Raw genomic sequence first — 895,305 nt, 5'->3', positions numbered from 1 at the left:
AGAAAAGCAGCTCATAATCTAGAAAGAAAAGCTGACAAGTAAATGATCAGTTAAAGGAAAATGCACAGAAGAGCAGTAGTAACCAAGTGCTGGGGGAGTAAGGCAGTTTTCCTAGAAGAAGTGACATCTAAGCCGAAGCTAGAAGTTGAATATCAGCCAGGAAAAGGGGAATTGTACATGCTGAAGAGATTTGGCAATATTCTATACCATGATCCTGGTGGGCTTACCTGTATCAGATATGTAAACATTCTTTGAGCTGTACACTTAAGATTTGTGCATTTCACTTACATATACCTCAACAAAAATATAAATTAAATATTAAAAATAGAGGAATCAGGTCTGCTGCTAGAATTAGAGCATCTTCTTTCTCTGGTTAGTGCAAGAGATTTTTTTTTTTTTTGTAAAACATGTGACCTATTTTCTGCATATAGAAGAGTTTAGAAAATAATGCAATAAAACCTGGTAGCTAACACCTAGGTTTGTCATATCAAATCTTAAATTTTGTCCTATCTCCTTGAGATCTTTCTCCTTCCAGGAAATGGACCTCCTTTGAACCTCTCTGCAATCCCATTTCCCTCTTTTCCTCCTGGATAGAGGTAACCACTATCCAGAATTCAGTGTTTATCATTTCCTTCCATGTTTTATAATTCCATGTAATTATACACACACACACACAATTTTATATATATGTATAATATATACACATCTGTGTACATATACATATATGTTATATAATATGCACATATCTATAGTTTCTTGTATTGTTCTGTATAGTTTTAAAATTTAAATTAATGGTATCTTACTCTATAAATTATTCTGCAACTCAAATTTAGTTTTTCACATATATCCATGTAGCTGCAACTCATTCTTTATAGTATTCTGTCATATGAATATACCACAATTCATTCATTCTCATTCTGATAGTTATTTGGGCTGCTTTCAATGTTTTTCTGTTAAAAACAGCAGTAGATTTACCATGAAGCTAATGAAAGGTAAACTCAGAGCCCCTTATTTGAATTTATGCAAATAAGTCTCATACCCCTCAGCATCCCCCTCTCCCCAGCCCCTCCCCCCCAGTGCTGGGTGCTGCTGGGAGTTGTAAAGAAGAGGAGAAGCAATTAGGAAGCATTTCTAAAGGAACTCAGAAGAGAGGGCCATGAATTTCCGAAGTTCTAGAAATTTCTTGTAACTTCTCTCATTCTAAATAAATATTTATCTCAATATTTGTAGTTCTGTATTATTTTCCTTCAAAAGAACCTCCTAAATTATGTAAGCTTTAAGACCCACAGAACTGGATCTGCCCTACATTATAAGACTGCTGAAAAAACTAGATGGGACACGTCAAATAGTGTCTCTGCATCATACACCTTAAGTGCAGAAGCTATGCATCTTCAGCTTTACTAGGTACTGCCAAATTGCTCTCCCAACTGAGGATTCCAACTGATACATCCTCCAGCAAGCTTACAAGGATTCTCAGAGTTCCATACCTTTAGTGACAATGGATAGAGTCAGACTTTTGATTTTTTACCAATGTTGGGTAAGACAGAGTATCTCAGTGTTTTTAGAGATTTTATGTTCTTTATTCCTTTTTTTTCCCCCTCAAAATTCCATGTCAACCATATCACCCATCATTGTCAGTAGCATAGTGGAAAAGAGCGCTAACCTGGCAATCAGAAGTCCTGGTTCAAATCTCATCTGGGGCCCCCTAGCATCGGAATTTTCCGGAAGTCACTTAAACTCTAGACTTCCTTCACAGGGCTGTTGACAGTATTAACTGCAGCATTTTGTGAATTCTGTGATAGAGAAATGCATGTGGTGTCTGACTGAATACTCCCCATGATTTATGAGTCTTAGAGTTAAGGAATCTCCTGAATTTTATCAGCCAATTCTCTTTCATTCCCAAAGCAAAAGGCTCAAAATGATTTCTATCTACTTTGTATACATTTTAGGTACAGTTCTTCCGTGTATATCAGAATCACCAGCAGTGCTTGTTAAAATGCAAATTCCTGGGTCTCCTGCCTGATGACTTTGACTCACTTTGAAAAACCCTTCTGGCTCTGTAGTTGGGTTTCATCCTTTCCCTGGTTTTTCCTTTTGCTTTCAGGAGGCCCTCTGAGACTTCAACTACTTTTCTTATGCTGTACCACTTCTGCTACTACTATTATTAAACTTCTAATGTGTTTTCAAAGAGACTATAACAAAACCACCTGCTGTCCAAGCCACCTTCCAGATTTAGGGTGGGGGACACACCAGCGCACAGTGGCTGGAGCATGACCCCAGGGGTGCTGAAGGAGCTTCGTCCTCTGCTGGCCCTGCTGGGGCATCAGGGCAATCTACACTGAGTATTTTGTTCACCCATTACGTATGCAGAACTTGTCTATCTGCAGGATAAATTCCTAGAAATAAGACCAAAAATTTGTTTCAAAAATATCTTTCATGTTGTTTTATGTATCCAGTTGCTCTCCTCATCCCCATTTCAGATACTAATCTGGTCGACTGTGGGTTTAATGTCTATACATTTGGCAAAGACCTAGAAATTTTAGAAAATAGGTTTCCATAATCCTCTGTGATTATACTGCAGATGAAAGAAAACATACTTACTCCCAGGGGTGGCTAAGGTTTTTATCACCTGTTAAAATTTAGATTTAGGAGAGACTGGACACAGTCCTCTCTTAGATAGGTTACTTCAAATTTCGATTTTGTACAATTACTTCTGGAGTTTGATACTTGTTAATTGGTTGGCTCATTGATAGACATTTGCATTTCTGAAATTGGGGTTGAAAGGAAATTATAACATCCTCTGCAAATAGGTTAATGAGTAAAGCGTACAAATTTTTATGCCTTATTATTTGGGATAATTTGGCATGTAGTAATAGCCTGGGATTTCACAGCTGAGAATAAAAGAAGGTTTAAAAAAATGTTTTTTGTTATGATGCAAATAACAGAAGAATATATAAAATATAAGTGTGTAGTTAATGAATGCTTATAAAACAAATAGCCATCTAACTACCATCCAGATCAAGAAAAAGAACATTGCCAGGACTCTTCTAGCCCATTCCCTTCCCCTTGGCAAGCACAATTTCCCTACTCTTCTGACTGTCTTGGTAATCTTTGCTTTGCTTTTCTTTATAGTTTTGCCACCATCTCAGTATGTAGTCTAGACATTATAGTTTCCTTTGTTTTTGAACTTCATGTAAATAGAATCATACAATATGGGTTATTTTGTGTATGATCTCTTTTGCTCAATACTATTTTGGTGAGAATCCACTGTGTCACTGCCTATAACTAAAGTTTGTTCATTTTCATTGCCGTCTGGTATCCCATTTTATGACTATAACCCAATTTATTTATCCATTCTGTTGATGGATTTTTGGGTTGTTTCCAGTTTGGGGTTATTATGAGTAACACTGCTATGATTATTTTTGTACATAACTTACTATAAGTGTGTATGTATTTAAGCTGGGAATAATATCTAGGAGTAAAATTGCTGTATCATACGGTACACAGATTTCAGCTTTAGTAAATAAAGCCAGACTTTTCTCAGCGTCACCCGCCACTTAGGGGAGTTGCTGTTTCTTTACATTCTCATCAATACTTGGTCTTGTCAGATTTTTAAATTTAGCCATATTGGTTGAGGTGTAGTAATCTCTCATTGCAGTTTACTTTGTATCTCCCCGATTACTATTCCTTGTTGAGCATCTTTCAATGTTTATTTTCACTGGGTTTTCTTCTTTAGTGAATTCGCTAAATCTTTTGCCCATTTTTCCACTGAGTAGTCTTTTTTGTAATTGATTTTCCAATTAATCTACATAAGTTCTCACATATATAATTTAGATATACGCTCTTCTCAGTTATAAGCATTGCAAATATCTTCACCCACTCTGTGGGTTGCCTTTACCATGGTGTATTGTGAGGAAATGGCTGAATGATAGCAAAGCTTGACATTATTTGATCCTTTGCTTTAGAAATAGTGTCTAGTTCTTGAAGAAAATAATTGACACTCAAAATTGCCCTTTTGATTTATTTGGGCAATGTAAGACCAACATCTTTTGTCATTTCTGTTACTGTTCTTCTTTAAAAATGGATTTTTTTCTATTCAAATGTTAATTTTTTTATATCCTTCCCCCCACCTTTTTGGTTGCATGGTTAATGGCCTTTTCTACACATCTCTATGTGGTAATCTTCAAGGAACAATCTTAAGGCTTGCATCTTCACTTTGAATTGTTTGAAGCTTATTCTGTCTGCTTGCAAATATTTCTGTGTATAATCAACCTCTAAGATTTCACACCAGAAAACCAGATAACTTGGAAAAGAAAAATTACATGTAGGAGACAATACAATCTGAGCTGATCCTCCTATACTCATATTTTCCTTTTGATCACACAGAACTTCAAAGAATGAAGTTAGCTTTTCAACATTTCTTTGATGCCCCCACAGCTTCATAATGATCACTCCATCTTGTCTGGGAACATTTTTCACGGCCTATACCTACATTTATGCCTACGTTTTTGCAGCATTTTCCACTGAAGAAGTGAGAGTGAAAAGAATGGGCAATTCCCCCCTCCCAAAAGTTTCCAAAAATTTTGCACGTGAAGAAGAAATGTCTCCAAATAGTAAAACTCCACAAAGGTGTAGGTATTTTTTTTCACAGGGAAGTGCCTTTTCACAAACAGCTTTGGTTTATAACCAAAAATAAAAAGCAGATGGGCTTTTGGTCCATTTTACTATCGTTTTTAAATTTTCTACAGTGGTACACCTCCTAAGTGCCTGCACCTCGGGCAGACCACTCCCACTGCCCTGCCCTTGGTATGCCACTGATATTAAGCATGATATTTTCTATAGACTTCTGGGAAATACCTTTCATTTAAGGAAATTCTCTGTTGCTTCTGAAGGATTACTGCCCTCCCACCCCAGTATATATAATGTCATGAAGAATGAGTGCTATCTTTGGAAAAGAATAACCTCTGTTCAGAGATATGCAACTTCTTTTTTTTTTTTAAGATTTTATTTATTTATTTGAGAGAGAGAATGTGACACAGAGAGCATGAGAGGGAAGAGAGTCAGAGGGAGAAGCAGACCCCCTGCTGAGCAGGGAGCCCAATACGGGAATCGATCCCGGGACTCCAGGATCATAACCCGAGCTGAAGGCAGTCGCTTAACCAACTGAGCCACCCAGGCGCCCAGATATGCAACTTCTAACTGAAGAGAATTTTTTCCTCAAAGAGTCTGGAAGAGACGTGTTCCTGGAATGTGTAGGAGCATCAGCACTCACCATTGGTCTAAAACGAACAGACAATTATGTAAGCACTTAAAGACACAAAAAGGAGATGTGCTTATGCCCTGGTTTTTCAAACAGGAAACAAAAAATGTTGATGACCCAGTAAACTGTTTTGAACTCCTTACAAAAGGGGCTTGTGAAAGGTGTGTTAAAAGAAGGACAGCAAGGAGATTGTCCAAGAACAGTAATGCCTGAACATTCAGGGACCTGGATATTCCCTTTCATAGATTTCCAGCAGAATTTCCTCAAGCTCCACCACCCTGTATGAACAGCAGTAAGAAGATTGGCTGATAATGTAACTTTCCCTGAAAACTGATTTCTCCTCCTCTTTTCAGGGTTTATTTTTAGAATCATGTACATTGACAGATATAAAAATGTAAAATTTTAATTTCCAATATATTAGATTAAGCAACTTAACATTCCTTACTAGAGTATAATATATATCATAGAGGAGTATGAGATATATATGTGTATATATTCTTAAATAGTGTGTATGTACACACACATTAATGACAAGTTACATTAAAAAGCTGTTGGTTCAGGGCACCTGGGTGGCTCGGTCAGTTAAACATCCAACTCTTGATTTCAGCTCAGGTCATGATCTCGGGCTCTGTGTTCAATGTGGAGTCTGCTTGCCCCTCTCCCTCTGTTCCTCCCCCTGCTCACGTTTTTTCTCTCTCTCTCTCAAATAAATAAATAAAATCTTAAAACAAAAAGCTATTGATACAATCCCCATTTAAAAAGTGTTTAATATTTGGGATGCCTGGCTGGCTCATTTGGTAGAACATGCAACCCTTGATCTCAGGGCTCTGAGTTCAAGCCCCACATCGGGTGTGGAGTCTACTTAAAAAAAAAAAAAAAGTAGTTAATATTTATCAGTTTGGCTGGAGCCCTGTATAATTACATAGTTTAGATTACATTTCCTACTGACTGGTTGCGGTTGCCAGTCTCTAAATGGCTCCAATGATCCTTGCCTCTTTTGTAGAGTCCTCTCCATATTAATCACACAAGATTAGCTCATATAACCAAAATAATGTAGCAGATGTCTTAGTGTGTGATTTCTGAGGATAAGTCATAAAAAACACTGCCCCTTCTCCTTTTTCTCTTGGATCAATTGCTCTGGGTGCTGCCAGGTACCATGTCATAAAGATACTCAACTAGCCCTATAAAGATGCCCAAGAACTGAGGCATCTTGCCAGTAGTTAGCACTACTATATTACTGTATAGGACAGATATATTCTATTTGTTGTTTCTCTAGAGAACCCCGAGTTAGTGAATTAATTAGTGAGTGAATGAGTTAGCGAGTTATTATGTATTATAAATATGTACATTTGCTCATGTGATTATGGAGCCTGAGAAGTCCCATGATTTGTCCTCTTCAAGCTGAAGACCAAGGAAGGCCAGTGGTGTAATGTGAAAGCCTAAGAGCCAGAGAATCTACAGTGTAGATGTAGATACCAGTCCCAGTATGAAGGCCTGAGAACCAGGAGCGCAGAGGGCAAGAGAAGACTGATGTTCCAGCTCATTCAGCTAGGCAGAGAAGCAATTCAGCCTTCCTCTGCCTTTTTGTCCTATTCAAGCCCTGAATGGATTGGATAATGCCCACCCACACTGGAGACAGCACTTGGCTTTTCATAGTCCACCAGTTTAAATGTTAAACCCTTCTGTTATAAAATAAATAAATCCTGATGACTATAGTTAACAATACTATATTGTGTATTTGAAAGTAGCTAAGAGAGTAAACCTTAAAAGTTCTCATCACAAGAAAAAAAATTGTAACTATGAGTGGTGATAGATGTTTACTAAGCTTATTGTAATCATTTTGCAATATGTATATTCATCAAACCATTATGCTGTATACCTAAAACTGATATAAAGTTATATGTCACTTATATCTTAATTTTAAAAGGTTGATAAAAAAAAGCCAATTTAACCCATAAGGTAGCCAAAATGTAATACATTGGCAATAAAAAATATTCTTAAAAACAAAACAAAAAAGAAATCCAGGTTAACATTCATTGTCTTTTCCTCATTAGGAAACCAGCAGAACCTAAAAGGACAGTTTATTATGCACTCCCCCTTTCTGTAGCAGAAAACAAATTGCAATAAATGAATTTTCATCCCACCTAGAGGCTAGAAGTTAACAGAAATATAATATGGGCCTGAGAAAAGTCTTGTTCTCACTTTTTTTTTAATCTATTGAAAACTTGGGAGATAGGAGCTTTTGTTGGTGTTTGCATCTTTTTACAAGTTTATTTATTTATTTAAGTAATCTCTAACCCCAATGTGGGGCTCAAACTCACAACCCTGAGATCAAGAGTTGCATATTCTTCCAACTGAGCCAGCAAGGCACCCTGGGAAAGGAGACTTTGTAATAATACTTAGATTTTAAAAAGATTATTCTCTGAATGGTCTTCCTTTTAAAATTAAATTAGGGGTGCCTGGGTGGCTCATTCGTTAAGCATCTGCCTTTGGCTCAGGTCATGGTCCCAGGGTCCTGGGATTGAGCCCCACATTGGGCTCCCTGCTCAGTGGGGAGCCTGCTTCTCCCTCTCCCACTCTCCCTGCTTGTGCTCTCCCTCTCGCTGTGTGTCTCTCTGTCAAATAAATAAATAAATAAATAAATTTTAAAAAATTAAATTAAATTAAAAATTTTTTAAAAATTTAAACTCAAGTTCATTAACATATAGTGTAGTATTGGTTTTAGGCGTAGAATTTAGTGATTCATCACTTACATATAACACCCAGTGCTCATCCCAACAAGTGCCCTCCTGAATGCCCATCACCCATTTAGTGCATCCCCACCCTCCTCCCCTCCAGCAACCCTCAGTTTGTTCTCTGTAGTTAAGAGTCTCTTATGGTTTGCCTCCCTCTCTGTTTTTATCTTATTTATTTTTCCTTCCCTTCCCCTATGTTCCTCTGTTTTGTTTTTAAAATTCCACATGAGTGAAATCATATGATGTTTGTCTTTCTCTGACTAATTTCGCTTAGCATAATATCCTCTAGTTCCATCCATGTTGTTGCAAATGGCAAGACTTCATTCTTTTTGATGGCTGAGTGTGTGTAAATATATACATCTCACATCTTCTTTATCCACTCATCTGTCGATGGACATTTGGGCTCTTGTCATGATTTGGCTATTGGTAGTGCTGCTATAGACATTGGGGGGCACGTGTTCCTTCAAGTCAGCATTTTTGTATCCTTTGGATAAATACCTAGGAATGCAATTGTTGGGTCATAGGGTAGTTCTGTTTTTAACTTTTTGGGAAACCTCCATACTGTTTTCCAGAGTGGCTGCACCAGCTTGCATTTCCACCAACAGTGTAGGAAGGTTCCCCTTTCTCCGCATCCTTGCCAACATCTATTGTTTCCTGAGTTGTTAATTTTAGCCATTCTGACTGGTGTGAGGTGGTATCTCATTGAGGTTTTGATTTGGATTTCCCTGATGATGAGTGATGCTGAGCATTTTTTTTTAAAGATTTTATTTATTTATTTGAGAGAGAGAATGAGAGAGAGAGAGAGAGAGCATGAGAGGGGGAGGGTCAGAGGGAGAAGCAGACTCCCCACCGAGCAGGGAGCCCGATGCGGGACTTGATCCCAGGACTCCAGGATCATGACCTGAGCCGAAGGCAGTTGCTTAACCAACTGAGCCACCCAGGCGCCCCATGCTGAGCATTTTTTCATGTGTCGGTTAGCCATCCGTTTGCCTTCTTTGGAGAAATGTCTGTTCTATGCCTTCTGCCCATTTCTTAACTGGATTATTTTTGGGGTGTTGATTTTGATGAGTTCTTTATAGATTCTGGATACTAGCCCTTTAACCCATATGTCATTTGCAAATATCTTCTCCCATTCCATCAGTTGTCTTTTAGTTTTGTTGATTGTTTCCTTTGTTGTACGAAGCTTTTATCTTGATGACGTCCCAATAGTTCATTTTTGCTTTTGTTTCCTTTGCTTCCGGAGATGTGTCTAGTAAGAAGTTGCTGTGGCCGAGGTCAAAGAGGTTGCTGCCTGTTTTCTCCTCTATGATTTTAATGGATTCCTGTCTCACATTTAGGTCTTTCATCATCCGTTTTGAATTTATTTTTGTGATGGTATAACAAAGTGGTCCAGTTTCATTTTTCTGCATATTGCTGTCCAGTTTTCCCAACACCATTTGTTGAAGAAACAATCTTTTTCCATTGGATATTCTTTCCTGCTTTGTGGAAGATCATTTGACCATAGAGTTGTGGGTCCATTTCTGGGCTCTCTATTCTGTTCCATTGATCTATGTGTCTGTTTTTGTGCCAGTACCATACTGTCCTGATGATGACAGCTTTGTAATACAGCTTGAAGTCTGGGATTGTGATGACTTACGCTTTTCTTTTCTTTTTCAACATTACTTTGGCTATTCAGGGTCTTTTCTGTTCCATACAAATTTTAGGATTGTTTGTTCTAGCTCTGTGAGAAATGCTGGTATTATTTTGATTGGGATTGCATTGAATGTGTAGATTGCTTTGGGTAGTATAGACATTTTAACAATATTTGTTCTTCCAACCCATGAGCATGGAATGCTTTTCCATTTCTTTGTGTCTTCTTCAATTTCTTTTGTAAGTGTTCTATAGGTTTTTATTTTTATTTATTTATATTTTTTAAAAGATTTTATTTATTTGACAGCAAGAGATAAAGTGAGAGAAGGAACACAAGCAGGGAGAGTGGGAGAGGGAGAAGCAGGCCTCCTGCAGGGAGCCCAATGCAGAGCTTGATCCCAGGACCCTGGGACCATGACCTGAGCTGAAGGCAGACGCTTAATGACTGAGCCACCCAGGCACCCCATGTTCTATAGTTTTTAGAGCACAGATCTCTTACCTCTTTGGTTAGGTTTATTCCTAGGTATCTTATGGTTTGGGGTACAATTGTAAATGGGATTCATTCCTTGATTTCAGTTTCTCTTGCTTCGTTATTGGTGTATAGAAATGCAACAGATTTCTGTATTTTGATTTTACATCCTATGACTTTTCTGAATTCATGTATTGGTTCTAGCAATTTTTTTTGGTGGAGCCTTTCAGGTTTTCTACATAGAGTATCATGTCATCTGTGAAGAGTGAAAGTTTGTCTTCTTCTTTGCCGGTTTGGATGCCTTTATTTCTTTTTGCTGTCTGATTTATTATTATTATTGTTATTGTATCATTTATTATTATATATTTAAATAAAGATTTTATTTTATTATTATTTATTATTATTATTGTGTTATTTATTATTACTTATTTATTTATTTGACAGAGAGAGACACAGCGAGAGAGGGAACACAAGCAGGGGGAGAGGGAGATGAGAAGCAGGCTTCCCGCTGAGCAGGGAGCCCGATGCAGGGCTCGATCCCAGGACCGCGGGATCATGACCTGAGCTGAAGGCAGACGCTTAATGACTGAGCCACCCAGGCGCCCCTAAATAAATACAATCTTAAAAAAAAAAAAAAGGATGCTGTATTTTTTCAAATGTTTTTCTGGATCTATTGAGAGGATGATATGGTTCTTATCCTTTATTAATGTGGTGTATCATGTTGATTGATTTGTGGATATTGAACCACCCCTGTGGCCCAGGAATAAATCCCACTTGATCATGGTGAATAATCTTTTTAATGTACTATTGTATTCGATTAGCTAGTATCTTGTTGAGATTTTTGCATCCATGTTTATCAGGGATATTGGTCTGTAATTCTCCTATTTAGTGGGGTGTTTGTTTGGTTTGGGGATCAAGGTAATACTGGCCTGGAAGTTTTCCTTCCATTTCTATTTTTGGGAACAGCTTCAGAAGAATAGGTATTAATTCTTCTTTAAATGTTTGGTAGAATTCTCCTGGGAAGCCATCTGGTCCTGGACTCTTGTTTGTTGGGAGATTTTTCATTAGAATTCAATTTCTTTGCTGGTTATGGGTCTGTTCAAATTTTCTCTCTTCCTGTTTCTAGGAATTTATCCATTTCTTCCAGATTACCCAATCTATTGGCATATAATTTCCCATAATATTCTCTTATAATTGTTTGTATTTCTATGGTGTTGGTTGTGATTTCTTCTCTTTCATTCATGATTTTATTTATTTGGGTCCTTTCTCTTTTCTTTTTGATAAGTCTGGCCAGGGGTTTATCAATTTTGTTAATTCTTTCAAAGAAGCAGCTCCTAGTTTGTTGATCTGGACTACTGTTATTGTTTTTTTTTTTTTTTAATTTCTGTATCATTTACTTCTGCTTTAATCTTAATTATTTCCCTTCTTCTGCTGGTTTTAGGCTTTATTTGCTGTTCTTTTTTCAGCTCCTTTAGGCGTAAGGTTAGGTTATAGATTTGAGGGTTTTCTTGCTTCTTGAGGTAGGCCTGTATTGCTCTATACTTCCCTCTTAGGACTGCCTTTGCTGCATCCCAAAGGTTTTGGACTGTTGTGTCTTCATTTTCATTTGCTTCCATGCATTTTTAAATTTTTCCATGTGCATTTGAAAAGAATGTATATTCTGCTGCTTTAGGATGACATGCTCTGAATATATTAGTAAAGTCCATCTGGTCCAGTGTGTCATTCAAAGCTATTGTTTCCTTGTTGATCTTCTGCTTAGATGATCTGTCCATTGCTGTGAGTGGGGTGTTGAAGTGCCCAACTATTATTGTGTTATTACCAATGAGTTTAAGTTTCTTATTAATTACTTTATATTTGGCTGCTTCCAAGCTGGGGGCATAAATATTTACAATTGTTAGATCTTCTTACTGGATAGACCCCTTTTTTATGATATTTCCTTTCTTCATCTCTTTTACAGTCTTTGGTTTAAAATCTAGTTTGTCTGATAGAAGTATGGCTACTCCAGCTTTCCTTTAATGTCCATTAGCAGGATTGACGGTTCTCCACCTCTTCACTTTCAATCTGGAGGTGTCTTTGGGTCTAAAATGAGCAGCATATTGATGGAGTTTGTTTGTTTGTTTGTTTTATCCATTCTGATATCCTATGTCTTTTATGCATTTGGTCCATTTAAATTCAGAGTAATTACTGATAGATATGACTTTAGTGCCATTGTATTACCTGTAAAGTCACTGTTCTTATAGATTGTCTTTGTTCCTTTCTAATCTTTGTAGCTTTTGGTCTCTCTTTCCTGCTCAAAGGGTCCCCTTTAATATTTCTTGCAGAGCTGGTTTAGAGGTCATGAACTCCTTTAGTTTTTGCTTGTCTTGGAAACTCTTTATCTCTCCTTCTATTCTGAATGACAGCCTTCCTGGATATAGTATTCTTGGGTGCATATTTTTCCCATTCAGCATATTGAATATATCATGCTACTTCTTTCTGCCTGTCAAGTTTCTGTGGACAGGTCTGCTACTAACCTTATGTGTCTACCCTTGCAGGTTAAGGACCTCTTGTCCCTAGCTGCTTTCAGAATTCTTTCTTTATCTTTGTATTTTGCAAGTTTCACTCTGACATATCATGGTGTTAACCTGTTTTTGTTGGTTTTGAGGGGAGTTCTCTGTGCCTTTTGGACTTGAATTCCTGTTTCCTTCCCCAGATCAGGGAAGTTCTCAGCTATAATTTGTTCAAATAAACCTTCTGCTCTTTTTCTCACTCTTCTTCTTCTGGAACTCTTATGATATGGGTATCATCGTGCTTTGTGGAATTGCTGAGTTCCCTAAGTCTATATTCATGAACAAGAGTTTTCTTTCTCTCTTCTTTTTGGCTTATTTTCCATAATTTTATCTTCTATATCACCTATTTGATCCTCTGCTTCTTCTGTCCTCCTTGTGATTACATCTAGTCAGTCTTGCATCTCAGTTATAGCATTTTTAATTTTGGCCTGACCAGTTTTTAGGTCTTTTATCTCACCAACCAGGGTTTCTCTGGTGTCTCCTACACTTTTTTAAAGCCCAGTTAGTATTCTTAAGACTGTTGTTTTAAATTATTGTTCAGATATATTGCTTATATCTGTTTTTAGCAAATCCCTGGTTGTGATTTCTTCTTGATCTTACTTTTGGGGGAAATTCCTTTGTCTTGTCATTATGTCTAGGTTTCTGTCTTTTGCATGTTATGAAAGCTTCTTATGTTTCCTGCTCCTGAGAGTAATACTATATATTAAGAAGGGGCCAGGGGTGCCTGGGTGGCTCAGTCAGTTAAGCGTCTGACTCTTGATTTTGGTTCAGGTCATGATCTCAGGGTGGGAGATTGAGCCCCATATTGGGCTCCATGCTGTGTGGAGCCTGCTTAAGATGCTCTCTCTTCCTCTCCCTTTGCCCCTCCCCCTCACATGTTCTCTCTCTCTCTCTCCAAATAAATAAATTAAATTAAATTAAAGATGGTGCCATTAAAAAACAAAAGAAGACAGTCATACACCTTCCAGGGCCTGGCGCTTGGGGCAGTGTTTCTGGTGTATGCTGTGTGCACTCTGCCATTGTGTTTTTGCTGCTCTTTCCCATAGGTCAGTCCTCTGCAGAGTTCTTCCTTGCTTGCGGTGGGGAGTGTTTGGGCCTTTAACTAGGTATGCTTTGATTTATTTGTTAAGATAAGCCTGATTAAAAAAAAAAAGCCTGATTCATGAAAAGAGAAAAGAAAAGGAAAAGGAAAAGCAAACAAACAAAAAACCATAAGCCTAATTCCAAAGAAAAAGAAAGAAGAAAAAAAAAAAGCCTGATCCACAAAATGAGAAAAGGAAACTAACAATTGAACAAAAAACTATAAGCCTGATTCCCAAGGAAAAAAAAAAAAAAAAAAGAATAAAAAATGAAAAAAAAAAAAGAAAAAAGCTGGTTCTATTTCCACCAGAACTGAAGCTGGTGCTTTGGAGCCCTCTATGATCAGTAGACTTGGTACATGTTGGGGAGCCTGTGTTCGTCTTTTGAGGAAGAGGCCCGCTGTGCTGACTCACAATCAGACCTACCCTAGTAAAGATGCCCCTGCGAGGTGCAGGTGGGTGGGGTTTGGTGTAAGCAACTCCAGCCTCCGCTGGAGGCACTGTGTTTCTCACTGTAGTTCGCGCTGGTGGCGGGGAAGGGAGGGGGTCTGGAAGATGGCGTCACCCTGCCCTCTCTCCCCAGGGAGGAGAACTCCTAGTCACTACTGTTTAGGAGGTCCTCATAGAAAAGCAAGTAATGTCCCCTCCTGTGTCCCAGGCTTTCATCAGATCCCTGCCCTCAACCTGTCTGTGCCCAGACCATCCGCATATCTGGCATCACAGTTCTCCTGTGTTTTATTTCTGGCCAGTGGTTGAGATTCAAAACTCCAGATCTTAAAGGACTGGCAAGGCACAGACCTGCTCCCCCCGCCAGAGGAGAGCCTTGAAGTGCTGTGCGGGCACCCTTCTGTCCTAGAAGAACAGTGGCACTCCGCATAGGTGCCCAGAGTCTATGATGAGGCACAGCAAAAAGCTGCAACCAGGTTATCTGCCCTCCGTGTGTGCCTCTGTCCCCTGCTGTTGAACAGCCAATCAGTGGCACCCGGTGGGCTTTTTTTCCTTGGAGAGGCAATATACCCTGTTCCAAATGTTCCAAATGTTCCAAATGTTCCAGAAGGGGAACATTCATTCTCTCCCAACGTGACCCAGGGGATCCTCACACCATGGTGTCTTGCACAAACCCTGCACAGTTGCTCCCTCTCCCACCTCTTCTCCATGACTTTGCTCTGTGAAGAGGGTTCCCTCCTCTTCATGGCATCCTGGCTTTTCTCTGCCCCAAATCATGTCTCTAAACCTTGCATCTGCCATGTTCTCTCCCTCCAATTATGCAGATTGTTTTCTTAATCCTCAGATTGATTTCCTACTTGCTCAAAATGATTTGATGTTGATCAAGCTGTGTTTAAGGGACAAGGCAAGCTCATGGTCCCCCTACTACTCTGCCATCTTAACTCCCCTCTGGAAGGCCTTCTATAGAAAAATTAAAGCTCTCTGAAAGAGTCCATTAAGTATCCTCATATTAACATGTGCCAGAGAGGGTGCCTGGGTGGCTCAGTTGGTTAAGCGACTGCCTTCAGCTCAGGTCATGATCCTGGAGTCGCAGGATCGAGTCCCCCATCGGGCTCCCTGTGCTCAGCAGGGAGTCTGCTTCTCCCTCTGACCCTCCCCCCTCTCATGCTCTCTCTCTCAAATAAATAAATAAAATCTTTAAAAAAACCCAAAAAAAACAAACCAAAACAAACAACAACAACAAAAAAATGTGCCAGAGGTATAGATGTTGAGCTACTGATGTGTAACCCAGAAAGAAATAGTCTTATAGTCCCTACTACAGTATTGTCCTATACTGACCCTTTCCCCTTCTCTGGAAAGCTGCTATTGACTTAGATGAGTAAGTGGATTCATACAGAGGAAACAGAATGGTTCATTATAACAGTGTTAAAGCCAATAGATACATTTTACTGCACTAACGGTTTTAGATGTATTAGCTCATTTAATCCTCTCAACAATTCTATCCACTCACTTATTTACAAAATATTATGAGCCAGGCACTCTTATGGCTGCTAGGGATACAGCAGTGAAGACACTAGACAAAAATCCCTGCCCTCAAAGAGCATACCTTCTAGTAGTAGAAACAGACAGTAAACATATAACTAAGTAAGTCATGTGGTATGTTAGATTGTTTTAGCACCATATAGAAGAAAGAAATCAGGGAAAGGAGATAAGGATGTTGGGGGAGAATTACATTTTAAATAGAGTGGCCAGGGAAGAAGATCTTGTTGGGAAGGTAACATCTAAAGGAGATGAGGAGTAAGCTCTGAGGATATTTGAAGGAAGAGGATTCTAGGCAGAGGGAAAGGCAAATGCAAAAGCCCTGACCAGGGAGCATGCTTGGTGGGCTCAAAGAACAAGAAAGAGGTGTGTAGCTGGAGTGAGGTGGGCCAGAAGAGAGATAGAGGCCAGAAAAGTAATCAGGAGCCATAAGACATGGGGACTTACAAGTTGAAAGATGGACTTTGGTTTTTAGCTTGGGTAAGATGGGGAACCACTTAAAGGTTTTCAACGGGGAGAGTAACATTATTTGACTTTAACTGTAAGTCAAATGGTGGCTGGCTACTGTATTGAGACTAGGTCAGAGGGGGGGAAGGGGGCAAAGGCAGAGAGAGAGTGCAGTTAGGAGGTTGCTGCAATAATCCAGAAGAGAAATAATGGTGGTTTGTAGCAGAAGTCTTAAGAAGTGTTCTGATTCTGGATATGTTTTGAAGCCGGCAGGATTTCCTGAGGTATCTGGATGTGGTGTGTTGAGGAAGGTGTCAAGGACGACATTCAGAATCTGAGCTGAGTGAAGGAATGATGAAGTTGCCAGACAGCAAGAGGAAGAAGACTGTGGGAGAAGTAGGTTCTCGGGGTGGGAGTTGGCAAGATTAGGAGTTTGCTTTTAGACATGTTAAGTCTGAGAGATCTTTAGTTTAGTAGGCAGTTGGACATACAAGTCTGGAATTTGGGGAATTCATTTAGGTTGGAGATAACGTTAGGGTAATTAGCATACTGTCATAAAACTGATGACAACTCAAAGAAAGTCAGTGTAGGTAAAAACAAAAAAAGGTTCAAGAACTGGGGTGCCTGGGTGGCTCAGTTGTTTAAGCGACTGCCTTCGGCTCAGGTCATGATCCTGGAGTCCCGGGATCGAGTCCCGCATCGGGCTCCCTGCTCGGCGGGGAGTCTGCTTCTCCCTCTGACCCTCCCCCCTCTCATGTGTTCTCTCTTTCTCAAATAAATAAATAAAATCTTTAAAAAAAAAAAGGTTCAAGGACTGAGCACTGGGGCAGCCAATATTGAGAGGTTGGGGAAACAAAAAAGAACCAACAAAGGGGACTGAGTAGAGGCCCATACAGGAGAGAAAGGAGGGAGTGACTAACCATGTCAAAAGCTACAGATAGATCAAGTCAGATGGGAACTGATAAATGACCAATGGATTTAGAAATATGGAGTCTTTGGTGACATTGACAGGCTCTGCAAGTGGAGTGGAGGTGGTGAAACCTGACTGGAGCCACCACTGGAACTAGGGTTCCTTGGAGAAATGATCAGTTCCAGGGCTGAGGCAGGAAACATACAGAATGGGATGGCTTGTTGTGCCAGAAAGTGAGGAAGCTATCAAAAAGTGATGAGGTCTTGTTAAAGAATACAGAAAACAGGGGCGCCTGGGTGGCTCAGTCGGTTGAGCGACTGCCTTCGGCTCAGGTCATGATCCCGGAGTCCTGGGATCGAGCCCCACATCGGGCTCCCGGCTTGGCGGGGAGCCTGCTTCTCCCTCTGACCCTCCCCGCTCTCATGCTGTTTCTCTCGCTTGCTCTCTAGTAAATAAATAAATAAAATCTTAAAAAAAAAAAAGAATACAGAAAACAACTTTAAGGGGTTCCCAAAGTTGGGGCACTTTGTGCATGAAAAATAACATCTGCAATTTTTGGAAACACATCAAATGCATAAACCTCTAAGAAATCATAAATATCATATAAAAAAAATTAAAGAAAAACCCAAAGCCCTTTTGACCACCTCTGGAGATTGTTAGGACACCAATTCATTATTCTGAAAATTGGTAAATAAGAAGAAAGAAAGAAAAAGCAATTGTCCTGACTCTCCTGAACTATGTTTCAGGGTAATCAAATTATTAATAAGGGAAAAGTTATTCTGTATTGAAGAATTTCAACTAAAAAATGCCAAGGGAATTATAATAACCATTTTATAATCTCTAATGAAATATCTAGACAACAATCATCAATGGGTGCTAAAACAATTCGGAGAAATATTGACAGGAAACTTTGTAAGGAATGGATCAGGCTGACACCTCTGAAATCACTGGTTAACCCTAACATCACTAAAAATGTGACAATGAGACATTATAAGCCTCCTGATGTCATGCAGTAGAAAATATCTGCATACACAGAATACTATGCAAAGCATTATTTACAAATCTAAACAAATAAATAAAACTTAAATTTGATTCAAACTTTTTCTTAAGATTTATTTATCAGAGAAAGAGAGATCTTGGGTGAGCAGGGGGAGGGGCAGAGGGAAAGAATTTCAAGCAGACTCCCTGCTGACCTGGGAGCCTGATGCAGGGCTCAATCTCATGACCCTGAGATCACAACCCTGAGATCACAACCTGAGCCGAAATCAAGAGTCCAACGCTTAACTAACTGAGCCACCCATGTGCCCCTGATGAGTCTTTAGGTCAGGGGTAGGCAAACTTGATCTGCAAAAAGCCACATAGTAAATATTTTAGGCTTTGCAGGCCATAGTCTTTATCATGTGTTGTTTTCCTTGTTTATTTGTTCTTAAAACACTTTAGAAATACAAATGACCATTTTTAGCTTTTGGGAATTACAGAAAGAGGCTGTGGGCTAGATTTGGCCTTCTGACCATGGTTTGCCAATAAATCTTTGCTCTAAAGAACATGTTGGTTTACAGGAAATATGGGAATTAGAGGAACAAATGAAATAAAACCATGAGGAAGAAATGAGCCTAATCCAGAATTTAGTAAATTTTGTAGGGCAAATGCACCAGTTTCTTTGACAGTTAAAAGCATTAAAAAAAGGAGAGAAGACATTATAGATTAAAGGAAAATTAAGAGACATTTCACATGTGGGCACTTGTTTGGATCCTGATTTAAACAAGTCAATTGGAAAAAGATATATATGGGTGGGGGGAGAGAGGGAAGTTTCAACAGTCAAAGGGTATTATTTTTTGAAAGACTTTGTGTAAGATGAGTATTATTTCTTTCTTAAATGTTTTATGGAATTCACTAGTTTAGCCATGTGGGCCTAGAACTCTCTTCATGAGAAGGGTTTAAATGACAACTTTAGTACGCTTAATAAGTAGGATGCTGTACAGATTTTCTATTTCTTTCTATGTCAATTTTCTTGGGTTATATATATATATATATATTTGGGGGGTTATATTTTTAAAGAAAGTGGTTTGTCTCTCCAGTTTTGGGGGCAGCAGTTTGCCTTGTGACTTCAAATCTCTGATAGATCTAAGAAGAGTTATTGATTTCCAGATTATTCAGCTTTTTTCTTGTTGTGAGGACAGGAGTGAGGATATCTAAATTCCTTACTTGCTGGATTGGAAACCAAAAGGGAAAGATCTGAAAGAGAGGAGAAACCACTGTGGGAAAGAGAGAAGAGAGTCCTGAGCGTGATGTGGTAGAGTAGTGAGAGGGGGTGAGGTGAGTCAATGCAGGGCTAGGCTTCCCTGAGAGCATGGTGAGCAGTTCACCTGTAGTAACAGGAGAAGGTAGAGTACCTGGGCACACACACAGGTTGGTGGGTATATAGGCAGCTTGCAGAGGTCCTCTTCACTTTGCTTCTATTTCAAATAGATGCAAATGGAGAAATAGGAGGCAAGGTCTTCTGTCAAGAGAAACAGGAGAATGGGGAGGAGGGCAAGAGAGAGGGAGGGAGGGAGGAGGAGGTGGAGCAGGTATAAGAGTTTTGAAAAGACAGAAAAGACAGTGAAATAATCACTTGGGAGACTGGAAAAGTGGGCAGACTGCAGAAAGATAGGTTGGTTGCCAGGCAGAATTGGCGCCCATGTGAGAATCTCAGTCATACTTTTGAAGTGATGCCCCTAGTCTCAGGAAACATGATAAATCCATGATGGTAAATCTGCTAGTATCTCTCAATGTCTGTTTTCCTCCCTTGAATAGCATAAGTGCAACTGTTTCAGGGTAACACAGACCCCCATAATAAAGACATTTGCTAGCTATCCTTGAAGGTAGGCATGGTCATATAACCAGGTAACTAACTTCTGGAAAACAGAATATAACAGAAGTGGTTTCTACAACTCCTGGGAAGACTCACTGAAGGGAGGGTCCATCAGCTAAACTTGAGGAGGGGGTGATGTAGATAATAGAAAGAGGAGAAGGCACGAAATAATGATCTAGGAGAGTAGAAGAATGAATGCAGTAGGGACATACATTATGACTGCTTGGCAGCATTAGGGAGTTCTAGGGGGGGTTAGCAGCTGTAAAGTAAGCACCATAGGACATCCTATTTTATATGTGAGGATACCAAGACTTAGAGAGATTGAGACTCATTCCCCCAAACTCAAAAGGATTAAATCATGGTGACTAAAATCAGGCTACTATATTTTCTTGGCCCCTCTCCCTGTATTTTGGCATAGACACTTCATGCTGTTGCCTGCCCGGGAAGCAGGCCATGTGTCCACTCATCAGTAAGGAAAAACCATGATCCCTGAATGAGCCCACACACAGCATGGCCGCAGTTACTACCGCAGACCCTGCCAATGCTTTGATGCAGTTAGCAAGTGTTGTGAAGCACCTGCTGCATGCTAGGTATGGTGCTCAGAACTGGAGGTACGAAAGGGAAAGGAAGACAACTAACAATCCCATGTAGGTTTCTTGTATTCCTGTCATGTGCTAGGGGATAAATATGCATTAAAAATTATTTTTTAGAGATTTATTTATTTGAGAGAGAGAGAGAGAAAGAACAAGCATGGGGGGGGGGGACAGAGAGAGAGGGAGGGAGAATTCCCAGCAGACTCCATGCTGAGTGCAGAGTCTGACTTGGGGCTGGATCCCACAACCCTGAGATCATGACCTGAGCTGAAACCAAGAGTAGGATGCTCGAACGACTGAGCCACCCAGGCACCCTTAAAAATTATTTTTTGAGCACCTACCATGTGCTGAGCCAGGTACTGTCCTGGGTTTTGAGCGATACAATGGTAAACCCTTCTGGAAACTCATTCTGCCAGATCCTATCCCCTGCCCTTGTATTGATTCATCAACAGTTCTATCTCTTAGGACTGTGAGTCTGTGCACAGTGATGAAAGGAAGGAAGTCATTCTTTTCCAGTGTTATACTCTAATAGTCCTTGTACTGGTTCCTGTCTAGTTTCTAAGCCTGGTTCTTCAGCCTTTCTATTGATTTTGAGAGTTCCATGATTATTTCAACAAATCTCCTTTTTCTTTAAATTTTTTTTGAATTTTGAAATTATTTCAAAAGACATTTCAAAGAGACATTTCAAAGTTGCAGAATTTGTGTTCCTTTACCCCAACTCCTACAGTGTTCATTTCCTAAGAACAAGGATCTTCTCTTATATAACCATAATATAATGATCAAATTCAGGAAATATAAGATTAACTAATACTATTTTACAATATACAATACATTTTTCAGATTATACTAATTGTCTCCAAAATGTCATTTATATCCATTTCTCTCTCTGACCCAGGATCCAATCCCAGATTACACATTGCCTTTAGTTGTCATGTTCTTTTTCTTAAATTAGCCAGAGTTTATCTCTGTTGCTTACAACCAATCTTACTGATATAGTTTCTTCCTGTTGTTTATTATAAAGAATCTTTATAATATAGTCAGTTGTTTAATTTATCCTAATACACTCTTCTAGGTAGGTATTAAAATCCCTATTTTACAGACCAGCATTATTAGGCTTGGAGAAGTTAAGAAACTTGCCCATGATGACACAGTAAGTTCTAGAGCCAGGATTTAAATCCAGATGCTTTAAATTCCCAAACCCCTGCTTATTTCATTGCAGGCTTGGCAGGTATTAGTAAACCACAATCTCTTACTCAAAAATCCTGCAGGCCAGTGTGGGAGAGAGCTAGATAAACAAATAATTAGAATAGATGGCAGTAAATCCAAACCACAGAAGTAGGTACAAAGTGTAGAGAGAACACAGTCAGTGAACTTACTTCAAGTATAGCAAGAAATATGGCCAGGGCTTCAACAGCAATAGGAGAAAATAAAATTAGTTTTCTTCCTTGATGCCAACTGGGAATTTATAGATTGTCTGTCTACTGTCCAAAGCATGACTAATATCAATGCTGATCTGCTAATGTCCAACATATGCTCAACACATTTAGTTGGCTAACATTGTTAACTTGGACATCTGCTAATGCAACGCTACCTCCTGAATGTTAGGGACCCAAGCAGTTCCTACATCATTTCAATTCTTAGGTGGCCGTTTTGATTAATGTCGACATTATCCAGTCTGACATTTGGCTGTAACATATTGCAAAGATCCTAATCTGTAAGCTTGCTAAAAATCTGTCCTGTTTAGTTTGATAGCTTTTAAATATTGACATTATAAAGGGAGTTCTGAAGGTAAAGGTCTGATCCCTTCAAGAAATCTAGAGCTCTTTCCTTTCTCTTTTTGTAAAAAGTCAGGCAGAAGGAAAAGTAGAACTACAAAATCAGAGCAAATAGCATCTTCTATTTTGTGGCTTCAGCTCAGAACATGGTGACAAAAAGAAAATATGCAAAGGTCAGCAGCTCAGCCGGTATCCAGGGACTGAAGCTGGGAGCAATTATGAGGATTGTCAAAGAGGAAGGTGTTAGCAAATCAATGGACCCTTGAGCTCAGTCAAGGAGCTGAGCATTTGCTGAGGACCCCCAGAGGGACCTGGACAGCAGGTGAAGGGCATGAACTCGGTAAGCATGCAGTGATAATATCTGTTATTGATGAGAGTATTTAATTTGTATTTAGTAGATAGATTTTCTTTTAACACTTAACTTTCCTGTTAGGTTGTTCATAAGTTACTTGTATACATAGGTGTTCAAGTAATGTTGAGTTGGATTAAGCTAGAAGTGGATGTAAGACTATCTGACACAGATTTATGTTTTTGGTGGCTCATGGGATACATTCTTACTTCTCTCAGCTGAAGCTATCCTAAACAGGGACAACTGGTGACTTGCCGCCAGCAACCTAAAGGCCACGTATAGAGGTTGATTTAGTAAATGTTTACTAAATAGTTATTGTCACCAGACCTTGTCTTAGGTAGCAGGGACACAAAGACATCTCTGTCTCTACTTTCAAGGAGCTTATTGACAAGGAAGCCCACAGTTATGACTACCAGCCGTCTATTGTGACACTCCCTCTCTCAGTTCATCCACGGGTTGCAAAATCTGAGACTGCAGAATATCAGCATCATCCTAAACCACTGACATCATTTTCTTGATCGCTCTGCTTTTGGCAGGAACATACCTCAGTTGACCTCAATTATGGGGCGTAGCCTCCTTTTTAAAGCTCTCCTGAGGTGACGGTGACTTCACTGTGTGATCTGGTCACAACTCACTGTGTGACATTCCTTCCACAGAAGAATGATGTCAATGCAATGGTAATAGTAACCATTACTTACTGTGCATGTGGTATGTGCCGGTTCCTGTGCAAGATACTCCTATTTCATCTCAATGAAAACTCATAATTCTCTAAGTCCATTGTTGCCAATTTATATTTGGGAAAACAGAGGGTCAAGAAGTTAAGTGGCTTGCCCAAGGTCACATATCTAGTAGGTGGCAGATACTCAGTCCCAGGGTTGTCTGACCCCAGAAGGCATGTTTCCACCTCACCGAACTGCAGTATTCTTCCTCCTAATTTGTGGTAGGTGTAGTCAATTCATCTCCCCAACGTACTCCCTGATGAGTACCTTATGAAGAGTATGTGAATGGGGGCTCTGAAAGTGGATGCCAGCTGCTGGGCAGTGGGCATGGTCGTGGCCCAGGAAGGAGGAAGGCTGCGAGGGAAGAGTCCAGTGTCAGGTCCCAGAGAATCAGGGGTGATACACACATATCATCTCCATCACTTCCCCATTGAACTTGCAGAGCTATAGGTTGATTTCTGTTTTTGTTTTTGTTTTTTTTAAGATTATTTATATATTTGAGAGAGGGAGAGAGATAGTGACAGAGATCGTGCGAGAGAGAGAGAGAGAGAGAGAGAGAGCACAGGTGGGGAGGAGAGGGAGAAGTAGGCTTCCTGCTGAGCAGGGAGCCCAGTCCCAGGCCCAATTCCAGGACCCTGGGATCATGACCCAAGCTGAAGGCAGATGCTTAACCGACTGAGCCACCCAGGGGCCCCTATATGTTGATTTCTTGACACTGGAATAACTCAGGCCTTTTCTAGATTTCTTTTCCTTAATTTTTGGATGTCCCTGTCCTCAAGGGTTACTTCAACAATAGCAAACAGCCCTGGGCCAGCTCTCCAAAACTGGCAACAGAAACATGGGCCCCAGTTAATTCACTGAGGCGAGGTGGTTAAGAGCATGGACTGGAGAGTCAGATTAACTTCAAATCCTGACACTGCTACTTACCAGCTGTGTGATCTTAGGCAAGTAACTTAACTTCTCTGTGCTTTGAATTCCTCAACTGGCTTTCAGTCAAGGATGATGATGGCATAGATTTTTTTTAAAAATTTGAAGGTCTTTATTGAGTTATAATTGACACACAGGAAACTACATATATTTAAAATGTACGACTGACAATTTCACATATCTATACACCCATGAAACCTTTGCCACAGTCAAGATAATGAATCATCACCCCTAAAATTTTCTTTATGATCTTTTATAATTCCTTTCACATCCTTTTCTGTCACCACCCCCATCATGCTGCTCACAACCAAATAGCCACTGATTTGAGAATCTAAGATTTACTGAAAAATGGATCCATTTATCATTATGTAATGCCCCCTTTTATCCCTGATAATTTTCCTTGCTCTGAAGTCAGCTTTGTCTGAAATTAATATAACTACTTCAGCTTCCTTTTGATTAGTATCAGCCTGGTATGTCCTTCTCTATCCCTTTATTTTTAATCTGTGCCCCTTACATTTAAAGTGAATTTCTGTAGACAATATATACTTGGGTCTTTTTTTAAAAATAAATTCTTATAGTTTGTCTCTTATTTGATGCATTTGGAACATTCAAATTTAAAGTGATTATCGTTGTGGGGCACCTGGGTGGCTCAGTCAGTTAAGTGTCTGCTTTCAGCTCGGGTCATGATCCCGGGGTCCTGGGATTGGGCCTGGCGTTGGGTTCCCCCTTTTCTTTAAAAAAAATGATTATAGTTGGTTTAATATCTACCATATCTATGACTACTATTTGTTTTTCTCCTTGTCTTTTACTCTTATAACATTGGTGTCAATCATTCCACTTATCCATAAGCTACAATCACTAAATGCATTGTTGGTATTATTATTTTGAACAAATTGTTATCTGTTAGATCAATTAAGAAGAGAAAAATAAAAAATGTTGTTTTACCTTCAATTATTCCTTGACTAATGCTCTGCTTTTCTTTATGAAGATCTGAGTTTCTAACCTATATAATTTCCTTCTCTCTGAAGAATTTTTTAAAAAGATTTTATTTATTTATTTATTTGAGATAGAGAGTGAGAGAGAGAGCAAGAGTGGGGGGCAGAGGGAGAGGGAGAAGCAGGCTCCCTGCTGAGCAGGGAGTCCAACATGGGACTCGATCCCAGGACGCTGAGATCATGACCTGAGCTAAAGGCAGACTTTAAACTGACTGAGCCACCCAGGTGCCCCTCTCTGAAGAACTTTTTTTTTTTTAAATTTATTTATTTGACAGAGAGATAGCACAAGTAGGCAGAGTGGCAGGCAGAGTGAAACGGAGAAGCAGGCTCTCTGCTGAGCAGGGACCCCGATGCGGGGCTCGATCCCAGGAGCCTGGGATCATGACCTGAGCCGAAGGCAGCCGCTTAACCGAATGAGCCACCCAGGCACCCCTCTCTGAAGAACTTTTAACAAATTTCATATAAGGCAGATCTACTGGTGACAAATTCCTTCAATTTTCATTTGTCTGAGGAAGTCTTTATTTCTTCTCTCCTTTTGAAAAATAAGGGTCAAATGGATACAGAATTCCCAATTGTTGTTTTTTTTCTTTTAACACTTTAAATACTTCACTCCCCTCTGTACTTGCTTGCATGGTGTCTGAAGAGAAATTTGATGTAATTCTTATCCTTATTCCTCCATAGGTAAGTGTTCTCCCCACCCCCACCCACACTCAGTGTCTTATATCAAGATTTTCTCTTTGTCTTTGATTTTTCTGCATTTTCAACATAATATGTTTGTGTGCAAATTTTTTGGAATTTATCATGCTTGATGTTGTCTGGAATTTCTGGATCTGAGGCATGGTGTCTGCCATTACTTTTGGAAAATTCTCAGGCATTAGTGACTTCAAATAGTTGTTCTGTTCCTTCTTCTCTTTCTTCTCCTTCTGGTATTCCATTACACATATGTTATGCTTTTGCAATTGTCCCACAATTCTTGGATATTCCATTCCTTTTTTTTTTCATTCTTTTTTCTTTATGCTTCTCAGTTTGGGAAGTTTCTGTTGACACATCTTTCCATTTGTTGATTCTTCTGTCAGCCATGTCCAGTCTGCTGATGAGCCCACGAACGGATCTTTATTTCTGTTATAGTGTTTGGGATTGCTACACTTTCCTTTTGATTCTTTCTTAGAGTTTCCATTTCTCAGCTTACATTACCCATTTGTTTTACATGGTTTCACATTTTCATTAGATCTCTTAGCATATCAATCATAGTTATTATAAATTCCTAGTCTGATAGCTCCAAAACTTCTGTCATACCCGAGGAGTCTGGTTTGAAGCTTGCTTCATCTCCTCAGACTCTGTTGGTGCCTTTTAGCATGACTTGGCATTTTTTTGTGGAAAGCTGGACATGATAGAGCAGGTAGAAAGAATTGAGTTAAATAGGCCTTTATTGTGAAGTTTTGTGTTTATCTGAGTTAGACTATGTTTACTATTTGCTATAGCTGCAGATGGTAGAGGCTAAAACCTCCTGACTGTCATTGTTTTTGTCTTCCCTGGCATCTTTGGAATTCCCTAGAGACTCTTTCTTGACCAGGCTGTGAGCTCTGCAGTTCTTTCAGTAGTAATGCCCTGTTACTGTACAGGAGCTTGTTAATGTGGTGGTAAGGTATGTGGGGGGGGGGGGGTGGGGGGGCGGGGAGGGGAGGAGATTCCAGAATTCTATAATTAGGTCTCAGTCTTTTAATGAGCCTGCGCCCCTGGGTTATGACCTTCACAAGCAATTCTCAGCTTTTTTTTGTCCCCCTTAGGTGAGACAAAAAGTGTAGAAGGGGCTGGAGTTGGGTATTTCTCTTCTTCCAGGTAGATTAGGCTCTAGTAAAATAATTTCCATTGAGGGCAGGCTTTTGTTAAGGAGAACATAATGCTTTGGATGTATTTCATAATGGTTACCTCTGCTGGAAGCATAAAGGGATTTTTTTTCCTCTGACTTTCATCCTGAGAATCTGGTGAGAGTCCTAGAGGTAAAACTCATAAAAGTGTGGGAGTCTCCCCAAAGTTTTTAACTCAAATTAGTCCACACTGAGCCGCCAGCAATTTTTTAATTATAGTTTAAATGTTCCTACTACTTCAATAACCTGGGTGAAGGAAAATTTTCTTATGTCTCAATATCTAGAAGCAATAAAAGAAAATTTGATAAGTTTGGCTGTAATTTTTTTTTCCAGAACAAAACATCGTAAGCAAAGCTATAAGACAAGTGACAACTAGGAAAAGATTTGCTACTCAGATCACATACAAAGGCCTAACCATCTTAAAAATTGAGGGAAAAAAAGACAACAATTCTTTAGAAGAAAATGGAGAAAAGATAGGAATATATGTTTCACAGAAAGAGAAACAAACAAAAAAGCTCTTACACATGTGAAAAGATGCTCAACCTCAATTATAATAAGATACAAAAATTAAAAGTATGCCTATCTATCAGGGTTCATCTATCAGATTGGCAAACATTCAAAATTTTGAGAAAATATTCTGTTGAGAAGACTGACTGTGAGGGAAACAGGATCTCTGGCACCCTGATATCTTTCTGGCAGAAATCCAAATGATACAACAACTTCAGAAGGGAATTTGATGACATATTAGCAAAATTATATATTCATTTACCTTTTGACTCAGCAATCCCACTTGTAGGAACAGGATTCTTTTTTTTTTTTTTTAAGTAGGCTCCATGCCCAGCGTGGAGCCCAACACGGGGCTTGAACTCATGACCTTGAGATCAAGACCTGAGCTGAGATCAAGAATTGGATGCTTAAACAACCGAAACACCCAGTCACCTCTAGGAATAAGATTCCAAAGATACACCAACAAAAATAAAATATGACCTAAGCACCACACTGTAATTTAATTTATAGTAACAAATGATTGGAGATAGCCCAAAATGTCCATCAATCGGGAACTAGCTGAAGAGATGATGGTACATCCATGCAATGAAGTATAATGAAGCTCCAAAAAGTAATGAAAAGATCACGAAATACTGAGACACAGTGATTTCTTGGATACATTGTTAAGTGAAAAAAAAAAAAAAGCAAGGTAGAGAATAAGGCCAAGTGTGCTAATTTTTGCTAAATAAATAAATATATTAAAAAAAGAGAAATGTTGGGGCACCTGGGTGGCTCAGATGGTTAGGCGTCTGCCTTCGGCTCCGGTCATGATCCTGGGGTCCTGATATCGAGCCACGGGTCAGGCTCCTGGCTCAGTGGGGAGCCTGTTTCTCCCTCTGCCTCTCTCCCTGCTCATGCTCTCTCTCTCTCTCTGTATCTCTGTGTCTCAAATGAATAAATAAAATCTTTTTAAAAAAAGAGAAATGTTAAACTAATGTCTAATTGTTATGTATGAGGAGAGAGAAAAAACAGGGGGGAGAAGATAGACATGTAAGTGAGATTCTGTAAATTCAGGTTGTTATATGGTTTTGACTTTGGCACGATGTTAATGTTTTAGACAGTTAAAAAAATAAAGTTAAAATGAAGAAATAACAATAAAAAACAAATTGAAACAAATGAGCCCAACTATTCCAAGATAGTAGCATAAACACAGTGAGAAAAAAAAACCCCTTCAAATGATGTAAAACTACAACAAAAATAAAACCAAAACATTCTGCAAAGAAATCTTAAGCCATGATCAGTAGTCTTATTGCCATGTTGGAACTATTATAGGTTTACTGTGGTATTAATCAAGTAAGTAGTTAGGTTCATGTGTGTGGTTTTTTTTAAAGATTTTATTTATTTGATAGAGAGAGACACAGCGAGAGAGGGAACACAAGCAGAGGGAGTGGGAGAGGGAGAAGCAGGCTTCCCGCGGAGCAGGGAGCCTGATGCGGGGCTCGATCCCAGGACCCTGGGATCATGACCTGAGCCGAAGGCAGACACTTAAGGACTGAGCCACCCAGGCGCCCCTGTTCATGTGTTTTAAAATCAAGATTTTCAACTTAAGAGGAAAGATAATGAAATATAAAATGAAAGAAATAAAAACCATGTAATTATAGATTACAATCACAAATACAGTAAGAATTTATGATTTTCCTCTACGTTTAAAAAATATTCTTTTTCTAGGCTCTGAAAAGGCCTAAATGCCATGAAAACCTTGTAGCAGTAAGCACTCATATCTTCTAGACTGTGGTATCTAGATGCATTTTCTCAACAAAAGGAACCAGGGATCTTTTGAGAAATAAATGATTGATTTGAATTCTGGGGTATGAACCATACAAAGTGAGTCTGAGATATCTTACTCTGTTACAAAGCAACTGGGGTCATGTCAAAAGGACAATAGAAGCCAACTGGCCTAAGATAGGACAATTTGTACATCAAAGGTAATCGACAGAAGCACATCACATCATAAAAATTCATTAGTTCATGATGACATTTGAAAAAATACTATTTTAAGCTATACACACGCATATGCATATATGTGTGTGTGTGTGTGTGTGTACACACACATACAAACAAGGGTCCCAGGGAATAGATTTGAAGACTGATCAACAAAGGGCAGAATTGGGGTGCCTGGGTGGCTCAGTCGGTTAAGCGACTGCCTTCGGCTCAGGTCATGATCCTGGAGTCCCTGGATCGAGTCCCGCATCGGGCTCCCTGCTCGGCAGGGAGTCTGCTTCTCCCTCTGACCCTCACCCCTCTCATGTGCTCTCTCTCTCTCTGTCTCAAATAAATAAATAAAATCTTTAAAAAAAAAAAACAAAGGGCAGAATCAAGAATGTGTCCTGCCTTTTTTATATGAAGTGTATTTCAGAGTTAAATAGTTGAAAAAAAACCCATTCTTCTTCTCCTTCTCTCCTCTTCTCTTCTTCCCCTACCTGCTCCTCCTTTTTTATTGTATGTTTTTTTTTTTAAAGATTTTATTTATTTATTTGACAGAGAGACAGTGAGAGAGGGAACACAAGCAGGGGGAGTAGGAGAGGGACAAGCAGGCTTCCCGCGGAGCAGGGAGCCCGATGCGGGGCTCAATCCCAGGACCCCGGGATCATGACCTGAGCCGAAGGCAGACGCTTAGACATTTAACTGACTGAGCCACCCAGACGTCCCCTACCTGCTCCTCCTTCTCCTTTTTTTTCCTGCCCTTCTAAAAATTACCATAATAATTTTTTTTTCTAACTATACCTCAGGTGTACCAAATTGGGTGAATCATAATTCTTGGTTTATAATATGTGAATATAAGTTGTGCTTCCCAGGCCCCTCCCCCTCTTGCTTATTATTTATTTTTAACAATAAAATGAACTCTCATTTTACCCAAATTGTTCACTGATAGAATGAAGTCCTGAACAGTAAAAATATTACACAGATATTTTGAGAAATGTGCAAACAATTGCTTAACTAGTAGAGCATTCTCTTCTGAAGAAAGATAAATGTCCCATTTGGATACTTTTAATCAATCTACCTTCATCGACCCTTGTCCTGTCATCTCCATTCTGCCAGACTGAGCCATCCAGTGAGTTTTAAAATGTTGGGTTAATGTGTTTTTGTAATTATAAAATTTCCATTTGGTTCTTTATATCTTTTATTTATTTTCGGAGGCTTTCTCTTTCCATTTGCTTCAAGAGCATTCCCTCTTACTTTCGGAGCCCTTTTATAATAGTGCTTTAAAGTCTTTGTTAGATAATCTCAACAACTGTGTCATCTCAACACTGGCCCGGTTGTGATTTTCCTGGTTCTTCATATGCTAAGTATCCTGGATGTTTTGAATATTATGTTACGGGTCTCTGGATCTTACTTAAATTCTATGGATAATCAAAAGAGAGTAAAAAGCAAGTACTTGACAGGGCAAGTTCTGAGCAATGTTCTGTGGATGGTTTCAACGTTCAGTGTTCAAAGACTTTGTCAGGCTAACTCAGATCTGTTCTGTATATGTGTTCCACCCAGTGGCCAGTCTGGGACCTGGGCCATCGTCTGCTTCTCGGTTTAGTTCTCAAAGGTCATGTTATACTGTTTAGGGCCCCATCTAGGTCTGTGTAACTAGGAGTGGGTCCAGGAGTTCACAAACTACGTATGGGTCCACTATCCTGAGCTCTTCCCATGCCACAGCTACCCCGGTGTTTTCTGTTTCCCTGAGGCTCCCTTTTTGGTTTTCCAGCCAGAAACCTGGGGCTTTATTTATCTCCCTTCTGTCATGCACTTTCTGCAATGACTACAGCTGCATCTGGGGCAATCTAATAGGATGATAGAGAAAGTCGCGGGGGTCCCTTCACCCAACACTCCTCTGACCAGAGGACAGTCCTCCGTCCTGTGTCTGTGGGCCCCTGCTGTGACTCTCAGGAGACCCCGCTCTCAATCTTCAAGTCTGAAACAGGATTTCTCCTAGAGTTCTGTCTGTGTTGATGTCCACTTCTGGGTTTTTGGCTGCTTTGAGTCAAGGTTGGGGGACTCCAGAGGGGAAAAAAAGAGATAAACCAAATCAGTGAACACTCAAAATTCTGGTCTTCCTCCCCAACCTGCTTGCTGCTGTTTATTTTCGGAGTCCTCATAGCTGCTCTGTGCATTCTTTTCAGATTCTTTCTTTTTCAAGATTTTATTTATTTGAGAGAGACAGAGAGGGAGCATGAGTGGAGAGAGAGGCGGAGGCAGAGGGAGAAGCAGGTTTCCCGTGGAGCAGGGAGCATGACGCTGGGCTCGATCCCCAGGACCCTGGGATCATGACCTGAGCTGAAGGCAGACGCTTAACTGATGGAGCCACCCAGGCTCCCCTCTGCTCAGGTTCTATAGCTGATCCATCTCACCTGCCACAAGAACCTGAAAGTTCTTTAAATAAGGCTCCCACTTAAGTAAGCACTGCTTTAACATCACTAAACCTAAGTGGGACAACCACACATTATGTGCCTCCTGATGGGATGCAATAGAAAGTACATACGAATTAGTCCAGCTTGAAACAACTGACTTGAATTTATTTAAGCTTTTAGAGCTACATGCCAGCTTATAGAAGCTGGGGAGGCTTAAGAGTGAGGTGACACTGAAGACCCATCACCCCAATCCAGGTTGTGAGACCTCCCATAGTACAAATGACCTGTGTGTCCACAAATAAGTGGCTTTAGGAAGAATGTGGAACTGTTACAGAATAAAGGGACTTCAGGGACATAACAAGTAAAGGGTTCTTTACTATACATAACAAATCTCAGGATTCTTGAGAAGATTCAAGGAAATAATGAATGTGAAGTGCTTAGCACAGTGCCTGGCAAATGGTAAATGAAATCTATTACTACCTCTTGTCACCCCTCAGAGTCTCAGTGTCCTCTTTATTTGTAAAACACAGGAGGTGGAAACCTCCTTCTCAAGGCTATTTAAGGGTCAAAGATTCAGCTGCCTTTGGCCCCTTTCCCTCCGCATCTGAGCAGGAAGGGGGGACCCTGGCCATCCCCAGCGCAGTACATGCAGTCGGTCAGTAGATGGCAGTTGAGGCCCGTCTATCTGGAACCTGAACCCCAGAAGGAACTCGTCCTACTTCGCTTTAAGAAGGGGAATCTTGCCTCATCTCTGGTGTTCCCCTTCTCTTCCTGGGTAGATGGCCTAAAGCTCAAGGGAGAGAATCAGTGGAGCTTCTTAGATATAATCAGGATTCTAGCAGCTGTCTGCTGAAGATTCATGATTTGCTTGGCTGATATTCCTTAGACCCAGTTAGACCAGGGTTCCAGCACTGCCTGGCTAGCTGTGCCTTGGCCCTGCTTCTCATCCCAGTGCCTCCTGGTCCATCCCGAATCACCTGTGTACAGGTCCAACCTGGTTCGGCTTCTCTTCCCCATCAGAGTGGGGGTCACTCACACCTACGTACCCACCCAAACCTCCTGAAGGACCCAGATGTCCTTCAGGAAAAGCGTGTCAGGTCAATAAATAAGTAAATGCATTATGGGTATTCACTCACATATCTTTCTTCCCCAGCAGTCTCCAGGACAGGGTATAAGCATTTTCTTTTTGTCTCTCAGCCTAGGAGGTAGCCCGAGTAGTGATTTAATAGTGTATGCCCTGGAACTGGATGGCTTAGCTTCAAATCTCCGTTCCTCTACTTACTAGCTGCACGTCCTTAGACAGGTGCCTCAGTGTCCCTACCTGCAAAATGGGGATTACAATAGTACCTCTCTTGTTATACTATGGTGAGGACTAAATGAGCAAATGCATTTAAAGTGCTCAGAAAAGCGCCTGGCACTTAGTAGGCACCCAGTGTATATTAATTGCCATCTGAACCTTGCCTTATTCTGAGACAGATTTAATGTGCTTGCAAAAATGCATCCAAGGGGCGCCTGGGTGGCTCAGTCGGTTAAGCGACTGCCTTCGGCTCAGGTCATGATCCTGGAGTCACTGGATCGAGTCCCGCATTGGGCTCCCTGCTCAGCAAGGAGCCTGCTTCTCCCTCTGACCCTCCCCCCTCTCATGTGCTCTCTGTCTCTCTCATTCTCTCTGTCTCAAATAAATAAATAAAATCTTAAAAAAAAAAAAAGTGCATCCAAGGAAGATATCTAAAGGGGGATGACTCTCAAGAAACAGCATCCTCCCCTCTAGCGCCTCTTATCCTCCTGCTTCTTTTTATTGATATTATCATTACTGAATGTTTGAAGAGGCCTAAGGTAAGTTTCCAAGCCCCATGGGAGTCACGAGTGCTGTTTTTTTTTCCTTGAGATTGAGAGAGGCTGGGGGGGGGGGGGGAGGTGGTGGAGGGGAAAGGGGGAGAGTGAGAGAGAGAATCTTAAGCAAGCTCGATGCCCAGTATGGAGCCTGACGTGGGGCTTGAACTCACAACCCTGAGATCATGACCTGAGCTGAAATCAAGAGTCAGATGCTTAACTGACTGAGCCACCCAGGGGCCCCAGAAGTGCTGTTTTGACCACCTTCGTCCAACCGCAGGCTCAGCCTCTGCAGTCGTCCACATGGTGTTATGACAGCATATCAGAGGTTCAAGGGCCCTGTCATAGTAGCACAAGGATCAGAAGGCACTGAGGAAGGGACCTCCAGAGCTGATCCTCTTCTGTGCCTGCTCCGGGTGCGTGCGTGCGTGCGTTGCTTTAGGGAGCATCTTCCAAGAGTCATCGCTCAACTTTGGGGCTTTTGTGCGGGTCAGAAGGATTCCTGTATGAAGGTCGTCTGAGCTACACAAAGTACAGGGGGAGGACGGGGGATTATTATGGTCCTATATAACCTCTCCAATTTTTTCTGCCTATCAGTCTGATGAAATGGCGAAGTGTGTGTGACAGGCGACCACTAGGTGGTGTTATCCATGCAAAGAAATCATTAATTAGCTATAAACTCATTACCTGCCCTGCACAATAGAGTGGAAGAGCAGATAAACGTCTATCCCTGGAGAAGATCAAACCTCCCCCCCCCCAATCTCAATAAATTTCAGCCATCCTGGCAAGATTCAGGGTGGGAAAGGAGACTGGCCCAGGACAATGTACACAAGAAAACTGGGGGCAAGGAGACAAAGTCAAGCCCTCCTGGTTATCTGGCCCCTGCCCACAAGTCCAGTCTTGATTGCTGAGGTCCCTCTGCCTGGCCCAGGAGACATGCCCAGCTACCCCCAGGACGCCTCGGTGCCTTTCCCTCACCATGCCCTCCCCCGCCATGCCCTTCTTCATTCCGTTCTCAGGGTGTTGTCTGCCCCGTGGAAGCCTCCAGGCTAGTGGCTTCTTTGTGCCCCACTGTCCCTACACCTCCTTCTTTCCCAGGTCTTTGCCACTTTAGGGGACAGAGACATTTAACATTGAATAGGGATTTCCTGGCTTGGGGTGGATAAGGGTGGGAAGCCATTGAGCTGGTTCTAGTCAGTCTCCCCGGCCTCCTTGGAATGTGTACGGGTTTTCTTGCCCACAGCATCCCTTTGGAGTTCCAGGGCCCCGAGAACATCCTAGCATGCTGAGTTTCTCCACACCGGGGAAGCAGTGTGGAGGGATCAGGTATGTAAATCGCACATTCCAGTGCCAAATGAAAATACAGGACCCCTTACTCAAAAACTGACAAATTTCAAAGATGCAGACAGCAGAACGGTAAACTAAGAGTGGGGCCCTCTGACCACAGGAGTCCGTGAGCTGCGCAGGCTGCGCACCCATGAAAGGCAGCCTCGAGTCTGGAGCTGAGCCAAGGCTTGGGGAGGCCTCGCATCTGTTGCATGGTCGTCAGGTGACTCTCTGGCTTCTTGCAAGGTGAATGGCCATCAACAGACCTTGTTGTGTATAAAACCCTTCACATCAGACATTTCCTTACTTGCCAGCTTTAAGACATGAGAGAAATAGCCTCGAATTTGGAGTTAAGCAAATCTGGATTCAAATTCTGATTCTATTGCTTAATAGCACAAATCCTGAACATCTCCAGGCCTCATATGCAAAGTGGGAGGTAATAATATCTACCATGAATATTGCTGTAGGTTCAAATGAGATTTTATGCAGATAGTACTGGGTCTAGAGCCCACACCTACCCCATGTCAAGGAGCTCTCCCCACTGAGCCTCACTGTATGTCCTCAGAACATCTGAGCAGGAGAGAACAGAGGCAGACATCGGGCCTTACAGTTGTCGGGTGCTTGCCCACTGGGGAGGGTCACCATGGGGTGAGATCCCAGGGAGCTCCCCCCGAGTGCCCCATAGTCAGGCAGGCAATGAATGAGAGAACTATGGAGACCCTAGAGAAACTTAGATCAAGAATTACCATGGGAGGGGGGCAGAGATTCATTCATCACTTATCTGACAAATGCATATGAATGAGTCCTGTGCCAGGTGCTAAGGATACACTGGTAAGCACAACAGGTGGGGTCCTGTCCTCTGTTTGCTTAATGCAGGTGATTACTGTGTCCTGTTCTCTTGGATGCATCTGTCACTAGCCAACAGCCACGCTGCATTTACTAGGTGCCCACTATGAGGCAGGAAATGAGACCACAGCAGGTGCTTTGAGACTCCACTAACCTCCTCAGATTGAAATGAATGAAAGCTGTGTGCTTTCATTCCCAAAAGCCAACACCTGCGACCCTTTGTAGGCAGGCTGTCCTCAGGCGGCTGGAGCCCCATTTGCCGAGTGCACGAGTGCACAGAGCCAGAAGTGATAGGAAATGACATCCCCAGGGGCAGCCCTTAACGCATGACTGACAGGTGCAGAGGAGTCAAAATTCCTGCCCTTGGCCCCGCTGGGGATAGCTTGCAGGCGTGACCTAGCTTGTTTCCACAAGTCCCCCACTGGACTGAGCCAAAGTTACTCTCCTGGGACTTTGCTTGCTCTCACACCCTTGATAGCCTTTTCTTGCCTCTCATCTTCATTTGTCTACCTGTTTCTCCTGGGACTACTTCCTAATAACTTACTTTTAGACAAATCTTTATTCAGGATCTGTTTATGGGGAACGCCCCCACCCAAGATAGGAAAAAAAGAAAAGGAAGTATGTTCCTACGAAGAGTGATGCCATGTGTCGGAAGTAAGTTATTATGAATAATGAAGCACAGCTTTGAAAAATAATGCCTTTTGCTATAAATTAGAGTGCATCCAAAATTATCCCTGTAATATGATCACTTTCCCTCATTTGCATTCTGATAGCTTTTTGAGTGGGGAACAAATTCTTACTTGCTGGGTTTGGCACATAACCTACGCCTTTGTTTTACCAAATCTGGGTACACACATGGGAGTGGATCCTGAATGTACCCATCCACCATTGTGTGTTTTGCTGTGTGAAAAAAGTTGAGACATGCTGGGTCAGATCCCTGGGAATTTTTGGCTTTATGTTCGTGTGGACTAGGTTCAGAGGAGTAGGGCTTGGAGGCCCAGGCTCCCCTCAGCCCACATGAACAGCTCCCCTTCCTACCACCAGGAATGTCTTCCACTCCCTCCTAATCCTTTCTCACCAAACGTACCTCTTCCAGGAAATTTACTCAGATTCCTTCCCTTCCCCACCCAACCTACCCTGAGCTCCCCTTCTTCAGCACTGTGGAAAGTGCTTTTTGTTGGAACCACTTTCTTAGCACTGGGCTCAGTCCCCTCCATCCTCTCAAGATAGCTGGAGTCTCTGAGTTTCTAGTGGAAATCACAGGCTGATCGGGCAAGGAGCACATTAGGAGCCTTAGACATGGCAGGAGGTGGGAGGTGGGGCCGGCCCTGCTATCACAGAATCATGGCTATGGGCAGAGGATGAGCTTAAGTCCTCAGAGCTTAGTTCCTCCTAAAACCAAATGTATGTTAGTGAAGTGTGGACACTAGGGTGTCTGCCCAGCCCACCTGCTTAGATCCAGATTCCTGCCCTCAGCGTCTGGACCTGACCCTTGGATATTGATAGGGTTCTGCTCCCAGTAGCCCTATACGCGGTAGCGCCTGGACCTCTTGGCTGCCTTGCCATGCTTCTGCTATAAAACTGGGAACTCCCGATTCCTTAGATGAAACTCAAACTTTTGGCGAACCTCTTTGTTCCAGAGACTGGGCCTCTGGCCACCTCCCCCAGGGCAAAACCTGGAAGGTTTCTGCTCCTTCACCAGACTTCTGAGTTTTAGCAAGTCTGGATGCTGAGGCTTCTGGAGTAGTGACAGAGAGCACATGCTCTGTTTTCTGAATCTTTCTAGACCTCTTCATTGGGTGGTAATGTTTTTAAGCAAAGGGTCCTGTTTTACATCTAAGATCCCTTTAAGGCTGCTTGGGGTAATGTCTAACATACATGAAGTGCTCATTGAACATTTGCTGATTAATTGCAATTGCTCTTCTCAGCCTCCTCAAAGGCCTGGCTCTAGGATTCACTCATTTAGTCATCCATTATCTTCCCACCCATCCATCCATCCACCCACCTACCCAGTGATATAATATCCATATCTGAAAGAATGACTCCATGTCCTCTGTTTCCATCTCACAGACTGGGGAACAGATTTTTACCCTAAGCATTTAGTCCTGGCAGAGTGGAGTGGGCACGTTTTGAAGGTGAGGCAGGGGATGACAAAGTGAAGGCCCATCTGCTCTGCATACGTTGTCATGTACTGACGTCCACCAGGCAGGACTAGGCTTGCAGGTAGGAAAATGCTTCTATTCTTCCCAAAGGGCTTAAAATTCTACAGCTGTAAGAACTGATATCTATCTTTGCAAGGTGTGTCTCCACAAATATGCTTTGGATAAACCTTTTTTTTTTTTCCCAAAGATCTCATTTATTTATTCATGAGAGACAGAGAGAGAGAGAGAGAGAGAGAGAGAGAGAGAGAGGCAGAGGGAGAAGCAGGCTCCGAAGGAGCAGGGAGCCCGATGTGGGACTCGATCCCAGGACCCTGGGATCATGACCTGAGCCGAAGGCAGACGCCCAACCATCTGAGCCACCCAGGCGCCCGCTTTGGATAGATCTTAAAGGGTAAAGAACGGATGTGCAATCTCCTACTGCCCCTGATATGTGGAAAGGGGACCGGCCTGGGGATGGTGGTTGGAGCCCACTCTGGGGTTACTGCAGACTTGAGAAATAAATGCTGGACTGCCTGATGGGGGCAGAGGTGGGCTCTCCGGTAGGGATGGAGTTTCCCAAGGGGTGGAGAGAGAGCTCCAGTGTGGATTTGGAGGGAGAGACACCCAGAACGATGCCAGCGTGAGGACTGGGAACAAGGTCCATCCCGGTGGGATGACACCAAGTGGAAAGCCTTTGTACGAGGTTCAGCTCTTAGACACTTCGCCTCTGGATATGGTAGTATTATTTTTTTTTTTTTAAGAGAGGAGGAGGGGCAGAGGGAGAAGGAAAGAGAATCTTAAGCAGGCCCGAGGGGGGTTCAATCTCACGACCCTGAGATCATGACCTGAGCCGAAATCAAGAGTCAGATGCTGAGCCACCGAGATGTCCCTAGTACTACTCACTTTTAAAGTCTTCTTCCTCATAGGCTGTGGCTTTCTCCATGGCTTCCGGTGGATCATGAAAAGGGCGAATCTTGGGCAGGACCGTGGGGGCGGGGTTACAGAGGGCGGGGGCGGGGCTCTGCTCTCCGCAAACAAGGCCGCCGCGGCAAGCTTGCCAGGGGGGCGGTGGAGGCAGGAGCAGCACCCAGTTTGGAGCAGAGGTAGCCTCCTTTCGGAAGTGGACAGGAGGCGACCCCTACTCTTTCTCGAATATACCAGAGAGAGTGAGCCCCTAAGGCAAAGGGAAAGCTGAACCGAGGGTGACCCGTGGCCGAGCACCTGCTTTGGACACTGGGGACATGCAGAGCATTAGATAGACATGGCCTCTGTGGGCCTTGCGGGGCTCACACACAAGGATAATCCAGTCTTGAGAAGTGCCTGGCAAGTGGCAGGTGCTCAGTGCGTGCCTCCTGAGAGGGGAATGAGCTGCAAGAGGGCATTTCAGCTGGGCTTGAACAAGCCGTGAAAGGCCGTCAGGTGTGAAAGTCCGTGGGTACATTTGGCGGGGGGTGGGGGGGCGGGACCTGATACACCTGCTCTACTGTGTGGCCCTCCTGCGGTAGGTTGCATGGACTCAGCGCATCTGAAGTGCCACGCTAAGTAGCTTACTGCATCCGCAATATGCAGATAGTCTAGTCAGCAGGGGTTCTCAAAGCAGGAAGGGGCATCAGTGTCCCCTGGGAACACATTAGAGCTACAAATTAATGGGCCTCATCCCAGACCCACTGATTCAGAAATTCTTGGGCGGGGAGGACCCAGCAGTTTTTTCCAATAAGCCCTACAGGTGAATGTGATGCGGGCCAAAGGCTGAGAAGCACTTGTGTGGAGGGAAGAGTGCCGGCCTTTGAAAGGAAGGTGGGCGTGCGTGGGGGGCTGGGGAGGGGGCGTGCGGTAGAAAACTTACCTGGGAAAAGCCCGTTGGGCTTGGAGTATTGCGCGGCATTGCGTAGCCTGTCCTCTGAGTTGTATGCATCATGATAGCCTCATTAGAGATGGAAGACCAAGGCTTAGAGGGGTTAAAAGACTTGCTGAGATCTCATAGTAAGTGCTGCACCCAATTCGGCCCAACTCCAAAAGTGAAGTAGGGTTTTTTCCTACCACCGTAGATGGCTGCTGGGGGGCTCCACAGCAGGGTGATGGTCTGGGCCGCAGTGCCTGAGGGGAGGGGAGGGGAGGAGCCTGAATCTTCCCAGAGGGCCTGGTGGAGGGTCCGTGCTGAGGCCAACGGGAGGGCAGGGAGGCCTTCTGCTCTTATGCCTCTGCCCAATTACTCGAATTTTCATAAGGTTTGCCATTCACACCGGGGAGCTGGGCTTGGCTAACGTACTTTCTGAAGTGACCAGCTGTCATCCCTGACTTCTAGAGCTGAGAGGTTAAGTGCGAGGTTAAGTGAGAAAAGCAAGGTGAAAAATTACCCGTATGCTGTGATTATAACTACCTTAGTTATTTTTAAAGCTACATTAAGAACACACAAAGGAAAGAAAAAAAAATGCTAAAGAAATTTTTTGTCCTTTTTTCCAAGTTGTATTAACGTGGTTATAATAATTTGCGTGACGACTATGCGTTTATTTTCGAAAGTGCAACCAGTGGCCTAGGAGACAACTCTGTGCCCAGTGGCTCTATTTTCAGGGCAGTGTTGGGCTGTCCTGCCTCTTGGAGCCTGTCCCCAAAGCCAGTGAGGACATCAGCTGGAGGAGGGCGTGGCCTGGGGGGCGGTGGGGACACAGCTGATGTCAGAGGTGCCTTGACATTTGCGAGGCTAAGCACCGGGGTCTTTGTGGCCTGTGGCAAGCCTCTCCAGACAGCTGTCACCTAGATGGCTTATGAGGGCCTCTGGGGCCACGGACCTGAGTCTTGCAGGTCATCCTGAGAACAGAAGCATCCAGCAGTGCAAACTCAGAGGACTGGCTCAGGCAGTCCTTACTCTCCAAACAAAGGCCACCCAACACCTTAAACACAAAATATTCTTTTATTTGTCAACGAAGGTTACACGGGATCACTTCTGGTTTTGTTTTTATGCATTTTTTTTTTCTAGAAGGTATCTACATCTGCCTTTATTTACAGCCTTGTCGGTATTTACACAGTCAAGAATACAGTGTTAGAAACACAAGTGTTGAGAAAAAAACTTCTCAAAATTAGTTCCAGACTTCAGGAAAACTATTTCCACATGGTAAGGCCAGAGTCTCCAGTGTTGGTCGTCCAAAGGCAGCTTGGGAGAGTCCTTTTGCCAAAGCTGCAGGTTCAGAAGTGTTCAAGAACAGGCAGGTTTAGAAAAGTGGGACTCTGGTGTTGGGTGAGTTGGGGGCTGCCGGGCACCACCACACATCTGTGACTCAGCTTCTGCTGGGACAGCTGAGCCTGCCTGAGGCTTGCTTCTCCGTTGGCAATTTGCCCTCAGAATCAATCACATGTTCTTGGGGACCAAGAAGTCACCCAGTGTCATGCCTTTGGCATTCCAGAGGGGGTAAGAAACCCAACATGAGCCCTACCCAGGCCTCCTCCCCACTCTGATCTTCCACATTCATGATGAAACCAAAGAGTTCGCCGCTGTCTGGGGCGGTTAAGAACACAGGGCTGGTTTTGGAGAATGTAAAGGTTAGAAAGGATAAAGTTTCTATCACCTGAGCAATGAGTCTTTAAAATGAGTTTGCTGTTTTTTTGAAGGTTAAATGAAAGGGCCTTGAACGACAGAGTTCTTTCTTTTAATCCCCTCCCTTCCAATAAAATGTAGACAAATGTATAAACCTAGCTGGGAATTATGAGCCTTAAACGGAAGGCTTTGAGTCCTAACAAGGTTCCCAATAGAAAGAAGAGACTGGGTTCTTCCTGGGACCTCTCTGGAGGGAGGCCCCAGCTCAGGACCAGAAGCCAGAGCCTGGGCTTAGTGGTTGCTATGAGGAATGGAGAAGAGATCTGACTTTGAGCACCAGGAGATCAAACCCCAAAGCCCGGGATCCTGCAGAGTCCTGGCAAGCTCCTTGCTCCTGGGCACCAAGCTCAGCATCCCTGCCCTCACCACGTGGCCACCACAACCACGAGGCTGCAGATGTGAAACTGCGTTCTAAGATTTCACCTTGAGAGCCCTGTCTTTGCATAATGGAAACTGCCACCTATAAAGGTGGTACTTAAAGGTCACAGCTGAAAAGGTCCTTTATACTGTTTTTTTTTTTTTTTTTTTTAAGCGAATGTGCTTCCTTGTTATGTGTCTATAAAAACACTGCCCAGGGTTAATCCCCTTCCTTGCCTTGCAGTCCCCTTCTGCTTCTGCCCCACCCCATCCTGATTATTTAAACCATTCTCAACTTCTGGTCACTTTCCTAGGGATTGTTTCAAATTCTCCACCACTAGGTAGACCTCAGGCACTGGGCTGTTCCTTGCGTTAATTCTCAGCCAACAGTTCTGAGAGACAAGCATCAGGGGCTGACAAAGCTGTAATTTACCAGGGAGTTTCTTCCCCTTGTCACAGCTCTGCCCTCCAATGCTGTCTGTCTGGAGGGTGGGTAAAAAAAAAAAGGAAACCTCATCCTATAAAAAAACCAAGTTGGGGCATCATTAAAGTCCTGTTTAAAATGATGGCAGAGGGGCTGAGGGTCAGGGCCCGATGGGAGCTGTGGAAGACAGGGAAGAAGGCAGGAATTCTTCCAAAATAAACCCTTTTCTAGGGCACAGAAGCTGACCTCCTGCAGGATCACGACCCTGGGCCAGGGAGGGAAGGCTGGTTGCTCCAAGAAATGAACATGTTTGGGTTGCTTATTGCCAAAAGGGCAGGTGCCACCAAGGTTGGGGTTTGATGCTTGGAGGCCACTCAGTGGGCACAGGGATCTCTCTGGCTTATGCCTTCAGACTCACTCTTGCTGTGAGATTGTGCCTGCTGGTCTCAGCAGCAGGACAGACTGAGAAGGGAGGCACTTCGTCACCTGCTGGCCTGATCGGAAGCCGACTCAGGAAGCCCAAGGCCAGAAGCGCCGTCTCCAGGAGCAGTAGTATGCATGTGAAATAATGCTGCCTAGCCCACACCTGACATCTTTTCTCTAAAGCTTGGGAATGCCTCAATTTCTCCCCGCACAGACGCTGGGTCTCCTCGGTGGTGTGTAGCCCAGGACGGGTAAAACGTTATTCGCTGCAACGGAAGGAACACACAGGAATTCTCTTTGTTTTTGATCTTTAGAAGTCCATACTATCACTTTGGTGGGGGGTCGGTGGTGGAGGCTCAGAGGCCTGGGAAGGTGTAGGGAGATGATTCATTCCCTTGGCTCTCGTGTTACCTCTCACCTCCAAGTAGATGTCCCCAGCAGGTCTTGACTAGTGTCAGGCAGCCAAGAGAGAACTGATCAGCTAGGCTACTGGGCAGGAGAGCTTCACCCAAGGGCTCCTTATATCAAGAGTATGCTTTGAGAGGCAGAAGTCTATTTTGGATTAAAAAAAAACATGTGTTCTTCAGGCCAAACTGCTGTCCCTCCCATCCAAGAACGATTATGCCTGATGGGAGCCCACCACCAGCTCCCAGGAACCACACACAGTGGGCCCCGGGAGCACCGCATCTGACTCAGCGGCACTCTGGACCCAGCGGACCAACAGGCCAAGGTGCACTGTCGCAGCAGTGTGACTGTTTTTGGAAACAGGAAGAGCACTTAGCGAAACATATCCTCTAATCCCGGTGGGATGACGTAAGGCGAAACCTCCTCTCCCGAGAAGCTGTGGATGCCCCCCTCTGCCAGGCAGAAACCAGGCTACACACTGCTCCAATTCTCGCGCGGTAAAGACCTTCTTGGTTTCATGAACTCGTGTAATATTCTGAAGACTCTGTGAGTAAGGCTATAAAGGCGCCATGAGCTTATCAGTCCAACAAGGTCTCCACGGGGGGATAGCTCAGACTCAGAATTCATTTTCCACACTTAATGTAAATGTAACCCATAGAAGTCCCATTTTCTAGGAAGCCCAGCTCAAAAGGAAGCATTTGGCTTCCCCTCCTGGTCTCCCAGAACCTCCTGTGAGTGGTAATGATGATCGTAATTAGGCAGATGAACCAGGAGCGAGGAGCTCCTAACTCTGGCTGTGCTTTCCCCTCCCCTCAAGGCTTACCTGGCCCGTTGGCTGCAGCCTTTCCCTGGTCAGGCCCTCCAGGGGTGGGTTGTGCCCATTCCCCAGGGGGTGAATGCCTCTTCCCAGTGACCTCAGGCCTAGGTCTCCACAGGGACAACTGTAGCCTGGCCCCCCTGCTCTGCGGGCATCGGCCTCAGGAACTGGTCCCAGCCCGGGGGCAGCAGGGGGGCGGGGGCTGGATGACACGGCCAGGTCACGCCCGATTAGCTCTGTCCTCTTCTCCTCAGTCTCTCCAGAGGGGAAGCTGTTTTAGAAGAACTTCACAGAAGGAATTCCTGAACACCTAAGCTGCTGCACCCCCGCTGTATTACTGGCCCACGAGTGGGAGGCAGAGAAGCCTTCAGGAGCTGGTTAGGAGACGCTTGGCTTATGCCTCCTCTCTTTGGCTGACTGTTTCTTAAGTCTCTTTGCAGAACCAAAGGCCACCAAGCACCTCTCTCCACACTCCTGTTTCTCAGTGGTGGAGCTGAGCAGTGGAGGGAAGATACCCCAAGTCATGGGGAGAAAGTTTCACCCAGGAAGGCAGGCTGGTACCTTTGCCATCCTTTTGCCGCGGGTGGCCTGCCCCTCCCTGGACCTTGTGCCCACGTGGAGGGCTTGCCGGGCAGTGCTGGTTCTCACATCTGACTTTGGGAGAGAGGAAGAGATGAATAATAAGGAACATCATGGGAAGACCGACCAACCACAGACATCCTGGGTGCCTCTACCTCTTGGGGAGGATGAGGCTCTTAGCCCCAGGATGTTATGTCACCAGACTGGGGGAAGGGACCTGGGGAATGCTCTCTCCATCCCAGCATGGGGCTGGCACCAACAACTACACAGGATTTGCAAAAGGGGTTGGGGGTTCCATTTAGCATCAAAATATAAAGCTTGGACAGGAGTTGGGGACAGCTTGAAAAAGGTGCTGAGTGATATCACAAAATTCCCCAGAGCAAGATGAAGACGTCTGCAGTCCTCCAGAGGCACAGAACATGGTGAGTAAAAAAGCCACCACTTGTCTGTGGGAGCTGAGCCAAAAATCCTCAGGTCCTGCAGACCCTCCTTCCAGGCCCGCCTCGGATGTTTGGTACTAGCCCGTGACTCTGCACCCCTCACTCCTGCCCTCCCCCCACGGAAGAAAGGGTTGCACATGAGACAAATTAGCACAGACACTGTGTCTCACATCACACTGGGTACCTAGAGACAGACAAGGACACACCTCAGAAGATGTGTCTCAGAGAGGAGAAATGTACCCCAACAACAGGGAAAAATCCTCAAGGAAAAAGGGAACAAAAGACAATAAAGTTTTCATTGTGATCACACTACAGAAAAAAAAATACCTTCTGTTCTGTGCAAAAAATGTGTGAAGGCCAAATTTGTGTTTTTCTTTTCTTAAAAAAAAATGTTGCATGAGTTACAATGCAACCAGTATTTTTGTTTGTTTGTTTGTTTTCTGCACTTGTTAAAAAAAGGATTTTTCTTTTTTTTTTTTTTTTTAAGTACAACACAGTCAGGTGTGTGGCCACAAAAGCGTAGCTGTCTTTGGCAAGAAGTGCAGGCCGGAGTCCTCTCTGTCACCTCCGGCCCATCTCGCTCTGTCTCATGAAGTGGATATTGTTGGCGCTGTCCGACAGTTCTGGGTACTGCTCCACGGAGATGACGAAGAAGCCGTCATAGCCTTGAACCCGCCCTGTGTTCAGTGCCTGCTGCTTTTCCCCCTCCGTCCAGGCCCTCAGGCCTTCCTCCCCTTCCCGAAGTCGCTGTTGCTCACGGGCCCACGCCTGGCTCACGGCTCTCTGCCGGGCCAGCTCCAGCACCCGCGCCTTCTCCTCGTCCAACGTCGTCCCGTAGCGAGTGCTCAAGCACAGCGCCCCGTACTGGAGCTGGATGTCTGTGTAGCGTCTAGTCCTGCCACTGAGCATCGTGTTGATCTGGGACACGGTGACATTGACCCCATTCTCCAGGGTTCGCCGCCCCCCACTGAGGCCCAGGATGGCCAGGTCGCCTTCTGAAGGCCCTGGCTTCACAAAGTAGTGGGTGTCCACCCCATCAATGGTGAAGTGCAGGTTCTCTAGGTACTGGGCGTTGTTCAAGATGGCAGCGACCCTCCGCCCATCCTCGTTGGCCACACTGATGATGTCTGTGGTCACTCGGCCATCCTTCAAGGCAAACTTGACCCCTTTGCCAAAGACCGAGCCACTGGATGCAAACTTCTTTGTCTCGGGCGCCTGTTGGCAGCTGGTGATCGTGGAGCCGTAGAGCTGGTCAAAACGTTCCAGGGTGACGAAGGCCTTGAGCTGCTTCTGCACTTCACACTGTACCCCGAGGATAGACTGATGGGGGAGGAGAGAGAGAGAGGGATGGAGAGAGAGAGGATGAGACAAAGGGGAAAACCTCTCCCTAATAGCCTGAAGACTCAGCTTACATTACTAAGTCAAATCTACACATATTTATTAACCAGTAGCATCTAGCCCTACCGCTGACCACTACACCATTCCACCATCCTTCACCCATCCATTCCCCCATCATTCCATTAAGAAACTGTTCAGGGAACATCTCTGTGCCAGGTCCTTTTCTGGGCACTGGAGAGACAACAATGAATCAGACAACATCCCTGCCCTTGAGGAACCCATCATTTAGTGGGGGAGAGACAGATGTGACACACAAAGCTATAATCAAACGTGATAACTAGTGGTCTAGGAGAAGTACTAGTCATACCTATAGCTAACATGTCTTGGTCTTTGAGCTAAAGAAGTCACATTCAGTACCTCATTTGATCTCCACAATAACTTTATATAGTAGGTACTGTTATATTACTGATTTTACATCTAAGAAAACTAAGCCTCTAAGAAGTTGTAATGGGCCCACAGTCGTACTGCTAGTAAGTATTCAAGCCAACATTTGAACTCAGGTCTGTCCGACCCTAGAGGTTCACTTTCAAGGGCTCTAGATTAGGGAGGAGCAAACAAGGCTCAGAACATCTCAGCCTGAAGGTGGAGGAATGAGGTTCAAGGACAGACTCATGCTTGAGTTGGAACTTGGAGGATAAGGGGCTGATGTAAGATGGAGCACTGGCAAGAAATGTGTTCTTGGCAAGGAGGCTTAGGAAGATGAAAAGTGGTGATTTATATAAACTCTCTTGCCCTGCTTTATTGTTCTCTGTCGTGTTATGAATGATTTTCAAGGAGGGCTCTGCCCCCACAGTGCTTCCTGGGGGCTCCTCAGATGCCCCTGCTCTTGGCTGCTTTGGGGGACAGATTGGGCCCTGTCTCCATGTCATACCACCTACCAGTCCCTCCCATGGCTCAGGGAGCCTGGCAAAGCCAGGTGCGGGTGGGCTCCGAGGCCTTATCGGGAACTCAGGGAAATGGCTTTAGAAACAGGCCCATTGGATTCTCACTGAAATTAAGTCCTCTTTATAATTAATAGAACCCTGTCTGTGAACAATTATTTCCTAGAGTTTCACGAAAGCTGGAGTGCTCAACAACAAAGATCTCTGATGCTTGCCAAGGGCGGAAATCAATAATTCATTGACAGGCGAGGTTGGCAAACAGGCCGTCTGAGACCGGGGCTCTGTGCAGGGGGGAAGGGAAGCCGGGGTTGGGGGGAGGGGTGAGTGGAGGAGCTGAGCTGCTGGAAGCAGCCCTGGGCACAGCCAGGCTGGCCTGGGAGGATGGTGGGGATTGGAGCCGGGCAGAGGGGCAGGGCTATGGCAGCAGAGAATAGCAGAAAGGGGACGGGCTCTGTGGTCAGACACCCTAGGGGTTCTCATCGTCTTTCCTGCTGAGTGACCTTGAGCAAGTCTCTCTCTGAGCTCTGGTCTCCTCATAAATGCTCACAGGGTTGTTTACTTCTTTCAACCATTTGTTCATTCAACAAAAGTTTTGGTGCTGGGCAGTGTACTGGGTACCAGATAAGACCCAGTGTTTGCCTTCTTGGGACTCAGAGTCTAGTGGAGATACAGGAAGAAAACAGGAACTCAAGCCAAGTGCGGTGAGTGCTTTGAAAGAGGAGAATATAGGATGCCTCCAGAGCCAAGAGGCAGAGTCCCGTTCTCCAGAGTCTAGAGGAAGGAGGCAGCTGAGGACTAATGGAATCAGGTTGGATGCGTTAAGTTTCTGGCTGCCAGTGGAATGCCATCTAACAACTTGGCTTTCTCCCTCCACTGGGATCCCCCGGGAGGCCTGCTCTCTGCCTGATACACTGCTGCATTCACTGGGTGCAGCATGGGGCCTGGAAGAGCCAGCTCCTACTACATATATTATGCAGAGGGGGAGGTGGGGGAGAGGGGAGGAAGAAATGAGCAAAAGGATGCCTCAAGTGAGGGGTGGGCTAAAACGGTTTTCAAGGACCTTTACAGCTACAGAATTCCGTGAGTCTTTCAAACTGGGTCATAAAAGGAACAGAAGAGAAAGTAACATTTGTTTGAATGCCTACGGACAGATCCAGGTTTGAATCCCAGCTCTAACCCTTCCCTTGCTGTGTGGCACTGGAAAGCCTTGGGCATTAAATCTGTACAATGTGAACAGTAACACCAGGGGATATTTATGAGTTAACTGGTGTAGAATCCCTCAGGCAAGTTCAGGTGCATTGAGGTGCTCGGAAAATACCACATTTGTATTTAGAACACACGTTCCCTCCTTGCACTTTTGCTGTGGGTAGTGACAAAGGCTCATTGTTTTTGTAGATTTCCAAACTCAGCATAACATGGAAAACTTAATAGGGCTTGTGAGGGTCTGTGCGCTGTTACAGTTGGGTCCACGGTGGCTTGCAGTGGTAGGGTTCCTATGTATTTGCTGAACAGTTTCGGGCAGGCTCTTGGGATATACCACATCGGTTTCTGTTACGGGTGCATGCTTTCCTGGCAAGCTTTGCAGGACCCACTCCTGTCATGTCTGAATGGCCTAAGGGTGGCAGCTATGTGTGCCAATTACCTTGCTGTTGTCCCACTCCTGAGTTTTCATCTGTGTGTGGATGAGCTCGTAGGATGGTTCCATGGCATCCATGTCTGGCTTGGGGTAGCCGGGAATCACGTTGTGTAGCTGGAATCCAAAGGTGAGGAGCCAACTGTTCACATCTGGGTGGGAGAGAAGCAGACATGTCCTCATGGAGTAAGTGGCCCTCAGAGGTGACATATCCCAATAAATTAGCCTAGAGTTAGGCTGCGGGGGGGGGGGGGGGGGGGGAGGGGGCGGGGTGTTGCAGCTGGGACAATCAGCTGCTACAGGCACTTTGGAAAACTGTTTCATGGTTATAAAAGCCGCGTGCACTCTCGGGAGCTGGTGTCCCCTTCCTGGGTATGTATCCAAGAGTGTATCCAGTAGAGTGTATGTTTCCAGATCCCCTGTTCTGTCACTCCATCTCCTGGGGCCTTGGCCTCACACCCGGGGGGGGGGGGCAGCTGTGGACCCTCTGTGTCCTCTCCTGGCATCCATAGGACATGTGGAGGACAGCCACACCCAAAGGGAAGATGTAAATGAATGCTTTCAAAGAGAAAATTCACTTAAGAAATAAGCCCTCCCTCCTCTCCCAAGTGACAAGATGGCCTGTACCAAAGCTCAAAGAGTTTCCCCCACGCTGATCATACCTTTCATTTCTTCTGGGAAGTGACTCGAAGGAAGTCACTTACCTCCCCGTGCCTTCATTTTCCAATCTTTAATATTGGGCTTGAGGATCTAGTCCCACAAGCACTGGTTTCATTGATGATGTTATAACATTCCTGGGGGGTTACTAATTACAAAATATTACGTAAAGGGACAGGGAGGATTTTGCCATGAGCCTTTGGCTCATTGAGGAACAGAATCAGGGAAGCCAAGATGTAAGGAAGAGAAAGAGGCTGGGCGCTGTGCCATCCGCTACCTGGCCCGCTGCTGCTGAATGTGCCCAGGAGCGTGTTACACTGACCCTCACCTTGCACACTCAGGACCCCGAAGGGGAGATGAGATGTGGGCATGCAAAACTTTGACACAAGAAGAAAAGATGAGAGGAGGGCAGAAGTCTTTTAGTTGGACAGGCTGACAAGTCTTCTCGGAGAAGGAGGCCTTTCAGGCAGACATTGAAAGTTGTGTACCTTTTGTCAGGCCTCAGCAGAGATGAAGAGGGTGCTTCAGGCAAAGACCGTCATACAAGGCAAGGTCGGGAGAGGGGAGGTGAGTGCAGGGAGTGTTCAGGTAACTGGAGAGCAGCTCAGCAAGGCAGAGAGAGAACCAGAAAGAAAAACTGGCTGGAGCAGGACAGAAACCCATGCTGTCTTCCCATTCGAGAACCTCACGTTTGCCTTTGTCTTTTGTTTGTTTGTGTTTTTTGGATGTCCCAGAGCCCCTCTGTGGGGTGTGAAATCTAGAGCTACTGGAGTGGAGGGAAGGTAGGAAGGGCAGCTTAGAAACCCAGGTTCTACTTCTAGAAAGATCGTGGAAGGGAAAGAGCATGGTGAGGCAAGACAAAACCCAGGTCCAAATTCAGGCTCCCCAGCTTGCAGACTGTGTGAACCGGGACGGTTGCCTCAACCTCTCCGAGGTTCTGATTCCGGATCTACAAACTGGTGGTAGAAATGGTTTTCACCAAGCCATGGAGAAGAATAATAGTGTTACCACTATTAGTGGTATTAACACTATTAACACTATTAGCTAATAGTGTTACCACTTTGGGCAGCCATCATACAGAGGGAACTGTTCTAAGTCTGTTACAGGAAGGACTGGGTTTCCTATACTATATTCTGAAGTGTCCAGCTCGGTTCCTGGCTGGTTTCTGTGTCCCTTCAAACCCGGGCCTCTGCATTCCCTAAACCCCCATTTCCTCATTTATGACATGAGGCCCTTGGACTAGTTTTCCTCCAAAGTCCCTTTCCTCACTGAGTTTTTGAGAATCTCTGATTCTATGAATCATGGCAGATGTTTTTTTAGGAAATTAAAACAAACAGAACACGGGGGAAAAAGTCCCCTACGAAGCCATTTTTGCCTGAGGCCGATGACTTGCATCTGAATTTGCAGTTGGAAAGGAAAACTTCTAGCAGGAATATTACAAATTCCCAGGAAACCAGGGGGCTGAAAAGAGGGCTGGGCCTTAATTATAAGTGATGGGAGGTAGGGACATTTCTCATGATGCCTTTAGGAAAAATGCTGAAAATGTATTTATTCACTGGTTTTTCTACAGTGCTTTTCTGAAGAGTTGGGAATTTTACTCTTCCTTTTTATGACACCAGAGTTAGACATTTCCCTCAAGTTAAAAAGCTCCTCTTTACCCGTCCGCCCCAGACTTCGGGCGTGGCCACCCGGGGCAGCGATGAATAACAATCCCTTTTACGTGTGCACACTACAAAGTGAATTCCATTCCCAGAATGAGGATTTTAGAGTTGGCGCTGATTTCCAGCACCAGCCTTGCCACTTCTCAGCGGGCCAGTTACGTTACAGCTCTGACCTTCACTTTCCTCCTCTGAGAATGGGGATCCCCATCTTACAGGCTTCACGGGAGGGTTACTGCAGTAGTGTGTGTGATGTATCTGAAGTGGCCGTCTTGTGGCTGCCTTCCCAGCATCCCATTCTGCCTTCCCGCTCTTTGCTTTTGGGGTATCTGTGTAGCTGTAGGGACGCTGACTCCATCTTCGGCAAATGAGCATGTGACCTAGGCTAAGCCAGTCAGCGCGTTTTCTCTCTCCAGCCACAGTGCGTGGTTCAGGGGCTGTCATGTGACCTAAGCCTATCCCATTGGAGGATATCTCAGGACCTTTGAAGAAAGTTTTGGAAAAAAGATGCTCTTTTTATTGGTGTTACTGCTGGGTGTGACTGAGGCTGCACATAGCTCACGTGGAAGCTAACAGGTTTGGGGGTGTCTTGGTTTTTAGTAGCAAAATGTTTTTCTGCACCATTTTTTTTTCCCAGCTAAACTAACCTGCCAAGATACCTCACAAGACACTCACTGGAGGATGAGGCAGGGGGCATGCTTGATGCAAATAGATGTAATGGAATTGAGCTCTAAATCTGTTAAGTTTTCTCGGGCTGCCAGCAAGTTGAGCACAGTGAGACTGTGGTTGGGATATTCCTGTTTCCCACAGGTCCCAAGCGTGTTTTCACCACCACACCTGCCCACCACTGTGTTCCCTCTTCTGTCCCACTCTGGGACTCCTGCTCTCAACATGACCACCAGGAATCCTCCAATCAGTGTCAGCAGAAACAGGTTCCAAACTGGGCCGCCAAGTTCGGGGGGCCAGGAAGACACTTCCCTAAGGGACACTTATGTGAGCGGTCCCTGTTGCCCTCTCTAGACTTCTGTATGTGCGGTCCTCTCCTTGGACTGCCTTTCTCCCCACTGGCTGATGAATGTCCACCGTGAAGGGGGCCCCACGCATCCGCTGCTCCCTGGGCAGAGACAGCTGTGCCTCCTGTGTTTCAATGGCCATCAGGGCAAACCTTCATCCCGGGCCCCTCACACTGGACAGCAACTGTCTCCCTCCCCACCGCTGTGTGCACTCCTGGAGGGCAGCAACCATCTTTCTATGCCCAGTGCCTAAAACAGTGGCTGCACAGAGAAGGTATTTGTTGAATGAAAATGAAACTGCCTTGAAATAGGGTGCAGGCATAGCTGGCATCACAGGAAAAACAGAAGGAGATGACCAGGTTTGCATGTCGGGAGGTGCCCAGTTGGTGCCAACAACAAAGTCTCTCTTATAAAAAGTGCTGGCTTTATCCAGACCTGAATCCCCGTAGCTGCTTTGACTCCTGGGGGTCTTTCGTGGCTGGCCTGCAAGTGGCTGCTTGCTGGCTGGACTGTGGCTGCTGGAGACATTTCTGGCATGTGTGACCAATGGGGACACTGATATTTCAGGTGGTTTCACAGTCATGGAAAACAAAGCCCACTTTTTAAATCCGGGAAGAAGAAAGTTAATCAGCAAGAGCCAGGCACTGTGCTAGGCAGGTTATTAAATGTATCTCAGTTCGCCCTTGCAACCATCTTTCTCTTTTTATCCCCTCTTCCTCCCCTCTTTGATTGAATATTTTTTTAGCCTTCACTTTTATTTCCACTATTGACTAATTAGCTATGTCTCTGTTTTATTCTTTACTGGTTGCTTGAGGATTTACAGTGTGCATATTTAATTTACCAGTGTCAGGTTCTAACTTTAATTTACAGATCAGGAAACTGGAATTCAGGGAAGGTAAGTAAATTGCGTGACTGTCCATTACATCATCCCAAATAAGAAAACTGAATTTGTTTTTCTTTAGCTATACCTTCATCCACCTTATTGGGGACTCATAGCCAGCCTGATCTCTGGGCCAGAAATTCCCAAACTGTATTCTCAGGGGTGTATCCAGTGAAATATTAGGGTTTCATGGTGAAAAAAGGAGTTTTATGCTCAAATGTTTGAGAAACAGTGGGTAAATGAATCAAACAGTTTTCTTTACTATAGGACTTCTCAGAGCCTTTCATAAGCTGCAATGTATTATTAAATTTTAAGAATGGTGGTTGCCCTGTTAAATTAATTTGATGTCAGTACCAGTTTTTCCAGGATATTTCTCTAAACCAATGTTTCTTAAAAAATGCTTTGGAAAACGCTGTTGTAAGAGAAAGTCAATGTTTCTTGTTACCCCATACCAGCTTTCTCAAGGAAGACAATCATGTCAGATGACTAGAGTTGTAGTGGGTCCTGTCCTCTGACCGAGCCCCAATCCTCACCTGTCATGAAGCACTTGATGTCCTGAGAGTTGCTGATGGGGTTGTTGTTTTTAAACATGTAGAGATTAAAAGGCATGATGTTGCTGCTACTAAGGTGCTTCCACAACTCGTGGTCTGGGCTGGTCCAGCGACCAGCCAGCACATCATAATCCCGCCGGCCCATGTGGATGAGCTTGGTGAGTGGATCGTAGAGGCCACCATGGTAGCCGATGATGATCTGGAAGTTGGGGTTGGTGTCCATGTAGATCTCCCCATAGGCCGTGTACAGAATCTGCTTGATCATCAAGCCTGTTCCACTGAAGACAGCAAGAGGGGTCCCGATATTGTCACAAGCTATGTAAAACTCGTCACCGCTGCTCAGCTCCATAGCAAAGAGGTGCCCCTGCAGATCGTAGTAGAGGGATGTGATCTCGGAGCTGGAGTGGTTGTAAAGGTGGGTGACCTTGGTGGGGTTGGTCAGGTCTGCATAGAAAAACTGCAGGTGGTGGCTGGGGCTGCTCTTGCTGGACACCCGCCGCCCCAGGCCATCGTAGCGGTACCTGACGCTCCAGCCACCGGCCCGGTTGTACGCCTTGATGAGCAGGCCAGCAGAGTTGTACTCGAAGACATCCCCGCCCCGCTGCCTCAGGAAGCCATCCTCGTCTATCTTGTACTGCACGTCACCCAGCCTAGTGATGCGGTCTCGGAGGTCGTACCTTAGTGGGGTAAGCCGCGCACTGTTCCCGGGGCTCAGTAAGTGCAGGTTCCCATTGAGGTCATAGCTGTATCGCCAGAGTGGCTTGTCATTGATGGAGACCGTCTGGAGCTGGCCGTCAGCGTCATACTCATAGGAGTAGCGGGTGGTATTGGCATAGGGTCCCACCTTCAACTCTTTCTTCACTACTCGCCCCATGTTGTCATACTGGACAGTCATCCAGTACATGAGGGAGCGGAAAATCTCATATTGCACTTCCTTCATCCGGCCATAGGCGTCAAAGTGTTTGGTGTGGGTCATGACCGCCGTAGTGATGATCTGGTTAATGTCATAGTAGATGACCCCAAACTTCCCGAACTGCTCTGTCTTGCCTGACACGTCATCATAGCGATAGAGATCGATGGGCAGCGGGGTCTCATTGATCACAGCCTGCATGCTGGTCACCCGGAAGCTGTTGTCATAGTTATAGTCAAAACGAGCATTGACCATGCCTTCCTCGGTGAAGCGGAAGATCTGGCGGTCGATCAGGGGCCCAATCTGGCGGTAGCGGATGGTGCAGGTGAAGCCCTCATTCTGTAGGTTGATGGTCTTCAGCATGCCTGCTGTCTCGTCATAGGTGAAGCTCACCTTGGTGGTGTCATACAGCATCTCAGCCAGCTTGGACAGTTTGCCATACTTGTAGACGACCCTGCGGCCAGTGCCCAGGTAAAAGGTGTGGAGGAGGTGCCCGTCCTCGCTGAAGTCCTGGATGACTGAGGCATTGCCCTCGGGTGGCTGGTAGATGTTCCTGTAGTAGCCCACAGACCGGATGGTCTCTAGGGTCTGCCGGGCCACGTTGGGCATCGTCACAGAGGAGAGGCGGTCGTTCTTGTCGAACTCAAAGATATACTGCCTCTGGCTGTGGAGGAGCAGCACCATGGACTGGAGGGAGAGGACAACAAAGACGTGAGAGGAGGGTGGTGGGGAGGAAGGGTAAGTCTGTGTGCCTAAGACTTAGAGGAGAGGAATAAACGGCCAAGGAAACCGGTGGTTCTCCTAAGTTATGCCCAAACCACAGCTTTCTAACCAGTGTGCCCCAGGATACTGCAGTGGGGATACAAATGTGCTAAGCTAAGGACTTCTTGGGGCGCCTGCGTGGCTCAGTCACCTGGGCGTCCGACTCTCGGTTTCGGCTCAGGTCATGATCTCGGGGCCATGGGACCCAGCCCCACGTTGGGCTCGGCGCTCAGTGCGGAGTCTGCTTCAGATTCCTTCTCCCTCCTCCTCTGGCCCTCCCCGCTCGTGTGTTCTCTCTCTCTCTTTCTCATAAATAAACAAAATCTTAAAAAAAAAAAAAAAGGATTTCTCTCAGCCCTTGGCCCTGGCTCTTGGGCCATCTGTCTTCCTACGGCGGGCAGCCTTGTCTGTTTGCCCCTTTGTGTGGTACAAAAGTGATGACTTCAGTGGGTGCTGGTGTGTGAGAAAGGTCGGGAACACTGATGAGGAGTGTGGCAGCAGCCTCTCTCCTGGCTTCCTTGCTTCAGCTTCCTTCTCAAATCGGTCTCCCTACTCAAGCAAGAACAATTTTGCTGAAACACAGCCTGACAGTTATCTCCTGCCTGCTAAATAACTTCTGTGGACTCCACGTGGCCCATGGGATAAGGACCACATCTGAGAAAGGCATTTAAAGCTTTGCATGATTGTTTATGTAGGAAACAGGTCATAGGCCCACGCTGGGGTGGGGTGGGCGGTGATTGGGAATGGGGGAACCTGATTCCTAACAGTGGGCTTATTGTGTGGCCCCGGGGAGGTTCCTTCCCCCTCTGGGTTGGGCTTTTAGGTATGTCGGATGACCTCCAAGGTCTCTCTTAGCACCACCACAGAACACGGCTCTTGGAGATGCTCACCCAGCACGGCGGGGAAGACTGAGTACAGACCAAGCACAGCACAGGCTCTGGGCAGGTGACCGTGAGCAGGAAACAAAGTAAAGATGTGGGTACCAGAATGGGGGCCTGAGGTGCAGTTCTTTTTTGGGAATAAGTCAGGAGGTAACAGACCTAGAGGCTTCTCAGCAGCAAAGCTCCCATTTTCTCCTGTTTGGGACCAACTTTTGCTTTCAGGGCTTTTCTGATTCCTAGCCCCTGGGATGCAATAAATCCTGACCTGAAGCAGAAGGGATTTACTAAAGTTACGCTCACCATTCAAAGCTCAGGATTAATTACCTCCTGCTTAAGGACTGATTGCTAGGCTTCTGCCCTGTTCTCTGTGACCAGATCACAAGGTGTGCCCCAGATCTGGGGGAAGACCCCTGCCTGGGTCTGCACCCTGAGTCCTGCTCTGTGAGACCAGTTAGCATTGGGCCTCTTCCCAGCTCTAGTTTATCATGTGGGGCTTGCCCATTCTCCTGCCCCCAAACTCCCACCTGCCAGATCATCACTACAATGCACCCAGATGCCTGTCGGGCTCCCCGGTCCCCTGTTGCAGATTTCTCTGAACAATTCCTTTCAGAGACCACATGGGTCTAATCCATCCCACTGAAGTCAGCAGGCTGGGCCTGGCCATGGGTCGAGCCACAACGACTGGCCTTCTGGATGGTAAGGCCAGTGATGGGGAGACGGACACCTGCCTTCTCTAAGTATGTGTAGCTCCACGTCTTCCCGTCAGCAAAGATCCTGGATGTGATACGACCCGCTTGGTCGTATTCCATCCTCTCCGACATGATGCCTCTCTGGACGCCAGCAATATGACCCCTGGGGGAGTACGTCACATTGACGCCATTCAACCTGCTGCTGGGTGACCAGAGGCTGGGCCGCCCTGCCTGGTCGTACAGGATCCGGAGGGTGAACTTGCGGTGGTCGTCATAGATCTTCTCGGTGCGGGTCACACGGTCAAAGTCCAGGGACAGGAGGTTCCGGTTGTGAACCTGGAGAAGGGGCAGGAGGAAAGAGCGAATTAATCTGGGCATGGGAAACTTCGGTGTGAGAAGGTCCTGAGTAGAAGAGGCAGCACAGGTCATGGGTGTGAACAGACAGGGTTTGGGTCCTGGCTCTGTCACCTGTCAGTTCTGTGACGCTTCCTCATCTGTCAAATGGGAATAACAATGCCAGTTACATAGGACTATCGTGAGAACAAAGACAATGCGGGTGCTGAGCCAACAGTGGCTTGTCCTGAAGACAATCCATATCGTCTCCTAATGGGATTCTTCTAATGAGAACAAAAAGGCAGATCCCTCTCGACTCTCTCCTAAAAGGGGAGAGGCCAGGTGGGTGCAGCAAATTCATGCGTGACCCCATTTCTCATGTGCCAGGCAATGTGCTAGTGTTTGGCACTGAGGAGACCAAAGCTCAGGGGCATGAAGGGGCCTCCTCCAGATCTCCTGGCTGGTGAGTGACTGCGTCCGGATGTGACTCTCACTACAGCCACATGCTGACAAATGCTCAGGGGTCCTCTGAGTGTGTCTGTCCCTTTTAGGGGCCTTGGACCTCTCAACCCCTCTTGCATCCCGCTTGCCCTCTGCCACCATAGTTAAGGCTTCCTGGTTACCTTGGTCAGCTGCCAAGGTGTTGTCTTCTTCCTGGAGGCCCTGGGAGGCCATGTGCGTTTGAGTCTAGGACAGCTTCTATGTGCCCGGGGACAGACGCAGTCCTAGCTTTGGGACATTTTGCTCCTGCCTCTAGGATCAGGATCCCCTTTGCAGGATCAGGGCTCCCACAAAGGTAGTAGTAAGTCAGGGTTTTTCATAGTTTAATAAAGAAATAGACTTCAGGGGCTTACTTCCGTATTGGGATCCACCCCGTAGGCACCGGTTGGCCCTGAAATACTGCCAGGCACTCCGAAGCTAAAATGCTGGCCCCCTCTGGCTGGGTACACTTTGTGACTCTTCCATCTGTCACTGGTTAAGTCTGACAAGTTGTAAGGAAAGCAATGTAGGTCTTGTGACTCAAAAGCGCACATGTGGGCCGTGGTAATGGGAGGCCCTGGAGGGCTCTGTGTGGTGAAAGCGCTCAGGTCTAGAAAGTAAGGCCAGGATCCCAGCCTCAGCGCTGTGACCCACCGCTTTTCTGTGTGACCTTGGGCAAGCGCCGTTGCCTCTCTGAATCTCAGTTTCTTCCTCTGAACCGAGATATTGTGAGGACTGAAGAAGCCTAAGTCAACTGCCTAGTGGAGTTCTGGGTAACTAGAAGGTCCTGAATTAATGATTGCAATTATTTCCATTAAGGCAGCAAATGATCATGGTCATTCTCAGGGAAAGTAGAGACATGTTTCCCCCTTCTCTCCAAACAAATTCTTAAACCTTGAAAATAAGGATTTATAATGATGCTGAAACAACTTCAGCTGTGAATGGCCTGGTTGTAATAAGGTTGCCTTCCCAGGGGTAATCAAACACAATTGCAGAGCAAAAACAGTGTGGCAGACAATTCCCATGAAAAATTGGAGGCGCTGGAGACTGAAGCTGTGTTGTTTGCCAGGAGGGCAAAGGAAGATGCAGGGTCCGCACCCCTACCAACGATGGGGGACATTTCAAAGCCTCTTTTGCAAGGTCCCCTGCGACTCCCCCCAAAGGGGTGCCACCCAGCCAGCTGCCCCCCTCGTCCCCTGAAGGGCCCCTAGTGAAGGGGAACTAAACCTCTGTGGCAAAATTAATAAAATTGAATTAAGCAGCTCACTGGGGAACCGCCTAATGCTTCCTGTGCTCGGCAGTGGCGGCAATGAGATTATTTTACATCTTTCTTTATTAAAAAAAGTTCCCAGTTGTATAAAAAATGAGCTCCATTATGGGGAGGCGCACCAGGCTAACATTCTAACTCCACATGCCGCCACTGTGGGTGGCCATTTATTTTGGGAGGACGTGGAGATGTGGCCACCCGACTGGAGCACCATTAATCTCAGGCTGGGAGAAGGACCAATTAAAGCCTGGGAAACTTTTGGTCCGGCTCACGCCGCAGACGGGAAGTCCTAACAGCACTAATCGCCGCCGTTTATTGAGCACCTGGGGGTCTACCAGCACCAGGCTAGGTACTTGGAATATATTGTCTTGTTTCCACAGAGGAGGGGGAGACTCAGAGCAGTTGCTCGGGGCTACACAACCAGGCCCAGGCAGGAATCAGACCAAGGTCAAACTTCCCCTTTAGCACATTGCCTCAGACGTGCCTGAGGGGCTCCCGGAGAATTCAGACAGGGGGCTCCGTGAGGCTGCAGAGGGTGGCGGGCCACCGAGAGCGCAGACAGCGAGGTCTGCCTCAGGGAACTAGTGGAAGGCTCTTTCCCACGTTCGATTTTTGCCAGAGTTCTTGGCCGTGCAGGAAACACAGGAAGCCCGGCTTTCTGAGTTCCCGTTGTGTGATGCTGGCTATGTCGAGACACGAGCCGTGCTGAATGAGGGTGCTTCTGTGGTGTTTAGGAGTCAGGAACATCTCACTTCTGTGGTTCCCTTCAGCCCAGCAAGTGTCTGCAGAGCACCAGGCATCTGCAAGGGGCTGTGCTGAAAGCCAGGGCCAGTTCCTTCGCTGTCACGCTGCCCCTCACCTTCCATTCCAAAGCCGGAGGGAAAAGAAGCTAGGCAATGGGGCCTGGCCTGGGTCAGAGGTAACACTCCCCAGAAGCATGGGGCGTGAGGCAGAGAACGGGCTGGTTCAGGGCATCCACATACTGAAAAGCACTCTGAACTGCCAGGCCCCACATGCCAACCCCCTGGCGGTGACGGCTGATGGGGAGGGCGGGGGGGGTTGTTGTGCTCATTTAGTAGGGGATAACTGCCTGGAAAGAGCGCAGGATGGGGCTTAGGTTCCAAACAGCTCCATGTGAAAAACAGTAACGACCAAAACAGTGGTGAGAATGGCAGGAGCAACGACGGCAGTAGGTATGACTGACCACTTACTGCGTGCTAGACTCCACACAAGGCACTTTATATACTATTTCTAATTCTTGTAGCAACTTGTAAAACTGATTTTATCCTTCCCATTCCTTTGGACAATGAGACTGAGGCTTTGGATGAATGAAAGGACATTATGGATCTGCTCAGATTCAGTCAGGGTATAATAGAAGCTGGAAACCCAACTCAGGCCCAACACTAAAGCCAATACTCTTTCCACAGGTAACAACTGAAAAGATACTCGAGACTTATTGTGGGTGTGTGGGGGGGGTGCCTACTTGACTTTCCCCCTTTTGCAAAAAGCCCAGGAAAACTTTTACCCCCAGGGCCAGTTTCAAGAATGGAACCTGGTTCTGCGGATTGGTCCTCATTCTCTCATTCTCCCCACCCCCCGCTCCCGCCCCCCACCCCAGCGACCTCCAGAGCTCCAGAGGCTGAGGCCCGACCCGACCACCTGACCTGCCCGGGGCTTGCTCACCCGCAGCCGGCGCCCGAACACGGTGACCTGGCCCCGAGCCTGCTCCTTGCGCTGCCGCCACTCCACCAGGTTCAGGCCGTTGTCGATGGGCAGTGTGACGTTCCTCTTGCCCACGGTGGGGTTGACGGTGCCCACCAGCAGGTGGGGCTCCGTCTGCAGCGCCACCTCCATGCCGTTGGCCAGCAGCAGCCGCAGGGAGCCGTCGGCCCCGATGTAGTAGCTGTTCCGGACCTGGTCTGAAGGAGAGGAGAGGGACCGGCTCTGCTCAGAAGGGCTGGGCATGGGCTTCGGGGGGGGGGGGGGGGGGGGGAGGCGGTGTACATCAGGGGCAACTGTGTTTTTAAATGGGTTTATTTTTCTGACTATGGAAACGGAACATTATCATTGAAGAAAGAGTAGGTATGACTGACCACTTACTGCGTGCTAGACTCCACACAAGGCACTTTATATACTATTTCTAATTCTCGTAGGAAAATAGAGGGAGATCGTCCATGATCTCATACCCAAAAAAAGCCATTGTAAATATTTTGTATATTCCTAGACTTTAGGATATTTCTGAATACACTGATAGCTCAAAGTAATTGCTTATGGTTTTTCACTGATCGTGGTATTGTACTGTTGAATATTTTTCATGTTTCTCTTAAAGATTGCATAGTATTCCATTATATGGAAATCCATAATTTACCTAACCAACTTTCAAGTAGATACTGTTTCCAGTTTTTCATAATTACAAAGTTAACACTGCAAATAAACATATTGTAAACATTATGCTAAGTGGAAGAAGTCAGACACAAAAGACCATGTGATGTATCAATGAGTCCATTTATATGAAATGTCCAGAATAGGCCAATTCATAGATAGAGACAGAAAGTAGGTTAGTGAGGAAAAGGTAGAATGGGGAGTGACCGCTAAATGGGTATGAGCTTTCTTTTTGGGAGTGATAAAAATCTTCCAGAATTAGATGGCATTAATAATTGCACAACTTTGTAAATATACTAAAACCCCCTGAATTGTATACTTTAAAAGTGTGAATGGTATATTTTTAATTTTTTTAAAAGGGTGTATTTTATAGTATGTGAATTACATCTCTTAAAAAATATACTTTTTGGATAAATCATTGTCTTCATTTTGGGTTAAGTTACTAGAACAAAGGGTTGAACATTTTTAAGGTTCTTAATATACACCAGGGTAACAATATTCTTTATAACAAGGTGAGAAATAACTCCAATACTTAAGTCATTGACAAAATGTCAAACATATGTATGTTTGAAGTCACTGTCATATATTTATACATATATGTGCATAGATATACCAGTGATTTAAAAATAGATCTGATTTTGAAATTTTAAACCTGATTGAAACATTTAAATTAGGATCTTTAGCTAAAAGAAACTTCTGGAGAAGAGTACATTTCAGCTATAAAATGCACATGGTTCTTTTCTAAAAGTGGAGACATCTCTGAGTTTGTGCTTCAGTCTTCTGCCTCTTGCCCTTCCTCAGCTGGTGCTTCCTCTCTTCAATAAATGCCAGCTCAAGTCCTCCCTTCAAGGCTCTGCTTAATTGTCATCTCTCCCCAGAAGCTTCCCCAGTTCCTTGGTCAAAACGAATGCCTCCTCTTCCCTTAGCCTCTTTATGGGCCTCACTGGTGGTCCTGCAGCTGAGGGGTTCAGGGCTTGCCACTCTGGTAATGAGGGCGCTCTCAAATACCTAAGTGCCCGTTGCGAGAGGGACAACTGCCCAGAGAAGGAGAGCATGACCTTCAGAGCTGGGCTATCAGGGTTCAAGTCCCAGCTCTGCCACTCTCTTGGGCAAATTCCTTAACCTCGCACGCCTGTGGTTCTTCATCTGTACCTTGGGGATAATAACTGGACTCTTACCTCGTAGGATTCAATGGGATAGTGACTATGAAGAGCTGAGAGTAGTCCTTGGTATGTAATGAGTATTACGTAAATGTTATAGCTAGTACGAGTTTCATGTGCTTGGCACTGTACTATTTGCAGTCACGGACATCTCTTGTCCTCTCTCCTCTACCTCCACTGCCCTGCGGCATAGACCTGTCCTAGTGAACTTTTCTAGTACTGATCATGGGTCTTCAATGGCTTCCCATGGCCTTTAGACCAGTGGTTAAGAGAATGGGTTCTGGAGCCTCTTTGTCTGGGTCTAAATACCCTACCAGGCGTGTGTCTTTGGACAAGCCACCTAACCTCTCAGTGACTTACTGTCTTCATTTGGAAAATGGAGATGTTAATAATACCTCATAGCGTTGTGGCAAGCTGAAACAGGACTATGAATGTAAAACACTAAAAATCTACTTTATACTTAATAAGTGTTCCAAAATGTTAGCTATCACTCGTATTATTGTATGTGTTCAGTAAACATTTGCTGGATTGGACTAGATCTATTACAGGCTATGTTAAGCAAAAAAAAAAAAGGTACAGTTTTGTAGGAAAACCCTTTCTGAGCCTTACAGGCGAGAACTTCCTCTGCCACTCCCTTCCCCCCTCCATCCTTCTCCCACTCATTCTCTCACACACACACAGAATCCTAAGATCTGCCTTAAACTTGCTATGCATTATTCACTGGCAATCTGTATTTTACTTCCTTTGAATGGTGAAAAAGTCTGTGTCATTTTATCTTTTAAAGCTGCTTCTTGCTGAATGCACATATGTCCATTAATGGTGACTTTGGATGGAATGGTATCTTGTAGAGGCCCGTCTCAAACAGTCCCCATTTAATGTGAGCTGTGACTCCCCAAGCCTGCCCCTCATTAGCAGCTGCTTCTTATTTCTTCCCATAGTTCAGACGTAAGATGAAGCTGAAAGAGCTTTTTATGAAGACTCTACTGAGGTGGCTGCCAAACGGAGCATCTAAGCCCGGTATGAAAGGAAAGGGAGCTTGGCAGGGGGACCAGAGAGGAAACATAGGTACTGCACTTCCTGGATTCCGAGAGGCATTTTTCCTTTTCCCACTTTAGTGTTTCTGAAATTGGAATGTGTCTTAAGTCCTTGTATGAATTTTGAGCAGTGTGTCTCCCCTCCTCTCCAAGCTGAAAAGTTGCTATTAAATCGATGGTACATTTTAAAAGTGAGGAAATGTGGTACTTTTGAATTTAAAAAAAGTTGCCTAAATATATGAAAGGCTGCGCTAACTTTTGAGAAAAATGCCGCAAGCCAGCTCAGAGGTGTGGGGTGGATAAGACAGTTCTTAACCCCAGGGAAGGACAGGGTGTCTGAGCCAGCAGGGGCCCTGCTGTCCTTGGCCAGGCAGAACCTGGCTGGCTCGGAATTGGTACCTTCTTTTGGCAATAACGCAGTCAGAGCATAAATACCTGGCGTATGTCCCAACCTATGCTACTGGTGCTGGTGGGGAAGGAGCTGCGGGATATCATTTCTCTTTCTCTGAGAATGGCTATTGTTCTTTGAGCTTCTTTATAGGCACACGATTAGGTTTGGGAGTAAAATCGGTTGTGAAAATATATAGTTATTTTCTTATGGTAAACCAAAGTACCAGTTATGAAATACTTAGTTCAGTAATCCAACAAGTACTGAGTAATTCTACGAGTCTGGCCCGTGGTGGTCACCCTATGTACAGTGTGTCAAGAGATCGTCTGAGCAACGGGTACGAGGCAGGTATCTTAATTCAGCCCCGTTTCCCAGACCCAGAGACTGAGGCTCAGAGAAGAATGATTCCACCCAATTCACACAGGTAGGAACCAACACAGTAGGCATAGGGACCCCGGTCTGTCCAGTCCAGAGCTTCTGCTCCTTGCTTTGCCCCATACAATTCAACATGCCCTCAACTTGCTTTCGCTTCCTCGAGGAGAAAATTGAGGGCCCCCACACCCATGACGTGGTGGCAGAGTCAGGAATAGAATTTGGGCCCCTGACTCCTAGCCCAAGGCTCTTTTTACTACTCGTGTCAAAGCTTTTGGGAGTACCAAAAGCCATCAGGAGGGTGGGGCAGGGGAAGGAAATCAAACAAGGCTTTCCCTAGGGATACCTTTTTTCTTTTTCATGCTTACTAGTGCCAACAAAGCTACAAACTCCACTCTGGGTCACCATGTCCCCTGAGGACAATTGAGGCAGATGGTTAGTTCACAGCAAGGTTTTGTCACTGTGATTTACCAAAAGCTAAAAGGCCAGCTCATACCAGGGATTATTTGATGGGTGCAGAGAAGAAGAGTCTCTTCTCTATGGAATCCTAGAGAAGGCACTTCTAGAGAACAAACTGTTCTCACCTGAGCTTCAGCAGAGACTTCTCCATGCCTAGATCCCTTTCATGATTAGGTGTAATTATTATTGTCCTTTGTCCTCACCCACAGCAGGGTGAGAGTAGGAACCGTTAGGATGGCGGAACAGTGAGGTCACCTGGATTAGCAGCTAGTGCACCCTCTACCCTTTGTTCTGATGATAATGGGATGAGACAATGGACTATTACTCTGAAGCTTCTGGGAGAGAATATACAGGACTCGGGCTGGTGTGTTCTGCACATTAGACGGCAATGCAGAGAGAAACCAGCTGTGACGCTTTCCTGTTCTTGGGCGGCTCTAGTAGCAGCTTATTTCTCACATCATCCTCTTCCAAAGGGGCCCCTTCACCCCTCTGCCTCGAAGTCCCCAAGCCCCCCACCTGGCTTACCTTGCAACAGTGTATAGAAGGCACCTGAAGCAGACAGGTTGGTGGTTATGGTGACATCATCCTTGCTGGAGGTCTCTACCTGGACATGCACTGAGCTGTCTGTGTCACTTCGGAAACTGCTCACCTGGCCAGTAGGGAAGGTCACATTTGTCAGGCGGCCAAAGCTGTCGTACCTGAAAACCAAGGGGTGGCTCTGAGTAACAGAAATAGAATGGTGCTATTGCTGGAACTTGGTATGTTCTACCCTGTGCCACAGTTGGGTATGTTCTGCTTTTCTTTCTGATGAGATACGTTGTCACTTCTCCTCCATCTCCTTGCACACGGTTTTTCAGGAAGTGACTCCACCTGCTGGTATCTGACTAGAGGTAAGGCAAATGACTTACCTCTCCGAGTCTTCCTTTGCTAATTCCATAAAGTGGGGATGACCCCTGCCCTGCCTACCTCTCAGGATTACTGTGGGGAACATGTAGGAGTGGCCTGTAGCTACAAACTAGTAGCCACCCATGCAGGGGTAAGATGATGGGGGCCATTGGAGACCGCTGACCCGGGGTCTCAGAGCTGGGGAACTCCCAGAGGTGAGGGGGCCAAACTTGATGCTTGAATACCCTCTCAAAACCTGACGACCCGTTATACAAGTTGTTCCTGAACAACACAAGAGATGGAGCTTCCTACAAAGCTATAGACCCTGGGGAAAGGGGGCTCTGAATCCAAACCAGGATCCTGCTGCCACATAAGGAGGCTAAACGGATGGGATCTTGCAACCCCTTCCCACCTCGATTTCACAGCCAGCACCAAGCAGTTACGCATCTGCAGTCGTCACAACTCACAGCTCTGCTCTGGTGTGGGCTTTCGGAAGCATGAAACTGAATCTTAATTCTCTTTTCCATTCCTGGGAATATAAAAGAAATGCCTGCCATTACTGGTACAGCGCTTCTCGTACCTTCTTTCACTTACTCCTTGCAACTTGTCTAAAAGGTATAAACGATCTCCTTTTTGGAGGAGGCTCAGAGAAGTGAAGTCACCTGCTCAAGGTCCCACAATTAGTGAGTGTGGTGGAGTCAAAATTCAAACCCAGATCTATCGGCTTCCAGGCTCCCACTTGTTTCCCTGCCCTCGCCCAGCGTTTCCGTGCCGTCCGTTTGCAAGCGTCCGCTGCGTGGGCTCTCTGCACGGCAGAGTGGTCAAGAGGTGGCAGGCAATAGGCTGTTAACACTTCAGTTATAATTTGTAATTGCGGGAGACTGGAGTATAAAAAGGTAGGTTTAATAGCCTTTTCGCCCTTGTGTGTGAATGGGAAAAGAGGTCTTCATCCAGATGTCAGTATTTCTGACTTCTGCTCATGCTCAAGCTGGCACACGGCTTCTGTTGTAGGTCTCCCCCATGGCCTCCGGGGCTCCCTACTGGACATTTCCCCCTGCTTTGCCCTTACTACAGCTGCTTCTGGGCCCCGAGGGATTTCGGGATGGTGAAGTGAAAGGCCCGAGTGTTTAGCGCTGTCCTGGCTCTTCCTGTGGTCCTTCAGCTGCGCCTGGCTTCCCGCTGGGACCCCTGGTGCTGTGGCTTCTACGGCTTCAGGTGAGACTTGGGAGGTGAGACCAGGCAGGCCTTGGCTGAGCAGTTTTCTGCCCAAGGTCAGATGTGGGTGCTGCAGGGATTCTGCCTTCTGCCAACTCTTTCTGTCCCTGTGCCTGGGACTGACCAAGGCACTCTTTACCCTGGCACAGTCGGCCACAGATGGAGTGCTGGTTAAAGGTCTTTTGAATGACTCACCCCAGTCCTTGACCGAAGACCAACTCTGGGATCAGTTGAATCTGTTGCTGAGGTCTGAGGAAGGGGGACGGAAGCCTTTCCAACATGGCAAGCAGCACAGGGATCTCTACCATATACCTTGGGCTTGGGCTTGGCGGGGCAAGGGTGTGGGCTGTATCAATCCTTCTGACTCTCCTACAGGCACCTTAGGGGCTTTGGAAACCTGCTTCTTGTCATGATTTCTCATTTCTTCCTTAGCACTGAGTCAGATTCTTGTAAGAAATCATCAGTCTGGCATCAGGGAGGGTGACGATGTGGCTTAAAACCTGGACCGGAGGGTCACAGGTGCAGGGTGCCCCTCAGAGCTGGGTGAGGAAGTGATTCTGTGAGACTGCTGCTAGGAAGGAGGGTGAGTCTTAGGATAAAGATCTGGAAGGTTTGTCCTAAAGCCTCTCTGTTCTGGAGATGCTCTCAGAGCTCTACTTCCTTTAACTCTAGGGGAGATGGTATTCTTTTCAACTCCTTATGGCGGCTGGAAATTTGAATAGGAAGGGATTTCACAAAAATGTTTAGAGTGGTTATCTCTGGGAGGTAGAATTACAGGTGATATTTTATATTCCCAAGATTTTAAAATAATGAACATGAATTATTTTCATAATCAGAAAAGTGACCACCCAAATAATGCCACATACAGAGAGCTCATGAACAAGGCCATCTTGGGGAAGTGGCCCTTCTAAATTACTGGCATTTATGGAGTGCCTGGGTGGCTCAGTTGGTTAAATGTCCAACTCTTGATTTCGGCTCAGGTCATGATCTCAGGGACGTGAGATGGAGCCCCGCATCAGGCTCTGTGCCAGGTGTAGAGTCTGCTTAAGATTCTCTCTCTCCCCTCTCTCCCTCTCCCTCTTCTTCCCCCTTGGCTCACATGTGCTCGCTCTCTCTCTCTCCCAAAGAAAAAAAATAAATTATTGGCATTTATGGAAGAGTCTCACTTATAGGACATCTGCCAATATCAATCTCCAGGCCTTTTCAGTAAATATTACTAGGGTACCCCAAATTTCTGAGCCCCAAATCAAGACCCCCAGACTGGCTCTGCTCTGGTCATCTTAGCTACATCTGTGGTCTGTGAGTAGGCTGAGTCCTGTCAGATCCCGAGCCATCTTAATGAGTGAATGAAAATGGAAGATCCATTTCAGTTCAACAGTTTCACGGGATGGGTATATGTTGTTCTAGTCTGGCTCTCTGAACACTTGTTATCCACATACATACTCTTTACTGAGACCACTTACTTAGACTATGTAATTTCCTGATCTAACCAGATACAAAAGATTTTATTATGCCATGCGAGATACTTAAAAAGGAGTTTTAGAGTCTTACTGATAAGAATTGATAAGGAGATCCCAGATTAGAGGGCAGATGTCACTTCAATCCTACTTTACTATGGCCTCACTCAAATGCCACCTCGTAAAGCCTTCCCTGGTCTCTCTCTTGTCCCTTCTCCCAGTGATACTCTGGTGCAGCTGCCTCACAGAATGGGTCCCCTGCGTTGTAACAGCTCATGTACAAGCTGTCGCCTGCTTCGGCCTGGGCGTGCTTGAGTCAGGACAGGACTGTGGAGTCAGGCAGGCTGGGAATCTGGAATCTACCACCTGCCAGCAACGGGACCCTGGAGGACTGGCTCTCGGTTCATCTCTTCTTCCCCAGCCCTGGGACTGGCAGGGAGAAGACGGGCAGGGAATGCTATTTGAACAAATAAAGGAATGCATGATTGGCTATGCGAGGCCCCTCTGCTGCTCTGTTGGGAAGGGGAGACCGTGATTCATTCAAACACTATCTCCTGCAGGACTTGACAGAGGCTTGACACACAGTAGGTACATGATATTTATCTGCTGAATGCGCAAATACAGAAACAACTGCTTTCACTAAATGATCCTTCACCAATCTCCGTAGGCATCTCCCCAGAGCTTTGGTCTCCAAGACAGAAAGAGCCTTTGCATACAGGCAGACAATTGTAATTATTATTGAAGGTGGCCTGCAATACATAATTAAATTGAGCTTGAAGAAGATACAATGAAAAGCCTCATGCCTTCAAGATCTGGTTTTCATTTTATACGAGATGGCCGAAAAACAGTAATTTCCACTCCTCACATTTTCCACTAGAGGGACTGAACGTCTTAATTAAATGAACATCAAATAGAACAGCCAATTTATAGAATTTTCTTGTCTCTTATTCATTCATTTCAGTGCCTTCTAGAGCTTGGGAAACGCCACCGGATCTCTCTGCAGCCTGATCCACACCTGTGATTACTCCATTGGAACACTGCTGCTTCTTCCTCTGCGGGGAGGAACTGGGGCTGCCCAGCCAGTGGGCCCTGGACACCTGTGCCCCCTGCCTCTTCTGTGGAGTCCTTTCTCTTCCTGCTGAGAGAAAGATGCCTGGTGCCCCCCAGTGAGGTGGGACAGTTCGCAGCACTCTCTGGATTCCAGGTAGCAGCCTCAAGCCCTGGCCCCCTGATCCGGTGCCTTCCGGACAATGGCTTACTTGTGTCTGTTTTGGCTTCACTTGAAGTACTGGCAAATTTCTTTCTTTCTAACCAAGAGGAAGGAACATGTTGACATGGCAAAGTCTTCAGAGCCAGACGTTCTGGGCTTTGACTACAGGCTCTACCCTTGCCAACACAGCAACCCTAGGAGGATGGGTACTCAGTTCTGCTTTCCCACGACCACCAACCCCATCACATCACAAATGATATGATTTTAGGCAGGTCATATACCATCACCTCTGGGAGCCTCTGTTTTCTTCTCTATAAAATGAAGATTGTGACACCTATCTTAGATACTGTGAAGTTCAAACAAGGTAACCTATTTAAAGTGAAATGCAATTTTTTTTTTTAACCAGGGCCTGCAGGACCCCATGAGACTGCCTTCCCTAGAATGTCAACTCCCTGATAGAAGGGCCTTTGGTCACTGGTGTATCCCAGAACTTAGAAGAGTGCCTGGCATATAGTAGATGCTCAGTAATGTGAATGAATGTTGGCCGAAGGACCTGCTCCTTCCTGCCTCTCTTTCCGATTTCACTTTGAACCCAACCCCTCTATCCTTCCTGTGTTCCACTACATCTGCTTCTGTTCTCCAAAGCTCAAGCCAGGCTCAGGGTGCTCACACTTAACTGTTCTTTTTGCTGAGAATGCTCTTCCCTCCAATCCTGGTGTGGCTAGCTCCTTTCATTACTCATATTTCAGCTCAAATGTTATCACTTCGGTGAGGCCTTCCCTGAAATAGATAGGTCCTCCCATCTTGGTCACATTATCTTTTTGTCTTCATTATACGTATTATCTTATTTACATGTTTATTGGTCTGTTATCTGTCTCTTCCTACTATAATATAAGCTCCATGAGAATAGAGACCTTGTCTGTGTTCTCATGCCTAGAAGAGTACCCAGAATATAAAAGATACATCTCAATACATATTTCTTAGATGAATGAATAAGTAAATAAACAGTAGATTTTATTACTGTTTTTTCATGTACAAGCTGTCGCCTTGTACATGGATTGAGAAAAACTAAGAATTTCACCCCTTTCACCTCCCCCCTTCTGTGTGGGGAAGGGAAAGCTCATGAATATTCATATCCTTTTAGGTACCAAGCACCATGCTCATCACTGTCTTTTGAGGTGGGCATTATTACTGTCATTTCACAATTGGTGAAGCTGAGGCTCAGAAAGGATACATAACTTGCCAAAGATCACATGGCTCATTGAGGAATATAGATTCAAAGTCTGTCTGACCTTAAAAGTCTGTGTGCTTTCATCAAGCTTCCCCTAAGAGTGATGGAGTTTCAGGGAAAAACCTTTGTGTTCATCACTATGTTAAAGAAAAAAATTGTCTGGAATCCTCAAATGGGTTTTCTCTTCGAGGTGCTTTGCTTTGATACCATGGCAACTGACTTTGTAGTGATGCCAACCCTCCATCTGGGGGGCATGATCAAGATGGCCAGATGATTGGCTTTTCATTATTTCTTTCCATGGATTTTTCTTCACTCCATTTTCCTGGAGCATCTTTGGAGAATGGGGAAAGAAAACACATAAAACATTCATATAGTTGCTGTGAACTTGGCTCTCAGAAGAGGATCACTAAAAGGTATCTTCACACACATTGCAAGGCTTTCTTCTTCACACTCAATATTTCACATCTCAAGCCACTTACTATGTTGCAGCTGGTGAGGAAAATGTCAAATTGCCTCTCCGCTACTAACTTTTGCTGATTGGGATTTTTTTAGTTGGAAAATAAAGAAGTGACTTTTGTGTTTCATCTATGACTGTTTCAAATGCCACCATTGTCAACGAGAGGAATTGGATATCATACCCTCGTGAATAAATAGGGTTGGTTCACAGCCCATGCACACGAAAGTTCCCTTGGCCTCAGGTCCCTAAAACAGATGGCATTACTACACTGTCATCTCCAAAACTGTACCAGAGCCGGGTATGTTTTGGATTCTGCAACGGACACTTATACCTGCTGCCTATTTCCTACAGAATTATGTCCTGCCAATGAATTCTAGCCTTTGGGATTTCTAAGATCTGGCCCACCCTACCACTGTAGGTCTTATCTCTTGCTGATGTTGTACTTGAAGTAGGGCATCTGGCGGAAAGGATTCAGGGAGGTCGGCGATTCAATCTGGTCTCTGCCACTCATGTGTACAACATCACAGAGCTAGACAGTGTGCTGGTTATTCTTTCTCCCCTCAGGTCCATTCTCTGCTTTTCTCTGGGCCCACAGGAGCTGACCCCCACAGACCACAGCACTGGGGCCCCCCTTCTGGCTTGCTTTTGGTTGGATTCAGTCAATGGTAGGCACTGGCAAGAGACTGGAGGTCAGGAGAAGTTTTCCTTATTCCCTATCTCCTTCGGTGCCATATTTCTAATAGTGGCTGCATGTGTCCAAGATTATAGTTTCTATGAGATAGCTTCTTCTTTCTGGTTATGGCTCCCACCGGGCGCTTCAGTAACAATATCTATTCCTGCCCCACCTTGCCCTTAAGCCTCAGGGATGGTCATGGTTGTTCACTGTTTTTAGTGCCTGGGTGCCTCACCATTCTTTATTGGTTCCCTTATCCCTGCCTCTACCTCTAAAACATTTCTTTATGGGAAAGGTATTATTCCTGGGTATAGAATTCTGGGTTGACAGGGTTTTTTTGTTTTTTGTGTTTTGTTTTTCCGTTTTTTCCCTTTCAAAATTTCTGTCTTCCAGCTTGCATGGTTTCTGATGAGAAGTCTACTGTAATTCTTACCTTTGTTCCTCTAAAATGCCCCCCCTTCATCTGCTTTCAAGATTTTCTCTTTTTCTTTTGTATTTTGAATATATGCATAAGATATATGTGTGTGCGTGTGTGTGTGCATGCGTGCATGTGTGTACTCCTTGGTGTTTTCTGAAATTGGGTCTGTGATTTGTTGTCCATCATTACTTATGGATAATTCTTGACCATTGTTTCTCCAAATATTTCTTCTGCCATGTTCTTTTTCTCTTCTCTTAGAATTTGAATTATAGGTGGTGCCTGACTTACGATGGTTTGAGTTATGATTTTTTGACTTTATGATGCTGCAAAAGTGATATGAACTCAGGAGAAACCATACTTCGAACTTTTTTTTTTAAAGAGTAAACTATTTTGGCCTTTTATTTTATTTTTATTTTTTCATACTTTGAATTTTGATCTTCTCCCAGGCTAGCGATATGTGGTAAGACTCTCATGATGCTGGGCAGTAGCAGCGAGCTGTAGCTCCCAGTCAGCCACCTGAATCTTGAGGGTAAACAACCAATACATTGACAAGCATTCTGTACCCATATGCCCATTCTCTTTTTCACTTTCAGTACAGTATTTGATAAATTACATGAGATATTCAACACTTTATTATAAAATAGGCTTTGTATTAGATACTTTTGTCCAACTGTAGGCTAATGTAAGTGTTCTAAGCACATTTAAGGTAGGCTGGGCCAAGGATGTTTGGTAGGTTAGGTGTATAAAATGCATTTTTGACTTGGAATGTTTTCAACTCACAATAGGTTTGTCAGGATGTAATCCCATTTTAAATCAAGGAAGATCTGTGCATTCACATTAGACCAGATGATATTGCCTCCTAACTCTGGGATGCCCAAGTTTTGTATTTTTTTTCACTACTTTTTTCTCTTTGTATTTCAGTTTGGGTAGTTTGTATTGACCCATCTTCTTTCTTCAGCTGTGTCAGTCTACTGATAAGCCCATCAAAGGCATTCTTCATTTCTGTAACTGGTTTTCGTTTCTTTCTTTTTTTTTTTTTTAAGATTTTATTTCTTTATTTGACAGAGAGAGAGATAGCGAGAGCAGGGACACAAGCAGGGGGAGTGGGAGAGGGAGAGGGAGAAGCAGGCTTCTCGTGGAACAGGGAGCCCAATGTGGGGCTTGATCCCAGGACGCTGGGATCATGACCTGAGCTGAAGGCAGACACTTAATGACTGAGCCACCCAGGCGCCCCTGGTTTTCTTTTCTTTAAAAAAAAAATTTTTTTTTAAAATATTTTATTTATTTGACAGAGAGATACAGTGAGAGAGGAAACACAAGCAGGGGAATGGGAGAGGGAGAAGCAGGCTTCCTGCAGAGCAGGGAGCCCAATGCGGGGCTCGATCCCAGGATCCTGGGATCATGACCTGAGCTGAAGGCAGATGCTTAATGACTGAGCCAACCCAGGCGCCCCCCCCCCAATTTTTTTTATTAACATGTAATGTATTATTTGTTTCAGGGATACAGGGTTTTCATTCCTAGATTTCCATTTGATTTTTTCTTTTTTCTTTTTTTTTTTTAAAGATTTTATTTATTTATCTGAGAGAGAGAATGGGAGACAGAGAGCATGAGAGGGGGAGGATCAGAGGGAGAAGCAGACTCTCCGCCGAGCAGGGAGCCTGATGTGGAACTTGATCCCGGGACTCCAGGATCATGACCTGAGCCGAAGGCAGTTGCTTAACCAACTGAGCCACCCAGGCGCCCTGATTTTTTCTTATAGTTTCCATTTCTCTACTGAAATTATCCATCTGATCTTTCATATTGTTCACCTTTTCCATTAGAGCTTTTAGCATTACAGTTATTTTAAGTCCCCTGAAAGATAGTTTCAATATCTGTGTCATATCTAAGTATGGTTCTGATGATTCCTTTGTCTCTTGGGAGTGTGTTGCTTTTTTAAGCCTTTTTGTATGTTCAGTTGACTATCTTGTGTAGCACACCAGAGAATGAAGTAACAGGTTTTATGTGTGGAAATGGGTATGAGTTTCCTTCTGCTAGGACTTTAGTGAAGGGGTATGAGTTAATTTAGGATCTGGGCTAGCCTTGAAGTTTGATGTTTCTTTGGCTAACATTACTGCATTATAGGCTTTAAGTTCCTCCAGCAAACCTTGTGTTTAGGGAAATCAACTGGTTTGTCAGAGGAGTTTTTTTTTCTCAGTGTCGACTCCATCCTAAGCTTTAGGTCCCCTGTTTGTACTGTGCCTCAGGGTGGGTCCCTTTCCAGGCTGTTGTCCCTCTTTTATCTCTTTCACAGTAGTATTCTGCTTTCCCTTATTGTGTTTGGCTCTTTAGCTAACTGATGGCAGCGGGTGGTGAGCTAGAGAGTTCGTGGTTCCGAGTAAGCTGCAGTCTTATGTATCCGTGTGTCCCTGAGTCTCATGAGTGCGGCCTTGGGGCGCCTGGGTGGCTCAGTCGTTAAGCGCCTGCCTTCGGTTCAGGTCATGATCCCAGGGTGCTGGGATCGAGCGCCGCATCCGGCTCCCTGCTTGGTGGGAAGCCTGCTTCTCCCACTCCCCCTCCCCCTACTTGTGTTCCCTCTCTCTGACAAATAAATGAATAAAATCTAAAAAAACCCCCAAACAAACAGAGTGTGGCCTCTTCAGTCCTCCTGCCCCTCTTCCTGCTGTAATTCTGGGCCCATTACATATCCCTCTCCCTTCCTAACAGAGGCTAGAATTTTTTTCTCTTCCCTCATTCAGTGGCAGTGGGTCTCCACCAGTACCTGAGGAGGGCAGCGTTAGTTGCCCTACTCTCCACAGATTAAGGCTTTTGTTCCATATGGGAAATAAGGTGAGTCGGGTCTGGGTCCAGCAGGCAGATATTTGTGCCCCTCCCCCAAGTCTACCACAGTAGTCGCTTTCTTACATCTTTCCCTATTCTTTTCTGAGAGTCCCCGGTCGGGCTGTGGAGAGAAGTTACGAAGAGGATGTGGGCTCTCCCACTCAGTTTCTGCAGCGTCTAATGGCTTCATACTCTCTCGCCAGTACACACTTGGCCTTCATAAATTTGCCAGCCACCCTAGCCGAACCCTTCCGACCAGATGCGTTGACCCCCAGGAAGCTAATGCTCACATCTTGTCTTTCTCTTCAGGAGTTTCTCCCCTTGGATTTGGTTAGGTGGCTGCCCTGTGACCTTAGAGAAGGAGTTTAAGGAAAACTCAAGAATCTGCCATTTGTCTAGCTTATTCCTACTGTAAGTTTGAGAATGATGCACTTTCTAGCTCTTACATCCTCCAGCAAAACCCCAAAGCCAAATGTCTTTATTTGAACCATCTGAGTTGAATTCTGTGTCCTGCTGGGTGCACTGATAAAGCTGGAGCTGGGATTTGATACTCTTCTCACTACAGCGTGTTTTTCCTCCCTTCTTTATTTCCCTTCCCTGTATTTACATTTCACTCATAAGATATTTACTAAGCACCTATGAGGTGGCAAGCCCTGAGCTTGAGACAGAGGTCAGTTAGTTAGGGTCTCACAGTATTTAGTGTGAGCAGAACTATGATAGAACCCACAGGGCACCATGGGATGCCAGAGCCACTTACCCCTATGAAACTCAGGGAAGCTGGCTGCTGCCCACCCAGCAAGCGAATTTTGGAACCTGCGTCATGCTCACCAGGCCATTTTCTTAGCCACTGAATGCCATCTGGCCAGGAGCCCACATCTGAAATTAATGATGCCACACACTGGAAATGAGGATTGCATTACAGAGTCCTTTGAGGTTTTCTGCCAGCAGACCTGTGGGCTGAGGGGAGGAAGGTAAGCTTCATTCCCCAGAACTGTGAACTCTCTAAGTCAAGTTGCTCTGCAGTGTGTGATGTTTATGTTAGATGAATTATTTAATCTGTTGAAAGGATCAATAAAGCCAACTTAAAACTTGTTTCGGTAACAGCCCATGTTACCCACAAGCCTGGGCTGATTTTTTTTTTTTTTTTTAATATTAGAGCATTTGGATTGGAATCCACTAAACTGCCTCATGGAGCTAACAGTAGAAAATTCACTAAAGCAATGGCGCTTTGGCAGAATCTGTCAAAATCTATGCTAAGAAACACCACAGTAATGGGGCGCCTGGGTGGCTCAGTCAGTTAAGCGTCCAACTCTGGATCTCAGCTCAGGTCTTGATCTCAGGGTAATGAGTTCAGGCCCTGTGTTGGGCTCTGTGCTGGGTGTGGAACCTACTTAAAAAAAAAGAAAAAGAAAAAAGAAACACCACAATAATGATAATACTGCATCCTTACTTCCGGGGAACTTCACAGTTTGCAAGTTTTTTTACCTTGTGTATTTATTTAGTTTGTTGATCCTCATAATGGCCATGAAATAGAGTAGGGGAAGTTTGATTTCTGTCTGGTTGAAACCTAGGTCTGGAAACCAGGCAGCCAGCCCGAGTCACATGGCTAACATTCAGTGAAAATAGCTATCTTGTACCCTGGCTTTGTTCACAGTCTGAGCTGAACCATTTTTCCTTGACCCACTCTGCATGCCTTTTGCCAGCCCAGTCTGGATATTCTCAGGGACCTGACCCCTTTCCTAGTTCTTACCTTGATCCCTCAGACTTGACATTTGATTCCGCTCCTCTGGCATGAGTTCTAATTCCTACCTACTTTAATTATAACTCTTGTTTTCTCCTTTGACTAGTTTACTTGCTGTTGCTCCTGGGTACTACCTCTCATGCCCAAACAATATTCTGCAATTACTGGTACATCCACTCATATTGCTTGCAGTGACGAGGAGGAGGAGGAGGAGGATGATGACGGCAGCAGTTACCACTTTCAAACTGTTGATGAGTAAGACATTGCGTTTTCCACATTGACATTGGTTTAGCTCATTGACATTTTTAACCTCAGACTATCCCTATGAAATAGATACTATTTTTCTCCCTACCATACAGAGAAGTCACAGAGAACTTAGGAGAACATCCTCAGTGTCCGTGAAAGAACACGGATTTGTGTTCTGGCCCTGCGATGTATCACTGTGTAATTTTAGACTGGTTCCTAATCTCTCTGTGCCTCAGTTTGTTCATCTGTAAAAACTGTGGATGGTAATTTCTCTGGTCTGAGGTTACCGTGAAGATGAAATTGGAAAGATCTTGGCACACAGTAGGATGTCAAGATAAATAAGTTTCTCTTTAGGGCTTTTATCTTCCATTCTCAGGGCATTCTTTGGAATTCCAAATGCCATTTTCTAAAAAGTGATTATACACTACCATTCTCTTCTTCATAAAACTACTATGACTATATATTTCATTGAGGAAGACAGGGAGCAGGGAATGGGATCCTTTCTGGTGTAGGTATAGGAAATGGTTTTAGATTTCAGGGTTGGTTGGGAACAACGGTTGCAGTGATATGTAAGCATTCAGTTTGGGATTTGAAGGAGTGACCTTGGGAACTAACTGAGTGTACGGACTTGCTCTGACAAAGAAACCCCTGTATTGCCTAAGTAACGTATAAGAGATTTCCATTGGGCAACGGAGGAAAATTGAATTACTGAGTGTATTTCCATTTCAATAAGTTAATCAAGATAATTGCTGTTTTCCTGGATCTTTGTCTTTCTTTGTAATTAACAAGGCCCTTGTTTGGTGACAGGAATTTAGCCAGTGAACTTTGTATAAATTGCTGTGACTTTTTTTTTTTTTTTTTGGTGCAAATTGTATTTAAAAATCTATTACAGATCTTTTGCCTTTGGATTCTAGGACTATGAGAAACTGAAGCTTGATCAAGTTTGAGAAAAATTTACAGTTCAAGGATTTAAGTTCATTTGGGATTAACAAACTCAGCAGGAGGCAGCAGGGTGGAGCTGACAGAGTGGGAGCTCTGGCATCAGACAGACTTAGGTTGTGATCCCGGTTCTGCTGCATTCTCACTATGTAACAGAGAGCATCTCTGAGCCTCAGTTTCTATTTCTGTAGAATGGATACTATCACTCGTCTTCCAGAGCTCTTATGAGGATTAAAGGCAATAATGTGATTCCTAGCCCATCTCTGGTGCTCAAAAGGCTACTTCCTTCCCCACCTCCTGCATACCTACCTACTGGTCACATATTCAGTAGTCTCAGTTGTTTGGAACATGGCTAAGACCTTGAAAAAACATCTTAAAAAATGCAAAAAGAGAAGGTACAAAGTCCATTCATTACAATAGCTCCTAGATAAAGAGCTCAGATACACATGCCTTTGATTCTGGCTAGGACTGGAATGAGCCAAACTTCTGCTTTTCTGATCACACCCCTCAAGAAGCCCTACCTTGGATGAGGGGAAGGGAAGTGAGCTCCTCGTGGTGGGTGCCACGACTGAAACACATAGCGCCACGCGGAGGGAGGAAGCAGTAAAATGATACCCTGCCACGCTGGAGCTGATCAAAGGACAGTTTACAACCCTTTCTGGGCAGGTTCTGTAGTCCCATGTCCTCCCTTCTGGGGTAATATGCAATTGCGGTTGTTCCTTATTAATGATCTTGACTCATAAAGAGAAAGGTTTCATTATGTCTCTATAAGGGGTTTGAGAAGGGAGGCACGGAAAGCATTTAAGTTCCACCCAAAATGGTTAAAATGAAAAAAAATAAAAGTTTTGAAACTTGAAGATGTAAGCTTCGATTAGGTGGGCAATTCATCTACATGGAACATGCCATTGTTTCTGGAAGTGGTCATCCGAAGATGCTAGCACTCTGTCAAGTACGTTTCATCTCCATTCCCTCCCTGTGGGATGTTGGGGAGGTATTTCCATTGTACAGATGAGGCAATGGAGGCCTAGAAACATGCAAGCCCAAGGCTCCTAATGCCAAGCTCATGCCCTTTCCACTACATCATATTCCTTCCTAGGAGCAATTGCTGTGATATGAACATGCAGAACACATTGTGGGTTATGGTGCATCCCAAATTCTGAGCCAAAATGAAATCTATCCAAAAATTAACACTCCACCAACTCACCTCTAATCGTACATCTCATGAAACAAAACTGTCAGATGCCCTTGTGGTGATACTTACTCATAAAATGTTGTCCATCCATTTTCATTGCTTTTGGTTGCCAGAAGGCCAGAGTTGCCATGGTATGTCATCATGGCCAACTCATGTCCTTGTGTGGTCACGCTCTTGAGTGCGCTGTTGGTGCCCATGGTCACCCAGTACACTTGGCCATCTGGGACCACCAGCCAGAGGGGCATCCCGGTAGAGTCCCGGCGGACGTTCACCATGTTGCCATTGTTGTCAGTGATGAGTGTGACATCGCCATCCCCCGTGTAGGTGAAGTTGTACAGGTAATCACCTGTGGGCAGACTTTGGGTGTACAGATGCTTTCCACTGGTATCAAACAGGTAGAGCTCCTGGTCAATGGGCGAGGACAGCTCATACATGTTCTGGGTGTTGAGGAAGGGCTTGTTCTTCCTGATAAACCGAACTCGGATATTCCCCAGGTCAGCCACGTAGAGCTCCCCGTTGGCACACACAGCCAAGGAAGATGGCGTATTCAGCTTTGCGTCCTTGGCATAGCCGGCGTCTCCCGAGAAACAGTCACAGTTGGCATCGTTTTTACAGTCACAGCCACTGGGGGCCCCTGCAACCAGGGAGATCTCTCCGCTGGTGGTGACCTGCCTGATGCGGTTGGTCTTCTTCTCGTCGGTCTCAGCAATGTACAGGACCCCATTGTGTGAGACAGCCAAGGCAGCAGCTGACTCCAGGGTTGCGTGGATGGCCACCTTGCTCAGTAGGAAGTGGTCGATGCCGGGGACCTGGCAATGCATGGGTCTCCCAGCGACGATGCGCACCTGGTGGTTTTCAGAGATCTGCAGGACCACATTGTTGTCAAGGACGTAGAGGGAGTTGTCCATTGGGTTGATGGCTAAGTCTGTGGGCCACTCCAGGCGAACCTGCCAATGGAGACAACCGATAACTCAGATGCCTGGCAGGGTGCCCACCACGAATCCTCCCCCAGCCTGTATAGCTTGTAAGAATGTCTCGAGTGCCTTCACACGCTGTCTTGCCTGATCTCACGGCGGCCTGTCATCGGCAATGGGTGTCAGCCCCCTGATCAGAGTGAAACATGCAATAGCTGTCACTGAGACACCTCATGATCTCCATTAGACTCACAAAACATGAAGAAGGGAATAAAAAGGAAAAAAAAAATAGTCAAAGAAACAAAAAAAGTAAAGAGGAGATAGATTGGGTGCCAGATGGGCCCAGGTTCAGATCCTAGCCCCACCATTATGACCTTTGGCAAGTTACTTTGCCTCTCTGAGCCTCGGTATTCACTTCTGTACAACAGGACTGACAATAGTGCAAAGTGCCTGACCCACAATGAGCGCTCAACTAATGACAGCTAGTGTGTTGGAGGTGGGAGGGGAGGCAGGGGGAGTCTGGAGGCTGAGGCAGGAATTGTTCAGATGTCTACATGAGCTGATGATATGATACCTGCATGAAAGACGGCATCTCAGCCCACTGGGTTCATGGATGAACACATGCCTAGCGGCTGGGGATGTAAAGACAAAATAGCCATGGTCCCTGACGGTTCCAGACCAGTGGTTCTCAAACCTGGCCACACATTCCAATTACCTGTGGTGGTTTTAGAAAGCTTGGTGCACAAATCCCACCTCTGGTCAATGAAATCAGACCCCTGAGTGTGGGGCTTAGGCAGTGGCATGATTTTGAAAGCTTTCTGGGTGATTCTAACGTGGGAACTGGGAATCACAATGGAATCCTTCCTCTGTCAGGTGTGATTGTTGGACCAGCGGCACTGACATCGCATAGGAGCTGGTCAGAAATGCAGGACGGCAGGTCTCACCGAACCCACTGAATCTGAATCTGAATTTAAACCAAACCCCTGGATGGCTCCTGTGCACACGGAGGTTTGTGAATCCCTGCTCTAGATAATGGCTCCTAGCACCTCAGAAAACATGTCCTCCTGGAAGAGATTAAAGAAGGTGGCTCCGGGAAGGAGGGGTTCTGAGGTCCTGGGGCCCATGCCTGAGTCTCCTCTGTGCCAGGCTGGGAAGCTGGCAGGGACGATGGTGAGCTTTCAGGTAGGCACACGGAGAGGGGGTGGTGGGGGAGGAAGCTGGCGGGGTCTGAGGTGAGGAATGCTTTGTTGGTGGACACTGGGAGGTACTGGCACTGAGGGAAGCCACTTGCCAGCTGTGTCCCCAAGGGGTCATCCAGCCACACTGTACACGGCCTGAAGTGCCGCCTCCATCTGATTTGTGTCCCCCGTCCCTAGGGATTCATCGCCTTAGGTTCCCGAGCCCCCTACAAACCCTCGACATTCTGTCCAATTTCGGACTTACTTAAACATGCATATTACTTTAGATAAGACATTTCTCTCCCAGGAATTCACTCTTGCACACCCTTGTCGACAACGGTGTACATCACAGCCATTTTTAATAACGGCGAATTACTGCAACCAATTCAAATGCCCAACAACAGAGCTCTGGCTAAATAAGTGATAGCATTTAGTTCGCTCATAAGGTAGAGTACTCTGTGTAGCCATTAAAGGTGATGTTATAGCTGGATATTTAATGACATGGGAAAATGCTTGCTACGTATTAGTGGAAAAGACCAGGTTACAGAATTGGAAGCACAGTGTGACCCCAACTGGGGGGAAATATGGCAACCACAAATTAGATAAATTACAGATAGAGGGGAGACTAAAAGCTTGGGGTCATACATCAAAATGTTAATCATACTCGGGTTTGGGGTAATTTTAACATTCTTCTTTGTAATCTTTAACTTCTTGCATTTTCTACAATGTCCATGTGGTAGTTTACTAATATAAAAAGAAACCCAGCAAATTACATACATCTGGGATGTGGCCACCTCCATCTGACCCTTCAGCTCAGGGCCCTGCTCAGGCCCTGCTTCCTGGTCTTCCCGTCTCCTCCCTCCCAGCCTGGGCCCCTGGGCCCCCTGCGGAGCCTGGCCTGCCAGAGACCAGTGCCCCCGGCCAGAGGCGCTCCTTCCCACTTCCCAGTGCTCTCTGAGCCCTTGGCCGCATCAAGAACAGTTTCCTCTAAAGTGACAGGGGAATTTTCAATTTCCTAAAACCCATTTCTTGTCAACACTGGCTGCTAAATATTTTATGCCTTCTGGTCCTGTGGCACCTTGGGGACCTGCTAGCCCAGACCTTTCTGCCAGTCATTATGAGGAAAAGATGCCTCCCTGATGGGTGGCTGGGGAGGGGCGGGGAGGGGGGAGAGGGGAAGAGCAAGCGCCTTCCTGCTCTCCCCCTCCTTCCTGCTGCGTGCACACAGGCACCTGGGAAAGAAGAACAGTGCTCTTGGAGTCCGTCCTGGCTCTGTCACGGAGCCTGTGTGATGGTTCTGGAGCAGACCAAGCACACAAGCTTTTCTGATTTCACCTCCTCAGAGCCACAGGGCGCCGTCACCACAATGGAAGAGCGGCTGAGCGGCTCTTTAGAATTCCTGTGGTCCCTCCGGCCTGCTCCCGTGTTCTGCGGTCCTGAGGGGGGATGGAGCTCCCTCTCCCCTGTCCTCCTGAATATTCTGCGCCTTTATCAAAGCGCTCTGAGATGACTGCCTTGTGGCAGAGTTATTTGTTCTCAAAAAAATGGGTTGCCAAATGGATGAACAAACGAATGACTGGTGAATGGCATAGAGAGCGCGAGGGATTTGAGGCCAGGACAGCTCACTTCTTGTCTCAGTCCCACAATTACTACAGGTGTGTGTTACTTAAAGACTTTGAACTTCTTTCCTCATCTGTAAATGGAGGTAATAAATATTACATAGAGAAGTTGTGAGGATCAAACAAGACAATGTACAAGGCGTTTCTTTGCAAATTATAAAGGGAATGAATATTTACAGCTTATTACTAGCTGCCAGGCGCTGTGCTAGGCAATTTATGTACATGATTTCACTTCAAAATTCATTTCCACATCCCTGATGGAACCTAGCGTAGGGCTCTGTATGTATAACTGCATTCCCCCCCCCCCACTAAGCCTCAGTTTCCTTATCCGTAAAATGGGGTAGATAGTATCACCCCTTGGGGTTATTGTGACAGCTAAATAAGAAAAGTAGTCATACTCATCTCTGTATTCCCATTTCTAACAGTGCCTGGCACATGCTAAGTTCTCAAGAAATCTTTTTGGGCCCTCCATACAGAGTTATACTCTGTAGCCTGCTGAGCTAGGAACGAATCCCCTCTTTCTACTGGGTTGCAACATCTTCTGTTCCTTCTCTACTCTATGCCTCCTTCGAGTTTCTCCTCGGGCCTGGTCTTCGTCTCCTCCCAGGGGAGCTGGTCCAAGTTCCTTGGTTCTCTGCTTTGTACTCTTGCCTCTGAGCTGTGTTCTTAGCTCTCTGGCTTACCACCCTGCTCCCCTGGGGGCAGTGAAATAGCTCTGAGTGTTTGTACAGAGGAAGCTCTCAGAATGAATGCCAGTACCCTGCCCACACGTGTGTATAAAAATATCAGCCCGTGTCCAGAGAGCTTGGTAAAAAGAATTCCATGCTTCGATTCAGATGAGGGTAGTGACAACCAGGGGCAAAGGGACTGCGGTCCAGGATTTCTGAAGCTAAGTGTGGGTTTTTTCCCCACTCCACTATCTGCCAGTTGTCCTCCAAGACTTGGATCTGGCTGCTTGGCAGCACCTCTACCTAAAGTTACACAGCTTTCCAATGTGTGGATTGAAAATTTTCAGCGCCCGTGCTGGCTGGTACAGGGCCCATTTTGAGAATTGAAAGTACTCGCGTGTACATCCTCAGGCTGTGGCAGCTTCCTGACGGGTAATTCCAGCTTGCGTACAGGCTGGAGAGGGAAACTCTCTAGCCAGCAAGGGGAAGCCTGCCAAACTGGGAAGACGAGTGGCAGAGAACAGATTTCATTCGGGGGCGTAACAATCACATTAGTTGGCGCAGAAGAAAACCATGCCAGCAACTGAAAGGGGTGTGAGGCGGGTGCTGGGATGGCCAGCGACAGCCAGGGGGCTCTGGGGATGGCGCTCCAGGACACATGCCGCTAACAGGCAGGCATGGCCAGTGAGGCCTCCCACCTCTGCGGCCTGCAAAGAACAGGGAGCAGATCAGCAGTCAGTGGAAAAGGGCCTCTGTGCAGGGGGTTTAAAAAGCTAAGTGAGGTTATTGCTGACACCACTGTGCAATTTAATGTAACTCCTGCCTTCCTTTTTCCCTTGGTTTTGCTAATGTTGGCAAAAAGGATGTTCACTGATTCAGCTCCGGCCAGGCCCTGCCAAAGGCCCGAGCAATAAAGGACACTTTCCTTGCCAAGACATTGCGGGACAAACTAAGGACATGCTGAATGGCCAGTCACTGGGTCTAAACTGGGGTCCCGGTGCTCCCTGCTAAGGTCCAAACTCTCTGGCATGGTACGGGAAAGTCTTTCCCTAACTGGCCCCAAATCATGCTTCCAGTTTCAACTCCTGCTTCTTTATTCCAATGCCTTCCATCTTCCAATGATCCTTGACTGTTGCAGGCCCATTAATATCTTTGTACCTTTGCACGTGCTGCTCCCTTTGTGTGAGATGCCTCCGTTCTTCCTTGCCAACCAGCAACCCCTATTTCACCTTCAAAACCTGGCACAGATTGCACTTCCATTGTGAAAGTGGGCACCAGAACTTCTGTTTGTTGACTGCCTTTGAAGAGCCAAGCAATGCTAGCAGCCCAGTATTCACTGTTCATGTTTTCTCCAAGCAATCCTGCCAGGCTGAAGTCAATGATTTTCATTTTAAAGATATAAAAAGAGAGGCTCAAAGGACTTCAGGAACTTGTCTAAAATTAATCAGCTCGTGAGTGGCAAAGCTAGGATTCAATCTGTCAGTCACCAAATACTGGTTATACTCCTACCGTATACTGTATACCTCTGGTTACAGCAGAGGAAAAGATGGACAGAATTCCTGTCCTCATGGAGTTTATAGTACAGGAAGAGAAAAGACAATGCCCAGGTACTGTAAGTATTTCCAAAGAGGGAACTCACAGGCAGCTATGGATCTAAATTCATACCACGTGAATTTCTGCTGCCTTTGAAACTTCCATGGGCAGATTTCTTCACTCTCCCCTGAGATCCCTCTGTCACCCACCTGTCTCCCCTGATGGTGAACTCCCAGAGCACCAAGCTATGCCCTATTCATCTCTTTATCCTTAGTGTTTTTCCCAGGCCCAGCACCAAGAGTGTACTCTTCAAGGGTTAGTGCGGTATAAAGATGGGGGGCCGGCAGGAGGGCTGGGTATTAGGTGAGAGGATGAGCGTGCAGCCCCAGGGTTCTAGCAAGCAAAGCTTTCTCCTTGCCTGAGAAATATCCATGACAGAGTCACAGCTGAGGGGCCGGGCCGAGGTAAGATCATTGGAGCCCAGCAGGGTGGAGATGACCCCGTTCTGATCAATGCGTCTGATCATGGTACCATCCACGAAGTAAATCAGCCCAGACTTGTCCACTGTGATGCCTGAGAAAGAGAAGCCGAAACAGGGAATGCAGCATTAGAGGTGGTAACAACTGACATGCTCATGGACCCTTCCAGGCTGATGGAGAACCTCCCCTCTGTGATTTGAGGACATCCTCCCCACAGGATTCATTCCCCTTTTAAAGTCCTGAAGACAGATGCCCAGGGGCTTAGGGTGACTTGTTCAGACCAGGGATTAGAACTCAAGTCTTCTGATTCTCCAGGGCTCTGGTCCTTCCATCTTACTGCCTCTGGAGATTTTTGCCTGTCAGCTTAGCTAGCCGCCAAAACCAGACTCCTGCTTCTGGGGGTTTGTCAAGCATTAGAGGTAGCGGTAAGGAGAACCTTTCAATGTCAAAACTGTGAATTATTTAAGTTAATCTACTTATGAAGCCTTTTAATTATAATAATCAAATTCCCTTTTTGGTAACAATTTTTATTTTCTCCCAAGATAGTCATCCTTCCTGTTTTCTATTCTGATTTTATTTTTATTGGTTATTATAGATGTATAGAGCCTAAACATGAACGCTTTGGATGTGTGTAGAGAATATGGGTGAAATAAATGTCTAAAGAAAGGCACATGGATGAGAGCAGTCTGAATTCACCGTTCACTTTCTCCATGACCAGCTGTGTGACCTTGGGCAAGTCACTGGATGTCTCTGTATTCTCAGCTCTTAAATGAAGGGATTGTTCTCAATTTGTACTTCTCACTCCTGGATGTGTGTGCATTTTCTATTAGGTACTCCACAGGGAGCTGGTTCAGAAAACCTCAAGCAGAGCCTGAATATCTATCTGTATTTTTGACAAGCACCTCAGGTGGTAATGATCTAAAACAAAGTTCGAGAATCACTCTAATACAATAAATCAGTGCTTCTTAACCAGTGATGTATATCAGAATCACCAGAAGAGTCTTTATTTTTCCCAACGTATACCTGCTTGGCCTCACTCCTGGAAATATTAATTCTGGGGGTGGCTGGGACTGGGACTAAGATATGTTTTATCATGGGTGATACTGATTTCCACCCCAAATTACCACCCCAAGGGTTAGACATAGCCTGACCAAACCGAGAACTGCTCAGGGGTGCTGGGGCTGAGAGACAGACAAGACGGGCCCCCAGGGAGCACACAGGCTAGCGGGGAGGGCGGGAATGAGTCAGGGCCCTGCCGAGTGCCCCAGGGAGTGACATGATGAAGAAAAGGAGAGTCCAGTCAGTTGCGTTCTGTTCAGGCTTCTCTGGGCACTGAAATGAAAGAAGGGTAGAGGCACTTGCAAGAGAAAGCTTTCCAGTTGTAGACCCTTGGCCGTGTCACTTGACTGAATCCAGCTTTCTTGTCAACAAAACGGGGAGGATAATAGCTGACACTTGTAATAGCCCTCAATAATTACTAGTGGCTGAGAATTCTGAGAACTTGACCAGCGCTTTGTGGAGGCCCTTGCTCTTGGGGTCCATGTGTCCAGGACTGGGGTGGTTTCAGACACCCCAGGGCCTCTGAGTGCTGAAGACTCCCTGGAGCAGTAGGTCTGTCCACCCCCTTGTTAGGCTGCTCAGGGCCGGAGGGTGATTTCACACAGAGGACAAGGCAGCCTTCAGGCAGGGATGCCTTTCTTCTGTCCCTGCCTAGAGTCTAAATTAATTGCATTCTGTAAGTACCAGGACAGGAGTTTTCTTGTCTGCCTGGCTATGCTCTGTCTTTCTCTTCCATCTGCTGGGACTGATGAGTGCTGCGTGAACAATCGTGCTTCTTGTTTACAAAGCTGCTTGCACAGGCTAATAGAAGTGATCTGCCCCCTGATTAATTACTTCAGATTTTTCTCCTTTTGTCGTGCTAAATAGATGGACATCTTTTCTCCTCCCTTCTGTGAAGTGTCTGCGTGCCGTGGCACCCTTGTCATTTCTCTCGGGGTTAATTACAGACTTTCGGGCAATTTCCCTGCCGCTGCATCTGGGTGCCCGCGTGTGTGCATCCGTGTGCGTGCATCTGTGTGGGGGGGCAACTGAGAAAGCCCTGGAGAGAATAACATTTTCAGAAAAAACGTTTACTTCTGAGAGAACAGAATGCTGTAACTGAACGGGGTCTTGGGGATCCATGGAGCCCCATCTGCTCATTTACCAATGGGAAAACTGAGGCCCAGAGAGGAGGTCAGAGGCCAGGGAGCTGCAGGACCAAATCATAAGGCATGATCCCTAAGTGCAAGCCTGGTGTTCTTTCCATTGCAGGCTACTACTCGCTCAGGGTTAGGAAATCATAATTGGGACCGCGGAAGTCACAATACTTACCCCACAGTTACCACCTGACCAGTCGAGGTATGTGAGAGAGATGAGATGAGATGAGATATGATGCTATATAGTGTGATAACATAATGTAATGTAATATAACAATTATAATAGACGTCACTATTTATGAGATGTTGATCAGGTGCGTGGAACCACGGAACTAAGCGTTTTCACTCCTGATCAGATTTAATCTGTACTCCGACTGTGCAGTACATTTCTATTTCATAGGCGAGGCAAGTGTGGTTCAGACAGGTTAAGCAACTCAGCCCAACTCACACGGCTATGAGGTGACAATGACTGAATCTGAATACAGAACAGCCTGATTTCACTAGACTCTAATGCTTTGACTGGAAAGTGCACATACCACTGTCACAGACATTAATTCTATTCATGAGGGGCAGAGCTGGGTCCAGGAGATGCCCTGAAATCTGGCACCATTTACTAATATAATTACATATGACATTTTTGTGGGGTATCTTATGAAGTATAGAAATCTGAGTCCCGTGCACATGTCTCCTTGCTTCTCAGGGAGAAGCTCCTCTTCCTCTCTCCCACATTAGTGGTTCACGTTCAAGTCTTATTTCTTCTGCTACACTGAACTTACCTACGCAACCATAGTGCACTGCGCACTCAGTGAATACATGCTGAATAAGTGAATGGAAAATTGTAATTGTGGGTATGAAGAGGTCTCACTTTTTGAAGGACTCAGAACTGAAGCCAGCAGTTAACCCGTCCTATGGCATGTGAGCATCTACAAAGCTGATACGCTGCAATGTTCTGATAAAACAATAACATGAGAGAGAGCATACATGTCCAACAGGAGGGGACTGATGAGTGAATGATGGGACATCCATTTGATGGAATGCTATATGGCCATAAAAAATGAGGGCAGAGAAGACTAATAACATGGGGAAATGTTCATGATATATCAGTTAGGGGAAAAAAAAAAGGTTACCAAAACAGTTTGACCACAATTTTGTCTGTTTTTGGTGAGCACACAAACACATGCACAGCAACACACGGAAAAAGGACTAGAAGGAAAGACAGGAAATGTTACCTGGGAATATTTCTGGCAGGTGGAATTGTGACAATTTTAACTTTTCCCTGTAGACTCCTTGCTATTTTCCAAAATGCTTTCACAAGGATAAGCATGTATTTCTTTTGAAACTGGAGTGGGTATGAAGTCTGCATTTTGCTATCACATGGGGCTTATTTATAATTTTTTCCAGTTCTAAGCCTGAGTGTGGAGTTGGACTCCTTACTCCTGGGAAGTTAATTATCAGGACCCCCGTCAATGTTACCGATTGAGTTTAAAAAGCAAGCCTTACCTCTGGGGTTGGTAAGTGTGGCCTCGGTGGCCTTGCCCCCATCCCCGCATCGAGTGTCATCGAAGGGGAGGCACTGGTCACCTGTCCCCGCGACCACCTCGGAGTTCTTGACGAGGTCCTTCACCACCACGGTGGACTTGATCTTAAAGACCCGCCGGCTGTTGGTGTCCGAGAGGAAGACAGCCCCGCTCATGGGGTCCGTGGTCAGGTAGTATTTATGCGCTGGGCTATGGCTGTGAAATAAGGACACACCCTTTGGTGAGCACTTTCTTCCTTCCCATCAGGAGACCGCAGAGGTACAGCATGAATCCAAGCAAAAAGTCACTTGGGGATGATGTCCCTCTTTTGGGTCATAGTTCTGTAATTTTTCTGACCCCAGTGGTTGGCTTCATTATCCCTCTTACCTAACTGTTAATACAAGAAGCTCTTGCCAATGACTGTGATGCCCGGCCCAGCACCATGTCCATATGAGGAGCACAACACGTGTTTTCTTAAAAGGATTATCAGGGAGGCTTACCATGGGTGGCCTGTAAATCCAAGCCAGAAACACGACAGGGCTTGCCTCTAAAAAAACACTTCAAGAGTTCAAAACACAAGCCTTTCTCCCTCGGGTTTGTATGGCAGCCCCACCCCCAGCCACGTCAGGACTGGCTGATAAGACCCTGGCCAGCTGACTCCCAGTCAGTGACAATACAGTCTTCTGTCGACTCAGACCTACGTTATACTGATCAGGAGCCCAGGAGTCTCCCTTCTGCAGTCAGATATAAGGAATTGCAGGATGAGTTTGTAATTTGCAGCAACATCCAAGGAAAAAGAAATAAAACAAGGGGGCAGTTCTGTTTCTGGAAACCAGTCCTAAAGACAAGGCTCTGCCAACAGAGGGAGGCAGAGGTAGACCATGACCTTAGGGAGGGTGGCAGAGACAAGGCACTGGCCCTGGGCACATGGCAGGAAAAATGCACGAGTACTGGAATCAGATCAGTCTGGGTTCCAAGTCTGGCTCTGTCATTTCCAGGTTCTGAAACTTGGGCAAGTTAGCTGGCCTTCTGAGCCTCAAGCCTCTGCAAAATGGGGTATGAACAGCTACTTTGTCGGTGTACTGAGAAAATTATATAAAATCATATCTGAAGATTATTTGGCATAGTGCTTGGCACATTGTAGATACTCAATAATCGTAACTGTTATTTTAATTCCTAGTCATTATGTCTTTTTTTACAGTTGGAGAGGACTCCCTAATTAAACCTGAATTGTCCTATCACATGGCTGAATTGGAGCTGGACTCCTAACTCCTGGAAAGCTAACTTTCAGTCCCTGTGCATGGCCTGGTCATTCTCAGGCCCTCAAACTGCATCTGAATACTGGTAGCCACTTCCAAGCCTCTGGAAAGTCTTCTGATTCAAGGGACTCTCCCTCTGTTCAGGTTGGATGGCCCGGCACTGGCCACTTTCACTGGATGGTGGGATGCAAACCGTACTGGGGAGTCAGAGGGCAGACTGCGCAGTGCCCTCAAAGGAAGGGCACTGTACAAACCTTCAAGATGCAAGTGAGAGAATCAGAAAAGTCTAGAAGGAAGCGATTTTACGTTTTATCAGGCATGTAGGTTTTGGGTCCTTTTGAAAAACAAAATTTTATTTTACAGACTGGTGTTTTTTGAATTACACATGAAGACGGGGCATCGTCATCTTTTCAGTGTCAAGGTCTCTGAAGGTCTTAATCTGGCCTGTCATCATAACCATCCCTTGCTTTGGGCGTTGTCTTGGGGACTGGCTGATTCTTAACAGGGCCAGGTTCCCAGACCCAAGATAGCCTCTCTTTATTTTCTCTCCTTGAATTAGACGAAGGTGACATGATTTTCTCCAACTGTCCTTCCTCTGTAGACCCAACACAACTGTCCCATCACCTCATCCTTCTCAAATAATAGGCAGGTCTCTCTGCCTGCAGTCTGGGTCCTCCCCAGGCCATTCTTCCTTGTTCTAACCCAGACATCGTCACGTCACTCCAGTGCCAATGCCCTCCCTTCCAGGACTCCCCACGGCTTCTGGGCTGAGTTCAGACTCCCCAGCCGAGCAACACACAGGGCCCTTCACACGCTGCCACTGTCTCTTTTCCCCAGCCTCCTCCCAGCAGACGGCCTGCGCTCCAGCACCTTGTCCCCTCCCCCCCCACCTCCACACCTCTCTGTACCTTCCATCCCCGCTCTGTGGAATATTCTGTCCCCCTGCTGAACTTCTACTCATTCTTCAGGTGTCAGCTCAATGGTATCTTTTCTGGCAAAACCTTCCCTGACCCCTGTGTGTGGAGATTCCTATCTGCTCATAACTGGGTAACAGGATACTTCACAAAATGCTGTGACTTTTTATTTATGAGGCTGTCTTCCAAATCTGACAGTCAACACTTGAAGGGAAGAGACGGGATTGTATTCATTTTTGTATTTCCAGTGTTCAACTTGGTGCCTTCTAGGGCATAGTAGCCATTTGCTTTAAATGGATGGCATCTTCATTTTGAGCTTATTTAAATATCATTTTCATTCAAATTATTGGTGTTTCTTTCACTTCTCTTTTGGAGGAAACTGATAACAGGAGAGATGTCCTGTTTATCTTGAAATGCCCCCTGAGACTTATCCTTTAATCTTCCCAGATGACACGGACTCTGGCTAAACAGATGGCCTTAGATCCCACTCTGCACTGCAGGGCAACCTTGACCTCTCTGCTTTCCCGCTGACAGCTGTGAGGGGGGGAGATCATTTCATCTCTTTGTGCATCGCTCATGATAAACTGGTGCTATCCACCTTGGCAGAAAATGTGTCCCAGAGGGAGTATGGTGGGGGCCCTGTCCACTTAGATTTGCCCCCTGAGTTTCTGGCTCCTGTCTTCCTGCACCGACCCAGAGACATGTCACTCATGTACAGTTTCTCAGCTCAGTGACTTCCAGAAGGGGGTGGCCCTGGCAGGACTGTCCCAGAGAGTATGAAAGAGCTGTGGCCCATCTTTTGTGCTCAAGGACATATTTGCCATCTGGTGGTCAGGGAAATGTAGGGAAAAAATGCTAGTTTTGAGCTTAGGAGACGTGGGTTCTAATTTGAGCAAGTCACCTACATCGCTCAAATTGTAGGTCCCTCGGTTGTCAGCTGATGAAGTTCCTGCTCTGCTTGGCCCACAGGCTTGTCATCAGGATCAAATGAAATTAGACATCTCAACAGCCCTTTCCGGTAGGTAGAGCTCTTCGACAGCCTTCAGGGCACTGTTTCCTCATGACACCTGCCTAGGGAGCAGCCACCGGACCTCTGCCGGGGGCAGGACCACCGTTTGGCGGGGCAGAGCTTGCCGAGATGACTGTCGCTGGTACGAGAGCATCTGCTACCACTTCTGGGAGCTTGTTCTGTCCCAGACACCATCCTAGAACTTTATACACAAAGCCTGACCCTCCTCACAACTACTGTGTAAGGCAGGTGATTGTTGTTTTTAAATATATATTTCAGAAAACGGAGACTACCAGAGGTGAAGTGACTTGACCAGGGCCAGAGACTGCTGAGTGGCAGGATGGGTTTCCAACTCCAATCTTCTTGACCTAAAGGCCGTGTTCTTCCTATTTGCCCACACTGCCTCTCAGGGCCTTGAAAACGGCCCTACCCTGACCCACCGCGGAGCACCAGACCCTGTCCTGAGACCCAGCTCCAGCGTCATCTCATCTGTACTGCCATCCCTGGATTCCCAGGCCCTGCTTTCCTCCACTGGCTAACTGGCCACTTCCTCTGTGGCATCACTAGGCCCTCCACAGAATATAATTTTAGTACCTGTAGCACCTTAACACTTTTCTGTTTAGTTGTCTTCTCCTCAATGACATCTTGAACTCTTCAAGAGCAAGGACCAGCTTCGAGGCCCTGCTGCTTAGCTCCGGGCTGGTGCAGAGTAAGTATTCCAGAAAGGTCTACTGACTTTCTGAATCAGCGAGTGAATGACTGTTTGCCTCCCTGGGAGTGTACAGAGGAAATACTAATGCTAAGGAGCTTACAGTGATGGTGCTTACCGGTGATGGTTACACATCAGATTCACCAGAGAAGCTTAAAGAAAAAAAGAAAAAGGAAAAGAAAAGCCTCACTGACAACATCTGAAGGGCCTGGGCATCTGTACCTTTAAGATCTCTCCAGGTGACTCCGAGGCACAGCCAGATCTGGAAACTGAGGCCTTACAGCAGTGCTCTTCAAACTTTAATGGGCAGATGCATCACCTGGAGATCGTGTTAAAATGCAGATTCCAGTTCAGCAGTTCTGGGGTGTGGCCTGAGAGCCTGTATTTCTAACAAGTTTTTGGAGGATGCCAGGGTTGCTTGTCTGTACTGCGAGGAGCAAGGCCTTGGAATACTCTAAAAACCATCCCTGCGTGAGATGGAGCCCCAGGCCCAGCTCTGCAGCAGGGACCGTGCCAGATTCAGCTCTGATTTCTAGCATCTTTTTTTTTTTTATTAAAGATTTTATTTATTTATTTGAGAGAGAGAATGAGATAGAGCATGAGAGGGGGGAGGGTCAGGGGGAGAAGCAGACTCCCTGCTGAGCAGGGAGCCCGATGCGGGACTCGATCCCGGGACTCTAGGATCATGACCTGAGCCGAAGGCAGTCGCTTAACCAACTGAGCCACCCAGGCGCCCTGATTTCTAGCATCTTGGGCCAGGCTGGGCACAGGGGAGGGTCACAGCTCTGTTTCCAAGAGTCCACCGAGGGACCCACATTCTTTTCTACCTCCGTCGACATGAACTTGGCACCTCTGGAAGCTACGGACACTCTTGGAGACTCTGAGGGTGTCATTCCCGAAGTTCATGAGCTGAAATCAAGCCTCACTCTGCCCTCTTTCTGGATGCTGTGGGGAATTTCCTGGTAGGAGCTGGGAGTCCAGGGACCAGAGGCACTCTAGTCCCTGCTTCTGAGTGAGAATTCTCCCTTTGTCTCAGAGGAATGTCTACAAACGAGCATCCTTTGGCTGCATCTGGTGGCAGCCCTGGCAGAACTTGATTTACTGGTTCTTAGAACCAGTGGGAAGAGCCACAAAGACAGGGGTTGAAATACTGGTTCTACCATCCACTTGGTAGGTGACCTTGGGCAAATCACTTCATTACTCTGAGCCTTAATTTCTTCATCTGAGAAATGGGGATTACCACAACTACTTCAAAGGGCTATTTTGAGGACAACATTGTATAAAGAATATAAATCGCTGAGCATAGTGCCTGTTCCATTAAGAAATAAAAGTGCCCAATAAATGGCAGCTGGTTACCTGGAGAAACCTTCAGAGTATTTATGTTACTGCATAATGGGAAAGCCAAGTATGTCAGACCTAATATTGTCCTGCCAGGCCTATTTCCTGGGGCAGTAAAGGGCTCTCTGTTGGAGTTAACTTAATGTATGCAGCTGGGATCGATGGGGACCTGAGTTCAAATGTGCTTCAGAACAACAGGCTCAAGCATTCCTCCACGCCCCTGGGGAAGAGATCTAGGAGGAGATGAGGATCCTCGTTCCCTGAAGGGGTCCACCAGGGAAGATGCCCAAGGGGTCCCTGGATTGGGTATGCCCTGCGTGGTGGGCTGGCATGGAGGCTGGACAGAGAGGCACAAGACTGCCCTGGGGAGCACACACGGGGACCGCCTCTCCTGGGAACAGCTGAGACAGAAAATGCTCATGGGCAGAGAGGACATTTTAGAATTTTTAACCCACTTCTGACATTTACGAATGGGGACACAAAGGCCTGTAGAGAGGGAGGGGTTTACCAGTATCCAAGTGCCAGTTAAAATCAGAGCTGGGACCTGGGTCTTTCACTCCAGATTTTCTTTAGGAAACTGGAGAAGGCAGAAAGAAATTCCTGTTTTCCTTCCACTTTGGTTTACTTCAGAAGTAGTTTTTGGCGCCTGAGAAAGCGATGAATTGAGGGAGGGCAGGAAGCTGGCTTTGAAATTGTGCCATGGATGTATCAAAAGATCACAAAACATCAGAAACAAAAGGCATCAAAACCACAACTCTCACGGTTTACAGATGATGAGACTGGAAACTGGAAATGCTGGGTGACCAAGCCAGAGGCACCTGAAGAGTGTGCCACAAAGTTGGACAGGAGCCCTGGCCTCCTGATTCTTCCCAGTTCTGTCCCCTGTAGCTCAGCTGCGTCCCAGCCAGTGACCACCACTGACTGAAGCTTTTCATGTGAAATGCTGGGTTTTCACCCCAAATCTTCATATGAAACGTACTTCTGTCTTCTCTCTAAAACCCAACTTGGGGGTATGTATCGATTCACAGTTCAGTATCAGCCATATGAAGCTCACTGAAAATTCTTTACAGATTTCAGTGTCAGGAAAAAAATACTCCCCCCTCTGAGAAGTGAGCATATTTTCCCATTTCTGATAATGCAAACCATGAGAATAATTATGTTTCCCTGTTTACTCTGGCTGCCAGGAAGTTCAGGGGCTAGTTTAACATACAATCACATATGTGTTTCCTCCTTTTTTCCTTTGTTCTCAACTTCTATTTAATTTACTTTAAGACATGTGTCTTTGGTTATAAGAGGACTGAATTCCTTTTTGGGGAAGATGGAGATGCCATCATCATCATATAATGGTTATGATGATAGTAATAATACATATAATAATAATCATAATAATAATAATAACAACAACAACAACCATGTCTGCAGCTCCCCTCTGTGCCTGGCACAATGCTATATACTTTACAAGCAACCTCTGTAACCCGTAAAACAGCCTCGAAGAGTGACTTTGTTAACTTCCAGGCAGAAACAAAAGCTTAGAAAGATGAAGTGATTTTTTCAAGGTCACACAACAGGAGAGCTTCAGCTTTCTCATCTGTAAACTGGGTGTGGCAAGAGTGCCTACCTCACAGGGTGGTTTGGGGATGAACTGCTACAGTCCATGTAAATCACCAAACACTCTCTCTGCCACACACGAGATGCTCTATCCATGTTAATTATTATAACCTTAAAACAATATATATGATTGGGGCGCCTGGGTGGCTCAGTCGGTTAAGTGTCTGACTTCAGCTCAGGTCATGATCCCAGGGTCCTGGGATCGAGCCCCATGTTGGGCTCCGGGCTCTGCATTTAGCGGGGAGTCTGCTTCTCTCTCTGCCCCTCCCCCCCCGCTCGTGCTCTCTCTTTCTAATAAATAAAATCTTAAAAAAAGTAATATATAGGATTGTTACATTAATACTATATCTAATTACATAGGTGTGGATATAAACATTACTGGATTTGGGTCTGTCTAACTCCTTCCACTGTCCTAAGATTTTCTTTGATCCCAACTTAGCACTTACCCCATGTCCCAGTTTGATGGGAGCCACATGTGGATAACTGAGAGCCACCTCTGTGGCAGCCCCAGCTCCATCTGCCCATAGCTACTTTCAAGTCATCCAGATGTGTGTGAGGCGACTGTTCCCCGGGAGTCAGACTAGCGCCACAAAGACAGCAGTGCTGATGGGCAGACAATCCTCTTGGTGCATCTGATGAGGCCCTCTCTGCCTGCTGCAGTGTCATAGTGAGCCTCCATGACAAATCTACCCTGTGACAAAGCTCCTATTTGGGGACCACTCTTTTGGGTGGTCCATATGGTCTGGAAAATCCTCCCCCACTCTGTCCTTGCTGGCAAACTTTCTAGTGGGGTCACCTGGTGTCCCAACCACCAAAGCCAAGGCATCCAGAATGCCCACAGAAGTGCAAATCTGAAACCTGTCTTCTTCCAGGTTCTTCGCCTGATCGAGATGTTCTCAAGACAGTGGGGACACTGTGACCATCGAAGCCACTCAACACAGTTAGGATGATGTCCTCATTTATCCCAAGGAGAAGCAGCCTGGTGTTCAAATTACTATGCCAAGGTTAAAATTCTTTCCCCTATTATTTCAGTCTGTCATGTCCACAGATGACCAGAGTAGCTGCCGCACTTCGCTAGAGATGAAAGGAGTGCAGGCTGTTGCCACCCGCCCCCAGCATTATTAATGACTTCCTCTCACGGTAACTGATTACCCCCAATCAGTTCCAAACGCACAGGACTCATTTGCTATTGAGCCAGCTGAAATTGACACGTGCAGCTTACCATACAACATGCAACAAGGCAGAGGAGAGACGGGAAATTCTCCACTGGTTGGCTTACCTATGTCTGAAATCTTTATTTCTGACAGAAGACAGGAGAGCAGGGAATAGAAGAAAGAATGAGGTGTTAGCAGCGGGGTTAGAAGCATTATTAGCAGCCTGAACACTTGACAGCAATGGTACTGTACAATACTATAATAAATAAAGACTCAGCAGCTATGATAACTGATTTATTTTATATTGGATATTACTTGTCAGTGAGCTCACTTACAAGCAGCTACATATCACGGAAGAGGCACGGTTTCTCCAGCACCACTACCTCTGAGTTCACGGGAAGAGGAGGAGGCTGACAAGCCGCTCCCCTCACCAGGGCTAAGACAGAGGCTGGAACATCTGATTCCCTCCCCCATGCACAGACACGTGCCCAGAGATACGCCCGCTCACTGCTGTGTCTCTGTCCCCGTGCACGCGGCCCTACAGAGAGCACTCAAAACTCGCGAAGCCCCTGCGATCCTCCTCATAACGGAATACAGAATTGGAGACACACTATACTTAGAAGGGAGGGGGTCAACAGGGAAACAGGCCGGGAAGAAAATATATTAAGATGATAACATATTGATAAACTTATTTTTCTTTCCAGATTTCATTAACTCCTCCCTTCCTTGCCTATTGTCTTCCATGATCTCCCCTCAAATGTGGGAGGGAGGCAGGGAAAATGGGATGTCTTATTTGAAGATGTGAAAATGGGGGCCCAGAGAGGGTAAATGTCTTGCCCAAAGTTGTTCAGCTTCTCTGCTAAGGTGGCCTGACTCCTTAGTCGATGGCTCTTACCATTGTACTCTAGGAGACAGGAAGACAATGTGAGCAGTTGACTGGAGCAAACAGATGTCTGTGGCAGTGAAATTCATAAAAGAGAAAAAGGCAGAGAATAACCAGTGGTTCTCATTGGCCTGATATCTCATCTAGCAGTCCAGAGAATTTGAACTTCTGATTCTTCTCGTGGCAAAGACCCTCTGCTTCACTTGTCCGTGTGTGTGTGTGTGTGTGTGTGTGTGTGTGAGAGAGAGATAGATATAGAGCTAGAGCTAGAGCTAGAGCTAGAGCTAGAGCTAGAGCTAGAGCTAGAGCTAGAGCTAGAGTATGCACCCTTTCCTCCTGAGGGCTGCCACAACTGTGGTCAGCCAGCAAGCTTTCCCTTCCTTACACATGCATCCTGCAGAGTGAAATTGTCAGCAGGCAATTACCTCCAGACCTCCAGGAAATAATTTAACGTGGCATTAGAGCCAAAGTGGCCCTCCTTGGGTCAGGTGACAATTCTTTAGTGAGGCAGAAGCTGTGTGACGGATGGCCTTCTGGGTTTGGGTCTGCCATTCTAGAAGCTGGACTTTGGGCAGATTCTTTAAATTCCCCAAGTCTCCTTTTTCTTGCTTGTCAAGGGCAATCATGATAAGTATCTTGCAGGACTATTATACTGGGCAAATAGTTGGGACCTCACAAAAGTGAGTTTCCACATCCCTGGCCATTTTGGAGGAAGGCTTTCCAGCTCACAGGCCTGTGCTGTTCACATGGATCCCAGTCCAGGAGACGGGCAGATCCCCTTCCCTAAAGCAGTTCTGAGGAACTTGGTGCCATTTCTCCTGAAAGGGAGCGTGGGGCTCCCCTGTCTTTAATCGCAGCTTCTCTGTAACCCTAGAACCCACCCTATGACAATGCTTTGGCTCTAAAAAGACCTGCTTTAGGGAGGCCTAGAGAAAATGCAACCCATCAGGCCCTTCCCTGAGCTCTAGGTGTGGCTGTGATGAGTGTTTAGTAACAGGGCCACACCTGGCAACACTTGCCTGGGGGCTGTGTCCACCCTGATGTCCTTGTCCTTCTAAGAAGACTCATGGGACTAATTCCAATCTGTTTGGTGCCAGGAAACAGGAAGAAATTCAAGGGCTTCCAGAGTCTAATTCATGGTTGGTAGCAGACCTTTACATCTTCTGGGCGCCAAGGATATCCCCCTGTCCCACAAGTGGTCTGTCTTCATTGCAGTGCTCTATGGAAAACAGCACCTGCTTCCCCAGTTTATAGTTCAGCCCCTGAGCCGGGAAGTGAAAAGTCCCAGATGGACTCTGACAGGTGAGGCTCTGTCTATCCCCTCTTCTGGGTGCAGTAGGTAATGCCAGGTGGGCCCACGGGATGGCCAAGGGACGCTGTTAGAAGTGTGAGGAGGGCATCACCTTACATACCTCAACTCCAGGATGTTGGTGACGTTCCCAGAGGGGAAGATCCTTCGGATGTAGTTGAAGTCTCCCACATAGAGGCTGCCGTCGGAGCCACACGTGAGGGCCACAGGGGCCAGGAGCTTATTGCCATCAGCAAGGCCATTGCAGCTGGGGCAGGAGATGCTTCTCCGGCGCCCATTGCCCATGATGCTCCCGATGACAGGTGGCTGCTGAGACACAAACTGGTTCTCCCCATTCCCTTTGTGCAAGATGCCTGGGACAAGGACAAAAAGGCAGAATCACCAATGGAGCAGGAAATGGCCCTCTTCTGTGGCCAACCACAGAGTCCCCTTGATTTTGCAAGGAATGCAAGATCTCTGCCTACCATTTCTAGACTCACACCCCAGGGCTGCCGCACCCCCATCATAACACCCAGAATATCCCGAACAGGCCATCCTGCCTTTCTGATTAAACGCTCACGACTCTAAGATACGTCCTATTATCCCCTCTGTATTAACGGGGGGGGGGGGGGGGGGGGGGGGCTGCAGAGAGGGCGGGGTGGGGGGGAAGGACAGGCTAGTGGCTCACCTGAGGTCACACAGGTGGTAGCAGAAGCGCTCCTGAGCCCAGGCCCTGAATCATTTATTGCTTCTCAGATAGTACACGTCTAGTCCCTGTCTCTATCACAGCGTGCATTTTTTATTACACTTACCCATTTTTGTCTCTTTAGATTGATACCATTTCAAGTGTGGAAACATGTCTTCGCCCTTTCTGTACCCCCAGTGCCTAGCGCAGAACTGGACACAGAATAGATCCCAATGAATGTTTATAGAAACCTATGAGTGAAGTTCAGTCTCCTCTCACCAGGGTACAGTCAAAAGAGACCTGGGTTTTTACCTGGTTTTGCTCCTAATGGACTGATCCCAGATGTTGCATAGGACTCCCCACTGCTTTACCTGCTCTTGGGCCTCAGTTTCCTTACCAGCAAAATGAAGGGACTGAGCTCAGTGACTTGCAGGCTTCATCCCATACCCCCACTGTTTCTTTTTAGGCCCAGCTCACCTTTGTCTCCCATATTACTGCCACAGCCTCCAAACTGGACTCCCTGCCTCCGACCTCACCTCTTCCATACTGAAGCCTGAGTTTTGGGTTTATGGTCACCAGAATCTTCTCCCAGGCTGTCACCTATTAGCTGTGTCCTTTATTAAACAGGTATCTTTCATTCTTACATAGTCTAATTAATCATTTTGCTACTGTAACATTTGTGCTCTTTTTGGTTTTAGGGAATCCTTCTCTGAGATCATAAAGATATTCTCCGATGTTTTCTTCAATTAGTTTTAAAGTGTTATCTTTCAAATTTAGATCTTTAATTAACCTTATTTATTTTGTATTTAGTATGAACTTAATTTTACTTTTCTCCACCCGTTGAGCCAGTTTTCCCAATGCCAATTTCTACCATAACTATCCAGCCTCCACTGATACCTGAGGCTACCCCTGTCATGGACCAGTTCCTATGTATGCATGGCGTGGTCATCCACAGAGATCCATCCTGTCCCCATCCTTATTCTGCAGCTACAGAAGCCCTGCTGTCTGGCCGGGCACAGGACGATCTAGGGCTGCCTACACTTGGCGGGTGACCAGTGGTGTGGAAGAAGAAGTGGGGTGGGCAGCTGCTGGGAGGTGGAAAGGGCTTGCCCTCAGCCCTTCTACTCCTTGCTGGCTGGGACATGAATAGGAAGGCCAGAATTAAGCAGTCACCCTGAACCATCACCTTGGGTTTGGAGGCGCGAGCAGAGCAATGGGAGGGGAGGAGCCCGGACCTCTGACCCCGCAGAGTGCCAAGCCAGCCCTGGGCTCTCTCCTTCCAGACTTGGAGCTGAATGAGAAACAAACTTTTAACTCATTTGGAATTCTGTTATTTTGGCTTTTCTGACGTGCTTAGCTGAAACTTGTCCTCCTGACTACTTACAGGTCAGTTTCTGAATGCCTTGCTCTGTCCCCTAGAGTCCATTTATCTGCTCCGGTACCAGCACCAGCACAGTATTGGAGACTGTGGTTTTTCTAGGATAGCTGAATATTGGGCAGTGCCTCTTTCTTCTTCTTATTTTAAAGGCTACCTTAGCTATTGACAAATCTTCATGCTATCATAAATTCTAGAATCAGTTTGTCGGTTTTTCCTTAAACCATGTGGCCGTTTTGATAGGCATTCACTGCACCTTCAGATGAGGTGGGAGACATCATTACCGTATTTAGTTGTCCCATCCCAGACCACAGTCAAGGTGAGCTATCTAAAATATAGAGCTGATTGTGGCACTTGCATGCTTGGAACCTTTCACAGGCTTGACATCTGCCTCTGAATGAAGTTCAAAGTCCTAATCTTCTCAGCCTGGGCTCCAGCTGCTCCAGCCCCAGCTTTGGCTTTTGCTCTTGCCTTCATTTCATCCTTTGCTCAAACCACAGCGAACCTTCTCTCCAATTACTCTTCTTTCAGGCTTTTGTGCTTTGTTTGGCACATACTGTGCCTTCTGCCTAGAATGTTCTCCCTACTTGATATATAGGGCTAATCCTACAGACCTTTTGAGACTTAGTTCAGAGGTTCTCTTTGGAGAGAACCCTGCTTAACCAAGAGGCTGAGGTGCCCCCGTTCCATGCCCCAGGGTCCTGTGCTTTTGTGTGGGATGGCACAGCATGGAGACTGCCTGGGAAGCATCTGGTATCTCACCAGAGTGTCAACTCTTGAGGCCTTTCATTTCTGTATCCCCAGTGCACAGTGGTGACAAGCACAGAGCAGGCTCCCAAGGAACATCTCTGTTGACTAATCCTTCGGACGACTGATCACACATGAGCCCCTGTAATTTGAAGTGTGCATTTTTTTTTTATCTGGCAGGGCACGAAGGATATGAGACCAGGGTCACACCCGTGGCCTGGCTGCTGGAATTCTATTCACGCACTCACCACTTTGGATGTTGAGGGCGTGATGTTTGTCCAGGTTCCATCCTCCCAGCTTGGAAGCATCGATTTCATAGCCCTGCAGCACAGCTGTTCTTTTTTCCCAGAGGATCAGATCTGGGCAGGATTCATACTCATAGCCCACAGAAACTATAGAAAACAAAAGGTACAAAATGCACAGGTGAGCAAAGCCTCTGCTTTGGCTTCGATCTGCATGCAAGGCTCTGGCTTGTCTTTTGTAGGAAAGGAGAAAGGATCCTATTTCTCAGTGGGAACCAGATGTATGTGCAGTACTAACACAGAGATGCCGAGCCTGAATATCCTCTTTTCAAAGAGCAATTGTGCATTATTAGGAAAAGTTAAAGGAAATCCACTAACCACCTTAAAAAGGACCCAGGTGAATTGATTCCCGGGACATGATCCTCTAGTATGAAAAATACTTTAGGCACAAAAATCTTCACTGCAGCGTTATTTATAATAGTGCAAATTGGAAGTAATCTAAAAGTTCAAAAGGGCCTAGAGGTTGAGCCCATCAGAATGTACCCACTTGAGGAATATTATGCCACCACTGCATATTTTGGTTATGAAGATAATGGGGTGACACAGAAAATGTTTATGGAATAATGCTAAGTTGGAAAGACTGGTTATATACAGTATTATATCTGTGATTAAAAAAATCTACACACACACACAATTTTAGTATATGTGCTGCCGAAGCGAGCACTACACACACACACAAAATAACTATACACAAAGGAAGAAAATAAATTTAAATGTTAACAAGTAGTGGTATTATTTATAGAAACATATATGAATTTATTTATATTTTTTGTCCACTTATCAAATTTTTATGAATGATAATGATACTACTTTACTAGAGAAAAAAAATTCAATATTGTTTATAATGAATACATGGAAAAGGAGCCCAGTGAGGTACTTTGAAAGCTGGAGGTTGCTTTGAGGTCTTAAAGCTTGAAAATCCCCTGGTTTCACTTCTGTTTCATAAATCCAGGCCTCCTTGGAAGGGCACCAGGATGCAGGCTAACCAGGGCAGGCATCCCAAGGTTGGGTTTGTAAAAAAGCCTGTAACTGTCCTATGGAAAGGATCTAGCAGAGACAGGAATGCCATTTCTTTCAAGTATCCTCCTGTGCAGACACTATTCGCCAAGTGGGCAATATCTTATCACATGTTCAAGGCAGGACTTAACCACTGGGCAGCTTCTGAAAAAGTTGCCCTAGGTGCCATCAAGGGTTGCTGGCCAAATACGGCAGGAGGGGAATGCCCACAGGAGCATCTTCCCTGTAACCAGGAGTCATGCTGAGTCCTGCTAGCAGCCTCTCCCCCTCCTCCTGGTCACCTGTCAGCTCAGGAAAGTGAGCCTCTGCCCTTGGAAGTCCCACTGTGCAGACGCTTCCCTTTTTCCCCGGCTGGTGGACACGAAGGATACTCATTTCACCCGAAGAGGTTGTGAGGTTTCATTGTTTTTGAAGAGACCCCAGAAGTAGTTTGAGTTGCAGAAGGGAGAGTGAACGGAGAGAAGGCATCTTTCCTCCCAACATGCCCTTGCGAGGTAGGGTGGGATGCCCAACTAGGGGAGGTCTGCAGTGAGTCCAGCTCTGTTCCTTCCTCATCCATCCTTGGGGAGCCCCCTCACCTCTCTGCTTCCTCTTGCAGACATTCTCTTCATGACTACCTGCCTGCCTTCCCTCCCTTCTTCTCTTTCTTTTTACAACATGATTTCTCCTCTGCTTCCTCATTCTGCCTTTGCTGAATCTAGCAAGGGTATGAAATTGGAGCAGGGTTCAAGATGAGAAGGAATTCCCTGGGCTAATCCTCTCCATGCTTGGCGGGGGGGACTAGCCCTGCAGGGGGTAGGTCTGCCAGCAGTCCAGCTCTGAACCCTTCCTGGGACACTGCTCTATACGGAAGCTGGAATGAGCACAGCCCGCCCCTGAAGGCCCACGTCTCAGTGGGGCTGGGACCCACGTGAGGCCACAGTCACCTTCTGCTTCATAAAAATAGACAGCAACAAGGAGAGAACCTCTCTGACTGCAAATGACCTAATGAGACAAATAAGCCCTTCTGATGAAGAAAGAATCTTAGCTCCTGCATCTCAAACAACTGAGGAAACCCAGGAGCTCCAGACTCGCACATTTTTAATGGGTGCTTTGGGGCCAGATGGTTGTGAGGGGCCAGGTCAATGCCCACACAGCTCTATCTTTGTGGCACAAAGCCTCTTTTCATCCATCACATACCACTACAGTGCTTTGCAAGGGCCCTTTTGGTTTTGTGAGCCCCTTTTTTTAAATGATCAACTTTTTTACATTCAGGCTTTGAGTGCATTCTTTGAGGTCATGGATGGTCCCTGAACAGACTTGGAGGCCAACTAAGCTGTTGGTACTTCTGAGAAGAGGAAGGGAGGAAGAAGAAACAAGGGAGATGGAGAAAGAGCCCCGTCCCCCCAAGTGCTACTGTCTCTCTGAGGATGGCCTTGAGTCCTGCAGCTGAGATGCTTACCAAAGGCTTCTGAGAGCCCAAACACCTTCTGGTTGTAGACGTCTGTCTTGTCCCATATGAAATAATAGGACAAGTCCGGGGCTGCAGCAAACCACTTCCTGAAGAGGCGGCCCTCAACGGCCACCATGAGGTGCACCTTCATGAGGTTGAAGGGGATGGTAGGGTGGGTGAGGCTGATCCTCAGGACAGACTTGTAGCCAGGGGTACGGCTGCTCAGGTAGCTCAGCCTCATCTTGCTGCCAGAGATAGCGATTTCCTCCTGCAAAGCCTAGAGAAACAGATTACACAGCAAGTGATGGTCAGGGACTCACGGGAGGAGGGGAGATGTCAGGCGCCTGCACTCTGGGTGACCAAGAGGCAGAGGAGGAAGCAGAGAGGGGGGCCTGAGGGGAGAGGAGGAGCAGGAACTAGAAAAGAGAGGAGAAGGAAGAGGGGGAGGCAGAGTATGAAGAGGTGCAGGAGGAGGAGGGAACCAAGAGGTGGAAGGCCTGGTTTCCAAGGCCAACTCCCTGTGGTACAACCCTGCCTCAGTGAGCCTCGGGTTCTCCCCCATTCAGCGGGGATGAGGACGCTCACCCTGTTGCATTACTGAGAGGAACACGTAGGATAACGTGTGTAAAATATTTATCGTCATGGTGCCTCTCATTCACTGGGGATGTCATCCGAGAAGCTCATGTAAGCTGTTGAATCTCAGTTTCCTCTCCTTTTCACTGGTGTGAGGACGGAGTAGGGTCACATACAGAAAGTGCCCAGCTCATAACAGGGGCTCAGTAAGCGGGACGATGGTGCTGTTACTGGTGCTGGTCCTGGGACTGGAGAGAATAGGAAGAAAGACCTTTCCCTCAGACTAATGCGGACAGCTGCCTCAGCAGGAAGGATAGTGTCTCCCTCAAAACTTCCCTAAAGTGAGAGCCTCCAATGGCTGTCCTCTTCAGGAAAGTAAACAGACCGTGAGCGGTTGGCCAAACAATTATGCAGGGTTGAGAGCACAGCCTGCCGAGGACCTGTGGCCGAAGCCCCCCCCAGCTCACCACGGAAAGAGGTCGAATTGGCGGCATGGAGTTTCCGTGCCCCGGTTCACTGAAGTGCTAGATGAACAGAATGGTGGGGAAGGCGGCACTTGATCTACTGGGTGCAGTGGGCTCAGTTCCAAGATGGAAACTTGAAAATCAACGCCAGGATGCTCAGGCACATGGCAAGAGCAGAGAACTTTTATCAGCTTGATGCTCTGGGCTCTGTTTCAAGAAGGGGACGTTAAATCAATTGAGGCTAATGCATCCATTAAAAGGACAAAAGAATCATTCTATTCTTGTGTTCATGGAGAAACTGGGCCTTCCCAAAGAAAGCTTTTTCCTTTCTGTCCATTTTGTATCATAGATGGATGTGAACTCTCTCCCCACCCCATTCTGAACACATGAAATTTTAGGGCTTGGGCCTAAAGCAAAGCAATCTTTCTAAAAAGCAGCTTGCAAGTTCTAGGCAAAGCAGGCTCTGCACCCCAGTGAACCACAGGTAGGGTTCGGGTGCCATCCTGATGCTCTCATAAATATGTATTTATCCTCAACATACCCTTTAAAATGTACATCTCGTAGTGCTTGCGAAGGCCAGCCAATGATAGGACTGGGAAAACCCAGGAGCTTATTTTCTTGTGTTTCATGAATCTGATAATAAGCAAGGTTTGTGACCCAGCTGGGCTTGCAGACACCCAGCCCAGGGAGCACTGTGAAGAGGGTCAGACCTTTAACCTCATCTGTTCCAAAGTCCCTGCTCCTGGGAAAATGTCTAGCTGGAGCTGAACCAGGGTTGAGTAACAAATTACTTCTCTCCAGCAAGCTCTGTCTTCACTGACAACCATTTCAAAGGAAAGGTCAGCCTGGTAGTTGAGACAGGAGACAAGCACTGCATCTCTGAAAAGGAGTGAGGGTTTCAACTTGTGGGTGCAACGAGAATTTCAAAATGGTCGTATGTCCTTCTTGTGGGCTGGTGCCTGAAGCCACTCACAGAGATGTGTCTGCTGGGCCAGGCATGGAACACACACACAAAAGTGTCTATGCTCCCTGCTCCGTGGGCATCAGCAACCCATTAACACGCACACGGCCTGAGCCCTGGTTGGGCAAGCGAGCCAGGCTGGGGCCTCTCCCTGCTGTCTCTCCTCTTCCCCTGGCATTTGTTCCCGCCATGAGAAATTGGGCTGGGATGGCGGGAGACATTTAACTCTGCACAGCTCTGTTAGGCAAAGAATCTAGCTTGATTTCCATTCAATTAAAATGCATCTTTTCCCAAATTACTTCCTTTTAATGATAATTAAGTAAAGCGATGCATGTAGACTTTAGCCAAAGCAATCCTTGACTGGCATGAAGGCGGTGTGTGTAAAATAATGTTAATAATAATAATACTGGCTAAAATTTATTGAGCACTTACTAAGCACTACACATTGTGTTAAGCACCTCATATACATTTTCTCATTTACTGTTTCTTATGATGCTCCTCTGTCCTACTCCTTTAGGGAGACCCTATCATCATAGTATCATAAAAAATAATCATAAATATTTTTTACAATAGAGGGGGACATTGGAGGCGGGGGCGGGGTGGAGGAAAGTGGAAGGGAACTGGATGGAGGACGAAAGGGAGTAGGAATTCACTCTGTGCTGGAGTGTGCCAGGCACCTTCAGGTGCTGGTGTGTTTTAAGTGTGTAAGAGGGTGCTGTGAGGCCTGGCAGCTGGATTCTGCAGGGTGCGCTGATGGGATCTCTGCAAACCACCCCCCCGGCTCTGAGACTCTCCTCCCCACCAATGGAACAAAAGCATGGAGAAATACAGTTAAGAAGGCTGGGTACCTGAATTTCTGGAACGATGGGGCCTTTCTCTGCACAGGACCTGGCGAAGGACGTCAGTGGGGATGGGGACACGACAGGGTTGGGGCGGGCGAAGTTGCTCAGGTCACAGCTGGGAATCTCATTCTCTTCGTGGCGCATGATGATGGTCTCCATGACAAAGAAGCGATCCCAAGGCAGCCAGAGGGTGTGCTCCTGTGTGATGAAAGGTGCCCGCTCGAACCGGAGGATGATGGCGATGCCGCCGTTTGTGACCAGGTCAAAGCTGTTTGGGAGGGGAGAGATGGAAAGAAGAGGGGAGCAGGAAAAGCAGGAGACAGGCGATGGGGGGGTGGGGGGGCGGAGAGACAGAGACAGGAGCAAAAAATTACACCAAAGGTCTGTGTACTTGTTGAGGAGACCCTAAAACTTAAAGACTTCACTAAAGCCACAAACAGTAACAGATTCCAGAAAGCATTGTTTGTTTTTTCGCAAAAATGATTCATTATAGAGATTTTACCAAAACCAACATGAATAATCACTGCTATGGAGAGTCATTTGCCAGGACAGAGGACAGATGATAGGCCTCTGCCCTGCTGCTTCTGGTACTTAGGGCCTCTTAGGGCTGAAGCCCAGGGAAACGTCAGCAGGACAAGTTGGAACAGATCCTACCCTGTTATTAGGAGTCCTAAGCCTAGTCCTGCCTCCGCTGTGAGATACTGTGTGATCTTGAGTACATCGCTTAGCCTCTCTGATCCTTAATTTTCTCATCTCTAAAATGGAAAGGTTCAAATGGATTTTTTATTCAAGTATAGTTTACATACAGTGTTATCTTAGGTTTAGGTGTACAATATAATGCTTCAACAATTCCATACATTTCTCGGGCTCACCTAGATAAATGTATTCTTGATCCACTTTATTTTACCCTCCCCCCCGCCCCCCCACCTGACAACCATATTTGTTCTCTGAATTTAAGAGTCTGGGCTTTTCTTTCTTTCTTTCTTTCTTTTTTTTTTTTTTTACTTTGATTGCCCCTTTTTCTCTTTCTTTGTTCATCTGTTTTGTTTCTTAAATTTCAAATGGATTATTCTTAAGTCACTAAGATTCTATGACCCCATGGCAATTTTAGCTCTGATTGTGATAGATGAGTCAATACAGGCCTCTGGAATTACAAAATGGCTAAGCAATTCAGGGACGGGCACAATTAGAATGACAGTACATGAGAAGTGGGAGAAGGAAGAGGTAGATTGCCCTGAACTCCCTGCTGAGGCGAGATCTCTGGCCGTGTCCCTGAGAGCCGGCCACCCAGCCTTCGTTCATGGACCTCTCCCAGTCTGATGCTTTTCTTCTACAGAATCACCACCAAGGGGCCATTTGGTTCCTACTTGCATGCTTCCGGTGTTGAGGAACTTGCTATATCCATGGCATGACTGTCCCGTCTTTGGTTAGTTCTGACTGTTAGGCCTTTTTTTTTTTGGGAATTGAGCCTGGGTGCCTCTCCGTCTAGCTACTTAGCCATGGGGCCTTGTTCTACCTGCTGGGGTGACTTCAAACTGGAGTGTCCCTTCTGCCTTTGACAGTAGTCCTTCAGGACTTAGAAACAGTGGTTCTGTCCACCTGCCACCTCCTGGCTCTGATGTCTGGAGAAAGTCCTTTTAGCTACTACTTTAGGATACATTTTCTTTTTTCTTTTTATTATTATTTTTTCTTCCAAATTTGTATTTAAATTCTAGTTAGTTAACATATAGTGTAGGGGTGCCTGGGTGGCTCAGTCGTTAACGTCTGCCTTCGGCCCAGGTCATGATCCCAGGGTCCTGGGATCGAGCCCCGCATTGGGCTTCCTGCTCAGCAGGAAGCCTGCTTCTCCCTGTCTACCCCCCTCTGCTTGTGTTCCCTCTCTCACTGTCTCTCTCTGTCAAATAAATAAATAAAATCTTAAAAAACAAAACAAAACAGATAGTGTAATATTGGTTTCAGGTGTAGAATTTGGTGATTCATCACTTACATGTAACACCCAGGGCTCATCCTAACAAATATCCTCCTTAATATGCATAGGATGCCATTTTCTTTCTTTCTTTTTTTTTTTTTAATTTTATTTATTTATTTGAGAGAGAGAATGAGATAGAGAGAGAGAGCATGAGAGGGGTGAGGGTCAGAGGGAGAAGCAGACTCCCTGCTGAGCAGGGAGCCTGATGCGGGACTCGATCCCGGGACTCCAGGATCATGACCTGAGCCAAAGGCAGTCGCTTAACCAACTGAGCCACCCAGGCGCCCAATAGGATGCCATTTTCAAGGCCTGTCCTCATCTTGCTTTTTTGATTGGAGAACTCCCGCTAACTCCTTGGCCCGACAGAATTCTAGCTCCCTCCCTTGGGCTCCCAGGGCACCTTGTACACTTCTCCTCATGGCCCACTTATACTGTGTTTAAGGCTCCAGCCCGGGGACAATGATTCCTCCATCTTTCTAGAACATAGCGCCATGCTTGATGGTTATAGTTTACCAAATGAATGCATGAGTGATGCTGCCAAGAAGGAACACCCTGGGTTCCTTCTTACTTTGGCTATTATTATGTTACCCCAACATTCACCCATGCAGTTGGTTTTAGAAACTCTAACATAGGACCTCACCTTTGTCCCTAGGGATGGGCTCACTGCTCCAGCCTGCTCTTCCCTCTTCTAGGGATTTTGCACAACTGCCCTGATCTGGTGCCAAATCCTGCTCTTGGTAGACAATGCCCCCAGATTCAGGTTTCTAGGCTCCAGAGCCTGACTTTTCTGTCCTTTGCTGAAGCTTTTTACCCACTTGGCCTGCTTTTCAAATCACTCAGCCCTTTTTAGACCCACACTCGGGTAGAGGAAGTGGGACAGCACCAACCTTCAATAAGCAGTGAGAGAGTTTATTTTGAATCAAGAGTTTAGGTTTCAGCTCTCTAGAAGAATATCCATGGTTTGGGGAAATACCCAGAGAACAACTTTCCTGTCACAGAACTGAATAGCATCTGTACTTTGACAGAGAATCTTTAACCATCGCACAGAATTTTGGCCCAACTTACAAGCTCCTTTCATGAGAGGACAAGTGTGGGGAGGAAGTGAAGACAAACATGAAAAGATGGATTCTCGAGGTGGTGAGCAAGCTGGGGGCAGCTGGCCTTGCCAAGAGCTGGGTGTAACTGGATCTTGCCAAGAGCCAAGCTGTGGACATGGGTGTGAATCCAACCCCAAAGGGAAGGCCTCGTTCTCAGATGAAGCCCAGAGAGCTGAAGGCCGGTTCAAGCACTGCCGCTTACGTAACATAGGTGAGTTATGTCACCTGGCTGAACCTCAATCTCCTCATGTAAAATGAAGCTGCTGATCATAATCACTTGGCAGAGTTATTAATTAATTTTTTTTTAAGATTTTATTTATTTGCGAGAGAGACAATGAGAGAGAGACAGAGAGCATGAGAGGGAGGAGGGTCAGAGGGAGAAGCAGACTCCCTGCTGAGCAGGGAGCCTGATGTGGGACTCGATCCCGGGACTCCAGGATCACGACCTGAGCTGAAGGCAGTCGCTTAACCAACTGAGCCACCCAGGTGCCCAGAGTTATTAATTAGATAAGGGATAATGGATGGGAAAAGCCCAGGGTCCCAATCCCAGGACATCATGCTCCGTATAACCCCATTTTTCAATTCAACAAGCCTGAACTGCCTCTCTTGTCTGCTATTCTTTTAAAATTTGTCTTCGTGACTTCTATTTTTCATCTTTTTAATGATCTCTGTGGCTCTGGGTGTCTAGTATTTCAGTATGGTTGTGTGTGGAAGGGGACCTGGGTGAGGAAGGGTAGGATGGGGCCTGCCTGGAAAGTGAGGGAGACAAAGCTGTGGTAGAATTGCTCCCCGGACTTGCATATCCTGTTACCTCCAGACAACGTCTCTAGCCTTATGGGTTCCCCTGCGGTGTGAGAGGTACGAAAGAAGGCGAGTCAGGGAAGTGGGAGGGAAATGGGCAAGACGCTGCCCATTCACACATAACAAACTGGAATTATCAGGCACCTGGAGAATACGTAATGTCTCTCTTATATGTGATACAGTGTCTACACTGGGAAGAAAAGTCAAGCCCCATAAAGCACTGGTGAGAACTGCTTTGAAACTCAAGCTCTAAGTGTCAGCAACTCTGGTTCTTAGGACATGATTTAGTAGGCTGATGACCAAAATGTGGCTGACACTTCCTCCCAGGCCCCCCCATGCTGTCAAGAGGCCATAGAGATCACGGGGGCAGCACACACGGGAGGAATCCAAGCCTGGAGGGGGTAGAGTGGGCTTTTCCCAAGGGCCAGCTAACTTACGTGACTCTGGGGTGTTTTACGGATCCACCCTGACCCAGCAGAGCAGGGCAAAGGACTGACGGTTTGCCATCTCACGTGAGTGAGAGGCACGTTTCATGGCAAAAAAAGAGCAGTCCCCGCGGCATTTTGATGACTGTTTCACAGCAGGTAATGATGTGGCCAGAATACCTGTTGCCTAGGATACTCACATCTGCCATTTCCATAGAGCAGGTAGCCCCAGGCTGGCAGGTGGTAAAGACAGCATGAGAAAGGATACTCTCCCACGATGTAGCGAACGTCTGTACTGACGTGCTTCCTGGGATGGGATGTGTACGGGGCAGGGGGCTGTGGTCTGGGCTGTGCCTATTATTCCCAGGACTGGCTGCCAGCCCCTTCTAGCTGGGCCCCTTCTCATTCCCGGGGCGGGGGGGGGGTCCCCATGCCAAGCTTGCCACGCTGTCTAAGAGGCACACATGTCTACAAACAGATGAGCCTCTACTTCATTATCACCTCGGCCGGGACATGTTCACATCTGATATTGGATTAAAGAGGTGCTAAAATCAATCAGGCTGGGGCATAATTTCCAACACAGAGTGAAAATCAACCTTATGGGCCCACACTTAGCCAGATGGCCTGCCACCACCTGATTTTATTAAAAATCGGGGACCTGTCACCACTGACAGCCTAAATATTCCACTTTCCTCCTTCCCTTCCCCTTTTCTCCAAAATACTCCTTTGGCTTGTACCGTAATCACCACCTTCTCATCGTTTAATAATTAGTAATTTTAATAAATGGCTAATATTTATTGCATCCTTACCTTGTGCCAGACCCTGGCAATAAAGCAATGAACCAGGGTGGGGCAGGGAAAGTAAGATTTATTAAACACCTACTATGTGCAAGGTGCTTCCATATCCATCACGGAATGTAATCTTTACAACCAGTTTGTGAGATGCTAGTATTAGGACCACTCACCAGTGAAGAAGTTGAGGCCTGGAGAGGTGAGGAGAACTGTCCAGCAAACGGAGGAGCTAGCATGACTGAAGAACCTTTACTTCCCTCTACAGACGGTTCTCACAGGGACCCAAAGGGCAGAGTTCTGGCATCACCCAGTGGCTTCCACAGACCTAGGTGGTTGCACTTGGAAACCACACAGCAGGAATGATAACATTTCTGGAGTTGTCTGGTCTGTAGAAAGTGTGGTCCATGTGATAGTATTTGATATTATAAGCCATGGAGCAGGATAATATGTATAAGGTGCCCTATGCTTACTCTGAGAACCAGATGAGAAGAAACCGCTTAATTTTTAGCCAAGGGGACTTAGGCCAGAGTCACTCACAGCTAGTGAGTTCCAGAGCTGGGCCTCTGAACTCAGGTCCCATCCTCTTTCCACGTTGGTCATTCCAGCAGCAACCGTGTGGCAAGGCCACGAGAACAGGACCGTCACTCCCTGCTCCTCTAAAGGTCTCCTACCTGCCATCTTGCCTGCTGATTGTGTATCCAAAGAGAGGGTTATTGACGAAGCTGATATTCACACCAACCAGCGGGGTCCCATCTGACGTCATCACTTGACCACGAATGACACAAGCATGCCTGTGGGTAGAGAAGAGAGAATAACGTGATCTGCTTTGCATGCTCAGAACCCTGGCTGGCAGGGAAACCCTGGAGGTCAGATGACAGAAGGCAGGCTGCTCAGACATATCTTGGTACCCAGGGGCTCATCATCTTCACTCAAGAGGAGTAACAACCTCCTTTTTTTCATAGTGCCCCAATTTAAGACATCAAAGTGTCCTCGAAAGGCTTATTCCTGGGAGATGTTTTCAGATACCTTACTCAAAGGTCATTCTCTAAGGATACTATGTTATATCATAAGGAGATAAGCTGATACAGGAGGGCTGCACGGTGGAGTCACGCCTGAGAATCCGGAGTCAGCTCTGCCACTTTCGAGCTCTCTAAAGTTGCAAAAGTATGTGACGGCTCTCTGAGCGTCTTTTTTTGTATCCTGGTACAGAGTAAGCTCCATAAATGGCAGTGGTTATTACTGTCACTAAGAGTCTCACTGGAGGTGGGCATACAAGAAAGAGAACAGGAGAGACAGCAATTCCTCTCATTGGGCTTTAGAAACAGGACAGATGCTAGCATTCCCCTGGAGTGGGTTCTGGAACCTTTGGCATCTCCCAATATCCCCACTCCCACTTTCCCACTATATTCCAGACAACACACCCTCTGTTTTCCCCAAACCTGCCAGGCACATGTAGCCCAGGCCTCCATGTTTGTGCAGTGTTCTCCCACGTGCCACAGCTGTCACTCCTGCACCCCTCCCCCAATACTCCCATCCTTCATGACTCAGCTTCGAATGACCTCTTCCCTGAAGCCTGCCTTGATGGCCCCAATTGGCACTAGTTACTTTCTTCCAAAGCCCGACACAAACACCTTGCTACCCTACCACTTATACACGGTTCTCCCCTCCACTAGATCGGGAGCTCCTTGAGGGCGGGGTCGAGGGCTCTTTCTTTCCTTCTCTCTGCAGTGCCTGGAAATGCCTAATGAGTACTAGGTCATTGTTTCAAAAAAATGGTGGATTGAGTGAATAAGTGGGACAATTAGAGATCATCTAGAATGATGGTTTTTCAGATATATCAGAAAGGGAACCTTTTTACCAGATGATATTTTATAAGGACCCAACAAATAAAAACATGAAAAAGAGATTTGGGGTGATTCTGAAGGCAGCTCTGGAGTCTTAGTCTCAGGAGAAGCCAGAGAAAAGCCAGCTGGAAAACCACTGAGTTAGTGGAAGAGGAGGAAACTGAGGTCCACAGAAGTTATGTTATTTGCCCCCAAGCCACACAGCAGGGTAGTGGTGGAGCCAGGCCTCGAATCCAGGGCTCACAACTCTGGGTCCAATTCTAGACGAGTCTGCTTACCACTGGCAATGTGCTCAACAGGGTCAACATCCTAAGGTATCAGGGCCCTAGGGAGACAGCCCCCACAGACAAGACAAATCTGAGGCAAATACGCAGGCGCGAGTATCCAGACAATTTTTCCACCCGCCTCGGTTCAGAAGGCTCTTTTTTTCTGGCCTAGGGAAGAGCTACTGACGAGACCTGTGGGCATTCATAAAAAAAAAGATCTCAGACTCAGCCTCTGCTTTATTAGGTACTTACATCTCTACCTTCCTAGAGTGATAAACTTTTCTCTGTTTGATGAGAAAAGCAATTAACACCAGGCTTGTAAGCAGCTGGTCTCGCTAGTGTCAGCTTGTCCTTTCTGAAGGCAAGAACAACTACCCACAATGCAGCAAGCTCCCCTCCCCCGCCCCGCCCCGCCCCACCTCACCTCACTACACACAATCTGGTTAATGCTAATTCAGTCAGTGGTTTCCTTCCGAGGCCCTTGGTCTAAATGCAATTACATGACAAACAAGTTAAGCGGTGAGGCTCAGCAAAGACTCTCAGTCCTGCTCTGAAGGTCTCCCAATACATTTATGTGAAATTATCTCTCCACTAATGGGAAAGATTTATTCCATCAATTGTATTCAGCTGGTACTGAGAGATGCTTTCTTTAATGGAAGAAAATTGAATTTCTTATTGCTGGAACTTTGTCCTTCCAGAGAATTACTAACAGATCTCATCTCCCGGTGCTGGCTACTATCCAGCCTTCTCCTGACATATGTGCCTTCAGATTGTGCCTGGACAATTACCAGCCCTCTGGGGATGGTTTCCTTTTGGGGGCTGCCCTTGGCTGCTCCCCCTCATACACATGCGGGCCAGCCTCCTCTGATTTATCTCTCCTTGGGGATTTCCTGATAATTGGGAAACATTAAATCAGCACCATTTGGCTATCATGTAGCCTTCGCTTGGGCAAGCCAGAGCAGATGTAATTTTAGGCCAGGCTCCTGTGGATTGCTTTGGGTTCTGGAGAAGATTAAGTTGACTCCCCGTACCCCCGTACACCACAGAGGCCTCTTGCCAAAACAGGCATTTGGCTCAGGAATTAAGCCCTGGAGAAAAGCACTTTCATCCTCCTTCTGTTTGACCATGATTTTCAGTTGTCAAGAAGACCCAATTTAACATGAAGACTTCTCTGGGACAAAGGAGATGGGAGAAGTCTGCTCTGTGGAGACCTCTGAAATGTGTCTCCTGCCATGTGTTTTTGTCCAGGGAGGTTTGAAAATGTGTGGGTGCTGGGCCAAATGCTTTCCCATTTATTTAATGGACACCACCCATGATGTACTGGTAAACATTTAACAATCGGCTTTCAAAAGAAAAATAGCTTTAATTTGTAGCCTTTGCTTATTTCTGTGGTGTAAATACTTCTGCCGTGGCTGATTTCATGCTCTTAATGAAATGCCACTGAACCCAGAGTTGGGAAGAGATGCACGGGAGGACTCCATTATACAGTAGTTCCACCACAGAGACACAAGAGTCCTAAGAAACTCAGGAGCAAAGATAATAGTAAAATACAGTAAAATAATTAGGAAGTGATGGGCTTGGATTATTTGCTATCTTTGTTTTTAATATAACTTATTTACTTTTAATTTCATATAATTTAATTTTTTAATAACAGTAGTGTTCAAACACTAGCTTGCAGAATTCCTGAACATTTCATTCTCAGCTCCTGCGAGCTGGCACGAGCCAGCTTCTGTGCACCCCTGGAATACTGACCCCACACTAAGGGTCAATGTGGCTAAGAAATAGCTGCTGCTTTGACTCTGAAATTCTATGGTGGAAGACCACCTCGGTGAGAAATCATTAACGTGGGGTGCAGCTCATGGTCACACATTCGGCTCCCCGGCTGGCTCATATGACCCCCTCATGACCAGTCCTATGTCTGACACGTTTTGCTTTTCCTTGGTCACTGTCTGGGCATCATGGAGTTCTGGGTATTATTTTCTCCTTGTCCTCAGATTCCCATCTAAGCTGTCATCACCTCAGCGAGGCTGTTACGACTCTTCCTGGCACAATTAATCACCTCTCCTCTAGGCTCCTCTAGATACTTCCAAGTACCTCTTCATGGCCGTGACAGTCATAGAATTCTATCATTCACATATACAGAGCTGAATTTACACATTTGTGCGTACGAGTGAGCTGGAGGAGGGCTGGGACCACATCTTCAGCGGCTAGGGTAAGCATGGGATCTTGCTCCCTGAGTGTCATTTAGGTGAAAAAATGATCAAGGGCTTGAAACGCAGAGAGGAGAAACTTGCTCAAGGTCATACAGCCAAGACCTCAACTGGCTGAACTGATGCACCAAGCTAGGACTTCTCACTTCCAGGTCCTTACTCTCACCACGATGTTGTGTACCTGCAGTCACTGAAATTCACTTGAATTAAAAACCTGGGCACCTACTTCATAAGCTATGTGCTGGGGTTGTAAATGCATGAATTACAGTCCCCACTTGCTTGCCGGAGCTCCCCAGAGCCAATTTGAAATGCTGTCTTTGACACAAGTGAGTCAACACATGGGTTTGGCATATGTCAGGCAGCTGGGGTACAAAACAAGCAATTAGGTTGAGTGAACTCTGCCAGGAAGGAGCGCTCATGCCAGGCCAAGGGGGGAGGGGCGCATCATACATGCTGCCATTAGTCCAATCCCACAGGGCCTGACCGAGGTACCCTTACTGACACCAGTGAGGAGGAAGAGCTGCCTGACTGCTTCCTGAGCACAGTGACCAGGTTTGGGGTCAAGAGAGGAAACTGTTGGAGAGACAAGAACACCTCAAAACACAATCAAGCAAATAAGAAACGACCCTCAAGTGTCGGTCAGGGAGAGGTGGGAGGCGGCGTAGTGGAAAGCGCCCCGGGCAGGGAGTCAGTCCCTAGTTCTAACTCTGGTAACTAACGGTATGACTTTGGAGAGTCATCTGACCTCTCTGGACCGCCATTCTCAACTGCCCATCCAGGCTGAAATTTTTCCCATCCTGATGTCAAATAGAATCCAATGCATGTTTAAGAATGTATAATAGTGTTAATACAGTGCTACCCGATTTAGCTCAAGGAGCTCTATTCCACCTTGTTTCAGAATCTCCATGGAGCTGTTCCCTCTCTATGGAAGCTTCCGCCTATCCCGTTCACCTGAAAACCGCCTGCTTACCCTCGGGACCCCCGTGGAGCATTCACCAGGTGGCACCCCTGCTCCCGCCCCTCTGGCCTGCCTCTGTAAAACCTCAGCGCTGTCATGCCGTGGGAGCCGTCTTCTTCCCCGGCAGACCATGAGCTCCTTGAAGACAGGCGCCACATCACCTTCACTGCTATAGTCCTAACATTGAGCACAACTGATGCTCATTTCTAAGTGGGCAGAAGAACGCCTCCACCAAAACGGGTGTTTGCCCTGGAATCTGAACGCAGGGCACAGTGTAAGCTCTTGGTACATTATTTACTGGATGAATAAAGAACTGATGTGTTTCTGTAGCTGAAGGCGGGGGTGATGCCTGAGAACTTGCAGCCACATGACCTTGACAGGGATTTGGCCAAGGAAAAGAGGTCTGGAGGGGCTGGCCCTCTTTAGCTGGTCAGCCAACACGGCATCTTACCCCCGGGGGACCGGTCCCACTTCAGCTTGCAGCCCTACCGCTTGGAGTTGATGGCCTCCTTGCCTGCACCTCTTTTTTTTTTTTTTTTTTGAAGACTTTAAACAGTGAACACCAGGAATTAAGTTAGATTTGTGGGGCACCTGGGTGGCGTAGGCGTTAAGCGTCTGCCTTCGGCCCAGATCATGATCCCAGGGTCCTGGGATCGAGCCCCCTATCGGGCTCCCTGCTGAGCGGGAAGCCTGCTTCTCCCTCTCCCACTCCCCCTGCTTGTGTTCTCTCTCTCGCTGTCAAATAAATAAATAAAATCTTTTAAAAAAAAGTTAGATTTTTTATTCGATTCAGATAAAGGAAGGTGAAGGGAGGAAAGCTGTAGCTTTAACTTTTTAGTTATTTTTTTTTTTAAAGATTTTATTTATTTATTTGACAGAGAGAGAGAGAGAGAGAACAAGTAGGCAGAGAGGCAGGCAGAGGGAGAGGGAGAAGCAGACTCCCCGCTGAGCAGGGAGCCCGATGCGGGGCTCGATCCCAGGACCCTGGGATCATGACCTGAGCCGAAGGCAGCGGCTTAACTGACTGAGCCACCCAGGTGCCCCTTAACTTTTTAGTTATTAACTGAAAACAGCTACTGAAACTGGTATTCAGGAGAATGGAATAATCATTGGGATCTAGGTGGCAAAAAGGAACCTTCGCTTTTCTCCGATTTAAAGTATTGGTTACTCTGTGCCACTCTTGTTTATGCAAATCACTCCTTTGCATTACATACGTTAAATAGATTTTGTATGCCTGACTTACACGGATCCTTAAACTATTTTCAGCTAACTCATGCTGATTGACTGGGGATCTTTCCAGCATCTACTAGACTTTATTCAACATCTTGTAAGAACCTCACTTGGGCCCACATGAGAAGTCCCACTCCATGGCCCGTCAAACTACGCCCAGCAAGGGGGTTCCTATCAAAGCCTGATCCTGTCCCCGCCGTGGCCTCCAGGACCTTCCTTCCAGCCTGGCCACACCAGCTGGTCCCCTGTCCTTTCTTTCCAGCTCTCCATCTCAGTGAGCTGCCTCAGTTTCCTTAGTCAGCTTTTCTAGCCTGACGTCTTTCATCTATACACGTATTCTTGGGAACCCACTGGGTCACGACATGCTAGAGGGGCCCTTCCTTTCTAAACTTTCCTACTTCTCATTGTGAAGGTGAGGAAATAAAGTCTCGACAGGGAATGGACTTGCCCATTCTCTCCAGCTGCTGGAAAGCCAGGATTCAAATTAAGGACCTGTCATTTATCATCCATGAGAGCTCAGCAAAGTCATTTCACCTCTCAAACTACTTACCCTCTGGCACAGATACACACCTAAGTAGTGGAGAATCTCAATTTGTTTGCGCTGCCTTCACAATCAGAGTTCACGTGTCTGAGCAGGCTCTTTGGATCTATTTCTATTTATGAACGACTTGTACACATGTGCTGCCATCATTAGCTAACACCGGAAAGAATAACATGCATTTGGTGCAAGGTTTAATGGATAAAAATGCACACAGGCATACTTGGTTTTCTCGTGCTCCACAGATACTGCATGTCTGCAAATTGAAGGGTGGTGGTGACCTGGTGTCAAGCAGGTCTAACTGGCGCCATTTTTCCAACAGCATTTGTTTACTTCATGTCTCTCTGTGTCACATTTTGGTAATTCTTGCAACATTTCAAACTTTTCCATCATTATTATATTTGTTCTGATGATCTGTGATCAGTGAACTTTGATATTACTACTGTCATTGTTTTGGGGTGCCACGAACTGTGCCCACATAAGATGGTGACCTTAATTGGTAAATGCGCGTGCTCTGACCGCTCCGCCAGCTGTTCCCTGGTCTCCTTCCTTTTTCTCAGACTTCCCTGCTTGCTGAGACACGACAGTATTGAAATTAGGCCCATTAATAACCCTATGATGGCTCCTAAGCTTTCCAGCAGTTTAAATCAAAAGCTAGAAATGATTAAACTCAGTGAGAAAGGCTGTCGCGAAAGCTGAGGCAGGCTGGAAGCTAGGCCTCTTGCAAGAGTTAGCCAAGTTAGCAAAGGAGAAGTTCTTGAAGGAAATTAAAAGTGCTACCCCAGTGAATGCACGAATGAGAAGCACAGCAGCCTTACTGCGGGTATGGAGAAAGTCTGAGTGGTCAGAGCAAGGCCCTGACTCTCATCAATTCTATGCAGTCTGGGAGGCATGAGGAAGCTGCAGAAGAAAAGTATGAAGCTTGCAGAGGGAAAGAAGCTGTCGCCATAACATAAAAGTACAAGGTGACGCAGCAAGTGCTGATGTAGAAGCTGCAGCAAGTTATCCAGGAGATCTAGCTGAGATAAACCATGATGGTGGCTACACTAAACAATAGCTTTTCTATGTAGGTGAAACAGCTTTCTACTGGAAGAAGATGCCATCTAGGACTTCCATAGCTAGAGAGGAGAAGTCAGTGCCTGGCTTCAAAGCTTCAAAGGACAGGTGACTCTCTTGTTAGGGGCTAATGTAACCGGTGACTAAGTTGAAGCCAGTGCTCATTTACCATTCCAAAAATCCTAGGGCCCTTAAGAATTATGCTAAATCGACTCTGCCTATGCTCCATGAATGGAATATCAAAGCCTGGAAGACAGCACATCTGTTTACAACATGGTTTATTGAATATTTTAAACCCTCTATTGAGACCTACTGCTCAGAAAACCAGATTCCTTTCAAAATATCACTGCTCATTGACAGTGCACCCGGTCACCTGAGAGCTCTCATGGAGATGTACAAGATGAATGTTGTTTTCATGCCTGCTAATACAACATCCATCCTGCAGCCCATGGATCGAGGAGTCATTTCCACTTTCAAGTCTCATTATTTAAGAAATATGTTTCATAAGGCTATAGTTGCCATAGATAGCAATTCTCTTGGGGTCTGGACAATGTAAATTGAAAACCTTCTGGAAAGGATTCATTGTTCTAAATGTCATGAAGAATACTTGTGATTTATGGCAAGAGGTCAAAATATCAACATGAACAGGAGTTTGGAAGAGTGGATTCCAACCCTCATGGGTGACTGTGAGGGGTCCAAGACTTGAGTGGAGGCAGTAACTGTGGATGTGGTGGAAACAGCAAGAGAACTAGAATTACAAGTGGAGCCTGAAGATGGGACTGAACTGCCACAACCTCATGATAAAACTTGAAAGGATGAGCAGTTACTTCTCATGGATGAGCAACAAAAGTGGTTTCTTGAGATGGAATCTACTCCATCTGGTGAAGATGCTGTGAAGATGGTTGAAATGACTGACACGAAGGATTTAGAATATTACATAAACCAAGTTAATAAAGCAGTGGCAAGTTTGAGAGGACTGACTCCAATTTTGAAAGAAGTTCTATTGAGGGTATAATGCTTATCAAACAGCGTCACATGTTACAGAGAAACTGTTCATGAAAGGAAGAGTCAATCAGTGCAGCAAACTTCATTCTTGCCTTATTTTAATAAACTGCCAGAGCCGCCCCAGCCTTCAGCGACCACCACCTGATCAGTCAGCAGCCATCAACATCGAAGTAAGACCCTTGATCAGCAAAAAAATTATGATTCACTGAAAGCGCCGATGATGGTTAGCATTCTTTAGCAATAGAGTATTTTTAAATTAAGGTATATACATCGTTTTTCAGACATAATTACATTGCACACTTAATAGTCTACAATATAATGTAAACATAACTTTTATATGTGCTGGGAAACCCAAACATTCACTTGACTTCCTTTAGCGTAATATTCGCTCTATTGCAGTGGTCTGGAAACGAACCAGCAGTATCTCTGAGGTGAGCCTCTATTTCAAATAGTCTTCTGGCTAATGTTGAATCTTTGCATTAGCTATTTTTAGATTCTTGAAAATTTTGAATCTTGGTTACCTTTTGTGTTAGATCGGATGAAAATGATCATTATTGGTTTTAACTTCATAGAGGAGTTGACGAAGACTCTGTACTAGAGGTACCAGCTCTGCCATTGTTTTGTTTGCTTGGACTCACACTGTATTGTCTTTGATCTGTAGCTACTTTACAAGAATCTTTTGATGGCACTGGACCACTTTATACCCAAGTTTAGTTAAAACTAGATTTTACACACACACACACACACACTGTAGTCATGTTGTAATACACTAGAATTAAACCAGCAAAAAGGTCCACTGTCTCTCTAAGAGCACCTTGTTACCAACTAACTTTGGGACCAAGGGAGCAAATCAGTGAAAACCCAGTGTTCCACATGAATAAAACATTCGTTCTTTCTTATTTTTTTAAGATAAAAGTGAATATAGATGCTCTAATATTTTCTCCTTGTACCTCATGGACCACCCTGAGCACCCACTTTGGGACCACTGCCCTGCACTACAGTTACAATGGTGTGTGTTTGTGATTTCTTTTTATGAAATAATCTTGAATATGCTCTATATTATTATATTCAAAAGTCAACTTCTAGTTGTGCTTCATTCTTTTTAACTTATTTCAAAGCTCTTCCTGTTTTCTTCAATGACATTAGGTCCAAACCAACAGAATTGGATCTAGTCACTTAACTTTTAACGTTCCTGACTTACTGGAGGGCAGGGAATCGGACCAGATCTTCTCTTGAGGTGCCTTGCAAATCTAAGAGCTCTCCAACTGTCCAAACTTTACCACTGTCCTTTTACCATATCACCAGGGACTGTGCTACATAAGTCATTTCTGCAGTACCCCACTGTCTCCAGATAATGTCCAAACTCTTCAGCTTGGCACAGAAGACCCTTCAGGATCTGGCCCCTGCTGGCCTCTGCAGGCTACATCCCATTTTTCCATTCTCATATCTTGTGTTGCTGCCATGTTAAATTACTTCTCATATCCTTGTCTGGGCATGTATTTCCATGCCTCTCTGCCTTTGTCTCAGCTAGTTCACCTGCCTTGAATGTCTTTCTCATTCCTATTAACCTCTCCTTTAGGGCCTGCCTCTCAGTGAGGCTCTTCTTGATTTCCCTTGTACAAAGAAGTCACTCCCTCCTTTGGTGGCCACAGCACAATATACTTATCCCACTAAAGTGTATTCATTAGTTCAAATGTCTCCTCTCCTCTTCTAGAGTGCGAGTTCGTTGAGGGTAAGAACCATGTTCTTTACACCTTTGTAACTCCGGTGCTCAGCACAGGACTAGGTCCATAGGATGCATTCAGTAAATGTTGAGGAAAGAAATCAATGAATATCACATAAATGAATGGAAGAAAATGATGAAAGCAGATTTAAAATGAATATAGTTATTTCAATGAGCCCAAAGCGAAAAACAGATATATATGGGTTGAGGGAAGAGAAACGCGAACAGAGGTCTGGTAAATGAGAATAGGTTTCAGTTACTGGAACTTTAATCAAGCACCGACTGTGTATTACACACAGTGCTGGGCACTAGGGAAGATATTTATTCATCCATTTTCTTATTTGCTTATGGAAACTACAGGAGGGCAGTGCCTGCTGTTTCTGTTTTATTTCCTATTATATTCTAAGCAGTTAAATAACTAACAATAAATGAGACACAATCCCCTTGTCTGAGCAGCTCACATTCTGGAATGAATATAATTTGACTTTTAAAAAAATCCTTGTATCGCAGAAGACATGAACAGACATTTTTCCAAAGAAGACATCCAAATGGCCACCAGACACATGAAAAAGTGCTCAATATTGCTCAGCATCAGGGAAATCCAAATCAAAACCTCAATGAGATACCACCTCACACCAGTCAGAATGGCTAAAATTAACAAGTCAGGAAACGACAGATGTTGGCGGGGATGCGGAGAAAGGGGAACCCTCCTACACTGTTGGTGGGAATGCAAGCTGGTGCATCCACTCTGGAAAACAGTATGGAGGTTCCTCAAAAAGTTGGAAATAGAGCTACCATACGATCCAGCAATTGCACTACTGGGTATTTACCCCAAAGATACAAAAGTAGGGATCCGAAGGGGTACGTGCACCCCGATGTTTATAGCAGCAATGTCCACAATAGCCAAACTGTGGAAAGAGCCAAGATGTCCATCGACAGATGACTGGATAAAGAAGATGTGGTATATATATACAATGGAATATTATGCAGCCATCAAAAGGAATGAGATCTTGCCATTTGCAACGACGTGGATGGAACTGGAGGGTATTATGTTGAGTGAAATAAGTCAAACAGAGAAAGACATGTATCATATGATCTCACTGATATGAGGAATTCTTAATCGCAGGAAACAAACTGAGTGTTGTTGGAGTGGGGGGTGGGGTGGGAGGGATTGGGTGACTGGGTGATAGACACTGGGGAGGGTATGTGCTCTGGCAAGCGCTGTGAATTGTGCAAGACTGTTGAATCTCAGATCTGTACCTCTGAAACAAATAATGCAATATATGTTAAGAAAAAAAAAAGAAGAAGAAGAAGGTAGCGGGAGGGGAAGAATGAAGCGGGGGGGGCAATCGGAGGGGTGGACGAACCATGAGAGACGATGGACTCTGAAAAACAAACTGAGGGTTCTAGAGGGGAGGGGGGTGGGAGGATGGGTTAGCCTGGTGGTGGGTATTGAGGAGGGCACATTCTGCATGGAGCACTGGGTATTATGCACAAACAATGAATCATGGAACACTTCATCTAGAACTAATGATGTAATGTATGGGGATTAACATAAGAATAAAAAAAAATCCTTGTATCTAGAAGTAGAACTAGTATGGGATAAAAAGGGGGGCTGCCTGCCACGTCACGCCAGTATGACATACAAACATTCCTACTCTTACAGCCGAGCTCCAGGCTCTGCCCACGCACCCTCACTTTTGTTCTTCCGACTGGAATGGGGTTCAGTTTAGACTCTACCAGAGGCTTCCAGATCACTTGCTGGGATATGGAATAAACTCACAGGGAAGTACTCCCGTTCATTCAGAAAAAGCTTCTCTCAGACTGTTTTGTAGATATCTGGGGAGATGGAAAGAAAAATCCACGCTCTTTTTCAGACTAATGGGAGAAGTTTAATTTTTAAGCTAGAAGGGGCCTGGGGGTGACTGAATCCAACCCCCTCATTTATAAGTGAGTGTATGTGATCTCTGGAGCTGGGTGGGGATCCCCCCAACACACATCAAAGCTGGGGTGCTGACAGGGCTGTTAAATTACTTTTGACACCACCTGGGGGCATCTAGTGATAAGATGGCCCAGCAGCTACTAGCGTCTCCTGGGCCCTCAGGGTGGACTGGCTGCAGCGCTAGAAGCCACCATTCTGTGACCTCCTAGCTTCACGTGGCTGTTGAGTCCTTCAGATACTCAGGGAGCATGAGCTCCCAGGCCACAGGTCAGATCACCCAAGCCTGTGGGCAACCTGGCTGCTGAATGCTGATGCTTTAGGCTGAGTCATCTCCCACTGAACCCTCTGGAATATTTTCTGCTGGCCGACAAAGGTGCACACAAGAACAGAGCCCTTGGCTATTCATTATATGTCAGAGAAATGAATCCATTGGTTGTGGCAAAGGAGAAGCAGGACTGAGAGTGGTTGGTCAGTAGAGATTATTTTGGAGGGGCAAGGCTCCTGCCTGGGACGTGGCTTGGGAACACTGGGGACATGGACATGGAAGGTGTGTGACATGTCCAGATAGGCTGTTCTCTGTGCTATGTAGCCAGAGGCCTGCTTCTGAGAAGAATTCTCAGGAGATGGTTTGTGCTGTTAGAAAAACTCGAGACAGCTCTGCTAAAACGTGACTCCAGATACAGTCTCTCAGGATACAAGTCCATTCCGTGACTGCGTGTCCTATTTTCCTGTCAGAGCACAGGATGGGTCCTGCTTTTACCTGGAAAAGGGAGACTTCTCTTGCTTTGCCCAGAAAGGGGAGACAAGGATGGACCACAATGAGACCCACTTCCTGAGATGGGGACAATGCTGAGCAGAGATGCAGAAAGGAGCCGGCAGAAAGTCCAGCTCATACAAGGGACAGGGCAGGAGGACTGGACAGGGGCAGGCAGCCTGGATGTGGATGTCCCATGTGTTACCAGGTAATAATGCCCAGGCTCCTGAGCAGAGCAGGGATAGAGCTCCAGAATCAGATGTGGCAGGGGTGAGAGCCTGGCAAGAGAAGGCAAGGCTTGAGTCCCTGGGTGGCAGGGGTACTGACTTGCTTACCTCAAGAACTGGGGCACAAAAAGTGTGGTTGGGATTCTGGGACAAGGCAGAAACCCATTTGGCAGAGCTGGTGAGCCACTGGTCAGACAACAGAGCAGTTGAAGGACCTGAGACTGAGCAGCTGGGGCTGCTCGAAGCCTTCTCTTCGGATTGGAGTTGGTTCTAGAGGCCTGCAGGTTGGACCCACAGGGCCCTGCAGGGGTGGGAGGAGAAGTCGGAGGCAGGGAAGGCACACGGGCACATCTCTTTCTTTTGCCAACACTGTCCAGAGGTAGCATCTCTCCACATCACAGCCCAGTCACCGCAGGGTTCACTTAGAGCCAATTCTTGACGCTTCCAGGATCAGACTGGAGAGCTGGTTAGACTCACTGCAGAGCTGTTTGGTGAGTCCTGACCCGAAGCACTTCATTGAGGCCAGGATTAGTAATGCGATGCTTGGCTTTCCAGTATTTTTACTTCTCACTGCTTGAAATTTATCAGGGTCGGATAAGTCCCTGACTCACAAACATGGGAATTACTGCTTGAGAGAGCCCTCACTCAGGAGCCCGGGTTCTCCAGGACGCAGGAGGGTCCTGCTACTCCTTTGCTGAGCCAAGAGCTTTCTCTGACGTCAAAGTTCCCTCTTCTGCCACAAAGAGCTGATGACCTCAAGGTCCATTCACCTCTGCCTGCCATGGTGTTGGGACATCTGCATCAATTCCGTAACAGCACTAAAGCTTCTGGCTAATCAGATTCTTGTTCTTCTCCTGGCTCTCGTAGTGACACGAAAACCTATACAAATACTAAGGTCCTTGCTAATGCTCATGCTAACTCTTGCTATTAGTGACAGGGGCTACTAACACTTACTGAAAGCGTACTGCCCTGACACGTAAGTGTTTTACATCTCATTTCATCCTCAGGCATCCCCATGAGGTGTGGATTATTATCCTCATACGGCAGATGGCAAAAACGAGGCACAGAGGGAGACTTGTCCAAGGTCACAAGAGCCAGCAAAGCGTGGGGCTAGGATGCCAGCCCAGGCTACCTGCCTCTGAGGCTGCGCTCGGAAGTGCTAAGACCTACTGCACATTAGCTTTACATCATGTCAGACAGAATTAGACAGAAAGTCAGGACCAGCTGGGGTTGTGGAGTTGTAGCAGCATCATGCTGTACAGACTTCCAAACTGAAGATGCGGACAGATGGGAATATGGAGGACCAAGTGGAGAACAGAGACTCGGCACAGGGGCTCTGGGCGCAATTGGTTCAGCTTCAAATGCTGGCTCTGCTGGGGCAGCTGGGTGGTTCTGTCAGTCTGACCCTTGATTTCAGCTCAGGTCCTGATCTCAGCGCAGTGGGATCAAGCCCTGTGTTGGGGCTCCGTGCTCAGCCGGGACTCTGCTTCTCTTTTTCCCTCTCCCTCTGCCCCTCCCCCTGCTCCTGCATGCTTGCTCTCTAAAATAAACAAATAAATCTTTTAAAAATATTTTTAAAAAATGCTGACTCTGCCACTTTACAAGCCCTGTGTCTTTGGCCAGGTTACTTAACTTCTCTGTGCCTCAGTTTCCCGTCTGTACAAGAAGGGTGATGAAGTCCCTATGTCATATGGTTTGGGGGGAGAGGTAAAGGTGTTACTACTACTTAGTAGTAACCTACAAAGCATTTCAAACAATGCTGATGCATGGATCATCCTCGGTTAATGGTAGGTGTTATTACTGAATGTGTACTACGTGCCAGCCAGCAGGCTTTTGGGTATTTTATCTCATTTAATCTTCCAAACAACCCGCAGGGAGGGAATTGGTAGCCCCACATTACAGATGAGGACATGGAGCCTTGTTCACCCAAGGTCATCTGCTCTCATTTGCCCAAGGACTTGAACGCAGGCCCTCTCCCCGTAAACCCCAAGTGGTTTCCGCTTCAGCACAGCATCCTCTGCTAAAGCTGCCCGTGATGGACAGCTAGGAACAGGCTCAAGCTACCAAGCAAACAGAGATCATAATTCGGCTTTGAAATCAATAAAGGGATGATCAAGTGGCAGAAGAGGAGTTGTTAGCTGCTCATCAGGATGATGTGAGAAGTTGCTGCCTGCATCCTGAATTAAATTCACCTAGTTGCTTTATCATCATAAACATTCATTTCAATGTGGGGAGGGATTTTTTAAAAACCAACATGAATAATATATAATGGCTGACATTTTGGAGGAAGCAGGATCTTTACCTTCTTCCATCTTCTGCCAGGGTAATTTATCATTGTCTTTCTCCTTACCCCCCTTTTCTTAAGCTGATGGGGTAGCCTGTCAGCTCAGCTTGTTCTGAAACGCAGGAGTGTAATTCAATAATAAATTCACTCAGAGGCCAGCTGTCAGGAAGCTGGTGTTTATTTGAGCTCCATTAGATGGTCTCTACCGCTCAGCCTCTCTGAGGACTCTCCGAGGTCTGGGGCTGGGGGTGCAGGTGGGGTGGCATGCAAATGCCCTTCTGTAAGCACTGTGCCACCGATACGCACATATGGCTCTACATCGGCAGGGCGCTGATGAAAGACTGAAGCGCATATGTGACCTTCCCCCACCCCTTCAATTATTTTTTTCCTCTTGGAAACCCTTGCTTTCAAAATTCCTGGAAACTTCGTGTCTTTATAAAAGGATCTGAAGGAAATTCTGAATGACTGGCATGGCATCAAGGTGACTTCATTTCTCTTTACAGCCAGTTTTAAGTCCTAACTGAGACAACCAACTCTGATCTGGTTAGTGAACAGGCGAGGGACGGATCTTTCTCGGTTCCTGCCCCAAACCCACCTGTCTGGCCGCATGGTCCCCCGTGTTCTCCCCCGTCCTGCAGGCCCCCTCTGCACACCAGGATCATGTACCCCAGACTTCCTGAGACCATCTTGATTTCAAATGTTAGAGCATGGCTCTTGACTTTTGACTTGGAAAACAGTAGCACCATAATTATGCTCCATCTACATTAAAATTCTCTCAATTCTCCGATTATCCCGGAAAGTCTTGCCAGTTCCTCAGTCTAGAAGGCATGCATGTATGTATGTATGTATGTATGTATGTATGTATGTCTCTATCATCTATCTATCATCTATCTATCTACCATCTATCTATTATCTATCATCTATCTATCATCTATCTATCTACCATCTATCTATTATCTATCTATCATCTATCATCTATCTATCAATCTATCATCTATCTACCTATCATCTATCTATCTATCTATCTATCTATCATCTATCTATCTATCTATCTATCTATCTATCTATCTATCTATCATCTATCTATCTTATGTATCTATCTATTTATTTGATGTAGTGTTCCATGATTCATTGTTTGCGTATAACACCCAGTGCTCCGTTCATTTTTAAGTCTTGTTCAACTGAAGCCAACACTAAGCAATGGAGCTTATCAGTAGTACGTGTACACGAGCATGCACACAACCGACCACGTTTCGTGCAGTACCTATCCTTTTCACGGAGCTGCACTGATACGTTCCATTCCATTGTATCCCATTCCATTTAAATTTACTTCTTTTTAAAAAAAATAGTTGCGACTCACGACATTGATTCCATGATGCACTAATGGGTTGTTGGGACCAGAAGCATAAGGTTAAATATATACATATATATATACATATAAGGATAAATAATGTTTTAATGGCCCACCATCCTCACTGAAATCTTTGTCTCAGGCCAAAGGCCGTGCCCCGCCGGAAGTCTTCATTCAGTGAAAGTTCCCTTGTTGGCTCACTCGCTCATTTTCAAAAACAAACATATACTGTTGGCTCCTCTGGGCCAGGCCTGTGGTGGGTGCTAGAGACACAAACAGGTGCCAGATGCAGCCCCTAAGGGGTGATGGCCATACTTTTGAATTCTTGGGATGCTTTGTCTCTACCTCTCTTCAGGCACTCAGCTCTGGCTGATTGGCTGACTCGCTGATTCATTCTGCCATCCGTGTGGCTTAGTCTGTGTCAACCTCTCTGCTTGGCACTAGGGATTCAATGACTAACAAAGGATGGGACACATGAAGAGCCCTCAAGGTAAGGGGCTATGGATGCATATCTTCTTGCATGGAGCAGTATGTACCAAAGAGAGTTGTGTGGCAGCTCTGTACCCCCTCAGAGCCTGGCCAGTCTCTGCTCTACAGAGGATCTGACCCTCTCCACAGCATATGATCCTCTGCCTCCTTTGGGATGAGTGCTCTGGTCACCCATCCCCCATCCTTTTTCTAAAGTCCCGACTCCTCAGGTCTTTTCTCTTTGGGCTCAGTGTGTCCCATCAGCTGACTTTTTTTTTTTTTTTTTAAGATTTTACTTATTTATTTGAGAGAGAGAGAGAGAGATAATGAGAGAGGGCACAAGCAGGGTGGAGGGGCAGAGGGAGAAGCAGACTCCCCACTGAGCAAGGACCTTGATGCGGGGCTGGATCCCAGGATCCTGGGACCATGCCCGAGCTGAAGGCAGATGCCCAACCGACTGAAGGCAGATGCCCAACCGACTGAGCCACCCAGGCGCCCCCATCAGCTGACTCTCATAGCAATCTGTCCACACCCAACTTTCTCATCTGAGTGAGTTGATAAGCTGTTTGGCTTACAGGGGCCCAGAAAGACTTGACAACATCACATTTCTCTCACCCATAGTGTCCTCAAACCTACACTGAACTAATATTCAAATAACTCAGGGATGGTTCTTTTGTCAGAACCTCTTCCTACGATCTGGCATTGGCGATCCACAACTATTTGCTGAAGGGATCTGTCTGCCCTATGTCCAGCCCGTCCTTCCCAAGAGAAGAGATGCAACCAAAATTGTATCATAGGGACATAGTGGCCTTGAGTGGTCTCTGAGGAGGAAATGTCTCATGCTTCCCTCTCTTTCCCAACTGTCTGATCCCAAGCTTTATAGTCTGGGTCCTGTTATCCATCCTCCTTTTATGGATGGTCAGTTGGGGATCCATCTGCCACCTACAGACCCGAGTGGCCCCTTCCTTCCCACTCAGAGGGCACCATACATTATATTTTTCCCATGACTCCAGGTGAGGGACAGGTATTCCACTGAGCAGATGGGGTCTGGGCCTCCAGGCTGGGAAGGAAAGACGGTATTCAAGCCACTTAATCTGGTGATGGTGGTTCTCCTGTCTGCTCTGTCCCCTCTTACTTTAGACCTGTGTTAGATCAGCAGAAGCCACTCACATCCTACCACTTACATGGAGTTGAGGACGGCAGGGGCAGAATGTCAGACAGAGATGCTACTGTATGAAACACCTGCTCTGGACCAGGCATTGTGCTGGGCTCTAGGGACACAGATGAGCCAGGCAGGGTTCCCGAGGGAGGCCTTCCTTACTCCAAGTCCTTCGGGCAGTCCTTCTGCTTCAGTTTGGAGTCAAGCTCTGTGCTCTCCTCCAAGGAGTCCAGCCCAGCCTAGAGCCTACCATGCTTGGCAGGGGCCCTCACATCCTGAAGCCCTGCTGCCCCTCCTTCTCTGAGAGCCACCCCCGCTCCAGGACCTTGGGCGCCAGCTGGGGTGCTGCACAGAAGCATAAGAAGCTCTCCATAGAATTCCTGGTGTCATTGGTGGACCTGAGAGCCTCCTGCTTCTTCATCCCAGCCCTGGGGTCAGGCCTCCCTGAGTCAGACACACAGCTGGGAGCCTGCGGCATGCAGGAAGGCACCTCTGGGGCTGCCCATCCTTGCTGGGCTCAGAAATGCTGCCGTGTCCCTGGGTGACAGCCGGCATCGTGAGGCCTGTTAAATGGACTCCTGTGCAGACCATACGAGTTGTGCTACAGCATATGGGGTGCAGGAGAATGTGGGTTTTTCTGTCAGGCACAGGCACCAAGTCAGGTCTGCCTGCTCATCAGAAACCCCACTCTCTGGAGGAGTGCCATTCCTCCCTAACAAGGACCCCAGCTGACAGCTGGCTGGCACAATGCTGCTTTTTCCTTTCCTCAAATAAGAATTCAACAGTCTAAAGCTCTCTCCTCTCTCGGTGGCTGCTGGACTTCCCTGGAGGACACGTTACTATCAAGTTGCACTTCCAATTAAAAGAGTTAGAAGTTCTTTTTAACAACGTCACCATCACCATCGTCATCATCATCTTCTTCTCCATCATCATAATCGTCATCATAGAATTAGCAAACATTTTTGGTGTGGCCAGTACTAGGTGATGACTTTAGGTACTTTGTTTTTTTCATTTAATTCTCATGGCAACTCTGCAAAGTAGACATTGTTACCCCACTCTTACAGATGAAGAAATTGGAGCTCAGAGAGGTTAAGGAAATTTCCCAAGGTCACACAGGCAGAAAGTGGATGCAAAAGACTTTAAATCCAGTTGTCTGAGATAAATGGATAAAGAAGATGTGGCATTTATATACAATGGAATATTACTCAGCCATCAAAAATGACATCTTGCCATTTGCAACAACGTGGATGGAACAAGAGGGTATTATGCTAAATGAAAGAAGTCAATCAGAGAAAGACAAATACCATATGATCTTGCTCATATGTGGGACTTAAGAAACAAAACAGAGGATCATAGGGGAAGGGAGGGAAAAATAAAACAAGATGAAACCAGAGAGGGAGGCAAAACATAAGAGACTCTTTATCTTAGGAAACAAACTGAGAGTTGCTGAAGGGGAGGGGGTGGGGGATGGGGTAACTGTGTGTCACGCATTAAGAAGGGCATGTGATGTAATGAGCACTGGGTGTCACATGCAGCTGATGAATCACTGACCTCTACCCTTGAAACTAATAATACACTATATGTTAACTAACTGAATTTAAATAAAATAAAATTAAATTAAAAAAAAATAAGTCCAGTTATCTGATTCCAAAGCTTGTGTTATTTTCACTAGGCCATGCCGCTGCCGTAAATGCTACCATTTACTGACCACCTAAGTACCAAGCCCTGTGCTAGGTGCTTTATTTCAGTTAACCCTTTCAATGGCATTCATGAAATAGTCATTATTACTGCCCATTTGTAATTGGAGGCCCATGCACAAAGGTTTAATCCTTTCCTCTGAGGTCACACAGTGCTGGTGGGAGGTAAATCCAAAATTCAAACTCTGGGCACTTTCTGTGAAGCCACATTCCTTCGTACGATAGGAAGGCAGGCCACAACCCAAACCTGGTAAGGTGTTCCACTTCATCCCAGCTACGTAAATAAGCACTGGTCTGCAGACCCAGATCAAGACAGAGGATACCCCTTGGGCAGTCTAATGAGAAAAGCATTTGATGCCTCATGTTTCCAGGTTTCTGGTCACTTGGGCTTTTTTTTTTTTTTTAACATAAAAATCTGTTTGGGGATACTGAGTAGTGATAGACCGCTGTTTCTTCCAAATCTAGATGAGCAAGGAGCAGGGATATAATGGTTTGGGCACATTTTAGGTGAAAGGAATTTTTACAGTAACATTTAGAAGCTTCTGTTATCCATTTATTTGTAGAGTGAATACCATATTCCAGGCCTTGCCCTAAGTGTGATAGGTTCGGAGAGATGAACAGTCTCTGCTTTCAAAGCATCTGTAGTTTAACTGAAGGTGACAGATACATAAACAATGATCTGGGAGCTGACTTCTCCTCCTGCCTCTGCTACTCATCTGTAATATGATTTTTAGCAGATGATTTAACCTCCCTTGACTCTGAATCCTCAGTATAAAATTAAGTAAAATAGATAATGTATCCATCCATCCTCCCTCCCTCCCTCCCTCCCTTCCTTCCATTTCTTCATTGTTTAAGGCAATATGTACGCATGTTTGTTTTGAGCATCTACTAAGTGCTAAAATGAGTAAGATGCAGTCCTTTCCTGGAGGACTCAGTTTAGAGGGTTGATGGACATTTACATATGTGTTATATTAAGCCACTTGTCCAGAGCCATGTACCTGGTAGTGACAGAGCCAGAATTGGAAACACAAGTTGGCCTGACTCCGAGGCCTATGCTCTCCCCTTCTGTCGAAAGGTTCCTTTCTCCTGGTACAGCTTTCTCAAGTTCCCTGCAAGTCAGACCCGCTGGAGCCACAGTGGCGAAAGCCTGTGTGGGTCCCCAGGGGTCTGCGGCATGTAAGCAGCAGGCTTTGGTGGGTCACCAGAAGACATGCAGGGGGCGTGGTCCCTGCTGGCACCGATCAGGATGGCACGGTAAGGGTCCTGCCCACTGGCAGGCAACCAGCCAGAACCCTGATCAGATCCCATAATGGGCCCAGTAAAGAAAGGCTGAGCCAGGAATATTACCCTTGGTGGGAATAATATGCCTATCTCCAGTTGATTAAAAGAACATAGGCCATGAGAAGGCCCACAAGCATATACAAAGTCACACAATTGAATAAAAGAGCAGGAAGCTTCCTACCCAGAGACAAAAGCAGCATTTCTGACCAAGATAAACGAATAGGTTTTTCTTCTCTCTAGTTCTGCTCCTGGCTCAGCCACTTGACTAGCCTGTGAATTTGGGAAGGTCATTTAACCTCTGCGGTTCTCAAGGTTCTTGAGGTGAGTTGAAAGATTTGGACTACAAAGCACTTTCATCTCTGAAAAGGTTAAAGTTTGAATGATTTTACGCACTCCTGTTACGCCCCGCCCACTGGGCTCAGAGTACTCCCCCATTTCACTCTCTCTGTCCTGTCCTTGCTCCTTGTGAGGAGGGATGGGGGCAGTGGGAGGCAGGTGCTCTGGACCCCACAGTCCTGTGGTGTGAAGCCCGAACCCGGGCTCCATCCCGCCCCAACAGGGGGGCCTTCTCCTTGGATCCCCAGTTATGCCTCGCCTCCCAGGGCGGCTCCTTCTGCGGCCCCTGCCCTTCCCCCCCTCACACATTCGCCTCAAGCGAACTGTTGTGTGCTCCTGGTTTTGACTCCTGCTTGCTTGTTGAAGGCTCCCAAATCAACACCTCTGACCTCCATGTGAGCTCCAGAATAGCTTATGAACTACAAAATCTCCCTTCCTTGCCCTTACTGTGCAGGGGGGAGGTCATCACCTGGCTCCCAACCATCCTGCTGCTCTCGGATCCCCAACCTGGTGAAGGCAACACCATCTCCCAAGGCATCTGAGCGAGAGACTCCTGCGTTTCTCAGGCCCAAGTGATGCCTGAGCCCTGCTGATCTCCCCCTTCAAACAGAACTTGAGGATGGCCTTCCCCCTTCCCACCCCTCACCACAAGCCCGTTGTCCCCGTGGGCCAGGAACTCTCTGGCACAGAAGTCATGGACACAGAAGGGACAAAATCTGTAACTGCTGAACTGAACTGTGCTGGCTTTAGAGAAAGCTCTGCATGTAAGAGGCATCCCTACACTGGAAGACATTCAAAAGAAATTATTACAGGTCACTCTCAGATGCTATGCCTGGGTCGAGAGCCCAGTCGGGGGAGCGGAGAATAGAGAGCGGCCTTTTGCTGGCCCCGTGCGCTTTCCAGCCCCTGGTCTTTGTACAAGCTATTCTTTCTCCTGGGAACACTCTCCCCTCCCTGGCCAAGCCAATCATTTCTCATCTTTAAGACTCTGTCCTTAAGTCATGGTTTTCCCCTCCGCAGGAGCACCTCCTCAACGGTCCCAGAGTACCCTGAGGGCACAGTTCTGGTGGATCACCCTGGAGGTCTTTTTTTTTGTCCCGTTAGTGGACTGGGAGTGACCCATGAGCAGGGACGTGTCCTATTCACCTCTGTGATTCCAGCACAGGACCTCGCACAGAGTGGACCTCAGTGAACAACTGTCCAGTGGGTGACAGACACAACTGAACACTTGAGAAAGAATGCACAGGCAGGGGCGCCTGGGTGGCTCAGTTGGTTAAGCGACTGCCTTCGGCTCAGGTCATGATCCTGGAGTCCCTGGATCGAGTCCTGCATCGGGCTCCCTGCTCGGCGGGGAGCCTGCTTCTGCCTCTGACCCTCCCCCCTCTCATGTGCTCTCTCTCTCTCATTCTCTCTGTCTCAAATAAATAAATAAAATCTTTAAAAAAAAAAAAAAAGAATGCACAGGCAGACGGCCTGGGGGGCCAGCCGCTACACCCCACCCCCCACCGTCTTCTGGACATCGGCTCTGAGGGTGAACAGTGTTAAAGCGTTTCCGCTAGTCTGGAGACGGCAGAATCAGTAAGAGCTGACTGCAAAGAGGGTATTGATCCAAGATTCCCCTTGGACCTTTGATTTCTCACTCTCTCCATCTATCACCCAGCGGGAACAACACAACTTGGCTCATTAAAATTCCAAATGCCTGGGATAGCAGTTTTCTAAGTGTGGGCACCTGAGGCTGCTTCTCTGTCTCCCGTGACATTCCATCGAGAGCCTTCAATGCCCACCCTTCTGGCTTCCTTCCCACCCCCACCACCCCAACGGTGGCCCAAGAGGTGATTCAGTTCTCACGCAGACAGCCACGGCAGGGGCTGGGGCCCAGGGGACTCACCCTCCATCAAAGGGGTTCTCCCCGGGAATGATGTGCGTGCTGTCCCTGCCCACAAGGAACTTGATGCGGTCGTAGAAGGAGTGCAGGTTCTGCTGGGACGTGGGGGCCTGTGTCTCCTGGATGATGTCCAGAGGGTCAGGAGAGCCCAGGCACAGCGGGTTGACATGGCAGAGGGGCTGGAGGCAACAGTCAGGGTCCATGCAGTCCAGCAAGCCATCTGCAGGGGTGACAGAGCATTAAGTTCATACCGCTACAGTCTACCAGCCGCATCTGTCCACAATGCCTTCGTTCACGTCTCTATTTTCCACTCACTGAGACACTTGATTAAGGACCTGACATAAGCCAAGGGCTTTGCAGGGAGATCCAGGGGCTTCAGATCTGCTCCTAGCCCACTCACCTAGTCGGGGAGACGGACAAGCCCGTGTACAGGGGGACAGGTGGGGATAAGGTGTTTCTGTTTCTTTTCGAAGAGACAGAAGGAATTCTATGAGGGCCCAGGGGTGGGAGAACATACTGAACATCTGAGCTGCTCAGCTCAACTCAGAAGATGAGGGACGAGCCCAAGAAGAGACTGTCGGTGCTGGTGGAAGCAGAAGTATCGGGGACGTGGGCCAGCTTAGGGAGTTTGCCTACCACCCCCAGGATGGGGACGGTGGGAGCTCCTGGAAGGTTGAAAGCCAGGGGGACATCGTCTGATCTACATCACTGAAAGAAGCTCTCCTGTAACCAGGAGGGGGTACTGAAGCTGGCCCAGAGTGGAAGCTGGGGGCCCTGCGGCGGGCAGCGAGGGCGTCTCTGAGGTTGCACGGGGCACAAGAGATCAGAGCAGGAACAGTGGAGGTGGGGAGAAGTGGGTGGTTTGGAGGGAAATTTAAGGGTTACGAGCAATAAGAGCCAGGAGTGGGGGACAGGAACAGCCCAGGGTGACAGTCTGTTTGCTTTGTTGCAGAGAGCAGTCTAAGGGCATGTGTTCCTCTGGGTTCAAATTCTGCCTCTCTTGCTTATTAGCTGGGCACCCCACCATCCTGGAGACCTAGATCCTGTTCCGGTTACCTCTGTTGTGTCCCCAGCTCTTAGTTCAGGAGTTTAAAACATGGCTGTGAAGTAACTACACGAATGAGAATTGAATGAATTGACAAATGCATCAGGGGATGAAACCAAGTGACAGTCCACAAAAGCCAGAAAACCACTATCTTCGTTCACTTCAGCTCAACAGTGTGGTATGGTGGGAGCATCATGAGGCTCAGGCTGCAGCTCAGGTCCCAGAACTGCCCCTAAGCATGCCCGTGGACGGATGTCTGCTCTCACTCTCTGAGCCCCAGTCTCCTCATCACTGACATGCCTCCCTCGCTTCTATCTCCCAGGGTTTACGATACAGATTCCGCCCACCAGAGCACAGCACAGCCCGAGCCAGATACGGCGCCCCATCCACACAGGCGGCCCCCCAAGCCTCCTTACTAGCCTCAGATGTATTGGCCTCCGGTAAGCTACCTGACCTCCCTGAAATCCGTTCTTTTTCCCTTAGTAAACTGGGGACAAAAATCCCTTGTCTTTCTTGCCTACTTCTGCATGGCATTCCAGACTTCATGACTGCCTTGAGGGTAGCGCAGCCTCAACAGCCTGGACTCCAGAACCCAGACTGTCTGGGGTCAAACCCTGGCTCTGAAACTTACTACTTGGGGGCAAGTTACTTAAACTCTCTGGCCCCCGTTCCCCATGTGTCTTACAAGGGGATTATAAAAGTGTCACATAAGTATTTGTGACATAAGTACAAAACATAGTATATGTCCCCAAATCTAGCAGAGTACTGGGTACACAGTAAGTACTTCCTAAGAGGTGGCCCCCCTTCCTGTCCCTGAGTCTACACCATGGCTCACCAAAGTGTAGGGCCATTTGTCCTTGGTCTGCTCACCTCCCAGATTCATCTTGAGATGTGGAGGAAAGGCCTCTTCTGACCCCAGCATGGTCCCGGGTCCTAACTCATGGCTCCTGTACCAGAGCCCAGATACGCCTACTAACTGCCTAGCGAAGCACCTGTCTCCTCCGGCGGATGGCGGCTCCATCACACGTTCTCGTGCTGCCCCTGTCAGATGTGGCTTAAACACATAATTACAGCCCAAGCTATGGGTTATTTGCATTCTGCTATTGATGTTAGCCTGACAGATTCAGCTGCCGCATCCATAACTCCGCAGAAATGCTCCATTATTCAATCCCAGTGAGCAGGGACGTTGACCATTAAATCAGCAAGCACAATTGAAGGGCTGTGAAAAGTCATGGCTAATTTGAAATTTTATTAGCTATTGCCTGCTCTTGTTTACCACTGAAGCAGACCCTGGAAGCCAGTCTTCTACCTCTTTATAAACACTTTGCTCTGTGGCATCTTGGAAGCACTGCTCCCTGTTCTCTAGTCCTGGCGGAAGGTTAGCCAGGAATTACTGTTATTATTGTTAATATTATATTAAATGATGATGATGACGACCACAGGCATTGTGCTAAATGCTTGGCAAAGAATGCTTTCAAGGAAGGCATCATTGAATCTTCCCAGCTCAGTGAAGTAGCCGCTGTTGTCACCATCACCCACATGTTATTTATTTTATTTTAAAAAAAGATTTATTTATTTACTTGAGAGAGAGAGAGAGAATCCCAAGCAGACTCCATGCTGAGCGTGGAGCCCGATGCGGAGCTTGATCTCATGACCCTGAGATCATGACTGGAGCCGAATTCGAGAGTTGGATGCTCAATTAACTGAGCGGCCCAGGCTCCCCGTCACCCTCATTTTAGAGAGAAGGAACTGTAGGCTCAAAGTGGTAGAGTAACTTGGTCAAGTTTGTGTAGTCAGAGAAGGAGGTGACTTGGAATCTGAGCCCAGTTCTTTCTGAAGTATGAAAGGTTCTTTGAGTCCTGAAGAGACTTTTGGGAACTATTTCTTTTTTGGTTTTTTTTTTTTTTTTAAGATTTTATTTATTTATTTGACAGAAAGAGACACAGCGAGAGAGGGAACACAAGCAGGGGGAGTGGGAGAGGGAGCAGTCCTCCCGTGGAGCAGGGAGTCCGATGCAGGGCTCGATCCCAGGACCCTGGGATCATGACCTGAGCCAAAGGCAGACGCTTAATGACTGAGCCACCCAGGTGCCCCACTGGGAACTATTTCTTAAGTGGAAAACATGAATTTATGAGTCTTGCTGAAATACCTCTCTTCCGTGCCCTTCCAGCTCCCTGGGTGAACTCCATCACAGCACTCACTCCCCCTCCCCCCACTCTAATGTTGGTTTTCTCTCTCCTTCCCCAGACATGGAGCTCATCTCAGTATCCCTGTGCCTCCTCTAGCTTCTGGCTTCATCCTTGCTTCTGAAATCAGGCTTCCCCACACTCCTATTTTCTTTCCTTTTTTAAAAACAAATTAAGCTGGGGTGCCTGGGTGGCTCAGTCATTAAGCGTCTGCCTTTGGCTCAGGTCATGATCCTGGGGTCCTGGGATCGAGCCCCTCATTGGGCTCCCTGCTCCACGGGAAGCCTGCTTCTCCCTCTCCCACTCCCCCTGCTTGTGTTCCCTCTCTTGCTGTGTCTCTCTCTGTCAAAAAATAAATTAAAAAAAAAATCTTAAAAAAAACAAAAACAAATTAAGCCATCAATTTTAAAAACAAATCGTTGTTTCCTGGGATCAGAGGCCCTTTGTGATCTAGTTGGCCATTCTGCTGGAAATGAAAGTCTCAGCAAGGGCTCTAAGCTCCAATTTGGCCCATCTACAAAGGGCACAATCAGACGTGCCTCACAGCTGGGCTGGGGGGATTAGGTGAGATCACGGATGTGAGCACTTGGCATGATGACCAGCACCTAAGTCTGTGCTTGGTAAACAAGAGTCCCTGTTAGCTCCTTGGCCGGGTGCTTCCCTTGGACAGGCATCCTCACAATGGACCTGTCCTGGCTCCCTCCCACACACATTTCAGGGCAGCTCTTTCTGGATACAGCCTGGCTTTGAAGAACTGAACCAGACAAAGATGGCCTGAGAGACACACCGGTAAGTCAGAAGTGGAGACCCAGGAGACCTGAAGATTGGCGTTCTCTGAAATGGAGCCACTTCACACAAGCGGGGCTCTCATGAAAGTGCTGGGATCGTGGAATGGCTCATGGGTACGCTTCACAGGACAGAGTGACAACGCCAGGCCAACAATTCTGTCCACCTAGGCCTTCCTGGGTGGACGCTCCCTCATCATTGACTCAGCAAATATTTGCGAAGTAGTAAATGTGGGCTAAACCTCTGCTAATAGAGATGATCATTATTAAAGGAAGCCCCTGTTTCAAAAATGAGTGGGGCCCACAAAATTCTTATCAAAGGTGCAGTTTACGAGACAGGCTTTCGTGCAAATCCTCTGTTTTCAAAGGCAGCACCCGGTAGCCTGATACGGGGCATGTGGCTGCCTGCAGTAAGGGAGACTTCCATGCTTCCGTTTTCGTAGGCAGAGGTGACAGACTTGAGAAGAGGTATGTTAAGAGGAAAAAGTAGCTTTGGGGAGAGAAAAGTAGAGATGGGAACAGGTCTGGGAAATTCATGGACGAGCAAATTCTTTGTGTTGCAGTTGTTTGCATGGTCCTCACACTCACGGGCCCGTGGACAGTGTGTAACCCGTCCATCTCTCTCCCTGTGGGCTTAGCTGCTGCCTGGGCCCCACAGCCCAGCAACCAAGCCTGTCTTACTGCGGCTGCAGAACAGCCTTACAGCAGCCCGTGAGCAGCACCCAGGGCGGCCCTGGGGATGGGGGGTGTGCCTCCCCCCTGCCCCCGTACACATCTGGGAGAAGTTTTTGTCATTTGCGATAATAAACTCTGTGCCTTCTTTGAAAAGGCTTCCAAAATCTCTATCTGCCCCTTGCAACACAGGATTTTTAAAGGTCAATTTCTCTCTTATCTCTTATCACAAGAAACGTGGTTTAGAGATAGTCTGAAGGGTGACCGAATTCTATGGCTTTACGGGAGCTCTCCATTCCAGCAATGGGAGATGGGGAGGAGGAGGGAGGGCAGAGAGCTTTGTTCTCCGCTCTCCTGCAATTTCTCCTTCCAGGTGGCATCTATCAGTGATCTGTATTGCAATCCACGATCATTTTTCATGGGACCGACAGCGCCTGAAGAGATGATCACACCTTGAAGCTGCTTACAAATCCTTCATCCAAAGGGGACTGGTTGTTTTAAGATTCCAGGCAATTTTATACTCTGGCTTCTTTTTTTCAAACACCCATTCCATTCTAACCCTAGCTCTCCTGCTGATCCCACTGCTGACACTGGGCAAATGTCTTCAGCTCACCCAGCCTCAGTTTCCCCCCATGGAAATGTCTGCCCTGCATGTCTGTTGTGAAGGGCTGGACATCACGTCCACAGAGCGCCCAGCACAGTGCCTGGCACCAGGGGATGATCTCTAAACTATGGCTCTTACTTTCCTTGTACACTTGAATTATTTCCCTTCTAGCAAGGAGCATGGAACAGTTTGGGACACAAATTTTAATCAAGAGATGAAAAAGGTCAAAATACATTATTATATGGAGAAACACATTATAATCTGAAGTGAAATAGAGTGTAAAATTTCATAGAGAGCATAATTCCAATTTTTAAAAATAATGATTTATATATGGGTATATATTTATTTTTATCATAAATATCAAGCTTCTGTGCTTACAGGTAGTAAGGCGCAGGACAACGGGAACTGACATTTGCAGGTGAGGGACTGAGGCTTAGAGAAGTTGAAGAGCCCACTCAGGGGCCTGCAGTCAGCACATGGGAGAGCCGGGGTTTAAATCCCAGCCGTCTGGGTAGAGATCCCGCACTTTTCATCGCTGTGCTGAGCTGCCTTTCAGGCACGTTGAGTGCACCTGCCATCCTCACGGCGACCCTGCAGGGCAAGCATTCTTATTCTCACTTTACAGCCACTTTGCATGCTTGGGCCACAGTTTCCCCATCTCTGAAATGGGCATGAGACAGACACACCCCATCAGAGGGTCACTATGTCACAGCTGAGAAGACGTGTGACAGCATTTCAGGAGCGGTTTCATGGACCGAACTACACGAAGAAGGAACATCTTCTTGTCAGGTGGGTCAGGGTCTTTCTCTGCCTGCCGGCTTTGCTGGTCCCTCGCCAGCCAGCGCTCTGGTGACATCTGGAGGCGTGTAAGGGTGAAGGGACTCTGTCATCGCTGTGCCTGGCCTAGGGCCTGGCCCCATAGGAGGAACTCTGGATATTTATGGAGCACAAGAATTTTTTTCATTTCTCTATCTTTTTAATCTCTCCTACTAACCCTCTGAGATTAGGAGAGTTAAGAAGGATCAACCCATCTTCTAAGAGGGATAGTAGAGCACATCGTGATTATATTTATCCAAGTGACACAACAGAAGAAAGAAGGTTAATGCTAGGACCAATATAAGGATTGGAATGGTCCTCATGATCCAACTGCCGCATTTCATAAATAGGAAGTGTGAGGCCCAGAGACATCAAGTAACTTGCTTAGGGATACACAGGGGATTGATAGGGATTAGAACCCTGGTCTCTTCTCTCTCAGCTGAGAAATGTTCCACAAGACTAGGCCTCTCTTCCTTAGGGTCTGGACTGTGCAGCACTTGAAAAAAACCTATTAACTAAGACCAATTCTATTACAAACCCACAGGGACAGAGGGTGTGGGGGCAAAGGTGGCTTGTTGGGGGTTACTACCAGAATCAGGGGAGAAGGCATCTCAACCAAAGGTAACTCAACCTCCCTCCGCTGGAGAAGCATCCTTTCTGCCACTTTCTGTAATACAAAACTGGACGGGCCTCTTCTTGTCCATTTCCAGTGAGGGGGATTGTGTAACTTTGCCAGGTAACCCATCCCACTATTGAATTGCTAGAAAATTCTTTCTTCCATATGGCTTCTCCCCTCCGCTGGCTGTCAGATGGCCATTAATTTCATTTCCATTAGTTCATTTAAATTAATTGAGATGGAACAACTAGAGACATGTACTCATTCCTTTGACCACACGTGCAGTTTTATGCCCGCCCGCCGCCCTGGGCCCCTGCCCGACCCCCGCCCGAGCTGCATGGCGTCCCCAGGTGCCGGAGCCCTACCTCCATCGTTGTCTTTGCTGTCACCACAGGCGGTTTCCATGGATGTGTCACAACCTGCTCCTCTCCAGCCCAGCTGGCAGACGCAGTGCCAGCCATTCAGGTCCAGGGTACATCTGCCGTTGCCATTGCACAAGCCAGGGCAACCCTCTGCAAGGCAAAGCATACGGCATCGAGGTCTGCTCGCCCACAGCCACCTGCGGTCACACACACTCACGCTCTTCCTGCCTGCTCGGGAAACGCGCTCACGTCCACCAGCATGCCGATGCCCTCAGCACCCAGGGAGGCTGGGATCGCTGGGAAGCGCCACGTTGCCGAGGGTGCTACCGAGACTCCCAGGTGGAAGGACTTGCTAAGGCCGCCCGGTGAGGAGGTGGCACAGTTGGGAAGGTGGGGACAGGTCTGAAACTCACACCTTCTGCAGTGAATGTCCCCCCTTTCAAAAGTGATCAGGATGCCCAAGGGGGAGCCCGTGGATGGGAGCCTGCCAGAAGGTGACCGATGGAAACTTTTGCCTGATCCCTGCTCCATGTTCACTCTCGTGTGTTTTTCCCGTTTCTGGGGGCTGTTTGGAACAAAGGACTCACCTCTCCGTTTACTCCTTATGTTCCCTCAGCACTTCTGGGTCTCATTTTAGAAGGGCTATCCTCTTTTTAGTACTTGTTACTGGGTCAACTACCATTGTACTGTTACTTGTACTTGACCCTAGGCTTTTATTTTGCCCCATTTTCTCCTAAACAACCATTTGCTTTGAGGAAGAGCCCTTGGGTCTTCTCCTTCCCATCTTATGTATCACCACTAGGAAGAGGGTTCTACACGCAGAAGACCCCGACGACTGCCATGAGAGAGACTAGCTAGGGCTGTCTGGGATTGCAAACGCAGGTACAGGCAGGCTGCCCTTCCCTGATTTTGTTCATCTGTACATTCACGTGCCTGCCTTTTATCAAGCACCTTCTCTGGGCTAGCACTGGAGGTACAGAGATGAATAAGACCTACTTCTTATTCTTGAAGAGCATGCAGCCTATCAGACGAGACAGATTTGTATAAGCAAAATATTTCACTGCTAAATGCCCTCGGGGAGATGTACAAAATCTGGTGGGAACCTGATACGGGAGTGGCCATCTGTCTGAGAGAAGCTTGGGTGATTGCATCAGGAAGGGTCAGGCGATGTTTAGATTCTGCCGTGGTTCCGTTTTGCCCATATCATAAGGTAGGGAGTTATCCTTACTAGTCAAGCAGATTTACAGGTTTTTTATTACTACCCTTTTAAACCCTTCTCTCTGAGGTCATGGCTCAGAAATCTATGTCTGAGAATCTGTTAAGTTACATGGTTCCCTTCAGCTTCTATTTGGCCCTTGGTTTTCATTCAAGTCTTCATTTTAACACCTGTCAACTCCTTCCTCAGAGCGGCTTTCAAAAAACACCTTTCACTGGCCTGCCTTCTGTGTCTTCTCTCTGGCCCTGCTCAGTCTTAGGGAAGGGTACGGACGTCAAAGTCATCTATAAGACTTAATTTATTGTTATAAGCAGCAAACTGCTACAAATATGGCTACAAAGTAAATCTTCTGCCACAAAATAACTGAAAATTGACCCCTTATTCTTAAATGGGACCAGTGTGAATGGAGCTGTCCCATACAAGACGTAGGCTGAGGCGGGGACACCCCGACTGACCCATCAATTAGAATATAAAACTTTAGTGTTTCAAGGCCTGTTGATAGTTGACTTTTATTACAAAGTAAAAGAAAGGAACATGTTCATTTGTATTTGAGATGTTCAGACAGCAGCCAATCAATCACTCTGGCCACCGTGTTTGTCACTCAAAGGAAGAAACAGTTATTGACTGTGCACTCCAAGCCTAGGAGGGATCCTTGCAGAAGTTTAGAAGCAAATGTGGACTCTGGTCCTTGCACAGCAGAAGCCTGTTGGGAAGGGTGGGAAGCCACCAGCATGGCTCCCCCACAGGTGACCGGGACAGCAGGCGTACAAGCTCAGGAACTGTACTGTGGCATGCAGGTGATCAGCCAGGCATCGGACCCGGCTCCCAACACCAGCCACCCTTCCCGGTCCAAGCAATTAGGGACCCCTTCTTTCCCTGACTAGTTCCATTTGAATGTTTATCCACCCAGCAGGAACTGCCTTTCAATGGAGCCCCATTTGTATTTGAAATCAGTCTTGGAGGAAGGAAGTTGAGTCCAATGGTTAAGAATGGTAGTAGATTGCTTTCTCTTGCTCCAAGATGTAGCCTCCCGTCAGCTGCAAAGAATATAAGCCTGGATGCCCTACCAGTCTGGTTCAGCACTCAGTGGCTTTTACGACCTTATTTAATTTCTTTGAGCCCCAGCCTACTTATACAATGGGGTTTCGCAGGGGATTAAATAATATAATGTGTGCATGATGCACAAAGCCTGACCTACAGCTTCAAGACAGTATATGAATCTTCTACTGACCTTTACCTTCTATTTTGAGCAGAAGGCATACAGTATCATGAGTTGTGCCCAAACCTCACATAGGGCTCATAGAACGGCAACATAGAAACCTGAGGCACTTGTCTAGATCAAAGCAGCCAATTTTGTCTGTGAAGGTCCAGATAATAAATATTCTAAAATATTTGTGGCTAAATGGCTAAAATGGCTTGTGAGCCATAGGGTCTCTATTGCAATTATTCAAATCTGGTATTGTAGTGGGAAAGCAGCCAGACATAACTTACAAATGAATGATGGCTGTGTTTTGATAAAACTTTATTTACAAAAACAGGTGATGGGCCAGATTTGGTCTGTGTCCTGTAGTTTGCCACCTGCTGGTTTAGAGGCTTCAGGACAGTGATACCATGACAGTTGCCATCTGCTGAGGGCCTACCATGGCTTGCCACTCTGCTAGACACTTCACGCGTATTACTTTTAAATTAAATAACTTTTTGTTATTCTTTCAGATCCTGGTTTTCTAAGGCAGTTCCAATTTCACACCATTTAATCCTAAATTGTAAATTAAAACCATGTGTTGTAACACAATGTGGACTTTGGAACTGGGCAGACCTCAATTCAAATCCCCATACTACCTTTTTAGTTACTACCCATGGGATGACTGGCAAATTATTTAACTCTCTCTGCCTCAGTACTGTCATCTGTAAAATGGAGGTAATACCTAATTCAAAGAGTTGCTGAGAAGATTAAGGAAATAATGTATGTTAATTATTTAGCAGGGTAGGTAACGTAAGTAGGCATTCAATAAATGATAGGTGCTATTATTATTATTATTGAATTGATTTGTCTTAATATTGTATAACTTCACTAAGAAATTCACAAATCAGAAAATAACCTTTGCCAGTTCCAGCTGTATCAATGTTTGGGTCAAGAGCTATGGTTCTCATAATACAAACACTGCCAAAGACAGCTAAGACGAGCCCAGCAACGTGGTCATGGGGGTCAACATGCAGCTCAGTGGGAGGCAGCAAGATGGGTTCAAGGCCACGAGTCCCAGCCCAGGCCCACCGCTTCATGCTTTCCTAGTGCTCTGTCCTCCTTGGAAGCAAGTGTCCCAAGTATACATAAATTACTAGTTTTGCAATTAGTTTAATGTCTTATTCCCTCCATTAGAATATAAACTCCATAAAGGCAATGTTGGCTTTAACCCAGTGCCTCGCACATAGCAGGTACTCAAAGGGTATTTGTTGAATCAATGAATGAGACAAGAGACCTAGGTTCTGGTACCTGCTGCCTAACTTGTGAGATCTCTGCAAAGTTACTTTTCCTCTTTTGGCCTCAATTTTCTTATCTATAAAATGAAGGTTCAGATGAGATGATGCGTTAGGTCCTTCCAGTACAACCGACCCATTTGAGAGGGTCAAAACAACTGTAATTTTGATGATACTGTTCTTAACTTCAGCAAACTTTACTCAGCACCTACTGGATGCCAGGCAGGTGTGTGTTAATTCTCTCTGCCCTCGATAATTTCATATTCTATTTACCTACACCTTGCTTTGTTCCAGGAAGGACTTACAATGGGTCTCATACTCTCAAACAATATTTCTCAAAGTGAATTTTGCAGAATGCCAGTTCTATGAGGTCCTCAAAAACAAGCTTCTGCAGTCAAGTAAGTTTGGAAAACGTTTTATGCTATAATCTCATTGTAGAAAGTCACACTGAACATTAATACGTTAAAGGCTCTGAGGGTCTGACAATAAAGAAACTTGCTTATTTGATTATCAGGACATTTTCCAATTTGACCTCAGAATCTTCTTTCCCCTATAACCACTTATAATAATGTGGAATATTCCATTCCACAAAGCCCTCTTTGGGAATCCCTGCTCCAGTGAGCTCGGCTTAGCCCACGATGCCGAGTGAACACGTTCTGTGCTGTTTGGCGTGCGTTCTCGGGGAGGGGAAGCTCTATCTGTGAAATCATAGGAACACTTTAAATACCGTTAGTTTCTTCAAATGGACCAAGTTATACCCTGGGGGTCTGCACTGTCCTACCGGTTTCGGGGTTTCAGAGGGACTCTGAGTACCTGTGGGTTAAATGAGGTTTGCTTTCAGCCAGGAGTTTGCTTCTGGAGTAATCACACCCCCATTAGCCAGGAAGAGGAAGCCTCCTCTGGGGTGACTTGCTGACTTTCTTAAAGCAAAATGCCCATCCTTACCCACCACTAAAGCTCATTAATTCTACAAACTCTGTAACTCATCAATAATTCAGAGAACCAAACTGACATTAACAATCCCCTCTGGAAGGACTCACATCAGGCATTTGCTAGAGCCAAAATAATGTAATTTCAAGGTTTAGAGAAGGCCTAAGCTTTTCAAAAGAAAAGATGCCCTTTAAATGACAAGGGACCACTTTATCTTCAGCCTTCTGTGTAAGCCTATGAAGAAGTCCCCTTGAAGCTAGCGTAAGGATGATAAGAAGACTTTCTGAATCCTTGAAGATAGTTTTTAGTTAAGTGGCAAAGGGGCTGTGTGTTAACCCTACCATATATTGGAATGTCCCTTTCTTTATGGTTCTCTTTCCAGTTCTCTTGTACTTTTTCATCCCTACAGTCACTTCCCTAAACAAGGTCATCATCATCTCCCACGTCGATGATGGCAAGAGTCTCCTAATTGGTCTGTTTGCCCCCAAATGTTCCACCTCAACTCTTTTTTTCCCCAATATGGCCAGATTGATCCTTCCAAATCACAAATGTCATCAAGCCATCATCGTTCTTTTAAAAACCTTTAGTGGCTTTCTCATATGCTTCTGCTAAAGTTCACAATCTTGGTCTACAAGACACTGCCTCAATTGCGGGGAGGGGGGGGTCTTCTTGCTAAGTGGCCCCTGGACAACTCCTAGCATAACCCTCATCACACTTGTTGGATTATTTGTTTTATTAGTATCTACTCTGCCAGACTGCCGGCAATACAAGAATAGGAAGCATTTCTGTGGTGTGGTATCCACATTTTCTGGCACTTAGGAAGAGTTCAACATATCTGTTAAGTGCATGTTGTTTCTTTAGTCTCTACCGATGCAAATGGAAAACAAAGAACAAAAGTCGACTTGTCTTTGCCGGCATGATAGTTTAATCTGACAAGTCCTGAGTTTGCACGGTACAGGTCTCTGAAATCTTTTTTTTTAGGATTAGTATCTATTATACCAGAAAGTCAGCAGGATGGGGGCCTGGTTAAAACCGAAATTTTGGTAAAAAAAAGTTTGTCTTTTAAAGCAAGTTATGATTTATTGGCCTAATCCAAATAAAGGTCTGGTGATATTTTCTGAACTAAAGATCAGAACAGGTGGTTTGAGAGAGAATATGTGTCACTTCCTGGTGAGAGTGCCAGTTTGGAAGGCATGGTTTGGAGGAAGAATATTGGAAATTATGGGACATTCTTGGTGAATGGTGATAGAAGATAGCAAGCTAGAAATATGGAAATTCAAAATCCTGGCTCCGCCACTCACTACAGCGGTGACCCAAGGTGGGCCCCTCAACTTCAATTTCCTTTTCCAATAAAATGAGTATAGTTATATCTTCTCCCTTAAAAAAATTCAAAGGACTTGCTTAAGACTCATGGATATGAAAAAAATTCAGATAGTAGGAAAAAATTCTACCAAATAGATGGTAACATTATTAAATTTAATCCATACTGAAGATTCCTCTGATTATGATTATGTGTGAAATGCACAGGGACTACACTCTCTTGCCGGAATGACTATATTCTCAGTTGAAGACCAGCATGTAAAATGCAAGGAACCCTGCTTCTCAACACCAGGCATCCATCTGATGGGCCCCACTAACACCTTTCCTGTACTTGGCAAAGATATTCTGGTTGGAAAGCATTCAGTCATTTCTGTTTGCCCCAAACCCTTTCCATAAGGTTTTAAACAGCAGTTTCTATCTCTTATTAAAAGCCAATTTAGCCATTTTCTTTACAATTTCAACAATGACTCTGGTTAATGAAGTTCTCCAAATTAAGGGTGAGAATAAGAATACAATGATAAAATAGCATCGCTAACGTTTATTGAGCATCATCCCTGCCTGTGTGCTAAGCACGTTGCAGTGATTATTTTGCTTGATTCTAACGCCAACCCTATGAGGCAGGTCCTGTTACCAAGTTCATTGTACAAGGACTCCCAAGTGAAGGGAGGTTAAGTAACTTGCCCAAGTTCACCTAATTCGTTTACTGGTGGACTTGGGATTCATTCTCAGGCGGTCTGACTTGGAAGTATTTGTCCTTAACCACTGAGCACATAATCTATGCCAGGTGATATGTTAGGACTTCAGGATAAAACGATGAATATGGCAGGATATTTCTCCTCAGGGGGCTTGAGGTCTTTTACGTGCACACATATCTGATCTTTCCCAGACTTACTCTTACAGGAATCAGGCCTATTTGGAAAATGGGACACTAGCTAATTAATGAAGATGTTGAAAATGGAATTACTTTGCCTATAGGGAACACTCCTCAAACGTAAACCTTACCAAACTCGGGCCTTCTCTGAAAAGGAAAAAAAAGAAAAACCCAAGCAAACAGACCACCCACTCCCTGAGGTCCCCAGTTGCCCAGAGCCTGTCACAGCATCTGACACACAGCACTAGTAGTACAGGTGCTTCATATGTGCTTGTTGGGTGAATGAACCTGACAACAGTAACGCAATGGAGTTTGTTCAGACGTCTTAGCTTGCTCTGGGGCCTCTTCTTTTCTCAGGCCACCCACCCTGGTCCTCAGTATCTTAATTCTGATGGACTAGGGGCTATAAGGGATGGGCAGGGTGACAGAAGATGGGGCAGAAAGAGTGAGGGGTGTATGTGTGGGCGCAGAGGGAAGGACAACGGCACAATGGTAATGTCACAAACACACTTTAGGGGGAAGAATGACGCTCCAGGTATATCAACCACCTTGTGACCAAAAACCCACCCTCTGGGCGGCGAATGCTGTGACAAAGCTGGGGATGTGGCAGCATCTAGACACCATGCTTCTGGGGTGTATATACATTGTCTATATACATAGTTCTTCTTTTATGCTCATACACAAACACACACACACACAAAGACAATAGGAAAATAGAGGAAGGAAGACCATACCTTTAACTACCCTATCCAGATAGTGCGCTTGGGGAATAAAAGACAGGACATTTAAGGTAGGATCAAGTAAGTGCAACACTGCCTACCACGTAACCATACCAGGTGCTCAGGGGACACGGGGGCATGCGCCCCACATTTGGGACAGACCTGCCATGGTGGGGAAAATAAAACCAAAGACAAGATGACAAGAGAGAGAAGGAGAGCAAGCACATTCTCCAGGAAGGGTCAAAAGGAACTTCAACTCATTCTATGGTCCAGGGGTTTGGAAATGTGATCGTATACAAGAAGACACAGGGATAGGGAAAACAGGAGAAAAAGGAGGATGGGAAGCTGCAAACGTGGCCATGCTCCTGCTCTGTCAGGTGTGTTCAATTTTTTGGAAAACTAGAACTTGCCCTTTGTCTACCCAGAGCAGCGTCCAACTTCCGTTTGGGGGAAGCAGCCATATAAGAACAAGTGTTCCCTGTCTGGGCAGAGGGGTTTCCTGGGAGCTGGAACTTAGAAATATGCAAACTTGGGATCATCTCTGATATGCACTAGGGAAGTGGGCCGAGTCTTTAGTCAAATACACCGCCAGAGTATCTGTTTGCCATTCTTGAATTTTCCATGGACACATGTGCCCACACAGACTTGAATGCGGAATGCTTGGTGTTCTAAATAAGATGCATTTCTCCTTGGTGCATCTTACAGGGAATATAAGGTGCAGGTCAATGGATGTCACTGTGAAAAACAAGAAAAAAGAAAACAAAACCTGACCACTTCTCAATGCTCGTTAACTCAAAAGATAGAATGATGTATGCTTTGTTTTCCAATGGAGGGGCTGCATTCAATCATTGGCTTACTTGGCAATCTAAGGTTTTGCTTCTCTGTGAGGATGGGTGTTGAACACTGCTCTAAAATAAACCCCACGGTGCATATATGGGGCTGTGTGTTGAAAGCAGGGCAGCCCTCTTAGTTCCCAGCATTAATCAGTACTACCATCTCATCTTCCCCACCTGGGCTCCTCATAGCTATTTGAGGAGCTTCCCTCCCACACCCTTTCTACAGCTCCCCACATGCCAGATCAATGGCCACCTCCTGAAGGGCCTGAAGCTTTCTGCCAGGCGGGCCTCCATCCTCAGCTTGATTTCACACATGAATCCAAAGCCCGTAACTAGGACTGGACTGCAATGCTGGGGCCTTATGTGGAAGCCCTAGGGTTCTAGCAATGGCAAGAACATTCTTCCCTTCTTCATAAAAAAATAAAAATTTATTTTTTCAGTCCTCTGGGTAGAGAAGACACTGTTGCTGGTCATCAATATATATTTGCCTCAAAAGATGGGTGGATGAGAGGCTATGTTTCTAGTTGAGGTTTCCATGTGGTCTTTGTTTCTAGATGAAATATGCTCCTGGAGGCTGCACAGCCAAGTGGAAAATTGGGAAGAGGAGATTTTAACTGGGCCTGTGTGCCCCGCCTTCATTCTTATAGACGTTATGGAGTCCACAAGAGCACAAGATAGAAGAAAGTGGAGGAGAATGGCATATTAAAGCAAGAGTGCATAAACAAAGCTGTGAAATGCTGAACAATGAAAGACAGGGCCAGCCCACAGATAGCATGGCCCAGAAGGCATCTCTGGCTAAGGTGAAGACTCTTCATTCTTGGTTTACCTGTCACACTTGTCTTAGTCAAGCTCATTCATCTCATTTTTCAGAGTGACCTAAAATTTCTTAGACATCACCTCCTGTGATATGTCACCTGAGAACAATAATACACAGGATCTCTGGACTTCCTGGCTCAATTGGTGTTCTTAGCTTTCAGATCTGTTGAGTTTTACAGAGAGTCACGATCACAGATTGTTGTAATAACTGAACTCGGCTGCAGAAGAGGTGGCGTTTCTCTCACAGGGTTGGAAAGGATGATAAGGCTGGGTGAGACACCATCAGTGGGATCCAAGTGGCCATACTGCCATGCAGCATCCACTCTGAGGGAGTTCTTGCACAAGCAAAACCTTGCTTTTCTCCAAACTTAACGGTGATATCCTGGCTCTGGTGATGAGGACAGATTATACCTACTCTGTAGGCTAGTCTCCCCAAGCCTAGGGGCTGACTTCACAGAGCTCTCTCTTCTAGTGCCATTTTTTTTTGTCATTTCATTTTTAAGAACAATTTAGTAATAAAGATCTCTATTAAATGTAAATATGTTTCTAATACCTTTAAAAAATGCTTACTAATTTCTCCAGATCATGGGCAGGAAGAGCAGCCGGGGAAGTGACTGAGGCAGACTCAGGTTGCAATCATCACTGTGGATTTCAGGAGGCAAAAGCGGGCATTCGAAACTTCAGATTCCGACTCCACAAACCACTGCCCTTTCCAACACAGTGACCCTGAGCCACACTGTACGTCCAGAAGCTGATAACAGCCAAATCCAAGAGTTTTCTGGGAACAGAATAGAGCTTCCTTCTGTTGAAGATGGAAGGGGTAACTGGATCTTTGAAGTCCAATGCCATTTATTTATAAAAGCCATATACAGAAGTCCATACTGTTGTCCATGCTTCTATTGTTTGAAAATCTTGGTACATATGCCCTTGAGTATAGTCACTTAAAAATCCACCATGATTTTAAAATAGTAACTTTCAGGAAAGATGATACAAAGTCCATGAGTTTGCACTTGTGGATGGTGGATTCAAGACTTCACAAAATTCCCTCATCTTTCTCCTCAGGACTTTGGGTTGAAGATGATGACAGCAGAGTCATCTTTCCGCTTAGACCATGCTTATTTTTTCAAGATTGCACAGATGTTTCTTATGCTCCTTCTCTATTCCTGTCACTATGCAAGAAGCTAGAGATGGTGGTGGCGCACAGCTGTTTATGATACAGACTCTGGGTCTTTGGCATGAGTCTGTGAGGTCTTAGATCTCTTCAGCATTTCTATGGCCTTCAACATGCAAACTTCTTTCCTTGACTTGCCTGCACCCAAACAAGGTTCCAGAAGTTTCTCTGAGGGTAACCCCAAGAAGCTTTAGGGGTCCCCTATCAAACGCTGTGGAGAGCGTGGCTAAGGTTCTTCACTGTCATTCTCCATGAGCCTCAGTTGACTCTAATAGCTGTATCACTGGTACACATTAGGCCAGATTAAACAAGGATCATTATAGCAGGTGATGGTTAGGGTGCTTATAATCATGTAAGTTCTTTAGATGTTTGACAAACCATCGAAGAGATGTTCTTGTTAAGATCTTGGATACATTAATCCCCTTTGCTTTGGATGAAGGATCAATGAGTAAATGGCCAATGGCACCCACCTGAGAGGGACTCACAAAGCCTTACTAACCTCCTTCCAGTTTCCCACCCCTACCATGTGTGGGCTAACATCTCCCAGAACCAATGACTCATCAAGCTCTTGCTCTGATAACTTAGGGTAGACCCCTGTCCATTTTCTCTTGTCCTTGTCAGCAACTGTCCTGCCAGGTCACAGGTCCGGTTGTGAGAGAATGCTTTGAAGGACGAGGGTCGGGCTATCACACAGGCTCTGACACCTTGTGAGGGTCTTGTAAACTCTCAGTTAAGGACTGTCTGGTTACAAACGAGAAACCTGAGAGCTACCATTCAAAAGTGGACAAAGAACTCTAGAAGATTGTGTGGCCTTTCTTTATAATCTCTTTTTATCGTGAAGTCTGGCTGGGCTCACTTGAACAACTGCATCATCAGAGTATTATTTTGATCTTAACTCCCAGAGGAGGATTTGTGTAAGAATCAAGATTTATATGATTGGACAGCTCTCCTGAAGCCCAGTAATAAAATTCTGTGTATCTGGCATCTTGAACAATCACAGCTTTGGGGTCAAGGTTGGAATTTTACAAATGTAATCAGAAGCTGGCATTTCCCACATGTGTTTTGAGACTTTATAGACAAGGGGCACTGAAGTGAATAAAATAATGATTGTAGAAGTGATCAAAAATGATAGTACTGTTTTCGAAGGAATAGGAAAAAAATTAGACACCTTCTCAAATTTAACTATGATTCTTAGCTTTTTCTAAAGAATTGGGAGGTCAAGGCCCAGACTTGAGACCCATGAAATTCCTGGAAAAGACATCCCTGAATATACTTTTGATGACTCTGTGTTGACCATATACTTGAGAGATAGAGCGTCAATTCATCTTACCTTAAATTTTGGATTCGGAAAACTGAGTTTCATGTATGCAAGTGGGAGCATTACTGACAAGCAAGAACAAAAAAGAAAAATCCCTTCTTATTTGTGGGATATTTTTAGGAGCAGGATAACTCAGTTTTGGGATGATGGATGTGCAGTTCTGTGGCCAGTGGAGGAGGAGGCCAGAACTTCATCACCCCTGGAGGCCTCCTCCAGCCTCCCCCATTCTGTGATTCACGGAGGGAGAAAACGAAGCCCCTAGCCACCAGGTGGTCTGCCCATGGCCCTTTCACCAAAGACCTTTCTTGAAGATGCAGAGACAGATACTTCCCAACATGAGGAATTAGGATTCAATGTGAATATTCTTGCTTTTTGACAAAAATACTGCCATTAAAGAGGATGCTACCATCCATTTCCCTTTTGTTCTGAAAACCAACCTCTTCTGGAGAAAAATCAAGTAGCCTCTATAAAAGAAAAGAGGGACCAAAGCCTCCTAAAGGAGATATTCAATTCCTACTATAATAATCTGCTCTGGGAAATGTCACTGGGGTGAAAAGATTCTTAGGCTGGGGACTTGACCATAAGGAGCCCAGACTTGTCTTGGTGTTTAATGCCAGTTGGCAGGTCATCAAATCATTCTTTCCTGTTTATGGAGGCAGCGGTATATAAATAAACAGGCCCTCCTCTCTTACTTCTACTTGCATGGAGGTCTCTGCATTAGTGTCATGGATTCCAGCTTTTTCTCTGGCACAGGACATAACTATACTCCAGCACATGAACTAGCTGTGCTCTAATGACCTCTTGTATAGTAATGAAATCTGATAACAAGAGAAAATGTAATACTTGGAATTTCTAACTTTTCACACCAATAGTTTTTGTCTTTTCCTAAATGATCCTCAAAGGGAGTGAGGTTCCCTGGAAACATAAGCTGCTTCTTATTCCCAGCAAAGGTTAAAAAGGGGTTTCTCCTTCTCATTTCTATTCTGAAAGGAAAAAAGAAGGCACCACCATTGTTTCTCTCCTTTGCCTCTCCTACCCCTTCCCTTGTACTGAACAAGGTGATGGAGTGTTCCTTCAGCACTAAGGTGTTGGGTTTCTCATTGGGGATGCAGCTGGCCACAGGCAGAGACCCACGGGGAGCAAGTTGCCATGCGGGGAGATAAGACAGGGACAAAGGAAATGCTCACCACAAAATGAAAGGTAATAGAATTCTGAGCCAACGTCCTTTCATCTGAGCCACTATGACTAGTCCATTACTTCTTCAATGTCCTGTGACATTTTTCTGATATTTGTGACTGTCAACCTCCCTCTTGAATCGTGCACATTTACCTTGATGCATTTCTTATCTGCAGCGCAAAAAGCATCTGCAATCCCAAGGAGGAATTTGCTCTTAAAGAGTGACAATGGGTGTGCGGGTGTGCAGGGCTGGGGGAGGGGGTGGGGAGTGGGGGTGGAAGGGGGTGCTTTGACTTCTTGGCATCCAAACACACTGGATATTCTTCAGGCCAGGCTGATGAATATCCATCCACAAGACCACGAGATGCAGCACAACCTGCCCACCAGCCCTGGCATGAATCATCTGTGATTGGGCTCATGGAGAATTTCCTGAAATCCCTCATCATCATTTGACTAAGATGAGATGCTTTTATCTTATAAAAGTCTGCCATCCATAAACTTTTTGGAACTTGGTAAGGTGAGCTGAGGACTCTGTAATTAAGTGATAGAAAACAGAATGTACTCTCTCTGGGCTCTGCTTTTGGTTTTACTAAGGATGGGCCCCCTCTTCTGGGCTGGGAGGCGAAAAGGTCAGCCTGTCCTCAGTCACGGGGAAAAGGAAGGGTGAGGGGAAAGTGGGGTTTAAAGAAGAGGACCCCGCGAGTGACTAGGGCCACTTCCCATGAAGGGGTGTTCAGGTAGGATGACACGGACATGAAGAAGCCACCCAGAAGCGGGCATTAAGACACTGCGGCACCTTCTGCTGAGGACAAAGTGGGGAGGGCTGCCCTGGGCTCTGGAGCAGCTCTGTTAAGGGTCTGGGATGGGCAACTAAGTTCGCAGCTCCGAGTGCAACAGGAATGAGGAGGCATAGCCTCTGAAGGCTGTGAGCCAGATGCCTCGTAGAAAACCTGGCATCTGTCCTGTGGGCCGCAAAGCAAGCAGCTGGTACTGGCACCCTGCACCGAGGCTCTGGAAACCAGGCCTCAAATTCCTGTTCTTCTCCTTACAAGCTAAGTGACCTCAAGCCTCAGGTCCCTGAGAAGGAGGGAATAACATGCGTGCCTCCACAGGGGGACTCTCTGGAGTATGAAATCATGCAGTTAAAAGCCCTTAGCACATGCTTGGCACATTGTAAACGCTAAAAAATTAGAAGCCATTATTATTGTTAATAAGCACAAGGTCTTCCACTGCCATTTATCACCAGGGTGATGTTGTGGACGTGGGGATGATGAATATAGACTAATTTCAGATTACAAAACAAAAGGAATGAAGCCTTAAAAAAAAAAAAAAAAAAGGAAAAAAGCAGTGGCTCCATTTGCTCAAAATGTCTGTCCCTCAAAAGGTCTGGGGCTCGTCTCCCAGTTTCCGGAAGGCCCAAGAGGTGATGTTTAGAGCTGGAGAGGCACCCAGAATCCAGCCTTCCAAAGCCATGTGCTTGCCATCTGATCACAGACCCTCCCTTTGAAAAAAATGCAAGAGGAAGAAGTTAAACACACACAGACCAGTTGATTCAATAGAGAGCTTTTGGTGAGTGCTCCTTCCAGGATAATAAACCAAGCAAAACGTCTGGCTGTGTTTAAAATCAACAAAAGCAGCAGGCAAGGCAGGAAGAAGGGAACGGAGTGATCAGCTTGGTCCGAGAGCTGCCAAGAGCGCTGCTTCAGCAGAGGCGGCCTGAGGAGGCCCCAGAGAGCAGAGAGGAGACAAATGCAGACAGGATGGAGGCTGAGGACAGGGGAGGGAGGGATCCAGGCCTGATGGGAGGCAGATGTGGCCCAGGGCCCATGGGAAGCTTTCCCGAGGATCCCAGGCTGGTGGGGGTGGGGGCCTGAGAGCAGATCAGGAATTTGATCATCATGGCCACACTTATCGAGCACTCTACTCTGTGCCAGCCATTATATATAGGTGAGCAAACCAAGGCTCAGAGAGGCGTTAGGACAGCTCACAGCTGCTAAGTGGTAGTCGTGTGCCTTACTCCTGATCCCCAGCTCCTCAGCGCAGAGCCCTACTGCAAATGGCCCGGGGGGGGGGGGGGGGCACACAGCAAGGCACACGAACCAGCTAGCGGACATCTGGGAAATGCAGACCGGGAGGGAAAAGGTGAAAAAGGCCCAGTGGTGAGTTTAAGTCCAGTCGCTGCTTGTTAATGCCAACCATAATGTCGCCAGATGAAAGGACTTTGTGCCCAGCTCCCACATGCGGACAGAGGCAGCACGCGCCCCGCAGCAGACGCCCCCCCGCCGCCCCCCCCGCTCCCCGCCCCCCCTCCCCGGCCCCGGGCGTGGGCCCGCCATACCGATGGTGCAGTGCTCGCCATTCCAGCCGGGGCTGCACTCGCACTTGCCGTCGCGGCAGGTCCCATGCTCGGCACAGCGTGGGTGGCAGGCCCGCTGGTCGCAGGCCGCCCCCATCCAGCCTTCCTCGCAGCGGCAGGTGCCTCCCACGCAGACGCCATGGCCCCCACAGTCGGCAGCACAGATCTCTGTGGGGAGGGCGTGGGGGAGGGAGGGGAAAGAGAAAACACATTTTGAGCCGGTCATCGTCGGGAACAAGGGTCACACTTGGCTACCTACCTTGGCTCCTGGGAGGGACCCATCCGGATTCCGGAGGCTTGGGAGGCTAATCTCCCCGAACAATGACCCTCGGGTGAGAACAATTCTCCAGGCAAAAGCCTGTCCTGAGCCCGCTGCCCTTATCAAAATAGGCCGATGGAAGGGCTCTGCTCTGTTTGCTTTCCCCTACCACCAGCCCATCCCCGCTTTTGTGCTCGCCACTTCCAAGGGGGACCGGCCTTCTGAACAGATGTGAGGAAAAGTCACATTTAATTAAAAACTGGTAATGTGTGAAAACAAAGTGAGGACGAGTCCCTGATGGCCGAGGGAAGTGCTTGTGGGTCTGGCTGCAACACGTGCAGGGGGTCTGGGGCCCGCATTTCCTTCCAGCCTGACTGTCCTCCAGGCGGGGTGAAAGGGAGGCCAGCCCCCTGCACCCGTGGGGGTGGGGACTCTGGGGGCCGGTTCTGTGCTTTTGCTGCCCGTGCCCGTCGTCCTACACACTGCCCTGCCACTCTAATTCCAAGCACCGCCTCCATGGCCTTTCGGATCCAAAGCAAATTGCTGGGGGACTGCGTCACAGCCAGAGTCGAGTCGCCCAGCCCTTCACAAAGGCCAATCTATGACTTGGTGCAGTATGCACACGGCCCAATTCACAAGGCCTTGGGCACAGGGCCAGTGACAGCTTCCCTGTTACGCAGGCAGAGGTGGTGAAGGCTCCGACCCGGGTTTTTAGGAAACAGGTCGTGCAGCCGTGGCCACGGATGCTCTCTGCCAGGGCTGTGACAGGGACCCTGCCTGCAGTCTGTGCCTTATGGCCCAACAGTCTTCGAATGAAAACCCCAACGCTTTTGTTCTCTTTCAAACTAAATTAACTGGCACTGTGTCAGGTTGCATTTGCCCATGACAGCTTGGAAGATTCCAAGCTATATTCCTGGTTTAGAAGCTACTAATAGTCTAGTGATTTTTGGAAAAAGGGGATAAATCAAAATTAGATCTCAGAGGCTGAGACCTTCCATATCAACCTACAAGGCAACGGCTATTGATGTTTGAGAATTAAAAAAACAAAAACAAAAACAAAACCCCACAACACAACAGTTGAGTCACCATTTATGGGGTGTCCCTGTGCCCGACACCTTGTCTGGCACCCTACCTGGAAGGGACGTACTACACGCAGAGACACACCGCATTTCTCAGCTGCCCAGAGAAGAGTCCACTACAAAATGGGTGCAAAGAGCCCTGACCTGGAGCTGGGGGGCCCCGGGTTCTGTGCCAGGCTCAGCAGCTTCTGAGCTCTGCGACCACAGGCAGGTTCCTTGACGTCAGGGATGTAGCGAGTGTGGGCCGTGACGAGGACGCCTCACAGCACCTCTGCTGACCGTCGGGGCTGTGGCGAGCACCCAGTGAAGTGAAACGCAGAGAAGGGCATGGCAGACATGCATAACTCAGGACAGGTCTCTGAGGACAGTGAACTTTAGACTAGAGTCCAAGGACCAGGCGTGCAAGGCCCATGCCTGCTCAGCCACTCATCTGCGGTGTGACCTTGGGGACGTCATTCCCCCTCACTGGGTGTTGGGTTTCCTCATCTGCTTCAGGGGGAATGTGATGGCATCTAAGGTCTGTCTGGCTCTAAGACGGTGGGAGTCTGTGATATAAACACCCTCCATGTTATACAGCATAATCTACCCCCAAGGCTCAGCTCAAGGGTCTCTCCTCTGAGAAGTCTGTGACTCATCCTGTGGTTATTCTCTCGTTCCTTGCCCTTCCATGTTACATGGTAAACCGATTTTCTGTTTCTGTGCCTGTCCCGCTGTCAGACCAGGGATATCTGAGGCCGGACCGGGTTTTCCTGATCGCTTCTATGCTTGGTACCCAGCACAGAGCATGGCACAGAACAGACCCTTAGCTGAAGTCTGTGGGATAAGGGATGAATCCTTGGGTGCCTGGGGCTATAGGCGGCCTGAGAGTGTAAACCGATTCATTTACACCCTGCTCAGCCTGGCTGAGGGTCGGTCCGGGCCTGTCTCTGGTGAGCTGGCCTTACGAAAACCTCCCAGGTTGGGGTGGGGCTGTGGGCTAGTGTCACTACAGCCAGCAGCCCTCCAGGAATGTGGCTTTCTCAGGACTTTCTTCGAGCTTCCTTCCCTCCTTCTCACACAGACAACGCCTTGACACAGAATGACGACCTCCAGGCTCCGGGCCTTCCGAAGTCCTGTCTCTGAAATTTCTAACCCTTCTGCACAGCATTGACCCCTCCGTGACTCTGAAGGCAGGGCTTGCCTCAGGGCAGGAACTTTCCCCTGAGAGACTGGGGAGGGACAATTAGTTTAGCATTTGTTTGGCTTTACTCAGCACTTTTTCCAGGTGGCAGTTTATGGTGTAAAAGTAAACAGCAAATAGCGCTTCGATTCAGTGAGGTGTGAGCCAGCAGAGGGACAGGCTGCTGGGGCCAAAGCCTTGGTGTTTTCAGGCAGCAGGGCATACAGAGTTCAAGGGGGTCTAGAGCACAAGAGGCAGCCTTTCCCCAGCATTTGCCTGACTTCAGGCCGTAGCTAACAGGTAGGCCGTTCCTATATTAACCTGAAGGCAGTTGTGGCCGGAAGAGCGTCAGATTTAGATGTGATTCCAAATACGTTCTGCCAGTTATGTGACCTTAGGCAACCTATCTGATTGCTGAATTTCGTTTTCTTCTTCTGTAAAATGGGGATGGTGACGGCATCCCTTCAGAGGATGCCTGATATACAGTAGGTATCAACGCAGTCACACTGATTCTCTCATTATTCCTATAGGATTCCAAGCATGCCTACTATGTGCTGAAGACCGTGGCTGGTGCTAGGAGTACAGAGAAAAACCAGACCTAATCTGTGTCCTCTGGGAGATCACAAGCCAGACAAAGCTCAAACCGGTACTGGAATCCCACGATCATCCAAATAAATTATAGTGGTTACTGCTGCACCTTCTTGCTTATATGCAGTAAATAAAACACCATGAATTTTAGGATCAGACAGATCTGGGGTTTACCCTTGGCTTTGCCACTTATTGGCTGGGTGATCTGCCAGTGGCAACTTAGGAAATTCATTGAACCTCACTTTCTATCTCTGTGAAATAGGTAGAATAATTCCCATTTCACCCATGTCATAGGATTGGTGTCAGGTCAAATGACGTAGCGTGTGGGGAAAGACATTTTTGGCTTAATAACTAACACTTATATCAGGTTTTAGAGTTTATGAAGCACCTTCATATACAGTTTCTCTTTGAACTATCACAACAATGCTGTCAGAACCCCTGCTTACTATCTTTCCTAGAGCTGCCTCTTGTGCTCTAGACCCCCTTGAACTCTGTATGCCCTGCCACTACTGAGACCCAGAGAGCATCAGCGGATTCTACAAGGTCATATGGTCACGGGTATTTCTCCCTTGTTTTGACAATTCTCAGAGCCATGTGCCAGACTGACATTGTAAGATTAAGGAAACTGATCAGCAAAGAGGTGGGCTCTCCTTGTGGGGACTTCCTGGTTCTTCTAGCAGATCTGTCTCCTTTTCTGGTCCTGTTGCTTATCCTTTGTTATATCCAAGTCAGCCCCTGGATCGATGTCAAATGAAATGAGATCCCCTACATAGGAATTCCCAGACACTCAGTCTCACTTTTGTCATCTGGAGACTGCTGGGCTGTCCATCTAAACCCTCCATTTCCTCGCCAGTTTACACTAGACAAGCTCTCCTGGCATGAAGCTAAGGTTGCCTGGTGGCTGGGCACCTCTCCGTCAGCCTTTTACAAGCTGGGCTGTGGGCTCTTACACATTTTAATGGAAGGGGCCTAAACAGGGTGACCTTGATGTTTATGGGGTGCTAACGGATGGCAACACAACCTGTCGGTGTTCAGGTTCTCCTCTGCAGATGGCCTCTCTGCCTGCATGGGAGACGCACTGACTCCTGATGGGAGCAGAAATTGGAGCTGCTACTTTATCACTTGGCCCTGAGTTGTAGGCCCTGTTGCTATTTTTCTTATCTGTCTCACCGTTTTTTTTCCCCTTGAAATAGAAGGAACTGCTTTAGTTTTCCTTCTTGATTTTGCTTTGACATTAAAGCAGATAGAACTTCCCAGAGTGGTTGCTGGAAACTAAACAGGATGATGCCGGAAGAATGTACTTCAACAGGCCATCTGCCCCTTACCTAACGTAACTGGCACTCTGTGAAATTCGGGTCACGGCTCCTCTCCAGTCCCAGCTGCCTCACGTGTAATGTGGGGATCATACCAACAAATGGAGAGGGTTGTTGTAGGAATTACCCTCACTTGTTTAATTTCTTAGCAAACCCAACAGTAGGCACTGGGATCCGATGGTGATTGTGACAGGCATGGTTCTCTCCTGACCTCAGGGAGTTTACATTCTAGCACAGGACATAACCGCAATCAGTTACGCAAGTTAACGTGGGCAGAAGTGAGACTTCTCCAGACGGCCCGGCACACGGTTCGGGGTATAGTAAGTTCCGTACACACAGATTCTTATGCAAGAGCAAGGGAGGTGTAGCGGCAAGTGCACTGGACTGACAGCAGAACATCAGAGGTGAATTCTGACTTATGGAACATACCCGATACAAGGAGCACTTGATCAATGCCCGTTGACCTCCACATGATAAACACCAGAGCTTACGGGTTGAACGCTGGAGGTCTCGGGCCCCGAGAGGCATCTTTTCAAGTACTATGGAGAATATCATCTGTAGGGTAGACTTGGGCTCCGATTCTGACTCCCCAGTTTCCTTGGGTCCTTGTGGAGTCCTTGGAGAATTAATGACTCAATCTCTCTGAACCATACTTCTTCACGCCCAAAGTGAGATGAGTAATCACGGTCCCCCACTAGGTGAGTGGGGATAATGGAAGAAAAGGGTATACGTGAAAGGCCCCGTGTAACTTATGCTATGTACACGACCCGTCGATGAGGACTTAAGACATCTTGTATCAGCAGGACTGAGGGCATCTTCCTGAAGAGCAAAATACCAGCTTTTATAGTAAGCACCGTCGAAATTTAGGTATGCTTTCTCTAGCAGGGCACCATCAGTCAAGACCATGAAAACCCAGTTAGAAGCTGTATGTATTTGTAGCCTTGGCTTCCTCTTGAAAGCAGGTGAAAATCTCCAGCTGCCCTGATATTCTAATTCTGAGCCTATGAAGTGCTTGACAGAACCATACAGGACCCTGGAGATGAACCAGGTCAGGCCCAAGAACAAGTTAGCTCTTCTCGGAGGGAAAGCCATGCCCACACATCTTCCTTCCTGCCCTGCCTCACTGGTGTACATATGTCTGTCTTCTCTGCAGACCAGGAGCCCCCCTAATGGCAGGCTCTAGCTTCTTCTCAACTTGGTTCCCCGGCAGCAGGTACCAGACGTAGCACAGCGTGAGTTCTCAACAAATATTTGTTGAAAGAACAGATGAATTAAAAAAAAAAAAAAAAAAAAGCTTCGGGCGCCTGGGTGGCTCAGTTGGTTAAGCGACTGCCTTCGGCTCAGGTCATGATCCCGGAGTCCCGGGATCGAGTCCCGCATCGGGCTCCCTGCTCGGCGGGGAGTCTGCTTCTCCCTCTAACCCTACCCCCTCTTGCGCTCTCTCTCTCACTCTCTCTCTCTCTCAAATAAATAAATAAAATCTTTAAAAAAAGAAAAAGCTTCAGGGAAGAAGTGTTACGTCAGTTGGGCTCAACTGTGTCTCAGGGCCATATTGTACAAAATTTATTTGGTTAGATATATTCACACAGGGGCTTGGTCTCCTTTGCACCTAACCTTCTTAGAAACTCATCTGCAACCCCTGACTGGGAACTCTGTAATTTTAAAGGGTCTCAGCCGTACACCCTCACGCACACCTTCCTTCTTGCTGCTGCTCATATCACGCCCATTCTCCTTCCATGATGTGGAAGGGAGTAGGCACATGAGGAAGAAGTGGAAAAGGGCAGGGAAAGATAGGAGGCTTGGCTATTGGCTAATCGTGCCCCCAAAGCATATACATAAGGGAAAACACTGCCCCAGGCTCCTCTCATTAAATTTAATCCCCATATGAGCCTGGATGAAGCCTGGGACCTAGAGCAGCTACGTTTTAATTTGTCTGGACTTACTTGACAATCCTGTTCATTAAAATAGCTGGTAGGGAAAGCTGTGGCATTCCCCTAAAGGGACAGACTTACATCTATTCTTCTCATAAAATTTCTTCGACTTGGAAAGATGCTCAAAACTGCTACAAGTGGGGACTGGAAGGGGTCTCCACCCAAGGATCTGTGTGCTTTCCTGCTGAGCAAGGAGCAAATTCAGGGGAAACAGAGTCTGGGCCCCACGGGACCTCCTGGGAAGTCTTTTAATAAGTTTGTATTTAGCACTAAAAGGGATAATAGGGAAAACTGTTCTATTTTGCTCAGGGCCTGAGGTTCTTAGAATGCCCTTAAGAAATTTTCAGGGAGGGTTAAATAATTTTAGACGATTCCTGCTAGGATTTTCTGTTTTATTACTAGCTCATTGGAGTTAGGGCACAGCTTGGGGAATTTCTCTTAAATCCTGGTACACATTAAGTCCAAGGCACACTAGATACCATTTGAAGCGGAAACAAGGAGAAAATGTAGAACCCTTGTTGGTGGCACACAAATATTAACCCATGAAATCCTCACAACAGCCCTGCAGTGGTATTTTCATTCCTGCGTCGGAGTTGAGGGAAAAGCTTAAAGAGATTAAGTGACTTGCTCAAAGGTACTTAACCAGAGTGAAGGTGACTATGATTGATACAGCTCTTTGGTCTGTGACTTGTGTGACCAGGTTGAGGAGCTCAGCTGTAATCTGACATACTCCCATGATTGTTAGTTATGTATTAGATCATCCCCCCAGCTACAGTACAGGAGCTCTGAAATCAGTCTGAGTCTTCTTCCTCACCCTGACCCAACATTTACCGTATTAAGTACTTTCCCTTTTGTTTGTGTGTCTGTTTATCTGTCTGTTCATCCTCCATCTGTCTGTCTACCCATCCATCTGTCCAATCCACCCAACTATCTAATCATTTAACCAGCTATCCAGTTACCAGGCCATCTAACAGCCCATCTGTCTATCCACCCATCCATCTGTCTGTCCATCCGTCCGTCTGTCCATCCATCCATCCATCCATCCATCCATCCATCCATCCATCCATCCATCCACCATCCATCCATCCAGCTCTGTGGCTTGGACAAGTTACTTCATCCTTCTGTGCCTCAGCTTTCTCATCTGCAAAACAGGATTTGTACACTAACATCTCAGGTTCATCTGTGAGGCTTAAATGAACATCGTGTAATGTGCCTGGTATCATGCACATCTCTTACAGAGTAAACACTGTATGGCAACTACATCATGTTTATGTGCTGGAAAGAGCCAGGAGAAGGGAGGGTTTAACAATACTGGGGAAAGCAAGGGGATGATGTGAATAACTGAGGTGCCCTTTAGCAGCTGGGGAGAACCAGATCTGGAGCATAATCTGGGGACAGCACTTTGCAGGCACCTAATCTTCTGGAGAGAGGTATGTAGGCTGAGACACGTTTAAGGGACAGGCCAGGAAAATGGGAAAGCACTTCACCAATGGCTTCAATGTTCTCAGTGAGGTAGCAATCTCTGCTGGTGGATAGATGTGGACATTTAAAGAGCCCCTTGGGGAATGAGAGCAAGAACGCACAAAGTACAAGAAGACTTGCAGCTGGAAGGGCCCAGGAGAGGCTAAAGACCATGAACATGAGGTGATTTGGCTTCCAATGCTCGAAGTGGGCTGTAAGCTGAGAGATGGTGAGTGGCTGGGACGGTCATGGGTTTTGCAAGGTGGACGTGGAGAGAGGCACAGAGACAAGGGAAGCTATGGGTGATGAAGGAGAAGAACTGGAGGTGAAGGACCATGGAACCAGGGGAGAGCGATGGAGAAAGAGGGAGCTGGCTCTGGGCAGGAAGTGGCCTGCCTCTGGGCATGGGATCCCCCTCAGATGGATTTAGGGGTAAGAGAGAAAACAAGGAGAAAAACTTAGAGGAGTGGTTTTTGTGATGAGATCGTGAGAGGACACTTTAGAGATGCTCTAGTCATTCTGCAGACAGGAAAATAAGGGTCGAGAGAGAAGAAGTGCCTGTCCTTTGCCCCATAGGACATGTATGTCAGTATTTGAGCAAGAACTTGATGACTGCCTTAGGAATGGTCATGGAAGGGGCCAGCTAGACAGATGGCTGAAGCAGGGGCCATCCCACACTCTGTGGCCCCTCCTCTGTGCCTCTCTACAAGCTGTTTCCATGGTCTGGGTTCCCCTTTTACCTCAATCTTCCCACGTTCAACTGTACATTGGCTTTGAGTTCTGGCTCCTCCTTTCTGAAGCCTCCTTCTAGTGCCCCAGTCGGAAAGTTTCACCTCCTGCCTTCTCAAAGCACTTGATGCGAACCTTTATCAGGGTAAATAGTCTCCCCGTGTTGCCTCCCCAGCCCTGCCATCGCCAGCCTGAACTCTACATTCCCTGGTGAGTCTTACACAGGAAATGTATCTTCTGACTACATCCATGTAACTATTCAAGGTTCTACCATTTTGCACAGAACAGAGGCTTGAATTCACAGACGCTGCTGTAAGAGCTTGGTCTGCTACTTCCCAGCTACACAGCACACCTCTGAGCCTTAGCTTTGTCCTTTATACAATGGCGATAAGGATTCCTATCTGCCAGAACCCTAAACTTGATTTGAAAATATACTGCGCACCTACTATGTGCCAGCTACTCCTAGAGGCTAGGGTTTCAGAAATGACATTAAATTATTCCCATCCTCAAGGAACTCAAGTCTACCCACATGTGTAAAGGAGCACCAAGCTGTAACCAGGCCCAGCACACAGTAGGATACTTATAAGTTACCTTCCTCTCCCATGGATAGATATTCCTATATCTCTATATCAGTATAGGTTTCAACATAGCACCCTCCTCCCTCCTTCTCTCACTAAATTGGGTGGATGGTTTTTAGTCTCAGTGCAGGTTTCAGGAAGAAGCCAGAAGGAGAGGAAGGTACAGGAAGGGAGCCTTCAACTTCCTTATGGTAATTGGTTTCCTTTTCACACTGAGGCCAAACCCAAGCCACTCTTGGGTGCTTTCCAACTTCCATCCCTCTACCAGAGGGTCAGCGCTGCTCCCAGCCCCACTCTGTCCCACAGATCCAGTTGGCAGAAAGCTAATGAGCCTTGGAAACCACACGGCCTTTCACCTCACTCGAGGAGCTTGGAGTGCTTTCAAACCAAGCAGAAAAGTGGATTCCAGGATGTTGGTGCATAGCAGTCTCCACACTTACTCCCCTAGGACCAGAATTTCGAGCTTTAGGAAGCACCTATCACAGGAAGCAGTAAGCCACTGCTATTCATCTTAATTGGAGGCTATCTGGCTTCCTGATTAGAGGAGTTCAAACTTAGCTTGGAGGAGGCCTCCCAATAGGGTCTGACTTTGCAGAAGGATAACAACAGAGGAAAGGGCTGGTGAGCACAGAAGCCACACAACATGCCCAGCATGTGGATTTCTGGCCAGGGCTGGAACACTACCCAAACCTCACTGAAAGGGCCCAAATGGGTGAGCTGAAGAGATAGCGATGTTCAGCCCTCTTCCCAAAGACTCTGATATCCTTCTGTGAAAGGCCCATCTCTCCACCCAGTCATGTGCTCACCTATCTAAACTGGCTCCTGGACACTTCCACCTAGATGTCTCCCCAGCACCTCCAACTACATGCCAATATTAGAGTAAGCTTTCCAAAACTGAACCTCACCATATCACACCTCTGCCTAAAATTTTTCAGTGGTTCCCACTGACAGATCAAACCTAAATTCTTTCAAGGCCATATGTGACTAAATGCCTACTAACTTCCCTCACCTCTTCTCCTTCTCTCTAGTGCCACAAATATCCTAAGCAAAGCCACTCCAAACTACTGGTCTTTCCTGGAAAATGCCATGTTCTGTTGCATCTTTGTAACAGATTGTAAATCTTTGACTTCTACAATTGGCTGCTGCAAGGTGCTTGTCTCTTCTCTCTCTGCCAACTCAAACCCAACCTATATCACCCACCTTAAATCCTGCTTCCTCCGGGAAGCCCCCCTGATCACCCTGGCTGAAAGCAATCACTCTTTTCCTTGAGCCCCTGTAGTACCACCAGGTACCTCATGGTCAAGATCCAGTTTACGTGGCTCTTTGCAGTGGTATCCAATGAAGCAAAACCTTATGAACCTCATATTTCATTCATCAACAGTATCAGCATAAACCTTGGAAATGGCCAATGGCAGAGTTATGCCGGGGATAAACATGGGCTCTGAGCCCAGAGAAAGATGGATTTGAATCCTTGTTTTCCCAGAGTGTCTCTGGGCAAATCCCTCAAGCTCTCTGAACTCTGGATCCCTGGGAGCAACACCATCTCTGGTGTCAGAGGCTTATGGACTTGTTGCCTGAATGAATCATGAAGCACGTACATGAGGAGTTCTGTAAAATGTAAATAAAATTTCCATTCAAAGAACAGTTATTATTTTAAAATTACAAGTTATATACCAGCAGTTTGATTCAGGAAGACAACCGGAGATTGTGTATAAGTCATCAGCTTGGGCATCCAAACAGAAACCCGATTCTGAAGCCCAATTTCGGGAGGGCTTCTATTTACATACTGAAGAGCTCCAATCTGATCAAAAATGTTCTAGGGCTGTCAGAGGAAATTCTCCCAAATTACAAAGCTGCCAGCTCCCGGTTTATCAACCTTTAACTCTGGCACTATTTAGTACTACGCCTGTTTGGGCCCAGTTTCCCAGTCTTCGATTAAATGTTAGGAGCGGATCATCTCATTGTGTCTCAACCTGCACGCTACATCCCAGACAACTGGTAGGCTCTTCTCTGTCTCCCTCCAACACCTCCTCTTCTTTCTCTGCCTCAGTGTCAATCTCTTTGGTATTTATTATTCTGAACTTTGATTTCGGGCTATCACTTGCCATTGGGAAGGGGTAGAGGAAATGTCAAGTCTCAATGGATATTATTCCTCGGCTGAAATTCTAACCTTGGGTTTCTTCTCCCGTAACATACCTGTACAGAAATAGCCTGGCTTGATCATTTCCTTTTGATGTTTAATTGGATGTCAGTGCTGTGCTTTCTGGGCTGAGAAGCTAATGCTTCTCAGAGAGGGAACAATTCTGGCTACACACATGAGACTTGTAGCAGGGAGAATGCTCCACGCTGAATTTAATTTTCTCTCCCATCCATGAACGTAAGACAATTTCTCTGGCATTAAAGTATCTCACTCAGTCTTTCTGTCATTAATAAGAATTAAATTCTGTTCCCTCAAATTTAAATGTAATTATATTTGCCTCGTAAATAAAATTGAATTACCATTTTTTAAATTTAGCACTAATGCAAATGCTATGTTTAGAGCTTTAATTTTTTTTAACCTTGTTACTACTTTCAGCTTATTCTTATTTTTTTTAAACATCGGGCTTATTTTGTTGTCAATTGTGACTTAATTTGATAACAGACATTTTCCGCTCCCTATTTATCCAGTCATATTTGTTATTAACTATGCTTTAGGATTTGCATTTCTTTTTGGAAGGGGAGGAGAGGAATAGAGAGGAAATCAGCAGCTCAGAGAATCTGGGTTTGAATTTTGAAGGTCCCCCCTCAGCGAAGGTGGAACCTAGTCCAGGTTAGGCTGAGAGAGCTAAAGAAGGTGCCCTGACATGCAGTCTCACAGGGAAATCTTCAGTGCGCATTGAACAATTTTTTAATCCAAGATTTTCAGCCAGGCATTCAGTGGACACCATGGCTTGGACCCTGCCTACCTTTCTGGTCTTCCTTCTTCTACCCACCCCCACGGCTGCTACTCTCCAATCAGAGGCAGGATTTTCCAGATGATGCTCCTGCACACCTGGGTACTTTGCACATGCTGTTCCCTCTGCCTGGACTCCCCCCACCGCCAGGCGCCCTCTAACGGTCCGGCTTACAAGTCTCCTCCCTGGGGAAGACTGTCTCAGCTTCCGCTCTCACCTTTCTTCCAGCTGAGCTCACTGCTCCTGCCCTTGTGCTCCCAAACCCCACATACACACATCAGTCAGAGCTCTTATCACGCCACCTAACTAGGTGTCGCCTCCTGAGTGGGCTGAAGCTCTCTGATCCTTGGTGCCTAGAATAGCACCCAGTGCGCAGGGAGTTCCAGGAAGGGTGTACACATTAAGTCCAAGGCACACTAGATACCATTTGAAGCAGAAACAAGGAGAATGAGGTGGATGTCTGTTACTGTCAGGGGCAGGGGCAGGTCTGGAGCTGTTCTGGGATGCTCTCTCTGTGAGGCTGTGCCCCTCTCTGGAATCGAGCTCAGAAAGCTCGTTATCTGGCAGGAAGCTGATGCTAATGCTGTTTGGCCCTTGTGCTGTTGTTTGGGGATAAATATGTCAGCACATTAATAACTTCATCTAGACTCGATGACCAGGGATGGGCTGGGGGGAGTGGGTGGCAGAGGGTCAGAAACCACAAGGAAGCTGAGTCGCTGAGAGAGAAAGCAAGTTGTTCAAGGTTACACAGACTTAAGTCCAGGTCTGGATCCAAACCTTCACTGTATAAATTGTTCTCAGACTTAAATTTGCAAGAGTCTAAGGACTGTTTGGCTAATTTAAATTTAATCACGCATTCTAAAAATATATACTTTATTTATTGAGTGCTTATTGAATGCCAGCACCATGCTAGGCATTTTATACATATGTATTAAAGCTAATTTGAAAAACAACCCTGCAAAGCAGGTATCATTAGCCATATTCTTTGGATAAGATCAGTCTTAAAAATCTAGCTTGGTCCCAGTCCAAATCCCATGCGGTTCTTTCCGACTGCACATGCTACCTCCGAACCCATCCTCTAAATCTCCACCTGTTATTCCATGAAACTCAACTGCAATGAAATGATAAGAATCATAAACCACCAGCATGGGCATTTTCCAGGCAGAATCTCTGTCACGTACTGCTTCTGCGAGCCAGCAAACCCAAAGGAACGAAATGTTGCAAGAGGACCCTTACACACAGAAGTCATTTATGGAAGACAAGACTGGAGTGAGCTCATGGAGCAGTGGAAATGAGGAGTGAATTTATGAGGCTGAGGACCGAGGCTACTGGGCGGGGGTGGACGGGGAGGAAGACCTGAAGGAGAGCCAGCAGAGGGGCAAACGTTGGGTCTAAGGGACCACATGTGAAATGGTGTCCTGGAAAACATCAATGAGACTGAAATCTTCTTAAGGAGTCATTAGGCTCTGAAAGAAAGGTAAACTTTTCTACCTGTAAGGACCATCGTGTAGAGGTTAAATTCCTTCCCTTTTCTAAGGCAGCCAAGAGAATGAAAATCCAACTTGGGGTTGGTAGGGACAGTCACTTGGCTCAGCAGCGCTGCTGGGCTCACCCACTTTATGCATAAGCAGATGAGGCATCCAGCCCACCACGGCTGCTCCCCAGGGAAGACTTGAAGGAGGTGAAATGATGCCAGCTCTCATCCCGGAGGGGTTCTGGCTGGCTGGCAAGGCACACGAAACTAACATGAGCTAGGTCTGGAAACTGACAGAGAAGGAGCCCAGGGATTTTGGTTTTAGCTCTGCAGGGCGTGCGCCCCTGCGTGCGTGTGAGCATGTCCATGCGTGCGTGCATGCGTGTGTGTGTGTGTGTGTGCAAGGATGTGGGGGTACACAGGGGTGGGGAGGAGGGGCCTTAGAGAACAGATTAGACTGGTAGTGTGCTGGGCAGAGCCTTCCTGGGCAGAGCCTCTAGCTTCTTCTTTGATGTGTCACTGGGTAAGTCATTGTATTGAGTAATCACTGAGAACCTAACCCGTATTAGGCCCTGCCCTAGGGATACTGGTAGACCCTGACCACACAGAGTTCACAGCTTGGCAAGAGAGAGGCAAGATTACAACATATTGCTCATATACCACAGAGCTTGGGAGAGGCCTTGGAGCCATATCTGGTTTGAATTGTACTCTGCCACTTACCGATGGGGGGATGCCGGCAAGGAATTTCCCTTTTCTGAGCTTCAGCTTCCTTATCCAGAAAATGGAACTAGTAATACTTTCTTTACAGTTTTCATATGAACCTTAACTAAGATAATGGTTGTAATGCACTTAGTTCAGTAGTTGGCACATGGTAAGCACTAAGAAATGGGTGGCTCTTTAAGTAACACTCTATCCTTGTAAGGAAACCTCTTTGGATGGAAAGGGGGCTTGAGGCAAGAGCTGAGGACTTGGAAACGGAGCTCCTAGATTTAATTCACACTCTGCCACCGCTTAGCTGAGTTACTTTGGACAAGTCATTTCCTTTCTCCAGCTCTTTACTATCGGTAACACTAGCAATCACCACCACCATCACCACTACTATCATCCCCCCAAGACTGGAAAAGCCAAGTCCCACTGGGTCCAGAGTTGAGGACACCGGTGTGGGGGGGGTGGGACATATAACCCACGCTCTTCCAGGCCATAGGCATTTGTCCCAACAGTTATCTTACACTGTTTGTCACGAAGGAATATTCCATGAAGGAGGCTAGATTTCAGGAGGAATCTCTGAGCTGAGATTGGAAGCCAAGCTGCTGAGAAGGTGGGGGTCTGAGTAAGTCCTTACATAAAATCTGACTTCACTGTTTCCACAAGCGTAACCACAGTGCTGAGGAACTCGTCAGCTCACATTTCATGACAGGTTGGTCGCTGAGTGCAGGGCACGTTGGTTTCAGCTGCTTTCACTAAATCCTGCTCCCCGGGCCAAACAGCGACACATCTCTTCATCTCGGAAGAGGTGGTCCTCCTTCCTAGAAGGGCCCAATGGTGATTTCTGCCAACCCCACAAGCCACAGTCGGTGCCGACGGGGTGAGCTGCTCGCCTGTAGCTCCTGACGGGAAGGCTCTGGGCAGTGTCTGTGCCAGGCCTGCCAGGCCAGGAGCCAATAACACGCACACTACGCCGGGAGCTGCCTCTCACCGGGGGTCCCAGTCATGCCAGACGTGGTGTCAACCACTTTACCTCCATCTTCTCACTGAATCCTTACCACAATCCCATAGGTGATTTTACCATGAAGGAAACTGAGGTGGCAGGGGTCGGGGGGAGGTTAAGCAACTTGCCGAAGCCATTCTACTAGCAGGGAGTAGATTTTCTGAGGCAAAGTCCAGTGCCTGTCCCACCACCTTGTAGTTAGCCCCCGGACATAGAGACAGCCCCCCAGCTTCAGGGGCATCCAGTCAGTAAGGCAGTTCTTGCTCACCTTTGTGGCAAAAACTCGATAGCTTTCAAACAGCTCCCACTGGCTGAAGTGCCCTCGGAAGGGCGGTAGGAGCGAGACGCGAAGCGCTCACTCTAGCCAGGCACTATTCGATGCACGTACATACGTTCTAGAATTTGACGGTCACATGAGCTTTGAGGGAGACATCATTATCTCCAGTTTTCAGATCAGGAAACTGAAGTTGAGAGAAGTCAGTACCTTGCCAAGGTCACACAGTTAGCACGTGGCAGTGGCGGGACCGAGGCCAGCAGGTACCGTTGATACAGGGTGGGTGGCGAGAGAGAACCACCTTCCAAGTGCCTTCACTCACCTTCAGCCTGGCTTCTGGGGGGAAGCGACAGCTGAGGAGAAACAGTGGCCCGTGGAGAGGCGACACGGAGTGCTGGGCTGCAGGTGAGGCCCGGGGCCCCAGGCTGAACGTTGGCCGCCAGCCTCCTCAGGCCCTGGTGTGCCTTAGGCAAGGCTGGCAACCCCCTGAGCCTCGAGGTGATGTCCTACCTGGTCCCCCTGCCCACGGGGCTGTCACTGTGGGGGTGCGCGTGCGTGTGTGAAGTATCTCTGTAGGCTGGGAAGCACTCGACAAACACAAATTGCTTTTACTATTGCCAGGGGAGACAGTAATTTCGAAGCCATCTTTGAAATTCCTGGCCGGGTTGGCAGTCATGACACTGTTTTTGTCAGCTGTAGGTTGGAGCTTTAAGAACTATAATCCACATTTCTGAAAAGGCATATTTCATCTTGCCTCTATCAAATGTCTTCATTAATATCAAGGGCTCTCATCAGTGGCTGTTTTAATCATAATCATAACAGCAGCTAACATTTACTGAGCCCCTATCACAAGCTGAGTAGCATGCTAAGTGCTTCTTTAATATCATCTTAAATAATTCACCACATGATAATTTTCCAAATAATAACCCCAGAGGGTAGGGACTGTCACCACCTCCATTTTACAGCTCAGAGAGGGGAAGGAACTTGCCCAGAGTTATAACTAGGACCAGCGTTTGAACCAAGGTTTGTTGGGCTCAGGGACGCTTCTCATCACTTGGAACGCCTCTGCCTTCACACACGAGGCCACACACACGTTTGACACCAGTTATGGGGAGTGGTGTACGAGGAAGGGAGGATGATGAGCTCTCACAGTTCTATTCAAAGTCCCTTCCAATGGGTCTGCCATGTCCTTTTACAGGACCAATGAAAGAATGCTTAGTGATCTCACCCAAAGTTATACCTGCCTCCGTGAAAGGCTGTACAGTTTCATCGGGGATTAACAAGGCACAAACAGTTATATACCTATCATAAATTAGCTTTGTGGCCACATAACAAACAATACAACCCAGTGTGGCTTCACGAGGACCATTTATTATATTGCTATAAACGGAGCTATATAAAAAGAATTATTCTTAAGATCCTGCGCGTCTGTGTTTGCAATCATGTCTTAATGCGAGCTTTGCAAACAAGGATACAAGTCCAATTTAGACTGCCTGTTGCACACCAATTCTCCATTTAATGGGGCAAGGTAGTTCAGAGTATTCCAAAGGCACAGATGCTGCATGGATCTCATTTTTGCCAAAGGCCTCAGCCATCTTTCCTGATCACAAAAAGGACTGTTAATATGCAACATAATGAGTTCATTTGAGCTGCACTTCGTTTACAGTGTGGCGTGGTAAAGAAAGTGATTTAAGTAAAAAAAACCCAAAAAACCATAGTGGGGGATGCTGCCACGTTTTAGCTGTGTGTCCTTGGGTGGGATTACTTAAAAATTTCCTGTGCCTTAGCTTCTTTATCATTATTTCTCTTCATTTGTTTGTTTGCTGTCTCCCTCAGTGGAAGCTCAACAAAGATTGGGACTTTCTTATCTCTTTGTTATCTCTGATTAGAAGAGTGTCTAGTACATAGTAGGTATTCAAAAGTATTCATTGATTAAAGTATTATGTAAATCAGTGAAACAGGGGTGATGATACCTTTCCCACAGAGCTTTCATGTGGATTTAAACGGTGGACTCTGTTGAAATGAGATCTGAGAAGTGAACACACCTACCATATCCCAGTACTGTGCTAGGTGATTTACACATGTTCTCATTCAAGCCCTCGTCTGGAGAGGGTCTACAAATCATAAAGCACTTAAGAACAGAAGGGTGCTAATGTAATGATCCTTTGAATGTTATCTATATAAACCCTCTATATATGAACTGAACACTACAGTGAAGAACACATTCAATCATGTGTTCTTTCATGTGTTTATTATCCATTCGTCAGTATTTATCAAGCAGCTGCTGTGGGCCAGGCCTGTGTTGAGTCCTGGGCATGGAGGGTGAACAGACACGTTTGCTATCTTCATGGAACTTACTGGCTAGCAGAGAATCTGGCCAGAATGTCTGGTGGGGATCAGGTCACAGAGAACCCTAAATAATACACTGAGTTCAGACTTTATTCTGATGAACGAGTGAAACCAAAGAGTTTGACAGCTGGGACCTGATTCCCCCACGTTTTTTTAGAGAGGTAGGGGGAGGAAGGGTGGGGCAGAGGGAGCAAGAGAATCCCAAGCAGCCCAAGCAGGCTCCCTGCTGAGTGTGGAACCCGACCTGGGGCTCGATCTCACAACACGGGGATCACGACCTGAGCTGAAATCAACAGTCAGACGCTTAACCGACTGAGCCACCCAGGTACCCCTGGACCCGAGTCCTTTAAAGCCTCATCCCTGCAGGTCTTACCTAGGCGCACTGTTCCCTATGGACTTGCCTCTAGGGATGACCACCGTAACATGGGAGATGAGATTTCAATCTACTATTCTAATTCACATGGTTATAGGACAATGTTTTCACTCTCAAGGCACCACTATGGAAGAAATGATGTGAAGATTAATTTCTGAATCTTCTGCTGATCTGAAAGTACAGGTGCTGAAGGATGGTGTTCAGGGGAAGAGGAAAAGTAACACCTCCCCCCCCCCCCCCCCCCCCCCCCCCCCGCTAAATGACCAGGAACAGGGTCAGATCACTGACGGGGAATGAATGGCGCGCATGTAATGGTGGGAAGCTCCTCCCTCCTGCCACGCGGTGCCCTTCTCCCCACACTTACCGATAGAACAGTCATGTCCTGTCCAGCCTGGGTCACAGCTGCAAAGGCCGGTGTCTGGGAGGAAGGTTCCGTGGCCCGAACACTGGTCCAAGCACGTGGCCCTGGGCATCTCGCAGTTGGCGCCTCCCCATCCCACGGAGCAGTGGCACTCGCCTCTCACACACACCCCCCGGCCTGAACACGTGGGGTCCATGCAGTCCACTGTGACACGGAGCAGAGAAAACAGAGAGAACACAGGTGAGCATCTGACCAGTGAAGTGGTGAAGTACTACACTTCGTCGTGGAGGGGCTTCACCCTGGTAAGAGGACACAGACATCCTGTGGAGAGGCCACTGAATAGAGTAAAGAGGAAGAACTTGGATGAACAGTAGACCTGGGTTCCTGGCTTGATAGGAGGCTGACTGCTTACCTAGGGGAGGTTCCCTTGCCTATAAAATGTGGATACAAATTCCTACTTCTTGGTTTGTAAGGCAGAGTAGGAAATGCATATCAAGGGGCACCTGGCTGGCTCAGTTGGTAAAGCATGTGACTCTTGATCTCATGGTTATGAGTTCAAGCCCCATGTTGGGTGTGGAGCCTACTTAAAAAAATAAAGAAATATATATCAAGTGTTAGCATGGTACCCAGTGCCTGCGGCACCTGTAATAACTACACCAGTTAGCAGACAAGACTTCATTTTGTCCCCTTCTGTGTATCCAGCTCCTAGAAAGGTGCTCAGCACAGAGGAGGTGCTCAAGAAATCTTTGTCGAATAAACTATTATTGTTTACCACTTCACAATACAGTCTTACCATGAAGGTGGGACTAAAAGAGATTCCTTAATTGAAAAGAGAATTTATTTTGCATTTAAATTCCATCAGATGTTATCATCTTCCCAAAGTTCTTGTGACTGACACAAACTTTCAAACCTCACTTTCCAGAGGGCAAACATTTCAATGACTATTCAAAATTACATGCACTGCCATGAGAGACTCTGGACTCCAGGAAACAAACTGAGGGTTGCAGAAGAGAGGGGGTAGGGGGGATGGGGTGGCCGAGCGATGGCCATTGAGGAGGGCACGTGACGTGATTAGTACTACTATATGTTGGTGAATTGAACTTAATAAAAAACAACAACAACAGGGGCGCCTGGGTGGCTCAGTTGGTTAAGCGACTGCCTTCGGCTCAGGTCATGATCCTGGAGTCCCGGGATCGAGTCCCGCATCGGGCTCCCTGCTCAGTGGGGAGTCTGCTTCTCCCTCTGACCCTCCTCCCTCTCATGCTCTCTGTCTCTCATTCTCTCTCTCTCAAATAAATAAATAAAATCTTAAACAAAACAAAACAAAAAAAACAACAACAAAAACCCCCACAAAATTATATCCACAGGCTTTGCACAGCTTCTCCTCACATAGGGGGTGAACTGTATAGCTGTGGCTCATGGCCAAGCAACCCCTGTAGGGCTCCTAGAGCCCAAGGTCAAGGTGGTCTCAAGAGACCAACCCAGAAAGAGAGAAAGGAGAATAACATGTGGGTTACCTGCTCTGTGCCTGCACCATAGGATGCGCTTTACATATATCCTCAGAATCAGGTTCTTCCATAACCCCGTGAAGTACAGATGAGGAAATTAAGGCTCAGAGAGGCAAATAATTTATGCTGGATCATACAGTTAACCCTGCCAGAGAGGAATCTGAAGGCCTATCGGATTCTGAAGCCAATATGTGTTACTGGGGTTGATTTCCCTAAATCAAAGCTTTAGGTACGGGGCTGCACAAAATTAACAGAGACCTCTAATCTTCCATAAAGCCCTGCACAGAAAAAGCAGAAGGAGAGTATTGAGGGCCACCTTATCACATGGCTCCAGTTCACATGGAAAGTGCAAAAGGCAGCAGAGAGAAGACAGAGTTGGCAAAGGCCGGTCCAACTCTACCAAAAAGTTGTGAGATCTTTCATTTTAGGAAGGCAGAGGATTCCCATTCCTCTTGCAATTGTAAGGGAGGATGGTGTCCTGGTAGGGCCGCCATGTGCAGCAGCTGGAAAAAGGGTTGACGGTGCCGTAGCGAGTGTGGTCAGCTTCCTCCAGGAAGCCCTCCAGAGGAAGCCCTGTCCTCCACAGGAAGGAACTTGGCAACCGATCTCGGAGGTCCTAGGTTCAAGGGTCACGGGACAAAGGCACTGGTTCTAGGACTACTGTCAAGTCACATACCTCCTCTGAACTTCCCGTGTCAAAATTATCTAACAGTTGCTAATGAGGACACTGAGGATTTGGAAGGACCCTGTGAGCGATACACTGTTGCCAAGAAGTTACTTTTCCATCCTATCAGGACCTTCAGTGGCATGACTTGGGTAACCTGGAGAGAGGCGCTTTTACTTTATAATTCAGGCATGATTTTACTTCATTGATTAATTAAATTTTATAACCCCACATATTTGACTTTTGCAGAAAAGATGGGGAAACCTGGCCTTGGTACGTTAAAGTCACAGACACAAATGGACAGAAACTGTACGAACGGCCACATACTGGGAACACAGTGTCTGTCTGAGGGCCAGCTTATCAAGATAGCTCTTTTACTTTTTTTTTTTTTTAAGATTTTATTTATTTGACAGAGAGAGACAAAGCGAGAGAGGGAACACAAGCAGCGGGAGTGGGAGAGGGAGAAGCAGGCTTCCTGCAGAGCAGGGAGCCCGATGCGGGGCTCGATCCCAGGACCCTGGGATCATGACCCGAGCCGAAGGCAGGCGCTTAACGACTGAGCCACCCAGGCGCCCCAGCTCTTTTACTTTTTAGGTCTTGAAAAGGAGTTCAATTTAATAACCTAAATGAGACATCAGAAGGTCAGAAGTCAGGAGCAATCATTTGCTAAAAACAGAATCTTGGGAACAACAATAGCAACAACAATAATAATAACAACTAGTACTGATGTAGTCCCTCTTCTGGGCCATATTTTGCTATTCAACCATTTACCTCCACAGTCTCATTTAACTCTAGTGACAATTCTTTGAGGTAGATACCATTACTATCCCCATTTCACAGATGAGGAAATGAAAGCATAGAGAGGTTAAATAACTTGCCCAAGATCACATAGTGGTAAGTGGAGGAATTTAAATTTGAATCACTCTTTCCTGGTACACATCTCTTGCTATTTCTTCTGTAATCTTACTGGTTCAAAAATACACACATACATATATACAGACCTAAATGGTTAAAAAATAGAAATAAAAGCAAAACAAACCAAGAAAAGAAATAGAACAAAGTGGAGAATTAATAAAGCCAAATGAAGGCAAAGAATCTTCTCTCGCAGTCTCTGGACACCACTTCATGATGGTTAAAGCATGACCCATTGGAGTTCCTGGTAATTAAAAATAATAAAAATAATAAGTGATATATTTTCATGACAAGCCTCACATCTCAGAAACTCAGAAGGATTATTCTGGCCCATTAGGCTACTATGATAATTCCCTAGATCCAGAGAGCTTTCCAATTTGACAGGAAACGACTCAGCAATTCTTGTCCTGAGGCCCATAAAGGTATTTCCCATTCTGGGAGCGCCTGGGCCCAGGCTTCGGGGTTGATGCTATCTCTGAGGCGCCCTTGAGGTGGAATCTATAAATCTGCAAGTGAGCAAGCCGAGAGGGTGCCAAGTTTAGCAAGAGGCCCTTGGCGTCACAGTCCTGCTCCTCAGACACAATAAGTCTGAGAGGGACCCAGGAACCAGCAAAGCGAATCCCACACTCTCAGAAGATGGTCCAGGCAGGGAACGAAGACCAGAAGGCACTGACGACAGGACTGCACCTCAAGAGAAGGCCACTCGGCTAAAGTGGCCGAGCAGCGTCCCTGCAGGGAGGACGCTGTCCCTGCTGACCCGATACCTACGGCCATTATCTACGCCACCGTGACACTCTGCTGGAGACATCCTCTGTAGACTCAGGATCTGCTCTCGCTTTCTGGGGCCTCTGGGGTGATGGGAACCCTAGGATGGGATGAAAGTTGTCTTCCTTCTATCACACCAAGATGGTTTCACAAATGACATGTTTCCCTGGGAGCTGTGGGTCACACGGGGAGACCCAGCCAGCCCGTGGTGGGGGAGCTCTATGCTGAAGGAGTAGGGGAGAGGTTGGCAGGGAAGTGGGCCGAACTCTGGGTAGAAGACAGTCTAACTTAGTTTCTGCTTAGACGAGGGGCCAAACAGTTACCTGTTTTTTCCTCTGCAGAGCCTGACATTCAAGTCAAAATTTCTGGCAGAAGCTTAGCCCATTAACAAAATGAGGAGGCCTGCACGGCCAAGCTGCAAACACAACTCTTTCCCCAAAATGTGCCCTGCTTCAGTGACCACACAAGCTATTAGATGCTCTTCAGGACCAAAACACAGTGTCACTTTGCACTGCAAAAGGCCTAAGGTGTTCTCTTCTGACCCCCCCCCCCCCCAAGCGTCCTGTTGGCACGGTTTGGGCTTTAAAAAATACGGGGCCATAAACTTCAGAAGAAGAAGAGAGAGACAGGGAAAAAATAAGCTTGTTAGTTGATGTTTTATAAATACGGTGAAACCCGTCAGAAGAGAGCTGAGGGAGGAGGAGGAGAGAGAGGAGTGGGGCGGGGTGGTGAGAAAGGCCCCAAGAAACCCGCATTATAAACACAAGGACTGTGCAGTGACGCTTCACCAGGGAAACAGAAATAATAAAAGGAATCAGTACCACATGGCCCTCCTCAGAAAAGAAAGGAGTCAAAACACTTCTTTCAAATAGATAACGTAAATCAAAGAGCTAAACAACTTTATTTTTCTCCCCTTTGTAAGTAAGCCTGCCCGCTGGGGCACTGTCCAGAACCAGCTGAGCTGGGGAAGGGACAGCGGGCCCTCCCTGGCCCACAGGACATGCTGGACTTCAGGGTGGGAGGACCCCAGTGTTTCAAGAGGAATCTCCTCTTTGCTTTTCTTTTCTTCTCTGGGTCTTCACCTCAAGTGACTAAAATGCAAAGGGAAAGCAGATGAAGGTCACCATTGTCGGGATGAGAAAGCGAAGTTCCTTTGTTCCAGAGGCTGGCACTCCTCCTTTCTCAGACAGCCCAAAGTAATCCCCATCAAAGTTAATAGGTCTGAATCAGGACCTCCAGGCACACTTGGGGTTTACAGGCAGGCTGTCTCAGAGAGGCGCTGCTTTTCAGACACTAATCCTTTCCTGTTCCCCACTCTTCGAAAGTGGGCCCATTATATTGGCTCTTTTTTTTTTTTTAAAGATTTTATTTATTTATTTGACCGAGAGAGACACAGCGAGAGAGGGAACACAAGCAGGGGGAGTGGGAGAGGGAGAAGCAGGCTTCCCGCGGAGCAGGGAGCCCGATGTGGGGCTCGATCCCAGGACCCTGAGACCCTACCCAAGCCGAAGGCAGATGCTTAACGACTGAGCCACCCAGGCGCCCCTTGGCTCTCTTTTTTTTCCCCTTTTTCTTTCTTTCTTTCTTTCTTTCTTTCTTTCTTTCTTTCTTTCTTTCTTTCTTTCTTTCTTTCTTTCTTTCTCTCTCTCTCTCTCTCTCTCTCTCTCTCTCTCTCTCTTTCTTTCTTTCTTTCTTTCTTTCTTTTTTTTTTTAAAGAGAAATGATACCCTGAGAGGGGCCTATGTGTTAAATCCCAAATGGTTAGGAGGTTAGCTCTCCTCTGGAGCCTCTTGCATCCGCCACGAAGATGCCAGTGCCCTATATGGTGGGCAGTGGGAGGGAAGCCCATTAGCAGCGTCCTCCCATTTCTAAAGGCCTTGGATAAAGTGACTGGGGTGAAACAGGAAATGTGCTCCAACCGTCCCCAGATTAATACTAATAATATAAGACCTAACATTTATGGGGCATTTATTATGTGTCAGACACTGCTTTACATGGGTCATTTAATTCAATCCTTATGATGGCCCTCTGAGGAAGGAAATCCCATTTTATTTTTATTTTTTTTTAGATTTTATTTATTTATTTGAGAGAGAGAGAATGAGAGAGAGAAAGCACATGAGAGGGTGGAGGGTCAGAGGGAGAAGCAGACTCCCCGCCGAGCAGGGAGCCCGATGAGGGACTCGATCCAGGGACTCCAGGATCATGACCTGAGCCGAAGGCAGTCGCCCAACCAACTGAGCCACCCCGGCGTCCCGGAAATCCCATTTTATTGATGAGGGAAGCGAGGCTAGTTAGTGGCACAACCGGGACTCAAACCTACATCTGATCCCAGAGCAGGCGCTCTTAAAAGCCACTTGTATATATATTGCTTGTGAAGAAGACCCTTCTCGTCTACAAATCCCATGCAGGCAAGAAGAAAGAGGGCCCTGAAGTCAGAAGACCTGGGGTGGGTCCCAGCCCTGCTGCTGGCTAGCCCCATGGCCGCGGGCCCGCAGCTGCCCTTCCTCAGGCCACAGAAATGCCCACATAGCTCACCAGATGAGACTGCCTAGGGAAGAGAGGCGCACTGTTAAAGTGGAAGCTCACTTGCTAGCCTCCACTACGCACAGTTTACTTTAGGAAGGAAAGAGACACACTCACAAGCACCGATGAGCTACACACACATACCTCTGCTAACAGAGGGCAGAGTCTGGAGGTCTGTAACAGACTCTCACTTAAGACATGGACAGAATATGAGCTTAAAGGGGAGGAGAAAGAACCTGGGCTCGGGGGCCAGAAACACGGGGCTCAACCCCAGTGCCGCCACCTGCAGCCGTGTGACCCTGGGCAGGTCATGTGACTCTCTGAGTCCCGGTTCCCCTAACTATGAAACAGAGGTAATTACCTCACCCTATCAGTTTTGAGGTTAAATGATCGAAGGCTTCCAGGACACAGCCTGCATACAGTGACACTTCTCTGCCCTTCACCAACTAGGGCTCCCGTTTGCCTGTCCTCTTGTGCTAAGTTAGTTATCGCTGCTGGCGGGTGCCCGGCTCGGGGCAGAGCTGCGCCCTGCACCCTGAAGCGTTCCGAGAGGAGGCGGGCCGCCCACCCCACTCCGAGGTCCTACCTTCCTCACAGCTCTCGCCCTTGTAGCCGGGGTTGCAGATGCAGGTGCCCATGATGCAGGTGCCGTGGCTGCTGCAGGCCACGTCGATGCACTGGCTGGTGGGCACGTCGCACTCGGCGCCCTTCCATCCGCTGTGGCACAGACACCGGCCCTTCACGTACTGGCCGTTTCCGCTACAGAGCACGGGGCAGGAGGCTGCAGAGACAGCATGGCAAGGCTGGCGTGAACCGATGCCTGGCGCGGCCCACCTGCCTTTGTCCCTTTCTCCCTTCGGCCTGCAGGCCGGACCAAGAGCCTCAAGTGCTTTGCCACAGTCCCCGAGTGTATCCATCTGTCTGCGTCTCTGGCTTTATTTCATTCTGGTTTAAACACATGTGTAACTGTAGGCTACGCTGTGCCGTGCAGGGCCTGGTGGAGTTAAGCGCCCACTGAACGCTGCTCTCCTCCATCCCCCTCGTACTGTGGGTGCAGCATGGTGGTGGGGCCAGGACCCTGACGCACAAAGCTTCCATCTGTTCCTTGGTCTTACTGGAAAAGACAGCGGCTGGGCCTCCTGCCTGCCCCAATCTCCCCTCCAGCACTCTCCTGACAGCATTCCATTTTGTTCCCTGTGCCCCATCTGCAGCACCACCTGCTGTCTCTCTAACCCAGCAAAGCTCAGCCTTTCTTGCCTTTTAGGCTCCACTCAAGCCCCACACACTAGTGACCCCATAAGAGAATAGCTCAGCCCAACTTGGCTCTTTAAAGTATTACCTTCCCATTCTGCCTCTTAGCATAAAGCGTTGCGTGATCATCCGTATGAAGGACATGATATAAAAATAAATTATATTGCACTGTGCAGTAAGTACCTACCAGCCTTACTGAGATACAATAAGGCTGTTTTATACGTGACTCTCAAGTTTAAGTGTGGTTGGGATGAGACAGTAATTCTTGTTAGAGGGAATGACTCATCTCTTCTCACTGCACCCCATTCCCCTGGCCCCCACCTGGTTTCTTTGCTTTTAGAGGCACTCAGCAGGTAATCACTGTGGTTCCTCGGGGCTGCAGCTCTGCAATCTCAAACGGAGTCTCTCCCACATTAGGAACAACAAGCTGAAGCCCCCAAACAGCATCATGTCACAGTATTTGCTGGGCACTCTGAAAAACCACCTCTGCCTCACACTGATGAACGACTATTCAAGCATCAGGTCTGGATTCCAATTCCAATTCCATCCAGGGAGCTTTCCTGGTCCTCATCGTGTCCAAGCTAAGACAGACGCTCCCTGAATTTAACCTTGGTGTAGCGTGTTTCACTTGCCCATGACTGCTTTGTCATCGTCTACTTACTTGTCTGTCCCCCTGACCAGACTGAGAGCTCCTGGGCTGGGCCTCGCTCAGTGCTCTAACCCCAGCACCTAGCACGGGAACAAGCCCCAAAGGGCACTAAGCAAACACTTGCTGAAGGATTGAAGAGGTGGGAAGACCAAAGGAAGGAGCCATTTCAGTTTCCCAAGAGGAGTGCCAGAGCCTCAGACTACAGAGCTCCTTTGGCCTTTGCCCTGTTGTCTCTTCCAAGGACAGAAAGGAAGGCCAAATGCACGGGGCACATCACGGGTAGCCTTTAAGCCATCTCAGTACTGGTCATCATTAGCACTGTTCATGCCCAGATATGAGGCAACATTAGGGTCCCGTGTGGCATAAAGCAGCCCCCCACCCAACCCCTCCCCTCAGTGGTCTCAACAGAGATCCCGGCACCATGGAGCAGTAATGCAGGCCTGGCCACAAGGCCAGAGAGACCACACTTGCGAAGTGACTGGCAAAGCCCCTTGGCACATGTCAATTATCCTTCAATAATCAAAAAACAAAATGGAACAACCTCCCCCCCGCAAAAAAAAAAAACCCCACCAAAGGCACTTGGCAAAGGCTGAGCAGTCCTCAAAATGGAAATCAACTTTTTAAGAGAACCACCACTGCCACTTCCCCTGCGCCTAGCACAGACATGAGGTTCACGCAGACCCTGCTCTCGGGGCTTCCGGACAACGGCCCTGGGGGGCCCTTCTCACGGGAGACAGCAGGTGGCCCGGGGCCCTGCGCTTGCTCTGAGAAGTGCAACGTGCACCACCCACGGGGCCGGGAGGAGTGGGGGTCGCCCGCAGACACACAGGTCTCACCTCTGCCACAGTCGGGGCCCAGGAAGCCCAGGAAGCAGTGGCAGGTCCCAGAGATGCAGTCCCCGTTGCCATAGCAGTTGCTGGGACAATTATCCACCGACTCTGGTGGGGAAGAGAGAAGGAGAGTTGAAAAGAGGCCTTCGTTACCCAACAGAAGGCCCAGGGATCCAACCTCAGGTTAGCCAGGGCCCACACATTCGAGGTCTTCCGGCCCAGTCACTGAAAGGAACCGACAAGAGTTAAAAATTATGCGTTATTTTTACTCTTAGTGCATCTCAATTGACACTAAAAGATGTGTTCTGGAAAATGTCCGCCTGAACCAAGATTTTATGTATCAAATTTGTATCTACAAATGCATTAGAAATTCTGCAGCTAAAACACTGGGGAAAACAGCATAAGCTGTCAGCGGTGCTGCTTTGTGGAGGCCAGCTTATTGGGCGAGTCTCACGGTCTTCTTCGCACTTTCCGTGCTTCACATTTTTCTCATAATGGGCCGATATTCCATTTTCTTGGTTTTTTCTTAGAGCTACTGGGCATTTGCAGACCTGTCTTTTCCCATGTCAGGGTTTTCACCTATTGACCGGGTGCCCACCGTGGGCCCACCAGGGCTAACACAACAGCCTGGAAGCTGGCCTCCTGCTTCCCCTCTCACCCCCCACTCTGATTCCGTCACCGCCCAGTGGACTGAGCCATCTCTCGGGAACAAATATGATCCTGTCATTCTCCTGCTTAAAATCCTTCGATGGCTCCCCATTTATTGAGACAAAAAAATTCCAAGATCTCTCAAAGGCACTGGAGTTTTCTTTCACATTCCCTTTGCTGTACCCGCCTCCCCGGCATATGTGGTCATGCCCACCTTTTGCTGGGATGGGATTTTCTCAGACTCTTCCTACTACTTTTCCTATATTCTGTGTGACCTGACAAGGAAATATGGAGTTCATTTAAGAAAGATTTTAGCAAACAAACAAACAAACAAAAAAAATCGTCAATGTTTTGTAGCTTCAGGTAGTAAGCCTATTATCTAGAAAATCTGTTTATTTGGAACAGCCTGTTTCTCAATAATGCTGGGTGTGGAATAAGGGAAAGAAGCCACTCTATACTGGAGCCTTCTTTGTGCCACATGTTTCCACAAAGTTTCTCCCATTTCACTGTCACCAAATCTGCAAGCATGTATTGTTATTCCTATTTTTAAAAAAGAAAAAAAAAAAGAGGAGGCTCAGAGAAAGATGAAGTGGCCTGCTGAGAATCACAAAGATGCTGAGTTCTGGAGGCAGGATTTGAACCCAGGACTCAGGGCCTGGTCTTCTTCAGTGATGCTGTGCTCTCTGTTCCTCAGAAGGAACAAGGTGACAGATCAATGGCACAGTGAGGCTGGTCTTGAAGACAGCAAAGGATCCCGCTGTAAGGTAGTAAATTCTAGGGCTTTCAGGGCTTAAAGGATCCAAAAGACCATAGCCTAATGCTCTCATTTAATAGTGAAGAAAACTGAGACCCGGAGAAAGGTCAGGGACTCACCCAAGGTCTCAGAGTGCGTCAGCAGAGTCCGAATTGAAAGCAGAGGAAGGGTTAGTCAGGTGGGACAGAGTTAAGGATTCAACGTGTTGTCTTAGCTCACAACTACAAGCCATGAAGCTAAGACTAAGGCCTCTGCTAAATGAGATGTTAGCGTCTAAGATGTGAGTCTTGCCCACAGGGAATCTGCAGCCTAACTGGGAGAAAGAGACGACAGCTGTCACCCAGGCAGTAGCACGGGGCATGGAAGAAGTTGTGCCTGGAGGTAAAGAGACCTTGTACGGGGGCCCATTCTTCTAGTATCATGCTGGGGGGGCCTAAAACAACTTCCTGCCCCTCTCTGGGCCTCACCTCCTTCATATATAAATGAAGGTGATGGCAGAGATGATGACCCCTGGGACTGCTACCTGTTCTAAAATTTTATGAGTCTATAATTAATTAAGAGAGCAACTGTGCAGAAAAGGTGTCCAGACAAGGAAGGGCATTGAGCCTTAAGAGCAACAAAGCACTTAGGGCCAAGGCAATGGTAGCTGATACGGGACAAAACCAGCAGAGGGAAGGCTTCTCAGAGGAGGTGGGCTTGAGGAATGGCTTGGGTATGGATCGATAAGGGAAAAGATGGAGGGATGATGACGAATTCATAGTGTGGTGTATTTCCTGGAATGCACCTATTATTGACTTGGAAACTACTTAAAAAGAGTTCAAGAGTTCAAATGCGTGGTTCTTTTTGTGAATGGGTGGGAAATTCCACTCACTCGATGTTGTCCCTCTGCGTAACAAGGGCTGCGCTCTACATGAACACAGAGTTAAGAACAAGAGGGTCCAATCTAGCATGTGCTCTCCTTGCAGCTCAAAGCGGTCTGGGTCCTGGTGGAGCGAGGCTCACAAGCCAGGGCCCTGAGCACCTCTGCTCTCCATTGGCTTTTCCTGGAAGAATCCATGTTCCTACGGTCTTAAAGTTGTAAGTGTCCTTCTAGAGAATGACTTAGGAAGTTTCTTTCTGAATATGCTTTTAAAAATAAGAATTTTGAGGGGCCCCTGGGTGGCTGAGTCGGTTAAGTATCCAACTCTTGATCTCAGCTCAGGTCTTGGTCTCGGGGTCGTGAGTTCAAGCCCTGCATTGGGCTCTCTGCTGGGAGAGGAGCCTACTTTAAAAAAAAAAGAATTTGGAGTAAAATTTAAGGCAAGATTATTTTCACTTTAAGCTACTGGCTGGTGGTCCAACTGGGAAGGGTGGGTTCCACCTTCAGCACCACAGAAGGGGTACAGGGCAGAAGCAGGAGGCCTGGTTGCCAGGTCCTGTTCTGCTACTGCCTAGCTGTCAGACGTTGGCCGTGTCACTTGATCTTCCTGCACCTGTTTCCTCATCCTTACACTTGTTCCTCCCTTGCTTCCCTGCATGGCAATACCTAGTCCTTTCAAATCTAGCTCAGATGTCACCTCCTCTGACAAGCCTTCTTGACTTCTTAAACAGGCTAAGTTACTCCCAGGACTCTGTCCCCCTCAGCCCTGTTAAAGCATCATGTACTCCACGTTGTTGCTCTCACTGAGAGAATTCAACCAGATGATCTCAGAGATCCCCCTGCCCCAATCTAAAACTCTCTGGTTCAGTCCTTCTCAAACCCAGGGGTATAAAATATGTCTCTTAATAAATTACCATAGTTACCATTTGCATTTTTAACAGGATCAATTGCAGATAAGTGTTACACGCTGTCTAGATTTTGATCTATGAAGCCTGTAAGATACAAGCCTGTTAATCATCTGCCAAAAAGCCTTCACAGTGAAACAGTGAGGAAAATACATTTTCTGTGACTGAGTATAGTGTTTGCTAAATCTGACAGAAGAGAAGTCTGTTTGCTTCAAAATTTGCCCCAGGCTGTTGGGTGTCAGAGAAGGCAAAAGTTTTAGGAGACATGGAATAATTTTACGATAGCAACAAGGAAGTAGAAGGGAGACATTTAGAGAATATTTATTTTGGATGAAATGTTAATGTCTATAGTTTTTCTTCCATTTGGAAGGCTTTCAAGTACTTGGGGCCCACTTGGGATTGCACAAATAATGAGTCTCCACTAACCAGGTATCGCTATACTAAATGCTAGTGCAGAAGAGACACTCATTGGCTTGGAAGAAGTGTGAACTTTATTGCATAAATGTTATGTTTCCAATTAGTGTTTGGTGAATTCCTTCCCCTATCGTTCCGTCCTGCTTTGCTCACATTCAGACTGCAGCTGCCTTCATTTAGCAGAAGGTGTACCTTTAGACTGCTCAGACCTGAGTTAAAATTTCAGCTGCCTATGAATTACTGATTTTCATAATTGGTTGGATGGTATGCTGGAGGATTGGCAGGGGGGCGCTTTGCCCCTAGCTTTTGTTTTTCTCTCACAACAGTGGGTCCTGCTAGGAGATTTAATTTTCAGGAACTTGTTTTTCCTTCCATCAATATTGGAATGTGGAGTTTAAATGTTTCCTTAGCTCATTCTCTGGATATGTGTTGTGAGTGGGCGTGTTCTCTGGATGTGGCTCAAAATATTGTTCAACATACAAAGGGGTGTCTGCAGAAGGAAGAGAAGACAATGCTCCTTCCTAGAGATGTGGAAACCACAGACGCCTCAGTGAACCCATTATAGTGCCTTACTTGGTCTGCTCGCTACCCTTTCCCAAACACAAATCACTAGCACTGCTGTGAAATGAGATGGTGAAAGATGATCAAGTCAAGGTCAAGGTGAAAGAGGATCACAGTTGATAAATACATCCTCCCGATCTGCGGTTGAGGTCCAGAAAAGCCTGCCTTCATTTTCTACCTTTTGCTTTCCATTTTTGAGATCCCGAAGACTAACTTTGTAGGAAACAAGGAGAGACCACAGAAGAAATCCTGCCTGGAGGAGGACTACGAGGCAGGCTGACTGCCCACTGGACTACTACTTCAAGGGGCAGTCACACCAGAAGAGGAGAGGTGGCTTTTCTCCTCCACCAGCTCACCATGGCCATGGGAGTCTGCTGACGGATTCCAGCACCAAAGACAGAAGGAATCGGCTGTGAGTGATGCCGGAGCTCACCAGCCATCCTCCGTCTCTCTTCTCCACTCATCCGGTACCTATCCCTCCCTCCCAGCACCTCCTCTATCTCCTGTTCTCCTGTGATGTGCCCCAGCCAAGAGAAGCAACTCTTTCCACTGCTTCTCTTGTCGCTCCTTAAGTCGTAAATGTGGATGTCAGCAACTCTTTCAGAGCAGTCGGTTAAAGAACCAACGTCTACCTATTACACAGCAGAGATCCACTCTCTGGTCCTTCCTTTTGGCTTCACTGTAGGATAGATGCTAATGCTTCAGGCAAGAGGAAGGAACTTGGACTCTGGGACAGCCAACTGCATGACTGGACATATGACCTTGACGGCAGCTAGTGAAATACTTTAGGTTACATCTATTACATCTTCTTTGATCCTGAAAGGGGACTGGCCTTATTATTGGCAACAAGGAAAAGAGAGGAAGACAAACTAGATGGCACAGCTGGGAGTTAATTCTACAGCAACTCACGGTAGAGAGGAGACTCTAATAGAGACCCTCTCATTCCCTCAAATGGAACCATGAAAGGTGTACCATATATTTTAATTTATTCCTCATAATAATTATGAGAAATGAATACCTTTGCCATCATTTTACGCATTTACAGCTCTCAGATGGAGACTGTGAGCTGAAGTCACTTTCTCAAGGTCACACAGCTATAAGAGCAAATCTAGTAGGTGAACCAAGTTCTTTCTGACGCCAAAGAAGCTGAAGGTTGTGGTATATGGCCTGAACCAGAGCATGGGCTCCAGGAACCAGGATGCCTCCCGCTAACTATATGCCTTTTGGACAAGTCATCTCTACATATCGGTTTCCCCATCTGTGAAATGGGGTTAATAATGGCACCCACCTAAGAGAGTTATTTTGAAGAGCTAATAGTGTAGCAGTGTGCATGTGAAGAGGTTTGCTCAGGCCTTGGCAGAGTTGGTATTTTGGTTTTAAGGAAAGGTCACACATGCCTTCCATTTGTGAACCAAAGCAACATACTAACTTGGTCTAATGAATCCCAACAAGGCAACGTGGGCTTTTGGAGGTGAGTGCACACACATATACATATAAAGCACACAGCAACTCTCTATGGTAAAACAGGAAAGCAAACAAGCACTGTGCTGAATGCGAAGAAGGCAGGGTGTTTGGGTACATTCCCTCCTGGGGAAAAGCACTATCAAAACAAATTAAACCTGTTGTCCCCCAGAAGCCCAAACACAGGCAGATTCATGCCAACATCTGAAAGAACTTTTCTCCCTGTGCACTTGAGATTGGCACTGGGAAGGTGCCAGGTGCTGGAAAGCTGTTACATGGCCTGTGAGGTGTCAGTCCCTGTAGGTGCCCCAGCTCTCTGCAGATGAGTCTGCAATAGTCTAGGTCAATGCAATGACAAAAATTTGACAAAGCCCCTGACAGCCTGGGCTTCAAGCCAGTTCTGCCCTGGTATTTGAACTGGGAGATCTGTTTTCGATCATACCCAGAAGTTTACCAACCACTATGAAGAGCAACCCTAAAGAGGGGGTCTAGGAAAGATGATGATTCCCTTGATTGTATTAAGTTTTGGTTATTTGCTAATTCTTTCTTTGGTGGCACATGAATTTCACCAGTAAGACTATGAGCTGCTTGAAGACGAGCATCAAGTCTGGTCCTCCAAAAAGTCTGGTGTGTACTACACACAAAGCAAGTACTCAGTAATATTCACTGTGTGGAGAAACTGAGCAGGAATACAAGGGGAGAAGTGGAGGAAAGAGGGCGGGAGGCACACAGCACGACAGCCAGACTCCAGAGGATGCCTGCTGGCCAAAAAAGCTATCATTTCCTTGCCCTACAGTTTCAGGCGTGCAATGCCTAGAATAAAGGGACTGAGAGGAAGTGCACTCCGCATTGTCCTCTCAGACCATATTTGGAGTTCAGTAGTTCACCATCTGGGAGCCACATTTAAGAGACGGATAAGATGAACTTGAGCATGTTCGTTGAAGAGCAATGAAGAGAAAGATAAGAGGACTTGAACAAACATTTCAAATAAAGAATTCCTGGGTGGTTCTGTCAGTTAAGCGTCTGACTCAATTTTGGTTCAGGTCATGATCTCAGGGTCATGAGATCGAGCCCTGTCAGGCTCTGTACTGGGTTGGATGCTGGGCGTGGAGCCTGCTTAAGATTCTCTCCCTCTTCCTCTGCCCCTCCCCTGCACTGTGCCCCGACCCCCACCCCCTGGCTCTCTCTCTCTCTCTCAAAAAAAAAAAAAAAAAAATTCCTGAAGGAATTGGGAATTTAACTTACTCAGGGGGTACTGACCACTGTTTAAAAGTATCTGAAGGGCTGTTATGTAAGATAAGGACTGGACTTTTGTGGTCCTAAATTAGATTGATTAGGTCCAATGAGTAAGGACTATAGTCCTTGGGAAATGGACTTAATTCAAAAGAAGAAAGAATTTTGTAAGCGTCGGAGCAGGATACTATTTACTTTGTTGGATCATATTCTGTTGATGTGTATGGATCTGCCCATATAATATAAACTTCTTGAGGGTAGGCAATGTGTCATTTGCTTCTGACTCTTTAGTAAACAGTGCCATCCTTGGCTCACAGCAGGTCTTAAATGAAAGTCTGTTGGCTGAATGACAAAATGAATGGACTAGGTAACCCATCAGATCATACATTTTCTGTCGCTGGCTGCATTCAAATTAATCACTGGCAGAGATATTGCAGGGGCCTTAAAGATAAGCTTCTAAACCTGAAATCTTAGGATTCCATGAGTCATGTGTGAAGGGACAGGCTTGGACTGTATTGAGAAACTTGGGTTTTAGTCCCACTCCTGCCACCAGCTTGTTAGGTGACACTGGCCAGGCCCCTTCCTCTCTTACGGTCTTTCTTTTTATCTACAAAATTAAATTCATTGAGCAAATATTTACTGAGCATCCACTCTGGCTCAGGAAGTGTTCCAGTGAAGTGGGATGGCTTAGATGGTCTTTCAGATCTAGCATCCTATGATCTAATGAATCAACCCAAATTGTTAGTCGTTAGAATACCATACAAACAGATGAAAAAGTGGAGAAAATCCTCGTGTTTAGGGTTGGAGAGGGGGAAAAGGAAGTTTGCTCATTTATGGGCTCAGGGCCAGAGACCCACTTCTAGTATCTGAACTGAAATGCACCCCGGGAATGTGGCGTCTGAAGTCTCAGTTAACTCAACTATGAAATGAGAAAACCGCTTGCCATACGCAATTGTCGCAAAGATGAAATAGCACCACTATGTATGTATGAGTCTGTGTATATGTATATACATGCATGTGTGTGTGTGTGTGTGTATATATATAGACAGGCCCCTGGTACACAGAAGGTGCTCAGGAAATGTTGCTTTACTCCTGTCCCTCGTATAGTTTCAGTGAAAACCCTTTAGCCTCTGTCAGTCACCTGAAGGGTCTGTTAAAACATGGACTGCGAGGCTCCACCTCTAGAGTTGCTCATGTCATTGGTCAGGGGCAGGGTCCCAGGGGATGCTGATGCCCTTGGGTACCCTGGGTACCCCTCTGAGAACCAGTGGTCTGGAAGAAAGGCTGAGACTTTACACACAGGTCTATCAAAACAAGCCAGAGGGGACAGAGAGATCTAAACTAAGCAAGAATGCCATCTGTAACTTGGGGACCACTTCCAAAGAGGAGGGCCGGGTCTTCCAGGAGGTAGTATTTGAATAGCTCTTAAAGAATAGGCAGGATTTTGAAATGCAAAGCAGTTCTGGGCAAGATGGGGGTGGAGCCAGAGCCAGATTCGGAATAATCATCTTTGCTGCTCCCACACAGCGACCTGCTGATCATCATGCCAACTTCATGTCAACTCTGTCTTTAGAACAAATTACTTAAGAAATCAGGTTTTTAAGAGCTCTACTCAGCTGCTGGCTAGAGTTGCATCTAATGAACATCGCTTTGTGCTGAATTATTCTGTGATGACAGACAATGGGGGAACAGAAATATGCTCTGAGGAGGTGGGGTGGGGGTGCTGCTAATTATTCTCCGATCATTTATCCAGGCTGGTCACCAAGCTTGATACTGCTTACAAGCTACACAGAAAACCAGGTCAGCATGGTCTGGTCTGAGAACACACACAACTATGTAAAGATGACCTAGAGACCTGCAGCTTAAGAACACCCAAGGTGCTAGGACTTCACCTGGAAAATGGAAATGTCCAGGCCGGATTCCCTTTGGCCCGGACCGCTGTGTCGGCATTCTGAGGGGACTTCCGCCTCCAGCCTCGTCCCTTTCTGTCTGCTCTGTCCCTGTAGGCCTGGCTGCCATTCTGGAGTTGAGCCTCTTCAGGCCACGGATAAGGGCCACTGCTCCTCAGGACCCAGAGTAGGTTCCGCAAACTGGAGGCCTATGGACGCTTTTGTTTGTATGGTGTCTAAAAATCTGCGTTAGTTGCCAGAATTTCTCAAAAAAAGGAGAGCTCATTAAAAAGTCTCAATGGTGGCTTTTCCTGAAAAATTGGAAGACCCAGCATGGCAATAATCTCTTCTTATTCAGGAGAGGCCCAGACACTGTGGCCACCTGCTCGGCCCCCCAGACATTTGAATATATGACCCCAGCCTGGAGCAGTGGTTCTAAATGTCATTTATTTGGGTACCGCCGTATGCAGCTGCCATAGGCATGTACTATCTGTCTTATTATTCACTTAGTATTTGTGGCTCATTTATTGTTGTGAATTTATTTAGAACAGAAATTTGAAATAATAGTTTGATATACCTAATTATATTTTTTCCAGCATACTCAAATAAATACATCATTTTTGAAAAAGAGTCTGTGTATAATGTAAAATCATCTCAAGAAGTATATTGTAGGAAATGTTAGAGATGAGAAAGCCTGCATTTCTGAACCAGGAGTTCAACGCTCCAACTTCTTTCTGAAATAACTTCTTTGCCACAAGGGTCCTCCTCATGGCCTCTTTGTGTTGCTGCCAAATTGCTTCCCATCCCTTCCAGAACCCACACCCCCTTTCCAGCCAATGCTGATGACTGCACCTGCGAAGCACGCCTCCTGCTCCCATACACAAGTCCAGGACCTTCCATCCTTCAAGCCTCCCGGGATTCCTTCCAGCAAAACAGGTCTCTCTCTCTCTCTCTCATCTGAATCCTAATGGCAATTGCCCTCTCTCCTTCATTTATCACCTACTGCTTTCTACCTTACAGTCTAGTTATTTATGAGCATAGCTCTTTTCCCCTAGTGAACTGCAAATTCTTTGAGAGGAAGGAATCCATTTCCAATTCCTCATCTTGTCCATGTCTCCCAAGTGACTGGCCCACTGCCTTGTCTGCAGGAGCTACTCCTTCAACACTTGTTAAATATCAAATGACAAAGGGCAACCTGTGGTTGAATGAGTGTCCTTTGGCGTGTAAAGCCTCAAATCCCAAGGCTGGGTTCCTTCTGTCGGGGTCTGGGCTGTTGGTTTCCTTGCCGATTTCCTTTTTTTTGCTTTTCATTTTTTTTTTTTTCCCCGAATTTCATTGCTATACATTTTTTCCGGACCTGCAGCTTCATTTTCATTTCTCTTCCTCTGGGCCTGCTATATTCAGCTAGACACTGTAACGGGCTCTCTTGTCCCTGAAGAGCCCTAATCATGTGTGTGGGGGTACCCAAGGTAATACAACTTTGCAGACCCCCAGCTCTTCTCTGTAGCAAGAACTGTCAGAATGGCTTCTGTGAATTATGGACCTGAACTACCTGTTTCAGGATATAACACAATAAAATGATTAACAAGATGGATAAATTCTCCATCTCCGGTGGATTTTTCTTTACAATAACTATAATGTGTGTCGGTCAGTCGCACAATGATTTGAACTGTATTTCTTCCTTATTTATCTAGTAGGTAACACTCAACATAATAACGTGGGTCTCTGTCTTTGGGCCAGAGGCCAAGTTGGACTTCTGCTGGACACCAAATCCTATTAGAGATCATGGTAATGCAATTATATGCTCAAGTTAAATATTTTATAGCTGCTCTGGCCATCTAGACAGATCATTCCCTTAGCCTCTAGGCAGAAGCTGCCCAAATGGCAAAAGCAAAAGACTATATATCTTGTAAGGAATTGAGAAATAGTTGCTGTTGTGAAAAGTTTATGGAAACTTCTGGCCACCTCTGACTCTCTGGCAGCAGCAGGAATCTAAGCCACCATTATACTAGGTTGTAATCAAATGTCAGCCCCTGTGCGGGCCAGACCTAGAGGGGAAGTCTCCCTAGTTCCCTGACCCATGACATGCTGGCCCGTCCATGTGCCGGAACCACCTGCTCTCTGCCCAGTGAGAGGTTTCGAGGCAGACTATACTCTCAGCTGTCCGCATGCTCAAATGATAAGAGCCCATGGGGTCCCTGGAGCACTAGGGAGCAGCCCCTGTGGCTGGCCAGCCTTCTTCCCAGGACCCTGGTTCTTTCCTCCGGTCCCCCGGGCTGGAGTGTGAGCACCAACCCAGGCGTGGTCAGCTGGGCTCTACCTCCCCATGCTTCGTCTCTAACCCCTCTGGGCCCTGGCATAATTCCTGCGTAATCTGACTTCATTGGCTGGAACTCCCTGACCTGGGACTGCACGTGGGCCATGCAATCAAACAGACCAGAGTCTGACTTCCTGCTCTGACTCTCACTATCTGTGCAACCCGGGGCGAATCATTTAAGGTCTCTGAATCCGGGTCCTTACTGACCTATCTCATGGCACAGAAGGGGGTTAACTGAGATAATGCACGTGAAGCACTTTGTGGAGCTTGCAGTAAATTTCTCATCGGTGGGAAGTAGAATGAAACCAAGTCAAAGCAAACCAAACCAAGCAAACCCATTTTAGACAGGCCAAGTCAGAGGCTGTGTGATAGAAGAGAAAGGGCACACACTTTAGAGCGAGACCCTGGGCATTCGCATCCCACTCTGCCACCTCCTGGGTGACCTCAAGCAAGTCCCTTCACCTCTCTATGTCCCGGTTTCCTTATCTGTAAAATGGGGTGATTATACAGTGCCCGGCACACAGTGGTCGTTATAGTATTAGCAACTGAGTGACTATGGATAGGGGGCCGTGGACCCTGCTCGGCACGCCAGTATTTCCTGGCTGTCCCCTGGCTGACCTCAGCTCACTTCTCCCTCATCAAGGGCTCCCACTGTGCCGTGCATACAGGCATGTGCACTTGAGCACAGGACAAGAGGAAGCCAGGCTGTCAGCTTAGGAAAGCAGCAACTCACGCTCCAGCAGCATCTCCATCCACACTGGCTTCCATTATTATGACACAACTGAGTCCGTGTAAGATGTTAGGTGTCTTCCTCATGGAAGAGCTCGGGCTGCCAAATTCCCTTTGCCTTTTGGCTCAGACCCCCAGTGCGTGGATAAACATCCTATAAACATTACTCCCTTTCTGTGAAAGATAAGTTATAAGAGTCCGGCCTCTCCTAGATGCCCTGGGGACATTTCCCAGGAGCCCCTTCATACTGGCCAAGTCTGGGCTTCTTCCCTCTGCTACTGCTCACCCTGAGAACCCCGGCTGTGCCCACAGCAGGGGCACAACCCTGTGCTACAGCCACGTTGGGGGCCCAGGGGCCAAGGCACACACAGTGTCTCCAGCAAGCCGCTGGAGTGGCCCCCACTTCAGGTGAGGGGGGCTGATGCTGGGCTTGCTGGTTCTTGAGGCTTCCAAAGGACGTAGCAGAAAGCAGGAGAAGCATGACCGCCGTCCCAGGGAACAGACTCCCCCTGTTGGGTCTTCTGCCTGCTCTGGGGGCTAGAGTAAAAGACCCCGGGTCCTGAGCGCTGAGCCTGCAGAAGCAGTGTTGCCGCCTGCCCCGGCCTCGGCGGCTACCCAGCCTGCATCCCTTCACCTGCCGTTCCTGGCGGCTGGCCAGCATTCTGGAGGGTGCAGGTACTCGTTCTCTCTAAAGCACTTGGGTCTGAGGGAGAGCGGCTTTACTTCACGATGGCTGAGTTTAATCCCTCGTCCCTCCCAGAACCCGGGGAAATCCCAGCCTTCACACTCAACCGCCCGGCCAGTCCGCTACGAGAAAGACACCGGGCCAGAGAGCACTTTCACACATCCTCCGCACGTCCGAGATGCGCTAGAATACCGGACCTCTCACTCTTCCCATCTAAGCTTCTTAGATTTGAAGCATAGACAGATACAAGTGTTTAACAACAAAGGAATAAATGCAGACATTCAATAAGGTAACAACAGCAATGGCGATGGCTCTCAGCACCGTCCTTTCCTGAGGACTGCCGTGTGCTGGGCCCTGGGATAAGCTCACAAACCTCCTACATCTCACTGGATGCTCACTCAGCATGAAGCGTTAGGTACCACCATCCCTATTTTTCAGAGGAGGGAATGAAGGCTCAGAGAAGGGAAAAGGCATGCTCAAGGTTAGTGAGGCAAGAACTGGTAGGTCTCCCGAACAACTAGTAACTGGAAACTAGGGCAATTAGCACTCGGGGGGCCAAAGGGTCTGAGCCCGTCTGTAGCCCCAACTCTCGGCGCCTGGTCAGGTTGGCAAATGGTCGGCTGAGATAGGATGAAGGTGCAGCAGTCTGACATGGGTGACAAAGAAGTGGGTCACGATGCTGTTAGGGCTCGCAGTGAATCCACGTGGAAAGTCCTGAGTGGGGAGCAACAATCAGGGTCCCCCAGGAACACACTGCCGCTCAGCACTGGGGGCCGGGCAGGCAGGGACCAGGCAGAAAAGTGCCCTTGGAGGATTTTGAAAGAGGAACAAGTTCAAAGGCAGGTTTTCCCAGAATCAGGTGCAGCAGCAGGGTGGGAACCTAGGAGGAGCAGTGGAATTGAGGCCGGGAGGGGCAGTCTGCGGGCAAATGTCAGTAATGCGGGGCAAGAGAGACTTCCCCCAGTTTGAACTGGAGGCCCCAAGTGCCCACCACTGCAAACAGCCCTCCTCTCTGAACAACCTTTTGAGACCGGTTAGTAACTAAGCTGGCAAGAACCACAGTTTAGGCCTAGTGCTCTGAGTCTACCCCCACCCCCACCAAGAAAATGTCTTCTTTCAGAGCCTCAGCCAGTCAACATGCTTCTGCTTTGAGATTCAGAGTCCATGTACAAATTAAACAAGATCATGGGAGAGCCTACCGCACATCTGGTGGAATGTGGGTGCATTGCATGGTCTCATTTAACCCTTCTGCAGCTCAGGGAAGGTCATTACCTTCCTCAAGATCTCACAGCTGGGTGGCTGCAGATCTGAATGGGCTCTTCTCATTCTCAGTCACATCGACATGCTCTTGCACTTCCAGCAGCTTCTCATCCTGGATTTTTGTTCCGTGGCTCCTCCCTTCCTTTCTTCCTAACCAAATCCTCTATGCCTTCTTGGCCCACCCTAGGCTACAGTGACCGTACTACCCTCACTGTTGGCCTTCTCAAAATCCCCTTGACAATTCACCATGTACTACATGGTAACCCCTGCCCTCATGCTGTCAGTGCTAATTCTCGGGCTGTGAGAAGCTCTTAAGGGACAAGGACCCCAGACGGCACTGCCTCTGCCTCTCCCAGGGAGCAGCGTAGTGCTCTGTCCCCCTGCCCCCAAAAAGTACAACCAATGTATATATTTTTAATTGATTTGCTTTTTTAGCAGGGTAAACAGAGTTGGGCTTAAAAAGGTAAAACCTAAATCTGGACAACTTTGTAACTTGCGAAAGCAATAAATACAAAAGCAGAATCTGGACTAACAATAATGTTGACATCCATCGTGCACTTGGTGGGGAGCCTGCTCTGCACACATTAACTCATTTCTCCCTCGTAACCAAGTCTGGGCCAATGATCGTTTTCTCGGCTACGTCTGCCCAAGATGTACAGCTGACAAGAGGAGGTGCAGGAACTTGAACCCAGGTCCTCAGGCTCCAAAACTTCTCCTTCCAATCATTACACTGTATGGAAAGCTTGAGGGGCTGTCTACAGCTTTCAATCACCATGGTAGCCTCACCTTGGGTCACTCTGGACAATGAAGGTGCGGAAAGAACAGACTGAGTGAACGAAGTGCACACTTGCTTGGGTAGAATGCTGGAGGTGGGGCTCACTCGCAAATGAGCCTTCCCAGTGGCCTGGGCTAAGTGAGGGGGTGTGGAAGGAACCAGGGGATTGTGCTGAGGTTTGTCGTGCTACTGCCAATGCATACTTTTCAACTCCTTCCTCCTTGACCTCTCTAACATTTTTTTTTTCTAATTCAAAGTAATATATGCACATAGTTTAAGAAGTCAAACAACGCTATAAAGCTTATGATGAAAATAGCAGTTGTCTGCCCTATCCGCACACACACATCGGCCTGCCATACCCCAGAAAACCAGTCTCAGCTCTTTGGGCTATTTCTTGTAGAATTTACCTCACTATTTCTAAACAGTGTGCTTATGCAACTGTTGTTTTTCTTACATTTGGTGTTTTCTACTACTACGGTTAGCTACTCCTGCCCGGTGTGATCTAATGGAAAAGCCTCATTTTTTGCTTCTATTTCCTATGTTTTGTTTTTATTAATAACTACCCCTACGATCCAACAAAACTAAAATCCCTCTGAAATAGAATTTCCCACGTGGTTAAATGGTACCAGGTAATCTGTCTGGCTCATAGTTTTTCTTCTTGCCTGGGGGATCTCCCTCCTGAGCCCTCTGCCCTGCTGTGGTCTGGTCTGTTTGTTTTCTGGGCCTGCTACACATCCATCATTCTGGGCCTTCTCTTCACCTCTCTCATTTATTGAACCACTTGTTTCCTGGACCCCTCTTGCTGGTCTACTTCATGGTTTTGATGGTGTGCCTTTTCCAGGAGCTTCCTGAGAAAAGGTGAATGGGAGGTATGGTTTTAGGAGCTTGCATGGCTGTAATCATCTTTATTCTACTCTTAACACTTGATGGATAATCTGATTGTGTGAGATGGGGCCGGAAGACGTAAGAGTCTAATTGTCGCTGCTTACCTCTCACAGAGACTTGAACCCACCCACATTTCAGTTCTATGGCCTCCCCTCGCCCTCTGCTGCACCTAGTCCCCTGTTTCTGAGGTTTTCTGGGGGCTCTGCTCTCATTGACATTTAATCAGGAGAGGCTCAGTATTTAGCTTTCCCTATGCTGCTAACTCAGCCCACTTTCTGTTTTCTAAGTCTGCTGACATCTCTTGATGGCTATTGTCTCTTATTCTTTCTGTCCTTGTGGGTTTGTTCCTTGTTTTAGATCACTGCTCTCATTAGGGTGGGACCCCAGGAGGGAGATATAGATAACCTTCAGCCACGAGTTCCTGTCAATAGCATTCGAGATGATTTTCCAGTCCTTCCTTCTTGAAGTTCTCTCTTCTCTCAGATTAAAAAAAAGAAAAAGCACTTTCTGACATTTCTGCCACTGTAGCCACTCCTCCTCATGCTCCTTTTCTGGCTCCTCCTCAACACACGAAATGCCAGTGGTCCCTGGGCATCAGTCTTAAATCCTCCTACCTTCTCCCCACTTGCCACTCGCCTCGCTCTCCCTGTTCAGTGTCTCAGGTCTCAGCTTAGATGTCACGCATTCCCTGCCCCCTGCCCCAATTAGGTTAGCTCCCTTGTTAAGTGCTCCCCCAAACTCCACCCCTTTCCTTCATAACTCAGCCTAGTCACAGTGATGATCAGCGTCCCTCTCCCTGCAGTCTGAGAGATCCACCAGGGCATGTCCCTGAGACATGTGTCCTCAGCTGTCACCACTGCCCCAGCAGAGAAGCTGCAGAAGAGACGCAGACTGGATGAATGTTGGCTTGTAAGGACAAATGAGTAACGGCGTCAATTAGATGGGAGAACTGGATTGCAACCCAGGCTTGCCCGTACGCTTGCTGGGTGATCTTGGACCACTAAAAGAGCCTTGCAGAAAAGACCCTTAACTTCGGAACCTCAGCTGTCGCTTCCATGAAATAGGGACAATAATCCAAATACCATCATACTTCACTGGGTTGTAAAGACCTAAATAAAAAGGCAAAAAACTCTATGTCAGTGTGCTCAGTAGGCTAAAAGTCCTATACGACATAAGGGATTATTACTGTCATGGTAAACTCCGCTATGCAGAAAATTCTTGTCCGTTTTGGGTATGGCGGATGCAGGAAACAGAATGGCAGGCTCAGGTTTCAAAGCTCACAATTCTTTAAAATAGGCTTTCTTTCTGAAAGAAAAAATCCCACTAAGCCTTCTCTGCTTTCCGCTAACACTAGGCTTTCACGATGGAGGGACCACCTGGGGTCCTGCTTTTCCCCTCAAGCAAAGCTGACTTAGAAAGCACCGTGTGCCTTCATGGTTAATGGTTTTAACTTAATGCATTCTTTACAAAGCAAAAACAAAAAACAATGGGAAAATATTTATATGCATCTAGGTGTGTCACAGAGAGCTGAAGAAACACACGTGTCCCACAGTACCTGCCACACTCGCCAGCAGACTCTGGTTCCACTCAGATCCTTTCTTGGTCTCTAGATTTGCTCCCTTTATCACTCGTGCCAACTGGGGACAGGAGGAAAGTGTAGAAAACGCCAGCTCTCAGAGGTTATAAGGTTGACAGGTCCCTTTCGCAGCCCTTATCGTTAGTGCTCTAAGGACTGCATTAGAGTCCACTGGGAAGAGCACGGACTCCAACGGCTGGCCTGAGAGACAACCCTGACTGACGCCGTGTGACTCTCCCTTCGGTTTGCAGGACGGGCTTGTGCAAACGGCATGGTTTCGGAGTTGAGAGCCTTGGGTTCCAGTTCCAGCTCTGCCTCAGACTATCAGATCAGACAAATTACACTGTTATTAATAGATGCGTCTGTGCTGGAAACATAGCTTCTGTGTCCTTCGGGGGCTGAAAATTACAAGCATTTCCCGATGTTTCATACACTTCATGGTGATAATTTTTAATGGCTGAGTAATATTCATCAAGTGAATATTCCATAATTCGCTTACATGTTTTCTTATTATTAGACATTGGATTGTTTCCAATTTTTCACAATTGTAAGCAATGCTGAGATAAGCAAGTAGCTTTTGCTAAGTATCAGCTTATTTCTTTAAGACAGACTCTTGGACGCTGAAAATATGAACATTTTTATGATTCAATATAAAATGCCAACTTGCTTACCCAAAGGGCTGCACTGATTTACAATGCAACTAGTAATATATATGGGTACAGTTTTACTGCAGTCCATTCAGGATTGGGTTTTAACTTGGAGGAGGGGGTTAATTTATAGGTAAAAAAAAAATACCCAATTATTTTAATTTGCACTTCTTAGATTACTAATGAGGTTAAATGTATTTCATGGATGTTTACACCACACTATATATTTTTGGAAACTTTTCTACATGGGAACTTGAACCATTTATCTATCAGATCATAATTTTTTTCACAGCATATGTACTTGAACATAATATAGATATTAGCCCTTTCTTGGTCTCTCATATTTACTTCAAATATTTTCTCAGTCTACTATTTTCCTTCTTATTTTGACAAGACTTATAAGACATATGGAAGTTTTACAATTTAATGTAAACATTTGCTAGTCTTTTTTTCTTTGTGATTCCTTCAGTGAATCTTTTAAGCTTAAAAGTCCTTCTCTAGGGCAGGGATACGCAAACACTGGGTTTTACCCTCTTCTAGTTTAGCTTTCAAATGTTTACCTCTTTAGTCCATCTGGAATTTATTTGGGCATGTGGTGTGAAGTGAAGTCTGAATCAAAGGGTGAAAACTCAAATTCCTCCAGGGGCCAACGCAGGTAAGTTAAAGAAGTAAAGCAGGTCAGGTGTGAGAAAACAGGATGAGGTGTAGACTGTGGTGAATTACAGAGTTTTTGAGAGGGCAGGGACTTGTTCCTGCAGGAATTTCGGTCTCCAAATTTTTAAAGGTAAACCATAAACCTACGGCTTTATGGGAAACAGTCCAATTTTTTACATTTAGGCCAACACTGAAGGCTCAAAATGCCTTCTCTGTGTCTCTCGGCCACATCTGTCCCTCTGAATGCCACTTTGCAGCCTCTGGTTTAAGCTCTGCTTTTCCAAGTTATTCTAACAACATTTATCGACTAAGCCTTTCCTTCTCCATTAACTTGTAATTCTTCTTTTTTTTCCCCAAGTATTAAAGTTTTACATATAGCTTGTAATATTTCTAGGCAGTTTTACTTTGTTAATCTGTTTGACTCCTAGTCTCTTTTATTTTAGATTTATGATATGTTAGTGTCTTTAAAGATGAGTGTCCTTTCATTATTCTTTTGGAATTTCTTCCATGCTTTCATCTGTTTATTATTCCAGATGAAGCCTTAAACCATTCAATCACATCTCCTAAATTCCCTTTAGGATTCAGTTTGGCATACCATTAAACCTATAAATTGACATATTTAGAGTGTTTCACCTTCTCATCTAGGAACATGCTATATTTCCTAATTATTCATGTCCTGTTTTATGGCTCTCAATAAAATTTCACAGTTTTTCTCACACAGGTCACATACAGTTCTCATTAAGTGATATTTTAATTTTTATTGATTTTTTTTTGACTGGGGCATTTTTTATTATATTTCATACCTGGTGATTGCAAGTATATGGGAAATCTATTACTTTTGAAAGGCTATCTTGTATCTCAGTTGCAAGTTCTGAATACTTATTAAGGTAAATAGTTTTTCAATTAATGTTTCTGGGTTCTCTAGGAATATAAACATACCCTTCACAAATAATGATAGCTCTGTCTCAACCTCTTATCCCTGTTTTCTGCCTAATGTTGGCCAGAGCTTCTAAAACACTGCTAATGGCTATTCCCTTCTTTATTAGTGATTTTAAAGGAAACTTGTCTTACATTTAACCAGGAAGCACTGGATTTTGACTAGAAGTCAGTGTTCTTTGTTATGCTATGTATCTTTTTGTCTTTTGTTTTCAGGATTGTTAGGACCTAGTGTCCTCACTAAAGGTGTTTTTATTACTTATTGAACACAAAAGACAGAGCTCAGCACCATGCAGAGTGCCTTCAAAAAGTGTTGGAAACTTGCAAAATAATTGTGAATCAGATGGACCTGGGTTTGAATCTTAGCTCTGCTTCTGTGTGACCTTGAATGCAATGCCCTGCCTCACCCAGAAAATGGGGATAACAACTCTGAAGGCACAAGCTGGTTACGAGAATTAAAATGAGTTCATGTCAATAGATTGTGCTCAGTGTAGTCCATGGCACCCAGAAGCGGCTCAACAGATTTCACCTTCCTCTCCTCTCATTTAAAAAGAGATAATGCTAGTAGGAACCATTTCCCAAATGAAAGGTTTCCACAGAAGAGCTTGCATTTATAAGCTTGAGAAAAATGCAAACCACATTTGTGAAAAATACCACCCTAGTCTTCCTGCCTTAGTGCACTGGGCTTTTTCTTGCTTGTCCAAAATATACAGTCCATCCCTTGCACTCTTGCATGGGCTTTTTGGCTTATGACACAAATGAAAATAAAATAAAAAAATCAGGCTGGCGTGTAATATGAACCAGGAATGAAACAAACTGTGCGTCTATTAGCCCTGAACATGAGAGCTGCTCAGATAAAGGCATGAACTAGCAGCTACTCAAACGAAAACCAGATGTTCAGAGGTTTCTGGCTCGCGATTTTTTATAACCCTTCATATAACACTCATACTCCTGTCATTTCAACAGAAGGTCCTCTGCTCTGTTTAAGTGGCAAGAAACCCGCCCAAACCTCTGCTAGATTTGTAATCTTTAAACCTGTGCTCGACCGTAAAGGAGCTCTCTCCCCAAGTTCAGACCCTTGGGTACGAACTCTTTGTCCCCAAGAAGCCAGGGACTGAGAAAGCACACGTCCTGGGAAGCTGCTGCCACAGGACACGGGGAAGGAGGGGTACCAGAGGCAGGGGGTCCTAACTTGGGAGGAGCCCAGGGGAAATGTAGGAGAGCCAGTGTAGAAACAGCACGGATTCAGGAGTCAGACTGTCATAGACTCAAATCCTGGCTCTGCCCTTATTCCTTGTATAACTGTGGCAAGTGGGTAACCTCTCTGAACCTCTTTTCTTCATCTAGATAAAGGAAATAATAATAACCCCTGCTTCCCTGGGACTAGTACAGAATTTAAGTTAGGTAATGTTATGTATTACACTTAGCACGCTCCTGGGAGCCTGCAAGCACTGAAAACAATCAGGGACTATTATTGCCAATAACAATAACAAACACTGTGTAGCACCTATCGCCTGCCCAGCATTGTTCGTAGCCTTTAACAGACATTAACTCATTTTATCCTCAAAATTACCCTCATGAAATGCATACTGGTATTATCATCATTTTTCAGATAAGGAAACTGAAGCACTGACAGGTTATCTATCTTGCCCAAGGTCACACTGTTAATAAGTGGCAGAGACTGGATTCCAGCCAGGCCGCCTGGCTTCAGATCTGGCCACGGAGCCACGTGTCTGTCTTTACTGCCACAGCACATGATGTAACTGATCTGATTCAGTCTGCCTCACATGGAAGGGAACGCGTACAGTTCAGGCCATGAAGGGCTTACCTGGTAAGGCAACTCATCTCTAGAGGGCCAGCATGGACCCTCCGCTGTATTCCCCTCTCCCCCACCTTCAAACTTAACTTGGTCTCTTCTCATCTTCACTGCCCTCTCCCGACCCACAGGAAGTGGGGTCTTTCTTCCTTTCCCAGGGTTGGTCCTCCTGCATCTGCCCTCTACTCCGTGTCTCCCACCTCCTTTCATTAATCATCCTCCCGCTCTCCTGGGCTCCCAATCTTCCCCCTGGCTCCTTTCCCACAGCTGACAACACTCAAGGCTCCCCCCACCTTGTATAAACCTTTCCATGAACCTACCTCCTCCTCAGGTTACTCCCATCTGTCTCCTTCCCTGCTCTGTCTAGAAGGAATTGCTTCTACTCCACGCCTCTCACTCACTTCTGAACTCGTAGTGACCCTGCTTCAACAGGGGGCGGAAACTGCGCCTGCTGAGGTTGCCAATGACCTGCTGATGGCCAACTCCAACAGCTTCTTTGTCATCAGCTCCCTACCTTTCCTCTAAGGCTAATCTCTTTGTATCTCCCTGAATGTTGGGGTTCCATCCGTGACTCCCTGCTTCTCGATACTCTACCCTCCCACCTGCCCCCTCTCACATCCACACCGATGATGCCCATTAAGTTTCCATCTCTGGGTCAGAGCTATCCCCAAGTCAACACCTATTTATCCATCGGCCCATTGGTAACTGTCAACAGCGAACATCCACTTAGAAATTCTATTAGCAGCTCAAATCTAATGTGAACTTATCCTCTGTATTTCCTTCCCCTCCTCACTTCCTAATTTTATTAATGTTATCACTATGTATCCATTCTCCAAGGTCGAAACTTCTTGCCTCTCCCTTACAGCTAAAATACAAGTGGTCAAGAAAACCAGTCTATAATGTCCTGCAATGCATCCTCTCCTTTATACAAAGCAGCAAAATCTGCCCCAGATCAGGCCTTCTTCCCTTATCTAACCCTACTGGTTACTGAAACAGTCTTCCAGTTGGCCTTCCTATTGTTGTCTGAGAAACCAACCCATTTGCATATACCACTGCCAGAGAGATCTATCCAAGACCGGAATCACGCTATTCCTTTGCTCGAGGACTGTCCTGTGCTCCCCACTGCCTTCAAAACCAGACTTCTAGGCGGGTCTACAAAGCCCTTCCATGTTGTCCCTAGGCTCATTTTCTGGGCTCTTCTCTGGGAACCGTCCCCTTCATGTCCTCTACCTACTCCCAGTAGACACACCGGGCACTCTCACACAGAGGCATGGTGGGAAAGAACACGAGGAGCAGCATGTGGGCACTGGGGCCAGAGAGACCTGGATTCGAGTTCCGGCTCCTCCCTGACTAGGTATGGGACTTCAGCCCTAGTCATTTAGATACTCGGAGCTCCAAATCCCTCCTACTTCGTATGCCTACTGTCAGCATCTGAGATACTTTATGTAAACATCTAAGATACACTGAGATACAGTATGCATTGAATAAATAATAGCTATTAATACTATTAATTTAGCCAAATAGTTCAGAGAGGCAGGGGTGAGTTTACAAAGACAAGACCTAAAACTAGAAGAATGGGACATTTGAGAAGCTTCCCATGGAACTGGAAGATCAATTTGTAAGAACAAGTAACAGTTAGTGCCTTGGAATGTTCTGGAACCCACATTTCCATCTTTGAGCTGCAGCAGTTCTGGCACAGAAAGACTGTACGACTTGAACCAGTTTGAGAGTTGCTTTGTCCCCTGAATCCAGCAGCCCTGGAATGCACAGATCTCCTGGAACAGAAAGAACATTCCTCAATCAAGTGCCTGGCAGTGCCCTGAATTGGCAGTTGGGCCTTCTTTCCTTCAGAGCTGCTCACAAGAAGTTCATGTCCACAGAGGAAGGATCTAGGCTGCGAGGAGCATCTGTGATCTTTGACCTTTTCACTTGGTGCTCACTGACCATCTGGTGCAGGTCTGCCATGGTCAGAGTCCTGTGCCAGGCAGCCCGGCTCCAGGAGAAATCCCTGGGATTGGATTCGGAAGACCTGGCTTCCTGTCCTCAGGTGAGCCACTGTGCACAGACTGTTTGCTCATCTCTAAGCGCAAATAATGATTCCTTCCTGCCCAGTCATCAGGGGTTACATCCGAGGTTGAGCAGAGATGGTTACCATCTGATCTCCATGTCTCCTTTTTGTCGAGTAGCTCCTTCTCTATATTCCCGTTACTTGCTTCCCAGCTCACTCGGCACATTTATCACAGCAAGTGCTTTATGCTTCACAACCTCCTCCTGCATCCCTGGCGGAGGGAGCTCGCCTCCTCTCTGCTCCCATGGGAGCTTGTGCAGCCCTCTCCACTGGCGCGGACCACATTGCATTGGAGTTATTTATGAAAGGGTCAGTTCCCCAAGCTGACTATAGGCTCTCGGAGGGCAAGGCACCTGTTTTATTCACTGATGAATCTCCATCACTTAGCAAAGCAGATGTTCAGCAAATGTTGAATAATTAAGAGACACTTAAAAATATGCTAAGAACGTACCATGAATTACATGCTTTCATGTCATTGTCAGACTCCCTGAAGTAGGTTTAATTCCTAACTACAGGTGAGTCAGGTGAGGCTCAGACTCAGCCGAAGTCCCATAGCTTATAAACAGTACTGTCAGAATTCAAACCCAGGACCGTTTGACTCCAAAGCCTTTGCCCTTTCTCCAGGCCACACCACCTCTCTGGCCACAGTGACAAATTTCAACTATCTCCCACCAAGGCCAGACTCGGTTAGGGTTACAACTGAACTGGAGGCCATCTATGCAGTCAGGTCCCGCATACCAGTGCGATTGCTAAGGGAAGGAGAAAAGACACCTCCATTGTGAGAGCCCTGTTAAAGGCACCGCTCTGTCACAGAGAGGCTAGCTGGCAAGATGGGGGTGAGGAAATGCCTTTATCAACTGTGAGAGAAAAGAGCTATCGGAAAATAAAAAAATTCATCCTCAGTTACAAAGACAAAGTTATCACTATCTCACAAACTAAACCATCAAAAGAGAACTATCTTCTATCAGAAACTCCACCTGAACGGAGGTGGGAGTAGGGGTCCCTTGGGCAGGAACAGTCCCGCTCGGGATGTTCTTTAGGACAAGGCAGAGGGGTGCCCTGCAGCTGCTGACGGCAGGCACACTGTGAGTCTGGGAGGTGTGAATGCCAGCACCTCTAAGCCCCTGTCTGTCTTGATGACTGTCTGACTGGGAGAGTGTGGAGGCACACAGGTGGATGTCATCACACACCAGAGACCTGGTCACTAAGATGTCAGAGGAAGCACAGGATCTGGGCTGCCAACCTAGCTCTGCTATTTCCTACGTGTGAGATCGTGGCAAACAGAATTTGATCTCTGAGCCTCGTTTCCATATCTATAACGTGGGAACACACAGAACCTAACTTCCCAGGTTGTGAGGGAAATGAGGGATAACACCCCCAGTACAAGTACCCGGCACAGAACCATCGGCACTCGATTGACGGAGTGCTGGGACTATGATCCTGGCTCTGTTGCTTGGAGGCTGTGTGCCCCTGGACAAGGCATGTGACTTCTCTGAGCCTCAGTTTGCTTATCTTTAGAAGTGTGATTTAAGTGATTAAAAGGTTTGGGGCGCCTGGGTGGCTCAGTTGGTTGAGCGTCCGACTCTTGGTTTCAGCTCAGGTCATGATCTCAGGGTCTGAGATCAAACCCCCTGTTGGGCTCTGAGCTGAGCATCGAGCCTGCTTAGGATTCTCTTTCTCCCTCTCCCTCTGTCCCTTCCCCCTCTGCTTGCACGTGTACTATTTCTTTAAAAATAAAAAATAAAATAAAATAAAATAAAAGGTTTGCAAAGGCTCTTGGCATTCTGTATCCCAAAGTGGCAGAACATCAACCAGAAGAGACTCTTAATCTCAGGAAGCAAACTGAGGTTTGCTGGAGTGGTGGGAGGTGGGAGGGATAGGGTGGCTGGATGATAGACACTGGGGAGGGTATGTGCTATGGTGAGTGCTGTGAATTGTGTAAGACTGTTGAATCACAGACCTGTACCTCTGAAACAAATAATACATTATGTTAAAAAAAAAAAAGAAGAAGAAGAAGATAGTAGGAAGGGAAAAATGAAGAGGGGAAAATCAGAGGAGGAGATGAACCATAAGAGACTATGGAGTCTGAGAAACAAACTGAGGGCTCTAGAGGGAAGGGGGTGGGGGGATGAGTTAGCCTGGTGATGGGTATTAAAGAGGGCACGTACTGAATGGAGCACTGGGTGTTATATGCAAACAATGAATCATGGAACACTACATCAAAAACTAATGATGTAATGTATGGGGATTAACATAACATAATAATAATAAAAAAGAAGATGTGGTATATATACATACAATGGAATATTATGCAGCCATCAAAAAACCCACAAACTCTTGCCATTTGCAATGACGTGGATGGAACTAGAGGGTATTATGCTAAGTGAAATAAGTCAATCAGAGAAAGACATGTATCATATGATCTCACTGATATGAGGAATTCTTAATCTCAGGAAACAAACTGAGGGTTGATGGAGTGGTGGGGGATAGGAGGGATGGGGTGGCCGGGTGATAGACATTGGGGAGGGTATGTGCTATGGTGAGCGCTGTGAATTGTGCAAGACTGTTGAATCACAGATCTGTACCTCTGAAACAAATAATACATTATATGTTAAAAAAAAAAAAAAAGAAGATAGTAGGAAGGAAAAAAGGCGGGGGGAAATCAGAGGGGGAGACGATGGACTCTGAGAAACAAACTGAGGGTTCTAGAGGGGAGGGGGGCCGGGGGATGGGGTTAGCCTGGTGATGCGGTATTAAAGAGGGCACGTATTGCATGGAGCACTGGGTGTTATATGCAAACAATGAATCATGGGACACTACATCAAAAACTAATGCTGTAATGTATGGTGATTAACATAACATAATAAAATAAAATTAATAAAAAAAAAAAAAAGAAAGAAACATCAACCAAGAGTGAATGGAAGCTCTGGCTATGGATTGAGGAAGATGGCTGAAATGCTGAAATGGGGGGCGGGGGAGTCCTAAAATACCTGGACTCTGTCTATTGAACTTCTCCCTGGCACGTTCTTTTGCTCCCCTCCCTGCAGCTCTCTGACCTTCACAGGCTCCTTACCAGTGGTGTGGCTTTACTCGCTCTTGAAACGGACCGTTCCTCAACCCTTTTCTCCCCTGCTTTAATCTCTTCCTTCAGTGAACATCATCTTAATACCTGGGGTTTGCCGATAATCTCCAAGCATCAGTACATGGCTCAAATGTGCTCGTTTTTACCCACAGGCCAGCCTGAGCCCCTGCCCAGACTCCTGTCCCAGCCTCCTCACTGGAGTCGCAGCTCCAAAGCTTCAGAAACTTTTGGTCACACTAGCTGAAAGTCCCACAGTGGCTTCCTGTTACGCGTAGGATTAATTTAAACAACAGAACTCTTCACATGCCTCCTTAAATCCCCATACCAGGGGCCAGCCTTTTCTGAAACCATTTAGCCCTCTGATCCATCCCCACACCCCACAATGTGACCATCGTAAAGTTCTTTGAACACTTCCAGCGATTGCCTATCCCAGGGCCTTTGCACATGCTCTTGCCTCTGCTGGTATTTTCTTTCTCCTAACCTTCATCTAAACAACTCCTATTCCTACCCCTGCCCCAGCGATCTAAATTAAGTCTCCTGTTTGTTTCTGTAGAGCACCTTCTTCTCTTTGCCACAATGAGTGTTTACCATTTACCATTATATATTTACATATATATTTGGTGACTGTGTTTAAACTCAAGACTATCACAAACTGCCTCAAGCATGTCTATAAATGACACAAAGACAGGAAGCATGACTATTTCTTATATACCATGGACACTGATGCCTGCTCAAGTCATGGCGTGGAAAAGGTAATTGGTAAATACTGGTTGAACGAGAAAATGAACATAGTGTCTAAGGTCTGCCTATAAGCCCTCTGGACCTGACCATCCTGTCCATCCTCTTTGAAGCATCATGCAAGGGGCTGCAAGGAGTGATAAAAAAGTCCTTGGTTCCTTGGTGCTGTAAAGAGACTGAACGAAGCCTTTTCCCTCCTCATCAGCTACCTGGGTGGCCTCTCCTTATTCTCAGCCTCACATACTAGCTCCTGAGAACCTCAAGGTCAGGTACCGTGTCTGCCTCCTGGCTGCAGCTAAAATGCCCAGGCTAGGGGCTGGCACACAGTAAGGGGCTCTCAGTCGGCACTTGCTAAGCCAAACAGATCAGTGAAGACGGTGACAGACACTGAAGACCCCATATTGACCTCCCCTCTTTCTCAGAGAGCCCTAATTTTGATTGGCGTGTCGATGTGGTGAGCTACACATATTCCCTTCCTCAGCCTCCTTCACAGCTCTGAGTGTTGAAGTGACACAGCTGTGCCAAAGAAACGCAAGCTGGAGGTTTTAGGGAGAATGGAGCTTCCCTGCTTCCTTTCTTTCTTCTTTCCCGGGCCTGATACGCAGATGAGCCATGGCGCCGCAGCAGCCAGGCTGGGACCACAAGGGGGCAAGCATGAAAAGAGCAGCCAGAGCTGAGGACGGCAGGGCTCGAGCGGTGGAAAGAGCCGGGTCCCTGATTCCACCACGGGGTGCTGTCCTGGCCCCGGATGGACACCCTAGCCTGGGAGCGCGCCTGAGAACGCCAAAGCCCCACTGACAGGCCATCCTAGCAGGGATGTTTTTATGTGCACACGGAACACATTTCTAACCATTTTCACAGAGACCGAGCTTTACTGCTTGGTACCTACTATGTCCTTGAGCTATCTTTTCTTCTTTCCTGCCCTTGAGGTCCCAGGTCCCAGAGAATTCAGAAGGTTCAGCAGTCCAAGGCAGATCCTGGGGGGAGCGGAGGGGGCAGAGAGGGGCGGTGGGGAACCCTGCCCTCCCTCCCGTCTTTGGTGAGCAGGGTCAGCTGCCTGCGGGGCTAGTCCCCGGTCTGCAGATGTAGCCCTCTGATACTCCAAGCTGTCTGCCATGAAAACGGATTTTTGCCACAGTCTGTCCCCAACGTGCTGGCTCGAGCTCTCCCTCAGCCTCCGGTTTCATTCCACTTATACCAGACTGCTCTGAATAAATCACTGCTATCAGGGAGAGGTGAATTCACAGGGCACTTTTCCAAAGATGGGTTTCCAGTGAAAATTTCACAAAGTGCTGCCAATGTCATTTACAAGAAGGTTAGTTGATTACTGAGAGACCTCGATACTTCACCGCTGTATTGTATCTTATAATTCAGAGGAAGGGAATATGGGGAATGGTGGGGGCAGAGCTTATTAAAAACTGAAAATCATTCTGCAATCACTTTTCTTAGTCTTTTCTTTGAACTAGTGCAGGTTTTTACACAAGGTAGAATTCTAGGATGCTGGGGCTTTTTCTCTCTAGCTGCTGGCAAATGCACTCAGAGGCTAATGAACAGCAGTCTTATGTGATCAGAGCAAAGGAAGTATGGAAATTGTACTGTCCGGGGGGTCTTTGGAAGATTATCAAGGACCCAGTTTTGACTACCCTTGGAAGAGAGATAGAAGCTCGTGTGAAAGTCTCTATTCACATCTAGAGAGAAAGAGGAATGGGGTGCAGGCACAGCAAATAAGAACCCCACCAGGGGCCTTGACCCAGACCTTCTGTGCTTCACGGCTCCCCCTTTCCTTCCCTTCTTTTTCTCATGAAATTACAAAGCTCAATCCTAGCAACTTCCTCTCGTTAACATAAATTAATGAGCTCTTGTTCTGGGCCCCATAAGATAAACCCTTCGGCTCTAATAATTTAATTCCCTTGCTCAAAAACCTGCAGTGGTGGGGTGCCTGGGTGGCTCAGTCATTGGGCGTCTGCCTTCGGCACAGGCCATGATCCCAGGGTCCTGGGATCGAGCCCCACATCAGGCTCCATGCTCGACGGGAGGCCTGCTTCTCCCTCTCCGTCTCCCCCTGCTTGTGTTCCCTCTCTTGCTGTCTCTCTCTCTGTCAAATAAGTAAAAAAATCTTAAAACAAAACAAAACCTGCAGTGGCACCTAATACCTGCCGAATGAACTCTGCCTTAGGGAGGCATGCAAGCTTGTCCCTGACAACTCCCTCCACCCTCCCAGGGCATCCTGCGTTCTGGTCAAACAGAACTTCTGGCTCCTTATAGCCAGCTTTCAGTTTTTGCATACCTCTTTTTTGCTCATGCTGTTCCTACTACCTGGAATGAACTCATCAATTGCCTCCCCACCCCCCCCCCAATGTGGAAATTCCATCCATCCTTTAGGATCCCATCAAATGTTGCTTCATCCAGAGTGCCTCCCTGACCCATCGAGCTGGACAGGCCCTTGCCTTCCTCCAACCCCCGTGGCACTTTGACCAGTGACTCCAGAAGTGACCTTTCTTTCTCCTTCCCCTGGATTAGCAACACTTCCTGTGCCCATGCTTCATCAGACCACAAGCTACTTTTGCCAGAAACCATGTCCTACTGTCTCTGTATCTCCAACTGGGGAAAAGGCAGGAATGCACTATTTGTTGGAGAAAGGAAGGAAGAAGGGAAGGGGGGAGAGAGGGACGAAATCTGCTTCCAGTCCCTGGACATGGGTCCATTTACAGCAGCCAGCTGCCTGGGCATGAACAAAAGGATTCTTTTCTTTAATTAGTACTGATGTCCTAGACGAGGAAGACCAGGGCATGTTTCTCATAAAAACGGCTGGGTCTATGTTTTCTAACAATGATTCTCATTTCTTTTCTCTGTGTTTCTAAATCCACTGTGGGGCATCTCTGTTATTTTCCAGCTTGGCTCACCATGGCCACAACGTCAGCTTGATCTGTCCCTTTATGCTTCGGCATCAACCAAAACTAAAAGATAAAATGCTCTCTGGAGACCCAAAACATTGCAACACGGACTTGTCAGGTCTTGGGGTTGCAAGCAATGCATATGAAGATATTTTTATTTTTAAAGTTTTGGATGCTGTGAGGTTTTTTTTTTTCCTCCTATGGTCTTTTTAATGACTTTGCAAGGAAACTTCCTGGGTTAACGTAAGATGCTTAGTTATATTGGAAGCAAGTTAATAAAAGGGAAATTAAATTCCATATAATACAGATGGAAATAAAATATTTAATAGTGTCATAGCAAATAGTAAGCTACTGTGGGGCAGAGTGGGGAGAGCGTAGGATTTGGAGAGCAAGTTGCCATCCTAGCCCCGCCCATACTAATAACTACGTGACTTTCGGCAAGCCAATTAAACTCTCCGAGCCTCAATTTCTTCATCTGTAAAGTTGAGATCAACATACGTAGTGTCTAAGGTTCTTGTGAGGATTAAATCACACGCAGCAAAGGGCCAAGCGTGGTCCCTAACACACAGTAGGCGCGCTCTATGTGTTGAATGAAAGAATAGGTGGGAAAGAAAAGTGTCATACTCCAAGCAGAAACCTGATCCTGGGAAGAAGGCAAATTGCTAAAGAAGGAAGAGCCCAAGCTTTGGAGTCAGTCAGATATAAATTCCAGCCTCAGCTTTTCTCTTGCTATCCCTGAACCTTAATTTCCTCCTCTGCAATAGGGGGTGATCGTAAAAATAAGAATAATCACCTCACTGAGTTATCTAGAGGCTTAAAGAATATATTTAATGCCCTTTGTAAACTGCACCACTGAATTATATTTTAGATACTGGTATATACCCACCTATGTCATTCAATACTTGGGGTCAGCAAGGCCCCTAGGGGAGCCAGGACCAGAAACAACACTACCTTCAAATTCTGGATCTCCACATGGGAGGGAAAAACTGTTCTTTCTGAAAACAGCTGCCCTGTTTTATTCTAAAACTTGCTCGGTTTCAGTGGTGTGTGTGTGTGTCTGTAAATGTAAATGTATCCAGTTCAGAGGGAGCTCAGTCAACATCAGGTTTCTGTGTGTATATATTTATGTATACAGTTATTAAAGTGCTTTTAGATTTTTTCAAGGCAGAAGATAAACTCATTTAATTTAAAATCATCAGCTGGATTGCATTAAATGGAGGGAAAAGCACAAATGTACACAATACAGCCATTTGTTAAATTAAATGCAATTATTTCTCCTGCTACTTAATTACAAACAGACATAAATACTCTGGATTCTGACATTTCAGATCTTCTTAAATTCTAGATCTGCATTTCAACATGTAACAAAGGGAAGGTCATATTCCAATCCATATGTTAAGCAAACCTGAGAGTTACAGTTGTATATAAGGACCATAATGAGTTCACTAAAACAAGACCCAAACTTTTAATTAACCTGCCAAGACACATTACAACTCACAGCTCACAGGTAACAATCACAGACAGCTGAGACTCAGTGCCACGGACTCTTGGGGAGAGAGGGATTAATAGCAACATTAAAATCCGTCTGTTTTTGTATTAAAGAAAAAAAAAGGTATTCATTAAACAATCACTGTAGCTTGAAGGAAGACAGACAAGTCCAAAAGGCAGCAAGAGAAGATGGAAAGAGAAGGAAGGTGGAAGAGAATAGTAGCAACTTCCATTGACTGGGTGCTTACAGGGCCAAAGCCTGTGCGAGGCATTTTGGATCTGCTCTAATCTTCACAACGGGGATTGCAGAGTACTATTATCTCATTTTCCATATAAGAAAAAGGAGGCTCAGAGAGGTGACCTGACTGTGGTCACAGAGCTAACGTGGGGCGGTTAGGGGAGGAAGGAAGAGAAAGCAGTGCTCATGAGGCATTTCTTCTCACAGCTCAGCTGACAGACCACCGGAATCAGGATTATCTGGGCTCTACCTAAGGCTTAGTGGGTCATAATTCCTGGGGACAGGGTCCAGGAATCTGAATTTTAAGCCAGCTTCCTGGGTGACGCTTTGCACAACAATGTTTGAGACCATTCCTAAGATACCATAGCCCCCTGCTACTCAAGATATGGTTCCCCAGATGAGCAGCACTGGTTAGAAGTGTAGGACCTAAGACTCCACCTACTGAAGCAGGATCTATATTTTAACAAGACACCAAGTGGTTCATAAAACTCTGAGAAGCACAGGATAGCCTATCTGCTCTAAAAGATATTATAGGGTTAAGGGAGGTGAAGGCAGACTTCATCATCAAGCTAAGAACAGGAGAACCACAGGGAAAAGCAAGACCATCGCCTTAATTATGGCAAAATAGGTTAGCAAGCTCTGACAAGCCAAGAGTTGGCAGAGGTACCTAAAGGTACCTACATTTTACTTCTCTGAGAGGCACATCCTAATTAAAAGTAGCTTTCTTTGGGGGTTTATATTAATATCCTTTCATATTTATGCTCAGTTATTAAAAATAAAGAATTCTGATTGTAAGAGAACTGGGTTCTGACCAAGCACGACTGTGAGCTGTGCCTAAGTGAAGTCAGGCTGTGGGACCGTGAAGCTCTAACTCAGGTACCACTAATGACTAGATAATCCTTGTCGCTAAAACGAAGCCACCGTGCCCAGAAAGAGAAAAGGAACAGGGTCTGGAGCCTGGCAAACCCCACAGAGTGACAGCCTCACTGACGGTGAGGACCCCAACTGGCTCTCCAGTGATGGGATGGGGCTGTGTGCATAGCCTCCTGCTCACCAGCCCACTGCAGCAGGGCCTGAGCAGACAGAGCGCCATGCTCCAGCTCACGGCCTTATCCGCTGAATCACCTGTCGGGGCCCGGGCTGGGTGTCGGCGGGCAGAGAAGATTATGTTGAAGTCCTCGCCCTCTAGGCCCTCAGAGACCAGCAGCTAGGGCAGACACTTCCAAATCACAGATGCACAAAGTGCCATCTCCTCCCTGGGAGCTGATGTAGCCGGATGGCCTCCACTGCCCTCATTTTGCCAGGAGGGGAGACCACGGAGCCTGCAGGGACAGCAGAAGGGTACAAACCATGCCCACATTTAATGGGATAGGTAGTCTCTGCCTCGACACTAATGGCAAAATTGCCAATGAGAGGAGAAGGGTCTGAACACGATGACTGCTGTTTAGAAGGAGAAGCCAGGGTTTTGTGGGAGTTTTAGGGACCAAGGACCAGATTCACAGTTTTTATTCAATTCCCGTTCTCCATGTCACAGAGACTCCCAGCCAAGGACTGAGACAGGGTTTTGAGGTGAACCCTATACCACATAAAGCTTTTCATTAAGCAGAAACCCTGTTTCCAAGCATTCTGGCTGGTGGAGTTTTATTTTCTGTAAGTTTTATTTTCCTGCAGGGGATTTTGTCTTCAGGCTATGTCATAATGCTTCCAGTATAAACTCAGAATAAATGTTCTCTGACCTGAACCACTGAGACCACTGTGTCCTATGGCTATCTAAGGAGGAGACGAATTCTATGGGGTGTGCAGGTAAAGAAGAGAAATTCCAGGCTCCCCAGACACCAGTAGGCTTGTGGGGTAGCCCAGGGGCTCACTCTGAACAGAGAGCTGTGGCCCTCTTCCATGACGAGGGACAGAGAAGGTGTTAAGCCTGATTTCAAACATCAGAGCTCGCTCTCTGTCAGAGACCAAGATGTCTCTGTTCTCAACAGAATCCCAGTTTGACTGATCACATTGTTCATCTGGGCCTTCGCTCTGCCATTCTCATTCTCTCTCTGAGCCTTCATCTTCTTTTCTCAACTGCCAGGGACTGTTAGCTCCAAAGGCAAAACAAACAAACAAAAAGCCACACACACTCAAAAACAAAAATCCAAATCACAAATCAATGAGTTGAGCCAAGGAAGCTATAAAGACAAATACAGGTGTGGGAGAGAAGTGACAAGAAGAGATGTTGCCTCCATGTGGCTGGTCAGACAGGGTTCCCGTCTTGTTGTCAATTCTACCCCTTGGTTTCAGTGTAGCAGCTGGTCCACAGTTAACACCAGAAAGGCAGTGGGCAACAGCCCAGAATGGCCTGCCGGCCCCTCCTGTCATTCCTCCCTTCCCTCATTTCCCTGATTCCCACTCCCATCCCTGTCCAGCAAGCCAGTCAGGATGGACTCATGCCAGACTCCAGGTGGCATTGACAGCTGTGGGCAAGACATATTCCCTTGTTAGCTCCAATCCTCAGAATCCCCCACGTCCTTCCACCCAAAGAGACAAGATCCCACAGGCCCCAGGGGGCTGGAGGCTCCTTACCAATGGCAGTGGTGAGAAAAGAAACCACTTCAGACTCCTTCCCGTCATTGTAAAAAGCCAGGTGCCAGATTCCTGAATCCAAATACTGGATGAAGCCGGTCTCATGACTAGATGGGGGGACGACTCCCCGAGATTGGCGTTGGGGTCCTTCCAGGCTCCTTGCCTCCTGGGTCAGGAGCCTTCTTCCATCCAGCAGCTCTACAAAGTCAAACTAAAGTACAAAGAGGGCGTAATTAGCAGTGCGTCTGCTTCACCACAATGCCAGATTCCTTCTTCATACTTCTCCTGGGGAACACACGAGAAACCCAACCTGAGAACAGGCACAAAGGCTAAAGCCACATGAAGGTTGATCAACCAACTTTGACTCCTCCCCAGACCCCTGTTTTACATGGTAATAGTCTCCAGATTCCCTTGTGAGTGCAGCATGAATGGCGAATTATTCTTTAGTCTCATTTTTCTTTAATTTGGTGTCTATGTGGGCAGTCTTCATCTGGCTGAGTCTGTACCAAGACGAACATGCTTTTCCAATGGTGGGCATGTCGTGATCAGAAACCCGGCCATTTAATGACTTCACCCCAACTCTGTGCAAGGGATGGTGGGAATTCCAGGGCTCAAGGACTGGGACTGCAGCACTGGATGTGCCTTAAATGTCAGTCAAGTACAAATGAAAATTTGATTCCTATCTATCTTCCTGTTATCAACGATCCTTTCTAAATGCTCCAGTTTCAGGGAGCAGTTTTAGGGGAACTAAACTGGATTAGTTCAAAATTCTATCAATAATTACATGCTGGGTCAGATACACTGCTGACTGACCTGAGCCTGGTAGTGTGAGACTCAAGAGAAGCCAGTCATGTGGTGTTAACAACAGGTAGGTGGTTAAGTCCTACTGGTCTACCAGCAAGCAAACTGAGCAATTATCTGTCTCCTAGCTATCTATCCATCTATCCACCTACCTTTCTTCTAAAAAACCAAGGTATCTATTCTATTTCACATATAAATGAAGTCCAGGACTAGGATTGCTGTTCTACAAAGGAATAAGGGGCCAGGGCTCTGTTTTCCTGTGATTCTACCATCAGCAAATACATCTATGTAGCTTTCACCTAGAAATCTTCCATAACGATTGGGGCTACGAAGGCTGCACATGGCCTGGGAATGTCTGATGGGTGCCTCTGACCTATGTTACTCCAATCCCAGAACTGGGAGGACCTTACCTTACCAAGTCTGTTCTTTAGCCATCACAACTGGTAACAGGTCAGTCATCCTGGATGAGTTGTCAGGTGTTTCTGGTGCGCGTGTGTCAGAGTAACCATGAACCCCCAAAGGACAGAGGGATGTAAGAGACTAGGGAAGTAGCATGTACTCTGAGACAGATCCTACACTATCTGCCTTATAAATGTTCTTCTAGATCCTTCACAACAGCCCTGTAAAGTGGATATTGGTGTCGCCACTGGAGGGATTAGAAACTTGCTGAGTGGATGAGTACCAGGCTGGAGGCTTCATAGCTGATAATGAGAGGATTCAAACTCAAGTCTTTCTGACTCTAAAGTGCCTGCTTTTCTCCTTAGGTTACATTTCTTGGATCATTTAACATAGGTGATTGGGTAACAGTAGAAAGACTATTGGAATATTTCCTAAAATTCCCTCTTCTTAAAAAACTCCAGGGATAGAACCCTACTCATTGGAAAGGTAGGGTCTTAAGAGAGGGCAAATGGAGGAATGGGCTATCAAATACATGAAATGCCCCTCAAGCACAAGCTCCGGGTATAACATTAGGCTTCCTGACTTGAGGTTAAGGTGTGAGGTAGGAGCCCCCGGAGGTCAGCAGGGGATGTGGCGTTCTGATTACCTGTGTATGTGAAGGAGGAAGGCCTTTTCTGCCATAAATGCCAACCAGAGCTGCCCTTCCCAGAGACACATTGAATTTCAGATGCACAGGATGGTCTATGAACACCTGAGATCTCCAGAAAGTGCCAGGAGGAATCTTCTGGGAAGCCCGTCTCCCCACGTCGATTTCTCCAGAGTCTATAAAACTGTCCTCTGGAAAGAAACTACTGGGCTTTCCTACCAAGACACAGGGAAGGGAAGACAAAGACAGCACAGTTAGCCACAAGTGACACGTGGGGTCAGAGCCCCTGAACTGCAGCACGATCCTGTGTCTCCTGTGCTTCTCTCTACGATGTTCCACTGCCAGCCCCCACCCCCACTCCCCAAGGAGTAAGAACATCCAGAACTTTTTTTTCCCCAGTAATGCTCAAATTGTTCTGCTAAAAATATGCATTCTTCCAAAGCAGTATGGGTCCTCCCCAAGGGCCATCTGTATACTGCACAATTCCACAGCTTGTTAAGATATATTTTGATCCCCAAAATGATCATTTGCGGTCACAGGAGAATAACTTGTGTGTGTGTGTGTGTGTGTGTGTAAAAGCATTTACTAAAATAGGAAGGGTAGTGGAACAAGGTGTTGTTATTAAATTTCCAACTCAGAACGGTTCCCCTAGCTTTGGGAAGCATGATCTACATCACCTACATTTGGGAAGCATATTCTACAAATTTACATGTTTATGTATAATTGGAAACCAAATTCTGAGGCTAAGACATATAGATGGGGATTTATGTTGGGAGCAGGAGTAGGGTTGGGGAAGGTGAAAGAGGGGGTACTTCTGAAGGGAGGGAATACTTCTTTTTTTTTTTTTTTAAAGATTTTATTTATTTATTTGAGAGAGAGAGAATGAGAGAGAGAGCATGAGATGGGGGAGGGTCAGAGGGAGAAGCAGACTCCCCGCCGAGCAGGGAGCCCGATGCAGGACTCGATCCCGGGACTCCAGGATCATGACCTGAGCCGAAGGCAGTCGCTTAACCAACTGAGCCACCCAGGTGCCCCGGAGGGAATACTTCTAAAAAATGCTTCTGAGTCTTGGATGGAGGTCTTTGAATATCGTTTTTGTGCTGAAATGGGGGGGCCGGTTGTAAAGTTTTGGGAATTTCTCAAGTTCAGGCACAAAGCCTATGACATACTTGGAAATTCAACCCGGGTTCCTGACCCTGCAGGTTGCGGGGAACAGAGTCAGAAATATGGCCCCTTGCCCATTTCTGTCACCAGTCAGGAGAGTGACAGCTTTTTGGGGGCACCCGAAGTACCAGGAAGGAAGGCGGCTTATCAAACTTCCTCTATTTAGTAATTAAGCACACTCACATGTGAAAACTATAAACCCCACTTCCTGCCAGACATCAGCCTTCTGAGGAGTTGGGAGGGGACAGAAGGAGGTGACAGGGATGTTAGAAGACCTACACCCTTAGGACATCGACAAGCCAAACTCAAGCCAGCAGACGACATCCTATTTGTCATAAGGAATCACCCCCTGGGTATCCTAGTTCCAAGATTTGGTGTTTTGTTAGAGATGTTCGAAGAGACACTTTAGAGAACAAGAATCCATTTGTAAAGAAAACACGTTTGTGGGAACTTTTTTATAAAAAGCATTTGGGGAATAAGAAATTAAAATGTCTTTTTCCCCCTAGCTTTGTAAGATTCCTTACAAAGCACATTTGATGCTGAAATGGAGCTTGGCAGGGCATTGTTGTAGTCATAAAATATTTTACTGTTTTAAATAATAAAATTCAATTTAAATGTTAAACTTCTCCATATGTTATCATTCCTTTATGAACTCCTAGGTAGAAACATCAGGTTTTTAGCTTCAAACTATTAAATGTTATTTTAATTAAAAATATGCCAACAAAAAAAGTTAAAATGCATGCTCTCAATAAAAGCACCACTAGTATTGTCATTAGCATAGGAAAGAGCTTGCATTTGATTCCTTTATGGAAGGAATGTACCCCAGACTTTTACCTTGAAAATGTAGACACACACAAACCACCACACTGTGGTTCAAAGTTCAAAGACAGAAGCCAAATTCACAAAGCATTAGGATGGAAGAGAATTATTTTCACATTCTTATCTGATTTTGGGGCTCCCGATACCACAATTCTTTTGTATTCTAGGTAGAAAAGAGCATGCCCTTTAGCTTCTAATTCTGCTAAGGATGCAGAACTATGAGTTTCCTCCTAGAAACTGCATAGAAATAAGCCCGAGACTGCTAATTCCAAGGACTCATTTCCTTTGTGAGTAGGTGGGAGTCAGAGCTGATGGGATTTCAGAATTGTCTGCATTCAAATAATTCCTATGTCTGAGAATAAATAATGAATGCTTCCCCCACAGTTTGGCATGCTGTCGGGAGCACGCTGCCTGATTCATTTTCCCCTCTAGTGAGCATGTTTTTAAGAGACAGCTATTCCCTCAGCTAAGTTCTGAGCCTCACAGGTCAGAGGCCAGCCCAGAGACTCTCTCCATAGGTCTGCCGGCCCCAGAGGCACAAATAAGTTGGCTTTTACCCCAGGGAGTGGTAGAAAGGGAATATTCTTTTCTAGCATTCTAGTATTTCACCAACGTGGGCCCAAATGGTAGAAAATAATTATTGTTGGTATGTACACACAATCAAATAAAAATAGTAAATTCTGTTCTAGGGCACAGCCCTCACCAGGACCTTGACTCTCTTGGCTGAGTCTGTGAGGGCCACTTGGGCTTCAGTTCAAAAGTGACCTTCGTGCCAGGTCACCCGAAGGGACCACAGCCCAGCCTAAAGGCGATGTTTTGGAGGGAAAAGAGGATCCCCATCTAGGGATTTAACCTTTATCATTCCTCTACTCTGGTCCCCAGTGGTCCCCACACTGGACTACACACAGGGATGAGATGGGGGCTTTGGAGGGGAAAGAACTACAGCCCACAGAGCACCTCTGCCTGGTGGGAAAGAGACATGAGATTGACTGGTCTAGCAGTTAATCAGAGTGAAGCCACACCCACCCCTTCCTGCCTTCCTCTTTCCAGATCCTACAACCTAAGACTCTTTGTTCTTAATTCTGAGCACCAAGCGGTGAGCACTAGAATAGAAACTATCCCACTACACCGCAAGGCCCACCAGTGGTAGAGGAATGAGAGATGGTAGAGGGAGGAGGGAGTTAGGGGAGAAAAGTCCTGTGTATAAAATTCTTTTTATCCCTACCCACATTCTGGAAAATAATAATGATGACAAGAACAACAGCAATAAGAGCAGTAGTAGTAATAGTAATAAAGGTAGAAGTAGTAGTAGCTGTCATTTACTGCTCTGACCATATGCTGGGCCCCTTTATGTACACTGGTTAATTCTCACACTAATAAGATGTATGTACTGAGGCTCAGAATACTTAAGAAACCATTCAGAGATAAAGCCATTTGGGGTTTCTCTTCATTTATTATGGCTTCTTAAGGCATTAAATTGATAAATGGTTAATTAAAACTCTTCAAAGATACTCTCAATGGTGGTAGAGTGCACTGACCCTCTTTAAGACCAAGAATCCAACTTAACTCACAGTCCCAGCAGGCTAACCATCAAGGATAGGCCAGGTAGATCCAAGGCCCACTGAGCACCATGGGGCACAAAAAGTTGACAATTTTTATGAAGTAGGAACCCATAAACAGGACCCAGAGTTAAAGGGCAAGAGTTGGTGTCTCAAGTCATTTTTAAAAAGGATACTACACAATTAGTGGGGGCCCCCCAGAGACATAACAAAGAATACCACGAGCTTAACTAAGAATGAGGAACCCCCAAGAGCATGATCAGGTTTCATAAGGCAAGTTTTACTGGTAACAGTCCTGTTCTTTGTAAAGATATACAGATTCAGCTTTCCTGTAGCAATGGCCATTCAAATATGCAATCCCGTCTATAAAAGACATTTCTCAACAAACTACTTGAAATGATTGGATGGCTCGGTCAAACCAGGAAGACTTGGAAGAACTGAAATTCCATGCACTTCCCAGTCATAGTCCTCACTTTCCTGAACTGAGATCCATCTACACAGGTTTTAAATTCCTAATCAACTAACGTTCTCCCCCTCCCTCCACCTTTCTGGTTCTTTTCAATGCAATAACTTGCACAAAGAATCCTTCAGTTTCCTTAGCAACTGTTGGAAATTTATTTGGTTATCAAAATAAGCTGTTCCATTTTGGAGAGCCCAGCTGAGCCGGCGTGCAGCAATTTACATGGTTTAAACTGATGGGCAATTTTGATTTCACTGCAGAAAGAAGAAAATGCTATCCCTAAGCCCACCAATTCAACCATCAGAAATGCTTGTTTATTCAATGCTTTTCCCCCTCTTTTCCATTAATTCATAACATAAGTTCTTTACTTCAAAAAGCTGCCGTATTTGGTTTCCGTCCTATGACACCCTGAAATGGTAACAGCCACTTTGAAAATATAGTGTAAATTGCAGTTTGATGTGACTCTCGACAGGATGAACATTTAAAATACTGGGCTCATCATAAATTTCATTTGTATAATTAAAGAATATATATCCTTTTAAAATATTCAAAAATGCCCCAATTATTTGCAGGGTCTTTGAGGGGAAAATATTACTTAGTCTGGATTTCTGAAATTCTAATAACTGACATGGAATGGCTCGGGATTTGAGTGGATGAGAAGAAAGAAGTCCACTTGTTGAGGTGTTACCATTCTGGTTCTTACAGATGAAGAAACAAAGGCCAAAGAAGATGGAGTGATCGGCATGAGTTAACAGGGTATTCAAACCCTCGACGATCTGGCTCCAAGGCCCATTTATCTTCTTTCCATCATGTCACATTGCTTCTCCCATCTCTGTAAACCAGGGCTCTAATCTTAATTCTGGAATCAGCTCTCCTCTCTGATACCCGCAGAAGGGACAGGAAATATGTACTCACATCAGTGTTAAAGACTTTTGCCCTCGAGATATGTCTAAGGAAGTAGATTTTTAACATTACAATTAAAAACATAAACTGTGTAGACATTGGTTTGACCAGGGCAAAAGAAATTAAGAACCATGTGGTCTCACATAAACTGTAGGAAGCTTTGTCCTCTGTTTTTTCAGACTGATGTATTTTTTGTCATAGTAATTGCTTTTGATGCTGACCACTTTCCAGCACTGCACTGCATTTTAGGGGTTTGTACGCAGGATTTCCATTTGCATTAGTAATGACAGATAATCCCTTTAAGCAAAAATACTCCAATTAAAGTAAACCAATAAGCTGGTGCAATTTTATTTTGTCTCTTATCTGCACCTCCTGCTCCTTGGGTAAAACAAAACAAAACCTAAAAAAGCCACAAACTAATTTCATTAGAATGGGAGATTTCAGATAGATCCAACTCCTGTTTAGAGAATGTTTGATAGAGATCACGGAGGAAAGAAAATACATTTTGCTAAATGAGACCTTTTTCCAATGCCTTCAGGGTTAAACATATCTTAAATCTGCCTTTGTACATGCTGATCTAAAGACTGTCCACATTTATAATATTCATGTATGGCATCTGACACTATAAACTGACAAGGGAATCACAAGCCCACAGGCAGGACCATGGACAGGGCTGACCTGGAAAAAGATTCTGGAGACCATCTGGTTAGTCTGATGATTCTATTACCAATTTCATATGTAGGACTTGTGAATTAGAACAGACCCTGGAGATAATTTAGCTCAATAGCCTCCTTTTAGTGAGAAGGAAAATGAAGCTCAGAAAGTCTTTCAAGGGATTTGCTGAAGGCCAACTCAAGTGGCAGCAGCTGGCTTGAACTCAGGGCTCTTGACTCCTAACCCAGAGCTCTTCCCGTGGCCCCATCCATGCTCCTTCCATGTTCTATTAAAGGGCAAAGAAAGTGTAAGTTATTCATTGTTTCAAGTCTTAAAATATTTGTAAAGGAGAAGACTGGAATTGCCCCTAGGAAAAGTAGGCAGAAGTTCTGGTTTGGCTCCATGGAAATGCTCCCATTCTTACTTTCCTTAAGGACCATAAGTCAAGAATTGGTTTTGTTGGAATAATACAGAGAATATTAGCATAGCCCCTGTGCAAGGATGACATGCAAATTCATGAAGCGTTCCATATTAGAAAACAAAAAAAGAAAGAGTTGATTTCGGCCTTCAGGATCATTTGGAGATTCTGAGTAGCTACTTCAACCAAGCATATGGTACCCTGTTAACCAAACTGATTCCTGGAAGGCAAATCCTTAAAAGGACAGGGAAGCTCAGAAGCTAAGACCCCAAAGTTAACTGAGATGAGAGGAAAGAAGATATAAGCAGTCAAGGTTGGAAGCAGATATGACCACTTTGCTGACAGATTAACACCAGAGAGATAAAGCAGGGCACAGCAGGTACAGGACAGGGAGGTCCACACCTGCCCAGAATGACCATGAGACTGGCTCATTAGCTCAGGCATCTTTCCTATTACCATTTTTGTAAGTCTCTGCCACTCTTGGCTGATAGTGAAAGAATTTGTGTAAATGGCATGTTAGACCTTTAAGAAATTCAAAACATGGGTCTACCAATGTCCCACTTAAGAATGCCAAACTCCAAATGTCACCACCACTTCCATCATTGATGGAGAAATATTTGTGTCTTGTTGTACAATGGGATTTTTCATCTGTATCTCCTTCAGTCTTGTAACCATTGGGTGAGTCAGGTAGGACCACTTTTGGAGATAGCAAGAGCTCTGGAGTCATCCACAGCTGGGCTCCATTATTTCCTGGCTATGCAGCTCTGGTCAAGTCAAGTAATGTAACTCTGAGTTTTTGCATCTAAAATGGGTATAAATTCTCATACTTACCTCACAGGATCTCTGTGAGGATTAAATGTGAAATGCTCTTGACAAAAAGCTTTGAACCAAACAAACTGTACAAACACTAATGATTATTGTTATTGCAGATAAGGAAACTGGTGGTCAGGAAAATTAAGTGACTTGCTTAAGGTCACATGGTTGGTAAATGCTAGAATACCTCAACTGGTGTTTCCGTTACACCACAAGGGTCCGAGGGTATTTCAATTACAGTACACCATCTACCCACTTCACCACACCCCCTCCTGGAGATGCCCGTTCACGCCCATGAGGTTGCTCCAGAAGGGCTCGTCTGGATTCCACACAGTCAAAGCCAGCCACCCCAGCAGTGTGAAAGCCCATAATGCTTCCCTCAAGGCATGAGATGGGATGCCGCTGAGCACCAGGAGTGCTGCCCAAGCCCTGCTACGAGCTCACAGTGACAAGAAACTGAGATGAAGACACAGGTGGATGGGCAGCTGGCGTGGAGTGCAGAGAGATGGAGAAGTGCTGGAGCATGGAGCTGTGAGTCAGGCACATGACGCGCATAATGAAGATCTCTTCGGTTCAGAGGCAGACACAGAGACTCACGACACGGACAACACAGCAACCCTACCTTCTGTGGCTCCTTTGCCTTTCCTGTCAGGGATCTCTAACCCAGTGCCCCCTGATGGATACAGGGAGACGTCCGTTGGCACAGGCCAACTGCTGGCTGTGTCCTCCGTGATCTCATACATCTGCCCCTCCATCGGCTGCAGGTGCCAGTTTAGGCCAAACAGGTGCATGGCTGTGGTGAGCAATGAGAAAAGTCATCTTTTTCTGCTGGCGGTGGAAATGGAACTCCCAAGCCACAGGGGAGGGCAGGTGGGGCGGGGGGCGGACACAGGAATTCAGTTCATCTCTGTTCAACAAATAGCCCCTGAAGAGGGCTCTTGCAGCGCCAAGCCCTACACAGGGGACTGGGGCGTGGAGATGCTCAGGGCACAGACTGTGCCCTTGAGGGCTCACAGTCTGGAGGGACTGGGAGAGGGGCAGGGATTGGGGGGGCGTGGTTCAGGAAGTCTTGGACTTTTGCTTCAAAAGATAAACAATCTAGGGGGACAGTTTGCAACTTGTATCACAATGGGTTAATTTCATTAATATAAAAATAACTCCTACAAATAATAAGCAAAATCCAACAGCTTAGTAGGTATATTATATGAACTCTGAACAGAGACTTAACAGAATAAGAAATACAATCGGCTCTCAATCATATGAAGACTCTTGATATCACGCATAATAGGAGAAATGTAAGTTAAACTTTGAAATACTATTTTTCACATATGCTTTGGCAAAGATAAAAAAAGGTTAAAATTATACAGCATTGACAGAGAATAGGAAAAAAGCACTCTCATTCTTTGTTGACGTGAGCATAAGTTGGTACAAACCCACTGAAGGATAATTTGAAAAAAAGCTATGGAATTTATAATAAACATACCCTCTACCCTGGGACTTAAAGGTTCCCAGGATTTCTAGGAAATTCTAGAAATTTCTCCTCCAGATATACTCACGTACATACTAAATGATGTACATAAAAGGTTATTCACTGCAGCACTGTTTGTAGTAGCAAAATATTGGAGTCCATCAATAAGGGGCTAGAGAAGTTAACCTTCACACAATATACTATGCAACCATAAAAAAGTACGTGCAAGCTCTTTGTATTTTTCTGAATAGTGTATCTGAATGCAGAACAGTGTATCTGAAATACTATATTTGGGTTAAAAAAAATCCTGTATATGTATAGAATGTTTCTGAAGGATATGAAAGACATTGGTTACAGCAGGTGCGGCTTATGATAGAAAGAGATGCTAAGGATCAGGGATAGGAGAGAGATCTGCTTTTCACTGTATATCTGTTGTACTTTTTTATTTTGTAGCATGTACATGCATTTGTTTTAAAAACATTTTTCCAAGGTAGCAACTGAGGTTGCTAAGGTAGCAAAGAGACCATAAGACGCCAAAGAATGGACTTGTCCCTTAACATACACAATGCTTGAAAAGGCTAGGAAGCTTGTTTCTAAAAAGCTTTGTGATCTAGTACAAAATGTCTGCTTAAATCCTATCTTAGGATTCAAGACTTGTCAATGGTCCCTATTTACCTCTTTGGGGAGGCCTGCCCTGATTCCTCACATACAGAGTTAAGCACTTCAGTCTCTGATTCCCCCAGTATCCTGTACGCAACATCACTCCTTTGTTGTACTGATGAACATTTTCTAGAAGCCCACTCTATACCAGGACCTATGGCTGACTCTGGAGAGCCAGGACATAATCAGACAGTCCTTGCTTTCACAAGCTCACAGTCAAGTAGGGAAGACGGACAAGGAACCGAATCTACTCAGAAGGACTAGAAGGCCCAGAGGAGGCTGTGACCAACCAGCCTCTGGCTAAGACGCCAGAGGAACCCAGGGAAGGATGTACAGAGATATGAAACTCATAGTCATTAGGTTTACTGAGGACCAACTGCATGCCAGGAAGTGCACTGGGAAATTTGTATTTTTTGACATCTAATCCTTAAGGCAGCCCTGCCAGACCCAATGTGCAGATGTGCATGTTAAGACTCAGAAGGTTAATTAAGATACTTATAAAACTATGCTTCACTGAGTGCCTATCGCATGCCAGGCATTGTGCTAAGAGCAGTAAACACAGTATTTCCTTTGATTCTCACAAAAATCCTGAAAGGTGAGTATTAATAACCCTATTCTACAGATGAAGAAACCAAGACACGATGCCATCGATGAACATACGGAAGGTTAAATGGCTGATACGTGGCACAGTCTGGACTAGAACCCACAACTATTCAAACCCTGAAATCAGACACCAGCAGTCTTTCTGGCCTGAAGCCCAGGCTCCCCCAAGGAGCTTTACCGAGCAAGGCAGGTGGGCATGATAAAGACACCCCCTTTCACACACAGAGCAGCCTCCAAGGCTTGTTGCCGAGGATCCTGTGAGGAGGACCGAGAGTTGTGTTGCTTGGTCCGTTTGTGGAAGGGGTCACTGATGGGGGAATGAGGGGCTGTGTGGCTGCCTTCAAGACACAAATCACTGTGTCAAGGAGACCAGAACAGCACATCCCTCGGACTTGTAGTCCACACAGGAGCCACCACCCAGGGAACGTATACAAGTTTGACTCCATCAGGTGGGGGTGCTCTGTGGCAGAAATGGAATCTGACCCCTTGCTTTCTCTTCGGTTGCTGCTGGACAGGGTAAAGTGTGCTGGACCAGAGGGAAGGAAACTGGTTTGGGATCCTAGCTGCATCCACAAAGTGGGGAGAAAATTCTTTCAAAGAATTACTGTGTCATAGGAGATCACATATGGCAAAGCGCTTTGTAAACTGTACATATGTGCGACTACTGTCTTTTCTCACCATTCAGACTGTTGATAATAATGATAAGAAAGCAGCCAACATTTTTTGAGCACACGTTAGGTCCTGAGCACTAAATGAGGTGTTTTACCCTGCTCTTGGCTATCTCTGTGTAGTTGTCAATAATAATACAAGTTCACTTGTCTGAAAGAAGTGAAAACTCTGCTCTTTCCAAAGCTGAATTAGCTCACATTTCTGCTTACCTTCTTACTGCTTTAATCTACAGATTGGCAATTCCAAAGGTAATGGAGAAATTGTTTGAACTGAGGACAACTCGGAAACATGCAGTTAAATGAGCAGTGCTTCTTTCCCCATTAGAATCAATTATCTCATCTAACTGTGCAAAAGTGCTGTCTTGTTAAAGGTCATGAGAATTAAGTAATCCCAGAATGAATAGAACTCTCACAGCTTTGTGAAGAGAAACATTTTTATTGTCAAAGCTTTCTCTTATTTTTAACAAGATGCAAAACCAACTCCTTGCTTAAAAAAAAAAATACATGGGGCGCCTGGGTGGCTCAGGTCATGATCTCAGGGTCCTGGGATCGAGCCCCACATCGGGCTCCCTGCTCGGCAGGAAGCCTGTTTCTCCCTCTCCCACTCCCCCTGCTTGTGTTCCCTTTCTCACTGTGTCTCTCTCTGTCAAATAAATTAATTAATTAATTAAAAAAAATATGCTGAGGGGGAAGAAGAGCCAGTGGAAAAAGTATTACAGGTGAAAACGATGACCAGATTGCATGTCCCGGAGAAGTTAATTAGGGCAGGACAGCCCACAGCTGGTGGGGGGAAGGTGTTGACTTAAGGCTTCCTCTCGGTCCCATCCCGACTACCCACAATCACAGAATCTTCATACAGCTGTGAGGCTGGCTCCTTCCCACCTCCTGGGAAAGCAAAGTTTGGCATCCAATGCTAACCTGGGCTCTCTTGGAGGACTCAGTCATCCAAAAACAGTTTTGGAGGCTCAAGGTAGGGAACTGAGCACGGGGCCACCAGGATTGGGCCGTCAAAAGCCAGGCGGAAGGTAGTATTTAGAGAGAGAAGAGTATGTGGAGACAGAGATGTGAAGTTCAGCCAGTAACTGTCATTTTACAGCCCAAATAGAAGAGACCCTTACTCTCTGATGCAAGGTCTTAACTACAGTCGTGCTAGAGGGCTCTCAATTCCTTTCCTGCACTGTGTGGTGGGTGGCTGATGTTACGGTTCCAGGTTACGGAAGAGGGGAAGAGAGAAGGAGCAAGCTGCTTTGCTCTCCTCTTCCCAAAGGACAAAACAGACGCTCAGCCACCGACTGTCCAAGGAACACGTAAGCTCAAGCGACCACTCTTCTAAAATAATAATAGCAGCTCAAAACTTGGAATCATTTGAGTGTGGACTGCGGACCCCGTTTTCGGGCAAACAGCCTTGAGCAATGGAATGTAGAAAAGGCCCATGGGAGACCCACCTCAAAATATGCATAGCCCTAACTGGCCAATGGGCTACTTAGAACCAGGCACAGCTACCAAAGAATGGGCAACGCCTTACATCGCCATACCTCCTCACCTTCCCCCTTTAAAAACAGCCTCCTCCCACTGCCTCCCTGCAGCCTCTCCTCTGCTATCCTGCCCCCACCCCCCCCACCCCCTGCTCCCTTGTGGTGGATTCAATCAACTTCTACCTCCTTTGTTCTGTTCCCGGTGAATCCATCCTTTTACCGCCTGCACCGCCACCGGCTTCCACCCGATCGTCGCCCTACCTTTGGGGGTCCCCATCTGATTGAGACATCCCCCATTTAGACACCACTTGTACTAGATGCTGAATGATTTATATCATCCAGTTTAATCCTCATGCAAAGATAGGTTGAAAAATCATTACTGGAGAATGTACACAATGAAAGTGCAGTAACATTTAAGCTTTCATGACATACTCGGTTTCCTCAGAGAGGTAAAGTAAGTTACCCAACACCACCTTTTCCTGCCCAGCAAGACATAAGCAATGGCCGAGAAAGTGCAAGCTCCATCCTGACAGCCCCCTTCCCTACCCGGCCAGCAGGAGGGAATTATCAAAGTCACTATGCAGGAGTCACCAATGTAAGTACAGGAGCTATTATAAGTTTGAGACAAGTTTCTTTCTTTTTTTTTTTTTTTTAAAGATTTTATTTATTTGACAGAGAGACACAGCGAGAGAGGGAACACAAGCAGAGGGAGTGGGAGAGGGAAAAGCAGGCTTCCCGCTGAGGAGGGAACCCGATGTGGGGCTCGATCCCAGGACCCTGGGATCATGACCTGAGCCGAAGGCAGACGCTTAACGACTGAGCCACCCAGGCGCCCCTAGTTTGAGACAAGTTTCAAAGTCAGGAGCCTGTGTTCCTAATCCAAGCTTCCTCTTTTCCACTGTCTTACTTTAAATATAAGATAAAATATGGGCAACATAAAACCACCAGCAAAAAACCAAACCAAACCAAAAAACAAAACTAAAAAACCACCACCACCACAACAAAAAAGCACCACAAAACATGGCTAAAATTAATGTTTGGGGGGACCACTGGTGATAATAACTATTTCTTGGCCCACAGCTACCTGAATCTAAAGTTGCATATGGCAGTAAATGCATGCTATCCCAAATGATTTGAAATTAACAGCCATGGATCCAAAAAAGCTAAGAAGTATAAATGGCTTTTTCCAGCCCGTTCTAATGATGAACCAGACCGCTGAAAAATATAAGTTGTAATCATCATATTCCCTGTTTCCCGAGGAATTGATGGTAACCACTCACCACCAATGTGTATCACGGGATTATCTAAATTACACTTTGTGGTTTGTATTTATAACTGTTTGTGCAAAACTCTCAAGTATGCTGAAAGTGACCTAAATAAGAAACTTGATACTGGTTTTCCCTTTAAACTACTTTGTAATTCCATGAAAAGGTGAAAAGATGCTAAAGAGTTCAGAAAAAGGCTGTGGAAAGGTAGCAGGTTCACAGGATCACCCACACTGAAATGTTAATGATTTCTGAAAGCCAAGAGCTAGGGTGGGGGAAGTTTCTTATTCCCTCAGCTCTGGTCAATCTGATCCCAGGGTTGACATTTTCCAGTTGCCTTTTCCTGCCCGGCAAGACATAAGCGATGGCCGAGAAAGTGCAAGCTCCATCCTGACATTTTTAAGAAAAATGCTCAATAGATGTTCAGACATAGAAACTGCCTGCCCCCTAACACCCAGCCAGCAGGAGGCAATTAACAGTCATTATGCAGGAGTCGCTGATGTAAGTACAGCAGAGTTTTCTCTGTCATGGTGAACGCTTCCCTTCCTTCCAAAAATCTAATGCACGAACCCACTTGCATCTGTAAATTAGCAGCTCCAGGTAGTGACTAGAGAGGATTATAACCACAAGGAACTGTTGATTCAACCGGCATTTCTGGTTTCAAAAGGCAGTGGGAGCCAACCCAGCCATGCGGCTCCCCACTTTTCTGTTTTAGATTAGTGCTCAGTTTCTTTGTTTTTGTTTTCTAAAATAAATAACGTCATTTCTGTAAAGTCTAAGTCATTGGAGTTCTTTGACGATGGTCCTCTAATGGGGAAAACAAAAAACAGAAAGACAGAACTGCAGCAACAAGGGGACAGAGTTTCAGTCTCCAGGTCCTAGTTCTGGTTTTGCTACAAAGCCAACAACATTCACAAGTTCCAAACCCAGAAGTTCAACACACAGGGCTGTAGACTGCAGGGAAAGAGCAGAAAAACTGGAAGCAACCTAGATGTGTAAAAATAGAACGATTTAGCTGAATTATACTACAGGTACTGGATGGAATGCAACACAATCATTATACAAAAATAACTATGACCACCAGCAGTGAGGGCAAATGCTGGTGATATAACGTGAAGGAAAAAGAGGCAGGACATAAAATTGCACTTTTTGCTGACTGCATCTCTGCAAAACCAGATATGCATATGAACAAAAATCTGGAGAGACATACATAAAAATGACATCGGACTTTGAATTATAATGGTAGGATTATGGATAAATTTTCTTCCCTCTTTTCCAAACTCACTTTAATGCTGTTTCACATTAAAGGGGAAGTTCTACAATGTAGTCTCAGGAGGAATAGGTAGAAAGGAAGGGGGATAGTGCCCGGGGAGGAGATCCTCCTTTTGAGCACATGCCATGTGTCAGCCCTTAAGCAAGGGGAATTACATAAACCTTGAGAAAATCACTATTATTCTCATCTTCTGATGAAAAAACTGGAGGCTCAGAGAAGCTGCATGACTTGCCCAAAGGCACTTTACAGATGGGAAGTGATAAAATATCTGAACCCAGATCTGACTGGTTCCAAAGTCCAGGCTCTCCTCCTGATACATTGCACTGCTAGTGAGTTTCAATGCCTGAAACTAAATTAAAACTAATTGAAGGCAAAGCCTCTGTTGCCAGCGTAGCCAGGTAAAGGGGCGTTCTTCTCAGGGACAAAGCATGGGGCCCCCGTCCTCCCACATCCTGATTACCAGAGGCATGGCTGACGCCCACAGTCAAAGCTATGTATGTGCAGGTTCAAGTTTGGGTCTCTCCAGAGCACTCAGAGCTGGGTCACTTACTGGTTTCATGACTTTGGGCAAATAATTTCACCTCTCTGAGTCTCCATTTCCTCATCTGCAAAATGAAGTTATAGGATCTACCTTAAAGGATTAAATGAAATAATGCATGTAATTTGCTTAGAACTGGCATGTAATTTGCCAGGCACACAGTAGGAGCTCAGTAAATGGCAGCTCTCATCATCTTTGTCATTTTGCTACATTGATTTTCCTAACTGCTGTATCTGCGGGAAGATTTGTTTAAGCCAGCTGTTATAACACCTTTTTCTTCTTTCTGTATATTCCCTCTAATTCCCTTTCAATGCCAACTGTGAATTTCTTTACACCGAGGGCCCTTTGCTATCATGCTTCCATTAGCTGACAGACTTTGGGCACAGGAACTAGACATATTTGCCCAATAGATAAAACAGTTTTTAAAAGCAGAATCGCTATAAAGAAACCTGACAGGATCCCACTGGTGACTACGTGGGGCTAATTTTAAATCAAGTAAATATATTGCTTTTCTTCCTGTCTCTGGATAAACCTGACTGCAACAATCAGGGTTACTGTCTCTCACCCCCAAATTAAGTGTTTTCTGGAGAATGGACTCTGGTGCAGTTAATCATTTTTCTGCACTATGCAATGCTGTGGGGAAGGGTTTGCTGGCAGCCGCTCAATATTTCTGTAAATCAAGGGGGGGCGGTGGTATTGGGCACAGGTAAGAGGCTCAAGCGCAGCCAGCCTCAGAAGTGGGAGACAGGCACTCCCACTGTCAACGCAGAAGAGAAACAGCAACATAACCGGAGGGCCCCAGAAACTGGTGACATGGCAAGTTGTGGGGGAACCAGAGCTGGAATCTAATTTGTACAGAATAAACTGGTATGATTGCAATAATAGAATAAGAAAGCTGTCTTTTCTGGGCACCTTTCACCCCACAGGCTCTACTAAGACCTCTTCTATACATAACTAGTTTAGGGGTTGGTCACCTCCACAACCCTTGGACCGACCTCAGCATGGTCACCTGACCTCTCCCTGCCCTACTCCCAGTGCTGCTCCCCGAGACCTGAAGATGGGCGCACACACGTGAAGCAGTGATGAGCTCAGGCTTCACCCACGGACAGCCCTGCGTTCCTTCTCTGGTTCTCGCCTTCACAGTGATGTGACTTGGCTGATGTGATTTAACTCTTCTGGGCCTCCATTTCCTCATCTATCGAATGGTGACAATAATACTGAGCTCCAAGAGTTGTGAAGATATTGTATGAGATTATGGTGCTTGGTATTTGCTCAAATGGATGACCCTCTTTGTTCCTATCATTTTCTTCATCATCATCACCATCATCATCGTCGTTGTCGTTGCCATAACTATATAGTGAGGTTTTCCCTGCAGAAGTGAGGTAAGGATATTTCTCGAGGGAGCTGAGAAGCCTGAGTTTTTGCTCCAGTGTTGGGGGGTGTTGCTAAGATGGAAGTTACAGTCACAGGGAACTACCCCCCACTCACTGCACAGAGGAGACCCAGACTTGACTAGAGCATCTAGGCAGAGCCTGGGACCGCCCTGAGCCCGAGTCTCCAGCTTCCGGGTTCAGAGCTCTTCCCGCTAAATGTAAGAAAGCCATCCTCAAGGCTTGCTCTTCCACCAGGCACTGCAGTCCCAGATTAAAGGAGTTGTCTCCTCGAGCCTGAAGTAAAGCGCACGGGACAGGCTATGTCAGGCCACCATGAGGCCTTCCGTTTAGGGCAGGGATCATTCCTTTCATTTCTGCCCCTCGGCGCCAGGCCCATGGGAGTGAAGAAGAGAGGGAGAAAAGGAAGGGGGCAGACATAATTAGGCTTATCACTGAAAAAGTAACAGTTCCCAGTTATTAAAATTGCACCATGTGCATGACATAATGCTGGAGAATTCACATTTGCTGTATCATTTAATCTCACAACTTTTTAAGAAAGATACTCCTTGTAACTCCATTTTATACATTAGGCACCTCAAAACACAGTGACAAAATAGACATCCACCTCATCTTGTATCTCCAGACAACCAAGGCTCCAGAATGATCTATGATTGCACCAGTCATCATGGCAACGCCAAGAACCCAAACCAAATCTTGAGTTCTTCTCAGACTATTGTCAGGAGAGCACGGGACAGGTTTCCCGTTAGCCCTGATCAGAATAAACATGCAGTTTTGGATCAAATCCCTGCCAACAGAGCCAACAGCCGAAGAGGTGCTGGAGCCTAGGAAAAGGCCCACCAGCTGCCCTTCCTTTTCCAGGCCTCACTAATGATCCAGCGATCCAAGACACCTTGGGCCTTGCCAGCCTCTTCAAACTGCTCTGCTGGGGTGAGCAGCCCGCTCTGCCCGATCGAAAGAGTACCAGGCTTGGGGAAGTGCCTGCCATTCCCAAGAGGAGGGAAAAGGCTGACGGAAAGCTCCGCAGTTTCCTGTCTTGGTGGTACCTGCAACCCAGCGAGCGTCAACACTATTCACAAGGCCACCTAAAGCTTCTCTATATGAAGATGACTCCACTTAGCAAAGGACCCGCCTCTCAGGCGTGAGGCATCACTCTCTCCTTCTCGTAGTCAACTGTCCCAGGGGCCAGGAGGAAAACATGGGTTTGGCTGATGCTTGGGAGCTACGGGAGGCAGAAAGTCCTGTCTCCAGGCTCCATTTCCATCGCTAGTAGAGCTTACTATTACAGGGCTCTGCAGGGCAACCCTCCCATTTCCTGATTTCCTCTGGCATACCAACCCTGTTAACTGATTTTTTTTTTCCTGTGATCAAAGTCAATTAGGAGGTGGTCCCCACTGTACCTCTAAATGGAGTTTTAATTTGTGTATGTATTATTAGGATAGGTCTTTTCCCCCTGGAACATTCACTTCAGCAAGAGGAATGAGGGCGGACAGCTTAACGTGGAGCCTGCCACCCGGATTTGTAACTTGGGATAATATTTCTTTATAATGAGGAGCATTTTGAAAGGGGATTTTAAAATCTCACAGAACAGAGTGTGTGATGGCCCTCTTTTACTCCCCAGAGCATCCCAGTCTCCTGCCCCACGGGTGGGTGTTTTCTAGCTCTTTGGAATCACACCACATTCTCCTGCTCCCCTGCCCTCATCTGTGCACACAGCAAGGCACTCAGTACGTGTGAGTTCCCTTTTTCCTTCTCTAATAGACACAGACCTCTGGTTTGGTTCGGCCCTTCCATCAGGAAGCTTAAGGCAGCACAGAGTTCTGGGCACCAGGGTGATGAAGATGGTCAAGTGAACAGGAGCCACTGTTTTAACTGAAGCCTATCCTGTGCCAAGCACTGCATTAAGTGCTTTATAAACACACTATCGTTTAATCCTTACAAAGCTCCACAAGGAAGGTAGAGTTATTATCCTCGTCTGCAAGATGACGAAACAGGATCAAAGAGGTTGAACTACTTGCCCAAGATCACACGTTTAATAAGAGGTGGAGAATAACCTCAGATCTGAGTCAAATCCAGATTGCCCTGAATCTGTCCCTAACAGCTCTGCATGCATGCTGCCTTTCCGATTAGCTGTAGAACTGTGGAAATGAAGGGCAAATATCTTTATATGGACCAGTCTTACTGCTCCAATTTTGTTGGCACTATTTTCCTGGGGACAGAAACTTGAGGTAATATTTCTTTGAAACAGACACAATTTTCCAAGAGCATGTTACGTGCTTGTTGAGTGCAGTATCTGACATTGCTTGCTTCTCTGTGCTCAGGAGTCTGGGTCGGCGTGATTTCTCCTATCCCTGGAACATACCTGTCCATCCAGCCTCCAGGCTTTTGCTGACGCAACCTCTGTGTGTGTAAATGGCCACTGCCCTCCCTATTTAAAAAAACTTTCTCCCATCCTTTAAGGCCTACCTCAAATGTCACCTTCTTCTGTGTGGATTTTCACCATTATCCTGAGCCAAAGATGATATCTGCTCTCCCCTCCCCAGCCAGGGGCCCTTGATTTCAGGACCTCTCCCATGCACACTGCCCTGACAGTGTGTGCCCATGTGCTTCCTGTCCCTTGCTGGCTCTGCTGTCCACCTATGTACTCAATGGAGCAGATCTGTAGAGACAGCCAGCCTCCCAGCTCTGGCCCTTATTCGCTGTGCAGCAGCAGGTAAATCACCTAACCACTCTGACCTGCAGTGTTTTCCTCTGGAGAAATGGAAATAATACAAAGCCATCTCCTGGGTTCTTGTAAGAATTTAATGAAAGTTCTTTATAGATTAGAAAGTGTACTAAAAACATAAGTCATTCTGATCACAATGCTTAAAAGTTAATGAAAGAAAGAACACCCAAAGTTTAAAACACGGACTAATGCAAAGATTTGTATGTGAAACACCCAGCACCGCCCCAGAGCTACATAGTCAGGAGTATGAACAGTGCTATATAATGGACTTGATGCGCTAACACAGAGTCAGAGGTCAGCAAGCTGCAAAAGAAGTTTCTAGTTTCTGAAAACTGTCAAGACAAATGCTACTTCTCCTAAAATTCTCATTTAATCTCTGCCAGCTTCCACTCCATCTCCCCTCAAATACCAGTTCTGCATGCACTCTCAAGTGGGGCAATGTGTGTGCTCACGGAAACGGAGACGCACACAGACTGGGACATGCACAGCAGCCCCACGACTAGGTCTTGCCATAGAGCTCCACAGGTGGCCTGGCTGATAAACTTAGGACAATGGGAAGAAATGGAGGCCATGGCAGAATTAATAATACTGGCCTTTTTTTCTCCTTCCCCACTGGAGACTGTGAACAAAATCTAACTCCAGGCTGGAAAGGACGAGAAGTCTAGCTGCCTGCCATACACCAGCAGGAAGGGCTTCCTGCACAATGAAATATGACATCAGACAACCGCCTCACGCCAGACGAAGCCTGGAGCACCGCGGGATTGGAAAGCGTGAGGGGCTGGGGCTCCGGGAGCGATGCGTACTGAGGTCCCCTGATTTCACCTGGGTCCCCTGCTCTCTCCGGTCCTGAAGCATGTTGGTACAAGTCACAGGGCCACTCAATGCCATGGGTACATGGCAGTCCTGGCACAGGACATGGCACAGGACAGATGGACCTTAGTTTTTCTTCCATGAGAAAGTAAGTTAGCTTCTCTGCTCAGTAAGGCACCCTCCGCATCCTCTCAGCAGTTCTGATCGGGTGCACCATCCCAGTCCCACCCCAGCTGCGGGAATCCAAGAGCATAGTGGAAAGAGGGCAGGCTCTGGGGGCAAATCCTGGCTCCCTCCCTCACCAGTGATGCAGCTTTGGACAAATGACTTAACCTGCTTGTGTATCCATTTCTTGACTATAAAATGGAAATAAAAACAGGATGGTACCTCGCAAATGGTTGGCACCTGACAGATACGGGCTGGGTAAGTAAGGCAGTTGAGAAGATTCAATGGGAAAATGCATGTAACACTCAGAACGTGCCTGGCTCATGGGAAAGGTACATGGGGTGAGGTCGCGGGAGGACGAGCTGGGAGCGGGCGTGGAGGAAAGCCACCGCCAGGATGGCAGAGGCCCCGTGTTCTGCTCTGAGCCGCAGGTGTGCAGCACAGAGGTAGAGAAGGACATCGGGGTGGGGCTCTGAGAGGCAGCATGGTCTACAGAAGGAACGTAGGGCTTGGAATTGGAAAATCTGGCTTCTAGGCCCAGCTCTCTTACCCGTCTTTGTAGCTGGACAAGCTATTTACTGGCAGCCAGCCTCATTTTCCACATCTGGGCTTGTAGGACAAAGAAATGCAGTTAGGAATTCCACATAGCACGCCAACTGCTGGAGGGGTCCATGGGCTGGACAGCCTCACAGGAAAGCGAGGTATCTACCACGCAGTGACCTCGTGCAGCGTCTCTTCTAAGAGGGAAGGCAGCCGGTGTCCTGCGATCACTGCGGTTTCTGGGCTTCTACACTCAGGAGCCTTCGGTGAGACAGAGACCAAGGCTGGCAGGTGGGTCAAATGCACCAAAGGACATCTTAACACACAGTCTTCTGATGTGGGGGCCTCAGATAGCCCACACTTCCATGTCCCGTCCTCTGCCTTCGTGGGGGCCGTTCCATCTTCCAGAAAGCTATTCGTAGCTTCTCTTTCAATATCTTACTTGATTTACAAGGCTCAATGCCTTGGGGAAATTTTATCTGATCTTCTTGTTTAGAATGAATTGCTCTTTCCTTCAGGCTCCCACAGGGACAAGGCTCAAACTCCAGTAACATGCTTTTATCATCTGTCTAGGACTGCCATCAGCTCCTTACACATCTGGCTCTCCACGAAACTGAGGCTGACTCAAGGCAGTGATGCTAGCTTATCTGGCTTTGTCTGTCCCTTGCAGCCCGGGACACAACCCGGCAGCCAGGCTCCGTGAACACTCTCTGCTGTTTCAAACCTGAGCTCGGGGAAGCGCCTTCTTCTTCATCTCAGGTTACCTGAAATCCCTGCAGCCGGGGATGGCCCTTGGTGGCTGAATCTGGGAGGGTTTGAAACCTCTGGATGCTCCTGCTGCCCAGAAGGGTGAGAACGGCATTAACTAAACACCCAATATGGGCCACCCATGGTCTGGACCCTTCGCAGATGTCTTCTCACTTAATGCTCAAAACACTGCTTAGATATTAATGGACTTTTTACCAAGGAGAAAAATCAAGACTCAGAGGGGTGAAAAACTTGTGTGGGCCATGGCTGGAACACAGGCCTCACTCCGTCCGGAGTCTGGGCTCTTGCTACTAATGGTATTGCTGTCTTTAAAGGATGAAGCTGTTTAGCTGTGATTTTGTTGTTTTACTGATAGGAGGAAGAAAAAATACTGTGCTTCTTACAGCCATCTCTCCTCTCCTCCTGCCTCCCTCCCTTTTCCCTGCAATGAAGAGCTGCTTCTCTGCTCCCCCACCGAGGTCCTGGGCCTGCAGCCCTAAGCACAGCCTGACTGTGCCCCCCTCCTCTCCACAAGCTCTGTATTTACAGCAGCGCAAGAACAGCCAACAGAAGCAAGAAAACTTCACGCTTTCTCTCCACGCCTAAGTGTAATCAAATTGTGCTATTTCACAGTAATTAGTCTAGAATAAAGACAAGATGTGGGGGACAAACCCTTTCCAAGGATGTTACAAATCTGTAAATCTTGTAAAATGGACTCCTTCTCCATGCTCCCGGGGTGAAGGTATGGACGGAGCACCCGGGATGCAGGGTTGGGAGTTACTTCCTGACCAAGCATAGCCAACTGCCTCTCCAGGGGCCCCGAAACCACCCACCAGGCCAGGGCCGAGAGCCCTGGAGAGGGTGCTGTCTCTGCAGGAGCTGTTGTTGTTATGAAATAGGATTATACTGGTCAACTCAGCTCTTTTCTGAAACAACATTTCCGAACTTGGGACTGCCTGGCCCTAAAATCCAACACATCTTGTTTGCCAGGGGGAGGGCAAGAAGATTTCACTGACCAGGAAGGACCAAGTGCCTGATTGGTAAACAGCATCCCTCCAACAGCCTCTGTTGACATTCTCAGGGAGGAAGCGGAGGCTGAGAGGGAGCCAGGAACAGACGAGGGCCAGGGCCAGGAGTGTGCCCCAGACGGATTCCTGTGCTCCCCGCTCAGCTTCCGGTAGCCATGTTTCACTTCACAAGATCGCCCTGCCTCCAGGCCTTCCCTCACTGTCCCCTGTATGAACATATGCCTCTACATTTATCTTTTTCTTTCCCTCCACTCCATGCCTTGCAACACCAGTTAGGTTCTGGCCCGGACACCTTCCCCCGCTCTTTCTCTCCTTCAACAGACCTTTGATGAATACATGCTACGTCACGCTGACCCTGTACAGGAAACTGCAGCTGTAGTAGTGAGCACGATGGAAATAGTTTCTGCCCTCATGAAGCTTACAGTCTAACCATGGGGGCAGGCATGAGCCGATCCACGACCCAACGGTCAGCTGCGGTTGTGGTGAGCACAAGCACTCTGAGAACATATAACTGGGGTCCTGGCTTAGTGGGAGGGGGTCAGGAGCTTCGCCGAGGAAGGGGCGTTGAGCCCAGCCCTTCAAAAGGAACTGGACGGAAAGAAGGGGTGGAAATCCCTCAAGGAATGAAGACCCTTGTAGCTTCTCTGTGTCTCAGAACCACTTGTAACCTCCCTTGCCCCCCGACCCGCTGAACCAGCTTACCCAAGGTCAAGCACAAAGCCCCACACTGGTGGGACTGCACAGAAACTACCCTTCTGAGGAGCCCCGAGGAGCGAGTAACAAGAGCATTAACCTGTGCATCCCTCATGCCCCAGAAATCCTGCTCTTGGAACAAAATAATTGAAAGCAGAACAAACAGAACCGGAGGCACAAAGACGTGCACGGAAGCGCTATTTAAAATAGCCAACAGTTGGAAACCGCGGGAATATGAGGATATAGTAATGGCACAAATATGACAGAGCTCTTCAACTTGACAAGAATGAGGACTGTGTCAATACTTAGAAATTTGTGCAGAAAAAAATGGTCCATAAAAACGGCAGAAGAACATCAACCTGTGCATTCCTTCTGCCTGCACAGAGGCCTTTCACTGCTATCCTTCAAGGAGATCAAGTACAGCACATAGGAAGCCCTAGAATGTTTCCGTGGTTTGCCCTACTCTCTTGAATTCTGAATTCGATCTTACAGTTTTCTCAACCCCTTAATATTTTAGAGTTTGATTCTGAATCCAGTAAGTAAATTACCTCTTTACTACATCTCTGAAAAACGGTACCAAAAACTACCCAACACGGAACAGGTGCGTGTTTGCCAGAGGCTGAGAACCAGGACAGCATTGAGCAAAGGGACATAAGGGAACTTTTTGGGGTGCCGGAAGTGGTCTGTGTTTTGACTATGGTGGTGGTCATGCAACTCCAAGCATCTGTCAGAATTCATCAAATGGGGGGGGGCGGAGCAAGATGGCAGAGGAGTAGGAGATCTGGATTTCGTCTCCTCTCAGGAATTCAGCTGGATAGGGATCAAACCATTCTGAACACCTACAAACTCAACAGGAGATCGAAGAAAAGAAGAGCAACAACTCTCTCATCAGAAAAGCGACCACTTTCTGGAAGGTAGGACATGTGGAGAAGTGAATCCGAGGCGATATTCGGGAGGATAGACGGCGGGGGAGGGGCCTCCGTCTGCCGCTTCTGGCAAGTGATAGAGCCGCGCAGCACAAAATCAGAACTTTTAGAAGTCTGCCCCGCTGAGGAACGTCACTCCGGTGGCTAAGCGGGGGGTGGAACCCTCTGGGACAGTGTGGTCTCAGGACCCTCGGGGTCACAGAAAGACTGGGGGTGCCTGAGTGTGGCAGAGCTCCCAGGTATCGGAGCAGGGAAGCCGGCGGCAGAGGCGGAGCCCAGGCGCGGGCTCTCAGCTCGGGGTGGCCATAAACCGTGATCCGCGGAACAGTCGGGCCCCTGCTCCTCCAGCAGGGACCCAACAAGCGGCAGATCCAGGGAGACTCACCTTCCTCCCCCGGGAGGAGCCGCGCGGGAGTGCACCGCAGGGATCTGCTGGGTTTGGAGACTCCACCCGGGGTCGGGTGCCAGAGATAGAGGCGCGCGATCACAGGCCGGGTGAGCACGGAGTGCGGCCGGAGAGCGGGGAGACGGGAGTGACTGACGGCTTTTCTCTGGGGGCTCACTGAGGAGCGGCGCCCCGAGTTCTCGGCTCCTCCGGGGCGGAGATTGGGAGGCCGCCATTTTCACTCTCCGCCTCCAAAGCTGTACGGAAAGCTCGCAGGGAACAAACGCCCCGGAGAGCAAACCCGAGCAGATTACTTAGCCGGGAGGGGGCAAGGGCGGGGCAATTCCGCCTCCGGCAGAGACATTTGGAAACCACAGCAACAGGCCCCTCCCCAGAGGATCAGCGAGAACAGCCAGCCAAGACCAAGTTTACCGATCAATGAGAACGGCAGAACTCCAGCGCTAGGGGACTACTGCACATAGAATTCACGGCTTTTTTACCATGATTCTTTAGTCTTGTAAAGTTAATTTTTTTTAACTGTCTTTTTGTCTTATTACTTCTTTTTGAATTTTTCTTTTTCCCTTTTTCAACCAACATCTTATCAATCCTTTTTTTTTAAAAAAAAAAATTTTATTTTTCATTTTTAGAGTCATATTCTATCCCTTCATAGTAGTTACCCATATTTTTGGCTTATATATATAAGTTGTTCTCTCTTTAAAATTTTGAGATAGTTTCTTCTAACAGATTAAAATATACCCTAAATCTCTAGTATATGGTGCTTTCTATTCCCCTGCCTGATCACATCCTCTCCCTTTTTTTTTTCTCTTTTTCTTTTTTTAAATCCTCTTCTTTCTTTTTTCAAACAACTTCTTATCAATTCCTTTTATAACATTTTTTATAATTTCCATTTTTACAGTCATATTCCATCCCTTCATCATATCAACCCTTATTTTTGTACATATATAAGTTTTTCTTTCTTTAAAATTTTGGGAGGTACTTTCTTCTAAAAGACCAAAATATACCCCAAATCTAGTGTGTGGCACTGATCTATATACCATATAGATCATATTTGATCACATTCTGGTTTTTCTTTTGTTGTTGTTGTTTTGTTTTGTTTGTTTTTGTTTTTATCTTCTTTTTTTTTTTTTCTTTTTCTTTTTTCTCTCGTTCTGTTTCTTTTTCCACTGCTTCAGGTCTTTTCTGATTTGTTTAGACTATATTTTCTGGGGACATGGTTACTCTGCTAGCATTCTGTTCTCTCATTAATCTATTCTCCTCTGCACAAAATGACAAGACGGAAAAAATCACCTCAACAAAAAGAACAAGAGGTAGTACCGACTGCCAGGGACCTACTCAATACGGACATTAGTACGATGTCAGATCTAGAGTTCAGAATCATCACTTTAAAGATACTAGCTGGGCTTGAAAAAAATATGGAAGTTATTAGAGAAACCCTTTCTGGAGAAGTAAAAGAGCTAAAATCCAACCAAGTAGAAATCAAAAAGGCTATTAATGAGGTGCAATCAAAAATGGGGGCGCTAACTGCTAGAATAAATGAGGCAGAAGAGAGAATCAGTAATATAGAAGATGAAATGATGGAAAATAAAGAAGCTGAGAAAGAGATAAACAACTACTGGATCACGAGGGCAGAATTCGAGAGATAAGCGATACCATAAGATGAAACAACATTAGAATAATTGGGATCCCAGAAGAAGAAGAAAGAGAGAGAGGGCCAGAAGGTATAATGGAGCAAATTATAGCAGAGAACTTCCCTAATTTGGGGAAAGAAACAGGCATGAAAATCCAGGAAGCACAGAGAACCCCTCTCAAAATCAATAAAAATAGGTCAACTCCCCGACATCTAATAGTAAAACTTACGAGTCTCATAGACAAAGAGAAAATCCTGAAAGCAGCTCGGGAGAAGAGATATGTAACCTACAATGGTAGAAACATTAGATTGGCAACAGACCTATCCACAGAGACCTGGCAGGCCAGAAAGGACTGGCAGGATATATTCAGAGCACTAAATGAGAAAAATATGCAGCCAAGAATACTCTATCCAGCTAGGCTGTCATTGAAAATTGAAGGAGAGATAAAAAGCTTCCAGGACAAACAAAAACTAAAGGAATTTGCAAACACAAAACCAGCCCTACAGGAAATCTTGAAAGGGGTCCTCTAAGCAAAGAGAGACCCTAAAAGCAACATAGACCAGAAAGGAACACAGACAATATATGGTAACAGTCACCTTACAGGCAATACAATGGCACTAAATTCCTATCTTTCAATAGTTACCCTGAATGTAAATGGGCTAAACGCCCCAATCAAAAGACACAGGCTAACAGACTGGATTAAAAAACAAGATCCATCGATATGCTGTCTGCAAGAGACTCATTTTAGAACCAAAGACACCCCCAGATTGAAAGTGAGGGGGTGGAAAACCATTTACCATGCTAATGGACACCAAAAGAAAGCTGGGGTGGCAATCCTTATATCAGACACAGTAGATTTTAAACCAAAGACTGTAATAAGAGATGAGGAAGGACACTATATCGTACTTAAAGGATCTATCCAACAAGAAGATCTAACAATTGTAAATATCTATGCCCCTAACATGGGAGCAGCCAATTATATAAGGCAATTAATAACAAAAGCAAAGAAACACATCGACAACAATACAATAATAGTGGGGGACTTTAACATCCCCCTCACTGAAATGGACAGATCATCTAAGCAAAAGATCAACAAGGAAATAAAGACTTTAAATGACACACTGGACCAAATGGACTTCACAGACATATTCAGAACATTCCACCCCAAAGCAACGGAATACACATTCTTCTCTAGTGCCCATGGAACATTCTCCAGAATAGATCACATCCTAGGTCGTAAATCAGGTTTCAACCGGTACCAAAAGATTGGGATCATTCCCTGCCTATTTTCAGACCACAATGCTTTGAAACTAGAACTCAATCACAAGAGGAAAGTCGGAAAGAACTCAAATACATGGAGGCTAAGGAGCATCCTACTGAAGAATGAATGGGTCAACCAGGAAATTAAAGAAGAATTAAAAAAATACATGGAAACCAATGAAAATGAAAACACAACTGTTCAAAATCTTTGGGATGCAGCAAAGGCAGTCCTAAGAGGAAAGTATATAGCAATACAAGCCTTTCTCAAGAAACAAGAAAGGTCTCAAGTACACAACCTAACCCTACACCTAAAGGAGCTGGAGAAAGAACAGCAAATAAAGCCTAAACCCAGCAGGAGAAGAGAAATCATAAAGATCAGAGCAGAAATCAATGAAATAGAAACTAAAAGAACAGTAGAACAGATCAACGAAACTAGGAGCTGGTTCTTTGAAAGAATTAACCAGATTGATAAACCCCTGGCCAGACTTATCAAAAAGAGAAGAGAAATGACCCAAATCAACAAAATCATGAATGAAAGAGGAGAGATCACAACCAACACCAAAGAAATACAATTATAAGAACATATTATGAGCAACTCTATGCCAGCAAATTAGATAACCTGGAAGAGATGGACGCATTCCTAGAGATGTATCAACTACCAAAACTGAACCAGGATGAAATAGAAAACCTGAACAGACCTATAACCACTAAGGAAATTGAAGCAGTCATCAAAAATCTCCCAAAAAACAAAAGCCCAGGGCCAGATGGCTTCCCAGGGGAATTCTACCAAACCTTTCAAGAAGAATTAATACCTATTCTTCTGAAACTGTTCCAAAAAATAGAAACGGAAGGAAAACTTCCAAACTTATTTTATGAGGCCAGCATTACCTTGATCCCAAAACCAGACAAAGACCCCATCAAAAAGGAGAATTACAGACCAATATCCCTGATGACCATGGATGCAAAAATTCTCACCAAAATACTAGCCAATAGGATCCAACAGTATATTAAAAGGATTATTCACCATGACCAAGTGGGATTTATCCCTGGGCTGCAAGGTTGGTTCAACATCCGCAAATCAATCAATGTGATACAATACATTAACAAAAGAAAGAACAAGAATCATATGATCCTCTCAATAGATGCAGAAAAAGCTTTTGACAAAGTACAGCATCCTTTCTTGATCAAAACTCTTCAGAGTATAGGGATAGAGGGTACATACCTCAATATCATAAAAGCCATCTATGAAAAACCTACAGCAAATATTATTCTCAGTGGGGAAAAACTGAGAGCTTTCCTCCTAAGGTCAGGAACGCGGCAGGGATGTCCACTATCACCACTGCTATTCAACATAGTATTGGAAGTCCTAGCCACAGCAATCAGACAACAAAAAGAAATCAAAGGCATCCAAATTGGCAAAGAAGAAGTCAAACTCTCACTCTTTGCAGATGATATGATACTTTATGTGGAAAACCCAAAAGACTCCACCCCAAAACTGCTAGAACTCATACAGGAATTCAGTAAAGTGGCAGGATATAAAATCAATGCACAGAAGTCAGTGGCTTTCCTATACACCAACAACAAGACAGAAGAAAGAGAAATTAAGGAGTCCATCCCATTTACAATTGCATCCAAAACCATAAGATACCTAGGAATAAATCTAACCAAAGAGACAAAGGATCTATACTCAGAAAACTATAAAATACTCATGAAAGAAATTGAGGAAGACACAAAGAAATGGAAAAACGTTCCATGCTCATGGATTGGAAGAACAAATATTGTGAAGATGTCAATGCTACTTAGAGCAATCTACACATTCAATGCAATCCCCATCAAAATACCATCCACTTTTTTCAAAGAAATGCAACAAATAATCCTAAAATTTGTATGGAACCAGAAAAGACCCCGCATAGCCAGAGGAATATTGAAAAAGAAAAGCAAAGCCGGTGGCATCACAATTCCGGACTTCAAGCTCTATTACAAAGCTGTCATCATCAAGACGGCATGGTACTGGCACAAAAACAGACACATAGATCAGTGGAACAGAATAGAGAGCCCAGAAATGGACCCTCAACTCTATGGTCAACTCATCTTTGACAAAGCAGGAAAGAATGTCCAATGGAAAAAAGAGTCTCTTCAACAAATGGTGTTGGGAAAATTGGGTAGCCACATGCAGAAGAATGAAACTGGACCATTTCCTTACACCACACACAAAAATAGACTCCAAATGGTTGAAAGACCTCAATGTGAGACAGGAGTCCATCAAAATCCTAAAGGAGAACACAGGCAGCAACCTCTTCGACCTCAGCCGAAGCAACTTTTTCCTAGAAACATCGCCAAAGGCAAGGGAAGCAAGGGCAAAAATGAACTATTGGGACTTCATCAAGATAAAAAGCTTTTGCAAAGCAAAGGAAACAGTCAACAAAACCAAAAGACAACCGACGAATGGGAGAAGATATTTGCAAATGACATATCAGATAAAGGGCTAGTATCCAAAATCTATAAAGAACTCATCAAACTCAACACCCAAAGAACAAAGAATCCAATCAAGAAATGGGCAGAAGACATGAACAGACATTTTTCCAAAGAAGACATCCAAATGGCCAACAGACACATGAAAAAGTGCTCAATATCGCTCGGCATCAGGGAAATCCAAATCAAAACCTCAATGAGATACCACCTCACACCCGTCAGAATGGCTAAAATTAACAAGTCAGGAAATGACAGATGTTGGCGGGGATGCGGAGAAAGGGGAACCCTCCTCCTACACTGTTGGTGGGAATGCAAGCTGGTGCAGCCACTCTGGAAAACTGTATGGAGGTTCCTCAAAAAGTTGAAAATAGAGCTACCATATGATCCAGCAATTGCACTACTGGGTATTTACCCCAAAGATACAAAAGTAGGGATCCGAAGGGGTACGTGCACCCCGATGTTTATAGCAGCAATGTCCACAATAGCCAAACTGTGGAAAGAGCCAAGATGTCCATCGACAGATGAATGGATAAAGAAGAGGTGGTATATATATACAATGGAATATTATGCAGCCATCAAAAGGAATGAGATCTTGCCATTTGCAACGACGTGGATGGAACTGGAGGGTATTATGTTGAGTGAAATAAGTCAAAAAGAGAAAGACATGTATCATATGATCTCACTGATATGAGGAATTCTTAATCGCAGGAATCAAACTGAGGGTTGTTGGAGTGGGGGTTGGGGTGGGAGGGATGGGGTGACTGGGTGATAGACACTGGGGAGGGTATGTGCTCTGGTAAGCGCTGTGAATTGTGCAAGACTATTGAATCTCAGATCTGTACCTCCGAAACAAATAATGCAATATATGTTAAGAAAAAAAAAAAAAAGAAGAAGAAGAAGAAGGTAGCGGGAGGGGAAGAATGAAGGGGGGGGGAATCGGAGGGTAGACGAACCATGAGAGACGATGGACTCTGAAAAACAAACAGGGTTCTAGAGGGGAGGGGGGGTGGGAGGATGGGTTAGCCTGGTGGTGGGTATTGAGGAGGGCACATTCTGCATGGAACACTGGGTGTTGTGCACAAACAATGAATCATGGAACACTTCATCTAAAACTAATGATGTAATGTATGGGGATTAACATAAGAATAAAAAATTAAAAAAAAAAAGAATTCATCAAATGGTACACCTCAAAAGTGTTAATTTTCTGTGTGTAAGTTCTATCTCAGTAAATCTGATTTTGAACACAAGCAGGCAGGGCCTGGTAGCTGAGCGGGTATATAGGTAAGGGAGATATGCCTGAGTGAGGTTTGGATCTTGATCCTGGTCTTGGGCTCCTGGGAGTACGGTAGGAGCCCTGAACATTGCTCGGGAGCGGAAACAGGAAATGTGGGGAGCCTGACGTTATCTACTTGCCTTCAGACCTGCTCTCTTTCTCCACTCTGCTCTGTGCCCAGGAGGCTGAGCTACACAGTCTGGATCAATGGGCTTCGTCGGGCTCTGGCTGCTGGCTGGTCTCACTAGTGGGAGGAGATGGGGGGCGGGTGGTGGGGTGGGAAGAGAGTGAGGTCTGCAGAGTTGGAAAGTTTTTTTTCATGCCAAGCGGGAACATGTTGAATGCCTTCATCATTTTGGCTAGTCTTTTGTTCACTTGTTTATTCCTATTTTACAGACGAGGAAAGTCATCTTGAGGAGGTCGAGTCCTCAAGACTCACATGGTACAGCAAAGTAATGGCAGAAGGTCCATATGGACAAGGTCCGCTGGGCTGTAGAGTCTGGGCACCTACCCTGGCTCCTCCCACTCCAGACACAAGCAGCCCCCACTCCACACAGGCAGCTGTCTTGTTAGAAAAGCCTTTTCCCACAGAGCCCAAGTCGGCCCTCCTGTCCTCTTCACCCTGAGGGCCTGGTTCTGGCCTCAGCAGCGCCACGGAGCAAGTCAGCCCCTCCTCTCTGCACGGTGGTACTTCAGACAACGGCAGACAACCATTTTGGGGGGTTGGAGGATATTTGGGGTCTGTTATAAAGAGAACAATCTATATATATCTTGCTATTAGCAATTCCCACTGAGCTGCGTGAAGAAATCAATCTTGGAGAGAAAAGCTTTACTACAGGATCCTGTATCTTTATCACTTTTTCCTCTCCCTAAAAGATCAAGTTCAATCATCTCCATTTCCCATTCTGTGAGCGAACAGCCCGCTGCCTTGGAGAAGTCGCGGTGAGCGGCGCCCCTCCCCTACAGGGTGCGTAGGGACCTAGGAAGGAGGAGGTACCGTCCCAGGGTCATCTCAGGCCTCCATGTCAGTGGAAGACGAGGCCCGCTCTTTGTGTGGTTAGCAAGCCCTTTTCGTCTCCAAGTCCAAAGGCCTACCCGGCAAGACAGGTGCGTGCAGAGTCCTCGAGGTACGAATCCGCAGCTCTTCCGTGGCGCTCGGTGTCTGCTTTTCACGCAGAGATCCAGAACACCAGGGAGCCTGTCAGTTCTAGCTGCATAGAAAACATCAACTTTTATCCTAGTTAAAGAAATGACGTGAGGCACTTTTTGGTAAGGATTCTTCATGTGGCCGCTTCCCTGGAACAGCGAGACATCCCTACAAATGTTTTCTGACAGGTCCCCCTGGTTGTTCTGTCAGCTGCCTGTGTGACGAACACAGGCCGGGAAGCCTGCAGGCACTGCACCGGGACTAGGCCGGTCCAAGTTCTCAGTCAAGACCTACAAATCCTCTTCTACATGTGATGCTAATAGTACGAATAATACTATCAATTATAATAACAATAGTATCTAATATGTATTGAGTGCTAATAGTGCTGGGCAGTAGCCTAAGTACTTAATGCAAATTATTATTTTTTTTTTTGAGGATTTATTTATTTGAGAGAGAGAGAGTGGGGGAAGGGGAAGAGGGAGAGGGACAGAAACTCAAGCAGACTCCATGCTCAGTGTGGAGTCCAATGTGGGGCTTGATCTCATGACCCTGAGATCAAACCTGGGCCAAAACCAAGAGTTGGACGCTTAACCCACTGGGCCACCCAGGCGCCCCTCTGCAAATTATCTTACTGGAATTTTGCAACAACCCTCTGAAGTAGCCACTATTATTACCCTCATTTTACAGATGGGTAAACTGAGGCTGACAGAGGTTAAACAAACTTGCCTAAAGTCACAAGGCACGTCAGCAGCAGGCAGCCTAATTTCAGAGCCCATGATTTCTGAAGCACGCTGCTACAAATTCCTCCTGGTGTAAAATGGGGGAATCATTCCAGCCACAGCCACTATAGGAACCTGAGTGGAAACAGCTTCAGAGAAGTTACGCAACTTGCCCAAGTTCACACTGTCAAGAAGTGATGGAGCTGAGCCTGAGTGGGATCTTCTGATTCTATATCATCTGTTCAAGCCCTGAAGCTACATCATAGTGGCTGAGAGCACGGTCTTTAAAATCCTGGGGCCTTTACTCGTTTTGTGACCCTGGCTAGGTGTTAACTTCTGTGAGCTTTAGTTTCCTCTTCTAGAAAATAGAGAAAATAAAACCTACCTGACAGAACTGTTGTGAGTGTTCAGAGAGATGACATAATGGGCTTGGACCCATACCAGGCACCCAGCAAAAACTCAAAATACCAACTACTGCAATGGGAAAGTTTAAGAATGTGAACTCGAAAGAGAAAAAAATTGAAAAGCATCAGCCCCAAGCCTGAGTGCCTGGGGCTGGGGAGACCACAGTCCTGCCATTTACCAGGTGAGGGTGGTGACTTACTCCAGCTCACTGGGTCTCAGTGTCCTCATCTGTAAACTGGGGAGACTAATTCATAGGATCCTTGGGAGATTTCAATGAGAAAACACAGGCAAAGTGCTGGGAACAGGAGGCGCTTACGGGCAGCGCACAATCATAGCTAAGGGCTCTCATTATTAATGACAAAAGTGGCCCCTATTATCTTTATTACACCACACTACGCTGCCTTTTGTGGTGAAAATGTTTTAAAAACAATTAACTGCTATAAAATAAAGCATTATTGCCGGGGCTATGCAAGTTTCCTGGTTTGAACTTTTAACTAATCTTCCCCCCATATCACGCTCTCCCTATTTTGTTCTGCAAACAGATTTCTTATCTTCAGAAAATAAATGGCAGAGTATTCGAATACTTGAAGGCCTTCACAGGGAGAACTGGCCAGTAAAGCCAGGCACTCAGGGTCAATAGCTACCTCTCTGAACAGGTGTCCTTTGGAGACAAAAATACACATCTCGTCTCTGGCGGGATGCCCCAGGATTCTTAAAGGTCGTCCCTACATTACTCCCCCCTCCAAACCTGAGCAGCCAAGTAACACCCGCAGTGGGGAGGACAGCCCGAAGGCCTTGCCCCAGGCCCTGCAGCCCTTGTGGGTGGTTAAGTGCTGGCTGCGATTTCTCTATCTTCCTATGAAAGTAACTGCAGATGTCTCTGCAAATGAATGGAAACTTTCGAACTAAAAACCAAATGTCAAATGAACCTGTCAGGGTTCCCTCCAGATATGGCAGCCCTGAGCAGATAGCAGAAAAAGAACAATTCTTTCCCGCCCTGTTTTCACCTCCCCTGGTACTGGTGAAGTGATACGATTCTTATCTGCAGCATGATAGGATGTAGAAAATAATTACAAATGAAAAGGTTATTCATAATTTTTAAATGAGTTAATTAGTAAACCCAGTCAGACTCACTCATTACAGTAATTAATAATTGATTATACTTGAAATTAAACACAATTTTTCATCAAAAATCTAATTAAATATCTGTGCTTGTGCCTGTTGATTAGATCAGTTGGCCTGCTGCAAAAGTCTATGTTAAGGATATTTGTGCTCGGCTGAGACAATTAATTTGATTTTTAATAATTGATAGTTCCTTACGAGTTAGTCACCGCAGCCTGTGATTACGGCCAAGCAACAAGACACTCATCCCTTGGCCCCAGCAGCTGGAGGAGACCACGTACCAAGGCTGCCACCCCAGCCCCTGAGGGAAGGTAGGGCTGGGCCTTGCATCTGCGACGCATTCACCGGCATCGGCTTACTCCAGCCTCACACGCAGCCTCCTGAAGTAATGGGTCACTCTTGTTTTCCAGATCAGGAAATCAAAGCTCAGAAAGAGAAGCGAGCTGCCCAAGGTGGGAGAGCAGCCAGGTGGCAGAGCTGGGAATGGAATCCAAGGCTGTCAGAGGTTTGGTGTAAGCTCCGAGTCTCCAGGGAACAAAGGGAACACCCAGGTCTTGCCAGTCTGACCTGGTCCTTGGATATGCAATCTATGGTCCAGTCCTAATGTTTCTGCAGAGGGAGGGTTTTATCAGAAAGCTGTGTTTATTCTGGGCAAGGACACACTATCAGTAGACTGACTGCTTGTAACAGGAGACACAAATGCTCCTAAATCGACCTCCCTGCTCTCCACCTACATTGCCACTCTCTCAGCTGAGGCCCTCGGCTTCTCCTGACCTGTTTATTGTGATAGGGCCTATCCTTCTTCCCTCTACACTTATCTTTCCAAAAAAAAAGTCTGACTACATCCTGCCACTGCTTAAAACCCTTCAATGACTCCCTATTGCCCATCCAGGAAGGTCTGTAACTTGGCCCCAAGGTGATCTTCCCGATCTGACCAAGCTCTCCTGCATTAGCTCCAATATCCTTCAAATGCTTCCAACACAGACAAAGGCCTTACGACCACACTGTCCTCGCTCAAGTCTGCAGCTTCCCTGGGTTTGAGAGCTGCTCTCTGCAGGTCTACTGCTGGTTAACTCTGACTGCATCATCGCCCTTCCCAGGGAGCCTCCCCTAGTGCTCTTGGTGTTGGGTATTCCCCAAATAGCCCCTGAGCTGCCTCAATTCACTGCTGACATAGCTGTCTCCTCTTGTAAGCTACGGACAACTCAAGGGCAGGGACCATATCTTTAGCCCTGACATTTAGCACAGTGCCTAGCCCAAAGCAGTTTATGGTTTGCTGAAGGAAAAACAAAATTCACAAAATCATCGATTCAAACACTGCCAGTGTTGGAAGGAAAATTAAAGGCCATCCAGTGAAAAATCCCAGTCAGTGCTTAAATCTCATCCTTGCTATGTGGTCACTGAGCTCTATTTGTACCCTTCCTACGACAGGGAGCTCACTACCTCCCAGTATAGCCTATCTAAATTTAGATTGCTGAAGACTGACCCCATATTCTTATTACATGGGAGAAGAAGAAGCCCATGGGATGTAAAACAGAAGAGAGCTTATGTAATCATACAAAGATGTATTCTTTCTTCCTGAACCAGGCTACGTAGTAGAAACCTAAGTCTGCACCGCAAGCTGATGTCTTTATGCAGCCAACGGCTTGACTTGTGATGCACAGAGACACTGCTTGTTCCGAAGTCTGCTCATTTAGGAAACACAGTGTCAGCCAAAGACAAGAGCTGTGCTAGTGGTTTACAGGGACACGGCACAGGTGCCAGGAAGAAACCTTCATGCTGGGTGATGGTACTAGGATGTTCAGGGCCCTCACCTGTAACCCAGTTACCTCTCACTGGGCCTGGGTGGCCTCTGGCCTCTCCCAGTTTGGCTATTCCTTTTACTCACTGACCCACAGTAAGGATGGCAAATGCCTGGTATGTCATCAATATTCCCCACGCTGGTGACCACGACCGACATTACTAATCAAACACAGAGACCCTTTCCCACTGAGCTTGAATATAGCCTCAGGATCCTTCTTAACACAGCTTTCTAGGCAGCAACAGCTAACCAATCACAGAGAAGAGAAGAGACGTATGCCAACTTGGCCCTGGAGCCATGAAATTCTCTACATCAGTCTTCACAAGGGGAAGAGAGACCTGGCATATCAAAGAAGGCTTATTATAGCTTGAGACATATAAGGAGACCTCCCTGTTTGAGGGACTATCGTCTCCCTGATTACTTATTTCTATAAAATTCAAGAATCTTGAATGCTCCTTCCATGCTCAGATCTCTCCCCCTGAACAAGTGGGGCCCACGTTTCCTTCATCATTCCCAGGACAGCGTACACTACATCACCACACTGCCTGTTTTTATTCGCGATGACTCTGCCTATGACAGAGTCCCTTGCCACGGTGGACGGCACTCTGTCTTCCTCTGGCCCGTGCCAGTTACTTCTGTTTCTGGTTACTGGGTTTTTACTGGAGAAGTCCTCCTTGCTTATGGAATGATCTCAGAATTCCTCAGCATGGGTTGAAGGCCACCTCAAGCTGGCGTGACCTGCCTTAAACCTCAGAATGAGAGAATTTGAAGGCTGGAACGGACGGAGGGTTAAGCCAACCCCTTTGGACGTCTTTACTAACAGGCTGATTTACACAGAGGCAGCGGACTCTACACAACGCCTGCAGATCTCTTCAGAGACCGTCTTCCCTGGGAGCAGGCTGAAGACAAGGGCTGGAATGAAGCAGGAGACCAGGCTGTGTGGGGACTACATCAAAAGAGCACCCAGCTGACTGGCCTCCCGTGCCAGGAGGCATTTCCTCCATCACGGAGGTGGCCTGGGGGCAGGCAGGCAGGCCAGTCAGAGCTGCTGGGGGTCTCCATGCATCCTGTAGCCAGCGTTCACTGCTCACTGGGACCTGCTGCTCCTCAGCTGGGATTTCTCTGGGCTCCTAACCACGGCTCCACTCTGCACCTTGGCGCCCACGTCCCCTCAGACGGCCTCGCCAGACCCTCACCTTCAGACATGCCTTCCGGGCTGAGGTCAGCAGAGTCCAGTCCAACCCCAGGGGACCCCGAATCTTTCCTGCTCCTCACTGCAGCTACGTGGCACCAGCCCGAGGGGCCTGTCACTTGTGGAGACGCCCATCTCCGACACTCACGTCCTGGCTCACCAGCTCGAAGGCCAGTCAGTGGATGCTATGCCTCATGCTAAGCTTCCTTCTGGGCATCGTGCAGAGAGGAGAAGAGGATCCCAGAGAGCTGGCCGTGACCGGCTCGGGGGTGGAGGCCAGCACCCCAGGGCTGCATGGCTCACCCTGCGTGACGGTCGCGCCAGCTAGATGCCTGCAGCGTGTGCAGGTGTGTTGGTCGCTGCCCCCTGGGCGAAGGGGAACGAAGGGAAGCTGGGCCGAGGGAGGTGCTTACCCACGAAGTACGCCAGCAGGATGACCAGCGTGGCGGAGAGCACAAGGGTGCTCAGGGCCGCACACTTCCAGTTACAGTACTTGGAGGGCTTCTTGAGGCTGAAGGCCGGCCGGGCGAAGGTGCTGCGGGGCAGGGGCCGGGGCGGCGGGGAGTACACCGTGCTGGACGTCAGAGGGTACCCTGGCGACGTGGTGCAGAAGAGCGGCGAGGTGCCTCCGGGCTTGAAGAGGAAGTGCCTGTGGACGGAGAGAAGCCCGAGGGCGTCAGGGTCTGCGGACTCCCTGGGACCCAGAGCCACCTGGAGGACAGAGGCGGCAGTAGGAGCATGCAGAGGAGCCTGGAGACAGTCGCCACGGAGAAGACGGGGCAGACGGAGAGGAGGAGAATCACGTACCGGACCACACAACAGGGCACACGAACACACGCTTCCACGGAACACGGATGGGACAGCCCTACCCATGGGGAACCCCCCCACCCCGCCCAGGCCAGGGCAGGAGGTGTTTCCAACCCCACAGAAGGCTGGCTGTGGAGACCCCTTTCCTGGGAAGGGATGGGGCTGAGATGCTGTTTCTTGGGTATTACACGAGCTGTTCTCTAATTATCGGTACTAACTTGGAAAGTATCTAAAATCATGTTCTGTGCCTTGGAGATAATGGAACCTAAATTTTTCTTCTCCCTCCCATACCTACTTTGCCAGTGTGCCTCGGTGGAGGCATGAAATACCATTCTTTTTGAAGGGTGTTTAGGGGGTGGGAACCAAGAAACCACCATTAAGTTCTGCCATGGTTGAGTCTCCCAGTGGCTCTTATACAACCAATGGCAGCAAATGCTTTCAGAAGCCAGACGCTACCTTCCAAACCCCTGGGGAAAGCTGTGTGGGACGAGAGAGAGGCAAATGCATCCTACAGCCTAGCTACAGTCTTTAGGGCAGCGTGGCATGGTCAAAGCGCATGGTTGTGGCCAAACTAGGTGTCAGGAAATCCTCCACAGCTTGCCTTTAACCATGGCCATGGGAGAATTTGTACACAGCCTGGGAAATGGGGTGCACTGGTTGGTTGCATTGCATCCCCTGAAATCTTAGAGCAATCTTGCACCCAGAACAGATACTCAGGGCTACAAGACATACGACATAGGGCCTATGCTGCATAAAAACTGCTACGAGATGGCTTTCAGAATGGCAGAGGCAGCCGATGAGATGCTGGGAGCTGCATATTAACAAAGCTGCTGTTAATATGCTGAAGCGAGGGGATTCCAAGGATAAACTCTTGCAAGCTGAACATGGACTTCGGGATGGGCATGCACCATGGCATCATCACCTCCCGCAGGAGATCCCAGGGAAGGGTCTCAGGGTCTGCATGCAGGTGCAGGGGCCAGAGGGAGAGCAAACACAGAGAGGAGGACCATGGGGATGTCACCTACCCGTCACTGTAAGCCCCATCATGGCGGGAGGCGCTGAGAATATCCATCTCAATGAGGTTGTCCTGCAATGTCCCTAGGAATGGCTGCTTGCCTAGGTTTCTACGCACAATGGAGACATGAATGAAGCAATGAGTCATGCATCGATGAAGGGGGACAGTAGAGAAACACATAAAGTGGCTGTCTGGCGCAGCTGTGCGTGAGACCAGCGGGACACGGCTGCCAGGCGATGGGTCTTGGTGCAAGCCACATGTGCAAGGGGTCTGCCTGGCGCAGAGCATCCAGAGGGAGCATTCTCCATACGAACCTGAATGTCTGATGGTTATGGCCACCCAGTCACAGCTTCCCCTGATCAAGACTGATGATGTCTCAGGCACTGAGCTAGGCATGTTACATCCATTCATCTCAAATCTTCAAAATAGGCTAGAAGGCATGCCCCCATTTTACAGACGAGGACACCGACATGTGGAGAGGTGACAGGATTTGCCAAGGTTACCAGCTAGTGAGGCTAAATTCAGGAGTCTGAACTCAGGTTTATCTGTTTCCAAAGCCTGTGCTTTCTCTACTTGAGACGGTGTACGTCTGTTTAAACAACAGCTGAAGATACTTTGTGAGTCCAAAGGAAAAAAAAAAAGACAAGCGTTTGGGGCCATTTTCTTCTCAAGCAGTGGTTCTCAAGTTCGAGTAGGCATCAGAATCATCTGGAGAGCTGCGCTTTGCGGAGGCCCACCCCCAAAGATTCGGAGTCAGGAGGTGGTGGTGGGGCCTGAAGATCTGCGTTTCTCACAAGCCCCCAGGTTGATGCTGATGACATTTAGAGGGCCAAGGTGCTTCCGCAGAGCAGGGACCTCAGTGATGACTGAGTGGTGAGGCTGGCACCCCTCAGAAGACAGAGGAGGGGGCTTTGGCCCCCTCAAGAACAAGGGCAGCACAGCATTTTGTGACATTACTATTTCTAACGCAGAATGAGGAGAGACGCACTTGCCCTTTCTGGCCTCAGCCATGCCTGTTAAGTGGTATGGTTCACACTTGGGTGTGCTGGATCCTGTTTTCTGGTATTTTCTAGGACTGCTGCCCCCTCACTTGAAAACCGTGTACGGCATCATGTTAAACAAGCCAGTGTGGCTTCAGCCTGCTGTGTCCACCTCCAGGAATGGCTACCTGCAGAGAGCTAGCTTTTGAGTCCAGCCCTGCGAGGGACCTTCCTGCCCACTTTGACCAGGTCTTGGGAACCAGAGAACCCAAATTCAAGTCCCATTCCTGCCTCTTTCTTGCTGTGTGACTTTGTGTAAGAGCTGCAACCTCTTCCGATTTTACACTTCCTTCATCTGTAAAATGGGGATGATGATACTAAGTTCACAAAGTGGATGTAGGGCCCACAGAGTAATGCTGGAAGAATTTAGAAGGGCTGAACAAAAATTACTAATGCTAATTGATGTATATTAGTAGTAATTTATGTAGCATGAGTACTAATACTAAGAAATATTATGAAAGTACTAATGCTAACCTACTCTACATCCACCATATCTTATTCATTGTTCTAGAACACCATATTATCTAATTACTCCCCACAACAATCTTACAAAGTCAGTGCTATCATCTTTGCTTTGTAGGCTGGCAAAGCAAAGGCTCAGAGAAGTAACTTTTCGAAGGTCCTTTCACAGAGTAAGCAAGTGGCTCCACCACTTCGAAAAGTTGAAGGGTCTGTCTGACCCCAGAGCTCAGGGCCTCATAACCCTGTGTCACTGCTCAGCCTGGGGGTTTGTCCCCCAGCCAGCCTTACAGATGGGAATGAGGAGGGGCTGTAAATACTTTCCCAATGTGTCATTTCATGAGCGTCCTCGGGGACAGTGAGAGCACAAGGCAACACTGTTTAGCAGCCGGAACCACTGAGTCCTGCTGTGGTGGTGGGGACCTCCCCTTCCAGAGAGGTCTGAGCTGCCTGGTGCCCAGGCTGTTCTGGTGGTGTTCATGGTCCCAGGGCCTCGCACAGTGTCTGAGGGGAACTGCAGGGGTGTGGAAGCCCTTCAGAGTGGCCTCATTTCTGCCCCTGCCATTGGGCAGGTGAGTCTGTCTGAGCATTCATAAACTGGGATGATCTCTTCTTATGGAAGCTACAATATAATTTGGATCGTGCTACTTCTCTGCTCACAACCTTCCCATGGTTCCATAAGAATAAAACCATGGTCTTTACCTGGGCATACGAGATCTGGCCCCCTGCTACCTCTCCAACCTCACTTTCTGTGCTATATATACACTGGCCTCCATGCTGTTACTCCAAACAGCTAAAGCCTTTGTTGTCATTTGCTTGAACGGCCTTCCCCCAAATATCTGCATGGGCCATTCCTTCCCTTCTCATAGCTAACTGTAATAGCTCCCACCCTGCTCTTCCTCAATTACCCCTGGCCCCTTGCACTGCTTTAGTTTTCCACATAGGCCTAGATGCACGCACACACACACACACACACACACGTGTTTTTTCCCTATTGTAATTTCAGTCCTGTAAGGGTAGAACTCTTTTTTTTTTTAAAGATTTTATTTCTTTATTTGACAGAGAGCACACACGCACACAAACAGGGGGAGTAGGAGAGGGAGAAGCAGGCCTCCCGCTGAGCAGGGAGCCCGATGTGGGGCTCGATCCCAGGACCCTGGGATTGTGACCTGAGCCAGAGGCAGAGGCTAAGCCAACTGAGCCACCCAGGCGCCCCAAGGGTAGAACTCTTATCTGCCTTGTTCTCTGCCCATGTGTCCAGAGTCTAGAAGAGTACCTGGTACACAGTGGGAGACACTCAATAAATATTTGCTGAATACTGTGAATGACGGGTATACAAAGGGAAGCATATCACAGGCATACAGTTGGTGTTTAATTGAGGCTTGCACAGGGGTTTTATTATTATTTCCCCAATTGCCTCTAGTTCAGGAGGGAATTTCCAGTCTTTCCACAGTCCATATGGCCCAGCCTGAGCAGGTCCTTACCACCCCTGCCCAGAGGGCCCAGAGGCAGTGGGAGCTTGTCCCCGGGCCCCAAAGCTGGTTGCATGGCACTCTCCCAAGTACGCCTGGGAATCTGGCCTGCATCGCTAGGCTAGGACTGTGCGCTCAGACAGTCACATATGAACCTTAAAACCCAGCAGAAACAAATAAACATATTCAGAGAGAAAAACACATGAAGGGTTAAAATCGAAACGTTAATAGTGGAATTTTCCAATGTCTGGATCAAGAGTGGTTTTTATTTTTACTTCGATGATTTAAAGAGAGACAGCAGGCCATTCTCTCCTAAAAGGACACACCTATTAGGACAAGGGAAGAGGCGGTGTGCTACGACAGAGGGTTTCTGGAGCGACGGACTGCATGAGACCCCCCGAAAGAGCTCCCACCCTCACGCCAACTCAGGCGTCCAGGGGGACACTAGCACTCGCTGAAAATGCTGCCAGTTCAGAACGCTACCACTACCTTCAAATACCCCGTTCTGTACTTCTGAAACTCAGTTCTGAGTCAGTTGGGCCCCAGGTGATTGCTGAGGAAACTGAGGCCCAGAGAGACAGGTATTTTGCTCCCATGCACACAGCAAGTCAGTGGCAGAGCTGAAACTAAAACCCAGGCATCTGGACTCCCAGTTCAATGCTATCCCCTCAATTTCCTGTCCATCGCCTGCTCCCAACTCTGAGGTTCCAGTTCTTCTGAAAAACAAAAGCTACGAGTGTTTCCTAATGGAGACCCTAGCTGCTGAGGCCTCCTTAGGTCACAGTCGTGCACAGTCTCCGGCTCACTGCGGCTGGGAACTCCGGGATGGACGCTGGAGTCTCGTGACCCTCACACCGGTGGATACTGTTATCTCATTTTCAGATACAGAAACTGAGGCCCAGACAGGCTGAGTGACTGCCCAAGATCATACAGCAACCAAAGGGTAGGGGTGGGACTCAAAAGCACATCTCTCCGACCTCACTGCCCCCCACTGCCTCTCGGGAAAGAGGGGCGCAGTCCCTGGAGGGGGGCACAGCTAAGCACAATACTGCTCCTACGGCTCTTCTTAGCGTGGGGAGGGGACCAGCTCCCCTCTAATCCTCAGAGGAGGCCATGGGCAAGGCCCCCGAGCTGCCTGAAGCAGGGGCTTCTAGTTCCAGCCCGGGGCAGGCAGAGCTCGCCTTCCAAGGACAGAACAAGTAGCTTTTGGGAAGGAAGTGGCTGGAAAGTTGCAGTGCCCAGTCCTTCAGACTGCCCCGCTCAGCAGCCCATCTTCTCAGCATGAGCCTGCTGTCCTGGCCCGTGCTTCACCCTCAGAGCCCTGGGACAGCCACGCGGTAGAGCAGGCCAGGCATTGCGCCCACATTCCGTAGCCGACAGCCCCAAGGTGTGCAAGGCGTCAGAGATTTGGCCAAGACCACAAAAGACTTAGTTCTAGGGCTAGCATTTTAACAAATGAATGAACAAAGAAACAAAAAAATGAACTGGGTCTTCCAGGTGATAGTGATCCTTGTAAAAGGCCAATCCTATAATGTTAACTACTGGCCCCTCCTTCTGCCTTCCTCGGGCCCCATGCTCACAGGGAGAAGTACAACCTTGTCTTCCTGTAACTCCAGGCCCTCCATTGCTGACCCTCACTTACATGCATCTCCATGAGGCCCCCCGCCCCCCCACGTCTGAGCCATCTCTCCAAGACACTAAGCTCTCTCTGTGCCTTGCACAGCTGCCCCTCATCCCAGGATTCCTTTGTCCCCTGCAAACTCCTACCAATGCCTGTCTGAATAATCAGGAAGGTGGCACTGGAGAATGGCTAGGTGCATGGGCTCTGGAACCAGCTGGCCTGGGTGGGACACGTACTGGCTGTGGTTCCTGAGGCAAGTTACTTCACTTTCCTGTCTTCAGATTCTTCATCTCCAAAGTGGGGATGATGATAATCTTCCTACCCATGCAGAACAGTTACCACAGCCATCCTGACTGTTATCCTTCGAAGGGCCTGCTTATAAAGTTGGCCCTGGGCTGGTATCTGGGAACAGAGGTTTTTAGGAGCGTTCTAACCATTAACTGATGAGTAGCTGATTCAGGGTCTAAACTGTGTGTACAAACAATATGGCTTATGCTGAACACCGGCTTCTCTTCTGGGAGTTTGGAATTTGGGCCTTTGCCAGGTAGGAGGTGCCGGTGTGACCAGCCCCCAGTAGAAACCCTGGGTGCTCAGTCTGACGAGCTTCCCTCTACGGAGCCCCAGTAAAGGCCCCATGAGTGCTTGGTATGATTGTTCCTTGATGCCCCCATGCAGAGGGAGCCACACCCTCCTCTCTGCTCAGAGCATCCCCCCTCACCCCACGAGTCACAGTATTATCCAGAGTGCCATCTTTACTCATTCACTTATGGGTCTGTCTTCCTTACAAGGCCATGAGCTTCTTCTTGGACTGTGGTTGTGTTTTCTGCAGGCCTATGACTGAATCACCAGACGACAGGGACGACTGTCCGTCCCAATTTCCTGCAATGCTTAGGAGTTGGCCTGGCCCACTAGAAGGTGCTGTGTGCTATTCTGGGAACTATACCAAGCCTGGGTTGGTGACCACCAGGACGGCCTCCCATCCCTGAGGGGTGGGCAGGGCTATTCCCCAAATTGAGCAGGACCACAAAATGGGCCTCAGGCTCCCAAACCAGGCCTGGGATCAGATGACCTAAAGCAGGGGTCTGGCAGACTTGCGCCCTGGCTTCCCCTTCATCTGACAGGAGCCCGACAGGTTATTAATCAGACAATCCCTATGAAATCAATTAAGCATTTGATGTTGCAGAGCGTGAAGAAGTGGACCAGGGTTTAGTGGACCCTGAACACATGGATCCCACCAAGATTGGCCACAGATGCACCTGCAGGCCTCAAGGCAACATGTGACCCCTGCTCTAGGAAGCACAGGGAGGCCCGGTCTTCCCCCTGCGGACTCCATTACCCCTGGAGAGGGCCAGAGGCAGTGGGTTAAGCAGGTCCTCCCTCTCGCTTGTCCTCCCTGCCCTTCTTTCCTTCCAACATGAAATCTCAACCCCTCCTGGTTATTCTGCCAGCTCTTATGCTATTTGCTCAGCTATTTACTTTTGACTCTCCACACGACTCAGTTTGACAATTAGAGAAGGGCCTGTGACAGTTTCTCTGGCATCAGGGGGCTCCCCATTCTCGTGGGGCTTGGTAATAGCTGTTGACAACAAACCACCTCAACTAGGCCCTGCTCTCTTGGGCTTCTAGGCCTTCGATGAGGCTGTGCAGCCCTCATGCCCTTCCTTCTTCCCAGCTCCCCCTGGGGACTCCTACTTGCTGTCAGTCCCATGGCACCAGGCCCACTGGGAAGTCTTCCCTTTGGCCCACTCAAGTTATGCATAGCTTTTTATTCATTTGCTCCGTCATTCATTCATTTAGCCTGCGTTAGTAGTTTTCCAGCACCCATCATGTGGCAAGCCGTGTTGCCTGCCGAAAATCCAGAGGCATTAAAACTGATTCACTGTGTGTATCTCTATCATAGCATTTGTCCCACCACAAGAGTCTGTGCTCTTACACATACTGCCTGCTGGGCACACAGTAGGCACTCAGTGAGTATTTACTGAAGGACAAGCACTACATGGTAAGCAGTTGAGCACGTACTGTGTGCCAAGACATTTGCAGACAGTATCGTATATAATCGCTACAGGAGCCTCAGGAGGCACTACGGTGGGTTGGAAGTGGCTGAAAATCCTTGGGCACCTCTCCCTTTGAGAAGTGGGGTCTGTTGTTCCTCTCCTGGAAGCTGGCTGGCCTAGGACTGCTTTGGCCAACAGAACAATGGCAGAAGGGACGCTATATCATTCCAGGCCAAGCCTTAAAGAGGATCAGTGGCTTCTGTCACAGTGCCATGGAGCTCCAAGCCACGGAGTATGAAGTCCACTCCCCGCTGGGAAGACTTGGTGGAGAGGCCCTGAGACCACAGTAGAGGGTGAGGGGCCACTGAGCCCAGCTACCCAACCGTCTTCTGCAAGGCTCCGGCATGTGAGTAAGGCCACCCTGGCTCTTTCAGACTGCCCAGCTAACAGCTAACGCCGCTGACTGACCCCCACTGACACCACGGGGAGACTGGCCCAGCTAGCTCTTCCTGAGCTCCTGCCTCACACGGCGAAGTATAATCAACTGGTGGTTTTTTTAAGCCACCAAGTTTGACAGGCATTTGTTATGCAGCAAGAGATAATCACAACAGGAAGTTACTAATATTTTCTCCCTTTTAGAGATGAAGAAATGTAAGGTCTAGGTCCACAGCTAGTGAGCAATGGGGTGGGGATTGGAGCACAGGATGTCTGACCCTAAATCCTGTGATATGAACAAGTAGCTTCAGCGAAAGGACCATCACTTATGTTCTCAGAACATCAGGACCAAACTTCCTTCTCCAAAGTGGAGAAAAGGTACAACCTGCTATTTCCTCTCAACTCCTCTGGTGAGTAGGAGCCCAATGAGTATTTTTTTGTGACTTTTTTTCTTCACAGGGTTGATATGGGAAGTAGATACGTATGAAAAAAATGGGAAATCATTTTTATAGTATGTCTTTTCATGCCAGGCACTGTGCTTTATGTTTCTTACATGATATTTCATTCACTTCCCCCCAGTCTGAGAGGCATGAATTCTTATCCCACATTACACAGGGAAATCAAGGTTCAGGGCTATAAATGAACTTGCCGGGCCAGGATGTGCTAAAGCCAAGACAAGAATCCAGGTCTCCTGACTCTAAAGTCTGCTCTCTTCCTTACGTCACCACGCTGGTCAAAATTACCTGTGATTCCATCTGCCAGATGTGACACTGATCTCTCTTAAACGTTGTTGGTTTTGTGCCACCAACCAGTAAAGGTCAGTATTAAGGTCCAGTACTCTGTGTTATCCATTGTATCAAGCACCTCTCCCAGTTTTAAGCCATCTTCAGATGCACAGAACTCTGGGGTCCCAGAGAAGGCCCATCTCCAACATTTCTTCTGGGTTTTTAAGAATAGGTAGGACTTTGCAAGACCCAGAAGTGAGGACGAGGGCAACTCTGGCAGAGCGCTGTACGAGAGCATGTGCAAAGGCATGGGGGATGAAAGGGATGGGCATCTGGGGGAAGACTGATCCACAGAGATGTATACGCCTATACATGTACACATACTGAACATTCAGTATGTATATAATTATATCTGTACGGACTTATATAAAAGAGTACAGATGAGCAGATACATGCCAGCATGTTAACAATGGTTACCATTTGGTGGTAGATATACGTGATTTTTTCTTTGTTCCTAAGTGTTCTGCAGAACATTTATTACTTGAGTGATAAAGCATAAAAGAAAACAAAGTTCCCTGTGGTCTATGCATGGGTGTGGGAGGACAGAAGGTCAGAAAGGCAGGTGTCAGCTGGCTGATGAAGCAAGAGAGGTCAGCTGGGACCACCTCGGCATCTCACGCTAGCCATCAGGAAAACACCTGCTGCTTGGCCTCTATCTTCCTCTCCCTTGAAAAACCCGGAGAACCACCTACTTTGCTCCTAAGTGAGAAAAATGAACATCCAAGAGGAGGGAGTGGCTACTGGGTTCCATGCAAAGAATCAGAACCATCGATTATTTGCTGGCTTCTCTTAGCCACGTGCAGTCATTCAATAAGCACCCTGGAAATAATGGAGATCTGATTAAGCTACCCTGGGTGGGATGATGCAACTCTCTCACTGAGGAGAGCGAAGGAGGCACAGGACAACTCACACCTGATTGTAAAGGATGTCAACAGAATAATATTAAGAGACTGGGGGTGAGGCAAGCTGGACTGTATCTCTGAGAAATTTGCTTCTGGAAAAACTGATTCCACAGGAGTAAAACATAAGATGGCACAAAAGGATGTTGATTTTCTTTCACTGGATCCCACCCACTCGATGTGCAACTATCACAGCCATGTGCCAGATAGAGTCAGGTGGGTGCACTTTCCATGGATAGATTAATTTCACATCTTTAAATGTGGGATGGCTTCTGTCCTCTCCACAGATCACGAAGAGGAGTTTGAGAAAATAAAATCTAGGTTTCCCCGCTACTTTGAGAGATAGGGTAGAAGGTGAGGAGGTTCAAATCGTGTTGCCTGGGGCATTTCAGCGTTAGAGAAGGTAGGGAAAGGCTCTGTCCCCCGAAGTCAACAGTGCTTCTCTCAGAGTGGTGGGATTATGGGTGAATCTAGTTTTCGTTTTTATATCTTTCTGCATTTTCTGCAGTGAGCTTGTATGCCTTTATAATTATTTAAAAAAGAAAACAACTCATTTCCATTTTGGGAAAACAGTGGCTCACCAGAGGGAAGAAGGACAGCTATGGAACTGACCCTGACGGAAACCCCTAAAGGAAGCACTGTGAGGCTGGAAGAAGGCAGAGGAGGAGGGGGCCAGGCCAGGGGAGACCTGGAGAAGGTGGAGGTGGTGTAGGAAATAGCACTGCCCACGAGTCTCGCAACCTGAGTTCACATCGTAGCCACACATCCAGTGTCCATGTGACCTGAGCTAGTCACTGACCCTCTCTGTGAAACTCCCAAATGGGGTCACAAATCACAATACCGCCTTCTTCGTGAAGCTGTGAGAATGACATCATATCTCAAGTATGAAAGCTCTTGTAACTAAAAGTTAGCTGATGATGTATCAGTGTTAGGGATTATAGGGTTTGGGGCATAAAGGAGATAAGTCCCTGGGAGGCGAGGGGAAGGGAGAGGAGTGGAGAGGAGGGGGAGCAGATCCCAGTAGGGAAAGGCAGAGGTGTGGGCCGCCATCAAACGCTGACCAAGGGTCTGCTCTCTGCCACCTTTACACACTCAGCTCTCATCCACGATTATAGCGGCCCCTCCGGCCAGCAGCATCCCCACTGCACAGACCAGGAAAAGGCACAGAGGGCTCATACCTTCGTCTGCGGCAGGCCAGCCCGAACCTGGGGGCTGCTGGATTCGCAAGCGCCGGCTCTTCCTGCCCCGCGCCCCTCCCGCCACCGCCCTTCTCCCCTTCCCCAGGCCAGCCCAGAGCCACCTCTCCGAGCATTGCCCCGACCCCAGCCTCCCAGACCAGGGAGGCAGGGGACCCCCGGAAGGGCCCCGCCGCCCCTGCGGCTCAGCCCCGCCCGCGCCCCAGCCCCGCACCTGGTCTCCAGGGGGATGTTGCTGTTGAGCAGCCAGTTGTCCTGGGCGTGGGCCGGCTCCTGGGCGCTGCCAGCGGGGGGCTCTCCCGAGAGCGAGGGGTCCGTGGGGGCCGGGCTGGGGTTGCTCCTCGGAGTGAAGTTGCCCCGGTTCAGGGAGTTGATGGAGGCCGCGTGGTGCTGGTTGGGGGTGTGGGCGTGCGAGAGCGGCGGCGGCGGCGTCCGGAGGCGCGGGTGGTTCTGCAGGCCGCCCGGGTGATCTAGGGCACAAACACGCACGGTCAGCGGGGCCCCGAGCCACCGCCACGGCCACGGCCGGGCCCCAGGGCCACGCGGGAGCAGCCGGGCGGCAACGGGCGCGGCGGGTCGTGCGTGTCCATGAGGTCGGGAGACGGCGGGCTACTGGACAGATACTTAATTGAGCTCCTACTATTTTCGGTGCTAGGGACACATCAACGAACAAAGCGGACAAAATCCCTGTCTCGTGAAACTTAAACTCGAAAAGAGAGACACAATAAACAAGATAAAAAAAAAACTAGCCTCTGACATCACCCACTTTGCCCCGTTTCTTTGATATTTTGGGGACGGCGTTTTTCAAAGTGTAGTCCCAGACCAGCAGCTTCAACACCACTTGGGAATTTGTAAGAAGTGAAAATTCCTGGGCCCTGCCCCAGGCTTACTGAATCATGAACACTTGGGTGGGCCCCAGCAATCTCATTTCACAAACTCCCGGTGATTCCAATGGATGCTAAAAGTTGAGAAACCCTAACTATCTATAATGGTACATAGTAAATGAAACAAACAAGATAAGTAAAATACATAGTTTACAGAGGTGCTGATAAATCAGAGAACACATAAAACCAGGAAGGGGCCAATGGCCTGGGTGTGTGGGGTCAATGGTGAAATTTTAGGCTAAGTGGTCAGTGATGGCCTGGGTAGGGGGTAGGAGGTGAACTTTGAGTAAAGGGAGTGAGCCCAATTAAAAACCACCTGGGGGTTATTAAAAACTACCATTAACATTTACTGAGCACTTCCTATGTGCCTGGCACCATTCTGAGCCCTTTACATGTTTAAATTCAGCTGATCCTCATGACCCACTGCAGAGCAGGTGCTATTATTCTCCCCACTTTACAGACAAGGGAATTGCAATAAATCTTTTATTTACTCCCTTCAGCTACTTGGAACAATAGGTATTATTATCTCAGATTTATAGATGAAAACCCGATTTTAGGATAAAGCCCACACAGCGTCCAGCAAGCCCTTCAGAATGTGACCTACGCCTGTCTTTCCAGTCCTCCCTCTCCTCTCCGCTCCCGCCACAACTTTCCCCCAAAGGCCAAGAGGTCTGCTGCAGCGATGTAGGGGCTGAAACCTCATTTCCAATGAGGACGGTCCCCAGGAGTGTGCGTGGTGCCTTCTGAAGATGTGCCATGCTGTGCCAGCAGGGGTGTCCCTTAATGGGAGGGGAGAGAAGAGAGCATGGGAGCCAAAACAGGCAGACAGCAGACAGCCTTGGACCAGGGAGAAGGTGAGAATAGCAGGGCCATTTGTTTATGTCCTCAGGCAGCACTTTAATGGAGACATTTGGAGCCTGGGACAGAAGCCAGCAGCAGAAGCAGCCTCCTGGGCTGGCTGAGTGTCCCTCCTACCCTTGGACTTTCAGGCTGCTGGCTGCAGGCCAGGGCACCGAAGCAGTGAGAGGGACCGGACCACTACTGTCCAGTGCTTACCAGAAGGCCAGCAGAGAGGATGATCTAGCCCTTGCTCCATGCCCCTCCCCCGACCCCCCCGGAGTCAACCTCCTCATGGCATGTTTACCTAACTGACACTGATAGGTGCTGCGGTGAGCATCTTCTATGGGTCCTTTTACAGCCTGAACTGTGCGAATGCTCACAACAACCCCCAGAGGGCAGTAGTATCATCAGTCCCACTTCATAGACTAGGAAGCTGAGGTTTGCAGAACTACGAAGCAGTCCTTATTAATCCAAAGCCTGAATTCTGTCTACCAAATCATGATGCCTTTGCATCAAACACAGACACCAGCTCAACTGTCTCAGTCCATGGCCGAAGGCAGGAAACCCCCCCTCTGTACAGACGGCAAGCATCTGAGGTCTGGGTCAGGACAGGCTGGCCTGCAAGCCTACAGACCTCTGCTTTGTGACTAAGTGGGGATGCCAGGCTCTGGTAAGTCTTTAGAACCACTGCCGAGAATCCTGAAATAATGAGATTTTAAAATATAAGACCACTGGTCATAGATCTAAAAAACTAACTTCTAAAAGGAAATTCTCCTATGAGGATAAGGAATGTCCTGGTCTGAATCCTCTCTATTTTTTAAAGCTCAGCTCAACTGATAACTCCTCCAGAAAGCCTTCCTTGATCTACCCTCCCCAAAGTTCTTTTTTCCTTCATTGAATGCTAACAGCCAGTAACCTGGACCACTCATCTTTTCCTTCTCCTTACAGTTGGCATACTTATATCCCCATCTTGCCTCTTCTGGTAGGTATAAAAATCCCTATTCCCTCCGTGCTGGTGATCACAGGTCCTACAACTGACCAGGTGCTCAATACAGGTTTATTGAGCAAACGGCTCTTGTGAATGGCTTGGGCAGTCTATCCAAGAGAACAAACCTAATGTGGAGGACATTTGTGCGCAAAAAGTCATAGCAGATCTCCCTGGGCTCTCTAGAGCACGGGCCTATACAGCCCTTTACTGACTCACCCGGATGCTTCAGGTGGGTCCTTTGTCCCCCTTCCCTACCCCTTGCATGCTGAGAACGCTAGGAAAGGGGACTTTGAGGTTTCCCAGGTTCCCATGGAAAAGCTCTGTCCAGTGCTTTTTGGGGACTCACGACCCCAAAAAAGAGACATGACCTTCCTAAGGAGCAATTGTCTCCTCTGGTCTGACTGGAGTCTCCCCTCTGCCCCTAATGCCAAGAGGGAGGATAGAGGGGACAGACATAGAGGGTCCTTCTTTTCTCCCCTTCCCCCTCTCCAATTTGGACTCCTATCTTGAGAGGGAAACTCTAGTTCACTCATTCAGCATTTCCTGAGTGCCAGGTCCAGTAAACCGGGTGTCGGGAATACAGTGGTGAACGAAACAGAGATGGGCCAAGAGAGGCGCAACTCTCTGCTGGTTTCTACAGAGTGGCTGGGTGGCCTCCGGTAACTCACTTCACCTCCCTATTCCTTGGTCTGTGAAAGGGGGTACACAATCCTCCATCACCGCTCTCTGGTGGATGAAAGGGCACAGCTCTTGTTCAGGTGCCAAGTACTTGGGCTTCCAGTGCTCCCTGAGGGACGGGACCGCGTGCCATGCATCTCCATATCCCTCGTCAATCTTTATAGAACGTGGGGGGAGACCACAGCAGATTAGCTGGGTGCACTCCTTGCTTGCACAAGCAATAGCCTCTCTCCTGCTCCCTGCGAGTGGACGCATTGGTACATTTGCAAAGCTGTGCTGTAAATTCCAATTTACACCCTCTTTTCACAGATAGAGCCTCCAAGTATATCTCTGAATCGAGCCCAGATATGAGTCATTTTTACTGTTCTGCTGCACACCTCTGTTCGTAAAGGCCAGTTGCTTATCTGAGTTTTGCAAGCCTGGTTTTCCATCGACTATTTTTGCTTCCTACAAGTTCTCAGATATATTTGCAGTTGCTGCTTCCCTCCGACACCTCAGACATTTTTTTCCATTTTATATGCACAAAAATCGTGAATGTTGAAGCCTCCAGAAGCAACTCCCTAAACCGACATCATCATGGAGCTTCTTCAGGATGCCCTTCCAAGCAGGAGGTAATAGAAAGAGACTAGGCTTTGATGTCAGGCAGCCCTGGGTTCAAGTTTTGGCTTTGTCACTTATAAGCGGTGTTAAGAGGTTAAGTTCCTTAACCTCTCTGGAGCTTCAGTTTTCTTACCACAAACTGGAGATACTACCTACCTTCTGGGGTTGTTATGAGAAGTAAATGAGATAATGTACATAAGGTGCTTATTAGCACAGTGCCTGGAATACAGTAATGCTAAACACTGGTAACTATTAATTCCACGGTTACGATAAAGGCATGCTGAATGAATAAATTGTAAAGTGCTGAATCATCCCCATGATAATCACTCGACAGCATTTACAACAGGGGTTCCAAGGCAAAAAACCTTGAGAGAAAAAGAGCAAGAAAATATCTAACAGAAATGTACTGTTCTTCTGTTGCAGCTGAATCTTATTCTGGACTGCTCTCTGGCTTCCAGGAGCCCTGGTCTCAGGAGGGTGCCTGTAGTTCAACATGCAGATCAGAAGTGATGAGAATGACTGCAGCCTGACCCTCGGGACAAAATCAGACACATGGGGGCTCCATGTCTTCGAAGGGCCCCTTTCGGCATCAAATAAGCATATCAGAGCAAACCAAGATGCTGCTCTGTCCTGGGTTCAGGTGCACTCTAAGGAGAAGGCCCTGGAGGTTGTTCAATCCATCAGCAACACTAAAGAGCCCTCTGCTGTGTGCAGAGACTGGATGAGTTTTAAGATGAGGATGAGCCCCAGCCTTGGCCAACAGCCAGTGTCTGGAGGCGTGCTGACGAAAGGTTTAAGAGCAGGGCTCGGGAGTCTTCCAGACCCAGGCTCCACCCAGGCTCTGGCTCTGATGAGCTACATGATTTAAGGCAAGTCCTTTAACTTCTCTGAGCCCCTAATTCCTCATCTGTAAACTGAATATATAATAGTAACAGTAATAAAAGGAAGAGGAAGAGGAGGGAGAAGGACTACTGTAGACTGGAAACATGGCGGTCCAGAGCTGAGACAAATAGATCCCTGACTTTGAGCTGCTCGCAGTCTAGTAAAAAAGCAGACACTCGGATACTACACACAATGGCAATGACGATGGGATTGCAATAGTTAACATTTACTGAGTACTTACTATGTGACTGGGTCTCAGTGTTCGAATTATTTAATCCTTACGATGCCCCTGCAATGAAGGTACTAGGATCATTCCCCATTTTGTAGAGGAGGAAACTAAGCACCCAGATGGTAAGGCGTTTGCCTACGATTACACCACCACTGAGTGGTGGAGCCGGAATTTGAACCGGGGCTGTGGGGCTCCAGGGCCCACGCTGTTAAACACCCTGCTGTGTATATATTAAGTGAGTTGAGTCCGGTAAAGCGCTAATGTCAATGCCTGTCACACAGTTAGCCCCCCACAAGTGGTGGCTCCCAGGATTCTTGCTAGCTTTCACTACAGCCCTCTGGAGCTCCACGGAGCCCCGAGGCAGCTGCCAGACCGACTGTTGGGGCTGGGGGAGGCTTCGGGAGAAATGACATGCGGCCTGTGTCCAGCGGGCACGTGTGAGGGGTTCGGAAGCCTGAGAGAAAGCCAGCACGACCCGCTGGGGCCCGTGGATGAGCAGTGTGATGGCTGGGAGGGGCAGCAGCAGCCTGCGAAGAGGAGGCACGGGGGGCGGGGGGCGGAGGTTGCCTGCAGGTGCCCCTGAAAGAACTTGGCCTTTCCCGGCAGGGTGAGAGGATCCCTGGTGGGCTTTAAGCAGGAGAGTGCCGTGATCACTAGTGTCTGAGGATGATTTCTGGTGGCCGGGTGGAGGGTGAGCCAGGCGGGGACAGACCACAAGCCGGGCCCAGGCTGACTGCAGGATGCCTGCCCGCTAGAGAGGCTCCCGCCGCCTGGGTCATTACTCTTTTATGAGAGCACACTCAGGAGAAAAAGGCATGAACTTCCAGGGCTTTGGCTCAGGCACAGAATTTTAATGTGTCAACAGCCCTGCGATTGAAGGCCAGCCGTGGCTCTGCGCAAGGGTGCCAGGCTGGGTGCCCACAGTCAGCCCTGCGAAACTGCCGGCAGGCGCCCCGAGGTCCCCTTGCTCTGGAGTTCACGGCGACCCAGCGTGCACTGCAGTCGTTCATCGGGCCCTAAAGATTGTCAGATATGAAAGATGATGGTATTTAATTACCATAAAACACAAAAACTCCAGCTGCCTGCGAATGCCAACAGGAAGACTTATTTGGCTTCCATTAAAATGCCATCGAGCACCGCTAACTCGGGACGGTGATGTAGCAGTGCTGAGAGCTCAGCTAATGAACCTTGGCCTCCACGACCAATTTAGAGAGGCCAGAAAGCTCTTTGTCATCGCAGTCGGCAGCCGGGATCTGATGGCCTGACTTGCAGCCTCAGCGCTGCCTCCTTCAAGCTGTATAATCTCAGACAATTGATGTAGCCTGCATTCTAGCTTCTTCGTCTGTCAAATGTATATGAAGGCAGCTTGCAAACTGTGTGGTCCTATGTAAGAGTTGGAGACAACTCTCATCATCATCATCATCATCATTATTATTTAAAGATTTTATTGAGAGAGAGAGCATGAGCAGGGGGAGCGACAGGCAGAGGGAGAAGCAGACTCCCCACTGAGGAGGGAGTCCAACACAGGGACGCAGGGACTCGATCCCAGGACCCTGGGATCATGACGTGAGCCGAAGGCAGATGCTTAACCAACTGAGCCACCCAAGTGCCCCTCACCATTATTATGATTAGCTTAGCCCAGAATGAATACAGACCGTGAAGTCCAAAATGGAACCACCGGTCTGAGCATGAGGCTAAGGCTGACTTTTTGTTCTCTCCGTGAACAAATGCTTTCTGTTCACTTTCACTGCTGTGAGGCTCTTTCTATGTCATGGCCAATGTGCAGCGTTTAGAAATGGTACTTGGCCTGAAAGCCCAGGTGGACTCATGGCAGGGAGGGTCCAGGGAAGCTGAGACAGTAAGCAGGAGTTTTTGGGTTTTTTTTTAAAGATTTTATTTATTCATTTGAGAGAGAGCGCGAGCAGGGGGAGGGGCAGAGGGAGAAGCAGACTCCCCGCTGAGCCGGGAGCCCTACATGGGGCCGAATCCCAGGACCCCGGGATCATGACCTGAGCCAAAGGCAGACGCTTAAACATCTGAGCCACACAGGCGCCCCCAGCAGGAGATTTTCCAGGGCTCCCCTTCCAGTTTTCTTGGCGAGGGGTAGAAAAGGGCACCCTGAGGTCACAATGAGGCTGTTTCTGCTCCTCATTCAGTCAGGGCAGAATGCTGGGTGAGCACAGACTACGAAAGCACTTTGCATTGAGATGCAGTGATGAGAGGACCATGTAGAACCGATGCACAAGCCTCACTGTGGGGGGCAGTGGTTCTCCAATGAGTGTCTGGAAGGAAGTGTTTTCTGATCGTTACAAGGATGGGGAATCACGATGGGCATTTGGCAGGAGGGGCCAGGAAAGCCAGCACACGCGGGGCAGGCGACCCAGTGATCCTGAGGGGCGTGCGGTCCAGTCAGCACTTAGTGTAGTCCTCGTTAGTGAGAATGGGTTAACAGCCCAGTGTAGTCCTCGTTAGTGAGAATGGGTTAATAGCCCCCGTAAGACTGTTTTCTTCGCTTGCCTGCTCCACTCCCACCCCATCTGAGCTCACTCTGTGCCCTTCTCCAGCACAGGGAGCTCACTGCTAAGGCTTGCATCCCCTGAGCTCCCTTGCCCCCTGGCTTCCATGTAGGCGTGGCTAAGTGTTAGCACAACAGGGCACTGAAAGATGGGAAGAGAGCCATGTGGAGGTGACCCCTGCAGGGCAGCATGTGAGGCAGTAACTGGTCCTTCACGGCTACAGCAGTTTGGAGGTAGCGTGGTCTGGGGAAGCTTCTAGGAAGAACAAGAACTTGAACTGAGCACAGAAGTAGAGATAGGGAAAGGGCATTCTAGCCAGGGAGCAAAGGCCCATAGGCTGAGAGCTTCAGGCTCCTTAAGGCAGCAAGGATGGTATGGGGGTGAAGGAGAGCAGAGGGAGAGGCTAGAGCCCACCTGTGAGAGCTGGGGGTACCTCTGGGAGCCTGGAGCCAGAGGGGCAACTTTAAGGATGCTTACGGGGCTCACTCAAACTTTTGGCCTTTTAATAAAAGCCAAATGTTAGTACTCTAACCAATATTCTAACCAGAACCTCCAGGCTTCATTAAAATGTACATGCGATTCCTCATCCAGCACTGAAAGCTCTCCTAGGGTGCGACTGAGGGTGAGGGACGTCCTGATGCCTTTGCCTACACAGCTGAACAGAGGGTCAGAGTACCTGTCAGACAGAGCTATTTATACATTGCTCTCGGTTCCCAGGGTCATGGCAATTTACAAACTAAGTCCACAACATCAGGACCTACCTTTCTAAGTGTGTGTACGAACACCTTGGCTGGGCCACCACTGAGCCTGGAAGAACTGGCTCCCAACCTACATTGGCCCAAACTTCATTCTTGGGCATGTCCCTATCAGCCACTAACTGCTGTGTGACCTCGGGCAAGGCACTTAACCTGGCTGAGTTCCAGCTTCCCCAACTGACAAGTGGTTGGGAATCCGCTCCATTTTGAAAATCAAGACTGTATGATTCTTGGCAGATGAATCTGGGGCATTTGTTAATGAGCAGCTACTTACAAAGGATGTGCACGGCAAGTTGTATATTGGATTGTGCTGTGTGATTAGGCACCAAAGAAGGCAGGAAAATGGAAGAAAGAGGAACATAGTGCTTCCTTCCTCCCGCCCTCTCTTCTTGCTTCCATTCCTTTTGCGAAGGTCACTCTGCACAGGCCTTGTGCTTGATACCAGAGACACAGGGGGACCAGACAAAGTCCCTGCCTATAAAATTGGAGAAGGCCACCTGCAGCCACAGGGGAGATTTTTTTCTGGGTCGTGGCTTTCCCCCAACTTAAAGCTGTGTCCTGGGAAAGCTTTCTGGTTGTCAAATAAGTTTTCCTTCCTTCCACTGTCACTTTCATAGCCTTTTCCAAAATAGTCTGACCCTTAAACTGTTAGGTCAAGTCCCAAATCAACAAGAAACCATATTCAACAGGTAAGATAGGAGTGTGTGCGTGCACGTGGGGGTGGAATTGAGTTCAGTGGGAGTCTGCAGTGTGTTTTCAGTGATGAGAAGCTCATGGAAACATAGTAGGTTGCATTCATAGAAGCAAAACACTAGGAATGAGGGAGGTGGTGGGCATGCTGTGCTGATTAGCTGGAGTGGGTCCAGAGGAGGGATGCCTGGATTGTGGGTCATCCCAGTATTACAGAGGCTGATCCTGCCCTGAGGTCTCGGGAGGTAATGTTTTCCCTGGCTTCCTTGGATGGTGAAGGGTTTAGAAACTGTGTTCCTCCAGGTGTAGACAAAGGACTGATGCTGTTAGTCTGAAAAGGAGACGAGTTAGGGGGAAGGGCTTAAAGAAAGAACGTATGTCTCAGAGTCCTGGTGAAACACAGAAATGCCTGATGGTCAGCTGTCCAAGTTCTGTCATTCATGCCACACAATCCATAGCTGAGAAATCACACACGGGATTACACGGTGCTGTACAGAGTCCTAGATTAAAGAACTGTCCCCAGCTTTGCCATGAACTCACTCTGTGACTTTGGGAAAGCCCCTTCCTCTCTCTGGGCCTCAATTTGTCTGCCTGAAAAATGAGGTTCCTTCCTCTTACAGATGATCTCCTGAGGCTCCTTGCAGCTTGTGACAGCCTGATTCCTCATGGCTTCCCTTGCCCCTTTCGGGAATTTCCTGGAAAGAAGATGACATGTAGAACACTACTGTTGCCCCCAAACAGCTAAAGGGTGGAAGAAGGGGCAAACCTATTCCTTGGGGCTTTAGGACGAAGAATAAGGACAAAGGCCAGAAGTTACCTGGAGCCACCAGCAGTCAATTAAGGAAACCCTTCTTCCTGCCAAGCTCTGCAATTGGTTGCCTCCCAAAACAGTGAGCTCCCTGTCGCTAAAGCGGCAGCTTATATAGCTGGACTCAACCTCTTCCCTGCACTCCAAGCCTCTCCCACTCTGGCAAAATACACACAGAGCTAAATCTCATGCCTCCCTGCTCCCCGGCCCCCCGTTCTACCCGCTCTCCTAAGCTCCTAATCTCACCACCACCAGCTGCTGCCAGAACCACCCACCCAGTCCACCAAACCAGACCTTGGGGAGTCACCACCGCCTCCTCCCTCTTTTACCAGATTCTCACCGTTCCCACTGTCACTACACTGAGGCCGGGCCATAGCCAAAACCGGCATCCCAGCCCACAGGCTCTCCCATCTCCAATTCATTTGCCATCCGTCAGCAGGAGTGAGCTTCTTACAAGAAAACAATCTCACCACTCCCTCACGATAAAGCTTCAGTGGCTCCCCAGTGCTCACAGGACAAGACCCCTCATCATCTGGCCTGAGCCCGCCTCTCCAGCGCAGCACCCACCGCTCTCCACTCCCCTCTTTAAAAAGGTGCCACGGTTGACAGGTTAATTATAAACCACTCATGAAATTGCTCACTGCCTGTCTCATATCCACGGCTTTGCACATGCTGTTTTCTTAGGCATGAATGCATTTCTTTGTCCCTTCACCTGGTTAACTCAGATTAAGAGTCACCTTCTCTAGGAAGCCTTCTCTGACCACCACTTTCACCCCCAGTGGGGCTCAAGGCACCTCTTCCGGGCTCCTCCAGCCTCCAGAGCTCATCCTGAGTTATCATACTTTGTTTGCACATCTGTCTCTCCTACCATACTCTGAGCTCTAAGGGCAGAGGTCTTATCTTAACGTGTCATGGGCTGTGAGGCTAGAAGCAGATGACTCTTCTCTCTGGGGTGCATGGCAGGATCTCTCACCCACGTGCTGCCACTGATTCTCAAGGGGCATGGTGTAATTGGGGCACTCTGATCTTTCTCTTTAAACTTGACCTGATGTTCTCCAAACTGCATGGGAAAGACAGCTGATCACTGAGGTGGATATAAACTCTTTATATTTTAATCAACAGTCGAAGATGCCATGAAGAGATGAAGAGGAAATCATGACAAGGACTCTTGAGGCTCCCACGGGGAAGAGCCCACTTTGTTGAAACTGATGTCAGCACGGAAGGTCAGGGCAGTTTATGAGGCCATTTTCCTAACCCGAGCCTTGTCCCCCACCACTGCGTGGCTTCGCAGGAGGCTGAATGCCAGCACACGGACAGGTGAGTTCTCATGAATCGTGTTCACGTGCCTCCCTGCATTGTACATCGACCAGGAATTTTGAAGAAACTGCTTTCTCTTGGAAGACACGCAGACATGCTAGATGGAAGCAACAGGCTGCTAGAACCCACTAGAGTTGTGGCACGGTGGTTAAGTGCCCTGGCTCAGGCTGCTTCGGGTTCAAATCCCACTCCCCCACTTACATACTGGTCGCACTACAAATCTCTTCTCGATCCCAGTTTTCATGCAATGAATCCCATTCAAACAACACAGTGGCCAAGAAGCCGAGAAGTCAGATGGAACTGAGTTTGAAACCAGGCTCCGCCACTTCCTAGCTCTGTGGCTTCCTGAAAGCCTTGATTTCTTCATCTGTAAAATGGGGAGACCAGCACCATGTACTGCTTAGTGTTGTTTCAGGGATTTAAGGAGATGGTGCAGAGAGTCCTTAGCACAGTGATTGGCAAACAGGGACTCAACTGAGGTTAACTATTAATTCACTCTCTCAGCTCCTTAGAATTACATCTAATTACAGTCCCCTTAGGGGGGATCTTCAAGAACTGAGATCTTATCTGTGCTTGGTCTTTCCTATACCTTCAGGGGGCTTCCGTGTAAAGGCTATTAAGCTCATCTGTAAGTGTTGAATTAAACTAAATTAAGCCCTTGTCTATGTAGGTCTGGGAACCAAGAGGTTGTTGGGGGGAAGAGAATATTTAATGACAAATGATGATGAGCAGGACTCATTTCATCTTCAGAGTAACACCATAAGGTCGGTCTTAATTTCCCCATTTTACAGACAAAAAACCTGAGTCTCATAAACCTGCTCACGTCTTTGTCTACGAACTTTTTCAAATTTTTTGCAACAATGGGATATCTCGGGCCCTAGCGTCTGGAACAACTTTATTAAATGCGACATCTTGGTTCAAAAACAAAACAACAAACAAAACAAGAAATATGCCCTTGGTCACACCACTCAGGAAAGGATAAAAGCCATGATCCCAACGCAGATCTCCGCTCTTTCTACCCTTGATGCCCCCTAGAGGCAGAACAAGAAAAAATAAATTCTGGAGTACTTAAGCTGTATGTATCGGGCAATTTATTAAATGCAAAAACATCCAATATATTTTTGTTATGATTAAGCAACAATCATATCAATAGCTACATGGATGAGGTGTTTTGGGGAGCACAAGAAGTTTTACTGTTTGATAACACACCATAACCACAACCCCAAGAGGTAGGTGTTGCTATCCTCCTTTTACGCATGACTAAACTAAGGCTCTTCAAGGTTATGTGGCTTGCCCATAAACAGACTCCAAGCCCAGTGCCCTTCGCAGCCTCTAGATGCCATATGCAAATGCCTCCTACCTCAAACAAAGAACACCTGCCCAACCCCAGCGAGTCTCAAGAAGCATGGTGGCCGCCACTCAAGTGGTCTTTACATTCTCCCTCAGGCCATAAAAGGCCGCAAAAGGCCGCACTTAGGGGAAAAGGCAGAAAGTCATCCAACTAATTATACAGATCCCAGAGATGCTTTTCATCATTTATGACATGATCGCATGTGGATGTTCCTTTTGATACAAGCTCAGGAGATCTTAGGCAGGTGTTTCATCCATCAGTGTCCATAAACCAAGACATAATAGAAACGGGTAAAAGGAATTTGTCCTCCTGAAGTCCTCTGCAAAGTGTCCGGCTCAATCCCCAGGCCACTGAAATGTAATAACAGTACTAATAATGGCCTCAGAGTATTGAAGGCCTACAGGGCAACCACCTACTAAACTAAGCATCTTTATTTATTTTTTTATTTTTTAAGATTTTATTTATTTATTTGACAGAGAGAGACACAGAGAGAGAGGGAACACAAGTAGGGGGAATGGGGGAGGAAGAAGCAAGCTTCCTGTGGAGCAGGGAGCCCGATGCGGGGCTTGATCCCAGGAGCCTGGGATCATGACCTGAGCCGAAGACAGACGCTTAATGCCTGAGCCACCCAGGCGCCCCAAGCTAAGCATCTTTTTTTTTTTAAAGATTTTATTTATTTATTTGACAGAGAAAGACACAGCGAGAGAGGGAACACAAACGGGGAGTGGGAGAGGGAGAAGCAGACTCCCTGCCGAGCAGGGAGCCCGATGCGGGACTCGATCCAGGGACTCCAGGATCATGACCTGAGCCGAAGGCAGTCGCTTAACCAACTGAGCCACCCAGGCGCCCCCAAGCTAAGCATCTTTAACCCACTTGCCCCATCTTCTCTTCACCAGAGTCCTCTGAGGTGTAAGAGGACAAACACTGCATCGCGTTTGGCCTGTAGCCTTGAGAGCCAGGCAGCCCGGGTTCGAATCCTGGCCCAGCCGCTTTCTAGCTGTGTGGTCTCATACAAGACACTCGACTCTTCTTGTGCCCCACTTTCCTGACTTGGAATACGGAGATGCCACCCATGCGGTGGCTGGGCCGACTGGTGTAAAGTGCGAAGAGCATGCCCGACACGTGGCCAGTAGTCACTAGATGCTAGCTATTACTATCTCTATTTTACAGAGGAGGACACTGAAGCTCCGAGAATTTGCTCGTGCTCCACGGCTACTCAACAGCAAGACTGGAGTTCAAGTCTACCTTCAAGCCCCGTGCTCCTGATGGTGATGGCATACCTTCCACACCCCACCTTGCCACGCACCCAGCAGAGCAGGTGCTCCCGGAATGGCTTTATTACTATTATTCATACTTGAGAATGCCTTCTTAAGTGCCACCCTCCTTGTCAGTGCCCTCCCAAGAGCACTGACCCCCAGCTCCGGCCCCTCCTCTTGCCATGGCCTCAGATACAGCTCACCGAGGAAGTCCCCGCGGCAAGGGCATAGACGGGCTAACGTTATTTCCATGCAGAAAGTGTAAAGAGGTGGGCGCCACCTGGGCTCATTCCCCAAGCCAATTCTTCTCTCTCAGCTGTGGAATATTTTATTTTTCCAATTTCAGAATCTACTTAGGTTAAAAAAGAAAGGCAGAGAAATCCAATCAGCCCAGCTCAGGTTTGCAAAACAAATAACGCAGCCACCACAGAACCTTAATCCAAGAGTTATATTCATAACCACAGTGATCACTGCTCTGCCTAATTTATACAGCCCAGGGCCTGCTAAAGCAAATGTCTCTTGACGACATAGGATGCAGTGCAGAGACTCACCGACACTGCTGAAGGGGTGTAGATCACCAGGCCTGGCATCTCGAGGAATTGGAAGCAGATCTGGATTTGGAAGCATATCCCCCAGGAATTCCGCCCATGCCCTAATGTCATATTCCATTTTCTTTTTCTTTTTTTAAATAAGAAAATGGAAGAAGTAAACTTTTGCCTGGCTGCTTCTTTTGTTTTCTGGGGGAAAAAAAATTAAAATAGAAAGGCCAAACTGCCTCAGTGTCCTGGAGAGGCAACGTGCTTCAGAGCCTGGCTGATATGGGTTTGAGTCCTGCCTCTGCCACTCACTCGCTGTGTGACCTAAGCAAGTGACTTAACCTCTCTGAGAGCATCTATAAAACAGAGACAATTATACCCGCTCGCAGATTGAAAACAGAATGAGAGAGCAGTGGGTTTCCGACTAGACCGTGGCCCTTATATTCCCAATGCCTAGTCCATGTCCTACTTTATTGGAAGTCTAATATAAATGTTTATTGACGATGCCTACAATCCTAGTGTCCGTGTTTACTGAGCGATAACTATGTGCCAGGGTCTGTGCTAAGTTCTTTGCATAGCATGATCTTATTTTATCCTAAGAGCAGCCCTGTAAAGTATATGTTAGTATCCCCTTTCCAGCTCTGAGGTAACTGAGGCTCTGAGAAGTTAGGACACTTGTTCAGAATAGCACAACTCATAGGAGGGGGAGCCATCGGGAGTCCAAGGTCACAGTGGCAAAGCCAGGATTCAAACCCAGGCCTGATAACGCTACTTCTCTGTCCCACCTCCTCTTTCCACAGCACACACCAAACTTCACACATGAAAGATAGCAGATTCCCAAGGCCAGTGAGTTCCCCTTTCTTTCTCCTTTGGACTGCTTATATTTTGGGATTCCTTGGGGCAATTCAGAATTCAGGGTAATACTTCAAGATACTTAGAGGGAGTAAATCACCATTTCCAGCCGACACCTGTTGGACATTTGCAGTGACATTGCTCTGTGTTAGTTCCTGTGGCTCCCCAGATTTCTGGACTGTCATGATGAAATCAAAGTGAGAAATCAGACACTCCCGAATGACTCGGGGGAGGGACAGTGCCCACCCAGGCACCCAGGTGAGTCTGATTTGTGCCCTGCCCATTATCTTAAGGTGGCAGGTGGTCGGTAGGCCTGGGTCCTAGTTCCAGCCCTGCCATGATCTTGCTGGCATGTGGTCCAAACACCCCACCTCTCCGGACGTCAGTTCCTTCCTGTCAAACTGCAGCAAATGCAGTGTTGGGCCTGATTCATTTGCTCAGTGAAGATTTCTGTTAGTTGTTGCCAAACTCTTCACTTCCAGAATCCTATTAATAATCCCCACTCAATTACTCTGCATTTTGGAATATTTCATTTCTCACACACGCTATATTCACTAACGAATCATTAATGGGTTTCCCATTTTTAAAAATCAAACCCATGTAAAGCTGATACTCAGAATTTCTGATAGGACCAAGATAATTCAGTCAATGGATCCCTAGTACCTGGCCCATTGCTGACATGAAGTAGGGCCTGTGTTTACTGAATGAATGAATAAGTGAATGAATGGATGGATGGATGAATGCTTGATACTAAGCAGAAGAGCACCAAATGTTGGGAAAATATGAAGTCAAAAGGACCTGGACCTAAGTTCTAGCTCCACCACTGACACGCTGTTGATCTTAGGAGAAGTCACTTAACTAACTAAGGCTCAACTTTCCCATCTCTGAAAGGAAGACAGTTAGACCTAGCTTAAAGACCACTGTAGAGCTGAATAATAATAATAATGGTAAGGAACGCACTGTAGCTAACACATATATAGTGCATACTCTGTGCCAGGCACTGGTTTAAATGCTGTATATGTATTAACTCAGTCTTCATAATAACCCTATGGGGTACTTACTATTATTATTCCTGTTTCACCGACGATGGGAAACTGAGGTATGAAAAAGATATTGTGGGGACGCCTGGGTGGCTCAGTCGGTTAAGTGTCTGCCTTCGGCTCAGGTCTTGATCCCGGGGTCCTGGGATCAAGTCCCGCATCGGGCTCCTTGTTCAGCAGGGAGCCTACTTCTCCCTCTGCCTGCTTCTCCCCCTGCTTGTGCTCTCTCTGACAAAAAAAATAAATAAAATCTTAAAAAATATATATATATCATAGTAAAAAAAAAAAAGATATTGTGGAACTTGCCCAAGGACGGACTTGTATCATAGAGACAGTATGCTAACCTACGTGGTCTGGTTCCAGAATCAGTGACCTTAATCCCTCCACTCTACTGCTTGGGCAGGTCCCGCCAAGTGCCCAGCACATGGCATGGTAACTCCCATGCTAACTGAGCAGAAGCCCTAAATGTTGGCCCATGCAGCCTCACTGCAAGATGCTAAGCACATTTTTCAACTGGGCTTTTTATAAGAATGGCAGTTACCCACAGCACCCCTACATTTTCATGCTCTGTCATGCCCAGGAACCAGTTGGGATTGAGTATGAGGTGCTGTCAGAGACTAGCTCTGCTGGTGACTGTACCACAGAGACCTTAGTTAGTGGATGGGAGGAAAAATGAGGCAAGTGCTGTCCACTTAGCCTCCATTTCTAGAAGACATGCAGGATTCCTCTTGCTCAAGGCTTGTTTCCTTCCACCATGCCTTCACCTCTTTAATGTACCTATGTGGCTTTTGCTTGTCTGGCATCCCTTCTTCTTCTTCTTCTTCTTTTTTTTTTTTGAGAGAGAAAGAGGGAGAGAGAGTGCATGCACATGCATGAGTGGGGGGAGGGGCAGAGGGAGAGGGAGAGAGAGAATCTTAAGCAGGCTCCATGCTCAGTGCACGGTCCAATGTGGGCCTCAATCCCACGACCCTGAGATCATGACCTGAGGTGAAATCAAGAGTCAGATGCTTAACTGACTGAGCCACCCAGGGGCCCCTTCTTTCTCTGTTTTGGGGAGCCCTACCCTCAGACTCTGAATTTGGATGGAATTGGCTTCAGGGTGGCCAATGAGAGCACCCCCATTCCTCCAGGCAGGGTGTCTAATTCAGGCAGGGCCATGTGACCCTGGTCAGGCCAGTCCATCTCCGGATTTTGCTGGAGCTACGGGGGGGAGGTGGGGATGGGGGGGGAGAGGCACTCTTTTACCTGGTTTACAAAGCTGGTAGCATATAAGCCTGGAGGGGTTCCTTTTATCAGATGGGGATGCCTGCGTAAGAATGAGGCCAAAGCAAAGAGAAACAAAGTCAAGAGACAGAAAAAGATTCAGAAAGACATTATTTGAATGCCTGGATCTAGTTGCATTGATGCAAAAATGATCCCCTGGACTCTTTAGTTATATCACCCACTACATTTTTACTTTCCTTGAAAAACCCAGGTGGAATTGTTTTCTCTCCCTACAGCTGGGAGTCCTGTCTAACCCCCTCCAGTGATTTCTCAGCTGGGAGTGCCTTTCCTAGCTCCCTCCTCAATCATGAGGTTGAAAGTCAACCCAGAGACCGCAACACCACATCAAAGCCCTTCCATACTCTTCAGACAGACCTGGCCACACCCTTCTGCAAACCTGAAATCACAAAGTACCTGCACTTGCACACCCAGTACACCAGTGTGTGTGCACGCGCATGTCCCCCAGCGATTGTGAGCCCTGTGGGGTGACTTCTTCGCCCCATGTCCCTTGAGCCCAGTGCAGGGCTTGCCACATGGTAGGAGCATATGCCCTGACATCACCAACATTTAAGCCAATGATCACAAACATCCCCTCTAATGAAGAAAGAATGCTCTGTTACTATCAGGAATGACCATTTCCACCTCAGAGGAAAATGTCCTGTAGTGATGGCTGGATATTAAATAATGGGAGAACATCCACTTCCAGGTGGCAGAGCATGATCTGCATGGAAATGGGAGCAGCTGCAGTGCTGAGCCCCGAGGCAGGGAAGGGCTGTCTGCTGGATCACAGTTCCACAGTTCGCCGCCTCGGTCAAGTTCTCGTCCTCCCGCTGCATTACTCATGGACGCTGTTACTAATCACGCTTACTCACATTGATTTCTTTTTTCTCCCCGAGGATGAACTACCTCATCCCTCCCTAATCTAATGGCTGAAATTAGGCAAAAGCAGCCATCTGATACATGTTAGGCATCACCCCAGAAAGGAAGTCATCAAACAAGACATTACAAAAAACCTTTTAATGTTTCCATCCTCTTAACTGCCCGTGCAAATCAGGCAGAAGGATTCCAAGTGGAGAAAAAGACGCTTGAAGCTGCAGCTGTCACGACCCTTCCTTCGGCGTCGGGTCATCCAGTGAAGGTATCTTTGTGCCGGGCTCTTCTCCCCTGGCAGCGAATGCTGAGCCTCCTGTGAGTCGGGCACCATCCATGTTCTGTCATCTGTGTTACAGCACGGGGAAGTTTGGTCGCCACCATCCTCAATTCACAAATGAGGAAACTGAGGCTCGGAGAAGGGAAGGGAGTAGCCGGAAACAGTTAGCCTGTAAGTGGTGGATTCAAACCTAGGACTAGCTTGACTCTACCAGCTCTTTCTACCTCTTTCTTTACAGGCGGTCTCCTTCTGCCTCTGCCCAGTGCCACCCATCGACACCGGAAGTTAATGGGATTCAGGAAAGCTGGAAACAGCCAGTCCTGTGAATGCTGGCATTTTTTAAAATATATTTTTAAAATTTTTTTGTTTATTTTTGAGAGAGAGAGAATGACAGAGAGAGAGAATGAGAGGGGTGGGGGTCAGAGGGAGAAGCAGACTCCCTGCTAAGCAGGGAGCCCGATGCGGGACTCGATCCTGGGACTTCAGGATCATGACCTGAGCCGAAGGCAGTCGCTTAACCGGTTGAGCCACCCAGGCGCCCCAACGCTGGCATTTTTATAACGCATTGGGTCCCATCTATGCTCTGGCATTACTTAAGCCAGTGGAAGAATGCGGGTGATGCGTGGGTCTGTCATCTCTGGATCCCCCTAGATACCAGCAGATGTCTCAGCTCCCTGGAGCTGGGCAGGGAACGTCGTGTCACGGTGACCACATCCAATCACCAGTGGACCGCGCCCAAGGGAACTTCAGACATACATCTCTGTTTCTCCCTTTCTGCAACTCAAATGTGGCATTTAGGAATACTTCTACATGTCAAAAGCTCCCATGAAGATAGAGTCCGACTGCCCCCTTCGCACACACTTGAGGTGTGCGCTCTAACTACAGACACTCCCTCTTTGACTCTCCACGTTTGCCTCGCCGGAGTCCATGTGCGCAGCAGAGCTAGGCCGTAACCACTCAGGCGCTGCAAGCAGCCTCCCTGGACAATCCTGCTCTCGCAGTGGACTGACGGGGAAGGCCTGGGAACAGGAGGCACGGGGCCCCGGCAAGGAGGGCGGTGTCAGTCCTCAGGAGCCTGGCGTCTGGCTGACGGCTCAAGGCAGCTCTCGTCCCGGACACATCATTAGACTAAGATCACATACTGCCAATTTCACTTGTCATCTCGGACTTTTTCTGAAGATCCTGAGCATTCCCTCGGGGACCTCAAAGCCCCAGACCCTCTCCTTGTCTGACCTCAGGGTACAGAGTCAAGTCAACCCGCTCTTACTGGTACCTCCCGTGTACATACAACACGTGGGCTAGGCATGGAGTGAGGGACGGAGGACATGAACAGCATCCCTGGCAACAAAGCCCTGAGTCTCCTGAATCCTCACCGGATGCAGTCCGGGGACTGCTGCTGTCAGGCTGTATCTGGAGTGGGATGGCGATGGAAGTGACTCATGTTCTCTCGCAAAACTGGGAGGGCGCCCAGGCGAAAGCGATGCCAACACGCAGTAGGCACTCTGAAGAACGTTTCCATGCCTGGCCTCGGAGGCCATCTCCAGAGGCCCTGAAGGATGGATCGAGTTAAATGCTCGAGGACATGTATGAAATATGCAGGGACAACGTGAGCAAATAAAGGGAGTGTGGTCTGTGCCCCTCAAAAGGCAATTAATTAAGCCCTGCCCTTCTGACGTCTTTATGACAGTTCTTACTACTTAACTCTTCCTGGGTTTGTGCCCAGCGTCTCCAGCTCAGCCGGGTGTCTCTACACTTCTTTAAATCTCTGTTTGTCCCCGGAGTCCACACGGTGCTCTGCATGCAGCAAAAGCAGACCTGACTGTCCCTGACAAACGGAAGACTATGTTCCTGTATGATAAAGAACACCGACCGACAGGCACAAGAACCAATCTCCTTTCTGAATGGCCTATCCAAAGGCAGGTTTTAACGCCAAAAAGAAAATCCTTTGCATGGTGACACAAGGGCTAGGAGTGAAAGAATGCCACAGTGTGGGAATCCTGGTCACGTGGGTCCACTGTGTGATTACAGCTCAGCAGGTATCATAACCCCAAAGGCCTAGGACCTCAGGTATCAGGAAGGAAGCAAACCAGAAGTATTCCTCAAGTACAGATGAGGGGGGAGAAGCACCAGGGAGGGAGAAGCAGGTCAGGGTCGATGTCAGATGGAAGGGAGGGAGGAGGAGGTATGGAGAGTGTGCAGCATGCTGTCTGGCACAGAGCTGGGGCTCAAGGCCCCCTTGCCATCACCAGCATCCTTACTGCTAGTTCCTCAATCCCGTCCCAGCTCAGCCAAGAATTCCTTTCTTAAACATTGTTACTCCTCGAACCCCTATTAGAAGCCAGGCATTAGCAGCACAGAGGATGCAATGACAAACAGGAATGGTTGGTCCCTGCTCTTGGTGGGAGTGAGAGCAGTAAACGATGAAAAGCCACGGGCAGCTGACAGCAGGGCCAGCTCTGGGGGTGAGTGACCGCTGCAGTCACGTGGGGCCGCACGCTCAGAGGGCCCTGCCCTGGGTTTGACGTGCTATCGCCATCCTGAAATGCTTAAACATTTTTGAAAAATGGGCCATATATTTTCATTTTGCAATGGGTCCCACAAATGAGGTAGCGTGCCCTGGATACAGGAAAGAGCTTTTCCCATCTGACTTCCGTTCTGTCCTTTTCCGGCCGAGTGGTAACAGTGCCATCTGGGGAAGTGATCTCCACTCAGGGTGTCTCAGTGATCCAGGGGTGATCCCATCCCCTGGGCCAGTTAGTTGGTCAGGAATGAACGTGTGACAAAATTCCGGCCAGTGAACTTTGAGGGGGATGTTGCTGCATGTTCCAGGAGAGATTCTCCTTTTGTTTTTAATCCTGAACAATGGTAAGCTAGTCTCTCTTGCTCATTAAGTGAACAAAAAGTGGCATGAGTCTGCATTGCTGCTAGCAGGCATCCTACAACAACAAGGAGGAACCAGCCTCCTTGAGGATAGAGCAGAACCATGGAGAGAACCTGTGTCCAGGGGATCCCAATGCAGGATGATGCTGTTGGTCCTGGAACGACCAACCCTGCCGCCACCCTATCTCTGAGCTGCCTTTTCTATAACACAATATATGTCCTGATACTTGGGTGTTTTCTGTTCATTGCAGCCTAAAGCATCTTAACTGACACTGAGTTAACCAACTTGGCTTTAAGTCCTGATTCTGCCACTCACTAATAGTACACCTTTGGGCAAGTCCCACTTTCTCTCCTTCACTGGAAAACGAGGGCAAGTAATCATATTTTATAAGACTGTAATGAAAAATCAAAGGAGGCATTGCTAGTGAAGATGCTTGGATGGTGTTTGGCACATAGCAGGGGCTCAATCAATGAGAGGTATTATGATGATGATAACATTTGGACCTAACAGACAGCTGTCTACCGCTGCATTGCCTGGTGATGAGTCGGTTATGAGCTAGATTTCCCAACTGTAAGTAAAAGCAGGTATCTTTTAAAAATATCTTCTTTTTACATAAATAGCAATTTGTAACTATACTAAGAAAATTGGAATAAGTTGACAAGTAAATTCAAGTACTCTGTACATGATAGAGGAAGTTGCTAAGTTGGTAAGTTGGTAAGTTGCTTTCTCAGAAATCTGGACACCCCCTGGCCCCCCATTACACCAGGGGTTTCCTCTCAATGAATGCTAATACCGAGGCTCATCTATACGTATTAAGATGGCAAAGCTGTGACTCTGCATAATTGAAAATAATTTCACACCCATTGCCACTGATACGAACCCTCGTTTCTATTCTTATTAAGCAACCTTCCAAATCTGAATTCTTCCTCTGCACTGTTCTTTTGAAAACTGCCATCCTTCCCCTCTTTCTCCCTAAACAAAACAAAACAGAGCAAAAAGCACCAATTAAGATACGTGTGATTTCAGCTTGGGAGCTACATTTTGGGTGTAGCATAAATTCTAATTCACTGGTGATGGGTGATTCACAAATTCTATCCATCAGTGTTTTAGCTATTTTTACTTCAAAACAAGTGTGTTGGGGGGCTGGGGGAAGTCGAGAGGAATAGTTTTGTTGCCCACAATCTGGACCATTTTGTGACTGGATAATTCCAGGTGCATCTTGGGAAATTCCAAGTGGAGGCAGTGAGAGAGAAAGATGATTCTCAACCTTCCGAATTGATACTGGTGGGGAAGAAAAATGCAGGAGAGTTGGAGTCTGTCAGCAACTTGCCAAACACCTATCCAAATTTGGGAGCTTTCTAAAGATGGCACCAGTTATGTTGGAAAGATGGTGAGAATGTGGATACTTTCAAACACACTTCCATGTCAGTTTGAAAACTGTTTCTGTGTGGTTCTCTCATACAGTCATCAGAGAATGTTCCAGAAGTTTGCTTCCCTGCATAAAGCCCTTCCATGGGTCCTCATTTCTCTCAAGATAAAGTGCAAGTTCCTTAACTGAGCATTCAAGTCTGCCTAAGATCCAGGCCCTTTACAGCCTCGTATGTCACCATATCCCTTATATTAAGGATCTTATCCTAGCCACACTGAACCATTTGCAATTTCTCAAACAAGGCAATAAAAGAAAGAACAATCAACAACTCCAAGAAAAATGAAGGCATGTATAAGCACTACTGGCTCAGGAGCAAAAAACCGCCCCAAAACAGAACCAAAAAACCCATATTCTTACATAATCATAATTATGTAATCAAATGACTACATATTTAACCAAAAAACGATTACAACAATTATGTTAGGGTTGTAGGGAGAGGAAAAGCAAGAGAGTGGGTAGTGTGGGAGTTCTTCCATTGGAGGAAGTCAACAGATAATGGCTAAAATTGATAAATTAAGAAATACCAGTATATGAACATTATTTAAAAACAGGAAGTTAAACAGCAGGGGAAATAGCTAGCAGAGATCAGAGTTGTCTGATGGAGAGTGGGACCTGGGAGAGGTGAGGATTGGGGCAAGGGACTGCTATTTTCCTTATCACAAACATTTCACCAAAATTTAACTTTTAACTTTTGGTATACTTATTGTTTTTATTTAAGAATAATAACAAATATGGGGCACCTGGGTGGCTCAGTAGGTTAAGGGCCTGCCTCAATTCAGGTCAGGATCCCAGGGTCCTGGGATCGAGCCCTGCATTGGCTGCCTGCTCAGTGGGGAGCCTGCTTCTCCCTCTCCCTCTGCCACCCCCTCTGCTTGTGCCCTTGCATTCTCTCTCTCTGTTAAATAAATAAATAAAATCTTTGAAAAAAAAATAATAACAAATAAAAGTATTTTCTTCTTAAAAAAAAAAAAAAGCCATAGAGGCATAGCTTTAACACTGGGTTTGATGTTGATGTTACAGTTTGAGAAAGTCCACAGTAAACAGAGCTGCAGGGTGGTATTTTACAGATCAAGATAACTCACTTTCTAATGTGGTGAGCACCAGTGATTAGGAGAATCATCTGGAATCCATCACTGATATAGGCTTTGGAAGGCTTTGGAAATGCTGATTTACCTGGCTTTGCAGATGATGATTTTCTAGGTTTTGGGGATAAAGATTAAAATCTTCAGGATACTGTATATTTTTGCTGCTTGTTATAAAGCATCGTTATTCACCAAAATATGTTTTTCCTATAAACCATTCAAATTTTTGTTGTTTGTTTGCAGCTCACTGATATTCAGCGAAGCATTTGCTTTTAGTCCATGTGTAAGCATGATGTTGCAATTCTCTCACATGGATTATTTTGCTGTATGCTTGAGCTTCTTTCTGATGAATTATTTGCTTGTGTGCATTGTGGCTGCCAGCATAGGAAATGATTTAATGTTGAAGCACTTTGCTAGCTTTTGTGTGCCATTTTTTAACTGATCTACTCATTTCGTCTACAGGGATGGCGTGGGAATTTATTCGTTTATTCTCAAAGAACCAATGATATATTACTTTTGTATCAGGAAAAAAATAAGCAAAATTTGTAAGGGAAGTAGCTGGCTCTACACCACTCCGTCTCCTCTCTTTTCTCTTAAAGATAATTAAACAGGTATCAAGAAACATTAGACCATTGAAAGTAAATGATGTCAATGGAGAAAAAGTTTATACAGATCAAAAACAAGAGAGACAGCTTGAGGGAAGGAATGGGATTTGAACAGTGGATAATAGGGCACCCAGAGGTTTCTCTAGAAGCTTTTACCCACAATATAGGACGTAGCCGTGTCTCCCAAGGGCTCATTAGACCAGACGCACATGACTGACATACACTCCTGTGTTAAGTCAAAGGGCTCTGCCTTTTTAAGGCTTAGAAGATGCATGTGAAGCTTTCTACTGATTTCTGCTACCAATGTCCTTCAAGTCAGGAACCATGTCAAAGCAAAGAATCTATCAGAGTTGGCACTCAGGCTCAGCTCTCTCTTCCATCCCAGAAAGAAGAAAAAAGTCTTGCTCTTTCTCTCTTTTAATCACACATCATTCAAAGCAACCCTCAGTAACAGAGTTTTCATTTCCAACTTCCTGACACCGGGAAGGTATGTTGTTTTTCTCTAGGTCTGTCTTGTTGGGATCCCTGAAGCCACTCCCAGGACAGTACCAGACCTCCACGTCCCTGCCCACTGGCTGCTGCCATTTAAAAACAAGGTCCTATCGTGAGGCCATTGCCTTCTCCGAAGCCATCCCCATCATCCCCACCCACCCGCATTCTGCCTCAGAGGGCTGGGGCCCCGGGGTCATCTCCTTACTCTGCAGCCCTCCAAAGAGAGCAGCCCCTGGGTGTCCTGGCTCTTTGTCTACAGCCAGCTTTCCCTTGTGCTGAAGCTGTGTGCCTTCCAACAGTTTCCTGGGAGAAGACTGGGGGGCCCAGGAAGAAAGAGGAGGTCTGCTCCAGAGGCTGTCCCCCCCAACCTCACTGGAAAGTTTCAAGAGGGCAACATTATGCTTTAAGAGGCAAAAAGGGTTTTCCCCCTAGCCTGCGAAGAAAAAACACCACTCTGCCACTGATTCCTAATGTAACAGCTCTCAACTACTAGGATATGTAAATGTATGTATGAAGAAGGTAAAACAATTAGAATGGTGTGCAAATAATTCAAAAATTTGTAAGGAGCTTGACAGATTCCATAGCCTTGAAAGATATCTCAGAAGACATGAGAACTTACTATATAATAAAGGGAGGAGGAAAACGTGGGGGTTAGTGTGGGCTTTCCAATCAGACCCACATAGGTTCAAATTCCAATTCTCCCATTTATTTGCTTGCTGTGTGACTTCCTACACACTGCCTAATGTGTTGAATCCCATTTTCCTGATAATTAATGGAAATAATGAAATCTAATCCACAATGACATAATATTGTCGTAAGGATGAAATAAGAATACATGAGAGATGTACTCAGCACGGCGACAGGCACCCGGGGATGGGCATGAACTGGCTGGACGGGGTTTTGGTGTGATGCCAACTGGATTCAAACCCAGGTCTACCACCTATGAGTTGGAAAGTCTCGGTCTCACTTTCCTCCTCTGCAAAATGGGGCTAAGGGCTACCTTTACGGATGCAAAGATCCTGGTGCAATGGTGTTATGTGCTTCCCACGTTTTTGTATCTGCGACTTGCATGAAGAAAAATGCACCCGGCAGGTGACTGGCGACAGAGCCTGCAGCTCAAGACCCATCTGGGTCACGCACCTGCAGCCCCACGCCGCCACGCAGAGAAGCTCACCCTCAAAGTGCTGCTCATTGCCCACACCTCTGGCCCCACTTGCCCATACATCTGGCCCCCCTCAAAGGCTGCCTGTAAATCCAGATCACTCCCCTTGCTGCAGGGATGGTGCAGACACTCGTGGAGGGTACACTCGGCTGTCAGCTGAGGCTGAATTCGGCAGGACAGGGAAACAGCAATCAAACTGCTTCCGTGTGCGGCAGGTAATTACAGAATCTGCTAAATTACAGTGATTAGGCATCGCCAAGGCGAAGTCAAAAGAAGTCTCCAGCAACTTGAGAGGTGGGAGGGGGAGAGTTTAATTAAACAGCTCCTTGCAACTGATTTAATCTCTCCCTTGGAAGAAGTGGCAGGTTCAGAAGAGACCAGAGGGAGAGAAGGCCAGGGAAGGGGACCTAGGAAAATCCTCCCACAAAGGGACTGCCTAGGTCTTTAAATGGTTCTTGGGGAGGTAAGTGATGAAATGGGAGATGGTGGCCTTTATCATGGAAATGTTAAGGCTTAGGTTGAGGATCAGGGCCCCTTGGGGGAGCCGGGGCAGGGGGGGCGGGAAGGGGCTCCTGTATAATAGTTGAGAATATCCTGCTGGGGCTGGGGATGATCTGCATAAATCCAGCCAAGCCAAGCTTCAGGTGGTTGTAGGTTTTCTCTTGAAGGAGTTATTTTGCTGTGTCAAAAGTTCACCACGCCCACATTCTGTCATTTTAGTGCAAAATGTGCCTTTTTTAGCCACCGAACATTGAAAACAAGGGGTGCTCAGCTGGGAGCCCATTTTACCAGCACAGGTTTCTTTAAAGATTAATTAAATTTAGATTCTGGACAGAACAGAAGCCATGGCAGTGGTGAGGTGGGGTGGGGTGGGTGGCAGAAGGACTGAACAACTTAGACGGGGGCAGCTCTGTGCCTCTGTCCAGGACCCATTTTAATTTTCCCAGGAGAGCTTTACAGAGAGGGATGGGCTTTTACAGACCAGAGAAGTGTCTGCTGAGCTGGTGCTCCCCAGGGAGAAATAGTTCTAGAAGTAAGAAGCAAGCTTGTGACCGTGGACGGCTTATATGATATTTCTAGGCCTCATTTCTATATTGGTGCAATTGGTGCATCACTTGTTCTGGGTACCGTACACGGTTACAACATGATAGAATAATATTGGGATTATGGAATGTGATTGATGTAGCGAGAGAAGCAAAGAGATCAATCTTCCTAAAGCTCTGATTCTGCCATTGTCTGTCTCAGAAACTTGCTGTGGTTCCCCATTGCCCACTGAATGCAGCCCCATTTTCCCCTAATGATGGAGTTAGTTGTAGTATTTAGTAAGAACAACAGATTTGGAGCTAGTCTTTGCACACACAGGGCTTTCTGCCTGAAACACCTTTTCTTCCTTCTTCACGGGGCTAGGTGTTACTCATGCATTAGCTGTGTGTGATCTTGACAATAACCTAAGCTTTCTGAGCCTCAGTTTGCTCATCTATAGAATAAGAAAAATGCAAAACCTCAGTGCCAGGATACTTGGGAAGGTGAGATTCACCCACCTGGGTGAAGTTATGGACCACAGTAGGTTCTCAGTGAATGCTTGTTGAAGGTGACAAAGGTCATACTCTACAGATTACCAGAAAAGGGACAGGAACCTGATTCAAAAAATCTTATTTGTAAACCTGAAGAACATCTCAGATACTTAAAAAAGTGAACAGTGCGGATAAGAGCCCTTTCTTCTGACTGTGGCAATGATTAAAACCAGGCCTTTAGCAAAGAAAAATTCGACACACTCTAACCCTTCAGAGGCAGGAAGCTATCGTTAAAAGGTCATCTTTTCGACTCAGACTTCATACGGTCCGGGGGAAGGGTTCCAAATGGTTATGCTTTCATTTTGCAGTGTTGCCAAGAGGATTTGAGAATCCACAGGGCCTCATCTGTTGTTCCTTAAGCAAACATCTAATGTAATTTGAAATTTCACTTCATCATTTTGATGGCCGCCAGCAACTCTACCCCCCGCCTGTTAACCCTCCCTTTCAGGGATGTTAGGGCACTTTTTGAGCAGCCAAAAAGTGTCAGGGCTACGTGGATTCTCTCTACCCACCAGTCATGAAGAAAATTACAAAACAGATTGTGGAGAAGTGCCCTGCTCACGATTTCCCCATGTGGCTTGTGAGGTTTTTCCTTCCCTTCCCTCTCTATCTCTCTCTCTGTCCCTTTCCAGAAGCCAGGGCTTTTTCAAGGCAGGCTGGGAGTTCTCGAGTCCTCACAGAAGCCCCAGTACATATTAAAAAGAAAGAAGCTCCCCAGTCCTGAAATGGGGCATGGTGAGAACGGAGTCAGCTGGGGCCAGGGGCTTGTCTGACTCCAAGACTCACAGCCTAAAGCACTGGTTTTCCCAGTTGTGAAATATAAAAGATGGGCAGTAGGAAACAGTGAATATTACCTTTGCATCAAAGCATCTAAAAAATACATCAGTAAATATTTATAGGTCACTGATCTCCTGAGGAAGGAAGAAAGAAACAAACAAACAAAAGCCATGTATCAGCACCCACTGATTTTTGGCAAACTCATCTTATTTAATCCTGTACATCCAGTGAAACAGGTGTTACTGTTCCCATTCTAGAGTATCCGGGTAAGTGACTGGCCCAGGGGCACTAGGCTGCTAAGCGGTAAAGCCACTGTGTGGAATGTTAACAGGCATATGGGTTCTGTAATCAGATCAGGATTCTAGCCTCGGCTGCATGTGAACTTCACTCCTTAGCTGTGTGACCTTTGGCAGCTTCACAGAACCTCTGTGCTTTAGTTACTTTGTGTACAAAGGCCAATGATAATAGTAAGACCTCCCTCTTAGGGTTATGGGAAATTTAGTGGAAGAATTCTTGTAAAGCATTTAATAGGCTGCCTGACACATAGAAAGTACTCAACCAAAGTTTGCCATTTGTTGTCACAGGCAGCACCACCTATAAATTGGAAGCCAGTGTCGAACATGGAATAGGGTTCCTGCCTGCATCTGGGGCGAAAGACTGCCCAAGTACCTCCCCTCTGGACCAGGGAGATGTGCTTTCTCCATTTGCAAGAAACCGATAAACACTTCCCTGGCAGGACAGAGGAGAGAAACCAAAGAGCACATATAAAGAACTTCCTGCAGTCCCTGGCACCCAGCTGGGGCTCAGTAAATGGCAGTGATTATTATTATAATACATGTGAAGGAGTTTGGGAAGTTAAAATGCTGCATAAACTCAACACATAATTATTAGTCTTACTATATCTACACCATGGGTCCTCAATTAAGGGATAATTAAAGATTAGCTAAGGTTACAAGGTTGGCTGCCCCCATTTTCTTTCTTGGTTTGGTCTTTGGTGCTGCTTGTAACTTGTATTCAAGCCCCAGGCAAGACATAAAAATACACTCAAACACCCAACCACGTGAAATGCCAATGAGATTTTGCAACATCTAAACCCAGATAACATTGCTGCTGATTTGTTAGGTTTCAATCTCGGAAGCATTGGGAGGCCAAGGTAGTCTCTCTGGGGCAGCAGTGGGTGGGGGTAGTGTGAAGGGCAGGCAGACCCCGGAGTCCCCAGTGCCGCGTGTGAGTGGAAGGGTCTCACTCAGCCCACCCAGACCTCAGTTTCTGTAGAATGAGGCTAAGAATACTTGCCTCTGGAAAAGAGATGACACGTTGCTCCTGGCAGGAGCTCAATAAATATGAACTCCCCCTTTCCCTTCTCTGCTTCGCCAAGAGCTCCCGGCTCTGGACCTTACATTTGGCTATTCCTGTTGACCAAGTGCAGACACAAATTCAAAACACCTTCTTGGGGGAAAGGAAGAGGGGACAAGACTGGCTCACTGGTTTCCTAGTGTAAAGATGCCACTGAGAATTAGACTTTACTTTTGTCTGTGTGAATTACTCTGGGGAATTTAAAGAATACCCGTCACTTAGGCAAGCACTCAGGGCAGTATGGTTTCCAGAAAGGGCAGCCCTAAGTATGGTAAAAAGGGTGGCTCCTCAGACAAGTTCATCAGGTACAAATAAAGGCCAAGAAAGGGGGCAAAGGAGATGCTGCCAAGGAGAGTCTGCAAAAAGGCAAATCAGGGCTATAGTCATGACACAGGGACTTTGATCCGGGCTTCGTTCATTCACATATTCATTTATTCATCTCTCACAAACCTAAAGGATCTTAGAAACTTGGAGTCTGGCATGCTTATTTAGAAAAGGGGAAACAGCTCTAACACAAAGACACCAACAAAATCCACAGAAAGACCTTGATTATTGTCCCTCCTTGTTTTGCTGTGTGATGAGTGGAGGGTTCTCAGAAGAATGAGACACCTGGGATCTGTCCCAGACTCTGCTTTGGGGAAATCTTGGCCCTTCTCCAGGCCTCAGTTTCTATATCTTTTAGGGGTTAGACTAGAGGATTTAGAAGGTCCCTTTCAATGCTGAAGTCAATGGAATCCATGCTGAAGTGCTGTTAAGAGTGCTTATGCATATCACACAGAGGCTTTCCCTCTTCCCAGAGTGAATTTGAAACAATCGCTTCACATCAGGTCAAATTTCACATGCTTGGGGGAGTCGGCCATTACCTAGAGCAAGCTCACCTGATCTGCTTTTATATGAGTTCATAAAGTAGGCGGTGGAAGATGTGTTAATAGTTTTCATGAGGTGCTATGGCCCTAGATCTGGAGATGATATGAATTATGCTTTGTGTTAAAGCCTTCTTTATCGTCCTGGGAGGAAGAAACTAGACATATTATATGTGGTTTTTTTTGGAGCAGAGGAACTTTTGATTTACTACTCAGGAGGGGATTGTGTTTTGTGGCCAACACTTATTTTAGTTCTGTTTCATTATTGCTGTGCACTTTGCGAGTTAAGAAGTGTGCAACTTTTAAGAGTTTCTTGAATACTTGAAAAAAAGCAAGGGAGCTAAGCACTATTAATTTCCAGGCACCTTTTGCTCCTTGTACGACAATTCTATGAGATAGGTTATTGTACTGTGCCCATTTTACAGGGAAAGTAAAGGACAAATACGTCTGTTTAACCATAGGGTTCTCATAATTTGTTCAATTTCCTGCGTGCATGTGTACAAAGAAACCAGAAAAATACCTCTAAGGGTATTTTTGAAAACAACATGATGGAATTGGGTAAAAGCAACGATCTGGGACCACGGTAATAAGGAACTATCCTAAACACACATCTGAAGGTTCAAAGGCATTGCTGCTTTCAAGTATCGTGTTATAACGCTGATTGTAAAGATGATCCCAAGGCATGCAGAAAGTCTAGGATGGGAGCCCCCCATCTAACACAGATTCCCAAGAAATACATACTCTGTTTTAAGAACACCGTTAATATATTTTTAAAGTCCTAGCCTGGAAGTCAGAAGAGCTGGGTTCTAGTCTTGGGTCTTACAATAATTCAACAAAGCCAGCTACAGGAGGTCACCCAAGATCATTGAGCATTTCTTCTTGAGCATTATTTCTTAAAATAATGGGGTTTCACCATAGGATCTCTAAGGCCCCTTTGAGTTAAAGCTCTGTGATTCCATCTGTAAAATTCACTTAAGGTAACAGCTCATTCCCTAGTGAGGGATAAATGAGGTGTTACCGGGTTGCCTTGTAAGTTTCAGGCACATGTTTCATCTCCTTCAACTAGAAGGTGGGTTCTGAGAGGGCTGGACTGTGTCTTGTGTCTGGCACCCAGCACATGTCAATAACTGTTGACTTGACTGTAAGAGCAGAAGAAGGAATGGATCCCATCATTCCTGGTACAATGTTAAAGGACATGGACTTAGGAATTAGAAAGATCTGGGGGCACCTGTGTGGCTCAGTCTGACTCTTGATTTCGGCTCAGGTTACAATCTCAGGGTAGTGGGATTGAGCCCCTCGTGGAGCCCCGTGATGGGGCTCTGTGCTCAGCAGGGAGTCTGCTTCTCTCCCTCTCCCTCTGGCCCTGCTCTCTCTCTCTCAAATAAATAAGTCAATCCTTTAAAAAAAAATCTGAACTTTAATATAGCTTCACTCTGAGCCCCATTTTCCAAGTTTATAAAATGGGAGCAATAATACCAACTGAGCAGGGTCATTTTGTAATTATTATTACAAATTATTATTACAAAGTTAAGTGCTTTTATTGAAAGGAAGGCAAAAGAGAGAATATATAAAGCTTTAAAGGGGGCAATTAGCTCCTTAATTAATCTTTATTAGGCCAGTGGCAGCTGTGTGCATGCACCTGCCTTCACTCAACAAGCGTTTTTGAGGAGTTGTAAGTGCAGAGTATGACGATGCTAATCACTGGAAAGAGAACATCAGAAAGAATACTTGCCAAGTACCTAAATATACTAATGTGCCCAGCACTTTCCTGCACTAGCTATGGGAGGTAGGAATTGCTCTTCCCATAGTGAAGATAGTAAAGCAATGTTCAGAGAGGTTAAATAACCCACTGAAGGTCAAACAACTGGCAGAAGCTGGTAGATGTCATAAGATCAGAGGGTTTTATGAACTACAGTGAAAATGCTCAAAAACTTGAGCATTGCAATGATCAATGTGCTATTGACAACCACAAAATAGAATGAGAAGGTGGGTGGGGAAGGAGAGAGGCCACCTTAACTCATTATAGCACACAGGTCAAAGTCAAGGTGGGGTTCATTTAGAAGAAGGATAGTGATGAAAAACTATATATTTTCACTCAAATGCAAAAAAGAGGTTAAGGAACTTAATTAGAAAATGACATGTAGGCGGGCGCCTGGGTGGCTCAGTCGTTAAGCGTCTGCCCTCAGCTCAGGTCCTGATTCCAGGGTCCTGGGATCGAGCCCCGCATCGGGCTCCCTGCTCCGCGGGAAGCCTGCTTCTCCCTCTCCCACTCGCCCTGCTTGTGTTCCCTCTCTCACTGTCTCTCTCTGTCAAATAAATAAATAAAATCTTAAAAAAAAAAAAAAATGACATGTAGGGGCGCCTGGGTGGCTCAGTCGTTAAGTGTCTGCCTTTGGCTCAGGTCATGATCCCAGGGTCCTGGGATCGAGCCCCGCATCGGGCTCCCTGCTCCGCGGGAAGCCTGCTTCTCCCTCTCCCACTCCCCCTGCTTCTCCCTCTCCCACTCGCCCTGCTTGTGTTCCCTCTCTCGCTGTGTCGCTCTCTGTCAAATAAATAAATCAAATCTTTAAAAAAAAAAAGAAAATGACATGTAAAGAATCCTTCAAAAATACTTCCCTTCTTAATGAAAACATTGAATTATTTCTCATTATTGAAATTTTAAAATATTGGGTTGGGATGTTACTGTTCTTCCGCTATTAATGGACCCACAGAAGAGCCTCTGGTGCATTGGGAAGGGTGGTGACCCCAGGCTCAGACAGCTGGGGAAGGAAGAGTGGTTTAAGGGGGCACCGGCTCCCCTAGCACAGAGGGATCTGCGTATGTTCAGGCCATGGTTTCTAGTTTGCAGGGGCTAGAGGTTAGGAGGGATTGAACCATAAATACCTGCTCCTCTCCATCTCCAATGCTAGCCAGTATTGACTGAAGTGTTTTTGTTTTTTCCTGAATACAAGCCCTGCGAGAAGTTCCTAAGAGGGTCCTATGGTCAAAAAGGTTTGGTAAATCCTCCATATTATCTCCTCTCTTTAGAGAAACACAGTGCATATAATCAAATTAATGCCTCTGAGGACTCTCACAGAAAGACATCTCTGTAACCTTGACATTTCCCATTTTTTTTAGTCTGTGGAACCCCTCTTTCAAGTAGCACCTATTATCATCCTACAGAGCAAGTCCTCTTTGGGATACTTTTAAAGATCATCCTCTCTAGGTTATTTCAACCATGCCCAGGCTCACTTCTTAACAATCCATCATCCCCTGATTATCAAGTGATCTTTCTAGTAGGAAATCTGGCCATGTTTTACCCTTCATTGAAAACCTTCCATGGCTCCACACTAGCTGTAGAGTCAAGTGTGAACTCTTTAGCCTGACATTCAAGATCCACCCTCATGCAGCTTTAAATGACAATCCTGGGCTACTATTTTTTTACCAACCATCTTCTGGCCCCCTTACCATTCACCCTAGGCACAGTCTTCTTCTTTTTTTAAAATTTTTTATTTTATTTGGAAATAATTTTAGACTCATCGACAAGTTGTAAAAATAGTATAAAAGTTCTTATGTATCTTCCTCCCAGCATCTCCTCATGATCACTCCCAGACTTTTCCCAATGAAACTCATCATTTCCTATACCTTGGATTACTACACATGATTATCTGTCTTTAAGGGTCAAGTGCATGTCTTACTCATCTGTGCATCTCTCCCACAGCATGACACGAAGTATAGATCAGTAAGGCATAAGCTTAGTGGTTCCCAGACTTTTGCATTTCATGGTAAAGTTAAACAGAAAGTCAAAACCAAAAATAGCACAATTTACTCATCATCACTTCATTGAAAAAGGGGTATTTCAGTAGGAAGGACAATGTCTGAATACGAGATGATCCTGCTGCAAACTCCCTACATCATTCTGATTGTCTTTTTTGGTGCAAGCAGAACCCTTGTGGACAAGTACAACGGACCATAATCTGGGAACCTCCATGTTAGCTACAGAAAGGCATCGCAGAGGGATCCACAGAGGGTCACCTTCGCTTCCTATGACTGTCAGCTCTATGGGGAGGGGCTGGGGGACTTCCGTAATACATGCAGCTCCAACCACGCCTGGAATACAAGTCCTGATAGCATTGTTACACAAGACTTTCTCTAGTTTTTATGGCAGGAACAGCAGTGTTTTGGGCTAATTAAGCACAGAAATCGAATTGAAACCCGAAAGTTTGGAATTCCCAAGTCTCTCTTCCGGCAGTAACACCTTTCCCCAGGCTAGGTGGTAAACACATTTCTGAGCACATTCGTCTCTCATCCTGGGGCTGGATTCCACATGGCTTGCAGTGACTTTCTACAAGCTGGTAAGGGTAAAGGAAATCATATATTTCCATGGCCTCCTGCCATTTCCTTTCTCCTTCTCTGCCTCGTCAGCTGGAACGGAGATGAATTTTCCTGCAACACTCAGTCTCCAGAGGAACACTTCTCTCTCCACGTACAGCTGAGCTTTTCACGGGGTTTAAGAAGACAGAACGATCTTCCTCCCATGCAGAGCTGGCCATGTCAAGACACCTCCATGGCTCGCCACTGCTTAATGGAATTATGCTCAAACTTCCAGCATGGTCTCCTATGCCCTTCACAAAGTGGTCCCGCGGACCTTTCTGGCTTCTCGCTGGGGAGGAAGGAGTGTGGTGTTAGCCATTTCATAATGATGTCTTGCTCTTTTGTCCCTTGGTGTCTTTGTTCACGGTGTTCTCTGCACCTGGGAAACCTTCCCCTGCTCGGTCTGCTTGGAGAACTCACATTTCTCCTGCAGGGATCAGCATACGTGCAGGTTCCTGACTGCGGCCTCCTTCACTGCGCCCCTACCCCAACACAGAGTTAATCTCTCTTCCCTCTGTTCCCATGGTGTCCTGTGCTATCAGTAAAATGGGTTAGTAACTGCCTACCCATTGAGTTGTAAGGTTTAAATGTAAACATACATAAAGCATTCAGAACACTCCATCGCACTTAACAAACGTGTCGGTATTATAGTTGCTGCTTCTGCTGTTGTTGTTGTTGAAAACAACGATTAAAAGACTCTGCTGGTGTATTTTTATGCCCTGCTGGGTTATGAGCTCATGGAGAGCAGAGGCTAGGTTCTTCTAAATCTCTTATCCCCAGCACCCAGCACAGTGTCAGGCAGAGTAGGGATGAAATAAATTAACTTTTAAGAAATTAATTTTCTTTTTGACTCTCAAGTAAGAATGTTTTGCTAGAAAATGTATACAGAAGAAAAGCTCAAAGGGAAAAACCAAAACTCTATTATAGCCACAGCACCCAATAATAATCACCGTTAAGGTGCCCTTGTCTATTTCCTTCTAGTCTTTTCTTATACATATGTAAACGTGTACTTATCAAATTCGGTTCTTACTGTATATACAGTTTTCTATCTCACTCTCTTTCCACTTAACATATACAATAAGAGGTTTTTTTCATATCTTTAAACATTATTTGAATACATGATTTTAACAGCGATTTAAAAGATCATCAAATGGACAGGAGATAATGTCACATTACCAACTTTCTATTATTGGACATCCAAGCCATTTTTAGTTTTTCTGCTTTTAAATATTTTTTGGGTTGAGCTGTAAACTCTGCCAAGGGGTAGACTAAATCCCACATTAAGCAGAGGACCCCTTCCCCCAACCTCCAGCCTTAGGAGTGGTGGTCTGAGCTAGGAAAAGCAGAGGACGAATCCCTCTTTCCTGGAACTGGCTGCAGAGTCTCTTGGAGGGACTAGCAGACATGCACGGGTGAGCTCACTCAAGAGGCTGACCCGAGCGTGGGCTCTAACTGGTCAGTCTGCCCCCCCCCCCCATTCTTGGTCCATTAACATTCCTCCTGGGGGATGGCAGCTCCCAAGGACAAACAGCCATTGTTGGTACTCAAGGGCCCTGAGAATGGGCCCTGTAACCTGAGCCCCACCAGCTTTGATACGGTTGGGCAGGTCACCCTGGGGACACCGTGGTGACAGGCGAAAGTGCATCTCAGAGCCCTGGATTGTGTTTCCAGGGCACAGGTGTGGGGGGATTATGTTTCTGACAAGCCAAGCACTTACCCCATCTCTACAGCTGCTTTCTCTTCTCCCTCTGGCCCTAGGCCTACCAGAAGGAGCATCCTCAAGCCATTCTCTGCTAAAGCAGAGAGCTGTCTCTGCCTGAGCCCCTGTGCCTAAGAGTTACCAAAAGAACCCGACAAATTGCCTCACTTTGTTAAGTGAACGAGTGAACAAACATCCTGCACTCTGAATGCTTGGGCAGGCGTGTCCCCTCAAACCAACGGCACCATGAAGCTCCTCCTGGGAGCCCTGCCCACGGTGCGTGCGGAGACCACGAACTCTCACGCCGGCCACTACGGGCTGGTCACCCACTAGCTGCCCGACCCTGGGTGAACTGCTTGATCTCTCTGAGCCTCAGCTGCCTCACCCACGTAAGGCAACAATGCTGGCATGGAGGGACATGCCAAGGGACATGAAGGCACTTACAGGTGCCTTGAAAACGTACTCCTGCAGAAAAGGGCGGAGCTGGGAAAGGGGCCAGGTGTGTTGGAGGAACAGAGAAGTGACCCACCGGGGACTGGCGGATGGGCCTACGTGGGAAGGCCGAGGGACCTGCGCCAAGCACACACAGGACCAGGACTGTCCAACAGGAAGAGGCTGTTCTGGTCAGGTCTTGACTTGAAAGTCTTCTGGCCTCGGGCTGGGAGGCAGGAAGACAGAGCCCTGGTAGGACGCTAGCCAGGTGCGGGGGCAGGGCCGACAGGGGAGCTCTCGGTGCCCACCCCAGTGTGCTGTACAATATAGAGCAGGCTCTCCCTGCAGCTGTCCCCTCACGAAGCTGCCCCTGGTGCAGGCAGGGGACTGTCTCCAAAGGATCACAGACAGCACTCCCGGCCTGTCTTTAACAAGATTTCTTTTTTTTTTTAAAGATTTTATTTATTTATTTGACAGAGATAGCGAGAGCAGGAACACAAGCAGGGGGAGTGGGAGAGGGAGAAGCAGGCTTCCCACCGAGCAGGGAACCCAACTTGGGGTTCGATCCCAGGATCCTGGGATCGTGACCTGAGCCGAAGGCAGACATTTAACGACTCACCCACCCAGGTGCCCCAAGATTTCTTTTTTGTAAAATCCAACATTTCCTGAGCATCTACCATGTGCCCGATGCTCTCACACATGTGATCTCATTGGATCCTGTGACAATCCTGAGAAGTAGTTATTCCCACCCCCGAGCGGTGGTGAGACTCGGGGTGATGAGGTCTTTTTAAACATGGAGAAGCACGATGTGAGCCACACTGAGGACAGCCCTGAGTACCAGCTGGCTGGCCTTCCTCTAGGGCAAAGGCTGATCTGCCTCCCCATCTTGGATCCCTTATCTTTTCACAAGCGCAAGCCCTGTGGGCAGTACATACGCCTGGCGAGAGGACTGACTTATTCTCGTGTTTACCATGTGCCAGGACCCCGCTCATCTTTTCACCAGTACTACCTAACTCAGTCCTGCCAACTGCCCCCCACCCCCGGGGTAAGAATTCTTACCCTATTTTGTGAAGGACAAAACTCAGACTCAGAGTGGGAGATGGAGGGTTCCATGCTATGTGTCTACAAACTGGAGAAGTGGTGATCCAAGGCTGGTTCTGGCTGACTCCAAAGCCTGTGCCCTTCCTCCAGATGGGGCGTCTTTCTGAGAGAGCCCCCACAAGGCTGAAGGTGCAGTGGGAACGCTGACCAGACTTTGAAACCTGATGAAACTCCCCTGGCACGAGATCCTGTGAGGATCTTTGGGATAGATTCTTTCTCCCCACCCCAGAAATGTGCATCTGACTACAGCCCCAGAGCAGGGGCCCTAGCTAAAGACCCTTACGAGTGTGTACCTGTCAGACAACAAACACACACCCGTTCCCAGTTCATAGGTGGCAGCCCCTGAGCTGGGACAGGAGTCCCCAAAGGAAGGGGGTGATTTCACTCCCCAACTTTTAGGCACTTTTTCAGTCCTGGAAGAGGCACATTTTGAAGGACGTTGACTCTTGAAAGAAGGGACACAGAAAAAGAAGGGAACCTGGTGTGGGGGAGGGGTTGGGAGTGGCTGTGAGCAACAGAGAGCTCACCCATGGAATGCACAGATTGGAAATGTTTAACCCAACCTGCCAATGGGCAGGAAGCAAGTCCAGCCCCTTTCAAACCTCATCTTCCACCTTTTATATATTACTTCCTCTGCTTTAGCAGGAGAAATACACATTCAGCAAATACACATCCTTTAATTGCCTATCATAAATTCTCACCTGTCCAGAGGGACGGCGATTTTCAAGGCATATTTGAAAATCCTTTTTTTTCTAGTAGGAAAACATGCCTAGATCTTTAGTGTTATCGTATATGACCTGTTTGAAAGTCCTGACAATCCAGGTATGTTACTTTAATGTGCAAAAATACACAGTCAAGAATCTAGATGCCAAAACCAGAATAAATTAAGGGTAGCCGCTGGTAAGTAAATATTAGTATTCTCTCTCTCTCCTATCCTATACTCACAATGTTTCCATTTACTAAACATTCTATTTACCAAGTATTTTAGTAATAACATCCTCTGTTTGCATGTAGCTTTGCAGGAAAACACGTAGCACGCTCGGTGCATACGATGCGCCTGCCTGGCTAGAGAGCGTGCTCCTGGGGGCTGCCTCCTGTCCTCTTATGCAGGGGACACTCTCCCATGTCTTAGCTCATAGAAGCCACATGACCGGCTGGAGAGGCCAGCAGAGCAGGTGGTCTTAGTCTCCCTTTAGAGACCTGAAGAGTGAGGGCCAAGCAGGTGGAGAGACTTTCCAGCACCAGTGAGGGCAGAGCTGGGATCGGAGGGGTGGTCCTGTGCTGGGTAAATTGGATGACACTGAGCTGACTCAAATGAAAATGCTGAACCTCCTATGAAGCAGTTTGGGGTTCTTAATCTAGAGTCAGGCAGAAAAAACAAGCCACCTGATTCTGGTCCACACTTTCCCACCCATCGCTAGCCATGTTTGCCAGGAGAAACAGGTGCGTGAAGGTTATCCCCTTTGCCGGACCACACGTCCAGGTACGGGGCTCTGAACAAACCAGTCTGCCATGTTGGAGGAGCTATCTTACTTTGAAATAACAACTAAAGCTTCTCCCCATCCTCAGTGTCCTCCAAGCCCACCAAACCCCTCGTAGCTTGAAGGGCTAGGCCAAGAGCTTCAAAAGGGCAGAAATCACAGTGCATTTCCTCATCTGTTGGAAGGTCTGCAAGGCAGGGCTTTTGATGTCAGCTGGCCGCCCTTGGTCTGTCATTGGTCTGGTGCCCAAGAAAAACACTTGAGAGACAGGTCTCAATACTAAGACCCTTTCTCTTCTCAGATTCAATAATGGCCGCAGCTCTGTTCATTAAATGCTGACTATTTGGAAGGCGCTGGGCAAAGAGCTTTTCATAAGGTGTGTGTTGGTTCCTCACTCACCCTGCTCTGTTGGCATTATTATGCCCTACTATACAGATGAAGTGACCCAGGCTCCAAAGGGATTATTAACCTGCCTGGGGGCACACTGCCAGTAAGTGGTAGAGGCTGGTTTTTAACCTGGGCCTATCTGACTTCAAAGCCTACCCCCCCTTTTACCAGAAATTCTTAATAAGAGGACAAAATCAAATTCTTTCCTTATGTCTTTCCATGTGATTTGTCTTCTAATGAGAGCTGCACTTCAGCTACCTTTTAGGTAAAAGTAGTAATTTTGGGTAAGCTTCCTTCATGATCAAAAAGGACAGGTCTCTTGCTGCAGCAACGCGAGTGGGAGCCCCCGGCGCCGGGCTCGGAGTGGACCTCCACGGATTGCTTTAAGAACATGGCGGACAGCCGGACGTGGGGGAAATCGCCAGCTTCGATAAGGCCAAGCCGAAGGAACGGAGACGCAGGAGAAGAACACCCTGCCGACCAAAGAGACCATTGAGCAGGAGAAGCAGAATGGAATTTCCTAAGAACCTAGAGGATTCCCCACCCCCGTCATCTTTGAGACACCCCAGTTGTGATGTGGAGGAAGAAGAGCCACCTGCAAGATGGACACGAGCGACAAGCTGCACTGTGAACCTGGGCACTCCAGCCTGCGGGTCTCTGAGGGGACCCCCCCCCCAAATCAGACTGCCAAATTCTCTGGTTTGCCCTGGGATACTATAGCAAATTATTTGTATGTTGAATGAAAATAAAACACCTCGTGGCATGGCAAAAAAAAAAAAAAAAGAGAGAGAGACAACTAGTCTCCACAGATCTCTCTGTATTTGACACACTCAGATGTGATCAATAAGACAGTATTTACACAGTGCCACTGTGTGTCCAGTCTCCTTGCGCTCAATGACCACACACCCGTATGGACTGAGCAACCCTGTAATTAATATTGTCTATAAATTAGCAAGAGGCTGAAGCTCAGAGAGTGAAACCAACTTGCCCAAGGCCACACAGCTTTAGGGCTCAGACTCAGAAGGCAGGACTCCCCGGCCACAGTACAACCCTTCTAACCACAGAATGCAGCAGCTTCTGTGTTTGATTGGATTGTGGTCTTGGTTGGAGATGGGGAGTGGGGTGGGGATGGGGTGGGGGCTTTTGGGATTCTGGCCAAGGCTGGAAAAGCAGGAGACGGAAAAGGTTTTATTCTAAAATGCTGCCTTGCTAGAAAGCTTTAAACAGGAAAGTTTGCCTTTACAATCTGGAGGAGTTTTTCATGTTTCAGCTCATGCTGAATTGCTTTATGCTTTAGCTATAAACCTCTGACAGAGAGGGTGCGGGGCAAGGCTGGCCCAACTTTAACTATAGCTGTACCGCTGTAAAGCTCAGGTTACAGGGATCACTTCTGGTGCCAAGGCAGTTTAACGAGTATGAATGCACATAATTCGTTCCAGTTGTCCTGCCTCAGCACAGAAAGGCTATTTCTGGGGTGGGGCTCTGCACACTTCTGCCAATGTGGTTCCCATTACCAGCTCCAGAGCCTCGACCAAATCCCCTCCACGCCCAGGAAGGGCCTGTTTTATCACAACTGCTAAACTATCAATTCTCTGTAAAGGTTCACAGGGTTTCTATATTTGGAGCTCCCAAAGGGGGTGGAGGTGGGATTGCACTATACAATTGTGCCCACACCATGCCCATCCCACGAAACCTTTCCAAAAACTCAGCTGCTTTGTCCAATCTCCCTTCAACCCAAGCAACATCTCTCCTGCTTTTATTTGGAACACTTGCAAGCCTAAAGAAAAGTCCAAAGAATAGTTCAAAAACATCTATATACCCTTCACCTAAATCTGTCAATTGTTAATATGATGCCACACTGCTTTATTGCATTATCTTTTTATACAAATTTTTTTTTTCTGGCTGTTTGAAAGACACTTGCAGACATCAGGACACCTTACATCAGCATGCATCTCCTGAGAATAAGGACATTCCCCTGCCCAACCACAATATCTATCATGATCACAACTAAGAAAATGAACAATCATTCCACAATGTCACCTAACATATATATATATACCATATTTAAAAATTTCTTCAATTCTTCCCTAAATGTCTTCTTTATAGCCTTAAAAGAAACTTAGGATCCAATCAAGATTCAAATGTTGCTTGAATGTGGCTGCTATATTTAGAAGACATGGACATTTTTCCAAAGAAGACATACAAATGGCCAACAGACACATGAAAAAGTGCTCAACATCGCTCGGCATCAGGGAAATCCAAATCAAAACCTCAAGGAGATACCACCTCACACCAGTCAGAATGGCTAAAATTAACAAGTCAGGAAATGACAGATGTTGGCGAGGATGCAGAGAAAGGGGAACCCTCCTACACTGTTGGTGGGAATGCAAGCTGGTGCAGCCACTTTGGAAAACAGTATGGAGGTTCCTCAAAAAGTTGAAAATAGAGCTATCCTATGACCCAGCAATTGTACTACTGGGTATTTACCCCAAAGATACAAATGTAGGGCTCTGAAGGGGTACGTGCAACCCAATGTTTATAGCAGCAATGTCCACAGTAGCCAAACTGTGGAAAGAGCCCGGATGTCCTTCAAGAGATGAATGGATAAAGAAGATGTGATGTATATATACAATCGAATACTACTCAGCCATCAAAAAAATGAAATCTTGCCATTTGCAATGACATGGATGGAACTAGAGGGTATTATGCTAAGCGAAATAAGTCAATTAGAGAAAGACAATTATCATATGATCTCACTCATGTGGAATTTAAGAAACAAAACAACGAGCATGGGGGAAGGGAAGAAAAAATAAAACAAGACAAAATCAGAGAGGGAGACAAACCATAAGAGACTCTTTATCTTAGGAAACAAACTGAGGGTTGCTGGAGGGGAGGGGGGTGGGGGGAGGGGTAACTGGGTGACAGGCATTAAGGAGGGCACGTGATGTAATGAGCACTAGGTATTATATAAGACTGATGAATCACTGCCCTCTACCTCTGAAACCAATAATACATTATATGTTAGTTAATTGAATTTAAATAAATTAAAAGAAAAAAAATGTGGTTACTATATTTATTTAGTCTCTTTTAATCTAGAGGAAATTTCTACCCACCCTATCACTCCTGATTCCCTTTTTTCATGACATTGACCTTTTGGAAAAATCCAGGCCAGCTGCCGCACAGACTGTCCCTACACACTGGATGGCTCTTGAAGTTTTCTCATGATAAGATTCAGGTTCACATCTCACATGTGATGGAATGTACTTGTTCTTGCTTCATATTACTGACCACTAAGTGGTCACACAGGGGATGATTCCTGATCTCCCCACCGTAAAGAATCTTTTTCCTGTTGTAATTAGTAATCTGTGATGCAAAGCCCAATTTCTTAGACTCAGTTATCCAAACTATTTCTGCCCTCTCACCTCCTATCTGTCATTTGGTTTTAGCCCCCACACCCTGAAAATGGTCTTACCATAGTCACCAATGGCCATCTAGATGCCAAAGCCACTAGGCACTTTCCACATTTGCATCATTGAACTCCCAGTGACAGGATGTAAACGTTCAGCCCCTTCTCAGGGGCAGGATTCACACCAGTACCCATGGCCCTACCTCAGTGGTTGGCACACAGTAGGCGGTCAGGAGATCTTGTAGAAAGAGTAAGTGACTACATCCATCGAGAGAAAGTCAGGATTTGGAGTCAGAAGGCCTCGCTTCAAATCTAGCTCAGCCACTCTTCATACAAGGAATGGGTTGACTTTAATCAGTGGTTTTCGCAACTTCGAGGAAAATGTTAACACTTGAAGTGTTCTTTCAATAGGATCGTACACAGAGGCAAATGTAGTAAGCTGAGAAGAGGGGGCTGCCTTGGTTGAAGCAGGTCATGAAGGCCAGTGGTGTGCCTCACTGGAGTGGGGGTCCGGGGAGGTATTGGAGAGGTTCAAGCAGGAGGGGAAGGGGCATACGCTAGTGGGTCCCGACTGCCAGCCTGAGAAGTCTAAACTGTAATGTGTAGTGTTAGGTTTCAGTAGTGGAAGGTGCGTTGGGAAATCACTATCACAGGTCACTGTGGGTGCCATATCTCGGGGGAGGGGAAAGAGCAGGGCAGGAGAGCGCAGGCTGGAGGCAGGAGGTCAGGAATTATCCCTGGTCCTCTGTCTGTCTTGGTTCCCTCCTCTGAAGTCCTTTGTCTATTGAATGCTCTTTGAGTCTTTCTTTCCCTTTATATCTAAGTGTCCCTCCTGGCCAGGAAGGGGAGCAGTGCGTCACTAGATGAAGAGTGAGGTTAGCAGGGAGTGGAGGGGCAGAGGCCCCCCGTGCTTGGAGGGGCTCAGGCCATTTGCTGAGTGATTCGGTGACCTGAGAAGCCTGTCCATTGTCCAGGCTTTAAAGGGCCACTGCCCCTTACCATTAACCCAACTCAGGACAAAGGCCATCACCAGCTCAGACAAATAAGCTGCTTAGCCAGACCTCATGCATCATCTTGTCACCCATACAGGGGCCCAATGGGGGCATCTTAAAAAAGCTAAGCACTGGAGTGCGACTCAGCGGTTTCCATTCAGGGGGATTCTGGCCTGGGGCTGGGGACTGCCACCACGGTGTGCCTACAGCCTCCTCTTCAATGCGGGGCAGGGGGGTGGGCGGGGGGCAGGCAGGGAGAGATCTCTGATCTGCCGGGGAGGCTTTCTGAGATCCTTGGCTTCCTGGACACTGTCAAGAAAGGGGGACCATGGCTGTTGGCGGAGGGAAGGTGGCCTGTGGGGGAAAGATGAGGTTGCGTTAAGGAGCCAGGCACACCGGGGATACAAAATGCCACTTATTATCTGCGTGACCTTGGCCAAGTTATCAGACCTTTCTGAGGCTTGGTTGGGTAACGCAATAACCAGAATACGGATAACAATAACAATAGTGTCAATTTAAGACTTTATAAGAGTCACACACTTTGCTGTGTACTTCACATACATGATTTCACATTGAATTCTAACAACACGTATGAAGTAGGCATTATTATCATTCCTATTCTATACATGAGGTAAAATGGAAACTTAGAAGTCAAGTTATTTGCTAAAGGACTCAGCTAGTAGTGGCAGGGCCAAAAATCAAACCCATACTCTTAAGTCTTCTGCTCTCAAGCCCCCCGTCACGCAGATTCATGGTGCGAACAAGCCCCGCAGTCACACAGATTTATGGTGGGAACAAGCCCCACAGTCACACAGATTCATGGGTGGGAACAAGCCACACAGTCACGCAGATTCATGGGTGGGAACAAGCCCCTGTCACGCAGATTCACGGGTGGGAACAAGCCCCACAGTCACGCAGATTCATGGGTGGGAACAAGCCCCGCAGTCACGCAGATTCATGGGTGGGAACAAGCCCCCGTCATGCAGATTCATGGGTGGGAAATGTGGAACACTTGGCACAGGACCCGGCTCCCTGTTAAGTGTGCAGGAATGGGATTTACCCTTCTGTCACACAATCCAAAGGTGTGTCAGGCTCTCCTCAGTTCCCGAGGCTGTACCTGCCACCTTCCCCCCTCTGCATGAGCTTTGAGCAGCATACCTGCCCTAAGTCCATACCGCTCAGTCCATTTCCACCTCAAACTTTGGGGAAACTGAGGCTTCTAAAGAGACTGCTCCATGAGAGGGGGGCGGGGGTGGAGTGGAGATGGGCCCCTGTCATACCAGCTCTTTCCTGAAAGAGAGGAAGAGAGCCTTGTCTTCCACTCCTGCACCCTGCAGCAGACCCGGATGTTCCCTCTACCTGTCCCCCATGCACCTGGCCACACATGGAGGGCACAGATGATGTATGATCAGAACTCTCTAGCACAGGACCCCACACAGAGCACACCCCTGGAAAAGTCTGCTCAATGAATGAATGAATGAATGAGGAAATAAATGCTTCCAAACCCCAATTAGGCTGGGAATACTTGGCTGCATACAAATAACTGACATGCAAAGCATGACCATCCAGGCTCCTCCTCACACCTTCTCCTCATCTGCTCGGGCTGCCATGACCAAATACCATAGCCTGGGTGGCTAAACAAAACACACTGATTTCTCATCATTCGGGAGTCTGGAAAGCCCAAGATCAAGGTTCCGACAGGGTTTAGTGTCTGGTGAGGCCTCCTTTCCTGACTTGCACATGGCCACCTTCTTGTTGTGTCTCACGGCAGGGAGCAAGTGAGTGCTGGTGTCCCCTCCCCTTTTTTAAGGATACCAGTTTCTGTTCAGATCAGGGCTCCACCCTCATGACCTCAGAAGGCCTTACTCACTTCCTTAAAGGATCTGTCTCCAATACAGTCACAAGGGGGGGCTAGGGATTCAACAGGTGGCTTTTGTGGGGACACAATTCAGGCTGCAGCAGACCCGCAAATCATAAAACTAAAGCTCACTTCTGGGCAGACCCTGAACGTGGAAACTTCCTGGGCTCCTTTGGAGTTAAGCTCTTCTTCCAGTTTGCATTCCACCTGAATCTCCCAGCTTGCATTAAAAATTCTGCAGCCCCACAGACCCCGGCACACTTGCTTCCTTGCTCCCCTAACGGATGCCTGCTTCAGGGCAGGATTGTTCAGCTGTGTGTCTGTCTCCCCAACAACCAAACAGGTGAGCAGACTGCTTTCTTTTCTCCATGAACCCTGGCACAAAGTAAGTCTTTAATAATCATTTAGGGAAATTGAATTGGTTCTGAAGGGTAATTAAGCTTTATTTCTTCCCAGGTCGCTCCAAATCAGAAAGCCCTTCCACTGTTCTCACTCTAAACTAATGAAGCCTTTGCTCCCCATAACACCAGATATTCACCGCGGGCCCTGTATTTGGCATCAGGCATGTTCCCTGTGCCCTCCAGAGCCTTGTTAGTTTACTGCGGCCACGGCCCCCTGGCGGGAGCACAACCATAAACACAGAGAGCGCAGGGCCCCTGGGAAGAAGGGCTTTGGCTGTGGTTGTCCTGCTGAGTCAGGCCCTGAGCCTGCCAGCAGTGGGAATGAGTCAGTGGGAACGAGTCGAGGGTCGCGGCGGGGGCGGTGTGGGGGGGCATGACAGGGATCTGGGCTTTGGAGGGATCACCCCGGGACAGTGCGAGGATGGAGGAAAGGGAGAGACAGCAGGCAGGGAGGCCAGTGAGGACACGACTGCCATGGTCCAGGGGAGAAAAGACACAGCAGGAAGTGTTCTGGCTAAGGAGAGCTGGAAGTGTTCTGGCTAAGGAGAGCAGGATGCACAAAATAGGTAATAATAGATAACAGAAAATAGGTAAGTATCATCGCAACTTCCGTTTTTGCTCCTTCAAGATGATAGCAGACAAGTCATCACAACCTAAATTTTGACCAGCTAACCTCCTCACCATCTGAAAACACACCCCATTCTTTGCCAAAGATGACAAGGGGAGCCCAGTAAATACTGAACACCCGCTATAATCTCAGTGTCTAAGACGTTTCCCATCTTGCCTTTGAAACAACTCCCACCCAGATTGCTGTTCTTACCCCCATTTTACGGATGGGCAGCTGGGTGAGAGAAGTGAGTCTGGATGGGGTTGCACAGCTAGGAAGCTTGTTTCCTATCAGTTGTCTATTCCCTCAGAGCCTGCATTCGGCAGCTAAAGAGAGGTCTGGAAGAGCAAATACATGTATTACTGTTGGTATTCTGTGCAGCAGCTTCCCAGAGTTATTTATAGAAATATGATCCGTTCAGGAGAGAAGGAGTGAAGCCTAAATGAATTACCAGTCATTTTCCTCTCCTTTCAACTCTGGGGGAAAGGCCAGCTGACCAGAAGGAAAAGACATCACAGCGTTTCATCTGGCCCCAGATATCAACACTCAGTTCCTGGCACTATGGGGAATGCAAGCATGCGCGGAGCTCCAGCAAGCAAGGCTGGGGCTCTTTCCAAGACCCCTGCTATGTTTGCTTTGCTCCCTCCCCTCTCCTAAATCTCTGCAAATCATGCAGGAGGGAGAGAGGAGGATTAAAGCTCAGGACATCCAAACAGAGCTGTTAATTGTACCTCCTCCAAGTCTGGGTGGGAATGGGGGAATCTGCCTGCCTTCCAGAGATACCTGGCCAAAACCTTTCGGGTTCCAGAAGGGGAACAGGAAATTAACATTCATTGGGTACCCGTTATGTAGCAATCATCATGCTAGAAGCCTTGACCATATTTCCTCATATACACAGCAATTTTGTGAAGTACTATTCAAACCAACATCCATTTTACAGAGGAGGAAACAGACCCAGAGAAGTGAAGCAACTTGCCCGTGGCCACACAGCACAGTAAGGATCTATAGGCCCCATAACCTGTCTTTCCCTCCCATAGTTCCACATTGTGCTGTTTCTGTTTTTCTTCTGGCTTTGGTCCTTTTAGGCCTTTTATCGCAAAGTGAAATTTTTTTTTCATGTTTAATCTCAAACACCTATATAAATAATGGCAGTTCAGAGGGAGAGAGAGAAGGGGAGAAAGAAGAGGAAGGTGGGGGGAGGAAGGAAGCCACGTGGTTTCCTGGTCCGGACTGGGAGCCATTAACCAGTGATGGGGGATCCAGCTGAGCTCAAAGCACCCAGCTCAGAACTGATGACAGGAGCAGGGGGCAGGGGGCTCGGAGGGGAGGGTGGGAACAGATCGCTCAGAGAAGACCACACTTAGGAAAGGCAAGAAGGGTAGATTCTGAGAGCAGCCAGAGAGGTTTATTCTCAGAGTGAGCAGGCTGCAGGGGGTCGCACTGAAAGCCTAGACAGAATACTGCGAAAAGCCATGGGGCCGAGCATCCTACGGTCATGATTTTGGTGGCATCCAGCACCAACAGACATTAAAGCACTCTGAGTCACATGCAGGATAGCTGCTTTCAACCTTTTAGATGATGTCGAGGAGGAAGCCTCACTTTAGTACTGGTGTGTTTTTAACACTAACACTTACTAAGGTCCCTACTTAACAAAGAGAAGTGAACCTCTGCTCCATGTCCTCAAGCAGGCATTCTTTCACCAGACTGGGACAATTGCTTCCCCTGTATTTATTTCTATGGCTTCCTTCTAGGTATGGCAAGTGAATTGCAACAGAAATACACAATTTTCTTTTAAAATAAATAAATTTGGGGCACCTGGGTAGCTTAGTCAGTTGAACGTCTGCCTTTGGCTCAGGTCATGATCCCGGGGTCCTGGGATCAGCCCTGCGTTGTCAGGCTCCCTGCTTCCTGCTAAGCGGGGAGTCTGCTTCTCTCTCTCCCTCTGCCCGTTCTCACCCACCCCCCGCTTGTGCTCCCTCCTTCTCTCTCTCAAATAAATAAATAAAATCTTAAAAGATAAATAAATAAACTCACTTACATAAAAAAAGTTGGTAAAAGGAGGCAGGGCAGGAAAGGAAGAGTGGCGCAGGCAGGCACCCCACTATAACACAGACTATGACAGGCTTGGGCAATGCTGATGTCATCTGGTCTTCCCACCGCCTGGGAAGCCGAGGGACACAAGACAAGGCTCTTGCAGGGTCACGCTGCAGGTCAGACGCAGAGCTGGTCTTGGGAGCCAGGTCTGCTGCTCCCAGGAACGTTAGCCTGGTTTTTGTGGTGATAGGCCATGGTGAGGCCTCTCCAGGTGAGGTTTACAACTGGAAAACGGAGCTTATATGGATGGTGGCGGGCCTCGCAGGTTGGATTGACCCACTGTGAGCAAATCCAAACCTGGTTCAAAGCCATGCAGCAAAAGGGCAGCTCTGGGCCAAGCTGCTTGTCTCCCTGAGCATGTTTCCTCCAGGTATGATGGTGCCCCCAGTACTCCACGTAGGGCCAATCTCCCTATGCTGTGGATCTGACCAGGTGACAGATGTGAACGCCCCCCCAGGAATGTGAGGACTTCGCAAGTGTTACTTGTATTAATCTCGCAGACCCTCCATGGCCTCCTTCCTGGCGCTTCTTCAACAGTCTGGGCCCTGAAGTGTCAGGAGATGCTCTAAGACACCGTCTGGTGTCCACAGGGCCTCATGGAGCAGGCCACTAACATTTCAGTGGGGACACAAACCAGGCTGAGTTTCCAGATGGAAAAAGCCCAGATACATGGCTAACGTGACTTCCTCGGGGGGTGGTCTAGGAATTCCTAGATCTAATCAAGCCGTACCCCAAAAATGTTATTTTTGTACCTTTTAATGCAATGGCATTTGGGGAAATTAGTGGAAAAGGAGCTGTAGAGAGTCTACAATTGTGTCACGTGAGTGACTAATTAAAGGGCTCTGGTTCTCCCAGGACATTTGGTTACATTAATTCAAAATGTGACCTGTTTATTTTGCAAGGTCAGGAAGAAGCCTTACCTCCTAGAAAGCCAATGTGGCAATTAAATTAGAGTCACCAGAGTTTGCCTGAGGTAATGTATGAAAAAGGGCTTTGTAAACTGTATGAAAACAGAAGTCACCTCTGTGTGGCTGTCCTCGCTGCCCCCAATTAGGGGGGCACAATGGCCTACCCCTGGTGGAAAGCCACAGGTGAGGGCTTGTTTAGTTGAGGGAGGTACCTGGTAAGGTGGGAAGGGCGTGAAGTCTGGGGCCATGCTTCGAATTGTCACTTTGCAGCACTTGGGCAAATCACTTCATCTCTGCTTGTCCCCACAGTTATGCGTGTGGCTCACTGTACTGTTCCATGGGGGGTGTTTTGTGGGCGGGGTGGGAGGGGGAAGAGGGCTGGCAGGAAGGAGGAAGAGAGAACATCAACTTTTTCCACTTTTGACTGTAGCACCTGCAATCGGGTGCCCAGCAGAGAAGATCCAGCCTTGGACAAGGCCCACCTCAAGTAACCTGCAGTTGACTGTGGAAACCAGACGAGGATAAGCAGGTCCTCAGACTATTAGGGAGGAGTATGTACAGAAGTCGGCAGGGCATTAAGAAAGAACGTCCACACGCCCAAGGGGCTGTCAGTAAAGTTCCTTAAGAACTCAGAGTTGCTGAGTTCTAGATTGTGGAAAATTGATCACCTGGCCTCTTTCCTCCTAAATTCCCCTGCAGGGAGGCAGCCAGCCTGCTGGCCTGACCTGGACTCCTGAGTTCCCACATCTGCAGCAGAGGGGGCTTGGCCTTTCTAAGGAGCTGTCACAGATGAACAGCAAGCTCTTATAAAGCTTCCCTGCCAGCGACTTGGACCTGTAGCATACCTTCTATGTGTCAAGCTATCTAGTTATCTCTATAACCACAGGCAAGTTACTAAACTTTGAATCCTGATAGCCCCGTTTAAAAAAAAAGGTGCAATTCAGGCCCACCATCCATTAACCACCATTCCGAAATCCCCAAAACTCTAAGACCAAAAGTTCTATCAAAATTCTTTTCATGGCAAAACTTGAACTGACATGAGGCTCAGAGTCTTATTTTTTTAAATCCCATGAGTATAACTATTCATGTTTCACCGCAGAAATATGGATGTGTTTGATTACCGTGGACCATCTGAGTACTCTGGGAATGTTAAGAAAAATACATCATAGGAACTGTATTTTCTTTCTTAAATCTGAAAATTTCTGAATTCTGAAACACATGCTGAATCCAAGGGGTTCACTTAAGAGATTCTGGTCTCATTGGCTTAATACCTATTTTATGGGGTCTCTCTGCTTAGAATGCCCTTCCCCCTCATCTGTCTGGATAACATCCACAGGCATTTCAAATGTCATCATGAATGAATGAATAAAGGAACCTATGAATTTGTCTTGCTACTAGGAGATAGGTAACTTAACTTCTCTACATAGCTGGTGTAAGAATCTATTTACCAACAAGAGTATTTTAATGCAAGAGAGAGGACAGGTGAACAGAATTGCCTGACAACTTCACACACCCCAGTGTCCTTTACCTCTGGGACTGGGGAAACATCCAGACCCAAGTACCCACAGTTGATACAGAACAACTAAAATAGGTTCCATGAAATTCTCCGTGAAAGAAGACAAAACCTCACTGGACACTTCTCAGCAGTAGGAAACAGGCACAATTTTGCCTTCTGATTTCACAAAATGACTAAATAGGACCCAGGCAGACTCCCTCAGGGGAATCTGGATAGGTCCTAAATTAAGTTGAATTTTTTGTTTTGTTTCATTTTGTTTTAAGAAAACACATTTGGAAGGAGCTGGCATACATAGCAGTGTTTCCCATTTAGAAAGAAAAATAAACACTCCTCCACTGGATTGGAAGTCAAAACAAAATAATCCCAGCTGCTTAAGACCCGAGAAAGTCAATGAAACTGCCAAACAACAGTGATGTTGACCAGTGTGACCAGCTTGAGAAATGTGTAAGGCGAGGTGGGAAGGGCCCAGTGCAGGGTGCAGGGTATGGGGGGAAGAAAAGAAAAACAGCCATGGATGGCCCAGCATCCAGGGCTTGCCTCTCATGAAGCAGCACCAAAATTTAGTGTCTAAGTCATCTGTACTTATTTGACTACAGGGCATTGAAACTTCCCCAGTCCTCACAAAAACACAGCTGAAAGATTCTACTCTATGGTATCAGACAGACCTGAAGTTCCAATCTGATTCTATCAGTTAGAAGCTGTGTGATGTAGGAGAAGTTACTTAACCTCTCTGGCCCTTTCTTGCCTCAGTGAGACTTAAAAATGGCTATGTCACAGGATAGATATGAAGATTCAATGAGATTCAATGAGATTCCAAAATTCAGTGGGTACTTCATAAAGGTTTGTGAAGTAATAGGAATCTAACAACTTGTAATTCTTTTTTTAAGAAATTCTTTTAAAAATCTTTAAAATTTTTTTCTTTGGTGGACTTCCTCTTCTCTTCTCCACTCCTACTAAGGGGGAGACATAGAAATAACAGGACCTGGTATTGGTAAGAAAACATAACAAATGGGTGGGAGGGTGGGAAGAAGAAGATAGGAGGAGACTTTAGAGTCAAGCAGGCTTGGGTTTGAATCTTTAATATGCCGTGGAGCTATGGGCAAGTCACTGGCCCTTGCTGGGCCTCATTTTCCTGGCAGACAAATAGAAATAAATAAATGGAAGCTCAAAGAAGTTAATACATGTAAAGAAAGACTTACAGGCAGAAGGTGCTCATTACATGTATATTCTCCCACCCACCTCCACCTCACCTAGGCTTTGAGAAACTGACAGCTTTCTCTGAGCTATTTATTCCCTGACCCTCTTAAATATTACCCTCCAAGTTTTTCCAAGTCTCTTTACTGCAGAATTTAGGTTATGACAACTGACGGAACACCTATTTATTTAGAATAAATAAACTATTTATTCTAAAAAGTTTCTCTGGGGTAGGGACAGATACCTACTTAATCCTCACCACTTCCTTAGCTTTTCAGCTGACTAGTTGATATTTTAGTGAAATCTTTCGTTACATATATCAGTGTTTTCTTTTTTTATTTTATTTTTATTTTTTTAAAAAGATTTTATTTATTTATTTTGAGAGAGAGAGAATGAGAGAGAACACATGAGAGGGGATAGGGTCAGAGGGCAAAGCAGACTCCCTGCCAAGCAGGGAGCCCGATGCGGGACTTGATGCGGGACTCGATGTGGGACTCGATGCGGGACTCGATGTGGGACTCGATGCGGGACTCCAGGATCATGACCTGAGCCGAAGGCAGTCGCTTAACCAACTGAGCCACCCAGGCGCCCACATATTATATGTTTTCTAGATGGTTATCCTTGGGGGCAGATTAGGACTTTGATGAACAGAAAGAGCTCCTTTCCCTGTTTTCTTTCCCGCAGGGACAGCGAGCCAGTCTGTAATGCCCCATGCGTTCTCCTTGCACTTTACATGGGGATTTTGGCCAGGTGGCTCTGAGGCGTCGCGGCCCCGGGACCGCAGCTCTGGTGCTGGGGTTGACACAGCTGTAGGCAGTGAGCCTCTGGGGAGCCCCTGGAGAGAGCAGCCCGAGCTCCGGGGGAGGCCGGCGTCCTGTGCAGGGCGCTGAGTCAGCTCCCACCAAAGGAAACCACTTCAGTTTCACCCGCCAGGAGCCCGAGGGGCTGCCTTTGTCATTTAAAGTACATTCTGAATTAAGTCTCTGGGGGAAGCCGGCCTCAGAAGGAGCTAGAGCAATTCATCCATTTAGGTGGTCTCTAAAGCCTTCCATTGCTGGAAGGGAATGGGGCTGTGGCGATAGGGAAGGAAAATAGGGACGTCTGTCCCGTTGAACCATTCTTAAACTCCATAGCAACCTTGGAAGGTTTTCCCCATTTCACAGATGGAGCAACTGATGGTCTGAGAGGTTAGGTACTTTGCCCAAGGGTCACATGTCCAGGACCCCATGGTCCTTGCTCTCTTGGCTGCACTTTGGCCCTTACGCAGTTTGTACTGCTTGCTCATTCATTTATTCTTTTATTAAGTTGACACTCCACAGAAAGCACCTCTAAGGCTGTGCACCAAACTGTTAGAAGTAGTTATCTCTGGGAGGAGGGATTACAAGAGAACTCTGCTTTTTACCTTTCTGTATTATCTGAATGTTAAAGAGCATTGTTACTTTTATAATTGACAAAAACAATGAAGATAATCCCATTAAAATAACCTTACATTTCTTTCATGAAAATCAATCCAAACCTTAAAAACATATATTGGTCCACTATGCAGCAGAGTCCACTCATGTCCACTCAGTAGTGCTGGGTTCATGCCCATATCAGCAGGTCCTTTTGCTCCTAGAAGACCACTCAGTGTGGGGTCTCAGGGCCCAGGAAGGTAGCAGGCAGGGTCCAGCTGTGGAGTGAGACTCCCTGGCTCTCTCATGACCCGCCAACCCCAGAGCAGCAGACCACTAAAAACCCAGACTCTCCCTTTGGGCACAGGACACATTTATAACCAACCTTTAGAGTGACACACTCGAGCAAGTCCCAGGGAAGGAATCAGAAGTGTCTCTAGGTCCCCTGGGGAGTGGGATGAGCACAGAGGAGCACAACTGAGCAGACAGCTTTTAGGCCAAAGTACCCCCATCTTCCCTGCACATCAATAATGCACGAAGGCTATCAATTTGCTGCAGAACTTACAACAAAGTGATTGCTCTCGTTCAGTTATGTAGCAAAGGGAGAGATTAAGGACTTTAATCTCCTGCCTTCTCTTTTACCTGCAAGGCTTATTTACCCAGAAATGAACAAAGAATGCCATCATGTGTGTGTGTGTGTGTGTGTGTGTGTGTACCACACACATTTTTTTTTTTTTTTCCAAGTAAACTTAAGAAGGCCACTGGCTGGCAAATCCCTGTCAGCACCACATGACATTCATTCAGAGTACCTTAGACATTGCTCCGTCACTGGTAACATGGGGAACTGATACCTAGAGAGGGACAGTCATTTGCAAAAACAAATAGCCCGTGAGCCACTGAGTTGGGCCTTGCACACAAATATCCTCCCTCCTGGTCCAGGGTTTCTATTTCTGTGCATTGTTTAAAACATGAGCAGCTAAAACGTATAGAGAAGCAATGACACCAAACCACCAAAAGGACAACGCCACTCTTCGGGGAGCACAAAGTTATAGGCCCTGGAGGATGGTTCGGCTTTTGGTCACAGAGAATGTAGGGCCTAAGATCCTGGTAGAAGAGAACCATCAAGCCCAAAGACGTCCTGTCTGATTTTCAAAGACAGTAGAGGCTGTCTATCATCCCCTCTCTTGGAGGCTTCTGGGCATCCCTGCACAGAAGTGGATTGGCCTCTGTTGAACACAGAGAGGGCAAGGACCTTGAGCCAGGTCACACAGCACCTGACCAAGTACTAAAACCCGGGTCTGCTAGCTCTAGGTCAGCCTAGGGCTCTTCCCCCATACCCTCCCATATCTCCTTTTCTTAAGAGAGTCAGGACACAGCTTAGAAGAACAGTGTTTATTATGGGCAGATCCAGGCCTAAGCCCCCTGGCTCTCTGCAGCCAGCATTCGGCCCTGCAGCTGCTTGGGACTTCAGGGCCCTCTGTCTCCCGGCAGTGTGAAAGTCAAGAACTTCTGAGGCCAGCACTGGCCTCCAGGTAGTACACTTTCTCCCAGCTTTCTCCCGGTTAATGGGGGGCACCATAGCCCCGGTTTCTTCGGCTGTGTCGTGAGGGGGCCCCAAGCAAGCGGCAAGGGGTAGTGGCGACCACAGCCCTGACACAGACGAGGTAGCCAAGCGGTGCTCTTTGTGTTTTAACCTTTCTTTTCTATTTCGGTTTGGAGCTCTGTTTCTGTGTCTTTGCCTAACCCTGGTCTCCACCTGACGCTTCTGCCTCGCGTCTGTCTGTGCTTCTCTGTCCCGGCAGCTCTGTCTACCCGACCTCTGTCACCGGAGTGCGGACAGCAACCCCCTGACCCCGCGGACAGCAACCCCCTGACCCCCCCGCACACTCCAGCGGCGCAGCAGGGCAGGAGCGGGGCTGCCTGAGCAGCTGAGCCGCGCCAGGCCCCCGACAACCCCGAGCCCCCCATGCACCAGGCCCCTCCTACCCTGCAAGCGGCTCAAGCAGGCAGATTAATCAGCATCGCCAATGAAAGGAAACACACACACACACACACACACGCACACACGCACACACACACGCACACACGCACACACACAATCAGCATCACCAACGAAAGGAAAACACACACACACACGCACACACACACACAATCAGCATCGCCAGCGAAAGGAAAACACACACAACACCCACAGAAGTTAGGAAGAGAGAGGGACTTACCGTTCGCTGCGACCCCCAGGCTGGCGGAGCCACTTTTAACTAAGAATGAATTAGGGACAAACTCTTCCTCAGAGTCTGAGTCCGGGGTTGGCTGGGCCACACCGCTGCCTAGCAACCGCCTCTGGCTCTCATTGGCCGGAGGGGAGGGGGGGCGGGGAGGGGGACTGCTCAATAGGGGTTGATGAAGCGGATGAACAATGCAAGGGAGCACCTGCGAACCACAAAGACAAACACAGAAAAAAATAATGAAAATTGGTTTTGAGGCACACGGGGAGGGGGAAGGAGCAAAATAAAACACGCATCAACGGGGGAGGGGGCTCCCAACACTGGGCGATCTACTGCACACGTGGTCGGGGGGCGGGGCTGATTGCCTCCGCAAAGGTAGTTGGTGCAAACTCTGAAGAGCAGGGCCTCGGAGCAAAAGTCTGCATGGCTTGCAAAGAGGGCACCCCTCGGAAACACACGGGAAGCCCCTCCTGCTTTGCCTGTTCTCTGAGAGAGGCCTGAAAACCTGGGGTCTGTTCTGGGGGGCCATGCTATCTATCAAACAGCTGCCCCGCTCTGAGCCTCAGTGGCCTCCCTGGTAAAATGAACTGCCCGCACTGGGTGATTGCTGAGCGCCTGCAAGCTGGCCATTCTGTGATGTCGCTGAAGTGAAATGATGTTCTTATTAGTGAGATTTTTAATCGGACATGCCTGGAAAAGGCTCCGGGACTCATAAAAGATAGAGAGAGCTGGAAAGAACGATCCAGAACGATCCCCTTCCCTGGATTTTAATACACTAATGTTTTACTTTTCTCAGAGTCTAACATTTTAAGATTTTTAAATGCTGCCATTCTCTGCCAGCTCCCTGAGAGCATGAGCACTAGCCTCTTTTCCACGTCTGTACCCCCAGAGGCTAGCACAGTGCCCGGCATGCAGTAGGCACTAATGAACTATTTGCTAAATAAGTGAGTTGCAGGTGTCTAAAACATTAGGATTCTCCAGTTCTAATAATCTCAGATAAAATAATTCTGTAACTTTAGGACATTAATATTCTGTGAGTTCCAAGATACATTAAGTCAGTAGGTTTTGATGCCAAGTTTCTACCACGTCAGGGTTCTGATTCTAAAAAAACTCCAGGTTGTGAGCACACTCCCAACTCTTCAGAAGGAGAAGGTGATGGCCTGGGACAAGACCTTTCAGATCAGACAATTTGCAGTTCGATCTGTGGCTGGCCTTTAGACATGTGCAGTACATCGTCCACAAGAGAGGGAACATAAGCACAGACATATAAAACTATACAGTACAGACAAAGCATCCACTTGACAGCAAGGGCTGCTTCTTTTCTTCCACCTTGACTGATAGAAGGCTGAAAACATAATCAGATCTATCCAGCTTTTCAAAGAGACTGAACCTTAGGAAACATAATGCAGCCCGGACATGTCATCATAAAATTCGGCAGAGCTTGAAGGGAGAGATGGAACAGAGAGCTGCTGATTTGGGGGGGCGGGGGGGAGGAGAAAGCTTTTTGTGGTCTATCTACCGAGAGATGCTGTCTCAGTTCACAGCCACCAAATCCTGCAGGATCCTGTAGGTTTCATGATTCTGATGTCAACCCCTGAGCCTCACCACGTGTGATGACATTTTATAGAGATGCTGTATATGCCATCTGGTTCATAGGAGAAATTTACTAAGACCAGTTGAGATAGCAGGGATCAATGACCATGGTACCACCTCTGCATGACTCTGTGTTCTGGTTTCTTTACCAAAGAATCCGGGCTAGGATTCTCTTCAAAATCATCTAAACCGAGCCTTCCCGATTCACCTTGTGAGAACCGTCCCTGACACTACTTACACAGCACTCTAAGGTGATCAATCCTTTCTCTAGCCTTGATCTAGTGCTGCTATCACATTTGCTGTACTGTCTTTGCAGTTATCTGTACTTATGTCTCCCACATAAAAGTATATGGCATATTCTTGGGGCACAGTACATTCTTGCAGTGGGTTTTAGAGTTCAACAGAATTGGGGTTTGCATCATGACCTAGTCCCCTTTTAGCTGTATGATCTTGGGAAAATGACTTCCAGTTTGTTGTTAGTGTGTCGGGCACTCCTCTTTGACAGAGTTGTTGCGAGGACCAAAGATACCATATCTGAGCACACAATATGCATGAGCAAGTAGGGTCAGTGCTCACCAAGTGTTCAAACCACCTCTTCCCCCCTCCCCGGAAGAACCTCATTCATGATTCTGCTTCCCTTGCAGTCCCAGTTTTGGAAAGATTTTGTTGACCAGGCTGCATTTATTAAGCAAATATACATTCATTTCCTCCTCTTTTATTAGTCAAAGACATCTTATAATCTCCAATCAGAGCTTCTGATGAGCTGGAGATAACCAGTACCATACCATGCTGAGTTGTTAGAATTTCAGACAAAAGTTAAGAAACACGATATGTGGTCCTAGGGTGCTAGTTACAGCCTCTTCCTGAGTAAATCTGTCAAGCTTTATGAAATAAATAGTTCCAGAACTAAGTAAATTGTTCTATCACAAACTTCAGAGACCTGAGGCTGGGAATAGCACAGTGGCCTGGCCTTCTGCCTGTTTCTTCTGCTTTCATCCACTCTCCAGGCCTCACTCACCTCAGGTCCTGGGGTTGTTCTGAATATTCACAGCCTGACATTCCAAGCACCTAACAAAGCACCAGGCCCTTAGTAGGTACACAAGAAGTCATGATGTTTCTGTGAGGTACAGATATTGTTGGAAACATATTAATTCCCTTCCTCTTATTCATCGGCTGCTTTTAATTTACGTGGCCCCAAAGTAGGGTGCACAGAACCATCCCCTGGGCACAAGAAAACATGAGAAATATTTATTTTTAAATCTCACTTGCTAATATCTGTTTTGTATATATTTTATAATGCATATAATCTATTAGTGCTTGGAACACATGTAATAAAATGCATTGCTGTACAAATTTGGCACCTACGGAAGCAAGGCAAGGTGATATTAAGAGTATGGGCTCGGGAGCCAGATCCTACATTTGAATTCCAGTTACGCTACTAGCTAGCTCAATAGTCGTGATCATGGGCAAGTTACTTCACCCTTTATGCCTCAATTTCTTCATCTATATAGTGGAAACTAAAGGATAAAATAAAAAAGAACATCTATTTCACAGGGTTGCTTTGAGGATTAAAGGAGTTAAAACAAGTAATATGTTGAGAACAGCGTGGCAGCCAATAAACACCTAATAAACATTAGATGTGCTATGCACAAATATGTATATAGAGAGTGAGGGGCACTAACCTAATTTTATCTTTTCTCTTTTATAAGAGCCGTGCATGCTTCAAACACTGCTTCATTCCACAAACATGTGCTAGATACCCACTGACTGGGCTGGTGAGGGGCATACAGACTGTGAGAGACACGGTCAAGGAGGAGTCGGTGGGAGGAGTCACGTGGAGTCCTAAGCGTGGCAGGTGGGACCTGTCAGAGTAGAAGACAGCCCAGTGCATGACTGTGAGATAACATCTCATCTGGAGGAAAGGAGAAAGGCTTACTGGAGCCACAGAGCCTCCCAGTGGGAAGAGATGGAGGGATGAGGGCGTGAGCACTCTCAGCAGAGAGAAGACTACTCCAGCCTCGGGCCCTCATCCTTTGCCCGGCTTCCAGCAAGTTGCCCATCCCCCTTGGCCTCTTAAGTCTCGTGCGCTACCATTAACTTCTCACTGAGTCTGCTGAGACTTGCGGGGACGAACGCACGGCTCTACCCTTTGCCCAAGTTTGTCAAGTTGCACCACTTTAGGGGACCATTGACAGTGCATCTATTTGAATGGCACCCCCCAGGAACACAACTATAAAGTTTTGCCCGAGTTTTAGCCCATGCTGTTTTTCTCCCTGAGCACACCTTTTCCTCTTCTCTCTTCCCCATCACTACCACCCCACATGTCTCCCTAGCTCCCACTCATCCTCAGGGCCCAACCTCACGTCACCTCCACGGGAAGCCTGTCCTGATGCCTCAAGCCTCGGTTTGGCACCCCCGCTGCGTGCCCGCACAGCTCTGTGTACCTTCCCTGTGACAATACTTCCTGTCCAATACTTTCTGTGATTGCCCACTAGCCTGCCCGACTGGCCCCTTACCGTGTCCCCCAGGGCCTGGCACAGGGTCTGACGCATAGAAAGCACCCGTAACAACTTGTTACATGAAGGGGCGAAGGAAGGAAGGAGTGTATCTTCAAGGCACTAAGGGTCTCTGTAAAGACAACAGTGAGAAAGAAGTCTCTGAACAGTAGGTTTAGGCCTTGAATACAAAGAAAAGGAGGTCATGCCTTAACTGGGAGTCATGGAAGTTTTTAAAGCAGGAAGGTGACAAGACCATGGCTGTGCTTTAGAAGGATCTGTTCTTTGAACTTAAGGCATCTGCTCAGCCACTTAGATCTCCTTTCTAAATGGCTCAGCTCAGCCAGGATGTTGGAAGTCCATGTGATCGCCTTCCCTGGAGGGGTTGGGGAGGCAGATGCATGTTTATGGAGGCAAATAAGGAAGCCTGATGCCAACGGACTATGGGATTAGGGTTTAGAGTTGCCCTCCCATGTATCCTGGTCATCAGCTGAAGGGGACCTGGTATTGTAGAATTTTCCACAGTGTCCACGGTGAAATGAGAATGATTGGCCTGAACCTTCCTAGACTTCATTCCAACAATGAAGGGGCCAGTGAAGGGTGGAGGAGAGCCACCCATGTTTCCTGAGAGAAGGTCTCTTTGAGCCTAGTTCTAGCTTAGAGTGGCTACTTCTCTTAGTCTCTGTTTTTTCCTTTGAAAACTGGAGTGCTAATACCCACTGCAAAGGGTTGCTGAGAGGATTGATGCTATGATGCTTGTAAGGAGCCCAGCAGTCTCATGGAAAGGGCTCAGCCAACACAGATTTTCTCTGCCATCCCGCCAGCTGTGGTCTTTTATAGTAAGAACAGGGTGGTTTTGGAGAATAAATGATGGCAGGTCTACAAGCCTGCCAATGACACCTTTATCAATGTGGATTACTTGTCAATGTCATAAAAAGAGGAAAGTGTTACGGAGGTAGCCATGATTTATGAAAAGAACACACAACAAGGGAATTCTGAGATCTGCAGAGAGAACAATTTCCAGTTACTCACATCTCTGTGTGAATTGATGGTAGCCCGCTTTAGCATTTGAAATGTAACCTGTAACTAGGATAAGACAGTTCTCAAGGAAGAGCCTTCTAGTGTTCTGGATTCTAAGTATCTTTGGAGTATGCCATGAGACTGAGGTGTGAAGGGCCAGCTGATGGACACATCTGTTACTCACATGAAATGTGAGACCATGAACACAAGGCACTTTTTTTACACTTTTATCAGCAGTCTTGAGAAATCCATCTAAACACCCAAACAGAATCTTATTAATCTATGCTAAACTGCATGTAGGGTATGATGGGGAAAATCACAGCCTACTGACACAGCGGGGAAGTATGAGCCCCATCTGAAAAGCCAGAGCACTACCTGGCAGCCCTGCATTTTAGAAGCCTGTATGTAAAACATTTAGTATAGTGCCCAGCATACAGCAATTAATAAACGACACCTAGAGAAAACCAAAACAAACCCTTAGACCTACACAGGTACCTCCTCCTGTGGAACCCTGAGCTGATGGATTCGTCCCTCCCATGAAGGCTCCTCTCTAGAAATACTCTAGTCCCTCCACTTAAAAACTAAATGCATTCCTTCTCTTCTCGTGTGCTAACCTCACACCTATGTCTTCTTAACAGGGCAGCCAGTTGCTTCACTGAGTAAGTTAAGTCCTTCTCAGCTCTGAGCAGAGGATGGAAAACCGGGATCTCCTTTGGATAGAAGGTTTGGGGCTGCTAGAGGACCAGGAACTTAACTGCGGGCTGGCAAGCTGCTCACCTCTGTGTGCTGGCCTAGATCAGAGTCTCTCTGATCAGAAAAGCTTTGCATAACTGGTTCCCATAGTTATCTGAAATGGATTGAAGCCCACTGCTGCAAAGGATTTCAAAGTGCTAGAAATCTGAATGAAGCTAGAGAGCTCGAGTGACCATCCATTCTGTTTGTTCACGACAGCCCCAATTTGCATCTGCTATCCTGAATGAATTAACAATAGTGCCCCACCTTTACTCTAAAAACATACTGACTTGGACAGTTAATTAGGTGGCTACCCTGTTTCAGGGCAGTATAGATTTAGTTCCACATCAGAGGCTGTCATCTGCTGCATAGACTAACGGCCGAGAGATCTGGGTACAGGTCAACAATGTGCCGCAGGACCATGGCCAAATTCTCTGACGGCTCTGGCTTCACCTTCCCTATCGGGGACTTAGACTAGAACACTCTAAGGTTCTTCTGTAGGAGTAACAGGAGTGCACACCTTGGGGGTTATTCTGAGGAGTTGAGGAGACTATAAACAGAGTGCAGGATCAACATGATTTCAGTTACAACAGCAAGTCAGTTTCTTCAGCACTGTAAATGCTCATAAAACATTTAGAGAATGAATAAATTTGTATGAATGCATTGGAAAAAGGACTGGCTGAAAAAAAACCTTTAACAAGGGTTATCAATGATATCAGCAGCTTTTCATTTTTAAATATGATTTTATATCTTCAAATTTTTGTACAATGAGCACATATCATTCGTTCTTCTTATACTTTAAAAATTATTTTTAAGACTTTAGGAGAAAATGAAACAAATGTGAAAATACCAGGCATCTAGCAGGTGCTAAGATAGATGTTGGTTTTAAGTACAAACAATATTTTGCACCCTGATATTGGTAGCAAATTTGATATAGACAGATTTTTAAAATGTGAAAACCTTTTGGGCGCCTGGGTGGCTCAGTTGGTTAAGCGACTGCCTTCGGCTCGGGTCATGCTTCTGGAGTCCCGGGATCGAGTCCCGCATCGGGCTCCCTGCTCGGCAGGGAGTCGGCTTCTCCCTCTGACCCTCCCCCCTCTCGTGCTCTCTCTCCCATTCTCTCTCTCAAATGAATAAATAAAATCTTTAAAAAAAAAAAAGTGAAAACCTTTTAACTGAGCAATTATACTTCTAGCAATTTACCCAAGAAGATAATCATGACTTTTTAAAAGAATTACTTATAAGAATATTCATCACAACATCATTTGTAATAGTAGAAAGTAAAATAAAAAAAAAAGTTAAAAAGGAAAAATGTCTTTAATGTTAAAAGTGCCTAATTGTGTAAATTAAGGCACAGCAGTACAATGTCAATATGCAGACATTATCAGCCATGTTTGTAAAGAATGTTTAGGGACACGTGAAATAGGATATAAAAAACCATGAGGCAAAACTGTATAAAAGTAGTTCTGCCATGTGTTTATGTGTGTGTATGTGTGCAATTTGCACAAAAATGTTGACGCCTGTCACCTTAAGGCAGTAGAATTATGAATGCATTTTATTTTTTTCTTGATATTTTTCTATACTTTCCAAGTTTTTCAAGGAGCAAATGTGATAATGAGATTTAAAAAAAAGTTGTTTTAAAGAGGAGAAAACACACACACAGGAAGGTAGCAAAGACAACGGCTTCTGCTTTGGGTCCTTTGGGATGAGCGCGGCAGAGCTGCAGTCTGCTGGGCTCAGACTTGCTTTCTTTTCCAGCCTGTTAAATCTAGTGGGTCTTACTCCCCCGGCTAGGCAGCTCCCACTAAGTCAACTCTCCACTCTTCTCCTCAACAGTGGTTATTTTCAGAAGCAGGTCTGGGGCCATCTGTCTCTGTGACTTATGCTGGGAAAATGGCCTCTGGAAAACAGGACGCAGTAAATTTCTCAGGCTCAGCTCATTTGATCTTCATCCCTCCTCTTCATAGGTTTCTCAGGGCCATTTTTTGTTTTTAAAGCATTCACCAGGAAAGGAGCTTTGCTTTAACCTGTTTGCCTGGGGAGACCCAGTATCCTGGGGCCATTCCACCTCAACACTCAGAAGGGAGTGCCTTGGTCTCTCTGGTCTGCACTCAGGGGTGGTCAGCCAGTTTGGCTCCTTGTTTGATAAAGGTGTATTAAATGAGGACATTCGTTGGGTTTTGGGGTAATAACAGCTTTATTGAGATATAATTCACATACCCATACAAGTCACCCATTTAAAGTGTACCATTCAATGATTTTTAGGATATTCACAAGGTAGTACAACCATCACCACAGTTCAATTTTATTTATTTATTTTTATTTTTTATTTTTTTACCACAGTCAATTTTAGAATAATTTTCATCACCCCCCTAAAAAAACCCCGTACTTATTAGCAGTCACACCTCATTTCCGTCCAATACCCTGGAGCCCTGGGCAATCACACAAATCTACTTTCGGTCTCTATGGATTTACCTCTTCTGGACATTTCATATAAATGGAATCCCATGACATGGCTTCCTTCTTTCATTTAATATAATGTTTTTGAGGTTCATCCATGTTGTAATATGGATCAGAACTTCATTTCATTTTACTGCCGAATGACCCTGCATTGTATGGACAGGCCACATTTTGTTTATCCACTCATCAGTTGATGGAATCTTGGGTCGTTTCTACTTTCTGACTAATTCTGAAGGAGCTGCTACAAACATCTGTGTACAAGTTTTTGTGTGCACGTGCGTTTTCATTTCTCTTGGGCAGATACCTAGGAGTGGAAATGCTGGATCAAAGTAACTCTGTTCAACCTTTTGAAGAGCTGCTGGACTGTTTTTCAGTGGCTACACCATTTTACATTCCCACCCGCAGTGATTGAGAGTTCCAATTCCTACCCATCTTTCCAACACTTTTTATTATCTGACTTTTGGATTATAGCCATTCTAGTGGGTATGAAGGGGCATCTCGTTTGATTTGCGTTTCCCGATGGCTATGATATTGATCATCTTCTCATGTACTTACTGACCATTTGTATATCTTCTTTGAGAAATGTCTATTCAGATCCTCATTTTAAAACTGAGCCATTTGTCTTCTTCTTATTTAGTGGTAGGCCTTGATTCTTTCATCAAATGTTTATTTCATGCCTGCCTTGTGCCAGGCACTAGTCTAAGCATGGAGGCATGGAAGACAAAGTCTTGCCCTCAGAAGTCTTTCAGTAGAGGAGGAAAATAAACAAGTAAGCAAATAATTATACAGAACAAGATTGAGTGGTGGTAGATGTTGTGAAGGAAAGTCAAGTGCAATGAGAGGTTTGGAGTGATGGGATGGGTGTGCTATTTTAAGTAGGATATTCAGGGAAGGCCTCTCTGAGGAGGTGATATTTAAGCAGAGACATGAGACAAGTGAAGGAGTGAGCCACACAAACGTCTGGGGGAAGAGCTTTCCAGACAGAGGACCTAGCAACTGAGGGGCAGCAAGGAAGCCAGGGCAGGTCACCATGTCTCATCCCCCACCCCCATGTGAAAGAGCTTAAGCCGAAAGGGCATAAAGAAGCAGTTACCATTCATTTCTATGGAAAAGTTTTTGAGCATTCCCAGACCCCGAAATAACCTCTCTTAGGCTTTTCTGATACCTTAGGACACGTCTTGCTAATGGCGGCCCAGAATAAACCGAGAGGAAGCCCAGATGCCCACAGACACGGTTCAAAGCTCTGGCGGCCTGATGCTGAGCTGCTGAGGCCCTGGGGAGGAGTCTGGCGGCCACCCTTGCTGCTCAGGGTGCACGCTGCCTGGGTAAGGGCTCTCACTGAAAAGCAAACTGAACCCTATTTGGCTTTTAGCCTTTTTCAGTAAAAGTGAAAGTCCTCTTTGGATTTCTTTCAGTGAACGAAAACAGGTAGTAATGTAGATCTTTCCCTAAAAGTGAAGTGGTGTAATGAGAAGTTTGGAAAAGTGAAGGCTGCCCGTATACGTGGAGGGATGTAAGGAGGAGAGTGCTAGGAAATGAACCCTGAGAGGCTGCGAGGGTCCAGAAGACAGACGTGCAAATACCACAAACTGAAGGCCACCATGCCTATGTGTTTTTCTTAGCGAGTTCCCTGAGGGCAGGGGCTGGTCTTATCTGTATCCATATGTCCACAGCCCACGACGTGACTTCATATAGGTATTCGTATAGGTTCTATAGGTTCATACAGGTTCTAGGTACCTAGAACCTACTGGAATCTATTTTAACTGACTCAGCTACTAATAAAAACAATACCTACATGCGAATAGTATTTACTTTATACTTTACACAGAATTTTCACATCCATGATTGTATTTTATCCTCTCTACATTCAAGTGAGGTTCTGAGCATCATCCCCATTTTACAGGCAGAAAAACTGAGGCTAGGAGGGGTGATATGACTTGTGCAGGGACATACAACTAGTAAGGGGCTAAGTGGGACCCCGACTTTGGGGAGGGGCATCATATAAGATCTGGATTTAGAACTGGTTATTGTGATTTGGGGCAGGTTGCTTCACCTTTTAGAGTGCTGGGATCTTCAGGATCTGAGCCTAATTTCCAGGGGTCCTGTGAAGAGTAAATAAGAGCAACCATGCATCTCTGGGACCTACGATGGGCAGATGATCAACAGTGGTAGCCAACCTCCACCTCCCTTTGATTACTAACCGCAGACGTACACCAGGCAGCCTCGCCATGTGAGGCCCTCACTGGGTACTGGGGATACAGAGCCAAGAGCAGCCCTTCCCCTGGAAGGGAGCCTGGTTGCATGGGTGAAAGAAACAGAAACACATTATTTCATGGGAGAGAGGTAGGGGTGCCAGAGGAGGCGGATGAGCGTTGAGGGAGTTGTTGGGGGATGAGGGTGGGGGGGAATGGGACACCCACAGAACTCCAATTGTCAACCACAGCCCCAGGGTTCTCACAGCTTCTTTGAACCTTTCCCAGTAGTTGGTCCAAAGGGGTTTAAGATGGTCCATCCAGGTCAACTTTCTGTGGGATGTGGGGGAGGGGAAGGCATAAGGCAAGGTGGATTATCTAAGCCTGTCAAATCTGCTGGTGAACCTGAGCAAGGAACCCCTAAAATTTATGGCAGGCCTTGAACAATCTGTGGTCACAGAGTGCTCTGTTCAACAGAAAGGCTCAAGCTTTGCACTTTTACACTGAGATTTGATTAAGAAAGTGCTTCCAAACAGCTGTTTTCAAAGTCATTTATTACTTCCTGAGTTTTAATATATGTATTTGTAATTTATACATACATACGTGTATATATGTAATTTCCCTATATATATTTCCTTCCCCGATTCAATTTACACAGCTGTAAAATTCCAGGCTCCAAGACAAAGGCAAGAGCACAACCTGCCTGTCAAGCTTCACTTCTACTCAAATACTGGGGGATGGTGGAGGAATTAAGTACAGAGGAAAGAGATAAAAGGTAGGAAGCTGTGGAGGAAGAAGGGCCTAGTTGCTGGAGATAGGGGAGGGAACTGATATTAATTGGGTACTTACTGTGTATCCCTATATACATCACCTCAATCCTCACAACCCCTGCAGAGGTGTTAGATCTCTCCAAGCTGACAGATGCAGAATCTGAGGCTCAAGAGAGCCTGCTCAAGATTGCCTAGCTGGTGTGTGTGTGTGTGGGAGGGGGGGGGGGGGCGCGCTGAACAAGCCTGGGTTCTGGGCTTGTTTGGATGGACCTTAAGCCCACACTATCCCACTAAAATCATCCAAATAAATATAATGAACAACACAAGAATGTGCATTTGTAAATCCAAGGGTTTACTTCCTTGATCTCTCATCAGCCATGCGGGAGGCCGGGGGGTGGGTGCTGGGCAATAACATTTAAAGAAGTTACACAGTGTGCTCAAAGCCACAGGGCCAGCAAATATGGAACTGGGCTTCCAACCCAGGCAGGCCACCTGAGCCCACCACTAGAATTCAATCTTCCATAGAGACTTCATGGGGGAGTCGAGATAAGTATCATCAATGAACTGGACAAAAATTACCCAGGAAAAAAAGATACCCATATAAAATAAAGCCAGGGCCATTTATCATTTGTGCAGTTCTCTGGCTATTGATTATATTTCAACAGAAAGTTTTTAAAAAATAACAGAAAATCCTATGGTAGAAGCATATAGTGACCGTATACTGAGAGGCATGTTCCTCATCTGGTTTTCCTTTCAAAATGCCCTGGTTCTAGACAGCTTTCCCTGACCTTGCTCACTGTACCAAAGCCTCTGCTCCCATTGGATTTCTACAAAGCTTTATGAATTTTTTTTTGAAAGCACAAACATAGTAAGGGCCAAGCTTTCTGGAAATTCCTCTACCGTCACTCCAGGAAATTTTTGAAAAATCAAGGAAAGAAATCTCAAAAAAACCATGAAAAAAATCAATGAGGTGCAGGGGGAGAATGGATAGGTGGAGAAACGTCTGCCCAAATCTTGACCCCCAGTGACCAGGTCTTCCTCAGACTGAGAATTTCCCCAGATGTAGATTCTCAAAGCTAGGGGCCCTTTAGGAGGTTTTAGGCAAACATTAGAAGAAAACTGTGCTTGTTTTTATCCTAAAATACACTCTGTGCAGAAAGGAGCCTTTGAGATGAGGGAAGGGGAAGGAATAAACATTTACCAAACACCCCCTGTGTGCCATGCACTGTGCTAATTACCTTGCACGCATTCTCCAGCGTAACGCTCACAGCAAGCATCATTCACTCACTCAACAGATCACTGAGGGGCCCCCGCACGGCAGGCTCCCTGCTAGGTGCTGGGGACACACTGGAAGCAGAGGCAGGGAGAGCTCCTGTCTGTATTGGTTTCCTAGGGCTGCCATAACTGAGCACCACAGACTCTCTTAAAACTGCAGGAATTTACTGTCTCGCAGTTGTAGAGGCCAGAAGTCCAAAAACAAGGTGTCAGGAGGATCGTCCTCCCTCTGAAACCTGTAGGGGAATCATTCCCTGCCTCTTCCTGGCTTCTGGCGGTTTGCTGGCAATCCTGGCTGTTCCTTGGCTTGTACTTGCCCACTCTAATCTCTGCCTTTGCTGTCACATGGCCTTCTCCCCATGTGCGTCTCTGCCTTCACAGGGCTATCTTCCTGTAAGGACACCAGTCAGATTGGATTAGCGGCCCTCGCTACTACAGGATGACCTCGCCTGGCAAATTACATCTGTAACAACCCTATTTCCACGTATGATCACATTCTGAGGTACCAGGGGTTAGGACCTGAACATATCCCTTTGGAGGGACACAAGTCAACCCATAACACTGTCCTTGTGGAGCTCACAATATAGAAGCCCTCTTTTGCATATGAATAAGTGGAGGCACAGAGAAGCCAAGGGACGTACTCAGGATCTACAAATGACAACTCCAGGTCTGACTCCAGAGCCCATACTGTATCTAGCCACCACCCTGTCTTGCCAGCATGGGGTTTCTTCAGCTGGTGGTCATTTAGATAAAAGGAGCCTTTGTGCACATCATCTCTTCTAGTCCTGTGACACCTCTATGATGTAGATACTACTGTTTCCATTTTACTGACCAAGAAAATGAGCTCCAGAAAAGACTGAGCTCACTCAGCTCTCAAGAGGAGGAGCAGGATTGAACCCAAGTGGGTAGACTGTACTCATGTTTTTGCAGCCATGCTGAGATCAGTGGTATTGTGGTGGGAAACTGGACCTCAGAAATGGCACCAGAGGGACGCCTGGGTGGCTCAGTCGGTTAAGCGTCTGCCTTCGGCTCAGGTCATGATCCCAGGGTCCTGGGATCGAGTCCCGCATCGGGCTCCCTGCTCCGCGGGGAGCCTGCTTCTCTCTCTGCCTCTGCCTCTCTCTCTCTCTATCTCTCATGAATAAATAAATAAAATCTTTAAAAAAAAAAAAGAAATGGCACCAGAAATCAACACTAGTTAATGAAAAGGCGCTATCTCCAAGGCTGCCCGGAAGGCTGGTCACCCTCACGGAGGGCATTGGGTTGGAAAAGAAAGGAAAGTGTTGGCTATTTTGGTTTCTCTTTTGGTCCGGGGAGAAAAGAGTCTGTATTTTGGAGGTAAAACCACTGAGGGTCTCAAGCCCAGGAATTCAGATCCAGCCAAACGCCTTGGATGGCAGAGTCTGAACTCTGCTGACACATGGGATTTCTTGCTTTACGGAAGGGTGGGCACTGGGCGAAGCTTGGGTATAAAGCTTCTTAGGCAATTCTCTGGAAAAACCTGGGAAGCAGCATCCCTTGACTTTAGTGCGGGCACACACAGACTGCATTGGCCTCGGATTTCATGTTGGTGGGGAAATGAGGGAAGAGACAGGTGCCTGCAGGGTAGGAAAGCATTGGGGATGTTCTGACCTCCAGAGTCCAGTGGTCTGTGGGGCTGGGAGGGCGAGCTGGTCACAGGACCCTGGCATCTTCAGAGGAGGGGAGTGCCACCCTCCTGGGGAAGAAGGCGAAGCCCCCCCACCCCCCGGAGTGTGCTGCCAACTCGATCCTGCCACTCAGTTCTCAGTGACCCCACAGGGGACTGCAGCCAGCACCCCAGTAGAGTCATGGATGGGAATCTGACTGGGTCCTGCTTGCCTTTGAGAATCCCCAGAAGAGGCAATTACCCCACGGTGCTATGGGAGTAGGGAACACAAAGAACAGTTCCTTAATTGAGACCCTGAAGTACAAAGGCACCTTTTTATAGGAAGTGATGCTTAAGTAGAAGCCTAAAGGTAAACCAGGAGTTGGCCGGATGGAAGGGGCATTGTGTGTGGTGTGTGCATGTGTGTGCACGGGGCTGGGCTGGTTTCAGAGTCCTGGGCAGAGAGAACTGCAGGTGCAGAGTATGACCAGTCGGGTATGTCTGGGGGAGAGGGTGGGGAACTGGTAAACAGCTGAGCTGGACAGAGGAGGGTTTCAGACCATGTACAGGCCTCTGGGAGAATCCGAGAATCCAGGGCCTGCTCTTCCTCCCAGGGCTCCGCGACCCAGCATCTGGTAGCAACTAGGTTGTGTCACCCGAATTAAGCCGCTGAACTTCTCTGGGTCTCTTCAGCTGAAAATTACTACAGTCACACAGGTTGCCCCCTGAGCTCTCTTAGAGCTCCAATAATGAAAACTAGCAAGACCAATTTACGCTCTTCCGCTTAATCCTCATATCAACCCTCAGAATTTCTCCTTATTACCCCCATTTAGTAGACGAGAGGAGAGAAGTTCACAGAAGGTTAAGTGACTACATTTTCTCAGTCTTTGGTTTTCTGAAAGGAACTGCCCTCAGGCTTTCTGCCCTAATAGCTGCATCTTTTGCTTTCCGAGGACTTTCGCGCAGGAGAAAAGGATGACTGGTTCATAGCAAGTGATAATAACAGTTACCACTGTTGGGGACTCTCTCTTTGCCAGATGTTGTACCGAGCTGCGTAGAGACACGCGTCCACTGCATCCATTTGAATCCTCACAGCGATCTTATGAGGTAGGGACCTTGGTCACTCCCATCAGCGATGAGGACACTCGGCCTTGCAGGGGTCAGTCAGCTTGGCTAACATCACACAGCCTGAGCTCCAGATCACTTCTCTGCGAAGCTTACAAGGAGCAAAGCTCTCCCAGTCCTACCTGCAGGTTTACACAAGAGGAACCAGGGCCTGGAGAGGTGACAGAATGAGCCCAAGGTCCAACAATCAGGCAGCCGAGGAGGTGGTTTTGTGGCATTAATATCAACGACAGTACCAGGGAGGCCTAGCACAGGGATTGGGACACAGAACCTTTTTGATCCTTGCTTATTCGGTAGATGTAAAATATCTTATTAAAGTTATTTTAATATTCATTCCTTTATTAGAGCTGGAGCATTTTGTAATGTTTATCAGATATTTATATTTAGGTATCCGTGAATTGCCACATGGGTCTTTGCACATTTTTTTTTTCATTTGGTTGTTCATGTTTCCTCTTTATTGATTATCAGACATCCTGTATGTTAAAAATTAATACATTTTATATAACGCAAATATTTCTCCAGTTTCCTTTGACATCGTTTATGTTGTGTTGTTTTCTCTTGTCATGCAGAAATGCTTACCTTGCATTTCTCAGTCTTTTTCTTTATGGCTTCGGGGTTCGGTGAAGATCCGCAAACTTCCTGAATTGTTTTCCTGTCATCAGATCCCCCCAGGCTCCCTCCGGGTCCAGGGGCCAGCACAGAGGCGCACACAGACAAAACAGGGGCACCACCCTGTGCTCCTCCCACGTGCTCTCAGGAGACCCTCTATTTCTGATGGGGCCTTTTCTTTCCTTCCAGGTCCCTAGCCTCCCTCCAGAGTGTAACTGGAGAAAGATACAATCCCTTCGGAAAATTTGATTTTCATTTTGAATATACTAAGAGCAATCCCCTCTTCTGTGCTCTTTGTCCTCTCGGAATAGAGATGCAGAGATGTTGGGGCAGAAAAAAGGGGATAAAATTTGGGGTTTCCCAGGAAATTTTAATTTGGCTGTTTGTTGAAGGAATGAATTGAGATTTCTGAAGGTTCTTTCAAACTCCAAAGATATTTCTAACAGTCAAATGTTATAATTTTCAGAAGGAAGAACACTGACATTAATCAAACACTTACATTCCAGACACTGAGCAAAGTGCTTTTATATCTTATTCTCCTAAAAGTTGTATCCCTCTGTGGTCATAGGGAGGACCATCCTGCTTTCAAGTGAGGGGGCTGTCATTTGGGGAGCTTACATGGGAACCTGTCACATTGTAAGTGGATCAGGGAACCTGAATGCAGGTCCCCTGGCTCCTGGCATAGTGGCTTAGGGCTCCGGAGTCAGTGGGCAGAATTTGTCTCCACTCTTTGGGTTACTGTCAATTTGATCCTAAGCAAACCACTTAGCCTCTCTGAACTCAGTATCCTCAATTGTCAAATGGAGATAAAATTATGTTTCCTCATATGGGTTCTGAGAGGGTTAAATAGGAAAAAGAATATAAAACACAGTCTAATGCTTGGCCCACAGAAAAGGCTTAATAAATTTCAGGAATAATAATAACAAGAGCAACAGCAAGAGCTAATTATTGTTTCCTCTCTATCACATCTCTATCATCAGAGTATTCCAGCTGGATACTTTTGTATTCTTAGCCTACTCTGTGATGAGGATAATATAATAACAGTGCTGCTCATAGCAGCTTTATTCATAAGAGTCCAAAACAATGCAAAATGCCCATCAACAGGTGAACTGATAAATAAACTGTAGTATATTAATATAATGGGAAGCTCCACTGCAACTAAAAAGACCTACTGGTAAATGCAACGACATGATGAACCTCACAGATTTTCAGAGATTCATTTACGTTATGTAAAAGAAGCCAGATACGAGTATACACGGTGTGATTATTTCTATAAAATTCAAAAGCAGGCAAAACTAAGCAATATCTATAGAAGCCACTGTAGTCATAGTCTCAGGGTGGGTAGATGTGCAAGGGAAACGTTGATGAAAATGTTCTATATCTTGATTAGGGTTACGGCTACAGAGATGGCGACGTCATAAAATATCACCGAGCTGTATATTGAAGTGCATACTTAAACACTTTAAGGATGCATGTTAGTCCTCAAAAAATTATTAAGGGCTGCAAATAAAAATGCAAATCTGGAAATATGATCAAGTGAAAGTACTCAAAATAATAAAGCTGGTAGTTACTGTCACAGGCCAATTTCTGTACCGCAGGCACTACGTGAGGCACTTCGTGTAGCCAGTCTCATACAATCTCACAGCAGCTCTGTGAACAGGTACTATAGTTGATAGACGAGGAAGCTGATGGTGAGACAGGTTATATTCTTTGCCCCAGGACACTCACCCACATGAGGCCAGGACTTGGCCAGGTCTGGGGGTCTCCGTCAGCTGTACTATTACCCTGACAACACAAGAAACGCCCATGTAAGTTGTGGGAGCCAGCCTCCAAGATGGCCCCTGTTGATCTTCACTTTCTGATGTTCTCTCCCATGCAGTAAAGCTGAGGTGGGATACCAACAGCATATGTGGAAATACAGAATGTGACTTCCAAGGCTAGGCGCTAAAAGACATTGCGGCTTTCTCCTTGTGTTTGCTTAGAGCCCTTGTTCTCAGGGAAAGTCAGCGGCCATTTTGTGAGGACACGCAAGCTGCGATAGAGACGTCCTTGTGGTTGGAAACCGAGGTCTCTTGCCGACACCTGGCATCGGTTTGTCAGCTTGGAAGCAGATCCTCCAGTCAAGTCTTCAGATGATTGTCACCCTGGCTGAGACATCAAGCCAGACGGCCCAGCAAAGATGTTCAGGATTTCCTAACACAAAAACTGTGTGAAATAATACATGTTGTTTGTGTTTGAAGTGGCTAAATTTGGGGGTATTTTGTTACAGTTGAAAACTAACACATAAGGGAAGGGTCATTTGGATTAAGTGATGAGCAGCCCTTACATACGAGTTAAAATCTTGAAGGAACCACAAAGTTAATAATCTCTGTCCTGCCTGAGGGCCGAGATTCAAGTGGCTGTTTCTCAACAGATAGCCTGGTTTTTAGTTGTTTTCTGGTCTTTATGATTCCCTTTGGCTTTTTATTTTTGTGCTGTAGCCACACAGCTAAGGCCCAGCTCTCAGTCACTGCATACTTCAGCTGTATCCTCTTTACCTTAGTGCTATAGGCCCGAATAATGTCAAATCTCACAAGGAAGGATAAAAATTTCCAACTTGTTTACTAATAAATTAGCCCTATTGGACCCCAGAGCATATCAATAATTCAGTTGTGTTTGACACCAACTCTTTTCATTAGAATGTTAATCATTAGTGTCAAGATTTGTCTGATTCTGTTGACATTAACCAGGAAACTAGCATTTAAAGACTGGAAGAATCACAGGATGGGGCAGAGCGAGCAAATGGAAATATTTTGGCCCGGTCTTTCTGTCTCTAGGCAGATGTTTTAACTACGTTCAAATGTGTTCAGAGTTAGAGACCCACACAATATTCTTTGGTAGCAACTTCTGCTTTCTACTTTTTGTTTACTCCTAATCATCAAGTAAGTGTCTTTCCATTCTACACAAATTTCTACCGCTTTCATTTCAGCTCCTTCTCTTTTGCTTCATCTTCCAAGAACATGAAGAACAAGGGTTAAGAATTCTCTTTAGGGGTGCCTGCGTGACTCAGTCGTTAAGCCTCTGCCTTCCGCTCAGGTCATGATCCCAGAGTCCTGGAATCAAGCCCCACGTCGGGCTCGATGCTCAGCGGGGAGCCTGCTTCTCCGTCTCCCCTCTGCTCATGCTCTCTCTCCCTATCTCTGTCTATCTCAAATAAATAAATAAAATCTTAAAAAAAAAAAAGAACTCTCTTTAAAGAAGTCCTTCTATATATTCACAGAGAGTAATTAATTAAATCACAGCTCGGTCTTTCTATCTGCAGATTAAAAAGCCCCAGCTCCTCTGCGCTAACCTCATAGGGATTTTCCAGTCCTTTTGTCCCAGGTTGGACCCTCCCCAAAGGCTCCCTCTCTTCTAAGCTTCACTGTTTAAAGATTATTTATTTATTTATTTATTTATTTATTTATTTATTTATTTATTTATTTAACAGAGATACAGAGAGAGCACAAGTAGGCAGAGCAGCAGACAGAGGGAGAGGGAGAAGCAGGCCTCCCGCTGAGCAGGGAGCCTGATGCGGGGCTCGATCCCAGGACCCTGGGATCATGACCTGAGCCGAAGGCAGCCGCTTAACCGACTGAGCCACTCAGGCGCCCCTAAGCTTCACTGTTTAATGAACATAGCCAGGGCCTAGTGGAAAGTATAAAAATGAGGATTTCGCACTCCCGCCTCCATTACTGGGTCACAGCATCATTTTAGAACTTATTTTCACAGGTTTAGACTCACAGATAGGTTAGAGGTATAAAAGTAATTTTGTTTCACTCTCCCTAATTTTATAACTCAGGAAACTATGGCCCAAAGAGGCCTGCTTAAGGCCACTGAGTGACAGAGTGGCCGAGCTGAGTGTGGCCATCCCATCATGGGCTTATCAGTCTCTCCTGCTCAGCCAGGCGTCACCTGGGTGCGTCCTCCCACCTGCGCTGAGTCTCTATCCTCTTATTACCACTGACAACTATAACAGCACTTTGCAGCTGGTACTGACAACAGTCTCCACTGCAGCGCTGTTTGTAATCGTGGAAGAGGTGGGAACAACCAGGGCCCTATATTCCATGGAATATTCTGAAGCTGTTAAAAAGAATGAGCAAGATTTAAATGTGTTGCTAGGGAGTGATCTACAAGATATATCATTTGTTGAAAAAACAAAGCAACACCACCTTGTAGAACAGCAAATAGAGTGTATTATTCCACTTGTGTCTGAAAAAAGTATACACACACATAATTCTGTACAGAAATTTCTAGATACATATAAAACTGTTATTGAGAGGGTTGGGTTGATGGTAAAGACTCCTACTTTTCATTTTATTCCCTTTAGCATTGTTTGAATTTTTAACCACGTGGTTTTATTACTTTTATAATAAAATAGTATAAATGTTTAAAATGTTAATGCTGAGGATTTCTATTTTTTTTTATTGTCACACATCTCTATTGACTTTTTCAACTACCATGTATTACTTATGTAATTAGAAAAAAGGTATTAAAGGTAGATACACATTAAAAACAATGCTCTACATCTGAATACTGGTTCTATAGAAATGTTTTTTAGAAACAAATACACTCTGAGCAGGGGAGATCAGGTCATCACATGGTAGTGGTTTCTCGGATGGGGCATGGGATGTGTGTGTGTGTGGGGGGGGGTGTCACGTGCCACTGGAGTTGTTGGAAGTGGTTCTTGGTTGTCATGATGACCAAGGAGGCTGGTAGTGGTACCTAATACCCTGGAACATTAACAATGTCTTACCCAAAATGCCTGTAGAGCCCTGCTAAGAAACACTGGTGGAATATTTAATGTAGAGTTTTTATTTATTTATTTTTTTAAAGATTTTATTTATTTATTTGACAGAGAGAGACACAGTGAGAGAGGGAACACAAGCAGGGGGAGTGGGAGAGGGAGAAGCAGGCTTCCCACCAAGCAGGGAGCCCGATGAGGGGCTCGATCCCAGGACTCTGGGATCAGGACCTGAGCCGAAGGCAGAGCTTAACAACTGAGCCACCCAGGCGTGGCCTAATGTAGAGCTTTTAAATGTCTCTGTGTTTTCTCTCATTTAAACTTCACATCTCCTTTGAGGTTAAAAGAAAAAGTATTCATTATTACTTCCTATTAAGAGAGACGAAATATCTAGAAGGCAGGTTACCCAGGAGGAATTCCCAGAGGAAGAAAGATGCAGATGGTGACAGAATTGAACCTAGCAACCAAGAGGCAAGGTTATTTGCTGAAGGTCTGTTCATATAACAACAAGGTCTGTCCCAGGCCTGTTATATCTCTTACCACGGTTCATAGGGTGGTATATCCCTATTTTACAGATGAGTAAACTGAAAGCTTGAGATCAGACCACCAGCCCTAGGGCACCTAGCTGGTGAATGGCTCAGCTCAAACCCTGGTACGTACACTTCCAAAGCCCTTGCTCCTTGCAATTCCCCACATGGCCTCCCTCACAGCCATTGGAGGCGACCAAGTGGCACCTGGAAGCAATTTCTCGTCTGGTTTCCCCCCAGGACCCATGCTACTTTGGTAGGGAATTCACGGTGGGAAATTAACCTCTGTCTGCAAGGGCCATTATGCAGTCTAGAATAAAAAGAGCAATGTGAGCCTGGACCCAGGCAAAACACTGGCTACCCCTCCCTCTACCACTGCCTATGTAGGCAGCTAGGAAGGGCAAAGGAGGGGGGCAGGGGAAACCCTGTTCTATTTTGAGAAAATAGTTGTGTTTGATTATCCAATAATACCAAGCTATAAAGTGGGGACAACTATGGATTTTCCCTAAATTTGGAAAATTGTGAGTCATTAACTTCTCACTTTTAAAGAAATCTGTTCAAAAGCAATTTAGCTTCCTGTGCCTTGAGGTAAGCAGGACTCAGAGTTAATGCAAACTTCTCTTAGGAAAAACAAACAGGAATTCAGACCTGCAAGAGTCTGCTGGAGAGAGAGATTACAAAGAATGAGTAGCTTCCAAGACCATTTCTTCCCACTACCCCAATGACACTGGCTTCTTTGCCATTGTGTCCTCAAATGCAGACATAATGAATTTTTTCTTGCTACAGTATTTTATACGTTGGCCAGTCCTCATATCCTTGAGACTCATCTCAGGTATCACCTCTTCCAAGAAGCCTCTCTCACCACTCCAGGCTGGCTTAGGGTCCTTAACATCCCCAGAGTTCCCTTCTCTCCTGTACTGATCTCCCTTGTCATAGGACTCTTTCTCTGATTGTACTGTGTGGGGTTTTTTTTAGGACAGAAAACACATCTCATTCACGCCAGGATTCCCATGGCTTAAAACAGCATGGACACTCAGTACAGACTCTGCCTTTTGGACTCGTGGTGTGTGAACTCATTTTCCTGCCAAAGTCAGTGTTTGCTGAGAGCCAGGGACTTGGGCAAGAAACTGGACTTTATCAGGTGGATTAGAGAAAGAACATTATGGACAGGAGAAATAATACGAGCAAAAGCATGGAGGTATGAAAATACATGATTAAGAAATGGGTTGTGGGTAGGGGGTAGAGCAAAGTGGTGAAAGGCATGGTTTTTGAAATTAATCTTGAGAGGAAATCCTAGCAACACCATCACTATTTATGTGACTTGAGGCGATTTACTTAACTACTTGTCCTTGGTTTTCCTATTATAAGACTGTAATTAGGTCTAAAAAGGACTTACTACAGCAGCATGCATTCAGTGAGTATTTAATAAATTGCAGTTTTAAATATTGTTATTCTGAAAGGGGCGGTATACTTCTCTTGTGGGATGACCTGGATCCTACTGCCATTTAGCCATTGTTGGCTTAGAGCTGCAGGATTTGGTAACCAACCTATGCTATTCTTACCTTTATTTATTCATGCACTTCATTCATTCATTCTACAATCATTCCTTGAGCAACTACTATTGGCGAGGTATTGCAATACGCTGTGATAGCCTCAGAGCAAGATGGATTCCCAACCATCAGAAAACTCAAGATCTCGGGCGCCTGGGTGGCTCAGTTGGTTAAGCAACTGCCTTCAGCTCAGGTCATGATCCTGGAGTCCCGGGATCGAGTCCCGCATCGGGCTCCCTGCTCAGCAGGGAGTCTGCTTCTCCCTCTGACCCTCCCCCCTCTCAGGTGCTCTCTCTCATTCTCTCTCTCAAATAAATAAATAAAATCTTTAAAAAAAAAAAAGAAAAAGAAAACTCAAGATCTCACAGGAGAAATAAGGCACAGACACAAAGATATGGTGAAAGCAGAGCCAAAGGGGAGATGAAGATAAGGTGCTAGGAGAGGCTGGAGGAAGAAGGAGCATCATGGAGAACTCAGTTCCTAGAAAAGGGGAACTTGTATTTTTTCCAGTTGCTTTAACCATTTTCTCTTTGATTATCAACAAATTTATCATAGTTTTATTTATGTTGATTCTTCTTTGGGTTTGTTGAACTTTTTTTTTTTTTTTAAGATTTATTTATTTGTCAGAGAGAGAGAGAGAGAGATCATGAGCAGGAGGAGGGGAAGAGAGAGAAGCAGGCTCCCTGCTGAGCAAGGAGTCTGATGTGGGACTCGATCCCAGGACCCTAGGATCATGACCTGAGCTGAAGGCAGAGGCTTAACCCACTGAGCCACCCAGGTGTCCCAGATCTTTGGGTTTATAGTTTATATCCAATTTGAAAAAATTCTGTCATCATTCCATTAAATATATTTACTGTCCTCATCTCTCTCTTACCGTTCCTTCTTTGATGCTAAAAACTTACAATTACCTGTTAAATGGACTCTAATTACATGTTAAATCACTTGTATTGTTCCACAGGTCACTGAGGTTCTATTTAGTTTTTCAGCTTCCCCCCCACCCCAATCTCCCTCTGCTTCAGTTTGGCTAATTTTTATTGCCCTCTCTGCAGGTTCATGGATCTTTTCTTCTGTAGTGTCTAATCTGCTGTTAAACCCATGAGTTTTCCGTGACATTTTCGGTGCAGAGATTACAATTTCAATTCAAGGATTTCCACCTGGTTCCATTTCTCTGAAATTCTCTATTTGCTCACTTCTTACGTTCATTTTTTCTTTAACTCCTTGAGCACATAGTAGCCATTTTAAAGTCCTTGTCAGTTAATTCCATCATCTCAGTAATTTCTGCTTCTATTGACTTATTTTTCTCTCAGTTATGGGTCCCATATCCACCTTCTTTGTACATGTGGGAATTTTTTATTATACACTGCACATCACGGATGCTAGGATGTTTGGAGTCTGGATTTTTGTTGCCTTCCTTTAAATACTGTTGAGTTTTTGTTTAGATAGGCAATTAATTTACTTGCAGAGTAGCTTGATCCTTTCAAGGCTTGTTTTGTCTTCACTGAAGTAGGCCTAAAGTAGCCTTTATTCTATGGCCCGATTAACCCAAATCCTAGAGCGTGGCCTTTTAGGGGACTCTACCAAAAGCCCAAAAGCCCGGGATGTTCAACAAGGTCTCTGTACTCTGCATGGTTGGACATCTTAGCCTTGTGTGAGTTGTAGTGTGCAGCTACTTGTTTTATTTCCTGGTAGCTGTTTTTTCTCCAGTAGATGTTCTTTGTCCCACCTCATGGGGTCTTTCCCTGCACATGTGAAGCTCAGCATTTGGCTGGAGCCGCAACAGGATCTCTATGAAGATCTCTGGACCCTTTCTCATTAGGATCCTGTCTCACAAATTTCCGATGTGTCAGCTGCCCTCAACTCAGTAAGAACGCTGTGCTCTGTCTGAGTTTTCCTCCTCTGCAGTTTGATATGGTTCCTCTGAGCTAAGAGCTCGGGCAACTGCCAGCTCGTACTGCTTGTTTTGTTTCTCTCAGAGACCATTTTTGTGCTGCCTCTGTCCAATATCTGAAAACAGTAATTTCATATATTTTGTCCATTTTTACAATTGTTTATGGTAGGTGGCTGGTCTGGTTCCAGTTACTCCATCATGGTCAAAAGTGAAAGTGTGGAAAATGGGGAATTGGAATTGTTTCTTGAAGAATAGGTAGGATTTGGACATAAGGCAATGAATGAGGAGGCTCATTTCAGGCAGAAGAAACAGCACGAGTAGCAAATATTTATTGAGCCCCTGCTGTGTGTTATGCACTGGGGATTTTGTGATGAATAAGACAAATGGAGACTTGCCCTAATGGAGCTTACAGCTTGTTCTGATCTGTGTTCATTACAACCACTCTCTGGATGCCTGCTCTGTGCAAGACAGTGTGCTGGTACAGGAAGTTGATGTTACAAAGAAGAAAAAAACACAATTTCTGTCTTCAGGGAGTTCACAGTATTTGGGGGGAGAGAGATAAATAAAGAGTTACTTCCAACATAAAGTAGCGAGTGAGATGACAATGTTATGCCTAGGGCGCTATGGGAGAGGAGAGGCAGACTTTTAGGCCTAGCTTCCTTTATGATGTATGCACTGTGTCTCCAAGAATGAGTAAGAATTAACTTGGAGTAGAAGGGGTGGAGGGGGCCCTCTAGACAACGAAAGCACAGAGACGCAGGCATCTACTGGAAACTGAAAATATCCTGGTGTGGCTGTATGAGATGAGACTCGAGAGGCAGCTCGGCCCTTGAGGGGCTGTGTGTGCCATGTTAAGAGTTTAGATTTTATCTTGATGGCAGTCAGGGAGTCATGGAAAGCTTTTAAGTAAGGGAGTGATACCCTGAACATTTCTATCCTTGACATCTCCCAGCTGGCTGGAAACACTGAATATTCAAGGGGGATTTATGGGACTGGGAAGGGCTGTTAGAAGTTAACTCTCTTTCACCAGGAATCTGAAGGACCTTTTCATAAAAACCATTTGGATTAAAAAAAAATAGTACAAGACACTTACAAACAAATCCCATGGCATAAAAATTTCATCAACGGAGACACAGAAAAGCAACAAATACAGTAGGTAAAGATGAGTTTCTTCAGGGAGGTGGTGGGTGGGGAAGAAATAGAAAATTTTAGAGCTATAATGGTTCTTGAAAATCGTCCTGTTCTTTGCCTAATTTTAGAACTACATTGGCGGCAACTGAGACCTAGAGAGAGGGAAGCAGAATGGGGGTCGCAAAAAGAACGTTTGGCTGACCTGAGTTTGAATCCTGGCTTGGCCATTACTAGCTGTGACCTTGGGCAAGTCACTTAAGCTGCCTGAGTTTTAGTTTCTTTATTGTCAAACTGGAGGATAACAAAACCCTACCTTGATGGACTTTGAAGTAAGGCATACGTGAAATCAGGGAAGCGGTTTCTACGGAACCTAAACTGAGCTTGCTTCTGTAGTATCATTAACTCAGACATTCCACTGCTCCCCTGATTTACATGGAAGGAGAGGGCCCATGGGGGGAAAGTTCCCTTGGGAACAGCCCCAAGAAGTGGGGGGATGACAGTACATTAAAGATAGCTGCAAATTCTTTGTCACTAACCCCATTAGAAGGTGGGCCTTATTTTATTTTTTCTCCCCTTGAATCTTTGCCAGGCCTGTGATTACTTTAACCAGTTGAATTAACCATCATAGTGGATACAATGCTGTGGTAGTTCTGGGCCCAGAGCTTATGAGAACCAGTGATTTCTGTCTGTCCTACTGAATACTGACTCCTGAGATCCAAGTTGTCATGAAAAGTAGTCCAAGCTAGTCAAGTGGCAAGATCATTTGGAGAGACGGAGCTGCCAGCCTTCCATCTGACCCCATCAAGGCACCAGGCAGATGAGTAAAGGCATCTTGGATATTCTAGTCCTAGCTCCCAAATGAGTGCAGTCTCATGAGAGACCCTAAGCAGGATTCACAGAACTGCCTGGTCAACCCACACAATTGTGGAAAATAATACAGGGTTGTGATTTTAAACCACTGAGTTTGAGGCAGTTTGTTACACAGCAGAGGACATCCAGGAGAAATAGGGAGGTTAGCTCTCCTGCTGGGGCCCAGAATCAGGTCTGGGCCTTCCTGGAAGCTAAAGGAGCCAGCATATTCTGGACCTCAAGCAGTGCTGCTTTGGGATCCAGGGACCAAGATTTATCGCAGAGTGGGGGCAAGAGCCCTTCTCCCCCTTCCTCTACGGAACAGAATATTGACAGTACAGGGTAGACAGTGTGACAGTTTGAGGGTTTGCAGCTTTGGAGGCACTTGGGGCTAGATCCTCGGACAGAAGAATGGTGATCCTGTGGAATCCAGCTGCAGGGCTGAGGCATAGTGCCACCTTCCCAGTGGCTTGTAGGCCCAGAGAATATTAACAAGCAGTGTGATGTAAAGGGACTAGAGCAGACTTCCTGATCACAGGTGACGCCCCTGGCATCTTCCAGAAAACCCCGAGCAAGACTGTGAGTGAGTTGGAGGTGTCATACACATTGTTGAGGGAGAAATCCCAGAAATCTGGATAACTGCCATCAATGAGACCATAGGTTAATGAGGGCTGGGGACATCCAGGTTTTATCTGTAAAGCTCCTCACATTATGTTTGCTACATGATAAGTGGTCAATATGTGACAATATGTATCATTAGGGAATTGGCCCTAATATCCAGGGTCATACAGCACATTAACAACAGAGCAGCCTAGCACTTTCTTGCCATGAGGCACTGTCCCCTGCTGATTGGCTCTGGGTTAGTTCAGAGTCAGCAGCAGTCTCCCCAAGAATGAAGAGCTCAGACTACTCTCCAGAGACTCAGGCAAATCCTGTCAGGTTCCAGAGTTTGCATATGTAAGTCCTGGCTTCAGCACAAAAGATACTACTTTGATTTGGGGGGTTATGAATCGCTGGATCTTAAAGCAAATGTTATCTTTCTCTCCTGGACAGTTTAACAGAGGAAGCTAGAAAAAGCAAATGACTGTTGTGAATCTAACACAAGATCCGTGCAATAGTTTTAACTCAGGGGCTGCCCGTGGACAAGTGCAGATCCCTCCATAGGGCAGCTGTAGGGCTGTAGGAGGAAGGAAGCTCCACTCCCAGCTTTCATCTTAATGGTGAGAAGAGGAAAGGCCCTGAGCTTTGGCATCTGTAACTGGAGTTTATCCTTTGTTTCTTCCCCCCTGAAGCTTGGCTTTTGATGAACATGAGGACCCAATGAAAGTCTCCAGATCTCAAGGCAGTAAGACAAAGCTCCGGGCTAGCTTCTTCTATGGGCTGAATGTTCATGTTTCCACCCCCCCACCCTCAAATTCCTATATTGAAGCTCTAACCTTCGATGTGATGTGGGGACTTTGGGTGGTAATTAGGTTGAGATTAGGTCATGAAGTTCGGGCCCTTAAGTGCCCTTCTAAGAAGACAAAGACAGCTCGTTCTCTCTCTCTCTCTCTCTCTCCACGCAAACGCACTGAAGAAAGGCCATGTGAACACACAGTGAGAAGGTGGCTGTTTACATCCCAGGAAGAAGGCCTTCACCAAGAACCAAATCTGCTGGAACCTTGCCCTTGGACTTCAAGCCTCCAGAACTGCGAGAAATAAATGCCTAATGTTTAAAGCCACCCAGTCTATGATATCTTGTTATAACATCCAGAGCCAAATAAGACAGCTTACCAGGCTCCATGGTATAGTAGAAAAGGCACTGGAATCTAGAACACCAAACTGGATCTAGTTCAGCCAGTTTTAAGCTGGATGACACTGAGCAAGTCATTTGACCTCTCTGAGCTTCATTTTCTTTATCTTTGATATGGGACTAAGAACACTTGCTTTGCTTACCTCACTTAGAAGTTGTTAGGATCGAGAGAGACCATGGATGTAAAAGAAACTATAGGAGATATTTCTGTTTATGGCTGAATGAGGAGGCTGGCAAATTCCTTTCTCTCAAAAGAAACTATAAAATTGAACAGAACTGACAAAAACAACCATTTCAACTCTCTAAAAATTGACCAAAGGCAATAAGTGACAATCTCAGAACAACCTCAGAAGTGTTTATGCTTGAAACACTGCTTAACTCTAGGTAAGAACACTGGGACTCCATGGTATTTATACTGCCTTGGGCTCCTCTGGTCCTCTATAGCACAGAGGCTCTACCATGAGGATTGGCTGCTTGGCTGCGGAGTGGAAGGGGTCAGCTGATTGCGGGCAGCAGGTGGTAGCCATGGCCAGTGACACTGTCACTGGAAGTGATGATCCTTGGCAGCAGGCGAGTAGAGGGCCATTCGCTCTACTAGCATGAGGTCATCATTGGGGTAAAAGCATATTCTTGACTGAGACATGAATGCCTAGTGGAGATCAGAGAGGGGCCAAGCTATCCACCCACTCCTGGCCATCTCTGAAGGTGTGTGCAGGCACAGAGGACTTGTAGAAGGACCCAGTGGAAAGCAAAGCCAGAACAGACTTAAAAGTGATCTGGATTTCGAATGTGCTCCCCCCCCCCCCCCGAGCTTCATTTGTAGAACACCTGGCTTGATGTGTCTGAGTGGAATCTATGTCCAATTACTTCACTGATTGGCCAGTAAGGTATGCAGACAGAAGCTTAAAAAGCAATAATGAAAAATAACTAAACAGAGACACCAGTGGTTGCACTGTGGGGAAGAAAGATTTCACAGATTTAACCCAGGCAAGTTCTAAACACAGGAAAAAAAAACAAAAACAAAGGATAAGAGTGGTAACAACAATCATCATGAGGGAAGGTCAGAGCCCAAAGTTGTTACAATATAGTAACTAAAATGTCCAGTTTTCAACAATAACAACAGCAACAGACTTATGGGACATACAAAGAAACAGAAAAGCATGACCCATAATCAGCAACAAAAGCAGTAGACAGAAACTGAGAGTGCCCCTAAATGTTTTCATTAGCAGATAAACATTGCAAAGCAGTCACTAAAAAAATGTTCAAAGAACTAAAGGGAATCATGTCTAGGGAATTAAAGGAAAGCACGGCAACAATTAAGCAACCAATATCAAATCTCAACAAGGAGACAGAAACTCTAAAAAGGAGCCAAAAGGAAATTCTAGAGTTGAAATACAATAACTGGAACAAAAATTCACTAAGGAATTTAAGAACAGACTCACGACAGCTAAAGAAAAACTCAGTAAACTTGAAGATAGAGCAGTAGAAATTATGCAGTCTGCAGAACAGGGAGATTAAAATTTGAAGAGAAAGAAATGGAATCTCAGAGATCTGTGGATAACAGTAAGCATACCAACAAACATATAATGAGGGCCCCAGAAGAAGCAGAGAGACAAGGGGCAGAAAACATGTTGGAGAAATGATAAAACTACCCCAAAGTGGATAAAAAACACTAATCTATGCATCTAAGAAACTCAACTCCTGATAAGATAAATGCAAAGAGATTCATACACAGACACATCATACTCAAACTGTTAAAGCCAAAGACAAAATCTTAAAAACAAAAGAATAAATGGCTCATTATGTACAGGAAAGCATCAATATAATTAATGTCTGACTTCTTGTCTTTTTTTTTAAGTTTATTTATTTATTTTTTAGTGATCTCTACACCCAACACTGGACTCAAACTCACGACCCTGAGATCAAGCATTGCATGCTCTTCTGACCGAGCCAGCCAGGTACCCCATGACTTCTCATCTTAAACAACAGGGGCCAGAAGAACTGAAAGGAAAATAAGTGTCAACCAAAAATTTCACATCCAGCAAAACTATCCTTAAAAATAAAGGCAAAATAAAGACATTCCCAGATAAACAAAAATGAAGAGAATTCATTGCTAGGAGATCTACCTTATGATAGTCTTTCAAGCTGGAAGAAAATGATGCCAGGAGTGAGAAGTGAAGAGCATCAGAAATGGAAAACATGTGGGTTAATATATTAAAAAAATGAGTAAATACATATTTTCTCATATCTTCTCTTAACATCTTTTGAAAACATAAGATTATGTAAAGCAGTAATTATAATACTGAATTTAGGTTTATTATATATTCTATCTATCTATCTATCTACCTATCTATCTATCTATCTATCTATCTATTTACCTACTTATGTGTATATATATATATCTCAATAATAGCATAAAGAAGGGAGGAAGAGATAGTCATCTTGGAATAAAGTTCCTAAGTTCTACTGGAGTTAAGTTGGTATTAATCTAAAGTGGATTATGATAATTGAAGATTCATATCACAATCCCTAGAGCAACCACTAAAACAGCCTTTAAAATATGGTTAAAACAACAAAAAAATTAAAATTTAAAAGTATTGAACACACACACTCATACAAAAGTAGTAGAGTAGGAACAGAGGAATAAAAAAGACAAGGGACATAAAAAAACCAAATAGCAAAGTGGCAAATATAAATAGAATAATATTAATAATGTTAATAAATGTGAATGCTCTAAATAACCCACACAAAAGGTGGATATTGTCAAACTAGATAAAAAAGCAAGATCCAGTGATATGCCATCTACAGGAGGCATACCTTAGATTGTAAGACACGAACAGGTTGAAAGTAAAAAACCCCAAAAAACCTGCCAAAAACCCCGAGAAAGATATACCATAAAAACAGAAACCAAAAGAAAGCTGGAGTGGCTACTATATTAAATAAAATAGAACCAGGACAAGAATTATCTCTAGAAACAAAGAGGGATATTTTATAATAGTAAAAGAGCCAATATGTCAGAAAAATATGAAAATTATACATGAATATATGCCTCACAACAAAGCCTCAAAATTCATGAATCAAAAACTGACAGAACTGAAAAAAATAGATAATTCAACAATAATAATTAGAGATTTCAATAGCACACTCTCAATAACTATAGGAAAACTAGACAGGAAATCAGCAAGCATATGGAGGACTTGAACAACACTATAAACTCCCTAGACCTACCAGACATTTACAGAACAAACTACCCAAGGACTGCAGAACACACGTTCTTTTCAAGCAAATGTGGAACATTCTCAAGATTGGCCACATGCTAAGCCCTAAGGCAAACATTAATACATGTAAAATAATTGAAATCATACAAGATGGCTTTTTACCACATTGGAAATCAAGAACAAAAGGAAACACAAGGGAGTGCCTGGGTGGCTCAGTCAGTTAAGCCACCAGCTTAACCGCCTTCGGCTCAGGTCATGATCCCGGGGTCTGGGATCGCGTCCCGTATCGGGCTCCCTGCTCAGCGGGGAGCCTGCTTCTCCCTCTGCCTGCTACTCTCCCTGCTTGTACTCTCTCGCCCTCTCTCTCTCTCTGATAAATACATAAAATCTTTAAAAAAAAAAAAAAAAAGAAATATGAGGCCTCTTCGTCCCTCTTTTGGTTTAGCAAAGCATGGCCTGAAGTAACCAGATGATGGGGCAGCTGTCTGTCTCCTGGGAAAGGAATACTTTGGGAGGAAGTCAGAACTCTGTTCCTGCTGACCCTCTTTTCCCCTCCTTTATAAGTACCTCTCTCTCTCCATTCAGTTAGAAGCTGCAACCCCAGGAAAATGAGTGGTACGCTACCTATTAGGAGACCTTTAGGTGGGCTGATGTTCAGGGTCAGAAACCATAGAAACGAAGTATTCGTCTACATTACCCTAAACACAGGATAGCTACAACATGCACAGATCCAAGAGTGGTGCTCTGAGCAATATTCAGTAGTTTAATTCATGCTCAGAGAAGTGCAGGGCAGGGTTGTTTACTGAACCTAACCTGGGTCATGTATTATACCAGGTGTTTTAATATCTTATCCCCCGGACTCTTTACCAAAAGTCTGTGAGGTAGGTAGTCATGATTTTCATTTTACAGATGAGAGAACTGAGGCTCAGAGAGGTTAAGTAAGTTCCCCAAAGCCACACAGAATGTGTACGGCCTGGGATCGGACTTCACCGAATTCGATATATGCCGCAGGCATGGAGAAACTTCATTATCTTTTGTTAACAGACAACAGGATTACAGAGAACTTAATACAAAGAGGCATATGGAACAATGAATTCTTCTCTTAGAAATTTAATGATGAGTTCTTAAGTGATATTTGAATGATTTTACCCGATTAGGGCATTGAAATAATTTCTGATAACATTTTTAATACAATGGGCAGAAAGGATGGTGTGTGTGTGGAGTGGCGGGGCGGGGGGGAGGACAGGAATATATCACTCTCATGCTACTAAGGAGAAAACCAGAGCCAAGAGAGAGACCATGGAAGTGACCTGCCCAGTGTGACAAAGCTTCACGGGGGCAAAGCAGGATCCAGAACCCAGGCCTGGGTCCCAGCGAGTGTGGAAAGCAGCAGCTGTACTGGGTATCAGGGCTCCGTAACTGAAGAAATGCAAGCTGTGTGCCTACAGCGGGCCCCCACCCACACGTCGGTCATCTGGCCGCTGCTGGCGGGGTGCTGAAATCCTAACCCCGAGGGTGGAGGGCTGTTGAGTAGCCGGCGCATCCCTCCTCACTACCACCTAGGCACAGACAGGAAAGGGCTGTCCCCATGCCTGGTGCGCGGAAGTGGGTGTGAGGGCAGGATGCCCCAGAGCTCACTCCTCCACCCACATGCCTCCCAACCCCCTTAAGGGATCACCTAAACCCCCTCCCGTGCTTGGCTAAGTCCACTTACCCTGCCTGAAAGAGCAGCAAGAAGGGGGCTTTTTGCCGTGCCTGTACACTGCCCGGTCTGCACAGGGCCCATTTTTTCCTGTTTTTTACTAGTTCTGCCCGAGATCCAGTCCTGACTTGTTGTGTGGAGCTCTACCAGGCTTCACTTAGCTATGCGCCACGCCACTGGGTTTAAAACAGCAGGGGACTCGAGAGTTCCAGACCTGCAGCTCTTGCTCGGTGAATGGGATTTTTATGAGGCTGCCACAATCAGTCTTGCATACAGGGTGCTAAAAATTTTTATGGCTGGCTGGGATTTGTTGGAAGCGCCAAGCTGGAACGTGATGGAGTTCCCCATTAGAGAATGTCCCCAGGAAAGCGGGCTTGCATGGTTCCCTGGTACTCGGAGGTGTCAGAGAGCTGGTTTTATGGAAAGCAATTTCCTCAGTAAAGAAAAAATATGCTCCAGAGATGGAGCAATTTCAGCACAGGGGCTCTGCCACCCTTGGTTTAACGGGCTTCCTTAGCAGGCGGTCCCTGGTGATTGCAAAGACAAATGGGTCCTACCCATTCTGGCTGCTAGCAAACTTTTCTTCCCTTCCCTTCTTTAAAAACATAAATTTAAAAAATAAATAATAAAAAGTTCAAAATAAAGAAAATGAGCTGTAATGATATCATCTAGTCAATGCTCTTGTTAACATTTTGTTATATATACACATATATTTTTGACAGACTTTGGACAAAGCTAGGATACAGTTTTAAAACTTTTAACATTTTTATGATAAATCTTTGAAGTCATGAAAATTGCTTTGTAGACCTCATTTTAAGTAACTTTATAATATTCCATTAGGTAGATATACCATAAAGTAGTACTATTTTCCATATTGTTGGGTATGGAGATGGTTTCTGATTTTTTTTTTTATTATAAATAATGGCACCATGAACATCTGGGAACATAAAGTTTTGCTCATGTTTCCAATGATTTCCTTGGAATATATTTCTGGAAGTAGAATTAATGGATCAAGGATGTCACGTTTTAATGTGTCCTGATACATACGGCCAACTTGCTTTCCCTGAAGGTGCTATCACTTTACACTTCCATCGACCTTAAATGAGAATGTGTATATTACCACACTCTTGCCAACACTGAGATGTTTAGTGTTTAACATATCTACTAATTTGCAAAATACAAAATGTAATCTCATTAGGTCCTAATTTGCATTTTTGGATTAATAGTAAGGTTGAATGCTTTGCTCTTTGTGTATCAATTATTTGCATTTCTCTTGTTCTATTAGTATCTTAATGTTTTTCCTATTTCCTAGAGAAAGGATTGTCTGCCATATTTGCTTTTTTTTTTTTTTTTTTACCAATTTGATATTTCTGGCCAACTTTTCAAACAAAACCCAAAGCTGGACACACATGGGTTTCTAGTACTCATGTTCAGCTATATAATGATCAACCCGAGGGCATCCCAGGCCCCAGCTTTGGTGGTGGGGAATTTGGTGTTTAAGCTTTGGTTAGGTATGTAGGTACCCAGACTGAGCCCAAATCCAGTTGTAGGCCCTCCAGCTAAGTACTAGAGTTTTCCCATAAGCCTGACTTGTGTGTCCAAATCTTGGAGAGGTGGAAATGAGTAATACAGAGGTCCTCAAGGAGTTTGCAGTCTACTTGGAAATAAAAGCAGCGCACCTGTGACTAGTGCCCAAGGCGGATGATAGTAAATGCCCTTTGTTAGGGGCATGGCTTCAACACCTGAGTTTCAGGTTCTTCAGTTCCACAGAGCATTAGGATCAGTCCCTTGAACCCAAGAATCCTGATCTTAAGATCTCACAGTGTTGTTGTTGAGGGGAGCATAGCAGTCATTTAGTTGAACATTCTTATTTTACAAAGGAGAAAACTGTGGCCCAGAGAGTTGACCAAGATCTTGGGGCAAGTTACATAGGGCTGGTCTGGAATCTGAGTCTACTTCTCAATGTAGGGTTCTTCCTGAGCACTTCGATTTCTTTACATACCATTCTTTCTTGCCCTCATCACCCACCTGCCTGCCTTTACATGATATGTGCCAAGGACTAGGACACGGAGTTAAAAAGGAACTCACTATCAGGGACAGGGTGTATACATGTAATCAGCGAAATTTAGAAGAAGCACGTTGGGCCACTGGGGCTCAGAGGTGGCTTGGGGAGATCGAGGTAGAAGTCTTCACCTGGCTTACATTGTCATGGGCAAGTTTCCTCCAGTCTACCAGGTGACAGCAAAGCACAGGAAAGCCAATCAAAGATCTCAACACGAAGCTCCACTTCAGCACCTTGCCCACCGTGGTTTGGAAGAAAGAATACAAGCTTTGGAGTCAGGCTCTGCCCCTGATTAGCTGTGGGACCTTGGGCAATTTACTTCACCTCTCTGGGCCTTCGTTTTCTGATCTCTACAATGGACCACACAGCTGTCTGTGAGAAATAAAGCACATAGAATGTTTGATACACAATAGTATGTTCCCTTCTTTATTAAACTCATCCTTATTAAGGATGTACCCCACCCTCATTAAGCTCAATCAGAATATTCTCTTTTTAGGGGTGCCTAGGTGACTCAGTTGGTTGAGTGTCTGACTCTTGATTTCAGCTCAGGTCATGATCTCAGGGTCATGGGATTGAATTCTTGGCAGGCTCCTCACTCAGTGGGAGTCTGCTTGAGATCCTCTCTCTCCCTCTCCCTCTGCCCCCTCCCCCACCTCCCTCACTCTCTCTCACTCTCAAATAAATAAATAAATAAATCTTTTTGAAAAAAAGAATATTCTCTTTTTAAAAACTTCTGAGTGTGGAACAGACAGATGTCAGCAAGTATCTCATCTTCTGGCCTCTGACTGAGAGAGTTCACCACAGATAGGCCGAACTCAGTCTCTGACCTGCCCTGCTCCTTAGAGGATGCTGCCCTTGCCCCCACCTGCTCCCTTCTGGCTGACCACTGATCTGATTCTAGCTCCTATTAGATCGGCCCCTGGGGTATTTCTTGAATCAGAGTTACAGGGCCAACTATGTCCTTCCTGGTGCCTTCTTTCTGCTAATAAAGCTCTTACATGGGGCTCCCAAACAGCCTTCAAATCTGTTCTGGCCTTGGTATGGTGATGGTTAATTTTGTGTCAGCTTGATTGGTTTACGGAATGCCCAGATATTTAAACATCATTTCTGGGTGTGTCTGTGAGGGTCTTTCTGGATGAGATTAGCATTTGAATTCATAGACTGAGTAAAGCAAATTGACTTCCCCATAATAGATGGGTGGGCATTAGGCAATCCATTGAGGGCATGAATAGAACAAAAGGGTAGAGGAAGGGAGAATTTGCTCCCTTTGCCTAACTGCCTGAGCTAGGACATTAGTCTTCTGCCCTTGAACTGAGAATGATACCACTGCTGCCCCTGGTTCTCAGGCTTTTGGACTAAGACTAGAACTACCCCACTGGCTTTTCTGGGTCTCTTGCAGACAGTGGTCTGTGCACTTCTTAGCTTCCATAATGACACGAGCCAAATCCTTATACTAAATGTATGTATGTATGTATGTATCTTATCTATCTTATCTATCTTCCCTCCCTCCCTCCTTCCCTTCTTTCCTCCTTCCCTCCCTCCATCCTCTTTCCTTCTCTCCTTCCTTCCTTTCCCTTTCCCATTTCCTTTTCCTTCCTTCCTTCCTTCCTTTCTTCCTTCTTCTCACTCTTTTCTTTCCTTTCTCTCTCTCTCTCTCGTCAGCCTGTCTGCCGTGGGGGCTACATGCATGCCATGCACCTGCCGTCTCAGCACAGCCTGGTCAATTACAGGTGACGGAGTACTCCAAAGGCTCCTCATCTCAAGCCCAGCCACAGCTCAACCCTGACAGTGGCCCTAGGGCCCTGCGTGATCCGGCTGCTGTGACAATTGTCCTTCCGGCCTCCTGGCTGTCCACCTTCTCATGCTCACTGAGGCCACTGAGGCTGTCACTCAGGCTCCCCAAGCAAGCTCCTGCCACAGGGGCCCTGCATTGGTGTGCCCCCCAATGGGGAAATTCTTCTCCCAGATGACTCAGCCCCTCGCCGCCTTCAATTCTTTGTTCAAATATCACCCCCACTGTTACTTTTCTAACCACTCTGTTTTTTTTTTTTAGAGAGAGAGCACTCATGAGCAGGGGGTGGATGGAGGGGAGGCGCAGAGGGCTAAGGTGAGAGAGAATCTTTTTTTTTTTTTTAAAGATTTTATTTATTTGAGAGAGAGAGTGAGAGAGAGAAAGAGCACAAGAGGGGGGAGCGGGAGAGGGAGAAGCAGACTCCCTGCCGAGCAGGGAGCCTGATGCGGGACTCGATCCTGGGACTCCAGGATCATGACCTGAGCCGAAGGCAGTCGCTTAACCAACTGAGCCACCCAGGCGCCCGAGAGAGAATCTTAAACAGGCTCCATGCCCAGTGCGGAGCCCCACATGGGGCTCAATCTCATGACCCTGAGATCATGACCTGAGCCAAAATCAAGAGTTGGATACTTAACTGACTGAGCCACCCAGGTGCTCCTAACCACTCTGTTTAAAAGTGAGACCTCCCTCCCCACTGACCTTCCTACCTAAGGTTCCAGACTCCCTCCTTCCTATCTTATGTTGCCGTACAGTCTTTTTTACTGCCTAACATACTCTGACAATCTTATCTATCTGTCCACGAAGGCAGGGCTTCACTGTTTGTATACCAGGGCCTACCACAGTCCCCAGCACATAGCTGATGGTCCATACACACTTGCTGAAATAACTGATAGCAAAGAGGGGGCAAGTCTAGGACCCACGCTCAGGCCATTTCCACTGTACTGAAAAGCTGCCCCTTTGCTCAGCATCTAACTTCAGTGTTACCTATAGGATGCCTGAGCTAAGAGAGCTTTAGGAGCCACGGCCCAGCAACATGTTCTCTCCTCCCCATAGCTCATCAGCAGTGTAAGAGAAGGCCTCTATCAGGGAGGCGGCCTGTCCCCTGAACTTTGGAATCCATTTATCTATTAATTTGTTATTAATTAAGGCCCACTATGACAGCGCTGTTCCAAAATGCCCTCAAACTAAACCAATACAGCATATGCACATTCTAATCAATTAGAATGGTTCTCCTTGACGTCGGCCTTTAGCAGCCAGTAACTGTTGCACTCCCAGGTCCAGGGCAGCGAAGTGCCTTTTCACTTCATTAGGCCCCAAATGGTCTAACCACACGGGGCTCTTCTTAGACAATGACAGGCAGCTGTTTCAGGGTCCTGGGTGATGCGTGAGCAAGACTCTGTGTGGGGAGGACTGCCTTGTGCCTGTCATTTGCAAACTGAGTTATAACCACAGAGAAAGTAGGCTCTGGGAGACCAGAAGATGGGCAAAGGTGAGCAAGAGAGCCTGAATGCAGCCTTGGCCAAGTGCCAAAACTTTTCCAACCAGGAGGCTAAGGGTAGTGGATCTGTAGACACTGTCCCTGGGGTTAATGGCCGCTCACTGGGCTTGACTCATACTGTGACATATCAACATACTGACATATTCACACATACTCTGACATACGGACATAATGACATACTTGCACATGCCCTGACATCTGTATATATGGACATACTCACACCTACTCTGAAATACTCAGCTATACTCTGTAATGCAGACAAACTGACATACTCACACATATTCTGACATATGGACATACTGACATACTCGCACTTACTGATACATGGAGCTACTCATATATACACTGATGTTCGGACAAACTGACATACACATACTCTGACATATGGACATACTTGCAGATACTTTGTCATTGGACATACAGACATAATCGCAGGTACTCTGTCACAGGGACATACGGACATACTCACACACACTCTGTCATATGGACCTCCAGAGACACTAGCACATCAACTGGCACACTCAGGCGTATTCTGCCCCTGACTTATGTCACTGATTCACTCTACAGTAGTTCTGTATGCCCCAAGAAGTTGGGAGTCCCTTCAGGACAGATTCATCCTTGCATCCCCAGGCCCTGGCAGAGGGACACAGGAAACATTTACTGAACTAAACCAACATGAAAATACCTCATTAGGCTGTTGGGAGAAAATATATGTGAAAGCTCAGCATGTGGTAATGATGCTAATGATCACTAATACTAAGTATTTAGCACCTGCCAGACACTACATATTCTACATATATTGCCACACGGAATTCTCGCAACTAACTACCATAGAAAGTAGGTAGGATCTTTGTCACCTAGTTGCAGAGAGGAAACATTGAGGCAGAGCTGGGATTTGAATCCAGTCTGGTTCCTGAGTTCACGGGCTAAGCTGCGACAACTGCAAACAGTTTGTTGCACTGAGCGGTGCCAGGAACCACCGTAACCAAACAATGCTCTGCTGGGCTTGACTCCTACTCTGACATGTAGTGGCCACCTCGTCCCATTTCATTTGTGGATCGTCAACGTTTCGGGGAAAGCTACTACTGATTCCATAAGAAAAAAGCCATTGGTGTGTATGTGTGTATTCTAAGAGACATCTTTATGGTTCAACTCTCCCACAGTGCAAAACCTATTCAATTAAAACAACAGACAATAAAAAGTATACCGCAGCTTTCTAGTAAGGTCTATTATGGGAAAGAACCAAACAAAAGAGGGGGAAAAAAATCCCACAGCATTTGAGAATCGGCTGTGTGTCTAGCAGCCTGCTTCCTGGTGGAGATTCCACACTGAATGAAAGAATGAAAGAGATACAGTTCCTGCCCTCATGGGGCTTATCGTGTGGTGCAGAGATGTACAATACATGGAAACACAATAGACAGCCCAAAATGAAGGGCCGTAAGTGCTGTGGTGCACATAAGTAAACAAGACAACTTAAGAGAGGATACCAAGACTTTAATTCAGATCAGGCTGCCAGAAAAGTTGTCTCTGAGATGACAATTAGGTTGAGACCTCATGAATGAGAGGGGCAAAGAACACCAAAAGTAGATGGAAGAATATTCCAAAGAGGGGAACAGTATCCAAGGAACTGCAAGTGTAGCTAGGGTGGGATAGGTAGACTGGTAGGAAACAAGCCAGATCAAATTGCAGACACTGGAGAGTCTCCTAAGCTAGAGTAAATGCTCTAGATTTTATTTTAGGAATGAAGGGCAGCCATAAAAGGGTTTTAAGCAGGGACATAACAATGCTCCAGTTTCTATCTTTCAAAGATCTTTTGTGTAGGAGACAGGGTAGGAATTGGGAGAAGAATCAACAGGATATGTCAGTAGTTCAGGTGAAAGACCATGGGCACTTGAATGAAGGTGATGAGTAGAGCTACAGCGCAAGATGGATTTGGGAGATGTTTTTTTGGAGGTAGAACCAAGAGGACTTGTTAGCGACTGGACATGGAAGCTGAAAGAATGGGAGAAATTAAAGGTGACATAGGTCTCTAACTTGGGCAAACAGGCAGATGGTTTCATTTGCTGAGATGGGGAAGACTCTGGGGAGATATAAGGCTTGGTGTCGTAATCATGAGTCATGTTAAGTTTGAGAGGCTCACTACACATCCCATTAGAGATGTTAACAGATAACTGGAGATAGAAGTTTGGAGTTTAGGGGAGAGGTCTGAGCTGAAGATATAAATTTGGTTGGTAGTTAAAGCATAGACATGGATGAGATTACTCTGAGAGTCAAGGTAAGAACTGTTAAATGACTGGAGAGATAATAAAATAGACAATACTCACCATGCCCAGGAAAAGCTAGCTGAATGAAATCCCATAGTTAATATTACATAGGTGAGTAAGTCTCTGGGGGAAGCATTCAGCTGACAGCCCCTTACTGGAGTCACCAAGAGACTCCTAAGGTGACTGAAAGGGGAGATGGGATTTTGGACTAGTTAAGAACAGGGTCTGCAGTTGGACCGACCTGAGCTTGGCACCTTCCTTTCACATTTACTTGCTGAGTTACCTCCCTGAGCTTTGGATGCTTCATCTGTAAAGGGGTAATTTTAAGACCTACCTCATAGAGTTGTCATGAGGATAAAAGCAATATTTATATGTGTGTACATGGCTCCTGGCACACGGCAAATACCATGGGAGCTATTGTTACCATTAAGCTGCATCCACAGATCAGGATGATGGGGGAGATCAATTTCTCTCTACTTTGAGCTTGGCAGCCTGCCCCTGGTAGATCAGTTGGCCTACTCTGGGTCCCATATACTCAGAAAGTCGGACAAGCAAGAGTGGCCCAGACCCCATACTCTGTGAGGACAGGCTGAAGGCACAGTCTGGTTAAAAGAAGCTGAAGCTGAAGGACATGGAGTAGGTGGGAAATTGGTCTGTTTTCATATCTCTGAAGGGCTTTACCAGAGATGAAGAATGGGCCTTCCTTTGTGGGGCTCCAGAGGGAGGATCAGCGGGGGCAGCTATAGTAAGGCAAACCACTACTGGACACCAGGAAGAATGTTCTAATATGAGGCATGGAAGGTCTGTTTAATATGCAAACTGCGGATTTTAAAAATGGGAGGAAGGTAAGACTATATATTTGCATCTCATAAAGAAATCCTGGAAGGATACACAGAAACTACAAAGCAGTTGCCTATGGGAAGGGGATAAGGGGTGCTGGGAGTTGGGCAAGAAGGAGGCAAAGGGGTGGAAGTAAAACTTTGTATTATGTACCATTTTATCTTGTTTGACTTTTGAACTGTGTGAACATATTTCATATTCATGAAATTAAATTAGAAATATGACTGAAGCAAGCAAGCAAGTAAGCAGGCAGGCAGGAGGAAAAGTATATCCTGAGCCAGATCTCTTCAGACACAACACAGGCTGTCGGGGGAGCAGGGCCAGCTTCAGGAACTTGGGGTGTCATATAGGGCCCCAGGCTCAGAAGGTCCTACACGGGAGTCAGTGCTCTGTGCTGCTGTCTTAAAATTCTTAATAATCTTTAAACATGGAGCCCTGCGTTTTCATTTTGCACCGGGTTCCACAAATTATGAGCAGGCTCCCTATGGGGGAACAGTAGTCCTCCTCATCCTCAGGGGACCATGAGCCGGGGCTAGGAAACCGCTTGGCTGAACACCATGGGAGAGCTTCAAGCAGAGGCAAAGGATGGACTAGGTGACCTTGAAATAAAGGAACCCCCTAATGCCAGGTGTTTCTTACACCGGAGCCCTACAGCTAGGATGATCCCATGTCCCCGCTGGCCTGGGATGTTTCTGGTTCGTGCCTGTGGTCCCAGTGAAATTATTAACAGGGATCCCATTCACTCAGAGAAGTGTCCCAGTCTGGACAACAAATTTTATGGCCACCTAACCTCAGGCTTTCCTGCTAGCAGCTGCCTACTTCATGTGATGGGCCAGGGCACACCTCATTCACCTGGGGTGTTTAAGGATCAGGGCAGCTGCCTAGACCCCAACTGCTACTCCCAGACACACCATGCACATGCATGCCTGGCCTAGCTCACCAGTAAGCTGATTATATTTATAATGCGGCAGAAGAGAGTTTTAAGATAAGGAAACAGAACGCAGGCCTGATTGAAACAATGTGCTTATCTCTGCCGGGAGAGGAAAGAGTGGCCAGAGAGTGATTGCTCGGAATGTGTTTACTTGCTTCCCGGAGACCTCCCCCTCCCCTGATTTTCAGAATGAGTTTAATATGTGAAATGTGATTTGAACAGGGCTGGGAGGGAGGCATGGTCGTGATTCACTCCAACCAAGCTGATTCACATGTTCTTCGTTTCTTCGCTGGCTTTTTTTAGCCAGGCTTTCAAATTGATGTCTTAGAATGACAGGGCTGGCAGGATTTTGGAAGTGAGCTAGTCAACCTCATTTCACAGAAAGGAGAGCTAGGGCCCAGACGGGGGACGGTGCTTGCCCAGGATCTTACAGCCTGGAATGCAGACTCCTACCCCCACCTCTCATCACTTGGATTTCTCCTGGAGTTTGGAGGTACCTCATGGGAAAGCAAAGACCCTGCAAAAAATATCCAGAGGCATTTTCTGGAGTGCCTACTTTCTCTGCACACTTCCATGCCTCCATGAAAGCTGCTGCCTCCGAGGACAGTGTGTGTGTGTGCTGAAGACAGCAAACGCCTCCAAGGGCTCGATGCTTTGCTAAGACCCAGGGCTGAGACCAGAGCCTGGACAAAAAGGCAGGAAGCACAGATGGAGGTCAGCACAAGAGTGAGTCCACACTGACCTGAGCATCATCCCGAAACTCCATTCTCTCACTTTTTTGGGGAAGGGGGACGAAAAGGACTACCAGTGGAGATCACAGATAGAACAGCCCATCCCCTCCAAAGCCCCTGCACCTCTAAAACCGCTGAGGGTGCCATTTCTCCTTGGCTAGCCTTTAAAGATTTTATTTATTTATTTGACAGAGAGAGACACATAGAGAGAGGAAACCAAGCAGGGGGAGCAGGAGAGGGAGAAGCAGGCTTCTGAGCCACCCAGGCACCCTCTCCTTGGCTAGCATTAATAGCTGACTCTGCTGGAAAAGGTAGAATTTGCCTTCTCCGTATTTTCAAGTTCCTGCTCGAATGTCACCTCTTCCTGAAAGCCCTAGAAGAGGAAGTTCTCCTTCTACTTTGTTCATAAAGCACATTCCCACCCACTCTCATTTCTTTGTGACAGGTTCTGTGCTAGGAGCCCAGAAGTCGGAAGACAAATAACATACTGTTACTGTGCTCAAGTCCCCAGGCCTAGGAGAGTGGGATTGAGGGAGGTGAAAACATAGATAGCACACCATTAAAATGTGGGATGAGGCAAAAGTGCTGGAAGGTGAGGAACACCAAGAGAATGCCCCCCTCCAATCAGCCTGGAGGCTCAAGAGATTTGAGTGGCCTCTTGAAAGGCGAGCCTGCAGAGGCTAGGGGGTGGGGAACAAAGGCAAAAGGTAAAGACCGTGCGGTGGCCTCCTGCCACCTGAGCACCTGGTATGCTCCTGCCTTTCCTTACCTCTGTATCCTGCTACTCTGCCAGCCTTTCAGCTTTGTGGGGACTGCTGGACCCACTCATTTTTTCACACCCTTATATCCCCTCACCCTTCCTCAGAACTCATCCCTTCTTTGTTAAACAGATTCACAATGGCCCTCACTTAGGGTAAAACACGGCTTCTTGTCTTCTGGGCACAGACAACCCCAGGCTATGGATCCAGGAGGTTCACAAAGCCCCTTGCTAGTGAGTTGGGCAGCTGGGCCCGGCCTCTCATGGAACCTCAGTCATCAATTAACGCTAGAGCAAGACGGACACTGAGCACTAGTTTTGCAGGCATAAAAAGTGCTATTAGAAATTTCCTTCCAAATGTTGAGTTCATGTTGCTAATTCTGTTTTAATATTTAACTATCCCATTTGGCAATTATATTTCAATAATGAAAAGGTTATCTCTACTGTAAGATAAATAATGAGGAAGAATCACTGGCATCAGCGTGATCGTTGGAATTCATGTGTCATTGGAGCTGTATTCTCAATTACGACCCAACAAACTGATTAAATATCAGCCAAGCATGAACAATAACTTGTAGCTCTGATTCCTCCTTACCCCACCTCTCACTGCTTTAGAGCCTTGGAATATAAATGTGAATTTTTCCTGGCATTAACGAATACAAAAAACTTCTATTTTTGACCTGATGTCTACTGTGACCGACGATGTTCGAACCACTTGGGCCTCCGGATCAATGATGTAAGGAGAAAGGTGTTTCTCGGTTGGGCAAAGGAGTCATGTGGTCAGAGGCCTCTTCCTCCCGCACTGATGCACTCAGTTCACTTCGACCAGCATCAACTGAGCACCTACTCTATGTCAAGAACCGAGCTAGACCTAAGCCCATAGAGATCATTCCATCCGGAAAACAAACACTGCTGCTGAGTGCATGTCTTAGCCTCTGAGCTCCCAGGGTCCTCTACTCTCTGCATCTGCACACCTCCACCAATTCTAGATCACACAGTGTTGAAATGACCTTTCCTGCTTCCGTCCCCTCCAATATAAGGCATATGTCTCGAGGACAGATGATGTGTCATATTTACCTTTGCATTTCTCACTGGGCCAGCCCAGAGCCTAGTACACAAGAGACACTCAACAAATATTTGCTGAATTTTAGCGAATCACTTGAAATTTTATATACATGATTGACTCCTCACAGTGACCCAGAAAGTAGCCCTTTCTTCTACACAGTCCGCATCACACTAAACTTGAGTGTTTCCCAGTCTTTTCCCAAGAATATAAGTATCTGAAGGCGGGGCCGCTTGGTTATTCACTCAGGGACCATCCATGGCTGAGTGAATGGGCTAGGTCTCCAGTGTTTCCTCTCATATCTAGGACTAGTGTCCTAGTGGTTAAGTTTCCCCCGGGAGCAAACCCTGAAGAGAAAGATCCAAGTGCAAAGAGTATCTGAGAATAAAAGAAAGACAGGTGAAGGAGAGGGGATTTGAGACAGGAAAGGGAAGGCAGCCCAAACAGGTGACTTCTCTGAAGTATCCCACCTGTGAAGTGATGCAACTGGGGTATTCATCCAGCAATGCCCACTGATCATTGGTAGAGGGCTGCTCCTAGACTGCTTCTCACTTCTGACCTGCTCCATGCACGGGCAAAGCTGGTTTCAGAGGCCAGAGACACCCTGGGGAGGGGTGGGGGGATATAGTTGGAAGTTGGGCTAGCTCCACTGCAGTGATCAGAGGGTACGAATGGGGTACCCCCCAAGTAGCCACAGTTAAGGAATGATGATCACGTGATGACATGGGATGCCCCCCCCCCAACATCCCAAGGGGAAGTGTGGGATTTGGACAGTCATCATGTATCTGGAGGGTGGGACAAGAGGACATCTGAGGCTCTCTATAGTGGTATTAACATTCTAGAGTGTCATGACTTCCATGTGTCACTTTGGCTTTCAAAGTACAAACCATCTTCGGGACAAAATCCTTTTGTCTTTGGATTGAGCAAGTAAAAGATGTACGTGTGTGACAGGAGGGTGGGGGGGGCCACCTTGCTGGTTTGGCTCAATTGTTCTCACATGAGAGCAGACCTAGAGAGAACCTGAGATAACCCACGGGGATGGAGAGAGGGTGGGGGGTGGGTTAGAGTCCTAATATGACATGTTAGGGAGGTCCCATAACCTTGTTGGCCTCCCCCAAATCATCTGACATCTCCCAACCACCTGTTCGGTGGCAGGCACTGTGTTGCCCTCTTTACACACATTAATTTACATCAGGTGACTTTCATGGCCACCCAGAAACATGTTCTAAAAATACCATTTTGCAGACAAAGAAACCGAGGCTCAGAGAGGCTCAACAGTGAATGTGAACCCAAGGTGAGGATGCGAATCTGTTCCTCATTTTATGACCCCAGGGTGCCCTTCTCTACAGCTGTTCATCCACAACCTTCAAAGGAGGTGCCCCTGGGCTCAGTGAGGCAGAGAAGAACCCCAGCAAAGGACCTCTGTGCCGATTTGTGATTAAAGGCAAACATGATCATCAGTGCCAGGACCGGGGGGAGGACTGTCCTCACTCTGAAGCATTCCTCCATCCACATGGCCCTGGAGACCTTCCAAGGTGGCAGCAGATGCAGCGATTGCTCTGCAGACTGCAGAAGAAAGGGTCCTGTCTGGAAATGCAATTATTTCTAAATAAAAGGTTCCTAAAAGACACACAAAAATGATAGCATGTTGTTTTTCTGAAACTGATATTCCCAATAAGGACACAGATTAATGTTGATCAAAGTCTAGAGGGCTTTGCAAGGAAAGCTGAACAGGATAAGGACAATGAAGAAGATGGCAATGGGACTGAGGGAAGGAGAGGACAGTGATAATGAGGCTGGATCTATCGGGATGGTGACGATAATGACAGCAGTGATGAGGCGGGTGGCAACTATCAGGGCTTGAATTATAAGTCCAGACCTGCGCCTGTAGCCACAAGCCATTTGCTTCATTCAATTACTTTTCCATTTGTTGAACTATTCAAAAAAATTCATTCATCTATTCAAAATATTTACTTAGTCCCAGGTATACCTAAGGTAGCTGCTAGACCCTTCTAATTCCCAATTTGTCAAGAAAATGCCTCTTCCTTGCATTAGGGGTAAATGAAAATGAGGGTGAATTGCATTCAGATAAAGATTTATCACAATGAATGTTCCCAAAACTGGTGTGAAAAGAACTATTAATGATTTTTCAGCTCCTATAAGCTACTGTCAATGATCTGCTTCATTGTTAATTAATGTGGCAGTAAAAAGCCGCTCAGTAATTACATAAGGAGAGGGGTCCTCTGGCTTTTCACTGAAGCCTGTGCTCTAGGCCCCACCAGACCAGGGCGGGTGGTTACCAGGAAGAGCTCTGGAAAGCACACCATGCAAGGCCGACATCGGGGGTGGGGGCGGGGGGCACCCCTGGCTAGAGATTTGGGCAGCGCTTACAGTATTGTTATTCACTGGGGTGGCTCCCTGGGCAACAGCGGGCCTCGTTTTCTGGCATTTACTGAACACCACCGCCGAAGACTTGATTTGCCCAATGGCAACATGAAAGAAGCCCTGGACGTTATTATAACAATTCTCCAGTTCAGAGAAGTTACGTGACGTCTCCAGGTTGTTCAGCCAGGAAGCGGGGGGGAATGAAGATTTGATTGTATCTGCCTATGAGGTTTGTTAGTTGACCCAGGAGCTGCCACAAAGAGAGATACCCTCCCTACCTTCTATGGTGGGAATGACAACGGGAATGAAGAACATAGATAGGCCTGTATGAGGTCCGGTGGCCGGGGCATCCGGGTTCTAGGTCCTGGGTCCCATTCAGTTGGTCACTGACTCGGACCGTGAACCTACCTGCAACATCTCTGTCCTCATGCTGTAGGATCTCCGTCTACACAAAGAAGTGGTTGGTCTTTGGGCTTTCTTGGGTGCCTTCTAGCCTCCCCAGACCCTCTCAGACTCTGCTTGACAGACAGCTCGCCTATTCCTTACCTCACCTGCTCACAAGAACAACTGCAGGACAGAGGGGTCCAGGGTGGTCTACGTAGCTTACACGGAAAGACTTAGGATACTATAAAGTTATTTACATCCAAGAAAACACATCTCTGGAGTAAATATAACTCAGTGGAAAAGTCACATCTGATATGCAGAAAACTAGTTTACATCCGAAACCAGATCTATTTCCTTGTATTCTCTCATTCCCTGCCTCGGCCATCTGTGTCAATTTTGTCCTCAATAAGAAAGTGAGCATGGGGCACCTGGGTGGCTCTGTCAGTTAAGCAGCTGACTCTTGGTTTCAGCTCAGGTCATGATCTCAGGGTGGTGAGATTGAGCTCCTTGTTGGGCTCCGCACTCAGCCGGGAGTCTGCTTGAGATTCTCTCTCCCTCTCCCTCTGCCCCTCCCCACTGCACTGTTTCTCTCTCAAATAAATAAATAAATCTTAAAAAAAAAAAAAAGAAAAAAGAAAAAAGAAAGCGAGCAGCTTGAGGGCAGGGACTGCACCCAAGCGATTCTCTTCTGCATCCCTCACCAACTCTAGCACAGCTTTGGGCATGGAAAGGGACTGATAACTATTTCTACCTAAATGAAGTTTTGGTGATGGGTGTACGTTGCCTTTGTGTATTACCACAGAGGTCACCTTGACCAGTACTTTGCCTCCCATTTTCTACAGATGGAACCCAGGGCTGAGAGAAGCCAAACAGCTTGGTCAAGGGCCGCTCAACCAGGAAGCAGGCCTCTTGATTCCCAGGCTAAGGCTCTTGTCACTGGCCTTTGAAAGAGGAAACAATTCCTCCCTGAGGAGAGGGATGAGGATGTTAAGAACTCTTGAAGACTGAGGAACCTGCTGGAAATGCCTGGGAGAGGCAGCATTTAGAGAACTGTCACGGATTCTCTGGGAACCCCAGGAAGGTACCGGAATGAGGGAAGTCAGGGGTAGAATCCTATACTTTCACCAGTAAAATGAATTCTCACTCCCTGCCCTATGGCTTGGTTATTTAAGTGCCTCTCTGTCCCTCACATTAGCCTGAGAGCTCCTGGGCTAGGCTCTGGGTCATATCCATGTGTATTTCCCGCTCCCCACCCTCAAATTCAGGAATGGTCGGCACAACATTGGAATGAATGAATGAGTGGTTCAGTCAATACAGTGGGGAGGATCTAGATGCTTTCAAAAAGCATGTATGGCCCCACAGTCCCTAAAAACAGTCTCTGCTTTTTCATGAATAATAATAATAAAGAACATCTCTTTAGCTCTATGAAGTTTTGTAAACACTTCGGCAGGGCAAGAATTATCATCTCAATTTGGGAGATTTGTCCAAGGTCACAGAGATATTATAAGTAGCTACCATTTATTGAGTTTGTGTCAAGCCCTTTGTTGGTAATAGTTCCTTTAATGTTTGGCAAAAACCCTTTGTGATAGATACTATTATTATAATACCCATTCTTCAGATGAGAAGACTAAAGCTCCAGAAGGTAAGCTGCCTAAGGTCACCTGGGCAGTAACTTTCTTTAAAGCCAAACTGACCTGACTTCAAAGCCTGAGCATTTTCTATTTAGGACAAGCTGCATGGATCAACGTTCCTGAAGTGTGGATCTGGATGCCCTAACGAGTCACTGTCAGACTGACAGCCCTGCCTGCTGAATGGGGGCTAAGACAGAATCTTACAGGGACAACAAAAACAAACCCTATCTCTTAATGACAAGGAACAAGAGTCCACAGGTGGGCTTCCTGGCTGACTCTGGGTCAGGTGCATGCTGCTTATGAGTGTATATTTGTGGGAGTACATGTGTGTCTACTTGTCTTCCCCAAGGCAGTAATACACTGGACCCATTCAGATCTCTTCTCTTAAATCTTCCTAGGTGCTGCATGTCTTCCATTCCCTGTGCCTCATTCCCTATGTGTCAGCAATAAGGTAATGCGTGTCAGTGATCACAGTGTCTGGGAATAGGATTCAAGGGCAGTACCCGCCCAGGAGGAACTGAAGGGCAAATGTCCTAGTGCTGAGAGGAACTATAGATAGTTTATTTTATTTATTTTTTAAAATGAAAACTGTGTATGTTTAAGGTCTATAATCTGATGACTTTGATATACATATACATATAGTGGAATTATTACTATAGTCAAGCTAGTTAACATATTTCTTCACCTGGTTACCTTTCGTGTGTGTGCCTGTGTGTGATGAGAGCATCTGAAATCCACTCTCTTGATTTTTATTTTGTTTAACATTCATTAAGCGTACTCTCCCAGTCTTGCATTACTCCGGGTATGAGGCCAGACACAGGTAAAATGTAAAGTGACTACAGTAAAACCAACCTAACGAGGCTGCTGCCCCCCCACCAGACCCCGTTAGCTCAGGGAAGAACAAGAGCAAAGGTCTGCAGGTAGGATTCCAGGCAGAGACCTTTCTGACAGGAGTCAGGCCTCAGGGAACTAATGATCGCCCCGAGGAAGCGAGTGGAAGGAAGGTTTATAAAGAGCACACGGACATGGGCATAGGGCTGTGCTCCACCAGCGAAATCTGGCAGAGAAAGGAGCTAAGCAGTTAGGATGTCTCCCAACTCTCCAAGATGGAATACAGTTGAAGCTTCCTTGTACCTGAACGATGGTATTCCAGAAATGGTACTTTACTGCTTATTTTGGGTCAGGCATTGTTGGGTACTTTCTATGAATCATCTCATATTATCCTCAGTACAAACCCAGAAGGTGAGGGTTATTATTCTAGCTTTACAGAGAAGAGAATTCCACAATTTGTTGTTAGGTTGACTAAAAGCTGGGCAGTCTGATCCCCAAACTGTACAGAGTAGCTGTGGACTTGCTGGACAAAATGGGTCACTCTAGACGATCATGCAGGAGAAGGGACAGAACCTCCTGGACTTGGAAAAAGAGCAATGCTGATGGAATTTCTTGGGAGCCTTCCATTCAAACAGCCCTGTGCAGAGCTGGCCACTCTGTGTAGGAGTAGGGGTGGGATGGGGCTGGGGGTGGCAGTGAGATCTGTAAATCGGAATTCGGGCTGTTCTGGTTGGCTGTGTCATCTTGAGGTTTCTTCCCTCTACTATTTTTTGTTTTAAATTTGACACAGGGATAGGACGAAGAATTAAGACAGGAATGAAGCCCTTGTTCCAAAAGATGCTCAAAGACGAACACTTTTGTGTGTAATACAAGAGGGTAAGTGGTAAGTGAGGAGGCAGAGAAGGCATGAATGTGGGCTAAATCAGAGGATTGGACTTGGAATTATCCAGACATAAAAGCTCTAAAAGGGAACCTGGGGCAATCCAGGGGAACTTAGGGCAGAGAATGCTTCTAATAGTAGGCTTGTGGTTTCCTTCTGCAAACCACAGAGGGCTAAAATTCTCCCCACATTAGGGTAAGGCCCAGAGATTCATGCAGTCACCGAGGTATGGAGCTAGTAGGGTCTTGGAGATCATGAGTCCTGATGTCCATTTCCACTTCCATTTGAGGCCAAGATCAGGGAATGTTGGCTTTCCCTGGGTCACATAGCTCTTTTGTGACAGAGCCAGGGTAAGACACTCTTCAGGTCAAAGTCTACTAGTTTTTGGTTGAGGATTTCATGGGTCAGGTGGCCACAGAGGCTGGATCCCACCAGAACACCCTGAATCTTCCATGTTGCTGCTCCTATAAGGACTAGAGACCGGAATTCTCAACTGCATCTTTAGCTTCTTGGGTTGATGTTCCTGCCCTCTCCAAACTTAACGGATCTGTGCAATGGGGCAGCTCAACTCTCCCTTTCCTCAGTCTTATTCCACATACTCATTTCCTCTTAAACCCGTTGCTCTCATTTCCTCAGCCATTTCCTTTCAGACCTTCTTTAAACCTCAACTATCTCAAGGCTTCCTGCAGGAGAGCCCACTTCCCTCACTCACCCACTGACAAGAATTTCCTGAGTGCCTGTCAAGGCTCCGCTAGACCTGTCTGTCCACCTGGTACCTGCTGGGTCCCAGGTATGTGTTGGGTATTTGACACAGACTGAGCCTCAATTCAGCCCCATTAGAGTTCTGCAGTGTAGGCACTACAAACCCCATTTCATAGATGGGGAAACTGATGCCCCACTGGGATCACTTGCATGAAGATCATATAGTCAGCACATGGAAGAGACTGATTTGAGCACTGAAGTGGTCAGAGGGGCTAAAGTCTATTAGAGCCAGAACATCTGGGTTTGAACCCAGCTCTGCCACTGAGTGTCTCCTCAACCCTGAGCAAGCTGCCTGACGGTTCCATGTCTCGGGTTCCTCACCTGTGAGAGGGGGATCACAACAGGGTTGTGGTAAAGACTGAGAGAGGAAATAAATATAAAGCACTCAGAACATAGTGAGAACCCAATAAATGATAGCTACTACTGTTGCCATATTATTATTATTACTATTATATATGAGGTTATCTAATTCTCGAGACTATGTGCTTTCCACTATCCACGGTTTCTCAAACTTGTCTCAGATGGCCTGTCTCAGGCCGGGGTCCGTGGGAGACAGAGCCTGTGATGGTAATCTGCTGGCAGGAGGTTGCTTGGTCTGAGGAACACCCCCTATCAGGGAGTGAGGAACGCAGGCCTGGGCAGAAGACTGCACTGTGGTCTCTACCAGTCTCATGAAGCACTCCGGAGCTGAGCTGGCCTTTCCGAGTTGTCTCAAATGAGACCACGGAGTCTGAGCCTTTCTGTAATTCTCACTCCCAACCCCTTCCCCAGAAGGAGGAGTCACTGGATACAGGTGGCCTCCAGGGTTTACCCGAGGAGCCCTAACCTGGGGAAGGCAGCTCCCTCAGAGGAGGATAATCCTCCAAGAAAGAAGAGCTGCTGGCACTCCCTGGCATCTGGGGAAATGAGTGCCTTGTCTTGGGGGGCATCTGGGTGACCCTCCATAGCATCCACAAGAAGCTGGAATAGCAGAAGGGTGAGTCTCCCCCTCCCCAAAGCAGGATTTGGGTTAGTGTAGCTGCATTCATAGTGCCTGGAGAGCTAACGGACTGCTGAGTCCCACCTTAGAACCACTCTCAATCACAATCTCTCGGTAGGGGCCCCAGGATTCTTCAAGGTTAACAAGCACCCCAGGTGATATGTGTGCACCCTGAAATTGGAGAACCAATGCTCTAAAGAGGCTTGAGGAATTGGCCTGGTCAAGTGCTTGTTTGATATGTCATTAAATTCTCCTATTTTATCTTTTTTTTTTTTTTAAGATTTTATTTATTTATTTGCTAGAGAGAGAGAGAGAGAGAGTGCGCACACAAGCTGGGGGAGCAGCAGACAGAGGGAGCAGCAGACTCCCCACTGAGCAGGGAACTCTACGTGCGACTCGATCCCAGGCCCTGGGATCATGACCTGAGCCGAAGGCAGACACTTAACCGACTGAGCCACCCAGGTGCGCTCTCCCATTTTATCTTAAGAATTCACTCTAATTTTGCATCTTCTTTCATGATATATTTGTTGTTTATTTTAATGCAAGCATATCTATCCCTCATATCTTCAGAAAATACAGGTCATCATTACCTTCCCTGATAAGCTCCACCCACACCCCAATTTGAGAAGCCCAAGTGCCTCTTGGATTTTCACTACCTGCTAGGGATGCAAATCTCCTCCCTCAAAGGAGTTGGAAGTCTAGTAGAGAGGTTAGACACAAGGTAATGTCCGGAGCTTTGCTCTTTCCCCTGGCCCTCTCTGCCTACTAGATTCCTCTGCTTTCTTGGAGCTGACGGCAGATGCTCTTACAGAGTTAGCAAACTTATTCTGCCTGGCACTGCTACCTGCCCCACCTACCTGCCCTCAATCAATTCCTTGCTCTCTGAGGGCAGTGAATGTCAGGTGTCGTTTCTCCTCTGCCTGTGTTCTCTACTTTCTGGATCATTAAATTGTTCTCATTCAAATTCAGCAACCTATTTCATCTTCGATATTTGGCTGTCTTGGAAACCCAAGAGCCCCTGTGGGAGGGGAAGGCCCAAGAGAACAGAATGATTTAGAACACCTCAAAACCAGGCCTCAACGTTTCTCACTCCCATTCCCAGAGGGGTCTTTGCAGTTGGAATCTCAAGTCAGAAAGTACTTTCAAAGTCGGAGGGCAAAGGGAAGGCGGGAGGGCGTGAAATGGGACGGGCACGATTTGGAATCTTCGAGGAGTAGCTTTCTCTATCCAGGTGGGCTCGTTTCCAGGCAGCCCTATTAATAACACCATTCACGGTGGTAACAGCTTTCATTTTGAGAAATCCTCAGGTCCTTTATGGGGAGAAATCATATCACCCGACAATGGACTGGATCTCCTGAACACAGTAAAGTTAACAGCTGCTAAACGGCTGCGTCACTCCAGCGAGGGAAAAAGAGCTTTGGCGCCTTGGAAGAAGTTAGGGAAAGGAAACAGACAGAGCCTCAACTCCTTCCATGGGAGGCAATCAGAACGCACCCCGGGTTCAAAGCGAGACCCCTGCCTCTTCTGCCTTCAGCAATCAGACATGTAACCAGAGGAAGAAACCGGGAGAGTCACATGGGGGCCAGCGCTGGTGTTGGCTGAGCATTTATGTGCCAGGCACCGTGCTAAGCCATTTGCAGGCATGATTTCATAGACTCCTCACACCTACTAAGTGATGTGGCTTCTAGCTTTACTCCCACTTTCCAAAAGCCTCAAAGAAGCAAAGGGACCAGCATAGGTTTGCGTGGCAAATGTGTGGAACCCGGGGGGACTTCCCGAGTCACTCTAAATCAGGAAGCCTCAGAAACCCTCCCTCACCTTGGCTGACATGTAGGGCTTGGAGCCAGGTTGACTTGAAAATGGGGAGGGTGTGCCTGTTACAAAAGCTAAAGGAACTTCTCTGCTGGACATGCCGTCAAGCAAGACTCGCAGCACTTCTCCTTTCAGCCGGGGGCGGGGGTGGGGTGGGGTGGGGTGGGAGGATCCCACACCGGGCCCGCAGCCTGGCCTTCTCGAGGTACTGGCCCTCGATCCCTCTCCATACTGAGCACAGTGGAGTCATGTGCTGCTTGGGTCTGGCTCTCCGTGGATGATTTATGGGCCTCATATCCTTCTACCATCCCTAGGAAGGAGTGATTCTTCTTACTTATAGCCTGGCTTGGCTGGATCCTGTCAAAGAGCCTCCCAGACCCCTTTCAACGACAGTAATTCTCCCACCAGAAGGAAGCTGGGGTAGCAGGTATCTGAATGAGATCCAGCACCCCCGGGAAGCTTCTTGGCTGGTCCCAGTTAAGGACACTGCTGGATGTGAATGGGGCTGAAAGATGGAGAGAGGCAGGGAGAGGGTAGGAGACAAAGACATCGAAGGAGACACAGAGGCGGATAAAGGACATTTAGGGGGGTGATTGCTTATGTGATAAAAGCCTGCTCCTCCTGGGGACCAGAGGCTCTTGGGTTTCCATGACAGCCAAAAGCTGGGGACCATGTCTGATTTTGCTCAGTCCTGTAGCCTCAGCACCCATCACAGTGCTTGACACATAGGAGATGTTCCTAAGGACGTAGTGAATGAAATTAAAAATAAAGAGACATAAGAGTACAGAGAACACAAGTCCTGGCACAGAAGAGTTGCTAAGTAAATCCCTGTTGACTGACTATATACACACATATGGATAGACAGTGTTTTAGAGGGGACGGGAGGGGACCCAGATTCCAGGACAGGTGCCCAGCAGATCTACCAAGGGAAGAAAGTATTGAGGGCTAAGGGCCTAGGGCTGCACCCAGCTAGAGGGGCCCAGGGTAAGGCCTGCACCTGTTCCTGGGGCTTCAAGGTCAGGGTGGAAAATCAGAAGGGAAAGGAGCCCTCTGACAGGTAGCAGGAAGCCTGCAGCAGGTATTTGGTCTCTGGAGTAGAGGAGGAGTGGGGAATCAGTGGTTGAGGCAGGAACTCATCACAGCTTTCCCAGAATCTAGCATAAACTCGGGCATGCAACGGGCACTCGGCAGACATCTGCTGAGTGAGTGAACCAGAACAAGATTTAGGGATGAGAAAGTCAGGGTGAGGGATTTAGGACTGCATCTGGGAAAGGACAGAGTGATGTATGAGGTGGGCCCAGAGGCTGAAAGGGTCATGCTGGGCGGCCCGCGCCCTATCCGAAGACTTGGTGTCTCTGGGCAAATGTGAGTGAATGTGGCTTCTACATTCACTCTAAAGCAGTGGTTCTCAACCGGGGCAGTTTTAACCCCCAGAAGACATGTGGCAATTCTGGAAACATTTTTGGCTGTCATGACTGAGGAGGGCAGCCCCTGGCAGGTCTAGTGGGTAGAACCAGGGATTCTGGTAGACATCCTACAATGCAGAGGGTAGACCCCACAATGAAGAATTATCTGGCCCAAATGTGATGGCTAAAAACCCATCCTACAGCCTATGGGAACACCACTGGCCCCACACTGATCCTGAATCCAAACCCTCATTGTGAGGTTCTTTAGTCACCATAATTAGGATCACTACCATCACTCAAGATTTGTTGAGACTTGCTGTGCAAAAACAGACACCTGTCATCTTAACTTTTCCCCCCTAAAACATATGACAGTGGTTTGGGACTCAGAGGAGACCAATGGGAACATGAGGCATTGTAGGGCACAGCTAGAGACCCAAGGATCAAGCCAGCCACCATTGCTGCAGCCCCGGGGGAGCTCCATGCTGGGACTGCTCTCATCCTTCTGGAATAGATAAACTTGGTCCTTAGAACAGGAAGGGGTCATAGGAGCAAACAGTCTCACTGCTTCCTTTTACAAAGAAGCCCCAAGTGGGAAACGCTATATGACTTGCCCAGGGTCACATGGCAAATGAGTGGCAGAACCAGGCCTTGAACGCAGATCTCCTGATGCCGGCCCGCCTCGTGCCCTTTCTCTGAGAAAGCCTCTAATGACTTAAGTTTCCGAAAAGTGCCTCCTGTAACACTGAGCCGTATGTGACACATGTGTCTTGAAAGCCTTTCAAATGTTCAGGTAATCGGGTGCAGCTCACCTGAGGCTGACTGTTGCTTAGGGAGCAGGAGTCTAAGAGAAGGTTCTTGTGGGAGCCTGCGGCTTTGATGAGTAATTTACTTTGATAGAAAGGTAATTGCTTAAAGGTGTCTTTAAGCATTCATGGGGGACCCCAAAGACCCAAAGCAAGATGACTTTATAAATAATTAGGATATTTCCCCCCTATTGTCCCAAGGAAAGGTGGTATTAGGAAATAAAAAGATTAACACCAAAATTAATATTTCTTCCCCCAACCCCAGGCCCTTGAGACTTATTTTGATGACAAAAAGCTGTTATTCATTTGCCCAAGAAGAACATGCCAGTGACTAGCTCATTCCATTTAGCCAATGGAAATGAAAGTGCACAGGCTTAGCCAGAGAAGTGGTACAATTTAACAAGTCACAGAACAGTAAAATTCCCTCTGCCCCCTACCCTCCATCCCCCTATTCCTCCTCGAAGACTCTGTTCCTGACTCCCCCACCCTCTAAAGCATTTCTAACCCCCCCTCCACAAGGAGGAACGCAATCTGCACCATTTGCTGACCCACTGACCCTTAGCATCCCAGAACCCTGATATGTTAATGTGTACTCTCTGTTGTCTGTCTCCTCCACTCACCTGGGGGACCTGTGCCTGGCTCAGATGTAGGCAAACGACAGGTACTCAACAAATACTTGTTGATTTGCTGAAGTAAAATAAGGAGAAGTGGTACCCCAGGGGAGGAGGTGCACACCGGGGGTGGAATGGGGTGTATATATGTGGGGGATGGAGAACTAAGTGCTGTTTTGATGTTCAGATTCTACCAAAGAGAAGATGCTAAAATGTCCTGATCTCTTGCTATGCGAAAGGACTATGGTCACAAAGAAAAGATGCTACAATGTCCTGATCTCTTGCTACGCACAAAGCACTGTGGTCACTTGTCCTCCTGACAAGCCTGTGAGCAAAGTATCATCATCCCCAGTTCCTCGATAAGGAAATGAGTACTCAGAGAGCGGGGATGATACGAACCAAAGCACAGGCTTTCTTAGTCCACCGTGCTGTCCCATGCTACATAAGCAGCATATTTCCTATGCTTCAATAAGACCCTGATGAGGGGCGCCTGGCTGGCTCAGTTGGTTTGCCTTCAGCTCAGGTTGTGATCTCAAGGTCCCGGGATAGAACCATTGGGCTCCCTGCTCAGCAAGGAGCCTGCTTCTCCCTCTCCCTTTGCCCCCCCCCCGCTCATGCTCTCTCTCAAATACATAAATAAATAAAACCTTAAAAAATAAAATAAAACCCCGATGATGTCTACCTGGACCGGCAGGATTTGTCACATGAGAGCTTCTGCTCATGTTTTCCTAGCTAACACACACATTTAATGAAAGTAGCTGTTGCATTATCAGAGCCCTAGAAGCTTCTTTCCTAGGTCTACATAAATAAATAAACAACTAAATCAGTAAACAAACTGATTTGACTTGTGGACTTAAGATTCATGAAGTTATTTATTTGAAAAGTCCCACAAAGATACAAATAAACTACAGTCTGCTAAGCACTTAATCAATTGACTTTAGGTTCTATTCCCTGAAATCAGGTCTACCCCAGGAAACCTAGGGTTTTGCCATAATCATTGACAATAGGAGGTGGCTTTGTGTAATGCAAACAACAGAGAAAAGAGAGTGAGAGGAACAGGGTAGGGTGATGTGCTGCCACTTACTGGCAGATTCTTAGCTCTCTCATCTGTAAAATGGGAATCATAACACCCAGCTCTATCAGGCCTGTTTTGAGGACACGACTTAAAAACAGTTTTGTAAACTGCAAAGCAACCCAGAGGCATCAGCTGATACAGTTGTGGAAATTTGGGCACGTTATGCCTACTTGTGAGCACTTGATTTCAAAGAAGCTTTAATTACGTACATCGAAAAAGTTAAAAACAAAAACCACCTCCCCGAACAGAGTACAATGGTGGAGCTACTTACTAATGTCCGATTTTGAGTTGGGCGTCTTTCCTTCCCCACTGCCCGTCAGGGCTGAGAGCCCGTGTGATTTGCAGTGTCGTTAGCGTAACCCCAGCGTTGTTCTTGTGCCTCATGAAGGCATAAGCCTTGTTAACCTCCAGCCCTCAGAGGCACATCCTGGAGATCCCGCGCTCCTTGTGGGTATGATTAGAGCATTTTTAGCTGTCTAGAAGTTTCTTCAAAGAACAAGATGTTCTCAAGAAATCCTAGACCACTATATAGAAAATATTGTGGAAATTTAATTTAAAAAAATTTTTTTTTAAAGTTAGGTCTTTATGGGGCCTAAGAAACCATCTCAAAAACTGTTTTTCAGAATACTATGTCTTTGAGATGTTAGTGGGGCATCCCACAAGAAAGTCGTCTGTGGTCATCTAGGCCTGGAAAAGGCCTAGATGACAAGGTTAACCCATGATCATGGGACTTGTCCCAGCATGTGTTGCGCTGTCATGTGTAATACATTTCTGAGAGCAGACCTAGCAGACAGAGGTGCTCATATAGGTTTGAGACCCTTTAGTGTTTCAGGGAATCTGGGAGACTAGTTCTTCACAGAATAAACTTTCAGAACTCTGCTCTAAAACGTGGTCATACCGTGCTCAGCGGAATCCCAAAGGCTCCTGGAGGAGGTCTCAGGAGCTGCCGAGGGCTAGAGCTAACGCCCTGCTACGGTCTGAATGTTTGTATCCCTCCCAAATTCATGTTGAAACCCTAATGCCCAACAGGATGATATTAGAAGGTAGGGCTTTTGTGAGGTACTTGGGTCATGAGGGTGGAACTCTCATGAATGGGTTCAGTATTCTTATCAAAGAGACCCTACAGATCTCCCTCACCCTTGCCCCCATGTGAGGACACAAGGAGAAAGCACACGCTGTTAATCGGGAAGAGGGCTCTCACCAGAACTTGACCATGCTGGTGCCTTGATCTGAGACTTCCAGCCTCCAGAACTGTGAGCAGGAAGTGTCTGTGATTTACAGGCCACCCAGTCTGTGGTGTTTCGTTATAGCAGCCCGATAGGATGAAGACAGCCCCTTTGTTTTTGCAGAACATCTCCCCTCCAACCTGGAAAACTGCCGCTCTAGAACAGATAAGGACCCGAGACCCTTTAGTTGGCCTACACCTATGTTTCAATCTTCCCACGACAGCCCTGCCTTCACTGTCTGAACCAAAGGGTCCAAAGTACAGAATGACAAGATGAGGTCTGAATGCCACTTCACTCCTTCCTTGACCTTAGACCATGTGCTTGCCCTCACTGAGCTCTTCTCCTTAGCTGTGCAAGGTGCTCATCTTGCAGACTATGCACTCGCGTATGACTGGCACACAGCAGAGGCTCTAGAGACAACACCAGGACATCCAGAACATTCTTTTGTTGCTTTTAGATTTTACATTAAAAAAAATGAAATTCTTGGGCACCTGGGTGGCTCAGTTGGTTAAGTGTCCGCCTTTGGCTCAGGTAAGGGTCCCAGAGTCCTGGGATCGAGCCCCGCATCAGGCTCCCTGCTCAGCGGAAAGTCTGTTTCTCTCTCTCCCTCTGCCCCTCCCCCTGCTCATGCTCTCTCTCTCAAATAAATAAATAAAATCTTAAAAAAAAAAATCTCAGTTCTCCATCAGGTACAGCCCTTTGCCTCCCACAATCTGTGTCACTCTACTGTGCCCATGTTAGCATGTCTTCGATCCTGTTTTGGGATTTCTTCCTTAAAACATTTTTGGTCAATTTTTCTTATTACATAGTGATACACATTCAACACAGAAGATTTTAAACATTCAGACAAGAAAAAAAAGAAAAACAAAAAAATCACCCATAATTTCACCATCAGAATTATGCTGTTAATGTGTTCCTTTTCAATTTAAACTCCTCTGAGAAATGCCTCTGCAGCTTCCTGGGGTTATTCTTTGCTGTGTTGTCAAACTTACACTTACCAAATCACACATCCTTCTTCTTCTTCTTCTTTTGTATTAGTTAATTTGCATACTTTTTAATCTCCAAAATAACACTAACATGTATTTACAGACTTGAATTCAAGCAATACAGAAGCAAGGTGAACACAAATGCAAGTCTCCCTTCCCTCCTTCCCTCCCATTCCACTTATCTCCTGAGGAAACCACTGTTAAATGTTGTGTTTACAGACATTTTCCTATTTATTTCTATATTATAGTAGTTGATGTTTAAAAACATAAAAGATGGTCTTATACCTACTGCTTTATTTTTCAACCTTCTTAAATCATCTTTTCAAGGTGGTCTTAAAAACTAAACCTAGTATTTTCTCTGAAGTTTCTGAAATCAACTTTCTCAAAAGTCTAGGGCAGTGCTTCTCAGCTATGGTGTGTATGAACCACTTGGATAACTTGTTTAAAAAGCAGGTTCTGATTCTGTATGTCTGAGGTGGGGCTGAGGTTCTGTATTTCTAACCAGCTCATGTTCTCAGTCCACTTTGAGGAGCAAGGCTCCAGGGCACATATCTGCCCACGTTCTGCATTCTTTGCCTTGGCTTGCATGAACTCCAAGATGGCCTCCTTCTCCCACGTATCCCACACCCCTGCATCACCAGCTTTACTTGACTGGCCAGAATTACGCCCAATGCATGAGTCTCCCTCAAGATGTGGGGTAACTGGTGGTGTGGAGTTCCTGGGGATCTAGTTCCCACAATAAAAGACACTTCAGTGTTCAGCTCTTTTCTGCAGGGAAGAAACATCCAGAGGAGCAGAAGACATAACAGCCATAGTGCCAAACTCCCGAAAGTCATGACATGAATGCTTGACCAAAAAACATCCAAGGGGAGCAGAAGGGAGGAGGTTTTAACCTCAGTGGTGGAGCGAACCCCAAAGAGGCACAGCGACATTTAGATACCCAAATTAGCTGAAGTGGTCAAGTACATTCTGGCAACTGAGTTGAGGTGGTGAACAGAGCCTGGGGAATGGGGATGGGGGAGTTAGTGAAAGCATGCTGTCCCTGTCCCTGCTGTCCCTGTCATCAGGGATGGCCCTTTAGGAGACTCTCCTGCCATCAGCTGCTGCACACACAAGGGAGCTTTCCACAACACGTCCCATTCTAGCCAGCGTGGTGGTTCTTAAATGACAGCCCCCCTGGCACTCATAGTGACCCCAGCACTGGGTTGAGTGGGGGAAAAGCACCTTAAAAGTCAATCAGATGGTCAGGCTTCTCATCAGTCTGGGAGGTCTAATGAGAATTTCCCTCTAGCCACTGTACTCTTGGAATTAAAGAGCTAGGATGTCTGCTTGGTTAACGACAGTACAACAGAACCCAGAAAACATATTCCTTACAGTTTCTACAGTTACGCACACCATAGTCCATTTTGCTTCATTTTTTAAAGCGGTTGGCTACCAGAAAAACCCTCTAGGAAAAGCCCTTCCCTAATTGACCACCACGTCTCCAATTTTCGTTGCTGATGTGAGAGATTTTTCTCCGTGATGTGTACATAATGTATACAAATATATATGCAAATATCATTCCTCCCAAACCTGCCCAAGAAAGCCAGGGGACACTTATTTGCACAGTTTTCATCCAAATCCATTAGAATACCCAAAGCAAAGAATACAAGGGGCAAGGGAATGAAATATCTATTTCTAATAAACTTTTCATGAATTTGACCTGCAGGAGAGTCATCAGAAAGACTTAGTGCTTTCCTAGTCCAATCAGAAGAACGATACTAGAACATGACCCCCAAGGGGGAGCAAAGCAGAAGGGCTTGTGCTTGAGAACCAGTGTGTGACAGTCAGTCTCAATCCTAAGATGCCTTCCTTTTGTGGGGTATTGCCAAGGAAAACATGACGGGGACATATGGCCAGACCATCCCAATCAGAGATCATGCAAGTTCCAAAGCTGGGCAAAGGAAGTCAGGGACCACCACCATCTGGGACCTCTGTTTTGCTGATCACTGTGTGCCCGGCATCTAGCACCGAGCCTCCTTAGAGTAGGTACTGCACACGTTTCCCTCAAATGAGTGAGCGAATGGCTACATGGATGAGGGAGTGAACGATCACTTCTAAATCCGTATCTCCAGGACCCTTTACTCAGTTCCAGGTGTTTAGTAATTATCTCTACTTAGCTGTCTCCCAGGTGCTTCAAATTCATCATATCTCAAATTCCGACTCATCACGCACCACTCCATCCCTGTAAACTGCTCCTTGGGGGCTCTGGAATTCCGACAGCATCTCTGACTGTCTGAGCTGTTCTTTCTCACCTCCTTCATCTACAAAACTCCCAGTGCAAATGTTACCTCCTCTCTGATGCTTTCCCTGGACACTCCTCTCCCGCCCTTCCTCGAAGGCCTTTCTTGTTTAAATATCGATTGGAGTCTGAGATGATGTCTGTCAAAGGCTTTTTGCAAATGGAGGAGAGGAGGCTGAGCCAAACACCAGGCAGCTGAGCTGTCTCCCAGCTGAAACAAAGAAAACTCTTTTTGCTCTTTCATCTCATTTCCCTCTTCTGCTTTTCTAGCTGTGTTGAAACAGAATCCTATTCTGGGGAAGCAGAGATGGCCAAGAGCTCCGGCCACTAACTACAGACGTCCTACGTTCAAATCCTGACGTGTGCAGGAGTTTTGCCTTACCACTTAGTTAGACTGCAGGCAGCCCAGCCTCACAGGAAGACAAAGAGCCAGGAAAGGGAAGAAGTTTTGGGGGGACTACTCGGTTTCAATGATCTGCCATGGAAAAGCAGGACTTAAAACTTCTGATGAAGTTCACTGGCTGCCCAAAGACTACCAGGATGACATGTGTAGTCATCCAACTGGTGTATTCAGCTTGCTGCAAAAAGGGAGGATGCACCCCAGGGTTATCTCAGGCTTGGGAGGGGCCTTGGTCAGGGTGTGCACATGTGTTAGATGATTCTAAAGAGGAATCAGGGAAGCAGGGGCAGGTTCTGGAGTGGAAACTCTCAAGAAGCAGGGACAATTAAATGAACAACCATCTTTATTTTGGGGTGGGAGGGTCAAAACAGGGCTAGACTTGGCAATAGGTTAAAAAGTAGCACTTACTCCGAGGAGGGCGACGTTGGTCAGAGGAGGTGGATGGTCAGTCACTATTGAGGTCATATACTGGCCACGCTTATGCCCTGATCTTGGTCACAGAGACGCTTGGCCTATGTCTTTTCACAGCATTCTATGTTTGTTGGGAATATCTCAGTCTGGTTGTCAGCAGGGCTGTTTTTCATTTTCTCTGTCATTTCTACGAAGCTACCGCTTATTTAATGCCAGGCGCTATCCTAATCACTCGGTATATGTAACTCATTTAGTCTTCATAACACAACTTTATAGGAGAGGTGGGTACTGCAATCATTTCACAGATGAGAATGGCTCAAAGATGTTAGTAACATTCCCACGCTCACAGAGATGAGTAAATGTGAGACGCAGAATTTGAATTCAGGGCAGACTGACCCTAAAGCCTGAGCTCTTACCTTCTACATTGTCCTGTCTCCACTGCATCACTACCAGCATCTCATGCATTCATTCAGTTAATATTATTGAGCCCATGGTAGCCACTAGCCTAGGCATTGGGGGCATGGGTACAAGATATATTGCCTGCCCTCCTAGAGCTGAAAAAAGACTCCTGATTCTAGAGCTGTGCTATCCAATATGGCAGCCACTAACTACATACGGTTATTTAAATTTAGATTTTAAATTAACTAAATAAAATAAATCATTTCCTCAGTTGTACTACCTACGTTTCAAGTGCTGCATGACCACACGTGGCTAATGGCTACAGAACATTTCCATCACTGCTGAAAGTAATCATGGACAGTGCAGTTCTAGAAGAAATGGGTGCCCCATCCCTCCTTGAGTCTAGCTTAAAAGGTTATATCTGCTTTTTAAGTGCTCTCCCTTTTGCTCTATTTTTAAGCTAGACAAAGAAACAACTACTAAACCCTACAAAGAGCCGAAATGTTTTTCTGATTCCCGGTGTCTGTTCTTCTCTGCTGAGTCATGCCCACTTGCCTTACAGTCACCCAAGGGTTTGGAGCTGTGATGACAGCAGAGTGAATGCTACCGAAGAGAGGACAAACCCCAGCCCTACATTTCCCGTACATCAACAGAACTGTCAGCCTGGCTCAGATTTCAGAATCGTTATTGCTCAGGAAGCTGTGAGAAGCAAAAAGAAGCCAGCTTGATTTTAGGCTCTGGAGGCAAGAAGAGAAAACATCTTTTGACTTGTAAACTGAACAAATGTGGATGTGGATGTGATCCGTGGCAGAGCGCCTTCACTGCAGAGAACTCGGCTCACAAGCGGCTGGGCAGGACTCCTCCGGACAGAGAGGCAGGCACCTGTGCCCTCAGCCCATTTCTGCAAAAAGTCCACAGCCAGGTAGAGCACACGGAACCTTTTTCCTCCTTCTGTTCTTCCTCCTAACCCCGAAAGCCTTTCCTGAGGACTGAGTGCAGGCCCAGAGTGAGGGGACAGAAAGATGGAGAAGACAAAATCTCTATTCTTCTGGAGAAGTCTAGATGGTGCCACTTACGGCAAACAAACCACCTTGGGTTTGCCTGCCCGTGGGCCCCGGCTTCTGCTGACGGGCAGGCCTGGGCAACCGAGTTGTATACCACTGACGGGCCCTGCCCGCCTCCACCCACTTATTTTTGACCAATGGCTTGACGGGAAAAGATGGGCTCAGCCAATCAGATTCCATCTCTGAGATTGACTCCTGAAGCAGGAAATGCCCCAAGAAGCAAGAAGCCAAAGCTTGCAGAGTGCCCTAGAGGCAAGAGTCAGGTGAAGACCTATTCCCTCCAGCCTCGAATCCAGAATTTCCAAGGTATTTCCAGTCCAGTCCAAACCACGCTGGTTTGGCACCTGTTCTTGATTTCCATGCCAGCTTTATCATTAGGCATACACCCTATTACCCGAGCGAGCTTGAATGTGTCCCTGTTCCTTGTGTAACTCAGGGATGTTTTAGCTCCGAAACAGTGTCACTCATTCTGTGACAGGAAATGTGTCAGGTGAGTAACATGGAGGTAAAAGGGGAATAACGTTCCAAGTGCCTACTATGTGCTAGGCAGTCTCTGAGGTGCTCCCACATAAGAGCGCAGATTCAGGACTCCCGAGAGCCCTGCCACCTAGGTACGGTCACCGTCCTATTTCCCAGATGAGAAGCCAGGGTCCTCCAGATCAGCCCCAGCCATCCTTGGGGTGACAGTTTGTAAGAAGCTCTGTGACTTTCTGAACCTCAGTGTCTTTTCCTGTAAAACGGCAACACAAATATTGGCCAAAAGGAATGGTGTGGAATCGGTGAGGAAAAGAATGTACAACACTGGACATTATGATGACCACGTACAAAAGGAGCTCAATCTCAACTGGAAGTCTCCTCTCCTCCTTCTTCATCTATTGCTTTCGTGTGGCCTCCAGGAACTGCCAGCCTGTGGCCTCCTGCCTCCTTCCTGCACAAGCCCGGCAACCTTAGTCACACTCTGGATCCAGTCCCAGGCTACTTGGCTGAGGCCTGGTGTTCACTGCACTTATTATTCCAGGCACCCTGTGATTTACTTTTCTAGTGAGTTAATTGCAAACTCCACATGGAGCAGAGAGAAAAACATCAACCCAAGCTTGCCATGAAAAGCAGGGGAACAGAGGAAGCTTTCTATCTCAGCCCGTGCAGCCTGGAGAAGCAGGGAGGGAAGAAGATGCTGCCACACTTAGTGTACAAAGGGCCAGGTCTGCCAAGCTCAGTGGAAGGCGCGTGGTGTTCAGAGCCTACTTATTCCCCCTTTGTTTTTTTTTAGCTCATCCCGTTAGAAAAAAATCTAAGTTTGAGAAACCTACAATGGGTATAAAGTGTAGGTTATCAAATCTCAGTGTGCATAAGAACAAGAGGCACCAGGGAAGTTTATTTAAAGTGCAGATTCCCAAGCATCTCTCTCCAGAGTTTATTCCACTAAGGCTGGGATGGGGCCCTAGGATTTATACCTGCATGTGCCTGATGCAGGTAATATGCAAGCTAAAATGGAGAAACAGTGATGCAAAGGAAATTTAGATTCTGGAGTTAGAAGGATTTAAGATTGGTTCTTGGTTCTCCCTCTTACCAGCTATGTGTCCTTGGGCAAATCATTTTCTCTCTTTGGCCTCAGTATTCTTATCTCTACAGTAAAAAAGTAAAAATGAGAGTATTTCCCTCACAGGACCATTGAGAAAAAAAGATAATAGATACTGAAAACCCTTAACACAAGTCTTGGCACACTGACTGAAGGCACTCAAAAAAAATTAAAGAAACAATTTACCTTTTTTTTTTAATAACCTGGAGAAGGTTCTCTGAGCATCTTCACTTCTGAATATTAATACTTTTCAGTATCTGTTTACAATCTACTAATTCTAAAGAGGGGCCTTTGGGGGAAGCCAGTTCTTGTTTTAAAAGCACTTTGAAGATGAAAAGGTGTCAAATCCTCCAGAGCCCTGGTTGGTGGAAGGTAAAACAAATGTTTATTTTGATTTGGTGAGTTATAATTTATTAAAGGCTTGTGGAAAATGGAAGTACTATTTATATTTTCACAAGGGACCTAACAGTTTTGAATAGTTTAGAGTTAATTTATTCATTTGTTCAAGACACATTTACCGAGCACCTGGGTGCCTGGCCAGATGAACAAGGGCCAACCCTCCGGGGACTCAGGGTCCAGACAGTGACAGCAACTTGGTGGGGACCACAATCTGGGCTGCAGAAGGCCAGAGAACAGGGACTCCCCTCAGCCCAAGGAACTGGGTCTTGGGAAGCTAATCAGCAGGAAATGATTCTATTTTGAAAGCACAGAGATTGAAACAATTTAAAAAGCAATTCTGGCACCAGTAGATGGGTAATTTGAGATCCGTCGAGGAAAGAACTATTCTCCACATAGATTACTCCCACCTCTAATTTATTAGATACTCCAGAGGGGTAGGATGAGTACCTAAGTACTAAATTCTAGGAGTACTTAGACCCTCTCCTAAGCTTCAGGCCCTAATATCCAAGTGTTCCATGGGCACTCCAAATTCAGCAATATCTAACGCTCAGCTTCTTATTGTTCCCCACAAATGTGCTCCAGCATCTCCTCACTGCATCCACAGTTACCCCAAGCAAAAATGGGGTCACCAGCCTCTACCCATTTCTTCTCCCACAGCTGACATTTATCTGGTCACCAAATCTTAGCATCCCTTCCACCTACGTACCTCCCACGTCTGTCCCCATGACCACTACTCTGACTTTGTGTGCACCATCTGTCACTCTCTCTCCTTTGTGTGGAACCCAGGGTGATCTTTCCAAAACACAAAAAGGGTAGAGTTTTGATGCTCCTTTGATGGCTTTCCCTCCTTTGCAGAATAAGGTTCAAACACCTATAGGTGCAGCCCAAGGCCCTGCTTATCTGGACTTGCCTCTTACCACCCAAGCCACCCCCCAGACGCTTCAGCAAACACATAGTATGTGCACGTGTGAACATGCTATGGCAAGTCGTGGCTAGACTGCCAGCACCTTCTACGTCCACCCTGCAAGAGTCCAGTGAATGGCTCCCGCTTCTCAGATCTCACATCACAACTCCCTTCCCTGTCTCCAGCACACTCTTGACTACCTCCAGCTGTTAGGTCCATCCACTCGTCTCTTCTACTGGATAGAAACATCTCGAGAGCAGGTATTCAACTGTGTTCATATCCCAGCCCTTTTTATGCTCTGATGCTTACCGATCTGGTTGTCTTCTGTTTCTGGGCACATGGGAGGAGCACACACCCCTGTTCCCTTGCAGTTAGGTGAGGACCTATGCCTAAGTCAGGCCAATGGGTTGTGAGAAGCAGCCACGAAGGCCATTGGCTCCAGAGGGTGCAGCTACAAGATGGTGGAGGCTCGATCAGCCTGGGTTTTGAGAGACGGTGTGAAGAAGCCCTTCCTCCCACACCTCCGAAGCATGCTGAATACACAACATGAGAAAGAAACTCTGTTAAGCTACTGAGATACGGGGGTTGTTTGTTACTGCAACATAAAACAACCTATACTGAGGGCGCCTGGGTGGCTCAGTTGGTTAAGCGACTGCCTTCGGCTCAGGTCATGATCCTGGAGTCCCTGGATCGAGTCCCGCATCGGGCTCCCTGCTCGGCAGGGAGCCTGCTTCTGCCTCTGACCCTCCCCCCCTCATGTGCTCTCTCTCTCTCTCATTCTCTCTCTCTCAAATAAATAAATGAAATCTTTAAAAAAAAAAAAAACCTATACTGATTACTACAGAAATCTCATTTCTGTCTATAATCACTAAAACAGGACCTGGAAATATCAGGTTCTCCATAAACGTTTGATGGACAAACGAATGCAGGAATGGATGAGCTAACAAAGCAGCATAGGAAAAGGAACATGAGATCCAGAGTCAATAGAAAATAGCCTACAATAACTGCCCCCATATCCCCCTTGCTCCCACAGCGGTGGACTGCTCTTCTTTATCTCTATTTGACTCCAGAGGCAGGATTTAACCTGTGATTCCTCTCTCCGAAGTATCTCTGTACGGATGCCAACAAAAATTATAAGAGATCCTGGCTTATGTCTCAGTGTCTGGAGGAAAGACACCGGTGACATATTTTTGCCAGTTTTCCATCAATTCATAATCCTACTGTCTTTGAACTTCATGCTTCCAAGGTGACATCTGGATTTGGCCCCAAAGATGGGGATCCCTAAGCTCCCTAAACTAAAGGCTTCTAATTCTGATGCCCAGCTCCCCCTGCACCCCACACTTCAACCAGATTAAAGAATGACTTCATTTGACCAAATATCTTTTTATAGGTGGCAAAAATATTCAATAATTATCCCTTAAGTCTTTCCACACATTTCCGTGAAGCACAAAAGCGGAGGCTGTGAGATTTGGATTGTGTCTACGTATTTTAAAAAGTAAACAAAAACCTAAAGAATGTCATTCGAAAGTCACAGTTTCCTGAAATTACTGCTTAGCAAGGAGGTCAGGACACTGACACAAACATCTCCAAGGAGCATGTAGCTAATCAGATTAGAAAGATCAGCATGCCCGCAGTGCTGAGGATGGAGGGTGGGTGGGGGGGCGGGGGGGGCAGAAGACAGGGAGTGAGGGAGGAGAGATGGTAAGGCCCTCATCCAGAGGAGCTGGTGGAGGAATTGTCCTTGGCAATGTCTGGTTTGCCATCTACGTGGGCTATTCAGTCGCTAGCTGTACTATTCCCAAGGTAACTTGTGAGCACCGGCCCTGAAATTCAGAGGAAACACAGGGCATTGGATGCAGGATGGGCTTTGCTGCAGACAGACTCCAGTTTATACCCTCTTCCGTCACTTAGGAGCTCTGTGACTCTGGGCAAGCCCCTCGCCTTTGATTCTTTGTTTGCTCACATATAAAGTAAGGGCCAATATGGCAACCTCCCAGTGTTTTATATTGCTGTATTAAAACAGGAAGCATCGTTGGCGGCATGTCCATCTGCATCCCCTAATCCCAAACACTTCTGTATCCCCCAGGCCTCATCCTACATATGTACTCAATCAGTGTGTGTTGAAGGAATAAGGTGCTCTGGGTTGGTGGGGTTTTTTAAAATACTTTTTTCTTTTATTATAGAAAAATATACATAACACAAAATTTACCACTGTAACCATTTTAAAGTGTACAATTCAGTGGCATTTTGTACATTCCCAATGTTGTGCAACAATTACTACTATCCATTCTGGAACATTTTATCACCTCCCCAAAAAACTCTGAACCCATTAGGCAGTTACTTCCTTTCCCACCTCCTATGGGAAAGTCTACAGCAGTTTTAGCTAAATTCAATACTTTAAAATATTGCTGGAGGGGGCGCCTGGGTGGCTCAGTTGGTTAAGCGACTGCCTTCGGCTCAGGTCATGATCCTGGAGTCCCTGGATCGAGTCCCGCATCGGGCTCCCTGCTCGGCAGGGAGTCTGCTTCTCCCTCTGACCCTAACCCCTCTCATGTGCTCTCTCTCTTTCTCTGTCTTAAATAAATAAATAAAATCTTAAAAAAAAAAAAAAACTTTAATAAAAAAAATATTGCTGGAGGATATTACGTTGGTGACAAAGTTGGCAGGGGTGGGTCAAGCAAGACTTTATTTCCTGAGTACCCACCCCACGCTCACCCCTATGTAGGGCCAGAGAGACACACAGCAACAGCTCTAACACGCATGTGCAAGGCTGCAAAAGAGGCTGTGACCAGGGAACACTTGAATTGGAGCCTGAATCAACGCAGAGTGGTGAGAGATGAAGGGTCCCAGGGGATGGGGGGGGGGCTTCTGGATGCACAGAAACTTGGACGTGAGTCCATGAACCAATGAATGGGGCTCTACCCTCTCTCCTGCCTAGTGCCTCCTGGGGACACGGATAGGCCGCGGTCTGGGAGATAGGCAGCCCCTTCTCATCTGGCTCCTCTACAGCGGGAAGGCCCTAGCCTGGCTGCAATCAAGCTCCAGCTACAGAGAAGCCCGACTGAGGCAGGCAGCCGTGGACAGTTGATGAGTGATTTATTGGTGTTGCTGCATATAGGCAGCTTCCCTGGGACCTGGTCCTAATTAACAACCACTAACTGGATGATGCCTCTCTCTCTCTCTCTCTCTTTTTTTTTAAAAGACTTTATTTATTTATTTATTTATAAGAGACAGAGCGAGAGAGAGGCAGAGGGAGAAGCAGGCTCCCCGCTGAGCGGAAAGCCCGATGTGGGACTCGATCCCAGGACCCTGGGATCATGACCTGAGCCGAAGGCAGATGCTTAACCATCTGAGCCACCCAGGCACCCTCTCTCTCTCTCCTTTTCAAAATAAAAAAAGGCCCCCAAAGCCTTTCTTCCCCATCTTTATAGGAGGAAAGACTTCACCTTTGGCTGTTGCCTGATTCTAAGCTACAACAGGGATCTGGCAGAAATCCCCCCCCCCCCCGCCTCGCTCATGCGCAGACACACACAGACATACCCCACGTGCAGGCAAACCTGTGCACGCTCATTCACGTGTCCCCCCCAACCCGGTGGCACGTTTATTCCTCTGCTAACGTCATGACATCCGTGTCCCCGCACGTTTGCACTCGCCCACCATCGAGTAGATCTTCACTTGCAACTCCACATATACACGCGTTCCTACCCCACCCCCACCAAAGCAGCTGCTTAGCTGAGTCCTTGAACAGCCACACACACGTTTGCACATGCACTCCCTGCTGTTCATGGCAAAGCCCCATAGTCACCCACGTGCTCTCAGGCGGGCATCTTCTCTGTAGCTCCCACATCTCCAATGAAGGGGCTCACCCAACTTATGAGGCCTAAAATTGGGGGCTCTGACCCAGCTGGCTCCAGCTGTGAGGTGCTGTGTGCCAGGCAGAGGGAGGGGAGGCTGGAACCAGGCCTCAGGAGCCCTCGAGTCCTGTGTGGAGAGTCGCAACTGCCATATCATTCAGACTAAAATGGTTTCTCCTGTTGATTATTCTTCGGGCACTAAGAAGCTCCAAATTCACTTAGGAGCCAGGCTGCCAAGTGGCGGTGGGGTCAAAGTGCCTAAAATGCCTAGCACCTAATAAACATCTGTTATGGATTGAATTAGCCACCCCACCCAAACAAGATAAGTTGAAGCCTACTATAAACTGAATGTTTGTGTCCCCTTAAAATTCATATGTTGGAGTTCTAAGCTCCGATGTGATGGTTTCAGGGGGTGAGGCCTTTGGGAGGCAATTAGGTCAGCAGCCCTCATGAATGGAATGAATGCCCTTATAAAATGGACCCCTGAGAGCTCCCTCACCCCCTGCCATGGGAGGACACAGCAAGAAGGCGCCATCTACAAACTGGGAAACCAGCTCTAACAAGACACTGAACCTGCCGGCGCCTTGGTCTTGGACTTCCCAGCCTCCAGAAATGTGTGAAGTAAGTGTTTGTTGTGTGAGCCATCCAGTCTGGGGTATTTTGTGATGGCAGCCTGAGCCGACTAAGACGAAATTCTAACTCCTAGCACCTCAGGATGTGACCTTATTTGGAAATAGGGTTGTTACAGATGGAATGAGTTTAGATGAGGCCTTAGGATGGCTTAGGCTGGGCCTCTAATTCACCATGACTGGTATTCTTAGCTGAAGACAGCTACATGAAGACAGAGACATACAGAGAGAACACCATGTATCAAAGAAGACAGAGACTGCCATCCCGCAGCCACAAGCCAAGGAATGCCAGTGATCGCCAGCAACCCCTCAGAAACTAGGAAGACACCGGGAAAGATTCCCTCACACTTTCAGAGGGAAGGTGGCTCTGTCAATACCTTGCATTCGGACCTCTAGCCTCCAGGACTGCGGGGCAATACGTTTCTGTTGTTTTAAGGTACCCGCTTTGTTACAGCAGCCCTAGGAAACTAACAGAGCATCCGATAACTGTGAGAACCTTCTCCTGTTTGCTTTCTGGGCCTCAGTCTAGTTCTCCGAAACGCGGGCGTGATCATTCACTGGATGCTGTATAAACTCGTTCTAAGCTGTCCCTATTTACACAAGCTCATGGACCAGGCCCTGATTATACTGAAACAGATGAATGAACCATGGTCTTGCCTAGAGCTACACAGATCTGTGGAAACATTGCTAGATAAATACAAAATGGACCCCTGAAAGAAAAATAATGCCTCCGGCCAAGGCACCGACTTCAACAGGTCTTCAAATTTGTCTCCCTCCCCCCAGTTAAACGGTGCTGCACCTCTGAAGGGGATGGCAAGGTGAACCATCACTCCTACTTAAAACTTCCACCCCAGCTTCTGAGCTATAGATACTGAGTTTCATTAAGACATCGTAGTGGCGGAATACGAAGTTAGTCGATAACGGGCAGCTCTTTTTCATATTAATTAGCCAACTGTGCAAGAATAAAAAACATAGATCCAGCCCACCGTCCCTCTCGGGGGATGCCAGGATGAGCTCACGTTGCTGGGGCCACCACAGCGGCTCCCAGGAACCACCGCGCTCCACCAGGGCCTGGGCGTGGGCGGCCTGTGCCATCTGTGGCCTTGAGCGCCCCCCAACCACCCTGCCCGTCTGTGAACACGCTTTGGATTAGTCCCAGAGCTGTCATGCTCTTCGGACTAAGACTAAGACCAGTCTCGGCCACGGCTTGCAAAGTCATCTCTGTCACTGCCGTAGGTAGCCACGTTGTTAAAGAGGCCCGGCTCAGAGGAAGAGCACAGGCTTGGGAGTCGGCAGATCCGGGTTTAAATTCAGCTCCCACCACTTCCTACCTAGGTGTCCTCAGGAAAGCCACTTAACCTGTGCGGGCCTCTATTTCCTTATCTGCCCCAAACAAAATACCAACCTTGCAGAGATATTAAGAGGATGAAATGAGATTATGTAAAGAGGCCCCTGTGGTACATGACCAATAATAAATATTCCGTAAACAACTTGTATTATTTCTTTATTTTTTTTTAAAGATTTTATTTATTTATCTGACAGAGAGACACAGTGAGAGAGGGAATACAAGCAGGGGGAATGGGAGAGGGAGAAGCAGGCTTCCTGCGGAGCAGGGAGCCTGATGCGGGGCTCAACCCCAGGACCCTGAGATCACGACCTGAGCCGAAGGCAGACGCTTAACGACTGAGCCACCCAGGCGCCCCAACTTGTATTATTTCTTGAGCACATATCTTTAAACAAGTATTTAACAGTACTTACTTAATATAATAGTGCTTATTATTATTATTATTATTTTTAAAGATTTTATTTATTTATTTGACAGAGAGAGACACAGCGAGAGAGGGAACACAAGCAGGGGGAGTGGGAGAGGGAGAAGCAGGCTCCCCACAGAGCAGGGAGCCTGATGCGGGACTCGATCCCAGGACCCTGGGATCATGACCTGAGCTGAAGGCAGTCGCTTAACCAACTGAAGCCACCCAGGCGCCCAATAGTGCTTATTATTGAATAATTTTCATTATTCTCTTCCTGGGACCCTGAGATTTATCATGGGCACAGGTCACTGAAGGCTCTGGAAGCAAGCTGCCATCCTGGTATGGTGGGTCTGTTCCCTTGTCTTTTCATGTGGGACGAGAAAGAGGAAAGAGCGAAACAGTCCCTGATGGTCAGGAAGCGGCCTGGCACTCCCAGCTGGGGGGTGGCTCTGTCCTGTTGAACAGTCTCACACACCCACTTCACATGGGGGCTCTGACTGAACGGACTAAGACAAAGGCAAGGCCTCTCTGCGATCATAACTGAGTCTCCAAAAAACAGAACACTGTCCAAACCACAAAATGACTGAGCGTCCCCCTATCCCGGATAACGTGGGCGACGACTGCAGCTTTGGCAGTTACGACTTGACTTCATTCTTCCTGGCTTCTACGTAAGATTTAAGACACAGAGGCACAGAATTAGCCCTGCCACCTGACAGTATCCAATCCGGAGCAAAGCGCCACTTCCTTGAACCCACGCCCAAATCACCTAACACGGGGCCACATCCCGTATATCCCTTCTAACACCTTCCACCGTGCCGCCCAATGGCTCCCCATGCAAAGGCCCCACTGCAGAGTCCAGAAACCCCACTCAGCTACTGGGGAGTGTCTGGTGGTCTTTGGCTGGAGGGCATTAAAGATATTGGGATGTTTCTCTGCCCTAGTAGACAGGCTGACTTAGAGTCGAGGGGGTCTGGGACTTTTCTACACCTGACCACCAGGTAAAGCTTTCTCCCCTGGCCTCTTTCTGAGTCAAGCAGGCATTCTGCCCCCACAACCGCAAGCTTTTTTTTTTGGCCATTGCAACTCCTGAAAACGGCGTTCTAGGATTGGTAGGGGTGCGAGGCCACTGTGGTAGTTGTTCTCCTTCCTGGGCTCCTCTCCCAGTGCTCGCTGGGCGGGCGCTCAGCACTCTACAGGGTCTTGGGAATCATTTGATTCTGGCGCAGGTTTCTTCTGCTGACCCCTCGGGGTCATTCCTGGCCCTCAGGTAACGCTCTGCGGGATAGTGTCTGGGTACGTGTCGCTCTTCCTGACACCGTGAGCCCCTGGGTCAGGGCCCACACCAGCTTCCCCACGGCATCTGTGGTGCACGGGCATGCCATCCAGCATGTGCTGCTGGATGCTTACAGGCCTGCACGCAGCTTCACCACGTCCCTCCCCCGCCCCCAGTTCATCACTGCCCCCTGCCCCACTGTGACGGCATTTAGACACGCTTCTCTTTTCCCTGACGAAGATCCATCAATTCATTCTCTCTTCTCCTTCGTTGCCCTAGTAGCGAGCTTTCTTTATCAAGCAAGGTCTCATAAAGTGTATAATCACACTATGAGAGTTATGACATGAAAAATAAAGAGTGAAGGGCTACAAAGCTGTCCTGAGAAGTCCACACCGGGTGGTCTGCTAGGTTGACTCACAAGGTCTGCTTGTAAGGCTGGCCCTTGGCTGGTATCTGGGAACGTGGCTGGTAAACAGGTCCTTACCTGACATTAAAGCTTCCCTAAATGGTAAGAGAGGCTTTACCGTGCCTAGACCACGTGGACAAATGATGGCTGTTTTCCTTCTGAGAGGCTGGAATTTGGGCAGGAGCCAGGCAGAAGGCACCGTGGCCAGCCCTCTGATAAAATCTTTGGGCACAGGGTGTCTCTTGAGCTTCTTGGTAGACTGTGCTTTGCACATCATCACCACTCATTGCTGGGGGAGTTAGGCCCATCCTGGGAGAGGACACTTGGAAGCTTATGCCTGGTTTCCTCCGGACTTCGCCCTTGGCACCTTTCCCCTTTGTTGGTTTGCTTTGTATCCTTCTGCTGTAATAAATCTTAGCCCTGCGTCCCACTATAAGCTGAGCCCTGTGAGTCCTTCTAGTGACTCACTGAGCTGGGGGCACTGCCTCCCCATCCCCCACACTTGGGCTCCAAGTTCGAAGGTCCACTGTCAGGGTTCAAAGTCAGGGTGTGGGCTCAGGTGCCGGGACCAGGGAGATAATGTGATAATTTATGAAATTTCGGGTATTAAAGGACATTGTGAGCTATTACACACTCCCTAAATGTGAGTAATAATGGCCCAGTGCCACAGCAGATTTTTGAAAAGCTTTTTAAATCTAGCTGGGGGGACAAAATGACACATTATTTTCTCCAAATAAAATGCATCTTTTAGCACTGCTAACTCTAGGGCTGAGGTAATAAATGATCGAAAGTTGTGGATGCATGTAGAAAGAAGGGTAAATCCTCTGGACTTGAGCAGTTTCTCTTTTTTTGCCACCAAGTGAGGCTTCAAGAGCAGAGAGATGCCCAGGGCGCCTCACTTCTAATGTGTTGTCTACCTTCTGACTTAGCCCATTTGGTTCCTATCGAAGAGCTTCCTCTGCTTTTTCACAGCCCACTTCACACCCAGGACGGCCGCTCTCTCCTCCCTCTTGCATCCTTACAAGCAGCGAGAAGGGTAAACAATCTCCCTTTGTTTATACCACACTTCAAACCTGGTTTGTTCCATACGATTATTTCCTTTTTGGAGGCACATTCAGAAAAGCAATTTGTTTTGTAGCTAAGATCCTACAAAGCTGAGCACAGAAAACTCATTTAGGAGCCAGGCTGCTGAGTGGTAGTGGAGAGAAAAGTTCTCTTCAGTGTCTGGAACAGAAAGGATTCGCCTCCTTATTTGAAGGGAAGTTGCTTCCTGAACAGATAGCCCGGCCTGAGATCCTTCTCGTAGCGCAGCCTGGGAGCAAGTGGCCTGAGGAAAATCAGGCCCTGGTAGCTGGGAAGCTATGGTTGGCAGAGAGAGCTGGGCTGACCAGCTGCCTGTCCCTGTTAGGGATGGCGGTGCGTGGGTGTGGGGTCAGAGGGGCCTGGGACTGGATTCCATCCCACCACTTCCCAGCCCTGTGATCTCAGAATGCTTCCAAAACAATGACGAGACAGTTATCTACCAGCAAGGTTGTTGCAAATGTTCAACAAAATGCGAAAACACTCTGTAAATCCCAGAGTGCTGCACAATTAAGAACACCAACAGCGTAAGCTCATGCAGCCCTTTCTGAGCGCCAGGCACCATTCCACACGCTTTAACTCTCTGAGCTCCTTTAGTTCTCATAACCACTCTATGAGGCAGACAGGAGAATGATTCCCATTGTGCAGGTGAGGATACTGCGGCACAGAGAGCTTCGGAAGCTTGCTTGTGTAACACAGGGTGACACAGCTAGGAAGTCGAAAGGCTGGTGCCCAAACCCAGGCCGTCTGGCTCCAGAGCCTGTGTTCCCAAGTGTGAATCATTAAGGGTTTTGTTTCTGTTTGGTTTTTTTTGGAGGGGATGGTCTTGCATATTGGCACCTTTTTAACCCACAAGATCGTTGGCAGTCATTCACCCAGATAGTTTTGCCGTCCTGTCTCCACGAGGCAATGGGCAGGGTTAAGAGCTCTGGATTTCGACAGCCCCATGTTAGGTATCAGCTTTGTGACTTCCCGGCTGGCAAGTTCCTGAAGCTTTTGGAGGCTGTCTTCGTCAGCTTGGGCTGCCATAACAAAATACCACAGACCGGGTGGCTTAAACAACAGCAGTGCTTCTGACAGTTCCGGAGAGTGCCGGCCGGCATGGTGAGGCAGTGGTGAGGGCTCTGCTCCTGGCTTGCCCACGGCTGCCTTGCCGCTCGTGCTCACATGGATCTTCCTCAGTGCGCACGCATGGAGAGAACAGTGCCTCCCTCTTCCTACGAAGGCATGAGGCCCATCACCAGGGTCTCATCCTCAGGACCTCATCTAAACCTCGTTACCTCCCCAAAGCCCCACTTCCAAATACCTTCATAGTAGGGCCTGGAGTTTCATCATACGAATTTTGGGAGGGATACCATTCCATTCACAGTGTCAGAGGCAATTTGCCCCCTTTGACCTCTCTCTGTTTAAACCTTTTCTGTGGTTCCTTCTGACCTTCAGGAGAAAGGCTAAGCTCTTGAGCTAGTAGTTTTGAACTGTCTTCCGCCACGATGGAGGCCAGCTTTTCTCTCTGGCCTCATCTCCTCTGGATCCCCACCGGCTTAGCCATAACAAACCTTTTGCTGTTTCTTAACAGTCCACACAGCCAGGTATCAGACCTGAGGCTTCTGGCTGCTAGTTTAATGCTCCTGTTTTTTCACCGTTGCTGCTCTCCCACCATCAGAAGTTGGGCCTGCCACTTTGGGGGAGGATCTGGCCTTCTCTGAGACCTCTTCCCTAAAGAGGTGCGTGGTGAGGTTTGCACAGAGACTGGTTCCGCATCCCGTGAGTGACGGCTGTTAAGCTCTCTGCTTCATGTATCAGGCCCACGTGAACTCCGGGAGCCCTTCCCCTGCTTTGTTCCACATGTTTCTCTCCAGCCTGAAGTCAAAGGAAAGAAAGCCATTTCTATACTGTGGTCAATCTGCCTGGCTTGACTGGTGTGTGACTGAATTTGTAATCAGGATCCAGGAGTTGGGGGAAGCCAAATTTCACTCGACATGCTAGTTGCCTGTGGTGCTCACATACATCTTCCTGGGGTTCCTCTTCGGTTGCCTCTGTACCGAGTGGAGATTCAGCGGGTTCTGTGAACCCAGGGATGATTCTTTCAGCCCCCTGGAACTTCCTGAGCCGCTCTTCCCATCTTGCGGGGTGGGGGGGTCACAACCATATTAGCCACTCCAGTGGCCATTTTCACAGGGAAGATGGCTGGGACCTACAGACCAGGGATGCCAGCTCTATCATTATACAAGCTATGTGACGTTGGGCAAGTCGATCTGATCCCAGAGCCCAACGGAATCACGAGGCTCTGCCAAATCTATACTCATTCTCAGTAAGGGAGCCCCCAAAATACAATGTCAACAGTTTTTGGACAAGACTCTGACATCATGAATCATGGAATCTTCAGCTGAGGGGTTCTTGAAGGAGAGGAAGTGACACACACAAGGTCCTGCTACATGCCTGGTACCATCTTTTAAACTTATTTTTTTCTAACTCAACTCCTGAATAAGAAAAACATTGTATGGGATGACCTCATACCAAAGCTGTGTGTAAAGCAGAATTAAATTAAAAATTCACAAAACAACTTACTATGTGTCATGAACTCTATCCTCTGCCTCTCTGTTATCTTTGTAGTTATTATTTTAAATGATGGTGCGGAGCCCCAGCCTTTACTTAAGGATCAGTCATGATCCACAATTTAGAACACACTGTGCTGATTCCTCCATATGCAGAGTCACCTGGCAGGCTTGTTACAACTTTGGGGGTTCGGCACCTATTCATTCCCATGTTGCAGATGGAGAAACCAAGGCTCAGTGAGATTGAGTAGGTTGCTCAAAACCATCCACTGCTGAGTGGTTAAGCTGGGATTCCGAGTTCGACTCCAAAGCCCGTTCTCCTTCCAAGTTAATCTTGCTGCCTGAGATTCCAAAAACCCCATCTGGCTGATGGGGAAACTAATGCCCAGAGGGAAGAAGTGACTGGTTCAAGGTCATACCAGGACTGGGGAGAGAGCCTAAAACTGACACCAGATTTGTCCCCTGACTCCACACACCCTGGTACTGGAAGTAGGCTCCTGTGGGCAGGGAGCTCTTTTCCCACCACCAATTACTCCTTAAGCCATTCTCCCTGGGCAAAGCTGAACTTACTGATGGGGAAAAAGATGCCTGGGAAACGTGGTAGGATGTTTATTATTGTGCACATCATTGTTTCCATTGAACTGAAAATCATGTTGGTTCAAATTGAAAGCATAACTGTGGTTTGCTGAGCCTCTCTGCACACAGCAGGTCCTAACCTAGTTTCAAGAATGCAATCCATCTTAATTTAGCATAGCTTTGAATCTTCCGGTCTCTCTTTTCCTCTTCCCAAGTCAGAAGCCAGGTGCTCCTGTATTAGCATGTTCTGCCCACCAGGGAGAGCAACAGAGCACAGCCAGGGGGAGTGGACTGGGCACATTTTAACTGGGCCAGGACTTCTTACAAGGAACTCCCGAAAACAATAGTGTTAGTGGCTATCAGATACTGGCTTCTAGATCACAGGCAATTCTAGCAGATGTAATGCTAGGGAGAGGAGACCCCGCGTCAGACTTCACCAAGGCAGTCTGAGCAGAAGGAAGGGCTGGAGTTATGGCTGAAGGAAAGCCAAGATTATAACAAAAAAAGATGGTGTCAAGAGCCTCATGTGGGAGGTAAGGCAAGGCTGGGAGTGGGAGTCAGGCAGCAAGGTTAGAAACTGGGATGGTCAGCAGCAGGTTGGGAGTGTGGTATGAGGAATGAGCAAGGGGTGTGGTTCATGATCAAGGCCATAAGAGAGCATGGGATGTGGCATGGGACAGGCCAGTGCTCAAGGACCCTGTAACTGGGCCGAAGGAGCTGTGAGGCTCGAAGAAGGATCCAATGTGCCCCTCCCCCTGAGAGGAAGGAGCCCATCTTGGTCACAGAACCTGAGTATGGAGGTCTTCCTCACTGCTCCAAGGGTAGACCAGGGAAGAGGTGGCTTGTTCCCTTCTCCAGGCCAGATCCCCTCTTCACTGCCTTCACGCTTCCTCTTTGTCTGAGCTTCCATCCTCTTTCTCCTGGATTATAGCAATAGCCTCCTACTTGGACATAGCCCACCAGGGTCTACTCTCAACACAGCTTCCAGAATGCTCCTGGGCTAGCATTAGTCAGAGCCTGTCACTCCTCAGCTCAGGACCCTCCCGTGGCCACCCATGCAATGGCCTGCCCCACATCACCTCTTTGACCTACCCCTACTCCAACCATACTGGTCTCATTGTTACTTGTCAAACAAGCCAGACACACTTCTGCCTCAAGGCTCTTGAACCTGTTCTTCCACCTGCCAGGACCATGTTTTTTTCCAGACATCCTCACCATTCGCTCCCATGCCTCAAATGTCACCTTCTCAGTGAAGCTTTGTTTGGCCGCCATATTTAGAACCGCAGCCTTGCTCTCACCCTGGAATTCCCTGTTCCCTTTTTCGTAACACTTAATCATCTGGAAACATCCTGCAACATGTAGTTTTCATACTTGTTGATCATCAGTCTCCTCATTGAGGAGTGGATAGTTTTGTCTGTTTTGATCATGCTGGAACCCCAATATCTAAAACTGCCTGGCATGTAGTAGGTGCTCAATAAATAGCTGGTAAATGACAGGCGATCCTGCTAACTCTCCAGCCTTCCCTCCGAACACACTGTCCCTGTATTTCCAGTTGCACCCCTATCTTACAGCCTCATGGGACACACTTTCTATTTGTCCACCTTCATGCCTTGTCTACGCAGAACACCCTTTCTTCTTCCTTTTTACCTGTTAGTCTTTTCCATCCCTCAAAGCCTTCCATTAAATCTTCTCAGATACCTTCTGGTTGGAATTTTTCTCTTAACCCTCTATGATCCCTACTTCAAATGTCTTTTCTCCCAGCATGTCACAGTCTGGAATGGCCTGGTATGATCTCTAGCTCTAAATCAGCTCTAACAGGTTATGGATTCAGTGTCTTTCCTGTAAGCTTCCAATACTGACAAAGAACTTTATGTTCTGGAAATAGCTAGAATCACCTCCCAGATTTTATGTGTACACACACACACATACACACACACACAAACACAGTACATGCTGAACTAATAAAAACACGTTTCTATAAAACAGAACAAACTGTGGAGTGCAGTGCTCAAGAAAGATAATGGGCACTGGGGAGAGGCAGATCTGGACTCAAACCCTGGCTCTACCATTCACTAGCTGTGCAACCTTCAGCAAGTCACCCGACCTCTCTGAATCTGTTTCCTTGGCTGGAAATTGAGGAAAGGTTAAGAGTCAATGGGCTTGATGTCTCTAAGGTGCTTCTAGGTCCCTGATTCTCAGATTCCCAGATTCTCTAATAGGCCCTTTCTAATCCTTTTTGGAACTCGGGGCCTTACAGCCCTCATTTTACTGCCCAGTCAGAGAGTCAAATCCCTAATTCCTCTGCTTTCCCAGGAGGGAGTGTGGGCCAGCTCATGAGACAGAAGGGTTGTCAAATGTGGACGTCCAATCCCTACTCAGGCCAAGGGGGCCCGGCTCCCTATCCTACAAGATGGAGCTTTGTGCACACAATGGCTGGGTAGCTGTAGTACTTGGGCCACTTAGGGAATTAATGATAGATATTCTTATAGATTTTTTAAACCACGTCTCATGAGCATGGGGCCAGGGAGGGTAGAGGATAAATTGAGTTAAATTGGTAATGAGCTTCTTTCTCACTGTGCTTTGGAGGTGCTCACCTAATCTTCTGACTCTGAATAAGCAATTTGGCTGCCTAATTAGGTTAACCAATAACTTCCCTTTTGACACCTAGGCTGCATGATAATTTGGGGGTAACCGTGATTCTCTTTCATCATTTCTTTTCTAGATGCATTTCGCGATTTGCCTCTGGGATTAAAGCACGGAGTAGATTCTCACTATTTGCTGGACCTACCATGCCTCTTCACACACGTCTCTAAGCCTTGGCTTGTGCAATTTTCTCTGCTGGGAATGCCCCTCTTGGAGGCCTGATGCTTAGCGAAATCCTCTGTGGCCTTCAAGCCCAGGTGCATAACGGGAGTGGAAAGAAGGAATAAGCCTTTGAACCCTCAGGGTAAAACTAATGGCTACTTTTACTGTCATTCCACAGCTCCTTGAGAAATTAATACTAATAGCTCGCATTAATTAAGGACCAACACAGACCACATGCGTCACAAATGTTGTAGCTCATAGTAACATGTCAAGGAAAGAAGATGATATGCTCTTTCTGTGTGTGTGTGTGTTTATTGTGGTAAAACATATATAACCCTTTAAACCAGGGCTAAGTGTACAACTCAGCAGCATTAAGGACATTCACACTGCTGTACGGCCATCAGACTATTCATCTAACTCCCCATCCCCCTCCTCTCCGTCCCTAGCAACCACGGCTATGTTGTTTCAGAAGTGAGGGAACCATGGCTCAGGGAGGACGGGGGACTTGCCCAAGGTTTCAGAGCTGGACGTGGCACCGCGAGGATATGAGGCCAGGCCTCCTCATTGGACTCCAGAGCTGCTGCTCTTTCGACCCCGCAGTGGTGCCTGCTACCCCTCCCCTGTAGAGAGAGACACAAGGATGTCTGTCATGTCTCCACCCCCCTGCTATTCATCTAGACTCCTGATTCTGGAATGATGCCCAGCACACTGAGGGAGCTTGGGATAGATGGAGAACAAATTACAATAGGAATCTATAACAGAGACATCGTGTCAACCAGACCCAGTGGTTGGGAATGGAGCTCAGATCATGACCTTTGCTTTCTAAAAAACACTTACTGAGCACCGACTGTGTGCCTGGCCTGTCGCCTAGCCTGCGGGCCCCACCTGAGCATGAGAGGCCCGAGGGCTGGCTGTGCCTGACGGCCCTGGGGTGGAAGATTTGTGTTTCTGTTACCCAGTCAATCCTGTATTTATTTTGGATATTAAGCAGTGACATAAAAGCTGCTGACATTAACCTTCAGGGGCAGAAATTGGCTTTAATGGACCCCATAAAAGTTCTTATTGATGGCAGCTGCGTGCCGCATCACTGTGACCTCAGCAAAAGCCTCCACCACTATCAATACTGTTGACAATTACTATTGACTAATGCAAGGCCGGGCGGGGAGGCAGGGTGGATGTTCCTTCCCGTGGCTGGAAGTCGCTGGGGGTTACTTTGCTTTCACCTTTGGTCAGGATCTCTGAGAACTTGGTCACACATTTTGGTGGCCTCAACGGAGAGTCCAACACTTACGGATTCAAGTGGAGCTGGGCAAAGGGCTCAGACTATAAGATTGGAGAGATCTGACCTCCAACCCAAGCTCTGCTGACCTGCTGACTTAACCAGCTACGTAGTCTCTGCTAGGTCAGTTGACCTTTTCGGAGCCTCAGTTTTCCCATCTGGGAAATGGGAATGCCATGGCATCTTCATGAGGATTAAAGGCAATTACACACGAGCAGTGGCTTGACACATAGTGGGCCCTCAGGATGGCTCCCCCATACTCCCGAAAAGCAGCCACACGGTGAGGGGCTGGCTAATGCACCCAGGGCGACAGAGCCCCGTTCTGGTGCTGAGACCTGAGTTCTCATCAGAGAAGGAGAACTGGGGCTGGGGATGAATGCAAGACAAAGAGAGGAGGGCAGGGGAGGGCATGCGAGGGGCAGCAGCCAGGACAGAACCAGACTCTTGTGTAGGGCCTGGCTCCCACTCTTGCCATCTTCACCTCCTGGGCCCCTCAGCTGTAAGCTGGGGAGACTGTGGTGTGAACAAGAGCGCTGTCGACCTCATCAGCAGATAAAAGGGAGCCATTCCTACGGCGCATGAGCTGTCAGTATGATTGATTGTCACCGTTTAGACCCTATGAGTGTAGCTTCCTAGCTAGCGGCAAGTGGACAGGCACGCGGGCACCTGCGGGTGTCTGGGCTTGGGGAGTCCTGGCCTGGAAGGGCTGTGGAGGCCAGCGGGCCTTCATCAGGTTCACCTGCCCACCTCCTTCACCTGCCTGTTTTCCCTGAGTATAGCGAGGCTTAAGTGCTGCAGCCAGCGCTGAAAGGGACGATCAGAAGGAAACGGTGGCCAGGCCAGGGGAAGCAGGCGGCCATTTCCTGTCCCCCTCATCAAAGGCAGAAGCTCTTCAGGCTCCTCGACTCTGTCACTATCACCCAACAGAGGCTTAATTCAGCTGTAATTCAGCTCTCAGGGAATATACAATAATGTGGGTGGTGTGCACCTCACTCTTTCATGACTTTATGGAAAAATGATCATTTGTCACCATGGCAAGAAGCCTTCAAAAGAACAAACAGCCCAAGTCTTTTGCTGCAGAGGAAATTCACTGTCACCAGGGCTACAAGGATAAAGAATTTTAGAGCCATAGAGGCCTGAGTTCAAATCCTGTCTTGCTGTGTGACTTCAGCAGGTATCTTAACCCCTCAGTGCACAGTTTCCTTATTCTGTGCAAAAGGGATAATAAAACCTGCTTCAGATGGATGTTGGGTGGGGGAGATGAGATGCTAGAATCAAAGCACTGGTACTGTGCTTGGGGTCTGCAGCTCAGCAGCAGCTACTCAATGTTGCTACTGTCCTTTTCTTCTCGTGCACCTTCACCTGAATGTAAGCACTTTGAGTCACAGAACCCCAGATCCAGAAGGGCCTGCAGGTCATCCAGCTCAATTATTCCCCAACGATGTTCATCAGAACACTGAACCCATCAGACACTCTGAGAATAAAGGGTTCCATGCTCAGATCAACTGGGGGAATGCTGCAGATCCTTGGGGATTTACCTATTAGCATGCACATTTTAATAAAGGCTCTGAGAAGTCCTTCAGTAAAGAAATTGGTTTAAATTCATTCAACATAGTGCTTCCTACATTATTTGACCACAGAGCACTTTCCTGCTGTCATCCCCACCCCAACCTACGAACATTAACATTCTCAGATATAGGAAATGCAGATTTGGTTTAAACTGCTTATTTTATAGATGAGGAAACAGAGGCCCAGAGAAAGGATCCAACTTATCCAGTGGCACATCCCAGGTCAGTGATGGAACTGAGGCTTCCTGCCTCTTAATCAGAGACCATTATCTCTGTATAGGCCTCACACATCAAATCCCTGCTCTGGTTCAGCGCCTGGTGGGAGTGGAGAGAGAAGGGGCTGCTGGCTTGGCTTAGGCCTCGGTGAAAAGGTGGACGAAGGAGTGTGGATGTCTTGTCACTGCAGAGAGGGGGATCTCCTTCAGGTGCTAAGGTCACTGGCCCTCTCACAGGGCTGGTTGGGGGTCAAGGGAAGGAGACAATGCCAAGCCAGCATATGGCGCTGCTTCTCCCCTTCCCCCCAGACAGGTGCACAGGCTCCCTAGGAAAACCTCCGAGCTCTCCAGGAGGGGTGGTGGAATGGAAATTTGGAACTCTGCTGCATCTGACACTTTAAGGAAATACATTTCCCACCTGACCCTGACCTTACCTGGTCTCCTGCCTGACTCCAGATCTGGGATTGTGTTGTGTATAACCTAGCTAGAGCATCCTTTTCAAAGACTAAAACTGCCTAAGCCTTCATCTCTGATGTGGTCCCCACCCTGACTCTGGGGAATCCTGGACAGGAATCACTAGGATCCTGCATTTGGAGCTGGAAACAGTAGGGGGCACTGGTGCCTGGCTTGGCCGAGTTTTCACTCACATTGCCCTTCTCACTCTGGTATGGAAGCACCAGCAGACCTCCTCATTAAACTTCTGAGAAACAAAAGCCCTCTCTTCCCCTGGGCAGAGGGGCTGTCCCTGGTCTCTGCCACCCTCCCCAAGACTTCGCTGCCAGACCCAGTGGGTGCCTTCTCAGTTCTCACCTGGGTCCACAAAGCTGCCCAGAGCATGGCAGGGCACAAAGGGCAGGGAGATTGCCTGAGCAGCACCCTGCAGGGCTGCATCTAACCCAGAGCCCCTCAGACATCTGCCAACAAGGTCCCAAAAGGAAGGAGGAAAGTTCTGAAACCAGGTTCCCTTTCTTCCACCTTAAAAAGGAGGCATGTGAACTAGCCCTCTTCTTTTTCTCCCACAACATCACTTGGGCCTTGGAAGAAGGGCTGCAGAGGTGAGAGGGGGATAGAAAGCCCAAAGCCTGCATGTCCCCAGATCTGCAGCTGAGATCAAGGGAAAGCGGGAGCAAATCCTCAAGTTTTAAGTTACCCCAACATGACAGTTTTTCTTTAAGACCATTCTCTGACCAGCATAAGACCCTGGGGCAGGGTGCACCTGTGGCGACTGCCCAGGACTACTGAGCCCCTGGAGACTGGAGGCTGAGCAGGATTCAGGCAGCACCAGACACGGCTGACGCGATGGACAACAAGCTGCTGGGGACCCGTGACCACCGCTCCCCCACACAGAGGCACCCTGCAAGGAATCACCCCGTGCTTTAGGCACCCCCCGATCTGGAAACAAAGAGCAGCGACCCAATCTCTGGTGTGTCACCTGTGGGTGGGTATTTCGGGTGACTGTGCAAGAGGCTCTGACTTCTGACCACTGAGAGCAAAGCAATTTTTCCACCAAGGTCACCAGAGCCCCAGCGATGGAGCAGAAAATCAATATTGTAATGAAAAGCCTGGCCTCGAAAGCCAGGCGCCTGGCACAGGCCGCGCGGGCCACTCACCAGTCTCGGTGTTCTCGTGCTCCGTGTCGGTGAGCGTGAGGTTGGAGTTGGCCCGGCTGGACAGGCAGGAGCTGCGCCCCGACCGTGTGCTCCGGCCCCACAGCTGCACGGGGTGCTCAGGGGACAGCACGGTGTCGGCCTCCACGTCGGCGTCGGAGCTGGCCCCCATGGAGTAGCCGCAGTGCGGGAGGCCTATGTCTGTCCGGTACAGGGTCCCATGCGGGGGCGTCACCTGTCCCAGCCCCAGCTCCCGCAGGCTGAAGTTGGCTCCTGGGAGGAAAGGCAGGTGAGCGTGGTTAGGGTCTCCCCGCCAGACACCTGACCCCTCAGCCCGGGATTCACTGTTGTGTTTGCAGCTTGCGTGGTGTTCCGCGCACAGGCCTCTCTGCCTAAACGGCTCCTCGCCCCTCCTCCACCAGCCCAACTCCTCCACATCCTTTAAGGCCCAACTCATACAGCACCTCCTTTGTGAAATTCCCCCTCATACCTACACCCTGTGCGGCAGTCGTTGCTTCTTGCAGCCAAGCTCCCTCTGAGAGTCCTTGGCCCCGGTCATCCCACACAGTAGGACCAAGGGCCTGACCCTTCCACTGCTGCTGACCTCAACAGAGGCAGGGACCATGTCAGACTCATTCCTAAATGGGGCTCAATAGATGTCTGTTAAATTGATGTCTGGTCCAGGGAGGAGTTGGCAGAAAGCAGAGCTCCTGAGCAGGGCAGACGCCTAGTTGAGGAGATGCAGATGGCTGCCCCAGGACTGGAAGGTCCTTTCTGGCCAGGTCAGGAAAGCCTGGAGCATGACATGGAAGATGGGGACTGGCAGAGAGAAGTGGGCCTCACGCAGGCCATGGGCTCTGCCTTCCGCTTTCTCATGCCACGTGGGGCTCGGGACTGTGGTGAGAATCTGCAGGCTTTGGAGTAATCCAGGGAGCCAGAGCTGGGTTGCTGAGAGGTCTGGAGGGCTCAGGAAGGCCTGGCAATGTCCAGGACTGAGGCCAGAGAAGACATGGGTGAGGGGAGTTCACTTGGGGATTTGTATTTGAGTAATATTTCTCCTTCCATAGTAAACACAGCTTCCATGTTACCTGAATGTTCATTCAATGTCTATTCAAGGACAGCTTCTCCCATATTTCTAATATTCCCATGAGTGTTTTGGGGATGAGAAAGAGGGGGTGGACAAAGGCACCAAGGGCCATATCCCAATTAAACCACTGATCTGGCAGAGGGCGGGAGCTCAGAAAAGAGGTCTGCTGACGACAGTGAACTTGGAGAACAGAGGAAGAAGAGATATCCGAGCTTGGAAGGATTCCTGCAACCAGGGCCAGGGCTGAATAGGAAAGCCTGCAAAGGCAAGTGAGCAGGTCTCCTCCCCTGGTCCAGGAGGGGACCTGCCAGAGAGGGAGGAGGGGAGACAGCAGGAGAGCTCCGACCACAGTCGTGGGCATCACTCGGCAAATCAGCCCTGTGCTCCTCAGTGTCCCAGGCAGCTCTGGGTGCAGCACCTCTGTCCTGGCACAGAGCGGGTACTCCGTACAAGTTGTAAGAAAACAGACACGCTCTGGCAGGACTTTGGTGGATGGATAGAGAGAGAGGGAAGGAGGGGAGAAGAGACCACCTGGGCCGCTGCTGAAATCAGAGCTGCGGCCGGGGGGGGGTGCCCCAAGCCACCCATGCTCAGGTGGGGTTCATGCTGCCCCAGCCTTAATTTGAGGCTACAATCATGAAACAGTTCTATACTGGCTGGCAACTGATGCCCGAGTCTCGTCCCACCCAGTGCCCCCCACCTCTGCTCTGTCTACTTCAGCCCCTTCCCTAGAAACAACCCCTGGCCTCCCCGTGATGCAGCACAGCAGGGGCCTCTGAGCTCTGCTCAGTGGCCAGGCAGACGTCCGCGGTTGGTCAGGGTATAGGTCAGACGGATGTTAAATATTTTGAATATCACGCTATGTGCCATACTCCAGTCTGCCCTCCCTTTGTGCTCTCCTAAGTAGAAGAAACTCCAAATTGGAGCCTAAATCCCAATCCCCTCAGTCTGCGTCCCACCCTCTCTGCACACCATCCTCCCTGCTTGCCCCATTTACCTCTCTCTGACCTCCCTTCTCCACCCCTGTCTCGTTCCCCGCCCCAGCCCCCACTCATATTCCTGCCCTGATGGGCTGGCCCTCTCAAGGGAGGCCAGTCACACACTAGAAGAATGTGAAATAAACAGTGCAGGCTGCATCCATTTCCACGTGGCTTGTGTGCCCTACATGCCCGTTTAGGCAGCCAGACTCAGCATGAGTATGAGTGAGCTGAGACATCTCAGGACTGAGAAATGCAAGGTGAGGGATGATTCTAAGGGTTCCCTGATCCCTGTGAGCCAGCCCAGCCCCCCTGAGGTGGGAGTTTAGGAGATTTATTTCACCAAATGTGAGAAATCCTTATGATCTGTTTGCTTTATGTCCTTTTGGCCTCTTTCCTCAGGATCCCAGGACATGGGAGGACATACCACCTCACTCAACATCTAGTTGTGCAATCTTGGGCTGGTGCAATCACTGGAGCCTCAAAGTTCCTCTCTTTAAAATGGGGATGATAATCTACGACCTGCTACCCTCACAGAATTTTTAGGGATCAAGGGAGGTAATGGATAGGCAAGTACTTTGTAGACTACCATGGCCAGGCCTGCCTATGACATGGGAATGCTTTTGACTTATTATTGATAAAGACAAGGGGGGGGGCTCTTCTCTGCAGACTCATGTGCTAGGGTGACACACATGCTAAATGGGGCCAGTCAGGGCTGGCTGAGCTCTATCAAGCATGGGCAGAAGACAGCTGGAAGAAAGCTTTGATACCAGTTTGTCCCTTCCTTTCCTTGAGACCCAGAGAAGGCAATTCATGGTAGGCAGCGTTTATGAAGCACCTGCCCCATGCCAGGCATTGTGTCAAGTGCTTTATTTACAATCCTCATTAATCCTCAGGAGCACCCTACTATTAGGAGTCATCACTGGTATCCCATTGCCCAGGTGAGGAAGCTGAGGGTAGTAAAAATGGCAGATCCAGAATTCGAATCCAGATCTGTCGGTTGCCAGTCTGAACTCTAAACCACAAGCTGGATAAGAGCTAAAGACCCTTCCTCTTCCAAGCCTGAGAGGCAGCCTTACTAACAGGTCAGCCCTCATGTGGATTCAGTCCTGTGAGAGGCCTGGTGGGTGTCAGGCTATATGAGGGTGTGTGTGTGGCCAGTTCCTCTTACCTCTGGGATCTGGGGCAAATGATGCAGCTTGGCGTTGTTGTAAGGATTAGATAACAATGCCAAAACATAGCTAAACTACACAGCACACTGCCTGGCTAGCCCTGGTTGGAAGGGGAGCCAGTGGGGCAGAATCAGCCACCAGCAGTAGCCCATTGGGCATCACAGAAGGCTCACAGCTCTTTAGGCAAAAACAGGAATCACTGATGCACCAGGGTAGGGAAGGAATACCATGGCATGCGTGGGAATGATGAGTAGGTCTGCAGGGCTGGAGCGCTGGTGGTAGGGTGTGGAGAGGGAGGGGATGAAACAGTCCAGGGAGAGAAGCGGATTTGGGGAAAGGCCCTTATGCCAGGTAAAGGAGCTCAGATTGAGGGCAATGGGGAGTCATTCCCAACTTCACTCTAGCTGCAGTGCACAGAATGGCCCAAAGGGGCAGCACTGGGTAAAAGGGGCTGTGGTCAACCCTCCTGGAGAGATGACAGTGGCCTGAACTGGGACAGTGGCAGAGTGGGTGAAGAAGAGGGATGGATTTGAAAGGTATTTCGGAGTAGGATGGACAGGCTTTGGTGACGACTATATTCAGGAAGTGAAGGAGAGGAGTCAGGTGCCAGGATGTTAGGTCTATCTCAGGATCGTCTTCCTCCCAAGGTTAGGACGATGCTTGAGGCAAAGAAGGTGATTTATTTGTTGAATGGATACATATATGACAAGTAAAACCAACAGCTGCTTGATGTTAGTATGCTTACCACTTACAACACGCCGCTCTTCAGCAGCGGGAGACTACTCAGGCCCACCTGCCAGATGAGGACTGAGGCCTAGAGCAGAGCCGTGGGGGTTCTGAACTCAACTCCGGGCAGCCCAGCTCTCAACCACCTCCTTATGCCAACGGACCGGGTGAGCGTGAAGATGAACAAACTAAGAATGAGTTACAGGCAGGCTCCGTCCAGATCCAGGCGCCAAAAGAGCCGAGGCCCGGCGCTGACCCGCGTCCAGCCCGCCTGCCTGCTCACGGGCCCACGCACCCAGGTGCTCACCTGCCCCAGCCCCGCCCCTGGCCGCGCTCACCTGCGCGGCAGAACTCCTCGGCCTCCTGCGGCACCGTGTCCTTGACGCGGCCGCCATAGGCCAGGCGCGCGTCCTGGTCGAAGGCCTTCAGGGTCTCGCTGGAGCTGTAGGACTTCTGCGGAGCCTTGCCCTCCTCGCTGTCCGCCGACGAGCTGGTGTAGCGGCGCTCGGCGTCGCGGCGCCGGGTCAGCGAGCGGTACGGCTTTCTCTCCTTCGCGTCCATGGCCTCCGGCCCGCGCTCCTCCACATCCACGAACGGGGTCCTCGCGGCACGCAGCGCCGAGCGGTCTGGAGCCGGGGAACCAAAGACAGGGCGTGAGCTCGGGCCCCAGGATGCAAAGGCAATACCGCAGCCTATCCTGGACCTGACTGGCCCCGCGAGGCTGGGGAGGAGGGACTTCAGACTTGGAGGGGGGCGGGCGCCGTTCCGCTGGCCACACACAAGCAGAGGGGGCCCTGCCTCAGGGCCCCTGATGATGAATCCTGGCCCCTCCTGCTACTCCGCCTGCCCACCAGGAAGATGCCTCAGCCTCTCTTCCAGTGATGGGTAGCAAGGAAGTCGGCATCAAAGACCAGGGGACACTGATTTCCGTAATCCCTCTACATGGGAATCATGAGATTGTTCCCATCATGTCCCCAGCTGGGACAGGGCCTGACACAGAGCAGGGGCTCCCTAAGAATTTGTGAAATAAATGACCATGCTCAGGCACTGGCGTAAATATAAATTGACGTAAATCTCTTCCTCCCCAAGACCCCCTCCAGGGCAGGTCTCAGCCTGCACTCCACAGCAAACTCTGTTCATCTCCTTAAAGAGCTCTCTTTGAGCTATGAGCAAATGGGCCCATATGTTCTAACCTGGAAAGCTCCATCTCTTTACTCAGCCGAAGAATGGTCTGAGGTTACCACTTGGCGTCTTTGGGATTCATCATGGATCCCAAGTGTCTACTGTAGACTTCCTTGTATGTGTTTTCCATGATTCAGAGTGCAAACATTTCTGATTTTACTGGTGCCCCATAATAACCATAAAGCATATAAGACAACTATTTTAACTCCCATTTTATACATGGAGCAACAGTGACCCTGAGTCAAGGCCACAGGGTGCATCAGTAACCAAGCCAACATTAGTAGACTGACAATGCCTTGGGGTTGCAACTAGAGACAATCAAGATGTGTAGGTGATACTTTTTGGGACCTAGTTCTCAAAATGCCCCTGGAAATTAGTTCGAAACTGACCTAGGATACACAGAAATCAAATCATCTTACTGGGGCCCAAACCCACAGTTCTGACCTCTGGCTTCTTAACCTTCAGCCTCCTGGCACTGGCTGAGCACCTGAGGGGCAGGGCTGGAGGGAAGACCGGTGATAATACTTTCTACCCCAGGGTCTGTAAAACCTTCTTGCCTGCAATCCATAATTTGAAAAGCATCATACATTGTGGCTGGATACGTATATATATGTATGTGAATGCGTGTGTTTATGTGTATAAAATGGAAAAAAGATTCACAAAACCGAAGTGACTGCAATGATGAGCAACGTACTCTGATATTTCCTATTTCATTCTCGTTCACTTTTTAAAAAAGGCTGATTATAACTCCCTAAATTGACCCAGTAGTAGCTTTTGACCCAAAGCACTTTTCTGGTCTAATTTGAATGAGGATGTATGGCGACTGTCACCTAGCCTCTGTGACCTCTGGCCCTTTACCTCCAGCCCATCCCCCCGAGTGACAATAATGGTGATGATAATCTAGAGTAAGCACTATAGTAATGTTGGCCACTGTGACTAATAATTCATAATATCAATAATGGTTTCACAATAAGAGCCAACATACTGTAGTAACTAATACTTATTGAGTATTTACTTTCACTAATATTATATGTGATACTATTTTAATCCTTACTTCTATTCCGTAATATAGGTATGATGATTATCTGCAAATTACAGATGGGAAATTGTGAGGTTAAGTATACTGCTCAAGGTTACATGGCTCTTGATTGGTGGAGCCATCATCCTGACCCAGGGGTTGAACTCGGCACATGGGTACAACCACTCGATTTTGGCTCTGTAGGCTATGCCACATAAATCTCCTAAGCCCAGATCACGCCGCTGCCCTGCTTACGCCTCCGTAGCAGCTCTGTGGAGGCTTCGGGATAAATTCCAGTGTCTTGGTCAAAATGGAAGGCTATTCTTTGATCTGGCCCAACTCACTTCCTTCTCACTGAGCCACTTGCAACTTTCCTGGACATTAATTCTGCGGCCTCTCTATCTCTGTGCCTGTTGATTTATCATTGTACATCCAGGTAACTGGATGGTGTGTATCCACGTCGGCCTCTGCCCTTGACTGCAGTTCCTTGAGGACAGGCCTGGCATCCAGAGCTCATGAAATGTGTGCTAAATGAATGAAAGAATAAAATTACAACAGCTACTTTTTTACTTCTTACCAATCGTCAGGTGGTATAAAATATTGGTAGTTTGACTTAGGTACATCTAAAATTGAACTGAAGGCATTGCTTAGATGCATTCTTCTTAAAATTTCAAAAGAAGTCTATATTTGAAGTATGTGTCCACCGTTTATTTAGCAGCGGTGTGACCCAGGACAAGTTATTTAACCTCTCTGTGCTTCAGCTTCCTCATCTGTAAGACAGTACCAGCCTCTTAGGGTTGTTCTGAGAATGAAATGAGTTAATACACGCCCCTGGGAGATACTGTCACTAATACATAATGGGTGCTCAATAAATGCTAGCCATTATTATCATCAGAAAAAACCCACATTTTATTTGTAAAAGGCCCACTTCAGAAGGCTCCAGCTAAGTGTCAGTTATAATTGGAGAAGGAACATCCCCTCGGAAACATATGTTAATGAGGCCGAGACACATTTGAGGCTGTTAAATTGGTGGATGACTATGTCTTCTTATCAGTGTGAGCCTGCTGACCGAAGGCACTGTCTCCAAGGCAAAGGCTCAGTAACTACGAATTATTAAGAACACAGCCCTGAAACCCACGGCTTCCCTGTCACAAAGCAGAGGCAGGGAGAGCATTTGCCTTGCTCCCATTCCCTTTTTATTTTATTTTATTTTTTCTGTTTTAGGTTTAATATAGTAATCCAGTAAACAGTATATTTTTTTTTAAGAGAAGGAGGTCGGTCACGGTTCACACTTGGCTTGGCATTTAATAGAGGAGGAAGAGGCTGGGACGCAAGAAGTGATAGTGGAGAAGAGCTCCCCCAGGAGCGAGGGTCCGCAGTCCAGTGACTCGGAGACCTGGCGGGAGGACGGAGGAATGCTGGGGAAGGGACTGGCTTGGACCCACCCACCTCGACCCTCCTCTGTGGGCTGGGCAGCAAGGCACCCCATACACGTTCATGTGTAAACATGTCAGTCCCTCCCTACCCTGCTTACCAGGGGTTCCCCACACCCCAAAGTCCATTAGCCTGACCTTCCTGACCCTCCCTCTGCCCCTTCCCACAGCTCGCAGAGCACCTAGCTTCTCCCAGATGCACACCCTCTGTTTCTGTCCCTCAGAGCTGCTGATCATCTCTCTTGACTGTCACTGAGCTTCCACATCCCTGTTTCACTGGGTTCACCTGAGGGAGGCACCTGAGGGAGATGGGGCAGGAGGGTGTAGGCAAGAGGGGGCAGTGCTGCTTCTCTGCTCTCTCCCTGCCTTGTAGTCCTTTGCCTGCTCATCGGATGCCAGGTGGCCCCTCTTCCAGGCCTCTTTCAACATCCTTCCCTGCGCTCACCTGTCCACGCCCAGGGGGTGGGGCTTGGTCCCCGTTTCCTGCCACCACTAGACCCTGGGTGTCTCACCATCCTGACTGGCTCTCCTCACCTGCCCACACTTCTGTCCCTTCATTAAAGTGGGTTCATTTAAAGCATCTGGAGCGGATCCTGTTTCCTGGGGGATCCTGACCCCTTACTATCTGGTTGACTTTCAGTAATCATCGGGACCCATCATCATCAGAGTAATAAACCCACAGCTCCTGCTTACTCGGGGCTTACTGCAGGCCCGACGCTGGGCGAAGTGCTTGTGTTAGGTGATCTCATTTAGTACTCACCATCCCACACTGTAGCGGTCCCTCTTAACGATAAAGAGAACCCGAGGCTTACAGAAGTTAAGTAACTGGCTTAAAGCCACACAGTCAAGAAGTGGATCAAGAGCCGGATCCATCGACCATCCTTCCCACAGCCCTCCACCACGCACTGTGATGGAACGAGCTCCACGGTCCTTCTCCAGCCACCCCATGGCTATGGGGCTCTGGCAAGTCAGGTGTTGCCTTTGTTAGATGCTTCGTGAACTACAATGTACCTTATATCTGTAGGCATAAGGGATTGGAGAAGGACTACTCTCAGCGTCATCATGGTCATCATTATCGACGTGTTGCTATTTCTGAACCACAAATCCTGTAACTGCACACACAGAGCATGTGTGAGACTCCAGCCTGCTCCCGAGCTGTGGCTGGCTGAAACTCTTCTCTGGGTGAAGCCCGGGCACCATGAAGGTGCCTTCAGGGAGGAGTTCATTCCCAAAGCCCACTCCAGACAGACCTGTGCTGGGCACTGGGCCCGGAGATGAGCAGGATGGGAGCTCTCTCTCCAGGGTGTCAGGCCCAGGGGCAACCATGGGTGCTTTGATGAGCATGACCTGCGGTTCTACACGTGTCTCCTGATGTGGACATGGGTATCATTCTTGGCTTCTCTCTGGGGAAGGAGAATGGGCCCCGGACAGGAGAAGGGAAGAAACACAGATGCATCAAGCCCTGTATGCAGGGCTTTCCACACTGACCTGTAAGAGCTCTGGTCATTTATCATTTCAGAGAGCGGGCGACACGACCCGGGTGGTTGGTCAAATTCACACAGTCGGTAGCTGACTCTAAAATCTACATTTTAGGCTTTTTTCTTTTATACGGAGCTGGGCTCCGAGAGACCTGGAAAGTTTGAACAGGTCCGTGAATGTGGGGAGGCCCGGGTTGGGGATGGTGATCAGGGGATGATCTCAGATAGGAAAAGAGGTAATCACAATAAAACAGCCACCATTTATCAAACCCCTACTCGTGTGCTGGGTATTTTGTACATACTATTCTTAATCTCTACAACAATTGTGCAGGTTAGATAGATCCTCTTTTATATTTTCTCTTATTTACTCTTATTGTACAAATGAGATGATGAGCTTAAAGAGATTAAGGGACTTGCTCTAGATCCCGTAGCTTCCAAATGTCAGGGCCTAGATTTGAATCAGAAGGAAATGTTTAAACCTCATGAAAGGTATTATACACCTCATACCATAGGTTAATTCATTTAGTAAGTAATGGCTAAGTACCTTTTCTGTCCTAAGTGCTGCAGAAGATGCACAGACGTAACACACCAGGCCCTCTTGTTCCCTCCCTCCCCCAGGACCCTCTTCCCACCCCGCCTCTTCTCTCCAACACTGAGTTCCTACCCTGCTGTGCCAAGCCTTGTGTGAGGCATCAGTGGACAAGACAAATGAGCTTCCTACTTCTTGGAGCTTCTAGAACATGGGCAAATCAGACAGGGAGAGAGGCAGGGGAAGGACCACAGGGACCCCTAACCCAGGCCAGATGGGCCAAAGGTGGAGAGAAGATCAGGGACCATTGGCCAGAGAAAGTGACATCTAAACTATGACCCAAAAATGTCAAGTAGAAGTGAGCTAGGCCAGGGGTGCCTGTGTGGCTCAGTCGATTAAGCGTCTGCCTTCAGCTCAGGTCATGATCCCAGGGTCCTAGGATCGAGCCCCACATCGGGCTCCCTGCTCAGCAGAGAGCCTGCTTCTCCCTCTCCCTCTGCCTGCCGCTCCACCAGCTTATGCTCTCTCTCTCTCTGTCAAATAAATAATAAAATCTTAAAAAAAAAAAAAAAGTGAGCTAGGCCAGACCATTTGGAGGTAAGGAGAGAAAAGAAATCTAGATCTGACTTTCCATTTTCTCTGACCTACAGTAAAAATACGTTTCACCATCCAGAAAATACATACATCTACAAATTTCTAACTAAAACAAGCATTTCAGAAACTATGCCTAATCTTTCCTCAAGGGTAGCACCTGACACTTTCTATCTTATTCTACTCCACTAAAATAGGATTATGGATGGGTTGCCAACCTACAGTTTGAAAAGCACCGTTCTGATCACAGCATGGATGGAAGTTGGAGGTACAAGAGAACTGGGACAAGGGAGAGACCCAGTTATTCCCTGAGTCCAGCCTCGAGGGAGAGGGAAGGGTTGCCGAGAAAGGCTGGGAGAGGAGGAGTGAGCAGCCTGGTGGAAAAAAAGCCATTTCCACGAACAGTCGTCATCCCAGTGACAGGAGGATGCAAACTAGCCTGTGGCAGAGCCTGGATGGGAGGTCCCGGGGGAGCGTGTCCTCCAGCTGGGTTTCAGAGGCCCGGATGGGGCTGGGGCCAGGAGCTGGCCTGGAAGACGGCACAGGCGTTGGGCCTGCGGGACAAGGGGAGATGGGGGAAAACAAAGCTTTTGGTGTGTGGGGAGAAACTCAAGAAGCAAAGTTGGGTCCTTCACGTGGGCTCCAGCAACATTTATGAGGGGCAGGGGCCCAGAGCACTGGCGGGGAGACTCGAACAGACGTACAGCACTGCCGAGTGACCTCTGCCGCTGCCCAAGCCCTCGGGGAAACGGGGGCGGTTACCACCCTGGGTTTCCTCCCAACCTAGAAACAGCCAGAGATGAACCAGGAAATTGACTGAATTCCTACTGGACTGAAGTTTTATAAGTTTTCCTGAACATAAGCACATGGTGATATTTTTAGTTCTTTGTGTGTCAAGAAGGGCCCATAAATATTTCAGAGCTAAAATGTGTTCTACAAAATATAAGTCCCGGGCATTATCTGTTTGTGTATATGTGCATAAAATCATCATAAATTTTTACTTTCCTTAGTCCTTCAGGGTTTGGTCTTGCAAGGCCTTTGCTTTAAACTCCAGGGATGTGTGTGATATGAAGGGGGATGCCAGAGGCGGAGGGGACATCTATGCTGTGTTGGGCTATGTGCCACCAGAGGACTAGGCACGATCATCCCCACTTCACAGATTTGGAAACGGAAGCTCAGAGTAGCAAAGTGATGCCTAAGTTCATACAATATGCCAAGACTGGAATCTGGGAGCCCTGGTTCCAAGTCTGTGTTCTCTGTTTTGGTACCCAGAGCACATTTCTCTGGCCCTATCATTTTAGGGACTCTCTTGCTCTTCAAAACAGTGACAGTGATTACAATAATGGTGGCTAAGGGCAAGGTCTTCGTAGCATGACCTCATTTTATCCTCACCATACCCCCAAACCGCCCTTATTTGACACAGGAGAACCCTGGGATTCCAACCAGTCAGGTCCCTTGCCCAGAGGGCCACAGCAGGGAGGTAGCAGAGCCAGGATTCAAACCTGGGTCTATACGACCCCAAGGCTCAAGCTTTTAGTCATAATCTATACTGCTTCCCACCCAGGTCATCTCTTATTTTAATTTCTTTAGATGTTCTATTTGCTTTTTCATTGTGTTTTTTTAGCAGTATTAATTTCTTCGATGAAGCTGGTTAGCACCTAACCGGGCCTTTTTGGGAGGACTGCTTTTATACCTCCTTTTCGAAGCGGCCCCAGACCGTGCTGGGGGCCAAAAAAAAGGGCTTTCTTAGGAACCTGGTGGAGTGTGGCCGTGTGCCCCACTCAGCTACTGGGACATCCCTAATCAGCGGCTGGCAAGCAGGTGACAGATAGTACCACTGCCTACATGTGCCATCTCGCCCTTTTGGAGGGCCCGTCATAGGCCAGGTATCAAAGGGCAGGAGGCTGCTGTATGGGCACCATCCTCTGACCCTGAGCTCAGAGAGCTCCCGCCATAGCTGCCTAGACCCCCCAAGAGGGCTGAGTGTGCACAGGACCCGGGACACAATAGGTCCTCAACCCACAGGAGGGAGTATAAGGGCTGTGTTTTCCTGATTCCTCCAACCCAGATTCTTCCCCTCCTGAAGCTACTTACCAGCCAATGATTCCCCTTTATAAATGGGGACCTCTTAGAGTCAGAAAATATGGCATTTACTATCTTCAGATAGAAAGTACCATTAAAGGTCAGCTGGTTCATGCCCCATCGGATGTCCGAATCCCCTCTGTGGCATCCCCAAGTGGTTGACCACCTCCAAAGCTGGGGACCTCACTGCCATCAGGGAAAGCTTTGACTGTGCTTCCGGACATGGAGCCGAAACTTCTTTTAGCTTCCTTCCAAAGGCCTCAGCTCTACTCCTTGGGGTCCCAGGAAAGAAGTCCAGGGCCTTTGTCCCAGCAATAGCCCTTCTAGAAGATGGGCTTGTCTGTGTGTCCTTGGGTCTTCTCATCAGGCTGAAGATCTCTTCTAAGATTTTCTTTTCTTTTTTTTTTTTTAAGATTTTATTTCTTTATCTGATACAGAGAGAGAGACAGCTAGAGAGGGAACACAAGCAGCAGGAGCGGGAGCCGGAGAGGGAGAAAGCAGGCTCCTGGCTGAGCAGGAAGCCCGATGCGGGGCTTGATCCCAGGACTCTGGGATTATGACCTGAGCCGAAGGCAGATGCTTAATGACTGAGCCACCCAGGCGCCCCTCTTCTAAGATTTTCAAGTCCTCACCTTCCCAGCGAGCTTTCACGGGCTTTATCCAGCCTCATTCCCTCTTTCCCATCCCACAAGGCTTTCTAAGGGTGAGGTCTAGGGGCAAGGAGTTGGAACAGACACAGTGAGAGGGACAGACACATTTACAGGTGGTTCCAGCACAGTGAACACAAAAGAGCTCCTGACAGAGACCCTCAGGGGCAGAGTCGGGGACGGGAGCAGGGAGGCCTGAAGGAGGTGATACCTGAGCCGAGGCCCAACAGCTGCTCAGGAGGTGACCGGGGGACAGGGAAAGGAGTGTGCTCATGTTCATCCACATGCCTCTCACATGGGGTTGGCTAGAACCCCTGGGAACCCCTTGGTCCCCCATGCACCCCTCTTTTGCACCCCCTGGGCAGCTCCACTCCATGTGGCTTTCTGGGAAGCGCACCCTACCTAGCCTCAGGGGCTCTGGCTGTGTGCTGTGACTCAGCTCCCTCATGGACCTTGAGAAACGGTCTGTTCCGCCCCTCAGCTCCCCTAGGAAAGGGCCTGCTCCTTCTCCCTGGAAACCCCACTCAAGGGTCAAGCCCCTAACCCAGGTTTTATTAGAGTGCTAATTCTCTGCAAAAAGTGTGCAAGGGCCCTGCACAGACTTCGGATTTTCTATGGGCTTATTCTGGGCCCCCATTATGAGATAATCAGAGGGAGGGGAGATATGGTTGCGCTGATTAATCGCACATCCCCTGCTGTGCACAAGGCTTAAAACCTATAATTACCTGGGGCTCCGGAGTTAGGCCCCCACTCTGAAAGGGAGAGCTGGAGAACACCAGCGAGTCTCTTAGTTTTAACACTAACTCCCTCCAACCCACAGGAGCCCCCCAGATTTGGGAAGACAGTGACTGCTTGTGCCCTCCTTGAGCCGCCCATGACTCTATGTCCAGAGAAAGGAGGAGCTCGAGGGCGGCTGTGACTTGGTGACAGCCACCCCAGCAAGTCAAAAGCCATGTTTCCCTTTCTGACCTCAGTTTTCTCTTCTGCAAATGGCAGTGGTATGGGGGTCACAAGTAAGCCATGCCTGAGGACTGCTTTTATGTACACACACACACACACACACAATGGAACTCAAAGTACTCTGTCAAGGGCTCAGATTTCCGTAAGGTGTAATGATTGCAAAGCCCCTTGGGGAGGAGTCAAGGAGGATCCTTGCAGCAGACAAAGCTTGTTAGCAAAGGTATCCCGGAAAGGGATGTCCAGTTGCAAAGCATTGGAGAAAGAGGTGGCTGTGGCAGAATTTCACTTACATCTCAGTGTACTCAAGCCTCAAAGAGGTCGAGAGAAAGGCCCATAATGACGGGAAAACCCTCACTGCCTAAAGCTGCCACCATTTCCAATAATTAAAGGCAGACTTAATAGATATTAGGGCCCTCTTTCCAGCAGCTGGGTGGTCAGGCAATTTTTATTTCAATAATTAGCTGCTGTAAGTCACACAGAACTGGAGACAGATAAAGGCTGGGCCAGTCTCTCATGGAGCTAATTGTGCCCAGAGTTCTACATGCCTAATCAAGCCTTCCACTGCTCCCATCCCTTTCATCCAAGGCCTCAAAGGACCTTGCCATCGGTAATTAAGTCTCATAAGTGCTGCAAGGAAAGGGATTCTCCTTGATGGTCTGAATGAAGATGAGGCTGCTGGGGTGGAGGTGGGGCAGGCAGCCAGGTGGCTGGCCCCCAAGATGAGGACAGAGATCGAGGAATAGGCCCCATCCCGTGAGCCTGGGCCCTTTAAGCCTTTGGCCACTGTGTACTCTACTCGTAGGCAGGACAACCACAGACCTGCTGGCTTCACTGGCTACCTCCTGTTGAGTCTGGCTCAACCTGCCCCAAACTAGAGACAGGCCAGAGGGCCATTGAAAGCCTTTCTAAATGTATCAACCCGGATGGTCTCTGGGGTCTCTGCAAATGTTAGACATGCCAGGTCAGGCAGAGATAATTCAAATGCTACTCTTCTAGATTCTTAGAATTAGAGGGGAGCATAAAGGATATAGTCACCCACGCCCCATCTGCAGCTTGGATTCCTTCTAGGACTCCACACGGATACCAGCAAGACTTTGCTTGATCTCAGATGACAGGGCACTCACACCTAACACACTTTATCCTCTAAGCAGTGGCCTTCAAAGTTTTGTTCTGGTAGCGAGCTAGAATTTACTTGTTTCCAGAGGCTTCCTGTTGGTCCTAACCCTGCTTTAGAACCTCACAAACAAGCCTACTCCCTTCCCATCCCCAGAATAAGATCTCTCTTCTTCAGGCTCCAGGAAACAGTGGGCACAGTGGTAAAAAACACAAGCTTTACATCAAAAGCACAGCCTAAAAAGGAAAAACTGATAAACTGGACTTCACCGAAATTCAAACCTGGGCACTGTGAAAGACTCTGTTGCTAGGATGAAAAGAGCAGCTAAGAAGTGGGAGAAAATATTTGCAAACTGCATTTCCAACAAAGGTCTAGCATCTAGAGTATATAAATAATGCTCCAAACTCAACAGTAAAAAACAAAACAAAACCAAAAAAACCCTCAAACAACCCAATTAGAAAAATGGCCAACAGATATGAGCAGATATTTCACTGGGGAGGATATAGAGATGGCAAATTAGCACGTGGGAAGATGGTCAACATCACTGGCCGTCAGGGACGCACACACCCATCAGAGGAACTAAAAATAAAAAATAGTCATAACTCTAAATGCTGGCAAGGATGCAGAGAAACTGGAGTGCCCACACATTTCTGGTAGGAATGTAAGTTAGTACAGCCCCGCAGGAAAACAGTTGGACGCTTTCTCATGAAAATAAACATGTAATTACTGTACAACCTAGGACTGCACCACGGGTGTTTATCCCTCAGAAATGAGAACTATGTTCACACAAAAACCTGTACAATAATGGTCACAGAAGCTTTAGTCATCATAGCGAAAAACAGGGAACAATCTGGATGTTCTCCAACAGGCAAATGGTTAAATAAAGGGAACACCATAGAATACTACTCAGTAAGAAAAAGGAATGACTAATGGTACAGTGCATCTCTGGAGAACTATGCCGAATGGAAAAAAGCCAATCACAAACCTTGGGCGCTGTATGATTCCATTTATGTAACAGTTTTGACAGGACAACATGTTAGAAGTAGAGAACAGATCAGCAGCTGCACGGGGTGAGGGATGGGGTAAGGGTGGGAAGGAGGGGAGGATGGCTATAGAAGGGCAGTGGGAGGGGTACCTGTGGGGATGGAAATGTCCGCTGTCTTGCCTGGACACACTAGTTACAAGTGATAAAATAGTACAGAAATAAATACACACATACACACAAATACGTACAAGTAAAACTGGGGAAATCTACATCAAATGAACGGATTGTGTCAATGTCCATATCTTGGTTGTGATATCTGCTCTCTTATTAAAGTTTTGCAAAACGTTCCTACTGGGGGAACTTGGGTAAAGGGTACCCAGAATACCTCTGTATTATTTTTTACAACTGCATGTAAACTACAATTATCTTTCTAGAAATCTCGATTAAAACAATAGGTTTTGTGAGTCCGGCACACCTGGGTTTGAACCTTGAACCTGTTATGTACTTCTGGTGCAACTCTGAACAAAGATACTGAGACTCAGTATCCTCATCTGTGAAATGGGGATAGTATTCAACATCTTACTTGGTTGTCTTGAGGCTTACATGAGGCAAACCATGGGAACACTGAGCTCTGTGTCTGGCGCATAAATAAGTACTCAATGAACAACAGTGGTAAATGTTACATTATTATACAGGGAAAATGTTTCTCTGCCTTCTCCTAATTCAGTTTCCACTCACCTTGCTTCCACCCTGGTCATCCTTCTCTGAAAAAGTTCCTTTTGGTGAATGTCACTCTTTAAAATACCAGGGTTAAAAACGGAAGACTGATGCAGTCTCAGAATCAGCAATGCTCTGGCATCTTATTATCTCTAGCCAGGCTGCCATATTTTACGTGCCGTTTTGGCTAATCATTTGCCACTTACTTCCTGTGTAATGTATTTTTCCCCCAATAAGGTAGCAAGCTGCTCTCAGGCTCACAGTCACTTACCGTTTCTTAAGCATTGACTATGTGTGGGGACAGACACCACGAGCGTGGCGTCACACATCTCTTACGAAGTCCTCGGGATAACTGTGGACGTTAGGTGTGGTGGAAGACTGCTATGGAAATGACACCTCACTGGATCACACCCTTGTGCAGTCTCTCATGCTGACTCTGGGTTTGGCCATTTTGCATGCATTAGCCAAGGGGCCAAGGGGACATTAGCAAACAGGACTCAGAGGCATGAAAAAACCCTTGAGTTTTGGGCTTGCTTTCTCTGGCTACTTCTGGAAAACATCCATCATGTAAGGGGACCCAGGCTGGCCAGCTTGCTGCTAGAGACATGGGACTGAGCCTCCGAGACCCCCAGAGATTGTAGCTGCATGAGTGAGCTCAGAGTCAAACTGGCTGAGCCACCTAGCTCCGCCCAGCCCAGGTTACTGACTCTTAGAAACAGAAACCAGTATGTGGTCACTTTAAGCCACTATGTTTTGGGGTGCTATGTTACATGGAATGGCTAGCTGATGCAGGTATTATTATAATTCCCATGTTACAGATGAGGAAACTGAGGCTGAGATCCATTGAAGTACCTTAAAAAATAGGAGGAAGTGTCATGAGGACAACAAGGATAATGTCTAATGTTTAAACAGTACTTTAGAGCTTATACATTTCTCCTACATTTTTGCGTGATTTAATCCATCATCCTGTACTTCTCTTTTTTGGGAATGTATCAAAATGACATTTACATTGTATTTATATTTAAGTAGTTGCTTAATTACACGCTCCAGGCTGTGCAGAGATAGGGATCACATCTGCCTTGTTCAGCACTTAATCTCAAACTTTGAGCCTTGCAAACAGTGGGCACTTAATGTGTAATGACTAACTAAGTGAACAAAGACGCCTGAGTAGCTATGCCCTGATCCTATATCAGACTGAGGACTGATGTTCACAGAGGTGAAGTGCTTTGTTGAAAGTCTCACAGCTATAGCAAGAGGCAGGGCTCACAGGCAGCCTAGCTCTTTTGACTTAGTGCAAAGGTCTGCCTCAAATTCTCGGTGTATCCCAAGGGTGAGACAGACAAGGAAATGAATAACTACCCCACAGTTAGGATGGAATGTTGTTGGATGAATTCCATATGTTTAAGGAATGCCAATCCCCATGCTAAGAGGATTCTGATCAAACCAAGCTTCCAGCTGGAGCAAAAATGTGTTGCAGTGTGAGCCCCAGTGCCTGGGATCAGAGATGCCTGTTGGCCCAAGTCCCACATCAACTTGTACCATCCAGCTCCCAATCCCCACGGGGCACCCCAATCAAACACAAAACCATCCAGCAAACACAGGAACGCTGAACAGCTCTGCCCCTGGCCCTGGGCCAGGCTGTGTGTTCCTTAGTGAGCGGCCAGCAGATATTAAGGACAAGCCCTGCATTCTCCTGTTCCAGGTGCCCCCTTCCCTCTACGGGGTCTTTCCCCACTGCCCACGACACAGAGATGACATTTTCAGAATGCCCTTTTCCACTCTGCCCTGGGAACCCCAGACTAGCTGGGGGGGGTTCTGTTTACCCTCCCAGCCACCACCGGGACCAGAGGAAGGACACAATGCTCCTCTACAAGTCCCAGGCTATCCGAGCACGGCGGTGGGCTCGCAGTGGGCTGAGCAGAGCCTCTCCACCTTCCCGGAAGGCTCCGTGCCCGTCCTCTCCAAGGGGAAGCTCTGACCCTTGGTCCCTCTGCTGGCTAATATTATAGCCGGGTCACTGCAGTCTGGCTTCCTGGGCCGAGACCCTCACTTTGTTCTAGCCCTAATTTTGGTTTCATTAAGAAACTCTGCTTGTCACTCCATTAATTCTGCGTTTTGGGGTTGTTAACCTCAGTTAACTGTACCGGTCTTTCAGGCTACTCTGGCCAGGAGAGGAAGAGCAGTGGGGCTGCTCACTCCTCTGCAGGGCTGGAGCGAGAGGGGTTCTAGCATCTAGGACCCAGCCTGGCCTCTACGAGCCAGCACCAACCCAGATTTGTCTAGTATGGTGTTTCTACTGTAAAGTCCCTTCTCATCTCAAAAGCCACAGAGACACCAAATGCCATGAGAGAGGTGGACTGCACATCCTCACCATCTCCAGCTTACAGAGGAGGGCATTCCTGGGCAAACAGAGAGCAGTACACAGTGGCTAAGAGCCAGACTGCTAGGGTTCACATCCCAGCTCTACCACTCTCCAGCTGTGTGCCTTGGGCATGCTACTTAACCTCTCTGTGCCTCATATGGGAAGTGGCTATAATTGTCCCTACCAGACAGGGTTATTGGGAGGACTGAATAAGTTAATATGTGCAAAATACTTAGAACAGGCTTAGCCCTTGGCTCCTCTTATTATTATTATTATTATTATTATTATTATTACTGTTATTATATTTCATTCTGGCCCAAGTTGCAGTTCTGGATTTTTCCACCCTACTCATACTATTGCCTTTAGATAAAATGCCCCTGTTTAGCATTATATTCATTAATTTAGTCACTGAACAAATACACACTAGGAATACTATGTGCCCAGACCTATGCTGCGAAGCAAGGTGACAAGGGTTTTGTAGTCCCAGAAAGGCAGAGGGGGCATCATTTTTGAACAGGTGTCTTCTGATTTGAATCTCAGCCCTGCATTTACTAGGTATGAGCCAAGTCATCTGGGGCCTCACTTTGCTCATCTGTTAGATGGGGTGTTACTTATCTCCCTGCCACCCTGCCTCTCCTGAGGACCTCCATGGTCATCTGCGGGCCTGGAGAGGGAGCGAGTGGTGGGGTGTTTTCTGAGCCCCAGCCCCCTCCAGCTCTGGCCAACAGGAGGACAAGAGAGCAGTCCCTGAAGCAATGGTTGGGGCAGTCCCGTGCTTGCCCAGAAACCTGAGCCCTCTTCAGAGAGAGGGTTTTAATTGGCTTAGGCTCTGTGCCCACTTCAAGGGAGCATCACAAAGCACGGATTAGCCCCCTAAGAAGGCCAGGACCCACAGCCAGGCCAAGTGGCTGGAAACCAGCCTGTCTGCCTCGACCTTCCTGAGTTGCTCCAGCAATGGCCTGCCTTTCCTTCTCTTCCCGTTTCATGAGTGCAAGAGAAGTGTGCTTATTTTTTTTTCTTTACATTTTTATAAAGATTTTATTTATTTGAGAGAGAAAGTGGGGGCAGGGGCAGAAGGAGAGGGAGCGAGAGAATCTCAAGCAGACTCTATACTGAGCATGGAGCCTGATGCAGAGGCTCCATCTCAACCCTGAGATCATGATCTGAGCCAAAATCAAGAGCCAGCTGCTTAACCGACTGAGCCACCCAGGCGCCCCCAGCAGAAGGGTGTTTAAATCAGAGCCTTGAGCTAAGAAAGAAATGGGAAGGGCCTGCAGATGATGGTTAGCACAATCTAGAAAAAATCCAGGCTTAAAATACTCAGTATGTGACAAACAATCAGATTTGCCTCCCCAAGGGGAGGCCTGGGGGCTACACGGAGAAAACAATGCTGGGCCCTTTCCTGGACTGGGTACTTTAGAGTTTATACAACACTGCCAGTCACGTGACTTCTGCTAACACTCTCCAGCCCCGAGAAGTAGGTTCTATACCCTTACTTCAACAGAGAAGTGTGGCAGGCAGGCAGGAATGTGGGCTTTGGCTCAGGAGTACTGACTGGGACAAGTGGTTTTGTGATCCCCGGCAAACGACACTAACACACCAGTGATGAATACAAACAGTGGGCATGTACTGGGCACCGGGTGTGGGCCTGAGGACACTTGCTGGCCAAACTGTTGCCATTTTTATATACACTGAGGCTCTGAGGGGCAAGGCTTTGCCCTAAGTCACACAGCTTACGTGTAGGAGGCTAGGCTGCAGAGCCCCCCAGGAGAGGCTCATTTTGCCGGGCTGTATCCCAGAGGTGAGAAAGATCAGTTATGCTCAGAGGTTAGGAGCAGCCCTGGAGCACGTGGGTGAAGCCCTGAAGTCCTGTACAAATACTTGTTATTCTCCTTGAGGAAATTAAGGCTCCCTGAGGGGAAACGATGTGTCTAAGATCACCCAGCTGTCAAAGAGCAGACCGGGGCTTGATTCCAATATGCCCAGGCCCACTGCCCCTTGCGCCAGCCTGCAGCCACTGTCTGGAACACCTGGCCGCACGGGACAAGGGCCACAAAGCTGCAGGAGCAGTCACGCTGATGATACTTAAATACCCGGCTATTTGAGAAATGTAGCAACAAGTGGTTGAGGATAAATGCCAAAACTCTCCCTGCTTAGGAACACCTCCTGGGGGCACGGAGATGTGTCAGCGCGACCGATGCTTCCTGCTTTAATGGAAACATGCAGACGCTCAGGCCCAATTACTCTAAAAATCTTGACTCCACCCCCTGCCCATCTCTGTTGCCCACAACGCCTTTGCTGCTCAGGAGGGATGTGGTCATGTGTCTGGGGCTCTGGGAACTTAGTCCCTTGGCCCTCTCGCTTGGGACCTGCTGGCTCACGTGGCCACCTCTGCCCATCGTCATTCCCCCAACGCCACCGTGACCAGGTCCCGTCCTGCACATGAGGATCCTGACATGGTCTTTTTTCATGGTCCTACCCTGAAGGACTGCATTGTCTAGCGGGGGAAGCTGAGCCAGAAGCAGATAATCTCCATTCAAGATTCTGGGGGCGGCAGAGGAGTCAGGCTGGGTTCCTGGGCCACCTGACGCTTTCAAGAGTCTGAGGCTACAGTGAGAATCTGCCAGTCACTGGGAGAGGGGTGGAAGGGGGAGGACTGGGCTGTGGGGTTCCAAGTCCTGACCCCTGTGCCAACCAGGGCACTTAATTTTTTTTTTTTAATATAATTCACATATTGGGCCTCCACTTAGGATTTCATTTAAGCAATCAGATCCTTGACCAAAAATAAGTTAGAAAATCACCGCCTTAAGACATAGTCTCAATTTAGACTGGCCCAAATGAGTGTTTTATATAGTATTGGCTTATCAGCCTGGCAGAACTTGAGTCATCCCTTCTTCCTGCTTTCTCATTTAAAAAGTCTATCATAAATGGCTAATTTTTTCCTTTACATGTATCTATTGATTATCTGTTATGAGCCAGACACCATCTTAAGTGCTGGAGATAGAGAAAAATACATCTCTCACCCTGTCCACATTCTCCTACCCTGCTGAGGCTTCTTCACAGCTTGCAAGGTGATTGTTCTAAGAAGGAAATTGGACTATAATCATGTCCCTGCACACAACATTGAACAGCTCCCTATTGCCGGAAGCTTGGCTACTCCCAAGTGCAGCCTTGAACTACAGACCAACAGCATCAGCATTATCTGGAGCTGATTAGAAACCAGAATCTCAGGTACCACCTCAGACCTACCCTATCAGAATCAGAAATCAGATCCCCAGGTGATTCCCATGACTTCGGGATCTGAGGCTCACAGGACTGTAGGATGATAACATGGCCCTTCACACCCTGATACCTGTGTTACCTGTCCTGTCTCATCTCCACCCTCTTTTCTCAAACACATTATGCTCACTGCCAGTCTGCTCAGCCCACCTGTCCTCTCCTGCCTCCAAGCCTTTGTACACATGGGGCCCTCTGCCTAGAACATTCTCCCCACCCCCACCTCCGGCCACCAGCTACAATTCCTTCCTTTGTTGAAAGTCAGACTCAAATCCTACTGGAGCTTCCTCAGCCCCTTCTCCCCTCCCACCTGGAGGCTGACTCCATTACCCCATCATCCCATCACTTTCCCAGCCAGCCCAGTGTCTGAGAATCTGCTAGAGAGCTCAGTGCTCTGGAATTTGTGTCTGTCATTTAGGTGGGTGCCTGCCTCCTTCAAAATATGATGAGCTCTGGGGCAAGGGATGGGCCTTTCCTTCTTTATATCCACCCAATCTCTGTGCTGCCAATCAGTGGTGATGCAGACAGGATTCAGAGTCGGCCTCAAGGAGCACCCGGTCTGGTGGGGCAAACTGGCTTTCAAAGCAATGAGGGCCAACATGTGTTCTTGATACAGCTTTGTGGAGACAAATGGATGGTTATTGAGCTGAACGCTTTTTTTTTTTTTTAAGATTTTATTTATTTATTTGAGAGAGAGAGACAGAGATAGCGAGAGAGAGCACCAGTGGGGAGGAGAGGGAGAAGCAGGCTCCCTACTGAGCAGGGAGCCTGATGCGGGACTCGATCCCAGGACCCCAGGGTCAGAATCTGAGCCGAATGGCAGATGCTTAACCGACTAAGCCACCCAGGCGCCCCTTGTTTTGTTTTTTTTTTTTTTTAAAGATTTATTTATTCATTTGAGAGAGACAGAGAGGGAATGAGCAGGAGGGGCAGAGGGAGAGAGAATCTGAAGCAGACTCAGTGCTGAACACAGAGCCCGATGTGGGGCTTGATCTCTTGATCCTGAGATCAGACCTGAGCTGAAACCAAGAGTCCAATGCTTAACCGACTGTGCCACCCAGGCACCCCCTGAACTGAACTATTTTTTCGACGCCAAAGGATCCAGATGGCTTTGCTCTTTGGGCAAATGGTTACTGGCTCCTCCTCCCCACCTGTCTTCCTGACAGACCTTCTCACTGTCCCCTGAGGGAGCACCCCTGGCTTCTGGACTGAGTTCTCAGGAGGCTGAGTCGGGTGTGCGAACCCAGCTCCGCTCGCCATTTCCTGGCCAGAGGAGACCTTCTCTGCTTGGCTCCTGGCTCGCATGAGCATAGAAATGACATGCATATAGCCAGCCAGGCCTGGAAAGGGATGGGGCTTCCTCATTTTGAAGGAATGCAAGTAGTAGGTAGCCAAGGGCTATTATTCCCATCCTGGACACCAGGGGGCAAGTGAATAAATTAATTAAAGTTCTCAGTGACAGCATGAGGACTAATTAATTGAAAAAATTCATTACTTAATATATCCATGGAACATCTACTGAACGCCCACGTTGTGCCAGGCTGTTGAACAGATATTTGGGATACAAAGTTGCGTGACTTCTGGCCCCTGAGGTCATCTCAGCTCAGAGGGGGCAGCTTGAGAGTCTGGAGGACTGGGGTCTATCGCTTCCTGGCCCGCTAGTTTGCTCTGCTTCTCCGAGCTTCATTCTCCTCATCTGTAATATGGGGATCACAATCCCTGTGCTGTCTTACAAACTCAAGAGGCTCAAACAGAGTCACAAATCTAAGTGCTTAGTAAACTGTAAAGTGCTACACCACTGAGGTAGGCTACTGCAAGCGGCCAAGCCCAGAGCCATTCTCCTCCCCCTTTCCCTCACTATCATGACCCAATTTTGTTTGGGAAATCAACATGCTCAGCTCCAGGCAATAAATCATGATTTGGCTAAGGCAATCAAGCCTGTTTTTCTCTTTGGCAGATGCTCCATTTCCCAGCTTCTCTTGAACTAATGGTAATTGTGTGACCCAATGCTGGCCAATAGATGAAAAAGGAAGTTCACTGGCAGAGGAAGATTTTGGGTGGGTTGTAAGTGACAACACTCATCTCCTTCTCCTTGTCTTAAATGTGGTGGCCATCCTGGAACCACGAAGTGACAGGTATAAGGACCAATAATCACTTTGTAAGGATGGTGGAGTGGATCCAGTTTCCTTTCCCCTTTCCCAATTCTTGAGGCACCCATCCCACCCAAGGCCCCATCCTCTCTCTCCTGTGTGGTGGCTACGACCTCTAACCAGATGCTATCTGATGGTGAACTCTGAGGGTCAAGCTGCTAAGATGGAAAAGTTGGGGGAGACGCTCATCCTGCAAACAGGTAGTTATGGTCCTATGTGGAAAGTCTTTGGAGCAAACAAGAGGGAGGCCCCAGCCAGGTGGGAATAGCATAGAGGTCAGAAAAGGCTGGGGAAGGGGTTGGAACTACACCCCCTTGTCTCCGTTTCACAGGTGCAAATCTCATCTGCAGAACTGTCTCAAAGACGGGGTCATGCTGTCTCCTCTCAGGGCCTCCATTGCTCTCAACTCAGCAAACACTAAATCATTAAAACAAACAGGTGAGTATCTACGAAATGAGGAAAGAGATATGCTGAATGTCCACCGAATGAGGCACATGTCTGGCCTCATTTCATTCTACCAAGAGCCCTTATTTTACAGATAGGGAAACTGGAAGTGCAGAAGGTGACATGACTTGCCCAAGGTCACGTATTTGAGAACATGCCAGGGCAAGTCAGGTCTTCCTCAGGGTCTAGGCCTATGCTGTCCAACAGGGTGGCCGCTAGCCACATGTAGCCAGTTAGATTTCAATTTCAAGTTAAAAGTACACACCAGACACCAGTACAAATTAAAAGTCACACCAGACACGTTTCAAAAATACAAGAGCTGCCTGTGGCTCCAGTGCAGACCCAGGACATTTCCATCATGGCAGGAAGCACGATAGGACAGCATTGGTTCAGAAGCTTGGGATAATCAGAGAGTAAGTCAGAGATCCCTGCCTGGAGAGCACAGGCCTGCACAGTGACCCAAGCATGGGGTCTGGAAGTAGACAGCCTGGATGTTTGGGTTGAAGAAGGAGAAAGGAGGGGAGAGAACGTTCTCTGAGTGCCTATGATGCATTAGTCGTACAGGGTGCTTATGTCTGCTAGATCATTTACCCCATGCCACCGCTTACACCATGGCATTTCGTAATCCTGTGCGACACATGGAGAAACTGAGCCTCAGGACTGCAGAAATACTTGCCTAAGATCACAGACCAGGAGACAGTGGAGCTCGGATACAGACTCAGATCGGACTCCAAACCTAGGCCCATCTGCCATGCCTCTCTCCTCCAGGTGCCAGGTTTGAAGACACTTCCTCCCCTCATTCTTTTCTGAAGGCAAGAGATGAATCTTTTCAGGAAGGAGAGCCAAATTCCAGTAGGGGTGCGGGGCGTTGCCCACATCGGCCCAGAGGGAGGCCCCCTCAGGGTAGCTCCGACTGTCTCCCCAGCCTGGGAGGCCAGGTCAAAGGGCAAACTCATTTTTTTCCTGGGCCTCCCTTCCTAGGCTGGGCTGTTGTTATCAGAGACCTCTGTAAATCAGGCCCCAGTCACCTCTGGAGACTCCAGACCATGGGGGACGAGCTCCTGCCGTAAGAAGATCAAGCTGTTCAGGCTCTCCCAGGGAGCTTTTGGAAGCTTCAAAGGCGGAGGCCTGATTTACGAGGCCGCCAGTGGCTCCATGCGTCCCGGATCAGTGGCTGCACCAGCTCCAAGCTGAGCATTAGTCTGGGGATGGGTCAAGAGATCTGAGGCCAGCCCCAGCTCAGGGCCGGGCCTGTTTCTTCTCCCGTGCATGATGGCTTGCAGTTAGCCACACCTGGTGGGAGCTGTGTCCATCTCCAAGCTCTGGATCAGCCTGGGCATTTTCCAGTCCTGCCTGATAGGAGATGAGGAGACAGGGTGAAGAAGCAGGGCCTGGCCACTCCTGAGAATGGGGTCCAGCTACAGTCAGGAAGCTCTGCCTACAGAAGCAGCCCTACAGATGGCCTTCAGTCCCAATGGCGATCCTTCCAGGGAGCTACGACTCTTCCCTCCTCATAGGAGGAAGTGCAAGTTCAGAGAGGTCAAGTGATGTGCCCGGGCGGTATGCAGCAGGCCAGGACTTGAACTCAGCTCTGCCACCCAAACCCCCGCTTCTAGTACTCTCTGCTTCTGCGTGCAGTCCCCCACACCTGGCAAGTCTTTCTTGACCATCACAGAACAAAACTCACAACTTATTTCTTTAATAGGAAGGATACATTCCTTTACATTCTCCCCAACTCTTTCATAAGCTTGAGTGAGTGAGGAGAGGAGACTGTCTTGTCCATCCCTGGGAAGTCGGTGAAATGAAATGAGCTCCCTTGCCAGGGTGGACATCTGGGCCTGTGGCCTGCCAGGACTGCCGTGGCCATGGTGATTTCTGGAGATGTCTTCCAGCTTCAGGGCCCTATAGTGACTAGCCCGGTCCTCCTCACAGGAGGGGAGCAAACTCCCCACTGCTTATGAAGCCTTACGTCTCCAGTTACAAGCAACCGTAGTCCGGCTTGCCATTTACACACACCCACCAAGGAGGTGCCAGGACAGCCAGTTATCACAATTTCTTTCACTAATTTGGCAGAGTAAGTATTTTTATCTGACTTGCAGAAGCTCAGAGGGGTTAATGCCCACAGCTCATAAGTAGCAGAGCTAGGGTTCAGCTGTATTTGCCTCTAGCGCCCTCTGCCCCCCTTTGCAGCATTTAGCCTCTAACAACAGGCCAGCCTCGGTTTACCCAGCGAGGGTCTAAGATGTGCCCTACGACTGCTGCCTCTGCTTCTTTGCCACATGGTGACTCACTCCAGGGTGACCACACACGATAGATGTTACAAGTGTGGGTTTTAGAGCCTGGGTCTGGATCCCACCACTGCTTCTTACCAGCTGTGTGACTTTCTACAAGTACCTTGACCTCTCTGAGTCTGTTTCCTCTTCTGCAAAATGGGGATCCTGCCTATCCACCTCGGGGACCTCCTGCGATGAGGATCATCCCCAGGAAGCACCCGGCACCACACCGGCTTGTGTTAAGCCATGGACAAACGTTCACTGTCACGACCACTCTGCTTCCTCTGATGGGCGGCAGGGGCCTGACACTGAGTCCACAGTCTGCGAAGGCCTGTTGCTTCACAGGGAGATGCATCCGGATGATGCAGTGCCAAAGTGTGGGGTAAAACTGCTGTTGTTACAGCGGGGAAATTTCCAGATGGAGCTCATCAACACAATCAGTCCAAGAGCCCAGGCCCCTGGGGAGTCCCCTCCACTCCCCCCACAGCTTGGGGCTCCCTTGCCTACAAGGCCCACCCGAACCAGGAAAGCGCCAACTCTCCCCTTCCCCTAGTGTGTTCAGACCTCCCCTGTGATCTGTTGTTTCAGGAGAGCAAAGCAGCTGTCTGGAAGGCACCCAGGGCAGCCATTCCCTGGGATATGCAACCTCCCTCCCCCAAGGCTGGGCTGCCAGAAGGCCAAACCCAGCCAAACATATGGATCCTCAGCCCAGTAAAGTCAACAGCTGGCCCACTGGCTGACGTCTCCTCTGTTCCTCAGAATATTCTGGCAATAAGAAGACATAGTCTCAGCAACTTATAGAAAATTTCCCAAGATATCCCAGTCTCTGAGGGAACACTTTGTTCTTTTCTCACACATTTAAATCCCTCTTCTTGGAAGAACAATTATTCCAAGAGGCACACGCACACACTTTTAATTTGTTCGTGTGTATGATGAAATAAAATTTCAGTGATAAATTTAATAATAGCAATAACTAATATTTGTTTAGTATGTGCTAAGTGAAAAGTAACTATTTAATTTGTCATCTCATATAGTCCTCCCCACAACACTTGAGATGGGGCTCTATTATCCCCATTTTACAGATGAAGAAACAACAATGTGGGCTGCTCATCAGTGGAGCTGATCTGAAGACGCCGGGGCCCAGGACCCCACTCCCTTCCCGGTGCCGCCTCCCCCAACCGTGCTGACGGGGTTAACCAGCTGGAGAGGTTTTCCTTCCTCGGGTATGTTGTCTTTTCTTTGGGTATGTAAGGTTGACAAAGAGAGGGTCCTTTTCACTGCTGGCGTCCATGACCCCGGAGGTTCAGGGAGGAACCCACAGTTGTTCCCGCGCTTTCTACATGAACCACCCACTGATTTTCCAGCGTAGCTCAGCCCCCTGCCAGGCACCCCCTCCCTGGGCCCAGAGCCCAGGAAACAAGCCTCGGAGTTCAGCTTGTTCCCTCCTAGCGCAGACGTTTGGAAACTGAAATTTCCCACATTTTCACCACACAAAAGCCAGGTTGTATTTTTGTCCTCTTCAAAATATGCCAAAGGAATTTTTTTCCTCCTGAACTTTCTCCAAAAATAAATAGAAAAAGTGAACACCATTTTGCCCTGTAAGCTGAGACGAGGAAAATCAACACTTGGGGTGGCATTTCTAAGACGTTACAGAAGAGGGAACGTGCGGATCTGTCTCAACACCATTTGGAAATCTTGGGGAGGCATTACACAGTATTTCTCACCCAACACTCCCCCACCCCCAGCAGGCTCCCATGCACATGTGCCTTTTTCTTTAAAACCGGATCTGAAACAGGTAAGAGGCCTTCGTAAATGAACATTGCCTGGCCCGCAAATCTGAGTTAACCACAACCAAATAAAACAATAAAAATACACAGAGAATTTAGTGAAACCAAGAAGACAGTGGCTCAAGATACAGTAAACTGGTAGCACAAAGGTGGGGCCCAAGGAGAGGAAAGGAAGCGCTGATCCTACAGCCCCTGCCAAGAACTGAGCATAATTGTCAAGGTGCAGGGATTATTCTCAACTCACGGAATCGCCTGTCCTCCGGCCTGTCTGCTGTGCTGGTCTGGGCTGTCCAGACCCCTGGGTCTGCACCTTCAAAAGCCTCCACGCACGTCTCCTGTGTCTCCCCCGCCCCACAGCCCGGCTCAGTGAGAATCATCTTTCACAAACACTGTTTGATCGCCTCTCTCCCCGCTTCCCTCGTACTCCAAGCCAAACCCCTAGCTCTGCCCCCAGGACCCTTCTCCCGGCCCCTGGCTCCTGGCAGCCTCCTCCCCCACCTCACTCCTCATTCCCCAGGAATTTGCTTCAAGCAAGGCACCTGGCTGTGTGCTGTCCTCCACTCAACACAGCCAGAGAATCTCCAGGTAGGAAGCCCAGCCTGGGCTCCCATCCATTTCCACCCACTCTTCTGGGGGTGGTGGTGGTGGGGGCTTGCCCTACAGGCACGCCGGCAGAGAAGCATCTCAAACTTGTTCCTACCCTTCTAGGAACGAGGCGCTCACTCACTCCCATAAGGAAGAGGGGCAGAAAGAGGACTAGGCTAGCAGAGGAAAGTCTGCATTCACCTCCGTCTCTCCCAGTTCCAGCTGGGCAAGTGATAGGCCCTCTCTGGGGCTCAGACCCTCCATCTGCAAAATGCAGCTAGCAAGTCCTACCTCATAGGCATTGAAAACATCATGAACATCATCCTCATTATCTCAAGACAATTTCAGTGTGAAAAGGACATGGTGTTGTAGCTAGAAAGATCCAGACTCTAATCCTAGCTTCAGAATTTGGGGAGATGAGTAAACTTCTCTGAACCTCACTTTCCCCAGAGGTAATGTGGGGATAAAAACTCCCTCAAAGGGTGACTGTCCACACTGAATGAGATGATACCTATAAAAAGGCTTTATAAACTGTTTACTTGGTACAAATGTATGTATTTACTCGGCTGAGCTAAAACCTGCCTTCTGGTAATTCATCCCAGGCCTGCATGTGCCTCAGACATCACACAGCACCATTCCAACCTTGCCATCCAAGTCTCTAGGCCTCCCCTGGTCGTGTCTGAGCAACCTCATCCCCAGCCATTCCCAGGGTGGGTCAGGGGGTGTCTCTGGTTTGCTTCAGGCAGCACCTGGCTTCCCTTCCTGGTGGGGCTGCATTTGGGAGAGTGCTGCTGGGGTTTTCTGCATTGGGGATCTAGCCCCAGTGCCTTTGCATGAGCCCTTCTCTCCTTTACAAAGGCTCCCTGAAGTCTTTTTGCACAGCATCCTATCCCACAGGACATGCCCTTTGCCCTGTCATGCCTCATGCAATGAATTTAAGGTCTGTGGACACTTAGGTCATAGACTTGGTGGCCTCTCTACCTGTGTGACCCTGAACTGGTCATTCCCCGCCCCCCCCCCCCACTGGACCTTGCTCTCCTAGAAGGAAAATGAAGAGGTGGACGATATCATCATTGGACCTATTCAATGGAACTATTACATACAGATTTTTACCAGTTGAATTTGACTTTAAATTCTCCTCTACTTTCCCCTTGAACTTTTCAGCAGAGCTCTTCAGGGATTTAGAAAGAACCTGGACTAGAGCCTGTCAGAGCTGACAGCCTGTGCATCTACGTGCTCTTTAAGATTGGGGCTGGGCCCTCAGAGACCTTTTTTAATCCTGATGTTAAGCCCCAACTGGCAATGACCACCGTTGTTTCCAACATACCTGACAGAAAACACGGACAGGCCTGCTGTCATGACTTAGTTCTTGTCACTCTGCATCCTTTATCTGCCTAATGAACACCTATATATAACCCTCACAGGCATCCATACAGGTTTTAATGATTGCAGAGCACTCTGGTTTTCATGCATCTGTGCAGCCATTTGTTGCCCCCAATCTGGGGAGAGCATTTCAGAGCATTTTAGTCGCGGTAAAGGGCCACCTGGTTGAATGCTTTCATCCCAGGGCTGACATTTGTCTCTCCAGCAATCTGTACTTGGTACTCAGGTGGAGCTGGTGGAGCAGGGACACTGTCCCTTATATCCCTTCTGAGCACCTGTTTCCTTGTCTGTGGGGGATGGGGGCTTCTGTGAGCGCCGGATGACATAACAAATATAACGGAACAGCATCTTGCACACAGTCAGCAGTCATTTTGCACTTTTCACAACTTTGTCCAAAAAACGGCATCACCCTTCAGCTCCCTGCCCCCTCCTACCCATCAGTGACATCTGGTGGCAGACCAGGGTAACTACAGGTGTGAGTACCCAAAGCTCCAGACGCTTTCCGAGCCCAGCCCACCTCATTTCAGGGATCACGGTGATTACAAGCATCGTCAGCCAGGATCTGCCTCAGCTTTTCCGCACACCTCCATGTTTACCATCTAACTTTATCCCAGCCCTAACTTTTAAAGGAGAGTAGGTTAGTAACAGTAAGGAAGGGAGGATCAAGAGCCAGTGGTGGAGCATGGACAAGACCTGCCCTAGACAGTAAATTCCTTGAGATCAGGGAATTTCCCACCATATCCCCCGTACCTGTGACACTGCTGGGAACCCGGTAAGTGCTCAGGAAATATGTGTAAAACAAATGACAATTTTAGGAAACCTGAGACTATGCAAGTCCCTTTCCAGTTCAGAAGTCCATGTAGTAAAAGGGCTTGCCCTAGGGGACACAGTGACAATGCTGTTCCAGGAAGGAGTTTAACAGGACACACTTCCCATTTCCTCCCAAGGTGCGCGGATGAGTTCCCAACTTCCCATTCTCCTTAACTGGAAAAGGAGTCCACGTGGGCCCTCTGTCTCTTCTCCAGGCCCTTCCTCACTCCTCAGAAAAGGTCACACCACCTAGGTGTAGGGCCAGGAGCAAGGGCGGAAGCACAAGAGGCATGCAGGCTGTGGCCGGGGAGAATATTTTGCTGAGAAAGGGTGGAAAAGTGGTCCAGGACTACGTTGTGAACTGAATGTTCATGCCCCTCAAAATTCATATGTTGCAACCTAATTCCCAAGGTGGTGTTACTAGGAGGTGGGGCCTTTGGGAGGTGATTAGGTCATGAGGGTGGGGCCTTCATGAAGGGGAATTGCGCCCTTTTAAAAAAGACCCCACAGAGCTCCCACACTCCTTCCGCCATGTGAGGTCACAGCGAAAAAAACAGTGGGCTCTCACCAAGTACTGGATCTGCCAGAAGGCCTTGATCATGGACCTCCAGCTTCTAGAACTGGGAGAAATAAATGTCTGTTGTTTATTAGCCATGCAGTTCATGGTATTTTGTTATAGTTGGCCATGCTGACCAAGACAAAGAAAAGCAAGAGACTAACTACAGGAGAACAGTGACCTGACATTAAGGGGTGGGGGTGGGGCCCCGCAGGGCTTTGAAGGTAGTATCATGTTTGGTTTCTTAAGCTAGCCAATAGGGACATGGGAGTTGATCATTATTTAAACTGTACACATTTGTTATAAATACTTTTCACTATGAAAGAATATAATTATGAAAAAATTTCATAATAAATATTTATAAAAAGACATAGAAACTGATGTCTGTAAATGCAGGGAAGGGGACACAGAAAAGGCAGATTTCAAGAAGTTTTGCTATGCATTTGGTGTCTCTTCCAACATCTGAGAACTGGAAATGGAAGTCTCGAGTTATTCTGAAATTATTTCTGTTGATTAGACTGTGTCTTGACCTCGGCACACCCCAGGGCTGGCACACAGGGTCATGGCTTTATTGGCCCTACAATGTAGACTTGACTTTGAAACCCACTGACAAGGCTGAGCGGCTCTTGATCAATGGAAGCAGAATTCAAGAAACAGCTGCATCCCATAGGGCTGAGTAATCCCGAGCAGGTGCCTTCACTTCTCTGGGCTCCTTGTGTTACGTAGATAAACTATACTCTTCGCCTCACCTCCCTTCCAGGGCTGGTGTGAGGATTAAATGAGAACATGCAAATGAAGCTACTTTGTAAAGCAGAAAACACAGTGTAACTATAGGATGACTATTACCATAACTACTCCTGGCAGAAATGTACTCTAAAAATGACATAAAGTGCCCCCCAAATGTAAGGCATTTGTATTATGACTGGGCATAACTTTCCGCCAAGGTTTTCTGGAACAGAATCAAGCTCTCATACTACTCCAGCCAAAACAGGTGGAAAGTACAATTAGCATCTGACTTCTGGATCCACAAGATTTCTGATAAGAGGCCGCAGAGCGCCACGCCTACTAACCGACTCCAGCCCAGACGGCGTGTGTTCATATCCCAACACCACCGCTGACTTGTGGGACCAAGTATGACCTTGGGCAAGTTACTTCTCTAAGACCCAGTCAGTACTCCCATGTGTCAAATGGGGACAGTAACAGCCACCACGAGGATTAAATGAGTTCATATGTAAAGTGCTTGAAACAGTGCTGAGTATGGAGTAAGCTCAACATCAGCACAGTATAGCTTCCACGTCCTTTGGGGAAAACTGAACAGAAAGAAGTAGGCAACAACTGCAGTCATCAATCCGAAAGCTGGGTTAGACACTTGGAAGGACTTTCTGGCAAAGTTGCATAGTGCTCATCACGGAATTTGGAGGATCTCCAGTTAGCGCCTTCTTGGCCAACTGCAAGCTGGTGAGATGGAGACATTTTCAGCAAGCTGAGGCTCCAACACTCTGCAGAAATACAAGCAATATGGCGCCTGGGTGGCTCAGTTGTTAAGCGTCTGCCTTCGGCTCAGGTCATGATCCCAGGATCCTGGGATCGAGCCCTACATCGGGCTCCCTGCTCGGCGGGAAGCCTGCTTCTCCCTCTCCCACTCCCCCTGCTTGTGTTCCCTCTCTCACTGTGTCACTCTCTGTCAAATAAATAAATAAAATCTTAAAAAAAAAAAAACAAAACAAGCAATAGAACCCTGAATCCAGTAGAAGCCAGAGCTGAGCTAGGCAAAGGCTTGGAAAATGCTGACAATTGACCTACAGCCTTGTCCCCTCCGTGGACCTGTATATGACTCCGTAGGGTGTCACGAGGGTTCAAGGAACAACACATGTGAAGCATTTAGATGGTGCCAGGCAGACAGAAAGCACTGTGGTTATTGCTACTTCTTTTGTCTGTCCATCTGTCCATCTACCCATCCTCAAGTGATCATTCTACAGCAGTACTGTCCATAAGAAATTTCTGTCTTCATACACATGTCCTGTATCTGCACTGTCCCTATGTCCAACTAGCCGAGCACTGGAAATGTGACCAGTGTGACTGAGGAACTGAGGCTTTAACTTTTCTTTTCAGGTGTTCTCATGGCTTTTAAAAGAGCTATGCAATTTTAATGAGCTTAAATAGCCACCTGTGACTGGTGGCTACCGTACTGGAAAGTACAGGATGGAGCCGTGTCACTTCTTGGCTTAAAATCTTTCCAGGTCTTCAATCCCTGTGACATACTTCCAAGGCCCAGCTCCATGTCCAAATGAGGGGTGCTCTCTGTGCACACCCTGACCTATAACCACTGTTCCACACCATTCCCTGCACACACTGGCTTGTGCCTTTATCCTTCTGCTCTGAGTGCTCTTTCTGCCTTGTCTGCATGAGAATATCTTCCAGAAGCTCTTTCCCACCCAAGCACAGGTCAAGGGTACCACCTCTGGCTTCCCCAGCCTCCAGGGCTTCTCCTCACCCTGACATTGACCCAGCAGGGTTGTACTTGGCTGGTTATAGGTCCATCTCCCTTTCTGGTTCCTCCCTGAGGACTAACCAGGGCCCCTGTTGTAAGCATTTCTGTACCCTGGTCCCCTGCATAAGGCTTGGCTATGGCTGATGCTCTGGGTGCACAGAGATCTAGCAGAACACAGTCCATCCTCACGGTCCCACAATGCCCCACCTCCCCGTCAGGAGGATGTACTGAATTCCACCAAGGGCCTGCCACTTCCCAAGGCTGGTCCTTTTTGTATTTTTCCCATGTGTCACTGTGATTCATCAGCCCCAAGACGCCGGCACTTGCAAGAATCATCATCAATTCCGTAACAGCCTCTTTGAGAAAAGAAAACAAAGCACAATGTGTAAATGACACATTGATTGTAATGACACTTTCTGCTTTCAGAAATGTCAAAACGTAAAGAAAAAAAAATTGCCTCCAGGGAGGCGAGGCAAACCATGAGCTGGCCTTTCGGGCGACACCCCTCTGGAGAATCAGTCACAGGTGGCAGCTGGAGGGCACTTTCGACAGCTTCTCACTCCCTTATCCCACCTGCTCTCTGACTGGGTCCCCAGGACAGGAGAATTCACCTGTGTCCTATGAGTTTCTGAGTGGATCAAACAGATATTTGAATACAGTTTTTTATCTGATTATAGAAATAAGACATGGTTATTGTACAAAATTCTCTTTTGTTACAAGGCCTTTGAGTTGGCTGTTCCTTCTTCCTAGAGCACCCATACCCCAGATTTCATTTGCTGTCTCTCTCTTATTTATCGGGTCTCATTTAAATGCCCCCCCCGAGGGCCTCCCCCCCGCCAGAACATCAGAAGTTGGTCTTCCCTCCCTGCATCAGTGTCTCTCAAATTCACAGTCTCGTTTTTCTCCCCAGCACCTGTCAGCATTTGGAATTAATTGTGTATTTTGCATTCTTTGTCTCTTCCCAGCAAGACGGGAAGCTTCTCAAAAGCAAGGATTTTGCACAGTAGGTGCTCAAGAAATTTTTGCGAGTAACAGAAAATACAGAAAAGCATAAAGCACATATAAAGCCCACTCCGCCCCCAGGCTTCCCCATGACTCAGTATCACAACCAGCATCCATGCACAACGACACTCCCAGGCCCTTTCTGCACCTGTTTCTGCTCACACACGGTCATTTCTTCTTTTTTCTGAAGATGCAACCTCTTTTTATATTACTTTGTAATCTGCTTTTTTCCCCTCCACTTACTGTATCACAAACATCTTCCACAACCATCTACGTAGCTGGCTATTACGGTTTTTAAAGAGGGCCTACCATTTCCTGGCATGGAGTAGCCCTATTTGCTTCACCAGCCCTTACAAGTGGCGCTGAGGGCGTTCTAGTCCTCCCGTTACGACACACAGTGCTGCAAAGGAGCATCACTGTGCAAATACCTCTGCAAGAGAGTCTACTTAGGTCCATTAAAGTGTCATTACTGGGTCAGAGGGTATGTACATTGTACGGGACTTTGGGTAAACAGTCAGAATGGGACACTTTTCAGGTGAAGAATCCTGCCGTGAACGAGAAGGTTGCAAGGTTCATAGGGAATTGAGAAGAAGAAAGGAAACCGGCTCATGTCCATCACTTGAGCAACTACTACTATCTAATTTGGAGAGATTTCTAGAGTCCCCTAGGGGCCCAGCACTCAGGGCCCAGCAGCCCTGAGAAGGCGTAAGTCCTTCCTGAAGAGCCTCGTGGAGCTCTTGACTCAGCCAGTGTAGGCTTGATTGTCCCAGGCTTATGCCAGACATTCTTTTTGAAAAAATGAACTGTCTCAAAAGGTTGAACTGTCTTGAAATGTTATATCTTGAAACCTATATACATGTGCACATGCTAATAAAGTGCAGTTTATAATTATATCCTATGATCATCCTTGACTGAACCCACAGGTGTGAGCTACCAACTAACCCCAATTTCAGTTCAAAAGGGTGAAATCACTATTTTCTACCCCTTAACCTATTTAACAGCTGCTGTAAAAGCGATGACTATTGTTTGGCTCCATCTGGAACTCCATTTGTGTCACTGCTTCCTTGTAATTTGTATCACCTGTGTCTCCAAAAGAATCCAGTCTGACGGTGGGTACAACCCTCCCATCTGGAAACCCGGGAACAAAGGATGTGTGAAAACACAGACTTCACCGGCCTCTAGGATTCACGCTGTTAGAATCCAATTCTCCCTGCCCCTCCCGGCTCTGGATTCAACTGCCTTCACTGCTGTCAGATACCAGTGGTGCTGATCCTTCACATGTAAAGAGCACAGTGCTGGCTATGATCCACACACCATCCTTTCTTGCACCCGATCCTCACAAGAGCCTTGGGAGGTTGGCCTAGAGGGGTTATTGCAATAATCCTTATTTTGCAAATGGGTCAAGGAGGCTCAGGGCAGGGAAGGACATGTTTATACAGCAAACAGGAGGAAGTTACTATGTGGAAGTTACTCCCACATAGAGATGGATGACTCCCATCCCCATGTTATAGATGAGGAAGCTGAGGCAGTGAGTGGTTCATGAATTTTCTCAAGGCCCTAGAAACACTAAGTTGGCAGCACTGGGATTTGAACTCAAGCACTCTGGCCCCAGAATGTCTCTCATAACCACCATGCCATGCTACCTCAGAACAATGAATTGCTTTTTACTATGTACACGAGAGTATAGCTATACGTTACTTGAGATAGTAATGCTAATCGTAATCATAATAGTAATAATGTGAAAAATACAAGTCGACAACTCCCTCTGTGATGCTTCTGGAAAACTTAAGAGTGCCCACCCATGTTTCAAAGCTAGCCCTTCTCCTTATCCATTTCCCCATCCCCTCTCCACCCCCCATGCTCCCTCCACCTGGAACACTTTTCCTCTCTTGTCTGACTGCAAGCTTTGTCCTTCAGCATGCAGCTTCAATGTCGTTAGTTCTGGGATCCCTTCTCAGATGATGTCTCCTGTCACAGTTGGTCAACGTTCCCTGGGTCAATGTTAATGGCAGGCTTTGACATTGTATCCCTTGGGGAGAACGAAAAAGAAGATGACAATTTTGCTGGAGGAATCCTCTTTTAACCAATGAGGCCCAGGACTAAGATCAGCCATTAATTACTTCACTGAGGCAATGGATGTGTCTATTTAATGTCTCCAGTGCCACAGACATTTATGGAATGCTTTCTTGGTGCCTGTTACTACACTTGGTAAGTGTCACCCCTATCTGAGCAGGGAGGACCCCGGCTTGGGGAAGTCAGGTAATTTGTCCAAGGTCACACAACCAACTGAATGGTAAAGCTGGGGCCTGCAACCAGGTTCTCAAATCCCTTCTCCCAGGGAAAGTGCTTCTTGTAACTGTCATAGTAAAAATGATTTCAGCAGGAATTAGTAGTAGGTCCGGGGTGGGGAAGGGAGAAGGTTTGATGAAGAACAGGATATTTACATAGCCTTGAAGTATAGGGAGCTATAAAATTCTTATTTATTACAAAGGAAAACCTGGCAACAGAGGAACTGGAAACCATCTGTGATGGTTAGTTTTCTGTGTTCCTGGCGAGGCTGTGGCACCCAGTGATTCAATCAAACATTCTGGCTGATGCTGTGCCAGTGTTTTGTAGACACAGTTAACATCTAGAACCATTTGACCTTCAGTAAATAAGGAGATTATCCTCAGCCATGTGGGTGGGCCGCATCCAATCAGTTGAAAGACTCCAGAACAACAACCGAGGTTTCTCAGAGAAAGAAATTCTCCCTTGGACCTCAAGATGGAAGCATCACTTCCTGCCTGAACTTCCAGGCTGCTGACCTGCCCTACAGTTGTGTGAGCCAAATCCTTAAATTAAATCTCTCATTCTCTCTCTCTCCATCTATATCTATCTATCTATCTATCTATCTACCTATCTATCTACCTACCTACCTATATATATATATACACACACACACACACGTATATATAAAGCATGTATATGTAAATGTCTTCACATACAGATCTGTGATTCATTACGTAGTGCGTATATGTGTGTAAATGTATATACATAGAGAACTGATATGCCATCTTAACCAAGTGGACAAAACAACATCACCAGTAAGGGGCAAAAGGGCATCATGTGCCTCCAAATGTTATACCCTTAGAGGGACACATCATTTAGGTGGCATCACTTTTGTCATTGGAAACAGTGAAAATCAAACAATAACAAAGGTCTCTCTCTTCTCAGGTGCTCCCCAGCTGAGAGTGACACTGGCCATCAGCCCGGGGGACCATCATGCACCTGGCCCAGAAATGGGCTCACACTTGGTGAATGTGTTCAGATGAGGGTCTGCTCTCTGTCTGTCCTCCCTTCTCTCCGCCCCCTTCCCCCCAGACTGGAAAACACTCATAGTTGGTAAGTTCCTCTCTACCACCCAGCAGGCCCAGCATAATTCTGTCACCTCCATTTTAGGATGCCAGGAGAGCAGTGACTCACTTTGCACACATCTGTGGATTCCTGTCAGAGCTGGTTATCTGTCTAAGGAGGGATGTTAACATTTATGGTAGTGAGCAGGGACGTGTGACAGTTCAAGAAAGCAAGGTGCCAGCTACCTTTCGGAGCTGCAGGCGGTTTTTATGAAAGCGGAATATTGCCCACTTAGTATTTATTTCACTTTTTATTTTTAAAATGTGATTAATATAGCTCACCAATAAATTTGGCCAGGCACACGTATTTATGAAGCATTCTTGGCAGGGCCCTAATTGCTCTGAGGACAGAGGCAGCCGGCAAAGTGAGCTTCTTCCAGCCTGAATGTGAACCAGCCTCATTTTATGGGCTCCTGAGGTAGCGGTTCTCGTCACGAGTGCCTGGGGGATCATCACAGGAGGCTTCTAGCAAGGAAGCGAGGGTAGAGAATACGGACAGAGCCTGAGAGGTTGGCTGTGCTGGGCCGTGGAGAGAGCCCAAGCAGGGAGGCTGGGGTTCCGTGCCCAGCCTGGCCACGCGAGCCCGGTGAGCTGGGCAACCCCTCGACCCCTCTATTTCCCCTCTATTTCTGCTGTGGCAGACGGATCTACAGCTGCACCCCTCCGTGACTCATTTCCAGCATACTGGACACCCTGGGTGGGTGAGTTCTGGCCTGCTGCCTAGAGGTGTGGCCCAGCCCTCAGAGGGTGCTGGGGGACTGTGTGCTGCTAAAAGAAGGGTCATGGGGATTGTCTTAGCGGCTGCTACCTCTCCCTGTGAACAGTTTGAGCAGGACCAGGTGACAGTGCTGGATTAGGAGAGGAAAGAACTATCTGTTGGGGGCTCCTGGATCCACAAGGTGAAGCAGAGGCCAGAGACCCTGTCAGGCCTATGGGGATGTGCATTTCAGGTGAGTTCCAAAGCTCAGGCCAAAGAAGAGGCTGTCCTGCTCCATAGGCTCCTCATGCCGCAGGATGGGTGGGGTGTGTTGACTTCAGAGGGGTGACAGTGAGATCTGGGACAGAGTATCTGAGACAGGCCCTCGGTCAGCAAAGCACCAGACCCTGCTTTCCCAGGCTATTAAGCCATGGCCATGTTCCTGGGATCTCCCTTCTTCTTTCAGGGCTAACTCATTCACCAAAAGGATGCCTCCTCAGTGTGCCAGGACCTGTGTTCTGCTGATGGGACACAGAGATGGATTAGACTGCAGGCCCACCCTCAGGAGCCCACTCTCTTGTGGGGAAACTGCCAGGAAAACCCAAATACAATATGCTGCAACGCATGTCACAGATGCCATGTCCACAGAGGACACGGGTCCTATAGAGAAAGGAGGGGTGGGGGTAGTAGGGTGTCAAGGAAGGCCTCAGAGAGGACACAGAAAGCACTGCCAAAGTGGGGCTTTGAAGGAATTTGCTAGATGGAATCAGTGAGAGAAAAGCACTCCAGGCAGAGGGATCACACAATGATACGGAGTTACGGAAACCACTGTCTGTGTGGGGGACTCGAAGTACATGGTGGAGGGGGCGAGGCGTGAGCAGAGAGGGGCAGGGCGGGTGATGAGCCACAGAAGGAAGCCACAACCTGCCCCAGCCCCTGCGTGGGCTGCAGAGGAGGTGCCCTCCTGCCCAACCATGAACCCGTGCTGCTGTGAGCAGTAACGTCTTTGAATACGTACAGAGGATACATTTACTCATGTGAGTATACCAGTGTCTGCCAATTTGTATATGCTCGTGTATACATAATAGGAACAATTAAATTCTAGAATATGGGTGGTTGAGCTCAGATACAAGGAAATTCTTAGAGACTCAGGTAGAGTTCAGTATGGTGGGGATTTTGGTATGGTGGAGAGTATGGTGAGGGGGGTGGCGCACAGGGAGTGCTGTGAATTGAGAAAAAGAAGCCTGCTTTCAGTCTCTGTTCTAGGGATACTGCATATCGTCAGGCAGGTTGTTCACTGCCCAAAGACATACAGCTGAGGGGGGTGATTCAGGGCTGGACTCCTGTGTTCCCTTGCGGACAGGAAGTGCCCCATTTCCTAACTCACACAAAGGGACTGCCTGGGCACTGCTCGGTCAGACCAGCTGCAGTGAAGCAGAGATTCTTTTAAATGGAAGAACTAGCTCAGATGACTTCCCAAGTTCCTTCCAGCACTAATATTACGCGCGCACGCACACACACACACACACACACACTCAGGTAAGCTGACTTGGTTTCCTTGTTGGTCAAGGAGGGTCATTCCTACAGCATCATCTTTTGGTTTCGTCAGGCTGGACTCCCCTCCTCTCTGCTTTCCTCTTCCTTCCAGGCAGGGCCCCTGATTCCCCCGCAAACTTGCTGGCCACTCCTCCCCCTCTCTCCACTCCGCACTCCCAGGTCACTTACTCTTTCTCTGTCCTCTGAGCACCACATGGCCCTCCCTGATTCAGAGGAAGGTAGAGGTCAGATCTCACTTCCATCAAGCACCAACTTGCCCTAAGGAAGAAGAGACACTCAAGAGGGAATTCTTAAACCCTCGCTGGTCTTAGCAATTTTCAAGCCTCTATTCAGAGTGAATGACCCTTTCGGAGGGGAGTGTCCGCTGACTGCGAAAGCAAATGAAACGCATTTAATGGCTGTGCAAAAGGGAAGATGAACATTTACTTTGTTTTATTGTTGCTGTGAGTGAGAAAGCAGCCAGCCTGGGGAGGGGGGCAGAGTTGGCTGGGGGTCAGGGAGATAACTGGATGTCTTTCAGGACAGGGAGGAGGAGGGAGGAGGAAGAGAAGAGAGAGGGCTGTCTTGGAGCTGATCCAAGACCCAGGCAGGCAAAGCTTGGAGAAGAAAATTCATGCCCGTCATACCCTGATTATCTGAACTTCGTGGGATTCTGTCTGAGTTACTCCCCCACCTATGGGACTGGCGGTGTGAGTGTGGGTGGGGGAGGGGGGAATTCAGATTTCATGAAATCCACTTTAATCACCTTCTGCAATCCGCAACACTCTGTAATTACAAGGCTCTTATGCTCAAGTACAAAAAAACTCACCGAGAAAGCAACATTAAGCTTGGGAGCGGAAACATGAAAATTCATGAAATGCACAATTAAGGATCCAACGACAATGTTAACTCTCCCCTTTGCAGGCGCAGGCACTGCAGATTATCAACAAATGGGCAAATCTGAACCCCAAGGCATCTGCCACCGATATTAGGAAACCTCACCCCGCTGTAACTGCTCTCTCCATGGATTTCCATTTGCTATTGCCCAAGGTTGTCCTGGGGCCCAGCTTAGGGAGTAGGAGCCCTGGGGGAGGGAGGAAGGGCAGGTCTGCCTTAGAGGGGAGAAGCCAAAGAGTTGTGTTTGAGAAATGACCCAATGCTGGCTGTCACCTGCAGAATCTATAAAAGGCATGGCCAGACCTTCACGTCTCGCCCTAATCAAGGGAATTCAAGAGGAGTAGAGATTGTGGTCACCTTCCATCAGGGTGGCTTCAGCTCTCAAACTGTCCCTTTTCTACTCTTACCCTTAAACCCTTATTCCAGGGCCTTCCTGGTTTTCTCTTCCAGGACCCCAACTCTACCTCTATCTCAATCCTTGCTGCCAACCCCGTGCCCCTAGTCCACTCTGTAAACTGGCTTCAGGCCAATCTCCCTAAGCATCCATTTAAGAAGTACCCCCTGTTCCTGCCTCTTACAATGTCATGTGAATAAAGCAGGACAAAATTACAGCTGAAGTATGATCTTCACTATGTTACATCAGAAAAAAAATAGATAAGGAAATTAACCAAATGTTCACTGGTTCTTTTTGGATTTGGTGCCTGTAGGGTGGGAGATAGGAGAACAAAAAGAGATTAATAGGGCTCTATACCTTTTTTGCTTGTGCAAATTTTCACAGTGAGTGTAAGTTTACAATCAGGAAAAAAATGAGGTAAACTTTAAGTGTCACCTCTGTTCAAAATCCTTCTGTAGTTCCTTTTTCTACATGACAAAATAGAAACTCTGAGCCTGGTATTTGCAACCTGCTAAGATCTGCTCCTCACTGTATGGAGGTGTGATCTGTGTCATCACACAGGGTCCTGCCCTCAGAAGGGCTCAAGCTTGGTTAAATGTTATGCTCTGGCTATCTTCAAATTCTTAATAACTTTTGAACAGGGATCCACATTTTTTATTTCACACTGTACTCCACAAATTATACAACTGAAACTGTGCTTCAGAATGTCTTCATCAGGAGACATCATGGTCCAATGATTCAGAACAGAACAATGCAGACAGCCTTTGGACTGCTGTGTGGGGTGAGGGTCTCCAGGCCGTGGCCGAGATGGTTAGGAAACCACACCATGGGAATGGGGGATGTTCAGCCTGGGGATGGTAAGAGTCAGGGAGGGGAGACTTAACAGATATTTGCTGAGCACCTTGAGTATTCTTCTAGGCGCTAGGAGCACAGTCATGAACAAAGCAGGCCAAGTCCCTACTCCCTCCAATTGCAATGCTAGCCAGCGGAGACCTGCAATAAACAAATCACCACCTACCTATTGTTGGGTAGTGCTATGCAGAGAAATGAATCAGAATGAGGGAGACAGAGAAGGGAGGGGGGGCACTGTTTGATTTAGGACCTGGAAGGAAGTCAATAAGCCCTTGGATGATGGAAATGTGGGAGATGTAGAACATACACACAGACAATTACAATACACTGTGGGGTTTGCCATAGAGAAACTCAGAGGGAGAATAAATGAGGAGCAACCTGCTTAGCCAGGGATGGGCCAGGGAAGGGGCTGTTATCTTGATCTTTTTTCTCCAACCCTCAAACTAGCAGAAAGCACACTGTACTGACTACACCTTCACAACTTCCCTTCTGTTCCCACTACCATGGACTGGCTTGGGTCTTCACTTTCCCTGAATCACTGTAATAAACTCAACCTGGTCTTTTCTTCTCATGCCATACTCTCTCCTGGATGATTACTTCTACTCTTGGGCCTGCAGCCTGAGTCTGATTCTTTAGCCCAACCTCTTTCTTAAACTCCAGATCTCAATATCCAACTGCCCTTGTCCTTGAGGATTCCCAGTGTCTGCAAGAGGGTGCAGCATTCCAACTTTCCAGCTGACCTCACATGGCTCACATGTTCCTATCTGGGCATTCTAAGGTGCTTGCCCAGACCACCAGGACCTTGTGAGCCAGGTGATGAAACTGAGGCACAGAAGCAGAATATGGGGATTTTTCTCCACCTTGGGGTTAAGATAATAGCTTGGCTTTTCCAGAAACTCAAATTCATCAGTGTTCTAGTGCAAACAGTGCCTGAAGATACTTGGAAAGTTCACATGAGACTGAAATACAAAGCAGAAAGTCAATATATTAATTGATAATTGAAAAAAAACCCAAAAAAACAAAAAACACCTGTCCACATTAATCTGACCAGGATTTTCTATACAGAAAGCCAAATTAGCCTTAGAAGGTAGTTGGGTGAACATAGTAAATTACAAATGACATTCCTCACTTGTGTGACATTCAGGGACAAGAGCTTAACAATTCATTATATATAAATCCTTAATTATTATGCCTATTGCACAAATGAAGAAATGGAGACTCAGAGAGGCTAAGGAGCCTGTCCTAGCTCACACAGCTAGTAAGCAGTAAACTGGGATTCAAACTTAGTACCAAAGCCTGTTTGTTTAACCACCAATAAATACCAAATAGATGGTATTGCTATAGAGAAAAGAGTGATAAGCTTTTGTCTAAGTCAAGTTGATATTTAACATAATACCTGTGACAGTGTTCTGATATGGTTTTATAGCCACACAGATGGGAAAGATTATTCTAGACAATTCTCTCCCCAGATGAATCTTTATAATCAGGGTTTTATGTTAAATGCACTATTTGAGGGTTGCTTTTCAAAGGACTTCTGTAAAGCAAGTAAACGACTTTGTTTCTGAAAATGAATAATCATCCCTGATTTACCTCCTACATAGTAAATCTGCTGGAGCCAAAAATACATCATCTGGGGCCAGATAGACCTCAGGTTCCAATTCTAGATCAACATCAGCCATGTTGCCTTGGACACATGAGTCACCTGGACTCAGTTTCCCTTATTTGTAAAACAGTGATGATAATAATATACACTTCACAGGGCTTTTTAGGGGAAAATAGAGAAAATTTGTGTAAAATGCTTAGCTTGGATCTGCATATAAGTGCAATTTTTGTTAATTTTTTTCAGTTTTATCAAGAAATAATTGATATATGTCACTGTAAAAGTTTAAGGAGTATAGCATGATGGTTTGATTTATTCATATTGTGACATGATTACCACAGTAGGTTCAGCTAACATCCATCTTCTCATATAGATATGATAAAATGAAAAAAGAAAAGAAAAATGGGAAAAAAATTCTACTTGTGATGAGAACTCTCAGGACCTACTCTCCTTTTTTTATTACTTTATTTTTTTAAAGATTTTATTTATTCATCTGAGAGACAGCATGAACAGGGGGGAGGGGCAGAGGAGAAGCAGACTCCCCGCTGAGCAGTGAGCCCGACACCAGGCTGGATCCTAGGATCCTAAGATCATGACCCTAGCTGAAAACGTACACTTAATCAACTGAGCCACCCAGGTGACCCAGGACCTATCCTCTTAACAACTTCCCTAGGTATCACAGAACAGTGTTAGCTCTAGTCATCACATTATTCATTTCATCCTTAGGGCTTATTTTTTTTTAAAAAAGATTTATTTATTTGAGAAAGAGAGAGACAGAAAGAGGGAACATGCATGAGAGGGGGCAGGGGCAGAGGGAGAGAATCTTCAAGCAGACTCCCTGCCAGATGTGAAGCCCATCATGGGGCTTGATCTCACAACCCATGAGATCATGACTTGAACCAAAACCAAGAGTCAGATGCTCAACCTACTGAGCCACCCAGGCGTCCCCTTAGTGCTTATTTTTATAACTGGAAGTCCACACCTTTTGACCACTTTACTCCAATTCTCATTGCCCTCACCCTCCACCTCTGGTAACCAAAATCTGGCTGGTCTCTTTTTCTGAGTTTGGTTGTTTTTCTGGTTTGGGATTTTTTGGTCTGTTTGTTTGTTTTTTAGATTCCACCTATAAGTAAGATCATACAGTATTTGTCTTTGTCTTTGACTTATTTATCACAATGGCTTCAAAGTCCATCCATATTGTCACAAATGACAGGATTTCCTTGTGTTTTTTTTTTGGCTGAATAATACTCCATTGTGTGTGCATATGTGTGTTTGTGTGTGTGTGTGTACACATACATATATATATATATATACATATGTATACACTAACATAATGTATGTATACATCCCACACAAACATATGCCAGCATTTGTTAAATGCTAGTCTTTTTGATGGTGGCCATTCTAGGTGTGAGGTGATATTGCATTGTGATTTTAATCTGCATCCCCCCGATGACTAGTGATGTTGAGCATCTTTTCATGTACCTGTTGGCCTTTCATATATCTTCTTTGGAGAAATGTCTGTTAAGGTCCTTTGCCCATTTTGCAAATGGGTTATTTGCGGTTTTTCTGCTACTGAATTATATAATTTCTTTATATATTTTGGATACTAGCCCCTTATCAGAATATACAGCTTGCGACTATCTTTTCCCATTCTGTAGATTGTCTTTGTTGATGGTTTCTCTAGCTATGCAGAAGCCTTTTAATTTGTTGTAGTGCTACTTGTTTATTTTTTATTTCATCGTGTGTGTTTTAGGGGTCATATCCAAAAAGGCATTACCAAGACCCATGTCAAAGAGCTTTTCCCCTATGTTTTCTTCGAGGAGTTTCATAGTTTCAGGTCATACATTTAGGTCTTTAATCCATTTCAAGTTACTCTTTGTGAGTGGTGTAAGGGATGGGTCCAGGTTCATTCTATTACATGTGAATATCCTATTATCCCAGCACCAGTGAAGAGACCAGTCTTTTCTCTATTGAGTGTTCATGGCTCCCTTGTAAAATATTAGTTGTTCATATATGTTTGGATTTATTTCTGGGCTCTCAACTCTGTTCCATTGGTCTTTTTGTCTGTTTTTATGCCAATAACATACCATTTTGATACTATAACTTTGTAGTATATCTTGAAGTCAGGAACTGTGATGCCAGCTGCTTTGTTCTTTCTCAGGATTTATTTGGCTATTCAGGATCTTTTGTGGTTCCATATAAATTTTTAGGGGTGCTTTTTCTACTTCTGTAAAAAATACCATTGGAATTATGATACGGGGATTGCACTGAATCTGTAGATGGCTTTGGGTAGTTTGAACATTTTAACAATATCAATCTTCCTATCCATGAGCACAGGATACCTTTCCATTTGTTTGTGTCTTTGATTTCTTTCATCAGTGTCTTGTAGTTTTCAGAGTACAGATCTTTTACCTCTTTAAGTTAAATGTATTCCTAAGTATTTTATTGTTTTTGATGCTATTGTCAATGGGATTGATTGCTTTAAGTTTCTTACAGAAAATTTGTCGTTAGTATATAGAAACACTACTGATTTTTGTATGTTAATTTTGTATCCTGAAACTTCACTGAATTCATTGATTAGATCTCACAGGCTGTTTTGTTTGGTGGTTGGTAGAGTCTTCATAAAGGAGTTTCTCTATATAAAATCAAATCATCTGCAAATAGAAACAATTGTATTTCTTCCTTTGCAGTTCTGATATTTTTATTTCTTTTTCTTGCCTGATTGCTTTAGCTAGGCCTTTAAGTACCATATTGAATAAGAGTGGTAAAATTGGGCACCCTTGTCTTGTTCCTTACCGTAGAGGAAAATCTTCCAATCTTTCACCATTAAGTATAATGTTATCTGTGGGCTTGCCATATATGGTCTTTATTATGTTGAGATATGTTCCTTCTATGCCTAGTTTGTTAAGAGTTTAAATCATGAATGAATATCGTATTTCGTCAAATGCTTTCTCTGCATCTGTTGAGATGATCATGATTCTTTCATTCTATTATGTGATGTATCACATTAATTGATTTATGTATGTTGAACCGTCCTTGCATCCCTGGGATAAATCCCCCTTCATCATGGTATATAATCCTTTTAATGTGCTTCTGGATTTGTTTGTTTTTTTTTATTGAGGATGTTATATATTTATTGGGGATATTGGCCTGTAGTTTTCTTTTCCAAGAATGTCCTTTTCTGGTTTTGGTATCAGGATAATGCTGGTCTTGATAAGTTTCGGAGTGTTCCCTCCTCTGACTTTTTGGAAGAGTTTGAGAAGGACTGGTGTTAACTCTTCTTTAAAACTTCTGGTAAAATTCACCAGTGAAGCCATCTGGTTCTGGGCTTTTTGTTGTTGTTGTTGTTGTTGGGAGATTTCTGATTACTGATCAATCTCCTTACTTATGATTGGTCTTTTCAAATTTTCTATTTCTACCTGATTCAGTCTTGGTAAGTTGTATGTTTCTAAGAATTTTTCCATTTCTTCTAGATTGTCCAGTTTGTTGGCATATAGTTGCTCACAGCAGCCTCTTAAGATCCTCTGAATTTCTGTGGTAGTAGTTATAATGTCTCCTTTTTCATTGATAATTTTTATGATTTGGGTCCTTTTTCTTTTTTCCTTGGTTAGTCTAGCTAAGGGTTTGCCAATTTTGTTTATCTTTTCAATTAACCAACTTGTAGTTCAGCTAATCTTTTTTCTTGCTTTTGTGTTATCTATTTCATTGATTTCTACTCTGATCTTTATTATTTCCTTTCTTCACTAACTTTAGGCTCAGTTTGTTTTTCTTTTTCTAGCTCCTTAAGTGTGAAGGTAGGCTCCTTATTTGGGATCTTTCTTGCTTCTTAACATAGGCATTTATTGCTATGAACTTCCCTCTTAGAATTGTTTTTGCTCTATCCCATTCTACTTTCCATCTCTATGATTAGATTATTCTAGGTACCTTATAAGTGTATCATACAGTATGTGTTCTTTTGTGACTGGCTTATTTAACTTAGCATAATGTCCCCAAGGTTCATCCACATTGTGGCATGTGTCAGAATTTCCTTCCTTTTTTAAGGCTAATACTCCATCATATGTAAACACCACCTTGTTTATTTATTCATCCATTGATGGACACTTGGGTTGCTTTTACCTCTTGGCTATTGTGAGTAATGCTGCTATGAACATGTGCATACAAATAACTCTTCAAGTCCCTGCTTTCAATTTTGGGGGGTATATACCCAGAAGTGGAATTGCATTATCATATGGTAATTCGATTTTAAATTTTTTGAGGAATCATCACATTGCTTTCCATAGTGACTGCGCCATTTTACATAGTCCCTTTTGGAGAATTATGAGTGACTAAGCAACAGGCACAAGGCCACACAGATTAGGAAGTGACAGTCAGATACTGATGTGGGTCCAACGTGCCCTCATCCTACAGAGTAGCATTTCCCAAAGTCAGGGTTCAGCCAGGAATATCAGAATCCTCCAGCGTACTTATTAAGCATATAGATTCCTGGGCCCCAGGTCTGGGGAAATAAAATCACCAGGGAGAGGGCCCAGAGTCTATATTTTCAAAACAACAAACAAACAAACTCTTGGGTGTTTCTGGTGGGCAGCCAGGTTTGATAACCACTATTTATTATTGTGATAATCATCGTAATTGTTGTCTTGTCATTATCAAAATGTCCTCATTAACCCTTCTTTACCCACATCAGCTTACTGATTTATAAACATCTGGAAACAGTGGGAATGTAAGGGGTCCCAGGAAATCTCAACCCTGGGTTTGCTCTCTGAGCAACTGAGGGCTTTCAAAGGGTGACACATTTAGCATTCTCATCAACAAGGAATTGGCCAGGTGCCTGCCTGCCCAGGCCTTTCTTAGATTCCTGACTAACACTCATTAAGCAGTTCAAGCCAACGTGTCCCTAAGTAAGTGTGTGTAGAGGCAGGCTATTGGCATTTTAATCTTATTAGTGAACCGAAGCCCTAAGATGCAGGAGCCACAGCAACTGCTTACACCTACTGGGTAAAAGTCTTCACACCCTTAGACCGGCTACCTGTCCTTCTGCCATCTCTCACCATTGGCTCCAGCTTTGCACCCTCTCCTGGGCCTTGAGCAAAAGACTCTGGGAAACTAGAGCTTGATGACTTGCAGGGTGCTGGCTGCAGATAGCTGAATAACCGGGTCAGATGGCCAGGCTGCCTACATCCCAGAAGAGACACTGAGTTATCTACCCCAGCCTGATTTGTTGAGCTGGCACCAGGCCATGGGCACTGCTCCCTGAATTCAACTGTCTGTGTCCCCCTCCCCCGTCAATATTCTTGATAGGAGCCAGACAAGGCTATGGGGCCTTGGGAAAGGAGTATCCATAGGCAAGCTTCCCAGCATAGAGCCCTCATTGTTGGAGGAAAAAGGCATGGAAGAGGCAGAGGGAGAGCTTATCTTTTGTCAGTGCTGGACAGCTGAAAGGACTCCAGTGAAAAATGATCTTGCAAACTAAAAAATAGGGGAATATGCAAACTAGGTAACTCTGACTATCATCTTCCCTGGGACAGAAATAGCCGGGACTTTCTCTGCAAATGTTTATAGACACACACATAAACATTAACACACATATACACTTACAATGTTCAAAGTAAATCAAGAGGCCAATGTGAAACAGCCTCATCTACCCATTCATTCAACCATTTATCCATCCATCCATCCATCCAACTATCCACCCATCCATCCGTCCATTGGTCCATCCATCCAGTTACTTGTTTATTCAAATATTAACTTAGTGCCTACCACGAGCATGAGCTACGCTGGAGGAAACAGCAATAATCCAGATCAGAGTTTTCTAATTGGGGGATATTTTTTACTGGAACATCCAGGCTCACCACACATTGTCTATAACTGATTCAATGTCTTGTACAACATATGTAGGGGCTGTTATGACAAATACACATTGAGTTCAGACATTATTGAATCCACGGCAGCTTTCTGTCTTATATGTGTCAGCCAGTGAAAGCTAAGTGTATATAAATCCTAACCACTGAGAGATCTGGACATGCTCCAGCCAAATGGAAGTGCAGAACGCTAATACACGGTTTCATGAATGGAGATGATCACAACCATAACCACAATAACTAATTAAATATGTTACCATGTGTTGGGCATTATTCTAAGTGCTTTACTTGTTAATCCCACAACAAATCTGAGGTAGACACGACCATTACCCCATTTTGCAGATGATCAAACTGACCATGGAGAGCTTCCAGAACTTGTCCATGGTCCCAGAGCATTAAGGATGGATGTGGGATTTAAACTTAGGAAGTACAGCTACAGAGTCAGTCCTAGAGAAGAACTACTTTTTACTTTCCCTATAGAAAAATCAAAAATAAAATTCTAATGTGTATGGGAGTTTATCTACCCTTTATGGGTAGCTTCTGGGTTGGTGATAGGTGGAGAGTTCAGGGTCCTGCCTATCTTGTCTCCTTTCTTCCCACAGTGGCCTTGAGATTCCTCTGGGAAATTTGATGAGGTGATCATTAACCCCTTTTCAACTGTAGTTAAGAAAAAGAAAGGAGGGGGACCTGGTGGCTCAGTCGTTAAGCGTCTGCCTTCAGCTCAGGTCATGATCCCAGGGTCCTGGGATTGAGCCCCACATCGGGCTCCCTGCTCAGCGGGAAGCCTGCTTCTCCCTCTCCCATTCCCCCTGCTTGTGTTCCCTCTCTCACTGTCTCTCTCTCTCTCTCTCTCAAATAAATAAATAAATAAATAAATAAAATCTTTAAAAAAAAAAAAGGGAAGGAAAAGGGAGGGAGGAAGGGAGGGAGGAGAAAGGAAAGCATAGTCTTGTCTGTCACTAACTGGGAGGAGGTTTCTAGTTGTCGAGCATCATTACCAAGATGAACCTGGTCCCTATCCTCATGGACTTATAGTGCTGCAGAAAAGCTGGACAGAGATCCGTAATAAAAAGACTGAAAGGTGATTTAAAAAGCAGCAGACTTCATGGTAATGCAAAGCAGGGGTCCTGATTTAGTTTCACGATCAGAGAAGCTGGGGGGAGGGGTGGCGGCAGGGATTTGGGGGATGGGAGGAGGCGGCTGCTGGGCCTAGCTGATGTACAGTGATACAAGAGAGAAAGGGTTGGATTTGTGAAGTCTGGGAGATGGTGTCACTAGAAGCCGGTGACAATTGGACATGGGGCCATGGCAGAGAGGGCGCTCTCAAGGATGACAACCTGGTTTCTGGCCACTAAACCAGGTGTGAAACTGAAAGTAGGGGGCTATAAAGAAAAGATTCCCCTAGGTCCATTACCAGAATTACACAGGTTCCAACATACACCCCGTGCCCACAGTCCACATGACTGTCCACCCTTCCCCAGGGAGACCAAGGCAGGAGAGACCTACTGTCACCACACCCCCTGAAAGGCATTAAGGCCAAGAGAACTGTACACAGCCTACAAAAACATCTGTGGGCAGAAGTGATTCTGGAATGTACAGCAACCGCTTGCAGTAAATTAATAATAGATGTGCTGGACTTCTTCAGAAATATTTACCCAGCCAGAGCGGTTAAGCACTAATAACTGGGAATGGAACCTGAGGCTTACCTCAAACAGCCCTGACTATGGAAAATGAAGAAACGTCATCCTGGCCCTTCCCAATGCCCATGGGGTGGCGGGAGGGGAGAAATGTGCAGAATATCTCGTTCAGGAATGCGAGGATCTGCAGTGTGCTGGAAAGTGGAGAGGGAACTCAGCCAGAGGCCGTGGGAGGCACCAGCGGGAAGCAGTCGGCAGCCCAGAGCTGCTAGCACTTAGGTGATGCTTACCACCTGTCAGGCTGTCCCAGGACCATGACTCTATTAACACTTACTCCTGGGCACTATTTTTGGGTCCATCTTACAGGGGAAGGGCTGAAACTCAGAAGAATTAAGGAACTGGCTGGGACGTGATGAAGCTGGGATTCAAACCCAGGCAGGCTGGCTCTAGAGTATGGGACCTGAAACTCCTTTGCCTTTGCTGCCTCCTGATATCTTTTCCAAAACAGTCAAGAGAGAGGGACAGGGAAGAGGAAAGAGACCCTCCATCTAACTGCCAAGGCACACTTGTGTCCCCCGTCTCCAGCCCCTGCTGAGAACTCTGGATTCTTCCCATTAGCAAACACAGTAGCCATTTCTTCATTTATTAGTTATTTACCGAGTACTTGCTGGGGGTCTGAACCCCTGTGCTGGCTCAGATGGGGCCTTATATAATGCACACAAAATCTCCCCCTCTGAAAAACTCTCCCTGTCCCCTCTCATGCAGAGAGCCCTTTTGTCCTTCTTCAGAGCTCCCAACCAGCCTTCAAGTCATTCTCTTGGATAGAATTTCCAAAAATAAGTTCTGAAAAACAGAAGGGTTGGAAGACACATGCAAAAGGGGTTCTGGACAAAAAAAATTTTTTTTTAATTTTTTTTTATTTTTTAAAGATTTTATTTATTTATTTGAGAGAGAGAGAGAATGAGAGACAGAGAGCATGAGGGGGGGAGGGTCAGAGGGAGAAGCAGACTCCCTGCCGAGCAGGGAGCCCGATGCGGGACTCGATCCCGGGACTCCAGGATCATGACCTGAGCCGAAGGCAGTCGCTTAACCAACTGAGCCACCCAGGCGCCCCTGGACAAAAAATTTTGAGCAACATTACTCACTGCAGGACTTCTCAGAACCTTGAGTAGGCTAGTGGCAGTGAGATCTACCAGGAGCAACTCAGTTTACAGCCCTTCTCAGATCACTCAAAAGGAAACCCTCCTCCTTTTCTTTCTAAACAACATTTTGTAGGACTGATATATCCTGGAACACAGTTTGGGACACTTTGCCATGGAATAGCAACTACTATGTCAAATTTATGTTTGGTTTTGACCCATCAGTCCACTGGCAGAATCTGCGAGGCTGGGAACTCTTTCTTACTCATCTCTCCACTTCCCACCTTCAGCCAGCCCTAGATCAGAATAGGTCTCTGAAGGTTTTCTCTGAGGACGGCACAAGTGAGTGCTGCAGAACGCAGTTGTGGGATGCACGGGCATTCAGAGCTGCATCTGCCCGCACCTCTTCCTCTGTCTGCAAGGCTGCAGGCCTTTCTTGCCAGCACGAGTCTCATGAATGGCTTCCTTTTCACTCCGGACACATCTTGTCATGGCACAGAGGCTCTTCACCACCTGGTCCCTATCCACCTCTTCTGGATCCTCTCCCACATTCCGCACACATATCCTCAATTTCAACTCCACAGAAGTGCAGGCAGTTTCGAGAGCACAACACCGCTCCTTTCAAGTGAGGTTCTCAGCTGCTGGCCTCTCCTCAGCAATCTGGCCTGTGCAGTTGCCCTTTCTCTCATCCGCAGCTCAGAGATCTGGGCTACTCTGAAAGCTCTTGAGGCCCCCCTGGCTCCCCATCCCTGAGGCTGGGCCAGATGCCCCTCCTGGAGAGGATCTGGGCCATCCTATCCTAAGCCACACCCATCTCCCTGTGTGAGGTTCATACTGGGCCTCTTAAAATCCACAAAACATCTCCCTCCTCTATGAAGCTCTGCCTGGCCAGGACCGGGCTGCACCCTGCCAATCAGACACCCTCGGAGGCTGGGAACCCCCGGCCCTTCGGGAGAGGTCTGGTGAATGGACTCACCGCTTCGTAACCAAAGAAAAGCACAAAGCCAGGGCCGAAGCACGCTTTGTTGGACCCCCTTCTCCCAGTGTGTTTTCTTCACAGTTTTCCAACTTGTACAACCATAAAAGAGCTTTGCCACCACAGTCACATCACACAAACGAAACCACGATGGACGCAGTGATGTTTCCGGAGCTCTGAGGGAAGCAGATCAGGCAGAAGAGGCAGGAAGGAGGCGGGAGGGAGTTCGGGGAGCTGGAGCCAGGCCCCTGTAGAGGTGGCTGGGCCTCAGACTCTGCCCGTCTGCGGGCGGAAAAACAATCGCTCCCCTTGGACAGAAAGCACAGGACTGCCTCCCAGAGATGAAGGTGCCAGACGGAGCCTACTCAACGGAATGCGCCATTCCACCAACTGGCAGGGAAATGAGAGGCACAGAATCAGCAGGAGACCTAGCATCTTCTCAGCTCTGCTCTCCTCCTAGCTCTGCTCTTAATTCCCCTCTTGCCTGGGCCTCAGATTCCTCTTAAACCAGTGGCTCTCAAGATTTTGGGCTGTGACTCACAGTAAGAAATACAATGGACATCACAACCCAATGTAGACACACATACAGTACACACATGGAACTTAAGTTTTACTTATGCTTACCTTTACTACCTGGTATTTTCTATTCTTTTATGTTCATTTATAAATTGTGACTTGTAAATTCATTTTATAAATTTTTATTGAAGCATGATGTAAGAGAGCAGTGTGTACCCGTCATAAATGACGAGCCAGATAAATACTCACAATCAAAAACACCCACGTAGCCAGCCCTCAGATCAAGAGACGGAGCATTAGCAGGACCTTGAAAACCCCCTCTTGCCTTTTCCCCTTTACCAACTCCTCCCCCAAGGGTAACCACTGTCCTGAGTTCCAATAGCCCAGACTGGTTTTGTCTGTTTTTGTACTTTATAGAGATGCAGAAAAGGTTCGTAATGCCTGCCTTTTTCTTTCCACATTATGTGTGGGAGGGTCATGGATGCTGCTCTGTACAATATTCCATTGTGTGGATACTCCACAGTTTATCCATTCCACTGGCCACGTTTTGTGGTGGACATGAGTGTGCATGCCCCGTGGCTGTGTACCCAGGAATGGAAGCACTGGTATGGAGACGTTCAGCTTTGATACTGCCTCTTTTCCAAAGTCACTACACTAAATTACACGTCAACCAGCCATGTAGAGTTCTAGTTGCTTCACATCTTTGCAACACTTGGTATTATGTATCTTCCTCATTTTAGTCATTCTTGTGCATTTACTGTAGTTGGTCACTGTGGGCCTCATTTGCAATTCTCTGAGAACCGATCATGAGTTCACATGCTTATTGGCTATTTGGATATCTCTGTTTGAGTCTTCTACCTTTGTTCTATTGCCTCTTCCTTACTGATTTGTGGGAGTTTCTTCTTTTTTCCCGCTATAACTATTTTGGATACAAGAGCTTTGTTGAATATATATAAAGTACATATCTTCACTCACTCTATGGGTTACTGGGTTACTCTGTTTCACTTTAATACATGACAGTCTTGAACCACCAAATTAATTGCATGACCCACTAATGGGCCAGACAACATACAATTTGAAAAACCCCACAAAATAGGACTATGCGGTCTTCCCTGTGTCTGAATACCCCCGAAAGGGGCACCTCTGACCAGTGGCACCCACGACAGCATCAGGCTGAAGCAGCACCCATGTGTGCAAGGTCGGTAGCTGTCTGGAGAACAAAAGCCATGTTGGCTATATGTAATTTCCAAGTTAAAGGAAAAATCCTTGTTCCAAGCCTTATAGGAGAACACAGTTCTCAGTTCTGAATTTAAGATTTGCCAGCCCCAAAACCAGGTGGAGGAAGGGGGCTCAGAAGGATGGCCGAGGTGTGGGACACCTCTGGAATTAGCCTTTCTGGCAGGGCTAGAGGGTGTGTTCCCCCATGTGGGCTCTCCATCCACCGACGGGCCTGGGACCTTGGGGGAGTGGCCTGGGACCTTGGGGGAGTGGCCTGAGACCTTGGGGGTGTGGCCTGAGACCTTGGGGGTGTGGCCCTGTGGAATCCAAGATACCTCAGGAAGTTCCTTTAATCCAACAGGTCAAAATAACTTTCCCTAAACTGATAAACTCCATGAACCCCGGCAGAAGGGCACTCATACATCCTGGGCACTCGCCCAGTGTGAAGGGTAAATTCTACACTGACTCTCATCCCCTCAGAGACCTGTCCACAGACTTCCAGCTCCATGAAGGCAGAGATGGGCACTTTTGTTAAAAGTGGCCAAGGTCACCCAGCTGGGCAGTTACAGAGTGATGCCACAGCCCGAGTTTTCATTCCTATGTTATTCTCCTTCCAGGCAGCTGGTCACTGTGTAGCACGGTGACCACACCTACAGCGTTCAGAGATTCTCTCTCTCTCTCTCTCACACACAGCCGCACGCACGAGCAGACACACAGGCACATGTGTGGGGACACACAGACATTTACACGCAGTTATGTTCACATGCTGTTCTACTCAAGAAATCTGTGGGCTGGACTCTACTGGTTCATTCCACACTCTGCTTGTCAGAGTTTTACCCTCTTGATTTCCAGAAGTATTGAAAATCCCAGAATGTACAAGTAATACAAAATATGTGTAGAGCACTTAACAGTTTGTAAAGCCTTTTGAAACTCTGAACACACATCACTGTTTGAGGATTCTCAAGGTTCCCCAGGTCTAGTGGGGGGTCTAAGGACCCTCCTGGGGACAGCAGTCTTTGTTGTCCAAGACTGAGGTGGTGGCAACAGCCAGAGGTTGGCAGAATTGGTATAGTTCCTCAGACCCACCTTAAAAGTTTCCCTTTTGATGATATATTCCAGAGCAACCAATCCTTCCAATTCCGAGTTTGAATTTCATAAACTTCCCAGAGTTAAGCTTGTGTCCACATGAATATTTACAGGATGTGGACACTTCCCCCCTATCCCTAATCATGCTCACATATTCTGTCCTATTAGAGTTCTTACCACCTCTTGTCCTCCTTCCAGCTAAAAGTAAGTGGCTCCTTCACTACTTATAATATGAATAGGGACTAGCATTTATTGAACACTTCCTACATGCCAGGTAACAACTGCTTTATGTACCTTATCCCAGCACACCTCACACAGATTCTGTGCCACATGCATTAATATCCTTATTTCACAAATGAGGAAATGGATGCTCAGAGAGGACAAGCTTATGGGTTACAAAGTCAGTAAGTGATAGGACTGGGATTGGACCCAGGTCCCACTGATCCCCCAGTCCTGGCCCACTCCAGTGCCTGGGACAGTGAGAAGCAGCCACCTCCTGACTCCAAGTCAACAGAAATATCCATATGGAGGTGGACAACATCTTAGAACCTCTTATCCTACCTTCCTTGTGTTCTCTGAGCTCAGAGAGATGAAGGGACTTTGCTAAGAGCACAGCAAGAACAGAACTAGGCCTGCAACCCAAATCTGGTCTTGGGTTTCTTTCTCTTCAGTTCTCATGGATCTCCCAGGACAAAGGACACTAATTGAGCTCTGTCTGTGTTCTAGGCATGCCTTTTTTTTTTTTTTTTAAGGAGACATTTACAGGATTGGAAAGAAGGAGACCAGGGCAGGAACTGCTCTTGAAACTGGATTATTATTGAAGGAACAAAGAATAAGAAAAGATCTCAAGGCGAAACATGATCTTTGTCTTCAACCATTTTTAGGACTGTCTAGTCAAGAAGGAGAAGAAGGCTTGGCATTGTGAGGAAAAGTGGATTTCAAATCCAGATTATGGAAGAATTCTATAAAAATCTTAAATGTGGGGAAATACCAAGTTCCTCTTCAGTCCCTGGAGGTTTCCAAGCATGGGCCAAATATCTATAATCTACATCTATCTATCTATCTATCTATCTATCTATCTATCTATCTATCTATCTATCTATCTATCTACCTACCTACCTATCTATCATATATCAAATGGCCCATGGCTCTAAGGCCCTTTCATCTCTAAGATGCCATAAGCTTTTGAAAGGTACTAAAATCTTACAGAGAAGGCAAGCAATAATCTTGTACTCCGTGCTCATTGTTCTTAGGGGAAAAAAGGTATTATAAAATAAGTAGAGATCAAGTCTTCCTATTAATGCATATTTAAGAGGTAGAGAAAAAAACCACCCATAACATTAATTTAGATCATGAATACTCTCTGAAGTGAAAAAAAAAAAAACACAACTCACTTTTCTTTAAATCTTCTTAAAAGGGTCTAAGAATAGTCCTTCAAATAATCCTTCAAGTATGCAATTTTAATTTGGACACATGGTAATTTCAGTCTACCTGTTGAAAGAGACAAGAGAGAAATCAGTCATTTTTTATGAGGATGCTGTTCTGACAAGCAGCAGAGAAGATTCAGGCAGCTTGGGGAGCCGGGGTGCGGGGTGGGGGGTGGGCAGTGGCCACAGCAGCAGTGGAGGCTTTGGCCCCAGGCCCAAGACTGGTTTTTGAACCCTCAGAGGAAAGGCAACTAAGGTAGTGATCACGGTGCCTGGCACATAGCAAATGCTCAATAAATACTTAATGACTCAATGAGTAAAAGGATACATGAATAAATGAGTGGACTTGATCATTAACCTTTGATGCAGGGGATTTACCCTACAGGCTCATCTCTTCGACTCTTAGGGAGAAACAGAATTTCCAGGCACAGGGCATATTATGGAAAATAGCACACAGAAAGGTTCATGGTGTAGTGGAGAGAGAGAGGGCTTTGGAGCCAGCCAGGTCTATGTTCAAATCCTGTCTTTACCACCTGTAACTGTGCAACCCTGGGCTATCTCATTTATTTATGTTTACTATTGTTATTAGATTGGAAACTTAGCCCGCTCATTAATTTTCAGCCCTTCTTCTTCCCTAATACAAGCATTTTGAGGTCATAAATTTCCCTTAAGTACTGCCTTGGCTATCTTCCACAGCTCTGATATTTAATATTTCTTTTACCATTCACTTACAAGTATTTTAAAATCTCTACTATCATTTCTTCTTTGCCCTATGAGGGAGTTAGAAGTGCTTTTGTAAATCTTCCTCTCTCTATCTATATATTTTGAACTCACCTTTCTGTTATCGACTTCCAGCTTAATTGTACAGTGCTGGGAGGATGTGAGCTGTAGGATACTGATTCCTTAAAATTTATTGAGATGCATTTTATAGAACCTAGGATGTAGCCAATTGTTGTGAATGTTCCATGTGTGTTTGGGAAGAACGTGTATTCCCCAGTTGTTGGGTGCTATCCCGGGCTAGTTTATTTTTTAACCTTCACACACACTCATTTCCTTATCTGTAAATGGGTATGCATGCAATCCACGTTGAGTTCACTCCTGTCGTTTAGAATGACATTGACCTAGAGGCTGTGCAGACGAAAATGGAGAGAGCACATGAGAAAGAGAGCTGGATGTACTATTTCTTGCTTATAACACTATTAATAATGATACCCTAGAGTTACAGAGCATTTGAAGTTTCCAAACGATGACCACATCTGCCATTTGGCTTCTTACTCTCATCAGACCTGTGAGGTGTCCCCTGGGCAGGTGGAGGTGAGGACCAACATAGAGAAGGGACACACACCAGTTGGTGTGGTTACTTGCTTGGTCCTCCACGCCAGCCCCGCGGGATCCCTCCTTGTTTCCTGCCCCCACCCCCCCTCACACTTGCTCAGTGCAATCTCAGATCCACCCTTGTTACCACCCTTCCTGCCCACATAGTTTCTCACCTGCCTGCTCCATTCCAAGGGAGTTATTAAGTCCCTACTGTTTTAAAAAGACAACTACAAGAAGTAAGTCCAGACAAGATCTTCTTGGCAGATATGATGCCCAAATGGAGCTGAAGATAAGTGTTGGGTCGTGGGTGCCAGAATATCAGAATCTTGAAGGGGGACACTAGTGTTTAAATCTATCAGATGGAGGCTTGGGTTTAGAAAGGTAGAGAAACACTGTGCTGAGTTCAAATAACCTTCATCCAACAAAGCCTCTCCCATGACCTTGTCCCATCCCACTGCAAGTTCTCTTTCTCCTTCCAGAGAGAATTCCCAAGAGTCATCTAAACTACTACTTCCTCTACCCCACAAATCACCATCTCCAGAATGTACTTAGAATCATAATGATGTTATCACTGCAAATTCCAGACACTTCTCCACCTGTGGGGGCCTCTTCACATCCTCCACCAGTGGGATCACCATCTCCTCTGGAAACCTTCCTGCTTCCCCTTTTTCCTCTAAGGACTTTCTCTGTCTCTTTTGCTGCTGCTTCTTTCTCTGCCTCATCCTTAAATGTAAGAGCAAAGAGCCCCCTCTTCTCTCCCTCCTTAAATTCTATGGTTTGAACCACAATTTTCATAATTTAATGAGAGTTGTTTCAATAAAATAAGAACCATAAACTACCATGTATTAAGTGCATATTAAGTGTATGCCAATCACTGTATTAGACATTACTTTATTGCATTTAATCTTCACAACAACCAACTGAGGAAGGTATTATTCATATTCCTATTTTACAGATGTGAAAGGAGAAGCTAAGAAAAGAAGTGGAATTTGCCCAAGATTCCTCAGCATCACTAGATGCAGGGGCACTGGGATTCAAACCACCACCTGTCTAATTCAAAGCCTGTGCTCTCCACCTCTACATTTACTCGCCCTACCCTCCTCTACCCTGGCCTCTGCCATTTGCCATTCTCCCACCATGTCATGCATTCCACACTTCCATTTTTGCTGCTCTTGAAATGGAAGACCTTTGGGGCGCCTGGGGTGGCTCAGTCGTTAAGCGTCTGCCTTCGGCTCAGGTCGTGATCCCAGGGTCCTGGGATCGAGCCCCACATCGGGCTCCCTGCTCAGCGGGAAGCCTGTTTCTCCCTCTCCCACTCCCCCTGCTTGTGTTCCCTTCTCTTGCTGTGTCTCTCTCTTCAAATAAATAAATAAAATCTAAAAAAAAAAAAAAAAAAAAAAAAAGAAAAGAAATGGAAGACCTTTATCCACACTGTGTGCTGAAGAAATTCTGTTTATTGTTCCAGGCCCAGCTGCAGTGTCCCGCTTTTCCCATAAAACTACCCACAAGCCTAGCCAGTTTAATTGCTGTGGCGCTCTGCAATGGTACCATCCATCTGACCACACACCCAACCATCAGCCCAAGAACATAAATACCATCCATCTGACCACACATCCAACCATCCGCCCAAGAACATAAATAAAGATCGTTTATCCAGAAGTCTAGATACTAGAAGCATCCAAACAAAGAAATTGTTCCAAAGGATTTTTTATGCTCACCCTCTGAAAAAATATACTTATGTCACAACTGGAGAAAAATTGCTGGAAGTCATGGTGTATGGGAAGGAATGTGCTCTGCTAGGCATCTGTGAATGCTAACGAGTCAGGGACAGCCATCCCTGTGATGTGGCCAGGGTAGTTTCCAAGGTTACAAACCAGGTCTGCTGATTTCCCTTAACCAACCCCCACATTTCTAAATTCAATTTCTACGTCAAGCCCAGCTCACATACCTCTTCATCCTCGAAGCCTCCCCTGATTCTCCTCCCCCAACAAGCAAAAATATGTCTGGGATATCTCTGACGGCACTCAGCAACTTTATCATCTGTGGCTAATACTGCAGTTCGAAAGGCAATTTGACATATTTATGTCATGCTTTACCTTCCCTTCTGGTCTTTTTTGGAGCTAGGAGTCCCATCCACTTCACCTTTGTGATGTCTTCTGAATCAAGCCCAGTGCCTGGCACACAGAGGTTCATGAGTGACTGATTGACCAAAACAGGATGACATTGGCCTTGAATGGGGGAGGCTCTCCAAAAATCAGTCATGTGCAAGCACCCAGCAGTGTTTTATATACAAAGCAGGGGCTAAATAAACATAAAATCCTTCCTCTCTTCGCCCTCCAAGAACAGCAGGACCATGCATCCCCTGAGCCCAAGGCTTCTGAAGGCCTGTGTTCTGTGGTTCACAGACATGTTGGGGTGGTGGCTTTTGGCATTCTCCAGGATGAATTAGGTAGGGAAGAACTATGTTTGGACACATTCTAGTTTCCATAGTCACAAAATGAGTTAGAGCTTGAAGACAGATAGGCTGGGCTCAAGGTCAGCTACTACACCCACGGGGTTTTCCGGAGGTGGGCCAGAGAGGTTAAATGACTCCATCCAAGTCACAGTGCAAGAAGGACTATGCGGATACATTTTCCCTAACCCCTCCTAGACTTGCAAATGAAGCCTCTAGGAAACTGAGTGCTTTCTGAATGGCTAAAAATAAACTCCCAGAAACTTCATCTAGATATATCAGGGCTGCAATTTACAGCGTCTAGAACTTCAGCATGGTATAATTAGCAAATGGATTACAATAATTTATTTTTGGTTTAAATGCTCGAATGAACACGACCTTCCAGTAGAATGGGAAAATAAGCAGCTGGGAGCCAGCCACATTCCTCTGCCCTCTTCGAATGCCACAATTTTAACACTGGCCAGCATCCACCTACCCACGTCTGTTGGATATGCCAAAGAAAGGATTTCAACTCTGAGCTCTGGGCTCCCTAGGAAGTATGACTTCTGGAATACGGCCCCCAAGAGGGTCCTTGCTCATTCTTCCCGTGACCAGGAAGGCATTCAAAATCAGCCCTCCAATGAGCAGGAAAACCCAAAGGCAAGGAAAAGTTTGTTGTGATGTCTCTGCACAGAGAGTAGTATCAACAGATGGGACCGAGAGAGACATTGTGATGAAGCTGAGAGAAGATTAAACGGGGATCACAGAAGACCTGTATTTGGGTTTTGTTTACTGTGTGCCGCGAATAATAACCACTTCAAGTCCCTTTCATAAAATGTTGATAAATAGGTAGTTACCTCACCAGATTATTATGAGAATTAAACGAAAAAAATGTATGAGAAGGATTTTGTAAGTAAGTGCTAGTGATTCTTCTTGGGTGGATAAATTTCCAAAGAAGCTCTTTCTGATGAGGAATTTTTTGGACCCAAGCACCACAGGACATTGTAGTAGCGAGCAGGTTGTTGGGCAGCAGAAAACCTGGAAAATTGTCTTCTTGAGTTTCCCTCTACAGAGTCCAGGCAGAGGCAAGTCCATTCGCTTTTTGCAAGATCTCCCGGCAGAGCATTCTAGAACTAGAAAACAGGATCCTCATCCTTGCTCTTCTAATTCCTCATGATCGTTCTGGAGGCACTTCAGTGATCTGACCTGGTAGGCTGGGACAAGAACCCCAAACTTGCCTGCTTTACCAGACTGGTCTCAGACCACAAAGAGCGGGTAGGAAAAGCTTTGGAAACTGTGCCAAACCCTAAAGGATATGTTACTCTATTCCAGCCCCTCAAGAGCTTCCTATTGCACTTCCCTAAACATTAAATTTCTACATTGTTTTCAACCCACACTGCTGACCCCACCTTCCGGCCCACCACCCCCTTGTTTCCTGAGTTCCATGCAAACCAGTCATCTTTGGGGCCATCACACTCCTGAAGCAAATGCCGCTTCCTCTTCCGGGAGTCAGCTGTTTCCGCCTCTCAGGCCGTGACAGCTTCCTCTACTCCACATTCTTCAGGGCACTTGTAATTATAACCTTACTTGTACCACTGTTTGATTAAGGTCTACTCCCCAAATGGGGCGGGACCCATTTTTGCCTCCCTCACCAGGACGTCCTCCGGGGATGTCTTCGGGGGCCAGGCACCCAGAGGCCAATCAAATAATCTGTGTCTGTTTTTTCATTGACGTATCCCCAGCATCCAGAGCAATGTGTGGCATGTAGCATGTGCTCAATATACTTCTTGGATGTAAAGGTTTGTTAGAGGGGGTATAGAGCATGGGGTTTTAAAATCATGGACTCTGGAGCCAGAATACTCAGTCCATTCCTGGCCACTCTACTCAGAGCTGTATCACTCTGTGTTCACTTCTCTGTGCCCCAGTTTCTTCTTTTACCTCAAAAGGAATAATTATTGTGCCTACCTCCTAAGAGTTGTTGTGAGGATTAAATAATACATTTAAAGTTCTTGGAACAAAGCCAGGCAGGTGGTTGGTATAATGCAAGTAGTTATTCTTCTTGAGATCACTCCTCACCCACCTCTGCTGACTGAAGTCTCATTCCTTTTTGTCGAAGCTGGTCAGCTTGGTCCTCTTCCTCGGCTCTCCTGCCTTTTCTCTGCACAGGCGACCCTTGCATATATTTATTTGCCACTGTGCTTAACTGTTATCTAAGAAAGTGGTGTTTCTCTGCAGAGAGATCACAACAGCGCAGAGGAAGGGCTAGAGAGGCAAGCCAGAGGGGTACCTGCAACAGACAGCCAGGCAGAGGATCTGTGTAAATGCAGGGGGCACACAGCGGGGACTTCTTGAGGAACCCACTTAAAGCCTACTTGGAGCTTCTGCCTTGAAACCTGTTTCTGGGGGCAAAGCTTCCTGCCTTGAGTAGCTGGTTCATGGGCAAAAAAAAAAAAAAAAAGCCCTTTTTTTTTTTTTTTTGGCATGAAATAAATGGTTAGCCATTGAGATGTAAAATGCAGCTGTCACAGTCCATAGAACAACAGACAGGTTAATATGGGTGCTTAAGAATGCTATTTCCTCATATTAACCCCAGAGCAAGAGCAACCTATCCAGATAGATTCTGGAGTGCTTGCTCCGGAAACCTGCCAGTTTTTCTTCTAATAATATTTGATGTTTAAATAATAGTTGATGTTTGTTTCTAAGCAGAGTTCGCTAGCTTGCTTGCCTCCCTCCTTCCCTCCCTCCCTCCTTCCTACTCTAAGAATATCTTGGCCTTAGCTTTCTTCCTGAAATCTGGGCTACAAGCATGCAGATGTGCATCTGAGTCACATTTAGTTTCTGAACTTGCCTCTTGACTGGGTTCCTTGACTTCCATTACTTCCCTCCACCTGCCACCTCCCAGCCAACCCAGCCTACCCACAGGTTGCCTGCCAGGGGACTACTTGAACTTAAAAAAATATATGATTAAATGGTAAAAATGGTTGTAAGTTGGTCCCCGCAAGAGGTGAGCTTCAGGTGCGTGAAAAGTGTGAACAGCTGTGACTTGCCCTCCCAGCAGACACCAAGGCTGGCTCATGGCACTGCCCAGAAAGGCCGGCTGGTGGTCAATACACCGGCTCCAGAGTGACGGGGCCGGGGCTAAAGCGGGACTGCGCGGGACTGGCAGCTCGGGGAAGTGACTTCAGCGTGTGCCCTGCACGCTGACCGCTGTGGCCAAAGCTAGCACCCCAGCCCCGTTCACAGAGTCCTGTGTGTGGGGCGGTGAGGGTTATGTGCCAGGGGCTTGCCAGCACGGGAAACCGTAGTACTGAGCCCCCCCGCCCCCGCTTTGTTGTGGGTAATACACGCCAGATCGGGAAGTTGCGGAGTGGGGAGAGGTGAAGGGTGTGCCTTTGGCATCCTCAGAAGTCCCGAGCAGACCCTCAAGTGGGCCAGGCTCTCTCAGGCCTCGGGCACCTCGTACACACTGTGCCCTTTCTCTCTGTCCACAAATGTCTGAGTAATTCTGCCTGTCCTGGAAGATGCAGAAGGTTACCTCCTTCCAGAAGCCTCCCTCACCCTCTGACTAGGTTCGAAGCCCTGTCTTTTGAGCTTCATGGCCCCTGTGATTCCCACCCTTGTGAGATTATCTGCTTGTTTCGCTGTCTCCAATGAATATCTCCAGTGAATGCCTACCAGGGCAAGAGGCTTTGGGTACAAAGGACAAAAAAAATAATCAATACATTAATTAATATATGCATCAACTCTCCACCTTGCTCCAGAAAGAATTGAAGGCAGCATAAACATGAAAAATGCCCCCAAGAAGCTTAGAGTCGGGCGAGGGGGAACGGCAGATAGATAAGCAGTTTAAAAAATATTACCTGACAGGAGTTGAGATAATGTGATCTGGTGGAGGGCCCCGGGTGGGGCGTGGGGGGTACCTTCTCCCTAGTCTCCCTTAGAACCTGGCGCAAAACCCGACATGGGGGATGCTCACTGAGTATTTGTGCAGTGAATGAGTTGGGGTAGGAAGGGAGGACATGAAAGGACCTTAGAGATCACTCATTTCAATGAGGAAAACAGTTAGCGGAGGTGCAAGAAACAGAATTTGGGCTCCTCGGACTTCAACTGAAGATGCAAATCCCACCGAATGAAATGCAGAAGGACAAACCACTTCTCCTCTCTGGGCCTCAGTTTTCTCACCCCTAAATAGAAGAAGAGGGTAGGGGTGGATCATTATAGAAGGCTGTTCCAGCATATAATCAGTTACCAAAAAAGGGCTGAGGAGTGATCAGGCCACCATTTATGTGATGTAGCCTTATCTGTCTTATTCTGTTACAAATTCAAGAACCTACTAACAGATAGCAACCTTCATCCATTTACCTAAAATACCTATACAGCTAACTGTGGGCCAGGTGCTGGCCTGGGCAAGCCTGCAGGTCACCCACAAACCCGACGTGCCTTGCACCTGCTCCCCTCTACAGATCTCTAAAGCCCTGGGCTTTGCTCAACAATCTGCTTTACAACTTGGAGCAAGCCCTGACCTCTGTACCTTCCACCTTCCTTCCCCCGCCCGCCCCGGCTCCTTTGCTTTCTCTTTCTTTCACACCTCCATGCCTGCATGCATGCATTCAACAAACGCTTACTACTTCCTTCTAGGCATCCAGAGCCGTGCTCTCAGTGGTGTGCTGCAGGGGTGAATAAGACCTAGGACCTGCCTTCTGGAACTCAGCAGGACCCTTTCCTGCTAGCTAGCCATGCAGTTTTCAGAGCTATGGATTTCAAGGACATTCACTGTCCTTTCATCCCTCCATGAGTCTGCCCATGCTGTGTGTTTGCCTGGACTGTCTCAAACTTCGGACCCTCTTCCAAGGTCTAATCCCCAGGCCACCTACCCTGTGACACCTTCTCTGACCTTCCCCTCTCTGAGGTCCTGCAGCCCCCGGCTTGCCACCATAATTACACTATAGCGTATGGTGGGTTTGTCTGTTGGCCCTGCTCCTTTGAACTCCAAGAGGCCCAGGGCTGTGTATTCTTGTCATTATATCCACAGCAGTGCACAGCCAGCAAGTGCCTGAGAAAGCATGGCTGAAATGAACTGAGAGATCAAAACTTTCTGAGCAGAACATTCTGACTAGAGCAGGCCCAGGGGAAAAGGTCAAAGGTGCTCATCTCAAGGCTTGTCCCATCAGCAAACCCAACAATAGCCTGCTCCACAGCTTCCCTCTGATCTCAGAGGCTGTTCTTAGCTCACACTGGACCCAGGGACCCTGCCTCTTGCACCCTGGGCAGTTTGCACCTATATCCTTGGATGCCTCGTCTGGTCCCTCCTCAGGACTTCTCTGCAAATTTGCTGGGCAATGTGCATGACCCAAAGTAAGAAAATCTACCTTGGAATCATATCCACAAATACAAAATACCTATAGAACCTTAAGCTTTTCTGGTGGCACCGATTTTGGTAAGGTTCTTCTGGAAGGTAAGATTCATTTTTCCCCTACAAAGTATATTCACATCAGCCAAAGCACAGGAGGACATAGACACCCCCTGGGTACAGAACAGCCAGGGTTTGAGCCTTGGTTCTGCTGTGCTAGCTATGAGCTAGCATGGATGACCTTGACCTTGGGCCTCCAGCTGGATCAGGCTCCAGTCCTGCCTCATAATTCCAGTCTTGCTGCCAATCCTGTCTGCCCAGAAGAGTAATTCAACTGCTGGCTCACTCGCACATCCACTCAATCACTTATTCCATTACTTTTCAGCTCTTCACTCATTCATTCATTCATTCATTCATTCATTCATTCATTCATTCCTATTCACTTCCTTAAATTTTCACTTATTTACTCAAAACCACGTCGTCATTCATTCACTCAGTAACTTACTCATTCACTTATTCATTCATTCATTCATTTCTTCATTTACTCATCAACTCACTCACTCCTCCCTTCCTTCACTCACTCCCTCCACCCTGTACTCACTCACTTGGTCCCTTACCTCCTACCCTTGCCCCTCCCCATTCCCCAGCACAGCCTCCTGCCAGGAAGCACAGCCTCCATCCTGGCTGGGTCCATTAGTCCTTGCTCCCAGGACATTCTCTTCCATTTCAGCCTCCAGCTTGCTGAACGGTGCAGGCATGTGTCCTAGTGTGCAGAGGATACGTTTTCCACTCAGGAACAGATGTTCTTGTAATTACTGTTTTGACTTTCACCCTCTAATGCCAGAAAATTCTTTCCACAAACTCCTCCAGCATGCGGGAAGGCAACCACGCAGCATGGGCAGAACGTGCAGTGCCTGGGGGTTCAGATTCCAAGACACAGGAGATTCCTGGCAGCCAGAGCTATAGGGAATGTGGAGAGCCTCCCTACTCCAGGGTTTTGTAACCTGAAGGCCAGGGGTGAGCTGGGAGTGAGGGAGGCAGGCCTGGAGAGCAGCAGAATCTGCGAGCCAAGTTAAGGAGTACAAAAAGGAGTGGACCATCTCAAGAATATGAAGTCACGATTGGTGTGGGTTTGGGTTACTGTGATGACAGGTGACAGGGTCAATGGAAAATGTAGAGGTTTATTGGCATGAGACCAATGAGAAGACATTATTAGCAATGTCACGGCAGAAGATCAAAATCACAATTTGCTGACCACCTACCATGTGCCAGGGGCTTCCCATACTTCAGGCTAGCTGTCCTTCAATGATCAATCTCCCTGTCTTTCTTTTAGAAAATAGAATTCCCTGAGATTTAGCTGGTCATATGACCTCTTAGCCAAGACTAGATTTCCCAGATTCCCTTGCAGCAAGTTGTGACCAGCTGAGTTCTGGCCAAGGGGGGTGAGCGGAGGCGTTATACACAACTTCTTGGCTGCACTCTCAGAAGGAAGCTGGGTACCCTCCACTTCCTGTTTTACCACCTGCCGGTGAAAGCATAGCCCCCTCTAGTGAGCCATCTCTGTCTTTGGGATGTAGGGCATATCCTAGGGCATGGTGGGGCAGTAAGACAGAAGAAGCCTCAGTCCCTGCAGAACCTTGTGAAGCAGAACATCTCGATCCCCCCACTGAGATTTTATGTGCAAGAGAAACAGGCATCTGTTAGGCTTTGGCCACTGTTGTTTTACTTCCCATTACAAAGCAGCCACGTCAGTACCTACTAAAATGGGAGGATCTTCTGCATCATATTTCCTTACGGAGCATCTGTGGAGCATCTGCCTTTAGAGGAGAACTTGTGGCTTCTCTTGCCCCCTCGCTTGATCCTCCCTGTCGCAGTTGAATAGTGTCCCCCAAAGTCCATGTGTGCTGGGAACCTCAGAATGTGACCTCATTTGGAATCAGGGTCTTTGCAGATGTAGTTAAGGTAAAGATCTAGATAAGACCATATGGGATTAGGGTGGACCCTAAATCCAATGACAGTACCCTTGCAGAGGATGGAAAAGGACACCGTGAGGTGCAGGGGAGAATGCCATATGCCATACGAGGATGCAGCAGACTCTGGAGGGATACATGCCAGCGCAGAAGCCCTGTGGACGCGAGGAGAGAGGCATGGGATGATTCTCCCTCAGGGCCACCAGAAAGAACCAACCTTACTGACCTCACCTGCATTTGGGATTTTTAGTCTCTAGAACTGTGAGAGAATGCACTTCTGTTGTGTTAAGTCACTGAGGTTATGGCAATTTGTTGCAGCAGACCTAGGAAACCAACAGGTGCTATGGGACAGGCAGATTTGGAAGACGGAACTGGACCTGCCTCGCGTCCCCCACCCCCTGCCCACATGCCACCCAAATGGCCTATAGAAACAAACCTCTCTTTTCCACCAAGGAACAGATAGGCTGTCTAATTCTAGGGTGAACTAGGGGTTAGCAAGTGCCTCTGGCTACAGATCTAAAGTTGCACTGTGTGCTTTCCATTGTAATGGGTGCCGTGTACTGTTCAAGGTCATGGCCTCTGAAGCCAGGCCACCCAGCATTCCGTCCTGGTCGGCCATTCACTAGTTGTGTGATTTGGGGCAAATTAATGAAACTTTCAGTGCCTTGGTGCTTTCCTGTGTAAAATGGAGATAATAATAGTACCTACTTTATAGAATTATTGTGAGAATTAAATTATATTATGAAGTGCTCAGAAGAGAGCTTGACAAAGAGTAAGTGCACTCTAACTAATGTTTGTACCTAACTTGTGCCGAGAAGGCCATGTATTTACTATTGTCATTATGTGTCGATTCTTCTATGTTTCAATTCACTTGGAAGGTGGGCCAGAAGGTGGGGATTATCTTCTGCTCCCCAGAATCCCAACACTTACTACATTTATTTAGTCCTCATTAGCCTCTTTGCAGACGAGGAAATAAGTGTCCGAGAGTTGAAATGGCAAGCCCACAGGGAAAGATCTAGATGAGATGAGATCTGGAGCCCCTGCAGAGTCCTCCCCCATCCCCACCGGCTGCTCAGGCACCATCTGGTTAGGTCGTTGGGCTCCAGGCTCTGCCTGGTGGGCCCTGGAAGGTCTCCCTCCTTGCTTCGAGGTAGTTGGCCAGCGCCCCAGGGGGCCTCCCGGTGCTAGCAGTCCCAGTTGGCTGCTCAGCGGGCCAAGCCATGCAGCGTGGTCAAGTCACCGTGGGCCTGTGTGAGGATCCCGTGGTCCATGTTCGCACAAGACTGGATGACTCTTCAGCTCTGATGGGACTGTCTCTGTAGCGTGAGTTATGTGTCAGGAAAAGTGAGTTGAATTTGCAGGCACCAATGTGGCCCCTCTGCCTGGGGGCTCCTAGATCACATCCCCGGTGAACACAGCATGTTCAATCTTGTGAACCAACCTGCTTATCACACAGCCAAGCCCCTGTTTGTTGGGATGACGGAATTCCTCCTGGAATACCTCCAGCACAGATAGGTTGGGAGGAAAAGGGTGGGAGGGAAAAGGTAAGGGGCCATTTGTTGAGCACTTACTGTATGTAAAGCCTCTGTACCAGGTGCTTTACCTAAGCTGTCACATTCAATCCTCATCACAATCCTATGCTATAAACCCATTGTAACGGATGTGGAAACTGAGGTTCAAAGAGCTAAAATCATGTGTCCAAGCCACAAAGCCAGGAAACACCAGAGGCACCCAGGTTTGCCTAACTTTGACAACACAGGAGAATCAGAATCAGAATCATACCTTCTTCACTCTGAATAGGGAGGGTCTTCTGGGTCCCGATCAGACCCAGAGGGGACTGGAGCCCGAGCAGGTTCTACTGGCTGGCGCTCCATGCACTCCGCAGCCATGAATCCACCACAGCAGCGGTGGGCTGTGTTTGAATCCCCCCCAGGGCAGTGTTTGAATGGCCCTTTACACTCCGTGGAGGACCTCTGACAGACATAGGTCAAGAAGCGATCTCACTAAGAAAGGTCCCAGAGTAGGAAGTAGAGGTTATTTCTTCTTCCAGGCCTCATCAGCTCCATTTGTGGCGATGCCAAGGGGATGGAATATGCTCTGCTTTCTGAGAGGATTGTAAAGGCTAAGTCAGCCCCGTTTCCTGATGCCCCCTCTGTGTGCCGGCTGCCGTGTTAGGGGCAGGACCTTCAGAGAGGAATCAAATAGGGCCCTGCCCTTGAGAGATTTATGAGCAAGTGGGGATGAAACACCTGGAAGCATAAGAATGATGAAAAAGATGATAACTGACATTTACTGAGTATGTACTATTGGCTGTTCTAAATCTATCAGTGTTTATTATCTTATTTAGCCTTCACAAAACCCTACTATTTGTTCATTTAACTCATGAGCAAACTGTGGCCCAGAGAGGTTAGTACTAGTAGATGGCAGAAGTGGGAATCAATCTCAGACCCTCTATTTCAATTCTATAGGCTGGCAGAGATTAATATGTCAAGAATGGAAAAGCCAGTTACATCTTCATAGAGGAGTTAATATCAGAGCAGGATTTTGAAGGCTGAATAGGAGTTTGCCAGGAAGAAAACAGAGAAGAGGGGCCAGGAAGTTCCAGACAGAAATGAAGTGAGAAAAGCATGAGCAGTGGTCGAGAGGCACCAAATGGAGTGGTGTGTGGAAGGAGCTCCAGGTAGTTAGTTCAGTATAGCTGGAACATAAAGCTGAGGAGTGGGGGATGGGATATGATTTCAGAAATGAGGCTGCACAAGGAAAAAGAACCAGCTCTTGGAAACTCGTGAATGTCAGGCCTAGAAGCTAGGATTCCCCTTGCCCCCGTGAAACAAACGCGAAGTTTATTTGTTTCACGCAATAAGTAGCCTGGAAAAAGTAGTTCAGGCGGGCACAGCAGTTCAACAGTGTCATCAAGGCCCCAGGGTCCTTTACAGCTCTGCCATCCTTAACATTTTCCTCATGGTTGCAAGGTGGCTGCCATACTTCCAAGCATTATATCTGTGTTCAAGGTAGGAGAAGGGTAAAAGGGAAAGGGCAAAAGCCTGATCTTTGTAATAGGAGCTTGAACTTCAACTTGTGGCCACTGGAGACCCATTAAAGGGTCTGAAACAGGGTGGGGATGATCACAACAATGTCTAACATATATCGAGCACTACTGCATCATGCACATATCACCATAGCTAATCCTCAAAGCAACCCTAAGACAGAGGTGCTTTCATTATCTTCACTGACAAATGAGGAGACTCAGAGAGGTTAAGAAAATTACCCCAGGCTCCCCAGCCGGGAGTGGCAGAAGCTGGGTGGTCTGGCTCCTGAGTTTTGCTCTTAATCACCGCATTCTCCTGCCTTTGAAAGTACTTCCACCTGACTTCCAGGTGGATGTGTGAGTGTGGAGGCAGGGAGTCTGGTTTAGAGGCTGTTTGAACCCTCAAGTGAAGGGACGGGGCCGGCACAAGGGTGGGGGCTGTGGGTGGAGAAGATGGGGCAGGCAGGAGGGGAGGTGGTCAGGATACAGAGAGAGTCTTGGTGTGGGGGCCGGGGTGACAGACAAGGACTGCCTGACTCTCCCCCTCCCCAAACTGGCTCCTTCTGTGTCCACAGGGCCTGCAGGACTGCGGCCGGGTACAAATGCTGGGCACCTGCAGGGATTCTGAAAGAAGAGTCCCCCACCATGGCAGGGAGAGCCTGATGCGGGTCTGCCCTCCACACTGGCAGCCGTGTCATTATTGTCGTTCCGTGTGCAGACTCTCACCCTTGACAGTACCAAGGCCCAAAAAAGCATGAACCAGTTAGCAGAGCTGGGACCACGGTTAGATTATTGTCTCGTGCCTGGCAGATGGGGGCAGGATGATGCTGACGTCTGCTGCGGACTGGGGCCTGCCTGAGAGGAGGGGGCAGAACAACGACTTTGGGGCTCAAGAGAACTGAGCTCTTTAATTAGCAATGACCTCAAGCCACCTCTAAAGAATACACTTTTGAGCATGTGCTCTGCACCATGCCCTCTGTGCGGGTGCTGGGATGCAGAGACAAATCCATCCATCCCTGGAGTCAAGGAGCTCCCAGTCCCTGCAGTGCTGGTATTAGTGGCCAGTGCTGTGATACAGGGAAGCACAGAGGGCCGTGGGAGCATGGGGCGGTGGCCCAGGGGGGGTGAGGGGATGCTAAACCAGCATGGGAGGCCAGGGTGGGCTTCCTGGAGGAAGTGACTACCAAGCTGCATTCCAAAAGAGAAAGAGTTGGCCAGGTGAAGAGAAAGGGTATTCCATTTAGGGCTAAGAAGAGGGGTAGAAAACAAGACACAAAGAGGGGAGTCTTTGGGAGGCCCTAAGCCTGCTCTGCTGCATCATCTTGTGGCTCCTGGTAGCCCGAGGGCTGGTGGGAATGGTATCCGACTGCTGCAGAAAACAGAGCTCTTTGTGCTTTGCAGTAGATTGATTATAAAATTGACACACTTCTTGCCCTCCTTGGAGACACACCCCTTTGCAATGTGACTGTAGCTCCTATCAGGAGATAGAGACCATTTTCCCATCTATTAAATCTGGGCTGACCTGGTAACTTGCTTTAACCAACAGAATGAGGCAACGTGATAATGTGCGAGTTCTGAGCTCATGTCTTCCTGCTCTCTTGGAGGTGAGCTTGGTCGCCAGGCAGTCAAGCCCAGGTCAGTCTACTGGACCACAAGAAGCACATGCCCAGTCATCCTCCCCTATATCCCCATTGTCCCAGATGACAATCAGCCCTCAGCCCCTCCACCAGCTGATGGAGGGTGACCAACTCACCCCCTTTTTGCCTCAGACTTGAAAACTGAATGCCACACACCCGCAGAAGCCTTTTAGTCCCAGGCAAGTGGGTTGGGCTGGTCACCCTAGGCTGACCTCGGATGGATGAATGAGTCCAGCCAAGCTTCATGCAGATCATCAGCACTGCCCAACCAACCCACAGACTAGGAAGCAAAAATAAAGAGTTGTTTTAAAGCACCGAGTTTTGGGTGGTTTGTTATATGGCAAGAGATAAACTGGTACATTTGGGAAGGAAGCCCAGGCTCTTGGCCTCAGCAGCAGCTGGGAAGCAGCTTCGTTCCTCTCCCCGATCAAGGCACTGAATGGGTCATGAGAGGGAAGGCACCGGGGCTCAGAGAGGTTGAGTAACCCGCTCAGCATCACAAAGCCAGTGCCTAGAGGGGATGGATGCAGAGCAGGTCTCCCAGGCCTCCCCCTTCCAGCAAGCTGTCTCTTTAATCAGCACATTTCTGCTGCAGTGACTGAAACTCCCCCAGAGACTGTTAATTTAACAAATCTCTGGTCATGCTCGGGCTCTCCTCGGTGGTTTCCTTTACAAGATCCCATGTCAGACCGTGAGATATGCTCCCTCCCACGTGAACAAGCATGAGGCCAACACTGAACCACAAGCCACTACCAGTCCCACCGTGGTCGGAGACCAGGGCACAGGCCATGCTTGTCAGGCAGCAAAAGACACGCATTCAGAATTTCCCGGCCCCCAGGTGGAAAGCCACATGGACTGTACACATACGAGGCGCTAGGAGACATCTACCCTCGTTCTAGTTCTGACACACATTCGTTGTGCTGCACCTTGGGCAAGCCACTGCCCTTCTCTGGCAGATTGGGTGTCAGGTGACTATTTAAAATCTGGATCATTCACCATAAACTGAGGGCAGAAGAATGGAGTGTTCGACTTCAAATCTGGTATCCAATACAGCACTTTGTAGCTGCTCAATAAACATTTAGCGATTGCATACATTATAGCAGGATATATCATGAGGAACAACTTGTGTTTCTTTCTATATATTTGGTTTTTGATACAGCAAGGAAGCCAGGGGACTAAGAGGGCAGAAGACCTTGACATTAATTTGAAATAAATATAAGGGATCCCCCCCCCCATTCCAGGGAAAAATGGGACAGGACTTTGTGTCCAAGGTCTGAGCATCTTTGCCTCTAGAGAGTCGGCTGGCTTTATTGCAGTCCCATGAGCTCTTCATGCTTAGCTGTTCTGAACACCTCTGAGCTCATGGGACCTTGGTAGTGTCAGCGGGAGAATGGTGCTAAGGGTCCTAGTGATCGCCGCAGCCTAGTGAGGAACATCTGAGGCAAATGGTAGCACAAAGAAGAAAACCCCTTTCCTTCCACAGGTCATGCACACTTGGGTAGGAAGCTGGACAAACGAGACTTTGCCACAGTGAGAGTCCAGCACTGGTCGGTGGCCCTGGGCCAGTGGTAGTCTGTGAGGCAAAATGGTGTTAACTATAGCAGTGGGCTGTAGTTAAAACAGCTTTTATGGGTTGAGTTGTGTCCCCCAAAATTCAGATGTTGAAGTCAACCCCCAGTACCTCAGAATGTGACCTCATTGTAAAATAGGGTTACTGCAGATGTCATCAGGGAAGAGGAGGATGTACGGGAGTAGGATGGGCCCTTAATCCAATATGACCGGTGTATTTTTAAAAGGGAAAAATTTGGAGATAGACATGCACACAGGAAGGATGCCATGTGAAGGTGAAGGCAGAGACTGGGGCAATGCTTCTAGAAGCCAAGGAACGCCGAAGATGCCAGCCAAGCACCACAAGCCAGGGGAGGCGCTGGGAACACACTTTCCACCACGGCCCTTGGAAGGCTCCAGCCTTGGAGACACCTTGCTTTGGATTTCTGGCCTCCAAACAATAACTTTCTGTTATGTAAGCCACCCATTTGTGGTACTTTGTTTTAGCAGTCCTAGCAAAGTAATACAAATGAATACTAAAAAGTCTGAGAGGCTTTTTGAGATGAACAGCACACAGATTGTGCCAATGTCCTTGCTTTAGGGTCTGTTGGGAAGGGGAAGCAGGGCAGGGGAGCCATTGGAGAATGACATGGACTTGCATCAGTCTGTGTGTGAAGGCTCAAGACAGTTCAAATTTGGCTCGAGAAATAAGGACAGTGCCATAATCCCCCCTGGGTCCACAAGCGTCATGATCAGGCAATACTCTGTCCTGTCACCTAATGAAAACAAGCAGTGAGTTGGAAGCAATTACAAAGGTGGGAGAGACCACTTCCCCTATTTTACAGTGAGGAGATGAAGACCTGAGAAAGTGAGAAAGGAGTACTTTGCAGGTGTCCCACAAAGGGGAAGGGCTGGGACCCCAGCCTGGGCATCTAGAAATGTCCTTCTCCAAACTGGGACATGCCTCCCCCAGCAAACAGAGCTGTGGCATTTGTGTAAAATGCAAAAGCCTCTGTGGGCACCACTGTATATTTAGACATTTTCAAGAAGGGAAGGCAGTTGCAAAGTGGGTATTTTCATTTTCACAAAGTACTCTGGGAGCCAGGATGAGTGAGGATTGTTTTATAAGACTGAGTCTTCCTTGAGGTGAAGCTAGCCAAGAAAAAGTGGTAGAGCAGGGACCTACTGTGTAGTACTTCACAAAGCTTTGATCAATAAAAACACGAACGATCGGGTTCCTTCAAATGGAGAGCCCCCATAGGGCAATGAAGTATGTGTTTTAGAAATTATTGGTACCTGGGGGAAGGTTGGAGCGGGGAGAGGGAGGAGGGGGAGGAGAAGAATGCAGGAACAGAGTCCCATTCTAGGGTTGGGAGCCACAGGGTATGGAAGGTGAATCAGGCAACAGAGGAAAGTAACCTAAAATAATTGTGAAATGTTCATGAGCAAACACGATTCAGCTTTTGGACAAATCTTCATTAACATAACAAATGCTGATTGACGCTTTTCAGTTATACACTGTTTTTCACATGTCAAAGCACATTTCCAATATTTTTCTACTAGCTCAAAATTCTTTCTAGGCTTGAGTGACCAGGTACTTAATCATCCAAAGCAGGCCACTTTTAGGGTGAAAGGAATTATTCTTTTTTTTTTTTTTTTTTTTTTAGTAGGCTCCATGCCCAGTATGGAGCCCAGTGTAGGGCTTGAACTCAGGACTCTGAGATCAAGACCTGAGCTGAGATCAAAAGTGGACGCCTAACCGACCGAGCCATCCAGGCACCCCTGAAAGGAGACATTCTTAATAATTATGCTGGGTCAGCAGGTGCAAACCAGGACTGGCCCAGACAAACAGAGATGTATGATCAGCCCACCACAAGCCTCCCAAAGAACCTGGGTAGCCCAGGTTCATTACCCTACACCTGTCCCTCTCTGTCTACTTTATCTCTGATCCATTCAGTTGCTCAAATAAAACTGCAGGTCACTCTCAATTCTTCTCCCCCTTCTCACTCCAATCCATCAGCAAACCCTGATAACTCTATCTGCAAGTTATTCCCCACTTGTCCATTTGTGTCTTTCTCCTCGGGGTTCCCCTAGTCTTAGACATCATCACTTCTCATCTGGACAGCAGTGAAAGCCTCCTAATCTGTCTCTCCATGTCTGCAACTTGTCCTCCTTATAATCCATTCTCCAAAAGGCAACAAGAGTAATTTTTCAAAAGTGTAAATCTCATCGGGTTTCTCCCTTGCTCAGAATCTTCTAGCGGTTCCCTGCTGTACCAAGAACAAAAAAGCTAAACTCCTTCCCTTGGCCTTGTCTTTGTTCAGTAACTATTCGTTAAGTGAATGAATACATAAAGTCAACACATATTTGCTCAGTGTATTTTAAGTACTAGGCTCATGCAAGGCACATCTTTTAGCTTCTGTGTGACCCATGCCATGTGAACAAGGAGCAAAGGAAAACTTTGTTTTAATTCCGGTATTTATTTCCACAGAAAGGGAGCCCCATTCATAACCCTCCTGGCCTCTCTCCGACCCTTTACTCACAGGTAGTGGAGTTAGCTACACTGGAGGTAAACTGAGGAAGAATAAACCGAGTATGCTAGGTTGAGCATCTCCCTGCTTCCTCTCGGCAGCTAGTAACACTTGTTTCTACACCTCCAGGGGCTGGCTCTTCCTCTGCCCCCATCCTGCACTGCCCGTGACCAGGTGGGGCAGTCTGCCTAATCCTGGATCCAATTATCAAGTCGATTCAGCTCTCTTACCAAGTGAAATTATTCATTCTTGGTAATAAACATGATATTTTGGCTTCCATCTGTCACCCTTGATTTGTCTCTCAATTTGTTCAGGACTCAGGTGGAAGGAGGGGTGCTATTTATGGGGCTCCCTCAAAGACCTCACACATCCCTTGAGAAACAGGAGAAACCAGTTGCATAAAGCCTGGCATGGAGCTGCCGGCCACCCCAGGGTAACAATCTGGGGCTCGGGAAATGAAAGCTGCAATAGTGTGGTTGCCGCCTGAGTAAGGATCATGTGGTGCTCACGGTGCAAACTGAAGTACAAATTTAGTAGCAGCATTTAGTCCAGAAGAATGTCTTCAGGAATGAATCACGAAGGGCATATTGTCATTTGTGCAAAGAGACAGAGGGTTATGAGGGAAAAGGTGGCTAGAGAGTCTTGTTGATGTTGATGAAAACCGATGGCCTTTTTGGAAAAACAGAAAGCCAAGACAACAGTGTCGTTATTCCAGGAGCTCAGAGATTTTTCTATTGACATCTCTTCGAAGACCCATCTCTTACGCTTTTTAACCCCCTAAGGAATTCATAAATAGCACACCTTAAAATAAAACGTGTTTTCATATGGATGTAAGTTACATAAGATCACCTTGGTTCTGTCCCCCGTGCCCCACCTCTTCTTCATCCTCCCTTTTGTCTGTTCTGTGCCCAGGTGCTCCTGAAAACCTTCAAAACTCTGCTGGGAGTGGATCGCGAGAGGTGGCAAATGTGAAATGCAGTTCATGATGCTCTCAGGGGAGAGATTTCCTGACTCATACCTCCCTCTGTCTCCAATACTCCTACAACAGCCAAAAGACAGGGCTGGAATTGTGATTTTGTTTCCTTACCATCTTCAATTTCTTTTTCTTCAATCCATTCTTCCCTCAGCCTTCAGACCCTGATTTGAAAAAAGACTGATGTCCAGGCCTTGGTCTAGGGCTGTGCCAGCCAGATGTCTCAGTGTGCCCATCCAGAGCCTTCCCACCTTTCTCCCTCCTGCTCAGTGCCCTGGGAGGCCACTGGTTAACCTGGATCAGTGGGCTTCCCTCTGGCTTCCAAGTGGGTTCAGCCAATGGGAGTCTGGCAGGAGGTCAAAGTTAGGAGCAGAATGAGGTTGGGGTATTTACTCACCGGCAACCTCTCTGCTGTGCTGTGGGTTGGCAGTAGCTGCAGACCTGTGTGAAAGGGCATCATGCTTTTGGGACAGCCTTTGCTCTATATAGTTACAGCTACTGCTCTGGTCCAGGTCCCAGTGCCTGTCCCCCCCCACCCCCACCACCCCATCTGGCCTTGGGTGGCCACAGCTCCCAGCTCTTGCTAGCCTCAGCTTCCTGGTTGCCCCTAATTCTGCCACGCATTAAAAACAGCCCCTTTAGGGCACCTGGGTGGCTCAGTCGGTTGGGCGTCTGCCTTCGGCTCAGGTCATGATCCCAGTATCCTGGGACTGAGTCCTACATCGGGCTCCCTGCTCAGCGGGGAGTCTGCTTCTCCCTCTCCCTCTGCTTACCACTCCCCTTGCTTGTGTTCCCTCTCTCTCTCTGACAAATAAATAAAATCTTAAAAAAAAAAAAAAAAAAGAACAGCCCCTTCACAGCATTCTCCTTAACCACCCCATCTGAAACGCCATTCTTTCTTGCCAGGTCCCCAATTAATACACTGTCCACATCTAAGTCAATCTTTATTTGACTCCAAACCAAGCTCTATTTTGTTCTTTCTTTTCCTCATCAAACTTCTTGAATACATACCCCAGAAGGTTTGGGCTCAGAAGGGCTTTGCACACTGGCCAACCTTGTGTTACCTAGTACTTGTGTTTCTGGAGCCCAGTTTGCCAAAATATACCAAAATCTGTAAAAAAAAATATTGAATTCTGATAACCCAGAAATTCTAGTAGTCCAAAAAAGTATCCCAAGGAATCCACAGACTTATATAAAAATGTTTCTGAGGGTGAGATTAAAAATAATGAATGACGATATAGGCACCCACTAACTGAGACAGGGCATGCTGTATTACTATGTCAGTGCTATCTGGCCGAATATCAGTGCTGGTACTCAGTACAGTATGGAGCAGAAGAGTGAAAAAAATGGGAATCAACCCAAATGTCTAACAGTAGGAGAAATGTAAAAAAAGCCTTTGGCATGCTATATGATGAAATACTATGTAACCTTACATACTGATTCTGTAGATGACTATGTAATGACATGGAAAGCCATACATTACATATTGTTAAATGAGAAAAGCAGATCACCAAATTCAATAGGGAGTAGGGTACTATTTTTAGAAATTAGAAAAAGGTGAAGTGTGTGTGTGCATCTGTGTGCGCGTGTGTGTTTATGGATCAGAGAAAGCAAGAGCATTTATTTCAACCTGGTGGGGGAAGAGATACTTCTTATTTTCTTCCATGTGCTCATCTATAGTTTCTAAATTTTCAAGAATAAATAGGTCTAGGGGCGCCTGGGTGGCTCAGTTGGTTAGGTGACTGCCTTCGGCTCAGGTCATGATCCTGGAGTCCCGGGATCAAGTCCCGCATCGGGCTCCCTGCTCAGCAGGGAGTCTGCTTCTCCCTCTGACCCTCCTCCCTCTCATGCTCTCTGTCTCTCATTCTCTCTCTCTCAAATAAATAAATAAAATCTTAAAATAAATAAATAAATAAATAGGTCTAAATTTTGAAATAAAAAAATATGATAATAATTTTTTTTTTTTTAAGTCACCCAGCCTAGTTTGAGAGATGTGGTATTCAGGAGATGTTACTAAAATTTTGGTTAGGAGTTTCTGATTATAAACTGTTTGCTGAATGCACTTCCTGGAGGACCAATCATTTAACTGTGGCTTCTGGTCTCAGTAGAGGTGGTTGACATTTCAAAACCGTGAGATACAGACCCTCGGGCCATCTTAGGCTATACACCACCAACTCCAGCTCTGTGCAATGGCCACCGACTCTCTGCCAAGAAAACAATGTGTCCCAAGCAAAGACTGTTGCCTGAATCCTTGGCAGCCATTCCCTGATGTTCTCGCTCCCGAACACTTAATATATTCCTAGCAGATTGACTACATGTTATTAATAACTATATAGGCTGTCAATCAACATCATCTTCGGAGAGAAACTTTCCAAGTCAGCCATATTAAAACCCAATTAAAAAAACTATTTGAGGGCGCCTGGGTGGCTCAGTTGGTTAAGCGACTGCCTTCGGCTCAGGTCATGATCCTGGAGTCCCGGGATCGAGTCCTGCATCGGGCTCCCTGCTCAGCGGGGAGTCTGCTTCTCCCTCTGACCCTCCCCCCTCTCATGTGCTCTCTCTCTCTCATTCTCTCTGTCTCAAAAAAAAAAAAAAAAATCTTTAAAAAAACTATTTCAAAGGCATTCTTTCTCAATAGTACTTTTAATTATTTGATATATAATTATTTGTTCCTTCACTTTTACTCTGTCTCCTTTTCCAAAGGACTCAAGGAAGCTAATGAGTCAACATGGAGCTGCATGCAGATTCATGTGTATGTAGAGACAAGTTCCTATAGATGCATGGAGGTATAGGACTCATTCTATAGTAATACATACTATGTAGTATATATTTAGTAATAATAACATAGTATTAGTACATGTAAATATAATCACATTCACTTAATTCACCCAGGAAGGGAAAGCATGGGCCAAAGTATGCTGCTAGCATCCATCTACCAGAATAGAGAAAGAAATGAGAATTTGCTGAGGTCCCTTTGGTTCCTGCTTGAGAGGTTCACCCTGTCATCACCCGTGGCCTTGACCCTGCCACAGCCTCTGCTACTAGACTCTCTGGGCTGATTCTTGCCCCTTCTCTGCTAACCCTCAATACCCCTGCCAGATTCATCTTCATAACAGGCATCATAACATAATTCAATCTTCAGGTCAGAGGTCTGCAAACTATGGACAACACCTGTTTTTGTATTTATAAAGCTTTATTGGCATACCGCCACACCCATCTGCTTACATATTGTCTCTGGCTGCTTTTTTATCCATAGCAGAGTTGAGTAATTACAATGGAGACTGGACAAGGGGTGCCTGGCTGGCTCAGTCGGTAGAGCATGTGACTCTTGATATTGGGGTTGTAAGTTCAAGCCCCACGCTGGGCCTAGCGCTTACTTAAAAATTTTTTTTTACTTAAAATAAAATTATAATTAAAAAAAAACAGAGACTGTAGAAAGTCAAAAATCTTTACTATCTTTATAAAAAAAATTTTGCAAACCCTTGTCTTAAATAAGCAAAACCAGAGTCCTCTAAAACAAAGTACTCAAGACAACTTATTGGTATTTGGGGAGAACATACCTGAACATCTCTCTCTCTCTCTTAATCTTAAGAAAGGCAGCATTAAACTTTCCTAATGTTTAGTACATGGATTGAGAGTGAATCATGGATATAACTTATAAATAAAAATGAAAATGCTGAGTATGTGTAGTCAAAAGCCATTTACTGTTAGGGACAGATGATCAAAAAGGTTTGAAGACCAAGCAGGTGATTAACAATAGAAAGCTTGGCAAATAGTAGGTGCTCAGAATGTTCTGGAATAATATTAGTTATTACTGAATCTCCAGTCTGTTTCAAGAGCAGTGCAAAGGGCTTTATATGCATTATTTCATTTAATTCACACAACCCTCCAATGAATTCAGTATTATAACCCAATCCCATTTTATAGAAGAAAACACTGAGCATTACAGAGTTTAAGTGTCTTCCCCATGGGTACACAGGGAAGAAATGTAGCTTTAGGAGCTGAATCAGGATCTCTCTGACTCTGAAGGCTCGGGTCTGAGCTTGAGAACTGCCAGGCCGACTCAGTGGCACCATATTGTGTAAATATGTTTAAGTTCAGGCTTATCATTAACCAAGGAAACATGGAAAGGGAAAACACCAATTGTGCTTTTCAAGCTTCATTATACAGTTCTAAAAATGTACTTTGGCAAAAAAATCAAGGAGGGATCACCAGAACTTCTTTCATATTATACATTTGTCAAAACCCATAGAATGTACACCACGAAGAGGGAACCCTAATGTAAACTCAGGACTTTAGGGGATAATGATGTGTCAGTGTAGGGTTCATTGACTGTAAAATGCACTACCGTGATATGGATCCTGACAGTGGGGGAGATTGTGCATGTGTGGGGGCAGGGGGTATATGAGAACTCTGTATATTTCCCACTCAATTTTGCCATGAACCTAAAACTGCTGTTAAAAAAATAAAGTTTATTAATTTAAGAAAGGGAGAAATAAGTAAGAAAGACTCCATACTTCACATTCATTAGGAAGACTATCTTTAAAGATTTATTCATTTGAGAGAGAGAGAGAGAAAGAGAGAGCACGGGGAGAGGGAGAGAGAGAATCTTCAGCAGACTCCCCTCCAAGTGAGGAGCCTGAAGCGGGGCTTGATCTCACAACCCTGAGATCACGACCTGAGCCGAAATCAAGAGTTGGATGCTCAACCGACTGAGCCACCCAGGCACCCCTCGTTAGGATGACTATTATCAAAACCAGAAAACAGCAAACACTGGCAGGGATGTGGGGCAATTGGATCCTCTTGTGCATTGCTGGTGAGAATGTAAAGCAAAGCAACTGCTGAGGAAAATAGTGTGGCAATTCCTCAAAAATTTACAAAGAATTACCACATGACCTAACAATTCCACTCCTGGGTGTATACCCACAAGAACTGAAAGCAGGTACTTGAATGGATACTTGTGTACCCATATGCTCACAGCACCATTAGTCAACAGCCACAAGGTAGAAGGAACAGTGCCTTTTGAAAGGTGAATGGAGAAACAAAACTCAGTCTAAACATACAATGGGATATTATTCAGCTTAAAAAAGAAGGGAATCCTGACACACGCTGCAACATGGATGAACCGTGAGATTATGTCAGGTGATATAAGTCAGTTACCAAAAAACAAATACCATATGATTCTACGTATCTGAGGTACCTAGGAAGGTGGCTACTGGGGAGTCGAGGGAGGACAGAAAAGGGAGTTATTGTTTAATGGGTACAGAGTTTTAGTTTGGAAGGTAAAAGGAGTTCTGTAGATGCATGGTGCTGATGGCTGCACAACAATATAAATGTACTTAACACCGCTGAACTGCATATTTAAAAATGGCTAAAATGGTGAATTTTATCTTAGGAATATTTTATCATTAAAACAATTTGAATAAATAAGAACTTTACTATTCCATTCGAAAGTACAAATGTCAGATATAACTTTTTTTTAAAGATTTTATTTATTTGAGAGACAGCGAGCAGGAGTGGCAGGGGAAGGAGAAGCGGACTCCCTGCTGAGCAGGGAGCCCAATGCGGGCTCAATCCCAGGACCCTGAGATCAGGGCCTGAGTCTAAGGCAGACGCTTAACCCACTGAGCTACCCAGGCGTCCCTTTTTCATGTATTTTTAAAGTATTTTTTCATTTCAAAGAAATATATAGATTGGACTGGCCAAAATATAGGATGGAAGTTATAGGGGCACCTGGGTGGCTCAGTCGGTTAAGCGTCTGCCTTAGGCTCAGGTCATGATCCCAGGGTCCTGGGATCGAGTACCGCATCAGGCTCCCTCCTCCGCGGGGAGCCTGCTTCTCCCTCTGCCTCTGTCTCTCTCTCTCCCTCTGTCTCTCATGAATAAATAAATAAAATCTTTAAAAATAAATAAATAAATAAATAAACACATGAAAAAATTATAGAGTCCTCTACTTCTTGGCCCATGACCTGAAAAGTGGCAGAACAGAAGTTTATGGCCTCATATCTGAGGCCGTACCTAGTAGGTTGACTGGGTCCAGTTAAATGGCCAGCCAATTCTCATATTGCATCACCAGCAACTGGCGTGGTGCCATTTGACTCTTGGTGCCAGGAGACAATCAATGTGGAACTTTCCACAGAAGCCCTGTTCACCATGGGTATTAGCATACACCATTTGATTTTCCCATGTTTGGACCATGTGAAAGTAAAGGCTGATATATCCTTGCCCAAGGTTTGGGGTGTAATTGTTCATGCCTATTACCAAATTCTTTATTCTGATGGAATCATAAACCTTACCAGTCTTTAGAAAAAGTGCATTGGGTTAGGGGGGGAAAAAAAAAACCAAAAGACAAAACAGAACGTTAACACTGCAGAGAAGCTTTTCATTTCAAAATTCCTCCTGACATAGTCAAAATCTCCAGAAACAACTGCCAACAAGGTAATATTCATAACAATGATGGTGATGATGACGATGAGGATGAGGATGATGTTGTTACCAGGTCTGAGTGCCTTTTCTGTGCCAGGAACTGAAGGTGGTATTTTACATGTGTAGAAGGTTTAATTTCATTGTCCCATTAGCCTTTCCAAGCAAATATGTTTTATCTCACTTTTAAAGATGACTAAACCGAGTCTCAAAGAAATGAGGTGATACGCCTGAGGTAAAGTGGTAAATCTAGGATGTGAATCCAGATCTCTCTCACTGCCAAAACTATATTCTTTCTTTTATACTGCAGTGCCTTTCCTAATACTCCCATGTCTTGGATGAGTACTATCATCTTTTCTATCATCGTGCTGATAGTTGGCTGAACTAGTGAGAGCCTCGGTTTCCAGGCTGGCAGCTGTGGCTCAGAGTGGAGGTCCCCTAGGTAATAGAGAGGAGGTAGGAATCTGGGGTGCTGCTTGCCCAGAGCACCCCTTCCACCCACCAAAGCCATCTAGGGAACCTTGTAATAATAATCACATCTATTTGTCAAGCAGCTGGTATCCCGGGCACTGCAGAGAAGGCTTCACATACTTTATCTTGAATCCTTCTAGCAATTCCATAAAGCAGGTATGTTATCCTCGCTTTACAGAAGAGGCCCAGAAAGGTAAATGACATGCCAAAGCAAAACAGCTAGTCGGTGGAGAACTTTCCTCTTCATATTGTAGTGCCAGTCCACATAACAGAGCCAGAAACCCAGAGCCAGTCCACATAACAGAGAAAAGCCGGTGGTGGAAAAATTATAAATGAGGTTACAATCCATGAGGCAGACAATCTGGGAAAATTAAATACTGGAGGGTGGAGTGGGACAACAAGAGTAGAGAGACCCTCGCCATCTCGAATTTTCTAAAAAAAAACTGCCTAAGGTCACAGAACTATGTAAATAAATAGCAAGGGTTATTGTTCCTGAAATAAACTACTTTGCATCTATACTTGAATGCACTGAGATTATTGATTCACCCACATCCAATGTGTATTATTAAGTGCACAGCTCTAATTTATTGCATCTGGAACAGCCCCTCCGAGGCTGATTCTCCGGCCATTGGCCTTGGTGAAAGATTGTCTTCAGACCACGTATTTACATTGCAGGTGATATTAGGGGAAGAATTTTGGTAACCAAACTCTCCAAGGGGAGTGGCATATTTATATGAAAGCTTTAAACCTATTTCTTAGCTCCAGCACCTCAGTCCCTTGCCATCCTTCCCTCCACCTTCTTGTTCTAGGTGTTAAACTTTTACGCACACGGCTTTAATGATCTGCTAATGCGTTGGGGATAATGCATCCTTGCTCTTCAACTCCAGGGCAATGACCTGAACCCCATCTATTAATCTGACTATGAGACGGGTTCAAGATGGAGTAGTTACAATAATCCCTTCCACTGGAGATATAGGGAAAGGTACATGACTAAGAATAGCTGCACATATAAATAAAACACAGCCTCTTCTTATCTGTCAGGAAGCAGGAGCAACCACGTGGGCCTGCTCCTTGCTCACGTGGTGTCCATGACTCCTGCCAGGCCAAGGATGGGTCCTTAATAATTAATCCTGGACCCGCTCAGCCAGAAAGTGCTTCCTAAATAGCCTTCTGTCAATAGTGGTTTGAATGAAGACCAAGTTCTAAATGCAATAGTTTTCAATTGATTGGCTTGGGGAACGTTCCCCCCTCCCTGAGCCTGACCCCTCAGGCAGGGCCCTGGTGAGACCAGTGCAAGGGAGGGCGTCCATCCAATGTGTTGGGGGCTGAACTGTGTCCTCCCTGGCCATTCATATGTTGAAGTCCTAACCCCCAGGTCCTCAGAATATGAGTTTTATTTGAGATAGGGTCTTAGAGAGGTAATAAGGTAAAATGCAGACATACGAGTGGGCTCTAATACAGTATGTCTGCCGTCCTCTTAAGAAGAGGAGCTTGGGACACAGACACACAAAGAAGAAAGACCACGTGAAGACGCTGGAAGAAGGCGGCCATTCAAGCGAAGGGGAGGTCTCAGAAGAAACTGACCCCCCCAACACCTTGATCTTGGATCTTGAGGCCGCAGAACGGGAAGGAAATAGATCTCTGTTTTTTAGCCACCCAGTCTGAGTACTGTGTCATGGCAGCCCTTGAAAACTAGACACAACTTTACTCATCTGCAAAGAGCAGTGTTTCAAGAGAAATGGGGAGGGCTGGAGACTGTCCCTTAGTTAGCACTGACTACATGCTGAACACTCTCACCCATGAGATCTCATTTAATCCACACAACTGCCGGGGCCGCTCAGGCTTCCCGAGCACTGGGCTCTCTTTCTACAAAGGCTTTCTGTGCACATATTTTTTCAATAGTTGCAAAATTTTGAATCAATTATAAGTAAACTGTGAAACTCACTTTTGGAAAGTTAGGAAAACAATGAACCAGAGACAAAGAACCGGAAAGAGAAGTGGTGTGTCCAACCCCAGGACGCTGTGAGAATCGGATCAAAGCCCAGCAACTTCTCCTCAAGAAGAGACACCTATGCCCATGACCCCAGAACGCTGGGCTCTCATTCCAGGGTGAACAGACACTTTGAAACTTACTCACGGACTCTGCAGGGAGTCACAGACCCTAGCTTAAAAAGCCCTGCTGTAGGGAGTTTCAAGGGAGTCCTGGCAGAGAGATGATCAAGGAGAAAGAAGGGAGGGGAGAAGGGGGAAGACAGGGGGAAGAGGAGGGAATGTGGGAGGAGGGAAGGATGGGAGAGAGGAGGAGGGCGGATGAGGAACCAAAGGGGGATGGAGGAGGGAGGAGGAGAAGGGGAGGAGGAGGGGGGAGAGGAACTCTGTAGAAGGGAGGAGGAAGAAGGCATTGGGGACCCTGGAGGGCTGGGCTCTATCTACAGCGGGCCCAGGCCAGGTTAACACAGAAGGGTGGGGCATGGAAGCCGGCAAATCCATGTCCTAACCCCAGAAAGGCAGTCAATCCTTGCAGACCCAGCTATGGGGAAATTTTAGCACATGTAATACCTGAGAGCATGCAAAATAAATGTTTAAACAACTCATTGAAATTGTGAAGGAGGGCTATCCTAGAGTTCCTAGTGCTCGTGGAAAGTGTTAGTAAGAAATCCACAGGTATTAAAACAGATGTAATTAGCATAGTTCCTTAGGTGGGATTTCTTTCTGGTTGAATTTTAGGGAACCTAAAAATATGTGTAAGGGCTTTTGCCTATTTCCTCCTGATCCTGTTCCCTTGAGCCCTATTGCTACCCTCCCAAAAGGACTATCTACAAGGAGAGGGAAGAAGAACAAGTGGATACTTAGGGTGAATCTCAAAGGAGTATCAATTTTACTTATCAGCAAGTCTTTTAAAACACAGTTTTCTAGGAATGTGTATATGGATATATTATGGAACAGAATGCAAAATTCTGTATGTTCATAATTTGTTATCTTGGGCAAGTGACCTAACTCTGTTCGTCTCAGTTTCCACATCTGTAAAAAGAATCCATGAAGAGTACCTGAGAAGGGATGTAACATGCAAAGCCGTAGCATCTGGTTGGTGTTTGACAGATACCAGGCCCCCTTCTGCTCCCCCATCCGCAGGTAGTCCTCTGTTCCCACAGTCTTCCTTCTCCCTCACCTCACAGACAGCTTCTCAAAAGTATAGTTCTGTTTGCTTAGGAAGCAGGGTGTGCGCTTCCCAAGAGTAGGGATCATATCCTGCTCCTTTCTAACTCCTAGGCCTTAGGGCCTAGGACAAAGCAGGTGCTCATTGAAGAGCAGCAAATGAATCCACTGAACATTCCTTTTGCAGATGTTCCTGTGATGCCCCTGTGACAGCTCTTGCAATATTCACTCTCTTGTCCCTCCTAGAATGACAGCCCTTTGAAACCTGAAGTTAGGTCTTACCCATCCGGGTAAAGAGTGTCTGTATAAGAAGCTAGAGGGCCTTAACAAATATTTGCAGAATGGATTTTTCTTTGATTTGAAATGGAACCAAAGCTAACATGGCCTGGGCTCCACAGTTAGCATGAATAATAGAAGAGAAAGGTCCTGGAGCGTACAGGAGAAATTGCTCAGTCCTACTGGCAATGCCAAGTCCAGACTTGTCTAGGCAGACTCGCTTGATGGTCCTGCTCCCCATGTCCGATCAGAGAGTGCGGCGGGACCTCTAGGCCACTGGTGGTCAGAGGAAATGCAGCAGGGGGCTTTCGGTCACTTACTGTAAGGGAGGCCGGCTTCCCTACACCCAGCAGGGTTAAATAAAGATGATTTCCAGTCTCCTGAAATGGTGCTCCCCACCCCTCCCCACCAGGCAGCCTTCTAGAGCCTTCAGCCCAGACAGCACTGATCTCTCCCTTCTTTGTGCTCCTGCTATAAAGGGAAAGAAAAAATCCTTGCACGAGGCCTTGCACATAGTAAGTGCCCCATAACTGGCAACCCCCTTTCTTTTTTCCTCTCTTTGACCTCTTTGGAAGGCAGAGCCAAGTCTAACTTTTCTTTGGACTCCAGGGATCTTGTACAGAGCCTGGCAAAGAGTAAAAGTCCGTATTTTTTTTTTTTAAGTGAACGAATGAATGAGGGTCAGACATTATACAATGCTATTCCCCCCAAGCCTCTAACCCAAGTATCCTGAAGACCCTACCACAGACCGCCCCTTCAAACAGAAATAGTCTGTGGTAGAATAAATGTGGAAGGAATCACATAAAAATGTAAATAATTTGAATAGGTGGTGCAATTCAAGGAGCGTGGGCTTTTTTTTTTTTTCCCTTCATGTTGCAAAGCAGGTTTAATTATAATTACAGTTTAAAAAAAGATTTCCAGAACAGACTCTGCATCAGAGTGTCTCAGGCATAAAAAGAAAAAGTTTTGGAGAATAATCCAGGGGCGATGGCTATTTTCTCTCCAGGGACCGAGTAGCAACAACCCTTCTCAGCCATCGACTCCAGTTCTTGCTTCTGACTCTTTCCCCAGTGAGGTCGGGGTCAGGGATGTTGCAGATAGCAGGAGCTGCTCCTCTCAGAGCTGCTCACTCTCCTCACACCCCCAGCTCCCGGGGCCCTGCATGAGCAGCAGGACGGCCGAATGCCCTGGACGGTGAGGTTGCCAGCCTGCCTCCCCACCCCGAACACCATCGCCACCTTTCCTTTTGGGATGTGAGGCCAACCTTCCCCTTCCCTCTGTTCTCGACTGGGAAGCTGGGCTTCAGGAGGGCCTCACAGCGATTAAAGGGCCTGGCAGGGTGGGGCTCAGTTCTCTCTGAAGGGAGTGCTGGATGCTCCTTCCCAGGGAAACACTGCTCCCCTCGGGGGTGTAAGGTGGAGGGATCTTTCCTGGATTTCTTTCCTTGTGTTGACCTTTCCCCTGGGTCCTAGGGTGCTATCTGGTCCTGGTGCATGCAGCACTGGCCTGGGAATCAGGATACAAGGGCTGAGAACCAGCCAGCCCTGCCCCGACTTGCTGTATGGCCCTGGTCAAGTCACCGTCTCCTCTCGTCCTAGGGTTGGGCCGGATGACTGTGTGTGAAATTCTCCGCAAATTAATTTGTCTGATCAGCAAGTATCCATCAGCCAGGACCCTGTGTGGGCCAAGGACATCATTCTCACAGCAGCCCCGAGAGATAGGTGCTCCTCTCCCCACCTGGCAGGAGGTAATCAGCCTTCCAAGGTCACACAGCTAGAAAACAGAAACCAGGGTGGGTTCTGGGAGGGGTATGAAGGATGGGAGTGTCTGGAGCATGCGGGCAGCCCAGCTGGTAGGCACCCAGAGGGGACATGATTGGGGGGCAGGCCCTGGTGCTTAGCTGTGTGACACTTAGAGAAATCACTGCGTGTCTCTGAGCCTCACCTTTCTTCATCTTTAAAATAGGGATAACAACCTCCTCTTGGCCCATCTCTTGGGCTGGTTGAAAAGATTGAATGAGAAAGTTTGAAAGGGGCTGCTTAAAATTCACAAAAGCCTGAGCCTCACCACTTACTAGCTCTCTGGCCCCTTGAGCCTCAGTTTCCCTGCCTACGAAATCAGGATCCTCAGCCCTGCCTTGTGTGTGTGTGTGTGTGTGTTGGGGGGGTTGGGTGCTGGTGACAATGTCTGAAAAATCAGTCCCTGGCTGATGGCCCATCAACAACTGCCATTGTTATGATGAGCATACACTGTAAAGGTCTGAGTACAGGTGGGGAATTATTCTCCATGTTTCCTATGGTCTGTTTCCAGGGCGATGGGCTCTCTTCCTCACAGGGCATTAGTCACCCCTGTTCTCAGGCTCCCATCCCACCATATCACCCAGCAAACTGAGATATCTAGAGGTTAGCAGGCTCATTTTCTCTTCTTCTCAGGACGTGGGGATTTGTCTTGCTGCTGTGATGCGCCTGGCCACAGGCCTGCCTAACCCATATTTCTAGAACCTTCTGAAAAGTCTCAGTGAGAAAGCCTTGTAGCAGTAGCCTGGGTCCCAGGAATGAATGTGCAGCTCCCCTCGAGAAGTTATATGTGTTATATGTGTATGTGGTGTGTTTAACCAATGCCATCCCCTGAGTGGGGGCGGGTGATGGGTTTTTAGCAAAAAGGCTGAGTCCTTGCTGCTCTGTGCCAACCACAGGCCCTTTTCCCAGGGCTTCTTTTCTGCACCAAATAGCAAACAGGGCTGGAGCTGGTTCCTCTCAGAGGCAAAGGTGTAACTGAAAACAGGCTGGGTCTGCTCCCAACACCTCACCACGGTTTACTGAGAGCATGTGTGTGTTACTCCGAATGGTCTGGGGATTGTTTCCTCACAGACTATCACGCCCATTCGAGAGGGGAGAAAACCAAGGGAGGGGGAGGGAGGAATTAGGCAGGGGTTCTCAGCTGGGTCATTCACTACATTCACGTGGGGACCTTTACCAACCAACCCTGCCTGGGCTGACCCCACACCAACAGGATCAGAATTTCTGATGGTGGGGTCTGGGCATCTGCATTTTTCAAGAGCCACAGAGAACCCTCTGCCTAAGAGGAGCCTTGCTTACACTTAATCCTCACGGGCATGCCACCGTGGGAGCATGAGTCACGGGCTGCAGTCTGATCAGGACTTTCGGACCCTAGAGCCCAGGCTCAAAACCCTCCATACCACACAGCCTCCTAGAGATCCACCTGGAAACGCAGGTTCAATACTCTCCCCAAACCTGCACAGCAAACTATTCCCAAGTGATCCTCCCCCTCCCCCATTTCCCATTTTGATTTCATTTTCCCATTTGGCATTTTGTTTTGCTGTTCAGGGCACAAAGGGCCAATAGCTTCTTCCCCCAAGCTATTTCTCCTCAGAAGCAGTGAAATAGCTTAGCAATTTGGGAGACATTTAAAATGCATTGTTTTGCCGGGGCACCCTGGGAGGGGGGAGCCCGCCTTTCCCATCTCCTAAATCCTAGCGCAGAATGTAGCAAGGCTGCCAGTCAGGATGCCCCCCACCCCGCCGGGTCTCCTTAGCGATTAAGCCGCAAGCCCTGCTGCTGGCTCCCTGGTCCCTGCTCCCCTGCGGCAGGACAGGACGCTGACACACCGTAGGCCGGGCAGGTGGTCAGCAGCACGGCCGAGTGCAAACCGGGCTCCACCTCCTCTGGGTAAATGGCAACACTATGCTCCAGCTTACAGGCCTTGGCCAGGGTTAGGTGAGAGGATGAATCAAAAGGCCCAGCACCCGTTTACTCAAAATAATCGTTAGCGGCTATTATTAAATGCTGAGGATGATCGTGACTCGACTACTGTCCTAATCTTTGGCTTCTGTGAGGCCTGGCCCTTCAAGAAGGCCTGCTACCGGCTGAGGAACCATGGAGCAGTGAGGACAAGACTGGGTATTCTAAGAAACGTTCTTCTGTCTGGATGGCTTGGCCTCCAAAACGCAACTGAGGAGGATCAGGCCCGGGAAACAGAAGGTGTGAAAAATGCCGAGGTCCGGGCCCCATCCTAGGAAGCTCCAGGTGCTCAGGCCTGGGACTGCTGAGGCAGGGGTGTCGCCTTCGCTCACCCCCTACCAGACTCTCAGCGGCTTCCCTTCTCCACGGGGCACTGTTTTGTGAGGAAACAAGTACTAGACTGTTCGGGGACACCAAGGTGCTCTCGGTAAACTGTGGTGAGTTGGAGGACACAGATCCAGCCAGTTTTCCGTCGTCCCCGTGCCTCCCGAAGGGCCAATGCCAGCCCCGTTTTCTAGCCCTGCTTCCGGGCCTGCAGGTGACAAGTCCTGACTGAGCGGCCATGTTGTGTCAGGCCCTGAGCCGGACGTCAGGGAAACAGTGAGTGGGTGGAGAGTGGTGCTGTCCTGCCCTCAGGAAGCTGCCTCTGTGAGGGGTGGGTACTTGGAGAAGCAGCTTGAGGAAGGAAAAACAAGGCACTGCCCTGGTCTGGGGGAAATCAGAGCATCCTTCTGAGCATCCCTCGGACAGGGAGGCTGGAACCTGAGGGACAAGTTGGAGGGAGGTAGCTGGAAGCCAACACAGAGTCTGAGGAGTCCCTGATGCTAGCTAGCTAGGGCCTGGCTAGCCGGAAGAACTGGGAGAAGCCAGTGTGTGTGGCAAATACAGAGGAGGAAGAATGGGTCAGGAAGAGATAGTCATCAAACAAATATCCATGGGGACACAGAACAATGTGGCCTTGGCCCTTAGGAGCATGGCCGCTGGAGCCAGAATGCCCGGGTTCCGATCCTACCTTAGCTGTCCACAAGCTCTGTGATGTTAGGCTACATACTTAATCTCTCTGTGCTTCAGTGTGCCCGTCTCCAAATTGGAAATGATAATACTACCTGCAAGAGTTTCTGTGAAGATTAGATTAAATTAGTTAATTCATGTAAATCACTTAGAAGAGTGCCTGGAACATAGTAAGTGGTGTATAAACATTTGCTATCGTTACTGTCATGTGCTAGGCCTTGGTTCAGCCTCCCCATCTGCAAAATGGGAATGATAATGTATCTAACTCAGGTGGCCACTGTGAAGACGAAAGGAGAAAGTGTAGGCATGACCTTACAAAGCGACTATCACCATTATTCATCGTTAGGCATTATGTATGCTAGGTGGACGACATGGCACTTCTTGGACCAAATCTGCAACTAACCAACTATCTAGAGGGGGAGGGGCGTTCAGGGAATGTGTCCCTTAACAGCAGCTATGCAAGCACAGGGCTGGCAGGGCACGCAAACATGGTGGCCGGATGAGGGGCCCTTGCAGCCAAAGATTCTGTGATTCTACCTGACTCTAATCTCTATCAATTTCTGCCCCTCTCAAAAAATTTTCACAAACACGTCTTGGAGGCTTTGCCCCCAGACAGTAATCCTCTCCTGCCTGTTTTCTTGCTGTGGCAGAGACATCCAGGGCAGACATCTCCCGTGCCCCAGGGGCTGACAACGCTGGGAAGGAGCACACCCGTCAAGGACATAGAGTGGTCCCGACGGGTTGGTGCCCCAGCCCTCTCCACCCTCATAGCATAAAGGAGACTTGAAGTGCCACCGAGGCAACCAAGGTCACAGGGAAGCTGATGACCAACTGCCCGGGCAGGCACGTTTGAAGAAAGAGACTGGAATTCAGCTCAGGACCCCCAGGGTCTCCAGGAGCATCCAGGAGCTCCTCCCACCTCTCTCCTTGGGTGCAGTTCATTGGCGCCCTCTAAAAATAGCAGTGGTTATTCAGGGAAATACACCATGCTTCGTCTCTGGGGATGCCAGCACAGGGCTCTTTCAAAAATAGAACCCCAATCAGGTGTACTCCTAACTCCTTGTCTCTGCCTACCAGTGTCTGGATCCTTCAGAGGGACCCAGAGACAGGGCAGCGGCTCCGAATGCTGGGAGGCTACCACGGGGATTCTCACCCAGGTTTGTCTCCTTCCAAATCCCTTGTCTGTCGGTTTCCACTTTAAAAAATCCATTTTCCCTTGATGTAGAAAGTAATATATATTTATTCTAGGTACTACGGAAAACATAGAAAAATATCTCACCATCCAGAAATAACCACTGATTTGAGCCTGTCCTTCCTCTCTCCTCCCCTCCCTCTATACGCCCCCCCCACACTGATAGAATAGGGATAGTGAATTTTTAATTTTTTTTCCCCACTGAGTACATCAAAGGTATTTTCCTACGTTATTAAATATCTACCCACAACACAATGTTTTAATGCAAGTGTAAAAGGACAGAGGTTTAAGCACATAAAGTTTGCTTCAGAAAGATCTGAGTTCAAGTCCTAACTCTATCACTCACAGGTATTGAGGCCATGGGCAGCTAAGTGAACTCTTTAAGCCTCAGTTTACACATTTAAGAAATGGGGTCAATAATAGCACCTGTCTCAGGATTCTTATGAAGATAAAGTGCAGTACTTCCCTCCTAACTGTTCAGTAAATGCTTGTAACAATAATAACAATGACAGCTAACTCCGTGAACTATATCTGAGTTCATGATTCTCCTGCTGCTAGATATCTGGCTGGTTTCTAAAGCCCATGTTCTCCTCCCACTCACCCCTTCTCTGGGAAGTTCTGGAATTCACAGAGAGGCTATGAAGGCAGCACCCTGGCTGGAGTCTCTGCAGATCAGGAGCAGATCAGCTGGTGAACGGAGAGCTGGGGGTGCAAGCTGCCAGAGCCTCACAAGGACCGGGTCTTCCGCCTCCTCCACAAAGCCTCGCGAAGCTGAGAACGAAGCCTCCTCTGGTGGGAAGGGCCCCACACCTCTAGCCTAAAGTGGTGCCTGGACACAGGGCCTCCTCCTCTGATTCTCAGCCAGCTCCCATCTTTACTCTCCAAATTCAATTCCTCAGAAAGTTGACCCACCTTTTTTTCCCCCCATTTGGATCCTTTCACTATGCCTGGAATTATTTCAAGCTGGGCCCTGATGAAGAAAATAAGGCCCAGGGGCACCTGAGTGGCTCAGTCTGTCTTTGGCTCAGGTCATGATCCCGGGGTCCTGGGTTCAACCCCCACTTCCGGCTCCAGGCTCAGCAGGAGGGAGTCTGCTTCTCTCTCTGCCCGCCCCCCCCCCCCCCGGCTTGTGTTCTCTCTCTCTTTCAAATAAATAAAAATAAAATCATTTAAAAAAAAAAGGAAGAAAGAAAGACCCAGAAAGGTTAGGCGAATTCTCAGTAGTCACACAGCTAGTCATTAATCAAGTTTCAATTAGAAGTTCATTATGGGCTGAATTGTGTCCCTCTTGCCCCCAATTCATATGTTGAAACTTTACCCCCATTATCTCACAAGGTGACTGTATTTGGAGATAGGGCCTTTAGAAAGGAAGATAAGGTAAAATGCAGTCACATGGGTGGGCCTCAATCCAATAAAACTGCTACCCTTCTAAGAAGAAGAGATTAGGACCCACGAACACTGGGACCACCCAGTGAGGCCCCAAGGAGAAGGCAGCTATTGTAAGCTGAAAAAAGGCCTCAGAAGAAACCAAACCGGCCAGCATCCTGATCTTGGAATTCTAGCCTCTAGAAGAGTAAAAAAAGAAATTTCTGTTGTTTAAGCCACTCAATCTGTGGTATTTGTTGTAACAGTCCTAGCAAACTAAGGGAGGATTTAAACACAAAACTCGTAACAGTTTATAAGGTTACAAAGTCATTTCATGTTTTTTGATTCTTTTGATTTTTACAGTGACCTTGTGAGGTAGAAATAATATTTTTATTCCCGTGGGGCTGGAGGTACTCAACAAGATGTCGAGCTGCCGTATGCAAAATGCTTGGCCCAGCGCCTGGCAAGAGGGGGTAACTGCTGTTGTTCTCACCATCAAGTACTCGCACCTGCCAGGGAGTCTAAGGAGAAGACTATGAAGAGTGGGTAGGAGCCACGGGGGAGACAGGTTTCAAACTCCATTTGAGGGGGTCTGCGTGAGGGAGGAAGGGCCAGCCCCGAAAGGCAAGCTCCCTGTCCCAGGACACAGGATGGCCGCTGCGTGCCATGCCTCAGAGCAGCGGTCCCCACGGTGATGGCTAGAGCAGCTTCCGCAGGAGCACCTGGGAACTTGGAAATGCAAATTCTGGCGCTTTAGTCCAAAGTGAATCAGAAACTGGGGGTGAGGCTCAGCAATCTGTGTTTTTTTTACAAGCCCTCCAGGTGATTCTGATGCATGGAAGTTTGAGAACCAGAGGGGCTAGCGGGGACTTAGGATATAGGCAGATTGGGAAGGACAAGATGACCTTTAACAGCCCTTCAAAGCCAGAGACACAGAAATTCTTCTCCCCTTGTCTTCAGACAATTGTCAGCTGAAACAGCTGGGGTTAACTTCTGTCCTGTGGTATCAGCTGACTCCCCACCTGTGAAGTTGGGAGAAAGCCAGCCAGACTCCCATTGCAACTAGTGTCCCCCCAGAGTATGCCATAGATGCGACATCAGTGCTGGGGGGGGCCTTGGGGACTTAGCACCGGAGCAAATCTGACCCAGAGAGAGCGAGGGTCGTCCAAGGTCACACATCAGAGTGATGCAGGCCGGGCCTTCCAGGCTTACTCCTCAGAACTGCGTGCCCATGCGAGGCACCCTGGAGGGATGTGGTCATCCAGCAAAACCGTGGGGGGGGCAACTTCCATTTTCAACCCACTTCTCTCTGGCTCAGCCGGCACTTGGGACGCTTTCTGATTCCAGGCCAATCATTGTTGACAGAACGTTTCAAAGTCAAGGCGGGGGCAGGAGAGGACGAAGCTGTTGCTCCAGGCACAAGCACTGCCTGTCGGTGCAGTGTCTGTCCACACTGGGGGATTATCTTGTCTTGGAAATGCCACCACCAGGGGCATTACAAGTGATTCATGCTCTGGTTGCCTCAACACCCAGAGTCACGCAGGAAAGACACTTGTCAGACTTCGTTTCATCAGTCTTGGTAGGAAGTATGTTTGAAGGATGGGTGCTCTTCTGCCCTACACAGTTTTCTGACCTTACGGGAAACGACTGTGCTACAGAAGGTCTGTAGGAAGGAGCTTTCCTTTTAGCTGGTGCAGTAGAGACCATCACTAGGAGTCCAGGACACAAGTAACACCAGAAGCAGGACATAGGACAACACAGAGAATATGATCTTAGCCAGAAGATAGCAGCTGGGAAGTTTGGGCGTGGCCACTTGCTAGTCTATAATCTTGTGGGTGGGGCCCCAAATTGATACTTCTAACAGCAATATTGATGCTGGTGGTCCGGGACCACACTTCGAGAACCACAGGCAATAGTAACCTGCCTTGCCTTCCTCATGGGGTTCTAGCAATGGCTCCCTTGGAAGACCTGTGTGTCAGGACAGTTCTGCCCTTTTCCTGCTTTGTAGGAGCCCTGGACCATCATTCATCCTCCCTGAGTCTCGGGTTTCCCATCTGTAAGATGGGAGTAACAGCTACTGTTTTGTACCTCAGAGTGGTGAAGGTCAGCAAGAGAGACAATTGAGGCAAATGAGTTCTAAAAATCATAAGGACTTTTTAAAGATTTAATTAATTAGTTAAATTTATTATAGAGCGTGCAAGCCGGGGGGGGGGAGGGGCTGAGAGAGGGAGAGACAGAATCCCAAGCAGACTCCATTCTGAAGGCAGAGCCCAATATGGTGCTCGATCTCACGACCCTGAGATCATGGCCTGAGCCGAAATCAAGTTGGATGCTCAACCAGCATAGCCACTCAGGTGCCCTCATAACTATTCACATGTAAAGGGGAGCAAACATTTACCGGGTACCTACCGTGAGTCAGAAGTTCTCTCAGATGTCAGGATACTTGCATAAATAAACCAAAATTCCTGACCTTAGAGAACCGGGGATGAATGGGAAAGATGGATAAATGAAACCCTGATCTAGTTGGTGCAGTAGCGGAGGTCATAGTAAGCTCTAGAAGCATGGAGAAGAAGTGGGGCAAGTGGCTTAGGATGGATTTTATCCTCCGGCAAAGGGAAGCCATTGCAGGGTTTGAAGGTGGAAACTGATCTAATCTTGTTAGTTGCACAGGAAGATCATTGTGGGCTGGAGATCCATTGTGGATCCCTGGGTGGGGCAAGTCTAGAGGCAGGAAGGCAGGGAGGCATGGAGGGGGCTGCTGCAGTGATCCAGGAGTGAGATAATGGAGAGAGGGGATGCATTTGAGAGATTAAATGTGCAGAACAAAGCAAGCAGCAGAATCAGGCTCCCGCCCAGATGCCCGGGTCACTGACTAAGACGGGGCAGACTGGGCAAGTGGGTGGCAGTGAAGGTGATGAGTCTGTGCCTCCTGACCATGCTGGCTGTGCCCATGCCATGGACAGACTCCTCGTCTGGCGAGCACAGCCACTCTGACTGCCAGGTCTCCCCAGGTGAGGGACCGTCCCCCTGTCCTCCCTCCCCACGCCCTGGCATTACTGCACTCTGCTGTTCGCCCCCGCCCCAGCCTGCAGCAGTGTCCTTCCCACCCATGGAGTCATCTCTGAAATGAACACCAGTAGCAATCAGCAAGTAATCATCTTTCTCCCCCCATACAACGCCTGCGTGTACAGATCATGTTTGCGATTGCTGCAAAAATGATAGCATGAAAATTAGGGCTCCTGCCAAAGAAAAGGAGGGGGAGAACCTAGTTACATAAAAAGTGGTTCAGACCCAGTTTGAGGCTTCCTAAACCAGGGCCTGCTAAGGTTCTCGGCCCCTCTGCCCCACATAGGGTGGGAAGTCACCTCGTCAGCCCCCGCTGGGGTGGGGCAGCACACAGTCGTGGCCCCTGGAGGCTCTGGGAATTGCCCTGACAATGAACTGTTCTGGCATCTGCCATAAGCTCTGGGCATTAACCAAGGGCAGCTCTCTGGGCCTTTCACTCAGCTTAGCTCCCAGCCAGCTGAGAGGAGGTACTTTCAGAGGTACAAGGTGACTTTAAGAGCAGCCCAGGCAGAAAGCCGGTGGACTAAAGGAGGCCCATAATAATAAGCTGTCACTGTTACTTCGTTCCAAGGAGAGCTGTCTGAATCACACACTGTGCTAAGGGCTTTACAAGCCTATTGTTTTATTTAATCTCGCCGCACAACTGTCCTGAGAGGTGGCTGTTATTATTAATTCCATTTTACAGAGGAAAAAAAAAAATGGAGATATAAGTTAATTACGATCTCATAGCTAGTAAACAGCAAAACTGGGATTCTAGCCTAGCTTGCTTGATTCAAAAGCCCACGACTGAGCTATAATAAAAAAAAACGTAATAATAAGGATTGGGGAGGATGTGGAGAAATTGGAACTCTGCTCCACTGCCGGTAGGAACGTAAATGCAACAGGCACTTGCAAAACAGTCTGGCCATTTCCTCAAATGGTTAAACTTAGAGATACTATGTGATCCAGTAATTCCTCACCTAGGTATCTGCCCAAGGGGAATGACAACATATACCCACATAGAAATTTGTACGTCGATGTTCATAGCAGCGTCATTCTCAGTAGTAAAAAAGACGAAAACATCGCAAACGTCAATCAATTGATGAATTGAGAAATAAAATGTGGTCCATCCATACAATGGAATGTGGTTCGGCATAAAAAGAAACGAAGTCCTGATCCATGCTACAACATGGGCGAACTTGAGAAACATTATGCTAAGTGGAAAAAGTTCCAAAAGAGCATAAATTGTAAATTTCCTTTTACATGAAATGTCCAGAATAGGAAAATCCAGACAGACAAAGCAGATTAGTGGTTGCCTAGGGCTGGGGGTTAGTGTGAAATCTGGAGTGACTGTAGGGGGTATTTGGGGGGAATGATGAAAATGTTCCCAAACTGACTGTGGTGATAGTTGTACAACTCTGGGAATGTACTAATTAAAAATCATTTAAATGGGTGCATTATATGATACATCTCAACAAATATGTTATTTTTTAAAAGCCCATGATTGCATATTTAAAAAAAGGAAGAAAAAGAAAACTATGATTCTCCCAAGTGAAGGCACCTAGAATTATTCCTTTTTTCCATTCATTACACAAACCTGGAGCCCCTATTGTGTGCTAGGTACCTATCTCCAGGAGCCTGTGACTAGGAAATTCTAGCCTGGGTAGAAGAGATAGGATGTGGGCACAGAAAATCATGATTCATGGGAGAAGATGCCAAGGGAATTTAAACAGGAGGATACTATTTCACACCCACTGGGTTGGCAAAAATTTTAAAGTCTGACATTACCACGTTGGTGAAGATGCGGAGCCCCAGATATTCTCACCTACTGCTTGAGGAAGAATAAATAGGTATAATTTAGAAAGAAGTTTGGCAGTGTTTTCTAGAACTAAGGATGTGCATGCCCTGTGACCCAGACATTCCATGTGCCTCTTGGGTATAACTTGGACAAACTCTTGCACAGGGCACAAGGGAACGTGTGTAGTTTATCCCAAAAGGCTGGAAATAACCAATCCATCAACAAAAGAAAGTAAAGGAGCTCTGCTGTATCACACAATGGATTACACTCAGTGGGTAAATTCCAAAAGATACAACATATATGAAGTTTAAAAACATACCAAAGGACACTATCCATTACTTCTGTATACGCACTCATGTAGTAAAAATATAAAAACATGGGAATAATCAATACCAAAATCTGGATAGTGGCAGCTTCTTAGGAAGGAGAGGAATAAGATGGGGTGGGGGTGGGCTTTTTAGAAGTGGACTTTTTAGAAGTCACTTGTAACATCTTTTCTTCTCTTAATTAAAGTTTGATCCCTTACGCACTTTGTCCAGTTCCCACAATGGTAACATTTCGAAATGGCATAATATGCTATCACAAGGATATCGGTATTGATACAATCCATCAATTATATTCAGATTTCCCCAGTTTTGTATGTATTCGTGTATGCATGTGTCCAGTTCTACACAATTTTATGGCTGGTAGAGGTGGTGCATCCACCATCACAGTCAGGACACTGAGAGCACTCCTTCACGGCAAGGGTCTCTTGTCGTCCCCTTTCTAACCCCACCCACTCCCCCTGGACTCCGAGCCTTGTCCCTAAACCCTGTCAACCACTAACCTTGACCTCCACCTTCACATGTCTTTTCATTCTGAAACTGTCTTACCAGTGGACCCATGACATCACGTAATCTTTGAGCTCCCCCCACCACTACCCAAATCCCCAAGATGTTGCAGGTGTCACTAGTTCATTCCTTTTTATCACTGAGGAGTGTCCACGGCATGGGTGTACCACAGATGGTGTCAGCTCGTGAAGGACACCTGGACGAGTTCCAGGTTTTGGCTATTACCATACTCTAATGTCCTAGTTCTTCAGTTGGGTGGTAGGTATCTGGATTTTCACTGTACTATTTGCCCTACTTTTTGATGCAAAGAATATTTCATAATCGAAATGAAGGAAGGTAGAAAAAGATATCACTAACGTTGGCCAGCCTTATGCAGCCCGGGGTGCACGGCTCGGGGTGACACCTGAGACCAAGGTTCTGGGCCCCCGGCAGGTCAGGCACCCTCAGGAAGTGGGACCTGGGCACCTACTTGCTTTGAGGCTCTAAGCCTCTCGTGGGTGTAAGGAAGCCCGTCCAGGTCCTTCAGCCCCTGGGGCCATTTTCTAGCAGAGCCACCCATTTGGCTACAAAGCCCTTTCCCCAACCTGCGTGTAGGTGGGGAGCTGCTCCTAACTGGGGAAATCACAAAAAAAAGGAGGTAGTGCTCAAGGTAGAAAGAATGAAATCTGGCCTCTCCCGAAGGCCCTTGAGAAGAAGGTGGAAGTGCAGTCAAGTGGCCCTGGAAAGAGACAGTAGCTTCTGTTGGGAGGCAACACAAAAGACGGGGAATGTTCTTACTTGAGGCTCAAGCTGGGGGGTGGTGTTGCCAGTGGGTGGATAATGAGGCCCTGATAGTATCTGCTGCTGCCAGGTGCAGCCCCGGCCTCAGTGGGCCTCCTACCCCTCTGCCCAAGTAGCTTTATAAACTTTTCTGGCACCAATTATGAATTTCTGGGTCCTGGGCAGAGCATGGAACAGTGACAGATTCACGCTATACACACCTACTGGGGGCGGCCTGGCCCTCAGACACCCTGCCTGCAAGAGGTCCCAGCGGAAACACCCAGAAATGCCCCCTCGTGCCCGGAGAACTGCCGTGTGGGTGCAGAAGCCAGCATGGGCTCCGCGGGCCCCTGCTGTGGGAGAGAGGCCAGGGCAAGGCAAGGGTCTAGGGCAGGTGGGCCTAGGGCAGGTGGGCCCCGGAGAGCTTTCTGTGTTACCTCACTTGATCCTAACAACAGTGACACATTATTGTCTGTCAGTTTCACACACATAGTTACAGAGGCACCGGGCGGTGAAGAAAGTTGCTCCAGGGATTGAGTCCCATCTTGGGCTCCCTGCTCAGTGGGAAGCCTGCTTCTCCCTCTGTCTGCAGCACTCTCTCTCTCTGGCAAATAAATAAATAAAATCTTTTTTTTTTTTTTTTTAAGATTTTATTTATTTTTTCGACAGAGAGAGACACAGCGAGAGAGGGAACACAAGCAGGGGGAGTGGGAGAGAGAGAAGCAGGCTCCCTGCAGAGCAGGGAGCCCGATGCGGGGCTCGATCCCAGGACCCTGGGATCATGACCTGAGCCGAAGGCAGATGTTTAACGACTGAGCCACCCAGGCACCCAATAAATAAAATCTTAAAAAAAATAATAAAAAGAAAGAAAGTTGCTCCAGGGGATATGCTTTGGGAAGGAGGAGGGTTAGGATTTGAACCCAGAGTCCTTTGCTGTTTATGATAAACTTTTCTGAGAAAAGAAGTCATACAGGACCTTCTTTGATACAATGAGAGGTGTGGGCTTCCTCTGGAGGGCAAAGGGAACCACGGAAAATCATTAATTAAGTGCAGAGGGTCACAAACAGACCTCTGTTTTAGGGATGCTATCTTAGGGTCACCCTGGGCTCCCACCTCAACATCTCTGAAGGCCCAGCTCCTTGCTTTTATTGCTTTTCTTCTGAGCCTCTTCCTTCTTTTACTGGGCATGGCTGGACCAGAACCTGTTCCACAGCCTCCGAGGAAAGGCGCAAGTGCAATAAAGCCTCATGGCCAGTCCTCCAAATCTGGCTGCTCCTCAAGTCTCCCCAGATTTTACTCCCTGCTCTGGGCCCAGCGGCTGCCCAGGGTCTCCCCTCGCTGAGATGTGCCCACACAAGGCAGGGGAAGAACACAGCTGTTGTAATCAGCGGGGTCTGGGTTCAAGCCCTGGGTCTGCCCCTTGCCCGCTGTGTGCCCTGCAGAACACTGCCTTCCTCCCCGGGCCTGGGCTGGGAGGAGCGGGGCAAGCAGACATCAAAGGCCCCTCCAGCCCCGCACTTCCTCCTGGGGGACACCCTCACCTTCCTGGCTGAGACAGCAACAACCCCCACCGCTGCAAAGGGCTGTTGTGAAGATCAACAAGAGAAGGTGCCAGAAAATACTGGCCAACCACAGTGTGCTTTACAAAGAGGGAGATTCTTATCTTCTAACCTAGTTGGTCCCCAGTGCCCCCTGACTCCGTGTCTTGTGTGTGTGTGTTTCCCCTGGTGGTAGGTGGGGGTAGGGTAAGGCGGGGAGTCTGAGGCTGCAGGGGTGCGGGAGCTGCAGGGCATTTCTCCAGGCCACGTTTGGATTCCCTGGGCCCAGCCCTGACATATTGAGCAGAGAAAACGAACCCACTGCAGAGGACGGGCCTTGCAGGGAAACCGAGCTGGTGTCGGCAAGAAGGTCCCTCCGCCCGGTTCTACGGGGTGCAGTGGTGCTCCCGGGTTCCCAGGCTTGGGTGCTGCCAGCTGTGTGTCACTGACACAGAGGGGGTGTGTCGCCAGTCAGCCTGACCGGGACAGGCCCGGGGGGGGGGGGGGCATGGAGGCAGCAGTGGTGCCGGAAGGGGGGCGGGGAGGGAGACAGAGAGCTCAGTGCTGGACCCGAGGGCTCTGCCCTCCCTCCCTTGCGCCCGGCACTGGGGCTCAGAACTGACCCGGCAGCCGGCCTTGACCGCAGGGAGATCCAGTTAGGGCAGTGGATGCGAGGCCAGGGTTAGGAGCCCGCCCTTCCCCTGGCTCTGCGCTTCAGTCATCTGGGAAAACATCCTCACTTCTCTTAGCTTGGCTTCCATATCTATAAAACAGGGACGATTCTGATGAAGGAACGGAATAGTTGAGCTGCCGTAAGGGTCAAGGGAGATAATGCAGTAAAACACGTAACACATTATGAAATAGTGATGCTAGTTATAATTATGGGGTGGGGCCAAAGCAAATCATCCCAACACATGTATGATGTGGGCCTGTTACGTGCCAGGTGTTATTCAGGGAATTCTCATCTACACAGGCCATCTCGGGGCAACAGTGAGGCGACAGAGGGAAGCATGGAGCCGCGGGGGGACAAAGAAGGGCCATCCAAACCTTCCTCCCCTAAGGCCCCTGCTATCCCCTCCCCCCACGTCACTTCCTTCTATTCACACCCTGCTCAGGCAGGGCCTGGGTCAATAGCTTCTTCCCTAAATGGGGGCTCAGAGGCCTGAGACACCAGGAGACCAGGTTGAGGTGCCCAAATTAACTCACAGCCCACGGGAAAATCCCAAACTCTCCCCTTAAAAGACAATCGCTAATAAGCTTTAACTCCACCTGGATGTCTTGGCTTCCCTCACGTTAATCGCTCTAAACAGGCTGAATATTAATTGCGTCTCTGAAGGAAGCACCAGAAAATGTTGTCTTTGATAAGTCACATGGACCACCCCATCCCTCTCTCAGAGAATTCCAAAAGCTTCTGGGACCCTGCACATTCACAAGGTCCCGGAGAAGGGAATTCTCCTACGCGCGGATGCTCAAGGCCTGCAGCAGTGACTGTCTGGAAACCGCTCGTTCAACAAATCTCATCCAGTCTGGGCCCTCTCCTGAACGTGTGTGCTGGGCTGGGTGGGGGCAGGGAACTCGACCCTAATAGCAGTCACTGAGTACCTACTAAGTGCCAGGATACTGACACGTATCATTTCCCTTAAACCTCTGAACGGCCTTGTGAGGGGAGATGTTATCCCATTTCACAGGTAAGGAAACTGAGGCTTGGGGAAATTAATTGTGTCCAAGGTTATACAGGCTGTTAAATGAGGGAGGCAGCTTTGGATGCAGGCATGTCTGGCTGTCATGCTACCTGCTTTTACAGTTACATTAGAGGCTTTTAGCCTTTCTCCACGTCCCCCCGTCCCCGCCAAAAAGGCTTATAGACATTTGTTTTTCTAATTCCCTTCCCTTTCCTGTAAGTGTTGATACTGCAGATACACAATATATCTGTGTATGTTCACTGGCCCGTTGGAGGACCACAAGCCTTGTAATAAAGATTTTTTTCACTCCCAGCCCTCCAAGAACCAATTTCACCACCTTGTGAATGATAGTGCCCCTGTTGAGAATGTATAAATTACACCTGTGGTTCTCAGAGTGTTGTCCCCAGAGTGGAAGAGGGCAAGGCTTACCCACAGACTAAGAACAGGAAAGGAAAATTAGCTGGACCATTTCATGTTTTCTTTTGAGGGACATGGCCTTTCTGCTTCTAGAATTGCTATCTGTTCCTTATACTTTAGATTCACTTGCCACTTCCTATGGGAAGCCTGCCCAGACATCCCCACCTGAGTTTGGGTTAAGCCCCATTCCACCTTATCCATCTCTGTATCCCAGAGCCTAACATGGGCACAGCATGTGGTAGGTGCTCAGTGAATGTGGAGTGGATGAACTCATGGGCAAATGAATTTAAAATCGCTTGTGCTGTCTCTGCTGCACTGGGTTAATGCTTTAGCAAAGACCACATCAGGGATGGCTGGGTCAAGCAACAGCATGCAGGCATGTCTTCAGAATGTGGCACCCTTTGGGCACCTTCATGAAACCAGAGTTTTCACTGGGCAACATCTACAGTAATGTTCTTGATCAAGGCCCCTGTGGGGACTGAGATGAGCACAGGATGAGATCTCAGAAAGAAGTGGATGTTATGAGAGATGGACTTGGCCTATGGTATGCAAACTTCCCCCCTGGCTCTCTGGGCACACATTGTGGACCCTGGAGAAAAAATCTGATAAACTGTCAACCAGTAATAATCAGGGAAACCCTAACTGATAAAGTCATGCTCCCACCAATGAAGGACAGGGGTGGCCACTTCACACGTGTATTTCCAACAGTAGGACTGATGACTCACCCTAACACAGTGTATGGAAAAATGCCAGATTAAATAAACACATTTATTTTTAAATACAGAGCTGAGCAGTCAGGAAAGAGAAGGAAATCCTCAGAGGTCAAAATAACCATGAGACAGCATGAATTCATAGAGGTTCCCAAACACTGAGTGGGTGATGGGCCTGGGGGAACCTGCCGCTCCTCAGTGACCTGGGGCCTTTGGTCTTAAAGAGCCAAGGAAAGAAGCAAAGGCACAGTCCTTCAGAAGGTGGAAGGGAAACGGAGACTCTCACTTATGGCTAAGACTCAGATAAGAGACATGTACCCTTTGGGGAAAGGGTGAATCAGAAAAACACAAAATCCCACCTTGCAGGTGGAGGCAGTAAGGAAACTTGACCCTAGGCCTGGGCACAGGGGAAGGAAAATTTTTAAACGGCTGAGAATTTCCAATCACAAATGGCCCTCATGTGGGTCTGGGACCTGACTATGTATTACTTTGTGGCTAGAAGAAAAAAAAAAACCAAAAAACCCCAATCCAAATTGAGTGTTTAAAGCGACCCCAAGTTGGTGGTTCCTCCAGGTACCTGGCAGAAGCAAATGCAAACCCTTTCTGGAGCAACGAATTTTCAACTCAGGCCTCAAAGGAATCGCACAAAGTTTTAGCAATGATAAATGCACAATTTAAAAAAATCACAGAGCATGTGAGAAAACAAGCCATCATGAGCAAGAGAGAGCAGAAACAATGAACAAATCAATCAGACCTAGGAAAGCAACAGGTACTAAAATAATCAGATGCAGAAAATGAAATGTGTACAATATTTAAAGAAATATGTCAAAGTGGTGAAAGTATAAACAAAGAAAAGACAATAAAATAAAGCAGACTGAAAGATAACCAACTAAAACTTCTAGAAACAGGAAGGCTGATGTATGGGCTCTTCCAGACTGTTGTTCTAAATCTGGCTTACAGTTTTGGAATAAACTTGGGCGTTGGACTCAGAAAATGCTGTGTGACTTGGGCCAATCACCACCTGTCTCTGGGCCTCAGTTTCCTCACCTGCAAGTGAAAGGGTAGACCTAGATCACCTCAGGAGTCCAACTCTATAAACCAATCTTCTAAAATATGACCGATCACAGTCATTGGGCACCTGTTTTTTTGTGCTACCCTTGACTATCAGCATTTTATATGATTTTTATCCTTGTGATAACCCACTGAGGCATGGGCTCTTATTATACCCAATTCACATATTAGGAAACTGAGGCAGAGAGGCATTAAGTAACTGGCCCAGAGTCCAGAGCTGTTAGGCCATGCTTGGTCTCCACCGGTCTGTTTCCAGAGTCTCTGCTCTGGACTCTTACATCTGGGATCCAGGACCAGGATTCTCTGACCTATCAGAAGTCTCCCATGGCAGCTCAGTGGCCCACAGAGGGTGTCAACAGCAACCAGAATAGCCATTCCAGTTTTGGGCGGGGGGGTGGGGGGGGTGGGGTGCGGCTAAGGATACTGTGAAGTTAATTATCAATAACCAAACATGAAGTGCCTTCTATGAACAAGGCCTGTGCTATTTTTAGACAAGAGCTATTTATGAAAGAGCAGCAAATTGGCAGATGACTGGGGCTCACCTTCCAAATACCCTTTGGGAAAGTTTTCATTCTGAAAGCACTTCTCTGTACTGTGGGCCCCTCGTGTCTAAAACGGGGGTGATAAGAGTACCTAACATCCCTGGGTTGTCACAAAAGGATTACATGAGCTAATACGAGTCCGGATGGTAGCAAGCACGCCTCGAACAGTACCTCTCGTTGCTGTGGTCCCCGTTACGGTTTCAGGCCAGTGGGGGGAAGTCGGGTCCTGCAGCAGATGACCTTGACTCAGCTCCGGGCTCCCCCACCTCCCAGCTGTGTGACTGAAAGTCCCTGACCCTCTCTGAGGCTCCACGGCCCCATCTGTGAATCAGAAACAACAGTGCTTACCTCACCAGTAGTTGTGAGGGGGAAATGGACAGTGAAATGCCGAGCTCAGTGGCTAACATGTAATAGGTATTCAACGAATGTCCGTTCTCACCCCTGGGGGCGTTTACTGCACACTCGGCTTTTCTGCCATGCTTAGAATCCAAAGAGGCAAAGGATTCTGTGCTCACAGATGTTGACTTACTGCTCATTTCCACCAAGGGAACTTTCACAAAAGCTGTGGGGAGTAGAAGAGGTCCGAAGACATCCACTTCCCAGCAGGTAAGTCAAGGCAGTGCAGCGATGGAGGTCCGCAGCCTCAGAGAGGGGCCTCCAGGCCACGACCTGCTGCTTCGGCTGAACTGGCCACTGAGATGTGCAGCCGAAGATGCAGTTAGCAACAGGAAGCGAGCCCTACCATGAGGAGGATTTGGTCATTGAATCCACCAAGGATAATGACACTGACCTTCCCATTTGGAAATCAACCAGGCATGCGGCTGGTCAGTGGCTCTGTGATCATTCTGCATACCCTGGGCTGCAAAGCAGCAGTACCACGGGAGGATGGGGACAGGGAAACAAAGATATTTAAGGGGTTTCAGAAGGACAGCCACCTCTGGAGCAGTGGCTGTGTCGCTCTGTGAACCCCATCCCCGGCAGGACTCGGGGAGGGCAAAATTCCACACCCGGCTTCCCCAAGAAGCATCGAAGGCTGGGACCAGAAAAGCTTGCCTAGAGGAATTCCTCTTTTGGGCAAATAGGGAACTCTTGGGTTTCAAGCTCCATCTGTGACACCTTTTGGATTTCATAAGTCACCTGCTCCTCCTATCTCATTCTCCCGAAGGTCAAGTGGCCCAGGAATTTGACGAAGCTGATAACTTGGTGCTGAAAGATGATGGTGGCATGGTAGAGTGGTGGCCATGCCAGGTGCTCTGAGCAAAAGTTGCAAGTGCAAACTCAGGAAGAGAAAAGGAGCCAGGGAGGACAGATGGTCTGGGGAGCAAAAGCCTGACACCAGCACAAGGGTTTTGGTGGCCACTGAGCCTCATGAATCACCCTGCAGACTCCGCATTTTCTCTTCACGGAGAGGACAGTGTGACGTTCCCAAACAGACCCAGCTTCAAACCCCAGCTCCTCCATGTCCTAGGACATCTATGTCCCTGAGCAAGATACTTTCCTGTGTCTCAGTTTGGGCACTGGAAAATGGAGATACTCCTATCTCATCGAGCCCCAAACAAAGGTTTTCATCACGAGGATAAAAACATGCAATGTGCCTAGCCTAGAGACTACCCCACAGTAAGCGTTCAATAAATGTTCCTTTACCCTTGCTTAACTGACCTAACTGGCACCAGATGCGACAGTACATTCAGCCTCATCAGCCTGGGTTGCCACACTGAGCATTTGTTGAAGAACTAGGGTGTGCTGCAGAGGATTATTTCTCCAGCCTGATCCTGAGAAGAATAACATACCTGTTCCAAGCCCTTTGACTTCCCAGGTTCCTGTCTCCAGCCAGAATGGCCAGTTCTGGGCAGGGCCTGACCACTTGATAACTCATGAGTATCTCCACTGGGTTAATATCTCCACTGTGGCCATGTCTTCTACGGAAAGAAAGCAATACAAAAGCGGAGATTCTGGACTATCTGCTATGTGCCAGGAAGCTGCCATGGTGGAACAAAGAGGCATAACCGGTGTTCTCGTTCAACTTTCTAAGGGCGAACCGGTGTATTTGGAAAGCAGTGATAGAAACACATTTTTAAAAAGCAGGGTGGTAGCAGTAAACACTCGGGGTCAGACACGCAGTGCCAAGCCCATGTGGCGTGGTGGCAAAAGCAGTTACGAGCTTTAGAAGCAGACTGACTTGTGTCTGAATCCCAGTTCTGCCGCGTACTAGCAAGGGATCCTTGGGGAGGGGAGGGAGGAGGGTGCCTCAGTTTGTTCGTCTGTAAAATGGGGAAGATGGCCCTAGCTGCTCTGATGATTACATAAACATGATGCATGTCTGGCACAGAGTGAGTGCTCAATTAGCTGTTAGTTTCATTCTTCCTTCTTCTTCCTCATTTCCCACTCTCTTCTAGATCGCTGGAATTCCTTTAGTTGATAGTGAATTAGAATTAGTAGCGGATGACTTTTCTCTGCCCTTTGGTGACTGCCGTCCTCTGTACATATAAATGTGTACACCATCAAGTAGATGCTTGTGAAAAAATTTCCAGTGGCTTCTGACTTCTTAAACAAGAATAGCAAAAGGCCCCAGCTCCTCTTCCTGGGACCCCAAGGCTTCCACCAGTAGGCCTCAACCTCCCAGCCACTCCCCTACTACAATGCTCACCCTACCGGCACCCATCACGGTGCTGGGTGTGGAGGAGGGCTTAACTCAGCCTTGAGGATGTTAGGGATGGTAAGAAAGGCTTTCCAGAGGCAGGTGCATCCAAAGTTAATCTTAAAGCACAAGGAGGATTTTGCCAATAGACCAAGATGGAGAAGGCATTCTGAGCCAAGAGAATATCACGTGCAAAAGGCCTGAGACCTGAGGCCTCCCCAGGGCAGCCAGGCCTCCGTGCAGGCGGATTCTTGTCACCTCTCCACTCAGACTGTCCTCACTTCTCTTCCTGTCTTTACTAGGCTGACAGACACCTCTTCTGCACTCTCTGCTGGACTCGGACAAGGACCTTACTTCTCGTGCTCAGCTTTCAAAGTGTGGCTCAGGGATCCTCACAGGTCCCTGAGACCCTTTCGGGAAGTCGGTGAGATCAAGACTACTTAAAATATTGCCCTTTTCATCCTTGTTTTCTTATCAGTATACAGTGGAGTTTTCCAGATCAAATGTAGAAACAGATATATCTTCCATTAAGCCAAATAGTAAAGAGATTTGCCAAAATGTAAAACAATGCCACTCTATACATTTTTTGTTTGTGGTAGAAAAGTAGTTGTGAGTTCATGAAAAATGTGTTATTTATGTTAATGTAAGGGTTTATTATTATTACTTTAAATAAACTATAAATAATGATTTTAACATTTTTTTCAGTGCTAATCAGTAGCATGACAAATTTTGATAGACATAATCTACATAAACAAAAACTCTTTGGAGTCTTTAATAATTTGGAAGAGTCAAACAGGGTCCCGAAACCAGAGAGTTTGAGAACCACTGCTTTAGGGCATTCTGTGAAGAGGGCTAGTGGCATAACTAGCCCTGAGAACCCTTCTCAGATGGCAGTTTCTGTCTCTTACCGGGAAAAGAGCCCACAGGCAGTCTGTCCCTGGCCGGACCCTTCTGTCTTGCCTGTTTCTCTCTGTTCCTCCCTTTCCTTCCTCTTCCTGTGAAAACCTTAATGGCAAACCAGGCCTCTCACTCAGCCTCTCACGCAGTAACCCCTTCCCCAAGCTCAGGGAGGTGTGTGGTCAGGAGGCTTCGCTATTAGGAAGGCCGGGCCCACACAAAGAACCCAATGGCTCTGATTGGCATTTCCCTGATGACTAAAAATGTGGAACATCTTTTGATGCGCTTATTGGCCATTTCTGTTGTTTCCTTTGGAGAAATGCCTATTCAAACTCTTTGCCCATTTTTGAATTAGGCCCTTTGTCTTTTTATTGCGGAGTTTAAGAGTTCTTTATATATTCTGCAATAAAATCCCTTGTGAGATCTATGACTGCAAATATTTTCTCCCATTCCGGGCTCATCTTTATTTCCCATATGGTGTTCTCTGCAGCACAAAAATTTTTAATTTTGATGATGTCCAATTTATGTATTGTTTTCCTCCCTTTTGTGTGTGCCTAACCACTGCCTGCCTAATCTGAGGTCATGAGCATTTATGCCTATGTTTTCTTCTAAGGGTTTATGGCTTTAGCTCTTACATTTAGGTCAACTACGCATTTTGAGTTAATTTTTGTGTACAGTGTGAGGAAAGGTCCAACCTCACGCTTTTGCATGTGGATAGCCATCGTCCCAGCACCATTTGCTGAAGAGACGACCAATGTCTCTGAGACCCAGTTGTCTCATCTCAAAAATGGGCTTTAAAAGACCACAGGGTGCTGTGAGCATTCAATGTGACAGAGAAAAAAAAAATGCCCTGTGGCGGTCCCTGGCATACAGCAGACAATGCCTATAACTGAAGGATCAGACAGTGGATATGAAATGCTCTGAAACACTGGTCATCGTCACTACCATTTGACCAGAGCTTTTCCATCCCTAAAGGTCGTCAGCATCCACCACCCCACCTGTAACCCTTTTCCCAGAACCCCCTCTCTGAGCAGCCCTGGAAATCTTTTTCTTCTCCCCTTCCCTTTTTTTTTTTTTTTTAAGATTTTATGTATTTACTTGCAATACAGCGAAAGAGAGATCACAGAGGGAGAGGGAGAAGCAGACTCTCTGTTGAGTGGACAGCCCAATGTGGGACTCGATCCCAGGACCTGGGGATCACGACCTGAGCCAAAGGCAGATGCTTATCTGACTGAGCCACCCAGGTGTCCCTTCCCCTTCCCTTTTTTTCCTCTTACTTTCTACCTTAATTTTGCATTAACTGCTCTTGGTCTTCATTAATTAATCAAGTTAAGATTGTTAACCCACTCAAATCTTTTTTGGCAAGTTAGTGGGAAGGTGGGAATGAACAAATGAGTCAATCAAGTAAAAGGCTCCTAATTTAAAGTCAGAAATGTGAAGCCCCTGGAGCTACAGGGATCATGCAGGCCACCCTACACGCAGGTGTCAGAGGTGGGACATGGGGACACTAACTCCGGGGTTCTGCAGTCCTGCACTGCACTCCCCCTCCCACACTGGAGAGATCCTTTTAAATCAGTCTCCCTCCTCCTCAGTGTTTGCAACACCTCCCAATTTAGTTTTCTCTCTGCATTTCGTTAGTGTCCCATTTGCCTCATCTTCCTGATCTCTGAGGCGGGCGTTAAGCAGGAGGCGACTGAATTGGCAGTGAGGGCTCCCTGCCTCCTGATTGTGGGTGAGGTGACATGCAGGGGAGGAGAGCGGTAGCCCCAGGGCTGCAATTCTACATGCTGCTCTGGTCCACTTGGCTCAAGCCAGCAAACAGTAGCAGGACTCTAGCTGTGCCCCAGGCATGGCGGGGAAGGGCTCAAGGACGAGGAGCTGCGCTTGCCCTTGACATCTCCAGGCTCAAGGGGATGGCGGGATAATGCTGGGGCTGTGTGCTCCTACAGAGACTGGGCCCACCTGGGCAGGCAGAGTGAGTGAGAAAGAGCGAGAGTTTAGCTGGGGGAGAAGGGCAGTGGGGCCATTCCAGGAAGGGTTCGGAATAACATACATAAAGGCAGGAGGGTGACAATAGCGTGTAAGCAAATATCGATGTGGAATGTGTTGTGAAAGTATTTGTTTCTTCATTCACTCATTCAATATGTGCTTACCGAGCACCTGTTCCAGGAGTAAGAACACTCCAGGAAACAGCACAAAGTAAATCCCTGCCCTTGCGGAGCTTATGTTCCAACGGGGGAAGACAGACCACAGACAAGCTTACAGAGTAACAGATGATGCAGCAGGTGGAGAGAAGTGTCACATGGGCAAGCGCCAAAGGAAGAGGGCACAGGAAGGCCTGGGTTGGGAGGGTGGCTCCTTGCACGGAGTTGGGGGGGGCACTTCCCAAGCCGCAAACACACTTCGTTGGGCACCTCTCAGCCTATGTGAGCTCTGCTCCCTCGGATGCGATGTGGAGGTCTGTTCAGTGCTATCCCTTTGCCTGAAGAGCTTTCCCAAGACTGAAAAAAAGGTGTCTGTGCCTTATGCCTTGAGGTGGGAGTGTGTTTATGGTTCAAGGAACAGTGAAGAAGCGAACGGCGTGGGTGAGGGGTGCACAGGAGAGAAGGGGTGGGATGGGAGATGGGTTGGCTCATTTAGGTCCTAGTGGGTCACCGTGAGGCCTTTGGCTTTTCCTCTGCCAAAGATGGGGGCACACGGCAGGTTTTGAGCAGAGAAGTGATTCTGATCTGACTGGTGGCAGAGTCCTGGAGAGAAGGATGGAAGTGGAGCCCCATGAGGAGCCCACTGCAATAATCCAGGTACGAGACCATGGCTTGGACCAGTGTGGGGACAGAGGAGGTGGTCACATAAGCTGAGGAGGGGAGAGAAGTGATGGAGTCACGTACATATAACACAGTGTGCAATGGGAGGGATGAGGGGAGATAAGGCCGCGAGAGAAAGGAGAACACTCTAGACAGAAGGATCTGCCTGGGCCAAGGCTCAGATTTGACCCCATCCTGCCAGAGTCAGATCCCACTACCTTCATTTCTGTGACTGCTTCCCTCCCTCCTGGAGTTCAACAAGCCTTGCTATGGGCCCAGCTCCACAGGCGGCACCAACTTGGGATGAGTGACCGACCCAGGGTCTGGCCTCCACGAGGCCTCCTCTGTTGTCGCTGAAAGCTGTGTTCACATGTGACAGCAGCAGGATGCTGGGGGAGCTGGGGGAGCAGGGCCGGGATGGAGAGTTTAGAGGAGGAAGGCGAGAGCATTCTTCCTGGGTTTCGGTGGCGTGGGGGTGGCAAGGTTCAATTTCTTCTTCCACCGTTCGTGCATTACAAGTGAGCACGGTTAGGGTCGACGGTTCACCTTTAGCTTAGTTATCTTACTTCAGTGAGCGGACCTCAGTTTTCTTATCTTAAAAATGGGATGGTAAGTACTACCTTATGGAGCTCCCTGAGTTCAATGAGATGCACAAATCAAGTACTTGGCACAAGGCCTCAATAGACGTGACCCCATTTTACCCGTCCTTCTACATGAAAAGCTAATAATCTTAACAGCTCTCCTCAGACAGCCGTGTCGGGGTGGCTGAGTGCTCCTCCCGGCTTGTACTTACATGTTTTTCAGGCTGAGAGCAGCAGCTACCTCTGCTTTCATTCCCTGTGCTATCTCCAGAGCCTCGCTTGGTGCTCGGCTTATTGTTGGTATTCAGTACGCCTTTGTCGAATTGCCAAATAAATGAATGAATCAGAGGTTATGTAAGATCTAGGCTTTAGCACTTTTTTAGCTGGAAGACCTCAGACAACACAGTTAATTTCTCTGCACCTCGATTTTCTTGCTTGTTAGACAGAAATAATACCTACCTCCTGTGGCAGAGACAGTTACTCTTATCGAATAACCTCATTTCCCCCACGTTTCCCAGAGCCCTAGAAGTCAGGCAGGACCATGTGACTAGTTTGGGCCCGCGGGCTACAGGTGACTTCTGGACCAAAGCATTTAAGGGCCAGCGCTCTGCCTTCCGGTTCTCGGCCTCGACTGCAGACACCAAGGTGGCCGAATGTTCCAGGAGGTATCCCTACAACCCAGCAGAGTTTTCATCAAGCTGGCCTGAGTCGCTCGGTAGGGCAGAGTCCTCTACCTCCCTTGGTTGGACATGGAACACGAACAAGAAATACACTTTTGGGGGCGCCTGGGTGGCTCAGTTGGTTAAGCGGCTGCCTTCGGCTCAGGTCATGATCCTGGAGTCCCTGGATCAAGTCCCGCATCGGGCTCCCTGCTCGGCAGGGAGTCTGCTTCTCCCTCTGACCCTAACCCCTCTCATATGCTCTCTCTCATTCTCTCTCTCTCGAATAAATAAATAAAATCTTTAAAAAAAAAAAAAAAGAAATACACTTTTGCTCTTTCGAGCCACTGAGATTCTGGAGTTAACTTATTACTGGAGCATAACCGAGCCTAGAGAGACTCAGACGTCTACCTGGCAAGATTGCTTGGCAGATAAGAAGAAGTGCTTGGTTCACAGGAGGTTTTCACTGCAGGGCTCTTTCCCGGGGTCCTGGGTCCTGAGTCCCAGCTCCTCTGACTCTTCAGCCTTCTTCATCATGACCTAGCCTCCATTATGATGCTACCTTCTCTAGCCTAAAACATCCTTCCATTTTCCTGACGCAACCCAGGTGTTCTGTACTGTTTCTGTCATTGTTCTTCTGCATAGCAACACGGAGAAAAGCCTCGAAAGGGCCGTTCTGGCGGGCTGGCCCAGCCCCCAGCCCCCAGCCCCCCTGTCCCGGCAGCCACCCATTCAGCTTCTCCTGCCACACTCTCAACTATGCCTCTGATCTCATTCCAGCTCAGCTCAACATGGAACCATCCGACTCTGGACCCTGCCCCTGGTCTCCCAGATTCCGGAATGATCCTGATGGCCACTGCTGCCCCCGCTCCCCCCCCCCCACCGTGGTCCCGGACCTGCACGATGTTTCCCGGCTGCTAGCGCCCATGGTACCTCCCACCTGGATGCCTAGGCCTTGCCTGCCCTGCCCTCCCACTGTGCTGGCTGCTGCCTGGGCTTCTAGCACCCACCGCGCCGCCTACTGCATCTGCTCCCCGAAAACGATACCTCCCACTCTGGCCTGACCTCCTATTACTCCCCATGCTGCATAGTGGCCAAAGCCTTCCACCAAAAAACATGCGTGGTTTCAGATTCCAAGATGGCATTTCTCATTAAGACCACAGGTTTGCAGTTGATGACACAGAAAATCAGAGCAGACAAGGGGACTGACCTGGCTCCATGTCAGCACGTTCTGAAGAGTCAGCAGTGTCCCTGGGCCCTGCAGCCCTCTCTCCAGGGCCATAGGATCCTGGAGGACAAGGCAGGATCCTTTCTGTTGAAGCAGAGAACACAGACCCTACTGAGTGAAGTGGCAAGATGCCCTGGACCCTTTCCCACAGATTTCTCCCCAGCAGCCATTGCAAACACATGCCAGTGGGGGGAGGGGCTTGTTCCTGATGCCACAGCAAGGAAGAGAAGCGGTGGGGGGTCGGGGGGGGGGGGGCGGGGCGAGGGAGGTCCCAAATACCCTGTGAATCCCACCAGAATGTACTTCCTTTATGCAGCTTTCCTGGACAGCTCTGGCATACCTTCCTCTATTCCCCCATTTCATCTTGGGCTGTGGGAGCAATGGTCTTGTCTGACCAAACCCCTCAAGGGCAGGGACTGCAGATCAGTCCTCTATACGACCCTAGTGCCCTTCAAGGACTTGGAGCAGAGGTGAACTGAGTGTTTTATGAAGATGGACCGACTGGGTGCTGTGGTGGGGGTGGGGGATGGGGGATGGGCATGAGGCCCTGGCCCCCCTCAGCAGTTCTATCATTGATTCACCAGGCAAATAGACGTGTCACTGAACCTCCTTGAACCTTAGTGGCCTGCCTTATAAAATGGCGACCTTCCCTGGGATATACCACATGGGCTTGTGCTGGGAGTCACCTGGGCCGAGTTCCTCACACACGAGAGTTCTCTCTGGCACATCTGTGTGTCACACTGGAACCTCTAGCAAATATCCTCTCTTTGAGCCTGTTTCCTCATGTGAAACAGGGAAACTCTGAACCTGGTGACTGGTGAGGTCCTCTCTGCCCCCAGAATTCTACGATGGTGAATTTGATTCATCTGCGATCTCAGTGCCTAAGGAAATACCTGCACACAATAAAGGTTGATGAAACGAGCAAAAGAAATGCTACCCTACTCAAAAGAAAAGTAAGGGGAGGCTCAAAGGTTTTAAGTCATCTGCCTCAGGTCATTGCAAGAGGGGGAATGAAATTTGAACACAGGCCCTCCTCACAGACGCAAGATCTGTTTACTTTCTCCTGCACCACCTGTCACACCCACTGAAAACACCACAAAATGCCTTTTTATACAGAAGACGCACTAGGCTGAAGAAGGCATGAAGGATGCATTTAGGCATCTGAGGTAAAAATTATTTTCTAGAAAATCCCTGAATACCTATTTGCCAAATATAGGTAGGGGCCTAGCTAAGAAGACAGGATTGTCCATTATAAGGTGAGGAATTAGTGGTCATCTCTACTAAAAATACAATTTTCTGAAGTGTGACACTGTGCTAGCTTCATCTGAATTTCATGTTTCTTTATTGTAAATTGTTATTCTGATCAAAGAGGAACTGTATCAGGCAAGAACACTGACCAGGCCCCGAGTGCAGACTGTCCCTTCCCCGCCCTCAGGGGTCAGGCTCCTGAACCCCCCAGAACAGAAGACCTGCCGGGCAGAAACAGAACTGACGCAGTCTAGAGGCACACCAAGAAAAGCCTTTAAAAATCTCACTACAGTCACTGTAATAAGCAATAGGCAGCACGCGACGGAGCACAGGACTATCATCTGAGGCATCTTGAATGAGCAGTCATGGCTATCATGCCCTTAATTTCGATTTACCACGCCTTATTCCTTGTAAGCTTCCCACCAAAGTCTCAGAGAGCCACAGGAGGTTGTTTTGCTCTAACAATGGGCACTTTCTCCTGTGTGTGGACCTCTCCCCGCGGGCCCAGCACCTGCTGGATTTTAGGACTCAGAGCTCTTGGCTTTGCCAGCAGGGTCTTGCGGGGGTCCTGGCCATAAGCAGTGACTCAGACAAAATACCCAGGGTCTCCCTCAAACCCCTCTCTTTGGTTTTAAAATCCCACTCTGCCCCCATAACTTCGGGCCACAGCTTGTGCTCTGGGGCCTGGCCTGGGCCTTAGGGTCCCTCTCCCTCTTAGGGAGGCCACAGACCTAGTTTAGCTTCCCTTCCACCTTCCTCTTTGCCAGGGCTTTAGGGAAAACCTCAACTCTGTTTCTTCTGTTTATTTCCTCTTCAGTTCATATCCCTGAATTCCCTCTTTTCCGAAGTAACTCCAACAAGGGCCACAATGAGTGAAAGGAAAAGGCTCATGGGTGGACTGAACCGTCTCAGAGGTGCTTATGTAACTAGCATTTGATGGAGGGGAAACCCAGCTGGGCAGGGACTGGAGCCTTCATTCCTTCCTTCCCTCGCTCACTCATCACTCGTTCACATAGTGAGGGTGAGGTGTCGTACAGGACCCACTGGTGACTTGGAAACAGATCTCGCCCTCAGGAAGCTCCCAGCCCGGCAAGGAACGATAAGGCCTGGCCGTCTTGCAAGAGAGATACAGATGAAAGCCAGGGAGGGGACAGAGGAGCGAAGAGGCCAGCGTGGCTGGCAGACCGGGGAGCACTTACTAGACAACAGTCTGTTTTAGCTCAGCCTGGCGCCAGAGTCCATGTTAGGTGGACAGGTACTCTGTCCGAGGGAGCAAAGCACCGCAGCGGAAAGCACGCAAAGCGTGTAGCTCAGCTTCCCAGCATGTGGGCTGTGTGGAGGGGAACGGAGGATGATGCACCTGACAGGGGAGGTAGGTTCCACAAAACAGGGCCCTGAAGACCGAGCCAGAGAAGATGGCTGTTATCCAATGAGTAATTAGGAGCCACCAACGGCTGCTAAACAGAGATGTGACATGACTAGAGATCTGCTATAGAAGATGAATTCGACAAGGCTGGCACAGTATGAGCTGGAAGAGAAGAGGAAGTTCCTCACTCCGTGCCAAGCATTGGGCAGAGTGTTAGGGGCTGGCTGGTATTTGATCTCATGGAAACTTCCAAACAACTGCACTAGGCAAGCATTATCCTTCCAGACTTGCAGGGAGGAAAAGGAGACTTTAGGGAATTTAAGCCGCTTGCCTCTAATCCCCCAGCTAGGAAGCGGTAGAAACAAAATCTAAACGCTGTTCTTTTTCTTTGCAGGTGAGCCATAAAGCGTGCTATGACCCAGCATGTGACACACGACCCCAATACTCTCAGTACACCTTCTGCTTCCAGAGCCCCTTCCTGCCTACCTAGGTGGGCAGAATGTGATTGTTTCCTAGACTGCCTTTAAGAGGCCTGGGTGGGATGAAGCACAGAGCCCCTTTGCTTCTGTTTGTTTTCCCCAAAGTGGCCACAAATCAACGAGATAGGACAATGCGTTGAGTTGGATCCCAATCACCATAGACTGCAGTCTCCTGCAGAGGATTTCAAACGTAGCAGGAGACCATCCTCTTCCCTTAGAGGCGAGTGTTGCTTTTGTCCTTCACTTCTTCGCTAAGCCATGGTAGCAGGAGCAGCTGACCCAGGAGCCCGGGGTGTGGCGGGGGGGGGCATCTTTTCGATACCCAGGACTCTGCTCGGGCCACGTACGATGTCCATGAGGGACCAAGCGTTTCTATACTCTGAGCTGACTCTACTGTTTGGGAGGATTGCCCAGAGGACTCAATCCTCCTGAACTGGGTAGTCCTATCTGCAGCCTGGTGAAGACCATGGATCATCCTATCAGGACGCCTGCTATTTGGGGCGCCTGGAGGGGCTCCGTCAGTGAAGCGTCTGCCTCAGCTCAGGTCATGATCCCAGGGTCCTGGGATCCAGGCTGCGTCAGGCTCCCTGCTTGGCGGAGAGTCTGCTTCTCTCTCTGACCTTCCCCGATTGTGCTCTCTTTCTCTCTCTCAAATAAATAAATACAATCTTAAAAAAAAAAAAAAGATGCTTGCCATTAAAACTTGGGGTTTTTTTCTACGGGAAAAAAAATTTCCTCATTCTAACTACAGGTCATGATGGGCTGTATATACCTGACAATCAGGAGTGCACATTTTTTTAGAGGAAGCCTCATGCGACAGGAAGAGCAGGGGCTTTAGAAGCAAACAGAGGGGCTCTGGATCACACCGCACCCAATTACCGGCTCTGCAGCCTGGGGCAAACCACTGAGCTCCTTACATTTCCTCATTATTAAATGGGGATGATTATAAGGGATTAGGCTAAATGGCAGACCCCTGGCATAGGCATAAGAACATAAAATAATTTCTTCTCCTCTTTTCATGTTCAACATTCTGGACATTGCTCTCCCTGTGAGGTGGCTCTGCTCCTCACAAAGTCCCAATTGAGGAAATGGACTTTGGAAGGGAAAAAAAAAGCTGAAACTATAGCAAGTTGTACATATCTCTGACCTACTGCTTATTACCAACGTCTTCTAATTATTGGTCTGCATGTCTTTCCCTCCCCCCCCGGGACCTCCTTGAAGCCAGTGACCGCTGCATCTTCAATTCCTAGCACACAGTTACCCCTTTCTCCCTTAGTTACCTTGTTCTAAGATCCAAACAAACCACAGAGGCTTCAGCTCCTGTGGGATTTTATTTTCCCAGCCTGGTTTGAAGAGCGACTTTTAAGCAACACCTTCAAGAGCACATCTGATCCTCTGAAAACCATCTCATTATCATGCAATCATTTGCACAGACTACTTCACCTTGTTACCCTGCAAAGAACTTTGGTTTCTAATCTAAGCCAATTATATGCGCCAACATTTTCAATAACATCTTAATAATACCAAGCCTCCCAGGTCTCTGGACAGAATCGGACCAGGTCTACCTAACAGGATACTGGAGGGTGCCTGGCAGCGGGAAAAGAAATGAAGCATCAAACTGGATACAAACGCTGACTTGTGCAGTTGGGACAGCCCTGCAGAGTGCGTGGGGCCAAGGTAAAAGCTCGGTAACAGTTAATTTCCTTCTTTTCCCCAATTCCAGAGAAAAGCAAAGCCAGGAAACTCGTTGCAAGTAGAGGGAGAGACGAGGACATTCACCACATTCTGGAGTCCATTTAGAATATGGACTTTTTTTTTTTTAAGGTTTTCTCCCTAAGGACTAAAGGAAGCAGGTTATTTCATTTTAATTATGGCAGCTGCAGCTGCTGCTTGCAGACTCAAAGACCAATTTTCAGATTAAAAAGAAAAACACACACACACACAGACACTAACCCAAAACAGGATCAACTGCATACACAGAACAACACCTCCTTCAGTGAGCGCGTCAAGAGGGTGGAAAGGTTTGGACCGTCGTGCTCGAGACACTCAGAGCCAGGTGGAGCTCCCTGGGTGGGCATGCGCCCTTCACTTCCCCTCCCACCCCCACACCCCCTCCACCTGCCACGTGCAGGACCAGCCCACGAGCCCCGCAGGGCAATGCAATGTTTTGTGTCGAGCAGCTGCATGTTTTTAACGCACACAGGGGGAAATAAAGGCAGCAGATGGTTTAATCTAATTGTCTCATGAATTTTTAACTGGTCATCCTCATTCATGAAGGCCTAAAAGACTTTTGGTATAGGTCCTCGGTGGGGCGAGGGAGCCAGCCCCAGACTTGTGGTGAGGACGCGTTGGTGTCACAGGGAAGCTGGAGGGGCTCGTTTGTCACTTTGCGGCGTATAGGTGGTATCCAGATTTCCACTCGGGGTTCTCTCTTGGGGTGCTTCCTCTGTGTCCTCACAGGGGTTTCTCAATGCTAGCCTTGGCAAGTGACGGCTCATGGCTCCTTCACAGGTGAGCTGCCCCAAATCTGCGGCACATGGAGATTTCTCTTTGAAAGGATTGAAGATCCAGGCTATTGCAGGGAAGTTTGTCAGAGAGATGGTGGAGTGGAGAGGGGTGTTTCAGGCACAACTGCCTGGGAGTGAGACTGAAGATACGGGACTCCCACCAGGGAACGATCGTGTGCTTACGGGACGCACAAGAGCTCACGTGTGGCATAAAGCGAGAGCACGCGGGGAATAAACCATTCTCAAACAGCAACAGGTGCTAAAAAGCAACCTGATGGAATCTGTGGTATCAGTGGGGTGTTTTCTCAATTTTCTCAAACTTGCTTTTACTTAACCACTGTGTACCCTTCAAGCCCATCATCAAAAATTCGGGGATTTGGGGGCACCTGCGGGGCTCAGTCGGTTCAGCGGCTGCCTTTGGCTCAGGTCATGATCCCAGGGTGCTGGATCGAGCCCCCGTGCTGGGCTCCCTGCTTCTCCCTCTCCCCCTCCCCCCCACTTGTGTGCACACTCTCTCTCTAATAAATAAATCTCTTTTAAAATTCCGGGATTTGAATGTGCAGGATAAACACACACACTTGCTCTCAACCACCGGAGTGCTCCCAGCTTTCCCAGCTTTGTTGTCAGCCTGCAAAGCCTCCCCTCCTTCTACCTCCGCCGGCTCCTCTTCCTTCAGGACCCAGGGCAGACGCCAGCATTTTCCCAAAGCCATCCTTGCTGTTTCGATCATAACTAACTACTCCCACACCAAAGAGGCACCGGGTCTAGGTGATTGCACTAGGAACTCCTGGGGATGACCTGAGCTCTTTGCAGGTCTAGTGCGCCTCCCCTCCTTCCCTCAAATGACCATGCTGCTAATGCCGTTCCTAAAATGCAAGTCTGACCCTGCTGCTCCTGGCTCCCAAGGCTTGTTGGTGCCCCTGTCTTTGGGACAAAATCCAAACCCTGCCTTAGAGCAGGCAGTCCTCTTCACCGTCCAGCCTGGCCACTCTCACCTCAGACCCTCTGCGCTCCAGCCAGACCAAGCTGCTTCTCACACCTCACCGTCTTTCCCGTGGCCCTTCCTTTGGCCTAAAAGGCCCCTGGAGTGCTCGCCCACACGTCTACTGTGTAGCACCCATTTTATGCTGGGAGAGCATTTCCCGGCTTCTGGGACCCACTTTTCCCACTGCTCCCATCACGTGGGTCGTACGGGTCATCAGTGCTGCCTGGCAACCTCTCTGGTTCACTGCCTTGCAGGCATAGGTGGGATCACACACCCCGAGAGGGCCACATCACCAACTGAGGCCAGTGGGTGGTGAGCGGAAGTGCACTCCTTCCAGGCAGAAGATTTTATTGCCAGTTAAGGACCCTCTGGAGCTTCCTTTCACTCTGGCCCCGTGCCTGACACAGGGGATGGCTTGTCCGCTTAGATCCTGGGGGGATTACAAGAAACCCCTCCACCCTCCCACCACTTCTCTTATCCCCAATGGATGTGGAGTATGAGTGAGAATGGGTCCTTTGTTATATACCACTATGATTTGGGTGATTTGTACCCAGCATTAATTAGCTGATCTGCAGATACAGGGGTCCTATGAGAATTGTCATATTCTTAAAGGACCCTGACTCCCTGGTCATCGTGGATTGGCTCAAGACTGGGAACCTTAAAGAAGCTGGGTCAATCATAGTTCTGGGTGCCCCAGCTGCCCTTGGGGAGAGCAGAACCTGATCAAAGACAGACCGGTTAGAATTCTTCCCTGGGTATTGAAAAAAAATCTAGTCTCTAGTACTGAAGGTTGTAAGATGGAAAAACTTGAGAGCTATTGGTGGCCAAGTAGGTGTTACGGGTTGCACTGTGTCCTCCAAAAAAGGATATGTTGGAGTCTTAACCCCTAATACCTCAGAATGGGACCTTATTTGGAGATAAGGTCATTACAGAGGTAACTGAGTTAAAATGAGGTCATTGGGGTGGGCCTGAACCCCATACAACTGGTATACTTATTAAAAGGGGGTAAATTTGGACAGACAGACACAGAGGGAACACCACATGGCAAGGAATTACCAGAAGCCAGGACAGTGGCCTGGGACAGACCCCTCCCTTCAGAGGGAAACATGCAGGGAGCACGGCCCTGCCCACACCTTGATCTGGACTTTGAGCTTCCAGAACATGAGACGATACATTTCTGTTGTTTAAGCCTTTCAGTTTGAGCTACTTTGTTACGGCAGCCCTAGAGACTAATACAGAGGGGAAAGCTGGTCTTCAGTGAGAGAGAAGGAAGCTCACAAGAGAAGCAGACCAGAGCAGCCAACAAGAGTCAGAACAAACTTAAGCAGAACAGAATGAAAACCCCGGTCCCAATTCTACACATCTCTTTGCATTTTCTCTGGATGGAAAGTTCAAGTCCTTGGACTCCATGAGGCAGTAGTCAAAATCCCTCTGTTTTGAATTAGTTAATTCTGAGGTTTCTGTCACTTTGAACCAAAAGTACGAACACCGTTATTACTATTTAGTAATTACTGTTAGGGCAAAGAAAAGGAAAGTAACGTGAGTGGCTCCACCTGATGCTAAATTTACCAGACAGGGGACTGATGAACAAGGAAGCCCACTGCTTCCAAATGCTGTCCAAACATGTCCTGGGAAGAGACAGGGTCCCTCCTGTCTGGGATGCAGCAACCTTCATACATTCACACAGTTTAAGCCTCTTGGCTTTTGTTTAATCCAGTAACAGCTAGAGTAAAATTTGAAAAGGATTTTCTTCTGCACAGTTATGCCTTTTTTCCCAATCCAAACACAACTGCATGCCTGGCCCCCTGAAATGCTCCAAAACAAAATAAGTGCAGCCCAAATCCCTCATCTCATTTCATGTTATTTTCTTGGCTGCACAAACTTAGGGGCCTTTGTTTCTTCTGCTCTGCCCTCGGACTCTTCCTGTCCACATTCCCCCCTGTCTGAGCTCCCACACCAGCAACAGGGCTCCCCACTCGCAGATGAAGAGAGAGGCAGTCTGAGGGATGGCAGGCTGCGAACAACTAACCATCTCAGACAACAGCTGGAGGCTCCCAGAAGCAACTCCCCAGCCTTCTAGAGTAACTACTGCACCCAGGCCCTCAGGGACGAATATGGCCGGATAGTGGGGTGTGGGTTATGGGTTTGGTCTTGTAGAGTAGAAGATAATCATTCAATGTGTAGGTGAGACTCTGGGGCTGCCACTATTCCAAGAATGAACAGAAAGCACCATTCTATTACCTTGAAGATCCTACCAAACAAGAGAGTTGCTGCTCTCCTCCAAAGGGCTAGGGACAGCAATTATCCACATGAGCAAGATTTGATGACTACAGATACTACAGTATGCTGCCCCCTCCCCAAAGTAGAGGAGGATCCTGATTTTCCCTTATTTGTTCAATCCAGAAGATCATACAAGAATAGGCCGTCTAATCAGGCTGCCAGCTGTTTCGATCAGAAAAATGAGAAAAGAGTAGCAGTTTTCTGGAATGGGTGGGGGCCAACTCAGCCTGAACAGAGGGTGGTGGGGCGAGAGGGCTGAATGCCTGGTAGGCCAGTTTGCACACAGGTCCGTTCCCCACGCTTCCCGCTCTGCTCCACCTCACAAGGAACTGCAATGCCCAGGCTCCCTCGCTTACCAGCTTCTGGGCAGGTGGGTTTGGCAAATGGAAGACTGGGGCAGAAGATCAGAGGTGAGGAGAAGGGAGGAGCTAGGGCCAATCTCTCTCTCTCTCTCTTGCTTGTCTTAGCATCCCCTAGCAGCAACCACATAAACTCTGTTGCTTCAGGTCCTGACAGGCACCCTATAGAATGGTTCCAGCTCCTGGGATCTAGAAACATCACCTTCTTTCATTGTCCCTCTGGTCTAGGGGTGATAGTAGTTTCCCGTTGTTGTTGATCACTGGGTTGTCTCAACATGTACTGTTGAGCTTCTCGGTTGTTTCATCAACTATGTGACCAATTCCTGTATTAAATTCCCCCTGTTGAAAAACCTAGAGTAGTTTCTGTTTTTCCTGCTGTAACTCTGACCAATGGAGGTGCTGAGAGAGAGTCAGCAGGTGGCAGTCCCACTCTGCAGCCCCTGGTACAATGGATGCACAAAGCCGCACCGTGCTCGGGCCAGGATAGGGAGTCAGTGCAGAACTGACCAGTGCAATCAAACCCCAGAGGTACGAAGTGATAGGTGGGGCCTCTGTGAGGGTGGGGAAGCAGCCATGGAAGGAGGAGCATAGGAATACACAGTCAGGTAAATGCTCCCCCCACCCGCTCACCAGGAGTCTAACCAGCTTCAAATGTGACTTCTTGTGTCAGTTGGTAAACTAAGGTGGGGAAGGCCGATCATTAATGCTATAGATGCCAAGGAGCTCCGTTGTGAAACTTCAGAATCCTTTGGCAGATTAGGGTGTCCTGAGTCTCTGTAGGGAAGTCAGGAGTTTAATGAAACTGAGACAGGCCAAGAAAGACATCTGTCATCAAATTCAGTGAGACAGTTGAGTCTTAATGTGATATGGATGGTTTGGGTGTTGTCTGTGGGGATACCTACTAGAAAGGGCTAGCATTCCATCCTACCAAACTCAGAGGGGTGGGAAGCCATTCTTATTGAGAGAGGATGGAAATGGGAATAAAATAGAATACTTTAGTGGCTGCTGAGAGACAGAGCATCCTCGGTTACTAAGGAAGAATTTGGATGTGAAAACGTATCTATAAACAGACAGACACCGGCTGGGACCGAGAAAAACACACGGGAAAAAAAGAGCCCACCAGAAACTGAGGGACAATGGCTTGCAAGCTCTCCATGGCCCCAGCCCCTCGAATGGTGGGCAAGCTTCCAAGCAGAGGTCAGCTTCCCACAGTCAGAGCAGGGGATTCTGGGATCTGTGATGCATTTACTTTCTGCTTCCACTCAGGCCCTTGTCACAGGTGGCCTTTTATTGACTGACCCAAGTGTCCCGGACCAACGGTCCCCACAGAACCTGAAAGGACCACCAGGTGTGGAACAGCAGGGCTGTTAATGAACTGCCACATGCTTTGCTCCCTGGAAATCTCCTTCGGTCTCAGACAGGAAGCCAGCGCTGAGGCTTTAGCATAGACACATCTCAACCTCAGCATCCCCAGCCGCTTTCTCCCACCTCACGTGCCCACCCACACAGCCACACAGGCTTATTTCTACCTTGGTGAAGCTGAAAACATTTGTGGGGGGACAAGCTGCATTGGAAAAGAAAGCATTTTCTCCAGAGATGGGAAAACCAATGAAATGTGGGGGTTACAAATGTTTTCCTACTTTGGCTTTTTTTTTTTTTTTTTTCAATTTTTGTTATAACATGTCTCATTTTTTTTAATAAAATATTTTTAAAACTGTTTAGATTTACAGAAAAATTGCAAGCAGAGTTCCCACATACCCTGCACCCAGTTTCCCCATTATTGTCTTATAATCTTATATTAGTATGGTTCTTTTGTTACAATCAATAAACCACTATCATTACATTGCTATTAACTAAAGTCTATAGTTTATTCAGAGTTCCTTAGTTTTCACCTAATATTTTCTGTTTCGGGATCCCATGCAGGCCACCACACTACATTTAGTTATCACACATCCCTAGGCTCTTCTTGGTGGTGGTAGTTTCTAGGATCTTCCTTGGTTTTTGACGACCTTGACAATTTTGGGGGTTCACTAGAAAAGTATTTTGTAGGATGTCCCACTATTGGAATTTTTCTGATGTTTTTCTCGTGATAGGACTGGACCAATTTTTCACCATTTCTTGGTTATAAACGCCAGGCCTCTGGCCCAGGGCGGGGGGTGGGGGTGGGGAGCCACTGGCCACTAGCTCAGGAAGACAGCTGCGGTAGGTGAGCTCTGCATGGACCACAGCATTCACATGGTCACTGGCATCCCTGCCCCTGGGGACACACAAGACCCTCACCATGTGGCCACAATTGACTTCTCCAGCATCAAGTCCTGAAGTTTTCTTCCCTTTCCTTTTGCTGCACCTGACTCGCTTGCAATTTCCCAAACATGCCCGTAGCCTCTCGTTTTCATGCCTGTGCATTTGCTGTTCCTTCAGCCAATAATGCCATCCCTCCCCGTCCCTCCCCGTGGCTAGCCGAAACCTTTCTTCTCTGTGCTACATTGTACATTTCTGTCCATTCCTGACTGCCTGACTTAAAACTGTGATTCCCTCCAACACTCCCAACCCCTTTCCTGATGTTTCTCCACAGTACTCCTCAGCATCTGACATGCTACTTGTTTATTAACTTGCTATGGTGTATCTCCTCTGCCACAGTGTAAGCTTCATGGTATTTGTCTATTGTGCTTCTGGCTCCATTAGGACAGTGCTTGGCACAGAGAAGATGTTCCATTAATGTTTGCTGAATGAATGACTGACAAATGCTGGAGTATTGCATACACTTTTTGTAGCTGTTTGGGTACATCTCTGTTTCTTCTAGTACACTATGAACTTCCAGGGGAAGGATCTGGTCCTATGTAACACAGGGAATTCTTGGTGTGAAACCGAGTAAAGAAAACCTCATTTAAAATGGAGTTGGGAGGCAGAAGGGGGGGAGCTCTCACCCCCTACTACTCATCCTCAGACCCCAACAGGGAGAAAGGAACCTTGCATTCCCAACAGGAGAAGCCCAATTTACTTAATAGCAGGAGGAAGGTTTTCTCCTTGCCCAGCAACAAGCTCGACCAGTAAGAAAATAGCACAAGTGAGTCAATGAGAAACCTCTGAACTCTTGCTTTCCTCCAGTGGACTTTCATTCCAAGTGGCTCCTCCCAACTTCCTCCTTTCTCTATGACATAATGTTCCTCTCCTTTGATCTCCAGAAAAGCCTGTGGTTGCCATAGCTTGCCTGTCCCAAATTGCAATTCCTCTGCTATTCCTGCAAAAAACTCATTTTGCTGGTAAGATGACTGTTGCTTTACTTTGAAGGTAGACAGTGTGGAAGCCGGCACTTAGGGTCCGCCTTATAGGCCAGTTCAGGACGCGCTGAGCATCATTCGCCGCCGCTTCCTCTTTCAGGACATCCCCCACACTCTCTGGAGCAGCATCTCCATGTGGTCAGAAGAAACAGTGTACTGTGCAAGGTCAGAAGTTTAGAATCTAAGAGCTCCTGAGCAGGGGTGCGGCCCGTCTCTTTTTAGAGCTGAATTTCTGACCTCAAACTCTGCTCCTGCTCCATTACTGAAGGTCAAGGCCATCGCCAGGAACTAACTTGGCAAGGCAGAGACAACAGCAGCTCTGACATCTAAGGACAGGGCTACCTCTCCCAGTAGCCAGTGTGGGGACATGGACAACCTCGCTGAGCCTCCGTTCTCTCAGCAGCTCGTCGAAATCATCTTATCACCTCCTAGGGGCTTGTTGTGAGGACCGGCTAAGAAACGGATGGAAAAGCACTTCGTAATCTATAAAGCCCGTCTGGAGCACTTTTGCAGTCATCACCAACAACGGACCCAGGTCTTCTGTTTTCTGAGCCTCATGACACGGTAGAAGCCATCCGGGTCACCATAACATGGACAGGCAGCAGGTGGGGGGATGGGTGCTCCCACGGAAAACTTTAAAAATGAGTCCCTGGGCCTTCTGGCTAAGATCAAAGTCCAGTGTTTTCAGTAAAGCACACACAGAAACCAATCATATGTTTAGAGTACAAAAGACTTGTCCTTTGGCTGCCTAGCAAGGGCCCTCGGGCTTAGAACTGCACTGGTACCTGCTTTTACCTCGACTCTGCCTTTGATGCTTGCTTCAACCCACCGAACTCAGTGGGGTGGGGAAGGGGTATATGTTGCCTGGGAAAACCTACTTCCAAACCATGGCTGGGGTTCTAGCATGCTGATTATGAATGGAACATGAATGGAAATTAACATGAATGGAAATTAATTTTACTTAACAATTCTGCATAACCAAAAGGAAATAAAGTAAAAAGGACAACAAGCTAGAAAAAATATTTGTAGCATGGAAGGCAGAAGACGATTAATAACCATTCAGCAACAATCCACTGCAAATTGATGTGGGAAAAAAATTTAGGACACCAATAAATAAATTGGGAACAGACATGGGTATGTTCTACAAGAAGTACAGTAAGTGAATACACACATGGGAAAAACGTTCAGTTTCTCTAGTAATCAAAGAAATACAAATTAGAGCAAAAACAAAATACCATTATACCTAAATTAGTAACCTTCCCCCTCTCCCTGCCCCCACCCCCGACAATGCTTTGGAGCTAGTCATTTAAAGGTACTTACTTACCAGCTACAATGCCAGGCAGACTAGCTGAACAAAAGGGATGGGACCCCCAGCTGCAGGAATCTACATCCAGGGCATCCACTTTCTAGCTGTGCGACTTCGAGCAAGTTATTCAACATCTCTGCGCTTCCAATTTTCTCATCAGTAAAATAGGGATAAAGATACCTCTTCCCCAGGGCAGTTAAAAAGCTTCTTCTCATATGCTAACACTTCTGATTCACCCAGCGCTGAAGCTTGAGCGAGGCCCAGGCCTTAGCTCTGAGCTTCAAATGTGGGAACCAAACTCAGAGAGGTGCCTGAAGTTACAAAGCCAAGCACTCCAACCCAGTTCTTCGGGGCTCTAGATCATGCTTTCTTCAGAGGCAGGGATGTGTAAGAGAGCCTGAAGAGAGGGCAGTAAGGGAAGCCCTTCAGGTGGTGCTGAGGCTGGCACGAAGTGAGAAGAGAGGACCAGGTGGGGCCAGCCCTGCGCGCTGGGGCGGGCTCTTTGGGCGCAGAAGCCTGTTCGGTGTGGCCCACACCTGAGCCCTTCCTCTTACCTGCTCTTAAACTGAACATGCACTTGCGGATGCCACCTGCATTCAGCCACGACAGCGCGTGGGTTTTCCATTTCTTTGATAGATGATCAGAAAAGCAGGAGGTAGCATCTGGCCTGTTTATTATCTGCGCCTACCGAGCACTCCAGAGTGATGGGCAGATGGGCCAGGAGGTGCTGCCTGCATCCCAAAACAATTCACTCTCCACTCGCTGGAGACTTACCCAGAAGACCCAGTGACTTACACTGACGTTCAAGACCCATTGTGTCCGGAAGAGAGAGAGAATAAAAAGGAATTTCTCAGAGTGTGATTTGGAACTCTTATGGGTAAGCCATGTCTGGGAGAAGAACAGTGCGGTGCAGGCAGAATGTCAGACAGCTAGGAAAGGAGTCTAAGCAGGTCTGGTTGAAGGTGAGAACCTGGACAGCAGCTTGCCAGGGGGCCCACGTGAGAGGCGGAGAGCGAAGTGGTCAGGAGCTTTCTGCCCAGATTGCTTCCTTATTTGAAAAACCATCCACGGCATCGGACTGCCGACAAGCTGAAATTCCAGTTTCGGAACAAGGCACATCATGATTCGGTTTCTGCCTTCCCAGCAACCAGCCTTCTTCCTGACCTTGCCAGGTATTTGTGGTTCCCAAAATGTGCAACACAGTGCCAAACCTTGGTATTCTCCCTGGATGGCCAACCCCTTCCCCACCTTTACCTTAAAAATTCTGATCCCACTGAGGCTGCCAGGCTGAGTCCCATACCACTCCTTTGGTTTCCCTTCAGGAATACTGTAATTTATGCATCTCCCTCCATGTAGGTTGGACCATTTCTTATCTACCCTTGCATTGTGAGTCTAGCCTAAGGCCTGACACACAGCATACGTGTATATACGCAGAGTGTATGAGCAAATACTCATATATCCCAGCGAAATTTTTTGGTGGATGGCAAGGTTGGATGGCTGGTTGGATGAATCAAACAAATGTTTTAGAAAGTCCATCTGTTACTATATGGAAGACTGGGGTGGAACGAGAGACCAGCAGAAGCAAGTGCACTAGTCTAGATTATGACAGAGGCAGGGAGATGGGAAGGACATAGGGGACCTAAGTGATCTTGGTAACTGGATTGAATAGAAACTGGTAAGCTCACAGAGAGGAAAGGTTGAAAGACATGGTGTGGGGAGGCTGACCCCTAGTTTCCAGATGGTGCAGAGCGTGATCCACTTAGGCTAAATGAGGACCCAGGTGTATCATTTCTTACTTGGGGGGGAGAGGGAGCTAGGAGATGGTGAGTCTGATATTAGTAAGGAAGCAGGCCTGGCAGAGCTCCAGCAAGTACTCTTTCCCCACCTCTGGGTGGCCTTTCATGACACTTCAATGGGCAGGCCTTGGTTAAGATGGCCTGAAGACACAGTTTACAGGCTTAGAATGGAAGGCTGTTCTGACTCAGCCCAGAGTGTGAGCAGGAAGGAAAGGGCCCTTTCAATACAGCTGCACTGAAGAGTCTGCCGGCCCTGAACTCCCCGCCCACCTGGCATCACCTGAGGGAGCTGCAGTTGCCAGTGCAGTGTGATGCATCCCAAGGGAGGCTATTCAATGTAGTGCAAAGAGCACAGACTTTGGAATCAGATGGCTCTGAGTTCGAATCCTAGGTCTGCTTCCTGTTAGTCAAGTAGCCTTGGGCAAGTGCCTTCACTTGTCTGCATCTCAGTCTCTTTGCCTATAAAAGGAGGACAGTGATTCCCACTTTTGATTGTAAATGCCAATTTAAATAAGCTTGCACATGTCTGGCACTTTCTTCCCTTTGATGTTCTTTCCCTTTGGACACCTCCTTCCCCATATGAGCAATGGGGAGAATATTGCTAAACACAATTGCTTTATGCTGGGCACCATGAAAACTAGAACAAAATCTGAGAGCGTCTGGGCTTAAACGAAACACCGAATGCTATACACATGCCATTCCTTATATAGGCATGTGCACCTGAGTCAGTTCCGCCTACCTAGCTAAGTTCCGCCTACCTGGCTAAGTTCGGTCTACCTGGCTGAGCGAAGAATTACCTCTGGCAATTCACTGCCAGGCTCTGAGCTCAGTTTCTCCATTGGTTCAAACAGGGCCTGGTCACCTCTGCACCGATGGCTGTCCTTGGGCTGGGCTGGGAACACTTACGGCAAAGTGAGTGAGGAGTGGCAAGTGCCCAGGAGAAGTCTGAGTGTTCACTACTTCCACTCTGCAGAGAGCGGCTTTCCTAGTCCTTCTGGAAAGCTGCTTTCTGCTTTCTCATTTGAACACTTAATGGGTTTCACCCTCTTAAGTGACACCTGCTGGAAATGTAATTGTGCAGGTAATTGCTACGAGGGAACGGACACAGCTTCATCGCCCAATGCTGGTGCTTCCCTTAGGAAGTGCGCTCACGAAGGCTTTCCTGCATCCTGGCTGAGAGGGCACTGTGCTGGGCTTTGCCCCGGATGAGGACAGAAGGCAATAGCTGCTGAAGTATTCAGATTTCCAGAACCAAGTCTCTGGCACTGAGTGCAAGGAAGCCACAGGGCCTTATCGTGATCCAAAGAGCAGAAGACAAAAAAATCCACCGGAAGTTTCCCTGACAAACATTCTAGCTAAACTCCCAAAAGCAGGGTGGCCCAGCGGTGGAGTAGAAAGTGAGAGGTGTGGGGTTAGGATCTGGGCTGGGGCTTCTGCTCTCCTCCCCAGCTGTGGGATCTGACAAGATAGGAAAGTGAAGGCCTTAATAATAACATGACAAAAAGAGTTAGCATTATTGCTGATAATCTTGTTAATGAAGGACCAAGCAGGGGACTTGGGGCAGGGAAGTTTGGAAAGGCAGAAAGAAGGGAACAGAAAACTGGATCAGAGGATGGGAGAAACAGGCCTAGTGCCAGGCTCTGTGTAGATACAAATACATAAATATAGGACTATAAATAAATATATAAATGCACAAATATATATCAGGCTTGTCATGTTCAAAAATTAATAATGGGGGGGGTGCCTGGATGGCTCAGTTAAGCGGCCGACTCTTGATTTTGGCTCAGGTCACGATCTCAGGGTCCTGGGATTGAGCCGGACATCAGGCTCTATGCTCAGTGGGGAGTCTGACTGAAGATTTCTCTCCCTCTGCCCCTCCCCGCTGCTCCTGCGCTTGCGCTCTTCCCTCTCTCTCTACGATAAATAAAATCTTGAAAAAAATTGATAATTGGCCTGTGGTGCTTTGGAAACTGCTCCTTTTCCCTCTTACTCCCCCACCAATCCCCTCCCCCATTCTCTTTTAGTTTTCTAAGACTTACCTGCAGCCTCTGGATAAGAATTGACATACTTTTTTTTTTTTTTTTAGCTGAATTTGTTTGCCTGTTTAGACCGGTTTCTTTGACCCCGCCAGCCTGAGGTTCAGACGTTTCCCTCCCCACATTCATACAAGCCCCTGGAGGAAGGTGCTGCGAGGCTGTCAGCCGCGGGCTGGTCTTTTGAAAGGGTCTGCAGCTCTGTTGGGGAGAGACTGGCCTCCTGTAAGGACACTTGGGGTTCCGGGTCCCGGCTCACATGGTACTTATCCTGGGGGGTGAGTCCGGGCTCTGATGTGGCCACAATGTCTGTGTTGCCTGAGACGACTGTGGGACACAGGTTAGGTGAGCAATCATAACTCGGCTACGTGAGTCTCCAGGTGTCTGCAGCTCAGTCCTGCGGCGCCGAACAGCGACAGGGGGAAAGGCGGAAATCTTTCAGAAGCCTTCTAGAGACGTTCCTGTTCTCTAATCCAAGTCTCCGGATACAATCTATACTTTCCTTAATGGCTACGGATGGTGCACAGCGACTTTTGACTCCGCTCTCGTACAACGATGCCCTTTGTGATTGGTACCTCGGCAGTGGTATTTGTTTCTGAAGGAAGTGGCCCTGGCATTTCGTGCCTTTGGCGTTTCCGTGCCTACTCTTTCTCGTGCTGCGGTCCCCCCCGACTGTCCGCACTCAGGTGTCACTTTGCGTTCCCCCTTGTCGTTCACCTTGCCAGACGGTGAGTCAGCCCGTGGAGCACAGCTCTTCAGCAGGACCCGGCTCACTGGACTCTAATGATCTGGCCCCATCTCTAGCAGGTGCCACAGACACCCACTTCCTGTGTGCCTTTCTCTCCACAGGGGCTATCCACCTGGAAATGACACACGGACTCCCTTTGCAGCCAGACCCCGGTTCCACGGAGCCAGCACACCCACAGGAACACAGGGGGCAGATGCTGTCACAGGTGCATGAAGGCTTCCCACAAACATGGTGGCCAAGGTGTTTGTTTATCCAGATAACTACAGGGTAGGTTCTACTGTCGAGTTCCTAGAGTTTGGAGACCCAGGGAATGGGGACAAAGGACACTGCATTCCAGAAGGCCTATGTGGTGTTTGGGGACTTCTCTGGTTCTGTGGCATCCCACCTTGGGTCTCTGGCCTTCCTGGAAAGTTTGCAAGCCACTTAATATCCTGTGTAAATCCATTTTCTGGTTTAAACTAGCCAGAGTAGATTCTGTTGTCTGAAACAAAGAAGCAGGACTGAGACAACATGTCTGCCCCTAAATTGTAAGCTCCTTGAGAGCAGGGATTTGTTCTCAAGCGTCTTTATCTCCCCTGGGCCCAAAACACACTCTGTGCCCTGAAGCCCCTCCTGACAGGGTGACTAAACTGAGGGGGTCCCACTGCTCAGAGCCATTGCGGCTAGGCTGCTGGTGCTCGGGGGAGCAGGTCGCTTAGCTTCACTAAGCTCTTGTACAGAGTAAGACTAAACAAACTGGTGATGATGTGGGTCAGGAGGACTTCTTATCAGAAAAGGGAAAGGACTGTGGTACACACACAAACTGCAACATGTTGTGTTGCTACGGAGGTTTTTCTCCCATTTCCTGCCTGGCTTGCTCTCTGCCGGGTTCCGAAGAGCTGAGGGACTTCCAGATAATCAAAGTTCTCTAACCGTACATACTGTTAGTAACTTCTTTCAGAGCCCTTCCTGTCCAGATGTACCAAGAGAATAGCAAAGGGAAATAAATCCAACATTTCCTCGCTACACCCACTAAACCGCTAAATCTCACCAGTTCTGAATCATCAAGCCTTGAATTTCTCATTAACTGCCCCTCATATGCAGCATTTTCAATTAAGCTGGGAGCACTGCTATACTAATTATGTTATGATATTAGTCCCTGCAGATTAATATGCAGCTAACAGTTTAGGAGTGCTGTCTGGATTGTATTCCTCTATCTACTTGAAAATAAACATTTCCTTGAAAGCTGTCCCTGATTTGGGAACTCAATGGAATGGGACCCCCAAAATTAGGTGCTCTCGGGTGAGTAGTCTCTGCAGAGACAGGTCTGGTTGCACCAGAATCTGATCCCATTGAGCCAGGGGCAAAATATCAGAGGACCCTGGGGCTGGAGGCACATTTTATACCCTCTGTATACATTTTATACCCTCACACAGTCCTGCGCTCAGAGCAGGTGCTAGGTTAACTCTTCCTCATCAGACCAGCCTTGAAATGTCCTACTAAACCAAAACCAAACCAAACCAAACCAAACCAACAACAGAACCCTTGCAGCAATATGCTTTTTGTAAAAAATATGGCTCTGTTCCATGAAAAATACAAACAATGAAAGGGAAGGAAGTCATATTTGCTTCTGAGTCAAATACTTTCACATCCCACAGCTCATTAATCTCCCAAGTACCCCGTGAGGCAGATGTTATCATTGTCATTTTACAGATGAGAATACTGAGGTTCAGGGAGGTCAACCATAGAGTGTGGGGCCAACTCAGGAGGTGGCAGAGACCTGGGTGCACTGGATCTCGGGCCCATTCTCTGTCCTGTACCCCTGCTTTCACTGACTCTGGTATGATGGCGCCTTGATGGGGACCAGGCATCACAGCAACAGGAGAAGGGCAAAGGGAGTAACCCCCATGTAATAATAATAGTCAGAAATAAAACACGAATCACCAGGATTCACTCAGTACTTACGAGGCACTCTGTTCACCGCTTTCCATATTTCATCCTTACTCTAGCCACTGGGCTAGGCGTCATTATCCCCATTCCAGAAATGAGGAAACTGAGGCTCAGGGCTCTCAGGTATAAAGACAGAAAGCGCCAAGCCCAGAGCTAAGGTACCATCCCAGGTATTCTGACCCCATAATGACTGCATTGCTATCCCCATATCACGATGACACGTAATCTCATTGCCAGAAAGTGGCAAAAACAGGCCTGAGTGAATCCTGAGTGGTCTGGGACATGAGCATATGGCATGCCGTGGGAATACCAACAGGGCACTAAGAAGCCTAGGAGCTACAGGACATCACAGAGGTGAGAAATTCCCATGGGACGCAGAGGTTGGGAAAGCTCCTGGAAGGTGATGGAGGCAGAGAGGAGGCCTGGCAAATCTCTCTGGGGGCAAATGTTGGTGCAATGGCTGTGCTCACAAGCTGCGCTCCATTAGGAGACTGGGGGTTACTGAGACACAGGGATGGCTTCTCTTGCATCTGTATCCCCCACAGTGATGGGAACTCCAAAAGCCAGAGGGAAGCCTTAGATTTAGATCCTGGATAATCCCCTTTTGGCAGAATGATTTGGGGTAAGTCACTGTCTTGCCTATCTTACACCTGAGTACAGTAGTGGTGAACTGAGCAGAGGTGGACGACATTGTACCATCAACTGTCAAAGTCTCCAAAAATACCAGGCACTGGTCGAAGCAGAGAACTGTGGTGCTGGAATCTTCTGGAGCCAGATGGCTTGATTCCAATCCTGGTGCTGTTATTTAACAGTGTGACTTGGGTATTCTCTGTGACTGTCTTTGTCTTCGTTTCCTCGTTTAAATGGGGGCAATAATAGCATCTACCGTGTAGGGTTGCTGTGAGGGGAAGTGGGCTCCTGCATGTGGAACTTAGCAGCATGCCAGGTCCAGGACATGCTTTGTGGCAGTCGTCAGTAGTGGTGTTGACGGCTTTGGAAGTACTGGGGTAGGTATGCAGGCAGTGATAACAAGACTCGTGGGTCCGCAGCACTACCATGGCATGAACTCTGCCACAACACAGGCCAGGGAACTTACAAGTCCATCCCGAAATGGTAAAGGGCCTGAGCAAGAATGTGAAAGTTGACTGGTAAGTCAAGCCCATCACCAGCCAGATCCTCCAGAAAGCCCACGTGGGCGCCTCTGTCTCCCCATGACCACTTCCACTGCTGAATTCCTATGAAAACCTGAGATTCAGGGAGCTTGAATAACTATTCATGGCCATGCAACTGGTAAATGGCAAATCAGGACTTAAGATTGATTGATTGATCTATTAGAGAGAGAGTGAGCATGCATGGGGTGGGGGAGAGGCAGAGGGGGAGAGAACGAGAGAGAATCTCAAGCAGACTTCCCGCCGGACATGGGCTCCGTCCGTCCGGACACGGAGCTCCGGCGCTCCGTGGGGCGGCCATCCCGAATTTCATTTCTGATCCTTGCATTTGGGCCCCATCTCAATTAGGATCAGTTAGAAGTCAATTTCACAGTGGCTGGTTTCATAAGATCCCCACAAAATGATAAGCTAGAAACAGGCAATCACTTCTTTGGGGAGCAGACGCCATCCTCTTACAACCCTGAGATCATGACCCGAGCTGAAATCAAGAGTTGGAAGCTTAAGGGACTGAGCCACCCAGGGGCCCCTGGTAAATCAGGATTTAAACACAAGGCCATCCAATCCTAACGCTTGTCCACTTTGCAGGTATGGGAATCCTTTGATCATTTGTGCCGTGATACGTGGGAAGTTTCAGCATTAAATCATCTTACCTGGGCCTTTTAAAAATAAATCATTCCACTAAAATCATTCTCAATGTTCCCTTTGCCTAGGATCTTTTTAAAGTTTTCCTACTTTTTTTTTTTTTTAGTTTGAGTAATTTACATTTTCCCAGAAAACAGCTCCCTTATGGAGGTTTTCAAACTTGTGAGAATGTACTGTTATCATTTTAAATCATATCAGTTGTTCTATTTCTCTTCTCATTAATTAGTTCTCCTCAGTTTAATATTAGATGTTTTTCAGTGCTCTATTTTGCATCATACAGTACAATAAGAAGTGTACACACATGAAGTTATTTTAAAATGCTGGCCACAGTAAAAGCTGCTGGCTTGAAAATAAGTCAGAAGGTATCTCTGAGAGAGAATTCTCTTGGAGGAGAAAAATGCCGGTAGGAGCCAGTTGGGATATGAAAGGGTAGGCCTCCTGGATTCAGATGGAGATGTTCTATCTAAGAGAGCAGTGAATGAATCTGACAGCAGACAGCTGGAAGAGGGGTGTGGGGGGGACCCAAAGGGAGGAGGACAGGGAGAGATAGCCAGGCACCAAGGTGGCAAGCAGGGAAAGGTTGGCCAAGCAGATCTGGGGAGACCAAGGAGGGACCTGGGTATCTCGTAGTCTATGGGTCGGGGCCTGGACTATTTGCTTTTACTGTTAAGAGAATTGGTCACTCCAAAGTTGGAAGAGATCCTAATGAGAAGACATTGACTTCTGCAGTCCTATGAGCTTCCCAAGCAGGCAGAAGGAAGAATGTCTGAGTTTTTTACACTCTAAAATGAGGCTTGATAATACTTCACCTACAGGGTCACTGTGGGGATTAAACAAGGTGATGCTTGGTAGAGGCCTAGCATGAAGCCTGCTCACTGCAGACCAGCACTAAGTGTCAGACACACTTACGGAGAGGGACAGACGCAGGACGACATGTACACACTGGAGTGAGTGCAGGGGTGAGGGACAGTGGTAGGGTAGAGAATGGAATGTCCAACCACAGGCCTTCTAAAATCCTTGCAGGCCCAGCAATCTACACGCAACTCCTGGTCAGCCCCGAGCTAGTGACGAAACAACCGATGGGTGGTGGGACCCTGGAGTCATTCGTGAAAGGCAGAGAGTGGAACCTGGAACTAGACCATAACCCCCAGCCAGCTCATCTGCAACCTGGGATGTGCAGGGCCCCAGCCACGGCCCAGACCGTGGGGCGGCCGTCCCGAATTTCATTTCTGATCCTTGCATTTGGGCCCCATCTCAATTAGGATCAGTTAGAAGTCAATTTCACAGTGGCTGGTTTCATAAGATCCCCGCAAAATGATAAGCTAGAAACAGGCAATCACTTCTTTGGGGAGCAGACGCCATCCTCAACAGGGCCTCAGATGCTTTATTTATTTTGATTTGATTTTAACTTGGTAAATAATGGTTATTTAATTTTATTCTGTGATTTCAAAAACAATATACATACAGGAGGGAAAAACAGCTGTGGTAGCCCTCATCAGAGCTCAAACTAACGGTGATTTTCCCTTCATTGGCTGTGAGGCTTAAATAAATACATTTCCCCAAGCTGATAAGCAATCATTTCCAAATGTAGAAAAAAACCAGCAAGGTGGAAAGGAGAAAAATCATCCACAGTCCCCCGATCCGGAGACAACCACTGTTAACAGTGTGTGTGTGTGTGTGTGTGTGTGTGTTTCCTTCCTGTAAGTCTTCTCTGATTGTTTTACACGGCGGAGATCACACTGTGTGTATAATTTCATATCCTGCCCTTTGCATTAATGGTACACCATATGCATTTCCCCGTGTCGTTAAAAGCTCTGTAAACATCATTTTTAACGGCTACAAAATATTCCATTCTAAGAATGAACCGTAATTTACCTAACCAATTCCCTCAAGGGGAGCATTTAGTGGTTTCCAATTTTTCATTCTCGTACATAAAGCTGCAGGGAACACCCACGTGTATACATTTTTGTCTGCATTTCAGATTATTTTCTTAGGACAGATTCCCAGAAGTAGAATTACCAGGTCAAAGGATATAGACTTTTGCGAAGTTCTTGAATCTATTGCCAAACTGCTCTGCTGAGCAGCGGTCCCCATATTCGCCCCCTTCACAGTGTGTGAGGGCCCCTCAGCATACCAGGCAGCCCTGTCTGGTGCGGTTTTTTAAACACTACACCCTGGGAAGGGAAATTGCCACTTGTCTGGGGGTCTGGGAGGGCTTTGATTCCTCTCTCCCCTTTGGTGGCCCCAGAAAGGGTCAACGGACTTCCAGACCCCCTTGTCCCCTCCCCTTGTGTCTGGCTTTGTCGCTTTTCATCTGGGAGCACAGAGCAGGGCTCTGTGTGATCCTTGTTCCCATCAAGGGTCCATGCCACAGCAGGACCTGGGGGGCATATCTGTGAGTCTGGGGTCATTTTTAGCACTTCTCAGCAACATATCAGACTTGAGGTAGCCTGTTTTCTTCTTTCATGGAGTACCCTCCCGTGTATGTGATAAGGCGGTGCGGCACTCGTCTGATTGCTGTGCTCACATGCAGCCTCGCTCTAGACAGCACTGAAGGAGTCTTTCTGATTTGTGCTCTAGAGGTCACCAGACATGCCCGGATCACACGGCCGTGCTGACCTTAAAGCAAATACAAAACACTTCAAAGGGACAACCGCATGAGCCTTTCCATGTGCGGAATTGGAGAGCTCCAGTTGGAGGTTATGTGCTCCCCAGGGAGAGGCAGCAAGAGGTTCTGAGCACCTCCAGGGGAGCCGGGGCTGTGGGATGCATTCTTGTAAACAGTGCGACAACCAGGAGGACAACAGTCTCTGTGTCTACCCATCAGCGCATTGAGGCTCGGAGAAGTCATGTGTCCAGCCACCATCACACAGCCCAGGAGAAGCAGAGGGAGAATTCCCAGGGGTGTCCTACTATAGTTTGCTTTTCAAACTTTAACGCAGGTGAGAGTCAACTGAGGGTCCTGGTAAAATGCTGATTGGGATTCAGCAGGTCTGCGGAGGGCCTGGGAGTCTGCATTTCCAACAAGCCCCAAGTCCAGGGACCACACTTGGAGTGACAAGGCCCTATGCCTGTGGTTCTCAAACTTTAGCAAGGCTCAGATCACCAGGAGAGCCCCTTAAACCACACATCCTGGGCCCGACCTCCACAGTTTATGACTCAGTAGGTCTGGGTTGGGGCCTGAGAATTTGCAGTTCATAAAAGTCTGAGGTGCTGCTGCTGCTGGTCTAGGGACCACCGTCTGAGAATCCCGCCCTACACTAGAGCTTCATGGGGTGGAGGGGAGCAGGTCTCAGCCTGCTTGCATGCCGCTTTGGGGCCTCGTGTGTTCTGGAGAACATGGTAGGCCTTAGTTCTTGGAAAGTCTGGAGTGGGAATGCAAAGAGGTCCTGCTTTTGTCCTGAGTCCCTCAGCTTTTGATGGTGGTATTAGGAGGCACAGCATGTGTGTGTGCGTGCGTGTGTGTGTGTTCAGAGTGCTGAGTCTCTAAAGCCCTGCGAACATCCCTCCAGAAGCAGGCAGTGATAGGAGAGGCAGGCATGAAAGTTTCTGAAGCAGCTTGAGGACTCACCCATAAAAAAGCCTGCTTCGCAGTATATCAGTTATATTATGTTGTCGAACAGAGTTTCCTGCTTGTTGGGTCTTGGAGTTTAATAAAAAAATATATTATGACTCATTCCAAACTTTACAAAAGTCCTTGGGGAATCTGAAAGGAATCATGTTAAGCTCCTGTTATAAAACAGTCCTCTCTTTCGCAAGCCTGTATCCACAGCAGACTAGCAGTAGGGATGAGGGAAAGGGAAGATAGCAAAGAAAACTCAGAGCAAGGGGGGATATCTTTGCCCAGGGCCTCTCTTAAATAACCAGAGACCTCTGGGCCAAAGGAAGGCGGAGCCCAGGGAGGCTGCAGGGGGGAAAAGTCTTCTTTAATGGTGGGTCAACTCCCTAAGAGTCAAAGATAGCTTGAGGAAACAAGGCCACAGAGGTCACCTCCTCCAGAAAGCCTTCCTTGATTTCTCTAGGCAGAAGTGCTCTCAACGGCATGGCCCTTTATCTTTGCTTCTGAACACAGAAAGCCATCTCCTTATATGCCACCTCTTTGCAGCCATGATGGCTCTCCACAGCACTAAATCTTTTGGGCTGGAAGAACACAGGCATGCCTGTGTCCAGAGCTTCTATCCCGCCTGCTGCAGGCCTTACAGTGCAGCAAGAGCTCTGCAACCAGGGCATGTTGGACTGACTGACTCTATGAAGTTTCTCAGTCTCCGTGTCCAACTTCAGCTCAGGTTGCACTGAGAAAAACCAAACTCGTGGCAGGTTGGTAGGTAAGCATCAGTAGGGCATTAACTGGCACCAACTATGTTCCCTCACGCTGAGTTCTGGCTGGGTACCCTCTGTGGAAGCAGAGAACATGCATAGGAACCCTGGCTCTCCCACTTACTAGCTGGAGGACTTTGGGCAAATCACGTCACTACTCTGTGCCTCAGTTTCTCATTGTGAAAGTCAGAGATAATAATAGAACTAACATCATGGCAGTGTTGAGAAGGTTAAATTGGATGACACGTGAAAGCACATAATACCTAGTTGAAAGAAAGAAAGAAAGAAAGAAAGAAAAGAAAGAAAGAAAGAAAGAAAGAAAGAAAGAAAGAAAAAGAGAAAGAAAGAAAAGAAAGAAAGAAGAAAGAAAAGAGGAAAGGAAGGAAAGGAAAGGAAAGGAAAGGAAAGAAGAAAGAGAGGGAAAAGGATCAAGTTAGTAGAACACGAGAAGAATCCAAGAGAAATTATAAAGTCCCTTTATAATTTCCGCCAAATTTCCACAGATAAACGCATGGAAAGGATAAATGAGGAGGCCAGATAAACGGACTACTTTTACAGAGTACTCAATAAATGTTAGCTATTATTAAGACATTGCTGAGCACACAAATGTTATTTCATCCCATCCTTATTACAACCTGTGAGATGATTTTTATCTCTCGGATTTTAAAACTGAGGAAACCGGGGCCTCTCTCCATGCAGTTGGCAGAGCTATCTGTGTATAGCAAAAATTAATAAAAAGGCAAGTGAGCAAACTCACTGGAAAATAATTTGGCATTATGTAAGAAAGTTGAAGATCCTAGCCTTTTATGACCCATCATTTCCACACCCAACAGACAGGCACAGCTAAAAGACACATAGGAAGATGTCCAGAGCAACACTGTTTATAAGTCAAACATCAGAAACAACTCCAATCCCTCTCAACAGCAGAACAGCTAATTTCTGGATACGTGTGCAATGGAATATCACACACCAACAAAAATGAACACACTTGAACTACACAGTGTTTAAATGAATCTTAAAAACATGGTATTGAGCAAAGAAGACCAGGCACAAACAGATAATTATTATGGGACTCTGTCTATACAACATACAAAAATGGGCAAAACTAAGGGAAACTGTTTCTGTACACACACGAAGATGTCAGACAATAAAGAAAAGGAAGGATGAGATTCTCATCAAAGGCAGGGTGGGGGCGAAGGGAGAATGGGAGGGTTGTGAATGGCATGGGGCCCAGAAGGCTTCAGGAGCATTACCAGGGTTCCTTTTGTGCTTGGGTGGTGATGACATGGGTGTTCACTTCTTGATTATTCCTTGGTATATATATGCGTGGTATACTTTCCAGTACGAATACTATACTTCACAATAAAATATTCAAAGACTTCCAAACAAAACCAAAAGCCAAGGATTACCTTACAGTGGGGACTCCAGAATGTCATCCCCAGAAATTAAAGCAAGAATGGAACAGGACTTCAGCATTCGAGAAGAACGTGCCCACACCACGCTTTCAGCAGTGACCCGGAGGCTCGGTCTTTCTTTAGGACAGAAGAAAGCCATCATCACCACAGTTCCCACCTAACTGTGGTAGGTAAGGCCCCAACGGGTCCAGGTCTTGGGTTGGGTGTTTATGTCCATTGTCATTAATCCTTACAACAGGACTCCATGTAACCATTAACAATCTATTCTATAGCAATGGAAATATGTGAATGTTCCAATGTTTCTTGGCCGGGAAATGGGAGAACCAGGATTTAACTCATGGCTGTTCTAGGCCAATGCCTCTGGTGCCATCTTACAACATGGCCTCCTTCAACACCAGACTCACATTCTTGAGGAACTTCTTTCACATCAAAAGACTGAACTAAGACAAGGGAATTTTCTGGACTCCCAGGGCATTTGAACATTGGCAGGCCTTAAGTTTGCATATGTGTTCCTTTCACCCATTTTATAGGTAAGAAAATAGATAAAGGGCAATGAGCTACAGTGTGGCTCATACCTTCAGCTGGGTCTTCACAGGAGAGCAAAGAAGCCCTGTTCACCCAGATGGCTCATCCTCTGGCCCCTTAGATAGGCACAGGGCCAAGTCTTCCATCTTGTTGAAGAGATAACATGGTTCTTCTGGAGCTTTGTAGTGACCTTATGGAGCTTCACTGAGCATCCCTGAGGCTCAGAGTGGAGGCACCATCACTCTAACCCTGAGAGACCTGTGCAAATGTCCCAACGAGGTACCTGGCACCCATTAGGCATTTGATAAATAAATACTTGCTGACTGAGTTTGCACTGACTGGCCTAGATGATTTAGGGGCTAGAGGAGAGGTTCTGCAAACTTCTCCTTCCTGAGAATTCATTCAGTTCTGGGAATAGAAAAGGCAAACCCCTCCCTTTGTGGCCAGGGACCACCGTGTTAGAGCAATTCCCGCCGGGGCCAGAGAAGGGGGTTTTGCTGGCCCAAGGAGTCAGTGTCTGGCAATTCTTTCAGAAGTGTCTGCCATGCCTCTGAGAGAAGCTATTCTGGGTGTCTCCACTGTATCTATAATTCCATCCCTAAAGTCATTTTGCACATCTTTCCAAGGACTCAAAAATAAAACTCCTGCCCGATAGAGGCAGTAAAAGGATTTTCAGAGAAAAAAAAAATCTTCAAATACTATTTTTAAAAAACTACCTTTTTCCCTTTTCCCTCTCTATCTTCACTAGAGACCTCTGAGTTATGAAGTGCACTTAACACCATTAATTGCCATGGAAACTACAGCATCTTCCACAGAATATGGTCAACTTTTTCTGCAGAGAATTTTTTTTTTCCGCTTTCAGCAGAGACTTTGAATAATGGGCTGTTTTTGTTCCTTTTGTGGGAAGACAAGTTTCTCCTCCCCCACCCCATTCCTTTTGATGTGTTACTTCCCCTGGCCACAAGTCCATAATAGCAGGAGCTGGTGACCAGGTTTTTAGAAGGCCAGGAAAGAGGAAGAATGTCCTTTGAATTCCAACTTTCTGATGATGCTGTCTGTGGGATCCACGTGCCCTGACCTGTTCTTCAGCAATGATTCGCTCTTCACCCATTTTATTCAGCTTCCTTACCAACAATGCTAGTGCCATGCAGTAACAACTATTAATAATTCCCATTTGGTTTTGTGCTTACAATAAAAGCAATCGTTTTTACCCACTACTTACTATCTGGTGCTTTTATCTACTTACTATATACACTAGGTGCACTACATTTTTCTCAAAGGAACCATGTAGATAATAAGATTACCCCTATTTTATAGATGAGGAAACTGAGGCACAAAGAGATTAATCCACCTCCCACAGGCACAGAGCTAATAAACATATTAAGAAAAATTTGGACATAGGCCCTTCTTTTTTAAATTCAAGTTAGTTAACATATAGTGTAGCAGTGGTTTCAGGAGTTGAATTAGTGAGTCTTTACTTACATATAACACCCAGTGCTCATCCCAACAAGTGCCCTTCTTAATGCCCATCACCCATTTAGCCCAACCCCCCCAACCTCCCCTCCAGTAACCCTAAGTTTGTTCTCTATAGTTAAGAGTCTCTTATGGTTTGCCTCCCACTCTGTTTTCATCTTATTTTTCCTTCCCTTCCCCTATGTTCATCTGTTTTGTTTCTTAAATTTCACATTATGAGTGAAATGATATGGTATTTATCTTTCTCTGATTATTTCGCTTAGCATAATACACTCTAGTTCTATCCACTTTGTTGCAAATGGCAAGATTTCATTCTTTTTTTTTCTTTAAAGATTGATTTATTTTAAAGAGAGAGAACGAGAGAGTGAGCATGAGTAGGGGGAGGGGCAGAGGGAGAAGGAGGCAAGCAGTCTCCCCGCTGAGTGGGGAGTCCAACGCAGGGCTCAACCCCAGGACCCTGAGATCATGACCTGAGCTGAAATCCAGAGTCAGTTTGGTTAAACAACTGAGCCACCCAGGCGCCCCAAGATTTCATCCTTTTTGATCACTGAGTAATATTCCACTGTATATGTATACCACATCTTTATCCATTCATCAGTTGATGGACATCTGGGCTCTTTTCATAATTTGGCTATTGTAGATGCTGCTGCTATAAACATTGGGGTGCATGTGCCCCTTCAAATCAGTATTTTTGAATCCTTTTGATAAACACCTAGTAGGACAATTGCTGGGTTGTAGGGTAGTCCTGTTTTTAACTTTTCGAGGAATCTCCATACTGTTTTCCAGAATGACTGTACCAGTTTGTATTCCCACCAACAGTGCAAAAGGGTTCCCCTTTCTCCACATCCTCACCAACATCTGTTGTTTCCTGACTTGTTAATTTTAGCCATTCTGACTGGTATGAGATTGTACTTCATCGTGGTTTTGATTTGCATTTCCCTGATGATGAGTGATGTTGAGCACCTTTTCATGTGTCTGTTAGCCATCTATATGTCTTCTTTGGAAGAGTGTCTATTCATGTCTTCTGCCCATTTCTTAATTGGATTATTTGTTTTTGGGTGTTGAGTTTCATAAGTTCTTTATAGATTCTGGATACTAACCCTTTATCTGATACGTCATTTGCAAATATCTTCTCCCCTTCCATCAGTTGCCTTTTAGTTTTGTTGATTGTTTCCTTCACTGTGCAGGAGCTTTTTATCTTGATGAAGCCCCAACAGTTCATTTTTGTTTTTGTATCCCTTGCCTCCGGAGATGTATCTAGTAAGAAGTTGTTGTAGCCGAGGTCCAAAAGATTGCTGCCAGTGTTCTCCTCAAGGATTTTGATGGATTTCTGTCTTACATTTAGGTTTTTCATCCATTTTGAATTTGCTTTTGTGTATGGTGTAAGGAAGTGGTCCAGTTTCATTCTTCTGTAGGATATGGGCCCTTCTAATTCCAAGCCTAATCCATGCATTTTCTACCATGCTTCTAGACTACCTTTTAAAAAAAAAAAATGACAGTATAACCCTCAGCCAATAACTAAATCATTAATGAATTGATTGGATCATTAAATATTTATTAAGCCTCGACTATATGCCAGGTACAGTGCTGGGTCCCATTTCACATTTATCTATCCAGCAAGCTCAGTCACCTGAAACTCTTCTGAGAAACAAGAATTATGCAAAAAAGCTTCTGAGCCACCCAAACATATCATAATGTTCACACACTTCATTTATTTGAGAAATACTCCCCCAGCTTCTTCACTTCCTCTATACACAATGTTGATAATCTGGTCATCTAAAATCAGAGATCTGGGTATTTCAGATCTGTCACCCCCGAGCCACGTGGTCTTGGGTGACTTATCCCCATCAAGCTGGTTTACCATATTTAAAGTAGGAGTAATCTCAGAAGATGGTTTTGAAGGCTGAATTAGAAAATGTATGTCAGGTGACTATTCCAGTAACTGATACCTAGTAGGAGCCGAATATCCATTTACTCTTAGCAGTAGTTACAGCATTATTCATTCACTACAGAAACACTTAATATGCATCACTGATTCCCAACACACCATCTCTCCATGCTCTGCACTAATTTTCTCCTAAGAAAATGCCTAGGAAATCAGCTGTGAGACCAAGAGAAGCCAAGTACAGGGCTGAGCAGGGTGCCAGGCACAGGGCAGGCACATAGAAGTGCTGGTGCTTCCCACTGAGGGCTCTTCTCTGGCTAGAGGGTCATTGTTTGTGTTTGTGTTGAGGTTACCTAGGATGCAAGGCACAAGGTAGGAAGTGACAGAGCTAGAAGAGGAATACACATCTGGTGACTTTCAAACCTGTGCCCGGGAGTAATTAGATTGGAGACATTTGTCCCAAGTGGGGAATGGAGCCACACATGTCCACGCCACTGAGGGCCAACCCTGCTGCCCTACGCTCCCTTTTGCATCTTTCAAAAGTTCTGCTGTAACTTTGGTTCTTCTAATTGAGGCCGTCTGGTTTCCCGGCATTAAAGAAAGGAACGGTCCTAGGAAATACAGCCTTCTATCAATCCAGCATTAGACACAATTCAATTTCTTAATGACATTTGTGATCATTATGCCATGTTTCTAATTGAAATGAATAATTGAAGTTCTAATTATTACAGGAGTCAATAGAAGGCGACTCTAGACAACAACCTGCTAGGCAAAGGCTTTAACGCTCAATCATTTCTTAAATCCAACAAGTGTCTGTTATTCAATTATTTAGCAAACATGTAACTTTGGGGCTATATCCTGGTAAGAAGTTTAAAGTTAAAAGGACCCAGTAGTGTTTTTATTTTTGGTTTTTTGGGTTTTTTTTTTTTTTTTTTGAGAAGCTGTAAATGTTGGGCTTCTGGTTTCCAGTTTTGACAATATAGTAGACTAAATTTACAGGCTCTCCCTTCTGACCAAAACCGTATAAAAATGTGGGACAAAATTAAATGGAAAAATTAAATCAGGAACATTAAACTAGAGCCCTGAGTGGAAGAGCAGAAGCGAAAGTGCCCCACAAGTATGTGAGACACAGACATGGACGTAACAGCTAAGGACTGGGGTTTTAACATCCCCATGGGGAAAAGAAGAGGGAGACCCAGTGGCATGGGAGGCAGGGGGTTGGAATGAAGCCCCTGTCAGGCTCTCGAAAAGGTCTCTTTCCTCCACAAATGAGATCTCTGTCCATTGAACTATAGTCGAGGCTAAGAAGCTTGCTTTTGCTCAGGGCTCTGGGAAGAAAACAAAAATTACCCCATGATACAGACAAACTCAATCCTGTACCATATGCAAGTACAAAGTCCAAATTTACATCACCTCTGGGTTGCAGGAATCCTAAACCAAGAAATTAATGTAAAATCTGGCCCGGGGCCAGTGAAAACTCTGTGTCATTTGGTCAAATCAGGCACAAAATAACTCTATAGAGTCTGTAAGGGCACTTCCATAACCCTGAATGGAGGGAAATCCCACTCAAATAAATAAAACAATAACCACAACTAAAACCACATCACCTGAAGATGGGCTTACAGAAAAAAAAAAAAAAATTAGCCAAGAAAACACTTTACGAGCAGGCACAATAAGGAGGCTTAACACCCTCGAAATACTAAAATTATCTGATAGATTATAAATGTATTTAAATGACTAAAAAAGAAAAGTGAAGGAATAAAAGTCATATTAAAAGAACAAGACACGCCATGAAAAAAAATAAAGGCAGGTTTGAAAGAGAACCAAATAAAACCAGGGAAATGAAAAAAACAAAACACTGTCATTAAAATTAAAATCCAGAGGCTAAATGATACAGCAGATTATGTGCAGCTGAAGTAAGATCTAGGGAGCTCAAAGATAGGTTTGAGGAAATTTCCCATAATGTAGCTCAGGGAGATAAATGGAAAATATGACAGATGTATTAAAACAAAGGTGGACAGAATCAGAAGAGGTAACATAGATCTCACGGGAATTTCAAAAGACAAGAATGGGGGAGAGGAGATACTTGAAGAACAAACAGCTGAGAATATTGCAGAACTGAGAATGACATAAAACTACAGCATAGTAAAGGCAAAGAAAAAAAATTGTAAAAGCTCTCTGAGTGTTAGTTTCCTTTAGTTTTCTCAAGAAGATCAGTCCGGGAAGCTGAAGAATGAAGAGATGATAAGAGTGGGTGGATGAAAAGAAGCATAAGACTCAAAAAAAAAGAAGCATAAGACTCGGCAATCATCCAGGGGGAGAATGGCGTTATGTCAAGAAGTCCACTCTAGTGTGTCAGCCAGGGAACGAGGACAAGCACTCTGTCCCAGGAAGTGTATGGAGTGGAAGAATGCATTATTGTTCCTAATTCTTCATCCCTCATCTCATGGCCCTCGCTCTGAACTTTCCAGTGCTTCTTTTTTTTTTTTTTAAAGATTTTATTTATTTATTTGAGACAGAGAGAATGAGAGAGAGAGAGCACATGAGAGGGGGGGAGGGTCAGAGGCAGAAGCAGGCTCCCTGCCGAGCAGGGAGCCCGATGCGGGACTCGATCCCAGGACTCCAGGATCATGACCTGAGCCAAAGGCAGTCGCTTAACCAACTGAGCCACCCAGGCGCCCCTCCAGTGCTTCTCAAAGAAGGCAGACGGTTGAGATGCTGCCCCAGGTACCCCATGGATCTAAGGAAATGAAGAGCTCATGGTGCAGACTTGGATCCAACCTGCAGAGCAGAGCCACGCCCAGCTGAGTGCAGGTTAGATCCGCTGACACCCAGCTGATGCCCAGACACAGGAGCAGGAATAAATTATTGCTTTAAGCCGCTGAATTTTCCAGTGTCTTGTTAATGCTGCATGATGTAGCAACAGTTGCCTAAAACATATATTATCTCAACAGACTTCCTAACTCTGAAGTAGGCATTGTTGCTCATCTCATAGTTAAGGAAACTCAAAGGCCCTAAGAAGCAAGAAATAATGCAGCTTGCAAGAGAAAGTTCAAGAACTGAGGCTTATTCTGTATTTAAAGCCTCAACTTCTAGCTTCTATACTGGACTGCCCTCAACCCATGTTTGTTGGGTGAAGGGATGGATGAACGGACAGGTGAAATAACAACCCATCTACTGGGGCCAAAACATCAGCTGCACTCACCCAAACTCACACTCAGGGCCTGACCACCTTCAGGCCAGGACAAACTCATCAATGTACCCAAGGGGGCTCAGTTTACTTTTATGGGGTGTCTAATGCACAAAGACCTTGCCCAGAAAATGAATCCTCTTCATGCCAGGAAAATAAAATGCACGAAAGTAGAAAATAATCACAGCCTGTCAGACTCCTTGGCATGCTGATGATCTTCATGGTCCAGCAGATGGTGTCAAGGATGTGACCCCCGGAGGCTCAAACAGGCAGCTGGTGAAGGCCTCATCTAAATGGACAGCACGGAGTCCCACAGCTGATCTGTGTCTTAGTGCATGGTACTTAGCAGCTGCCAGAGCACGGTTTGACTGGTAGAGTTCCCCTTCTGAACCACTGGGATGCTAAATAATTAATTGCCTTGTTCTACTTGGGGTGGGAACAGACAGACCCTTCTGAGAGGTTACAGAGGGTTCCCTGCTCAAGCAGCAGAGTATAAAGATGTTCAGACGCACAGCCCTCCCTGCGATTTGCCATCTCAATACAAACGGAAATAAAATCAATGATAAAATTAAAGTATTTGAGATTTGGATCCTGCATTTGATTTCACAAAATACTTTAAAATTTATTTCTGGTCCAGTAGGAGAAAAAAATAGACAAGGATATGAACAGTCTGTTCAGAGAAGAACAAATACAAACAGATAATAAACATATGAAAAGATGTTTGGCTGCACTGATAATTAAAGAAATGCAGATAAAAACAACAATGCAATAGTATTTTTTTCCCCACCAGGCTGACAACAATGGAAAAACCTGATAATTTCTAGTATGTGCCCCTAAGAAAGGGGCACTCTCAGCTTCTGCCAACATTTTGCAGGACAATTTGGCAATATGCACCAAAATTTAACTACCTACTTTTTGGTATCAGTTCTAGTTTTAGTAATTGACTCTCCAGTTATCCCCCTAAATATGCCTCGATAGGCAATATGCAGAATTCACTAAAGAGTTCAAAACATAAAGAGTATCTAGCTCAAAAAACGAGAAAGACTTGAGTGTCTATGGACAGAGGAGGAGGTTAACCACCTCTGGTATTTTCAAACTCTGTAAGGATATGCAGAGGTTAACAAGAGTGAGTTCTATAAGGATTAAGAGTGAAACATCTAAATATGTGTCAAGGAAAAACACAAGGTGTAGATGGTGGATAGAATGACCTCTTTGGTGTAAATAAAACATGAGTCTCCTTTTTTTTCTTCTGGAAAAATACAAACTCTTTCTGAGTGGTCACCTTTGGAGAAAGGCAAGGAGGAACGTCAGATGAGTTATGTATTTTGTTTTATCTTTCTGTACTCTGCACTTTCTGACCTTGTACATCTATTCTTTTTTCTTTAAGTTAATAGGAGTTATCTGGGCAGTGAGATTTAAAAGCCATTTTTTGTTTTCCTTTCCCTCAGACACATGAAAGATCTAATAAATGTTATGACTTAGTGTAATACTATGCACTGACTCTCATGTATTCCAGTGCCAGGCAAGCGGCGGCAGGGGGCGGGGGTAGGGAGGAGGGGGTGAAGCTGGGGAGGCTGGGAGCACCATGCCCCCCACGCCAGTGGAAGCAAACATGTGCACTGGGAGTAAGCACAAAGCAGGGGAGATTTTTTGAATCCCTGCCTGGGTTCCTTGGGAAAGCCCAAGCTGTTCTCCCATAGGGACAACTAGAAAAAGAAGGAACTGGGACTTGGAAGGTGCAAAGAGCACAGTGGATGTCTCGGTAGAACAGATGCTCTCGCGTGCAGCCTTGAAAACCTTGAAGGAGATCAGGGAAAGTCTCGAGCTACTGGGAGGACATCGTGGTGCCAGGAGAGCTGTAGGAGAATCCCCCTGGGCTGAGAGGGTCCCTCTGAGCTGGGGAGCATGGGCAGTGGCCCCAAGGGTGACAGCTCTGGAGGCCACTGCGGAGGGGCAGGCATGGTAAAATTCTGCCGGTTGAGAAGGAAAAAGAAAGGCGCCTGCTCTTTTCCATCTCAAGCATCCAAGTGCATTTTCCCACTGGACTCTCCACTGAGAAGCACAGCGACCCCTCTCTCCTTTATCACTCCAGGCCCAGCACGCAGTAGGGCGTGTCCAGGGACTGAAGAGGATGCTGACACCATCTGCTCCCTCTGGCCTCCCCTTTTCCTGCCACCTGATTTGCATCTCACCCCGATCCCTGCAAGACCACAGCCAGGTGATTTACACATGTGAAGAAGTTCAAAGAACTCCTGGGAAGGCTGACCTATTTCACCAGTTCAGTCATATCTGAGCAATAAAGATTCATTTGACTCTATTAGATCAACTGTAAAAATAAAATTAAAATTAATTAAAAACTACAGCATACAGCTCCTTACAAAAACACCTTTGATGTGCATTCCGCACATCCAACAGCTCAGTTAGAGAAGGCAATGAGGTTTCAATTATCCCAGCTACTGGCGGAAAGCGATAACGTGGATAAAAGAAATCCACAGATAATCAACATTTAAAAATTCTTTATTCTTTCTACTTCAACTTGGTTCTTAACACGCTCTTGTGAGAACCTATAAGGAGGGTTCAGATTTGCTTAGTCTTCTCTCTTCTGTCCCTTTTCCTAAGAGGGAGAGATGTTAATAAGGTAAGGAAAACAAGTGGCCCACACTGAGAGCCCACTGTTTGGTCAGGACAGGGCTGGGCTGGACATTCTCCATTTGCCCCTCTAGCTTTTCTCTACCCTTTCTTATGTTGCCCTGGACTCCAGAACGCTGACCTTTAGGGTATTATCATTGATTTTCTTTCCCTCTGGTATCTGGTTGGGTTTAGCCAAGGGGAAGCACCATTCTCAGGGTGGGATGAAAAGGGGGCTGGGGTAATTTTTCCCCCTGGCCCCTCCCTGCTAGGCCATGAATGGCAGTGGTTTATTTCTTCTTCCTAAGGCCATGGCTCCTATTCAGCCTCCTCTCCTGCAGGTACAACTCCTTCCCTTTTAGGCCTACAGATGGTAATGGTTCCCTGCTGTTGCTAATTCTGGGGTGCTGCACCATCCCTTACTGCTTTCCTGAAATGCTGACCTTCGTTAAACTCTTCCTCAATTACCCCCATTTGAGAGTGTTACCAGTTCCCTGCACTTACCACTGGTCATCTCATTTAGTATACACATTCCCCAGAGGAATGGACAATTTCAAAGAGGACAGCTGATTTGTCTATGGTCACACCTCCAGGAATTGGCAGAACTAGAATCCCAAGCTGGGGCTGTCCAACCCTGAAGCTTAGAGAGCTGACAACTTGATCACATCACTGAGAAACTAGAGCCATCAGTGAAAATTTGCAAAATGATGCCAACTGCAACATAACCACTTAAAAATTTCATATCAGAGTTTAAAGGATTAAAGATTAAAGGATTGGGGCGCCTGGGTGGCTCAGTTGGTTAAGTGACTGCCTTCAGCTCAGGTCATGATCCCAGGGTCCTGGGATCGAGTCCCATATCGGGCTCCCGGCTCAGCAGGGAGCCTGCTTCTCCTTCTGACCCTCTCCCCTCTCATGCTGTTTCTCTCCCGCTCACTCTCTAATAAATAAATAAATAAAATCTTTAAAAAAAAAAAGATTAAAAACCTTAAAAAAAAAGATTAAAGGATTAAGAATGTCTATGACAGGTGTGTCTGGATCCAGTAGGAATCCTGCCCTCCATCAGTTACTTTGCCTTTTGGATTCCAACTCCTAACATCTTGCTCCTGGACTCCGAGCCTCACACTGGCCACCTTCAGATTTCATGACCTTCACTGGGCTGTTGGGCTTTCTGGGGATGGGGCTTTTGGCAGCAAGAGGGAAGCTCAGTTAAGTAACTGATCAACCTCTCTATCTCTATTCATTCATCCATCCATCTGGTTACACCACAATTACTAAGGCACTGTTCTGTTCCAGGCCCTGTGGGGTTGCCAAGATGCACAAGACATGGCAGGACATCCAGACAGGCCACTGTCCTATGCTGTGAAGAGATCCGTACAGGGTAGGGTGTAAGGGCAGCTGAGGACGCTTCACCTAGCTGGGATCAGTGGCAAAATCTTCCTGGAGAAGGCAACCCCTGAGTCGCATTTTAAAGGGTGAGGAGGAGTTAGTGTGCTGGGGGAATGGGAGGCAGGGTAGCGAGGCAGGGACAGTCCAGGCAGAGGAGGTAGTCTGACCAAAAGATGACGTGCGTTCATCATTTGCAAGCATGGGATACATCTGGGTGGTAGGAGATGGGCTAAGAAGGCACATAAAGACCAGTTATGGTGGACCTCGTTCACTGTATCAAGGAACTAGGCCTAAGTAATGAGACAAGCACCCAGGGGCCAGGCCAGCCTAGAAGCCTCAAAAGCTGGATACTGTCTCCCAAAGAAAATATGTTATACCTTCTTAAGTAACTGATATAACATTTTTTTCACTATCCAGGAGTAAATACCATAGTTTAATGAATCCTAATAGACCAATCACTCAGGATGTTGTTCCCTGATCTCCAGTTTCAGATCAGGATTGGATGTAGGGCCTGAAGCACAAAGGTCCTCAGCTAGAAGGACAGAACAGTGGGAGGGGTCATAGGCCAGCTGGTGCTTCTGTCCACCTGCACCTTGGAAGGTGAGCGGCACTCAGCTAATGCAATGAAGGCAATCAACAAGAAAAGTTGCCATGGGTCTTTGGCACATGGGCTGCCAGACCATCTGACAGCCAGGTCGAGCCGCCCCAAGTAGAGGCTCCTGGAATAAAAGAGAATACACAGGCTACTAGGTCAGATCATGCAGAATCTCCACCGGACCATTATCAAGGCCACACTGCACGTGCTGTTCAGAAGAGAAAACTTCAAACTGAACTGGAGAGACGAGAGAGTATCCCAACTCCGCAAACGCTATCATTAAAAATCATCACAGATAATGTGGTTTTAATTAGAAGGGTTGAGATATTAGCAAATGTTCAAAAGACTTGTCATCTGAGAATCTGCCAGCATCGTGGGTGCAAATAGCCTGCAGAATGTGAGCCTGCTCAGGCGGAAGAGTTCGAGCCTTCTTGCAAACACCTGTCATTGAAGGGGGTCACTCGATCTATGGTACAGACTGAGCAGATGGAAAATCTAGTGCTATCCTCCTTACATTAATGAGGAAGTGGAGGAGAAAGGTTTGGTGGCTTGTCATGTGCTCAGGTAGAAAGGGTGTTAGAGTCAGACCAAACAGGCCTCTCTAACAGCGACCAGCGGTGAGACCTTGGGCAAGACACTTAACCTTTCTGAGCCTTGATTTCCTCGTGCGTCAAATGGGAACAACTAGGGTGCCTGGGTGGCTCAGTTGGTTAAGCGACTGCCTTCGGCTCAGGTCATGATCCTAGAGTCCCCGGATCAAGTCCCGCATCGGGCTCCCTGCTCAGCAGGGAGTCTGCTTCTCCCTCTGACCCTCCCCCCTCTCATGTGCTCTCTCTCTCTCTCAAATAAATAAATAAAATCTTAAAAAAAAAAAAATGGGAACAACTATACCTATATCCCAAGGGGTTATGGGAAAGATTAAGTGAATCCATGCCTCTCAATACCAGGACAAGTGAACTGGTGTGAGCTGGATGCTCAGAAGGCATTTACTTCCTCCCCTTTAACTGCTGCCCCGAGCTGGTAGGCAGTGGGGCCTATATCCGAACCCCAGTCTTTGTGAAGCCAAAGGCTAGCACCCTTCAACAATGCCACACAACCTCTCATTCTTGGCCGACAAGGACTGGGACGGGGCTTTATTTCACAAGGGTCAAGTCTGCATTGATCAAAAGTGGCCTTGACTTATAAAACACAAGTTTCCAAAAGTGAGAAGTTTCCTCCCTTCTATCTCTAAATCCTATCTGCCTCCTGCCCTAGGGAATCTTTACTGGCAGTGACTCCATTAAATTCCAATAGATGGCCAGGCTTCTGAGCACATCACCTAATCCCTGTCTGCTAAAAGCGCCAGGGACTTAGGCAGATGCAGTCATTTCAACCAAGGAGGCTCAGGAAAAGCTGCTTGTCATTGGCTCCCAGCTCCCTAGAATGATGGGTCTGCCAGTTATTCATGCGGGCTGCCCCCTTCTCTAGAGAAAGGCAAGTCATCTTCACTCTCACCTGACATGAAACAAGCCCCAGATGGGCAGTCTGAAGCCGAGTCTCAGTCCTCTCTCTACCACTACTAGCTGTGTGGCCAGAACTGGTTTTGTCACTTCTCTGGCCCACTCCAAAGTGGCAATGACTAAACTTACTTGGTCCACAAATACACACTATCTACAGTGTGGTGGGCCTTGTGCTCAGTACTAGAAATAGGAGTAAGATTTATACTCAGGCTTGGAGGAGCTCACTGTTCTGAAAAAAGTTGGAGGGTGTTCCTGGGGCAGAAGTAGGCATGCAATCCTGAGAATACTGCTTGGCTCGAAGGAAGGAGTGGCCAATTATGCACCTGCCCAGACTATATTGCACAGCTTGGCTAAGGATTGAAGAATGTCAAGGATATAAACTGTAAAATGCTGTTTGAAATTAAACTAGTATTCATTCATCATCCATCCACTCTCTCATCCATCCAGTCACCCATTTCATTTTTTTAAAGATTTTATTTATTTATTTGAGAGAGAGAGAGCAAGAGAGTGAGAGAGAGAGCACAAGCCAAGGGGAAAGGCAGAGGGAGAAGCAGACTCCCTGCCGAGCAGGGAGCCCAATGCAGGACTCGATCCCAGGACCCTGAGATCATGACCTGAGCTGAAGGCAGACACTTAACTGACTGAGCCACCCAGGCACCCCCATGCACCCATTTCAACAATAAATATTTAGTGAGTGTCTACTATGTACCAAGCACTAGGCATTGGACATATATCAGTGAACAGAACAGATGAAAACCCCTGCCTTTCTGGAACTTACATTCTAGTGAAATCCACCACCCATCTATCCCATCCATCCCATCCATCCATCCATCCATCCATCCCATCCCATCCATTCACCCATCCCATTCATCCACCCATCCATCCATCCCATCCATTCATCCCATTCATCTATCCCATCCATCCATCCCATCCATCCATCCATCCATCCACCCATCTCTATAAACCATTAATTCAATCAGCAAATATCCATCAAACACCTACTATGCACTGGCCACTACACTGGGTGCTAGGAAGGAATTAAGAGAGAAAACAGACAAGAACTGTCCTTGGTTGTCATGCACTGTGGCTACCCAGGCAAGATCCCCGGCTCTGTGCCATCTTCTCAGGGCCCACATGCAGACAATGACCAGTCCTGCCCTGAGCCATGTCCTTGTTCAAGAAGACAATTGGGCTATGAACATGATGTTTTTTGAGCCTGGAATTTCTTTTTCTTGGAAGCAGAAAGAAAGAAAAGGGAGAAAATGAAACCACTTTCAGAGAGCAGCCAAATTGGTTTGTAATCACCTAGGCTCCAGAGTGGCTGTTCCTGAATGACAATTTGCCATGAGGCACAGAGGCCACTGTTTCTCTTTGCCCTGAGCTGCCAGGCGTGGAGAAGGGGACCGTCTCCTGGATAATTCCTGATGGGCTTTGTGTATGGGAAATTTCCTGGTCAACACCTCTCCCTCTGCTGAACCCCACACCCCAACACCTCAGCCTGTGTCCCAGCATAAGCAGTGCCTGGGAGTGAGCCTCCACAAGGGAGCTCAGCTTCCTCGGGCTTTGGCAAGGGGACCTAGCAGAGCTGCCTTCGTGTTTCTGGGGTAGGGGAATCCAACGCCACTAACCTATACCAAGCCCTGTGCTAGGGCCTGTGGGACAGATATCATTTAGGCACCAACTGTGTTCCTGGCCTTGTGCTCAGTCCTGTTCCCATGCATAGTTTCACTTAATGTTCCACCAACCATCCCGGGAAGTGCTAGAGAATGGGTATGGGTTTCTTCTTGGGGTGATGGAAATGTCCTGAAATTGATTGTGATGATAGTTTCACAACTCTGTGAATCTACTACAAGCCACTGAATTGTACATGGGAGCTTTATGAATTATAATTCAATAAAGCGGGGTGCCTGGCTGACTCATTTGGTTAATTAGCTGCCTTCAGCTCAGGTCATGATCCTGGCGTCCTGGGATCGAGTCCCGTGTCGGGCTCCCTGTTCAGGGGGGAGTCTACTTCTCCCTCTACCCTCTGTCCCTCCCCCACCTGTGCTCAATCTCTCTCTCTCTCTGTCAAATAGATAAATGAAATCTTGAAAAAAAAATAATTAAACAAAGCAAGGCAAAGTGAAGCTGTATCATTCAGATGAAATCATTTGAATCCATATTTTCTAAATCAAGGCCTGAGTCTCTTTCCTAATAAAATGCAGCTCCTACTCTCAAGATGTTTATTTTCTCATAGGGAAGAGAAGCCAAATACTCAACTATTTACAAATACAGGATGAAACAGTGTATGTGCTCTATGGGAGATTTAAGCAGGAGCACAGGAGGTGCTCCGAACCAGCTCACACAGAGCGGATTGAAGGATTCCTAAGTTGTGCTGGGAGTGCAATCTTTCTGTCCCCTTCCCTTTCAGTACACAGGTCAGATCACACACCCTGCTCCAGGACAGGGGACAAATCTGCTTAAGCAGTAACCTCAGACTTTGTACTAACAACCTTAACATACATATGGTGCTTATAATAGGCCAGATACACTTCCAAAGGCTTCAGATACAATAACTTCTTTATTCTGCTGCACAAGCCTAGAACATAGGTCACTATCACCCCAGTTAGGCTTGAAGGTCAGGGAAATGAAGTAACTCACCCAAGGTCATATAGCTAGTAAGGGGCAGAGCTGGGATCCCAGCCCTGGTTTTCTGGGTGGAATTAGTATTCACAACCTCCACACTAGGTGGTTAATGGGTTCCTTTGGGATCCTGTCTCACTTCCAGTGCTTCTGCTCTGTGCCCTCCTTCCCTGAGACCTAAATTCTCTAAGGCTCCTGGGGTTGGAGTTACCCTCGTGGTGAGTGGCCACATTACAGAGTGGTAAGGAATGTGGACTATGATTCAGCACAGTCCCTTAGAAAACAGAACAGAGGAGAGGAAGGGTCCCAGCCTAGGAGCTGGTGGCCGGGGTTGTAGACACAGCCCTGCCACTGAATCCCAGCATTCCTTGCTTCTCTCCGGGCCTCAGGTCTGTCCCCTGTGTAAGGGGTTTAGGGGACTTTCCAGCTGCCTTTTGCTCTAAAACCCTAGGACCCTCAGTCCATGGCCTGGTACCCCATTCAATTCACTGTCTCAAGGCTGCTCTCTGACTCTGAGTCCTGGATGCACACTGTCCCTACCTGTGACCTTCCTGACGCCCAGCATCCAAGGAGTCTCCCTGACCACACAGATTTGGGGCTGTGCTGCCCAGTGACCTTGCTCGTGTTTGACTCCAACTGTATCCTCGCCCGACCTACCAAGGAAATAGCTATTTCTTCCTAAACACCGCTTTCTGTACCGACCATGCCCCACTCATACTAGAAGGCTCGATCATTATGTATGAATGAATGAATGCCCAACAAACCCTTACCCAAGGCTGTCATGACTGTTGGCCAGTCTGTCTTCTCTAGAGTGCTACGATTTCACCAACGCCTACGGTTTTTGTGCCAGGCCTCGCTCTGGATATATTCAGGATAAAATAATTGGGACTGAATGTCCTAAAGAGGGCATACAACATACAACTTCAGAGCGGACTCAGAATATCTGGGATACACATCAGTGGGAGCTATGGGGCCCACACAGCCAATGCTGAGAAGCCTAGCCAGGGGACACTAAAAGCGTGGGACACATGACAAGGGCCACTGGAATCTGAGCTCCAGCCACCAACAGCGCCTGCAGGAGAGGTCAGCATTGTGCCCTCCTCCCTCTCTGGGCTAAGCCTGGGCTGGGGGTTCAGATACAGAGGTGACTCAAACTGTTCACTTTCCTGTTTGGCTGGCTCCAGAACTCTGAGACTAGCGCTGTCCGATAAAACTTTCTGCCATCATGGAAAACATTCAATGTGCTGTCCGATATGGTACCAGGCACTTATAGAATTAAACACTTGAGCTGTGGTTCCTGCAACCCAGGGACTGAATTTTGTATTATATTTTAACTAATTTAAATTTCAATAGTCTCTATGACCTTTTGGCCACTGCACTGGACCACACAGGGCAAGCCTACCTGATACAGCGTGTCTGAATAGATGCCATCTTACTTCCAGGTCACACACATCCGAGCCCAGACCATACACCAGGCTGGCCACATGAGGACTGCGTACCACTATGTCAGCAAGCCTCGCTCCTTCCTGATCCTGTCTCTGGCATCACGAACCTGGGCTCTGGCCTCCATTCTGTCTCGGACGAGCCATGGGCCTGGGATAACCTGTTGCGACTCCTTGAGCTTCAATTTCTTCATCTTGCAACTTCACAGGGTCGATGGAGAAAGAAAAGGGGAACCCAGATGGGAATGACCTGGTGTATCATGGGCACTCGACAAGGCTTGGGGCCCTGTGTTCCCTCTATACTCTGACCGGTCCTTTTACCTGTTGGAAGTCATACACTCTCAGCCATCTGATGGTTCCTCCAGATTCCAACCTGCCTTTCCCTCTTGAGTGGCTTGGGTCTGAGCCCCACACCAGTGACCCCTGAGGGAGCTCTTCCCACTCTCTGTCGTGTCGGAGGGCCAGGCGAGGAATGCATAGAGAGAGAACCGTGGGTGCCACGGGACACGGTGGTTTGCACGTTTTGGGGGATTGTTTTTTCTTGAGGAGAAAGGATGCTATGGGTTTGGGGATGAAACTGTTTAAAAAGCCCAGATCTTGGGGCGCCTGGGTGGCTCAGTTGGTTAAGCGTCTACCTTTGGCTCGGGTCATGTGATCCCGGGGTCCTGGGATCAAGTCCCCACATCATCGGGCTCCCTGCTCAGCGGGCAGTCTGCTTCTCCCTCTCCCTCTGCTCCTCCCCACTGCTCATGCTCTCTCTCTCTCGCTCTTCTATCTCAAATAACTAAGTAAATAAAAAGCCCAGATCTTGACAAAACAAAGCCAGTGCTTTCTTCCTCTACAACCTCTCAAATTTCTTCCTCGATCCCTAGAGACAAATACAGGGATAGGCTTCTGAGTTCCTCCAAAGAAAGATGTTATGCTGCCAACATTTGGTTTCTTATAACCTCCAGATGGATAAAAGCAAGTCATGTGCATGGTCCATGGAGACCCCAAAGGGGCCTGTGGAAGAACATGAGATCACAGCCCAGCAAGGGCTTTTTCATATTTTGAGAAAAATAGCCTTCAGGATAGATTACTTTTTCTCCAGGCAGAGACAGTGTGATGGAAGAAAAAGGCCTCAGAGCTAGAAATCTGAAGTTGCAATGGTTTGTGAGCACCCATAAGTGCCAGGGACCAGGCTTGCACCTTCCTAGACATGGTGCATCCCAGCTCTGCACTTGACTTGGAAAGTCTTGGGGGCTCAGTCTTCTCACCAGTAAAATGGGGCCAGTCATGAAGCCTGCCTCCCGGGGCTGCCGTGTGGGAGAGCATGGAAAGGCACGGACTTGTCAAGTGCTGCGTAGCATACTGTTCGCTGATGGTTTCCTGTGTTCGTCTAGGAGTCCTGTTCATGGAGGCCAGCCATTGATCTGACACTCCAATCTGGACCTTTCTTTGAAAATTACCAGATTCAATAAAAACATCTGGCTCGAGGCAGGGAGCCCCCAAGGCAGGGGATGCCAGCCTTGATGATTAAATTACTACTATCCCTGGTGAGAGCTGAAAACAAATTTTATAAGTGTAAACTGCTCTTTCCATCCTTTTTCCCGAAGCTTTGAAGCTCAGTCTCTTTCCCACCCCCGTTTCCTCACTATAGCAAGAAGATACGCTTCGGAAATGAGACCTCAAGCTGTACCTCTGAAAACAATTTAAGAAGGAATGTGTGACACAGTGAGTAGTAGAAGCAGCAGCTTGGTGTATTTGGTTTTCAGGGAGAGAGACACTTGGATTCAAACCCCAGCTGTGTGATCCTGGCCAAGTTACTTAACATCTCTGAGCCTTTTACATAGCTCAGCTATAATGGAGAGCCTACAAAAGCTACATGGAAGGGTATTTTAGGAATACATGGGGTGACACATAAAGGTGACTGGTATCGAAGGTGCTTAATATTCATTGAATTGAGTTGAATTGAATCAGTGCATACTATTCCTTGAGCCACCCCTTCCCCCCAACACCTTTGGTGAAAGCTCAGCTTTTCTAGCTCTCCCTGAACCACCCACCCAGCATGACATTCTTTTCCAATGGGCTCAGTGGTGAGAGGAAGATGGAAAGCATTTGGCCAGAATACCGACCTCATTAACTCCCCTGTCTCTCCATCTGCTATCTATCAGGAACCCACTGCAAGGAGGCACGTGACCGGGACAAGCCCTTCCCTTTCCCTTTGCCTCTGGGCCAATGTGTGTCCATGCAAAGCCACCCACAACCATGGGCCCCTGGCAGCAGGGCTCAGCTCTGGTGACTTGTAGCCAGAGCAGGGGCTGTTCTGGGCTCAGAAAAAGAGAGCCAAAGTTCACAGCCAAGTCAGAGGCAGCAGCCGGACCCAGCTGGCCTCCTCTGTAGGTCAGGGGAGAGTCTGAAAACCTGCAAATGACACTGCAAACATAGTGGAGTAAGGAGGTCATTATTCACAGCGAAGGGCTCTCCGATTTAAATGAGTTTCCTTATTCCCCAAGGGCACTGAACACGTTGCTTGATTTATAAAAGGGAGCTCTCCACTCTAGTTTTTCAGGAACATGCAGTTTCCAGAAAGTAAGGTACAAGGAGTCCATGTAGACGGTGAATGCTCAACAAATGCGAGCTGTTGTTATTACACCAAACAGATGCTGAGGACTCTGTGCCTGTGGCTGTTAGAACTTGGGTTTGGCTCTGAGTTTCCTGGCAGCCAGTGGGAAGCAGCAAACAGGATTAGTTTCACCATTTCCAGTGTCTACAAGGGTATGCACAATGCTAACCCAGAATGAGTGTAACCATTACTGGTATTGAAACCAGAGAGGAGCATCTTTCCACCAGCCATCTGTCATAGGCTGGACATTGCAGAATGTGGAAAAAAAAAAAAAAGGTGTTGGGGACTGTCCCCACAGGAAAATGCAGGGGCCAGCTTCCTCAAGCTGACCATAGCCCTTACTTATCAGTGTCTGTCTGTGCAGAAAGCACCTACCCCTCTCTGAGATATCAGGCCTGCTGTGAAAGGGTGGCTGGAATCACTGCTTCTCATCCCAAGCCACCAGCACCCCACATTCACTTTGGTCTTTTTGTTTTGTCGACAAAGGAGTTAGAGTGTTACTAATCAACCAATCAGTCAAATAAGCCTCATTATCATTAAAGAAGAGAAAGTAAGCTTTATTTATGCAATTATAAGGCATTTAAAAAACAAAGAGATTATTATTAATACTTGAGCCTGGCAATCTTCCCAGAGTGGTAAACTGACAAGGGCTTTGTTCTGGAAGAGGCAACATAGCGGTTATAGATTTCTAACTCTCCACTCCAAGCTCCTGGTGTACATAAGGCCTCCTGAAGGTTCAGGAAGGTTCCTAAGGCTCCTCTGTCCTCAGTGTTGTTTGGGGAAAACAGCAGTGGGTTGAGAGTTAGGAGGCTGGCGTACTCTGTGACCTTGGCTGAAATGAACAGCCTCTCTGGGCTGTGGGTTCTCAGCAGTAGCATGTTAGAAAGTGAACAAAAATCACTGGGTAGAGCTTTTAAAAACTACATGGTCCCTGTCCCCATTTCAGACCAACTGAATCACAGTCTCTGAGGGTGGGGCCCAGGAAATGGTATATTTAAAAAGTGCCCCAGATGATTCTAGAACACAAGCGAGGGTTGCCAACCATGGCCTGGTTGGTCCCTAGGTCCATTCTACCTTTGACCTTACCCAGTCTTGGGATTTCTTAAAGACATCTGAGTCAGGGCTCTTAAACACCAACATCTGCAGTGGGCCCACAGGTAAAGTGACGAGTGATGTGGGCCAGGTATGGAGCAAAAAATGCTAAACTGACGAAGCATAACAACCGGTGGGTTATAATGTTTTGAAGACATGGTACAGGAAAATTCAAAGAGCCAAATCCAAAGTATCTGCCAACCATACAGCCTCGAGGCCCCAGTTTGAGATCCCTGATGAAAGACAGACCCCAGTCCCCCACAGGTGGCTAGCTCATGGCCTGAAATGCAGGAAAGTGCACGCTTGCTGGTGACACACACCATTTCTCTTCTGACTTCACACCAGAAGCTCCAGTCCTGGAGCAGGCATTCTGTAAATGCTGTGTGTGTGCATGAATGGGCAAACCAATGAGTCCGGGTGGGGGCTGGGGGGAGCCTGGACTGCCCTTGATTCTACAGAGTTCAGGGGTCTAGCCTGCACTGCCCGGTCCAGTAGCCACTGGCCACATGTGGCTACCAAGCCCTAGATCCAAATTGATACGTGCTTTCTAAGTGTAAAATACACTACACAGGTCAAAGAGTGAGCATGAAAATAGAAACTTAAAATTTTAGTCAATAAATTTTTATATTAACTACATGTGGACATGATATATATATTTTTAAAGATTTTATTTATTTATTTGACAGAAAGAGACACAGTGAGAGAGGGAACACAAGTAAGGGAGAGGGAGAAGCAGGCTTCCTGCTGAGCAGGGAGCCCGATGTGGGGCTCGATCCCAGGACCCTGGGATCATGACCTGAGCCGAAGGCAGACGCTTAACGACTGAGCCACCCGGGCACCCCTGGACATGATATATTTTGAATATATCGTGTTAAATACAATATATTATTAAAATTAATTTCACCTGTTTCATTTTTTTAACTGTGACTACCAGAACATTTAGAATATTATATTTAATATTGTATTTCTATTCAAAAGTGCTGCTCTGAGCCATTTGGCTTTAATTTTTTTTTTCATGCATGCATCCGTGCCTTCCTCATGTATGATGTTTTTTCAACATTTTTCTCCCACCAATTAACTCTATCCCCCTCTCTTCATCTAGTAGGATGAAAAAATGGAAGATAGGGAGGGACTAGGGATCCAGATGAAAAATTCGTCTTTCTCTACAGCTGGGAGGATACAGCGCCTATTCCCATCTGCAACCCTCTGCCCTGCGTGTCTCCTTACAAATGACCACAACAACTATCTCAGCGCCCTTCCCCAAAGATTTCCTCAGTCTGGATGCCCTTCTTATTTCCCACTCAGGGAACTCTTACTCATCCTTCAAGACCCAAGTCGAATGCCGCCTCCTCTGTGAAGCCCTCCTGGTCTCCCAGCTAGAGTAAGGTGCACCCCAGTGGCCTCTCCCAGCACTTGGCTCAGATCCCTATTACAGCACTTCTCCCAGGAATACCTGTGATCTTTTGACCAGTTGGTCTCCTTCATTAATAGTTCTTGAGTGCAAGGCTGATCTCCTCTTCTTTGTGTGCCCAGGGTCAGACTCAGGATCTGACAATGCTCAGTAAATGCTGGATGAATGGATAGATCTTCCTCATCAAAGGGAAGTATCTTTATTCTTTCCTTCATCCCCTCAACAAATGCTTACTGAGCATCTACTATGTACCAAGCATATCAAGCACAGCTTAGGCACAGGGAACGCAGCAATGAACAAAGCCGACAAAAAATGCCTGCTCTCATGAGCTTTCATGCTAGTGCTGGAAAGTACCTTGCATCATTCTTTTTTTTTTTTTTTTAAAGATTTTATTTATTTATTCATGAGAGACACAGAGAGAGAGGCAGAGGGAGAAGCAGGCTCCCAAGGAGCAGAGAGCCCGATGCGGGACTTGATCCCAGGACCCTGGGATCATGACCTGAGCCGAAGGCAGACGCTTAACCATCTGAGCCACCCAGGCGCCCTCTTGCATCATTCTGATGCCCAGATGTTCAATAAATATTCACTAACGTTGCTGCCAAAGAAGAGGAGCAATAAGCGGAGGGGGAGGGAGGGGGCTAAGCTCCTGTGCCCCAGAGCCCATCCATCTGAAAGGTACAGGCCCTTATATTTGCTACTGGTCTCACCAGAGACTTCCTTAACAGTCTTTACAACCTTCCACTTACATTGCGTACTAAAGAGTTTAGGAGTTGCAATAACAGTGTGACAGCAGGTATTTATTAGTTCTGATAGAGACAGAGGAGGCTCTGAATTGACCAAAGCAGAGCTTTCACTTTTCTTACAGGCACAGCACAAGTGACCAACGAGGCTGGAGACTGGGAAGATTTTCACAGTCATCTAGAAACACTAACTAGAACAAACAAAACAAAACAAAAATGGAACCCTGTGCACTCAAAAAACAAAAGCTCTCTGCCCTTTGGTGGCAGAGTTTGGTGGGAGAGACAGGCATGTACACAAATTAAGAGCTACAAGACAGGGTGGGACAGAGGTTACCATCGTTGGCAAGGGGACATATCACTTGGCTACCTCGTGGCAGCACCAAGCCCACCTGCACAGAACCAGCTCCTCACCCCCTCCTGTCGCAGAGAATGACCCACCATCTACCCAGTCACCCCAGCCAGAAACAGAGAGCCACCCTTGTCGCCCTGTCACCATCCCCATGAGGTCAGCCGCTTCTGCGTCCTGCACCCATCTCTCCAGTCCCCGGCCACCCACCAGCACCAGGGTCCAGCCCACCGCCCTCACGCACCTGCGTGACTGCACAGCCTTCTCACCAACCTCTGTGCTTCTGCTCCTGACACGGCTCTCACCCCACCTCACCCCATTGCTCTGCAGAGGCTGCCGCCCCTGTTCAAATCCAGAGATGAGGGTCCTCACATGAGAAGAATGTCAGAAACGCCTCACTGGGCAGCCCACAGTCTTAGTTCTAAGAGCTGCGAGGATGAAGGTTGATGCTGGGTAAGCTATCTAGGATGGTGGAGGACATGGAGGGAATCAGTTTTAGAGTCAGACACACATGGCTTCCAATCTCAAATCCGTTACTGCCTTGCTTGGTGACAAGGAGAAAGTACTTAACATCTTCGGGCCTTGGTCTCCTCATCCGTAAAAAGGGATCATCATACTTACCTCCATGGAATAGAGGCTCTTGGTCTACATACTATATGCCACAGAGCATCAATAATATGAGCCATATATCGCACTCAGTCCAGTGTCTAGCACACAATAACTTCTCAATAAATAATAGGTAGCTAAAAATATTATTTGCAGATAGTAGGTCTTTGTCTCCTTAGGGAATACCACCACTCACACAGAATCTGGGTCCTGCCCCAGATAAGACACTTCATTACTGGAAAGTTCCAGATGCCTATACAAACTTCTATAAATTGATCAGACTTTTTACTGTGCCAGATAACCTAACTCCCTTCTGGCCTAACCAAGACGGAAGATCCTTTCTGTTCCTATCATGTGAGTGCCGGGATCTCCAGCTGTTTAGGTTTTGAGTTTCTTAACATCATTGTAAAGAAGGAAACATAATCACTTATAAAGTTCCCAATGTTCAAGAGAGAAAAAACAAAGTGTTTAAGAAAAGCGCAAACTATTCTGGAACTGAGACCAGAAAGAACTTTCTCCCTTCTGAACTCAAAGAGAGAATTGGGGATGATACAGCCAACTTTTCCCTAAAGGGCTGGGTTGTAAATATTTCAGTCTTTCTAGACTACACGCTCTCCATCGCACGTACTAAACCCTGCCACTGCAACGAAGAAGCAGCTACACGGGCAGTATGTAAACGCATGAGTCTGACTGTTTCAATAAAACTTTATTTACAAAAAATAGGCAGCTGGTCCAGGGGCTGTAGTTAACGGACCCCTGGTGTAACATAAGAAACCTCATTCCAGCTGTCTGAATGCTGGGAACCTTAGTTCTCCATGCTAAACGACGGGAGTTGCTGGCTCAAGTGAGAAAATAAGTGAAATCAAGTACAGTCAGTCCTCATACGGCCATCCCACCCTGAACACGCCCGATCTCGTCTGATCTCGGAAGCTAAGCAGGGTCGGGCCTGGTTAGTACTTGGATGGAATATGTATTTGCGAATTTGCCTACTCACTAAAATGCATTAGTAACCTGCACATTCGTACACATTGTGCTCTTGTGGTCCTTCCCGGCCATGCACGGAATGTGAAAATTTGAGTTTCCTGATGCACGCATTCCCAGCTGAGGCTGAACGAGGCAATGCTCTGGGTTCTTGTTACAGCTCTCATACTGTAAACAAGTATCCTTTTCGCGGTCTATTTAGTGCCACATTTTTCACATTTTTGTTGGTGATTTTGCTGTTTAAAATGGCTCCAAGCACAGTGCTGAGTGCAATCTAGTGCTCCTAAGTGAGAAGGCTAGGCTGTGTGTGCCTTACAAGAAAATACATGTATTCGCTAAGCTCCATTCGGCCATGAGTTAGCACCGTTAGCTGTGAGTTCGGTGTTAATGAATCAACAATATATATTTTAAAAGGTGCTTTTACACGGAAATATGCATGAGATGATGTATTGATCGGCTGACGAAAATGTTCTGACCAGAAGCTGGCAGGAACCTCGCTCTCTACTTCTCCAGGGGCAGCGGTTCAGTCCTCACCAATTCAGCGTTCATGGCTACTTGATAGAACGTAGCCACTGGGATCAGTGAGGACCGCCCGTATAGAAACATGTTGTCCAAAGCAGCAGCGGGCAACAGCGCTGGCATAGAACTTTCCGTTAACAGGGATGCTGGGACTAAGCTATTATTACTAATCACCGGTAGCCCTACTTCCTCATGCTGCAATAATGCTATTACTAATTAACCATGCTACTTTAATTCTGTGTGTATTATTTAACAAGAGGGCTATAGTGCTATATTGTTATTAAGTGGCCGTACCAAAGTCAGCCAGAGAATGTGTCCACAAGTTCTTTTTCCCTTACCTTCCTGAAGGCAAAATCCCCAAAATAAGGCCTTCCTCCGGACTATGTCCCAGGGACTTCTGCAGACAGAAAGCAGAAACAAGCACCCTCTGGAGCAGTGATCTGGGGCAAAGCTCAGAGCAGCTCCTTCAGGGAGGGGGGAGGGGGCAGGGAGCTGTAGCCAGGGGGACCTTTTAGCTGCGCCCATTCCTCTCCAGGACCCTCCCCTGCCCGGCTGTCTGAGCAGACTCTGCGAAGGAGCAACCCCGCTCCTTGCTGCCCTAGTTAAAATGCCAGCCTGGTATTTATTTGTTTTCTCCCAGACAGATGCCAATTATGGGGGGCTGGGGAAAGAGACAATGGCCCAGATCTGATTGACAATGGCTGCTGAACAAGGGGCCTCTGTGGCATGTTTAATGAAAAGACCACTGTGTTTTTATTGCGTCTATTTGCTTCTAGAGTGTCGTTTAAAGAAACAATTCAACCAACAGGATTAACTGCTTCTGGGCTTTCTCTTCTCCCTGTGGCTCTGTGGGTGTCCTCTCACCCCATTTCCCTTCCTTCCTCTCCTCCAGCAGGTTCCTTCCCAGACCTTCCTGGTCCTCACATAGAAGCCGAGGCCTGCCTGCGGTCCCCGCCCCCCACCCCCCCAGGCCAGGACTCTGCAGGGGCTCCCGATTTGTCTCCAGAGCCCACTCTTCTCAGCACCTCCGTCCTTCCGGCCAGCATCTTATCTCTTGCCTGGCCACCCGCAAGAGCCTCGATGATTGCTTGCCTCACTTGTTCACGACCTAGAAGGTTCCTTCCCCCCAGGAGGCTTTTAGACACACAGAGGGCAGGTTTGGGTTGTTAGCGATGAGCCAGGGAGTGGAACGGGTGCTTAGTGCTGGAGGCCATCCAGAATGATCCCCCAGTGATTTTACTCCCTTTGTCCTTTGTAGACAAAGTGTCTTAGTTTCTAGTCCCAGAAGCCAATTACCAAATTGTACAGTATATGAATTGTATCCAAATAAAGCTGCTTATATATATTTTGAAAACCTAATTACCATACTTCCCTACTCAAAACTCCTAAAGGACTTGGTATCATCTGCATAGGCTCAAGTTCAAACTCCAAACATGATACATGATGGTTTCATCAAGTTCTAGGCCCTTCTATCTCCCCAATTTATGTCTTCTCCCTGCTTGCGATGGACCACATGGTGGAGGTTCTCAGCCCCACCCCCAAAACCCTCTTCACTTAGATCCCACCTCTGCCTGCTGGTCACATCCTCTCTGTCTAGAGCACATGCTTGCACACCTCCTTCCCCAACAAATGCCTTCAAGGCTCTGTTTAGGCATCACTTCCTCTGGAAAGCCCGCCATGACTCCTCCCATCCTCAGGCTGCCTCCAGAGTTTCCCTTGTATCATCTGTAGGACAGTTGCTCTACTAGACAGCCCCAGGCAGGGAGCAGGCCAGATTCAGTGCCCCACAGAGAGCCAGGCTTACAAGAGAGAGAAGAGTTCCCCTTCTCCCAACCCGACGCAGCTCTGCCTCTTCCTGTTTTATGTATTAGGATTTCATGAGAGAATTTGTTTGGAGAAGAATGTCCACTGCCACAAAGGATTTGGAAACATTGTTCTAGGTTGTTGAGTTTGTCTGATGGGGAAACTGAGGCCCTGAGACTTCTTCATGATGACTTCTGAAGGCTAAGTAAGGATGGAGTCAGTCAGTCTGAGGATCAAAGGCCAGCAGGTCATTGTACAGCATTCTTGCCAATGAGGGTCTAGACATCTAGAGTAAGAGAAACCTGGAAAGGAAATGATCAAACTGAACTCAACAGCCAGCTATGCTGACACGTCTGATAAAGCTCCATCCCAAGAGGAGGCACGCCTTGAAAGAGGCTGCAGAATGTTAACTGGGAAGACAGGTTTATACTTCCAGAGCCTTTCTCTTGTCTTTCTAAAGGACTTTAGAGATGGTAAAGCCACTTACTTCTCTGGGTTCTCGTGTCTGTGCATTGATTTGCACTTTTCACAGCATTCCAAAATATTCTATGTACTGGTCCATTATCCATAAGAGACCATGACCTCTCTAAGGGGAGACGAGGTGAATCGTGTTCACACTGACACCCCCACAGACAGTACGGATAGACAGCCTGTTTGCTGAGTACTCCTCCTTAACTTACAAGGGGGAAACCCAGGTCCGACCTGCTGAGGGCAAGACCCAAGGCCTCTAGTCCTTTAATGGAGAAGCTGGGTGGAACCCAAGTCTTCAGACTTTCGCTGCATACCCCCAAGCCCTGAGCTTGCCTGAGCAGTGCCACCACAGGCCCCTCAGCAAGGAAGCTCCCCATGCTCCCTCCCACCTGGGCGGGGGGCAGAGGTAGTGGTGGTGTGTCACCTGGCATTGCATCATGGGGGGACAATGTTGTAAGGAGGCCTTCTGGTTCTTTAAGTGACTGAATTGCCCAACCCCAGGAAAGGGGAGAAGGAGAAGCAAATAGGTACTCATTGTGCACTGAACACCAACTGTATACCAGAAACCTTGTCATACACACACACACATAAAATTCATATTCTAGTAACACATTAATATAGTTATCTCATTGGGTTCCCATGACAACCCCAGGAAGTAGTGATTTCCATCCCCATTTTCCAGATGACAAAATCAAGGCCAAGAATAAATGGCCCTAATAGGGCTTTTCAGACTCAAGTCAAATCTTTGTGACCCCAAAGCCCAGGTGCTTTTTCCAGCACCTAGTTTCCCTAGCCTCCCGGATTGACTCACTCTATCCTGAGTTCCACTCCATAGCATTATAACAAGATCCAGCCAATGCAAGTTCAATTTACCATTCAACAATCATTCCCCGAGAGCCAACTCTGTGTGACCATCCCCCTACCCGAGGCCATAAAATGGATATAAGGAAAGCACAGTCCTGCCCTCCCAAAGTCATGGGTTCCCATGACAACCCCTGTTCCTTTCAACACGAAACAGTATACGCTAGGGAGGAAGGTAAGGCAAGGATTTTTAAAAAGAAACCAGCATCTATTGAATGCTTACTGAATACTTGACATGGCTTTGTATTTAATACTCGTAACAACACCATGGTTGTATTCTATTGTCGTTATTCCCCATATTCCAGAGGGATTTGAGACTCCAAGTGATTCTGTCACCTGTCCCTATACTGCTGTGGGGACAAAGGCATGGCCAGGTCAGCCTGGAGGCAAAGCCTTTGCTAGACTCAACCACTGCATTATATTGGAGAAAGGCTCCCTGGGAGCAGGCAGTTTTCTGGCTCCAAACAGAATCCCAATCTCTTCCTCCTAGGACTCCTTACAAAAACAGAGGTAATTAATTGGAGGTTTTTTTAAAGTCCCCCCCTGATTCTGATCCTAAGAAAACAACCTTTTCCTCTCAGCGTGCCATACCTTGGCCCAGTCCCTTCCCACCGCCTGAAATCTTTCCTTCTCTTCTTTACCCTGCAAGGTCCAATTACAATCTCCTGGAGAGTCTTCTCCCTTCCAGCATGCACACGTGACCACCTCTCCCTCTACATTCTTAGCAGGTCTTAGAGCTGGGAGGGAGGGGGCGGTGGGGAGAGGATGAGGAAGAGGCCTTGTATTACCAAAGTCCAGTATTTACAAGGCATTAGATGGGGAGTTTTACATAGTTCCATCTTTTAATCTCACTTTGTCCTAACATTGCTTATTTCATGAAGCAGGTGTTACCATGACACAGAAAATGAGTCACACTGAAGGGTCATTACTTGCTCAAGGTCACCCAGCTCATGAGCACCAGAGTGAGAATTCATGTGTCTGACCCTCAAGCCCACATTCTTAGCTTATCATGCCTGGTATGATACTTGTCTCCTTCTGCAGATGTCTGTCCAGCTGGGAACAGATGGTGTACTCCTTGAAGGCAGAAATAGGGTTATTGCTATATCCTCTGAACCCTTGGCATATAGTAATTACTTATTGAAATTTTATTTTCTTTTGTGATTAAAGTATAATTAACATATAGTGCTGTATTAGTTTCAGGTGTACAATACAGTGATTCAACAATTCTATACCTTACTCAGTGCTCATCACAGTAAGTACACTCTTAACCCCCTTTATCTATTTCACCCATCCTCCCACCCATCTCCCCTCTGGCAACCACTAGCTTGTTCTCTGTATTTGAGTCTGGTTTTCTTTTTCTCTTTTTCTCTGTTTGTTCATTTGTTTCTTAAATTCTACATGAATGAAATCATATGGTATTTGTCTTTCTCTGTCTTCTTTCACTTAACGTAATACCCTCTATGTTGTCCATCCATGTTGTTGCAAATGGCAAGATCTCACTCTTTTTTTATGACAGAGTAATAGTCCATTGTGTATATACACCACATCTTCTTTATCCATTCGATGCATGGACACTTGTGCTGCTTTCATTTCTTAGCTATTGTAAATAATCGTGTAATAAATCATAAGCGTGCATGTATCTTTTCGAATTAGTGTTTGTGTTTTCTTTGGGTAAATATCCAGTAATGGAGTAAGGTAATTCTATTTTTAATTTTTTGAGGAACCTCCATCCTGTTTTCCACAGTGGCTGCACCAGTTTGCATTCCCACCAACAGTGCACGAGGGTTCCTTTTTCTCCACGTCCTTGCCAACACTTGTTGTTTCTTGTGTTTTTGATTTAAGCCATTCTAACAGGCGTGAGGTAATATTTCACTGTGGTTTTGATTTGCATTCCCCTGATGATTAGTGATGTTGAGCATCTTTTTACGTGTCTGTTGGCCATCTGTATGTCTTCTTTGGAAAAAATGTCTATTCAGGTTCTCTGCCCATTTTTAAATCAGATCATTTGTTTCTGTTTTGTTTTGTTTTGGTGTTGAGTTATAAAAGTTCTTTATATATTTTAGATATTAACCCCCTATTGGATATGTCATTTACAAATATCTTCTCCCATTCAGTAGGTTGCCTTGTCATTTTACTGATGGTTTCTTCACTGTGCAAAAGTCTTTTATTTTGGCTTAGTCTGAATAGTTTGATTTTGCTTTAGTTTCCCTTGCCTGAGGAGACATATCTAGAAAAATGTTGCTACGGCTGATGTTAAAGAAATTGCTGCCTATGTTCTCTTCTAGGAGTTTCATGGTTTCAGGCCTCACATTTAGGTCCAGAGTCCATTTTGAGTTTACTTTTGTGTATGGAGTAAGAAAGTCGCCCAGTTATATTTTTTTGCACGTAGCTGTCCACTGTTCCCAGCACCATTTGTTGAAAAGACTATCTTTTGTCCATTGCATATTCTTGCCTCCTTTGTCACAGATGAATTGACCATACAAGTGTGAGTTTATTTCTGGGCTCTCTACTCTGTTCCATTGATCTAGGTGTCTATTTCTGTGCCATACCAACCTGTTTAACAGGAGTCCAGACCCCAGCTTGGTAGTATATCCTGAAATCTGGGATTGTGATAACTCCAGCATTCTTCATTCTCAAGAATGCTTTCGCTATTCAGAATCTTTTGTGATTCCATACATATATTAGTTCTAGCTCTGTGAAAAATGCTGTTAGTGTTTTGATAGGGATTGCATTAGATCTGTAGATTGCTTTGGGTAGTATGGCCATTTTAACAATAAATTAATATTTTAAGTGCCTTATATCCTCCATGTTCAGTGGAGTGCCTTATACACATTTTCTAAAAATTAAGACAATATTTTATTGGCAGTTAAGCTTAGCATTAATGATTTTGTATTTTCTCTCTACACACACACAAAGTATAAGACGATGCTGTTCCTGCTAACATTTCATTGCTATTTCAACTTAATTATTATAACCCTGGTTAACCCCAGGTCTAGGTAAAAAGTTAACTCCAACCTACTCTGGATTTCACTCCTAGCCCTTCTTTTTTTTTTTTTTTTTAAGATTTTATTTATTTATTTGAGAGAGAGAATGAGATAGAGAGAGCATGAGAGGGGGGAGGGTCAGAGGGAGAAGCAGACTCCCTGCCGAGCAGGGAGCCCGATGCGGGACTCGATCCAGGGACTCCAGGATCATGACCTGAGCCGAAGGCAGTCGCCCAACCAACTGAGCCAACCAGGCGTCCCTCACTCCTAGCCCTTCTGTGGCATGGGGATGGCTCTGGATTCTCAGGTTTGTGGAGCAGCATAATGGCAATAAAGGTGGAAGGCCTGGGTTCCTAGGCCCTGCTCTTTCTCTAAGTAACTTCTTAACTTGATTATAGCTAGTTAATCTCCTTACACCTTAGTTTTTCAAAAGAAAAAGGACTCTTGGGTTCCAACCGAAGCTCTGATGTTCTGTGAATCAGGCAAGAGGACCTCTGAGGTTCTAGTGAAGGGTTTTTTGGTTTTCTTTAAAGATGGAGATGAGTACGTTTTTAACCACAACCCCAAATCCGGCAAGACGTGTTCCAATGCCACCCAACAGCCCTGAGGTTACCACGAGCCTGACGGCATCCGGAGTGAAGTTCCTCCTAACAGGTAGAAATTCCATTGTTGATTTCCACATCAATTCCTACAATATAAAGTATGATGCAAAATTAAGGACAGCTACCTACCTCAAAATATTAAGACTAAGCACCTCTAGGTGCTCTGTAGCAATTCTTTCTATAGAGAAGCCTTTCTGCAGGAAGCAGCCCATGGCTGGAAGAGAAGCTTTGGAGAGATGCATCCAGGAGAAGAACAAACCCTTCGAAACCATTCTCATTTAAGTGTATTATTTAGAGTTATAAAGGGAACCAAAGGAAGAACTGAAAATGTGATGTATATTGACTCTTAATTACAAGTGCACCCTGGGAGGAGGTGGGAGAGGTGGGATGTCAGTGAGCTAAACCTTCACTTAACCCAGCAGGAAGGCGACAGATACTGTGTAAAGCTGCTACATCACTTTGGAGCAGTTTAAGAAAATACTATGTAATGATATGCAAGCAATCACCTGAAGAACTAAAATCAAAAGAAGTTAAATGTGGGGGACGCCTGGGTGGCTCAGTGAGTTAAGTGACAGACTCTTGGTTTTGGTTCAGGCCATGATCTTAGGGTCATGGGATCAAGCCCTGCCTTGGGCTCTGCGCTGGGCGTGGAGGCTGCTTGGGGTTCTCTCTCTCCCTCTCCCTCTGCCCCTCCCCCCACTCCAGGGCCCCTCCCTTCGCACCCTCTCTGTCTCTCTAAAAAAAAAAAGAAGTAGTTAAATGTGGTTACCTCAGGAGAGGGGGTCTGAGGTTGGGGAAGTGTTTCGCTTTTCAGTATAAGACTTTCTGCACTATTTTATTTTGTAATCATTTATAAGGATACCTTTGATTTTAGAAAATGAAGAAAAACAATTTGCTCCTCAGGAAGTCACTGTCCTTCCAGGAGTTCGGAGCCATTCCTATGGTTCTGTTCAGCCGCATCACGTTGCTGTGGCTTTTGGTGGACAGGCTGTGGCGCCAGGGCGGCAGAGGCTGTGTGTTCGGTGTTCACGGTAAGGGGCAGGCGCAGCACAGTCTTTCTAGAAGTGGTGGTGAATGTTCACACGTTCTCCATGTTCTCTCAAAAAGTACACTATCTGAAAATGATTTAAACCATCAGTAATGACGCTGGGGAAACAGCCCATCCTCCTAGGATGACATGGACAGGGGAAATAATTGCCAGGTATGACATCTTGGCTCATTGCTTGGAGTAAGGGACCTGGGAAAGCATCTGTAAAGAAAACCCAATCCTAGGGATGCTGTGAAAAGTTCAGATCAAGATTAGCCAGGTGTCTGTGTCCTAAGCTGCATGGTCATTCTCAGGCTGGCAGCCAGAGATGGGGTGAAGAGGGTGCAAAGGGTGCCAGGCTGGACTCAGAAGACATGGGTTTTGGCCGTGACCCTGACAAGGCTGGGCTGTGGGCTCTGAACTGCTTACAGATGGCCCCACACAGAGCAGCCCACCCCGGGTCATTCTCCTCTCCCAGCCTCACTCTCCTTAGCTGCACACACAAATTTAAAAATCGCTACCTCTAGAGTTGTTTTGAGGATTAAAGGAGTTAATATAGCAAAAGCACTGGAGTTCTCCAACTTCCTAACTGATCTCCCTAGCCTTACCTTGCCTGGGTCACAACCCTTCCACGGCTTTCCACTTCCCTGTGCATTATGTCCCAATATGACGTGAACCACACAAATGAGCCATGTACACAATTTTATTTACCTGGGATCATGACCTGAGCCGAAGGCAGACACTTAATTGACTGAGCCACCCAGGCGCCCAGCCACATACGTAGTTTTAAAGGTTCTAGTAGCCACTCTAAAAAAGTAATAGGAAGCAATTGACATTAATTTGAATAATATACTGTATGTATTTTATTTATAAATATATTTTATTTATCTAAAACATTATCATTTTAACACATAATCAATATAGAAAAATTATGAATGGAACATTTTATATTCTTTTTCTTTTTTCCATACTAAGTCTCTGAAATGCAGTGTGTATTTTATACTTAAGGTAGCATGAGTTTGGCCTAGCCACATGTCAAGTGCTCAAGAGCCATATGGGCTGTTGGCTACCATACTGGATAGTGTAGATCTCAATCTTCTTTCAGTTTCTCCAACTGACTACACACTCTCTGGCCTCTTCTCACATGCTCTCCCCTTTGCTGGGAGCATGCTCTACCACCCCAACCCATTTTGCAGGGCTAACTTTCAAATCAGGTCACTTCCTCCTGGAAATTCTGCATGACTCTGTTGGCCTAGGGTAAGATACCTCATTACCTCATGAGGAGGAAGCAGATCTTAACAACAATGCTGGTTAAACTATGACACGAACACAACATGTAAGAGGCACCCCGATTTTAGAGTTGTTGAAATGTTCAATTACGTGTGTCTTGCAATCTATGCCATATGGCAAATGCCCCCCCTCCACTGTCCCCTGGAGAGTAACCCATCAGGACACGTAGGTAGAAGGTGCCAGGCTCCGCTTTCCTTGGGCTTCACTGAAAGGTGGGGAATGACTGCTTATGGAGTCCCCACTATGGCCCAGCCATTTTCCTTACATTATTTTAATGACTCCTCAACACAATCTTATTTGGTATATCCCTCATTTTTTAAAAAAACTTTTATTAACATATAATGTATTATTTGTTTCAGAGGTACAGGTCTGTGATTCATCAGTCTTACACACTTCACAGTGCTCACCATAGCACATACCCTCCCTGATGTCCATCACCCTGCCACCCCATCCCTCCCCACCCCCCTCTGGTATATCCTGCATTTTTAAGAAGAAGAAATGGCAGCTCAGAGAGGTAAAGCTGCCCAGCTAGTACACGACAAAGCCAGGACTGGAACTCAGGCCCACGCACCTCCGGCAAGGCAAGCCTCTTCCAGAGGCCTGAGCTCCATAGGCTCACGGAAGCCCCTAAAGCCTTGTCAGCATCCTGTTAATGCACTGTAAAGGCCTAAACTCCTCAAACAAGCTCAGGATCAAACAGCCAGACAAAAGCTTATTAGATTTAATGCCAGGAACAAACGTTGCAAACAACAGGTTAAGGAGGCCCCTGCTGTCTGAGGGAAGAGCGGAGCCTTGCTCTGGGGGGGGGGGGGAAGAGGGGAGCACAACTCCGCACTCTCTGATATCCAGCTGAGGGGAGGAAAGAGGAAGAAAGAATGCTGGCCTCCTCTGTCCATGGCATCAGCAAGCTTCAGTATTCCTCAAGGGCACCCAGTGGGGAGGAGGAGAAATGCGGAAGGGTCTGAGGGGCCAAAAGGGCCAGGAGTGGTAAATATGGGAGGGGGGTCCAGTGTGGGGAGGCCCGAGCATGAGGAAGTCCCCCAAAGTCAGAAGTGCCTGAAGCATACAGGTCAAATGTCAACACCTAGCTGGATGGCAGGGGCTAAGGACAAAAGGCAAGAAGGCAGAGGTCCCCCCACCCCTACCCCCCGTTAGCCACGGGGGATGGGATTTGCTCCCCAAACCATGGAAGGTCTCCTGGGGGATGCGGCAGGCTCTGTGCTCTCCCGGGTTTGCTGAGGCTCAGATGACAATTGCTGGTCCTGCAGATTTAAGATACAGGGATTTTGTTCCTTTAATTCTGTTACCTTAAAAAGTTCAGCCTCTTTGCACGGAGTCAACGAAATCAGGTCACTGCTTTTTTTCATCTGGGGAAGGTTGTTCCTTTTTTTTTTTTTTTAAAGATTTATTTATTTATTTGTCAGAGACAAAGAGTGTGCATGAACAGGGGGAATAGCAGGGAGAGGGAGAAGCAGGCTCCCCGCTGAGCAAGGAGGAGCCTGATGCGGGGCTCAATCCCAGGACCCTGGGATCATGACCTGAGCCAAAGGCAGATGCTTAACCGACTGAGCCACCCAGGGGTCCCTGGGGAAGGTTGTTCTTAAAGAGAGTTTCTCGAGCTTTTTCTCTGGGTAAGGTAGCTCCCTCCATCCACTTTACATTTTGTTGAGAGTAAGTCTCTGGGAGTCAGGGAAGAGAGGGTCTGGTCTTCTGGTGGAGGGCGAGCCTCCCCAGGCTGCCCAGCAGCACAGAGCCCTCCTCTCCCATCCTCCAGTACAGTGTGGGTTCCAACCTAGAGGCCACCATTCGCGTGACACGTGGCCCTGGCCAGGGTGCTTCTCTCCGCACCTCAGTTTCCTCGAGGGGCTGGGAGAGCTCAGGGGATCCTAGAGTCTCCCCTCCCCGCCTCCCCCACTTCATCCAGACAGCCTTAGCTTTCCTCTATTTTATACATCGTGGGCCCCATAAAATTTCCTTTGAAGAGAGGCTTTTGTGGCCAATAAAAGTTTGAAATCCACCAGACTGAATAATCTTGTACATTGCTTCCAGCCCTGACATTATCTGATTTTAAAAAATCACCAATTACAATCTACTGGGGAGAATGAATAATCCTCAAAGACTCAAGGTTCTGGATATGTGTGAGCGATGTGTGTGTGTGTGTGTGTGTGTGTTTAATCCTTTAACATTTTTTTCGTTTTTGGGGGTTTTTTTGCCTCTGCTTCTCAGACACAAAGCACATACAAACATTTCACCTGGAAAGTTCCGCTGCTCTCAAGTTACTGACGTGCACAAAGTGCCTGCAGGCAAAGTGGGGCAAGTGTGCATCTGTGCCCAGCGCCTGCTCCGTGCTTTGCACTCGGCGGGTGGGGAAGACACTGCCGTCCCTCGGCTTGCAAACAAGCAAACCGGTTGAGAGCAACACAGCTCTGCCAGGCAGGAACTCACACCCCTGGCTTTCTACTTCTCCTGCTGGCCTGTCTCCACCCCCCAGGCCCTCCATGATTCTTGCCCATCTCTCTAAAATGGAAAAAAAAAAAAAAAAGACAGGAAGTGGAGCCTAGTAACCATTTCAAGATGGTGATGTGATGCTAGAAAGTCTGCACTGAATGGGCTGCAGACTCGCAACATTTCCAAAGGCTCGCTGGGTGAAACTTCCAGATTCGGGCCCATCGTAGTATCATAGCTGCACACCCAGCCTGGGGGCAAAAAAGATTTGAGGCCAGTTCTCCCTGGGTGACAGGTAATCTTTAGCATCCTGCACAGACAGGCCTTCTGGTCTAGCCTAAGATTCCAGCAGAGGGGAGCACAAGAGAGGAAATCCAGACTGCAAATAAGTCAAAAATAACTTCTATTTCTCTTTGGATCATGTGGGTTTTATTTGGGGGGAGGGGAGAGCACACATGCTTTTCTGATTCTATCTTGACTACGCCACCTAAAAATGAGCAGATAAATAGCCTGGAAAGCTACAAGAGGCCCTGGAGATCATCTAGTTCACCTGCCTCATTTTAAGGATGGGAGAACGAAGACCCAGAATGGGGAAGCTCCTTGCTGGGAATCATCCAGCTATAGAAGAATTTAGTCCAGACCACAGGCCACTGGCCATTTCATTCAGCTCCCCAGGCTCCAGTCTCTGACTCTAGTCACAGCGCACTGTGGTAAGAGAGGGCAGGAGGGCTGAGCACAGCACGTGTGGGGATGGTACCTGTGTGTAGGAGGCATATTAGGGCAGCCATGTGTGGTTGTTCAGGTTGTACGCTGCACAAGGGCCCCTGCCAGGCAGTGGATGAGACCTGAAAGCTGGTTCACACTACATGCCTGGCTGTGTGCCCTAGTGCAGGGCTCTGTCTGCTTGGAGGAAGGGCATCTTTTTCTAATTGTCACAGAAGTGCTCCAAGGGCTAGCAGGACTTCTGGGGAGCAGGGAGTGTTCACAGGGGAAAGATTGGAACACGGCCCCAAGCTGAGTTTATCAGGCAGAGAAAGAAGAGCAGGCATTCTGTGAGAGGGCAGATGTACAAAGGGCTGTGTTACGGATGTGTTGGAATCAGCAGTTGACACAGCTCTCTCCTGGCCTAGGCCCAGGGCCCGGTGACACCTGGACTTCTGTCTCCAGGAGGACCAGGCCAGGAAAATCCCTCTCTGGACACCATCTTGGAGTAAAAGGTTCTAGACCCAGCCCACTGCCCTGTTCCAGCCACTCTGGTGTCCTGATAGAACCCTCAGAAGCCTCTGTCACTACCACACTCCTCGCTGCTCTGCAGGGCACCCTCTGTGGCCTCGCTCCCTCTTTGCTGGCCTTCTTCCCTGCTCCCCCACTTCCTGAGGAGAGAGGAAGCCAACCAGCCTCAGGAAGGGAGAAGCAGCCCAGCTGCTCTGCCTGCCTCCTGGGGTCAGGGTCAGCTGGCTGCAACCACTCCCCTCCTCCATCCCCCCAACTTCTGCTGCTTTAGGAAAGGGCTGAAGACACAGATTCTAAATATAGGTACATCTCCCATCCTCCTGCCCAGCTAATATTAGCCCTTTTGTGGAATCCACTGACAGCATTATTCCCTTTTTTTGGCTGCACTGGTGGGAATTATTCTGCTTACAGTAAGGCAGGCTGAGCCAGCAAAAGACTGGGGACCACACTGAGCCAAATACAGTGAGAACTCTGCTAACTGGGGGCTGTGCCAGATGATTTATGGAGCTCCTTTCCAACACAAGATTTATGATTCTATGAACGGGGAGGCTTGGGAAATGGGGGTGGGGGCCGGTTCTGGTTAATTGAATTTGTCAGCTTCCAGATGGAGGAGGCACTAACATTTGTTGATAATTTACTCTGAGCCAGGGACACTGCTGAGGATTTCAAATATGTGATTTCCTTGAAACTTTACAACAGCCCTAGGACAGGGGTAGGACAGATACCCCTATTTTACAGATGAGGGCACTGAGGCTCCTCGAAGCAAAAGTAACCAGCTCTATGGCAAATGGCTAGTAAATGTAAAGATGAGATTTGAACCCAGGTCTCTGTGACCCCCAAAGCCTTGACTTTTCATCATGCTGGTAGGTTTCTTTGCTTCAATGCTGGCAGAAAAGCTTTTGAAACCAGTATGGGTAGGATCCCTCTGTTTGGTCCTTAGTTAGGGTCAGAGAAGCAAGAGCAGGACTTAAGTCAGGGAACTTGAACTCAGGGCCTGCCTCTGTCAGGCCAACTTGGAGTAACTGGTTAAGCCTCTCTGAGCCTGGGTTTTCCCATCTGTAGGTAAAGAACTCCAAAGGCACTTTTAGCCCTGACTCTTGGAGTCTATGTTGCATTTCTCTGGATAGGTCTTTACTTTGATGGCCAGTTCTCATCACCCAGTACAAAAATGCAGCCTGAAAAGGGCCTGGGGATGCGAGAGCATGAGCTGGGGGCAGAGGGCAAAATGACCTACTGACCAGAAGGTTCCAAAGCCACCTTCCTACAAGATGTCAGCTCATTGTCTTGCAACTCCTCTCTGCAAAGTATAAGAACACAAGAAAAGCTAATTCTGCCTGAGGCAGTGTAGCACAAATGAGGTCCTCTGGGTTTCTCTAATGCACCTGGAGAAGAGAGAAGAAGGCAGATTCAAGGGAGAGTGTGATGACCAGTGATACATGGGCGGACAGTGGGTATTGATTTCATTCGATCGTTTATCCTCCCATCTTGTTCCAATGAAGATTTAATGCAGGAGGATTAGGAGCTGGTGATGCCTAAGAGGATGGCAATGCCATCCACCAAGAAAGGAGAAGAGCTGGTGAAGACAGCTGATCGAGTCTAGAAACATTGTCATGAGTGCTTGTCTCCACTGGGAAAAATGAGACTGGCTAAACTGACTCACATCTGTCCGCTGGATTACTCTCTGGCACCTGCAGAAATGCACCCTTCAGGCAGTCGGCCTCCCTGACAGTGTTTTTTGATAAACGACACAGGACCAAAAAGATCAGAGCCTGCTCAATACCCGAGAACCTCAGGGAAGGATTTCTTCCCCGACTCAGACACTGGAGCAGGTTACCCAACAAGCGGAGTCCGAGGAAGTCCGCGAAACCTTACCACTTCATCTTTGTTGTGTTTTACTGAAGTTAAACCAATCCTGAAATTTCACTCCAAAACCGTTTCCTGGACCATTTCTCCGAGGAAGGAAGCAAGCCCATTAGCAAGCCACTCAAGTGGCCATTGGGGATCCCTGGGGAGTTTGCAGAGCCGGCAGCTTCTGAGCAGTAAGGGCTTGTATGTGCGCCCGTATGCCTGAGGGACGGCGGGGCGCGACGGGGGGAGGCGGTTACACTGTCACTACCCGGCAATCACAAACAACAGGATTGTTTCCAAGGTGAGACAGGGGTTCTGCTTCCACACGGAAACAAACAGAGAGCCTGAAGGGAAGGCACACAGGCCCGCCTGCATGTGCAGAGCCAGACAAGTGCACGGGGTCTGGGGACACAGATGCACCCCACACCCGTATATGGGGGCCCGGACGCACAGGCCCACCGTGTGGACACGTTCACCCACACCTACACCTGCACAGTTCCCAGACGCACACGCACACAGCTGTGGCTCAGCCCACTACGTGTCCTTAGACCTGGGCATTAGGGCCAGGGAGGGTGGTCCCTCCAAGCTGGCACCGGACGTGGAGGATTTCCAAAGTGATGATTTCACAGAATCCGCCCCCAGTGTCAGGAGGTTCATTTTCACAGCTGTTTCCTCAACACCTTCTGCCCAGAAGATCCTGGAGTGAGTGCTCTAGGCAGAGGATGAAGACCACAGACCTTAGGGGGCTTAACATAGGAGGAGAGGCCGCGGACAAGACAGTGTTAAGGAGGGAGGCGGGCAGGGAGATGGGTTACAGGCTTCTTTAGAGTCAAGCCTGTATCGTACTACTGGATTCCCCAGAGCCCAGCAAGTTGGGAGCACCCAATGGTGCTTCACAGATGATTACTCACAGATGATGAATTAATTCAGGGCAATTTCAGGCCAAACCCACTTGGTCGCTCTATCCTGCCTCCCCACTCCCCCAGGACCAAGTCCCTATTCCTTATTGCCTGGCCGGCTGAGGGGGCCCTTCCTCACCTGGCAGAACCTGTCTTCCCACCTCAACCCTCCCCTACACCCCTATGTCCGCACTTCACTCCCTGTTTCTGTGCCATGGAAGTTCTCCCTGTTTCTCCAGGACGCCAGACCCTTCCAGGTCTCAGAGCCTTGGTGCCAAGTTTCCTGCTGCCAGGAAGGCCCCTTGCTTCCTTCTCTGTTTGGTAAACTCTTTCCCTTCCATCTGCAGTTTTCCCTGCTCTTCCCCTCCCCACAGTCTGATTCACTGCCCCCTCCAAAGGCCCCCCAAAGGCCTTGCTTCATCCCTTTATGGCTGTCTCCCCACAGCGAGCAGCTCGAGGGGGACACACTGTCCCACTCCTCCTAGAGCCTGGCACTCAGTAAATGACTCTGGGCGGGGTAGGGGGGTGTGGAGACTCAGGGGGGCCTGGTTCTGGGCTTTGTGGAGCCCCTGAGCTTCCTCCCTCAATGGAGTGGGCACAGAAGCAGCAATGAATGGCAAGCGTGAGAACCAGAGCGGAGATGGAAGCGCGTCTGGGGGCTGTCGCAATCATGCGTGTCCTCCCCTGGGACACATTCCAAGGCATAATTCCCACTTCTCCCTACCCTTGCCCCTTGGCACGTGGCTCTTGCAGCCTCTGTCCCACTTAACCTCTCCAAAGCACTCCTCTTTGGAGGCCCCTGGGTATAAAACATCATTAAGGACACATCTCTCCCAAGTTAAATTTTCTAAATCCCCAATGCCCAAGAGATACTGCTATGCCTTTTGGCTGGAGAAAGTGGGGCAGCCCTGCTGGGTCCGTGGAAGCAGGAGCTGTGGGGCCCTTCCTGCCCCCTCAGGGAAGCCCCAAATTGATTAATACCTGCTTGGCCCACTCAGCAAAACAAACCTACAAAATGAGATCATTTAAAATCTTTTTTTATTGATCTATTTATATTTCTAAAAGGTCACAGTCAGTTTTTTTTTTAACTGGACAGAAACCCGGAATGAGTAAAGGATTGAGAGATAGAAAGTAAATGCAACTGCAAATCATTTGAGTATCTTTACATGCTGGCGAGCACAGCGTTAGGCTCTGCGCATAGTAGAGGTGAGGAAGATGTACGCCCAGCCCTCTGGGACCCCCTGGGTGAGTGGAAAAGGAGGGCTTCCTTGTTCACATTCAGATTTAAAGGCCATCCTTGGCATCTTGGATATGCCTGGGGACATCACAGGGTCCTTACGGGGCCTTCTCAAAGAGACCCCAAGAGGGAAGTGTTACGATCATTTCTCTTTCACAGACGAGAACACTGAGGCTCAGAGGGTTAAATGACTTGTCCAGGGTCAAGCAGCCAGTGAGCAGATTGGGATTTGAGCCCAAGTTTATATAGCTCCCAACACTGACATTCTTGCTTCCATGACAAAATGGGCACATTTTTGGTCCAGCAGTGGAAAATTTTGAAGATAGTTGGAGAACCCTTATTTCACTTCATTGTCACAACCCTAGGAAGGCATCAATGTCTCTAATACCAAGGAGCAAACTGAGATTCACTGTTATCCATTCCAGCTTAGAAATGGGAGTCAGGACCAGAATTCAGTATTTTTGGTCTGACGTCCTAGTGAGCTAGGGGAACGGCCCTTCTAGGATCATGGAAGGGAATACAAGGTCCAGGGGGTGGGGGATGCACAATGACAAGGCCCTAGGAGACCTGCATGTCATTCAGGGACAATACTCCAATGTCTAGACCTGACCTTTGTTACCGAATCTTGTTTCAGTTTTGCCTCTAAAAAAAAATCAAAATCCTGTCAAAAGACATAAGAGCATTTGACAAGATCTAACACCCTTTCATGAAAAAAATACTTAACAAACTATGAATACAAGGAATCCTCAACTTGATAAAGGCCATCTTTAAAAAGCCCATAGCTAACACTGGAATTAATGGTGAAAGACTGAAATTTTCCCTCTAGGATTAAAAACAAGACAAGCTGTGTGCTCTCACCACCTCTATTCAATACTATACTGGAAGTTCTAACCAGGGAAATTAGCCAAAAATAAACAAACAAACAAACAAACACACAAATAAATAAAAAGGCATCCAGATTAGGAAAAGGGAGAAATAAAACTATCTCCACTCACAGACAGATGATAAGATATGGTATATAGAAAATCCTAATGAATCCACAAAAAAAAATTGGAACTAATAAACAAGTTCAGTAAGGTTGTAGGATACAAGATTATTATACCAAAATCATTTGTTTTCTATATGCTGGCTATGTGCAACCTGAAAATGAAATCAAGATAACCACTCTATTTACAATTGCATCAAAAAATCATAGAAGTATTTAGGAATGAATTTTAAAAAGATGTGCAAGAGTCCTTTACAAGTGCAAAACTTCTTTATATGTCATATGTATAATACTGAATACCATAAAACACCGAAGAAAGGGAAAGACATCCATGTTTATAAATTGAAAGACTTAATATTGTTTAGATGGCAACATTCCTAACTTGCTTTACAGATTCAATGCATTTCCTACTGAAACTCCAGCTGGAATTTTTTTTTTTTCTAAGAAATGGGTAAATGGATCCTAAAATTCATATATAAATGCAAGATACTGAACCCAAAACAGTCTTAAAAAAGAACAAAGTTGGAGGACCCACAGTTTTCAATTTCAAACCTACTATGAAGCTACAGTAATCAAAGCGGTGTGATACTGGCGTCAGGATAGACATCCAGATCAACGGGCCAATGGAATAGAACTGAGAGTCCATAAATAAATCCTCACATTTATGATCAGTTGATTTTTGACAAGAGCACCAAGACAATCCAATGAGGAAAGAACAGCCTTTTCAACAAATGGTGCAGGGACAACTGGATATCCACATGCAAAAGAAATGAAGTTGGTCACATACCTCACACAAGATACAAAGATTAACTCAAGGTGGATCATAAATTTACATGTAAGAAACTATAAAATTCCCAGGTGAAAATATAGGATCAAGTCTTCAAGGCTTTGGGTTAAGCAATGGTTTCTTAGATGTGATACCTAAAGCACAAGTGACCAAACAAAACAAAACAAAACTGGACTTCATCAATATTAAAAACTTGTGCTTCAAATAACATTATCAAGAAAGTGAAAAGACAACCCACAGAATGGGAGAAAATTTTGCAAACCATAAACTGGATGAGTGACTTGTATCCAGAATAGAAAAAGAACCCTTGTAACTCAACAATAAAAAGAAAAGTAACCCAATTAAGAAATGAGCAAAGGACTTGAGTAGACATTTCTCCAACGAAGATACAAAAGTGGCCAATAAGGGCAAGTAGAGATGCTGAGCATCGTTAGTCATCAGGGAAATCTGAATCAAAGCCACATGAGATGTCACTTCAAAGCCATAAGGACTGTTAGAAAAGGAGAGAGACAGTGAAAAGCGTTGGAAAGAATGTGAAAACAACTGGGAACCACATACATTGCTGGTGGGATTATAAAATGGTACAGCTACTTTTGAAAACGGACTGCAGCTCCTGAAAATGTTCATCATATGACCTAGCCATATTACTTTAGGTATGTACCCCAAAGAACTAAAAATCCTTGTTCACACAACCCCGTGTACACGAATGTTCAGAGCAGCATTGTTCATAATGGCTAAAAAATACAAATAATCTGAATCAACTGAAAAATGGGTAAATGAAATGGGGTGTGTGTGCGTGTGTGCGTGAATTAGTCAGCAATAAAAAGGAATGAAGTACTCATACATGCTACAACATGGATGAATCTTGAAAACCTTATGCTAAAGCGAGAAATAAGACACAAAGATAACATCTTATATGATTCTATTTAAGTAAAATGTCTGGCATAAGCAAGTCCATGGAAAGAGAAAGTGGTATTAGTGGTGGGCGGGGCTGGGGGGAGCAGGAAATGGGGAGTGACTGCTAATGAAAATGGGATTTCTTTGGGGGCTAATGAAATGTTCTAAAATTAGATAGTGGTGATCATGGCACAACTCTGGGAATCTACTGGAAAACACTGAATTGTACAATTTTGAAAGGGGGAATTTTATGGTATGTGAATTATATCTCAATAATGCTGTTATAAAAAAAAAACATATGCATGAAAGAGACTGTGGGGAATGTGGAAAGTGGAAACAGCTGACTTGCTAGAAGTGGTGAGATGGAAGGTAATTTTATTTTTTTCCTGTTATTGTTGTTTTAATGTTGTTTGGCAATGACAAGTGAAAAGGAGGGAGAGAGAGGGATAGTCCAGTAGAGAAGAAGACAACTAACTTGGGAGTCCAGGGCTCCAAGGCTGTCATCCCTCACTCTGCTAGTCACTCTGACTTTGCTAAACTGTGTGCTCTTGAGTAAGTGGCTTCACCTCCCTGGGCCTTGATTTCTTTTTCTTGGGAGTGGAATAATATCAACCTCGTAGGGCCTCTGTGAGGATCCCAAGAGGCCTTCCATACACAGAGCACATATGTGGCAGATACCCACAGCGTCCATTACCTTTCATCTTCATTTATTTATTCAAATAATTATGGAGCATCTGTTACATACTGGGAATATAGATGAACTAAGATTGGACCTTGTTCTTAAATATCTCAGAGTTTAGAGAAGACAGACATAAATAACCAAAACAAGTTCATTGAGAAGGGTCACAGTAAAGATATCCACAAACAACTTGCTGGACAAGTTATCCGCAGAGGCCAAATATATTTGGGACCTTGTGTTGGGAGCGACTGGGGCCAGGTCAAGAGATGGAAATCCACAGAAGAACGATAGCATCCATAACCGCAGATCACATATTTGTTCTATGGCATGCTCTCATGTGTACTGTCCCATGCGACCCTCAGAGAATGTTAGCAAGGAAAGTATTACTACTGTACTTGATAAATGAGAAGAACATGCCTTAGAGAGGTCAAGAGAGTGTTCTGTTTTCATAAAGCCAGCTCATGGTGCAGGGCCCTCTCTATTTGCCATAGCCACCTCTTCTGAGCAATCTTGGCTACATCCCACTAAGAAGGAACACTGGGAGGGGTAGAGTGAAGAAAATGAAGAGGAGCTCTCTCCAAGTCAGGGCTGGTCAGAGGTATTGAGTATGTAAGTTGTCCCCCTGGGGGTCCAGGAAGAAACACGCCAGACAGAGACCCAGGAACCAATTCAGGCCTGGGTCGCCCAACAAAGATTTACAGCATTCGTTGGGGGAAATATTCGTGCTTTGTAGGTCATCAATGTCTAGCAAATACTTCTCCACTGATCTCACTAAGTCATAGGCTGGGGGTGGGGAAGGAAAACATGGTATACTTTATAAAGCACCTACTGTGTACAGGGCATTATACAAGGAGCTTCCCCAACAGTAGGCTCTTAAGGCATTGCAGTGGCCTCTTTCTACATTGACGTTGAGGTAACACTGATGACCAGAGAGGTCAAGTGCCCTGACCAAGGTCACACAGAAAACCTGTATCAGAGAGGAGTGAGCCTCCTTTCCACTCACCAGAAGGATTCCAAATTTCTCCCTGTGCAAAGGAGTCATAGACTCAAGGGCAGAGGGCAGAATCAACACACTGCCTGTAAGAGCTCAGAAGCTTCACAGATCAGGGACCCATGTCATCCATTTATACAACATGAAAAAAACCTGACCAGTTTGCATTTCCAGGGTGAGGGGGTGAGCCACTGGTTTTATTTTTGTATCCCACGGGCTTAGCTGCTTATCTGGCACAGACTAGGGGCCTCTATTGGTCCTCTTTAACAACAGCCTAATTGACCCTTGGTTTTTGTTTTTGTTTTTGTTTTTTAAAGATTTTATTTATTTATTTGAGACAGAGAGAATGAGAGAGAGAGAGAGAGCACAGGAGAGGGGGGAGGGTCAGAGGCAGAAGCAGGCTCCCTGCCGAGCAGGGAGCCCGATGCGGAACTCGATCCAGGGACTCCAGGATCATGACCTGAGCCGAAGGCAGTCGCTTAACCAACTGAGCCACCCAGGCGCCCTGACCCTTGGTTTTGATGGAACCGGACCTCAAGTGACAGCAAAAGGCCTCCCTTTAGCAAAAGCAACTTCCTCAATGGAGCAGGATGACAGATGAGAGAGCCCGGGCATTCGGCACAGAGACCCAGGTGGGTCCCTCAGTGATGCTGCCAGACTATCGATGGCTAGCCATCTGGACTGACCGAAGTCTCATTCATCAAAAGCCCTAACAAGTCCATTTGTCGGCTTCAGTGCCAGCCCCATCCCATTGACCCTGACAGTGAGTCTGTGATCACCAAGGCTCCTCACCACTGCAGCATCTGCAAAGTTCGCTGAAATGGGAGGCCCAAGGACCAGACTGGATCCAGCACTCTCTAACTACCCTGTTCAGGGAAAACAGGAGAGTCTCCAACCCACCCAGCGGGGTAGGGTGTCCACCAGCACTCTGCAGTGATTCCTGATGATTTACAGGACTACAACCGAGGGCTGCAGGGCTCTCAGCCAGGTGAGACTCAACAAAAGGGGAACCTGGAGTCATCAAGGGATCACCCCAACAAATGTCCCAAAGGTGTAAAAGAAAGAACACAGATTTGGGGAGCCTACAGACGTTAAGAGAAAGCCCAGTCCTCTCCTGCAAGATGTCTCACCTTCGGAAAGCATCTTAGCCTCTCGAAGCATCCATTTTTTTTTACCAACTAAACCCGGATGTCACATGCTGTTGTTATGAAGGCCAGACAGGCTAATCAGGGGGACGGGTTTGGCAGGTGACTGGGATTGTGAAACCCAGCTGAAGGAAGGATACTCTGAGGAGGGCTGATGGTTGAAATAAGAATGGATGAGACGATGCAAGAATGTGTGGCAAAAAAGAGAGAGAGACAGCTGGGGAGGGAGGGAGATGGAGATGAAAAGCAAATGAATCCTAGGGAAAACGGCATTTAGCAGGGGTAAAAGGAAAACAAGTCAGAGCTCAGATGGAATGTGGTCAGAGTGGATAATAAGGAAGAGGACAAGAAGATGCACATTTTCCAAAAGACATGTCAGGGAAACTGTCTACAGTTTGCCAACTGTTCGATCTTGTAAGAACAATCATAACACTGGAGACTTCTTATGCCATCAGTAAATGTCTCCTACAGATGTAGAGGCCAAAGGTAGCAAGTGGGTTCCTTCTCACCAGCCAATTCCAGCTGATTGATAATGTTTATCTGAAGCATTGTATTTGAACAAATTCTGAGGCCTCATCTGAGCACGGTGGTAAAGAGAGCCGTTTCACTTAGCGAGGTCTGCGGTGGGGTGTACAGAAGAAAGAGCAGCCTGCATGCCGTGTGTGGTGGATGTTGGGCCGGGCTGCCCAGATACAGGCCTCTGGGACGAAGGCACTCATCCCTCCGGCTGCAGGGACTGTTGCCGTTGGCTGCTGACAGCTCTCAGTGGAGTCCCTCTCTGGGAATGGCCCTTGGCCAAGAGAGCTGCCTCACCCAGGGGCAGCTGCTGCTGCAGAGGGCAGTGAGACCAACTCCCCCAGGTTCAATGCGGCGTATGAGAAGGGGCATCCCAGCTCCAGCGCTCCCCATGGGGTCAGTGGATGTCCATGTTGTGATGCATTGAAGTTCAACTCCCCCCTTGATCCAATCTTACTTCCCTTACAAATGCTGATCCTGGGGACAAACCTAACAAACTTTCTGCACGCATATCTCCCTGGAGTCTGGTCCCAAGAACCCAACCTAAGGCATCATGCATTTGCCATTCCTGCACAAGCTCTATCCCTCTATGCTTAGCTAGTAGCTTGTCATTTATGCTTACTCCTCACCAAAGACCTGACGTTAGTTAGCCAATGAGAACACATACTCCATCAACTTTCCCTTGTTTGGAAGGAAACTCAAAGGTAAGTTCTCCATTCTTTCTTCTCTTGCCTACGTAGACATAGATTTCTGCTTGAGGCTGGAGTCCCTCTAATCTAAAAATGATGGCTGGCTCCATTCTGCTCATTTTCAGTCACGCTTCCTCCCAGCCTCTAACCCTAGCAGAGATAGCACTTGTCCCTGAGTCAGTTTTTGGAGCTGCTGTAAATTGAAGGTGTCATCAGGAGGGAGAACAGTATATGCTAACAACCTCATTGGCATGGTGCTTTCAAGTTACACGTATGTGTTATTTTATAGACACAGTAACTATTATTATTTCTTTTGAATAAATGATTTCTCAACCAACTGCAGAACCTAGACTAGAATCTGGGTTTCTTGGCTGCTAGTCATATGGACTCTAGCCACAGGCAGAAACCACTTCACTGGCCTCTGTTTCTCTCTCAGGGTCAGTGTATGTTTTCTAGAAAACACTGAAACAGTGGAATTAGCTCAGGGGACTCCTTCCCATCTTCCCTTTCTACTCTGGCAAAACCCTCGGGACTTGATAGTGTTCAAATCCTAAGCCAAGCACTGAAGAGCACTGTGGAATGTAGGGGATGATCTAACAATCCAGGGCCAGAATCCCCAGTACAGTCGCACCAAGAGGCCGTCTTGTTCCTGTTTGGATCATTCCTTTGATGGGGAGCTCACTACCTCAAATGATGCCCATTCTGTTGTCCCCTCACCTGTACAATTGGAACAATATTAAAAAGGATGGGGGGCACCTGGGTGGCTCAGTCGGTTAAGCATCTGACTTGATTTCAGCTCAGGTCATAATCTCAGGGTCATGGGATTGAGCCCCAAGTTGGGCTGTGAGCTCTGTGTAGAGTCTGCTTAAGATTCTCTCCTTCTCCCTCTGCCCCTCTCCCCTACCTGCTCGAATATGCACACATGATCTCTAAGAGAGAGAGAGAGAGAAACTGGAAAATTTAAATGAGATAATGAATGAAAAGCATATAGTGTAGCACCCAGCATGTGGTTGTACTCAGTGAATGGAAGGAGTTTTTTTTTCTCTTTCCGCGAGACACAGAACAAGAATGGAACAGAGTTGGCTTGTAGGAAGAGCGCCCTCAGGTCCAACCACACTACTCGGGAATCAGTGCTTACACAGCCCTGAGATAGAGCTGGAGAGGTCTGGAGTGCAGGTTCTGCTGCCAGCTACCTACGTTTGAGTATGGGCTCTGCCACTTAGCTGTGTGACCTTGGGAAAGTCACTCTGTCACTCTGTGCCTCAATGTCCTCTTTTGCAAGATGAGGAGAGACGAACGTTACCTATGTCGGGTGCAGGGGAGGGGTTGTCATGTAAATGCTCAAAACTCTGCCAGGCACACAGTAGCTGTCACTTGTCAGTTCTGTCATCCTTATCTTCCAGACAAGGAAACTGAGGCCAGAGAATTGAGCCATTTCCACAAAGTCAAACAGCAAATGAGGAGCAGAGCCTGGATGAAAATCTTGGTTTGCCTGAGTCCCAAGTACGTGAGCTTTCTTTCATATAACGTTACTTCTGCCATTCCTTTTGCTCTTTTTTAAGAAGAGGAGGAAGGACAGAACAGAGTCGTAAGGAATTCTGCCTGAGAAGCTGGCACATCGTGCTCATTGGAGGAAGGAGCGTGTTCCTAGAGGCGCGGCTAAGTGAACCTGGGAGTCATGTCCCGGGGCAGGCAGGAGAGCACGCTGCCTGCTGGAGGGACACGCCAGGGACCGGGGCCGAACACACCACCTCCTGCTCCCCGGTCAACCGCCACAGCAACATCAGGGCCTTCGCTTTGGCTGCAGTGGCAGAGACAGGCATGTTGCCGAGCCCCACGTGACTGTGTGACTGGAGACATGTGGGTGACTCTGAGGCCCTGGGAGGGATGAGGAAGCACCACAAGCCCTTCTCACAGGCGAAAACCATTTCAGCTCTGTGCAGCCATGGTTGAGAGGCTGGCGCGGGCCCCGTGTGCCGGAGTCAGGATGCAGCTGGTATGGGGCATTTTGGCTCTGCACAAAGGAAGGCTTGCGAGCAGGAGTGAAATTCAAAATATTTAAGAACTGATATGACACAGACAGCAACCGATCAGAACAGGCATGACGGCCAGGGAGAACAGATGTGGGCTGTAAACCAACAGTCTGGCTAGGGGACTATATCCCAGGCGAATGTCAGTCTCGGCAACAGAGAAGCCCAACGTGGGAACAAGAAGAGGATCAACGGGTGGGGGCCCAGGTGCCAACAGGGAATTGTCCACCTATCTCCAAAGCAAGTCCCAGGGAGAAGTCCACGAGGCCCCCAGGGCTCTGTAGGTGATGGTTTCCAAGGAAAGAGGAAGGGCCTCTTGGCTATGGAGGAAAAGAGTTAAGGGCCTCAGGGTCCAGCTCCCAGGCTCAGCGGCACCACTGCCCTTGGGATGCACAGGTCCAGCCTCCAGAAGGGCAAAGCCCCAAGCCCACCCGAAGACTTGCCCACGAAGGCTCTCACTGACATGTCATCATGTCATTCTGCTTACTTTTCTCTTGGCCACCGAGTGTTCGCTTGTGTCTCCCGAAACAGTTGTTCTTGTTCTAGCATTTATTTATTTTTATTTATTTATATTTTTGTTCTAGCATTTAGATGAGGGCACCAGCGCACCTCACCGGAGTCCCAGGGACACCAAATGTAGCCTGGAGGCATGACTCCTGGTCAAGAGTCAACAGCTGGAATCCTAGTACCACCTTGGCAGCCCCCAGAGCCATTCCAAGCCCCCCTCCTCCCCAGCTCAAAGCTGCCTCCCTAGTGCTTGCTAACCTTTCACTTAAAAACATATGCTCCTGTTACCCTTTGGACAAAGTCACAAGGGGTCAATTATCTTGTGGCAATGAAGGAGGAGTACCATTTCTTCGGCTTGCATAAGATGAGGCTCCACATGATGAAATAAATCATTGGCCTGTGAGGTCTTGTGGGAAGGTACTAGAAAGGAAGGCCCTCCCTTGAGAGCAGTGCACGAAGACCTTTCCCCTCACCCAGCCTCACCCGCCAATGAGTCTGTGGGCACACTTGCCAAGCCTAAGAGATTCCCCTGGAAAGTGCCACTGAAACACTTCACCCCTGCTCTTCATGGACCTCAAAAGGTTGTGCCTGATGTTGACTTTGCCCCACTCGTGTCTTATAAATCCAGTCTTCTTTCCCGTTAGTTATTAGTGGCTCTTCCTACTGTCTTTGATACCTGACTGTGGCCTCCTGGCCTTCACTAGCTTTGTCCCCAGGATTTGAGTGACAGCTTCAGGAATTTACCGAAGGAGTGATGGGCATGGGCTGTGGCTTTGTGGTCCACTGGGACATCTAGGGAAGGCCAGAACATCCTGGCGAAGCAAAACATGGCAGCTTAGCACCATGTTCTCGGGCCAGTAAGCTGGGCTCCCACCTCCAGCTTTGCCACCTAACAGCTGGATAACCTATGAAAGTTATCCAAACGTTTCAAGCCTCTGTTTTCTATAGTGGAAAATGGTTATAATATTAGTATCTATCTTATAGGGTTATTTTAAGAAGCAAAATAATTTATACAAAGCACTTAGCACTTTGTCAAGCACAAGGTCAGCAATGAGGAAAGTTGGTCATTATTAATATAGTTAGTCCTTCCAATATTTATAGATTAGTTGCTACAGACCATGTATCCTGCTAGGGGCTAACGTTCTAGTGTCTGCCCTCAAGAACCTCACCATTTAGTGCGAGAAGACCACAACCAACAACTAGGATGTACTATGATAAATGCTTTACTAATAATTACTTTCAAAAGCACCATCACTAAAAGGTGACAACCATTTTTGCTAGTCATTGTGTGTTATACACTTTATATATGACAAGAGCATAAACTTTTTGGTCCAAACACCTGGGCTCAAATCCCAGCATTATCACTGAATACCTGAGTACTCTCCGGCATGTTAACTTCTTTGAAATAGCTTATCTGGAAAAATGGAGGTAAAAATTAGAAAACAGAAAGTATATCTAAGATGTTACCATAGTGCCTTGCATAATGGTGTTGGAAGAGCTAACGTGGGCTATTGTCCCAGTCCTGGAGGGTCTGTCTGGGTAGGTATAAAGGTCAAGGCAGGACACCCACCCAGGATGTGTGGCAGCACTGTGATGTTCAGTGGCCCGTCTGGTGTGGAGCCAGTTCTGAGCCAATGGCTGGAGCCATAGGGACCAGAGGCTGGCCACTCCAATGGAGTTGCCAGCAAGAACTAGGCAGAATATTCCAAGTAGGGCAGGTCCTCCAGGACCAAGAGAAATTGAGTGTGTTGGTGTAGTAAGAGGCCAAGCTAGGAGTCAAATGTAGGCCTGTTATATTATAGAAGGCATGAGTATCCCGGCCTGGGGCACTCTGCTCCCATAGCCAGGGGCTTCTCTACAGATCACAAACACTGGCTATCCCCCCACTGCACACTCAACCCCACACTGGGTACCCCCATGCTGCGTACCGTGGGGGTGAGCAAGGACGATGCAGGCAGAACTCTGCACCTTACAGAATATACTACTTCTGAAAAGGAGCCATGCAAATCAGAACACACCAGCCCCAGAACAGAGCCAGGGCACAAAGAACCAAACTGCACCAACTCAGACCTGTTTACACGAATGACCATTCTTACAGCACGGTTTGATAAGCCTGTTGCTAAGCCTGCCAAGCTTCCTATCACAGAGCACTTCACTCCTAGCTCAGGAAAGATAATCACTCTGGGAACCAGCTTCCTTAGGAGACCTGGCAGAAGGCTTTCAGTGCACAGTGAAACCTACCTTTCAACAGAGCTTCTCCTCCTCCCATGTCAGACAAGGGGAAACCCAATCCCTAAAGGAAAGGGTTTGCGCACACACAGTCCTGCCGGGTGTCACTGGCTGTAAGTGACCCTCCGGGAAAGGAAGGAGCCCCGATCTCTCTCTCGGCTTGGAGCAGCTCATAAACAAAGACCCTAAAGTCTCCTGCTGGAACAACGTGAGATGCAGGATGCTCAGATTCCAGGGACACCCGCAGGTATCATCTGTCAATCCTGACACCAGCCCCGGCTGTGTCGGGGTCCGAGCGGAGAGATCAGACAAGCAGCAGGGTAGGGCGGGGGCGGGGGGAGAGGAGGGAGGGGGAGAAACGGCTTTGGAGAGACCACTACAAATAGGCGGAGTTTTTATCTGACACTAAAGAACAGGGCAAGCTGTGTGATCCAAGCCGGGATGAAAGCAAGGCAGGCCTCTGCCTTGTAATATAAGAGTTTAATGATACTTATTAAAAGCCCGTTTCTTGGTCCTGTTGAAAAATTACACCCGTGTTTCTTTTTTTCATATAAATTGCTTCCTAGAGATAAAGTGCACACACACACGCACACACACACACTCCTTACAGATTCCACACCCCATGCTCGCACACCTGCATTCTCCATAAATCCTGCACGTCCTGTGTATCACACACACGTCAGTACATCTTCATCAAGCATAGCTACAATTCACGACACACACACATACTATAAAGCCGGAAAACCCGTCCCGGTCCCGGAGGTTATCCATGCACCCTTTGAAATTGCAGACTTTGAGGGAGCCCAAGAGCTTCTTGCTCAAGTTGTCATCCCCACAAACAAAGAGCACAACCTCTAATCCATATCATTCTCCACGTCTTGCCTGAGACCAGGCAACTCTGCAAAAGCTGGCGCCACCAGGATCATCAAGCTTTGGTGGAAAGCAACAGCATTCCGTAGGGTCACTGTGGGAGAAGGGGTCTGTGCCCCTCTGGCTCGGGCGGGTTCCCTCTGATATGCTGAGTACCAGCCACCTGGAGGTGGCCTGGGCCTCCGCCGGGGGGCATATTTTTTTCTGGCTATCAACTTACCCAGAGCTCAAGGCTGCCTTCATTCTCAGTCAGAGAAGGCATTGCTTTCTGGAATCATTAGCTAGATACAAGAAAGTACCCCTTAGCCAAAAAGTATCCTTCCACCAGCATGGACTCCCTCCCGGTGTTGATCTCCCCAGTGTTTTACTCACTGCTAAGGGGTAGGGTTCGAAGGCTAAAGTCATCAGGTAGAATAGTTTGCTGTTACCAGAAACAAATGCTTTGGAGTTGGGAAATTTGGTTTCAAGGTCAGCTCTAACCCTTCCTCACTGTATGGCCTTGCCAAGTCCCCGAGCCATGGTGTTCTTCTTGGCAAAATGGCAATAACAGCTTCTTTCCATCTTACGGAGTTTGGGGGAAGATCACAAAATGCCCTACAGACTGTAAACTCCAAAGCAGATGTTAGAAATTTTCATGATGAGACAGTAATGAGGAAATGGAGGCGCTCATAAATTGGGCTGTGAGTGCCTCCAGGGCAAAGCCTGTGTTGTATGTATCTTGTTATCCTCAGTGCCTGGCACAGAGGACTGACACCAAATATTCTGGGGAAAAAATGGTTTGAAAGAACCAGTAAGCCTGTGAGTTAAGTGGCTTGTGCAAGGTCACAAAACAGCTGATGGTGGGACTGAAACCCAGCTCCCCTCACCCCCTCGTCCCAGGCTCTGTTCCAGATGCACCAAACTGTTGGGTATCTGGAAGGGTCAGTGATGTCAAACTAGCCACAGTGTGGGCCAGGTTTTAATGAGCCCTACCATTCCCCGGGAAAGATCCACTACAGGCAGGCAACGCCCAGGAAGCCTTCACAAATTCGCTTGTTAAACATTCCAACTCAACAGTGAAAACAAACAGAAACTACAGGGCAAATCATATCCAAATGCCTCAAACCAACTCATCTTATTTCCTGTCTTGAATTGCACACATCAGAAAAGTCATGAGGTTGGGACAATGAGCCTGCAGAGATTTTGGTTGCGGAAACTAGCAGCATATCTTGTTTCCAGCTCACTTTCAGCATTATCACTTACCTACTGACCAAGTGTCCGGGAGATCACTAGCCCTCTCTGAGTCTCAGTTTTTCCATCTGCAAAACAAGAAGATGATTTGCAATTAATCCCTTGAGACCACTGGACTAAAATGCATCAGAGGTTTAATACCTTGTATCAGTTCCCAACTGCTTATGATCCCACATAACTGGGGAAATTGCTAAGGGTCAGGGGCTGGAAGGGCATTATTTCAAAAATGAAGTATAATAATTAACAGTTATGTGACATGTAAGGCGCCGATGGTGTTCAACCCCCAGTACAGAAAATTCAGCCTTTCCATCATTTTGGCACTTATTTTTCTTTTTCATAAATGTAAAAATGTAAAAGGCCACTGAAATACCAGGAGAAATAAAGCAAACAAAAATGTCACCACCTCAACATACTCACGCTCAACATTTTAGGGTATTTTTCCAGTTTTTCTCTTCTAATGCACAGAGTTCACCATTTTGCAAAGCAGGGACCACAAAGGCATTCTATACTGAAAAGTCACACGCAGATCACCATGCTCCCCCCACCCCGGAACCCCCAGTATTACACCTCGACTGTTGTTCACATTATTAACTCTTTTTTATTCCGACATCAGCTTTGTTGGCTTCCCCAAGACTCCTGGGCCCTGGTCAGGTCTCCGGCAGGCACCGTGCACAGCAGAGCCCAGGGGAGGGAAGAGCCAGTGACAGGAGGGACCCTGGGCTGGTCTTTCCCCAGTCTGGGTTCAGTTACCTCATCTGCAAAATAAGGAAACTAGACTGGCCCATCCCAGAGATCACTTTTACCTTAAAAACACAAAGCTAAGGAAAAGTGAAGGAAACATATATTTGAATCCCTACTATGTGACAATGAGTCCATACTGTTGAGCTGGTAATATCTATGGATATTATCTCCTGAGCCTCTTAGCCACCCTGGGAGATCTTCCAGACAAGAAAACTGCAACTCAGGGAGGTTCCGAGGTCCATCCAAGACCCACTGAAATCATGTTGGCACCACTTGCCCAATTTTTGCTGTAGTGATGTCTCACCTCTACTATCGTTTACTAATTTTTCCAAGTTGATTCACATTTTTTGCTTAACTTTATTTTAATGGATTTTTTCTTAAAAAGTTTCTGCTGCACTTTACTTCCCCACCCCTCTTCTCTCTAAGGCCCACTGAAAGGCAATCTTCCAACTCAGATGGATTCTCTAATAGCAAAATTGTTGCTAACAGTTTAAAGGAATTTTTAGTCATGACCATTCTATATACAAATCTCTATGAAGTCATAGGTTTGAAGTGTTGTTTTTATGGGTTTTTTTCTAATACTCATTAAAATAAATAACTTTTGAAGTTTAGAATGCTCATCTCTGCACTTCCCAGCGATGCCCCTACTTTGTCTTGGGAAGGCTGGTTTAGGGGTCTCTCGTCATGCTGCAGCCAGGCCTTGGAACATAAGTCTGTCCTATTTCAAAGCTGAAATGTCAAAAGCATTTAATGCTTACTGAATGTCAAGAAAGTCACATAGCCCAGAACCGAAGGAACTGGGACTTGGGGGCCCCCATTTGCTCGCTTCCGACCCTGGGCTCTGTATTTTCAGTTTCCTCTCTGCCCCTCTGCAGACCCCCAATTTACAACTCTGTGGCATCAGGCCCCCAATTAAGTTCTGTTTCCAAGTCAAGGCAGGGTCATCCTGTTTTGTTAGGTCGCCAGCTTTTCCATAAAGTGACTAGATTGTATCAATGCATATTTAAGTTCCCAAAAGGGCACTTGGATAAGAAGCTGCAGAATTTCTAAAACCAAGTTTAGAAAATGTGAAGGGAAAGTGATTCTTTATTCAAAGATCCAAGATAGTAACCAAGGAAACAGAAAGGGCTGATAACATAATATCCAGGAATGCCATTGCGACTGCAAATGAGCAGAAGACCCCAAGCGAGTCATGGGAAGTGGGAGAAAGTGGTGGAGTGACTGTCCTGGGCACTGATCGAACCTGGTGTTGGGTATCTTTCTAGAGTTCTAGGCTTCTGTTTCCTGTCATCTGGTTGAAAATTAATTGGCATGAATTTTTTATGACCAGAGAGTAAATAGACTCAAAGGCCTGCAGAATGGGCTCAGACTTTCTGGAGAGTTCCCCATTTCTCATGAATACAAGCTACAAAGTTGTGCAGACACAGGAGAGCAATGATTTTTCATTCTTGGGCTGACACCTCTTCCATGAAGTCTCCCACTAGCTGGAGTCAGGATGAGCCACCCTCGCTTGGCTTCCCTTCCAGCGACTTTAATTAAAGTCTCTGTTACACTGCAGTTACTCTTTTCTCTTCTTCTAAAGGATTATTTTTTTCTGTTTACCCAAACTGATTAAATATAATAAAAACTCACCTACCACTAGCAATATGATTTTAGACAGGCTTCCTCCCAAACCTTGTTGTATACATACCCCCATGCACATTCACATACATACACATTCAGACACTTTATAAAATGGGATCCTATTATACACACTAATTTTTATCTTTTTTAAAGGGTTACATAAATGCACAATTAATCCTATTAATGTACATATAGGTGTTTTCATTTTTTCACTAGTGAAAATACTCTAGTATTTTTGTACATGTATCTTTTTGTGGTTGCTTGATTGTATACTTAGACTATATTGCTTAACATTTTTTTAAAAGACTTTATTTATTTATTTATTTTAGAGAGAGAGAGAGAGAGAGACAATGAGCAGGTGGAAGGTCAGAGGAGAAGGGAGAGGCAGAGGAAGAGGGAAAGAATCCCAAGCAGACTCCACGATAACTGCAGAGCCCCACGTGGGGCCCGATCTCAGGACCCCAAAATCATGATCTGAGCTGAAGTCAAGAGCCAGACGCTTAACCAGGTGAGCCACCCAGATGCCCCACTGCTTAACATTTTTTTAAAAATATTTTATTTTTAGCTTTGCACAGTGGCAGTATCGTAGCCAATGAGGTTTATCTGAGGCGCGATTATTGCTAATTAAAAATATTTTAATTTTAAGTAATCTCTACACCCAGCATGGGGCTCGAATCATGACCCTGAGATCAAGAGTCACATGCTCCACTGATTGAGCCAGCCAGGCCCCCCTTTATTGCTTGACATTTTTAAAAAAAGATTTTATTTATTTATTTTGAGAGAGAGAGCAAGCATGGGAGTGGGCATGAGCGACAGAGGGAGAGAGAGAATCCCAAAGAGATTCCACGCGGAGCCCAATGTGGGGCTTGATCCCAGGACCCTGAGATTATGATCTGATAGCTTGACATTTTTAAGAAATTTGTAACTGCCCCCCACAAAAGACTGTGTCACTTTTAATTTCCACCAGCAGCACAGAGGCATGCCAATTCTTCATGATCTCATCAGTTTTAGGCATTAATGTGCTTTTTCATCTTTGTCAATGTGATAGTTAAATGGAGCCTAGTTATTTTAGTCTGCATTTTTGGATATCAGTTGAACATCTGTTTCTATGCTTCTTGGCCATTTGCAATTCTTCTTTTAGGAAATGCACATTCACAGTCCTTTGCCCATTGCTTGGTTGGGTATTAGCCTCTTTCCTGTTTGGTACATAGAGTTTGCCATTGGTCTCTTGCCTTGACTCTTATTTTTAGCTTTCTTCCAGTGAGTTCCATCGCGGTAAATGGCGCTACCAGGTACTGTGGCCCCACCAGAAATCTGGAGGCCTGTCCTGATACCTCCCTGCGCGTTCTCCCCACCAGTCACCAAGTCCCATCTGTCCTATTTCCTAAGTAGACTTTAATTCTGCTCCTGTTCATGTTTCTCCCTCTCCAGCACCATGACCCTCACCAATCCACCATCACCTCTCACCTAGCCTCCTAACTGCTACCCATATCCTCTCCTCCAATTCTCTCACCATCCAGAAACTAGAGGGATATTTTTTTAATGCAAATCAGATAGTCTCCACTGCCTAAAGCTCTTTGACAGCTTCCTAGCCCGTTAAAGATCAAATCCAAAGTCCAGAATGTGCACCTGTGCCTGAAAAGGGTGCTTCTGGGACCCAGTTTCTGCGCTGCTTGGGTCTCTGTCGATACATCCATCTCCCCTCCAGTCTCTGTACTTAGTCACACTGGCTTCCTTGCAGATCCTCAAGTCGGTCATTCTTCTTCCCAATTCAAGGCCCTGGATGTGCTGTTCCATCTGCCTGGAAAGTTGTTTGCTCTCCTCTTTGCTGGCTAACCCAAATTTATCCTTCAGGCCTCTCAGCTATCTCCTCCAGGAAGCCCTAAACCCCCACACTAAGTGAGCTCCTCTGGCTATTTACTGGAGTTTTCCTTTGAGGCACATTTTCCAAGGTACTCTGTGGTTGGAAAAAGGGGTACTGAGCATCCAGGTTCTACCCACTAGAAGGACTGAAGTCCTGCTGGGTTTCCCACTGTATTCAGATGGACTCGAGGCCTGAGTGGGTCAGGACCTGCAAGGGAAGGGCACCACTGACCCACAAAGCAGGGCTGGTGACGGCACAGGGTAATGCCTCCTTTCTGGCAGCCCTTGCTGTCCTTGCTCATGAGGTTCCAGTAACTCTGAGACTCAGATGCTGCTTGAGCTCTGCGTTTCGCTCCTTCAGGCAGGGGAGCTGATTTCAAAAAACTCTCTTGAGCCCAGCAAAGCTGGCCATATTGCCACTAGCTGTCTGAGGGGGGAGGCGCTCTCCCCTGAGGGCCGTGTGGTTTCCAACTTCTTCATTGTTGGTGCTCAGATTTTTTTTTCTCCTGGACTTCTGCTGCTGATTAGGTCCTGAAAACATGTTCACTTTAGCTTTCTTCTGGGTATTTCAGAGCCAGAGATTTTCTCCTTTGTCATTCTCTCAGTTAGATTTCATTTTGTGCGTGTGTGAGATTGCAAAAATGACGCATTTCAGGTATGAAGCAATTTAGGATGAGAAAATTGTACTCTAGCCACAAGGCCCCAGCCCTAACGACCTAACAACCTACCACGGCTTGGCAGGCTCAAGAGTGACATCCTGATGCGGTAAGTGCTTCCCAAGACCAGCTGTGTCCTCGTCCGGGCGGCCTCCCCACAGCTGTCTCCTCTGCAGGTGCCCCCAGCCGGGGACACACTACACAAAGCTGCTCTCAGAATGAGGCAGTTTTCGGGGTTGTGCGAGAGATAATAATGGTTTTATGAGTTACCTAAAAACATGGAGTGTCCAATAAGAATCCAAGATGGAGACCATCGCTTCTTTTCAACCAGGCCCACAGGAACCACGTGAGAGGGCCTTTGTAATTTTTAAAACCCAAGCAAGTCAGCTCTCCTTGAAACATCAACTCTTCCCCCCAGCAGCGTCATGCTCACCCTTTCATTCAACAAGCAATCGCTGGCTGCCTATTTGGTGTGTCAGACCCAGACTGGAGTTGGTAGCCAGAAAGATTTTCAGAGACAGCATGGGCCTGAACCATGCTTGAATCCCCGTTCTGACTCACGTGAGTTGCGTGACACACAGAAAGTCATCTAACCTCTCTGAGCTTCGGCTTCCTCATCAGCAAAGCAGAGATCCTTATCCCAACCTGGGGAGAATTCTATGGAATAGCATTTCTCAAACACCTAGCAGGGGCCTGCAGGTCAGTGTTGGTCAGCACTCACTGCTTTTATGATTTCTACTACTAAAGACGGTCAGTTAGACATGCTCCCTGCACTAAAAGGTACAAGTGTTACCACTGGGGTGGAGGTGGTGGTGGGGGGGGGGTCTGTAATCTCAGTGGGACCCAGCCAGGAAGGGGTTAGTTTTAGTGGGATGGGACTGGGCAAGGCAGGCTTCAAGCAAGACTCTGGAGTACGATGTTTGCAAGACAAAAAGGTCCACAGCAAGGCGTGTGAAATGTGGACCTATTCTGAGAAGCACCAGCAGCAGGAGGTGAAGTGAAACCTCTGGAAGCACGGATGGATGCAGGGCTGGAGCCTAGAAGGCCTAGAAGGCCTCATGGGCTGGGTTCTAGCAGCAGGCTCATCCATCAATGGTTTTTAAGCTGGGCAATCACAGGGCCAGATTTGTCCTTGAGGTCAAGCACTCTGGCTGCCATGAGGATGGATGGGCGGGGTGAGGCTAGGAATGAGGCAGGGGCAAGGAGAGCCACAGAGCAGCAGCTGATCCAGGCCCAACGGGAGGGCCCCTAACTTCATTCATGGAGATATAATCATGCCTTGCCCAGCTCCCCCGAGCAGCCCGACTGCAGTGGCCCAGTTCCTGGAGGCTGTGGGCCTGGCTGTCCTGGAGCTGCCCTGGGAAGGCTGCTTTCTGACATCAAGGGCCAAACCATCCATCCCAAAACAACCTGCTCCCTTCTGTCTCCACTGGGACAACACAGCCACGGATGCTGGCCTTCTAATCCCTGGGTCATCTCACAGCCCCATGTCTGCAGGGTCACTGGGCTACTTCTCTTAGCCAAATCCATTCAACTCCACTCACTTCCATTATTTTTGTGTGTGGACCCGTGCTCAGATTTGAAGGTGGTATGAGACTGCAACAGACAAGGTCATGGGCCCAAGAGGATTACAGTTAAGGACGCCGGCCTGCGCTGTATCCCACAGCTGAATGCTGAGTGTTCAAGGGAGGACCAAGTGACAGGGCTGCGGGGACAAGAGAGACGGACCTGTGGATTCTCCTTGGCAGCATCGGAAAAGCTTTGTGGAAGAGGCAGCATTTGCCTGGACCGTGGAGACAAAGAAGGCAGTTGACGGACAAAGGGTGGGAAAAGGGCATCCGAGGCTGAGGGAAGTGGGGTGGGGGGCAGTGGCGATGCCTTCTGTGGCTGACGCGGAGGCGACGAGGAGCAGGTGACAGGAGGCAAAGGCAGGAGTGGGGCTGAGGCCCGGCTGGAAGAGGCCTGATGTTACTCTCTACGTTCTTCCTTAAGCCACGGGAACTATGGCCACATAAGAAAGAATAAAGCCGAAATCTTTATTAGGCACCACTCCACATGAGGCAGCGTGAATTTTACAACCATCCTGGGAGGTATGTATTATCACCACTCCCATTTCACAGCTAAAGAAACTAAGGCTCAGAGAGATGACAGGACCTGCTCAGGCTGCAGAGGCAGGAGGAGAGCCCACCTATTTGCTTCAGAGCTCAATGACCTTCCCTCTACACCTCAATGACCCTCCCTCTACACAACACCAGCCCCTAAATGAGGAAGGCAGATGCTTCGTGTGCTTCCAACAGCCAAGAAAACAGACTCCTCATCACCACCACCACCCGTGTCCTGGACTCCAAGTTTTGTCTCATGAAGGACAAAATGTCCCCGACGTACCTCTGTGTAGCAGGATGTCATAAGATTCCTGAGCATCTATGTTTAATTAAAATCAACTGCTACCAGTGACCACCCGTGGTCACCACGTGCTTACAATATGTGAGGTGCTTTCCCTCCGTGTCTGTGACAACCTTTACAACAACCCCATAAAGCAGGTTTTACCTCCCCAGTTTTTTTTTTTTTAAAGATTTTATTTATTTATTTGAGAGAGAGAATGAGACAGAGAGAGAGAGCATGAGATGGAGGATCAGAGGGAGAAGCAGACTCCCTGCCGAGCAGGGAGCCCGATGCGGGACTCGATCCCAGGACTCCAGGATCATGACCTGAGCCGAAGGTAGTCGCTTAACCAACTGAGCCACCCAGGCGCCCTACCTCCCCAGTTTTATAGTGGAGGACAGGGAGGCTCAGAAAGGCAAAGTGATTCGCTCCAATTACACAGAGCAGCACAGCAAGAACCAGAAGTTTGTGTTTTGGCGCTTGGACCTACCTGCCACCCTCAAACTTAACATGTCAACTGCTCAACCCTTATCTCTCAGGTGTCCTCTTCTGCTGGTCCCCGTCTCAGTGAGTGATGCCACTTTCCATCAGCAGCACAAGCTACAAGCCCACCCCCGATACCCATCCCCTTCACTACACCCCCACATTAACCCATCATGGACCCCTGCTGGTTCTAACACCGCCCCCCCGCATTGGTCCCCTTCTCACCACCTCTGCCTCCACTACCCTAGTCCAAGCCACAGTCAACTCTCACCTGAGCTGCTGCAGTAGCCCCCCAACAGGTCTCCCCGTATCCCGTGCTCGTAGGAGATGTGAGCCCTGGGCTCGGAGAGCCTGGCTCCTGCTGGCAGCCCCACCTCCTCTCGCCAAACATGCTGCCCCTTTCGTTTCTCAAACACCCTACTGTCCGTCCCATTTCAGAGCATTTACACAGGCTCTTTCTTCTATCGCCACTCCCAGCTTCACGGCCTCTTTCAGATCTCAGCTCAAACAGCACTTCCTCCAGGAAGCCTTCTCAGACCCCCAGTCCAGATCAGCAGGTACAGAGCAGGACAACTGTGCCTGGGGTTAAAATAATGAAAGACCTCCATGCCAGTCACTGTGCAGTCCCTGCCCCAAGCCCCTCCATGCCTCCCACCATGACCTGAGCTTCTCCCCACAGTCCAGAAGGTAAGGCATGTGTGGCAAGTGGAAGGCCCCCAGGCCCCTGCTGGGCATGACGGCAGAGACCTGTTCTGACAAGTCTGTGCACGTGCACTCGGATTGTTAAATATTTTGAATGTCACCTCTGCTCTTGATCCTGTATTTCTCGCGGTTCATAGTTATGGGCTTGTTTGGGTCACTATTTAGAGTCATGAACTCTGGGAGGGCAGGGAGCACAAAAGTGAAGTTCACCACGTTGACGCTCAGTACAGAAGACCTGAGTGACGGGATGGATTAAACGAATGGAGGAGAGTTATTTCCCCCGTCTTTCTGGCCACAGGGGCTCAGCTTTGCCGACAGCTTCAGGCATCGAGCAGTGAAGACGCGATGCAACCAAGCCTCAATGGGGATCACTGTGGCCAAGGAGGGGCTCCCTGTCCTGCCAGGATGAGATTATGGTCTCTGCTCCCTACAGACCTTTGGGAGGCAGGAAGAAGGCAGAGTCTTTCTGGGCTTGACTCTTTCCTGCTCGGGAATCACTTTACCCATCTCATAAGTAGCTCTCAAACCCATTCCCTCATCCTTAGCAATCAGGTAACACCTCAGTCCAAAAGACCACCTTTCCTCATGGTTGCTATCACAAGACTCTTTGTAATTTCCCCGCTTCCCCTGTCACCCTCTCGGATTCTTCTTTTGCAAAAAACATGGTCTTAAAAGGTACTTCTGACCATGTCTTCCTTCTGTGGCTTCCCGCTGTCCTCAAGTGCCTTCAAACCCTCATCCTGGTTTATAAGGTCCTCATCTCTGCACCCTGTCTGTCCCTCTAATCTCACCATCTGCTTCTCTCCTGATTCTCTTCTGTTTCCCCCATCAACACACACTTCTTCCTGCCTCAAGGCATTTGCACATGCTGTCCCAATTTCTAGAACCTCCCCAGCTCATTTCCAGCTACATTCTGGGTTTTAGCCTATAAGGCATATACTTGGAAAGGCCTTTGCTGCCCAACCCTGGTTGACCAGCTCCTCCTATTATCCACGGCTCTTCTTTTGTTACACTTACTCAGCATGACTGAACTAGTTGTTCAATGTCTGAATTGAAAAGAGGCCCCATGTGGGCAGGGAGCCTGTCATCTCGTCCATTGCTATATCTACCCTTACTGCTCAACCCAGGGGATTCCTGACACAGAGGCTCAAGCAATATTTGACAAACGAATAATCAATGTGATGAGACTATAAGCTTGGACCTTTCTCCTCTGTCTCCAGGGTCAGAGCTGAAATGTAAATTCCAATGGCCACCACAGAGATTTCAGGAATTAGCCAATTAATTTACCTCCCTTCTGATGTGTGGAAGGGGTCTGAAAATACAGCACAGCAGCTCCCTAAGGGACCAGACTGAACTCTTGGGAGAGAACCTGAACTGTTAAAAAAATTTTTTTTAAATGACTAGAAAGGAAGGAAGAAGAAGAATAGAAGACAAGGTCTCAGGAAAAAAAAATGCTGGTCAGGAATGGGCAAGAAAAAACAAACTAAAGATTCACCTTCATAAGAAAAGTCAGCCCCCTGGTGAGCCAAGAACTGGGTCCTGCTATTCCAGCAAATGGGCACCAGAGGAGGTACATTCTTGTCCCTCCTTTGACCCTGACAAACTCTGTGACCTCGGTCAGGGATTTTTTCTTTCTCTGCACCTCAGCTTCCTTCCCTACAAAACAACCAGAAGCACCCAGGGCTTCCAGATCTGGAATCTCATGAAAGGATCTGCAGAGAAAAACAGGAGTGGAGAGAATGAACGCCGTGACGCACGCAGGCCCAGAGATCCGAGCACCGCAGCACTCCCCAGTGCAGAAGCCCTCAGGGCCAGGGGCCAGGCGCCCAGGGAGCCCCCATCCCCTCTCCTCCGGCCTGCTCCTGGCTACTGGCTACTCTGACATCTTCGGCCTCCAACAATCTGATGTAACTGAATGTCAACCAGGCTGCCTAGGGCCCCGGATACGGCCTCAGAAGCTGCCATGGGTGTAGACACAGAGTGCGCTGGGTGGAGAGGCAGCAGGCAGGTCTGGGCCTGATACTCACGGAGCCCAGAGTCACAGGTGTTCCAGTGGCCTGGAGACCATCTGAGGAAAGGGTCTTAGCTTTTTTTGTCTCTAGGACCCCTCTGGTAGTTTCTTGAAACTTGTTAGACCCTTTCTCAGAAAAATGTTCCCAAATGCATAAAAAAAACCCCTTGGGTTACAATGGAAACCAATTATATTAAAATGGTTATCAAAATATTAAAATGATACGTTTGTGATACGGTGATATTTTTATTTGTTTTTAAAGTCAAGATTTATAACAGATCTAGTGGCAGGTCTAGTAACTCTCATAACTTTGAAGTAGTTATGAGTATAAATGATATTTTGAGGTATCTCCTACAACTATAATGGGATTACAAAAATATCAGATTTCTCCTGGTAACAGAGTCCCAGAGACGTCTAACGCTATTGTGGTTTACTGCCTATATTCACAATGGGGGAAAATACTAACTTTTTTTCCAATCCCCATGCTTACATTAATAACCTCTGATTTAGGGCAGTGACCTGACTCTACAGAGGAGGAAACTGGAGCCCCCAAAGGGGCAGAGACTTGCACAGATACCCAGCGAGTGAGAGCTAATACCGAACTCTAATACAGGCCACCAGCCATGCTCTGCCCATCCTGCAGAGCCACCTCCCAAGTGTACCATTCTCCAAACCCATGACCCAGGACCATACTTCCCTTCCTTCAGCCTTGGTTTCCTCATCTGTAAAATGGGAACAATCGCACCCACTTCAGCAGGCTGCTGTGAGGACAGGATGAGAACATGAACAGGAAATGGCCTTGTTACCTGGATTGGGCTCTGTATCTGCATACAGGAATAACATGTGAGTGATTATTAGATATTGCCTCGTGAGAATCCAAAGGATATGGATTTTGGGTTTTAGTGAGGGGGTAGATCAAGGCTGGCAAACCCAAATGCCTATAGGGGTCAGTAATAAGGAGGGGTGGGGACTATGGCAAACTCAAAAACTCATGCCCTTCTAAAAGGGGCAGCCACCATTCAGGACCAGTGGACAATGCATGCAAGAAGGTGGTCCTATGGTTGCCGAATCTGAGTTTTTAAGAGACGGTGGAAATCCTTATTTTTAGCAAAATGTCCTGGATTTTATATTAAAGTCTTTTTTATTCTTTAAAGATTTATTTATTTATTTTAGAGAGAGCATGTGTGTGCACACATACACATAAGCAGGGGGAGGAGCAGAGAGAGAGGGAGAGAGAATGTCAAGCAGACTCCCCACGGCCCCATCTCACAACCCTGAGATCATGACCTGAGCCAAAATCAAGAGTCTGATGCTTAAATGTTTTGAAAATTAAAAGGGGATGTGAGCCCAAAAACATGTCTATAGGCTGTCAGTTTGCAGCCTCTGGGGTGTGTAGGTAAGGGAGTTCCATGGCCTGGGGAAGGGGGTCAGTGTCTCCCCTAAAGGCCAAGAGGGTCCTCACCCCGTCCCAGCCCGGGAGGTTAGACAGAGGCTGTGCAGGGTGGGCATTCTTGCTAGGGCAGCCGAAGCCCCCCAGACAGAGACAGCTGGTCCTAAAATTGTGCTCCCCATACCTCACTGCTGTGAGGCTGCCTTGTTTTATTAATAACCCTGGATCATGCTCACATCACATCAAGGTAAACAGAGATGCTTCCCGGGTGGGTAATGCAGGCAATTCTAACAGAAGAAGAAACGGGCTTCCAAATATAAATAGGAAGATAAGATAAATAGACGGAGATTCAAGCCTGCTTCCCGCAAATTTGCAGGCTGTGAGTCACAGGTTTGGAGAGTCATGAAAGGGACCTTCTTTGGAGGATGGGGGAAATCGGCCCAGAAAAGGGAAAAGACTTGCCAAGGGTCACATTCATCATGTATGTACTTCTGATTTCTATCAGCATCGGTTTCCTCATCTGAAAACCCTAACAGAGCCATTCACTGTGGCTTGAATGCTTCGTGTTCTCTCCCTCCCAGTGCTGCTGTCCATGCCGCCCCTCCTTCACTCAGCCATCTCCAACTCCGTGATCTTCAAGGAGGACTCCGGCCTTGCCTTTGTGACCTGCCCTGACTCCTTCCTCTGTGCCTCCGTCAGCCACAGCACGTGGTGCAGAGGACTATCACTGCTGGTGTAGGTGTCTGCCCCACGAGCTAGCTGGGAGCTGCAGACGGCACGGCCCTGCCTTGCCCAGCTCTGCCTAGTCAGAGCCCCACACGGGGCCCGGCACACGGGGGTGCTCTGCACACCCCAGCTGAATGAAGCTGTGAACAACGCAGAGTGTACTCTTACAGAGCTACAAGGAGACTGCACTTGAACACGACTACGGGAGAGCTCACCAAACACCATCTTGACCGCAAGTCAACGTGCTAAATGGTCCTGGGTCCGAGAAAAAACAGAGACTTTGGTCTATTTCATCAAAGACCAGCCAAAACAAGGGTGAGGAAAGAACACTGTTACTTTGATAAGCCCTCTTGGGAACAAAAGGGGGAGGCAAACTAAGTAGCCATCGAGAATCCACTATGTACCAGGCTCCACACTGGACACTCTCACAGACAGCCTTGTTTCATTCCCAGGAGCTTTAGAAGGAGGTGGTACATCTATTTTACAGGTGTGGAATGAGGAAAGTGGGGTCCATCCATGGCGGAAAGACAAGAATGCAGGACCAAAGCCTATCCACACATCTCCAGAGTTTTCCCCATTCTATCACAGTCACCATTGTAATTAGCAATGAACTTCTTCCATCCTGCTGGTTCTAAACCATTTTAGAACAAGGCAGAGGAGCAGGGGGTGGAGCTTTAAATAAGTGATTTCCCCACTGGCACCCCTAGCCCTGCCCCAGCTACAGGTCTGGGGGCTTGAGAGAAGGGGGTCACTGTGGGGTCCCTCTGATGGTCCCTGTGAAAAGCATTAAAATGGAAAAGGAAGAAGAGAAGCCCAAAGCTCCCCGCCCCCACCACCAACCCCCAGTCACTATAGCCATGGCGTGGGTAGGAGAAAAAGGGTTCTTTTCAGTTTTCTTCAGATTTTATTTTTAAAACATTATTTACATTTATGTGTTACCCCCAGAAAACTTTGGTTTAGAGAGTGCCTGCTTGGAGACAGACGTCCTCAGGTTAATACATACCTCAACCTACTAGTACTAGCTCAAATAGCAGTAAGATGGGACATGAACAGGAGTTTGTGAATGTCATGGCTAACACAACAGAAACCATTCTGACTGCTGAGGGCATGCACTGGGCATTTCTAGCTTCTAATTAGAAAAGATCCTGCATCCAACACTGAATTCCCTTGAGTCGTAAAGGTTTTCGGTAGATGCTTGGAGTAAGAACCTGATGTCTCACACCCACCTAACTTCTGTGACTCACTTTCCATGCCTAGACCTCACAGGTCTTCTGGGATGACAATTAAGTTCAGGGCATGCTGCACCCTCCCCAACCTGGTTCCCACCATTTTCATTTCAGGGCTGCTGCGTGCTGGGTGCCGAGTGTCGAGTGCTGGAGGCAGCGGAGGCATGGAGGGGAACAAATATAGTGAGCATACTATTTATCTCCTCGGCCTTACCTCCATTGGACCTTTTAATCCTACTTTGTCAATTGAGCTAATATTTTACAAGCCCACTATACGTTGTTTTTTATGAGCCCATAAAAACCTTCAGAGTGAAATCAAATTCACCTGCCACCCCCTGGCTTGAAGATGAAAGCCAAAGAATGGAACCCACCCTTCCAGATTCTCTGTAATCAAACCGGCCCGCCTCCCCTCCCAGTGAGCACTCTGTGCCCTCTGCTCAAGTCGGCTTGTCCTTCTCCATGTTCTGCCCATTCCTGCCTCTGCACCTCTTCTCATGCTGTTCCCCTTCTGGAACAATCCAAACCCCTCCAGTACGTGCTCCCCAACCCACCTGTGAGAAGCATTTTCTGCAACTCAAGCTTCTGCTGCCTCCCCCTCTTCAGAATCCCATGATGCTCAGAGTAGCAGCCATTATATGTATTCTTTCCTTCTCGGGGGCTGTTTCACCTGAGGCAGGGCCCACAGTAAGTTTCTGAACCTTTCTAGGTCTCCACATACTCTCAGAAGAAGAGCTCCTCCAAGGCAGGGTGGATACACACCCTTGCCCTGCTGTCCTCACGTTAGCAATCCCTCCCATTCTTCTAAGCCCACAATGAGTGCTCCCTCCTCCAGGAAGCTCTCCTTGGTCCATCAAGTTTGTCTTGATACCTCCTGACTATGACTTCTGACAGCACTCCACCTGAATCCTTCTCAGATTCAGATCACTTCCTGCCATGTGGTCATTTATGTGACTGGGAGTCCATGGGGGCAGAGGCCATGTCCTGTTCACTGCCCCCTCCCTGGCACCCAGCACGGGGCTGGACATAATGTACAATTTCAGTAAATACATTCTGAATAATCCTAATAACAGCAGCAGCAGGAAACATGGATATAACACTGGCTATGTGTTAGGCATTATTGTAAATGCTTTACATATATTAGCTTATTTAAGGCTTTACATATACTAGCTTACTTCATGCTCACAGCCTCCCAGGAAGGTACGTCCTGCAAGGACTCCCATTTTTCAGATGAAGAAACTGAGTCACAGAGAGTCAGGTAATATGCCCAAGGTCAAGCAAGTGGCAGAGCTTCTGCTTGAATGCAGGCAGGCCATGGGCCTCCAGCAACCATGATCTTAACTACTGAGCATCACCACCTCTGAATTCATTCATCTTTATATACCCAGTGCCCAGCAAAGAAGCAGGCTGTCAGCAAGGGCTTGATCAGCAAGTGCTCACAACACCCCTTCACTGGAAGCCTGACACCAGGCATGGTGAGACACAAGATGGGATGAGCACCTGGCAGAATGGACGCGATCCCGGCCAAGCTGGCCAGACTGGCCACAGCACATCTTGAAGTGGGCTTTCCGCCTTCTCTTCATGAGAGGCACCAACCCCCACGCCACGCAGCCTTCTCTGCCAGGGCAAGCAGGGAGCCTAGACTGCGTGACTGTGTGCTCGGTTACTCTCAGGACTGGCTGCCACCTATTTCGGTATTCATTAAGGTTTTCACACAATTTGTCTTCCAGAAGAACCCCTCCCTAGCCACTGTCGGAAATAACCCATTTGCATGGCTGGCAGGCTCCCTGACCCAAAACTAGAAGGTAAGGAAGTAGAGCCCACATAATACTTTTCTGACTTCAGTTATTTTTAGAACCATACGCCCCTATTCATACCTGCAATGTTACCTTTTTCCATTATTGCAAAATGGGGAGGTTTCTAGGGTTTTAGAATATGATTCCAAAGCCAAGTTAAATTAATCCTTGGACTGATTTGTTCCTAGACCCCTGTGCAAAGGGGCCAGGGCTCCAGACACACAAAGGACACGCCAGTTGAAGGTTCTGAAGCTATGAGTCCGGGTCTCCTCGCGTCAGCTCTGCACCACACAGCCCAGTCAACTACATGCACCAGACCTTCCCTCGCTACCAAAATCTATCCCACCTAATGCCTCCCGAAAGGATAATCCTCTGCTAAATCCTACACAATCATTTCCAGTGTCTGCTGGTAATGGACACCAGGAAGCTAGCAAACTTGCCTCCGCTCAAAATACATTTGCTAATAACGCTTGCACAGAAAGAGCTTCATCCCTGCTGATTTCCAGGCTCTGGAAATCAGACTCCTAACAAATTTCCTTTGGCTCTGTTTCACATAATCCTGCTTCTGTCTGCTTCATGCTCTTCTCTAAATGTGTTGGATCCCAGTGGGCCATTGTCCTCCATGAATGATGGCTTCTCGCTCGACAAATGGCCCTCCATCTATCATTGTGGAGCTCCAGTGGCAACCACAGGGGCTCCTCTGTTTCCCTCCACAAGCAAGCAGAGTGATGGCCCTGTCTTGGACCCACCTCCCCCACTGTCTTGGGAGGGACACCAAGGCTGCTGGGAGCTCTGGGGAGGCAAGTAAAGGCTGAGCCACCTCCACTTTCCATGGGAAGCCCTTCTGGTCTGTGGAGACCCCACTTATGTTCTCTCCTCCCAGGTGGCCAGTCCCTGCAATCATCCATCCTCCCCTCTGCCGCCCGAGTCTTTCTTCCAACCGTGTCATCCATCACCCTGTTGAGTTCTGAGAATCTAATGAGATAATCATGCAAAGAGTGTTTTGCAAATACAGAATGGGCAGTGCAGTTAAGGGGACTGGCTTCACAGTCAGGAAAGCTGGGATCAAGTCTGACTCGCCCCTTTCAAACTGGGTGACCTTGCAAGAGCCACGTAACCTTTCTAGGTCTCAATGTTCCCATCTGCAAAGTAGGAATAGTAATGCCTGCCTTGTAGAGTCACCATGAAGCTCGAGGGGATAATGAAAGGAATGGACAGAAACCACTATGCACAGTGCCTGACAAACAGAAGGCACTTAATAAGGGATACTACTATTTTGAAGAAAATAAGAGTATAATAACATTAATAAGAATTCTGTATTTTTTCTAAAACTCTAGACAAATTGATGGTGGTGAGAAATGAGTGAAGTTTATCTGTGGCTTTAGGTCTCCCCTGACAAAAGGCGATGGAGCCTGAGCTTGGGAGACCTGGTGGTGTCATTTCCAAGCCACCTAGCACAGCCCTGGAGCAAGCTCAGACTCTGGCTCTACCACTTGCTGTGACCTTGGCTAAGTGATTTAACCTTTCCAAGCCACAGTTCTTTCCTCTGCAAACTGGGATAAAGAAGATCTACCTCATAGGTCTGTTGTGAGTACCAGTGTGGTAATGCCAGGAAAATGTTAGTCTTTAGTTCCTGGTGCTAAAAAAATTTTAGCTAATTGCATTACTTATTAATTACTTATTCATTAGATACCTAGTAGAAGTCCAGGACATTGTGCTGGGTACCAGAACAGAGGAGGAGGAGGAAGAGGAAAGGGCAGAGGAAGAAAAGGTGAATAAGACACGATCTGTATCCTCATGAAGCTCACAGACTAATGCAGTGATTCTCAGCCCTGACTACATACTGTGGTCACCCAGGGAACTTTAAGAAATACTGCTGCCCGGGGCCCCTACCCAGAGATTCTGATTCAATTGTTCTGGGGTCAAGCCTGGGCATCAGTATTTTGCAGAAGCTTCCCAGGTGATTCTAATGGGACCAGGGCCAAGAAAGACTAGGGGAAGATATGAAGGCATGTATGCTTTGAATACTATATGCTTAAGGCTCCAAGAGAATTATGTACAAAGAGTAACAGAAACATGTGCAAAGGCAAAGATTATGCCTCATTATTTAAGCTGAGTAATAGTGTGAGAGTAGTTCACCAAAAGGGGGATCTGAGAGGACATTCTGAGCCTTTTCTGCAAGATCCCAAATAAAGGCAGAGCTGCAGTGAGTCACCAGGCAGGATCTGGAACAAACCAGAGCAATCAGGAGGAAAGCAAGAAGAGCTGGGCTATTTCCCATGAGCAGAGCTTGTCAGGGACTCCAGTCCTGTACTGTGCACCAGTCCTTGACTGGGCCACTGCTCCAACGGCTTCGCCAAAGAAAGAGAAAGAGAGGATGCTCTCCATGGTCAAGAAGCCTCTGGGAAGTTCCTCTGCTTTCTCATCAAAGGTGTCACATGCTTTGCTGAGAGACCAAACACTTAGTTAGGGTGACTCCAAGTTTGTTGGTTGGGGGATGGTCTCCTGTCCATGGTGCTGAACCGTTCCTGTGCTGAAGAAACACACTCAACGTGTGGTCTGTAAGCAAGCAGCATCAGTGTCTTCCGCGAGCTCATTAGAAATACAGAGCCACACCCAACCCCAGACCTACAGAATCGGAATTTGCCACTGATCAGGCCCCCACGCGGTTTGCATGCACATTTAAGTCTGAGGCACCCTGCTCTAGGCCAATGTTTCCAAGCTGGAGGTTGCATCCCATTCTTGAGTCAAGAAATTAATGTATTGCACTGGAAACAGCATTTTTAAAGAAGAGAATAGAATGGACCCCCCCAAAAGAATAAAGAATCTAAAATGTCAAATTTCATCACATGTAGTAAGAGCAAGATTTGTTATTACCCAGTGGTATACCGAGCAGGATCTAAGAAGTATTTATTACTATGAATTGCATTCTGAACAATGTCTGAAAGCCACTGCTTCTTTTTCATAATCTAGGGAGAATGGTGATTCTTTCCCAATATCTCCTAATATTCCACGCCACAGGAGGAAACAGGCAGTGGGAGAAGAGAAGGGCATGGATCGATAGAGAAAGAGTGACAGAGGGAGAATAGATCTGCTGGAGAGGGTAGAAAGAAAAAGAAAAGGAAAGAAGAGGAAAGAAAGCAGAGGGGTTGGATTTGAGTGGTATTGTCTGTAGAGCTGAAGTACTCTTGGTTTTTCCTTTTAAATTCACTAAAATTTTGTAAGCGTTTATACCGCACACCCTTAGAGCAAACATTGCAGTGAGTTTATATTTCCCAGCACATGCAGTTGGTTTTACGTACTCGAGAACTCCTTCACATTTCTGATGATTTGCTACCACCAGCCCCAGGGAAGCTGGTGGGGTGCAAATGGTGGGGAGTGCCCAAGACTCAGAGTCAATGTCTCCTCACCATGGCCAGGTTCCTTGGGTTTCCCACTGTTCCCACCATAACCAAAGTATTTAGAGGAACAGCTCTAGAGAACTTTGGAAAGAAAGAAATGGAGGCCTCTTTAAAAAGCACAGACATTTTGTTTGCTTCAAGAGGTGACACAGAACAAAATGTCAAGAGTAGAAGTGACACCGTGATTTTTCTTCTTTTCAAAACTGGGCAATGGGAGTTATTAACCTCTTGCCATGTACTTGTTATTTCATTTATACAATAATGTCCTACATTCGATTTTGCCTAGCAAATTGGTGTCTAATGGATGATGACAAAAAATGACTTTTAAAACAATTTTCTCTCAGGCTAGTGGAGTTTATAAAACACCAAGCTCAATACTCCCCCTCTGGGAAATTCTGCATGGAAATCATGGTGTGGGATAAAAACTTTGTTAACATCCACATACGGTTTTAGGTTCAAGGAAGACATAACCCTGTGTATGGAAACTTGTGTTTGTTCTGCAAAATGGCAGAATCAGACCACCATCTCCTCTGTCCTGAGCTATGATAAACTCAACATGGACAGTCTTTATTCTTAAAATATGAGAATTATAAAATTATACCTGCGGCTATAAAGACAAAACGTTTTTTGATACAGTCAGAGTACCTGTTCCATCAAGGGCATTTTAAGTCCCTTAAGCCCTAAGTTATTTGGCAAAAACTTGTCTTGATAATGACAAGTGGAGTAGCTAATTCTTACTGATACCGGGTATGTTCCTGGGCCTCCATAGCTTAATCTTATTCAATCCCCTCTACAAACAATGGGATGAGTATCACAATCCCTATTTTCAGATATAGTAAAACCGAAGCTCAGAGAGGTTTAGTGACCTGCCCAAGGTCACACAGCTCATCAGAGAAACACCACCAGAATCTGAACTCTAGCATGTCTGACTCCAAAACTCCAACCAAGTTGACCAAATGCTGACTTGTTCAGCTCCCTCTCTACCTCAGTTTTAAAAGCCCCGATGTTTCACGATAACCTCCTTTACCTTGGGCTTCTGCTTATTTTCCCAACTTGCTGCTTTCATCTCTCTGACTTTTACACCTGAGCAGCCTGACATTTCTCCCCGGTTTTGCCTGGCACCGAAGGAACTGTCCTGGGTTGGTGGCTGGTCACTCACAAAGAAGGATCTCTGGAAGGGAAGTGGCTTACCACAGTGGCTCAAAATGAGACCTGCTTCTCCTCCGTTGAGTCAACACTTTTACAAGAGTCAAACAGCAAATACTCAAAGTGGAAAAATTTAAGTATATTTCAGCTCTGAGGCTGGATTTCCTCAACATCACAATTTAAGCATTTCTGAAACCAGTTAATGCTTAGAGGGAAAAGTCCCATCAGTGAAATGACAGTTGAAAAAGCCTCATCTGAATACAAAGACAATCAACTTAACACAACAACAACTTCTCCAGTGCCTACCACACTCCACACACTACGAATAGGATGGGTACAAAAGGCACCAAGATATTGTCTTAGACCAGGGTATTTATTTGTGGTGTTTTTTACCAGTTAAAAAAACTAATATTTTTCATTAGTGCAAGAAATCACTGAAAATTCCAAGTAGAATTTAAGCTAGAAGGAACACATTTCAACTCAACATATTAAAGGATTTTCTGATCAGCACTTGTCTACCAATGAAAAACCAACCTAATTAGTAAGTTTTACCCAAAGATGCAGCTGGTTAATATTTAACAACTGACTTTCTGTGGGGGAAGAGGGGAGAAGCTGATTTGTAGCACTTACTGGTTTCCATGGTGCAAATACTCCTACTATGGCCAAATGCTCCTACCATGGCAGATTTCAAGATAAATGGAGCCATTGAAAGTGGAGTTGGGAAGATATAAGCAGTACAACCATCCCAGGTATTTCTACCACACGGATAAAACAGGTGTAAATAACCTCAGGAGCAAAGTATAATGTAGTAAAATAATCAGGAAGTGGTGAGTGTTCATTATGTATACCTTTTCTTAACATAATTTATTTAAGTATAAGTTTATATATTTTAATCTCTAATAATGTCTGTGTTTAATAACTGGCTCACAAAATCCCCGAACAGCGAACAGTCCGTTCTCATGAGCCAGTACGGAGGGGAGCTCCCAGCGCCTCTACAGCAGGGGGAGGGTGGACAATCAGAGGAGGGTGGATAGGATTCCCTAAGTCTTGAAGCCTATCCAACTCAGGCCCCAGCAGCAGCCACAGATGCAACCTCAGGGTCGAGGGCATTCCAGGGCTTACCATGTAGCAGCGACAGCACCGAGAGCTTTGGTGCCTCGTCTCATTTATCTGTACCAAAACCCCCGAAGTGCGATTGGGACTAATATCATCCCCATTATAGAGATGAAGAAACTGAGGCTTGGAAAGATTAAGTAACTCTCCTCCAGTCACAGAACACAGTAAGTGGCAGTATTGCAATGTTTGACTCCAAATCCCTTTTCCTCAAATCAGGACATTAAACTGACACAAGAAATGCACTCTACCTACTGGTTCATGGACCTCCATTACCCCTCAGAGCCAAATGATTTGTGAAATAGGAGGAGAGATGGATGATCTCAGTGCACCTGGCTGAATCCAGAGACCCAAACTGCACCTACAGCACAGAAAGGACATGCTGAAATGAGCAGCACCTTCCTTTCTTTTGCAGCAACAAACAAATAACTAAAACCTCAAATTAAGTAGATCCATATAAAATCACCATCTCTGCAAGTAAAAAGAAAGTCAAATATCTACAACTTAATTTTGTTACCCTTAATGGACAATTTGGGACATAGTGAAGGGGACTGCCAGCAACACGCAGCCTGATCTAGAGTCTTGTGTCTCTGTGCTAAACAGATAAGAAACTCTTTTTCCTTTAACCCGGGGATAACAAAGGCGGGCAATATGACTGAGCTTGATAGCCCATACGAGTAGGACACCATCTCTCTGTATCACAAAGATGTAAGTGGGTACAGATGGTGTGCCCAGTCCCGACCACCATGCTCTCTACATTGATACAGTGGAAATGCACGCCAAGCCAGTATCCTTCTGATCCATCCCATCCTGCAGCTCTGACCCTAGTCCTGAGTCCACACACCAGGTGAGCACCCGGGCTGGGCATCCAGATAACTGATAAGATGTTCCGACCGGGTAGAGGCTCCCCTGGTGATTAACAGGCCCACAGGCTCACTCGCTCCTCTGTGTTACCCACCTACCTTCCACTGGGATGGAAGATTCCGGCAGACCGGCAAGCACATTGCCCACATTTGGTGGAGCAGGTAAGCCCCTGAGCCCACTGGCTCTCCGTCTTCCCCCCTTCTGCAGCCTCCTACCTCTGGTAAAATCCCAGGACCACAACCAAATGCAGGTGTTTGCAGTCAGTGTTTACCTGCGGAGGTTTTGGTCACCAGACTAGCCAAGATCCCTGGGCTGCGTGTGTTGGTTGCTTTTTCATCATGCCTCCATCACATGGAATTACCGAGGTACAGCTGCATGATGCAAACAACCTAAACTGTGGGCAACAGCTCCTGTAGCAACAGGCAGGGCATGGGGAGGGCTCCCTGGCTTTTGGCCTGGAGGAATTTTACATTAAATCAATCAAAATTGCACTTGAGAAAGAAACACTAACCGCTATAAATGTTTGAATGTAACTGATGTGACAGGTGACTTATGGCCGGTCCTTGCAAGCAGCTCAGCGAAGTGATTATTGCTATCCCACTTCTTGGATAAGGAAACTAAGGCTGGGGAAAGCTTGTCCCACATCACACTGCCAGGAGTAAGAACCAGGGTTTAAATTCATGTTTGTTTATCTGCAGAGCCCTGATGCTAGGCACACTGCAGCTCTGCCCACACAAAAAGGGAAAAAATAATTACTAGGGGCTTGCTTACTCCATGCCAATAATGAGGAAAATGATAACAATGAAAGTAGCTCACATTTACATAGTGATTATTACAATGCTCCAGGCACTGTTGGAAGTCAGGTTTTTAAATCCTTCCAAGAGCCTTTATGTTAGACACTAGGACACTGATGCTCAGAGGGGTTATGCAACCGGCCCCAGGTCATGTGGTTTAGGACTGAGCTGGGTGCCTCTGCATAAATGCTTCTGTTAGCATCCTCTTATCAATCTTGACGCAAAGGTGGTGGTATCCCCAGTGAGGGATGAGGAAAGGGAGGCTCTGAGAAGCAAAGAGACTTGCATCAGAGACACCCAGCTAAGAGCTTGACACCACTCACCTCAGCAGTGAGTACATTTCAGAAGTAGAAGGAGACCCGGCTTGGAGGTTAGCTCACCCCTGGCTACCTATTCCACCTTAGACATGTCCCTTGGCCTCTCTGGGCCTCAGTTCACCCAGGAGGACAGTAAGAGCTTTAAGCAGGACTCCTTTCCATCCATCCAACAGGGATGTGCCGGGACCCCCACTGCTACAGTGACGTACATGAGATGTTCTCCCGCCAAGAGGAGGGGAAGAAAAGATCTATTAGACTCCACACGTGTGTCTCCCCCACCACCCTGACTGTTACATTTGCAGGCAAATAAACAGCCTCAAAGGCTTCAGAGCAGGATCTCATTTAAGGGCTTGTAGAAAGGGTTGATGGCAACACTGTTGACAGTGCCACGTCCCAAATGATTTCTCAGGGAAGGTGATGTAAAAGAGCAGCAAGAAATCACAGGGAGGAAGGAGGGGGTTAACCACCCAGTGCTTGCTGGCACAGAAAGAGCCAGACGTCGCCGGGAGGGAGCAAGCAATCTGTCTGAGCTCAAATGACTTGTCACGGGGCCGTCTTTGATGATGACTCTCTGTGCAAGTAGGGAATGGCAAAAAATGGACAATCGGGGACATGCTGAAGGAGGTGACAGAAATTCATGAGGCCTGTTGATGTCTCAAAGTCACAGGAAGACTGTGGGATGCTGACTGAAAACAGTCTCAGAGCCTGCCCCCCTCCAGCATGGCCGGGAGCTTGAGCTGTTAAAGGGCCCACGGGCGGATTTCAATCACCAATGACTGGTTGGTCCCAGTGTGTTGTGGGACTGCAGGGCTGCTTGGGACACAGATGAGGATGTCCTGGGTCTTGGCCGGAATGTGACTATGTGGGGCCTGGAGATCAATTTGAAATTAGTTTCAGGTGGACCCTCTGGAATTGGGAGTGATAGGAATTACACGTCATCACAGGCACGGCTCTCGGTGATTTATGAAGTCCTGCTGCTCTCACCTGTTTTTACCCTCCCTGCATCCCCTCCTGCTACATCCCCTCTCACGACGGAACTCCCACATCCCTGTCTTTGCACTGGCTGTTCCCTCCTTCCTGTGCTCCGCTAGCAAAGTCCTACCCGGCTTTTTCAAGTGTTAACTGAATTGGTAAGCCTCCCTCCCTAACCAGGTCTGGATTCATGGGCATACAACCTGTGTGGTAGCCCAGCGCCCATGCTTAGAAGAGCCCCGGGCTTGGTTTCATGCTCTGCTGTTGCTGTCTTCAACAAGGGGCTCTGCATTTCTTTTTTGCACAGGGACCTGAAAATGATGCATTGGACCTGCTCCTCCCGTCACCCCTCGCCCCCCAACGTAAGACTGACTGAGTCAAGTGCTCTCTCCCCTATGGTCTCACAGCACCTCGCATGCTCCGCGGTGATAGGTTCTTAGTTGTTTGTATCTTTCCACCTTGCCTTGTTGCCAAAAAAAAAAGAGTATTTAAACAGTTAAAAAGAAGGCAAAAAAAAAAAAAATCCAACACAACCACAACAAAAAACAATTCGGCATAAAGTGGTAGTAGATTAGAAAGAAGAAAGGAAAAAAAAGGGGGGGGGGGCCAATAACCAAAATCAAGCCAGGAATGAGGTTAATTCTTTTAACAGGCCGACCTCAGATTTGGTCCTGTGCTCCCTAGCAATCTGTAGGGAAAACGGGACATTAAAGTTCACACAATTATGTGTTTACGAGGTAAAAACAAACTAATGTTCTCTGGAGAGGAACATTTATTCTTAGATTGAGAAGAGATGAAATTTCTCTGAGAATGCTCACAGAAAGGACCTTGTAAGCCACACAGGCTTTATCCTGGTAATTGTACTTAAGGAAACAGGCCACAAGACATGTTTTGGGGTGAGCACTGTTTGGGGGGAGGCTCCATGGCTTGTGCTGGATTCTCAATGGTCCCACAACTCACAAAGGATTAAGCCTCCTCACTGGGCTGGAATGATAGACACCTCACAGTAGGTACTTTCTCATAATGACCCTCAATCTAGACCGATGGGATTTTTACAAAGCATAGTTCTACACAAGTCTTATTGAGTTGGATATAATGGAGTTACTTGTATATGGGCCATCTCTTTCAGGCAGTAGTCTTTTCCTTCTCACCTCTGGGCCCAGAGGACCTAACTCAAGGCTCAATGTACAATCAGCATCTAGTCAAACTTCTGACAATCCATCTAGAGCTCTTTCCACTCCAGCACTGGACTCTTGCTCAGAAACATCGGCCCATATCTGATGATGATTCCCTGAGTCTGGGGATTCAGCAGCAACATGGGTCCCTCATCAGGCCCTTGAGCTTCCTAAGAAAGGTAACTTGCCCTCAAGGGCAAGGTTTCTCAGGGACTGTGGTGGTTAATTTTATGTGTCAACTTGGCTAGGCTAAGGAGCCCAGCTGTTTGGTCAAACACTAGTGTAGATGTTGCTGTGAAGGTATTTTTTTGATATGATGAATATTTACAATCAGTTCACTTCAAATAAAGCAGATGACCCTCCATAATGTGGGAGGGACTCATCCGATCAGCTGAAGGCCTTAACAGCAAAGACAGAGATTTCTTCAAAGAAGCAGCAATTCTGCCTCAAGATTCAGCACAGAAATCCTGCCTGAGTTTCCAGCCTGCCTGAGTTTCCAGCCTGCCTGACTTGCCCTGTAGATTTCATATTCAAGACTACAGTTTCAACTCTTACCTAAATCTCCAGCCTGCTGGCCTGCTTCACAGTTTCAGACTTGCCAGCCCCCACAGTTGTATGAGCCAATTTCTGAAAATAAATCTCTCTCTCATTCTCTTTCTCTCCACCTCTGTGTATGTACATGCACACACACACACACATATGTAGATATACATATGGATGTATATGTAGATATAGACATATAGGTATCCTATTGGTTCTATTCCTATGGAGAACCCCGTATAGGGACTAAGGACTCTTGATTATTCTGAGTAGGTGACACTGCTACTTTTCCCCAGAGCCATCTCTGTCAGGGTTTTATAGAAGAGAAACAGAAAGTATGAGAAAGGGAGTTTCCAGAACCACAATGATGAATCAGCAGCTTAGCCTTAGGCTTCAGATAAAACGGAAGTCAAAAGGTGGCCACTCTGCCTCTGTGCCTTCAGCTGCTCTCGGGGAAGGTCCTGGCAAATGCAAACCACCACATGGCCAGTAATAGATTTTCTGAGGAGGAGGAGACTGAGGTGCTCTCGTGCCCCTCCCCTATCTACCACTGTCTGAATAAGTCGTTGAGATGTTCCAAAGTTGGCATGTGAGGGGAAGAGAGAAGGTATTATAAGGAAAGGCTGGTGGTGACAGCTTTGAGCTAGCTTTGCCCCGTACCCGAGACTCTGGTGCTGCCCCGTGCCAGGGGAGTGGGGGTCCCAGCCTCCCAGTGTTTAATGACTCCCCAAGAGCAGCTAACATCTATGGATGCCTCATGTGGGCCAGACGCAGGCTAATTTAATCTTGTCGAGGACCCTATAAAGGAGGAACATCCACATCCATTTTACCAACAAGGAAACTCAGAGAAGCCACGTGGCCAAGATGGAATTGGAACTCACAGCTGAAGTGAAAGACCATGCCAATTTCCCTCGGCTTTGTCTTTTGTGTTTGCTCACATCACGCTCGGAACAGAGCGCCCAGTTGGTGCATTCCAACTCCACCAGTTACCAGCTGTGTGAGCACGTACAAGTAATACACTCTCTCTGAGGAGCAGTGTCATCTGTCCAACGCCTGCCTTTCAAGATGTTGCAAGGATTCACGGAGATCATGCTGCCCACTACTTGGTAGGTGCTCGGTGAACAGACGCTGCCATCATGCTATCAGTCACTGGGCTGGAGATAAGGACCATTCCGAAAATTGCCCTCACATCTCTATGAGAACACACCCAGCCGGCTCCATACCCCCAGCAGAAGTCACACCACCATACCCGGTTGCGCCTGCCGTCCTCAAGGGAGCATGAGACAAAGTTCCATCAGGGCATTTTCACACCAGGGTGGCAGGGGTGGGGGGATGTGAAAATTAGGAAACAAAATCACTTTGTGAACTCATTAAATGCGTGCCCGCTTGCATCTCTGCGTGCTTCTCCTGTTCCCACTTCGGGTTGTGTGGCTATTATTAACCACCGCTCTCAGAGAAGAAACGTGTGTCTTATCCCAGGAACATATTGTGGGGGGAAGAGACTTCCTAATATAGTGTAATCAACTAAGTTTTTTTTTTTTTTTAAAGTCCCACCTCTCTGAAGGAGAACCTGGCTCAAAAACCATCCTGGGCTCCTCCACTCCCCGAAGAAAGCAGTACAAGTCCTAGATGGCTATGCCAGGGCTTTATGAGTAAGGCCGTGATCTCCTTTCCACTTGGCTTCCACTTCTCCTGTTAGACACAGCCCAGGCCAAGCAGGCCACCCAGGTCAACCCAAAGACCTTCCCACACTGTGCTTTTGCTTAGAGTCCTTGCTGCCTGAAGGCCTTCTCTGCCCATCGGGGGTCTATCCCACCCTCATGGTCCCCTCAGTCTTCCTTTGCTGCCAACCCAGTCTGGACCCCCGGTCCAAAGCAAATCCCCCTCGCCTGAAGTCCCCTAGCTCTTGGCTCATTTGTCTTTCATGGCACGTACTGTACTATGTGAAAAATGGTCACTTTCTTGTCTGTTTCTCATCCTGTCCCACTCGCTGCCAGAGTGAGGTTGGATTCTCCAACATCAGCCACACACCATGCATGGGATTTATAAGGCACCGCTCTCCCAGCAGAATCCCAACACTGTGACTGAGAGCCATGAGGTGTGGCATTCCAGACTCAGAGCCTACTCAGCTGTGTCTCTTTCTCCCATTCCCTGGAGCTCCTTCAAGTTCATGACTGCCTCCTGATCCAGGCAGACGCCTCCTTTTGGGAAGGCGCCAGGTCTCATTCATCTCTGTCCCCATAACTCAGTGCTAGGTATGTAGTGAGTTTGGGGAAATATCTATTAACCATGGAAGAAATTAGGACACAATCTACTAAGCTAGTAAAAAAGAAAAAAAAAAAAAGTGGATGATAAGCTCCTTAAGGGCAGGGGCCCCACCTTACTTAGTTCTGTCTCTTCCCTTTAATGCTCTGGCTACAGCAGATGATCAGTGAATGACAGGGGTTGCCCCAAACTGAAATATACTCAGGTCTTGACACTTAAAACACAGCATTAATCTTCACAAGCCCTTAGACATTTTTCCCCCAGCCTTAGCAAAGTGAGGTTATATGAGTCAGCCAGAAGGTGAAGCAAAAAGACTCTGTTGACAATTTTAAGTGCCACAGAAATGGGTAATTTTAATGGATGCAGTATTTTTACAGAAATAAAATACTATGATTGAGATAGAGGCCAAGCGTTTTACCACTGGATGATAGTGAAGTTTAATTTGAATCAATGAGGAAGGTCTACAAGTCAATTACCTTTCATTTCATTCCTGTGCCTTAAATGAAAGATTAGGGCCAGTCGCAAAAGTACCCTGGAAAGGAGCATTTGACGATGTATCTGTTCATACATCACCACTACCCCCACAAGCCTTCTGTATGCAATAGTCATATTGATTATCTCCTTGCATTTAAGTGAGTCTCGGTTTTAAGTTCACCGTGAGTTAAACAAAGCAGGGAGGTTAGTGCCATTATCATTCCCATTTTACAGCTGAGAAAACTGAGTCACAGTGAATTCGTACATCTTGCCCAAAGTCACTCATAAATCTAGTAAGAACAGAGTTAGAATTTGAAATGAGATTTTTTTTTTCCTGGCCCATGCCCTTGGCCTTTACACAAAACCAGACTCACATAGGCAACCAATGGAAAAAAGGCTCCTTCCTTGGGGGGAAGGAGTCTAAGCACATCGATCTGCATCCAGATACCTCAACGGCTTCTGTGTATCTCCAGAGAGGCAATTCCACCACTGTCTCTTAAATGCCACTTAAATAGGAAAATGCCTGAGAGTTAGCAGTTTCTAGGCTCTGCCCATGGACTGTGAAGGGAAATGCTTCCAGGGCACAATTTAGGGAGTGAATGCTTCAGTGCACTTGATGACAGCCCCCTGACCTGACAAAGCCCCTCTGTCACCCTGAGGGACCCAGGGGTATGTAAGCATGGGGAGGTTATTTGAAAAGCTTCCTTAGCAAGATGTCTCTTCTCCTTGTTTGCTAGAAACCAAAACATTTGTCTTTCAGAACCATCCCAACACACAGCCAGAACTTCTGTTGCAGTGCCTCCAGCTCAGCAGTGATGGGGGAGACCTCCTCCGGGGTGTCTTCTCTTGGAAAAGTGAGACTTTCATTCATTCATCAAATATTTGTGAAGCGTCTCTGCTTTGCCACCCTCAGTCACAGGCAACACAGAACTTTGGTTTTGGTGGAGATGGCAAATTAAGTCATAAACACACCCAGGGAGGGACAGGGGTAGGTAGACAGAGGACTGGTCTCTGTTGGGGAGAGGGGTGGTCAAGGAAGACTTCTCAGAGGAGGTGGCACTTGAGTGAAGACATGGATAACTTCTCAGAAGAAGCCAGCCACGCAAAGACCTGGGGGCAGGACACTCTCAACAGCAGGAGAAGCGTAAAGCAGGAAGATGCTGGCTCTTTCCAGTAACAGGATGAAGGCCAGTGTGTCGGACGCCAGGTTAGCAGAGGAGGGGGGAGATGAGATCAGAAGTTGGCAGGGCAGGTAGAGTAGGCTGTGTGGGCCTCAGCGAGGAGTTTGGTTTTCATTCTGAGTGTTCTGGGAAGCCATGGGAAGGTTTCACAGAAAGGAGTGACAGCCGTTGATTTACATGTTTTAAAGATCTCTGCAGCTGCCAGGTAGGGAATGGATAGTAGAAGGGCACGCGGTGGGAGGGAGTGGGGGGCGCTGAGCAGAACCTGCTGAGTAAGAGATGAAAGTGGCTTAGGCTAGAATGGTAGAAATGGAAAGAAAAGGAAGTGGAGAGATTCGGGTAGCGGTGCGCTGATAAATGTTTAATGAGCAGCTCTCAGGGAAAATATAAAAAAAGCCCTATTGGCCAATTTCTGTGGTGTAAATACTCCCACCATGGCTGGTGGCCACGTGGCCTCGGTGAATGCAGACCTGGGAAGTGCTGCGCACGGTCAGCTCTGGCACGCTGGGCGGCCCACTGCGGACCCCGGGCCCTGTCCGTTCCCCGGCCTCCCTGGACGAAGAGAGTTGCGGTGCCCCCAGCTCCGCAGTGCTGGGCTGAGAGGCAGGTGGCTGTGGGGGAAGAGGCCAGCCCCAGGCTCCGGGCTCCCTGGGAGCTGGCCCAGTCCCCCTGTCTCCTCCACACCCAGCACTCAGCCTGGCGCATAGACAGAACTTCATAAAGAACAAATACAAGAACGAATGACCTCAGTTTCCCTGTCTGTAGAAGCGAATGGTAATGCTCCCACTCTCTGAGGGTAATGGTGAGGAGCAAGTGGGACATCACAGCCACAGAGGCAAGAGCTAAGGGTCCCACAGGCATCCATCATGATCCTGTGATGCCTCATGACCCCATGTGACAGATGCAGAAATGGAGCTCAGAGTCATGAAGCCATGTGTCCAATCCCATTTAGCTCACAGGGGGCAGAGCGGGGATTCATGGCCTGAGGCGGTCAGCCTGATGCTCTCAGCTGCTGGGCGGCCCCCGCCAAGGGCCACTTTCCACTTTCTCACCAGCAGCAGAAGCCACACAGGGTGGAGAGGACACCCCAGCCACCTGTGCTCTGCCAAGTCCTGAGGCTGAGACCACACGACTGAAGTGAGACTCTCACGGGAGTTTCCCTTGCCTGACCAGGATGGAGGGAAAGAGAGGCCTGCAGGGAGCAGAAGAGCACTGGCTCAGCCTGCTCAGGATGAATGATTCAGTGAGAGAAAGTGTAGGGATGGAAGCATGGCCACCATGTTGCCCCAACTGTGCTCTGCACAATGGCCAGTGTGTTCCCCCGGCGGAGACGGGCTGACCTGTCTCTGCCTGATAAATGGATTTTCTTTTTTATTCCTTTGCATGGCCAACATTTTTTTCCCACGCTGATAGAGCTTCATGAGCCCAGGCCTTGCGGTCAGAGTCCCAAGGATGAACTCTGCTCTTGCTGCTCAGCAAGGAGCTCCCATAAGCTCCCTGCGCCTCCACCTTCTCACTTACATAATGGGGGCACAATAGAGTCCTCACCTCAAAGGGCTGTGGTGAGGACAGAGGGGGCTTTCAGGATCGGTGAGGAGGAGAGCTAGGGTACAAACCAGACCAAGAGGCCTTCCCTTGCTCCCATGTCTACTGCACACAGTGCAAGCTGCCTGAGAAGGAGGAGAAAAAAAAAAAAAAAAAACAGGAGGGGAAAATCCCATTGACTCATTTCTAAGTGTCATACAAATGTAAGTGACACATAAGTTCCCTCTCACCCTGGGAAGGCTATAAATTGCCGGATGCCAAACAGAGCCCAGTGGCCCTGGTAAATCACAGCACTTCCTGCAACCATGGGGCAGGGAGTCTCGAGCGGGCTGAGGAGCTCAGCCTGCCTGCCCTCCACTCAGGGAGGGCCTGGCCACCCATGTCCTGCTCAGCCAGCCTCCTTTGCCACACAGTGGCTCCAGTTCCAGCAGCCTCTGCTGCTCAGGTGGGGAGGACCCTTCTAAAATCATTGTCGCTGAGCAAACTTGTCAGGTTTTGGTGTTCGGGTGTATGACAGCAAAAACCCGATCAGCCTGGGAGGATGATTCACATTATACTAGGATGTGTTGCTTTAACAAAAATAGATGTCATTTGCTAAGCACGTACTCAGTGCCAGGCACAAATGTGATCCTCACACCTGTAAAGGAGGTTTGACTATTATCCCCTTTTTATAGCTGAAGAAACTGAGATCAGAGAGCTTAAGTAACTCACCAGGAGCAGCACAGCAAGTAAGCAGCTGAGCTGGGACATGACCCAAAGCAGCTCCACCCCCAGAATCAAACCTCAGCCACCACTTCGGGTTGCCTTTCCAGCTCCTGGAGCACGGGAGGTTTATTTGCAGGTTATAAGCTGGATTGCGAGGTTAGAAGCCCAGAATTTAACATAGAGGGCTGAGGGCACAAAGCAAATGTCTTCAGAGGCCAGAAAGCCGGTCTGGCCTCAGTTTCAAAGAGACGGCTGGAGGTGGCAGGGAGTGGGGCAAACTAGAGGCGGGCCCTATCTCAGCTCCATGGGGCTGGGGGAAGATGACAGCTCAGCTGCCCTCTCTTCCATCTTCTTCTCAAAATAAGTTGAACAACCTGAACTTCCACGTGAAATCTCTAAACAAACAACAGGCCAACCTTATGCAGGCCCACCAAAATCCATCTAGGGGCCAACTGTGGCCATGGCATAGCAGTTGGCAACCTCTGTTGTCACTTTACAGTGTATAGCCAATATTGTTGTGTCCCTGCTTAAATAGAGACTAAGAGCTTAGCAATTACTGAGTGCGGCAGACCTTGAACACACAGTGCCCCTCTCTGCTGTCCCAGCTCGGCATCTGCTGTCCCAGCTCGGCACCTGCCGTCTCAGCTCGCACACATCCTCCAGCGCTGGGGAGCTCACTCCTGTGACAGCAACCCAAATCATCTGTAAACAGTTCTAATCTTAAGAAACTCAGCTGCCCTCCACCCTGCCTGTCCCACTCTGAAACTCTATAGTATGCCCAATTCCCCTTCCAGATAATGGGATTTGCCAGCCACCAACAGTGAGTATGGCAGGGCAACAGAGCAAAATTTTCACTGAATACTCCTAAGACAGTAAGCTCAGTGTTCAGAACCTAATACATATGTTTACACTGAGTGCTCAGAAGGGCACAGCGCAGAGGCCTCCCTATAGCTGTGAGTAACTGAGGTGCAGGGAGGTTGAGTACCATCCCAAGGTCACTGTTGGTTTATGATGCAGAGGGGATTTAAAATGAGGGCTCTGCAATTCTGTGGCCACTTTTCCATCCATTCGTCCATCCATCCATCCGTCCACCCATCCATCCGTCCACCCATCCATCCAATATTTTTTGAGAACTCACCATGTGTCACTGCTCTGGAGACAGAAGGATACAACTTTCCCTCTACCAAAGTACTTCCCATCATCTTTTTCAGGCTAAGACACCTGAGCTCTTTCATCTGATCTTTATGTAGGCAGTTTCCAGATCCTTCTTCTTCCCTGACTTGTCGGTATGGACATGTGTCAACATCCCTATTACAGTTACCACCCAGAATGGACGGTAATCTCTGAACAGAGGCTGGATAAGCATGTGGCTGGGAGTGTCCCCTCCCTGACTTGGGATGTCTCCTTTTATTGATGGAGCTTCTGCTCCTATCAGCTTTCCTGACAGCCTTCCCACAAGCAACTCTTCAACCAAAACCGTGAAAATCGTTTTCACAGTTGCAGCTACTAACCCATGTCTGGTCTTGGGATATTGAGTTTAAAGACCCAAGAAAAATGGAACTGTACCTAACATCTATTGAGCCAATTTTACATGCTAAACATCTTATAAACACTTAAAAATTTGGATTTCTCCTTCCATTTTACAGCAAGACAAGTGAGGCTCAGAGAGGTGAAAAGACTTGCCTACAATTATCCAGCTAGGAAGTCGTGCAGCTGGGACACAAGTCCATGGCCGTCTGGCTCTAGGGCTTAGGTTTTTTCCTAAAGGGTTTCACATTCATACCTGGTAAATTTCCTCTCTGTTGAACAGGACTATTGCTTCGGACTGTTGTCTTTGATCCAATATCCTGGTGACACTTTCTGCCTTTCCTAGCACAAAGAATACTCCAAGTCAGCGAGCGACAGTTCCTGAGCACATCAACGCTGAGTACAGCAAACACCATTGATTACCTAACCGGGCTTGTGGCAGACCGTAAACACAATGACGGTCCTAACACAAGCACCAGAACCAGTGAGTGGATCCCAGCCAACTTCCAAGAAAAGAAGTGCTACTCAACAGGGGCATGGCTGACAGAGCCACAGGCTGCCCAGCAGGACTCAGCTGGACCTCAGTGTGTGCCCAGCTGGAGGGCCTCAACAATGTCTCTGAATGTGACTGCCCTAGGCCAGGTGCCAGGGGATGCCTACAGACCCACAGCGAGAGACACCAAAGAGTAACAATTACTATAGCCTCCAACTTAGAATCGCAGCCTCCAGGCTCCCTTCCCTGGCCCACTTTCCCTCTGTGCCCTGAGTACTTTCTAACCCAGGGCCCTGCTAAAAATCTTGCCCCAGCTGCCCGTCACCTTCAGGGTAAACTTCCATCTTCATCCTATGCCATGAAGGGACGCACAGGAGTTGGCCCTACCTGTCTCCAACCATCCCCAGAAACACTCTGTAGCTTAACATTTTCCAAGGTGGGTGCCAAAGAATCCTACTCTTAAAAGATGGTCTAAGTGTCCTGAGAAGTGAGTGAGTCTAGGAAATGTTGCAAACAATTCTATGATTTTGAAAAATCACAATAAACATTAGCATGCTGCCTTATGGCTGAAAAGTTCTATCATCAAAAGGTTTATTTCACTTTAAGCCTGAATTTCCTATTTGGTGACAGAACCCCGTATCGGAGTAACATCCGTTTGACCCCAGGGGAGAGATTTTTTGATTAGTTAGTGATGTCACCGACTTTTCCCTGTTTCTTTTATGCCTTTAGCGTACTGCATTAAGTCATACCTTCCACCAAATACCTTATTCTTCTTTCACCACCTACAAAACTCTTATTCACACTTCAAAGCCTGGTTCGACTTACAGCTCCTCTAAACATATTCCTATAAACTCCTCTAAGGCTTGATTTTGTTCTTGCCTTGATGATAACACTTATCACAGGACTTGTTTCAAGCCTATCTCTCCCCAAAGATGGGAACCTGGTCTGATTCTTCTCGAGAAACACCAGTGTCCGGCCTAGTTCCTGGAACAGTGGTCCATGGTCATTGTGGGATGGGATGTATGGGTCCGTGAATGACTGATGAAGGGAATGAGTCCATATTCATGATAGTCACGTGGTTTGGCCCAGCCCAGCTGCAGAACCCTGCCGGGTATCTGGCCGCCATGACTGGGGGAAGCCCCCTCCCCTTGGCAAGGCAACATGATCTCAAGGCAATGGCTGCCACTCTCAAAGAGAGTCAACAGGTCATTTCAGGAAGATTCAAAATAGATGGCATCCTGCTTTATCACTAGGCGTTGCTAGGAAACAGCTAGTTTGCTACAAGACAGGTTGATTAGCATTGCGGAGAAGACACAAACTAAGAAATGGCTGTATCTTCTCACCCTCCCCAAACCAGCCATGAGCATATTTGCATCCATTTCTTATTCAGCTTAGGTGGAAAGGGAAAGTTTGAAGTCAGGATTAAAGACTGCGAAGGCTTCTCAGAATATGGCAGTGACTCCGTAAGCACTGAGGCCACCAAGGGACATACTTCATTCCACCTCAGTCTTTCACTTAGGGCCTTTATGCATCTTGCCCTGGAAGAAGTCTGGAGGAGACACGGTCTGGGAAAGATTCATATTGAGAGAGAAGGAGGGAGCTCTAGTTGCTGACCACTCCCTCCCCTGATTCTCAGTTATAGAAACCCGGACTCATGCTACCTGGAAGATTGGGAGAGGCTTTCCAGGCTTTCAAAGGGTAAGTAAGAATCAATGGGATGAGGTCTGACAAGCAACAGACTGCTGGTTTCCTTTCCAGGCAGCAGGCACCAGGAGCCACTTCCTCCAAGAAGACCTCTTTGCTGACTCCTTGCCTAAACTCCCAAAGCAGTGTGCCAGGTGCCATCATGGGGATTATCACCAGTTTACAGATGAAGAACCTAAAGTTCAAAGTGATCACACCAGGAAGTAATTGGCAAGCCAGGACTTGAACCCAAGTCTGAATGTGCTACGATATCAGCTAAATTTGAACTAAACAGGAAATAAACAAATGCAATTTTTTATCTTTGGATACTTTCCCCCTCGTGTATGGATGATTGTCTTGAGAGGCGAGAAGGAAGACTGGTTTGGTCCACAGAGCTCCACACATGTAGTCATGGGATCTAGTTCCTCACCCTGCTCTGCCACTAACTAGCTAGGCTACCTTGAGGAAATCCCTATCCTCCTCTAGGCCTCTAGCTTCTGATCTGTTAAACAGGGATAACAAGAGCCACCCTGTATATTCACTTCCCTGGGTATTGGATGATAAGCGGAAAACAGATTTTAAAAGCATAACACATCAGGCAATATTCAGCACACAGTATGTGCTCAGAAAGAATTGGCTGGTTGAATGCTTGTAAGCTATTACTGCAATGCACTGAGGAGCCCAGAGAGGCTGGGTTGGGGTCCCACTTGATTTCTACCATTTTGAGCAAATTACTTAATCTCTCTAAGCCTCATTACTTCCATCTGTAAAATGGGGATTATAATGCCCCCTTGATAATATTGCGATGAAGATACAGTAAGTAAGGAATGTAGAAATCCAGGCCCAATAGAGATGCAACATATTTCCATTTCTCTCCACCCTTCTTCCCTCTAGAACCACTGGAAGGCAAAAGCGGTCTGAGAGCTGTCTGTCATTCCTGCTGGACCGCTGCCCGGGAGGCCCCCAGCTGCTGGGATTGGCCAGTACGTGAGGTGGCACTTACTTAGTCGTGCCCAGCAGGATGAGACAGACTGTAATTTCCAAGGCTGAGCCCTAGCCCCACAGAGGGACACAGCATGGAGCCACTTTGAGAAATCCACATTCAAGGCACAGTCTCCCCAGGTTCCAGGGAAACGCAATAGCTGAGGGAACAAGGAGGTTACCAAGCTAATCGTTCCCCGATTAAAGCAACTGGCCTAAAGCCAGCCAAGCTAGCCTTTGCAAAAATTTAAGTTCCATCAGTAACCTATAGTGATCCTCACGCCTCACATCTGGGTAGCACCTTACAATTTACCAAAGGCCTCTACAAACAATATTCATTCAATAAGGCCTTGCAGTGTACAGAGTCAGCATGCTAGGCATAAGCTTCATTTAATTGGTCAGGGCAGCCCCGAAGGAGCAGATGTGTACCAGATGTTTTATGGTGACTGCACACACCACTGCTACCTTCTAAGAGGAACTGTCCCACCTGCAGCCGGCCATGTTTTGTACCAGGTGACCTCTAGCAGCCATGTTTGATATCACATGACCAAGTCCCATCATGATCACAGCTGACTGGACCAGTGCTGGGCACCTGCCCTACGCGGGCCCAATCACTGGCTGTCCAGTAACCTGCAGTTTGTCTCCTCCTTGGAGGTTTGGGAAGTGGATCTGGGGAACAGAGCCTGGGTAACTAGCAGAGGGTAGAAAAGCCAAAAGGAGTTACTAAGAGTTGTCAGGGTGGAGAAGGCCAGTATGGCCAGGACAGGACTAGGACTTTCCCAGTCAAAGCTTTGTGGGACAACAGTCTATGAAAGAGCAAGGGAAATGGGTGGCCAGAGAGGAAAACAGAATAGAAATGCAGAGAAAAGTAGGGCCAATAAGGAGAGACCACATGGATGCCTTTCTATTGGCAACATTCCATTTTGAGTTTCTGTGAGTCTCTGCTGCATTTGGGTTATTGCCTTTGGCCTCCCAAAGATCCCTGCTACCTTATCACAAGACACTTTTGCCCTGAGTCAGCTTAAGCGGTCTCTGTTCCTTGCAATCCATGACCGTGAGCAGGACAGCACCAAGTAGGTACTGCTATCCTCACTCTGCCCACCGAGACCTGAGACCGGGGAAAAACTGACCTTTGCTGGCTTCTCACAGCTTAGACCAGGGTTATCCTGACTCAGGGCCAGGGATGTCCTCAGAATACAAGCTCTGTTGTCTACTCCCTGAATCTCACTGCTTTTCAGGCTGCGTAACTATCCACCGATTCTCAGAGGAAAGAAAAGCTGGTACTTGGACAGCTATTGTGACAATCTGTTTCTCATCTGTCTCTTCCACTAGAATGTGAGTGCTGAGAGTGTGGGGACAGTGTTATCTTGTTTACTGCTGCCTCCCCACAGCCTAGAAGAGGGCTGGCTACAGCACAGATGCTTAAAATTGTTTGCCGAATGAATGACTGAATCAATTGATCTGTCCCAGGACTTTCTGGCCATGATGAGAACCAGGGAGTTTTGCTTATCCTCACCCACAGACAGCAGTAAGTGCTGCTCCATTTGAGATTCCAGATTCTTCTGGGGAAATTTTTCACTTCCTTCTCCCTTGGGAATTATTTGTGGAAAGCAGCTGCCGTCAGCGTGGGTTCAATTCCTGGTCAGTGCCGGGACTGAGAGGCAGCAGAGGACCCTCACTTCCCTGGAGCGGGCTAGCCCCTGACTACCACCCAGACTGTGGACGCAGCAGTTACTGCCACGGCATCGCCAACAAGTCACCTCGGCCCCCGCCCCAATCCCCACATCAGGAAATGAACGACAGGGAGATTTGGCTGCTCTGGCAGATGGAAAGTGGACTTGAAGCTAACTGTAACTATCTTTCTCTTGGCCCTGGCTCGGGGCTTCAGGGTCTCACAAAAGTAGCCCAAGCTATCATAAGTGGAGTATGGAATGAAAGAGGTTCAGGAATGGGATCTATGAAGACATGAACTCTAAATTTGCTGGATGACCTTGAACCAGTTGCTTGACATCCCTGAAACCAAAAGGTCTGAAGTCTTTGGTCAGAGCTGGCTTCTTGTCCCAGCTGAACTTGGGGCAAGTGGCTTAACTGAGCCCCCGTTTCCTCGACTCCAGGAGAATAATACCATCCAGCTGAGAATAACATCTGCCTACTCAGAGCATTCAAATGGGCTGTTGATTCAAGGCTAGCACAGAAGTCATGTTTACTCTGTGATGGACTCAGTTCATTTTGGGGCCACGGGCCCCCAGGCTGAGCCTTGAAGTGGGAGACTATAGAGACCAGTTTGCAACCCCTTGTCAAATCTCACACACAACACAGTAACAGTTGGAGCTCAGAGTGCTGGGAAGACCCAGGATAATCTGGTTTTCCCCAGATTTCAATGCCAAGATCGGGGAGAGGCAGGAGGCCAAGTAGGAGAGAGACAGATGGGGCCGTCCTTGCCACCCCAGTCCATGATCCAACAGAGAAAAGCACACAAGGGTCAATGTGGTGCAAGTGCCCACTCACTAGCTGGGTAACATGGGACAAATCCACCCGCATTCTCTGAGCCTCGGTTCCCTCATCTACAGATCAGGCTAGGACACCTGCTCTATCTCCGTCAAAGCATTGCCCTGGAGGGGCCTAGCACCTGCTGTCTTCTACTCCACATCGCTCTCTGTCCCTGGGGTCTACTGAATACCTGACTGTGGAACCCTTCTCACACCGCCGTGAAACGCACATTATTATTTGACAGATGAAGCAGCTGAGATCCAGAGACACTGAGTAAACTACCAGGTCACGTGGTCGTGGAGTGAAGGCTATAACCCCAGGGAATGGGGGCAGGTGGGGGAAGAAATGAAAGAGCAAGAAAGGGACAAAATGGAAGGAAGTCAATACCCAAAAAGAAAGGTGGAAGAGAAAAGGAAGGAGGGGACAGGGGATGGAGAACACAGAGCAAAGAAGGAGAATAAATCCCCCTCGGGCCGGGGGCCAGAGTGGACGTGGAGGGGAAGCTGGCAAGCTGCTCCTTGGGGTTGGGTGGGGGCTTCGAGGCACCTCCCACCCCCAGTCCCAGGGCCTGAGGAAGTGACAGGTCAGCAGAGACATTCAGCTGAGCTACAAAAGCCTTCTGCCGGGGGGGCGAAAAAACATGAAAGGAGACTTCCTCAGGCTTCAGAAATTGCTGAAATACAGAGGCCGCTATGGAAGATGAAGTGTCCTACAAAGGAAGCTCCAAATGGAATCAATTTCCCTGGGCCAACTTTTATGCCCTATTATGAGAAATCGAAAAATTATTTCTGTGGGAATGTCGCTTTGCTGGTCCACCTCCTCAGAAGGTATTGAGAAGGGACATGGCTTCCAATAAATGGGCACTGGGTCTCGTCCTCCCTCATGGGAGGTGATCCTCTGCTCTGTGGCTCAGGAGCCAGGGGAAGTGGGGTCAGGGAGAGTTTGGGGGGCTATTCTGGGAGGGCTCGGGGACTGGAGGGAAAGGCAATGAAATGGAGAGAAATGTGACAGCCCCGGGGGCCACCAAGTCCTCGAGGCTAGACACACACGCCACCGGCTGGAACATGATACCCTTGAGGCTGGCTGGTCTGGGCTAGAGGGGAATGTCAGGATTCCCTGGACAGGATGTCACGTTGCAGGGAGGACTCCAGCAGCTGCCGTCATACCACACATGTTGCTTCTAGGGTCACAGCATAAAAGGGCTGCCCGCCCATTGTTCCCTCCCTCACACCCACGTTCCTGCCACCATGAACTTCTCACCTCTCCCTAAACATCGTAGGCTTTCTTTCCATGCCTTGGTGCCTTTGCTGGAGACCTTTCCTCTATCTGGAATGCCCTTTCCTGCAAGTCAGTCTGGCAAATTCCTACTCATTCTTCAAGAACCAGCTGAAATGTGCCTCCTCAGGGAGTCATCCCCGAACTCCCTCCCTGGGAAGGGTTTGTTCTCTGTCCCCTGCTACAGTGGCCTGAATGATGCCCCCTTAAATGCCCGTGTCCTAATTCCCCGAACCTAAGAGTATGTTACCTTACACGCAAAAGGGACTTCACAGATGTGAATAAGCTAAGGATCTTGAGATGGGGAGCTTATCCCGGATTCTACAGAGGTTCCCAGTATAATCACAAAGGTCTTTATAAGAGGAAGGCAGAAGGATTAGAGTTAGTGCGAAGAAATATGAAGAGGATACAAGGCAATATGGAGTGATACAAGGACGAGGCCAAGCCCAGGAATGCATGTGCCTCTAGGAGACAACAAAGGTGAGGAAATGGAGTCTCTCTTCAGAGCCTCCAGAAGGAACCAGCCCTATGGACACCACGACTTTAGTCCAATGAGGCTGATTCTGGATTTCTGACCTCCAGAACTGTTACATAATAAATGTTTGTTGTTTTAAGCCACTCAGTATGTGGTGACATGTTGCAACAGCGGTAGAAAACTAATGCACCTGGGCAGGGTCTGTTGTCCCTCCCCTGGGCTCCGGGGAACCCCAGGTTCACACTGCGGCTCATGTGGCGGGCCTGTTCTATGTGGACACAGGGATTGACTCACTTCACTTTACCACAGCCTGCCAGGAAGGTATTATTATCCCCATTTTACAGATGAAGAAACGAAAGCCCAGAGAGATGAAGCCGCTAGCCAAGAGAAAATGGCACATGTAATACATGACGGAGCTGGAACTTGAAACCAGGACGTATGTATACAACACCTCTATGTTGAAAAGTTGGTCTCTTCCACCAGAAAGTAGGGTTACAGGGTAGATGTTGGACTGTCTCTGGGTCCCAGTGCCTGGTCCAGGCCTGGTTTAAGTGAGCCTCCGACATTCAGGAAACACATGAATTGGGGCCTTCCTGATCCCACCCAAGAGCTATTTTTATATAGTGAGCCCTGATGTGTGGAGGATGGTGAAAATGGAATGTCTGTCCTTGGAAAGTAAAACTTCTAATGAAATGAGTTCATCTGCAATATTAACATAAAGCCCTTTATTGTATATTTTCTAGAAGCTTTCCTTTTGGGCAGCATGGTAAAGTGGAAGGAACCTGGGATTTAGAGTCCAGAGAGCTCTGGGTGGCTTGCCACAGAGGTATGCCCCTAAACGTCCATTTCTTCATCTTTATGGTGGATACAGTAATCCCCCGGCAAGAGGTGGCTCTGGTGCAGAGAAATGCAGAGGGGTGCGTGTAAATGCTGTTCCCATCCTCCAAGTCTCACAACAAAGCCGTGCAGCAGAAGGTCTTACTCCCATCACAGACGTGGAAACTGAGCCCCCAGGCTGCGACAGCTCTCCATTACAACATATAAGGTCGTCTGACCTAAGTACCACGGGAGCTGTCCAAGCTAGGTACCTCCAGAATGCAGAGGTGACAAAGGTCATCTTGGGCTGGGATGACGAGACACTTTCCCAGGAAGCCAGCCTGTGACTGTTGAAGCAAGGTGTGACTTTGATGGGGCGTGGAGAGAGGAGGGCTCTGGGGAAGTAGGGCAAAGGCCATGGGGTCCTGTAAGACCTGGGAGCCGGGTTCAAGTGGTCAAGGGGCGGAGATGGTGGAGAGGGAGGGAGGGAGCTGGGTGGGTATGTGGGGGGACCAGAGGAACACTCCACTTGGAAATAAAGAGCTTGGGGGCCTCTAGCCATCTTTTGTCTGACTAGGAACTGAAAGTCCGAGGAGCAGCCAGCCCTGGCTACACACAAGAATCATCTGGAGACTCTTTAAAATTCCAGTGCCCGGGTGCCTGGGTGGCTCAGTTGGTTAAGCGACTGCCTTTGGCTCAGGTCATGATCCTGGAGTCCCGGGATCGAGTCCCACATCGGGCTCCCTGCTCAGCAGGGAGTCTGCTTCTCCCTCTGACCCTCCTCCGTCTCGTGCTCTCTCTCATTCTCTCTCTCGCCAAAAAAAAAAAAAAAAAAAAAAATTATAAAATTCCAGTGCCCGCGCTATGCTCTGGTCCAATTAACTCAAAGTCCTCAAGGATGGGACCCAGGCACTGTTCTGTATTTGTCAGAGGTCCTCGGGTGATTCCAAAGAACAACCAAGGCTGAGAAGCACCACTCTAGGCCTTGGGTCCAGGGCCAGGATGCCATGCTGGGGTCATCTGGACTCCAACTTGTCTAGTTACTTTCACCCCAGTGATGTTCAAATGTGTCCCTTCCCCCTGCCCATTCCCTGGAGCCTGTAGCTTGGCCTGAATGCGATACTTCACTTCCTGTGCTTGGCCTGAACCAGGCCTATGATTCCAACTGTTTCATCTACACTGTGCCAAGGTTTGGTGGCCCTGCCTCAAGGTGACCCCACTTGATAGGGGCTGGAGACAGGTGAACTCCTGAGGCCTCCCCACTCCCAGCTTACCTCCAGCATGACTGTGGCCAACCCCTAGCCTGAGTGGCCTGGGGACATGGGATTGGAATGGGGTGCTTCTTCCTACTGGTCCATGGAGAAAGAAAGAAATGGTATTTACTTAGCCCTTGCTTTGTGCCTACATTGCACTACGGGCATTATATGCCCTCTAGTTAATCTATCTTTCTTAGACCTTATGAAGCAGGTGTTTGGAATCATCCTATTCTACACCTGAAAAACACAAGGGCTCTGGGAAGTGAAGTGACCCAGCCTAAGGTTTCACAAATGGGAAATGTTAGAGCTGGGTCTCACCCCCAGGTCCGCTGACTAGAGCCTGAGCTTTAACGCTTAGAGTTTCTGTTTCCCACCTGTGAAGTGGGGATAACAGCATTTTCTCTTTCATTAGGGTGATTGTAAGCATTAAAGAAGTAGCACGTGAATCCTATATAAAGCAGCAAATAGGGTGTTCAGAACTCAGCTGATGCTTAATAAAAATGGCCCTGATTCACCTTTTAAAAAAGAACTCCAGGGGTACCAGGATGGCTCAGTTGGTTAAGTGTACGACTTTTGATCTCAGCTCAGATCTTGATCTCAGGATCATGAGTTCAAGCCCTGTGTGGGGTCCCACACTAGGCATGGAGCCTATTTAAGAAAAAAAAAAAAGGACTATAAGCTAATGTGTAGGTGTTTTGAAGACATCGCAGAGCCAAATTTAAAGAAAAAAAGTGGGTCGAAACCAGAGCATTCTTTTTGTTCCCCCCATCTCCACTTTGATTCCTTATTCTCCATGCTCTCTGAAAAATGAATGAGCTTGTTACCAGTGCTAACTAGCTCTTGTTCTGGCACCCAATCCACAAGATGTCTAGGGTCAGCTGTCGGGGGTCCTCAGGGTGAAGGCTTGAGACCCGAGGCAGGGCTATGTCCCAGGCCAATGCGGGGGTCCACCAGGGCTGGTGTCCCCTCAGTGGCAGAGAGAACACCTGTGAGACCCTGGACATCCCAGACACTGCCCAGTTGCATTCAGAGGTGCTGCTTTTAGTGTTTATCGTTTTTGTCTGTCAATATTTTCTTCCTATTTTAAGCCAGTCTCCTACCAGTGGGGCATCCGAGAGCCCACAATGAGGAAATGTGTTACAAATGTTCCCAGACCTTGGACAGAGCCTGGCTCAGAGTAGGCACCTAATAAATATTTGTCAAAAGAATGTACATGTAAAAACTTACTCTAAGTCTCCAAATTTCCAGACTGAGTGCCTGTGAGTTTTTCGGCCATTACTCACATGAGTGGCAATGGAGGCTGCTCAGAGCATGAAGCTTCCATGAACCTGAGACCAAAGAAGACATGTCTCCTCCCCAAAGCCTGGGGGAGATCAGGTCATGACTCCAGGAAAGAAAGTCTGACCTGGGCACGCAGGTTGGTCCTGGGGCAGAAGGGGACAGAGTTAGGGTAATGCCAGGGACTAGAAGGACAGGGACCTGCAAGAAGGTCTCACTCATACACATGCTGCTACCCCACCTGAGCTTGCTACACCTATGGAGCTTTCTGGAACAGATTGCAGGGCAGGGCTGTAGTTAGACACCCAGAGGTGACACCCACAGTTAGACTGGCCATGGTGAAGTCTTTGAAGAGCAAACTTATCTTGGACCAACACTCAAAAGTGCAGACCATGTTGAGAGTATCAGAATCCTTCTCTACCTTCTCCCATCCCACCTTGGCCCTTCCTTTTGACCCTTCCAGAATAGCAATATTTCATTTTTCTAAGAAAAACCATCAGCGCAAGACAGGAAACAGAATAGACAGGCCACCTTCCCAAATCTACCTAAATTTTCTACCTAAATTACCAAGACAAATATTTCAGGAAACTATACTTGGCTGGAATGGTTGGGTAATTCATTTTATTTACCATCTAAATGCACTTGAGAGCTGAGATAGATTCAAGTTGCCGCTTCTTAGTAGGATGCAATTCACAGTAGAAATTGCTGCCATCCGAAGCTTCCATAACTTCCAAAGGGTAATGGATTTTTTTCAGCCCATCTTTCTTCCCTGCTTATATTTGCTTGAGAATTCCAAATGGATTCTATTTACTGTAATTACTGTTCTAACTGCAGCTCACTTGCAATGCATCAGGTTAATGTTAACAAGATACCCAGCTGATGCTGGTAATGTGTATTCATTGTTCAAACTCTTTACCCACCCCCTTTGGTGTTGTCTCAATTCTATTTTCTGAACCCAAAGGGGAAGGAGCAAAGCCAAGTAACACAGATGGTTTTTTTCTCTATCTCATTCTTCTCTAATGCCATGGGCTTTTTTCTCAATGGATTTTCGTTGTTTTGGGGTTTCCCTACCCATGTATTTACATGGCATTATTATAAATGTGCTTTGTTTAAATACTGATTTACATGCTTACCTTCTCAAATATTTTCATGTTATTAGTGTCATTAAATTTCATATTATTATTTGATTACTAATGATAAGAATAACATCCACAAAGGTTCTGACAATTTTCAAGACACATTTCTCCTATGTCTCTATAAGAAGAGAAATTCATGGTCCAGTGTATCAAGGGTCTTCGTCTCTCAATTATTGGGTAGTTTCAGATTACTAATTTGTATCTATGGGAATACTACACACTTCAGAGCAGGGAAGACTAAGACTTCAAATTTCAGCTTCATCACTTCTTAGCTATATAAGCTTAGGTGAGCTTAACACTCAGATTTTCAATTTCTTCATCTATAAAAGGAAAAAACTAATACTAAATTAACCACATGTTGTTGGGAAGTTCCCTGCCCACAGTAGGTGCTTAAATAATATGTTATTATTATATCCTATCAGTAATTCCAATTACACAACCAGATCTTAGGACCACAGCACACACAGGTATGAATGTACTTTGGCGTGGTCAATTTAGGACTTTCAAATGGCCTTAGTGAGCTGCAAGAATCTCAGAAATGAAATCCTTACTATTCAAAGTGCATTTAAAAAAAAAAAACAGGGGCACCTGGGTGGCTCAGATGGTTGGGCGTCTGCCTTCTGCTCGGGTCGTTGTCCCGGGGTCCTGGGATCGAGCCCCGCATCGGGCTCCCTGCTCGGCGGGAAGCGGGCTTCTCCCTCTCCCTCTCCCCCTGCTTGTGTTCCCTCTCTCACTGTGTATCTCTCTGTCAAATAAGTAAATAGAATCTTAAAAAAAAAAAAAAAAAAAAAAACAGCAATATGGGGTGCCTGGGTGGCTCATTTGGTTAAGTGTTTGACTCTTGATTTTGGCTCAGGTCACGATCTCAGGGTCATGAGTCTGAGCCCTGAGTTGGGCTCTGCATTCAGCAGGGAGTCTGCTCCAGATTCTGTCTCTCCCTCTGACTCTCCTCCTGCCTGTGCTCTCTCTCTAAATAAATAAATAAAATCTTAAGAAAACAAACCAGCAATATCAGCATCATCTCAGAACTTCTTAAAATGCAGGTTCTCAGGGGCACCTGGGTGGCTCAGTTGGTTAAGTGTCTGCCTTCGGCTCAGGTTATGATCCTGGGATTGATCCTGGTGTGGGGCTCCCTGCTCAGTGGGAAGCCTGCTTCTCCCTCCCCCTGCTCTTGCACTCTCTCTCTCCCTCTAAAATAAATAAACAAAATCTTAAAAAAAAAAAAAATGCAGACTCTCAGATCCTTCCCCAAGGGAAAAAAAAAAAAAGTCTAATTATAACTCCATGGAATTGATAGAAAAAGAGATTGTCCCTCCAAAGTGTCCTGACTACCTAGCTTCAGTCTGAAGGATATAATAGAGGCCAAGAGGAGACATTCCCAAATAAAACCCCTAGGTCCAGTCTAGCTTATCCCATTATGCGAACTTGTATAATCCTCCAGAGAACGTTTTACCCTCTCCCCAATAGTGATGATCATTAGGCATGAGGAAAACAAACATCATTTGATTCAGGTCTGAGACATACTGCTTTGATATGTCAGGCAGTTATCCTCCAAGTCTGGGTAATCTCTTCTCCTTCCACCTAGCTTGCCTCACAGCTTGTCCCTGTTCCCAAAGCCAAATTCTTAGTCAGCTCCGGTCATTAGGGAGAGGCAAAAGAGAACTGGTGTTGGAATTTTAAAAAATCACCTTCTCTTCCTGTCCCTTGGTAACTTTCTTGGGAAAACCACTTAACCACGGACAGCATCACTTTCCTATCTATAAAATGGACATAATACCATTTCCCCTGACTGCCGTAGGGATGAAGTTGAAGAGCTCATAAAATAAAGCATCTGAAAGTGATTTGCAGCCATGGAACCATGGGATGCTGGTTGAACAAATGTGAAAGAGCCCTGTGATCCCTGCTTCCTCCTGGGCCCCGAGCCCTGATCTCATGATTGTTCTCGTCTGTTTTCTCTCATTCTTCTTCCTGGCCCTCTCCCACCAAGCCACCAGCCTTTGCGGAGGCCTCCATCCCCACACAGGCCCCCTGAAAGCCTCATCCTGGGTTTTAGTCTCTTCCCTTTCAGACCAATTTGCTCATCACTTGGGATGACTCTTTCTTAGAAACTGCCCTTTCTTCTCCAAAGTCAGAGGTGGCTTTAGCAAGGGATGGGGGGCGCTTTGGCCTCCATAAACCTCCATTAGTCTCCACTCTAGCCCGCCCTCCGTAAATGTGCTATCCAAGTTAAAAGTGTGCCTGCTATGCACGTGAACCTTCCAGGTCAGGCCTCCAGCTCTCTGGCCTCACCCCAGCCCATCACAATGGTGCCTCTCCACTGGTCCTACAGAGAGATGTTAGAGCCACCTGTACCAAACCCTCATGACTTCCCGTCCATTTTCTGAACAACCATTGAAGAAGCTCTTAGTATGCCTATATCTGAGGACGGGGAGGTAACACTGACTTTAATGCATTCTTCCTCACAATAAACTCAAAGGTAATGCAAGGGACCAGCTTGACTGACTGACTTGAGAGCCAGGGTTCTTGTCTTCACTGAAGGAGGTATGTGGGGATGCGAGCTGGTCTCAGTGCCTCCCCTAAGGAGGACCTCACTGTCACGGCACTTGGGCATTACACTGTTTGCAGGTGGGTCCTGGAAAGACAGCCACACTTTCCAGACACCTGTGTGACCTTTGGCAAGTTTCTTCTCTGCTCCTCAGCTCCTGGGGCCCTGTGCTTCTCTCAACCTCTGTTTCCCTGGCCATAAAAAAGGAAACTTACCTCCAGGTTGGTGTGAAGCTTAAATGAGGTAAACCCAAGTGAAAGGCAGCTGGAAAAATGTGCCATATATGAGATGTTTAATTATTGTTATTCCCTGCATGTCCCTTGACCAGGCCTCAAGGGGCCCCCACCTTCCCAGGGTACCTGAACAAAACCATTTTTTGGGCTTTTATTTTTTCCAAGATTGTATTTATTTATTTATTTGAGGGAGACAGAGCGCGTGCATGCATGAGTGGGGAGGGAAGGGCAGAGAGGGAGAAGGAGAGAATCTCAAGCAGACTCCGCCCTGAGCACGGGGCTCAGTCTCAGGACCCTGAGATCATGACCTGAGCCAAAACCAAGAGTCAGACGCTTAACCAACTGAGCCACCCAGGTGCGCTGCCCCCCCCCCCCCATTTTTTGAGCTTTTTGTACCCAACTGTAGTCATCGGTCTTGAACAGAGTCATTCACTTATGTAAGAAATATGTATTGACTATCTCTCCTGTTCTGATATAAGGTTACATGCTAAGGATATAAAGGTGGGCAATGGTAATGGTCTCTGATTACAGGGAGGCCCCTAGACCCTAACAGCAAGCACTGTCTCTCCAGAAACTTCCAACTCAGCAGAATGTCCTTCATTGGCATCTGACACCAAAGCAGAGGGATCATGCAAGATGCCTTAGAGCCAGAAGGAGGGGTCAGCTAATGACAGCAGTTGGAATCTGGTTCCATCACTTGCTAGCTCTGACTGTTCTGGACTTGGTGTTTGTGTGCCCCGCCTCCCCACCAAAATTCATATGTTAAAGGCCTAACACCCAATGTGAGGGTATTTGGAGATGAGGGCTCTGGGAGGTAATTGGACTTAGATTAAGTTATGAAGTGGAACCTGAATGTCAGGATTAAAGGTCTCATAAAAAGAGGAGGAGAGAGAGATGTCTCTCTTCATCTGCTGGCACAGAAAAAAATGCCATGTGAGGACACAGCAAGAAGGTGGCCATGTGCAAGCCAGGAACAGAACCCTCACGAGAAACTGAAGCGGCCAACACCTTGATTTTGGACTTCCCAGCTTATGAGAATTCCCAGAATTATGAGAAATAAATTTCTGCCGTTTAAGCCACCATATGGCATTTTGTTACGTTATGTTAGTCAGCCGAAGCTGACTAATACAGGGACCTTAATTACTTTTCTCAATATGCCTCAGTTTTCTTACCTGGAAAGGGGGGCTAATTACAACCCCATCTCACAGGGTGCAAGTGAAGATTAGATGAAATAATATAAAATGCTTAAAACAGGGGCTTGCTCAATACAGAGTATTGATTATCTTCAGTATGTCCAACTAAAAATGCAAACCATGGGAGGATAGAGCTGGAAGGGATCTTGTCAGCTCCCTCACTAAATGGAGGAAATGAAGCTTAGAGGGGCAGGGTCTGTCTTCCCAGGCTCACAGTGAGGGAGAAATCTAGCCCGGGGGCTCTGACCCCCACTCCGGGTCTATCCCGCTCTCGGGCCCGGCCAAGTCTCCCTGTCCCTCCTCATCACCCGCCTCAGCACTGTGCTCATCCCTGACACTTAGCACACCCACTTGAAATTGTCACCTCTCTCACGTGGTGAGTGGCCCCTGTGTGAGGTTGCTAGGAGATGAGGATCCATCACTGAATTCTGCACCTGGAAATTCTCTTAAATTAGGTTGTCAGAATTCTTTGAAGAAAACCCAAATAGAAAAAAAATTCTCACTCATGTTTGCCTTGAAAAATGCCGTGGGAAGAGTCAGAGCTCTGCTAGCATGTGAGGCACATTTATAATAATAGCCAAGCCCCTTTCGCTGGTTTTACCCTTTCTGGTTTGCAAACCACATTTCCACAGACTGTTGACCTGAGTCCCCTCATTCATTCATTCATTCATTCATGCATGCATTCATTCATTCATTCATGCATAAATACAAATTTTGCCCCTTCCATGCACCAGGCACTAGTACAGGTGCCAAGGGTTTAGCAGTGAATAAGACAGAAACCTGTGCCTTCGTGGGGTTTACACTCGAGCAGGGAAGACAGATAATATATAAGTAAATTAATAAATAACATGTTTTCAGATACTGGCAAGTATTATGAATTTAAAAATAAAGCTTGAGGGGCGCCTGGGTAGCTCAGTTGGTTTAAACGTCCGACTCTTGATTTCGGCTCAAATCACAATCTCAGGGTCCTGCGATTGAGCCCCACATCAGGCTCCCCACTCAGCAGGGAGTCTGCATGAGATTCTCTCTCTCCATCTCCCTCTGTCCCCTTACCCCCGGCTCATGCGCATGTTCTTGCTCTCTCTTTCTCTCTCAAAAAAAAATAAATAAATAAAGCTGGAGAAGGAGAGAGTTGGGGGAGCTGTTTTCAGTGGCCAGGAAAGCCTTCTCTGAGATGTGTTCTGGATTGTTAATATTGTTGAATGATTGAGTGGACCCTCATTTTATAGAAATGGAAATATGGTCCAGACCCATATCAGTTATGCAGAAGAGCAGGAAAGAACACATTTTCTGTCCGCCCTGGCCTGTGACAATGCCAAGGCTCATGTCTGGATCCATGAAGCCAGACCCAGGGATGAGGGAAACTCAGATGGCATGGAGATCAAGATCCCATGTCCTACCCAATCACACCGCCAGTATCACTGAGTGCCAAGCTCTGGCCAGGGCACTAGGACTAAAGAGATGGAGCAGATGTGGTCCCTGCCCTCAGGGAACTTCCAGGCTAGTGAGGAATGTAAAACAAGTTCACAGATAACCCTGCGTCTCATTAGAAAGCATGTGTCTGTCTACACAGGTCCTTCAGAATGGGGCTGCCTCTCCAGCACATACTAAGTAAAAGCACCCTAATCTCCTGGATTTTCTCTTCTCTTTAATCATCTAACATGAATTAAATGCTAACTCCACGTTGACCACTGTTAGGGATCACCTGGACACTGGGCATGTCTTTGTCACCCAGCACCTCTATTGCTGACACCCTACTCCATGGGAGAACCTGTGGGCTGGAATACTGTAATGCTTGTCCCTTGCCCATGACCATCATGCCCTTTCAGCACGTTTCCAACACAGCAGCCTAAATGACCCTATTGAAACTTCTGTCAATCATCTGCTTAGAACCCTCCAAAGGTCCCCAACTCATTCAGAGTAAAATTAGATCTTCACATTGGCCTACAAGATCCTACATGATCTGCCCCCATCTTACCTCATTTCCTTCTTCCTACTTTCCTTGCTTCCTTCCTTTTGCCACACTCACCTCCTTCCTTTCTTCCCATGCACCAGGCACAGGCCCACCTGCCTGGAACATTCTTCCTACACGTATTCACAAGACTTGCTCCCTTACCCCCTTCAGGTCTTTGTTCAAGTCGCACCCTATTCTGATTTGCAGCCTCCACCCCACGCCATCCCCACATTCCTCAATCCTTGCTTTTCTGTCGTTTATCACCCCATCACATATGGTATAATTTCCTCACCTATGTTGCCTGCTGTCTGTCTTCCCTTACTAGAATGCAAGCTCCAGGAGGACAGAGATTTTTGTCTGATTTGTCTCGTCTTTATCCCAATGGCCAGGGACACTGGCAGGCATACAGAATCACAAATCACTTTCCCTACCACCAAGCCTGTTTCTCCTTGGATATCCCTTTCTTCTGTTAATGGCATGGTCACCTACACCATCACCCCCTGGCTCTGAGCAATAGTTCATGGAGCCTGGACTGAAGCTGCAGAGAAGACAACCCTATGCATCTGCCATGGGAACAAAGGAGAACCTGGAAGACACCCTCAAACCCAAACTGAACTTGAGCCTTCTAATCTGTAAAATCAAGATAATAGTACCTATTTCATAGAATGAGATAACATGGATACAGTTTCCAGGAAAAAATCCGTGTCACATAGCAGATGCCTAAGAAAACATAATTCAGCTGGCACTGAATTCTGGATAGTCTTGCTCCTGAATATCTCCTAAACACATCAACTTCTCACCCTCCTTCCCAGCCCTGCTGCTGCCAGGGTCAATCAGAGGGCTGGAGGGAGCAGGGCTTGAAGGAGCAGGGAGCACCCAGGGTAGGAGAGGCTTATGGCAAAGGGTGACCCAGATGGCCAGCAGCCATTTGCTTTTAGCTCAATTCCCAACCCAAACACCATCAGCAGTTGTGGGTACAAGGAGTCAGCTTTCTAGGGCACAGAGCCCCAGGCTCCCACGGAACCGCGGGTGACCTCCTCCCTCGGGTCTCCCCTGCCCCACTCATGCCCAGTCCCCCACTAAATAGCCCCTCTCTCCAAATGGCCTCCTCACACCGCTGCCCGGGGACATGTGTGGGATGGGAGAGCCACACAGCATGACTGTCTGCAGCTAATTGATTTGTGCGAATGGATGACAGCAGGTTGTGCAGCCCCCACGGAAGATTAGGGGCGGGTGGTTCCAGGCGGACCGGGAGAGTGGGGGAGGGGCGGACACCTGTCTCCTGTTCTCTCTGAGGGCTGCTAGCTAGTCCCACAGCAGCCTCCATTCTGGCTCTGAGAGCTCTTTCCAGTGGGGAGAAAGGAGAGAGAGAAGGAAGGGATGGAAGAGGGAATGGAGAGAAGGAGCATGAGGGAGCTAAGCAGACAGCAGGAGGCAGAGGAAAGAACAGACCTACAACAGATTTATCACCATGCACCAAACTCAAGTGCCCCATGAAGATGTAGGAAGGAAAAAGACAATGCAAGGGAAAGAGAGGATGATGGGAGCCCCCTGCAGATGGGTACCCCCTTTGGGCAGGCAGCAGTGTACGAACAAGAACAGTCCCTAAATATTGGGATAAACCCATCTCTGAATTAGGGGGTTGGTGAAGGGGAAGGGACGTGGAGCTCTGTGGGCCCTAAATACTTTTACACGACTGGGAAGAAAGGCAAGCAGTAGGCACCATGAAGACGCAGAGGAGCTCTGTCCGCCATGAGTGAGAGCGCCACACATCTCCCTCCCTGGGCCAGATCATCTCTGACATTCCATGACCTTATTTTTCAGTTTGATTTAGTTTAAATTTGTTTTCTTTGGGGGTTTTCCTCCCCTTCAAATCTATCTGATAAAACAGATTTTAGAGGGAAGGCTTCTGGTTGATGATTTGGAGAGAGAGAGAGCCTTCATTGTGATGGTCAAGCCCGGGAAGGTGTTCTGACCTAAGCAATCTCACTCTGGACAGACTTGTAAGGGGGAAAAATAGCCTTCACCTTGAACCTGACATAGCCGACTCGGTGAATTGCCTGACTTCCTAAGTCTCATCTGTCACTCCACAAACATGCCATCCTGGAGCTGTGACGACCTCTAATGTATCACGGTTCATAAATGAGTCTGATGTGCCTCCTGGTACATGAGAAACACATAATCAACCAGGCAAATCAGAAATGCTGTAAAAATGGCTTATAGCTTATGGACCTACTGCCAAGAAAAGCTACAAAGGAAATACTCATCATCAACTGGCCAGAGATATGCAACTGAAGTAAAAGAACAAGACAAATTAAAGTGGTGGGTGGGGGGAAGGAGCGGACAGTGCAGTACAGAGGCAGGCAGCACGGGCTGGCAAACTCTGGCCTGGGGGCCAGACCCGGCTAGCTGGGTTTGTGAATAAAGTTTTATCGGCACAGGGCCACGACCATTTGTTTACACACCATCTATGGCTGCCTTCCTCTACAAGGCAGAGTCGAGCACTTGTGACAGAAACTGTGTGACCTGTAAAACCTAAAATATTTATCATATTGGGCCTTTATAGAAGTTAGCTCCGGGATACAACACAGATCCCCACTTTTTGTTCATAGAGGCTAAATCCAGGGCCTGCTTTTCGTTTTCTGTGTGACTCTGGTTTTTCCACGTACATAATGGGTTTATAATGACTATCTCCCAGACTGAGAAGTTAAAAAAAAAAAAAAAAGTGACATAAAAGCCCTTTACACTCTGCTTGGCACATCAGAAGCTCTCATCAAATAGCATCTTTGTGTTATCAACATTATGTTACATTAGCAGCATAGCATTATATTATGCTATTTCCGAGAAACAGGTAAGTTCAGGGAAGGTAAGGCTGGTTGACAAACTGTACCCAGGGTCTTGATAAATAAATCCCAGGGAATCTCGAAGGAAGCTAAGGGAAATGGACATCTAGTGAATGGTACTCTCTGGCAAGTTCCTATTATTTCAACTCAGATTCTCATAAGAACTTGGTGCCATTTCACCAGGGAGGATGTTGAGGCTGAGTGAGTCCACATGAAGTTATACAGAGCCAAGGAATGCATCAGCTCTGCCTGCTTCAAAGCTTAAGTCTCCACTGTTTTGTGTGGTTCAAAGAGCTAGTGGCATTTTACTTAGAAAAGGAAAGGGTCGTGATGCAGTAGCCTGCCTCCAAATACTTAAGTGTTTCCATGTATAAAAGGATCCTAATTTGCAGTAGCTTCAGAAGACAAAACCAGGACCATTTCTGATTGCCGCTGAAAAATTAAAGTTTCAAGGATACACGATAATTCTCAGTGTGACATGTGCAAAAACCAACAACAGAATAGAAAACGAAAAGAATCTGAAACCCAAAGGGTTTAAGTCTGTCCTAAAGATAAGCGGCATGAAGAAAATAATAGTCCATGTGTGCAGAGTATTGATGAATTACCAAGAATTACCATATATATGATTTTATTTGATTTTCACAAAAATCACGAGGTGATGATAGTTAACAATACTGTACTGTATGCTTGTAATTTGCTAAGAGGACAGATCTTGAAAGAAATCTTCTCATGCCCCCTTCCACACACACACATGCACACACACGCAATGGTAACTACAGAGATGACATATATGCTAATTACCTTAATTGTGATCATTTCGCAAGGTATATGTATATCAAAACATCAACTTGTATACCTTAAATGTATGTAACTTTTATATCAATGCTATCTCAATAAAGCTGTTAAAATAATGTATGATGAAAATGTACAATATAAATATTTAGAATTTTAAAAGGCCCACAGAATATTAATTTAAAAATTCATAAAAGCGTAAAAAAAATTACAGGGGGAAGGTGAGTCACATGTCATAGCCTCCCATTTTACAGAGAAGAACAGAGACCTAATAAAGTGCCTTAGCCAAAGTCACACAGCCAGGAGGCTATAATCAGAGCTTCGGCTCAAAGCTGAATTATCTGAGACAGGAGTGATGAATCACGGGGCCTCAGCAGAACAAATTTACACAATTGAGTGTTTGTCAAGATGAGAAATGAAAATTACTCTGATCCTTTTAGCAGCCCGAGTCAAAAACTTGCAGGGAAAAATAAAAAAGCATTTTCTATCTCAAGGACCCACGTCTGGCAGAACCTCTTCCACATTCCTGAGATCTACAACTCTGGAAGCCCGCACAGTGCAGCCAGGCAGGGGCTCTGTGAACCACCTGGGTGGTGGGTCTCATCAGTGTCAGGGGCATCTGAGCAGAGCAAGTGCAAGGTGTGAGTGTCAGCCAGCGGGTGCCCATCCCTTCGTCTAGACATGGATCCAAGGAGAGGAGAGAGAACTTTCCCTTTTGTGTTTAAACCTTTTCTGTAAGAGTGTGGAGGAGTGGTTATAAGAGGGTTCTGGAATCCTGGATTCAGGTCCTCCTAACTAGTTGGGTAATCTTAGGCAAGTAACAACCTTCTCCACCCTCAAGTTCTTCATCTACTAAAGAGGAATAATAATTGTTCCTATCTCTTGGGTTGCTGTCGAGACAAACAAGTGAATGCATGTGAAATACTGTCCAAGCTCCTGGTGCAGCACCAAGAGTAATACGGGGTAGTTACCACCACCATCAGCACACTGTCTACAAGACAGCACGGAGAAAGAACAAGACTACTTCTGGGGCTGCTCAGACTCCTCGTCAGACTCTACTCACTACTTGACCCCAGTTAAGCCACATAAGCCCTCTGTGCATTAGGTTTCTCCCTTGTCAGATGGAAATAATAAGTCCCGCAATATTTGTCTAGTGGGGTCATGAGGAGGATCAAGCAAGATAATAGATATAAAAGGGCTTTGTAAACAGTAAAGTGGTATTCACAAATGAATCAAGGTCATTACCATCAACACTATTGTTAGTCCTGAATGATGGAAGTGTTCTTGTATTGGGTAAGGAAATAATCTGCAGAACCTTTCCTATTCATGTTTATATCTAATAGAAAAATGTTTTTGGTGGGGTTTTGGGGGTTTTTTTTTTTTCGGTTCTTTGTTTCACAATCTGGTACTTGCTCTCAGAAACCATTTCCACTCTATATCCATATATATCCATTTCCATTATATATGCACAACAGATATTATAACATAATGAGAGCTATTTTTTTTGATGCCTACTTATCTTAAAAGATTCTTCTTCTGTAACATCAGAATGCTGCTAGCGAGTGGGTGTTAGCCTTATTTTAAAGACAAGAAAAAGCTGCCCCAGGACCCAGGCAGAGACCCTCTCCCCCTCCCTTTCCTTCCCAACCCCCCCCAAACAAGCCAGAAGACAGAGCAGATGTAATGCTGGCTCTACCATGGCAGGAGACAGTTGATCAAGTGACAAAGTGACACGAACAGCCCCCTTGAAAAGTTCCACTGCACAACACAGTAACTAACACACGCCTTGGCTGAGGACTACAGCCTCTTACTTAGAAGTTCCTCAACAAATGGCATGCTCTCAAATGCAACACATTCTTTTAAGTGTCCCCAAAGATGCACACGTTGCAGATTTGGTTCAAGATATTTCTCCTGTTCTGAGGCCACTTACATCGCAGGCTCTGACATCAGCCTGACTTCAGAGATGGCTCTTTGGATGAAGACATACAGAAGAGGCCCACAGCCTGGAAGGAAGTAGCAGGGCAATCCCAAGCCAGGTTCCAGGGAATTACTCGAGGCTCCATATCGTGTGCAGATGTCCTCCACTCCCACTGAGCCTCCTGGCTCAACTCAACTAGGAGGATCCAAGTTGTACAGACATCTTTATCAAGAGTGGAGTTGATCATCCCTGCTCGTAAGCGCCCTGACCATAACCCACAGTCTTGGCAGTTCCTGAAGCATGTATAAGGGAGACATTTTAAACAGCCGAGTGACTGCTGAGAGAGCACACAAAGTCCTGTCTATGGCACAGAGGGTACTAAATCATTCTAGGAACAACCCCTTGACACCAAGTTCTCCTTCCAAAAGAGGAAAGGGGGGCGGAAATAATTGATGACTTTGGGGGGGTCAAATTTATGCCTTGGGTGGATAACCCCTTCAATTCTCTGGCCCACTTCTAGCAACAACTACCAGAGTTTCATGTGTCCGAGTGTGGTGTGTGTTTACAGGTAGATGCGCACTGTAAGACACACCACAAGAACACTCAGTTCCTGGAACAGCAAAATAGCTCCTGCATCACTATGCATTAGGTTAATTGAGAGATGGAAGTAGACTAAATGGAATGGAAATGTTTCCACTTTGAAATGTTAACACAGTCATTACCATGCCCAGAGCCTGATTTACCACCATGTGGGGCTGCCCCCAGACATATCACTCCTTCACAGCACTCCCATCCGAGAGGCTTCTGGATGCTGCGAAAACCAGGGCTGTAATCACAGCAGTCTGCTAGATGAAGGATCTTCCCAAATGCCTTAGAATTATTACCTCTCCATCCACTTAGGAAAGTGCCCCCTCTAACATGGGGTAGACAATTTCAGGAAATTAAACGATAAATATTTTAAAACTGACCTTTAGCACAGTACCAGCTGTGTAAATGCCAGTATTACATCGTGTTGCTCAGAGGCCTGGGAAACCATGATGATGGGGCAGCCTGGGGGTGAAGCTCTCTCCCAGGGAGCTCTGGCCAGATGGGGAGGAGGCCGTGGTCAGGACTGGGGACGCTCAGATGCTCAGGATGCAAAGCAGAGGCAGGGAATCCTGTCATTCACCTGTGGACCCAGTGAAATTGCTCACGTCATCACATGGGGAAAGCAGGATACATAACTGTACGCACAGTATGGTCACAGGAATACCAAATTATGTATTTTTTTAGAGATTGTATTTGAGGGAGAGAAAGCACGAGCAGGAGGAGGGGCAGAGGGAGATGGAGACGAAGACCCCTCACTGAGCAGGGAGCCTGATGCAGGACTCAATCCCAGGACTTGATCCCAGGACCCTGGGATCATGACCTGAGCCGAAGGCAGATGCTGAACCGACTGAACCACCCATTATTTGGGGGCAAATAATGTATTTGTAAAAAGCTGCATTCAAAAAATTGATGTTGGTAGTGAGGCTAGAGGTTCAGGTCTTCCTTCCTTTCTACTTTCCGTTCTAACTTCCTAAGCTTCCGCTCTCCCTCCTCCCCTCCCTTCATTCACTAAACACTAACTGAACACCCATATGGGACAGGCACTATGCTACATACTGATGATAATGCGGTAAAAATGAAAAAAAAAAAAACCAAAAACCTTTATTTTTCATTGTACTTTTATGCATTTTTGCAAGCTGGATTTCTTTGAAAAAACAGAAAGGCCCATTTTCTTTTTATTGGCAGAAAAAAATAAATGTATTATTAAAAATAACTGGTTGTGGGGCATGTGGGTGGCTCAGACGGTTAAGCCTCCAACTATCGATTTCAGCTCAGGTCATGATCTCAGGACCCTGAGATCAAGCCCAGCATCCAACGTTGGGCTCTGCACTCAATGGGGAGTCTGCTGTAGATTCTCTCTCTCCCTCTCCCCTTCCCCGCTTCAATAAAATTAATAAATCTTTAAAAAAATTACTGGTTGTGAAATTCTACAAGACAATCAGGGCCATTGAGTGAATAGCTGATGTCATGAAGGACTTCTTCACAATGAGTTATACCTGATTATGGCTTTGGATAATTTTTGTGGTGAGGAAATCTTAATTTTTTAGAGATGCGTGCTGAAGTATTTACAGATAATATGCTCAGTATAATCCAATAGCCAGGTATTGGTAATGGTTGAAGCTTGGTGGCACACACACGGGGGTGATTGTATTAGCCTGTTGTTTTGTATAAGTTTGAAATTTTTTATAAAAGCAAAACAAAACAAAAACTAAAAACGTGCCAAGGTGCTGGGGCATGGGGGTAGAGAAAGGAAGGGTAGACACTGCAGTTCAGACTTAAAAATGTTAAAAAAAATTGTGTTTTGGTTTTTTTACACCTCCCTCTACTCGCTCATTTAGATAAAAATTATCATCATCATCAAAGTCTCTTCAAATACAAAATAATCCCTCTTCTATTCAAATTCTCCATACAACACCATAGCCTCTTGCTCCATGGGTCCCCACAGTGCTATGTACAGTTTGATGATAGTATTTATTTTGCCATATCATAGTTTATTTACACGTCTGACTTCTCTGTTAACTCTGGGAGGGCAGAAGTTCTATCTTCCCGTTCCCAAGTCCCAGTTCCTCACACTGGGCTGGGCATACAGTGAATGCTTTGTTAAACTCATTTCCAAAAATCCTGGTGCAGTTCATAAGTTTTAAAATGTCTCCCCCGAAATTTTAATAATTTAGGTGGTAGGTCATCAAAAAAGGGTATGTACATGAAATACAGAAGCTGACTAGCATTTCTTTCCACTTGGGATCAGTGTGTTGATTCCAGCCACACAAAGAACCTCTCCCTTCTCAGCTGAAGTAGGCATGTGTCTGTGGCCAAGTTTATAGTCAATGGAATTACCAAGGACCATGCAGGGCTGTGCTATACCATCTATCAACCCTCAAAATTGAGGAAATAAAATGAGGATGACAGTTGGCATTCATGACAGGAGAAACCACTTCAAGTGCAAATCCCAGTTACAACGATCAAGTTGAAGAGTCTCTGGGATATGAATGGCTAGATGGGCTGTCAGATTTTCAGCCATCTGAAAGCCTAATCCTTTTGAGACTTTATTTAAACGTAACTTCTACGAATAAACAGGCTATTGATGAGAACTGCTCATTATCTATAAGATAGCATCATAAAGTTAAGAGGGGAATTTCTTTCATTAACCCTCTCATGCCTGCTTTGCAGAATGTATTATAGGAATCTCACGCCCATCATGTCCCCAAATGGACTAAAAATGGTCCCCAAGTGATCTCTGCCTCCTGTAAGCCTTACCTGGATAAAGGCTGGCAACTACCCCTGTTGGGTGGTTGCCCTTGCAAGGCCTGCTCTGCCCAGTGCCCCCTAGGCCTTGTGATGCAGCAGACCGAACTATACTGTGTATGCCACAGCCTTGGGTCACATTACAGAGCTGCACATGACTCTGTGTAAATGATGCCTAGCAATTATGCGCAATCTGTAACAGTGTGGCAAGATGGCGCCGGGGGCATCGGCCCTGGAACCCAGATGTCAGACTCCGATGACATTTAAAGCGACTTTATGGGACTTTTGGAGTAATGTGGATGGAGATAGAAGGTCTGAGGGGTCTAATATCAGCGCCACCACCGTGAGCAGTGTGGGAAGCGTGAGAAGCTAAGCTCAATGACCATCCCCAGACTCCTCTAGCATCTTTAGTTGAAAAGAGATCCTTGGTGTTTATTGCAGTGAAATGTAACTTGTTGGAAATGTATGAGTTTAGAGTGCTCGTTTTCACTAAGCTTCAAACCTGGTTCTCTGCTGGATTCATTCCCATCTGCACCATAATGCCAGAGTGATAACTCTGAAGTATGAACCAAACTGTGCCTTCATCAGCTTCAAGCCCTTCAACCCATCCCCATCCATGAACTGCATTCTTTGATGCCAGCACTTGTGTTCCTCCCTCATCCCCTAGGCTCCCCACTGTTGCCAGGGGCTGGGGATTTCGCCATCCCTGATGGGTCCTGTCCTTGCCTTCGCCTCCATAAGTAGTCCCCTCATTAAACTCTCTTGGGTCACCTGGTTTGAATACACCATCTATTTGCTGCTGAGACCCTGACTGGTACAAAACAGATTACTCTGAAAAAGAAGAACCACAAAGGGTCAGTGGCTTTTCCAGATATCAAACCATATTACTTACCGTGTTCAAGATGGGGGGATAAATGAATATATCAACAGAAGTGAGGCCCTGCACATGTTGGATTTGATACAGGCTGGAAGCAGCAATTCAAATCAATGTAAGGAAAGAATAGATCACTCAAAAAATGAGGTCAGGACAACTAGCTTGCCATGCAGAAAAATAAAATCTGTGCCATGCACACCAAACATATGCTTAATTACCAGTCACATCTAAACACTAGGTCCTGAGTTCCTCAACACTTAGCACATATTCAGAGACTCAGAGAATCACAGACACAGGAGCAAAACCAGATGGATCCAGAAGATCTTCTGGACCGGATCCCTGCATTTGGTTAGGGGAAAAAGATCATTCCCATTTGACAGATGAAGAAACTAGGCCCAGACCAATTAAATGGCTTGTGTAGACTCACCTAAGAAGTAGCAAAGGGGGCACGATCACTAGGACCTGGTCTCACACATCTTTGAACTTGAGGGCTAGACATGTAACTGGGAGTTCTGTACCATGTCCCCTGGCATCCCAGTTCCAGGTGCAGAGGCTTGAACACAATGAGTGCAGACAGCTGCTGCATGTCAGCACAGGGAGAAATACTACCTGTTCATCAGGGAGCTAATTCTGCAAAGCGCACCGTCTAATCGGCGCCATATACACATAAATAGGATGCTCTAATCAGCGGGAAGGCATGAACTGCAATCTATCCCTCATGGACCCAAAATATAATGGAGCAAAACTGAAGGTTTTACGACGCACAAAGCACTCTACTTGGAAGACTGACGCTTTTCCAGGCAAAGCGTTCATTTCCAGAACAAGGTTCCACACTCTCTGACATTCAATCCTGGGGAACAATGGGTACCGAACAAAGAAATGCCTGGGGCAGCTCTTCGGTAATAATAGAATCTGTGGGAGACAATACAGGGCAGAGGTTAGTGGTACAGATTTAGAACCCAGGTAGACCTGGGTTCAAGTCCCACTCTGCTATTTCATAACTCTGTCCCTCTGGGCAAGTCTCCTTTTTTTTTTTTTTTTTTTTTTAAGATTTTATGTTTTTGACAGAGAGAGACACAGTGAGAGAGGGAACACAAGCAGGGGGAGTGGGAGAGGGAGAAGCAGGCTTCCCACGGAGCAGGGAGCCCGATGTGGGGCTCGATTCCAGGACTGTGGGACCATGACCTGAGCCGAAGGCAGATGCTTAACAACTGAGCCACCCAGGCGCCCCTGGGCAAGTCTCTTAACCTCCCTGAATCTGTTTTCTCACTAGTAAGAGAAGGATAAGAATATCCCATAAAAGTGCTGGGATAGTAAATAAAATAATGTAGATAACGGGCCAGCACATAACTTAGTAGTCAATGAGTTTTAACCATTACTCTTAGACTGATTTCCTCGTGTGGCCCACTGTCTTGTACCAAACAACAGTCCCAGGAGAGGGTTCTAAAATATTAGCACTGGCAGCTGCTGGAACGAGCACAGTGCCCCTCAGAAAGCAGCCCTGACCTGTTTTGCTGGGCTTGCATAGCGGTTTTTTTTTTCTTTAAATCACATTAATTGACAATAAATTAAAATGCTACCATTTCACATAAAAATCTGGATTTTCAGTTTGTTTTGGAACCTTAACAGACATGGTGATAAAACACCTGCATTCCCTTTCAGCCACAATGAGCTGGAGCTGACTTGCCACTGTCCCCTCTAGAAGGCCTCCTCAGATTCTCTGCTGCCGCAGTCCCTACCCAGCCCACTTGCTCCACCTGCCTGATCCTGACAGGCATTTGAGTTGGGGACTCATCTTGATGTGAAGCTTTCTTCCCCCAACCTGTAGGTAGAAAAATTTGCATATGGGAAATGTAACACTTTATCAGAAGACAACTTATAATGTCGGGACTCTATGGATTTAGAATTTGACTGGCCTGAGTTTGACTTCGGGCTCTGACACATCCCAGCTGTGTGGCTGTGGTACAATCTGTCTGTGAAACAGCTGTCCCTGAAGTTCCCATATCCTCACCTGAAAACCCCTCCCAGGGTTGGTCTGACAAGGAGATGAGACAATGGACAAAGTGTCTGGCACAGAGCAACTCTCACTCAGGTGTAATTATCATAGAAATTATTTTGGAAAAAAATAAGGTTGCAGGTCCAAGGTTATGAATAAACTTCGGAAATCTCTTCATGTTGTTTCACTAAACTAAAGAAGAAATAACAGATGGCACATATAAAAAAGGCCATTTTATCCATCTTATTTTTATATAACACACCCTACATTTCATTTTCATATTCCAGTCTTTGCTAGCTAGAAACACTTCAGGATCTCCCTCCCACATCATTTCAGTGAGATGTCTGTGGACTTTGATTAGCTACAAGCAATATCAAGTCAAAGGAATTTTTCTGGATCCGGTCCTTCTTAATGAATGTAGTGTTCTTATCTGGAAATAACACACTTGCTGGGCACTGGGGATAAAGCAGGGAATGGGACAGACACGGTCCCTGTGCCCACGGGCTACATGCCCATGCCCTTGCCCATGCCCTCAGCATGTCAGGACCTCGTCACCCTGCTCCGAGTCAGCATCTTATATCTGCTTCTGGGCCTGCCATGGGGGACCGGGCCTTGGAGGCACAGGGGAGAGCTCCTCCTTCCGTCTCTCTCTCCTCCACCTCCCTCATCAACTTTAGTTTTTCCCTTCCCAAGGCTGAATTTCTCTCGTTTTGTTCTACTGACCTCCATCAAGAGTGGTATCAAGACGCATATGTATCTAACTAAAATCCTCACAGGTGTGAAAAAGATATTGTAAAAATACAAAGGAGGAAAATCTACTGGTGGAGAATACATTGCTATATGATAATATTAATCACAATGACAATAAAAATAATGAGCATTTATCAAATGTCTGTTCCTTGCCAGACACTGCTCTATCTCATTTCATCCAGCAACAGCTCTTCGAGGTAGGGTACTATAATCTCAATTTTACAGATAAGGAAACTGAGGCTCAGGTCACACAGAGGCTCAAATTCACACCGCTGTAAATGCCAGGCCAGTCTGCATCTCTTACCAGTGGCCTCATCTACTACACTAGTTGTCCTGTATTTGCTTTAAAAATCGGTCCCTATAATTTATCTCTTTTCTCGAGTAGATTTACCAGGAATACTCAAAATCACTCAGCTAGAGACATTAATACAACAGATACGTTGCTTTTTCTTTAAGATGTAGTTGTTTTTAAGAGGAAAACAAAAACCTTTGGGAGACATGTTTCAAATCTTCCTAATGAGGTATTTAGCTGGTAATCCACAATGGCTTTGATTGCAGGATAAATATGGGATTGCCACTCAGACTTCTGGCAAAAATATATGTAATTACAAAGATTTAGCGGAGTATGAGGAACAAATTGTTTTTCAACTTCTCGTGCTTAAAATCGCGGCATCAAGAGGCTTTGGGCCGCGATGTTTAGCACCATATCTGCCCCCAAAATACCCGTTAGACTTTCAGTAAACATCTCTCTGTTGTGCCAACTTTCTTCCCAAAGAATTGGGATAAGGTGTCTGTATGGTCTTTGATGAAGTAAAAGCGCCAGCCCGTCGGCCCTCCTCCTTCTTAGGACCATCACAGCCCCGAATGAGTTAGTCAGCCTCAGAGCTCCCAGCAGCGACTACACTACGAATGACTCCAGGTTCTTCTAATTGCGAGGTTTTTGAAATCATGAGATTTTAAAGCAAACAAGACCCTGGGCGTTTAAATCCTGCCAGATGGAAGGAAACCTGCAGGGGTGGTAGCTAAGTTCACGGCACTGATTGTGCTGATGGTTTCATGGGTCTGTGCTTACCGCCAAACGCAGCAAGTTTGTATGCACCCATCTACAGCTTTTGTCCGTCAGATCTCAGGAAAGTGGTTTAAAAATGGGATAACGGATTACCTGCTGGGTGTGTAATGTGCCTCAAGACATGTTCCCCGGACTGGAGAAGAGTCTACTCAGGAGTGGTTGAGAACGGTGACTGTCTTGCCTCTTCCCTTTGGCCAGCTGGAAAACCAACCCCAAGTGGTCCCCTAATCAAATATACTCTGAGCAGTTAAAAAATTCTCCTGTCAGAGACAGAAGTCTGATACCCACAGGAGGCTGACCTCCGCTGCCTTCTAACCAGGCTTCGCTCAATTCCATCACCTATTCTAGAAACATTTTTGCCAAGCTGTGTGCCAGGTGAGGAGGACACGGCGATGAACGTGACAACCATAGCTACTGCCCTCTGGACCTTCTATACCTGTGGGGAGGCAAGTGTTCACACCTAATTGCTGGCTGAGTGATCGGCCACAATGACAGTGCCGAGGGAAGTAGGAGGAGCCAGGATAGTATAAGAACAAGAGCAGCTCCGCCAGATCTTGGGACGGCTCGAGAAAGCCAGAGAAGGAAGTGTCATTGCAGAGGAACCCAAGAATGCCCAGCTCGGGTCGGCGGGGGAGGCTGTGATAGGGATAAGGCCAGTGGGGCAGCAGGGAACTGGGTCCTATAAGGTTCAAAAATGTGTTAAGGACTTTAAACTTTCTTTTGCGATCAATGAAGCTGCTGACGGGCTCCAAGCAGGGGAGTCCCCTGGGAAAGGTCACCGTAGCAGTGGAGTGGACAGCGAGCTGGAGGTAGCGGTGGGCAGCAGTGGGCCACACACTGGAGAGGGTCACGATGTACTCCTCTTCCCAACTCCGCATTCGGCAACATCAGGTCGGTAGCATGAAGTCAACCATAGTGGGACTATGTGCACCACAGAAATTAGAAAACACTTCAAATCACAGCTCCGCTCTGCTTCAAACAACCAGTTGCTAAATACTGACCAGGGCATCACTGGTTGGAGAGGACAAGGATGGTGGTGAGAAAATGGGTTAGGAACAGTAACCTAGACAGAAGAGGAGAGTGGCTGGGACCAGGGTGGCAGGGGGGATGAAGAAAAGGGGATGAGTGTGTGTTTGCCAATCACTGTATCTGATAAAAGGGAGAGATGGACTCGTATGTGTCACAAATGTTTCCTAAGCCCCTCCCAAGTCCAGGCTGAGGATCCAGAATGGAGAGAATGTTCTCCATGTCCTCAAAGAGAACAAAGCCATGTTGGAAGTATTTTAGTTCATGGTGGGATATGACAACGTTCAGAATGCAGTAAATTCCACAAGATACATTCAAGCACTAATAGCAGCAGTAACCACAATACTTATTGAGCGCTCACTATGTGAAAGGCACTACCCATTGCTTAATCCCTAAGATTACTCCGTGGAGTGGGTACTATCAGTCCCATTTTACAGATGAGAAAATTGAGGCTCACTGAGGTTGAGTAACTTTCCCCAGGCACCTATTGGTATTGAAAGTGCAGAGGAGGAAGTTGCCATTTCTCGAGGACAGTAGCCTTGAGCTTGGCTTTGAAGGATAAGGCGAACAAAAGAAGACTGCAGGCAGAGGGAACACAGTGAGCCAAGGTGGGGAAACGGGGCTCTGTGGGCACACAAGTGCATTCTCTGTCCCTGCTGTGGACAGTCTGGGCCACAGCTACCCACCCTCCCACGGTAGCACTAGCCACAACAATATACAGATAACACGAGCACGGCCATGCCCCAACAGGACTTTATCTGTGGATGCTAAAATTGGAATGTCGTGCAATTTACACATGTTACAAATATTCTGCTTCTCTTTATTTTGTTTCTAACCATTTAAAATGTAAAAACTCTCCTTAGCACATGGACCATACAAGACTAGGTGGTGGCCACATCTGGCTATCGTTTGCAGATGCTGGTCTGTATCCACGCTGCCCCAGAAAAATAAAATGTGAGCTGCATCAGTAATTTAACATTTTCTAGTAGCCACATTTTAAAAAGTAAAAAGAAATGAATGGAATTAATTTTTTTTTTAAGATTTTATTTATTTGACAGAGACAGACACAGCGAGAGAGAGAACACAAGCAGGGGGAGTGGGAGAGGGAGAAGCAGGCCTCCCGCCAAGCAGGGATCCCGATGTGGGGCTCGATCCCAGGACCCTGGGATCATGACCTGAGCCGAAGGCAGACGCTTAACGACTGAGCCACCCAGGCGCCCCTGGAATTAATTTTAATAAGAGCTTTTATTTGAACTAGTAGAACTAAAACTTTATTATTTCAATATGTAATCTACACGAAAAATTACTACCAGGAAAGATGGTATTTTTTTAACTGGTACTAAGTCTTTGAAATCTGGTTTCTATTTTATAATTACAGAACAGCTCAATTTGGACCAGCCACATTCAAGTGCACAAGAGCCATAGAAAGCAAGTAGATGGCAATTAGACAGTGCAGGTCTAGACTCTCTAAATGACTAATCTGTTTAATCCTCACAGCAACGGGCACAATAGGCTCTCATGTGCCTATTCCATAGACCCTGCATTTTCCACCAGACCTCCCCTCCCCTGCTCTACCCCCAGCTCTGACCCTGGCAGGATCACCACTGATGACTCAGGAGAGCACGTGTGGAGGCACAGAGCTTCCCTGTCATTCTTCAAGACCCTTCTCCAGAGCTGCCCTCTCAAGGTCACCTTCCTGATGAAATCTAAGGCTGGTCAGGGCTCCTCCAGCCCCTTGGAGTAACTTCGCCATGGTATTTGTCACCCTGCATGGCGGGGGGGCGGGGGGGGGGGGAAGTACATGGCAGAAGCATGTTTCCTATGCAGCTTCAACTACACAGTCTGCAGGGGCTCACAGAGACAGAGTCAAATACTGTAAGCAACCTGCCAATCCCCCAGAGCCCATGCACCTGCCCTGGATAGAGGGGGTGCCCTGGACCAATAATGATGGGAAATGTAAATCCACAATTCCCTCGAGCTTCTCATAGTGTGATCATCTCTCTTTTCAAAGTTCTTGAGGGTAATATAACCTACAGTCAATTTTTACCTCTGGCCCTGACGTTAGATATTAATTCCACACCCATTACGCCCCCCATATTGTGCCGGGCTGTCAATTTTCCAGACTCCCCCACATTCACTGTAAGCTCCTTGAGGACAAGGGATATGATCTATTCCCTCTGATATCTCTAGGCCCTGTAAGACAGCCAGCAGCTGAAACATATCTAAACACAGGAGAAATGGCATCATAATAAATGGTTGATAGATGAATGAATGATACCAGTTGCTACTGAAAGTCCCCTATCATTCATTCCAGAGCTCTGCCATAAGTCACAGGGCCATATATCCGTCAAGAACCAGGCACTCACTCACAGCTCCCATCTGAGACTTATTAATATTTTCTTCTCCTTTGGATCAGAAAACAATAATGATAATAAGGTAAGTATGATGTACACATCATACCAAAAAAAAAAAAAGTACTACAAAAGGTAGAAACAACACTTGGAATTCTCAAACCTGCAATCACATCCTGATCCTAACACAGGTTGGTTGGCTTGCCTAAGACAAGCTTTTTCTTGGGCCTTGGGCCTTCATTTCTTTATGAAGGAATCCCTGCTCAATAAATGTTGTTTTTTTTCTTTTTTTCCTTCTGACCTTAATACATGCTTGTCTGCTAAAAGCCCTGACACTCTCATTGGACGATTCCTTTATAAGCAGCCACTTCCCGTGAGTCAGCCAGAAAGAGGACATTTGCACAGTATGGTGCAAGATTATTTTCATTCTCTCTCCCTCCCTGACTCCCTCCCTCTCTCTCTCTCTCTCCAGGAGAGTCTTAAGAAAATGGTTCCTTTAAACATCTATTCCTCCTGCCAGGAGTTAATACATATCACACCTTCCCTGATGCACATCTGCTATTGATTAGGTACGATGGAAGAACTGCCATCATTAAGTCAATAGCTACTTGTGAAGAAAATATATATATATAATTTATTTGTTTATAATTTTCTTGGCTATATGAACTGGGGCTTTGGAAATAACATTTATGCTAATCCAATGTGTCAACAGCCTGCTGAAATCATCTGCAATGGAGCAATTTTATCATCATTTTGGTCCAAATTATTAGAAGAGCAGGAAAAGGAGACAGAACAAACGTGACATTCAAATGGCCTGCTTTGACCAAGAAACAACCAAAAAAACCAAACTTCTCTCTTGAAGCCTTCAGAAAGCCACAGTTTGGATGGTTATTGATCTCTCCTTTTGGGAGGTCTTTTATGTCTTATGATCAAGAGTTTCAAACCTTCTTTGTGTCAGATTAATAGCAATAATAATAGAGACATGCTCTTGCTGTAACTGGATCTGACTGAAGCCGGTGGAGACTGCTGTTTCCTTAGTCAAAAGAGAGCCAGCATGGTGTTAAGAGAGGCAGGGTCCTGTCATTTCTAGCTTGCTGGGTCCGTGGGAAGAGAGGAGGTGTCCAGAGCTCTCCCCACCCCTAAGACTGGGGGCTCCTCCAGGGCAGCAGCCCTGGGCAGGCCTCATCTCTCGTCCCCCAGCACAGAGCAGCCGGGCCCACTGTTTATCCACTTGCTCAAGACCCCAGGAATGGCTTCGTGAGCGTAATGAACACACCAGCAAGTGAAACAAACCATCTCATCTAGAAAGCGGCCCAGAGCCACAGTGAGCAGTGGGCTTTTGGGCAGATCACTTGACCTCGCTGAGCTTGGGTCTCCACCAGCCTCAACGGGAGACAAGGAGAAGTAAATACACAGCAACTGGAAGCCACAGGGACAGTGCTCGCTCTTAGCCAACACTCAGTAAACGGCTGCCTGTACCGTTATTTGTAACAGTCACGTGCTTATCACGGAAAAGGTGGCAGGGTGTGGTCGAAAAGGTAAGGATTTTTAGAGTATATATTAGAACTGCTTTCCAACCTCCAAACTAATGGACAAAGTCCGGGACTTGGAGCCAATCTGCCTGTGTTGTACTCCCAATTCTGCCATCTACTCGCCAAGGGCAACATACTCAACCTCTCTGTGCCTCACTTTCCTTACCTGAAAAATGTGCATCCTAACAGCACCGACCCTACAGGGTTATTGTGAGGCCTGAATCGGTTCATACACAGTGAGAGCTTAGCCTGCCTGGCAGATAAATACCAACTGCTGTCATTATCACCAGCATTGTCCCAGGCAAGTTAATTAAACTAATTTCTCCACCTGCACAATGGGAATGTCAACATCTGTGAGGACGGACCACATTCAGGGGCGACAGGTACCTAGTACACACTAAAGGCCAAATAAATGTTTGGGATTTTTGTTTTCCCCTCCGTCCTTTCCCACTTCAGTAATGGGTAAGCTCTGTCAAGAAGACCAGCACTGGCAAGGCATGCGAGCCCGTTCCTGCCTGCTTTCATTTCTTTGCAGAATCTCTTCCCCACCCTCTTTTGTCTCGACAGTCTCGGGTCCCTAGAGAACAAAAGAACAGTCCACATCCTAGCCAGGAATGATGTCCGGGGTGTTTTTGACTGGGAACTGTCACCGCAGCCAGCAGGGCCAGGAGTCACTAGAAAGGACACCAGCCAATTACCAGCCGGTCTCCGAGGTTTCCAAGAGAGGCTTCAGAAGCTGGGCCGGGGCTGCAGCACTTAACCCGCCGGAGCCTCTTCCACAGCAGCCGTCACCCCCTGAGTTAAGTAGTGGATGAAATCAGCATGTGTAATTGCTCATCTTCCGACGTTCAGAGAGGAGCATTACATTTCAGCATGATGAGCACTGCTTTCCTTCTTTTTCTTTTTCCTCTTTTGCATTTTCTCTTCCCAAGGACCAGTGGTAGGGTTCAAAGAAACAGACAGGGACAGAGGTGAGTCCTGCAATAGAACAGGTGCTCAGCTTTAAGTGAAATACTCAAAGGATTGATAGTCAGGGAAAGAGATCTTCCTTTCCTCCCCCTCTGCTGGCTTTATAATTTACCAGCAGGCCTCCCTGGGCTGTGAGAGAAAAAGAACAGGGTGGGGAAACAACTAACCTCTTAAAGCCAGGATCACAGTCATCCATCCATCCATCCATCCATCATCCATCTATCCATCCATCATCCATCCATCCAACCATCCAACCATCCATCTGTCCATCCATCCGTCTGTCCATCCATCCATTCAACAAGCTCTCCCCTCTCTACTAGGTTAGGTTGGACTCATCTGTAGATTTCAGCTAATTTTTTTTCCCTAGAACCTTCTCTCTTCTGAGAGTAGGTCCAATTCTTCCAATATCTAACAGCTCTGAGCATATCTCATTTAAAGCAGTGACCACAGTGGTAGATACACTTATTGATATAATTATTAAATTAACAGCTGTTACTGAGGACTATCTGTCTCCAACGCCTGGGATCTTTTTAAGTGGAGCAGTCAGTGCTCTGGCCTGCATTGAAGAAGCCTGGGTTCTAGTCCCAGATCTCCAACTCAGAAGCCACGTGGTGTTCCATAAGGAACAGCATCACTCAGGGTCTGCAGACAGGGTGACATTCAAACTCCCTCGTCCTGCTTTGACTTTCTAGGATTTGCTGTCATGTCGAACTCGTCTGTATAAGGAACAGGCCCTGTGCGTGAACGCCAGCAAATAACAGAAGCCCTTCCATTCCCTGAGCTATGAATTTCACAGATGCCGCTGTGCCTGACACCAAGGGTTATCAGATTTGAGTGGAGACGGGACCACAGGCCTCCTCACCACAAGATGTTATAGCAGCAGAGCTCCTGAGGGACACCTCCACTCATTACCCATTGCCTCTGTGATACGAGGTATGAGCACCCCTGAAGTTCAGAAAAATTTAAAAATGGAAAATTTAATTAAAGTCCTCTCTGCGTAATCGTCTTCCTGTTGGCTTAGGGGTCCTTTGAAGGAAAGAAAGAAAAACTCTTTACCCTCCATGTCAGCCTGGGATTCATAAACTTGAGCCCTCTGCTAGCAGGAACACAAGAATGATGCTCCCTCTGTCTCCAATGGTTATTCAAAGAAAACATAGAATATCTTTGTGATCTGCTGATGGGAAAGCACTTCTCAAAGCCCCCAAATGCATACATTCTAAGATGGAAAAGTGATGAATTTGATAATCCCAGAATTAAAGTATTTGCTCAACAAAATTAATAGATGAATATAGTTTGGGAGAAGATACTTGTCTAAAAGTGACAAGGGATTAATAGTTAGACTCCACTAGGAACTCCTTCCAGTGAACAAGAAAAATGTCAGGAACGCTACCTGACACACGGGCAAAGGATATGGAGAATTCAGTGAAGAGAAGCCCAAAGGGCCAGCATGCTATGTACATATTCAGACTCACTTATAGTCAAATAAGTAAAAACAAAGAAAGAAAGAAAGAAAGAAAGAAACAATAAGCCATGCCTGCACCCATCATGGTAACAAAAATAAAAAGTTTTACCCTAAGTGTCAGAGACTATGAGGGGATGTAGGAAATAAGGAGTGTCATGTGAAGGTGAGCACAGACTGGGGCAGCCTCAGAGGAGAGCAATCTGGAACCCCTTAGTCAAGCTAAGTTCGCATGTGCTCTCTCCCCCACTACACAGCCTTTAACAATGGCACAATCCTCGCACAGGCCTGTGTGGGGGCACGTGGGAGGATGCCCACTGCAGTGGCAGAGAGCTAGACACTTGGTGTCCCTCTCTGGGGGGACGCGTATGGAAAGGTAGCAACTGCACACAGGGATGATTTGACAGCAGTTAGAAACAACGGATACACAGCAACATGGATGAACCATGAAAACCAGGTGCTAAAAGTAGGAAGCAGAATGAGGTCTACAGCACAACATCACAATGTATATTAAAACGATCTAAACACAAAACAATAGCTGCTTTAAAAGAACACACATAAACAAAGGGATTCACTTCAAACATGTGGGGGAGGGAAATAAGAGTGGGGAACAGGGATAAAAAAGAATCGATGGCTCAAAAAAGTGGGCTTTGCAAGGCCCGACGCTGCTGGTTCGTACCAGGTGAGGTATGAACGTGGATTTCCACCTTCAGCACCTGAGGTCTGAGAACAGCAACAGCAGTGACAGACCTTGGGAGGTGGTGCCTGTGACTTGGTGCTTTTCCCCCCACCGGAGACGGAGATAACACTCAGAGAGCAGCTTGGCCTGGCTCCCAGAAGCCAAGAGCCCCCTTGGGATGTTCCAAGGCAGCTCTGGGGACCCAGGGCCACATGATGGGCCTGGAAATCAGACTGACCTGGTATCAAGTCCCCTCCATCATATGGCAGCTATGGTACTTGGCCAAGCTACTGAACCTCCCTTAAGCCCCAGTTTCCTCCTGGGGGGGGTGGGGTGCAGGGAGTTGCTGAACCCGCCACTTTTTGAGTGATTGGGAGATTATAATTCGATATATATGAAGCACCTGATCCATGGGCCAACCCTGGTCCATAGTAGGTGCTCAATAGATGGTAACTTCCTTTTTCTTACCTCTAAGATGTCCAATGTCCTCATCATTTCCACCCCATTCCCCACCCCTAGCAAACCTGCCTCTCCAGAAGGATCCAGAACCCACCCTACTCACCATGATTACTGCTCTTTGAGGCCCATTGATCAAAGTGGCATAAAAACATCGGAAAGTAGTAGTGTCATCTCTACTCTGTGCATGAGGAAATGGGATGACAGCAGTGAACTCGGTGACTTATTCAGACTGTATAATTCATCACTTCAGTAAATTTCATGCAGGAATGAGGCTGAGAGCGAAAGCTGCTTTCTCAGGACGACATACTCCAGCCAGCATCACATGTGTCTGTAGCTCATGAGGTCAGTAAATTTTCCAGATTAAGCTTCTCTATGCCAAAAACCCTGTCTTGTTTGCTATTACATCACTTCCCTCTCAAAGAAGGGGCTTCACAGTGAGGGCAGAACAACAGTGTAGATATTCTTTCATTTCACAAATGATTACTGAGCACCTACTGTATACTAGTAGATAGAGTTCCAGGCACTTGGGACATAGCAATGAACAAATGATCATCCTTGCTCCTGTAGGGCTTAGATTCTAATGGGGGAAGACAGACCATGGGCAATAATGAACAGATAAAAATCCAATGTCAGAGAGTGATGATTACTATGAGGAAAAGGAAAACAGAGATAAGGCCAAAAGAGGGTAAGGGATGGGTACCACCTTAGAAGTTAGGACTAAACCCTGACCAACTAAGACAACAAAGGCTGGGCAGGTGGAAAGGAAGAGGGGACGGGGTATGACTAGATTTCCCCACCACTAATTGATTTAATTTATAGCACGTCTTACAGTAAAAATGCCTCTCCCTCATCTCAAGAATGCGCACAGAAAGCTCCACCATTTGCAAAGTACCTTCACTCTCATCTTCCAATTTGATCCAAACAAAACCCCTCTGAGTTAGAAGTAGTCTCCACATCACAGATGCAGGAATAGAGCTCAGGAAAGAGAAACGACTTGCCCAGGATCACCCAGGCACTAAGCACTGATCAGAACCCCTGGCTCCAGTCCCCTTTCTGCCAGATCGCACTGCCTGACTTGCTGATCCATAAAACAAAAGTAGTTTGCATGCTCGGCAAACAGCACCGAGGACAAGGATATTAATGATCATCATGTTGCACAATCACGTTAGCATTGCAAGGTGCTTTCACGACACAAGTTCACTGAACACTTTCAAGGAATGGGCTGGGGAAGGGCCAGGCTTGCTCTTAGCACTATGACTAGAAGCGCCATGGGCTCAGTCCTAAGGCTCCCACGTGTAGAGAATATACCACCTTTACCAGCTTGGCACGGGCCTCACTGCCAAGACAAGAGCATACCAAGCCCTTAAACCCAGGGCTCACGGTTGGCTTTGAGCTCTCCTAAGATTCACTCGCAGCCCTCCATGGGCTTTCTTATCTCCTGTTCTAGAAGCAGAAAATCTACCATGAAGGGTCGGCCCTTCACCACAGTCCAGGACTTTTGCTCCTGCTCTCCTGGCAGTTCCCCTCCCTGAGGTGTGAACTGTGGTCCCCAAATCTGTGGTGTTCCTTTGAAAAGGCACAAAGGAAAGAAGAGCTGTTGTTAATACAATGATGGTCATTATTAGCGAAGGCAGAAACCTCTGGGCAATGCAGATAGCAAATGTGATCACCCATATCCCCAAACCTCTGTAATTCTGAAAGAAAAGACTTCACTGTAGCCCCCAGTCTCAGAGCTACACTTTTGTCCTGATGATTGGAGCAAATGGTCCCCAAACAGCATTCAGCAAATGCGCAATGACGAGAGGTGGCCAAGAACAGCAGCTGCCATTAATTGAGGAAGAGCCTCAAGACGTCGGGGCCAGAACTTGGATTTGGAAATGACAATGAATCTTTTGAGAGCTGGATCCACAGGGCCCCGGCTCTGCCTCTACCCCACTGATGCACAGATGAACTTCCTGACCTTCACAAGGGTCACAAAGAGTTAGGCATAGACAGATTGACTTTTGTATCATTATCCCAGTTTATGAAATATGTTTTGAGTGGTGATTTTATTTTTATTTTTTCCAATCTCAGTCTCAAAAGGTCAATCCAATACTTAATAGATGGACATCCCAGGGTCTGTAATAAAGCCAGGATCCATATGATGGGATTTGGATGGCAGGACCATTTTCTTTTGCAGTAAAATGTAATAAGAGAATCTGCAAGCAGGGGAGGTTAAAATTATGTGTGGAGGGTAGTGGATAGCTTTGCTGTGTCAGAACCGGCTCTTTTCCAAGGGTTCCTGCAGTAAATCAGCAGGGGCAGGGGATAAGGAGACGGGGCCAATGTCTCAGCGGCTAATTACTCAGGTGTGAAACCAGAAACCAATCTTCCCAGAGCTGACAATGGAAGCAGAGAGGACTGCAACAGAATCAGTTAGTGGTCTGCATCCACTAACTCCGAGGACTTGGACAAGTCATTTGACCTCTCGAAGCCTCAGTCTCCTCTGCCACAAAATGGGAACAAAATGCTTGTTTGGCAGGATACGCAAGCTCGTGAAGACATGGGGCTCGGCATGCAGTAGGTTCTCAGCAAATGTCAGGTTCCACATGACTCCCCTTCCTTTTGACAGATTCACTTATGGGGTTATACACAAGAGAGACAGATAGCGAGCCACGACAGTGTGGATACAAGCTGACTCAGGCAAGAGTCCTGCTTCCACAGCCTGATGGGCAGTCAGCCATGAGGCCGATAACGTGTATTAATGGAGGTGCTTTCGAAGCACAGAGGAGAGATGGCTAACGTTGGGAACAGGACGTTTTTGCCTATCTTGTTCATTAGGGAAGATTTTTTTTTAATTATAAAAAATATATGTACAACAAAACACATTAAGTATATAGTAGGAAGAGACGTTTGTCTTTTTTGTTCACTACTGTATCTGCAGGGGTTAGAACATGAGCTGATACAGTATAATAGCTGCTCAATAAGCATCTGTGGGATGTATGTGTGGATGGATGAATGAATGAAGGTATGAATGGACGGATACAGGGTGGGTAAGTGAATAGTCAGGGAGCATTTCAAAGAGGAGGTGACTGCAAGTCAGCAGGTAGACACAGAGAAGGAAGGAAAGGAGAAAGTAGGGAGGGCATATGAGATGACCAAATTCCTGCACTTTCTCAGCAATACAAATGATCATTTTATAAAATAAAAAGTATTTTGTTATTCTAAAAGATGGTGAGGTGGTTGATTCCTAAAATAGTTCTTTTATATAAAGCTCCAACTCACCATGGAGTTCAAAGTAATCTCCAAGAAACCATTAAGTTAAAGGCAAGATATTTACTTCAAATCTCAGGGGTATGATTATTACTGATTATTTTCGACTCCATGCATTCTCAGGTAGAGGGAAGGAAGTATTCCAGGACATTTAGGGTAGAGGGCTGTCCAAGGCTGGAGGGTGGGAGCAGGTGGGAGAGAGGGGGGCATGCAGGCCAGCCAGGGGAACAATCCATGCCCATTACCAAATCCAACAGGACAGAGCTCATTTCCGTGAATTCACGCCAGAGCCAAGGGTCATCTGATGATTACTGAGATGAAATTCAGGGCAATTATGGGTACTCCTTGAGGACCAAAATCTTCAAACATTAATCTTTCCGCTCTGTGACCACATTGACTGCTCCAAGTCACCTCCAACACAATTACGTGGTTATGAACACGTAATTAATAGTGATACCATGTACACTTTGGCAGGGATTAGGGTGGGTGTGGACAGGACATCTGTGTCCTTACATGACAAAGTCATAAATCTTTATACGTAAATTTACATACATCCACACACCAACATAGAAACTAAAACTTAGGCCATAAACATTTTACATACTATCTCCTGTTATTTAACACCATCATTTCCAATGGTTGCATTTAGCCCACTGAGTGAACACAATTACTGGAAAACCTACTCCCTTATGCTAGAGATTTATTTCACCTTGTTTCCAACTTTTCTCTATTATAATTGGCAGTGTAATACTACCTTTAGGCATAAAATCTGTTTGTTTGTTTGTTTTCTTATTTTGGATCATATCCTTAAGGTAAGAGTTCAAAAATGGCATCAAATCAAGGGTATCAATTTTGTCAGCAAGTTTTCCAAAAGGGTTGGGATGATTTATTTTATATAAGAATGCTAGTTTTGCTACAGACTCAGAAATTATTACTAAAATTTTCTTTTGGTAGTTTAATAGGAAAAATAATGACAGGTAAATTTCTACAACAGCTGTAGTATGAAAGGCACAATACTACAAAAAAGTTTTAACAAACTCCAAGAATGCATTACAAAGAAGGTAAAAGCAGTTGAAAGTCTAGGATAATTAGTAAACACGCACACACTTCATGGGAATTCTGTTCTGGCTGAAACTATGGGCATGCCTTGAACTCATTCTCCTTTCAAAGACTCTAAAGCCACTTTGCCCTTTTTTCTGGGCATTAGACCCTGTGGGAATTCCCTGAGAAAGGCTGGAAAGGAATGAGAGAGAAGGATTTCAAATATTCCCTTTGTCCAGCTCATAATAAGGATTATTCTAAATCTTTTGTCCAGCACATATAAGATACCACAGCAGTTAATGAATAAGTTAATTGGTTAAATCGTCCTAGTGGGGACCTCCAATTCATCCCCAGTAAGCCCGTAATGTGTGTGTAAAAGATTAGGACTACATGCGAGAAAGGAGCAAGACACCAGATGGCCCAAAGTAGCCTTATTGATATTTCAATTTTTAAAGTGGTAGATTCTCACTAAAGAAAGCTTGGAAAAATCCAGAAAGTAAAACAAAAACAATCATCTCAGAGCTTCCCAATCCCTCGCCAACATTTTGATGGCTTTTTAATTACATACACATGAATTTTATAAAATTGAGATTACACTATAGATTTTTACTTTGCTTCTTCCATTCAACATTATAAGCTTTTCTAAAAAAAAATAATAATAGTTCTTGCAAAACATACTTAGGGTGAAAGACAATTACCTAACACAGATGTATCATGAACGTTAAATCATTTACTTCATTAAATACTTCTGAAGCTTTCTTTGATTTTCATTATGATTTCATCCTCTCCACACAGAGTTATGGTGTGCTTGCGATATGGACTGGGTCAACAAACAGTCTGAGACTCCTGGCCTTGGAATGAAAAATATGAAGCAATGAACACATACCTATGTAATCAAAGCTGTGTAAATGCAGTAAGAGGAGTGCCCTCTAGGCTGAGACAGGAAGGCTGGGAAGGATGGCAGGGGCAGCTTGGGGGTAAGCCTGTCTGGGGGGAGGGAAGCACGCAGGCAAGACCTTGTGTACCTTGGGAGTGCAACCGCATGGGAGGAACGCCGGTCACGCTCTACTAAGTATACTCTCTCTACTGAGCATCGCATCGCCATTCACAGGGGCGAGAAACACAGGAGGTACTTTTACATTTTAAAAGAAAAGGTGTGTGAACGCTGAGAACACCATGGGACCAAACTTCTTAGACCTGACAAGCCTCTAATTAGTTTGCGTTCAGATTTCGTGGCTGGCCAGTCTGCTCGTCTGCCCACTACAGGCCACCTGTACGGGACAGCAGGGCAGCACCCAACGGGAGACGAGCCCGGCCATCCCGCAGAATCTGTCCCTTTATTCTCGGGTGCGTTTCCCCCATAAGGAGGGCTGTGAGGGGGAAGGATACCAGGTACACTTCAAAGAGTAACAACAAGAAGAAATATCTGGCTCTACATGCCCTCATCCAAGATTTACCTCAGTCCTAAGGGGACCATGGGGCAACCTCCACAGGCAGAAAGGCAAGTCCAGTCTCGAGCACGTCGCTTTGTACCTGCTGCTCTTTCCCTGTCTTGGGTTGACCTGGCCAACTCCTACTAATCTTGCAGCTTCAGTTCAAGTAGCGCTGCCTCCTGGAAGCCTTCCCAGGCAGAGCTGAAATGCCCTAGTCAGTGGTGCGTTCCTTTATCCCAGCACTTGGCACGGTACATATAATAGTCTCTTGACCAGTTTCCCTGTCTAGAATGTGGGACCCAGAGGGCTGGCCAGAGGATGTCTGCTCAGTAACTTTGTGATGAAAGAATGTGGTCCCCACATCTCAAATTTAATTCCCATCAGAAGCCAAAGCACATCCCCCTTCCCGAGGATGACAACGACCCCCTGCTAACGTCTTGTCCTGCCTTTGCTGGAGCGGGGTGTCCCTTCTGAGGGGCTCACATTCAGCCCGGCTTCCTGCCCATCCACATCTGTACCCGGAACAGGATCTGTGCATATTCTGTGTGCAGCCCCTAGAGCTGGAGTGGACGGCTGAATAATGACCCCCTGGAGCCTGGAAATGTTATCCTGTTTAGAGAAAGAGTTTCCGCAGCTGTGATTAAGAATCTTACAATGGGAAGATTATCCTGGATTATCTGAGTATGCACTAAAGGCCATTACGAATGTCCCTAGGAGAGGGCGGCAGAGCGATCCAACATTCGCATGAGAAGGTGACGGGACGACAGGTGGACATGGGAATGATGTGGCCACAAACCGAGGAAGGCCTGCAGCCACGGGAAGCTGGAAGAGGCAAGGAACAGATGCTCCTCTAGAGCCTCCAGAGGGAGCACGGCACTGTTGAAACCTCAGTTTCAACCCAGGGACACTGATTTTGGACTTCCAACCTCCAGAACTGTGAGAGAATACATTTCTGTGGTTTGAGCCCCCAGTCTGTGGAATTGTTTTAGCGGCCACAGGAAACTCAGCCGGCTGGGGAGTGCATAGCTCTGGGGCTCGAGACACCCGGGCCGTCATCCCAGCTCTGAGACTCACTCAGCAGTCGCTCTAGGAACGACTGGCTTCCTCCTGAGTGACAGCCCACGCTGGGCAAGCTTTCGTTCGCTAGCCAGTGCGGTGGGAGAGCAACAGTCACCCCGGCAGGCTCGCTGGGGGCCTGAGGGGGCATGGGCCCACGAGCCCTGGCCACACACCAGTCACTCCACACAGATGCCTCCTGCTCTTCCTTGATTATCGCAGCAGTAATAGCGCTGGTGAAGCACTCACCGTGTGCCCGGCATAAGCCAGGATGACGTGCTAGCCAGCATTTCTAAGACAGGAGTCCGAGGGCTAAACGTGCTCCTAAGAGAGAGGTGTTCTGAGCTCTCTAGGAAGCCCAAGGACAGAATGGGATTTACCGAAAAGCTACAATGTTCCAGAAAGAAACAAAAGGAGACATAGCCCTGTCACAAAATACAGAATTCTCTAACTCTTCCAGGGTTACTTTCCCCATCCTTTTGTCGCCTGCCCAGGGTATTACCCCAAGAAGTGTGTCTTCACCCTAATGCAGAGGTGAGACTCAAACACTACACACAACTGAGCACCTTCTCATTTTGTTACCTCTATTCTCTATGCCATCCTTGAGAACTCTTTTGGGCTCACTGGTCTAAAAAGACCAGGGTCTGTTATGGCCCACAAATTTGGGAGGTAAAAGGAAGACGTTTCTCCCCTAAATGCTAATACTTTGCTCTCTTGCGGGAATTCTCACTCAGGAGAAAACCTGCCAAAGCCCCAGAGCCGTCCTCACCTACAGGCTCTCTGGTTCCTTCTCCTGCTTGGCTTGCAGCCTGAATGTGGGATCAAGCCCTCCCATGGGGCAAAGGGCGAGGAATGAAAGCAGATAGGTGAGAGCAAGGAAGACGGGTAGGGAAGTAAGGTTCCATAACAGCCCAGCTAAACAACTGGTGTGGGAGGAAGGCTCCAGCTCCTTCTTCAGGATTCTAGTCCAGACTCTCACTCTGGTGCATGCTTTGCTCTGATCCGTTTCCCCATCTCACTTAAGTTCAGGTTCAGCTTCCCCTAACAAAAGGAGGCAGAAGAGCTGGGTGGTTAAAGGGTGGATTGCAGGCCCCCGGTCTTCCCAGATTCGAATCCTAGTCCTTGGGAAAGGAGCTCAACTTCCCCACCTATGAAATGCGGATGATACAAGGAAGATGGCTCTGCCAGACCATAACTTATTCTGTCTTTATCCCTCCTTCTGCATTCATTCTGGGAACAGAGTGGTAAACCGGAGTCCCCGTCCTCACAGAGATTACAGGGCTCATAGGGGCACGTGACAATAAATGAAAAAATAAAGTAACCACAGCTGTGAAGAAATGTACATTTTGATGAAAAAGACAGTCCAAGAGGAAAGCCTTTGGGAGAGAGGGTGCTGAACAGGTGCATTAAAGAAGACAGAGCCATTCTAGAATGGGCCAGCAGTATATGCAAATTCTGCTGTATGGCCAGGGGCTGGAGGGGTTAAGGGACAGAGCAGAGGTCTGAGTGCCTGGAACAGCACAAGGAGGGTGAGAATGGCACAAAGAGGGCCAAAGAGCTACTACCTCACAGGCCAGGTCCCATCTGCGTTGTTGAAATTTCATTTGAATTATGATGATAAACCTACTTGGAACATTCTACGCAGCAGCGGGAGGTTGTCATACGAGTTGTGAAAAGATCGCTCTGGTGGCTCTGGGTAGAAACGACCTTAGAATAAAGTGGAAACGGAACCCTTCTGGACACTGTTACAATGGCTCAGGGAGCGATGACAATGGTCTGGGCCAGGGCAACACCAACCAAGATGGAGAGAGACGGACAGGTTCAAGAGGGGTACTGATGATATCTGACGTGTATTTGAGCGCTGTCCAGCTCCGCACAAAGCACATTCACCCTCTCATGCGATCCTCCCGGCAGCCCTGTGAGGTCAGGCCTCCTATTCTCTCCAGGTGAGGACCAGAGAGGTTAGGTAACTTCCCTGAGACCACCCAGTTAGGATGTGGTAGAGGCAGCATCTGAACCGCGGCCGTGGAGATCCAGAGCCCACACACCCAACTGCTGTTCTTCCAACCGGCCTGGACAGAGGATGGGCTGAGGGGGGTGAGGGAAAGGGCAATCCAGATGCCTTGCACAATTCGGGCCTGAGGACCTGGGCTGCTGGTGGTGCTGTTTATGGACAAGCACGCGTTAGGGAAGATTCTGGGTTGTGGGGGCAGGGTGGGGGGACCACTGGAGTTCAAGGCTCTGTTTTGGACGTGCGGCAGTCCAGCTGCCTTCATGTGCTCCTTACCCCTTTCCTGTTCTCTGAAAAGCAGTCAGTGGTGGAGGACGAGGTGGGGCAGAGGGAACCGGGACAAATTTCCTGTCTACAAGACTCTCCCTCCCCCAACACAGACGCGGGGATGTGAGCCTCCCCAAGTCCCTTTATAAAAGGAGGTAAGATGGCAGACGTGCTTGGAAATCCAGTAAACACTTCATGAGAAAATCAAATCAAAATGGCCCAAACGAGTTCTGGTGTTTGTTTTTCTCGTAAGTTACTGGGAGTTCTTGGGAGCAGCATATATGGGCATTTTCCACATCAAGACCAGGTGAAACCAATGGGAATGGGGGACGATTCAGGGCTGGACCATGTTTCCGAATCCCAGAGGTGGGAGTCCCAAGCTCTTTCAGGGACCGGGCAGTGTCAGGCAGGGTTCCCCACCCCGGGGGCCCGTGTGCCAAGTCAGGTCTTGGGAATGAGGCTGATGCACCTATTTCAGTGTTTACTTGGCTCTGCAGGAAGTGAAGAGAAGCTAACAAAAGTTCTTGGTCACATAGGCTTGGGGAAAGCTGTCTTGATTAGGCTTCCTTACCGCAGGACGTCTCAGAATCTTGAACCTGGGAATATGCACTTTGACTCTCCCAGGAGGACAACTTCCCAAATGCACTTGATCACAGAATGTTCTTATAGCCAAGCATCTCAGGGCGCAAGTGTCCCAGTGAAGAGAGCTGGGGAAATGTAGCTCCTCCTGTGCATTCTTAAGGGAGCGGTAACAGATCCATTACTAAGAATTGGATACTGAGGCTTCCTCAGTGGGCAACTGGAAGTCTTGTAAGGAGTGTTGAGTAGGAGAGGCCGTGAGGTAACACTTGGGGCCAAATGCATGCTGTGTGACCACCAGTGGGCTAACAAAGTGCCTGAATCTTGGTTTCTCGGCTGTGTGTTGAGGATAAGAATAACACAGAACAGAGTTCTGTGAGAATTCAAGGAGACAGCTTATGCCAAGGCCCAGCTGTGGGAAACCAGCATGCAGGAGGCCTCTCCAGAGGCTCTGAGATCCCAGGCAGGCCCCCCACAGGCCCCCCACAGCCCTGACTCTTCGGCACAGGAACAGTGCAGGCAGGAATTGTAGCCAACAAGGCAGTCACGCTCCCACTTCAATGGCCTGAAAATGCTTCAGGAGGAAAAGAGCCAGTGTGCACAGCTTTCTAAATGCGTTGGGTTTCTGGAACGTTCCAGGGCTCCCCGTCTAGGACATCCAGAGCTTCTGCAGTGGCTCAAAGACGTCAGAGCTAGCCCTGAACTTCAGGAGTCCCCCACCATTTGCTCACCATTCCATCATCTGCTCAACACATCCAGACTGCTCCCCTCTCTGTATGAGACACGGGTCAGGCATGCGGGTACAAGGACCTGCCAGGCCAGTGGGGAAGGTAGGCGAGTGAGTGGGGAAGCGCTGGGACAGAGCTACAGACAAGGCTCTCTGAGAACAGGAGGGAGGAGGCTCTTGGTTCACTCTGAGCAGTGACTTCAAAATCGCTTACATTCGCGAACAGTTGGCAGGTCCCCGGTGAGAGAAGAGTTTTGCGGAAACCATCCCAACACAGACATAAGTAGGACGCCACTCTACAAAGGAGAAAATACTGACTCGGAGGGGGATAGGGAATTGCCCGAGGCCAAACGGCGCATTAGCGGAAGGCTGAGATTCGAACTGAAGCCATCGGCCTGGGCAACTCCTGAGCCATTTCAACTGAGCAGGCAGCACCCCTGCCAGGGGGTTCTCTGAGGGTTAGAGGGGACAGTCTCAGTGAACACCGTCCCTAACCTGGGCGCTTCAAACACGCATTCCTCTTTTTCTGCCTCCTATTTCTTCCCTCTGCCTTACACAGATTTTGCTTTTGGTGGAATAAAAGCCTCCTACTTATGCACATTCCACGCTCAGTCCAAAATTTAGTCAAAACGAGCAAATACGGAGTTCCCAAAGAAGCTTTTACCAGAACCCGCATTTCCCCACGCTCTGAGAGTTCAGTAACTCCTTCAGAAATTCTACCACCAACTCCCTGGTAAGACTTCCTGAAGGAAGCTCCCCACAAGGCAGAGTCGAAGGGATCCTGAGGTCCAGAGCACCTGGGGCCAACAGGTCTGAGCCCTCAGTGGAGTTGGGGGTTGGGGGAAGAGAGAGGGGGATCTCCTCCCCAGAAGAGCCTGGTAGCCTCATGTCCAAAGGCTTGGGGTTGGCTCAAGGCCTACAAAACAAAACCACTCCTCTCCTGTGGGGAGATTCCTTAGAGGAATATTTGTGAGACATTAAAACCACTGCCATCAACTCTTAAAAAAATTCCTGTACATGTAATTATGGGTCCAGGATGAGATTCCTGGATATGATATCATTACTTCCCTGATGCTCACATTCCCCAGGGACTGAGGGCAGGAACATTCTGCCTGCAGATCTGTTTCCTTGTCCCCTGGGTCTCTCCTTGCCCATACAGACTCTTCCCTGCACGTGTGGGGCTGCTTCTCCAACTGCCCCCGCCTGCCCTCTATCCATGCCCCACCTCTCTCTGCCCCGCTCTGAGCCAGGGAGGATGTCCCAGTGGATGCGCCCCTTGGGGGCCTTTGCAGGCCAGCACCAGCACCTTGGGCTGATGGAAGGCACTAGCAAGAGATGGGAGAGCAGGAGACCAAGGGATTTCTTATCTGCTCCCTCCCTGCTTTGGTGCTCCATCCTCCACAACCACAGCTCCTGCCTACAGCCTCTTCAGTGGGGCACACCCCTCCCCCATCCTGCTCTCCTTGGGCTGCAGAAACACCACTTTCTCTCCTGGCCCCTTCAGACCTGGGTGGTTGGGGCTCCACCCACCTAGATGGCCTCCACATCTCTTACTTATTCCCTCAACCCTGCCTGTCCTGTGTCTGCTAAATAGTTCCAAGTCCCCTTATTTGAACCATCTGGGATGAATTCTAATTTTCTGGTGGGCATCTGACAATAGGCAAATTGGGACAAGAACTGCCATATTTCAAGCTCCCGCCACAAATGAGGTAAGGAATACACTTGCTCCATCACCACCTCACTGATGTGTCCTGGCATTCTGCGCCATGTGTGGGCTCTGGGGCTACAGGGGAGCTCGGCAAGAGAGGGTGGCCTACAGCCAGGGAGAAGCACCTGTTCTGATTCTCCCTCTTCTCCTTTCCTCCCCTCCCTACCGCCCCCCATGTACACAGAACACCACACTACCCACATCTTGGTCGACAAAATATTAGAAAGAATAATAGAGATTGTTCAATTCCTCATTCATTCAGCCGACCTGCCGTGAGAAGCTTTTGTGTGTCAAGCCCTGTACCAGACACCATGGTACAGAGTTGAATGGCCACAGAAGACAGGGTCCCTGCCCCTGAACCCAGCCAGACTACTGAACTTCATATTTCTACTGACCGACCAAAGAAACCTTCTGCACTAGGATAAAGATAACCTGCCCCTCACTCTTCCCTTCCCACTGATTCATCTGATAAAACACAGCCAACCAGACATACACACACATGTGCACACACACACACGCACACCCACACACCCACCCACATGCCCTTCAGTTGGGTGACTGCAGATTCTGGCCCAATGCCACAGCAATACTAATCTGCAGCCTTCTAAACCCAGGCTGACGCATAGGATGTGCACACAGCAGAGGGCCCGGGGTGCATGATTCCTTTGCTTTCCTCGGTAGGACCTAGTCAGTGTTTCTCTGGTGAGCAGGATAATAATGTAATAGTAAAGCACAAGGCTTTTCAGGCATGCATCATGGATTCATTTAGCATCAGTCACGGGTCATCTGACCCACACCCAGCCTTGTGCTTGCTCCTCACACTGTGGAGCTTCTCTGTTCAGCGTCCTTGTATCCAGTGAGGGGTACCCACTTCTCTGTCCTGCTCTTCATCCCCGCCCTCCTGCTGACACTGGCAGGTTATGAGACCCCATCTGTGACTCAGAAGGCCTGGGTTTCAGTCTTAGCCCATCACTGCTCACCTGCTGTATTGACGTGCACGAACCACTTCCTCTGATCCTCGATCTCCAACCTGCACAACATGGCATCTGAATGGATGGTCAGGAAGAACCCCTTAGTGAGAAATCACTGCACATCCCAAAGCCTGCTGTCACTGAAACATGACAATGGATAGTAAGTGAAAGCTGCCTAACGACACAAGTGGGGGCTGCCACCCAAAGCAGCATGGAATGAATGGAAGGCAAGTCCCACGAGAGTGAAGTCACTCAATTTCAGCCCATGGGGTTTAACTGCGGCTGCATCTTCTACTCACTGGAGGAGTTTTCAGGAATCCTGATTCCCAGGCTGCTCCCAAGACCAGTCGAAACAGAATCTCTGGATTCTGCCATCCAGAAACCAGCATATTTTCAAAGCTCCCTTTGGGACTCAAATGTGCAGCCCAGACTGAGAACCACTGATGTATGTGCACTATCCACATTTTGGGTGTGTTTCACCACATGGTCAATAACGTCCATTTAGAACATATAGTTTCAACTCAGAGGGTAAAGAGTTTTCAATCATAGAAACCTGAAAGAAGCTAGGTTATTAAGGGCTCTTTATTTACTTGTGCCTCATCTACAGAAAGTATAATCCTCTATTAAGAAGAGAGTATATATGGATTAACTTCTATAATCAAAGAATGTAATTAATAACCTGGTTAGAACAAGATTTTGAAGAGCTAATAATCCCTAAATATAAATTATGTACCCTCATTAAAATCTGTTACAAACTCTACTTAACAAATAACCCCTTGTCTACCAATTTGCTTTACTTTACAGCTATAGGAAAACTAGTTTTTCCCTGTCCTGTGAGATTACCACCCCCCCCCCAAAGTTTTCAAAGGTCCTAGCTCATGGGTTTCAGCCTGGTTCCCTAACACCTCCCTCTTAATGTGCAAGCACAGCTCTAACTGCCCCTCCTCCCTCCCGGTTACCCCACACCCCTGCCCAGCCAAGCCCCATCAGCCACTTGGGACTTTGAGTACCTACCATGTCTCTTAGCACTCCCACCCAAATACAGCACATCATGACCTTTCATCTTTAACTTGCTCCAAAATCACTTACTCACATTCTTTCCATTACAGAATAATGAAAAGAAGGTACACTTTGGAATCATCTCTGGCTGAAAAATTTGACGGTAAGAGTCCAGAAGCAGACTCACAAATGTGCAGTCACCTGGTAGCTGGTAAAGAAGACACTAAAGTGCTGTGAAGGAAAGGTGGTCTTTTCCATAGATGTTGCTAAGTCAATTGGTTATCCATATAAAACAATGAACCTTGACCGGGGCGCCTGGGTGGCTCAGTCGCTAAGCGTCTGCCTTCGGCTCAGGTCATGATCCCAGGGTCCTGGGATCGAGCCCCGCATCGGGCTCCCTGCTCCGCAGGAAGCCTGCTTCTCCCTCTCCCACTCCCCTGCTTGTGTTCCCTCTCTCGCTGTGTCTCTCTCTGTCAAATAAATAAATAAAATCTTTAAAAAAACAAAAACAAAAAACAATGAACCTTGACCTCTATTTCACACCATACAAGAAAATCAATTCCAGATGGACTGCAAATCTAAAGGTAAAAGGGAAAATAATAAAACTTCTACAAGAAAACTCAGAACATCTTCATGACCTTGGAGTAGGCAAAGTTTTCTTAAACAAAACACAAAATGTGCTGACCCCACGGGAAAAAAAAAATTGAAAAGCTGAACTTCAGCAAAATTAGGAACTTCTCCTTATCAGGTGATACCATTAAGAGAGCAAAAATACAAGCCACAGAATGAGAGAAGAAATTGTCGATATCTGACAAAGGACTTGTGCCAGAATACGTAAAGAATTCCTAGAAATAAATAAGGGGAAAAAAATCAGACAATCTCATTTTAAAAAGTCTTGAATAGGGACTTCACAAAATAAGATATCCAAATGTTCCAATAAACACATTAAAAAGGTGCTCTACTTCATTAGATACTAGGGAAATGCCAATAAAACCACAATGAGATGCACTGATATGGCTAAAATGAAAAAGGCAGTTGTTAGGGAATACACGGAGCGGTCAGAACTCTCATGCACTTCTGGTGGGAGAGGAAGTTGGTACCATCACTCTGGAGACCAGTCCAGCAGCACTCACGAAATCTGAACATATATCCTACAACCAGAAACTCTAATCCTTGGATGAGATCAGTGCCAAAAGACATGGAAAGAATATTGAATGAAGCACTATTTGTAATAACCCCAAACTGGAAAGTAACCAAATGTCCACCAACAGTACAGCGGATAAATAACGTATGTTCACACGAGGCAAAACTTACAGAGTGAAGAAAATGACTGTCCTACAACCATGTGGAATGACACGATGCGTCTCATAAACATAATGCTAAGTACATGAACTGACAAAGGAGTCAATGCTCCATGACTCCATTTCTATGAAATTAGAAAATAAGCAACACTAATCCGTAGTGTTACAAGTAAGGAGAGCAGCCATCCTTGCTGGAACTGAGGGAAAACAGGCTGAGAGGGGCCAGAGGGGGACCTCAGGAGGTGCTAATGTTGTTTCGTGATGAAGGTTCTGGTTGCATAGCGATGTTCACTGTGACAAGTTCCCTGGACTATACATGTATGAGTCATGCACTTTTATTTATGCGTATTATATGCTGGTAAAAGGTTTACACACACACAGAATGTGGTTGCTCTACCCCTTAATTATGTGTGACTTCGGGCAAGGCACTTAATCTATCTGGTATGCAGTTTCCTCTTCAGTAAAAAGTGGAATTAAAATACCATCTACCTTGCAGGATTGTTGCAAGGATAAAATGAAAAAATTAAAAAGTCTACACACATACATGACACCTAGTACACAGAGAATGCACTCTGTAAATGAGTTTCCCTCCCTTCCTTTGTGTAACTTGGTAACAGTCTCTCACAACACCTGGGACTTTGAGGAACCATCACTTTACCTTCTGTGTATTTAAAACTAAACAACCAAAAAAACAAAACAAGACCCAAACAAAAGAAACGCTGAGGATGAAAGGTGGCCAGGGCCTTCCACAGGCAGTCTTGAAATGTTTGGAGAGTCTGGAAACAATCCCACCTCCAGGGGGGTGAGAACCAGGCGTGGGTCACCGCCGCAGAGCCATGTGCCAGGTCGGGGCTAAGCCAGACACAGTGACGGCGGCGAGTGCATGGAGGGGAGAGAACAGGGCAGGATGCTGTGCGCCAAGATGGCAGCCACACTTTCTTTTCTTCTAACCACACATGGGCTGAGTTTTCCAGCAGCAAAATTCTTCACAGTCAGAAAAAAAAAATTTTTTTTCAAGGAAAAACCACTGTGTTTCTTTAAAACAAGTGCCAAGTCCCAATGTGAGAAAGTGCAAGTCACAGAAAACATGAGATTCCCAGAAAATAAACTTGTGATTACCAGGAACTAGAAAGCAAGCACTGCTGGCCCTTCCTGCCAGGGCATCCAGGCGCCGTCCTTCGCTGGGAGCATGCTCTCCCAGGCGCAGGGGCAGGGCCCTCCCCCAGGGCCCCCGGAGCAGGTTCCTGCATTCTTCCCTTCACCCAGCACACACTGATTAAGCGTGGATGGCTGGGGGCCATCCTGGTGGTGGCTGGACACTGAGCATCCAGGGAAGAGAGCACCTAGGCTCTGCCTTCCCGGGGCTGACAGTCTGGAGGATTCCAATAGGTAAACGGGCAATTATAATGCGGGGCACTGTCTGCTAGCATGTAGAGAAATACAAGGGGCTCAGGAACCAGAGGGGAGAGGACACCTTCCCACAGAGGAGGGCACCTGGGCTAAAGCTTAAAGGAGGAAGAGTTACACTTGGATGTTCCCAGAGGGGCGAGTGTGAGCAACCCCCAAAGGGAGTTACCAGAACTGAGGGAAGAGCAAGGAGTTCCAGCAAAGAGCCTGGAGAGCTTGGTGGCACGAGATGGAGGTGGGCCTTCCATGGACTGTCCGGCAGGCCAGTGGTTCTCAGTCCTGGCTGCATATCAGAATCATGGAGCATCTTCCAGACATACTCATGTTCTGGCCTCATGCCTACACATGCTTCCTTAATGGGCCTAGGCTTGGGGTGCTTCTAAGAAGGTGCTATTCCAGCACGCAACCAGTGTGGAGAGGCATTGCTATAGTTCAGGGGTGTGCAAACCACAGGCCTGGGGCCAAATCCACTACTTTATGCTTGAGAACTAAGAATGGCTTTACCAATAAACAACTGCAATCGATTTCATGGTAACAAACACTAACTCCAATTAAGCAAACTTCCATTTGAACTCCTATTAATCAAAATGGTCTTTCCCCTCCAAAAAATGAAATTCCATCTTTCTCATCTGTATACCTATATTACAAAAACAACGTTCAATTATTATTATATTCTGAGCTTCATTAATAAAAAAAATATGTGAAAATTTGTTTTCTCTCTTATTACATGAGTATTCACATAATATCCTCAATGATGCCTCTCGGATGGAAAATTCCAAAAGATTTACTATCTGGCCTTTTATAAAAAATATCTGCTGACCCCTGCTGTAATTGATGGGGAGAGATGGAATGGTTTGGAGCAGAAGAATAACACGTGGGTTTGTGTTAGGGAGACCAGGGAAGTGGCCATTGTTTTAGTGTTGGTCCAGGAAAATGTGGCATGAGCCAGAACAGTGGGATGGAGGTGGGGTGGGCAGGCCCAGATCTCAGAGGTTGAACGAGGTGACATACACAGGGCTTGGAGGCCAGTGTATGTGTGGAGTAAGGACAAGAGGGAAATCCAGATGTCCTGGGGACCACCAAAGACCATACAGAATCTTTAGCACTACCATGTCTCCATCCTGGCCAGGGAGGGGAACCCTAAGTCTTGTCCCAGCACACGCAGAGGGAGATAACTAGAGCCCCTTTATCTCCTACTCTTCTTCTGAAAGATCCCCTTTGGTCTTTGTCACTCTCTTAAAGATAGTTCTCTTCTTGGTACATCTTTGCACACAAAAAAAGCAAAGAACCAAACTGTGCCTTAAAATCCTTTGGCTTCCTGAACTCCAAGTACCACCTGGTATTGGCAGGGAGGGTGGGTATTACTTCCTCATTTTAGACAGGAAACAGGCCCAGAGAGGAGCTACACCTTGGCTGATGTGGAGTCTTTCTAGTCCCACTCCATGTGCTGACATGACACCAAGACCACCTGCCTGGCCCCTAACAGTTCTCAGAATGCCCTTCTTGTCTCTGTGTCACACACATATATCCCTGAACCTCCATGGAAGCTCCTGGGTGTCAGCACCTGTGATCTCACTCCCTGAGATCCTTGGCTCAAGTGCTGGCCGGGCCTGGGTTCAAATCCTAACCCTGCCATGTCCTCACTGCTCTGAGCCTCAATTCCTTCATCTGGGAAGTGAACGTCACCACTCTTCTGTATATGGTTGTTGAGAGATTTAAACAGGATAATACAAAGTGCTTAGCCCAGTGCCTGGTGCAGGACAAGGGCTCAATAATGCATAGTATTTCATTAGGGCAGTTCCCCCTTGGCAGTCTTAATTCCCATTATTGCTTGAGTCTGGCTGTAGTGGACAATGCAGTCGGAGGCAGTGCGGTTGAAAGTGTGAACTGAGGAGGGGCACCTGGGTGGCTCAGTCAGTTAAGCATCTGCCTTCAGCTCAGGTCATGATCCCAGGGTCCTGGGATTGAGTCCCATGTTGGGCTCCTTGCTCAGTGGGGAGTCTCCCTCTCCCTCTGCCTGCCGCTCCCCCTGCTTGTGCTCTCTCTCTCTCTGTCAAATAAATAAAATGGAAGGAAGGAAGGAAGGAAGGAAGGAAGGAAGGAAGGAAGGAAGGAAGGAAGGAAGGAAGGAAGGAAGGAAGGAAGGAAGGAAGGAAGGGGACATCAAGAGTATAATATACAGTGACCTGTGGAGCCAAATCCTGGAGACCCAAGCCTTGCTCTGCCACTGACTAGCTGTGTGATCTTGGGTGAGTCACTTACAAAAATACCTGATCGTGTCATCATGAGAATTCAATGAGTTAAAATATGTAGGACATTTGGAACAGTGCCTGACAATAGTAAGTGTTCTGTAAGTATGAGCTGTTGTTATTGTTTGATAGTTGTTTTCATTTTCTATGGTAATTTTAACAACTAGGTCAGCTCCTGGGATCCAGCAGATCTTGTGACAACAGTGAACCTGCTGGTACGTATATCCACCCAGCAGTTTGCAGGTCCTGCCTCAGTGCCTTGCCTTCAACGGGCTTCAGGATGCCAAGCTGAACAAGGCTCCCCCCCGCCGCCCGCGGCATACCTGAGTTCCTCGCATCTTCGTGAACTATGGAAAGCTGATTTAAACAGCCTCGCACAGACGATCCTCGTCTCTGTATGGATTTATATAGTGAAGTAGTAAATATTTATCATGGAGCCACAGGCTCTTACCAATCCTGACCCTCAAAAAATCCTCAGCCCAAAAGATTTTTCATTTTTTAATAACTCATTTGGTGACAAAACCTGACCTGAAGTGATGTGAAGCTATTTATTGTCTTTATTTCTCCCACTTAGTGTGAACAGTTCACTGCAGAAAATTAATGGGTTTGATTATGGAGCACTGCCCCGGACTCCACGGGGGTATTACATAATATACAGTAGATGCACCCTAGTTCCTTGCTAAAATCTAAAACCATGCCAAGTTCCAAAACACATCTGACCCTGAGGGCTTTGGATGATAGACTGTGGACATGCATTTATTATTTCCATGGGACAGCTGTAATCACTCCTCTCATCCCTTCAACCGAAAGATACAGAAAATTGGTGTTTGCCCATAACCAAATGACTTTTTATTTCTCTTGGAAGAAAGAAATCAATAAGGGGTGTTTTCTAGAGAGAAAGTAAAATTGGCTTTTCTCTTTTTAGGCAGTGGATGGTTCAAAAAAACATCTACCTTATAACCAACATGACACCATCAGACTCTTCTCAGAAAGAAAACTCGAGGCCTGAGGTCAAGGGCAGCCAGTCTCACGGTGGCTTAGCCCCAGGCCCTCTGCAGGATGGCTGTGGAGGAGAGCAGAGCCTTTAGCTCTGTCTCACAGCCCTGATGTCTCATCCTCTCCTGCAGATGTTTGCTGGTTGGGAAATTCGGGGTGGATGGAAGGCTTGTGAGGAAGGAAGCAGGGCCGGAGGGAGGCCTGTGGTGCACTTGGAGGCAGAAGGAGGAAGGCAAATGAACAATTACTTCATAGGCTAATTGGGAGATACCCACTCTGTAAATTGCTAATAGCCGTGGGGCTCTGAAGTGACAGGCTAAATTAGCCGCCAAGATGGCTGGGTTTCTTGCTAGGGAAAACCCCATAAAATGATTCTATATATGCTCCCGGATCACAAAGGTTTGGGTAAAAACACACACACACACACACACAACCACCACCACCACCAGGAAGTGGACAATCAGCCTACAGGGCCCCCACTTCCTAAAGTGCTGTCCAGGCACCAGCCCCACGTCCCCCATCCCCGTGGCATACAGGGGTGCAGGGTACTAAGCGGGCAATTGGAAACATGGGTCCTGATCTGTGCTATTCACTTGCTGAGTACCTCAGGGCAAACTGCAGGGCACTCTGCGCAGCACCTCCCAGGCCCCAGAGCATGAGGCATAGATCTTTGTGCTCCCTCTTCATCAGACAGGGTCGATTCCTGGGTGGCCTCAAGCACCCAGGCTGCCCTTCCGTTCTCCCTTTCTCACCTCTCACCCCAAATGAAATGTGGAATCCCCAGCACTGGAACACTGGGAAGCGACAGTGGTTCCCACATGGTTAGGGAGCGAAGAGCCAGGAAGAACTGGGTGATCGTCTGTGCTGGCTCCATGGCTGTCCACCCAGTGTGGCTCCGTGGGGGACCCGGGCTCCACCCCATACTCTTTCACCCACCCCCGGTGCCGGGCAAGCCCTGTCCTTCCTTCCTCCACACCCAGGACAAGCCGGCTTCCTTTCCCTGTAGGAAACAAGGTTCCCCTCTCCTGCTGTGAAATCTAGCTACAACGGACTGAGCACCTGCTGTGCGCCGAACAAGCACGCTTCCAGAGATCACTGGGCCTGTTGCTTCAAAGACCCCTGTGCAATAGAGGTCACCCCCTTGTAGAGAAGGGGCCCGAGGCCCACAGAGGAAGCGGCTTGCCCAGAGTGACATGACTGGCAGGTGGCGGCGGTCGTAGGCAGACTCAGGCCCCTGGGAAGCTGCCAGGCAGCCCTGGGCCTCCATTGCTCATCTGTACACCACACCGGTGCTACCTTCTTCACAGGATGCTGTTGGAGATTGACGGGGAGGTCAGCAAAGCTGTGCGTGCGTCCTCGGTGGCTGTGAGTGTCATTGTCTGGGTGAAAGCATAGCTTCTGGTTCCCATTTGTGGAGTCTCTGCATGGCAGGACTGTGCCAGCCTCTCTTGGCAGGTCTGTGCCAGCCCTCTTGGCAGGTCCTCCATCATGGGAATGGCAAACGAGGGGGGAATGAAAGAAAGGCAGGCCGAGATAAAGGGCGCTGGGGGAAAGCTGCCCCCCGGGAGCAGAGGTGGGAACTCCAAGACGTGTATGGGAACCGGAGACTAGCTGAGTCTGTAACTGCTGGACAGAAGGGATGTTCCAGAAGGCGGTGGAAATAGGGCAGTCTGGGATTTGCCCTGGGCAGTGTGGAGCTGAGTCAGGGAGTGACGAACAGGGTAAGGGTGAGCCCGAAGGAGGGAGGGGGCCCAGACACGAGGGCAAGAAGCTTCTGAGGCCTGAAGGTTGGCAGAAGCCTCAGGCTTGTTCTTGGAAAGGAAGAAAATGAGAATTGCAATTCCGGCTCCCCCCAGCCCAGAGTGAAATCAGCACCTCACCCACAGAAATGCCCGCTGACTCGATAAACCCTAGTTCTCCCAAAATTTGGTTTATTCTCTCTGAGATGCTCAGTAACCGTCAGGTTTGCTATCCTTGAAGGCTCTCTCCAAAGCAAGAGCAAGCTCTGGAATGAATGCAGTTGGAGCCAGCAGGCATTTACAGAGAGCTGGGCTCTCCTGAGGGTCCTGTGAGTGCTCTGGGCACGTGTGGAGGGATGACTAAACCGCCCCGCACCCCAGCAGCTCCCACAGGTCAGATGCACAGAGGGAACAGGCCTGATCTGAGTTGGATTTCCCAGCTTTGGCTCCTTCTGTCACTTCCAAGCTATATGATTTTCAGCAAATCACCTTTTGAACCTCAGTTCTGGCGTCTCTACTAGGGCTGATTATGCCACCTGCCCTTAGGATTTTTGCGGGAATTTGATGTGATAATCACTGTTTCGTGAGCTGTAAAACACCATGTAAATGTGTTATTCTATTTACCACTATTATGTGATAACCAACTACTGGGGTTTGAATTGTGTCCCCCCAAAACATGTTGAGGTCCTAATCCCTGGGACCTGGGTTGGTGACCTTCTCGGGAAACAGGGTCTTTGCAGAGTCATTAAGATGTAAATTAAACTGAGGTCATATGGATTTGGGGTGAGCCCAAAATCCAATATGACTGGCATCCTTATAAAGGAGAAGAGACACAGGCAGAGAGAAGAATGCCGTGTGAAGGCACAGAGGTGGGTAGGGGGAGGTCAGAGGCAGACCACAGTTATAACTCACAGGCCATGACTGCCACAGCCTGTGGGCAACTACCAACCCTGCCAAAACCTTGACTTTGGACTTCTAGCCCCCAGAACTGTGAGAGAATACCGTTTCATTGTTTTGAGCCCCGCTGCTTGTAGTCCTTTGTTATGGCAGCTCTGGGAAAGTAATGTGTGATGCTACCACGCAGAAAGTGCCCTAACAGAAGAACAAAGCGTCGGGGAGGAAAAAGAAGGATGAATTCCTCGCTTCATGCTTGCATCTGCTCCCATCTCTTTCCCAGTAGCCTTCTGCCTTCCAGTCCCGTGCTCACACTGACCTGTTGTCTGGAAGATGTCTCTGGAAATGAGTCGAACTGGTACCAACTATCCCTTTCTAAAACATATGCATCACATAATAGCTGAGAACCCACCATATCCCGGGCCAGGCATGGAGGGGATGGAGGTGAGCCGCACAGACTCCCCTCCCGACTGTGTAGAGTTTACAGTCTAGAGAGAGGACACTGTGAACAAGAAACGGCAAGCGGGAAAAACAGGTACTGAAGGGAAGTGGCATGCACGCGCTCCAAGGAAATGTAGCAAGAGGGTAAAACATGACCCCTATGTGTGCCACCAGTTCACGTTGACAAACTCACACAAGTTCCAAAAGGTCACAGGCATCTGGTCACTCCTCAGCTCAAGAACTTTCTATGACTCCCAGTGGCTCCAGGAGGAGTCCTATCCTCTTATTTGGAATTTTCCTAATCCCCATCTTGATACTTATCACCCAACCCTCATTTACAAACACTTTGTACCCATTCCAGCAAACAGACAGGCAACACAGGCTTTGGGGAATCCCGAGTTAGAATCCTGGCTCTGCTGTATTCCTGAGTATGCTGAATGCCTTTTAGCATCACTGAATATTTCTCAGAAGCCTATTCTGGGGTTCTGTACTCAGGATACAGAGATTAATAAGACATGTTTTCCCTGCTCTCAAGCAGCTAAACAGCTCGTTAGGGCTCCTTGGCCTCAGTTTGCCCATCTGCAAAATGGAGGCATGGTCCTAGTCCTACTTTACTGTGGGTGTGAGGATTATATACATAACAAGAGTCAAGCACCCAGCAGGTATATGATGAACACCAGATCCTCATGCATTTATTCTCTTGACTGTATCTTTGCTCAGACCTTCCCCCTGCCTTTGTCCTTTCTTTTCATCTTTACTTCGTCATGGCCAACACGTTTTTAAGACTTATAAGAAATCCTGGTCCCATAACCTTTTCTCAACCAGCCTAACTATTCCTCAGGTTTCCCACCTTCCCGACTGTGTGAGTCTCAATTTCTCAGTACTCTCCCCAGTGGTATGGTCCAATCGGGCATCCTTTTGTGTGTTGCCTCTCCTAGCTCTTTGTGTCATGCTTTCTATCTAGTTCTTGTTCAGGAGTATCTATAGATTGGTTTGCTCCTTGTTTCATCACTGCAAGCCCTGGGTGGGGGCGGGGGGGGTGGGGGGCTGGCGGGGGGAGAGGAGTCATACAAACCGCACCCCCCAAGTATTGGGCCACTCAGGAGCCAGCCCTGCCTAAAAGTTGAGACAAGGGGGCTGTCCTCAATAGAAGCCTTGTGATCCCCAGACCTGAATGGCCTCGTCACTTCTGCCTTCCTGGCTCCCAAAGCAGCCCGGCTATTCACACTTTTGCAGGGGCCCCATTCTGCCCAGGAGCAAGGAAATGACTGCCAAATTGCAGCCCTAATTGGGAGGCAGGCAGGGGACTAGCTGGGGACACAATAGCCCATAGGTGGCCAAGCTGAAGCATCTGCCTTCCCTCCTTTTGTGTGGTTCCCAGCCCATTAAAATGCACTGTTCCTCTGACCTACAGACGTGGTCGCTGCTGGGCCTCCCCACCCCTCTCTCCTCTCTGGTTCACACTCTCAATCTGCCTGAGGCAGAGGAGGGACAGCCCCTTGAGTAACCTGATGAGTCACCAAAGCCCAGGAAGGCAAATTCAAAGGAAAGCTGCTCTCTAGGTCTGTAGGGCAATGATAGGGAGCCTGGGCCACCATCACTGACAGAGGGGACTCTGCCTCTCATTCCCTCCTTGTCTGACATTTCCCTGAACGATGTGCCAAGTGGCTTCAGAGCCAAGTCAAGGACACAGGAGTTTTAGCAGGGACTTCCTATTCACATGGCAAACAGATGGGGTGCAGAGAAGGAAACCCCTGGCATTGGCTTGAGAGGTTAGTGAAGGACTCGAAGGGCCGACCTTCAAGGAAAAGCAGGAGTTTAGCAATCAAGTGCCATCAGCTAGCCACAGCTAAGGACATTAGATTCAGTGTTACCTACTAGGTACCGGGCATTGTGCTTGCTGGGTTTCAGGCACAATTTTATTTCATCCTCCAAACAGTACTATGGTAGAGGTATTATTGTTATAAACATCGTCATTTTGCAAATGAAGAAGCCCGGGAGCTGAGTGACCTGAATAAGCCAAGAGCCAGGAAGGGGAAGAGGCAGGATTCTAATCTAGGTCTGACTGCCCCAAACCCTGCCCTCTTGACCCTGTGCCCCATGGCTACTGGATGACAGCACGGATGTTCCAGTCCTGCCGTTTCCTGAGTTAATGCACTGTTCTCAAATATTTGACATCAGGATAACTCCTGTCCAGGCCAGAGGTAACTGCCACTCACCATCAACAAGGAATGATATCCTTGCAAATAAGATAGAGGGGAAGAGCAAGTGGAGTGTACAAACAGCTGGGGAGGCTTTGGGAGCCACGGAGGCAGACGTGAGGAGCCTTCAGGCCTGGAGGTCACAGGACTCCTACTGAGAATGGACGGGCCTCTTGTCTCAAAATGTTTAGAGAGGGCTAGGTTCTGATGGTCCAGTCCCTGGGAGGGGTGGGGGTACAGGACTTTTCTTTCTCCCTTCTTCTGAGCCTTAAAAGTCATCAGCAAACTAATCTACAGATACTGTCAAAGGGAGGCTGCATGGCAGAGGGTTAGAAGGGAAACAGCCTAGCATATAAAAATGCCAACCGTATGCTGCCATGCAAGACCATTTATATTTGGTTTCTCATTAAATCGGCATGACACCCTGGCACAGAAGGTATTATTGTTATCATTCCTACTGAAGAAGAATTAAAGCTCAGAGAGACTATTTTTTAAATTAATGAATTTCCATATGCATCTTTATTTATATTTACCCCAACTTGTACAAGAAAAATTATAAGGAATCCCACACAGACAGAAGTTATAAAATCTGAAATGTGGCCCAAGATGGCTGTTAAGTTCTCTGCTTTTCCTTCTTTCCTGTGCTTTCCAGCACCCCACCACATGTGTCCTTTAATCTAAGACACCCCCCCTTGACCCTTACCCCCCATCCGGGGTTCAAAACAGGATTCAATATGCAAAGGTTCCATTTTGCCTGTGAATTTTCAGAAGCAGCAGACAAAGTGGGGTGGAGGCGTCTCATCTGGGTTGAGACTTAGGTCAGGTATTTTTGAAAGTCAGCAATAATCACCGAGCCCTACCTCTCAGGGCCCTGACAGAGATGTGGACAGGAGGCCACAGCTCACTGACATGACCCTGAGCTGATGGTTTAATCTCCCTGTAGTTTTGTTTTTTCATCCATATCGTGAGAATATTAATAGCACTTGCTACTGCTCGCTGACAGGGATGTGAAGGGGAGTGAGCGGGGAGAGGGATGTACACACACTCCGGAAGCCATAAACTGCTCAACGAACGTGAGGGCTTCTTTTCCTTGCTACCCAGGTAATGGCGCCCCGCACTAGGGACCCAATATAACCTGACCTTAAATAAAACAGGCTCTGGGGCGACTGCAGAATTTATTCAGCTGCATTGAACAGACATATTTGAGTGCCTGGCTCTGTGATAAAAGACAAAAGACAAGCACTGAAAAAAATAAAAGCCACATTGTGTTAGGTTCTAGAACTGAGGTGGGTCCCCTAGGGGAGGCTGGTAAAGCAGATCTGGGGTAGACAAGAAATGAACTGCCAATGAGGGGGTGATGGAACAAGGTCCTGAGGAATAAGTAGGATTTGGCCAAGGGGATGCAGAGAAGGCACTCCAGCTGTAGCCTCTGCACAGAGGGCTGAGCAGGACAGCTTGCAGAGGGAAGTATGGTCATTCCATGGGGAGGAGGGAGCCTCACAGGTGCCCTATGGGCCCAGCAGGCCTGGCCCCCCTCCTTCATCAGGAGGGAAGAGGATCTGTTCATCAGTGGGATGTCACTGCAAGGGCCCTGGGTGGCTTCCACAGCCAGGTGCATGAAGATTGCCCCAATCTCACTGACCCAAAGGACTGCCAGAACTTCTTCGGCCATTTTTTCCTCTGATTTGCTAGCAATCTAGGGCACCTGGATGGCTCCGTCTGTTGAGTGTCTGCCTTCAGTTCGGGTCATGATGCCAGCCAGGAACTGGGATCGGGCCCCCCCACCCCCCGCATTGGGCTCCCTGCTTGATGGGGAGCCTGCTTCTCCCTCTGCCTGCCGCTCCTCCTGCTTGTGTTCTCTCTCTCTTTCTCCCTCTGTCAAATAAATAAATAAAATCTTAAAAAAAATTAAAATTTTTTTTAAAATTTTGGGCACATGAGTTCCAACTATTTTAGACAGCAGAAATCCATGGTCCCATATGCTTCCCTGGGGAAGGAGAATCAGCTGAAATGAGTAGTTGTTTCCGTATTTACATGGTTACTCTCTTCTCCCTTGAAATGACTTATGAACAAGGATTAATCATAGGAAGGCAGAGAAACACTGCGATCTCTGCCACCATGACTAGGGAGGAGGGACTGGGGGGTGACATTCTCTGCTTTGTCAGAACAATTAAAGACTTTGATTCTTTGAAATTTGCAAACAGAACTTAAAACCAGAAGAGATCTCAGTGGTGACACTGTCCACCATGCTGCCTGGGGTAAGCGCCCGACTGGTAGGCACCAAGTCCTTGTTTCAGTAACTTTTGCTTATTAATTGGTAAGTTCATGGGTCATACTTCTGGTGGAAACACACACACTGCCCATAAAGAAAAAAGAGAGAAACAGAGGAGGAAATGCGGCTTTTTGGAAAGAGAGTCAAACTTGGCTCCTCCACTTACAAGATTAAAGCTGCTATGACCTTAGGTAAAACATTCAAACTCTCTTTCTCCTCTGTGGAGATGGGTTGTAAAACCTTCCTTACTGGGGTTGTTGTGAGGATTAAGTGGACTAGTGTATATAAAGTGCCCAGCAGAGTTGCCTGGCATGCAGCCAGTACTCAATAAATGGTAATTATTATTATCCCATTAGCCCTAACTCCCACACAAAGCAGAAATCCTTCTTTAAACAGCCCTGACAAACTAGAGAGCTATCAGGTCTCTACTTGTATAAATATTTGTTGATTGATTTGGTAATCAGGTGGTTCTAAACACCCAGACACACACAACTAGACACTCACACACACACACACACACACACACCCTATGATTATTTCTCCAAGTTCTCAGAGATGCTTTAGCAACAAAACTATATCTCTCTCTGCTGGGTGGTACTTAATTACTTAATGGTTAAATCCTTCCCAGCGTGGAGCCAGGATCTGTCACTACAACTCTTCTCCAGTCCATGGTTTTCTTAACCTACATATTTTTTTCTAACCACACAGACTCCTTTGAAGAATTTCCCAGAAAACTGCACATACTATGGAACCCATCACCTACAACTTCAGGGGTGCCTCAGACCTCATGAAGGGCTTTGTGTACTCCAGGCTAAGCACCGCTATTCTAGGACCTCACCAGACAAGGCTCTGCAAGTGCAGATGCCCCTCCTCTGGTTCACGGAGCACCTCTCATCCTCTTCCCTCAACACTCCCCACTAACTTCAGAAGAGGAAAGCGACACTGGACTCAAGGGCTGCAATCAACAGACCACAGCTCCCCACGTAGTTCATCATTAAGCCTCAGTTTCCTCATCTACAAAACAGGGATAATAATAGTATCTACCTTGCAGTGCTATTTTGAGGGTTGAAAAGGATAATGCATGTTAATGCTTAGCACAGTGCCTCGCACAGAGTAAACACACAATAGAAGTGGCTGTTGTTAGTTTTCTTATTATATCTGTTCCCTTGCCTCCCCCTCCTGTAGACACTATAGTTTGCCCCTGTCCACTTAAAGAGATACATAACATTCAACTGCAACAGACCTACGTGCCATGCCCTGGGTGTCAGGCAGGGGGCGCTCTGCCCAAGTCTGGCTTGGGATAGAGTTTACCTGTGCCCGACTTGTAGGGAGCAATGATTGGCATTGATATCATCTTTGATTAATAAAAATGAGAAATATTTGAACCACTGCTTTTAAAATGGATTGGTTCAATAGATCAAAAATGAGCAAAAGGTCATAGAGAGAGAATAAAAGGGATCTATGGAAATAAAAAAAATGAGAATCTCAATGCCTTTTCCCTTTTAACTTTCCTTTCTCCTTTCCTCTCCTTCTTTCACCCTTTAAAAAAAACAAACATGTATTGAGTGGTTACCTGTGTCAGCCTTGTGCTAGGCACTGGGAACACAAGACAAATAAGCCCTGGTTTCTGCCCTCAAGGGGCTCACAGTCTAGGGGTGGAGGGAGCCAACTTATAAAGAGAACACAGTGGACAAGTCCCCCAACAGGCAAAGTCCAGGTGCTGATGTTACTGATAAGACTCTCAGACTCCAGGTGGGGACACAAAGACATAGGGATACACTGCCCATGAAAGGTGACACTCAAACTGAGACCTTTTAAGCATTTCTAGTAAACATTTTTGCTGGTTATAAAAGTAATACATACTGTTGCAGGAGATTTAGAAAGCACACAGTGCCAGGAAAAGAAAACATCAACCATTTCTCACCACTAGAGGAAACTACTGACACATACTTGAGCATTTCTCTATCTTTCAGTCTATGTATTTAACATCAATGAGCTCATTATGTCTAAACAATGTGATAGGCTCCTTTTTTACTTAACATTGAGACATAAGCATTTTTCCATCAAGCTCAGTCTGTTAGAGTGACCCTCGGATCTTTGATCTGGGGGACAGAGCCCCGGAGCCCCAGGGCCAGGGTTGGCCTACAGGAGAGAGGACAGGCTGGGCTTCGGTGAGCAGGTCGAGTCAGCGGTGCCCGTAGAGCATCCCACATCCCAAGACTGTGGACGGTCGGAGAGCGGGCTGTGGCATTCGGGAGATGGTCCAGGCCTAGAGGGTCCTCAGCACACAGGTGGTGGTTGACGCCATGGGATGGATGAGGTCCCTCAGGGAGGGTGTGCAGGGTGAGAAGAGAGATGACTAGGGTAAGGTCCCTGCCCTCTAGAAGCTCACAGTCTAGTTGCGTTCATGTGCAAGCCGTTCACCCCCAGCTAGATTGTAAGCTCCTTGAGGGCAGTTACCATTTCATACACAGCAGTCCCTCGCCAACCATGGGGGTCAGGTTTCTGAAATCCCCTGGGGCAGAAGTCAGGCTTGAGGAATTTAGGACCTTACTGGGGGAAAAAATAGAGTTAGGGGAATGAAGTCACGAGTGAACTTATGAAACCATCATATTTTTTACAGTGACATAGAGAAAAAGGTCAACAACAGCATATTCAAAACATCAAATATCGGTGATAATTAATTTATCAACGTACTCTTAAATTAGCGACATATACTTTACAATTTATTTTCACCATCCACCCCTCAGGAGAGCCCTCCCCTTCCCGTGTTAACAATATGCTTATAAATCCATTTTTTCATTGCTGGAAAAAATACACTTGGTAAGAGTCATTTTCCTTCATATGTTTCCCCATGCAGATGTTCAATGCCTTCTGGGTTTTATGACTCGGAGCTTCCTACCTCTTGGTCCTGCTCACAAGTGCATACCACATCCTGACAGGTAGGGGTGCGTTTCTGATTGCTGATGTACTCCCTCCCACACTTCTTTCTCTCCCATTACACTGCAAATACCTCTGCTCTAGTCTGCCATACACTTCCTTCCCTCTTCCCAACCTCTGGGCAGATTTCATCACTGCCCCGGGGTTGACCTTGATTCCCAAGGCTTCTGAAGGAATATGCAAATGGAGAGTTGTCAGTGTTAGAATTCAGAGTCTTTCTTCTGTAGACCCCAGCACGTTGTGCACTCCCTAGCTCCCAGTAGGTGCTCAAAGAATTCTTGCTGAACTGAGCAATATCCTAGCCCAAAATAAAGGATGTGGATTTTATTTCTCTTTCCACTCACTGCTCTGGATGAATATTAAACCTTGCACACAGCATAAATATTGAAATATTTGTAGGCACATTTAATTTTCCCTTCTGACAGGTCATGATGACAAGAAGGAACTAATAGATGCAATCTATCTGCATTCACGAAGGCAATTCTGAGTTCCACATGACATGCTGTCAATAGACTCAAAAGATATGGCCCTTTAGTGAAGAAATGCTCCATCTTTTCCAGCTCAGAGACCACGTAGATAAAGCAAAAGACCTACTATAACCTGAGAGTTCCCCATGCAGGTTCATGGCACAAAAGACTATCATCACCTTGACTCAATGGAAGGACTAGCACCGTTTTTGATGCGATACCAACAAGACAATGTCTTTTCAATGAAATAATAATCAGTTACATTTACACAGCACTTCACAGTTTACAAAATGCTCCCATGTACATTTTTTTAAATCTTATTTGTTCTTACAGCTACTCTGGGAGGTGGTCAGAGAAGGCACTGATATTTCCATTTTGCACATGAAGAAACTGAGGCTTGCCCTAAAGAAAGGGGTCAAAAGGGGGGTGGGGCAACTCACTAGTGAAATCAAGCCCCCTCCCATTATCATTACCAGCTGGGTTACATACGAAAAATAAAACTGAACTGCAATGCTGTTCCACTGTCTTGTAGTCAATCGCCAGCGCCCCAGACGCAGCCTCCACCTAATGCCTGCACCTCCCCTCCCCGACCTGTCCTCCCTATCCACTAGCCACCATGCAAGTTTAGTAGCCAGCCTGCCCCTTGAGGATGTTTCAGCTCATGACCTTGGGGAAAGGTAATAAATACACATTTGGTACCACATGGATCAGAAACGGCGCTCAGCACTTCTACATGCATGATCTCACTTTATCCCAACAGCCCTGCAAAGGACGCTGTGCTGTTCCCATCCTGTGGATGAGGAGGTTGCCAGAGGTTTAGTAATTTGCCCAAATCCCAGGGCTTTCAGTGCAAGAACATGGCTTGAAGTGAGGCTGCCCCCTTTTCGCCTTCTTTCCCATTATACTCACAGGCCCATGCTTGCTAAGTAGTGGGACTAAAATTTAAACCCCGGGGTCGTTTGGTTCTAGATTCTTGGGTATTGTTTCCAACATACTCCTCTACTTCCAAAGAAGCAAAGCAAAGGTAGGATGTTAATAGATCCCTGGAGGACCTCCCACAGGCCTTATCTCATTTAATCCTCTACAAAAAACTCCCAGTGATCGCTCCCTCAGAGACACAGACACTGGGACTCACAGAGTGCCTTAGCTTGACCAAGGTCAGATGCCTAGAGAGTGACAGAGCCGGAATTTGACCCCAGGCTCAGTTCCTGGACAGCAGGGTAGTCCCAAGGAAGCAGCTCACCAGCCAAGAGCCCGGCGTACTCTACCTCTATCTCCCAGCTCAGCACTAACAAGGCTTAGAAGGACCTGACCCTCAGAGGAGACAGCTATCAGAGGGCAAAAGCCTTCAGCAAAAGGCCCTCACAGGGACTAATCACCTGACATTAGGATTAAGTCCTGCCCCACCCCCACAAAAAGCCCCAAATCCTTTGTGAGAAAAAATAAATCTGTATCTTAAACGACTTTACTGGGATAGTCTGGTTTCAAGGAAGTGGGGGTTGAGTCCATTCATGCATTTATTTCATAGGGATCTTTAACCAACTGGCAAAGGGCAAAGACCAGCGAGCACCAGCCAAGAGAAGGCAAGGTTCAAGTCTGACACATGGTTCCAGTGAAAACAAAAGGTACAGCAGCAGGGACAGAACAGGGCCTGGGGGCTGCCAGGGGCTGGGGGAAGGGAAGGAGGAATGACCGCTTCCTGGGTACAAGGTTTCCTTTCGGGGCAGTGAAATGGTCTTGGAACTAGACCATGGGGATGGTCGCACTACACCGCGAATGGACTAAATGCCAATGAGTTGTACACTTCACAATGGTTAATGGTGAATTTTATGTTCTGCGAATTTTACCTTAGTTTTTTAAAAAAAGGTGAGGAGAGGAAAGGTGCCCTGTGCTGAGCAGAGTGTGTCGGACAGATGATGCCTCTGGAAGCGTTTGTTAGCTGAAGCCAGTCCTCCTGTAACCAAAGCTGTGGATACGGAGACTCTTCACGGAGGGTGTGCTCAGCCCAGGGCTGGGCGTGTGCACACACGTGCATTTGTTCACCCAGTAAGGGTGCGCATGTTTGTGTGTTTACGCAATTGGCTGAGGGGACAACCTTCAGAATTAAATGTTTGCAGCTTGGTGCTACACTTTCCAAATTCACCAGCAGTAGTAATAATTAGAAGAACAGCAATGACAACGAGGGCGCTATCAGGGTGTGGCTATGGTTAAATAATGCCAGCACTCTTTATGGAGAAACTGCTACGAGCCAGCCACCTTCACACATGTCTCCCCTGCACCATCTCATTTAATGCTCATGACAACCCGCAAGTAAAGGAACGCTCTCCATCTTTCAGGTGAGGAAACTGAGACTCACAAGGTTAAGTACTTATCCAAGGTCATGTATCAATAAGGACAGAACCAGGATTTTAATCAGGTCCATCTCACTGATGCCTGTAATGTTGGGGGCAGGGGGAGAGGGAGAGAGTATATTCAGTGTTTAAAATTGTGGGGAAAGTCTCAAAATATAGACAAGCAGTTTTAAAAGACACATCATCACATTAGCCAAAAATAGCCACTATTAACACTCTATCATATTTACTTCAAATTGCTTCTGCATTTTATATAGTCAAAATAATGCTATAGATGCAATTACGTATTGTTGTTTTCCCTTTGCATTGTACTATATTTTCCCACATCTCTACCAGCTCCCATATATATAATTTTGAACAGCTATATACATTCTGTCCCAAGGATACCATAACTAACTTTTATCTTACTGTCGAGCAGGTGACTGCTTTCCAGCCATCTGTGCATATAAATAATGCTGTGGTGAACACTTCTGCCCGTCAACTTTCTCTGCATTTCTGGTTCTTTCCTAAGGATTTTTGGATTCTACATGTGCAGTGAACCTTATGTCGTCATCTAGAGCACTGGCTGGCAACAGTATCATTTCTAGAGGTTTCTACAAATACACACCCCTGGCTCCACCCAAGAGCTAGGACCAGAATCTCCGGGTGGGGTTGGGGCTCACTCTGGTGGCTCTGGTCTTCACCACTGCACCAGGACTGATGCTCCCCACCCCCCTTCCTGGCCTGACTGCACTGACATGCAGTCTTGACCAAAGAGAAGGTTCCCCTCCTCTCTACATTAACTCCTGGCTACTAAGCCCGGGGTCTGTTGGCTTTCATCTCCCTTCCAAGCTTCCTGCTCCATCTTCACAGTTCTGGCATGCCTCCAAACTACCTGCACTGTTAGTAACCTAATTTTTAAAATCAACTGACTTTTTGTTTCGTGATTCAATTTATCAGAAAGGGAACATGCACCTCATTATGGTAAGTTAAAAAAAAACACCCATCTCTTCATGGATAGAAGAAAAAGCTTTAAAAAAATAAAAACAATGAGAGGCGCCTGGGTGGCTCAGCCAGTTAAGTGTCCGACTCTTGGCTTCAGCTCATGTCATGATCTCAGGGTCCTGACATCAAGCCCCACGTCGGGCTCCATGCTCAGCGGGGAGCCTGCTTCTCTTTCTCCCCCAACCCCCGCTCATGCTTGCTCTCTAAAATAAATAAATAAATCTTTTAAAATACAAAAAACAGTGAAAACAAAACAAGGTACATACTTTCACCTCCTTATCCAAACTCAGGGCTTTGTTAAAGTAGGAGATTAGGCAGTGTCCGGGAGATATTAAATACCTACTAGTGGCACAATCAGGCTCTCTCCTTGACTAAATCACAAAGATTGAAAAGGAACTGAAACGGGCTTTTTGACCATGTGATTCAATGCTATTTAATACTCTGCTTAGGGAACACGTCTCCCACCAGTTGGTATCAGTCCCTGTTGGCAAACACTGATCTAGTCCAACCTTCTCCACTTACAGACGAATAAAAGAGGCTGAGAGTTAAGTGACAGGCCTTTGTCACACATCTAAGCCTGGCAGCAAAACAGAACCAAGAATCCAGGTCTCCTGGCTCCTAAGTCTTATTTGATCACTCTTTGAAAACTTCATTTTTAAAAAAATGTTGGGCAGTGGAGTATCTAGGGAGAAAAATATACTTTTACTTTGATATTTGTTTACAAGATCTCAAAGCATACTATTGATAGAAGAGATTAGTGACAGAAGCATTTCTTTAAACAAAAAAATTCAATCAGGAAGTAATTATTGACCATCTACTTGTGTGCCAGACCCTATGCTGTGTGCTGGGCCTATTTTCGGAGTTTTTACAAGAGTAAGAGACAGCTTCCGGCCCCCACACCACAACCTGATAGTGCATGTGGGCAATGTCTGGACTAGATGTCACATCTGTGACGTCTTGATCATTCATTCAATTCATTACTCCACAAACATGTATGAGTACTACTATGTGTCAGATTTCCTTAAATGATTTTTTAAGGTAGCACTCGTGGTTTCTTCTAGGCAGTTACTCCGGTAACTACACTTACTGCTAAGATTCAAATATAAGGAATGGCAGGGTTTAAAAATATCATTCAAATCAGCCATAGAAAGCTCTTTCATAAAACTTATGCTGAACTCCTTAATGAAGGATGCAATTTAAAAAGCATTACACCATTTAGCTACTATTACTAACAGCTAACATGAGCGAACCAATCATATAATTATTAACAATTAGCTAATATTTATTGGATTCTTATGATACACTTGACATTATGCTCACCACTTCTGCAGACACTGACTCACTTAATCCTCACAAGAATCCTGTAATGGATTATCATTATCTGCACTATACAGAAAGTGAGACTTACAGGGTTAAATGACTTCCCTAAGATCACATAGCTAATAAGCAGTAACACCTAGATTCAAATCCAGAGAGCTGAGAGTTTAGAGCCTTCGAAGTTTGAAAGGCATTCTTACTAGAGAAAAAAATGAATGTTTGTTGGAATTTTCCTCACTTTAACTATACTGACAAAGAGGAGAGGAAATTTCACAGCTCCTCCAAAGTTTAACTGTATATAAGTAGTTAACAAATGGGTGATGACGGTATTTCCCCAACTTTGGACTGTACCAGAATCACCTAGAGGGTGGGACCCTACCCCCTTGAGTTTACCCTTTGCCATTGGTCATGTCTAGAGGGGACTCTGAGAATCTGCATTTCTAATGAGGTCTCAGGTGATACTGATGCTGCTAGTCTGGAGACCACACTTTGAGAACCATCTGGTTTGGGGATCATAGACATTAAAATTAGACAGACTTGGGTCAGAATCCAAGGAGGTCAGAATCCAATCCTTCCTCCGTCTGATTTTTCCACTTGCTTTATGTGTGACCTTGCGCAAGTCACAGAGGCGAAGCTCCTCCTCCATAAAGGAGAATATCACTATTGGGTTGGAGACGATCATTGTAAAGCCTACATTAAATAAAATTAGGTGCATGGATCTGCCAAATACCTGGGATGTAGGAGGTACGCAATCAATTGGGTCACCGATACACAATTAACAAGAGAGAACGCATACTTCTCCACAGAACGTGCAATTCAAAAGAGAAAGGAACAAAACTGTATTTTGGAGGACAGCGGTATTTCATCCCAAATAATTATGTTTGTCTCTTCTACGTATAAAGATGTTAGAAAACGGAGCCTGATAAGAAAGGAAGATCTATGTGTTGGGAAACACATCCAAGTCAAATACCAGCAGCTCAGGGAAGGTCGCTCCTGCCCAGCGCCGCCATCCACGGGGGCAGCATCACAGGGCACAGAAGAAACTCATGGACGGCTTGGCTTGCAGGCAAAACCAGAGGTACCTGCAGACATCTGGGCTTTTGGGGGAGCAGCTCACCGCAGGATTAGTAATTATAAAATAACAATATAATTGCATGGGCTTTGTAAAGCACTTGACTGTTGAATGGAATAAATGGGAAGTATTAAGTAGTCCTTTTTATCTTCCTCTGCCTGATTTATAAAGTGTCATCTAGGGCGCCTGGGTGGCTCAGTTGGTTAAGCGACTGCCTTCGGCTCAGGTCATGATCCTGGAGTCCCTGGATCGAGTCCCGCATCGGGCTCCCTGCTCGGCAGGGAGTCTGCTTCTCCCTCGGACCCTCCCCCCTCTCATGTGCTCTCTCTCTCTCATTCTCTCTGTCTCAAATAAATAAATAAAATCTTTAAAAAAAATAAAAAATAAAAAATAAAGTGTCATCTATGGGGGTATTGTGTGTGTGTGTGTGTGTGTGGTTTGCTGTTGTTGGTTTTAAAGTAAGCCACAGAGACAAATCTTGTTGTGAGCTTCTCTTCCAGAAAAAGCAGAATATATTAAGGGCTGGGAATTGGCCTCGGGGCTAAATATAGCGGTGTGGCAGAGCGGTGGAGAGCCGGGACACATTTTGAGCTGTTCCGTGAGTATCTGCAGCATTGAAAGGTAGATCCTGGTACGACTGAGCTGGACCTAAAGCATCTAATGAGGGTCTATTTCTAAGGCCATTTGTGAGTTCTCTGGCTAAAGAGGAGTGAGCCTATTTGTGTGACCCAGAGAGAGGGGTCAAGGAGAGAGAGAGGATGGCAGAGACCCAGGCTGGCCAGCGATCTGCACCTGCGGGGCCTAGGCTGATGAGCCTTTGCCCTTGGAAGTTCAGGTTGCCACAGAGCAGTGTAGAAGAAGGGCTCAAGGAAGCATCCTGGCTGTAAGCACCCTAGCTCCTCCGCAGCCATCCCCTTCCATTCGGGTCTCAGCTCGCTCAGATGCTGCCCCTCTGCCCTTACGCCATTTGTAACAGGCACTACAGATGCCCTCAACCTTCCTGCAGCTTCTGTGGACAGTCCCCACACCATGAAGCCTTCACCTCAGGTCAGGCACTTGCTGGAAATTGTCTGGCCCTGGAAACCCATGCGTGGGGCAGGGTGGAAACCCGTGGAAGTTAACATCCCTGGAAGCAATCCACAACCAGTGAGGAGCACAAATTGGTAGAGCGATACCGCAGCTTTCTTGCCACCTGATGGAACAAGGGTCCGGCAAGTGCTCCAGTGTCTCCCTGGGGGTCCTCAGAGGACGGAGCTGGCCCGCTGCCCACAGGGGCGACCAGGTCATGCACACTCTATTGGCTTTCCTCCCTTCTATGTCTACCTTCCCTGCTCCCTCGTCATACCCCCTGGAATCACCTTGAAACTAAACTATTTATACACACATCCTTTCCTCCGGGTCTGCTTGGGGAGAACCCAAACCAAGACATTATCTCAGTGCCCCTCACTCCTCTGGTCTTTGTTTTGCATAGCACCCTATGTAATTTCCTTTCTGGCCACCCTCGGATTCATTCTCTCATCTTACTTTCCTTACCCAGGACACGGCCTGGGTCGGCTCCATCCCCACCACCTGGCACTGTGCTCAACAAATATTAACGGGTGAAATGAGTCCGTGTTTGCCATTTGGAAACAGCTTCCTCCTAGAACAGTTTATATAAATGGATTACACTCTCACCTCCTGGTATCAACTCCCTTTTTTCCCCAAAATAGAGTCCTATCCTAATGCGTATCCATGAACAGGCAGAGAGGTTTCATGGAAAGGGATCTGGAATTCAGAGAGCTGTGTGACTTTGGGCAAATTATTTGCCTTCTCTGATCCTCCTTGAGGCCATCTGAAAACAGGAAAGAGTACTGCCTGCCTAATGGGTGTACAGCAAAGGCTGTAAGCTTAGAGATGTAAAGTGCCTGAACCATGGCAGGCCTTTAGTCAGTGTGAGTTCCTTTCATCCTGCTTCTTCCTTGTTTCTTCTGTCTCAGTCTCCAGGGTAGGTCCTACGCTCCGTAGGGAGAAGGGAGACTTGGAGCACCTCTCTCCAAGCCTGGCGCCTCTGTCCCCCGCTCCCTTGCTAATCAACCCTGTCCCTTTGCACACACGCACACATGCACGCTCACACGCACGTGCATGCTAGTGGGTGGAGTCCCTACATTACGCTGTCAACATTCATATTCCAATTGTTTTCTACGTCCTACCTCCACATAGTAAGCACTTCCAGGTAGGTCCTGACCATAGAGGCCAGTTGGCCATTTCACAGTCAGGGAAGGTGAAGCCCGGAGATGGTAGATGATTGCACAAAGCCTGAGTGCTAGGAGGACGCAGAGCCTGCCTGACTCCTCAGCCCTCCCTCCTTTCTGGGCCCCACTGCCTTCGTCAGGCTCCTAGAGAACTCCAGAGGCTGCAAGGCTGTGACGCAGGAATGCCCTAAGGGCCTGCTGAGGACCCTGATTCCTGTGCAGAATGGCCCCCCTCTTACTTTTGTTCCCTGAAATGCGATGCGGTGCCCTGGACACTGGCCTGGGCAAGCCCTTTGAGGTAGGTACCGTTAGCCCATTTTCAGCTAAGGAAACTGAGGCCCAGAGGGATTCAGCCATTTGCTCTCCACGGCAGAGTGAGTAAGTAGTGAAACCAAGAATCGAATCTGGGTGTGTCCTGAAAAGACACCGTCCCTCCTGGTCGGCTTCGGGGAGCCCCGCTTCTCCCTCGTTGGTGGTGGCTTTCCCAGGGCTTTCTGCAGTAGCCCTCGGCCTCTGCGTTCCTCTTTTCACAAAAGGCAGGAAGGAAGAGCATCCACTCTGTGGCAAGCTCCCTGAGGCTTTCTTCATCTCATCCCCAGGCACTGCTGTAAGGCTCAGGGCAGACTTGTTCAACAGGAGTGATCAAAGCCTCAACAGGAGGTGATGCGATGTTTTCATTCCCTTCCACCTCCAGAAAGCTACTCCTCTGATGGTCTTGTGTCAGCTCTGCAGCCATTCAAACCCCCAAAAAACAAACGTTCACCTTCCAGAGGGAATTCCATGACAGTGGGAACCCAGTGCCCCCAGGCCCCGGCTTTGCAGGGGCGCCCCGAGGACCAGCACCTCTGTTTGGCTGCAGCATGGCACAGCAGAGGTCCCCTGGCTTAGCCCGCTGGCGGCTCAGCCCCGTGACCAGGCTGGGTCACGAGGAGGGACAGGGGGACTGGCACAGCCACTCTGACAGCTCTGAAGACCTCCTAAACACCCCAAGAGGACATAGTCTTCCCAACTCCATTAGCAACTTAGAGCCAGTTAGTCAAGTCCAGCAGCACTCTCCAAAAATGCAGCCCTGCTCACTGACATCCTGCCCTGCGAGGACACCCAACAGGGTGTAAAGCATCAGGCCCCACGAGTGGCAAAGGTGTCTTGCTCCTTCAAGACGGCCAAGCTAGGAGACAGGCCCTCTGCTATCTAGCCTTGACAGCCTTCCTGTCATCCCTGGTAGGCAGCTTTGGGTTACTGGAGTGATTTCCCTGATCCTGGGACACCCAACCCCACTCAACACATCATGAAGTAGCACAGAGGGGACTCAGGATCAGATTACCTGGGGTCAAGTCCTGGCTCTGCTCGCTAGCCACGTGACCTTGGACAAATCCTTTAACCTTTCTAGGCTTCAGCTTCCTCAAATATAAGGTAGGAAAAATAACAGTCCTTACCTCAGAGGGTTGTAAGAAAATGAAATGAGTTATTTTTAAAGCACTTAAGACAGTGCTGTTGTGTAAGCACTTAAGTATTTATCAAATAAATAAATACTTACCACATCTCCCAATAACTCCCTAGTACCAACCTTCTGGAAAACATACGTAATTGTCGTGTTTTCAAGCATATATCGCTTTGCTCATTTATTCTTCTACGTGTTCCCATATTGTTTGGCTGATTGCAGGAATTCTAACTCTGGGTCATTGTGCTCTATTTGATGAGCACCTTCTCTGGATACAGCCAGGCACTGTATCAGCACTGAGATGCAACTCTAGGCAGCATTCAGTCCAGAGGGGGATGGGGACATGGGTCAGGGTCACCCCGTGACGAAGGCAAGGGTGGAGGGCTAGAGGGATCAGCGGTGGGCGCCTTAGTGAAGTATCAGCTATACTGTCTTAACCATGTTATAATAACATACAGCCACTGAATGTCTACAGAAAAAAAAATCTCTAGATGCCTGCAAGGACATGTTCATTTTCAAAGGTAGATAACAAAAAAAAAAAAAAAATAGGAATGAGAAGCACAAAAAGAAATCAGAGCAAAAACACATTTCAGGCCTCTTATGTTCCAAATCTGGTCCTATTTTACAGAGGGTTCCCAAACGCCCTGGCAACTGTCCCCTGTTCCCAAGGCCAGCTGTCGTGGGCTCACACTCCAGGTTGCTTATAATGCCTTCGGCAGCTCCCTGCTTCCTGAGTAGCTGGCCACGGATTCAGGTGGCTCTGGTTCCAGCAGCCGTGGAATCCAGAGCTTTGCTGACAGGAAGCTAGATCACTCTGCCTTTCCCTGCCTCCCTGAGATCTCCATCCTGACAGTGATTCGAGCTCCTCCCTCTGATTGGTCAGCAGACCTGAGGGGGGGGTAGGCGGGGGGGGGGGGGGCTCACAGATATTCCCAGGAGACCTTCAGGGCCAGTCCTGAACAGCTGCCTCAGCTGCAGAGGCCTTTTTACTCTAATTTGGAGATAATTCCAGCTCATGAAGACTGCTTATTAAGAATGTTGGTTCAACATACAAACCAAATGTAATGCATAAATTTTGTTTGGATCCTAGTTGAGGCAAACAAAAAAAAATCCATGAAGACATTTTTTGGACAATGACAACTGTAAATTATTATTAATTTTCTTAGGTATAAATAGCATATCATGGTCATGTAGAAGAAAGTCCTTATTTTTAGAAGAGGCAAGCTGAAGTATTTACCCAAAAAATCATGTCTGCAAAAAAATGGAGAAAAATAGATATCTACACACACACACACACACACACACATACACACAGAGGAGGATGAAGCTTATATGGCAAATATTTTAAGAAAAAGAAAGATCAATTCCTATGGCTCTATATAGAGCTTATTCATGCATCCTATATTGGGAACTGAAAAAAAAAAGAGGTACAGAAACACAAGATACATATAATTTAAATCCATATTTCAAAATTCAACTTGACTTTGCTTTCAGAGGGGAAAAAAAAATCCCTTGGCCCTGCCCTGCACCCCAACCACCCAGGCACACACGTGAACACACGCATGCATACACACACGCGGGTACACACTCACTGGGAGGCATTTCCTTTGAGCTCAAAGCCCTAAGAAATCCCACAATAGCTGACCTGGCCCAGCAGAGAGCCGGGATCTGCGCTGGGAGACATGGGCCCCACACCTGCTGCACAGGAACTGGGGATCTTGAGGAGCCACTGAACTTCTCAGAGTCCTCACTTTCCTTACTGTCACCCAAGAGTATAATAATCCTGCCTTGCAATCCCACAGGGCTAGACCAGGACCAGGAGAAAGAATGGCTGCCAAGATGCCCTCTGAATGTTCCTTGTTACCGCCTGTGTTCACAAGTAAGCGATGCCGAGCATGGAATGCAGGAAGAGGTAGCCATGCTCTGTCTAAAGGTTCTTGTGTCAATCCTCTGGAATTGGGCCTCCAAGAATTTACTTTTCCAAGCTGCTCGCCACTGGAAATAGATAGAACTCATTTAGCCCTACATGATATGGCCAAAGCAATAAAAACACAACTGGCTTTTCGATTTTTTTTTAACAGGCATTCCCAAAGCAATCTTATATAAATGGATCTGAAACACACAACAGAGACGAAGGCTCTGAGTAGAGAGATGGAACCCAACTAGAGTCCCGCCGGGGTCATGGACAAAGAATGCCAAAGCCTTGGCCCACTGCCCACCGAGCTCCCTGACTCTTAAGACTTGGGCAGAAAACTTCCTCTTTCAGAATCCGCTAATTCTGATCATTTAGACACAGCCTCAGCTGACCTTGCCACTGGGGAAATGCTCTCTGGCTTAGAGGGCGGGACACGTGGTGCACAGGCAAGCATGCTAGCTGGGAGGCCAGCAGAACTGGCTCACTCCTGACCCTACCACTTTATGACCTTGGACAAGGTGCCTTCCTTCACCAGCCTCAATGGTTGTCCTTGTAACAACAACTTGGAAAAAGCCTGTTCCTGTGTCATCCGATTCTAAGACTCTAGGCTTTGTCACTTCCTTTGGGAAGCTCTCCCAATCCTCAAAGAATGTTTGTTGAATGGAACCAGTATCTGTGAAATTAAAGCATGCCTAATCCACCAAAGGGAACAGACTGTTCTAGAGCACATTGGAAGCGCTCATTTCTATGCCCCGAGAAGTGCAGAGCATTTCAGTTTCCATTCAGGTTGGTTCACGGGGATTTTCATCTGCTTGTAGTTGGGTTGGGGTACCTAAAATTCTACATAACAAATAGTACTATCATTATAAAGAGCAATTTGGGGCACCCACAATGTGTTAGACTCCACGCTAAGGGTCTGTGTGTACCACAGCATGGGAGGGATGTAGCTTCATCATATGGAAAACTGTAGCTCAGGGAGGTTAAGTAACTTGCTCAAGGTGCCACAGTGAGTGGTAGAGCAGGGAGTCTAAAACTCTATTCGCCATGGTAACATCTGGAGCTAACTCAACATCTAGTAAACAAACCCCTGTTAATGAGTATGCTATGTGTTTTTTCTTGTAGTGGACATTAACTTAAAAAAAAAACACCTTATTGAGCTGTAATTGATGTACAAAACTGTACATGTCGGGGCGCCTGGGTGGCTCAGTCGTTAAGCGTCTGCCTTCGGCTCAGGTCATGATCCCAGGGTCCTGGGATCAAGCCCCGCATCGGGCTCCCTGCTCCGCGGGAAGCCTGCTTCTCCCTCTCCCACTCCCCCTGCTTGTGTTCCCTCTCTCACTGCCTCTCTCTGTCAAATAAATAAATAAAATCTTAAAAAAAAAAAAAAAACTGTACATGTCTAAGTTATACAACTTGATGAGTTCAGATCATCAGCATACAACAGCAAGACTATCCCTACAATCAAGACAGTGAACAGATCCATGACCCCCTCAAACTTCCCCATACTCTCCTCCTCTCTCACCTCTGCAGGCAGCCACTTCCCTGCTTTCTGTCACAATAAATTACTTGGCATTGTCCTCGAATTTTATGTAAAGGGAATCAGATGGCCCATATTCTTTTTTTTGTCCGGCTTTTTCCACTCAGTATAATTATTCAGAGACTGACACATGTTGTTGGGTTTACCAGGAATCCTTTCCTTTCTTATTGCTGGGTAGTGTCCATTGTATGGATACACCACGTTTCATTTACCCATTCACCTGCTGATAGGCATTTGGGTCATTTACAGCACTGGGCTATTACCAGTGAAGCCTTTGTGACCATTCCTGCACAGGGCTTTACATGTAAACATGCTTTCATTTCTCTGGGGTAAGTACCTGGGAGTAGAATGGGTGGGTCATAATCCAGGTGCATATTTAACTTTTGAGGAGCTGCCGAACTATGCTCCAAAGTAGCAGGACCACTTTATGCTTCTGCCCCTCATATCCTCACCAACACTCAATATGATCAGTCTTTTCATTTTCAGGCACTCAAGTGTGTTTGAGGGCATATCTCACTGTGCTTTTTTCTTTTTATTAAGATTTTATTTATTTGAGGGGGGCGGGGAAAGAGAGAGAACAAGCAGGGGAGGAGGGCAGCGGGAGAGGGAGAAGCAGGCTCCCTGCTGAGCAAAGAGCCTGACCCTGACCCGGGGCTCGATCCCAGGACCCCGGGATCATGACCTGAGCCGAAGGCAGACGCTTAACGACTGAGCCACCCAGGCGCCCCTCTTACTGTGGTTTTACTTTTTATCTCCCTGATGACTAATGATGTCAAGCATCCTTCTGTTGCTTATTTTTTCTTTATATCTTTAACAATGACATGAAAATTTCATAAAATAGTGCCAGTTACCATTTATTAAATGGTTGCCCTCTTCTGTGACAGATAGCATGCTGTGAATTTTATATCCACATCCTGCCACCTTCATAGGAATCTAATGAGGATGGCATCAAGATCCAGTTCTACAGATGGGACCCAGGGACTCCATGAGGTCAGGGGGTGTGCCCCATGTCACAGTTGGTTAGTGGTAGAGCCAGGTTCCAGTCTAGGCCTCTGGTCTATCCCCTGGGGGGCATGGGTGTGCCTGCCACCGACACTGCTCTTGAGCAAGGCTTGCATTTTATATCCTAGGCACTGGCAGGGCTCTGGAGCATAACCAAACCGCAGCAGCAGCAACAACAACAAAAAGACAGACACTGCAGACAAATGCAACATTGACGCTTTCTTGCCACTCACACAGTCATTCTTATTTGCTAGGGACATGGGACAGTTTAGCCAAGATACTCCGTGGCTGAGGCCCTGATCAATACATCAATACTGCATAACATTAAAAGCAAAACAGATATCTGGAAAGCAGTTAACTGGGAGCCTCAAATCCAAAGGCTGGCACAAGAATGTCAACGTTTATGCTGTGCTGAAGAAACCTTTTAAAAGAACTTGATTTTTGCTCTTCAAAGGCAAGTGTATTTCCAGATGTTGACTCTTATATAAGCGTTGGAAGCGTGTCTGGAGTTTTCTCTAGCCCAGGGATTAAATTCTGGCATCCAGGTGCAAGGGAAAGCTGAGCAGTCATGAGCAGGCCGGCAGCCTCTCTGGGCTATCAGTGGTTCCTGTAGGGCTGTTCCCCAATGGGCCTTCTAGCGCTGGGGTGCTGGGGTCCGTACTTACATGCAGGAAACACCAAACACAAGAGTGGCTGTAAACATGACAATATAAGGGGGAGAGCTCTAAGTAGAAGAAATTTCAAGTCTGCGTTTTGATTTAAAATCTTGGCTTTGAACTATGGTGTTTAAGTTGCATGACTACAGAATTATGCAGCCCTTCCAAGAACAGTATTCATGCCTCCCGCCATCCTGGATGATGCTCAACTCTCCTGCTGATCCTCACAATGTGACATCATCTATATAGAGCTGCCCTGCACCATCGGAATAAAGTCCAAGCTCCCAGTGGCCCTCCTTCTTCCTGAGGCCACCTCATCCTGCCCCACTTCCCTGGTGGATATCCTTTTCCAGAGCTTCAGTCCTTTTTCTCGTGCCCTCTCCTCTGCCTGGGGAGTCTTTACACACCCCCTCCCCACACCCACTTGGAAAATTCCTCAACTTTCAGAGTCCATTAAGAAGAAGGTCTCTTCTCTCCACACCCATACTCTGTTGGCCCCCAGGCAGATATGGCCACCCCTTTCCCACACTCTCCCTGGCTAGGGTGCCTCCCCCAGCACATATCTCCTACAATTTCTGCAGCAGCAACAGGCTCATCTGTTTTCTCCCACTCAGCCAGCACTGCCCAACAGAAAGCGAACATATAGGGGTGCCTGGGTGGCTCCATTGGTAAAGCATCTGACTCTTGATTTCAGCTCAGGTCATGCTCTCAGGATCATGAGATCAAGCCCCGCATCAGGCTCCGCACTCAGCAGGGAGTCGGCTTGAGATTCTCTCCCTCTCCCTCTGCCCCCTCCCTGTTCGCACGTGCTCCCTCTCTCTAAAATAAATAAAATCTTTTTTCAAAAAAGCAAACATATAAATATGGTAAATACTTATGCATATTAAATAATACAATAATATAAAGAGCATAATAAAACAGAAATAAAATTGAAAATTCTATTCTATCCACATTTTAAGGACCCAACAGCAGCATGAAATTAATGGCTACTATATTGGAAAGCACACATATAGGACATTTCCATCACTGCAGAAACTTCTGTTGAAAAATATCAGTCTAGAATATTTCTTAGGAGAAGTCTTTTCAATGGTGGTAAATCTGCTTCTTTAAGGTGCAAGGTGATTTCCCTAAATAAGCAAAAGACACTGGCACTGCAATATGGGGAACATGGAGAACATCATGTTGCAAGATGCTACTTCCACCTGATGAGACACAGCCGACCATGTGGCTTATGAGCTCGCTCTGAAGGTCAACGCTGCCTCTTAGGAACCGCTCCCAGTCTACTCTCCCTCATACCATTCGTTGCCCAATATAACGTCCTCTGCTCGAGTCCAACTGAAATAACTTGATTTCCCATGTTCCTATGTAACTGTAGATGCAGTCTCCTCCACTTAGAAGTTCTCAACTGTTACCCTGATTAACACTGATCATCCTTCAACACAGTGCAAGCCCCACCTCCCCAGTGACACCTTCCCACACAGAAGGGGCTTGACCCTCTTGGATGCCTCCCTCCACATTCACACACCTCTTTAGTCACTCCTTCACACAGCTGTGTCTTCCAACACACGGCAACCTCCTGAAGGCTGGGGTTGTCATGTCCCCTGACCTGGCCCACCACGGTGCGGGGCCTATTGAACATTCTTGACAAATATTAATTGAAAAACTCTGTGATGAATGACTGAATTCCCCAATTCCCAAAAAGGAGTCCCAAAGAAGTGTCTAGCAATGGTACATCCCCTGAGTAAACGTGTAGCCTCTCTAGGTCCCACCTAGAAGGAAGCCAAACTCACTGGGTTGTTTATATTCTAGGCCATAATTACAATAGGCTTAGCTTATAAAGGTGTGAAGCACAGGATGGAAGGAAGCCCATGGATGGCAGCTGAGCCATTCCCCTGCCTTCAGGACAAAGTCACATCTAAATCAGTTAAGGAGCTAAAAACCTACCTGGCTTTTTAAAGAATCCGAAACCACCCTGGCAAGCCACGGCGATGTGGAATTAAGAACCAAGGGCACCTCCCTCTCTGTGCTGAGTCAGTGGCCTTTGTCTGCTCTGTGACTCACCCCAATGCTTATAAACCACCTGAGCAGTCGGGAACAAGGAAGCCGAGCGGCTCACGCCCACAGGTACGCATTCTGCTCCCTTCCTCCATGTTCAGAACGGCACCCACAGCAACTACCACGCAGGATAGATGGGATCCCTCCCACCTCATTAAAAGACAAGCAGTTCTGGGCTTCGGATGTACTATGGATTTTGCAGTGGGTTTAAATTCCACAGTATGGCCGGTTACCGGCCATGAGCGCTGTCACTGAACATGTCCCAATTCCATCTCCTCAAATGGTAGCCAAGATAACACCCCTCTCCTGGGTTGGCTGTGAGGAGGTGAAGAGATTAGGCTCTGCCACACAGTAAGGCTTCAAAACATTTCAGACGCTGTCCCTGTCTCCACGCCTCGGCCTGATGGCCCATGAGGTAACTAGTTTTGTGGGTTGAGGTAAGGCCCTTCCTTCTCTGAGTCCTCACTTTCTCCAGCCACACGAGTGAGCCAAATCATCCCTCAGTTTCCTTCCAGATCCAAGGTGTGGGAGTTCAGCGTATGAGACCTCTTGAGGGATAATGTGTGTGTGTGTGCGCACGTGAGCACGTGCACCCACATGAGAGAGAGAAAAAAACATGAGAAGCCATTTTTTTTAGTTCCCTTAATGGAATAAGACAGATTTAAATATTTTGATTCCAACCCACTGTGTTCTCTTTGTTCCATATATGATTTTAAAAGCTTATCTTTGTCTTTTAGCTCTTTCAACAATGCAAATCCTTCTCACAATGCAAGGTAAAGGTTTCTCCCTCCTGATGACTTAACATACAAGAAAATGTTAAATCGCTATTCTTTCTATTTAAATTCTTTGATGTTTCCAATAAAATAGGTTGGGAAAGGTTGGAACAGAGAGCCATTCCAGGTATCTGAGTGACTAATACCTCAAAAGGATAACCGAGATACTCAGAATACCCAAGAAGTTTAGCAGTCAGAGCCCAGGCAGAGTCTTCTGCTTTGACCACCCCTCTAGGACGGGGACAGTGATCATAACCCTGCCCATTTGGTAACCCATGCAGTCAGCACTTCAAGAGTTTTTGAAGCAATGCCGCTCATAGATGTTCTGCAAACATTTTTTTTTTTTTTTTAACTCTCATGCTGGAAGTTTGGGAACTCATGTGTGCTATTTATCTCTCTTGGAGATTCACACTGGCATTAGGAAAGGCTCTGAGAATTCCTGCAGTGCAAGAACACATTTAACTTGTCCAATTTGGCATTTCTCAAACTTATTTGGACACAAACCAGGTTTTTTTGTGGTTCTTCTTTCCCATGGGAAAAATAAAGCTATTATGCCCCCCATATGCCCCGAGGTCCACACATACCTATGCAATATGGGGGAAAAAAACTGCTTGAAACCCAGTTCTAGGAGCCAATATGGGGCAGAGGTAACAGCATGCACTCCAGAGTCAGATAAATCCAGATTCAACACTAATTCTACCAGCAGTGTTGCCGTTGAAGATGTTACTTAACCTTCCAGAGCCTCAGTGTTGCCTAAGTAAAAAGTGGGCTGATAGTGTCTACTTCCAGAGAGCTTGTACGTGCCTTAGGTGAGACGAGGCATGTGTAGAAGCTTCTGGCACACAGCATCTTTAACCAACTGAGCCACCCAGGTGCCCCCTGGCACACAGCATCTTTAAAATGTGACTCTCCGTCCTCTCTCATCACAAAATCACAAGCTGAGACATTTGAAAACACCCTGGTCGTTTTTTTAAATGCTCTTTACATCAAATTATTTCCCATAAGAAGCCTTCTTGGAATGTCTTTTCATTACCTAGCCTGCAAGTTTTCATAAATAGAGCCATCTAGAAAAAACATGGCAGGGCTGCTTTAATACATATATATGTGAAGGAGGCCCAGTATTTCATACAGCTATCTGGGATTTAATATCGAGGAATTTGCCTGTGTCGAATATTACTTTATTTAACGGAATATGATATCACTTGATACAGTCATAAAGCGCATTGCTATCAAAATACAGCTGTTATTAACATTACTAACAACTGCTTTATTCCAGTGCATTTTACTGATACCATAATGATGGGCACTTTTGAAATAAGTGTCCCCGGCTGATTTTCAGAAGCCTATCTCCCAGAGAGTTCATATGATAATTCCACCAGGGTTTTCACCAAGGTAGAATGAGAAATTTAAAATGCTTGGAAGTGAGTCATCTTGAGGTCACCAATAATTAAATAGGCGCTAAAAGAACAGAATATGGAAAATGCGTGATCTTCCCTGGCTCTGAAATAAAAACAGATTATCAGTGAGACACTGCCTCTGTAGGGAGACTTGATCCCAATCTATAGCAGGATTCCTTTCAAGCCTGGATGTCGCGTTCAAAATATCCATTAAAAGTCTATGATGGACTTTAATTACGAGAGGCAGATGATAAGAGTCTAGTTCATTCCCTCCCATTGTCCAGGGTGGTTTAGAGCTGCCAATCATCACCTCCTTCAAAGAGGCCCAAAGTGCAGATACCACTTTAAAGAAATGGCTGGACTGTGAGGGAGGGGCTCTCCCCCCACAGGTGGTGCTGACAGAGCAGTGTCGAAATGCCTCTGGGCCTGCAAAGTGCACTCAAAGGACCTCTTACTAAAAGCAGCGACAGTTTTCCCATTATTCCAATATACAGCGGTTGGACCGAGAGACTCCTTCCCCCTGCTTCTCATCTCTCTGCCTCTGAGATCCTTCTTCCCACTTCCTTCTCCCCCCCCCCCCCCGCCCATACACGTGGTTTGGAGGTGTTCTGATACTGTGTCTGGAAGGCTAGCAGGTGGAGTTAGGCTACACACACACACGCACACGCGCACACACGAGGTAAAGGATAGTAGAGGAAAGAGCCTACCTCAGGAGAAGCAGCGCCAGCTGCAGAGTCAGAAAGACCTGGGTTTGAATGCGGACTCCCTCACTTCTGCTGTGTGGTCTTAGGCAAGCTACTTAACCTCTCTGAGCCTCCATTTTCTGTCTGCTAAATAGAGACCAGAACACCTGCCACCTCAGTTTACTAGGAGGCCCCTAGTTCACAAAAGGACACCTAATAACGTCATTCCCCTGCAAGGAAAGCAGGGGTCCTACAGCCAATGTTTATCTGCCTCTACTCTTTCCACCATAACAACTCCCTCTGCCCCAAGAGAGAAACTCGCTGGAGAGGCCAGCTGAGAAAGAAAAATGTTCAATAATTCAGGAGCACTAACATCAAGTCTGATGTAGGCATAAAAATAGTTACAAAACACCACACTCCTCTTGTTTTCATTACAGCAACCTTGGCTCCCTAGTAGGAACATAAGGAGCCAGGGCCTGGACTGAGGCTGGGGCCCGGCCTGGGGCAGGGGAACCTCATCAGGCTTCTGTTTTGGCTCTTCAAATTATTCATCTTTGTACAAAGGCAAGGCAGGGATTTGCTTGTCACCTCTATATTTTAAACCCGCCTTTGGATAGACTGGTTTATTTTTGAATTGACAGTATGCTCAGCTGGGCTACTGGAGCAGAGAGAATTCTCTACATCCTGCCTTCTGACGGGGACCAACTGGTGAGCTCTTCAAGGATGCTGGACCAGATCCCAAAGCTTAGGTTCAAAGGCGCAGGCTGGTAGGCTGCCCTGAGCCCAATCAATCCCCCTAGGAGGCCCATACCATTGGCCTGTGTCACCCAGAAGGACTATGCTATCCCTAAAAGCACAAATTCTAGGAAAAGAACAGGAAGAATCCAACTAGAGAGCTAATATTTACTAAGCTTATGTGCCAGGCCCCCCTGCCACGTGCTTTACCTCTATTACCTTCTAGCCCTCACAACAAACCCCAAGTTAGTTGCAAGCCTCTCCATTTCACCGATGAGGAAACCAAGGCCCTGGGAAGTTAAGAGACATCCCCTGCAAAGTTCCACCGAGGAGTCAGGGCTCAGGCCGAGATGGTCTGACTCCCAAGCCTGTGCTCTCTCCCCTTCGCCCTCCATAAAAGCAGAGCATGTGGTATGAAAAGGTCTTCATGAAATATTCAGCTGCATTTGTAGCTCCTGTCATGGCCAAGCCAGATCTGAATGCTTACTCGGTGCATTTTTTTTCTTGCAAGGGAGCTGCAGAGAAACCAATTTCCAAGTCCTACTTAACAAGACAGTGAAAGAGGGCCTGCTGTTGGCCTGCTCCAGGTACAGGGGCAAGTTTACGCACGTGCCTGGAACAGGAGGTACAGGGACAATTAAGTGGGAGGCCAGAATCAAACCTACTACTTCTAGGAGCCCAGGGTCTCAGAGAGCTTCTTTGGCCCCCCTTCTAGAAGAGGGAGTGCTCAGCAAGGGCGAGGAAGCCTGGAAGGGTAGAGGAAGGTCACATTTCTTGTCCTTTCAGAAAACACAATCTCAGCCTTCAAGTCCGACGCCAAACACTTCTTTCTTTTCGAAGCTTCCCTTGCCTCCCCCAGTCAACCTGGGTGTGAGAGCTCTTTCTCAGACATGCCTACTTGGTGCTTGGCTCTGTGCTAGAATTTCAGTGAATATTACTCCACTTCACCGGGAAAGCAGGTATTGTTACTCTGCACAGAAGAGGAAGGAACCGAGACTTAGGGCTTGTTTAATCTGCCAAAGGTCACACAAGCCAGCCAGGGTCTCAAGCAAGGACAGCCCTCCACAACCATTATCTAGTCAATGGTGCCAAAGCTGACAATGTCTAGAGATGGTCCAGCCACGACCGTAGGTCAGTCTTAAATGCATGTCTGGTAATACTCTTAACCATATCCTAAGTACCTTGAGGTCTGAGTGGACTCCCCTGCCCTCCTGTCCTGAATGATACCTACGCTGGGGCAGAACTCACTCAGCAAGCTTATTGACTGATTCATCGGTATCCTTAATAATGGTGCCAAGGATCTAGATGAGCAGCCCCACCCAAGGGAGCCAGCCATTCTGTAACTGAATCTTTAAAGAGGAAAGTGAGTCCAACTTCTTACCTCCTCTAGGAAGCTTCTCCTCAATACTCTAACAGCCCCTGCTTGCACACCTCCCATGATGGGGGGCTCATTCCCTTCACAGGCAGTATAGTACTTGGGAGAATATTCTTCCTGATACTGAACTCAAGCCAGCTCTCCACCCCCTCCCCCAGCCAACCTCAGCCTCTGGAGCCCTTGGGGAAAGACTGTGGTTAGCATCTAAGAGACTACCCCGAAGTCCTGGTCATGTTTTCCTGACTCCTGGAATGGTGAAACAGAAAAACACAGACTCAGAGCCAGGAAGATCCCGATTCAAATCCTGCCTCTGCTGTTCACATAGTTAGTTGGTGATGGAGCATCACAAGTCAGCCTGGCAGAGTGGCTAAGTTCAGCACACAGTAGGGAGCTCAGTACATAGTGGGTATCAAATGGCCTACTTAGCTGGCAGACACCTGGCTCCCCTTCTGGTGTGAACCCTGTGACACCTGCTGGCCTTCCCCACATCACATCCTCTCTTTGGCCTCTGCCTGCCTGTCTCTGGGGTCCACTTCTGAACAAGTGAATTTAATTCCCTGATTATTAAGAAGATGGGAAACTGAGAAGGGTGACAACAACAAATCAAGAAATGACAACCATGAGAGTTACCATGGCAACAGTTTAACTTGAAAAGTTCCAAGAATGTACTGTAAATGCACACGCATACACACACACACACACGCCTGAATGTGGGGGCCTCAGAAACCTGCTTTGATGCCTGAGACCATCACCCAAACTCCGGTGCAGAATGAATTTCCCACCCTATGTCCCACCTTCAGGGGTAGGTTATGAAGGCAAATTCTCCTTCTAGGAACCCAAATTAATTCTTCCTTCAAGGCATAATTCATCAGTTCAGGTGGGTGTCAGGAGAGGCTAAACATCTTCTATGAAAAGTTTTAGCTGAAACAGACATCTGAAGGTGGTGCACATCTCATTCCTGCCACAGAATAGACTGGTTTTAAGGACTAAATGAAGTAATGTAGGCCAAACGCACGCGATTCAACAGAGACTGAGAGCCTCTTGTTGGCAAATACCATCCTAGGCCCTGGAGTCACCTCCGTGAGCAAAAGGCAAAGATCGCTGCCCAATGGAGATTTACAATAGTCATGAGAGATTAAACAGATAGACAATGGCCAGACCAGATATGAAAACACAACTCTAACCCCCAACCTCAGCAGCAGCCAGTCCCAAACGGTCAGGACTTGATCAACAACCTGCCAGCTTTTTACATTTTTGCCCCCGCGTTTTAAAATTTAACCCCACTCAGGACCACTGAGAACGAGCAAACTACGCATCCCAAACTAATCACATATAGCTCCCAGCTTCTAGTTAGATTGCCTCCAGGTTCCACTGCCAACAGCCTCCAATCCAAGCTGCCCAACGGCTTGCTTTTTTTTTTTCCACTATGAAGCTTTTCCCAACACTCTGCCTGATTCTAAGTCTCACCAAAGGCAAGTGATGGTGGCTGACTCCCTTGTAGCCGCTGCTTGTTCTCATCCGAGTAGCCTTCATTTTCGCCATAATGAGTATAATACAGTTTACAAATGTCTTCTCCCATTCAGTAGGTTGTCTTTTAGTTTCGTTGATGGGTTCCTTTGCTGTGCAGAAGCTTTTTATTTTGATAAAGTCCCAATAGTTTATTTTTGCTTTTGTTTCCCTTGCCTCAGGGAACCTAAGCCGCTGCTCCTGACCCGCCCTCCCACCTCCCCATCCCACCCTCGTACTCAGATTATTCTTAACACGGCAGCCATTGTCATCTTGTTAAAATCACAAAACAGAGTATGAAAGCCCACTGAAAGAAGAAAAGATACAGAAGGGTAAGAGAGGTCTAGAACACTGGGGGCAGGAAGGGGGGGTCACCAATGCAACAGGATGGTCAGGGTGGGCCTTGTTGAGAAGGTGATATTGGTGGAAGGACTTGGAGGTAGCTAGCCATGTACATGTCCAGGGGAAGAATATTCCAGGCAGAGGGAACAACCTTGAGGCAGGTCTGGGCCTGACACGTTTCAACAAAGCACAGGAGGTGAGGTCAGAGATGTAGGAGAGACCTGGCATTGAAGAGGCCTTTACAGGTCATGTAAGGACTATGACCTTTACTCCGAGACACATGAGGGGCCATGACAGAGTTCTGAACTGAGAAGTGACATGTTCTGACGCTGGTCTTAAGAGAATCACTCCGGCCCCTGTGTTGAGAGTAAACTGCAAGGGGGCAGGGCAGAAGCAGGGAGTGCATCGAGGGCCACAACCGCACCCATCCAGGGGAGAGATGGGGCCACTGGGGCTGTGGAAGTGCAGACGGCCAACAGTGGTGGGGCTCTGGGCCCAGTGTGATTATGAGCCTCAAGTATAGGAGATACTTGAAACCTTCTGCTCTCTTTCCCTCTTTCCTTAAAAACAGAAATACCATCACCGATCCAGGAAGCAAAATGAGGTCTGGGTCAACCCCAGTGGCCATTGCACCCTGGGGCGCATTTCCACACACACTGGCCCGGGGAGGGGGGTGAGGGAGGGGGGAGAGTAGGGCTGTACATAGAAACAATAATGGAGAGAAAAAACCAAAGTGTTAGAAGGAATTGCCTCTCCGTGACAGGATTATGGGTTGTTTTCATTTGTTCTCTGGGTTATCTTAGGTTTTCTAAATTTTCTATTGTTTACATGTATTATTGGTACAATCAGAAAAAACACATTAAATAAAAACATGATAAATATTATAAAATTTTGAATGTAATACTTATTCTAGTAATAAAAATTGCTCCCTATTCTATCATGTGCCACAAGGCTTAATGAGTTTGAGAATATGAAAGAAGCCTGGAGGAGGCAAGAATATGCAATGGGGAAACAGAAAGGCCCTTCAAAATGGTGTTGGGAAACCTGGACAGCAACATGCAAAAGAGTGAAACTGGACTATTTCCTTACACCACACACAAAAAATAAACTCAAATTGGATTAAGGACCTACTTGTGAGACCTGAAACCAAAAATCCCAGAAGAGAGCACAAGCAGTAATTTCTCTGACATTGGCCATAATAATTTTTTCTAGATAGGTTCCCTGAGGCAAGGGAAACAAAAGCAAAAATAAACTATTGGGACTTTATCAAAATAAAAAGCTTCTGCACAGCAAAGGAACCCATCAACGAAACTAAAAGACAACCTACTGAATGGGAGAAGACATTTGTAAATGACATATCTGATAAAGGGTTAGTATCCAAAATATATAAAGAACATACACAACTCAACACCAAAAGAACAAATAATCCAATTTGGGCAGAAGACATAAATAGACATTTCTCCAAAGAAGACATACACATGGCCAACAGACACATGAAAAGATGCTGCACATCACTCATCATCAGGGAAATGCAAATCAAAACCATGATGAGACACCACCTCACCCCGGTCAGAATGGCCAAATCAAAAGCACAAGAAACGACAAGTGTTGGCAAGAATGTAGAAAGACGCCTGGAGAATACAACTGAATACCTGGAACTGGAAATTTTCTGTGGCACCATGAGAATGATCACTGTTTAATATGTCTACTGTCACACTGCATCTGCCACCAATGAGGCCACCACAAAACAACACTGACAAAGAGGTGCACAAAACCGACGGACTCCACTGCTCTATGGCACTTCACATCTGCTACTCCTATACTTGGAGAGATGAGAAGGAAGAGAAAGCGGAATCAGGGAGAAAGAGCTAGGTTTTCGAACCTGTGGGACTTGAATCAGTAGCATCAGCATCTCCTGGGAGCTTGTTAGAAATGCAGAATCCCAGCCGCCGCCCTCCCCCCCCCCCCCCCCCCCCCCCCCCCGCTGAAGCAGAACCTGCATTTTAACAAGTCCCCAGGCAGTGCCTATATCTACATTGAGTTTCAGAGCCCTCTCCAGAACACAACACTCTTTCTTACTTTGAGGTGGATTTGAAGTGATCTTAAAAAAGAAAAAAAAAGAAAAGAAGTGACAATCAGCCAACTGAATAGGATTTCTCAAGCAAATATTAATTATCTAAAAGATGTAAAATCACCCAAACCATCCAGAAGTGCAGAGCTTGCAGGCCTTTGGGCAATGTCAAGTCTGACACCAATCCTGGAGAGCTACCACAGGATCCCCTTTCATAGGGAGCAGAGACCAGGTACTCCCTCTTCTACCCCAGGAATCCTGAGTGCAGGTTGTGCATGAATGGTTAACAGGGCCTCTGCCCAGAAGTATACATAAAAGGAGTAAAACCAGGTCAAAGGAATATCACAATATCTCTAGGCAAAGGCTAGCGAGGCCTTTTCAGCACTCGGGACGCAACTGTGTTGAAATGAGGAAAAAGGCTGAGTGAGAAGGCCACACTTTTCTGACCCAGATGCCCCAGTTTGCCAGGAGGCAGGGAGGCGATGAGAAAGAAGCCTTGATTACTATATTTGTAGTCCCATGGCTCAAATAAATTAGGTCACCCTCCTCATACATAAATTACTCAATATGGGATCCCTTTATGCTTTGAAGAAGGGAGGGAAGGAACATTTAATGAGGCTCTACTTTATTCACCATTTCTCAATCCTGGCTGCAACTTGGCATCACCTGGGTCCCAGCCACAGCTGTTATAGAGCACTCTGGGGTGGGGCTGGGGCACTGGTGTTGGGTAAGAGCTCCCAGGTGATCCTGATGCATAACCAGGGTTGGAATCCACAGTATTGAGCACTGAGCTGGAACTCAAAATCTAGCAGGAGACAGTAGCTCAGAGAAGAAGATAAGGAATCATTATGCCAATCTGGTGCCGAGTGGCAAAGGAACAGAGCTGGAATCAGAACCAGGATCTGCTGGTCTAAATCTAGAGCATTTTGGTTTTTCCACTTCTATAGGCCCCTCCATTTTTTCAAAGGGCAGGGATGCCAGAGGTCCTCTCCGAGTCTGACTGCAAAAACCATAATAAATAGGCTCCTTCAGACCCTCCCAGTAGCCCCCTCCACCATAGCTCTGTCTGCCATTGACTCGTGTAAACAGTGCAATCAAGGCTCCAGAAGCAAGAATCAAGAGGACCAGGAGCTGAGTGGGTGCGGAGGTCACAGGAAAAACAGCAAAGCCAAGAGCTACATTCGCACAGAAGACCCTGCCTGTTAAGTAAGCACTGTGCAAGTTACTTCACGAACCCACACCAACTCTTTGAGGTCGATACTTCGGCTTTCCATTTTATAAATGGATGGACGCTAAGAGAACCTAATTAACTTGCTTGAATTCATACAGCTACCAGATGACAGAGCAGAGAATTCAAGCCCAAGTCTGTTGGGCATTTTCCTCTGCCTTACATGGCCTTGGGAAGCACTTACTCCAAGTATATGGGGGAACCATCCCTGGTGGAGAAAAAGCAACTCATGACTTAGCTGTCCCCAAATAAGTTACTTTAAAGGCCCTGGAAATAATGATGCTGATTCAACAATGACAAGGTCTCACAAAACTCTCACATTCTTTTATGACAATCCTGCCGCCAACCCTAACAAACACTCACTATTATCCCCATTTTATGGATACGGGATCTAACTCATGGAGACGTGAAGTAACTTGCCCAAGGTCCCACAAAGTGTTAAAACTGGGAGCTGGGGGTGTCCACAAATTTGGTACCTCTTTCAAGCTACCAAGAAGTGAAGTGTGGCAGATCTTTGGTGGCAAAAAGTCACCAGGGCCAAGGCCCCTGCAGACTTTCCAGGAAATGGTTCTAGGACCAGCATCCCAGCCTCTGTTACTTGGCAGCTCAGGGCTACATTTTTAGTCAAGCAAGTTTTTGTTATAATCATTCAACCTACAGAAAAGGAATGTCTGTCTTACTTATTCCTTGAAAGGGATGAGTGCATGGCTGGGAAATGTTGAAGGGTTTACATAGCATTAGGACGAAGTGCATCCAGGGAAACCAGGAAGGGAGCTGGTGAGCCCGCACCAAAGAAGGCACGAGCTTCTGAGGCCGCCAGACTCAGTCCACTCCCCGCTCTGTCATTCACAAGCCCATGTGACAGGGGCGGAGTCACGCAACCACCAGAGGCCCCACTCCTTCATCTGGAAAGTGGGGATTCTTGCCGATTTCACCAGTGTCCTGGGGAATACATTAGCTTATGTTCTAGATAGCCCTGCGTGCCAGGCCCTGAAGCCATTTGCCTCTTTATTTACCTGTATGTGCCAGATGTTCTACAGAAGTGAACACTTAATCCTCATCACCATGTGATATGAGATGAGATCTATCACTTTCCCGATTTTATAGAGGAGAACACTGAGGCACAGAAGGGCTGCTCAAGGTCATACGGTGAGGAGGTGAGGGTCAGGGTCTAAACCTGGCTCTTGCAGGCTTCAAAGCTGATGTTCTTCCCAAGACTCCATGCCACTCAGTCTGAAGAACCTCAGTGTGCACGTACAAACGGACTTAACCGGCCATAAAGAGGAATTAAGGGTGGACAGAAGTACGTCCTGGCCTTGAAGGTAGACAAACACAACTGGATAAACTAGACATTCCAAAATTGCTACAAAAGGCAGATTAAGAGCAGCTGGGAGTCTCTGACCACACAACATAGCAGACAGAGGACAGGGCCTGAGTGCACCCAGTTGCCAAACTTCTTAGGTTAGTTCAGTTAAAAAAATAGGTAAAAGAAAATAAAACACAAAACTTTAGAGGAAATAGCTAAAACAATTGTCTCAAAACAATCAAAAATACTATTAATTCACAAGCTACTACTTTTAATACTTTGTTTCTTTTTAGTCCTGTTTCAACGAATGTCTGCTTTGGAAAACATACTTTGGATTTAATAGTATAGCATTATTTTTTTAAAACAATTTTATTGTGGCATTTTCCTATGTCACAAAAACAGATGTTTGAAAATGACATTTAATCTTTATATAATATCCCACTGTTTGGCTGCCATACTTTACTTGTCCAATCCGATTGTTCATCTTTTTTTTTTTCACTATTATAAATAACAAGGCAATGAACATTTTTATTCTGACATCTTTTCTGCCCATCTTTGATTATTTTCTTTGGCTAGATTCCTAGAATTGGAATACTGAGCTAAAGGGAACAAGTGTTTCTAGGACTACTGACAGTTATTGCCAAATTGCTTTCCTAAAAGGGTGTATCAATTTGCATTCCCACCAGCAGCAAAGGAGAGTACCTGTCTCCCAGCACCCTCCCCAGAATCCAGCACTGTCTTAGAAATAATCTTGGCTAATAACAGAGGTGAAAAATAGTAGCATGAGTCTGCAAAGAGACATAGAGTGTTTGATAACCTACCTATAGTCACAACCAGTCCGTGGTTCAGCCAGGATTTGAATTGAAGCAGCTCAGCTCCAGAAGCCAGATAGTTCTGGGTCCCTAACCACTACTGGGGTACGCAGTACTCAGCTTCATGTCAGCTCTTGTTTTAGGGAATTTTACATAAGAGTTCTACATGGGCAGAGATCTTTACATTAGTCTTTCATTATCCTGAGCGACTGGACCAACACTCTGCAATAGAACTTTCTGCAGTGATAGAAATGTTCTGTATCTGCATTGTCTGATATGATAGCCACTATCCTCTCCTGAGCACTGGGAATTTGGCTAGTGTGACTGAGGAAATGAATTATTAACTTTAATTTTAATTAAATTTAATTTAAATTGTGACTAGTGACTACTGCACTCACTGCACAGTGAAGCTCTCGAATATCTAGCACATCACCCAATAAATATTTATTAAGTGAGGGGCGCCTGGGTGGCTCAGATGGTTAAGCGTCTGCCTTCGGCTCAGGTCATGATCCCGGGGTCCTGGGATCGAGCCCCACATCGGGCTCCTGGCTCAGCCGGGAGTCTGCTTCTCCCTCTCCCTCTGCCTCTCCCACTGCTCATGCTCTCTCTCTCTCTCTGTATCTCTGTGTCTCAAATGAATAAATAAAATCTTTAAAAAAAATATTTATTAAGTGACAAACTCAAGTAATCTCTTAATTCTGCCTCCCTCTACCATACTTCCTGCAAGGCAAAAGTTTGCCTCTTCCATCCTCATCTCCATGTGTCCATTTGTTCTCTCAAACGCAGGCTTAATGCTATTTATCTGCCATGTGGGGGTGATGTGAAGATCAGCTAATTAATGTTTGCAAAGAGGTGCGTTGCTGACTGGTTCTCAGAATAATTGCACATTAATAAAACATTTAAACGACCAATTCTCATCCAAAGGCCAAAGGAGGGCTGAGTTTATTCAGTAAAGAGCTGGTTTTTCTGACTCCCTCTGAACTAGATCCTTCCACTGTGGACCTCATCAATACAAACTCCTTCCATCTACAACATTCCACCAATCAGAAGAGACTGAAATGTACTTTCACAATGGTTTTGATGTCACAGTTTGATGAGTAAATTAATAATACAAACAAGATTGGGAAGGGCGGGTATTTAACCAACTTGAACAAATTGCTTTTAAGCTCTTAAGCACTTTCATTGCTTGCATGATAATGAAACAAATTTTTAAATGTCTTCATCCACTCTCAAAGTAGACCCAGTAAAAGGACTCTAAAGAGAAACACTTTGCTAAGCACTCAGGTTTAATTACATGGCATTCCAAAAAGCTACAAAGTTGCTATTCTAGAAGAAACAAGGGTTTTGGAGCCCGAGAGGCCTATGATCAAATGCTAGTCCTAGGTATGTGACCTTGGGCAAATGGTTTGCCTTACTGAGTCCCAGTTTCCTCATCTAGAACATGGAGGTAATAGCAGCTACTTAACACACAGAAGGTACTCAATCTGTGTTTGTTTGACACTTGCCCCATTCTTCCACCACCTTCAACCACAGGATAAGAGAACTATGTCCCTACCTACTCTGTCTGCTAAAAGATGCCAATTCTCAAAACCCAAAAAGAAAGAAAGGACACATCCCTTTATAGTGCCATCTATAAATATGAGAGCTCCTCCTGATGTCTGGTGGTCATTATTATTACTTTCTGAAATAATGTCAGAGTAGGAAGTAGCTTGAAACCTGGCTACTAAAAGTTTGGACCAGGGACAAGCCTCATGGCATCATCTTGGAGCTTACCAGAAATGCAGACTCAGGCCCCTCTTCAGATGTACTGAATCAGAACCTACACTTTAACAAGACTCTTGGGTGATGTATGTGCATATTAAAAGTTTGAGAAGTACGACCTTACAAAACATCAAATCCACTCTCCTCTCCCAACCTAATTTTATAGAAAGGGAAACTGATTCCAAGTATGGGCAAGTGTTTTACCCTAAGCCATAATGTGTTAGCTGCAACTCTTTTGCTTGACTTTCAAGGGGTTCAAAGACCCGATTTTTTGAATCAACAATCATTCCACAGCAAGAAATTCAGCTCTTGAAAAGAAAACATTCTTAAAATCTAATGTGCTTGAGGGTTATAATGATTTATCAATTGTATCTGACGATCATTGCCACTGGGAGCAATAAGGCTACCATCCACAAAGCCAATGCAGGACTCAAGGAGATAGGGAGTAGGGTGCACTGAATAACAGCTTTTGAGATCCTGCTATGTTTCTGTCCTGCGTCCTTTTTGTTTTCCAAATGAAAGAAAGGCCCCGATTTGATGTTCAGAACATGACAAAGGACAAAAAACGTTCCACTGCCTTCCCTAGTGAAACTGGATAAGTGTCAGTATCAAAGGCAGCATCTAAACACTTGTCAGAATTCCGAGTCTGCGGCCAGTGGAGTGGGTTTCCTACATGGTGACCACACCATGGAACAAGGCCGAGGTGACCTTTCTCTGATCTAAAGGGGCTCCTGATGTCTCCTGCTGGGTACAGGGACACCTTCGAAATGGGAGGACTGGATTTTCCCCCAGTGGCTCCACTGAATTCTTTGTCAGATGACGAGTCATCTAACCACAGGGAACAAATCTTTTCTGGGTCACAGAAATTTGACACGTGAAAGCACGACTGACAAATACACCCTCTCACTGAACTGGCCCATACCAGGATGGGAAGAGATACCCAACTAGGAAACAGCATGTAGGCATGTTAATTTAATTTTTTACTGTGCCCAGGCACCCTGCAGAGAGACAGTTGGGCGGGTTTTCCAGCAAAATGCCCTGCAGCGGATGGGGATAAGCTTGCTGTGGGTAGTCCCAATTGTTTCCTTTGTCAGATTTCCTAGGCAGCCATTCCAAGGCCTCTGAGCCAAAGGAAAAGGGAAGGGGGAAGGGCAGGGAAGGATGGAATCCATCATCTGAGCAAATGCTAGACACACACACTTCTCTGAGGAACTGTTTGTCATTCACTGTGGAGCCAGCCCCACCTACAATACAGAGGAACATATTTACATATTTCAACTCCGTTGCTGGCTGAAGCGCTACAGAAAGTGATGATTCGTAAACAGCCAGGGAAGAAAAATGTTCTTGAAAAAGGATTTGCCTATCACTTCAGCAGAACAGCTCAAATGCAAATCCCCTGCTTGAGGTCTGATTGTCACCCCTACCTCCCTCTGCTACCCAGGCTCCCAAGTCTAGAAGGGACTGCAAAGTAAACAGCCATATTCTGGCTTAAAAGATGAAGTAGAAATCACAGTGTAGTCTACTGCTTCTCATGAGTGACAGAAGTATTAGCATGGCCTATGCCTGTGACCCTGCAATCCTACTTTCTAGGAATTTGTCTTAAGGAAATACAAAAACTACACAGTGTGCACAAGGATGGCTACTGCAGCTTTGTTTTAATTAAAAAAAAAAAACTAAAAATAAACAAGTCAAAATTTCAGTACTGGTTAAATAAATGATGGCATATTAAAACACTGAGGTTCTATGCAGCTATTAAACATGTTGCCAGACGGAGAAATATTATAACATGGCAAGATCTATCATTAAATGAAAATACATAATTACGACTCTGATCTCATTTTTTTACATGCATAAAGTCCCACGTTACAACTCAAAATGTGGTGAAACTTACTTTCCTTCTGCTTTTTCTCTATTGTCTTACCTTGCTACAGTGAACACAGATACTTTGATAATTAGAACACAATAAAAGTTTTTAAAAAACTGTGGCAAAGTAATAAATACAGAGGAATAAAGCATCTACATTTACACTATTTCATTAGAAGCTTTTCTTGTGGAAAACTATGTGTTCAGAGATCTGTATATGCTGGACTCCCTGGGAACCGGGGCACGTGTTACTTTCCAAGTGGCCCCCATAGCAGTCTGTCAGTGCAGAGCAATGACAGAGTGATTCAGCTTTCAGCTACAGTAAGCCAGGCTGATAAACCATGTAAGAAGGCCGGTAAAAATCGGTCTCTCGGATCTAGAATTGACGTTGATTTACCCTGCTAGGCTCTTGGAATCCAATCTGCAAGGCGGTGATTTAAATCCCATTGTTCTTTTGTTTCCCTTTTGAGATTTATGGATGTGGGAGAATGTATTGGGAAAGAACAGTGGCCAGCTTGAGGTCCAGGCAGGGTAGCCGTTTACTGGGACTGGACAGGGGAGGCTGAGTACCCAGGTGAGGATTTACACCAGGTGACAATCAATCTCATTTTCTTCAACCCCTCTGAGTTAAAGAGTGTAACGCTTGTATTGTCCAACAACCTTTATCTTAAATTCCTGATCACCCTCTTTCCCATATTTTTAACTCTTGATCTGGAAATATCGGGTTATGTAACACGCCAATCTGCACAAGAATGTAATTCTGTCATAAAAAAGGACTCAATGAGGGAGAAATTCTAACAAAACTGGAAATGACTTTTCTAAGAAAAGAGAAGATATTTTTGTTTCAAGCACTTGAGCTGTTTTTAAATAGACCACGGATGCAATGTTGCTGGTTCTTTTGGGGATGTTGATTTTCCTGCCCAACCCCCACCCAACAAATGCACCGTGTTGGAAAGGGATGAAGGAAGTGTAAGGGAATGATCATCTGTGAGGTTTTGTGACATTAATCCTTACTTTGTTGTAAACTAGAGAATATCTTCCCATTTATAGGAGAGCAAACTGAAGTTCCAAAGGTAACTAAGGCCACATCGCCAGGATTTCCACCCAGTAAATAAAGGAGTTAAAGTCACATCCCACCAATTTACTCCCACAAAACCAGAGGCGGTTAAACAGATTATGCCACAGAGAGTAAGCTCTACTAGAGATCCAAATCGTCCAGTACTATAATACCCAGTCTCCCACGGCAACACCTGTTCAGTGGGGAGCTCACTACCTCATATTCCAGATTATTCCCTTCGCTGCAGAACTGCCCTCTGATGATTCTTCTTTAGGCTGAACACTGGTTCCACCGCCCCTTTCCCCCACCCCAGCCCCGCAGCGAGCAAGGCTGACCCTATCTCCCCCCAAAGTCCATTAGCGTGGTTTACTGGATTTTACTGGCCCCATTCTACCCCATCCCCAAAAAGAGGCCTTGATGACAACAGGAAGCTGGCAGATGAAACCAAGAAACCTCAAAAACCGAACCTTTCCATTCCTGACAACTTCCCTACCCTCAGAAGACGGTGAATTCACACGCCACCCTGCTCTCTGCCCCCGCTCACTTAAAGACACACGCTGGGAAGAAAACCTCCCCTGAATTAGCCCCGTAACGCCGTAGGAACATCTCCGTCCTAAGTTTGCCGGGAGAACCTGGGGGCGTTCACTTCCGCGACGTTCACAAGGACCTACTGCACGCAAGGAACCGCTGAGAGGCGATGCTCGTTCGCCCCGGGAAATCAGCTCAGCCTGGTCCAATTCCACTAGGCGGAAGGACGCCCATCATCACCAGGGAAAACAGATTCTTTCTCATCATTCTCTTATATCGCCTACAAAGAGCGGAATCCCATTTCTGCGCGATGGCTGGCCTCGCCGCACACCCCCCTTCCAGGCTCGCTCGCTCGCTCGCTCGCTCTCACACACACACACGCACACACAAACTTGCTTCCACCACCACCTGTGAAAACATACCTCCTAACTTTGGCGAGGAGAGCTCCGGGGCAGAGCCAAGCGGCGGAGCGCCCGGAGCGCGCCGCGGGGCGGAGGATGGGGCAGGCGGGGAGAGAGCAGCGCGGCCGGACCGCAACCCTGCGCGGCGCGGCTCCCGGGCTAGCACCCGGCCGGAACGCGGCGGTCTGGGCTCGGGTTTCGCGTGCAGGCCCCGCCCACCCGGCGGCCGGCCAGTGCGGACTGCGGCGCGGCTCGGCCGGCCGAGGAGCCGGAAGCCGGGGGCACAGCGGGCGGCGGAGAGCGCTAGGGGGCCTCGGCCCGCGCCCCCGACACGGGACGCCGGGGGAGTGGGGGGCGGAGAGGACGGCGGCGCCCGGCCGGCGCGGAGGCCGTGGAGCGGGAGGGCGCCGGGAAACAGGTTGCCACCGAGCCCCGCCGCCCCGGATTCCCCGTCCCGAGCAAGCACAGCCCCTCCGGGGCGCCCTCCTCTTTACCGGACCCTCGCGGCCGCCCCGGAGCCTCTCAGGCAGCCGGGTTAAAGGCGCCTTCAGCAAGGTCAAGGCGCGGCCGGCGGGCACCTGGGGATTTTCCCCAGCCGAGCACGAGCTTTGTAATCGCATTGTTAAGGATCACGGCAGCGGCAGGAAATCCGAACGGCCCCACAGGTCTGCGAAGGGAGGATTTATTTTACAGCGCGGAACATACTCAGACAGACCCGGGATTTCAGGGGGAGGGGATGCGGAGTTTCGGGACCGTGGAATGTGGCAAAAATAAAACCCTCCCCTCCACCCAAGCACACCACCGCCTCCTGCCTGCGGGGGGAGGGGGAGAGGGAGTTCGGGGCCACTGTGCCTCAGACTTCAGCGTTCCGCACGCCTCTGTCAGGTCTGGGGTGGTTTATCCCTCTACAGGCGAAAAAAAGATTTAAAAGCACTCCACTACTGTGGTTTCTCTATCAAAGACCATCAACATGCTACAGGCTGCGGCAGCTATGGGAAGCAGGGAGAGAATAAACGCAACAGAAGCAAACTGCGCTCCGCGTAGGAGAGAAGCAAGGAGGCGGAAGCCATACTCTGCGCTTATCCCCATCCTACCCCATTAGCGCCTGGCTAGCCCCGGAAACCAGGAATGGGTACCTAATGGTGGCCAACCCTGACAGAGGCCAGCCCCCTCCCTCCTGACCCCCCGCCAGAGTAGGCCTGGATGGCTGGCATGCTTGGCATCTCCAAGGTGGACCAGACAGCGCAGGCAGGTTTCTAAACACGTGAAGGGCACTGGGTGTGAAAGATGGGTTGGAGGAGATCTGAGAGGCAGAGAAGCGAGGCTTAGCGGTTCCCCAGGATGCAAAGTTAGTTTCCTGAAAGAGCATCCCCTGCAAGGCCTCCCAACACCCCCAAGACAGGCTTGGGCTCTGGGGACTCCATGAACCCTGAGTTCTGACCGGCTTTTTCTCTTTGATCAATCCTAAAGTCTCTACCCAATTCCTGTCTCGATAACCGGTTCTTTGGAGACAGCATCAGCACCCAACGCCGACCATGGAATTGCGGGCAGTGGTGCCAGGCGTCTCCCTGCCCTCCGGTCTCGGGATGGGTGCGCCCCGGTACTTACATTCCCCAAGCAGGCAAACTTTCAGGCTTGTCTTTCGCGAACCGGGTGCTCACATCACGGTTCTGGGTAATCACTGAGCCAGTTTATATAATTGCCCGCGATGCCGTACGGCAGATCTTGCGTGCACCAACGCACAGCTCAGCACTTGTGCACCTTCTCGCCCCCGCGCTCGAATCCCGAGCGTGCCCCGCCGCCGCCTTCCAAAAAGCAGCAAGGCGATCTCGTGGATTTGTCAAATACCAAGGGTTTAGGCAGGATCTACCAAAACCCAGGCTGCCTCAATGCGCCCCTTTCGCTGCATTGGTGTCTTATGGATAACTGCATCTCTACAAACCTCGCTAGGCCTGGGGGGTGGGAGGGGGATAGAGACACGGGCAGGGGGGTTGGCGCGGTTCTAAAGAGGGCTCCTATTACCCAACCGAGTAATAATACCCTCGTCCACATGGACCAAGGTGCACAAATCGCCTTAACGTGTCGCCCTGAAAGGGGAGCCAACTTCCAAAGTTAGAGACCACGCAGTTGAATTTCCAGTACTTTCCAACCTCGCCTAGGCGGGGACAGGGCCGAGAAGGGGCGGGCAACGGCCAGCGAAGCCCACCCTACCGCTCAGCCAAGGAGGACTCACCAGTTGAACCTTCCCTCGCCCCCAGTAGTTAGCTGTGTATTCCCTGGTTGCGCGTACACACACACATACACACACACACTCCGATACCACCTTCACGTCTGCTTCCTTCAAAAAAGACTGCATTTTTTAAAACGCGAGGAAAATGACGGAGGTCGGTGATCACATTTCAACTCAGAGCAAATTTCTCCAAACCACGGTGCGAGTAGTCGCACACACATACACACACGCACACACTCACACTCACACCCAGAAGCGCTCTGAGCGTCCACCCGCGCGGCTGCAGCCTCCACTCGCTGGGAAGGGAACGTCAGCACCGCTGCAGGGCGGCGGGCGAGGAGAGGCGAGCGCCGCGCGGGCTGCAGAGGGCGCGGGGCTGGGGTCGCTCTCGCGTTCCTCCGCTCCAACCGTGGCGCACGCGGGGCCGCTGCAGCCGGTCCTCGCCCCGCAGGACGGGCTGCAGGGGCCAGAGCCGGGCGCCGCCTTCCAGGCTCTTCCAGCGACCGCCGGGGCCCAGGGGCAGGCTGGTCTGCAGAGGGGCTGCGGACTCTTGGGCTGGGGCGGGGAAGGGGATCCCCGCGAGGAAGACGAACCCGGGCGCGCCGCCTCCCTCCCACCCGCAGTCCCGAGTCCCGGACCCGCGCCCACCTCCCCACTCTCCCCTAACCTTCGCTCTCAGACTAGTCCGCGGCGGGCTCCGGGGGCTGCGGCGACCGAGGCTCGGGCTCCTCACTGGCTCGCCTCGCCGGCAGCCTCCCGCCCAGCCTCCCTCCCTTCCTCCCTCAGTGCGGGCCGAGGGAGGAGAGCGTCTCCTGGAACCCTGGGCGTCCGTGGAAGCCGCCCCGACCCCGCCACGGCCAACGAGCAAAGAGGGGCGAGGGAGCCGGCGAGATGCCGCCGCGGTTCCCGAGGCGCTTTTCCGTAGAGCGGAGCGCGCCGCCTTACCGTGGCTGCAGGCTGCCACCGCCGGGGAAGCGGGGAGGAGGGCGGCAGGGAGGCTCGGCGCCGCGCGGGTGGCTCCTCTGGCGCTCGGCGGCGCGGCTCCTCGGCTCCGCGAGCCGGAGCAGGGCGCCCAGGAAGGAGCGGGTCCCGGCTCTGCGCTCAGCTCCAGCGAGACCAACAATAGCTCCCGAGGGGAGCGGAGCCCCAGCGAGCCTCCAGCCGCGCGCGCACGCCCGGCTCCCGCTCCCGGCCGCTCCCGGCCGGCGTCCCTGCCAGCACTGCTGCCCCACATGAAACAGCTGCAATCCCGAGGCTTCTGGGGGGGTTGGGGCGGGTGTGTGCGCGCGCGCGTGTGTGAGGGTGTGTGTTTAATAGCTTCCCTCCTCTTCTTCCCCTCCCTGCCTGCTCGCCTGCCTGCCTCCGTTCCCCCCCTCCCCCCGCTCTCTTACAGACAGAGAGGGCGAGCGAGAGAGACACACACACACTCACGCGCACACGCAGGTTACATGAATGGGAGGCGGGAGCCAATCCTGCGAGGCTGGGCGAGCCGCGGCGCACGGGCGCTGCGAGCAGGGCCGCACCACGGCGCGGGGGGGCGCCACGCAGGTGACGCGTGCCCTCCCGGGGCCCCTCGCCGCCTCTCGGCTCGCCCCAGTCTCTGTGCTCTCCCCGATGGCTTCCTCTCTCCCCCTTCCCTCCTTTCACCCCGCTCCTTTCTCCATCTTCGCTCCCTTTTATTGCCTTTCCTTTCTCGAATTCTCCTAGTTGTCTCAGTTCAGTATCTTCCTCGGTCTGCTCTTTTCTCTTACCGTCTTCGCTCGCTCAGTCCCTTTCTCAAACTTTCTCCTTCCTTGTCCCGACTTTTCCCTACTTCCTCTCCTCCTGTCTTTTGTTCTCTTTCCTCCCGCTTTGGCCGCACCCCCCCCCCCCCCCCCCCGTCTCTGTGGTGTTGTCTGGTCTCCTGCCCTCCCCCTCTTCGCCTGTGCCCTGGTCTCTCTGGGGCCGGTGGCCTCCCTCCCCGCCTGCCCCCTGATGTTATTTCACACCCTCAACACTTTTCCAGGGACAGTCCCTCTCGCGTTGCTGCTGCAGCACAGCCAGAGGTAATTAAGAGCTGAGAACTTGAGTTCCTTCCTCAGGCTCACAAGATGCCCAAAGAAAGGCCCTCCCTCGGACAACTTCCCTAAAACCATGGTAACAGCTACTCAGTCGTGATAACAATCATTTAAAAAGTAACTGCAGAGAACGTGGTCCAAGAGATTTGTCCTTTGCATTTCTGGACTGTGATCGCCAGCACATTTCGAGAAGGGCATTTTCATGGGATGGGAGAGGCAGCTTGGTGCAGTGGCAACTTGCAAGGCTTTGGAGAGAGACTGGAGAAATTCCCACAGCAGCCCTGCTGCATGCAAGCTGTATGTCTTCGTGCAAGCCATTACCTCTGGCCCTGCCTCAGGTTTCTCCTCTGTAAAATGGATAAATTATACCTACCTCACCCGTTATGGTGACGGTTAAAAGAGAGAACAAAGGAAAGAAAGCATTGCGCACTTAGAAGTTCAAACATTGTGACTTCCTTTCTCCTCCCCCCATCCTTTTTAAAAACTCCCTCCATGATCTTCTGCCACATTATATCTCCACAGTCTAAAGTGTGCAATGAAGGAGGAAATGTGACAATGTAATGTTATAGAAATGTGAAGCAAGGTCTAGGATATTTTAAAAACTCTATTGTATGAACAGGAGATTGTCTAGCCAGCTGATTACAGAGGCATCACAGAGATTATAAATTTGGGGTGCTGGGATGCCCCTTCAACATCTCCTAACTAAGGCTTCCCGGAAAGTCGGGGACGACGGTAGGAGTGGTTGGGGGGTTTCCATGCACTCTGTCCAATCTATTTTTAAAACCTTCATAACTGAACACTGACCAGTGACAAAGCCTCTGAGACTAACTAAAATGTCAAGTCTCTGCCTTTGGATAGCATTTATCAACTTCGTGTCCTCACTACAGATATCAAATGCTTTCCATAAGCTGCGATGGACAGGTAGATTCAGTCCTTTGACAAATATTTGTTGACCACCTACTCTGTGGCTGGAACTGTGGTGGGCTGTGGGCGTCCAGCCGTGAGGCAAGCAAGCCTTGCCTTTGTGAGCTGACAGTGCAGTAGACATGTCTGATGAATGTGCAATAGGGAAATGAATCACATATACCTTGAGAAATATCATTTGTTTGGTGGACAGAATCTTTCAGTATATGAGGTCCGTGGCAGAGGGGATAATAAAGGAATCCTTGAGTGAAAATTTTGGAATCCACTGTTCATTCTGTGCACCTCATTTGACTGATGGGAAAACAGAGCCCCAAGCTAAAAGTAGCAGGTGAAAGTATGATCCTCTCAAAGGATCTTTGATTAATTTCAAAGAGAAAAATTGTAACTTTACAGTTGAAAAACCGGCCAATTCTGTCTGAAGTAAATAATAAGTCAGGATCACTGGTAATGTGATAGGTGGTCATCATGTGTCTCCTGATGTGACACAGTGAGAGGGACAGAACCTCACTTCTGTGGTATTCCTGCCAAAAATGAAGAACCTGAATCTAATCATGAAGAAACCTCAGATACACCCAAATTGAGGACCATCCAATGAAATAACTGTCACATACTCTTCAAAAACACCAAAATCAGGAAAGAGAGAGACTCTGACAGTTCTAGATTAAAGGGATTGCTTAGCTGTCATGACAATAAATGTAACACATGGTCCTGGACTGGGACATTATTGGGACAATGTTAATTTCTTGATCTTGATACTTACTATGTTTAGGCAGAAGACTTCCCTTGTTTTTAAGATCTACACAACTGAAGTATTTAGAGGTTTAAAAAGATGAAGAAATCCCTACCTTCAAAGAGAGGCACAGTATGATGGGTCTCTGCCTAAGGAATAGGCAGAGTGTGAGCACAGATGGCTCCCCAACCAAATTCTTGTGGGTAAGGGAAGACTTCCTGTAGGAGTTCAAGTTGAATTTCGAAGGCAAGAAAGTTAGCTAGACCATAAGGGAAAGGAGGTGCTTTCTAAATAGAGGTAACCGTATAGGGACATGGATGAAAGCATGAGGCAGATTATGGCCTCAGAGTTGGCGCATGAAGGGAGTGCCTGGGACAGTCTAGACAAGATCAGGTTGGATTTTGAAGGGGACTCAAATGAAGCTAAAGAACTCAAACATCTTGAAAGCTCAGGGGTAGGGTGGGGATGGGGAGCAGAGAGTTATCAAAGACTTTTAAGTAGAGGAGGCACGTGATCCTAAGTATTTGAAAAAGACCATCTGGCAGCTGTGTAGAGAAGTGGATTAAAGGCCGGGAAGACCAGAGATGCTGAATTTGGTCATTTAGGTAAACTCAGGAATTGCAGTGAGGATGGAGAAGGGAGGAGAGATTTAAGAGAGACTGAGGGTGTAAATGAACAGATGTTGATGACTGGCTGAATAGGGGTGGGCAAGGAGAAGTCCAAAGTGACTCCTAATTCTCAAGCTTGCCTATCTGGGTGGAGGGTAGCACTCTTCACTTCCATGTCAAGAGAATTCAGGAGGACGTGGAGGTTGTAGAGGGGAGAGTAAGGTCAGCTGTTACTATGCTATAATCTAACTCTGTAGCTGGCTTGATATTCTCTGGTATGGCTGCTCTGGCCGCAGGAAACCCAGCTATAAAATTCAGCCTAAGACCCTCCCAACGGCCATGCCCACGTATTATGCAGAAAGACAAACAAACAAACAAAACCAAGAGATGAGATATAATAGCAGCACATTATTTGTAATAATGGGGAAAAAATCGAAACAACTTAAATCGTCAAGTAGGATAAGCAAGTTGGGGGACAGCCTAGTCAGAAGATTATATAGCCACTCTAAAGTTGTTCTTTGCAGAGTTTCTCAGGCCATGGAAAAATGCCAATGCTATCATGTAACATTTTTAAAAAGCAGATTTCAAAATTGTTAACGGCACAAAAGTCTTCCTGGAGAAAAATCTGAAAAAAAAACAAAACAAAAAAACACCTCACCAAAAACATGCCAAATATTAACAATGGTTCCCTCTGGGTGATAGGATTGTGAGTAATAGATATTTTCTTTTCCAAGCTTTTTGGATACTTTCTAACTTTCCCACAATGAACATTCATTACTTTCATAACGAAAATTAAAAGCTGTCATTTAAAAAAAAATGGCTGTGAGCCCCCTCTTCTACTTTATCCCTTTTCAATCCACCCTTCCCACTCCCCCCGAAGACTAACCGCCTTTTAAGCTTTATCTTTGAGAGTGAAATAAGAGGGCATTTAACAAATCAGGGGAAATTATCAGCTGGGCTGAAGAGGGGGAGGCGTTCTTTCTTACGTACGCAGATATGTTATTAGAGCTGTTGAAACTGTATATATTAAAGAGGTTTGCCTTGCCCTCATTGATTCTCTGCTATGTTACCAGGAAAAGAAAACCTATAGTGGGGAAGAAAGTGTGAGCCTTTAAAGGGCAAGTTTTAATTATGAGATGTATTTATTTGCAAAACCTCTTTTCTTCATAGTCCAGCAGTTACGGTAAAATTGTTTCAGAAAGCAGGTATTTCAGGCAAGGAGACATGTGGGGGCAAGGGGCAATGCTTCGTGCCTGTTGTCTGATACTGCATCAGATACGCAAACTGGTTACATAGGACTGGGACACCCACTGATAAGCTCCATCAAACGTTCACAATTAGAGGGCAAGAAGAGTGCGCACCCGAGGATGTTCTCATTCTTTGGAGAGGTTGCTGTAAACGGCTCCCTGGCAAGGTTCCCTCAACATTGGTGATTTTTCAACTCACAGAAATGTTTACTATGTGCACAGGTTCCCCAACCTAATAATAATAACTTACACGAGCAGAGCCCTTCATCTTTTCAAAGGCCCTCCACATCTGTTGGTTCACTCAAGCCTTGCACCCCCGCCCCTCTTCCCACTAGGATCCTGTTACTTCCAGTTTGCGTGGGAGGAACAGGGTCCCAGAGAGGCAGAGCAGTCACTAGAACTGAAGAAAGAACAGGAGACATTCTTGGAAACCCCTCTATATGGCTCTGGCACTTCCCCTGTGAGTTCCCTTATCAACTCCTCAAGGTAACTTGGGAGGGAGGGTGAGGAAACTGGGGTGTGTGTGCTTCTGGCTCAACAGAATCAGAACGGTCTGCACTCTCCAGAATTCCAGGACCATGCCTTTCCCAGCATAACCCCATTTTTAAAAGCCAAGGGGTGAGGCTAGGTATTATTCTCTGGGAGGTAACTCGGTTTAACCTGTGAGCTGTCTTTCTGGGAGGTTTATCTAACCTGTGAGCTGTCTTTCTGTCTTGAGGGAATTCAAAGCTAGTATTTGGGGGTTAACAATGACTTCTGAATGTATCTGCTAGAAAAGGAGAAAGCCTCTGCTTGGTTTCCCACACATCTCCTTTTGGAGAAATAGTTGGATCTTTCTCTTTTCCCACCTTCACTCCAATGTTCAGCAGAGTATTTGGTACTTAGGGGTTCTTAGTAAATATTCCTGCATGGAGTGAAGAAACAGATACTAGTAACAAAATAGCTAGCATGTACTGAGCATTGTGCCCAGGACTGAGCAAAGGGCATTATCTCATTTAAATTTTAGAGCAGCACCATGTGGTAGATATGATTATTGCCCCTACTCCATAGGTGAGAAAACTAAGACATAAAGAAGTTAGGCAGTTTGTCCAAGGCCCTAATGATTAATAAATGGCAAAGCCAGATTCCAGCTTAGGTTGTTCTGAGTCCAGGCTCTTAGCCACTATACTGTATTGGATCGACGGATGAATGAATGGATGGATGGATGGATGGATGGATAGATGGATGGATGCATGGGTGGATGGATGGGATTAATGGCACTGGCAGTGAAGTGAGCTCTCCATGAACCCCTGCAGTACGTTAGATGTTGTGGTTAATCTAGTCTAGAGCAGGCCATCCTGTGACTTTCCATGATCGCATCCTGTTTATTTCCTTCATGATGAATTTCACAAGCTGCAATTACATGTGTATGAATTTGTTTTACGTTTTCTTTAAACATCTGCCCAACTTGCAATATAAGTTGCAAGCTCAGTTCCATGAGTGTCTTGGTCACTGTTGTGTTCCCCAGCACCTAGCACAGAGCCTGGCACAGAGTAGATAGTTCCATAAATATTTTTGAAATGAGTGAATGAATGTGGGCTCCCATCATTCTTCAGGGGTGGAGGGCCTGTGAGCATGCATACATGAGCACTTGTGAAAGATGTGTATTTTACATCAATTTACTCCAGTCCCTGCCGATGCTTACTTTCAGCTTCGGAGGGCATGTAGTTTGGGCAGTGGGGCTGCGATTCATAGGAGCACATAATGGTACTGATTGTGCTCCTCCACGGACGTTTGCACCCAGATAACAGGGCAAACACTGATCAGAAAATAGCAGCATCTGTTTTGGTCAAGATGACTAGCTGGCAGAATTCCATGGTGGAAACATCCTCTCTGATTAGGTCTGCCCCCGCTTTCACAGCAGAGAGGCGTTACATCAGCTGACATCACTTGCATAACATTTCCGTTCCGAGGGCTGCTGGCAATGGTCTCCTCCAAAGGGGGTCTCCTAAAGCTTTCCTCCTGCATGCTTAAGGCCACGTGATCCTTTCCAAAGATGATGCCTCAGCCAAGGCCTCCTTTCTTGCTAATTTTTGTCCTGTCTCTTTTCTTACTTGTCTAACAGACTTCTTTGTCACTTGATGTGAATTTGCCCTTTTGGGATGCCTGGGTGGCTCAGATGGTTAAGCGTCTGCCTTTGGCCCAGGTCATGATCTCCAGGTCATGGGATCGAGCCCCGTGTCAGGTTCCCAGCTCGGCAGGGAATCTTTTTCTCCCTCTCCCTCTGCCTCTCCCCCTGCTTGTGTTTGGTCTCTCTCTCTCTCTCAAATGAATGAATGAAATCTTAAAAAAAAAATTGCCTTTTTTTCTGCAGGGTAGGCCAAGTGGCAGATGCTGGTCCTCTACAAAGCTAAATCAGATCCATTTCCTAGTCTTAGAATTCTGCAGCCTTTACTGGAACTGCTTATTGGTCCAGAGGCCATTTGCCCGGAGGTAATCAGCAATGTAACAGACAAAGTAAATATAAAAGCAACCACAAAGGCCTTCACTAAATTGCCAAGCCCCCATAGGGTGATTCTTATGACTATGATACCAGACGCTGACCTAATGCTTTATACATAGTCATACATTTAATCCTTATAAACGTCCTACAAAATAAAGTATATTACTACTCCCAAATCAGAATATAATCCAACATTCCTAGGCCTTATCAGCCTGTGGGACAAAAGGAGTAGCTTTAATGTTAATTCCCAAATAAACACTATTCTGGCCTGCATACTACTTTTTCCATATAACAATATACCTTGGACATAACTGCATCCTCCTTCTTTTTTATGATTGCATACTATTTCATTATGTGGGTGTACCATCTGAATTTAACCAGAGAGATCATGGTGATTGTGATATATTCACTTTTTTTAAAAGATTTTGTTTATTTATTCGACAGAGAGAGACACAGTGAGAGAGGGAACACAAGCAGGGGGAGTGTGAGAAGGAGAAGCAGGCTTCCCAAATTACAGTGAGCCTGATGCGGGGCTCGATCCCAGAACCCTGGGATCACGACCTGAGCCGAAGGCAGACGCCTAATGATTGAGCCACCAAGGCGCCCCCTGATATATTCATTTAAATAAATATCAAGCACTTAACCTGAGATTAGGTCCATACTAGCTGCTCAAAAATGTTAAATAAGGGAATTAAATTATATTATAACTATCGGGTCTGTTGACTCTTAAAAAAGAAGCAACCCAAAAGAGGTTGAAGTTTCAAATCAGTTGGGAAAGGATGAAGCTTTCAATTAACAGTGCCATTGTAACCAACAAATCATTTTGGAGGGAAAAAAGTTAGATCCCTGTCCATTATAATATTCCTTTAAAATTTTTCACCCTGAATATAAAAAATGAAAATAGAAAATCCTAGAAGAAAAGTAGGTGACAATTTAAATCATTTTGGAGGTGAAGAAGGAAACCATGTTTAAGTGTGACATGAAAAGGAAAAAAAATGTTAAGGAAAAATGTCAAAAACTTGACTGTGTAAAATTTTTGAAATGTTCGTGTATTTATAAAACCAAGACAAGAATCAACGGAACAAAATGTTGAGGAAATATTTGAAACATACACAAAAAAGTGCTATTATCTTTAACATATAATGAGGTTTTACAAATGAATAAGAAAAAGACATCTCAATAGAAAAGTAGGCAAAGAACATAAAAAGTTAATTTACCAAAAAAGTACCAAGCTAGGCATATGATATATATTTAACTCACTTGTAACTCCAAGAAATGCCAGATACAATAATATTCAAAGTTTTTTTTTCTTTTTGCTTATCAAATGAGAAAAGTATTAGAGAAATATGACATGCCCAGAAAATAGTTACTCTCCCTATATTGCCAATGGGTGGATATCAGCACAACCTTTCTCAAAGAGAATGTAGCCACATTCACCAAAAGCTTTCCATTGTATGAAGCTTTCAGCTCAGGAATCTATGTCTACATTTAAGGGAGTTAATTAAGAGAAAATAATCATGGATGGTCTTATATAAAGAATTATGTAAGAGAGTTTTATCAGTGTTAGTAGTAATAGCAACAAATTGGAAACAATCTAAGTGTCAACAATTAGTAAACAATCAATTGTATTATGGTACGTCATAGTATGATGAACTGTTATATAGCTATTATAGACCACGGTGAGAAAATATTTAATGAACTGAAAAGAATTTACAATACATATTTTTGTGATCTTTCTTTAACTTATTATAGAAAATGTGAGACAAATACAAAGTTTGGTGAATAAATTATACCCATCACCTAACTACAATGATTATTATTTTTTATTTTTATTTTTATTTTTATTTATTTATTTATTTATTTTAAAGATTTTATTTTATTTATTCATGAGAGACAGAGAGAGAGAGAGAGAGGCAGAGGGAGAAGCAGGCTCCCAAGGAGCAGAGAGCCCGACGCGGGACTCGATCCCAGGACCCTGGGATCATGACCTGAGCCGAAGGCAGACGCTTAACCATCTGAGCCACCCAGGCGCCCTATTTTTATTTTATTTTTAAGTAGGCTCCACACCCAACGTGGGACTTGAACTCATGACCCTGAGATCAAGAGTTGCATGCTCGGCCAACTGAGCCAGCCAGGTGGCCCTAAATTCAATGATTATAAAATTCATGGCCAGTCTTGTTTTATCTATATTCCTCCCCACTTACTGCCTCCCCCATTAGTTTGAAGAAAATTTCAGGCACCATTTCATTTTGTCCATAAATATCTTAGTAAATATCTCTAAACATATGAACTATTTTTTTAAAATAACCACAATATATCATTACATTTTAAAATAACAATAATTTCTTGATGCCATCTAGGGTCCAGTCACTATTCAAACTGCCCTGATTGTTTCATAATAAATATTGTTTCATAAATCTTTATTTCTCCAGTTTGCTTGTTTGCATCAGAATTCACACATTGCAATTGGTTGATACATCTACTAAGTCTCTTTTGATGGCTCTTCCTCCATTTATTTTTGCCCCCACTTGTACATTACTTCTTAAAGAGATAGGGTTGTTTGTCCAAGAGACAGGGTTGTTGTCCAATAACCTGAATTTACTGAAGGCACTCTTCTGGTTTAACCGTTCTTCTACAACTTGTATTTCCTATAAATTGGTAGTTAGTTCTAGAGGCTCGACCCAATTCAGAGTTAATTCTTTTGGGTAAGACTGTCTAGATGTTATTGGGTACTGAACCTGTCTTTGTGATGTTAGTAGTCTGTGATACTCATTGACTAGATTCATCACTCACCTAGAGGTTGTACTGGTCATATTCTGATTCATCGATATTCATTCCTTCTTCACTTTTAACTGGAATACTTCTATAAAGAAAAACTCCCTCTTTTGAACTATTTGCTGACCTAAAGAGGCAGGATAAATGTTTGATCCTTTCCTTTTACTTATCAGGTTCCCGAAGAATGATTTGGTTCCCTAGCATTCTCCAGAGGTAGGCAAAGAGGTTTTTTGTTTTTTTTTTTTCTTTTTAAGTGTCATTATGAGTTCATGTATTTAAATATGGTTGATGTATTTTCATTCATTTTAGTTATTGTTCATACTGATGTTCAAATTGCCCTATCTTTGGCCAATGGGAACATCATTATATTGACTCCCAGGTCTTTGATAGCCTCCGTCCCCTACCCCACCCCACCATGGAATAATAGAATGTTTCAGGCTCATCTTGTACCTATCCTGTGCCAGATCTGAAATCATCCATTTTAGGAGGACCCTGGTTCTTTTTGGTGGGAAATGGTAGTTAGAAACCAAAATCTTGGGGCGCCTGGGTGGCTCAGGCCGTTAAGCAACTGCCTTGGGCTGGGGCCATGATCCTGGGGTCCTGGGATGGAGCCCCATATTGGGTTCCCTGCTCAGTGGGGAGGCTGCTTCTCCCTCTCCCTCTCCCTGCGGCCCCCCTCCCCGGCTTGTGTTCTCTTTCTCTCTGTCAAATAAATAAATAAAACCTTAAAAAAAAAAAAAGAAACCAAAATCTTGCTACTAGAAGTTGCTTATTGCTACTGGGTTAGTATTATTTAAAGTTTTTTAATTGGCAGGTTTAGGAAATTTTTTAAAAAGTGAATTTAAAAATTCACTGTGTTTATTCCATTACTTCTAATTCAGTTTTTACTTAATTTCTTCAGTCTTCCATCCGTATCTCCCTCCTTCCATTACAAATAATAAATGATGCTATAGAAAAATATTCACTGATTTGTGAAAATAGCCAGAATATTTATTTTAGTGGGAAATAATCATATGTATGTATAAATCATAAATATGTATTTCATATGTATATATCAAAGATACAGAAGTTAGCAGTGATTATTTCTTGATGATGCAATTAAAAGTAATTTTTAGTTTCCTTTGTTTTTGGTTTTTTTTTTGCTTTTTAGTATTTAAAAGATTTCCATAATAAACCTATTTTATTTTTGCTATAAGAAAAAAATTGCTAAAAAACAAAAATAAGCCAGATGGTATAAATTATAATATAGTAAACTGTCTGCCAATCTTATATGTGGGTAGAATAATGATATTCTATTACATCTGTGGAGTGCTTTACAATTTACAAAGCATTTTATATCCATTGTCTTTCATGATCATCACAGTACTGTGAAGGAGTCAGAATAGGAATATTGTCTTATAGGAAAAGAAAATAGAGGTTTAAAAAGATCACATATGTTGGAATCTAGGTTAGAACTCAGGGCTCCTGCCTTTTTTTTTTTTTTTTTTTTTTTTAAGTAGGCTCCATGCCCAGTAAGGAGCCCAATTCAGGGCTTGAACTCACAACGCTGACATCAAGACCTGAGCTGAGATCAAGAGTCAGACACTTTGGGGTAAATACCCAAGTCAATCAGAGAAAGACAAGTATCTTATGATCTCACTGATATGAGGAATTTGAGAAACAAGACAGAGGATCATAGGGGAAGGGAGGGAAAAATGAAACAAGATGAAACCAGAGAGGGAGACAAACCATAAGAGACTCTTAATCTCAGGAAACAAACTGAGGGGTGCTGGAGTGGTGGGGGGTGGGAGGGATAGGGTGGCCGGGTGATGGACATTGGGGAGGGTATGTACTACGGTGAGTGCTGTGAATTGTGTAAGACTGATGAATCACAGACCTGTACCCCTGAAACAAATAATACATTATATGTTAATAAAAAAATTAAAAAAAAAAAAAAAGAGTCAGACACTTAACCGACTGAGCCACCAGGAGCCCCAGGACTACCAACTTCCTATTCAGTGTTCTCTCTCCTGCATAATATCTGGCTCTGGGTGACTGATATTATGCTTTTGTTTTATAGTAGGACAAGAAGACCCTGCAGTGTCCTGTATGCTGCTTAAAATTTTATCTTCAGAACCCTCTTTCTTTAGCATGAGGTTTGGAGGCCCATAAAAATGTCAAAACTTATTGTTCAATTTAATGTTTACTTTTAATCAAAGTAATTCATTAACATAATTTTAAAAGTCAAATATTCTAAAAGGATTTTAATGCAAAAGAGCAGTTACCTGCCTTCCCATTCTGCACCTGATGGTCCTCCTCCCCAGAGGCAGCCACTTTCAACTATTTGAGCTGTTTCTTCTGGTTTTTATTTCCGTATTACTAGATAATTTGTTTTTACTGCAATTTCTGGATTTTTAATTCTTAGATATTATCAATATACTTTTTATTATTGAAGATGATAATTTAACTGTCCTTTTCCTCTTTACACAGACTTCCCTTTTCCTCATCCTCTCAATATACTTACTTCATAATCTTTGCTTAAACATTAGTATTTCCATCATTATGATTGTGTAAAAATTATTCTCAGCTAAGCCATGTAGTGTACTATGATGACTTTCTTGTGTGAATTTTTGTTTCCTCGAGTTTCCAGTTGGTGCTCTCTCTCTCTTTTTTTCCAGATTTATGTAGTGCTTTAGGCACCTGTCACCATTTCATCCCCAAACTGTCTACCAAGTTATAAATCTTCTCTCGATACATTCCAATCCATCAAACAATCTGCCAATTTCTTTTCTTTCTTTATATTTGCTTTGATTTCTTTTTTTTTTAAGATTTTATTTATTTATTTGACAGAGAGAGAGACACACACAGCGAGAGAGGGAACACAAGCAGGGGGAGCAGGAGAGGGAGAAGCAGGCTTCCCACCGAGCAGGGAGCCTGATGCGGAGCTCGATCCCAGGACCGCAGGATCATGACCTGAGCCGAAGGCAGACGCTTAACAACTGAGCCACCCAGGTGCCCCTGCTTTGATTTCTTTTCCTTTGTCATAGAAATGTAGTTTCCCCTTGTCTCAATGGTTCCAATATGGACTGGTTGCTTTGGAAGCTTGCTGCTGGCTTTTGTTTCAGGGTCTCTTGCTCTACTGTATTCCTGGAAATTTGATTAGACTTCACACCTATTATTTATATCTTGGATTTCCAGGATCCCATGTCTTCCCTTTTTTTGTTTACCCTTCACACTGAGAACAAACATGTGGGAGGTGAAGTTCTTGAGATCTTATTTGGCTGAACACAGAATTCTAGGTTAGAAATAAATTCCCTATAATTTTAAGGACACTGATGTTTCCATTGTCCTTTTGCTTCCAGTGTTAAGAAGTTTGATATTGTTTTTGCCTCTTTATCCTGTTTTTGTGAACTTTGCCTCTCCCCCACTACTCACCGGAATTTCTTAAGATCTTTTCTTCAGAAATCACACGATGAATGTCTTCTTTCCTCCAGTGTGCTGACCTGTTGCTGGGTTCTTTTCTCCAGAAACTCTGAGGGATTTCATTGCCGATTTTCTTATTCCCTATTTCCAAAACACCTGTTATTCAGATAGTAGAGCTCATAAACCATTTCTAATTTTTTAATCTTCCCTTTCCTGTCTTTCTTTCTTTCTTTTTTTTTTTTTTGCCTTTTTGTTCTTTCTGGGAGGTTTTCTCAGCTTTGTCTACCAACCCGTTTGTTGACATTTTTATTTCTGTTGTCATATTTTTAATTTTCAGGACCTGTTTTAGTGCTTTGGGTATTTTTCTCTTTAAACAGCCTCTAGTTCTGGTTTCATGTACATATCTTTCTTTATCTAAGGATATTAATGATATATTTTGTGAAAATTTCTATGCTCCCTGCATTGTTTCTATGTTTTTGAGGCTTTAAAAATGTTATTTTGCTTTTGTGTTTATTTTTTTATTGTAAGGGCTTTGCTCAGATGTTGATCTATGACTACCCATGCCTATTTAACTAAAAACTTATTGGAAATTTTAGCATGTAAGAGCAAAATCTGTTGCCCAGTGGGCTTGCCTGTAGGATCATCTGGCTAATTTGTTGGTAATTCCTTAACAGTATCGGTAACTCTTTTCTCTCTCTCTTTTTTTTTTTTTAAAGATTTTATTTATTTATTAGAGAGAGAGAGAATGAGAGAGAGCACATGAGAGGGGGGAGGGTCAGAGGGAGAAGCAGACTCCCTGCTGAGCAGGGAGCCCGATGCGGGACTCGATCCCGGGACTCCAGGATCATGACCTGAGCCGAAGGCAGTCGCTTAACCAACTGAGCCACCCAGGCGCCCTGTAACGCTTTTCTCAAGGGCCACTCAGTTTCACCAGAAAGGAATCTTCCAGTCTTTTCCTGAGGAAGGCAAGACTGGCTGCTAAGATTTTCTAGAAGCCTCATGGGGGAAGGGATTGGGAGGCAGTCTCACTATTTCTATACAGATTTCATTTACTCCTCTCGTTCCTGTTTTCAGCACAGTATATCTACTCTTAGCTGCACTGTTTTCTACACATCCGGTTTCTTATTCACTCGTTCACTCTGGACAGTAGATGTCCAGTCATCTCCTTGTCCGAGGAGGAGGCAGGCACTCAGGAGAAGAGCAGGACACAGGAGGAGGGAATCTTAAGACATTCAACCCCACTCAGACCCCTCACTTTTAGAAGTGCCTGAGCTCCCCGTTTCTGAGCTTTCCTGGGGCTCTGCAGTGAAATGAGATAACTTGTGGGCTTTCACCATGGAGAGTTCTGGTTTACATCCTCAGGTCTGCCTAAGTCAATTATTTCTTGCCCATCTGCTTTATAGATCCAAAATCCTATTGTCACCTCTCCAATTATTCTTTTCTTTGTGGTTTTGTGTTTTGTGCCTTTTATTCATTTCTCTTTCGTTTTTGTAGGTGTTGGGGAGGGAGCAGGAGTAAAAGTCTACAGTAAACCCTCCATGAGCAGCAGATGTCCAAACCCTTCTTTAAGACCAGCACTTTAAGAGGCATTCAACTACTTCCAGGGGCTTGAGCTCCTTCTTGGAGAAGCATTATACCTCTGCTGTCCACACCCAGGGCCCTACATGAATTTTCGAGCCTAACTTTCCAATAGCAGCTAATAGTGCCTGCCTCGTTGGGTGTAGTGAGGATAACTGGGATGCTATCTAGTCTGTATTTTTAGCTCCTAGTCCTTTGAAGAATATCAGCTCTATTTTTCCTATTATGATTACTGGCAGGGTGTATTGGGGGTGGGAAGAAATTTCATTGGGTTGTTGAGGGAGAAGGAATGCACAGGGAACTAGACAAGCCTCTTTTATAAATGCTTTGGTGATAAGTTCTGGCTTACAGAAAGTAATAAGGGTAATGACAATAACTAATTTTCCTAAGAATGTATATGCATCAATCACCATACTTTATATGGTATCTCAATTAAACATCACAACATACCTATAAAGAAGTACCATTATTACCTCCATTTTAGAAATGAGCAAATAGAGGGGTGGAGATGTTCAATCACTTGGTCAATATCACACCAACAAAGATGTGGCTGATCTCAGATTAAAACCCGCAATCTCTCTAGAGCTGTTACTTGCAATACCGAGGCCAGAGCTTCTCAGACTTTGCTGCGCTCACAAATCACCTGGGCATCTGTTACCGTGCAGACTCGAGTTTGGTAGGTTTGGCATCGGGCTGAGATTCTTCTTCTCTACCAAGCTCCCAGATGACGCCGATGCTGCTGGTCCAGGGGTTGAACTTTAAGTAATGAAGCTTCAGACTGTGGTCTCTCTAAGGCAGCTGCATCGTGTGGCACCTAGTTGCCCAGGTACAAAAGAGGCCATACGAACAGTAATGGTCCCCAACTCACTGCTTCCTCCCCCAAGTGTGCCCAAGCAGGACCACCAGATACTCATTTCTCCCCGCTATAATCATTCCCCAGGAGCCCCTGGAGTGTCTCATGAGTGCTCCCAGTCCTCTCTACTGCTTTGGCTCGAGATGCTCACGTCTTTCCACCAGCTTTGAAATCACTTCAGGGTAGCCTTTCACCATTCCCACTGCTTCTAGGGCCTTCCCTGAGCATGCCACATCTGGAGCTGTAGCTAGGTGTTCTGCAACACAGGACCCTCAAGGTGCAGAAAGGCGGTGAGTTCCTTCCTGCTGGCCCTCATCAGTGTTGTGCTATGTTCCTTACAGAAATAGGGAGAATCCCCTTCCCACTCCAAGTCACCTGGATCCTCAGCAGCAGCCCTAAATTTCCCAGGTTCCTTGTGAAAATAGCCGCCAGCTGCAGCCTGTAGGCTTACTGACCTAGGGAAATAAAACTTCTGTCCTCCTGTGTCTCTTTCTCCCTCATTAGCCTCTGCTCCCAGCAATCCTAGAATTCGCTACTCTGGAAGCGAGTCTAACTCAGGCCAGCTTCCAGCTTGGGTGGAAGGGGTGATGGTCCACTGACTTGCCAGACAGCTAGCTAGGTGTGAATCTCAGTTTAGGTCCAGTTAGAACCCTGCTCCACAGATGACAAAAGGCTTAGTAAAGGAAACAAGGAGAGGCATCTCAAAGACTCAAGTACATCAGAGGGCCAATGGAAAGCACTGGAATAAGACTGGGGTCTGAGGTTGGAGACCCATCTCTGTCTCTACTTAGCTGTGTGACCTTGGACTTTTCAGTCACCCTCTCTGATTGTTTCCAAAACTACAAAAAATAAGGGGGAAGGCTCACCCTTCCTCTAATTCTCAGTTTTCTCTGTAAAGTGTAGGAGTTGGACCAAATGTGAGGTGTAAAGTGAGGGAGTTAGACCACATGAACTCAAAGTATTATGTAGAGGTTTCAAACCACAGGCTCTTGGGCTGTATTCAGCCCACAGGCATGTTTTCCTTGATCCTTACAGCATTTTTAAAATGTTGAATCAGTTGCCAGCCTTTAAAACTAAGGAGCTTTTGCATAAAATCTCATTTCCTGGCTTTTCTTGAAAGATCAGAAAACTGGCAACAAGGGTCATGCATTCCTGGAGAGCCATTATTGGCCTGAACTGCCTTGTGACTGTCCTTTTAAAGAGGCAGGTGCCAGGGTGCCTGGGTGGCTCTTCCATTGAGCATCTACCTTTGGCTCAGGTCATGATCCCAGGGTCCTGGGATCCAGCCCCGCGTCAGGCTCCCTGCTCGGCCGGCGACCTGCTTCTCCCTCTCCCACTCCCCCTGCTTGTGTTCCCTCTCTCGCTATCTCTCTCTCTGTCAAATAAATAAATAAAATCTTTAAAAAAAAAAGAGGCAGGTGCCCTCTGCACTGTCGCAGTCCTTAGCAGGCCCCTATTACCCATCTATGTTGTCTGCACAAATCCTGTAAGTTGTTACGTTAGTGTTTCCTGGGTAGTGGTTGCAGTGGATAGCTGGACAATGTCAGGTTAGTAGTACTTATCCTTTCTAAGATGCAATGTCCAAATCATAGAATGGGGAAAATAAATGCTCATATTATCGCATTGACTGTATTAATGAGACAGAGTCGGGGTCAGTGGACTTTTCTGCAAAAGACCAACGAGCATCTATTTTCAGCTTTGCCGGCCACATAAGATCACTGTTGCATATTCTTGTCCTTATTGCTTTTTGTTTGTTTGTTTGTTTGTTTCACAATCTTTTTAAAAATGTGCACATTCGGGATGCCTGGGTGGTTCAGTCGGTTGAGCATCTGCCTTCAGCTTGGGTCATGATCTCAGGGTCTCGAGGTCCACATTGGGCTCTTCGCTAGGCGGGGAGCCTGCTTCTTCCTCTGCACCCCCCGCCCCGCTCTCTCTCTCTAACAAATAAACAAATAAATCTTCTTAAAAAATGTGCTCGGGATGCCTGGGTGGCTCAGTCGGTTAAGCGGCTGCCTTTGGCTCAGGTCATGATCCCAGGGTCCTGGGATCGAGTCCCACATCGGGCTCCTTGCTCAGCAGGGAGCCTGCTTCTCTCTCTCTCTCCCTCTGCTTGTGCTCTCTCTGTCAAATAAATAAAATCTTAAAAAAAAAAAAAAGTGCTCATTCTTAGCTCTCGGGCTGTATAAAAACACGCTCCTGGGCAGCTGACCCCTGGAATAGATGATGTGAAGCACTTCCAATAATGCCTGTCAACACTGAACGTCAACCAGTGTACTTCTCGTTATCGTGAGTGAGTTCAGGCCTCTCATTCTCTGACTCTGGGACATGGGTGACTCCACAGTGCCCATCAGAAGTCCCCAGTGGCTGTTTTGATTCTCTTTGGACAACGCAGAGGGGGGCAGCATTTTGTCTGTTGAGACGCGTCTTTCCAAATAGGAAGCCCTGCGTGGGAGAGCGCTTCAAACCAGCATGACAAATACAGTGCAACTGTGTCATCACCATGAAATCTAAGCCATTGTTTAAGCCATTTGCTACAGCGCATCCCCACTCCAGTCATTCTGTCGGAAACTTTCCCCAGCAATCACAGCTGGAAGAAGAGTTGGAGGCCCTTGAAAATCGGATTCCAGGTTCTCATAACCTTCCTCCTTTGTTTTGGTCCTTTAACTCCCCGCCTCCCCATCCCCTCCAAATAATACCCCTTGCACTGTATTATTTATTGTTTAACTTGAAGACCAGGGATGCAGCTTGTGAAGAGAGACACTTGACAAAGTGAAATTGCATTGTGTTGCAGGTCTTTCCTGCATGTGGCTTGGCATAATTAAAAAAAAAAAAAAAGAGAGACATGATATTGTTTTCTCATTCAAAGAATGTGATGGCTGATTCTAAAGAAATGTCGTTATTTGCTGTGGTGTCCAAGGGCCCTGAAGATAGCAGGCATTTAAATAAAGGAGCCAAGGAGCACATCAAGAGATTGTTTGGCAGATACACTTACTTATTTTCACTTGCTGGTTCTGCACCAAGAAACAAACTAAAATCATATATAGGGGCAGGGTCAAGTTCCTTGAAAGACTTTGACCTAAATTTCCTTGATCTGGACTCTGTGCATCATGTTTAGGGGGGACTTACTGCTCTTCCACTCACGTAGCAACACTGCCTGAGCACCTACTATGTGTCAGACCCTGTGCTAAGTACTAGAAATGTAGGGATGAATGAATCGAGGGCCCAGAAATCCAAGAATTTATGGTCTAGTTAGGAAGACAGGTGTGTTAAAGAGTCTCAATGTAAAGTATTAATTACTGCTATTATAGCAAGAGTCCACACTTAATAAGTACTTGCTATATGCCAGGCATTATCTTAAGTGCTGTTTACAAGATTAATTCATTCAATTCTCTCAACAAGCCTGAGGGTTACATGCCATTATAAATGTCTATTTCAGGGATGGAGAAACTGAGGCCAGAGGCTATGTAATTCTTAATTCTTTAGGACCATGTAATTAGTAAGGGGTAGGGCTCTGATTCAAATGCAAGGAACCTGACTTCAGGCCCAGAGCCCTCGAAAGACACAAAACAGCCCCTTAATAAAGGGCTTGGTTTATATTCTGGGAACACAGCACAGAAAAGCCCCTAATTCTGCCTGTAGGGGTCAGAGAACACATGAGACAACATGACAATGACATTTGTCTGAAAGATTCCCTTCACAGGGAAGCCAGGCAGGACATTTCAGGCAGAGAAGAAGCATATGCTTAGAGGATGATATTTATAACAGACGCAAAAAAGAGAATATTCAAACCGGACTGTTGGGTTTTACTCTTTTTCTTTTTTTTTTTAACAACACTCAGAATTACCAGTAGTGGCTTATTCAGTATCAGTTTTCCATGCAGTTCTGGAACTTCAGGAGGGCAGGTGCCTGTCTTGTTGACTACTATATGCCTACTTCCCAGCACATGCTTAATAAATATATTTTGAGATGAAAGAACAAATCTAGTTAAGGTTATACAGGAAGATGAGGATTAAGCTAATATTATATCCACTTTGGACAAGGGTGAAGGCTCAGCTTTATTTTATACCCATAGTAGCATTTTAAAATTCTCATTTCACACTGCTTTTATTTTAGACATGCCCGTGGCATTCTTAAAAGGCTTTAAAAGCACAGTATTGTCACAACTCCCATTACTATATGTATCAGTAACATTCGGTACATATACCGGGAGCAATTATTCTGTGCATAGAATTCTAAGCATAATGTTCAACTTTACCCATGATAGCCATTAATTAGATGAAATGAAATGATGTTACAATTGCACGCAGCCCATTTTTAAGTGCAAATCCATGTGCGAGAAGAAAGGAACTTTCCTTTTTTTCCCCATAGAAGAAAATCATGTCGATAGCCAACGTAGAAGCCTCCCGAGTAGGTTTTCTTAGGGAAGCTGGCAGGACTGTCTAAAGAAAAGAAATGTTTTGACTTTGCTAGTCAGATAAGCAAAGGTGTCTAAGACTGGGGGTAAGAGAAAAAAGATGGGATCCAACTGCCAAAAACTTTGGGGTAGGTCCCTAGAAGTTTTGGCAATTTCATGGTTCCTTTTAAGACATCTTTGCAAGTACCAAATTTCTCAATGTGATATTTGTAAAGATATCATTCAGAAAAGCATCTGTCTGGAAGGCTATTCCAACTCTTATAGATACTGAAAGCATGGGGCAAGCATAGAGTCAAGTGAGTTGAAGGGGAAATCTTTTCATCAATTCTGGTTTTCTAACATCTCTGTGAATCGGGGACCCTTTCCTGGTAATTTTTTTTCCATCAATAATAATTTTTAATTAAGAAATTATTATAGAAAAGGGAACCCTCTTTCTGTTGGTGGGAATGCAAATTGGTGTAGCCACTCTGGAAAACAGTATGGAGGTTCCTCAAAAAGTTAAAATAGAACTACCCTATGATCCAGCAATTCCCAGTATCCAGTAAATATCCTAGGTATTTACCCAAAGGATACAAAAATATGAATTTGAAGGGATACATGCACCCCTGTGTTTATAGCAGCATTATCAACAATAGCCAAACTATGGAAAGAGCCCAAGTGTCCATCAACCGATGAATAGATAAAGAAGATTCGGTATATATGTACGAGGGAATATTACGGAGCCATCCAAAAGAATGAAATCTTGTCATTTGCAACAGCATGGATGGAACTAGAGAGTATTATGCTAAGTGAAATAAGTCAGTCAGAGAAAGACAAATACCATATGATTTCACTCATATGTGGAATTTAGGAAACAAAACAGCTGAACATATGGAAAGGGGGGGGGGAAGAGAGAGAGGGAAGCAAACCAGAAGAGACTCTTAGTGATAGAGAACAAACTGAGGATTGATGGAGGGAGGTGGGTGGGCGATGGGCTAAACGGGTATTAAGAGATATTAAAGGTATTAATCAAAGATCCCAGAGCAGTGTCCACTGCTGCCTCCAGGGGGCCCTACCTTCGCAAACGAAGGCGGCAGTTTCCAGGAGCTCCCCTGGAGGTGGGTTTCCTCTGAATAACAGTGGATCTTCAGACATTTACGCATATCCAAGGAGAAAGCAAAGAGGAGATCTTTGCGTGTGTCTTCAGGCAAACGGGAGGCTGGCACTGGCCAGGGTCCCCTCCCCTCTCCGATTGCATTTCCAAATCTGCGAGCGGAACAGGAATGGCAGCAATAGGCACATGTCCCTTCAGATAGAAAACAAAAACAAGTGGTGACTTGCCTAACCCTGGACTTGAAAAGAGGTTTATGGCTGGAAACCATGTGTTACCTGGCTCTGCCCTGAGCTCCGAGACAGCATGAAAGATGAGAATCATTCTTGTCTTCGTCCCACACCTATTTATTGTGTGTTCACCGTGCCCTAGCCACTGTGCTAAGCACTAAGGAGACCACGGAGAGCAAATGCAGAGATGGCCCCTAGGGAGGACGTCACAGCTTACCAGATTCTTCCCCGTATATTACCTCAGACATGTGAAATAGGCATTGTTGATGACTCCATGCTACAGATAGAGAAAAATTGAAGCCAACAGCCGGAAAACCTGAGTTTAATGCAAAGGAGTGGAGTTGAGAGTTACACTTGGCTAGCCTGGCTGGAAAGCCAAGGTGCTTTGCACGGTGCCTGTGGTCTCCCCATTTCTGTACCAGCAACAGCAACAAAGGTGTCTGCAGAATGTTGGGCAGCTGACGAAAAACGTTTGCTTATGTGATTTTATTTGTTGGACCACAATTCTCTCTGTAGGTATTTTGCTAGTATTATATCCATCTTTCATTGAAAAAATTGACCCAGAGAGGAACGGTGGTCTGTCCAAGATCCCCCAGCAAGAGCCAGAGTGGAGACCAGCTTCTAAGACTTCTGATGCCAAGCTCTGTCTGCCATATGCCAACTCCCAGTTTAAATATTTCTAAATTCAGAATTCTTGATCCCTGTTTTTCCTGTTTTAGATTATTGCCATAACCTATGCAAATTACAATTAAATTCCTGCTAATAGGCCATTTTGTGACAAAAACCCCAATAATCAGTGAACCAGGGCCTACGGGCTTGCACAATTATTTATGGTTAACTCTGAGGGCTGCCATTACTCAATCTATCTGTGCTACAGCAAACTGGTTACTCGTATCTGCAAGCTGGCTACTCTACTAAGTTTTTCTTTATCCCCCCTCAGCAAAAAGGGAGAAACCAGCTCCTAGCATATGGAAGCATTTCTATACTGCTAGATTTTCTGATGAGGGTGGGGTGGGATGGTGGAAGTGTGATTTGCAACCATGTGTCAGAAGAAATACATATTTTTGAGTCAGGCTCATTGGTCCAGGTTCCGTGTGGCAAAAGGTGTCTCCAGAAAAGAATTTTTCCCTCCACGTTACCACACTTGACCATTTTGGGAAAACAAGTGCTTTCTGAATCTGCTTAAACCTTGTGAGGACCCCAAATCCAGAAAATCCTGGATTTTTGTTCTTATACTAATGCTGACGATGCTCTGGTAAGCTAAGATTTCTTTCTGCCCACTGCTTCCCCACAGGGCACCAACAGGGAGCTGGGGCCTTCCTTCAAGTCTAGCAAGCTCCATTTGTGACCGCACTAGAGATTTCTCTTAAGTAAATTAAATGACTAAATATGTAAGTACTGTCTGAGTAGATGGTACCTTTAAACTCAGAATTCACAACATGATAATTTTATGAGTAAACCTATACATAATACATTATTCTATTCTCAAACGAACAAAAGGCTTCTAAAGCTGCAAAGGGCATGACAATATGACACATATTGTTAATGTTCTAAGAATTATCCACTTTTCTCCTTCAAACAATGCCTTTCCCTTTTTTTGGAGTGAAATTTTTATGGCACTGGTCTAATGCATCAGATAAAGACCTCTCAGCTACGTAGGTACTTCCCTACCTAATTTGCTATTTAGAAATGTGTATAGATAGAAATTGTCTGCGTGACGTGGAAGGATGTGTGGACTATTCTAAACCAGAGGGTCTGACTCTATTTCCCCTGCTTTGTCATTTTAACAGCAGCTTAAAAGTAACTACATGTATGGCTCTCCCCCTGGTTTTCTAAGAGCCCCCACAAACATCGCTCATTTATTCCTTACGGCATTTCTGGCACAAAAGCTAAGTGGGTTATTTTATTCCTTGTTTCACAGATGAGGAAACTGAGGATCAGAGAGTCTAGGTAACTTCTCTCAGTTACACGAAGAGGGAGTGATTTGAATTCAATTCTGTCTGACTCTTCTGCAGAATTCACCCCCTTGCTGGGGGTGTGCTGGTATTCAGGGTGCCTTCCCATGGTGTGGAAGAAGGACCACCGGACCGGAAGTCAAGCAACAGAGAGGCTTGCTCTGACTTGGCTGTGGGGCCTGAGGATGTCAAAGGAATCTCAGCTCCTTCATTTACAGAGCTTGGAAATCTCAGCTCCTTCATTTACAGAGCAAGGGGGCTGATCTAGGTGCCATCTGGAAGGTCTCTCCCTTCTCAGATGCCCTGCAGGAGGGCTCTATACTCTAGGCAATGACAAAAGAAGTTTCTCATTTTGGTTCTTAAATGTTATTCACTGCCTTTCAAGTATGTCAATAGAAATCGAATTCATAAATACTTAAGGATTATAACACTATTTCTTAAAATACTCAGAAGGAGGCCAGGGATTTTTACTTAAATCTGACATTGCCATTGAAATGTTCGCATTTATATCTTCTTCCCCAGTATGGCTTAACAACTTAATGGCCAAGTTGATGGTCCTGGCATGACTGTTCCCTCTCTCTGCTAGCATGCCCACACCCCCCTTTCTCCATCTCAGGGACTAGTACAGTGCCTGTTGCCTAGTAGCTACTCAAGAAAGAGCTATAGTTTCACTTTGCTATTATTATATTCTTATTTAATTCTATCTAATACCTCATAAAGCCATGAGGATTTTCCAACATTAGTTTAAAGAAGTATTAATAATTAATGCCTCCCATAATAAAGTAACTCTTTATGGTAACATATTGAATCAGTGTTATCACATAAGCACACTGTGCTCAAATAATAAGGCAGATCAATTAAAAACAGGGTCATCTCCTGGGAAGATCTGAAGAGTTTCCAGTGTGAAGGGGACTGAATATGATATATATGGGTATGCCTGCTTTTCCAGGACATTTCTGACTTCCTGTAATTTTTTTTTTCACTAAAGGCAAATCATTAAGTGTACAACAGGATGTGATTCTACTTTTATACCTTTGTTAGATTTTCATGTATCTAAGTTCATCAGCCGGAAGAAGACAAATCCTTTCTCTCGATTTTGCCTGGGAGAAATTAGGTCCCTGTGGCTTGGTGGTACCCAAGAAGCCTACTGGGTGGACTGGCACACACACGATCCTCTGCGTTATCACGTGAGACCCGAAAGACACACTGCAAATCAATATGTATCCAAAGTTGCCAGGTGATGAGTGTCTGCCACGTACGAAGTATTGTACTGCTCCCAATAACCATGCAAGCTGACTCTTATCTCCATTTTATAGGCAAGGAAACTAAGGCCCAAAGCCACACCACTAGGAACTGGCAGAGCAAAGAGTCGGACTGTGGTCTGTTGAGCTCCAGAGTCTGTGTTCTTTCCACTACCACTGAGCTGCTTGCTGCTCAGGAGCCCAGATTTCTTCCTCTGTGCACAATTCACTGGGTCCAAAATAAGCTAAAAACCATTGCCTCCAAATGACAGGGGAAAATCGAGTTGGTCAGATGTGACCCAGAGCAAAGATCTAATTCAGAATCATTTGGTTTCCTATCTGCCACCTGAGACCACAGCCACATCCCTCCCGCGGCGGGGCTTGACGGGCAGCATGCACTTCTTCACACACACAGACATATCTCTCAGACTCACTTTTGAGGAGCATTTAGGAGGCCCTGCTGCCAAATGACTTTCCAGTTACTAACATTTAAAATTGCACTTGGTACATGACAGCAGAAACACCCGTGCCTACTTACTCAAAATGCCTGTTCACGGATTTTTTGCAGATCCCCACTTGCTATTCTGCCCTGCGCCTGCATCTCAAGAACCACGGGGCACATCTCAAAAGCAAATGCTCAATTTGTTCTAATGATGCAAGAGGGCGAAAGAGCCTCTTGAAGCCCTAGCTACCTGATAAAATTCATGGGACTCATCCTTTGCCATAGCTCACACTTTATTTTTATATTAAAAAAAAACTCGAAAATGCTGACAGTGAGGATCTGATCTCTGAATGAGAACGCACTTCTAAGGATAATAAAGGGAAGAAATCACAATTAAAGATATCAGTAGACTGACTACATAAGGCTTAAATTTCTGCACGTCAAAAAATTCATTAAAAAATAAAAGGCAAATAACACTGAGGACATATTTTTAGAAGTGACACAGGCCTAATATCTTTATTAGAGATGGATCTTTTATGAACTGATGGGAAAAAATGGACAAGGGGCATGAATTCATAGCAAAGAAAAATGGCTAATAAATATGAAATAGAGCTATATCTCACTAATAATCAAAGAAATGTAAATTAAAGCACTATTAAAGCACTAGTTTTTCTATATCAATATGTCAGTGGTGAAAAAGAAAAGAATTCCCAGTGTTTGTAAGCACATGGGAAATACTTTCACTCTTTTCGATTTGATACATGTATACTTGCCTCTCATTATTGTTGCCTTTTGCATTTCTTTTACTATAAAAAGTCTTTAAAATGTCAGGGTTTTTGACCCATTAATTGCAATTTTGACAATCTATACTAAGGAAATAATCAAAGATGGAAATATGAATTATGTCTGTTTAGCACAGCATTATTTACATTAACAAAAATTGGGGAGTAAGGAGATCTAAATTCCTAGGAAAGAAGACTGGCTAAATGAATTATGGTCCAGGTATTACCATGCGGGCACAAACATTGCTATAACAAAGAGCTGTGATGACATTAGAACATGCTGGTGACATATACATACATACATATGCACATATACACACCATAATCTCAACTGCTTAAAATGTTTCCTTTGCATAGAACACACACAAAGATGAAGGAAATTCACAAGGGTGCTACAGTGATTATTTCTGGGTGGAGGAAATATGATATTGTGGGTGTCTTATTTTCTTCTTTACATTTAACATTTTCTATAAGAAACATGTACTGCCTGATCATCAAGAAAAACTCCCCACATTTTTATTAACAGATCAGAAAAGAAAATATGTAGGCAACCTGTGTTGGAGGCCCACCAACAAAGTCACAACACAGACCTCAGCCCCCAAGAGCTCCACACAGAGCCCAAAACACAAAGTCGTTGCTGAGTCAGACAGGGGATCGTTAAGGGTAAGGCTAAGGTTAAGCCTTAACCTAGAGCTGAAGTCAAGACAAGACAAGTCAGAGGGTGCCTGTTTACTGCCATCACACCATGGACATAGTAACATGCAAAATGCATTTTGGTATTTACTTAAAAGTGGGGTACAGGGGCGCCTGGGTGGCTCAGTTGGTTAAGCAGCTGCCTTTGGCTCAGGTTATGATCCCAGGGTCCTGGGATAGAGCCCCGCATCGGGCTCCCTGCTCAGCAGAGAGCCTGCTTCTCCCTTTCCCTCTGCCTGCCACTCTGCCTACTTGTGCTCTCTATCTCTCTGTCAAATAAATAAATAAAAAATATCTTTAAAAAAAAAGTGGGGTACAATGCCAGGGAGACATTTGCTACCACAAAGGTGAAATGTTGTTAGTTACAATTTGACTTGATGAGTAGAAACATGCTGTGCTGAAAAAGCACTATTACTTAATATAAAAATTATTTTTAGAACTATAAAAATGTTTTACTTAATGTCATATACATACATCATTGGAAATTTAGAAAATACAAAAAACACAGAGAAGAAAAAAATTATAGCCACCATGTGAAGATAACCACAATCCAAATTTTGTTGCATTTCTACCCTTAAAAATGGTATTTTTATTTTTATTGATTTGGTTTTACTCTTTTTTTCTCTCCTTGTAATTGAGATCATAATATATCTTGTTTCCTCGAGAAAGAATTTTTAAATTAACCCGTTGCTCCTTTGTCTTTTGCATGGGAGGAAAGATCATCATAAAGTTAAGAGAACTGTAATTCATTAAGTGTGTGGGTGAAGGTGGGTGGGAGAGAGAAAGAGGAATGCTTATGCTGGTGACATATACATACATACATATGCACATATACACACCATAATCTCAACTGCTTAAAATGTTTCCTTTGCATAGAACACACACAAAGATGAAGGAAATTCACAAGGGTGCTACAGTGATTATTTCTGGGTGGAGGAAATATGATATTGTGGGTGTCTTATTTTCTTCTTTACATTTAACATTTTCTATAAGAAACATGTACTGCCTGATCATCAAGAAAAAACTCCCCACATTTTTATTAACAGATCAGAAAAGAAAATATATAGGCAGGAAAGGAAGAAGCCCATCCTACAGGTTCATAGAGAAATCCACAGGACAACACTGACTAGCAAACGCTATTGCAAGTAAATTTGAAAATACACAGTAGAGATATTTTTGTTACCCAACTTTGATCGGTATATTTTAAAAGACTTTGGAACTTTTTTTTACTCCTCTTTTGGAAACCAAGGCTTCAATTTCAATACATTCATTAACTCCCTATCCTCAGGCCCAACGTGAGGCAGGGAATCTAACTCACAGTTTGCGGTTCTGAAGGGCAGAAACTTCAAACCATCAAAATGGATACTGTATCCATTTCTACACCAAAAGGACAGAAAAAGACAAATACCATATGATTTCACTTATTTGTGGAATGTAAAAAACAAAACAGACAAAAAATCAAAAACCAAACAGACTCTTAAATACAGAGAACAAACTGGTGGTTGCCAGACGGGATGTGGGTGGGAGGATGGGTGAAATAGGTAAAGGGAATTAAGAGGTACAGGCTTCCAATTATAAAATAAATGAGTCATAGAGAAATATAGCATAGGAAGGAAATATAGTCAATAATATTGCAATAACACTGGTGACAGATGGTGACTACACTTATCATGGGGAGAACTGGGTAATGTATAGAATTAACAAATCACTACATTGCAAACTTGAAACTAATATGCCATTGTATGTTAATGATACTTCAACAACAGAAAAAGCAGAATAGGGTCCATCATCGTCTTTATTTTTAAGGGGTGGGTGGTTCGTATCCTAACCACCAATATTCAGTATTACGTGTTTGGGACTGTGATTGCCATACGTGGTCATCATAGCTGGCAGTGTCTTGTCCGCCAAGGACATTTTATCCCCAAATTTCACTGCCCTCTTGCAAGGAGATTCTGGTCCTGAGATAAATCTTTGAGTATGGTGTTTGCAACATAGCCGGAGCCTTGAGAGATTTCTAATATTTGAGTAGAATCCAGGGAATGTACTCATTTATCTCCAACCATCACTTGAAAAACAAAGAGTGAACAACGACCCGGAAAGAAGATGAGCAATGAGGGCGCCTGGGTGGCTCAGTTGGTTAAGCGACTGCCTTCGGCTCAGGTCATGATCCTGGGGTCCTGGGATCGAGTCCCGCATCGGGCTCCCTGCTCTGCGGGGGACCTGCTTCTCCCTCTCCCGCTCCCCCCCTCTTGTGCTCTCTCTCTCACTCTCTCTCTCAAATAAATAAATAAAATCTATAAAAAAAAAAAGAAGATGAGCAATGAGAAGTTTCTTGCAGAGAAAACAGGCCCAAGTATCAGGGAAACTGTTAAGAAACAGATTCGATTTTGTTTGTTCTTTGAGGTCTTTGTTTTTTAATTATGGATTCTGAATAAGAAATCCAACATAATAGCTGGTGCCATTTATCAAGTGCCTCAAGCACGGTGTGAAAGCTCCTCTGTAGATATTATAATGGTTAATTCTCCAACAGCTCTTGGTTGTTGCTCCCATTTCATAGATGGTGAAATTGACCCAGAGTAGAAAATAATAATAATGGAATTTGGATATGTTATCTTTCGTTTTACTGTTTTTGGGCAGTGGATATCTTAATGCAGTCCTTCAGTTGTATCTAGCATGAAGTTATATAAGGGATCATTTTGGTCTTTGATAATAATTAGTTGAGATTTCTTATTTATTTTTACAACCATTCCTGTGTTTTGAGCAGTAGGATACTTTGTTAAAATGTGTTGTTTTCTTCATCTACTTTTGTAATGTCAATAGCCAACATGTTTCTGATGTGACAGGCACTGCCTTCAATATTTGGCATGCATTATGACGTTTAATTCTCACTGCAAGTCTGTTACGAGAAAAACAAACTAACAAAACCATTTTTCAAATGAGGGAACCGGAGCCCAGGAAGGTTCAGTGACGTGACTAAGACACATAGCTACTAAGTGACATAACCCAAATTTGTACCACCATCAGCCCAGGAGTCTTCTCCATTCCCTAAACTATTATTTCTAGTAATCAGTAAGAACTTCTTATCATAGCATCACAGGATTTAGAGCAGGAAGACATCTTAAGGAGCTTCTTATAATAAAGTATACAGATAAAAGGGCCGGGAAGCCCAGAGAGGTCAGTAACTTGCCCTGAGCCACACAGCAGAGAAGGGTAGAGCAGACTGTCTGGTTCCCAATTCAGTGTCAAAATAATTGTAATAGCGTCTGGTAAAGGATTTATAGTAGTAAGTGGGCGTTTTGTTGGTAACTCCTTGCCTATCAATCTTTGAGCTTCTAAAATTTCTGTCTAATTTCCTTGGTTTCTTACTCTTATTCATTCCTTCCTGTCAAAGATCTTCAGTGATAATGCAATGACAAATGCTTTGCAAAGGAGCAGCTGGCTGTTCCTATGTCCTCCTTCATGGGGCCTTGTCCTTGTCCAAGGTCCAGAGCTGGACAGACCCACAGATGCCACTTAGGAGGACTAAGCACCCAGCACCCCACTTCCGATAGTTGACAACTCAGAAGCCACTGAGACAAGATGGAGCTCCCACTCTCTCTCACATTTCAGATAGCGTGTATCTCCTTTCCTCGCCCCCCCGTGACAGGGAGTCAATGCTCAGAATCTCTGGGTTGGAGCACAAGAAAACTAGAGGTGAGGTCTAGACTTCAGAGCACTCTGTCTGGCACGGCCTCAGCACTGATGTTGGTAACTGAAGTCTAACGATCGCACTGGGAACTCTGCATGGCCCATGTCACTTCATGCCCACTTGGGCATTTCCCCAGGGAAAAAGTGTAGCAATAAACGGCAGCTTGACCTTTCTGCTCGGCCCCCTTGGCTGTGCTTAGGGACATCTCTGACTCCCTTAGAGCCTGCTAGAATTGGCTGGAGAACAGTCCTTGACTCAAATAACTGAAAAATATACTTAACACCACATTGATTTTCCATATAATTTTATAAGCACAAACATTCTCTTTCATTTCCCGACAAACAACTATATTCCCCAAAGTGTCCAATAAAAACCAGTAATTTGCACATCACTATCTTTGTCGGTGGCTGTTTGTTTGGAGTTAGTCACCGAGGCCAAGTTCTCTCCCCTCCTGCCTCCACGCTCTTCCACTCTCCTCCTTAAACAAGCCACAAAGTTGAGCTGGGGGAGTGGGGGTGGGTATGGAAATAGGTATGTAGACCTCTGAGACTCTGTTCAAAGCCCTTTCTGGAAAAACACAGAGTTTTGAAGCAGAGATGAAGGATGTCACACTGAACGCTACTGCACTCCCTCCTCAGTCTCTGTGTGGACTACACAGGAGCCCTCCCCAGCCTCCCAGCTGTGGCTGTGAGCAAGGATATCTCTGGGTGCATGAGAAGAGCTAAGATGAGTAATTCAATGACTGACAAAAGTCTGAGGCCAACTGGGCACCCTGACCTCCTGTGGCCGGCGTTACTCTAAGGTTGCATCATAAGACAAGCAGTGACAAGAGGGAACATTGAAAGTGGGAAGTAGTGTTCCTAGGGATCTTTGTGGTGTGCCCTCCCCTCGCCCCCGCCCCCACGCAGCTGCAGAACATAGCCTTCCTCTTTCTGTGCCCTTCCTAACTTCCAGGACAGCTTTTCCTCCCAATCAACCTCTGATCTTTGAAAGAGCAACCCATGTTGAATGCGGCAGCAAAGAAACAAAGAGGAAGGTGTTGATTCTCACCCAGAAGTCTGGTCTCCTCAGGGTCCTTTAGAAACGCAATCCTCGCAATCCTCCTCGGGAGACTGGGCACTGGGGTTGCCAAGGGGACCTGAAATACCGGTTTGCCACAGTCCTGAACTAATCGGCTCCCAGGGCCAAGAGGGGAGAAGGTGTCAGTCACTCAAACCCTGCCTTGGATTCTGAAGTGGAGAAAAAAGAAGCAAAGAAGAGCATCCGTCAGCGATGGGCAGGCAGGGGCATTAGTTAAGATGCTGGGCTCCTTGGCGAGAAGTGTTGCGGCTCTTTCAACCTGGACGGAGCCAGGACCTCGGGGCTGCCTGTGTCAGGAAGTGTGTGGTCTTGCTCAGCGTCTAGGTGTTTTTTCCCCTCCCTCATTCCCTGAGCCCTGGCACTGGGGAGTGTGGAGCAGCTCAGCCTGTTGTAATCGAACATGTGAGTTGCTGCCCGTTGCGAAGATATTGCAGCAGACTCTTCATTAAAGGAGGCTGTTCTTGGATGCTAAGAATCAACTTCCTTGCCTGTGGTTGCCTGCTTGTGCTCTGGGCTGGGGGTGGAGTGCGGTGTTCGGTGGGAGTGTGGAGTAGGGCAAAGGGGATGAGCCCAGCCCAGCCAGGAAGCGCCTGGAGCACTGACCACAGCTCCTACTTGCTGAGTGACCAACTTGGCGCCCAGTTCTTAGGAGATGTGGCAGCTGTGACAGGGGGCTCCCAGCAAACGTATTCTCCGTGCACAGAAGGGCACTAACTGCCATTCCTACCCTCAGACCTTTAGCCTCAACCTGAATGCTGCCTCTTGGGATTTCAACTGGTGCTCTGAATCTTAGGTTTTCTGATCACGGGGCACACTCAAGGGGGCGGGGCAGTCCTGCGGGAAATAAGGAAGGCGTTCATTCGCCCCGTTTGTTGGCTCATTCACTCATTCGTTCATCATACCCGCATGTCTGCATTCACCAGTTCATTCATGTATTCATCCACTCACTTCTCCTTATGTTATTTCATTTATGTATTAATTTATTCATTCACACTCATACATTTGTCTATTCAGTATTCATTCACTCATCTGTATATTTATTGAATCACTAATTCACACACTCATTGACATATTCATTCATTCACCTATGACTCATTCATGCCATCCATGCCCTCCATCAATGTGCATGCATTCACTTTGTCTTCCATCCTTCCATCCATCCATTCATTCATTTCCAGATTCATTTATTCATAGATATGTTGCCTATTGATCTATATGTGCATTTGTTAGCTCTTCATCCATTGAACACACATCCTAAGTGCCTACTGTGTGCTTGGCACTGTGGAGGATGTGCAGGAAAAAGAATCAGGCACCCCTCTTGGCTTCAAAGAGTCAAAGAGAGAAGACATTGTTGCAAGGAACCATAACACAAAGAGAAAGGCTGGGATGCTAAGAGGGGAGCTGAGGAACATCTGAGAGAGATACCATAGAGAGACCTGAGGAGCCGGGGGTGGGGGGCAGCTCGAACACTGGAAAGAGCCCTGGACTTAGATTCAGTCTTACTGACACCTTGCATCTCGCTCTGCCACTTAGTGTGGCTTTGCTCTAGTTAATTGCTCTAGTTAATTCACCTCTCTGCGTCTCAGTTTTCTTACCTGTAAAGTGGGGAGAAGGAATGTCTACCTCATCAGTGGTTGGGAAGACTAAATAAAGTAATTGATGTCAAGTGCCTCACAGGAAAAAAAAAAATGTGCTCAGTAAATACTCATTTTCTTCCTCCTTCCCCTCTAAATTTCTTTCCCAAACTTTTGTCAGCAAGGTTACTTTTACCTACTTCGGGGGGTGGGGTAGGAAGGGAGGAAGGGAGAAGCTGGTGAACCTCAGAGCTGGTCTGAGGGTCAAGAGCCAGAAGTTAATGCTGAGAGGTTTCTAGACCTTGGGGGGCAGGCTGAGAAAGGCTGAGAGAAACTGTCAAATATTCTTTCAAATGTAAAACCTACCTGGTGAATTGGCCAAAGGAATCTATTAACATAGGATTTGCACAAACACTCTTCCTTGAGTGAAAGGGGATTTTATTAAGCACAGAGGTGGGGAGGGGTCTGGCTGGTGGGGTGCTGTGTAGATCTCAGCAGGTCAGTGGTCCAAGGGGGAGGGGATGGAGCAGCGCACTCTCCTGTCCAGACCTTGTGTAGATGCTGCATGCACCTTTTCGGAGGCCTCATGAGCCATGTATGATTACAAATGAGGAAACGAAGAGGTTTAGCGCTTTGCTCAAGGTCACAGTGAGTGAGTGGTAGAAGCAGAATTTAAATGCAGTTCTATCTGATTCCAAAACCTCTGCTTTTATCCGCCATAACATGCTCTCCCGTGAAGGTTTCTACCCTCTGTGGACGTTTTTTAAGGCCCATCTAATTAGGGTTTCAACAGCCATTGTCTGAGGATTTCTTACTTTCTTTTCTAATGGAAACTTGAAATGTGAACAGAAGTAGGCCAAACCTTCAAGGGAATAAATGAAAATTTTTCTTTTAGAGTCCTATACAATGCATGCATACAGTATATATTGTTTTCATTTTTATTTAAAAATATTTTTAGCAGCAGGGACACAAAACTATGACACCAAACACAAAGGGCTTCGTAGTTTCCCATTATGCTCCAAGGTAGGGGGCCTGGGTCTGTGGCTGTCTTGGCAGGACTGGTTCCATAGCTCAGGCTTGTGAGGAGAAATGAATAACGTGGCAGGTGCAGAGCTGCTATTCCAGATGTGTGACCGCGGTTATGGCAGGGACACAGAGCAGTCAGAGACCTGGGCCAGAATCAGGGGAGGGCCCGTGATATGGACTACATGGTGTCCGCCCCAAACTCATGTTGGAGTCCTAAGTCCTAGTACCTTAGAATGTGACTGTATTTGGAGACAGGATCTTCACAGAGGGGATTTAGCTAAAACAGGTCCTGATCCAATCTGACTGGTGTTCTTGTAACCAAGACGAGGCGATTAGGACCCACAGGGAGACATCAGGGTGTGCTCAGATGGGCGACCCTCTGAAGAGGCAGCGGGGGTGGAGGGGGCACCCGGTAGCCAAGGAGGGAGGCCTCGTAAAAATCCAATCCTGTCTACACCTTGATCTTGGACGTGCAGCCCCCAGAACCGTGAGAGAAGAGCTGTTGTTGTTCAGGCCACCTGGTCTGTGGTATCTGTTATGGCCGCCCAGGTCACAGACCAGGACAGCCAGGGAGCATCTGCAGTGGCCAGGGTGGCTGGGGGGCAAGGGAACTTGGGGGGTCAGGAGCAGTGGCTGTTCACAAGGCGTAGGGAAGTTCTACATTCATCACTACCACAGCCATTCTGGGGCACAGCCTTGAACCCCCCAGAGCCAGTGTGACAGGAATCAGGAGGAAGGGCCTTAGACGGGGACTCTGAAGGAGAGGGGGGTGTGAGGGGCTCAGCTTTTTGAACTTGGAGGAAGTGTGCGGGGAAGACTCCCTAGCGAAGGTGGCAGACAAGCACTGAGGCTAGCTTTATTCCCTCAGACACTCGACTAAAACCAGAGGACTCTTCCATTTGTTTGATTTTGCTTGAAGGATGCAATCGGGTGAAGACAGGGAGAATGGGAGAGGAGAGAAGAGTGATTGAGTGGCTGCCAAGTACATGACAATAGACTGGAGAAAGCCTGGTTTGGAGTCAGTGGTGGGAAAAGCTCTACGTCGGCCTGACAACCCACAGGTGGTCAGGGATTGGCAGCTCCAGGTACAGCTGGAACCCAGGGGAGGGGAGCAAGTAGATCCCTAGACTCTCTTCCTTGCTTCACATTTCTGGGAGATTACCCTTCCTCTCTATCCCAGCAGAAACCAGACATTTATCTTCTAGAGGATGAGTGTTCAACAGCTTCTCTGGACTGAACGACTCAGGTACAATTGAGGCAGGGACCATTCTGAACACAAAGACACTGAGCACATATCTGCCCACTGAAAGCCAAGGCCATCCCCATGCCCAGCTCCCCGCCTCAGGCTGTGTTAGGTTTCCATTGTTGCTCTAATTACTAAACAACACAGATTTATGATCTTTCAGTTCTGGACTGAACTAAATCAAGGTGTAGGAAGGGCTGTGTTCCTTCTGGAGACCCTGGGAGGGTTCTGTTTGCCTTGGCTGTTCCAGTCCTACAGGCTGCCTGGATTCCTTGGACTGTGGCCTCTCATCACTTCGACCTCTACTTCTGGAGTCACAGCTCCATTTTTTCACTCTGAGTCTCTTGCCTCCTTCTAACAAGGGCCATTATGATTATAGTGGGTCCCCTGGATAACCCAGCTTCATTTCCCCATCCCAGGATCCTTAACTTAATGACATCTACAAAGCCCTTTGTGACATGCAAGGTCACATATTCATAGGTTCTAGGGATTAGCACAAGGACATCTTTGGGGGACCATTAATGTGCCTCCTACTCAAGGCATTGGGAGGATCTTCTCTGGAGAATCTGACTAGTTCCAAGAAGAAAGAACTAAAGGGACCCACGACAGGGGTTCCCAACACAGAGGTCAGCCTACTCTCCTCACAGTAATGCTCATGTTGACCAGCCCCGCCTGCATGCTCACCCATCTTTTCATCTCTGCTTCTTAAAGACTGGCTGACACCTAGTGAGCCTCGAGTGTGAAAAGCGGACACAGAATGGACCAAGTAAAAGGACTTGGAAGAGATGGAGTCCACGTAGGCGGCAGAAACATGCAAAGAAAAACTTTCAGGAAAGTTACACTCGTTACGAGGTTTGGAAGATAAAAATGGGGAGTTCCCCCGGGAAGTAGAGAAAAACAAAAAAAAACAAAATGAAAAACCCCAAGGAAATGGAAAGTATGAGAGAAAAGGTAAGTCAATGGGAAGACAGACAGGAGATTCTATATCTAATTAATAGGAATTCCAGAAAGAGAAGACACAAAAATGAGTAAAGAAGTCATCAATTAAATAGTTCAAGGGACGCCTGGGTGGCTCCATTGGTTAGCGTCTGCCTTCTGCTCAGGTCGTGATCCCAGGGTCCTGGGATTGAGTCCTGCATCGGGCTCCCTGCTCAGCGGGGAGCCTGCTTTTCCCTCTCCTCCCCGCTTGTGCTCTCTTGCTATCTCTGTCGCTATCTCTGTCTCTCTCTCTCCAATAAATAAATAAAATCTTAAAAAAAAAAAGAAAACGTCAAGAATGTCTCCCGGAATTGAAGGACACAAGTTTTGAGATTTAAGGGCCCACCGAGTGCCTAGAACAATGGATGAAAGTACATTCACCTGAGCACATTATTGCAAAATTTCTACTCTAACACTGGGGACAAAGAGATCTTACAAGTTTCCAGAGAGGAGCTGGACCCAGACCAGGGATGAGGAATATGGAAGTCTTTGGATTGCCCAGTGCCAACACTGGGAAATGGGAGACAGTGGAGTGATGACCTTCAAAATCTGAGGGAAGTACAGTTGCACACCAGGGGGTTAGGGTACCAACTGCCCCTCCCCTGAACAGTCGAAAGTCTGCATATAACTTTTGATGCCCCCCAAACTTAACTATTAATAGCCTCCTCTTGACCAGAGCCCTAACAATAACAGTCAATTAACACATAATTTATATGGTTATGTATTATATCCTGTCTTCTTACAATAAGTAAGCTATAGAAAAGACATTATTAAGAATCATAAGACAAAGTACATTTCTAGTACTATGCAGTATTTATGAAAAAGATCCCTGTATAAGTGAACCTGCACAGTTCAAACCAGTGTTGTTTAAGGGTCAACTGTACTTCCAACTCAGGATTCTACGTGTAGGGGTGGGATGAAGATCTTTTTAGATATTCAAGGCTTTGAAACATTTTCCTTGCCATATACCTTGTCTCAGGAAGCTCCCAGAGGATGCCTTTCCCCCAAACAAGGAAGTGAAGCAGGAAAAAGGAAAAGATATGAACCCAGAAATAGAGGATCCAACAGAGGATTGAGGAGAAGGCACTGCCAGCAAGGGAGCAGTGTGCCGGGTGTGGAGAATGTCAGCACAGACTAGAGAAGGTCAGAAGGTGGCAGGTGGGAGTCTGCATCCTGCTCTCAGCCCGCGTGGCTGAGGGGGATGTTAACAGCTTTCTCCATCAGTAGATGAGTCTAGAGTTAGTTTTGCTGCCAAAGATCCTGGAAACAGTTTTACAAGGTGAGTCTGTACCCAACTGGCCTCATTCTGTCAGCATTTCTCCATTCTTCAGTCCCGTTTTTACTGATGTGCCTCAGTTTCCCTTCTAGGCTTCTAGGTCCCTGATGCCCCACATTCCCCACATTTGACTGGGACTCTGCCTCCTTGTCATCCTGTCCAGCTGTTGCCAAGCTTGTCCCCACAGAAGAGCTGGAGGCTGCTTCTGAGGCTGCCAGCCACACTGGGGTGACTCACTGGGGACTAAGAGCCTGCTGCTTGTGGCTGAACTTCCCACCGGCTTGTCCCACTACTTGTCAAGGAGCAAGCCATCTCTCTGATGCCCTTTGGCCAACACACAGGGTTATCCTCTGCAGATGGGCCTCTGCCAGTCCCTATTCTGCATTGTCCAGGCCTCTTTCTTCACCCCATGGCCAAGAGTGCTCGTTGGTGGGTGAGCAGGGACCAGCCTGGTCCAGACAAACAAAGAGACTCGACTCCCATTGTTGCCTGGCTATACCTTGACCCCTCGTCTTCCTCCAAAAAAGCACATTTGAACACCAGAGACAGAGAGAAAATGAGAGAAACATTTCTTATAGGTGTAACCATGAATCTGCTCTAATTTTAAAAAGTAAATCATTAGCAAACATCAATCAGATGGTGTTATGAGCTATTATTAGTAAAAATTACTTACACTTCACTACAGATCATGACATACTGCTATAAATAGTGGACAATCACTGGCTTATTGGAAGGAGGTCAAACATCCTTCTCTATTCCTCTCTTCCACAATGTTCCCAGAAAGACACCTATCACTTGGAGAGAGGATTGGGGTTGTAGAGTGATATTCGAAACTGCTAGTGGAAATCAGTTTCAAGGAATATTCATTGCACAACTGTCATGCACCAGGCTTTGAGCTGCAGGCTTTAAAATACTCCATCTGATTAAATCAGGGAGATGGTAACAAGCAGAATTATTATGAATTATAACCCATAAACTGTGCATCATGGGCAAGTCCCTTGGTCACCCTGCTTTTTTTGTACCTGAACAATGGGAGAGACGTTTTTCAGCCCAGCCTACTCCATGAGGTAAAGAAACTTACAACCCTGCATGAGCTCTAGAGTCCCTCCCAAGTATTGCTGTTGAGATTGTTCTTCCTTATGGAACAGCATGTTATAGGTTTTAAGGCATTTCACATCCTTTAAGTATTGCATCCTTTCAGCATTCCAGGGAGGTAGTCTGGGATTAGAACTTTTCTGCATTTTTGGCAATGCCATCAAAAAGGGGAAAGTATGACGTAGACTGAATGTCATCGGCATTGGCATTTTGAATCTACCAGGCATGACTTGATCATTTTCAGTGTAATTTTTCCCATTTAGAAAGTGTTCTAAATAATGACAGAACATGAGTCCAGTTGGTCTGTTCTCTCTGGCAGACTATGGACTTCCTACCAAGGACTGTGTCTTTTTTTTTTTTTTTTAAAAGATCTTATTTATTTATTTGACAGAGAAAGACACAGCGAGAGAGGGAACATAAGCAGGGGGAGTGGGAGAGGGAGAAGCAGGCTTCCCGCTGAGCAGGGAGCCCAATGCGGGGCTCGATCCCAGGACCCTGGGATCATGACCTGAGCCAAAGGCAGACGCTTAACGACTGAGCCACCCAGGCGCCCCTTAAAGGGGTTTTTTAAAAGGAAAGAAATTCTGAGAATTGGCTTTGCAAGTGAAACAATAAACACACACAGTTTTCCACTTTATTATATTTAAATGGTATCATTTTTACTCTATTCAAAGAGCAATCAGCTGCCATTAATTAAGTACTTCAGCATGGAATTAATGACCAATAGTAGGATCAACACAGACTTATCCCCTACACTGCTGGTCACCAATGGACCTCTCCATCTGATTGACATTAGTGACCATATAGCAAACAATAGCAATATTTCACTAAGGCCTGGAGGCTGAAAGTAATTGTGCTCTGGACTGTTGGTTAGAGGATGTGCATAAAGAATCATTTTCTTCCACCATTTAAAGCCTTTTCTGGACTAGATTTTTTTTTCATCTATTAAATAGCAATGAATGTAATTCAGCGTCAAGGGAACGAGGCGTTGCTCATTTAACAAAAGTTCTTGTGGAACCAATCGTGCCAGGCAATCTGCTCGCTGCTGGGGAAACAAAATTGGACAAACTCTGACCTCAAGGTGCTCACAGTGTAATTGTGACAACAGGCCCATAAACCAGAGGAAAACAACTTTGTTTGACATTTAAAAAGGGAAAAACAAAATGCTCGGAGGGGTAGAGGAGGGAGGCGTTGCCCTCATTCATACAAGTTGTGGTTTTGTTGTTTTTCTCATTTAAGCTGGTATTGATGGAGTCATATCTAATTCCCTGTAGCCAGAGCGATCTTTCCTAAGTGAAAATTGAGGATCGTGTTGCTGTTCTTTTAAAATGCTTCCATGTGTCATGTCCATAGCCCTCTCTGGACTCTCAGCCCAAGAGGCCACGTGGAGACTGGGTTTGCCTGGCTCACCTCTCAAGACTTCATGCTAATCACCCGGTTTCAAGCCAAGTGGAGACTCAAATTTATTTGCTGAATACATGAATGCAGCAGACAACTAGAGACATCAAGACATGTCTGTAAAGTTTTAAGATGTTCTCTTCCTTCTCTTTTTCAGTCCATGTCCCCCGCTAGTTGTGGTTTGTAGAAGCTCTACATGCAGAGCAGTGTAGGGATTGAGAACATGAGCTTTGGACCCCATGAGATCTGGGTTCAAGTCCTGCTTCCCCTTTTCCTAACCATATGACTTTGAGTGAGTTATTTAACCTGTCTCAACTTTGGGTTCCTCATCTATAAAACAATAGTGATAATAATTAATAATATCTGCTTAAAAGGGTAGCTAGAAGGATTATACATTTATGTATATTATACATGTATGTGTAAGTCATGTATTAAGTGTTCAGCAAATGTCGGTATTATTTTTTTAATTCTTCTCCAAGTTAAAAACAAATTCCAAAGGGGCGGCTCGGTGGCTCAGTCACTGAGCGTCTGCCTTCAGCTCAGGTCATGATCCCAGGGTCCTGGGATCGAGTCTCGCATCGGGCTCCCTGCTTGGTGGGAAGCCTGCTTCTCCCTCTCCCACTCCCCCTGCTTGTGTTCCCTTTCTCGCTGTCTTTCTCTCTGTCAAATAAAACAAACAAACAAACAAACAAAAAACAAACAAATTCCAAAGTTTTTACCATTGTTCAAAACTGTGGGGTTTCTTCCCTCTTGGGGACCAGCTTCTCCCAGTCGGAGGCTCATTTCTAAGCCTCTCACAGAAATCTTCAGGCCCAGCCCTCTTCTTCCATTACAGTCCAAGGGGGATTCACTGCCTCCCACTTGGTCATTCAGCACATTTGCCAAATTTGGCCCCAAATGACTCAGGATTATTCCCAAATTTCAGTAGGAAAGGCCAAAGACTTGCCCTCCCTGAGAACCAATGCTGTGTCATTGACAACTTGGGGTGGGGGCAGAAAGGATACTTTCTAGAATGGAGCTCTCATCATTGGCTACAAGGGCTGCTTTTTAATTTGATCCTTTGCCTACTTTAGAAAAGGTTTGTTTGCTTTTTTGTTATTTTTGGTGGTTTAAAAAATTTTTGTCTCTTTGGTCTTACAATAGATTTCTGCAAGGAAAAAAGTAATGGCATGAAAAATGTTGGAATGTGGGGCGCCTGGTTGGCTCAGTCGTTAAGCGTCTGCCTTCAGCTCAGGTCATCATCCCAGGGTCCTGGGATCAAGCCCTGCGTGCATTAGGCTCCCTGCTCAGCGGGAAGCCTGCTTCTCCCTCTCCCGCTCCCCCCGCTTGTGTTCCCTCTCTTGCTGTCTCTCTCTCTGTGTCAAATAAATAAATAAATAAAATCTTAAAAAGAAAAGTTGGAATGTTGGAGATTCAGAAAAGGCACACTCTTTTTTATATGTGACATTTGGTATTTGATATTTGCATTTCTGAACAGGTCGGGGGAGGGGGCGGTGTGTGGAGATATACAAATCACTAGGAGACAAAGCAAGGAATATGCGCACTTACCCTAGTTTGAAACAGGGTCACCACTGGTCTGAAGAGCCTGGTTTTGTAGTTTTGAAGCAGCCGTGTAATTAGACATGGGCTGTATGTATGCGCCACGCTGGAAAAGGTGCTGGGAAACCAAAGGACCCTAGCCCTGTATCTGCCTGCCCTCGGGCGGTGCTGTCTTTGAACACATGAGCTCCCCTTTCTGTGTGCCAGTTGACTTATATTTGTAAAGTAACGAGGTCCTTCATACGCATCCTTTTCTCTACCAAGGACCCTCTTTTCATTATTTTCCCCACAGGACCCCATTTCTTGTAAGACGTTGCCTACTAAACAAACAAGATTAGGAAGCTTATTAATAATGAGCTTGTGCAAGGGGTACTGGAGGCAGGCAAATTATCCGGGAGGCAAATGAGCCTTTGGAGGGCAATTCCATCCCAACAGCAGATACGATCCCAGTAATGATTCCAGCTGGACTAACCGTGATCATTTATTAGGAGGTTACTGCATTGTCAGGCTCTCTATACACATTGTCTGATTGAACCCTTACCGCAGTGGAAGGAAGGAGCCATTATTTCTCCATCTTACAGATGAGGAGACTGAGGCCAGGGGAGGTGAGGTATTTTGTCTGAGGTTACACAGCCATAAGGATCAGAGGAGGCTCAACTCCAGTCTCTCTGACTCCACGGCATAAGCTCTGAACCTCTAGACCCAACTCCCGTTCAGTTCCAGTGGAACAGTGGCGCTTGCGTAGGACTCAAGTTCCAAAATCAAGAAGATGTGGAAAGTTGCAGAGTTACCACTGTCCCTGAAAGTCTCGTGAAACCACAAGTGTGGCATGATGCTCACACTACAACTGAGACCAAACAAAGAAGCAGCATCATGGATCCACCTCACATCTGTTCTGGGCACACGCTGTTGGCAGGAGGGCAGACAGAATTGCTGTCCTTCTAAACATCTTTATATTGTATATTATTTTTCCTTTCCACTTTCTCTTTTTTTCCCTCCTTTTCTTTATTGAATAGTTTTAATTGAAATTGCTTATATTTCTTATTGCCGCTATAACATTACCACAAACTTAATGGCTTCAAACAACACAAATTTATCTTACAGCTTTGAGCTCAGATATCTGAAATGGGTCTCATTGGGCTACAATCAAGATGTTGGCAGGGCTGTGTTATATCTGGAAGCTTCAGCTCTAGAGGCTGCCCATACTCCTTGGTTCATGGCCCCTCATACTTTCAAGGCCAGGAAACCGCATCACTCAAACCCGGGCTCCTACCTCCCTGGGCTCCTTCCTTGACTCCCCTGACTCCTTCTTTCACCTGTGCTTATTTCAGGCTCACCTGGACCATCCAGGATAATGCTCCCATCTCAAGATCCTTAACTTATGCACACCTCCAGTCACTCTTTTGCTGTGTAAGGTAACATATCCATGGGTCCGGGCATTAGGGTGTGGACATCTTTGGGGAGCCTTGTTTGCCTACCACACTGCTTAAATTAAATGCATGCACACTGGGGGGTGCCTGGGAGGCTCAGCTGGTTAAGCATCCAACTCTTGATTGCAGCTCAGAGCCTGATCTCTGGGGTACAGGATCAAGCCACAGTCAGGCTCCATGCTCAGTGGGGAGTCTGCTTGAGATCCTCTCCCTCTCCCTCTGCCCCTTCCCCTGCTAGAGTGTACTCTCTCTCTCTCTAAAATAAATAAATCTGTAAGAAAAACATAAGTGCCCACTGATCAACTACCCAACATGGACTACTGTCAAACATTATGTTTTACATACACATTCTTTCTTTAGAAAATAAAATATTTGTGTGATTGTATGCGAATCTTGCTGACCCATGAGCCACTTTGACTCTGCCCTGCTCAATTTTGGGTTGTTGTGTCACAGAGGTTAAAAAGTGACACTTCGGGCGCCTGGGTGGCTCAGTCGTTAGGCATCTGCCTTCGGCTCAGGTCATGATCCCAGGGTCCTGGGGTCGAGCCCTGCATCGGGCTCCCTGCTCAGCGGGGAGCCTGCTTCTCCCTCTCCCACTCCCCCTGCTTGTGTTCCCTCTCTCGCTGTGTCTCTCTCTGTCAAATAAATAAATTAAATCTTAAAAAAAAGTGACCCTTCTTTTCTTTGTTTCTGCTAAAACTCTGTGAGAAAGTATATCCTGTACTGCTAATTCCAAAGTGAAGTGTGAGACCCGCAGAGCTGAGATTGGTCAGACGTGGTATTCATAGACCCCAGGCTTTAAAGAATCATAGTGACCTAGGGAAAATTGGGGAGGATTTCTGGAGGGACCCTTCAGTGAGCTTCAAGCCCCAGTTTTGCCCCTCTTGTGTCTAGTGGAGGGCTTCCATGTGCCCACTCAGAGAATTCCATATGTTTCTGTGGAGCATGGAAGACACTTTGCCCTAAGGTCCAGCTCACACTATATAAATCTAAAGGGCTCAGTACTGCACAGACCGGGGAGCAAAGGTCCAGTGCTGGACCTGGGATGGCTGCCTTTCCAGAATTTTTCAGCACCGGGAGTGGGTTACCTGAGAAAGAGCAGGCCCAGGTGGGTCCACATGCTGACAATGAAGGGCACCTGAAGGGGTCAGGGATAGGCAGAAAGAAGCTGCAGGTGGTACCTAGGGACTGAGAAAGGGGTCACAAGTAATCATTCAGAGGAGGAGTCTTTGCCGGGTGAAGAGAATTGCAGGAGGCCTCCCTCCCTCCGCCTTAGCACAAAGGCTTCAGAAGCAGTGAAGAGAACGCCCCGTAAGAGAAGGCTGGCCAGGCCAGGTGCACCTTCACAGCTGGTAAGGGTGCTGTTCAGGCAAGAACTGCCTGCCCTTCACTCTCCTTTCCTTGTCCCACCCTGATAGCACCTGCCCACTACAGGGGGTCACCCTGAAGCAGGTCCAAGCCAGGGAATGGAAGATGCTATCACTTTAAATGAACTTGGACATTATGACTATCACATGGACTCCTTGAAGTAATTACTGAACTGAGGCTTTTTTTAGTGACAGAAATGACTGGAGGCCTTTTGGTTACCCAGTGGTGGACCTTAGATTTTTATGAGGGGAGAGGCTAGCTTGAAGTACAGAGCAGGTTGAACAAAGCTAGTTTCGGATTATCCCACAGACATCCTGCTCAGAAGATGTAATGTTAATGACTATGTATCATCCATCTCAGAAAGAAGCCTTCCTTCATTTCCAAGTTCTTGTGGAGTGCTCCATATCGGCTTCTCCCTGTATTTGCTCAGGAGCCCTCAAAGTGATTTGGGTTTTCTTGGAGACATGTCTTCCTTGTAGTGTCTGCAGCTTAAGAATTCTTCTGCTCTTTGTATTTGGTCTTCGGTCTCACTGCCTCAGCTTTCTGTTCATTTGAAGTGTCTTGCAAGGCATGAGCATCAGACGGCTAAACAGGAGGGGTGGCGGGGCTTAGTCATGTAGGGCAATGATGTTTTCCTGGCTGGGTTCTGGTGACGTTGGGAATGCCTTGAAAGCACTCATCACTCATGGGTTTTCAAAATGGCAGTGCCTGGTAACGTGCCTACAAGCTGTCCTGATTGCCTTTCCAAATAAGCCAAAGATGAGAGGGCCTTAATACTTGAAGGAAAATAAAAGTGTGCTCAGTGCCTTCTCCAGGGACAAGGACTCTCTCTGAGGCACTGTGGATGTGCCTTTGACTGGAGACATCAGGGAATCACAACGAGTGAGGGACAAGAGAAGGCTCTGATGGTGTTGAGCCCAATCCTTGAAAAGCACGAGGCTCAGCAAGGTTATGACCAGATCAAGCCTACGTGGCTTGGCTAGGAAGTGGCAGAACCCATGTTTACATCCAGGCCCATCTGGTGGTAAAGCTTGTTGCTTTCCCTCACCCTGCTTCCTTGTGTCATAGGATTGGAAAGAAACCTCCAGTATAACTAAACCAATACTTTTGTTAAGTGAGTGAGGAAACAGAGGCCCAGAGAGACAAGAGATTTCTCTGAGAACGTGAGTGGCTCATTTGGTTAAGCGTCCACCTCTTGATTTTGGCTCAGGTCATGATCTCAGGGTTGTGAGATCGAGAGCCCTCACCCAGCTCTGCACTGGGCATGGAGCCTGCTTAAGATTCTCTCTCTCCCTCTCCCTCTGCCCCACCCCCACCTCTCTCTCTCTCTCTAAAAAAAAAAAGAGAGAGAGAGAAGAGAAGAGATTTCCTGAGTGATTGGCGGGGTCTAGAAACCAGGTCTGCTGATTCTCAGGATGGTGACCTTTCTCCTCTCTCTTGGGCCAGGATGGAGCCACAGCCTTCTTCTTCCCTTCCTTCCTTTATGTTGGCATTAGGTTTTACATGAAACACTCCGATATGGGAGGCAGGATAGGAGAGTGAGCAGAGTGTGGAGTTCGCATCAGTGACAATACCCACAGAATAGTAACAGCCAACAAAGATATGGCACTTACCGGGTGGTGGGCACTGTTCTAAGAGCTTTACATACAGAAACTCACTCAATGTTCTAACAACTGTAGGCCTTAAGGATGGTTATTATTTCCCTTCCCCAGATGAGGGACCTGAGGCTTGAAGTTATGCGCTTGGTTATTGAGACAGCTGCTAGGGAGACAAAGACTAAGACTCTGGGCTCCAGGAAATAATCCAGTCCAATCCAGTTCACTTCAGCCTGGGCCGGCGGACCATGCCCTGGTGCCCGAGAATAGGACTACATCCATTTGGAAAGCATACATTTTGTTTAACAATCAGCCTTACCATTGGAGAGCCACGCTTTAATGTCAGTTTGCGAAACTACAGAGGCCTTGGCTTCCAGTTCTGACTCCACCCGCTCTGTGGGCTTTGGCAAGTTACCTGTGCCCTCTGAATCTCAGTCTCCTCATTTGTACACTGGGGACAATAATAAATAATCTATTTGTAGGGCTGTTGTGGAGATTCGATGACTTGAAATGGAAAGCTGTCAACTATGCCAATGAATACCCCAATCTTCAAGGCGGAAGGGAACTTACTATCCATCTGTCTCTCCACCCAAAGCGGAAACCTCCTCTCTAACCCTCCTACTGAGCGTAAGTATGGTCTATACCTTTGGACTTGGAGTGATAGGGGCACCATGCTTGGTGCTCAGGTTGATTGTGGGCAACCACCAGCAGTGTTCAATTCTTTTTCAAGGACATGCATGGAAACCTCAGTGAGGGTAGGAATAATAACAGTAGTGATGGTGACCATAATAACAGTGACAACAGTAATCTTACTGAGTGACTGCAATGTGCTATACAAGACTGAATGCATTGTCTCACTTAATCCTCGTGACAACCCATCAGGTAGGAAATAATTTATGCCTATTTTTTTTAAGATTTATTTGCTTATTTTAGAGAGAGAGAAAGAGAGCAGGGGAGGGGCAGAGGGAGAGGGAGAGAGAATGTCAAGTAGACTCTGTGCTGAGTGTGGAGGCTGACGTGGGGCTTGGTCCCACAAGCCTGAGATCATGACTTGAGCCAAAACCAAGAGTCACAAGGCCACCCAGGTGCCCCTATGTCTACTTTTAAGATGAGGAAACTGAAGCTCAGAAAGGTTAAGAAATTTGCTCAAAGCCCCAAAGTCAATATGTGAGGTAGAAACAGGATTAAAACCCAGATTTACTGACTTCAGAACTTCTAACCTCTAACCATCCTGGCCCAAGAGAGAGCAGCTCATGCTGCTGAAGTTAGTGGGAGGAATGCAGATAAAGAGTTGCTAAATCTCATTTTGTAACCAAACCCAAGAATTTCAATATTTTAATGTGTTATATATATATCATGATTTTAAAATGTTACCTGAAAATTTTTGAAATTCCTTATGACTTCTCTAACTTTGAAGTGCTGTCGCTGTCCTTTAAATGCTAATTGAAATGAGTCTCCTGAGGGCTGTTATTCTGTCCCTTTCTCTCCCATGCAAGTTCTCATATTGCAATGGACATGACAGAGAGGGGCTTATTGCCCAGAAAACCCTGCATCCGCTCTAAGTGTCTGTTTTGTGAACACTGGTCCTGAACAAGGGAACATGAACCATTACTTAGGACTGGTTGAGGGCCCTACTGCTGGGGTTGAGGATGGGGGCAGGGGCGTGTGTGTGCGCATGTGTATGAAAGACAGAGATGTGGAGGTGGGGCCTGGGAAGCTGGAGGGGTGGTGGCCAGTGCAGGGGAGCAGCTCTTCAGTTGCATTTACAGGAGGGAGGGAAGGAAGGGAAGCCTAGTGGTTTATAGGATCCCCGCAGCCACCAGGGATGCGCCCGTCTCCCTGCTGTAGCCCCTGCCAACCCAGGGGAGCAATCTAACCCTTTCTCCAAAATCTCTAGGCAAAACAGATTTCACAAGCTCCCGGAGGAGTACCGTCTCCTGGCCCATGGCCCAGCTTCCAGGTGCTTTCCCAATCCTGCTTGCTGAGCAGTTTAACCTCAAGACCCCTCCTGGACTAATTAAAATAATTGTAAATGTGTCATTTATGGATCGACTTAAATCATCCCTTAGTCCACAAGAAGGATCTGAGGGGTCTACAAGCGCGCAGCAAGGACCATATCCTGAGGAGCTTTCACACGCTTTCGTCACTTAACCCCCACATCCTTGGTTTCCATACCCAGAGCCTGGGGGCCAGGAGACTGGCCCAGAGCACTTAGTGAACAAATGAACAAATGCCGGAGCTGGAAATTCCAAACTGGCCTGCTGACTTTGATACTAACGCATTGTTTCCTGTAGTGCTCCACTCTTTCGGAGCAAGGAAGCTTCTCCAGCAAAATCCGGAGTATCAGCAGTGCACCAGGAATAAAACAAAGCAGTCCCAACAGCCCACTTCCCATCCCCTGTTCAGGAACTTCTTCCACAGCTCTCTGACGGCAGGAATTACTATCCACAGAGGGCCGCTGAGGATATGTTCATACCTCCCACAAACGTTTCAGCCTCTGCCCCATGTCTCACAAACATTAGATCATAGGCAATCCCGGGCCACTGAGTTGGACTGTTGCATCAGCTGATTTTATAGTTTCTTAATTTATGTTTTATAGAAACATAAAATTGAAGATGTTTGATATGCTTTTAAGATATCAATATAGAGGATTTTTTTTAATTTTTTAATTTTTTTTAATTTTTTATTGTTTTTTAAAGATTTTATTTATTTATTTGAGAGGGAGAGAATGAGAGACAGAGAGCACGAGAGGGAAGAGGGCAGAGGGAGAAGCAGACCCCCCGCCGAGCAGGGAGCCCGATGTGGGACTCGATGTGGGACTCGATCCCGGGACTCCAGGATCATGACCTGAGCCGAAGGCAGTCGCTTAACCAACTGAGCCACCCAGGCGCCCCTAGAGGATTTTTTTTTACTTATGTTTTATTTCGCTTCAACTTCCCTGGGTATCTGCAGAGAAAATTTCCCTTTCCGTTTCGAGTTAAAAAATGTATATAAATCTCTCTGGTATTTATGTTTTCATGATACTTGCAAAATTCCTAGGGATACTTATAAACCCATGTTATAGCAGGACTATGTTGAGGCAAAGTGAGTAAAGAGATGTTGGCACACGATTGCTTATATATTGATCTTTAAGGTTTAAAAATATGTATAAATCATATGTGATGCCTCTGATGGACTTCTCAAGTAATGCTTGGCTGGTAGGAACACTGGGATCCTATAGGTGTCACAAAACCTTAATATTTAATTTTAAATTTTTCCTATTTTGCAGTGGTGCAAACTGAGTCCTATTACAACCAAATGATCTGTTTTAGGTTACACAATCAGCTGTCTTGAGAAAAGCTGGCCAGAACTGTGCAATCAGGCTAGACGAGGTTTGAGGGTCACTCTCCTGGATGGGGATACATTGCTTTCCTTTCAGACCACTGACTGCTCTCCCAAGCTGGGTTATGTGTCTCTGACAATTTCCATTCTTGAAGAGTAAGGGCCTTTTGTTATGTAATCTTATTTTGGTGGGTGATGTTGGGATGGGGTCTAAATTTCAGCATTTTTGGAACTCGATTAAAGGCTATAAGGTCTCCTTCAAAATTTTCCCAAGGAGGGCATATGTCCCTTATGCAAATAAGACTGTCTCCTCTGAGTTCTCTGGTAAAAGTATCTCATGAGGCAATCAGTCATTGACACTCTAGTGTGTTTTAATTCTCTCTAAAGAGATAGCTCTTTGAGGCTATTACTCTGCAAAGAGGGGGAGATGGAAGATGGGAGAAAGCAAGCAGATGAGTTCTTTCATCTCTGTGCTATGAAATTCTGTTTATCTTTTAAGATCCCACTCAAATGTCTTTTCTTCCAGAAATCCTTCCTTGATCTCTCTTTATTTATTTTATATATATATTTTTAAGATTGTATTTATTTATTTGACAGAGAGAGACACAGCGAGAGAAGGAACACAAGCAGGGAGAGCGGGGGAGGGAGAAGCAGGTTTCCCCACGGAGCAGGGAGCCCGATGCAGGGCTCAACCCCGGGACCTGAGGTGAAGGCAGATGCTTACCACTGAGCCACCCAGGCACCCCTGGTCTCTCTTTAGAGAGACTGTTCCCTTCTCCCTTCTCACTGCTTCAGGAAATAATATCTTTTCTCATGTTTTAGCCTCCTACTTCTCATATAATCTCTTCCATACAGGTACTTATTTGTGTGTTCATCTTATAGTCCCCTCCGAAGTGGGAGCTCTTGAGGGCAGAGGATACTTTTAATTCCTTACCCCCATGTACTGTCCAGCTTTGAGAAGGTAAGGTCATCTTCTGACATCTTAAAAACCTGAAATTACTTAGAAGTCAGATGCATGGTAGAAGTCAGATGCATGGTGGCCCCGTCCTGTTTTGCACGGGCTTTTCTAGCTTCTCTGACATCCTTCTGGAGCAAAGTCTGCACCACTTGGAAGAGAGCCTCCTGCCTCCTTTCCACTCTCTAATTCTAGTGCAGACCCACTGGTCCCCACCCAGGGTACACTGCCTGCCAGCTGGCTCTGGTTTTAGATCACGCAGGGTGGATTCGCAGCTATGGCCCTTCCTAGCTTTGTGAACTTGAGCAAGTTACACCACCTCTCTCTTCCGTTTCGTCTTTTATAAAGCAGGCATAATACTTGCCTCTTACTGCTGTGGTTCTGGAGGATTGTAGATATCACATCTGTAGTACTTGACACAATGCTGTGCACATAGTAATCTCAGTAAGTAGTAGCGATTCATTTTTTTTCAATGAGATATAGAACGAAAAATGCTTAAGACAGTGTCTGGCATATTGTAAGGGCTGTGTGTAAGCTGTCATTTTTATTCTTGTTTTAGGAAAGCAACAAAATGTAGTTATAAAGAGCAAGAGCTTTGGAATCTGCTTTGGGTGAAATCCCTGCTCTGCTAATCGTTAGCTAACGCATCTCAGAAAAATTACTTAATACTTCTGAGATCAGATCCCTCATCCCTAAAATGGGGGATAATGCTACCTTACAGAATTGCGATGATTTAGGGAAAAAAAAAATTCAAAAGTTGTGGCAGATTGTATTTACCAAAGATGGCCACAATATTATCTCTCTTCTAGAGCCTTGCCAACTGCACCTCCATGCCCTGTGCCCCCATTTATAGCTGGGGTCTGATTTCCCCTTTGAATTCAGGTGGGCTTGAGGATTGCTTGTCATTAATAGAATGCAGCAGTTATGTTGCTTGGTGACTTCCTGGGTTAGGCTATAAAATGCCATGCTCGGTCCATCTTGTTAGTTGTCACTTGCCTCTGGATCCCTGGGCTGTCACTTAAGAAGTCCACCATGGGATGAAAGAGTACAGGACACGTGTAAGTGTCCTGCCAATGGTCCCAGCTGAGGCCCCACCCAACGGCCAGTATCAACTGGAAGGATATGGAGAGAAGATGCTTCCAGATGATTCCAGCCTTTGAGCCTTCCCAAGTGAGGACCCAGACATCGTGACCGTGGAGTAGAGACAAGCTATTTCCGCTTGACCTACCACTGATTTGAGCTGTGAATTTTGGGGTAATTTGTTGTACAGCAATAGCCTTTGGGACAGGACTCTAGTAAAGTGCTAGTACATAGTAAAAAACAGACAAGAGAAAAGAGTTGTTATTAGAGCAATTATTAGAATTACTGCTATCGTGGGGGTACGTCCACCCAAGGGACCATAAGCGTGCCCACCAGCTGCCAAGCAAACTCCTCCTCTCAGGCTTCTGCCCCGCCCACCAGCCTCTCAGCCAATGAGAGCCCAGCCTCTGAGCCGCTCCACACCCCCTCTCCAAGGTCGTGGGGGCAAGAGTTGAAGTGGTCACAGGCTGCGGGGATGTTGGGCGTCCTTCTTCCCTGTTGGCGCACAGCCGTGTGCCCTTGCGCGGAGCCCGGGGCTCAGCTGCTTTTGTGTAGGGCCGGCCTCGCCTGAGTGAGGACAGCCTCGTCCATCTCCCGTCCTCGGCGGCTGTTACATACGGACTGGACAGAGGTCAGCTTCACTGCACACGTTCTTTATTGCAGTTAAGCTAAGCCCTTCAGCTCTTAGAATTGGTTTAAGCTTGATTAACTCGTGAGGAAAGGAAAATTTACATTGGGGGGACCGGAGAGTAAGATACTTAAGCCGCTCTCGTAACAATAAATGCTTTCCATCTTGCTCGTTTCAAAGGCAGGCAGGCGCTCCCTCCTCCTCTCCCACCTCCCCTGTCTGAACATGTCTCTCTCCCGCCTTCTCCTTTTGCTCCGGAGCTGGCTTTTTCTTTCCTCTCCTCCTCTCCCCTGCTTGCTGCGGTTTGCTCCCTTTCTTTCCCATCCTCCTGCAAATCCCACCCCTCGGTTCTCCCGCATCCCTTCTCTGTCTCTCCGTTGGGGTCTCCCGGGTTTTCTCTCCCTGCTTGGCTCTTCCCAGCTTGGATACCTGTCACTTTTCAGCACCTTTGTTTCTGAACGGCAAAACACGTAGCTGTCTTTGAAGCTCACATCAGTGTGGTCCCCAAAGGGCTACAGAGCGAGGCTGGAATTCTGGAACTTCTGCAGTGAGTTCTGCTTCTATTCTGAGCGTCTCGGTGGAGAACGTGGCCCGCAGTGTGTTTCACATCTGATGGGCCCATTCTTCCCTTGTCAGCAGAGGGCCGGCAGAAGCCACACTGTGGGGTTGATGGCCCATCCGTTAGGGCTCACTGTGCTATCTACCAGGCTGTCCTTTAGGGGACAATGGCAGGGCAGCAGGCAAGGAAGAGATACAAAGATGATTAGGCCTCTCTCTGAAGGCTACAGAAAGAGACCTGGGCTTGAGGAAAGACTTCTAGTTCTCCAGCTATGTGATCTCAGGATAGTCACTTTACCTCTCTGAGACGTTTCTCACCCATAAAATGGAATAATGACAGTCATCTTGCCTTCCCCAGGGAGCTGTTATGAGGCTCACATGAGCTAATGAATGAAAAAGCATTTTGTAAAGTATAAAGTGCTCTACAAATTTAAATGCTTTTTATTATTGTTGTTATCATGATCATAATTTTTATGTCCCACTAATGCTCATCTTACAACTCATCAGCATTAAGAAGAATAAGCTCTAAGTGGAACAAAATCTTGTTTCTCCCTTGTGCCTGAATTTAAGGTGTACTTGCAGGAAATAAATATTAGTGTTTCAAGAGGCCTTTATCAAGCCCCTGCTTCTGCTCCATCCTGCTTCTTAAAGCCTGGCTGACGCTCCCCTACCAATGAGGCTGGAAAAGCTAGAGTTGGCTCTATAGGGGACTTGAGCCCTTCGTCCCAGCCTTGCTCCCCACATCCTGCTCCCTTCCTACATCTGCCCCACTGTCATGGAAGCCCAGTGCCTGTCTTTGTTCCTGAGACAGCACAGCTTCTCTGAGGGTAGCCTGGGGTGCCCCAGGGCACAGTCTTGTCCCTCCCCGCTAACCTGGCCTAGCCACCGCCACCCTTGGCCTCAGTCTCTTGGGCTCCCCCTTGTGGCAGGTCCTGGCCAGGTCCACTTCACTGACCTTCCAGGAGGTCCTATACTCAGGAAGCAATAAATTGCCCATTTAGGGAACTGACTCCTCTGACCTGCAGGGTTCTCTACCCTTGCAGGCTGCCAAACCCACTGACCACAGGTGCCTGTGGGAGGAGTCAGGGCGGCTCCAGGGAGCAGCCATCTCACCACCCGTGCTCAGCTTGGCAGCAGCTCTGTTATTAAAACCAATCGTCATAACCTTGTTCCCGAGTCAGCCTTCTCACCAGTCCTCCTGGATTAGACCCGTAACTCTTGGTTGTTGAGGAGGGGCTTCCAAGAGGAACCAGAAAAAGACAAGAGGCAGGAAGTGCCTTAGCAGAGAGTTTGGCTCCATGCAATTCTTGGGTCTCACTCCAAGGGGTGGGACCAGCTCAGCCAGCCTTGGGCTGAATCTGACCTGACACTCCTTTCTTGGTGTGGCACATTGTCCACTCTTGCTCCTCTCTAGGTCTTTCTTTCCCCTCTCTGAATCCGGGGGTGGCCGTACCCTTGGTCTCTCAATCCCAACCCCACTTTGGCTCCCACACCTATGACACAAGGAGCTATCGTTGTATCTTACAGGTGAGGAAATTGAGGTCTGGGAAGTAAACTGACTTGTCTGAGGTCTGAGGGCTCTTGGAGCAGTGGACCCAGAAGGTGGACTAAAGCAGAAGCTCATTCCATTACAATACTCTGCCTCCTCTTTGGTTTTACAGAAGCGATTAAGGCCTGGCCTCTGCCCTTAAGGAATTAGGGCCTAGCGGAACAGAAGGGCACACAAACAAATACCTACCTCAAACCAAGGCAACAGTCAGATAATGGAGATATTTACACATAGCTCTGAAAGTACAGAGGGGCTAGTTATTGATTTTGCCTGCCGAGCTGGTGATGGTGGTGATGGTGGTGGAAAAGGTGAAAGTGGTTGATGATGGTGGTGATGGTGATAATAGTGATGGTGGTGGTGGTAATGGTGGTGGTGGTGATGGCAATGGTGATGGCGGTGGTGGTGGTGGTGGTACTGGTGATGGTAGCGGTGATGATAGTGATGATGGTGGTGGTGGTGGTGGTAAAGGTGGTGATGGTGGTGATGATGATGGTGGTGGTGGTCATAATGGTGATGGTGGTGGTGGTGGTCTTTGTGACGGTGGTGATGATGGTGGTGGGAAAGGTAGTGGTAAAGGTGGTGATGGTGGTGATGATGATGGTGGTGGTGGTGGTCATAATGGTGATGGTGGTGGTGGTGGTGGTGGTCTTGGTGACGGTGGTGATGATGGTGGTGGGAAAGGTAGGGGTAAAGGTGGTGATGGTGGTGATGATGATGGTGGTGGTGGTCATAATGGTGATGGTGGTGGTGGTGGTGGGAAAGGTAGTGGTAAAGGTGGTGATGGTGGTGGTGGGAAAGGTAGTGGTAAAGGTGGTGATGGTGGTGATGATGATGGTGGTGGTGGTCATAATGGTGATGGTGGTGGTGGTGGTGGTGGTGGTGGTGGTGGTCTTGGTGACGGTGGTGATGATGGTGGTGGGAAAGGTAGGGGTAAAGGTGGTGATGGTGGTGATGATGATGATGGTGGTGGTGGTCATAATGGTGATGGTGGTGGTGGTGGTGGTGGTCTTGGTGACGGTGGTGATGGTGGTGGTGGGAAAGGTAGTGGTAAAGGTGGTGATGGTGGTGGTGGTGATGGTGGTGGTAAAGGTGGTGATGGTGGTGATGGTGGTGGTGGTGGTGGTCTTGGTGATGGTGGTGGTGGTGGTGGTGGGAAAGGTAGTGGTAAAGGTGGTGATGGTGGTGGTGGTCATAATGGTGATGGTGGTGGTGGTGGTGGTGGTCTTGGTGACGGTGGTGATGATGGTGGTGGGAAAGGTAGTGGTAAAGGTGGTGATGGTGGTGGTGGTGATGGTGGTGGTAAAGGTGGTGATGGTGGTGATGGTGGTGGTGGTGGTGGTCTTGGTGATGGTGGTGGTGGTGGTGGTGGGAAAGGTAGTGGTAAAGGTGGTGATGGTGGTGGTGGTGATGATGGTGGTGGGAAAGGTAGTGGTAAAGGTGGTGATGGTGGTGATGATGATGGTGGTGGTGGTCATAATGGTGATGGTGGTGGTGGTGGTGGTGGTCTTGGTGATGGTGGTGGTGGTGGTGGGAAAGGTAGTGGTAAAGGTGGTGATGGTGGTGGTGGTGATGGTGGTGGTGGTCATAATGGTGATGATGGTGGTGGTGGTGGTGGGAAAGGTAGTGGTAAAGGTGGTGATGGTGGTGGTGGTGATGGTGGTGGTGGTCATAATGGTGATGATGGTGGTGGTGGTGGTGAGAAAGGTAGTGGTAAAGGTGGTGATGGTGGTGGTGGTGGTGGTGGTGGTGGTGGTGGTGGTAAAGGTGGTGGTGGCATGTGTGTGGTATAACTTTTAGAAGAGGTCGTCCTGAAGCAACCTTGCCAGTGTTCCTCAGAGGGCAGAAACTCCAGAGAGCAAATACCAAGTTCGTGCACCATCAATCCTAGAAGCCAGTCCGTGGCAGGCACTGCTAAGCAATCTTCCCCGGTGAACCTGGATATGGCTTTAGAATATTTTGCAAGAAAGTATCCAGCAGCTAAGTCTATTGGTTGAGGCTGGCAGGAAAGAAGGACATTTTTGGTATTCCCAAGTCTTAGACAAATAACTCCTATTTTCTGGAAGAGGAAACAGGCTCAGAGGAGGGCATGACTTCCTTACAACACTGTGGAACAAAGCACCTGAAATTCCACCAGGATCTGCTTCTCTGAGTGATTTTCTTATCTGTTCTGCATTAAGGAACCGACATTTATTGAATTCTTGCTCTGAGGTAGGTTCTGTGGCATGAATGGGATATTACCTATGCTACCTTTCACAATCTCCCACCTACCTACGAGGTAGTCACGATTATTGCCATTTTACAGGAGAAAAAACCGAGGCTCAGAAATGTGAATAGCTTGCTCAAGATCACACAGCCAGGAGGCGGTGCACATACCTGTGTTCAGGTCACTTATACTCCAAGGTCTACTTATTTTTTTCTTCCTCTAAATTTATGACAAAATGTTTAAAATTTTAAAAAGGTTTAAGATGAATACAATGCATACCTCTGTCCCTGGTCCCCAGTTAGGATGTGAAACAAAGCCTGTTTTATTTTTGCAGAACACCATACTGTCCTTTATAACACATTAAAAAAAAGGGGGGGATTTAATAAGGTAATTGAGCAATGTTGAACATTTCTCAATGAAGGCTGCTTTTAGTGGACTTTTAAAATGAATTTTCTTTATAAATTGAAATCATGTCTTTGGATATTTCAGAGATTGCAGCAAGGGAAGCCTGCAATTCGCAGACCCACTCATCTGAGGAGTCATTTAATGCTACAGACATAGATCTCGATTTCTCTTTTTACCTTTAATCAATTTTAACAAGCCAGATGGTCATTGCAAATGGGTCCTCTAGCATCTCCCTCTTCTGTCTCTGCTGCTCTCGGGGATTTATTTAAATTTGGCAACAATTTTATACTTTCCTATTCTCTGCTTCCCTGTCACTATTAGGGTCACTCCATAATACTCATAACTACATCTTTTCTAGCTCCCTGATTGGAATTAACTTTTCCTTTTATACTCTACAATCTCCCTGAGCACACAGTAACCCTAGTAACACATACATATGCCTTGTGTTATTTATCTATGTAATTTCCTCATTAGACCCAGTCTTGCTCATCTATAATCTCTGTAACAGTAATTATCATAACTGCTAATGCTTTACATTTTCTAAGTACTTTTCCTAGTCATAATATTATTTAATACCGCAATATCTTGAGTTAAGTCTTTTTTATTGTATTCAATTTTACGGATGTGGCCATAGAGCCTCAGAGAGGTAATGCAATTTGCCCAGAGTCACACAGCTATCTAGTTGCAGGGTTTAGAGCAAATTTAGCACTCTTACCCTGTAATTAGAATATAGAGTCTTCTATAGATAATTTTAAAATACTGATATTTTAGGGGGTGCCTGGGTGGCTTGGTCAGTTAAGTGTCTGCCTTCCACTTAGGTCATGATCCCAGGGTTCTGGCATCGAGCCCCATGTGGGGCTCCATGCTCAGTGGGGGGGCCTGCTTCTCCCTCTCCCACTCACCCTGCTTGTGTTCCCTCTCTCGCTATGTCTCTCTCTGTCAAATAAATAAATAAAATCTTTAAAAAAAATACTGAGACTGGTTATAATTTTATTCAAACTCCCACCCGTCAATTTCTTTATTCTAGAAATATTTACTGATCATCTATTATGTGCCAGGAATCATGTTGGGTTCTGGAAAAACAGTAGTGAATCAGACAAAGAAAGCCCCTTTTTCATGGGACTTAGAGCAAAGTGGGGAGCCAGTTTACTGGTAATCAAATACCTAAGCAGAGATGGTAGGCTGAATAAAGATGTCCCCCCAAGGTGTCTACATCCCAATCCCCCAAAACCTGTGAAGATTCTGTCACTTACATGATAAAAGGGACTTTGCAGAAGTGGTGAGGTTAAGGGTTTTGAGCTGGGGAAGTGAACTAGGTTATCTGGGTGAGCCCAATATACTAATATGTGCTCTTGGAAAAGGGAGGCTGTGGGACCAGAATCAGAGAGGAAGAGGTGACAAGGGAAACAGAGGTGTAGCTGGTATGACTGAAGATACGGGGACCATGAGCCAGGGCCTGGAGGACAGTTCTAGAAACTGGTAAAGACAGGGATAGGGATTCTCCCTCAGAGCCTCCAGAAGGAACATGTTCCTGCTCACCCATTTTGGCTTCTGACTTCCAGAACGGTAAAAGAATAAATCTGGGCTGCGTTAAGCCACTACAGTCGTGATGATGTCTTACAATGGCAATAGGAAACTAATACAGGAGGTCGTTAGAGATTATGATCAAAACTGTACATTAAAGAAACATTTTGACGACATAAATATTAGGGAAGGACTCTCTGAGGGGAGGATGAGCGCGAACCATCCGAAGGAAGAACATCCCAGGCAGAGGGAAGAGTGAGTGTAAAGGCCCAGATGAGACAATGTGCTGAGAAGTGAAGACAGGGCCAGTGTGGCTAGACTTGAGTGAAATGAGGCTAGACCAGAGTCGGATCATACCAAGCCTTTTAGGTCAAGGCAAGGAGTTTAGAGTTTTAATGAAAAGAAATGGGAAGGTCTTGAAGAATTTTAAACATTGCATTGTCTACTGTTCCCAGCAGGACGAAGGCCCTTCCTTGGGGCATGGGGAAAACGTTATACACAATCAAGGCCAACCCACCCTCCAAAGTAGCCTTCTTGTGTTCTACCAGGTTCTCAGAACATGTACAGTTTCCATTAGGAAGCATGGGGTTTTCTTTCTGCCAACCTGGCCCTCTAGTTCTGTAGGGGGCATGTGCCCCCAATGTGAACCAGGGGCAGCGGGTGTCCCCATAACCTTGGATGTAATTTATTGCTGGGAGGGCTGACATGCGGCATGGAGGAGAACTCAATATTACTACACTTAACAAATGGCCCTGCCAAGGAGCAAAACTTATCATTTGAAATCCTGTACAAATATTTTGCTTATTTTTTGCTTCTGTCTTTAGAATGTTAAGCTCTCTGAAGTCAGGGAGCTTCTGTACTTTTATCCCTGTGTTTCCAGTGCCCGCACACAGTAGGTGCTCAAGAGGCACACGCTGAAAGCATGGATGATTGGAGGGAAGGGGCACCGATTATTTACTCACTTTTGGGAGGAAGCAGAGAGGACTAATAAGCGGTAAAATACAAACATCAAACAACCTACAGTCCTGCTAAAATGCTTGTTTTGAAAATAAGATTTTGTTCTAACGCAATTTATAGTAGGGAACGACATGAGCATAATGCAGCTTTCTCCAGTGAAAAACACTAAGTGAATGCCAAAAACCCAGCTGGACAGAGCCACAGAGGAGTATGCCAAATGCACACACACGCATACAAATCAAACACCCACCAGCTCCCTTAGTTCACTGCCTGTGGTATGAGCCACACCCATCCGCATTTGGGCCCACGCTCTCTGTCCAATTTCACATCCTTCTCCTTCACAACTCAGGGTCCTGATGTCCACAAGCAAATAGCTGGTCTTTCTCAAGGTAAAGTATCATAGTTACTGTAGGATTTTTGCACTGAACCACTGAATATATTTAAAACTGTATCACTATTTTCATTAGATTCCCGTCCTAAAATGAGAACGGTGCCTTTTGTGAAATTTTGGAATGGGGTGCCCTTAACTCCATTTCCCTTGTAAGCCTGTGGTTTTTTGTGCACGATTATACACAGCACAGAGATTTTTACAACACATACGTGGCATTACAGCAGAACTGACCGTACTTTCTTCTGTCTGTGACACCAGGCAAATAAGAAAATCCACACAATGAATAGCAAGAAATTGGAATCAAACCATTGAGCACTAAGGAATCATTCATGATGTCCTGTTGGTGTATAGGACAATCCTCTTAGTATTTATTTATTCATGTTTTGCCCATCCTCCAATTCATTTATTTATTCTAAAAATATTTATCAAATGTCTACTACATGTCAAGTCTTGAGATAGACCCTGGTGATACAGCAGAGAACAAAAATAGAGTCTTAGAAAATCTTAGGGTTGGGAGAAAACAATAGTATAATAATACATAAACCAAAAGCAGTGATAGTTGCAATGGACTGAAGATCTATGTTTCACCCTGCACATTCATAGTTTGAAATCCTTTCCCCCAATCTGATGCTATTTGGAGATGGGGCCTTTAGAAGGTGATTGGGTCATGAGGTGAAGCCCTCATGAGTGGGATGAGTGTCCTTATAAAAGAGACTCCAGAGAGCTTCCTTTTCCTTTCAGTCATGTGAGGACACAACGGCGAAGATGGATGTCTATCAACCGGGAGGTAGGCTTTTGGCAGAAGTGGAGTTTGTCTGCACCTTATTCTAGGACTTCCTAGTCTCCAGAACTGGGAGAAATCAGCTTCTACTGTTTATAAGCCACTAGGTCCATGGTCCTTTGTTGTAGCAGCCTGAGCTCAGGCAATGTTAGTCTTTATTGTAGGCTTACTACATTCCAGGCACTATAATCAGCATTATATATACATCATCTTATTCAACCCTCTCGTTGCCTAGTATTAGGCATTAGTATTCTTCCCATTTTCCAGATGAGGATCCTGAGGCTTAGCAAGACGTGATGGGGCCAGCATTCATAGCCAGGCAGTCTGCCTGGAAGGTATTACTGACATCTGTCTCCTCTGCCTCTGCCTGATCATGTCCAGCAGTAGGGAACACACCGCCTCTCAGAGCAGCCCGGTCCATCTGCGGCGGTATGTCAAAGGGGTGAAGTGGGGTGAAAAAACGTATTTCAACAGCCGGCACTAGAGCTCATTGTAGGGGGAGAACTGAATTTGAGAAAATACAGTGGGAGGCCACTTCCTTTGGGAGTGCAGAGGAAGAGGAGGGGGGCAGGCTGAAAGGACATCAAGTTCTACTGCTTGGCATAAGATTTTAGTAGAAAATTATGGATTGAGGCAGAGGAGAGGAGGGTGAAGAGACAGAAGCATCTGTACAACCTGGAGGAGCACTGTTGCCCATGGGGAGCAGTGGCCAGTGAAGAGGTCCTCCACGGGGTGGGGGGTCGGGTGGCTACAGGGTTTCAAAGGCGGGGGAGGCATGTTCCTATTCATATCATCTGCTTTGCTGTGATGTCAACCTGTCCCATCTCCCAGACTTCTGTAAAGTCTACAGTATACATAGACGGGAGAAGATCAAAGCTGAAGGGTCATGCGCCGGAATGGAAAGGGCCCCAGTAAGCTATGGCCAATCACTCCTGGTCTTCCTGGGTCAGCTGAGGGAAGTGAGAGCCATTGTTGCAAATGGGGGGAAATCAGAACTGGCTGTGCAGTGAGAACCCAAGCTCCAGGGAATTTGCAGACATCTGAAGAGGGCTCAGGTGTAGATCAGGGGCTTACAGGTCCCCTTTTAGGTAATTTTCAAAGGACTAGGAAACCTCAGATGGCTTTGGGTTATATTTGTTAGGACCAAGGGCTCTCAAGTAGGGAAACTCTGCTTTGAATCCCAGTTTGGCCATTTAATGGGTGACCTTGGGCAATTAACATGCCTGCCCCTCAGCTTTCTTCATCCACAGCCTGAAGATGACCTTTCCCACTTGCGGGGTTATTCTGGGAATTGGGCATATGTAAAATATGCCACACAATGCCCGTCATAACAATCAATCCATCCACGGTTGTTGTTATAACTAACTCCAGTAGCATAGTACAAACGGCTAAGAAGCTTTCTGTCTGGGGGGAACAGGGGGCAAGATCCATTTCCATTGCTTTCTGGCTCTGTGTACCTGGGTATGTTGACTGAACTTCTCTGGCTCTCAGTAAGGTGGGGAAATATAACCAACCTGCTAGGGCTTGGAGGATGAAATGAATGAATAGAATATGCTTAAAACTCCACTGGGCATACATAGATGCCCGATGATAGGGGCCAAGGCTAATCCACACAGCGCCTTTTGTGAATTAGGTTTTCAAAAGTGTGTCCCTTTGTTTGGGCAAAAGAGCCCATGCTAATTTCAGCCCCACTAACCTCCCTGGCCCGGGGTGTTGGGGGGTGGCTTGGTGCAGTGTGCATCTAGCCCACGGGCAGCACGCAGTCTGCCAGGGATGGGTGGCTGTTACGACTGTGCCAGTTCATAGCCTTCTGCCCTGGACTTGGCCTCTTTGTTCTGGCTCAAGACTATTCCAGTTTGGAAGAAAGCACCGGGCCCTTCTTGATTTTCTCTTCAGCTCCAGCTGCCCTCCTCTGCTGACCTGGTTTCTCTACCCCACTCCCCCCACTTCCCATCCTCCTCCTCTATGGTCCCCTTCCCCCAGCCCAGGATCCTGGCCACCCCTGCCTGTGTGGCTGGCTTCGAGACCGCTCAGATGGGAGGCTGGATCTGGGGCCCCCTCTAGCCTCGCGGGCCCAGCCTAGGTTCTGGAACAGCCTCTGCCGAGATAATCTAGTGCTTTAATTGCCAAGACAGCTCCCAAAGGAAGCAGCCGATCACGGCCCACAAAGGGCGAGAATCCTCAGTGGGAAGCTGGGCTGGCTGCAGAGCCATTGAAGGCTATTTTTAGTGCCTGGCCACAGAGGTGCCACCAGAAATGCCAAGCCGGAAGGCAGCCTGCCTGCCCGAGGGCTGGGCTCTGAGGGGCCTGCCTATAACTTCCAGCCTCGGCTCTCTGAGCTTCCCCCTCCTCCCGGGTGAGGGATCCAGGCGTTGCTGGCGGTGGCGGCCACCCCTCTGCTGGAAGCCAGAGCCCCCAGGAGGGACAACAATCCCTGGTGCCTGGGCCACGGGGTGTTTGAGCATTGGGGGTGGTTAACTGCCTGGCAATACTGAGCACCCAGGACGCAGCTCCCATCTAGGTCCCATTCTGCACACGAGGCACCTGCGCCTCGCAGATAGGAAGTGACTTCCCTGAGGCCATTCTGCACGAAGTCCTCAGTGCGGCTGCAGGCGCCCCCGACAGCACATGGGTGCGCTCGCCTCCCAGCTGCTCACTGCTCTGCCCTCTTGAGTCCCAGCTCCCCACTGTGAAGAGGGGCAAGGAGAGTGCTGCCACGCAGGGAGAACTAGAGGAAGCCCGGAAGGAGCCTGTCGTTGTCCCAGCGTGGAGGGAGCACTTGGTAAACATTCGCTGTTGGTGCGGGCAGCTGACATGCATCTTAGCTAACCCTCGCGTCTCAGCAAGGCCTTAGCAGCCCCCTTTTTCAGATGAGGAAACTGAGTCCCAGAGGCATGAACTGAATTCCCACAGCCATCCAGCTGCCGAGGGTAGGAGTTGGGCCTCGAGCCCAAGGCTCTGCCCTCCCACGTCTAAGATCTTTCTTCCCTGGAGGCTGGAACTTCCTGTGTGCTGTGCTCCTTGGGAATGTGACCAGAGGGCAGGTGTCAAGAAGATGATGACGTGTGTGTGCGCGTGAGTGCGTGTAACAGGTTAGAAAGGTTGATGGGGAGGAAGAGGAAACGTGCTGTAGTACAGAGCTCGGGTTAGCAAGGATTTAGCTCCCCTTTGCTCCCTTGTGGCTTCCAGGGTATTCCTGAGTCACAGTTTAAGAGATGGAGCCCCCCAGTTGTCCTGAGTGCCCTTCCCCAGCCCTTACATGGGATGACTCGCATCCTTCCTGTGTTCAGTGTGTGGCAGCAGGTGGGGGGCGCTGCGAAGCCCACAGGCTTTCCTTCCATTGCTGGGCCTATCAGGGTCAAGGTAGTGCTCCTATAGTCTGGTGTCCAGGGTTTGCCTCCATCAGCCCCACCTGCTTCGCTCTGTCCCTGACATTCTGTTATCGGAAGTATCTCTTACAGATACCTTTCCTCTCTAGCCCACAGCCACCAACCCCAATTTAAAGCTACTTTTCTCAGCTGAGCCACAGCCTTCTATCTGGCTTCCCTCACCTAGGTGGAGGCCACTGCAATCCACAGGGCCTGCCTGACAGGGGGCCTCCTCCCATGTGACTATCACCAGGTCACATCCCTCCTTCGATCCCCTCTTTCCCCTCTTGAGCTTTCACGGGCAAGAAAGATGAACAGCTTGAATTCTAGCTCGCACCACCGTCCCATCTGCAGTCTCTCTCCAGCCCCCAGATAACGCAGCCCACCTTTTCCCAAAGGTGTGTCCCCCAGAAAACAGGCGTGTGGATTGTTAATAGGCCAGCTGCGGGGTGAGGGCGCATTCCTTGTGGGAATTAGTATGGGAAAAATACTGAATGAGGCTCAGCAGGTTTATTTGTTGTGGGACCTCTCAGAGGCTCTGTTATGCTAATTTATGACACAAAAGCCCTTCAGTTGGTCACAGGCCAGTCCTTACTGAAAACAGTAGGAGTTGTTAGTTTGAACAAAGGCTGACACTAACAAAGACTTACTAAGTGCCAGGCACTGTTCCCTGTGCTCTAGTATATTATTATTATTTTTTCTTCTTTAAAGATTTTATTTATTTATTTGCCAGAGAGAGAGAGAGAGAGCACAAGCAGGCGGAGTGGCCGGCAGGGGGAGAAGCAGGTTTCCCGCTGAGCGGGGAGCCCGATGCGGGGCTCGATCCCAGGACCCTGGGATCCTGACCTGAGCTGAAGGCAGACGCTTTATGGACTGAGCCACCCAGGCATCCTGCTCTAGTACATTAAGACATTTCCTTCTCACACCTCTGGGAGGCAGGTGCTATCTCCATCTCCATTTTATGGGGCAAGAGGCTAGTGAGAGGAGGACCCAGATTCAAATTCCAGAATGTGTCAAAGCCTGTGCTGATTTCTTAGCTAAGCTTCCAGATAGGGAAAAAACGGAGCCAAAGGCTACATAAAACCAAATGAAAATTCCCAGCCTTTAGGGTAGCTGCTAGCCAGGAAAAAGGCGCGCCCAGAGGGCAGAAAACAGATGGAAAGGTAAAATGAACTCTAGGGTACTCCCGCGGAACCAGAGCTATGGACTGAGCTTTAGGCCAGCTCGGGATGAGGTATGGTGTGTAGAAGCTACTAGCCAGCTCTGGCCACAAGTCTTGGTGGGCAGAAAGGGACCCGTCCAGCCCCCTGCCAGGACATCTATGGATAGCAAAGGGCCAAGGGTGTCAGCCTTACCTGATGGGACTTTAACTATATTAACACAAATATCAAGGACCCTATAAAACAAGAGAAACGAATATAAAGGGGAAAAGGAGAAGAAAATCATTGTAAATATATTATAATAAATAAAAGGCCTAAACAAAACTATCTTTATTAATATTTCCACACTAGTGATAAGACAGATGGATTGGAATTAGATATGGAAAAATGTAATATTCTACAAAGGAAACTCTAGGGAGACCCAGGGAGTTACGAAGGTCATTTCTCATTAAGGGTGAACTTGTCTATTCTTTCCTCCTCTGCCTTTATCCTAACTAAGCCTCCACCACAGCCAGCAATTCCCCACTCCTTCTGTGTACTGGAGACGGACTGGGGCACCAAATGCCCCCTCAACTAGTCCGTGCAAGGCTCTTTTTAGCTCTGCCCAACAACTAATAGGATTTTTGCCCGTTCTTGGCAGTGTTTTAATTGTCTGTTCAGCAGCATACTCACTGCAGCGTTAAGACACCTCGGAGGGAGAAAATGGGTTTTCCTTGACGTGGGCCACAGGAGAAGCAAAGATTCCCAAATTCGGGAGGTAGCAGGTACCTTGGGAGGACTGTGGGCTTTGAGGTGGACCTGAAGTCACAAGACATTAGCAAGTAGGTTGAAGTGCCTATAATGGAGTCTGGAACATTCAAGGAAGAAACATTTGCTCAAGGAGTGGATGGGTGAGATGACATTGACCTGGTTCCCACCAGAGTCAATGTTTGTTGCATGCCTGAGAATGCGTGTGAAGTCTTAGAAGAAAGGAGTATCATTAGGCAATGTTATGGGTGGAATTGTAGCTCCCAGATAAGAAAGGCTGGAGTCCTAACCAGAATGTGACCTTATTTAGAGATAGAGTCTTTACAGAGGCAATCATGGTAAAACAAGGTCATTGGGGTGGACGCTAATCTAAAAAGACTGGTGTCCTTATAAAAAGAGGAACTTTGGACACAGACACACACAGGGAGAAGGCCATGTGAACACGGAGGCAGAGATCTAAGGGTGATGCTTCTACAACCCATGGAATGCCTGTGATCCCTAGCAAACCATCATCAGAAACCAGGAGAGAGGCATGGAGCAGATTCTTCCTCATGGTCCTCAGAAAGACCTAACCCCACAGACCCTTGATTTTGGACTTCTGGCCTCCAGAACCGTGACGCAATTGCTTTCTGTTGTGTAAACCACCTAGTCAGTGGTGCTTTGTTAGGGCAGCCTTAGGAAACTAATATAGGGAGCATTAGTGAAATTATGCACTATGGAAATCCCCAGGTCTGGTCTGCCTCAGACTACAAACTCAGTACTTGCCTCTAAAATGAATCCATGATATAATGCAGAGGGACTACCTTACCTGGCATCTGGCAAGCAGTAGGTACTTATTAATACTCATTGAATGAATGAATGAACAAGGTTATACAGAAAACATGTATTGCAGACCTTGGCATATGGGCAGATGTTCAGTGAGGATTTGCTAGTTGGATGGTCAACGGAGCTGACAGTTATATATCCTTTACTATGAGTCAGGCAGTGCTCTGAGTGATTGCCCCGAATGTGATCATGTGACTGAATCCTCACAACCGCCCTGTTATTTCTCCCATTTTTAAAAATGAGAAAACTGTGGCACAGGGAGATTAAATAAGTTTCCTGAATTCATCCAGCTGAGCGGTAGGGTTAGCTTTTGGATCTCATTTGTCTAGGACTGTTGGAAATAATGCATGTGAAGAGCCTGGCACATAGTAGGTGCTCAATTCCAAAGCAGTAAGTAGATGAATGTAGTGGGGCCAACCAGGGAGGCAGGGTCCTGCCCTGATGGCTTTAGGGTGGAGGTGGCCCTACTTCTCCCTCCTCTCCTAAGTTCTCCCTGACTCCAACTCAGTCTCTGCAGACCTTTGGGGTCTCACCCTCCTTAAAGCCCAGCCAGAATTAGTGGGTTTTTCTCTGAGTGGGGCCCCTCCTATGTCCGTCTCCACCCCCACCCTCATCCTCCTGCCAGAGTTAGAGTGGTGTGGACCCTAAAGAGGGGAGTGGAGCAGAAGGGGCATCAAAGCCTCCCTCTATCTGTCAGCAAGGTGAGGGGCTGCCAGAGGGCTGGTCCCATGACTGTCCCGCCTCCTCTCCATAATTCATCCCAAACCAAGTCCAGAGTGCTGACTCGGCGCCTCCCCGCCACCCCAGGGCCACACCGTCTGTTCACCCACTTTCCCAGATGCTCCTGGGCTGAGCCAAGTACTAGGAATGGCCGGTGTCGTCTATCCTGACCACTGCTCTTGGCCACAGATTTAATTATTTAAACAGATTTTACATTTTATGAGCATGCCCTCAGGCCTGGCAGAGGAAAGCCTGGAAGAAAAAAAATTTTTTTTGCTCAAAAGATTAAATTGAAATATTCAAGGACAGAGTTCAGGAAACATTCCAAATTCCTGAGTGTGAAAGTAGCGTTCATGGCCTCATTTTACCAGCCCCATCTCTTGTTACTCCCTTCCCCCTCCTCGGCAAATAACACGGTCCTGCCTCACTGTAGCACAAAGTAGTTCTTCATCATCCTTGCAAGTTCATAATTTTGCTTCTGCTACAGCCTGTCTGGAATGCAGGTGCACCAAACATTCGTTCATGGGATCTTGCTATGCACCTGCTACAAGAGCAGGGCTGAGGATGCAGGGGTGCACTAGTGAACCACACACACAAATCCCTGCCATTCTACCGCAAGAGCCTTCCTTACCAAATCCCAGGGAGACCCTGTTCTTCCATGAGGTCCAGCCTGAATGCCACTTCCTCTGTCTTCCCTAACCTTCCAGGAGAATGTCATCCCTCATGTGACACTCTAGTGCTCTACCAGAGCCCATACTCACTGTACTATAACCATCAGTGAAGCTGATACTCTTTCTCTTAGACTGTGGACTCCTTGAGAGTAAGGACTGTCAAATTTTGTTTCTATCTTGGGACCTGGCACGGTGCCTGGCACATAGTAGGTGCTCATTATATGGATGGCCATTGGAAGATTCCTCTGCTTCTCCTTTTAGGTGAGGAGAATCTCCTGCGTGTTCTCTATTCTCTGACATTTCCTGGTTTATTTTGCTGTTCATTCATCGACTTACTCACTCACTCACTCCAATCATTCATTCCTTCAACATATATTTCTTAAGGACCATTACGTATGAGACCCTAGTCTAAGTGGTGAGGATATACATAAAGGCAGATGACGTTCCTGCCGTTGGTGTGCTCACATTCTGGCTGTGGGGACAGGTAGTAGACTGTTGTTCTATGATTCTTTGGATGTCAGCTTCTCAGATGACCATGGGTGGCCATCAGCCCTCGGGGCCACGGCACAACCAGGCTGGGTGTGGGGTGATCCACCTTAAACTTCAGGTCAAGAGGTATCTATGTTTCCCTGCCTGGCTCAGAGGACAAGGCTGGAGAAAATGAATCTTACCAATCTCCCTCTTCCAAGCTCTTCATGTCCGTGTAAACTGGGGATGCCTAAGTCCAAGGCTATTAAAATAATAATGCAAATAATCCATATTTTTCATCTTAAAAGCAGTTCTGGAGCATCCGATTAATCTTCCTAGTCCTGTTGTATGTAGGTAAGTATAAGTTTTTCTTATAGATGAAGAAACTGAAACACAAGGTGATTAAACTATTGGCTTGGGGCTGTAGAGAAAGCAAGGTTCTGAGCAGGGATTCCATTCATCAGCCCTTGGTTAATAATCACAGGCTCAGAGGCCGGTGTTCCCAGGGCAGCTGCGAGGGGGTGAAGCCAGTGTGCCCTGGTGGAGCAGTGCACCTTGGTAGGGAAGAGTTCCAGCCCTGCAGGCACATAGAACCGGGTTCGGCTCCTGGCCCTACCGATTACTTGGGTGACCTTTGAACAAGGGGTTCAAACCCTCTGCACTCCAGTTTCCTCACCTATAAAATGGAGATAAAACCTTTGTTGTAGATTAGGAGGGTGAAAATAAGTGACATGAAGTTTGTAGAACGCTCAGCATGGTGCAGGATACCTTCTTCTTAAAAATATATTTGTGACGGAAGCATTTGAGATGGGCAGGGTGTTTAGAGCTACTAATAATCATTGTCATCATCATCATCATCGTCATCCAACATCTTTTAGGCACTTGGTCTATTTCAGACACAGAAGGGTCTTGGTATAATTGCATTAGATGCTTGGTGTCTTTTTATTTGTTAATAAATTGGTTGGTCACCACACTTAGGTCATGCCATCCGTTTGATTTCTTTCTCCACGAACAAATGCCAAGCCTCTGTGCTGCATGCTGTTGGGGACACAGAATTGCCTTGTGTAATTCTGTGTGTACTCTGTCTCTTGCCATCAGTCCTGACCTTTCCAACGCAGTTAGAGTCATGAGTGCCTGAGTCTACATCCTCAGTATCATCAGGTGCTGGTTATTCAGAAATCTCTGCGTCACTCGCCGAGAGAGTCACCTTAGTCTTGCTAAAATTAGCTGACATTCTAGATGTGCCTGTATGGTTCCAGGAACGTAACAAGCATTTTGTTTAATCCTCATAACAATCCAGTGGGGCAAGAACAATTCTCACTCCACTTGCGTAGATAAGGAAACGGAGATACAGAGAGGGAGGTCCCATGGCCAAGTACCTTTTGGCCCACCCACAAATATGAGAGCTGAGTTTTAACTCACGCCAGTTTGTGTACATAGGAGGGATTGATGGACGTCACTCCCGTTGGGGTCCTGTCCGAGAAGCCTCCTGTTTTATTTCCTTCTTCAGGGCTTGAGTCAGCTTTCTCCTCCAGCAAGAATGAGAATTAATAGCTCTAGAGTTAGAAAAATCATTCCTTGGTTTACAGGCTTTTACAGGGCTGCCTTGGGAGGGCACTTCACTCTGTCTGCACCTCCATTTCCTCATCGCTAACACGTGCCTGCCTCCTGGGGGCATGTCTGTATTATTAATGATGGTAAAGTGATCGGGGCACACCGCACTGCTGTTCATGAGAAATGTAAAGTGCCATTAATCTTGGGGCCCACTTGACAGGGCCACATGGAGCTGAAGAACATGGAGACCCTCCACCACAGGCAGTGGGCATACATGCGTTCCCATCACCGCCATGTCTCATCCTCTCCGAGGCCCTGCACTGTTGGCTGCCTGGGAGATGGGTAATGAGCCCATCAGGGCCGCAGAGACCCATGGAACTGTGGGAAGGAAAAGAGAGAGGCGGGGCGAAGGAAAACCGTGCGGCATGAACGATGAGTGCTCACTGACATCACTGTCATACCGATTGCCGAGCCACTTTTGCAGGGAGGTGTGTCCACGCAAGCCAGGCCTGCCGACGGCACGCGGCTGGGAGGGGTGTGTGCCACTGCCCGGCTCGGTTCCTACATGCCTCCCACTTGTCATCTTGCTCCTTACTGCCACCAGACTTCAAGGAGCGTGGAGCCACAGACGGAAGGAGCGTCAGTCCCTGAATGACTGTGTAGTCTGCTCACCAACTCAGAATGAACTGTCATGTGGAAAATAAACTTTTACCATGTCAAGTCACTGAGATTCGGGGGTTTACCTCTTGCCTTCATTAGTATTATTTGCCTAATCGATGATAAAATAATGTGACTTTTACAGCATGCATAGTTTTCCAATCACTTTCATGTATGTTACAACTAGAGGATCCTTGGGAGACCTTTGCGGTTTCAGCATCACAAACAGTTGTATGTTTCTGGAGAAAATGATTCGTCTTCAACCTTATGTATATCTTGTGAACTGAATATCATTTCCTCTGATACCAAGGCTGCTGAAAAACTCACAGAAACTGTGGCGCCATGATCAAAGCCGCATGACCCACTGTTTCGGTACCAACATCACTACTAGCACCATATTGCTTCTCGAGTGATGGACTTTTTCCAAACCTCAGTTGTCCCATCTGTAAAATGGGGATAGTCAGAAGGCCACCTTGGCTGGGTGGTGGTGAGGATTCTATCAGCCTGTGTGGCTCATGCCCAACTCTGCTCTAGAACCAGTTTCCAAAGCCTGGCTCCCAGAAGCGGGATGTGGGAGGAGGCTTAGGGATGGCCACGCAGACCTTCCAGTCTGTGCTTGCAAACTGTTAGGGACCGTCAGTGCTGTGCCAGGAGGTGAACAAAGCCACAGAATAAATATGGCACAATTTATTGTCAGTGTACAGCAGGGACTCTGAATTTTGATGTGGCATATATAGAAGTAACCTCAGGGAATGTTTTCTTCCATGCTACCAATCTCAAGGTCCCTCCCACCCCATAAATACCTGAAAGTAGAACATTATTTTTTATGCACTAGTGAAAGGTCTGACACTTGGCTATGATCAGAGTGCTACCGGATGCACCCTCTTGCCCTGGCCCCCTGGCCCCCCAAACTGTCCCCTGGCTTGCTCTGTAGGAGAAAGGCTTTGGTTTTGAGCAAACTCCCTTTAGCAAACGGGGAGGAGCCTGTGCACGGTCTTTTCACACTTGTCCGTCATTCCTCCTTTCAGGAAGTGTCCCACATCAGGAATTTCTCACGGGCTTTCCTATAGGAAAAGTCTGTCCTATCGCAAGGAATGGTCGTTTGCTCTTCTGCTGGGATGAGAAGCCCTGTGTAAACTATCAAATGACTCCCTTTGTCTCAACGGCCCGGAAGCCCTTGGTGCCCGGTATTGCACCCATTTGTTTTCTCCTATTTCATTTACCCAAATTATTATTTTTTTCTCTCTTCCTCTGTCCCTTTTCTTATGTTCTTACGTTGATTATGAATGCCCCTTTTTGGTAACTTTCCTCAAATCCTTTCTAGAGTGAGGCAGCATATAAATCAATTCAAGAAATTACAGAATGCCCACGAGGCCAGCCTTGTTAAAATTCTAAGCGGGCCAGATGTTTTTTTTGCTTTGTGCCGCTGCATCTCCCTTCCCCCACCCTGTGTTCTTCTTGGTCAATGCAGGGCCCCATTCCTGGCCCAAACACTCCTTTGCCGCCATCCCACCTTCTTCCTTGCCTCCTCATCCTTTATTACCCTGATAAATAATTCTGGCGAAGCCACCGAATGAAAAGAGCTAGTAGCTTCAATAAAGCAAAAAGACATTTGAATCTCCACTTTTATGTCAGCCTCAAACTTTTGGATGCACCAGAGGTGGTCCCCAGCAATTAGGCTGAGGAATTGCAAACAGGGCTTACCTAACCCTCCCACCTCAGCAGGGGGGGCTTTGCAGGGGAGGAGGGTCTCGGCAGAGGGGCTCAGGGGAGCAGGGGCGGGGGAGGGCTGACAATGGAAGCTGAAGGATTAATGCAGGGAAGAGGGTGGTTAGGTGTGTTAGCGCTGAGGCTGGCTGAGGAGCTGGCGTTACTGTTTTTAAGTGGGTTGAGAAAAATAGGCTTTTTTTTTTTCCCTGTGTGTTAGGTTTTTTTTTTTAATTGTAATATTGGAAATTCGTGCTTAAGACAAGGCCGCTGGAAACGGAGCTCAGGGAATTAGTCCTCCGCCATCAAACATTAAAAATCACTTTGGACTTAAAAAAATCCATTTGCTAGCTTTAAATGCTTTTAATATATATGTTTAAAAGCTCGCACCCTCTTTGCTCCCTTGTTTTTGGTTGTAATGTCTCCTGCCTGCCTCCCAACTATAGTATTTCAAGTGTTTTGTTTTGTTTTGTTTTAACTGAACCATAATTCATTTCAACCAGGTTCACTGTCAGGTCATCCCTTCCTCAGTGGTTAGAGACCGAGGCTGGAAAATTCGGGGCCTGCCATAACCACAGGGGAGGGGGTGGTCCTGCCAAATCCTGTTGACCCTATCAGTTTGCAGGGAACTGTTCTAGCCTATTTAAGTTCTGGAGACCATGAGATGGGACACTAGGCCCCCTCCACTCAGCGCATACGCACTGACACCCCATTCTGTCCCAAGGGCAGTTCAAGCAGCATCCTTTTAGCTCAACTTCTTTAGCTGAGAGAGGGAAAAGCCAGAGTCCAGAGGGGTAACGTGACCACCCCTAAGGACACGGAGCCTGGAAGAGACACAGCTAGCTCCAGAATCCAGGCCCCCAGATTCTTTGGCTGCAGAGAGCCTGGGGCGTTTGAGCCTAGGAGGAGGCACGGGAGGAATAGTATGTGTGGGACACTTTTACCGTGTGTCAGGTGCTCTGTCATGTTAGATGTTTTACTACTCTGACGGCCACTGATAGTGTCAGCCAACACTTGATGAACGAACACCTGCTACTTGCTAGGCTCGATGCTAAGTACTCACACACATTTGCTGTAACCCTTATGTAACCCACGAGGCAAGTATTATTCCCGTTTTTACAGATGGGCAATCTGCCCAGAATAGCTCACTAAGTTACCCAAGCACACATAGGTAGGAAATGTAGGAAATGGGATGGGAATGAACCCAGGGCTGTCTGACTCTAAACCCATGTTCCTACCTGAATCTCTGTCCTTTTCCCCCAGTAATACGTTCTCATTCAATGAGTCCAGCCTTTGCAAATCCCCCGGTCGGTGTTTGTGAATCAGTGTGTGGGTAAAAGATGTCCCTTAGTGAGAGGCTTTCTTTTCCTCCCCTCTCTGCTGTGTTTCCTGTTCTTCTGGTCAAGACGCACAGACTTTGGGGGAATATGTATGGCGGAATGGGAAGGGCGTATCGATGTCAGCTCAGATCCTGGTACAAGTGGATGTGCCATGATATCAGACAGTTGTCTGAGCCTCACTTTTCTTATCTTTTAAAGTGAAAAGTAACAGTGTCTATGCTTGCAGGTCATGACTTGGTCTGACTCGTAAGTGCTCGGGAGGTAATAATTCTAAGCTACAGCATCCCTCACCACTTCTGGATGGCCTTGGTCTTGGAGACTCTACCTAGAGAGCTCAAAGATCCTAGGAAACCCGAGCTCCTATTCCTTCCCTTCCTGTGTGTGACCTTGGCCTGGAAGTTCTGGGAAGGCAGGGCTGAGTGAACACCTATGTGAGTCCATTCTGGGTCATGAATCATTGCCAAGGGTGGGAACTGTTAGGTTCATCAGACTCGTTGCCCAGGACATGATTCCCACCCTCATTACAGGGTGATTACAAAGATTCTCACTTGTTCTACATGTTCTGTAGAGGAGGAGAGGAAAAAGATCCCCAAATCATGGCTTGGGAGGAGGAGGAGTTCCTAGAGGTGGATGCCAACAGCTTCCCGCCAGACATTGAAGTAGGACAGTGAATAAGAGCCGTGTGATTTGGTGATGGAAGTTTCCTACTTATGCATGTGTGCACATGCTTGCTTGAACTTGGTTTGAGCCATTCCATTTACATGAAAGTTCTTTAGGCCTCTGAGAAACTATAGGCTTGGTCTGTTTTAACCTGTTCCATTAGAAACACACATGGGCATGGTTGTTCTAGTCACTGGGAGGATTACTGAGGTCTAGTGTAGTGGTTTTCAAACCTGTCTATAATCAGAACCTGGGAGCTTACCAAAAATCCTGAAGAGTCTCAGGCCCTATCTCTAGAGAGCTTGATAAGAAGGCCCTGGGAACAAACTAACAAATAAAGAAAAAAAGAGACAAACAAACAAAAAACCCAGACTCTTAAATGCAGACAAAAACTGGTGGTTGCCAGAAGGGAGGGTGGGGGAGTTGGGAAGTTGGGGAAACAGATAAGGGGATTAAGACTACACTTATTTTGGTGGGCACTGAGAAATGTACAGAGTTGTTGAATCACTATTTTGTATACCTGAAACTAAAATAACACTATATATTCATTATACTTGAATTAAAAAAAAAAAAAAGAAGGCTCTGGGTAGGAACCAGGTAGGAACCGGGTTCTATGTCTTTTAAAAGGATTTCCCCATACTGCCACTGGGTGGCCAGATTTGGAGTCACTGGCACAGGTTAGGAGCCTTGGGATGGTGGACAGGTCACGGCCCAGGAACCGGACACGGGTCTGAGCTATTTCTACCAGGGACGAACCAGAGACCAGAGGCTTTGACTACCTAGTCATTAGCTTCTCGGAGCCCCTCTTTGTGGCAGGTGTCAGAATCCCTCTCGTAGAGAGAAGGAAAAAGCCTTAGAGAGGTTGCCCAGCTAGGCAGGGTCACCCTGGATGTGTGCCTTCTCCCACCACTGCCACATCTGTGGACATAAGGTACCTGGGCACTGACTACCTTGGAGAGCCAGGCTCGGACACACCCCTCTGGGCAACATGGTCATTTACTTAAAAAAGTAAATTACAATTGGCACATTTTCAGTCTGCAACAATAAAGAATAATTTCTCTTCCTTGTGCACAAGAACTCCGATTATGATTTAATTCAATTCTGATTAATTATGCTTTGATGGCATTTCCATTACATAAAAAATAAATGTATTAGCCAAGCATAATGTGTTTTGACTATAGTTCTGATGCTAATAAGGAGGCTGTTTGGCGGCTATGATCCCACACTTGTAAGAACGGGAGGAAAAGACAAGGATGAGGCAAATAACTCTGAGAAATCCCACACAGAGGGGTGTCGTGATTTGGGGGTGGGGTGGGTGCTGTTAGCATATGCTTGGTATTCACAGGTTTGCTCTCACAGCCGTTGCTTGAGACGCTTCTAGATGTGTGGGCAGGTACCAAGGGCGCCTCTTGGGGTAGACTTCAGGACAGGGGCGGGAGAGGCATGAGATGGAGCTGACTGCATGTGGGAGCGGCAGGCCCGTCCCCGTCCCCACCGTGGCAGTGACAATACCTCTCCCATCTCCTGGGCTCTCTCACAGTCTGAGTCACCTGTGGCTTATGCCTCAGCTCCTGGCCACTGTTCCCCTGGCTCCAGCTGGACAATGTCACTGAGATGTCCAGTGGCCCTCCCACCTGCCCCTGACGCATCCACGCAGCTGCTAACACCCTCCGTGGGTCCCATGGCACCTGGCATCCTTCCATCCCTAAAGAAGGGGACTCAGCTGGCAGGCCCTGGTCCTGACACTTGGCCTTTTAGCCGTTATTCTTTTCAACACCCCCCCCCCCCCCGCCGCAGGTAGGGGGTCCCAGGTAGGGGTTCTTCCTGTTTTATGGGAGAGGAAACTCCTGGACCTGGGCCTGTTTGCCCTCAGATTTGTCTCTTAAAACTTTGTCTCCTCTCTCTATTTTGGCAGGGGCGCTGACCCTGCCTGGCTGGCTTCCCCTGGGTGCTGCCAGGTGGGGGGCACTGGTCGGAGGGGCGATGGAGGGAGGCCTTGTTCCCCTGCAGCACCATCTTCCACTAGACAGGCAGCTGTGGTTCCGGCTTCTCCAGGGACACCCCAGCCCTGGACTGTGGAAACATCATTACTCCCTTTGACCTCGGGGGTGGGGTTTGCAGTTTCTTGCTGTGGCCAATCGTTGAGTTGCCTCATTCTTCCCTGTTGGGCTTTTCAGCTCTCCATCTCTTGTGTATCCAGTTCTTCACAATAAATTTCCTCTGTTTCAAATACTCAGAGCAGTTTCTGTTTCCCTGGATGTAACGGAAGCTGCAAGAAGTTAAGTAACCACCCAGAATAACAGCCTTCAACACTTCAATGTATTTCCTTCCAGGCTCTAAAAATGCATATGCAAACGCATATCTTCTCTTTGGATTCTTTTTCTTTCTTTTCTTCTTTCTTTCTCTCTCTCTCTCTCTCTTCCTCCCTCCCTCCCTTCCTTCCATCCTCCCTCCCTCCCTCCCTCCCTCCCTCCCTCCCTTCCTTCCTCCCTTCCTTCCTTCCTTCCTTCCTTCCTTCCTTCCTTCCTTCCTTCCTTCCTTCCCTCCTTCCTTCCTTCTTTCCTCTAAACAACCAAAACATAAATGGGTCATACTGTACACATGGTTTGATCTAATGTGTATGACACTGTGAAAATTTTGTTTTCTCATATAATAATTTCAAAAATATATTTAATGACAATTTACTGTGCAGTTATAAGGATTACTTATTCAAATAACCTGCTGTTACTGAGCAATTAGATTCATGGAATCTAGTCAGAAGCCAGGCTGGGGGGACAAGGTGGCTGAACCAAGTGCTGGGCTTCTCCCTAATCACCCCACATCTGGAGAGAAGCAGAGAAAGGGTGTGAGCATGCTGTCTGGAGAAGAACCTCATATCCTTCACTCGCTATCACCGGGATCTTAGGATCAAAGCCAATGCAGACAGTCTGTCCCAACTCACGATTTTTCTAGGATATTATATTCTTGCTGTGAAATATGTTAGGAAGCACTGCCTAAGACCACCAAAACATGCTTGTATTGCAGTATAACAGCTATTAATATAGCTTGAGAAGGAAGAACAGTTATCAGATATGATGGGAAGTGAGTCTAGAAAAATCTAACCACATTGCATAGAAAAATCTAATCAGAACCACCTGAGTCAAGCACGGGAGAGATGAAAAGAAGCCATGTAGCAACTAAGCAAACATATTATAGTAACCATCCCACCTGGAAAGAACAACACAAACAAATGAAAGAAAGGCTATCGCTTGCACAAGAGAAATGAAAAACTCCACCTGGGAGAAAACACAACCCAAGATAAAAAGAAAACTTACAATGTGTATGTTGTACTACAGAGGAACTTAACCAGAATCTGAATCCAGTGAAACAACCTGGGGCATCTGGGTGGCCCGGTCCCTTAGTTGTCTGACTCTGGATTTTGGCTCAGGTCATGATCTCAGGGTTGTGAGATTGATCCTCACGTTGGGTTCCACTCTGGGCATGGAGCCTGCTTAAGCCTTTGTCTTAAGAAGTTTTTGGCAACCCCAATGCAAAAAGATGAAAGGAGAGCTCACAACACTAAGGAAATCGAGGACTCACATCACAATATCACAGAAATCATGAATGATTTATAAAAGAATGAAATCAGACAGCTGACAATTGTATTTCTGACAGACAGAAAAGGGTTGCTGTAATAATGATGAAAGCTGAGGAAAAAAAGAGCTGAGAGGCAGGCAGGTAGAAAGATAAGACCTGTGAAAGACAATGCTGACTCAGAAGCGAGGATAATCGGTGTCCCTCCTGAAGAGAACCCATGTAGAATCAAAAATACATTTCATTCTGTTATCTAAGGATTGAAAGGGCATACCATGTTCCTGAGGAAAACAGAATCAGAGTGATAAAACAGAGTATCTTGTTGCCACCAAACTGGAATAATGAAGAAATAATTCCTCTGGCATCCAAACAGAAAAGCAAACCACCTTCAAGGAGGGAAATCAAGCTGAGCTCAAAGGTGTTCAATGCTTAGAGTTCTGAGGGAATGACATAGGGAGTGAACATGAACACATCTGACCAAGCGATTGTGGGAGTGTAGAGGCAAAAGGTAAAATTTTCGTTCAAAAATGCAATGTAGGGACTCAGCATCTAGGAACCCTTCCAGAGAAACTACTCCGTTGAAATCCAGCCATTGACAGCATGAATGGAGAAGAGTAGCAGAAAAGCTGGTGCCACACACCAAGGCAGAGGATGGTGGAGCAAAGTCTGCACGATCCACGGGGGGAGAGTGTGACTCATGATTGTTATATTCAGCCAAATTGTCTGTTATACATAGGTGCAATAGAGGAGTACTCTATTTTCAAACTTTTAGGAACTCAGAGATTATAAACAAGAGCTCTCTGTTCAAAAAAAAAAAAAGCTGGTTGATGGCATTGAGCCACCATAAGATGAACCAATACACAGAACTCTAGAATGGAGATGCTTTGCTAAAAGAACTATGTTAGCATTAAATCAATTTAAGTAAAGCAAACTACAACTAAAGCAAACTACAACTACAGGAATTATAGTTACGTAACAGAATTTAAATCTAAATGTTAAAAAAGCAAAATTATTGATATACCCCAAAAGTGGGAAATAAGGCAGGAAAGGAGGAAATACTATAACAGTCTAATTTACTCATCTTTCATAGCAAAGGGCCAATCAATACTGTCTCAAATTGGACCATGGAGTTAAAAAACATTAACTCAAACTTCTTATGATATTTTCAGAATATTTTTTCTCAAGGAAGATTTATCTCATTTATACATTTGTTATGGGTTGAATTATATTCCCCTAAATAGATACATTGGTGTTCTAACCCCAGCACCTCAGAATGTGACCTTATTTTAAGATAGGGTGGTTTTTTTTCTTAAGATTTATTTATTCATTTGAGAAAGAGAGACAGAGAGGGCGCATGTGCAAGTGGGAGGAGGGGCAGAGGAAGGCGGAGAGAATCTCAAGCAGACTCCCCACTGAGCATGGAGCCTTATGCAAGGCTGGATCTTACGACCCTGAGATCATGATCTGAGCCGAAATCAAGAGTTGGATGCTTAACTGACTGAGCCACCCAGAATCCCCAGGATAGGGTTTGTGACAGAGGTAATCAAGTGAAGATGAAGTCATTAGGGTGGCGCCTAACCCAACATGCTCAGTGTGCCTATAGAAAGGGGAAAATTTGGACACAGGGACATGCATGCACGGAGAAGATGGCCATCTACCAGTCAAGGGATGCCTGTGGTTACCAGAAGCTGGGAGAGAACCTGGACCAGAGACTTCCCTAGGGATTTCAGAGGGAGCATGGCCCTGCCAACATTTTGATTTCAGACTACTGACCTCCAGAATTGTGAGATAATAAATTTCTTTTGTATCACCTAGTTTGTGGTCCTTTGTCACACCATCCCTTGGAAACTAATACAATATTTTTAAAGTTATTATTTTATAAATGAACTCTCTTGTGGTAAAGAAACTTTAATAATCCCCTAGTTTTACTTCACTTTTCTATTTCTATTCTTTTTTCTGTAAATTAAATAAGTGGAACGGTTTGTTTTCCTAAGAATAGTATTATATGGGACTATTTTTATGAAATCATTCCCATCTACTGAAACACTTACCAACCAACCTCACCTACCCATCTTTCTGTATACAGGTTCAGAAATGTATTTAGAATGTGGTCACCTTATTTTCATGACAATTATTACTTAGATGGTAACATTTTGGTTGACTGTTTTGCTCTTTTTCGTACTTGTTATTGTTTGAATGAGCAATGAATACTTTACTTAAAAATCCTAATATTCCAACAAAAAATCCTTGTATTTCAGTCCACACCTACGTATCTCCTTTTTAAAAAGCTATGGAATCTTAGATGGAGTTTGAACATTTTTAAGGCTCCTTGATACCTGTGTTTCAATTCTTTTCTGGATTATAATAGTTTATAATCATACAAGCAATACATGATGATGTCTGCCTTATTAGACTATTGTGGCATTGAGTATTATTATTAAAATAACTATTTGATGGACTAAAACTGGCATCTCATTTTAATTTGCCCTTCTTTAATTACTAGAGAGGTTGAATGTTTTTTGTTTTTGTTTTTGTTTTTTGCAAATCCAGATGCTACTTGTATTTCTTGTTCTGTTCATGCTTTTATATCTTTTCTATGGTTGTTTCTTACTAATTTATGAGTAGTACATTATACACACGCATGCACACACACACACACACACAAACCTATCTGTCCTGTTCATTGCTAATATTCTCGTAGCCTATGCTTTGCTTTTTAATTTTGTTCTTCATGTTTTGAAATGTTCATAAATTTTTAATACTTTAGTCTGATATTTTGTTTTCTTCTCATTTCCTTCATTGCTTTTGATTGATTAATGAGGGGCATGTTTTATCTTGTGTTATATATATATATCTCACATCCTCAAAACTAGTTTGGCTATTCCCTGAGGATAGCATCTCCTACCCCTCCCTGACCCAATGCATTTTTTCTCACCATTTTAACCATTTAAGAGTATACAATTCAGTGGCTTTTAGTACATTGACAATGTTGTCCAACAATCACCACTATCTAATTACAGAACATTTACATCACAACAAAAAGAAACCCATGTTCATTAAGCAGTCATTCCCCATGTTCCCAGCCCCCAGCCCCTGACAACCACTAATCTGCTTTTCTGTCTCTATGGATTTGCCTATTCTGGACATCTCATATAAGAGGAATCATACCATATATGGTCTTTTGTGTCTGGCTTCTTTTACTTAGCCTAATGCTTTTAAGGTTTTCCATGTTGTAGCATGTATCAATATTTCATTCCTTTTTATGGCTGAATAATATTCTATTGTATGGATAACCTTTTCTTTATCCATTCATCAGTTGATGGACTTTTGGGTTGTTTCCACTTTTGGGCTATTATGAATAAAGCTGCTATGAACACTTTCATGCATGTTTTTCTTGAACATGGTTATCTTGGAAATATACCTAGAAGGGGAGTTACTGGTTTATATAATAATTCTATGTTAAACTTTCTAAGGAAATGCCAAACTGTTTTCTAAAGTGGCTGTACCATCTTAGATTCCCACTAGCAATGTATGAAGCTCCAAATTTCATCACATCCTCCCCAACATTTGCTATTTTCCATTTTTTAAAATTGTAAGTGTCCTGGAGTGCCTGGCTGGTTCAGGTGGAAGAGCATGCAGGTCTTGATCTCAGGGTTGTGAGTTTGAGCCCCACGTTGGGTTTAGAGATTACTTAAATAAATAAAAAATTAAAAAATAAAATTATAACTGTCCTAGTGAGTGTGCAGTGGTATCTTAGTGGTTTCTATTTGCATTTCTCTGAGTAATGTTGTTGAGTATATCATTTTTTCCAGCTTTATTGAGATACAATTGACAAATAACACTGTGTAATTTTAAGGTATATAATGTGATGGTTTGATATATGTATAAATTGCAAAATGTTTATGTCAATAAGGTTAGTTAATACACCCATCACCTCACAGAATCACCATTTTTTTTCTTATGGTGAGAACATTTAAGATTAACTCTCATAGCAACTTCCAAGTATACCATACAATATTATTAACTATAGTCACTATGCTGTACATTACTTCCCTGGAAATTATTCATCTTACAACTCAAAGTTTGTATCCTTTGACCAATTCTCTCCATTTCCCCCACCACCAGTCCCAGGTGGCCATCAATCTATTCTGTTTCTATGAGTTCAGTGTTTTTAGGTTCTGTATATAAGTGAGATCATACAGTATTTGTTTTTCTCTGACTTATTTCACTTAGCATCAGGTCCTCAAGATCTATCCATGTTTTCCCAAATGGCAGGATTTCCTTCCTTTTTTATTGGCTGGATAACATTCCATTGTATATGTATACACCACATTTTGTCTATCCATTCATCCATGGATGGACACTTAAGTTGTTCCCATGTCTTTGTGAATAAGGCTGCAATATACATGGGAGTGTAGACATCTCCTCAAGATAATAATTTTAATTCCTTTGGATATATGCCCTGAAGTGGGACTGATCATCCAATTACCCCATCCTTCCACCCACCTCCCCTCCAGCAACCCTCAGTTTGTTTCCTATAGTCAACAGTCTCTTCTGGTTTGCCTCCCTCTCTGTTTTTATCTTATTTTTTCTTCCCTTCCACTATGTTCATCTGTTTTGTTTCCTAAGTTCCACATATGGGTGAAATTATATTGTATTTGTCTTTCTGACTGACTTATTCTGCTTAGCATAATACCCTATAGTTCCATGCATGTCATTGCAAATGGCAAGATTTCATTCTTTTTGATAGCTGAGTAATATTCCATTGTATAAATATACACCACATCTTCTTTATCTATTCATCTGTCAATGGACATCTGGGCTTTTCCCATATTTTGGCTATTGTGGACATTGCTGCTATAAACATTGGGGTGCATGTGACCATTCTAACAAGTGTCAGGTGATACCTCTTTGTGTTTTGACTTGCATTTTCTTGATGATGAGTGAGGCTGAGTACCTTTTCATGACTTGTTGATCATTTATATACCTTCTTTGGAAGAATGTCTATCCAATTCCTTGGCCCATTTTATAATTTTGGTGTTTTTTTTGTTTGTTTGTTTGCTATTAAGTTGTAAGAGTTCTTTAAATGTCCTGGTTAGTAAACCCTTATCAAATATAAGAACTGCAAATATTTTATCCCATTCTATAAGCTGTATTTTCATTTCTTGATAATGTCCTTTGATGCATAAAAGTTTTAATTTTGATGATATCCAGTTTATCTATTTTTTTTTTCTTTTGTGGCCTCTGCTTTTGGTATCATATCTAAGAATCCATTAGCAAATCTGAGATCATGAAGATTTATCCTTATGTTTTCTTCTAAGAGTTTTATAGATTTATATCTTAAATTTAGGTCTTTGATCCATTTTGAAATAAATTTTGTATATGGTGTGAGGTAAGGGTCCAACTCCATCTTTTTGTAAGTGGCTATCCAGTTGTCCTGGCACGATTTGTTGAAAATATATTCTTTTCCCCTTTGAATAGTCTTGGCACCTCTTTTGAAAATCAATTTATCATAGACCTGTGGTTTTATTTCTGGATGCTGACTTCAATTTCATTGGTCTACATGTTTATGCTCGTGCAAGTACCACACTGTCTTAATTACCATTGCTTTATAGTAAGTTTAAAAATTGAGAAATGTGAATCCTATTTCTCCCTGCCCCAAGATTGTTTAGGCTATTCTAGGTTCCTTACAATTTCATATGAATTTTAGGGTCAGTTTGTCAATTTTCACAAAGTCAGATGGGATTCTGATAGCAATTACATTAAACCCAGAGATCAATTCAGGGAGTATTGCTATCATAACAAAATTAAGTCTTCTGATTCATGGACATGGGATGTTTTCCCATTTATTCAGATCTTTTAAAAATTTATTTCAGCAAAGTTTTGTAGTTTTCAGAGTACATTTCTTTTGTTATTCCTATGTATTTATCTTTATGTGTTTTATTCTTTTTGATGCTACTGTAAATGGAATTCTTTTCTTAATTTTCGGATTATTCATTGCAAGTTGTATGGAAATGTAATTAACTTTTGTATATTTTTCTATATATATTCTATATATCCTGCAACCTTGCTCAAGTTGTTTACTAGTCACAGTGTTTAAATTGAATTTTCTTAGGATTTTCTATATACAAACTCATGTCATCTGTGAATAGACTTAGCTTTGCTTTTCCCTTTCTTATTGGATGTCTTTTATTATTATTCTTTTCCTGTCCAACACCTTGACTAGGACTCCCAATACTTTGTGGAATAGAAATGGTGAAAATGGACATGATCTTAGGGGAAAGCATCTAGGCTTTCGCCATTAAGTGTGATGTTAGCTGTGGGTTTCTGTAGATACTCTTCATCAGGTTGAAGGAGTTGCCTTATATTTTCATATCTTGAGTGTTTTTGTTTTCTCTCTCTCTCTTTAAATCATGAAAGTTAATGGGATTTTGTCAAATGCTTTTTCATATGTTTAACCAGCCTTGTATTCTTGGGATAAACACCACTTGATCATAGGGTATAATTCTTTAATGTGCTGCTGTATTTTGTTAGTATTTTGTGGAGGATTTTGCATCTATATTAATAAGGGATATATATATATTTTTTTTTCTTGTGAGGCCTTTGCCTGGCTTTGGTATTAAGATAATATTAGCATCGTAGAATGAGCTTGTAAGTATTCCTTTCTCTTCTATGTTTTGGAAGAGTTTGAGAAGGATTGGTGTTAATTCTTTACATATTTTACAGAATTCACCAATGACAACATCTGGTCCTGGGCTTTATTTTGTTGAGAGTTTTTGATTTCTAATTAAGTCTCTTTACTTGTTATAGGTCTATTCACACTTTCTACTTCTTTTTGAGTTAGTTTTGATAGTTTCATACTTCTAGGAATTTGTCCATTTCATGTAATTATCCATATTGTTGGCATACAAATGTTCATAATATCCTCTTATAATCCTTTTTATTTACATAAAAATGGTAATAAAGTCCCCAATTTTGTTCTTGATTTTAGTAATTTCAGTCTTCTTTCTCTTTCTAGATGAGTCAGTTCAGCTAAAGATTTATAAACTTTCATGATCTTTTCAAAGAATCAACTTTTGGTTTACCTGGCTCTATTGTTTTACTATTCTGCATTTTCTTGATCTCTGCTTTAATCTATAATGATTCCTTCCTTTTGCTAGTTTTGGATTTAGTTCATTCTTTTTCTAATTCCTTAGGGTTAGCTGGCTCTGTGGCGCAATTGATAGTGCATTGGACTTCTAATTTCTTAGGGTTTGGCTATTGATTTGAGATCTTTTATAACTTAGGGATTTAAATTTTCTTTTTTTAAGATTTTATTTATTTGAGAGAGAGAGAATGAGAGACAGAGAGCATGAGAGAAAGGAGGGTCAGAGGGAGAAGGAGACTCCTTGCTGAGCAGGGAGCCCGATGTGGGACTCGATCCCGGGACTCCAGGATCATGACCTGAGCCGAAGGCAGTCGCTTAACCAACTGAGCCACCCAGGTGCCCCTAACTTAGGGATTTAAAGCTGTAAATTTTTTCTGAGCACTGCTTTCACTGCATCCCATAAATTTTGGTATGTTGTGTTTTCATTTCATTCATCGAATAGTATTTTCTAATTTCTTTTGTGATTTCCTCTTTGACACATTAATTGTTTAAGTGTGTCTTTAATATCCACATATTTGTGAATTTTCCAGATTTGCTTGTTTTTTATTTCTAATTTATTCCATTGTACTGAGAGAGGATATGATTTAAATATTTTAAAATTTATTTTGACTTGTTTTCTGGCCTGACATATGGCCTATCTTGGAGAATGTTCTATGTGCACTTAGGAGGAGAATGTGTATTCTGCTATTGTTATGTGGAGTGTTCTAGATGTGTCTGTTAGATCCATATGGTTTATAGTGTTGTTCAATTTTTCTACTTCCTTGTTTATCTTTTTTTTAAGGATTTTATTTAAATTCCAATCCTTCTTTATCTTTTTTTTAGTTGTTCTATCCCTTATTGAAACCACAGATGGTTGTAATACCTTTTTATCCTCTTACTTTTAGCCTACTTGTCACTTTAAATCTATAGTGAGTCTCTTGTATATAGCATGTAGTTGGATTTTTCTTTTTAAAATCCATTCTGTCTTTTAATTTGACAGTTTAATTCATTCACATTTAATGTTATTACTGACAAGGCAGGACTTACTTCTGCTATTTGTTTTCTATATGTCTCACATATTTTTGTTCCTCAATTCCTCCATTTCTGTCTTCTTTTGCAATAGATATTTTCTAGCCTATCATTTTGCTTTTCTTCTTGTTTATTCTGCTAAATATTTTTTAGTTATTTTCTTAGTGGTTGCTTGGGATCATACTTAACATCTTAATTTAGAACTATTGAGTCTGGATTAATGGCAACTCAGTTTCAATAGCATATGAAAACATGACTTTTATATAGCTCTGCTCCTCTTAATGTTATCAAAAATCACATCTTTATACAATTGTGGCTATCACCATAAATGTGTTCTATTGTTTTATGTAGTCTTGTTTAAATAGTATAGGAGAAAGGAAGAGTTGCAAAAATGTATTAATACTGGCTTTTATATTCACCTATGTTGTATATTTACTATGTTATATTTACCTTTACCAGGATCTTCACTTCTTCATGTGGATTCAAATTACGGTCTAGTGTCCTTTCATTTTAGACTGGAGGACTCCCTTTAGCATTTCTTCCTGGGCAAGAATACTTGTGACAAATTCTAAGTGTTTGTTTATTTGGGAATGTTTTAATTTATCCTTCATTTTTGAAAGATAGTTTTGTTGGACACACTTTGAAAATGTAAGTGCACTGCTTCCTAGCCATCATGGTTTCTGATGTGAAAGCAGCTGTTAATCTTATTGAAGATCCCTGGTATTTGATGGATGCGATGAATTGCTTCTCTCTTGCTGCTTTCAGGATTTTCTCCTTATCTTTGGCTTTTGAGTTTGTTTGTAATGTGTCTTAGTGTGGAGCTTCTACTAAATTTATCCTACTTGGGATTTGTTGACCTTCTTGGACATGTAACTTCATGTATTTCATCAAATTTGGGAAGTTTTTAGCCATAATTTCTTCAAATATTCTTTCTGACGATTTCTCTCTCTTCTGTCTTTCTGTGACTTCCATTATGCATATATTGGTATGAATGATGGTGTCCCACAGGTTTCTGAGGCTATGTTCATGTTTCTCCATTCTTTTTTTCTTTCTGCTCCTCAGACTGATTAATCTTAATTGACATATCTTTACGTTGATTCTTTCTTCTGTCTGTTGAATCTTTATTTCAATCCCTCTAGTGATTTTTTTTTCAATTTAGTTATTGTACTTCTCAACTCCTGAGGTTCTCTTTGGTTCCTTTTTACAATTTCTATCATTTTATTGACATTTTCCATTGGTGAGACATAGTTTTCCTCTAGTGTTTTGTCCATGGCTTCTTTTAGCAACTTGAACATATTTAAAATAGATGATTAAAGTCTTTATCTAATAAGTACAATGTCTGGCCTTCTAGAAACTGAAAGTTTCTATCAATTACTTTTTTTCCCTATGTGTGGGTCATGCTTTCTTCTTTGTTTGTATGCCTCATAATGTTTGTTGAAAACTAGACTTGTGAATATTATTATGTAGTAACTCTGGAAAACAGATTTTCCCTTCTCTCCAGACTTTGTACTGATGACTGTTGTAGTTGCTGTTTGTTCAGTGACTTTTGTGAACCAATTTTCTAAAATCTGTATTACCATATATGGCCACTGAAGTCTCTGTTCTGATTACCTAGTGGTCAGCTAGTGATTCAACAGAGATTGCTGCAAATGCCAAGGTTTAGCTATTATTTCTTGATTAAACATTTGTGTGATTGCTGTAAACTTTTTATTTCTTTCCTGAGTTCTGATAAAGTTCATTCTTATAGTTTTTGCCAATTTATTCACTGCTTTTATAGAAGTTTTGGAGTTCCCCACCTTACCATTTTTGCTAATGTCACTGCTTGGGCAACATCTTTTTACAATTCTCTTTGTTAAATGAGTGAATAATTACATCTTTTTATTGAGCACCTCCTATGTGTAAGAAAAAGTGGTAAGGACATTCATATATTATTTAAACTTAATGATAATTTTATAAGCTAGGCATTATCATCATTTACATTCAAGTCTCTTACATCCAAAACTTGTGGTTGGCTGTCCTTGATAGAAGGGAGGTGAGGGCTTAAGGAAGTCATTCTTGATACCTTGATTTCAGTTGCATAAGTGCCTCAGATCCTGATCAGGGAGGGGTAAAGCCAGCCTTAGATGCCAGATTCTCACCATCACTGGCAAACGTGGTTGTCAGGAACCAGAGAGCTGACTACTTGCAGGGAGCCTTTGAGGCAATCTAGTGTAATGCAAGGGCCATAGGCTTCTAAATCTCATTAACCTTTTTGCTTATTACACATTTACTAGTTGTTAGTTATTGTACCTTGATTGCTTTGAACCTCTTTCATACCTTCAATATGGGCTTAATAGTAAACGCCTTTCAATGAGAAGGCTCCTCACAATGGGCATGGCTCAGCAAATGGGAAATTTCAGTTTACTTTGGTTTAAGGAGGAATAAGCTTATATCTTGTGGAGACTACTAGATTTAGGTAGTGTTTTGGCATTCAAGGTCCCAGGCTTTTCTCCACTAAACTCCTAATTCTATTACAGATTTGTCTGGTTTTGCAGGTCTAGTTTTTGGGCCTTATGTTGTCTGTGTTTTCCTCATGATTGTTCCTATAGTCAAGCTAGTTCTTTCATCTGAAACCCTGTTCTTCTTTTCCCAGCTACATTTGTCAAAATTCTATCAAGGTTCATATTAAAGGTGTCACCAGTACTGGGAAGTCTTAGCTCTTCAATTGAAAGAAATCCCACCAGCCTCTGGGCTCCCACAGTGCTTTGCCCAGAATGTCATGTTTTTTTCATGCATTCTCACTCACTTGCAACCACAGCCTTCCTTGAGCATGAGAATTAAAGGAAAAGAATAGCTGGTGAGCCAGCAATTGCACATAACCTATCTTATGAATGCCCTAATTGACAAAGAGTGATCCTTACTGATGCTCTGTTAACAATTTTACAGTACTGTAGTGATTATGAAGTATGATTTTTGTTGCTAATTTTTAAGATTTTTCTTTGTCATAATTTTCTGGTGTTATTAGAAAAATTTGGTTATTTTGGGAAGAACAAAGGATTTACCCATGTGAATATCATCCCTTATGGTGGGAGAGGCAGGACAAGACCTTCACAGGAATATGATCTCTGTGAGTTGGATCCTGATTAAATTGTGACTATGTTTCCAGCCCTTTGGCAACCTAGGCACAAAGTTGATGCTCTGGGAATGTCGCAGAGTTGAATTTACCCTATTTTCATGAGTAGCTCTTTTCTGCCTGACCTTTATCTTTGTCTGACTTCTAGCATTTCTTTTTAAAATGAGAGTAAGGTGTGTATCTCTCAATACATTTAAAAAATGACTTTTCTATCTGGCCTCTCTTCCTTTGGATTCTTTCTTCCCATTGACATAGAAATATCTTGTTTCCATAGTAAGTGTTAAGACAAAAATAGTAACTTAAGGGGTTCAAAAAAAAGCACTTACATTTAGGAACTTAAACAACTTCCCACGCCACTTTCACCTACCCTCAAGGCTAACTGCTCTTGAAGGAAGTCTGAGGGTATCAAGTAGAGACTGTTGACTGACAGGCAGAGATCCGCCTTCAGGAAAAGACCAATGGTGCCTTGGATAGACTATTGTCAGAGCATTGATAAGGTAGAAAAACACAGGCTTTGGAGTTAAGGCAGACTTAGATTCAAATTCTGTCATTTTACCTATGTTATGGATTTATTTAGGCAAGTTTCTTCACTTCTCTGAGCCTCAGGATTTTCAGTGCAAAATTGGAACCATAATATCTACCTCATAGGGTAATGATGAGGGTTAGGTGGGATGCATAAGTGCTTGCTGAATTTATGAGTGAATAAAAGAGTGAATGGTGTCCATCATCAAATGTTGGATGGAGCCCTAAAATTCACTGACTTAGGCAATAGCTTACCCAGTAATATGATAGGAGCAGAAAGACTCTGGGTAGAGTATTTTATCATTGACTTTGTTTAGAAATGCCAGAACATGGGTTTAATAAAAGGCAGTTTGACTTTTGGTTTTATCACTATTTTTACATTCTCTACAGTGTATCGCCTTTTTGCTTATACCCCAATTAGACTGTCTCCCCTGCCCAAATGTCACTGGAATCTGGGCTGAAAATATAGTCACTTCACTAGAGATGAGATGTGAGTATTATAGAGGTAGAAAACCTGGCCTGGCTATCCCTCTGGGCCCATGATTGTAGATTCTGAGCTATTTCTGAAACTCCTTGCTTGTTTAATCTGAAAAGTAGTTTGCAATGGAAATTTCTCCCCCTTGAAATCCTTGTTAATTTAATTGCAATTGAAATGCATAAATGAAATGACAAAAGCTGCATTTTATCAGCAATTATAGCAATTTTCTTTTATTTACTGGAGTTTGACCTCTGTTGTATTGATGAATTGCACTTTTTCAAGGTCTGTTTTCCCATCAGCAAAGTCAGGTTGTTTATAAAATGATTAGCATAGGGTGCCTGGGTGGCTTAACCAGTTGGTTAAGCAACTGCCTTCGGCTCAGGTCATGATCCTGGAGTCCCTGGATCGAGTCCCTGGATCCAGTCCTGCATCGGGCTCCCTGCTCGGCAGGGAGTCTCCTTCTCCCTCTGACTCTCCCCCCTCTCATGTGCTCTCTCTCATTCTCTCTCTCTCAAATAAATAAATAAAATCTTTAAAAAAAATGATTAGCATAAAATGTCATTCTCCCCTCATCTCTCCCCCCGCCTCAATATTAGAGAAAATGTGTCCCAAGTCTAAAGAAATTGACTAGGAATTTATAAAGACTGCACATCTCTATCTGAGTGTATATTTTTACATGGAGCTTTAAAGTACCCAACCACAGTCTTTTTAACATCAAAATCTGAAAAGTAAGCAGCATTTAGCATCTTGCACCTCTGTCTTCTTCTGAGTCCTTAGAGATTTGGTGTATGAAATCTGTACCCATTATCTTTTCAATCTTCTATCTGATCACTCCTTTCCAAGGTGACATTGTCAGGAAGTCACAGTAGGAAGTTTGAAATGAATGAAAAGCCTTGCCCCCCCCTTCCTGTGTCCAGGCAGGTCATCAAAAGTCCTGGAGATCCTACCTTCTCCATCTACCTCCTCCCTTTTTCTCCATCTGTACTGCCACTGTCCCAGTGCAGGCTTTTGTCTGCTCTCCCCTGGACCATGCAGTAGCTTCCACATGGGTTTCTCTGCCTCCAGCCTTAAATGCCTTTCCTTGCTCCTTTTCCACCCTGCACACCATCCAGTCAAAGCTGCCAGAATGATTTTTCAAAACCACAAATTGAATATGCCATTGCTCTGTTTAAACTCTCCAGCGGCACCCTATCACCTACAGGAGAACATCTCACCTCTTTAGGATGGCCCACAGGGCCTTAGGTGACCTGAATCTGAGTCCCCCTATCTATCTATATCATGGCTCACCTCTCCTTGCCCTGCCTTTCATCCTATACTCTGGGGAACAAGAACTGTTCTTGTCATCTATGCTGTGTGTTATCTTCCCTCCACTACTCTCTTTATGCTATTTTCTATGCCCAGGAAACATCTTCCCTCGTCTCTCTTGTGGCTAACTCTTACTCAAGGTTTATAACAATTTATCTGCCACCTCTACTGTGAAGCCTCCCCGATTACTCTGATCTATGTTATGCATCCCTTTATCATTCTTTTACTTACTCATCTGTACTGAAATGATTGTCTTCAATCAGTGCTTCCCTATCAGACTGTGGACAGATTCCTTGAGGGTGGGAGATGTAACTTAGTTGGCTCTGTATCTCTAGGTCCTAGCTCAGGTAGCCACTTAGACACTATTTGTTAAATTATGCTACCTAGTAGCTGCTCAATAATTGCCAATTTCCTTTTCTACTGTCCTAATTCCTCAGAGTATTGGTTTCCCCATCTGTAATCTTGTCTTACTTAACTCCATGCATTGCTTTGAGGATCCAATGAGCTATTGACTATAAATGTGTAATATAAATTTAAAAGCATTTCCTAGTGTTATTTTTTCTATTATTGCTCCTTTCTGGCACTTCTTCTAACTCTCCAGTCATGCCCCATCAGTAATTCTGACTGAATAAAACATTTCAGATTGTAAACCAGAGCCCCTTGGTGAACAGAAACAAAATACCATAAATCAAACCAAAGCACAACACCAAATGAAGTAGACCCTGACTAATCTAGGCTATTCACTCATATTAGAGGTTGATTCAATGTTTGCCCCTTTTCCCTTCAAACCATATACATGTCCAGGCTTGAGATAGGTGCCCCTTCTTTTGTTCCCCTTTCACACTGTGGCTCTCATGTTCTTTTTTGGGGACTGCTGTATTCTGGGCAAATGATAGTTAACACTGTTAATAGTAGAGGATATTAGCATTCACTGTGTGCCAAGTGTAATGTGAATGGATTGACTCATTTAATTCTTCCCCAAATCCTTGGAGGTGGATACTTTTCTTATCATTTGCAGATGAGGAGACTTTGGACTGGCTAAATCACTTGTTCAGAAGTTCCACAGTTGGTAAGAGGTAGAAGTAAGTCTAGAAGCTACACATTTGACCTTCATCCTCTACTACCATTCAAAGCTGTATGTCTAGTTCTCCCTCTCTGGACCACAGAATCTTGAATGCTAGGGGCTTGGTCCAATGTACCTTTGTCCCTCTAGCCTTATAGGAAACAGTCCTCTAACATGGAAATACTCTCATTGGAAGTAGCACCCTGTAAGGGAATAAGTCCTGTGGAGACAGAAGATCCAGACTAAAAATCCTGGCTTCACTGATTTAAAAGTGGGCCCCAGTTTCCATTTCTGGAAGATGGGAAGAAAAAAAGACCTCATACATCTGTTGGGAAGTTGAATAAGACATTACAAGGAAAAACACTTAGACAATGTCTGAGTCAGAGGGGATGTGATGAATACCAGTTTGAGCCTCTTGGAGCTTTACTTTGCCATCAGTGAAAGTGTTTTTCTGATACACTATCATGTTAAAGCTTGACATAATTTTTTTGCTGTACGTATGTGTGTGATTGCCTTTCCTATTTTATGAAGGAGGAAACTGAGGTACAGGGAAAGGTAGATCTGATGTCCTCCAAGCACCCCCTGATTTGAGAAGCACAGTTACTGGTTCTTCTGGAAGGCTTTGGATCGCATAGGATCTCACTGCCATTGCCAGGCCTGCTCCAAGTCAACTTGGATTCCTTTCATTTTATTTGCACTGTGCAGACTCTAGTGAAATAACTGTTAATGACTCTTTTTTAAAAGTTCCTCAACCAAGAATGTAAGCTGTTGTGGCTAACCAGGTACAGTTAGGCTTATGACCTCAGAGGAATCTCTTTGATTTCATTTTGTTGTACTTTGGTGTTTTTATTCTAATAGCTATACCTTAAATGCCTTTGGCAGGGAGAGTACTGACCATGTCATCCAGGGCTGAAGAGCTATGACTGAATGGCCAGGCCTCCAGCACAGATGAGGAAGAGTCGATTCTTACCCTCAAGGAGGTACTGGACATCTGGGGGAAAACAACATGTAACCAGGATTCCAGAAGAGCTAGATAAAAATGGCTCAGGATGTACATTTGGTATGCTCCCCTGGAAGGAGTTATCAGGAAGTAGATTTTGGAGCTGGCCTTAAAGGACTTAGGATGATTTACCAAGAAAAGAAAGTCAGAAAAGGTGGTTTTGGTGGAAGGAAGTGTGGGCAAAGGCACCCTGCCACAAAGGTCTACGGCAGGAAATCAACTCTTTTTTTGGAATGTGGTAGAGTCAAGTCTGCATTATATCTTGAAGCTCCAAAGCAACAGGTGGGTAAATATTTCAAGCGTGGCTTCCAAGCCAGGAGAAAACAGTATCCATCAGTCCTGGTCCTTCCTTTTCCTGGGGACTTATTTCTATACCTGTCATCTTAGCTCTACCAAATATTTAAAGTATGAATAATGGGGACCCATGGTAAGGAAATCAAAGTCTGATACTTCTCTTCATTGAGATTAATGATTGTAATTTTCCCTATGGTGGGGTGGGGGGAGTGGGAAGTGTTGTGTAAGAAGAATGGTTTACTCCATGAAAAGTGTATGCCTCGTTCAAGGCTTAACCTGTCAATTACAGCTTTGCACAGAGCTATACAGAGGAACTTGATTCAACAGAAATTACCCTTAGAAAGGCTGACTTCATGGCCAACCCAAGCCAGTCAAGTTTCTTTCTAGGATCCCAGCTGACCTGTGCCTGGCCCAGTATGGCTTCTTTAAACCACATTCTTTAGAAGCTCCTGTGTCTTGCACAGTGCCTTATGCACTCAACACATAATTGACAAAAGACTTAGCATAAAAATAAGACCCTGAGAGGCAATATAGCATAGCAGTTAAGAGCAAGGACTGTGGAGCTAGGTACACACAGGAAAAGAAAAAACAAAAAACAAAAAACAAATGTTGGCTGGCCACCTGCTAGCTGTGTGGGGCTTGGGTGGGGCAGATCATTTCTCTTAGCCTCAATGGTCCTCATGTGTTGGTGAGGGTATCCTGAGGCTATGTAAGGCATCTAAAACATACTGGACATTTAGTAAATATAGGACCATTTTCTCCTTTTCTCTAGATATCTACCTTACCCCACATCCAGCTCTGAGGCTCCCAAGGGTACCTGGAAAAGTTGCCTATTGCAAATGTCCTGTTCAGAAAAAGCCCTGGATAAATGGGACCCAGTCTTAGGAAATTTAAGGACAAGACATTTAGGGAAATTTAGCATTTCTCCAGCTCTAAGTGTATTCTTTTCTTAGAGACAGTGGCTACTTTCAGGTGATGGGATGTACTAAACTATGACCAGCAAGAGATGGTAACAGGATCATGGTTAAGAATGAGAGATGAATCGTGAGAGACTATGGACTCTGAGAAACAAACAGGGTTTTAGAGGGGAGGAGGGTGGGGTTAGCCTGGTGATGGGTATTAAGGAGGGCACGTACTGCATGGAGCACTGGGTGTTATACAAAAACAATGGATCGTGGATCACCACATCAAAAACTAATGATGTATTGTATGGTGACTAACATAACATAAAAAAAAAGAAAAGAAAAGAAAAGAAAGAATGTCACCCCCAGTACAAGTCTGTGTATGTTCAAATCCCCTCCTTGTGACTGTCTAGCTCAGTGTCTGTGGGCAAGGGATTTCACCTCTCTGAGCCTCAATTTTTTCACCTTTAAGATGGAGATAATAATGATACTTGCCTTAGGGGCTATTAGCTCATTAACATATGTGAAATTCGTAGGTTCTTGGAACAGCGCCTGGTACACAAGAAATACTGTGTAATCATTTGTGTTCAATCTTTCCTTTTATTGATTCTTGCCCCAAGTTTTCTATTTTTGTTGTTCAAATTTTTCTGATTATATCAGTACTTCAACATTCCCCCTTCTTGGGAGAGATAATGTCCATCTCTGTATTTCTATCCTTTTGCTCTCATCTCTGCCTATGTGCCCTGAAATGTCAGGGTAATGAAGAGAAGACAATTTGGTGTGTGTGAATATTGATCATTTGAGCTTATGATCATTGCTCCCTTCTGTGTTTGTCCTTTCCTTTGGTGTTGTGGGAACCCTGCCACGTGGCTGAGAAGTTGAAAAGGAAGATGAGAGGGGAGTCCACCTTTGACAAAAGAGAAAACCGAGGCAACCCTTAACCCCTCTGAATCTCTGCTTTCACATCCAGAAACCGAGCAGTTTCAACTAGATGGTCTCCAAGGGTTCAGCACAAAATGTCTGACACTAAGACAGCAGGAATTTAATTCATCTGATGGTGAAAAAGAGACTGAGAGCATGGAGAGAGATCTATTCCACATAAGAATAATGCATTTCCAAAGCAATGATGAATTCATGTGGTTATTTGAAAAAATTATCAGACAATTTTGTATTATCCTGTTTTAGCAAAAAAAAAAAAAATGCTGTGTATGTCTGAGTATGACTGTAATAATCTTCCTATCAATTAAAATCCTAAAATGCATTGTTCAAGATTCTAGCATAAATGCTATGGCTAAATACTCTTTGGATATTCAGAAGAGGGGAGATGTCTCCCATAGAAATAACAACAGTCCCCTTAATTACAGAGCATTTCATTATTTTAATTAATTTCTTCTTATTGTCTTTTTGTCCAGGGTGCATTTGGAAGTGCACATCATTAATTCAGAGGATCAGTCTTCTCTCATTTCTGGTAGGGGGAGTAGGGGGACCTCTCCATCCTATGATTAATAGCAGTTTTGAATAATTTCAGGTTCCATTTTGCTAATAGAAAGTAAATTGTCCTTGGCAATGACTCCTGTACTGGTTAAAAAAAAATCAGTCCTTGTAAAGTGACACATGGGTGCCTACCTTCTGGTCATATCATTGTTAGAGATAGCAATTTCCCAACACCTAGCCATTGCAGGTCAAGTTGGTCTAAGGTCACCTTCCCTGATAAACCATTCCAGCAAAGCATTTGGGAGGGGGTAGATAAAAGATTTAGGGGACCTCATATGTTTTCCGATGTGATAAGTCAGGTATTTCCAGCATAATGAAACCATGATGTTGGAGGAAGGATACTTGGACTCCAATTCAGATTTTATTAATGACTTGCTGTGAGACTTCTTGCCAGGTACTTAACCTCTCTGAATCAACTGAAAAAATGGGAAGAAACAAGGTTTCCCCTTTTCTCTGTGCAGGGTTGTTTGGACTATCATGAGACAATGATGTGAAAGTACTTTTTAAATTCTAAACTTTTAGACTGGTAATTAAGGGATAAGTGATTAGCAGTCAACATAATATTGCTTAAAAAGGAGTATTCAGTAGTGACTCTCTGAAATAATAAGAATTTAATGTGGCTCTGTAAAGTCTTCTAAAAATTAAAGGTGATTGGCAGAGTGAAAAATAGTGATTACATGTTGATCAATCAATCAAAAGGTAGTTATAAAGCCCCTACTGTGTGCGGCTGGCCTACTTTTGCTGGGTTCTGTGGGGAAATGCACAATAGGAATGCAATTTGCCCTGCCTCTTCCTAGGGCTTTTGTGAGGGTTATATGAGCTCATATACAACAACCCTTTCTCCCCCCTCCCTCCGTCTACCCCTCTCTCCCTCTAACCAAGATTCATTCCCAAGTGGAATAAGGGGGTGGAAAGTGCCTGGGGGACTATTTTAGACATAATGGTTAGGAAAGGCTTTCTGGAGGAGGTGCCAAGAGCAGAGACTCAGATGGAGGCAGGAAGCCAGAGAAGTATGTGAACACTGTTCTGTACAGAGAAAACAGCAGGGCAGAGCCTGTGGAGGACAGAGAGCTGGGAGTGTCATCATCTGATGGGGTTCAGAGGGGTCACTGGCTGCTAAATGGAGAGTAGACCATGGGGTGACCAGAGAGGGGGACCAGGCAGACCAGCGAGGGGCTCTTGGCCTGGGACAAGATGGAGTTGATGGTGGCTCCAGGGAGGCCAGCCGTGATGAGGGAGGTGAGAGGGGTACGCGCTGTTGGGAAGGACCAACAGGACTTGCTGATGGAGGATGTGGGGAATGAGAAAGAGCCATGAAGGAGGGCCCCAGTGTTTTTGGCCTGAGCCATGGGGCCGGGAGAGTTTCCATAGGGCCACATATGGGAGAAGAGGGAGGAGCAAGTTTGTGGTCAGGGAGTAGGAATCACAGGTACACTTTTGAGACATTAGAAGAGAGATGGCATATTCACCGCTGCATCTGAGTCAGGAGTGAGATGGGGGCTAGAGGCACTGCATTCATCCAAGTGTTCATTGGACATGTGCAATGTGCCCTTCAGGCAGAGGTTTTTATCTCATCTCATTCTTATCCTTTAATGCTTGCTTGGTGCAGTACAATGCCTTGTACTGGCAGATAAGTGCCCAATGCAGGCTTCCCTTGGCCTGCTTACCTCAGAGTTGAGATTGTAGAGATCAGAGGAGAGAGGCACTGTGAATTCCCCCTTGGCCACTCTGCTGCTGCCTGGAACCCTCAGGAGTCCTGAGCTCTTTGACAGTCCCGACTTTATATGCATCAGAAGGAATACTGATTATCCTGTTTATTCTGGTTTCTAATCATAACCTCCAGACTCAACTCAAGTATGGAGTCACAGATTGCACACCAGGAGCCCCCATCAGTCTCCCCCTGGTTTCTGGGCATCTCGCTGGGAGTACAGTGTGTTTTGCCTGAAGCTGTGGCCACGTGTCAAGAGCTCGCATTTGGGGAAAATTAAGAAGTCGTGGCAGACAACTGCTGCTGGTTCATTAGCTGACTGGAATCTGTCACCGGTCATTCCTCCAGACAGAGAGAAATAAGGCTGCTATAGAGTTGTGAAGAATATTAGCTAGCTGAGTGCCTACCCAGATGGGGGAGAACACATTGGCTGTTTCTGGAAAACACAGCAGCCCAGGCAGAGGAGGGAGCCTGGACTGAAGTCAGGTGGCTTTGGCTCTCATCTGGCCACAAGTTCTATCATGCTGTGTTACCTTGGGTCAGTCACATTACCTGTTTTCTTGTCTATTCATGAATAGGTTGACTTGTGAGATGTCTAAGGGTCCTTTCAGCTCTAAAATGTGGGGAGATTCAGGCAGACTCAGCAGCAGAGTTAGAGGTGACTGTGCCATTGTTCTTCCTCTGCTGCCTCCCCTTTGTCTCACTTCCTAAGTGTTGGGGGTCTCCAGGTTGAGTCTTCTACCTCCTTCTCTTCTCTCTGTGCATACTTGTGATGGGTGTGCCCTCCTGTGCCAAGGCATGACCTACACTGCCCATGTGCTGATGATCCAGTGGCTCTAGCTCTAGTGCCAACATCATGCTGGCTACCTTCATCCAGCTGTCCACAGACCCCTTAATATCAAAATGCTTAAAACAGAACTCATCACCTTCCCTTCCAGAACTTTCTATTCAGTTTTGTGCCCTCACTAATGACACTTAGTCTTCCAAGTGCGAAACTGGAGGCCCTCCTAGGTCTGTATCTCTTATCTAATTAGTCACTAAGCCCTGTCAGCTCTATTTTGTTGCTATCTATTCTATCCATCCCAGCGACCCCATCTTCCTTGCCAGTGTCCTGGTTTAGCCTGACACCATCTGCCTCTCTTCCCAGCCTCTGGCTGCCTTGCATGGTGTTCTATTGCGAAGCCTGACTTGTTAATTTCTTGCTTGAAACCTCCAATGACTTCCTACTGCCTGGTGAAAAAAAAATCAGCACCTTGGGTAATTGATCAATGTTTATTCAAAGAATCAATGTCTGCTCAGAAAATGAAAGTTCATTTTTAAAAACAGAGGTAGTTACTGTTCATTGTACTGGGCTTAAAGCTTTTTTCCATTATCTTATCTAATCTTCATAGCAACCCCGTGTAGAAGACATGGTTACCCCACTCTAGAGATGAAAATTGAGACTTAAAGAGGTTAAGTAACTTGTTTGAAGAGCCCTGCTAGTACATGGTGGGCGTGGGAGTGAAATCTAGGAGGAGTGTGTCCTTCAGTGAAGGTCTGTCCTTTATCTGTGCCCTGCTGCAGCATGCAAGAGCCTTCATAACTGCTCTCAGCATAGTCCTCCCATCTCCCACTGCTCTCCTCACCTCCTCCCAACACATACCATTTATCTACTGTCATTAGAGTACCTATACAACTCAAATTCACCAAAGACTTTCATATCTGAATGCCTTTGCCTTTGCTATTCTCTGTGCTCGGGATGCTTTTTCCATCCAACACATGTCTATTTCTCTTGGAGGCCCCATTCTAAGAGCTTCTCTGTAAAAACTCTTCTCTATAGAGGCAGAATCCATCCTACTGTCTGTTCTGTCAAAGCACTACACTTTGCCTTCTTCCATAACATCTACCATGCTGTGATTTGAATGGCAGCTCACTATGAATATGCCAGAAGATTCTGAGTTCTTTGATGACAAAGACTGTATCTTTTTCCTCTTTGTAGCACTTTGTATCAGTCCTCAATGTCTAGGTGAGTGCCTGATGTGTAGGAACAGCTCAATAAATGGCTATTGAATTGAATCAAGCCCAACCCCAAATATTGTGATAGCACTAAATGGCATCACTGGTAATGGCAGCATCAGGAAGAATAGTAATGCAATTCAGGTTATCATACTCTATAGTTGTAGCACCCATTGACTGTGCATCCTGCCCTTTGCTGTGAATTTTGGAGGAAACTGAGGATGAAAAACACACAGTTATCATATTGACTAACATTAACTGAACATTTACTATGTTGCTAGCTGTGCCTTATGTGTAGTTTCTCATTTAATCTCTATGCTGAGCCTATGAGTTACAAGTGGTTTTATTCCTATTTATAAGTGAGTAGGGGTATCTAATCTTATTGAGAAGACAGAATTAATACAATGAAATATAAGTGATCATGTATATTCTAATACTACATGATACCACAGGAGAATGCACTGGACTAGAGATCCAGGACCTGTTCATTCTCAGTGGGACTTTGAGACCTCAGTTTTTATCACCTGTAAAACTGAGAGAGGGTCAGATGGGTCATTGTCATGGGTCATAATTCTCAAAAAGACTTGTGGCTTTCCATCACTACCACCTCTAATGTTTGCTATGAGTTTTGAACTTTCAAAATAGTCATTACCTTGTGTTCTAGGTTGAATATTGTTGTCCCAATTCATGTCTACTTAAATCGGAGGGGGAGATGAACCATGAGAGATGATGGACTCTGAAAAACAAACTGAGGGTTCTAGAGAGGAGGGGGGGTGGGAGGATGGGTTAGCCTGGTGATGGGTATTAAGGAGGGCACGTTCTGCGTGGAGCAGTGGGTGTTACATGCAAATAATGGATCATGGAACACTACATCAAAAACTAATGATGTAATGTATGGTGATTAACATAACGTAAAAAAAAAAAAACCCTATGAAACTGAACTGACTTGGAAATAAGGTCTTTGCAGGTGTAATTTTCTTAAGATGACGTCATACTGGATTAGGATGGGCCCTCCTCCAATGATTGGTATCTTATAAGAAGATGGAAATTCGGACCCACAGAGACACAGCCAGGGGAATACCATGTGAAGATGAAGGTAGAGACTGGAGTGATTCAACAACTACAAGCTACGGAACACCAAAGATTGCTGGCAACTACCAGAGGCTAGGACAGAGGCATGGAAAAGATTCTCCTCCTGGAGCCTCCAAACAAACACCCACCCTTCCAACACCTTGATTTCAGACTTCTAGCTTCCAGAGCCAGAAGAGAACACAGATCTGTTGTTTTAAGCCACCCAGTTTGTAGCACTTTGGAGGAGGAGGAGGAGGAGGATTTTGATGATAATGGTTATAATACTAATGATAATCTATAGATATAGAATCAAATTTCTTTCTGTGGAAGTGTTACTGCATAACCTTAAAATACCTGAGTGCATTTTGATCAGTTTCTTTGGGGTGGTCTGGCTTAAAATATAAGATCATACGCTTGACATTCACTTCACTTGACTAACTTTGAAGATTTCTCAAAAAAAAAATAGCTGCTTTCCAGGAAAACCCCACATAACCACTGCTTGGGAAAGGTATGCCCCACTTCTCAAGGCAGCTTGGGCAGAGAAAACAAACAGTGGTTTATAAATCAGGGCCAAACAAAAATGCCCAAGGCCTGAAGCTAGACCTGTAGCCTCTGATTCGTGAAGGAGCCACTTCTTATAGGGCAACTCTATATCCCTGTCTTCCAGGTAAGCAGCAGCAGGGAGTAAATCATTTCAGTGTGGTTAATGATTCTTCAGCCTAAGTAACCCTGGGAAGGCCAGCTAGTACTGCAGAAGAACCAACCCTTCGGGATTACTTACTGTGTGCCATATACTTTGTAAAGCACATTACATTATCTCATTTAATGCTGAGAAACACAATCACCCAAATCTTACAGAGGAGGTTTAGAAAATCCAAACATCTTTCCCCAGGACACAGGATTTGAACCTGGGACTTTGATTTTGGAAACCGAGTTCTTGACTAGAACACTACCCTTGGTGAATTCTTCACATTTTTTTTCTGACCAGAGAGAAGTGCCAAAGGTAGTTGATGGGATTCTTCATTAAAGGCCTGATCAACTATCCCTGTCCATCCATACATCCCCCGTCCAGAGTGAATGAACAGTTTCTTCTATAAAGTTCAAAGAATTTTGTTCTGGCAAGTTCAAAGTATGTTGTCTTCCTTCTTTGTTAGCACCCCTTTCATCCTGGACTGCATTCTTGTGGTTTTATACATAACCAGAATGCCAGTTGAGGTTCTCTATCCTTTGACACTCAAAGTTGACTTGAACCCCATCCATGGGCAGCGGGAGCCTCAAATCCTTTCCAACTTTCTGATGATTTTGAGTGTGCATGTGTGTGAGAGAGAAACTGAAAGACACTGAGACAGAGAACAAGAGACAAAGAGAACATGAATATAGTTTTCTTAGTCTCTTCTGCATCCAAGGTTCAGTTTCTGCTTCATTAATGGATCATCTTACCATTCCTTTGGTCTGTCTTGGTTCTACAGTGCTGCAGACGGGGGACAGAACCCTTCCCCTTGCTTTTCCTTTAACCCATTGCTCACAGGTGTTAGCTGATACAGCCAACTTGCAGGTTAGAGGTAACAAAGGGGTTTATTCAGCCGGGTTTCTCTGTTCCCTTCCCTTTAGGCTTTTCTGCTTTTCCAGTTTTCCTCTCTACTCATTCTCCCCCACCTTCACCCCTGCCTGAGGTCTACTTTGCTATGTCCAAAGATTCAGTGATATGCTCTGCTAAACAATGGGTCCTTTACTCTATTATTTAGCAGAAATAAAAAACTGGCAGGGACTTTGGAATTTGGGTTCATGCCTCCACTGCCTATCTCAGTGAGGGCAAGGGAGCAATTTAGGAATGAGATAATCCTGATATAAATTTAATTACGTCCCATCCTCTTAGAAAGCAAAAGTGGTTACTGTTAATTTATGCTGTAAATTGCAGTGATTTTTTTCCCCCTCCTCTTGGTCACTTGTCTGTTTCCTCTGCAAGACCACATGCTTCCTTGGGGGAAGGGACTGGGTGGTACCATTCCTGGGTCCCTCTGAGGACCCACCAGTGTCTGCCGTAGCATAAGGGCCCAGAGGGAGCTGGTGGACGGGCTTTGCTTCTCTAGGTAGTCACTTTCTGGGGAGGTCACCTTCAGAGAATGCAATTTCTTGCTTTGGGCTTTTATATAAAAAGACAAAAGAATGTAAAAAACCGAGAGAGTGTTAAATGGTGGGATATTTTAGGGAATGTTCCCAGGATTACTAGTGCTGACTCCTCTTATCTCTGCCATTACAGGCCCTGGCATCCTGACTCCTTTGTTGGAAGCACTGCTTGGTCAGGGTGCCCTATTTGGATCAGTGGGGATTCTTCACCAGGCAAGAGAACTCATTCCCTGCAACCCCAGGCGGGCCTGAGTCAGGCACAGGAGGGCCAGGGCAAGCAGCTCCCATGCTGGGAGGTCTCCATGTTAAGTATCCAACTAATTAACACCACTCAGTGGAGGGGACATCCCTTTGATTGGTCACAACTTACAGAGAATTCAGAGACCCAAAAAGCAGCCCCTGCACTTATTTAGTACCTACTACACATTAGGTATCTCTACTGAGCTTTTCTCTTTACCTCAAAATTTTAAAAAAAAATGGCTTTGTGAGGGAATTATGCATAAATTCTTTGCCTTTGAAAAACCTGTTTGGGAAGTTTTATTTAGTATGGTCAGGGAAACAAAACTAACCAAGATTAGAAGCTTGCCGTAGAAGAAATTCTAAGGCACTCAAGGTATTCAATTCTAAGGCACACTCCAAATCTAGGGCTTTAAGAATAAGAATTTCTGGGGTAGTCTTCAGTTTCTTTGTGTCTGTGATACCCCCTTCACCCTGTGCACATAGTAGGTACTAACTGAATGATTAAATGGAAAAATGAATGCGAGCAGATCTTGCCACAGCACAGCGAGGGCAGGGGCCTTTCTCCCGGCCCAGCCGCACTAGCCCCGCGCCCACATGCAGCTAGAGGCCACCCAACGATGTTTCTGAAACATGGAGCTCTTTGGCCCCAGAGCATATCCATAGCATCTGGGGTTGAGGAGGATTTTAAATTGCTGATATTCTTGTGCCTCATTTCTAAGGTACATAATTAAAAAAAAAAAAAGCATCGTGCCATGGCTTAATTAGTGGAGTTTTTTCCTTTATTAATGTACATATAGTAGTAGTGAGTCTTCGGTGATTTGATAAATACAGTATGTGGAATTTGATTTTTATAGATTATTTTATTATCTAAGTAAATAATGTTTTGTCCTTTTTGGTTGTTATTTCTGCCCTCCTAATTCTTCATTGTTTCTGAGTCCTTTTTCATAGGGGGAGAAAATAAAGGTGACATAGTTGGGCTGCAGTATCTTGTGACTCACAGCAGTGGGCTCTGATGGAAAAAAAAAATGGAAGAGTTCTGCCCCAGGCCAGGGTCCATGTACAGAGTCTGGGCCATCCCTCCTCATTCTCGTGCCTGTGTCAGACATCACTCATTGATCACCACACTCTTTCCTGTTGAGCTCAGATAAAGGCTCACAATCCTCACTATAGCCTGTGGAGCAGTCACTATCAATTACCTGGGCTTGGCATTCACGATAAACCTATCTGACATCACAAGCCTTCTAGATCCTATTCCTGGGACAAGCCAAACCATGTCAAAGCCAAAAGGCTTTGTATTTGTATCCTATTTTCCTTGCATTTGGCAGCTATGCTTCATGTTTTTATTGAGAAATGATACAAAAATTGCCTTAGGAAACTGTTTTCTGAATTTCTGCAAGGAAGTTGTTAAAGTTATTATTCACTACATCATTTGGCACACCTCATAAGGATTTTTTTTTTTAAACATATGAACTGCTGTTGTTAATACTCAATACCTATCCTTGAGAAACAGCTCTCTTTCTTCCTCTGGTGATTAACTAACTAGGTCTTCCTTTTGGTTTTGTCCGCCATGAAGCTCAGAGCCAGATCTGAGAGATCTTTATAGATTTGCTTAGCGTTTATATTTGTGTTCTTTTTCCAGCTCCAATTTTTGACAGTTAGGCTTCATATCTTGTTTGAATTCCTCTTTTATATTTCATCACACACTCTGCTTTCACTGTATTATATCTATTCTTATTGTGTGGCTTCTTAATGGCCATGGGGAAGTAAAAAGTGTTAAATTGGGTGGTCAGTCTATCAGGCCCACAGGAGCTGAGGCAAAGGGAGAAAGATATGGCCGAAGGTTTCATGCAGGCAAATAGGCAAGCTCACAATATGACTGAAATGGTAGCCCTTCAGACCCGGGTGGCTGTGACAGGCAGCTTCTACAATGGCACTCACTGATCCTTGCCTTCAGGTCTGCAGCCCCCTGTGTAATCCCCTCTCCTTTATTGCAGTCTGTGAGAGACCCCAAGCCAGAGGACCCAGCTGAGCCAGTAAACTTTGTTGCTTCAAGCCATTAAGTTTTGAGGTCATGTTTTTCGTCTTGTTTTATTTTGGGGTTTTGTGCAGTAATAGATAACTAAAATGGCAACACATCACAGCTTATGCAGGCCTATCATTTGATTCATATGTCAACACTAACAGCTAAGTGTTATTGTCACTCCCGGTGCATAGAGAAGCTTAGAAGGGAGCAATGCCATTGTTAAGTTCATCCAGAGAACAGCAGAGAATTTCAGATCAGGTTGTCTGATTCCAAGTCCAGTGCGTTTTGCTTTATGACAATGGGTTCTCAACTCAGGCTAGATAGGAGCTCTGTCATATGGCAACGGACTCTCTAGTTAAATTGATGGAACTTGACAACTTTCATCTGTGTTCTTATGCTGTGGATACAAGAACATATTCTTTTTAAAGTCTGGAATCTCTGTCGTTCGCTGGAGTTTTAGTCTTCATATACAAAGTCGGTTGCACAGTGAACATATTCAGTAATTATAATCTTACAACAAACATCTATGGAGAATTTGTGTGTCATTTATTTTTCCACGTGTTATCTCATTGCATTTATACCACTGGAGCCTATGGCTCCCCACTGAGGTAGCTTACAGGAAAGGAAGACTGAGTCTCAGAGAAGTTGAAGGACTTGCCTTCAAAGCCACAAAGACAGGTTTTATACCCTGCTCCGCCCAATGCTAAAGCCCAAGCTTTGATTGGATTCCCTTTCTGTAGCTAGATTAATTCCAGAAAACTAGCAAGTGTGAAAGCAGGGGAAATTTCCTTCTGAAGTTTTCTCTTTTTGTCAGTGGAAATAATGTCTTCCTGAAGAACCCTAAAACTCTAAAGAACAAATTCAAACACCTACTTATACCACTGTTAAAGTTTAGGACTCAGCAGCCACAAAATCCCCATTGTATTCAAGGACATCTTCTTATCCCCAAAGGAAAAAGAATAAAGACATTTTGAAATTGGTATCAGCTTCATCTTTAACAGACTCTTCTCAAGGACTTTTACATGTAAACAAGATCGTTAAACACTTAATTTGACATTTATTACCTTTAAATATTCATAAGCTACTGAGTACTGGGAAACACCTACTGCACCGTTCAAGCCTGACTGAGCCTCTCAAAATAAGATGTGCACGTGAATTACTTTCAGGAACCACCAGGAAACCTCACGGTGCGGCTTTCTCTTCTGAAACTTTAATGGCACTCACTAAGTTTATAAATTGTCTTGTTTGCAAACAAGGTAGTAAACCCAACAAAGCAACCCGTGTCTCATTACACATGTGAGTAAAATTCTGCTTTTCTTGGAAGGAGTTAACAGAAAAGCATGGGTATTTTATCTTGAATTTTTCTCCCAGCCTTTTCCCTTCCCATTGGTTAAGCCACCAAACTCTGAAAGGACTGAATGCTGGTTCCTTTTCAGTGCTGATAATTGTGACCGACATTCAACATCAGTTCTAGGATGTGAGATGGGAAACTGACTTTGCCTGACAGCAGGAAGAAGGAAAATGCATTTTTTTTTTTTTTTTTTTTGTACCCTGCAAACACTGTCCTATGTAGATGGGGAAAGAAACCTTATACATTGATACACTGGTGAAATTCCAGCTATGCATTGCTTTTTTTCTCTCTGATACTGAAGTGGAAAATATTACTTGGGTGTGAAGAGCAGTTAGAATCTGCCTAAGGATATGGAGATGGTAGGGATGGGGCAGATGAGAGAAAGATCTAATTTCACTCTTTATAACTCCTTAGGGCAAAGTCTCATAATATTGTTGATGCTTCCATGTTGATACTAATCATAGTAATAATCATCATGCCCTTTTATAGGTAAGGAAACTGAGTCTCAGGGAGTTTGAATGATTAGTTCAAGGTTGAATAGCTGGGAATCAGATTTTTTTAATTCATTTGACAGAGAGAGAGAGACAGTGAGCGAGGGAACACAAGCAGGGGGAGTGGAAGAGAGAGAAGTAGACTCCGTGCGGAGCAGGGAGCCCGATGCGGGGCTCGATCCCAGGACCCTGGGACCATGACCTGAGCCGAAGGCAGACGCTTAACGACTCAGCCATCCAGGCACCCCCATAGCTGGGAATCAAACTCAACTATTCTGACCCTAAGTTTAGGACTCTTTCCACTATAAACCTAATTTTGAAAGTTCTGCCCCTGTCTTTTGGGATTTCCCAGCACCCTGTGAAAGAACTAGAGATTCAGAGCATGAATCAGAGAAGACCAAGGGGAGATATGCTGTCTTCAAGTAGAAGGTCAAATGTAGAAGAAATTAGGGGCGCTTGGGTGGCTCAGTTGGTTAAACGACTGCCTTCGGCTCAGGTCATGATCCTGGAGTCCCGGGATCGAGTCCCGCATCGGGCTCCCTGCTCGGCAGGGAGTCTGCTTCTCCCTCTGATCCTCCCCCTCTCATGCTCTCTGTCTCCCATTCTCTCTCTCAGATAAATAAATAAAAAAATCTAAAAAAAAAAAATGTAGAAGAAATTAGTCTTGTTATGTGTGGTTGGAGATAACAGAATTAGATCAATTAGTAGAAATTCCAGGAAGCAGATAGAAGGAAGAATTCTCTAACCAGAAACACTATCCAACAGTAAAATAGGTGAGTGTTAGGCAGTGAGCTTCTTGTTCTGAAAATGTTCCAACAGAGTCTGTTGGGTCATTTGATTGTGATGCTATGGCTGGGATACCGGTGTTGGGTAAGGAGTCAAACTAGAAGGAGCTCAGATTCGCTGGTATACTGGGTTGCTGAGTACAGAGGCCTCTGTTACAGCCCCAACTGATGCTTGATGAAGTGCACTAATGTAAAACTAATATAAAGACATTAGGGGCACCTGGGTGTCTCAGTCCTTAAGCGTCTGCCTTCGGCTCAGGTCATGATCCCAGGGTCCTGGGATCAAGCCCTGCATTGGGCTCCCTACTCGGCGGGAAGCCTACTTCTCCCTCTCCCACTCCCCCTGCTTATGTTCTCTCTCTTGCTGCCAAATAAATAAATAAATAAATAAATAAATAAATAAATAAATAAAATCTTTAAAAAAATAAACAACAACAAAAAAGTTAGGATTTCACAGGGGTGCTACCGGGCCCTACAAATGCTTGATTTGAATTTGAATTTTAAAAACCTTATTTTTTTCTGGGGCGCTTGGGTGGCTCAGTCTGTTAAGCATCTGGCTCTTGATTTTGGCTCCGTTAATGATTTCAGGGTCATTAGATTGAGCCCCATGTCAGGTCCATGCTCAGTGGGGAGTCTTTCTTGAGATTTTCCCCCTCTCCTTTTCTCTCTGCCCCTCATACCACTCTCTATTTCTAAAATAAAAAAATAAAATCTTTTAGGGGCACCTGGGTGGCTTAGTCAGTTAAGCATCTATCTTCGGCTCAGGTCGTGATCCCAGGATCCTGGGATCGAGCCCCACATTGGGCTCCCTGCTCAGCAGGGAATCTGCTTTTCCCTCTCCCTCTGACCTCCTCCCACCTCATGCTCTCTCTCTCAAATAAATAAATAAATAAATAAATAGATAAATAAATAAAATCTTTAAAAAAATAAATAAATAAAATATTTTTTAAAAATCTTATTTTTTTTCTAATGAAACAAGAAAAAAACTCTTGAAATAGAACCCAAACATACAGGAATTTAGTAAATGATTAAAGGTGGCATTTGAAAAAAAAACAGTTTTCAATACATATTTTGGGACAAATGGCTAGCCAGTAAGACAAAAAACATAAAGCTGGACCCCCTTCCTTATTCCTTACATGAAAATAAATTCCAGGTTAATAAAAAATTTATACCTTAAAAATAGATATTAGAAAATATGTGTGAAGATAAATACACATAAACACATTAATGCATATACATAGCACATATGGAAGGTTTCCTTAGTCTATACAGGGTTTTTTAGTGCATAGTTTGAAGTTCTTGCATATATGTTGTTGATTAGGAAAGCTGTAGCTCTATATATCTTGGTTATTAAAAGTCAGGTTTAAAATTTATGTGGAACCACAAAAGACTCTGAATGGCCAAAGTGATCTTGACAAAGAACAAAGCTGGAGGTATCACAATCCCAGATTTGAAGATATACTACAAAGTGATAGTAATCAAAACAGCATATGCTAGGGGCACATGGGTGGCCTAGCAGTTAAATGGCTGACTCTTGATTTGGGTTCAGGTCAGGGTTGTGAGATTAAGCCCTGCGTTGGGCTCTGTATGCAGAGCAGAGTCTGCTTCAGGCTCTCCCTCTGCCCCCCCCCCCCCCCGCCCCGCTCATGCTCACTGTCTCTCTCTCAAGTAAATAAATAAATATTAAACAAACAAACAAACAATATGCTACTGGCACAAACACAGAAACAGAGATCAAGAGAACAGGATAGAGAGCCCAGAAATAAACCGACACCTATATGGTCAATTAATCTATGACAAAGGAGACAGGAATATACGATGGGGAGAGGTGTTGGGACAACTAGACAACTACATGCAAAGGAACAAAACCGGACCATTTGTTTATACCCTACATGAAAGTAAACTCAAAATGGGTTAAAGATCTAAAAGTAGGACCTGAAACCATAAAATTCTTTTTTTTTTTTTTTAAAGATTTTATTGATTTATTTGACAGAGAGAGACACAGCGAATGAGGGAACACGAGCAGGGTGAGTGGGAGAGGGAGAAGCAGGCTTCCCGCAGAGCAGGGAGCCTGATGCGGGGCTCGATCCCAGGACCCTGGGACCATGACCTGAGCCGAAGGCAGACGCTTAACGACTGAGCCACCCAGGCGCCCCATGAAACCATAAAATTCTTAAAAGAAAACAATGGCAGTAATCTCTTGGACATCAGTCTTAGCAACATTTTTCTGGATATGTCTCCTCAGGCAAGGGAAACAAAAGCAAAAATAAACTATTGGGAACAACCAAACTAAAAAGCTTTTACCTAATGAAGGAAACCATCAACAAAATGAAAAGGCAATCAATTGAATGGGAGAATATATTTATAAAAGATATATCTGATAAGGGATTAATATCCAAAACATATAAAGAACTCATACAACTCAACACCAAAAAACTGAATAATCCAATTAAAAATAAGCAGAGGATCCAAATAGACATTTTCCCAAAGAAGACATACAAATGGCCAGCAGATATATAAAAAGATGCTCAGCATCACTAATCATCAGGGAAATGCAAATAAAAACCTCAATGAGATACCACTTCACACGTGTCAAAACGGCTAGTACCAAAAACATAAGAAATAACAAGTGTTGATGAGGATGTGGAGAAAAAGGAATCCTTGTGCACTGTTGGTGGTAATGTAGCCACTGTGGAAAACAGGATGGAGATGTCTCAAAAGATTAAAAATAGAAATACCATACAAGCCAGTAATTCTACTACTGGGTATTTACCCAAAGAAAATATAAATACTAATTCAAAAAGATACATGCACCCCTATGTTTATTGCAGCATTATTTACAATAGCCAAGGCATGGAAACAACTCAGAGGCCCATTAGTAGATGAACGGATTAAGAAGTGATACACACACACACACACACACAATGGAATAATATTCATCCATAAAAATGAATGAAATCTTTCCATTTGCAACAACATGGATGGACCTACAAGGTATTATGCCAAGCGAAATAAGTCAGAGAAAGACAAATACCATATGACTTCATTTATATATGGAATCCAAAAAGCTAAATAAATGAATAAACAAAGAAACAAAAACTGACTCATAAATATAGAGAACAAACTGGTGGTTGCAGTCTTTGATAATTTTCCTTTTCTCTTTTTGCCTTCAATTAGGATGCTCAGAACTATGATATTTTCAACTGAAATAGTGCCCATAGCTTAAGTTTTCTAGGATAATCATTTCTCTTCTCTCCCCATCACTATTTGAATTCTTTCTTTAAAGGATATTTGTTTTTCTATTATCTATAGATTTATTGCCTTTTTTTAGAGGAAGGGGGTATATTCATTTAACAAATATTTAATTTAACAAATATTTATTGCATATTTTTTATATTTCAAGTACATTTTTAGGAGCAGGGACATTAGATAACAAAGCAAAGTCTCTGGCCTCAGGGAGTTTACATTTTAATAGGTTGAAATAGATAATAAGCAAATAAAGCCACAGAAATCTTACTACTCCTTAGGTTTTCAGTCCCACTTTCTATAGAGGTTGATGTCTTCAGCCTTCTAGAGAAGACCTTTTGGTTCCCAAGTTAGTCCTGGTCAAGAGCTGATCCAGAAGTGGAGATTAATCTTGACACTTCAAGCCTCACATATTGGATGCCAAAATGATGATGATGGCAGTGACAACAGCAGTAGCTACCATTTATCAAGCACTTCCTCTGTGGAAATCCTAACAATCTCACAGGGCAGCTAATATTCTCAATCTGTAAATGACAGAACTGAAGCTAGGAGATGACACATATATCACCCTAGGCCTTACATCTTGGAAGTGGTAGGTAGGTGTTTGAACTCAGGTCTATCTGACTCCAAGGAATGAGTTCTTTCCACTAAAGGATGCTTCTGAGTAGGAAATCCAGGCTCCTGTGGGGTCACTAAAAAGCAGCTTACCCCACATGCATGCCCTTTTTGACCTCAGCTTAAGGACAGAGCCTCTTTCCTGGTGCCTGATCAATGCTCTAGGTACTTGTTAGAAGTCACCTTGCTAGTATTTTCCAGAATCTTGTCCAGGGAGATGGACCCTGTCCATCATTACCTGAGAAACCATGGAAACAAGTCTTCTCCAAATGTTATGGACAGCTGTCACTTTCTGAACCTTGGGCATCACTACTGATAGGCATTTTGGCTGTTGCACTTCAACCACCATGAATCAGGCCCAGTTTTGTCTCATTTTTTTTAAGTCTACATATTTTAAACTTATGGTTATTTGCTTCAGGGGCCAGTCATTTGGCTAGTGATTTCCTTTAGCCTGAGTTCCAGACAGATCCTGCCTGGTTTACACTTCTCTCTGAGAGTCCCCTGGGTTATGATACTTTCCGTGATGTAAGAACATATTCTACAAATGCAGAACTATTTTGAGCATTTTTGCCAAGATTTTATCCCTTATGTGCTTGCTTTTTTGGGATACGTTCCAAAACAAAATATGTATATATATATTGCAGTATAATTTCTGGGGAGGTAGATTACTGTATTTGAAACTTGATATTTCAAGGGCAGATGAAAGTTTTTTCAGGAATTAAGAAAACACTTCATCACTTATTTCTTTGGCAGAGGATCTACATTTGTTTCCCTTGAAATCCTCAGAAATTAAGACCATACTGTATTCATTTTTAAATTACAGAAAATGAGCCAAAAAAGAAGTGAATAGAAGAAAAGAAAGACATATTTTGCTGAAAGCAGAGTTCTCTAAAGCTGGTTGGTCACATAGATTCATTTATGTGTTTAGAGAAGGAATTGGCAAACTTTATTTGTAAAGGGCCAGGTAGTAAATATTTTAGGCTTTGTGGCCATACAATTTCTCATAACTACTCTGTTGTAACATGAAAGCAGCCATAGACACTAAATAATAACTGAATGGGTGTCACTGTATTCCAGTAAAACTTTATTATTTTAAACCAGAATTTGCTGACTTCTGTTCTAATAAAAGAATGCCTACTATGTGTCAGCTTATGCCAGAAATAAAATAGAAACAAAGATAGCCAGAACTGGAAGGACTCTTTCATATTATCTATTTCAAATCCTTCCTTTTATCTATGAGGATTTGTTGATTACTCAAGGTGACACAGCTTGTTAACAGCAGCATCAAGAAACGAAATACATTTACTAACTATCTACCATGACAAAGATTGCTGTTGTCCCTAATATCCATTTTCCCCATGTTCTTTGATAATGGAAGCCCAGACTTCTATCTGGATTCATGGCCACTAGAATTAAGACTATATTTCTCAGAGGTGCTGGGTGGCTCAGTTGGTTGAGCCTCTGACTCTTGATTTTGGCTCAGGTCCTAATCTCAGGGGACCTGAGGCTCTGCACGTCCCTCTCCCTCCTCCCCAAATAAACAAATAAATAAAATCTTTTTTAAAAAAGAGAGAGACTATATTTCCCAGCTTCCCTTCCCTTTGGCCATGTAATTAAGTTCCACTCAATGTTTGTGTGCTACTTAGAGCAAGTGTCCTTAAAGAAAAGCCCTGGGTCATTTTTCTTCCCTTTCTCTTTTCTTCTGGCTGGAAAGTGAATATGATGGCTAAGGCTTGAACAATCATCTTGTACCACAGTGAAATCACTGCACTGAGAAGGGTGACACAATCAGACACAAAGTGCTCAGGTGCCTAATGTTATGGAACACTGCATCTGGACTGAGTTACGGCCAGATTTCTTCTATTTCGGCACATCGAAGATGTCATTCCATTGCCTTCTGGTTTGGATTGCATCCAATGATAAGTCTGTAGTCACTCTCATCTTTGTTCTTTTATGTAATGTATCATTTTCTTTCACTGGTATTAAGATTTCCTTTTTATTTTGGATTTTTAGCAATTTGATTATTATGTGCATTGTGATTTTCTTTGTGTTTATACTTTTTGAATTGTATAAAAACTTGAAAAATGTTAAGCCATTAGAACCTCAATTTTTTTTTTGTCCCCCACTCCTCTCCTGGTTTCTGGAATTTTAATTGCATGCATGTTAAATTGCTTTGTATTGTACTACAGATCACTAAGTCTCCATCTTATTTTTCCAGTTTTTTTTTTTTTTTTTCTCTATGATTCTGTTTGGATAGTTTCTATAGTCTTGTCTTCAAGGTCAGTGATTGCTTTTTTCTGCTGAATCTAATTGGCTGGTAGACCTATCTAGTAAATGTTCATTTAAGATATTGTAGTTTTTAGCTCTGGAAGTTTTAGTTGTCCTTTTTAAAAGTTTCCATTTCTCTGTTCGTTATGTTCACATTTTCTCTGAAATCCTCAAACATATTTGTAATAGTTTTTAAAAAAGTCATTCTCTGCTAATTCCAAAATATTTGTAAATTCTGTATCTCTTTCTATTGACTGATTTCCCTACCCCCCTACTTATGGGTCGCATATTCCTTCTTGTTCACATGTCTAGTAATTTTTATTGAATGCTGGATATTATGCATACTATATTTTAAAATGTCTAGATTTTTGTTATCTTCTTTTAAAGAGTATTGAATTTGACTTTAGTAAGCAGTTAATTTACTTATTGATCAGCTTGATCTCTTTGAGGCTTAAAATTTTTTTGTTGTTGTTATTAGCGCAAGTCAAGAGCTTTTAATCTAAGGACAGCTTATTTCTCTTCCTAAGATGTGATCTTCCTCTACTGAATATTTACTGTGTGCTCAATATAATTCAAATTCTGGGAGCTGTTTATCTTTCAGCTTTCTTATAGCTGTTTTCTTTCTGTTAATTATTCTTTGCCTGGCCTCATGGAGTTTTGTCCTACATATCTACAGCTTGGTATTATGCCAAAAACTCCAGGGGATAACTATGCTGAATTTTTGGAATTCTTTTTCTCTATAGTTTCTTCTTCTCTAGTATAGTACTCTGCATTTCAGCTTCCTCAGTCTCCTTAAATACCCTGTTTTTGCAAGACTTTATATTTTTCTTGGGTTTCCTTCACTGTTCCAGAGAAAAAGCCTCTAGATAGAAATTGGGGGCAACCATGAGTCTCACCTTCTGTTTCCTTTATTTCAAGGACACAGACATGCATTATCTTTTGTCTAATATCTGAAAAAGTTGTTTCATATAGTTTGTTCAGTTTTTTAGTTTCTTATGGTAAGAAGGCTAGTCTAGTACCATTCATTACATCATAGCAGGAAGATTAGACTTATGTGCAAAAGGAAGAGAACAAGAAATGTCTACTTGGATCTTGTTTAAACCACTGCAATTTTCTGTTTTTCTTTTATCTGTAGCCAAACTCAATCTTAAATCCTCCAATATGCCAGGCACCAAGCTAGGGGTTTTGTATACATTATTTTGTAGATCTCATTTTAGCCCCATAAAAATCCCACAAAGTAGTAGTTACTGTTACTCCCATTTTACAAATGAAGAGAACTGAAGTATAAAGGAAAATAAAATGGAATTAAAGAGTTGTTTTTTTTTTTAAATTCCACCAAACAGTTAATAAGGGTCTATGTCTGAGTGATCACAGGGAGAATGAAAAGTTATGTGAGAAACACTGGGAAGGTAGTATTAACTAATAGTAAGAGTGATTGATATGGAAAGAGAGGAAGAAGCTGTGATTCTTGGTATCCAGCATAATATAATAGTATCCTGAATATATGGAGAAAAGATTCAATGATGATTACTATGCTTACTAAGTCAGGAAAGAGCTTGGTACTGTTGTATAAAGAAGTTCAAAACTCAAGGCAACATATGGTACTTTGCTTATGATATCATCAATCAGAAACTCAAAATCCTTAATTTTTTTTTTTTCAAATATATAACTAGAGTTTCACTTTTGGGGATTTCTAGCTATCAAAGAGGACTTCTATAAGTATGGGGACAGTGCAATCAGCACAGGTTAGAGTGTCTTCTTCCTGGACAAAAATTATATACTGGATGCCTCTCTCTTATGCCTTACCCCAGCCTCCTCTAGGCCCAACTTCTTATTCTAGTCACTTTTCTGATGATCAGTTTCATGAAGGTTTTAACAGCTTTGTATAGGTATGATTGAACAGCACTTTGCCTTGGGACTCATGCAATGTTTCTTTCATTTCTTTCCTGGGACTTCTCAGACACCACAGTATAGGATACCTTATGGAATCTGCTCTACTCACATATAAGCAATTAGTAAGTTCAGGGTACTTAACACCTATGGGACCATCCTTGACCAATGAGAGAAAGATCCAAGGTATAAATACTTCTCCCTTTTATCCCTCAGGTAGCTAATTGCGAGATGCATTTTATAAGGCTTCTAGGAAAGTCCTGGTAAGATCCAGAACCAGTTGCTTTAGTAGTGACCAACTCAGTATTACAACCTTATTAGGCTTTCTCTCTTTCTCTTACATCTCTGCTCCTGGATCACATTCTCATTTGTAACCTATATACAAATCATGGCCTTAGGTTCTGCTTTAAGAGGAACTTAGGCTCAGACTCCCTACATAGTGGAACAATTCACAGGGAACAAGTCTGAGAGCATTTCAGGTCAGTGTTTTTGGGTCAGTCTCCTAGAGATGAAGGCACTATAGGGACTAGAGGGATGAAGACAGAAGGAGATGTGAAAAATGAGAATAATTTCCTTAAAAACATAAGAGGAGGTAATGTCATCTTTCATATGATATACTTGATGGTGGAATTAAGAGACAAGTGAGCTCTTCAAAGCTTCTCTTATGACTGTCTAGCAATCAACCTGTCTTTATGAAGAGAAATTGGACAATTAAAAGCAATTTAATTTTCTCAAGATGGATGGTTAGAAAAGGGAGAGATTGGTATATACAATTCTGTTTATACACACTTGATTTCTTTGGATCAACAGGGTTAGGAGTCAATAGAACTATACTCTAGATTACAAAATTGACTAAACAATGCTCTTATAATAGCCTCTTAACCAAGCTCCCCACATCATGCATCTTTGCCTTACCTGCAATCAATTCTACTCAACAGCAGCTAGAAAACTATTCCTAAAGCTTAGCAATGATAAGACCAGCCCTATTCATCAATGACCTTCAGTGTATCCCCGTTGCTTAGTTTAGCTTTCAAGACCTTCTACAAGATGCTCCCAATTTGCCCAAATTTCAGCTAAATTGGACTACTATCATTCCTGGAGTGCCCTCCACACTTTCCTGTCCTCAGGCTATTTCTTCTGCTAGAATGTCCTTACTTAACCATGTCTGTTGTAGTCATATACATCATTTGAGAATCTCCCCCTCAAGTGCTACTTTCTTGTAAAGGCTAAAGAGCCCACCAGAGGTGACCTTTTTGCTAAAACCCCATGGCATCTTGTATTTTCTCTTTAGAGCTTATTGTAAGCTGCCTTGTATTAGAGCTATTTGTGAAAATGCCTGTATCACCTTTAGGATATGGAATGTTCTTTTCCATTCATATGGGTTGAGCTGAATTATTAAACAGATATATAATCAAAATAGGTACTTGGAGAACTACAAAATAAGAATCCACATTCTTCTGACTTATATAGGGTGGGTGAATGGAGAAGGAGGAGAATAAGGGAAAGAGAATTCACCTTTATGGAGCATCTACTCTGTGCCAGGTGCTTCCCATATTTAGTTTTTCATTTATGAGTCCTCACAACACCTTAGAAAAACAAGAATTAATGCCCTCATTTTATAGAATGACAAGGTGAAGCTCAGAGAGGTTAAGGAAATTACCACAGAGTGCAGCTAGTAGATTGTGGAGTCAGGATTTGAACCCCAATCTCTGTGACTCTAAAACCTTTACTTATTCTATATAAATGGGGGAAGCATATAATTTATCATCCTAATTGGGATGCTTTTGAAAGTGAAAGGGAGTGCTATTGATAATTACACTGGGGCAACTGGAGTAAACTGGGACTGTCCTAGGCAAACTGGGTTCTATGGTAACCCTAATTATAAACCACCATTGCCTCCTTGCATTTTGAGTATACTGGCCTGAAGCAGAAAATGAAACTAAGTCTCTTATTGAGATCTTAATCTTTCAGTCAGGATAACTCTTGAAGAAATAATCTGGTGTTGCAGAAACCTCTCTTCATTGACAATTGGAAAGAAATCCATACTATCCAATAGAATAGATGAGGAGTCATATATTTTCACGTTTTTTTAGTAGAGTTGAGGACACTCCTTGTTCCTTTTCTTACCTTATCTAAAAGAGGAGTTGAACAACCATCTACTGAGGCAAATTGGATGAGCTCACTTGACCATTTATAAAATATTTACTAATAATAGTACCTACTCTTATTGAGCTCTTATAATGTACAAAGCTTCTTATATGTATTATCTAATTTATTTTATATTATGTAGTATCTCATTCATTCCTCATAATAAACCTATAAATTCGGAAATTGGGTTCTCTTTTTATTCTCATTTTATAGATGAGCAAACAAAAGCAGAGGGTGACCAGTGGAGTTACCTAAAGCTACTCAGCTCTTTAAGAAGCTGTATCCAAATTGTTTGATTCCAAGACCCAGGCTCCTAAATACTGAGCTATGTGGCTTCCCATAAGCAGATCACAGTGCCAAACTCACGGGGTTACTCGGAGCATTAAATGGTAACACATTTACAAAAGTGCCAAGTCCTGTGCCTATAGTAAATAAGTATTCAAAAAATGTCATATGCCATCAGCATTTTTAAGCACAGCTACACCTTTCAAGGAAAACATGCTAAATACCTATTAGAACCCCATGTCTCTCTCTAACATCCCCTCTTTGATTTTACTATAGAATAACAGAAGATCAGAAATGGAAAGAATATTTACCATTTATCAAGCCAGTGCAAGTCTTGAAGAAAGAAAAATAGGAGCATTCTTCCTTGTAATTGCATTCCAGTAGAGAGGACTGACTTCTAGGATATGCAGAATACTGCCTGCTATAACAAAGGTCTGCCCAAAATGCCTGCCCAGAAATATTTAGCCCCTAATATTCTAGGTCTTAGCAATATATAGTCTATTGAAGTACAGAATCAAGTAAGTTCTTAGTTCTACATAAGGCAAGTCAGAAATATTATGGACCCAAATGGACCCTGCCAAGATTCCACTGATGCCTGGTCTTGCTACCCCTGCATGAACACCCCTCTGCAGGGAGTTTACTGCAGCATCTTGCCTTCACCCATTTGCCTAATTTCTGGGTTACATTCTGGAAATGTGTGCTTTGTGACTGCACTCTGAACGCATCAGGGAGGGGAGTGATAGTTGACTTTCCTTGGGGGGTTTGGCATTTCACAATTAAGATGTGTAAAACTCATATCACACCCTTTCTGTCAGTGTCTGGGCATGGCTCCTTTGTGGTAGCATGTCTATTATGGCTTCATGCCTTTTCTTTTCAGCTTTCACATTGCTGTTGTCAGTATTCAAAGTACAAGAAGAACCTTTTTGATTGGGGAACGTACAACACAGAAACTCCCAACCTATAAAAGAGCACAACTGAGGGTTTGAAAGAGTTTTCCAGAAACCAGTAAACGAACATTGGAAAGATGCTAAAATAAAGAGATCTTTACTTTCCATTTCTGTAGAAATTGCCCTCATGAACCTTTGAAACTTTAAGGAAGTTGTTTGGATTACTGTTGAGTGTTAGGGGAGGGAAACACATTTATTGAGCACAAACTCTGTGCCCGGCACTGTAGGCAAAAAGGCTCAGCTCATGTAACAAATACTGAGGATCTATACCAAGGTGTTATGGGCTGAATTGTCTTTTCCCCAAATTCATATATTAGGTTCCAACCTCCAGTATCTCACAATATGACTGCATTTGGAGATAGGATCTTTAAAGAGGTAATTAAGTTACTCTGAAATTATTAGGGTAGGCCCTAATGTGATGTGACTGGTGTCCTTATAAGGAGAGACTAGGTCATAGTCACAGACAGAGGGAAGACTTTGGGAGGACACAGAGAGAAGATGGCCATCTATAAGCAAGGAGAGAGGTCTTAGAAGAAACTAAACCTGCCAACACCTTGATCTTAGACATTCAGCTTCCAGAACAGTGAAGAAATAAATTTCTTTGGTTTAAACCACCCAGTCTGTGATACTTCATTATGTCAACCTTAGCAAACTAATATAGCAGGGATTGGCAAACTTTTTCTTTAAGAATTAGATAGTAATTATTTTAACTTTTTCAGGCAAAATGCTCACTATTGCAAATGCCCAACCGTGCTGTTGTAGAGCAAAAGCAGCTGTAGACACTAGGTAAACCAAGGGGCATCGCTGTGTGCCAATAAAACTTTATTTACAAAACTGGGCAGCAGCCAGATGTAGCTGTGAACCATACTTTGCTGACCCCTGATCTATACTGAGGAGGTTCTGTGCTGTGTGAATGAAACTTGACCCTTCCTGAAGGATTTCACAATTTGAGAGAGACACACAATAAAACAGTTCTATATATAAAAAAAAACCAAAACACCCAAAACCAAAACAAAACAAAAAACAGTTCTGTATAGATGGTTAGTTCATGACAATGGGAAACTCAGGATGTTGAGGGATGCAGAGGAGGAGTGTGTGGTCTAACCTGGAGGTGGCTGGGTAAAGACTGGGAAGGCTTCCTTGGAGGAGGTTAATGCCTGAGCTATGCATGGATTGAGAAACATTTTATTTGATAATTTCTTTTTATTCTCTGAAACAAAATCATGGTCTTCCAGAACTTGGGATAAGGTCTTGGGCCTGCAGGGCTGACATCTCCCTATGTGTAAGAAGAGTGTGGCCACGGTCTCCAGGGCACTCCTGGCTCAGCTGGGCAAGGACCCTGGGCCTGTTTCCTTCCCAAGGTGGGGCTCCAGGCCCTTTCTCGAGCTTTCTCACTCCATAGTCCACTGAACAAAAACAATGGCCTTTGCCCCAGGATGGAGACCCCTCTAACTGCTGCATTCCATGGCTATGCCTCCTAGCTGGCTGGCCCGCCTCCCAAACACTGAAGGACCCCATGTGAGAAGCCCCTATGCTCATCAAGGACCGATGCCCAGGGAAGGACCATGCCTCCCTGTTTCCAGGCACTAAGTCTCTCAAGCAGCACTTCTTTTCCACAAGATGCCAGGGTAAGGAGGGGCCTTGAAGCTCAGAAGGGTCAGCTTCTCCATTTTGCAGATTGGGAGATAGTAGCCCAGAGAAGGTAATGGCTTGTTCCAGCTTTACACCATGGCAGGCCAGGATAGAATTCAGACTTCCTGCCTCCTGGGCTGAAGGAAGGGTTGGCTCTTTGGACTCCACTTGGGGCTCAGCTCTCACAAGAGGATATTCTTCCAAACAGCGTTCACTACTCTAGTATTGGCAGGGTGTATTACATTTTTTTCTGGTTATCAAATTAATCTATATTAAATGCAGAATATCTCAAAAGTATAGAGAAGTATTAGTAAAAAGGAATATATCCACCTATGGTCTCCTCTTTCTGAGACAATCACTATAAACATGTTCACACATTTTCTTTAAGTTGTTCTGCTAATTTATAAAAAAAACAAAACAATTATAATTGAGTTCAGCTTTTAATACAATTTTAAGATTTACTCCTTTCCTTTAATATTGTAAGCATTTTTCCATACCATTAAGAATGCACAACGATCATCTTGCCCTCCCCTAGCTGAATGTCAAGGTTGCCTGAGTAAAGCTTTCTCTGGGCAACCAGCAACCTGTAAGCCGTGGCCCATTGGAAGGAGCCCTTGGAACGGGCACCAGGAGCCCGTTGCTGGTGACATGCTGGGAGCTGATCTGTTCCCGCCTGCTCAGCAGCCCTCAATTTTTTCATTTTTGTGAAGCTGGCTGATCTGAATGCCCTCCAAGGTGCCTTCTGGCTCCAGGATGCTGTGCTGTGCATTGCTCTTTCTAGAAAATTGCTCAGATAGGTGTGCTGACAGGTGGTTAAGAAAATTTCCAAACTAGCTTTCCTCAAACACATTATTTTGAACACGATGACTGTATCAGGCGTGCTTTGAACAATTAAAGAAGACAGATTGCCCCCCAGGGGCAAACAGCTGAATGCATAAATTAGATAGCGTATTTCAAGTCATGCCACTGTTTAACAATATTTTGAAGGAGGAGTGAACGGTGGGAAAGTGGCCTTGTTTTGGAGGTTTCCACAGATGACAGTTCTCTTTCTAGTGGCCTGGCTGGCCCCTTCCCTCTTCTGTGGCTCTCAGGGCTCCCCCTAGGCCTCTTCCTCTTCCTTTGGTAGAAGTAAGAGTCAGCAAAACTTTTTTCTTATACTGCATTTCCCTGCAACAATGGGGTGCTAGAGTTTGGATTTCATTCCAAAGACAGAAGGAAGGCACTGAAGGGTTTTGGTTTACCTAAGTGTCTCATGGGCTTTGGAGGGGTGCTAACCTGGAGCTGAATCTCGGCTCTAACCCTTTTACCTGTGTGGCTTTGGGCGATTGCTCTGAGCCTGCTTCCTAATCCATAAAATGGAAATGGCAACATCAAGCATGATAGAATTGTTGAAAGAACCATGTGAAACAGCACACACAACATATTTAGCATGATGGTTAAGGACACTATAGGGGGTGTTATAATTATTGTGATGGCAATGGGTTTGGAAGCCTGTGCGTATACATCATTTATGTCTTAATTTTAAAGAATGTGATGATTAAAATTCCCAGACATAATTCTCAAGACATAAACTACCTGTAGCCTCTAGCATGAATGTGTACGTTCTCTATGTACAGAATGCATAGCGAATGAAATGCCTTCATAATAATCCGATAATGTTTCCTTGAGCAATGACAGAATTTGAAAACCCTTCCCTGAAAGAGATTTTGATAAGAGCTTCAGGTTGATTACTTTTTATATCCCATGTCCTGTTTGGCTGATAAGCTCCCAATCTCTGCATTTCACATTGTTTTTATCTTCCTGGGCTGTATCCATCTTGTCACTGTCATCTTTTCAGCTGTCAGAATGAAATTGAGGGAAGACAGAGCGGGAGTGAGGCATTGGGAAGGGGTGGCTAAACCCCCAGGCGAGGGTGACAGGTTAGCGCTTCCTCAGAAATGGCTGTTCTGGACGTGGAATTAAACAGATAATCTCCAGGAGACAGGTCCTTTACTAATCCGGTACACAGAACTCGGCTCCCATGTGATGCTGAAGCTTCAGGCCACCTCTTCCTCTGCCTTGGGCTAACGAAATCCTGGATTTCAACAACCCGATCCAGTTTGGCATGCTCTCTAATCCCATTGACGTTTCTTGGGAATCAACGTGTTTTGAGAATTATAGACTTTTACAGGGGGAACGGCCCTCAGAAAACAGCCATTTCTGGGAATTGAGGCTAGAGGGGAAGGAGAGGTTTCCCCAAGTCACTCAAGAGGTTAGAGATGCATCACAGGATCTCAGTGCAGCTTCACTCTAAAGGATTTGCAGGCATCTCATTGTGGGTGGGCTGGTCCTGGAGTTATTCACAATTGCACCGATAGATTTGTGTTTAAGCAATCTGTTAGTGAGCTCTGGGCAGTTTTTTCCATGGTGTGGTTTCAGTTCTCAGTAAGTAATTCCTTGAACTTATGGAGCCCTGATTTTATAGGACTTCTTCAGGCATAGTTAGGGAGAAGAACCCAAACAGTTTTGGAACTATTATGCTAGGGCCCCATTTGAGAATCCTAGAAAACTAGGGAATCTTATGGAATGGAGTGAAGCCCAAACAGAATCTGCTTCTGACTGAGAACTGGTGAAGAGTGGTTTGCTCAACATCCATTTTAATCTCCTTTTATCATGCCTGCCTATGATGGAGAGCCTGGAAAGCTAAAAACTATTTCCCAGATTGCTGTATCACTGGGGTCTAGATGTGATTTAGGTTTTCCCATTAAGATATACCCATGCAAGGGGGAACATTGTGCAGCTGGGATTCTAAAGTTTTTGCTGGCAAGGACAGTCATGGACATTGTATGTATGTGTGTGTGTGTGTGTGTGTGTTTGTAGCTATAGCAGGGCTCCCTAATCGGATATTTTTATTCTAGCAAAGTGGGTACCACACTGCAGCCAGCAGGGGCAGTGGCAACTTCCCACTCTGTTAGACAACTTCCTATTTCTGCTGCTTCCCGATGACAGCAGAGGCAGTGGCTCTCTTGGAAGCTTGATTCTACTGTGTGACTTTGAGGATTATTCCTGGAAGCTCAGCCTAGTGTCAGTTTCTTCAACTCTCTCAGTGGCTCTACAAGTCAGGGTTCAGAAAACTTTTTCTGTAAGGGACAAGGTAGTAAATATTTTAGGCTTTGTAAGCCATAAGGTCTCTCTTGTAACTATTCAATTCTGCCATCGTAGGAAGAAAGCAGCCTTAGACAACACATAAATGAGTATGACCGTGTTCCAATAAAACTTTATTTACAAAAGCATGCAGTGGGCCAGATTTGGCCCTTGGGTTGTAGTTTGCTTACCTCTGCATAATACCTCCCTTTTTGCTTAAGCTAGATAGAGTGAATTCTCCTTTCTGCCTCTGGACCCTGACCAGCGCCGAGGTCCAGGTCTGAGAGTAGGTGGAGTGTAAGAAAGGAAGGAAGGGAGTTTGCATCCCAGGTTTCTGGTTCAGGGTGCTAATAAAGACGGAGAACATGCATATTCCTAGCTAGCTATAAATTTGGCAATACTCTCTTCTTGTGCACGGCTTTAGTTACAAAGTGGCTTTCACATACAGTATCTCCTCTGACTCTCACAACACCTTGTGAGGGAAGGAAGCATAGCTGGGAAATCTTAGAGACACTCACACAGGTGGTAATTTTATCAAGATCACATGGTTAGTGAGGAGGAGAGGCAGAACTTGAAACTAGGCCTCCTGACTCCCACTCCAGAGCTTCCTCCAGGGCTCCATTATGGTTTCAGGAGCTTGGAACTGGTGTTGGATTAAGCTTTGAAGAAGAGTCTGATAACATTTGGGATTCCACTTGTGCAAGTTTTGAAAGTGTTAAGGGACTTGGTGTAGAAAGGCCTGGTAGGAGATATCTATGGCTTTTCTGCTCAATGTGTGGGCTACGGACCAGCAGTACCTGGGAGCTTGTTATAAATGCAGACTCTCAGGCCTCACCCTGGACCTAAGGAATCAGAATCTGCTTTTTAACAAGATCTCCAGGCAATTTACATGCATGGTAAAGTTTGGGAAGTCAGGTTAGAAAGACACACATTCAAAAGTTTAGTGCTTGCAATTATATTATCAAGGCTCAGGAGATTCAGTATACATAGCACAGGCATAAATCAAAAGTCATGGGGAGGTTGAATCATAAGAAAGGGTGATATTAAGATGTTGTTATTATGCTATTTATCTAGAAGATCCCAGGATACATGAATGCTTCTTGACCAGCCATTTCTCCTCACTGTGAATTCACTGAGTGAGATGTAGGCACAGAAGAGGCAGAACAAAACAAAGTAAACCCTAAGATAGAACTGGAGTGAGCATATTTTATGTAAAATACTCCTTATTTTTGCATTTTCTCATTTAATATTACCCAACCACCCTGTAAAATAAGGTGCTATTTTATTTTCAGTTTGAGCCCATCACCACCACCACTACCACCAATCCTGCATAGCTTGTATCACTGTTCAAGTCCCTCATATACGTAACTGACTTAATCCTTGCCGTAGTTTTATGAAGCATTCCATCCTCCAGATAGGAAGACTGAGGCATAGAGAGTTTAAGCAACATGCCCAAGGTCACACAACTAGCATGTGGGAGGGCTGGGATTTAAGCCCAGGAAAGCAGGCTTCAGATAGCAAGCTTATTATCAATACACCTTATCCTTTTGCTGAGCAGAGTGGCCAACTTGCTCAAGATCACACAACTAACAAAGGGCAGAGGCAAGGTTTATACCACAGTCTCACTTTAGACCTGTGCTCTTAACCACAACACAGTGTTCTCCAGCAGGGTGAGATTCCTGGTATCCATGCTCAACTTCCTGACTCCGGAGATCGATCAATTGATCTGTCATCTATCAAGAGAGTCTACTGCCCAGCTCTGGTCAGGCAGCACAGTACTACACTATTCTGCCTCTGCTTCAACATATTTTGTAGTTTTCAGTAGATGTTAGTTTTTCAAAGATATGTTCTCTGTCTTATCCATCTTCTTGTCATTAGTGCCCAGTGCCTAGTTCAGAACTTACTTCATAGCAGTTTCTCTATAAATGTTTGTGGTTTGAACCGAACTGTATACTACCCAGGGGCCACCACTCTAGGGCAATGGTTCTCAAATTTTAGCATGCATCAATCAGCATCACCTTGAAAGTTTGTTAAAACACAGATTCCTGGGTCCCACCTCTAGAGTTTCTGATTTGGTAAGGCTCAAGAACTTATAGTTCTAACAAGTTCCCAGGAGACGCTGATGCTGTTGGTCCAGAGACCACACATTGAGAACCACTGGTCTAGGGAGCCATCAGAGAGGAGAAAGGATTGGATTGGGTCTTTAAGGATTTGTAGGGAACTTAGACAGGGAGGAATGTTACCATTATACTGTTTAAAGTTTATATTTCAAGGGGTGACTCACCATACTCTTTTATGAGTACATGACCCTGTAAATTAAGTATGGGAAAAATATGACATCTGATAAATATGTGTTTTGAAATGATATACATTAATTTCATCATATTCATTAATATGGACAAGCAAAGATATAGCCTTTAGCTATCATCAACTAATTGGGAATTATGTGGTCAATCTTTCCATGTGATAACAATGGATCCTTGTCAGAAATTCAATACAGGGTAGAGTGATATTCCTTGGGATTGATGTGAATGTAACACATTTCATTGAGTCATATTTGGGTTAGAATCAAAAAAGGAAATCTTACCTAAAATAGAAATAGACAAAATAAACAGGTTAAGACAGGCTACGTGATGTTATTTGCTCCTACTGTTTCCTAGCCATGCAGAGTGGAGACAGCTGGTTGTTGAGGCCAATAGCACATACGTAGACCAAACCTAATCCTGTAGTCTTCTTGGTTAACCATTTTATTCCAGCAACAGGGATACGGGATGGGCAGGAAATGTTTCTCCATACCATCCTTTCTCCTCCCCAATCAGATTCACCCAGGATTCACATTCTGAGAAAGTTGTAGACAAATTGGAACCACCCAGAAAATGGTGGCCAGTTTGGTTAGGCGCTAGGAAAAGAGTCTGTAAGAACAGGAAGTTCCTCCTAGAGAAGGGAGCATCAGGAGTGGTGTATATGATCATTGCCCCCTTATAGGGTCAACCCTCATATCTTCTCTCAAAATTCTAAACATTCTTTCTGTGTGCTGTTTAGCAGACCACACTATAATCCACAAATTTGCTTACTTATCTGTCTCTTCTGTGTCTCTTATTTACCCCTACATCTCTAGCATCAAACAGAATTCCTTGACTAGTATGAGAACTCAAAAAGTGTTGACTTTAATTTGAATATTGGATTCTTGGGAAGAGGGGGAACACTGGTCTGTGTGAATCTAGATGATAGACATGGCTCTGGGTGGATATGGAGAGGAAAATTTATTGTGGCCTATTTTATCAGTTTTTGCATCTCTGTTAATACATGAGTAATAATGATGCTGTGATTGGTAAATGAAATCATTTTATAAAATGCTTAGAACACTGACTGGGGCATAGTAAGTACTCAAGTTTTCTGGTATTATTACTATTATCAAGTGGCCCTTTTAAATTCTCTGCTGTAAATTTTCAAGAATGTCATAGCTTTGGTCTGAATCTTCTTTCCTATTTCCCCTCCATTTCTTCTTTCAATTGTCATTCATCCTATCTTTCCACTCATCTGTCCATTTATTTATCCAACCACCAAATATCCACCCACTTATCCTGTCATCTACTCTTTCATACATTCATATCTGTATCACTTACTTAACCCATTCATCTTTAATTGAGTGGCTGTGGTATAGTGGAAAGTGCGCGGATGTAGTCATTTCCACACCCTATCAGAATGCTTGGATGATGTTGGCTGCAACACAGATTGGGAGACATTGAGATAGGTGTTTTGTGTGGCTAAGAAGCAGACTGTGGTCCCTGCCCAAGTTACTTTTCATGGATACTTCTGAGAGCCACTGAGGTCTGTAGTACCCATCAGGGCACTCTGGAAGCCACTTGAAACAGTGGTGTCTGAGCTGCATGTGCATATTGACAATTAGATGGTATTATTCATCACAGTACTATTTTATTTGAAGAAACCAATAAAGCAGATGGAGACTGCTAAAGATGTGACTATTTTAGCTGGCATGTTTATTCAGCAACTGGCACAATAAGAGAGGTGCTGAAGAGCAGATGAGATGGAGAATGTCAATTATTTTAATTTTCTTGAAGAGGGGAAGTGAGATTACAAATTTGACCTTACAAATCAGAAAACTATCTGGATTCTAGGAAATTCAAGATGATGATTGGACACTTGGCAGAGCAGGAGGAAAAACAGGCTATAGCTATTATATTTGACTCCCCTGTGTAGCTGAGTTAACTGAAGTGAAATATCTAGAGGATAAGGAATGATTCTGATAATGCAATAGAAACAGTATGGGTTTGGTGTTTTTCAGATCAAGGTTTAGATTCCTGCTCTGCTATCTACCAGATGTGCATCCTAAGGAACGTTTTTTATTCTTTCCAAGCTTCCATTTTCTTATTGTAAATATGAGACAATAATAACATTTCATCATTCAGTGAAGATTAAAATGAGATAAAGTCAATAAAACAGCTGAATGAATCTAGCAGAATGCTAGATGCTGCTCAATACATATTGGTTCTCTACTGGTTCCAACACTGTGTGCTGGTCATATGAGACATGGAATATTCTGTTCCTTCCTGCACAAATGCTACAGTAGGTTAGCACGTGCTGTAAAGAGTGACCAGGATGATGAGGAACTTGAATCCATGTCCTGTGTCCAACTGAAAGGAGATGAAATGTCAAATCTGAAGAGGAGAAATTTGGGTGAGATAATATCAGGGTCTTTAAATATTGAACAGTGTTGAAGAAAGAAGGAATAGACTTATATGTATGTGTTCTGTATATATTCTCTGAGGGACTGATGAGCAAAAGCTATAGGAAGACATATTTTAGCTCACATATGGGAAAAGAAACAAACAAAAATCTTTCTACCAGTGAGTCCAACCAAAGCAGAAGGGAAAGACTGCTTAGAAGAGGAGATGAATGAGCTGAGTCTTGAAAGTATAGGGTGTCCTAGAGAGCCTGGGCACATGGGTGGTGTTAGGGGGTGGTCCAGGGTGGAGGAATATCAGATGCAAAGCCATGGTGAGGTGAAACAGCATTATGCCATAAACTGTTAGCAAATTCTGGAACTTGGATTAGTTGGAGGTTGGGATGAGTGGCAGAATGTGACAGCTGGGCAAGGATCATGAAAGATTTAGAATTAAAAAAAAAAAAGAAAGATTTAGAATTTAGATTTTTTTCTAAGGCCACAGAAGGTTTTCATCTGGACAATGATGTGATCAGATTTGCTTATCACAACAGAACCAATAATGACAAACAGGACGGGACAGCCATAGCAGCCAGTTTACCATTGAGTGTGTGATCTTGGGCAAGCCATTTCAAGTCTCTAAGACACACTAGTAACGTGGAGTTAATAATCCTGCCTTGCTTTCTTCTTGGATTTACTTCAAGACCGGGTGTATCATGGATGTAGCAACACATGAGAAATTGGCAAAGTGCCCTGCCCAGTTAAAGAGCTATTGTTTTATTACAATTTTACCCCATTCTTGATGAAATTGAGGAGTTTCACCAAGGGTTGAAAATATTTCTTCTTTCAAGATCTTGGTTCCTTTTCTGCGGTATTTCTTTCTTTTTTTATTCTTTCTTTTTTCTTTTCTCCTTTCTTTTTTCCTTCCTCTCTCCCTCCTTCCCTCCCTCCCTCCCTTCCTTCCTTCCTTCCTTCCTTCCTTCCTTCCTTCCTTCCTTCCTTCCTTCCTTTCTTCCTTTCTCTCCTTTGACTTGACTGTGCTCAAACATACCACAGCAATACTCTCCTTCCCCACCTCATTTCACAGGCCAAAAATGTTCTGACCATTCCCTTTCTGGTGGTCTCCATCTATCCCAGCTGTGCAGCTGGGTCTTGGAGTGCCTTTACTGTGTAAATTGTGGAGTGCTGTCGTACAAGCCTGCTGTATACATATCTCCCTTAGAACATCAATCTCATGGTATCATAAAATGAAGGCTGAGAAAAGTTACAAATATGCAGTGGTTCCTACTTCCTCAATCTATAAGTTGGGGATCAAATTCCCAATACCCAAGACTATTGTAAGGATAAAATGAGATACAGTAAAGTGACTGGCATATAGTATATTCAGGTGGGATTTATTCTTGTGATGAAAGGATAGTTCAATATTCACAAATCAATCAATCTCATACATCACACCAACAAAACGAAGGATAAAAATCCTATGATCATCTCAGTAGATGCAGAAAAAGCATTTGATAAGATTCAACATCCATTCCTGACAAAAAATCTCAATAAAATGGGGTTAGAGGGAACATATATGAAAAACCCATGGCTAACATCATCCTCAATAGTGAAAAACTGAGAGCTTTCCTTCTAGGGTCAGGAAAAAGGCAGGCTGTCCACTCTCACCATTTTTATTCAATATAGTACTAGAAATCCTAGCCACAGTAATCAGACAAGAAAAAGAAATAACAGGCATTCATATTGGTAAAGAAGGAGTTAAAATGTCACTATTTGCAGATGACATAATAGTATACATAGAAAATCCTAGAGATTCTACCAAAAAACTACTAGGAGTAATAAATGAATTCAGCTAAGTGGCAGGATACAATACTGACACCCAGCAATTGGTAGCATTTCTATACACTAACAATGAAATTGCAGAAAGAGAAATTCAAAAAAACAACACCATTTACAATTGCACCAAAAAGAATAAAATATATAGGAGTAAACTTAACCAAAGAGGTGAGAGACCTGTACTCTGAAACTATAAAACACTAATGAAATAAATTAAAGATGACACAAATGGAAAGATATTCCATGCTCTTAGATTAGAAACACTAATATTGTCAAAATGTCCATATATTTTTTTAAAGATTTTATTTATTTATTTGACAGAGAGACACAGCAAGAGAGGGAACACAAGCACGGGGAGTGGGAGAGGGAGAAGCAGGCTTCCCGTGGGGCTCCATCCCAGGACACTGGGATCATGACCCAAGCCGAAGGCAGACGCTTAAAGACTGAGCCACCCAGGTGCCCCTCAAAATGTCCATATTATCCAAAGCAATCTATAGGTTCAATGCAATCCCTATCAAAATACTAGCAGTACTTTTTACAGAACTAGAACAAATAATACTAAAATTTATCTGGAACCATAGAAGACCCCAAATACCTAAAGCAATCCTGAAAGAAGAACAAAGCTGGAGGTATCATAATTCCAGATTTCAAGATATACTACAATGTTTTAGTAATCAAAGCAGTATGGTACTGGCACAAAAATAGGCACATTGATCAATAGAACAGGATAGAAATTCCAGAAATAAACCTACATTTATATGGCCAATGAATCTATGACAAAGGAGGCAAGAATATTCAATAAGGAAAAGATAGTCTTTTCAATAAATGGTGCTGGGAAAACTGAATAGCTACAAGGAAAAGAATGAAACAGGACTGCTTTCTAACACCATACACAAAAATAAACTCAAAATGGATAAAAGACCTAAATGTGAGACCTGAAACCATGAAAAACCTAGAAAAGAGCAGAGGCAGTAATGTCTCTGACATCAGCTGTAGCAACATTTTTCTAGATATGTCTCCCGAGGCAAGGGAAACAGAAGCAACAATAAACTACTGGGACTACATCAAAATAAAAAGCTTTTGCACAGTAAAGGAAACCATCAACAAAATGAAAAGACAACCTACCAAATGGGAGAAGATATTTGTAAATGATAAATCTGATAAGAGGTTAATATCCAAAATATATAAAGAACTCATACAACTCAAGACCAAATTCCGCCCCCAAAACAAAAAACAAACAAACAAACAAAAAACCCCCCAAACAATCTGATTAAAAACTGGGCAGAGGACCTGAATAGACATTTTTCCAAAGAAGACATATATAGATGGCCAACAAATTACATGGAAAGATGCTCAACATCACTAATCATCAGGGAAATGCAAATCAGAATCACAATGAGGTATCACCTGATACCTGTTAGAATGGCTAAAATCTAGAAGACAAGAAACAGTAAGTATTGTAAAGGATGTGTAGAAAAAGGAACCCTCGTGCACTTTTGGTAGGCATGTAAATTGGTGCAGCCCCTGTGGAAAACAGTATGTATGGCAGTGCCTCAAAAAATTTAAAATAGAAATACTATATGATCTAATAATTCCACTATTGGGTATTTACATAGAGAAAATGAAAACACTAGATCAAAAAGATATATGCACGCTTATATTTATTGCAGCATTATTTACAATAGCCAAGACTTGGGAAGCAATCTAAGTGTCCACCAGAAGAAGAATAGATAAGGAAAATGTGGTATATAGATACACAATGGAATATTACACAGTCATAAAAAAGGGTGAGATTGTGCCATTTGTGACAACATGGATGGACCAGAGACTATTACGGTAAGTGAAATAAGTCAGACTCAGAAAGAGAAATACCATATGATTCCACTCATAAATGGAATCTAAAAAATGAATAAAGAAACAAAAAGCAGAATCAGAACTATAAATGAGAACAAAGTGATGATTGCCAGAGGGGAGGGGTCTGGGTGCTCCAGCAAAATGAGTGAAGGGGAGAGGGATATACTGGAATTACTCATTCCAGTTATGGAATGAGTAATCCATGGGAATAAAAAAGCAGAGCATAAAGAATACAGTCAGTGATATTGTAATAGTGATATAATGGGACAGATGGTAGCTATATTGTGGTGAACACAGCATAATGCATAAACTTGCCAAATCACTGAGTTATACACCTGAAACTAATGTAACATTGTTGTCAACTACACTCAAATAAATATCAGTCAACCAAACAAAACAAATAAACAACAAATAAAAACTATAGGAAGCAATAATCATTTAGTGGGACACACATGTGAACATATTTACATATATTTTAATTATGTGCATATGTATTATATAGCCAGGGCTTTTGTTGTTTGAATTAGAAATGAAATCAAGAAAAAAAACAGTGCTGGATTAACCCGAATTCAACATTCAGTGAAACTGGATGTTTCCTCAACACCAAGGCAGGCCTGAAATGCTGCATTAGAATGTTTCTCAGCCCAGAGGACTATCTTGTTCAGTCCAACCTATAGAAGCATTTTGGAGGCACAACGGTGGGCTCTGCAGCCTGAGGAAAATCAACATAACCTCCAACCACGTGTCACAGATTCTGAGTAAGGCTCTCAGGTTCTGATGGCTTCTTAGAGCTCAGCTATCTTGTTAGGCTCTTGACTGCTTTGTTTTCTTGCAAAGCTGCTGTATTGCATCATTTCCACCTTCTCCCATTGTGGACTGGTGTGAAATGCAAGACCAGAGCCTGCTCCACTCTCCAGGTGCCTGTATTTGGAGATGGACTTTGAGATTCTACGTTTCTATAGAAGTGCCTCTCTATTTCTCTGGAGTGGTCCTGCTGGAGGCAGGGGCCTGACCCTGGTAACTGTAACTGGGCCCTTTGAGCTCTGAACATGAGAGGCTGTGGGGGGAACCGGGGGCATCTGTAGGATGGGTAGTGATGCTTCTTCAAGGTGACTTTCAGAGTGTCTCCAACTTCAGCTTCTAGAAATGGATTTTGGGGATCTCCAACAGCCTATATAAATTCTTACCATTTTTGGAGGCATTTTCCCTTGTACAATTCTGATTTTGATAGCATTTGTGAGTCACAGTGTTCTCTTCAATAATGTCTAGTCATACTATTATATCATAGAACAATTTTGTACTTAAGAGTTAGACCAACACTGGAGTTTGAGTCTGGGATCTACCCCTTATTAACTTACGATTTGGGGAAAATCTCTTAACCTGTTTGTGCCTTACTTTCCACATCTTAGAAATGGGAATGAGAGCACCAGAGTTAAGATTTGTGAAGGGTAATAAAATTTGCCTG

The 895,305-nt window shown here is 46.4% G+C and overlaps 1 protein-coding gene, 1 long non-coding RNA gene, 1 other non-coding gene and 2 pseudogenes across 15 annotated transcripts; 2 read left to right on the top strand and 3 right to left on the bottom strand.

The window, feature by feature from the left end:
- Positions 1 to 42,265: 42,265 nt before the first annotated feature.
- On the bottom strand, positions 42,266 to 761,877 carry TENM4 (teneurin transmembrane protein 4). 12 transcript variants are annotated; one of them, XM_064576841.1, is made up of 32 exons: positions 761,547 to 761,877; positions 619,561 to 619,616; positions 535,871 to 535,972; positions 476,217 to 476,313; positions 421,505 to 421,792; positions 417,208 to 417,477; positions 272,457 to 272,712; positions 262,352 to 262,450; positions 260,933 to 261,168; positions 230,742 to 230,912; positions 223,330 to 223,544; positions 221,484 to 221,694; positions 187,407 to 187,508; positions 185,257 to 185,451; positions 178,302 to 178,502; positions 159,712 to 159,897; positions 144,529 to 144,675; positions 137,443 to 137,659; positions 113,897 to 114,016; positions 108,149 to 108,410; positions 105,312 to 105,579; positions 102,800 to 102,943; positions 99,869 to 100,118; positions 89,566 to 89,798; positions 85,810 to 85,964; positions 79,549 to 80,426; positions 65,524 to 65,696; positions 60,887 to 61,122; positions 57,163 to 57,459; positions 53,864 to 55,478; positions 49,132 to 49,274; positions 42,266 to 46,530 (listed from the first exon to the last, which is right to left on the bottom strand). In XM_064576841.1, the coding sequence occupies exons 5-32, from the start codon at positions 421,725 to 421,727 to the stop codon at positions 45,772 to 45,774; spliced, it is 8,262 nt and encodes a 2,753-aa protein (XP_064432911.1). In that variant the 5' UTR covers positions 421,728 to 421,792; positions 476,217 to 476,313; positions 535,871 to 535,972; positions 619,561 to 619,616; positions 761,547 to 761,877; the 3' UTR covers positions 42,266 to 45,771. The 12 variants fall into 12 exon arrangements, with proteins under 12 accessions (XP_064432911.1, XP_064432906.1, XP_064432912.1 ...); XM_064576836.1 differs by lacking the exon at positions 476,217 to 476,313; XM_064576842.1 differs by lacking the exon at positions 535,871 to 535,972.
- Positions 229,317 to 229,424, top strand: LOC123858071 (U6 spliceosomal RNA). Its single transcript, XR_006794034.1, has one exon. It is a non-coding gene; the product is annotated as a U6 spliceosomal RNA (small nuclear RNA).
- LOC123858164 (U4 spliceosomal RNA) lies at positions 622,476 to 622,680 on the top strand (annotated as a pseudogene).
- Positions 761,878 to 765,329: 3,452 nt separating the features above from the next.
- Positions 765,330 to 793,311, bottom strand: LOC135362253 (uncharacterized). Of its 2 annotated transcripts, none has more exons than XR_010406727.1 (3): positions 792,843 to 793,311; positions 774,839 to 774,982; positions 765,330 to 765,545 (listed from the first exon to the last, which is right to left on the bottom strand). It is a non-coding gene; the product is annotated as an uncharacterized LOC135362253 (long non-coding RNA). The 2 variants fall into 2 exon arrangements; XR_010406726.1 differs by having other exon boundaries at positions 774,839 to 774,967; positions 792,843 to 793,308.
- Positions 793,312 to 815,738: 22,427 nt separating this feature from the next.
- On the bottom strand, positions 815,739 to 817,364 carry LOC135362236 (basic proline-rich protein-like; annotated as a pseudogene).
- Between the last annotated feature and the right edge of the window lie 77,941 nt (positions 817,365 to 895,305).

Source organism: Mirounga angustirostris, unplaced genomic scaffold (assembly GCF_029215605.1).
Source record: "Mirounga angustirostris isolate CCGP_5_RB_7025 unplaced genomic scaffold, mMirAng1.0.hap1 SCAF_13, whole genome shotgun sequence".
NCBI classification, from domain to species: Eukaryota; Metazoa; Chordata; class Mammalia; order Carnivora; family Phocidae; genus Mirounga; species Mirounga angustirostris.
Note: the sequence above shows the minus strand (reverse complement) of the source record. Positions and strands in the feature narration are given on the sequence as shown.

Coding starts and splice junctions, on each gene's coding strand:
- TENM4 (XM_064576836.1), bottom strand. Junction 178,503..185,256: donor GGGCGAGAGCTGTGAGGAAG/GTAGGACCTCGG, acceptor TCCGTGTCACAG/TGGACTGCATGGACCCCACG. Junction 49,275..53,863: donor CATCAAGTGCTTCATGACAG/GTGAGGATTGGG, acceptor TCTCCCACCCAG/ATGTGAACAGTTGGCTCCTC.